Source organism: Geotrypetes seraphini, chromosome 1, assembly GCF_902459505.1.
Source record: "Geotrypetes seraphini chromosome 1, aGeoSer1.1, whole genome shotgun sequence".
In the NCBI taxonomy this organism is placed as follows: Eukaryota; Metazoa; Chordata; class Amphibia; order Gymnophiona; family Dermophiidae; genus Geotrypetes; species Geotrypetes seraphini.
Window position 1 is genome coordinate 129,471,053 of NC_047084.1, and position 1,125,955 is coordinate 130,597,007.

The 1,125,955-nt window shown below is 43.6% G+C and overlaps 2 protein-coding genes across 13 annotated transcripts; one reads left to right on the forward strand and one right to left on the reverse strand.

The window, feature by feature from the left end:
• Window positions 1-21,546: 21,546 nt before the first annotated feature.
• Window positions 21,547-930,051, reverse strand: KIAA1109 (KIAA1109 ortholog). Of its 9 annotated transcripts, none has more exons than XM_033938560.1 (87): window positions 929,916-930,051; window positions 912,747-912,876; window positions 896,763-896,879; window positions 889,731-889,809; window positions 877,833-877,897; window positions 862,076-862,262; window positions 858,455-858,536; window positions 854,955-855,148; window positions 844,198-844,277; window positions 841,171-841,321; window positions 824,153-824,309; window positions 813,040-813,118; window positions 811,016-811,107; window positions 802,144-802,261; window positions 777,444-777,599; window positions 775,694-775,791; window positions 771,588-771,766; window positions 762,487-762,593; window positions 757,396-757,604; window positions 750,823-751,050; window positions 733,399-733,536; window positions 730,899-731,075; window positions 718,324-718,452; window positions 713,470-713,589; window positions 697,979-698,259; window positions 693,110-693,360; window positions 677,545-677,803; window positions 671,405-672,227; window positions 668,985-669,055; window positions 652,509-652,682; window positions 646,023-646,143; window positions 610,913-611,056; window positions 595,080-595,207; window positions 589,034-589,236; window positions 556,919-557,116; window positions 541,271-541,482; window positions 516,714-516,859; window positions 515,831-515,981; window positions 509,472-509,624; window positions 508,604-508,844; window positions 498,584-498,732; window positions 488,840-489,059; window positions 470,592-470,747; window positions 464,979-465,154; window positions 461,278-461,453; window positions 459,997-460,691; window positions 458,638-458,883; window positions 441,111-441,204; window positions 430,804-430,854; window positions 418,425-418,631; window positions 409,869-410,110; window positions 400,350-400,594; window positions 385,849-385,954; window positions 378,028-378,119; window positions 351,046-351,231; window positions 350,681-350,849; window positions 349,047-349,258; window positions 344,042-344,240; window positions 335,919-335,978; window positions 334,702-334,928; window positions 317,386-317,586; window positions 316,922-317,052; window positions 301,239-301,362; window positions 301,008-301,117; window positions 299,680-299,770; window positions 298,264-298,317; window positions 293,468-293,577; window positions 271,586-271,801; window positions 260,375-260,555; window positions 253,238-253,409; window positions 243,635-243,796; window positions 243,403-243,542; window positions 238,938-239,139; window positions 224,210-224,413; window positions 210,718-210,897; window positions 179,501-179,638; window positions 178,341-178,598; window positions 175,526-175,679; window positions 166,134-166,291; window positions 149,222-149,414; window positions 139,081-139,295; window positions 128,033-128,284; window positions 127,295-127,498; window positions 95,876-96,070; window positions 74,546-74,680; window positions 33,112-33,277; window positions 21,547-22,418 (listed from the first exon to the last, which is right to left on the reverse strand). In XM_033938560.1, exons 2-87 carry the CDS (start codon window positions 912,841-912,843, stop codon window positions 22,202-22,204), a joined length of 15,066 nt encoding a protein of 5,021 aa, XP_033794451.1. In that variant the 5' UTR covers window positions 912,844-912,876; window positions 929,916-930,051; the 3' UTR covers window positions 21,547-22,201. The 9 variants fall into 9 exon arrangements, with proteins under 9 accessions (XP_033794451.1, XP_033794444.1, XP_033794419.1 ...); XM_033938553.1 differs by having other exon boundaries at window positions 253,313-253,409; window positions 293,468-293,718; XM_033938528.1 differs by having other exon boundaries at window positions 293,468-293,718.
• Window positions 930,052-982,061: 52,010 nt separating this feature from the next.
• Window positions 982,062-1,077,411, forward strand: TRPC3 (transient receptor potential cation channel subfamily C member 3). Of its 4 annotated transcripts, none has more exons than XM_033938647.1 (12): window positions 982,062-982,261; window positions 1,011,709-1,012,480; window positions 1,030,529-1,030,714; window positions 1,033,506-1,033,670; window positions 1,038,681-1,038,897; window positions 1,048,602-1,048,835; window positions 1,055,203-1,055,467; window positions 1,058,636-1,058,831; window positions 1,068,318-1,068,527; window positions 1,073,359-1,073,442; window positions 1,076,054-1,076,129; window positions 1,077,191-1,077,411. In XM_033938647.1, exons 2-12 carry the CDS (start codon window positions 1,011,740-1,011,742, stop codon window positions 1,077,331-1,077,333), a joined length of 2,517 nt encoding a protein of 838 aa, XP_033794538.1. In that variant the 5' UTR covers window positions 982,062-982,261; window positions 1,011,709-1,011,739; the 3' UTR covers window positions 1,077,334-1,077,411. The 4 variants fall into 4 exon arrangements, with proteins under 4 accessions (XP_033794538.1, XP_033794554.1, XP_033794530.1 ...); XM_033938639.1 differs by lacking the exon at window positions 982,062-982,261 and adding an exon at window positions 1,001,915-1,002,071; XM_033938663.1 differs by lacking the exons at window positions 982,062-982,261; window positions 1,068,318-1,068,527 and adding an exon at window positions 1,001,913-1,002,071.
• Window positions 1,077,412-1,125,955: the final 48,544 nt, after the last annotated feature.

Consider the following 1,125,955-nt stretch of genomic DNA (forward strand, 5'->3'; position numbering starts at 1 on the left):
GCTGTGCTCTTCAATTTCTCCTTTTCTTTTCTTTAAAAAAAAAAAAAATAATAATAAAAACAAATTTTTTGTTTCTTTTCTTTATTGTCCGGCCGGTGAGCCTTGGGCCTAGGCCCAATCGCTCCTTCCGTTCGACACGGACTTTATTTTTTCTATGTCCCGGCCCCTTACCGGGTTTAAACGTTGTCGTCAGTGCAATCGGGTGATTTCGGTCACCGATTCCCACTGCCGCTGTCTTCAGTGCCTGGGTCCTGCTCATTCTCCAGAAGACTGTCACCGTTGCTTCACTCTCACTCCACGGGCCTTTCGACGACGGTGTGCCCAATTTTTTCAACTTTTTGGTGACATGGAGCAATCTTCGGATCCTGCCTCGACCGCGACGGCTGTCCCGGTCTCGAAGGCTTCGACTCCATCCTCATCGACGCCCACGGTCTCGAAGGCTTCGACCCTGGTTCCGGCTGGAGCCTCGGTCTCGAAAGCCTCGACTGTGCCTCCTTCGGTTCCCTCGAAGACGGTGACCTCGGTAAAATCTTCCATAGGGGGTAAGTCTCCTGGTTCTATTTCAGGTGCCGTACCTAAGAAGCCACCCGAGTCCTCTTCACGCCCATCTTCTAAGCGTACCTCCAAGATAAGGGAATACTCACCTTCGAGGTCGCCCTCTTCGGAGCGTATTGCTGCACCTACGAGACCAGAATCTTCTGTCTCGGTGCCGATGCTGGAGGACATGTTAAAATCTATCTTGACCACTCAGATTTCCTCATTGGTGGCTCAATTGGTTCCGTCCTCGACCTTGCCTCGGGTGGATCAGCCTGTCTCCCAACCACAGCTTCCAGTGTCTCGAGGCCGATCCCGGACTCCGAAGAGGACGCCTTCTTCGGATTCTTCTCCGGAATCACCTCCTCCGAAGCATCGCTCGAAGCATTCGAAACATCTTGCTTCCAAGCATCGAGGGGAGTCTTCTGCTTTTGACACCGAGACTTCATTGCCTCGTTCTTCGAAATTGAAGCAGGGCTCTCGACACCACAGAGCATCGAATCGAAGCCCTTCTCGACCGAGGACTCCATTGTCGAAGACCACGCGTCGAGACACTTCTCCTCAGACTTCGACCCACTCAGTACCACGTACACCTGGTACTTCTCCATCCAGGAGTCTTAAGAGGAAACATTCTCTTACTCCTCCTCAAAGTACAACTTCTTCTGTGACTCTACGTCTTAAATCAGAACCACTCTCACCATACTCTAGAGAAGCTTCTCCTTCTTACTCAGCACTCGCAGTGTGTCACCTGAGGAAGCATCTGATTCAAAATCCATTTCATTTGCCAAATTTATTTTCGATATGGGACAAGCTCTCAAACTAGATTTTCATTCAGATTCAAAATACACTCCTGAATATTTAGCAGATATGGAGCTTCCTCATCCACCTAAAGAGTCACTACGGTTACCAATGACTCCTGTTCTCAAACAAACCTTTGTTCGTAACATGGAGACTCCTTATTCTATCACTGCCATTCCATCTAAATTGGAATCTCGTTATCGAACAGTTCCATGTACAGGTTATGAAAAATCTCAACTTTCCCATCAATCCCTGGTAGTGGAATCATCTTTGAAGAAAGCGCATCCCACAAAAATTTACGCTTCAGTTCCTCCAGGCAGAGAAGGTCGTACCATGGATAAGTTTGGTCGCCGATTGTACCAGAACTCTATGATGGCAAATAGAGTTCTTAATTATAGCTACATATTTACATCTTACTTCAACTACTTTCTGAAGATCTTACCATCTTTTTACCCGGATATCTCCACAACTCGTCTATCTGAATTCAAACTTATCCTGAAGACTCTTTCTCAGTTGAGACTCTTCATGCTTCAAGCTTCCTATGATGCCTTTGAACTATCATCTCGTGTCTCTGCTTTTGCTGTAGCTATGCGTCGTTTAGCATGGCTACGCATTGTTGACATGGATCCCAATCTTCAAGATCGATTGGCGAACCTTCCTTGTCTGGGGAATGAATTGTTTGATGATTCTATTGAAGCAGCTACTAAGCGTCTTTCAGAACATGAACGCTCTTTTGCTTCTCTCATCAGACCAAAACCGAAATCTGCTCCAACCAGAGGTTTTTAACAGACTCCACGTCGTTATCCTCAGAAAACGACTCCTGCTTTTTCCAGGCCTCCTCCTCGTCGTCCTCCACAACAACAGCGCCAGCAGAAGTCTCAAACGCCTACTGCCACCAAACCAGCTCAGTCTTTTTGACAGTCTCAGCCTGAGCATTCAAATTTCTCTGTTTCCAAATTCTCCCCTCCCCATAGGGGGTCGCATTTCCCAGTTTTATCACCAGTGGGAGCTCATTACATCAGATCTCTGGGTGCTTACCATCCTGCGAGAGGGATACTCTCTTCGATTCCTTCAGGTACCTCCAGATCGCCATCCAAGAGAGTGTCCTTCCGATCTGTCGCACCTTCCCCTTCTTCTTCAAGAAGCTCGAGCCCTTCTTCGCCTACGAGCTGTGGAGGAAGTTCCTCTTCCACAAAGGAACTTGGGATTCTACTCCCGTTATTTTCTAGTTCCTAAAAAGACGGGGGATTTAAGATCGATCCTAGATCTCAGAGCTCTCAACAAATGTCTAGTCAAAGAGAAATTTCGAATGCTCACTCTGCAAACTTTATATTCCTTAATGGATCAAGGGGATTGGATGTACTGGACTATTTGCTCTCTCTGTCCGACGCTGGCCTCAAGTCTACCTCAATCAGAGTCCACCTCAGTGCCATCACTGCGTTTCATGAGCCTATCCTCGGAAAACCTCTCACGGCTCATCTCCTGGTTTCCCGGTTCATGAGAGGCCTCTTCAATGTCAAACCACCTCTGAAGCCTCCTCCAGTCGTCTGGGACCTGAATGTGGTTTTATCCGCCCTCATGAAACCTCCTTTTGAGCCTCTTGCCATAAATTCGCTCAAATTTCTTACGTGGAAGGTGCTTTTCCTCATTGCCATCACCTCTGCCAGAAGGGTTAGTGAGCTGCATGCACTGGTTGCCGACCCACCTTTCACTGTTTTTCACCATGACAAGGTGGTTCTGCGTAACCATCCTAAATTCCTTCCCAAGGTGGTCTCGGACTTCCACCTCAACCAGTCCATTGTGTTGCCTGTCTTTTTCCCTAAGCCCCATTCTCATCCTGGGGAACAGGCGTTGCACACGCTGGACTGTAAGCGTGCCCTTGCATACTACCTTGACCGTACCAGGGCTCACCGCTCGTCCCCTCAGCTCTTTTTGACCTTCGACCCTAACCGTCTAGGTCATCCTGTCTCTAAACGGATGCTTTCCAACTGACTTGCTGCCTGCATTGTGTTCTGTTATGCTCGGGCTGGTAGCTCACTGGAAGGTGCTGTCACGGCCCACAGGGTCAGAGCTATGGCTGCTTCTGTGGCTTTCCTCCGTTCCACGCCCATCGAGGAAATCTGCAAGGCTGCCACTTGGTCCTCAGTTCACACGTTCACTACTCACTACTGTCTGGATACCTTCTCCAGACGGGATTGACACTTCGGCCAATCTGTGTTACATAATTTATTTTCCTAATGGCCAACCACCCCCCTTCCCTCTCTGTTCGCTTAGAGGTAGAGAATGACACGGGGAAAAAATCTGTCCCCGTCACCGGCCCACCATCCTCTGCACCGCCCCGTCACCGCCGTTCCCTTCACCTCCCCGTCACCGTCACCGCCATCCCTTTCACCGCCCCGTCACCGCCACTGCCATCCCATTCACCGCCCCGTCACCGTCCCCACTGCATCCATATAAGCCTTAGTACTGTAATATTTAGCTTATTCCTTTCTTATAAATCAAAGTTCCTGCTGTTGAACTAGAGAAAGAGATGTTCAGCTGGCAGGGCTTTGTTTATAAATTTTTATCAACACAACTAATATACTATTTTATCCTAAAGCAAAAAATAAATAAATAAATATAATTTTTTTTTCTACCTTTGTTGTCTGGTTTCTGCTTTCCACATCTTCTCATTGAATTCCTTCCATCCACTGTGTGTCTTCTCTCTGCGTCTTCCATTTGCTGTTACTGTGCCTCTCCCTTAACCCCCCCCCTCCAATTGGTCTAGCACCCATCTTCTTCCCTCCGCTCCCGCATAGTCTGGCATCTGTCTTCTTCCCACTCTGTCTTCCACATTTCCCTTGGGGGTCTGTTCCTCTCCACCCTCCTTCAATGTCTGTTCTATTCCTTTCCACCACCATCCTTCCCTCCCTCCTTTACCATCTGTTCCTTTCTACTACCCTTCAGCTCCTCTCGCGTGGCCTATCTACCTTCCTTCCTCTTATTTTCATGGCACGTTACAATGTAATTTGTGCAAGCCACTGGAGCCTACAAGCTCGGTCCCTGTCCCATCCCCACAAACCATCTCGCTTCTGTGCTCCTATTTTCTCCATTTCTAATATCTCCCCTATGTATCTGTCATTGCCCCCCCTGTGTCCATATACCATCCCCATGGCTTGTCCCCTTTATGTCTCTGTCCCTATGCCCCATGCACATAATTTCCCCTCTTTCTGTTACCTTCCTGTGTCCAGATTTCCCCTATCTTCCTCTTCCATATCAGTGTCTCTTCTTTTCAACCCCATCTAGCTTTTTTCCCTCTTTCTTCCCCCCCCCCTGCTTCTAGCATCTGGCTCACCTGCCAGTCCTTCCCTTTCTTTCCTGCTGTGGGTTTTTCTTTCCGACTTCATCCTCTTGGCCCAGAATCCTTTTCCCTTTCACTCCCTCCTTCCAATTTGAGCCGGGAACACTAGCGATCGCACGGTCCCCGCAGCCACTACCTGCCTGCCCAATCGATCCTAGTGTTTAGCCAGCTCTCTCCCTTCTGCTCACCTTAGTTTATAGGTTTTCTTTTTCGGCGACCTGCACGCTTTCCCAAAGAGCCGTGCACGCGCGGCTGCTCAGTGTTCAATCTTCTGCTCTGCTGCAACTTCCTTTTTCCGGTTGCGTCAGAGCAGAAGATCGAAACTGAGCAGCACCGGGTGCGCGGCTCTCTGATAGCGTGCGGGTCGCCGAAAAAGAAAATCTACAAACTAAGGTGAGGAGAAGGGAGAGAGCTGGCTAAACACTAGAATCGATTGGGCAGGCGGGTGTGAGCTGCGGGGACTGCGCGATCCTTCATGCCTCACTGCGGGGACAAGACCATTCACCGCCCCGCGGGCGGTGAATGGCCTTGTCCCCGTCGCCGCAGCGACTGCTAGTTTTCTTCCCCGTTTTCGGCGGGTGACCCGCGGCTAAAATGCGGTGGCCGCGGGTAAACCGCCACCGTGTCATTCTCTACTTAGAGGTCACCCATGCGTTAAGAATATGCTGCCTGCTTGTCCTGGGATAAAGCACAGTTACTTACCGTAACAGGTGTTATCCAGGGACAGCAGGCAGATATTCTTACGTCCCTCCCACCTCCCCGGGTTGGCTTCTTAGCTGGCTTATCTTAACTGGGGACCACGCTCTCCTCCGTCGGGCGGGAAGGCACTCGCGCATGTGCGGTGCGGCCAACTAGAACTTTCTAGTTAAAAGTGTCCATACCGGGGCTCCGTCGGTGACGTCACCCATGCGTTAAGAATATCTGCCTGCTGTCCCTGGATAACACCTGTTACGGTAAGTAACTGTGCTTAATGTATATTTCTCTGTAAACCACTTCGAACTTAACGGATTTAGCGGTATATAAGAAATAAATTACATTACATTTAGCATGCTTGCAACTTTGAATCCTCCTTTCCTATTACAGCTTCTTTCTTGGGGTCACTGTGTGTTGGGCTGCAAAAGGTGATGTTCATGCTAAGCCCCTTTAACGTATTAGTAGAACTCAGGACAGTAGTTCTAGTTCCTCTGGAACAAAGAGGGTAAGTGAAGATATTCCATTTCCTTCATAGTACCCAAGAAGATGGGATTTGTCAGACTGGTGCTGGATCTTATATGGATCAATTAGTTTCTCAAAGTTAGTCATTTCTGTACGGACAATGTGAAATCGGTCATTACAGCAGTTTCACAGAGGGAGTTCCTTACTGCGCTCGTTCTAAAAAAAACCCAAAACAACCAAACAAAAAAGATTGCTTATATATTGTCATATCGCCACCGCAACAACGGTATCTTCGCTTTGCTGTCCTTGGGCAGCAACTATCAATTTTGGTAAGATACCATTTGGATTAGCCACAATTCAATGTACATTTTCGAAGGTAATGGTAGTAGTGATGGTGTTTCATCGTAAAGAGGGGATTCAGGTACTTCCTTTCTTGAACCCCTGGTTGATTTGAGAGTTTTCCAGACAATACACCTTCAAAGGGACACCAACGAGTGATTTATCTTATTCCATCTTTGGGACAAATCTTCACTTTTCCAAAGAGCTCTCTTATCCCGTTCCAATTAGGAGATCATATTGGGGTGTTCTTTGACACACAGCTGAGGAATGTTTTTCTTCCCATAGACCGGGGTGACCAGTTACAGTCTCAGGGTCTTCTTCTTAAGTCACCAGACCAAAAGTATTGAATTATGTTCAGGTTCTAGGATCCATGGTGGTGACTATTAAAGTAGGGCCTTAGGCTCGCTTTCACGTGAGAAAACTGCAGCAGTCGCTTCTGTTCCAGTGGTTCCCGGTATCTCAAGAATCTAATCATAGTCTCTACTAGATTCTTCAAGTATCGCTCAGCATATTTTGGTGGTTCAGCGAGATCAGTCTGTTCAAAGGCATGCCAAGGTCATCGCTGGACTGGCTCCTAGTCACTAAGGATGCCAGTCTCTTGGATTGTAGGGCTCAGTGCCTTCAATCTGCAGAGCAAGGAGTGTAGTTTCAGGAGGAGACTTAGTGTTCGCTCAATCTCCTATAGTTGTGGAAGATCAGGCTACCGCTTCAGGCGTTTTAGGCCATGCTTCAGGATTGACAAATGAGGTTCTTTTATGATACTGTCACAGAGGTGGCATTTCTCAGCAGCCAAGAAGGTACACGAAGTCCTTGGTTCCCGAGCAAGGATGCGCTACGGCTTCGGTAGATGATAGCTTATCTTCCTCTTCTATAGACAATTTACATTGCGAGACAGGTAAAATATTTAGACAGACTTCCTCAGCAAAAATCTTCTACTTCCTGGAAAATGAAAACTGTCCTCTCAGGCATTCCAGCTAATTATGTAGAGGTGGGTCTCTTGGAATCAGACCTTATGGCCTCATTTTGAAATGCAAAGCTTCCTCACTTCTTCAGCAGACGCAGGGAGCAGGAGTCAGGAGGTAGATACGTTGGCTCTTTACTGGCCTCTGGGTCGTCTGTTCTAGGCATTTCCCCTTAGAAGACAAGTGCATGTGAGTTTCATCTCATGGCTCGCTTTTATGGCATGGTGATCCTGGTAACTCTGGATATGTTCACCCAGGGATCGATTATTAAACTTATTATTATTATGATTAACATGGAATTTCGTCCCATTTTGGGATTCCGCCCTATCTCTTAAGAACATAAGAACATAAGTATTGCTGCTGCTGGGTCAGACCAGTGGTCCATCATTCCCAGCTGTCCGCTCACGCAGTGGCCCTCCGGCTGAGGCGTACGGGTTATTCGGAGCAGATTGTTCCTACTCTTCTCCAAGCAAACAGATGTCTACTTCAGTGGCTTACGATAGCATCTGGATGGTTTTCCATTCTTGGTGTAGTTCTACAGGTATTTTGTCATTCCAGACTTCTCTGTCTTGTATTCTTTCTTTTTTGCATGAGGGTGTAGCCAAGGGCCTGGTGTATAATTCACTTCAAGGGGCATCCATTGCTTGTTGCAGGGGACAGGTGTCTTACTCTTCTCTTGCTTCTCAGCCCGAAGTACTTCGGTTCCTGACGGGAGTACAGCATATTCGCTATCCTGTTAACAAGCCCTCTATGGTGTAGTCTTAGGGTGGTTCTTGAGACTTTACAGAAGGCCACGTTTTCAGTCTTTATCTAATGAAACTCTAAAGGATATGGCGTTGAAAATGGTGTTATGGTCATGGCTTTAGCCCGGTGGATTTTGAAATTGCAGGCTTTGTCATGCAGGAATAATTTTTCTTTTTTTTTGTCAATTACGGATTCTGGAGTGTCAAATCAGTTTTCATCGCTTCTTCGTAAGGTGGTATCATTCTTTCATGTCGCAACCAGTCTCTTTTCCTTCCTGCTTTCTGGGAGGAGGACTGGGGGGGGGGGTCGAGCTTCTCTTCACTCCATTTCCTAGATATGCAAAGCATGCTTCTACACTATCTGAGGATTACCACGTTAAGTTCACCTCTTTGTGTGATTTGTGGGACGCAACAAAGATATAGCAGCGTCCACAGCTTCCATTGCTCCATGGGTCAAGGAGACCATTGCTTCCACTTACTTGATGTCAGGGAAGAGGTTGCCGGAAGAGCTTAATGGTCCACAGCTACAAACAAGGTTGAGTTCAGGAATTTTGAATTTTCCACCAGCAGCATCTACCAAGAATTGTCAAGGCTCAAAGTGAATAAAGCCATGGGACCGGATAAATTGCACCCCAGAATGCTTAGGGAACTGAGAGATGTCCTGGCAATCTTTCTCTGAGCATGGAAAAAGTTCCATTAGACTGGAAAACAGCTAACGTCATTCCACTCCACAAAAAGGGATGCAGGTAAGAGACTGCAAATTACAGACCGGTAACTCTCACGTCAGTAGTGTGTAAACTTATGGAAACAAATGCTAGGAAGTTCTTTTTCACTCAGAGGGTGGTGGACACATGGAACGCGCTCCCGGAGGCTGTGATAGGCCAGAGCACGCTACAGGGGTTCAAGGAGGGTCTAGATAGGTTCCTAAAAGAAAAGGGGATTGAGGGGTACAGATAGAAGCAGAGGTAGGTTATAGGATTAGTCAGAAACCACTTCACAGGTAATGGACCTGATGGGCCGCCGCGGGAGCGGACTGCTGGGCGCGATGGACCTCTGGTCTGGCCCAGTGGAGGCAACTTCTTATGTTCTTATTGATTAAACACAAATTAGATACGGTTCTGGATGATGAGAGACTGAGGGATCCCCACCAGCATGGATTTACAAGGGGGAGATCCTGCCAATCCAACTTAATCAGCTTCTTTGACTGGGTAACAAAAAAACTAGATAAGGGGGAGTCCCTAGATGTAGTGTATATGGACTTCAGTAAGACTTTTGATAGCGTCCCACACCGTAGACTTTTGAACAAGATGAGTTCGTTGGGGCTAGGAGAAACATTAACTGCATGGGTTAAAGACTGGTTCAGTAACAGACATCAAAGGGTGGTGGTAAACGGTACTCCCTCTGAAAAGTCGGAAGTGCACAGTGGAGTACCGCAGGGCTCGGTCTTGGGTCCAATCCTATTTAATATCTTCATACGAGATCTACCTCAGGGACTTCGGGGTAAAATTGCATTATTTGCCGATGACGCTAAATTATGCAATACAGTGGGCGGAGGTACCATGCCTGACACTATGACACAGGACATACTTTTATTGGAGCACTGGTCTACTATTTGGCAGTTGAATTTTAATGCCAAGAAGTGTAAAGTTATGCACCTTGGTAGCGAAAACCCATGCAGAAACTACACTCTGAATGGTGAGACCTTAACTAGAACTGTTGCAGAATGGGACTTGGGAGTAATCATTAGTGAAGATATGAAGACAGCCAATCAAGTGGAGAAGCCTCATCCAAGGCTAGACAAATGCTGGGTTGCATCCGGAGAAGTTTTGTCAGCTGAAAGCCGGAAGTGGTAATGCCGCTATACAGGTCCATGGTGAGACCACATCTGGAATACTGTGTACAATTTTGGAGGCCACATTATTAGAAGGATGTGCTGAGAATAGAATCGGTTCAATGGTTGGCCACCAGGATGTAGAGAGTTGCGCAGGGACAGAAATCCCACCCGTCCCCACCCATCCCCGCCAAAGTCCCACCCGTCCCCGTGAGGACTCCCACCCGTCCCCACCCGTCCCCGCGAGGAATCCCTCCGTCCCCGCGAGGAATCCCTCCATCCCCGCCCGTCCCCGCGAGGAATCCCCTACGTCCCCGCGAGGAATCCCCTACGTCCCTGCCCGTCCCTATAAACTACAGAAATAGTTATTTCATTTAATTATGCTACTGAATTAAAGGCTCTGGTAGAAACCCATTTAAAAATAAGCAAAAAGACTTTATTAATTTGGAAATATTAATTGGGAAGAATACATACTTTGTAAACGGGTTTCTACCAGAGCCTCTAATGTTTATAAATTTTTATCAACACAACTAATATACTACTTTATCCTTAAGCAAAAAAAAAAAAAAGAATTTTTTTCCTACCTTTGTTGCCTGGTTTCTGCTTTCTTCATATTCTCATTCAATTCCTTCCATCCACTGCCTCTCTTCTCTCTGTGTCTTCCATTTGCTCTGTTACTGTGCCTCTCCCTTTCTCCCCCCTCCCAAATTGGTCTGGCACCCATCTTTTTCCTTCCACTCCCCCCATAGTCTGGCACCTCTGTCTTCTTCCCTGCCAGGGTCTTCTCCCCATTCCCTCTTCCCCATTTACTTCCAGTGTCCTTCTCCCCCACCATCTTCCCCATGTCCTGTCAGGCAGCATCCTTCTCCCCCCTCTGCCTTCCCCATGTCCTTTCAGCGTCCTTCTCCCCCCCTCTGTCTTCCCCATGTCCTTTCAGCGGCCTTCTCCCCCCTCTGTCTTCCCCATATCCTTTCATCGGCCTTCTCCCCCCCTGTTTTCCCCATTTCCTTTCAGTGGCCTTCTCCACCCCTGTTTTCCCCATGTCCTTTCAGTGGCATTCTCCACCCCTTTGTCTTCCCCAGTGCTTTCAGGGTCCTTCACCCCCCTCTGTCTTCAACATGTGCTTTCAGCATCCTTCCCCCCCTCCTCCCGTTTACCCCATGTCCTTTCAGCGTCCTTCTCCACTCCTTTGTCTTCCCCAGAGCTTTCAGCAGCCTTCTCCCCCCTTAAGCGTCTTTTCTTCTCCACTCCACCTTTCCTCCCTCCCTGCCCCTTACCTTTGTGGCGTTTCCGCACCCGACCGACAACAGAACAGGCCCGGTCGGACAAATCTCCCTGTCTTGTAGCCGCGAATCTAAATTACCTTCTTACAGCAGCTGGAGTATTGAAGCTGCTGTAAGAGGTAATTTAGATTCGCGGCTACAGGGCAGGGAGGTTTGTCGGCCGGGCCTGTTGTCGGTCGATCGGGGGACCTGACCGGCTGTGCACATTCTTCGGGGAGGACCGCCCCCTCCCCCCTCTTTTGTTCGCCATTGCCTTCTTCCTACCTGCCCTGCCGCTCACAGCCGACCGGAAGTCTTCCTGATGTCAGCGCTGACGTCGGAGGAAGGGAGGGCTTTGCTTAAGCCCTCCCTCCGACGTCAGCGCTGACATCGGGAAGACTTCCGTTCGGCTGTGTGCTGCGACAGTGCAGGTAAGGAGGAGGAGACTACCCTCGCGGCTCAAATGCAGTGTACTGCGATCCAACCCCGCAGGAACCCCGCGACCCTCGGAGGCGTCCCCACGGGATCCCCGCGACCCTAGGGGGCGTACCCATGGGATCCCCACGACCCTAGGGGGCGTCCCCACGGGATCCCCGTGACCCAAAGGGGGAACCCGCGGGTCCCGCGGGATTCCCGTCATCCCCGTTCCCGTGCAGCTCTCTACCAGGATGGTCTCAAGACTCAAGGATATCCCATATGAAGAACGTCTAGGTAAGTTGCAGCTATACTCTTTCGAGGAACGCAGAGAAAGGAGTGACATGATAGAGACGTTCAAATACATTACTGGCCATATTGAGGTGGAAGAAGACATCTTTTTCCTTACAGGACATACTGCGACAAGAGGGCATCTACTAAAAATCAGGGGCGGGAGGGTGGTTGACCGAAAGGGTGGTTGACCATTGGAATGATCTTCCACTTCAGGTAGTTGAGGCCAATAACGTGACTGACTTTAAGAACAAATGGGATCAACATGTGGGTTCACTTCAAAGAAGAACTTAGGGGGGAGGGTTATTTGAGTGGGCAGACTTGGGCCGAAGGCACTTTTCTGCCGTCATATTCTATGTTTCTAAGAATACATTATCTAAGTATTACCGGTTGGATGTAGCAGCACGGACGGAGGCTGCTTTTGGTGCTTTGGTCATTCAGGAGGCGCCTTTTGTTTTCCACCCAGATTGAGGATTGCTTTGCTACATGCCACTAGTCTCTGGATTTATCTGCTGCATCTAAAGGAAAGAAAATTAACAGGTAAGAACATAATTTTTCCTTCATTAGCAACAGCAGCAGATGAATCCAGAGCCCCGCCCTTTTGGTATACTTCTGTTGGTCTATGTTTCGAGATTTTCGGAAGTTTTGTTATGGTTAGTAGATGTATTCTGTGTTATTACCTTATGAAATTTGTTATGGGAAATAAATTTTTGACATCATAAGCATATTACTGGTTCCGGATGCTTGGGCAATGAGCAATACTGAAGATACAGGAGGCGTGCCAGCCAATAGGACCACCTGTTAATCAGTTTCTCTATCTCCACCTGCTGGTAGATGTGTGCTATCCCACTAGTCTCTGGATCTGCTGTGTCTAAAGGAAAGAAAATTAATAGGTAAGAACATAATTTTTCCTTCTGGCGCCTAGGGTCCTTAGGAACCATGATTCTGGAAGCAGTGCCTGCCGATTGATATGCAGCAGGTGCCACTTAAAGAATCCAAGCCTCAATGTCTTCTTGAGATAGGAAAAAGCCTGAAATACTGTTTAACTCCTTGCAACAAGGGCTCATGCAGGACCTACTCTCAGGGAAACTGTAGAGAATGTCACGGGGACAAATTTTCCCCATCCTCTCCCTGCGACCTCTGTCCCTGTCCCATTCCTGCAAGCTCTGTCCTCAAGTGTTTGAGGCTTGTGCAGTTATGGCAGAGCTTGCAGAAATGGGACAGGGATGGGAACAAATTTGTCCCCCTGTCATTCTCTATGAAAGATAGGTTAGAATGGGACCCAACAGTTCATGAATATGGGCCTGTTCTTCTAGGCCCTACATTGATACAAATCCATTTAGCTTTTTATCTGCAAGGGGGGTGGGGGAGAGGTAGGAGGTAAGATATATCACTGCTGTTGCTCCACCCCTGCCCCAAGCAGATGCCTAATGTACATTAACAGGTGGTCTGCATGTGACTTAAAACGTTGGTGGGGCCATGGCACCTATGATCCATTCTGACACCTATACTTGGAGGGGTAAAAAAAGCCAAACTTCATCCCTGCTTCCCAGGTTCTCTAGTTATTGATATTGTGCTGGGCAAAATATTGGTGGAGCCATGGACCAGTGGCCCACGCCATTCTTCTACCTATGGGTTGCTCAACCACTGTAAAAAGCATCAGAAAGGAGGTGTCAAAACTGCACAAGGAGAAACTCAGATGAACAAACATAGTACTACTTAGAAGTTAACACTAAATACGAGGTCTGACAATTAAGTTCACAAACTTATCCTGGAAAAAAAATGCTGAATATCACTATGGTCACCTTCAAAGTTCTCCCCTTAGGAAGCTATGCATCAATGCTAGCGCCTAGTCCACTCTTCAAAGCAATTTTGGAACTGTTTTTCTGGAATACTCATCACAACTGTCATATTACCCTTGATGTCCTGAATGTCATCAAAATGTCTTCATTTCAGTATTTCCTTTATTTTCAGGTAAAGAAAAAAGTCATTGGGAGCCAGATCAGGTGAGTAAGGGAGGGTGTTCCAATACAGTTATTTGTTTTCTGGCTAAAAACTCCCTCACAGACAGTGTCGTTTGAGCTGATGCATCGTCGTAATGTAAGAGCCATGAGTTGTTGACAAAAAGTTCAGGTTGTTTTCACCTAACTTTTTCACGCAGGCTTTTCAGCACTTCCAAATAGTAAACTTGGTTAACTGTTTATCCAGTTGGTACAAATTCATAATGAACAATCCCTCTGATATCAAAAAAGGTTAGCAACATCATTTTGAATCTTGATTTGGACTAGTGGAAATTTTTGGTTGTGGTGAATTGGCTGACTTCTATTGTGCACTTTGATGCTTTGTTTCAGGGTTGTTTCAGGGTACACCCACGTTTCAACACCAGTGATAACACAGCCCAAAACATTGTCTTGACTCTCCAAAATGTCTTGGCAAACTTCAATTCTCCTTTGCTTTTGTATATCAATGAGCTCCTTTGGGACCAACTTCCTTGGTGCCATGGGAATGAGCAATACCTGGACATGATTTGAGTCTATAAAGGGAATCCAACTTGGTGCCACAGGAATGTGCAAGGGTGTTTCCCAGTTTTTGAATATTGCATCTCTCATGAGGTTATGGAATGGGAGCTTTAAGCAATCCTTAGAGATTTGTTCAAAAAGCTTAGCTCTTGGTTCCGATTCAGACTCACCCTAACTGGTAGAGCTTGACCAATTTGCCTAATGAATTTTGTAAAGGAGAGGCTCTCAGGTGGTGATCTGTGTCTAGGTGGTGGAGAAGATGGGTCTGAGGAGATTCCATAGGATTCCGGAGCCAAAAGTTCTGGGTCAGAATAATTTTGACTTGAAAGCTCCGAATCAAATTCTTCAATGACTGGAGTTTGTCTAGATTGGCTTTTAGAAGAAGGATGTCGCTGAGATGAATGTCGACTAAGGTGTCGGGGCGAAGGTCAAGAGGAACTTCTCTCTCTGATGCTGATCAGACGTCGATCGGGGGGTGGGGTGCCTTCAGTGTCAGGATGATCTGGACCTGAATGTATGATGGAGAGGAGGCATGATCTGGTATCAGATGGCCTTGTTGAGCAAGGCTTGGACTGGGTTGGTACCAGAGTCAAGGTTGGAGTTTGGGCCGAATGCGTTTGTAGCATAACTGCTAACTCCTTCTGAAGCAGCTCCCTTAATTAGTCCTGGATGGACTTCACTGCTGCCGAGGATGTCATCGGTACAGTCGGTGCTGCAGGGTGTCAGACATTGGTGACCTCAATAAGAAGGCACGCCTCTATGGAGACACCAATGACAAGGATGGAGAGAGAGACTGCTTGCATTGATGTTTCCCTAGCAACAGCAGCAGATGAATCCAGAGACCAATGGGAATAGCCCACATCTACCAGCAGGCGGAGATAGAGAAACTGATTAACAGGTGGTCCTATTGGCTGGCACTCCTCCTGTCTCATCAGTATGCTCTATCTCCCAGCAGGGGAAAGTCGCTGTTCCACTAGCTCCTGGAATCTGGCTGTGGCTGGATAAATATTTTCTCCTGTTGAGGTTTGCTCTTCAGTGAGGCAGCAATTATATTGCTCCTGTTGAGGTTTGCTCTTCAGTGAGGCAGCAATTATATTTCTCCTGTTGAGGTTTCCCTCTTCAGTGAGACAGGGGTGTCCGGCTGGACGGTGCCGGCTTTAGAGGTTACACTTGGGCCCCCCCTTGTCCCTGCCTCACCCTCCCTCCAGTGATAGAGGGGTTAGCTGGGTCTCTAATTTTTCTTCTTTCCCTTGAAAAAAAAAAAAAAAAGAAAGAGACCATTTTCTATTTGCAGTTATGCATTCTCAGGGGTGCTCAACCAGTGTCTGCCGGTGTCTATCAGTCCTGTAAGCCTGGTTGTGAGTATCCCTTTGTTGCATTGCCCTGCGGGTTATATTATTTTGCGGTTGTCTTGGACCTACGGGTTTTGTGTTGGTTTTGTGCTTGTTCTGGAGTACCTGCAGCTGTGCGGTCGCGTGCCTTCCAACTAGCTTTCCTCATCTTCTATGCCTTGTTAGGGCAGTGAACACTGTGCAGTGTGGGGAGTTTTTCATTTGCAATGTGTGCTTTTTTTCAGTTCAGGTCTTCTGTTTGGTGTCTTGGGCACTGTTGTTCAAATCGGTGTTTTCCCGCGCGCGGGAGCCATGAGCTTGCTTTTGTGCGTGGGCGGGAGAGACCTGACTTTTGCAGCCTGTTCGCTGGGGCTGTCCTGTGCGCAGTGGGTGCCGCAGTGGTGTTCAAGCCTCCGAGTGAGTCGCGCTTGTGGAGTCGGTGCCTTTCAGCGAGCGGGTGGCTCGCGCTTCTGCTCCGACGCTGGCGGCGGAGCCACTGCGTTATTGGTGCCTGTTTTCAGCTGCGGCCTTATCTCTGCGCCTCCCCAGTCTCCCGGTTCTGGTCTTGACTGTGTTGGGGGTTGCAGGTACAGTTGCTGTTCACGTGGCGGTGGGACTCTCTCCCGAAGTGCTTCTTTGGGGTCTGGGAGCCATCCTGCCTTGCCTGAGGACGCTGGAGAGGGAGTCCATTCGGCAATTGGCCCCTTGGTTACAACTTGTCACGGCGCTGGGTCAGCAGGAGGTGCTTTGCCGCTGGGACGGTCAGTGGCGGGGGAGGGATACCCGGTCTTGGTTCGGATCTCTCCTCCTGCATCCCGGGGTCCCGGTATGGTAAGAGTTCTGCCTGTTGGCTGTTGCCTCTTATTTGCGCTTTGGGGTCGCGCTGCTGGTATCAGGTGGTGCTTTTACAATATTTCCTTGTCATATGTATGTCTATTATATTGCTGGAGAGTTTAAGTGATTTTGTACACTTACTGCTGATAATACAAGGGATATAGAATTTACAAAAAAAAAAAAGAACAAAATAACATAACAATAAACTGCCTTGTACTGGTGTGCTGAGTTTCCTGTTGGGGCTACGCGCTCTTAGTAATGTGGGGTTACCTGGTGGCACCTTCACTTTTCAAGCGGGCAGGACTAGGTTTTGTTTCTATCTGGATCAACGCAGGGTCCTGTGTTTTTCGGGATGCTCAACAGCCTTGTGCGGCTATCGTCTTTCCTGACGTATGTTAATCAGCTCCCCTATTTCTTTTTTTTTCCCCTCTTCGCATTGTTATGCGCGGGGTCGTTCCCTGTAGCCATGTGATGAACAGCTCTCTGAGAGGGGAGACAGGGCTGTTTGTCAGTTTGCATCATCCCTGCAGTGTATTTTGGACAGGGTGTTTTCTCTTTCTGCCTGCCAGGTACATGTCTTTCGCTGAGGGGCACTGAACTCAGTTTTGGGGCGGCAGTGCTAGGTGCCCTGGCGGAACTTATCCGCTTATGGTAGGGGGAATACCTTTCTTCCTTTCCTGTGCTTTTCATGTTCCTCCGCTATTGCACAGGCCTTTCCGGCGTTCCCCTATTTCATGGTAAAGGCTACTCCGCTCCAATTCTTTCTGTATCCAAGCGGCGTGCAGTCTCTCTTTTCCAATCTGGCCCCTAATTGGGACGGTCTAGTGGCCTTGCTGGTATATATTGTGTCCGATATATCTCCATTGGATTGATAGCGCCTCACTCTGGACAACCTGTCATTGCAGCGGTGTCCTGGATGAACGCTTTTCCGGTTTCTCTTCCAGTCATTTGTTAAATTGATCTAGCAATTCCTGATTGACCCTCCCTGATCCCGCCGCATACCTCTTTTACCCATGTATTCTCCATGGCAGTGCCAAGGCACCATCTTGTTGTAATCCACCTAGACTTAGAGGTATTGGCGGGATAGACGGCATCAATTTAATGATATTATATGGGGGGGTGGCAATCATGGATTCAATACCTTGGCAGTTAGTTGCTTATCTCTCTTTGGGCAGCGCTTTCGATTTTGGCACGTGCCATTTCTCCTATCCAAGGTTCAAGAAAATTTTAGAAAATGTGGCCAGAGGTACTGTTTTGGCGCTACCAGGTGATTCACCTAATTTCTTCTTGACTGAATGCTGGATTCGGACGTCTTTCAGTCGGGCCATTTGACTGACACGAACAGGGTGATTTCTTTCCTCAGTTCTTTGGACGTGAATCTTCGAAATTTGCACAGCGCTCTTTTCTCCTGTACTATTTATAGGTATGTCGAGGAGATGGGTTTTTTTTTTGTTCCTATGGGAGAAACATGTGTTCTTCCCAGAAACTTGGGCAATGGGTCACAGTCTCAGGTTTGCAGGCTTCTTTGGTCTCCATGACTCAGAGTATGGAATTCTCTTGTTGACCGCACTGGGAACTTCGGCTTGCTTTCCCATTATAACGCTACAGCAGTCGCCCTTGTTCTGGTGGTGCTCAGTTTCTCAGGGCTCCGATTAGTTGATAAGCTCCTCATGCATCGCTCTGTATGTTTTGGTGGCTCAGCGAGATTTCTCTTTTAAAAGGCATGCCTCGGTCTTTGCTGGACTAGCTCATGGCCCCATACATCCTGGGCTGTTGAGTTGGGGGGACTCGGTGCCTTCCATCCTCAGCTCCAGGAGTCTGGTCTTCAGGATCGACTCCGTACTTGTTCATTCTTCTACTCTTAAGCGTGGTCAGGCTACCTTTCTGGAGCTTCAGACCCTTCTTCCGGAATGCCGCTGAGGGCCTTTCAGTTGGTATTTTGATGGGGGTATTTCTCTTCAGCTTGGGCAGTAGGTGCTGTACTCCATTGCCGGGTACAGTTGTTATTCTACTTCGATGGGTAGACCCTCATCTTCCTCTTCTGTTGGCAGATCATTTTAGGAGTCAAGAAAAGAGTTTGGATTGACTTTCTCTCCGTGCAACCTGACCATGACCCATTTCTTGTATGTTACAGTGTTCAGCCTGTGTACGCTCTAGCAAGTGTGCACGTTAGTGATAGTGAAATCTTCTACGTCCTGGATATTGGGAATTTTGGCTCAGGCGTTCCAGCTCTTTTTATGGACGTGAGATCTCCTGGTACTAGACCTCTTGGTCTCGTCTCACGATTCAATACTTCCTAGCACAGGGAGTGGGAGTTAGAGGGGGGAAACAGCGTGGCTTCTTTCTCACCTCTGGTTTCTCTTTTTCAGTGTTTTCCCCTGGCTGATGATGGCTTGGATTTGCCATCTGCAGCTTGCTTTCCGGGCACTGTATTTGTAGAATTCTGGCTTGGCTACGCCATCCTTGCTATGCGGATCGGATGACTCTTTCGACAGCTGGACTATGACGTTTCCTGGTATCTCCGGATTTGCTCACCTAGGGTCCGATCGACATGGATATTCGTACTACTTTGGTATTACGACCTTGCTTTTGAGAAGTCCTGACTGACGTGTAAGGGTTATGCGCTGCGGGTTGTTTCTTCCCTTATCCTGGCACTAGAGACGTCTTCACCTGTGGATTCTGCTTCCTTTTGGATACTTCTCAACTTTGCACCCTTACATTGTTGCTTTTTGGCACAGGGGTATTGCCAAGGGCTTAGCGTTCCATTCCCTTCAACTTCAAGTGTTATTCTTAGCTGGTTACCGGGGCTAGGTATATTGCTCTTCGATTACTTCTCAGCTTCATGTAGTTCCGTTCCTAAACGGAGCATGGTATATTTGTACACCTCTTAAAAGCCCTGTCTGGAGTGCAATCTTCCGGTACTTCTTCGCAGTTTCCCGTAGGCGTCATTTCCTCCTTGTGCCGTTGACCACGGGGTTTCTTGTGGCTTTGGTTTCGGCTCTGCAGTTTTCCGGGTTGCAGGCCTTGTTCAGCGGGGATTCTTATTTCTGATTTCCATTATCTGGAGTATCAGTTCAGTCGGTACCACAATTCTTTCTAGGGGGTGTCATCCTTTCTTTTATGACTAGCTCACTTTTCCTTCCTTCTTCCTGGGAGGAGAAATAGGGAGTCGTGCTTTTATTCATTGCATTTTTTTGATAGTGCATAGCTTTCTTCGAGAGCAAGGTTTCTAATGCCTTTTGGTTGTTTAGATCACCTGTTTTTGTATTATTCACGGGACGCCTCGATTTTCTGGCGGCGTCCAAAGCCGCCATCGCTCGATGGGTCCAGGAGGACATTCTGCTTACTTGATGGCAGGAAAGCGATTGGCGAACGAACTTCATGACAATTCCGCCAGTGCGATGGCCACTTCTTGGACTCGATCCAGAGGTTTTTTTCCTTGGAGGAGTTTTGTCTCGTGGCTGCTTGGTCTTCCGAGAGTGTTGTTTCTCAGCATTTCTGGTTGGATGTGGGGACACATGCGGTAGATGTGTTTAGTGCTTTGGTTGTTGCGGAGGCAGCGATTGCTTCCCACCCAGATTGAGGATTGCTTTGCTACATCCCATTGGTCTCTAGATTCATCTGCTGCTGTTGCTAGGGAAGGAAAAATTATGTTCTTACCTGTTAATTTTCTTTCCCTTAGACGCAGCAGATGAATCCAGAGCCCCACCCTTTCTGGTATTGTCTGTCGGGTTTTTTCTTGTGCAACTTTCACGGTTTGTTGTGGTTGATAGTGGTATTCTGTATCATTGCCTTTTGCGATTTGTTCTGGGAAAGAAGTTTTTTACATGCTATGCCTATTGCAGGTTACGTGTGCTTGGGCAAGGAGCTATACTGATGAGACAGGAGGAGTGCCAGCCAATAGGACCACCTGTTAATCAGTTTCTCTATCTCCGCCTGCTGGTAGATGTGGGCTATCCCCATTGGTCTCTGGATTCATCTGCTGCGTCTAAGGGAAAGAAAATTAACAGGTAAGAACATAATTTTTCCTTGGCATGCATCGACTGACACTGAGGTATGATGAGGGGAGGAGGAATGAGAGTGCTTCTTAGTCTTTTTAGCAGACGAGGTAGATGGTGTTACTGAGGAAGCTGACACCAAGTGAGGTACTGAAGACGTTATCGACATTGATGCTGCCGGGGATTGATGTTTATTCAAATCAGATGCAGTGGACGTTGTTGCAGAAGTTGACTTTTCTGGAGCTTTGAGCAGCAAAAACAAGAGTCCACCCGGTGCTCAGGAGCAAGGCACTGAAGACACGAATTGTGCAGATCAGTGATTGAGGTGGTTTTGTTGCACCAAGTACACTTCTTGAAGCTGCTAGAAGGCTTTGACATCGATGGAAAAACTGCCGCTGAAAGATCAAAAGACTCAATTATTCTGGGGTTTGATTGAATGTTTGACCAAAAAAGGCTCAATGTAATCAGCCTGAGAACAGGTTGAGGGAGGGCCAGAGGCCCAAAAAATGAAAACAAAAAAAATGAGAAATTTAAAATAGGGTAATGAAAAAACAAAGAAAACAAGAAAAAGTGAATGAGAAGGCATTAAAAATGTAGAAAAGGCACTTTTGGAGAGACTCCCAAAATACTCAACTTCTTAGCTCCCTGAAGTGTAAGAACTGATGGTCCTGCGAGCCAACATTGGTGGTCTCGAGACTTCTAAAGAAGTTGAAGTGACAGTCTACTTTTGTACTGTCTGTACTGGGAATCTGTGGATAACGTTACCCATCTGTAAGAATATGCTGCCTGCTTGTCCTGGGATAATTTTTTTTTTTTACTCAAAGAATAGTTAAGCTCTGGAAGTTGTTGCAAGAGGAAGGAGGTGGTTACAGCAATTAGTTTATCTAGGTTTAATAAAGGTTTGGACAAGTTCTTGGAGAAAAAGTCCATAATCTGCTATTGAGATAGACATGGAAAAAGCCACTGCTTGCCCTGGATCTGTAGCAAGGTATGTTGCTACTATTTTGGGTTTCTGCTAGGTGTTTGTGACCCAGATTGGCTACTATTGAAAACAGAAGACTGGACTAGATGGACCATTGATCTGATCCAATATGGCTGTTCTTATGTTAAGAAATCAATTTGGCTATGTATATGTAGGTAGACAGTAGAAAGGGTTAAGACCAAAATATTTTTTTTAAAAAGAAAACCAACAAGGTAGGCGGGTGAACATATTTTTATTATAATAAACAAGAGTGGTAAAAAGAGCCACTGGAATGAAACCAGGTTTCAAGTACATGTTCATCAAACCTGAAGTAATATACATATTCCTCATTATAATGCATCTGCCCTTGAACACTTTACATGGCTGTTCCTTTCATCAGCTTCAGTAAAATGCTGCTTTAAAAGAAGTACCCAATCAATCACAAATGACTTTAGGGGACACAGGTGGGATACCATTACAAATTTTACACAGTATTTCAAAGCATATATACAAATATAAATATACAGTGGTAATTGAATCACATTATCAACATGAATTAATTTTATTATGGCCAAAAAAGTTCATGAAAATTCACAGTTAATATCTTGCAAATACTGTACAGATGCAGTAGTCATATTGCACAGAATGAAATTGTGAATGCTAAACAGTGTATGGACAGTACTATTTATGTCCTTTTCAAGGTCATAATAGGCATTACTTTGTCCGGTATAGAATGGTAGCGTGCACCAAAGTAAACAGTTACACTCACAAAAACATTTCCATTGTAATAGCAATAAAAGCTGTTAACTTATCTTTAAACCAATTAAAACACAACAGTGTTCTTAGTAGTTAAGATAAAAACACGTATTTGTTCACAGAAATTATCTTTTTAGTGTTCCTCTTTTTCTTTTCCTTTCTTTTCTTTTTCATCCTGTAAGGCAGACCCAAGTTTTTTGATGAGGACAGAAAGAACCTTGTCCATTGGGTCCATAACTCCACGCTGAAGCCATTTGGGGATAGTAGTCCTTGCATGATGAAATCCAAGCTTCTGAAGTATGTAATCGACTCCAACTGGATCAATCTTTCTTCCTGTCCAAGAAATGAGTCTAGTGAAAGAAAACACAAATTTACAGATACATAAACTTGAAAATATCAACAGGCATTAAAGGTCTACAAAGTCAATATCTCCTGTTGTTTATTCATAAATTACCCCCAAACTGCTTCAGAAATATTCAGATTTTCTCCAGTTTTAAGTCCTAGTTTTTGTAAAAAAATCATTAAAGAAATAAAAAAAAACCCAAGTTGGTATTTTTCAATTGAGGGATAGATTAGCTTATAGTCTCGTTCATTCTCCAAACCTCCAACCATTGTTCCCTCTCTCTCATTTATACTGATAAATGCTTGATAAAAATTTAGATGTCGCACCCCTCCCCTTTCAGAATTTCAACTCAATGTTATTAATAAGGGACAGAAAGGCAGTGCTATGCATTTGAATGAAATATTGATACTAAAAAGATGCTTTCTCTGCAAAGTTTTTCTTCCCTAGTAACCCTTTAATTGACAGATGGTGAAATGGCTGCTTTATGTAACTTGATGTTGACAGAGAGCAACAGTGCCAAGGTAACAGGCATTTGGAGATGAAGATCTCCCCTATGAGCCATAAAAGACACATGTCGTTTCTAAGCAACAAGGCCAAATAAAGGGTTAAATTAGGACACACTAACTCAAGAACCTTCTGATCAGTTTATCTTGTCTCCTGATTCTTCCCTTGAAATCCCAACCTGCCATACCATATTTCCCCAACAATAGGCTGCGGCTTATATGAGCGACGTCATCCACGGAGTCCGAATGCGGACAGCTTCGCAAACAGACTTGTAGAACCTGAGATGGATAACCTGGACATACAGATGGATCAACTGGATATACTGGCCTCACTTGTGTATGCTGGACTCTACAGACCTATATTTTCTCATTGCCAGGCCCAGCTTGTACCTTGCTGTCTGTACACATGTATCCTTTGAAATGCTAACCCAGCTGGCCTTTGTGCTGCAAAGTTCCTGTCTCCATTCCCTGCTGGGAGGATATTTCTCCAAGGTTCTGCTGAACTGTTATCAGTGCTGTATGACTTCACATATGCCAGGCACCCTGGAAAGCCATAAAACATTTATAACGAGCAAGGATCCCTGCAGGACGATGTGGGTGTAGAGAGATGAGAGAACTTTGTACCAAAACATTTGCTGCCTGTATGGGAACCAAGCACAGCTGGGGTGATGGAGGTCACCCTTGCCAACTTTCAGCATACAAGGACGCCATCCTGAAGATGTACAGCGGTATAAAACCATAAATTAGCCTCTGCAAGGTGATAAGGATCGCAGAGCTAGAGGAAGAAAGTTCACCAAGAATTCTCTGTTTCTGCTCGGACCCTCCTCCCGGGGAGGGGGGGGGGGGAGTGAGAGAGGCATGACTGGGGGGAGGAATAGTTAGGTATACATTTTTGTGCCAATAGGGAATTACATGACCAGAATTCGGGGATGTGCTGCTTTTTGGAACGAAGGAAAAATTTCTCTGTATAAAAAACACGTGCATCACAGGTAGAGCCAGAGAGATTCACTTACTTATGCTACGGGGAACTTCTAGCCCCTTGCTAAGCATATGGGTGCAAGTTCTTATCTCCATTGCATATTCTGAACTAACAATATATTTTTCTGCTATGCCTTTGCTGCTGTAATTTTGTAAGTTTTTATACTAACAATAAACAAATATTGTCTGTTTTTGGAACATACAATGCTGTCTCTTCATTTTAATGAGGTAAACAAAGCAGCCTTTACTTCAGTGGTAACTGCCCGACGTGATCATGCTTGGGTTTCACGCGCTTGCGTGATTAACGGATTTTATTTTTTAGGTGTTCTGGTGAACTCCAAAGAAAAACACGTTCAGAGGGCATATTTCGCCTTGGCGCTGGACGGATGGTGCTCCTGTGTGAGAGTGAGGGGTTTTGGGGGGGGCAGTTGTGGCAGGGACTGGGGGGCCACATCGTGGTCCACTTTTTGTGCCATAATTGGACTCCAAAATCCACAAAATATATTTCTAGTCACACAGAAATTAATACTGTACGGAATTAATACTGTACAAACTGTAAGTACAATCTTTTATTTTAATTTTTATATATTAAGACATCAGGCTAGTGATAGGGAAAGACAGTTGACATTGTACATTTGTATATATACTGTATATATATATATATATATATATATATATATTAGGGGAAAGAATAGGGTTGAGTCAAGATCTGGATTGAGATTTTTCTGTGAGCACTCTGCAATTGTGTGTGTATGAGACGTGCCAGGGGCACGAAGCGAGAGAGAGTCCTTATTTGCGTTTCCATTGTCCTGCGAAGGGCATGGTTTCTGTTAAATGTGGGTGGCTCAAGGGGACAGAATGAGGAGTAAAGCAGAAGTGAGAGACCTCCCCCAGACAGCAATCCTCTGGAAAAGCCCTTAGAGAGGATCCTGCAGTGATAATGACAGTGTGTCCAGTATTATAGGAAGTACATGAAATTACTAGGAGAATTGCATGTAACACTTAGGAAGCTAGAAATGTTTCCTGTTGAAAAACAAAGGGGATTGCTAAGAGGTGAACATCTATAGCATTAGGGAATGTGCCGTTGTGTATATGTATGTTAATATAAAAAAAAAAAAGATTAAAAAATTAGAGAGTACTAAGGGTTTATAGAGTGTTGGATGTTGGGTTGGGATTGTTGTGTTTTTTGAAGAGTATGGTTTTAATTTCTTTCTTGAAGGTTTTGTAATCTGTGGATGAAGATAACAGAGTAGTGAGTTGTTTGTCCAACTTAGCTGCTTTGGAGGCTATTAGGTTGTCATAAAGTTTTTTTCGTTTGACATCTTTGGATGATGGGTGAGTGAATAGTGAGTGGGATCTCCTGTGTCTGGTTGAGGAGGATTGATTGAGTCTGTTATTCCAGTAAGTTGGGCTTTCTCCGTTGAGAGCCTTGTAAAGTAAGCAGTAGAATTTGAAGTTCACTCTCGCTTCTATTGGAAGCCAATGCGAGTCATGGTATGCTTCTGTGATATGGTCATATTTTTTTAGTGAATAGACAAGTCTCAAGGCTGTATTCTGCACTAATGTAATGTAATGTAATTAGATTTTGGCAAAGGGACGGATTACTTTTTCCGGTATAGAGCTTAGAAGAACAGACAGTACAGGAGGTTGAGGAATTTTAAAATATAATCTATGAAGGTTGATGGAGCCATTATAATTAAGCCAAGATACTGAGGAGTACAGGGAGTTACTTCACAGATCATTACAGGCTTCCTGTACTGAAAAGCAAAAGTAGTTTGTATACTTTGGAAAATTGTGGAGCAATAGGAGTTAGGGAAAATTGTTTTCTTTCTGGTGTATTTTTCATTAAGCTGCCCATTAGCCTTATATTGTACACTGCTTAGAAACCTGATTAAACGGTTTAAAAAGTCTTTTAATGAACTTGAAACTTGATTAATGGGTTTTAAAGAGTTTGTATGAGCCAAAATTCCAGATGTGTCACTGTGGAAATAGCCTGTTTGAACTAAGGACATGGAGATCTTTGTAATACGGTGCTTTAATGAGTAAAACAGGGTTCAACGTAATTAGCAACCAGACAACTGTTTTTGTATGTGCAATCTATTTGCCTATGTCATAAATCCTTAGGAGTCTTATCTTGCTTCCTGTTTTACGCTAGAGAATGCGAGAAAGAGTGGGGAAAAGAGGAAAAATAAAGTTCATGTTTAAATATTAGCGAGTTGAGGAATTTTACAAATATAATGGCTTGCAATGTGAGCATATATGGACCCAGAGGGGCTCATATAACTGCTCTGATTACACTTTGCTGGCAGTATGTAGTCTCTGACTTTCTATGCATGCAGTTAAAATTTGATTTCGATGTAGCAGGACAACAAAAGATTATGTAGTCTGAATATATATTGTTTTAAATGCCTCTGATTAGACTTGTAGTTGAGTGTGCTGTAGCCCAGGAGAGCTTTGCGTGTTTGAGTGATCCCTGCTGTGTTGAGAACAATAGAGGTACTTCAACTTTTTCTGCTGTTTGCCTGAAAGCGATCGGTTTGCATGGGAAATTGGTTAGACCTGGCTGCAAGTTTATTGCAAGTTATGCTTGGAATGCATATATTTCTCTTGTTCCCTTATTTTTTAAAGTTATAAGAGGGGACAGAAAATGAATGTAGGTCTAGAAAGAATTAAGAATGTGGGTTTCAGATAGATGAGAGAGAATTAGGAAAGTGTTTTTTAGACAAATAAAAGATTATGAAGATGAGATTGGTGGTTTAATATTTGTCAAATGAGCAAGGCACCACAGTTGGATAGTAAGAGTGGTGGAATTTTGCCATAAGTGAATGGACAAAAGAAGTTTGAACAGCTGGACGGACGAGTTCTAACACTGAATTGTTAGCAGCATAGTAAGGAGATGTTTCAAAGCAGGACGTTAGTGGGAGAGTGCCTGCTATTTAGGCAGCCTGCTTATAAAGAACGTATAGGCATGTTTATGAAGGTTTTGTGAGATGTGTCAAGGAAGGATGTGTTATGGCATGTATTTAGTAGTGGAAGAATAGTTTTTTGCTTCCAAAAAAAACCATACCAGTTCTAAATATGAATTTTTGTGCCCTTGCATGTATTACCTGATTAGGGATGAATCACTTTTTAAATATACTTTAAACTTAAACTGGGGAATTATAACAATAATAGTCTCCCTTGCTTTCCAGTATTGTGTTTTTATACTTGTGTCTTTATTAGGTCTGTCGTATCTCATGTTTTGGAATATGAATTTTTTGTTCCCATGCATGTTTGTATAAGGTGGTGTTATCAATCAAATTCTAAATACAATTGGAAAAAGAAATAAATTTAAAATAAACTTGGTAGTTAAAATTCCAGAGGAAGGGGATAGTTATTATGTAAGGACAGTGCAGACTGAAGAAGCCACATCTAGCCTGCCCCTAAACTCTGCACAGCAGTGCCCACTCCTCAGAGTGTAGCGGGACCCAGGTGGCAGACAAGGGTTCCAGGTCAGTCTGAAGGGAACATGGCTAAGTGACCTTAGGGGTGGTGTCAAGTTGAAATGTCTCTTCTTTGTCTTGGCAGTCATTTGGCATACATACAGAGCTGTTCTGGACCCGTTTTTGGCACACAGACTTTTGCTGCACCAGAGGAGGAAAAAGTTATGCTTTAACCTTAAAATGACCTTGCACTTAAGATTTAACATGTTTCTTTTTTTCCCCCCCCCCTTAGAATTGACATTGCAATACTTCAGAATACCTCTATATTTAACATTATACACTGTATCTTGTTTTAACTAGTAAGTTCTGCTTATTTTTAAAGATTGAAGCATAACCTAGCAGTTGCGTCCCTGTCTGCATTCTGAATGAAATAGGCAGGGCAACGAGTCAGAGTGATCAAATTCTTACGTTCTCTCTTTCAGAAGTTCCAGTAACCATTTAGATGCCTTTTATGATTATGTGATTATGATGCCATGTGTTATCTATCTATCTATATATATATAAATTTCCTTTGCTAATGTGTGCACACAAATATGGTAGTGCTATGATGGATGCTTGTTTTTGTACAACTGTGCATTTATCTGCAGATCTAAGTTCAGCTCTGAATCATTGACAGATGGAAGAACAGTTCCAAGCCTGAAACTTTGTGTTTTCTATGTTTGTTTGTGCCCTGTAATCTTTGTGTTGTCTGTCTGTTTGGTTTGTGGGGTACCCCGGGGAAGCCAAATATACCATTGGCCATTTTTGGAGATTTTTCTCCCCATTTTTTGCAGGCACATATTCTCACAACCCATCCACCTCTCCTGGTTGGCTTCTCTGCTAGCTATCTGAACTTAGGAGAGACACGCCCTGCACTGGGCGGGAAGGCACTCGCGTGTGGCAGTTGCAAACTTTCTAAAGTTCTACAAGCAAGTCTGCTTGCGAAGCAGCTGTCTGCATCCGGGCTTTGTGGATGACGTCACCCACATGTGAGAATATCTGCCTGCTGTCCCTGGATAACACCTGTTACGGTATGTAACTGTGCTTTATGCAAACCTGCGTAAAGGATGTGGCTTGCACAGTGAAGGGGAAGGGAGATCGAGTCGTCCTCCTTCACTGCACCGGAGGAGCATCGCGTTCGGCGGTTTGCCCCGCCCCCAGCAGCCACTTCGGCACCTGGCCTGCCTTCCCAGCCCTCTTAAGGGCTTTGCAGACCGGGCCTTTTCTTGCCCCCAGCACAGTGAAGGGGAAGGGAGATCGAGTCGTCCCCCTTCACTGCACCAGAGGAGCATCGCGTTTGGCGGTTTGCCCCGTACTGTAGCACTCCAGCACTCTGCACTCTAGCTTACATACCCCGTGTCTGTATCCGCCCTTAGCCCACCCACCTTACCCTTTATTCTCCTCTTTCTTCCACTTCCCAGGCCTGCTGCTTCTACCTAGCCACCCCTCCCTAAGATTCTCCCCTAGCCCTCTTCTTCCCCCAACACCCCTCAATCTCCCCCTTGCGAACCCAGTTTTGGTCTCCCTTCACACTAGCCTCTCAGATTGCCCCCCCCCCCTCGGAATCTTTCTCCCCCCTCCCGACCAGGCCAACATTTCCAACATGTCCAGCATCACTCATAATCTTCCCGCCTTTCTCCTCCTCTATTTGCTTAGCACAAGAGGCTGGATTACAAATGTTCTAGCATTTGAACCTATTTCAACCTACACCACTTGGACTAGAATCCCCGGTCCTGACAAATTCCTCCGCCCTCATCGACTTATACACGATTGCACAGAAGCAGGTCCTTTCCCAATTCCTGTGATCAATACCACCCACCACCCTCCTAGACCAACTCCTAAAAGAAAACGATCCCTAAAATATCTGCAACGTACGATACCCTCCTGCCCCCCACAACAAACCATTCTTCCTTGTGCCTACTTGAACATCCGCTCAGTCAGAAATAAGACCCAGCTCATCAAAGACTGGCTGGAAGAAACTCGCTTAGACATTGTCCTGCTAACCGAAACATGGCTCATTTCCGACCAGGACCCCATCATTGGGGACATTCTCCCTCCACACTACAAAATTATCACCCTCTCAAGAAACTCAAAAAGAGGAGGTGGCCTCGCTATCATTCTCCATAATCACCTGCACTTCCATGTCCTAGACTCTAAATCAACCAAAGACCTAGAAATCCTCACCTGCAAAATTTCCAAAACAGACTGTTTAGATAACCTAATCGTCACGCTATTCTATATACCCCCTAATAAATGGAATCAAGCAAAAGATGATTTCTACGAGCACCTTCTCACGAACTCGTCAGTAGGTACCTACAATCTCTTAGCAGGAGACATCAACCTACACCTAGAACAGAAAGAGAACTCAAATGTCGCAGACCTTCTCTCCTTCCTCACGACACTAGGCTTCTCCAATCCCCCCCAAACCACAACCCATAACAAAGGCCACCACCTCGACCTCATCACCTTTCTCTCCAATACCAACACCACTCCCAATATAAGTCTCTTAGACCAAACCTGGTCAAATACCCCCTGGTCTGACCACCTCTTGTGCAATTTTGAACTAGCCTGGCACAAAAAACTACCTGATAAAAAGCCTATCCCCATCCATACAAAGCAATTCATCTGGACAAGAGAACATCTTAATCCGGCAGACTTCTGGTCACACTACACTCTTATCTCCGACTCCGACGTAGACCCCAACTTCCACCTAAATTGGGAAAAATTTAGCGACCAGGTTCTTAACACCACTGTCCCTCTTAAACTTCGCTCGAAAACTCTTCACCCCTCAAACAGCTGGTTTGACGCGGACCTCCTGACCATAAAACGAGAAGTCCGGAAACTTGAAAGAATCTGGCGTAAATCAGGGACTGATTTAGACAGACTTACCTGGCGACTGAAAGTCAAAGAATACAAAAAACAGATCATCGATAAGCGCAGTAAACACTACTCCCAACTAATAAACTCCCCTTCTCTAAACAGCAAAGCACTTTTTAGACTAGTTAACTCCCTATTCGACATAGACTCTCACAAACGCTCCACCTCCGACCTCCCTCCCTCCGCAATCACTCTAGCCGACCACTTCGCGAACAAAATCCACACCCTAAAACGGTCTCTTTCAGCTCACAGCCCCGATCCCCCACTCAACCTACGCGCAGCGGATACAGAAGGTTCAATAGCCGACATGTCCTGGACCTCCTTTGTAAATCCTGACTGGAATCTATTCCTCGAACTTTATTCTAAATACGCCAATTCCAACTGCCTATTAGACACTTGTCCTCCCACCATCATGAAATGCGCCCCCCCATCATTCAAAGCTGAACTCTTCAATTGGATATCTCTATGCCTGTCCTCTGGACACTTCCCGTCCGAACTTGGCCACATCCTCATTTCCCCTATCCCTAAACAACCCAAGGAGCCAATCTCTTCCATCACCAACTACAGACCCATCGCCAACATACCACTCTTCCAAAAACTCATGGAAGGTCTTGTCAACAACAACCTTACGAATTACCTTGACAAGTTCAATATTCTTCATGACTCCCAGTCCGGTTTCCGCCCAAATCATAGCACTGAAACCGTCCTAGCTGCCCTGACAAATTACCTCCTCCACCTATTCTCACTGGGTAAAAGCGCCCTGATACTTCAATTCGATCTGAGTAGTGCCTTCGACCTGGTCGACCACGACATTATGCTCAACTGCCTTGACTCCATCGGCATCTCCGGACAGGTAATAGATTGGTTCACAGGCTTCCTAACCAACCGTACCTACCAGGTCCACAGTAATGGAGCCTTCTCCCACCACTGGCGTAACCCTTGTGGAGTCCCACAAGGCTCTCCCCTATCCCCCTCCCTATTCAATATTTACTTGACCCCTCTGGCACGAAGCCTAGAAAACTCTAACCTAAAATCGTTCATATATGCAGATGACATCACCATCATTGTTCCCATTACCTCACTCACTCTAGAAACGGAAAAACTCATCGCATCTATCCTCACCAAGTTAGAACTGTGGACCTCAAAACTCAAATTAAAATTGAACTCTGAAAAAAACCAAAATCTTCCTAGCGAGTCCCAACCACAAATTAACAAACACTTCCCTCAGACTGAATGGGCTAGATTACCCTATCTTACCCACCATAAAAATCCTTGGAGTCATCCTAGACCGCACCCTAACCTTCGATGACCATACCAGTGCCCAGGTGAAAAAATGTTTCTGTACCCTCTGGAAACTGCGCACCATCAAACGCTACTTCGACCACCAAGCCTTCCGTCTACTCGTTCAATCTCTGGTATTAAGCATATTAGACTACTGCAACATTATTTACCTGGGATCCTATAAAAATACCATCAAACGTCTTAGAACAGTCCAAAATGCGGCCGTCCGCCTCATCTATGATCTCAAAAAATACGACCATGTTAGCCCCTACTACACCAAACTCCATTGGCTTCCAGTAGAGGCAAGGATCATCTTTAAGTTCGCCTGCCTCTGTTTCAAAACTCTAACAGGATCTTCCCCAATCTACTTGTCTGAGCACCTTGAAATAGCAGGCCCCTCCCGCACACGAAACGCCCACCTATTCACCTTTCCCTCCCTAAAAGGCTGCCTCTACAAGAGATTCATTGATAGAACCCTAGCATTCCAAGCGGGCAAATGGAACAATTGCCTTACCGCCCTCATCTCCAACTCCCCACCCTACCACCTGTTCAGGAAGTCACTAAAAACCTACCTCTTCGACAAATTCCGCTAACGCTGCCTTCCCTCCTTCCCTGCACCCTCCTGACCTCGACATCCCTCCATTCCCTCTGACTACGCCCCCCTCCCAAGCCACTTTGGCCTCTCTTTCTCAATCTCTGTTTTATCTAACTGCCCTGCCTTTTCATTGCCTCACATTCAACATCACTGTAAATGTACCACCGCTATAACATGTAACATCGCTGTATACGTACAGTCTCTTCTTTAGTATATGCCTTTTTAATACTGCTATTTATGTAACACCTCTGTAAATGTAACAACACTGTAATATGTATCATCGCTGTAAATGTACAGTCTCTTCTATTGTTAACCGCATTGAACTTCCATGGTATTGCGGTATACAAGAATAAAGTTATTATTATTATTATTATTATTGCTTAAATGGGGCGCCCTATCTATGAACATCGACACTTAAGTTTCTCCTGTATCTTTTAAAATCATCCCCCCCGGTACCTTTTTTAAAATCCTGGCTCGCTCCTGTCTCTCCCTCACTGGACAGCTGCCTCCTTCAATCTCGAAGCCAGCAGCATAGAGCAGGATCAAGCTTTCTCGCTCCAGCCTGGCCCCACACCGCTTCCTGAATGGCTCCTTACCCCGCACCTCCCCTCTTCACTGAAGCGGGTCATGGTCAGATGGGCCTCCGCGCATGTGTGACATCATCGCATCGACGACCGCACACTTCCGGGTGCCTTCCAGCTGGGGCACTGGGTTTAATGTGCTGCCGGCCGGAAAGTTTGCGAGACGCTGCACTATATAGTTTGATGAATGCTGTTATCAAGGGCCTATATTTTAGCACTGAACACAAGTAAAATGGTACTCTATAGTGTCCGTAATTTGAATACGATGTGCTTCAATCAAAGTAGTAGGCTTGCTCTTTTGCTATAATGTCAATCAGGTAAAGCAGTCATTATTTTCATAGGCAGTACATGCTACAGAAGGTATTCTATATACTTGCTAGTAAACTGAATAAAAATGCATAGTTTGGCATGCATATACCATTACCTAAGTGTTGGCTCCAGATGCCAAGTATTGCACACAAATTCTCTCCAGTCCACAGTAGTATAAGTGATACTTTCTTCTTTTTCTTTTCCTGTGGCACTCGCATCAACCACAACAATTGGACTTTTCTGACCAGAACGAGTAGCAAAAAGTCGAGGCAGAAAGATTGCTACAAACAAACAAAACAAAACACAATACAGTATTTTAAAAGCAGCAATACCTTCTGATGATCAATGTTAATAAATTTAAATATTCTCATTTCATAGCATTTCCATTCTGTTTTTCATAAAGTTGAAGGTGGTGCCTGAGTGGTTTGGAAAACTCACGCACATCTCCTTGAGTAAACCGGTATGTTGGTATAGTAAAAATACACTGCAGTCTGATAAAAATCCATCTGCCAAAATTCATAGACAATGCTTTTGGTCAACCATCTCAGGATCAGATTTAGAGCTTTAGGTTGATGATGCAAAGGAAAATGACTATCAAATATTTACTCCAAAGGAATGACGGGTACAATCAGTACTAATTTCCCAACATATACCAATACTTTCCTCACCATTAAGAAACTATACACAAGCTAACAACTGCAAAGCTTTATAAGAATTGGTAGTTTGTGAGTGGCATAATCAGCAGGCAATTCCATATTGAGCTGCTGTCAGCAGAATTAGCAGCAAGTGCTCGTAGTATGAGTACTTGAGGCATAAGTTCACCATCATTAACATTTCTATAATTATCCTTTCAAGCTGATTGAATGGCATAGCTTTTTATTATGGTTTGATTCATTAAGACACCAGGTTATACATTGGATGCTCAATTTATGCAAAGAAAAATACAGTGGTACCTCGGTTTATGAGCGCACCGGTTTGCGAGTGTTTTGCAAGATGAGCAAAACATTTGCAAAATCGGCGCCTCGGAAACTGAGCTGCTTTGATTTGCGAGCGCCCCCCCCTTGCGAACCGGCACCCTCCCCCCCGCCGCCATCGTGCCCCCCCCACCGCCATCGGGCACCCCCCGCCGCGACCTGAGCTCCCCCCAACCCACTCAAACCCTCTTCTTACTTTGCTGTAGCCTCCGCAGCGGCACCGGCACCAGCATGTCCTGTGCGTGGTGCCGGTGCCTGAAGATCTGCTTCCTGTGCTGGGCCTTGAGCATGTGCGCATGCTCAAGGCCTGAGAGTTCACGTCGAACGTGAACTCTCAAGGCCCAGCACAGGAAGCAGATCTTCAGGCACCGGCACTACGCACAGGACATGCTGGTGCCACTGCGGAGGCTACAGCAAAGTAAGAAGAGGGTTTGGGTGGGTTGGGGGGACCTCAGGTCGCGGCGGGGGGGTGCTCGATGGCGGCGGGGGGGTGCGGATCGCGGGGGGGAAGGGTGCCGGTTCGTGTGGAGGGCCTTCGGGGGGAGCAATGCCTGTTCTCGGGGGGGGGGGGGGAACCTATCAAAGCGAGTTTCCATTATTTCCTATGGGGAAACTCGCTTTGATAAACGAGCATTTTGGATTACGAGCATGCTCCTGGAACGGATTATGCTCGTAATCCAAGGTACCACTGTATACTGATTAGACATGATATGAGTGGAAATTGAGATAAGTTCACCGATGAAACTGCATATATCTAAGGTTCAATGGCATTATTCTTTATAATGATCGGTTTACCTAAATCTTTGTATATGAGGTGAAAGAATCTATAAGATGTTACCACTCCTCCTGCTGGATACTCCCTCACAATGTCAGAGCTACCTTAACATAGGTAGCTCCTCCCTAGGAGGAAGTGACATGGAAAAGAGAAATCAGGAAAGCAGCTACCAAGATGTATAAGAAGCAGGGCTAGAACTAGGTTAGAAGGAAGAGGTGATTCCTGTATGCACCTGGACAACACAGTCTAGAGACTCTGCTTGGCTGAAGTAAGCCAACCTTTTCCTTTGCTGAATTACCTACGAGTCTCATTATGAGGTCAAACTGGGACCAGCACTTCTTACCTGACTCAGGCCTAGATTCTGAAAAAGTTGTGTTAAAAACAGATGGCTGTTGTAGCGATTTTAAAAAAAGCAAGCCATTAAAGTCCTAGATTTCAAACGTACGGACTTTAATGCAATGGGAAAGTACCTGAAGAAAGAGCTGTTAGGATCAGAGGACATAACAGAAGTGGAAAGACAGTGGTCTAAGCTGAAAGGAGCGATAAAAATGGCTACGGACCTTTATGTGAAGAAAATCAATAAAAACAAGAGAAAAAGGAAGCCGATATGGTTCTCCAACCTAGTGGCTGAGAAAATAAAGGCGAAAGAGTTGGCGTTCATGAAATATTAAAAAACCCAAGAAGAGGAGAGCAGAAAGGACTACAGGGTGAAACTGAAAGAAGCCAAGAGAGAGATACATTTGGCGAAGACACAGGCGGAAGAACAAATGGCTAAAAATGTAAGAAAGGGAGATAAAAATTTTTTCAGATATATTAGTGAAAGGAGGAAGATAAAAAATGGAATTGCTAGGCTAAAAGATGCTGGGAACAAATATATGGAGAGTGATGAGGAGAAAGCAAATGTGCTAAACAAATACTTCTGTTCTGTGTTCACAGAAGAAAATCCTGGAGAAGGACCGAGATTGTCTGGCTAAGTTACACGAGAAAATGGAGTAGATTCTGCGCCGTTCACGGAGGAGGGTGTTTATGAGCAACTTGAAAAACTGAAGGTGGACAAAGCGATGGGACCAGACGGGATCCATCCCAGGATACTAAGGGAGCTCAGAGAGGTTCTGGCGAGTCCTATTAAAGACTTGTTCAACAAATCTCTGGATACGGGAGTGATTCCTGGGGATTGGAGGAGAGCGGATGTGGTCCCTATTCATAAAAGTGGTCACAGGGATGAAGCAGGAAACTACAGGCCGATGAGCCTCACTTCAGTTGTTGGAAAAATAATGGAAGTGTTGCTGAAAGAAAGGATAGTGTACTTCCTTGAATCTAATGGGTTACAGGATCCGAGGCAACATGGCTTTACAAAAGGTAAATCGTGCCAAACGAACCTGATTGAATTTTTTGATTGGGTGACCAGAGAGCTGGATCGAGGACATATGCTAGATGTAATTTACTTGGATTTCAGCAAAGCCTTTGATACAGTTCCTCATAGGAGGCTGTTGAACAAACTTGAAGGGCTGAAGTTAGGACCCAAAGTGGTGAACTGGGTCAGAAACTGGCTGTCAGACAGACGCCAGAGGGTGGTGGTTAATGGAAGTCGCTCGAAGGAAGGAAAGGTGACTAGTGGAGTCCCTCAGGGTTCGGTGCTGGGGCCAATCCTGTTCAATATGTTTGTGAGTGACATTGCTGAAGGGTTAGAAGGAAAAGTGTGCCTTTTTGCAAATGATACCAAGATTTGTAACAGAGTAGACACCAAAGAGGGAGTGGAAAATATGAAAAAGGATCTGCAAAAGTTAGAGGAATGGTCTAATGCCTGGCAACTAAAATTCAATGCAAAGAAAAGCAGAGTAATGCATTTGGGGATTAATAATAGGAAGGAACCGTATATGCTGGGAGGAGAGAAGCTGATATGCACGGACGGGGAGAGGGACCTTGGGGTTATAGTGTCCGAAGATCTAAAGGCAAAAAAACAGTGTGACAAGGCAGTGGCTGCTGCCAGAAGGATGCTGGGCTGTATAAAGAGAGGCGTAGTCAGTAGAAGGAAGAAGGTGTTGATGCCCCTGTACAGGTCATTGGTGAGGCCCCACTTGGAGTATTGTGTTAAGTTTTGGAGACCGTATCTGGCGAAAGACGTAAGAAGACTTGAGGCGATCCAGAGGAGGGCGACGAAAATGATAGGAGGCTTGCGCCAGAAGACGTATGAGGAGAGACTGGAAGCCCTGAATATGTATACCCTAGGAAAGGAGAGACAGGGGAGATATGATTCAGACGTTCAAATACTTGAAGGGTATTAACGTAGAACAAAATCTTTTCCAGAGAAAGGAAAATGGTAAAACCAGAGGACATAATTTGATGTTGAGGGGTGGTAGATTCAGGGGCAATGTTAGGAAATTCTACTTTACGGAGAGGGTAGTGGATGCCTGGAATGCGCTCCCGAGAGAGGTGGTGGAGAGTAAAAACTGTGACTGAGTTCAAAGAAGCGTGGGATGAACACAGAAGATTTAGAATCAGAAAATAATATTAAATATTGAACTAGGCCAGTTACTGGGCAGACTTGCACGGTCTGTGTCTGTGTATGGCAGTATGGTGGAGGATGGGCAGGGGAGGGCTTCAATGGCTGGGAGGGTGTAGATGGGCTGGAGTAAGTCTTAACAGAGATTTCGGCAGTTGGAACCCAAGCACAGTACCGGGTAAAGCTTTGGATTCTTGCCCAGAAATAGCTAAGAAGAAAAAATTTTAAAAAATAAAAAAAAATTTAAATTGAATCAGGTTGGGCAGACTGGATGGACCATTCGGGTCTTTATCTGCTGTCATCTACTATGTTACATTCTCCAAAAAACGTTCATGCAAATGAGGTTGGCTGAGAGTAGCGAAGATTCACTAAATTTGCATGGGCCCATCACTGATGATAGCAAAGGGCACATTCTGAGGAAGAATCAGGAATAAGACCTGCAGAATAAATACAACCCCCTAACAAGAAATCGAGCTGCCAAAGTCGAGTTTATTTGAGATTTGATAAAATCGCTTTTTTTTCATAGATTACAAAGTGATGAACAATAAAAAAAAATAAAATAAAATAGGGGAGACTAACAACTTTTAGGGGAATCAGATGTACTATTGACGAGAGGGAGATGGAGGGAGGAACTACAACTTGGTATAGGAAAGAGAACAAAGAAGGGCTAAAACAGATGGATATTTGTTTGATCAATGCTTGCCTGCTTCGAGTGGAAGTGTTGAATGGACTCCAGAATCAAATTAATTAAAAGCATCCCTGTATAGGTAGTTTATAATTTTGATTTGAACTTTTCAAGGGTTTTTTCTTCCCTTACCAGGGCTAGTAATAGGTTCCAGATTTGGGGAGCAGTAACTGAGAAAAGTGTGTTTTGCCTAGTGTTTCTAGTTCGTAGGGGTGGAATTAAGAGAAGATTTTTATCCTGAGATCATAAGGTACGGAAGGGATTATATGGGATAATGACACTGTCTAGGAATAGCAGAGCTTTGAATAGTAGGAGAGCCAATTAAATAGTACATGTACTGGGATTGAAGAGGCGTGGTCTGGGTCGCTGCCACTTTGCAGCAGCAAATGCTTCAGGCAAGTTTAAGATCTAATGTATCCGGGGAGGGGCCTTAGGCTGTGATTGGCCCAGATGCTTAAGGCACCTCCCATAAGAGAGGCCTTAAACAACCTGGGCCAATCAGAGCCTCAGGCTTCTATCCGGTGCATCCCAGGATGCACTGGGGATGAGAAGGTCCGCCATTTTGTAGAGGTAGGCCTGCTGGCCAAAGGGAGTGGGCATCCCTCTGGCCAGCCATCTAAGTAAGATAAGAGGGATAGGGCGGGGGTCGTCAGAGGCATGTGGGGAGGGGTTAGTGTGGCGGTGAGAGAGTTCTTGGCTCTGCCCTTCGGGCTGGCCACGGCTCGCTGTACCTTCAACAAGGTGGTGGTAGTTGTGGCAGCTTATTTACGGAGTAAAACCCGGTGCCCCATTGACACGAGGGAACCTCTTCCACTGCCCGGAGGCGAAGGAGGGCCTGAGTTTCCTGAAGAAGAAGAAGGGGAAGTTGCAACTTGTTGGAAAGACACTCTTTTGGAGGCAGGTCTGGAGGCGCTGTCAGGAACTGAAGGGAGTACCCCTCCCGGATGATGGGAGAGGACCCAGAGGTCTGATGTGATCAGCTCCCACTGATGATAAAAAAGCTGAGACGACTTCCGATGGGCAGAGGAGAAGGCTCGTGGACGAAAGGGGCGGCATGCTTAAACCAGGATTGTCAAAAAGACGGCGCTGGTTTAGCCGTTGCAGGGGCCTGAGGCTTTTGGGGGGCCCTCTGCTGCTGCCGCCTAGGCGGTCGGGAAAACACCGGCGTGGACTTCTGAGGATAACGCCGGGGTGGCAATTTGTATGCCTTAGGAGGAGGAGCCTTCGGTCTCACCAAGGACGTGAAGGAACGTTCATGTTCTGAGAGGCGTTTGGTAGCCGCCTCAATGGAGTCGTCGAAGAGCTCGTTGCCCAAGCAAGGGAGATTCGCCAGACGGTTCTGCAGATTGGGGTCCATGTCCACTATCCGCAGCCAGTCGAGGTGATGCATAGCAATCGCTAAGGCCGTGACCCTCTGACAGTTCAAAGGCATCATAAGAGGCCTGGAGCATATAGAGGCGAATCTGCGACAGCGTGCCTGAAGTTGACGAAACTCCGAACGGCGGTGGGCAGCCAAATCATTCTGGAAAGACAGCATGGTTTTAATGCACTGTTTGAGATAGGACGTGAAATTGAAATTGTAATTGAGGATCCTGTTCGCCATCATCGAGTTCTGGTACAGATGACGGCCAAACTTGTCCATAGTGCGCCCCTCCCTGCATGGGAGGACAGCAGCATAGACCTTGGAGGAATTAGACTTCTTTAAAGAAGCTGGGTCTCTTTTCCCTGGAGAAGAGGAGACTTAGAGGGGATATGATAGAGACTTACAAGATCATGAAGGGCATAGAGAGAGTAGAGAGGGACAGATTCTTCGAACTTTCGGAAAATAAGAGAACAAGAGGGCATTCGGAAAAGTTGAAAGGGGACAGATTCAAAACAAATGCTAGGAAGTTCTTCTTTACCCAACGTGTGGTGGACACCTGGAATGCGCTTCCAGAGGACGTTATAAGGCAGAGTACGGTACTGGGGTTCAAGAAAGGATTGGACAAATTCCTACTGGAAATGGGGATAGAGGGGTATAGATAGAAGATTACTGCACAGGTCCTGGACCTGTTGGGCCGCCGCGTGAGCGGACTGCTGGGCACGATGGACCTCGGGTCTGACCCAGCAGAGGCATTTCTTATGTTCTTAAGAAGATTCCACAACCAAAGACTGGTGGGAGAGCTGTGCCCTCTCAAACCCTTTGCACAGGACCGTCCGATAGCGGGACTCCATCTTGGACGGTATGGCAGAGATGGCATAGGGAGTCTCCAAATTCCAAAAGAAAGTCTGCTTCAAGACTGGGTTCAGCGGGAGATGGAGAGATTCCCTGGGTGGATGAGGAAGTTCCATCTCCTCCAAATACTCCCGGGTATATCGGGATTCAGACTAGAGATCCAGCTGAAGAGCCTTACCCATGTCAACAACGAACCTAGTGAAGGAGGACGCTACAAGTCCTAGTTTTAGCTAGCTACACAGCAGGGCACACATTCTCACATACTACACACCTAGAGGGGAAACAAGCACTCACAGGTACCAACACAGCAACACCAGCAGACTCACAACAAACAGGAAGACAGCAGACAGGAAGTCAGAAATCATCCAGTCGACAGAGACAGAAGGTTCACAACAAATCACTCAGACAACTCAGAAGGGAAGCAAGAAATGGAAGCCCAAGGAAGTCAAAAGATGAGCTTTCCAGTCTTCTGTACCGGCTGCAATATGTATGACTACCTCCCTTCGGGGATTCGGGCATACACTTGCAGTCGATGCATGGAGCTGGATAGCTTGAAACGGAAAGTCCGGCTACTAGTGGAGATAATGATGGAACTCCTCACCTTTGAAGATAGAATCCACAAACAGAAGTTTCTAGTGGAATTCAGTGCAAACAAAGAGGTCAAGGAGCTAGAAAGATTCGAGGAAGCTCACCAGCAACATGTGGAGATCCCAGGGCTGGAGAACTGTACCCCAGCAACCCAGGAAGATGGCCTGGACAAGAGGAGAGAAGACACTCCTACAAATTCAGAAGAGACTGACGCTGAGGGGACGACCGCACAACAGGAGAAAAAGAGAGAACACATGAAGACGTCTCCCCACACAAAGAGCCGAAAACAACTTCAAGCGTATCGCAGGAGGAAGAAGATTGGCCCTACACCATGGACATGGATTTACGACCCCCAAGGAACCTCCAAATAAAGAAGATGGGGGATCATCGTAGGAGACTCCATTATATGTCATGTGGACAGCAACACCGCAGGAGGAAGAGAGGACAGAATCGTCACCTGCTGCCTGGAGCAAGAGTGAAGGATGTGGCCAACAGGATCTCCAGGATCATAGACAACACAGGGGGAGAGGACACTGCTGTGCTTATCCACGTGGGAACCAACGATGTGAGCGGACGGAAGTATGACAGGGAGGAGATGAAGGACCAGCTCTGCTCACTCGGAAGAAAACTTAAGATCAGGGAGGTGAAGGTGGCTTTCTCTGAGATCCTCCCGGTACCAAGAGCGGATGGAAAGAGACAAGGGGAATTGCAAGCGATCAACGCCTGGATGAGATGATGGTGCGAAGAGGAAGGCTTTGACTTTGTGCGCAACTGGACGGCGTTCTGGGGAAAAAGCAAGTACTACAGAAAGGACAGACTACACCTCAACAAGGAAGGAGCAAGAGTATTGGCAGGCAACATGAAGAGGGCCATCAAGAAGGCTTTAAACTAAAGGACAGGGGAAAGTCGACCACCAGTCGATGGCCGGGCAACAGGATGCCCCGAAGAAGGAACTATGGACAACTACTCAGACATGGGAGGGGACGACCACAAAGCAAATAAGGGAGACAACGCAGGAGCAGAAAAGGATATCGTGAAATAAACAGTAGAGACTGCTAAGCTTAGAAAGTCCAAGAAGGTAATACAAAGGGAACTCAAATGTATGTATATGAATGCTAGAAGTCTGAGAAACAAAATGGGAGAATTAGAGACAATAGCAAGACACGATGAACTGGAAATCATTGGCATAACAGAAACATGATGGAATGATGAAAACAAATGGGACACAGTACTACAGGGATACAAACTATACAGAAGAGATAGAGTAGGGCAGAAAGGGAGGTATTGCCCTACATGTTCAGGATGGAGTAGAAACTGTTAGAGAGGCTACGACGGAAAGGACAGAGAAGCTGGAGTCCCTCTGGATCAAGATTCCTAGACACAATGGTGCAGACACAAAAATTGGCCTTTACTATCGACCCCCAGGACAGCCGGAGGAGACAGACTCAGAAATGATAGAGGAAATTAAACAAGAATGTAAGATAGGTAATGTAATAATCATGGGAGACTTCAATTTCCCAGGAATAGACTGGAACCTAGGAACCTCGAACTGCGGCAAGGAGGCCAAGTTCCTGGAAGCGCTAGCAGACTGCTTCCTGGAACAAATGGTGGGAGAGCCGACGAGAGGAAACGCCACCTTGGACTTGGTCCTAAATGGCATTATGGGACCGACAAAAGAAGTAGAAGTCACGGTCCCGCTGGGGACGAGCAATCACAACATGATCAACTTTAAACTTGAAATCGGGAAAGGGAAACGTACCAAAACCTTAACCACAACCTTAAACTTTAAAAAGGGAAGCCATGGTGAAACAACGGCTCAAGAAAAAGATTAACAAAGTTAAAAATGGTAGATCAGGCATGGTTCCTACTGACAAATACTATCACGGAAGCACAAAATCTCTACATTCCGTGGATTTCCAAAGAAAGGAAAACTAAAGGCAAAGGAGAACCGGCATGGCTTACTAGAAAGGTGAAGGAAGCCATAAAAGAAAAGAAGGACTCCTTTAAAAAATGGAAACGCACGAAAACAATCAAAGCTTGGAACAAACACAAAGATGATCAGAAGAAATGTCACAGGGTGGTAAGGGATGCCAAAAAGTACTATGAGGAGAAAATAGCGCAAGAGGCCATAAATTTCAAGCCCTTCTTTAGATACGTAAAAGGGAAAAAACCTGCAAAAGAGGCGGTGGGACCACTGGATGACCAGGGAAGAAAAGGGTACATCAAGGAAGACAAATAAATTGCAGACAGACTAAATTCCTTCTTTGCGTCTGTCTTTACAAAGGAGGACACCGCAACAATACTAGAAGCAATGAAAGTGTTCAAAGGAGTAATAGGGGACAGCCTCACCACAGTAGAAGTGGACTTGGACCAGATATACTACCAGATCGACAATCTTAAAAGCGACATCCCCTAGACCTGATGGAATTCACCCGAGAGTCTTAAAAGAACTGAAGGTTGAAATCTGAGAGCTTTTGCAAAAACTTGCCAACCTGTCAATTAGAACTGGACAAATACCGGACGATTGGAAGATAGCGAACGTCACACAAATTTTCAAAAAAGGATCAAGAGGAGAACCGGGCAACTACAGACCTGTGAGTCTTATGTCTGTCCCTGGAAAGATGGTTGAAGCACTGATTAAAGATAGCATAGTCCGGCACTTGGATACACACGACCTGATGAGAGCCAGTCAACATGGCTTCAGGAAAGGGAAATCATGTTTGACGAATTTACTTTAATTTTTTGAGACCGTGAACAAATTGATAGTGGAGAACCGGTGGGCATAATATACTTGGACTTCCAGAAAGCGTTCGACAAGGTTCCACATGAAAGACCTCAGGAAACTGAAACTGAGGGGCAGCAGGCTCAGGACAAATGTCAGGAAGTTCTGTTTCGCACAGCGAGTGGTGGACGCTTGGAATGCTCTCCCGGAGGAGGTTGTGATGGAGACTACCATTCTGGGTTTCAAGCACACGTTGGATGCACACCTCCTTGCAAAACACATTGAGGGATACGGGTAATCAGGGTCTCCATCTGGGAGCACCTGGCTTGGCCTCCGCATGTGCGGGTCGCCGGACTAGATGGACCTAGGGCCTGATCCGGTGAAGGCATTCTTATGTTATGTTATGTTATGTTACAAAGCCATGGAATAGAGGGAGATATACTAAGATGAATAGGCAAATGGCTGGAGAACAGAAAGCAAAGAGTGGGCATAAATGGGAAGTTCTCAGACTGAGAGAAAGTGACTAGCGGTGTGCCCCAGGGCTCGGTACTTGGGCCCATCTTATTTAATATTTTCATCAATGACCTAGAAGAAGGAACATCCAGTGAGATCATCAAGTTTGCAGATGACACCAAGCTATGCCGGGCAATCAGATCGCAGAAAGATAGCGAGGAACTCCAGAGTGACTTATGTCAGAAAAATGAGCGGAGAAATGGCAGATGAAGTTTAATGTGGAAAAGTGCAAAGTAATGCTTTCAGGCAGAAAGAACAAGGAACACGAATATAGAATGTCAAGTGCAACTCTGTGTAAGAGCGAACAAGAAAAGGACCTGGGTGTACTGATAGATAGGACCCTGAAACTGTTGGCACAATGCGCGGCAGCGGCAAAGAAAGCAAATAGAATGTTAGGCATGATAAAGAAAGGAATCACGAGTAGATCGGAGAAAGTTATAATGCTGCTTTATAGAGCAATGGTCAGACCACACTTGTCCAACATTGGTCTCCCAACCTAAAGAAGGATATAAAACTGCTGGAGAGGGTGCAGAGACAAGCAACGAAGCTAATAAAAGGTATGGAGAACTTGGAATACGAGGAACGACTTAAGAGACTGGGATTGTTCTCCTTGAGAAAAGGAGACTGTGAGGGGATATGATCGAGACTTTCAAAATACTGAAAGGAATCGACAAAATAGAGCAGGAAAAAAAATTATTTACAATGTCCAATGTGACACGGTCAAGTGGACATGGACTGAAGCTAAGGGGAGACAAGTCCAGGACAAATATCAGGAAGTTAGAAACATAGAAAGATGACGGCAGAAAAGGGCTATAGCCCATCAAGTTTGCCCACTCTACTGTCCCACCCCATTAAGTCAGAGTGCTTCTCGACCTACGTAGAGATCCCACGTGGATGTCCCATTTATTTTTAATGTCGAGCACGCTAGTGGCCTTGATCACCTGCACCGGTAGTTTGTTCCAGTGATCCACCACCCTTTCTGTAAAGAAATACTTCCTGGTGTCACCACCAAATCTCCCTCCTCTGAGTTTGAGCGGGTGCCCCCTTGTGACCGAAGGTTCTTTAGGAAAGAATATGTCGTTTTCCACCTCGACACAACCCGTGACGTACTTAAATGTCTCAATCATGTCACCCCTCTCCCTGCGCTCCTCTAGAGAGTAGAGCTGCAACTTGCCCAGTCTTTCCTCGTATGAGAGACCCTTGAGTCCGGAGACCATCCTAGTGGCCATTCGCTGGACCGATTCAACTCGAAGTACATCTTTACGGTAATGTGGCCTCCAGAATTGCACACAGTACTCCAGATGAGGTCTCACCATGGCTCTGTACAGTGGCATTATGACTTTAGGTTTACGGCTGACGAAGCTTCTACTGATACATCCCATCATCCGCCTTGCTTTGGATGAGGCCTTCTCTACCTGTTTGGCAGCCTTCATGTCTGCACTGATGATTACTCCCAAGTCCCGTTCTTCTGAGGTTGTAGCTAGTGTTTCTCCATTCAAGGTGTATGTTCTGCATGGATTTCTGCTGCCGAGATGCATCACCTTACACTTCTTTGCGTTGAAGCCCAGCTGCCATGTTGAGGACCAGTTTTCCAACTTGATCAGATCCTGCGCCATACCATCCGTGAGATCGCTTTCACCTACTATATTACACAGTTTGAAGTCGTCGGCAAACAGCGCTATTTTTCCCTGAAGCCCTCGGGTCAAGTCCCTTATGAATATGTTAAAAAGGGATAATCTACCATCATCTTCTCTCCCTTCATAACCTACTGCAACTCACAACCAACTGCAACTTCGTCCCCATAGGCAACATCTAATCTAGCTGCATCGGGCGTAATGCCAATTCATATCTAGAAACACAGTCTCCCCAAATACCGAAAAAATCAGATATAGCAACCTAGGAACAGACGATTTTTTGGTAACATAAGATTATGCGTTGTAATATTATGTAAAGTAACATAAGGTTATGCGTTGTAATATAACATAAGGTTATGCTTTGTAATATCATGTAATGTAAGTTATGCAATGTACTGGAATAATAAGGTAAAATAACATAAAATAACTCTACGTAAAGTCTTGTAAAGTTATGTAAGATAAATTATGTAAGATAAATTATGTAAACTTAATGCAAGTTATGCAAGCACGGTAAGGATAATGTAAAGTAACACAAAGTAACTCCACGTAAAGTTATGTAAAGTTATGTACGTAAAGTTATGTAAAGTTATGTACGAAAAGTTAAGTAAAGTTAGGTTTGCAAAGTTTGTAAAGTTATACAAATAATTGTATTGTCATCGCCTGGAAATGTCCAGCCATCTTCTAATGTAATCCGCTTAGAACCGCAAGGCACAAGCGGAATAGAAATCACTAATGTAATGTAATGTAATGGATGGTCCCAGGACTGAGCCCTGCGGCACTCCGCTAGTCACCTCCGATGTCTCAGAGAGGATGCCATTGACCACCACTCTCTGAAGTCTTCCACTTAGCCAATCGTTGACCCGTGCAGTTAGTTTCTCGCCTAACCCCATCGATTTCATCTTGTTTAATAGTCTACGGTGTGGGACACTGTCAAAAGCTTTACTGAAATCCAAGTATACTATGTCCAGAGACTCTCCCGAGTCTAGCTTTCCTGTCACCCAATCAAAGAAGCTGATGAGATTGGACTGGCATGACCTGCCCCTAGTGAATCCATGTTGACAGGGATCCCTCAGATTACCCTCATCCAATATCATGTCTAATTTCCCTTTAAGTAGAGTTTCCATGAGTTTACACACTATTGATGTGAGACTTACTGGTCTGTAATTCGCAGCCTCCGCTCTGCAACCCTTTTTGTGCAGAGGAACAACATTGGCAGTTTTCCAGTCCAGGGGGACCCTCCCCGTACTTAGGGAGAGATTGAAGAGCATGGCTAACGGTTCCACCAAAACATCGCATAGCTCTCTGAGCACTCTTGGGTGCAGATTGTCCGGTCCCATGGCTTTGTTCACCTTGAGTCTTGACAGTTCTCTGTAAACATCAGCTGGTGTGAACTCAAACTCCTGAAGTGGGTCATCCATGCTTTGCTTTGCATCCAACCGAGGCCCGTGCCCTGGTGCCTCGCAGGTAAAGACTGAACAGAAGTAATCATTCAGTAGTTTGGCTTTATCGGAGTCAGTTTCCACATAGTTCCCATCTGGCATTCTAAGGCGTATTATTCCGTTTGTGTTCTTTTTCCTGTCGCTAACGTATCTGAAGAAGGATTTGTCCCCTTTCTTGATGTTCTTCGCTAGAGTTTCTTCCATACGAAGTTTGGCCTCCCTGACTGCTGTTTTGACCGCTGCAGACTTTGTCCTGTACTCAATGTTTGCTTCTTTTTCCCCCATGCGTTTGTATGATAGAAATGCTCTTTTCTTCTCCTTGACGAGGTATGATACCTCATCTGTGAACCATTGGGGTTTCCTTTTTCTTTGTTGTTTGGTTACTGATTTTATGTAGCGGATAGTTGCCTCATGAAGGATCAATTTCAAGGTTGTCCACATAGCTTCCACATTATCAGTTACTTCTTGAACCTGCAGCGTCTGGTAGACGAAATCTCCCATGCGTGCGAAGTCCATGCCCCTGAAATTGAGCACCCTTGTTTTTGTTTGTGATCTAGGGAAGCCTTTCTTAAGGTTAAACCATATCATGTTATGGTCGCTGGTGGCTAGCGTCTCTCCCACCGAGACGTCCGAGACGCTTTCCCCATTCGTAAGTACCAGGTCCAGGATGGCCTGGGCCCTAGTGGACTCTAGTACCATTTGTTTGAGCCGTACTCCCTTCATGGATGTTAATATCCTTCTGCTATCACAAGCTGTCGCTGATAGTGTGTTCCAGTCTACATCAGGCATGTTGAAGTCTCCTAATAGAACAGCCTCCCCCCGTAAGGTAATATTCTCGATGTCTTCAATTAATTCTGCGTCCTTTTCCTCCGATTGTCTCGGAGGTCTGTATACCACACCAAGGTACAGGCATTTTTCTCCACCTCTGGCCAAGTTTACCCAGATGGATTCCCCAGTATACTTGACATCTGTGATCCTGGTTGTCTTAATGTTCTCTTTGATATAAAGTGCTACCCCACCACCTAACTTACCCTCTCTATCTTGTCTAATCAGGTTGTATCCTGGTATGGTTATATCCCACCCATGAGAGTCTGTGAACCATGTTTCGGATATAGCTGCTATGTCTATGTCTGCATTAACTATTTCTGTTTCTAGTTCTAGAAATTTATTCCCTAGGCTGTGTGCGTTAACATACATAGCTCTCCACTCTTTCTTTTTGCTAAGCTCCTGTTGTGAGCCACCCATTTGAGTCAAATTGTCTCCTAGCGATTCGCTCCACCACTCGTTCTGCTTCACGTAACGAGTGGTGGACACCTGGAATGCTCTCCCAGAGGAAGTTATTGCGGAATCCACCGTTCTAAGATTTAAAAGCTAACTAGATGCACATCTCCTTACGAGAGGCATAGAGGGATATGGGTGACTAAAATTACACCAGGTGTACACCTGGCTGGGCCTCCACGTGTACGGATCGCCGGACTTGAAGGACCGAAGGTCTGATCCGGAGATGGCAGTTCTTATGATTTAGAGCAGTGGTCTCAAACTCAAACCCTTTGCAGGGTCACATTTTGGATTTGTAGATACTTGGAGGGCCTAAAAAAAATAGTTAATGTCTTATTAAAGAAATGTAATTTCATTGAAACAAAAATAAATATACTATATCTCCCCTCATAGAAACCTAAATAAACTCTACTATCTGTATCTTATACTATAGGTGGAAAAAATAGCCTCAGAGTAGAGTGACTGTATAGTTGTATGGGGTCACATCAGTTCACTCACATTTTCAATCATAGGTTATACCATCTCCCCCCTCTTTTAGTATTGCGACCCATTCATGAGTTCATTATAAGAATTATATCACTGGTTTCTCTACCAAGATGGATTAAGAAGAATTGAGAAGATTTATGACTGTATCAATGAAGAGGATTGGAAATTAATTTCATGAATTAACTATAAGGAGTAATGAAATCAGCCCTCTTGAATATGGATTAATATGTTTTACAAATAATATTTATTGAACAGTTTTTAATAGATAAAGAAATAAAGGGAATCTGCTATAATAAAACCTTTAGCGCATATGCACACTTCAAACTCTGTGCATTGGTGACTCCGTGCCGCACATGCACAGTGCCTGCCTCAGCTGATTTCCTGCCACGATCTCCGATGCCGGCTGACATTCTGCTTTTTGACTGCTGCCGGGACGCCTTTTCTGCTCACTCTCGGACCAGCAGCCGCGGATTCATCAAGCAGCCGCAGGGCATTTGCTAGGCCGGCCCACTGCGATAATGCGAGGCAGGACGGCCTGGCAAAAGCCCCGAGGCTGCCCGGACTAGCAGATGCTGGACAGGGGGAGCAGGGAAGGGAGAAGGGGTACTACTGGACTGGAGGGATGTAAAAGGAAGGGAGAAGAGCTACTGCTGGACAGGGAGAGCAGGGAAGGGGCTGCTGGACAGGGGGAGGTAAAAGTAAGGAAGAAGTGCTACTGCTGGACAGGGGGAGCAGGGAAGAGAGACAGAAAGAAAGACAGGCAGGAGGCAGGGAGAGAGACAAAGACAGATGTGGAGAGAAAGAAAGAAAGACAGGAGGCAGGGAGAGAGAAAGAAAGAAAGACGGGACAGGGAGAGAGACAGATGGGGAGAGAGACAAAGAAAGACAGACAGGGGGGCCAGGGAGAGAGACAGAAAGAAAGGGGGCAGGGAGAGAGACAGGTAGAAAGAAATGCCTAAGTCTACACATCTATTCTAGCACCCATTAATGTAACAGGCTAAAAAACTAGTAAGGTTATAAAAAGGATAAAAAGTTAAAAATTAAAATGATATAATATACAATACTAAAAGAGGGGGGAGGTGGTATAGCCTATGATTGAAAATGTGGGTAAACTGTTGTGACCCCATACAACTATGCAGTCACTCTACTCAGGCTATTTTTTCCCCTATAGTATAAGATAGAGATAGTAGAGTTTAGGTTTCTATGGTAATTTTGAGGTAAAACTATAGTTTACAAATCTTTCCTTTTGGCTAAGTCTTAATAATATTGTAATTTATAGCTAAAGAGACATATGATGAAGAAACTGTTTTATTTTACTTTGTGATAAAGATAAACATACCGAGGGTCTCAAAACAGTACCTAGCGGGCCGCAAGTGGCCCCTGGGCCACGAGTTTGAGACCACTGATATAGAGGGTAGGGGATGCATAACCCAAGATGAAAGGAGTTAGGTGTTGAAAGCACTCTCAAAGAGCCCACCGTAGGGATTCGAGCAGCTTATTCCAAGCATACAGTGCAGCAAGGCAGAAGGGACTGAGTCTGGAGTTGGCAGTTGAGAAGGGCACAGATAGGAGGGACTTACCAGCTGAGCGGAGCTCACGGGAGGGAGGGAGGGGGGAATCCTAGGGGGAGATAAGTGAAGAGAGATAATGAGAGGCAGCTGAGTGAGTGCATTTGTAGGTCAATAAGAGGAGTTTGAATTGTATTTGGAAACGGATGGGAAGCCAATGAAATGACTTTAGGAAAGGAGTAACATGAGTAAAGTGGCTCTCCCAGAATATGAGTCGTGCAGCCAAATTCTGGAGGGATTGGAGGGGAGCGAGATGGCTAAGTGGAAGGCCTGAGAATAGTGAGTAGCAGTAGTCTAAGTTCGAGGTGATGAGGATGTGAATAAGTGTTCTTTTCTGTGACTTCTAATCTTCAATCTTAGCTTTTCTGCTAATTGATTAATCCAAACCATGCCCTGACTCCACAGATTCATTGACTAAGAAGATTTTCAACCAACCAGGCTTTACACAACCCTACGACAGCTCATTCCCTGCCAAAGTCCCTCCTCCAGCCACAATGGAGCAGTACTTTTAAAGGTCTTTATAGCTCCATTCATTTATTCTTTTTACCCTTCCTTATCCTTACTTTTCTATGGCACTCACATGGATATGGCCTTTGCGCGTGGATGCTCCCTGGTGAGTTTACTTTAACAAATTATTCTCCTTTCATCTTATAAGACTTGCTACCACTATTTTCAGACCCCACTCATCTGTCTTGCACCATCACATCCAGGACAATTCTCACTTCTAATTAAAGAGGCAGGTGCTACTCACTCCCTCTCCTCCCCAATGACCCCTGTTTAACAATTCCTCTTGCTTCTACTGACCTTCTATATCCCCTCCCCATCCCAAGCCACTTAACCCGCCACCACCACACCACTCACTTTTCAACTTCACCACCTCACCCTCCCTCATCTCCCCCACTCTTTTCTCAGCCCTACAACTATTACACTTTCTTCCTTTCATTCAGATATCCCCACTCTACCTATATGCATCTCTACCACGGCGTAGCCTCCAGGCCTCTCCCACATTCACTTGTATTCTCCTACTTCTTCTCTTGCTTTCTGTTGGGGACATCAGTCCTAACCCCAGTCCTCCCAATCATCCCTCAGGCTACTCATGGGGATCATTCTGCAAATCTAGAGTTGCAGAAATCCAAATACTTTTCTGAGCACATGCTCCTCCCCCTTAGAGTGAGAGCTAGAGCCATATACAGTTGAGTCCCAAAGCAAAGAAACATACCTGAACAAATCCATGACAAGGGGGGTACGGGGGAAGATCCCTAACAATATAATTTCTGAACTGGTCTCAAGTAATAAACAGGCAATCCAGAAAAACATTGAACAATGTAGAACTAACCTGCTGTGTGCAACGAGCACCCCAAGAAACAGCCTTTGGCATTGTGCATACTCACAGAAAACTTCCCAAAGGATTTGTTTTCTGGACGTTTTATTTTTCTATCATGTTTGTTCCAGTTTCTCTTTTATGCTGTCCTGTCCATTTGTTTTTTCTCCTCTCTCCTATCTATTCGTATTCCTTCACTACACCTGCTTCTAACATATTTATCATTCTTTTAACTCTTTTCTGACTCTCATACTTCTCTTTACTTTTCAACTACCTATTGACCAGGATAATTATGCTTATGCGCAATCACATCTACCTGTCCAGGTAAACCAAGCTGGCCCTCCTCAGATCTACTTAAGGCATAGGACAAGGTCACTATCGTATTTTCATATTGTTTTGCACATTAGCTCTCCCATTCCCCATCTCTAGGGTTGCCAGATTTCCTCTATTAAAAGAGAGGACACCTGGTACTGCCCTGTTCCGCCCCCACACAAACCTCCCCAAGATAGTGACCATGTCTGGAGGGCATCTGTGCATGCGCGGATGTCGATGCAATGATGACATGCATATGCTTATGGTGTCATTGCTTTGAAATTCGAGCATATGCAGACGTCCTCTAGATGTGACCCTGAGGTCAGGGATTTCCAAAACCCAGACTAACTGCTGGGTTTTGGAAGTCCCTCTGGGCACCCGGACAGTCCTCTAAAAAAAGGGCATGTCTGGGTTTTACCGTACATCTGGTAACTACTATCTCAATCCTTCTTCAACCCTCCATTCCCTTTTATCTTTAATTTACTCCCCCATTAACATTTCTACTCTCTGTAATCACTATCCTCTCAATCATTTCCTTGCCACCCCTCTTCTCCCCCTCCTGGCCTCTCCAACAGGGGTTCCACCATTCCCAGCTAGCCCAACATCTGCTTCCTCTCCCTTCCTCTCTGCCCTCCTAACCTGACATCTCCCTGTCTCTTCTCTCCTCTCCCATCCTTCACTCTCATTGTCCAGCATCTATCCGTCACTCCCTTCTCCTGGATCCAACATATTCCTTTTTCTCTCCTCTCTACCCGCTATATATCTCTTTTTCCCTTCCTTGTTCCTTAGGTCAAACATCTCTCTTCCTTCCCCTATGCAGAAGTCTCTCCCTTTATCCCAGGACAAGGAGGCAGCATATTCTCACATGTGGGTGACGTCATACACAAAGCCCCGGTATGGACAGCTGATAAAGCGCTCTTGCATTTTAAAAATTTAAGAAAGTTTGCGACTGATCACACTAAGCATGCGCGAATGCCTTCCCGCCTGACATAGGCCATCCCACAGTTCTCAGTTTTCTGCGGAGCTACGAAGTCATGTGTGAAGTGGTCTCCGTTTTATTTTGCCTTCCTGCTCGCGAGTTTTACTGATTTTTCTTCTGTTAATAAAACATTTTTTTAAAAAAGAGTTTACTTTTTTTCCCCCGTTATTTTTTGCCACAGCTGCCGTCTCAGCCCTCACTTTTCGAATTGGCTGAGGCGGTTTTCCTTCCCATGTACCACCCATTAACTGGCTTTAAAAAGTGTGGCAGGTGTCAGCGCACTATTTCCTTAACTGATCCACATAAGTGGTGTATCCAGTGCCTTGGCCCAGACCATCACATGGAGTCTTGTAAGCACTGTTAAACGCTTCAGAAGCATTCTATAAAAAGCCGCCTTTTACAGCAAAGACTTCTCTTCGATACCTTGGATACATCACAGGTACCTTCGACACTGTCCAAGCCAACGACGAAGGCATCACCATTATCTGAGGTACCCGCGTCCATGTCGGTGTCGCAGGCTATAGTTCCATCAGGTAAGCCAGCTAAGAAGTCACCAGCTTCTCAGACAGTGTCTCAGGCCACTAAGGTATTGTCTAGTCGTACCAATAATGCGGTTCGTTTCAACTTCAAGGGGTGCATCTTCATCCATGTCATCCTCTCCTGAGCGAGCCGCAGCACCATTGATACCAGCGTCCAAGCCACAGGTGTTGGTGCAGGCCTTTAAAGAGAAGCTCGATGCTCTCTTTTAATTGAAGTTTGGGGATATGTTTCAACTGGTCAGCCCCTATGTCAGCTCCTCTGGTACCTGTCCAGCCTGAAAGTTGCCCCATGCGAGATGCAGGTAACGGCACTGTCTCATCGGTATCGCCTCCTTGGCACCGATCATCATCATCGAGCCATGCTTCCAGCCACCGCTCTCCTTCTCCAAAGCATCACTCTTCAAGGCACCGATCTCCTTTTCCAAAGCATCTGCACAAGAAGCGTCATTCTTCTGGACATCGCTCCAGTCATGCCAAACATTTGTCTCCACGTCTCCAATCCACTAAACCTGGCAAGCATTCTTCCAAGTCCAGGCATATTTTTCCCTAAGCACTCGGACAAGAATAAGAAGTCTGTCTCGTCTTCATCAGATCGGTACTGGGCCAAGCGCCGGTACCATTCTCCTACAATTCCTGTGGATTCAGACCTTTGTCTAGAGTCTACTCATGAGGCATTTCCATCTTCTACAGAAGCTTATGATTCTCAGGCAGAACATTCTCCTCGCTCCACTTCGCAAAGAGAGCCTTCTTCTTCTGAGCCGGTCTCATTTACTCGCTTAGGCAAATGAATAAAGATATGGTTGTAAAATTGGAAGCATACTCCAAGTATTCAGAGGAGTTTATAGAAACTATGGACTACAAACACCCTCCAAAGGAGCTTCTCAAGCTTCCATTACCTTTCTCTGTTCCGGCTATTCCTCGAAAGCTTGATTCTCAGTACAAAATTATTCCCATTCCTGGTTTTGATAAACCTCAACTCTCACACCAATCTCTCGTAGTGGAATCCACTCTCAAAAAGTCTGCCCCTTTTAAAGTCTATGCTACTGTTCCTCCAGGGTGAGAAGGTCAAATTTGGTAGATGTCTCTGCCAGAATCATCAACTACAATTTTTATTTTACCTGTTATCTCAAATATTGGGTAAAACAAATGCCAAACTATTATAAGTATCTTGCATCCCATCGAAAGTCAGAGTTCCAGCACTTGTTTAATACTCTCACACAGCTCAGGCAGCATATGGTACAATCATAGTAACATAGTAGATGATGGCAGATAAAGACCCGAATGGTCCATCCAGTCTGCCCAACTTGATTCAATTTAAATTTTTTCTTCTTAGCTATTTCTGGGCAAGAATCCAAAGCTCTACCGGTATTGTGCTTGGGTTCCAACTGCTGAAATCTCCGTCAAAACCTACTCCAGCCCATCTATACCCTCCCAGCAATTGAAGCCCTCTCCAGCCCATCCTCCCCCAAACAGCCATATACAGACCGTGCAAATCTGCCCAGTACTGGCCTTAGTTCAATATTTAATATTATTTTCTGATTCTAGATTCTCTGTGTTCATCCCACGCTTCTTTGAACTCAGTCACTGTTTTCCTCTCCACCACCTCTCTCGGGAGCGCATTCCAGGCATCCACCACCCTCTCTGTAAAGTAGAATTTCCTAACATTGCTCTTGAATCTACCACCCCTCAACCTCAAATTATGTCCTCTGGTTTTACCATTTTCCTTTTTTTGGAAAGATTTTGTTCTACATTAAGACCCTTCAAGTATTTGAACGTCTGAATCATATCTCCCCTGTCCCTCCTTTCCTCTAGGGTATACATATTCAGGGCTCATACAATCCTCATACAATACCTTTGAGCTGTCTTCTCGAGTTTCTGCAATCTCTGGCCATGAGAAGGCCTGCATGGCTCAGGATAGCAGATATGGATGCTAACCTCCAGGATCGATTAGCTAATATTATCCCTGGACAAAAAGGCAGCATATTCTCTACATGTGGGTGACGTCATCCACGGAGCCCCATCACAGACAGCTTTTCAAGCAAACTTGATTGAAGATCTTGAAGTTTGCTACTGCTGCACGCGCATGCGTGTGCCTTCCCGCCCCACTAGAGGGCGCGACTCCTCAACGTGGTCCTCAGTTCTTAGTTTTCCACGAAACCAGAAAGCCTTGTCTCTTCTCTGCGAATCTAAGCCTTTCTTGCACCGCGGCTTCTTTTATTATTTTCTCGGAAGTCGCTGTGCCGCGTCTTTTCTTCTTTTTACAAAAATAAATAAATAAATAAAATAATTTTTTTGTTTTCCGTGACCGGGTGTCCCCAGTTTTACCTTGGCTGCCCGGCCTCGCAATTCCTTCCTGCCTTATGTCCCGGCCTCTTACAGGGTTTAAGAAGTGCACGCAGTGCGGTCGGGTGATCTCCATCACAGACCCGCACTGTTGGTGTATCCTTTGCCTGGGTGTTGACCACCCTACGGACTCTTGCCCTTGTTGTGCCACCCTTCAACCTCGGGCTCTTTGTTGCAGGTGGGCCAAGATTGTGGAACTGTTCAACATGGACCTGTCGGCGGATAAGATTTTGACCCCGGTCTCGGCCTTGACCTCGGTCTTGACGTCTGCATCGAAGATCTCAGACCCGAGCAAGTCTCCCTCGACCTCGAAGGCCTCGGCAGCACCGGCTTCGAAGACCTCGGCCTCGGGTAAGTCTCCTCTTCCTCCTTCAGGTTCAGCTCATCCTCGGAGTCTCTGGCCAACCAGGCAGTGAGTGTAGTCCTGCCGGTCTCGACGAGACCTTCTCCTAAGCGTGCCTCCACATTACAGGAATACTCTACATCGAGGTTGCCCTCGGTGGAGCGCACTGCTGCACCAGTTCGTCCAAACCCTTTGATCTCGGTGCCCATGTTTGAGGATTTGCTTAAGGCTATCTTGACCTTGCAGATCTCCTCTGCTTTGGCTCAGCTTGCCCCGGCCTTGACCCCACTTGTTGTTGACTAGCCTGAGCGTCGCACCGAGGGGTCTTGAGGCAAGGCGCGTAGGTCTCGACGCTCGTCCTAGAGTGCCTCCTCCCCTGCCCCCTCGAGGCGGACTTCTCCCGCCGCCCGACCTCAGTCGAAGCTCCGGTCTAAACGTACTTCTTCCTCGAGACAGCGGTCCACCAAACGGCCCAGGGATTCTCCCTCGAAGCGGGATAGGTCGCCGGGCCCTCGCACTACAGGGTCCATCAAGTCCTCCGACCTCGTACTGTCTGACTCTCGTCTTCGCCGTTCTCCCATGCCATCTCGGTCTCCACACCGAGGAGCTTCGAGGTCAAAGACGCCAGACTCTCTGCCGAGTCGGAAGGATTCTCCCTCCCGAAGCTCGCTGAGGCAGGCTCCCCGGACCTCCGTTCCTCAGACCCCTGGGTCCTCGCCTTCCAGGCTCTATAAGCGCAACTCCTCCTCATTCTCTTAGAGGGGACTCCTCGACGTCCATGCTTGTGGACACTGACCTGCCGGCACAGTATTCAAAGGAGGCTTCCCCCTCGTTCTCTGCTGCCCCTAAGTCCCACTCGGCTTCCCCCTGTGAGGGGCATTCTACGGGCAAGCCATCCTCCTTCACCAGGTTTGTGATGGACATGGGCAAGGCGCTGTAACTGGACCTCCACTCCGGATCCAGGTATACCCGGGAATATTTGGAGATGGAGCTTCCTTACCCATAGAAGGAATCCCTTCACCTCCCCTTGAACCCAGTTTTGCAGCAGACTTTCTTCCAGAATTTAGAGACACCTTACTCTATTCTGGCCATTCCATCCAAGATGGAGTCCAGGTACCGGACGGTCCCCTATATGGGGTTTGAGAAGACTCAGATCTCCCACCAATCCTTGATGGTGGAGTCTTCCTTGAAGAAGTCTAATCCTTCCAAGGTCTATGCAGCTGTCCCGCCGAGCCGGGAGGGCCGGACTATGGACAAGTTTGGCAGGCGCCTGTACCAAAATTCGATGATGGCGAACAGGGTTCTTAACTACAATTTTACTTTTATGTAATATTTGAAACAGTGCATCAAATCCATGCCCTCGTTTCAGGAGGATTTGCCTGTTCATCGCCGGACAAAATTTCGCTGGCTCCTGGATATGCTGTCGCAGATTTGCCTTTATATGTTTCAGGTGACCTATGATGCCTTTGAACTCTCCTCGAGGGTCTCCGCCTTTGTGGTAGCCATGTGCCGCCTAGCCTGGCTCTGCATAGTTGACATGGACCCGAATCTGCAGGACCGGCTGGCGAATCTCCCGCGTTTGGGCAGCGAACTCTTTGACAACTCCATCGAGGTAGCCACCAAACGTCTCTCCGAGCATGAGCGCTCCTTTGCCCCCTTGGTTAGACCCAAGGCGAAGCCCACTCCTCCTAAATCGTACAAGTTACTTCCCCGGCATTATTCTCAAAAGTCCACAGCAGCTTTTTCCCGGCCGCCTCCTCGGTGTCCACAGCAGCAAAGGGCCCCTCAGAAGCCTCAGACACCTGCGGCGGCCAAGCCTGCGCCGTCTTTTTGACTGGCCCGGTTGGAGCGGGCCAGCCCCCTCTGTCTATGAGTCTTTTCCTCTGCCTATAGGGGGCCGCCTCCATGCTTTTCATCACCGCTGGGAACTGATAACTTTGGACAACTGGGTCCTCTCCGTCATCAGAGAGGGGTATTCCCTACACTTCCAGATGCCTCCTCCAGACCTGCCCCCAAGAGAATGTCCTTTCCTACAGAGCGCTACTCCCCCTTCTTCTCCAGGAGGCTCATGCCCTTCTTCGCCTCCGGTCGGTGGAGGTGGTCCCTTTGTGTCAGCAGGGCACCGGGTTCTACTCCTGGTACTTTCTAGTTCCCAAAAAGACCGGAGATCTGCGCCCTATCCTCGACCTTCGCGTGCTGAACAAGTTCCTGGTCAAGGAGAAGTTCCGTATGCTCTCTCTTACCACACTGTATCTGATGGACGAGGGAGACTGGCTATGTTCCCTGGACCTGAAGGAGGCCTACATCACATCCTGATTCACACGGCCTCTCGCAGGTTCCTTCGTTTTCAAGTGGGAGACCTTCACCTGCAGTATCGAGTCCTCCCGTTCGGGCTCGCTTTGTCCCCACGAGTCTTCACGAAGTGCCTCGTGGTGGTGGCGGTCCTGCGGTCGCAGGGTCTTCAAGTATTCTCGTACCTCGATGACTGGCTTATCAAAGCACCATCACAGTGGGAGGTTATTTCAGCGACCCAATGGACTATTACGTTCCTTCAGTGTCTGGGCTTCGAGGTCAATTTCCCCAAGTTCCAGTTGTGCCCCTCTCAGTCTCTACAGTTCATTGGGGCGATTTTGGACACGGTTCACCTCCGCTCATTTCTGCCTCAGGCCGCCCTCATCCACCTGTGCCGGCAGGTCTCCCTTTAGTCTACGGCCTTGGCCAAGCAGATGATGATCATGTTGGGACACATGGCCTCCACCGTTCATGTGACTCCTTTTGCCAGACTTCACCTTCGGGTACTTCAGTGGATCCTGGCGTCCCAGTGGAGACAGGACCGGGATCCCACCTCAGCACATTGCGGTGACTCCCTCCTTGAGACGTTCGCTCCGCTGGTGGACGCTCTCTTCCAATCTTTCCAAAGGTTTTCTCTTTCTCACGCCCACGCCGCAGAAGGTCCTTACAACGGACTCCTCCGCGTATGCCTGGGGGGCTCACCTCGACGGCCTCCAGACTTAGGATCTTTGGTCGAGCGCCGACCGTCGCTGTCACATCAACCTGCTGGAGCTTCGGGCCATTTTCAATGTGCTGGTCGCCTTTCAGCATTTGCTTCAGGTTTGCGTGGTCCTGGTGCACACAGACAACCAGGTGGCGATGTATTATGTGAACAAGCAGGGGGGTATGGGTTCCCTATCTCTCTGCTGGGAGGCTCTTCGGCTCTGGGAGTGGGCGATACGCTACAACATGTTCCTTCGAGCGGTCTACATCCAGGGCGCACAAAACTGCCTGGCGGACAGATTGAGTCGCCTTCTCCAGCCTCACGAATGGTCGCTCCATTCCTCGACTCTGTGTCAGGTGTTTGCTCGATTGGGGACGCCACAGATAGATTTGTTCGCCTCACCCCTCAACCACAAGTTGCCTCGCTTCTTCTCCAGGATTTACTCCCCGAATCGTCTCGAGGTGGATGCCTTCCTTTCTGGATTGGTTGGGCGGGTTCCTCTATGTGGTTCCCTCCTTTTCCTCTGATTCTGCGGATGCTAGTACATCTCAAGTCAGCTCCGCCGCCATGATTTTGATAGCTCCTTGGTGGCTGAGGCAGCTGTGGTTCTCCCTTCTCCAACTCAGTGTCAGGGAACCTCTACTTCTGCCTGTGTTTCCTTCTCTGCTGTCTCAGAGTCAGGGTTCGCTGCTGCATCCCAATCTGCAGTCTCTACACTTAACAGCTTGGTTCCTCTCCACGTGACTCCCTCCTTCGATTTCTCTCCGTTGGTGAGGGATGTTCTCGAGGCCTCTCGGAAGAGTTTCACTTGCCAGTGCTACTCCCAGAAATGGACTAGATTTGCTGCATGGTGTACTGGACATCGCCTGGAGCCACTTTCTGCTTCTTTGTCTTCAGTGCTGGATTATCTGTTGCACTTGTCTCGGTCTGGTCTCAAATCGATATCCATTCGAGTCCACCAAAATCTTCAATATCATACACCAATAAGATTTAACCCCCACCCCCTCCCAAATTCATATATAACTAATATATACCACCTGAAAATAATATCTTATAACATTCATATATATATATTCTTATTGGAAAACCAAGAAACCCCCTCCCACCCCAAATCCACATGTGTATTAAAATTGGGAAAAGTGTAACTTATTCTTTTCTATAATTTAATAATGGTCCCCACACATCCTTAAATGTATTATAATAACCTTTTTGAACTGCCAACTCTCTTTCCATTTTATACACATGACAAACTGAATTCCACCAAAAACAATAATTCAGTCTTCTACAGTCCTTACAATTATATGTTATTTGTTGGATGGCAACTCCTGTTAATATCATCAAAAGCTTGTTATTATTAGCAGATATTTGACATTTAGCTCTCATAGACATGCCAAATAAAATTGTGTCATATGACAATGCTACATGATTCTCTAACAGGCAATTTATTTGATCCCAAATAGACTCCCAAAAAGCCTTAATGAATGGACAATAAAACAATAAATGATCTAAAGTTCCAGCTTCGAGATGACAATGCCAACATCTATTAGACTTAGAGCAATCCAATTTTTGTAAACGAACAGGGGTCCAGCGTGCTCTATGCAACAGGAAAAACCATGTTTGCCTCATAGACGCAGACATTGTACATCTCATCCTCCAAGACCAAATACGTGTCCATTGAGATGCATTAATTTGATGCTTAATCTCAATACTCCAAATATCTCTAAGTCCAGTTTTTGGTTTTTTATTTAAATAGCCAGATAATAATTTATACCACTGTGCGGCCTGGTGATCCAGGAAGTCTGCCTGAAAGCATAGGAAATCTAAACTAAATTGATTATTAAGAGATTTCCATTCAGGGATCCCTGCCTGAATAGCCTGCTTCAGTTGCAACCACTTATAACTTTGTTTTCTATCAAGGCCAAATTTAAGTTTTTTAATTAAGGGCCTTTTCAATATTCATCCTCCACTCAAGCCTTCCCCGGTGTTTGGGATCTTAATGTGGTTCTGGCTCGATTGATGAAACCTCCATTTGAACCCATTGACAAAGCTCATCTGAAGTTTCTCACTTGGAAGGTCTTGTTCCTGATTGCCCTCACGTCTGCAAGCTTGGGTTGTGGACCTGTTTTTTACTGTTTTTCATCATGAGTCCTTCGTACTCATCTTAAGTTCTTGCCTATGGTGGTTTGGATTTCCACCTCTCACTATTGTCTGGATACTTTTTCCAGACGTGACGGCCGGTTCAGCCAGTCGGTTTTGCATAATCTGTTCTCTTAAATTGCCAACTCTCCCACCATCCCATCCTGGTTAGCTTGGAGGTCACCCATATGTAGAGAATATGCTGCCTGCTTGTCCTGGGATAAAGCACAGTTACTTACCGTAACAGATGTTATCCAGGGACAGCAGGCAGATATTCTCGCAACCCACCCACCTCCCCGGGTTGACTTCTTTGCTAGCTATCTGAACTGAGGAACACGTTGAGGAGATGCACCCTCTAGTGGGGCGGGAAGGCACACGCATGCGCAGTGCAGCACTAGCAAACTTCAAGATCTTCAATCAAGTTTGCTTGAAAAGCTGTCCGCGACGGGGCTCCAAGGATGATGTCACCCACATGTGGAGAATATCTGCCTGCTGTCCCTGGATAACACCTGTTACGGTAAGTAACTGTGCTTTCCCTGCCTAGGAGACAAACTTTTTGGAGACACTATTGAAAATGTAACTAAAAAACTTTCTGAACATGAAAAGTCTTTCAATTCATTACTCAGACCTAAGCCTAAATCCTCTGCGTCTAAATCTTTCAAGTCATCTTCTTTATATCGGAGGCATTATACATCAAAGTCTACTCTTCTTTACAGGCCAAAGCAGAAAAAACAGCGTCAGCAGCATCCTCAAAAGCCTCAGATCTCTGCTACTCCCAAGTCATATCAGCCTTTTTGACCATTTAATAGAGAGCATATCTTCAATCACTTTAACTTTACCTCTTCATCTTCCCATTGGAGGACGTCTTCACCATTACCATCATTGTTGGCAGCTAATCACCTCCGATCTCTGGGTTCTCAATATCATTCGAGAAGGTTATTCTCTTCAATTCCTCAACATTTCTCCAGATCATCCTCCAAGAGAGTTTCCTTCCAACCCTCTTCAGTCCTCTCTTCAGGAAATTGAATCTCTGCTTCTCAGTGCCATGGGAGATATGATAGAGACCTTCAAGATCATGAGGGGCATAGAGAGGGTGGATAGGGACAGATTCTTCAGACTGAAGGGGACAACAAGTACGAGGGGGCATTCGGAGAAACTGAAGGGAGATAGGTTCAAAACAAATGCAAGGAAGTTTTTTTTCACCCAAAGGGTCGTGGACACATGGAATGCGCTACCGGAGGAAGTGATCAGGCAGAGTACGGTACAGGGATTCAAACAGGGATTGGACGGATTCCTGAGGGATAAAGGGATCGTGGGATACTGAGAGAGATGCTGGGATGTAACACAGGTATAGAAAGCTAACCAGGTAATAAGTATAGAAACCCAACAGGTCGTACATGTGCAAGACCGGAGGGTTAGGACTACGATGGGAAGATAGGACTTAAATGAGAAACCAAGGTGGCAAGGGAGCCCCTTCTGGTGATGCAGACAGGTCGTGACCTGTTTGGGCCGCCGCGGGAGCGGACTGCCGGGCAGGATTGACCTATGGTCTGACCCGGCGGAGGCACTGCTTATGTTCTTATTTTCTTATAGAGAGAGTAGAGAAGGACAGATTCTTCAAACTTTCGAAAAATAAAAGAACAGGAGGACATTTGGAAAAGTTGAAAGGGGACAGATTTAAAACGAATGCTAGGAGGTTCTTCTTTACCCAACGAGTGGTGGACACCTGGAATGCGCTTCCAGAGGGCGTAATAGGGCAGAATACGGTACAGGGGTTTAAGAAAGGATTGGACAATTTCCTGCTTGAAGGGGGGATAGAGGGGTATAGATAGAGGATTGCTGCACAGGTCCTGGACCTGTTGGGCCGCCGCGTGTGCGGACTGCTGGGCGCGATGGACCTCTGGTCTGACCCAGCAGAGGCATTGCTTATGTTCTTATGCTTATGTTCTTATTGAGGAGGTTCCTTTGGACCAGCAGAACACGGGGTTTTACTCTTGGTATTTCCTTGTTCCGAAGAAGACAGGAGGTCTTCACCCGATATTTGACCTCAGAGCTCTCAACAAATTTCTTGTCAGAGAAAAATTTCAGATGCTCTCTTTAGCGTCACTGTTCTCCCTACTGGATCAAAATGATTGGTTATGCTCTCTGGATCTCAAAGAGGCTTACACTCGCATTACCATTCATCCAGCCTCTCGCAAGTTTCTCAGATTTGGGTGGGAAATCATTATTACCAATGCAAGGTTCTGCCTTTCGGTCTCGCATCATCTTCCCAGAGTTTTCACCAAGTGCCTGGTAGTGATAGCAGCAGTCTTGCGAAATCACGGTTTCCAAGTTTTCCCCTATCTGGACGATTGGCTCAAAGATCCTTCGTCTCAAGTCAAAAAATTTTTTCTCACTTTATGGAAACCTCGTACCATTAAACGTTATTTTGGATTTCTTCTCCTTTTGACTGCTGGTTCAATCTTTGATCTTAAGTAGCTTAGACTATTGCAATATTATATACTTGGGATCTTTCGAGAAAACCATCAAACGACTGAGAATCATCCAGAATGCTCTAGTCCGTCTCATTTATGGCCTCAAGAAATCGGACCATGTAAGCCCTTATTACAAAAAAACTACACTGGCTGCCTATGGAAGCAAGGGTCATCTTTAAGTTTGCTTACCTTTGCTCAGGTTCATCCCAAACCTATCTGTCTTATCAATTCGAATTCCCAGGTACAACTAATACACATATTGCCTACTTGTTCACTTTTCCATCCTTAAAGGGCTGTACCTACAAGAGATACCTTATCAGAACATTATCATTCCAAGCAGGCAAATGGAACAAATGTTTAACCAACCTCATCTCAAACGTACCCTCTTATCAAACTTTTAGGCAGTCAATCAAAACTTATCTCTTTGACAAATTTCTCTGATGCCACCTCAAACTTGATATACTTCCCAAAACACTTCCAGATAAACTTAACTAACCTTAACATGCCAATGCAATTTTGAAAGTTCTCTGTAATGTCGCTGTCTGTATACAGTCTCTTCCCCTGTAAACCGCTTTGAACTGTTTGTGGTATGGTGGTATATAAAAATAAAGTTATCATTATTATTATAGCGACACAACAGACTATATTGTTCCTGCAAAATTTGGGATGCAAAATCAACTTCCCAAATCTCAATTGCAGCTTTCTCAGACTCTTCAGTTTATCAGAGCCCTCCCTAGATACTCTTCAACTCAGGGCATTTCTTCCTCATCAACGTCAAGATGCTTTGATACAACTTTGCCATCAAGTGTCCCTTCTTCCTTCACTCTCAGCGAGGCACATGATGATTCTTCTAGGTCACATGGCTTCTACAGTTCACGTGACTCCTTTTGCAAGACTTCACCTCTGGATTCCTCAGTGGTTGCTGGCTTCTCAGTAGTCACATGCTCTTGATCTACTTTCCCAGCACATTATAATAACATCTTTTCTACAGCAATCTTTTCAGTGGTGGATGCTCTCTTCCAATCTTTCCAGAGGTTTGCTGTTTCAAACGCCCCCTCACCAGAAGGTTCTCATGACAGATCAACCTATGCTTGGGGAGCTCACCTAGATGGTCTCCATACTCAAGGTCACTGGTCCACCACAGAATGTTGCCATCACATAAATCTGTTGGAACTCAGAGTGATTTTCAATGCGCTTAAGGCTTTTCAGCATCTTCTTCAAAATTAGGTCATTCTCATTCGTACAGACAATCAAGTAGGGAACAAGGCAATCAAGTGTACAGACAATCAAGTAGGGAACAAGTAGGGAACAAGCAAGGAGGAACAAGGTTTCTTCTCCTTTGCCAAGAAGCTCAAAAGATTTGGATTTGGGCAGTTCCTCACAACATTTTTTTTGAAAGCTGTTTACATTTAAGGAGAGAAAAATTCACTCCTTAAGCCATTTTCTGCAACCTCACGGATGCTGAAATCAGCAGCTCTGCATCAAATTTTTTCTCAATGTAGACCTTTTTGCTTCTTCCCACAACAACAAGCTTGGTGCAATCTTCATTATTAGGAGCAACAATCCACCTCATCTTCGATTCTATATTATCTTTTCCTTTTATCTCAATCAGGCCTCAAATCCACCTCCATTAGAGTCCATCTCTATGCAATTGCGGCTTTTCATCAACCTGAAGGAAAAGGGGATTGAGGGGTACAATTAGAGGGTTACTGTACAGTACAAAATGCTTTAGGGGCCGCCGCGGGAGCGGACTGCTGGGCATGATGGACCTATGGTCTGACTTGGCAGAGGCAATGCTTATGTTCTTATATGCTTATGTTCTTATGTTCATTAGATGGAAAACCTCTCTCTGCTCATCCTGTACTTTCCAGATTTATGAAAGCACTTTTCAATGTCAAACCACCTCTCAAACCACCTCCAGTAGTTTGGGATCTTAATGTTGTACTTGCTACACTGATGAAGTCTTCATTTGAACCAATGTCTACGGCTCATCTTAAATACCTCACTTGGAAAGTAGTTTTCCTCATTTCTTTCACGTCTGCTCGCAGAGTCAGTGAACTTCAAGCATTGGTAGGGGGATCCACCCTTTACAGTATTCCATCATGATAAAATGGTACTCGGCACCCATCCAAAAGTTTTCCCCAAAGTTGTTACTGAGTTTCATCTTATCCAATCGTTTGTTCTTCCAGTGTTTTTTTTCCCCAAGCCTCATTCTAATCCTGGAGAAACAGCTCTTCATACGCTGGACTGCAAACGAGCATTGGCATACTATTTGCAAATAATTAAATTGCATGGATCTTCTCCATAACTTTTTGTTTCCTTTGATCTAAACAAGTTGGGGCATCCTGTCTCCAAGAGGACAATTTCCAACTGGTTGGCTGCTTGCATCTTGTTTTGTTATGCTCAGACTGGGCTGCAAATGGAGGGCGAGTCACAGCTCACAAGGTTTGAGCTATGGCAGCTTCAGTAGCTTTTCTACGTTCTACTCCAATATATAAAATATGCAAAGCTGCTACTTAGTCCTCGGTTCATACCTTCACTTCTCATTATTGTCTGGAATCCTATTCCAGACAAAATGGACATTTCGGCCAAGCAATATTACAAAATTTATTTTCACAATAGCCAACTCTCCCACTATCCCATTTCTGGTTTACTTGGAGGTCACTCACATGTGAGAATATGCTGCCTGCTTGTCCTGGAATAAAGCACAGTTACTTACCGTAACAGGTATTATTCAGGGACAGCAGGCAGATATTCTCACAATCCACCCACCTCTTCTTAGCTGGCTTTTTGAACCGAGCAGCACGCGCCTATGTTGGGCAGGAAGGCACTCGTGCAAGCACAGTGTGGTCAGTCGCAAACTTTCTTAAGTTCTTAAAGTCCAAGAGCACTTTAGCAGCTGTCCGTACTGGGGCTCCGTGGATGACATTACCCACATGTGGGAATATTTGCCTGCTGTCCCTAGATAACACCTGTTACGGTAAGTAACTGTGCTTTCTGTACCATACCCAGCATTTCTCCCTCTCTCCCCGTTAGTGCTGCCCAATTCAGGAAAAAAAATTTATCCCAGGACAAGCAGGCAACCTATTCTCACATATGGGTGACGTCATCGACGGAACTGCTCCTCAACTTTTTGTCTCCTTTGATCTCAACAAGTTGGGACATCCCATCTCTAAACGTACCATCTCCAACTGGATGGCTTCTTGTATTTCATTCTGCTATGCCCAGGCTGGATTACCTCTACACAGTAGAGTCACAGCCCATAAAGTCAGAGCAAAGATAGCTTCAGTAGCTTTCCTCAGATCTACATCTATTGCGGGAGTGGCCCAACTTATTTGGATTGAAGGAAACAAAAAGTTGAGGAGCAGTTCTGTGTGGTTTGGTGCGTTCCAAGTAGAAGGCCAAAGCACGTTTACAGTCCAGAGTATGAAGAGCTGATTCTCTAGGATGAGAATGAGGCTTTGGAAAACACTGGAAGAACAATGGATTGGTTGAGATGAAATTCCGATACTACCTTAGGGAGGAATTTAGGATGAGTACGGAGGACCACCTTGTCATGATGGAAGACAGTGAAAGATGGATCAGCAACTAAAGCTTGCAGCTCACTGACTCTTCAAGAAGAGGTGAAGGCAATGAGAAACACCACTTTCCAAGTGAGATACTTCAGATGGGGGAATAAGTGTGAGTGCTCTGGTGGCTACCCCTGTGCTTCCCACAGCAGCGGCGTTTCTTCGTTTGGAGACCGCAGGCATCGACCGAGATGGACCCTTGATGTCACCGGGTCCGTCTCGAATAGGATTTAAAGAGTGCCGCCGCCGCGGTAGCGGCCGCAGGATGTGCCCAAAGAGGCACGCCAAGCCCCTTGGGAGCCCCTTGGAGCCGTGAAGAGCCGAGGAGCCGGATTGGAACGTTCAAGGTAACATTATATGGTTTAAGGTTGGTGTCAGCATGGGGAAAAGGAAAATTAAACCGAAGAGTTCAACTCCAGCTATTTCTGGCCCCTTGGATAGGCATTTAACATTAGTGACTGGAAACTCTGCTCTAACACCAATTAATATAAATTCTTCTTTGTCTGGTGCTTCTATGAGCCCTCTTGAACGATCTCCTCTCCTTCATCCAGTATCCGTTGATAGCAGGAATTCATTTCCTTCTATATCTTCCGCACAGGTGGTAACCTCCACTCTTGTTCTAGGTGAGCTGAGAATCTTTCCTTTATCTTTTCTTTTCTTTTTTCTTGTTGTATTAGTATCCTGCCTCCCTGTTTTGTGGGCTTAAAAAGGATTTATGTATGATGAAATTATGTACTTTGATTGTAGATTTCTCTTTTTTTCCTGTTATTAATGGATAATGTATTATTCAAATTATAATTAAAAAAAAAATCTACATCTATTGAGGAAATTTGCAAGGCTGCTACTTAGTCCTCGGTTCATACTTTCACTTCTCACTAATGTCTGGATGTTTTTTTCCAGACGGGATGGACAGTTTGGCCAGACAGTATTACAAAATTTATTCTCCTAAATTGCCAACACTCCCACCATCCCATTGTAGTTAGCTTGGAGGTGAGCATGGGCATTGGACGCCTACGCACTCATAAAGCTGAAGCTGCCAATTAAGCTGCTAGCTTTCACTCAAGGTGTGAAAAATAACAAAACATGCAAAATGACACTAACGCAAGGTTTTACCAAAATATAATAATTATAATTATGTATTTATTTAGTTATTGTTTATATTTTTTCATTATGAGACTCAAAAGAATAAAGCATAATTGCTTGCGTTAACAGTTGCATTAGTGGGAGGTCGTTATAGTTGCCAAAATGCTAGCCTTCTGATAACGAGCTCAGTTTAATATTTTGAAACACCCCATTATATAACTTTAGCTCAGTGTGACATCATTGGCTGTCAGCCAATAAAATAACAAAGTTAGACAAAGAAATTCCTCTACGTTTAAAAGTTTCAGAAATTACATTTGTTTGTTTACATTCATTTCTGAATATACATTTACATTTTATAACATCCAATTTTCAAGAGAATCTACACTTGTTAACAGGGTGCTGAAAATTGGTCAGCCTGCTGAAATGTTCTCAGCCTGCCTGTCATTCTTAATGGAAAAGGAGAAAGAAAAGGAGGGGCTGTTTTTCCCCTCTCCCTGAAACCTAACAGCCTTATGTTGTAACCTCTGACTAATTGTTTCCAGATATTGTGCTCAGGCTTCCTTTGAATTTCTTTTTATAAACCATTTCATTTTTAATATAAATTCTTTCATATTCATTCATACTTGCTTGGGCCCAAGCATTCCATACATTCATAATTTGGTCATTCATATTTCAAGAAATTCCTGAAACAGCCCTAACCTCACGTACTCTCATCAACACTAATAATAGACAAAGGATCTACCCTTTACTATCATAGCAAGGACAATTGTAGTTTATAAATCTTCTGTTAAGCCTCCCTGTTCTTAACTACCAAAGAAATGTCAAAAGATCTACTCTCTACCACTCTAGCAATCCTATTGTTATCCCATTGTAACCCTGTTTATAAATCTTTTGTAAGCCGCCTTGAACCGCAAGGTAATGGCGGAATAGAAATCCCTAATGTAATGTAATGTAATATCTCAGTTTAGGATACGTAATCGGATTCAATATACTATTTCTAACCAGCCTGAGGCACATCTGGTATCAATTAACACCACAATGCTAAACCTGAACAAAGTCTTGACAGAGAATCACTGACACAAAATGGAGTCCAAGACACAGCAGATATAGAAAAACAGAGAACAAAATGGAGTCCATGTATATCCTGATTTCCTCCATGATTTAGCCTAATAGCAAAGTACATAAAAAGAATATTATTATACTTTCCCTTAATATTAATCTTTAGTGTGTTTTTCTGGCCTTGACTACGTCCATATTCAGATTTTTATTCACCCGTTTTTCGTACACTTCTATTTGGGTGTGGCCTTAACTGACATATGCTTGTATCTAACTAGAGTTATCCAGAATCATACGAAAAACCAGCACTTAATACTGCACTATCATGTCCTGATGTCCATTCCATTACCGTCCCGTAGACATCACCCCCTACTGGCCACGAGCCACTACTGCTCAGAGGTCACCCATATGTGAGAATAGGCTGCCTGCTTGTCCTGGGATAAAACACAGTTGCTTACCGTAACAGGTGTTATTCCTGGGACATCAGGCAGCTATTCTCACAACCCACCCACCTCCCCTGACTGGCTTCTCTGCTAGCTATCTGAACTGAGGAGACGCACCATACGCTGGGCAGGAAAGCACTCGCGCATGCGCGGTGCGGTCAACTCAAAACTTCTAGTTTCTACAAGCAAGTCTGTTTGTGAGCTTCCATATCCGGGCTCCGTCGATGACATCACCCATATGTGAGAATAGCTGCCTTCTGCCCTGGATAACACCTGTTACGGTAAGTAACTGTGCTTTTGATTCGATTCAGCCTATTGAATTGATTTTTTGATTTGATTTTCCTGCCCAATTGGGTGGTTTTTTCCAAACATCCTGGTGGGTTTATTTTATAGCCTCTTCACCCCCTTGCCCTCTCCTACCCACACTGGTCCTGTGGTGTAAACAAAATAAAGAAACAAAAAATACTTTCCCTCTCTCTGTTAAATCCTAGCTCATGTTCACGGTCTAACATCAGCTCTGGAAGATTCACATTTCAAATCTGACATATTGTAATCACAAAACAGAAAATAAAATTATTTTTCCTATCTTTTGTTGTCTGGTCATTTTTCAAATCATGTTGGTCCCATGTTGGTCTGGTTGTCTTCTGATCAGGCTCTCCTTCTTTATTCTTTCTCCGTGCTAACTATCCATCTTCCATCTTTGTCCTCCCCTTCTGTTTCCCTTTCTTCCCCTGGAGGTCTGGCATCTTTCCTTTTGTTCATCTCTATCCCCCAGAAGCTGCAGCAATGGACCCCCACCATCCACAGATCCACCATCTCTCCTTTCCTCAACTACCCTTTCATCCAGCATCTCTCTTCCGTGTTCCTGTCCCTATTCTCCTCTCCAGTACTGTCCCCCTTGTGTCCCTGTTCCTATGCTCCCTCCATGCCCAGCATCTTATCTCTCCCCATATCCAGCTTCTTCTTTCTTCCTTGCCTTCTGTATCCCCTTCACCAGGTACAAGCTTTCTCCTACTATCTTTCCTGCCATCCTGCACCCTGCCCACCTACTTTGGAGCAGTATCTGTCCCTCTTGTACCCTACCCCTTGTGATCTTGCATTTCTCTCTCCCTCTCTCCATTAGTCCAGCACCTCTCATCTGTTTTCCTCTCCTTCTTTTTGGTTTGGTCTCTTTCTCTCTTCCCTTCACCCAAGTTGGCATCTCCCCTCCCCTCTCTTACTCCTTCCTTCTCCTCCCTCTGCACAGGCCTGCCTCCTGCTACAAAGGCACTCTTCCTCCCCCCGTGAAGGCCTGCCCTCCCGCCGCCAAGGCCTGCCTCCCCAGCTTCCCCATGTTTAACTTAAGCTCATAAGGCAGCCTGCAGGATCGCTGGTGCTATAGCGATCCCTGCAGCTGCCGTCATCCTCAGCGTCACATTTCGTCTGCCGCGATCCTGACCCTGACGTCAGACAAGGGGCGGGACCATAGCAGAAAGAACGTGCCGCTGAGGACGAAGGGCAGCTGCAGGGATCGCTATAGCACCAGCGATCCTGCAGGCTGCCGTATTAGCTTAAGCTGGTAAGAGCGAGGAAGCTGGGGAAACATTCAGGCCTTCCCCTCAAGCAGGAGCGGCAGCGGACGGCCAGCAAGAGCCAGCGCTACCGCTCCTGCTTTAGGAAGGCACGGGGAGAATGATCGACCATCGAATCGGGAGGCCGATTTTTCTTAAAACTGAATCGATGTGAATCGTGCAGCACTACTCTGTGTCCATCCTATGTCCAAAAGGTATGACGGGATATAAATAAAGCTCCCTCTCTTCCCATGCAGCATGTCTCCCTTCCCTCTACTCCATGTCTACTTCTCCCTCTCTCTCCATGCACTCTCTTTTCTTCCCCTCCACCCTTATGTCTATTTTTCCCTCTCACCACTCTCATAACATATTTCCTTCCTTTCCTCTCCCCAATCCCACTCACAAATATGTTATTTCTTGCTTCAGCAGGCCAGCGGCAGTTCCTACAGCTGCTTGCCAGTAACCCAAAAGCCTCTTTGCTGCGTCCCACCTGGGTAGAAAAAGGAAGTTCTGACAGAGGGAAGGATGTGGCACAGTGACTTCCAAGTTAGCAGCAAGCAACTGTAGGAATTACTGCCACTAACTCGTTGAAAGAAGAGAGAGAGAAGTGCAGGAGAATTGCAGGGGCGACGGCAATGTCGGCTACACAAATGAGTTAAGGAGGAACGAAGATAACCACTTGCACTGTTAAACTGTAACCCGTTCTGAGCTCTCTAGGGAGGACTAACTAACTAAACAAACTGAATTCTAGGTTCCACTGGTAGCCAGTGTAGTTTTAAGAAAAGTGGAGCAACAGCATCAAACTTATGAACCACAAATATTAGCCATGTTTTGTATAAACTGTACCTGTCTGATTAGAGTCTTAGAAAACCTAGCAAAAATGATGTTATAATAATCTATCCTAGACAGAACTAAAACTTATCCTAGCAATCTAAATGTAATTAATTCAATATATTTGCAAATAGATCTCCATTTTTTTTCAATGCTTATAATGATTTCTGAGCTGTTTTACTTTTTATTCGTAAACTCTTACATAGAAAATCAAAAGAAAAAGTATCTGTTTTTAATGGGGAATCTTGAAGGAAAGCCCTGTTTTGTCAAATGGATTTATCCATAAAAATGTGGTCTCTTGTCTATTTAATTTGAACCAATTGGCCAGAATCCAGTCCTCAATTGCACAGATTCCAAACGTTTTGTCAATGTGATAATCCAATCCCCCGGCACTAGAAGTAATACCATAGTATCTGCATATATAAAAACCAAAATGTTGAGACTGTCCAGTGGTAAACTTAAGGTTTGGAGCAACACATTGAACAAAGGTGGTGACAAGGGGGAGCCCTTTAGGACCCCATAGCTCAGAAACTATTCATTTTCTTTCTACAATATGTATGAGTACACTTCAAATTCTACTGCTTACTTTACAAGGCTCTCAATGGAGAGGGCCCAACCTACTGGAACAGCCAACTAAATCAATCTTCCTCAATCAGACACAGAAGATCCCACTCACTTTTCTCTCACCCATCATCCAAAGATGTCAAACGAAAAAAACTTTATGACAACCTAATAGCCTCCAAAGCAGCTAAACTGGACAGACAAATCACTACTCTGTTATCTTCGACTTCAGACTACAAAGCCTTCAGGAGAGATATTAAAACCATACTCTTCAAAAAACACATAAAACCTATCCAGCACAACCAATCCCAACCAAATATCTAACACTCTATTTACCCTTAGATCTCTCTAATACTCTTTTATCTATCAAACGTTATCTAAAACCCATAATTTCACCCTATTCTTATCTCCTAAAGACCTCCACTTCCTTTTGGTAACTCTTTATCCATTGTTTATTACCTTAAAAAATTCTATGTGATCACTTATTCTATTCCTTTTAATTTGAATGTAATTCTTGTTTTTAGTTTGAATGTAATCCGCCTTGAACCGCAAGATAATGGCGGAATAGAAATCACTAATGTAATGTAATGTAATAAAAACTTTCAAAACTGTATTAGGAGAGAAATACCATATTTCTCGCTCCATAAGATACACTTTTTCCATCCCCAAAAAGGGGGTGGAAATAAGGGTGTGTCTTATGGAGCGAATACCCACCCCCACCCCTGTTACCTTATTTAGTTCCTCCGGCGGTCCTGCCCTTCCCTCCGGCTGACTCCCAAACTAACTGCAGCAGCATCAAGCGCGTGTAAAAGGCAGGCGCAAGCTTTTCGCGCTCCTGCCTTGTCCTGCGTCGCTGTGTTAATGGTTTCCTCAGTGCCTCCGGCAGTCCTACCCTTCCCTCTGGCTGACTCCTGAACTAGATGCAGCAGCGTCAGAGCGGGTAAAAGGCAGGTGTGAGCTTTTCGCACTCCTGCTTTGTCCTGCGTCGCTGCATAAATGGCTGCTTCAGTTCTCATGAGAACTGACAGCAGTCATTCATGCAGCGATGTGGGAGTCAGCCGGAGGGAAGGGCAGGACCGCCGGAAGAACTAAAATAAGGTACGGGGGGAGGCCCTGCCTGCCTGCCTTGGGGTGGAGATGAGGAGTACAGGAGGAAGGAAATGAAGCTTGACATGGGGAGGGAAAGAAACAGAGCAAAGAAATGCTGAAGGAAGAGGGAGCATAGGGACAGGGACATGGAATAATGCTGGAAAGGAGAGGAATAAAGATACAGAGCTGCGATACTTAATGGAAGGGGAGGAAATGGTACACATGGATAGTGAAGAAAGATCGTGCACATTGGGGGGGGGCCTTGCCTGCCTGCTTGCCTCGGGGTGGGGGGGCCCTGCCTGTCACTAGGCTCCCTGCCTGTCAATAGGCCACTAGGCCTGCCTGCCCTGTCCCTGCCTACCACTAGACCACAAAAAGGGGGACAGGGTAGAGAGCCTGGCAGAGAGGGGGGACAAGGTCCAGAGCCTGGCAGGGAGAATTTGGTTCAGAATAAGTCTTTTTCTTGTTTTCCTCCTCCAAATCTAGGGTGCATCTTATGGTCAGGTGCGTCTTATGGAGTGAAAAATACGGTATGCTTTTCTTACCTTTCTCTTTTTCTTTAAGATAAGCAGATACCAAATCATGCAGAAACATAATTAACTCAGCATCCATAGTCACACAGATATGATCTGTAAACTCAGTCACCACACTACATTCCACCTTTGGCTTGCTGTTGGCATCTAAAAAAAGATCAAATAAATAATTCTATAAATGTAAATATTTAGAAACACTTTCCATAGTCAATATATTGGTACATAAAAAGACAAATGATATTCCCACTTAGGCAAAATAATAGTGTGGAGTTGAAGGTATAACAGGATTGCATGTAGGCAGTTGACTAAAACTGTCTTTTCTTTATTCAATGCTTTTGTAGTGCGGGACAATGTTGACAGTGGAGTTCTACAGGATGATATATAGACAAGATTTTAATGCACACATGGCATTCAGAGACAAGGTAAAGCCAAAGCCTATGGCATCCCAAAATTCATGAAGATCCTTTCACAACCCTGGGTTATAGTGCGTTACTTTATCTCTGACATTGAACAAATACCAAAAGTATATATGTGGGAGTCTATTCCATCCAATCTAAAATTCAGACAATGTATTTATTTGCTTTTCTGGGGCAAAGACAGGATTGTATGCATCCACAAAATTATACACACACAACAATCCTGATGTATACAAAAACATGTGAAGCGACATTATAATAATTTGTGTAAAGGAGCTATTTGTATTTATTTATTTATACCCCGCCTGTCACAGTAGAGTACATACATGGTCAAACTTCTTCATCCCAAAAACCAGTCTGACTGCTGCAATGATTACAACTGGTGCAAAATGCAACGGTCAGACTGATTTTTGAGTTGAAGAAATTTGACCATGTATCTCCTTCTTACCGACTCCTGCATTGGTTGCCGATGGAGGCACGTGTGAAGTTTAAGTTTGGATTTTTCTGTTTTAAGGCACTGTTTGGCTTAGCCCCTAAATATATAACTGACCTTTTCTCCTTCCCAACCAACAAACATAAGAGAAGCTCACACTTGAATTTTGTATCTCCACCAGTTAAAGGATGTAAATTCAAAAGTTACCACCAACATCTTCTCTCATATCAAGCAGCATTATGGGGTAAAGACCTGGAACAATTACTTATGCAAGCTAATACTTACGGGGAATTTAGGAAACACCTAAAAACATATCTGTTCCTAAACTACCTTGGCAACTGATTTGTACAATCTTTCCCACTTAACTGATCCCTAGAACTATGATTCGCTAGTATTAACTTGTCAATTCCACTCAATTTGTACTATTTTAATCATTGCAAACCACAGAACTTCACGGTCCTACGGTATATAAACTGTTATTATTATTATTATACAGTTATCATTTCTATAGCACTGTTCTCATATCATTCTATTAAGCCCAGGTCCCAGAAGTGAAGGCCTCATACCAGTACTGAAAGTGCTTTACAGCATTGGGAAACAAGTATGACTGAAAGCAGAACTATGGGAGAGGGAGAGGCAACACCATGCTTTGGGAAAGGACCAGGAGCGAAGGAGAGGAAAAGGAGATGCTGGAACTGGTGTGGATAGGAAAGCCAATAGTCTCACTTATAGATCACCCCTCTCTCACTTCTGGTCAAAAGTATTTGTGGTACTTAAGCCAAAGTTTGCTTATCTGTTAAAACATAACACTTAAGTAGTTTCCGGGGGTTTTGATAGTAGTAATAGCTTACTGGATCCTTGAAAGTCCACAAAAGGACCCACCCTAGACTGTTTCTCATAGACATATTTTATAGTCCAAAGGGTTAAAAGGGAAACATAGAAACATTATGGCAGATAAAGGCCAAATAGCCCATCTAGTCTGCCCATCCGCAGTAACCATTATTTCTAAGAGATCCCATATGCCTATCATATGCTTTCTTGAATTCAGACACAGTCTGTCTCCACCACTTCTTCCGGGAGACTGTTCCATGCTCTCATGTTAAAGGCATCTAATAAATTAATGTCAGATCTTTACCTTTGGCTATCCAACTTGTTAACTGAAGGAGTATTCCATGAAAATAGAAGGCATATCATCATCCATCCCATCATTAAAGGCAAAAAAAACCCCACCCTCTTCTGAGCCAAGCAATTACAGACCTATTGCTTTAATCCCTCTTTTCATCCTGTAGCATTAACTTATGATACTGTGATATTTGGCATGTCTATGAGAAAAAAGAGTCAGATATCGGCAAGTAATAACAAACTTTTATTGATTATGACAGGAGTTGCCATGCAACATATTACTAACAATTGGAAAGATCACAGCAGACTTAACTTTGATTTCTGGTGGAATTCACTTTGTCATCTATACAAAATGGAACGTTCAATAGCAATACAAAATGGAAATTATACAAGGTTTAATAAAATATGGGAGCCATTGACATTGTTTTGTAATGAATAAACACCATTTTCTTAACATAAAGCAATGTTACTTACCGTAACAGTTGTTATCCAGGGACAGCAGGCAGCTATTCTCACTAGTGGGTGATGTCATCCGACAGAGCCCCGATACGGACATCTTGCAAGCATGTCTTGCTTGAAGAAACTCAGAAGTTTCGAGATGCCCGCACCGCGCATGCGCTAGTGCCTTCCCGCCCGATGGTCCGGGCGTGTCTCCTCAGTTCAGGTAGCTAGCAGAGAAGCCAATCCAGGGGAGGTGGGTGGGACGTGAGAATAGCTGCCTGCTGTCCCTGGATAGCAACTGTTACGGTAAGTAACATTGCTTTATCTCAGGACAAGCAGGCAGGTATTCTCACTAGTGGGTGACCTCCAAGCTAACCTCAATGGGATGGTGGGAGAGTTGGCAACTTAGGAGAATAAATTTTGTAACATTGTTTGGCCAAACTGTCCATCCCTTCTGGAGAAAGTATCCAGACAATAATGAGAGGTGAATGTATGAACCGAGGACCAAGTGGCAGCCTTACAAATCTCCTCAATCGGTGTCGATCTGAGGAAGGCTACCGAGGCTGCCATTGCTCTGACCCTATGGGCTGTGACCCTACAGGGAAGGGGTAATCCAGCCTGGGTATAGCAGAAAGAGATACAAGCTGCCATCCAGTTGGAGATGGTGCGCTTCGATACAGGTCGTCCCAACTTGTTTGGATCAAAGGAGACGAAAAGTTGAGGAGCAGCTCTGTGTGGTTTGGTGCGATCCAAGTAGAAAGCCAAAGCACGTTTACATTCCAGAGTTTGTAGAGCTGATTCTCCAGGATGAGAATGAGGCTTTGGAAAAAATGCTGGAAGCACAATGGATTGGTTGAGATGAAATTCAGAGACCACTTTAGGTAGGAATTTCGGATGACTGCGGAGGACCACCTTGTAATGATGGAATACTGTGAAAGGTGGGTCCGCCATCAAGGCCTGAAGCTCACTGACCCTGCGAGCAGATGTGAGGGCCACCAGAAAAACCACTTTCCAAGTGAGAAACTTTAGTGGAGCCTTGCTCAAAGGCTCAAAAGGAGGTTTCATAAGCTGAGAAAGAACAACATTTAGATCCCAAACCACTGGAGGCGGTTTGAGAGGAGGATTGACATGAAAAAGTCCTTTCATAAATCTGGAAACCACAGGATGAGCAGAGAGAGGTTTCCCTTGTAGAGGCTGATGGAAAGCCGCAATAGCACTCAGGTGGACTCGTATAGATGTTGACTTGAGACCAGACTGAGACAAATGTAGAAGATAGTCCAATACAGAGGATAGGGAGGCTCGCTGAGGCTCCTTAGAATTGGAAATACACCATGAAGAAAATTTAGTCCATTTTTGGGAGTAGCATTGACGAGTACTATGCTTCCTGGAAGCCTCCAAGACATCCCTCACCGCTGGGGAAAACTGGCGAGGAGTTACGTTGAGAGGAACCAAGCTGTCAGGTGGAGAGACTGCAGGTTGGGATGAAGCAGAGACCCCTGATGCTGAGTAAGCAGTGAAGGAAACACTGGAAGTAGGTACGGTTCCCTGCTGCTGAGTTGAAGTAGAAGGGAGAACCAAGGTTGCCTGGGCCACAGAGGAGCGATCAGAATCATGGTGGCACGGTCTGACTTCAGCTTGACCGGAGTCTTCTGAATGAGAGGAAATGGCGGAAACGCATACAGAAAGCGATTCCCCCAATCCAGCAGAAAAGCATCCGCCTCGAGGCGATGAGGATCGTAGATCCTGGAGCAAAACTGAGGCAGCTTGAAATTGTGGGGAGCCGCAAAGTGGTCTATCTGAGGCGTTCCCCACTGAGCAAAGATCTGATGAAGGGGCTTGGAATGGAGTGTCCATTCGTGAGGCTGGAAAAGACGACTCAGATTGTCTGCCAAGACATTGTCCTTCCCTTGAATGTAGACAGCCTTGAGGAAGGCGTTGTGGCGAACCGCCCAATCCCAGACTCTGAGAGCTTCCTGGCAGAGGGAGGCCGAGCCCGTGCCCCCCTGCTTGTTGACATAGTACATGGCGACTTGGTTGTCTGTGTGAATGAGGACCACCATGTCGTGAAGCAGATGTTGAAAAGCTTGAAGAGCATTGAAGATGGCTCTGAGCTCCAGAAGATTGATTTGATGGAGTCGGTCCGCACTGGTCTAGAATCCCTGAGTGCGAAGCCCATCCAGATGAGCCCCCCAAGCATAGGTCGAGGAATCGGTTGTGAGGACCTTTTGGTGGGGAGGAGAGTGAAACAGCAAACCTCTGGATAGATTCGAAGAGGTCATCCACCAAAATAGAGACTGCCGAAGAGCAGGAATGACTGTGATGTGTCGCGTCCACGGATCCGACACCTGAGTCCACTGAGATGCCAGGGTCCACTGAGGAATTCTGAGGTGGAGTCTGGCAAACGGCGTCACATGAACTGTAGAGGCCATGTGGCCCAGGAGGACCATCATGTGTCTCGCTGAGATGGTTTGGCGAGAAGACACAGACTGGCAGAGATGAAGAGCAGCCAGGCGCTGAGGAGGAAGGAATGCTCTGAGGCGTATGGTATCCAGGACAGCCCCGATAAAGGGGAGCGACTGGGTCGGCTATAGATGAGACTTGGGAAAGTTGATCTCGAATCCCAAGCTCTGCAGGAACCGAATCGTTGACAGGGTCGCCGAGATGACCCCTGAGGCCGAGGGAGCCTTGATCAGCCAGTCGTCGAGGTAGGGAAATACCTGAAGACCTTGGTTCCGGAGTGCCGTGGCCACCACCACCAGACACTTTGTGAAGACTCTGGGGGACGAAGACAGGCCGAATGGAAGCACTCGATACTGCAGATGTAGATGTCCCACCCGAAATCTGAGGAACTTGCGAGAGGCCGGATGAATGGGAATATGAGTGTAGGCCTCCTTGAGATCCAGAGAGCAAAACCAGTTGTTCTGCTCGAGGAGGGGGTAGAGAGAAGCAAGTGTCAACATGCGAAACCTCTCTTTGACCAAGAATTTGTTGAGGACCCTGAGGTCCAAAATGGGTCGCAGGTCGCCCGTCTTCTTCGGAACAAGGAAGTACCGGGAGTAAAATCCCTGGTTCAATTGGTCCGTCGGGACCGGCTCTACGGCACGAAGCCGGAGCAAAGCCTGAGCTTCCTGAAGAAGAAGGGCGGTCTGAGTCAAGTTGGAAGGATACTCTCTTGGAGGGTGGTCCGGAGGGACCCGATGGAAATGAAGAGAGTATCCTTCCCTGACGATAGTAAGGACCCAGAGGTCGGATGTTATGGCCTCCCAGCGATGATAAAAATGATGGAGGCGCCCTCCGATGGGAAAAACAGGGAGAGGCAGAACGAGGTTGGTTATGCCCTCGACGAAACAGTCAAAAAGGCTGAGTGGCCTTAGGGACAGCAGGCGACTGAGACTTCGGCTGACCCTTCTGAGGAGGCTGACGCTTCGCCGGTTGCCTCGCAGGTGGAGCTTGTCTCGGTTGATAACACTGCTGATAAATCAACGGTGGACGAGAGGGTCAAGACTGTTGAGGCTTAGGCTTCGGCCGAAGAATAGACTGGAAGGACTTTTCATGATCAGACAATTTCTTTGTGACAGTCTCGTTGGATTTGTCAAAAAGGTCCGCCCCAGCGCACGGAACGTTAGCCAGGCGGTCCTGAAGATTCGGGTCCATGTCAATGGTCCACAACCAGGCCAGTCGGCGCATCGCCACCGAGCAGGCTGCTGCTCGGGCTGAGAGCTCGAATGCATCATAGGCAGATTGCATCAACTGAAGACGAAGCTGGAACAGCGAAGCCACCACTTCCTCAAACTCAAATTGAGCCTGGGTCTCGATGTATGGTGTGAATTTCCGAAGCACAGGCAGAAAGAATTCCAAGTAGGCTGCAAAGTGGAAATTGTAATTCAGGACTCGAGACGTCATCATCGAATTCTGATAGATGCGTCGACCAAACTTATCCATGGTTCTGCCCTCGCAGCCCGGAGGCACTGAAGTATAGACTTGGCCAGGATGAGACCGCTTGAGCGAGGATTCGACCAGGAGGGACTGGTGAGAAAGCTGAGGACCCTCGAAGCCCTTATGATGCACCGTGCGGTACCGAGCATCCAATTTCCCAGGAACCGCAGGGATAGAGTAGGGAGACTCGAAACACCTCATGAAAGTCTGGTCGAGGAGCTTGTGCAGAGGAAGGCGCAAGGACTCGGCCGGAGGACGAGGCAAGTGCATGGTATCGAGGTACTCCTTGGAGTATCGAGACCCAGCATTGAGGGTAATGTCCATGTCATCTGCCTGAGGAACGATGAAAAGGACAGTTGGTCCGCCGTCGCCGGTCTGCGAGACGGACTAGAAGAAGAAGAGGCATCAGGCTCCAGAGAGGCCTGCGAGCAACAGGACGAGTAGAAAACCTCGGGGTCCTCGAACTCCGGCCCCGGAGGAGGAGACCCAGTCGAAGCAGCATACCCCAACCGAGGCAATTTCTTCTAAGGCGAGACGGTCGAGTGCCGAGAGGAATGCTTCGAAGAATGTCTGGATCGATGCCCCTCTCGATGCCTGGAAGGGGATCGAGCCCATCTGTGAGAAACTGGGTCAGACGCCTCCAAGGAGCAGATCGGACTTGATGCCGTCGATCGCAGAGGCGGAAGAGTCGGCGCTTCCCCCGACGACGCCCAGGTTTGATAGGGGGTTCGGAAGAACTCGTCCTGCTTCCTGCTATGCCCAGGACTGGGTGGCCCTGAAGGTGGACGCCACACTGAGTCATGGGGCGGAGTAATCGGTTCCAAGGGAGGCAGGTCACTAAACGAGGCTTTCCTCGAGGGGATGGGCTCCAAGGGAGGCATATCACTAAGGGAGGCCCTCCTCGAGGGAATCGGTTCCAGAGGAGGCACAGCACTAACGGAGGACCTCCTCGAGGACCCGGACACCGCTCGCCGCTCCTCCTCGCCGAGCAACGAGGTCGTGCGGCGAGGAGGAGGGGGCGGTCCGCCCCTCGAAGCCGAAGCTGGGAGGTCACCCTGGATGGTGGCAATCAGCCGAGGCCCCATGGTCTGCATGAGCTCCACGAACTGAGCCTCCAGAAGGGACCGCAACGAAGCCGATATGGAGGGATCCGCACCAAAAGGGGGCCCTTCCGCACCATCTCCACGCTCCTTCGGTGCTGCGTGCTTCTGCTTGCCAGTCTTCGGCACCTTGAGCACCACCGGTGGAACTGTCGGGGTCGATATCTGCTCCGAGGAGACGGAGGAAGGCACCGGCGCCGAAGCCGAAACCGGTGTGAACGATGCCGGTTTCAGGAGGCCCGAAGCAGCCGGGGAGGCAGAGGGCTTCGCGGAAGGAGTCGAAGCACCCGTCGATGTCGATGTCGAAGCTGCAGGATCCGATGAAGCTTCCATCTTGAACATGGACTCCCACAGCAGACAGCGGCGCTTAAACGCTCTCGCCGTTAGAGTGGAGCAAGGCCGGCACGATTTCGGGAAGTGATCTGGTCCCAGACACTGTAAGAAGCGTCGATGAGGGTCCGTGAGCGAAATCGCGCGCTGGCACTTGCTACACTTTTTAAAACCGGTAATCGGCCGGGACATAGGCCGGAAAAGCTCCGCCGCAAGGTCGAAGGCGCGGGGCCCCAGCCACGCGGCCGACCCGGTATCGGAAGGAAAAATTATAAAAAATTATATATTTTTTTTTTTTTTGAAAAAAGAAATCAAAGAAAGAAATAAATGCACAGGAGAGCCAAAAGAACTCAACCCGTGGCAAAATAGAAGGCAAAAAAGAGATTCAATGGGCGCAAATTGAAGATAGACTTCTCAGCTCCGCAGAAGAAAAAGAACTGAGGAGACACGCCCGGACCATCGGGCGGGAAGGCACTGGCGCATGCGCAGTGCGGGCATCTTGAAACTTCTGAGTTTCTTCAAGCAAGACATGCTTGCAAGATGTCCGTATCAGGGCTCTGTCGGATGACATCACCCACTAGTGAGAATACCTGCCTGCTTGTCCTGGGATAACTTATGAATGGAGGGGAAAGGGGAGGGATGGTATAAATGAAGAAAAAGGTAAAAAGAAAATATGAAAAAGATTGATTCAATTAAGAAAATAGTATGGAAAGGGAAGGGGGGAGAAGGGTTTAGATACATATACATTTGTTATTATCTTGATAGATTTATCAAGTGTTGTTTGTAAATCTATGTATCACTTTTATTGTACACTTGTTGAAAGATTAAAAATGAATAAAGAATTTAAAAAAAAAAATCCCTCTTTTCATCAAACCTATGGAAGGTGTAATGCAAACAACTTATGAGCGACTTAGAACATTTTCAACTGCTTCACAATTCACAATCAGGCTTCAGGCATTCTTTTAGCATGGAGACAGTCATTGTATCAATAACCAACGACCTATACAAGATACTTAGCAAGGGTCAGAATGCCCTTGTTCTTCAATTTGACCTTAGTAGTGCTTTCGACCTGGTGGACCATGATCTGCTTCTATGCCTTGACGCCTTTGGTTTTTCTGGGAACATATTAAATTGGTTTAAAAACTTCCTGAAATCACATAGCTATCAGGTGGAAACACTCTATCTTCAAAATAGTTTATAGTTTATTTAAAATTTGATAAAACGCTTTACAATATATTTCAAAGCGTTGTACAATTAAAATCAAAACTAAATAATGGGTAAAGACAATACTAGGGCAGACAATACTAGGGCAGACATAAGGTGGGAAGGAGGAATAAAACAAAAGGGAAGTGTGGAAGAAAATTACAATTTAAAAACAGGGAAGAAACGAAGGGAAAAGATAGGGGAGAATTTTAAAATTGATAAGAAATAAAGGTAAATTAAGATTGTATAAGATACACCAAAATTGAGTCAGATATATTAACCACATGCATCTTTAAAAAAGAAGCATTTTAAGTTGCTCTTAAATTTGGCCAAGTTTTGTTCCACTCTTAACTATAAAGGTAGTGAGTTCCAAATGGTGGTTGCTGTTATGGAGAAAATGTAAGAACGACGATAACTAATTATTTTTAGAGATGGAACATTAGGGTAAATTGTGATGAGGATCTTAAAATTCAAGGGGAGTCATGGAATAAGTAGTCTGTCAATAAATGCTGGTTCATTTTTCTGCCGGGTCTTGAAAGTAAGGAGGGCGATTTTATATATAATCTGATGATGAATGGGAATCCAGTGGGCATTTTTCAACAGAGGAGTAACGTGATCAGATTTTTTTGAGTTAGTGATAACTTTTATTGCTGTGTTTTGTATTAGTTGAAGTTGTCTAATGACGTGATCAGATGTTTTTTGAGTTAGTGATAACTTTTATTGCTGTGTTTTGTATTAGTTGAAGTCGTCTAATGTCCTTTTGGTATAAACCTTTATAAAGTGAATTACAGTAGTTGATTTTAGAAATTATAAGGGAATGAATTAAAATCTGGAGAGATTTAAGGTCAAGGAGAGGAACAGTAATTGCGGTGTCCCTCAAGGCTCACCATTGTCACCTCTACTCTTCAATGTCTACCTAGCTTCTTTGGGTGACCATCTTAGAAACATAGAAACATGATGGCAGATAAAGGCCAAATGGCCCATCCAGTCTGCCCATCCACAGTAACCATTATTTTTTCCTCTCTCTAAGACATCCTACATGCCTATCCCATGCTTTCTTGAATTCAGACATAGTCTCTGTCTCCACCATCTCTTCCGGGAAACTGTTCTACACATCTACCACCCTGTCTGTAAAAAAGTATTTCCTTAGATTACTCCTGAGCCTATCACGTCTTAACTTCATCCTCTGCCTAAATGTCTCTCATTACAGTTAAGCTGATGACATCACTATCATCCTCCCTATCACCAGCCTCATAGAATAGAATCCATCCTTGCTACAATAGAAAATTGGATGTCTTGTTTCAAATTAAAGCTAAACATTGAAAAGGCAAAATTATTTCTAGTGACAGACTCTAACTCTATGTTACATTCCATAACCTTGAGGGGAATCATATAGCCTTTATCACCGACAATCAGAATCTTAGGCCTGGAGAAAAAAAACACTTCAAAACCCAACCACCCAATAATTTCTTAGATTCTGCTAACGATAGATGTGTCTCTTGGATAAAATATATATCCGCATTTTGTTTCTGTAAAAAATTTTAAATTTTTTTTTCTTTACTGGATGATTCAAGCCATTGACGTTTAGAGAAAATAATTTAATATCCATTCAATATATCATTTAAAAACATGGCACTCAATTTAATACAATTAAAATGATCAGACACCATCACACCCAATAAATAAAATTTCATTCCTACTACAAAAAATTCATCCTTCCACATTCCATCCAATCCCCTTTCCCTTAACCCAAATCCCTCCCAATCCCAACCCACCCAATTAATAATAATTGATAATTGTTATTTATTAGTATATGGGTGGGAGGGGTGGGATTCTTATATAATTATTTATTTGGAATATTACAAATAAGAATGTCAAGTGATTAATTAAGATATTTATGAATGATTGTTGTACACTTGTAATTTTTGAAAATGAATATAAAGATTTAAAAAAAAAAAAAATCAGAATCTTAGGCGTGCACTTGGACAGACAGCTAGCTGTCGTTGACTGCTCAATTCAATCATGTTACCAGCAAAGGATTTTCCTCTCTTTGGAGACTTAGATCCATCAGGAAATTCTTCGACCAAGCGCCTTTTACTCTCCTTGTCCAATCACTAGTTCTCAGTATCTTGAACTACTGCAACATCATCTACCTATCTGGACTTCTCCAACATTTCCAGAAATTGAGCATAATTCAAAACAGTGCAGTAAAGCTGATATTTAACTTGAAAAAATTTGATCACTTATCCCCTTTCTACAACAAACTCCACTGGTTAAAAATGGAGAATCGGGTATTTTTAAAATTTGGCTGTCTCTTCTATAAGGCCCTATATGGTTTATTGTCTGATTACCTCGCCAATCATTTCTTATTTTTCAGACCCGGGCGGACCTCTTGACCCCAGTCATTCTTTTCCTTCCCATCAGTTAAAGGTTTCTTGCATAAGAGATTCATCAATAAATTCTGATCCTACTAAACAGCTTCTAAAGATCAAGAATGGAGTCATCTGGTCTGTTCTTCTACATCATACATGCATTTTAGGAAGCTCCTGAAAACTCACCTCATTCCCAAACCTGACGACCCAGTTTTAAATTAACCCTTGTTGATCTAAGACTAGACAACTTTCACTCATCATCTTACCCCATCACAAACCTTGTTTTTTTATGCATTTGTAAAACTATTATTCTAATTTGTTAAATTACTGATTCTGATGTTTTTTTCTACCCTGTATATACCGCCTTGAACCGAAGGGCTAATGTGGTATACAAATAAACATTTATGTTATGTTACTAGAAGCTAAACATCACCAGAGAGAATCCTCTCCTGCACTAACAGGTTGTATCAGCTCTTGTGTATTCTGGGGTGATAGGACAGGAGGTAGGTTTTCACAAGCCTACAGGGAACCATTGAGCAATAGTGGGTTATTGTGCTCCCTAAGCATCCTAGCTTGTTTCACATCTACACTGTACTATCTGACCACTGTATCTGCCACTTGTAGGAATAAAATATTTTATTTTTCTAGTACACAACCTGGTTCATTGTTTGTCAGTTATTGTAACATCTAGGACAGGGATCTATTTGGGGAAACATAGGTATAACATATTCCACGGTGGTAACCTAATATACAGTATAGCTGTGTGGCTACTAATCTACTTGCACATTCTGTCAAGAAACAGGTGATGGAATTGAGAATGGAGGTGGCAAGGTTTAAAAGCATCTACGACAATGAGACCTATATCAATGAAAAGCTTCTTGAGATGCCCAAGATCTCCAATAGATAGTAACAAGACATAAGGTGATAGCTGGACACAGATTACCAAAGCCAATAAAACTGACACATTCAATTCCATCTTCACTTGAGTTGAAAAAACATTATGTAGTCCTGAAAACAGAAGAAAAAGCATTCCAGGATGTTTATCCTGCTTCACACCTTATTTACCAGCAGAACTGATATCTTGTTTCAGGGGAGTTTGGTTTCCATTTGTGGTTTCCTGTGCCCATTAATTAATGCCAGCACCAGTGTCTGATAAAGAGCAGATGATATGATACATCAGAGAAGCAAGTCAAAGAGACGCACCCTTTCATGCATACTGTAGTGCAGTGTTTTTCAACCTTTTTTGGGCAAAGGCACACTTGTTTCATGAAAAAAATCACGAGGCACACCACCATTAGAAAATGTTAAAAAATTTAACTCTGTGCCTATATTGACTATATATAAAGTAATTCTCTTGAATAGGAATCAAATAAACACAGAGAAAGTATTTTATAATGCTGCCACCGCCAACAACACCGTTGGCGGCGGTGGCACTCAAGTGGCTAAAGAGCCGCAGTTTGCCAGCCTAGGGACAACACTGGAGGGTGGCCAGCTGTGCACCCCCTTGGGACGTAAACCCGGGGTGGGGTAGACCGCCCCCCCCCACCCTGGTATGCCACTATCTGTACCTCACTCCCTCCCTATGACCAAAAATTCTCCTTTCTTCTATTCCCCGTGTACACAACCATCTCTTTCCCTCCCTTCCTCTCTCCAAAGTCCATGCCTTCTGTGTCCAAACACTCATTCCCTCCCCCACCTCAGCATCTCTTTCCCTCCCTTCCTCTCTCCAAAGTCCATGCCTTATGTGTCCAAACACTCATTCCCTCCCCCACCTCAGCATCTCTTTCCCTCCCTTCCTCTCTCCCAGGTTCATGCCTTGTGTCCAAAACGCACTCCCTTCCCCCTTTTGTGTTCCGTGTTTGCCTCCCAGACCATCTTTGCAACTTTCTCAGCAAAACGAAGCTCAAGCCGCGAGGCTTGTCTTCTGCTTCCTGCCTGCACTGCCGCGCACAAATAGCCGAACGGAAGTATTCTCCGACGTCAGCGCTGACGTCGGAGGGCAGGCTTTGCTTAAGCCCTCTCTCCGACGTCAGCGCTGACATCGGGGAACGCTTGCGATCGGCTATATGTTAGCTGCAGGGCAGGCAGGAACAGAAGACGAGCCTCGCGGCTCGAGATGTATTGAACTCCGCGGGTCCCCCGTCCAGCTCTCTCCTGTCCACGTGGGGCGGACCGCCCCTCTCCCTAGACTGGTGGTACTGCCCTGATGGCGGCACACCAGGCAACATCTCGCGGCACACTAGTGTGCCGCGGAACAGCGGTTGAAAAACACTGCTGTAGTGTATGTGGCAGTAGAGTTTTCAGGTAGTTAGATGTATGAGGGCAAAATAAAAAAATTAAAGACAATTGTTAAATTATGTGATAACCGGAATAGAGCTAGCAAAATGCAACATATATACTCATACAATCCCTGTTAGATAGTTCGTCCACGCACAGTGTAGTGCTTGGTCTTTTGTCATGTGTCAGCTGTGAGGTCAGAAATATGGATGCTCCATTGAAAGATTGCACCATCAAATAACAATGTGCACTTTCTTTGGGCAGAGGGAGTGAAACCTGTGGAAATTCACTATTGGATATTGCTCAGTATGGACATAGCCTGTCTTGAAACAGAAAATGATGAGCTCGAAGAGTTACGGCATGACATCAAAACCGTAATTAGTGATGAAGCTTAAAAAAAAAAAAACACACACTCCAGAAGAGAAAGAAAGTAAAGAAATTGCCTTGGATATCAGAAGAAACCAGAAAAGTTGCAGAATTAAGAAGACAAGCAAAACTTTCCGGAGACAGAGAAAAAGTATCACAAATGAACCAAGTGTTTCAATGTCAAGTTTGGCAAGACAAAGAATAATATCTAAAAGATATCTGTCAGAAAATTGAATCGGAATATGTAAACGGAAAAAAACAGATTAGTGTATTAGGTGGTTAAGAGATTGTGGCAGAAATTCCAGCCTTGATTAGGGATGCTTAAAGATGCCAATAGAATGATACTGAATGATCCAGAAAGCATCAAAAAGAGATGGAAACAATATATGGAAAATCTATACACAAAGGCAATGAGGATAACATTGAGGAAATTGAACAGGAAACTGATGCTTAAGAAAATCCAGATATTTTAAAAGAAGTCATAGCAGCAATTAAAGCATTATTGAAAAACAAATCACCTGGTATTGATGGAATTCCAATTGAATGAATCAAAGGCTCAGAAGGTGCTATCATGGCCCTCACTCAACTGTGTCAACAGATTTGGAAGGAAAAAACATGGCCAATCAATTGGAGATCACAGTTCATACCTATTTCATAGAAAGGTGATGCCAAGGATTGTAACAACTACAGAACTATTGCATTAATTCCACACACCAGCAAACTATTGCTGAAAACAATACAACAAAGGCTACAATCATATGTTGAGCAATAACTACCCGAAGTTCAGGCTGGTTTCAGAAAAGGTCAAAGAACAAGAGACATTATTGCCAATGTTAGATGGATATTGGAGAAGAGCAAAGAATACCAAAAGCCCCTATACTTTTGCTTCATCAACTACAGCAAAGCTTTTGACTGTGTGGATCACGTTAAACTCTAGCACAAATGGGAATACCTAAACACATAACTCAGCTGATAAAGAGACTACAAAACTCAAGAAGCTGCAGTCAACAGAATATAGCAGCATTGATTGGCTGTCTTTTGTGTGTGCCTTGGCCTTTAGAAGAGGGTCTGGCCTGTTGTGACCTGATAATGTACCCTGCCAGTAGTTGTGTGGTGGGCCTGATCATTATTATCCTCGTCATCGGCCACATTGATTACCACAGGAGGGTGCATGGGGCTTGGAACATTCTCGGAGCTTTCCACCTTTATCATCCCATACAGTTGTGGTGAGGAACTGACCGGAGCTGCCAATATATTCTGTGATAGCGAGAGTTGGGCTACTTTCACTTCCTCTTCTACTGGCTCCAACTTGCTAGGTGGTAGGAAGATTCCATCAACGTAACGTCCCCTTGTGTGGTGGAAAGCACAGTTTGCCTTCTGACATCCAGAGAGCTGGTTTTCCCAGTTCCACGGAATCTTGCTAGGTTTTTTAAAAACTATCTTCGTGTGCTGGAACTTGCAGATCTGCTGGAAACAGCGCTCTTCTTCCCACAGAGTACAAACTGGTATCAGCTGGCAAGAGTGTGCTTTCTGTGTTCCTGCTTGGGCCCGTGCTGTTTTCTGAATGGTGGGATTCACAAGAACTGAGGCAGCCATTCAGAAAGCGGCTGGACCACCAGGCTTAAGGGACATTTAAGAAGGTACTAGGGGGGGGTTTAAAAAGGGCGAAGGGGGGGGTTCGTCGTCATCTTCGCTGCATAAGACGCACCGACATTTTCACCCACTTTTGGGTGTAAAAAAAGTGCATCTTATGAAGCGAAAAATACGGTATTTGTTTAGCACATTTGCTTTGCCTTCATCACTTGCCACTTAGTGGTTCATACCTTCTTTCAGTCTCGTAATTCATTTTTTGTCTTTCTCCTTTCACTAATATACCTGAAAAAATTTTGTCTCCCTTTTTTATATTTATAGCCATTTGCTCTTCCACTTTTCCAGACGTATCTCTCTCTTGAATTCTTTCAGTTTCATCCGATATTCCTTTCTGTACTCCTCTTCTTGAGTTTTTAAATATTTTATCAACGCTAATTCTTTTGCCTTTATTTTTTTCACCACTAGTTTGGAAAACCATATCAGTTTCCTTTTTCTTTTAATTTTATTTACTTTTTTCACATAATGATCAGTAGCTCTAGTTAACACACCTTTCAACTTGGACCACTCTTTTTCCACTTCTCTTATGTCTTTTCCATCCATTCAGCTCTTTCTTCAGGTATTCTCCCATGCTACTATGTTTGAAATCCAGGACTTTGAGTTTTGTGTGGCCATCTTCCACTTTGAACCAAACCGTATGATGATCGCTATTTCCCAATTGGGACCACACTCGGACATTAGAGAAACTTTCACCCTTTGTGAGCACCTTATCCAATATCGCTTTTTCCCTCGTGGGTTCCATTATTTGCCTGAGCAAAGCTCCTTGAAAGGCATTCACGATCTTCATACTTCTTTCTAGTCCGCATCCAGCAGGTTGATATCAGGTTGATTAATTTGTATAATATATATGTGAGACCACCACCTGGCGGTTTTTAACTTGTACATCGCTTAGAAATATTGTATAAGCGATTCATCAAATGCTAATAAACTTGAAACCCAGCAACAGCATCTCCCCTTTCTTTCCCAACTTTTGTATATCCATAATCAGATCTTTGTCAATTTGCTGTAACTGAGTCGGAGGTCTGTAGACCAGTGATTCCCAACCCTGTCCTGGAGGAACACCAGGCCAATCGGGTTTTCAGGCTAGCCCTAATGAATATGCATGAGAGAGATTTCCATATGATGGAAGTGATAGGCATGCAAATTTGCTTCATGCATATTCATTAGGGCTAGCCTGAAAACCCAATTGGCCTGGTGTTCCTCCAGGACAGGGTTGGGAACCACTGCTGTAGACAACACCCAGGTGGATGGAAGTTCAATCTTCTCTTTTCAAAACAATCCATATCGTTTCTTTCTTTCCCCAGGCGTCCTACATTTCTGTCGCTTGGATATATCTTTACACAGAGAGCTACTCCTCCATCTTTTCTGCCATCTCTATGCTTCCTGAAGAGATTATAGCCCAGTATGTTGGCATGCACTGAACCATGTCTCAGTGGTACGTCTGCCTCTAACATCAGAGCTTGCAGATCCTGATTTCTGATGCTTAGACTGTGGGCATTTGTGGTCATTGCTTTCAAGCTACTATTCCTCGACAATCTCATTTTGTATAGTTTTCAATTTCAGTTCATTTCCTGTTGTATCACTTGGTTGATTAATGTTAGGTTGGTTGGTTGTAAATATAATTTAGATAGTGACTGAATTGAGGAAAATAAATTATAGTTACTATACCTCAGGCATGCAGGAAAGAAGGGATGAGTTGATTTTTTTAACTCAAAAGTGTCCTCCAGATTGTAAATATATTCAGACATTGAGGCTGGGATGGAAGGATGATGGCTTTCTCATTTTATACAGTCCCCATTTTAGTGTGGAAACTTTCAAAGTCATTTCATAGAAGCATAGAAAAATGAAGTCAGTTAAAGACCATATGGCCCATTTATGTGGCCTGCATAACCATGCTATCTACTATCCCTTCCTCTCCCTTTGAGATCCAATATACTTGTCCCAAGCTTTCTTGAACTCAGATACACTTTGTTTCCACCACCTTCACCTGGAGGCCAATACATGCATACAGCACTCTTTCCATGAAAAAGTATTTTCTGAGGTTATGTCTAAGTCTATTCCTTTTCATCTTTATCCTAAGCCTCCTCATTCCAGAGTGTCCTTTCAATTGAAATAGGTCCACCTCATGCGCATTTATGTCATAAAGGTATTTAAACATCTCTATCATATATCCCCTTCCCACTTTCCTCCAAAGTATACATATTGAGATATTTAAGCCTGTCCCCATATGCTTTATGACAAAGACCACCAACCATTTTAGTAGCCATCCTCTGGACCAACTCCATCCTATTTCTTTTTGAAGGTGCGATCTCCAAAATTGTACACAATAATCTGGTGAGATTCCATTTAGAGTCTTATACAGGGGCATCAATACCTCCTTTTTCCTACTGACCATTGCTTTCTCTGTGCACCCAAGTATAATGTACAGCGCTATAGAAATAATAAATTGTTGTTGTCACAGTCATCTAAATATAATGGTTAGATTGATTTTTAATAACTGTAATAAATGTAAATTCGATAGGGTGTCGTCTATCTTGGAAAGTCTTCACTGGCTGTCGGTTGATAAGAAAATAAAAGGTAAACTTGCATGCTTGATTTTATTTTTTTTAATCCATTATTTCTTTAATAATTCAAAGCACAAACAGGAAATTACAAAAAAATGTTACAGCCAATTTTCTTCATTAGCAAGCAATAACAAATAGGTAAATTTCTTATAGTTATAGTCTACTACTCGGAGGGGACAAGAAAGAAAAATCCATGGGAAATGGATAATTTTTTCCCTGATTAACCTAAGAAATTGAGCAAAATAATGCAAACAATTTCAATATTGGATCCAAATTACTATGGTTCACCCTGGGTTGCCATCGAAACACATTTACCCAATAGGAAAAACCGCAATTGAACAGGATCAAAAAAGATATATCTATTACCCTGATAGGTAATAAAACATTTACAAGGAAATCTCAATTGATATTCTGCACCTAAAGAAATAACTAATTATAATAATAATAATAATAACTTTATTCTTATATACCGCCCTACCAAGTGAGGAATACATAAACATTTCAGAGGGAATACAACCAATCTCAATGTACCAATTTTTCAAATAAATAAGTTTTCAACAAGTTCCTAAAAGAATAAGAGGATTGAACTTGTGGTATAACAGTACTTAACCAGGAGTTCATTTTCTCTGCTTGGAAAAAAAAAGTATACTCCAAAAATCTCTTAAATTGACAGGCTTTTAAGGTCGGATACATAAACATATGAGTATTTTGAGTATTACCTATTGGATTTATGCAGTTGTAACTGGGAGGACAGATATCCTGGAGCCAATCCAAACAACGCTTTAAAGCAGATACATCCAAATTTAAACAGAACTCTTGCTTCAAATGTTAACCAATGAAGCCATTGATAATAAGGGCTCACATGATCATATTTCTTCAGCCCGAATATCAAATGGACTGCCACATTTTGGGTTCCTTTTACGAAGCCACGTTAGCAGCTTTATCGCACGCAACTTTTTATCATACGCTAACCACCGCATTAGCCAAAAAACTACCAACTGCTCGAGGAGGCGGTAGCGGCTAGTGCGGCCGGCAGTTTAGCGCGCACTATTACGCGCGTTAAACTGCTAACACGGCTTCGTAAAAGGAGCCCTTTGTATTATTCGAAATCTTTGTAAAGTTTTTTTAGAAGAGCCCAAATAGATGATGTTACAATAGTCCAAAACTGCCAAAATGAGGATTGAACCAATAGTTTGAAAGATGATACATCAAAGTATTTTTTAATGGTTCGAAGTTTCCTTTGTTTTTTCCGGATTGAGTTTAAGTTTAAAATGAGTCATCCGGTCTATTTGGGCCAAAAGAAGTGAAATCCGGTATATTTAGATATGCATTGGAATTAGTATCATATCATCCGCATAGATATGAAATCTGACTTTCAGACTATGCAATAAATTAGCCAAAGATATAAGATAGATTTTAAAAAGAGTTGGCGATAGTAGAGACCCTTGTGGATTCTTAAGTTTAAACTTTGTTAGATTTTTTTTATTCTAAAAATTAAAGCTTTATCTGTCATTTGTTGAGCTGTAACATTTTTCATCTCCATAGATGTTTTTTCCATTCTTTCCTCTGTATGTTGCTGAGTTACTGTCTCAACTTATTGCAGCTTAGTGGAAAGATGAAAGGAAATGGAGACAAAACTAGTACATACCGAGTGTAGGTTCTCGAAGGCAGTGCAGAGCGAGTCAATAGTAACCGCCCGTGGTCTTTCCAATGGCTTGAGGGGGATGCAAATGCCTGATTTTGAAAGGCTGCTCCAGTAACAACTGGGCTTTGTCTTCTCTCTCCCTCACCTCCATTTGATGCCATTGGCGCTAATCCTCCAGAAAGCACCAACGCTATAATTAGTGTCTGAGATGATTAATTAAACTCTCCTGGTTTGGCACAAGACCCAAGCGCTCCTCTCCAGATGTATTCTCGAGACCCTCCATGGGCGCCAAGTCGTCCTTCACTCCTCTGGGTACTGGGGGTGGATTAGGTCCTCCTAGGCTCAATGAGAGATCGTTGTCCAAGGTGGGTTCTTCCTTCAACCCAGCAGCAGAACTGCCCGCCATTGCTGTGCTGACTGTATAAACTGTTATTACAGTCTGGTGTGGTGATGAGGTAGCAGGATCAGGTGGAGGGATTACCCTCTGCCTCCCTCTTCTTTTAGGCATTAAAGGGAACAAAATTCCGGGAGCTCTCATCTACATGCCCTACTTAGTCATCTTGTCTCCACTGAATGCATGCTTGATTTTTAAGTCTTTACAGGCTAAGGTCCTGAAGAATTAACTCATTTTTTTTGTATTTTGAATAATAGTTATAAATCTCGGTCTTTTAATAATATGTGCTTGAAATACCCATTGGTGAGAGATCTCTGCTGTAAGACTCATTTTGCATTTACCTTTGCCTATCAAGGGGCAAAAATATGGAATGACCTTCCTCTCCAGTTGAGATAGATTTCTTCGGATCTCTTTTTTCATAAGGCTCTAAAAATATATCTTTAGACCTTAAAAATATAGTACTTTACTCTGTTGTATACTAAGATATGATTAAAGTAATAATGTTAGTTCCCTCAATGAAGTTTATTAGCTGTGAATCTTAGGTAGAATTGAGCAGAATATAAGAAAAAAAGTTAGAATAGAATAAATTAGATTTATGAGCCAAGTTCTGAAAATCAGTGCCAACATTCTAACTTGATTTTTCTCACCTTAAATCTGTCCTATTGCTACCCACTTTTTATGGTCTTCAATTTAGAAGTTTAGGGGAATTTTGAGTATAAGGTTAGGCAATCAGTCCTAGTAATTTTCAAAGAGGCCAATTTATGAGCCTCTCTTTCAAAGTTAGGTGAACAAATCCTTTGAATACTGGGCCCATAGTTTATTTTAAAATAAATTTCCATACTGAACCTGACACTCAAGACTCCTTTCAGCATATCTATCTTCCAAATCCTTCCAAGTAATACCATTACATTGTGGGCAACAACTGCTAGCCCATGCAGGTTATCCAGTGGTTCATTATCCATTTAAAATTATGCAAAAGCCTTAGTTTAAGGCAAGGCAGGAAATTAAAGAAACAAGTCATTTGTTCGCATGAGTGGACTGCTGGGCACGATGGACCACTGGTCTGACCCAGCAGCGACAATTCTTATGTACACACCTTGTAATGGAGGTTCTTGTGGTTCCTGTACATGTATGGATTTGAAGTCCAGTTGCATCCTGGGCAAAGCAAAGATGGTTTCTGTCTCGTGATTGTAACTGGAAGCTCCACGGAATCCACTCAGCAGGTTGTTGGTTTTCACAGTTGTGCTGCTTTCTGTATTGTTACCATCTACATTTCTTAGTAGATTCAGCTCTGTAGAGAAATCAGTAAATAAAGCAAGTCAAGAATCAGTTTATTAGAAGCTGTTACTACTCGTATCAGTTAGAAATCAGAAAATCTCTTCTATTAGTAGGCATTGCTATTCATGAAATTCTCTCTCAATTAAATGGAAAAAAGTACCATCTGTTCATATCTCTACAAGTCCTAGGGCTATTTTTGTCTTCTAAGTGATTTCATTGTAAAAGCAAAGTAATATTAATACACATCATTTTTGAGGATTTTAATAATTTGTATAACACTGTGCAGAGAGTGTCATACTTTCATCAGAAAAAAGTAAACATGTAAAGATTTTATGGTGCTTAGCTTACTTCTTCTGTAAAAATATTTACAAATGATTATAACTACTAACCAATGTCTGGGCACCTTTCAAAGTTCTTGATGTTAACCAATGAGAGAGGGAAGCTTTCAAATTCTCAGTGACATCATAGGGTTCTCTGATCTCTCTAAGGTTTCAGCTCAACTAAATTGGCCCGTTTTCCTACAGAAAATAAAAGAATCCGGGATTTTACGTGTTCAGGGACTTTTATTAATACTGACGGGGGTTGCCATTCAACATATTACTGGAAATTGGAAGGATTTTACTAAACTTAATTATACCTTTTGGTGGAATTCAGTTTGTCATATTTTTCAAATGGAGAGAGTGCTTGCTCTTCAGCAAGGAAGTTATAATAGATTCAAAAAGATTTGGTGGCCATTGATTGCATATTCTAATGATTAGACACTTTGGACACCTTGTTATTACATAGGAATTTAATTAGTGTGGGGATGGAGAGGTATGTTATGTGATTTAATGAATTTATTATTGACTAGTTGTTTAGCCCGTTACATTAACGGGTGCTAGCAGCCCTTCTCCCTTACTTTTACCTCCTCCCTGTCCAGCAGCACCCCCATTCCCTGCTCCTCCTATATAGCAGTAGCCCTTCTCCTTTTATCTTCCCCTGTTCAGCATCACCCCATTTCCAGCTCCCCATATCCAGCAGTAGCTCTTCTCCTTTGCAGGAGCCCTTCTCCCTTCCTTTTACCTCCTCCCCCCCCCTGTCTAGCAGCACCTCTTCCCTGCTTCCCCTATCCAGCAGTAGGCCTCCCTTCCTGTTACCTCCCCCCCTGTCCAGAATCACCTCTTCCCTGCTCCTCCTGTACTGCAGCACCCCCTTATCTGCTCCCCCTGTCCAGTCCGGTGATCTCCAGCCATCAGGCTGGCTCCTGCAGGGAGTCTAGTTCCTGTCCGGTCCCTGTCAGGCGTGCAAGCCTGCTCCGCCCCCTCCAGACCTGCCTGGAGTATTTGAATTAGACCCGACGGTTCCTGTTGAGGGAAGCACTCCTCACCGGACTCAGCGGTGAACTCCAGCCATGGGGCCGACATCCGCCTTGTTTTTGTTTTTTTTTTTTAGTTGAAAGACGCGGCGGTGGCTCCTCTCATGATCCCCACCTACGTCGGAAGTCCGACGCAGGCGGGGATCGTGAGAGCAGCCACCGCCACGTCTTTCAAAGAATCGTAAGTCGTGCATGTGCACTTCCTATGTGTCACTACAGCTCACGGAAAACCGGCACACACTTAGGAAGTGCGCATGCGCGGCTTACCATTTTATTATATTAGATGATTGGGTTGGGTGGGGGCAGGGGAGTCTTTTTTATATGCAATGGATAATAATTGTTAAGAATGTCAAGTGATTTGTACAAATTATATGATTGAATATTGTACACTTGTTGCAAGAGTCAAAAATGAATAAAGAATTATATATATAAAAAAAGAATGCTGTACATGAAATGGTAATATGTAAATATGTATTTGAGAACTCAAGGGGTTAAATGGAAAAAAAAAAAAAAAAGGATTTTCTGTGTATTGTGTATTTGCAGAAGTAGCCTGTGTCTACCAAGGGTGAGAATATGTGCAAGGAGGAATGATGTACATAAGAGAAAGGAGAGTTTTTCTTTCTGCTCAGAAGTGAAAGGAGAGACGATAAGCTTTTTGTTGAAATTAGCAGAAATCTCATCTAAAAATGCTATGAATTAATTATATTCTTTGTCTAACCAGAGAGAGAACTGCAGTTGCATAGACTTATCTGCTATTTCCTCTCTCTTGCTTACTCAGGAATTCTAATAAATTGGAGAAACTCTTAGTGGCAAACAGTTGTTTACAGTCAGATTTACATAGGTGAGTGAGGGTCATATAGATTTCTGTCATTGATAGTGCAGTGAACTAAGAAATTGGATGAACAATTCACAGTAACGAGAGTTATGTGGGGTGAGTTGAAAATAATGATGACTTGAGGCAGGAAAGGAAATCATTTCCCATTGCCCACTAGATTGTAGCAGGGATATATATCACCAATGTACAGTTCTGTATAGATTCAATAAACTATACAAATACTATAAGTATTATTATGGTAGGTGGAGGTGAGAGAAGGAGATATGAACTGTACCATACATCTTTCAGCGCTATAGAAATGATAAACAGTAGAAGTTCAGTGCCACCAAGGAAGCACGATAACACAGGAGGTTAAGCAAATGTTTGAAATAGTTTAAATTGTCTAAGATCTGGAGGTATAAATAAAAAGTAGGAATGAGTAGTTATACCTATTACTCCTAAGAATACAGTAGTTCTTTTAGGATGGATTTTAAAGTTGCCTCTTAGTAAGGTTTAAGATTTATATACTGCAAATCATAATTACAATCTAAGCCAGGGGTGCCCACACTTTTTGGGCTTGCGAGCTACTTTTTAAATGACCAAGTCAAAATGATCTACCAACAATAAAATTAAAAAAACCACAAAGCACACTGTACGCATAGAAAATGTTAATTATCATTCCTATTCTGGGGTTTTTTCAAAGAGGTCAAGGCAGATGACTCTATGCACTATCACCTCAGTAACAACCATACAAAAATAGACAAATATACCCCCTCCCTTTTTACTAAACCACGATAGCAGTTTTTAGCACAGGGAGCTGCGCTGAATGCCCAGCGCTGCTCTCGACACTCATAGGCTCCCTGCGCTAAAAACCTCTATTGCGGTTTAGTAAAAGGGGGCCATAGTGCAAAATATAGACAGCAGATATAAATTCAGACACATTTTGATCACTAAATTTAAAATAAAATCATTTTTCCTACCTTGTCTGGTGATTTCATGAGTCTCTGGTTGCCCTTTCTTCTTCTGACTGTGCATCCAATCTTTCTTCCCTTCTTTTAGTCTGTATGCTTCCTCTCCTCCAGACCTCATTCCTTTCCCCAACTTTTCCTTCCTCTTCCCTGCCCTTTCTTTCTCTCTGCCTCCCTTTCTTTTTTTTTCTGTTTCTCTGCTTTCCTTCTGTCTCCCTGCCTGCCCTTTTTCTTTCTTTCTCCCTACCCTCCCCCAAGCCACTGCCACTGCCATTGCCATCGGGGACCAGGACCCAAACGCCACCAATAACAGGCCCCAAGCTCTCCCTGCTTCGGCCAAACAGCATTCCTCTCCCCGACGTCAATTCTGCCGTCGGGAAGAGGAAGGCTGATCAGCCCAAGATCGTGATCAACCTATTGGGGGAAATGCTGCCGGGTCCTGCCTTCGCGGAAACAGAAAGTAGGCAGGACCCAGCAGGAAGAACAAATGCTTCACTAACCTGTCTCCCGCATTAGCCTGTAGCGAACGCTAGCTTCAGGGCTCTCAACATGTGCATGCCGGCTTCCCTTCTACCCCCCCCCCCCCTGGACATAACTTCCGGTTTCGGAGGGAAGAGAAGAGAAGCCGGCACGCACACTTTAGAGCCCGGAGCATAAGTTCCCTACGGGCTGAAATCTCCAAGCTGGTTTTTTTAATGTTCAGCAGCGGCAGATGACAGCTGGGCGGACTGCCCAGCTAAAAGGCCCTAGGAAGAACACTGGAGAGGAAGGCTGATCGGCCCTGTAGATCAGGACGGCAACACGAGTCTATCACGGAGCCCGGTATGGGCTCCGCGATCGACTCGCGTTGCCTTCCTGAGCTACTGGTCGATCGCGATCGACGTATTGGGCACCCCTGATCTAAGCAGTTTACAATCATTAAATCCATAAATCCAAATAATATAGCAACAGGTACAAATAACAATAATTAAAATTAATAAACATTTACTAGGTTTATATGTCATAGCAACTCTCCCTGATTCAGTGGGCTAGTTGTGCAATGGCAGAACAGAGAATTGCTACTATCTAAAATAATAAAAATTAGGTCTTTTAAATTAGTTCTGCACAATGTTCTGGTTAAGTACTGCTTTGAAAGGCTAATCATTAATTTCTAAATCTTTACTTCAGTTTTAAATTTTTGTTGGAAGACTAGTTGTAACTGAAGGGGAAATAGGAGCAATTAACACAGTACATTTTGGCCCTGATTCTGTATAGGACGCCCAGGAGAGGTGTCCTATACAGAATCGGTCCTACACTAAACCCCGATTCTGTAACCGGCGTCCATGGTACATACGCCGGTTAGAGAATCGGGTTAAATTAGACGCGGCCGCTATACTTATGGCAGCAAGGGATCTCCCTGCTGCAATAAGTGCCGCGGTCGCGGCCGCCTGTCCCATCGCCGACAGGAGGATGCCCAGTCCTCCTGTCGGAACCCCCCTCCCCCCCAAACTGGTAATCGCGGGCAGAAGGATGCCCAGTCCTCCTGCCGGAACCCCCCTGGAAACCCCCTCCCCCCCAAACTGGTAATCGCGGGCAGGAGGATGCCCAATCCTCCTGTCAAAAAGCCCGACGACGACCCTCCCTCCCCCAACTAACCTTTACATGTTGGTCGGCTGGACGGGTCTTGCTGCCGTCCAGCCGACGGGCCCGCCTCGCGAAAATGAGACGGGCCCGCCCCTTCCCGGCCCATCCCCACTAAATCTAAGGCCTGATTGGCCCAGGCTCTAGAAGCCTGGACCAATCAGGCCTTAGGCATAGTGGGTCAGCCCATCCCCACTAATCCTAAGGCCTGATTGGCCCAGGTGCCTAGCCGGGCCAATTAGGTTTTAGGATTAGTGGGGATGGGCAGACCCGCTATGCCTAAGGCCTGATTGGTCCAGGCTTCTAGAGCCTGGGCCAATCAGGCCTTAGATTTAGTGGGGATGGGCCGGGAAAGGGCGGGCCCGTCTCATTTCCACGAGGCGGGCCCATCGGCTGGTCGGCAGCAAGACCGGTCCAGCCGACCAACATATAAAGGTTAGTTGGGGGAGGGAGGGTCGTCGTCGGGCTTTCCGGCAGGAGGATTGGGCATCCTCCTGCCCGCGATTACCAGTTTGGGGGGGAGGGGGGTTCTGGCAGGAGGACTGGGCATCCTCCTGTCGGCGATGGGACAGGCGGCCGCAACCGCTATACTTATTGCAGCAGGGAGATCCCTTGCTGCTATAAGTATAGCGGCCGCGTCTACTTACAATGTAGACCAGCATTTTGCTGGCCTACATTTTAAGCCTCTCTTCCTCTACTAGGGAGATGCGTAGGGCCGCCTAAGGCCCGCCTAAGGCCCTTAGGCGAGCTTAGGCATCTTGCGGGTCTCCCTAGGCTCCCAGAGGCGCCTTCAATATAGGCGGCCTGCCTGGAGAGCATTTTTTTAAAAAACGTGAATCCCGATTGGCTGATTAGACAGCTGTAGGACGCCTACAGCTGCCTAAAATCGGGACGCACTTTGGAGAATCAGACCCTTTGTGTTTTTCAGTCTTATTGATCTGATCCAGTATGATGATTATGCTTATTGTAGGACAGGACCATTAATAGATTTTGTCATAGTCAGCATAAAGATCAGACAGGGCTGTAGAAGATCAAAGGACTGGCCAGGTACATGGGCAGACCAGAAAAGATTCTATGGCTCAGTAACATGATTTTGAATACAATTCTGTAGAAGACTGATAACTAATGTTCTTTGTTTAAATAGTATATGGTATAATCAAATCACTTAGCCCCTAAAATTAAGTTTCTGGCCATATTCTTAAGTCCTAGTACTTGAAAAAATGCATTATAAAAATAGATTATGTACTTACCCTGGTAAGCTCTTTTCCAGTAGATAGGTGAGGCATTCTAGACAGATGGGTTATGTCCCCATAGCCAAGTGCTGCAGAAGGAATACACTCCAGATTTTTCACTCTGCCTCTGCTGTACTTCAATGGGTTCTCTAGCTCCAAGCACTGAGAGCCACTCAATATAGAAGTAGAGGCATCTATAGCAAGAGGCTTAAACCAAATGTTCTGTTCAAGAATTAACTCAACAATAACGTGAACCACCAATTCAGGCTTCAAAGGAGCTCAGAAACTGTTCCCATATAAAACAAACATAGTCAAAGTCTTCCCAGTCCTCAAGGGCTGATAGGCATCCAAGAATCAGCTTGGAGAAGCATAAACAGGCACAGTAAGGACTGGTTGGGGTTCTATAATATCTCACCTTTTCATTTGAAAAGAGCTTACTAGGGTAAGTACATAAAGCACAGTTATTTACCGTAACAGGTGTTATCCAGGGACAGCAGGCAGATATTATCACAAATGGGTGACTTCACCGACGGAACCCCGGTATGGACCACTTTAAAAGTGCATCGCCACTTTAAGAGTTTAGAAAATTTGAAATAGCCCGAACCGCTCATGCGCGAGTGCCTTCCCGCCCGACGTAGGGCACACGGTCCCTCAATTAAGGTAAGCCAGGGAAGGTGGGTGGGTTGTGAGAATAACTGCCTGCTGCCCCTGGATAACACCTGTTACGGTAAGTAACTGTGCTTTATCCCAGGACAAGCAGGCAGCATATTCTCATGAATGGGTGACCTCCAAACTAACAGAGATGGGAAGGTGGGAGTGTTGGCCTAAGAAAATAAATGTTGTAATACAGATTGGCCAAAGTGCCCATTCTGTCTGGAGAAAGATTCCAGACAGTAGTGACTGCTTTACAGATTTCCTCAATGGGCGTAGATATAAGGAAAGCCACAGAAGTTGCCATAGCTCTAACTTTGTGGGCTGTGACACGACTCTCCAGTGCCAGTCCAGTCTGAGCATAGCAGAACGAGATGCAGGCATCCAGTCAGTTTGAAATCATTCTTTTGGATACAGGATGCCCCAACTTGTTTGGATCAAAAGAGATGAAAAGTTGGGGAGATGTTCTTTGAGGCTTTGTCTGGTCAATGTAGTAGGCCAAAACCCGCTTACAGTCCAAAGTACGTAAAGCAGTTTCTCCAGCATGAGAATGAGGCTTAGGAAAAAACACTGGGAGAACAATTGACTGATTGAGATGAAATTCAGTGACAACTTTTAGAAGAAACTTTGGATGCGTATGCAGAACCACCTTGTCATGATGAAAACCTGTGAAGGGTGGATCTGCCACTAATGCTTGTAACTCACTGACCCTTCGGGCAGAGGTGAGAGCAATAAGGAAGACCACTTTCCAGGTAAGAAACTTGAGCTGTGGCCATTGGTCCAAATGATGGTTTCATCAAGCTGGAAAGTACATTAAGCTGGAAAGTACAAGCTGGAAAGTACAAGCTGGAAAGTACAGACGACAGGTGGAGGCTTGTGAGGTGGTTTAACATTGAAAAGCCCCTTCATGAATCTGGAAACCAACGGATGAGCAGTGAGAGGTTTTCCCTCGACTGGCATGTGAAAACCTGTAATAGCACTGAGATGGACTCTGATAGATGTAGACTTGAGACCAGAGTCAGACAGATGAAGAAGATAATCCAACACCAATTCCACTGCCAAGATTGTTGGATTGTGATGATGAAGAAGACACCAGGAAGAAAATCTAGTCCACATTTGTTGGTAACATTGCTGAGTGGCTGGTTTCCCGGATGCATCTAGAATTTGACGAACAGGTTGAGAAAGACGTAAGACAGATGAATTCAGCCCGAGAGAAACCAAGCTGTCAGGTATAGAGATTGTAGGTTGGAATGTAGAAGCGATTCCGATTCTGAGTGAGCAGAGTAAGAAATATTGGAAGAGGGATAGGCTCCCTGGAACTGAGTTGAAGGAGAAGGGAGAACAAATGTTGTCTGGGCCACCGTGGAGCGATGAGAATCATGGTGGCTGCTTCTCTCTTGACCTTGAATAAGGTTCGCAACATGAGAGGAAGTGGAGGGAATGCATATAGAAACAGACCCGTCTAATCCAGGAGAAAGGCATCTGCTGCCAGACGGAGAGGAGAGTAAAGTCTGGAACAAAACTGGGGCAGCTTGTGATTGTGAGGAGTCGCAAACAAGTCCACTTGTGGAGTGCCCCATTGAGCAAAGATGGACTGGAGAGTTGCAGAGTCGAGAGTCCATTCGTGAGGTTGAAGAATTCTGCTGAAGTTGTCTGCTAGGGAATTCTTCTCCCCTTGAATGTAGACCGCCTTCAAGAACAGATTGAGAGATGTCGCCCAAGTCCAGATTTTCTAGGCCTCCTGACAACAGGAGAGAGCCCTTGCCTCCTTGCTTGTTTATGTAGTATATTGCTACTTGATTGTCCGTGCAAGGGAGGAGGACCTGAGGGCAAAGATGATGAAAAGCCTTGAGGGCATAAAACATCGCTCTGAGTTCTAAGAAATTGATGTGAAATTTCTGCTCCCTGGCGGTCCAAAACCCCTGAGTCTAAAGATTGTCAATATGAGACCCCCAGGCATAAGGGGATGCATCTGTTGTGATGATCTTGTGATGAGGGGGTAAATGAAAAAGGAGACCTATGGATAGATTGGAGGAGGCCATCCACCATTGAAGTGACTGCAGAAGAGATGATGTCACAGAGATATGTTGTGAGAAACGATCCGTCGCTTGAGACCACTGGGAAGCCAGAGTCCACTGAGAGGTGCGAAGATGTAGTCTTGCCAGTGGTGTGACATGGATAGTTGAAGCCATGTGGCCTAGAAAAACCATCATGTGTCTGGCAGAAATGGTTTGAAGAGAAAGCAATTGCTGACACAGACGGATGAGAGTCTGAAGTCGATCTGGAGGAAGAAACGCTCTCATAAGAGTGGTGTCTAGGATTGCCCCAATGAATTGCAGACGTTGGGTCAGAATGAGATGTGATTTGGGGAAGTTGACTTCGAATCCTAGAATCTGTAGAAAAGAAATGGTCTGTGATGTTGCTTGGACCTCTTCCTGAGAGGAGATAGCCTTGATCAACTAGTCATCCAGGTAAGGGAAGACTTGAAGGCCTTGTAATCGGAGGGAGGCAGCCACCACAATTAGGCACTTCGTGAAGACTCTGAAAGAAGATGCCAGGCCAAAGGGAAGTACCTTGTATTGGTAATGACAGCAATTGATTTCAAACCGAAGGTACTTCCTGGAAGCCGGATGAATTGGGATATGTGTGTAGGCTTCTTTGAGGTCTAGGAAGCATAGCCAGTCGTTCTGATTAAGGAGAGGATAAAGCTTGGCGAGTGTCAACATCCTGAATTTTGTTTAGAGTTCTGAGAACCAGGATGGGTCTCAGTCCTCCTGTCTTCTTGGGGACTAAGAAGTAATGGGAGTAGAATCCCTGGGCCTGCTGATCGAGGGGAACTTCCTTGATGGCATTCAGCAGGATAAGGGATTGAACCTCCAGCAGAAGAAGGGAGGACAGTGCAGGGTCCAAAGCAGACTCTCTTGGAGGATTGTTTGGTGGAAGACTCTGAAAATGTAGAGAGTAACCCTGATGAATAATGTTGAGGACCCATAGATCCAATGTGATGAGTTCCCAACGACTGATGAAAAGCTGAAGACTACCTCCGTTGGGCTGAGGCAAAGGATGAGAAATGTTGAGAATGGCTATGCTCCTGAAAAACAGGTCAAAAAGGCTGTGTAGATTTAGGTGGAACCAGCCTGCTGTTTTTGCTGGGGCTGATGGGGTTGCTGCCTCTGCCTTCAAGGTTGAGACTGAGGTAACATAGTAACATAGTAGATACTAACATAGTAGATGACGGCAGATAAAGACCCGAATGGTCCATCCAGTCTGCCCAACCTGATTCAATTTAATTTTTTTTTTCTTAGCTATTTCTGGGCAAGAATCTAAAGCTCTACCCAGTACTGTGCTTGGGTTTCAACTGCCGAAATCTCCCTTAAAACCTACTCTATCCCATCTAAACCATCCCAGCCATTGAAGCCCTCTCCAGCCCATCCTCCCCCAAACGGCCATATACAGACACAGACCATGCAAGTCTGCCCAATACTGGCCTTAGTTCAATATTTAATATTTTCTGATTCTAGATCTTCTGTGTTCATCCCACGCTTCTTTGAACTCAGTCACAGTTTTACTCTCCACCACCTCTCTCGGGAGCGCATTCCAGGCATCCACCACCCTCTCCGTAAAGTAGAATTTCCTAACATTGCTCTTGAATCTACCACCCCTCAACCTCAAATTATGTCCTCTGGTTTTACCATTTTCCTTTCTCTGGAAAAGATTTTGTTCTACGTTAATACCCTTTAAGTATCTGAACGTCTGAATCATATCTCCCCTGCCCCTCCTTTTCTCTAGGGTATACATATTCAGGGCTTCCAGTCTCTCCTCATACGTCTTCTGGCACAAGCCTCCTATCATTTTCGTCGCCCTCCTCTGGACCGCCTCAAGTCTTCTTACGTCTTTCGCCAGATACGGTCTCCAAAATTGAACACAATTCTTCAAGTGGGGCCTTACCAATGACCTGTACAGGGGCATCAACACCTTCTTCCTTCTACTGGCTACGCCTCTCTTTATACAGCCCAGCATCCTTCTGGCAGCAGCCACTGCCTTGTCACACTGTTTTTTCGCCTTTAGATCTTCGGACACTATAACCCCAAGGTCCCTCTCCCTGTCCGTGCATATCAGCTTCTCACCTCCCAGCATATACAGTTCCTTCCGATTATTAATCCCCAAATGAATTACTCTGCATTTCTTTGCATTAAATTTTAGTTGCCAGGCATTAGACCATTCCTCTAACTTTTGCAGATCCTTTTTCATATTTTCACTCCCTTTTCGGTGTCTACTCTGTTACAAATCTTGGTATCATCTGCAAAAAGGCACACTTTTCCTTCTAACCCTTCAGTAGTGTCACTCACAAATATATTGAGCAGGATCGGCCCCAGCACCAAACCCTGAGGGACTCCACTAACCTTTCCTTCCTCCGAGCGACTTCCATTAACCACCACCCTCTGGCGTCTGACCGACAGCCAGTTTAATAACCCAGTTCACCACTTTGTCCCATCGCTTTGTCCACCTTCAGTTTTTCAAGTTGCTCATAAACACTCTCCTCCGTGAACGGCACAGAATCTACTCCATTTTCTCGTGTATCTTTGCCAGACAATCTCGGTCCTTCTCCAGGATTTTCTTCTGTGAGCACATTTGCTTTTTCCTCATCACTCTCCACATATCGGTTCCCCGCAGCTTTTAGTTTAGCAATTCCATTTTTCATCTTCCTCCTTTCACTAATATATCATAAAAAAATTTTGTCTCCCTTTTTTACATTTTTAGCCATTTGTTCTTCCGCCTGTGCTTTCGCCAGAAGTATCTCTCTCTTGGCTTCTTTCAGTTTCACCCTGTAGTCCTTTCTGCACTTCTCTTCTAGGGATTTTTTATATTTCACGAACGCCAACTCTTTCGCCTTTATTTTCTCCACCACTAGTTTGGAGAACCATATCGGATTCTTTTTTCACTTGTTTTTATTTATTTTCTTCACATAATGGTCTGTAGCCATTTTTATTGCTCCTTTCAGCTTAGACCACTGTCTTTCCACTTCTCTTATGTCCTCCCATCCTAACAGCTCTTTCTTCAGGTAATCTCCCATTGCATTAAAGTCCGTACATTTAAAATCTAGGACTTTAAGTATCGTGCGGCCGCTCTCCACTTTAGCCGTTATATCAAATCATACCGTTTGATGATCGCTACTTCCCAGGTGAGCACCCACTCGAACATTAGAGATACTCTCTCCATTTGTGAGGACCAGATCCAATATCGCTTTTTCCCTTGTGGGTTCCATCACCATTTGTCTGAGCAGAGCCTCTTGAAAGGCATCCACAATCTCCCTACTTCTTTCCGATTCTGCAGACGGAACATTCAAGTCCGTATCCGGCAGGTTTAAATCTCCCAACAGCAGCACCTCCTCTATCCTTCCCAACTTTTGGATATCCATAATCAGATCCTTATCAATTTGCTACAATTGAGTCGGAGGTCTGTAGACTACACCCTTGTAGATAGAAGTTCCATCTTCTCTTTTCAGAGCGATCCATATCGCTTCTTCCTCTCCCCAGATCTTTTGCATTTCGGTCGCTTGGATATTGATCTTTACATAGAGAGCTTTTCCTCCACCTTTTTGACCATCTCTGTCCTTCCTAAAAAGATTATATCCCGGTATGTTTGCATCCCATCCATGTGATTCACTGAACCATGTCTCTGTGATAGCGACAATATCTAGATCTGCCTCTAACATCAGGGCTTGCAGATCATGAACTTTGTTGCTTAGACTGCGAGCATTTGTGGTCATCGCTTTCCAGGTATTTTTCAGTTATAATCTCCTTTTTTGTATAGATTTTTGTTTCGTTTCGCTTTCCATTGCAATGCTAAGAAATGAGTTGCTGATATTGTTTATGTTGCAATCTTTACTACTATCACATCTTTTCTTTTGTCAAGGGTGGTCTCAATAATTGTTCTTCATACATACACCACCCCCACCTTCTAGTTTAAATGCCTAGAAACATAGATTTCTCTGCAAGGTTTCTTTTTCCTGCTGTAATAATATGTAGCCCATCAGTGCAATATATCTTCTTGTCCTTCTATGTATTTCCCCATCCTCCTATGTACCTGAAGCCTTCTTGATGACACCAGGCTTTGAGCCATCTATTAAAGTCCTCTGTGTTTTTCACTCTTTGCTCTTCCTTTCCATATGCAGGCAGTATTTCAGAAAAAGCATAAGAACATAATAACGTAGAACATAATCTTTTCCAGAGAAAGGAAAATGGTAAAACCAGAGGACATAATTTGAGGTTGAGGGGTGGTAGATTCAAAGGCAATGTTAGGAAATTCTACTTTACGGAGAGGGTGGTGGATGCCTGAAATGCGCTCCCGAGAGAGGTGGTGGAGAGTAAAACTGTGACTGAGTTCAAAGAAGCGTGGGATGAACACAGAGGATTTAGAATCAGAAAATAATATTAAAAATTGAACTAAGGACAGTACTGGGCAGACTTGCACGGTCTGTGTCTGAATATGGCCATTTGGTGGAGGATGGGCTGGGGAGGGCTTCAATGGCTGGGAGGGTGTAGATGGGCTGGAGTAGGTTTTAACGGAGATTTCGGCAGTAGGAACCTAAGCACAGTACCAGGTAGAGCTTTGGATTATTGCCCAGAAATAGCTAAGAAGAAAAAATTTAAATTGAATCAAGTTGGGCAGACTGGATGGACCATTCGGGTCATTATCTGCCGTCATCTACTATGTTACTATGTTAGCAAAAGTCTTTACAAAAGGTTTCAAGCCCTCACCAAGTTCCCAAAAAGATTTTCTGTGCTGCAAGTGTGGAGTTGGCCAGATCATATGTTCCCAGATAGATAACAACATCAGTGTTAAAATCCTTAGTTTCTTCCTTAATTATAGTCTGTATTTGCCTGGAACTCTTGGTAGCTGAGGATCCTGGAAGACATTTCACTATTTTGGTCTCCTCGCCTTGTGTTCCAAGATTAATGCCTCTGATGATGGAATCCCCCAACAGTAATAGTTTTCTGTTTTTGGCTTTTTTATTTGTGCTTAGGGTGCGCTTGTTCTCTTGAGTTACCTTCATTGGTTCCAGTCCAACCTCAGTTCTATTTTCTTGAGTACTGAAAGTGCACTAGTGGAGTGAAGGAAATTCTGTAGAAGTAATATTTGTGAAGGTGGATGTTTCTGTGTTACATGTTGCAGTCTTCCTGAGCCTACTGTGACCCATTTATTCCTGGGCTGTTTTATTCTTTGAGGTAGAGGTGGTATGTTGGTATGATTTTGTGGAGTGATGGAAGCTGCTTTAATTGTATTCAATTTCTGTTTAAGTTTGCAGAGCTCTTCCTTAATACTAGCAAGTTGAAGACAGATGGGGCAAGCCTTAAGCCTCCAAATAGTGTGTCTTGGAATTAAAGCACCACAGTGATTGCACAGAATAAAGGTCATCCCAGAGTACTTTACAGGGATTCAAAAAGAAATTGGATAAATTCTTGGAAGAAAAAGTTATTCAGGGATATAGGTAGGGGAGATAAAGAAGGGTACAGTAGAAGGATATGGATAAGGAAGGATAAAAGAGATGGAAGGATATAAAGGATCACTAACTGAGAGAACATCCAAATTCCCTGAACAGGAGAATAATTGCAATGGGCTCCCCAGCCCCAGAGGCTAGCATCTGTCATCACCGCGATCCAGGAGGCAATGTGTAGCTGAACGCTCCTGTGGAACAATTGCGGGAGAAGCCACCAGGTCATGTTTGCTCGGGCTTCCAGAGTCAAGGTAGACAGGCCTGCAAGGCATCCCTATGCAGATCAAAGCATTGTGAAGAGGATGCATGTACGCTTTCACCCAAGGAACCACATTCAACGTGGCAACCATTGATCCCAGAACTATTTATTTTTATAACCCGTCCTCCCCAGGAGCCCAGAATGGGTTACAATGATACGTACACAGAAGTTTTCAGGATCAATAACACACATGCTACAGGATCAATAACAAGCTACAGGATCATAACACACATGTTACAGAAAATTGAGATGGGTTTCAATAGCACACATGCTATTAGGTTCTCTAAGAATTTAATGTGGAATTTAACCCTAAACATCCCAATAGTAGTGTGGGCAGACTGGATGGCCTTATCTGCCATCAGTTTCTATGTTTCTATCAACAGCATGTCTGATTTTAAGACAAAATGGGATCGTCACGTGGGATCTCTTCACAGAGGAAGGTAGGGGAGGGTCATCGGTGTGGGCAGACTGGATGGGCCGTGGCCCTTATCTGCCGTCAGTTTCTATGTTTCTATGCTATGGGAAAACTAAGAACACATGCTTCAATGAATCTAAGAGTATACAAACTATATGGAGTCTCAGAATGGGGAAACTAAAAACACTTAATGAATCTAAATGTATACAAGCTATATAGTCTCAGAATGGTATCTACATGGCTGTAGTATTTAAGAGCACAGCATTTGCCAACAGATTCAGGTGCCTGGAGTTATGGTGCACTGGGTCCCGGTTGGTTAAATTTTGAGACCAGGCGTAAGCTGGTTCTTTACTGCCTTCTGGAAGGGCAGTAGGTTGTCAGTTTCCTTGGTTCCATAGTTTAAGCATGCTATAGGACAGTGGTTTCAAACTTGCGACCCGCTCCCCCCACAAATCAGATTACAGAACTCATTGATGACCTACCGGAAAGCGGTAAAGACCCTCCTCTTCAACTAAAATTCAACCACAGTCTACGCCTAACCCCCCTTAAATCCCCCTCCCCTCTACCCTCTCCTCTCCATTCTTAACCTGTACTCAAATTGCTGTATAGTCCTTGTATTTAAACTACTGTATTGTCCAAATGTACTCCACTGTGAATGTTTGCTTGTATGCCGTTCTGAGCTACTGGGAGGACGGGATAAAAATCTAAATAAATAAATATTTTGAGGCCTTCGATATGTTTATCATAATTACAAAAGTAAAATAAAACAGTTTCTTGATCACATGGTGGGGCGAGTGTTGCTCAGTGGTTAAAGCTACAGCCTCAACACCCTGAGGTTGTGGGTTTAAACCCACACTGCTCCTTATGACCCTGGCAAGTCACTTAATCCCCCATTGCCCCAGGTACGTTAGATAGATTGTGAGCCCGCCGGAGAGGGAAAACTGCTTGAGTACCTGAATAAATGCATGCAAACCGTTTTGAGCTCTCCTGGGAGAACGGAATAGAAAATTGAATCAATGAAATAAATAAAAAAAATAAATGACAATATTATTATTAAGACTTAACCAAAAGGAAAGATTTATAAACTATAAAGAGTTTTACCTCATGCAAAATTGTCATTTCTTTAATAAGACATTAACTATTTTTTCTGAGGCCCTCCAAGTACCTACAAATCCAGAATGTGGCCCTGCAAAGGGTTTGAGTTGGAGACCACTGCTATAGGAGTACGATTGCTTCTGGGCTGTTTCTAGGTTGAGGTGATTTGCTGGAGGGTTGGACAGCCTGAGTTGTGATCGGAGGGGCTGCTGATGGTAGTAGATTGGGAGCTTCCTTACTACGTAATCGGAGGTCATGCCGTGGAAGCATTTGAAGGCTAACAACAGTTGTTTGAAGATAGAGCTCTGGTGTACTGGAAGCCAATAAGCCTGGTTCAGTGTGGGGGAAATGTGATCGAAAGGGCCAAGGTTCTGTAGGAGTCTCACTGCAGCATTCTGAACTCTCTGTAGTCGGTGTTGCTCCTTGGCTGTGATAGCTTCTAAAACCAGATTGGTATGTGGAGAGGGTATGTTGGTTCTTGATGAATGTAGTTTTTTGGTGTTGTACCGTTTTTTTCTAGGAGCTTCAATGTGAAGGGGAGGTTGGAGACTGGCCTATAGTTGCTTGGTGTGTCTGGGTCCAGAGAAGGCTTCTTCAGCAGGGGTTTGATCACTGCAGCTTTCTGGGATGTTGGTATCTCTCCCTTGTGCAAAATTCAGTTGTGGATTAGGAATTGGTTATTGGATTAGAAAAATACAGAATTAGAAAAACTAATAAAGTCTCTAGAATCAAAATTAATTGAAAAATGGGATTATTTGACACAACAAGAATTGTTAAAAACTAAAGGTAAATATAATGAAATTTCTTCAAAAATCATTAGAAAAGATTTATTTGTACAACAAGCTCTGTATTATGGAAATTCAAATAAAGCAGGAAGAATGCTAGCAAATTATCTCAAAGCAAAAAAAAAGAAAACAAAAATAATTGCAATTCAAAATGAGAATAGAGAAATGTTATCTCACAATGATCACATAATGAAACAATTTTTGAAATTCTATAAAAAATTGTATTCTTCCGAGCCTTATTCAGAAAAGGAAAAAGATGGTTTAGAATTTCTAAAGTTAATAAAAGGACCGAAAATTCCTGAACATATAAAACGAAGTTTAGAAGAACCAATATCCTTAAAAGAATTAGATACAGCATTGAAGTCCCTTAGGGTTGGATCCGCTCCAGGTGGAGATGGTTATACAGTAGAGTTTTATTAATCATTTCAAAACATTACAATGCCCTATTTATTAAAATTATATCAGACACAACTAAATAAAGGTTATATTACAGGTACTATGGCTGAATCAATAACTATAGTTTTACCTAAGCCAAATAAAGATCCCACTTTGGTTTCAAATTATAGACCTATTTCTTTAATAAATGTAGATGGAAAAATTTTGACCAAGGCATTAGCATTAAGATTGGCTAAAGCTCTCCCTTTCATTATTGATATGCATCAGACAGGTTTTGTTGCTCAAAGACATTCATCTCATAATACTAGATTGGCACATCACATGTTATATTTGACAAAATCCATTAATGACCCAACATTCTCTATTTCATTAGACGCTGAAAAAGCTTTTGATAGAGTGGAATGGACCTTCATGTTTCAGGCAATGGAATGGTTTGGTATAGGATCCGGTTTTATACAAATAATAAAAGCATTGTATAACTCCCCTGTTGCTAGATTATACATCAATAATAATATTTCAGAAAAATTTATTTTGCAAAGGGGAGTTAGACAAGGATGCCCACTATCTCCACTGCTTTTTGATATCGTTTTAGAACCCTTGTTATTAGCTATAGAACAAACAAGGGAGATACAGGGTATTCCACATTCAGATAGAGAATATAAATTATCAGCATATGCTGATGATATTTTACTTTATTTGAGAAATCCGGAAACAACCATTCCAAATTTGCTTGAATTGATTGAAAAATTTGGAAAATTTTCAGGATATAAAATAAACTGGAATAAATCAGAAGTACTTCCACTCAATGTACATTGTACAAAAAGTCTATTTGATTCATTTTCTTTTATTTGGAAAGAAGAAGGAATAAAATACTTAGGAATTTGGATTACAAAAACTGTAGATGAGACAATGAAAATTAATGAAAAAAATATATTACAAAAAGTGTCAGAAATGTGTGAGCAATGGAATCCTCTGTGCATATCCTGGTGGGGGAGAATACAAACTGTAAAAATGATGATATTACCAGTAGTTTGTTACCAAATGGGTATGATACCAATTTTTTTTCAGGGGTCATTTTATAAAAAACTGGATAAGATGTTAACAAAATTTATTTGGCTTGGAAAAAACCCCAGAATTGCTCTAGTATCATTACAAAGACCAATTGCGGAGGGAGGGGTAAATTTTCCAAATTTTTATAGGTACCATCAAGCCTATATTATGCGTCAGGGTATGTATTGGATCCTCCCAGAACCCATTGAACATATACCAGATTGGTTCTGGTTAGAATGGAGATTAATGTTTCCTTTACGTCTAAGTCATGTTATCAGTATTCAAATGCCAAGGTTATATAAGGATCACAAAATATTGGTTGATACTTGGAAAACTATAAGATATATAAGTAATCTAACTCCTATTCCAATAACTAAATCAACGACTCAAACAATATGGCTCAATCCAAAGATCAAAGTTGGCGGTTTTAAAATTATCTGGAAACATTGGATGACTGCTGGAATTCGGATTTTAGAAGATGTAATAAATAAAGGTAAACTGCTTGAATTTTCACAATTGCAAAATAAATTCGGTTTGAATAAATCACAATATTTCAGATGGATGCAATTGAAGCAGGCCATTCAGGTAGGGTTCCCTGAATGGAAAAATCTTAATAATTATCATAATATAGAATTCTTATGTTTTCAGATAGATTCCATGGGTCACCAGGCCGCAATGTGGTATAAATTAATATCTGGATTCGTACATAAAAAGAAAAAAAATGGTCTTAGAGATATTTGGAGCATTGAGATTAAGCATCAGATTAATGCATCTCAATGGCCACGACTTTGGTCTTGGAGGATAAGATGTACACTGTCAGCATCTATGAGACAAACTTGGTTTTTTATTTTACATAGAGCTTTATGGACCCCTACACGTTTACATAGAATTGATAGCTCTAAGTCTAATAGATGCTGGCATTGTCATCTTGAAGCAGGGACATTAGATCATCTTTTATTCTATTGTCCATTCGTATTAACATTTTGGAAATCAATTTGGCCCCAAATCAATAGGATGTTAGAAAATCCTGTAGCCTTGACATACGATACAATTCTATTTGGTACTGCAATGAGATCTCAAAGTCAAATTTCATCAAATAACAACAAACTTTTATTTATAATGACAGGAATAGCAGTACAACAAATTACACACAATTGGAAAAATTGTGACAGATTGAACTATAATTTTTGGTGGAACTCAGTTTGCCATATATATAAAATGGAACATACATTTGCAACACAAAAAGGATATATGGATAAATTCAAAAAGATTTGGGGACCATTAACAAAATATTGTAATAATTGAATTTCATTTTCCCATAATAAGAAAATAGTTAAAGAAGAAAGGGAGGGAGGGGATATGGGAGGGGGATTTATACTCTTTATTATAAATTATAAATAAAATATTATTAATAAATGGTATTCTTACATGAAAACAATGTAATAAAGGGAGGGGAAAAAGGTTAATAATTTAAAAAATAATTGATAAAATCATTACAATATATATGTTGTATAACTTTATAAGAAAAATAATTACAGTTATATGATATATAAAATCATAAGAAATATAAGATAAGAAATGTTATGTATAAAATACATTATAGAAATATCAAGTGTATTATTAAGATAATTGTATGAAAATTTATGACACTTGTTGTTAAATGAAAAACAATCAATAAAAAACTTAAACAGGAAAAAAAGGAATTGGTTATTGGATAGAAAACAGAGGGTAGGGTTAAATAGTCATTTTTCTCAATGGAGGAGAGTAAACAGTGGAGTGCCACAAAGATCTGTACTGGGACCAGTGCTATTTAACTTATTTATAAATGATATGGAAATTGGAACAACAAATGAGGTGATTAAATTTGCAGATGACACTAAACTGTTCCAAAGTTGTTAAAACGCATATGGATTGTGAAAAATTGCAGGCAGACCCTAGGAAATTGGAAGACTGGGCATCCAAGTGGCAGATGAAATTTAATGTAGACTAAGGGTGTCAAAGTCCCTCCTCGAGGGCTGCAATCCAGTCAGGTTTTCAGGATTTCTCCAATGAATATGCATGAGATCTATTTGCATGCACTGCTTTCATTGTATGCTAATAGATCTCATACATATTCATTGGGGAAATCCTGAAAACCTGCCTGGATTGCAGCCCTCGAGGAGGGACTTTGTCATTCCTGATGTAGACAAATGCAAAGTGATGCACATTGAGAAGAATAACCCGAATCACAGTTACCGGATGCTAGGGTCCACCTTGGGGTTAACACCCAAGAAAGGGATCTCGGTGTCATCGTAGACAATACGATGAAACCTTCTGTCCAATGTGTGGCAGCAGCCAAAAAAGCAAACAGGATGCCAGGAATTATTTAAAAAAGAGATGGTTATGTTATTCTTGCAATGTCTCCATTGCTCTTTATTTCCTTAGTTAACTATGCCTATGTTATCCGGAGTCTGGACTTTTGTCGGTGCTCTGGTACTGTAGAGGTATGCAATTTTGGCATTCTATTGTCTATTTTGCACTAGTATAATTGTCTTCACTTTTCTTCTGTAGAAATGATTTGTACTTTATTGCTGTATTGCCTAATAATGAGATTTCGGAAAGAAAAAGGGATCATTAACAGGACTAAGAATATTATAATACCTCTGTATCGCTCCATGGTATGGTCTCATCTGGAGTATTGTGTTCAATTCTGGTCTCCTTATCTCAAGAAAGATATAGTGGTAGTAGAAAAGGTTCAAAGAAGAGTGACCAAGATGATAAAGGGGATGGAACTTCTCTCATAACATAATATAGCTTTATTCTTCTATACCGCCATAACCAAACAATTTCTAGGCTGTTTACACAGAAGAAGGCTGGACAATCAACGAAATACAAATAATTAAAAATACAACAAGTTTCTTATTCCACCAGGCCAAAACGCAGAATACAAATATTTAGCCACCCAATAATAAAAAACTGCCGATACAAAAGATTCCTTGGCAGAACTCTTGTGTTCCAAGCAAATCAACAGAACGACTGGCTAGGCAATCTCATCAAGCACTCTTCATCCTACCTTAAGTTCATAAAACTAGTCAAAACCAACCTGTTTAACCGATTTGTAACCAAGAACTCTTAAAGCCTTTCCCCTGTATTCTAACCATTTGAATTCTCCCCCACCAAGAAAGATGTAAAGGATTCCATTGCTCACACATTTCTGATATTTTCTTTAATAAAAATTTTTCATTCTCCGTCACTGTATCATCAAAGCTCAATCTATCCATAGTATAATAAATCCATAGCATCCCTTTTAAAAAGATCAATAAAAGAAATGAGTTAAATATATCAGGAACATTAAAAACATATAATAATTCATCTTAACAAACATAAATCCATTCATGCTATTAATCCATTTTCATTCAACTACCTTCAAACTCATTCCATCCATCCATACACCAATGTAAGAAGACAAAAACAAACAAACAAAGAACTCCCAAAACATTAATAGGACAAACATAAACTGTACTCCTCTTCTTCTTCTTTTCTTCTGATATTAAATGATCCTTTAAGTAACCATTGGCTCTGAAGTAATCAAAAAATCCTTTAATTTCTCCGGATCTTCAAAGTATACAGATTTATTTCCAGTAGTAACCCTCATCTTAGCAGGATAGTCCAGTCCATATTTATAGCCTTTTTCTCTCCGCTGCAGAAATTGCTGCCTTTTGGAAGTTAATTTGGTCCCAAATTAATTCAATGTTAGAAAATCATGTTGCCCTATCCTCATGATACTATTTTATTTGGAACGTCTATGAGATTCAAGAGTCAAATTTCAGCAAATAACAATAAACTTTTGTTAATACTGACGGGGGTTGCCATTCAACATATTACTGGAAATTGGAAGGACTATACTAAACTTAATTATACCTTTTGGTGGAATTCAGTTTGTCATATTTATAAAATGGAAAGAGTGCTTTCTATACAGCAAGGAAATTATAATAGTTTCAAAAAGATTTGGGGGCCATTGATTGCATATTCTAATGATTAGACACCTTGGACAGCTTTTTATTACATAGGACTATATTTAATGTGGGGATGGGGAGGTATGTTATGTGATTTAATGGGTTTATTCCTGATGAATGGGATGAGTGGGGGAGGAGTCTTTTTTATATGCATTTGACAATAATTGTTAGAATGTCAAGTGATTTGTACGAATTATCTGATTGAATATTGTACACTTGTTGCAAGAGTTAAAACTGAATAAATATTTTTTTTTTAAAAAAAAAGCGCTGCTAAAATCTAATTGCAAAATTAAGGCACTAGTACCTTTACTAAAGACTGTGAAGATGATCAAGGATTGAGGCTAAAACTGTCTCTGTACTGAAACCTTTTCTAAATCCTGACTGATGTTCATTAAGGATATTGAATTTGTCTAAGTAGTTCACTAATTCTAAATTAACCAATGGGAAGCAGTTATTTACAATGTCCAATGTGACATGGACAAGAGGACATAAACTGAAGCTGAGGGGGGACAGGTCCAGGACGAATATCAGGAAGTTTTGTTTCATGCAGCGAGTGGTGGACACCTGGAATGCTCTCCCAGAGGAAGTAATTGCAGAATCCACCATTCTAGGATTTAAGGGTAAACTAGATGCACATCTCCCTTGAGAAGCATACGGTGATATGGGGACTAAAACTAGGCCAGGGTACACCTGGTGGGGCCTCTGCGTGTGCGGATCACCGGACTTGATGGACCCAGGGATTGATCCGGAGTTGGCAATTCTTATGGAATGCATTGCCAGAGGTTGTGGTAAGAGCGGATAGCATAGCTAGTTTTAAGAAGGGTTTGGACAATTTCCTGGAGGAAAAGTCCATAGTCTTTTATTGAGAAAAACATAGGGGAAGCCACTGCTTGCCCTGGATCAGTAGCATGGAATGTTGCTACTCCTTGGGTTTTGGCCATGTATTGAAGTCCTGGATTGGCCACTGTGGGGATGGGCTTCTTGGCTTGATGGACCATTGGTCTGGCCCAGTGGGGCTATTCTTGTGTCTTCTTATTTATCCACTGAAGCTTTCATTACTGCCTTTACCTCAGTCAGACTCACAGTTTGTGGGTACTAGAAGTCCTCCTCTGCCATCTTTGGCTCACCCACCCTGGCCCTCTCCTTTTCTCTGTGTGGTAATTTCAAGACTATTATACCACACCTCCCCCCAAAAAATCACAATAGAGGAAAAACCTAAGTCTGTGATCTCTCCGTTTGCTACTGGGAAAGTGAAAATTCTGATAAATGATCTTAGTGGATCAATGTTTTTAGGAAGAGTCGGGAGCCCCTCTGACCAACACCCGCTTGGCTTCAGGTGACCTCACAGTCAGAAGTCCAACACTTGTTAGAAGAAATTAGTAGGGTTTCAAATTCTGAAACCGCTTCCAGCCCTAGGGGTTTCGGATCTACAACAGTGGTTCCTTTTTACCATAGTTGCATAAAATCTCTGCTATCTGAGGGGTATAAAGTCTATCGATTGAGTTCTATGAGTTAATTGCAGAAGGGAATAGAAAGGTGAAGGAACTGGGAAACTCAACATTCAGCTGCTTTTGCAGCTGTCTACTTTCTTGTATCTGCTCATGATGTTTATTTCTACTGGAGCATAAAACTTTCTACAGATACCAGAAATACTGAAGGAGAATAGAATCTTGAATATAACACTAAGAGAAGCTCATTAGTAGCGTATAGAAGCTTTACTAGATATGGTCAAAGAACTACACAACAAACAGCAACTATAATAGAATATCTACTTATCGGGAGGATAAGCAACTCAAAACATTCCTGTGTCTGGTTCTATAGTTCACCTGTTACCCTCTGCTGGATGTTGACACATTTATTAGGACTCTTGTTATTGTTACGAATATTAGAGATTCTATTTTCCTTCAGGATTTTTTGCAACTCCGATAAGACTGTTTTACATTTTGGCATAGGGTGCTTATTCTTTCACTTGTGTTTGACAAATACAGCTCTTCTTCCCCTATTTTTTTACAAAATTAAATAAGGTTGTTTCTAAATTCATCTGTGATGGAAAAAGAGCTATAATTAGTTAGAAAAGTAGTCTTGGTGGTGCATCCACACTTTAAAATCTATGATAAGACAGTAAATTTGCTCTTATGAAGCACACTCTATATGGGGGCAAACTGCGTAGGAAGCAGATCTTTGATTTGTAGGAAGACTTTGACCCAGCTGGGTTAGTAGCCTTTCAGCAGACATCCGTTCCTGCTCTCTCTCATGTCCCAGTGGAAGAAACTGCGCTACAGAAGCCTCATAAAAATCTCAGGTTTTCCAAGAGGTTTTTTGACATCCAGTTGCCATTATTGCCCTGAGGGAAAGAACTAGAAGGAATGTGCAGAGGGAGTTGCTGGGACTAGAAATATGGAACTTAAAGCTGTACAAATGTAATTCCCAAACAATATGGGTGGTTCTTCAAGATCTTTAGGCAGCACGAGGGAACATACATCATCTAGCTGAATTGTATTTCCTTTCTTACTTTTTATTGTATTTTTTAAACCGCTCAGTAAGTATTCTATTGGGGAGGTATATCATAGAAACATAGAAATAGATGGCAGATAAGGGCCACGGCCCACCAAGTCTGCCCACCCCAATAACCCTCCCCTACCTTTCTCTGTGAAGAGATCCCACGTGGCGATCCCATTTTGACTTAAAATCAGGCACGCTCCTGGCCTCGACCACCTGCAGTGGAAGATTATTCCAGTGATCAACCACCCTCTCGGTGAAGAAGTATTTCCTGGTCTCACCGTGTAGTTTCCCGCCCCTGATTTTCCATGGATGCCCTCTTGTTGCCGTGGGGCCTTTGAAAAAGAAGATATCCTCCTCCACCTCTATACGGCCCGTGAGATATTTGAACGTCTCGATCATGTCCCCCCTCTCTCTGCGTTCCTCGAGTGAGTATAGCTGCAATTTTTTCAGCCTTTCCTCATACGGGAGATCCTTGAGCCCCGAGACCATTCGGGTGGCCATACACTGGACCGACTCAAGTCTCAGCACATCTTTGCGGTAATGCAGCCTCCAAAATTGTACACAGTACTCCAGATGGGGTCTCACCATGGATCTGTACAATGGCATAATGACTTCGGGCTTCCGGCTGACGAAACCCCTACGTATACAACCTATGATTTGTCTAGCCTTAGATGAAGCTTTCTCCACTCGCTTGGCAGTCTTCATGTCCTCACTGATGATCACCCCTAAGTCACGTTCTGCTACAGTCCTTTGTAGAATTTTACCATTAAAGGTGTACGTCTTACATGGATTTTGGCTGCCCAGGTGCACGACTTTACATTTTTCAGTATTGAAACTGAGTTGCCAGGTCCTGGACCAGCGCTCCAGTAGGAGTAGGTCGTGCTCCATACTGTCAGGCATTGAGTTTCCGTCTGGCCCTGTGCTTTGGTCTGACGTGTTCCTGCCTACTACATTGCATAGTTTGGCGTCATCGGCGAATAGCGCTATTTTACCTTGAAGTCCCTCAGCCAAGTCCCTTATGAAGATGTTGAATAGGCTCGGGCCCAAGACCGAGCCCTGCGGCACTCCACTGATCACCTCTGTCTTTTCGGAGGGGGTGCCGTTCACCATCACCCTTTAAAGCCTACTTCCAAGCCAGTCCCTAATCCATGCTGTCAATGTGTCTCCTAATCCTATAGAGCTCATCTTGTTCAACAACCTGCGGTGTGGCACGCTATCGAATGCTTTGCTGAAATCCAAGTATACGATGTCTAGGGACTCCCCAACATCCAGCTTCCCTGTCACCCAGTCAAAGAAGCTTATTAGGTTAGATTGGCAGGACCTCCCCTTAGTAAATCCATGTTGTCGCGTATCTCGTAGATTCTCCTCGTCTAAGATCGTATCCAATTGGCATTTGATTAGAGTTTCCATTAGCTTGCTCACTATTGATGTGAGACTCACTGGTCTGTAGTTAGCAGCCTCCGTCCTGCATCCTTTTTTGTGGAGTGGAATGACGTTAGCCGTTTTCCAGTCCAATGGGACTTTACCTGTACTAAGGGAGAGATTGAAGAGCGCGGATAGCGGTTCCGCCAAGATGTCACTTAATTCCCTGAGTACCCTGGGGTGTAGGTTGTCTGGCCCCATTGCTTTGTTAACCTTGAGATTAGATAGTTCAAAGTGGACAGTGCTGGGTGAAAACTCGAAATTTCGAAATGGGTCTGCAGAGCTATCCCTTGTCTGCAGCTGAGGGCCGGATCCCAGCGCCTCACGGGTGAAGACTGAGCAGAAGTATTCATTTAATAGTTCAGCCTTTTCAGAGTCCGATTTTACATAGTTCCCGTCTGGTTTCTTAAGGCATACTATCCCGCCTGTGTTTCTGTTTCTATCACTAATATACCTGAAGAGGGGTTTATTGCCCTTCTTGATGTTCTTCGCTAGATTCTCCTCCATTCTAAATTTGGCCTCTTTGACCTTTGTTTTGACTGCTCTTGACTTGGCCAGATTGTCTTCCCTAGAGTCCTGCTTCCCTGATTGTTTATAAGATATGAACGCTCTTTTCTTTTCTTTTATGAGGTCTGAGATCTCTGCAGAGAACCACTGTGGCTTATTGTTTCTTCGCCGTTTACTTACCAATTTAATAAAGCGGTTGGTTGCTTCTAGTATGGTAGCTTTTAGAGTTGACCACAATACTTCCACATTATCTGTTTCTGCTCGGTTATGCAGCGCCTGATAGATGAAATCCCCCATGCCCTCGAAGTTGGCGTCCTTGAAGCTGAGGACCTTGGTTAATGTGTTAGATTTTGTGAAACCTTTCCTGAGATTGAACCATACCATGTTGTGGTCACTGGAGGCCAACCTGTCGCCCACCGAGACCTCTGTGACACTTTCTCCATTGGTAAGTATCAGGTCCAGTATTGCCCGATCCCTTGTTGGCTCCAATACCAGTTGCCTGAGTCGTGCTCCCTGAATAGAGTTTAATAGCCTTCTGCTGCTGTTGGACGCAGAGGAAAGTGTGGTCCAGTCCACATCAGGCATATTGAAGTCACCTAACAATACAGTGTCCCCACGCAAGGTGATATTCTCTATATCCTCGATTAATTTCATATCCAGGTCATCCTGCTGTCTTGGGGGTCTGTATACTACACCAAGATACAGGCATTTGTCCTTCCCCCTAGCCAGATTCACCCAAAGGGATTCCCCTGTGTACCTGACATCTGCGATTCTGGTGACTTTAATGTCATCTTTGGTATATAGTGCTACCCCTCCTCCCAATTTGCTCTTCCTGTCTCGGCGAAGCAAGTTGTAACCCGGTATGACCATGTCCCAGCCATGGGAGTCCGTGAGCCAGGTCTCGGATATCGCCACCACATCTAGGTTGGCGTTCCTCATTTCCGTCTCTAATTCCAGGATTTTATTTCCCAAGCTGTGAGCGTTGACGTACATAGCCCTCCATGTTATATGTTTGCTATGACTCTGTGGGGATATTCCCGCTTGATCTACTTTGACCTCCTTAGTGCAATTTGCTATGTGTGTACTAGACCCAGAGTTACAGCGTGAACTTGTCCCAGGCTCGGAAATGTGTATACGATCCCTCGACCCAGAATTACAATGTGAACCTAGCCCAGATTTGGCAATGTGTGTCCCCATCTCAGCCCCAAACCCAGAAATGCAAAGTTTACTTACCTCAGTCTCAACAAAGTATTTGCAGCTTTGCTCACCTTGTAGGTCAATTGTGCCTGTACCCTCCCCCAACTTACCTAGTTTAAAGCCCTGTGAAGTAGGCCGGCTAGTCGGTGTCCAAAGACGTTCTTTCCTCTTCTGGTCAGGTGTAGCCCGTCTGGTCCCTGTAGTGCCTCTCCATGGTGCAGGAACCCGAAGTTCATCTCCTTGCACCATCCGTGCAGCCAGTCGTTAGCCCACTGGATGCGATCATCCCTGGCTCTACCCTTGCCCCTCACTGGGAGGATCGAGGAGAAGACCACCTGTGCATCCATTCTCCTCAGCTTCTCACCCAGGGCTCTAAAGTCCTCAGGTATGCTCTCCGGGGTTTTCCTGGCAGTGTCATTAGTTCCGACGTGAATGAGAAGCATGGGGAAGTGGTCCTGGGGCTTGATGAGGCTGTCCAGACAAGCGGTCACATCCCGGATCCTGGCCCCTGGCAAACAGCAAACCTCTCTCGATAGCAAATCTGGTCTACAGACTGGTCCCTTGGTGCCCCTCAGCAGCGAATCCCCAACAACCACCACTCTGCGCTTCTTAGGGGGTGCCGAACTGTTGTCTCCGGAATTGGAACCGTCTGCTGAACTACCTCCTGTACCACGTTGTCAGATCCCTCCTGTAGCAGCTGGAATCTGTTCCTCAAGATGATTTGCGGGGTCGAAGCAGAGCTGCCCTGTAAGTGAGAGAAAGAGACAAAATGAGAGGAAGGTCTTCTGCGTTTGCCTGTGGAGGAAGTTACTAGCTGCCAGGAATCAGCATCTCCAGCCTCTTCCTGTATTCTGATGGTTGGACCCAAGGTTGCCGGTTTGGTTGCTTTGGGAGTAATGAGGATGGTCTTGTCAGATTCCCCTCCGGAGATCTGGGACAGCTCCTGGATGACTCCGTCGATGAAGACCTCGTCGTCCCGGATGCTTCTCAATCGCTGAACCTCCTCTCTCAGGCTCATCAGCTCCAACAAAAGGCTTCCATCTAGCTGCTCCGTTGTTTCTGTCTATGTGGAGACTGTAGTCATCTTTGTGGGGATGGCCTCGGTCTGGACAGAGACCTCTGTACTCCGTCCTGGTACCCCTTCCGCCTGCACGAGGTCCGTGGCCACCCCCTGGATCCCCTCGGTGTCTGAACTGCCTGTCTTGATTGAATTCTTGTTGCTTCTAGTTCTACCTGCCATTTTCTAAAGGTTATTTATTTTTATATATGTTTGTTTGTTTTTTTTTAAATTTAGTTCTTAGTCAGGTGGTTAGTTATTGGTCAGATAGTTTAAGGTTTGAGGGATAGAGGTAGATAGAGGTAGTCACTTAATTGTTTCTTATTAGTTATTAGTTAATTAGTTAAGTAGTTAAGGCAGCCTGCAATTAGTTAAGGCTGCCTGTTTGTTAGTGGGCTAGAAGGACTGCCTGGTTAAATGGTATGAGGATAGAGTGATTGGTGAGGTCTGCCTGTTGTATAGTGTGCAAGGCCTGGTTGCTTCTTGGCTAAGTAGAAGGTCTGCCTGGTTGAAAGTTTGGTAGAAAGTAGAAAGAAAGACAGAAGTAGAAAGAAAGACAGAAGTGAATTGGTTAAATAGCTAGGTGATGAGAGTTGAAAGATAGACTAACTGTAGACTGAAGGCCTTCCTTGAGGCCCTACGCAAAGGCCCTTCGCAAAGGCACTCTCGCTAAGGCGAGCGCCTTTGCCGCGCGCCGAATGGCTGTGCGCCGTTAGCTCGTCCCCTTTTATGGGGGAGATCGGCTGTGATGTCGGGGGGTGGGCGGAGTTACCACCCGCCTCTTCCCCTCTCCGTGTCCCGTCTGCCTCTCTCTTTTCTCCTCCGGTGGCAGTGTTTCTCTATCTGCTGCCTTTCAAGCCTCTCTGATCGCTTCTCCTGCTTTTAATAAACATAGAGGCTTGGATTTTTGCTAGCTATGTTGACCTGGGTTTTTCTTTAATGCATTTTGTGTGGTTTAGTAAGGATTTTGAATAACTGGATGAAGTGCCTTATGTAGAGAAGAAGCAAATGAAAATTAGGGGGTAAAAATAACTAGATAAAACCTCAAATATGGTTTTTTTTTTTTTTCCCATTATTTTTTATTTTCAAATTTTACATAAAGTGTACAAATTATTAAAATACAATTGATAAATACTTAGTATCACTTTTATATCTAATACATTATATATCTAAATTTGATTTTCCCCCTTTCCCTCCCCCCACCCTTTTTTTACTTTAATATAAATATTTTTAATTTTCAAATTTTACATAAAATGTACAAAATATTAAATTACAATTGATAAATACACAATATCATTTTTATCTAATAGATCATATTCTAAATATATTTATATCCCCTCTCCCTCCCCCCACCCTTTTATTATTTTTTCATTCATACATATTGTATAACATATTATGTAAATATTATTTTCATTATTCCCCCTCTATGTGCGTCATAAAAAAGATACTTAAAAGAAGAAAAGAAGAAGAGAAATCTTAATATTTATTCATTGCAGTATTTTGTCAATGGCCCCCATATTTTTATGAATTTGGTATATGTCCCTCTTTGTATTGCTATTGTTCTTTCCATTTTAAATATGTGACATATTGTATTCCACCAAAATGTATAATTTAGGTTATTATATTTCTTCCAATTATTGGTTATATGTTGAATGGCAACCCCTGTCATTATTAATAAAAGTTTGTTATTTTCTGGTGAAATTTGACTTTTTTTTCTCATCATCATTCCAAATAATATTGTATCATATGATATTGCAATATGATTTTCCATCAATTTATTAATTTGTGGCCAAATTGAATTCCAAAAAGTTTTAATATAGGGACAATGATATAATAGATGATCTAATGTCCCTGGTTCTAGATTACAGTGTCAGCATTTATTGGACTTAGAACTGTCTAATTTTTGCAAACGTGTAGGGGTCCAAAAAGCTCTATGTAATAAAAAGAACCAAGTTTGTCTCATAGATGCTGACACTGTACATCCCATTCTCCAAGACCAAATTAGTGGCCATTGAGATGCATTAATCTGATGTCCAATCTCAATGCTCCAAATATCTCTTAGACCATTTTTTGGTTTTTTATTCAAATATCCAGATATTAATTTATACCACAGTGCGGCTTGATGTCCTAGGAAGTCTGCTTGAAAACATAAGAACTTTAAACTATATTGATTATTTAATATTTTCCATTCAGGGAACCCAACCTGAATGGCCTGCTTCAATTGCAACCATTTAAAACTTTGTGTTTTATTAAGACCAAATCAAATCAAATATGTTAAGCAAAAAACTGTATCAGGGGAGAGAAAAGTCCTTAGTAAAAGAAAGTTCATGCCACCCATTCCCCAAGAGAGGCTGGTTCTGACCAATCTGGAACCCAAAGGGGAAGGAACTAACTGCTGGGCCAGATTTGGAGTTAATTACCTTCATTCCTCATTGCAGTAACATAATTGAACCATTCTTTTACGCTGGCAACACCATGTGGGGGATTTTCATGACGACGCCTTGTTATCTTGGTAATTGTTGCCATGGGACTTTCTAGTGCACCACAAGGTTTTGTGACCATTGTGTTGTGACCCAAATGAAAATCCAGTGTTTGCACAATGTATGTAGAACAATCGCTGGAACCTGTGCAGGACAACAAATCACAGTATTAGGAATAAACTACATGTTTTTGAACAGAGTAAGATTTATTTACTATCTTCCTTTTATGGAACATTTTGTGTATTGTTTATTCAAGGAAAGTACTAAACCAGAACAAATTAAAATCTTCATTAGAACAATAAATGTGATTATTTTGAGAAGTGAGCTGGATATATCTTCACAGTTACAATTTCCCCTTGCTGATCCTCTAAACCTTTTGCAAGCAGGTTGTTTTGTGCTCAAAATTTACCAATAGAAAACAAGGGGGGGGGGGAACTTTGGGATAAGGCTTTACTTTGTCTAGTCAAGTCTGACATTTAGCACTGCCCATCCAAAATTACCAAGGTTAAACAGATATCAGGCTTAAAATAAACTAGAGAACTTTATCCGGTTTAATTTAGACCAGATATTCAGTCTGTTTAAGTATGAGTTAAATATTCAAAAAAAGAATAACTGATTTGTGAATAGGAATTTCTGTGGGATTTTCTAGAAAAATGAAAACAGAGTTTTTTTACATACCGTCTTCAAAAATTTTTTGCGCTTCTGTCCAAAATGCAATGTTTGGTTCTTCAAGATGAAAGAGTGCCCACGATTTTGATCGGAAGTTAGGTCCATGAAAGCAAGCCAGAGTCATATGATTTCCATGCAGGCTCATAGATCCTCCTAACTGTACATTGTCTTCAGGCAAAGGTATCTGAAATAAGGAGATGTGGCACCCAGATATCTTCTTTAACACTCCTGGCCAGTGACGGTGATGGGCTGCATCCAACACTACATATCAAAGGAACAACAAAAATGGGGGTCAATTAGAGTTAAAAGCCATAACTATTAAGCAAGATCTGATCTAGCAAGGCATTTTGTTCCTCAGGGCCAGCCTGATGATTCAACTTAAGTCTAGCTCTTCTGCTCTTTGGGCTGGTTGGTGCAGGGTGGCAGTATATACAAACCTGAGAGCGGCTCAACCACAATCACTGTACACCACTACCAAGTGGCTAGATCAGGGTAGAAAAAATATCAGATTTCCACTGTGATATCAGGCTAAGATGTGGGCATTCAAGGGAACAGCATTAAAATGAGGAAAACTTGCCCCAAAAAATGTTGCACATGGACCGGGAGATAAGAGAGTGAGAAATGTTGAGAGATGTGGCAGTAAAAGGGGTGGGAGAGATGCACCCTGGATCCCTCTCTCTCTCTTTGCAGGAAGGGAATGAGAGAGATAGATTGACAGTAAGAGAGAAGGAGACACTGCACATGAGAGGATCCGGGGCAGAAGGGAGTGAGGATGTTGTACAACAGGAGGGAGGGAGAAATGCTGGACTATGGTAGGAGGGACAGAAGAAAGAAGGAAGGAACAGGAGGATGCTGTTTGGGGTTAGAGTGGAAGGGACAGGGGGATTTCAGGCTTTGAGGGTGGTGAGGAGAGAAGTGGGAGCAGATGCTGGGAAGGAAGGGTGAAGGAGCAGCTGAGAATGGTAGCAGGGGGAGGAGTGGGTTATCAGGGAAATGATTGAGCAGAGGATAGTGATTAGAGTGGGTAAAAATATGTAATGGGGAGCAGACTGAAGATGGAAGGGAACAGAAGATTATGCGAGAGAAGATGGAAATTTGATAGGTAGCTGAAAAGTAAAGATATGGGAGAAAGAAAGTGAAATGTGAGTGGACTTAGGTAGAAAAGAAAAAAGGGAGGAAAGAGCTAAATGGAAAGGTTAACAAATCAAAGGCAGTTATAGTGAGGAAATGGAAGAAGACAAAAGAGAGAAGAAAAGACCAATGGACAGCGGCTGTTTGGAAGGATAGGGGATAGGGATTGGGACTTCTTTTGTAGTTTTACAATTGCACTCAAAGTAGTTTACATATAGGTACTTTAAGCATTTTCCCTATCTGTCCCAGTGGGCCTAAAATCTATTTTATGTACCTGAGGCAGTAAAGGATTAAGTGACTTGCCCAGAAATATTTGCAGAAGACAGGAAAGCAGAAAAAAGAGAAACTGGAAAAATAAATCTGCAGACAACAAAGATTAAAAAAAAAAAAAAAAAAGGCATTTTATTTTGAATTTATTGACCAAAATGTGTTAGGTTTGGGAAATGTGTATAGCAGATGTCTTTGTATTGTGTTCAACACAAAAGGAAATGCATTTCTGTTTTTATTTCTCCAGTGTAGAAGTACTTGCGGAGTTTAACTTTTTTGGAGTTCCCAGTTCAATTTTTGTCTACTTATTTTTGTTTCTAATTTGTGACACCTTGTTCTGTATTTGTTGAGGGTTTGCCAGTGTGATAATAATGGCAAATGGGGAGCTTGGAGGAAAGGGGATCAGGACACCAGCATGTCTAGCACTGGCCTGACCCTTGCTGTAGCTTGTGGATATCCTCAACACCGCCAGCTGAGGACCTCCTCCAAAGGTGGCTGGAACTCCCTTCTACCAAGCAAAGCAGTCACTGGCACCATCTTTGAGCAACTGAGGTGTCAGCATTTGTGGCTTAGGGCTGTTGCTGCTGCCTGCTAAGCTTGGTAAAAGGAAGTTTTGGCCACCTTTGGAGGAAGTTTTCAGCTGACATAACTTGAGGGTCCTCATCAGTTGGAGTATTTATATTTTATATTTACATTTGATGATTTGGCAGAGACCCATTTGCAAAGTATGTATTCTTCCCAATTAATATTTCCAAATTAATAAAGTGTCTTTGCTTATTTGTAAATGGGTCTCTACCAGAGCCTCTAAATCAGTTGCATAATTAAATAACTACTTCTGAAATTTATAGGGATGGGAGGGGATGGAAGAGATAACTTGCGGAGTTAGATGGGGATGGGTTTAATTCCACTGGGGAGGGATTTGATTCCAATAGGAATGGGTTTGATTTCTGTCCTTGTCCAACTCTCTAGTGTGTATGGTCCTAAATCATAAGGTCTTGTATCTGAACCCGCAAGTTGCTTGCAGAAACTGTCAATCATGTTTTCAACTCTACCTTCTTCCCAGGGAGCTACTTCTGCCCCCTCAGATCATATAAAAACAATCATGCTGCAGTGTAATGAAACACACTGTTCCTATTATGATGGTTAACTTTATACAATCATTTAACTCTTGCTCTAAGCATAGGGAGAGTCGGATGACTTTAGCGGCACTGGGAGTTCCCATTTGCGAAACATGTTGGACTCCATATCTCCCAGGTCGTAGGTAAGAAAACTATAAAGTTAAATTAAAAATTTTCTATATTACTTATTCCTAGAAATGATTTAAAGATTAATGTAATTCACCACTAAAATTATGGCGTTTGATCAAAAAAGCCGGTGAAGATTTATCACCCATACTCCCAGCTAAACATTTGATGCAGCGGAGGAGGGGGTGCTTTTGATTGAAGAAACATTTCAAGCTATTATGAGTTTATATACCTACTCATAGTATTTGTTGAATTTGCACTGTAATATAAAGACATAACTGGAAGGAAGGAAACAGGAAGGAATCCCTGACAGTACAATTCTGTTCTGCTATGTAACAAATATTACTAATAAATATTATAATATTCAAACAGCTACAAAAATGTGTGCAACCAGCTTATATAGAGCTCGTAGCAACTCACATGTCCTACTATTTAGCAAAGACTTGAAGCAGACTATACAATGTCTAGAGTATTTTCTCTTTTTTTCCTCTCTCTTAGCTCTCCTGAAAAGCAGAGATTTCTCCAGCACCAGACTTATTCTAAGGCAGAAGGCAGGAGAAGCCCACATACAGGGCAGGGCTTCAGGACCACTAGACACATCTATAAGAAAGAAGATTATTGAGGTAAGAACCTAATCTTTCTAGTGCAATGTGTTCAGTGGTCCTGAACCATAGAGACGTACCAAAGCAGTCCCCAGAACCTAGGGTGGGCTCACTGAGCCTGCCTTCAGGACGGAGGACCCAAAAGCAACGTCTTTCCTGGCTGCTACATCCACCCTGTAGAGCCTGGTGAAGGTATGGAGGATAGACCATGTAGCCGCTCTACAGATCTCTTCTGGCAAGACAGCTCTAGTCTCCGAGCAAGAGGTAGAAACTCTTCTGGTAGAGTAAGCCTTCAATGCGATCAGTGGCTGTTTACCGCAGCCCACATATATGGCCCATCTTGATTCATCTGGAAATTGAGGCTTTAGATGCTGGCCTCCCTTTCTTTGCATGACTAGTCAGGACACAGAGATGATCCAATACACAAAACTCAATGGTAACTATGAGGTACCAGAGGAGAGCACACTTGACATCCAGCAAATGCAATGTACTGTCCTTTTTCTTCGACTCTGTAGGAGATAATGCGGGCAGATGAACTTCCTGATTAAAGTGGAAGGCCAAGACAACCTTCAGTAAGAAGGATGGAACCATGGATAAGGAGATCCCTGTTTCTGTAATCTTGAGGAATGGCTCCCTACAGAAAAGAGCTTGCAATTCTGAGACTCATTTTGCTGATGTAATCACCATCAAAAATATTATTGATGGTAAGATCCAGAAGGGAAGTATTCTGCAAGGGCTCATAAGGAGATTGGAAGGGACCCTGAAATATGGTGTTGATTCCAGGAAGGGAAAGAGAGATAAACCGGAGGGTGTAATTGAAGAGCCCCTTGAATGAACTGGGTAAAATTACATTACATTAGTGATTTCTATTCCGCCATTACCTTGCGGTTCAAGGCGGATTACATAAGCATTGTCATATTGCTAAATAAATAAGGCAGATAACATATGAGTTGTCATAATATTTGGAAATACATAAGGAGTAGATTAAACTTTTTTTTTTTTTTGGCTGAGATAATCTGGTTGTGTTATATAGGTTTTATGTATTTTTTGAAGAGTAGGGTTTTTGTTTCTTTTTTGAAGGTTTTGTAGTCTGTGGTCGATGAGTTGGTGAGTTGTCTGTCCAGTTTCGCTGCTCTGGTGGCCAGTAGGTTGTCATACAGTTTTCTTCGTTTGACATTTTTGGTTGGCGGGTGTGTGAATAGTGTGTGGGTTCTCCTGTGTTTGGTTGATGTGGATTGAGTTAGTTGGTTGTTCCAGTAGGTTGGGCTGTCTCCATTTATAGCTTTAAATAGAAGGCAATGAATTTGAAGTGTATTCTTGCTTGTATTGGGAGCCAGTGTGAGTCGTGGTATGCTTCTGTGATGTGGTCGTATTTTTTCAACGAGTAGATGAGTCTTAGGGCTGTGTTTTGTATTGTTTATAGTTGTTTTATCATGGTTGCTGGGCAGGGGAGATATAGTATGTTGCAGTAGTCTATTAGGCCTAGGATTAGAGATTGTACCAAAAGTTGGAATTGTTTTCTGTCGAAGAATTTTTGAACTTGTCTTAGGTTTGTCATAGTTGTGAATGATGTTTTTATTATTTTGTTGATTTGTGGTTGCATGGTGCAGCCTCTGTCAATCAGTACTCCTAGGAGTTTTAGCGGGAGTTGTATGGGGTATGAGATCAAGTTTATTACTAGGCTTGTTAAGGTTGGGGTTATGCAGTTTTCTAGGAGGATAAAGTTTGTTTTGTCCGGGTTAAGTTTTAGTTTGTGTTCTGACATCCATTTTGCTACTGTTTCAAGCATTCTATTTATTGTGCCTAACATGGTGGGCACTGGTTGGTCGAAGGGGAGGAAAATGGTGATGTCATCTGCATAGCTATAGGAGGTTAGGCCTTGTTTGTCTAGGCAGAAGCCAAGGGAAGCAATGTACAGGTTGAAGAGTATGGACGACAGAGGCGATCCTTGGGGCACTCCGCAGAGGTTGGACCATGGTTCTGATTTTTCTTTGTTTGTTTTAACTCTGTAAGTTCTGGATTGTAGGAAGCCTTTAAACCATGATAGTACTTTGCCTGATATTCCTATTGAGTCTAGTGTTTGGAGAAGGATGTCATGATCTACCAGGTCAAAGGCTGCGGAGAGGTCTAGTTGTATGATCAGCATTTTCTTGCCTGTGCTGAGGTGTTGTCTAGCGGTGTCCATGAGTGTTCCTAGAAGGGTCTCAGTGCTGTAGTTGGTTCTGAAACCAGATTGTGTGGGGTGAAGTAAGTTGTGGTTTTCTAGGTATAAGGTTAGGGTTTTAGCCACGAGGCCTTCCATTAGCTTGACGTAGAGTGGGATTGAGGTAATGGGTCTGTAGTTGGATGGTTGGTCCGCTGTTCCCTTGGGGTTTTTCAGTATCAGAGTTATGATGATTTTGCTGAGGTATTGTGGGAACAGGCCATCTGTGAGAAAAGTTTGTATCCATTGTAGGAGCAGGGTGCGGAATAGTGCACTTGAAGTTTTCAATAGGTATGGGGGGCAGTGGCCATATTTATTATATAGTTTGTTGAAGTCTGACCATTGTATAGGTGAGAAGTGGGACCAGGTTCTATCTTCAGCAACTGATTCTTTCTGTGTATGTGTGTGGGGGGGTATGAGATCTCTTCTAGGTGCATAGGTGTTCCATTGAAAGTGGTTCTGATAGATTTGATCTTGTTTTTGAAGAATGTGGCTAAGAGGGAGGCTGAAGGAGGGGAAGAGTTGCTATTGGTCAGATAGGGTGTGGTGTCTGTGAGTTCTCTTAGTAGTTGGAATAGCTTTTTTTGTGTCTTGGGATCCTTCTCCTATTTGCTTTGTGTAGTATGTCTTTCTTTTTTCTTTCAGTTTTTGTTTGTATTTTTGGTTCAGTAGTCTCCATGTTGATTTTGTGGAATCTTGGTAACTTTTTCTCCATTTTCTTTCTAATTTTCTGCATTAGGTGAGATTAGGTGCATTAGGTGAGAAGCTAGGGAGCCTCTGTCTCCCCATGCTTGGAAACAGGAAAGGCCTGGAGCTTGGAAGGGCATGCACTGAAAGGACTTCCAGGCCTTAGCATAGGCTGCTACCGTGGACAGCCTCTTAGCTCTAAGCAAAATGGTGATCACCACATCCAAACATCCCTTTGCTAATCAGGGCAGGGCCACCCACTGAAGAGCCATGCTGTATGCTCAAAGTGTTCCTGTTTCTTGATAGAAACTGGACCCTGAGTGAGAAGATCAAATACTCCTTTGTACACCGCCTTGAAGGTTTGATTAGGCAGTAGAGAATGACACGGGGAAAAAATCTGCCCCCGTCACTGCACCGTCCCCGGCCCACCATCCTCTGCACCGCCCTGTCACCGCTGTTCCCTTCACCGTCACCGCCACTGCCATCCCATTCACCGCCCCGTCACCGTTCCCGCAGCATCCATATAAGCCTTAGTACTGCAATATTTAGCTTATTTCTTTCTTATAAATCAAAGTTCTGGCTGCTGAACTAGAGAAAGAGATGTTCAGCTGGCAGGGCTTTGTTTATAAATTTTTATCAACACAACTAATATACTACTTTATCCTAAAGCAAAAAATAAATAAATAAATAGAATTTTTTTTCTACCTTTGTTGTCTGGTTTCTGCTTTCCACATCTTCTCATTCAATTCCTTCCATCCACTGTGTGTCTTCTCTCTGCGTCTTCCATTTGCTGTTACTGTGCCTCTCCCTTCACTCCCTCCCACAATTGGTCTAGCACCCACCTTCTTCCCTCCGCTCCTCCATAGTCTGGCATCTGTCTTCTTCCCTTCCAGCATCTTCTCCCCACTCTGCCTTCCACATTTCCCTATAGGGTCTGTTCCTCTCTACCCTCTTTCAATGTCTGTTCTATTCCTTTCCACCACCACCCTTCCCTCCCTCCTTTACCATCTGTTCCTTTCTACCACCCTTCTTTCATATCTTCTATCAGTCCCCCCACCATCACTAGCAGTCTCTCTTCTCCCTTACCATGAGCAAATAGAACTTCTGAAAATTGTATTGCTGAGGCATTATTTCTAATACCTCAGCATTAGACATCAATTTTATAATTCTTACTGTCTGCTTTGATTTCATTCACAATTTGGTTTGTGTTGTGGCTGAGGATTCCATGAGGCATTTAACCTTTTCCTGTCTCTTGAACTGTGATTTCAAGTTGATTCCTTCAATAATGGAGTCTCACGGCAGTAGCAGTTTTCTCTTTTGGGCTCTTTTGACATTGTTTAAGGGATTTCTTGTACATTTGGTGCTGGTCTTCTTTGATGAGGTCACTTCAGAATCTATTTCCAAGGAAGAGAAACTTTTTCCCTTTCACTCCCTCCTTCCTTGTGTGAGCCAGGAACACGCGGTCCCCGCAGCCCCCACCCGCACGCCGGCTCGATCGTTTAACCAGCTTCCTCTCTCCACCTCACCTTAGTTTGCCGGCTTTCTTTTTCGGCGACCGGCACGCTTTCAAAGAGCCGCGCATGCGCGGCTGCTCAAAGTTCAATCTTCTGCTCTGCTGCAACTTCCTGTTTCCGGTTGGGTCAGAGCAGAAGATTGAATACTGAGCAGCCGCACATGCGCGGCTCTTTGAAAGCGTGCCGGTCGTCGAAAAAGAAAGTCGGCAAACTAAGGTGAGGTGGAGAGAGGAAGCTGGTTAAACGATCGAGCTGGTGTCCGGGTGGGCAAGTGGGGGCTGCGGGGACCGCGCGATCCTTGATGCCTCACTGCGGTGACAAGACCATTCACCACTCCACAGGGCGGTGAATGGCCTTGTCCCCGTCCCCGCAGAGGCTGCTATTTTTCATTCCCCATTTTGGCGGGTTACCCGCGACTAAACGTGGTAGCCGCGGGTAAACCGCCACCGTGTCATTCTCTATTAGGCGGTATAAGAAATTTTTAAATAAATTTGAAAACTTGATAAACTTGAACTGTTAGTCTGAGGCCTTCATTTCTCTGTAGACAGACTAGATCCGAATACCACGGCCTGCAGGGCCAATCGGGCACCACTAAGACTACCAACCCTAGATACCACAGTCTGCGGGGCTAATCAGATGCCAATAAAACTATCAACCCCGGCTACCATGGCCTGCGGGGCCAATTGGGCACCACTAAGACTACCAACCCCGCAGGAGCGCAGGGAGAGGGGTGACATGATTGAGACATTTAAGTACGTCACAGGTTGTGTCGAGGTGGAAAACGACATATTCTTTCCTAAGGGACCTTCAGTCACAAGGGGGCACCCGCACAAACTCAGAGGAGGGAGATTTGGTGGTGACACTAGGAAGTATTTCTTTACAGAAAGGGTGGTGGATCACTGGAACAAACTACCGGTGCAGGTGATCAAGGCCACTAGTGTGCTCAACTTTAAGAATAAATGGGACATCCACGTGGGATCTCTACGTGGGTCGAGCAGCACTCTGACTTAATGGGGTGGGACAGTAGAGTGGGCAGACTTGATGGGCTATAGCCCTTTTCTGCCGTCATCTTTCTATGTTTCTATGAGAATGGGCCAAGTGGAAAATGTGTATAAGAGCTCTTTCTCCGGCCAAAGTTGGACCAAAGCATCCAACTCCTAGCTTCCAGGCTCATGTTTCTGGATGTTGAATCAAATCAATTTTGTGTTTACTGCCAAAGCCATCAGATCCATCTGTGGGGCCCCCTGCCGCCAAACTATGGCACTGAATGCCAAGGGGGAACAGAGACCATTTCCCCGGGTCGAGCATCTGTCAAATGAGAAAGACAACCTGCACGTTTTCTATTCCTGAGCATGGCTGAGAGAGCCTACAGATGAGCTTCTGCACACTGGAAAAGGAGTTGAGCTTCTAGGCGGTGCCTCCTTGCCTGTTGACATAGGCCACCGTTGTTGCATTGTCTGATAAGACTCTGATTGCCTTGCCTTCCAGAGACTTCTCCAGTGTCTGAAGCACAAGTCAAATGTCTCTGAGTTCCAGGCGATTTAAGGACCACTTCTGTTAAGCCAGTGTCCAACAACACTGCACTGGGTGACTATTGCAATGAACTCCTTTCCCCCCCCCCCGCTGTAAATTTTGGCATCAGTTATTAATGTCTGCCAAGAGGAATTGCGAAGAGGCATGCCTGTGGAGGCCCTCTCCACTAACACATGCAGCTTTTCACTACTGGCAGCCATGGAAGTGGTTGCTGAAGCAAGTCCTTCTGAGGAGACGAGAGAGTCTTGGAGAGAACTCATGTGCACTCTTGCCCAAGGGTCCATCTCTATGGCTGCTGCCATCGACCTCAAGATATGTAGGTAGTGCAATGCTATGGGAGACGGCCTCTGGACCAGATCTATAATTTGCTTCTGGAGTTTGTCTGCATGGCACTGGAAGAAAGATCTGACCCAAAGCTGTATCGAACAATACTCCCAGGTACTCCAGACACTGAGTCAGCTTCAGCTGGCTCTTCTTGAAGTTGATGATCCATCCTAAGTCTTGGAGGAATTGAACCACTCTCAAAATTGTTCGTTCACTTTCCTCCTTGGATGAAGTTCTGATGAGCCAATCATCCAAGTATGGGTGCACTTGGATCCCAACCTTGCAGAGGTACACTCCCACCACCACCATCATCTTGGTAAAGGTGTGAGGTACTGTTGGCTAGACCGAAGGGGAGCACTGAGAACTGAAAAAGCTAGTCCAGTATATGAAACCACAAGTACTTCCTGTGAGCTGGGAAAATGGAAATATGGAGATAGGCTTCCATCAAGTTGAGGGAAGTGAAAAATTCCTCTGGCACTACTGCCGCTATGACCGACCAGTCTCCATATGAAAGTGTGGCATCTTCAGAGTCGCAATGACAGCTTTGAGGTCTAGAATTGGTTTCCTGAGCCTCTCTTTGTCATGATAAAGTATATGGAGTATCTGCCTGAACCTGATTCAATGTCCAGGATTGGCTCTATGGCACGAAGGTCAAGTAGCCTTTGCACCGTTGCCATGACTCTGAGGGGTCTTTCTGGTCAGCCGGCCAGAGAATCTACAAAGTGGTCTGGAAGGGGGACATTGAACTTAATTTTGTAACCGCCCTAAAAAATTTCCAAGACCTAACAGTCTGCACCAATCTGGGCCCAGATCGACCAGAAGGCAGACACCTGGTTCCACTCGTTTCCTTTGGTCCTCTGCAAAATGACCTCGTCTTCATACCCTCCTACCATCACAGTTTGAGCATCATTCTCTCCCTCTAACCTCCTAGGTTCTGTTCTGAATCCCCATTGTTTCCTTTATCCCTTTCTCCACATCTCATTTCCCAGGAAGTATGAATTCTTTCCTCCTGATCAATACTCATGCCCTAAAATTCATATCCTTTCTCTCCCTGCTGACCTCCTCACATTTCTGCTTTTCTATTAAACATCCAAGTACCTCTCAACCACCTCCAACATGTGCTTTCTGCCTCCTTTATTTTGTATGGACATCTTACCTCTGTAGGACTTCTATAGCAGAACATCTTGCCGCCGTTTATTTCCCCTCTCTGCCTGCACATGAACATACTGAAAATAGCAAGGGCAGACCCAGCTCTTATGTTGATCTTGCAATGAATGAAATCTATTTCAGAGCCAGGCCCTCTTGTATGTTTTCAGCATGCTCACATACAGGCATAGATGGGAAATGAACGGCAGCTGTTGTGGAGGCAAGATTTCCTACAGGTAGTGCATAGTCCCAACACTAACAGAGGAAACACTCATGGGTTGGAAGAGGAAACAGTGGTAGGAGGCTAGACCCGCAACACACCTGCCTGTGATTGAGAATCACTGCTTTAGGGATACCATACGCTCTAGTCTTCATAATTTTCAGTTAAGAGGTGTCGTGTCCTTACATTGCTCACTGGAGTTTTTCTCTAAGTTGTTGACAGTCTTTGAAGGGAGGTAGGTAACCGGCCCCCAGGTAGACAATGCCCGCTTGCTGGTGTCAAATTGCTGAGTAAAGAACTCTTGCAGTTTCATTCCTATTTTGATCAGGTCTGGCGTACTTGACCGTGAAATCATAACCTGGAAAATATCCCACTGCAGGTCTCCATGGATGAAAATCTCACTAAAAAATAAAAACAACATAACAAAAAAGTTATTGTAATACTATTTCCATTCAACACATTTGTGTTTCCTCTCAATAGCGACCTACTGTCCTTTTGATCACTTTTCTTCTCAACAATGAATTTCCTGTCTAATTACTTCTCTTTCTTCTTCCCCTCTTGAAGTCAGTCTATTTGTATCTTTGCTTAATCTTTTGTAAACCGCATAGAACTTCACGGTATTGCGGTATATAAGCTGTTATTATTATTATAACATTAAAACTAATTTTGGATGTTTGGTTTTAAAATGCTACCCTTTGGACTGTTGCTAATAGATACCAGTGCCATCATGTGTAGGTGAGGAAACATCACCTCCTAAATGTGAACTAAGCAAGAAAAGGTTACATGTGTTCACTGATTAAGAATATAAGAACAGCCTCACTGGGTCAGACCAACAGTCCATCAAGCCCAATAGCCCGTTCTCATGGTAGCCAAACCAGGTCACTAGTATCTGGCCAAAACTCAAGGAGTAGCAACATTTCAACATCTCAAAGAATAGTAAGATTCCGGAGCAACATTCCAGAGCTGAGATTGTGATGTCATAATGACAGACCTACAATGCATTCCGAAAATCTATCAAAAACACTCTGTTTGACAAATTCATCACCTAAACAGACCAATCCGAACTCACTACGCTTTTTCCCCCTACAAACCCGAAGCAATCTTTAGGCAATTCCTGCCCCTCTCACTTTCCCTCCCCCTTCCAACCCCTCTTACATTTCCCTCCACTACAACCCTTTTCTTCTGTAACATTCCCCTCATGCATTTGTAATTCGCTGAATGTCCAGCCTTCTTTCGATGTGAACCGCCTAGAAGTAGTCTGACTATGGCAGTATAGAAAAATAAAGTTATTATTATTATTAATGCCTCAAAGCCAATCTCATCAGTGATGTTACAATGGCTTCAATGTTCTATACTTGGCACTCATAAGAACAGTCTTACTGGGCCAGACCAAAGGTCCATTAAGCCCAGTAGCCTATTCTCACAGTGGCTAATCCAGATCCCTAGTACCTGGCCTTAACCCAAGGAGTAGCTATATTCCTTGCTATCGATCCAGGGTAAGCAGTGGCTTCCTCCATGTCTTTCTCAATAACAGACTATGGACTTTTCCTCCAGGAATTTGTCCAAACCCTTCTTAAAACCAGATACACTATCTGCTCTTACCACAACCTTTGGCAATGCATTCCAGAGCTTAACTATTCTCTGAGTGAAAAAATATTTCTTACTGTTGGTTTTAAAAGTATTTCCCTGTAACTTCATCGAGTGTCCCCTAGTCGTCGTAATTTTTGATGGAGTGAAAAATCGATCCACTTGTGCTTGTTCTACTCCACTCAGGATTCTGTAGACTTCAATCATATCTCCCCTCAGCCATCTCTTTTCCAAGCTGTTTTTGTCTTTCCTCATATGAGAGGAGTTCCATCCCCTTTACCATTTTGGTTGCTCTTCTTTGAACCTTTCTAGTGCTGCTATATCTTTCTTGAGGTAAGGAGACCAGAATTGAATGCAATACTCTAGGTGAAGTTGACCATGGAGCGATACAGAGGCATTATAACATTCTTAGTCTTGTTAACCATCCCTTTTTAAAATAATTCCTAGCATCTTGTTTGTTTTTATGGCCTCCACCACACATTGGTTGGAAGTTTTCATCGTATTGTCTACAATGACACCCAGATCCTTCTCCTGGTCTGTCTCCTCGCCTCTCCCCTTATCTGATATGGCATCTGTCCTCTTCCCCCACCCCTTGTCTGGCACCTCTCCTCCCCATTTCCTCTAAATTCTCCAGATGTACCTTAAAAGCCTGGTGGTTTAGTGGCCACCTCTGGGACAGGTAAGATCCCCAATCCCTCCACCTGTCACCAACAGAGCCTCAAAATGGCTGCTGAGATGTCACGTGGGAGGCTACCACATGACATCTTGGCACCCATTCTGAAACTGTTAGTGGTAGGCACAGCAGATATGAGGATAGAGGGAAGATAAGGGAAAGCTATAAGCAAAAATCTATATAATACAGATACAAAAGTTCCCAAATTACAAAGCTGAATGATGGCATGATTCTACAAGTCTCCTTACTGGAATATAATTCATGCAACTAATCTTTTCAGGAACAACAAAACAGGCAACAATAATAATAAAGCAACATAATGAATCATCTAGACAGGTCAAGCAGGAAAAGGGAGCATCAGTTCTCAACATACATTTCCACTTTATCCACAGAAATCTGAAAACTGGTTTCACGGAAAGGGTGGTGGATGCCTGGAATGCCGTCCTGGAGGAGATGGGTTTAAGAAGGGTTTAGATAAGTTTCTGGATGAAAAGTCCATAGTAGGTTATCAAGATAGCTGTGGGTGAAGCCACTGTTTGCCCTCAAGCGGGAAAATCTCCACAGAGACATAGCTAACTTAAGGTATGGAGGACTATGTACATTAATGCCCACAGTTTGGGCAATAAAATTCTGGAATTGGAAACGGAAATGAGGAACGCCGACCTAGATGTGGTGACGATATCCGAGACTTGGTTCACTGACTCCCATGGGTGGGATATGGCTATACCGGAATACAACTTACTCCGCCGAGACAGAGAGGGCAAAATGGGAGGAGGGGTAGCACTATACACTAAAGAGGACATCAAAGTTACCAAAATCGCAGATGTCAAGTACACCGGGGAATCCCTCTGGGTGAATTTGGCTAGGGGGAGGGACAAATGCCTGTATCTTGGCGTAGTATACAGACCTCCAAGACAACAGGATAACATGGATATAGAATTAATCGAAGACATAGAGAATATCACTTTGTGTGGAGACACAGTATTGTTAGGCGACTTCTATATGCCTGATGTGGATTGGAACAGACTTTCCACTACGACCAGCAGCAGCAGGAAGCTATTAACCTCTATAAAGGAAGCAAGACTCAGAAAAATGGTATTAGAGCCCACTAGGGATCAGGCGATACTGGACCTGATACTAACCAACGAAGAAAGTGTCACAGAGGTTTCGGTAGGCGATACGTTGGCCTCCAGTGACCACAACATGGTATGGTTCAACCTCAGGAGAGGTTTCACTAAATCAAACACATCAACCAAGGTCCTCAACTTTAAGGGCACCAACTTCAAAAGCATGGGAGATTTCGTCCGTCGGGCACTACAAAACCAAGGCGAAACAGACAATGTAGAGGCAATGTGGTCAACTCTGAAATCAACCACACACGAAGCAACCAACCGCTACATAAAATCAGTAAGTAAACGGTGCAGAAACAACAAACCCCAGTGGTTCTCTGCGGAGATCTCAGACCTCATAAAAAAGAAGAAAAGAGCATTCATCTCCTGCAAACAATCAGGAAAGCAGGAATCTAAGGAGGACTATCCGGCCAAGTCAAAGGCAGTCAAAACAACAGTCAGAGAGGCCAAACTCCGTATGGAGGAGAATCTAGCGAAAAACATCAAGAAGGGTGATAAATCCTTCTTCAGGTATATTAGTGACAGAAAAAGAAACACAGATGAGATAGTACGCCTTAGGAAACCTGACGGGAACTATGTAGAATTGGACTCTGATAAAGCCAAACTTTTAAATGAATACTTCTCCTCGGTCTTCACTTGCGAGGCGCTGGGATCCGGCACTCAGCTGCAAACAAGGGAAAGCTCGGAAGACCCGTTTCAAAATTTCGAGTTTATGCCCAGCAGTGTCTACTATGGAATCAGATGGTTTGCGAAGACAGGGCGGAAATGTGTTATTTTTATTTCAGTCTTAGTAGTATGCCGGTCCACAAAATAATTATTTTATTATCCCAGGACAAGTAGGCATGATATTCTCACATGTGGGTGACGTCATCTACGGAGCCCCAATGCGGAAGCATTTTCAAGCAAACTTGATTGAAAATTTAAGTTTGCTCTGCTGCTCCACGCATGCGTGCCTTCCTACTCCACTAGGGGGTGCATCCCCTCGTGGTCTCCAGTTCAAAATTTTCCGCAAGCCTAGAAGACGTGTTTTTCAGGCTCTGCCCCAACTGCCTTCTAGCACCGCGATTTTTTCTTGTTTTTTCACGATTAAGTCGCTGTGCGCGAATTCTTTATCTTTTTACTTGATTCCTGCTTCGTTTTCGACGACCCGGAGGCTTCCGGGTCCCCGTGGCCGCGTGGCTAATCGAGCCGCGGCTACTTTCGATTTAATGTCCCGGCCTTTGACCGGTTTTAAAAAGTGCACCCGGTGCGAGCGGCTTCTTTCTCTCACAGATCCGCATCGCCGGTGCATCCTCTGTCTGGGGGCGGCTCATCCAACCGACTCCTGCCCCCAGTGCACTAATTTCCAGAACCGGGCCCTCCGCCGAAGAAAAGCCCGCATGGCGGACCTCTTCACCCCGGACCAACCCTCCACCTCGGCCTCGAGGTCGGCCCCGGCCTCGGCCTTGACCTCGGCCCCGGATACCTCGGCATCGCCTCGAGACTCGACCCCGAAGTCCTCGGGACAACAGAAAGCCTCGGCCCCGGGTAAGTCCCCTCTTGCCTCTTCAGGTTCTGTAACAGCGAAGAAGCCAGCCTCGGGGACAACGTCGACGCATGGCGGAAGCCCCATGCTTACAGCCCCGACTAAGCCCTCCAAGCCTTCGGGCAGTGCCTCCACCACACGGGAATACTCTGATACGAGGTCGCCCCCGGTGGAGTGCACCGAGGCAGTGGACATGCCTTCGATGCTGTCCGTGCCCGTCTTCCAGGACCTACTCCGAGCGATGATCACGTCGGAGCTGTCCACTGCAATGGCCCAGTTTCAATCGGCCTCGACCTCGAATGTGCCAGACCAACCTGAGCCCCGCACCGAACAACCTCGAGGAAAGGTGCGCAATCCTCGCCGCATCCCATCCTCCTCGGACTTCTCGCCGAGGTGCCCGGGACGTTCCCCCTCCGCAAACCGCCGAGGGGCAAAACGTCGGGCTAAAACGACAGAAACCTCGAACCGCCGTACCTCCAAGAAGGCCCGAGGTTCACCAACTCTACGGGGCCGTTCTCCCACACCTCGTACGGGACCACTAAGGGTGGCTGAGTTATCACTCTCCAACCCGCGCATCCTCCGAACTCCACCTCGGACGTATTCTCCGAGGGAGTCCGGATCGAGGTCACCAATCCGACATCGATCGGTACCCCTAACCCCGGCATCGTCTCCGAGGGGCTCCTCGAGACGCCGAAGATCGACAACCCCGGAACACTCTCACAGTGCTTCCCCAGTCTCGGAGCATGGATCAGAGCATGAACCTCGATAATCGAGGGAAGCCTCCCCATCCTTCTCCACCCGACGAAGGTCTCGTTCCCCGACCCCGCACGGGGCCCCGGGGACATCTCGCCCATCCTTCACTCGCTTTGTCCAAGACATGGGCCACGCATTGGACTTAGACCTCCAGTCCGACTCCAGATACTCTAAGGAGTACCTGGCGGAACTGGATATGCCATCACTGCCCAGAGAGTCCCTTCGCTTACCACCTAACCCGGTACTCCAACAGGCCTTTTTTAGGAACCTGGAGACCCCCTACATGGTCACGGCCGTACCCTCCAAAATGGAGGCCAAATACCGCACAGTACCTTACCCAGGATTCGAGCAACCACAGCTCTCCCACCAATCGCTGCTAGTAGAATCCTCCTTGAAAAAGGCTCACCCGTCCCGGGTCTCAGCAGCGGTCCCCCCAGGCCGAGAAGGCCGAACCCTGGACAAGTTCGGCAGGAGACTATATCAAAATGCAATGATGGCCTCGAGGGTGCAAAGCTACACTTTCACCTTCACATCCTACCTCAAACACCTCATTGGACTATTGAGAGCCTTTGAGACTGACCTACCGGCCTCCCGGCAAGGAACGTTTGGCCTGCTTTTAGAGTCCCTCTCCAACCTGCGCCTTCATCTATTCCACGCGGCCTACGATGGCTTCGAACTCTCCTCCAGAGAAGCAGCCTTCGCTATCGCCATGCGCCGACTAGCTTGGCTGCGCCTGGTCGACATGGACCCCAACTTACAGGACCGGTTGGCTAACCTCCCCTGCGTGGGAAAAGAATTGTTCGATGACACTATCGAGGCGGCTACAAAACGCCTCTCCGAACATGAACGCTCGTTTGCCTCCCTTGTCCGGCAAAAGCCCAAACCGCCAGCGTCCAGGCCGTATAGGGCCCCTCCGCGCCGCTACCCACAAAAGTCCACCCCCGTCTTCTCGCGGCCCCCACCCAGGCGTCCGCAAGCCCACCACAGGGCCATGCCCAAGTCCCAACCGCCTGCGACCACCAAACCATCCCCGTCCTTTTGACGGGACACGCGGAAGGGGGCGGGCCCCCTCCGCCATAGTCCCAGGCCTCCTTCCCATCGGGGGTCGACTCAAAGCCTTTTACCCTCGCTGGGAACAAGTCACGTCGGATGCATGGGTCCTTGGCGTGATCTCATCAGGGTACTCTCTCAACTTTCGGGCCATTCCCCCGGACAACCCCCCAAGGAATTGCCCTCCCAACCGGACTCAGCTATCCCTACTCCTCTCCGAAGCTCGAGACCTGCTTCGCCTGAGAGCAGTGGAGAAGGTTCCCCCCGACCAACGGGGGAAAGGCTTCTACTCCCGTTACTTCCTGGTACCGAAAAAAAACGGGAGACCTACGCCCAATACTAGACTTGAGACGCCTCAACAAATTCCTGGTACGGGAAAAATTTCGGATGCTCTCACTACCGACACTTTACCCCCTGATCGACGAGGGCGACTGGCTCTGCTCCCTCGATCTCAAGGAGGCGTACACACATGTCCCAATACACCCCGCTCACCGCAAGTTCTTGCGTTTCCAGGTAGGGGACTGGCACCTACAATACCGAGTCCTCCCCTTCGGACTAGCATCATAACCTCGGGTCTTCACCAAGTGCCTCGTGGTGGTAGCAGCAACCTTACGTTCCCAGGGCCTCCAGGTATTCCCCTACCTGGACGACTGGCTAATCAAAGCCCCGTCCAGGGAAGGGGTTATCTCAGCGACCCAACAGACTATTACCTACCTACAAAGTCTGGGGTTCGAAATAAACTTCCCAAAATCTCAACTACGCCCCTCGCAGTCCCTACAGTTCATCGGGGCCACGCTGGACATGGTTCGCCTCCGTTCCTTCCTCCCCCCTCCGCGCCTGGAGGCGTTAGTAAGTCTGAGCCGAAGGATCTCCCTGCTGACCTCGGTATCAGCTCGACAGATGATGACCCTCCTGGGCCACATGGCCTCCACCGTCCATGTCACACCCTTCGCCCGACTCCATCTGAGAATCCCTCAATGGACCCTGGCGTCTCAATGGCGTCAAGACCGGGACCCGATCGACCGCCCCGTGATAGTGACTCCTTCATTGCAACGATCGCTCCGCTGGTGGGCCGACTCTTCAAATCTTTCCAAAGGTTTGCTCTTCCTCACCCCATCCCACAGCAAGGTACTCACCACGGACTCGTCGGAGTACGCTTGGGGAGCCCATCTGGACGGCCTACGCACCCAAGGAATGTGGTCAGCACAAGACCGTCGCTGCCACATCAACGTGCTAGAACTTCGGGCCATCTATCTCGCAGCTGTAGCCTTCCAACATCTGCTCCACGACCGAGTGGTTCTCATCCGAACCGACAACCAGGTAGCGATGTACTACGTAAACAAACAAGGGGGGACAGGATCTTGGCCCCTTTGTCGGGAAGCCCTGCGCCTCTGGAAATGGGCAATCTCCAACAACACCTTCCTTCGAACGGTGTACATACAAGGAGAACAAAACTGCCTGGCGGACAGACTCAGCCGCCTCCTCCAGCCACACGAGTGGTCACTACACTCTCAGACCCTACGAGGAGTGTTCGAGCGGTGGGGGACACCTCAAATTGACCTGTTCGCGTCCCCTCACAACCACAAGCTGCCTCTCTTCTGCTCCCGGATATACTCCCCAGACCGGCTCGAGGCCGACGCCTTCTTCCTCGACTGGGAGGGAAGGTTCTTGTACGCGTTCCCGCCGTTTCCTCTGATACTGCGGACGCTTGTCCACCTGAAAACAGTACAAGCCACCCTGATCCTGATTGCCCCTCGCTGGCCACGCCAGCCGTGGTTTTCCCTTCTACTTCAACTCAGTGTCAGAGATCCACTGCCTCTGCCTCTGTTTCCCTCTCTACTGTCACAGGGTCAGGGTTCACTGTTACATCCCAATCTTCAATCTCTTCATCTGAATGCTTGGTTTCTCTCCCCCTGACTGCTCTCCCCATGTCTCAATCAGTCAAGGAGATATTGGAGGCCTCTAGAAAAACCTCGACGAGAACCTGCTACTCCCAAAAGTGGACCAGATTCTCAACCTGGTGCTCCCCCTATGGCCAGGACCCGATGTCGGTCCCCGTCCCCCTGGTCCTTGACTATCTACTTCAACTATCTCATTCCGGCCTAAAGACCAACTCCATTCGAGTACACCTCAGTGCGATTGCGGCCTTTCATCAGCCCCTGGAAGGGAAAGCCCTCTCGCTCCATCCCTTAGTCACTCGCTTCATGAAGGGTCTGCTGAACGTCCACCCCCCTCTCAAACCCTCCCCGGTGGTTTGGGACCTTAACGTGGTTCTGGCTCAACTAATGAAACCTCCATTTGAGCCACTAGACAAATGCCATCCAAAATTCCTCACTTGGAAGGTAATTTTCTTACTCGCGCTCACGTCCGCATGGCGGGTTAGTGAGCTACAAGCTCTGGTAGCGGATCCACCCTTCACGGTATTCCATCACGATAAGGTGGTACTCCGCACCCATCCAAGGTTCCTACCTAAAGTAGTGTCTGATTTCCATCTCAATCAGTCCATCGTCTTACCCGTGTTTTTTCCCAAGCCCCACTCTCACCCCGGAGAAGTGGCGCTCCACACTCTTGACTGCAAAAGAGCGTTGGCCTTTCCACACCGGAAAGTCCCACAACTGTTTCTGTCCTTCGACCCAAACCGGTTAGGCCACCCAGTTTCCAAACGCACCTTGTCCAACTGGTTGGCCGACTGCATCTCCTTTTGCTACGCTCAGGCTGGTCTCGCGCTGCATGGTCGAGTAACGGGACACAAAGTCCGAGCGATGGCAGCCTCCGTAGCGTTCCTCAGGTCCACACCTATTGAGGAAATCTGCAAGGCTGCCACGTGGTCTTCGGTTCATACCTTCACCTCCCACTACTGTCTGGACTCACTGTCCAGAAGCGATGGCCGGTTCGGCCAATCGGTATTGCGAAATCTATTTGCTTAAATTGCCAACTTCCCTCCATCCCTCTTCAGTAAGCTTGGAGGTCACTCACATGTGAGAATATCATGCCTGCTTGTCCTGGGATAAAGCACAGTTACTTACCGTAACAGGTGTTATCCAGGGACAGCAGGCATATATTCTCACAACCCACCCACCTCCCCGAGGTTGGCTTCTTGGCTAGTTAAGTGAACTGGAGACCACGAGGGGATGCACCCCCTAGTGGAGCAGGAAGGCACGCATGCGTGGAGCAGCAGAGCAAACTTAAATCTTCAATCAAGTTTGCTTGAAAATGCTTCCGCATCGGGGCTCCGTAGATGACGTCACCCACATGTGAGAATATATGCCTGCTGTCCCTGGATAACACCTGTTACGGTAAGTAACTGTGCTTTTCTGTCAGTCCACGAGTGTAAAAAGGTTAAAAAACACTGGTGTACAGTCTCTTGATGATGTAAATTGCATTGATCTGGAAGGTATTGCGGTCTACAAATGTATTTTAATTTAATGTAATGTAACAAATCAAATAGAAAGGTGTAACCTGTACAAAGCAGCAAGTACAATCCTAAATAAATAAACAGAGGAGGTAACATGCATGTTCTGCCCAGAGCCATCTTGCTGGGCAGTTTATCTACCATGTATTACTAAGTTATTATGTATTAACCTAAGTTTATCACTTCTGAGCAAATACCTTTTATCTGAAATGCTTGCATCCAGTGTCATGCACAGATTTACTTTCCACTCATCTTGTAGTTTCAGATTTGCATTACTGAAAATTCCCATGAGAATGCTGGATCCCATGTAATCAACACGTGCTTCAGTGGAGCCCATAGTAATCTGAATTTTATGACTAGGTTGCTGGTTTGGATGTTCAGAAATATGAGCTGAAAACAGACAGATTCAGTTCAGAATTCCATTTGAAGGTACAGTTCTAGTAGGTAATAAGACCTTATAAAGGGCCAATGGAAAGAGAGTTCTAGCATATAGGCTCATTTGGTCCTCACAACCTACCAAGAAGCCAGCGATGAAATTAACAAAAAACATCTGAAGCCCCAATTTTCATATGACTTTTATGCAGGAAACTGATTACTTAACTAATTGACTGTATAAAGCTATCAGTTCTATATCCTGTATTATCCTACTGATCTAAATGGGTAACAGTGATGAGATGCCCAAATTGGGTCTTCACAGTTCCCTAAATATTTTACAATGTAGACTTCTGAAAATTGCAAGTATAGTACATGTGTATTTGCTAGTACATACAGCAGACACATTAGTTTAACCAAAGAACAGCATCACTCTGGACCTTATTCTCTAAACAGCGCCTAAGTTACCATATATATTTGAATATAAACTGAGATTTTGGGGTCAAAAAAATGGCCCCAAAATGGGGATCTCAGTTTATATTCGGGTCAGCGCCCACCCCCCCTCCTCCTAGACCTGTTGCAGACCCCCAGGCCCGCCATAAACCCTGGTGGGCCAGGATGAGAGAGATCTCTCCGGCCTCCTATCCTGGCTAACTTTGACACATCCCACCTCCCTCCTGCTCCCAGACTTTTAAAAAACCCTAGTGTTAAAGCCCTAGGTCCAGCTGTGAACCGGGGCAGGAAATCTTCCTACACTCCTGTCCCATGCAGAGCCGCTATCTGAATGGTTGCCATAAGTTGTCACGGCAACCTTGTGAGTACTTGTGGTAGCTAGTCAGATAGTGGCTCTGCATGGGGTAGGAGCATAGGAAGATCGTTCCTGCCCTGGGTCACTGCTGGATCACCAGGGCTTTAAAAGTAGGTTTTTTAAAAGTCTGGGAAGTGGGAGGGAGGTGGGATGTGTCAGAGTTAGCTGGGACACAAAGTCCACCGCTGGACCACCAGGGTTTACAGCAGGCTTGGGGGAGAGCTGAAAAGCATAACGGGGGGGGGAGGGGGAGGGGGTAAACGGTGCAGAGCCTGGCACGGAAGGGGGGAGTAGGGCTGGGTACAAAGCTTGACAGGGGAGGGTAGAATGGGGCATGTAAAGAGCTGGGCACGGGAGGGAGGAAGGGGGGTGGATGCAAAGCTGGGGAGGGAGGAAGGGGGCAAGTGCAGAGCCTGGGAGGGGAGCTAGGTGCAGAGCCTTCCAGGGTGGGAAGGAGGAGGGCTAGGCAAAGCCTGGCAGGGCAGGGGAGAGAGGCAGGGAAGGAGGGGGCTAGGTGCAGAGCCTGGCAGAACAAGGCACTTGAATATAAACCCCCGTTTTGTATTTGAGTCAACGTTTATTTCCTCCTTTTGGGGGGAGGGAGAAATCATCTCGGTTTATATTTGGATTAGTTTATATTCGAGTATTTATGGTAAGGACTTAAAAGACTTTTCAAGGTGGCTATCAGCGCCTTAAAAAACAGTGCCAGAATTGCAGCTCCGTAGGTGCTTTATAGCACCTAACGCCACTGTAGGTGTGGCTAACACTGGAAGTAGCATTATCCCAGGACAAGCAGGCAGGTATTCTCACAAGTGGGTGATGTCATCCGACGGAGCCTCGATGCGGACGCCTCACAAGCAGACTTGCTTGAAGAAACTCGAAGTTTCGAGTCGCCTGCACAGCGCATGCGCGAGTGCCTTCCCGCCCAGCGCAGGGCGCGTCTCCTCAGTTCTTACTTTTCCGCGGAGCCGAGAAGTCCGTCTTCGAGTCTGCGTGAAGTATTTTCACTTGTGCCTTCTTTTCTCCGCGGTTTTGTGTTATTTTTACTCAGAATCGCTGGTTTTCGTCTGTTTTATTCTTTTCAATAAAAAATAAATAAAATTTCTTCCGTTCGTTTGACTGGGCAGGCCACGCGGCCGCAGCCCCGCGGCTTCGATCTTGCGGCGGCGCTTTTTCGGCCTATGTCACGGCCTGCAACCGGTTTTAAAAAGTGTTCCAAGTGCCAGCGCGCGATTTCCCTGACGGATCCTCATTGACGCTGTCTTCGGTGTCTCGGGCCTCAACATCTCCCGAAATCGTGCCGGCCTTGCTCAACACTTAAGTCTCGTGCTTTCAAGCGTCGTTGCATCCTGTGGGAGCAGCTTTTCAGCATGGAGTCTTCGATGGAGCTTTCATCTTCGAGGGGTGCTCACCCTTGACATCATCCGATGCTCTCCAGGCTTCCACAGCTTCTGCTCCGAGCCTCATCAAACCTGCCTCGTTTGTGCCGGCTATGTCTTCGATGCCTGCTGCAGTGCCTTCCTCTGTCTTTTCAGGTCAGATAGCACAGCAGCCCATTCCCCAGGTGGTGCTTAAAATGTCCAAGGCTTCTAAGTCCAAGCACTTTCACACTGCCTCGAGGGAGCACGAAGCCCATGCAGGTAGTCCCGTTGGAGACGCGGATTCCTTGCCTGCTTCGTTCCAGACCTTATTAGAGAAGCAATTCATTCAGCTCTTTACTACCATGGGGCCGAAGCTTCTCTCACAAATCCAGCCTGGGCATTCAGAGTTCTCCTGCGAGTCGAGCCGCCTCTTTTGCCTCAGTCGCATACACACTCTCTGCAGGGAGCAGAGTCTCTGCGAGTGTCTGGTCTGGCATCTCAACAAACCAAAACAAGGAAAAACCAGGGTCCAACTCTCTGCAGTGAAAGACAATCCAGAACAATCAAACCAAAAAAACTGCAGGTGAATGTACACGATGAAGGCAGTCTTTATTGTGACAAATAAATCTTTTGAATAAAAACCTTTTACCAGGTAAGGGACCCAACACGGTCCGTGTTTCGGACTAACCTTCGTCAGGGGTCCACTTTTGATAAAGGGAAATTTATCAAAAGAAAAAAGAGCCTTGAGCAAGTAATAATAGTTGACGCGCTGAAAAGACCGCCGGAGTGAGCCACTCCGACGGTCTTTTCAGCGCGTCAACTATTGTTACTTGCTCAAGGCTCTTTTTTCTTTTGATAAATTTCCCTTTATCAAAAGTGGACCCCTGACGAAGGTTAGTCCGAAACACGGACCGTGTTGGGTCCCTTATCTGGTAAAAGGTTTTTATTCAAAAGATTTATTTGTCACAATAAAGACTGCCTTCATCGTGTACATTCACCTGCAGTTTTTTTGGTTTGATTGTTCTGGTCTGGCATCTCGGCATGCATCGCAAGGAGCAGAGTCTTTGCCCATGCTTCCATTGGAACCCTTACACTCGATGCAAGGAGCAGAATCTTTGCGAGTGCCTCGAGGTTCTTCCACTCAGCCTCTCCTGCTTCGTTCCACAGCCTCCAGCCCTATCCATTCTCTGGGCGCTTCGACTTGGGCATGCTCTCCTTGATTGTTGAGGCCTGCTTCTAGACACAGCTCGCATCATAGATCGAGACATTCTTCGAAGCATTCATCCAGGCATGCCTCGCCTCATCGGAAGCAGTCTTTTCTTCAATATTTACCACCGCCTACATCAACCCTTCCGCTTCTGGATCTCGAAGGCATTCAGAGTTCTCCTGCGAGTCGAGCCACTTCTTTTGCCTCAGTCGCATACACACTCTCTGCAGGGGGTTCTTTTTCTCCATCCAGATCCCCTTCTTCACTGGAGCAAGCTGCCTCGACATCCTCGAGTCCCTCTTGAGGCCAGGCTTTGGCAGATCAGCTGTCTTTCTCATCTTTTCTGCGTCAGATGGCAGTTGACTTAGATATTCAACTTGATACTGGATCTAAGTTTTCCAAGGAGTATCTCAACACCATGCATCTCCCTCAACCTCCGGATGAATCCCTCAAGCTTCCTCTTCACAAGCTTTTGGATCAAACTTTTGTCCGCTGTCTGGAAACTCCTTATTCCATTCCAGCTGTTCCAGGCAAATTGGATTCCAGATATAGGACTGTACATCATAAGGGGTTTGACAACACTCAATTGGCTCACCAATCCCTTCTGATTGAATCTTCTTTGAAACGTTCTCACCCTTCTCAGGTGTATGCCACTGTTCCTCCGGGAAGGGAAGGCAAAATGATGGACAGATTTGGTCGTCGCATCTACCAAAACTCTATGATGACCTCCAGAGTCCTCAACTATAATTTTCATTTCATCACCTACTTTGAGTTCTTTCTCTCCATCCTTCCTAAGTTCATGCCTTATCTGGATTCTCGGGCGCATTTTGAATACCAAGAAGTCCTTGCATCCTTGTCCCAACTCCGGCTGCAGCTTCTTCAGTCCTCCTATGATGCTTTTGAGCTGTCTGCTCGAGCTACTGCTTGCTCAGTGGCCATGCGGCATCTGGCGTGGCTCCGGACCATCGACATGGATCCTAACCTGCAGGACCGGCTGGCTAATGTGCCTTGCGCTGGCAATGACCTCTTTGACGAGTCTATAGAGGCAGCCACCAAGAAGCTTTCAGACCACGAGAAGTCTTTTGCATTCATTCTCCGCCCGAAGCCGAAGCCGGCTCCTCCTCGATCTGCACGCCCTCCTCAAATTTACCAACGACGTTTTCCACCTAAACAGGCTCCTTCCATTCGTCAGCCTGTCAAGAGGCCACATCCTCAGAAACAGCAGAAGCCCCAGCTTCCTGCTGTACCTAAGGCTCCTCAGCCTTTTTGACTGTCTAGTGGAAAGCATAACCTCAGTCATTCTGCCATTTCCCGTTTTTCCCCCTATCGGAGGTCGTCTCCATCATTTTTACCACCGATGGACGACGGTTACCACCGACCTCAGGGTCCTTTCCATTGTCAGGGAGGGATACTCTCTTCAGTTCCATCAAGTTCCTCCAGAACATTCTCCAAGAGAGTATCCTTCCAATTCTGCCCAGACCATCCTTCTTCTTCAGGAAGCTCAAGCTTTGCTTCAGCTTCGAGCTATCGAGCCAGTCCCTTTGGCTCAGCAGAAGAAGGGATTTTACTCCCGGTACTTCCTTGTTCCGAAGAAGACGGGCGATCTGCGTCCTATTTTGGATCTCAGGGTGCTCAACAAATTTCTGGTCAGAGAAAAATTTTGCATGTTGACCCTAGCATCTCTGTATCCCCTCCTCGAACAGAACGACTGGTTATGCTCTCTGGATCTCAAGGAGGCCTACACACACATTCCCATCCATCCGGCCTCCCATCAATTCCTCAGATTTCGGGTGGGAAATCTTCATTATCAATACAGAGTGTTCCCTTTCGGCCTGGCCTCGTCACTCAGAGTCTTCACCAAGTACCTGGTAGTGGTGGCCGCTGCGCTCAGGAACCATGGTCTTCAGGTGTTTCCCTACTTGGACGACTGGCTCATCAAGGATTCCACGTCTCAAGGAGTCGTCCTAGCGACCCAGCGGACTATCTGATTCCTGCAGAGTCTGGGATTCGAAATCAACTTTCCAAAATCCCATCTCCAGCCGTCTCAGACTCTTCCATTCATCGGAGCTGTTCTGGATACTGTCCAACTCAGAGCGTTCCTTCCTCAACAACGTCTGGAAGCTCTTCTCCATCTTTGTCAATCAGTCTCCTCTCACCCGTCCATCTCGGCGAGACACATGATGGTTCTTTTGGGTCACATGGCTTCCACAGTACATGTGACTCCTTTTGCCAGACTTCACCTCAGAATACCTCAGTGGACCCTGGCATCTCAATGGACGCAGGTTTCCGACCCTCTGACTCGACACATCCAGGTCACTCTTGCTCTGACACAGTCTCTTCGCTGATGGATGCTCTCTTCCAATCTATCCAGAGGCTTACTTTTTCACACGCCACCCCATCAGAAGGTTCTCAAGACCGATTCTTCAACTTATGCTTGGGGGGCTCATCTAGATGGTCTCCGTACCCAAGGCTATTGGACCAGTACGGATCGTCAGTGTCACATCAATCTCCTGGAACTCGGCGATTTTCAATGCGCTCACTGCTTTTCAATATCTTCTTCACGACCATGTAGTCCTCATTCGAACAGACAATCAGGTCGCCATGTATTATGTCAACAAACAGGGAGGCACGGGATCTACCTCTCTCTCTCAGGAAGCTCTGAAAGTATAGGATTGGGCAATTCGCCACAACACCTTCCTCAAAGCTGTCTACATTCAGGGAGCGGACAATGCCTTAGCAGACAACTTGAGTCGTCTTCTACAGCCTCACGAATGAACTCTCCATTCCAAGCCCCTTTAGCACATCTTCTCTCAGTGGGGAATGCCTCAGATAGATCTCTTTGCATCGCCCCACAACTTCAAACTGCCTCAGTTCTGCTCCAGGATCTACACTCCTCATCACCTCAAGGCAGATGCTTTCCTTCTGGACTGGACGAATCTCTTTCTATATGCGTTTCCTCCATTTCCTCTCATTCAAAAGACGCTGGTCAAGCCAAAGACCGACCGTGCCACCATGATTCTGATTGCTCCTCAGTGGCCCAGACAACCCTGGTACTCCCTTCTTCTTCAAATCAGCAGCAGGGAGCCATACCTTCTACCAGTTTTTCCCTCTCTGCTTACACAGCTTCAGGGATCTCTGCTTCATCCCAACCTGCAGTCTCTCCACCTGACCGCTTGGTTCCTCTCAATGTAACTCCTCTACAGTTTTCTCAATCTGTGAGGGATGTTTTGGAAGCTTCACGGAAGCCTACTACTAGACAATGCTATGACCAAAAATGGACTAGATTTTCTGCTTGGAGTTTTTCTCATCATCAGGAACCTCAACATTACTCCTTATCTTCAGTTTTGGACTATCTTTTGCACCTTTCTCGTTCTGGCCTCAAGTCTACATCGATACGAGTCCATCTTAGTCCAATTGCTACTTTCCATCAGCCTATTGAAGGGAAACCCCTCTCTGCTCATCCTGTGGTTGCCAGATTCATGAAAGGACTTTTCAATGTCAATCCTCCTCTCAAACCGCCTCCTTTGGTTTGGGACCTCAATATTGTTCTTTCTCAGCTCATGAAACCTCCATTTGAACCAATTGGTAAGGCTCATCTGAAGTATCTCACTTGGAAAGTGGTGTTTCTCATTGGCCTCATTTCTGCTCGACGAGTCAGTGAGCTGCAAGCATTGGTTGCGGGTCCACCTTTTACAGTGTTCCATCATGACAAGGTGGTTCTTCGCACTCATCCGAAATTCCTTCCTAAAGTAGTCTCGGAATTTCATCTCAACCAATCCATTGTTCTTCCAGTGTTTTTTCCGAAGCCTCATTCTCATCCTGGAGAATCAGCTCTTCATACTCTGGACTGTAAACGTGCTTTGGCTTTCTATTTGGAACGCACCAAACCACACAGAAATGCTCCTCAACTTTTTGTCTCCTTTGATCCAAACAAGTTGGGATGTCCTATCTCTAAGCATACCATCTCTAATTGGATGGCGGCTTGTATCTCTTTCTGCTATGCCCAGGCTGGATTACCCCTACACAGTAAAGTCACAGCCCATAAGGTCAGAGCAATGGCAGCTTCTGTAGCTTTCCTCAGATCTACACCTATTGAGGAAATTTGTAGAGCTGCTACTTGGTCTTCGGTTCATACCTTCACTTCTCACTATTGTCTGGATATTTTCTCCAGACGGGATGGACAGTTTGGCCAAACAGTATTGCAAAATTTATTCTCCTAAGCTGCCAACTCTCCCACCTTCCCGCTTTGGTTAGCTTGGAGGTCACCCACTTGTGAGAATACCTGCCTGCTTGTCTTGGGATAAAGCATAGTTACTTACCGTAACAGTTGTTATCCTGGGAAAGCAGGCAGCTATTCTCACATCCCACCCACCTCCCCGGGTTGGCTTCTCTGCTAGCTATCTGAACTGAGGCGGCGTGCCCTGCACTGGGCGGGAAGGCACTCGCGCATGCGCGGTGCAGGCGACTCAAAACTTCGAGTTTCTTCAAGCAAGTCTGCTTGTGAGGCGTCCGCATCGAGGCTCCGTTGGATGACGTCACCCACTTGTGAGAATAGCTGCCTGCTGTCCCTGGATAACAGCTGTTACGGTAAGTAACTGTGCTTTAGGCACCGTAAAGTGGCTAAGTAGGTGCTATTGACATCAAAGTTAGGCGCTGGAAATGTAGGCCTTGAAAATCCTGGCCTCCATTTCAGGCACCTCCCTTTGCTGGAGGCATGATTGACATACGATCGGGGCCTCAGAGCTTTACACGTACAATAGGGCCCAATTAAGGAGCTGTGTTAAATAGCATTAGACACTGCATAGGTCAGCACAACTGCTAGACCTTCACCAGGTAGCTGACAGTACAGCACAGTTACTTACCGTAACAGGTGTTATCCAGGGACAGCAGGCAGATATTCTTGACTGATGGGTGACGGCACCGACGGAGCCCCGGCACGGACACTTTTAGAGTGATTGCACTCTAAGAACTTGGAAAGTTCTAGAGACCGCACCGCGCATGCGCGAGTGCCCTCCCGCCCGACCCCGACGCGCAGTCCCTCAGTTAAGATAAGCCAGCTAAGAAGCCAACCCGGGGAGGTGGGTGGGACGCAAGAATATCTGCCTGCTGTCCCTGGATAACACCTGTTACGGTAAGTAACTGTGCTTTATCCCAGGACAAGCAGGCAGCATATTCTTGACTGATGGGTGACCTCCAAGCTAACAAAAAGAGGGATGGAGGGAAGGTTGGCCATTAGGAAAACAAATTTTGTAAAACAGATTGGCCGAAATGTCCATCCCGTCTGGAGAAAACATCCAGACAATAATGAGATGTAAAAGTATGGACTGAGGACCACGTAGCAGCTTTGCAGATTTCCTCAATGGGCGTGGAACGGAGGAAAGCTACAGATGCTGCCATAGCTCTAATTCTATGTGCCGTGACAGAACCTTCCAGTGTCAGTCCGGACTGAGCATAGCAGAATGAAATGCACGCAGCAAGCCAATTAGATAGCGTACGCTTAGAAACAGGACGTCCCAATTTATTCGGATCAAAGGACAGAAAAAGTTGGGGAGATGATCTGTGGGGCTTAGTACGATCTAAATAGTAAGCTAAAGCCCGCTTACAGTCCAAAGTATGAAGAGCCTGTTCCCCGGAATGGGAGTGAGGTTTAGGGAAAAAAACAGGTAGAACAATAGATTGGTTGAGATGGAACTCAGAAACAACCTTAGGGAGAAACTTTGGATGTGTACGTAGAACCACCTTGTCGTGATGAAAGACAGTGAAAGGTGGATCAGAAACTAGTGCATGGAGCTCACTGACCCTCCTGGCAGAGGTGAGAGCAATAAGAAAAAGTACCTTCCAAGTGAGAAACTTGAAAGAGGTAGTAGCCAAGGGTTCGAATGGAGGCTTCATCAAGGCGGAGAGAACCACGTTCAGATCCCAGATCATCGGAGGTGCTTTGAGAGGTGGTTTCAGATTGAAAAGACCTCGCATGAATCTGGAGACCAGGGGATGAGCTGAAAGGAGTTTCCCCTGGACCGGCTCATGAAAGGCCGTAATGGCACTGAGATGAACTCTGATGGAAGTAGACTTGAGACCAGAAGTAGACAGAGAAAGCAGATAATCCAATAGAGGTTCCACTGCAAGAGACTTGGGGTCATGATGATGTAGGAGACACCAAGAAGAAAACCTCGTCCACTTTTGATGGTAACATTGTAGAGTGGCTGGTTTCCTGGAGGCGTCCAGGATGGAGCGAACAGGCTGAGATAGCAAAAGATCAGTTGAAGTCAGCCCGAGAGATACCAAGCTGTCAGGTGTAGAGACTGCAGGTTGGGATGGAGGAGGGTTTCCTGATCCTGTGTAAGCAGAGATGGAAACAGTGGAAGTAGAAATGGATCCCTGGAACTGAGTTGAAGTAGAAGGGAGAACCAATGTTGTCTGGGCCACCGTGGAGCAATCAGGATCATGGTGGCCCGTTCCCTCTTTAGTTTGAACAAGGTCCGAAGCATGAGAGGCAGAGGAGGGAAAGCATAAAGGAACAGATTGGACCAATCCAGAAGAAATGCATCCGCTGCCAGACGGTGAGGAGAGTAAAGTCTGGAGCAGAATTGGGGCAACTGATGATTGTGAGGAGCTGCAAAAAGGTCCACCTGAGGAGTGCCCCATTGTGCAAAGATGGACTGTAGAGTCGATGGGTCGAGAGTCCATTCGTGGGGTTGGAGAACTCTGCTGAGCTTGTCCGCTAAGAAGTTCTGTTCTCCTTGAATATAAATCGCTTTCAGGAATAAGCGGCGCGAGGATGCCCAAGACCAGATTCTCTGGGCTTCCTGGCATAAGAGGCGAGAGCCCGTTCCCCCTTGCTTGTTGATGTAGTACATGGCCACTTGGTTGTCTGTGCAAATTAGAAGGACTTGAGGAAATAGAAGGTGTTGGAAGGCCTTGAGTGCATAGAACATTGCCCTGAGTTCCAGGAAATTGATGTGATGCTTCTTTTCCTGAGGAGTCCAAAGGCCCTGAGTTTGGAACTCGTTCAGATGGGCTCCCCATGCATAAGGGGAGGCGTCGGTGGTGATGACCAGATGATGAGGAGGCAGATGGAACAGAAGGCCCCTGGAGAGATTTGAGGATATCAACCACCATTGCAGAGACTGACGAAGAGACGATGTCACAGATATGTGTCGTGAGCAAGAGTCTGTCGCTTGAGACCACTGGAGAGCCAGAGTCCATTGGGGAGTGCGCAGGTGAAGCCATGCCAGGGGTGTGACATGAACTGTGGAGGCCATGTGACCCAAGAGAATCATCATCTGCTTTGCAGAAATGGAGTGCTGGGACAGCACCTGCTGACAGAGCGATTGGAGGTTGTGAAGACGGTTGTCCGGCAAGAAGGCTCTCATCTGGACCGTGTCCAGTACCGCTCCAATGAATTGAAGTCTCCGCGTAGGAAGAAGGTGAGACTTGGGTATATTGATTTCGAACCCCAGGAGTTGTAGAAAAAAGATGGTCTGGTTGGTGGCCAGAAGAACAGTCTGAGATGAAATGGCCTTGATTAACCAATCGTCCAGGTAGGGAAAAACCTGAAGGTGGTGGGAGCGCAGAAATGCTGCCACCACTACCAGACATTTGGTGAACACTCTTGGAGAGGAGGCAAGACCGAAGGGGAGCACTCTGTATTGGTAATGACAGTGATTGATCATGAAGCGAAGGTACTGTCTGGAGGCCGGATGAATTGGAATGTGAGTGTAGGCCTCTTTGAGATCGAGAGAGCATAGCCAGTCGTTGTGATCGAGGAGAGGATAAAGCGTAGCTAGAGATAGCATCTTGAATTTTTCTTTGACCAAACATTTGTTGAGATCTCGCAGATCTAGAATTGGTCTGAGGTCTCCTGTTTTCTTGGGGACTAGAAAATACCGGGAGTAGAATCCTTGCCCTCTTTGGTCCAGAGGAACTTCCTCTATGGCGTTCAGAAGCAGGAGGGACTGAACCTCCTGACAAAGGAGGGCAGATTGAGGAGTGTGCAAAGCAGACTCTTTTGGTAGACTTTGGCCCGGAAGGGTGTGAAAGTTGAGAGAGTAGCCGTGGCGGATGATGTTGAGGACCCACTGGTCCGAAGTGATAACTTCCCACCGGCTGAGAAAGAAAGACAGACGTCCTCCTATCGGTTGAGGGAGGAGAGGAGATGGTTGAACGCTGGCTATGCCCTCGAGGATCAAGTCAAAAGGGCTGAGTCGATTTTTGTGGAGGAGGCTGCTTAGCTGGTTGTTGCTGCTGAGGCCTAGGTGTTTGCCGCTGCTGTTGACGCTGCCTCCTAGGTTGCTGAGTGGAAGGCTGCAAGGGGCGAGCCACAAAACGCCGCTGATAGGCCGTTTGCTGTCTGAATGGCCGTGAAGGTGGAGGTTTCTTCTTGGTCTTAAGAAGGGTATCCCAGCGGGTTTCATGAGCCGAGAGCTTCTGGGTCGTTGAGTCCATAGAATCTCCGAACAGCTCATCCCCTAAACATGGGGCATTAGCCAACCGGTCTTGATGATTAACATCAAGCTCAGAGACTCTGAGCCAAGCCAAACGGCGCATGGCTACAGATATGGCTGTTGCTCTAGAGGTAAGCTCAAAAGTGTCATATATAGACCTTACCATGAATTTCCTGAGCTGGAAAAGAGCTGAAGAGCACTGATGGAAAGCCTCACGATTCCCCACAGGAAGGTACTGCTCAAAGGAAGCCATGGTGGTAAGGAGATGCTTCAAATAAAACGAAAAATGAAAAGCATAGTTACCAGAACGATTAGCAAGCATCGCATTCTGGTAAAGTCGCTTACCGAATTTGTCCATGGCTTTACCCTCTCTGCCAGGAGGGACAGAGGCATAGACACTAGCTCCTAAGGACTTCTTGAGGGTGGATTCTACAAGAAGAGACTCATGAGAGAGCTGTGGTTTATCCAAACCAGGAATAGGGATAACTTTATAAAGGGAATCCAATTTGCGAGGGGCTCCCGGGATAGTAAGAGGAGTCTCCAGATTCTTGTAAAAGGTCTCCCTCAGGATGTCATGTAAAGGGAGTTTCAAGAATTCCTTTGGAGGCTGGTCAAAATCAAGAGCGTCCAAAAAAGCTTTGGACTTTTTAGACTCAGCCTCCAAAGGAATGGAAAGAGATTCACACATATCTCGTAAAAAAGAAGAGAAAGAGGTGGAATCAGGTTTGGAGGAAATATCCTGCAGAACAGGCTCGTCTTCCTCTGATGAACACTCCCCTTCTGACTGAAGAGGTTCTTCAGAGTCGCCCCACAGATCAGGGTCTCGAACATGGGGACCACGGTCCCGAGACTCAGGGGTGGATGGTTCTCGGTGTCGGGACTTCTGTACCGACTTACCCGACCTCACCGACGCGGTACCGGGCGATGTTATCGGTCGCACCGGAGCCGATGTCTGTACCGATTGGTGATGAGACCTAGGCTCCGGTGCGAGGACAGGCATCGATGCCGATGAGGTCAAGTGTACCGGTACCGAAGGAGTGGATGGTGACAATACGGACTGTTCCACGATCGGTACCGGTTGCTCAGTGGGGACCGATACCGGAGGGCTCGGTGTCAGGAGAGCTGGAAGGAGTTGTTTGAGCTGTTCCTTCAGCTGAACCTGCAAGATGGCCGCAATGCGATCATCAAGGGAGGGCACCGGTACCGCTTTTTTCTTCTGCGGTACCTGCGGTGCCGCTCGACGCCCCGGAGATGAGGAGCCCGATGTCGAGGGACTCACCTCAATAGGGGCGGAGCGCTTCCGCTGGCGCCTCACGGTCGGCAGGATTGGACTCTCTGCAATGGAGACCGGAGGACGTTCCAGCGGGGAAGGCTTCTTAGCCGGCTTACCTGCATGTTGCGACGTCGACGCGGTATCGCGTGGCGTCGATGAGGTGGGTGCCGACGAAACAGGTACCGAGACCGGCGCCGAAGACGCGGGGTCGGACATGTCGGTGCCGAAAAGCAGTCTCTGCTGTATCTCTCGATTTTTGAGAGTCCGCTTTTTCAAAGTGGCACAGCGGGTGCAGGTAGAGGCCTGATGTTCCGGACCCAGACACTGAAGGCACCAGTTGTGCGGGTCTGTCAGGGAAATAGGCCGTGCACACCGCTGGCACTTCTTGAACCCGGGCTGGGGGGGCATGAACGTAAAAACGGCTTCTGCCAAATCGAAGGCCGAGGCCTCGATGATGGCAGTAGGCCCCGCCGGGTCAAATCAAGAAAACTTGACAAAAACAAGAGAAAAATATTTTTTTTTTTTTTTTTAAAGAAAGAAAAAAGGAAGGGCAAAAAGAACCCGAAAAAGTTTACGCGAGCGGGAAGGCGAATGAAAAAATATTTCAACAGCCGTTGAAAATGCGACTTCTTAGCTCCGCGGAAACTAAGAAACTGAGGGACCGCGCGTCGGGGTCGGGCGGGAGGGCACTCGCGCATGCGCGGTGCGGTCTCTAGAACTTTCCAAGTTCTTAGAGTGCAATCACTCTAAAAGTGTCCGTGCCGGGGCTCCGTCGGTGCCGTCACCCATCAGTCAAGAATATGCTGCCTGCTTGTCCTGGGATAATGTATATTTCCTGCCTAAACCATGTCAGAACATGTCCCCTTTGACTCTGCATTCTAATACTGCTGTTTACATGTGTAGTCAAGTCTCCATCTACACCTAGAATTACTATGCAAGGGTTCTAAAATGGCCTCCTTATTCTGCTCTAAGAAAAAATACCTAGATTAAAAGAAGATGAGGAAACTGAGTTTTAGAATTACAATATTGCTTCATCTTAATGTTATACTGATGGAAAATGTAATGAAATATCCTTTCACCAATTAAAAAAGGTATCAGAAGTTTCTAAGAACAGAGTTTTCCTGAGTTATTTATTTATTTAGTTTGATTTATATCCCGCCCTCCCCGAGGAGCCCAGTTAGCAAACAAGATGTATAACAGTTAATAACAAGGAACAGAAGAGTAAGGCGATAGGGTACAGTGAGATGAGTCTAGTTCAGCTGCATGCACAGGAAGAGAGTCAATCAGTTGAATATCTATTAAGAATACTGGGGGAGTTATTGGAAGGCGAGTGCGGAAAGGTGGACTTTTACCTGTCTTCATAAGGAAGCTGCAGCTCTATTTTTTCAACTGTTGGCTTTTTCTGCCTGGGACTGCTGCCAATTTCGGGCAGGCCTCTGAGGAGATGGACTGGGATGTTATCGGGGTCCGTCTCCTCCTTCTGAAAAGAACACTGCAGCTCCTGCGCGTGGCCGTGAGCCCCTTGGGTGTCACGAGGAGTCGCGAGAATGCGGGAAGATCTCTGGGTAAGAACTTTTCTGTACGTCTTTATGGGCAAGAGGAAGGTCAAATCCAAAAACTCTACCCCAGCTTCAGCCGGCCCTATGGACCGTCATTTGGTCTCTATGTCACCAATGACTCAAAATATGGCTTCAACATCGGGGGCATCTTTAAGTCCACTTGATAGAACTCCTTCCTCTCCGCCAATGTCCAGGGATCCAATTCGGTTCCTATAGTATCTTCAGGTGAATATTCAGATTTGACCACCTCCTCCAAGCTACAATTTATTTCACTTCCAGTTGCAGTTTCCGGGTTGGAGGTCAGTAGGGCAGATCCGAGCCCACCAGAGGATTCAAAGGACATAACTTTAAGGGATTTATGGCAAATAAATAAGATTGTGGAGGGTATGCTAAGATCAGTGATTAAACAAACTTCAGATTTTTCAATGCAAACTGTTAAAAAATTAGAAAATGTTGACTAACTTGGCTTTGTTAGATAAAGAGATGACAGTAGTGAAAACACAGATTTCTATACTGCAACAGGTTTCTATGTCTGCAGTTAAAGATTCAAGTGTTATCCATACATAGCTTGAGCATATGGAGAATTTAGCTAGAGTGAAAAATCTCTGCTTTGTTAATTTTCCTAAAACCCATTTAATTTCGGCTGAAATTTTGCTTAGAAAATATTTTAAGGAGGTATTAGGATTAACAAATGCGGAGACTCTTTGGGTATTGAATTGTTATTATATACCTCAGAAAAAAGAAGTTGATGTCTGATCAGGGGTTGGATCTATTGGTACCTGTGGAATTTGAACTAACTTTCTTGAAGATTCTCAAGATATGATACCAGCTAGGTCTACCTTGTTGATTACTTGCTTAAGCGAATTGGATAGAAACATGATTACGAGATTATACTTTAAAAATAGATCTATGAAGTTTTGTGGAGATACAGTGTCAATTTTTCCTGACGTGACTAGAGCAACTCAATACCGAAGAAAATAATTTTTAAATCTAAAGACCCGTGTACTATCTTTGAATGCATTATTTTCCCTAAAGTTTCCTTGTAAGTGTGTAATTAAACTTCAGGATAAGGATTTTATTTTTTGGGATCCTGTATTGTACACTTACAGCAGTTTCTAGAGTTACGTGAACAAGAAATAAAATCACGGGTACAAGGGCAGGATAATAATAATAAGAGCTGATCTTAGATATGGAGTCAGAAAAAGAAAACGCACAAAAAGGTTTAACTCGGGGCTTCCGAGTTATTATTTTCCTTATATTTTAAGGTTTTTTGTTATTTCCTCTAACTCTCTCATTATTGTAGGCTAGGAAGATTCTATTCTAGGAAATTGGTTATATGTTGTCTTACATTATTTATGTAATGTATGTCTTCATCTTGTACTATTCTGAATTGAATTATATTGAAATGATATTATAGGTTCTATCAATATTTATGAATACAATACATGTATGTTATTTTTGATTATAATATTGTGAAAAGGGTGGGTGGGGGAGGGATATATTTTTATGTATTTATGAAGATATATGGAAAATTTCAAGTAATGTATATGATTCAATTGATATAATATGGTATACTTGATGTAAGATGAAAAAATGAATAAAGATTTGGAAAAAAAAAGAAATTATATATATATATATATATATATATATATATATATAAAAGAATACTGTGGTTTGGGAGTAACCGTCTGAATGCTAGCTTGTCTTGAGGAGTCAGGTGACGAGGTAGGATTTTATTGCTTTCTAAGCTCAAAAGTCCATTAAGAGATTTGATATGGCTTCTCCTGTTTTATTTCCATTTACTTAAGGCAAAGTAAGAGTTATCTTCAATAAGGTGTGGGAACAAGATGGTGCGATGCTGGTTCCTCTTGATTCGTGGTCCTAATATCTTTGGATATGACCATGGTAGAGGTGTTCTGAGCACATCACTTATTATAATTAATATAATTTCACATTTTACACACAAGCAAATAGTAAAAAAACAAATACAAAGCTAGGGCATTATTTGTGAATTAGTAAGGTTATGAATGCCTAATTATAGTGATATTTTCCTAAGTAGTAGAACTAATATTTCCATTTACTTACCAACCATCTCCAGGGTGTTAACGTCTATGGTTCCACCAACTACACCACCCCTAGAGTCTAGTTGAGATCTTCCTAGACCAACAGACATACTAATCTCTCTATCTCGGTTGCTGCCCACTGAGAGACGGCCCTGGCTTTTCAAGCCACTGGTAGTCCACCTGAAAGAAAGAGACTATTCCACTTATACTCAATACCAGGAACCTTAGCAAAGTACAGTTGCACAACTCACTCACTGGTGAGCCTCCCCTTTCACAATCACTGTCCATAAGAGCAACAGTAGGTTGCAACCAATTCTTTAACCCCTCCATATTTTCACACTATAAATGGCACCAGTAGGTATCCTACCAGCACCTAGCGTAAGTTGAAAAAGCCATTTAAGATTTTTTTTAATTCATTTTTCATATAACAATAAGTGTACCACTTAAATTTATACAATTTCATTATGTACACACTTGATATTCCTTCATACATTACTATATATATAATGTATCATTATATAATCTTTTACTATAATCTTGAAACAGTATATCATATTTAATAAGTATACTAACTATTTCTCAATTATAAACCCATCCCCTCCCCTTCCTTTGGCAACTGCATATGATACAACAAGATATATTGATAAATTATTTATATTATAAGATGAATAAAATAAACCCTCCCACCCCCCCCCCTCTTATCAGCTGCAGTCGGTTCAAGAAAAAGCCATTTAAAAAATGTATGCACCTGCATCGCAGCTATTGAGATGCTCTACAATGTCTAATGGCACTGTAGGCCTGGCTAATGCCGGAAATAGCATTAGGCATTGTAAAACACCTCCCTAGCCACGATTCACATGGCAAAATGGTGAAAACAATTATAAAAAATAAGATTGTGGAACACGTAGACAAACATAATTTAATGAGAGAGTCAGCATGGGATCAGCCGAGGGACATCTTGCCTCACCAATTTGCTTGACTTCTTTAAAGGTGTGAATAAACATGTGGATAAAGATGAGCTGGTTGATGTAGTGTATCTAGATTTTCAGAAAGCTTTTGACAGAGTTCCTGAGAAAATTAAAGTCATGGGATAGATGGCAAAGTTTAGTTGTGGATTAGGAATTGGTTATCGGAGAGAAAATACAGGATAGGGTTGAATGGTCATATTTCTCAATGGAGGAGAGTAAACATTGGAGTGCTGCAAGAATCTGTACTGGGACCGGTGCTACTGTATTTAGCTTATTTATAAATGATCTGGAAATTGGAACGACGAGTGAGGTGACTAAATTTGCAGATGGCCCTAAACTGTTCAAAGTTGTTATGTGGATTGTGAAAAATTACAGGCAGACCTTAGGAAATTGGAAGACTGGGCGTCAAAGTGGCAGATGAAATTTAATGTGGACAAATGCAAAGTGATGCACATTGGGAAGAATAACCCAAATCATAGTTACAGGATCCATGCTAGGGTCCACCTTGGAGGTTATTGCCCAAGAAAAGGATCTGGGTGCCATCGTAGACAATATGATGAAATCTTCCGCCCAATGTGGGGCGGTGGCAGCGGCTAAAAAAGCAAACAGCATGGTAGGAATTATTAAAAAAGGGATGGTTAACAAGACTAAGAATGTTATAATGCCCCTGTATCGCTCCATGAGAAAAGGAGATTGCAAGGGGATATGATTAAGACTTTCAAAATACTGAAAAGAATTGACAAAATAGAGCAGGAAAAAAAATTATTTACAATACATAGTAACATAGTAGATGACGGCAGATAAAGCCCTGAATGGTCCATCCAGTCTGTCCAACCTGATTCATTTTAAATTTTTTCTTCTTAGCTATTTCTGGGCAAGAATCCAAAACTGTACCCGGTACTGTGCTTGGGTTCCAAATGGGTTAAGACTTACTCCAGCCCATCTACACCCTCCCAGCCATTGAAGCCCTCCCCAGCCCATCCTCCACCAAATGGCCATATACAGACACAGACCTTACAAGTCTGCCCAGTACTGGCCTTAGTTCAATTTTTAATATTATTTTCTGATTCTAGATCCTCTGTGTTCATCTCACGCTTCTTTGAACTCAGTCACAGTTTTACTCTCCACCACCTCTCTCGGGAGCGCATTCCAGGCATCCACTACCCTCTCCATAAAGTAGAATTTCCTAACATTGCCTCTGAATCTACCACCCCTCAACCTCAAATTATGTCCTCTGGTTTTACCATTTTCCTTTCTCTGGAAAAGATTATGTTCAGCGTTAATACCCTTCAAGTATTTGAATCTGAATCATATCTCCCCTGTCTCTCCTTTCCTCTAGGGCAGGGGTGCCCAATAGGTCGATCGCGATCGACCGGTAGCTCGCCAAGGCAAAGTGAGTCGATCACCCAGGACTCACTTTGCCTTGGCGATCTATCGGGCCGATCAGTCTTCCTCTCCCCGACGTCAATTCTGCCGTCGGAGAGGAAGTTCGGGTCAGCTAATCGCTGCCTGGCTGGGCAGAACTTCCTCTCCGACGGCAGAATTTACGTCGGGGAGAGGAATGCTGGTCGGCCCGAAGCAAGGAGAGCTTGGGGCGTCGTCATTGTCGACTTTGGGGCCTGTTATCCATTGGTGGCGGTTTGGGTCCTGTTCCTCGATGGCAGCGGCTGATGGCAGCGGCAGTGGCTTGGGGAAGGGCGGGGAGAAAGAAAGAAAGGGAGCAGGCAGGGAGACAAAAGGAAAGAAGAAAAAAAGAAAGGGGGCATGAAGAGAGAAAGAAAGGTCAGGGAGAGAGGAAGAAAAAGTTGGGGGAGGGAATGAGGTGTGGAGGAGAGGAAGCATACAGGCTGAAAGAAGGGAAGAAAGATTTGATGCACAGTGAGAAGAAGAAAGTGCAACCAGAGACTCATGAAATCACCAGACAAGGTAGGAAAAATGATTTTATTTTAAATTTAGTGATCAAAATGTGTCTGAATTTAAATCTGCTGTCCATTTTATAATATGGTCCCCTTTTACTAAACCGCAATAGTGGTTTTTAGCGCAGGGAACCTATGAGCGTCGAGAGCAGCGCTGGGCATTCAGCGCAGCTCCCTGTGCTAAAAACTGCTATTGTGGTTTAGTTAAAAAGGGAGGGGGGTGGGTATTTGTCTATTTTTGTATGGTTTTTACTGAGGTGACAGTGCATAGAGTCATCTGCTTTGACCTCTTTGAAAAAACCCAGGAATAGGAATGATAATTAACATTTTCTATGCGTACAGTGTGCGTTGTGTTTTTTTTAAATTTTATTGTTGATAGATCATTTTGACTTGGTCATTTTAAAAGTAGCTCGCGAGTCAAAAAAGTGTGGGCACCCCTGCTCTAGGGTATAGGGCTTCCAGTCTCTCCTCATACGTCTTCTGGCGCAAGCCTCCTATCATTTTTGTCACCCTCCTCTGGACCGCTTCAAGTCTTCTTACGTCCTTTGCCAGATACGGTCTCCAAAACTGAACACAATACTCCAAGTGGGGACTTACCAATGACCTGTACAGGGCATCAACACCTTCTTCCTTCTACTGGCTACGCTTCTCTTTATACAGCCCAGCATCCTTCTGGCAGTAGCCTTGTCACACTGTTTTTTCACCTTTAGATCTTCGGACACTGTCACCCCAAGGTCCCTCTCCCCGTCCATGCATATAGTTTCTCTCCTCCTAGCATATACGGTTCCTTCCGATTATTAATCCCCAAATGCATTACTTTGCAGTTCTTTGCATTGAATTTTAGTTGCCAGGCATTAGACCATTCCTCTAACTTTTGCAGATCCTTTTTCACATTTTCCACTCCCTCTTTGGTGTCTACTTTCAAATCTTGGTATCATCTAATCTTCGGTCTAAAGAAGTTCGATCACGTGACGCCATACTTCAAACGGCTACACTGGTTGCCGATGGAGGCTCGTGTAAAGTTTAAGTTCGCCTGCCTCTGTTTTAAAGTTTTCTACGGTCTAACCCCTAAATACATCACTGACCTATTCTCCTTCTTAGCCAACAAACACAAGAGAAGTTCCCACTCGCACTTCGTTTCTCCCCCGGTTAGAGGATGCAAACTAAAAAAACACCATGAGCATCTTCTCTCACATCAGGCTGCTCTATGGGGTAAAGACCTAGAACAACTCCTATTGCCCACCACTTATGAGGTATTCAGGAAACGCCTCAAAACCCACCTATTCCTGAAATACCTAGACAGTTGACCCACTTTCCTCTTTCCCCTCCCTTGCCCTTTCTCCCCATTGTTCCCCACATCCCTTAAGTTAATTCAACTTGTACATCAACTCAACTTGTACTCCACTAATCTTTTGTAAACCGCATAGAACTTAACGGTATTGCGGTATATAAACTGTTATTATTATTATTATTATCTGCAAAGAGGCACACTTTTCCTTCTAACAGGATTGGCCCCAGCACCGAACCCTGAGGGACTCCACTACTCACCGTTCCTTTCTCCTAGCGACTTCCATTAACCACCACCCTCTGGCGTCTGTCCGACAGCCAGTTTCTAACCCAGTTCACCACTTTGGGTCATAACTTCAGCCCTTCAAGTTTGTTCAACAGCTTCCTATGAGGAACTGTATCAAAGGCTTTGCTGAAATCTAAGTAAATTACATCTAGCATATGTCCTCAATCCAGCTCTCTGGTCACCGAATCAAAAAATTAAATCAGGTTCGTTTGGCATGATTTACCTTTTGTAAAGCCATGTTGCCTCGGATCCTGTAACCCATTAGATTCTAGGAAGGTCACTAACCCTTCTTTCAGCAACACTTCCATTATTTTTCCAACAACTGAAGTGAGGCTCACAGGCCTGTAGTTTCCTGCTTCATCCCTGTGACCACTTTTATGAATAGGGACCACATGCGCTGTCCTCCAATCCCCAGGAACCACTCCCATCTCCAGAGATTTGTTGAACAAGTCTTTAATAGGACTCGCCAGAACCTCTCAAAACTCCCTTAGTATTCTGGGATGGATCCCGTCTGGTCCCATTGCTTTGTCCACCTTCAGTTTTTCAAGTTGCTCATAAATACTCTCCTCTGTGAAAGGCACAGAATCTACTCCATTTTCTCGTGTAACTTTGCCAGACAATCTCGGTCCTTCTCCAGGATTTTCTTCTGTGAACACAGAACAGAAGTATTTGTTTAGCACATTTGCTTTCTCCTCATCACTCTCCACATATCGGTTCCCAGCATCTTTTAGTTTAGCAATTCCATTTTTCATCTTCCTCCTTTCACTAATATATCTGAAAAAAATTTTGTCTCACTTTTTTACATTTTTACCCATTTGCCAGACGTATCCCTCTCTTGGCTTCTTTCAGTTTCACCCTGTAGTCCTTTCTGCACTCCTCTTCTTGAGTTTTTTTATATTTCACGAACGCCAAACTCTTTCGCCTTTATTTTCTCCGCCACAAGTTTGGAAAACCATATTTGCTTCCTTTTTCTCTTGATTTTATTAATTTTCTTCACATAATAATAATAATAATTTTATTCTTCTATACCGCCACAATCTTGCGACTTCTAGGCGGTTTACAATCAAGAGAGCTGGACATTCAGCGAATTACAGTATGCAGATAGTCAGAGGAAATACAGAGTACATAGACTTTAAGAAGGCAAAATTATAGAAGTACTATTTGCTGAGCAAGTATAAGATAAGATATACAGCTTGGTAAGTGGTCCGTAACCATATTTATCGCTCCTTTCAGCTTAGACCACTGTCTTTCCACTTCTCTTATGTCCTCCCATCCTAACAGCTCTTTCTTCAGGTACTCGCCCATTGCATTAAAGTCCGTATGTTTAAAAACTAGGACTTTAAGTAATGTGCGGCCGCTCTCCATTTTAGCCATTATATAAAACCAAACCGTTTGATGATCGCTACTTCCCAGGTGAGCACCCACTCGAACATTAGAGATACTCTCTCCATTTGTGAGGACCAGATCCAATATCGCTTTTTCCCTTGTGGGTTCCGTCACCATTTGTCTGAGTAGAGCCTCTTGAAAGGCATCCACAATCTCCCTACTTCTTTCCGATTCCGCAGACAGAACATTCCAGTCCGCATCCGGCAGGTTGAAATCTCCCAACAGCAGAACCTCCTCTTTCCTTCCAAACTTTTGGATATCCACAATCAGATCCTTATCAATTTGCTGCGATTGAGTCAGCGGTCTGTAGACTACACCCATGTAGATAGAAGTTACATCTTCTCTTTTCAGAGCAATCCATATCGCTTCTTCCTTTCCCCAGGTCCCTTGCATTTGGATATTGATCATTACATAGAGAGCTACTCCTCCACCTTTTTGACCATCTCTGTCCTTCCTAAAAAGATTATATCCCGGTATGTTTGCATCCCATTCAAGTTCAGGTTTATTTTGATTAATCGCCTATATAAAACTTTCTAGGCGATGTACAATAAAATACAAGTTATAAAAAACATAATATCATAATAGTATTACAAAACATCCAAAACACAATCACAACTAATTATTAATTAATTAAATAAAATAGAGAGGATTTCTCTTTACCTAAAAATTAACAAAACATAACAGGGAGGAAAGGAGGGAAAGGGTTACAATATTTCTCTTAATAAAGGGAAAGAACATATGGAAGGGAAAGACAATATAAAGGGAAAGACAATATTTCTCTTAATAAAGGGAAAGAACATATGGAAGGGAAAGACAATATAAAGGAGGGAGAAAAGAAAGGAAATTAATCGTTAAAAGCATCGTTAAACAAAAAAGTTTTCAATAATTTTTTAAAAGAAATAAGATCTTTTTCCTTTCTGATAAAAAGAGGCAGGGTGTTCCAGAGTTGGGGAGCTAGTACAGAGAACATATCATTTCTCCTTGTTCCAACAATTTTTAGTGAAGGGACCAATAATAAGTCTTGCTGGGAAGATCGAAGGAGTCGAGTTGTACAATAAGGGGTTATCATTCTAGATATGAATAATGGCGTATTGAACAATAGTACCTTGAAAACTAAGAAAGCTATTTTAAATGTTATCCGATGATTGATAGGTAGCCAATGCGACTTGATAAGAAGAGGAGTAACATGATCGTATTTTTTTCCTTTGTGTATGAGTTTTATGGCAGTATTTTGGATTATTTGAAGTCTTTTCTTTTCTTTTTGAGATATGTTATACAGTAAAGAATTACAATAATCTAATTTGGAAATTATCATAGAGTGAACCAGAATATTGATAGATTTTGGTTCTAGAAAAGATGAAATAGATCGTATTAGGCGTAATTTATAGAAACAAGATTTTACCGTTTGACTTATATGATCGTGGAAGGATAGATTCATGTCAATGATTACACCTAAAATTTTTATAGATGATACAGGTTCTATTGGATTATTTTCAAGCATAAATGGTGATATAGATGTGATATCATTTTTCCATGTAAATAACATAGTTTGTGTTTTTTTAATATTTAATGAAAGTTTATTGTTGTAGAGCCAGTTTTTAATTATATCAAGTTTAGTATTAATTTCTGTAATTTCATTATCGTTCTCTGGGTCAATTGGGTGAAGGAGTTGAATGTCATCGGCATAAGAGAATGAAGTAAAGCCCAGTGATTGACAGATAGTAAGTAAAGGTGAGAGAAAGATATTGAATAAAAGTGGAGACAGAATAGAGCCCTGAGGTATACCAAAAGGCAAGGTGTAAGAAGTAGAATGATCTTCTTTCATTATAACAGTTGAGAGTCGATTAGAGAGAAAAGATTTAAACCAATCCAGTACCTGTCCTCCGACACCTATAGATTCCAGACGATTGATTAGGATAGCGTGATCTATAGTATCAAAAGCCGCTGAAAGATCCAGGGAAAAAAGAGCAACCGATTTATGGTGATCTAAATAGTAATGAATAGTGTTGACAAGGCCTAGCAGTGAGTACTCTGTATTATGGTGTTTCCGAAAACCAGTCCATGGGATTCACTTAACCATGTCTCTGCGATAGCGACAATATCTAGATCTGCCTCTAACATCAGGGTTTGCAGATCATGAACTTTGTTGCTTAGACTGCGAGCATTTGTGGTCATCTCTTTCCAGCTATTTCTCAGCGGTAATCTGCTTTTTCGTATAGATTTTTGTTTCGTTTCACTTTCCGTTGCAATACTAAGAAATGAGTTTCTGATATTGTATATGATGCAATCTTTACTACTATCACATCTTTTCTTTTGCCGAGGGTGGTCTCTATAATTGTCCATACATACACCACCCCCACCTTCTAGTTTAAATGCCTAGAAACATATTGTCTAAATTTCTCTGTGACACGGACAAGAAGACATGGACTGAAGCTAAGAGGGGACAAGTCCAGGACAAATATCAGGAAGTTCTGCTTCACGCAACGAGTGGTGGACACCTGGAATGCTCTCCCAGAGAAGGATATTGCGGAATCCACCATTCTAGGATTTAAAAGGAAACTAGATGCACATCTCCTTACGAGAGGCATAGAGGGATATGGGTGAATAAAATTACGCCAGGTGTACATCAGGCTGGGCCTCCGCGTGTGCGGATCGCCAGACTTGATGGACCGAAGGTCTGATCCGGAGATGGCAATTCTTATGTTCTCACCTGGAGTATTGTGTTCAATTCTGGTCTCCTTATCTCAAGAAAGATAGAGCGGACAAAAAAAAAAAAATAGAGCGGCACTAGAAAAGGTTCAAAGAAGAGCGACCAAGATGATAAAGGGGATGGAACTCCTCTCGTATGAGGAAAGACTAAAAAGGTTAGGGCTCTTCAGCTTGGAAAATAGAAGGCTGAGGGGAGATATGATTGAAGTCTACAAAATCCTGAGTAGAGTAGAACGGGTATAAGTTGATCGATTTTTTCACTCCGTCAAAAATTACAAAGACTAGGGGACACTCGATGAAGTTATAGGGAAATACTTTTAAAACCAATAGGAACAAATATTTTTTCACTCAGAGAATAGTTAAGCTCTGGAACGCATTGCCTGAGGTTGTGGTAAGAGCAGATAACGTAGCTGGTTTTAAGAAGGGTTTGGATAATTTCTTGGAGGATAAGTCCATAGTCTGTTATTGAGAAAGACATGGGGGCAGCCACTGCTTTACAAGGAAGGGTAGCATGAAATGTTGCTACTCTTTGGGTTTGGGCCAGATACTAGTGACCTGGATTGGCCACCATGAGAACAGGCTACTGGGCTTGATGGACCATTGGTCTGACCCAGTAAAGCTATTCTTATGTTCTTAAATCAAGTGTATGAACCCCACAGACTACGGTTACTTCAAAAATACAAGAAAGGCACCACCCAGATTTGTGCGTTATGAACATGTGAAGAAGACACCATCCTGCAATGCTTTTTCAACAGAACTAAAGTGCCAACAATACAGAGCAGCAGCTCATGTGCTGTTTTACTGCTCTTCAGTGCACCATAATTCTCTAAAGAAACCCACTTATTGCATCCTCAGAACTCACGTGGTATTGCCCATCACGTTGCTCATGTTCATTTGAACGTTCAGTTGTTTCAGGCTGATGGCAAACACAACTAATGTTTCCCATGGGGAACCCTGCTGGCTTGCTGATTTATTTGGTTTATTGAAGGAGGATGTTGAGGTTTTTACCAGTGAATCTGTAAAGTAAAGAACAGTGAAAATATATTTAAGATAGTATAACTTCACAAACGATTAAGAATTTCTGTATGTACACTAGGGAAGTATTTAGCATATACCCTGGATACATATAAGGGGTTGCAGACTGCCCTCAGACTCTGCCCAGTACAATAAAATTTCAGACATATAATGCACAAATCATACTACCTTATATAATTGAATATAAACCCATCCAAATATAAACCAAGATACCATTTTTGCCCCCTTTTAAGAGAAAAAATGGTAACTGAGGGTTTATATTCCACCATTTCGCCCTTTCCATCCCATTTGGTATTGGACATATCTGCTGCCACCATTTCCATTCAACACATTTGTGTATAACCACACAATTGTTGATAACATTAAAACTAATTTTGGATGTTTGGTTTTAAAACACTACCCTTTGAGCTGTTGCTAAGTGCCATCATGCGTAGGTGAGGAAACATCACCTTCTAAATGTGAACTAAGCAAGAAAAGGTTACATGTGTTCACTGATTAAGAACATAAGACTAGCCTTACTGGGTCCATCAAGCCCAGTAGCCTGTTTTCATGGTGGCCAATCCAGGTCACTAGTACCTGGCCAAAACCCAAAGAGTAGCAACATTGCATGAGTAAATCAAGGAAAAGTTTAATTGTTTACCTGCAGTTACATCACTTTCTTTTCCAGAGATAAATAAAAAATATATATATTTTTTTTAAATTCTTTATTCATTTTTACAGATTACAACAAGTGTATCAGAAAAAAAATCACTTGAACCTATAAAATACACTTGATTTACTTTCATGTACCATTTAAATGTAACATTTAAACCCCCATTTCAATCAATACCTATATTCTAGAATATATTAAATATTATATACTACTCCTAAAACAATTAATATCAGTTCAGAAAACCTCTCCTCCCCTCCCTCCCTTTACAAAAGTTCCATCCCTAATACATCAAAAATATTTATATATTCTTACTAGTCATTAAGCCCGTTACATTAACGGGTGCTAGAATACTGTTCACCCTCTATGTTGCCCCTTCCATTCACTGCCCTCTCTTCTCTTTCTATCTCTCTCTTTCTCTCCCATATGGCCTCTCTCCATCTCCTCCTTCCTTTTGCCTTGGTCTGGCATACCTTCCTCCTTCCCTCCAAGCCATTCTCTCCCCCTCTGCTCCCTTTCCTCATTTAACTACTTCATTGGTCAGCAGCATCATTCACAATTCATTGCTGTTGCTGGCTTCAGGTCTTTCTCTCTGGCCGGTCCTGTCTTCATGAAAACAAGAAGCAGGCAAGACCGTCCAGAGAGGAAGGCCTGAAGCCAGCAACAGCAGCGAATTGTAAACGCTGCTGCTGCCTGAATCACCCGAGGCAGATGCTTCTCTCCCCTCCCAGCCCAACCCCCGCTGACTCTGTGACCCTCCCAGCAAGATGACTTTAATATCAAACCTCCCTCTAGCGTTGGCAGTCGCTGCACGTTAAACAGGCTGGTTCGCTGCTTTCTTCTGCCGTTGAGTATCTCTGTTGCATCATTGATGACATCATTAGTGACGCGGCAGAGGGACTCAACTGCAGGAGAAAGCCCGAAGCAGCCTGTTTAATGTGCAGCGACTGCCAACGCTGGAGGGATGTTTGTACCGGTGCAGAAGCGATATGTCTCTCCCCCTCCAGTAACTGTGCAGCACTTTGCTGCGGCGCATCCTCCCATCGTGAGTCGGCCACAACGCTCGAGTCTGTTTCTCCCGCTTTGTCTAGCCGCCACATACGCACTCTGGCCACGGACCTACAGATCACGGATCAGGGATTACAGGTCTGAGTGCGCATGCGCGGCTAGTGTTTTATTATATAGGATACATTATAGGATTTGATTAAATATTACCCATCCATATCCCTTCATTTCAAATATCTTATTTTGGGAAAATGCTTATTACTCATTGCAAAAGTCTGTTAATGGTCCCCAAATCTTCTGAAATTTACCAAAATATCCTCTCTGTGTTGCTAATGTGCGTTCCATTTTATATATATGACATAAAGAATTCCACCAAAAACTGTAGTTTAATCTGTCATAATTTTTCCAATTGAATATAATCTGTTGAATGGCAACTCCAGTCAAAATAAATAAAAACTTGTTATTTGACGAAATCTGACTTTTCGCTCTCATTGACATGCCAAATAAAATAGTATCATATGTCAATAAAAAAAAGATTTGACATCGATATGTGAACATTTCATGGGGTGTCCTAATTTTTTTCACATGACTGTACATGAGTTATGAGATCTCTCACCACAATAAAACCAAAAGATTTAATCAACCTTTTGAATGATTCAAATAGTGCTTCTGCTTCGAGACCTAGACCAGAAATTTTAAATACTTCAGAAATGGGAAAATAAATTTGACTGAGAAACACTTGCAGTCTACAAAAACTCCAACAACAGAATTTGAAATGGAAGTCAGGCTCCAAAACATGATCTTGAAACATGGGTAAGATTTAGAAAACACAAAGGACGATGAGGGACTTTTGCTACAGATTGTACAACCCAAAGATACCCTAACTCTGACAGCTCCCATTAGGGCAGATTGTGTGAAATTCCATCAATCGGCTTGAGAGCATGAAGAGAAGCGTAAATTACCAAAACATGGCCTCATTTTTCCATACCTCTCCTTGGAGCTGATGAGTCGGACACACTCCTGGATCGTGTTGTTGCTGGAGATTTTAAGTTGTGAGAGACTACTCCTGGTGACATGCTGCTGTTTGGTGTGTGGTCATTGAAAACATTGGGTGACTGTGCCATGGGTGTGAAGGAGGCCGACTGACTGGGCTGCTCCCATGTTCGAAAGTAAGCTTTACGTGAGGATTCAGGAGAAAGGTGCTGGATAATCCCATCGATAGAGTCTGGTGTCCCTGGGCCAGATGCTATGGGAAAATTAGCAGATAACAATACTAATCAGTCTGCAAGTTAAACTTAAAACATAATTCAGATGAAGACTTTCTGAACTAAGCTACTAAACTGCTGACACCGACACTGACACTATTCCTTTCTGTGCAAACTCTATTAAGTCAGCAGTCTGGTGCTGCGTCCACACTGAGCTTGGACTCCTGTCCTTGGTGAGGATGTGGAGTTATGATGGTCAGGCAGCAGCTTTATTTGTATTGAATAACCGCCACATCCTGCTCTCAGCATTCAGGTATGAGATTTAGGAGAGGCACTGCTTAATGACTGTTGTATGGGAAACAGTAAGGAGATGCGGTAATTCAATCTCCCTGTCCTGGAGAGTATTTTTATACAAGGTCATTTAGGAATGGACCCTATTCTCAAACAATGGATAAGCACTGGTTTAGAGTTTTCTTTCAAATGTATTATGGAGGCATGTCATGTGTGCCTTACTGTAAAATGAAAAGAAAAATTCTGGTCTCCAGGGGAGCCATATATACAAATTCTTCCTTTGCATACCCATAGCCTGGTCGTTAATGACTTACCATTGTGAACATCCCTCATTTGATTCCTTGGGAAAAGGGATTAGTGGGAGGGAGGGGAGGGGAGATGTCAGATGGGTGGTTAGGGATGGTCTATGTTATTTTACTTGGTGGAACGGGAGCTACAAGAGCCAAAACTTCCTACTTCCTGTCTTGTGCAGTTTCCTGCTGTAACTGAATTGTTTGAAAAATTTAATAAAACGATTATGCTTAAAATGAGTTATACAAATTTAACATTTTTGTGATGTGGGGTGGGAAAGGGGAGAAACTAATTAAAATATTACAGAAACCTGAGACCTCATGTAATTCTTAGAATATTCTTCATAGGAAGGTCAACCTACCTGGCAAATGGATGGTTTGATCACCCAGAAAAAGGCGTCTGGCAATACTTCTCCGATACCAGGCTCTTGGAAAAGCCAAAATTTCACTAAGTCGGCGCATGTCATATTTGAAGGAAGCTGAGCCAATATCACAAACAGCTGGTGAAATAAACAGAAGAGAGTCTTTTTGTGTCAAATTCAGATAGGAAATATTCTATTACAGCACCACCCAAATATCCCAAAAAGCTATGTAATGCTGTAGAGAAGGTAACTGTACTCCAAAGATGGTTTTTTCCCTAAGCAGTGCTAAAACTATAAAAGCCCATGTAATCAAAGTGAAGCCTGATAAGTTTTACCTTTTTACAGCAATATTTATTTATGGGAGAATCATAAACTAAGTAATGTTTGAGAATTATTATGTTCTGTTTGTTTCTTGTCTACCCTTCTTCTTTGTAATCTCTAACAAGCTGACTCTGATTTATCATCTTCTTAGAAATACTGTAGTTTGTTTTCTCGATTTTCCCCCCTACATTAGGGTTTTTTATTGCAAGCTGTGGAGGTAAAAGCTGTTACAATCGGCAATAAAAACCCCTAACGTGGCTATGTTTCTCTAGATTTGAGTACTGTGATTATTATTTATTGGGATTTAAAATGTGCTGTTTCTTTAGACTTGAGCACTGAGTTTATTATTTAATTATTGGGATTTAAACTGAGCTGACTGTTTATCTATAGTGTGGTGTAACTGCTCTGTTTTTTTGAATCTATTAAAGTTTTTTTTTTTTTTTTATTCTTTATTCATTTTAAAACTTTCATCAAGTGTACAAATATTCATAATAAACACAATTAGTTTGAGCACTTGAACATTTTATCATTATACCTTATATTTAAAAATGTAACCCTCATCCCACCCTCCCTCAAATCCCTCTATTCATTATAAGATCATATATTTGAAACCCTCCCCCCACCCAATACTAAATGGTGTGTAATTAATAGAAAAATGGCATTTAATCATGACAGAAAGATGTTAATGGCTCCCATATTTTAATAAAATTTTTATAATTTCCATTCTGTACCGCTATTGATCTTTCCATTCTGTATATGTGACATACTGAGTTCCACCAAAAATTAAAATTACCGTATTTTCACGCAAATAACACGCACCCGTATAAAACGCGCACACGAATATAGCGCGCAGAAATCACGATGATTTGCACAAAAACTTTGATATACCGCGCTCACTGGTATACCGCGCATGCTGCCCGACGCTCCTTTCGCCCGCCCTGACTTTCCGTGCGCTGTCCCGACTCTCCGTTCACCCCCCCTGACTTCCGTGCACTGTCCCCCCTTGAAGGTCTGTCCCCATCCTGAAAGCCTGATGCCCCCCCCCGACGTCCGATACATCCCTCCCCCCCCCCCGAAGGACCGCCGACTCCCCAACAATATCGGGCCAGGAGGGAGCCCAAATCCTCCTGGCCACGGCGACCCCCTAACCCCACCCCGCACTACATTACGGGCAGGAGGGATCCCAGGCCCTCCTGCCCTCGACGCAAACCCCCCTCCCCCCCAAGAACCTCCGACCGCCCCCCAGCCGACCCGCGATCCCCCTGGCGACCCCCACGACCCCCCCACCCCCCTTCCCCGTACCTTTGGTAGTTGGGCCAGAAGGGAGCCCAAACCCTCCTGGCCACGGCGACCCCCTAACCCCACCCCGCACTACATTACGGGCAGGAGGGATCCCAGGCCCTCCTGCCCTCGACGCAAACCCCCCTCCCCCCCAAGAACCTCCGACCGCCTCCCAGCCGACCCGCGATCCCCCTGGCGACCCCCACGACCCCCCCACCCCCCTTCCCCGTACCTTTAGTAGTTGGCCGGACAGACGGGAGCCAAACCCGCCTGTCCGGCAGGCAGCCAACGAAGGAATGAGGCCGGATTGGCCCATCCATCCTAAAGCTCCGCCTACTGGTGGGGCCTAAGGCGCGTGGGCCAATCAGAATAGGCCCTGGAGCCTTAGGTCCCACCTGGGGGCGCGGCCTGAGGCACATGGTCGGGTTGGGCCCATGTGCCTCAGGCCGCGCCCCCAGGTGGGACCTAAGGCTCCAGGGCCTATTCTGATTGGCCCACGCGCCTTAGGCCCCACCAGTAGGCGGAGCTTTAGGATGGATGGGCCAATCCGGCCTCATTCCTTCGTTGGCTGCCTGCCGGACAGGCGGGTTTGGCTCCCGTCTGTCCGGCCAACTACTAAAGGTACGGGGAAGGGGGGTGGGGGGGTCGTGGGGGTCGCCAGGGGGATCGCGGGTCGGCTGGGGGGCGGTCGGAGGTTCTTGGGGGGGAGGGGGGTTTGCGTCGAGGGCAGGAGGGCCTGGGATCCCTCCTGCCCGTAATGTAGTGCGGGGTGGGGTTAGGGGGTCGCCGTGGCCAGGAGGGTTTGGGCTCCCTTCTGGCCCAACTACCAAAGGTACGGGGAAGGGGGGTGGGGGGGTCGTGGGGGTCGCCAGGGGGATCGCGGGTCGGCTGGGGGGCGGTCAGAGGTTCTTGGGGGGGAGGGGGGTTTGCGTCGAGGGCAGGAGGGCCTGGGATCCCTCCTGCCCGTAATGTAGTGCGGGGTGGGGTTAGGGGGTCGCCGTGGCCAGGAGGGTTTGGGCTCCCTTCTGGCCCGATATTGTCGGGAAGTCGGCGGTCGTTCGGGGTGGGGGTGCGAGTGGTCCTGCCGGGGGGGGGGGATGTATCGGACGTCGGGGAGTCGGCCGGGCAAGAGGGCTTGGGCTCCCTCTTGCTCCGATCGTGGATGCGGGGGTGGGTGGGAGCGCGTGCGAGCGGTCGTTCGGGGTGGGGGTGCGAGTGGTCCTGCCGGGGGGGGGGATGTATCGGACGTCGGGGAGTCGGCCGGGCAAGAGGGCTTGGGCTCCCTCTTGCTCCGATCGTGGATGCGGGTGCGGGTGGGAGCGCGTGCGAGCGGTCGTTCGGGGTGGGGGTGCGAGCGGTCCTGCTGGGGGGGTGAATCGGGCGTCGGGCGGGGTGGGAACTATGTTTTAAAACTTTGGTATACCGCGCTCACGCATATAACGCGCGAGGGGTATGCGCGGTAGGTAAAAACGCGTATAACGCGCGCGTTATATGCGTGAAAATACGGTAAGCCTACTGTGATCCTTCCAGTTATTAGTAATATGTTGGATGGCAACTCCAGTCAAAATCATTAAAAGTTTGTTGTTACACGCTGATATCTGACTCTTTTTTCTCATAGACATTCCAAATATCACAGTATCATATGATAACGCTACATGGTTTTCCAATAAACAATTTATTTGATCCCAGATTGAGTTCCAAAAGGCTAAGATATGGGGACAGTAGAATAAAAGATGATCCAAAGTCCCTACCTCCAATTTACAATGCCAGCACCTATTGGACAAGGAACTATTTAATTTTTGTAATCTAACTGGGGTCCAAAAAGCTCTATGTAACAAAAAAAACCAAGTTTGTCTCATAGACGCTGACATTGTACATCTCATTCTCCAAGACCAAATTTGTGGCCATTGAGATGCTGAAATCTGATGTTTAATCTCAATGCTCCAAATATCCCTCAGACCATTTTTAGGTTTTTTTTTTAACCAAATCACTAATAGATTTATACCACTGCGCGGCCTGGTGACCCAGAAAGTCCGCCTGAAAACATTAGTAACATAGTAGATGACGGCAGATAAAGACCCGAATGGTCCATCCAGTCTGCCCAACCTGATTCAATTTAAATTTTTTTTTTTTTTTTTCTAAACTGGACTGAATATTAAGATTTTTCCATTCAGGGAACCCCGCCTGAATGGCCTGCTTCAATTGCAACCATCGAAAACATTGTGATTTATGAAGCCCAAATTTATGTTGCAATTGTGTAAAATCCAGCAGTTTACCATTAGAGATGACATCATTTAAATTTCTAATTCCTGCAATTATCCAATGTTTCCAGACGATCTTGGAACCGCCAATTTGAATCTTGGAGTTTAGCCATATGGATTGATTAGTTGATTTATTTATAGGAATAGCTGTTAAGTTACTAACAAATCTTAAGGTTTTCCATGTGTCCATTAAAATTCTATTTTCTTTGTATAAGCTGGGCATCTTGATACTGAGAACATGAGAAAGATGTAAAGGAAACATGAGTCGCCATTCCAAATATAACCAATCAGGAGTATATTCAATGAGCTCTGGGAGGACCCAATACATACCTTGACGTAAAATATAGGCCTGATGGTACCTATAAAAATTTGGAAAATTTACCCCACCCTCCTTAATTGGCTTTTGCAAAGATACTAAAGCAATTCTAGGAGTTTTACCAAGCCAGATAAATTTGATAATTATTGAGTTCAATTTTTTATAGAAAGACCCGTGAAAGAATACTGGTATCATACCCATTTGATAGCAAACCACAGGCAATATCATCATTTTAACAGTTTGGACTCTCCCCCACCAAGATAAATGTAATGGATTCCAATGTTCACATAGTTCACATATTGATAGAAATTTTTGGTAAATTTTCAGGTTACAAAATAAATTGGAATAAATCTGAAATTCTTCCACTCAATGTACATTGTTTAAAAAGTATGTTTGATTCATTTTCTTTTGTTTGGAAGGAGGATGGATTGAAATATTTAGGAATATGGATTAAAAATACAGTAGATGTTATGGTAAAAGAAAATGAAAAACTTTTGTTAAAAAAGGTTACAGAACTATGTGAACATTGGAATCCATTACAATCTATTAAAGTTTTAATACAAGAATAGCTGAGAGTATTGGACATGAAACAGAAAAATAGGCACGTAGAGGCATAAGCCAGGAAAAAAGTATGCCTTCCAACATAACCAGTAAGTAAGGTCATACAATATGATGAATATATATGTGATTGGGAAATCAGGACTCAATACTGAAATGACAATTAAGATATAGATTCCATTGAGAGAAGCAAGTAGCTAAAGGCGACCAGACCTTTAAGAACATAAGAATTGCCGTTGCTGGGTCAGACCAGTGGTCCATCATGACCTTATAATCATTTACTGCAGGGGTCTCAAAGTCCCTCCTTGAGGGCTGCAATCCAGTCGGGTTTTCAGGATTTCCCCAATGAATATGCCTGAGATCTATGTGCATGCACTGCTTTCAATGCATATTCATTGGGGAAATCCTGAAAACCCGACTGGATTGCGGCCCTCAAGGAGGGACTTTGAGATCCCTGATTTACTGAGTTGCATGTCGCCATACGTTCATATTTATGTGTTAACATAACAGTAGAACACCAAAATGTGATATTTAACAAATTAGCTGATTTCCAATTGGAAAGAATCATTTCAAAAGATAATGCAAGAAGTATGTCTAATAATCTTTTCTGTTCCCATTTTAGAGTATCAGATATACTTTGAGATCTAAAAATAATTATGTTTAGATCTGTTTTATTGACAACAAATAACCACATAACAACAAAGGCAAAACAGTAAACAATTACATTTTTTTAATGTAGGGGTGTACAATAAGGGGACCCCCCCCAAGAGGACTGGACTCTGATGTCCTCCCGGGTTACAGAGACACCCCTCCCTCATCCCCTCCCCAAAGCACCCTACCTTAAAAACCAAGTGTAAAAAAGTAACCAAGGTCAGACAGGTGGGGCCAGAAACAGCTGCAGTCGGTTCAAGATGTGACTACGGCGAAATGCCCAAATAGGGAGACCAAACACGGACAAAGTCTCTGCTTCTGCGGCGAGAAGAATAGGCCATTTGGGCCTCACATCCCATAAATTCATTTAATTTGTTCCTCCAATACCAAAAGGAAGGAGGATTATCAGCCATCCAAAAATTCAAAATACACTTTTTCCCCAATATATAACATTTGCTTAAAAATGATTTTTCAGCAGAGATATACAGTACTCCCCCGAACGGAACCCCCACGAATCTTGAAAAACCGCGAATATGGTTTTTCATGGGGGAGACCGGAGAGGGCAGCGGGAGAGACAGGAAAGCGCAGCCGGAACGCCGGCAAGTGCAGGAAATCACTCGCTGTATGCTCCGACCGCCTCTTCCTGTACTAAGTCGGGCTTTACCAATCAGGAGCTGCATGTCAAAGCAGCTCCTGATTGGATAAGGCATGACTTAGTGCAGGAAGAGGCGGTCGGAGCATATAGCGAGTGATTCCTGCATTCGCCAGTGCTCCGGCTGCTCTCTCCTGCCTCTCCCGCTGCCCTCTCTTTGTCGGCGGTTTCCAGTCGGAAAATACCGCAAATGACCGGGACCGCGAACGACCGGGGAAATACTGTAGACTGAAAACATAGAAAAGTGAGTAAAGAGCATATGAAGCGCAGATAGGGGGACTGGAACATGTAACATGCCGTGCAGGAAGGAAGCCAAATCCCCCCCCCCGAAACTCTGAATACTCTCATAAAGCCAAAAGCCATGGAAATAAGAATTCACTTCAGTGAGACAAGTAAGACAGTACTGGGTATCCACACAACCCATGTGATAGGCCCAACTCTGGGAGGTATAGGCTCGCATCAGGATTCTATAGTAGCACTCTCGGAGTTCAGCATTATGTACCAGACCTGGGATAAGTTTAAGAGCACGGAGCAATAGATCCACTCCAAGCTCCCTCCTCAAATCCCACTGCCAAGCCTCCAAAACAGAGGAGAGATCCTGAGGAGGCCCAAGGGCACCAAGTTGTTTATAAAAAAAGGAACCGAGATCCGAGGTTCAGGATCCACCCTCCCCCTCTCCAGAAAGGTAAGAAACTGAAGTGCAAAGTCCAAAGAAAGGGAATCCCCGGGAAGAGACCACACATAGTGGACCAATTGACAATGTGTGTAAACAAGGCCAGCAGGAGCCAGGCCACGCTGCAGCAACTCATCACAGGACAAGAGCCTCTCATCATCCCGCAGAACATGGGAAAGAAGAGTAAAGCCCCATGCCCATCTACCAAAAAACGATGGGACTATTCCCGGGGGATAAGAGAGATTACCAGTCAGAAGCAGCAGAACACTAACCTGGGGGTCCTGACGCCACAGTGGCAGGAGCCACCACCACGTGTCCCAAAGCGGTCTAAACAAGACACTGCGCCTATGAGTAGCAGGTACCAAAGCCAAGTGAGCATGGAGAAGTGATAAGAGATGAACGGGATAAAAGTAGTCTCGCTCCAGAGAGGTGTCAGGGTAAAGAGCAGTGCCCAAAACCCAATTCCAGACATGCCGTAGCAAACAAGCCTGATTATAAAGCGCAATATTCGGCACCCCAAAGCCACCCTGTTCCCAAGGTCCCAACAGCAAATGCCACCGCAACTTAGGCTTCCTACCCCCCTCCCCCAACAGAACTTAGATAACAAAGAGTAGAAGGCCCGAATGTCCCTCTGCAAGTGACCCAGAGGAAGCGTCTGTAAAACATAGAGCCACTTAGGGAACAGAATCATTTGGAAGTGGTGCACTCTCCCCATCAGCGAGAGCGTAGTGAAAATCAAGCAATCAACATTCAACTGGTACAGCTCCCTAACATGCATGGATAGTTGGATTCCCAAGTAGCGAAAGGATGACTCAGCCCATTGCAACGGAAAAGCCCACCCCAAGACCTTTGAAGATGTGCAGGCGAGGCCAGCGTCTCAGATTTCTTCAGATTTAAAGCAAAACCAGAAAAATCCCCATACTCCCGAACACTCTCCAGAAAAGTAGACAGGGACTGATGCGGATCAGTCAAGAAGACCAGAAGGTCATCAGTGAAAGCTACAACATTAAAGTGAGTGGCACCCAACTGGAGGCCGCTGATGTCTACATTAGATTGCAGATCTCTGCAGATCTCTAATCAAAGGATCTAAATAAAATGCAAACAACAACAGCAAGAGAGGGCAGCCCTGACGAGTACCATGATGAATTGGAAAGGGAGTCGAAAGTCCCCCATTAAGTTTCAAGTTTCAAGTTTAATCTTTATTTGATGAATCGCTTATAACAATTAAGAGATCCGCACCACGGGATCACTATATAATGCCTGGATAGCATTAAAGAAAAAGAACCGCAAACAGGAACCCCCACCTCACATGGTCGAAAGCCTTTTTGGCGTCAAAACTAATGAGTAATGCCGGAGTGCCATCCACACTGGCTTTCTCCAGGGCCAGCAAGATACGGCGAACGTTTTTAGACACCGGTCGATCGCGGACAAAACCCACTTACTACTCTGACACTAGGGATGGCAGCACCCGGGCCAAATGATTAGCAAGGACAGCCATCAATTTCATCTCAAAATTCAGCAAGGATATGGGTCTATAGGATTCCGGCAAAACCGGATCCCTATACGGCTTGGTAAGGATAATAATCTGGGCCAGATTCAAATACCAAGGCAGAAAGCCTTTAGCCACGCTTAAATTAAATATCTCTGCCAGAACCGGAGTGATCTCCTCCACTAGCAACTTATTAAATTTGCCTCGGTAGCCATCCAGCCCCGAAGATTTGCCCAATGGGGAAGTGTGGATTGCCCACTCCACCTCCTCCGCAGTAACAGAATTTTCTAACATGTCAGAGTCCCCAGCGGAGAGACGCGGGAGATCCAAACTATCTAAGTAGACCTATCCGTCAAGGAGGTCTGGGCCGGGCGAGTCATACAAAGCAGCAAAAAAATCCCGCATAAGACGATTGATTTCCTGGGTGTTATGACAGCCATCAAGGGCTTCGTAAAGAAGACAGAGGACAGTGGGGATTCTCCTGCCACCAGGAAGAACTTGCAGTTTTTGAGGGTGAACAGAGGGTAAGTGTGATATGTGACCCCCTAACTAATAATAATAAACTTTATTCTTATATACTGCCCTGCCATAAGTTTTGAGCGGTTTACATAAGAACAAGAGGGCAACAAGAGGGCATCAAGAGGCAACAAGAGGGCATCCGTTGAAAATCAGGGGTGGGAAATTTCATGGCGACAACAGAAAATATTTCTTCACCGAAAGGGTGGTTGATCGCTGCAATAATCTTCCACAACAGGTAATTGAGGCCAGCAGCGTGCCAGATTTTAAGAAAATATGGGATTGGCATGTAGGATCTCTTCATGGAGGTAGTTAGGAGGTGGGTCATTAGTGTGGGCAGAATGGATGGGCCGTGGCCCTTTTCTGTCAACATTTTTCTATGTTTCTATGAGAGTCACCCGAGAGTCACGTTAAGCCACAATGCCCGCAGATTTGCGATGTGAGCTGGCCAAGTGGGCCAGCATGCAACTACTCTTATTAGCAAACCTAAACAGCTGAAACTTATAGTGATCCCGAGACCGCTGCACCCCCCAATGCAAGAGTGCATTCAATTCCTGCTGTGCCTCTACAAGTTGTGTCTTAAGTTGTAACAAAGCTTGACTGGCGTAGCACTGCCGGAGCACCACCACCCGACGCTCCAACGCAAGAATCGTTTTATGGCACGTTTTAGCCTCATAAGCCACAAAGGCCAAGATTTCTCCGCGCAACATGGCCTTTGCCGTTTACAAGTAAAGGATGGGATCATCCCTATGTTCCTGGTTAGTGTGTTTAAAATCCCCCCACTTTCTCAACAGGAAATCATGAAAGTGGGCATTACAATTTAAAGGGGAATTTCCACTGGGCCCCACCCCCCTGGGCGGGTCCTCAATGCCAGCAAAGCCTCACCCACACGTGATCTGAGATTTCAATGGGGCCCAGCACCACCTCCTGTACCGCAGGAGAATGAGATCAATCCGAGAGAGTGACCCATGGGCCCCAGAGAGATGAGAATAATCACGCTCCACCGGGTGCAGAACCCGCTAAACATCCAGGAAGCCCAAAGAAGAAGCCAAGAGTATAGCCCCAGTACAAGTTTTGAGAGCCGCCCTCCCCAATGAAGAAGAGCAATCCAGCATCGGGTCAGGGACCTCATTAAAGTCCCCCCAATGATCAGGGGAAGATTCCCAAATTGCAGCAAATGATTACGGAGCTTTTGAAAAAATTTGGCAGAGGGTTTGCTAGGAGCATAAAGATTATATAATTGGGTAGAGGAGGTGAGGGGTACTGAATGGTTTGGGCGCTTAGTTACGCTTGGGATCTGTGGGTATTGGTGGGGGGAAGGGGTGGTGTGGCATCTTCGGGGCTCATAAGAGTCCAGGGCCTCGGAGTGCTTTCCACCGCTTTATTCTCGCTCGCCCTTTGTAGAGTAGGATGGAGGGGGGGAGGCGGGGAGTTTGGTAGTTGTTACTTTTCTTCTGTACCTGCTTGTTATTTATTGTATATGATGCATCATTATTTGTACTGTGCACCCGTGGGGTGCCCTGGCCTTGTTTTTGTTGTTGTTTGCATCAATAAAAATTGTTTGAACCTAAGATTACATAAAAGTAAGGGCTTATTATTAAGAGTTACTGAGGCAATAAGGTAATGCCCCTCAGGATCTCAAAGAACCCTGTGAGTTTGCAGTTGAAGACCTCTGTGAAAGAGAATCATCACTCCCCCTTTCCCTCCCAGAGCCGGGCCTCAAGATGGTCACCCACCAAGTACAGAGTTTTGCGTGTTCTGCAGAGGACAGTCTAGTCTCCTGCAGAAAAGCCAATGAGGCCTTTCGACGATTCAGCAATTGTAATATTTTATACCTCTTAACTGGGGAGTGTATACCCCCCACATTCCAAGAAACTAAGTTATGTTCCAGGAAGAACAACAAAGAGAGAGAAATGTAGATACAGAGTAATCCGTTTCCCATAACCCGAGGAATGTCCCAGCCACCACTCCCCTAGCTTTTGCAAGCACCAGAAAGAGCACCAGATCCCCATCTGTCAGAACCCATAACATCCCCACAACCCAACAAACACCCCCTCCCCCACCCCCCTTCACTCCCCCCCAACCCCAAAGCCCATACCACACACCAATGGGTGCGACTTCCAAGAAGGAGGATACACCTGCTACAGGATTCCGTTAGTGTAGCCCTCCCCCTGGACCCTTCACACAGCTAGCCACCTAAAAGGGAGCTAGAAAAAAAAAAAGGGGGGGGGACAGAAGTAAGGAAAATGGAGTCCAGGGAGCAGGAGAAACAAACAAAACTGCAAAATGTGTACAAGATGCAGGCAAAAATTTATTGTACCAAAATTTAAATGCAAATAAGTAAAATAAAACCCTTTTACCAATCAAGGGACCCGACACGGTCCGTGTTTCGGACAAACCTTCGTCAGGGGTCCTTGGTGAAAAAGGTTGGGACATACCATAAAAAAATGAAGATAAGTAACAAAGTGCCTGTATATTGTGTTCACCGAGGATCGCTGCAAAAAGTAAAGATGCACGGCAAAGGCCTTAGTGTGCGCCTTTGTGAAGCGACGTCCTTTGAAGCGACGAACACGATTGTCTCCAAAAAACACCTTGATAAGTATTACAATCTGTTATAGCTGATATTACTGGATTGCATCGGTTATAGCTGATTTTATTGAACTGTATATCTCCTGAAATAGCTGATATTACTGTATTGCACCATTCCCCTGTCTATCACCCGATATTCTACACCTCCTCTCCCAAGCAGTTTAAACAGCAGGCAAAAATGGCGACTTTCAACAAATATCTACTGATATCGGGGATACTTTATTTAAAATGTTATAGAAGCTGGTGTAACGATGAAAAACCCCCCAAACCAATTCCTATTCATTTCTCCTGGCAAAGACCAACTAAGACGAGCAAACCTACTGGCCCACATCAATTCCTTTACGATTATTCAAAGCTAGGCCCGTTACAAATACCCGTGGTAAATAGAGCTCGAAATTCATTCAAACGCCATAGAAACAAGATCAAGGAAAGAAAATTGAAACAAATAGAATGCTTTAGAACACCCACCCCAAATAAGTATGGCAATTTAAAGAGATATTACCTGAACACCCGTTCAGTAAGAAACAAAGCTCAAATACTACACGATTGGCTGGCGAAAACGAACCCCGACTTCCTATTCTTGACTGAAACATGGATGGTTTCAGACACCGTTACGATTATGAAAGAAATGTTACCCCAGGGCTATAAAATAATACCTCTATCGAGAAACTGGAAAAAAGGAGGAGGTATAGTGATAGTTTTAAAAGAATCCTTTGATTACAGCAAAATAGACTCAAAAACCACAAAAGATCTAGAAATATTAAATTGTAAGATCACAAACACCCAACTGGAAGAGGCATTAACTGTGACACTCTTTTACATTTCCCCCCAAAAGTGGACTAGCGCTAGAGAAGAGTTCTTCGAATACCTCACTATTAACACCCTAAAAGGAACGTACAACCTGCTGCTGGGAGACGTAAACGCTCACCTAGAGAAAGTGGAAAAACCAGACGTGATAGAAATTGACACTTTTTAAAAAAACTCTCGGTTTCATAATACCAAAACCAGAGAAAACGTATGAAAAAGGCCACCAACTAGACATAGCTACCTTTTCGCAAAAAGAAATCCCTGATCCTAAGATCCATCTTAGCACAGGGGCCTGGGAAAAATGCATCTGGTCAGATCAGTACATATGTTATTTTGATATATAAAAGAAAAAACCTAAAACCAACCACAATCACCAGAAGAGGAACTATAAATCCAACAGAATTCTGGGCCCATTACAAACTACAACCCAAAACAGAGGAAATACAGGACTTCCCAACTATATGGGCAAAGTTTAGCAAAGAAGTGTTAGATCAAATAGCACCATTCCATACATACAAAAAGAAAGAAACGGAACTAAACGAATGGTTCGACTCTGAATTACTAATTCTAAAACAGGAACTGAAAAAACTAGAAAGAATCTGGCAAAAAAACAAAGAGGAAGACAAAATACACTGGAAACAAAAAATGAAAAACTACAAAAATCTGATCAGAGAAAAACGAATAAAACACTACGCACAAAAAATAGGAACACCCAAGACAAATAGCAAAGATCTGTTCAAGTTGGTAGACAGACTAACAGACACTACCCAAATCCTGCTACGGGAGAACAAATGTATGCCCTCGGCAGAAACCCTTACCACTTTCTTCAACAACAAAATCTTAGACGTAAGAGCGACCATACCTCCACCCTCACCCAACTTCGAATTCTAGCTCAGACCCCACGAAAAAGAACCCAGAGTAGACATGCTTTGGAACCATTTTGAACCTCCAAACTGGCACCAATTTCTAACCCTGTTCAATAAATATACTAAATCAAACTGCCTACTGGACATATTGTGACAAATCTAGCTCTCTTCCTTTTTTTTAATTTTATAGTTTGACATAATAAACAGTCAATTCAAAGAAATATTCCAATACCAGTCTCAACCATTGTTACATAATAATCAAAAAGGTAAATTAAAATACAAAAAAGAAAATAAACAAAAAAATAGTACAGCACAATAGGAAAAATTTTTCCCTTCTAATTCTAAGTATACTGGTTTGGAGAAATTAGACCTCAATAATGGGGGAGAAAGCTACTTTCGCTGAATTTTCAATCAAACATTACAAAGAAAATACAGATGATATTGAGTAGGGGCAAGGAACCTAATTAAACTAAGCGGGTTGTAACTACAATTCTCTCGGGAATATTAGCTTTGCTCTTTTGCAGAAATAAATTTTTTCAACTGCTGAGGTTCAAAATAAACATGTCTATTCCCCCGATAGACCATCACACATTTACAGGGGTATCTGAGTACGAACGTAGCACCCAGCTGTAAGACCCTCGGTCTCAAAATGAGAAACTGTTTTCTTCTCTTTTGGGTCAATCTTGACACATCAGGATACATTCTCGCAGTTTTTGTCATAAATGGTATATCCTTAAACTTAAAAAACACCTTAAGCATCCATTCTCTGTCAGAGTCTATAGCAAACTGTACTAGCAGCGTCGCAGTTGCCGGTGGTTCATTATCCGACCTCTCAAGGAAATTTGTTAGGTCCAAACTATCAGCAGACAAATTCTGATGGCCTGGTTCCTGACCCAAAGTCCTAGTTGGAAAATAATATATTTTAGTGAGGGGTGGATAAGAAGTTTCGGGCACTTTCAAAATCTCTTTCAGGTATTTCTTAAACATATCTTGTGGAGAAATAGTTGAAAGTTTTGGAAAATTTATAATCCGAAGATTACATCTTCTGGTCATGTTTTCCAGCATTTCAACTTTAAAATTAAGATTTCCACTATCCCTGACCCACACCGAGGCCTGGGACTCCACAGATTTTATTCTGGTCTCATGTCCATCCACTTTTGTTTCCACACTAGATAGTCTATTTTTCAGTTCCATATTTTCAGAAACAACAGTTGTATATCTTGTGGTAAGTTGCTGCATTTGAGATCCTAAAGAGAGTTGTAATGTAGATATTGCTTCCCATAATGTTTCCATAGTGAAAACTTTGGGTCTCTGCATGGGAACTAGTTCAGACCCCTGACCCTCTGTTGCAAATAAGTTAGCTGGAGATACGTTCAATTTCAAGAAATCCTGAGGAATTTGCAGTTTCAATTTCTCCAAGTGCTCAGATAATCCACTTGGCTTCCCTTCACCGCCCACCGAGACGTCTCCCGATCTCGGCTGCGCTGGTGAGGAAACATCCTGGGGCGCTCCGACCTCCATCTGCTGGTCTGACGCCCCCGGGCGACTCGGAGGACTCCGCTCCTCCGGAGACCGCGATGTTACTTCGAGGGAGGGATCTGACGCCTCAGCCAGCGCGTCTCTCCCTGCCGAAGAAAACTCCGGATGACTCGTTCCAGCCCCACGCTGGAGGAAAGCATCCATCGGGCCCGCAGCTGCCACTGAAGATTCCTCCGGGAAAACCCGGAGCTTAGACTTTCGTTTAACCATCAGGTAAAAGCTAACAGCTCAGAGCCTGCGTGAGTGCTCAACGCCAGCTACTCGCGGCCATCTTGTCCAGCACACGCCCCCTAGCTCTCTTCCTAGGTTTGGCACAGGATTTAGGGAAGAAGAGCAGGAGACCCTGAGGCAGGAGAGTTGTCCAGGTTGGCTCCACGGTTTACTGAAAGCGCTGACTTCACTCAGGCTAGCTCAGGGGGGTTAAGAAACTACAGCTCCCAGAAGGCCAGCCTCAGCACAGGAAGTTGTCACTGAGGCAAGCTCAGCTGCAGAAAGTTTTCTCTCCCTTCCCCCCTCTTCAGAGCAGGGAGGGGCGAGTTGATTGGGGTTAAAAGTGAGCAGCTGAGACAGAGTGGGAAGCCCGGGAGCCCAGGAGGGCACTCTGCTTCTCCACGGAGGTGTGGGGAACTTAGCCCTAATTGTGAAGATGTCTGAGGCGCTGGAGATTGAAGCAGAGGAACAAGTCCAAAGCTATGAACCCATGGACTTTGGAGTATCTAGTCTGCCTAGTGAATGCTTGGAGGCAATGGACACAAACTGAGAAAAGGTGGGAAGTGAATGGCTTTGTTTTGTTTCTGCTGGAACGGCAAGCACAGGGGAGCTTCTTTTAAGGAGGGCTCCTTATCTGCAGGCACTCCGTGGCAGTGCTGCAACGTTAGCTGTTTTCTTTTTGACTTTTTTTTTGTAAAAGCTTTATTTTGCCTGGACTACAGGAGTATAGTTTTGTTTTTCCTTCTGCCTTTGCATGGAGAAGGAATTTTGCTGAGGCCATCCTTGACACACAAAAGGCTGGTGAAGAGGACTATGTTACAAAGACTAGAGTCCAGCCTAAAGGGTTTATTTTGAGTCTATCTTCTGGACATGAGAGTCAGGCTGGTATGCATAAAACCAGAGTGTTCAACTTAACCTAAAGTTTTATGTTTTCTACAACCTGTGTGAGAATTGTTGCAAGATGCTATGAATAACTGTACAAAATAAACCGGAAACATAAGAATAAAACTCAACTTTATTATTCTGCTAATCTTGTTTTGAAGGTGTGTGAATTTCTTTTCCCTTGCCTGGTTTCTGTAATGACACAGAACCTGTTATTGTACCTTAGCAGGCGCCTAAAAAGGCCTGAAGGATACCCTGGTCAAAGGGTACACGTTTGGACAGTTACGGTCACGGGGTCCACAGCTCGCTGCCGTGAACAGGAGCTTGTGGGGTGTGACAATATGTCCTTCCAAGACCATGAAAACAGCCACACTAGATTTTTAAAAGGATCTATTTAACTGGGTAACAACCACTCTCACGGAAGGAACATTTCAAGAGGAAATGGGACATATACTAATCACACCCATCCCTAAAGACCAAAAAAACTCACTAGCCCTAAAAACCAATTACAGACCCATTGCGAGCATCCCCTTATTTACCAAGCTTCTTGAAGGATTGGTCAACTTGGAGCTAGTGAACTATCTAGATAAATTTAGCATACTCAATGAACACCAACCAGGATTCAGAAAAGGTTTTAGCACTGAGACAGTCCTAGCCTCAATCCTTAATCACCTATAAGGCCTATTCAGCAAAGGAAAAAGTGCTCTGATTATACAACTAGACTTCAGCAGTGCTTTTGATCTTGTTGATCACGAAATAGTGCTACACTGCCTAGATGCAATAGGACTTATGGGAAGAGTAAGAAACTGGGTACAGGGTTTCTTAACAAAGAGCTCATACTGTGTGGTTAGTGGTGGGACATACTCAAACTCCTGGAGAAACCCCTCGGGAGTACCACAGGGATCACCACTATCACCAACACTATTCAACATTTACATCTCATCACTAGGACACTTACTACAAAAGCTAAACTTAAACTACTACATATATGCAGATGACATTTCCATTTTAATCTCACTGAACAGCATAACAAACGAGACCTCAAAACACATTTCTCATATTATGACCGAAATAGAACACTGGACAATTAATTTCAAGCTGAAACTAAACACAGAAAAAACTAAAGTCTTCCTCGCAAGCCCAACGGACAAAATTACCAAAACAACGTTACATATAAAAGATCACGATTACCCGATTACTAAAACAATAAAAATATTGGGAGTCACATTAGACACATTTGACAATGGTTGAACACACGAACATAGTGGTAAAAAAGTGTTTCCTGACATTATGGAAATTAAAGACCATCAAAAAAATACTTCCACCCATTATCATTTAGACTACTAGTGCAATCACTACTACTTTCTGCACTGGATTATTCCAATATCATTTATATGGGTATACCAAAAAAAAAAAAAAACAACCAGTGAGGAAACTTAGAATTGTTCAGAACACAGCAGTGGATTGAAAAAAACTGACCACATCAGCCCCTTCTACAGACTGGCTGCCAGTCGAGGCACGAATAATATTCAAGTTCTCTTGCATATGCTTCAAGTTGGTTTGGGGACTAGCTCCTACCTCACTTCATTCTATACAGCCCTACGAGACAAACCAGAAACAGCAACCTATTTGCATACCCAAGCATGACCGGCTGCAAATACAAAATCTTTCTGGATAGAACTTTTATGTACCAAGCCAACAAACAACAACACGGGCTGGACAACTACATTAATGGAGCTAGACTGATCTACCTCGCCTTTAGAAAAGTCATAAAAACTGCCTTATTCGACAGATGTATCACCTAAACATTAACTACACCAAACACTAATTTCCATTTCTTTTTCCCTAATATGTTCCCCCTGAAATCCTTAACAAATTGTATTATGTAATTCGCCACTTTTTCTAAAAAGCAATGTTACTTACCGTAACAGTTGTTATCCAGGGACAGCAGGCAGCTATTCTCACTAGTAGGTATTCTCACTAGTGGGTGATGTCATCCGACAGAGCCCCGATACGGACATCTTGAAAGCATGTCTTGCTTGAAGAAACTTAGAAGTTTCGAGATGCCCGCACCGCGCATGCGCCAGTGCCTTCCCGCCCGATGTACCGGGCGTGTCTCCTCAGTTCAGGTAGCTAGCCTGAGAAGCCAACCCAGGGGAGGTGGGTGGGACGTGAGAATAGCTGCCTGCTGTCCCTGGATAACAACTGTTACGGTAAGTAACATTGCTTTATCCCAGGACAAGCAGGCAGGTATTCTCACTAGTGGGTGACCTCCAAGCTAACCCCAATGGGATGGTGGGAGAGTTGGCAACTTTAAGAAAACAAATTTTGTAATACAGTTTGGCCAAACTGTCCATCCCGTCTGGAGAAAGTATCCAGACAATAATAAGAGGTGAAGGTATGAACCGAGGACCAAGTGGCAGCCTTACAAATCTCCTCAATCGGTGTCGATCTGAGGAAGGCTACAGAGGCTGCCATTGCTCTGACCTTGTGGGCTGTGACCTTACAGGGAAGGGATAATCCAGCCTGGGCATAGCAGGAAGAGATACAAGCCGCCATCCAGTTAGAGATGGTGCGCTTTGATACAGGTCGTCCCAACTTGTTTGGATCAAAGGAGACGAAAAGTTGAGGTGCAGTTCTGTGTGGCTTTGTGCGATCCAAGTAGAAAGCCAGAGCACGTTTACAGTCCAGAGTGTGCAAAGCAGATTCCCCAGGATGAGAATGAGGCTTTGGAAAAAACACTGGAAGCACGATGGATTGATTGATGTGAAATTCAGAGACCACTTTAGGTAAGAATTTTGGATGAGTACGGAGAACCACCTTGTCATGATGGAATACAGTGAAGGGTGGATCTGCCACTAGGGCCTGAAGCTCACTGACTCGGCGAGCTGACGTGAGGGCCACCAGGAAAACCACCTTCCAGGTGAGATACTTAAGAGGAGCCGTTTTGAGAGGTTCAAACGGAGGTTTCATAAGATGAGACAGGACAACATTGAGATCCCAAACCACAGGAGGAGGTTTGATAGGAGGATTGACATGAAAAAGTCCTTTCATAAACTTGGAAACCACAGGATGAGCAGACAAAGGTTTCCCCTGTAGAGGCTGATGGAAAGCCGCAATAGCACTCAGGTGGACTCGTATAGAGGTAGACTTGAGACCAGACTGGGACAGGTGTAGAAGATAGTCCAATACAGACGATAGAGAAGCTTTTTGAGGTTCTGTAGCATTGGAAATACACCAGGTCGAGAATCTCGTCCATTTTTGGGAATAGCATTGTCGAGTAGCAGGCTTCCTGGAAGCCTCCAAGACCTCCCTCACAGCTTGAGAGAACTGGTGAGGGGTTATGTTGAAAGGAACCAAGTTGTCAGGTGGAGAGACTGCAGGTTGGGATGAAGCAGTGAACCTTGATGTTGAGTAAGCAGCGAAGGAAACACTGGAAGAAGAATTGGCTCCCTGCTGCTGAGTTGAAGTAGAAGGGAGAACCAAGGTTGTCTGGGCCACCGAGGCGCAATCAGGATCATGGTGGCACGGTCTGATCTTAACTTGACCAGAGTCTTTTGAATGAGAGGAAAGGGAGGAAACGCATAAAGGAAGCGATTCCCCCACTCCAGTAGAAAGGTGTCTGCCTCGAGGCAGAGAGGAGTGTAGATCCTGGTGCAAAACTGAGGCAGTTTGAAGTTGTGGGGGGCTGCAAAGAGGTCTATCTGAGGTGTCCCCCATTGTGCAAATATCTGATGAAGGGGTTTGGAATTGAGCGTCCATTCGTGAGGTTGAAGAAGACGGCTCAATTTGTCTGCCAAGACATTGTCTTTCCCCTGAATGTAGACAGCCCTGAGGAAGGTGTTGTGGCGGACCGCCCAATCCCAGACTCGAAGAGCTTCCTGGCAAAGGGAGGCCGAGCCCGTGCCCCCTTGCTTGTTTACATAATACATGGCGACCTGATTGTCGGTGCGAATTAGGACCACCATGTCGTGAAGCAGATGTTGAAAAGCCTGAAGAGCATTGAAGATGGCTCTGAGCTCCAGAAGATTGATTTGATGGAGTCGTTCCGCACTGGTCCAGAACCCCTGAGTGCGAAGACCATCCAGATGAGCTCCCCATGCATAGTTCGATGAATCGGTCGTGAGAACCTTCTGATGGGGAGGAGAGTGAAACAGCAAACCTCTGGATAGATTCGAAGAGGTCATCCACCAAAGAAGAGACTGCCGTAGAGCAGGAGTGACTAGAATGTGGCGGGACAATGGGTCGGAGACCTGAGTCCACTGAGATGCCAAGGTCCATTGAGGAATTCTGAGATGTAGTCTGGCAAAAGGCGTCACATGAACTGTGGATGCCATGTGACCCAAGAGGACCATCATGTGTCTCGCTGAGATGGACGGGCGAGAAGACACCAACTGGCAGAGTAGAAGAAGAGCCTCCATGCGCTGAGGAGGGAGGAACGCTCAAAGTTGGATGGTATCCAGGACCGCCCCGATGAAGGGGAGAGTCTGGGTGGGCTGAAGATGTGACTTGGGAAAGTTGATCTCGAAGCCCAAGCTCTGCAGAAAACAAATCGTGGTCAAGGTCGCCGAAATGACCTCTGGGGCCGACGGGGCCTTGATGAGCCAGTCGTCGAGGTATGGAAACACCTGAAGACCCATGTTCCGGAGCGCAGCGGCCACCACCACCAGACACTTCGTGAAGACTCTGGGCGAAGAGGAAAGGCCAAATGGAAGCACTCGATACTGCAGATGTAGATGTCCCACCCGAAATCTGAGGAACTTGCGGGAGGCCGGATGAATCGGGATGTGAGTGTAGGCCTCCTTGAGGTCCAGAGAGCATAACCAATCGTTCTGCTCGAGTAGGGGGTAGAGAGAGGCAAGGGTCAGCATGCGGAACCGCTCCTTGACCAAAAACTTGTTGAGGACTCGAAGGTCCAAAATGGGATGCAGATCGCCCGTCTTCTTCGGAACCAAGAAATACCGGGAGTAGAACCCCCGGTTTTGCTGATCTACTGGCACCGGCTCGACGGCTCGAAGCCGAAGCAGAGCCTGCGCCTCCTGTAGAAGAAGAGCGTTCTGCATCGAGTTGGAAGGATACTCTCTTGGAGGGTGGTCCGGGGGGACCCGTTGGAAATGAAGAGAGTATCCCTCTCTTACGATGGTAAGGACCCAGAGGTCTGAGGTGATCGACTCCCATTGATGATAAAAATGGTGGAGTCGACCCCCGATGGGAAAAACAAGGGAAGACAGAACGTTGGTTATGCTCCCTGGAAGAGAGTCAAAAGGGCTGAGTGGCCTTGGGTGCAGCCGGCATCTGAGGTTTCTGCTGAGACTTTTGTGGAGGCTGCCTCTTCGCAGGCTGTCTCGCTAGGGGAGCCTGTCTGGGTTGATAACGCCTCTGGTAGATTTGAGGCGGTCTAGATGGACGAGACTGTTGAGGCTTAGGCTTAGGACGCAGAATGGATTGAAAAGACTTCTCGTGGTCCGAAAGCTTTTTAGTGACAGTCTCGATAGACTCATCGAATAGATCCGCTCCCGCACAAGGCACATTAGCCAATCTGTCTTGGAGGTTCGGATCCATATCAATAGTGCGAAGCCAGGCCAGGCGACGCATGGCGACTGAGCAGGCCGCAGCCCGTGCCGAGAGCTCGAAGGCATCGTAGGAGGATTGCATCAGCTGCAGCCGCAACTGGGACAATGTTGCCACCACCTCCTCAAACTGGAAACGAGCTTCAGCATCGATGAAAGGGACGAACTTGCGGAGGACCGGCAAGAAGAAATCCAAATAAGAAGAGAAGAAAAAATTGTAATTGAGTACTCGAGTCACCATCATCGAATTTTGGTAAACTCGTCTACCAAACTTGTCCATCGTTCTCCCCTCCCTGCCCGGAGGCACAGAAGCGTAGACCTGGGAAGGGTGAGAACGCTTGAGAGAAGACTCGACCAGCAGAGACTGATGAGAAAGTTGAGCTCCCTCAAACCCCTTGTGGTGAACGATGCGGTATCGAGCATCCAGCTTGCTGGGAACCGCAGGGATAGAATACGGTGTCTCAAAACAGCGCATGAAAGTCTGGTCCAGCAATTTATGCAAAGGAAGCCGAAGAGTCTCCGCCGGAGGGTGAGGCAAATGCATCGTATCCAAATACTCTTTAGAATATTTAGATCCAGTATCCAAAGTCACATCTAAGTCATCCGCCATCTGTCGGAGAAAAGATGAGAAAGACAATTGGTCCGCCAAGGCCGGCCGCCGAGACGGACTAGACGAAGTGGAAGCCTCCGGGTCTAGGGAGAGCTGAGACCGGCATGGAGAATAAGAGGTAGATGGTTCCTCATACTCTGGTCCCTCCGGTTGGGAAACATCGGACGATGAGTATCCCAAACGTTGCATCTTTTCTGTGGGGACACTTCCGAATGACGTGAGGAGTGTCGAGATGAATGACGAGAACGATGCCCCTCCCGGTGCTGGGATGGGGAGCGAGAACTTCTGTGCATCGCACGATCCCCCGAAGCCTCTAAGGAATGGATGGGGCTCGAAGCGGTGGATCGCAGAGGTGGCAAGGACGCGGACTCACGCAGCGCCACCCAAGTCTGGTATGGAGTGCGGAAGAACTCTTCCTGCGATGCAGTATGCCCAGGACTCCGAATATCAGGGACCGTCCCAGCGCCCTGTTGCCTTGGAGGAGTAATGGGCTCTAAAGGTGGCATATCAGGAAGGGAAGCCCTCCTGGAGGCATCCGCCGCCCTCCGCCGATCCCCCTCGTCGAGCAGCGAGATCGAACGGCGAGGGGGAGGGGGAGGGGGCGGACCGCCCTCAGGGACCGGTGCTCGGACTTCACCCTGAATGTTGGCGATAAGCCGGGGTCCCATAGTTTGCATAAGCTCGACAAACTGAGCTTCCAGCAGGGATCGAAGCGAAGCCGATATGGAGGGATCCGCACCGAAAGGGGGTCCTCCTGCACGGTCATCGCGCTCCTTCGCGGCCAAGTGCTTCTGCTTAATAGCTTTAGGCACCTTGATGACCACGGGAGGGACAGTGGAAGGCGGTACCTGAACCGAAGAGACAGAGGCAGGCGCCGCAGCGGAACTGGAAGCCGCAGCCGGTGTAAACGATGCAGGCTTCACGATGCTGGATGCGGAAGTCGTCGATGCAGGTTTCGAGCGGACCGGTGAAACCTCAGCAGATGTAGAAGCAGACAGATCCTTGGCAGTCTCCATCTTGAACATCGACTCCCAAAGTAAGCAACGCCGCTTGAACGAGCGCGCAGTGAGCGTGGAACAAGGCCTGCACAATTTCGGAACGTGGTCCGGACCAAGACACTGAAGGCAGCGTCGATGCGGGTCCGTCAACGAAATCGCACGCTGGCACTTGCTGCACTTTTTAAAACCGGTGATTGGCCGTGACATAGGCCGGAAAATCGACGCTGCAATGTCGAAAGAGGTAGGCCGCAGCCACGAGGCCGGGCCGGCCGAACCGCCGGAAGAAATAATTTTGAACTCTTTTTTTTTTTTTTTTTTAAATAAAGTAAAGTTTAAAGTGAATTCAAAGAAATAAACCAAAACGCGGGTTAAAGAAGGCAAAGAAAAACTGAAATTCAGTCAGCGCAGATTGAAGATAACTTCTCAGCTCCGCGGAAAGAAAAGAACTGAGGAGACACGCCCGGTACATCGGGCGGGAAGGCACTGGCGCATGCGCGGTGCGGGCATCTCGAAACTTCTAAGTTTCTTCAAGCAAGACATGCTTTCAAGATGTCCGTATCGGGGCTCTGTCGGATGACATCACCCACTAGTGAGAATACCTACTAGTGAGAATACCTGCCTGCTTGTCCTGGGATAAGGGCCCTTCTGAAATTCTAAACAAACTGTATATTGTAATTTGCTGCAATTTTAAGATTCTGTATACTGTAATTTCACTGACTATCTGCATATTATAACTCGCTGATTGCCCAGCTCTCTTCAGTTGTGAACCGCAAAGTCGCATGATTATGGCGGTATAGAAGAATAAAGTTGTTATTATTATTATTATTATTCCAGGGCTGCCTGCACCTCCGTCGTCACCTCTGTGACCCAGAGAGCGCTAGGGGATTCCAGGGCACCAGAGCCACGTACGCTGCCATCTTGGCCTCCAGCGGCTTTCCCCGCTCGCAGCTTTACGCCGGTTGTTTAGCAAACCACCCCAAACAAGTCGGGAGGTCTGTGGCGCGATCCCCATAACGGGCAGGCAGTTTAAAAGGGTGAAATCACCGAGAAAGTGTCTGATCCGTAGCAGGCACACCGGAGCTGCAAGAACACCCAACCTACAGCCCCATGCTTCCACCGGAAGTGATCTAAAAATAATTAAATGTCAGTGGAGATGATATTGGAAGAATTTTACAAATTATGCTCCATACAGAAGCCCAAAAATCGTGAACTATTGGACAAGAGTTTATCATGTGTTTTAAATCTCCTAAAGCAGAATTACAGTGCCAACATAGGGCAGAATCTAATAAACCCGATCGCTTTAGTTTTCCGGGAGTCCAAAAAGCTTTGTGATAGAGATAACATAAAGATTGCATTAGATTAGTAGAGAGAGTAGGTCTATGAGAGTGTATAAAGAGATTGGACCATTAAGCATCTGATCCATTCCAAGAGATCACATCTGCCCAAATCTTTCTAGTCTCTAAATAGTTTATAAAATAATGATGTAAGTGTGACCTTTAAATAGGCCTATGTTATAAAGATCCATAATTTTTTATGTTTCTGGTATATTATCGTAGAGTGACCATTTCATATTTGATATGAATCCATTTGAATAAATCAGATGGATCAAGTTTAAAAGACTGTTGTAATTCCTGAAAAGAGATAAATGTATGATTTTTAATGATTTGATTTAAAGACCAAATACCTTTATGTATCCATTTGGGCCAGTTAACAGGTTTCTTTTTTTTTTTTTTTTCCATTATATTTTTATTTTCAAATTTCATAAAAAGTGTACAGAATAATAAAATTTGATATATGTATAGTATCACTTTTATATCTAACACAATGTATGTCTGAATTTGATTTTCCCCTTCACCCTCCCCCCACCCCTTCATCACTTTAATATACTATTTTCAAATTTTATAAAAGTATATAACATAATAGAATACAATTAATAATTATTCAATAACATATTTATATCTAAAACAATATATTCTAGATAAATTTTATTCATTTTCCCTCCCCCCACCCTTCTATTATTCCTTAATCATTTGTTACATTTTGTATCATATATTATACTATATTATATATAAATTGTTTTCCTTACCCCCCCTATATGTGTGTCATAAGAAAATCTCTAAAAGAAGAAAAGAAGAAAAAGTATTCTATTATTTAATCATTACAGAATTTTGTCAATGGCCCCCATATTTTTATAAATTTATTGTATGTTCCCTTTTGTATTGATATTGATCTTTCCATTTTAAAAACATGGCATATTGTGTTCCACCAAAATGTGTAGTTTAGGTTGTTGTAATTTTTCCAATTGTTAGTTATATGTTGAATGGCAACCCCTGTCATAATTAATAAAAGTTTATTATTTTCTGGTGAAATTTGACTTTTTTTTCTCATCATTGTTCCAAATAAAATTGTATCATATGATATTGCAATATGATTTTCCATTAATTTATTAATTTGTGGCCAAATTGAATTCCAAAATATTTTAATATAAGGACAGTAGTATAATAAATGATCTAATGTCCCTGGTTCTAGATTACAGTGCCAGCATCTATTAGACTTAGAACTGTCTAGTTTTTGTAAACGAGTAGGGGTCCAAAAAGCTCTATGTAATAAAAAGAACCATGTTTGTCTCATAGATGCTGACACTGTACATCCCATTCTCCAAGACCAAATCAGTGGCCATTGAGATGCATTAATTTGATGTCCAATCTCAATGCTCCAAATGTCTCTTAGACCATTTTTTGGTTTTTTATTCAAATATCCAGATATTAATTTATACCACAATGCGGCTTGATGTCCCAGGAAGTCTGCTTTAAAGCATAAGAATTTTAAACTATATTGATTGTTTAATGATTTCCATTCAGGGAACCCAACCTGAATGGCCTGCTTCAATTGCAACCATTTAAAACTTTGTGTTTTATTAAGACCAAATCTATGTTGCAATTGTGAAAAATCCAGCAGTTTACCTTCTGAAATAATATCATCTAGAGATCTAATTCCTGCAATAATCCAGTTCTTCCAAAGGATTTGGGCTCCGCCTATTTTGATCTTGGAGTTTATCCATATGGATTGATTATTTGATTTATATATTGGGATGGGTGTTAATTTATCTATAAATCTCAATGTTTTCCAAGTATCCATTATTATTTTATTTTCTCTGTATATTTTAGGTATATTAATACTTGGTAAATGAACTAAATTTAGGGGAAACATAAGGCGCCATTCCAAATATAACCAATCTGGTGCATTCTCTATAAGTTCTGGGAGGATCCAATACATACCCTGACGTAGAATATAGGCTTGATGGTACCTATAGAAATTTGGAAAATTTACCCCTCCCTCCTTAATTGATTTTTGTAAGGTTACTAAAGCTATTCTAGGTGTTTTACCAAGCCAAAGAAATTTTGTTAAAATTCTATTAATATTCTTATAAAAGGACCCCTGAAAATAAATAGGTATCATACTCATTTGGTAGCAAACCACAGGCAAGATCATCATTTTAATAGTTTGAACTCTCCCCCACCAAGATATATGTAGTGGGTTCCATTGTTCACATAACTCCGTTACTTTTTTTAATACATATTTTTCATTTTCTTTTATAGTATCTTCAATTGTTTTTTTAACTTGAATGCCTAGGTATTTAAATCCTTCTTCTTTCCATATAAATGGAAAAGTATCAAATAATCCTTTTACACAGTGAACATTCAAGGGTATAATTTCAGATTTATTCCAATTAATTTTATAACCTGAAAATTTGCCAAACTTATCAATTAATTTCAATAAAGAAGATAAGGTAGATTCTGGATTTCTCAAATAAAGCAAAATATCGTCAGCATAAGCCGAAATTTTATATTCCATATCTGAATATGGAATTCCTTGTATCTCCCTCGTTTGTTGTATTGCTAACAATAAGGGTTCTAATACAATATCAAATAACAAAGGAGATAAAGGACAACCTTGTCTAACTCCCCTCTGCAATTGAAAACCATCAGATATCTTATTATTAATATTTAATCTTGCAATCGGGAAGCTATACAATGTTTTTACCATTTGTATAAATCCAGAACCTATACCAAACCATTCTAAAGCCTGATACATAAAATTCCATTCTACCCTATCAAATGCTTTCTCGGCATCTAATGAAACTGTAAATGCCGGTTCATCCATTTTTTTTGACAAGTTTAGCATGTGAAATAATAGTCTAGAGTTATTGGAGGAATGTCTTTTAGCAACGAAACCCGTTTGATGCATATCTATAATATGTGGGAGAGCTTTGGCCAATCTCAAAGCCAAAATTTTCGCCAAAAGTTTATTATCAACGTTTATCAAAGATATAGGCCTGTAGTTCGAAACCAAAGTAGGATCTTTATTTGGCTTAGGCAAAACAATTATTATTGATTCAGCCATAGTACCTTTTATATTACCTTTTATAAGTTGTGTCTGATATAGTTTTAATAAATGTGGGGAGAGGATATTTTGAAATGTTTTATAAAATTCTACTGTGTAACCATCACCACCTGGAGCGGATCCAACTCTAAGAGATCTCAATGCTGTTTCTAATTCTTTTAATGATATAGGCTCTTCTAAACTTCGTTTTATATGATCAGGAATCTTAGGTCCATTTATTAGATCTAAAAATTTTTTTCCATCTTTTTGTTTCTCCAAATAAGGTTCAGAAGAATATAGATCCTTATAAAAATTTAAAAATTGTTTTAATATTATATTTGTTTGATTTGTTATTATACCATTATCATCTTTAATTCCATTAATATTAGTTCTTCTTTTTTTTGCCTTAAGATAATTTGCTAATAATTTTCCCGCCTTATTAGAATTTCCATAATACATTGTTTGCTTGGAAAACAAATCTTTTCTTATCATTTTTGAAGTTAATTCGTTATATTTACCTTTTACTTTCAAAAGAGCTTTCAAAACTTCATATTCCCATTTGCTTATCAATTTAGCTTCTAATATTTTTATTTCTTTTTCTAATTCTATATGTTGTTTTTTAATTTGTTTCCTAATAAAAGCTGAATATGATATGATATTACCCCTCATAGTTGCTTTAAATGCATCCCATACATTTTCTATAGATGTATCTTCCACTAAATTTATTTGAAAGAATTCATTAATTTGTGTTTTAAGATTTTCCAAAAATTTGTCATCTACAAGCAATGCATTATCAAATCTCCAAAGAGGTCTATTATTTTCTAATTGATCTAATTGTAATTCTATCCATATTCCTGCATGATCCGAAATGATAATAGGATCAATGGAGGCTTTACTCACTTGTTGCACTTTATTTGTTGAAACAAAAATATAATCTATTCTTGAAAATGATTTATGAACCTGTGAACAAAATGAATACTCCTGATCATTAAAATGAAGAATACGCCATATATCTTTCAAATCACATGATCGAATTAAATTATCTAAACCTAAAGATTTAATATTTTTACCTGGTTTTTTATCCAATAATGGATCCATTACAGCATTAAAATCTCCAGCCACCACTAAATTAGAGGCAGCCAGTGGTAGTAACATATTTTGTAGCTTTTTGAAAAATTCTGATTGATTCGAATTAGGGGCATATATATTAAATAACGTCAGGGTATCATTTCCCATACTTATATCGATATGTATCCATCTTCCATGTGGATCTGAATTTTTTATCTTTATATTGGCCATACATTTTTTATTTATAAGGATTGCAACCCCTGCTTTTTTACCCACTGCTGTAAGTACATCTGTGTTATGCCATATGGGAGCTTGTAAAGTTTTAAAACTTGGAGAAGCACATGTAGCTTCCAACTTAGAAATAGCAAGTTTGGTGGAATGAATAGTTGCTAATTGAAAAGGGACATAAAAGGAATGCGATGCATTAAGTGAGATTCTATTAAATACCAAGCAGGAAATTGAGATGAAGTAGGGTGGACAGTCATCCAAATAGTACCATATCTTAATATAACGACTAGAGGGTAAGCATAGAAATCAGGAAAACCTAGGCTTCCCTGTTTGGAAGCTTTTAAGGTGAAAGTAGAAAGAATGAACCGGGGGCTAAGTTTGGTAACATACTGAGATAATAGATTATTATAGGTGTAATGGTCTATGTGTCCCCCACCATGTATGGAGACCAATGAGAGGTGAGTTTATTAATTTTGGTCAAAAGAGTTTTTAAGTTCACTGACCTCATGTGATCCCAGTCTTTATGGAACAATATACCCAAATATTTTAATTGTGAGGTCAGTGGAACCCAAATCAGATTGAAATGTGTTATTATTAAGGGGCATAGCTTCCGACTTGTCCCAGTTAACACGATAACCTGATATAGCAGAGAATTTAGATACAATTGAGAGTAATTCTAGAATAAATGAGGTGGGGTCTGTAAGGAAAATTAGGAGATCATCAGCATAAGCTAATGTTTTGTGAGAAAAGGTCCCTAATGAAATACCCTTAATGTTATTAGAGTTACGTATGGCTTTGAGAAGGGGTTCAAATGCTATATTAAAAAGAAGAGGGGAGAGGGGGCAGCCCTGCCTTGTCCCTCTTGGAACTTTAATTTTGGAAGTAGGGGATGTATATAGCACTTTCACCCAATCAATAAAGTCATTATTACAACCAAACCAACGTAATACAGTATATAAATGCAACCATTCTACCATGTCAAAAGCCTTTCCGGCATCTAACGAGATAGCAATGGCAGATTCATTAGAGACATATGCTATGTAAATGAGATCATGGAAAGTACGAGCATTGTTGCCAATGAACCTACCACTCGTGAAACACACTTAATCTGGGTGTGTTAGGATTGTGGTGAGAATTTTAGCCAAAATCTTACAATTTAAGTTCAGAAGAGAATTGGGTCTTTAGTTGGCAACTTTAGTTACATCTCTCCCTGGTTTAAGTAGCAAGATCACTTGTGCTATAGCAAAGTTTCCTTGATCTTGACGATTAAGCCTGAGGTAATTGAAAAGTTAGGAGCAAGCAATGGTCCAAAGACCTTGTAGAATTCTGCGGAATATCCATCTTCTCCTGGAACTTTCTGAGATGCAAATGTTTTGATAGCTTTACTTCTTCTTCACTAATCAAAACTCCTAGGGAGTGAGTTTGAGAATCATACAATACCACTGATACCCAAGGAGATGGAAAGAGATGAAGTAGCAAAAAAAGTGAGCACAAAACCAGTAATAGGCAAACTCCCAAAGCCCCCAGATCATGCCCAGGACCATCAAATCAGCTCAAATCAAATCAAAACTCCTAGGGAGTGAGTTTGAGAATCATACAACACCACTGATAGGCGTCGCAGCACCCAAGGAGTTGGAAAGAGAAGTAGCAAAAGCAAAATAAGTGAGCACAAAACCAGTAATAGGCAAACCCCCAAGGCCCCCAGATCATGCCCAGGACCATCAAATCAGCTCACTTCAGAACTCCCCACATCCAATCCCTCCACTACCAGGTATCTCCCCCAAATATCATGATATTGCTGCCATTTTCTAGTCAATAAGGCCGAAAGCCTGAACCACTCACATACCCATTCCAATTTCTCTCGCATTAGGGTCAAAGTAGGTGTAATAGTGCTGTGCCAGTGGCGAGCCACAGTCAGCCTAGCCGCTGTGAACGCCAGCCGTGCCAATCTATCCTGGGTGTCGTCCTCCCCTCCCGTGGGAAACCCCAATAAAGCCACCTCCGCCCTTTCCGCGAGGGGCACCTGAAGGAGTGACCCCACATACTTAAACACCTGCCTCCAGAAATCCTGAACTTGAGGGCAGCTCCACCACATGTGAAAGAATGTTCCCCGCTGTCCACACCCCCGCAAGCATAAATCTGTACCCTGAGCAGACATCTTACTCAGGATAACCAGGGTCAAATACCAGTGGACCAGCAATTTAAGAGCATTCTCCACTAAGACAGGAGCCACTGCTAAACATGATTTTTTCCCAGGTTTCCTCATCAAAAACTTGCCCTAAGTCCCCTTCCCAAGCCATTAGGTATGAAGCTTCCGGACCCTCTCCTGATGCACCCACTTATACAACAGAGAAATGCAACCTTGCTGTACTGGTGACCCCAACAGCTGCAGAACAGCTATATACCACAGCATCAGCCTGTTTAGCCCGCTGCAAATAACTTTTCACTTGAAGATATGGGAAAAGGTCCTTAGAGTCTAACTGATAAAGAGCTTGAAGCTCAGGAAAAGCATGGATGGACTCTATTGCATTTTGTATGTTGATTGTACACTGCTTTGGTTCAAAGCAGTATATCAATTTTTTTTATAAAAATTCAAAGACCAAAACAACACAGACAAAAGTTCTTAGACTTAAGAGTAAAGTTGACTCCTAGAAATACAAACAATTAAAAAAAGATAAAAGCAATAACATTTCTTTGCATCTCTTCCTCCCATAAATATTTCCATCCAAACATTAAGAGAAGTGAATACCTGAGATATTAATTAATGTAGTGTCCAGCTTGCTTGCAGCTTTGTTCATCAATTGACTCTCGAAAAAGGAGGAGCCTCCAGAGCGCCTCATTCTGGACAGACTCACTTTCACAAACTCAAGATTAATACTTAAAGAATCTTTTCGACCAGTAACTGAAGTTGTTTCCTCATCTACTTGACCTACAAAGTGAGAGGAAATAGGACAATGAAGGGTGAAACACCAAGGTTCAGCTATTTTACTGTTATAAATTGCTGTGAAGAGTTGATAGGTAGAGACAGGATGTAGCTATTTTGGAGGAGTAAAGCTGATTCAGGCGTTAACACAGCTGCTTATTTTAATTTCAGCAATGATTTTAGGGGCCTTTTTAGTAAATCGTGTTAGGAGCTAACGTGCACTTAATACAGCTTAAAATGGCATCCTAAATTAACAAACAACAATCAAAAATGATAACCCACACAAATGAAATAGGCTAATAATCAAATTATTTCTAATATTCTAATTATTTCTGTAATGAATGAAATCATTTTCCCATAATAAAAATCTTATTAAGAAGGGAGGGGGTGGGTTTCATTTTATTTAATTTATCTCATAAAATATTTGTCATTATTTTTATTATAATTGTTATGTGTATTGGGAGGGGAGGGAAAGGAGGGGTTTAAATTTTAATAACAATTATTATACATATTAGGTAATACAGATATTTCAGTTATTATTGTTCCTAAATACAGAATAATATATTGTATTTACAGTGGTACATGAAAGGAATTCAATCGTTTTAAATTTCTATGTTACACTTGAGGATGTATGAAAATGAATAAAAAATTTATGGCTATATATTCAAGGCAGCGAAAGAAGGAAAATTCTTCAGGTGCTCCAGGAATAAGGTAAAGACATAAACTTGCTTTATTCCTCAATATGGAGCCATCATTAGTCACAAAAACCTCCACATATTAAATGTATTTTAAGTCCAAAATTATCATTTAATATAATGCCCAAAATCAAATACTTTGCTAAGAAATACTTAGCTGAATTCAGATGAAGACTGCATTGAGTGCCAAACCAGCACACTAACCATGCGCTAAATAATATATTTTTATGGGGTGTGTGACAAGGAGCCGAGCGTGGGCATTCCTGCAGTAAATAATGCAGCTACCATAGTTTTGCTCCATAAGACGCACTTTTTTCTCCCCAAAAAGTAGGTGAAAATAAGGGTGCATCTTATGGAGTAAATACCACAACCCCCCCCCCACCTGATTTTAATCATGGTGCTTCCCTCGCTGGACGGCTGCGGCAGTGAGGTGCTTGTGATGGCCCATCCCTCCCCATGTTGCTCACAGAACCGAAGCCAGTACTGGGAGCTTTCATGCAACAGGAAGGAGGGGGAGCGCAGCCTCCTAAGGCAAGAGGGTGCCAAGTCCTGTGCAAAAGTGATCAGCAGCAAGCAGGGTTAAAATGCTCGCGACTCTGTAGCACTCAGGACTCCCAGTACCGGTAGGATCCGTGTAGCAAGCATGCTCCATCCTGCACACCCAAAGCAGAACACTACGTGCCCACCACCTAGATGCTGCCACGCCAGAACCAGTTCAATCAGTGCTATCCCTCCGCTTCCGGCTCAGTGCTAACTACCGACCAGCCCCAGCCACCAACCCACGCAAACAAATTAGTCATCTGCACAGCCGCCGGAGAAAGAACAAGTCAGCTCCCATGCAGGTAGCTAAATATAGCTTCAGTAATCCCACTGTATGAAAGCGCGTGGCCTCCTGGAGCTGTTTACTAAGGGGGGCGGCACTTTGTTTATGCTGCGGTGCTGCCTGCATCCGAGTGTGAATGTTGACAGATTTGCATGGTGTTTGTTTTCTTAAATGCTGCTGAAGCTACGGCAGTAGTTTAGGGATGCCTAATGGAGAGGGTAGTAGTTTTCAAGTTTCAAGTTTATTAGAAATTTGATTAATTGCTTATACATAATTTACTAAGCGAATTACATTAAAATCCAAAATATGCATACAACATACAATTTAAAAATGCAACTAATAAAAAAAAGGGTTGGCGAACCAACCAACAGACAAAACTGAGTACGAAGGGAGTGAAGGGGTAAAGTTACAAAATTAATAATTAGCGCTTAGCGCACACACAAAATGGTCATGTGATCGCAGCGCTCCTCTTACCTGGGCAACCGTTGAATAAATAAAGATTTCCTTTTAAACTGTTTTCGGCTGAAAACATCGGAGAGGACAGCGGGAGCATGGCGAGCACCCGACAGAGTAAGAGTGAAACCGGAGGGGCTGTGAAAAGGCAGAAGCAGGATCAAATTACCCCGAGTAAGGTTCCGCTTCCTGCTGATGTATCGGAGGAGTTAAGCAAAGCTGAAGTTATGGGGGAACTGAGGCAAATCAAACAAATGCTGACAGAGACTGTGAGTAATATGGCAGAACTGAAGGAAGAAATCCTGAATATACACAGACAAATGGAAGTAGCTAATAAAAGAACAACAGAGTTAGAAGTTAAAATGGAGAGCTTAGAATGTGAAGGAAAAAGATGCAAAAATGACAGTTTGGAAATAATTCAATTGAAGATTACGAAAACCGTGGAAGAAGAAAGAATATAAAACTTTTTGGCATACAGGAAAATTTGGAAGGGAAAAATGCAATACAGTTTTTAGAAAATTTAATTCCTAGATTATTGCAGTTGGATTTCAAACAGCCTTTGGAAATAGAACGGGCACACAGGATTCCAATAAAGAGTCTGGAAAATCAAGGGAGACCAAGACCATTAATATTCAAGATGTTAAGATACCAGCAAGCAATAGAAAAGATAAAAACTTAAACTATAAAGGATCCAAAATATGGTTTTTACCAGACTTTGCTAAAAATACAGCAAATATTAGGAAGAAATTCCTTGATCTGAGATCGCAATTAAAGGAAAAAGGATATAAGTATGGGTTATATTACCCCGCAAAAATGAGGGTATCTTGTGGGGATAAATCTTTGTATTTTGTTGATCCGGAAAAACTAAAGACCTTTCTTTCAAAATCAGAACCTATGTCATTTTAGCACAATGGGTGTTGAAATGAAGGGATAAATACTAAGACTGGATTGGTGGATATTGAACAAAAAATTAAATATAAAGAACTATGGGACTTTTGTTTGTTGGAAAAAGAAGAATATGCAACAAAGAACAGGAAATAAAAATGGACAAGTGAAAAAGAAAATAAAAGAATGTAAAGAAGAAAGAAGGATAGACTGGAAAGACATTAAAGTGAAGTTATTAGACTGAACTTTTAGGAGACTGAAAGATGGATGGTTGGAGTAAAGAATGAACAAGAAGGATTAAAGGACTGGACAAATTAACACAAAAGGAAAAGTGAAGACTGAATAGGAAAATAAATAGATGTGAAGAAGAAGAAAGCAGGACTGATAGACTAAAAGGATATTATATAAAAAAAAAAAGAATGACAATTGGCAGTCAAAAGTCTTTAAGAGTGGATGGATGGAGATAAGAAATAAATATGAAAGTTCAGTTTATTTAATAAGTCAGAAAAGGAGAAAGTAAAGAATGAAAGGACAATAAGGAAAAGATTGCAGAATGGACTAATGATAGAAAGGACAAGTTATATGATATTTAAATGCAAGTAAAGGAAAGGAAAATGAATAATATAAAAGAAAGATACATAAGAATTTATTGGTAGCTGAAGGAATGTAAAGATTGATGTTGTGATAATATAGTTTTAAAAAGATTGGATTTAATTTGGAGAAGAGGGAATATTAAAAAAGGGAAAAGGGGAAAAAAAATTATTTTGAAAATGAAATAAAAATGTTTAAATACAAATAGGGGATAAAAACTTATAAAATTGAAGTTTTTTGTTTTTTTTTAACAGAAATATATGAAGAGATGGATATTTGTTGTTGGATATTTAAAGGAGGATAGGAGAAGATGGATTAGATAATATAAGATATAGGAAAATGATACTTTTTATTAAATATATGACTATGATAGAATTTTCTTGAATGAAATAAAATGTTGGGGGAATGAATTAGAGATTGGTGAAATGATAAAAATGCATTAATGGAATGTTAGGAAATAAATATGGTTATGTGACTAAAGGTTAAATAATAGATAGAGAAATTAATTACTTTAAAATGGAAAAAAAAATAGAAAAAAGGTTTTATGATTAGAAGAGAGATATAATTAGATATATTGTGGAGAGATAAAGGGAGATAAAAATTTTTTCAGATATATTAGTGAAAGGAGGAAGATAAAAAATGGAATTGCTAGGCTAAAAGATGCTGGGAACAAATATGTGGAGAGTGATGAGGAGAAAGCAAATGTGCTAAACAAATACTTCTGTTCTGTGTTCACAGAAGAAAATCCTGGAGAAGGACCGAGATTGTCCGGCAAAGTTACACGAGAAAATGGAGTAGATTCTGCGCCGTTCACGGAGGAGGGTGTTTATGAGCAACTTGAAAAACTGAAGGTGGACAAAGCGATGGGACCAGACGGGATCCATCCCAGGATACTAAGGGAACTCAGAGAGGTTCTGGCGAGTCCTATTAAAGACTTGTTCAACAAATCTCTGGAGACGGGAGTGATTCCTGGGGATTGGAGGAGAGCGGATGTGGTCCCTATTCATAAAAGTGGTCACAGGGATGAAGCAGGAAACTACAGGCCGGTGAGCCTCACTTCAGTTGTTGGAAAAATAATGGAAGTGTTGCTGAAAGAAAGGATAGTGTATTTCCTTGAATCTAATGGGTTACAGGATCCGAGGCAACATGGCTTTACAAAAGGTAAATCGTGCCAAACGAACCTGATTGAATTTTTTGATTGGGTGACCAGAGAGCTGGATCGAGGACATATGCTAGATGTAATTTATTTGGATTTCAGCAAAGCCTTTGATACAGTTCCTCGTAGGAGGCTGTTGAACAAACTTGAAGGGCTAAAGTTAGGACCCAAAGTGGTGAACTGGGTCAGAAACTGGCTGTCGGACAGACGCCAGAGGGTGGTGGTTAATGGAAGTCGCTCGAAGGAAGGAAAGGTGACTAGTGGAGTCCCTCAGGGTTCGGTGCTGGGGCCAATCCTGTTCAATATGTATGTAAGTGACATTGCTGAAGGGTTAAAAGGAAAAGTGTGCCTTTTTGCAGATGATACCAAGATTTGTAACAGAGTAGACACCGAAGAGGGAGTGGAAAATATGAAAAAGGATCTGCAAAAGTTAGAGGAATGGTCTAATGCCTGGCAACTAAAATTCAATGCAAAGAAATGCAGAGTAATGCATTTGGGGATTAATAATAGGAAGGAACCGTATATGCTGGGAGGAGAGAAGCTGATATGCACGGACGGGGAGAGGGACCTCGGGGTGATAGTGTCCGAAGATCTAAAGGCGAAAAAACAGTGTGACAAGGCAGTGGCTGCTGCCAGAAGGATTCTGGGCTGTATAAAGAGAGGCGTAGTCAGTAGAAGAAAGAAGGTGTTGATGCCCCTGTACAGGTCATTGGTGAGGCCCCACTTGGAGTATTGTGTTCAGTTTTGGAGACCGTATCTGGCGAAAGACGTAAGAAGACTTGAGGCGGTCCAGAGGAGGGCGACGAAAATGATAGGAGGCTTGCACCAGAAGACATATGAGGAGAGACTGGAAGCCCTGAATATGTATACCCTAGAGGAAAGGAGAGACAGGGGAGATATGATTCAGACGTTCAAATACTTAAAGGGTATTAACGTAGAACAAAATCTTTTCCAGAGAAAGGAAAATGGTAAAACCAGAGGACATAATTTGAGGTTGAGGGGTGGTAGATTCAGGGGCAATGTTAGGAAATTCTACTTTACGGAGAGGGTGGTGGATGCCTGGAATGCGCTCCCGGGAGAGGTGGTGGAGAGTAAAACTGTGACTGAGTTCAAAGAAGCGTGGGATGAACACAGAAGATTTAGAATCAGAAAATAATATTAAAGATTGAACTAGGCCAGTTACTGGGCAGACTTGTACGGTCTGTGTCTGTGTATGGCCGTTTGGAGGAGGATGGGCAGGGGAGGGCTTCAATGGCTGGGAGGGTGTAGATGGGCTGGAGTAAGTCTTAACAGAGATTTCGGCAGTTGGAACCCAAGCACAGTACCGGGTAAAGCTTTGGATTCTCGCCCAGAAATAGCTAAGAAGAAAAAAAAAAAAAAAAAAAAATTTTTAAATTGAATCAGGTTGGGCAGACTGAATGGACCATTCGGGTCTTTATCTGCCGTCATCTACTATGTTACTATGTTAGGTAGTGAGTTTGTCTCAATAAAGGATAAAGGGGTTATTAATAAATATTGGTTGCCTGGGGGAGAGGGGGGAAGTTGGGATTACTGTCCAATGTGTGTCCTTAAGCAGTCATTATATTGGGGGGGGAGGGGGGGGAAGAAGATGGGTATTAAAGATATTACTAGGATGATTAAGGAAAAGATTAATAAGGGATTGGGTAATTTGGAGGTAAGGATGTGTGCCATGGGGAGAAGTTTTTTAGATCTTAGTTATGGAAGAAGGGAAGAGGAAGATTATGATAAGGAGTATAAAATATATTATGTCTTTTAAGATATTTTCTATTAATGTCAATGGCCTGAATCATGTAATCAAAAGGAAAAAGGTATTATCATTTTTAAAGAAGCAAAACGCGGATGTTTATTGTCTGCAGGAGACCCATCTTAATATAAAGGAATCAAAGAAACTAACGGGTGGGTGGGTGAAAGAATGTTTTTTTGCTCCAGCAGAGGGTAAAAAAGCAGGAGTAGCAGTTCTTATAAATAAAAAGTGTATGGCCAATTTTAAGATAGTAAATTCGGACCCACATGGAAGATGGCTACATGTTGATTTAAGTATGGGAAATAATGCCCTGACGTTGTTCAATATATATGCCCCTAATTCGAATCAATCAGAATTCTTTAAAAAATTGCAGAGTATGTTGTTACCACTGGCTGCTTCTAATTTAGTGGTGGGTGGAGATTTTAATGCTGTAATGGATCCATTAATGGATAAAAAACCAGGTAAAAGTATAAAATCTTTAGGTTTAGATAATTTGGTTCAATCATGTGATTTGAAGGATATATGGCGTATTCTTCATTTTAATGATCAGGAATTTTCATTTTGTTCACAGGTTCATAAATCATTTTCAAGAATAGATTATATTTTTATTTCATCACATAAGGTGCAGCAAGTGATTAAGGCTTCCATTGATCCCATTATCATTTCGGATCATGCGGGAGTATGGATAGATTTACAATTAGATCAATTAGAAAATAGAAGACCTTTTTGGAGATTTGATAATGCATTGCTTGTGGATGAAAAATTTTTGGAAAATTTTAAAACCCAAATTAGTGATTTCTTTCAAATTAATTTAGTGGAAGATACATCTATTGAAAATGTATGGGACGCTTTTAAAGCGACTATGAGAGGTCATATTATATCATATTCGGCTTTTGTTAGGAAACAGATTAAAAAACAGTATATAGAGTTAGAAAAAGAAATTAAAATACTAGAAACTAAATTGGTAAGCAAATGGGAACATGATGTATTACAAGCTCTTTTGAAAGCAAAAGGTAAATATAACGAATTAGCTTCAAAAATGATAAGAAGAGACTTGTTTTCCAAACAGACAATGTATTATGGAAATTCTAATAAGGCGGGAAGATTATTGGCAAATTATCTTAAAGCAAAAAAAAGAAGAACTAACATTAATGGGATAAAAGATGATAATGGTATAATAACCGATCAAACGGATATAATTTTAAAGCAATTTCTAAAATTTTATAAGGACCTGTATTCTTCCGAGCCTTATTTGGAGAGGCAAAAAGATGGTAAAAATTTTTTAGATTTAATTATTGGACCTAAGGTTCCTGATCATATAAAACGGAGTTTAGATGAACCTATATCATTAAAAGAATTAGAAACAGCGTTGAGATCTCTTAGAGTTGGATCTGCTCCAGGTGGTGATGGTTATACAGTAGAATTTTATAAAACATTTCAAAATGTCCTTTCCCCATATTTACTAAATTTATATCAGACACAACTTATAAAAGGTGATATTAAAGGTACTATGGCTGAATCAATAGTAATTGTTTTGCCTAAGCCAAATAAAGATCCTACTTTGGTTTCAAACTACAGGCCTATATCTTTAATAAATGTGGATAATAAACTTTTGGCGAAAATTTTGGCTTTGAGATTAGCCAAAGCTCTCCCACATATTATAGACACGCATCAGATGGGTTTCGTTGCTAAAAGACATTCCTCTAATAACTCTAGATTATTGTTTCATATGTTAAATTTATTTAAAAAAATGGATGAACCGGCTTTTACAGTTTCCTTGGATGCAGAAAAAGCGTTTGATAGGGTAGAATGGAATTTTATGTATCAGGCTTTAGAATGGTTTGGTATAGGTTCTGGATTTATACAAATGGTAAAAACATTGTATAGCTTCCCGATTGCAAGATTAAATATTAATAATATGATATCTGATGGTTTTCAATTGCAGAGGGGAGTTAGACAAGGTTGTCCTTTATCTCCTTTGTTATTTGATGTTGTATTAGAACCCTTATTGTTAGCAATACAGCAAGCAAGGGGGATACAGGGTATTCCATATTCTGATATGGAATATAAAATTTCGGCTTATGCGGATGATATTTTACTTTATTTGAGGAATCCAGAGTCTACCTTATCTTGTCTATTGGAATTAATTGATATGTTTGGCAAATTTTCAGGTTATAAAATTAATTGGAGTAAGTCTGAACTTATACCTTTAAATGTTCATTGTGTAAAAGGATTATTTGACGCTTTTCCGTTCATATGGAAAGAAGAAGGATTTAAATATCTTGGCATTCAAGTTAAAAATACAATTGAAGATACAGTAAAAGAAAATGAAAAATTTGTATTGAAAAGAGTTACCGAGTTGTGTGAGCAATGGAATCCGTTACATCTTTCTTGGTGGGTGATGCATCACCCCCTCTCTCTTCCTCACGAGAACTGACGGCATCCATTCAGGCAGCAGCACGAGACCAGGCAGGTGTGCAAAAAGCTCGCGCCTGCCTTGTTCGCCACTCTGCCTCTCACTACCGCAACCGTCCAGCGAGGGAAACACCGGGATTAAAAACAAGGTTTGGGGGGCCCTGCCTGCCTGCCAGCCACTAGGCCTACCTGCCCTGTGCCCTGTCCCTACCTGCCTGCCCTACCCAGCCTACCTCTAGACCACCAAAGGGGGGACAGGGTACAGAGCCTGGCAAGGAGGGGGGACAGGGTTCTGAGCATGGCAAGGAGTGTGGGGTTGGATGCAGAGCCTGGCAGGGAGAATTTAGTTCAGAATAGGAGAGACATGACTTGCAAGAAGGGTGGAGGAATAGCACTGTATATAAAGGACACCATTCACTTGACCAGAATGGATACGGCAGCAAGAGTGGAAGGCTTAGAATCATTATGGGTTAAATTACCAGGAAGAAATGGAGCTGACGTAAAATTAGGACTGTACTATCGCCCACCTGGACAAACAGAAGCCAACGACAAAGAACTGGAAGCGGAATTGAGGCGGGAAGGCAAAAGCGGAAATGTGCTGGTGATGGGGGATTTCAACTACCCCGGAATAGACTGGAATATTGGAAACTCCAACAGTGCGAGGGAAGCAGAATTCCTAGAGGCTGTAAGGGACTGTTTCATGGAACAGCTTGTCAGAGAATCAACACGAGGAGATGCCACTCTCGACCTAATCCTCACCGGGCTAGGGGGACCTGCAAAGGAAGTGGAGGTGGTAGGACCACTAGGAAACAGCGATCACAACATGATCCGGTACAAATTGGAAGTAGGAGCATCAAAAGTAAAGAGAACCACAACGACAACTCTCAACTTCAAGAAAGGGAACTACGATGCTATGAGAGCAATGGTGAGAAAGAAACTCAATAACAGCTCGAAAAGGATGGAGACCGTAAAGAACGCCTGGTCCCTATTCAAGGACACGGTGCAAGAAGCACAAAACCTGTACATCCCCAGGTTTAGGAAAGGGTGCAAAAAAAATTGAACAAAAGACTCGGTATGGATAACAAATGAAGTGAAGAAGGCGATAGGTGACAAGAAAAAATCGTTCCGACTATGGAAAAAGGACCAAAACGAGGAAAACCGGATGGAACACAAAAAACACCAAAAAGAGTGCCACTGAGTGGTTAGGAAAGCAAAAAGAGAGTACAAAGAGAGGCTGGCTGGGGAAGCAAGAAACTTCAAAGCATTCTTCAGATACATTAAAGGCAAGGGAGGAAGTAGGACCATTGGATGATGGTGACAGAAAGGGAGTGATAAAAGAGGAAAAAGAGATAGCTGACAGGTTAAACAAGTTCTTCTCGTTGGTCTTCACGAGCGAGGATGCATCCAGTGTACCAGAACTCGAAGAGATCATAAGTGGAGACCAAGAAGAAAAATTGGTGCAAATAGAGGTAAGCCATGAGAATGTCCTCCAACAGATAGATAGATTGAAAAGCGATAAATCACCGGGCCCGGATGGAATCCACCCAAGGGTACTAAAGGAACTAAGGAACAAAATAGGGTAAACACTCCGACAAATTTGGAACCTATCCTTGAAAACTGGGGAGATCCTGGAGGACTGGAAGATAGCAAATGTCACGCCTATCTTAAAAAAGGGATCGAGGGGATCCCAGGGAACTACAGGCCAGTAAGCTTGATTCAGTTCCGGGCAAGATGATGGAAGCACTGATAAAGGACAGCATCTGTGAGTACATAGAAAAAAATGGACAACTTGAAAGCGAGTCAGCATGGCTTCTGCAAGGGACAATCGTGCCAAACAAACTTGCGGCACTTCTTTGAGGGGATAAACAGCCAGATGGACAAAGGGGAACCCATGGACATCATTTATCTCGACTTCCAAAAAGCCTTCAACAAGGTACCCCATGAGCGGCTACTTAGGAAGCTGTGGAACCACGGGGTGGAAGGGGATGTACACAGATGGATAAAGCACTGGTTGGCAGGCAGGAAACAAAGGGTTGGGATGAAGGGCCAGTAATCAGACTGGAGGAGGGACACGAGCGGTGTTCCCCAGGGGTCGGTGCTTGGACCGCTGCTGTTCAATGTCTTTATAAACGACCTAGAAAAGGGAACGAAGTGTGAAGTTATAAAATTTGCGGATGACATCAAACTCTGCAGCAGGGTTAGAACTGCGGAAGAATGTGAAGACCTACAAAGGGACCTAAACAAACTGGAAGAGTGGGCAAACAAATGGCAAATGCGCTTTAATATAGAGAAATGCAAGGCCATGCATATAGGAAAAAAGAACCCGATGTTCAGTTACAAAATGGGGGGATTAGTACTAGGGGAAAGTAACCTTGAAAAGGACTTGGGTGTGTTGGTGGATACAACTTTGAAATTAATGGCGCAATGTGCAGCAGCCTCAAAGAAAGCAAACAGAATGTTGGGTATTATTAAGAAGGGTATTACAACCAGGACGAAGGAAGTCATCATGCCACTGTATTGTGCGATGGTGCGCCCGCCTCTGGAGTACTGTGTCCAGTACTGGTCACCGTTCCTCAAGAAGGACATGACGATACTTGAGAGGGTCCAGAGAAGAGTAACGAAAATGATAAAGGGTATGGAAAACCTTTCATACGCAGACAGGTTGGAAAGGCTGGGGCTCTTCTCCCTGGAAAAGCGGAGACTCAGAGGAGACATGATAGAGACCTTCAAGATCATGAAAGGCATAGAGAAGGTAGAAAGGGACAGATTCTTCAGACTATTGGGCCCCACAAATACAAGGGGGCACTCGGAGAAACTGAAAGGGGATAGGTTTAGAACCAATGCTAGGAATTTCTTTTTCACTCAGAGGGTGGTGGACACCTGGAATGCACTACCAGAGGTTGTGATAGGACAGAGTACACTACGAGGTTCCAAGGAAGGATTGGATAAATTCCTGAGGGACAGGGGGATTGAGGGATTCAGATAGAGGTGGAGATAGGTTATAGAAAGAATATAGATAGAAAAAGAAAAGAAAAACCAAAAACAAAGAGGGATTATAGGGATTAGACAAGGATCACCTTACAGGCTATAGGCCTGATGGGCCGCCGCAGGTGCGGACTGCTGGGCGCGATGGACCTCTGGTCTGATCCAGTGGAGGCAACTTCTTATATTCTTAAGTGAGGAAGAGGATTAAGGTGGATAACGTCAGAGATGGGTAGGTGGAGAAATGCAACAAGGTGGGCTACAGTATTGCCCGACAGCATCTTTATCGCCCTCAGACCAATTAAGAATTGCCCTACTGGGACAGACAAAGGTCCATCAAGCCCAGTATTTACAATGTCCAGTGTGACACGGACAAGAGGACATAGACTGAAGCTAAGGGGGACAGGTCCAGGACGAATATTAGGAAGTTCTGTTTCACGCAGCAAGTGGGGGGACAGTCCAGGATGAATAACAGGAAGTTCTGTTTCACGCAGCGAGTGGTGGACACCTGGAATGCTCTCCCAGAGGAAGTAATTGCAGAATCCACCGTTCTAGGATTTAAAGGGTAAACTAGATGCACATCTCCTTAAGAGTGGCATAGAGTGATATGGGTAAGGGTAAATTAGATGCACATCTCCATTGAGAAGCATACGGTGATATGGGGACTTAAACTATGCCAGGGTACACCTGGCGGGGCCTCCGCGTGTGCGGATCACCGGACTTGATGGACCCAGTATCTGATCTGGAGATGGCAATTCTTATGTTCTTAAGACTAATAGGAATAGGGGAAGGTATCTCTTATATACTATTCCACAGTTTTGTTTTCAGTCTCCACCTGATTGGTCATGATTGGGATATATACTCACTCGTAAAGATTAACCTCTACCGGTCTGGAGAGTGCTAAAGAAATGTTACATAATAGTAGTATGTTATTAACTTCCTCCCTAAGTCTAATACTATTGTAAAATAGTATTAGAATTCACCTGTCCATTTTAGAGGTTTGCACGGGAACGGGGATCGCAGGAATCCCACGGGAATCCCACCTAACCCACGGGACTCCCATGGGGAACCCCTCTGGCCCACAGGACTCCACATGGACCCCCCTCTAGCCAACGGGACTCCTATGGGGATGGAAGGCTTTGGAAGCAGGGTTCGTCCATATAATATAATGGACACGTCAGCCTTAGTAAAAGAGGGGGTTTATAAGTTAATTACCTGAACAGAAAACAAAAAAAAGGGTTCCACCAAAGAGATTCCACAAGGAAAACAGCAGCGCAAACACAAAAGAAACTGTGGAATTGATGATCCTGTCAGAATTGCTGCTTTTTATGGGGACGGGCGGGGATGGAGGTAATTCCTTGCGGGGATGGGTGGGGACGGAGAGGATCCTGACGGGGATGGAGAGGATCCTGGCGTGGATGGGTGGGAACGGAGAGGATCCTGGCGGGACGGGCGGGGATTGATGGGATTTCTGTCCCCGTGCAACTCTCTAGTCCATTTCATAAAAGAACAAACTTTTAAAAATGTATGTAGAATAAAACAGTTTATCCTACCTGAGGCTCCTGATCCTGGAGCAAGACTAGAAACTGCAGGTTTATGTTTTCCTGCTCCATATGGATGAAAGACATAGAGAGAAAAATCCGACATACAGGCTGTGAAGCTTAAGCCAGAGGAATTACTGCTAGAGCTGGTTAAATCAGACTGACTGCTGCTGTGTCTAGTTCTGCCCAGGGGGCTACCAAGTCCAGACGGTGATCCTAAAGGAAAGAAAACAAACATGGATTTATTAGACAAAATTGGTACATCTACACATGAATACCTAAAGTGGATCACAACAAACTTCATATAACACTAAGACTATGAAAAATATACGTACGTCAATATATCAGATATAAATAAAATGTAGAATCAGCTGTATTACTGTAAATCGGTGCTTCTTGGTTTGCTTGACAAACATCTAAAAAGGCTCCAAGTGACACCGAACAAAGTAGCAAAACTGGTATTGGGAGGCAAGTGGAGTGAACAAGCACAGCTCTACATAACATAAAAATTATTTTCTAGACTGCATCACCTTCAAGTTCTATGCAGTTTACATAAGATTAGTTAAAAATACAGGATAGCTGAGAATAAGAAACTAAGACCCAAGAACTTAGAAAAGAAGTAAGTCTTAAGTTGTTTCCTAAAATGTAGATAAGCTACAGATATCAATAGCAGAGACTGGCTCCTAATAAAATCCAGTGAAGAATTTAAGGTGCTTAGGTTTGTATTTAAGATGTTATATGCTCAGGGTGTAGGTTATTTCAATAATTTACTTTTCTTAAGAATTACTATAACTGACCCTGCCCCCAGGTGACATCATCTGAATGTGTAAGGCCTATAAGTGACCAAGCGCAATGCCGGAGGTGTCACATGCAGGTAAGCTGTGTGCCTCCTCATCATGCCGATGGAACGCAACAAAGTACAGGAGTTAACTGTGTTTGGTCCGTTTGGAAACAGTGATCATAATGTGATCAAATTTGAGCCGATACCTGGAGTGGCACTGCAAAAGAAATCTGCTATAGAAGCATTTAATTTTCAAAAGGTAAACTATGATAAAATGGTTAAAAAGAAGCTAAAAGGATCAATTGCAAAGGTTAGGACTGTAAATCAGGCATGAATGTTATTTAAAAATACCATCGTGGAAGCCCAGACCAGATGTATCCCATATATTAGCAAAGGTGGAAAGAAGAAGAAATGAGAGCCGGCATGGTTAAAAAGTGAAGTGAAAGAGGCTTTTAGAGCCAAAAAAACATCCTTTAAAGCAGTGGTCTCAAACTCAAACCCTTAGTGGGGTCACATTTTGGATTTGTAGGTACTTGGAGGGCCGCAGACAAAATAGTTAATGTCTTATTAAAGAAATTACAACTTTGCATGAGGTAAAACTCTTTATAGTTTATAAATCTTTCCTTTAACAGTTAAAGGAAAGATTTATAAACTATAAAGAGTTTTAATTTATGCAAAATTGTCATTAACTATTTTTTCTGCGGCCCTCACATTTAAAGTTTAATATCTTTCCTTTTTCAAAACTGACACATTTCAATCACTATATTGAAAAAAAAAAATCATTTTCCTTACCTTTGTTGTCTGGTGACTTTATTTTTCTGTGCATTTAACTATGTTTCCAGGGTCTTCTTGATCTTTGACTGGTTTTCTCTCCGTCTTCACTTTCTGCCTTGCATCCATCTTTAGCATTAACTTAATATTCAATTTTTCTGCTTTCTTTTCAAAATCTACGTTTCCTTGTCTTACCTTCCCTTCTATCTCTCTCTTCTTCTGTCCCTATTTCCATGGTCTGACATCTCTTTCTTTCCTTTCTCTCCCTCCCTCCTTCCTTCCTTTCCCCTGGTCTGGCATCTGTCTCCTTCCCTCCCCCAACTTTTTATTTCTTTCACCCTGCCCCCTTCTTTCTTTCTCTCTCTATCCATGCCCCCATTCTTTCTATATGTCTGTCTTTCTCTCTCTGTGCCCCCTTTCTTTCTTTTTTCTTTCTCCATGCCCGTCCTTTCTTTCTGTCTTTCTCTCTCCATGCCCCTTTCTGTCTATGTCCCGTTTCCCTTCTTTCTTTCTGTCTCCCTGTCCCCCCTTTCTTTTATTTCTCCCTGCCCTCCCCCAAGCCACCACCATTGGGGAACAGGACGCCACCGCCGCAATCGGGGAACAGGCCAGCGCTGAGATCTTAACTCTCCCTGCTTATCTTCCCCAGCGCGGGGCCGACCAATTCTAACGTTGGGGAGGAACTTCCGGGCCAGCCAGGCAGCGATTGGCTGGCCCGGAACTTCCTCCCCGATGTTATAATTGACGTCGGGTGGTGAGAATTGGTCGGCTCCGAGCTGGGGAAGATATGCAGGGAGAGCTAAGACCTCGGGCGCTGGCCTGTTCCCTGATTGCGGTGGCTTGGGGAAGGGCAGTGGGAAGGGAAGCAAATTGGGGATCCCTGCTTTAGGGGGAGGACAGATCGCGGGCTGCAAAATAGTCCCTGGGGGGCCCCATGCGGCCCGCGTGTTTGAGACCGCTGCTTTAAAGGAATGTAAAAAGGATCTGAATGAAGAAAATAAGAAGAGACACAAGTACTGGCAAGTAAGATGCAAAGCATTGATAAAGAAAGCTAAGAAAGAATATGAAGAAAAACTTGCCAAAGAGGCAAAACTCATAACAATTTCTTTAGGTACATCAGCAGCAGAAACCAGTAAGGGAATACGTGGAACCGTTGGATGATCAAGGAGCAAAAGCGGCACTCGAGAATAAGGCCATAGCGAAGAGACTGAATTAATTCTTTGCTTCGGCCTTTACATAAGAAGATGTAAGAGATCTACCAGAACTGGAAATCATATCAAGGGTGATGATGAAGAGGAACGGAAAGAAATCTCTGTGAATCCGGAAGATGTACTAAGCCAAATCAACAAGTTAAAAAGTGATAATTCACCTGGACCGGATGGTATACATCCCAGGGTATTAAAGGAACTCAAGCATGAAATTGCTAGGCTGACACTGACCTGCTGTTAGTGATCTGTAACCTGTCGCTAAAATCATCTGTAGTACCTGAAGATTGGAGGGTGGCCAATGTTATGCCGATTTTTAAGAAGGGTTCCAGGGGAGATCCAGAAAATTAAAGACCAGTAAGCCTGACTTCAGTACTGGGCAAAATGGTAGAAACAATTATAAAAAATAAAATTGTAGAACGTGTAGACAAACATAATTTAATGAGACAGAGTCAGCATGGGTTCAGCCGAGGGTGATCTTGCCTCACCAATTTGCTTGACTTCTTTGAAGATGTGAATACACATGTGGATAAAGGTGAGCTGGTTGATATTGTATATCTAGATTTTCAGAAAGCTTTTGACAAAATTCCTCAAGAGAGGCTCCTAGATAATTAAAGAGTCATGGGATAGGAGGCAAAGTTCAGTTGTGGATTAGGAATTGGTTATCGGATAGAAAACAGAGGGTAGGGTTAAATGGTAATTTTTATCAATGGATGAGAGTAAACATTGGAGTGCCGCAGGGATCTGTACTGGGACTGGTGCTATTTAACTTATTTATAAACGATCTGGAAATTGGAACAAGTGAGGTGATTAAATTTGCAGATGACACTAAACTGTTCAAAGTTATTAAAATGCATGCAGTTTGTGAAACATTGCAGGCAGACCTTAGGAAATTGGAAGACTGGGCGTTCAAGTGGCAGATCAAATTTAATGTGGACAAATGCAAAGTGATGCATATTGGGAAGAATAACTCAAATAACAGTTACCGGACACTAGAGTCCACCTTGGGGGTTAGCACCCAAGAAAGGGATCTGGGTGTCATTGTAGACAATATGATGAAACCTTCTGCCCAATGTGCGATGTAGCCAAAAAAGCAAACAAGATGCTAGGAATTATTAAAAAAGGGATGGTTAACAAGACTAAAGATATTATAATGCCTCTGTATCACTCCATGGTGTGACCTAACCTGGAGTACTGTGTTCAATTCTGGTCTCCTTATCTCAAGAAAGATATAGCAGCACTAGAAGAGGTTCAAAGAAGAACGACCAAGATGATAAAGGGGATGGAACTCCTCTCGTATGTGGAAAGACTAAAAAGGTTAGGGCTCTTCAGCTTGGAAAAGAGAAGGCTGAGGGGAGATATGATTGAAGTCTACAAAATCCTGAGTGGAGTAGAACGGGTACAAGTGGATCGATTTTTCACTCCGTCAAAAATTAAAAAAGACTAGGGGACACTCAATGAAATTACAGGGAAATACTTTTAAAATCAATAGGAGGAACGCGTTGCCAGAGGTTGTGGTAAGAGCGGATAGCATAGCTGGTTTTAAGAAAGGTTTGGACAAATTCCTGGAGGAAAAGTCCATAGTCTGTTATTGAGAAAGACAGGGGGGAAGCCTGTGTTTGCCCTGGATTGGTAGCATGGAATGTTGCTACTCCTTGGGTTTTGACCTGGATTGTCCACCGTGAGAACAGGCTACTGGGTTGGATGGACCATTGGTCTGACCCAGTAACGCTATTCTTATGTTCTTATGGATTTTTCAGGATACCTATCCTGAAAAAAGCCGATCTCGACCCCTCCCTACCATCAAACTACCGTCCCATAGCAAATATCCCTCTACTTACCAAACTCCTAGAAACCATAGTTGCTACCCAGCTCTCTTCCTATCTCGAGAAATTCTCCATTCTTCACCCCTACCAACACGGCTTCAGACCCAGCTTCAGCACCGAATCCCTCCTAGTCTCCCTAATTTCAAAGGTACAACAACTACACTCACGCAACAAATTTGCTGTCCTATTACAATTCGATCTTTCTGCTGCTTTTGATGTCGTCCACCACGACATACTACTTTACCAACTTTCCGAGATTGGAATTGACTCCACCGTCCTAATGTGGTTCTCAAACTTCCTACGCTCCCGCTCCTACACCGTCAACACAAATGGCACCATGTCCACTCCTTGGACTCCATCTTGCGGTGTCCCTCAGGGATCACCCCTCTCCCCTATTCTCTTTAACATCTACATGTCCTCCCTGGAACTCCTTCAACTATCCCCCCTTGAAACAATCTACACTTACGCAGATGACATCCTTGTCCTCCTTGAGACTGACCAGAACCTTACCAACCTCCACGAAAACATTACAGCTTGCATAAGGAGACTCCGTGCCTGGTCCCTCTCGGTGCAGATGAAACTAAACGAATCAAAAACAAAATTACTCTGGCTCGGCCCAAAATTCGAACAGCTGCCCACCCTTTTCGCACTACCCACAGGTGATACACTTCAACTCGAATTCTCATCCAAGGTCCTTGGCATCATTATCGATTCCTCTCTCTCCCTCAATGACCACCTCAATTCCTTGGCTAAATCATGCTTTTTCAGCCTCCACAAGCTGAGGAAAGTTAGATCCTACTTCAGCCAACAACACTTTGCCATCCTGGTCCAATCCATCATCCTCTCCAAACTAGATTATTGCAACGCCATCTACTTAAATCTATCAAATAAAAGTCTTCGAAGACTCCAAGTAATCCAGAATACTGCAGCCAAACTGATCTTCTCAAAACGCAAATCTGACCATGCCTCCCCACTCCTTGCCAAACTTCACTGGCTCCCAATAATCTCCAGAATCCATTTCAAATGTTTCTGCCTGGCTTTTAAGATCATCCACGGCATCCTCCCTCCTCTTATCCCGCTATCCTTCAACTCCTCCAGTCCCGACTCCTCCAGAACTGCCCAAAGGTATAAACTAGCCTTCCCCTCTCTACGCGGCATCCACTATGCAGGCAAACTGGGAAAATCCCTTCTCTCCAAAATCACAGGTCTTTGGAACGACCTCACCATCCTGTTGCGGAACCTGGACTCCCTTCAATTATTCCGCAAACAACTGAAAACCTGGCTTTTCATCAAATAGTAACTCTATCCCCCCCCCCTTTTTTTTCTCCTCCCTTCTTCACATAAGTTCATGTAATCCTTTTTCTTCTTCTCTTCCTACTATTTTAAGTTCTTGTAAACCGTGTCGAGCTCCATTCTCATGGAGATGATGCGGTATATAAACTTAAGGTTTAGATTAGATTAGATTTGTGTTGATTTTAGGTGACTTTATTGTTGTTAGAATTTGATTTAAAGTTTTTTTGGTTATTTGTTTGTTAGGCTTGTAGTTTAGGTCAGGTATTTTTAATTTGGCTGATTGTAATGGCAGCTTATTTGATTCCAGTTATTACTGAGAGAGCACAATATGGAAATTTGGTCTTTAATCATACTGTAGAAGAAAGTGAACAAATGATAGAAGAAAGCGATAGGAGACAAGAAAATATCGTTCTGGAAATGGAAAAAGGACCAAACCGGGGAAAACTGGAAGGAACACAGGAAATGCCAAAAAGAATGTTATCAAGTAGTAGAAGAGCAAAAAGGGAATACAAAGAAAGACTAGCCGGGGAGGCAAAAAATTTCAAATCGTTCTTCAAATATGTTAAAGGGAAGCAACCGGCGAGGGAGGAAGTAGGACCGTTGGATGATGGAGACAGAAAGGGAGCGATAAAGGAGGAAAAAGAGGTAGCTGATAGGTTAAACAAGTTCGTCTCATCAGTCTTCACAAGCGAGAACACATCCAGTGTACCAGAACCCGAAGAGATCTTCAATGGAGACCAGGATGAAAAACTGTCGACAATAGAGGTAAGCCATGAGGATGTCCTCCAACAGATAGATAGATTGAAAAGCGACAAATCACCAGGCCTGGATGGAATCCACCCAAGGGTACTAAAAGAATTAAGAAATGAAATAGCGGAAATACTGCAACCTATCCTTGGAAACTGGCGAGGTCCCGGAGGACTGGAGGATAGCAAATGTTACACCTATCTTTAAAAAGGGATCGAGAGGTGACCCAGGAAACTATAGGCCGGTAAGTTTGACATTGGTTCCGGGCAAGATGGTAGAAGCACTGATAAAGGACAGCATCTGTGAGCACATAGAAAGAAATGGACTAATGAAAGAGAGCCAACATGGCTTCTGCAAAGAAAGATTGTGCCTAACAAACTTACTGCACTTCTTTGAGAGGATAAACAGCCAGATGGACAAAGGGGAACCCATAGACATCATTTATCTCGACTTCCAAAAGGCCTTTGACAAGGTACCCAATGAGCGGCTACTTAGGAAGCTGTGGAATCATGGGGTGGAAGGGGACGTACACAGATGGGTTAAACACTGGTTGGCAGGTAGGAAGCAAAGGGTTGGAGTGAAGGGCCAGTACTCGGACTGGAGGAGGGTCACGAGCGGAGTTCCACAGGGGTCGGTACTCAGACCGCTGCTGTTCAATGTATTTATTAATGACCTAGAAACGGGGACGAAATGTGAAGTTATAAAATTTGCGGATGACACTAAACTCTGTAGCAGGGTTAGAATTGTGGAAGAATGTGAGGACCTACAAAGGGACCTGAACAAACTGGAGGAGTGGGCGAATAAATGGCAGATGAGCTTCAATGTAGGGAAATGCAAGGTCATGCATATAGGGAAAAAGAACCCGATGTTCAGCTACTAAATGGGGGGATTAGTACTAGAGGGAAGTAACCTTGAAAAAGACTTGGGTGTGCTGGTGGACACAACAATGAAGTCAACGGCACAATGCGCAGCAGCCTCAAAGAAGGCAAACAGAATGTTGGGTATTATTAAGAAGGGTATTACAACCAGAATGAAGGAAGTCATCATGCTGCTGTATCGCGCGATGGTGCGACTGCATCTGGAGTACTGCGTCCAATATTGGTCGCCGTACCTGAAGAAGGACATGGAAATACTTGAGAGGGTTCAGAGAAGAGCGACAAGAAGATAAAAGGTATGGAAAACCTTTCATACGTTGAGAGGCTAGAAAGGCTGGGGCTCTTCACCCTGGAAAAGCGGAGACTCAGAAGAGACATGATAGAGACTTACAAGATCATGAAGGGCATAGAGAAAGTGGAAAGGGACAGATTCTTCAGCCTATTGGGAACTACAAGAACAAGGGGGCACTCGGAGAAATTGAAGGGGACAGGTTTAGAATCAATGCTAGGAAATTTTTCTTCACTCAGAGGGTGGTGGACACCTGGAATGCGCTTCCGGGGGCTGTGATAGGACAGAGTACATTAAGGGGATTCAAAGAGGGATTGGACAAGTTCCTGAAGGATACGGGGATTGAGGGATATAGATAAAGGTAGAGATAGGATCATAAAAGAGTATAAGAACATAAGACATAAAAAGTTGCCTCCGCTGGGTCAGACAAGAGGTCCATTGCGCCCAGCAGTCCGCACCCGCGGCGGCCCATCAGATACATGACCTGTCAGGTTTTCTTGATTTAGCCCTATAGCCCCCTTATTTTTCTATCTATACTCTTTCTGTACCCTATCTACCTCTATCTACCTCTCTCTGAAGAATAATGGGAATTGAAAGGTTTTAGTCAAAGGATCACTTACAGGTCATGGACCTGATGGGCCGCCGCGGGAACGGACTGCTGGGCGCGATGGACCCCTGGTCTGACCCAGCGGAGGCAACTTCTTATGTTCTTATGTATGAGTGCGCTTTTGCCATTACCTTTCATTAACACTGATGCTGGAATGCGAGATGAATGTTTGGACATTCTGCTGTTTTATGTAGCCATGATTTTTAAGGTTTGTTTGTATGTTTATTTTATCATGTTTTTGTTTTAAAATTATGTATGTAAATTATGTAAACCGTTTCGTTATAAACAGTATAGAAATTTTTAAAATAAATAAATAAATAATGCTAGATCAGTTAGAAATAAAATCTTGCTACTGTTTGATCTGATTCGTGGTCAACTTCCCACCATGATATGTATAACTTAATCTTGGTTGTCACCTGATATTGTGCTAATGAATCAACTTTGTGTATCATAATACTATGCTTATAATCGCCAAGAGAATAAAAGATGTAGTGGAGTAATTTTAATTGCTAATGAGAGATTTAGATTTGAAAAACATTACTTTGTTTTTCCAGCTGGTTCTGAGATTTTAGTTAATTTTATTTTATGTTATTATGCACCTGGAGTGCTCTCTAGTGATTATTCAATTTTAATTGGATTTGAATTTTCTTGTAGCTAATTTTAATTTATGTAGGTGATTTTAATTTATGGACAACTGAATCTCTAGAATGGAAGCAAATTGTTATTCATGCCAATAGCCATATTTTAGATCTGGTGTTTATTGATAAAACCCTTTCAACTAATACTAATGATGTTCCATAGTCTGACTATTATCTTATTAAGTTTTATTTTATAGTTCAGTTTTCAGGTAAGGGTCAATTTAAACCTAAAAAACTGAACATAGGAGTACTTATGATATAAATGATATTGAAATCTGCTCTGTTTTCAAGTTTACCTGATATTGAATCTTCTGATGTTTCATTAGTTGATCAATGGAATTTTAATCTTGCGTTATCATTGAACAAAGTTGCCCCTTTTAAGACTATAAGTATTGGGAGATCGTACAAAGTACCCTGGAATTCAGATGAATTAAAGAATGTTAAGTGTAAATTAAGAGAATCTGAGCAGCAGTGGAGAACACTCCCCTCTAGAATTACTCTTGAGAACTACAATTCTGAATTACAATTGTACAACCTTCTGTTACAGCTGTTAAAACAAATTATTTTAATTCAGTCATTGAAGAGGCCCCATCTGCATCCAAAAGAGCTTTTTGCATAGAAACCTGATAGATAAAGGCTAAATGCATCCACTATCTCCTCCTCTCCATAAGAGATCCCACATGCGTGTTCCATGCTTTTTTGAATTCAGACACAGTCTTTGGGCTCGATTCACTAAACTTACCGATCCTGTTCCTCGACCCGAGTCACTAAATTGCTGTCCAATAAATCTCCTATTCGATCCAATTCACCCATGCAAATGAGTAAAACCGCATGCAAAATAGCCAAGTGATTGATTCACTAACAATTGCTTGGCTATTTTGCATCGGGTTTTACCATTGTAAAATCCGACTGCTGTAGATCTGTCGGTAACTGTGTTACCAACAGGTCTGCCTGGGTTTTTTTTTTAATGGCACTGATATTTTGCATGTATTACACAGGCAAAATATCTGGCCAATAAAAAAAACAACAAAGCCTCCCCATCCACTGACGAAGTGCTCCATCCCTTTCCCCCTCCCTGAACCCCAAAAACTGGCAGGTGGAATGCCGACTCCCTCCTTCCATCGGCGCTCCCACCGCACTCCAAACTATGGAGTCCCTGATTGGCTCAGGCGCCTCATGCCCCTCCCAAGGTTGCTGGATCTTTGTTTTTGTTTTGTTTTATCCATGATTAGCCAATGGATGAAGAGTAATCAACTACAAAAAATATGGCCAAACTGTAGATATTGTTCTTTGCTGACTAAGTCATCTGATGTTCCTCAAGGCTTGGCGAATGATAATATTGAGATTCCAGTAGTTGAGAAGATGAAAAATCTTGGAGCAATGAAGGACTTTTTAGGATTTTTGCCAGGTACAGGATTGGCCACCATGAGGATGGGTAACTGGGCTAGATGGACCATTGGTCTGAGCCAGTAAGGTTTCTAAAATAGTTTTTCTGGTTTTTCATAGACTGAGACTGATATGTAGATTAAGCAGTTTTGGGTTTTTTTTTTTACCGAGACCCATTTTTGTCTAGAGGTTCAAAGTACTATATTTCTTATTTTGGATTACTTGAATAGTCTTCTAGTGGGTTTACCTAAAAGTTACGTGACAGCTTTACAGGTAGTGCACAATGCTACAACGAGAATTCTAATGAGAATTTCACGTTAAGACTATATTGCCTCCATTTTGAAATCATTACACTGATTACCAATTGAACAGCATAGCAGATTTAAATTACTTTGTATGGTCTTTAAAGTGCTAAATTAGATGATTTCGCCATTGATTTCTGTTAAGTTAAAAGTCTATCAATCAAGTAGAATGCTATGCTTTTCAGATGATTTCCAGTTAAAGGTTCCTTCTTTTAGAACATAAAAATAACCTACTGGGTCAGTCCAATGGTCCATCAAGCCCAGTAGCCCGTTCTCATTGTGGCCAATCCAGGTTCCTAGTACCTAGCTAAAACCCAAAGAATAGCAACATTCCATGCTACCGATCCAGGGCAGGCAGAGGCTTCCCCCATGTCTTAAGAACAGACTATGGAATTGCCGCTGCTGGGTCAGACCAGTGGTCCATCGCGGCCAGCAGTCCATTCCTGCGGCGGTCCCCAGGTCAAAGACCAGTGCCCTAACTGAGACTAGCCCTACCTGCGCTCCGGTTCAGCAGGAACTTGTCTAACTTTAGAAACATAGAAACATAGAAAGATGACGGCAGAAAAGGGCTATAGCCCATCGAGTCTGCCCACTCCACTGTGGGCAGACTTGAATCTCTGGAGGGCGTTTTCCCCTATAGCAGCCTCCAGAAGAGCATTCCAGTTTTCTACCACTCTCTGGGTGAAGAAGAACTTCCTTACGTTTGTACAGAATTTATCCCCTTTTAATTTTAGAGAGTGCCCTCTCATTCTCCCTACCTTGGAGAGGGTAAACAATTACCTACTAAGTCTATTCCCTTCAGTATCTTAAATGTTTCTATCATATTCCCTCTCAGTCTCCTCTTTTCAAGGGAGAAGAGGCCCAGTTTCTCTAATCTCTCACTGTATGGCAACTCCTCTAGCCCCTTTACCATTTTAGTTGCTCTTCTCTGGACCCTTTCGAGAAGTACCGTGTCCTTCTTCATGTACGGTGAGCAGTGCTGGACGCAGTATTCCAGATGAGGCATACCATGGCCCGGTACAGCGGCATGATAACCTTCTCTGATCTGTTCGTGATCCCCTTCTTAGTCATTCCTAGCATTCTGTTCGCCCTTTTCGCTGCCGCCGAAACATTGCGCGGACGGCTTCATCGACTTGTTGACCAGTACTCCCAAATCTCTCTCCTGGGAGGTCTCTTCATGATAACTGTGTTGCCTCCCTTGCAGTTGTGTTTAATCTCATCTGCCATTTCTCCATCAATTTCTTCTGACTGCCCTGGGGGTCGGTAGTAGATGCTGATCTTTGTTTCTGTTCCATTTGTTCCCATAATTTTGATCCATAGAGACTCTGACTTATTCTTTGTGTTCTCTCCAGTAGACTCAATTTCTCTTTGACGTACATGGCAATGCCCCCACCTTTTTGTCCCACTCTGTCTCTGTGGTAGAGCTTGTATCCCAGTAGCACAGTGTCCCAGACGTTTTCCTCATTCTACCATGTTTCCATTATGCCAATGATGTCAAGGTTATATTTTTGTGCTATAGCTTCTAATTCAACCATCTTATTCTTTAGGCTCCTTGCGTTCGTGTACATACACTTGAATTTGCGGCCAGTTATTTTCTTGCATTTCCTTCTCTCTTTTCATTCTCTCATTTCCTTTTGATCAGTCAGGATTTCTGTCTTGCCTATAATCCGGCGAGTCTTCCCCACTATCTTTCTGCATGGTATCCAGTTCCCAAACCATCGACTCATCGACTGTCGGCTTTCCCCTTCTTCCTAGTTTAAAAACTTTTCAATTTCTCTCTTGATGTTGCTTGCAAGTAGCCTCGTTCTGTTTCTGCTGAGGTGGAGTCCATCCTTCCTGAATAGCTTGCTCTTCCCCCAGAATGTCGTCCAGTTGCGCACGAAGTGGAATCATTCCTTACACCAGCGCCGCATCCACGCATTGAGTGCTTGCAGCTCCATCTGCCTCTTCTTGTCGGCCCTGGGTACCAGCAGGATCTCCGTGAATGCTACCCTCTGTGTTCTGGTCTTCAGCTTCCTTCCTAGCATCCGGAACTTGTCCTTCAGTACTTCCCTGTTGTAGTTCCTGTTGTTTGTCCCCACATGGATCAACACTGCCGTATCTTCCTCTTCCACGCTGTTGATGATCCTGTTGATGCGGCTCACTATGTCTTCTACCTTGGCTCCCGATAGGCAGGTCACCAGCCGATCCTGTCTTCCTCCCATTATGTGGCTGTCGACTTGTCTGATGATGGAGTCCCCCAAGACGATCGCTGTCCTCTCTATCTTCTCTTGCTTCTCTAGCCGCAGGTCCATGTCTCTGGTGTATGTCCATCTCTCCAGCCTTAGGTCCATGTCCTCTATGAACTTCCATCTTCCCTCATCCTGGCGTTGGCTTGCACTGGGCTCGTCTTCTTGTGGGTTCCCTCCGCTGTTTCCAGATCTCGCTGCAGTGTCACCCATTTCTCCCTTGTAGTTGTCCTCCAAATGGTCCTCACTCTCTGCAGGTGTATCTCGGCAATTCCACTGCAGCTGGTGATTTTCCACGGCCTCCCTGTATGCCTCCTCGATGAACTTCTCTAACTCCCAGACTTCTTTCTTGATGGCTTCCTCGGGCTTGACGTTCTCTGCATCCCTGTCCTCCTCCTCCACTGCTCAAAGTGCTTCCTGTATTTTGCCCTCCAGGAGTCTGACTTGTTTTCTTCAGGGTCTCCAGTTCTCCGCATCAAATGCACACATAAGACCGCCTCCCTGAGGGGAGGTAGTCCTACATATGGCAGACGGTGCAGAAAACTGGGTAGCTCAACTTCCTGCTTCTGTCTGCTGCTTCCATTGCTGTTCACTTGCCGATCTGCTGCGGCTATCCTCTGCTCTTCTTGCCTGTTTGTGTATCTTCTGTGTCTGCTGCAGTTGTCCTCTACTCTCTTTGCCTGTTTGTGTGTCTTCTGTGTCTGCTGCCCTGCTTAAGGCCCTTCACAAAGGCGCTCTCGCTAAGGCGAGTGCCTTTAACGCTCGCCTTCGATGCGCACCGAATGAATGAGCACTGTTGGCCTCTCCCCTTTTAAGGGGGTGCTCTGGTTCTGATCTTTGGTGACGTCGGAGGGGTGGGCAGAGCTATCTCTCACCACTGCCCCTCACTGTCTCCTGCCTTCTCTGCCTTTTCCCCTCCCCTTCTCTCTGCCTGTTTCCTCTGTGCAGCTGCCTCATGACTCTCCTTCACAACAACCTTTACCACACTCTCCTTTACCACAACCTCTGCAACGCATTCCAGATCTTAACTATGAGTAATTAGGTTGGAAAGGTTCAACTCTGCTTTACTGTAATGGGACCTAAGCTACAGAATTCTTCATATCAAGGAATGAGAAAACTAAACAATTTTACTGTTTTTAAAAAGGAGCTCAAGACCATTTTATTGTTGCAGTTTTATAGGGCATAAGATTAAAGTAAAGCTGATTGTATTATGAATTCTTAGTAGGACAATATTTAGCTGATTCATGTTAGTTCTGTAATGTCTGTCTCTCTGATATATTATGAATGTTTTATTTTTGTAAATCACTTAGGGTTCTTAGCTTTATGGTCTACAAATAAAATATAATTGAGTTTAGAGATAAACCTGTCTATTCCATCTATTAAGACTTCTTGTTTGATTAAAACACATAATAGAACTATACTTAGTAAAGATCCTGAACTGTGAAACTCATAAGCTTAAGAAAGAAGATTGACTAATAACTATTTGAGGTTCAGGCAAATAAACTCATTTCCTATAATTAGCAATATATCAAGTAAATCAATCAAGACACAGTTGCTTCAAAAGTATTTAGGACAGAATTGAGTTAGGAAGTCAGAAACTGCTCTATTGTTCAGTTGCCTTTCAGTTAAACAATCATGCCTGATTAAAGGGAAAAGCTAAAAGGGCAGGATAAGTGCAGAGTGACTCTTCCAGGAGGTGTAGCCAACATCATTTTCTGTTTAGAGGCCCTTCTACAAAGAGGTAATCCCGAATTTGTACAGAATAGAAGTCATGTTAAATAAAACAAAGTACCTGGCGCTGCAGTTTTGTTAAGCGTGGTTCTGGATCCATTCTGTGAAAGGTAACTTGCTGTTAAAGATGTTTCCGAGAGGTGGTTGCTCCCCGTAGTTTCCAATTCGCTCCGGTTTGAAGAGAACACTAGGTCTAGAGAAGGCAGTTTCAACATGCACTCCACTCTTGATACGGGCAAACAGTTGAACTTGATCTGTGAGGGCTAAAAAACAAAAGGAAACAGGCTGAAGATCCCAAAAGACCATGATTTAATGGCTCAGTCCAATCATAATACATTGTTGTGTGGCTACTGTTACAGTCTAGTTAAAGGTCTAAGAAGAAAGTAAGTTTGCCTTTAGTAGGAGTTTTCTATAGACAACAGGAAAAAAATCAGAAACTGATGATGCCAAGAAAAGCCCCCTGACATTAAAAAAAAACAAACAACAATCTGAGGGTAACAGCCTACAGATGTCAGCGTGTTTTCAAAACTGAATCCAGCTACCAGCACTTAATATTTGGGTCTTTGTTAGCTGCTGGTCCAGCTATTAAGTGCTGATATTTGGCTAACTAACTGGGCAAGGATAGCACTGCATTTTATGTAGACCCACTTGCCAGCGGACTAAGCCCCAGACTGCTTAGGGAAGCAAACGAGGAGGCATGCCCACTGGTGTCATTAGACAAACGTAATTTTGAGGTAGGTGCAAAGGGAAGACAAACCAAAGTGACCTTCCTGCATATTAAAGCCCTTTCACCACCTTTAAGTTAGCTATAAAAGATAAGAACATAAGAATTGCCACTGCTGGGTCAGACCAGTGGTCCATCGTGCCCAGCAGTCTGCTCACGCGGCGGCCCCCAGGTTAAAGACCAGTGCTCTAAATGAGTCCAGCCTCACCTGCGTACGTTCCAGTTTAGCAGGAACTGGTCCAACTTTGTCTTGAATTCCTGTAGGGTGTTTTCCGGAAGAGCATTTCAGTTTTCTACCACTCTTTGGGTGAAGAAGAACTTCCTTACATTTGTACGGAATCTATTCCCTTTCAACTTTAGAGCGTGCCCTCTCGTTCTCCCTACCTTGGAGAGGGTGAACAATCTGTCTTTATCTGCTAAGTCTATTCCCTTCAGTATTTTGAATGTTTCAATCATGACCCCTCTCAGTCTCCTCTTTTCAAGGGAGAAGAGGCCCAGTTTCCCCAATCTCTCACTGTACAGCAACTCCTCCAGCCCCTTAACCATTTTAGTCGCTCTTCTCTGGACCCTTTTGAGTAGTACTGTGTCCTTCTTCATGTATGGCAACCAGTGCTGGATGCAGTATTCCAGGTGAGGACGTACCATGGCCTGGTACAGCGGCATGATAACCTTCTCCGATCTGTTCGTTATCCCCTTCTTAATCATTTCTAGATTCTGTTCGCCCTTTTTGCCACCGCCGCACATTGCGAGGATGGCTTCAACGACTTGTCGACAAGTGTCTTTCCTGGGAGGTCTCTCCAAGTACCGCACCGGACATCCTGTAGGCGTGTATAAGATTTTTGTTATCGACATGCATCACCTTACACTTATCCACGTTAAACCTCATTTTCCATGTTGCGGCCCATTTCTCAAGCATGTTTATGTCACATTGCAAATCTTCGCAATCCCCCTGCGTCTTCACTGCTCTGAATAACTTCGTATCATCTGCAAATTTAATCACCTCGCTCATTGTACCAATTTCCAGGTCATTTATAAATATGTTGAAGATCACGGGTCCAAGCACCGAACCCTGCGGCACTCCACTCATGATGTTTTTCCAGTCCAAGTATTATCCATTTACCCCCACTCTGTTTCCTCCCCGCCCGCCAGTTTTTAATCCACGTGAGTACCGGTATTTCATCCTCGATTCCATGGCAACTATCAGGGAAAAAATACGCCACAAAATAGCACTTGGTCACTCTTCAATGAAGGATCTCAATAAAGGCTCTCAACAAAGTATTCAAAGGCAAAGAAATAACACTCTAAATAAAGATCAGACTTGTCCATTTATTTTCTTAGTGGTCAATTCTGAATGTGAAAGCTGGATACTACTGAAACAAGACAAAAGACTGACTCATTTGAGCTGTGATGCTGGAGAAAGATTTAATGCGTGCCATGAACTGCTACAAGAACTAACAGATTGATTCTGGAAGGGATCAAATCGGCTATGTCACTCGAAGCCCAAATAATGAAGTTCTGACTGTCTTGTTTTGATCACACTCAGAAGAGAAAGATCATTGGAGGAGGACATCATGTTTGGAAAGATTGAAGGAATCAGATGAAGAGGACAACCTGCAACCAGATGACTTGACACATTGAGAACAACCATGCGGATGACACCAGACCCTACCAGATCAGCACAAAACCGATAGATCTGTAATTCATCAAGTTGCTAGAGTGCTCAAACACGATTCGATGGCTAACAATTCACAAGTGCTACAGACATCTTAGTAAAAGTAGCCCTGTGTGTCCTGAATCTGGGCAAGTATAATCTTTAATGGTGAGGTTTAGTGGAAAAAGTTTCAAGTTTTTTTTTTTTTTAATCTTCCCTGAGCACCTTTATTCAAAAAAACTGAAACAAAAGAGGCACACACCTTATGCAGGGCTTCCAGCAATATCTCAGAAGGTCTTACTAGTGTTACAGAGCAGAATTTCTTCTTTTGAGGGTATAAGCTCTCCATATCAAATTAACAAATTCAGGAGAAAAAGCTTTACTAGGCAGAACTGAGCCCCCTTTAGGTAACTCCATCTTATGTCTCTTGGGCTCAGTGGCTTCCATGCTCTTAAGCTTAGCTACGCTGCTGTTCCGGGACTCTGGCGGTGATTTTTTCCTGGCAGACAGGTCTTCCACAAGTTCCTTAGTCCAAGAGACCAAAGGGAGGCTAAACCTGACGCTCCTGCACCCCCCCCCCTTCACATGCTGCGTGGCACAAGGGTGCTCTTCTGACATCCAACTAGCACAAATCTGTCATAAATTATGGGTAAAAGAGTGTAAGGACTCCATCCTTGCCAGTTTTGAGGCAAAACAAGGTGATTTCAAGGATCTGGAGAACTCTGAAAAAAATTGGGAAATTCAAATAAAGGTTAAAAAAAGACTTTACTAAAAGTTAAAAAAGCCCCTGAAAACAGGATTTTAGAGGTGGGGAACCCTACAGGATGTGACAGAAACCTTCAAAAACAGTTTTTTTTTATCCCCCCCTCCAATTATGCCCATAGGCTGTAATAGCCTTACTCACTGTAATATGCAGTCTGAAGGTGCTGCAGCCTGCCTGAGCCTAAGCAGTACCTAGATCTGGGAGAAAAATCCCTGCCTCAATCAGCCAGTCCTCCAAACGTTGAGATCTTTGGACTACCAGACTGATCCTCAGCCCCTGTAGTACTGCATACGCAAAGGGGGGGAAGGTAAAATCAAAGCTGGCACTCTGAAAAGCCCCACTGAACCCCCTGTGCTCAAGCCCCTGCGATTCAGTAAGCAAGCTAAGCTACTAGGGATATGGCCCTCGAGCTCCACAAATTTTTCTGCAGGCTGGCCAAACAGGTCCTCAAAGGAATAACCTGTTGGCTGCAGGCAAAGCTTTTTCCCGTACTGGGAGCTCTGATGCACCAATAACTGCAAAAAATACTGAAAATAAAAAAGAAATATATAGAGCAGATGCGAAAGACACCTTCCAAGGAAAAACTGAAAAGGGCAGCAGAGTCCTTTGGAAGAGGAGGAGTTGAAAACCTGAAATGGATTTCTTCTGTATGGCTCGTAAGCATGGGGAGAATACCCTACTGTCCAGAACGACACACCTATTGCACTAGAAATATGATTTATGGGGTAAAGAAGATTTAGCTCATGAATTTTAATATCCAGAAAGATGTCCAAGAGAGTCAGCAGTAGGATTAGGGACACAAGCTCTGGATGAGGTGACAGGCAAGTCTGAAGGTTTTAATAAAGATTTTGAAAAATGTGAATCTTCACTCATCCTGTTAATCACTATCCATCCACCACCTGTCCTCCCCTATACAGGCTCAAGACAAGAATAAGAAATCCTTTAAGATACAGTTGAACATATATCCTCCTCCTCACCATGCTCCATACGGTACTGGATCATTGCATATATAATGGGCCTGATTCTGTATAGGACACTGGTATCGGCGGCCGCCTAAGAAGTGTCAATCATGAATCGGCATCCTATGCAGAATTGTGCCTACACTCCCGGACAAGCATTTTGCAGGTCTACATGTCAGGCGTCTGTTTCCTGTCTACGGAGACGCATACCAAGGCCTAAGCCTGCCCTTAAGCATCAATACGTGTCTCCTTAGACGAGCTCCTGAGGCCTACAATGTGGGCATCCTGCCTGGGAGAGTTTTTTAAATGTGTGTCCTGATTGGCTGCCCGACAGTGGTAGGACGTCTACCGCTGCCTGCCATCGGAATGTGCTTTTTGGAGAATCAGACCCTATTAGCCTAGCCTTCTTCACACTGCTCCAGCTCTCACCTGAACACGTACATAGACCACCACATCCACAGGGAAGGAGGAATAAGCAGAGGTGGATGAAGACACTAATGAAACTGTAGTCTCTTCCAAGGGATCTTGTATATCAAACTGACCAATATCATCATCCTGAGAACTGACAGCTGAATGAAAATAAACCAGACAGAAGATGAAAATCAGGAAATTAAGACAGGATCAAATAAAAATATATATTAGGCAGACAGAAAAATGCTACCTGTATAATGTCTTTCTATGGGTGTAATAGGGATGGTTTCAAGAGCCTTTTCTAGAAAGTCCAGAAGATTTGGACTAATGACCATTTCCTCTGGCAAGGACTGTAATGCAACCCAGGCATAGAGTTTAGCTGTTTTAACTCCACTGCTTCCTTTTCCTTTGGCTGCAACAGAAAACAATCCTGGCTTACTTTAAAGAACAGCAGCAAAAAATGTGTTATTTAAGAAATGAAAATTATTGCTTAATAGTTATAGCATTACATTCAAACTCAATATTTATTGCCCCTCACATATAAATCTGATAAAGAATAAAAATTATATTTGGCACTATATAGAGCCTTATAAAAATTATGTTTATTTACAGGGCAGTTTTACAGATTTGTACAAGGTCAAAATGGTTTTACCTGTGCTAAAGGGTTGACTGAAAATTGTCTCCTTCAGTGCAGCTGAAACCCCTAATGTTCTTCCACTGCACTGAAGGAAGCTCTCAGGAACATATTTAGCTCATGTCCCCCCCTCCCTATCTGCCATTGCATACACTTCAAAAGATCTTACAGCTGCCCCTCAATATCTCTCCTCTCTTCTCTCTCCGTTCCTCAAATAAGCTGCTCTTAGCGTTACTCTTCTCCTTCACTGACAATTCCAGACTTCATTCCTGTCATCTACCCCTTCCCTTGTGTAAAAGCAGACTGAAAACCCACCTTTTGGATAAAGTTTTCAATCCTTAACCCTATTCCTCTGCCCTCCAACTCAGCCAGCAGATTAACCATTCCCATTAACTGTATCCATCACATCCTTTAGATTGTAAGCTCTTTCCAGCAGGGACTGTTTTCTTACTCTTTGTGACTCTGTATAGTGCTGTGTGCATCTGATAGCGCTATAGAAATAATGAATAGTAGTAGTAGAGGAGGAAACATACATTGTCAAATTGTTACACATATTTTATCAGCAAAATTTACCTGTCTAAAGATCACTCATGTTTTGTGTCTGCAGCAGTTTTTAATTCTCTTATTTTCCATGCAAGTTCCTGATAGAAGATAAGAATTGCCGCTGCAGGGTCAGACCAGTGGTCCATCGTGCCCAGCAGTCCTCCAGTCAAAGACCAGTGCCCTAACTGAGACTAGACCTACCTGTGTACGTTCCGGTTCAGCAGGAACTTGTCTAACTTTGTCTTGAATCCCTGGAGGGTGTTTTCCCCTAAGATAGACTCCAGAAGAGTGTTCCAGATCTCTACCACTCTCTGGGTGAAGAAGAACTTCCTTATGTTGGTGCGGAATCTATCCCCTTTCAACTTTAGAGAGTGCCCTCTCGTTCTCCCTACCTTGGAGAGGGTGAACAACCTGTCCTTATCTACTAAATCTACTCCCTTCAGTACCTTGAATGTTTCGATCATGTCCCCTCTCAATCTCCTCTGTTCGAGGGAGAAAAGGCCGAGTTTATCTAATCTTTCGCTGTACAGCAACTCCTCCAGCCCCTTAACCATTTTAGTCGCTCTTCTCTGGACCCTATCGAGTAGTACCATGTCTTTCTTCATGTACCGCAACCAGTGCTGGATGCAGTACTCCAGGTGAGGGCGCACCATGGCCCGGTACAGCGGCATGACAACTCTCTCCGACCTGTTCATGAACCCCTTCTTTATCATTCCTAGCATTCTGTTTGCCCTTTTTGCCACCGCCGCCGCCGCACATTACACGGAAGGCTTCATCGGCTTATCGTTCAGAACTCCCAAGTCTCTTTCCTAAGAGGTCTCTCCAAGTACCATCCTGGACATTCTGTATTCATGCATGAGATTTTTGTTACCGACATGCATCACTTTACACTTATCCACGTTGAACCTCATCTGCCATGTCGATGCCCATTCCTCGAGCCTGATTATGTCATGTTGCAGATCTTCACAATCCCCCTATGTCTTCACTACTCTGAATAACTTTGTATTGTCCGCAAATTTAATCACCTCACTCGTCGTACCTATGTCCAGATTGTTTATAAAGATGTTGAAGAGCACGGGTCCAAGCACCGAGCCCTGCGACACCCCACTAGTGACGTTCTTCCAGTCCGAGTATTGTCCATTTACCCCCACTCTCTGTTTCCTATGCTCCAGCCAGTTTTTAATCCATGTGAGTATTTCACCCTCGATTCCATGGTTGCAGTTTTCCGAAGTAGTCGAATGCCTTATGAAAATCCAGATATACAATGTCGACCGGGTCATCCTTGTCTATCTGCCTGTTTACTCCCTCAAAGAAGTGCAGCAAGTTCGTCAAGCAAGATTTGCCTTTCTTGAAACCATGCTGGCTGGTCCTCATCAGCCCGTGTCCGTCAAGGTGATCAATGATGCGGTCCTTTATCAGCGCCTCTACCATGTTTCCCGGTACCGAGGTCAGACTCACCGTTCTGTAGTTTCCTGGGTCTTCCCTCAAACCTTTTTTGAAGATCGGTGTAACATTCGCCACCTTCCAGTCCTCCAGAATCTTTCCCGATTTGATCGACAGATTTGCTATTAGCTGAAGCAGTTCAGCTATAGACCCTTTCAGTTCCTTGATGATCCTTGGATGGATACCATCCGGTCCAGGGGATTTATCGCTCTTAAGCCTATCAATCTGCCTGCATACCTCTTCTAGACTGACCGTTAACCCTGTCAGTTTCCCTTCTTCGCTTCCAGCATATACCCTGATGGGTTCCGGTATGCTGTGTATATCCTCTTCGGTAAATACAGATGCAAAAAAATGTGTTCAGTTTGTCGGCAATTGCTTTGTCTTCTTTTAGCGCTCCCTTTATTCCTTGGTCATCCAGCAGTCCCACTGCTTCCTTCCTCAAAGAGGGACCATGCTTGCTCTAGCGTTTTTACAGTGTTTATCCTCTTCTTAATCTTCCCCACCATGAGTCTCATCCCTTCGTAATTCCCTTTTCGGAAGTTCAATGCCGTCCATGGCTGTCGTTCTGGACCAATGTTTCACCCCTGCGTCCAGGTCGAAGTGGATTATGTTGTGATCGCTGTTTCCCAGCATCCCTTCTACTTCTACACCTTGCGCCAGTCCTCACAATCCATTTAGAATTAAGTCCAGAATTGTATTTCCCTTGACAAGTTGTTCTAGGAAGCAATCGCCTACAGCATCCAGGAACTTGGTTTCCCTAGCGCAGCTGGAAGTGCCTAGGTTCCAGTCTATCCCCGGATAGTTGAAGACACCCATGATAACTGCGTTGCCTCCCTTGCAGTTGCGTTTAATCTTGTCCGTCATTTCTCCATCAATTTCTTCGGACTGCCCTGGAGGTTGGTAGTAGATGCCGATCTTCGTTTCTGTTCCATTTGTTCCTGGAATTTTGAGTTATTAAGTTAATTGCAGAAACCTTAAATATTCAATAAACTGTAGCAATATTAGGGCTCCTTTTATCAAGCAGCGGTAGAGTCTTTTACTGTGGGCCGGTGAGGTAAATATTCCAAAACTCATTCAATTCCTAGGAGCATCTAATCTAATCTTTAGGTTTATACAGTATACTGTATCATCTCTATATATCTAGAGCTCGATTTGGTTTACATAAAGTTAGTAAGTATAAATATTGAAGATAGTTAAATTGGATCTTAAAACAGAATCAATTTAAAAGTGTAGTTTTTTTTCTGGGGCGTGGCTTGGAGGTACACGCGAATGGATGGGTGAAGAGGGAGCTCCCGTTGAAAACAGACATTTTTGTCTTAAATTAGTATTGGAGTATATAAAATTGCCGAGTTTTTTTCATACTGATAGTTATAATGGCTACAGGAAAGCAAAGCAAAGTTGACTCGGCGATGACTAATACAGGAAGTGTGAAGAGATCGAAACCAGAGCCAGTAACACCATCGAAAACTCCGTTACCAAAAAACAGCAAATGGGAAGAGGAAATGTTTAAAGAAATCAAAGCAATTAAAGAAATAGTTCTGTCAAACTCAAAAAAATTAAATGATTTACAAGAAGAAGTATCTACATTAAATAGGAGAACGGAGGTGTTGGAAATAAAAGTAAACCAACTGGAAAAGAACGTGGAGGAGTTTCAAATGGAAAAGAAGCAGTTTAATGAGAACAGAGAGAAAATTGTCTTCCTTACCAAGGAGCTGGAGGACTGTTCAAACCGGATGAGAAGGTCGAATTTAAGAATATTAGGGGCACCGGAAGGGGTGGAGAAAGGGGATCCAATTTCCTTTTTAGAAAACTTCATAATGAAAGTCCTCCCCTTTAAATCAAAACATCTGATTGAGATCGAGCAGGCACATAGGGTCCCTATTAGAAGACCTGATAAATTTGTTGGTCCTCGGCCGCTAATTTTTAAACTTTTAAGATACCAGAATGCCATAGAGATTATCCGCCTAGCAAAGGAAAATCAAAACATGCGGTGCCAAGATGCCAGAATTCATATCGTTCCGGACTTTGCTAAATCCACGGCGGAGAGGAGGAAACAGTTTTTAGATATAAGACCGAGAAATTGGAGCTAAGTACGGTTTATTGTATCCAGCTATCATGAAAATAACAGTGGATAACAAAACACTTAGCTTTGACAGTCCTGAGAAACTTAAGAAGTTTTTAAGACAAAAAGAACAACCCATGACTGAGTGAATATGTGAGGTTTGATTTGATCCAGTTTTTATAAACTCACAGATATAAACTATCCTTCCCCTCTCTACACGGCATCCTCCACGCTGGCAAACTGGGAAGATCCCTCCTCTCCAAAATCACGGGCCTTTGGAACGATCTCACTATCCCGCTGCGGAACCTAGGCTCCCTCCAACTATTCCGAAAACAACTGAAAACCTGGCTTTTCTCTAACATATAACATCTCTTCTCCTGTTTACATCCCCTTTATTCATATGCTCTTGTAAATCTTTCTCCTCTCTCTTCCTATATTTTTAAGCTTTGTAAACCGTGTCGAGCTCCACTTCCGTGGAGATGATGCGGTATATAAACTTAAGGCTTAGTTTAGTTTATTTTCTTTTTCACTTTAATTCATCAGTTATGTGGTTTTAATGTATTTGAGTTGGTTTTAATATTATTTTTTATTCTAATGGTGAAAGAACCTTCTAAGTTTGACTTGAAAATATGGAATGCTCTCAGCATTCTAATGCCAGTATGTATGATAGAAGTATGCAGTGGATATAAAAGTTCTGAAAAAGAAACACTAGCATTCACCTGGGATAACTTTATCCACATGTCAATCTTTACTCAGATCTTTTAAATACTGTATATTGCCATTTAGCAATCACCACTAACATCTTTGCTACCTGAGCCTGGTAGGGATTGTAATGAAAGATTGCATCTTTGGGACAAACTTTATATTTATTTAATTTATTTATTTATTTGTTTAGATTTTTATCCCGTCCTCCCAGTAGCTCAGAACGGTCTAACAAGTGAACATACACAATGGAGCGAAATTAGACATAAGATATACAATAGGTTTAAATATTTGGGCATACAAGACTGAGTAGTAGTTCAAATACAGGGAGTATACAGCCATTAAGAGTAGAGTTTAAGTATAAGTAGTTTAGTTTGGTACAAGTTATTTGAGTTTGGATACAATTTATCAGAGTACAGACTGAGAGAGGGCTGTACTGAGATTTAGGGAGAAGATGGACAGAAGGGAGAAGGGAGAAGAGAGAGGTGGGGTTTGAGGGGGGGTGAAGACTGAGGGTGATCTTTAGTTGAAGAGGATGGTTTTTACCATTTTACGGAATGTCAGTAATGAGTTCTGTTGTCTGAGTTGAGGGGGAAGTTGGTTCCAGAGATGTGGAATGAAGTGGCTGTAGGATCGTTTGCGGGCAGTTTCTGAGAGGAGGGACCTTCCGGGGGGAATGCATAGGCGTATCTCCGATTTTGAGCAGAGGGTGCGGGTGGGGGTGTAGATGGGAAGCTTGGATTTTATGTAGGAGAGGGTGGTGGTATAAAATCTCTTGTGGGCTATTGCCAGGGCCTTGAAAGCACAGCACTGGCTAATTGGGAGCCAGTGTTCGGCGCGGAGTGCTGAGGAGATGGGATCATGGTAGTTGAGGTTGTGTAGGAGGTGGATAGCTGCATTTTGGACCTGTTGGAGGCGTTTGAGATTATTTTTGGTTAGGCCATTAAATAGGGAGTTACAGTAATCCATTCTGGAGAGGACATATGCGTAGAGGAGTTGGGCAAGGTCAGGTGTGGAGATGTAGGGCTTAATCCTTCTCAGTTGGCGAAGGTAGTAGAAGGAGGTGGAGACTACTTGAGATATGTGTGCAGATAGGGATAGGTGCCCGTCTAAGGTTACTCCTAGGCTGCGTACCTGATCTGTTGCTGTTAGTAGAGCAGAGTCCCATGCTAGTGTAGGACGTGTGTATTTGGTGCTTTTTTTCCTGATCCATAAGAGTTTGGTTTTAGAGGCGTTCAGTTGAAGCTTGTTGTTTGACATCCAAGTTTTCATGTCAGAGAGGCAGTGTTGGAGGTTAGCAATTGGGCAATCGTATGGGCCACTGGTAAAGAAGATATATACTGTTATCAAAGACTTCAGGCTCCTAAGTTGCCTCTCTTCTTACTAGGATTGGTGTGTGAGCATGATCCGCCTCCCAGAGACGGCTGGGAACCTTTTAATTTTAATTTGCAATAGTTAGAGCTTTTCCTGCTCTCACTGATACTGACGACTTACGTTGAGATCACTGATTTCCCAAGCCGCTTCTCTTCTTACTGGGCTGGGCGTGGGAGAATGCTCCGCCCCCAAAGGCGATTCGGAACCTTTTAATTTGCAACAGATAGAGTCTTTGTTCTCACCGATACTGAAGATTTACGTGGAGATCAATGATTTCCTTAGCCGCCTCTCTTCTTACTGAGTTGGGTGTGGAAGCATGCTCCGCCCCCAGAGGCGATTAGGAACCTTTTAACCTGCAACAGATAGAGCCTTTGCATGCTCTCACCATTATTGATGACCTGCGTTGATTTCCCAATGCCGTCTCTCTTCTTACTGGGCCAGGCATGGATGCGTGCAGTAGCTGAAGCCAGATAGAGTCGGAGAGGGAAAGTCAGGTAGGAGTGGAGAAACAAAGCCAAAAATCCATCGATGATCATGGAGGAAGTCAGGATGGAAATTTATGTGAAAGCTGCTAAATAAAAAGTTTGAGGAAAGTCCAAAATTTTTTTTTTCCTTTCTACTTTTCTTCATTTGTTTTCAAAAGAAAAGTAGTAGAAGAGAAACTTGAAATACTTGAAAAAGATTTAATAAAATATAAATGGGAAGGCAGCTTAACAGAGAAACAAAAGATACGTCTTCTTCACTCCACGGAAAAGTGACGACCTCTCGAGCTGGCATCGGGCGGGAGGGCACTTGCACATGCACGGTGCAGGCAGTCTAAAAGCTTTCTAAAGATTAAAGTGATACTACACTTTTCAGTCTCTGAATCGGGGCTCTGTGAGAATATGCTGCCTGCTTGTCCAAGGATAAAAACCCCCATCAACAGTGTTCTTGTATTATGAATACTACACATGCATCCCCTCCTATTAAGATGGGAACATTCTTTTAAAGAAATATTCAACCATCTGAAAGAAAGGCTGAAATAATTGTCTCCAATTAAATCCCGGTTTATATATTTCATTACTTTGAAAAATCTGACACCCCACTTTGAACTGTTTTTTGTAAAGGACAGAACAGGCTATATATGTCTTTTTAAATACAATAAAATAATTCTTAGTTTGTACATTTCCTTCTACTTCAATTTTCTACAGTATGCAAGCCCCATTAGAAACACTGAAAAACACAGGGAAAACACCCTCTCTCCACATCTCTAATCCATCTGAAAAAAATAAATAAATAATGGCTATTTGCTATTTGTTTCCTATTTCTGAAGATGAGGTATAGATTAGCTGAAAATGATGACTCCTTGCCATTGTTGTGTCAGTTCAAATAATAGACACTTTGGGGACACTTTTTCAAGCCGTTGACCATTGCAAAGTGCAAGCTCTCAATCATCCAAAAAGTGCATGCTCGAAATTAACACTAGCAGGTTCTTCTTCTATTGGTGCTCGATTTTCCATGTATTTTGTATCTTTAGAAAGGGGAAAATTCTATAAATGGCGTCCTGATTGTCTAACTAGCCAATTGGGATGCATATTTCTGAAAAAAAAAACAACACCCCAAGGCATTTTCGCAAGCCTAGGGAGGCACATAGGGCCGCTAAAGCTTGCTCAAGGCTAGGTGTGGGCATGGCGCCTCCCTAGAGCTGCAATAAGCGCCTGAAATGTAACAAAATCCACCTCAGCATCAATTCCATGGGAGATAGCTGCTGTCATCCCAATTTTGGATATCATTTATGCTTTGTTTTTATCATTTGAGACTCCTGATGCAGGCACCATAGCCGAAACACAGACTGTGTCGAGCCCATGACTTGAATTTACATTTGCCATATATCTCTGCGACTGTTTTAGTCTATTTGCATATAGAATTTATTAATTACTAATAAAGAGAGGTTTGAAGACCACACAAGCTCCGCTCGTTTTTGGAGTTTGCTGCTTAGTGTGCAGAGGTGACTGTCTCCTTTGTGGTTGCCTGAAATGTAGGCCAGCAAAAAGATACGGCCGCTGAGCTGAGCGTGGCAAGGGAATCTCTCCGCCGTGATCAGTTTAGCGGCTGCAGCAGGGAACCCGTCCCACCCCGAGACATCCCCCAGCAGGAGGGATGCCCACTCCATCTTGCTGCTGGCCCCATCACCCCCCGAAGATCCCCAAACACTCCCCGACTCTACCTCAATACTCCCCAATACCCCAAGATCCTCCTGGGAGGGGCCTTAGGCATCTTAGCCAATCAGGGCCTTAGGCCCCTCCCGGTGCATCCCAGGGACATAGGCTTTAGGAATCTGGCCAATCAGAGTCTTGGGCCACTCCCAGTGTATCCCTTCTATGGGAGGGCTCTTAGGCATCTGAGCCAATCAGGGCCTTAGGCCACTCCCCTTTGCATCCCAGAATGCACCGGGAAGAGTCTGCCGGCAGGAGGGAGTATGCATCCCTCCTACCAGGGGATGTCTCAGGAGGAATTGGATGTCTCAGGAGGATGTGGCAGGAGGAATTGGGCACTCCTCCTGCTGCGGACATTTGGAGGGGGGGGCTTCAGGGGTTCTGGCAGGAAGGAGTGAGCATTACTCCTGCCGACTGACTTCATGGGGGGGAACGGTTTCCATGCTGCGGCCGCTAAACTGATTGCCGCAGGAAAATTCCCTTGCAGTGATAAGTTCAGTGGCAATGCAATTCTCTAACCGGTGCCTGTGACATGGATGCTGGTTAGAGAATCGGGGTGGTTAGGTGTCTGTCCATCCAGACAAACGCAATTCTATAAAGGATGCCCATGTGTGATTCTCAAAAGCTGCTTAGGCAGTTGCTAAGACTGCTATACAGAATTTCCCCCCATGTGCACATGTTTTCTATGACATGTGGCACAAAGTTCCTAGGTGAAAAATAGTTGCAGACTGCACAAAACTGCCCTGGCTACTAGTGAATGCATAAACATGTCCATCACTTTTACGGTGCTGTGGTTGCCAGATTTCTCCCACACAGAAGCATTAACATCATTAAGAGTTCTAAGTTCACAGAGGAAAAAGCAGAACTAGCAGAGGACAGATGATCAGGCTTTGTAAGTACCTGATGGGACAGATGGGGACGGGGGAGGAAAGAGAGTGTTAGTCTTGCCAGGAGGTGGTGGAGGATCTTTCATACCATACAGCTTGGATTCTTTGGAAAGAGTTCTTGTCAAAGAGGATCCTCGAGAAGCATTCGGCGAGTCAGTCTTTAAAGTCTTAGAGTTGTAGTGCAACTGTATTAAAACAAATTTATTTCAGTCACTTTCAAGATTTGCTTTGACTTAAAAGTAGGAATAACTTTAAAGCATATACAGATAGTTGGCAAAGGAATCGCTTCTGACGTGAATAAGCTTCAGTTTCATTTATTTGCTGTACTAGAAACGTTTTTCGCTCTAAACAGGCTCACACTTAGTAGCAGGAGGGAAACTTTTCAGCCAATTTATACCCCAAAACACAATGTGATTTGCAGGTCCTGATTCTATCCATTGAAATCCATTGAGTGCTGCCGGGTCCCATAATTCATGAATACAGGTTGTCAAATTCAGGACTGGCCTAAAATCTCCCTCCTGGAACTGACATAGAGCAGTACTGTAGTTACAACTGAAAAGATCTAGGCAACTCTCAAACTGTGGGCCACGAAGAGATTCCAGAATTGAAAATGACCTTCATAAGAATTCACTAGAATAAGTCACATACACAAGAGTCTGAACATGTTATGAGCGTCTGTGTGATTAATCCTTGAACACTAACGTCAAGTAATTTTATTTTTTATGCAGTGCTTATCCTGACTTGAGAAACAAAGCAATTACCGTTTGGATCTTCTTATTCTTGCGGACTTGGATTTTCAGCTCTGACAGAGAACAGCTGCAGATGATGGATGATGAAATGTGTTTTGCTGGTTGACTATAGAGTTGTGTTTTGAGTTAATTTGCACTCAAAAGCAAGCTCATTCATCACATTGATTAGCAAGTCTATTCTATCTAATTTAGTTTCACCATTGTTACAATTACTCATACATAGATTAAACAACTTTAAAGAAATAATGTGCTGTGAAAAACATTTGCTCCATTTAGTGCGCCGGAGCTAAAAAAGTTTGAGAGATATTGAACTATTCTAGCAGGACCCTTCCCACAAGAATGATTGAGACTTTTAAAATACTAAAAGGATTCGACAAAATAGAGCAAGAAACATTGTTGTTCTCATTGTCAAAAGTGACACGGACAAGAGGTCATGGACTAAAGCTGAGGGGCATCAGGCCCAGGACAAATGTCAGGAAGTTCTGTTTCACACAGCGAGTGGTGGACGCTTGGAATGCTCTCCTGGAAGAGGTTGTGAAGGAGACCACCATTCTAGGATTCAAGGGCAAGTTGGATGCACACTAGAGAATGACACGGGGAAAAAATCTGTCCCCGTCACCGCCCCGTCACCGGCCCACCATCCTCTGCACCGCCCCGTCACCGCCGTTCCCTTCACCGCCCCGTCACCGTCACCGCCATCCCTTTCACCGCCCCGTCACCGCCACTGCCATCCCATTCACCGCCCCGTCACCGTCCCCGCTGCATCCATATAAGCCTTAGTACTGTAATATTTAGCTTATTCCTTTCTTATAAATCAAAGTTCCTGCTGCTGAACTAGAGAAAGAGATGTTCAGCTGGCAGGGCTTTGTTTATAAATTTTTATCAACACAACTGATATACTACTTTATCCTAAAGCAAAAAATAAATAAATAAATATAATTTTTTTTCTACCTTTGTTGTCTGGTTTCTGCTTTCCACATCTTCTCATTCAATTCCTTCCATCCACTGTGTGTCTTCTCTCTACGTCTTCCATTTGCTGTTACTGTGCCTCTCCCTTCACCCCCCCCAATTGGTCTAGCACCCATCTTCTTCCCTCCGCTCCCGCATAGTCTGGCATCTGTCTTCTTCCCACTCTGTCTTCCACATTTCCCTTGGGGGTCTGTTCCTCTCCACCCTCCTTCAATGTCTGTTCTATTCCTTTCCACCACCACCCTTCCCTCCCTCCTTTACCATCTGTTCCTTTCTACTACCCTTCAGCTCCTCTCGCGTGGCCTATGTACCTTCCTTCCTCTTATTTTCATGGCACGTTACAATGTAATTTGTGCAAGCCACTGGAGCCTGCAAGCTCGATCCCTGTCCCATCCCCACAAACCATCTCGCTTCTGTGCTCCTATTTTCTCCATTTCTAATATCTCCCCTATGTATCTGTCATTGCCCCCCCTGTGTCCATATACCATCCCCATGGCATGTCCCCTTTATGTCTCTGTCCCTATGCCCCATGCACATAATTTCCCCTCTTTCTGTTACCTTCCTGTGTCCAGATTTCCCCTATCTTCCTCTTCCATACCAGTGTGTCTCTTCTTTTCAACCCCATCTAGCTTTTTTCCCTCTTTCTTCCCCCCCCCTTGCTTCTAGCATCTGGCTCACCTGCCAGTCCTTCCCTTTCTTTCCTGCTGTGGGTTTTTCTTTCCGACTTCATCCCCTTGGCCCAGAATCTCTTTCCCTTTCACTCCCTCCTTCCAATTTGAGCCGGGAACACTAGCGATCGCACGGTCCCCGCAGCTCACACCCGCCTGCCCAATCGATTCTAGTGTTTAGCCAGCTCTCTCCCTTCTCCTCACCTTAGTTTGTAGATTTTCTTTTTCGGCGACCTGCACGCTATCAGAGAGCCGCGCACGCGCGGCTGCTCAGTGTTCAATCTTCTGCTCTGCTGCAACTTCCTGTTTCCGGTTGCGTCAGAGCAGAAGATTGAACACTGAGCAGCCGCGTGTGCGCGGCTCTCTGATAGCGTGCGGGTCGCCGAAAAAGAAAATCTACAAACTAAGGTGAGGAGAAGGGAGAGAGCTGGCTAAACACTAGAATCGATTGGGCAGGCGGGTGTGAGCTGCGGGGACCGCGCGATCCTTCATGCCTCACTGCGGGGACAAGACCATTCACCGCCCCGTGGGCGGTGAATGGCCTTGTCCCCGTCGCCGCAGCGACTGCTAGTTTTCTTCCCCGTTTTCGGCGGGTGACCCGCGGCTAAAATGCGGTGGCCGCGGGTAAACCGCCACCGTGTCATTCTCTAATGCACACCTTCTTGCAAATCACATTGAGGGATACGGGTGATCAGGGTCTCCATCTGGGAGCACCTGGCTTGGCCTCTGCGTGTGCGGGTCGCTGGAATAGATGGACCTAGGGTCTGATCCGGTGAAGGCGTTTCTTATGTTCTTATGTTAAGATGATTATAGCACTGCACAAAGGACATCAATAAGAAAGCTGATGTTATTCCCAAAATGAGAGAAACCTCTAAATAAATTTGAACCATCTTATTTAAATTCATCTGAAAATAGCTAAATTATTAACATATCATTGTAGCAACAGAGAAAGACCACCATGGTCCATCTAGTCTACCCACCAAGGTAGCCAGAGCTACATCCACAACAACCAGGTTACACCCTTCGAAGCCTTGATATAAGTGTGAGGCTTTTAAAGATTTGGTTTGGTCCCATCCTCTTTTGTCCATCCAGTCAGGTAGCAAGAATTGTGCCTATCGTACCAGACAGATTACACCCTTCTAAGCTCTTTTAAAGTGTAACGTTAATTTAAGGTTTGTTTTTCCTCTATAGTCTATCCAGTCAGGTGGCCAAAGTTGTATTGGCCTTACCAGCCAGGTTTCCCTCTAAGCCTTGATGAATGTCTGAAGGTCATTGAGATGTGCTTTGATTCCATCCTCTTCTGTCCATCTAGTCAGGTAGCTTGAGTTATACAGTACATGCCGTACCAGCAGGGTGGGGGATGCCTGGAATTCCCTCACGGTGGAGGTGTTGGAAACAAAAATAGTGACAGAGTTCAAAAATATGGGGGATAGACACAAAGTATCTTTAAATAGAAAGAGGTTAGTATCTAAACAAGGTAACTGCATCTTTACCAGTCTGCACAGAAAGATGTCAAATCGGAATTCCTTGCTCCAATATCAGAGCTTCCATCCCAGAGAACTGAGGAATAGTATTCCCACAGGCCAGTTCCTCCGGTTGAGGAGGATCTGCTGTGATGATAAGGATTTTAATATTCAGGCTAGTGCGATGCATTGCATCATCGCTGTATAAGTACAGTCTCTTGCATTGTAAACCGCTCTGAACTGTTTGTGATATTGCGGTATACAAAAATAAAGTTATTATTATAAGTTTATGGAGAAGGGTTATCCAGGGAAAATAGTCAAGAGAGCATGGAAGAGAGCCAAGCACTGTCAGCGTCATTGGCTTATACACTCCGCTACTCAAAGATCTAGTGACAATTTAGCTTGTGTATTACCGTACACTTGCAATAGCACTTCCATCAAAAATATCATTAAGAAACATTGGCCAGTCCTTCAACATCACAAGGTATTTTCTCAGAGTCCTAAATTTGCATTCTCCAGAGTGCGCAATTTAGGAAAAATGTTGAAATACAGGAACATGGACAAGGCTAATCATAGCACTTCTCCACATAAAAGATGTGGAGGTTGTCGCTATTGCCAGTATGTTTTAGAGGTGGAATCAATAGTGATTCCTCATAGAGGCGGTAAACACTATTTCCTTTCTATGGGTACGGATTGTGATTCCAGTGGGGTCATGTATTGCATAATTTGTCCGTGTGGCCAATATTACTTCGGCCACACTATTAGAAAAATTAAGGTTCGTTTAACAGAACATCTGAGTAATATTCGTAGGAGCCGCATCACGGCTCCCCTGGTGTCCCATTGGTTGGAAAAGGAACATCCCATTGAAGTCTCAAATACACGGTCCTTTTCCATGGTTCTCGCTTTTCGGGGGATTTGTCCAAATTTTTATTAATTAAGGAACATAGGTTTATTTTTAAGTGGCAAACTTTGTTCCCCCTGGGGATTAAATGCAGAAATAGACTGGTTCCAGTTATGAGTTAATCCATAACTGGTTCCAGTTATGAGTTAGGCTTAGTCCTCGGGATTTTGTCATTTCTGGCATTTCTTTAGAGAGATTCAAAAAGGGAGGAACAATAGTAAGCACTCACATGCTGCTCAGTCTTCTTTGCCCTCTGGGTTAGAAACAGCCACGAGTGGGTATGTAAGTTATGGATTGGAAAGACAGTTCTAAATTTATTTTTCCAATCTCTATTAAGGGTACTACTTTACAGTTGATAAGTAACATCAAGATTATCTTCGATGATAAACTAACCTATCATAATCACATTAGTAATATTGTTAAATCCATCTTTTACAGACTTTGTCAAATCCATTCAGTATCTAAATTTCTATGTCCAAAATCTCTTAACATTCTGATTCACTCCTTGATTATTTCAAAAATCGATTATTGCAATGCCCTACTCAAGGGAATAGCCCAAAACGAAATTAGATGTTTACATTTAGATGTTTACATTTACATGTTTACAAAATGCTTCAATTAAAATTATAATGAAAGCTAAGAAATTTGATCATGTCACTCCCCTTCTTAAGAAAGCGCACTGGCTCCCAGTCGTGCATCATATACAGCAGGGGTGCCCAATACGTCGATCGCGATCGACCAGTAGCTCAGGAAGGCAACGTGAGTCGATCGCGGAGCCCATCCCGGGCTCCGTGATAGACTCGTGTTGCCGTCCTGATCTACGGGCCGATCAGCCTTCCTCTCCAGTGTTCTCCCTAGGGCCTTTTAGCTGGGCGATCCGCCCAGCTGTCATCTGCCGCTGCTGAACATTGAAAAAACAAAAAAAAAAACCGGCTTGGAGATTTCAGCCCGTAGCGAACTTATGCTCCGGGCTCTAACATGTGCGTGCCGGCTTCTCTTCTCTTCCCTCTGAAACCGGAAGTTATGTCCGGGGGGGAGAGAAGGGAAGCCGGCACGCACATGTTGAGAGCCCTGAAGCAAGCGTTTGCTATGGGCTAATGCGGGAGACAGGTTAGTGAAGCATTTGTTCTTCTTCCTGCCGGGTCCTGCCTACTTTCTGTTTCCGCGAAGGCAGGACCCGGCAACATTTCCCCCAATAGGTTGATCACGATCTTGGGCTGATCAGCCTTCCTCTTCCCGACGGCAGAATTGACGTCGGGGAGAGGAATGCTGGTTGGCCGAAGCAGGGAGAGCTTGGGGCCTGTTATTGGTGGCTTTGGGTCCTGGTCCCCAATGGCAATGGCAGTGGCTTGAGGGAGGGCAGGGAGAAAGAAAGAAAAAGGGCAGGAAGGAAGACAGAAGGAAAGAAGAGAAACAGAAATAAAGAAAGTGAGGCAGAGAGAAAGAAAGGGCAGGGAAGAGGAAGGAAAAGTTGGGGGAAGGAATGAGGTCTGGATGAGAGAAGCATACAGGCTGAAAGAAGGGAAGAAAGATTAAGTGAGCCAAGTATAAGATAACCAAGCCATTGTGACATCACTGATGAGGTTGGCTCTTAGGCATTGGTGGAATGAGGCATTATTACATCACAATCTGAGCTTTGGAATGTTGTTACTAAAGAATGACATGGGGACAAATTTTTCCCTGTCCCCATTCCTGCAAGCTCCACCCTCATCTGCACAAGCCTCAAACATTTTAAATCATAAGTGTTCGAGGCTTGTGCGGTTAAGGCAGAGCTTACATGAATAGGGCAGGGATGGGGACGGGACGCTCATTCACTGAAGACGCCAATGCGATTTGCATATTTTGCATGACCTGTCTCAGTTCTGTATTTTAATTATGATTTGCACTGAATCACTTGTCTTTGCCCTGAAGAAGGCATTCCAGATTGCCGAAACTGAGATCCTAGTTGGGAATTGTTTTCAAGCCAAGTAACATTATTGGGACTTTATATGCAAGATTTGTATGTGTTTTATGAGAATAAATGTAACTGTCAATTTAGACATTTTGCTTGCCTCTTTCATTTGTTGCTCATATATCGAGGAAGTTTTCTTCTTTTTTTCGATTGGCCACTGTTGGAAACTGGGCTTGATGAACCTACAGTCTGTTCCAGTATGGCTAATCTAATCTAATCTTCAGTTTATATACTTGGTCATCTCCCGAAGGAGCTCGACTCGGTTTACAAATGATTAAAATTAGAATGACATGAAAGTAGGCCTGAGAGAGAGAGAGTGCTATTGGTGTATCATTTCCAGAAAGAAGCACTGGTAATTAAAATTGAAGATGTAAAACTAAAAAAGTAAAATATACTATTACTACAGCACTTCAGCAAGTAAGCTTTCAAGATATTGTGTAAACAGTTACCTTTACATCAACTCCAGGAATGTAAAATATAGTGGTTTCCATGTCAGTAGGTTTTGTCTGCAGGGTCGTTGGCACTTTCTTTCCAGCAAGTAAATGTGTACTAGATGAATAATTAGCTTGCAATTTCTTTTTCTTTGAAGGCGATTCTTGATCCAAATTTTTTGAGCTTTGATCATAGTTTCTACAAAAAGAAGTGGAAAGAACCCTGTAAAGCTTCAATGATGTATCTTATATAAAAATTAAAATAAGGCATGAGCCAAAGTTAACTCTGTATTTAGTGACCATAATTTTTTAGTTAAGTCCAGATTTAGGAATATGTAAAAAGGGCAACTGCCTAGGACAGCAAGTTTTGAAGGTGTCATATACTCAGGTCAAAGAGGAACCTGGTTCCTCTATTGTAGGGGCACATGCATGTCTACTTCAAAGGGGCATCATTCGGGCTGTATCTTTGGAAAATCTCTAATTTCTTATAACTAAGGAGTGTCACAGCTATCTCTCTTAATCCTAGCACAGTGGTTCCAATTTGTTAATATCTGAAAGAGAGATTATGTAAGCTCTTTTCCAGTAGTAGGTGAAACATTCTAGACAGATGGGTTATATCCCTATAGTCGAGTGCTGCAGAAGAAATCCACTCTGGATTTTTCATTCTACCTCTGCTGTACTTCAATGGGTTCTGTAGCTCCAAGCACTGAGAGCCACCCAATACATGTGAAGTAGAAGTAACCTGTAGCAACAGGCTTAAACCAATTGTTCTGCTCAAGAATTAACTCAACCGTAATGTAAACTGCCAACACTGGCTTCAAAGGAGGTCAGAAACAGCTCCCATAACTAATGGGCAGACTGGATGGACCATTCAGGTCTTTATCTGCCGTCATTTACTATGTTACTATGTATATATATAAAGCTGATAATAAATCCTGGTGCTTGATACTAAAATTTAACTAAAGAAACAAAAATAAATATAGTGATCTATTGAGTGTGCACACATCGGTCATATGAAATAGAGAGCAATGACATGGAGAACAATCATGGCTCCACTCTGTTCTCCATACTTCCACAACTGTTTCATATAAGCTATTTTTCTGAAGTACGTTGTTACTGCTTATTAACGCATGCAACAGTCAAATAGAAAATTCTATAATCCAGATGGAAAATCACTTATCTGTGTGTCAATATAAATGGCATCCGTTTGAACATGTTGCAGAGTATACAAGATGGCCTCTGGTGTACTCTATCTCAAAGTCCCGACATGGAATGGTCCCAGACACCTTCCATTCAAGTGAAAATAAGTGAATTGTAAAATCCAAATATCAGTCCTTGTGGCTCTCTGTAAACCTGCTATTACTTCCCTTGACTCTGGCTGAGTTTCAAGCATCTTTTTCAGGAGGGGATGGCGTGAGTAAACACAGAAACTCCACCCTCTACCTAATTTTCAGCGGTCATCCAGACAGTTTTCAAACAGGAACTGGCAAACAAACGCCAAACTAAGAACACCATATAAAGCTAAAACATATATACAAATTCTTCCCAACCCCCAAGAGCTGATGGGCATCCAAGAATCAGTAAGGATTGGGCAGGGGTCTAGAATGTCTCACCTATCTACTAGAAAAAAGCTTACCAGGGTAAGTACATAATCTCTTTTCCAGTGCAATAGGTGAGACATTCTAGACAGATGGGATGTACAAAAGCAATCCCCCAAATAGCTAGGGTTGGTTGCTGTGCCAACCCTGAAGACCAAGGACCCAAAGACAGAGTCCTGATTTGCTGCCACATTCATTGCTGTAAAACTTGGCATACGTGGGAAGAGAAGACCACATTGCCATTTTGCAAATCTCCTCACGAGAGACAGCTCAAGCTGCGGCCCACGAAGAGGCCACACTCATGGAAGAATGTGTCTTGACTGAAATAGTAGACTGTTTCCTTCTATGAATCCATCTGGAAATCATGGCCTTGGAAGCTCCACCTAACTAAATGAGTCAGCATAAAAAAATGGTAGACCACTAGATAATGCAGAAGAACTCTGCGCACATCCAGTTTCTTCAGCATTCAATCATGTGTCCTGAAACCAGTATGCTGAAAGGCAGGCAAACACACTTCCTGATTAATCTCTATCTCAAAGAATCCCAAAGGTCTTAATGTATCTCTAATGCATACTTGAACTGTATCGACTATCTATACTTGTACTATAATGCAAATCTATCTAATCCTCCAACTGTACTGTAAGTCGCATGGAACTTCTGTAGGCATAGCGCGACTCATAAATTCCAGATTAGATTACATTAACACAGAAATCCAAAACCATCTTTGGCAGGAAAGACGGAACTGTCCAAAGGGAAACCCAGCCTCCGAAATACGGAGGAACAGTTCTCTGCAAGACAGAGCCTGTAGTTCCAACACATCTCGCTGAAAGAATAGCAACCAGAAAAACATTCTGGAGTGTCGTCCAAAAGGGAAGTATATTGAAATGGCTCAAAGGAGCCCTGATAAAGCTAGACAGCACCAGTTAAAGGCCCCTGGAAGGGAAAGGTTGTTTAACTGGCAGATTGACATGAAGCGTCCCCCTTTAGAAATCTAGCAACAGCAGGATGATATGCCAGAAAGGACCGATACTCCATGGATCTAAAACAAGAACCCAGTCCTGAAGAGAAGCCACAGTGAGGCCTTTATCCAGACTAGCCTAAAGAAAGGTGAGAATCAGCGAGATCACAGCTGAATAAGGGTCCACCTGGGCTTGGGCGCACCCATGTTGGAAAGCCTTTCACACCTTAGTGCAAGCCAAAACCATGGATGACTTCTTAAATGTGAGCAGAGTATTACATTACATTACATTAGGGATTTCTATTCCGCCATTACCTTAGGGTCAAGGCAGATTACAAGAGTTAAAGAGGGTGTTTTACAAAAAGATTTCTGGTCCTTTTTGCTAAGTTGGATGCTGCAGCCCCCCATTCCCCCCGGGCTACGCCATACATCCAAAAATGCTAAATTTGTACAATCCTGGCAAGAATCCACATGGGGGGAGCCCAATGACTCAATCCCAGCAAGTTTCTAGGTGAAATTAGCAGTTTTGGAGAAGCAGAGAGCTTTAGAAAAAAAAAAGAATTGGTAAAAATCCAAGTTTGTTGCCATCAAAAAATTTGAGCTAAAATTGCAATATTTTTCACACTTCCCCAAAGTCTAAAAACAGCGATTTTAGAATTTTCGTGGGGGGGGGACACACACACAAGGGAACATCCAGAAACACTCAAAACCCCACTTTTCATAGAAACATAGAGTGTGACGGCAGAAAAGGGCCGACAGCCCAACAAGTCTGCCCACTCAAGAACCCTCCCTCCTCGAGAATCCATCTTTTAAGCAATCCTCTGGAGCAACCCCATCAGACGGTCCCATCGTCCCTTGAAGTCGAGCATGGTACTGGCCTCAGCTACCTGACGTGGAAGACCATTCCATCGATCAATTACCCTTTCGGTGAAGAAGTATTTCCTGGTGTCCCCATGAAATCTTCCCCCCCCTGAGTTTTAGCGGGTGCCCTCTTGTCGCCATGGGACCCGTAGGTAAAAGATTTCTTCCTCCACCTCAATGCGGCCCGTGACGTATTTGAATGTTTCTATCATGTTCCCCCTTTCTCTGCGCTCTTCAAGAGAATATAAACGCAGCCTGTTCAGACGTTCTTTGTATGGGAGATCCTTGAGTCCTGAAACCATCCTAGTGGCCATTTGCTGAATCGACTCCATTCTCTTCACATCCTTTTGATAATGTGGCCTCCAAAGCTGAACACAGTACTCCAGGTGAGGTCTCACCATGGATCTGTATAACGGCAGTATAACTTCAGGCTTTCAGCTGATAAAGCTTCTTCTAATGCATCCCAGCATTTGTCTAGCCTTTGCTGATGCTTTCTCCACCTGATTAGCAACTTTCTTATCATTCCGGATGTTTACTCCCGAGTCCCGTTCTGCTGCAGTTCTTATTAGGTTTTCACCATTCAGGGTGTACGTTCTCCATGGATTTCCGTTACCAAGGTGCATTACCTTACATCTTTTGGCATTAAAATTCAGTTGCCAAGTACTGGACCATTGTTCTAGTAATAGTAGGTCCTGTTCCATGTTGCCGGGCATGGTTGCACCGTTAGATTCTGCCGCGCTGCCCACAACGTTGCATAGTTTAGCGTCATCAGCGAATAATGTAATTTTGCCTCGAAGTCCCTGAGGCAGATCCCTTACAAAGATATTGAATAGTACTGGGCCCAAGACCGAGCCCTGCGGTACTCCAGGCTGTCAACATGTATAATCACTGTGACCTGACAGGATCTGTGCTGCAACCTGCTTTCAGGTCTCTCACAGTATCTGGATGAGAAAATTCACTGCCACAATGCTAGGAATGGTTCTGTAAAGCTGATCTTGGGGCCACCAGTCAGACTCCTATGTCTGACTACTTCTCTACCCCTGCAGACCAACAGGTACATACCGGGAAGGGCAGAGGTGTGAAGATAAAGCCAGCACTCTGCGAGACACTACTGAACCTCCTAAGGGCACGCGACAGCCTGCACTCAACCCCTGATTAATAGTAGGTGAGACCACATCAGGGAGAAACTAAGCAGGCTGGCTAACAGGTACCCTGTCAGCTACAGACCATAGTCTGAGAATTCTCAAGCAGGCAGAGCTTCAAATTTGCTCCAAGCACCAAATTACCCAAGAAAGGGACAAAATTACATTGAATTAAAAATAATAAAATGGGAAGAGCAGAACAAACGCTCCTGCAGGCACGCGTGCAGAAGAGAAGAATTGTAGGTAGAGCTAGAGAACTCAGTGAAGTACAGCAGAGGCAGAGTGAAAAATCCAGAGTGGATTCCTTCTGCAGCAGCACGTGCCTATAAGGAAATAACCCATTTGTCTAGACTGTTTCACCTATTGCACTGGAAGTTTATATTCAAGTTGTGAGCTACATCTGAGCTATCAGTGTTAGAAAATGAAAGTTAAAATTTTCAGGTACCACAAGCAGAAATGACAGCTAATCAGCATGCCTCTTCCATGTTTCACTTTGGGTGTTCTGTGTAATTTGTGATCCGCTTGCAGCTTTATGCACCCTCACTTTAAAATTCCAGTACAGACTAGGAGGAAAATGGATTAATGCATTCATAGATAGACAGATGCTGCATGGAAAGTGCCTAAGTCTATAACAGAATGTAGAATACTAGTCTTAAAGTGGCATTTAGGCATTCACAGTTATACCAGCAACACAGCTGGCATCAATACAAGTACCTAAATGTAACAGAGAGGTGCAATACAGTAGTCTGGTAGATAAAGGCCAAATGGCCCATCCAGTCTGCCCATCCGCAGCATCCACTCCCTAAGTGATCTTGCATGCCTTGAACTCAGACACAGTCTTTGTCTCCTCTACCACACTATCTGTAAAAAAAAGTATTTTCTTAGATTACTTCTGAGCCTATCATTTTTTTAACTTCATCCTATGCCCTCTCATTCAGGAACTTCCTTTCAAATTAAAGAGACTCAGCTCATGCGCATTTACGCCACGTAGGTATTTAAATGTCTCTCAAACAGAGATCGAAGTGACAGTAAAACTCAAAATTTGAAAAAATGTCACTCACCAGCAGTGGGTCCAAATATCGATCCAACATTCACTCAAAAAAGTGGAGAAAAAGCCTCAGTTATATATCACGTAGCAATCATTGATGATTTTTAAGCTAGCATTGTTTTTATCATTGGCAAAAAATTCACACCCCAAAAAATGTAGGGACCCAGAGAGCTTCAAAACCCACTACTGTGCACAGTAGAAAAAACTTTTTATATATATTTTCATAAATATCAAAAGCAGCCTATACTCATAAAGGCATTTTATATCAAGGTGAGCCACTGCTGGTGAGTGACATTTTTTCAAATTTTGGATTCCCTCTCCTCCAAAGTACACAGATTGAAATCTTTAAGTCTGTCCCCATATGCCTTATGACGAAGACCACGCACCATTTTAGTAGCCTTCCTCTGTACTGACTCCATCCTGTTTATATCTTTTTGAAGGTGTGGTCTCCAGAATTGTACAGAATATTCTAGATTGTAACATAGTAAATGAACGGTCCATCCTGTCTGCTCATAAGTTATATCCATTAAAAAAGGCATGATTAACTTGTCTCTTCTTTGATATTTCTGGGCCATAGACTGTAACGTCTAGTATTGTCCTAGGATCCAAATGCTGAAGTTGCCATCTAAGCTCACTCCAGCCTATCCAACCATCCCATTGTTTGCAAGATATCTACCATAAAGTCTGGCCAGTAACATCTTCATGTTCCAAGTTAGTGGAATTCCCATTGATGCCCACCCCAACCCATCCTACACTGAATCACCATATATGGGGCACAGACTATGCAGGTCTGTCCAGTACTGGCCTTAGTTCTTTAATTTACATTCTTCATTTTCTAATTAGAGATCTTCTATTTTTATCCCATGCTTTTTTGAATTCCACTACGGTTTTCCTCATCCATCACTTCCCTCGGGAGGGCATTCCAGGCATCTATCACCCTCTCCGTGAAGAATTTCCTAACATTGCTCCTAAGTCTTCCTCCCTGTAACTTCAAATTATGCTCTCTAGTTTTACCATTGTTTCGTCTCTGGAAAAGGTTTTGGTTCTATATTAATACCTTTAAAATATTTAAATGTCTGTATTATATCTCTCCTGTCCCTCCTCTCCTCCAGTGCATACATATTTAGGTCTTCCAGTCTCTTCTCTTACTTCTTTTGTTCAAACCTCTTACTATTTTTGTCACCTTCCTCTGGCCGCTTCAAGTCTTTTATATCCTTCACCAGATATGGCCTCCAAAACTGAACATAATACTCCAAGTGTGGCCTCACCAATGACCTATACAGGGGTATCAACACCTCCCCTCTTCTACTGGTTACTCCTCTTTCTTTACAACCTAGCATCCTTCTAGCTACAGCCACCGCCTTATAACACTGTTTAGATGCCTTTAGATTCTCAGATACAAATACTCCAAGGTTCCTCTCTCCATCTGTGCTTATCAGCTTCTCACTTCCCAGCACATACAGTTCCCTTGGATTTCTACCCCCCAAATGCATCACTCTGCTCTTCTTTGCATTGAATTTTAGTTGCCAAACGCTAGACCATTCTAACGTTTGCAGATCCTTTTTCATGTTTTCCACTCCCTCCGGGGTGTCCACTCTGTTACAAATCTTCGTATCATCCACAAAAAGGCTAACCTTACCTTTCAATCATTCAGCAATGTTGCTCACAAACATATTGAACAGAATTGGTCCCAGCACCGATACTTGAGGCACTCCTGTCCTTCCTCTGAGTGAATTCCATTTACCATTACCTGTCAATGAGTTTCTAATCCAGTTCACCACATTGGGCCCTAACTTCAGCCCATAGAGTTTATTTAAGAGCCTCCTATGAGGAGCTGTACCAAAGGCTTTGCTGAAATCTAAGTCTGGTAGCGCTACAGAAATAATTAATAGTAGTAGTAGTAAGTAAATTACATCTAGCGCAAATCCTTGAGCCACTTCTCTGGTTACCGAGTCAAATAATTCAATCAGATTTGTTTGGCATGATTTACCTTTAGTAACCCCATGTTGCCTCAGATCTTGTAATCCATTAGATTCTAAGAATTTCTTATCCTTTCCTTCAGCAATGTTGTCATTATTTTTCCAATAACTGAAGTGAGGCTTACTGGCTGTAGTTTTCTGCAACCAGTTTTGTGAAGAGGAACCACATCTGCTCTTCTCCAGTCCTGCGGAACCTCTCCCATCTCTAAAGATTTATTGAACAAATCTTTAAGAGAACCTGCCAGATCCTCTCGGCGCTCTCTCAATATCCTGGGTGGTCCCATAGCTTTGCACAGCTTCAATTTTTCAAGTTGTTCATAAAGTTTCAAGTCAAGTTTCAAGTTTATTTAAATTTTGTTATCCCGCCTTTTCAAAGTTTCAAAGCGGCTAACATTCATAATACATTTGAGTAGGGTAAAGATAATTAAGACAGAATAATAAAATGACATCAAATATTAAAATAACATCAAAGTTTTTAAAAACAAAAACAACAATAAAAAACTAAACTTTAAAACAGACAAATATACTGGCACAAAAAGGAGGGGGAAGAACTACAATATTCTGAAAGGAAAGAACAAAAGGAAGGGTGGACACTGCAGTTTTTTCTTGAGCATAAAGGCTAGTCAGAAAAAAATTCTACTATTTGGTTAAAAGAGAACATACTTAAAAGGACGGTTGCACTGTAAAAGCATCTTCAAAAAGCATAGTTTTTAAACTGGATTTAAATTTGTCTAATGAATTAATTTCTTGAATATAAGCTGGCGCTGAGTTCCATAATGTGAGGGTGGTGACAGAGAAAATGCAATTTCTCATAGGATTAATAACCCTTAATGATGGGATTACAAGTAAATTTTGGTAAGTTGAACGGAGTGTACGTTGGGTGGAGTGGGGTACAAGGAGTCTATTAATGAATTCTGGTTGCCTGATTTGTCTAGTGAACGGTGCGGTATCCACTCCATTCTCAGATGTAACTTTGCTGACCAATTGCAGTCCTTCTCCATGTTTTTCTTCTGTGAACACCGAACAGAAGTATTTGTTTAGCACATTTGCTTTTCCTCATCACTCTCCACATAGCGATTCATACCTTCTTTCAGTCTCGTAATTTCATTTTGTCTTCCTCCTTTCACTAATATACCTGAATAAATTGTCTCCCTTTCTTATATTTATAGCCATTTGCTCTTCCACTTATGCCATACGAATCTCTTTATTGACTTCTTTCGGTGTCATCCAATAATCCTTTCTCTACTCCTCATCTTGAGGTTTTTTTATATTTCACAAATGCCAATTCTTTTGCCTTTATTTTTTTCTGCCACTAGTATCGATTTCCTTTTTCTCTTGTTTTTATTTATTTTCTTCACACAAAAGTAGCTCTATTTATTGCACCTTTCAACCTGGACCACTGTTTTTCCACTTCCCTTATGTCTTCCCATCTAATCAGCTCTTTCTTCAGGTACTTTCCCTCGCTACTAAAGTCAACACACTTGAAATCCAGGACTTTTGAGTTTTGTGTAGCCATCCTTTATGTGGCCACACTTTATGATGATCACTACTTCCCAGGTGGGCCCCCACTCGGACATTAGAGACACTTCACCATTTGTGAGCACCAAATCCAGTATTGCTTTCTTCCTCATGGGTTCCATCACCATTTGTCTGAGCAGAGCCCCTTGAAAGGCATCCACAATCTCCCTACTTCTTTCTGATTCCACAGACGGAACTTTCCAGTTCACATCCGGCAGGTTGAAATCACCCAGCAACAACTTTTCTATATATCCGTAATCAGATCTTTGTCAATTTGCTGCAATTGAGTGGGAGGTCTATAGATAAAACCCAAGTGGATAGACGTTCCATCTTCTCTTTTCAAAACAATTCATACTGCTTCTTCCTTTCCCCAGGCCCCCTGCATTTCAGTCGCTTAGATATCTGTCTTTACATAGAGAGCTCTTCCTCCACCTTTCGACCATCTCTGTCCTTCCTAAAAAGATTATAGTCTGGTATGTTGGCATCCTGAACTATGTCTCGGTGATAGCAACGATATCCAAATCTGCCTCTAACACCAGGGCTTGCAGATCCTGATTTTTGTTGCTTAGCCTGTGAGCATTTGTTATCATTGCTTTCCAGCTACTATTCCGCAGCAATCTCATTTTTTGTAGAGTTTTTAATTTCAGCTCATTTCCTGTTGCATCGCTAGGAAGTGGATTGCTAATATACATATATATATTTTTTATTATACCACTTACAGTTATTTTCATTGCTATCATCAAATCATCAAATCTTGTCTTTTGCTGGGGGTGGCCACCGGAAGTAACCTTCATACCTTCTAGTTTAAATGCCTAGCAACATATTGCCTGAATTGTTCCTGCTATGGTAAGGTGCAGCCCATCATTACAATATACCGGTAGTCTCTTGTTCTTCCATGTTTTGCTCCATCCTCCTATGTACCTAAAGCCTTCTTGATGACACCAGGCTTTGGCCACCTATTGAAGTTCTCAGTGTTTTGTACTCTTTTCCTCACCCTTTCCATAAGTAGGCAGTACTTCTGAAAAAGCTACAGTTTTTACAAAAGGTTTTAACCCCTCTCCCAGCTCCCGAAAAGCTTTCTGTGGTGCAGGTAGGTCATTTCTGTGGTGTGGCTAGGCCATTTGTTCTGAGGTGGATAACATCAGGTTTCAAAATCTTTGCTTCTTCCCTAATTATAGTCGTGGTGACTCACCGGAATCTTATACAGGGGTATCAATACCTCATTTTTCCTACTGGCCCACATCTCTCCCTCTGTATCCTTCTAGCTTTTGCTGTCATCTTTTTGACCTTAAGATCATCACATGCTATCACTCCCATGTCCAGCTCCTCTTTCATTCACAAAAGTTCTTCACCCCTAAACTGTACTGTTCTCTTGGGCTTTTGCAGTCCAAATGCATGAGCTTGCCTTTCTTAGCATTAAAACTTAACTGCCAAATTTCACACCATTCTTCAAGCTTTGCAAGGTCTTTCTTCAAGTTATTCACACCATTCTGTATGTCTACTCTATTGCAGATTTTGGTATCATCTGTAAAGAGGCAATTCTTACCTGACAGCCCTTCAGCAATATCGCTTATAAAAGAACAGGCCCAAGAACAGAACCTTGAGGTACTCTACTGGTAACATTCCTTTTCTCAGAGCGATCTCCATTTATCACTACCCTCTGTCGCCTTCCACTCAACCAGTTCTTGGCTCAGCCCATCACTTTGGGACCCATCCTGAGGGCACTTATTTTTTAGACGTCTGTATGGAACACTGTCAAAAGGCTTTGATACAATCTAAATACACCACATCTAGCATACTCCCTCTATCCAATTCTCTGGTCTCCCAGTCAAAGAAATTGATCAGATTTGTCTGGCAAGACCTACCTTTAGTAAATTCTACACATGTGGGAGCTCTATTTATGTTATGCCCATGCTCCAGTCATGTGTACACCCCTCTATTTGCAGAATAGCGGTTAAGCGCTAGTATTCTAAACATTTACATGCACGTATAAAGAAGGGCACCTCGAACTGCCCTTCACACTACTAGATTACAATGAGAGGCTGATAGTCAATTCTATATAGAACAAGATTTGGAGAAAAAACAGACAATCATTTGATTAGACCCAGTTTTATTCAGTTTTTACCTCTTCAAGTTTATATCATCATGTTCCTGTTGAAGGATGGTTGGGTGCAGCATACATTTGCCACTATCAATTTCAACTCTGATATCAAGCTCAAAGTCAATATTTTTTTCTGTTGCTGTATTGGATAGGCTTCTGTGGACAGGAGTTGAGGGCCATCGCTCAGTGAGAAGCTGATGGACTGCAGCAAAGCCTGATGATTTTTTACGCGATGATTGCCTGCCGAAAACAAAACATGGATGCTGAAAACTGATGGAATCAGTCAAAAACAAAAAAAGGAGGGAGGATGAATCTCAATCAGTACAAAGAAGGAAAGAACTTACTTCACACGGATCATACCATTCCCAATAAACTCTGAATTAGGAAACATTTTTGCTCAGAGACATGGAGGCAAAAAAGGGGGAGAATATTCCCCCCAAAACCTCACCACCCAAACATTGCATAATCTTCCGAAGCAGTGGCAATTGAAGAATGATTTTCTGTCTTCTGAGACTGACACCCAACGTTTAAGTAACTAAGATATAGAGCTTTATTTTTTAATTCCCTGAAGAAGAACCGAAACGGAGCCAAACAAATAAGATAAGTGCATTTTTTAACTTTTGTTTACCATAAGAATGACTGCAATGATTGGGTGGTGAGGTCTTTTAGAGAATATTCTCCCTCTTTTTTGCCTCCATGTCCATGAACACAAATTTTTCCTAATTCAGAGTTTATTGTGAACAGTATGAACAGTGCGTATTGCTTTGGGAAGTAAATTATTTCCTTGTTTGAAAATTGATGGAATGGCAATATTTCCACAAATTTTAAAAAGCAACTTTATCTAACTCATGTCAAACTAGCCCACTGTGATCAAATTCAGAAACCAGAAACTATAGTCAATCTTTACAGGTCTTCTGAGTTCCTCAGGTCAGGTTATAGAATAAGAACATAAGCATTGCCTCTGCCGGGTCAGACCAGGGGTCCATCATGCCCAGCAGTCCGCTCCCATGGCGGCTGCCCAGATCCATGACCTGTAAGTTCTCCACCACCTAAATTATTTATACCCTAATCCTGAAGTAACTTGTATAGTAACCCTCTATCTATACCCTGTAATCCCTTTCTCCTTCAGGAAGTCATCCAATCTCTTTTTGAAACCCAATATTGTCCTCTGTCCTATCACCTCTCCTGGAAATGCATTCCAGGTGTCCACCACCCTCTGAGTGAAGAAGAACTTCCTAGCATTTGTCTTGAATCTGTCTCCTTTCAGCTTTTCTGAATACCCTCTTGTTTTTGATGACCCCCCGCTAGCCTGAAGAATCTGTCCCTCTCCACCTTCTCTATGCCTTTCATGATCTTATAAGTCTCTATCATGTCCCCTCTAAGTCTCCACTTTTCCAGGGTAAAGAGTCTCAGTTTCTCTAACCTTTCAATATATGAAAGATTTTCCATGTCCTTAATCATCTTTGTTGCTCTTCTCTGGACCCTCTCGAGTATCGCCATATCCTTCTTAGTGGAGACCAGTATTGGACGCAGTACTCCAGATGCGGGCACATCATCGCTCGATACAGCGGCAGGATAACTTCCTTTGTTCTGGTAGTGATACCCTTTTTGATAATGCCCAACATTCTGTTCGCCTTCTTTGAGGCCGCTGCACATTGTGCCGCTGGCTTCTTCGTTGTATCCGCCAATACCCCCAAGTTTTTTTCTAGGTTGTCCTCCCCCAGTACCCTCCCTCCCATCGTATAGCTATACATCAGGTTCCTTTTCCCTATGTGCAAGACTTTACATTTCTCTACATTGAAGCTCATCTGCCATCTTTTTGCCCACTCACCCAGCTTGTTCATGTCACTTTGTAGATCTTTGCATTCCTCAACAGTTCTGACCCTACTGGAGAGTTTTGTGTCATCCACAAATTTAATAACTTTGCACTTCGTCCCTGTTTCCAGGTCATTAATGAATATATTGAACAGCAACGGTCTCAGCACTGACCCCTGTGGGACACCACTCGTGACCCCTTTCCAGTCAGAGTAGTGTCCCTTTCACTCCTACCCTCTGCTTCCTGTCCGCCAGCCAATTTTTGACCCATCTGTGCACGTCCCCTTCCACCCCGTGGCTCCACAGCTTCTTTAGTAGGCGCTCGTGGGGTACCTTGTCGAAGGATTTTTGGAAGTCCAGATATACGATGTGTATAGGGTCACCTTTGTCCAGTTGTTTGCTTATCCCCTCAAAGAAATGCAGTAGGTTCGTTTGGCATGATCTTCCTTTACAGAAACCATGCTGGCTTGTTCTCAACAGATTATTTTTTTCTATGTGCTCACTGATACTTTCCTTGATCAATGATTCGGCCATCTTCCCCGGAACTGAGGTTAAGCTCACCGGTCTGTAGTTCCCCGGGTCGCCTCTTGATCCTTTTTTGAAGACTGGTGTAACATTTGCTATCCTCCAGTCCTCCGGGATTACCCCTGTTCTCAAGGATAGATTACAAATCTGCCGCAGTAACTCCGCTGTTTCGTCTCTGAGCTCTTTCAGTATTCTCGGATGGATTCCCTCTGGATCTATCTGCTTGAGCACGTCTTCGCGGCTTACCTCCATGTATGATAATTTTCCCTCTTGATCCCCCTTGAAGATTTTTTCCGGTTCAGGCACTTTGGATGTGCCTTCTCTTGTAAAGAACGACGAGAAGAACGTGTTTAGTCTGTCAGCCACCTCTTTTCCCTCCTTTACCACTCCCTTCCTGTCTCCCTCGTCCAAAGGTCCCACCTCCTCACTCGCCGGCTGCTTTCCTTTCACATATCAGAAGAATGGTTTAAAATTTCGTGCTTCCTTGGCTAGTCTCTCTTCGGATTCTTTCTTTGCTTTTTTGACCACTCGATGACATTCTTTTTGTTGCTTCCTGGAATACCACAGTTTTAATCCATATCAATCTAATAAAATTCTACTGGAAATTTGCCACGCCTGTGCATGACCTGTAACTGCGTATCTCCTTTGCAGATGTATGAGGGCAAGGTCTTGACTGCAGACTCCTTTGGACTGGTAACTAAGAGAATATCAAAGGAAAGCTGCGTGCTTCTGTCTGTGTGTACGACACGCCTCTTATGACACAAATGTCATCACATGCATCATCAGTTCATATTGTAATTGAAGGAGTAGCTGCTACAGAATGGAACTCTCTGCTGCCTTTCCCCATTGATATACTATATAGGAAACAAAGGTGAGCAGAGAGATGGGTTGACCAGTATAAATTAATTAACCAGCAAACTAAATAAAATTCTGTACAACCTTTCCCCACCAGAACAAGCTGCCATCAAAAGTTTACAAAATAATCAAACCTGGATACCTGAAATTACACTGGAGAAGGACACAGACAGCTCTCAGACAACACATACTATAGAACCCACAAACAGTTAAAAAAAACAACCCATATCGAAACACTTCCAAAGCAAGTACAATCATATTTAAAGAAACTCATACCTAACCATCCTCTGTGGGAACATTTTACATGGCCAAAAATCCGGCAACCCTGGCAGAACACCCCCACCCTGTTCAATATCTACCTGGCCTCCCTAGGTAACCTCCTATATACCCTCAAGCTCAAATTTTTCATCTACACAGATGGCATCACAATAGCCATCCCTCTAACCAGTTTCTCACCAGAACTATTCGACTACATTACAAACATCCTAAATCAGATTGAACTCTGGATGCTATCATTCAGGCTGAAACTAAACCCTGACAAAACAAAATTTTTTCTAGCCACCCCTAATCAAGGACACTACAATTTAACTGAAAGGAATGACTTTCCCCCTCGAACATATCTTAAAAATTCTGGGAGTCACTCTGGACAAAAATTTATCCTTAGAAAATCACATCGACCTCATCGTCAGGAAATGCTTCTCGGTACTTTGGAAACTCCGCACCATAAAAATATACTTCAACGACACCTCTTTCCGCCTACTAGTACAATCTTCCATTCTCAGCATTCTAGACTACTGCAATATTATCTACCTGAACTCCACAAAGAAAACTACCAGGAGACTAAAAATGATCCAAAACACCGCCGTTCGTCTCATCTATGGCCTAAAGAAATGGGACTCAAAATCAAAATGTGCACCAAAGTAACAATACTAAAGTCCCACTAAGCATCAATTTGCCACCTAAGTTGAAAAATTTCAACACACAAGTTCCTCAGAATGCCACACTAGATATTCGTGTGGTAGCCGTTCTCATAGGAACTTTTAAGTGTGTGAGTTTGTTGTTTTCTAACGTTTCATAAAGTGCAAGTGCTTCAATAAATAATTATCATTTTTGTTGTATTTTTAAATCGTTATCATTTTTGTTATATTTTTAAAGAATTACTGCAAAAGCAAATACTTAGCTTTATAAAACTGGGTCTGCCTCAATCCCCACCGACGCGTTTCATAATTTCATCAGGGTCGGGGATAGGGAGAGCTATAAAGAATAGATAATAAAAAAAAGTTGTTAATAATGAAAAACCCCAGTAGACTGAAAATTTAAGACTAAGCAATTGCTACATATCTTACCAGAGCAGTTTGAAATCTGAGCATATTGCTAGATCCCTGTTGAGAGTGCCGGGTTTGTAAACTGGCCGCGGCATAGAGGTGGACTTGATAAACCAAATCCCCGGATCATGTGACCCCCCCCATGGTGGCCAATGAACAGCTGACAAGACATTTTAGACTAAATGGATAGGACTGAACCAAGGAACAAAACAGGGAGAGTCACAAGGCTGTTGTTAACCAATCACTGGTCAGATTTAGACCATGGGGATACATTGTATTGAGCTGATACATCCAACGAAACATAAAAGAGCTTCGTTGGATGTATCAGCTCAATACAATGTATCCCCATGGTCTAAATCTGACCAGTGATTGGTTAACAACAGCCTTGTGACTCTCCCTGTTTTGTTCCTTGGTTCAGTCCTATCCATTTAGTCTAAAATGTCTTGTCAGCTGTTCATTGGCCACCATGGGGTCACATGATCCGGGGATTTGGTTTATCAAGTCTACCTCTATGCCGCGGCCAGTTTACAAACCCGGCACTCTCAACAGGGATCTAGCAATATGCTCAGATTTCAAACTGCTCTGGTAAGATATGTAGCAATTGCTTAGTCTTAAATTTTCAGTCTACTGGGGTTTTTCATTATTAACAACTTTTTTTATTATCTATTCTTTATAGCTCTCCCTATCCCCAACCCTGATGAAATTATGAAACGCGTCGGTGGGGATTGAGGCAGACCCAGTTTTATAAAGCTAAGTATTTGCTTTTGCAGTAATTCTTTAAAAATACAACAAAAATGATAATTATTTATTGAAGCACTTGCACTTTATGAAACGTTAGAAAACAACAAACTCACACACTTAAAAGTTCCTATGAGGACGGCTACCACACGAATATCTAGTGTGGCATTCTGAGGAACTTGTGTGTTGAAATTTCTCAACTTAGGTGGCAAATTGATGCTAAAGAAATGGGAATATATCACCCCGTTCTACCACCAACTCCACTGGCTGCCATTCGAATCCAGAGTGCTTTTCAAGTTCGCATGCTTCTGCTACAAATCGGTAAATGGCTTTTCGCCAAGATGCATCAATCCCCACTTTAACCTTTACTGCACCAACAAGAAATCCCGCAGAATTCAGCTTCCCTTCGCTAAAGCTTTGTCATCTCAAAAGATTCCTAGACAAAACCTTCGCCTTCCAAGCAGCCAAGCTGAACCCATGGCTAGCCCAAATGATACTCGAGGCCCCCACTTACCTCGGCTTCAGAAAATTACTCAAAACTTACCTATTCAGCAAACAAGACCCTTAACCGTCCCCCCTTCCGGCAATCTCCTGGCCCCTCGCTCGGCTCATCTCCTCCTTCATGATCGCTTCTATCTTCCCTTTTTTGTACCCTCTTCCTTCTTCATCTGCCAAGTTTGGCTAAATTTGTTGTAATCTGATAAAGTGTTGTAAATCTGCATGTCAATGCAGATCCTAATCTAATTGATGTGAACCGCCTAGAATTCGCTGGGTATGGCGGTATATAAGAATAAAATTATTATTATAATTATTAACAATCATATTTGCAACTGGCATACTCACTCAGGAAATAGACGTACAGAGGGGATTCTTAAACCATTAGGCCCCAATGCTCCAAAGCAGTCTTACTGGCACAGAAATGCTCCTCTTGATGTTCCAAAGGGTTCTCCATGGATGCTACTGATCCTCATAGCAGCCACAGAGAACCCTATGCAAATGCATCACAAGGAGCTCATTAGTATTTACATGAGTTCTCCTTGTGATGCATAAAAGAGAACATCTCCCCTTTTATGAGCAAAAATTTTCATTGTGTGTGTGTTGTGTAAGGCACCAGAACATGCACAACAGAGAATGACACGGGGACCATTTACTGAGGTAAACCGCAGGTCACCGCAGGAATGCAGACATTTGCAACTGGTATACCGCAGGAATGGAGACAAGACCTTTCACTGCCCCGCGGGAATGGGGAAAAGACCTTTTACCGCCCCGTGGGAGTGGTGAAAAGTCTTACTCCTGTGGTAAAAAAAAATTGCACCCGTGTCAGACTCTGCATCTCCTCCCTAGCTCCTCTTAGGCCTATTTTACCTTCAGGAGCCAGCCATGCCACAATGAAGACAAAAGGAACCTAAAACCAAAGCCTGAGACTCATGTGATTTGAAGAATAAAATTACCAGACAACAAAAAGAAAAAAAATAAATTTATTTTATATTTTGTGATTAGAATATTTCAGATTTGAAATATGTATCCTGCTAGAGCTGGTATTAGACATAAATGGGGACCGCAAAGCCCAGGCTGTGCTTCTTTAGCTTCCAGCTGGCTTAGGGCTCTCTCTCTGACCAGGGGCGTTGCCCTATTTGCACTCCCCTAACACTATTCCTACCATGTGTGACTAAAGTATTCTGTTAGCTTGATTTTTCTATGTAGCATTCTGTAGTAATTTGGTTTGTTCAGTTTTCACAATAGTGAAGGGGATATTTGTGAAAGAGAGGGGAGATGGGTTTTGTTGAACCTTGCTCTGTTTTATTTGTGTTTATAAAATGACAATTGTCAGAGGAGAAGCTTCCGCCCACACACACGCGACTGCAGGACGGCACAGGCAGGCTTTGCCGGAATCATTTTCTTTTCTATAGCGCCGCAAAGGTAAGGGGGAGGGAAGGAGGGAGATAGATTTGGTCAGAGGTAGGTAGGGAAGGGGCCATGCGTGCGATCGGTGCAGGGAAGGGGCGGTTTCGGGGGCGGGGCGGTGAAGGGGACGGCGGGTTCGGGGAGGTGAAGGGGCAGTGACAGGGACAGATTTTTTTCCCCGTGCCATTCTCTAATGTACAACAGCTGCTGAGATGGCAGCCCCTGCTCTGTGCAGATGATACAACGCTCAGCAGCAGCGCCAAAGAAGATATGCTGTTTCTACTGAGAAAAGTCAAAGCCGAAGTCATAACATGGGATTAGAACTGACAAACAAAATGAAGATCATGAACACAGAAAATTGATGAAGATTTTGAGCCTGAAGGTGATAGAACAGAACTTATAAAAAAATTTCAATCTCCTGGGCTCTTTTGTAAAGAAAGAAGCAACTAGCAGGGAAGAAATACTCTGCAGAACAGCACTTGGCGCTCTTCAATGAAAGCTCTCAACTAAGTATTGAAAGACAAGGAAATAACACTCCAAACGAAGATCAAACTTGTCCACGCACTCATTTTCTCAGTGATCAATTACAGATACGAAAACTGGACACTACGGAAACAAGATAGAAAGAAGGTTGACTAATTAGAGCTTTGGTGCTGGAGAAGGATTTTATGCATGCCATGAACCACTAGAAAAACTAACAAATTGATTCATAAGAACATAAGAATAGCCTTACTGGATCAGACCAATGGTACATCAAGAACAGTAGCGGGGAACAGATGTATCAGTGCTGACCGAGGCCATCCCCCTCCCACGGTATGCTTCGGTCTCTACGCAGACAGAGGAGATGAGACAGGTAGAAGCGGACGAGGACATTATGCAGGAACTGCGGAGCCTCAGGGAGGAGGTGAAACGCCTGAGGTGCATCAGAGAGGATGAGGCCTTCATCGACGATGCCATCCAGGAACTGTCTCATATCACAGAACGAACGCACGACAAGACCATCCTTGGCACTCCCAAACCTACAGCTCTAAATTCAATGATTGGAATACAGGAAATGATTGGAGATGCCGGTCCCTGGCAGCTGGTAACCTCTTCTACTGGCAAGCAAAGAAACCCCCCCCCCCCCATTCTCACTTTCTTCTTCTTTTTCTCTCAAACAGGGCAGTTCTACACCAACCCCACAACTTTCCCTGAAGAACAGATTTCATGTCGAGGATGAAACAGAGGGGGCTCAGGAGGATTCCGAACACAGAACATCAGCTACAGTTCTCGCTGCTCGACCCCCCCCCCCCTCGGAAGGAGTGTAGAGTGGTGGTCATCGGAGACTCCATGCTAAGAGGCACTGAAGGACCAATTTGCAGACCAGATTTGCAGTCAAGGGAGGTCTGCTATCTCCTTGGAGCCAGGATCCGGGACATCACCACCAGTATAGACAAACTTCTGAAACCTACTGACCATTTCCCTATGTTTCTCATTCATGTAGGTACCAACAATACTGCCAGAAGCACATCAGACAGCATCCCTAAAGACTTCGAAGCCCTGGGAAGAAAGCTGAAGCAGACAGGAGCACAGGTGGTCTTCTCATCAATTCTCCCAGTAAGAGACAAAGGCAGAGACAGGGAAGAGCGTATCCATCGGACCAACGAGTGGCTTCGCGGATGGTGTTTAGAGATGAACTTTGGATTCCTAGACCACGAAGAGGCGCTACAAGGACTACAGGGACCTGACGGACTACACCTAACAAAGAGAGGCAAGAAAGTTTTTGGACATCGACTAGCACGCCTACTTCGGAAGGCTTTAAACTAGGTAAGTTGAGGGAGGGTACATACATACATTCCAGAGCAGCAAGGATCCACCCTGGGGAAGCAAGTAAAACCCACACTTCTGAGCCTAAGGTATAGTATACACAAAAAAACAAGAGCCACACTAACGGGGATAGGCATCTCATCACAAATTTGGAGAGCAATGTATGTTAATGCACACAGCTTGGGCAACAAAATCCTGGAACTAGAAACAGAGATAAGGAATGCTGACCTTGACATAGTAGCGATATCCGAGAACTGATTCACAGACTCGCATGGGTGGGATATGGTTATACCTGGCTACAATCTACTTCGTCGGGACAGAGAGGGCAAATTAGGAGGGGGGTAGCACTATACACTAAGGATAATATCAAAACTACCAGGATCATAGAGGTTAGGTACACAGGGGAATCACTTTGGGTAAACCTGGCCAGAGGGAATGAAAAATGCCTTTACCTCGGTGTGGTATACAGGCCTCCAAGACAATAGGAAGACAAAGACAAGGAATTGATTGAGGACATAGAGAACATCACTTTGCGTGGTGACACAGTACTCTTAGGGGACTTCAACATACCAGATGCAGACTGGAACACCCTCTCCGCGACTACGAGTGGTAGCAGAAGAATATTAACCTCCATTAAGGGTGCACAACTCAAACAAATGGTATTAGAGCCCACCAGGGAAAAGGCAATACTGGACCTGGTACTCACAAATGGAGACAGTGTCTCAGAGGTATCAGTAGGAGACACGCTGGCCTCTGTGACCACAACATGGTATGGCTCAACCTCAGGAAAGGCTTCTCTAAATCAAACACAGCAACGAGGGTCCTCAACTTTAGGGGCGCAGATTTCGACCACATGAGAGACTTTGTCCATCAAGAGCTGCAAAACCATGCAGAAACTGACAATCCGGAAACTATGTGGTCAAATCTAAAATCCATCCTGAACGAAGCATCTAGCCGCTACATAAATACAGTTAGCAAACGCCGGAGAAACAAAAAACCACAATGGTTCAGCAAGGAAATTTCGGACCTCATTAAAAAGAAAAAAGAAGCATTTATCAACTACAAACATCTTGGGAAAAGGGAGGCAAAAGAAGACTATCTGGCCAGATCTAAAGCTGTCAAAAAGGCAGTCAGGGAAGCCAAACTTCGAACAGAGGAAGATCTAGCACGGAACATTAAAAAAGGGGACAAATCCTTCTTTAGGTACATTAGCGATCCTATTCAACATCTTTATAAGAGACTTGGCAGAAGTGCTGCGAGATAAAATAACATTATTCGCCGATGACGCCAAACTAAGCAATGTAGTGGGCAAAAGCACACAAGACATAAATTCAATGTCCGACAACATGATGCACGACCTACTTCTACTGGAACGCTGGTCTAGGTCCTGGCAACTCAGCTTCAATGACAAAAAATGCAAAGTCATGCACCTGGGCAGCCAAAATCCATGCAAGACTTACACCCTTAATGGCGAGATCCTAACAAGAACTAAGCAGAACGAGACTTAGGGGTGATCGTCAGTGAGAACATGAAGACTGCCAATCAAGTGGAGCAAGCTTCATCCAAGGCAAGGCAAATCATAGGTTGCATACGCAGGAGTTTCGTCAGCCGTAAGCCTGAAGTCATTATGCCATTGTATAGATCCATGGTGAGGCCCCACCTGGAATTCTGTGTGCAATTCTGGAGGCCACATTACCGTAAGGATGTGCTGAGACTGGAGTCGGTCCAGAGAATGGCCACCCGGATGGCCTCGGGACTCAAGGATCTCCCGTACGAGAAACGGCTGGATAAGTTGCAGCTGTACTCACTCGAGGAACGCAGAGAGAGGGGTGACATGATCGAGACATTCAAGTATCTCACAAGCCGCATCGAGGTGGAAGAAGATATCTTCTTTTTCAAGGGTCCCGCGGCAATAAGGGGGCATCTGTGGAAAATCAGGGGTGGGAAACTGCACGGGGACACCAGGAAATTCTTATTCACTGAAAGGGTGGTTGATCGCTGGAATAGTCTTCCATTTCAGGTTATTGAGGCCAGCAGCGTGCCTGATTTTAAGGCCAAATGGGATAGACACATGGGATCTATTCACAGAGAAAGGTAGGGGAGGGTCATTGGGGTGGGCAGACTAGATGGGCCGTGGCCCTTATCTGCCGTCTATTTCTATGTTTCTATATTTCTATGAAGAGAAACAAAGATGGGATAGAACGCCTTAGGCAATCAGATGGAAACTACGCAGAATCTGATACTACCAAGGCAGAACTGCTAAACGAATACTTCTGCTCAGTATTCACCTGTGAAGCACCGGGAGATGGTCCACAACTACAGACAAGAGACAGCCAAAATGACCTGTTTCATGATTACGAGTTTACACCCAGTAGCGTCTACCACGAACTTTCAAGACTTAAAGTAGACAAAGCCATGGGACCTACAATCTACACCCCAGGGTACTCAGAGAGCTGAGTGAAGTTCTGGCTGAACCACTATCCGTGCTCTTCAATCTTTCCATGCGCACGGGAAAAGTGCCCCTAGACTGGAAAACAGCTAATGTAATTCCACTCCACAAAAAGGGCTGCAGAACAGAGACAGAAAATTACAGACCGGTGAGTCTTACATCCATAGTGTGCAAACTCATGGAAACACTGATCAAACAGAAACTCGACAAAATTCTAGATGAAGAAAATTTACGTGATCCACACCAACACGGATTTACCAGGGGAAGGTCCTGCCAATCTAATCTGATTGACTTCTTTGACTGGGTGACCAGTCATCTGGATACCGGGGACGTGATATATTTGGACTTCAGCAAAGCTTTTGATAGCGTCCCACACCGCAGGCTGTTGAACAAACTAAAATCGTTGAGATTAGGGGACACATTCACTACATAAGAACATAAGAAGTTGCCCCCGCTGAGTCAGACCAAAGGTCCATCCTGCCCAGCGGTCCGCTCCCGCGGCGGCCCATCAGGCCTAGTGCTTGAACAGTGATCCCTGATTAATTTATCTCTAATCCCATCCCTATAATATACCTCTACTCTTATCTGTACCCCTCAATCCCTTTGTCTTCCAAATACCTATCCAAAGCTTCTTTGAACCCCTGTAGCGTGCTCCTGTTTATCACATCCTCCGGTAGCGCGTTCCATGTATCCACCACCCTCTGTATGAAAAAGAACTTCCTAGCGTTTGTTCTAAACTTCTCCCCTTTCAATTTCTCTGAGTGTCCCCTTGTACTTGTTGATCCCCTTAATTTGAAAAATCTATCCCTGTCTATTTTTTCTATGCCCTTCATGATCTTGAAGGTTTCTATCATGTCTCCTCTAAGTCTCCGCTTTTCCAGGGAGAAAAGCCCTAGTCTTTTCAGTCTGTCAGTATATGAGAGGTCCTCCATACCCTTTATTAGCTTAGTTGCTCTTCTTTGAACTCTCTCAAGTACCTCCATGTCCTTCTTGAGGTACGGCGACCAGAATTGAACACAGTACTCCAGGTACGGGCGCACCATAGCACGATACAGTGGCAGGATGACTTCCTTCTTTCTGGTCGTGATACCCTTCTTAATGATACCCAACATTTTGTTTGCTTTCCTTGAGGCTATTGCACACTGTGCCAACGCCTTCAATGTTGTGTCTATCATCACTCCCAGGTCTCTTTCAAGGTCGCTCACCCCTAGCGCTGATCCCCCCTATTTTGTAAGTGAACATTGGTTTTTTTTTCCCTATATGTACGACTTTGCACTTCCCTATGTTGAAACTCATTTGCCATTTTTTGGCCCATTCTTCCAGTGTTGTCAGATCTTTTTGGAGATCTTCGCAGTCCTCCATGTTATTTACCTTGCGATATAGTTTGGTGTCATCCGCAAATTTAATAACCTCACATTTTGTTCCTGCCTCCAGGTCGTTAATGAATATGTTGAAAAGTAGCGGTCCCAGCACCGACCCCTGTGGAACTCCGCTCGTGACCCATTGCCAGTCTGAGTAATGGCCCTTTACTCCAACCCTCTGTTTCCTGTCCGCCAACCAGTTTTTGATCCATTGGTGGACCTCCCCTTGCACCCCGTGGTTCCATAGCTTCCTTAGTAGTCTTTCATGTGGCACCTTGTCGAAAGCTTTTTGGAAATCAAGGTAAATGATATCTATGGATTCCTCTTTATCCACCTGGCTGGTTACCCCCTCAAAGAAGTATAATAAGTTCGTGAGGCATGACCTGCCCTTGCAGAAGCCATGCTGGCTCGACTTTAACTGTCCATAGTTGTCGATGTGTTCCCAGATGCTGTCTTTAATCAGCGCTTCCATCATCTTTCCCGGGACCGAGGTCAAGCTCACCGGCCTGTAGTTTCCTGGATCTCCCCTTGAGCCTTTCTTGAAGATGGGCGTGACATTTGCTATTTTCCAGTCTTCCGGAATCTCTTCAGTTTTTAAGGATAGGTTGCATATTTGTCGAAGTGGTTCAGCTATTTCATTCCTTAGTTCCTTGAGTACCCTTGGGTGAATGCCATCCGGACCTGGCGATTTGTCGCTCTTTAGCCTGTCTATCTGCTGGAGGACATCCACCTTGCTTACCTCTAGTTGGACCAGATTTTCATCCTGCTCCCCCTTTACGATCTCCTCAGGTTCCGGAATGTTGGTTGTGTCCTCCCTCGTGAAGACTGACGTGAAGAACTTATTTAGCCTGTCAGCTATCTCCTTTTCTTCTTTTATCACTCCCTTTCTGTCCCCATCATCCAAGGGTCCCACTTCCTCCCTTGCTGGTTGCTTCCCCTTAACGTACCTGAAGAATGATTTGAAGTTTGTTGCTTCCCCCGCCAGTCTCTCTTCATATTCTCTTTTTGCTTTCCTAACCACTCGGTGACACTCCTTTTGGTGTTTTTTATGCTCCTTTTGGTTCTCCTCTGTTTTGTCCTTTTTCCATTTTTTGAATGATGCTTTCTTGTCACTTATCGCCTTTTTTTACTGCATTTGTTATCCACACTGGATTTTTTGTTCTATTTTTTTTGCACCCTTTCCTGTACTTGGGGATGCACAGGTTCTGTGCTTCGTGCACTGTGCCCTTGAGTAGGGCCCAGGCATTTTCTACGGAGTCCATCTTCCTTGCGCTGTCGTTGAGTTTCTTTCTCACCATTTTCCTCATGGCATCATAATTCCCTTTTTTGAAGTTAAGTGCAGTCGTTGTAGTTCTTTTTACCTTTGATGATCCAATCTCTAGCCTGTACTGGATCATGTTGTGATCGCTGTTTCCTAGTGGGGCTAGTACCGCCACCTCCTTAGCGGGTCCCCCTAGTCCGTTGAGGATTAGGTCAAGAGTGGCATCACCCCGTGTTGGTTCCGTGACCAGCTGTTCCATGAAACAATCCCTCGTGACCTCCAGGAATTTGATCTCCCTCATGCAATTTGAGTGCCCAATACTCCAGTTTATTCCCGGGAAGTTACATGGGTAAGGGATTGGCTAGATGGTAGGCTTCAAAGGGTGATGGTAAACGGTACCTCCTCCAAAATGTCAGCAGTGACGAGTGGAGTACCTCAGGGCTCCGTCTTAGGGCCGATTCTATTCAATTTATTCATAGGAGATTTGACCCAAGGGCTTAGAGGAAAAGTATCACTGTTTGCCAACGACGCCAAACTATGCAACATAGTAGGCAAAAGCAGTGTGCCTGACTTTATGACGCAGGACCTATGGCAGCTGGAACAGTGGTCATCAACTTGGCAGCTAAGCTTCAATGCTAAAAAATGTAAAGTAATTCACCTAGGCAAAAAAAATCCACACAGAACTTACACACTAAATGGTGAAACCTTGTCCAGGACCACGGTGGAACGTGATTTAGGAGTGATCATTATCGATGATATGAAGGCTGCCAATCAAGTGGAGAAGGCTTCGTCCAAGGCAAGACAAATGATGGGCTGCATCCGTAGGGGTTTTGTCAGCAGAAAACCTGAAGTCATAATGCCACTGTACAGATCCATGGTGAGACCTCATCTTGAGTATTGTGTTCAATTCTGGAGACCACACTACCGGAAAGATGTGTTGAGAATTGAGTCGGTTCAGCGAATGGCTACCAGGATGGTCTTGAGGCTCAGGGATCTCACGTATGAAGAAAGGCTAAAAAAACTGCGGATGTACTCACTGGAGGAGCGAAGAGAGAGGGGGGACATGATTGAGACCTTTAAGTATATCACGTGGCGTATAGAGGTGAATGATGATATCTTCAGTCTTACAGGGCCCTCGGTAGCCAGAGGACACTCGCTGAAAATCAGGGGAGGGAAATTTCAAGGTGATGCTAGGAAGTACTTCTTCACCGAAAGGGTAGTCGATCATTGGAACGAGCTGCCTCAGCAGGTGATTGAGGCCAACAGCGTGTCAGATTTTAAGAGAAAATGGGATATTCATGTGGGATCTATAGGGGAGTAAAAGTCAAGGAGTGGGTCATTGGTATGGGCAGACTCGATGGGCTGTGGCCCTTTTCTGCCGTCAATTTCTATGTTTCTATGTTTCTATTCTTAAGGCGGCCAATCCAAGTCACTAGTACCTGGTCAAAACCCAAGGTGTAGCAATATTCCATGCTACCAATACAGTGGCTTCCCCTTGTCTTTCTCAATAACAAACTATGGACTTTTCCTCCAGGAACTTGTCCAAACCTTTCTTAAAACCAGCTACGCTATATATGCTTACCACATCTTCTGGCAACGCGTTCCAGAGCTTAACTATTCTCTGAGTGAAAAAAACATTTCCTCCTATTGGTTTTAAGAGTATTTCCCCGTAACTTCATCGAGTGTCACCTAGTCTTTGTAATTTTAGATGGAGTGAAGAATCAATCCACTTGTACCCGCTGTACTGTAGACTTCAATCATATCTCCCCTCAGCCATCTTTTTTTCAAGCTGAAGAGCCCTAACCATTTTAATCTTTCCTCATATGAGAGGAGTTCCATCCCCTTTACCATCCTGGTCGCTCTTCTCTGAACCTTTTCTAGCATCACTATATCTTTCTGGAGATAAGGAGACCAGAATTGAACGCAATTCCTTTTTTTTTTCTTGATATCTTTTTCATTATTGTATAAATTTATTAGTACATTTGTTATGTAAATTTTTTTTTTTAAATTGTATTTATTATATAAATTGTTAGTTTTTAATATCGTATATGTCATTTTCTATTTTACTATTATGTTTAAATTTACATGTTACTTTTATATATTGTAATTCGCTTAGAAACAATTTAATTAAGCGATTAATCAAATATAAATAAAACTTGAAACTTGATACTCCAAATGAGGTTACACCATGGAGCGATACAGGGGCATTATAACATTCTTAGTCTTGTTAACCATCCCTCTTTTAATTATTCCCAGCATCCTGTTTGCTTTTTTGGACGCCACCACACATAGGGCGGAAGGTTTCATCGTATTGTCTACAATGATACCAAAATCCTTTTCTTGGCCGCTAAACCCCAAGGTGGACTCTAGCATCTGGTAACTATGATTTGGGTTATTCTTCACAATGTGTATCACTTTGCATTTGTTCACATTAAAATTTATCTGCCACTTGGACGCCCAGTCTTCCAATTTCCTAAGGTCCGCCTGCAATTTTTCACAATCCGCATGCGTTTTGACAACTTTGAACAGTTTAGTGTCATCTGCAAATTTAATCACCTCACTCGTCATTCCAATTTCCAGATCATTTATAAATAAGTTAAATAGCACCGATCCCAGTACAGACTCCTGAGGCACTCCTCTGTTTACTCTCCTCCATTGAGAAAAATGACCATTTAACCCTACCCTCTGTTTTCTATCCAGTAACCATTTCCTAATCTACAACTGAACTTTGCCACCTATCCCATGACTCTAATTTTCTCAGGAGCCTCTCATGAGGAACTTTATCAAAAGCTTTCTGAAAATCTAGATATACTATATCAACCAGCTCACCTCTGTCCACATATTTATTCACACCTTCAAAGAAGTCAAGCAAATTTATGAGGCAAGATCTCCCTCGGCTGAACCCATGCTGACTCTGTCTCATTAAATCATGTTTGTCTACGTGTTCCACAATTTTATTTTTTATAATCGTTTCTACCATTTTGCCTGGCACCGAAGTGCAGCTTACCGGTCTGTAATTTTCCGGATCTACCCTGGAACCCTTTTAAAAAAAATCGGAACAAAATTGGCCACCCTCCAATCTTCAGGTACTACAGTCGATTTTAGCGACAGGTTACAGATCACTAACAGCAGGTCAGCAATTTCATGTTTGAGTTCTTTTAGCACCCTGGGATGTATACCATCTGGTCCTGGTGATTTATCACTTTTTAACTTGTCGATTTGGCTCAGTATATCTTCCAGATTCACCAAGATTTCTTTCAGTTCCTCCACATCATCACCCTTGAAAAACATTTCCGGTTCAGGTAGATCTCTTACATCTTCGTCCGTAAAGACCCAAGCAAAGAATTAATTCAGTCTTTCCGCTATGGCCTTAACCTCCCTGAGCACCCCTTTCGCTCCTTGGTCATCCAGCGGTCCCACAGATTCCTTCACAGGCTTCTGCTTCTGATGTACCTGATGTTATGAGTTTTTGCCTCTTCATATTCTTTCTTAGCTGTCTTTATCAATGCTTTGCATCTAACTTGCCAGTGCTTGTGTTTCTTCCTTTTTTCTTCATTCAGATCCTTTTTCCATTCTTTAAAGGATGTTATTTTGGCTCTAATAGACTCTTTCACTTCACCTTTTAACCACGCCGGCTCTCGCTTCCTCTTCTTTCCACCTTTGCTGATACGTGGAATACATCTGGTCTGGGCTTCCATGACTGTATTTTTAAATAACGTCCACACTTGTTTACAGTCCTAACCTTTGCAACTGATCCTTTTAGCTTCTTTTTAACCATTTTCCTCATTTTATCATAGTTGCCCTTTCGAAAATTAAACGCCCCTACACTAGGGGCTCCTTTTACAAAGGCGCACTAGAGCCTTAACGCGCAGAATAGCGCACACTAAATTACCGCGTGTGCTAGCTGCTACCGCCTCTTTTTGAGCAGGCGGTAGATTTTCAGCTAGCACGTGCTATAGCGCACGCTAATCTGGTCCATCCCAACTGAGCTTTTCTCCCGAAAGCTATTTAGAAGGGAACCTACAATTGAGCTTTTCTCCCCAAACCTAACAAAGCTCAGAGCAAAACAATGTGTATTTACCCAAAGATGTGTCTTCTACTTTTCTCCTCTCAGAAGGAGAATGTCCTCTTCCCTCCTTCTCTAACAGACTCTAAAGGCTACACCACTGCCTGACTGATTTTGCTGAGCTAAATAAGAGAACTACAAAAATATAACCCACTAAAACCCAAGTTTACCTTTCCCAAGTTTGAATACTACCAGACAAAATGTTCCAATGGATGTATTTTTTTCATTTTCTCATCAAAGCAGATCCTCTCAGGTGTGGGGAAAAGGGTGTTTCCAGATCTGGCTCTTCTCCAGAACGTAACCCCGTCCCGCTCCTGGCACTCTCACACCAACCTCTCTTCTCTCATACTTATATAATTCCACTGGAGTTCCGTTCCTTCCCTAACCATGTAAACCGTGTCGAGCTCCATCTGCGGAGATGATGCGGTATATAAACCCAAGATTTAGATTAGATTAGATTAGATCTGGTGAGAGGGTTTGGGGGTTAGGTATTTCAGGTTGTGCAGATTGTCCTTGTTAAGATCAGCTGGAGAAATATGAAGGGTAATTTAGAAGTAGTATAAGAGTAATTTGAGCCTAGGGGTGGGTGGGCAGATAGAAGCTCACAGGTGAAAATTATCTTTAATGCAGATCCTCTACAACCTCTCTCTTAGAACCAGTTAGGCACTAGGCCAGCATTCCTCCCCTCAAAGGTCACCTGTGTAATCTGATCTCTTAAGAAAATCCTCAGAGTTCAGTTTCAAACTAAGAGGCTGAAACCAGCCAGAGGTCTCATCTCAAGGAGCACTTTTAGGTTAGGATGAGAGGATTCACGCCCCCATGAAGTATAGTGTGCTTGGCCTGACTTAACAGTTTTTCTAGGCCTCTCTCCCACTTGCTACTCCCCAAACCGGCTATGCTACTTGAAGCTCAAATGATGAAGAAACAACTGTCTTATTTTTGTCACACCATTTGAAGAGAAATATCACTGGAGAAGGACATTATGTTTGTGAGGCTCTAAGGAAACAGGCAAAGAAGGCTCGACACGTTGAAAACAATCATGGGGATGATGCTGGAGAACCCTACCAGACTAGCACCAAACCAATTTCTTTTTAGATCTGTAATTCATCAAGTCACTTGGATTTGATCACAAGTTGATGGCACCTAACATATTTATGACATTTTATATATTTGGACAGAAGAGACTCAAACAATTTTACAATTCTTTCAATATATACCACTCTACAATCAAATTCAAAATGGATTACTCCCCAGAAAAAGTCAATTTTTTGTCAACACAGTTTCTATCAACAATGGTTACATACAAACATCTATATACAAGAACCCTACAGACAGATGCAGCCACTTCCACAACTCCAGCTTCCACTCCTCAAGTACAAAAAAAGCCACTATATACAGCCAAGCCACACGATACCATCACATCTAAACTAAACTACTGCAACTCTCTATACCAGTGTATCTCAAACTGTGTGCCTCCTGAGATTCCAAGTGTGCCATGGCACACTGAGGAGGAAGAGAGGCGCCTGCAAGCTGACTTCCCTACGCGGTACAGTGCCAGTGCTGCTCGATTCACTGAAGGCCTGTATGTTTCCCTTTTTCTCTAGGGTCCTCCGGCTTCCCCCCTGGCCTCCTGGTCTCACCTTTAAAGCTAATTACAGCAGCCTGCAGAGGATCACAGGTAGGTAAAATGATTTTATTTACAATATAATGATTGTAATGTGTCAGTTTTGAGAATTTATATCTGCTGTGTATATTGTATGTATATGAAAAATGAACGGAAAAAATTGCATTACAATTGGTAAAGGGGATGGGATCTGGGGCAGAGCTTGGTTGGGCCTAGGGAGCTCTGTGGTTGGGGGTACTCAGTTGATATTTGTTAGACCTAGGGGGTATTTAGTTTGAAGTAATTGAGAAACAACTGCTGTAGGCAATCAGCAGGTGCCAGAGCTCTCCTTCTCTCCAGCCTTCTTCCCTGCTGACACCCCCTACTGGCATCTCAGGGCCCATCTAGAAGGCCTCTGAACGTGCGTGGACATCATGATGATGTCATCACGGCGACATCCGTGCACTTCTGGGTGCCTCAAGCCATGGCCACTACCTTTAGTGTACCCCGGCTCGAAAACATTTGAGAGACACTGTTATATACAAAGGCATCCTGTTAAAGGAACTCAGACGTCTTCAAATGATCCAGAATACTGCGATTAAAATCATCATTAAATCTAGAAAGTTTGACCATGTTACCCCGCTCTTGATAAAAACCCATTGGCTACCAATTTCACACAGGTCCAAATCGCAAAAGCCCCAAGTTTCATAGACAAGATATTAATTCTCCATACATCAGTTAGATCACTTAGATTCACCACTCAAAATATATTGTTTGTTCCTTCCCTTAAAGATCATTAACACTCAATGCACCACCATTTTCAGTAACAGCAGTCATGATTTGGAATCCTTTAGCTGCCCACTTAAAGGATGAAAAAAATCTCAACAAGTTCAAAGGCTCACTAAGGAGTTTTCTATTCAAAGACACCTCTCAACTGTAAAGTTTCCGGCCCCTCTTACGCTTAAGATCCAGACCACGGCCGAGGCCTACTCTGAACTTCAGTTTCATCCCTTCCCTATTGTTTTAGCCCTTTTGCGTTCTTTTTTCTCAAATCATTGTAGTTCAACACCATATCCAACGTATTATGTCCACCCTTGTCTTCATGAGAATGTACTACATGTCTATTTTTTAAAGATCTTATGTCTTCCCCCCATTTTATTATATATCGCCTAGAAGCCATGATAGGCAATTAATCAAAATTTTAATAAACTTGAAACTTGCTCTGCTCTGACCTAAGAAAGAGAGATAAATACCTAAAATCCCAGACTGAATCCTTCAAACAAAAAGGATACAACTCTAAATAATCTCCAAGTAAATTGCCTCCTCCCTTAAAACACCCAGAGAAAACCTATTGCAGTACATAGACAAAAAAAACCTTGGTAGTGGGATACAATCTAGAGCTGGACAAACGGAGAAAATCTATCAAAGATTTACAACTACTACTCTAAGAGGATAAATTACTTAAAGAAATATTCCCAGTTCCACCTATGCTGGCCTTCTGTCAGCCACTTAATCTGAAACTGGTGAAAAGCCAAAGAAGAAAATAGTACACATCCCTGCAAATTATGCGAACACATCTCACAGGACCCTGCAGTCACTTATGTGGGAAACATTCAATATAAGGAGATCCTTCACATGCTCATTTCCTAATGTGCTATACTCTGTTTCCTCCAAAGCAAAAAGTGAAACAAACCAGATGCTAAAGATTAGGATCAATTTACACAGATATATTAAAAATTGCAATACCAAACAGGATGTCACCTCCGTCGGACATTTCGGAAAAACAGAACACTGCATAAAAGGAAATTTTAAAGACAGTCCAGGAACATAAGACCTTTGAAAACAAAATCATGAAATATTTTGACAGGCACCAATTCAAATGTTTTGTCACCTCCCTATCACCCATTCATATCTCTCTGTCACCCACCTAGCCCTCTCTGTTTCCCATCTTGTCCAGCCGCTTCCTCATCCTGTGAGACTCATTGGAATGCTTTCATATTTCACTTATATATACTGATATTTTTGATCTGAAGAAGAAGAGTTACCTTTGAAAGCTAATCAAAAATTCACTAAGGTAGTCCAATAAAAAAAGGTATCACCTTATCTCCTTTATGTTTTGTTTCTATATATTACCTTTAAAAGTAGACTAACACAGCTACTACACCATTTTACTTATTAACCAGACTGAAATGCTTACTGGGGCTTTCTGTGAATATAAAGCTTCTCCCGATCCTTCTCGTGATCCTCTTCCTTGTCCGAATCGTCACTGGATGAGGACAGGCTGTCGTACCGCTTGCCTTCTTCAGGCTGGAAGGGAATGCTTGGTGAGTGGTCTATGGGTGTGTTGGGTAAACTGAACACTGAGTATGATCCTTCACTAATGGGTGAATAATGAGATGGACCATCAATGGTTACTGACAAATGGTCAACTTCTGTCTCTTCTGGAAACTGACAGTAAAAAACACATACAAAACAAAGTCAGTCCAAAAGACCATCAGCTAAGTTTTGAAATGCTGTAATCAGCATACGAATAAAAAAAATCTTAAAAAGATTTTGCTTTGAACAGACAGAAGTGTCAGATTTCAGAATGAAAACATATGAAATGGAACAAAAATACTACATGAGTTATGGTAACACCAGTAAAGCAGAGATGTTTATGTAAAGACAGCAAGTCACCAATCACACAATCCTCCGCTCCTCCCTGAACTGATCCCGCTACTAGGTGAATGAGACATCCAACTAGGGTGGCAGAATTTGCGAGGTGATAATGTGAAACCTGCTCATTATGTAACGCTTTAATGCTGCACCCAGTATGGCGTCAGGCTACACTTAAGGCCTGCCAAGACCTGCCCCCCCCTCCTCCCAACAGGAAATCTTCATGGGAGGAGGTGAAATGTGTCGGTGCTTGATTGTGAGCCTGTGCGCAAGACTCTGTGCTGTGTTTATATTTTGCTGCAGTCTCAGCCTGAAAGGTAAGATGCCAGAAGCAGGCCTGATAGGGGGGAAGGAGGGAAGGAAAGTAAGGAACAAAGAAATAATGTGCTGGACACTTTGGAGGAGGGGGGGGGAGAGACACAAGAAGCAATGAGCATATGCTGAATACCTTTGGGGAAGTGGTAGGAAATGAATGAGAAGGTGTTGGACATTGGGCAGAAGGTTTAGGATCTTGATTCACGCTTGGGATGGTACATGGCTAAAGGTTCATCTACAGTATCCTATATCCTTGGCTCAACCCTGCTTTCTTTCCCAATAAAGGAAAAAAAAGATCAGAAGGAACCACAATAGTTCAATAAAAGGCTTATGTGCTTCTTCCAGAAATTGCTAGAAGAGTCTGTTTGAGCCGGAGTATGATCACTGGTGAACTGCTGTCTTCAGAGAAAAAGTGCTTGAGCAGAATCAATTAAACAATCAGATTAAAAATTTACAACAGTCAGTACAGTTTTTGAGGGTAATGTTAGAAAAACAAATACAAACAAATACCATGTGTGTATATATATACAAGGGATCTTCAAAAATATTTCACTTTTTATTTTTTTAAACATTATTATTTATTGAGTTTGCATTTTAGTATGTTTTTATATGTCAATTTTATAATCTGCCTAGTTGATAGGCGGAATAGAAACTTTTAAAATAATATCATAAGCAAATGACATAATTTTCCACGTAATCACCCTGTCTTGTGATACATTTTTCCTAGCATCCTACTAAGTTCTTAATGCCATCAGAAAAGAATGTTTTTGGTTGAGCTTGAAAATATGAAAGTGCAGAAACTTTCTGAAGAACCCTCATTTATATATACACACACATATATACACACACACACACGGTGTCCAAGCAAAAAATGGGACCTCCAAACAAATGTACTTTTATTAAAAAACCTATTATTATTATTAAGGGGTGTTCCCACAACACAATGCAAAAACTGGATGACCCTGTTTTCAAAATGATATCATTCAGCAAATGACCATTAGGATCTATGTTTAGTCAGTGAATGTGTTAAGAAATTATGAATTCAGAAGACACACTAATTTATTTTCAATTGCAAAGTATTTTGAAACTATTTAAGGGGTCCTGTTTTTTCTGGACATCATGTGGAGAATATAGCATGATGTAAGTTGAAATTTACCATGATTGCCTGCAGATCAGAGAAATACTTGTTAGTGAATATAAAACTCATGCATAGAACCAGAGAATGTACAATATCTTATGATATTAAGGTTAGCCAATACTTAATATACAGTACTTATCATTTTTATAAAATGGAATGCAGCCAAGTAATATGATTTCCTATTATACCTCTAATCCTGCTCCTAAGTCACATTAACTGATGATGCATTACAAGAATCACTGCCTATATTTCTTGCAGTGAAGTTGAACCAAGGATTTTCATTTCAACAGTAGGAGAGGGTCATTGGGGTGGGCAGACTAGATGGGCCGTGGCCCTTATCTGCCATCTATTTCTATGTTCTATGTTACTCTGTGGGTTGAAACAATTAATTCTGTGATCAACTTTTTTTTTTTTGCATTTAAGAGCAGAGATGGTAGTGGTAATCCTCTTATTTGCGACCCCTATAACAAGGTGATTTTTCTCTGCTTGGAGCCCAGCAATGCCCAATCTGCTTCTCAGCAGGATACAGTCCAGAAAGACAGGAAGGAGTATTTATTATTAAAACCAGAACAAGTGTTTTCTCATTTTCTTCTACAGCTCCATCAATTAATTCTGAAGACCTCATATGTACATAAGAACATAAGAAGTTGCCTCCACTGGGTCAGACCAGAGGTCCATCGTGTCCAGCGGTCCGCTCCCGCGGCAGCCCATCAGGTCCACGTCCTGTGAAGTGGTTTCTGACTATTCCTGTAACCTACCTCCACGTCTATCTGTACCCCTCAATCCCCTTTTCTTTTAGGAACCTATCTAGACCCTCCTTGAACTCCTTGAAAGAAAAAGTGTTCCATTCTTAACAAATTTCATAATCTTAGCAAGACAACTTCCCTGGTATTTTAACTGTATAAACTGACTAAACATTACTGACTTAATGCGGCTAAAAGTCTGCACCTGTAAATGCTTTTAGGAACACCGAAAAGAGTTACGTCTGGCTTTGTGTGGGAGGAAAATAAATGAATGCACTTTTCTTTCACATCTACATGTATATACTGGAGAAAAAGTCCATAGTCTGTTATTGAGAAAGACGTGGGTGGCCACCGTGAGAACAGGCTACTGGGCTGGATGGACCATTGGTTTGACCCAGTAAGGCTAGTTCTTTAAACAAAATTCAACATGCAAAAAAAGCAGGTGCAGTATTTGCACAACTCCTCTTTGAAAATTGGTGCAAAAGCACAAGTAGTGGAGGAGTGGCCTAGTGGTTCAAACCCCTGCCTCGGCACTCAAAAACACTTTTAGTATAGGCGCTTTGGGCTAGGCACCTGTTTCTCGAGTTAGGCGACTGACTTTCAATTAAGTTTATTTAAAGTCGATTGTGAGGTATCGACACCAATTAAGCCTATTTCTCAATTAAGTTAGGCCTAATTTTAGGTGGACTTTATAGAATCAAGGCCTATGTGTGTAAAGATGGCCTTTTATAAATTGCCCAGACTATTTTATGTGCTGAAAGCATGTATAAATTTATAGAACACTAGCTCAAAAATCCTGTCTCTCACACAAGCACCCTTAGGAAAAAATTTCCCTCTCCATAGTGCAGGTTCAAACTCCCACCTAGTTCCAATAATTGGGACAAATCATGCAGAGTTTGAAGTTCTTCTAATGATCTAAGGCAGGGGTCTCAAAGTCCCTCCTTGAGGGCCACAATACAGTCGGGTTTTCAGGATTTCCCCAATGAACATGCATGAGATCTATTTGCATGCACTGCTTTCAATGCATATTCATTGGGGAAAACCTGAAAACCCGACTGGATTGCGGCCCTCAAGGAGGGACTTTGAGATCCCTGATCTAAGGTGAGGCAACATCTTTCCATTCAATTATTTAAACTCCTTGCAGGAAAAAAGAAGGAAACAGTGGAAAATTAGAGAGGGGTAGCAGAACTTGGACTCCTACCATCCCTGCTTGAGATCCTTTTTTATTAAATAGAGCTTAAAACTGCAAGTATGGTAGTCCTCAGCTCAACTGATGCCCAGTTCTCAAAGCGAGTCAGAAGCCTTTTAGAAACAGTCCAGGAGCTGCATCCGCTGGAAACAGAGAAATTCTGAGCATTCTAAGGCTGCACAGTGCCCTTAAGGGGTGCATCTCATAGAAGTATTTGTTTCTGTCAGGTTCTGGAATGAATGTCAAGGAAACTTTATATCTATATCTCTAAATACACTGTATGTGTATATACAGTATATGTGCACACACTGAGCAAATGCGTTTCTGGAGGTGCTATAAATTGTGTATGTGCATAAAATAAACTGAGAAATGTATGTGTATCACAGAATTGTAAATGTGAGGCAATTTTCACACTTTCTTTCCTGCCACACAAGACCTGTTATAAAACTAAGTTTCACATGGGCAATGTATCCTTTTTATAGCATGGCCTTTTATAAAAGAAAGATAGGTTTTTTTTCTTCTTGAAGTAAATTTCATTTATTAATGGTAAAGAACATTTGTAATGAAAAAAAGTGTTACTATTATAAATGTTGAACTAGAACTATTAGAGCAGATGTGCTAAATGGCCATTCTTTCCCTTAGTGTGGCTTCATTGCATTAATGTCACGGAGGCTAGTTTATTTTCCCATATTTATTCAGATAACAACATTTGTTTTTGTTCTCTTGATGATTTCCTCTTCACTTTGCTGTTCTAAGCATTCCATTCTTCTCCAAAGGCACTTGAGGATTTTGGAAATTCCTGAACCAATTACAGACAGGTTTCCCTAAAACTCACTTTGTAGTGATACATTCTGTGTGGCATGCATGGCTGAAAAGGGAGATCATAATTAGAAGCAGAGCTCGTCAAGTGAATTAGTTCTATAGTAGACTTCAGAGTTTGTTTTCACAAATACCTGAAAATACACTTCCGTGGTTTGCTGTGTAACTCCCACAAAAGTATTATTCAACTTAGAGTAAAAAAAGAAAAAACAAATTAAAATATTTAACGTGCACCAAATCATGGAAATAATGTAAAGAAATAAAAAGACTAATTATGACAAAATTTAATAGAGGCTCTCTTAAATCTGTTTGTAATCCAAAGCAGTAGTTCTTCATGGGATTATTGTTTTCGATGCTAAAGCTGAGGGTGACAATGGCCTCCTGGAATATTTAAGCCATGAAAAAATGGTTAATTTTCTCCTCTGCCTACTTCTATAGCCAGAAAGTACCCACAGATAATGGTTTTCAGCCCTTTAGCTCAACTTGTAGCAAAGCTTTTTTGTTTTTTTTAACTCCCTTGCTGCTAATGCTACATGGAGGCTACCCTCATGTACTTTGAAGATTTTAAATATGCAGGGAAAAGCAGGAGGCACCACCACCCCACATTTTCGCCCACGCTAATTTTTGGAGGAAAGGTTTTCATGGCTGAACACTCATTTATCCATGTGCATATGCAAAGTTTCTGCATTTTCACATCTATCCACAGAAAGTACCCACAGATAATGGTTTTCAGCCTTTTAGCTCAACTTGTAGCAAAGCCTCCTCTCCAAAATCACGGACCTTTGGAACCATCTCACTATCCCGCTGCGGAACCTGGGCTCCCTCCAACTGTTCCAAAAACAACTGAAAACCTGGCTTTTCTCTAATATATAACATCTCTTCTGCTTACTTCCCCTCTTTTCATATGCTCTTGTAAATTCTCTCTCCCCTCTCTTAGAAATAGATGGCAGATAAGGGCCACGGCCCATCTAATCTGCCCACCCTAATGTCCCTCCCCTACCTTTGCCCTGTGAATAGATCCCATGTGCCGATCCCATTTGGCCTTAAAATCAGGCACGCTGCTGGCCTCAATCACCTGTAGTGGAAGACTGTTCCAGCGATCAACCACTCTTCTTGTATTTTTAAGCTTTGTTAAACCGTGTCGAGCTCCACTTCCGTGGAGATGATGCGGTATATAAACTTAAGGCTTAGTTTAGTTTAGTTTAGAAAAAGCAGATGGAAGCAATGAACTATACTTTGTACCCGTGGCAACTTTCCAAGTGGAAATACATCTGCACTTCCACTCGAGAACTGGTGCAAAGCCCACAAGTCAAAAGTACATGCGATACTTGTACAGATTCAAACGAGCTCTGAGGAATAGGAACTCATGAGAGTTAGCAAGGATATGCTGACGATATCAACAGCAGCACAGGGTTGGGGAAAATTTGTTTTCAATTTCCTGCCACACCATCTCCATTTTAATTTAAGATACTTATTCTTCCAGCATCATAAATGAAAATGAGTACAACTATTAGGCAAATGTGATAATAATATGTAATGAATGCTCTTACTGCATCTTTCATGTTAAAGGTTACTCTCTGGCCTGCAGGTGGTGCTGTGTCTACACGTATTTCTGGAAGCTCTTCTCCATCAATTCTGGAACTACAAGTAAAAATTCAAAGGGGTGAAACAGGTTACATTTATATCTAAGTAATGAGGCTACCTTCAGCCTCTCCCTGTCCTCTGGCTCTTCTTTCTTTTGCCCTCAAACATACTCCTGTTATCTCAGTCTTAAAATTCATCCCCCGACCCTTTCTGTCTTTGCAGCTTTCGCCCAGTTTGTGTATTTTCAATTCTATAAACTATGCATTCATTGTTTCTTTATAATCCTAGTGTATAGTCACAAAAAATGCCTAAGCACTATTTTCCAACTACCCGCTCGTTGGCACAGGGGGGGAGAATGGCAGAGCTCCCACCCATGCACAGAATACTCTAAAAATATTAGGCATGTGAATTCCAGGTTATGGTAGTGGAAACTGCCAGGCCTTGAGGTGCCTAAACGGAGTCATTCAGTTATAGAATTGCCCCTTATATGTGTATATGATCCTCTTCGCACTCACATTCCTCTTTCTCCTAAGCTAAAGCTCAAAACTCATACCACGATTATGCATGCCATGCTTTAGTTGGTGCATCCTTCTTCTCTCTGTCCTCCCACTGCTCCCACTACAATCCTTTCAAAAGCAAGGGCAGAAAATTTGCTTACCTTTCACTTTTGGGCCCTCAATTCTGTCTAAATACAAAATTCTATTCTTCTTTTTTAGGTCCTGAGATCTTTAGACACTTAAACCTTCATTGCCCCAATACAAAATAATAAATAAAACTATTTTGCTTGTAACTTCAGAAAGGCAGTATATCAAATCCTATCCCTTTCCCCCTTATACCCTGCACAAATTTATCAAGATTCTGTTCTGGAAGGCTTCTGGGTAATATGTCCAAAAACTCTTTAACACTCCTAGAGCCTATATGTACTAAACACATAATGCTCCTAGTTACACTAAAGAACCCAGTATTTACAGAGATTCTATAGTGAGCCTAAACTATAGCTAATATGGCTGCATTATTATTGAACTAAGCATACAAGTTAGAAATGAGGGTTAAGCTGTTCTATGTGCATGAACATGGGTTAAACGGTGATCTCTCTGCAGAAAAGATTACAATAATGTGCTTTAGATTTAAGGACTAATGGAAGCACAGTAGTAAGATTTTGCTTTCTGTACCCTTCCTGATTACATTTTTCCCACCACATGTTAACTGCTACAGTGCTCACGAGAAGCCTCGCCATGGATTCAGTGCATGAAGTTTCATGGACTAGCCTAAAAGCCTCGGTGCACATTCTTACCTTGCTCTCTCCATCCTTTTTAAGGATGGCCTTCCGGAAGCTGTAATGCTTTTGGATCGACTGTAGCTGGGTTTGTAACCTAGTCCCCATTTGTCTTTCAGAGAAGCGGCCTACGGATACAAAGTTTCTTAATCGTTTCATGGCAAAGAAAACAGCAAAATATAGGCAAGCTTATCCTAAAATTGTAACTTCATATCCCCATACGAGGTAAGAAAAATGGACACTGCTTACTCGCATACTGGACCTGCGTAGCTTTTTCCTCACATCTCGGCGGATGTCATTAACAGCCACAGATTCTAATTGCTGGTAGCGTTGAATCTCCTGATTTATGGTTCCTTCGCTTGCTCCAAGTTTTCTATAATAAAGTATTAAATTGCCAGAATGAATGCCTTTATCAATGCTAGAGTTCCTTTACAATAGCTTTATTTCTTTTTAAATATATCACATCTTAAGTTCATCTTTTGACATAACTAATGTGTTTCACCGATAACACAGGCGAACAACAAAAAATTTCTTGGTGCCTTGGTTTTTTTTAACCTGTTCCTGGGGTTATTTGGTATGCTGATTCAGAAAATTGCACTGGATAGATAGCATTAACTCTAATTTCTTACATATGCCAACAAATATGGTTCTATTCCAATTGGTCACTTCATCAGGATGAAAGAAGAGAGAAAGGCCAACTCTTTAGTCTTGGAAAAGATAAATTACCAAGATCATCAATGGGTGATTTGTGTAGAGTTGAAGATGGTTAATTTTCTTCTTGGTCAACAAAGTGGCTATACAAAGTATCCTTGCTTTTTATGCCTTTGGGATAGTAGAGCCAAGCATGAACATTGGGGGAAAAAAAGATTGGCCTCTAAGGGAATATATGGTGGTTGGAGAACAAAATGTAATCAATCAACCTTTGGTAGCACGAGAAAGAATCCTACTTCCACCACTACATATAAAGCTAGGCCTGATGAAACAATTTGTAAAATTCAGAATCTGCAGACCGTCAGACAAATGGTTCGACACTGAACTTCTCCAACTAAAAAAGCTCTGCAGACAACTAGAAAGAGAATGGAAAAAAAAAGAGCCTAGAACACACAAAAACAGCATAGAGAACTCAAATCAACCAATACAAGAACAAACTCAAGGAAAAACGGAAAGCCTACTACTCCAAAATGATAGGCACGGAAACCCTAGACACAAAAAAGCTATTCAATCTAGTAAAGAATCTCACCGACACCAAATCTCACCTAGCTAAACAAGGAAACCACCCACCGACAGCTATCCAACTAGCAGACCATTTCAAAAATAAGATCACCAAGATCAGAACCGCATTCAACAATACTCACACCCACCTTGACAAGATAACAACAAACCCTTCAACATGAGAAGCCATCACCGCAGACAGAAGCTGGACAGTCTTCCCCATTTTACATTGGTCGGATATGAATCGACTCTACAAAAAATACAGCCAAGCTTCTTGCAACCTAAATAACTGCCTCACCTACTTGTTAACAAACTCCTCCACCACATTCAAAGCCAACCTCATGCTATGGATTCAATTAATAGAAGGTCAATTCTCTCAAGACCTTGGAGAGATCATAATCACCCCAATCATGAAAGACCACAAAGGCCCAATAGATAACCCCTCCAACTACAGACCAATCGCTTCAATACCAATATACGTTAAAATAATAGAAGGTCTAGTTGCACAATACCTCACCAGCTACCTGGAAGACCATAACCTACTTCACCCCTCACAATCAGGATTTCGAAACAACCACAACACAGAAACACTACTTGTAACACTACTAGACACAGCTCGACAGCAAATTAGCAAAGGCAAAAAGATGATGCTAATTCAACTTGACCTCTCCGCAGCATTTGACCTGGTCAACCACTCCATACTGCTATAGATACTTGACGCCATTGGGATCTCAGGCAAGGTCTACAATTGGTTCCAAGGATTCCTCAAATCAAGAACCTACAGGGTAAAGTCCAATAATATCAAATCAGAACCATGGTCCAACCCATGCGGAGTTCCACAAGGATCACCTCTATCACCTACGCTCTTCAACCTCTTTATTTCCTCCCTTGGAGCTACTTTAGATAACTTAAATGTTACATCCTTCAGCTACGCAGACGACATCACCATACTCCTCCCCTTTGACCCATCAGAGCCCACCACTACAGCAAAACTGGAAATAACCCTAGATGCAGTGGAAAAATGGATGGTAGACCACAAACTGAAACAAAACTCAGATAAAACAAAATTCCTTCTGCTCACAAAGGCCAAAACTCCCACCATTACAGAACTGAAAATTAAAAACACCAAATACCCAATACAGCCCGAACTCAAACTCCTAGGAGTAATGATAGACAGATGCTGCACAATGCAGTCCCAAATCAATAAAACATCCCAGAAAGCTTTTTTAATTATGAGAAATCTATGTAAAATAAGAAAATTCTTCGACCCAGCACAATCCCTAGTCTTAGGTCTACTGGACTATTGCAATTCCCTCTATCTACCTTGTCCTGCCAACATGATAAAACAACTTCAGACTATACAAAACACTACCCTCAGACTCATCTACTCCCTGAGAAAATATGATCATATTACAACTGCCTTCCTAGACTCTCACTGGCTACCTATGCAAGCACGAATTCAATTCAAATTCTACTGTCTATTATTCAAAGCATTAAACGGCTCCGCCCCCTATCTAAACAACCGCCTAAACCAGATCCTCATATCAAGACAAAGAGGAACTCCGAACCTTTTTGCCTTCCCTCCACTCAAAGGCACTCAGCGCAAAAAGATGTTTGATAACCTTCTGGCGACGCAAGCAGCAAAACTTAACCACTCCATCTCCAACCTGTTGACGGCAATGGGCGACTTCAAAACTTTTCGAAAAGAAATCAAAACCCTACTTTTCAAAAAATTTATCCAGATATCTTAACCCAACCCTTCCCCCTCCTCCTAGATAAATTCTCCCCCAAAACCTCCACTTAAATAATCTCTTCCTCCCCAAAACACCAACCAAGTATTCAGATCCCTGAAATGTAACGTAATCTTATTTGTACTCTAACTGTAATCTATTTTGTTATATCACACAGTAACGTACAGTCAATTTAATATCCAATTTGCAAGTTCTTCCGGAATTAATCCAGCTACCTCTCCTCCCTTGTAACAAAAAAACAAACAAACAAAAAAAACCTAAAACTGTTGTAACTTCACTGGAAATGTCCAGTTACTCTTTTGTAATCCACCTTGAACTGCAAGGTATAGATGGAATAGAAGTCCCTAATGTAATGTAATGTAATGACTTTGAATAAAGACAGTTCATGCATTGAATACATAGGCCTTACCATGGAAAAACTGAAGGCAGGAATTTTCGAAGGTCCACAGATCAGACAACTTATAAATGAGCCACATTTCATAGCATCAATGAATGAAACTGAATCACGTGCCTGGTCTTCATTTGTTCTTGTTGTGAAAAACGTTCTTGGCACAAAGAAGGCAGACAACTACACCCACAATTAGTAGAGGATATGCTCTTTCATTTCAACAGGCTTGGCTGTAACATGAGTGTTAATGTCCAGTCACTTAGATCACTTTCCAGAGAACCTTGGTGACTTAAGTGAAGAGCAAGGTGAAAGATTTCACCAAGACATAAAAACAATGGAAGCCAGATACCAAGGAAGATGGGATGCATACATGATGGAAGACTATGGTTGGAATCTTATGCAGGATTGTCCTGGTAGATCCTTCTTAGAAGTCTTCCAAAGTAGCTTCTTGTGTAGCGAATGACTGGAAAGTTTGTATCATAAACTTGTGCTTTTGGTACAAAATAAGTAGATTTCCATGTTGTACACTTTTCTTTTAATTTTTAATACATTTCCTTCATGCTTAAAAGATATTAATTTAAACACTACATTAAACTATCCTGATTTTTTAATGGATGAGCACAGTGAAGAGTAGTATATTGCACATGTTCTGTATCTCAAAAACTACAGCTGATAGGAGAAAACTGGTGCCATTTTTGGAATCAGCAGGTCAAATATACCCAGAAACAGGTTGAACATTTGAAGCACCAAAATGAGTGCTGGCCAGTGTAATGATAAATCTGCTTGACTATCAATCCTTTTGGACAATCTGATCAATTTATATGACTTGATCAGAGAATTAGATCACGGGCATGTACTGGGTGTGGCTTACTTGGATTTGGGATTTAATTACTTGTCTATCCAAGACTGAATTCAAAAAAGCCTGGGTTGCAATGAAAAGAAAGGAAGCCACAGATCAACTGAGATCTATGACTGTATCAGGAATGAAACTGGGCCCAGTAGTCTTAGTCTGTTTTTATATTTCAGGGGCTTTTTTATTATTTTATTTTAGAATTCAATATAACATTTTAGCATATAATTGAAACATAAATCAGAACAAAACATAAATATACAGGGAAACCCCTTAATACAGGAAATAAATATCATTCCTTAGTCCAATATTTCTATTTGTTTTTTAGTGCAGATTCTTGCACTATTTTACTAGGCCTTCTCTGGGCTGTCTCTGTTCTCTCTATAGCCTTCCATGAGTCTGGGAAGTGTGGCACACAAAATTGTTAAACAGAGCCTCCACCTTTGGTAGCAAGTGTGGCACAGTGGTTAGAGCTACAGCCTCAGCACCCTGAGGTTGTGAGTAGAGAATGACACAGTGGCAGTTACCCGTGGGTAGTCACGGGTAACCCTCCAAAATGGTGGGGGGGAAAAAGTGCTCACAGCGGGCATGGGGACAAGGCCCTCCACCGTCCCATGGAGCGGTGAATGGCCTTGTCCCCACAGTTAAGAGAGGGAAGGCGCGCGGTTACCGATCACGCATGGCTCCCCTCCCTCTCTCCCTACGGCCAAATCTATCTCCCTCCCTCCCCCTTACCTTAGCGGCGCTTTAGTAAAGAAACTTACTGAAGCCAGCGAAGCCTGCCTGCCTGCAGTTGCATATGTGTGGGCTTAAGCTTCTCCTCTGATGCAACTTCCGGTTGCGTCAGAGGAGAAGCTTCCGCCCACACATACGCAACTGCAGGCACAGGCCGCCTTAGCCGGCTTCAGTAAGTTTCTTTACTAAAGTGCTGCGAATGTAAGGGGGAGGGAGGGAGATTCTCGGGCAACTGAAGGGTGGTGAGGTGGCAAGAGGGAAGGGTGGATACTGTGGGGACGGGGCAGTGAATGGGACGGCGAGGACGGGGCGGTGAAGGTGGTCCGGTGGCAGGGCAATGAGATTTTTTTCCCCATGTCATTCTCTAGTTGTGAGTTCAAACCCCGTGTTGCTCCTTGTGACCCTGAGCAAGTCACTTAACCCTCCACTGCCCCAGGTACATTAGATAGATTGTGAGCCCACCAGGACAGTTAGGGAAAATGCTTGAGGCACCTGTATGGAGTGTGGTTGTAAAACTATAAAAAAGGCAGTATACAAATCCCCAATCCCTTCCCCCTTAGCTATGCATGGGAAAAATAAATAGATCAACCGCAGTCTATAGCATCAGAAAAGGATGCATTTTAGGCAGATGAGATGGCTCTTATATGCTACAAAAGGAAGTCAATAAATAAGATGTATTTAAACAAAATCAGTAAAAATCAAAACAAGAAAGTATAATCACTCACACCCATAAAATTCACAGTCAAAGCCTCCTCAAAACCTAGCCACAAAATAAGACCATGAATTTGAAACATTTACAAAACAGCTGATATGCCATGGAGAAGGTGTTCTCCAAGGGCAGCATGACATGTATTCTCACATATGGATGATGTCATCACACCGTACACACACGAGTGCGCAAGACCACCAGTACAATGTCAAAGTACTTTTTTATCAACTCTTAGGGGCGACTGGAGGGGAAGTGAGAATACATGTCCTGCTGTCCTTGGAGAACACCTGCTATAGGACAAGCAGGACACAGTATCTCACATATGGCAATCTCTAGCTATCAAGATCACTATAAACAAACAATCAAGGACAATAGGGATTTGCAACGGCATGGCCAACCAGAAACTAATTAACCTTAACTTATATACAGTCCCTGGAACAAAATAAGAATGGGAGTTGGATTCTAAACGACAAACAAATTCTGCTTAACTGTCTGACCAAACTGACTGTTGCATCAGTGATTCAGACTCTTGAGGCAGGCCAAATGGCCGAAACACGTACGTGTTGAGTCTCTATCATAATAAAGAAATTGAACATCACAGGTAGATAAAGGCCAAATGGCCCATCCACAGTAACCATTATCTCTTTCTCACCTGCCTATCCCACGCTTTCTCAAATTCAGACACAGTCACGGTCTCCACCACCTCTACCAGAAGACTGTTCCACGCATCTACCACCCTTTTTGTAAAAATGTATTTCCTTAGATTACTCCGGAGCCCATCACCTCTTATGCCCTCTCATTGCAGAGCTTCCTTTCAAATGAAAAAGACTCGACTAATGCGCATTTATATCACATAGGTATTTAAACGTCTCTATCATATCTCCCCTCTCCTGCCTTTTCTCCAGAGTATACATGTTGAGATCTTTAAGTCTGTACCCGTACACCTTATGACGAACACCATGCGCCATTTTAATAGCCTTCCTCTGAACCAACTCCATCCTTTTTATATCTTTTTGATGGTGTGGCCTCCAGAATTATACACAATATTCTAAATGAGATCTCACCAGAGTCTTATACAGAGGCATCAATACCTCCTTTTTACTACTGGCCATACCTCTTCCAAGCACCCTAGTAAACCTTCTAGCTCTTGCCGTCACCTTTTCAACCTGTTTGGCCACCTTAAAATCATCACATAAAATCACACGCAAGTACTTCACCCCCTAAACTGTACTGTACCTTCGGGTTTTTGCAGCCCAAATGCATGACCTTGCATTTCTTAATATTAAATTTTAGCTGTCAAATTTCAGACCATTCTTCAAGAGTCGCTTAGTTTTTCTTCATGTTATTTACCCCATTCGGGGTGTCTACTCTATTGCAGATTTTGATATCTTCCGCAAAGAGGCAAATATTACCTGACAACCCTTCAGCAATATTGTTTATAAAAATGTTAAAAAGAACAGGCCCAAGAACAGAACCTTGAGGCATTTTACTGGTAACATCCCTTTCCTCAGAGCGATCTCCATTGATCGCTACTCTCTGTCATCTTCCACTTAACCAGTTCCTGACTCAGCCTATCATTTTAGGGCCCATCCTATGTGAACTTTTTCCTGTCGTTTGGGAGGAGCTAGTGAGTTGATTTTTGGTTTTTCACATTTGATTTTTTTGATCCATGAATGAATTGTGGCCTACTGTTTGAAATGAGCTAAGTGGGCTAAGTGGTGTTTCTGAGGTCTTTTTCTCCACTTTGTAGTGGTGATTTTTTTTTTTTTTTTTAATTCTTTATTATTTTCAAAACTTACAATAAGTGTAACAATAAATACATTTTATACTTCAATACCACACTTAATATTCTATTAATATCTATTTCAGAATTAATCCCCCCTCCCTCCTAAACAATCATAATGTCCAACATATAAAATTTCTATATTGAACCTCAATTCAATATATCTAAATTTATCCTATCAGGCCCTCAACCTCCCCCCTCCCGGATGTGCATGTTTATAGGGGAAAACAATGATTAGACGTTACAATATTCTTAAAATTTCTTAAAATTCCTTTTCTGAATGGCTAATGTTCTTTCCATTTTATACATATGACACAATGAATTCCACCAAAAACTATAGTTAAGCCTCTTCCAATTCTTCCAATTGCTCGTAATTTGTTGTATGGCGACTCCTGTCATTATTAATAAAAGCCTGTTGTTCTTAGATAATATTTGACTTTTAGCTCTCATTGATATCCCAAATAGCACAGTATCATAGGATAATGCCACAGGATTTTCCAACAATTTATTTGGTCCCATATTGATTTCTAAAAGCCAAAATAAGTGGACAATAGAACAATAAATGATCTAAATCCCCTGCTTCGAGATGACAATGCCAACATTTATTTGACTTAGAGCTATCTAACTTGTGTAACCGAACAGGGGTCCATAATGCTCTATGTAACAGAAAAAAACAAGTTTGTCTCATAGATGCTGACATTGTACATCTCAACCTCCAAGTCCAGATTCATGGCCATTGAGATGCAGGAATTTGGTGCTTAATCTCAATACTCCAAATGTCCCTAAGACCAGTTTTTGGTTTCTTATTTATAAATCCAGCTAACAATTTATACCACTGTGCAGCCTGGTGTCCCAGGAAGTCTACCTGAAAGCATAAGAATTCCAAACTATATTGATTGTTTAAATTTTTCCATTCAGGGAACCCCACCTGAATGGCCTGCTTCAGTTGCAACCATCTATAACTTTGTGATTTATTTAGTCCAAATTTATGTTGCAACTGTGAAAAGTCAAGCAGCTTACCATTAGATATAACATCCTTTAAAGTACGTATTCCTGCTATCATCCAAAGCTTCCAGATGACCTTAAATCCGCCAATTTGAATCTTGGAGTTTAGCCATATAGTTTGATTTGTTGATTTGTGAATTGGAATAGGTGTTAAATTATTGACATATCGTAAGGTTTTTCACGTATCTACTAGTATTCTGTTTTCGTTATATAATCTAGGCATTTTGATACTGAGAACATAGCATAATCGCAGAGGAAAAATGAGTCACCATTCCAACCATAACCAATCTGGGATATTTTCAATGGGCTCTGTAGTGTTGATTGATGACAGAAGAGAGTAGGTTTTTGGTTGATTTAAATGTTTAATTACCACTTTATCTTGTATTGATTTTTCAAGGTAATTGAAATAACTTTTGTGTTACCCAGTTCAATAGCCTCTCTAATTTCTGGTAACATTTCAGCATCTGTCTGTTCATCCTGGTCAGGTGGACAGTAGTATACTCCCTATTACTACCCTTTTCCCCTTTATACAGGGAATTGCTACCCATAGGGATTTCATGGTACGTTTTGGTTCATATAGAATGCTATGCTTCAGCTTTAAGAGTGTTATATCAACTACATGTAAATAAATACTTGCACACAGATAAATACACTGAAGAACTCTCATCATTTGGCACCTGTGATCAGGTCCCAGACATCACTAATAATGTGGTCCTGGAATAGAGTGTGCACAATTTGAAGATGCAGGGAGTACCTGTTCTGTGGCACACCAATGAGAAAATAAGCAGAAAATATCAGCCTGTGCCATTTGATGCTGATACAGATGCAGGCTACAACTGTGAATGCATAAACAAATATGAATTTTGAGGCTTTAATTTTCAGGTTCGTTATTCATTATCTGTAGCATTTTTAGTTAATCTTTTGTAAACAGCATAGAACTCAAAGGTAATGTGGTTAAGAAATAGATTTTATGTTATGTTTATGTTTAAAAACCCAAACATTCAAATAGCTGACCAAAAATAATAAAATGGTGTGAAAATAAAGCACAGTTACTTACCGTAACAGGTGTTATCCAGGGACAGCAGGCAGATATTCTCACATATGGCTGACGTCACCATCAGAGCCCCAGTACAGACCACTTTAATAGTGCATTGCCACTTTAAGACTTTAGAAAATTTGCGATAGCCCAAAGGCACATGCACGAGTGTCTTACCGCCCGACGTAGGGCGCGTGGTCCCTCAGTTAAGATAAGCCAGCTAAGAAGCCAACCTGGGGAGGTAGGTGGGTTGTGAGAATATCTGCCTGCTGTCCCTGGATAACACCTGTTACGGTAAGTAACTGTGCTTTACTTTCACACCCTTTTATTATTTTTGGTCAGCTATTTGAGTGTTTAGGTTTTTAAACATAAACATAACTGAGCTTTATCCCAGGACAAGCAGGCAGTATATTCTCACTGATGGGTGACCTCCAAGCTAACAGAAATGGGATGGTGGGAGTGTTGGCCTTTAGGAAAATAAATTTTGTAATACAGATTGGCCGAAGTGCCCATCCCGTCTGGAGAAAGATTCCAGACAGTAGTGAGAAGTGAATGTATGAACTGAGGACCAGGTGGCAGCTTTACAGATTTCCTCAATGGGAGTAGATCTGAGGAAAGCAACAGAAGCTGCCATAGCTCTGTGACACGACTCTCCAGTGCCAGTCCAGTCTAGTTTGACCATACCAGGACAAGATGCAGGTAGGCAGCCAGATGGAAATCGTTCTCTTGGAAACAGGATGCCCCATGTTTGGATCAAAAGAGAGGAACAGTTGAGGAGATGTGTGATGTGGCATTGTCCGGTCAATATAATAGACCAAAGCCCGTTTATAGTTCAAAGTTTGTAAAGTGGTTTCTCCAGCATGAGAATGAGGCTTAGGAAAAAATACTGGAGAAGAATTGACTGATTAAGATGAAATTCAGAGACAACTTTCGGAAGAAACTTTGGATGTGTATGTAGAACTGCCTTGTCATGATGAAAACTGTAAAGGATGGATCTACTACCCAGGCTTGTAACTCACTGACTCTCCTGGCAGAGTTGAGAGCAATAAAGAAGATCATTGTCCAGGTGAGAAACTTGAGATGAGCTGTGGCCATTGGTTCAAATGGTGGCTTCATCAATCTGGAAAATAGCACATTAAGGTCCCGGACAATAGGTGGGGACTGGAGAGGTGGTTTCACATTGAAAAACCCTATTATGAATCTGGAGTCAAAGGATGAGCAGAAAAAGGTGTTCCTGCGACTGGTATGTGAAAAGCTGTAAGAGCGCTGAGATGGACTCTGACAAATGTAGATTTAAGACCAAAATCAGATAGATGAAGCGGAGAATCCAACACCAAATCCACTGATAAAGAAGTTGGATCGTGATGATGGAGACACCAGGAAGAGAACCTAGTCCACTTTTGTTGATAACATTGTTGAGTGGCTGGTTACCTGGATGCATCAAGAATTTGTTAAACAGGCAGAGAGGGATGTAAGGTAGATGGATTCAGCCCGAGAGAACCCAGGTGTAGTGATTGCAGGTTGGGATGCAGAAGAGATCCCTGACTCTGTGTAAGCAGAGTAGAAAATATTGGAAAAGGGATGGGCTCCCTGAAACTGAGTTGAAGTAGAAAGGGGTAGGGGGGAACCAATGTTGCCTGGGCCACCGTGGAGCAATGGGAATCATAGTGGCTGCTTCGCTCTTGAGCTTGAATAGAGCTTTCAAGTTGAGAAGGATTGGAGAAAATGCATATAGACATAGGCCTGTCCAATCCAGGAGAAAGGTATCTGCTTCCAGGTGGAGAGGAGCAAAACTGGGGCAACTGGTGATTGTGAAGAGCTGTAAACAAGTCCACTTATGGGGGGTTCTATTGAGCAAAGATGGACTGGAGAGTTGCAGAGCTGAGAGTCCCTTCGTGAGGCTGAAGAATTCTGCTGAGGTTGTCTGCTAGGGAATTCTTCTCCCCTTGAATGTAGACAGCTTTTAGGTACAAATGGTTGCCCAAGTCCAGAACTTCTGGGACTCCTGACATAACAGGAGAAAGCCCGTGCCTCCTTGTTAGATGATGCAGTACATCACTACTTGATTGTGCAAAGGAGGAAGACTTGGGACCAGAGAAGGTGATGGAATGCCTTGAGAACATAAAAAATCACTCTGAAGTGAAATGTCCACTTCTTGACGTCCAAAGACCCTGAGTCTGAAGATCGTCCATATGAACCCCCCCCCCCACCCAAACATAAGGGGATGCATCTGTCATGATGACCTTGTTATGAGGGGGTAAGTGAAAAAGGAGACCTCTGGAGAGATTGGGAGAGGTCATCCACCATTGAAGCGACTGCAAAAGAAATAATGTCACAATATATGTTGTGAGAGACGATCCGTCGCTTGAGACCACTAATAAGCAAGGGACCATTGAGGAGTGCAAAGAAGTAGCCTTGCCAGTAGTGTCACATGGACAGTGGAAAGAGAAATACAGAGTCTTGCTAGTAGTGCTCCAGGACACAGGAAAGTCATGTGACCTGAAAACCTTCAAGTGCCAAGCAAAAAATGTTCAAATGGTAAACAGGCAAAGAAGAGCAAGTTCAGAAGAAGAAATGCTCTCAATAGAGAAAAAGGCCAAATTATGGAGACCCTTGATAGAATCACCGTGAAAATTGAAGGGTAGTAGTCGTACCAGAAAAGAAAAATCCGAAGACGACAGATTGGCGGAGTCACAAACGCAAGCATTCCTTTTTAATATGACAAAAGATGAGAGGCCGTTAGAAGGGCCTGATAGTGCAAACTGTGCTAGGTAACTGAAAAGTGCAAGCACATACAGGAAGCCCTAAGGAATGAAAGGAAAGAAGAGGCTTCCCTGAAATCCAAAGAGCGAAAGCTCGGGAAGAGCAAGATTACTGCACCTGGGTGCGAAAACAACAGCAAAACTGAAAGGTGAGAAAACCAATCAAGAGGGAAGGAGAAGAAAACTTCAGACCCCTAGAAATGAAGGATGTCAAGAGCCGGATAGCGGCAGAAAGACAAAAATCTCAAGGCCAAAAGGCTAAAGGAAAAAATGCTGCAATGAAAACCAGGAGAAAAAAATTTATCCTAAAAAGGATTGAGCGGCCTCCTCCTCCCCTACAGCCACTCCTAAACCTCCAGCATGAAGTATAAAGGAATGTAGGAAATTGAGGAAGAGTCTGAATATTCCCAAGCAGACACCCTGCAACATTAGTGGAACAGTGGAATGAAAAATGAATACATCTGATTGATCCTGTATCGCAGCAAAATCAAGGACAAAACTGTAAAGACGGGAAAACTGATAGGCTCTCCACCCTTGTTAGTTCCCCTTAGTGGTCATTGATGCTTCTAATAGTATGTAAGTACTGAGAAGGCAGAGTTAAGCAGCGGAAGACGACACTGTGTATCAATTCGATACAGTAGGAATGTCGACTCTCCTTTCATAGCAACACCGAAACGAAAGTCTTAATTTTGAGGATATGCTTCGAAGAAACACGTCAAAAAAGTGTGATGTGAGTTGAATATTGCCCTCACCAGCAGGTATACATACACTAGATCCTGAAGACATCTTCAAGGTAGATTGCACTAGCAGTTCACAAAGAAGTTAAGGTGTATCAAACGCAGAAATAGGAATCACTCTGTATAAAATAAGTATCATAGAAACCCCTGAAAAGGGAAAAAATGGAGACTAAACTAAAGAGAAAAATCTCCTTTAAAAAGGGGAAACATTTTTATAGTTCCCTAAAAGATTTGTTAAGACTAAAGAAGCAGAGTCAGGCAGTGGAAGACAATGATGTAAGCTGCTGAAGTCAAAGCTGAAGAAATAGTAGCATCATGGAAGAAGACCGGTATTGGCAAGTCATCGGTGTCGAGTCTTTGAGAAGAAGTGGCAGCACCGATGGCGAGTCCACTGCAGATGCAACTGGTGTCGAAGGTTCAGACTGGAATGGCACCGGAAGAATCGATGTCAACATGGGCAAAAAGTTTGGTCCAAACCAGCATCAGAAGATGCTCACCCAATTCTTCCTCAAGCAAGCTGTGTATGTTTTTGCAGACACCGAATGGATACAGGAAAAACCACACACACCCAAGTCCTCCCATAGCAAGTTACCAATCTGTTGCGTAAGGGAGAGCGCCGGTACCGCTAGTTTATTGTTCGTTACCATGAGTGTCACATTCTTGTCCCATAAGGATGAGGTCAGAACCGGGTGGTGATGAAACTTCATGAAAACAGTATGGTGAAGCTGAGTTCCAGTTGCAAAGAAAAAAACTGGTACCGGAGACTGTTCATCAGTATCGCTGACCCGTCCCATACAGATGAAGTCGATGTCGAACCCCAGATCTGGACCAGTCACATATGGGACTGCATCAAAAGTAGCATGAGTTGAACTTTAAGTAGAGCTCAAGGTTTTGAGACTGAAGGAAAAAAACACTGGTACCGTTTGCTTTGTTGCTGGTACCATCAGTGTCAAGATCTGGTGCCGAGATGATCAAGGACAAGAACTGGTATGGGACATATACAAACACCAGTACCATTGGCATTGCCACTGGTACCCATGGTGTCGTGCTCTGGTCCTATGAGAATGAGGTCTAATCCAGCCATTCCTCAATTTCAGGAGCAGGCGCTTACAGGACTATTTCAAGGTCAGCATGACTTGACTCAATGCTAGTATGACCCGAGTACCAATGAAAGAAGTCCACTTACTCAAACAGCACAAGACAACACTGGAGGTACTGCTGGTGTTGAGAAGTGCGGTGTTGCTGAGAACAGCGGAGTCGATATTGACATCAGGCAGTCTCGGAGTCAATATCAGGCAGTCTTATGCTGAAAAAATATGATGCCGCTGGATCCTCCGTCGAAACTTTGACCCCACACCTCTGGTGCGGGGAAGTCAAAACAGCAGGATGAGAAAGTCCGTTGATGAAGAATCTGTTCTTCTGCTTCTTTCTTACCCACCGGTTTTTGTTTTTTGAGATTTTTTTAAGAAAATGGAAGACGGTGCAGTGACTTCAAAAGAATTAAAGAAGCTGGAACACGACTTCGCTAGATAAAACTCAATCACTTGACATGGAGGGGAAACAACAACCGAGGAAAACTTAAGGTCAGAGGCTGAAGTAAACGAGTAGGCCCCACCGAGTCAAACTTGAAGACGAGCTAAAGTTTAAAAAGAGATTTCTTTTTTTTTTTTTTAAAGAAAGCAATACTACAGAAAAAACTGACGAAAAGTCAGAAAGCCGCGAGAGTGAGAAGGCAAGAAAAAGTAAACAATCGTTAAATGCGCCTTCTTAGCTCCACGGAAACAAAAAAACTGAGGGATCACCCGCCCTACGTCGCACGAGAAGGCACTCGCGTATGCGCAGTTCGGGCTATCGTGAACTTTCTAAAGTCTTAAAGTGGCAAAGCACTTTTAAAGTGGTCCGTACCGGGGCTCCGTCGGTGATGTCACCCATACGTGAGAATATGGGATAAGAATACTTAGGTGACCCTGACATTTTCTTTTTTACGTTTTTTCTGGTTATTCACAAAAGTGATCCCACTGTGAAACAGAAACATTAATAGGATTCCAAACAGAAAAGAGAAGTGAAGAGGCCCTGCTCAGTGATATCAGTGCAAAGAAAATCCTACACGTGTGTAGTATAAAATGCTAAAAAGTTAAGAACATAAGAATAGCCTTAATGGGTCAGACCAATGGTCCATCTAGCCCAGTAGCCTGTTCTCATGGTGGCCAATCCAGGTCATTATTCCAGGCTACAGATCCAGGGCAAGCAGAGGCTTCCCTCATGTCTTAATAACAGACAATGGACTTTTCCTCCAGGAATTTGTCCAAACAAGTTCTACAAAAACCAAGGGCTCCTTTTATCAAGCTGCGCTAGCGGGGTTAACACGCACGATGCTTCATCACGCGCTGGCCCAAAAACTACCGCCTGCTCAAGGGAGGCGGTGGCGGCTAGCGCGGCCGGCAGTTTAACATGCACTATTATGTGCGTTAAACCGCTAGCGCGGCTTGATAAAAGGAGCCCCAAGAGCTTTGTCACTCATTACAACGGGCTATATTGGAGGATGTTACCCATTCCATGAGGGCTATTTTGCTTGTCCTTGGGAAAATATTCCTACTAAAATTGTCATCCAAAAGGAGACCATGTCCCGTCTTATTGAAACACCACCGTTTTAAATTTATTTTTTATGAATTTATTGTATTTTTTTATCCTGATTTTATGCATTTGTTTTGTTGAATTTAATTTTAAAATTTTAGGCCATGTATTTTGTTTAGTGTTTTTTACTTTGTTGTTAAGTTTATATATTGCTGTCGGATTTATTGTAAATGTTTCGCTGTAACCCATTCTGGGCTTCTTGGGAGGACAAGCTAAATAACCAAATAAAATAATAAAATACAAGGGTGGGGAGAGGAAATAAAAGAATGATGCGAGATCAATATTTCTAGATTAGTAAGTAAAATACAAGTATGGTTTTATTATACTTACTTTAAATCATCAATCACTTTTGCTTGTTCATTCAATTCTCTTATATCTACTAAGCGCTTCACAAATTTTCTGCCTCTCTGGTCACTACTTTGACTGCCTTGTGTTCCCTGGCGCCGATAATCAATGGACTCCTATATAAAAATTAAGAAAAAAAGGCATCAAAGGCTCCATACACATTATATATGATCTTTAGCACTATGAAAGTAACTACGGCTAGCATGAAGGTAAATCTGAGAGGCTGAGATCATATTCCGCATACCCTGGCTTAAGAATCAGGCTCATTACTGCCACAGCAGATGCTAAACTAACCCATTTGGAGACATCACCCTTGAGAGAAGCAAAAGATGCAGAGCCCAGTACCAAAAAGCGGCATGCAGAAATCTAGTCAATCAACATCCATTTAAGGGATGAGTAGCTGATTTCTTGCATTATTTAGCGAAGGATGCACAGAAACAGTTACATACATTTCCCCATGAGCGTGACCTGCTTGCTATCAGATGTGACCTGACAGACTGAGAGGGATCACACATCTCTGAAGCAGAAAGATACTCTGCAGGCACAGAATAACGCTGGACTTTGGGGCTCAACCCCAGCAGGTGATTTACTAGTCGCTGCCCAAGGGTTAGCTTGCAACCGTCTCCATTTACTGACCCTTCTTCTGTATTCTAGATGGTGAACAGGAGGGATTAGTGTTTTATGGAATTTTATCTATCAAAGTACAGTTACTTTTATTTAAGTTCATTTTTTTATTGAAATGTATAATACAAAAAATTGGAAAGAAAGAAATATTAACAACAAACAGTTCCATGTACATCCTGTGTTTTAAACAGATAATAATAAGTAGATATATAACAGAGCGTTTGAATACTCTCATCATGAAAAGGACTCACGGATCCCAAACTACATATTTACCTAATGAAGACCATCACAAATGACAACAAACATGATCGTGATTTTTCCAATTATGAATTATTGTTGTTAATGCAATTGCTATAAGAATATCAACTATTTTTTAAATATATTACCAGGGATATTGCCAGGTAAGGTAGCTGAACTCAAGATGATAGACTTATACGGTATAGGAATTTTAAGATTAGTTATTACAATCATTCTATCCCAGAAGGATTATAAACTGGACAAGTATAAAGCATATGTTCTACAATACCAATATTTTGATTGCAAGACCAATATATATTAGGTAAATTGGAGTTAGCCTTGTGGGAAAGAGAGAATAAGGATTGTAAAAACAGGGGCAGAGACAAGAGGTCCAGAACTATGACCAATGCTGATCTTACAAGCACAATTACAATATCTTTACAATCAAAGCAGCAGTCTGTTGACATTAATAATAATAATAACAATTTATATACCACAGGACCGTGAAGTTCTATGCGGTTTACAGATGTTACAGATTGAGTGGAATCAACAAAGTACGGACTTAGTGATTGATAGTTCTAGAGATCGTTTGTTAAGGACTAAGATTGTATAGGTTGGTTTCCCAAGTATTTCAGGAACCGATGTGTTTTTAGGCATTTCCTGAATTCTCCATAGCTAGTAGGCACGAATAATTGTTCAAGGTCTTTACCCCATTGTGCTGCTTGATGTGAGAAAAGATGTTGGTGATGACTTTTAAATTTACAACCTCTAACTGGTGGAGAAACAAAGTTCGGGTGAGAGCTTCGCTTCTGTCTGTTGGCTGTGAAAGAGGAAAGGTCTTGATCCGTAAATCACATCGACAGGTGGGTGCCTGCTCTTTTGGGTTTGAGCCTCTGGATACCTGTCTCTGTCTACTCTTAGTTAAGCTTTGGAAGATGAGTAATCTATAAATGTGGGTCAATAAAATGTATTGTACAATGGTCTTAAGCTATCTTCCTTAAAATGACGTCAAATGTACTTCTTTTTACAATGGACACCATAGCAGTTGTTCTCAGCCTAGACTTCGGGGCACAACCAGCCAGTTGGGTTTTCAGGCTATCCACAAACAAACATGAGACAGATTTCTATACAAAGGAAGCAATGTGTGCAAATTTCTTTCATGCTTATCCATTATGGATATCCTGCAAACTCTTTCTTGCTTTTAAATTTATTGTGCATTTTATTTATATATTTAAAACATTTGTAGTCCACCTATTCCTAGGTGGGTTATAGTAAAAACATACATAAAATTGCTGAAAATACAACAGACCACTATGACTGTTTTTGAATTGTGTGGCATATCAAATATGGTTAAATAGAAGCATGAGATGGAGACCATAGGCATAAAGGAAGAGGCTCGGGCACCTCCAGACCATATATACAGAACTCAGAAGTTGTCGTGTAGCTGTTATGGATGTCCAAGTCCCATCAGCTCAAGTAATTCAGGAGAACTGCTGCAGCCAGGAGGGCCCTCCACACCCCAGTCCTATGGCCATATTCAAGGGAGGCATCTGCTGATGCTGATCTCTTGGTCAGGTAATGCCTCCTGCAAATACTGAATGACTGGGCAGTAGGGAATGGAGGGCCTGGTTCCCCAGCTTACTTATTATTGGGGAAAGCAAAAAGACAGATGCTGATTAAAGGGTGAGCCAGGCAGGGACAGATCACAGTGGGGAGAAAGGGAAAGAAGAAGAGTGCAGGTACAGTGGAAAGGGGGTTGAGAGGAAAGAGGGTGAGAAAGATTTGGAGAAAACTAGACAAGGTAAAGAGAAGATGAACTTGAAACCAAGGGACCCAGATTCAAATCCCACTGGAACTTTTATTTCTTTTTTTATTGTGAGCCCTCAAGAAACAGAAAAATACATTCTGTATCTAAAAATATATCCCATCTGCAAGCCTGAAGAAATCTAGAAACATAGGTGGGGGATTTAATCACAAAATAAAAGTGGGAGTTAATCTGGGGCCCCTCTGTTCTTGTCCCTGCTTTTTGCCATTCATTTGTTGGACATTCCAGTTTGCACAATGGTTGCTAATGATGAACATCCATTTCATGCGTCTTTTAAAAGGAAATCCCAAAGTTCGAGATGGACAGCTCTGTTCTGACCTGGATGTCGTTTTGAGCAGTGGACAGTAGTCATGAGCATTCATGATATATTTATCAAACAAACATTTGGTATACCACCATGCCAGAACATCCTGGTGACTTACAAAAATCAAAGAAAGCTATTGAGACATCTAAACATAATAAAACAAATATAGCCAAGCAAAAGGAGGAAAGTTGAATAGTCAAACATAAAACACCCAATAAGACAAGCTACAAAAAAATTCTGGTTAACTTAAGGAAGAAGGAATGGAAATCTCTGTAACTGACTTAGAAGCTGACTGAATTTCGGTTTCGATTATGGTGCCAAAACTGACCACACATCTTTTATTGTCTGGTTTTGTTATCAGCCAAAAGACTATGGCCATGGTTTCAGTTTTGGCAGAAACTGACCATATGGATGCCAAAAATGTCCGCTTTTTTTCCTGTTTGTTTCCCATCCCTAGTGGTCTCCAATCACTCCTGCCCATGTTGTTTCTGCTCTCAAAATGGCTGTTATGACTTCTAATGACAGTCTTGCATTACTGACGCAAAAAGTAAATGCAGCCAATTTGAGGGTAGAGCAACTAGGGATCACTCCTGCCTAACTACAGTCCTAGACCACAAAGGGATAGTTTTAATACTATATATGTTCTAATGTAAATCGCTTAGATTTAAGCAGTCTATACATTTTTAAAAATAAATAAACAACATACGAGTCTGGGAGGGGGAGCTATTCCTTGCATTCTTTGTGTGTGTGTGTGTGTGTATGTGTGTAATGTAATTGCCAAGAAAATAAGTTATTTATTTATTGGGATGTATTAACCACTTTTCATGAAGACATTCACCCAAAATGGTTTAGAATACACTGAATAGTAATCAGATATGCTTATGTTTTTCCCCTATCTGTCCCAGCAGTCCTTACGTACAATCTAACTGTGATACCTGGGGCAATAGAGTGACTTGCTCTGAGTCACAGGAAGCAGGCTAGGATCGAACTCACAACCTCAGGGTGCTGAGGCAGCAGCGTTAACCACTCCTCCCCTCTTGTATAAGAGATTGTTTGATAAATAGCTTGTGCCAAATATATGCTTTTTATATAAAAGTTTAATAGGAAAGATTAGGTTCTTACCTCAATAATCTTCTTTCTAGTATAAAGAGACATGAGTCTTGACAAGTGGGTTCTTTCCCCAAATCCGCAAGCATTGCAGATAGCATTGTCTATATTTTTCAATTCCTCCTTCTTTAACTATATCTGCATTGACTTGGGAATCTAAACATGCCAAACTTGATGAGAAGTATTTGTTAAAATGGATTTCCCAGTTGTCAGCCTGTGCGTGCAGTTTCTGTGAATATGTTTTGTGGATTTAGCAGAGGGCTGCTGACTGCAAGCTCTGACAATTCCCAGTGGGCCTCATTGGTTCATATTCAAACAACCAAACTTTAGTTTTCAGTTTTGGCTGAAACTAAGAAACTTCCCCTCCCCAGTTTTGGTTGGCCTCTAAACTGACATGATGAGAAAAAAGAAAATTCAGAGAAAGACTTAAGAGTACAACCAAGTCTTTAGAGCTGCTTTAAATCCAACTATGGAAGATTCCCAGTGAAGAGTTGGTTCCAAAGAGAGAGTACCAGGCAATGAAAAGCAGAAGAATGGAAAGAGCCTGAAACAGGGCAAACCAGGGAAAGATAACCACAAGGTTCAAATCTGAGGACAGTAACATCGGAGAAGAAAAGTACTGAATCAATCTCGACAGATAAACTGGACAGCCAGAATAAAAATCTATGAGTTAACAGCAAGATCTTTTCTATTTTACTGTAAACTGCTTTGATGTATAGAAACATAGAAACATGACGGCAGATAAAGGTCAAATGGTCCATCTAGTCTGCCCATCTGCAGTAACCATTATCTCTTTCTCTCTCCAAGAGATCCCACGTGCCTATTCCAAGCTTTCTTGAATCAGATATAGACTGTATAAGACTCTGGTGAGACCTCATTTAGAATATTGTGTACAATTCTGGAGGCTGCACTTTCAAAAAGATATTAAAAGGATGGAGTCGGTCCAGAGGAAGGCTACTAAAATGATTTGTGGTCTTCGTGATAAGTCATATGGGGACAGACTTAAAGATCTCAGTCTATATACTTTGGAGGAAAGGCAGGAGAGGGGAGATATGATAGAGACGTTTAAATAGAAAGGACGGACTACACCTCAACAAGGAAGGAGCGAGAGTATTGGCAGGCAACTTGAAGAGGGCCATCGAGAAGGCTTTAAACTAATAAATAGGGGAAAGCCGACAGTCGACCACCAGTCGATGGCACGGACGACAGGATGCCCCGATGTAGGAACAATGGGCTACTACTCATACACAGGAGAGGACGATCTCACAGCAAATAAGGAAGACAAGGCAGAAAGGGACAACTCAGACATAGGAGAGGAAGACCGCACAACAAACAAGGGAAACAACACTGGAGCGGTTAAGGATACCGTGAAAGTAACAGTAAGGACAGCAAAGAGTAGAAAGTCCATAAAAGTAACTCGAAGAGAACTCAAATGTATGTATACGAATGCTAGAAGTCTAGGAAACAAAATGGGGGAACTAGAGACAATAGCAAGAAATGATAAGTTGGATATCATTGGCATAACAGAAACATGGTGGAATGAAGAAAACAAATGGGACACAGTACTTCAGGGATACAAACTATATAGAAGAGATCGAGTAGGGCAGAAAGGTGGAGGTATTGCCCTATATGTGCAGGAAGGAGTAGAATCTGTTGAAGTGGCTACGATGGAAACGAAAGAGAAGCTAGAGTCCCTCTGGGTCAAGATTCCTGGACAAAACAGTGCAGCCACGAAAATTGGCCTTTTTTATCGTCCCCCGGGACAGGCGGATGAAACTGACTTAGAAATGATAGAGGAAATCAAACGAGAATGCAAGACGGGCAATGTAATAATATTGGGAGACTTCAATTTCCCGAGGATAGACTGGAAACTAGGAACCTCCAACTGCGGCAAGGAGGCCAAGTTCCTGGAGGCGCTAGGGGATTGCTTCCTGGAACAAATGGTGAAAGAGCCGACAAGAGGCAACGTCACCCTGGACTTGGTGCTAAATGGCCTCACGGGACCGACAAAAGAAGTAGAAGTTACGGTACCGCTGGGGACGAGCGATCACAATGTGATCATCTTTAAGCTTGACATCGGGAATAGAAAAAGTGCCAAAACCTTAACCAAAACCTTTAACTTTAAAAAGGGCAAATACGATCGCATGAGAGCCATGGTGAAACAACGACTCAAGAAAAAGGTGGATAAAATTGAAACAGTAGACCAGGCATGGTCCCTACTGAAAAGTACTATCACAGAAGCACAAAACCTACACATTCCGAGGATCTCCAAGGAAGGGAGAACAAAAGGTAAGGGAGAACCGGCATGGCTTACCAGACAGGTGAAGGAAGCCATAAAAGAAAAGAAGGACTCTTTCAAAAAATGGAAACACATCAAAACGACCGAAGCATGGAAAAAACATAAAGACGAACAGAAGAAATGTCACAAAGCAGTGAGGGATGCCAAAAAGGACTATGAAGAAAAAATAGCGCAAGAGGCCAAGAACTTCAAGCCCTTCTTTAGATACGTGAAAGGGAAAAAACCCGCAAAAGAGGCGGTGGGACCCCTGGACGACCAGGGAAGAAAAGGGTACATTAAGGAAGATAAACAAATTGCGGACAAACTAAATTCCTTCTTTGCGTCTGTCTTTACGGAGGAGGATACTGCAAAAATACCAGAGGCAATGAAAGTGTTTAATGGAGTAATAGAAGACAGCCTCACCACAGTTGAAGTGGAGTTGGACCAGATATACTACCAGATCGACAAACTTAAAAGTGACAAATCCCCTGGACCGGATGGAATTCATCCGAGAGTCTTAAAAGAATTGAAGATTGAAATCGGAGAGTTATTGCAAAAACTCACCAATCTGACAATCAGAACTGGACAGATACCAGATGACTGGAAGATAGCGAATGTCACGCCAATTTTCAAAAAAGGATCGAGAGGAGAACCGGGCAACTACAGACCAGTGAGCCTTACGTCTGTCCCTGGAAAGATGGTTGAAGCACTGATCAAGGATAGCATAGTCCGGCACCTAGATACACACGACTTGCTGAAACCCAGTCAACATGGGTTCAGGAAAGGGAAATCATGTTTAACGAATTTGCTTCAATTTTTTGAGACCGTGAACAAGCAAATTGATAGTGGAATGCCGGTGGACATAATTTATTTGGACTTCCAGAAAGCATTCGACAAAGTTCCGCATGAAAGACTTCTCAGGAAACTACAAAGCCATGGAATAGAGGGAGATATACAAAGGTGGATAGGCAAATGGCTGGAAAACAGGAAGCAGAGAGTAGGCATAAATGGGAAGTTCTCAGACTGGGAGAAAGTGACTAGTGGTGTGCCCCAGGGCTCGGTACTTGGGCCGATTCTATTTAATATATATATCAATGACCTGGAAGGCGGAATATCCAGTGAGATCATTAAGTTTGCAGACGACACAAAGCTATGCCGGGAAATCAGATCGCAGGAAGATAGCGAGGAACTCCAGAGCGACTTGTATCAGCTAGAGAAATGGGCAGAGCAATGGCAGATGAAGTTCAACGTGGAGAAATGCAAAGTAATGCATTTAGGTAGTAAGAATAAGGAACACGAGTATAGAATGTCAGGAGCAACTCTGGGTAAGAGCGAACAAGAAAAGGACCTGGGTGTACTGATAGATAGGACCCTGAAGCCGTCGGCACAATGTGCGGCAGCGGCAAAGAAAGCAAACAGAATGTTGGGCATGATAAAGAAAGGAATCACGAGTAGATCGGAGAAAGTCATAATGCCGCTTTATAGAGCAATGGTCAGACCACACTTGGAATACTGTGTACAACATTGGTCTCCCAACCTAAAGAAGGATATAAAACTGCTGGAGAGGGTGCAGAGACGAGCAACGAAACTAATAAGAGGTATGGAGAAATTGGAATATGAGGAACGACTCAAGAAACTAGGATTGTTCTCCCTTGAGAAGAGGAGGCTGCGAGGGGACATGATAGAGACGTTCAAAATACTGAAAGACATCGATAAAATAGAGCAGAAAAACAAATTATTTACATTGTCCAATGTGACACGGACAAGAGGACATGGTTTGAAGCTAAGGGGTGACAAGTCCAGGACAAATGTCAGGAAGTTCTGCTTTACGCAGCGAGTGGTGGACGCATGGAATGCTCTTCCACAGGAGGTTATTAAGGAATCCACTGTGCTAGGATTCAAAGGCAAATTAGATGCACATCTCCTTATGAGAGGCATAGAGGGATATGGGTGATTAGAACAATCAGGTGTATACCTGACTGGGCCTCCGCGTGTGCGGATCGCCGGACTCGATGGACCATGGGTCTGATCCGGAGATGGCAATTCTTATGTTCTTATGTACCTACGTGGCGTAAATGTGCATGAATCAAGTCTCTTTCAATTGAAAGGAAGCTCTGGAATGAGAGGGCATAGGATGAAGTTAAGAGGTTATAGGCTCCGGAGTAATCCGAGGAAATACTTTTTTACAGAAAGGGTGATAGATGCTTGGAACAGCCTCTCTGAATAGGTGGTGGAAACAGAGACTATATCTGATTCAAGAAAGCTTGGAATAGGCATGTGGGATCTCTTGGAGAGAGAAAGAGATAATGGTTACTGCAGATGGGCAGACTAGATGGATCATTTGACCTTTATCTGCCGTCATGTTTCTATGTTTCTATACATCAAAGCAAGATCTTTTCTATTTTACTGTAAACTGCTTTGATGTATAGAAACATAGAAACATGACGGCAGATAAAGGTCAAATGGTCCATCTAGTCTGCCCATCTGCAGTAACCATTATCTCTTTCTCTCTCCAAGAGATCCCACGTGCCTATTCCAAGCTTTCTTGAATCAGATATAGTCTCTGTTTCCACCACCTATTCAGAGAGGCTGTTCCAAGCATCTATCACCCTTTCTGTAAAAAAGTATTTCCTCGGATTACTCCGGAGCCTATAACCTCTTAACTTCATCCTATGCCCTCTCATTCCAGAGCTTCCTTTCAATTGAAAGAGACTTGATTCATGCACATTTATGCCACGTAGGTATTTAAACGTCTCTATCATATCTCCCCTCTCCTGCCTTTCCTCCAAAGTATATAGACTGAGATCTTTAAGTCTGTCCCCATATGACTTATCACGAAGACCACAAATCATTTTAGTAGCCTTCCTCTGGACTGACTCCATCCTTTTAATATCTTTTTGAAAGTGCGGCCTCCAGAATTGTACACAATATTCTAAATGAGGTCTCACCAGAGTCTTATACAGGGGCATCAATACCTCCTTTTTCCTACTGGCCATACCTCTCCCTATGCAACCTAGCATCTTTCTAGCTTTTGCCGTCACCTTTTCAACCTGTTTGGCCACCTTAAGATCATCACATACAATCACACCTAAGCCCAGTTCTTCCGTCGTGCACATAAGTTCTTCATCCCCCAAACTGTACTGTTTCCTCGGGTTTTTGCAGCCCAAATGCATGACCTTGCATTTCTTAGAATTAAATTTTAGCTTCCCAATTTCAGACCATTCTTCAAGCTTTACCAGGTCTTTCTTCATGTTATTCACACCATCCAGCATGTCTACTCTATTGCAAATTTTGGTACAATCTGCAAAGAGGCAAATCTTACCCGACAACCCTTCAGCAATATCATTTATAAAAATGTTAAAAGTAATAGGCCCAAGAACAGAACCTTGAGGCACACCACTGGTAACATGCCTTTCCTCAGAGCGATCTCCATTTATCACTACCTCTGTCGCCTTCCACTCAACCAGTTCTCGACCCAGCCCATCACTTTGGGACCCATTCTCAAGGGTACTCAGTTTGTTTATTAGACGTCTGTGTGGAACACTGTCAAAGGCTTTGCTAAAATCTAAATACACCACATCTAGCGTACGTCCTCTATCCAATTCTCTGGTCACCCAGTCATAGAAATTGATCACATTTGTCTCACAAGACCTACCTCTGGTGAATCCATATTGCCTCCGGTCCTGTAATCCACAGGATTCCAGAAACTTCACCATTCTCTGTTTTAGAAGCATTTCCATTAATTTGCTTACCACAGAAGTCAGACTTACCAGTCTGTAATTCTCTACTTCTTCCTTATATCCACTTTTGTGGAGAGGGACCACATCCGCCCTTCACCAGTTCTCCGGTACCATTCCTGACTCTAGAGACTTGTTGAAAAAGTCAGTCATCGGAGCTACCAGAACTTCCCTAAGTTCCTTCAGCACCCTCGGATGTACACCATCCGGCCCCATTGCTTTGTCTACCTTTATTTTAGATAGCTGCTCACAAACACAACCCTCTGAAAATCACGTTTGTAGTCTGTGGTCCCACTCCCGGCGCTTCAGCCGTGAACACAGAACAGAAATATTTGTTAAGCAATGGTTGTCAAAAAGTGATCTAACATTTTTTTTTTTTTTTTATAATTTTTCAATTAACATGTCATGTATAAACTTGTACAGAAAGGTAAAGTTAAGCAGAAAATAAAATACAATGCAAAATACAATACAAAACAGATTATTATCTACTATCATAACACAAATATATATACACACACACATATACATATATACACACATATATATAATATACAAATATACACACACATATATACACATATATATATATATATTTATATATATTGTTAAATATATTTATTGATTTTCAAATCATACAATCAAGAATAACTTGTACAGAAAGCAAGATTAGTAATTCAACATAAAGCAAGAAATACTTCAACAACATTAAAATATTTATAACTAATATGTTCAAGTCCTCAAATTATGGAATCCAAGATTCCTTAGCGAGAACAAAGAAAATAATTGAACAAAATGAACACTCTTACTCTTGAAGTTAGCTGGAGGGCTGATTGCTGGGATTATCAATAATCTTAGGGCTTATGATTTTTCTGCCTCCAAACGAGAGAGCGCTAAGAAGGAAGTCAAATGACTAGGTTCAAAGAAAACATATTTAACTGTTCGGTGATGTACTATACACTTACAGGGGTGTCGTAAATAAAAGGTAGCACCTAAGGATGTAACACCTGGCTTCAACATTAGAAATTCACGGCGACGCTTTTGAGTCTCTCTTGATAAATCAGGAAATATCTGCACTTTAAAGCCCATAAATTCTTTCTGTCTATTTTTAAAGAATAATTTTAACAACCAAACTTTATCAATAGAGGGCTACTGTTACAATCAAAGTACTTTGTTCTACAGCCTCTTTATCAGATTTCTCCAATAACTCCGATACATCCAATTGTCCTTGGTCCAAGGACCTATTTAACGATTTATTCTTGTTAGGTAAGTAATAAACTCGTGATAAAGGAGGTATTGAATCTTCTGAAGCCCCCAAAACTTCAAGAAAATATCTCTTAAACATTTCTCTAGGTGATACCAATGGTAATTTAGGAAAATTAATTAATCTTAAATTGTTGTATCTGGAGTTATTTTCCAAATTCTCCATCTTTCTTCTAAGATTTATATTGTCCTTCATTAGAACATCTTGTAGCTGTTTAGATGATTTTATTTCCTGTTCAAGCTTTTGAACAGAAGAATTAGAGGCAGTCAATTCATTTTCCAGTATTTTAAGTTCAGTAGAATGTTGAGACAGTTTCCCCTCTATTAACTGGAGTTTGGGACTTATGGTCTTCACTAATCCGGCCATAAGATCCCACAATGAGTCAAGAGTTACTTCCGAAGGTGTATCCAAAGAAGTTAAAAAAGTAGAAGTGTCATAGTGCTCACCATCCAGTTGGGTTCCTTGTTGCTGGCTCTGAAGACTTACACAGATGCATGCTCAAGGCCCGGCAGAGGCAAGAAGATCTTCTAGCAGCATCAGCACATCCTGTAGGCTGCTTGCCAGTGCCAGACGGGGAGGTAAGTTCATGTTGTTCATACGGAGGGTGCTGGTTCGTGCGGAGGGGAAGGGGGAAGCAGTGTCGCTGGCCTCGGGGGGGGGGGGGAACGTATCAAAGCGAGTTTCCATTATTTCCTATGGGGAAACTCACTTTCATATACGAGTATTTTGGTTTACGAGCATGCTTCTGGAACGAATTATGCTCGTAAACCAAGGTTACACTGTATTTCATTAAACACGCATGATGTAACTAATCCCCTCTTCTACAAAGCTGTGCGGCAACAGCCCCGAAGCCCTTTAAATCTCTATGGGCTTCGGGGCTATTACCGCGTGGCTTTGTAGAAGAGGGGGTAAGTAATTTGTTAAGTTACTGTGAAAGTAATATGTTACTTTTAGTTACTTTTTAATTTTTGGATATAAAATTAATTCTAGCAATTGGAAATTCATCCATTGTCAAAGAAAACAAATCCTCAAATATATTACATTACATTAGTGATTTCTATTCCGCCAATACCTTGCGGTTCAAGGCGGATTAAATAAAAGTTTTCAGAAATTACATAAAAGTTTACAGGAATAGCATAAGAGATGTCGTAAGAGTTACATATGAATTATCAAAGAGTTGTCAAGATCTTACCAGAGAGTTGTTGAGATCTAAGGTGGTAAGTGTTGGGTAAATAGAGGCATTTAGCATTAGTTGGGGGAATATTAGAGTATATTAAGGGTATAGAGTGGGTAGGTGGGGTTTGGGTAGGAACTGGTCGTGTTAGATAGGTTTTATGTATTTTTTGAAGAGTAGGATTTTAGTATCTTTCTTGAAGGTTTTGTAGTCTGTGGTCGATGACAACAGAGTGGTGATTTGTCTGTCCAGTTTAGCTGCTTTGGTGGCTATTAGGTTGTCATATAAATATAGGGATCCAATACAATTAAAGAGATATTTAAATCAAATAAGGAAAATAAAACATGAAAATAGCTAGCATATGAGTAGTGCAGAAATCAAACATCATCTATATTCAGCAGTACTTGGTATGGCATCACCAGGCAGAGCCTTCTTCTGGTGTCAATACTAGCAAAGAAACAAAAACTTCTTCAATCAGAATAGTTGATCATAGGGTTCCAGGTTTGATGTGTCAGAAATAAGTCCAATGACAGTTTCCTTATATCAAGGCACTGTCTTTGAAGTATAACATCTGCAAATGGTTTAACTAAGTTTCCATTGCAGTAAGGGAGTACTTGTATTTCAAAATGGTTGTCTATCATTCTGCATCATCTTGGAGTCATAATTTGTCCATGCTGAAAAGCACTTGAAGGAAAATCCACCATACTTCAAAAATCAGTGCCTTAATATGAGGAAACTCTGATACATTGATTACCTCACAAAATTTGTCTTATAGAAATTATATCCAATTCAGCAGCAACATAACTTCTGTCACTGCCAATAACATTCAGAAAACAGAAGTAGATAAAACTGGCATAGTTTGTGCTGGAAGTTATACAACAACACTCAAAGCAGTTTACATACAGGCTTCAAGCATTTTCCCTATCTGTCCCAGTGGGCTCACAATCTATGTAATGTACCTGAGGCAATGGAGCATTAAGTGATTTGCCCAGGGTCACAGGGAGCAGCACAGGAGTTGAACCCACAACCTCAGGGTGCTGAGGCTGTAGCACTAACCACTATGCCACTATCTTCATTGCTTTGAAAAGAAGTTCCTTGTATTTATTCTGAATGTTGTTGCCTTCAACCCAGGAAGATGGAGCTGTGGCAGAATTACTACTACTAATCATTTCTATAGTACTTCTAATCATACGCAGTGCTGTATATCAAAACATAGAAGAGACAGTCCCAGCTGTCAATCTAGTAAAGACACACAAACTGGACAAGAAAGTGCATCAATACATAGTGCTCAGGTAGGGGAATTACAGAGGGAATGATAAGACAGATATTGGTGTTTAGAAGGTGGATTGAGTTTGAAATTGAAAGCATCTTCAAAGGCGTGGGCTTTGAGTCTGGATTTGAACACTGCCAGAGACGGAGCGTGATGTACCGAGTCAGGCAATTTGTTCTAGGCATACGGTGCAGCAAGGTAGAAGGGAAAGAGTCTAGAGTTGACCATAGAGGATAAGGGTACAGATAAGAGACACTTTCCAATGAGTGGAGTGCCCAAGGGGGAGTGTGGGGAGAGATGAGAGAGGAAAGATACTGCAGCCAGAATCAAAACTTGGTTCTTAAGATAATGACCAAAATGCTCATTAAGCCCACATTGGAAGGCATATTTAAAGTCTGTACCAACTTTGGTCAGCTTTATTTTCAAAATGACCAAAGTAGACAGCAAAAATCCCAAACATTTAGCTTCAGTTTGTAGGATGTCCAGAGCAGCTATATGACACAGCAGGATTCACCTAGAAAAATTATTTCATGTTATTTGGTTAAAATCAACACCTAACTGAACAAGATTTTATTTCTTTGCTGGCACTGATGCCACTTCATCACGCTCAGGCTTTTGGCTTACGAGACATAACTTGCAAATGAAGATCTAGTCATCTTTTTCACCTCATGCAATGTCACTCAAAAGGAAATTTACTGGAAACTGGAAGCAGCCCAATAATGGGCCTAGTGACAGAAAAACAAAATTGGACGGGTGTCACTAAAAACTAACTATATAAAGTAACTATACATGATCCCCCTCCCCCTTTTATACAAAGCTGCATTAAGCATTTTTATTGCCGGCTGTGGAGGTATTAGCTTCAAAGCTTACAGGAATTCTATGAGCATCGGAGCTAATACCACACCACCCTATATTGCTCATTATTGAACAATGTAATATACTACAGTTACTCATTACTTTTAAAAGTAATATAACTCGTGTTACTAGTAATATATTACTGCCAAACACCAGCCTCGAATTTAAGATAAGGAAGCAATAAGTTAAAATAAACACTTATAAAAGGCAAATATAGTAAAGAATGATAAAAACTTAAAAGGGAGGGAGGGGTCTTTTGCATTCTTGATGACAGGACACATCATGATAACTTTTAAGAGATGTGGTAAACACCCTCCTTCTAGTCAGCAGCTTATCACAGACATCAATTACTTCACTCTCTATTGCTTCAGGCCTAATCTTATGGCTAGACTTAGTAAAATGCTCTATCTTGCTTACATTAAACAACGTATAACCCAAAAGAAATAATATTAGATAAATATTAGCAAAAAACTTCCTATACAATCTTATTGCCACTGGAGAGTTGACAGTGCAAAACTGCAAAAATCATAAAGTTGTATAATAATATTACATATTTATAAAGGTCCTCAGTATTTATTGGTGCTGCCCAATTCAGGAAAAAAAAAATTTTGATTCGATTTGATTCAGCCTACTGAATTGGTTTTTCGATTCGATTTTCCTGCCCAATTGGGTGTTTTTTTTTTTTTCAAACATCCTGGTGTGTTTATTTTATAATCTCTTCACCCCCTTTGCCTTCTCCTAACCACACTGGCGCTGTGGTGTAAACAAAATAAACAAACAAAAAATACTTTTCCTCTCTCTTAAATCCTAGCTCATGTTTGTGGTCTAACACCAGCTCTGGCAGGATACACATTTCAAATCTGACATATTGTAATTACAAAATGGAAAATAAAATTAGTTTTTCTACCTTTTGTTGTCTGATCATTATTCAAATCTTGTTGGTCCCAGGCTCTGGTTGTCTTCTGATAACTTGCTTGCCAGGATCTCCTTCTTTCTCCGTTCTAACCATCCATCTGCCATCTCTGTCCTCCCCTGGAGGTCTGGCATCTTTCTTTTTTTTCGTCTCCATCTACAGATCCACCTTTTCTTAACTACCCTTTCATCCAGCATCTCTCCCTCCTTCCCTACCACCCCAGGGTCCACCATCTCTCCCTTTCTTTTCCCAACTACCCTCCTATGTAGTATCTCTATCCCCCCTCCACACCATCCCTTGTGTCCAACTTCTCTCCCTTTCTGTTCCTTCCTTCCCTAAATCCCATTGTCCATCATCTCTCTTCCTCTCCTCTATTTTCAGACCCATTATTTCTTCCCCCCCAAAGTCCAGCATATGCATGTCTCTTTGAACCCCCTCATCCCTCCCTCCCTCCGTGTACTTCTACACCAGGGTCCCCCTCCCCTGGTCTGTCCCCCCCCTTGAAGGCCTACATCCCCCTGAAGACCTGCCTGTCCCCCTCCATGAAGGCCTGCATCGGTGCATCCCCCTGAAGGCCTGCGTGCCTATCCCCCTCCCTTGAAGGTCTGTCCCCCCCTGAAGGCCTGCACTTCCCCCTGAAGGCTGTCCCTCCCTTGAAGGCCTGCATCCCCTCCAAAGACCTGCCTGCTTGTCCCCACTGAAGGCCTGTCCCCCCCCCCTCCCTTTGAAGGCCTGCATCCCCTTGAAGGCCTGCCTGCCTGTCCCCCCTGAAGGCCTGTCCCCCCCTTTGAAGGCCTGCCTGCCTGCCTATCCCCCCCTTTGAAGGCCTACATCCCCCCCCAAAGGCCTGCCTGCCTACCTGTCCCCCCTTTGAAGGCCTGCATCCCCCCGAAGGCCTGCCTGCCTGTCCCCCTTTGAAGGCCTGCATCCCCCTCGAAGGCCTGCCTGCCTATCCCCCTGAAGGCCTGCCTGCCTGTCCCCCCCTTTGAAGGCCTGCCTGCCTATCCCCCCCCCTTTTGAAGGCCTAAATGTCCCCCAAAGGCCGGCCTGCCTATCTCCTCTGAAGGCCTGTAGCCCCCTCCCCCCAGAAGGCTGCACACATAACCCCTTCCGGAAGGCCTGTGTGTTTTCCCTGGCATCCCAGAATGAATTTTCCTAATTTCAGCAGCCTGCAGTAAGATTGCTGGCACTAGCGATCTTTGCAAGCTGCTATACAGCTTTGGAGCTCTCTTCTCTCTGCCGCGGTCCCGCCCTTTCTCTGATATCTTTGACACTTGTGTACTAGGTCCGAGGATGCTTCACATCTGATTACTCTGCTAGCTGACAATGGTTCACGACTCCTATTACAGGCTTGTCCTGACTTGCGAGGAGTAAATACTAATGACCTATATAAATACTTCATATCATTATAGAACTTTATGATTTGTGCAATTTTGCACTGTTAACTCTCCAGTGGCAATAAGATCGTAAAGGAAGTTTTTTGCTCTCATGCTTACATGTATGAATGCTCATTAATCCACATTATTTATGCAGTCAGACTTAGTTATTAATATTGTGTATTAACAGCACAAGTACATGCTAATGCAGTGGTGTACATTGCTCCATCTAGCCCTTCAGTCTGCAGGATCTAACTCAACTTTTAGAAACCAGAAGTAAAACTTTCAGGATAAACAGAGCTAAGAAAAGACTGCTAAAGTGACTGTGGGGCACTGCAGTAAGTGTGGTTACAATTAGAGCAATGGTGGATGTACGGATGACAGTTTCTTTTAAATGCAATGTGGGTACAGCACTGAATAATACAGATAGCTGAAAGATCCTAGACGTTTTATAAACAACAAGGTGCCACTTTTAAAGTAATGCCAAAGAAAGAAAGTTAGTGGATTTTTCTTAAAAGTATTGCAATTTGATGCGATAAAGAATGGCCTGACCTTCAAATTGAATTTCTGTTTGAACCAATCTGGGCAACCCAGATACAGTGAAGATTCAGTTAAGTAAAAGATTATCAGGCTGTATTCAGTTAAAGAAAAATAATGGATTGAAGAAAAAGTTTAAAATAAAGGAGGTTTTTATGACTAGTGAAAGCGTCAAAGAATGAAATAAGGAGAGAAACCATTTACAACTTATTTCGGAAGCACTTTGAAGACTGATTTCTCGAATTGAAACATTTCTTAGAAATTTACCATGTGTACAGTGGGAGATATGTTATCAACCTCATCCTCGTCTGACAAGTCATTCATGTTCACAGAGTTGAGGTCTGCGATGTCATCCACATCCTCTTCCCCTGTCAGCGTAGTCAGCGTGTTCCCCAGAGCATTAAGTCTTTTTCCAATATTCGGGTCCATGTGTACATCAATGCCACACATCTTCCATAACACATTGAGGGTCCAGGTCCCAGCACTGCTGCTTTCTGTTTAAAGAAATGACACTTAAGTAAAACCATTTCAGCAGCTAAATTTAAAATAATTGCAGACACCATTTATTTCCTTTGTCTTATTGTAAAAGTTATTTTAAAAAGCAAGCCTCTCTACTACTACTATTTATCATTTCTATAGCATTGAATGTTGTATGCAGCGCTGTACATTTGACATTCAACAGACAGTTCCTGCTCAGATGAGCTTACTATCTAATTTGGACAGACAGACAGGGCATCAGAGTTGGGGATAAAATTAACTCTCCTATGTATTACCTAATCATTATAATTTTTCATCACTGCAAAGGGAAAATATCTGAATTATTTCTCATGCACAAATAAGAAACACAAAAATCTCCTAGCCACTAAAGAACAAATTTAAAATGCACTGAACTAGATAATTTTCTATCCAATGGCTTAAAATCTTTTCTTTATTAAACAGAGATCTGGAAAAGAGTTCTTAAAAAGATGAGAGCTATCATATACTGCTTGAAATTCATATAGTAAGGTTACAGAACTGACAGCGAATGTAAAGTTCACGTAAGAATGACTGCTTGTCCACCCTCATCTCTCTTGCCCCAACTTATCAATCCTTCAGGAAATCTCTCAAATCATACCTCTTTGATAAACTCCTCTAACCCCCGCCCTCCCTTCCAAACTAATAATCCCAACCTCGCCTCCCCTCCCTCCCCTTCTTCCCCGGTTGGCACCCCCTTGACAACAGCGATTGGATCATTTTGTAATTGTCACAGGTTTATACCATACACTTGTTAACTAATTCTCTGCACCTTCATTGCATAAATTGCTCTAAATTGTTTTCTGACATGCTGTAACTTCGCTGTAAATGTACAGTCTCTTAACCTGTAAACCGCTCTGAACTGTTTTGTGGTATTGCGGTATACAAAAATAAAGTTATTATTATTATTATTATATAACCCAGAAAATAAAGCCAAATAATCCCAAAGGAAGTCTCAGGTAATACTTTACCTGCAGATGACTGGCCTGTAGTCTTGGAACAAACTTCATATGTGCCATCTGGTACTATACCTGAAAAGAGAGAACAGTTCTGTCCACAATGACAAGAATGTAATTTCGGGTAGAGTGCCATGATTACAACGAATGCTTTCTTCTGCTATGATGCTGGTGAAAGCTGCCCTCATATGGAGACCCTTTCCCTTCACAAGAAAACTAAAGCCAGTCCTAGAAAAAAACTAAAAGCTGCTCAAATAGCAAAGAACCCCCCCCCCCTCTTTTAGGCTTTTGCACGGATTTTTATTGTTTATTTAGGCTTAATATAACGCCCTTTACGAGGAGCATGTCAAAGTGGTTTACAACATATAATAAAAAGAGAAAGGTAGGAAGTCCATAATATCAACAGATACAAAAGACACTGATGCAGCCTGAGCCAGTGACTCCAGACCTACCTGTTGCATAACATGTAGCGAGCAGTCAAAAAGAAACAGGACTCCTTTAGGTCCAATTTTCAAAGACGGTCTGAAACAAGTACATTTTAGAGCAGCTCTGAGTCGCACATAGGCATCCCAAAGAACTGGAGCCTTCTAGAACTGTGCAACTAGAGGTTCCTTATCCATGATGACTAACTATAAACACTGTTTTCACAACATCTCCACTTAGAGAAGACTTGGGCCAAAGGACAAACCCAGGTCCTCTGCATCAACCACAAGAGTACCACCATTGCATTTTCTTTCCTTCTGTCTCCTTATTCTTGGCACCAGCTTAACCCTCTCCCCCTGCAAAGTCAACCAGTTTTGTAAAGGCCAGAAAAACAAGGTAGGCTTTAACATCTCTACTGCCATCACAATCCATATTTGTGGCTCTTCTAGAGTCACATGACTGGTACGCTGGAAAAGTCAGCTTATACACTTCCTGTTCAAAGGGACTTACTATTTGTGTGACATTCAGGAATCACAAGTGTAGAAGTTAGGTTTTTCAGGGACGCTGCTTCTTCTTTTTTTTTTTTTTTTTTTTATATATTTTTATTGAAAATGGCAAATGGTCCAGACACGGAACCATACATATCAAGAGAATACAGGAAGAACAGAAATAACAAGGGAATAGGTAGCGGAGCCTTTTATCTCCTCAATTCTAAGATGCATCCCTATTTTGCAAAAGTGGAAACTATGATAAACATGCAGAAAGAAAACAATATAGTAAAAACTACAGTGTTTGAAAAGTGTGTCAAATACCGTAGATTTCCATTTAGGCATCCCAAGGCTGCATGATTTGTAATTTTTGTTCTCAATTTTGAGAATGTGAGCAAAAATGTATGTCTTAGAATAGAGGAAATATAATAATTTAGATTTTTGCATTTGAGCCTAAGGGTGGCAATAATTCAAAGAAGTGCAGAGTGATGCTGTGAAGTGAAAGGCTGATAAGAATAGACGGAGAGAGGGACCTTGGGGTGATTGTGTCTGAGGATCTAAAGGCATCTAAACAGTGTGATAAGGTGATGGGCTGTGTAGAAACAGGAGTGACCAGCAGAAGAAGGGAGGTGTTGATGCCCCTGTATAGATCATTGGTGACCTATACAGGGGCACTTGGAGTATTGTGTTCAGTTTTGAAGGATATAAAAAAGACTTGAAGCGGTCCAGAGGAAGGCAACAAAAATGATAAGGGGTTTGAACCAAAAGAAGTGCGAGAAGAGACTGAATGACCTAAATATTTATACTATGGAGGAGAGGAGGGGAGATATGATAAAGATGTTTAAATATTTGAAATGTATTAATATAAAACCAAATCTTTTCCAAGAGAAGGGAAAATGGTAAAACTAGAGGACATAAACTGAGCTTAAGTAAAGAATTTAGAGAATGACACGGTGGCGGTTACCCACGGCTAGCCGCGTTTAGCCGCGGGTAACCCGCCGAAACGGGGAAGAAAAAATAGTGGCCTCTGTGGGACGGGGACAAGGCCATTCACCGCCCCGTGGAGCGGTGAATGGACTTGTCCCCGCAGTGAGGCAATCAAGATCGCGCGGTCCCCGCCATTTCCCTCCCTCCACCTCACCTTTGAATTGAAGAGCACCGCCGGTTGAATTTCTGCAGGTCCGCCGAAAAAAAAAAAAAAGCCTCTCCTTTTCCCCTGCTCTCAGTCTAAAGCCGACAGGAAGTCTTTCAGACGTCAATTCTGATGTCGGAGAGGATGTTCTGGGCCAGCCAATCACTGCCTGGCTGGCCCAGAACGTCCTCTCCGACTTCAGAATTGAGTCGGAAAGAAGACTTCCGGCTTTAGCAGCTGCAGCATGGTGGTAAGAGAAGGGGAAAAGGAGGGAGGCTTTTTTTTTTTTTTTTAGCGGCAGGGAGGCAGCAGGCTGGCTTTGGCTAGGGAGGGAGAAAGGTAGACAGGCAGGCAGCCTTCGGGGTGGGGGTGGGACAAAGTGTGGAAGGCAGTGAGAGGGACATAGGAAGGAGGCACTGGGGGCACTAAAGACATGGGAAGGAGGCACTGGGGGAAACTTCGCACCATCAAACACCACTTCGACCACCTCTCTTTCCGTTTACTGGTTCAATCACTAATCCTAAGCATACTGGACTACTGTAATATCATATACCTGGGAGCCTATAAAAACACCATCAAACGTCTTAGAATAGTACAAAATGCCGCTGTCCGCCTCATTTTCGGCCTCAAAAAATATGACCACGTCAGCCCCTATTACACCAAACTCCACTGGCTGCCGGTGGAGGCAAGAATCTTCTTTAAATTCGCCTGCCTCTGCTTCAAAACCCTAGCAGGCTCTTCCCCAACCTACATATCTGAGCACCTCGAAATTGCAGGCCCCTCTCGTACTCGAAGCACCTACCTGTTTTCTTTTCCCTCCCCGAAGGGCTGCCTCTACAAAAAATTCCTCGACCGATCCCTAGCATTCCAAGCGGGCAAATGGAACAAATGCCTCTCCACTCTCATCTCCAATTACCCCCCCTATCAAACTTTCAGGAAATTAACTAAAACCTACCTTTTTGACAAATTCCTCTGAACGTTCCCCTCCCCTCCCTCCCCCTCCTCTGACCTCGACCCTCCCCAGACTCTTTACCGCCGTATGTAACACTTCTTGTAACTCTGCTGTATATAACTCATAACAAACATAACTACTCCGAATATACTACCTACCTGCAAAAATTAACTTCTCCGTAAATGTATCGCCTAAAATGTAAATCAAATTTGATTGAAAAATGCATAGTCTAAAATGTTAATGTAACTCTAACGAAATTGTATCTTCGCTGTAATTGTACAGTCTCTTCTTCTGTTAACCGTATAGAACTTTCATGGTAATGCGGTATACAAGAATAAAGTTATTATTATTATTATTATTAAAGACAGAAAGGGGCACTAAGGATATGGGAAGGAGGTACTGGGGCATTAAAGACATGGGAAGGAGGCACTGGGGGCACTAAAGACAGGAAGGAGCACTAAGGACATGGAAAGGAGGCACTGGGGGCACTAAAGACAGGAAGGGGCACTAAGGACATGGAAAGGAGGCACTGGGGGCACTAAAGACATGGGAAGGAGGCACTGGGGACACTAAAGACAGGAAGGGGCACTAAGGACATGGGAAGGAAGCACTGGGGCACTAAAGACATGGGAAAGAGGCACTGGGGGCACTAAAGACAGGAAGGGGCACTAAGGATATGGGAAGGAGGCACCGGGGGCACTAAAGACATGGGAAGGAGGCACTGAGGGCACTAAAGACATGGGAAGGAGGCACCGGGGGCACTAAGAACATAGGAAGGAAAGAGGGAGGGAATAGAAAGGGACAATTCTTGGGCCTGAGTGCAGAAAGAAATGAAAGAAAGGATACACAGACCAGAAGGAAACGCAACCAGAGACTCATGAAATCAATCACCAGACAGCAAAGGTAGGAAAAATGATTTTATTTTCAATTTAGTGATCAAAATGTGTCAGTTTTGAGAATTTATATCTGCTGTCTATATTTTGCACTATATTTGTCTATTTTTCTATAGTTACTGAGGTGACTGAGCTTGAGGAGATGGGGCGGAAACAGGGTTTTAAAATTTTAGTCCTAGTAGTTTGGCGGTCCACAAAATAATTCTTTTATTTCTGCCGGTCCACGGATGTAAAAAGGTTGAAAAACACTGATGTAGAGTATGCCGGCTTTCTTTTTCGCCCAGCCACACGTGTTCAAAAAGCCGTGCTCGCGCGGCTGCTCGAGTTGATCAATCTTCTCCTCTCTTGCAACTTCCTGTTTCCAGTTGCGTCAGAGGAGAATATTGAACAAATGAACACCTGCACGTGCGGCTGGGCGAAAAAGAAAGCAGCATACTCTACATCTAAGGTGAAATGGAGGGAGGGAGATGGCGGAACACTGCAGTCGGTCGGGTGTCTGCTGTTTTTGTATCACTGCCTGCCTGCGCTCACGTTCCAGATCCTCCTGCATTTTTAGTGTGCACAATTGACCTGATTCGAGCTATAGGTGAACATGGGGGACACGTCATTGAAAGGGAGGACAAGTTAATTGATTTATTTTATGTTCTGTTTTTACTACAGGGCAGAGGCACTGAAACAGATTCTCAGTGCAGTAGTAGTAGTGGCAGGACTCTCTTCTGTCTTCATGGTGTTTCGCAGTACTGAGGCTTATATGGATGCTGCGGGGACAGTGACGGGGCGGTGAATGGGATGCAAGTGGCGGTGACGGGGCGGTGAAAGGGATGGCAGTGACGGTGACGGGGAGGTGAAGGGAACGGCGGTGACGGGGCAGTGCAGAGGATGGTGGGCGGTGCAGAGGATGGTGGGGACGGTGCAGTGACGGGGACAGATTTTTTCCCCTTGTCATTCTGTAAAAGGATTAATAACTAGTATTTCAGGTCAAATCGGAAGAGTTTATGGTTGAATATTCTCTATGAACCTGCTGCAGGAAAAATGAACATGCACTCCTATTTGCCTCCTGAATATTCAGGGTTAAACTAAGTCCATATTACCAATACTTAGGACTTAATCTATATTTAGAAGGAAATGAATGAGTTTTTGCTCTTGCTAGTGCTCACCAGGAAATAGTTTGATTTCTATTCTAGTTATGCTTTTCATGATATTAATTACTTTGAGGAGGGGGTCTGGAGGGAATCTCATGAGAAATTACATTTAAGTTGCAAGATTATTGTAAAAATTCAAATATAATACAAATATGGAGAGTGTATGGAGCTGGAGGAAGGGGAAGAGAGAAGAGAGTAGGAGGTTGAACTCTTCACTCTTATGCAAATACACATTCATTTTCTTACAAGCTCTTCTCCCATCACAAAAAAAGAGACAATTCCAGCCATCTCTTCTTCCTACTCAGAAATCTCCCACTTCTGAGGCTGCCATCCTCGATCAATTCCACCATCATTGCCACCTCCTCTGATGCTCATAGTTTCAGGGTCTAAATCTGTTTCTATGATATCTTCTGCCCTCTGGTGTGCTTAGTACATATCCAACCTTATGGACACACAGAGTGATGCATCTGCCTTGGGGGATGAGGAAGAATATGAATGGGAACCAAACACACCACCTGCTTGTCTGCCTTGGGAGAAAGTGCTTTGCATCCTTGAAGTCACAGGCCAGGAAAGGCAAGGTTAGATCAGGGGCTGAAACGGAGGTGTACACAGGGCCAATCCAAGGTTATCTGATACCCAAACTCCATGATAAGGGATAGCTCAAGGCCCTCCCCCTTCCCCATCCAACACCTCTTATTCCCCCCTCAAAGTTCAGCTTGCTTCCTTCCCTATTCTCCTGTCCACTGTCTTATTTCTCCTCCTCCTCCCTATCCTCCCTCTCAGTCCAGCATCTCATTCTGGGCATCCTTCACTGTCGGTCTCACCATCTTCACTATACTCCTGCACTCTCTTTTGCACAGCTTTGAATTGGACTGTCACAGAATGCAGAGGCTCAGAGGTCGGTTGGTCATTGCCACTGTTGAACACATGCTCCGAGGTTGAAAAGGTACTCTGCCAATAGAAAGAAGGCGGAAAGCAGGCTCCAGCAGAACAAAGACATTGGCCTCACTCGCTGGAATCAGATAGTCAAAAGACTTGCAAGAAGAGCTGGGAGGAGCCTTTCGGAAAGGAAAACACAAGCCCGGCAGCAACTGCGTGTCTGTTCAACGGAGGTGATTTTCGTCCTTTCATCGAGTCTCCTAAGCTGTTCGAAGCGTGGGGCTGAGACGGAAGGAAGGGCTGCAACTTCCCCTGCCCCCCACTTCACCTGCGCACTGTGTAGACGATCGACGACCGTGCACTCTAGAGTAAAAAATGGCACAGGGACACATTTGTCCCCGTCCCTGTCTTAATCTCATTTCCCTTCCTACTCCTCCATGGATCCATCTCATCCTTCCTTTCTCGTCACAGTCCTATCTCCAACATGCTCCCATCCCTACCAATTATATCCCCACCAAGACTGTTGCACCACGTCCTGGGCTGTTTCAAAGGCAACTCCAAACTGGCGCCGGGCCTTTCTCTAGTGGCTCGCTCTAAAGTGTTGCTGCTTCCCACCTTCCTCTCTGTCATAAGGCATATGAAGGGCAGACTTACAGACCTTAATATGCATAGTCTGGAAAAAAAGGCGAGAAAGAGGGATATGATTGAGATGTTTAAATTTCTCCATGGCATTAATGTACAGGAGGTGAGCAGCCTTTTTCAAATGAAGGAAAACTCCAGAAAGAGATCACAGACTCAGAAATAATCTAAGAAAACACTTTTTTTTACAGAAAGGGTAGTAGATAGGTGGAATAATCTCTCGGTGGAGGTGTCTGAATTCAAGAAAGCATGAGATGGGCATGTGGGAGTTCTCAGGGAAAGAGCAAATAGTAAATGGTGTGGATGGACATACTGGATTGGCTATTTGGCCTTTATCTACTGTCATGTTTCGATGTTGGGGAGGGTGGGTCATAGCAGTCCTTGAACACAGGCAAGGCTCTGTGCTGGCTCAAAGTCCATTTGAAGTGGCTCAGGCTTGGCAGAGGTGGTGGCATGGACAGCGTACTGGACACAGAAACAGGGTAAGGCAAGAGAGATTAGATAATTATGTCTGCTTACATTCAAATCCCTACTTCATAAATTACTAATTCCATATACTTCTAATAGAATGCTGAGATCCAATGAACAACACTTGCTGACGTTCCCTTCACTTAAAATTATTAGTACAAGACGGTAATTTATCTTTTCTATTACTGCCCCCCAAACATGGAATTTGCTTCCTATTTATTTGAGGGAAGAACGTCACTTGGAGAAATTTAAGAGTAAATTAAAGAGCTTTCTTTTTAAAGATGCTTTTGATAATTAGCTAGCTAGTTCCCTGGCTAATTTTAATTTTACCACATATTGAAGCATTTTAACTTCCCCTACCTCGTGTATTTTCCTAAACATCTTGCTTACTTTCAAATAATTTGTAGTTCTTCCCTTCCTTTCCTTGTGTTCTTGTCAATAGTCTTGTAAGACTTAGCTCTTTTTATGCGTTGTATTGTTTCCTAAAACTTTGTAATTTTATCACTATGTACATCGCTTAGAATAACGATTAATCAAAATTTTATTAAACTTGATAAGGCCGAAACCTCCTAATGCAACTAGCCCTAGACAGATACCTGATCTAATAGCAGGGCTGGGCCTGGATGCTCAGCACGCTTTGCTTCCTATTGTTTGAAATATAAGAATTACCACACTGGGACAGACCGAAGGTCCATCGAGACCAGGATCCTGTTTCCAACAGTGGCCAACTACTAGATCCCAAGAAGTAAAACAGATTTTATGCTGTTTATCTTACCAAAGTCACTTTTATTCTGGCACTCAAATAAAATGTTAGAAAGTTCTTCTAGTATACATTAAGCTCTGCAAATACTTTGGAGAAAGAAGGATAACTTAATGGGAAAATGCAACATAAACACACAGAACAGTAGATAGCCGATAAAGATCAACTACCCCTGTCCTGAAAAAGGCAAGGAATTTAAGATCACTTAAGCATATACCTTATTACTTTATCTTGTTGGGCAGACTGGATGGGTAGTGCAGGTCTTTTAAGTCTGCCATCATCTACTATGTATGTTACGTTGTCAGCTCTGTTTAAGAAGTCCGACGATTGCTAATATATCTGTGAAGATGAACACTACTCACATGTATTCATAACGAGATCAGTTTGGATTTCAGGTTTCCAGTCATCCCAGGAAGTTTCAAAGCCATCAGCAAAGCGAATGCAGAAGTTTTTGAAGTGTCCTTTACTGACCAGGGACTCTGAAGAGCAGGCAGTGATGAGAGTGCTTTCAATGGTAAGCACTAAGGCTGAGCCAGTGTCAAACTCAGCAGAATGGTTACTCTGAAAAGAAGAAAAAGGCCAAGAGAATTCAGCATTTCAGCTACCAAGAAGCACAAGTCTGTGAGCCAGGCCAACTTGGTGAGGCAAAAAGAAAGTAACCTTTTAGAGTTTCAAAATGAAATTGTTTAGCTTCATTCGTTGTTCCTATGTTTATGTGATGGGTGGAAAGAGATTATCTTTAAACACAGTGATGTGAAGTTACAGACATTAAAACTGATTGCACTGTAAACCTACCATGTTCTGAAAAAAAGAAAACCTGTTAATGAGATGACAGTGACCGACCTTTGTCTAGGGGGCAATGTAGGAGGCCTGGCTGCATTTCTTCCCTGGCATCTGGAACTCCTCAGTGCTCTGCTTTTTCTTCATCCCTGCTCTCCAAACTTTTGCCTATTTTCTACATCATATTGTAACCAAGAAACCATGCCCAGAGTCTGCCAGCCTCTGAGAAAATCCTGCTAATTGTGAGTACAATTGCAATATTTATTCAATAAAGCACAATTCAGAAGATTATGTTTTAGCATGTTAATGGTTTAACTTTCTGATAAGTGTATCAGGGACATGGGTGTAAAAGTGATATTGATAGTTCTATCCCAGCCAATCACAGTAAACAAACATGAAATCGCACAAATATTTATCTATTATGTACAGAGGTGACTTTATGATGCTATTTAAATGGGTTTACACGTTTAACTGGCTATTTCAGAAAAGTCAAATTTCATCTAATAATAATAAACTTTTATTAATAATGACAGGAGTTGCCATTCAGCATATTACTAGAAATTGGAAAGACTATACCAGACTTAATTACACCTTCTGGTGGAACTCATTATGCCATATAGACAAAATGGAAAGGACAGTAAGAGCGGAAAAGTCTTTCCAGTGAGATAAGATGATTTTAATTGCAATCAGCAGTAGGCAATGCAGGAGTTTGGCATCACTTCTATCTAGCTGAGACGTCAAGGCAATATCACCTGTAATAAGGATAGAATAGTCCATCGGATCCACAATGGGTAGAATTTCACAAATAGTGGACCACACATTAGACCAATACGGTCGCAATAGGGTACAAGAAAAAAACATATGATGACCTATTGAATTATACATTTATTAATGATGCCACTTATACGATATTTTGTTTGTTTGAATTTTGCTGTATGCTAGCTGCTTGTAGCTTTGTTGACGTGATAGTTCTCTTGGTTATGTGTTTACATTTTTGTATTCCTTCTTGTCTAAAATTCAATAAAACTTATTGAACAAAAAAAAAAAAAAAAAAAATGGAAAGGACAATTGCCATGCAAAAAGGAAATTATAACAATTTCAAAAACATTTGGGGACCATTGATAACATATTGTAATGACTAGACACCTTTATACACTAAAGTATAATTAGAATAATGGGGAAGGGGGATATATTGCTTGATGTACATTATTTGTGGAAAGGGAGGGTGTGGGAGGGATTTAAAATATGTATTGAAATAATAATAAGAAATAATTTTCAAGTGATGTATAGGAATTAACTGATGTAATACTGTTCACTTGGTGTAAGATGAAAAAATGAATAAAGAATTGGGGGGAAAAAAAGAAAAGCTGATGCTTCTGTGTGTATCCCTGGGGCAAGAACACATTTGAATGGGGTATATATGCAGGTGTGCTGATCAATCTTCCTAGTTCACCTACTTTTAGACTAATACTTCCATCACATCAAAGTTTATTGATCGTAGGTTTCTGACCTAAACTGATTATCTCATTTCTTTTTGCAGATCTGAAGTGAAAATAATGCAAAACAATGGAAATTTCACTGTAAAAGTGTATTGAGTGTTGGGCGTGGGAGCTTGCTCCGCCCACAATTTGTATAGGAGATGCTTTGGTGATTTAACCAGCACAGAGAGGAAGCTCCAAAGTAAGAGGGCATGGGATTGATTAATTTAAGAGTTGATAGGCTCCGGTGTAATCTAAGGAAATACTGTTTTACCGACATGCATCACTTTACACTTATCCATGTTGAATCTCATTTGCCATATCGATGCCCATTTCTCGAGCTTGATTATATCACATTACAGATCTTCGCAATCCCCCTGTGTCTTCACTACTCTGAATAACTTCGTAGAAACATAGAAACATAGAAAGATGACGGCAGAAAAGGGCCAAGGCCCATCAAGTCTGCCCACTATAGACCCTCCCCTTAAGATTAGCTAGTGTTTTGCCCTGACCCTCTTAGGGATCCCACATGGGCGTCCCATTTATTCTTAAAATCTGGCACGCTGCTTGCCTCGATCACCTGCACTGGAAGCCCGTTCCACCGATCAATCACTCGCTCCGTGAAGTAATACTTCCTGGTGTCGCCGTGAAATTTTCCGCCCCTGAGTTTGAGCGGGTGCCCTCTTGTGGTTGAGGGGCCTCTAAGAAGGAAGATGTCATCTTCCACTTCTATACGTCCGGTGATGTATTTAAACGTCTCAATCATGTCTCCCCTATCCCTGCGCTCCTCTAGAGTGTAGAGCTGCAAATTGTCTAGTCTTGCTTCGTACGGGAGACCTTTAAGCCCTGAGACCATTCTGGTGGCCATTCTTTGGACCGACTCGACCCTCTGCACGTCTTTGCGGTAGTGTGGCTTCCAGAATTGCACGCAGTATTCCAGATGAGGTCTCACCATGGCCCTGTACAATGGCATAATGACAGCAGGCTTTCTGCTGACAAAACTTCTACGGATGCAACCCAGCATCTGCCTTGCCTTTGAGGAAGCCTTCTCCACCTGATTGGCAGATTTCATGTCTGCACTAATGATTACTCCCAAATCTCGTTCCGCTGAAGTCCTGGTCAAGGTCTCCCCGTTCAAGGTATAAGTTCTGCACGGGTTTCTGTTACCTAGGTGCATGACCTTACATTTTCCAGCATTGAAGCCCAGCTGCCAGGTTGAGGACCAGCATTCCAATGTGCGCAGGTCCTGCGCCATACTATCTTGTAAATTGTCCTCGCTTACCATATTACATAGTTTGGCGGCGTCGGCGAATAATGTTACTTTACCTTGAAGCCCTTGAGTCAGATCTCCTATGAATATGTTGTCCACAAATTTGTCCACAAATTTGTCCACAAATTTAATCACTTCACTCGTCGTACCAATGATCGTTTATAAAGATGTTGAAGAGCACAGGTCCAAGCAACGAGCCCTGCGGCACCCCACTGGTGATGCTCTTCTAGTCCGAATATTGTCTTTTACCCCCACTCTCTGTTTCCTATGCTCCAGCCAGTTTTTAATCCACGTATTTCACCCTCGATTCCATGACTCGCAATTTTCCAAAGTAGTCGCTCATGTAGAACCGTGTCGAACACTTTCTGAAAATTCAGATATACAATGTCAACCGGGTCGCCTTTGTCTATCCGCTTGTTTACTCCCTCGAAGAAGTGCAGCAAGTTCGTCAGACAAGATCTGCCTTTGCTGAAACCGTGCTGGCTGGTCCTCATCAGACCGTGTCTGTCAAGGTGATCAATGATGTGGTCCTTATCAGTGCCTCTATCATCTTTCCCAGTACCGAGGTTAGACTCACCGGTCTGTAATTTCCCGGATCTCCCCTTGAACCCTTTTTGAAGATTGGTGTAACATTCGCCACCTTCCAATCTTCTGGAATCTTTCCCGATTTGACTGACAGGTTGGCTATTAGTTGAAACAGTTCAGCTATAGTCCCTTTCAGTTCCTTGATGACCCTTGGATGGATGCTATCCAGTCCCAGGGATTTATCGCTCACCTCTTCTAAACTGACCGTCAGCCCTGTCAGTTTCCCATCTTCGTTTCCAGCATAGAGTCACTTTTGTGGCGGTGGGAGGGTTTTCTTCTGAGGCTTTTTCCTCCTGTTTGGGTTTATTTCTGGCTTGTGCTTTAGCTTTGATTTTCTATATTGCCTTGTCTATGTGAAAGTGTTATGATATGGGATAAAACCAACTGAGGAGTCCATTACAATCGAGTTAAACCATAAATGAGGTATTTTGGATGCAGATAGAGGTTTTTAAAATAAAATTTGGAAATCCACGATGGCTGCCTCGGCAGCATTTGGCACTAAAAAACACTTACAATAGGATTTTACAGATAGGAGATCCTAGGGATAACCCCAGAACACCTTCGTTTTGCCAATTTCTGACCCACCTCGATTCAGGGCTTAAGATCCTCTGGAGAAGAGAAGTGCTCTCGTTCAACTCTAAGTTCAACATCAAGCTTCCTTACAGCATTGAGAGCATTTCTCTGCTCCAGATGATCTTAAGGCTTGAAGCAGCGGCAATACAGCTGCAAAAATGATGGCTACCATCCAGGGATCCTGTGTTTTCTCAAGATAAGCAAATTAAAGTGATTTCAAGTATTACCAGCAGCTTATGCAGAATAACAATTCAAAGCATATGAGCAATTGTTTGTGAATGCTCTTTTGTAGTACCAGCAGTTCTGTTTTCAGCATATAAGCAAGGTTTTTTTGTCTGTGGGATTGAGTATTATATGGTGAAGGATTTTTTGCCTATATAAGATGGTATGAAGCAGAGCTAGAGGATCTCAGCTCACTTCATTAGGCACATTAAAAATGGTTCTGAATGCCTTCTGAGCTTTTTTCACTAAAATTTATTCACCAATTTATATCTGTGTTTCACATCTGTGTGAAAAAGCATTGTGTTATATTAACATACTGTAAATCGTGCACAACTTGTGTATTAGTACCGTGAGAAAACTGCTTTAGATTGTGTTATAATTTCCTACTAAGAATAGGCAATATTTTTTTCTAGCAACAATGGAAAAGCCTATTTTGTACTCTGCCATTTTCTTCATTACCTGAGATGCATTCGTTATGGGTAGACAAATCCCCAAATCATTCACAGTTAACTGGAGGAAGAGGGTACCAAAGGCTTGAGCAGAGGTTTGTTGAATCCCAGGTAACATATCCACCACTTCCTTTGTAGCCATGTGGATATCTTTGTTCAAAGCCAAACGCTGTTCATTCCAGTTGTCATATGCAGCCTTGTAATTTAGCCAAAATAGTACAGCTTAAAAAAAACCCAAACAACAACTTTTTAAGTTACTTACAAGAAACAAATTCATCTTTAGATCCAAAGACTAGAATGTCTGGAAAAAGAGCCGTGCTCAGAGCCTAATTCCACACTGTGAGTGCACCAGAGGTGTTCAAAGGATATAATGCCTTTCACCTAAAGGAAAAATGATTTGAGCTTATTTTCTAAAGGGAAAGGCTGCACTGTGTCTATGTCTCTAAGAACATTTTCTCAGTACATGTTGCCTCTGATACTGGTGGTAGTTCTTTTCTGATCCATGTACATGTGAAAGGTCACAGACATAAGAACATTCCAGAAAATAGGCTGCTTTAGGTCTGGCTGTTAGTTTCCACCAAATTCTGTGACTAGTACAACTGGAGCTATTAGTCTCCATCCAGGGGCAAAGGACAGAAAGAAGCACATGACAAACTGAAAAGCACACTTCGATTACCGTACATACAGAGAATTAGGCACTTTCGGGTCTCTCATGTTCAATTACCCTATATACTCAAATATAAATTGAGATTTGGGGGTCTTAGTTTATATTCGAGACAGCTTTCGATGATGTTGATTTTTTCCTCCAATGACCAGCATTGCTATCACACCTATTCGCCACTACCCGCTCCCCCTTGCCCCAGAACGACATCACACTTACGGTCCCGATGCTCTGGAAGCCAATGCTCTATGTTGGGCTATAGGGCCTTGAGCATCTGCGTATTCTCAAGGCCTACTGGCTCCCGCACTCTCCGGGATTCTCAGAGGGAGTCCAGCAAGCCTTGAGCATAGGCAGACACTCAAAGTCCTTCAGCAGGCCAGCACAGAGAATTGGTGTCCAGAAATGATCTGGGTGCAGGCAGTATTCAATGTCATACCCAAATAGCTAGCCAAACCTGCCTGGCTAGCTATTTGGATATGACATTGACCACTGGCTGCACCCAGATAATTTCTGGGGGATGTAAAACACCCAGATATTGTCACCTGGCATGGAATATCTGGGCCTAATTCAGCCTACGTCCAAAAATGTTGACTGCCACAGACTGAATATTGCCCCCTTAACTTCTTTCATTTAATATTCCTAAAACGATACTAAGTGGGTCTCAGACTGTGAGCTGGGACTCCAAATGGAGTCATCCCATAACAGTGGATAGGGTCAGAGAAACTGGACCACTTCCATGTCTTCTTCCTCTTGATTGCCAGTAGGGCCAGTCAGTATGGGTCCTACTTCCTCCTAAGAAGACTGGAAACCCATGCACAGTACTGGGATCTGCAAATGCCTGTTGCCACAACTGGTTCTTCCGTGTTTCTGCTTTGGATGATTAGAGGAGGAAAAGGGAAGCGGAAACGGCTCTTTTGTTTTCATTATCTGGGATCCTACTGGTTAAACCTTAGAAAAGCAATGACAAGAGTAAAGGACTCTACCTCTATCAAAGGCTACAGGTTGTGCATACACAATTGGTCTGTTCAAGGTAATGAGCACCGCCTCCCTATCCGAAGAGCCACTGATTTCGTCCCGCATAGCATTTCGTAAACCAATTCTGGTCTTAAAGTAAGCAACTTGGTGAAAATCAGAACCAGCTTCTTCATAAACCTGTAAAGGTTTAAACAAAAGACACATAGAAATCAACCAGCATCTTCAGATGCCACATTCTTATTTAAGCTTTACGTCTTAAACAATTACTGCATCTCCACCTCAGGTTATGTGACAGAGAATTTTACTTTTTACCATTACATGATATTATTGACAAACCCAAGAAGGGGTATGGAAAAAATAAAATTTTACTAACCTGATGTTTAACTATCTGGCCTAATGCCAAATTTAAGTCCACTTGGCATTTTCCAAACAGTTTCAGATAGCTGCTACTTCCTGGTATTATTTTGCTTTGAATTCGGTTTGAGAGCTCCAGCTCTATTAATCCAGTTTCAAATCTCACTGCTCTCATTGATGGGGTCGTGGCTGTTACTTGAATGCCCTGTGGGAAGAAAAAAAAAGTAACATTTGGAATTCCTTGAGGAGCTTATTAAGAAATACTAGGGACGTGCACAAAGAAAATACATTTCAGTTTGTTTGTCTTTCTTTCTGACCATTTTCAGACTTTTCTTCAGGTCATTTCACACATTTGTGTTACAAACAAACTTTATGCCATATCATAGGGTAAGCTGTGTTTCATTGATTTTATGCGTACTAGTGAACCAACCCCCTCTTTTATGAACACATAGCGTGGGTTTTAGCACCGGCAGCAGCGGTAACTGCTCCAACGCCGGCACTAAAACCTGCACTATGCGTTCGTAAAAGAGGAGGTAAATATGCTAAAAAAAGCAAATCCCTAAAATTTACAAGTAAAAGTAAAACAGATAATTATGGTTGAATGTGCTTCAGATCCTCCCCACTGCGCCTTCTCAAGAAAGACTTGCGGCCTTTGCATTGGATCTTGTCCAGGTTTTGTTGGCAGGGGAAGAAACCCAGGTTGCGTTATGATTTCTTGGTGGGTGGGTGACAGCAGGGGGGTCTTGGTATTCCACATTTTGGGTTGTACAATTCAGCTTGCCTTTTACACCCCTTGACAGACTGGTTGTTTGGGGAGCTTCAATATACCCCTACCTCTCTTGAAACTGCTCTATAAGCCCCGTACTCCTTTCTTGCTTTACTTCATCTCCCGTCTGGGGATTTGCCTAGGGAGGTCCGTGGCACCGTGCTTTTGGCTTCTATGCGGGTGGCATGGGAGGAATTGGTGTGGCAGCTGGGGGGAAATCTGAGGGTGACTAATTTATTGACCCTCACAGAGAATAAGCCCGCCCTAGGGATTCGGGCAGCTTATTCCAAGCAAACGGCACAGCAAAGTAGAAGGGATGGAATCTGGAGTTGGCGGTTTAAGAGAAGGGCACAGATAGGAGGGACTTATCAGTTGAGTGGAGCTAAGGGGGGGGAGGTCATAGGGGGAGATAAGTGAAGAAAGATAGTGAGGGGCAGCTGAGTGAGTGCATTTGTAGGTTAGTAAGAGGAGCTTGAATTGTATTTGGAAACAAATAGGAAGCTAATGAAGTGATTTTAGGAGAGGGTTAACGTGAATATAGCGGCTCTCCCAGAATATGAGTCTTGCCGCCAAATTCTAGACAGATTGGAGGGAGTGAGATAGCTATGTGGAAGGCCTGAGAGTAGCGAGTTGCAGTAGTCTATTCGCAAGGTGATGAGGACATGGATAAGTATTTTGGTAGTGTTCTCAGAGAGGAAGGGTTGGATTTTGGTAATATTATAGAAGAAGCAGCAGGTTTTAGCGATATGTTGTATCTGGGTGGTGAGGGAGAGAGAGGAGTCAAAGATGACCCTGAGATTTCAAGTAGACAAAACAGGAAGGATGAGAATGTTGTCCACAGAGACGGAGAATGAGGGAAACAGAGAGCTGGGTTTAGGAGGAACGATGAGCAGCTCTGTTTTAGCTATATTCAATTTTAGATGGCAGTGAGACATCCAGGTGGCAATATCGGACAGGCAGGCTGAGACTCTGGTCTGGGTTTCAAGAGGGCCTGGGATAGGCACGTGGGATCTCTCAGAGAAAGAAAGAGATAATGGTTACTGCAGATGGCAGACTAGATGGCATTTATCTGCGATTGGCATTTATCTGCGATTATGTTTCTATATTTGGTACAAAGAGGTAGATCTGGGAATCATCAGCAGAGAGGCGATACTGGAAGCCATGGGAGGAGATCAGCGCTCCAAGTGAGCAAGTGTAGATTGAGAAAAGGAGTGGTACCAGGACAGAGCCTTGAGGTACACCAATTGATAGTGGGAAGGCTGTGAAGGAGGAACCATCAATGCATACACTGAAGGTGTGATAAGAATAGCCTTACTGGGTCACTCCAATGGTCCATCAAGCCCAGTATCCCGTTCTCATGGTGGCCAATCCAGGTCACTAGTACCTGGCCAAAACCCAAGGTGTAGCAATATTCCATGCTACCGATAACAGGGCAAGGAGTGGCTTCCCCCATGTCTTCTTCAATAATAGACTATGGACTTTTCCTCCAGGAACTTGTCCAAATCTTTCCTAAAGCCAGCTACGCTATCCGCTCTTACCACATCCTCTGGCAACACATTCCAGAGCTTAACTATTCTCTGAGTGAAAAAAATTTCCTCTAGTTGGTTTTAAAAGTATTTCTCTGTAACTTCATTGAGTGTCCCCTAGTCTTTGTAATTTTTGATGGAGTGAAAAATCAATCCACTTGTACTCATCCTATTCCACTCAGGATATTCTAGACTTCAATCCTATCTCCCCTCAGCTGTCTCTTTTCCAAGCTGAAGAGCCCTAACCATTTTAGTCTTTCCTCATACAAGAGGAGTTTCATCCCCTTTACCATCTTGGTCGCTCTTCTTTTCTAGCACAACAATATCTTTCTTGAAATAAGGAGACTAGAATTGAACGCAATACTCCAGATGAGGTTGCACCATGGAGCGATACAGGGGCATTATAACATTCTTAGTCTTGTTAACAATCCCTTTTATAATAATTCCTAGCATTCTATTTGCTTTTTTGGCCACCGTCGGACATTTGGCGGAAGATTTACATTACATTACATTAGTGATTTCTATTCCGCCATTACCTTGCGGTTCAAGGCGGATTACAAAAGGAGTTATCTGGCCATTTCCAGAGGAATTGAAGAGCAGATCGAGTTGCTTCAGAGAATTAGGATGATCCTCATAATAACAACTTGTCATCGATGATGTGAAAACTGAGATTGTGAATGAATCAAAATTATGTGAATAAATTAAAATACATTTTCTGCACATTGCATTGGAAACTCAGCCTTGAGGCCTTATACCAGGGGTGCCCACACTTTTTGGGCTTGCGAGCTACTTTTAAAATGACCAAGTCAAAATGATCTACCAACAATAAAATAATTTTTTTAAATCCCACAAAGCACACTGAAAGGCAGAGAAAATGTTAATTATCATTCATATTCCGGGTTTTTTCAAAGTGCACTGTCACCTCAGGAACAACTAAACAAAAAAGACAAATATGCCCCCTCCCTTTTTACTAAACCACATAGCAGTTTTTAGCTTAGGGAGCTGTGCTGAATGCCCCACGCTGTTCTCGACGCTCATAGGCTCCCTGCGCTAAAAAACGCTATTGCGGTTTAGTAAAAGGGAGCCATAGTGCAAAATATAGACAGCAGATATAAATTCTCAAAACGGACACATTTTGATCACTAAATTGAAAATAAAATCATTTTTCCTACTTTTGTTGTCTGGTGATTTTATGAGTCTCTGGTTGCACTTTCTTCTGACTTCTTCTCACTTCACTCTGGCTGCACTTCTTCTGACATCTTCTGACTTCAGCCCACTCCTGCATCCAATATTTCTTCCCTTCTTTCAGCCTCCTATATGCTTTCTCTCCTCCAGACCTCATTCTCTCCCCCAACTTTTTCTTTCTTTCTCCCTGCCCCCACTTCTTTCTCTCTCCCTGCCTACCCCCTTTGTTTCTTTCTCCCTGCCCTTCCCCAAGCCACTAGGTTTTCCGCCGCCACCAGGGAACAGGCCTCCAAGCCACCGCCGCCCCAAGCTCTCCCTGCAAAAGCCTTGCGCTGACCAGCGTTCCGCTCCCCTTCAAATCTGATGTCGGAGAGGAAGTTCCGGGCCAGCCAGGCAGCGATAGGCTAGTCCAGAAATTCCTCTCCAATGTCAGAATTGACGTCGGGGAGAGGAATGCTGGTCAGCGCAAGGCTTCTGCAGGCCCAAATCTCTGGACGCCCAGGGCCGAGGAAAAGAAAAAGCCAGTCTATAAATCCTTCCATGAGAACCGTTCCAGTTTCCTTTCAGGCATGGCACTTACAAGAATGCGTAGCGCCCCCCCCCCCCCCCCCCCCATTATCAGGCTCAAGACATCACAGCAGCAGCAGCAGTTCTTGCATTTTTGGGCAGAGCACCTCCTGCTCCCGAATGCCTTTCTTCAGTCTGGCGGCTCTGTTGATTCTGCCAGGGGCATTCGGCGCTCAGCTCTCTAGGATCGTGGCTTCCCTAGACCTTCCTCCCGCCTTCTCCCGAAGGAAGTGACATCATACCCCAGTCTATCAAAGATTGTCTATGGGAGAAAGCGAGAGAGGGAAGACGGGTTCTGGCAGTCGGGCAAGGAAAGATGCAGCGAGAATGGGTGTGAAGTGATGACCGGTGGGGAACCTCGGGGAGAGGAAGGCTGATCGGCCGGTTGATCGGGACGGCAACACGAGTCTATCACGGAACCCGAGATGGGCTCCACGATTGACTCGCGTTGCCTTCCCGATCAACCGGTCGATCGCGATCAACGTATTGGGCCTTATAATAAATAGATTTAGCTAGCTCACAGATTGGCATTCCCTGTCTAAATTGCTGATTTTACATTTTCTACATTTCAGCCTTATAATAAATAGATTTAGCTAGCTCACAGATTGGCATTCCCTGTCTAAATTGCTGATTTTACATTTTCTACATTTCAGCTAATGCTAGGAAGTTTAGAAGGTTGATTTTGTGACTTAAAAGACACAGATTTATGTAATGAAAAGGTTCTCAGAAGAACAGGAAATTTGGGTGTTTTACAGAGAATCTGTTTCTTATAGATTAGAAAATACAATACTATTTTGAAGGTCATACAGAACTTAAGATGTGTCTGCAGGGCTTTTACTGACATGATTGATAATATGGAGAGGTCAAAGATCAAGGGTGATTTAGGAAGAAAAGTGAAACACTGCCAACTGCTGGGTTTAAAAAAACTTAACAGAATGGACTTTTAATGTTAACATTGATGTAAGGCATTTTTGGAAAGGAAGTCATGTGATCACTGGTGTATTCTAAAGCATGATAATTATTACAAATGATGTCACATAGGGTATAAATCTGTTTGCCTTGTTTTCTCTCTTTGAAGAGCACTGAAATTCTGAGGGCCTGCTCTTCCCAGGCTTTGGGAGCTTTGTCAATAAACATATTCGTTTTACAGAACATGGCTTTTCCTCATCTCTTATTTGAATTCACAGAACGGAGTCTCTAGCCCAATCATGTGGGAAAGAGAATCCATTCTGGCAATTCTTTTGGCCTCGATGTTCAAGTCTCCAGCCTACTTGAACACTCTTAATTTAAACCTCTAGGGACTATAGATTGCAATTCATATATTAACTTCTGTTCTTCCTGTAGTAAAATTTGGTTAGTCACTGCCCCTGTCTTTGATGATTCTGAGGACCAAGAAACTAATATCTTTGAACTCATGTCCTTTCTTGTTCCAATGAACTTCCAGAGGGGCCGACAGAACATTTCTATTTATACAACTTCTGTTTTCCATGATTCTAGTTCTTATTATCCTCTTAGGCCTCCTTTTACGAAACTGCGATAGCAGTTTCCAGCACGGGGAGCCGCACCCAAAGAGTAGAGCAGGTTGCTTCAGAGGATTGAAATGTTTCATACGGTGTTAGTTAGTCTTCATGGATTTCTTGAATAGCAGGGTTTTTATTTCTTTTCTGAAAGTTTTGTAGTCTAGGGTCACGATTAGTAGATTGGAGAGTTGGTGGCCTAGTTTTGCTGCCTGTGTGGCTAGAAGGCCATCGTTCAGTTTTTTCCGTTTGATGTCTCTGATTGGAGGATATGTGAATGGTGTCTGGGTTCTCCTGTGTTTGGTTGTGGTAGTTTGGATTAGGCGGTTGTTCAAGTATTGTCTACGATGAAACCCAGATCCTTTTCTTGGGCACTAATCCCCAAGGTGGACCCAAGCATCCGGTAACTGATTCAGGTTATTCTTCTCAACATGCTTAACTTTGCATTTGTCCACATTAAATTTCATCTGCCATTTGGATGCCCAGTCTTCCAATTTCCTAAGGACCGCCTGTAATTTTTCACAATCCGCATACGTTTTAACAACTAATAACTTTATAAAGATATGGGGGCCATTGGAAAAATATTGTGATGAATAGACATCATTTCTTTTCTGTTCCTTTTCTTTTCTTTCTTAGTTTTATCTAGCACACTCAAGGGGGGAGGGTGGATTTGGGATGTAATTAAATACAAGATGTTATAATATGTTGTATAATATTGCATATTCTATTTTAATTGAGAATGGGATGAAGGGGGAGGGTGGGAGTTTTACACTATTATATTTCATGTGCTAGATAATATAGTGCTATATTGAAATTATTTTATGATATATTTTTATGCACTTATTGTTTGATTTAAAAATTAATAAAGATTAAAAAAAAACCAACTTTGAACATTTTAGTGTCATCTGCAAATTTAATCACCTCACTCGTCGTTCCAATTTCCAGATCATTTATAAATAAGTTAAATAGCACCGGTCCCATTACAGACCCTGCGGCACTCCACTGTTTACTCTCCTCCTTTGAGAAAAATTACCATTTAACCCTATCTGATAACCAATTCCTTTTTTTTTTTAATCTTTATTCATTTTCACTTTCAATAACAAGTATATAATGTTATAAATTATATTATACAAAATCACTTGTACATTCTTATCCAAAAATCTTAAATATTATATATATCCCACCCTCCCTCAACCTACCCTAAACTACCCTATAGCAATAAAGTTTATTCATTTAAGTATTATACCTTATCTCATTATAAATCTCAAACATTTAAAGGTGTCTAATCATTTAAATATGTCATTAATGGCCCCCATATTTTTTAAAACAATTATAATTCCCTTTCTGTAAAGCAAGAACTTTCTCCATTTTAAATATATAACATACTGAATTCCACCAAAATGTAAAATTGAGTCGAGATAACCAATTCCTAATCCACAACTGAACTTTGCCACCTATCCCATGACTCTTTAGTTTTCTCAGGAGCCTCTCATGAGGAACTTTATCAAAAGCTTTCTGAAAATCTAGATACATTATATCAGGGGTAGGGAATTCTGGTCCTCAAGAGCCGTATTCTAGTCGGGTTTTCAGGATTTCCTCAATGAATATGCATTGAAAGCAGAGCATGCAAATAGATCTCATGCATATTCATTGGGGAAATCCTGAAAACCCGACTTGAATACGGCTTTCGAGGACCGGAGTTCCCTACCCCTGCACTATATCAACTGGCTCACCTTTATCCACATGTTTATTCACACCTTCAAAGAAGTCATGTAAATTTGTGAGGCAAGATCTCCCTCGGCTGAACCCATGCTGACTCCATCTCATTAAATCATGTTTGTCTACATGTTCCACAATTTTATTTTTTATAATCATTTCTACCATTTTGCCCGGCACCGGTCAGGCTTACCGGTCTATAATTTCCCGGATCTCCCCTGGAGCTCTTTTTAAAAATTAGCGTAACATTGGCCACCCTCCAATCTTCAGGTACTACAGACGATTTTAGCGACAGGTTACAGATCACTAACAGCAGGTCAGCAATTTCATTTTTGAGCTCTTTTAATACTCTGGGTGTATGCCATCTAGTCCTGGCAATTTATCACTTTTTAACTTGTCAATTTGTCGAAGAGATAAGAAAAAAACCAGGAGAGGGCAGAACCCTGGAATCTCAACAAGGACAATGTATTATGAACTAGGTGGTGATCAACAGTAACAAACGAGGCAGACAGATCGAGAAGGATGAGGTCTTACACCCTTAATAGTGAGATCCTAGCAAGGACTGTAGCAGAATGTGACTTAGGGGTGATCATCAGTGAGGACATGAAGACTGCCAAGCAAGTGGAGAAAGCTTCATCTAAGGCAAGACAAATCTTAGGTTGTATACGTAGGAGTTTCATCAGCCATAAGCCCGAAGTCATTATGCCTTTGTATAGATTCATGTTGAGACCCCATCTGGAATACTGTGTACAATTCTGGAGGCCGCATTACCGCAAAGATGTGCTGAGACTTGAGTCGGTTCAGCAAATGGCCACCCCGATGGTCTCGGGACTCAAGGATCTCCCGTATGAGGAATAGCTGAATAAATTGCAGCTGTACTCACTTGAGGAACGCAGAGAAAGGGGTGACATGATCGAGACATTCAAATATCTCACGGGCCTTATTGAGGTGGAAGAGCATATCTTCTTTTTCAAGGGCCCCACGGCAATAAGAGGGCATCCGTGGAAAATCAGGGGCGGGAAACTACACGGTGACACCAGGAAATACTTCTTCACCAAAAGGGTGGTTGATCGCTGGAATAATCTTCCGCTACAGGTAATTGAGGCCAGCAGCGTGCCTGATTTTAAAATAAAATGGGATCGTCACGTGGGAGATCTTCAAAGGGAAGGGGAGGGGAGGGTTATTGCGGTGGGCAGACTTGATGGGCCGTGGCCCTTATCTGTCATCTGTTTCTATGTTTCTATGATTCTAGGATAGAATAGAGGCCTTTGGACCTGGCCAAGAAGAGGTCGTTGGAAACTTTAGTAAGGGCAGTTTCCGATGAATGCAGCGGGCGAAAGCCTGACTGAAGCAGATCCAGAATAGCATGGGATGAGAGGAAGTCCAGGCAATGGCAATGAACAACACATTCAAGTAACTTGGATAAGAAGGGGAGGAAGAAGATGGGGTGATAGTTGGAGGGACATGTGGGGTACAATGAGGGTTTCTAGAGGAGGGCTGTGACACTAGCATGTTTGAAGGCATCATGGACAGTTGCAGTGGAGAGCGATAGGCTGAGGATGTAACAGATAGGAGGGATGACAAAGGGCAATATAACACCAAGTAAGTGAGTGGGAATTGGATCAGAGGAGCAGGTAGTGGGTTTAGAGGATGAGAGAAGATCTGTGGTTTTCTCCTTAGTGACCTCAAAGAGGAGATAGTGGCAAGTGTTAAGAGGAGGCTAGTAGAAGGGGCAGATGGAGGAAGGAGAGGAAGAAGCAGTCTAGTTTAGAGCTCAAGCTTAATCTTCTGAATCTTATTGTAGAAGAACTCTGCCACTGTCTGGGGTGAAATTGAAGGGGGGATAGGCGATAAGGGTGCTTTGATTAGGGAGTTAGGGGTGATAAAGAGAAGGCGAGGGTTGGAGCTAAGAGAAGTGGTTAAGTGGATATAGTATTCTTGTTTGGCCAGTGAGAGGACAGACTGGAATGATGTCAGCATGAAATTAAAGTGTATGAAGTCAGCATGCGCACAGGATTTAAGCCAGAGATATTCAGTATAACAGGCACATGAGCTTTGATATTTGCCTCCAGTATCACTGCAGAATGATTGGACTTAACAGTAGAAATGAGCCTATTCTTTTTTCTTAGAAAGATCCTAGAAGATATTTTCAGATGGATGCTGCATCCAAGGATATTGTGCCTAGCTCACATGCAAAGGACACATACATGAACAGGAGAGAAAGGACCAAACCTTGAAATCCCTATAATTGCAGGATCCATGACCACTAGGAGGTGTAAGGTAGTGATGGCTGGTGATTACCTTCTGAGGGGTACAGAAGCGTCCATCTGCAGACCAGACATGTCCTGGGAGATATGAAGTCTTCCTGGTGCTAAAATCCAAGATGTTGCAGACAGATTGTAAAGACTCATCAAGCCTGATGACTATTATCCGATGCTGCTCATCCACTAATGATATTGCCAGGTACCCCTGCAAATGTATCAAAAGTGATTTTGTGGCTCTGGGACAGAAGGTGAAGCAGTCAGCTGCACAGGTGGTATTCTCGTCCATCCTCCCTTTCGAGGGTAAGGGTCAGGTCAGAGAAGCTTGCATCCTGGAGATGAATGCATGGCTAAGTGGATGGTGTTGTCAAGAGCGTTTTGGCTTCCTTGACCATGGGATGATTTTCCAAGGGCTGCTGAGCAAGGATGGTATACATCTATCAAAGAAGGGAAGAAGTGTCTTCGCCAGCAGGCCAGCTAATCTACTGAAAAGCCACCGAGTGAGAATAAGCCCTCAGGTAAGTAAATCACTGAATTCCTCTAAATCAGTGGTCTCAAACTCAAACCTTTTGCAGGGCCACATTTTGGATTTTTTTAGGTACTTGGAGGGCCTCAGAAAAAAATAGTTAATATCTTATTAAAGAAATGTAATTTCATTGAAACAAAAATAAATATACTATATCTCCCCCCATAGAAACCTAAACTCTACTATCTGTATCTTATACTATAGGTGGAAAAAATAGCCTCAGAGTAGAGTGACTGTATAGTTGTATGGGGTCACATCAGTTCTATCACATTTTCAATCATAGGTTATACCACCTCCCCCCTCTTTTAGTATTGCGACCCACTCATGAGTTCATTATAAGAATTATATCACTGGTTTCTCTACCAAGATAGATTAAGAAGAATTGAGAAGATTTAAAACTGTATCTATAAGAGGATTGGAAATTAATTTCATGAGTTAATTATAAGGAGTAATCAGCCCTCTTGAAACTGGATTAATAAGTTTTACAAAGAATATTTATTGAACAGTTTTTAACATATAAAGAAAATAAAGGGAATTCGCTTTAATAAAACCCTTAGCGCGTCTGTGACTCCGTGCCATGCATGCACAGTGCCTGCCTCAGCTGATTTCCTGCCACAATCTCCGACGCCGGCTGACTTTCTGCCTTTTGACTATGCTACCAGGATGCCTCTTCTTTTCACCCCTGGACCAGCAGCGGCAGCAGCCGCAGTTTCATCAAGCAGCTGCAGGGCATTTGCTAGGCCGGCCCACTGCGATAATGCAAGGTGGGACGGACTAGCAAAAGCCCCGAGGCTGCCCGGACTAGCAGATGCTGGACAGGGGGAGCAGGGAAGGGAGAAGGGGTACTACTGGACAGGAGGGAGGTAAAAGGAAGGGAGAAGAGCTACTGCTGGACAGGGGGAGCAGGGAAGGGGTGCTGCTGGACAGGGGGAGGTAAAAGTAAGGGAGAAGGGTTACTGCTGGACAGGGGAAGCAGGGAAGGGGTGCTGCTGGACAGGAGTGAGACAGAAAGAAATACAGATAGACAGGGGGCCAGGAAGAGAGACAGAAAGACAGGCAGAGGGCAGGGAGAGAGACAGAAAGAAAGTGGGCAGGGAGAGAGACAGAAAGACAGACAGAAAGAAAGAAATGCCTAAGTCTACACATCTATTCTAGCACCCATTAATGTAACGGGCTTAAAATCTAGTAAGGTTATAAAAAGGATAAAAAGTTAAAAATTAAAATGATATAATATACAATACTAAAAGAGGGGGGAGGTGGTATAGCCTATGATTGAAAATGTGGGTGAACTGATGTGACTCCATACAACTATACAGTCACTCTACTCTGAGGCTATTTTTTCCAGCTATAGTATAAGATACAGATAGTAGAGTTTAGGTTTCTATGGGAGGGAGATATAGCATATTTTTGTTTCAATGAAATTATATTTATATTGTAAAATACATTGAAGATATATTAATTTTTATTAAAGAAATGACAATATAACGGGTCCTGAAGAACATTCAGAAGGTGTCACCCAATATTACTCACTGGGAAATGCAATTGAAAATTGTTCTTAGACTTTACATTCCACTGGAATGTGCAGCCCAGATGGGGATTACTGCGTCACATTCTTGCCCGAAATGCAATCAGGCTCACGCATCTTTGAGTCACATGTTTTGGGCCTGCCCCGCAATCCAACAGTTTTGGAGACATCTGGGCCTATACCACATCGCTTTGGGGACGGCGATGGCTTCCGCAACCGAGGGCGTTATTTGGATTTTATAATATAGCCTCGCCCAAACCCAGGGGAATGTCAGCATTTATCTCCAGAGCCCTTTTGATGGGAAAAAAAGCCATCCTCACCAACTGGCTCTCCCGGGATCCCCCGTTATATGCACAATGGAGATCCCTAATGATAGTGCATGCAACACTGGAGAGACGCATGGTGGGAGACTTGACTCTTGGCCCGGGTCGCAAATTTTGTCAGGTGTGGGAGCACTTCTGGCAGGACCTCACACCGTGTGCTCGCAGTAGACTTTTGAATCTTTAAGATTTTATTCCCACTCTCAGCAGTTGGACTGGTCATGGATTCTTAGGGAGGGGAGGGGAGGGGGGATGAGAGGGGAACTGATTATATTGTTGAAAATGTTATTTCCTGAATGGTATTACTGTTTGTATTTGCTGCTGGAATAATAAAAATCATTTAAACATAAAGAAATGACAATTTTGCTTGAGGTAAAACTCTTTATAGTTTATAAATCTTTCCTTTTGGCTAAGTCTTAATAATAATATTGTCATTTATAGCTAAAGAGACACATGAGCAAGAAACTGTTTTATTTTACTTTTGTGATTATGATAAACATACTGAGGGCCTTGTGACAAACCTACTGCAGACCCAAGGCTTATCACAGGAAAATATAGGAAAATATACAAACCCCAGTGCAGAAGGGCAGACCAGATCAGAGCCCAGGACAGTAAATGAGTGAAGATGAGACTGAGACAGAACAGGAAAGCTTTGTCTTTCCTAAGGCAGAAACCAGACAGTTTTCCCTCAGAGAAATGTCCCAGGCTGAGGGAGGAAAGCCCTTCCCCTCACTGAAGCCAAGGGGGTGTGGGTTTTTTCCTCAGCTTAAAGTGAGGCTCAGCAGAGAGCAGAGGAGGGCAGGACAGCCCTGACTGGGAAATGAGAGAGGAGCAGGCTGAAGAAAACCTGTCTTCAGAGCCAGGAGAAGCAATGCTAGTGGATGACAACAGTGCTGCAATTGAAGTTTGACCAGAGCAAATGGAAGTGGCTTGAAACAAACGTGAGTCTATTGGATGTTTCCCATGGCTGGTTTTTTTCCCTCTGGTAAACAAACTGTGTGAGCTACCAGAGAGGTTAATTTTGGACTGTAAAGTTTTCTGCATTTTTCCTCTATGCTCTAAGCAAAGGGACAGTATCCTTCACTGTACAAAACAATGACTAAATTAAAACCAAACGCTGAGCAGGAAACTCAGCCTGTTTGTTTCTCTGATTCAATGTTAGCAGATCTCCATGTGAGAACCCCCGCTGATAGTACTTACTATAGCAACCTGTTAATTGCATTTAGCCTGCCTGCTTCTCAGAAACGTATTGAGAATCTCCGAGTATAAAACTGCTGTTTTCTCTGAATGATATAAAGCTGTGTGTTCCTTGCGAAGGAATCTGCTTCCCAGAAGTGTAAATGATTCTGGCTCTTTCTCATGGCTACTTGTACCAGCAGCCCAATAGTGCTGGCTCATTAATTACTGCCATTAACTCCCATCCTGCAGTTCAGGAATAGGGAGCTGCAGTGCTTATTCCAGCTGTTGTACACCAGTGAAACATTTAAGGTAAAGGATTGTATTCTTTTTGCCTGCATAAAGTATGCCTAGCCTTAGACTCTGGCGAAGAGGACTGTATATAATTAGCTTACTAAAGCCCAGAGCTGGCAATTGAGTTAAAGTTTGTTTTGAGGAACCTTTTCTTTTGGTTATATTTCATGCTCACATTGAAACCTGTGATGGACTATGATTTTGAGGCCAATTGCCAAATAAAGCCATTCTGACTACATGGTGTTCTTTAAAGGAACCTTGGAGATAAGCTAAGATAGGCAACTGCCTAGTGGTAATCAATTTGAAAGGCACCCTAATTCTAAAGGGACCATGCCCGAAGTAGACAACCTGTCACTACCTGACTGCTCAGGGCGTTCCTTTGGGGCACAGGTGTGGCAGCGTCAAAATAGTACCTGGCGGGACGCATTTGGCTCCTGGGCTGCGAGTTTGAGACCACTGCTCTAAATGGATGGGAAAAGGGGGCAATGTCTGGAAAGCAGTATATACTAATGCTCAAAGTCAGGGAAACAAGATTCTGGATCTAGAAACTGTGATGGAAGAAAATGAGTTGGATATAGTGGCGATCATGACTGAAATGTAGTTATACCCGGCTATAATCTGTTCAGGAAAAACAGGGTAGGAAGAAAAGGAGGGGGAGTAGCGTTATATGTTAAAGATCATATTAAAGCCACACAATTGCAAGATCTGCAGGGCAAGGAAGAGGCACTGTGGATCAATTTGCAAAGAGGGAATGGTAAATATATTTACATTGGTGTGATATATAGGCCTCCTTCACAGACAGAAGTAGATAGAGATTTAATAGTCTTGCTAATAGGTGATTTTAACATGCCAGATGTTGATTGGGGTATCCTTATTGCAGAGTCTTCTAGAAGTAGGGAGAACCTGAATTCTCTACAAGGAGAACTGTTCCAGGAGTTGGTAATGGAACCCACACAGGATGGGGTCATATTGGACTTAGTGCTTACAAACGGGGAAAGTGTTTCTGATGTTATAGTGGGTGATCATCTGGCATCCAGTGATCACTGCATGGTACAGTTTAATATTAAGACAGGTATAGAGAGGGCTCATTAAAAAGTTAAGATTTGAGACTTTAAAAAAACAAACTTTATTCGGATGGGGAATTACGCCAAGGAATTTTTATCTGGATGGGAACGTATGGAAGGAGCAGAAATGCAGTGGGCAAAACTGAAAAGAGTTATTATAAGGGAAACAAATCTTTTTGTGAGGCAAGTAAGTAAAGGTAAGAGGAAACGAAGGCCGCTTTGGTTCTCAAAAGTAGTAGCTGATAAGGTAAGAAATAAGAGGTTAGCTTTCATAAACTACAAAAGATCGCAGAAAGAACAAGACTGGCATAAATATCTGGAAAAGTTAAGAGAGACTGGTCGAGAAGTTAGGAAAGCAAAGATAAACATGGAAGAAAAAATAGCTGACAGTAAAACGGGAAGACAAAACATTTTTTAGATATATCAATGTTAGGAAGAAGTACAAAAGTGGCATTGTAAGACTCAAAAGTGAAGGGGAGAAATATGTAGAAGCAGATAAATACAAGGCTGAATTGCTTAAGAAATATTTTTGTTCTGTGTTCACAACTGAAGAACCTGGAGTGGGACCCCCAGAAGATAAATGCAAATAGGGATGGTGGAGTGGTAGACCCCGATCGATATTCAGAGGGTCATGCTCATGAGAACCTAGCTAAATTAAAGGTAGATAAAGCGATGGGGCCAGATAGTGCACATCCAAGGGTGCTGAAGGAACTTAGAAACAATCTGGTGGATCCGTTGACTGACCTTTTCAATGCTTCTCTAGAGTCGAGAGTGGTAACGGAAAACTGGAGAAGGGCGGAAGTGGTTCCTCTACACAAAAGTAGAAGTACCGTATTTTCGCGGATATAACGCGCGCGTTATACGTGATTTTACGTACCGCGCATACCCCTCGCGCGTTATATGCCTGAGCGCGGTATACAAAAGTTTTTAAACATAGTTCCCACCCCGCCCGACGCCCGATTCACCCCCCCAGCAGGACCGCTCGCACCCCCACCCCGAACGACCGCTCGCACGCGCTCCCACCCGCACCCGCATCCACGATCGGAGCAAGAGGGAGCCCAAGCCCTCTTGCCCGGCCGACTCCCCGACGTCCGATACATCCCCCCCCCCGGCAGGACCACTCGCACCCTCACCCCGAAGGACCGCCGACTCCCCAAAAATATCGGGCCAGGAGGAAGCCCAAACCCTCCTGGCCACGGCGACCCCCTAACCCCACCCCGCACTACATTACGGGCAGGAGGGATCCCAGGCCCTCCTGCCCTCGACGCAAACCCCCTCCCCCCAACGACCGCCCCCCCCAAGAACCTCCGCCCGTCCCCCAGCCGACCCGCGACCCCCCTGGCCGACCCCCACGACACCCCCACCCGCCTTCCCCGTACTTTGTGTAGTTGGGCCAGAAGGGAGCCCAAACCCTCCTGGCCACGGCGACCCCCTAACCCCACCCCGCACTACATTACGGGCAGGAGGGATCCCAGGCCCTCCTGCCCTCGACGCAAACCCCCCTCCCTCCAACGACCGCCCCCCCCAAGAACCTCCGACCGACCCGCGACCCCCCTGGCCGACCCCCCCACCCCCCTTCCCTGTACCTTTGGAAGTTGGCCGGACAGACGGGATCCAAACCCGCCTGTCCGGCAGGCAGCCAACGAAGGAATGAGGCCGGATTGGCCCATCCGTCCTAAAGCTCCGCCTACTGGTGGGGCCTAAGGCGCGTGGGCCAATCAGAATAGGCCCTAGAGCCTTAGGTCCCACCTGGGGGCGCGGCCTGAGGCACATGGGCCAAACCCGACCATGTGTCTCAGGCCGCGCCCCCAGGTGGGACCTAAGGCTCCAGGGCCTATTCTGATTGGCCCACGCGCCTTAGGCCCCACCAGTAGGCGGAGCTTTAGGACGGATGGGCCAATCCGGCCTCATTCCTTCGTTGGCTGCCTGCCGGACAGGCGGGTTTGGCTCCCGTCTGTCCGGCCAACTTCCAAAGGTACGGGGAAGGGGGGTGGGGGGGTCGGCCAGGGGGGTCGCGGGTCGGTCGGAGGTTCTGGGGGGGGGCGGTCGTTGGAGGGAGGGGGGTTTGCGTCGAGGGCAGGAGGGCCTGGGATCCCTCCTGCCCGTAATGTAGTGCGGGGTGGGGTTAGGGGGTCGCCGTGGCCAGGAGGGTTTGGGCTCCCTTCTGGCCCAACTACACAAAGTACGGGGAAGGCGGGTGGGGGTGTCGTGGGGGTCGGCCAGGGGGGTCGCGGGTCGGCTGGGGGACGGGCGGAGGTTCTTGGGGGGGGCGGTCGTTGGGGGGAGGGGGTTTGCGTCGAGGGCAGGAGGGCCTGGGATCCCTCCTGCCCGTAATGTAGTGCGGGGTGGGGTTAGGGGGTCGCCGTGGCCAGGAGGATTTGGGCTCCCTCCTGGCCCAATATTGTCGGGGAGTCGGCGGTCCTTCGGGGTGGGGGTGCGAGTGGTCCTGCCGAGGGGGGAGAAGAATCGGACGTCGAGGGGGGGCATCAGGCTTTCAGAATGGGGACAGGACTTCAAGGGGGGACAGGCAGATCTTCAAGGGGGACAGGCAGACCTTCAAGGGGGACAGGACTTCAAGGGGGGACAGGCAGACCTTCAAGGGGGGACAGGACTTCAAGGGGGACAGGCACGGAGAGGCGGGGCAGTGCACCGAAAGTCAGGGCGGGTGAACGGTGAGTCGGGGCAACCAGAGGAGAGTCGGGGCAGTGCACCGAAAGTCAGGGTGAGTCGGGGCAACCAGATGAGAGTCGGGGAGGGCGAAAGGAGAGTCGGGGTGGCCAGAGGAGAGTCGGGGAGAGCGAAAGGAGAGTCGGGGTGGCCAGAGGAGAGTCGGGCAGCATGCGCGTTATATGCCTGAGCGCGGTATAGAAAAGTTTTTGTACATATCATCGTGATTTCTGCGCGCTATACCCCTGTGCGCGTTTTACAATGGTGCGCGTTATATCCGCGAAAATACGGTAAGTAAGAAGTAGCGAATTACAGGCCAGTAAGTCTGACTTCTGTGGTAAGCAAATTAATGGAAATGCTTCTAAAATGGTGAAGTTTCTGGAATCCAGTAGTTTACAGGATCAAAGGCAACATAGATTCACTAAAGGAAGATCTTGTTAGACCGGTGAGTCTCACATCAATAGTGTGCAAACTCACGGAAACACTAATTAAAAGCAAATTGGACACGATCTTGAATAAAGGGAATCTTCGGGATCCCAGTCAGCATGGATTCACCAAGGGTAGGTCCTGCCAATCCAATCTCATCAGCTTCTTTGACTGGGTAACAAGAAAGTTGGACCTGGGAGAGTCTTAGGACGTCGTGTGCCTGGACTTCAGTAAAGCTTTTGACAGTGTCCCACACCGCAGACTGCTAAGCAAGATGGAATCGATGGGGTTAGGAGAGACACTAACTGCATGGGTCAATGATTGGCTGAGTGGCAGACTTCAGAGGGTGGTGGTTAATGGTACCCTCTCTAAAACATCGGAGGTGACCAGTGGAGTGCCGCAGGGCTCGGTCCTGGGTCCACTCCTTTTCAACATATTCATAGGGGATCTGACTCAAGGGCTTCAAGGTAAAATAACACTATTCGCCGATGATGCCAAACTATGTAATATAGTAAGTGAATGCAGTTTACAGAATTATATGGCGCAGGATCTGCTTACATTGGAAAGTTGGTTCTCAACCTGGCAGCTAGGCTTCAATGCTAAGAAACGTAAGGTCATGCACCTCAGAAGCGGAAATCCATGCAGACATACTTCTTTTTTTTTTTTTTAGTTCAATAATTTTTATTGAATATTATAAGAAATATACAGAAAGCAGTTCAAACACACAAAATCTGAATAAGAAATATTGGTGTAGAAAAAGTCCATATTTACAGTCATTTACATACAACCAGATTAATAAAAGAATCCAGGGTATGCGTAACTGCTAATAGAAGATATATGAAAGGCAGAAAAGCAGAGAGAATGAAATAAGAGAGAAGGAAAGAAAGAGGGAGAGAGACAGATAGATAGATAAAGAGGCAGAAGTGTCTACTGGTTAGAATGAACATATGAATCTAAGAATGACCAAGGTGATTTATTTCGCACCATGTTTGTGGAGAGTCGAGAAATCATGTTCTTCTCATATGCATAAGATTCAAATTTATGATACATGGACAGAGAGTTCCACCAAAAGGTGTAGTCAAGTAACGAGGATGATTTCCAATTTTTAAGAATATGCATAAGAGCTGTTACAAACATGGCATCAATGAGTTTAGGTGGGCAGTTTGTTTGTGCGAAACAAGGGTGTTGAGAACGAAGAATTACAATGTCCATGGAAATTTCTTCTGAACACTTAGTAATAGATTTTATAGTGTCCCAAATACGAATCCAGAAGGAGTGAACCATAGTACAATGAAAAAGCATGTGGTCAATAGTTCCAGACTCTTTCAAACAATTCCAGCAGGTAGAGTCTTGTTTTAGCTTCGCTTTCCACATGCGAAATGGGGTCCATACTGCATTCCACATAACGAAGAACATTGATTGCGAGACTCTGGAAGATAGGAGAGGACGATTTGTGGAGGACCAGAAAAGTTCCCAATCTATATCAGAAAGCGTAGTCTGCAGAATCGAGTCCCAATGGTTCATTGATTGAAGTGAAAAGGTGAAAGAGTGGTCCCTTAGAATACTATAAAAAAGAGATATCGCTCTACCCTTCATTAAGGCCAGAGAAGACCAGTGGCGAACAGTGTGGATAGAGGTCATAAAGTCAGAGCGCATATGTACCTTAGACAGTATTCCAGTAAGCATAAGCCATTGGGAATGTATGGAGGATGGAAGTGAATATGTAGAGCAAAAATTATCAAAAGGAACGAATGAGGTGGAGGAAATCAACTGATGGGCAAACTCGACACCCGCCCGCTGCCATCTCTTCCATGAGAGGGATCTACCCTTATTTTGAATTTTAGAATTATTCCAGAGGGACATGAGTGGGCTTTCGCTAACAGAAATCTCAGCTGTTGCATCTAGAAGATGAAAAGCATGCTGCGTTGCACTCAATAAAGAATACCTTCTCAAGTGTCTAGGTACTGACACTGTAAGGAAGCAGGAAACGTGTAGTGGTGCACATAAAAAGCGTTCCATTTCAAACCATGCTGGTTGATCCTGAGGATTAGAATCAACGATCCAATGAGCTCCATATTTGGCTAAAGATGCGATGTAATAATAATAAAAATCTGGTAGATTTAATCCGCCATTATTCTTAGAGGCCTTCAGCTTGGCGAGAGCAATACGGGGTTTTTTCTTGTTCCAAATAAATTCAGAGATTTTTCCATTGAGCCAGTGAAATAATGTTTTCCGGCATAGGAGGGGAAGCATGGAAAGGGTGTAATTAATTTGTGGGGCTAGAGTCATTTTAATGGAGGCTATTCTACCCCACCATGACAAATAAAGTGGGGACCAGCGAGTTGTAGTGTTTGAAACTAAATTTTTGATTTTGGATATGTTAAGATCTTGGGCGTGTACTGGATCTTTATGAATTAGGACCCCCAAATATTTCACAGCTCCCTGTGACCATGAAAAAGGAAATTGAGCCAGATCTGAGGAGGAGATATGGTCATTGAGAGGAAAGATCTCTGATTTCTCCCAATTAACAGAATATCCAGAGAGTTGAGAGTATTAAGAGACAGTGTTAATAAGATGGGGTAAGGAGATGAGAGGATCCCTGAGAAAGAGGAGGATGTCGTCAGCATAGGCAGCTAGTTTAATGTCTCGAGTGGACAAGGGGATACCCTTAATTAGGGGACATTGTCGGATAGCTGACAGGAGAGGTTCCAGTGCCAAGTCAAATAACAACGGCGAAAGGGGACAGCCTTGACGGGTGCCTCTATGAAGGGGGAATTTGTTAGAGAGAGAGTTGTTAATCAAGATACGAGTTGTGGGTTGTCTATATAGTGTTTCTATCCAATCTGTGAAGAAAGGACCAAAATGATACCATTTCAGTACTCGGAATAAGAATGGCCACTCCACTCGGTCGAAGGCTTTCTCAGCATCAATGGCTAGACCAATCACAGGATCCGACAGTGTTTTGGCATGAGCATTGATATGGTGAAATAAGCGTAAATTATCTCCTATGTATCTTTGTTTGATGAATCCTGTTTGATCTTTGTGTACTAGGGTTGGGATCACTGTGGTGAGTCTTAATGCGAGTAGTTTTGCCATAATTTTGTAATCCAAATTAAGGAGAGAGATAGGACGAAAATTTTTAACCAAAGTAGCATCACGTTCTGGTTTAGGGATAACTACAATAGTGGCCTCAGCGAAATTAAACTGTTTATCCGGAGTGGAGTGGAGAAAATCATAATACGTGAGGAGTTGAGGCGCCAAGAGAGCTCGGAAACTTTTGAAAAATTCATTAGTAAAGCCATCCGGACCTGGGGCTTTCCCAGTGGGTAAGGAGGATATAGCAGTTTCAATCTCAGACGTGGTGATGGGAGCATCCAGTTTTGTTTTAATAGATTCCGATACAGTCGGGTGAGTTAAGGAGGCGAGGAAAGAATCTATGTCCGATTCAGAGGTTGAAAGCTCAGATTGATATAAAGCAGTATAAAATTTTTCAAATTGGGAAGAAATCAGAGATCTGGTTCTAGCTAAGTGTCCTGATGAGTCTTGAATAGCTGAGATGTGCAAACGTTTTGATTTAGTTTTAAGGTACCTAGCTAAAGGGCGACCCATAAGATTATCTCCCATATAGTGACCGGAGGAGGAAATGAAAATATCATGCCGGGCTGTGTGGGAAACCAGGGTATTATATTCATATTTAAGATTTTGAATGCGTTGGAACATGGATGGGTCATGTAAATGAGTGGACATATGTTGCAGTTCTAAGTTTTTGATAGAGATTTCCAATTCTTTTTCTTTATGGGAGGATTGTTTTTTTTTTCCAGGAAGCAAGTTTAATCAATTCACCTCTGAGAGAGGCTTTGTAAGCTTCCCAAACAATAGCAGGACAGGTTTCTGAATCTTTGGTGTTAATTTCAAAAAATTCCGTGGTAAAAGATTTGATTTTGTCCACTATTGCATCATCTAAAAGTAAGGCATTATTAAGTCGCCAAGATGGAGATTCTTTGCGTGAGGCCGAGATAGTTAAATGTAAGGAAATGGCTGCGTGATCTGTAAGAGATATTGGATGAATGATAGTATTTGTTACGTCTTGAATGAGTGAGGGGGAAAGAAGAAAGAAATCAATTCTTGAGTAAGTGTTGTGTGGTGGTGAAAAATGAGAGTACTCTCTACCTTTCGGGTGCAGTAAACGCCATGGATCTACAAGGGAGAAGGCTTCCATTAAAGCATGTAAGGCTGAGAAAGATCTGGATTTTGAGGGTCTGCAAGAGGATGATCGGTCTATATAAATGTCCTGAATTTGGTTGAAGTCACCTCCTAATATCAGAGAGCAAGAACTATATTCAACTAACGCCAGCTGAAGATCTTTGAAAAAGTCCGGATGATCCAAAACAGGAGCGTAAATATTAAGGAGCACAAAATCTATTGAGTGCAACGCAGCATGTACCAGACACCACCTTCCGTCAGAGTCGGTTTTAACAGAATGAATAACCGGGGATAGCTTGTCACTGAGAAATATTGATATCCCATTTTTCTTCCTCTGAGTTGCAGGGGAATACAAATGGGTGGAATATCCTTTCAACTTAAATTTAGAGGCGGCAGCAGGCGGGAGGTGGGTCTCCTGTAAATAAATCACATCAGGATGCTTATTAAACACATAGTTAGCTATCTTTTTCCTTTTAATGGGATGGTTCAAACCGTTCACATTAAAAGAAAAGACATGTAAATCAGCCATAGTCTGTTGCAAGCAATGTTAGGACATAGTAAATATCACCTTTATGGGAAACAGACAAATAATATAACCAGGATATCAGGTAGACACTCCTGCCAGAGAGAGGAAATAAAGAGAGCATAAGAATATGAGTAAGAGTAAGTAGACTAGCAATGAAAGCACGATACAAGGTCAGAAAAAATAAAGACCTTACTATCATGCATGAGATGAAACAGTTTAAGGGTGCTCCTGTGAGCACGGAGGAGCAACACATATAGAACAGTTTGCATTACTCCACACCCACTCAATTTGAGAAACCTGAGAGTGGTGTGCTTATCCACACGAACAGTGAGTAACAGTGAATTATACAATTATGTATATGCAATTTATAACATCAGAAACAGAGGCAATCAAAGACATCAGTAGCACAGCATGTCAGTTCATTTTCAAAGAATCCAGAAATGCAGCCAATTCCTCGGGATCAGTATAGGAGGTGGTACGGTTATTGTAAGTCACTTTCATCCTGGCAGGGTACATAAGACCATACTTGGCTCCAATATCTTTAAGCTCCTGCCGGTGGGACAGAAATGCTTTTCTCTTCAAAGCTGTGGTTTTTGCAAGATCTGGCACAATGAAGAACTTCCTGCCTTGATGTAAGAGCTGGGATTTAGATTTTGCTGCTGTGAGAATTTGCAGCGCATGCTGAAATCTGAGCATCTTAGCCACTATGGGTCTGGGAGAAGTGGCATGTGGAGAGAGGTGAGATGGCACGCGGTGAGCACGCTCTATTTCTAGCGGCGGTGAAAAGACAAGCCCCAGGGTAGCAGGCAGGAAAGTAGAGAGAAAGGAAGCCATATCAGAGCCCTCCGATGATTCAGGCAGCCCAATAATTCTTACATTGGATCTTCTACTGCGATTAGAAAGATCTTCATAGTCTCTCTGTAAAGTAGTAATCAGTTTGTCATGTTTGGTTACCTTTTCTTGTAGTGAAGGAATGGCAGACGTTTTTTCCTCCAGGGCATCCAGGCGATGACGGGCATCTACAAATTGAGAGTTAATTGCCTCAATTTCACCTCTTAAAAGCTTAGTTTCTTCAACCTGCTCCTGTATAATGCCTCGGAGTGATCTTATTTCCTTCAGGAGCAGGTCAAGGGAAGCCTCGTCGGTCTTCAGCGCCATTTTCTCCGGCGTGCTCGGATCGGGTTTCAGTCTCTTCCCTCCGAGCGGCGTGGGTGGAGCGGTTTTGTTTTTCGCCGGTTTTGGTGGCGACATAAGGAGCTCAGGCAGCAAGATCCTGATGAAAATACTTCTTGAATGGAGAAACTTCAGCAGAACGAGATTTAGGAGTAATCATCAGAGCAGATATGAAAACTGCCAATCAAGTGGAGAAGGCTTCATCTAAGGCAAGGCAGATATTGGGTTGTATCAATAGAAGTTTTGTCAGCCGAAAGCCTAAAGTCATAATGCCGTTGTACAGGGCCATGGTGAGACCTCATCTGGATTACTGTGTGCAATTCTGGAGGCCACATTACAGTAAAGATCTGTGCAGAATTGAATCGGTTCAGCGGACGGCCACCAGGATGATCTCGGGGCTCAAGGGTCTCTCGTATGAAGAGAGACTGAACAAATTGCAGCTCTACACTCTCGAGGAACGTAGGGAGAGGGGAGACATGATCGAAACATTTAAGTACCTCACGGGACGTGTCGAAGTGGAAGATGATATTTTCTTTCTCAAGGGACCCTCGGCCACAAGAGGGCACCCGCTCAAACTCAGGGGTGGAAAATTTCATGGCGACACCAGAAAGTATTTCTTCACAGAGAGAGTGGTTGATCATTGGAACAAGCTTCCAGTGCAGGTGATCAAGGCTGACAGTGTGCCAGACTTTAAGAATAAATGGGTTACCCATGTGGGATCCCTACGAGGGTCAAGATAAGAAAATTGGGTCATTAGGGCATAGACAGGGGGTGGGTAAGCAGAGTGGGCAGACTTGATGGGCTGTAGCCCTTTTCTGCCGTCATCTTCTATGTTTCTATGATCAATTTCTTTGACTAGGTGACCAGAGAATTGGGTATAGAGAGAGATCACTAGATGTGGTATATTTAGATTTTAGCAAAGCCTTTGACAGTGTATCACACAGACGTCTAATAAATAAACGGAGTGTTCTTGGCATAGTCCCCAAAGTGATGGGCTGGGTCAGGAACTGGTTAAGTGGAAGATGACAGAGGGTAGTATTCAGTGGAGATTGCTCTGAGGAAAAGGATGTTACCAGTGGTGTGCCTCAAGGTTCTGTTCTTGGGCCTGTTCTTTTTAACATTTTTATAAGCGATATTGCTGAAGGGCTGTCAGGTAAGATTTGACTCTTTGCTAATGATACCAAAATTTGCTGCAATACTGTAGACACCCCAGATGATGTGAATAACATGATGAAAGACCTAGGAAATCTTGAAGAATGGTCTGAAATTTAGTAGCTAAAATTTAATGCTAAGAAATGCAAGGTCATGCATTTGGGCTGCAAAAACTGAAAGGAACGGTACAGATTTTTGTAATGATTAATAACATTTTCCCATAATAAGAGAATTGGTAAATGGGGATGTGGGTGGGTATTATTTCATTTACCTTACAATATGTATGAATTAATTAATGTATTTTAAAGTATTAGGTTAGAGTTTCTGAAATACGAAGGGAGGGTTTGGGGGGGGGGGGTTATTTTATTTATATTTGTCATACATATTAAATGATTTACATATTATCTAAAACATTATAAAAATATAAATATAATATATTGTACTTAAAGTATTCATGAAAGAAAATAAAGTGTATGTTTATAAGATTATATGTATTTTTCTGATACACTTGTTGTAATATGAAAAAATGAATAAAGAAATTAAAAAAAAAAAAAAAAAAAAGGGGGTGAAGAACTTATGTGCATGACAGAAGACAGAGGGACCTGGGGGTGATTGTATGTGATGATCTTAAGGTGGCCAAACAGGTTGAAAAGGTGATGGTGAAAGCTAGAAGGATGCCTGGTTGCTTATGGAGAGGTATGGCCAGTAGGAAAAAGGAGGTATTGATGCCCCTGTATAAGACTCTGGTGATACCTCATTTAGAATATTGTGTACAATTCTGGAGACCCCATCTTCACAAAAATATAAAAAAGGATGGAGTCGGCCCAGAGGAAGGCTATTACAATGGCACATGGTCTTCATAATAAAGCATATGAGGACAGTCTTAAAGATCTCAATATGTATACTTTAGAGGAAAGGCGGGAGGAGATATGATAGAGACATTTAAATACCTATGTGGCATAAGTGTGCATGAGTCCAGTCTCTTGAAATTGAAAGGAAGCACTGGAATGAGAGGGTATAGGATGAAGTTAAGAAGTGACAGGCTCCAGAGTAATCTAAGGAAATACTTTTTAACAGAAAGGGTGGTAGATGCGTAGAACAATCTTCCAGAAGACGTGGTGGAGACAGAGACTGTGTCTGAATTCAAGAAGGCCTGGGATAGGCATGTGTGATCTCTTAAAGAGAGAAAGAGATAATGTTTTACTGCGGATGGGCAGATTAGATGGGCCATTTGGCCTTTATTTGCCATCATGTTTCTATCAAGTTTCCTCAAAAATAAGACCTACCCCGAAAATAAGCCCTAGTTTGATCAACCCCTGAAGCCCCTGAATGTCCATGACACACCCCAATTGACCGGTGACTGCGCTTTCTTCCCCCGCCCAATATACAGCATCTTTCCTCCCCTCTCACCCATCCCCTTGCTCAGCATCTTTTCATCCATCCTTCCCATCCCGCGCAGCAGTACCCGTCTGACCCTCCCATCGCAAGGCAGACATACCTCTGTTTCAAACAGCAGCAGCAGCACTGAACATGCTGCTTCGCAGCCTTCCCCGCTGGGGCCTTCCCTCTGTCTCTCAAGACACTCTCCCCCCATCAGGAGCTAACATCCGATATGGATAGTGAGCACAAAGTACTAAAAGACAGACCCCAGGGTTGGGTTCTGATAACCCTGGTGAGCAAGCAGCCAGTTGTACCTTTTAAAATCCCCTTTATAGCCTGGTGGTCCAGCGTGTATTAGCACAGGCAGGCGCGAGCTTTCCACACTCCTGACTGGTCCCGTGCCGCTTGCTGATTGGCTGCCGCGAATTCTCGCAAGTCCCACAAGAACTGCCGGCAGTCATTTAGGAAGCGGCTCGGGCCCAGTCAGGACCGCGGAAAGTTTGTGCCTGCCTATGTCGATACACGCTGGACCTCCAGGCTATAAGGGGAATTAAAAAAGGTACAGGGGTGGTGGAAAAAATATGTATCTTCACTGCATAAGACGCATCAACATTTCCACTCACTTTTGGGTGGAAAAAAAGTGTGTCTTATGGAGTGAAAAATACAGTAATCTCTATCAAATGATGATATCTAAGTGCTATCTTGCTTGTGATCTATCCAATGTAAAATGTGCAGGCACCAGAAAGGAGTTGTTTAATCATTCAAGAGAGAGGGTATGCTGCATACACATTTCCAAGGTGTTAGCATGTGAAGCATATTAACCCTTCAAATGGCAGATGGTGAAATGGCTGCTTTATATAACTTGATGTTGAAAGAGAGCAAAAGTGTCAACTAACAGGCATTTGGAGATGCAGATCTCTCCTAAGAGCCATAGAAGACACATGTTATTTCTGAGCAACAATGCCAAATAAAGGGTTAAGATTCTAAATGTATTTAAGTTCCAATATGTATAATCATTGCTTTACCACCACCTTAAATCGCAGGTTTAATGAGTAGAGGAGAATTTTCTCGCCATCTGTTGTGCCCTCATGTTCATTCCAAAGAGGAATAGGTTGCTCTCCTCCTGCAAAGAGATTGAAAATGACTGTTATCCAACTGCATTTCTCAAGACTCCTCATTCTAAAGCAAAAAAAGATCCTCCTTGGCAAGCCATCTCCACGTCAACAAACTAGTTATATCTTATATAGAAATATATTCTAAAAGTAAAATGCTAAATCTTTATCATTTATCTTTGCTAATCTTGCATAAAATGGGAAGACATCATCATCAAGCTACAAAACATTTATTCTTATACTTCTGGCTCATGTTCCTGAAATTTTAGGGCTTTCACTTAAGAATTTTTGAAATTGAGGGTATTCCTTCCAAAAGTGTTCTTGTATGTTTGTTTTCACTTTTCTATCAATTAATGGAGTTTTTTTACACCTTTTCAGTCTGTTTCGCCACCTTTAGATCATCACATACTATCATATCAAAGTCCCACTCCTCTTTCGTGCACATAAATATTTGTTAAGCATTTCAGTCTTATCTTTATCAGCTTCTACATATTTCTCCACTTCAACTTTGAGTCTCACAATATCACTTTAGTACTTCTTCCTATCACTAATATATGTAAAAAATGTCTTGCTCCTCCATTTTACCATATCAACTATTTTTTTCTTCCATTTACATCTTTGCTTTCCTGACTACTTGACCAACCTCTCAATTTTTCTAAATATTTTTGCCTGTCTCCTTCTTTCTGTGATCTTTTGTAGTTTATGAAAGCTAACTTCTTTTTCCTTACCTTCTCAGTTAATACTTTTGAGAACCAAAGCAGCCTTCTTTTCCTCTTAATTTTTCTGACTTTCTTATTTCTTCTAGATGTTCTCATCCATTCAAAATATAGCTGTAAAATGGGAAGTACTACTAATAGGTGATTTTAATATGCCAGATGTTGATTGGGGTATCCCTATTACAGGATCTCCTAAAAGTAAAGAGATCCTGGATTCTCTACAAGGAAAACTGTTGCAGCAGTTGGTAATAGAACCATGTGGGACGGGGCCATACTGGACTTATTATAGAGAGGGCTCATTCAAAAGTGAAGGTTCTAGACTTTCAAAAACCTAACTTTGTTCAGATTGGGATTGTTGTCTGGATGGGAACATCTGGAAGAAATAGGAAAGCAGTGGACAAAGCTGAAAGGAGCTACTGTAAGGACAACAAACCATTTTGTAAGGAAAGTAAGTAAAAGTAAGAGGAAAAAAAGGCCACGTTGGTTCTCCAAATTAGTAGCTGAAAAGATTATGAAAACTATCCTCTTTTTCCCTAACTACATAAGATCACAGAAAGAAGACAGGCAAAAATATCTGGAAAACTTAAGAGAGGCTGGTCGAGTAGACAGGAAAGCAAAGATGCAAATGGAATAAAAAATATCTGGTGAAACAGGAGGGGACAAAACTTTTTTTTAGATATATTAGTGATAGAAGGAAGTGCAAAACTGGCATTGTGAGACTCAAAGATGAAGGGGAGGAATATGTAGAAGCTGATAAAGATAAGGCTGAATTGCTTAACAAATATTTCTGTTCTGAACACAAATGTATGTTCACAGCTGAAGTGCCAGGAGTGCAACTGAAGAAGACAAAAGCAAATATGACTGGAGCTGGTAGACCCTGATTGATTTTCAGAGAATTGTGTTCATGAGGACCTAGCTAAACTAAAGTTGAATAACATAGTAACATAGTAGATGACGGCAGATAAAGATCCGAATGGTCCATCCAGTCTGCCCAACCTGATTCAATTTAAATTTTAAAATTTTTCTTCTTAGCTATTTCTGGGCAAGAATCCAAAGCTTTACCCTGTACTGTGCTTGGGTTCCAACTGCCGAAATCTCTGTTAAGACTTACTCCAGCCCATCTACACCCTCCCAGCCATTGAAGCCCTCCCCAGCCCATCCTCCACCAAACGGCCATATACAGACACAGATCGTGCAAGTCTGCCCAGTACTGGCTTTAGTTCAATATTTAATCTTATTTTCTGATTCTAGATCCTTTGTGTTCATCCCATGCTTCTTTGAACTCAGTCACAGTTTTACTCTCCACCACCTCTCTCGGGAGCGCATTCCAGGCATCCGCCATCCTCTCCGTAAAGTAGAATTTCCTAATATTGCCTTTGAATCTACCACCCTTCAACCTCAAATTTTGTCCTCTGGTTTTACCATTTTCCTTTCTCTGGAAAAGATTTTGTTCTACGTTAATACCCTTCAAGTATTTGAATGTCTGAATCATATCTCCCCTGTCTCTCCTTTCCTCTAGGGTATACATATTCAGGGCTTCCAGTCTCTCCTCATACGTCTTCTGGCGCAAGCCTCCTATCATTTTCGTCGCCCTCCTCTGGACCGCCTCAAGTCTTCTTACGTCCTTCGCCAGATATGGTCTCCAAAATTGAACACAATACTCCAAGTGGGGCCTTACCAATGACCTGTACAGGGGCATCAACACCTTCTTCCTTCTACTGACTACGCCTCTCTTTATACAGCCCAGCATCCTTCTGGCAGCAGCCACTGCCTTGTCACACTGTTTTTTCGCCTTTAGATCTTCGGACACTAACACCCCAAGGTCCCTCTCCCCGTCCGTGCATATCAGCTTCTCTCCTCCCAGCATATACGGTTCCTTCCTATTATTAATCCCCAAATGCATTACTCTGCATTTCTTTGCATTGAATTTTAGTTGCCAGGCATTAGACCATTCCTCTAACTTTTGCAGATCCTTTTTCATATTTTCCACTCCCTCTTCGGTGTCTACTCTGTTACAAATCTTGGTATCATCTGCAAAAAGGCACACTTTTCCTTCTAACCCTTCAGCAATGTCACTCACATACATATTGAACAGGATTGGCCCCAGCACCGAACCCTGAGGGACTCCACTAGTCACCTTTCCTTCCTTCGAGCGACTTCCATTAACCACTACCCTCTGGCGTCTGTCCGACAGCCAGTTTCTGACCCAGTTCACCACTTTGGGTCCTAACTTCAGCCCTTCAAGTTTGTTCAACAGCCTCCTATGAGGAACTGTATCAAAGGCTTTGCTGAAATCCAAGTAAATTACATCTAGCATATGTCCTTGATCTAGCTCTCGAGGACATATGCTAGATGTAATTTACTTGGATTTCAGCAAAGCCTTTGATACAGTTCCTCATAGGAGGCTGTTGAACAAACTTGAATAAAGCGATGGGGCCGGATGGTGTACATCTGAGTGTACTGAATGAACTTAGGGAAGTTCTGGCAGCTCCGCTGGCTGACCTTTTCAATGCTCCGGGAGTGGTACCGGAGGACTGAAGAAGGGTAGATGTGGTCCCTTGCCACAAAAGTGGAAGTACGGAAGAAGGAAGTCTGATTTCTGTAGTAAACAAATGAATGGAAACGCTTTTAAAACAGAGAATGGTGAAGTTTCTGGAACCCTGTGGATTACAGAACGGAGGCAACATGGATTCACTAGAGGTAGGTCTTATCAGACAAATTTGATCAATTTTTTTGGCTTGGTGAGCAGAGAATTGAATAGAGGTTGTGCGCTAGATGTGGTTTATTTAGATTTTAGCAAAGCATATGACTGTGTTGCACACAGACATCTAATAAATAAACTGAGTACCCTTGAGAATGGGTCCCAAAGTGACGAGCTGCGGTTACTACTACTATTTATCTCTCTATAGTGCTGAAAGACGTACACAGTGTTGTACATTTAACATGTAATAGATGGTCCTTGCTCAGAAGAGAACAGACAGACAGGACATAAAGGGGCTGGGGAGTTTCTTGCCTACAACCTTTTAACTGAGTCAGGAACTGGTTGAGTAGACAACTCTGATGGTGCAGATAATGTGAGGAAGACCTAATGAAACTTAAGGAATGGTCTGAAATTTGGCAGCTAAGATTTAATGCTAAGAAATGCAAGGTCATGCATTTGGGCTGTAAAACCCCGACAGAACGGTACAGTTTAGGGGGTGAACAAATTTTGTGCTTGAAAGAGGAGCAAGGTTTGGGTGTGGGAGTATGTGATGATTTTAAGGTGGCAAAACAGGTTGAAAGGTGACGGCAAAAACTAGAAAGATGCTTGGTGGGAAAGGCTAGTAGGAACAAGGAGGTATTTATGACCCTGTATAAGACTCTGGTAAGCCCTCATTTAGAATATTGTGTGCTATTCTAGAGACCGCACTTTCACAGAGATGTCCATTTGATTTTTGGCTGCTGGTTGACGCTCATGTAATGTTTAAATTTGGCTGTTTCTGCTTCAAGGTGTTGGCAGTTCTTGCACCAAATTATCTTGTTAATTCATTTACATTTGTTAGGTCAAAGCATCATAGACACTCTCATGTTTTATTTTATTTTCCATCAATCAAGGGCTGTAAATTTAAAAGGTATCATCATCACCTTTTCTCCTATCAGGCGGCATTTTTTTTTTTTTGTATAAATATTTTTTATTCTTTTTTTTTAAATTCTTACATCAAGTGAAATACATGTAATACATTCAATTATACAAAAAAACACTTGAAATTATCATTAAATTTTCTTACAATGTGAATTAAATAAACCCTTTTTCAGAATTTATATCATATTAATATTACAATAGTTTTCCCTCCCTACCCCTTCTATATGTTCTATACATGTGTTATTATATCTGATCAGTGGAATAAATTGTCAATGGTCTCCATATTTTATTAAATTTGTTAATATAACCTTGTTGTAATGCCAATACTTTTTCCATTTTATATATATGACAAATTGAATTCCACCAAAAAGTGTAATTCAATTTAGTGTAATCCTTCCAATTCTGAGTAATTTGCTGTATGGCTACCCCTGTTAAAATTAATAAAAGTTTATTATTATCAGCAGAAATCGGACTTTGTGTTCTCATTGCTGTTCCAAATAATATTGTATCATATGATAGTCCAACATGATTTTCTAATAAATTATTAATTTGGGGCCAAATTAATTTCCAAAAGGAATTAATGCAGGGACAAAAGAATAGTAAATGGTCTAATGTCCCCACTTCTATCTTACAATGCCAGCATCTATTAGATCTACTACTATCTAATTTTTGTAATCTCGTAGGGGTCCATAAAACTCTATGTAATAAAAACAACCATGTTTGACTCATAGATGCTGATCTTGTAGTATGTATTCTCCAGGACCAAAATTTTTGCCATTGAGATGGAGAAATTATCTGTCCTTTCTCAATACTCCAAATATCCCTAAGTCCTGATCTCTTTTTTTTGTTTAAAAATTCGTTTATTTTCTTATACCATTTTGCGGCTTGGTGTCCTAGAAAATCCGCTTGAAAACAAAGGATTGGTAAACTATATTGAGTGTTAAGATTCTTCCATTCAGGGAACCCTTCCTGAATGGCCTGCTTCAAACTTTAAAAGATGTAATAGTAAATGGATCACTGCTTAGTTTTTCACAATTGCAACAAAAATTTGGATTAGATAAAACACAATATCAGGCGGCATTTAATTATGTCTTCAAACACCTATCATCAATTTAGATGACTTTTAAAAACATATTTGTTCTCTAGATTTTTGGGTAATTGATGTATCCACTTATTGTTTTCACTAATTCTTTTGTGAACCGCATAGAACTTAAGGGTTATGCGGTATACAAGTGTTTTTTATGTTATGTCCAGAGGAAGGCTACTAAAATGGTTGGTGGTCTACGTCATAAGGCAAAGATATGATAGTGATTTTTAAATACCTACATCACATAAATACATATGAGGTGAATCTCTTTCAGTTGAACGGAAACTCCGGTGAGAGGACATGGAATAAAGTTAAGAGTAATCTAAGGAAATACATTTTTACAGAAAGTGCATTAGATGCGTGGAATAGTCTCTGAATTCAAAAAAGCTTGGGACAGGCACATGGATTCTCTTAGGGAGAAGAGGAGATAATGGATGCTGGCCATTTGACCTTTATCTGTCATCATGTTTCTATGTTTCTTCTGTCTGTCCAATGTAAACAGATTTTCCATTCCCTCTTTCTAGTTTGACCCACAGTGCCTCTTCCTGCAGATCTTGCAATTGTGTGGCTTTAATATGACCTTTAACATACACCCCTCCCCCTCCTTTTCTTCTTACCCTGTCTATCCTTTTTCTAGTTTGGTCTGTATGCTGCTTTGTCCTGCAATGTTAGTTTATGTTTATTAGAAGCTTCTAGACCGCTACTAATGACTGGGGAGTCATTTCAGAGTGGTTTACATGAGCTTCAGTAAAGGTGCTACAGTACATGAGCTTCAGTAAAGGTGTTACAATACATGAGTGAAATATATGTATATCTTACCTATTTATAAAATCTATGTACATATAGTATTATTATAGTTTCTGTGCATCATATATTCATTTTTCTTTGTATTATTCATGAGTTCACCCTCCTTGTAATTGAAAACTGGTTAGCAATTACTCTGTATCTTCGCTGTATATGTACAGTCTCTTCCCCTGTAAACCGATTTGAACTGTTTGTGGTATAGCGGTATACAAAAATAAAGTTATTATTATTATTATTATTTCATGTTCCAAGTGGGTAGAAACCTGCTGTTTCCTCCATGTTGCTATTCCCCCTAATTGTTTCTTTATTTGCTAAAGTGTTCTGTCTTTATTCCTTTCTTAAATTTTTAGTGTCCTTTTCTAGTTTTAATTCCCTCTGAAGGGAGTTCCACCACATTGGGACCATCACCGAGAACATTCTTTTCCTGACGCTTTTGTATTTGATGTCTCTGAAGGAGGGTATTTCCAATAGGTATTCTAGGCTCGAGCATAGGGCACGAGTTGGTTTATGGTTGTCAATTCTGTTTGCTAGGTATTGTGGTTCTGAAAGATGAATGATTTTGTGTGTCAGCAACATGATCTTGAATTTCACTCTGCTTTCAATCAGGAGCCAATATAACTCTTTCAGTAGTGGGGTGGCACTCATCCACTTCAATTTTCCTAGCAGAAATCTAGCTGCAGAGTTTTGTTAAAGTGGTATAGCAAATTGTGAATGTAAGAAAGAATGAATAAATAAACCTCTGGATTCTGTGTTTACAAAGGACAGTTTTTAAAGCTATTAAACCTATCAAATTGTTTATATAAACCAGTTTTCTGACCACTGCTTTGTAATGTTTCACAAGTTGCATACTTTTAGCCATAAATTGTATTTTAACTTTGCATACATTAGTTTCCTTGAATAAATTACTTGAGTTCAAGTTTCAAGTTTATTAGGATTTTATATACCGCCTATCAAGGTTATCTAAGCGGTTTTTACAATCAGGTACTCAAGCATTTTTCCCTCTCTGTCCCGGTGGACTCACAATCTATCTAAGGTACCTGGGGCTATGGAGGATTAAGTGACTTGCCCAGGGTCACAAGGAGCAGTGCGGGGTTTGAACCCACAACCCCAGGGTGCTGAGGCTGTAGATCCAACCACTGCAGGTAATTTGTATCTACAGCAAGTTTTAAAGGGAGAATGTGTAATAAAGCTTGATGCAAAAGTGCAAAGGTAAAATGGAGTTATGGCTTGTCCAGAACTATCTTTGTTTTATAGTATTGGACATAAAAATTTGAATCTCCAAAAATTAAATACCATGGAAGGAAGAGATTTACAAGAACATGGTGCAGAGTACAGACTGGAATTTGGTGGCATAGATCAGCATGAAGACTCAAAACACTTTACAACATTAGTTCTCATATGCAACTAAGATGAATTATGTCTATTTGTGGTTTGCATAATCTAGTAAAAGAACTTCTTGGAATAGTTGAGAAAAGCAGGTCACAAAGCAATAGTCAGCCTATTCCACCTACCTGAAACTTTCTGTATGACTTCATTGACCTCCTTCATGAAGACTTTCTGCACAAATACCAGATGGTTTAGAAGATCTGTGGTGAGATTATGCTCAAATGAACCAACCTGCCACAAAACATTACATTACACAGTTTTACGGATACACATACCCAAGGATCTTGAAATATAATCATAAAGAACAACTTATTGTAATTAGCGCTTTTTTAAAACAGCAGCAGAATAATCACTCACCACCTTGTGAAAAAGTTGTTCAAGTTCTAGGATGTTTGAGAATGTGTTTTATATCCATTTCTCCCCAACGAGCTCAGAACAGGTTGAGCTGCTTACAATTTGCCTTCCTAACGTCACATATACAGAGGATCTAACTCAACATACATTCCTTTTTTAACCATACAGGCATTAGGTGAAGAGATAAGTTTTTATTGTTTTTCTAAAGTTCGAGGGATCTGATCTGTAGGGGCAGTTGATTCCAGTGGCTCGGTAGAAAATAGGATCATCGTCTGGCATTCTGGAGTTGAAGGGCATGACTAGGAGGTATTTGGAGGCAAGTTTCCTTCTGGGAGCAAAGTGGTCTGTTTGGAGGAAGCTTAGGTGACATGTAGTTGGGTGCCATATTGTGCAAGGACTTGTACACTAACATCTAGTCCTTAAAGACGCAGTATTTGGCTATGGGTAACCAATGGGCTGACAACAGATCCTGGGAGATGGAGTAGTGGGCGTGAAGGTTCTTTAGAAGTCTGTTGAAGATGCTGTATATTCTTTGCAGTAAGTCCGATGAATAGCACATTGCAGTAGTCCATGCAAGATGACGAAAACAGAGAGAAGTTGGGTAAAGTCAGGTTCGGAGCAGTTCCTTATTTTTCAGAATTGTCACAGATAGTAGAATAAGGAAGGGGCCACCTGAGAGATATGGTTGGAAAATGATAGGTTAGAGTCAAGGAGTATCCCTAGGCTGCATGCTTGGCTTTTGCACTTAAGGTAGTTGATTCCCAGAGAAGAGAGGGACGGTTGTGAGTGCAGTACTCTTTGAGGATCTGTTTTGGAGGCATGTAGCTGCAATTTGTTAACGGACATCCAGTTTTATATCTGAGAGGCAGTTTAGGAGTTTTTTGATCTGGGAGTCAAAGATATAATTGGATGTCATAAGCTAACAAGTGAATCTGGATTTGGTATTTATGGGTTATGTCTAGGACAGGTTTAATGTAGAAATTAAATAGTAGAGAGGATAGTAGAGCCCCCTGGGAAACATCATATTTGATTATTTTGGGTTTTGATAGGGCAGTGTCGAGTAGTACACTGGGATCTATTATTCAGGAAGCAAGTGAACCAGAGTAGTGCAGCATCTTGGATGCCAATTTCAGAGAGTCATGTAATGAGGAGAGCATGGTTGATGAAGAAGAACCCCTAAATTGGTGGTCCAGCGTGTATTCCACACTGAAATCCTTTGTAAAGAAAGTAGCTGGCGGCGCACCCGGGCCAGCACGCAGGAGCGAGCTTTTCGTGCTGCCAACCGGCCCTGCACCGATCCTTGATAGGCTGCTGCGAGAACCGTGAATCCAGTGAGAACTTGTGGCAGCATATCAAGGAGCGGTGCAGGGCTGGCCGGCAGCACGAAAAGCTCGCTCCTGTAGCCGGCCCAGGTGCGCTGCTGGCTACTACCTTTACAAAGAATTTCAGCGCGGGATACACGCTGGACCAGGGAACAGGTACGCGAGGGAGGGAAGGAGGGAGGGTGGTAATTATTAGTGTCGGCCGGGACAGGAGACGGGAGGGATCCCTCCTGTCCTGGCCTAAGGCAGGCCTGCAGGAAATCTGGGAGGATTTCGGGGGGGGGGGGGGGGGGGGGTCACTGGGGATGACCCGAATATAAACCAGGACACCCATTTTTGGGCCAATTTTTTGGCCCCAAAATCCTGGTTTATATTTGAGTATATACAGTACATAATAAAACAGAACATAGCAGATTATTAAAATAACAGCATACAATAAACAATTTACATATGTGCCTTAAAATAAAAAGCCAAGCAATTACAAGATTACAAAGTAACCAAATTTGAAAAGGTATGTCGAAAAAAAATAGGCTTTCAAACTTTTCCAAAATGGCAAAAAATCAGAGGTCAGACGGATAGAATCTGGAACTGAGTTCCATAGTAAAGGTTCGGCTACTTGGAACACAAGTGATCGATTTGCAACTTTGGTGACAGAACGAAGAGTGGGACCAGCCAAAAAAGCTCTATCTTGTGATCTTAAAGAACGAGAAGGCACATAATTCTGCAGCAGAGAAGCAATAACCTTGGGCAATAGATCCCAGACAGATTTGAATACCAAGGTTAGAAGCTTAAATTGTATTCTTCAAACAACCAGTGAAGTTCGGCCAGCACAGGTGTAACATGGGAATAATGGAGCAATCTAGCTATTACTCTGGCAGCGGTATTTTGAGCCACTTGAAGCGCTCTGAGTGAAGTCTTCAGCAAGCCACAAAAAAGCACAGTTACTTACCGTAACAGGTGTTATCCAGGGACAGCAGGCAGATATTCTTGACTGATGGGTGACGGCACCGACGGAGCCCTGGTACAGACAATTTTAGAGTGATTGCACTCTAAGAACTTGGAAAGTTCTGGTAGGCCGCACCGCGCACGCGCGAGTGCCTTCCCGCCCGACAGAGGCGCGCGGTCCCCAGTTATGATAAGCCAGCTAAGAAGCCAACCCGGGGAGGTGGGAGGGACGCAAGAATATCTGCCTGCTGTCCCTGGATAACACCTGTTACAGTAAGTAACTGTGCTTTATCCCAGGACAAGCAGGCAGCTATTCTTGACTGATGGGTGACCTCCAAGCTAACAAAAAGAGGGATGGAGGGAAGGTTGGCCATTATGAAAACAAATTTTGCAAAACAGATTGGCCGAAGTGTCCATCCCGTCTGGAAAATGCGTCCAGATAATAATGAGATGTAAAAGTATGAACTGAGGACCAAGTGGCAGCCTTGCAGATTTCCTCAATGGGCGTGGACCGGAGGAAAGCTACAGATGTTGCCATAGCTCGGACTTTATGGGCTGTGACAGAACCTTCAAGTGTCAGTCCGGTCTGAGCATAACAGAATGAAATGCACGCTGCCAGCCAATTAGACAACGTACGTTTAGAAACAGGACGTCCTAACTTATTCGGATCAAAGGACAGAAAAAGCTGAGGAGCTGATCTGTGGGGTTTTGTACGCTCAAGATAGTAAGCGAGAGCCCTCTTACAGTCCAAAGTATGCAGAGCCTGTTCTCCAGAATGAGAATGAGGTTTTGGAAAGAAGACAGGCAGAACAATGGATTGGTTGAGATGGAAGTCGGAGACAACCTTAGGGAGAAACTTTGGATGTGTACGCAGGACCACCTTGTCATGATGAAAGACCGTAAAAGGTGGATCTGCAACTAGTGCATGTAGCTCACTGACCCTCCTGGCAGAGGTAAGGGCGATGAGGAAAAGTACCTTCCAAGTGAGAAACTTGAAAGTGGTAGTAGCTAGAGGTTCAAATGGAGGCTTCATTAAGACGGAAAGAACCACATTAAGATCCCAGATAACAGGAGGGGCTTTAAGAGGTGGTTTCACATTGAAAAGACCCCGCATGAACCTGGACACCAGGGGATGAGCTGAGAGGAGCTTTCCATGGACTGGCTCATGAAATGCTGCAATAGCACTTAAGTGGACTCTGACTGAAGAAGACTTGAGGCCAGAGTCAGACAAAGAAAGGAGATAATCCAACAAAGTCTCCACTGCAAGGGAAGTGGGATCATGATGATGGAGGAAACACCAGGAAGAAAACCGTGTCCACTTCTGATGGTAACATTGCAAAGTGGCAGGTTTCCTGGAGGCATCTAGAATGGAACGAACAGGCTGAGACAAAAGTGTATCATGAGAAGTCAGCCCGAGAGATACCAAGCTGTCAGGTGCAGAGACTGGAGGTTGGGATGTAGAAGGGTCTCCTGCTGCTGTGTAAGTAGAGAAGGAAACAGTGGAAGAAGAAAAGGTTCCCTGGAACTGAGTTGAAGTAGAAGGGAGAACCAATGTTGCCTGGGCCACCTTGGAGCAATCAGAATCATGGTTGCTCGTTCCCGCTTGAGCTTGAATAAGGTTCTCAACATGAGAGGCAGAGGAGGGAAAGCGTACAGGAACAGATTGGACCAGTCGAGGAGAAATGCATCCGCTGCCAGACGGTGAGGAGAATAGAGTCTGGAGCAGAATAGGGGAAGCTAGTGATTAGAAGGAGCTGCAAAGAGGTCTATCAGAGGAGTGCCCCATTGAGCGAAGATGGACTGTAGAGTGAAAGGATCGAGTGTCCACTCGTGAGGCTGGAGAATTCTGCTGAGCTTGTCCGCTAAGGAATTCTGTTCTCCCTGAATGTAGATAGCTTTCAGAAATAGATGACGATTTATGGCCCAAGTCCAGATCTTATGGGCTTCCTGGCACAAGAGACGAGAGCCCGTCCCACCCTGCTTGTTGATGTAGTACATCGCAACTTGATTGTCTGTGCACAGCAAGAGAACTTGAGGAAAGAGAAGATGTTGGAAGGCCTTGAGGGCATAAAACATCGCTCTGAGTTCCAGGAAATTGATGTGATGCTTCTTTTCCTGGGCTGTCCAAAGGCCCTGAGTTTGGAACTCATTCAAATGAGCTCCCCAGGCATAAGGGGCTCTGAGTTCCAGGAAATTGATGTGATGCTTCTTTTCCTGGGCTGTCCAAAGGCCCTGAGTTTGGAACTCATTCAAATGAGCTCCCCAGGCATAAGGGGAGGCGTCGGTGGTGATAACTAGTTGATGGGGAGGTAGATGGAACAGAAGACCTCTGGATAGATTTGAGGATATCAACCACCATTGTAGAGACTGACGAAGAGATGATGTTACAGATATGTGTCGTGAGCAGGGATCTATCGCTTGGGACCACTGGTTGGCTAGGGTCCATTGAGGAGTGCGTAGGTGAAGACGTGCAAAAGGGGTGACATGAACTGTAGACGCCATGTGACCCAAGAGAACCATCATGCGCTTGGCAGAGATGGACGCCTGTAGAATCACCTGTTGACATAGAAATTGAAGCATGAGAAGACGGTTGGACGGTAGGAACGCTCTCATGAGGACTGTGTCTAAGACTGCTCCAATGAATTGAAGTCTCTGAGTGGGGATGAGATGAGATTTGGGTAGATTGATCTCGAATCCCAGCAAACGTAGAAACAGAATGGTCTGGTTGGTGGCCGTGAGAACTGTCTGAGACGAATTGGCCTTGATCAACCAATCGTCCAGATAAGGAAACACCTGAAGGTGGTGGGTACGAAGAAAAGCAGCCACCACAATCAGGCATTTGGTGAACACTCTTGGAGAGGAGGCAAGACCGAAGGGTAGTACCTTGTACTGGTAGTGACAACGGTTGATCATGAAGCGTAGATACTTCCTGGAGGCTAGATCGATCGGTATGTGAGTGTATGCTTCTTTGAGATCGAGGGAGCATAGCCAGTCGCCTTGATTGAGAAGGGGGTAAAGAGTGGCCAGAGACAACATTTTGAATTTCTCTTTGACCAAGCATTTGTTGAGGTCCCGAAGATCCAGAATGGGTCTGAGATCTCCTGTTTTTTTGGGGACTAGAAAATAACGGGAGTAGAATCCCTACCCTTTTGATCTAGAGGAACTTCCTCTATGGCGTTCAGAAGGAGGAGGGATTGAACCTCCTGAAGAAGGAGGGAGGACTGAGGAGAGTTCAAAGCAGACTCTTTTGGAATACTTTGGCCCGGAAGGGTCTGAAAGTTGAGAGAGTAGCCGTGGCGGATGATGTTGAGGACCCACTGGTCCGAAGTGATGGATTCCCAACGGCTTATGAAGAGAGTAAGGCGTCCTCCTATGGGCTGCGGAAGATGGGCAGCAGGATGTAGACCGGCTATGTCCTGGAGAACTAAGTCAAAAGGGTTGAGTGGATTTTTGTGAAGGGGGAGGCTTCACCTGTTGTTGCTGCTGTGCTGGTCTAGCAGCTGGCCTCTGTTGTTGCCGCTGACGTCTGGGTTGTTGCGGGGCTTGTGGCAAAGGACGAGCAACAAATCTACGTTGGTAGGCCGACTGTTGGCGAAAAGGCCTGGAAGGTGGGGTTTTCTTTTTCGTTTTGAGGAGAGTATCCCACCTAGTTTCATGTGCCGACAACTTTTGAGTGGTGGAGTCCATGGATTCTCCAAACAGCTCATCCCCCAGGCACGGTGCATTAGCCAGTCGATCTTGATGATTGACATCTAGTTCTGACACTCTGAGCCACGCCAGTCGACGCATAGCCACCGACATAGCTGTGGCCCGAGAGGTCAGCTCAAAGGTGTCATATATCGACCTGACCATGAACTTCCTAAGCTGCAACAGTGATGAAGTAATGTGGCGAAAAGCAGATTTTTTACGGTCAGGGAGGTACTTCTCAAAAGCAGTTAGATCTTGAACAAGATGTTTAAGATAAAAGGAGAAGTGGAATGCATAATTCCCTGACCTGTTGGCTAACATGGCATTTTGGTATAGCCGTTTGCCAAATTTGTCCATGGCCTTACCCTCTCTGCCAGGAGGGACTGAGGCGTATACACTAGCTCCCGTGGATTTTTTCAGAGTGGATTCAACCAATAGGGACTCATGCGGGAGCTGCGGTTTGTCAAACCCAGGAATTGGGATGACCTTGTATAAGGAGTCTAATTTGCGAGGTGCTCCAGGGATGGTCAAAGGTGTCTCCAAATTCTTGTAAAAAGTTTCTCTCAAGATGTCATGGAGAGGTAACTTTAGATATTCCCTTGGAGGTTGGTCAAAATCCAGTGCTTCAAGAAAAGCTTTGGATTTCTTTGACTCGGCCTCCAAGGGAATAGAGAGAGAGTCACACATCTCTTTTAAAAAGGATGAAAATGAAGTTACATCTGGTCTAGAGGATGGATCTAAAGTAGAAGGATCCTCATCACCAGATGAACATTCTCCTTCAGAGAGCATAGGGTCTTCTGAATCACCCCACAGATCAGGGTCTCGAATCTGAAAACTGCGTCGAGATTCCGGAGTGGAGGGATCTAGGTGTCGGGATTTGCGTACCGACTTTCCTGATCTCATAGAGACGGTACCGGGAGATCGTGGTTGTACCGGTGCCGACGTCTGAACAGCCTGATGTTGAGCAGTCGACTCCGGTGCTAGGACTGGCATGGAAGTAGACTGTGTCGGTGCCGACAAAGAGGAAGCCGAGAGAGTGGGCTGTGGAACTGTCGGCACCGATGGCTCAGACCGGACCGGTACCGGAAGGCTCGGTACCAGTAGTGCAGGAAGGAGGTGCTGTAACTGATCCTTCAATTGCACTTGTAAGACGGCAGCAATGCGCTCATCTAAAGAAGGCACCGGTACCGCTTTTCTCTTTTGCGGTACCTTGGGTGCCGCTCTACACTCCGAAGAGGAACCCGATGTCGAGGGGCTTACCTCTATCGGAGCGGAGCGCTTCCGTGGGCGCCTCGCGGTCGGCAGGATTGGGCTCTCTGCTACTTTGACCGGAGGACGCTCCAGCGGGGAAGGCTTCTTAGCTGGCTTACCTGACTGGTGCGACGCCGACGCGGTATCACGCGGCGTCGACGAGACGGGTGCCGACTGCGTCGGGGTCGAAGTGGGGACCGGTGCCGCCAAGTCCGACATGTCGGTACCGAATAATAACCGTTGCTGAATTTGACGGTTTTTAAGGGTTCTTTTCTTGAGAGTGGCACAGCGTGTGCAGGTGGACGCCTGATGGTCAGGTCCGAGGCACTGTAAGCACCAGTTGTGCGGGTCAGAGTTAGAAATAGGCCTCGCGCACCGCTGGCACTTTTTAAAGCCGGGTTGGGGGGGCATGAACGTAAACACGGCTTCTGCCAAATCGAAGGCCGAGGCCTCGATGGTGGCAGCAGGCCCCGCCGGGGCGAAACGAAAAAATGGGATAAAAACCAAAGTTTGGGGTTTTTTTTTGTTTTTTTTTACAAAGAAAATAAATAAAAAGAGGGAAACAATATTTCCCAAGGAGTTTACGCGAGCGGGAAGGCGAAAAAAATAGAAAATGTTCAACAGCCGTTGAAACGTGCGTCTTCTGAGCTCCGCAGAAACTAGAAAACTGGGGACCGCGCGCCTCTGTCGGGCGGGAAGGCACTCGCGCGTGCGCGGTGCGGCCTACCAGAAACTTTCCAAGTTCTTAGAGTGCAATCACTCTAAAATTGTCCGTACCGGGGCTCCGTCGGTGCCGTCACCCATCAGTCAAGAATAGCTGCCTGCTTGTCCTGGGATAAAGAGAATTACAATAGTCTAGATGTGGTAAGACACAACTCTGCATAATCAGTCTAAAGTTCATAGCTGACAGCAAATCCCTATTTTGAAGAAAAGAGTTTTAACTACTGAGGCAATGTAGCTGTGAAATTTTAACGAGGTATCAAGGATTACTCTCAAACTCTTAATTTCCTGCTGTATTAAAATGGTAACCTCAGCATGCACAAAATTCAACGCAGCTCCTTTGATACCAGTGGAGGAAGCCATAAAATCTTAGGAACAGATGAAATAACATTGCAGATAATGAAGAGCCCTGAAGCACTCCACATTTCAATGGAAAAAATAGGGAGTGATTATTTCCATTAACTACACAAAAGGATCTATCACTCAAAAAAGATTTGAATCACTTCAGTATATTACCAGCAATCCCAAATCCATGTAATTTATTTATTTATTCAATTTTTCTATACCGTTCTCCCAGGGGAGTTCAGAATGGTTTACCTGAATAAATACCTGAATTTATTCAGGTACTCAAGCATTTTTCCCTGTCTGTCCCGGCGAGCTCACAATCTATCTTATGTACCTGGGGCAATGGGGGGATTAAGTGACTTGCCCAGGATCACAAGGAGCAGCGTGGGTTTGAACCCACAACCCCAGGGTGCTGAGGCTGTAGCTTTAACCACTGCGCCACACACTCCCCTTAAGTCCAGAAGTATGACAGTCTACGGTGTTGAAGGCAGATGCCACAGTGAGTGAGACCAACAAGAAATGTTTTCCATTATCAATTCCTCTATGGATCTCATCAAATAAAGTCACATAAAGTCCGTACTGTGATCCTTCTGGAAACCAAATTGATAGTCATACCAAACATCCTCGTTCTGCCATAAAGTCTTTCAATTGTTGTATTACTACTCGTTCTAACACCTTCGCCATGAAACTCAAATTGGAGATTGGTCGAACGCTTTCCTTCTTTGTAAGCTCTAAACCAGAATATTTTTAACAGAGGAGAGATTACAGCCCTATTCAACTTCTCAGGAACTTCTCCTAACTTCAGCGACTGCTGTATGATATACTCCAAAGATGGAACTACATCAGTTTTTAGTGCCTTAAGCAATGCAAGAGCAAATGGGTTCAACAGACAATTAAACGGACTAACATAATCCATTGCTTCAAGTACTTGTTCTGATTCCACTGCCAGAAAGTTAGTCCAGATTTCTGGCACACCTGAACAGGCCGAATCATTCACTGGTTGAGATAGAGCATTAACAACTTTTTGCTTAGACAAAAAGTAGAGACAAACTCATCACAGGTTGGAAAATTGCTTCTACCACCTTTTGTGATGTTAATACGTTCACAATATAAAATAGCTCCTTAGAACCCAAGGGAGCACATGCAATTTGCTTATCAAAATATGCTTTTTTAGTACAAAGCACAGCTGCCTTATAATCAGCCATAGTCTTTACGTAAGCCTCCCACTTATCAGATACATGACATTTCCTTCAATCACGCTCCAATTTGTGAAGGTGTTGCTTCACCTGTTTTAGGTCTTCCGAATACCAGGGACTATGCTTTCCCGGGTACTCTGGACAGCCTGAAAAGGCGCTAAATCATCTAATGTAGATTCTAAAGTGGAATACCAAGAATCTACTACATCCTTTAACGATGCAGCTTCATCAATCTGCAATTTAGGTATCCACAATTTTTTAAGTCTGCCAGTTCATATTGTGGGCACCTCATTTTCAAATATTTGGGTAAGTACTGTTTTATGTTCACACAAGGAACAATTGTCATAAGAGACAAACTTATGATCAGTCCAAGGTGGTCCTACCACAATTGGTTCTAGTAAGATAATAAATCAATGATTTTCTTGCACAAAAAACAAATCCAATATGTGGCATCCCACATGAGTTGGTTCAGTCACAAGTTGAGACCAACCTAAGCTGGATATTATCAAATCAAAATCAGTCTCACTGACCCCCATACCCACCCTGTCGTAATGTACATTAAAATCACCACTCTTAGCTTAGGTAAGTGGCACTTCTCCTACACTGACAATTCCAGACTTCGTTCCTTTCATCTAGCTACCCCCTATGCCTGGAATAAATTACCTCGGTTTGTGCGCCAAGCCCCTTCCCTTACCTTGTTTGAAAGCAGACTGAAAACCCACCTTTTTGATATACCCTTCAATCCTTAACCCTACTCCTCTGCCCTCCAACCCAACCAGCTGATTAACCATTCCCCTCAACTGTATCCATGACATCCTATTTGTCTTGTCTGTTTAGATTGTAAGATCTTTCAAGCAAGGACTGTTTTCTTCTTCTTTGTGACTCTGTACAGTACCGTGTACATCTGGTAGCGCTACAGAAATAATAGCAGTAGTATATAGGTTGTAATGTTAGGAAAGTACTAAGATATAGTAATGATCAAGGTAAGATTAAATGAGGGATAAGATCATTAAAAGCTTACGTTAATAAATGTATGTTTGCAATTTAAAGAGGAAGAATTGCAGATGATGTTTATGTTGTTTGCCAACAGTCAGCTCTTAGCTAAGACCATATGATCTGTTTTACTATTGTGTTATCTAAAAATGTTAAATAGTGGATGTGATGTGAAAGAAGCTATAAATATAATAGCCTGAAAGTTAGACTCTAGAGTGCAGAGACAGGAGAAAAGGGTCATCACACTCCCAGGCACAAATACTGACTTTCATAAATTACCATCTTTCATTAATAAATTGGATACTGAATCATTATATTACAAAATCCTTTCCTTTCGGAATGGGCACTCGCCCAGGAAATTTCCCTCTTGTCCCACTGACCAGGTCAAGCAGTCTCCTGGCCATTACTAAATTTTTATATATATATAAATTTATATATATATATATATAAATTTAGTAATGGCCAGGAGGAGAGGAGTGTTAAAAATAATAATAATAACAACAATTTATATACCGCAGGATCGTGAAGTTCTATGCGGTTTACAATGATTAAAGATGTTACAAATTGAGTGGAATAAACAAAGTACAGACTTAGTGATTAACAGTTCTAGAGATCGTTTGTTGAGGACTAAGATTGTATAGGTTGGTTTCCTAAGTATTTCAGGATCAGATGTGTTTTTAGGCGTTTCCTGAATTCCCTATAAGTAGTAGGCACGAGTAATTTTTCTAGATCTTTATCCCATAGTGTTGCTTGATGTGAGAAAAGATGTTGGTGATGACTTTTAAATTTACAACCTCTAACCGGTGGAGAAACAAAGTTCGGGTGTGAGCTTCGCCTATGACTGTTGGTTGTGAAAGAGAAAAGGTCTGTTATATATTTAGGGGCTAAGCCATAAAGTACCTTGAAGCAAAAACAACCAAACATGAATTTCACACGTGCCTCCATCGGCAGCCAGTGTAGAATTCGATAGGAAGGTGTTACATGATCAAACTTCTTCAGTCCACAAAGTAGTCCAACCGCTGCATTTTGTACCAGTTGCAATCACTGCATATTCTTCTGGGGGAATGCCAAGTAGGCGATGTTACAATAATCGAGTTGACTCAGTATAAGGGATTGTACCAGAATTCAAAATGATGAGACATCGAAGTAAGCTCTGATGGACCGAAGCTTCCAGAGGGTGAGAAAGATTTTTCTAATCAAGCAGTCTACCTGGTCTTTCATGGTCAGGCTCTGGTCCAGTGTTACTCCCAATACCTTCATAGTGGGTTGAATGGGATAACTAAGGTTATTGATGCACATTGATGCTTTAGTATCAAGTGGGTGTGGCGATGCTATGAAAAATTTTGTTTTCTCTGAGTTTAGTTTTAGTCTGAATTCAGTCATCCATTGCACCATCCGATTTAGTACTTCTGTTGCTTTGGGGGTGACTTCTGAGACAGAGTTAGTGAATGGGATAATTATCGTGAAGTCATCAGCGTAGCTAAATAGTTTTATCCCCAGCTGGGACAATTGTGCTCCCAATGAGGACATGTAAACATTGAAGAGCAAAGGGGATAGTGGTGATCCCTGTGGCACGCCAGATGGATTGCACCATGTGTCAGAGAGATCGTGATTAAAATGGACTTGGTAGGTGCGTGATATAAGGAAACCTCGAAACCAGTTCAGTATCTCTCATCTGATTCCAATTGCGTCTAGGCATTGTAACAGTTTTCCATGGTCCACAAGTCAAAGGCAGAGCTCATGTCAAATTGCATGATTAGGGCGTTGAGGCCCTTACTGAACAAGTAACGCAAATTGTCCAGGATAGCCACAATTACTGTCTCAGTGCTAAACAGAGGCCTAAAACCAGATTGAGTTTTGTGCAGAAGAGAGAATTGGTCAAGATATTCCATTAGTTGGGTGTGTACCAATCCTTCCATGATTTTTACCATAAATGGAATAGATGCTACTGGTCTATATTTGGTTACTGATGTTGATAATTCTTTACAATTTTGGGGGATTGGGGTTATTATAATATGACCATTATTAGTGAGGAATTTTCCATTGTTTAGGTTATTGGTTAGATAATTCAATAGAATTATCTGGGTCAGTCCAGAGGTCCATCGCACCCAGCGGTCCGCTCCCGCGGCGGCCCATCAGGTCTATGACCTGTGAAGTGGTTCCTGACCATTTCTATAACCTACCTCTACTTCTATCTGTACCCCTCAATCCCCTTAGCCTTTAGGAACCTATCCAAACCTTCCTTGAACCCCTGTAAAGTGCTCTGGCCTATCACAACCTCTGGAAGCGCATTCCATGTGTCCACCACCCTCTGGGTAAAAAAGAACTTCCTAGCATTTGTTCTAAACCTGTCCTCTTTCAGTTTCTCCGAGTGACCCCTAGTACTTGTGGTTCCCCACAGTCTGAAGAGATAGTTTAATGTCTAATGGAGCTGCTTTCATAATTTCTGGGGGACATGAGTCCAGGACACAGTATGATTTAGAGTATTTGTTATATAATTTGATGTAGGTATTCCATTCTAAATTGTAGAAGGAACTCCAGATCATGTCCGCTGGTATTTCATTTCTTTGTATATCAATTGATTGATGTTCGTATGCAACAACTGTCGAGTAGTTTTATGCATGGGTTGAGTGTAGCGTGTGATGTCAAATAAATTTGTAACTATGTTGAACAGTTCTTTTGTATTGGCTCCTTTTGAGCTAGTATTAGATGAGTTAATTTTGGATGAGTAAAAAGTTTTACATTTTTCTTTTATCTGTTGTTTGTAGAGTTTTATGTTGGATCTTCAGTTGTTTCAGTCTGACAGTTTTCCCGTTTCTTTCCAGATTATTTCTAATCGTCTTACTGATTGTTTCATTGATGTCAAACCATTTGTTGCATTTGTTTGAGCAGCTTTTGCTATTTCGTTTAGGGGCAATTTTATCTAAAATGCATGTGCTAGTTTTCATCCAGTGATCATATAAATCAACTCCTTCTTCTATCTTCGCTTGTAGATCATATTGTGACCAATATTCCTCTGGGTTGATATGGCCCCTTGTGAGGTGTTCTCTTTTTCTCCGTGGGTGTGTCTTAGATTTTAGCCGAGTCCAAATTAGATTGAAATAATAAGTGAAATGGTCAGACCATATATCATGACACCAAGTACCGTCCGAAAGAGAGATGGGAGGGTTTATGATCTCCTTTATGGACATCGCTACCACATCTAAATGATGGCCTTTTTCATGTGTTTGAGTGGGTGAAGGGAGATTGTAATTGAGTAAAGAAAGAAGGTTTTTAAAGTCTTTCACTTCTTAATTATCTATTTCATCTAGATGTAAGTTTATGTCTCCTGCAATTAGATTATGTGATGAAGTGATTTGAGTTATGTAGGACAAATTTGCAGAAGTCCTCTCTAGCTTTTGGCCAGCTTTTCGGCGGAGCATAGAATAGTATAGAAGAAAGGGAATCTTCTAGTTCCTTATTGCTAATTTTATAGGCTAATATTTCTAATTGATTGGTCATTTTGGAATCCAATGGTTCAACTACAAATCCTTCCTTAGCGGCAATCCTCCCCCTCTTCTTCCATCACGATTTAGCATGTGAATTTTAAAATTATCTGGTAGAAGATCATTTATTATTGGGTCAGTCCCGGGTGTCAAATATACTAGGTACACCACTGGGCAGAATACAACAATGTTACTGAGGCAGAAAAGTCAATGCTGCTGTTAAGGTTCAAACCAAAAGTAAAGCTACAGTCAGGTTTCAAAAAAAACTATGAAAACTACCTCAAGAACAACACAAACTACTGTAGTATCTCACTGATAAATGTATTACCTCAGCCACGCAACGCAGGTAGTTCCCTTGTAGATAGTAGCCTTGTTTAGAAGGAAAGTCATCAGTACTCCACACCTGATCTGAATAGTTATCATGTTCTTCCATGATATATTTCCCTGACATTGAGACTGGGGGAAGGTTAAGACTGGCTGATGGTGGAATTGCTGATGTATCAGTAGAAGAGACTTTTGAAGTAAATCGTAATCTGTGATTTGGCAGTTCAAATGTAAAGCTAGTTTGTGCACCTAGAGAAGAGAGAAAAGCATATAAAGGGAAGCAATATTAACTTGCTGTATTTTTCCATGCTATTCACTGCACAAAAAAAATTCATGAACTTAATAAATTACATTATCAAAAAGGAAATGCATATAGTATTGACGGGGAATATTTTCAAAAGAACATGCAAGTTAGAATTGGGATATCCTGCTCATAACATTAAAAAAAATATATACATCTCAGTCTATTTCAAACAGAAAAAACATTGTGGTTTTCTGTTCTAAAATACCTGAGAAGGACATTCTTGTGCTGAAAACATCCAAAATGAACAATCGTTTTTCAAAACAAAATGCCCAAATTATGAATGCCAAAAAACATCTTGCCTGGCATCTTTGGTACAAAAATGGTCACACAGATATCCCTGCAGAGCAGAGGGGCAGACTAGTGGTCAATGAAGTGGACTTTCAACAACAAGACACAGGTACAAATACCACCTTAATTCTTTTACATGTTATTATAACCTCTCCAAGAACAGATAAAAAATCTACTGTACCTAAATGTACAGATGTCTTTTAAATTCAGTTATCGTAGGTATTTCTAAGTTCCAGGAAGGCTCTAGAATTTGACCCGACATAAGAGTTAAGAGTGGGAGTGATACCAGGGTCCACTGCGCTGACCACTAGGTTATTCCTTACATCTGCTTGCTGCTCTATTAGGAATGGCCATAATACCTGAAACTGTCATACAGCCTGGTATCTGTTGACACTTTCACTTCTTAGGGACATGGAAGGCACTTATAAACCAATCTCTTTTTAGAGCTGTAATTCATCTGCCCTAAGACATGATTAAAACAGGATTAGATAAAAATATCCTTCTTTTTTGCCTTGGACATTCCTTACTACTCTGTTAGTGCACCCAAAACACACTCCTTGCTATTTGGACAGGGGATCTGCCTCAAAACTAATGTTGCTGGATTTTTCTGTCTTTCAACCAGTTCTTAATTCATACTATGACATTCTACTTTCCTTAAGAAATCTTTCATAAGGTACTTTGTCAAATGCCTTTTAAAAATTCAAATGCAAGATATCAACCAATTCACCTTTATCCACATGTTCATTCACCCCTTCAAAAAAATTGCAGTGGATTGATGGGGCAGGATTTCCCTCGACTAAATCCATGCTGGCTCTCTCATATTAATCCATGCTCATGTATATGTTCTGTCATTTTGTTCTTAACAAAAGTCTCTACCATTTTGCTCGGCACCGAAGTCAGACTCACTGATTTATAATCATTTTAAAAACGCCTCAAAAATATGTGTATCACTACATTTCACAATAGTAATACAGGAAAGAAAAAGCCTTAGAGAACTTATGAGGTAAACACCTCTATTCTACAAAATTAATCATCAGCATAAAAGACCTTCCTATCATTTAATCAATTCTGCTATTTAAAAACAAATTTACACCAAATATTTAAATATTTGTCAAAGAAATATTCAGAAAATTTTTCACTTAAGAGCTGAGTATTCTAGTGATTACTCTATTTCCCTATATATCTTGTATGATTACCAAGATAGATTTCATATTGATGCAAATTTTACATATTTATCAGTGATGTAAAGATGGGAATAACTAGTGAGATAATTAAATTTGCTGATGACAAAAGTTGTTAAATCTCAAGAGGATTGTGAAAAACTGTAAGAGGACCTTGGGAGACTTGGCTTCAAAATGGCAGATGACGTTTAATGTGAGCAAGTGCAAAGTGATGCATGTGGGAAAGAGGAACCCAAACTATAGCTATGTGATGCTGGGTTCTGTGTTAGGAGTCACTGCCCAGGAAAAGGATCTGGGTGTCATTGTTGAGGATACGTTGAAACCCTCAGCTCAATGTGCGGCGGCTGCTAAGAAAGCAATAGAATTAGTACATTACATTAGTGATTTCTATTCCGCCAATACCAGGAAAGGAATGGAAAACAAAGATCAAAATGTTATAATGCCCTTGTATTGCTCTGATACAGCTGCACCCCAAATACTGTGTGCAATTCTGGTCACCGAATCTCAAAAAAGATATAGCGGAATTAGAAAAGGTGAAGAAAAGAGAGACAAAAATGATAAAAGGGAGGGGGTGACTTCCCTATGAAGAAAGGCTAAAGTGGCAAGGGTTCTTCAGCTTGGAGAAGAGATAGCTCAGGGGTGATATGATAGAAGTCTATAAAATACTGAGTAGAGTGGAAAGGGTAGAAGTTCACTCTTTCACTCTTTCCAAAAATACTAGGACTAGGGGACATGCGATGAAGCTACTAAGTAGTAGATTTAAAACAAACCAGAGAAAATTAAACTGTGGAATTTGTTGCCAGAGAATGTGGTGAAATCAGTTAGATTAGCAGGGTTTAAAAAAGGTTTGGATAATTTCCTGAAACAAAAGTCCATAAGTCATAATTAAGATGGACTTAGGGAACTCCCACTGCTTATTCCTAGGATAGAAATAGAAATAGATGACAGATAAGGGCCACGGCCCATCAAGTCTGCCCACTCCGGTGACCCTCCCTATCTATCTTTGCGGATAGATCCCACATGTCTATCCCATCTGGCCTTAAAATCCGGCACACTGCTGGCCTCAATAACCTGAAGTGGAAGACTATTCCAGCGATCAACCACCCTTTCAGTGAAGAAGAACTTCCTAGTGTCACTGTGCAGTTTCCCGCCCCTGATTTTCCACGAATGCCCCCTTGTTGCCGCTGGACCCTTGAAGAAGAAGATGTCTTCTTCCACCTTGATGCGGCCCGTGAGATATTTGAATGTCTCGATCATATCTCCCCTCTCTCGACGTTCCTCGAGTGAGTAGAGCTGCAATTTCCCCAACCGCTCCTCGTACGGGAGCTCCTTGAGTCCCGAGACCATCCTGGTGGCCATTCTCTGGACCGATTCCAGTCTCAGCACATCCTTGCGGTAATACGGCCTCCAGAATTGCACACAGTACTCCAGGTGCGGTCTCACCATGGATCTATACAGTGGCATAATGACTTTAGGTTTACGGCTGACGAAACTCCTGCGTATGCAACCTATGATTTGCCTTGCTTTGGATGAAGCTTGCTCCACTTGGTTTGCAGACTTCATATCTTCCCTGATAATCACCCCTAAGTCTTTTTCTGCTTCAGTTCTTGTCAGGATCTCGCCATTTAGGGTGTAAATCTTGCATGGATTTTGGCTTCCCAGGTGCATGACTTTGCATTTTTTGGCATTGAAACTGAGTTGCCAGGACCTAGACCAGTGCTCCAGCAGAAGTAAGTCATGCACCATATCGTCTGCCATTGCTTTTTTGTCTGTTGAGCTTTTGCTCACTACATTGCTCAGTTTGGCATCATCAGCGAATAATGTTATTCTACCTCGGAGCCCTTCTGTCAAGTCTCTTATATAGATGTTGAACAAGATCAGTCCCACTTATCACCTCTGACATTTCGGAGGGGGTGCCATTCACCATCACCCTCTGAAGCCTACCTCCAAGCCAGTTCCCAACCCATTTGGTTAATGTGTCGCCCAAACCTAAAGAACTCATCTTGTTCAGCAACCTGCGGTGTGGCACGCTATCAAATGCTTTGCTGAAATCCAGGTAGACGATGTCCAGGGACTCACCAACATCCAGCTTCTTCGTCACCCAGTCAAAGAAGCTGATCAGGTTGGATTGGCAGGATCTCCCCATAGTAAATCCATGTTGGCAGTTATCCTGTAGATTCTCCTCGTCCATGATCCTATCCAATTGGCGTTTGATTAGGGTTTCCATTAGTTTGCTCACTATTGAAGTGAGACTCACTGGTCTGTAGTTTGCCATCTCCATCCTGGAGCCTTTCTTGTGTAGTGGAATGACGTTAGCCGTCTTCCAGTCCATCGGGACGTTACCTGTACTAAGGGAGAGATTGAAGAGCACGGATAGTGGTTCCGCCAAGACATCACCCAACTCCCTGAGTATCCTGGGGTGTAGGTTGTCAGGCCCCATTGCCTCGTTGACCTTGATTTTTGACAGCTCGCAGTAGACGCTGCTGGGTGTAAATTTGAAATTACTAAACGGGTCTACTGATTTGATCCTTGTCTGTGGCTGAGGGCCGATTCCCGGCGCCTCGCGGGTGAAGACTGAACTGAAGTATTCATTTAACAGTTGGGCTTTTTCCGAGTCCGTCTCTACATGGTCTCCGTCTGGTTTTCTGAGTTGTACTATCCCGCCCGAGTTCTTTTTTCTGTCACTAATATACCTGAAGAAGGATTTATCTCCCTTCTGGATGTTCTTTGCTAGAGACTCCTCCATGCTGAATTTGGCCTCTCTAACTGCCGCTTTGACGGCTCTTGATTTGGTCAGATAATCTACTCTGGAGTCCTGAGTCCCTGATTGTTTGTAAGAAATGAATGCTTTTTTCTTCTCTTTGATGAGGTCCGAGATTTCCATAGAGAACCACTGTGGCTTGTTGTTCCTACTCCGTTTGCTTACTGATTTAACATAGCGGTTTGTTGCTTCCTGTATAGTGGTTTTCAAAGTGGACCACATTTCTTCCACGCTGTCGGTGTCTGCTTGGATTTGTAGCGCCTGGTGAACGAAGTCTCCCATGTCTTGGAAGTTTGTGTCCTTGAACTTGAGAACCTTGGTCAGTGTGGTAGATTTCGTGAAACCTTTCCTGAGATTGAACCATATCATATTGTGGTCGCTGGAGGCCAAAGTTTCACTTACCGAGACCTCTGTGATACTTTCTCCATTGGTAAGTACCAAGTCCAAAATTGCCTGATCCCTTGTTGGCTCAAATACCAGTTGCCTGAGTCCTGCTCCATTCAAAGAGTTTAATAGCTTCCTGCTGCTGCCGGAAGCAGAGGAAAGCGTGACCCAATCCACATCGGGCATGTTGAAGTCACCTACCAATACTGTGTCCCCCCGCAAGGTGATATTCTCTATATCTCCAATTAATTCCATATCTAGGTCTTCTTGATGTCTTGGGGGGTCTGTATACTATGCCAAGATACAGGCATTTGTCCTTCCCTCTGGCCAAATTTACCCAAAGGGATTCCCCAGTGTACTGTACATCTGTGATTCTGGTGACCTTAATGTCATCTTTAGTATATAATGCTACCCCACCTCCCAATTTGCCCTCCCTGTCCCGACGAAGCAAGTTGTAACCTGGTACGACCATGTCCCACCCGTGGGAGTCTGTGAGCCAGGTCTCAGATATCGCCACCACATCCAGGTCGGCATTCCTCATTTCTGTTTCCAAGTCTAGGATCTTGTTTCCCAGACTGTGGGCGTTGACGTACATAGCCCTCCATGTTGTGTGCTTGTTGTATCTCAGTGGGGACAGTCCCTCTTTATCGACTAGGACACCATTAGTATTTTTTGCATGTCTCTTACACTCCCTAGACCCAGAGCTACAGCGTGCACCTATCCCGGACTCCCCATGACTACAGTGTGCTCCTATCCCAGACTTGGTAATGTGTGTACCCTGTGGGGGTATTCCCGTTTGGGCTACTTGAGCTCCATTAGTGCAGTTTATAACGTGTGCACTCTCGCTGGTCCCAGAATTACAGTGTGTACTCCCTCTAGACCCAGAATTGCTATGTGTACTCCCCTTAGACCCAGAATTGTAATGTGTCCCAGAAATGTAGTGTTTACTTAGTTCAGCCTCAAAAGAGTATTGGCAGCCCGTACCCTCCCCCAACTTACCTAGTTTAAAGCCCTGTGTAGTAGGCGGGCTAGACTGTGTCCAAGGACGTTCTTCCCCCTCTTGGTCAGGTGTAACCCGTCTGGTCCAAGCAGTCCTTGCAGTGCCTCTCCGTGGTGCAGGAACCCAAAGTTCATCTCCTTGCACCATTCCTTCAGCCAGTCGTTCACCCTCCGGACTCGATCCTCCCTGGCACTGCCCTTGCCCCTCACTGGGAGGATCGAGGAGAAGACCACCTGCGCATCCATCCTCTTCAGCTTCTCCCCCAGGGCTCTGAAGTCTTCGGGAATGCTTTCCGGGGTGCCCCTGGCAGTGTCGTTGGTTCCGACGTGTATGAGAATCATAGGGAAGTGATCTTGGGGCTTGATGAGTCTGCCCAGGCTAGCAGTTACATCCCGGATCCTGGCCCCCGGCAAGCAGCAGACCTCTCTTGATTGCAGATCTGGTCTACAAATTGGTCCCTCGGTGCCCCTTAGCAGTGAATCCCCGATGACCACAACTCTGCGCTTCCTAGGGGTGGGCCGACCTGTGGACTCTGGAACCAGAACCGTCTGTTCAACCACTTCTTGTACCTCGTTGTCAGGACCTTCCTGTAGCAGCTGGTATCTGTTCTTAAGGGGGATATGTGGTGTCGATGTAGAGCTGCCCTGTATGTGGAAGAGAGAAACAGAATTAGGTTTTCTGCGTTTTCCTGTGGAGGAAGTCACCAGCTGCCAGGAATCAGCATCTCCAGAGACTTCCTGAATTCCGACGGTAGGATTCAAGTCTGAAGTTCTGGAAGCTTTGGGTGACTCAAGGATGGTCTTGTCAGTCTCTCGTTCGGCTATCTGAGACAGTTCCTGGATTATTCCGTCGATGAAGGTCTCGTCATCACGGATGCTCCTTAAGCATTGAATCTCTTCTCTCAGACTCCTCAGCTCTAGCAGAAGGCTTTCATCTGGCTGATCAATTGGTTCCGTCTGAGTGGAGACTTAAGACATCTTTGAGGGGATGGCCTCGGTCTGTACAGAGACCTCTGCCCTCTGTCCAGGCTACCCCTCAATCTGTACGAAGACCGTAGCCATCCTCTGGGTACTCTCGGCAACTGAGCTGCCTGTCTTGACTGAAGTCTTCCTGCCTCTAGTTCTGCCTGCCATATATAAAGGTTTTTTATTATTAATTATTTATTTATTTATTTAGGGTTTTTTTTTATAGATATAGATATGTCAGAATGGGGGCTGTTAGGTGTTGGTCAGAATGTGTTGAGGTTGGAAGGATAAATTAGAATAGAGTGATTGGTGAGGTCCACCTGTTAAGTGTGCTTGTTGGTTAGGTAGGAGTAGAGAGTTGAAAGTTGAAAGACCTGGAAGAGGGAAAGATTGAAGAAAGACTGAAGTTGATTGGTAAATTGGCTAGTTGTAGGTCTTTAGAGACCAGCTAAAATTGATAGCCCTTCCTTGATGCCCTTCTTGAGGCCCTTCGCAAAGGTGTTCTTGCTAAGGCGAGCGCCTTTGCCGCTCGCCTTCGCCGCGCGCCGAACGGCCGCACGCCGTTGGCTCGAGCCCTTTTATGGGAGGGAGATCTGCTGTGACGTCGGGGGAGTGGGCGGAGTTACCAGCACGTCCCGTCCGCCTCCTCCTCCTCCTCTGGCAATTTCAGCGCTCCTCTCCGCTTCCCTGCTTTGCCTCCTCCGTCACTTGTACGGTCCTCCGCTGCTTTTTCTCCCCCTTTCTCTGTCTCCTCCGCTTCCGTATGCTCTCCGCTCCCTTTCTCCGCCTTCACCTCCTCTCCGTGACTCTCCGCCTCCCTGCACGCTCTCCGCCCCTTCCTCCGCTTCTCTGTATGCACTCCGCTCCTCTCGCCGCTGCTATGTGCCTCCTTCCTCTCTCTCTGCTAGATCAGCTTGCCTGCCCTCTCTCCCTGCAAGCACCCTCTCGCCGCTCCCTCGTGCTTGCCTGGCAGCATAAAATCATAGCGGGTCCACCCATCCCCACTTAATCTAAGGCCTGATTGGCCAATCAGACCTTAGACTTAGTGGGGATGGGCGGACCCGCTATGCCTAAAGCCTGATTGGTCCAGGCTTCTAGAGCCTGGGCCAATCAGGCCTTAGGCTTCGGCGGGATGGGCCGGGAAGGGGCGGGCCCGCTTCATTTCGACGAGGCGTGCCTGCCGGCTCAAGACGTGCAACACCCATCTAAGAACAGGTTTGGTGGAGTGGTTTGGGGGTTGTTAGCGCCGGGGGGGGGGGGGTGTGCGTCTTCCGGCAGGAGGGATTGGGCACCCTCCTGCCAGCTATCGATATTGTCGGGGGGGAGATCGGTAATGTCGGGGGGGGGGGCGGTCGGTAGTGTCGGGGGGGATGCGTCTTCGGGCAGGAGGGATTGGGCACCCTCCTGCCAGCTATCGATATTGTCGGGGGGGAGATCGGTAATGTCGGGGGGGCGGTCGGTAGTGTCGGGGGGGTGCGTCTTCGGGCAGGAGGGATTGGGCACCCTCCTGCCAGCTATCGATATTGTCGGGGGGGAGATCGGTAATGTCGGGGGGGGGGGGGGGGCGGTCGGTAGTGTCGGGGGAGGGTGCATCTTCGGACAGAGGGTTTGGGCACCCTCCTGGTCAGGGGGCCGCGGCCCGCTATACTTATAGCGGCAGAGAGATCCCTTGCCGCGATAAGTATAGCGGCCGCGTCTACTTACAATGTAGGCCAGCATTTTGCTGGCCTACATTTTAAGCTTCTCCTCTACTAGGGAGACGCGTAGGGCTGCCTAGGTTCAGCCTAAGGCCCGCCTAAGGCCCTTAGACGAGCTTAGGCATCTTGCGGGTCTCCCTAGGCTCCCGGAGGCGCCTTCAGGCTTGCCTGGGGAGCATTTTTTTAAAAAAAACGTGCATCCTGATTGGCTGATTAGACAGCTGTAGGACGCCTAAAATCGGGATGCACTTTGGAGAATCAGGGCCTCATAGTTCAGTTAAAAAACAACACTCTTAAAAATGGTCAATAAACATCAGAAATCTTCAAATCCAGTTTGAATATAAAAGTTCAACTCAAAAAAAGCATTCACAAACAGTTGGGTTTTTAACATTTTCTTAAAATTCAGTCTAACAGCACGCAAACGCAAAATCCTTGGCAGGGGATTCCACAGCTTTAGCCAATGATACCAATCCTCAACCCCCCTATTTTTACAGCAAAAAAAGTTTCTAACTGCAATGGATCCAGAAATATATACTGATTACCCTCCAAAGAAATTAAAACATTTGTAAGGAAATTTCAAAGAAAAGGAAGACCCTGATGACGACACTTGTGACTTCAAATCAAAAAAAGGCCCTCCTCCTCAATTACTGTATGTTCCACAAGAAAAGCGAGGAAAAATCTGCAATTTCATTGGACAGCTCAACATGAATTCTCCACCCACATTCTGTGCATGTACTAACGGCCTTTAAAGCTCTATGTGCTTCGGGGCCACTAGTGCGGCTTTGTAAAAGAGGCCATAAGACTATACTTCTTCACATTTTTGGGTGGGGGTGTGGGGAAGCATGACAGGTTGACATTCACGATCAAATTAAAGTCCCTTCCGAAAATCACACTGTTTACAGGTGTAAATATGAGCAAAAAAGAAGTGTCAAAGACCACTTACCTGTCATTCCATGGCTTCTCATTCTGCCCATCTTATATTCCGCTTTCAATGACGGCAGAAGTGCTGCTCCAATAGCTATACCATCTAACATGGCACTGAATTTAAGTACTATAGGCTTTTTCTCTAAGCCTTCTGGTAGCTGAGGAAACTCATTAGTTTCAATGGGAGTCTGGTTAACACTTGGTGGTGTCTTTTCACTGACCAGAGGAATGGCATTCTGGTCTTCTTTTGAAAGCTGTGACCTGTTTAAAAAAAAATAAAAATAATAAACAACTTAAAAATACTAGAAACATCTCCTCAAAAACAATAAGGTCCATATTCTATAACCAGCGCCTTGGCATTGGGTGTGTCAAGAGAGGAAATGTAGTATTTTATAAAAAGGTTTTAGATTTTAAATTAGTAGAGATTTAAGTCTATGTGAATTGGGTGAATGTTTGGTGATACAGAATGAAACTTTGGTGTTGTGTGTGGCATATTTACCACTAGGGCAAGGGTAGGGAACTCCGGTCCTCGAAAGCCGTAATCCAGTTGAGTTTTCAGGATTTCCCCAATGAATATGCATTGAAAGCAGTGCATGCAAATAGATCTCATGCATATTCATTGGGGAAATCCTGAAAACCCGGCTGGAATACGGCTCTCGAGGACCGGAGTTCCCTACCCCTGCACTAGGGACTCCTTTTACAAAGGTGCGTTAGGGCCTTAACGCGTGGAATAGCACGCACTAGCTGCTACCGCCTCCTCTTGAGCAGGCAGTAGTTTTTTAGCTAGCGTGCACTATAGCGTGCGCTAATCTGGTACGTGCGCTAAAAACGCTAGCGCACCTTTGTAAAAGGACCCCCAGGTGTGATGATTGATCAGGGTTTTCCTTTCTCAGATTATTTATTTGCCTTGCAGGTAGATTTTACAAAGTTATGTTTGTTGGGAGATTTTAATCTTCCATTGAAACCGGATGAAATTAGAGATGAGGATTTGGAATATGATTTATTCTGTGTAACATCAGGATTAAAAATGTCACAAATAGCGAGAGAGATAACACATAAAGACGACAATCTATTAGATCTCATCCTTCTCTCCAGTAAATTAAGAGAAATATTGGAGGGGAAAGTACAGGTAAAAGTGGTCCCATGGACTTTTTATGTCTTTTGTTCTCTCTACAATTGTTAAAACAGAGAGGCCAAGATTTGATTTTCAAGAATTGGCTGAAATTTGGTTGCCATCACTATATGTAGATGAGGAGAGAACGATACAAGATATAGAGATTTGGTGCGCAACCTTGAAATCTGCTCTGGTATCCACTCCATTGCCAGAATCATGGATCCTGGCAATGGAGAAGAGAAATTCTAATCAACCTTAAACGAGAGCTTAGGAAATCAGAAAGTCAATGGAAGAAAGCTGGTAATGGAGATGATTACGAAAGTTATTGTATTAGATTGATGGGAGTATAAATCACTGTGTGAAAATGTACGAAATACGTTTTTCAAGATCAAATAAAATTTGCACAGTATAGACCCAGATAATTATTTCATACTGTTCGATATTTGATCAATGGGAATGATAAATTCAGTGACAATCTCCATCTGAATGTTGATAAATATGTTAGCATTTTAGCAAATAAGATGAATAGCAGGATGAAAATTGATGATTTATCACATTTACAGTTGACTAGTGAGAGCGTAAGGGGAGGAAAACTGTGGAATTCCTTTAGGCCAATATGTGAAGAAGTGATTAAAGTAATTAGAACTATTACTCCTATAAGATTATTGTTTGATCTATGTAATACGAGCATAATGCACTTATTAGCTATGTGACTAGTATAGTTAATAAATCCCTTTCTAATGGAATTTTCCCAGAAGAATGTAAACAATCTACCATTACTCCTATCTAAAAGAAGATTTATTTATTTAAAAATTTCTAGCGGATAACAATTAGTATATACAAAAGAAATAACATACTTACACATCCATTAATTTAAAAATAAAATCACATTAAAAAACATCATCTTATATTCAGGATTAGAGAACGTCTAGTTATCGCCCGATTTCTGTTATCCCTTTTCTTGGGAAAATAATTGAGAAATTGGTATTGCAACAGCTGGATGACTATATTCAACAAGTTGATAGAATTCTTGACAATTTGGATTTCGAAAATTACATACCCATTCTTTTACAAAGCCACGCTAGTGGCTGCCGTGCAGCAACAGTCCCAAAGCCCTTTAAATCTCTATGGGCTTCGGGGCCGTTTCTACAGTGGCCCATGCTAAATGGCTTTGTAAAAGAGGCCAATAGTGTGCAATTGTTATTATTTTGGTAATTGACACTTTAAGGAAGGGATTGGATAAGAAACTGTCTTATTGTATGATTTCATTAGATGTTATAGGGGCTTTTGACACTGTGAAATTGGAATTATTATTGCTGAAGTTTAAAAAAAAATTAGGTACTGGAGAAGAGGTGTTAAAATGGTTTTCTTCTTACTTGCTAGGATGTTCTTTCTCTATGACAAAACAAACGAACTGCAGCTCAAAGTCAAAAGACGAAAACAAAGAAAAAACTGCAGATACGATGTACAAGGTGTAAAAACTGATCTTTATTAAAAAGGTTCAATGTAGCATTCAAAACTGAATAAAAATACATAAAAATATAAAAATGGCTCTCAGGTGTGAGTCCACGGACCCCACACGGTCCGTGTTTCGGAAAACACTTCTTCCTCAGGGGTCCTAAGCAATGCAATATTTCCAAATACAAAGCCTCATAGAACCAGACAAAACAAATGAAGCCTTGAGGCGTATGAAGTATCCTATCCGTTAGCATTTTTGCACTACTGCTGGATAGGATACTTCATGCGCCTCAAGGGTCAGCCTTATTTTTAATTTAATTTAATTCTTATATACCGCTATACCATGAGGTTCAAAGTGGTTTACAAAAAAAGATACATCTGCTTTGTTATTTAATATCTATATGTCAATTTTAGGGAAGATATTCCAAAATTTAGAGGTTGATTATAAACTCTATTGCTGACAACATCTTATTCTTTTTTCCGACTGGAATCCAAAAAGGACAGGTGGAGGCTAGATTGGATCCTTGTATTAGGGAGGTGAAATTATGGCTGTCTAATCATGGTTACAGTGGTTTGCAGTTAAATGTGAATAAGACTGAGGTGATGATTGTGAGTCATGACAAGAAAGAAACTTGCCCTACCACCTTGAATGTGCAGGGAGTCCAATTAAATGTAAAGAGATATGTTTAGACTCTGCTTTGCCAATGGGAAAACAAATTCTGATGACAATTCAAGGAAGTAATAGAGGTGGAATGCATGCAAATCTGCCTCATGCATATTCATTAGGGATATCTTGAAAAAAATGACTGGCTGGGGGTCCCCCAGGACAGGTTTAAGAACAACTGGTGTAAGCGGTTGGAGTCTCTCTTGCTTCTGGTCCCACAGGGGAAGCGTCCCTTACACAAGCAAATTGATTTATATAACTTTTAAAATTTCATAGGAAACCTAACTAAATACAAATTAAATACAATACTTCCTGAATTAATAACAAACAAAAAGAGATTACGTTCTTACCTTGCTAATATCTTTTCTAGTAGATAGATGTGTCATTCTGGACAGATGAGTAATCTCCCCATGCTCACAAGCCATGCAGAAGGAATCCATTCCAGTTTTTCAACCCCTCCTCCTTCACCAGAGGGCTCTGCTGCCCCCTTCAATTTGTACCAAAGCAGGCGCTACCCCTGTATAGAAACACATGTGAAGGAGGGATATGGGGAACTCCTTGAACTCTGAAACATGTTAAATAGAACAATCAAAACATCACACCAGAAACATTTATGGATCTCAAACTTTACCCCAACATGTCATAGCAATAGATTATTCTCCAAACATTTGACTGACATCCAAATTTAAGTTTGGACTTGAACTCTCTGAGAAAGTAGACAGATGCAGGAGGTAACTGATAGGGTAGGGCCCGAGAATGACATACCCATCTACTAGAAAAGATATTTTTAAGGTTAAGAACCTAATCTCTTTTTCTAGTGCAATAGGTGTCATTCTGGACGGATGGGATATACAAAAGCAGTCCAGAAATTTAGGACGGGACCTCTGCGCTGGCTTATAGCACTGAGAACCCAAAGACAAAATCCTCCCTTGCCGCTACATCTATTCATTTTATTTATTTATTTAAAAAATTTCTATACCATTTAAAACTAAATGGTTTACAATAATTTACATACATAATTTTAAAATAAAAACATGATAAAATAAACATACAAACAATCCTCAGAAATCATATCTACAAAATAATACCATAGCTTGCATAGTACAGGTCATGAAAAATCTACTCTGCAAAACTTAGAAAATGTATGTAGAGTGGACCAGGTTGCTGCCCTACAAATCTTCTCAGGGGAGACCATCCAAGCTTCTGCCCACAAAGAAGTCACACTTCTAGTGAAATGTATCTTCAAAGAGACTGGTAAGAACATAAGAATTGCCGCTGCTGGGTTAGACCAGTGGTCCATCGTGCCCAGCAGTCCGATCACGCGGCGGCACCCAGGTAAAAGACCAGTGATCTAAATGACTCCAGCCTCAACTGCGTACGTTCCAGTTTAGCAGGAACTTGTCCAACTTTGTCTTGAATCCCTGGAGGGTGTTTTCCCCTATAAGAGCGTTCCAGTTTTCTACCATTCTCTGGTTGAAGAACTTCCTTACGTTTGTACGGAATCTATCCCCTTTCAACTTTAGAGAGTGCCCTCTCGTTCTCCCTACCTTGGAGAGGGTAAACAATCTGTCTTTATCTACTAAGTCTATTCCCTTCAGTATTTTGAATGTTTCAATCATGTCCCCTCTGTCTCCTCTTTTCAAGGGAGAAGAAGCCCAGTTTCTCCAATCTCTTACTGTACGGCAACTCCTCCAGCCCCTTAACCATTTTAGTTGCTCTTCTCTGGAGCCTTTCATGTAGTACCATGTCCTTCTTCATGTATGGCGACCAGTGCTGGACGCAGTACTCCAAGTGAGGGCGCACCATGGCCTGGTACAGTGGCATGATAACCTTCTCTGATCTGCTCGTGATCCCCTTCTTTTTTTTTTTTTTAATTTCTTTATTCATTTTTTCATATTACAACAAGTATATCAGAAAAATACATATAATCTTATAAACACTTGATTTTCCTTCATGAATACTTTAAGTACAATATATTATATTTATATTTTTATAATGTTTTAGATAATATGTAAATCATTTAATATGTATGACAAATATAAATAAAATAACCCCCCCCCCAAACCCTCCCTTCCTATTTCAGAAACTCTAACCTAATACTTAAAAATGCATTAATTAATTCATACATATTGTAAGGTAAATAAAATAATACCCACCCACATCCCCACTTAACAAATCTCTTATTATGGGAAAATGTTATTAATCATTACAAAAATCTGCTAATGGTCTCCAAATCTTCAGAAATTTACCAAAATAACCTTTCTGTGTTGCTATTGTGCGCTCCATTTTATATATATGGCATACCGAATTCCACCAAAAGTTATAATTTAATCTGTCATAATGATCCTCTTCTTAATCATTCCTAGCATTCTGTATGCCCTTTTTGCCGCCGCCGCACATTGCGTGGACGGCTTCATCGACTTGTCGATCAGAACTCCCAAGTCTCTTTCCTGGGAGGTCTCTCCAAGTAACGTCCCGGACATCCTGCATTCGTGCATGAGATTTTTGTTACCTACATGCATCACTTTACATTATCCACGTTGAACCTCATCTGCCATGTTGATGCCCATTCCTCGAGCCTGATTATGTCATGTTGTAGATCTTCGCAATCCCCCTGTGTCTTCACTACTCTGAATAACTTCGTATTGTCCGCAAATTTAATCACCTCACTCGTCGTACCAATGTCCAGATCATTTATAAAGATGTTGAAGAGCATAGTACTTGCATCGTGCCAAAGAGAGCTTAGTTCTGAAGTTCATAAGATGTAGCATAAGAACATAAGCAGTGCCTCTGCTGGGTCAGATCAGAGGTCCATCATGCCCAGCAGCCTGCTCACGCAGCGACCCATCAGGTCCAGGATCTGTATAGTAATCCTCTATCTATCCCCTTCTATCGCCTTTTCCTTCAGGAAATTGTCTAATCCCTTCTTGAACCCCAAAACCGTACTCTGTCCTATCACACCCTCTGGAAGCTCCACAAAAGTTTTTGCAAGCTGGCCAACAGGTACCACAGAGGGACTGGCCTGTCAGCTGCAGATCTCAGTCTGCTTCTGCTCCACGCAGGCAGAGCTTGACCCTCAAAGTGGGGAGCTCAGAGCACCAAAAGCCACCAAAAACCAAGAAAAAAGACAAAAAAAAAAGAGAAATATACAGAGCAGATCAATATACAGAACAGATCAGAAAGACTCTTTTCAGCTTGCAAGTAGAAGAAAAAACTGAAGGGGCCAGCAGAGCCCTCTGGTGAAGGAGGAGGTGTTAACAAACTGGAATAGATTCCTTCTGCATGCTCACAAGCATGGAGAGATTACCCAATTGTCCAGAATGATACACCTATTGCACTAGAAAAATCTACTGGGGTCAATTCTCCAAGGGAGTTAGAAAGGTAGTCTACAAGGCCTGAGCTTAGACATCTAAATTTAGGAGAAGGGATAGCAGACATAAATACAAGCAAGTTAAAACCATTTTAGCTGTAGAAACCTTTTCTGGAGAATGTAGTCAAGGTCAGCAGTATAGTTGGATTTAAAGTCTGTTTGGGCAAGTTTCTGTAAGACATGTCCATAAACAACTATTTCATAGGCTTGTGGACCACCACTTTATACTGCTATGAGCTTGAAAAGAGTAGTGACTCCAGATTAGGATCTGTTGGGCACTTCTTCCAAATAACTTAGATTAGATATTGTAGGATGCCAGAATTAGATTAGATATTGTAGGATGCCAGGATTAGATCAGATATTGTAGGATGCCAGGATGAAAGGACTATAGCACTATGGCATTTCTTATGTTCTTAACACATTGAATATATAATTTAAAACCAAGTAGGAAAATGAAAAATGATTCTCAAAATCTAAAATCTTTAGAAACCATGTGATTCTGGCTTGCAATTTATTTATACACATGCACTCTCTCTTCTCTTTCTGTAAAAATATTAAGCACATACACACACAGAATTTTTACATTTAAGAAAATAATAGCCAACTGGGTCAGACCAATGGTTCACCTAATCTAGTACAGGCAGTCCCCAGTTTAAGAATGCCCGACTTACATTGGACTCATATTTATGACCTAGGATCCTGTCTCTCCCTTCCTGTGCCAACATGCCCCCTCCTCCTCCTTCCTTCCATGTCCCAACATGCTCCTTGTCGTCCCTCCCTCCATTCTGTGTCCCAAATCCGTGCCTCCCTCCCTACTGTGGATATTTACCTCCACTGGCCAGTTGCCTCCTCTCATCCACACTTCTCTTTGCAGAGCTTGCTATTGACCTGGAAGCCTTCCCTCTGACAGCAGAGGGAAGGCTTCCAGGTCAGCTGCATGTAGGAACCGCGGCCATGACTTTGTGAAGAGAAGTGCAGATGTGAGGAGGGAGCCGGCCAGAGGAGGTAAACACCCACGGGAGAGAGGCACAAATTTGGAATGCAGAACAGAGGGAGGGAAGGATGATGAGGGTCGCACTGGGACAGGAAGGGAGGAAGAGGGAGCGCGTTGGCACAAAAAGGGAGAAGCAGGGTCACATTGGAACTCAGAAGAAAGGGAGGGAGCACAAACTTTGGACAAACGATGGATGGATGGAAGGAAGGAAGGAGAGAGGGAGCATGAACTTGGGACATAGGATGGAGCATTGGAGGGAGTGAGGGAAAGATATACTGAGGTGGTGAGGGAATAGAAGAATTGTTGGGCATGGGTGTCTTAGTGAGATGGAAAGAGAGATGGTGCACATGGGAAAATGAAGAAAGTGGTGAATTGTTGGGCATAGGGAGGGAGAAATACTGGCCGTGGTGGTGGGAGAGGCATGAGGTATAGATGCATGGGGAAGAGAGAAATGACAGGGAGAAATGTTGAATGTAGTGGTGGAGAGGGAAGTGTGGGACGGATGAAGTGTAAACCTGTTAACTTTTCTTTCTATGTAAACTATAGTACTTTATTTTGAAGACTATTTTTAAAATGTTTTTATAGACTGTGTACTGTACAGGATCCGGGTTACATACAAATTCAAATTAAGAATAGTTTAAAAAATGGAACTTGTTCTTAACCCAGGGACTGCCTGATTCCTGTTTACACAGTGGCCAATCCAGGTCACAAGTACCTGGCAGAAATCCAAATAATAGCAGCATTGCATACTACTGATTCCAATGGCTTCCCCTAAGTCTGATTATCTAAATAGCAAATTATGGACTTTCCCTCCAGGAACTTGTCTAAACCTTTTTTAAACCCAGATATGCTAATCGCTGTTAGCACATCCTCTGGCAATGAGTTCCAGAACTTAACTATTCATTGAGCTCTGGAACTTGTTACCCAAATTTAATGTCAAGGGTTTTCAAGATGAATACAAGCCGAACCACTTACACAGAAGAGGGTTGTTTGATGAGGTCAGAGATCTGCTTAGAAAGCTGGTGGGAGCTGCGTACCATCATGCTGTGCAGAGTAGCAGGATGTTGAGGGATGTTGATACTGATAGCTCCTACTTTGAACACAGCTGCATTGTTTGTTCTCAGCCCCCTCTGAGTGCTATAAAGCGCCTGTGATTTGGCAATACTGCATTTCACTACTGTTCTGGTGAGAGAAGACAGGTGACGTGCTACATAACAGCTCACATGTTAATTGCAACAACTATCAAATGCCATTATACAGATTAACAGCAATTTCTATTACTTAGCAAGCTGCACTGCAAAAGTCATGTATATATTATTAACGGTAATTAAGCATAATTGCATAATCAACAGTTACATAGAAACATGACGGCAGATAAAAACCAAATGGCCCATCCAGTCTGCCCATCTGCAGTAACCATTATCTCTTTCTCTCTCTCAGAGATCTCACATGACTATCCCTGGCCCTCTTGAATTCAGACACAGTCTCTGTCTCCACCACCTCTTCCGGGAGACTGTTCCATGCATCAACCACCCTTTCTGTAAAAAAGTATCTCCTTAGATTACTCCTAAGCCCATCACCTCTTAACTTCATCCTATGCCCTCTCATTGCAGAGATTCCTTTCAAATGAAAGAGACTTGACTCATGCGCATTTACATCATGGAGGTATTTAGGTTAACTATAGAATATACTTATGTACATGCACACACAGGGCTCCTTCTACTAAGCTGCAATAATGTTTTTAGTGCATGCAGGATTTTAGCACGCGCTAAACCCAAGCTACACAACTAGAACTAACGCCAGCTCATTGCTGGCGTTAAAGTTTAGTGCGCGTGGAAATTCAGCACGAGCTAAAACCGCTATCGCAGCTTAGTAAAAGGAGCCCACAGTTGATGAAGTCAACTACTCATATCAAAATGTTGTGTGTTTTGTGTTCTTACATTATCAACCATCGAAATTTACACTTTAAAGGTCTGCACTTTAGAAGCATGTCATACAAGCTACAGGCAACATTAACTACAAATTCAAATGCAAGCATCTTCTATTTATCTATCTGGGGGGTCCCTCACAAAATCACAATGACCAATAAATCTGTCTTCGTTTATCTGGAATCTGGAGATGAAGATATTAAAAAATGGATACCAATAAAAGTTCTTGATTATTTAGGCTTGAAACCCATGTGAATGTTTAATTAGAATAGTAGAAGCAAAGAGGACAAGAAAACCAGACTTGGATAAAAATATCATCCTACAAGCTCTACGCAATATGGCTGTAAACTAAGATACATCCATTGTAGTGTAGAAGAATTAACTGTATATAAAGGGCTGCAAGAGCTAAGTGGATGGGCATTGCATTGGCAACTAAGATTTAATGCTAAAAAATGAAAGGTCATGCATTTGGGCTGCAAAAATCCAAGTGAACAGTATAGGGGCGAAGTACTTCTGTATACAAAGGAAGAGCAGTCAGGAGGATGCTCGGGTGCATAAGGAGAGGAATGGCCAGTCGGAAAAGGGAGGTGGTAAAGCCCCATTTGGAATACTGTGTGCATTTCTGGAAACCGTAACTTCAAAAGATATAAATAGGATGGAGTCGGTCCAGAGGGCTGCTAAAAAATTTGTTAGTAGTCTTTGTCATAGAGACCTCAATAGGTATACGCTGGAATAAAGGCAGAAGAGAGGAGATAGGCATTAATGTACAGGTGGTGAGTTTTTTTCAAATGAAGGAAAACTCTGGCATGAGAGGACATAGGATGAAGTTAAGAGGTCATAGTTTCAGGAACAATCTAAGGAAATACTTTTCTACAGAAAGGGTGGTAGATACAAAAACTGTCTGAATTCAAGAGAGCGTGGGATAGGCATGTGGGATCTCTTAAGGAGAGGAGATAGTGGAGGCTGCGGATGGGCAGATTGGATGGGCCATTTGCCTTTATCTGCAGTCGTGTTTCTGATCTCTCTCGTCTCTTACTCTTGTAACTCTGCTCTCTCCCTTTACATCACTGAAGGCCAATTTACAATTGATGGCTGAAAACCAGGCAAGACTCATTGGAGAACAGTGCTTTCCCTTTCTATCTCCACTGAAGGAAGTTCTCTGGACACTGTATACCACTATCCTCCTAAGCCACAGTATGGGTTGTACCCAAGGTCCTCCTGCAGATATCACCATAAGGCAACCTAAGGCGACAGCATACAGGCATTGAATATTTCGTAGAGAAGGCAATAAATCTGTGAAGGAGGACAAGTATAGACACACTAAAGGACAAAGGGTGGGCCTGCAAGGAAATGAAATATGTTGTATGGGGAGTGGAGGGGAAAACATGAAAAAAGGGGGACAGGAGAAGTAAGGCAAGTTGAGGGATGAGTTTGTTAATTGATATACATGTAGTTCTCATTCACTCTGTTTTGTTCTCAATTGTTGAATGTCTGCTGGTACTGTAATCAGAAAACGAAGAATACATTTATAAAAAGGGAATCATCCCTTGAGGAGCTTCTTTTGTAGTAGTTAAGAGATGACTGAACATTTCTACTATCCCTTGTTGAAAAGACAGTATAATCTTTAAAGATATTATATTCTGTTTTAACTATCTAGCTATCCATGTTTAGATTCTGGTTTATTGTGATCAGACATAAGACATACAAAAAATAAGAACTGCCATACTGATCCATCAGCTAGTATCCTGTTTCTAATGGTGGCCAGGCAAGGTCACAAGTATCTGGCAGAACCCCATAAAGTACTAAGATTACACACCACCCAACCCCCAAGGATATGCAGTGGCTTGTCCAAAGTCTGTCTTATCAACAGATTATTGACTTCCATGAATTCTTTTTTTAAATTGAGCTATGTTGCTTTTACCACATCCAGCAACAACAAACAGAGTTTAACTAAGTCGCCAGAGGAGCAGGTCATGCTCCTTAGGATTGCTCCTGGGCGATTATGGATGACCAAGACTGGCTTTTATATTGAAAGGTACGTGTCTTAGCCTGACAATATTTGTTTGGTTAGTTAGATTGTGCATTTTAATGGATTCTATTCCCGTTTTGATTGGGAATAGACCAGGCAAGAATCGAGTCTACCGTATGATCTTATTAGGCCTATTGAGTCCACCGTAAGATCTTGTTAGGCCTGCTCAGCGTCTGACTCCTGTTGTATTAAATAACAATGGTAAGGGGGAATTGATAGCATGGGAACAATAAAACAACTGTCATATTTGATTGTATGGAAAGTAAAAAGTTAATATTGTTTGTTTTACAGAAATTTGGCTGTGTACTGATGGTAGAGTCGTTGATAAAGGTCCGCATCATTGATCACCTTGACGGACACGGGCTGATGAGGACCAGTCAGCACGGTTTTAGCAAAGACAGATCGTGTTTGACAAACTTGCTGCACTTCTTTGAGGGAAATAGACAAGGGCGACCCAGCCGACATTGTATATCTGGATTTTCAGAAGGCGTTCGACAAGTTCCACATGAACGACTATTTCGGAAAATTGCGAGCCAAGGAATCAAGGGTGAAATACTCACGTGGATTAAAAACTGTCTGGAGCATAGGAAACAGAGAGTGGGGGTAAATGGACAATACTCAGACTGGAAGAGCGTCACCAGTGGGGCGCCGCAGGGCTCGGTGCTTGGACCCGTGCTCTTCAACATCTTTATAAACGATCTGGACAATGAGTGAGATGATTAAATTTGCAGATGATATGAAGTTATTCAGAGTAGTGAAGACACAGGGGGATTGTGAAGATCTGCAACGTGACATAATCAGACGCAAGGAATGGGAATCGACATGGCAGATGAGGTTCAACGTGGATAAGTGTAAAGTGATGCATGTAGGTAACAGGAAAGAGACTTGGGAGTTCTGATCGACATTCGATGAAGCCATCCACGCAATGTGTGGTGGCAGCAAACAGAATGCTAGGAATGATAAAGAAGGGTATCACGAACACATCGTAGAAGGTTATCATGCCGCTGTACTGGGCTATGGTGTGCCCTCACCTGGAGTACTGTGTCCAGCACTAGTTGCCGTACATGAAGAAGGACATGGTGCTACTCGAAAGGGTCCAGAGAAGAGCGACTAAGATGGTTAAGGGGCTGGAGGAGATGCCGTACAGCGAAAGATTAGAAAAACTGGGCCTATTCTCCCTTGATAAGTGGAGACAGAGGGGACTGATCAAAACATTCAAAATACTTAGATAAAGACAGATTGTTCACCCTCTGCAAGGCAGGGAGAGCGAGAGGGCACTCTCTAAAGTTGAAAGGGGATAGATTCCGTACAAACGTAAGGAAGTTCTTCTTCACCCAGAGTGGCAAAAAACTGGAATGCTCTTCCGGAGTCTGTTATGGGGGAAAACACCCTCCAGGGATTCAAGGCAAAATTGGACAAGTTCCTGCTAAACTGGAATGTATGCAGGTGAGACTGGACTCATTTAGAGCACTGGTCTTTGACCTAGGGGCCGCCGAGTGAGCGGACTGCTGGGCATGATGGACCACTGGTCTGACCCAGCAGCGGCAATTCTTATGTTCTTTTTTTCCCCCCCAAACAGTTTATTAAACGATAAAGACCAAACAAACAGAGCAAGTACAATAGCATTTTCAGGCTACAGGATACAAAAATCAGAAACAACAGCAAACCACTCAAACGGGTGGAGATCGGTAGAGTCCGGGTTGGGTTCTTATACCCAGACTCGGCCAAGTCCCACCCAACAAGAGAAGCCTCTCCACCCCTCCCCCTCTACCACCCCTCATCCCAATCCCCCCACGTTAACCCACTGGCAACACAGGTACCACTGGCTTCCGCAACCGGTTGAGAACTTGGCTTTTAATCAGAAGGGAAAGAGTGTCCAAATAAGGCACCCAAACGGACAAAAAAAAGCTTACTCCGATGAGAAAACCGAGCTGACAAGGATTCCCAGACCATGAGCAGATGGAATTTATTGCACCAATACTAAAAGGTGGGTGGGGAGTCCTGGAGCCAATGATTTAGAATACATTTCTTACCCACTATATAGCCCTTGCAAATAAGTAAAGAATCCCCAGCAGAGAGCCCATCCAGAAAATCCTTAGCCAAAAAGAGGACCCCCCCTCCACCTGAGAGGGAAGTGCATAGCCCACTAGGGTCTGCAAATAACAACGAACCTCCAGCCAAAAGTCAGCAATGACTGCATAGGACCAAAGACCATGTGCCAAAGAGTTATCAACCCGATGGCATTTCAAACACGTAGAGGTTGAGACACACCCAAAGTGAAAGGCTTTCTTCTGATGAAGGACCATAAATTGACATTCCTGGAGCTCAGTGCTGTGCACCACCCGGGGTTTCTGCTGCACCAATGGAGACAAGAATGCAACCCGAGGGCGGTAACCCAAGTCCCGAGTCCACAGCCACAGAAGATATAGTACCTCCGCGGCTGCACAGCAACCAGCGGGCGATGGTATTGAGACACCGAGAGCCAGTCCCAATTATCATTAAAAAAAATTCCTGCAAGGTAACTAGAAAAGCATGTTAGAGGAAGTCCCTGGGTAGAGTAGCAACATAGTGAGCAAGCTGCCTATATGCAAAATGATCCAAGCCACTCAGGGACCAGGACGCCTGAAGAGCCGGGAAAGGAGTAAGACAATTCCTGTGTTCTTAATAGGGAGCTAATGTAATTTGACTAACGGGAGATGTGCACTTTTAATGCCAACTACTACTACCTCCCGCCCCCAAAAAGTAACCTGGATTCTGTGTTCTGCATCATCTGAAGTTTACGTACGTGTTTAGATAAAAAACCTACATAGAATATGTGAACCATTAATACTGGTAATAGAACCTTCAAATCTAAATAACATTTTTAACTTACTAAGAAGCCTATAATAAAAAAAAACAGAAGTACTAAAAGCATCCTAAATCAGCACTTGGATGTCCTAATTGCCAGAGCAGGAGAAGGGCGTGGTGGCGACGTGTTATGGGTGGGCTTTGGGCAGTCTCAAGGGCAGGTTAGACATGGACGTCTTGCAGCGACAAACATTTTTCAAGACATCCTGGACAGAACTTACAGTATATGTTTGGCACTAGACCTGTTTTTGAAGGGTCTAAGTGCCACAAAGGTGCCCAAACTGACTAGATGACCACTGCATGCATGAAGGTAAGACCCCCACAAAGATCAGAATACAAAAGTACATACCTGTCTCCAGAAAATCTGCACAGCAAGAGAGGCAAGGGAGGTGTCCTGTCAGCCAAAGAAATCAATCTTTATTCAAATGTATAGTTCCAACAAGGATCCTAGATGGGACTATACGTTTGAATGAAGACTGATTTCTTTGGCTGACAGGCTGCCTTTTTTGCTGTACTGTTTGTATTTTGAGGCGAGGTGTTTCTTCTTTGTTCCAGAAAATCAGCACCTGCTATAGGAAAGCCTAGTAGAGCTGCATACAGGTGTCTTAAGTAGCCTGGGGGGTGAACTAGAGCAGTGTTTCTCAACCTGCGGTACATGTACCCAGAGGGAATGTGGGCTGGCCACTGCTGCCTGGGATCTGTACCTGCCTGTCACGCAGCTGAAGACACCTCCGCAACAACAGCCACTCAACACGCTCCATTCCCACCCCCACCATCGCCGCTGCAACAAGAACAGCCCAGGCGCATGCAGCGACTGCACGCAGCCAGCCCACAAGCCTTCCAACGTCAGAGAGAAGGTTCCAGCTCAACCTTCTCTCCGATGTCAGAATTGATGTCGGGGGAAAGGCTTGTGGGCTGACCCATTCCTGTTGCGGCAGGGGGGTGAGGAGTGGGAATGGAGGATACTGGGTGGCTGTTGCAGCGGTGGCGGGGGGGGGTCGGGGGGAATGGAGCATGTCGGGTGGCAGGGTTGGCTTTGTGGGAGGGGCATGGAGGCAGGGAGAGAGGAAGAAAAAGTTGGACTCGTAGAGGGAGAGAGAGAGAGATGTTGGTTGGAGAATGGAATGAGGACTGGAGGAGAGGAAACATGCAGGAGGCAGAAAGGGAAGAAATATTGGATGCACAGTCAGAAGAAAGTGCAACCAGAGACTCATGAAATCACGAGACAACAAAGGTAGGAAAAATGATTTTATTTTCAATTTAGTGGTCAAAATGTGTCAGTTTTGAGAATTTATATCAGCTGTCTATATTATGCACTATATTTGTCTATTTTTCTGTAGTTGTTACTGAGGTGACATTGCATATTTTAAAGTCATCTGCCTTGACCTCTTAAAAAAAAAAAAAACAACCCTAATATAAATACATTAAAACCTTGGTTTGCAAACATAATTCGTTCCAGAAGCATACTTGTGATCCAAAGCACTCATATCAAAACAAATTTCCCCATAAGAAATAATGGAAACTCAGGCTGTTCGTTCCACAACCCAAAAACTTTAATACTGTATATGTACTCATATTGCAAGACTTTGCTCGTTTAGAACGGTCACTACACTCCAACAGTGTCAGAGAGAGAAGAACCATCGGCTCAGTTGTGATGCGTGTATATTGTATGTATTTGTATTGCAAGACATTGCTTGTATATCAAGTTAAAATTTAATAAAATGTTTTGCTTGCCTTGCAAAACACTTGCAAACCAAGTTACTTGCAATCCAAAGTTTTACTGTAATTAACATTTTCTCTGCGTACAGTGTGCTTTGTGGTGGTGTTTTTTTAACTTTGTGGTTACCATTATGTATTAATAAGATTATACTGTGTGTATATGAAAAATGGATGGAAGAAATTGCATTACAATTAGTACTATTATTATGGGGGTGGAGTCAGGGGTGAGTTTGGGCGGTTCTGGGGTGGAGCTTGGGCGGGGGTACTCGGTTGGTATTTTTTAGGCTTAAGGGGTAGTTGGCTTGAAAAGGTTGAGAAACATTGAGCTAGAGAACCATAGAGAGGAGAACCCAGGCCCATAAGCCACTCTAATCACTACATTTATGGTGGAAAATGTGAGCTCCCCTAAAACCCTACTCTACTGCAATGCAGGCTATTGAGGTTGTAGGCAGGTGGGAATAATGGGTTTTGGGGGTGTTGGGGGGAGCTCACTATAACCTATAAGGGAGTTCTGGTGAGATGTTTATAATAATAATAACAACAGTTTATATACCGCAGGACCGTGAAGTTCTATGTGGTTTACAATGATTAGACGTTACAGATTGAGCAGTACTAACAGAGTTAAGATTTAGCGGTCAGTTTAGCGGTTTATCTGGAACCCTTTATGTGAAGCTCATAGCAGTGCCCCATTGCTCTATTGCCCTGTATGTGTAGCTAGTCCATTACAGGACTAGAACCTCCCATGTCCAAATGGTCTTGTTCTGAGCACTTTTGACTTGGACAAAATTTTGTTCAAAAATGCTGTATAAAGATAGATGTCCTGATGGTCTGGACATTCCAATGGCCTGGACATCCAGATAGAGAATTTTTAAAAAAAAAAAATTTCTAGACGTATGGTGGTTTGCCTTTTGAAAATAGGCATTTTCTTACTGCCAACTTTGGACATCTAGCACTATACATCCAAATCAGACTTAGACTTATGTGTTGAAGATGCCCCTCCACGTATCCATAATTTCAAAAAAGCAATCTCCAGTCCCACAATGACCCGAGTAAATTAGTGGACCCAAACCTAGAAAGAACCAAACTAGAATCTCATGTCACCTAAACAGGTGGTTTTGATCAGATTTACTGCCAAACCATCAAAAAACAGCCAATAGCCGAATGTCATCAGAATATATCAATTCATCCAGCCCAAACTGTCTAATCAGTGACTTCAAAGACTTCAAGTAGATGGTAAACAACAGTGGTGATAACAGGGACCTTTGGAGAACTCCCCATTTCCAACCATATAGTTTGGATAAATCATTCTGAAAACAAACTCAGATTTACAATCATACAGAAAAAAGGCAATCCAGTTGAACACTTATCCACTAACTCAACTCCCGACATCTGTAATTAAATACTGGAATCAACAGTTGAATACTGAGGGTAAATATTCAGCCGGTATTTTGCCAGTTATTCCCGGATATTCAATGCTAGGATATGTCTGGGCTTCGACACTTAGGCCCTGATTGTGCAAAGTGCCGTCCCGATTTTAGGCAGCTGTAGGCGTCCTACAGCTATCTAATCAGCCAATTGGGATGCATGTTAAAAAAAAAAAATGCTCCCCAGGCAGGCCGCCTATATTGAAGGCGCCTCTGTGAGCCTAGGGAGGCCCGCAAGACGCCTAAGCTCGCCTAAGGGCCTTAAGCGAACCTAGGCGGCCCTACGCATCTCCCTAGTAGAGGAAGAGACGCTTAAAATGTACATTGTAAGTAGACGCGGCCACTATACTTATCGCAGCAAGGGATCTCCCTGCCGCAATAAGTATAGTGGCCGCCAGTCCGATCACCAGCAGGAGGGTGCCCAACTCCTCCTGCCGGAACGCCGCCCCCTCCCCCCGAAACTCTTGATTACCGGCAGGAGGGTGCCGAACCCCTCCTGCCGGAAAGCCCAGGTGTGATTGGCCCAGGCTCGTAGGCACCTGGGCCAATCAGGCCTTGAGATTAGTGGGGATGGGCGGACCCACTATGCCTACGGCCTGATTGGCCCAGGCTTCTAGAGCCTGGGCCCATCATGCCTTAGACTTAGCGGGGATGGGCGGGGAAGGGGCAGGCCCGTCTCATTTTGATGAGGCGGGCTTGTCTGCTAGAGTTTTATTATTATTGATTCAGGTACTCAAGCATTATTCGCTAACTGTTGAACTCTTCTAGTCTCTTCTCGTACTTCTTTTGGCACAAACCCCTTATTTTCATCGCTTTTCTCTGGACCACTTCAAGTCTTTTATATCCTTGGCCAGATAAAGCCTCCAAAACTGAAACACAATAGTCTAAGTCTGGCCTCACCAAAGACCTGTAGAGTGGCATAAACACCTTCTTTCTTCTGCTGCTTACACTTTTCTCTATACAATCTAGCATCCTTCTGGCTAAAGCCACCACCTTGTCAAACTGCTTCACCACCTTCAGATCCTCAGACAATCTCACCCTAAGACCTCTCTCCATGTCCGTGCATATCAGACTCTTGCCTCCCAGCACATACATCTCCCTTGGATTTCTACTCCCCAAATGCATCATTCTGAACTTCTTTGCATTGAATTTCAGTTGCTAGGCATTAGATTATTCTTCCAACTTTTGCAGATCCTTTTTCATTTTTTCCACTCCCTCCAGGGTGTCCACTCTGTTACAAATCTTGGTTATCTTCTGCAAAATACAAACCTTTCCTTCTAACCCTTTGGTAATATTGCTCACAAACATATTGAACAGAATAAGCTCCAGCACCAATCCATGAGGCACTCCACTATTCACCTTTCCTTCCTCTGAGCAAATTCCATTAACCGCCACCCTCTGTCATCTGTCTGTCAATCAATTATTAATCCAGTTCACCATTTTGGGTCCTAATTTTAGCTGGTCAAGTTTGTTCAAGAGCCTCTTATGAGGAACTGTGCCAAAGGCTTTGTTGAAATCTAAGTAAATTATATCTAGCGCACTTCCTTGATCTAATTTTCTGGTTACCCAGTCAAAGAATTCAATCAGATTAATTTGGCATGATTTACCTTTAGTAAAACCACATTGTCTTGGATCTTGTAACCCATTATATTCTAGGAATTTCACTATCCTCTCCTTCAGCAACGCTTCCATTATTTTTCCAGTAACCAAAGTGAGGCTTACCAGCATGTAGTTTCCCGCTTCATCTTTGCGACAACTTTTTTGAAGAAGAACTACATCTGCTCTTCTCTAATCCCACAGAACCTCTCTTGCTTCTAGGGATTTATTGAACAAATCTTTAGTTACAGTTGCCAGAACCTCTCTGAGCTCCCTCAATATCCTGGGATGGATGCTGGCCAGTCCCATGGCTTTGTCTACCTTCAATTTTTCAAGTTGGCAATATTCAAATCCATGCTGAAAGCCCACTTTTTTGATGATGCATTTAAGTCTTAGTTCAACCAACCTGTAAAGCCCCCAATATCTGTTTGTCATTCCCTCTATGGTCCCTTACCCTATCTGCCTCATCAGTCCCCCTCTAATTCCGTACTTGAGCAGTGTATATAGATTCACTCTTTTGTCCTATGTGTAAGCTTGTTTGATGTAGTTTCTGGTAGCACTATAGAAATAATAAATAGTAGTAGTATTTCCCAGAACACCAGAAGTGAATTACTCATATTCAGGAACTGCATAACAATTATCTTATGCTCCATTAAACTTTTTACAGGAATAAAAAAACAGCGCTATCAGCAATTTGCCATGAGATTGCCTTACATGTAAGTGCCTTGATGATGGTAATGATATTAAAATATGGACGTCTTCATAATGTTTTCCTGTAGAGAGATTATTAAGAATTATCTAGTTTACGAATTCAGCAGCATGTTCAAGTATGAATAATACTTTGCTGGCGTTCTGGGAAATCAAAGTAATCAAATGCTTACAAACAACGTATTTAAAGCAGAAGAATATAGGAAGACACTAAAGAATTGTCCCTTACCCCTACACCATACACACTTGAACACATAGAAGGAAACGTGCTACACATATTCTGGAGGAGGAGGATGCAAAATGTAATATCAGCAGAGTAAATTACTGTTAAGGAGAGGGAATTTCAACTTAGTGGCCTTCAATAACCGAAACATAAGGCCAAATGGCCCATCCGCATCTCCCTAAGAGATCCCACATGCCCGAGACAGTACTGGGGACTGCATCTAGCTTTCACCATATGAGCTGGGACTTGGCATGTTTCTTTCAAGCGATGACACAATTTAGTGCCTCTTGATTTCTGATGATGTCATCCTAAGTTTTGGATTTTTGTTTCATTACTTTTTCATAACACTGACATTTTGAAGCTCTCTTCACTCAAAGTTATACTGTGGTATAGACACATGATCAATTGAAAAACTAACACACACTTTACTTTTCTGTGTGTCTTAAAACATTTCAATGTTCAGCCCAGATCTTACTAAACTAAACTAAACCTTAAGTTTATATACCGCATCCTCTCCATGGTCTACAGGTACTTTAATAAATGAGGGAAGAACATAATAAGAATTAGTAGTTATAAAGCTTTACATTTTTGAGAAAAGCCAGGTTTTCAGATGCTTTTGGAATAATTGGAAGGAGCCCAGATTCGGCAGCAGGGCAGGAAGGTTATTCCAGAGCTCAGTGATTTTGAAGAAAAGAGATTTCCCTAATTTTCCTTACAGAACATTAACTGTAAAACTACCTTACAAGTCTACCTTTAAAAGTATGGAACACTTATAGGTTAACAAGCCATTTCAAGCTGCACCACTGAAGACAGCACTCAAAGGCACAGCACAACACAATTCACAAAAAAAGTGCAATCTATGAAACATAATGTAACATACAGAAACTCTTGTTTGGCAGTGCTTGTAGGAGATGTTGGAAAATCCTCCAGTCTAGAGATGAAGATTGAAGTGAAAGCAAGAAAAAAAAAAGCAAATAAAGAATAAAAATTCATGCCGAGAATAGTCAGTAAACAACAGGACTGCAAACATATATTATCAGCACATCACTTGAGCCAATACTTTCCTTCAAATTCCTCCCTTCAGTGTCTCAATCTATTGTACAGGGAGTAGGATAAATGGTCTCAGGCAGATTTCAGAAACATTGCAGCGCCATGGGCAGTTCCAATAAAGCACATATCTGACATTCCAAAAACAATGACCAAAATACTGAAATGAAGATATTTGTGTCTAGTTCTTCCAAAGCATTTCTATTCCTATTCCATTGCTGGCAATATATTCGAAAATAGTGGGGTCCTTGAGTTGCATCAGATCAAATTTCATCATTGGCTACACCTAGGCTGTGCATAATTTTGTGCATCTTGAACAACTCTGTGGCAACTAGTAGAGAATGACATGGGGACAAATTTTTCCCCGTCCCAATCCCGTGAGTTCTTTTCCTGTCTCTGCCCCATTCCTGTAAGCTCTGTTCTCATCTACAGAAGCCTCAAACACTTTAAAATCGTAAGTGTCCGAGGATTATGTGGTAAAGGCAGAGCTTACAGGAATGGGGCAGAGACAGGAAAAGAACTCACGGGGATGGGAAAATGAGTTCCCGCAGGGACGGGGTAAAATTTGTTCTCGTGTCATTCTCTAGCAGCCAGTAAAGCATACTGAGGGTTACTGAGCTACCATCAGCTTTTTCAGTGGAAGCAGCTTAAACAACAAGGTTATTTGGCATGGTTGTGTAATTGAAAAGAAATAAGTACATGGAAGAGATAACAGCATGAGGGGAAGGTGTGGCTCACAGGTTGAGCTGCTGCCTCTATACCGAGATTGGGAGATCAAATCCTAGTGCTGCTCTTGTGATCCTGGGCGTCACTTAATCCTCCAATTCCAACCACTTTGAAAGTAAGCTTTGAAATGCCAAAGCCACAAAAAGGCGGTATACTAAAAAGGCCCCCATTCCCTTTCCCTTCCCTTTTTATCCCAAATTTGTGAAAATGTTAATTGGCAAAGAACCATATAATGGTCCGTATGCTGAAAATGAAAAATTCAGTTTATGACACATACACAAAACGAAGAGGCTGTAATGGGCTCATCATGTAGCTTCACAAAGACAGCAATTATCTAGGTATCATGTAGGGGAATATATACAGCAGTCTCTGTGTCCTATAAGTGAGAGCGAGAACGTGGGAGAGGCCATCCGGTCCACACATTGCCCAACCAATGTAAGGAAAGCACAGTTACTTACTGTAACAGGTGTTATCCAGGGACAGCAGGCAGATATTCTCACTGATGGGTGATGTCACCGGTACAGACACTTGAAAAGTGAATCGCAACTTTAAGTTTAGAAAGTTTGCGATTAGCCCGCACCGCGCATGCGCGAGTGCCTTCCTGCCCGACGTAGGCGTGCGGTCCCTCAGTTCAGATAAGCCAGCTAAGAAGCCAACCCATGGATAATAATAATAACTTTATTTTTGTATACCGCAATACCACAAAGCAGTTCAGAGCGGTTTACAGGAAAAGAGATTGTACATGGAGGTGGGTGGGATGTGAGAATATCTGCTTGCTGTGCCTGGATAACACCTGTTACGGTAAGTAACTGTGCTTTATCCCAGGACAAGCAGGCAGCATATTCTCACTGATGGGTGACCTTCAAGCTAACTAGGAAAGGATGGAGGGAGAGTTGGCCTTTAAGAAAACAAATTTTGCAAAACTAATTGGCCGAAGTGACCATCCCATATGGAAAAAATTTCCAGACAGTAATGCGAAATGAAGATATGAACTGAGGACCAGGTAGCAACTTTGCAGATTTCCTCAATAGGAGTAGATTTGAGGAAAGCTACAGAAGCTGCCATAGCACGGACTTTGTGAGCAGTGACACGAATCTCCAGAGCCAGTCCGGTCTGAGAATAGCAGAATGAGATACAGGCAGCCAACCAGTTGGATATTGTTCGTTTGATGACAGGATGACCCAACTTGTTAGGATCAAATGAGATGAAAAGTTGGGGAGATGTTCTATGAGGCTTTGTCCGATCGATGTAGTAGGCCAAAGTACATTTACAGTCCAAAGTGTGTAGCGCTGTTTCTCATGGATGAGAATGAGGCTTAGGGAAAAAAAACTGGAAGAACAATGGACTGATTGAGATGAAAGTCCATAACAACTTTCGGTAGAAACTTAGCATGCATGCGTAGTACCACTTTATCATGGTGAAAAACTGTGAAAGGTGGATCTGCAACCAATGCTTGTAACTCACTGACCCTCCTGGCAGAAGTGAAGGAGATGAGAAAAACTACTTTCCAGGTGAGAAATTTGAGATGAGCTGTTGCCATTGGTTCAAATGGTGGTTTCATCAACCTGGAACGAACTACATTAAGGTCCCAGACGACAGATGAAGGCTTGAGAGGTGGTTTAACATTGAAAAGCCCTTTCATGAATCTGGAGACCAATGGATGAGCAGTGAGAGGCTTTCCCGCAACTGGCATGTGAAAAGCTGTAATAGCGCTGAGATGGACTCTGATAGATGTAGATTTAAGACCTGAATCAGAGAGATGAAGGAGATAATCCAGCACCAATTCCAATGACAAGGAAGCTGGATCATGATGATGATGACGTAGACACCAGGAAGAAAACTGAGTCCACTTTTGTTGATAATACTGTTGAGTGTCTGGTTTCCTGGAAGCATCAATAATAGTGCGTATAGGCTAAGAAAGATGCAAAGATGTCAGCACGAGAGATACCAAGCTGTCAGGTGTAACGATTGCAGGTTGGGATGAAGAAGAGCTCCTTGATTCTGTGTAATCAGAGAAGGAAATATTGGAAGAAGTATGGGTTCCCTGGTGCTGAGTTGAAGTTGAAGGGAGAACCAATGTTGTCTGGGCCACCGAGGAACTATGAGGATCATGGTGACTGCCTCCTGCTTGAGTTTGAAAAGAGTTTTCAAGATGAGAAGAGTGGGAGGGGACACATAGAGGAACAATTGCGTCCAATCCAGAAGAAAAGCATCTGCTTGCAGGCAGTGAGGAGAGTAAAGCCTGGAGCAGAAGCAGGGCAGTTTTTGGTGGTGGGGAGCTACAAATAAGTCCACCTGAGGAGTGCCCCATTGTGCAAAGATGGACTGAAGCGTTGTCGAGCTGAGTGTCCATTCGTGAGGCTGGAGAATTCTGCTGAGGTTGTCTGCTAAGGAATTCTGTTTGCCCTGTATGTAGACTGCTCGCAGAACAAGATTGCGGGTGGTCGCCCAAAGTCAAATCTTTTGAACCTCTTGACAAAGGGGAAAAGAGCACATGCCTCCTTGCTTGTTGATGTAGTACATTGCTACTTGATTATACGTGTGAAGGAGGAGGATTTGGTCGATCAGGAGATGTTGGAAAGCTTTAAGTGTGTAATACATCACTCTGAACTCCAGCAAATTGATATGATATTTGCATTCTTTGGAAGTCCAATAACCCTGCGTTGAAGGCCGCTCATGTGCGTTCCCCAGGCGTAAGGAGTACCTGGTAATGTGGAGGAAGATGAAAAAGAAGACCTCTGGATAGATTGGAAGAGGTCATCCACCAGTGGAGTGACTGCAGAAGAGATGAGGTCACAGAGATATGCAGTGAGAGCGGATCTGTCACCTGACACCACTGAGAAGCTAGAGCCCATTGAGGAGTGCGAAGATGCAATCTGGCTAGTGGGGCGACATGAACTGTGGAGGCCATGTGGCCCAGAAGAACTATCATGGATCTCACAGAGATTGCTTGTAGCTGAAACATCTGTTGACAAAGATGAAGCAAGGCAGCAAGGCGATCTGGAGGCAGAAACGCCCTCAAGAGAGTAGTATCCAGAATAGCTCCAATGAACTGAAGACGTTGAATCGGTTGGAGGTTGGACTTTGGGAAATTGATTTCAAAGCCCAAGGTTTGAAAGACAGAAATGGTGTGAGTCGTCGCCAGGGTCACCTCCTGAGACAATGAAGCCTTGATCAACCAGTCGTCCAAATAAGGAAACATCTGAAGACCCTGGGATCGGAGGACTATTGCCACTACAATCAAGCACTTCGTGAAGACTCTGGGAGAAGATGCCAGGCCAAAGGGAAGAACTTTGTACTGGTAGTGACGACTGATTTGAAAGCGAAGGTATTTCCTGGAAGCCGGATGTATTGGTATATGCATGAAGGCTTCCTTGAGGTCCAGAGAGCATAGCCATTCGTTCTGAGCCAACAGGGGATAAAGGAGGGCGAGAGAGAGCATTCGAAACTTCTCTTTCACAAGATATTTGTTGAGAGCTCGGAGATCCAGGATGGGTCTCAGACTTCCCGTCTTTTTGGGGCCCAAGAAATATCGGGAGTAAAAGCCTTAGTCGTGTTGAAGGGAGGAACTTCCTTGATGGCATTGAGGAGGAGGAGAGACTGAACCTCCTGGAGAAGTAGAGAGGACTGCATCAGATTTAAAGCAGACTCTTTTGGAGCATGGTTCGGAGGAAGGGTGTGAAAATGAAGGATATACTCTTGACGAATGATGTTTAGGACCCAAAGATCTGATGTAATGAGCTCCCAGCGATTGATGTAAACCTGAAGACGTCCCCTATGGGTTGAGGCAGAGAATGTAGCAGAGGAACTCTGGCTATGCTCTGAAGGAACACGTCAAAAAGGCTGTGCAGGTTAGTAGCAGCTGGCTGTTTAGGTTGTTGATGTGGCTGTTGTCATTGTCGACAAGGCTGGTTAGGTGCCTGAGGAGTAGGTTTGGCAACATATCTGCATTGGTAAGAGGAAGCAGGCTTAAAAGGCCGAGCAGGTTGAGGCTTCTTTTTGGGCTTAACCAACACATCCCATCTGGTCTCATGAGCGGACAGCTTTTGAGTGTCAGTGTCAGTGGATGTTCCAAAGAGCTCATCACCCAGGCATGGAGCATTAGCCAGACGGTCTTGGTGGTTAACTTCAAGGTCTGAAACACGCAACCATGCCAAACGTCTCATCGCCACCAACATAGCTGCTGCTATAGATGAGAGTTCGAAACTATCATAAATAGATCTCACCATATACTTTCGAAGTTGGAGAGAGGTAGAGGCCAGAGATTGAAATTTCTTGGCTTTAAATGAAGGTATATATTGCTGAAGTGATGAAATTTGCTTAAGAAGATTCTTCATACAACAGGAAAAGAAAAAAGTAAAACTGGATGCTCCATTTGACAATATGAGTTTTGATACAGATGTCTACCAAATTTGTCCATTGTCCTACCCTCTCTACCAGGAGTAATTGACGCATACACACTTGCCCCAGAGGATTTTTTCAAAGTGGATTCAACCACGAAAGATTCATGGGGCAATTGAGGTTTATCAAAACCGGGCAAGGGTACCACCTTATAAAGAGATTCCAAACGTTTAGGAGCCACTGGCACAGAGAGAGGAGTCTCTATGTTTTTATAAAAAGTTTCCTTCAGAATGGCATGGAATGGAAGCTTTAACAGTTCTTTAGGAGAAAGATCATAGTCAAGTATCCAGATACCCCTTGCATTATTTGGAATCAGCCTTCAATGAAACATCCAGATCGCATGTCACAAAAATCTGGAAAAAGAAAGTTTCTCTGAAGGAGAAGAAGCTCTAGTAAGTGAACGTCTAGGTGACCCAGAAACAGAAGAGTCCACATTGGTAGAAGATGGCATTTCAGGTTCAGTATCCCCCAGTAAATCTGAATCTCTGAAAGGATGAGGTTGGTGTTGACGACTCGGTGTCAAAGTCTCTAAATATTTGGATTTACTGGAGACTTTCCCTGACCATGCCGGAGTAGCCTCTTGAGATGTGGCTGAGGAGGACCGGTGCCGAAGTGGAATGCTCGAGTCCTGGGTTGAGAATGTCCACACTGGTGGAGTAGCATTAAGAGAAGTGGTAGGTGCCGTGAGTAACTCAGACCAGACCAGCTCCTGGAGGGTTGGTGCCATGCTTGGTGAAAAGTGAGCCAGCACCAAGAGGTTAAAATGTTCTGCTAATTCTTCCTGAAGCAGATTGTCAATTTTCTGCTTAAGGGAAAGAATCGGTATCATTTGCTTCTTTTTGGCCAGTATGGATGGCTGATCAACACGGTCCAGGGATGATGAGGCTGAAGAGGATGCACTCACCGATATCGGAGCCGTGCGTTTACGGGACTTATGCGAGGTCGGCAGGACTTGACTCACTGCAGCTTCGTCTTGGTCGTCGCGGACGGGGTCAGAGATGAACTGGGCTCCGTGTCCATTGCGGCGCCGAACAGTTGTTTTTGTTGAAGCAACTGATTTTTTAGAGTGCGTTTCTGAAGGGATGAGCAGCGGGAGCAGGAGTCAGCAAGGTGCTCGGGTCCCAGAAACAAGCACCAGCGGTGAGGGTCGGTGACAGAAATGGCCCGAGCACAGAGACTGCACTTTATGAAATCGGTCGGTGGGCGGGACATGGACGGAAAGACAGCCGTTGAAAAATCAAACTCTATGGTGAAAAGAGTGCATAAGGCCCCGCTGGGCCAAAGCCCGCGAAGGCAAAGTAAAAAGAAAGAGTCTTTTTTTTTTTCCAGAAAATAAAAGACAAAGGAAAAAAACCCAAAAGAATTGTGACGAAAAAGTCACAATCGGCGAGAGTGGGAAGGTAAGCGATAGAAAAAAATTCAACGGAGTGTTGAAAACGCATCTGACTAGCTCCGCAGAAACTAGAAAACTGAGGGACCACGTGCCTACGTCGGACGGGTAGACACTCGCGCATGCGTGGTGTGGGCTAATCACGAACTTTCTAAACTTAAAGTTGAGATTCACTTTTCAAGTGTCCGTACCGGGGCTCCGTCGGTGACATCACCCATCAGTGATAATATGCTGCCTGCTTGTCCTGGGATCAATTCTATTAAATATACTGGTTGAGGCAACAAATACAGAAAGCTCAGATGCATTTAGCTCTTCATTAGCAGGGCCCCAGTAAAATTGTAGAAAGTCCACATACAAATCGCATTACTTATACTATACTTCAGCTATACTGTACTTGGCCTCACACCTGGAGATTACAATTAGGAATGACACAGGAACAAATTTTCCTCATCCCTAAATCCCTATCCCAGCCCTGAAAGCTCTTGTCATCTGCACAAGCCTTCAACACTTTAGAATCATAAGTGTATAAGGCTCGTGCAGTTAAGGCAGAGCTTGCAGGAATGGGACAGGAATAGAACTTGTGGGGACAGGGATATCTCCCAAGCTCTTGATCCTATAAACATAGTATAAGGTTTCCAAATAAAGCAAAAGAGAGAAAATGAAGGAGTATGTTAAAAATTCAGAAAACTGATGCAAAGTTCAAAATCCATACAATCTATGATTGTATTGTGTCCATCTTTTTATGGTGACCCAGAATGGAGTACGGGGATTAACTTCACAGGTGAAGTCTCTAATTTCCTCTAAAGCGAGATTCCAAAGACCGACTACTACAACCAGTGAGCATAGCTGCAGGAGAGGATCTGACCCCCTCCAAACCTACAGCACCAATTAACCCCCAAATTTTATAAATGGTGCCCAATTCACACATGCAATTTAATTGAATAATGAGCCTATTAGCACCAGTTTAATTGGGCTCTATCAATTTTCAGTGCTAATTGGAATCAATTAAAAGTTATGCATGCATATTTACATGCCTGGATCTTATGTGCGGCTCCAAAAAGGGGTGTGGCTAATAGAAGGTCATGGGCAGATCAGGGCTATTCCTGTAATTTATGCGAGATGTTATAGAATAAGGTCGTGAGAATTTACACCAGGGTTTAGTTGGGATAAATGGTCATGCCTAAATGGTTCCCAGTGCCAAATGCTATTCTATAAATGGCACCTGAGTGTCATTTTTAGAATAGTACTTAGTGTGTTTTTTCTTGTTGTTGTTGTTGATGATTTTTGATGCTTTTTACAGAATTCAGTCCTAAATGGCAGGTGGGCATGCTGAATCCCTGTCAGCCAAAGAAATTCATTGTCGAGCCACTATTGTTTTCTTCTATGATTTTGTACACTACCTAGAAAGCTGATTAGGCGGTATAAAAAATTTTAATTAAACTTGAAACTCTCCTCCTTGGGCTGCTGCAGTAAACGGCAGGTCTGCAGCATCCCTTTAGCGGCTGATGCTAAGATTCCTAATACCTACTCAGTTCTTGTGTGAACTGAGCATGTGCGAAGGTTTCTGGCGTCAGCAGCTGGACCGGGACATGGTGCGCCCTCACCTGGAGTACTGCGACCAGCACTGGTCACCGTACTTGAAAAAGGACACAGTACTACTCGAAAGGGTCCAGAGAAGAGCGACTAAAATGGTTAAGGGGCTGGAGGAGTTTAGAGAAACTGGGTCTTTTCTCCCTCGAACAGAAGAAACTGAGAGGGGACATGATTGAAACATTCAAAGTACTGAAGGGAATAGACTTAACAGATAAAGACAGATTGTTCACCCTCTCCAAGGTAGAGAGAACGAGAGGGCTCTCTCTAAAGTTGAAAGGGGATCGATTTTGTACAATTGTAAGGAAGTTCTTCTTCACCCAGAGAGTGGTAGAAAACTGGAACGCTCTTCCGGAGTCTGTCATAGGGGAAAACACCCTCCAGGGATTCAAGACAAAGTTAAACAAGTTCTTGTTGAACCAGAACGTACGCAGATAGGGCTAGTCTCAGTTAGGGCGCTGGTCTTTGACCAGAGGGCCGTCGCATGAGCGGACTGATGGGCACGATGGACCACTGGTCTGACCCAGCAGTGGCAATTCTTATATTCTTATGACATACGCCACCGACTTGCTCTTTACTGCAGCAGCAGAAGGAGGAGAGTGGCTCAGCAGCAAATGTCTTTGGCTGGCAGGGATTCAGCATCCCCGCCAGAAAAAGTAGTATCTTTAATGCAGAGGTCCTCCTCCAAAATCAGTGGGCTGGCTATACCCCTGGCCACAACTACTGCAATTCTGAGCCAGATCCTATATGATATTTAGCCCACATTGATCAGTATTGACCATTACAAGCAGAATTAGCGTCAGATATTCAATATCAAGCCATGTTCAGGCAACGACACTGACTGCTGGAATTTATGTGGGACCTGGCCAATACTCATAAGTGCTTTCAGTGCTGTTGTCTTCCAATGCCCCTCCTTCAGTAACAATGGCTCCCTCCCAACAAAGAAAACAAATTTGGCCCCAAACCCCCACCCTCATAGCCCCTCTCACCTCCAGGTCATCTACCTTAAAAATGTATAGTGGTCTAGGGATGGTCCTACAGGCTGCAGTGAGGCCCCTCACTCCTGTCTATTGCAGGAGTGGCTAGCACAACTTGTATGTGTGTATGGAGCATTAAGCAAATGCTCCCACAACACATCTATTAATACCTTTTTTACTAGGGAAATCAGACTGCAGACTTGGCCTAGGAACTTATCCATCAGAATCAGTTCATAGACTGCAGCCCTGGGAGACAAATTTGGATCCGATCCCACATGTCTAATGCAACTCCTGGGACATAATGATGAGCTAAAGATCACCTACTTGAACTTGTAACGATGCATTTGTAACTAAGACCAAACTGTATTACTAACTGCACTGATGATCTAGCAACTCTATTGAATGTCTGTGTCAAACTATCCATTATAACTTCTTGGGTAACTGATCTTGTAATGTAATCCAACCTTGAACTGAATAGGTAAGTGCATCAATTCACGTTTGCACCATTTGCTGGAGACAGAGAAATACAAGAGTGCAGAAAGATGCAGCAGCTCCTTATAAGGGAAGTGGAGTAAACTTTTAACTTTTTGTTTTGTCTTTATCTGCTGATAGGGGGGGGTCATAACCCAGGTATCCAATGTATGCAAATTGATTTCATGCACATCTATTGGGGGTATCCTGAAATACAAACAGGCTGTGAAGGCCTCAGAACAGGTTTTGGAAGCCCTGAATCAAAGGTAGATTTGAGTATAACATTTTAAAGGAGGTGTTGTACAGGTGTATATGTAATTATATATCCTTAGAAGATAAAGACAAATTATTTTTTATATTATGTCAGGTTAACATACCTCAGAGCTTGAAAATTCCTTCCCTCTCATAGTGCAGATATGCAAAAAATATATATGTAAACTACAGAAAAGTTAGAATTAAAAAAAATAACAATACTCTTGCTTGACAGTGAGAATCATCATTTCTGAAATATAGTTTACAAATATTTCACATTGTATAAAGTTTACAGTGAAGTACTGCACTGCATCAACTTGATTTAAAACTCACTGAATATTCGGTGTAATTCCTTCCAGCAGCACAATGTTGATACCACCTATATGAGCAGTGACACATGTCTCTGTCATCTTTTGATGCAAAACATCTTAAATAAAAGAAAAATAAAAAAAATGTCGATAAGTATGAAGAGCAGCAAGGCTGAGAACCAGTGAAGCCCAGTTCAAATTTCATTGTGGCTTGTTTTCACCTTGGGCAACTCACTTAAATCTCCACTGCCTCAGGTAAAAACCTAAGATGAGCCCAATAGAGATAGGAAAAATTACCTACTGTACGTCAATGTAACTCATCTTGGAAAAAGATATGAGCTAGATCAGTGGTCTCAAACTAAACTTTTTGTAGGGCCACATTTTGGAGAACCTCAGAAAAAATAGTTAATGTCTTATTAAAGAAATTACAATTTTGCTTGAGGTAAAACTCTTTATAGTTTATAAATCTTTCCTTTTGGCTAAGTTTTAATAATAATAATATTGTAATTTATAGCTAAAGAGACATATGATCAAGAAACTGTTTTAATTGACTTTTGTGATTATGATAAACATACCGAGGGCCTCAAAATAGTACCTGGCGGGCCGCATGTGGCCCCCGGGTCGTGAGTTTGAGACCACTGAGCTAGATGCTTAAATAAAATTTATTGATTTGATTAACTTTGTATTTTTTTTATTTATTTATTTTAAAAATGTCTTTTTCACCTACAACCTAGGCGGATTACAATAAAACAAACAGAGAATATTTCACATAATCTTCACAACAAAACAAACTGCAACAAGTAACCCAACTAAACTAAACCTTAGGTTTGTATACCGCGCCATCTCCACAAGCGTAGAGCTCGGCACGGTTTACAGGGTTAGGTTGAAAAGGAGCTACAATGAAGGGTTATAGGAAAGGAGCTAGGAAGATAAAGAACCATAGAGCGGGAGGTGTTAGATTTTTGAAAAGAGCCAAGTTTTCAGGTGTTTGCGGAAGGATTGGAGGGAACTTGAAACTCTGAGCGGGGATGTGAGATTATTCCAGAGTTCTGTGGTTCTAAAGGGGAGGGATGTTCCTCTTCTAAATTTTCAAATATAAAATCTCACAAACACATTTCAATCAAAAAGGAATATTTCACATTTCACTCTAGAAAAAAGCTTGTACAAATAAGTAAGTTTTCAATTCCTTTTTAAAAGATTTTAACTCCCTACATAATCTCAAATGACCTGGCAACTAGTTCCACAATCGTGGATCTGCAACTGAAATTGCTATTGTCTGGTACTCTAAAAAGAGATTAGGTTCTTACCTTGCTAATATCTTTTCTAGCATATAGGAGTCTCATTCTGGACATAGGGTATTATCCCCATGTTCGCAAGCCGAGCAGAAGGAATCTACTACAGGTTTTCAACTCCTTCTTCCAAGAGCTTTGTTGCCCCCTTCAGTTTTTTTACCAAAGCAGGCAATGGCCCTATACAGATACACATAAGGAGGAGTACAGAGAGACTTCCCAAAATAGAGTGGTGTTCTGCTCTGAAAGTATAACAAACATGTTAAACACTGCAATGGAACAATCCAAACTTTGGAATAACCATACAAATCAGTAACATATATGGAGTTCAAATGTTCCCTAAAGTGCTATATCAACACATTATTCTTCATACACTTGAGGGCTGACTGAGATCAAAATCTCAGCTTTGACTTGAACTGTCTAATTGAGAGAGTAGGCAAGCAGAGAAGTAACTGACACTGCAGGGCTCAAGAATGACACACTTATCTACTAGAAAAAATATTAGCAAGGTAAGAACCTAATCTTTTTTTCTACTGCAATAGGTGTGTCATTATGGACAGTAGGGACGTACAAAAGCAGTCCCATAAATCTAGGGTGGGGCCTCTGTGCCTGCTTGTAACACTGAGGACCCAAACATGGTGTCCTTCCATGCTGCCATGTTCACTCTATAGAACTTTGAAAATGTATGCAGTATGGACCAGGTCACTGCCCTACAAATCTCCTCGGATGAAATCTCCTGAGCTTCCGCCCACGAAGAAGTCACACTTCTTGGTGAATGCACTTCCAAGAAGACCGGTGACTGCTTGCCATAGGCAGTATATGTTGACAAGATGGCCACGTGAACTCATCTTCAACTGATAGACTAGGGTGACGGTCTATCATGTCTGGCTTAACTGATCAGCACAAACAGATGGTCAGTCAGTTGGAACTCATTGGTGACCCCCAGATAACGTAGACGGACTCTCCTCGAATCCAGTTCCCAGTCTGATCCTTTTTCCTTGACCTTTGGTCTGGCAATCTTACATCTTGGTTGACATGAAATACTAAACAACCTTTGGCAAAAGGATAGGACCTTGCACAGGGAAACTCCCTGTTATGAGATCAGTAAAACTCCTGCCTTTGTGATCTTGAGGAAGGGCTCCCTGCATGGCAGCGCCTGCAGCTCCAAGACTTCTCACTGATGTAATAGTCACAAGGAGAACTGTCTTGACAGTAAGTTCCATCATGAATGCCTCTTGAATAGGCTCACATGGAGCCTGACTGAGGTCATGCAGAACCGCATTAAGGTTTCACGAAGGAAACAGCTGCTTTACCAGTGGTCTGAGCCTAAGCGCCTAATTTAGGAATCTGATTAAATTTGGTTGAGAAGCCAGGGGAGCTCTGTATTCTCAGGCTCTGAACATGAGACCCCACCACCTCGGAAAGCCAGCACCTTCGAGATTGGAGCACTAAATGGAACCACCTTTTCTGTTGTGCACCAGTGCTGAAAAGTCTCCCATGCCTTAGTGGAAGCAGAGTCCATCGCAGGCTTCTTGGCTCTAAGGAGAGTAGCAATGACTACCTCTGAGTATCCCGTGCTCTCCAACACTGCATACTCAAGAGCTATGCTGTAAGACCAAAGTGATCCAGATCTTCTATGACCACTTGTCCCTGGGAAAGAAGATCAGGCTGAACCTGCAGTCTGAGACCTTTGTCCCTCTGAAGATGCACTGGGTTCAAATACCATGGCCTGTGTGGCCAATCCGGAGCCACAAGGACCACTCTCCCTGGGTGGTTTTCTATTCTGTGGAGAATCCATCCTATCATGAGCCATGGAGGAAACATGTACAAGAGTTCACTCTTTGGTCACAGCTGGACTATGGCATTTAGACCTTTGCTTCCAAACTCAAATCTTTCACTGAAGAAATGGTCCACCTTCTTGTACACTGTAGTTTCAGATCAAAAGCTGGACAACCCTATCAAAAAATGATGGACTGTATCATTGCTGCAGATAATGCGCATTCTCCCAGGTCTAAGGTCTGCCTGCTGAGGTAATTGTCCACTCCTGCTACAAAGATCGCCTACATAGGTGTTACTCTGCTCCCGGAACAATAAGTGAATCTTCAGGTTTAGCTGCGCACTCTTGGAGCCTCCCTGGAAACTGACACACACCACTACTGTAGCATTGTTTAAGAAGACTTGGCCTGTTCTTCCAGAATTTTATCTAGCTTCTACAATGCCAACCGAAATGGCCCAAGACTCCTGTCAGTTGACAGACCACTTTCTCTGGGAGGCTGACCAGTTCCCCTGGACTGGGTGACCATTGCAATGGCCTCCTTAGCTGAACAGGCTGGCATCCATTGTGAGAATCACCCATGATGTTATTCTGAGGGGCATGCCTCATAACGAATGTGAAAGTTACCAACTCATAATGCTGTAGAAATCCGGAGACCATGGGAGTGTCATTTGAAGGGAGTCCAATTGTGAGGACCATCGCAACAGCAGTGCACTCTGGAGAGGCCACATGTGAGCCTTCATCCACAGAACCACATCTATAGTGGCTGCCAGGGAGCCTAGTACTCGTAGGTAGTGCCAAGCTGACAAAGCTGACTTGGCCATCATGTCCAAAATTTGAATGCAAAACGTCTCTCTTCATGCCTCTAGAAGATAGACATGGCCTTCTGTGTTGAATAGAAGTCTCAGGTATTCCTGTGATTGAAACAGAACCAGTTGGCTCCTCGACAATTTACAATCTAGCCCAGGTTCTGTAAGACCTGGACCACTTGAGTCTTTGCCTTTTTTTCTCCTTCTGAGAATGATGGAGCTCTGATCAATCAGTTGTCCAGGTATGGATGCACTTGAATCCTGCTCTTCGGAAAGTCACTGCTACCACCACCATCACCTTAGTGAATGTGCGACATGACAGGGAGTGCCAAGAACTGATAATGGCTCTTCAATACCTGAACTCTCAGGAACCTCCTGAGCTCTTAAAACACAAGAATGTGCAGGTAGGCTTCCATCAAGTTCAGTGAAGCTAGAAATTGCCCTGGAGCTACCGCTTCACTTACTGACAACACTGTTTCCATGAAAAAGCATGAAACCTTCAGGGCTTCATTGACGTGAGATCTAGGCTGGGTCTCCAATCTTCTGAACCTGTCTTGGGCACTATGAAGAATATGGAGAATCTGCCCGAGCTCGATTCTTCTACCAACATTGGTTCTATGGCCTAAATTTCTACAAGTCTCTGTACTGTTGCTAAGACTCTGTGTGCTTTTTCTGGACAAACCACCAGAGAGTCCACACACCAGTCTGTTAAGGGATGGGCAAACCCGAGCTTGTACCCTCCTTGAAATATCTCCAGCACCCAGCGGTATGAAAAGATCTGCGCCCAAACCTCTGTATATGTCAAAAGCCTTCCATCTATCCTCAGGAAGAAGGCTTCTGCCCTAGTGTCATACTGCTTACTTGGAAGGTGAAGCGGGATGAGAACCGGAGGCATGGCTTTGTCTAGGTTCTGTGAATCTCTGCCATGTTCCAACAGGATCTCTGTGCTGAGGCTCTTCCTGAGTACTGTTGAAAGCTCCTGGAATTATGAACATTAGACTGCAAGAGCAAAGGCATACAGACTAACCCCCTCCATTTCCAAATCTCTTTCAAAAAGATCCACAGGATCCTGGTCAGCTTCTAGCAATAAAACAACAAAAATTTGAATGGTACTATATTAATAAAATAAACAAATAACAAAAACCATTCACAAAAATCAAAAAAGAGACACCGATTCCAAAGCTATTTATTAAAATTTACTATAAACCTTAAATCTAGTTGTTTAAAATATTTAAATTATTGATTCATTAATATGGGGAAATGCCTCAGACTTAGGAGTAAATCTTTCCAGCTGGAACTTATTCAAGAGAAGAATGAATTAATCTCTTGCCTCCTTATAACATCCACAGGCTAGTTCCCCACATCCTTACCAAAATATTTATTTTATTACTTTAATTAATTAATTTATAACTTTTGATCTAATTTTAATTAATTTAGTAGAGAATCAACATATAACTTATAATCTATTTTAATTTAATCTAAGAATTTAGTTTAAGAATCAGCATATCATTTTTTGAGACTCGAGACCAACTTCTGTTAGAGTATCAATTTAACTATCTTCTTGCATTTCAATTTATTTCATTATGTTTCAGGTATATCTTAACTCCTTATTTTAAATTTATCAGTCCTACATTTCACTTAAACTCATCAAAGTTGAAAGTGCTATAGTGCTTAAAAGACTAAAAAAAGCTAAAAGTTCATAGAAAAAGAGCAGAAACTGCAAAGAAAAAAGTGCTGGAATGTTAAAAAGTACAGTATTTCAAATAAGCCCACAGTTCATTTTAAATTGCTGTTCAGTTCATAGCAAAACATTAAGTTCATTGAATTCATTCAAACTTGCCACTAATGTGCTCTGGGAGCCCAAGACACCCTGCATGACCCAAGACTCACCATCAGACGTCTATACGAGTATCTTGGCTATCCAAATAATGAAGTCAGGAGAAAAAGGCATAAATACTAAATACTAAATACAGCAGTTAGTCTAGGTAACTCCACCTTATGTCTCTCGGGCTCTGCGGCCTCCACACTCTTGCACTTAAGTACACTGCTGTTCTGGGGCTCTGGAAAGGATTTCCTCCTGGCAGATAGGCACCCCAATGGTTCCTAAACCCTAGAGGCCAAAGGGGAGGCTAAGCCGAATGCTTCTACCTCCCCTTCATGTGCTGCGTGACATGTGGTGCATGGGTCCTGGAGAACTTAAAAAAAGAAAATCAGGAAATCCAAGATGGCAATCATGGCAGCATTTTAGTGTCAAAAGATGGCTCAAAAACGACTTATCCAAAAATAAAAACAACATGAAACAGGATTTCAGAGGTGGGGAACTCTATAATAAGTGGCAGAAACCTTTACAAGCAGGATTTTCAGCCCCACCTCCATCCCCCACCGATTTTGCCCATAGGCCATAATAGCTTTACTCACTGTGATGTGTTCTGAAGGTGCTATCAGCCTGCATCAGCAGCCATTCCTACAATTCTGGGATCTCTGGGCTGCCAGGCAGACCAAGGATAGATTGATCCTCAACCCTCCCGTGGAACCATGCCTGCGCTCAAGCTCCTGTGATTCAATAGGTGAGCTAAGGTACTAGGCTTATGAACCCTGATCTCTGCAGGCTAGCCAAAAGGGTCCCCAAGGGATTAACCCGCATCTGTTTCTTCTCCATGAAGGCAGAGTTCTACCCTGAACTGGGGTACTCTAGTGCACTGATAAGTGCAAAAACCACAAAAAAATACTGAAAATAATAAAGAAATATACAGAGCAGATCAGAAATAATAATAATAACTTTATTTTTGTATACCGCAATACCACAGACAGTTCAGAGCGGTTTACAATGTAAGAGACTATACATATACAGCGAAGATACAATGCAAAGGAATGTACTATGCAGTTGAGCACAGTTTACAATGCAGGGGACTGTACATATTCAGCATGGGTGTTTATACAGCGAAGATACAATGCAGATTTACAATGCAAGAGCCTGTACATTTACAGCGGAGATATTTATTCAGTGAAAATACAGTGCGAGCGACTTAAGAACAAGATATGATGAAAGAAACTGTATAATGCGGTTGAAGTGGATTACTATGCAAGGAGAGGTCGTAGAGTTTGGTTATTTGGAGAGGAGGGGTTCGAGAAATTTATCAAAGAGGTAAGATTTGAGAGATTTCCTGAAGGAAGAATACGATGGGGCAGATGAGATGAGGGTGGTCAGATAATCTGTCCATCTGCTAACTTGGAATGAGAGAGTTCTATTAAAGAATCTTTTGTAGGTGCATCCCTTTGGGGATGGGTAAGTAAACAGATAGGCATTGCGTGTTCAATTGGGAATGCAAAGTGGTGATACAGATATATCGGGGATGAGCCAGATAAGGTTTTGAAGCAGAGGCAGGCGAATTTGAAGATGACTCTCGCTTCTATTGACAACCAGTGAAGTTTTCTGTAGTAAGGGCTGATATGGTCTGACTTTTTAAGGCCATAGATTAGTCGGATGGCAGTGTTTTGAATGAGTCTCAGACGTTTGATGGTTTTCTTGTAGGAGCCCAAATATATGATATTATAGTAATCCAGGGTGCTTAAGATTAGGGATTGGACCAGCAGTCTGAAGGAGGGGAAGTCAAAGTAATGTTTGATGGTATGGAGTTTCCAGAGGGTGTAAAAGCATTTTTTGACCTGAGCATTGGTGTGGTCTTCGAAGGTCAGGCAGCGGTCTAGGATGACTCCAAGGATTTTGATGATGGGATTGATAGGGTAAGTTAGACCAGTGTTCTTCAACCTTTTTACACCCGTGGACCGGCAGAAATAAAAGAATTATTTTGTGGACCGGCAAACTAATAGGACTAAAATTTAAAAACCCCGTTTATGCTCCATTTCCGCGAGCTCGGTCCCCGCAAACCATCTGATCCCATCTGCACAAGCCGCAATTATGATTTTATATTGAACGTATTTTATTAAAGTATAAAAAGAAACAATATTCTGAACAATTGTGATTTTATAAATACAAATATACAGAGCACGGACCAACAAAACCCTTGTCTCCCCTCCCCTTCACATATATCCCCTCTACAATCAAGAAAACTGAACAAGCCAAGTTCATAGAAATATCATGCTAACAGAATACTGCAGTCCCCAGTTAAGTCTCTAGCAGGATATATATTTCAAATCTGATATATTCTAATCACAAAATAGAAATAAAATTATTTGTTTCTACCTTTTGTTGTCTCTGGTTTCTGCTTTCATCTTCTTTTCACTCTCTTCCTTCCAGCGTCTGCCCTCTCTGTCTCTTCAATCCAGCATATGCCCCTTCCATCTACTGTCTGACCTCTCCCCCTTCCATATGGTATTTGTCTTCTTTCTATGCCCCTGTCCCCTTTCCATCCAGCCTATGCCCCTCTCTCCTTTTTAAACGATTCACTCCAGCTTCACTGCTCTTTTCATTTTTATCTCTCCTACACCAGATCTAGCATCTTTGTCCCTCTCAATTTCTCTGCTGACCCCCCTTCCCATCTCATTGCTATCTCTCCCCTTCCCCTCCTCTAATCTCCCTGCAAGCTGTTTCCTTCCTTTTTTCTTCTCCCTTCCCTCCTCCCCCTGTCCAGCAGTAACTCTCTTCCTTTTCCTTTCCCTCCTCCCCTCCCAGCAGCATCTCTCCTTCTCCCTCCCTCCAGGTCCAGTAGCAGCTGTCCCTTTTCCCCCCTTGCCCAGCAGCTTCCCAGACTCCTTTCCCAGCAGCATCTCTCCTTCTCCCTCTCCAGGTCCAGTAGCAGCTGTCCCTTTTTCCCCCTTACCCAGCAGCTTCCCAGACTCCTTTCCCTCCCCCCTCCCAGCAGCATCTCTCCTTCTCCCTCTCCAGGTCCAGTAGCAGCTGTCCCTTTTTCCCCCTTACCCAGAAGCTTCCCAGACTCCTTTCCCTCCCCCTCCCAGCAGCAACTCTCCTTCTCCCTCTCCAGGTCCAGTAGCAGCTGTCCCTTTTTCCCCCTTACCCAGCAGCTTCCCAGACTCCTTTCCCTCCCCCCTCCCAGCAGCATCTCTCCTTCTCCCTCTCCAGGTCCAGTAGCAGCTGTCCCTTTTTCCCCCTTACCCAGAAGCTTCCCAGACTCCTTTCCCTCCCCCTCCCAGCAGCAACTCTCCTTCTCCCTCTCCAGGTCCAGTAGCAGCTGTCCCTTTTTCCCCCTTACCCAGCAGCTTCCCAGACTCCTTTCCCTCCCCCCTCCCAGCAGCATCTCTCCTTCTCCCAGTAGCAGCTGTCCCTTTTTTTTTTTCACCATGCCAGCAGCTTTCTCCCCTCCCAGCAACTCTCCTTACTTGCCAGCGCTGCGATTCAGTAAGGCAGCCTCGGGTCCTTTGGTGGGTCGCACCGCCTCTGAGGAAAGCGGAAGTTGCATCATCAGAGGTGGCCCGACTCAGCAAAAGCTCCAAGGCTTCCTTCCTGAATCGCTGCACTTGTAAGGAGAGCCGTTGGGAGGGAAGAAAGCACAGTCGGAGGCTCCCCATTATATCTCCGGCCCTGCGCTCCTCGATCTTACCGGTCCTGCGCGGACCGGCAGGAAATTGAAGAAGTTAATCTCACCGGTCCTGCGTGGACCGGCAGGAATTTTCTGCAGACTGGCACCGGTCCGCGGACCGGCGGTTGAAGAACTGTGAGTTAGACCGTTGAGTTGTAGGGTGGTGGTTGTTAATTTGTGGTTGGGACTTGCAAGGAAGAGTTTAGTCTTTTCTGGATTTGTTCGACCATGGTGAATACTGAAGAGATGTGCTGTTCTGTTTCTTGTAACAGTGAGGAGATGGGAATGACAATTGTAATGTCATCTGCATAAATGTAGGATTTCAGCTTTTGGGCAGATAACATGTGTCCCAGTGAAGCCATGTAGATATTAAATAGGGAAGGTGATAGGGGGGAGCCTTGTGGAACTCCACAGGGGTTGGACCAGGTATGGGAGTAGGTTCCCTCATTGTGGACTTAGTAGGGGCGGTTTTTTAGGAAGCCTGTGATCCAAGTTAGTACCTGTCCCGAAATGCCTATGGAATCGAGGCAACTAAGCAGAATGTCATGGTCTACCAGGTCAAAGGCACTACTGAGATCAAACTGGAGTAGCAGAGCACTGTTTCCCTGGGAGAATAGTTGGAAGAGGTAGTCGGTTAGTGACGCTAGGACGGTTTCCGTGCTGTAGTTAGAGCGGAATCCAGACTGGGAATCATGAAGGATGTCGAACTTCTTGAGGTATGACATGAGGTCCCGGTTGACAAGGCCTTCTATGATTTTGAGGAAGAAGGGAATATTGGCAATGGGTCTGTAGTTAGTGGCTGTGGAGAGTGGTTCTTTGGGGTTTTTGATAGTTGGAGATATGAGGATGTGGCCGAGCTCTAGCGGGAAGTAACCGGTGGACAGGCAGAGGGTGACCCAGTTGAAGAGCTTCACTTTGAAGGTGGGGGGAGCTATTTTCATGATGGAGGGTGGGCAGTTATCTAGTAGGCAGTTGGATTTGGAATATTTAGAGTATAACTCGAGAAATAGGTTCCAGTCTGGGTTTTTTAAGCAATTCCAAGTCATGTCGGCAGTTGAACCTTCATTGTTTGGGGTATGTAGGTTGGTTGGTGGGCTGGTGTTTGTTGTTGTAAGAGTAGTTTTTAAGTTATGCATTTTTTTGGTGAAGTAGTTGGCTAGGTTTGTTGGGGAGGGTGGAAGATCTGTGGGGGAACTTTTATAGAGTTGATGTCAAATAAGGAGTTGACTAGTCTGAAGAGTTTATTGCTGTTCAGGGATGGGGTATTGATTGATTGGGCGTAATATTTGGAGCGTTTCTCTTTGATCATTCTTTTGTATTCAATAACTTTTATGCACCAGGAGTATCTATCAGTTTCTGTGCCGGATTTGCACCAAATTCTTTCTAATTTGCACACTTCTTGTTTCAGAGCTAGGAAGTTGGCGTCAAACCAGTTGGCAGATGAGCGGTGTTTTTTCTTGCAGGGTTTCAGTGGAGCCAGGTCATTTAGAACCTGGATGCTGAAGTTATTCCAATTTGGGATGAAGTTGGGGTTTGGGTCTGTGATGGGTGTTGGGTTGTAATGGGACCAGAATTCTTCAGGATTTAGTTGACCTCTAATCCATATTATTTTTTCTTTATGGGTAGCTCTTGGTGGCCTTTGGATTTGTTTTTTGAGCCAGTGTAAGTTAAAGTTGCATCGGAGGTGATCTGACCAAGGGGTGGTGGTCCAGGTTTCGTCTTTAAAGCTTATGCCAGGGTAAGCAGGGGTATTGGGAAGGAATGAGATCAGGTCTAAGTGATGTCCTTTAGTATGTGTTTTGGTTGGGGGTGGTTTAGAGAATCCTAGGGATGTTAGGAAGGAGAAGAGATCAGAAACGTTGGAATTCTCTGCCTGCTCCAGGTGTAGATTTATATCGCCGGCAAGAAGGATGTGGGTGCCAGCGGTGGAGTTTGCAAGGAGGAATTCGTAAAGATCTTCTTTAGCTTGGTTCCATTTGTTAGGGGGGGGAGTAGAATACTGTAATGGTCAGGTTATCTTTACAGTCTGCTTTGGATAGTTTGCAGGAGAGGATTTCCAGGTCATTTTGGAGTCTAGAGTTTGGAATTGGAAGTGGTCTCGGAGGATTATAGCTAGGCCGCCTCCTCTCCTGGTATGTCTTGATAGCGGGATGATTTTGTAATTTATAGGAAGTAGATCTCCAATGATGGTGTCTTGATTGGAAATTAGCCACATTTTGGTTAAAAGAAGTATGTCAAGGTGGGTTTCTTCTAGCCAATCTTTAATCAGTTGGGTTTTGTTTCTAGCCGAGCGAATGTTCAGATAGGCACCAGTTATTGTGTGGTGCTCTGGGGAGGTTATGGGCTGTGTGATTGGTAGGCTTTTTAGGAGTCGGTTTCTTTTGTGTGATGATCTAGGGAAGTGTCGGGAGGTATTGACCATGGAGATTGGGAAGGGGCCCGATTCCTTGTAGTCATGTAGGGTACGGGAGGGTAGAAGAGGTTTGCCTGGTTTGGTGATTCTGTTCCAGGTGGGGTAGGTAGGGATTGGTTCGAATGCTAAGGCTCTGGGGATCCATTTCCTTGAGCTAAGAAGATAGAGGAGGAGGAGGAGGGCTAGAAGTTTTCTTGTGATGTTGGACATGGTGCTCCTTATTGAATTGGTGAGAGAGCGGGGTGTGAGGTGGGAAGGTTTAAGGAGTTGAGGGAGGCTGGTTGAGAGAATTGGGGGAGGATGGGACTTGCTAGATTATGTAATAACCAGGAGATAGAAAATCAGGTATACAGGAGCTAGGATTGACTTGGTAGAGGATAATACTGGCGAGTGTTAGGTTGGTCAGATGAGACAGAGTATGTGGTGTCCAGGTTGGCTTTAGAATGCAGTTGGTAAGGCATGCAGGAGGATAGGGTCATGCAGGTACTTAGTAGTTGAGTCGGTCGGAGCTGTTGGTAAGACATGCAAGAAGATAGAGTCATGCAAATACTTAGCTGTTGAGTCGGTCTGGGTTGCTAGTGGGATATCCTGGTCTAGGTTGAAGTTTGTTGTTTGCAGGAGTTTGTTGCAGAAGTTTATTGTTTGCAGGAGACTCTCTTGTTGGCTGGGAAGTCTTGAATGATCGGTTCTGGAAGCTGGATGGGAGGCGATTTTATGCTCCGCTCAGCCGCTTCGCAAAGGCACGCACTAAGGCATGCGCCTTAGCCGGCGCCCCGAACGGCTGCGCGCCGTTGAGCAGCCGAAGTTAAGTTCTCCCGGCAGGGGCTGGGGGGTGGAGCAAGCTCACACGCCTGGCCCAGCAGTAAGAAAGGCGTCGGGTGAGGCGGCTGGGGCTGGAACCGAGGCAGGCAGCTGCCAAAGAAAAGTTCTCCCGGCAGGTATGCAGGCAGGCAGGCTCAGAGTCGTGGGGTAAAGGCAGCAACGGCTGCAAGATAGCTCCTCCGATGTTGAGCAGCCGAAGTTAAGTTCTCCCGGCAGGGGCTGGGGGGCGGAGCAAGCTCACACGCCTGGCCCAGCAGTAAGAAAGGCGTCGGGTGAGGTGGCTGGGGCTGGAACCGAGACAGGCAGCTGCCAAAGAAAAGTTCTCCCGGCAGGTATGCAGGCAGGCAGGCTTAGAGCCGCGGGGCAAAGGCAGCAACGGCTCTCTGAAGGGAGCAGCTGAGCCCTCAGAAGGAGGAGGAGTTGAAAACCTGGAGTGAATTCCTTCTGCAAGGCTAGTGAGCCTGGGGAGAATACATTTTTGCTCAGAATAACACATCTACTGCACTAGAATATCTAATACTATTTCAATTATAAACTTTAAAAGATGCCACCAAAAATCTGTAGTAATTATAGCATCTCCTTACTCACAATACTCCATATAAGTAATGAGGATGAAAAGGACCTCAAATTAATCACATTTTCTACAATTGATCAAATGTATCAAATTTTTCTATACAGTTTTATTCATTATTCATCCAACAGCACCGAAAGAAGGCCTTTCTTTCACTCATAAAGCTACTTCAGGGACATTCACAATCACTGCATTCAATGCCTGACTGTGAATACCCCTGAAGCAGATTTATGAAAGAACAAAGGTTTCCAATTGAGCGCTGTTGGAAGAAAAACAAAGCTATGTAGAAAATGTATTTTCGGTTTTTGTTTCTGCTGCTTACAGATCTGAAAAATTTTGATTAATGTAAAATAAAGAGTCTTTTTTGGACCAATAAAAGAAAGTACTATTAACTTGTTATTGCATTTAATAAGACTTGAATTCTAAGGTCCCTTTTCTCCTTGTTAATTATATGGAGTACTATGAATAAGGCCGGCAGAACTAACAGGCTGCTTCGGCCTTGTCCGCCCGTGAATTCACTCTGCCGCGTTACTGATGATGTCATCAGTAACGCGCCAGACTGAATTCACAGGTGGACAAGGCCGAAGCAGCCTGTTTGGAGTGCTGCCGCCCCGACGCTGCTTAGGGAGGTATGTGCTAGGGCTCGCTCACAGTCAGCGGGGTTCGGAAGGGAGGGAAGGAAGGATGGGGGTTCGGCTGTGGAGGAGGGTGATCAGGGGTGGTGCTTGCTCATGGGTTCTGCTGCACAAGTGATAGGAGGGAGGGAAGGGGAACTTCCAGCAAATCCTGGGACTAGGGCTTATTTGGGGGTAGGGCTTATTTTCTGGGCAACACAGTAGCTACAAAATCTCAAGTACTTTGTATCTATCATATTTGTACCAGTTTTCAAAGGGAAATACATACATATTTTCTCTTGAAAACTGAAAGAAAAAAGTACCTGTAGACATCTGTGTCTCCTTTATCTATACAGTGCATTGTCGTTATCCACATGTTCCATATTCACGAATTTACCTATTCATGCAAAATAAACCCATTTTCACTATTCATCGAGCATTTTCATTTGGTCATGGTCATGCAAAGTGTGTTCCCATGAAGATGAAGATATTCGTAGAGCTTTGCTCGAACCGCCTAGAAGTCACACGACTATGGCGGTATAGAAGAATAAAGTTATTATTATTATTGTTGCACAAAAAAATTGTTTTTACAGAAAAAAAAGTATAAAATGCAGAATATAGTAAACAAATATCTGTATACAATTGCTAGAAGCCTAAAAAATAAAATAAGAGAATTAGAGTATATAGCACTAAATGTTGAGGTAGATATAATAGGCATCTCAGAGACCTGGTGGAAGGAGGACAATCAATGGGACACTGTATTACGTGGGTACAAATTATATTGCAAGGATAGAGTAGATCAAATTGGAGGGGGGGGGCGCTATATGTTAAAGAGGGACTTTAATAAAATAAAATAAACATTCTGCCGGGTCAGACCAGGGATCCATCGGGCCCAGCAGTCCATGATCTGTAAGTTCTCCACCACCTAAATTGTTTATACCCTAATCCTGAAGTACTTATACCCTGTAATCCCTTTCTCCTTCAGGAAGTCATCCAATCCCTTTTTGAAACCCAATATTGTACTCTGTCCTATCACCTCTCTTGGAAGTGCATTCCAGGTGTCCACCACTCTCTGAGTAAAGAAGAACTTCCTAGCATTCGTTTTGAATCTGTCTCCTTTCAGTTTTTCTGAAGACCCTCTTGTTTTTGATGTCTCCGTAGTCTGAAGAATCTGTCCCCCTCCACCTTCTCTATGCCTTTCATGATTTTATAAGTTTCTATCATGTCCCCTCTACGTCTCCGCTTTTCCAGGGTAAAGAGCCCCAGCTTCTCTAGCCTTTCAGCATATGAAAGGTTTTCCATGCCCTTTATCATCTTTGTTGCTCTTCTCTGGACCCTCTCGAGTATCGCCATATCCTTCTTAAGGTACGGCGACCAGTATTGGACGCAGTACTTCAGATGCGGGCGCACCATCGATCGATACAGCGGCAGGATAACTTCCTTTGTTCTGGCAGTGATACCATTTTTGATAATGCCCAACATTCTGTTCGCTTTCTTTGAGGCCGCTGGCTTCATCGTTGTATCCACCAATACCCCAAGTCTTTTTCTAGGTTGCCTTCCCCCAGAACCCTCCCTCCCATCGTATAGCTGTACATCGGGTTCCCTTTCCCTATGTGCAAGACTTTACATTTCTCTACATTGAAGCTCATCTGCCAGCTTTTTGCCCACTCACCCAGTTTGTTCAGGTCACTTTGTAGTTCTTTGCATTCCTCAACAGTTCTGACCCTACTGGAGACTTTTGTGTCGTCCGCGAATTTTATAACTTCGCACTTCGTCCCTGTTTCCAGGTCATTAATGAATATATTGAACAGTAGCGGTCCCAGCACTGACCCCTGTGGGACACCACTCGTGACCCCTTTCCAGTCAGAGTAGTGTCCCTTTATTCCTACCCTCTGCTTCCTGTCCACCAGCTAATTTTTGACCCATCTGTGCATGTCCCCTTCCACCCCGTGGCTCCACAGCTTCTTTAGTAGGCGCTTGTGGGGTACCTTGTTGAAGGCTTTTTGGAAATCCAGATATACGATGTCTATAGGGTCACCTTTGTCCAGTTGTTCACTTATTCCCTCAAAGAAATGCAGTAGGTTCGTTTGCCATGATCTTCCTTTACAGAAACCATGCTGACTTGTTCTCAACAGATTATTTTTTTCTATGTGCTCACTGATACTTTCCTTGATCAATGATTCGGCCATCTTCCCCGGAACTGAGGTTAAGCTCACCGGTCTGTAGTTCCCTGGGTCGCCTCGCAATAATTTTTTGAAGATAGGTGTAACAAGGATTACCCTTGTTCTCAAGGATAGATTACAAATCTGTCGCAGTAACTTCGCTGTTTCGTCTCTGAGCTCTTTCAGTATTTTCAGGTGGATTCCGTCTGGGCCCGGAGATTTGTTAGTTTTTAATCTAGCTATCTGCTTGAACACGTCTTCGAGGCTTACCTCCATGTATGATAATTTTCCCTCTTGATCCCCTTTGAAGATTTTTTCCAGTTCAGGCACGTTGGATGTGTCTTCTCTTGTAAAGACCGACAAGAAGAATATGTTTAGTCTGTCAGCCACCTCTTTTTCCTCCTTCACCACTCCCTCGTCCAGATATAGTCTTCTGAGACCTGACCTTGTGGACATAGTTATTGTGAATTTGGAATATCTACAGTAGCCCGTCCTTACGGCTGAGTTGTAGTACCTAATTTGGAGATTTTTTTAAGACCCATGAAGCCCTTCGACTGAGGTCTTTTTTTCTTCAATCAAAAATTTTTAGGTGTTCCTCGGTCACTTTAATACATGGACTTTTTTCTTTTCTTTTTGTCTATATTTCTTGGGTTTTTGGTGATCAGATAGAATATGAAGTGTGTCTAGCATATGATCTTTTGCATATATTATTTCAATTACGCCAACATTGACTGCTTAAATGTTACATCAGGGAGGTAAAATTCCTAGATGTCATAAATGACTGCTTTTTGGAGAAATTGGTCCAGGAACCGCAAGAGGGGGAGCTATTTTAAATTTGTTCCTTAGTGGAATGTTATAGGAGTTAACTGTGTTGGGTCCACTGGGAAGCAGTAATCATAACGTGATCAAATTTGAGCTGATATCAGGAATGATGTCACAAAAGAAATCTACTGTAGAGGCATTTAAGTTTTCGAAAGGGCGACTATGATAAAATGAGGAACATGGTTAAAAAGCAGCTAAAAGGATTGGATGTTATTTAAAAATACCATTGTGGAAACTGAGACCAGATGTATTCCACATATTTAGCAAAGGTGGAAAGAAGAAGAAACAAGAGCCAGCTTGGATAAAAGGTGAATTGAAAGAGCTAAAAAAAAAAACACAAAAAACCAAAACATCCTTTAAAGAATGGAAAAAGGATCTGAATGAAGAAAATAAGAAGAGACACAAGCACTGGCAAGTTAGATGCAAAGCATTGATAAAGAAAGCTAAGAAAGAAAATGAAGAGAAGCTTGTAAAAGAGGCAAAAACTCACAACAATTTTTTTAGGTACATCAGAAGCAGAAAACCTTTGAGGGTTGGTCACACCATGGACTCTAACCCCCTTTTTCCCATGGTTCTGTATTCATGTTTTTGGTATTCATGGGGTTTTCTAGGAACCTAACCCCAGTGAATAGCGAGAATGCACTGTAAGAATTTTTTCTAGCCCAAACTGCATGAATTTGTACCCGATGTATAGTTTTCACAGACTTACAATAACTTTGAAAACTGCCCTTATAATGCATAAATAATATTAATCGGAAAGGGATAAAAGTTCTTCTACCTTTCATTTTTTCCTTTAGTGTAAAGCTGCCATGGATTCTCTTTAACTCAGACTCCATCGTTAATCCTCCAATGTCAGCCTCCAAGTGCGTGTGATTCACCATGCCAATTCCAAAGACTATTAGCGTTACATGCTGAGGCTCAGCAGTGACCAGGCTGCGCTTCCTTTGTAGCTTGCTTGAGCTGCCATTATCTTGTTCGTTCTCAAACACAACCTTACAGGTAGGTTCTGAAGGGCTCCGCCCAACTACATAAGTGAATCACAATGACATTACAAATCAGGGTCAACCTTAGAAAAACATCTCCTAAGTTTAATTTTAGTATTTTATTCTTAATTTTCAGTTTGGAATATTTTTTTCTGCAAACACTAAAGCAGGGGAATCTGAACTCAGTCCTTGAGGATTTCTACAATAAACATGCATATAATGTAGACAGTAGAAGCACATATTTTTTGTGAAAATCAGGAAATATTGGCTGATTTGAAGCCCTTGAGAACTGCTTTGGGGTCCTCTTCATTAAGGGCATGAAGTTCCAGCTACTTTTATTACATTATACTATATTAACCCTACTTCTTTTAGGCTAAAACATAAGACATATTCCTAGTTCAGAAGGTGATCTCCAGATACATCTAGAGCAGTGTTTTTCAACCTGTTTGCACCTATGGACCGGCAGAAATAAAAGAATTATTCTGTGGACCGGCATTGTTCCTTGGACCGGCGGTTGAAGAACACTGGGCTAAGTCGTGGGCCAGACCCCGCCCATCTCTACCCAATCTCCACCCCAGACCCCACCCCCATAATAGTACTAATTTCACCTTGCACGTCTCGTGCCTCATCTGGAAGCCTTCCCTCTGACGTTGCAACGTCAGAGAGAAGGCTTCTGGTTCAGGCGCAGGATACCCGTAGGAGCCACTGCCCTTGGTTTTGTACACTGAATCAGTTAGGAAGAGGGAGCTGGTTCGAAGATAACGCCACATCGATCGCACCGTGGACCGGCGGTTGAAGAACATTGTTTTGGGCCTGATGCATGTGCTGGCCCTGTGGACCGGCAGGAAATTTCTGTGGACCGGCACCGGTCCATAGACCGGTGGTTGAAGAACACTGGTCTAGAGAATATTATCAGATTCAACAAACAGTTGAGATTTAATGAACCCGGCACCAGCACATCTATTATAAAAGTAGATAAAGCTATATGTAAAAAGAGACGTATATTCTTTAAACTAATGGCTTGCACACCACTTGGACCATTAACCATCTTATGACAGCCTCTTTACTAGAAGAATTACAAATATATAAAGCAGTATCTTCAACTCTTTTGTATGTTAGAACATCACAATCAATTCATCACAAACTCTACTCACCTGCTGGAGAAAAAGTTTCTGAAGACTTTTCTAAAATGCCTGTAGGGTCAGAAATGAGTGAATAAAAGTTCAACAGCTTGTACATATTTTGCCAGCACTCTGCAGATGGTTCACTCTGCTCCGACACTGTGATGGAATCTGAGTCATCCATGTGATCCACCACATCTTTTGAGCCTTTCCTAGACACTCTTGATGTTCTTCTTTCTGATCGCCCCAGTGAGTTTTTGTTCCGAGACTCTTTCTTGTTGTTTTCGGCATTTACTCGCTTATTCTTGGCATTATTTACCCTTACCCCACCATTGAGACTTCCTCGAGAGCTGCGGCTGAAGTCAGATGAACGGAAGTCACGATGCTTACGAGTTTTGAAGGTGGGTGTCGGAGAGGCAGATCCAGCTGTATACCTACTGAGCTTAATGTCTGTCTGAGTTGCTTTTATATCATCAATCATTGTACTAAACTGATGAATAAGGCGCACAAGGGCCATGTCAACATGCTGGCTTATGGACTGACAGGAGATGGTAAAATTGCAGTGAAAGGTGGTATAGTAGCGCTTGTTCAGATCATGAAAGGACAAAGCAGTTGTGGAATTCTGAGGGGTGAACATTGACTTCTCCATCACTACAGCATTGATGCTAAAAGTCTCCAACATCAGTGCGGGTTTGAATTCAAGTGGAGGAAGATTGACAGCACCTTGTCTAAAACACATTTTAAGAGAATTATTTTGGATGAATAAACAGTTTCAGGAGGCTCATCTACAACATAAAGGATGAAATGGACTTTGAATTAAGAAAAAAACTGTCAGGTTCTGCGTTCAGCATTTTATTTACACACTGGACCTAGGGCTAGATGCACTAAAAATGGTGTTAAGACAATGCAGGTCGCTGTAGGCCGATTTTTGGGCTGATTTCTAAACAGTGATCGATGTGCAAATGGCTGCCCATGCAAATGAGTTTTGCAGAGGGTAGTCATAATCCCATCCGATCGCTCACTTAGAAACCGGCTCTCACATATGTGCAGAGCCAGTTTGGAGAAGCCCAAATGGCTAAGCAGCAGGGGAATTCCCAAAGCAGCCTCCTGCCACTCAGCTGTTTGGGTCTTTTTTTTCTTTTTAATGGCACAGATGTTGTGTGTGTGTTACACACACATAGTATCTGTCCCAATTTTTTTTTTTTTTAAATGCAAGCTATTCCCCTCCTCCGATAACCCCCGGAACCAAACTAGAGGCTATACAGTTTAGCCAAGAAACTTAAGCTTCAATACAAATAAACATGATCTATTTACCTCCTTGCCCTTTTGCTCCTCCTCTCTTTTGATGTATCTGAATCAACAATATCTGCCCTGAGGCAATCCAAAGTACCAGAGAATGAAAGGTGTTCCCCAAAATAAGTTCTGTAGCAGAGGGGCGCAACATCTTGAGACTGAATACCTGTATGGCTCAGGAGAGGCTTGAAAACAACCTGCAACATGCAAAACTTGGTTATCTTTATTTGCCTTTATTTAGATCCAATGCCAATCAATACTTCTCTGGAACAGTTCATGCAGGCCAGATTTAAGGAAGAGGGTTTTAGTTTTAGGTTGCAGAAGCTAGTCACAAAACTATATCATTAGCACAATTAAAACAAGGTTATACATTCAAATGGACTATCCTTGCTTTTTCTTTTGAAGCCAGGTAAAGGAAATAAATCTTACAAATCAGTGTAATGTTCTCCCAAATTCTATAGTGTACAAAAGTCCACTTACCAAAACTGCGCACTATCCTTAGATGTGCTCACAGCTTATTGGGTGTTATCGATTGCTGGCACCAATTGGCAGCATTTTGGATTTCACCTGCATCTTGCTAAGCACTATTCTCTAAAGATCGGTGTTCCAGTCTTAAAGTACATAACTCAAAAGGGGGTGTGGCCATGAGAGGGGTGTGTCCATACAGTCTTACTGAATACCGGGATCCGCACCTAACTTATGTATCACAATTTATACCAGGTTTCAGTTACAGAAACCGGCTCTAAATGATATTCTATAAAGAGCGCTCCACACAGATTTTTTTGAGCACGGTCTACTGAATCGAGTTCAGAATGTAATGGAACATTCAACACTTGTTAACAACTTTGATTGTAACCTCAGAAAGGTGGTATTTCAAATCCCATTTAAACACACACACTTATCTAAGTATGGTCTGGCCTGGTGAAACCTAGAACTGGAATGCAGCACCAACCAAACCTTTGCCTTCTCTCGGATTTAGCCAACCAACCTCCCCATATTATTCCACCTCAATTTTCACAGATTTGTGAGTTGAAAGGAGACAGATCACACACAGATGGACAGACATAATCTACCATAAGGCGTTTCGCTCATTGTAAATGAATGTCCCAAAAAATCAATTAGGCTACTGGGAATATAGCAGACACATTCAAATATATGTAGAACATTTATAATGTATAAATGGCAAGCATTTTTCAGTTAAAAAAAAAATCTTTAAGTCTGAGAATAATGTGCTGTGACATGTAAATAGAGGGGAGTAATAAAGTCCATTACTTTAAAGAAAAGTACATAGAAAGGCCTTCCCACCAGATGTGGTGGACAAAATTAGTAAGTGAGAATGAAAGAAGTCGTCAAATATCATGGGTAGTACAACCAAAAGGAGTGAGGTGTAATGAGGCCAAGCAAGCCCAATGTAGCAAAAGGACTGAGTTGCTTCAATAGAGAGAGAGATCTTTTGCTACACTGGTCGCCATACATGAAGAAGGACACGGTACTACTTGAAAGGGTCCAGAGAAGAGCGACTAAGATGGTTAAGGGGCTGGAGGAGTTGCCGTACAGCGAGAGATTAGAGAAACTGGGCCTCTTCTCCCTCGAAAAGAGGAGACTGAGAGGGGACATGATCGAAACATTCAATTTATTGAAGGGGATAGACTTAGTAGATAAAGACAGGTTGTTCACCCTCCCCAAGGTAGAGAGAACGAGAGGGCACTCTAAAATTAAAAGGGGATAGATTTTGTACAAACGTAAGAAAGTTCTTCTTCACCCAGAGAGTGGTAGAAAACTGGAAAGCTCTTCCGGAGGCTGTTATAGGGTAAGCACCCTCCAGGGATTCAAGACAAAGTTAGACAAGTTCCTGCTGAACCGGAATGTGCTCAGGTAGGTCTAGTCTCAGGGCAGCGGACTGCTGGGCACGATGGACCACTGGGCTGACCCAGCAGCGGCAATTCTTATGTTCTTATGCTTGTTTGGCCTCACTCCTTTCTCTGTTAGGCAAAATGAGTGTCAATTCAAAAGGCCTGAAGGCAGCATAGGGAATCCTTAGCAACATTAAAGAGAGAGTAAAAGTAGCCCTACGGCAATGTCTGCATGTAAGGAATCTGATGATCTTTATTGGCCAACTATTTTTCTGTTTCTATTTCCACTTTGGGAAATCTAGTAAGATAAGAGAGTTCAACAAAAACTCGCATCATCCATTCTGATCAATCCAGATTATGACCATCTGATCCTTGTCTAGGACAGTCTTATGTCTTCATCCTATGGACATAAAAAAGGGGCACACAATCCTTTAGGGGCAAAAATGTGTTCAACTTAAAGATTAATGCAATATAAAATCATTTACAACAGTAAACTAGTAAGATTACAATATAATGCACAAGTGTGGACCTATATGTGACATAAAAGTAAGTGTCTGGATTCAGACTTGACACAGATCTGGATCTAACATTTACGTACAGGCAAACAATGAATCTCTGTGTCTGAGAGAACAATACTGTCAGTAGCAATGCAGAATGCTGGTTTATTGTCGTTGATGATTTTATATTGAATTCAATTTTCACGTTAAAATCAAATTGATCTTCCTCTACTTCACTGTTTGAGTACATGGGCAGACAAGTTCACTCCTGCACCTCGTCTTTCTCCCATCTGACCACAAAATGCTATAACAACTGAGACCATTGTGCAAATATCCAGCCACTCACCTTTTTTGCCTCGTCTGCTAGACAGACCAATCTAGAAGTTTAATTCTAATCTAATCTAAAACTTGGATTTGTATACCTGCTCATCACCTAAAAGGAGCTCGACTTGGTTAACAAAATAGCTGTAACATAAAGGCATCATGAAAAGGGAGAACTCGGAATCAAAAAGTATAACCAAGCTAAGAAACCCTGATCTAACTGTCCTAGAACAGACCCCCCTCCCTTATTGCTTCCCTTTATTGGCCTTCTGTTCTATAAACTGATGTAGTTCCTCCCCCCTGCCTGTATGACTTATTATTTTGGCCATGTCTGTTGAACTATTTTATGTAATACCCAATTTTAAAGTTCTGGACTCCCACTTAGAAGGCTGAATAAGCGGAATAACAAATTTTAAATAAACTTAAATCTCAGTCACCATTACTGAGTCTTCTCAACATAGCCTGGCAAAGCTACGTGAATACCTGCATTTTCCTAGGACGTGTAGCTACCCTCAGCTATATATTTTAGCTTATGGTTCTCAGTATTTTCTTATCTAAATTTGTATTTTTAGTTTTCAGATTAATAAATCTATCAAGCTAGTCCAATGAAAAGGTTTCCTAGACCATAAGAATAGCCCTACTGGGTCAGACCAATGGTCCATTAAGCCCAGTATCCTGATCCAGGTCACAAGTACCTTTGCAGAAACCCAAATCGTAGCAACATTCCATGCTAGAACTTTATATTCTTCAACTGTGCTCACACAGAAAGTACAAAAATCTTGAATGTTTTTTTCAATTATCTACTCTCTGACAAGTGCATAATGAGAAGGGTTCCTGGAAATACTCTGTCCGGTCCTTGGACAAATAAACTTAGGAAAGATTCAATAAGATCTAGGAAGGGAGATATGCTTGGAGAGAGATTTGAAAAAGGCAATATAGAAAATGCTTTTGGAAAATTCTGTACATGACATCCTCTCTTTCCTAGTAGAATCATCAAATTTGTTACAATATATGTAAAAATGTACATAGCACACTCATGAAAAACCTTTACCTGTGCATCTGCAAGCTGGACTGCAGGAAATCCTTGGTTACCCTCTTCTGCACCTGCAATATCATCCTGAGTAGAGCTACGTTGAGAATGGCTTCCATCCAGGGTGTTCTGGTCACTGGAAAGCACAGTATTGAAATCTGAAGCAGAGGGTATCGTAGGAAGATTGTTGCTAATACCTACAAAATAAGTCATGATATACACTGATTATTCAAGCTGAGCTAAACAAAAAGGAAGCAGAAAATCGTTTGCATGGAGAGCTGGAGAAATAGTCTGCCCCTGATGTCGCAAAGCAGAATTCCTGTTGGCAGTAGGAGCTTGAATTGCAGAGTTTTTGAAGATAAGTGTTTTGAACCTCTTTCTACAAGTATGTGCGACATTTAGTTACTTTTTAAAATTTTTTATTTATATCCTTTTATATTTTCATCAAGCATAACAATCTTTACAAAGGATCAGAATATATTAGAAGAAAAAAGTTAACATATAAATACACCCAAGTGTATATTAGAAATACAATCAGCTATTTAGTCCACAAATATTGGATTCAAGAAAGGAAATACATTTCAATAAACTGAACAAATTATTCTAAATCAGAGTAACGGCAATGGTTATCCACCCTATAGCCGAAAGTCAGGTCATTCATCAATGGACTAAGAAACCAACCCTTCTTTTGGTCCTAAAAAATCTAATAACTGTTTAGGCTCAAAAAAAAAAAAGAAAATTTTTATTTTGATAGGAAATAAAACATTTTGCTGGAAATTTTAACAAAAAAGTAGCTCCAAAGGCCAAGATTCTAAGCCGCAAGGCCAAGAACTCCTTTCTACGCTTCTGGGTTTTCTGTGCTAAATCTGGAAAAATTCTAACATTAGAGCCCAAAAATTTGTCATTTATAGGATGGAAATTTAAGCGGAAAACATATTCCCTATCACTTTCCAAGGCTAGCATCAGCAAAAGAGTGGTTCTATCTGTAACCACCTCAAGATAACTCTCCAGAAATAAAGACAGATCAACGTTTAGTTATTTATTCCATTTTCTATACCATTCTCCCAGGGGAGCTCAGAATGGTTTACCTTGGGCAATGAGGGGATTAAGTGACTTGCCCAGGGTCACAAGGAACAGCGTGGGTTTGAATCCACCACCTCAGGGTGTGGAGGCTGTAGCTTTAATCACTGTGACACACTCTCCCCTGAACTTGCATTTCTGTTTTGAATAACACTGCTGGGACATGTGTATGAAACTGGGCTGTTTTCATTTTTCCACGTAGAACCATTTTTTGAACAATTATAAAAAAGAAAAGAAAAGTTTTTAGCCAATGAAAGAATGTGAGCAGGTCCATAGCTCTGACTAGCACTGAGATCTTCTTTAACCGAAACTTTTTCTCCACATTTCGTTGAATTCCTTGGAACTTTGGTTTGATTTGTATTGCTAGATATTAATTGTTGGATCAGACCAAGGGTCCATCTAGCCCAGTATCCTGTTTTCACAGTGGCCATTCCAGGTCAAAAGTACTTGATCCCAGACCAAGCATTAGCTTCCCCAAAGTTTTGGATTGATTATATGGCTCTGTGTATTTCAGACAGAGGCAACCTAAGGACATTTTGTGATAGTTTTCTTTATCTTTTTACATCAGACACCTTGATCTCTGTTGATGCCCTTACATATTTTTTACTATACTGCATGGGGGAAGCCACTTCTTGCCCTGGATCGGTAGCATGGAATATTGCTACTCTTTGGGTTTTGGCAGGTACTAGGGACCTGGATTGGCCACCGTGAGAACAGGCTACTGGGCTAGATGACCACAAGATTATGAGCTGACAAATCAGGAAGGGAGAGTGTTGTCTACAGAGATGAAGAACAAGGGAAGCAGAGAGGTGGGTTTAGGCAGGAGGAGTTGCCGTACAGTGAAAGATTAGAGAAAGTGGGCCTTTTCTCCCTCAAACAGAGGAGATTGAGAGGGAACATGATCAAAACATTCAAGTTACTGAAAGGAATAGACTCAGTTGATAAGGACAGGTTGTTCACCTTCTCCAAGGTAGGGAGAACGAGAGGGCACTCTCTAAAATTGAAAGGGAATAGATTCCATACGAATGTAAGGAAGTTCTTCTTTACCCAGAGACTGGTAGAAAACTGGAACGCTCTTCCAGAGTCTGTCATAGGGGAAAACACCCTCCAGGGATTCAAGACAAAGTTAGACAAGTTCCTGCTGAACCGGAACATGCTCAGGTAGGGCTAGTCTCAGGGCACTGATCTTTGATCAGAGGGCGGCCACGTGAGTGGACTCCTGGGCATGATGGACCACTGGTCTGACCCAGCAGCGGCAGTTCTTATGAGTAACTCTGTTTTAGCTATATTCAATTTTAGATGGCGGTGAGACATTCAGGCGGCAATGTTGGACAGACTTTGGTCTGGGTTTCAGTAGGGATATTTGGCGCAGAGAGGTAGATGTGGGAGTCATCAGCATAGCACCGATACTGGAAGCCATGAGAGGAGATCACTGCTCCAAGTAAGCAAATGTAGATTGAGAAAAAGAGTGGTTCCAGGACAGAGCCTTGAGGTACACCAATCGATAGCGGGAAGGCTGTGGAGGAGGAACCACCACTGCATACACTGAAGGTGCAATGAGAGAGATCGGACGAAAACCAGGAGAGGGCAGAACCCTAGAATCCCAACAAGGACAGCATATCAAGGAGTATGCAGTGATCAACAATATCAAAGGCAGCAGACAGATCAAGAAGGATGAGGATAGAGTAGAGGTCTTTGGATCTGGCCAAAAACAGGTCATTGGAAATTTTAGTAAGGGCAGTTTCCGTGGAATGCAGCGGGCAAAAGCCTGACTGAAGCGGATCCAGAATAGTATGGGATGAGAGGAAGTCCAAGAAGCATCTCCATAGATTTCATACCTCCTTTTACCTACTGGCCATTCTTCTCTCTAAAGTGGAATGTTCTCTCTGAGAGTTCAGGCACCTTTGTCATATTAACATTATGTTATGCGACTCTGTTATATGCATTTGTATGCTCAAAGTTGGACTACTGTAACACTGTTTACAGTGGACTTCCAGCGGGCACTGGAAGTCACAACTTTCGCAAAGAAACTGTAATAACTTCAGTTAAATCTGACAGTTTGAAAAGTCTGCACACCATTGGATCCTCTCCCTGGTCCAGGACTGCCACTGATTCCTTTATCTGCTCCAAACTGTGAACCAGAATTCTCCAAGGAGGATGTTTTCTTGGAGAGCAATGGCATAGTACCCAACCTCAAATCATCCCAGTCCTTTTCTAACAGGACATCTGGTTCCTGCAGCTCCACAGACTGTGAAGGGACTTCTCCCTGAGGAGGAAACTCTCTCTGTGCACTTCCCTTCTGGCAACCTGCAGATGCTCCTTTATATTGTTGGTAGGCTGCATACATCAGGCCACAAAATCAGGCTCAAAGACCAGACTTGGATCTTCCGGTGACCTCTGCCTCCACTCAGGATCAGGTGCTTCCATACAGAAGCTTTTCGGCAGTAACACGTAGCTGCATTTTAGATGCTCTAACAGGGTTTTGAGACCCAGTTCTTGAGCATTCTGCAACTCATGACCAGCAGAGGAACCAGAGGGGGATAAGCCCAAGGCTCCCGTCCCGCTCGCAAGCCCCCGATACACAGACACTCTTCAGGCAGACACAGACACTCTTCAAGCAGACACAGAGACACTCTTCAGGCGCACAACTAGCGTAAACTTGGCATGATATGGCTGTGAAACCTCCCGAGGAGTCCATCACAATCAATTTAAACCAAAATAGAGGTGTTTTGGAGGCAGACAGAGGCTTTTAAAATAAAATCAGAAAATCCAAGATGGCTGCCACAGCAGCAATTCTGGCACCAAAAATTAACCATGGGAACAAAACTCAAACTCATAAATTGTCAAGATAGGATTTTGGTGGTGGGAGACTCTTAGGAAAACCTTAGAAACCCTTAGTTAATTTGGTCCTACCCTGATTTTCCCAAAGACCAGTAATGAGCTGTACTCAAAGAACTGCCATGTGCTGTGCCTGCATCAGCTTCTCACTGCATTTGGAAATGGAGAAGGAATTTCTGCCTCAAACAAGCAAGAGTGGTCTCTACTGGATTGTCTCTTTGGGCTGCCTTTTATTCAGGTTCAAAAACCTGAAACCCCTGACCCCTTATGCTCCCACAAGATTCTTTAGGAGGGGTGCAGCCAATCTCTGCCAAGCCTCCCAGCCAGTCGCAGGGTCTAATCAGTGTAGAGAAGAGCAGCCAGGTAGGTGCTCTTTTGAAAGTGTGGTCCTCCTGGCTACAGACCCAAACGCCTGTCCCTTCTCCCAAGCAGAGCTGTCCCAGGACCACCGTGAACCTCTTAGCACAGGAAAGCCTCAAAAAAGATTGGATTACGACCCAAAAATAACAAATCTAATCTAGTGCAGAGCAGAGGAAAAGACACCTTCTCAACTCGCTTGTAGAAGTTAAGAATGAAGAGAGAGGGCACTGCCCAAGGAAACAAAGCTGAAAAAAAATGATTTATGACTTCTACAATCCAATTTGCGAGTTGGAGTATACAACCCATCGTATGCTGTTTGCACAGGAATGGCCAGTAGGAAAAAGGAGGTATTGATGCCCCTGTATAAAATTCTGGTGAGACCTCATTTAGAATATTGTGTACAATTCTGGAGACCACATCTTCAAAAACATATAAATAGGATGGTGTTGATCAAGAAGGCGGCAACTAAAATGGATGGTGGTATTCATCATATGGTGTATGAGGAGAGACTTACAGATCTCAATAGTATACTTTGAAGGAAAAGTGGGAGAGGGGAGCTACGATACAGAAAATGCCTATGTGGCATAAATGCACCTGAGATGAGTCTCTATGAATTGAAAGGAAACTATGGAATGAGGGAGCCCAGGATGAAGGTGAAATGGAATAGATTCAGAAGTAACCTCAGAAAATACTTTTTCATGGAAAACCAGAGAAGAGAGTGGCCTCCTGGTGAAGGTGGTGAAGACAAAAAGTGTATCTGAATTCAAGAAAGCTTGGAACAAGTACATTGGATCTCTAAGGGAGAGGAGGGGATAGCAGGTGGCAGGCTTGGGCAGACTAGATCTGCCTTTATTTTTCTATGTAACTTCTTTCATCTGTGTGCTGAATCATCTCATATTACATTTAAAACTGCACTAAAGACCTAAATTTTGGGCCTCTCTGTCTCTTCTGAGTGGACCTGGCAGCAGTCCTACTCTTCCTTTGCATCGCATAATATTTTTTTATTGAGCACTCTATTTTTAATCTCTTGCTATGTAACCCACTAAAGGTGGTATAGTAAATGTATAACAAGCAAGCAAGGAAGCATATCATCTGCTGAAGACAAACATTAGCAACTCCCTTGTGTGCATATCCTTTCATAGTCAACAATGTGGTTACTATAATTGCTGACAGGGGGATTTAAACCTATGCATTTTGCTGGTCTAGAGTGATAAAGAATAAAGTCACGGCAGTATTTTGTGAGACCTCCTGGTATTTTTTGATGTATGCTCATATTTGCCCTGCATTACCCCAATGTGAAAATGGATGATCTATTTTCTCTCTCTAATTCACAAACATGGAATCATGACTTGGTACCTGTTGGAAGGCTATTTTGTCCAGACTTGGCGATTGGAGACTCTTGAACCACACTCCCTCTATTACCAACTGCATTTGACATCCAGTTATAGAAGCTCACTGATGGTTCAGACAGCAAAGGATGCTCTGATAGCATTTCTGTGGCAACAGGATTTCCTGCATTAAGAAACCAGGTGACTTTAATAAGATAAGGTACATAATTACTGGCCAGACAACAGTCAGTCATACTAATGAACATAAACATATATTACATATTCTATATTTAGTATGGCAAACCATCATATGTTTTCTTTCAAATGTATAAAATTGTAAAGCAATAGGATGTCCAAACCCAGCATGTAATGCTCTGAAAAAATTATATAATTTTTCTAATTAGCAATAATTTTATTTTATGTTTCATCATTCAACAACAGTAGTATGCTACTAAAGAAAGCATATGTAGAAAATTCAAAATTAAATAAATACTTAGGGGCCCTTTTACTAACCCTTGGTTATCCCCCACACTCTTCAACCTCTACATCGCGTCCCTCGGCACCTGTCTAGATAAATCAAACATAATCTCCTACAGCTACGCAGACGACATCACCATTCTTCTCCCTTTTGATCAACTAAAACCCTCAATGACAGACCTTATACATAAAACATTAGAAACAATAACATCTTGGATGAAAGACCACAAACTGAAACTAAACTCAGAAAAAACCAAATTCATTCTCCTAGAAAATGATAAGACACCATCCATTACAAACCTAGTAATCAACATTCCCCATGCAATCCACTCTAAAGCTACTGGTAATGACGATTGACAGATGTTGTACCATGCAACCACAAATCAATAAAATAATACAGAAATCCTTTGCTATCATGAGAAACCTAAGACAAATGCGAAAATTCTTCGACAAAACTCAATTCCGGATCCTAGTCCAAGCCCTAATGCTGGGTCTCCTAGATTATTGTAACATTCTCTATCTCCCCTGCCCCGTGACCATGATTAAACAACTGCAGACAATCCAGAATACAGCCCTGAGACTCATCTACTCTCTGAGGAAACATGACCACATCACCGAGGCGTACCTCCACTCACACTAGTTACCAATACAAGCAAGAATACAATTCAAGTTCTACTGTCTCCTATTTAAATCCATGAATGGCAACCTAAATAACTGTCTAATCTGAACCACCTCAACCAGACAAAGGAGAACCCACGCTCCATTCACATAACCCCCAATCAGAGAAGTCAAATGGAAAAAACTGTATAATGGCCTCCTGGCCACACAAGCAGCAAGATTAGACCGCCAACTCTCTACTTTGCTGATAACAACCCCTGACTACAGAATATTTAGAAAAGAAATAAAAACCATACTATTAAAAAAATCCCTGCTACCCAACAATCGAAACCAACCTAACGCCTCCTTCTCTCTAAAACAACCTAACGCCATAAGAACCACCTCATCTCTATGAGCCAAGTTGACTACTCCCTAACTATTCTATAATTCTTCTGGAAATGGCCAGATAGATCCTTTTTGTAATCCACCTTGAACCGCAAGGTAAGGGCAGAATAGAAATCACTATTGTAATGTAATGTAATACTAAATGCTAAAAAGTCTATTTTATATTTTATACCTTAGCTTTAGTTAATGGTCCTGTAACAGCACGAGCAGACTCTGGGGTTATTGGGCCTGCACACGCACAGCCAGACATGGCCACCAATAACACAGAAGAGCTCTTTATCAATTCAAAACAAAAACTCCCTGAGCCCTGTTACTTCACAGGGTAGAGTATGCAAGAAACAGGTCGCTTGGTTTGATAAACAAAAAGTCCTGAGATGGGCCTGGAGCTGGTACCACCACGCCCCAAACACAGACTGCCAAAGTCTTCTTAAAGCAAATAGCGAGGTCTAGTCCTAACCAAATCTCAGAGCAGGGCCAAGATGTAATGAGCACCAGAAGTTGGTTTACCTCAGCCAAGCAGAATATCTAAGGATTGTAGTCAAAGAGTATGCTGGGGCCACTTGTTCCTCCTTGCCTGGGCCTTAAGCAATGCCTCTGCTGGGTCAGACCTGAGGTCTTATCGTGCCCAGCAGTCCACTCACGCGGCGGCCCAACAGGCAGTAATCCTCTATCTATACCTCTCTATCCCCTTCTTAACCTAGCTCTGGCCCTGCCTCTTATACTTCCTGGTTCCTGCCTCCTCCTTCCCATATCACTTCCCTCTAACATAAGAACATAAGAACATAAGCAGTGCCTCCGCCGGGTCAGACCATAGGTCCATCCTGCCCAGCAATCCGCTCCTGCGGCGGCCCAAACAGGTCACGACCTGTCTGAATCACCAGAAGGGGCCCCCTTGCCACCTTGGTTTCCTATTGAGTCCTATCTTCCCATCGAAGTCCTAACCCTCCGGTCTTGCACATGCACGACCTGGTTGGGTTTCTATACTTATTACCTGGTTAGCTTTCTCAGTATCCCACGATCCCTTTATCCCTCAGGAATCCATCCAGTCTCTGTTTGAATCCTTGTACCGTACTCTGCCTGATCACTTCCTCCGGTAGCGCATTCCAAGTGTCCACGACCCTTTGGGTGAAAAAAAACTTCCTTGCATTTGTTTTGAACCTATCTCCCTTCAGTTTCTCCGAATGCCCCCTCGTACCTGTTGTCCCCTTCAGCCTGAAGAATCTGTCCCTATCCACCCTCTCTATGCCCCTCATGATCTTGAAGGTCTCTATCATATCTCCCCTGAGCCTCCTTTTTTCCAGAGAGAAGAGCCCCAGCCTATCCAACCTCTCGGCGTATGGGCAGTGTTCCAGCCCTCTTACCAGTTTCGTTGCTCTCCTTTGGACTCTCTCAAGTACCTCCATGTCCTTCTTGAGGTACAGCGACCAATATTGAACGCAGTATTCCAGATGTGGACGCACCATCGCTCGATACAATGGCATGATGACTTCCCGTGTCCTGGTTGTTATGCCCCTCTTTATGATGCCCAGCATCCTGTTGGCTTTTTTCGAGGCTGCTGAGCACTGTGCAGATGGCTTCAGTGATGCATCCACCAGCACACCCAAGTCTCTCTCAAGACTGCTGTCTCCCAACAATGCCCCCCCCCAATTTGTAGTTGAACAACGGGTTCTTTTTCCCTATATGCATGACCTTGCATTTTTCCATGTTAAAGCACATTTGCCATTTGTTTGCCCAGTCTTCCAGCTTGTCCAGGTCCCTTTGCAGGTCCTCACACTCCTCCCTGGAGCTAACTCTGCCACACAGTTTGGTATCGCCTGCAAATTTATAACATCGCACTTTGCCTCCTTTTCCAGGTCATTGATAAATATGTTGAAGAGTAACGGCCCCAACACCGATCCCTGTGGCACACCGCTCGTGACTCCCCGCCAGTCAGAATATTGGCCCTTTACTCCGACCCTCTGCAGTCTACCCGATAACCAGTGCTCGATCCATCTGTGCACATCCCCTCCCACCCCGTGGTTCCACAGCTTCCTAAGCAGCCTTTCATGTGGCACCTTGTCGAAAGCCTTTTGAAAATCGAGGTAAATGATGTCTATGGGTTCCCCATTGTCCACCCGACTGCTTATTCCCTCAAAGAAGTACAGAAGGTTCGTTAAGCATGACCTTCCCTTACAGAATCCGTGCTGGCTTGTTCTCAGTAGGCCTTTTCTCTCGATGTGCTCGCAAATGCCGTCCTTGATCATAGCTTCCACCATCTTCCCTATAATTGAAGTCAGGCTCACCGGCCTGTAGTTCCCGGGGTCACCCCTCGATCCCTTCTTGAAGATAGGTGTGACATTCACCAATTTCCAGTCCTCTGGTACCTCTCCAGTTTTCAAGGATAGGTTGCAAACATGCTGGATTGTGCCCGCTATTTCTTGTCTTACTTCCTTCAGAACCCTTGGGTGGATCCCATCCGGGCCCGGTGATTTGCTGCATTTTATCACCCCTCTTGTTTAACATCTTTCTCTCACCACTACTGAATCTTTGCCAGTCTGTTGGCTTTACTGCTTTCTCGTACGCAGATGATATTCAACTGATTCATCCATTTAATCCTGAAAATGATGAAGACATTAAATCATTAAATAAAAAACTTGAATTAGTTCAAAATTGGCTCAACAAAAATAAATTAGCTTTAAACATAAATAAAACAAAGGCAATGATCTTTAACTGGAAAAAAGACATTGGCCTGAAGTCACCATTTATTCTTAACAATACTCCAATTGAAATCGTTCCCAAATTAAAAATCTTAGGAGTTATAATCGATGACAATCTAGAATTCAAAGACCATATCAATAATATAGTTAAAATATGCTTCTATAAACTACGCTTAATACGATCCATTTCCAAATTTCTTGAGCCCAAATCACGCAATATTTTGATTCATTCATTAGTAATAGCCAAAATGGATTATTGTAATTCTTTACTGCTTAACATTACTCAAAAAGAAAAACGACGTTTGCAAATTATTCAAAACACTGCTATCAAATTGATTTATAACGCCAGGAAATATGATCACGTAACACCATTATTTATTGATGCTCATTGGCTCCCTATTAGCCATCGCATATGGTTTAAGGTCTTGTTACTTATATATAAAACCTTGGTTAACAATGAACCTCAGTTTATATCAAAAATGCTAATTCCCCACAGTTCCGCGCGTGCACTCAGGTCATCCTCTCAAAATTTACTAGCTGTTCCCTCTTTAAAAATAATAGGCACACGAAGATCAGACATGTTCTCTGTAATTGGTCCTCAGTGGTGGAACTCTTTGCCCCAACATATCAAAAACGAAAAAGATATCCCTTCTTTTAAAAAATCCCTGAAAACATACCTTTTTAAAGATGCTTTTAACATTTAAACTTTCTTGATTTTATGATTTTTCCTTTTATAAATACCTAGTTTCCTTTTGTTTTTTCCTTATATGTTTTCTTGATATAACAGATGTAACTTTTTACCCTCCTTCCCCTCCAACTAATGTCTGTCCTGTCTTAATTTTAATGTTTATTTATTTTGTATTAATTTTTAATTCTATCCAATTTTATAATTATGTACATCGCTTTGTAATCAGATTTAGCGATTCATCAAATATTTAATAAACCTTGAAACCTTGATTTTAACCTGTCTATCTGTTTGAGGACATCCTCCTTACTTACCTCTATGTGCTCCAATTTTTCAGCCTGTTCCCCACTCATGAGCTCCTCTGAGTCCGGTATATTAGATGTGTCTTCTCTCGTGAAGACCGACGAGAAGAACGTAATCATCCTCTCAGCTACCTCTTTATCCTCCTTAATCACTCCCTTCCTATCCCCATCGTCCAACGGCCCCACCTCCTCTCTCGCTGGTCGCTTCCCCTTTACGTAACTGAAGAATGCCTTGAAGTTTTTCGCCTCCCTGGCCAGCCCCTCTTCGTATTTCCCTTTTGCTTTTCTAACCTCTCGGTGGCATTCCTTTTGGCATTTCCTGTGCGCCTGGTGATTTTCCTCCGTTGGGTCCTTTTTCCATAGTGAAGGAGTATCCACGAGGGGGAATGATAACGTCCTTTAGACTCCCTCACAGGGCCCCTTTGTGCAATATCAAACAATATTAAGTTATGGAAGCGATGAATGTATAAACTACTTTGGGAGTAATTGAAATTAACAAAATTATTGAGTCAATTTTTCCTCTATTATTTTTATTTTATTCCAGAAAGTTTTGCATATGAATAAACTTGCACAATTATGAATTCAAATAAACTGTGAAGCAGATGTCGTCAAACATCAAAAAGCAAATCAAAGAAGTCATTTTTCAGCTGGTGGCGTTTAACGGTTTACTGACCATAGCCAGCATTATGCCTTTAAGTGGTCAATATAATAAAATAAGCCGATTTCTAGACCACATAACCAGATAGTTCAATGCAGTCCACAAAAGAGTAATAAAAAATACAAAGGAATAAGAAGTTTTTAGTTGCCTTCTAAAATGAAGATAAGAATAAGACAGAGAAAATAAGTGCCTGAGATCACTGTCATACATGGCAGCTTGAAAAGAGAGTAAACGCTCATGGAATATTTTGTATTTGCAGCCATTAGCTGGTGGAAAGATGAAGAAAGTGTGAGTTTTTCTAGGGTTCCTCAGTAGCAACTTTATAGTAGAAGCAGCCCAATTTAAAAATGACGTGTGCTTCTACAGGGAGCTAGTGCATATTTCGATACAAAGGAGTGACATGATCATATTTCTTTTGGTTGTATGTAAGTTTAATTACAGTACTGGAAATTCAAAGCCAGATCATGTCCAAGCTCCAGTTGATTAAGTGAGATATTCTTGGTCTAAGTCAAAACTTATAAGTTCCGTCTGGCAACCTGTCAAACCTTTTTGATTATGGCTGCTAGACGACTAAGTCTAAGTTGGCCCACATCTCGCCCTATCCACTCCTCCAAAAAAGCACAGTTACTTACCGTAACAGGTGTTATCCAGGGACAGCAGGCAGATATTCTTAACACATGGGTGACGTCACCGACGGAGCCCTCGGTACGGACCTTTTTAACTAGAAGTTTCTAGTTGGCCGCACCGCGCGTGCGCGAGTGCCTTCCCGCCCGACGGAGGAGTGCGTGGTCCCCAGTTAGGATAAGCCAGCTAAGAAGCCAACCCGGGGAGGTGGGTGGGACGTAAGAATATCTGCCTGCTGTCCCTGGATAACACCTGTTACGGTAAGTAACTGTGCTTTATCCCAGGACAAGCAGGCAGCATATTCTTAACACATGGGTGACCTCCAAGCTAACAAAGAGGGAGGTGGGATGGTTGGCCATTAGGAAAATAAATTTTGTAACACAGATTGGCCGAAGTGTCCATCCCGTCTGGAGAACGCATCCAGACAGTAGTGAGTAGTGAACGTGTGAACTGAGGACCAAGTGGCCGCCTTGCAGATTTCCTCGATGGGCGTGGAGCGGAGGAAAGCTACAGAAGCAGCCATAGCTCGGACTCTGTGGGCCGTGACAGTTCCTTCCAGTGAGAGACCGGCCCGAGCGTAGCAGAAAGCAATACAGGCAGCAAGCCAATTGGAAAGTGTCCGTTTGGAGACAGGATGACCCAAACGGTTGGGGTCGAAAGACAAAAAGAGCTGAGGGGCTGTTCGGTGAGCTCTGGTACGATCAAGATAGTAAGCAAGGGCACGCTTACAATCCAGCGTGTGCAACGCCTGTTCCCCAGGATGCGAGTGAGGCTTAGGGAAGAAGACGGGTAGCACAATGGACTGGTTGAGGTGAAAAGCTGAGACCACCTTGGGAAGGAATTTAGGGTGGGTACGCAGAACAACCTTGTCATGGTGGAAAACAGTGAAAGGTGGGTCGGCAACCAGTGCATGCAGTTCGCTAACCCTCCTGGCAGAGGTGATGGCAATTAGGAAAAGCACCTTCCAGGTAAGAAGCCTGAGTGAAGTTGTGGCAAGAGGCTCAAACGGAGGTTTCATGAGAGCTGAGAGAACCACATTCAGGTCCCAGACGACAGGAGGAGGCTTGAGAGGCGGTTTGATGTTGAAGAGCCCTCTCATAAATCTGGAAACCAGAGGATGAGCCATGAGGGGTTTTCCGAGAATAGGCTCGTGAAACGCAGTGATGGCACTGAGGTGGACTCTGATGGAGGTGGTTTTGAGGCCAGCGTTGGACAGCGAGAGCAAATATTCCAAGACAGTTTCCACCGCCAAAGAGGTGGGTTCTTGATGATGCCGGAGACACCACGAGGAGAATCTGGTCCACTTCTGATGGTAACATTGGAGAGTGGCCGGTTTCCTGGAGGCGTCCAAAATGAGGCGGACCGGTTGAGATAGATTCTCCGGAGAGGTCAGCCCGAGAGAAACCAAGCTGTCAGGTGGAGGGAAGACAGATTGGGATGCAGTAGAGACTGATGCTGCTGTGTAAGTAGAGTAGGAAACACAGGAAGAGGAATGGGCTCCCTGGAGCTGAGTTGGAGCAGGAGGGAGAACCAGTGTTGACGAGGCCACCGAGGGGCGATGAGAATCATGGTGGCGTTGTCCTTGCGGAGTTTGGACAAGGTCCGCAACATCAGAGGAAGTGGAGGGAAGGCATAGAGGAACCGATCCCTCCAGTCGAGCAGGAATGCATCCGGTGCCAGACGGTGAGGAGAAAAGAGTCTGGAACAGAATTGGGGCAGCTGATGGTTGTGAGGTGCTGCAAAGAGGTCCACCTGCGGAGTGCCCCATCGAGCAAAGATGGAGAGCAGAGTCGGAGGGTCCAACGTCCACTCGTGAGGTTGAAGGATGCGGCTGAGATTGTCGGCCAGAGAGTTCTGTTCGCCCTGGATATAGACCGCCCTGAGGAAGAGATTGCGGTCCGTGGCCCAGGTCCAGATGCGCAGAGCCTCCAAACAAAGGGGGCGAGATCCGGTGCCGCCCTGCTTGTTTATGTAGTACATGGCGACTTGATTGTCTGTGCACAGGAGGAGGACTTGAGGGCAGAGAAGATGTTGGAAAGCCTTGAGGGCGTAGAACATGGCTCTGAGTTCCAGGAAATTTATGTGATGACGACGCTCCTGTGGGGTCCAAAGTCCCTGGGTGCGTAGGTCGCCTAGGTGAGCTCCCCATGCGTAGGGGGACGCATCGGTGGTGATGATCATAGAGTGAGGGGGCAGATGAAAGAGTAGACCCCTGGAAAGATTTGAGGAGTTCAACCACCATTGGAGAGATTGCTGAAGAGATGATGTCACAGAGATGGGATGAGAAAGAAGATCTGTAGTCTGTGACCATTGGTTGGCGAGAGTCCATTGAGGTGTCCTAAGGTGGAGTCGCGCCAGAGGAAGGACATGCACCGTCGAGGCCATGTGACCCAGGAGGACCATCATCTGTCGGGCAGGAATGGAGGGATGCATGAGTACCTGACGGCAGAGATGGAGCAGGGTCTGCTTGCGATCTGAGGGGAGAAAGGCCCTCATCAGCGTGGTGTCCAGGACTGCTCCGATGAATTGAAGTCGCTGGGTGGGGAGCAGATGCGACTTGGGGTAGTTGATCTCGAACCCCAGGAGGTGGAGGAGAGAGATGGTGTGATGAGTAGCTTGTAGCACGAGTTGAGATGAAGGTGCTTTCACCAACCAATCGTCCAAGTAGGGGAACACCTGGAGGTTGTGAGACCTGAGGAAGGCCGCCACCACTATCAGGCATTTGGTGAAGACTCTGGGGGAGGAAGCGAGGCCAAATGGTAGTACTTTGTACTGGTAGTGGTGGTGTAGTACCTGGAACCGCAGGTAGCGGCGAGAGTTCTGATGGATGGAGATGTGAGTGTAGGCCTCTTTGAGGTCCAGGGAACATAGCCAGTCGTGTTGAGAAAGAAGAGGGTAAAGTGTGGCAAGGGAGAGCATCCTGAACTTTTCCTTGACCAGACACTTGTTGAGGTCCCTGAGATCGAGAATGGGACGGAGGTCTCCCGTCTTTTTGGGTACAAGGAAGTAGCGGGAGTAGAATCCCTGACCCCTTTGATCTGGAGGTACTTCTTCGATGGCATTGAGAAGGAGGAGGGATTGAACCTCCCTCAGGAGGAGGGGGGTTTGAGAGGAGTGAGAAGCAGACTCTACGGGAAGGTTGTCCGGTGGAAGAGTCTGGAAGTTGAGAGAGTAGCCGTGGCGGATGATGTTGAGGACCCACTGGTCTGACGTGATGACTTCCCAACGGCTTGAGAAAATGGTGAGACGACCCCCTATAGGCTGTGGAAGAGGCAGCGAGGGTGGATGACTGGCTATGCCCTGGAGAGAAGAGTCAAAAGGGCTGAGATTGTTTAGCAGGCTGAGAAGGCTTAGAGGGTTGAGTGGCCTGAGATCGAGCCTGGGCATGGTGCTGCTGTTGACGGGGTCGCCGAGATTGTTGAGGAGGCGGATTGAGTGGCCTGGCTGAGAACCTCCGCTGGTAAGATGATTGAGGCCTATAGGGTCGAGCAGGCGGAGCCTTCTTTTTCGGCTTGATTAGGGTGTCCCACCTGGTCTCATGGGCCGAGAGTTTCTGGGTGGTGGAATCCAGTGACTCTCCAAAGAGTTCATCCCCGAGACAGGGGGCGTTGGCCAAACGATCCTGGTGGTTGATGTCCAGGTCGGAGACTCTGAGCCAGGCTAAGCGACGCATGGCTACGGCCATGGCAGAGGCCCGAGAGGTGAGCTCGAAGGAGTCGTATATTGAGCGGACCATATATTTTCGCATCTGGAGAAGACCAGAGATGTGTTGTTGGAATAACGGGACCTTGCGCTCAGGAAGGTACTTCTGGAGGGCAGACAGTTGTTGGACCAAATGTTTCAGATAGAAAGAAAAATGGAAGGAATAGTTGTTTGCCCTGTTGGCAAGCATGGCATTCTGGTAAAGCCTCTTGCCAAACTTGTCCATGGTCTTACCTTCTCTGCCAGGAGGGGTAGAGGCATAGACACTGGAGCCCTGAGTCTTTTTTAAGGTGGATTCCACCAGAAGGGACTCATGGGGCAATTGAGATTTGTCGAATCCAGGAATAGGAATGACACGGTAAAGGTTGTCCAGTTTACGGGGGGCTCCCGGTACCGTGAGGGGATTTTCCAAGTTTTTATAGAACGTTTCCCGTAGGATGTCATGCACGGGAAGCTTGAGGAACTCCTTAGGAGGTTGCTCAAAGTCTAAGGCCTCTAGAAAGGCCTGAGACTTTTTTGAGTCAGATTCTAGAGGAAGTGACAGGGCAGCAGACATTTCTCTCAGAAATTTAGAAAAAGAGGACTGCTCTGGTTTGGAGGTGGCATCGGGTGCCGATGGTTCCTCATCAGATGAGGAGGGATCCTCCTCGGTACCGAGAGGAGTGTCCTCCCATAAGTCAGGGTCCCTGACCTCTGGTGCATGTCGAGACACCGGGGTGGAGGGCGCGGTATGGCGAGTCTTGGACAAAGATTTTCCAGAGCGCACCGAAACGGTACCAGGGGAGGACGACCGGCGTCTATCTCGGTCCCGAGAAGAGTGCCGTACCGCCTGGTGCCGAGGAGGATCCAATGTGGCCTGAGAATGAACCACTGGATCGCCATGAAGTTGTTGGGCCGAAAGGATCGGCATGGAGGTGTTCACCGGTACCGAAGGGGTGGACACCGGGGGCTCGGTACGGGGCTCGGGCCGGTCTGGTACCGGAAGGAGCGGTGCCAGGATAGTGGGCAACAGTTGTTCAAGTTGTTTCTTCAACTGCTCCTGGAGTTGAGCCTTTAAGATGGCCGAGATACGGTCATCGAGGGGTGGCATCGGAACCGCTTTCTTTTTCTTCGGTTCCTTAGATGCCGCTCCACGCCCCGGCGATGAGGAGGCCGATGATGAGGCACTCACCGAGATCGGGGCGGAGCGTTTGCGGGACCGGTGCGATGCCGGTAAGGACGGTGTCGTCACCGTAGCTGGAGGGCGCTCGAGGGAAGAGGAAGGCTTCTTAGCCGGCTTACCTGGCGCCAGCGGCGCCGATGCGGGGTCGGTCGGTGTCGAGGTAGACGGTGCCGATTTTTGAGGTACCGCCGTTGAAGGTGAGGAGTCCATCGCCGACTCGGTACCGAAGAGAAGAGTTTGTTGGATTCTTCGGTTTTTAAGAGTTCTCTTTTTAAGAGTGGCACAGCGGGTGCAGGAATCCGCCCGATGCTCCGGACCCAGACACTGCAAACACCAATTGTGTGGGTCAGTTAAGGAGATCGGGCGTGCACACCGCTGGCACTTCTTAAAACCGACCTGCGGGGGCATGAAGGGGAAGATAGCCTCCGCAAAATCGAAGCCCGAGGCCTGTATACTGGCAACAGGCCCCGCCGGGGCAAAACGAAAGAAAAAGGGAAAAAGCAAAGTTTTTTTTTTTTTTTTTTTTTGCAAATCAAAGAAAAAAGTAAACCCGAAGGTAAAGAAAGAAAAAATAAGGAAAAAAGCGCGAGCGGGAAGGCAAAAAAGTGGTTTCAACGGCCGTTGAAAAAACACACGCGTCTTCTTCGCTCCGCGGAAACGAAGAAACTGGGGACCACGCACTCCTCCATCGGGCGGGAAGGCACTCGCGCACGCGCGGTGCGGCCAACTAGAAACTTCTAGTTAAAAAGGTCCGTACCGAGGGCTCCGTCGGTGACGTCACCCATGTGTTAAGAATATGCTGCCTGCTTGTCCTGGGATAATACCCCTTTTTGCTCTAGGTGTTCAGGGGCAGGGTAAAGGCCTAAGCTGATTTTAGATACGTCTAAAACCAGCATTGATTATCGGTACTTAGACAATCTGTCTTTTTGATCGTCCAAGTACCTAATTAGGCCACTTTTTGAAAGATTTTTATCAATTTAGTTTTTATCAATTTCTTAAAACTCTAATGATCTAGCTTTCGCCGGCACCTTTTCAACCTGTTTGGCCATCTTAAGATCATCACTTACAATCACACCCAAGTCCCGCTCACATAAGTTCTTCACCCCGAAACTGTACCGTTTCCTCGGGTTTTTGCATCCCAAATGCATGGCCTTGCATTTCTTTGCATTAAATTTTAGCTGCCAAATTTCAGACCATTCTTCTTGGTATTCACACCATCCTGGGTGTCTACTCTATTGCAGATTTTGGTATCATCTGCAAAGAGGCAAATCTTACCCGATAGCCCTGCAGCAATATCGTTTATAAAAATATTACAGCCCCTACCATCTGGAATTCAGTACCAAATTATATAAGAGAAATTACATCCCTTGACAAATTTAAAAGTAACTTGAAGGCTTTTCTTTTTAAAGACGCATATGTTGTATAATAGTCCTTCTAAGGACAGCAATGGAAATCTGTTCCTTGCCATTTTTTAATCACTTTAGCTTATTTTACTTTATTCTAGACCAGGGGTGTCAAAGTCCCTCCTCGAGGGCCGGAATCCAGTCGGGTTTTCTGGATTTCCCCAATGAATATGCATTGAAAGCAGTGCATGCAAATAGATCTCATGCAGATTCATTGGGGAAATCCTGAAAACCCGACTGGATTCCGGCCCTCGAGGACCGACTTTGACACCTGTGTTCTAGACTATTCATATTTTGTTCCTCTTCCTTTTGTTTTGGTCCCTCTTCCTCTTTATATAAATTGTATTTCTGCCCATTTCCATCCTGTATCGGTAAGTTAATGTTTGTCAGTGCGTTTGATTGTTTGTAGCACAGTTTGTTATTTGTTTCTAATGTATGTTCTTATTATACTTTATTCTTATATTATTTAAAACTACTTTGAATTTTAATAAGGCGGTATATCAAATTTTTAAATAAACCTGAATAGGTACAAGAACAGAACCTTGAAGCACACCACTGGTGGCTAGGCTGGGGTTACAGAGCCCTGGTCTGTATCTCTATTGTGATATTATTAAGTCTGTCCCAGCTATCTATTATGGTATGATTGGTGATAACAACTGATGGTTTCCTTCTGGCCTACTTCAAAGTTGGGTAACATGAAAAGCCGAAATCACCTTCGGCAGAAAAAAAGGAACAGTGCATAAGGAGATTCCAGTCTCTGATACCTTAAGGAAAGGTTCTCTACAAGAAAGAGCCTGGAGTTCTGAGATTCATTGCGTTGAGGTTACTGCTACCAGAAAAACATCTTTAGCGTTAAGTCCAAGAGGAATGCTTCTTCTAGTGGCTTGAAAGGAGCTTTGGTGAGGCCTTGCAGAACTACATTAAGGTCCCACAGAGGGAACGATGGCCTAATGGGGAGGCAACCCTTCAGAAAACTGGCGATGTTTAGATGAGACACCAGCGTAAATCTACAGTCCCAAACTCTGAAACAAGAGAGCCCAGTAACTTGAACCCAATGCGAAGCCACAGTTAGGCCCTTGTTAAGGCCTGCTTGGAGAAAGGCTAACACTACTGAAACTGAAACTGAAACCGGCTCCAAATGTTCTAGGATGCACCAATGCTGGAAGGTCTTCCAAACTTTAGTGCACGCAGAGACTGCAGTATACTTCTTATACTTGAAAATGAATACCCTTTGCGCTGTAATGCTTTGCGCTCAAGAGCCATGCCGTAAAAGCAAAGCAATCCAGGTCCTCCATGCATACTGTGAAAGGAGGTCCAGATGCACCTCCTTTCTGCAACCAGAGACCATGGCCTGCTTAAAGATGCATCAGATCTGCACATCAAAGCCTGCGAGGCCAATCTGGAGCCACCAGAATGACTCTTCACTGATGATTTGCAATCTGTTGAAGAACTCGGCCTATCATGGGCCAAGGAGGGAAGATATACAACAGAAGTCCTTAGGCTACTGCTGGACTACAGCGTCTAAACCCTCGCTTCAGGGTTCGAATTTTCAACTGAAAAATCTGACTGCTTTCTTGTTTTTCACCATCTCCATGAGGTCGAGGTGGGGATGACTCCAGCGCTGAACAATGGCATGAAACACTGACATTGACAGCATCCACTTGCCCAGATCCAAGATCTGTCTGCTGAGGAAGTCAGCTTGAATACTGTCCACGCCTGCAACATGCGCTGCCGATAGTACCTGGAAATGATACTCCGCCCGTGAAAGAGCATGTGGGCTTCCAGACACACTCTTGTGTGTAGCATTGTCGGAGAAGTCTCTGATTGCTTGACCTTCAAGAGTCTTCTGCAATTTCACCAGAGCCAACCAAATGGTATGCAGTCCCAGCCTGTTGATCAACCACTTTTTCTGAGAGGGTATCCAATGTCTCTGAGTTGGACAATGGTTGCAATGGTCTCCCCAGCACAGGAGACTGGCATCTGTCATTATGACCACCTAGGAAGCAATTCGCAGAGGCATACCCTTGGAGAGAAGCTGAGGATGGAGCCACCAATCCATGCTGGCTCGAGCTTCTAGCATCCAGGGCAGAGACTTCTAATCTAATCTAATCTAAACCTTAAGTTTATATACCGTATCATCTCCATGAGAATGGAGCTCGACACGGTTTACAAGAACTTAAAATAGTGGGTAGAGAAGAAGAAAAAGGATTACATGAACTTATGTGTAGAAGGGGGGAGAGAAAGGGGGGAAGGATAGAGCTACAATTTGCTGAAAAGCCAGGTTTTCAGTTGTTTGCGGAATAACTGAAGGGAGCTCAGGTTCCTGTAAGGTGTCCGCCTGTGGAGACCAGCGGGAAAGTAATGTGTTCTAGAGAGGTCGCATGTGGGCTATCACCCAAGGCACTACATCTATTGTGGCCTTCATGAACCCCAAGACTTGAAGATAGTCCCAGCCGATGGAGTTGAATTGTACAAGAGAGAAGAAATCTGAGAGCACAACTTCTCTCTGTGTGCCTCTGGCAGATAGATTCAGCTAGTAGCTGTGTCAAACAAGACTCCCAGGTACTCCAGGGATTGAGTCGATGTTAAAATGCTCTTTCAGTGGCACAGCTGGATTCTCTCTCTTGAATCCACAGTTCTTTCTCTTTCTCCTCTCTTTTTCTCTTTCTTTTCTCGTTCTTCTCTCTTTCTTCCTGTTTAGGGACTTTTGGTGCAGTTCACTATGAAAGGTGTGTGTTGGTGTGTGTGGGAGGGGGTGTATGTGGAGCGTTTGTTGTGGATTGTATGGAGTGTCTGGAGTTAGTGCATTTGTGGTATGATTGGGGGAGTTGCTCCTGTTCTTTATTTACATAAAAAATTTGCGGATTGCGACTGGAGGGTACAGAGCTCGTCCGGCCCATTTTTCTTTTATGTGATTGCCTGCTCGTTTTACAGTTCGATTTATATTCCCTCTTTTTGGACCTTGTGTCCTTGTATCGTTGGATTTCTGTATCTTCTGTGTTGCATTTGTTAATAAAAATTATTTACAAAAAAAAAAAAAATGCTCTTTCAATAATTTACAATCCAACCCAGGTCCTCCAGTACTCGGATAACCTGATCCACTGTGTGCTGACCCTTGGAGAACGAGGGGGCTCTGAATCAGCCAGTCATTCAGGTAGGGATGCACTTGCAGACCCATCTTATGCAGGTAAGCTGTTAACACAACCATGACTTGGTGAAGGTGTGAGCAGCTGTCGCCAGGCCAAAGGTAGAGCTGAAAATTGATAATGATTTTCCAGAACATGAAATCTGAGAAACCTTCTGTGGTCTGGGAAAATAGGGCTAGGCAAGTAGGCCTCTGTAAGATGCAGAGAGGCTAGGAACTCTCCTGGGGTTACCGCCACTATGACAGAGCGAATCGTCTCTATTCGAAAGTGCGGAACTCTGAGCGCTGCATTCACGTGAATAAGGTCTAGAATAGGTCTCCAATCATCGGAGCTTTTTCTTTGGCACTATAAAGTATATTGAGTATCTCCCTCAGCCCAAGTCTTTGGGCGATACAGGCTTTATGGCCTGAATATCAGAGTTACCTTCTCAAAGTGGCTTGTACTTTGACTGCCTTTTCCAGGCATCCTGCAGGAGAATCCACAAACCAATCCATTAGAAGCCATTAGCAAATTCCAGCTTGTAACTAGACTGAATAATGTCTAGCACCCAACAGTCAGATGAAATCTGAACCCAGCTTTGCAGATTACGCCAAGAGTCTGCCCCCTATATGAAGAGGGGTTTCCCTCAGCTTGGCATCATTGCAGTTTCTTGGTAGATGGAGCAGCACAGGAAGTGGAGGCCTGGTTACCCCTGGATCTGACAAACCTCTGCCTTTACCTCCGTGAAAATTTCACCCACTTGTCTCAATTATGTCTTTGTCATTTTTTTTTTTTCTTAGCGATTAATGCAATTTTAAATATCTTATTTTTTTTTTTTATTATTGTAAACCGACCAGATACTTGTGATGGTTAGTATATCAAATTACAAATAAACTTGAAACTCAATGTGGAACTGGAATAGTGTCGAGAGTGCCTGGAGTCATGAAAATTAGAGCACCCTGAGCCTCTAGAGGTTCTGGATCTACTATCAGGCAGGTTCTTGGGGCAACGCAATTCATAAGATCATTCAGGACTTTACCATATAATAGTTGTTCCTTAAAAGGGAGTCTGGCAAGAGTAGCTTTAGAGGTGGAATCATCAGCCCATTGTCTGATCCAGAGCATTCTACAGGCAAAAATTGAATAAGCTAAAGGTTTAACCAGGACATGTATAATGTCATATAGGGCATCAGCTGCATAGACCACACCAGATAAAAGAAGTTGAGGAGGAGGATCATCTCCCTCACTCTCCAAAGTGCACAGTCTGGACAGACAAGCGTGTGTGACATGAGAATTTGATAGATTTCTTGGAATCTACACAAGGTGATATATCCACTAGGGCCAAACTCTTGGTGTTTTTCCTTCTGAAGATGATAAAATTCTTGTTTTGAAAAATTACTTCAAGAAGAAAGATTTCCTGTTTTGGGGGCTTTTTATTTTTTTGGGGGGGGACTTTAGGGTTTTCCTGATATATCAAGGGCTACACAAACTAGGCAGACACAGTTTTTGATGCTTAAACCCAGAGTGGTAGCCCTTGGAACAGCTTTTTTTTCTGAAATTCCCCTCTAAATGTTTTGATAATTTTTCAGGAGTGAGCTCTGTCTTTTTTGAACCAGACCAGTTAGAAAGTTAAATAATACAATTTTAAGAGGGATAAATGTGTAATCACCTTGTAAAATAGTCCAGGTAGAGTGATTTAGGTCTTGATTTCTATTGTTAGTTTTTTATTTCCTGTATTTTTCATGATTCCTCCTCCATGATGTGAGCTAAAATGATTGCTTGTATTAATGGAAATTCTCAATTTAAAGAAAATGAGCTCGAGGACAGCTCAATGGCTCATGAGGCACGTGATCTGGCCTGTCCAGAGTAGGAACACTGGAAGCAGAAGGGGTATAAATTAGGAAAAAATCACCAAGTAGCTTTAAATACATATAGCATTATTTCTCAGTCTAGGTTCTGATGCAGCTGGATGTAGAAGGCAACAGGAGGAAACTGCCAAGAGGGGAAGTGTAAGGGCCTGAAAGGTTTGAAAGTAAGTTTGATGTAGTCATTATAATGTCATAGTGCACTTTCTGGGGGCAGTTCTGTAACATTAAATTCCATATTGCGAAGGCAGCAAGCACATTTTGTAAGAGCATGTACGCTTGTTAAGTAGGTAAGAGCACAGATTTGCACAATACCACGGCTGGTGTAAATGGACATTCCTAGATGTAGCAAATAATCACAGAGGTTAGGTGCACTACAAGGCACTTAACTTAGATGGCCTGCCATGTTTATGCTTCCCTGACTGAATTTAGAAATGGTAACAATTGACAATGACTCCTGCAATATTCATTTTAAAACAGAAAATGAGGAAACAATTTTATTTAGGATCAACAGCTCTTATGAAGATTATCTAAAAAGGTCACCATTTAATAAGCAAACTAAGAGCAAAGTTCTACCTGTTCTAGTTAGGGAACTGCTCTTCACAGCTGTGACGTTTCTTTGCGGCGTCCCTTCCAGAAGATTGTGCAGACTAGGAAAGCTTCCAGTCAAGTAGCTGAGAAGACTCTCTTTCCGCGGACTTTCTTTAACGAGCATTCCAGAGTGGCTAATGTGTGCTGGGGAATCGGTAGCTGTATCTCCACTTGTGTAACTCAGGGAGTGGTAAGGATGAATACCCTGTAAGAGTAACAACAAAATTAACAAACTCTTGCAAAACAAAATATCTTACAATAGTTGCTTGGAAAAATAATCCTAAGCAGCAAAGCCTTACTTTTGTGAATCCTAAACAATGGAGAAGTTGTTTTTGATGCCACATGATCACCGTGGTAGGTGGTGAATGTCTACATAGAGAATCTGAGGAATACGGGTTATTGCCAAGTATAGAACACAAGCACTTGTCATTTCCTTTTCTATTACGCTCTACATATTTTTCTATGGGTCATCCTTCTCCTAAACTGTAGGCTAACAGAAGGACTTCTGCTGTCCAGTCTTTTCAGTCAATGACATCCAGTATTCCACCTTCAGCATGGAAGAAACATTGCTTTGGTTGTTATATAATATGATAGACATTTAAATATTTGAATGGTATTAATCTACAAATAAATCTTTTCCAAAGAAGGAGAAGTGGTAAAACCAGAGGACATAATATGAGGTTACTTAGCAGTTATGTAAGGAAATACTTTTTCATCCAAGCGGTGGATGCCTGGAAAGCCCTCCTGGTAGAAGTGGTGGAGACCAAAAACGTGACTGGGTTAAAAATAAATGGGATAAACACAAAGGATCCCTAAATGGAAAGCTAGAACCCATACAAAACAAAAGATCAACAGCTATAACTTTATGTGCACAGGAGTGGTGCTTAAATGGCAGCTCCAGCTGATGCCGGATGGACTTCTACAGGCTGTGTATATCAGGATGGGCTGGAGTTAACTTTGATGGCAGCTCCAGCAGTGGGGAAGTGAAGCCAATAACGGACGGACTTCTACACTGTGTATCCCGTATATAGCAACACAGATCAGGATGGGCTGAATAGGTATTGATGGTATTTTGGTAGCTGAGAAATAGGGCCAATGCAGGACACACTTATTTACAGTTTCAGGCCTGAAAATAGCAAGGATGGATCTGGAGCAAGTATGCTTATTTTATACAAATTCATATTGTCTGAGTACAGTTTTGCATATCTTGGGGGAAGATGAAGACAACTTACAGTGGAACTTAGCAAGTAAAATGTGACATCTTTGCCTGTTATGGCACTGTATTCTTGATGACCATCAGTATGCTTTTCGGAAACATTATAGCACAGAGACATCATTGGTGTCAATGTTAGACGAGATGCAAAGTGGATTGGACAGTGGGAAAGTATATTTGGTGGCTTTTTGGGATGTTTCCACAGTATTTGATATCCTTGACTACGCAATATTGTTAGATAGATTGAAGAGCTGTGGGGTAAGTGGAATAGTGTTGTCCTGGTTTGAATCTTTTTTGCGTGGGAGACAGCAGGAAGTCTTAGTTGATGGAAGACTGTCCTGTTATAGGGCAGTTTAGACAGGGGTTCCACAGGGATCTGCTCTGTCAGCAGCACTATTTAATCTGTATCTTACGCCTCTTTGCAAGCTGCTCCTGAGACTTGGAGTCTCCTACAGAGGTTATGCCAACGACATTCAACTCTTCCTCTCTGTTGATGGTGATTTTGATACAGCAGCACAAACGAAAGGTTGACCCTTGGTACTCCACAGACTGGAAGTCTGACGAGAACAAAAGCACTGTGGACAAGATGATGTTCAAGATGCAGGCTTTATTAAAAGTACAGTCCAATAATCCACATGAAGAAATACCTAGGATCCAAAACCTTGGGGACTATGGACCAAACATGGTCTGTGTTTCGACAAAACTGTTTTCCTCAGGGAACCCTGAATGTCCTGATATGAAAATTTGTGGATCAAAGACTAGAAACAATCATGGGCGAAACTCTATGCCTTTGAGGATTTCTCAACTGCGTAGTTTCGCCCAAGATTGTTTCTAGTCTTTGATCCATGAATTTTCATTGCAGGACCTTCAGGGACCCCTGAGGAAGACAGTTTTGTCGAAACACGGACTATGTTTGGTCCATAGTCCCCAAGGTTTTGGGTCCTAGGCATTTCTTCATGTGGATTATTGGACTGTACTTTTAATAAAGCCTGCATCTTGAACATCATCTTCTCCACAGTGTTTTTGTTCTCGTCAGATTTTGATACATCATTATCACGGATGCAGATGGTTGTTACAGAAATAATGAGCTGGATAGATTGCAATAGATTAAAGCTGAACATACGAAAGTGATGTGCATTGGGAGGTCGCTGGGCTCTGATATCCCAGGTGCTCTCAAGTTATTGGAAGAAACCATACCGAAAGTGCAGGAAGTAAAGTATTTAGGAGTTCTTGTGGACTCGGGGGCTCACCTTTAGAGGGCAAGTACAGGTAACAGTACGAAATGTGTTTTTCAAACTTCGTATGATAAGTCGTTTTAGGCCTTATTTGTCTAATTGTACTTCTTTCAGGCCTTGATTACTGTAATTTGGTGCTTCTGGGTATACCGGCTTCATCTTTGTGTGCTCTCCAGGTTGTACAAAATTTAGTAATTAGAACATTGTTTAGGTTGGAGAGACGGGAACATGTGTCCGAATGCTACTTGAGTCTATATTGGTTTCAGTTGCCCTAAAGTTGTTATTAACAGTCTATATGTGTTTGCATAATTTGGCTCCAAATTGTATGATCGAGAGCATTCTGCCATATGTTCTGTCTCGCCAACTTTGACCTGCAGGGCTTGCACAATTGCAAATTCCATTTATTAAAGATGGAAAGTGTCTAGGGATAGTTTATTCTGTTGTATTAGCCCAAGAGAATGAAATAGGCTCCCTTTATATATATGTCAACAACAGAATTTGCAGAATTTTAAGCAATTACTTTAAGCGTCATCTTTTTTGTCAAATGAAATATGAAGTTTGATTTTTGAACCTAGGATGAAAGTGAGGTGCTGGTCGCCCATTTAATTTTTATTGTTTGTGATTTATGTTGTATTGTTCGTTTGGAGCTGATGTATATCAAGGGCGAAAGCTGAGGGCAATATAGAGGTGCCACAAGGCGAGGGGGATCAAACAGAGATTCAAGGGATGATAGTCCAGGAAGGGGCCGGTAGGGCTAGAAAACCCAGAGGAAAAGCGGGGAAGTGGGGTGGCGGGAATATGGGGAAGCTGAAAGTTACGAGGGTACAGGCTGAGAGCAAAGCAGAAGCACAGGGAACGGGAGAACTGCCCGAAACTCAAGGGGAGGCGGCCCAGGTAAATGCAGAGGTGGAGCAAAAATGACGGGACCTGCGGTGCTTATACACAAATGCAAGAAGCCTCATGGCCAAGATGGGTGAACTAGAAGTCGTGGCCAAGGGGGAGGACCTGGATATAATTGGAATTACAGAAACCTGGTGGACAGAGGAAAATCAATGGGATGTGGCGCTGCCGGGGTACAAGCTCTACAGGAGGGACAGGACCCACAAGAAGGGGGGAGGCATAGCACTATATATAAAGGACTCTATCTACTCGGTCGGGATGGATATGGCGACAAAGGCAGAGGGGCTGGAATCGCTATGGGTCAAATTGCCGAGAAACAAGGGTGCAGACATAAAACTGGGGCTGTACTATCGCCCACCTGGTACGCCAGAAGTTGTCGGACACGACTTGGAAGCTGAACTAAGACAGGAATGCAGGACTGGAAGTGTAACAGTGATGGGGGACTTCAACTACCCGGGGATAGACTGGAGTACGGGTCACTCCAACTGCACTAGGGAAACAGGATTTGTAGAAGCTGTGAGGGACTGCTTCATGGAGCAACTAGTCAAGGAACCGATGCGAGGGGGGTGCTACTCTTGACCTCATCCTAAACGGATTAGGGGGGCCTGCAAAAGGGGTAGAAGTGGGAGGACCACTAGGCAACAGTGATCACAACGCGATCAGATTCACATTAGAAAGGGGGACACCCATAGTAAGGAGGACCGCAACAACTGCGCTCAACTTCAGGAAAGGGAACTATGTTGCTATGAGGGAAATGGTGAGGAGGAAGCTCAGAAACATCTTTAGGATGGAGACTGTAGGAAGCGCCTGGACCCTATTCAGGGACACCCTGCAGGAAGCACAAAGAATGTACGTCCCCAGTTTCAGGAAAGGCTGCAAGAACAAGCGGTCAAAGGACCCGGTTTGGATGTCAACTGAAGTAAAGAGGGCAATAAATGACAAAAAAGTTTCCTTCCGGAGATGGAAAAAGGACTCAACGGAGGAAAATCACCAGGCACACAGGAAATACCAAAAGGAATGCCAGCGAGAGGTTAGAAAAGCAAAAGGGGAATACGAGGAGGGGCTGGCCAGGGAGGCAAAAATCTTCAAGGCATTCTTCAGTTACGTAAAGGGGAAGCGACCAGCGAGAGAGGAGGTGGGGCCGTTGGATGATGGGGATAGGAAGGGAGTGATTAAGGAGGATAAAGAGGTAGCTGAGAGGTTGAACACGTTCTTCTCGTCGGTTTAAACGAGTGAAGACACATCTAATATACCGGACTCAGAGGAGCTCATGAATGCGGAACAGGCCGAAAAATTGGAGCACATAGAGGTAAGTAAGGAGGATGTCCTCAAACAGATAGACAGGTTAAAATGCGGCAAATCAACGGGCCCGGACGGGATCCACCCAAGGGTTCTGAAGGAATTAAGACAAGAAATAGCGGGCACAATCCAGCATGTTTGCAATCTATCCTTGAAAACTGGAGAGGTACCAGAGGACTGGAAATTGGCGAATGTCACACCTATCTTCAAGAAGGGATCGAGGGGTGACCCCGGGAACTACAGGCCGGTGAGCCTGACTTCAATAATAGGGAAGATGGTGGAAGCTATGATCAAGGACGGCATTTGTGAACACATCGAGAGGAATGGCCTACTGAGAACTAGCCAGCACGGATTCTGTAAGGGAAGGTCGTGCCTAACGAACCTTCTGTACTTCTTTGAGGGAATAAGCAGTCGGGTGGACAATGGGGAACCCATAGACATCATTTACCTCGATTTTCAAAAGGCTTTCGACAAGGTGCCACATGAAAGGCTGCTTAGGAAGCTGTGGAACCACGGGGTGGGAGGGGATGTGCACAGATGGATCAAGCACTGGTTGTCGGGTAGACTGCAGAGGGTCGGAGTAAAGGGCCAATATTCTGACTGGCGGGGAGTCACGAGCGGTGTGCCACAGGGATCGGTGCTGGGGCCGTTATTCTTCAACATATTTATCAATGACCTGGAAAAGGAGGCAAAGTGCGAGGTTATAAAATTTGCAGACGATACCAAACTGTGCGGCAGAGTTAGGTCCAGGGAAGAGTGTGAGGACCTGCAAAGGGACCTGGACAAGCTGGAAGACTGGGCAAACAAATGGCAAATGCGCTTTAACGTGGAAAAATGCAAGGTCATGCATATAGGGAAAAAGAACCCGTTGTTCAACTACAAATTGGGGGGGCATTGGTGGGAGATAGCAGACTTGAGAGAGACTTGGGTGTGCTGGTGGATGCATCACTGAAGCCATCTGCACAGTGCGCAGCAGCCTCAAAAAAAGCCAACAGGATGCTGGGCATCATAAAGAGGGGCATAACAACCAGGACGCGGGAAGTCATCATGCCATTGTATCGAGCGATGGTGCGTCCACATCTGGAATACTGCGTTCAATATTGGTCGCTGTACCTCAAGAAGGACATGGAGGTACTTGAGAGAGTCCAAAGGAGAGCAACGAAACTGGTAAGAGGGCTGGAACACTGCCCATACGCCGAGAGGTTGGATAGGCTGGGGCTCTTCTCTCTGGAAAAAAGGAGGCTCAGGGGAGATATGATAGAGACCTTCAAGATCATGAGGGGCATAGAGAGGGTGGATAGGGACAGATTCTTCAGACTGAGGGGGACAACAGGTACGAGGGGGCATTCAGAGAAACTGAAGGGAGATAGGTTCAAAACAAATGCAAGGAAGTTTTTCTTCACCCAAAGGGTCGTGGACACTTGGAATGCGCTACCGGAGGACGTGATCAGGCAGAATACGGTACATGTATTCAAACAGGGATTGGACGGATTCCTGAGGGATAAAGGGATCGTGGGATACTGAGAGAGATGCTGGGATGTAACACAAGTATAGAAAGCTAACCAGGTAATAAGTATAGAAAGCCAACCAGGTCGTCCATGGGCAAGACCGGAGGGTGAGGACTTTGATGGGAAGATAGGACTTTAATGAGAAACCAAGGTGGCAAGGGGCCCCTTCTGGTGATTCAGACAGGTCGTGACCTGTTTGGGCCGCCGCGGGAGCGGACTGCTGGGCAGGATGGACCTATGGTCTGACCCGGCGGAGGCACTGCTTATGTATTATTTTGTAACCCGCCTTGGGTAAGGGCAGGATATAAATGATTAAATCTAGTAGTGAACAAAATTTGAATAATATATTTGTGGCTACAAAGACTGCATTTCAGGAATTGGAATAACCCTATTATAAAATATCAAATATGACAATTGATTGGAAGATTTAGAAGGAGGCTGGAATTTGGCAAATTCAATAACAAAGAAATAATGAGGATTGGGTTTCATTTTGTGATCTGGTTAATAAATATGGGTTACCCAAGAACCAACATTATAGATGGATCCAACTTTTACATTGTATCAAGTTGGCTCACTTGAACCACAAGCTAAAAGTTGGTGAACCAGACTGTATTCCTTTGTGCTCTTCTTTGCTTAACAATAAAGGAGCAGCCTCTAAATGGTACCAACATTTGAAATTGACCACCTGTAAGCACCCACAGTACTTGGGAATTTGAGCTGGGTTTTCAAACAAGTGAGACACAATGGGAGAAGATTTAGTTGTCAATTACATCCTCATTACATTCAGCTGACATAATGCTGTCTATCCTTTTTCTCATGCACAAAGCCTTGTGGACGCCATTAAAATTATCTAAAATTGACAACAATCAGAGGAATATTAGTTGGACCTGCAATTTGGTGGTTGGCACTATGGAACATATGCTTTTTACATGCCCTTATGTGGATGACTACTGGGATAAGAGGTCTGGTCATCCATTTCTGAGTTGCTTTCTCTTTCACACCCATTATCTTATAGATTAATCATTTTTGGATGAACTGGACACAAATAAAGCCCAATTTCTGAAAAATTTAGTAATGATAACTATTAAACCAATTTTTTTTAATTGGAAAGATTCTTCTAAGTTGAATTTCAATAACTGGTGGAATTTGGTGTGTTTATATGCTAAATATGAAAAAAAAAATACTTGCAGTTGTGTGTGGCAATTTGAGGGCAAGTAATAAAATTTGGGAATCTTTGCTTAAATATTGTAATTAATATACTTTTTGTGTGTGTTAACATGATGCTTTTACAGAATTTCAGGACTAATGTTTTGTATTTATTGTATAGTTTTGTTCTCTTGTTTTGTATATTATGTATTTATTAAATTTTTTTTTTAAATTCTTTCTTCATTTTTAGAACTTACAATAAGTGTATAAGCAAATAAAAACATTTTTAACTTAAATACAACACTTAATAATCTGCAAAAAATCAATTTAAAACTTAACTCCCCCTCCCCATAATCAATAATAATATTTGAACACATAAAAACATATTATAGTCCCATCCTTACATTCCTTACATTTATACAAAGACCAAAATCTACCTACCCTTCCCCCCACCTTAGACATATTTAAGGCATATTTAAGGGGAAAAATAGTATTCATTTGCTACAATAATTTGTTATAGGCTCCCAAACATCCTGAAATTTTCTTAAATACCCCTGCAGTGTGGCTATTACTCTTTCCATTTTATAGTAACATAGTAACATAGTAGATGACGGCAGATAAAGACCCGAATGGTCCATCCAGTCTGCCCAACCTGATTCAATTTAAAATTTTTTTTTTTTTTTTTTTTTTTTTTTTCTTCTTAGCTATTTCTGGGCGAGAATCCAAAGCTTTACCCGGTACTGTGCTTGGGATCCAACTGCCAAAATCTCTGTTAAGACTTACTCCAGCCCATCTACACCCTCCCAGCCATTGAAGCCCTCCCCTGCCCATCCTCCTCCAAACGGCCATACACAGACACAGACCGTACAAGTCTGCCTAGTAACTGGCCTAGTTCAATCTTTAATATTATTTTCCGATTCTAAATCTTCTGTGTTCATCCCACGCTTCTTTGAACTCAGTCACAGTTTTACTCTCCACCACCTCTCTCGGAAGCGCATTCCAGGCATCCACCACCCTCTCCGTAAAGTAGAATTTCCTAACATTGCCCCTGAATCTACCACCCCTCAACCTCAAATTATGTCCTCTGGTTTTACCATTTTCCTTTCTCTGGAAAAGATTTTGTTCTACGTTAATACCCTTTAAGTATTTGAACGTCTGAATCATATCTCCCCTGTCTCTCCTTTCCTCTAGGGTATACATATTCAGGGCTTCCAGTCTCTCCTCATATGTCTTCTGGTGCAAGCCTCCTATCATTTTCGTCGCCCTCCTCTGGACCGCCTCAAGTCTTCTTACGTCTTTCGCCAGATACGGTCTCCAAAACTGAACACAATACTCCAAGTGGGGCCTCACCAATGACCTGTACAGGGGCATCAACACCTTCTTTCTTCTACTGACTACGCCTCTCTTTATACAGCCCAGAATCCTTCTGGCAGCAGCCACTGCCTTGTCACAGTGTTTTTTCGCCTTTAGATCTTCGGACACTATCACCCCAAGGTCCCTTTCCCCGTCCGTGCATATCAGCTTCTCTCCTCCCAGCATATACGGTTCCTTCCTATTATTAATCCCCAAATGCATTACTCTGCATTTCTTTGCATTGAATTTTAGTTGCCAGGCATTAGACCATTCCTCTAACTTTTGCAGATCCTTTTTCATATTTTCCACTCCCTCTTCGGTGTCTACTCTGTTACAAATCTTGGTATCATCTGCAAAAAGGCACACTTTATATATATGACATAAAGAATTCCACCAGAAACTATAATTCAATCTATTCCAATTCTTCGTAATCTGTTGTATGGCAACCCCTGTCATAATAAGTAAAAGCTTATTATTGTTAGAAGATATTTGACTCTTAGCCCTCATTGATATGCCAAACAATACAGTATCACACGATAATGCCACCGGCTTTTCCAATAAACAATTTATTTGACCCCCATATTGATTTCCAAAAAGCCAAAATCAATGGACATTGGAATAACAAATGATCTAAAGTCCCAACTTCAAGATGACAGTGCCAGCATCTATTAGATCTAGAGCTATCCAACTTCTGTAAACGAACTGGGGTCCAAAATGCTCTATGTAACAGAAAAAAAACAAGTTTGTCTCATAGATGCAGACACTGTACATCTCATCCTCCAAGACCAAATTCATGGCCATTGAGATGCAGTAATTTGATGCTTAATCTCAATGCTCCAAATGGCCCGAAGACCAGTTTTTGGTTTTTTATTCATAAATCCAGATATTAATTTGTACTACCAAACAGCCTGGTGTCCCAGAAAGTCCACCTGAAAACAATAAAATATTTAAGGACAAAAAAAAGAAAAGCTTTCAATATTCAATATTTGTTCAAGTGCATAGTTAGTTTCTGTAAAGACAGAAGCTCACACATTTGTGAAGGCTACTCTAAGCATGATGGGAAATGAGCCAGTACCTTTATTTTAAGACCAGAATCATTGTTGGCATGGCATTTAGAGAGTTTCCTCATGATTTCAACACCACTCACAGGCCCGGAATTAACAGCAGTCGGAGGTGGACGAGTATTTATCCCTTCCAGCAGCATGGTGTGCTCACTGATAGTAGCTAGCAGATGTAAAAAAAAAAAAAAAAGCAAAGCATAACTATCATATCATGCTACTGTTATTTAAAGATTCAGCCAAACTAATACAGTAGATGTCCACACTGCTAAGCAACATCCCAAACTACCAGCTGCAGAAATTTATCTTTTTCCCTCGCCTATTCTCTACATCCTATGTACTACAGAACAGCTTCGAAAAGGGACAGGTGAGTGGAGTGGAACAGGTAAACATGATAGTTTGTTTACTCTTTCCAAAGGTACAAAGTTTTCAAGTTTCAAGTTTTCAAGTTTTATTAGGATTTTATATACCGCCTATCAAGGTTATCTAAGCGGTTTTACAATCAGGTACTCAAGTATTTTCCCTATCTGTCCCGATGGGCTCACAATCTATCTAACGTACCTGGAGCTATGGAGGATTAAGTGACTTGCCCAGGATCACAAGGAGCAGCGCAGGGTTTGAACCCACAACCCCAGGGAGCTGAGGCTGTAGCTTTAACCACTGCGCCACACACTCCTCCTAGGAGGACTAGGAGACTAGGAGACTAGGAGGCAAGTGGTGCATCTAGAAGAAGTTGGAGAAAGTATGTCTTCATTCTCCATGTTCATTGCCAGAGGATGTGGTAAAAGCAGTTAGTGTAAAAGGCTTTAAAAAATGTTTGGACATGCTCCTAGCAGTTCATAAACTATTACGGAAAAAACAGCATAAAATCTATTACAGGCAGTCCCTGGGTTAAGAGTGTCCAACTTACTTTGTACTTACGAACTGAGGTCCTGCCTCTCCCTTCCATGTCTCAAAATGCCACTTGTCGTCCTTCCCTCCGTTCTGTGTCCCAAATTCGTGTCTCTCTTCCTCTCTCCCACGGGCATTTACCTCCTCTGGTTGACTGCTTCCTCTCAGCTGCAAGCAGCAGCTCCTGCATGCGGCCCGAGGCTGACCTGGAAGCCTTCCCTCTGGGTCAGCCATGGGCAGTGTGTAGGAACCTTGTGAAGAGAAGTGCAGCTGGGTGGAGGGAGCCAGCCAGAAGAGGTAAACACCCACGGGAGGGAGGGAAGGAGACACAAATTTGGGATGCAGAACAGAGAGAAGAAAGGATGACAGGGTCACATTGGCACACAAAAAGAAGGAGGAGGAAGAAGATAGGGCACATTGGCACAGGAAGGGACACCGAAGAAAGCATTGGGACACAGAAGAAAGCAAAGGAGCACAAACTTCGGACAAAGGATGGAAGGAAGGAAGGAAGAAAGGAGGAAGGGGCATGATCTTGGGACACAGAAGGAGGGAAAGAGGGGAGCATGAACCTGGGACATAGGATGGAAGAATGGAGAGAGTGAAAGAAAAAGATGCTGAGGTCGGGAAGGAATAAAAATAAATTGTTGGGCATGGGTGTCTTAGTGAGAGAGAAAAAGCGATGGTGCACATGGGGAAATAAAGAAAGTGGTGAATTGTTGGGTACAGGGAGATCTTACAGAATAATAATAATATTAGAACTACTATGCTTCCCCAAAAATAAGACACTGTCTTATATTAATTTTGGGCCCAAAAAAGGCACTAGGTCTTATTTTTGGGGAGGTTTTATTTTTTTTTCATGTACAATGATCATCTCTCCCTTCCTCTCTTCCATCCCAATTCTTCCTATTTCCTTTCTTTCCCCCACATGTGCAGCATCTTTTCTCCCCTCTCGTCCATCCCCTTGTGCAGTATCTTTCTATCCTTCCCTCCCTTCCCCCCTGTACAGCATCCCCCCCTGCTGCCAGATGAGAGGCGGGGTAAGAAGTTTTGCAGGATGAGGGTTGGGGAGCTGGGAGAAAAGGGAGCAGCACTTTGAAGTGTGTGGGAGACGGGAGGGCAGGAAGACAGCATTGCCAGATGAGGGGGGTGGGATCAAGGGGGAGGGGTTGGGAGCAATGTTGCCAGATGAGGGGTGGGGGAGGTGAGAGGAAGGGGAGCAGCACTTTGAGGAGTGTGGGAGCCGAGGGGGAGCAGTGCTATTGGATGAAGAGTGGGAGAGGGAGTGCTGCTATTTGGGGGGAGGGGCAATGGGAGCCAGACAGCACCGCCCGGCCCGGCTCTCTCACCTGTAGCGCCAATGAGATGTTGTTGAGCAGGCGGTTCAGTTCCTGGAACTGGGTCCAACAGCCCTAACAAAGACGGAGTGGCCGAGCAAAGTGCACCAGACACTGGCTCAGCACCGCCGTTCACTACCTTTATGAGCCACTGCCGACAGGCGGGGTTCAAGTCCAGCAGCTCTGACACCTCTGGAAGTTCAGTCCAGTCATCATCGCTTGCCGCTCGCACACAGCGCTGGGAGCAATGGAAATAGTGCAACCAGCAGCAGCACCGCCATTGGGGAGGGGGGGAAGAATCGCTGCTGCTGCCACTGGCGACTAGGGCTTGTTTTCGGGGGTAGGGCTTATATTAAGACCTACCCTGAAAATCATGCTAGGGCTTATTTTCGGGGAAACACGGTATTTTTATCAGGAGGCTGTTTTTCTACACATTAAGCCACTATGTTGTTCTGATTTTATGCTCCATAGCATCGGCTTCTCTATGATAATTCCTCATTTTTTATCCTCTAAAGCTATTCTTTAAAAAAAAAAAAAAAAATCCTGCTTTTATTTGATAATGAAATTCCTTTCCCTTTTTCATTCGTATCTACTCAGGACTGCTCCATATAGGCCAATGAAAACCAAAAAAAGAGGATGACCCAAGAATCCACAGTGAACAATGGCAAAACCAAACAAAACAAGACTGTGGAAACCAAACAATGTTCCAAATCTTCTTTTTATTTATCCAAAAACATAAAACACTATCCACATTTGTGTAGTACGGACCCATATAGGTGCATTAGCCAGTAGCCTCTCTTATTTGGTTCTTGAATCTTTTCTGCCTTCTTCATCACATATTTATTTAGATTCAACTGCCTCTAGGAGGTCGTTTACTATTTTTCAACCTCCATACTTCTGGGGTTTCTTGGAATTCTCTATTTACCTCACGTAGAACATGGGCTTCCTTTCTTCATTTTGCCAATGAAGTTCCTTCCCTCCATCTTGCATCAGACATTTGATCTAAATTTTTTTATGAGGCAACTCTGATTTTTCTGAGTTCTTGGAACCCAACTCTCCCTCCATCCCTTTTATTGGAGCTAAGGCGTCCCACATGTGAGAATATGCTGCCTGCTTGTCTAAGGATAAAGCACAGTTACTTACTGTAACAGGTGTTATCCAGGGACAGCAGGCAGATATTTTCACAACCCGCCCACCTCCCCTAGTTGGATTCTTCACTTGGGCTTAGAATTAACAACCTTGCAAGCTGGCGTCGGGCAGGAAGGCACTCCTGCAGGAACAGTGCAGGCAGTCTAAAAGCTTGCTAAAGCTTAAAGTGACACTACACTTTTCACTGTCTGTACTGGGGCTCCGTGGATGACGTCACCCACATGTGAGAAAGCACAGTTACTTACCGTAACAGGTGTTATCCAGAGACAGCAGGCAGCTATTCTCACATATGGGTGACGTCATCCGACGGAGCCCCGATTCGGACACCTCCAAACAGACTTGCTTGAAGAAACTAGAAGTTTCGAGTCGCCCGCACCGCGCATGCGCGAGTGCCTTCCCGCCCAGTGCACAGGGCGCGTCTCCTCAGTTCAGATAGCTAGCAATGAAGCCAACCAGGGGAGGTGGGTGGGTTGTGAGAACAGCTGCCTGAAGTCCCTGGATAACACCTGTTACGGTAAGTAACTGTGCTTTATCCCAGGACAAGCAGGCAGGTATTCTCACATATGGGTGACCTCCAAGCTAACCAGAATGGGATGGTGGGAGTGTTAGCAACTTAGGAGAATAAATTTTGCAATACTGTTTGGCCAAACTATCCAGACAATAGTGGCCAGACTATCCAGACAATAGTGAGAAGTGAAGGTATGAACCGAGGACCAAGTAGCAGCCTTGCAAATCTCCTCAATCGGTGTCGATCTGAGGAAAGCTCCAGAAGCTGCCATTGCTCTGACTTTATGGGCTGTGACTTTACTGTGAAGGGATAAGCCAGCCTGGGCATAGCAGAAAGAGATACAAGCCGCCATCCAATTAGAGATGGTGCGTTTAGAAATTGGATGCCCCAACTTATTTGGATCAAAAGAAACAAAAAGTTGAGGAGCAGTTCTGTGTGGTTTGGTGCGTTCCAAGTAGAAGGCCGAAGCATGTTTACAGTCCAGAGTATGAAGAGCAGATTCTCCAGGGTGAGAATGAGGCTTTGGAAAAAACACTGGAAGTACGATGGATTGGTTGAGATGAAATTCTGAGACCACTTTAGATAGGAATTTCAAATGAGTTTGAAGAACCACCTTGTCATGATGGAACACAGTGAATGGTGGATCAGTAACCAAAGCATGTAGCTCACTGACTCATCGAGCAGAAGTGAGGGCAATGAGAAACACCACTTTCCAAGTGAGATACTTTAAATGAGCCTTGTCAATTGGTTCAAAGGGAGGCTTCATGAGTTGAGAAAGGACAACATTGAGGTCCCAAACCACAGGAGGCGGTTTGAGAGGAGGTTTGACATTGAAAAGCCCTTTCATGAATCTGGAAACCACCGGATGAGCAGAGAGGGGTTTCCCTTCAATAGGCTAATGAAAAGCCGCAATTGCACTGAGATGGACACGTATGGATGTAGACTTGAGGCCAGAATCGGATAAGTGCAAAAGATAGTCCAAAACAGAAGATAATGAGGAATGCTGAGGCTCCTTATGATGAGCAAAACAACATGTAGAAAATCTAGTCCATTTTTGGTGATAGCATTGTCTAGTAGTAAGCTTTCTAGAAGCTTCTAAAACATCTCTGACAGATTGAGAAAACTGAAGAGGGGCTATGTTGAGAGGTACCAGGCTGTCAGGTGTAGAGACTGCAGGTTGGGATGAAGCAGAGAACCTTGACGCTGCGTAAGCAGAGAAGGAAAAACTGGTAGAAGATATGGCTCCCTGCTGCTGAGTTGAAGTAGAAGGGAGTACCATGGTTGTCTCGGCCACCGAGGAGCGATTAGAATCATGGTGGCATGATCGTTCTTCAATTTGACTAGAGTCTTGAGAATGAGAGGGAATGGAGGAAATGCATAGAGGAAAAGATTCGTCCATTCCAGAAGAAAAGCATCTGCCTCGAGGTGGTGAGGAGAGTATATCCTGGAGCAGAACTGAGGCAGTTTGTAGTTGTGGGGAGCTGCAAAGAGGTCTATCTGAAGCGTTTCCCACTGTGAGAAAATGTGATGAAGAGATGAGGAATGGAGAGTCCATTCGTGAGCTTGCAGAAGACAACTCAAGTTGTCCGCCAAGCAATTCTGAGCCCCTTGAATGTAGACAGCTTTGAGGAAGGTGTTGTGATGGATTGCCCAGTCCCAAACTTCCAGAGCTTCTTGGCAGAGGGAGGCAGATCCCGTCCCTCCCTGTTTGTTGACATAATACATGGCGACTTGGTTGTCCTGCGGACGAGACTTACTGTGTCGTGAAGGAGATGTTGAAAAGCATTGAGAGCTTTGAGGATCGCTCTGAGTTCCAACTGATTGATATGACACTGACGATCCGTACTGGTCCAGAGGCCTTCAGTACGGAGACCATCGAGATGAGCGCCTCAAGCGTAAGTCGACGAGTTGGTCGTGAGGACCTTCCGATGAGGTGGCATGTGAAAAAGCAAGCCTCTGAAGAGATTGGAAGAGAGCATCCACCAATGGAGAGACTGCTTCAATGAAGGAGTGACTGAGATGTGGCGAGAAAGAGAATCGCAAACCTGAGTCCATTGAGATGCCAGAGATGCATTCCGAAAATCAATTAAAACCGCCCTGTTCACCAAATTCATTGACTAAAACTGTCCCCTCACTCACTAGGACTTCCCCCCTGTAAACGCCTTTTTCTTCCTCTCAAGAAGCTCCTCTCATGTATTCAGGTATTCTCTACCCATAGAACCCCAATCAACATGTAAGTACTAAAGTATTCAGGTACTCACTAACCATAGAACTCCAATTAATACGTAAGTTTCCCTCTTAGATTATTGTTTGTATTTAGACCCATTGTATGGTATTGTACTTAGACTCATTGTATTGTATTGTATTTAGACTCATTGTAATGTATTGTATTGTATTGTATTGTATTTAGACTCATGGTACGGTATTGTAAGTTGTCTTATTGTACTGTATTAAGACCTTTTGTTATTCGCTGAATGTCCAGCCTTCTTACAATGTAAACCGCCTAGAAGTCGCCTGACTATGGCGGTATAGAAAAAAAATAAAGAAAAAAATAAATAAATAAAGTTATTATTAGAGTCCATGTCGATGGTGCGAAGCCAGGCTAGACGACGCATGGCCACAGAGCAAGCCACTGCTCGGGCAGAGAGCTCAAAAGCATCATAAGATGACTGTAGACGATGGATATGCAGCTGAGAAAAAGAAGCAATGACTTCTTGAAATTCGAAATGCATGCTATCATCCAAGTAACCCACAAATTTTGGCAGAAGGGACAAAAGAAACTCAAAATAAGTGATAAAATAAAAATTATAATTGAGGACCCTCGAAGGCATCATAGCATTTTAGTAAATGCGACGTCCAAATTTATCCATGGTCTTTCCCTCTCGGCCAGGAGGAACGGTGGCATAGACTCTCGAGGGATATCTCTTTAACGATGATTCCACTAGCAAGGATTGATGTGACAACTGGGAATTGTCAAAACCTTTATGATGCACCATTTTATATCTGGCATACAACTTTCCTGGAACTGCTGGAATGGAAAAGGGAGTCTCCATGCATCTAGTAAAAGTCTGATCAAGAAGCTTGTGTAGTGGCAGCTTGAGAGACTCAGCCGGAGGTTGAGGGAGGTGAATGACCTTGAGGTATTCTTTAGAGTACTTAGAGCCAGTGTCTAGTGGAACGCTCAAGTCTCCAGCCATCTGTCTCAAAAAAGAAGAGAAGGATAGCTGGTCTGCAGTTGCATGGCTTCGAGAAGGGCTTGAGGATTTCGAGGCAGCTGGAGTCGAAGAAGAGGAGGCCTTGGCGGGAAACCATGGGACGAAGGAACCTGGACATTTGGATGAGGCACTGGACATCGGGATATCCTCGAGAGCCGGCATCGGATTCTTGGAACGAGGAGTTGGAGGTCTGGTCGAGGCCGGAGAAGACCGAGGCTGGGAGGCATGATGTCTCGAAGAATGCCTCGAAGAAGGCCTCGAATGATGTCGAGAAGTGTGTCTCGAGCTGGATCTCGAAGATCGAGCAGAGGTGGCCTCGGACGCAGTAGATCGAAGATCAATAGGCGTGGAGGAGCCCTGAAGCAACTTCGAAGACTGGACTCCCTTGGTAGTATGGGAGGTATCCTGTCAATGCACTCGCACAGACTCTGCTCTATGCGTTTCGTGCTTGGAAGCCCGACCAGACACTCGCAGAGACTCTGCTCCCTGCATCGAGTGTGGAGGATCAGACCAGGGCACAGGTGGCTCGACCTCGCAGGAGACTTCTGTATGCCCAGGCTGAAGTAGAGTGAGCAGTGTAGGCCCCGTAGTAGTGAGGACCTTAAGAATCTGCTCCTCCAAAGAGGGCTGAGGGATAGCCAGCAAGGAGGGTACCGCGTCTGAAACTGGCCCACCTGCCTTGGCTGGAGGATCTCGCACAGTGGGATGAGAGTGTTTCGACTTGGAAGGCTTCGAAACTTTAATCACCACTGGTGGAACCGAGTGCTGAGCTATCTGACCTGAGGAGACAGGAGAAGATATGGCAGCCGAGGACGTCGAAGCAAGAGCCACTCCAAAAGATGAAGGTCTGATGAGGCTTGAGGTGGAAGCAGTAGAAGGAGAGGCGTCGACTGGGGCCGATGCCGAAGACACCTTCGATGCCGAGAGAGCAGAAGACTCCATGTCGAAGAGGTGATCCACCAGAACACAACGACGCTTAAAAGCACGAAGCTTAAATGTTTGGCAAGGCAGGCACGAGGTAGGATGATGTTTTGGCCCAAGGCATTTGAGACAGCATCTATGAGGGTCCGTAAGAGATACTGTGCGCTTGCACTTGCTACACCGTTTAAAACCGGTAACAGGCCGGGGCATAGACGAAAATACAGCCGTCACAAAGTCGAAGCCCGCGGGCTGCGGCCGAGCGGCATGTACCGGACGAATGGATGGAAATAAATTTTTTTTTTTTTTTTTTTTAAAGAAAGAAAAAACAAGTAACACAGCGATTCGTGAGAAAATAAAACACAAACCACCTTGAGAGAAGGCACGAACGACGAAGTTACCGGAGAGAGCCAAAAAGACGGACTTCTCGGCTCCGCGGAAAACTAAGAACTGAGGAGACGCGCCCTGTGCACTGGGCGGGAAGGCACTCGCGCATGCGCGGTGCGGGCGACTCTAAACTTCTAGTTTCTACAAGCAAATCTGCTTGAAGGCGTCCGCATCGGGGTTCCGTCGGATGACATCACCTATATGTGAGAATACCTGCCTACTTGTCCTGGGATAATATGCTGCCTGCTTGTCTAAGGATAAATGACCAATACTAATACAAAAATGTATGTACCATCAATGCCAAAAAGCTCAAAATGATTTCTATTAGTAAAAATATATAATAAACAAATTAGAATTATACAATAACACAGTAATTCAAAATTAAATCATAATACATATTTTTGAAATAGGTTTATAATAACCAACTTTCAAATCTGAAGATAATCTCAAGCCCAAATGAGTGGAGTGAAACAGGTAGATGTGAATCGCTTGTTTATACTTTCCAAAAATACTAGGACTAGAGGCAGGCAGTGAAACTACTAAGTAGTAGGTTTAAAATAAACCGGAAAAAATTTTACTCAGTGTGTAATTAAACTCTGAAATTCATTAATGGAAAATGTGGTGAAAGCAGTTAATTTAGCAGGTTTGGATAATTTCCTAAAACTAGTTCATAAGTCATTATTAAGATGGACTTGGGGAAATTCACTGCTTATTCCTAGGATAAGCAGCATAAAATCTGTTTGACTCCCTTGGGATCTTGCAAGGTACTTCTGACCTGGGTTGACCACTGTTAGAATCAAGATACTGGGCTTGATGGACCTACTTATTATAGTAAATGACAGCAGATAGAGACCTGAACAGTCCATCCAGTCTGCCCAACATCACTCTCCTTATATGTTCATGTTTAAATTGTATTTTCTTTAATATTTCTGGGCAATAGACAGGAAATGACTGCCTTGAGCTCCCATTGTAGTCTAGAGACACGACGGGAGCTCAAGGCAGCCATTTCCTGTCAGGAGCATGGGAAGATCGCTCATGCCCAAAAACCCGCTAGACCACCAGGTAAGGCTTAAGGGGGGGCTTAAAATAGCCAGGGGGAAATGGGGCTTAGGGACAGAACCAGCCTGAATATTATTCGCAGTTTTTTAATATTCATGGGCTGGCTCTGCCCCTAACCACAGTGGATACGGAGGGAGAAGTGTATCTCAGTTGAAAGAGTTTATGTAGAGCAAGATCATTCTGGAATGTGTCGCTAATCATATGAGTAATGTATCTTTTGTGGTTAGTTCCTTTGAATAAGTTTTTTTTTTTCTTTTTGGCTGATCCTTTCCTCACTTGTGGCCATCTAAGGAAACATTATTCATGGTTTTCATTTTGTTGTTTAGATGGAATTGTTTGTAATGCTTTCTTTTTTGGTTTTCTCCAATTTGTTTCTGGTAAGATACCTTGAAGCAATAAAAATTTGCCATTGAAAAGTAAAATGATCTAATGTCTCTTTTTAGTAATCTGGCTCTACATCAAGTAATAAGGAGGGGGACAAACACCCATGCATTTGTGCAATGCAGGAAGCCTCTCTTCACATTAAACCAAAGCACCCAGAAAGAAGGTTTGTTAGGATTGCTAAATGAGAAATACCTGCATCAAATTCAAATTCTGCTCCATCAGCGCTGGTATCACTTTGCAAAGCCCCTCCATTGTCTAATCCATGTCCGTCTTCATCTTCTGGTTTCAAAATGATGTTGGATTTCACTTGCTGAGCTGGCCTAATCAGACTAACACCTTTAAAGGTTGGTGTTACCACAATGAACTTCATCCACTGCCTAGCTAGTGCAACTAGGCCTTTCTTCAAAGTTACTAATGCAGGCAGTCCATCACTCTATAAAAGAAGAGACACACTTTAAACAAACCGCAAGTTTGTTGATCAAATAAAATGCAATTATATTTTTTACAGCATCCAATATACAAAAAATATGCAATAGATTCAGGTAGGTGAATTTTTTTATTTTGGATCAATCCTGAAGGCCAGGTCTGGTTTTGATTGATCTTGAAGAGAAAGACTAGTGCACAGGTCACAAGGACATTTTCCTTCAATCCATAAGGCTGATTTTGTTCTCATTTTATCACGCCTGTTAAAGAACAGGATGAAAAATTGCCGGCTGCACTTATTTTTGGACTTATTTTAGATTTAAGCGGGTTTAAAATGTCATAAATTTTAAACCAATATTACATTTAAAGTGCAAATGAAAAAAACCAACCAAAAAATGTGAGAAGTCAGAGAATCATGGTGTGAAAATGTAGCTAAATCCATCACATATGTATGAATGTGAATTCTACAATTATCATGATAAGTATAAACTAGAAAAAGGAATGAAACAAATGAAAGGTGTAACTCCTGCTAATTTAGCATTCTTATATATGAAAAGTGCACACACTAGTGTTTTACAAACCCAAAAAAATATTTCCTATTGCAAATAAGCCCTTCTAGATAGACTGTTTAACTTACCAAGGTGGCCTCTTCAATGACAGAGTAATTTGCATGATACAGGTAGTGATGAAGCAGGTTGCACAGCAAGCAGGAAGGGTTTTCCTGGATGTAACGAGCCTGCTTTGTAAGTCTGTTATACTTGCTTCTCAATGGAAAGTGGGCACTTTTATTCTGAAATTTTTAAAAAAAATACATATTAGTATCTACTTACCAGACATCACTCTTTTTATTTGAAACTTGGCAAATTGATATAAAGCCACCAAACTTTAATTCTCATCTAGATTAGGTATTATTATTAAAATAGAGGCAATGCCTACAAATTTTTTTATAAATCATTCTACATTATGAGGCTGGAAAGAGCTACAAAACAAGACCACTGAGAGGAAACCCCCCAGGGAGGCTGATGCCAGCAGGATTGTGATGAGCCCTGTGTAATTCATCTAAGCACCCAGTGAAGGGGAAACATCTCCTTGAAATCACTTTCTTTGGTATTGTGCTGTTTTACTGTGTAAGTCTTCTGCGATGTCTATGAATCCAATCAAACTTATCTACTGCTCATCCGTTATAGTGTTTTATATCACATTATACAAAGCCTTTACCCTCTGCTAGCCTTTTTAATGGGTATAACTAATGGGAAGACTGGATGGACCATTTAGGTCCTTATCTGCCGTCATTTACTATGTTACTATGTTTTAAAGATATGTTAGGATTAGTGGCATAGACAGCCCTACAATTTTGGGGGCTCCCAGGGGTGGACATTTGAAAAGTCTTGGCATCAGCAGTTGAAGGTATGCCTTAACCCTGCCCATTAGGGGGGGAAAGGATCTCATTGGTATCCAGCTATGGTCTTGCCCATGGTCTTGGGCAGGCGTAGGTTCACACAAAGCAAGGCCCAGGAGGGTTGATGGAACTCTCCCCTAACCATCTGTTGCAAGCAAACAACATGATACAATTTAGAAAACTTCCTGATCAGAGTTGAGCAACCCTTTTTCTGATACCAGATAACCTTTCAATAGGTTAGACTCTTAGGCCAGACACCCATTTTGGGTCATGATCTGGCTAGTCACGCCATAGGACACTGGCCTTCATTAATTTTAAGCTGGGGCCACTTTGGATTCTAATGAGTTGAAGGACAGCCACCAAATACTTTCCAATATAAAGCTTTCAAAACAACGCACAGTACGCTTCATCTCTAGTAATTCTATGTCATACCATTTTTTGTGTCATCAGCTCGTTTTTTTATAGCATGTTTAGGGGCAGTTTCGTCTAGGATGTTATTACAAAATTTTTTCCAATCCAATGGAAAATTATGAATATTGCCATCTGGTAATAATTCAGCCCTCTGCCAAAATTCAGTTGCATTAGGTGGTTTTCTGACAGAAATTTCTGATTTTTGCTACTTAGGTATGATGTTGAATTTCTTAGTCCATCTCAAAGAAAAATAATAAATAAAATGGTCTGACCAAAGTATTGGCAGCCATCTGCCCTCTTTTTTCTTTATAATTCTTTATTGATTTTCCAAGCTTCAATAGTGCAATACACAAATATATCACATATAATAAGTCAATAAAGCACATTCAATTTACAAATATATATAACCAACCATTTTCTCCTACCCACCCACCCAATGATTATTCAATAAAACACTGAATCATAGATTTTCCCAATAATCTTACCCTATTCGAATTAATAATATCCTCCCACCCATCCCAAATGTAAATATTCAAAGATTAAATTAGAACAGAAATAACCCCCCCCAACGGATGTGTACAAAAATAAACAAAAACTGACTCACAATCAAAGACCTACTATAGTGAGGTAATATAAGATGTCAACGGGGCCAAAACCAATTTAAATATATTACCGTGCCCCAAACTATCAGCATTCATCCTTTCATATCTATAGCTGGAGCAAAGATTTGCCCACCAGAAAGGGAAATTTATACGATCGTAATTCTTCCAATTTCGGGTTACCATCTGCATGGCTATCCCGGTCATGATAAGGAAAAGACGGCATTTATATCGATCCATAGGGGGTTTAACATGTAATAACGTTCCACATACGATTGCCTCATATGTCAGTGGAATTGATGATTCCAATATGTTGTTAATCTTACCCCATATTGACCTCCAAAAATTAAGTATCAAAGGACAACAGAACAACAGATGATCCAGTGTCCCAATATCTAGATGACAGTGCCAGGATCTATTAGATTTAGAACTGTCTAACCTGTGTAACCTAACTGGGGTCCTAAAAGATCTATGTAACAGAAAAAAACATATTTGTCTCACAGATGCTAATGCTGTACATCTCATCCTCCAAGTCCAAATTCGGGGCCATCGAGATGCAGAAATATACTGCTTTATCTCAATGCTCCAAATATCTCTGAAACTAGATTTTGGTTTTTAATTCAAGAATTCAGTTATTAATTTATACCATCGGGCAGCCTGATGTCCTAAAAAATCTGTCTGGAAGGAAAGGACCTGCAAGCTATAATGATTTTTTAGATTTCGCCAATCAGGGAACCCCTTGTGAATGTCTTGCTTCAACTGCAACCACTTATAATTTTGAGACTTTGCAATACCAAATGTTTGTTGCAGTCGTGAAAAAATCAAGCATTTTCCCATCTGATGTATCATCATCTAGTCTACGTATACCTGCCTGCATCCATTGCTTCCAGAAGATCCCAGGCTTGCCAATTTGAATCTTGGAGTTTAGCTATAAGGATTGATAAGTGGATTCCTCCACTGGAATATCTGTTAATTTGTTAATAAATTTCAAAGTTTTCCAGGTGTCAAATAAAATACTATTGTCCTTTACATAACTGGGTAATCTGATACTGAACACATGAAACAGTCTTAATGGGGACATTAATTGCCACTCTAAATATAACCAATCTGCCCTCTTTTAATGAAATTAAAGGAATTGACCCCGACTTGGTCACTAATGATACTAAGCCCAATTGATGACCTCCTACATGAGTTTGTGATGGTTGTGGAAAAGAAAAATCCAAAGAAGATAAAAATGTCAGATCAGCAACATTCTGATCAGATTCAACCTCTAAATGTAAATTAATATCTCCCAATAATAAACACTGTGGAGTGGTAAGTGAATTATTAAAAACAAATTCATAAAAATGCTCCTTAACTTGGACCCATGATCCTGGTGGCGTATAAAACAAGATGCAGTTTAAAGAGTCTTGTAGGTCTATTCTATTGAGGATATAGGAAATAATTTCCAGATTTGATTTGGTCAGTGAGTCCTGTACTTTAAAATTAAAATTCTCTTGTAATATAATGGCAATACCACCACCTCTTTTGTCCTTTCGACTAAGAGGAACAATTTTATAGTGCGCCGGAAGTAAATCATTAATGACAGGATCATCATTAGCAATAAGCCAGGTTTCAGAAATAAATACACAAGTTAAATTTTGATCTGTGATCCAATCCTTAATAATTTGAGCTTTACCTCTAATTGATCATGCGTTAACATAAGCGCAGTTCATACTAGTTGACTCCTTTAGTGAGGAAATTTTAATTGTTCTCAGTACACGCTCTGAGAAACTGAAGGGAGATAGGTTCAAAACAAATGCAAGGAAGTTTTTTTTCACCCAGAGGGTCGTGGACACTTGGAATGCACTACCAGAGGAAGTGATCAAGCAGAGTACGGTCCAAGGATTCAAACAGGGATTGGACAGATTCCTGACGGATAAAGGGATCGTGGGATACTGAGGGAGGAGCTGGGATGTAACACAAGTATAGAATGTTAACCAGGTAATGAGTATAAACCAACCAGGTCGTGCATGTGCAAGACTGGAGGGCTAGGACTTCGATAGGAAGGCAGGACTTAAACGAGATACCAAGGTGGCAAGGGAGCCCCTTCTAGTGATTCAGACAGGTCGTGACCTGTTTGGGCCGCCGCGGGAGCGGACTGCTGGGCAGGATGGACCTATGGTCTGACCGGCAGAGGCACTGCTTATGTTCTTATGTTCTTATGCTCTCTTTTAAGGAAAATCTTAGAATACCTAAAAGAGGTTGTGTGAATTTTTATAGGAAGTAGAAAGGACTCTCCATAATTGGGTAAAATAGAAATCTCCTGTTGCTCAGAGTAAGAAGCTTTGCGTGGCGAGTTATCTACCGACAATAACTCTAAGGGTAGAGTATTAACATTCTTGAGTCTATCTAAAAATAGTAATAGTAAAATAATTTTAACAAAATACATTTTGAATAGTATAAAAACTGAATGGAGTTTAAAATAGAAATTTAAAACTAGTGTGAATCCAATCCAGTTACATAGCTATCACTGACTAAAAATCTACCTAATCTAGAAAAACCATTTGAGGTAGTAAATTTAGACTGAAAATTTAAACAATTGATTAGCAGATATAAATTCATAGATTAGAACAAACCTGACTTTAAAAAGCTATATAGTTTGTTATAAGCAACATAGAAACATAGAAAATGACGGCAGAAAAGGGCCATAACCCATCTAGTCTGCCCACTCTAATGACCCACACCCCCTTGATTCTACCCCCCTAGAGATCCACATGTGTATCCCATTTACTTTTAAAATCTGGCACGCTGCTGGCCTTAATCACCTGAAGTGAAAGTTAATTCCAATGATCAACTACCCTTTCGGTGAAGAAATACTTCCTGGTGTCGCCATGAAATTTCCCGCCCCTGATTTTCAGCAGATGCCCTCTTGTGGCTGAGGGTCCTTTAAGAAAGAAGATATCATCTTCCATCTCGATACGGTCCATGATATATTTAAACGTCTCAATCATGTCTCCTCTCTCTCTACGTTTCTCGAGTGAGTATAGCTGCATTCTATTCAGCCTTTCCTCATACAGGAGATCCTTGAGCCCTGAGACCATCCTGGTGGCCATTCGTTGAACCGACTCAACTCTCAGTACATCTTTTTGGTAATGTGGTCTTCAGAATTGTACACAATATTCCAGATCTGTACAACAGCATGATGACTTCAGCCTTCTGGTTGACAAAACTTCTACAGATACAACCCATCATTTGTCTAGCCTTGGATGAAGCCTTCTCCACATGATTGCCAGTTTTCATGTCTTCACTAATGATCACCCCTAACTCACGTTCTACTTTTGTCCTAGCTAAGGTCTCACCATTTAGTGTGTAAGTTCTGCACGGATTTCTGCTGCAAAGGTGCATGACCTTACATTTTTTAGCATTGAAGCCTAGCTGCCAAGTCGATGATCAATGTTTCAACAGAAGTAGGTCCTGGGTCATACTGTCGGGCAAAGTGCTTTTACTTAGTATGTTGCATAGTTTGGCGTCATCGGCGAATAATGTTATTTTACCTTTAAGCCCTTGAGTCAGGTCTCCTACGAATATGTTGAAAAGGATCGGGCCCAAGACCGAGCCCTACGGCACTCCACTGGTCACCTCCGACGTTTTGGAGAGGGTACCGTTTACTACCACTCTCTGAAGTCTACCGCTTAGCCAATCATTGATCCATGCAGTTAATATTTCTCCTAATCCCATCTTTACTGAAGTCTAAGTACACGACGTCTAGGGACTCCCCCTCATCCAGCTTTCTTGTTACCCAGTCAAAGAAGCTAATTAGATTGGATTGGCAGGACCTTCCCTTGGTAAATCCATGTTGGTGGGGATCCCGTAGATTCTCCTTGTCCAGGATCGTATCTAATTTATGTTTAATTAGTGTTTCCATGAGTTTACTCACTATGGATGTGAGACTCACCGGTCTGTAATTCACAGCCTCTGTCCTGCAGCCCTTTTTGTGAAGTGGGATGACATTAGCTGTTTTCCAGTCTAAGGGGACTCTTTCCGTATTCAACGTCAAGAATAGTTTAAATACAATGAACTACAGCACTGCCCTCCTGCCTTTAACCTGCCCACCCCTGTGATGTCACAGGGGGGCGGAGTTTCAGTGGTTATGTTATCATTTCAGACCTATTTTTTAGAAGGTTCTTCCTATTCTACAAGTCATTATGCTACCACTGATAAAATTAATACATCTTTGCCCAAGCTTTATTTCCTTAAAACAGCTGAAAGAGGAAAAATGCCACCAAACCATATAAGTATTAACCTATAATGAAACCTTTGACAAATCTAGACCACAATTACAAATGAGATTTATGGTGTGGTGGCTGTGTTAGTCCACTCTTCAAGGTAATATGTAGAAATAAAACAAAAACATGAAGGAAAAAAAATATATTTTTTTATTGGACTAACTTAGTGTAGTTTATGATTAGCTTTCGAAGGTAACCCCCTTCTTCATCAGATCAGAAATGAGATTTAGGATTAAAGGCCATAAAGAAAAGAACAAAGGATTTTTTAAAAAGTCAAGGAAAATCAGTGTTTTGAAGAGCGGGCACACTCATAACTTACCTCTAAGGCTTCAGTCAATATGCAACCCATAACTGCACAAATGCGCAGAGTTCCCTCTGTCTCCAACTTGTTTAGAGATGATTTCACTTGATCAATGGGGACAAGCCATGCCCCAACAGCAGGAGTTGCAGTACTCAGAAGATTCAGCCGTCTAAGGCAAACAAAGAAAATTATCAAGCAATTAAAGATGATCCCTCTCAGTAGACATCTTCTACTTAAACGCTTTCATTTCACCCCAGAAATACAACACAGAAGTAGAATCTGAAGCTTGGGGATGGGCTCTAAAGTGCTAAACTAGATAAAATTCTGATTAAAAGGAAGGAAATCAGAAAGGATTAAAAATAGAGTGACCAGGGCAGCCCACTTTTGAAGACACTGTGTAGAACTGGTCCAGAACTGAAACATAAGTAGTATTATAAAAAGGTCTAAATGGGAACAGAAAATGCCATATTGAGTCAAACCAAAGGTCCCATTAAGCCAAGCACTCTGTTTCTGACCGTGGTCAATCTAGGTCACAAGTACCCGGCAGTACTGTGGGAAGTCCAGAACTGGGAGACTGGTGGGTCTCCACTGGTCAGCCAGAACCCCTCTCCTATGATACAACCTCAGCCTTGTTTGAACAAACCCTATAAGTGAAGACTAGTTGATACTCATTGTTGTATTTTAATTTAGAATATTAATTTTGCTGCTTGTTCTCAGACTGTTCATATTTGATAAATCTACTAGACCTGTACCAGTGAGATGCAAGCTTCTAGCAAATAAAAAAAATTATTGAAAATTCCAATGAGAATATAGCTTAAAATATTGGATAAATAAGCAGAGAAAAAGACAATAAAACCAAGCGCCTTCCTCAAGCCTGAATCAAATTGTTTGATATCCCTACCTAGAAAAAGCATGAGAGCGCACATTGGTGGGAGCTGCAAAACTGAACCAGATCTCTTTGAGAGTCAGCTTCATGCTGCTGGAGTCTGGAGGTGGAGGCATTAAAGGGAGATCCTTTTTCAGGTCATCTGATTCAACTCCTTCATCCTTTGCAAATAAGAAAATCAAATAGAAAGGGATTCCTATTATTCCATAGATTTCAAGACATTTAATATATTGTTCATCAATGCAACTTATCCTCAGTGGTTTGGGGAAAGAGAAAGAGACTTGATATACTAACTTTCTGTGGTTACAATCAAAGTGGATTACATATTACATACAGGGTACTTATTTTGTATCTGAAGCAATGGGGGGTTAAGTGACTTACCAAAAAACCCCTTGTACAAGAATGAGAAAGAAACCATCAAATTCTAGGTCCAATAACTCTCTCAAAATTGTTTCAGAAACTTATCAAATTCACTGAACACTTTTCTGCATCAATGATATGGTTATAACATGTATACCACAAATTGTATTGAGGGGAGAGCCTCAGAACCCCGTGCGGTGCTAATTGTTTCAACCGCACTGGAAAGGGAATAATTCTTCATCGGCTCTTACCGGTAATCCCCCTCCTACCCGCAAAATTGCTCAAACTTAAACTTAAAAGTTAGAACTGCAGACAAATCAAGCTACTTAGCTGCAGGTAGGGTAGTTTTTGATTGTGTTAGAATGTCACTGTATCCCCGCCAGCCCGCCAGTCCTTGGCTCTCCCCTCAATATAATTTGTGGTATACAAGTTATAGTATCTAATCTAAATAAATTATCCCAAGTTGTATTAGTCAACACAAATATATATAATATATATAACCATATCATTGATGCAGAAAAGTGTTCAGTGAATTTGTGTTCATGATAAGTTTGAGAGAGTTATTGGACCTAGGGTTAAGTGACTTACCCAGAGTCACAAGGAGCTGCAACTGGAATGAAACTCAGTTCCCCAGGTTCTCAGGCCACTGCACTAACCTACTCCTTCAATGGAGTATAAACATATATCATACAGTTTATACGAGGGGTCGCTGAAAAGTTCTCAGCCCAAACAAGAAGAGAATGATGTGGAGCCATGAAACTTACAAGTTAGTCCACGCTTTTCTTGATATTCTTCATTTCATCTTATATCACTGAAATGAAAAGCGAGGAATAACTTGTAAGTTTCATGGCTCCACATCATTCTCTTCTTGTTTGGGCTGAGAACTTTTCAGCGGGCCCTCATTTTAAAATCAGAAAAGACAGACATAGGACTTTAAAATTTCAGGCCCTCAAGTTTCATATATATATAGCAGTCTTAAATTAAATGGGTAACATACATATAGCAGCTGAATAGCACCACTAAATAGATCATGTATGGTGATGGCACCTCCGCCCCTCTCCTAAACTGACCAATATAAAATCTGGTCTTTTGGTGATTTAAATAGCTTGATTTTACATGAATAACTTTTTAAAATACATGCCGGTGAACAAATAACTCATTTTCAATATCAGCCCATGTGAAGGTGTTGCTTAAGTACTGGACGTGCTCAAGCCCCCCACTGCATCCACAGAGATGAACTTATGGCAATCAGAGATTTTCAACTGCTCTTGAGCTATAAATAAATTTATTTGCATTCAAAACATGTATATTTCCAGCTTGAGGACAAGACAGAGCATCAAAAATCATGCATTAAACAAATCATTAGCCTTAACCTATTTGTGGCACTGAATCCCACTTCCTGAGCTACTACTGGCTTCATATTCAGGACCGGACTGAGGACATGGCACTGAAAAACAGGCACCATGAAAAAAAAAAAAAAAATCAGTGCTCATCACTAACCTAGAAAGGGCATCCAGGATGAGTAGCATCCAGCAGGGATTTACATGCCCAACTTTGGAAGCCAAGACTGATACACACTGAAACCTGATGGAAATCCTGGCGAAAAAGTTGGGTGCAGATCGCCAGAATTCTGTAACATCACATGCATCTTTTGTAAATGCTTCTGTTCTTCCCATCGCTACACTCCCTTTTGGGTTGCACACAGGAAGATTTAGGTGCAGATCTTTTTATGTGGGAAGCCGAGAGGTCCAGAAGATGAGTCTCTGCCCAGGCCATGAGTAGAGCCGCCCCCTGCGTCAACAGACAAGTCTTGGTTTCCCCCCTGACGATTGACAAAGGCCACCGCCATGGCATTGACTGAAAGAACCCAAACAGACTTGCCCACCAACAAGATCTAGAACGCTAGCCAGATGGCTCTAGTCTCCAGAACATTGATAGACCAAGACGCCTCCTCCTGAGACCAACTGCCCTGAGCTGAGCGACTGACACACTAAGCTTCCCAACTGAAGAGACTGGCATCCGTGATCAGAACTGTCCACTGGGGCTGATCAAGAGTCACTCCGTGCACCAGATTGGAAGACTGTAGCCACCAATGAAGACTGCAATGAATCAACCCCCGAAGAGGAATGGGAGAGCCCATATCATGCACCTGGGGTGACCTCTGCAGAAGCAAAGCATGCTGAAGCAGGTGTATACGAGCTCAGGCCCACTGAACCATGTCCAGAGAAGCTACCATCAACCCCAGAACATGGAGAAAAGCCTGAGCCCAAGGACATCGGGAAGCCATCAGAAGGTGAATCTGTGACCATAATTTGACCACACAGGCCTCCGGCAGAAAGACTTTCCCCAAGCTGGTGTCGAAAAGAACCCCAATATACTCCAGGCACCGAGACGGAGCCAACCGGCTCTTGGACAGGTTGACAGCCCATCCCAGTGACTGCAGGATCTCCACCGAGCCATAAAATGGGCGCTCTCCTGAAATGATTTTGCGCAGATTAACCTGGCGAAGCTTAAAGAATGATCTGAAATGTGGCAGCTAAAATTAAATGCTATGAAATACAAGGTCATGCATTTGGGCTGCATAAATCCAAAGCAACGGTACAGTTTAGGGAGTGATGAACTTATGTGCATGACAGAAGAGCGAGACTTGGGTGTGATTGTATGTGATGATCTTAAGGTGGCCAAACAGGTTGAAAAGGTGACGGTGAAAGCTAGAAGGTTGCAGGCCAGTAGGAAAAAGGAGGTATTGATGCCACTTTATAAGACTTTGGTGAGGCCTCATTTAGAATATTGTGTACAATTCTGGAGGCCACACCTTTAAAAAGATTACATTACATTACATTGATGTCTTCTATCCCGCCAATACTTTTCAGTTCTAGGCGATTTACAACAAGAAATTAGCCTGGGCATTCCCAGGGAGATTACAAGGTTAATAGCTATAGTATGCATTGGGATCTGGGGATGGTCGATACGGTTTGGTTAGATCATTTGACAAATTTCTTGATATAAAAAGGATGGAGTCGGTACAGAGGAAGGCTACTAAAATGGTATGTGGTCATTATCATAAGGCGTATGGGGACAGACTTAAAGATCTCAATCTGTATACTTTGGAGGAAAAACTGGAGAGGGGAGATATGATAGAGACGTTTAAATACCTATGTAATGTAAATGCGCATGAGTCGAGTCTCTTTCATTTGAAAGGAAACTCTGAGAGGGCATAGGATAATCTAAGGAACACTTTTTTACAGAAAGGGTGGTAGATGCATGGAACAATCTCCCAGAAGAGATGGTGGAGACAGAGACTGTGTCAGAATTCAAAAGGGCCTGGGATAGGCACGTGGGATCTCTTGGAGAGAGTTAGAGATAAGGGTTACTGCAGATGGGTACACTAGATGGCCCATGTGGCCTTTATCTGCCATCATGTTTCTATGTAACCAGTCTTCCTGATAGGGGAGAACCAGAATGCCTTCCTTGTGCAAGGCCGCTGCCATGACCACCATAATCTTGGTGAACGTCTGAGGAGCCTTGGCCAGCCCAAAGGGAAGTGCACAAAAGTGATAGAGCTGACCCAAAATCGCAAAGCGCAGGAACCGCTGAGGTCCAAATCGCAACATGCAAGTAGGCCTCCATTAGATTGACAGAGGTCAGAAATTCCCCTGGCTGAACCGCCAGAGAGACCAAACGTAGGGTCTCCATGCGAAAAGACGGAACTCGCAGAGCCCTGTTGACCCCTTTCAGATCCAAGATGGGCTGAAAGAACCCCTCTTTCTTGGGCACCACAAAGTAAATGGAATACCCGACGGTGTCCCACTCCGACGGAGCCATTGGCACAACCACCTGAGATCTAGTAATCTAAGCAGTGTCTGGCAAAAAGCTTGCTTCTTCCATGCCACCTGACAAGGAGAAACGAGAAAGTGATCTGGCAAAGAGCGGGAAAACTCCAGCAGATAGTAGACCATTCCTCTAACTTTTGTAGATCCTTTTTCATGTTTCACACTTGGAATACTGCGTCCAACATTGGTCTCCCTACCTAAAGAAGGATATAAAACTGCTGGAGAGGGTGCAGAAACGAGCAACAAAACTGGTGAAGGGTATGGAGAAACTGGAATACGAGGATAGACTTATAACACTAGGATTGTTCTCCCTTGAGAAAAGGAGACTGCTTGGGGATATGATCGAGACCTTCAAAATACTGAAAGGAATCGACAAAATAGAGCAGAGAAGATTATTTACATTGTCCAATTTGACACGGACTAGAGGACATGTAATGAAGCTAAGGGGGGACAGGTTCAGGACTAATGTCAGGAAGTTCTGCTTCACTCAGAGAGTGGTTGACACCTGGAATGCCCTCCCAGAGGAGATTATTGCGGAATCGACCGTCCTAGGCTTCAAGAGCAAACTAGATGCATATCTCCTTAAGAGAGGCATATAAAGATATGGTGGACTATAAATTACGCCAGGTGTACACCTGGCAGGCCTCCGCATGTGCGGATCGCCGGACTTGATGGACCGAAGGTCTGATCCGGAGATGGCAGTTCTTATGTTCTTATGTTTTCCATTCCTTCCTCAGTATTACAAATCTTGGTATCATCCTCAAAAAGGCAAACCTTTCCTTCTAACCCTTCAGCAATGTCACTCACAAACATATTGAACAGGATCGGCCCCAGCACCGAACCCTGAGGGATTCCACTACTCATCTTTCCTTTCTCTGAGCAACTTCCATTAACCACCACCCTCTGGCGTCTGGGAATACTGGTCGACAAGTCGATGAAGCAGTCCGCGCAATGTGTAGCAGTGACCAAAAGGGTGAACAGAATGCTAGAAATGATTAAGAAGGGGATCACAAACAGATCAGAGAAGGTTATCATGCCAATGTACTGGGCCATGGTATGCCCTCATCTGGAATACTGCATCCAGCAATGGTCGCCGTACATGAAGAAGGACATGGTACTATTCGAAAGGGTCCAGAGAAGAGCGACTAAAATGGTTAAGGGGCTGGAGGAGTTACCGTACAGTGAGAGATTAGAGAAACTGGGCCAATTCTCCCTTGAAAAGAGAAGACTGAGAGAGGACATGATCGAAACATTCAAGATAATGAAGGGAATAGACTTTGTAGATAAAGACAGGTTGTTCACTCTCTCCAAGGTAGAGAGAACGAGAGGACAATCTCTAAAGTTAAAAGAGGATAGATTCCATACAAACGTAAGGAAGTTCTTCTTCACCCAGAGAGTGGTGGAAAGCTGGAATGCTCTTCCTGAGGCTGTTATAGTGGAAAACACCCTCCAGGGATTCAAGACAAAGTTAGACAAGTTCCTGCTAAACCGGAATGTACGCAGATAGGGCTAGTCTCAGTTAGGGTACTGGTCTTTGACCTAGGGGCTGCCGCGTGAGCGGACTGCAGGGCACAATGGACCGCTGGTCTGACCCAGCAGTGGCAATTCTTATGTTCTTATGACAGCCAATTTCTAATACAGTTCACCACTGGAACTAATCCAGTTCCTAACTTCAGCCCTTCAACTTTGTACAAGAGCCTCCTATGAGGAACCGTATCAACAGGGCCGCCATCAGAAATTTCTGGGCCCCTTACTGAGCAATCCTATTGGGCCCCCCCACGCACCCCTTCCCCCCCGACCCCCCCTTCTTCCATGGGCCGAATACACACATACTTTTCTCTGTCACCGCACTCTTTGACCAAAAGATTTGTAAGCCTGCAACCACGTCAAGGTAGACTCTTTCAGCAGGGCCCTAACCTAACCTAAACTAAACTAATCTATACCTATCTATTCTAAACTAACATATGTCTAATACTGAACTAATAACAAACTAACAAACATCTGCATAATAAATAACTAATAAATAATAGTGCTAGTAGCTATAATTCACTTTTGAATGTAAAATCTCAGTTAAGGATTGCTTTTGACCTTTGTAGGCCAGAAGTAGATCACAATTGCACAATATTTTTTGTAACAAGTATTAAATGTGTTTTTATAAATACTGTAAGCTTAATAAATATATCAGAAAAAACTACACATCTGAGCGCATATCTGAACATACACATCTGTATGATCCCATCCTCCTCAGCTTGCCTATAGCTGCATCATGCATGTTAAAAATGTACGATATGTTGATATGTGCACCTTCCTTCCTTCCCATCCATTCTCCTCAGCCTGTCCTTACACATCCACAGCTGCATGTTAATGATGATGTATATGTTATGATGATAAATAAGTGCATATGAGCACATCATTAACATGCAGCTATGGATGAATATAAAAAAGAAACAATATTCTGTACAATTGTCAATTTATAAATCAGCGTCTTCTCCCCACTCTCTCTTCCCCATTTCCCTTCAGCGTCCTCAGCCCACTCTCTCTCCACTTTCCTTCAGCGCACACACATAAAAACAAGCAAGTAATTTATATCATTTTCATTCTATTCATTCATAGAAATTAAAGTCTAAATAATGCCAGTCACATAACAAAACATGATTTTACAAAAATAATTTCCTGCACAGTCAAGCCTGCAAGGATTACTAGATGTCTTTCAGCAGCTCCCCTCCCTCCCTCCCCCTTACCTTTGTGGCCAAGTCAAAATGATCTACCAACAATAAAATTTTAAAAACACAAAGCATGCTGTACGCAGAGAAAATGTTAATTATCATTTATATTCCGCGGGTTTTCAAAGAGGTCAAGGCAGATGACTTTATGCAATGTCACCTCAGTAACAACTATACAAAAATAGACAAATATTCCCCCTCCCTTTTTACTAAAATGCGATAGCGGTTTTTAGCGCAGGGAGCTGCGCTGAAAGCCCCACACTACTCTCAACGCTCATAGGCTACCTACGCTAAAAAACGCTATTGCAGTTTAGTAAAAGGGGGCCATAGTGCAAAATATAGACAGCATATATAAATTCTCAAAGCAGACACATTTTGATCAGTAAATTGAAAATAAAATCATTTTTCCTACCTTTGGTAATTTCATCAGTCTCTGGTTGCACTTTATTCTTCTGATTGTGCATCCAATATTTCTTCCCTTCTTTCAGCCTCCTGTATGCTTCCTCTCCTCAAGACCTCATTCCCTCCCCAAACTTTTTCTTTGTTTCACTCTGCCCCTTCTTTCTTTTTCTCTCTCTCCATACCCCCTTTCTTTCTGTATGTCTGTTTTTCTCTCTCTCTCACCCTGCCCCCTTCTTTCTTTCTCTCCCCACACCATCTTTCGTTCTGTATGTCTGTCTTTCTCTCTCTCTCCGTGCCCCATTTTTCTTTGTTTCACCCTGCCCCCTTTCTTTCTGGCTTCCTGTCCCCCCCTTTCTTTCTTTCTCCCTGCCCTCCCCTATGCCACCACCATTGGGAAAATGCTGCCACCACCACTGGGGAATAGGCTGCCACTGCCGACATCGGGAACAGGCCGGCGCTGAGTTCGCCCTGCTTCTCTTCCCCGCGGGGCCGACCAACTCTCGCCACCCGATGTCAATTCTAACGTCAGAGAGGACGTTCTAGGCCAGCCAGGCAGCGATTGGCTGGCCCAGAACATCTTCTCCGACGTCAGAATTGGCGCGAGTGGCGCGAGTTGGTCGGCCCCACAGGGAAAAGCAGGGAGAACTTGGCGCCGGCCTGTTCCCGATGGCGGCGGTGGCACTCAAGTGGCTAAAGAGCCGCAGTTTGCCGGCCTAGGGAGAACACTGGAGGGTGGTCAGCTGTGCACCACCTTGGGACGTAAACTCGGGGCGGGGTTGACTGCCCTCCCCCCCACCCTCCCCCACCTTGGTATGCCACTATCTGTACCTAACTCCCTCCCTATGACCAAAAATTCTTTCTTCTATTCCCAGTATACACAACCATCTCTTTCCCTCACTTCCTCTCTCCCAAGTCCATGCCTTCTGTGTCCAAAAACCCATTCCCTCCCCCACCTCAGCATCTCTTTCCCTCCCTTCCTCTCTCCCAAGTCCATGCCTTCTGTGTCCAAAAACCCATTCCCTCCCCCACCTCAGCATCTCTTTCCCTCCCTTCTTCTCTCCCAAGTCCATGCCTTCTGTGTCCAAAAACCCATTCCATCCCCCACCTCAGCATCTCTTTCCCTCCCTTCCTCTCTCCCAAGTCCATGCCTTCTGTGTCCAAAAACCCATTCCCTCCCCCACCTCAGCATCTCTTTCCCTCCCTTCTTCTCTCCCAAGTCCATGCCTTCTGTGTCCAAAAACCCATTCCATCCCCACCTCAGCATCTATTTCCCTCCCTTCCTCTCTCCCAAGTCCATGCCTTCTGTGTCCAAAAACCCATTCCATCCCCACCTCAGCATCTATTTCCCTCCCTTCCTCTCTCCCAAGTCCATGCCTTCTGTGTCCAAAAACCCATTCCCTCCCCCACCTCAGCATCTCTTTCCCTCCCTTCCTCTCTCCCAAGTCCATGCCTTCTGTGTCCAAAAACCCATTCCCTCCCCCACCTCAGCATCTCTTTCTCTCCATTCCTCTCTCCCAAGTCCATGCCTTCTGTGTCTAAAAACCCATTCCCTCCCCCACCTCAGCATCTCTTTCCCTCCCTTCCTCTCTCCCAAATCCATGCCTTCTGTGCCCAAAAACCCATTCCCTCCCCCACCTTAGCATCTCTTTCCCTCGCTTCCTCTCTCCCAAGTTCATGCCTTGTGTCCAAAAACCCATTCCCTCCCCCACCTCAGCATCTCTTTCCCTCCCTTCCTCTCTCCCAAGTTCATGCCTTGTGTCCAAAAACCATTCCCTCCCCCACCTCAGCATCTTTCCCTCCCTTCCTCTCTCCCAATTCCATGCCTTCTGTGCACAAAAACCCATTCTCTCCCCCACCTCAGCATCTCTTTCCCTCCCTTCCTCTCTCCCAAGTCCATGCCTTCTGTGTCCAAAAACCCATTCCCTCCCCCACCTCAGCATCTCTTTCCCTCCCTTCCTCTCTCCCAAGTTCATGCCTTGTGTCCAAAAAACCATTCCCTCCCCCACCTCAGCATCTCTTTCCCTCTCTTCTTCTCTCCCAAGTCCATGCCTTCTGTGTCCAAAAACCCATTCCCTCCCCCACCTCAGCATCTCTTTCCCTCCCTTCCTCTCTCCCAAGTCCATGCCTTCTGTGCACAAAAACCCATTCTCTCCCCCACCTCAGCATCTCTTTCCCTCCCTTCCTCTCTCCCAAGTCCATGCCTTCTGTGTCCAAAAACCCATTCCCTCCCCCACCTCAGCATCTCTTTCCCTCCCTTCCTCTCTCCCAAGTCCATACCTTCTGTGTCCAAAAACCCATTCCCTCCCCCACCTCAGCATCTCTTTCCCTCCCTTCCTCTCTCCCAAGTTCATGCCTTGTGTCCAAAAAACCATTCCCTCCCCCACCTCAGCATCTCTTTCCCTCTCTTCTTCTCTCCCAAGTCCATGCCTTCTGTGTCCAAAAACCCATTCCCTCCCCCACCTCAGCATCTCTTTCCCTCCCTTCCTCTCTCCCAAGTCCATGCCTTCTGTGTCCAAAAACCCATTCCCTCCCCCACCTCAGCATCTCTTTCCCTCCCTTCCTCTCTCCCAAGTCCATGCCTTCTGTGTCCAAAAACCCATTCCCTCCCCCACCTCAGCATCTCTTTCCCTCCCTTCCTCTCTCCCAAGTCCATGCCTTCTGTGTCCAAAAACCCATTCCCTCTCCCACCTCAGCATCTCTTTCCCTCCCTTCCTCTCTCCCAAGTTCATGCCTTGTGTCCAAAACGCACTCCCTCCCCCCTTTTGTGTTCCGCGTTAGCCTCCCAGCCCATCGTTGCAACTTTCTCAGCAAAACGGAGCTCGAGCCGAGAGGCTTTTCTTCTGTTTTCTGCCTGTCCTGCCGCGCACAAATAGCCGACCGGAAGACATTCCGTAAAGAAATCAAAACACTGCTGTTCAAAAAGCATATACAATCTACCTAACCCCCCTCACCCCATCCCCCAAGAAACCAAAACACTGCCGTCCAAAACATCTTCCGATGTTACTAAGTCTTTACTATCATTCTGTTATTAAGTCTCTATCCTCAAACTGTATTCTCTATTGTCATGTACCATCCTGGAAATGTCCAGTTCTCTTCTTATGTAATCCGCTTTGAACCGCAAGGTACAAGCGGAATAAAAATCACTAATGTAATGTAATGTAATGTAATGTATTCTCCGACGTCAGCGCTGATGTCGGAGGGCAGGCTTTGCTTAAGCCCTCCCTCCGACGTCAGCGCTGACATCGCGGAACACTTCCGATCGGCTATATGTGAGCGGCAGGGCAGGTAGGAACAGAAGACGAGCCTCGCGGTTCGAGATGTATTGAACTCCGCGGGTTCACCTCTCTCCTGTGCTGTCCAGCTCTCTCCTGTGCTGTGGGGCTGACCGCCCCCTCCCTAGACTGTGGCCTAGGACCCTGGGGGAGCCCGGGTCCCCTGTCAGCTCCGGGCCCCTGAATGCAGGACTGGTAGTACTGCCCTGATGGCGGCCCTGCGTATCAAAGGCTTTGCTGAAATCTAAGTAAATTACATCTTGCATATGTCCTTGATCCAGTTTGCTGGTCACCCAATCAAAAATTCAATCAGGTTCGTTTGGCACCATTTACCTTTTGTAAAGCCATGTTGCCTCGGATCCTGTAACCCATTTGATTCTAGGAAGTTCACTATCCTTTCTTTCAGCAACACTTCCATTATTTTTCCAACAACTGAAGTGAGGCTTACCGGTCTGTGGTTTCTCACTTCATGTCTGTGACCACTTTTGTGAATAGGGACATAACATAACATCATACTTACAAACCGCGTAACAGTAAGTTCAACGTGGTTAACAAAAGATTAAAATGACATAAGAAACATATAAATTAATTCATCAGAGGGAACGCTTCCAAGTCAGCTACAGGAGGCACGTAGGAGCCGCTGCCCGCGGCTTTGAGTGAATGCTGCAAGACAGAAGAGGGAGCCAGCAAGATGTTAAACAGCTGGGGGCAGCAGAAGGAAAACACCGCATTGTCCTCCAGCGCGAGTGGGGCCGCAGAAAATTCTTCACGGGGCCGCATGCGGCCTGTGGGCCGCGGGTTGGACACCCCTGTTCTAGAACAAGGGTGGGCAACGAGAGCCGCAATCCAGTCGGGTTTTCAGGATTTCTCCAATGAATATGCATGAGATCCATTTGCATACAATAATAATAATAATAAATAATAATTTATTTCTTATATACCGCTATACTGTGAAGTTCGAAGCAGTTTACAATAAAGATACATTTGACAGTACATGGGATAGAAACGGTATACAATAAAGATACGTTTAGTCAGTACATGGGATGCAAGTGGGTTACAATACAAGTGGTTTACTATCAAGGTGCATTTTGTCAGTGTATGAGATACAGGTGGGTTACCATAAAGATACATTTAGTCAGTACATGGGTTACAATAAAGATACATTTTGTCAGTACATGAGATTCAAGGTGGAAAGTATAATTAGTTTTGGGTCTTGGAATTAGGGGGCGAGGTGGAAGGGTCATGGCGAGGAAGAGTTGGGTATGGGAATTTAGAATTTGTTAAACAGTCGAGTTTTCAGGGATTTTCTAAAGTCTGCCTATGTAATGGCCTCAAGTATGGGCTTTCCAAGCCATGTGTTCAGCCTAGCTGCCTGGAATGATAACATTCTATCTAGAAACTTTTTGTATTGGTAAGATTTCAAGGAGGGGTAATTAAATAGTTTTGTTCTGCGAGTGCTCTTGTTGGACTCATTGGGGGAGAACTGGGAGATTAGGTAAGCTGGAAGAATCCCAAAGACAGCTTTGTAGCAAAAACAAGCAAACTTGAAGAGGACTCTGGATTCTGCGGGTAACCAGTGGAGTTTCTGATAATAAGGGGAAATGTGTTCCCATTTTTTTAAACCGTGGATTAGTCGGATCGTGGTGTTCTGAATTAATCTCAGCTTGTTGAGGTTCTTTTTATAAACTCCTAAGTATATGATGTTACAGTAATCTAGGGTGCTTAAAATAGATGATTGTACTAGTAAACGGAAGGACTTTTCATCAAAGAATTTTTTAATAGAGCGAAGTTTCCAGAGGAACAAAAAGCACAGTTACTTACCGTAACAGGTGTTATCCAGGGACAGCAGGCACATATTCTTGACTGATGGGTGACGGCACCGACAGAGCCCCGGTACGGATTGCACTCTAAGAACTTAGAAAGTTCTAGCAGGCCGCACCGCGCACGCACGAGTGCCTTCCCACCCGACGGAGGCACGCGGTCCCCAGTTAGGATAAGCCAGCTAAGAAGCCAACCCGGGGAGGTGGGTGGGACGCAAGAATATGTGCCTGCTGTCCCTGGATAACACCTGTTACGGTAAGTAACTGTGCTTTATCCCAGGACAAGCAGGCAGCATATTCTTGACTGATGGGTGACTTCCAAGCTAACAAAAAGAGGGATGGAGGGAAGGTTGGCCATTAGGAAAATAAATTTTGTAAAACAGATTGGCCGAAGTGTCCATCCCGTCTGGAGAATGCATCCAGACAATAGTGAGATGTAAAAGTATGAACTGAGGACCAAGTAGCAGCCTTGCAGATTTCCTCAATAGGAGTGGAACGGAGGAAAGCTACAGATGCTGCCATAGCTCGAACTCTATGGGCCGTGACAGAACCTTCCAGTGTCAGTCCGGACTGAGCATAACAGAATGAAATGCACGCTGCAAGCCAATTCGACAGCGTACGTTTAGAAACAGGACGTCCCAATTTATTCGGATCAAAGGACAGAAAAAGTTGTGGAGATGATCTGTGGGGCTTAGTACGGTCCAAATAGTAAGCTAAAGCCCGCTTACAGTCCAAAGTATGCAGAGCCTGTTCTCCAGAATGAGAGTGAGGTTTCGGAAAGAAGACAGGCAGAACAATGGATTGGTTGAGATGGAATTCAGAGACAACCTTAGGGAGAAACTTTGGATGGGTGCGCAGAACCACCTTGTCATGATGAAAGACAGTAAAAGGTGGATCCGCAACTAATGCATGGAGCTCACTGACCCTCCTGGCAGAGGTAAGAGCAATAAGGAAGACCACTTTCCAAGTGAGGAACTTGAAAGAAGCAGTAGCCAAAGGTTCAAACGGAGGCTTCATTAAGGCGGAGAGAACCACATTGAGATCCCAGACTACAGGAGGAGCCTTAAGAGGTGGTTTCACATTGAAAAGACCCCGCATGAATCTGGAAACCAAAGGATGAGCTGAGAGAAGTTTCCCATGAACTGGCTCATGAAAAGCAAGTTTCCAAGTTTCCAAGTTTATTGGTTTTTAATATCCCGACCATCAAACAATTGTCTGGCCGGTTTACAATAAAATTATAAAAAAAAAGTATTAAAAGTAGCAGTATGTGCAAAAAGATGTCTTAAGTTAAACATAAATGACAAAGACTTGACGAACTGGAGTGTGAGGGCAGTAACAGCGGAAGGGGAAAAAGTTACATTGTATAGATGAAAAGGAAAGAGTGGGGGGGAGGATTGAACAAAAGGGAGGGGAACCTTAAGATAATGGAAGTTCGCTGACCGAAGGAAGAGAGAGAAGATGCTTTTAGGTTTAATTAAAAGCATCTCGAAATAAGAAAGTCTTTAGATTGATCTTGAATTTGACTAGTTGTTGTTCGTCGCGGAGGTATTGTGGAAGTGAGTTCCATAAGGTAGGGGCTGTTATAGCGAAGTTTGTTTTGCGTGTATAATAAAAATCTTTAAGAGATGGAATATAAAGAAGTTTTTGGTCAGATGATCTTAATGTACGAGTGGAACTTTGAGGAATAAGAAGTTTATCGAGGAATGTAGGTTGATGTAAGAGTTTGATTTTGAAAGTGAGTAGAATAATTTTGTAAGTGATACGATAAGAAATTGGAAGCCAGTGGGCTCTTCCTTTAAGAGAGGAGTGACATGATCATATTTGGTTTTTTTGTAGATAAGTTTTATTGCGGTATTTTGTATGAGTTGAAGGCGTCGTAATTCTTTTTGTGGAAGACCATTGAGGAGCGAGTTGCAGTAGTCTAAGTGAGAAATTACTAAAGAGTGAGTTAATATAGTAATAGAGTCAGTATTCAGAATGGATATTAATGATCTGATGATGCGAAGTTTATAGAAGCAGACTTTTACTACTGAGCTAATATGTTCGTGAAAAGAGAGATCTCTGTCAATGATAACGCCAAGTATTTTAATTTTAGTTTCCATGTGTAGTGGGACAGATTTGATAGAGATAGTTCCTGGTAGTGATTCAGATTTTTTGATCGGGAGTAGTAGCCCACAAGATTTGTCAATGTTAAGTGAAAGTTTATTTGTGTATAGCCATTCGTTTATGTTATCCAGTTTATTATTTATGTCTTTTATATCAGAGGTGTTAGCGATAGCACTGAGGTGGACTCTGATGGAAGTAGACTTGAGACCAGAGTCAGACAAAGAAAGAAGATAGTCTAACAAGGTCTCCACTGCAAGGGAAGTGGGATCATGATGATGAAGAAGACACCAGGAAGAAAATCGTGTCCACTTCTGATGGTAACATTGCAGAGTGGCCGGTTTCCTGGAAGCATCCAGAATAGAACGAACGGGCTGAGACAGAAGGGGATCAGTTGAATTCAGCCCGAGAAATACCAAGCTGTCAGGTGCAGAGACTGGAGGTTGGGATGCAGAAGGGTCTCCTGATGCTGTGTAAGCAGAGAAGGAAACAGAGGAAGAAGAATAGGTTCCCTGGAACTGAGTTGAAGTAGAAGGGAGAACCAATGCTGTCTGGGCCACCGTGGAGCGATGAGAATCATGGTGGCTTGTTCCCTCTTGAGCTTGAACAAGGTTCGTAACATGAGAGGCAGAGGAGGGAAAGCATACAGGAACAGATTGGACCAATCGAGGAGAAATGCATCCGCTGCCAGACGGTGAGGAGAGTAGAGTCTGGAGCAGAAGAGGGGCAGCTGATGATTGTGAGGAGCTGCAAAGAGGTCTATTTGAGGAGTGCCCCATTGAGTGAAAATGGACTGTAGAGTCAAAGGATCGAGAGTCCACTCGTGAGGTTGGAGAATTCTGCTGAGATTGTCCGCTAAGGAATTCTGCTCTCCCTGAATGTAGATAGCTTTCAGGAATAATTGGTGATTTGTGGTCCAAGACCAAATCCTCTGGGCTTCTTGACACAAAAGGCGAGAGCCTGTCCCACCCTGTTTGTTGATGTAGTACATTGCAACTTGATTGTCTGTGCACAGAAGTAGAACTTGAGGAAAGAGAAGATGTTGGAAAACCTTGAGGGCATAAAACATTGCTCTGAGTTCCAGAAAATTGATGTGATGCTTCATTTCCTGGGCTGTCCAAAGGCCTTGAGTTTGGAACTCGTTCAAATGAGCTCCCCATGCATAAGGGGAGGCGTCGGTGGTTATGACTAGTTGATGAGGAGGTAGATGAAACAGAAGACCTCTGGAGAGATTGGAGGATATCAACCACCATTGAAGAGACTGATGAAGAGATGATGTCACAAATATGTGCCATGAGCAAGGATCCGTCGCTTGGGACCACTGGGTAGCCAAGGTCCATTGCGGAGTGCGCAGGTGAAGACGTGCGAAGGGGGTGACATGAACTGTCGAGGCCATGTGACCCAAGAGTATCATCATTTGCTTGGCAGAGATGGAATGTTGTGGAAGCACCTGCTGACATAGATATTGAAGAGCATGAAGGCGGTTGGACGGCAGGAACGCTCTCATGAGGACTGTGTCCAGGACCGCTCCAATGAATTGAAGTCTCTGAGTGGGGATGAGATGAAATTTGGGTAGATTGATCTCGAACCCCAGGAGTTGTAGAAAAAGGATGGTGTGGTTGGTGGCCCGGAGCACTGTCTGAGAGAAGTGGCCTTGATCAACCAATCGTCCAGGTAAGGAAAAACCTGCAGGTGGTGAGAGCGTAGAAAAGCAGCCACAACAATCAGACATTTGGTGAACACTCTTGGAGAGGAGGCAAGACCGAAGGGTAGCACCTTGTATTGGTAATGACAGTGATTGATCATGAAGCGGAGGTACTGTCTGGATTCCCGGTTGACCGGAATATGGGTATATGCTTCTTTGAGATCGAGGGAGCATAGCCAGTCGCCTTGATTGAGAAGAGGGTAAAGAGTGGCCAGAGAAAGCATCCTGAATTTTTCTTTGACCAAGCATTTGTTGAGATCCCGAAGGTCTAGAATGGGTCTGAGATCTCCTGTTTTTTTTGGGACTAGAAAGTAACGGGAGTAGAATCCCTGCCCCTTTTGATCTAGAGGAACTTCCTCTATGGCGTTCAGAAGGAGGAGGGATTGAACCTCCTGAAGAAGGAGGGAAGACTGAGGAGTGTTCAAAGCAGACTCTCTTGGCAGACTTTGGGCGGGAAGAGTCTGAAAGTTGAGAGAGTAGCTGTGGCGGATGATGTTGAGGACCCACTGATCCGAGGTGATAATTTCCCAACGGCTGATGAAGAAAGTAAGACGGCCCCCTATGGATTGGGGAAGGTGGGCAGATGGTAGAACACTGGCTATGCCCTGGAGAACGAAGTCAAAAGGGTTGGGTAGACTTCTGCGGTGGAGGAGGCTTCACCTGTTGCTGCTGTGCTGGCCTAGGAGTTTGCCATTGCTGTTGGTGCTGACGTCTAGGCTGTTGGGGAGCTGGTGGTAAAGGACGAGCCATGAAACGGCGTTGGTAGGCCAATTGCTGCCGAAAAGGCCGGGTAGGTGGAGTCTTCTTTTTGGTTTTTAGAAGCGTATCTCAGCGAGTTTCATGGGCAGATAATTTTTGTGTGGTGGAGTCCATGGATTCTCCAAACAGCTCATCGCCTAGGCATGGAGCATTAGCCAGGCGATCCTGATGGTTAACATCAAGCTCTGATACTCTGAGCCATGCCAGATGACGCATGGCATCAGACATGGCTGTGGCTTTAGAGGTCAATTCGAATGTATCGTAGATCGAGCGGACCAGGAACTTCCGAAGCTGGAGAAGAGAGGAAGAACATTGACGAAAAGCAGATCTCTTGGGAGGGAGATACTTCTCAAAAGCAGAGAGATCTTGAATGAGATGCTTTAGGTAAAAGGAAAAATGAAAAGCATAATTCCCTGATCTGTTAGCCAACATGGCATTTTGGTATAATCTTTTGCCAAATTTATCCATGGCCTTTCCTTCTCTGCCAGGAGGGACTGAAGCGTATACACTAGCTCCTGCAGACTTCTTAAGTGTGGATTCCACTAAAAGAGACTCATGTGGAAGTTGAGGCTTGTCAAAGCCAGGAATGGGGATGACCTTATACAAGGAGTCCAATTTGCGAGGAGCTCCTGGGATAGTCAGAGGCGTCTCCAGATTTTTATAAAAGGTCTCCCTCAAGATATTGTGGAGGGGCAGTTTGAGAAATTCCTTGGAGGCTGGTCAAAGTCCAGTGCATCAAGGATTTTTTGGACTCAGCCTCCAAGGGAATAGAAAGAGATTCACACATCTCTTTTAAGAAAGAGGTGAAAGAAGTAGAATCCGATTTAGAGGAAGGATCTGCAACAGACGGATCCTCTTCACCAGACGAACACTCACCCTCAGAGAGAAGAGGTTCTTCGGAGTCACCCCACAGATCAGGATCCCTAATTTGGGAACTGCGATCCCGAGACTCCGGTGTGGAGGGTTCAAGGTGCCGGGTTTTGTGTATCGACTTACCCGACCTCAAAGAAGCGGTACCGGGAGACGTTAAAGGCTGTTTCGGAGCCGAAGTTTGGACAGCCTGATGTAGAGCTCTCGGTTCCGGTGCCAGAACTGGCATGGAGACCGACAAAGCAGAATGTACCGGTACCGAAAAAGTGGACGCGGACAATAGAGGCTGCGCCACTGTCGGTACCGGCGGCTCAGACCGGACTGGGACTGGAAGGTTCGGTGCCAATAGAGCAGGAAGGAGCTGTTCCAACTGCTCTTTAAGTTGCACCTGTACGACGGCAGCAATGCACTCGTCCAGCGAAGGCACCGGTACCGCTTTTTTCTTCTGCGGTACCTGCGGTGCCGCTCTACGCCCCGAGGATGAGGAGCCCGAGGTCGAGGGACTCACCTCAATAGGGGCGGAGCGCTTCCGCGGGCGCCTCGAGGTCGGCAGGACTGGGCTCGCTGCTACCGAGACCGGAGGACGCTCCAGCGGGGAAGGCTTCTTAGCCGGCTTACCTGATGGTTGCGACGCCGGTGCGGTGTCGAAGAGGTGGGTGCCGACTGAGACGGGGCCGATGTCGGTGTCGGTGCCGTAGGGTCAGACATATCGGCACCAAACAGCAACCGTTGCTGAATCTGTCGGTTTTTCAAAGTCCGTTTTTTTAATGTGGCACAGCGGGTGCAGGTGGAAGCCCGATGATCTGGACCCAGGCACTGTAAGCACCAGTTGTGCGGGTCAGTCAGAGAAATGGGCCGTGCACACCGCTGGCACTTTTTAAACCCGGGTTGAGGGGGCATGAAAGTAAAAACGGCTTCTGCCAAATCGAAGGCTGAGGCCTCGATGGTGGCAACAGGCCCCGCCGGGGCGAACCGAAAAAAGTAAAGTTTTTTTTTTTTGAAAAACAACAAAGAATAAAAGAAAAAAAAGGAAATAATATTTCCTAAAGGGTTTACGCGAGCGGGAAGGCGATAGAAAAAAATCTTTTCAACAGCCGTTGAAAAGGACGCGTCTTCTTAGATCCGCGGAAACTAAGAAACTGGGGACCGCGCACCTCAGTCGGGCGGGAAGGCACTCGCACGTACGCGGTGCGGCCTGCTAGAACTTTCTAAGTTCTTAGAGTACAATCACTCTAAAATTGTCCGTACCGGGGCTCCGTCGGTGCCGTCACCCATCAGTCAAGAATATGCTGCCTGCTTGTCCTGGGATAATACAGAATTATATGGCGCAGGACCTGCTTACATTGGAAAGTTGGTCCTCAACCTGGCAGCTAGGCTTCAATGCTAAGAAATGTAAGGTCATGCACCTCGGAAGCGGAAATCCATGCAGGACGTACTTCTTGAATGGAGAAACTTTAACTAGGACTTCAGCAGAACGAGATTTAGGAGTAATCATCAGTGCAGACATGAAAACTGACAATCAAGTGGAGAAGGCTTCATCTAAGGCAAGGCAGATATTGGGTTGTATCAATAGAAGTTTCGTTAGCCGAAAGCCTGAAGTCATAATGCCGTTGTACAGGGCCATGGTGAGACCTCATCTGGAGTACTGTGTGCAATTCTGGAGGCCACATTACAGTAAAGATGTGCGCAGAATTGAATCGGTTCAGCGGACGGCCACCAGGATGATCTCGGGGCTCAAGGGTCTCTCGTATGAAGAGAGACTGAACAAATTGCAGCTCTACATTCTCGAGGAACGTAGGGAGAGGGGAGACATGATCGAAATATTTAAGTACCTCACGGGACGTGTCGAAGTGGAAGATGATATTTTCTTTCTCAAGGGACCCTCGGCCACAAGAGGGCACCCACTCAAACTCAGGGGCGGAAAATTTCATGGCGACACCAGAAAATATTTCTTCACAGAGAGAGTAGTTGATCATTGGAACAAGCTTCCAGTGCAGGTAATCGAGGCAGACAGTGTGCCAGACTTTAAGAATAAATGGGATACCCATGTGGGATCCCTACGAGGGTCAAGATAAGAAAATTGGGTCATTAGGGCATAGACAGGGGGTGGGTAAGCAGAGTGGGCAGACTTGATGGGCTGTAGCCCTTTTCTGCCGTCATCTTCTATGTTTCTTTTTTTTTTTTTTTTAGTTCAATAATTTTTATTGAATATTATGAGAAATACAAGAAGCAGTCCAAATACACAGAATCGGAGTAAGGCATTTGGTATAGTAAAAATACATAGCTACAATCAACTGTATAGAACCAAAACATTGAAAAAGGTCCAGAGTACTGGAACTGCTTATAGAGGATATAAAAGAAAAAGAGAAGATGAAGGGAGAAAAAGAAGAAAGAAAGAAAGACAGGAGTGTCTACGGGACAGAGTGAACATATGAATCTAAGAATGTCCAAGGTGATTTATTTCGCATCAAGTTCGTGGAAAGTCGGGATATATTTTTCTTCTCATATGCATAAGATTCGAATTTGTGATACATGCTCAGAGAATTCTACCAAAAAGTATAGTCTAGTAGCGAAGATGATTTCCAGTTTTTTAAGATATGCATGAGAGCAGTCACAAACATGGCATCAATTAGTTTAGGACAGTTCGATTGCGCAAAACAAGGATTTTGAGAACGAAGAATTACAATGTCCATAGAAATCTCTTCCGAGCAGTTAATAATAGATTTTATGGTGTCCCAAATGCGAGTCCAAAAGGAACGAACCAGAGTGCAATGGAAAAGCATATGATCAAGAGTTCCAGCTTCTTTCAAACAGTTCCAACAGAGTCTTGTTTTAGGTTGGCTTTCCACATACGAAATGGGGTCCATACTGCATGCCACATAATAAAGAACATTGATTGCGAGACTCTGGAGGATAAAAGAGGACGATTTGTTGAAGACCAGAAAAGTTTCCAATCAATGTCAGAAAGCGGGGTTGTCAGCATAGAGTCCCAATGTTTCATGGAATGAGATGAAAAGGTGAAGGAATGGTCTCTTAGAATACTATAAAAAAGAGATATCGCCTTACCTTTCAGTAAAGCCAGTGCAGACCAGTGACGAATAGTGTGAAGGGATGTCTTAAAGTCAAAGCGTATATTCACAGAAGATAGCACCCCAGTGAGTGTAAGCCACTGTGAATACACAGAAGAAGGCAGCGAGTAGGTGGAATAGAGTATGTCAAAAGGGACGAGAGAAGTGAGAGTAGTCATTTGGTGAACAAACCACAAACCCGCCCGCTGCCACCTTTTCCATGAGAGGGATTTGCCATTACTCTGGAGTTTAGGATTATTCCAAAGGGACATGAGTGGACTATTGTTAATTGAGATTAGAGAATGACACGGTGGCGGTTTACCCGCGGCCACCGCATTTTAGCCGCGGGTCACCCGCCGAAACGGGGAACGAAAACTAGCAGTCGCTGCGGCGACGAGGACAAGGCCATTCACCGCCCGTGGGGCGGTGAATGGTCTTGTCCCCACAGTGAGGCATGAAGGATCGCGCGGTCCCCGCAGCACACACCCGCCTGCCCAATCGATCCTAGTGTTTGCCAGCTCTCTCCCTTCTCCTCATCTTAGTTTGTAGGTTTTCTTTTTCAGCAATCCGCACGCTATCAGAGAGCCGCACACCCGCTGCTGCTCAGTTTCGATCTTCTGCTCTGACGCAACCGGAAACAGGAAGTTGCAGCAGAGCAGAAGATTGAACACTGAGCAGCCGCGCGTGCGCAGCTCTTTGGGAAAGCGTGCAGGTCGCCGAAAAAGAAAACCTACAAACTAAGGTGAGGAGAAGGGAGAGAGCTGGCTAAACACTAGGATCGATTGGGCAGGCGGGTGTTGGCTGCGGGGACCATGCGATCGCTCGTGTTCCCGGCTCAAATTGGAAGGAGGGAGTGAAAGGGAAAAGGATTCTGGGCCAAGGAGATGAAGACGGAAAGAAAGGGAAGGACAGGCAGGTGAGCCAGATGCTAGAAGCAAGGGGGGGGAGGGGAAGAAAAAGGGAAAAAAGCTAGATGGGGTTGAAAAGAAGAGACACACTGGTATGGAAGAGGAAGATAGGGGAAATCTAGACACAGGAAGGTAACAGAAAGAGGGAAAATTATGTGCATGGGGCATAGGGACAGTGACATAAAGGGGACATGCCATGGGGATGGTATATGGACACAGGGGGGGGGCAATGACAGATACATACATAGGGGAGATATTAAAAATGGAGAAAATAGGAGCACAGAAGCGAGATGGTTTGTGGGGATGGGACAGGGACCGAGCTTGCAGGCTCCAGTGGCTTGCACAAATTACATTGTAACGTGCCATGAAAATAAGAGGGAGGAAGGTAGATAGATAGGCCACGCGAGAGGAGCTGAAGGGTAGTAGAAAGGAACAGATGGTAAAGGAGGGAGGGAAGGGTGGTGGTGGAAAGGAATAGGACAGACATTGAAGGAGGGTGGAGAGGAACAGATCCCGAAGGGAAATGTGGAAGATAGAGTGGGAAGAAGACAGATGCCAGACTATGGGGGAGCGGAGGGAAGAAGATGGGTGCTAGACCAATTGGAGGGGGGGGTGAAGGGAGAGGCACAGTAACAGCAAGTGGAAGACGCAGAGAGAAGACACACAGTGGATGGAAGGAATTGAATGAGAAGATGTGGAAAGCAGAAACCAGACAACAAAGGTAGAAAAAAAAATTCTATTGATTTATTTATTTTTTGCTTTAGGATAAAGTAGTATATTAGTTGTGTTGATAAAAATTTATAAACAAAGCCCTGCCAGCTGAACATCTCTTTCTCTAGTTCAGCAGCAGGAACTTTGATTTATAAGAAAGGAATAAGCTAAATATTACAGTACTAAGGCTTATATGGATGCAGCGGGGACGGTGACGGGGCGGTGAATGGGATGGCAGTGGCGGTGACGGGGCGGTGAAAGGGATGGCAGTGATGGTGACGGGGCGGTGAAGGGAACGGCGGTGAAGGGGCGGTGCAGAGGATGGTGGGCCGGTGACGGGGCGGTGACGGGGACAGATTCTTTCCCCGTGTCATTCTCTAATTGAGATCTCTGCTGTTGCATCTAGGAGATGAAGAGCATGCTGCGCTGCACTCAGCAAAGAGTATTTTCTCAAGTGTTTAGGTACTGACACCGTTAATAGGCAGGAGATGTGTAATGGCGCACACAAAAAACGTTCCATTTCAAACCAGGTTGGTGGATCCTGAGGACATGAGTCAATGATCCAGTGAGCTCCATATTTGGCTAACGATGCAATATAGTAATGATAGAAATCTGGTAAATTTAAACCACCATTAATCTTAGAGGCTTTCAGTTTGGCGAGAGCAATACGAGGTTTTTTCTTGTTCCAAACAAATTCAGAGATTTTCATATTTAGCCAGTGAAAAAATTACTTCCGACATAGGAGGGGAAGCATAGAGAGGGTGTAGTTAATTTGAGGGGCCAGAGTCATTTTGATGGAGGCTATTCTACCCCACCAAGATAGAAAGAGTGGGGACCAGCGAGATGTGGTATTTAAAACTAAGTTTTTAATTTTGGATATATTAAGATCTTGAGCATGAACTGGATCTTTGTGTATTAAGACCCCCAAATATTTCACAGCTCCATGCGACAATGAGAAAGGAAAATGAGCCAGATCTGAGGGAGAAATATGATCATTAAGAGGGAAGATCTCCGATTTCTCCCAATTGACAGAGTATCCGGAGAGGTGGGAATATTGAGAAACGATGTGAACAAAATGAGGGAGAGAGACAAGAGGGTCCCTAAGAAAAAGTAGAACATCATCAGCGTAAGCTGCTAATTTAAAGTCCCGACTAGAGGAGGGAATGCCTTTAAGTGAGGAGCATTGTCGGATAGCTAAAAGGAGAGGCTCCAACGTTTCTATGTTTAGGTTTGTGTGGTTTTCCAGGGTTAGGTGTTTGTCAAGTGTTACCCCCCAGAATCTTTATGGTTAGGTCAATTTTGTATTCTCGGCTCTGTAGGTGAATTGAATTTTCTTTTATCTTTTCGTTGGGTGATGCCAGGAAGAATTTGGTTTTTTCTGTGTTGAGTTTCAGTTTGAAGGCCATCATCCAGCGCTCTATTTGATTTATGATGTTGGTTAAGGAGTTGGAGAATTGTGACGTTAGGGCGGTTAGCGGAATCACTACAGTAATGTCATCTGCGTAGATGTAGAAGGTGAACCCTAGGCTTTGTAGCAGGTTTCCTAATGAGCTGAGGTAGATATTAAAGAGGGTTGGGGATAGGGGGGAACCCTGAGGTAATCCGCAGTTGTTATTCCAGCTAAGGGAAAGTTTGTCATCTTTGAATACCTGGTAGGATCTGTTCCTGAGGAATCCCTGGAACCAATTGTGAGCGTAGCCTGTGATGCCTGTGGTTTCTAGGCAGTTCAAAAGAATGGTGTGATCTACTAGGTCAAAGGCGCTACTTAGGTCCAGTTGTAGGATCATGGCGCTGGTACCTTGGGTGAGGAGGGCGTAAAGGGAAGCAGTGCATGTAAATAGATCTCATGCATATTCATTGGGAAAATCCTGAAAACCTGACTATACTGCAGCCCTCGTTGCACACCCCTGTTCTAGAGAACTAGAGATAAAGGGTTTCTCTATCAAGTACATACAGTGATGGGGGAATTAACACAATCACTACCGAAAGAACACACTCTTGTTTAATTTGATTTTCATGTCATTGCTCAGTCACTTACCTGTTCATCTGAAACTGAATTTCCATTCACATCTGAAGAAGGACTTACTCCATCACAGGGAAGGTTATCATCAGACACATCAGTGCTATATCCACTGCCAGTGGGGGAATTTGAGGAGTCATTAGATTTAAGCAATCCCCCTCTCTCTGTAACACTGGATTTGCCCATCATCCCAAATGCATTATATAAGATGGCGCCAGACTGTCTTCCTCCTAAAGGTTAAAAAAAAGTTGTTATTACTTCTACTTATCATTTCCATAGTGCTGCTAGATTTATGCAACACTGTACATTAAAACATTCAAGAGACAGACCCTGCTCAGTAGAGTTTATAATCTAATCAAACAGACAAACAAACAAATAGGATATTTAGGGAGTTTCTCAGGCATGGGTGGCTTTATAAGCAATTGGGGCTTAGGAGTGAAAAGCAACCTCAAAAAAGTGAGTTTTTAGCCTGGATTTGAATATTGCCAGGGATGGAGCTTGACGTATTGTCTCGGGCAAGCTGGTCCAGGTGTATGGTGCAGTAAGAGAGAAGGAATATAGTCTGGAGTTGGCAACAGAAGAGAAGGATACAGATAAGAGAGACTTGCCCAATGAATGGAGTTCCCAGGGAGGAGTATAGGGAGAGAGAAGAGATATTAAGGAGCTGCAGGGTGAATGCACTTTTAAGTCAAAGAGGAGTTTGAAGTATATGTAAAAATGGATAGAGAATCAATAAAGTGACTTGAGGAGAGGGGTGATGTAGTCCACCAGAGTTGCTATTCTTACAAGTCATGCTGCAGAATTTTAAACAGATTGAAGGGGAGAGAGATGGTTACGTGGAAGACCTGTGAGAAGCAAATTGCAGCAATCTAGGCTAGTACTGCCTGATTCATTTCAGTGAATCAATTTGAATCAATTCATTGTCCAAAAAAAATCAGACTCAACAATTCAGTGACTAACAGCCCCCCCCCCCCCCTCAAAGCAGCAGTAGTGGTGGCAGTAGCTGAACAACAGAGGCAGTGTTCTGAACAGGCTGCTCTTGGCCTGCCCCGTTGGGGCCTTCCCTCTGCCATGTCATCAGTGACATCACTGACACAGCAGAGGGAAGCCTTGGTGGGGCAGGCCGCAATCAGCCTGTTCACAGTGCTGCTTCTTCAAGGCTGGCCACCGCCACCACTGCTTTGGGAGGCCCAGAGGTATGTCAGTTCTCACGGTGGGAGGGTCAGTAGGGTGCTGCTGCATATGGGGATAGGAGGGAAGGTTGGAAAGCTGCTACACGGGATAGGTGGGAGGGGAGGAAATTGGCTGCACATGGGGGAAGAGTTGTTGGGAGGAGGAAAGGAAGAGAGAGATGAAATAAAGAAGTGGAAAGGGGTGAAGGAGGGATAATTCCTGCATATGGTGGAGGGGTGGGAGACATGCAAGGAGAAGAGAGGGAGAAATTTTGGACATAGGATGAAGGGCATGGAAAGATGGTGCATATAGATAGGGAAAGATGCTGCATGGAGGAAAATAGAGAGATTTGAGCTAGGGCACTAGGTGGGGGTGGGGGGACAGAGAGGGTAGACAGTGGGAAAGAAACAAATGTTGGATATGGCAATGGAAAGTAGAAAAAAATTTATTTCCTTATTTGTGATCACAATATGTCAGATTTGAAATGTGTATCCTGCCAGAGCTAGTATTAGACAGCGAGCATGAGCTAGAACCTAACAGAGAGAGGAAAAATATTTTTTATTTATTTTGTTTACACCACCGGCATAGTATTGGAGAGGGTAAAAAGGGGGTGAGATGGGTGAAAAGGCTACAAAATAAACCCACCAGGACGTCTGAAAAAACACAAAAAACCCACCTGATTGGGCAGGAAAAGTGAATCGAAAAATCGATTCAATAGGCCTGAATCGGGCAGCACTAGTCTAGGTGAGAGGTGTTAAAGAGGAAGGAGTGGCCTAGTGGTTAGAGCTACAGACTCAGCATCCTGAGGTTGTGGGTTCAAGCCCCACGCTGCTCCTTGTGACCCTGGGCAAGTCACTCAATCCTCCATTGGCCCAGGTATATTAGATAAATTGTGAGCCCACTTGGACAAATAGGGACAAATGCTTGCGTACCTGAAAGTAAACCGCTTACAAACCTTGATAGGCGATATATAAATAAATAATAATAATAGAGAGTGGATAAAGGTTTTGGTAGTGTGTTCCAAGAGGAAGGGTCGGATTTTGATGATATTAAAGAGAAAGAAGCAGATTTTGGCGGTCTGTTGGATTTGTGGAGAGAAAGAGAAAGAGGAGTCTGAGATGACCCAGAGGGTGCGAGCTGACGAGACAGGGAGAATGAGAATACTATCCACTGAGATGGAAAATGGGGAGAGAGGAGAAGTAGGTTAGTGGTAATGGATCATCAAGGCAGGCTGAGACTTGGGCCTGGTTTTCTGTAGATCTCTCTGGTGTAAAAGGTAGATATGGGCACTGTCATCATAGAGGTATATTGAAAACCATGGGAGGAGATCAAAGCACCAAGGAAATGAATATTAAGATGAAGAAAAGAAGCGGTCCCAGGATCCTCCTCCACTGCTATCCCACTATCAGTCAGGAATTGACAGTAGAGTAGCAGAGTACAGTTAAAGAGAGACTTACCGGTACATGTTGAACAGAGATAGATTGTGAGCCAGCCAGGACAGGTAGGGAAAATACCCGATTACTATTCAATATAAACCACTTAGGATGTACAAGTGGTATATAATAAATAAAATAGAAATACCGGTACCTTTAATTTATTCATAATCTGAATAGACTCCAGAAATCTCACAAAAGAACAAGCAGTTTTCTGAGTTATGAATTGCTAGCTAGCCCATGACCCTCACTGCAACGTGAGGCCTTGTTGCAAGGAGATGAACAGCATTGCAGGCTTTATCCTGACTATCTCAAGAAGATTCTATAAACCGCACCTTAAGTTAGGCATCCAGCTTAAGTTGAAAATGCCGTTTAAAACTAATTAAAAGTAGTTTAAAAAAATGTAGGCACCAGAATTGCGCCTACAAAGGCATTTTACAACACTTAACACCACCATAGGCCTCTGTAGGTGCTGGAAATGTAGACCTTGAAAACCCAGGTCTACCTTTCCCAAAAGCATGATTCATTGTGTGATTGACATGCGATCAGCAGCAGTTTATAAAATGGCTGCCGATGACGACGTCTTATATAGAATCCATTCTTGAATGTCTGAGTGTTTGGAATGACGTTTTTAATGATATTTTTTTAAAAAAAATTTCGATATTTTTAATGACTTTTTTGACGCTTCTACTTCCATTTTGATTTTGAGTCGAAATGTTGCATTTTCCTTTGTTTCTTTTTGTATTTTCGTTTGGTACCATCATGTGATTTCCTTTTTCTTTTGACACGTCATGACGCTGCACATTCAGGTATTTTATTCGGCAGCTTTTAGCTGCTTGTTTTTGCCGTATGCAGATTGCTATTGGTGGCGTTTTTCACAGCAGTATTTAGTAAGTAGCGTTTTTTTTCTCTCCTTTTTTCTCTCCCTTATTTGAATTTGGCGCTTTTTGGGGCGTCACTATAGTAGTGGTATTTACCCCTCGTCACTTAGCAAAGGTTTGAGTTTTGCATTCTTTTTTGCCTCTTTTCATTATTCTTTTCATATCTGTTGGTCTCACTTTAAGTTTTGCACTCACAATTGTAGGTTGCTTGGTTATGGCGGTTTTGGGTTGTGTTTTTCACTATGGACTCTATGAATTTTCAATTTGTTTCTTTTGGTAATAGTATTACTAATAGATAATTCAGCATAGTGTTTATTGAACATATTTTGGTTGTGTTAGTTTTTAAATTCTGCTTTTTTATAAATGTTTTATACCCATTTAGTGTTGTATTCCTTTTGATCTACTAGTGTGAGGTTGAAGTAATCATCGGATGTTAATCCTTTTACTTTTACACAAACCTTTGAGGTATGTTGAGCTCGTTAGTTATTAGTGGTATACAACATTTTCCTCGTATGAATTGTCTTTTGGCCAATGCAACTATTAGGGCAAGATTTTTTACTTAATATATATTCCAATAAAAAATTTTTTAGAGGAGAGATATTACCATTTACCCATATATATTTTATATTTTTCTATATATATTTATATTGTTATGAAATTTTAATATATGTGATGTTGCATTTTATTTTTTTTATCTTTTTATGTGTTTTGATGATATTTTAATAGGATGTTTTTTATATGAATTATTTTCTTGTGTTTTTAATTACCGTATTTTCACGCATATAACACGTGCGTTATACACGATTTTACAAACCGTGCATAACCATGCGCGTTATACGTGTGAGCGCGTTGTAAACATGTTTTTTTTTCATTCGAAAACGGCATCCTCCCCCCCCCCGCTCGCGTCACTCCCCTCCCCCGCGATCCTACATCCCCCCCAGCACTGCAAAGACAACTCTTATACGATTGGGCACCGGCACCAGCACCAATGCACAGGATGTGCCAGTGCCCGAAGATCCTCTCTCGTTGGGTTGGGCTGGGCTGGGCGGTGCGAGAGAGATCCTCCTTCTTCCTGTGCCGGGCTGGACTAGGCTTTGAGCATTTGCGCATGCTCAAAGCCTTCTGGTCTCGCTCTCTCTGAGATTATTTTGGAGAGAGCGAGACCAGAAGGCTTTGAGCATGCGCAAATGCTCAAAGCCTAGTCCAGCCTGGCACAGGAAGAAGGAGGATCTCTCTCACACCGCCCAGCCCAGCCCAGCCCAGCCCAGCCCAACCCAACGAGGGAGGATCTTCGGGCACTGGCACTGGCACATCCTGTGCATTGGTGCCGGTGCCCAATCGGGTAAGAGTTGTCTTTGCGGTGCTGGGGGGGGATGTAGGATCGCGGGGGAGGGGGGTGACACGAGCGAGGGGGGAGGATGCTGGTTCGCAGGGGGAATGCCGGATTCGAATGAAAAAAAAAAATGCTCTCTCGGGTAAGCGAGCGGGGGGGAGGATGCCGGTTCGGAGTAGGCGGGAGGAGGTTTTAGAATGTGCGGTATACGCGTGTGCGCGCTATATTAAATTTTTTTTAACATAAATTTGTGTTCCCCGCGTGCTATACCCGTGTGCGCGTTTTACATGGGTGCGTGGTATATGGGTGAAAATACGGTAAATGTTTGTCTTTTTCCTCTTGTTGGCATTATGAAATATTCTCTTTGTAACTTCTTTTTAACTTGTCTTTTGGTTTTAGATGTTTATATTATCAATTTTATCATTATGTATTTGTGATTACTAACATATCTGTCTATGATTGTAGACTCCTGAGGCAGGCCGTTTGGCCGAAACATGTACATGTCGAGTCGGTGTTGTTATATTGAGAAATAAAGGGTGTTTGTGAAATATCTGGAGTTCACCAGTCTTTTTTTAGACTCTTCCACTCCTTCGTGTCTGAGTGTTTGGAATGCCATTGGTAGATGACTACACCGAAGTGTATATGTTTAGCTATTAGCAAGTATGTTAAATTTCTGTAATTTTCCACAATAAATTGCAAATACTGAAGGTAGATTTAATAAAATACTGCTAGAGTTTTGCATAAAATGTATGTTTATTATCATTTGATGATAAGAGAATGTTTTCCTATTCTTTTGTGGTTGTAACACTAGGGCTTTAAGGAATCCAACCTCACTTGTTATAATAAGCATATTATTTATTTAGTCAAGGTACAAGTGCACTAGTTCTGCAATTAGATTTAAGTAATGCCTTTGATTTAGTCGATCATGTTATTCTGATTGACTGTTTGGAGTCAATTGGACTTTCTGGTAATGTGTTAAAATGGTTTCAGGGTTTTTTGAGTAAACGATCGTGTCAAGTCTATAGTGATAATAAACAATCCTGCAGTTGGGTAAATTCTTGCGGAATTCCGCAGGGTTCTCCTCTATCCCCTACACTGTTTAACATTTGCCTTGCCTCATTGGGGAATTTATTGCAAAGTTTAAAAGTTAAATTTTATATCTATGCGGACGATATCATTATAGTTATTCCCCTTACAAACTTGACTTCTGAGATAAAGAATTATCTGTCGTTTATTGAATTGAATTGTGGATGACCAAATTTAAATTGAAACTTAATTCAGATAAAATTTTTTCTGGCAAGACCGAATGCTAAAATTAAAGATTCATCGATTTCTTTGAATGGTCAGGACTTTCCTATTGACTTTTCCATAAAAATTCTGAGAGTGATATTGGACCAATACCTTACTTTAGATGAATATATGGATTTATTGGTTAGAAAATGTTTCTCGATATTATGGAAACTCAGAACCATCAGAAAATATTTTGATGCAGTATTATTCTGTTTATTGGTTCAATCTTCCATTTTAAGCATGCTTGACTATTGTAACATCATTTATTTGGGAACTTTTAAGAAAACCCTTCAAAGACTCTGAGTTATTCAAAATTCAGCAGTTCGATTGATGTTTGGTTTGAAAAAATGGGAACATATAAGTCCCTATTATCAAAAACTACACTGGCTGCCCCTGGAAGCAAGAGTTTTGTTTAAATGTTTTTGTCTTTGTTTTAAATCAATATTTGGTTTGGCCCCTACGTACTTGTTTTCTAATTTTAATTTGGATTGTTCTATTAGGCCTACATGTAGAATTCATATGTTCACTTATCCAACAATAAAGGTCTGTCGTTATAAAAGATTCCTGGACAGAACTCTTGCTTTCCAGGCAGGTAAATTGAACGATTGGCTGGGTAACATTATCATGCACTCCTCATCCTATTTTAGTTTTAGAAAATCAGTAAAATTGAATTTGTTTAATCGATTTGTAACCTAAGAATTTTACTGTTTTTATTTCTTCTATTCTGTATGCATGCATTTGATGATTTTACATTGTGACTATTTCTCTGATTGTCCAGCACTTCTTATTGTAAAGCGCCTTGAACTATTATGGCTTTAGCAGTATATAAGAACTCGGACAAAACAAAATTTCTACTACTTGAAAAGGACAAAACCCCATCCATAACAGAATTAGAAATAAACGTCACCAAATACCCCATACAGCCCTCTTTTAAACTTCTTTTGGAGTGTCGATAGATAGATTTCTGCTCAATGCAGGTCCAAATCAACAAAGTTACTCAAAAAACATTTTTCACCATGCGCAACCTACGAAAAATAAGAAAATTCTTCGACAACGATCACTACAGGATCATAGTCCAATCCCTTGTCCTAGGACTAGTGGACTACTGCAACATACCTACCATGCACTACAAACTTGATAAACCAACTACAGACCATTCAAAATACAGCCCTCAGACTGATCTACTCACTCGGAAAATTTGACGTCATCACCAATGCCTACCTAGACTCACACTGGCTACCGATACGAGCCCAAATCCAATCTAATTTTACTGTCTACTATTCAAAGCAATAAACGGAACTGCACCCACCTACCTAAACAACCGTCTAAACCGTAACCGAACATCCAGACTAAGAAGAACTCAGACCCCATTCTGCTATCCACCACTCAAAGGAACACAGCGCAAGAAGATGTACGACTGCCTCCTAGTGACGCAAGCAGCGAAGCTGGACTCCTCCATCTCCAACCTGCTGACAACTACAAGTGACTTTAAATCATTTCGAAAAGAAATCAAAACTCTGCTATTCAAAAAAATCTATACAGCCTTCTTACCCCCCCTCACATCCTCCCTCCTCCTTGCAAATTTCCAGCTGACCTCCTACCCCTCTACTAATATCTCCTCAATGACTCTATCAATTAACCAACCCCAAACTGCATCTTCCCTACAAGTATACCTCAATTCTCCACCCTTCCTTCTATCTCTTACCAATGCCTCTACTATGTAACCGACCCTAAATTGTAACTTCCTGGAAATGTCCAGCTATCTTCTACTGTAATCCACTTAGAACTGCAAGGTACAGGCGGAATAGAAGTCACTAATGTAATGTAATGTAACTGCTATACTGGGGCAGACCGAAGGTCCATCAAGCCTAGTATCCTGTCTCAAGTACCTAGCAAGATCCCAAGTAGTAAAACAGATTTTATGCTGCTTATCCTAGGAATAAGCAATGGATATTGGAGATTTTAGTATTATTTTTGTACTGATTTATTGTTCTTTTTCAATAAAACAGACTTGATGTAAAATGTTTTATCAATGTATCATTGCCGAGTGTAAAAACATAAAATTTTAACTATAATACCAAAAAATGTGTTCCATTATGCAAAAATTTTAAGAAAACGAAGCTTTATGTAATCAATGGCTTTGATGGACCCCAAGATGGGCTTAAAAATTTTTTAAAAAATTATTTTCTGATCAAGCACAACCGAATTCATGGGAAAAACTTCAGTTTGCACAGTTTTTCCAATTTTAAGTTTTTATGGACAACTCTAATGCACGCATCACAGAGTCAACTATTTTGCCATTATTGTTCAATTTGTTGATTAAAACAATAAAATGATAAATCGGACATTGGGAGTAAAGGACATCTAAGCATATCATAGGAGCAAATATCTTCAGAAATTAGTAGAAAAAGTTTTAGAAGATTTTGAAATTAAAAAATGAGCCGATTTTATGTATTGTAACAGATTATGCTTCAAACATGATAAGCACAAGTGGGAAATGAATAAAGCCAATGAAGATGAAACCAGAGTGGAATTGTCAACAAAAAAGTGTCCTCCAATTCGTCTGGTAATATGAAGATCTTGATTATTCAAACATCAAAATAACACATTCACCAACTCAATGACTCGACATGTACATGTTTCGGCCATCAGGCCTGCCTCAGGAGTTTTAAAAATCACAAATGATGATATATGGAGTATACTGGCATTCAAGTAGATTTGACTAAAAACCAATCAAAATGGAGTGTCATACTGCATACGGGATCAGTCCGCAGCACTCGTATCATACGCGGTATGACACTCCATTTTGATTGGTTTTTGGTTAAATCTGCTTGAGTGCCAGTATACTCCGTATGTCATCATTCGTGATTTTTAAGACTCCTGAGGCAGGCCTGATGGCCGAAACATGTACATGTCAAGTCATTGAGTCGGTGAATGTGTCATTTTGATGTTTGAATAATAAAGATCTTCATATTACCAGACGAATTGGAGGACACTTTTTTGTTGCACATCATTCTTATATGGACAATTCCACTCTGGTTTCTGCATATTTGTGTTTGTGGTGTTGTTTTTTTCCACTGTTTTTTCTTCATTCCCACAAGTGGTCCACAAACAACACAAAAAGGAGAGAGCAGAGAAATTGTAGATGATATTCTAGAAGTATTTAAGCTATTTCCAATGCAATGTATTTTTTGTGCTATGTGTACACTGCGACTAGCAATAAGAGAGGGACTGAAATATCACCACGCAGTTACTCTCACTGGCAAGTTGAGACAAGTAACTGTTGCAGTCAGAACTCCTAAAATAGATGCTATTCTGCAGAGGTGTGATGGAAAGGGAGCAAATTTTAATCAAGCAACATGCTAGGAAAGCATCTGGATTAAGTATAATCATATCTGGGCTGAGGAAATCCGATAGAGAATAAAGAACTGATATGCACTGCCCAGGAGAGAGACCTCAGGGTGACTATATCCCATTATGTCAAAACAGTGAGACAAAGCAGGGATGCTGGAATGCACATGTGGATGCTTTTAGGATTTCTTACTGGGCTCAGTTGATAAATGCTGTTGATATTTTAACTAATCTTACTGCTCTCTTATAAATGTTGCTTTTACTGTACACAACTTTGCTTTGACAGAAAAATGGTAAATAAACTTAAAAAACTAATGTGTCATTTGCAGCTTAAGATGGTTGATTTGGAACCATTTCTCCTGGGTTCAAATTGTTCTGCAGAGACTAGTTAGCCACATCATGACTAACGTCTAAATTTTATTGCACGTTTTGCAATGGTCCATAAGGGCCATTTTTTGACTGTAGCCTGAACATTTTTAAGTCATCGCCCTTCTTTTAAGTTATGGCTGGAAAATAAATGATGCAAATCAAGCAAAACTCAGTGGTTCTACATAAAATGATGAATTTAAGCTTAAAATCCCCATTAGTAAAACAAAGGAAGAGAAACCATAGCTCTAAGGCAGTTATCAAGGTCCACATACTAACCTCGTTTTTAGGATTTCCACAATGAATGATTGCATGGGAGATGAAAATGGACGATCTGAAACACATTCACTGTGGAAATCAGTTGTGGACCTTGAGGACTAGATTTGAGGACTCCTGCTCGAAGGCACACTAGGCAAAGGGAAGATTAGGTACTGACCTTGATAATGTTCTTTCTGGAAGAAGGACATACGAGTCCTGTCAATAGGTGATATTCCCATACTTGCATTCTTCAACTCCACCTCCTTCTCCAGTGCTGTAGAGCCCCCTTCAGTTTAAACAGTGGCGTAGCGAGGGTGAGAAGCGCCCGGGATGGTGGCGCCCCTTCCCCGCTCTCTTCTCCCCACCCACAGCCGCACATGTGCCTCCCTTTCCCTTCCCCGTGCCTCTTTAATTTTTCCAGCATGAGCAGCATTAGGAATTTGCTGCCCACATCGTGTTGGCTCTCCCTCTGACATCACTTCTTAGGTGCGGGACCCAGAAGTGACATCAAGTTTCAATTCTATTAAAATTTGATGTGCATGCCATGTCAAATATTTCAAAGTGTATTACAAATTAAAAATAGGGGATAAACCATATGGCAGTTTATTACAAAATAATATATACATACAAAATTCAGTACAGATACAAAAGCAGAAGAACATTTATGGGTAACACATCGGGGGGGGGGGGGGTCAAAAAAGTGAAAGGGTCCAGAGAAGAGCGACTAAGATGGTTAAGGGGTTGGAGGAGCTGCCGTACAGCGAAAGATTAGAGAAATTGGGCCTCTTCTCCCTCGAACAGAGGAAATTGAGAGGGGACATGATCAAAACATTCAAGATAATGAAGGGGATAGATTTAGTAGATAAAGACAGGTTGTTCACCCTCTCCAAGGTAGCGAGAATGAGAGGGAACTCTCTAAAGTTGAAAGAGGATAGATTCCGTACAAACATAAGGAAGTTCTTCTTCAGCCAGAGAGTGGTAGAAAACTGGAACGCTCTTCCGGAGTCTGTTGTAGGGGAAAACACCCTCCAGGGATTCAAGACAAAGTTGGATTAGATCCTGCTGAAAAAGCCTGGTCTCAGTTAGGGCGCTGGTCTTTGACCAGAGGGCCGCTGCGGGAACGGACTGCTGGGCATGATGGACCACTGGTCTGACCCAGCAGCAGCAATTCTTATGTTCTTATAAAGAATGAAAGAAAGAAAAGAGAAAAGAAAAGAAAATTAAGCCCAATAGATGAGGACTGATTAAAACTGGATGTTAAGATATAAAATATAAGATTTTAAACGTTAGCTGGTTGTCTTGTCTATGCCTCAAATGCATCCTTATACAGAAAACTTTTTTAAAAGCCTTTGAATTTTTTTACCGAGGTTTCCCCACGCAAATATTTTGGTAAATTATTCCAGAGCTGAGCAGCTATAACTGAAAAACTAGTAGATCTCCTAGTGACTATAATTTTTAGTTGCTGTTCTGTTGATCTGAGTGTCCTAAATGGAGAGAGCCAACAGCATCATGGGCAGCAAGTTCTTTCCCCAGTCAAGGGATCCTCTGTGATCCCTGTGTCCGATGGGGTTAAGCCCGAGACTCCCACCCCTACCTCATGTGCACTGTGGCATGTGGCACATAGCCACTGCTCAGTCAGCCATCCATCACAAACTTGGCACCTCCAGCAGGGGAGTCCATCCTACTGTTTTTAATCCAAATTGAAGGGTTTTTGAGGAAGATGAAGGCTTTTATTCAAAAATGGGAAAATCTAAGATGCCTGCCGCAGCAGCATACCACACTGAAAACAGTATAGGAAAACCCCCTAAAGGGTCAAAAAATTATGGGAAAGGGTTTTTAGAGATAGGGCCACTAGTTATAGCCCCAGACAGCCTTAAAAACAGCAAAAACATATCCCTCGATTTTCCCATAGACTTCAATAGGCAGTATTCACTGTCTTGTCTGTGCTGGGTTAGCCTGCTGCAGCTGTTACAGAAGCAAACCAGTCCACCTGCTGGAATCTTTGGGCTGCTAGTCGGATCCATGTGTGAGCGAGGGGAGTAACATATACAGCCAGCACCTGTTAAGCCCTTCTGGACCAGAACCAGGGCCAATAAGCCTGCGCTCAAGCACCTAATGAATCAGGCATCGAGCTAGCTTCAAGAGGAATGGATCCTGAGCGCCACAAAATCCAATACAGACCAGTCAGACAGGAACCCCAAGAATTGCCTTGCCAGCTGTAGACATCTGACCCAGAGTCTGCATCTTCTCTAGACAGAGCTGCACCAAGGGTCATCATTTCCAAAAAGCCTCGAACTCAGGAAAAACAAAAAAACAAACAAACCCTAAAAGAATATCAGAGCAGATTAGAATCACACCTTCTCAACTTGCTTGCAGAAGGAAAAAAACTGAAGGGGTTGTCAGCCTAGCATTGCTAGCAATCAGCATTTTGGTTGCCCTAACCAATGTCAGCAAAGGCCTATGGGAAATTATATCAATCTGACTCTGGAATGTTCATGCACAGAATTCACATACAGAAAGCATCCAGGCAGACTGTTTCAAACAGCCCTAATTAAATCATGCTTAAAGGTAACAAAAGAACTTGCAACTAAGAGGTGCAAAGAGGTGTTAAGAAGATGTGTTCATGTCTGGAGCTTAAGATGGACAGCTTAGGATGAACAATGGATCCAGGTGCACCGATATTGTCAGAGGAATATTGGAAATTACATTTGACTCCAGTCTATTCTTCTCCAGTCTAGCACACCTCACTTCCCTTCCTGATCAGTGAAACTATCTATTGTTGCAAACAGTTTACTAAGGATGGGGATGCTTAACTTCAATAGATTCTATTGAAGTTCAATACATTCTATATTTAGAATAAGATTCCAAGCTATAAAAGCCCCCTCTAAACATCAAACCACTCCTCCTCTTGCTCTATCTTGGGAACCCGAAGCTTAGACCATCACCCCCATCCCCCTTTTCTCTCTCTCTATCTCTGCTTCTCCCTGGAACTTCACGCTTTTCTCTGGACTCTGTAAGGCAGGGAAACTGCTTTGCTCTCTCCTTAATTGTAATGCTTAATTGTAATGTTTATGAAGATTGCTTTTCTGTAAGCCTATTTCTATAATATATTCTTTATGCCATTACCTTTGGCTGTGCTTCTCATTTGATTCTACTTCTGGTGAATCTTCTGTGAGGGTATTGAACTCGGGAGCTGGTGTTTGTAAGGGCGCCTAACATAACCCCTCCAACCTTACATTGGGGGCAGAGGTCTCTACAGCATGGTTTATTTTTTTTATTTTATTTCTTTATTAATTTTCAATTTAAATCAAGCTAAGAACTTGTACAGAAAGCAATAGTCATAACAACAAAATAATCATGAGGTAATTTAACATCCAATAAGAAAACGTTATTAACTATTTAAGCTCAAGTCCTCCTAAAGGATCCAAGATTTTAAATTAGCGAAAATAAAATTAAAGAAATTATTTTGCAAGATGTTCAAAGCAGAAGCACTGAAAATTGAGGTTTCTTAATTATAATAGGGTTCAAGATGATTCTCCATCCAAACGAGACATAGCTACAAAACTTGTCAATTGGGATGGTTCAAAGAAAACATATTTAACAGAACGGTAACACACTATACATTTACATGGATGTCTCAAATAAAAAGTTGCCCCCAAAGAAGTAACCCCAGGTTTCAAAAGAAGAAATTCACGGCGACGCTTCTGTGTCTCCCTTGTAAGATCAGGGAACATCTATACTTTACAACCAAGAAAAATTTTTTGTCTATTTTTAAAGTAAAGTCTTAATAACCATGTTTTATCTAACGGAAGCGCCACAGTTAGAATCAAAGTTGCTGGTAATGCCAAGTCTTTATCAGATGTCTCCAATAATTCTGAAACGTTTAAAGTTTGTTGGCCCAATTCTTTTTGTTGATTTATAGAAACTTTCATAGGCAAATAATAAACACGTGAGAATGGGGGTAACATTTCTTCTGATACTTCTAAAGTTTCCATCAAATATCTCTTAAGCATTTCTCTTGGGTTTACCATTTCTAATTTAGGAAAGTTAATTAGCCTTAAATTATTACTACGAGAATTATTCTCCAGCATTTCAACTTTCCTTCTCAAGTTGGTGTTATCTTTAATTAAAGTCTCTTGAAGTTGTTTTGATGTAATTATTTCCTTTTCAATTTTCTGAATGGTTTTATCTGAGTCAGACAATTCTTTTCTTAAGTCTTTAAGTTCTTTTGTGTGTTCTGTAATTTTTCCTTCCAAATATTGAAATTTAGGCGTAGTGAGCTTTACAAAACCAGCAATTAGGTCTACAGCATGGTTTATTAACTTGGTCCCGGAGTACTCCCTTGCAACATTTCCTTCTCTCTCCCCATGTACCATCTCTCCATACCCTATACCCTATGTCTAACATTTCTTCCTCTCCCATGCATGTCTCTCTTCCTGCCAACATATGCAGGATTTCCCCCCTCACTCTTCTACCTCTTCTCTCCCTTCCTCTCCTCCACCCCAACAATTCTTCCTTTCTCCTCTCTTGGCCCCCCCCCATGTGCAGTGTCTTTCCTCCCCTCCCAACTATTCCTCTGTGCAGTAGTTTTCCATCCTTCCCACCCCCCTGTGCAGCAGCACCTCATTGAATCTCCTACCTGAATTATCTCCGTGGCCTCCTAAAGCAGCAGCAGCAGTGGGCAGTCAGCAGCTGTATCACTTTGAATGGGCTATTCACTGACTGTCCCGCTAGGGCTTCCCTCTGCCGCATCATCAATGATGTAATCAGCAACATGACAGAAGGAAGGCCGCAGAAAAGCCTCCACTGCCACTACCGCTGCTGCTTTAGGAAGCCTTGGAAGTATGTGACGTCTCATGGGGGGAGGGGGAGGAGTTGATTGCTGAATCGGTGAGTTTGATTTTCTTGGACAATTAATCAATTCGAATTGGTGAATCGGGCAGTACTAATGCACACCATGGCCATGAAGGTGAAAACCAGATTTACTAAACATATTCAGCAGCACACAAAAGCTTGTAACAAAGTTTTAAATGAAGATGTCTGAGAAGATAAAAAAAAAAAAAAACTCATCACCCAACATATTTAACTAAGTGAACTGTTTTGTCTTCAAAGAACTGTTGCTCCCTGCAGGTTACAGAATTACAAAATAAAAAAGTCTGAAATTATGCATTCAATATTACTGAAAATACTGTATTGTTTTCAATAATCGCCCCCAGTTTGCTTCAAGACTGAAAAACTGTAAATTTAGTCTGAAATACAAATCTAGATTCCTCCAATAATCGCCCTCCTCTCCCTGGAATTTGCAGTAACCGGCATTGCTCTCCTCCCTCCTCTGCATGGATGCTCACAGCCCTGCAGCAGCCCAGCCATAGTCTGAAGAGAAGGAAAGAGAGAGGAGAGCAATGCCGATTACTGCCGGGGGGGGGGGGGAGGCAAAGTGAAGAAGAGAAATGGTAGCATTTATAGGAAGAAGGGGTGGTGGAAACTTCATTAAACGTGTTTATTAGAAACAATATGTGAAGTAAAATTAAGTCAGATAAACTCAAGTACAACATCTCATCACTTCCACAAATCCGTTTACCTTTAACAACCAAGTTTTCAATTCCACATTCAAACATTATCCAGCCCCACTTCTCTTGGCTCGGTCCAATACGAGTAACATCTGGGTTAGCTGTCTGTTCTGTTTCATCCACAAAAGTGAATTCATCCAGCTCTTCCAGAGTGAAGAGAACCTTTGACTTTTCAAATGGTATGGTTGTGATTACACAAGATCCCATATCTGTAAGTAAATAAAATAAGATTATATTTCATGTACTTAATACCAAAGTCTTTCTCTTAACCCCTTTTATTCTTTTTTCTTCTTGCTTATTCATATTTTCAAAAATGTTGTCTCAGTGATTAAAACTGACCATTGCACCTTATTTTCTCTTTAATGTTTTGATGCTATTATGAATTTTATTGCCAGCTTTATAATAATAATAATAACAGTTTATATACCACAGGACCGTGAAGTTCTATGTGGTTTACAATGATTAAAGAAAAAATGCTACAAACTGAATAGAACTTACATAGTTGGAAATTGGCAACTAACAGTTTATGAGATCAGTTGTTGTGGGAGAGATTGCACAGATCAGTTATCTAGGTACTTCAAGAACAGGTAAGTTTTTAGGTGTTTCCTAAATTCCCCATAGTTTTTTGCATGCATAAGTAATCTTTCCAGGTCTTTGCCCCTTAATGCTGCTTTATGGTTTATCCCTGTTCACATTAACTCTTCTCCAGTAACATTTACCCTCCAATTTATAGACCATATTCTAGTTGCTACATAATGCTGTGTGTTCTCCTTTTATTTCCCTCTTCCTTTCCTTTATTTGTCATTTGTTTTCATAATTGTGTCCTGAAGGAGAGGATAATGAAATTCCTAGAATCAAATGAGTTACAAGATCTGAGCCAACATAGCTTTACTAGAGGTAAATCGTGCAAAACAAATCTGATTGAATTCTTTGACAGGTTACCAGAGAACTAGATCAAGGAAGTGTGCTAGATATAATTTACTTACGGCCTCTTTTACAAAGCTGCACTAGCGGCCCCGAAACCCATAGAGATTTAAAGGGCTTCGGGGCTGTTGCTGCGCAGCTTTGTACAAGAGGCCGTTAGATTTCAACAAAGCCTCTGACACGGTTCCTCATAGGAGGCTGCTAAACAAACTTGACCAGCTAAAGTTAGAACCCAAAGTGGTGAACTGGACTAGAAATTAGTTTGCAGACAGATGCCAGAGGGTAGTGGTTAATGGAATTTGTTCAGAGGAAGGAAAAGAGACGGCTAAGGGGAGATATGATTGAAGTCTACCACGAGCTATCAAAACTAAAAGTAAACAAAGCTATGGGCCCGGATAATCTACACCCTAGAGTACTTCGAGAATTGAGAGATGTCCTGGCAGAACCGTTAGCCGAGCTCTTCAATCTTTCCCTAAGCAAGGGAAAAGTTCCCTAGGACTGGAAAACTGCCGTTATCCCGCTCCACAAAAAGGGATGCAGGTCAGAGGCTGAAAATTATAGACCAGTGAGTTTCACATCAATAGTGAGTAAACTCATGGAAATGTTGATTATAAACAGATTAGACACGATCCTGGATGACGAAAGATTAAGGGATCCCCACCAGCATGGCTTTACGAAGGGAAGGTCTTGTCAATCCAATCTGATAAGCTTCTTTGATTGAGTAACAAAAAAACTGGATGGGGGAGAGTCCCTGGACATCATGTATTTAGACTTCAGCAAGGTTTTTGATAGTGTCCCACACCATAGGTTATTGAACAAGATGAACACATTAGGACTAAGAGAAACACTGACTGCATGGGTAGAAGACTGGCTTAGCGGCAGACTTCAAAGGGTGATGTAAACGGTATTCCCTCAAAAACGTCAAAGGTGACCAGTGGAGTGCCGCAGGGCTCGGTCTTGGGCCCAATGCTATTTAATATCTTTGTAAGGGATCTGACTTCGAGGCAAGATTACATTATTTGCCGATGATGCTAAACTATGCAATGTTGTGGGCAGGGCAACAGAACCTGGCAGCGCAACCAGGCCCAACACTATGGAGCAGGACCTACTTTTACTAGAACAATGGTCAAGTACTTGGCAACTAAACTTTAATGCCAAAAAATGTAAGATAATGCATCTTGGAAGCGGAAATTCATGCAGAACATACACCTTGAACGGTGAAAACTTAACAAGAACTGTTGCAGAAAGGGACTTGGGAGTAATCATCCGGGAAGATATGAAAGCTGCCAATCAGGTGGAGAAAGCTTCAGCAAAGGCTAGACAAATGCTGGGTTGCATCAGAAGAAGCTTTATCAGCCGAAAGCCTGAAGTCATACTGCCATTATACAGATCCATGGTGAGACCTCACCTGGAGCACTGTGTCCAGTTTTAGAGGCCACATTATCAAAAGGATGTGAAGAGAATGGAGTCGATTCAGTGAATGGCCACTAGGATGGTCTCAGGACTTAAAGATCTCCCATATGAAGAACGTCTGAGCAGACTGCGCTTATATTCTCTCGAAGAGCGCAGAGAAAGGGGGGACATGATAGAAACATTCAAATACATCACGGGCCGCATTGAAGTGGAGGAAGAAATCTTTTTTCTAAAGGGTCCCACGGTGACAAGAGGGCATCCGCTAAAACTTAAGGGGGGAATATTTCATGGTGACACCAGGAAATACTTCTTCACTGAAAGGGTGATTGATCGATGGAATGGTCTTCCACGCCAAGTGGTCGAGGCCAGTAGCGTGCTCGACTTCAAGAGACGATGGGATAAACAGGTGGGGTTGCTACAGTGTTATGCTTAAAAAGATGGATTCTCAAGGGAGGGAGGGTTCTTGAGTGGGTAGACTTGGTGGGCCGCCGGCCCTTTTCTGCCGTTTGGACAAGTTTCTGAAGGGAAATTCCTTAGTCTGCTATTGAGACAGACATGGAGGAAGCCATTGCTTGCTCTGAAATTGGTAGCATGGAATATTGCTACTACTTGGATTTCTGCTAGGTATTTGTGACCTGGATTGGCCACTGTGGAAACAGGATACTGGGCTAGATGGACCTTTGGTCTTGAGAGAGATCTTCAATGGTAAGAATTTGCTGAGAAATTGCTTTTAAATTTGGGGAAGGTAGATAGAGCTAGATAGGTAAATCCAGGGACTTTATTTTAAGTACTCTGCCCTGTTTTTAGGGTCGACGACCACCATTCCAGCTCTTCTGCAGGCAGAGGAAGGAGGAAGAAGTCTTCCATTTTGTCCCTCCTTCCTCAGCCTGACACCGATCCACAGCGACATCCCAGATCATTAGGCTCCTCTTCAGCTCTATTTAAGGGCTGGCAAACACCGTACCAGCGCTTCAGCAGGCAGAGGAAAGAAGAAGAAATCTTCCATTTTGTCCCTCCTTCCTTGGCCTGACTTTGCTCTACAGCGATGCAGATCGGGCTTGACTTAGCCCACTCCAGATCACTCGGATTCTCTCCAGCTCCAGTCATACACACAATCACACTAACATCCAATCATCTGCTACTAACAACCACCAAAAGAGAAAGCTACATCCTAACCCCCTAGAAAGTCAACTGCTACCTCACACCCACCAACCCCTTGCCTCCTATCTTTCACAATGAAAACAATACCACAAAAACAATTACAAAGTATCTTACTGATCATCTTGCTCCTAACAAGCTGGAAGGCAGCAGCAAACAACATCTCCCCAATAACAGTTATTTTAACTGCAAACAGAGTTCACCACCCAGCCAGGAGAATCATTGTAGACAGAAATATAACAAACTGCCAGACCTGCATGCAACACATCATTACACCAACATGGGGGAGAAGACCAACAAACCCACCCAGGACCAATCCACACCCACAACCAAGATCACTCATCCACCCAAAAATGACAAACAATGCTCAAACAGAATACACCACACTATCGCGTGCCTACAAAAACATCAGAACTCTAGGCCCAAAGATAGAACAGATAAGAGACTGGATAGAAACCGAGAATCTAGACTGCCTCTTCCTCACCGAAACCTGGCTAACCTCAGACTCTGATCCCAAGATAACGGAAGTTTGCCTGCAGGAATAAAAGATAAAGGTGGTCTGCAGAGATAAAAAAAAAAGAGGAGGAGGTCTGGCCATCTTAGGTAGAAACTCTGTAAACTTAAACATACTAGACAAAACATCCACCCCATACATGGACCTACTAGCTTGCCAACTATCATGCACCACAATAAAAGGACCTATAACCTGCATGCTCTGTTACATAACACCAGGGAACTGGAACACAGCAAGACCAGAATTTGAAGACTTTATATACCGAAACTCACTAACGGCAGTATACAACTTAATCCTAGGAGATCTAAACCTCCAACTCGAAAACCAATCCTCTAAACAAGTCGAAAACCTACTATCTAACCTTGAAGCCTTAACCTACAAGATCTTAGAACCACAAACCACACATGAGAAAGGCCACCAACTTGACATCACAGCCTTCAAGACCCAACAGCCCATTCTACCAGAGATTCATACCTCAAACGGAAATTTGTCCTGATCCTTCTGGTCAGACCATTACACATACACCTTAAATATCAACTGGGCCAAAGGCAAAATCAAACCAAAATCCCAAAGCTTAACCTAAGAATCATGTACATCGACCCCTCCATATTCTGGAATAAAACAGACGCAACAATCCAAGAAAGTAACACCAAAAAATTTTTATCTCACAGTGGTGCACACTAAGTACAGCTATCCTAGATGAGCTAGCCCCAGTACAAATAAAAACCAGAATCAGCAGACAATCAGACAAACGGTTCAACAACGAACTACTCCTACTCAAAAGACAATGCAGATGACTAGAAAGAAAATGGAGAAAAAGTAATCAAGAACACACAAAAACATCATGAAGAAAACTAAACCAACAATACAAGCAAAAGCTAAAAGAAAAGAGAAGGACACACTACACCAAACAATTATTAAAAGAACTCAGACACTAAATCCTACTGGCCAATAATGACACTCCACCCCCTTCAGCCACCCTTCTAGCTGAATACTTTAGAAGCAAAATTACAACAGCCAGGACAACCTTCGCAGGAACCCAAATCCACCTTGATGAGATCTCAATGCCCCCCCCCCCCCAGAAAAGAATCAGCTGCAGCAGACAGAACCTGGTCCAACTTCACCACAATACAATGGTCCAATTTAAACAGATTCTACAAAAAAAATACAGCCACGCAGCCTGTGACCTCAACCATTGCCCTCTATACCTGTTAAAAGCCTCCAGCCCAAAATTCCGCACTTTCCTCATACAATGGATACAATCCCTGCTCACAGATGGCCTTTTCTCGCAAGACTCAGCAAAATTATCATCACCCCGATCTTAAAAAAAAACCCAAAAGTAGCAACAGATCTACCATCCAACTACAGACCCTAGCCTCAATACCATTATATGTCAAGCAAATGGAAGGCCTTGTAGCTAAACATCTCACCAACTACCTAGAAAATCACAACTTACTCCACCCTACACAGTCTGGTTTCAGAACAAACTACAGCAAAGAGACACTACTAGGTTCCCTCCTGGACACAGCTAGACAACACCTCAGCACAGGCAAAAAAAATGCTGGTTATACAACTAGATCTCACTGCAGCATTTGACCTGGTAGACCATGACATTCTACTACAAATACTAGAAACAATATGAATTATAGGAAAGGTGTACCCAACATGGTTTCAAGGATTCCTACAATCCAGGACCTACAGAGTAAAGACAAACAAAGAAAAATCAGAACCATGGTCCAACTCCTGCAGCATACCCCAAGGGTCGCCTTTATCCCCAACACTCTTCAATCTCTACATTGCATCCCTCGGCACCTGCCTAGACAAATTAGGCTTAACTTTTTATAGTAATGCAGACGACATCACCATCCTCCTTCCTTTTGATCAACCAACATCCTCCATGACAGACACACTACATAGAACACTAGAAACAGTGGCTACATGGATGAAAGAACACAAACTAAAATTGAACCCAGAAAAAACAAAATTTATACTTCTCGAAAAAAACAAAACCCCAACCATAACAAACTTAGTAATAAACTCAATCACATACCCCATTCAACCCACCCTAAGACTTCTGGGAGTGATGATAGACAGATGCTGTACCATGCAACCACAAATCAACAAAACAATACAGAAATCATTCGCAGTCATGTGAAACTTAAGGCAAATCCGAAAATTCTTCAGAAAACAATTCCAGCTCATGGTCCAATCCCTAGTCCTAGGACTTCTAGACTACTGCAACATCCTCTATCTCCCCTGCCCCGCAGTCATGATAAAACAACTGCAAACAGTATAAAACCCAGCCCTGAGACAAAACACAGCCCTGAAGAAATACGACAATATCACCACCGCATACCTCGACTTACACTGGCTCCCAATACAAGCAAGAATACTATTCAAATTTTACTGTCTACTATTTAAAGCCAAGAATGGAAACAGCCCAGTTTACATGAACAACCGCCTTATCCGAACTACCACAACCAGGCAAAGGAGAACCCAGACACCATTCATGCACCCCCCAATCAGAGGCCACGCAGACAGCAAAACTAGACCACCAACTCTCCAATCTACTGATCACGACACCAGACTGCAAAACTTTCAGAAAAGAAATAAAAACCCTGCTATTCAAGAAATCCATCAAAACAAACTAGCACCACAGGAAGCACTTCAGTCCCCCGAAGTAACCCGTTCAACTCTGTAAGTCTTCTGGAAATGTCCAGATAACCACTTATGTAATCTGCCTTGAAGCGCAAGGTAATGGCGGAATAAAAGTCACTAATATAATATAATATAATAGCAATTAAGGGGTTACTTGGAAGTTACTAGAGCATCGGTATAAAGCACAGGAAACCTCAGTTTAGATTTTTTTTAATTTTTTTTTAGTGTGTCTATGTTGCTGTGTAGGATAGTCTCCTGGTTGAGGTGGTAGATATAAAGACTGTGAATTCAAGAAAATGTGGGACAGGCATGTGAAATCTCTTAGGGAAAGGACACTACCTGGACCCTTGTTCACACTAGTGTAACCTCACGCTTAGATTACTGCAATCTACTTCTAACTGGTCTCCCGCAGTGCCGCCTCTCCCCCTCTACAATCTGTGCAAAACTCTGCTGCACGACTCATCTACGAACCTCGTTACACTTGTGTTACCCCTCTCCTTAAATCACTTCACTGGCTCCCTAGCCACCTTCGCATACAATTCAAGCTCCTATTGCTGACCTACAAGTATGTTCATTCTGCTGCCCCTCAATCTCCCTCATATCTTCTCTCTCCTTATACACCTCCCAGAGAACTCCGTTCCTCAGATAAGTTGCTCTTAGCATTACTCTTCCCTCCACTGCCAATTCCTGACTTCATTCCTGTCATCTACCTGCCCCCTATGCCTGGAATTACCTGAGTTTGTCCTTCAAGCCCCTTCCCTTGTTTAAAAGCAGACTGAAAACCCACCTTTTCGATATAGCATTCAATCCTTCACCCTACTTCATACTGTCCTCCAACCCAACCAGCAGATGAACCGTTCCCCTTAACTGTATCCATGACATCCTGTTTGTCTATTTAGATTTTAAGCTTTTTGAGCAGGGACTACTTTCTTTGTGACTCTGTAAAGCGCTGCATATGTCTGGTAACACTATTGAAATAATTAATAGTAGTAATCAAAGTGCCAGTAAGGCACTATCTACAAATAACAAGAAAAGTTTTCCGGACACTAACCAGTGGAAAGGCCCAAAAGATATGTCATGGAAGGACAAACTGTATCCAAAAGGGGAGCAGAGGGAGCTTGTCCTGGGCCTACTCTAAGAGGTTTCCATTCAGAGAGAGAGAGAGAAATAGAAAGTATCAAATATGCTATAAAATGAAACTTTGATTACAAGACACTAATCCGGGGGTCGGCAACCCGCGGCTCCAGAGCCGCATGCGGCTCTTTTTCACCTTTGCCGCGGCTCTGGTAGTGTGTCACGCGGGCCGGACCAATCAGCAAGCAAGGCTTTCATCTGTGTACGTGCTGAGCTCACTGCTCAAAATGGCTATTTCCCGCAGCGACGCCAGACTTGTAAGCTGCATGCCTGCATCGCCAGAATTTAGACAGGCTGTTTTCATCCCCGTGGGAGTCTCTCTCGTGCGCTATGGCTCTAAGTCAGGGGTGCCCAACTCAGCAGCAGCGATCGACACAAGCTTCTGACGTCGGGGCCTACCCTCTGCGAGTCCCGCTTGTTTCAACTTCTTTTTCCACAAAGGTGAGACTGTAGAGGGAAGGCCTCGATGTCGGCAGCTTGTCTTGATCACCGCTGCTGACGAGTTGCTGAAGAGAGCCGCGGAGCAGGGGGGTGTTGCCAGGTGCAGGTAGAAGGGAGAGGGCCAGATGCAGGACTCGTGGGTGAGGGAGGAGAAGAGAGAGAGAAAGAGAGAGGGGAGGGAAACAAAAGGAAATATTTCATACTGGCCTGGGCCGGAGTGGAGGGAGGGTGGAAAGATTCTAGCTACAGGGTGCAGTAACAAAGGAAAAGGGGGGGAAAGCTGAAAATGGAGATAGTGACACAAAGAAGAGAAAGGGTAAGCAAGACCTACTGAATAAGGATAGAGATACAGAGGGGACATGAAGAGGAGGTGAAATAGAGACATAGAAGTAATGCTGAAAAAGTGGGGGGGGGGATAAAGACATTGAAAGGGCAAATGGTGAACATGGGGTAAAGACAAGGACAGAGACAAATGAAGATTCTGAAAAAGTGGTGAGATAGGGATATAGTGAGATGGACACAAAGAAGGGTGATGCTGGAAAATAGGTGGAATGGTAATTCTGACAAACACAGAAGGGAAATGCTGGATCAAGGAGAGATGGGGCTCAGGCTGGATGGAATGAGGAGAAATGCCTTGTTGGCCCGGAACTTCCTCTCCTACGTCAGAATTGACGTCAGGGAGCGGAATGCTGGTCAGCGCGACGCTTCTGCAGGGAAAGCTTGGGACGGCGGTGGCTTGGGGGCTATTCCCCGATGGCGGTGGCAGCAAACCGAGTGGCTTGGGGGAGGGCACGGAGAAAGAAAGAAAGGGGGCAGACAGAGACAGAAAGAAGGGGGAACAGGGAGACAGAAAGAAAAATTTGGGGGAGAGAATGAGATCTGGAGGAGAGGAAACATACAGGAGGCTGAAAGAAAGGAAGAAAGATTGGATGCACAGTCAGAAGAAGAAAGTGCAACCAGAGACTCATGAAATCACCAAACAGCAAAGGTAGGAAAAATGATTTTCTTTTCAATTTAGTGATCAAAATGTGTCTGTTTTGAGAATTTATATCTGCTGTCTATATTTTGCACTATGGCTCCCTTTTACTAAACCGCAATATCGTTTTTTAGCGCAATGTGCTAAAACCTACTATTGTGGCTAATTATATGGGGGGCCTGGACTCTGCCACATTATATGGGGGGCCTGGACTCTGCCACATTATAGGGGGGACTATGACTCCTAGCACAATGTAGGTGGGAGCTATGGCTACTAGCATATTGTGGGGGCTCCTATTGGCTACTGGCATATTATAGGGGGGCCTGTGGCTACTGGCACATTATATGGGGGGCTTATTGGCCCAGTAATGATCTATGGGTGTCCAAGTTCAAATGCTTGACCACTACTCTTGAGGATGTTGCCCATCAGAAGGCCATTATGGCTCAGAATCATAAATGGACTGATATTGAAAACCTTCCCAAACTGGACAAACTTGTATTCGAAACATGGAATGCCATCCCCAACACTTATATAAACATGAAAAAGTATGCATCTGGAGTGCTGTCGATCTTCGGCTCCACATATGTATGTGAGCAGGTCTTCTCCAACATGAACTATATTAAAAACAAACATCGATCATGCCTCACAGATGACAGCTTGCAAGCCTGTGTGAAAATGAAGGTGACGTCTTACAGCCCTGATATGCAGACACTGTGCACTGAGGTTCAGGAGCAAAAATCCCATTAACCAGCTAAATTAAATATTTTAATTAGCTATTAATGTGCAAAAATATATTTTACATTGTTAAGTGAAAAAGTCCTTTTTCTTCAGATTGACAGCTAACTGCATGATCCTGTATATAACATTAAGATAAGAAACAATATATGCAGTGTTAGATTTGTTTTATAATGGTTTTGCGGCTCCAAGTTTTTTTTTCTTTTCGAAAACGGGTCCAAGTGGCTCTTTATGTCTTAAAGGTTGCAGACCCCTGCACTAATCAGTACTGGGGCTAGCAATTGAGGTAGCAAAGCCAAAAAAATTAGAGAGAATAAACAGTATGGGTAAGCTAAGCAAATATGTGCTATTGATCCAGTGTCAAAACATTCTAGCTTAACATCTTACTGAATACCAAATTTGTAATTTTTTTTAACATATATCATTAATAAGACTATAATTGCTCCGGTCCTGGTGATTTATCACTTTTTAACTTGTCGATCTGGCTCAGTACATCTTCCACAGTCACCGAGATTTCTTTCAGTTCCTCCGCCCATATGAGAGAAAGTGGAGTTTTTTAAGCCCATGAAGCTGAACTGAGGCTATGTGGCCACTTTCTTTTTTTCTGGTTTTCTTGTGCACCTTTTCCCTCTGTTTCTACTGTGAATTTAGTGTGTGGTGTATGATTAAGGTGACCATACATCCCATTTTCAACGGGACAGTCCCGTTTTCGGGCCGACCGTCCCATTGTCCCGACTCACCGCTTCGGGACACCAAAAATGTCCCGTTTTCAGGGACAGCGTCCCGAAGCTGTGCACGGGGCACCAGGACATCCGATCACTTTCCCTCCCTGCCGCACCGATTGAAACGCTGGACTGCCACCGCTGCTTCTTGGCTTCTTCCTGACGTCAATTTTGACGTTGAAGAGGAAGTTCGGGCCAGTCAGGCAGCGATTGGCTGGCCCTGAACTTCCTCTCCGACGTCAAAATTGACGCCGGGAAGAAGTCAAGAAGCAGCGGCGGCGGTCCAGCGTTTCAATCGGCGCGGCAGGGAGGCAGACTGGAAGGCAGCGGCGGTACACGGGCGGGCAGGCAGGGGTGTTGAATCCACGGGGGGAGTGTTGAATCGCAGGGGGTTGAATCTGCGGGGGGGGGTGTTGAATCAGGCACTGGAGAGAGGGAAGGAAGTAGGCAGGCAGGCTGGCTTCGGGGGAGGGACAAAGGCAAGAGAAGACATAAGAAGGAGGCACTGGGGGCACTGGGGACACAGGACAGGCACTGGGGGCACTATGGATATGGGAAGGAGGCATTGGGGGCACTATGGACATGGGAAGTAGGCACGGGGGCACTAAGGACACAGGACAGGCACTGGGGGCACTATGGACATGGGAAAGAGGCATTGGGGCACTATGGACATGGGAAGGAGGCATTGGGGGCACTAAGGACACAGAACAGGCACTGGGGGCACTATGGACATGGGAAGGAGGCATTGGGAGCACTATGGACATGGGATGGAAGCACTGGGGCACTAAGGACAGAGGCACTGGGGGCACTATGCACATTGGAAGGAGGCACTGAGGCACTAAGGACACAGGACAGAGGCACTGGGGGTACTATGGACATGGGAAGGAGGCACTGGGGGGCACTAGGGACACAGGACAGAAGCACCACTGGGGGGCACTATGAACATGGGAAGGAGGCACTGGGGGCACTAAGGACATAGGAAGGAAGGAGGGAGGGAATAGAAAGGGACAATTGTTGGGCCTGAGTGCAGAAAGAAAGAAATGAAAGAAAGGATACACAGTAAGAAGGAAACACAACCAGAGACTCATGAAATCACCAGACAGCAAAGGTAGGAAAAATGATTTTATTTTCAATTTAGTGATCAAAACCTGTCGGTTTTGAGAATTTATATCTGCTGTCTATATTTTGCACTATATTTGTCTATTTTTCTATAGTTACTGAGGTGACATTGCATATTTTAAAGTCATTTGCCTTGACATCTTTGATAATTAACATTTTCTCTGCGTATAGTGTGCTTTGTAGTTTTTTTTAATTTTGAGGTTACCATTATGAATTAATATGAAGATATTATGTGTACATGAAAAATGAATGGAAGAAATTGGGGGCGGGATTGGGGGCGGGGCTAGGGCGGGATTGGGGGCGGGACTGACAATTAATAGATGTCCCCTTTTGATGAAAAAAATAAATGGTCACGTTATGTATGATTGTGGTGGTGTATTTCCTCTATTTGTGACTGATTATTTGGCAGTACTGAATGGAATTGTAGGGGGTTATTTAGATATATTTGTTTATAGAGTATGAGCTTTGTTACTTGCTGATTTTACATACTCTTCCCTATTAATTTGGTAATTGAAATCACACATTATTATAGCGTTGCCCATTTCTCCAGCTTTCCTAATTTCTGAAAACATTTATTCATCCGTCTGCTCATTTTGTCCTGGGGGACGGTAGTATAACCCCACCTTTATATTCCTTCCCTTCACACATGGAATTTTTATCCATAAGGATTCCACACTGCTATCCATGCCATGCAGAATGTTACATTACATTACATTAGTGACTTCTATTGCGCTCGTACTTTGCAATTCTAGGCAGATTACAAAGAAGCTAACTGTACATTTCCAGAAGATTTGCAAGTTAGGTAGAGGTATACATGTTTATTTTATTTGATTCAAATTCCCTCTTTAACATATAGCGCAACCCCCTCCCCCCTCCAATTTGATCTTCTCTATCCTTGCAATATAATATGTACCCAGTAACACAGTGTCCCATTGATTATCCTCCTTCCACCAGGTCTCCGAGATACCTATTACAGCTATTTCATCATTCAGTGCTATATACTCTAACTCTCCTATTTTATTTTTTAGGCATCTAGTATTTGCATACAGACACTTCAAATTGTGTTTTTTCCTTGCAACTACAGGCTGCCGAGAAGACAGGGAAAATTTGAGTCTTTTACTCTGCCTTCCTCTTAAACCCTCCCGGCTTTCTTTCACCATTATTGGAACCTCTCTACCGGGACTTCCTAAATATCCTGTTTCAATAGTATTCTCCAAGGATACCTTACACTGAACCATCCCCTCCCGGATGACTGTCGGCTTTCCCCCACATCTCAGTTTAAAAGCTGCTCTATCTCCTTTTTAAACGTTACTGTCAGCAGCCTAGTTCCATCCCGGTTAAGGTGGAGTTCGTCCTTTCGGAACATGCACCCCCTTTCCCAAAAGGTTGCCCAATTCCTAACAAATCTAAATCCCTCATCCCTACACCATCGTCTCAACCACACATTGAGACTTTGGAACTCTACCTGCCTCTTGGGTCCTGCACATGGAACTGGGAGCATTTCTGAAAATGCAACCCCCGGAGGATCTGGATTTCAGCTTTCTACTTAAGAGCTTAAATTTGGCTTCCAGAACCTCCCTCCCACATTTTCCTATGTCATTGGTACCTACATGTACCAGGACAGCTGTCTCCTCCCCAGCACTATCTAAAATCATATCTATGTGATGCAGGGTCCGCCACCTTTGCACCAGGCAGGCAAGTGACCAGGCGATCCTCATGCCCACCAGCCACCCAGCTATCTACATGTCTAATAATCGAATCACCAACTACAACTGCTGTCCTAACTTTTCCCTCCTGGGCAGAAGCCTCTGGAGACACATCCTCAGTGCGAGAGGATATTGCATCCCCTGGTGGGAGGGTCCTAGCTACAGGATTATTTCCTACTTCACTAGGGTGATGCTCTCCTTCTAGGAGACCTCTCTCCTCCAAGACAGCACAGGGGATACCAGACTGGAGGTGGGACTTCTCTACAACACCCCTATAGGGTCTCCTCTATGTACTTCTCTGTCTCCCTCAGCTCCTCCAAGTCTGCTGCTCTAGCCTCAAGGGAACGCATTCGTTCTCTGAGAGCTAGGAGCTCTTTTCTCACGCCAACTGGGAGAAAGTCATACATGTGATACTCAATGCAAAAGATTGGATAGCAACTCTCTTGCTGCTGGACTACTATCTGCATCTTGTTATTGAGCTAATTAACCTTTTTAAGCTACTAGGAATACATTAGACAAGTATAGAGAGCATTAGGATTTTATTAAAAGTTTGTTCTTTTAAGATCTAAACTGTCTTTAGAAGGGAACCTACAATTGAGCTTTTCTCCCCAAAGCTTTTTAGAAGGGAACCTACAATTGAGCTTTTCTCCCCAAAGCTCTTTAGAAGGGAACCTACAATTGATCTTTTCTCCCCAAAGCTCTTTAGAAGGGAACTTACAATTGAGCTTTTCTCCCCAAAGCTCTTTAGAAGGGAACCTACAATTGAGCTTTTCTCCCCAAAGCTCTTTAGAAGGGAACCTACAATTGAGCTTTTCTTCCCAAACCTATCAAAGCTCCTCTTCCCTCCTTCACAGGTTGCTGTGAAAACTATCTTTAATGCAGATCCTCTACAACCTCCCTCTTAGAACCAGGTTTACTGAGAGTTAGGCACTAGGCCAGCATTCCTCCCCTCAAGGGTCACTTGTGGAAGCTGATCTCTTAAGAAAGTCCTCGATCTTAGACCTCTCGATCCCTGCCTCAAGAGAGAAAAGTTCAGAATTATCTCTTTTCCAGCAATTCCTCCCTTACTCAAACAACAGGATTGGTTAGCTGCCTTTAGACCTCAAGGATGCATACACTCATTTTCCCATTCATTCTTTCCACTGGTACTTCCTACGCTTCAAGTTTTTCAACATGCATTTCCAGTACAAGGCCCTGCCCTTTGGCTTATTGTCAGCCCCACGGGTGTTCACAAAGTATCTAGCTGTGGTAGCGGCACATTCTTAAAAACAGCACCTTACCTTACCTAGACAATTGGCTACTGGTAGCCCACTCCAAAGACTAGCTGCTACTAATCATTCAAACCACAATGCACACCTTGCAACCCTGGGTTTTATCATCAACTGTGAGAAGTCCAACCTAACTCCAGTTCAATCCCTCATGTTCAGTGGAGCACTTTTAGACTCAATCTCTGCAAGGGCCTATCTTCCACAGGAAAGACATCAAGCCATCATCACTCTAGCAACCAATCTAGCAGAAGGTAATCTCCTTCCCTACCAGCTCAAACTATACATGCCTATTGGGCCACCTAGCAGCATCGCTTTTGCTGGTGCTGCATGCCAGAATCCACATGTGACCACTAAAGTAGCATCTGAAGATAGACTGGAATCAACGACTCCATCCACTTTCCAAGCTGATTCCTCTGCCTTCAAATATTCTAGCACCCGTTACATTAACGGGTGCTACAATAGATGTGTCTGTCTGTCTTTCTTTCTTTCTCTCTCCTTGGCTGCTGTCTGTCTGTCTTTCTGTATCTCTTTCTCCTCGGCTGTCCACCACCACCCCTTGCCTGCTCCCCGTGTCCAGCAGTAGCGCTTTCTTTCTGTCTCTCTCTCTCTCTCCTTGGCTGCTGTCTGTCTTTGCTTCTTTCTTTCTGTCTCTCTCTCTCTCTTTGGCCGCTTTCTGTCTGTCTGTCTTTCTGTCTCTCTCTCTCTCTCTCTCCTTGGCCGCTTTCTGTCTGTCTGTCTCTTTCTCTCCTTGGCCACTTTCTGTCTGTATTTATGTCCCTCTCTCTCCTTGGCCGCCCTCTGTCTGTCTGTCTTTCTTTCTGTCTCTCTCTCTCCTTGGCCACTTTCTGTCTATCTGTCTTTCTGTACCTCTCTCTCCTTGGCCGTTTTCTGTCTGTCTGTCTTTCTTTCTGTCTCTCTCTCCTTGGCCGCTTTCTGTCTGTCTTTATTTTTGTCTCTCTCCTTGGCCGCTATCTGTTTGTCATTCTTTCTTTCTTTTTATCTCTCTCCCTCCCGGTGTCTGTCTGTCTTTCTCCCTGCCCCCTGTCTTTCTTTATGTCTGTCTCTCTTCCTGGCCCCCTGTCTCTCTGTCTCTCTCCCTGTCCCCCTTTGTCTGTCTGTCTTTCTTTATGTCTCTCTCTGGTCTCATCTGTCTGTTTCCCACCCCTCCCCCTCTGCTTCCCTGTGCAGCAGCAGCAGCATTAGCATTTTCCTGATCCTTCACTTCCCTGTATTTACATCCTATAACTCTTACCAGTATGGGAGGACTCATTCATTCGACTAAACACCTCTTCTGACAACCGGACACCTCGCAGCACCTGCACCTTGTCCGCTTCGTCCAGGCCAAAGGACAACCTCCTGCCGTTGCTTTCGCCGCCACCTATCACCGTTGCCACACCGCAGGAGGAAACTGCCACATTAAGCACTGCATGTGCTGCAAACTGCAGCACACACCGCAAATCAAATACAGCCACAGAGGCACAAATCACGGAGGCAGGGATCACCAGTTGTAAGTGCGCATGCGCGCTTAGGGTTTTATTATAGAGGATTCTCTCCTATGGTGGATTCATTCCACCTTCCTGCAAAAAGGATGTCCATTTCAGTTTCCACCTCCGCTACTTACCATAACAATCGATGCTTCCAACCAGGGCTTGGGGGCACACCTCAACAGCATCAAGACTCAGGGTTAGTGGTCAGTAAATGAAAGGACCCTACATATTAATCACTTAAAACTCCAAGCAGTTTATTACGCTCTTCAGGCTTTCTATCCTTGGATTTCCAAAAGAAACATTTTTATTCAGACAGACAACCAATTAGCCATTCTTTATATAAAACATATATCAGTGGCGTACCTAGGGGGGGGCGGGGGGGGGCGGGCCGCCCCGGGTACCAGCCCTGAGGGGGTGTTCCCGGCCTTGCCGCTCAGTCCCCCCCCACGCCCGAAGGACCGCTCGCCCCCCTGGCCTCCCCGCACTACCTATGAAGCAGCCGCAGCCGCAGCAGGATCGCGACGTCAGCTATCTTTGCGCTGCTTAGGAGCTGCTTCCTGCGCCGCGGTCCCGTCCCTCCTCTGATGTCAGAGGAGGGGGCGGGACCGCGGCGCAGGAAGCAGCTCCTAAGCAGCGCAAAGATAGCTGACGTCGCGATCCTGCTGCGGCTGCGGCTGCTTCATAGGTAGTGCGGGGAGGCCAGGGGGGCGAATGGTCCTTCGGGGTGGGTCGGGGCATCAGGCCTTCAGGGTGGGGTGGGCGGGCGGGCAGGCAGACTTTCAAGGGGGAGGGGGGTGACAGGCAGGCAGGCAGGCCTTCAAGGGGGGGTGCAGGTCTTCGGGGGGGGTGCAGACCTTCAAGGGGGTGCAGGCCTTCAAGGGGGGGACAGGCAGGCAGGCCTTCAAGGGGGGGACAGGCCTACAAGGGGGGGGGGACAGGCCTACAAGGGGGTGCAGGCCTACAAGGGGGGGGACAGGCCTTCAAGGGGGGACAGGCCTTCAGGGGGGGGTGCATGCCTTCCGGGGGGGGTGCCGACCTTCAAGGGGGTGCAGGCCTTTAAGGGGGGGACAGGCAGGCAGGCCTTCAAGTGGGGGGACAGGCCTTCGGGGGGGTGCAGGCCTTCGGTGGGGGGTGCAGACCTTAAAGGGGGTGCAGGCCTTCAAGGGAGGGGACAGGCCTTCAAGGGGGGGACAGGCAGGCAGGCCTTCAAGGGGGGACAGGTCTACAAGGGGGTGGGACAGGCCTTCAAGGGGGTGCAGGCCTTTGGGGGGGTGCCAACCTTCAAGGGGGGTGCAGGCCTTCAAGGGGGGGAACAGGCTTTCAAGGGGGGACAAGCAGGCAGGCCTTCAAGGGGGGGACAGGCCTACAAGGGGGTGGGACAGGCCTTCAAGGGGGTGCAGGCCTTTGGGGGGGTGCCAACCTTCAAGGGGGGGTGCAGGCCTTCAAGGGGGGGGACAGGCCTTCAAGGGGGGACAAGCAGGCAGGCCTTCAAGGGGGGGGACAGGCCTACAAGGGGGTGGGACAGGCCTTCAAGGGGGTGCAGGCCTTTGGGGGGGTGCCAACCTTCAAGGGGGGGGACAGGCCTTCAAGGGGGGACAAGCAGGCAGGCCTTCAAGGGGGGGTCAGGCCTTCAAGGGGGGGACAGGCCTACAAGGGGGTGGGACAGGCAGACCTTTAAGGGGGGACAGGCCTACAAGGGGGTGGGACAGGCAGACCTTTAAGGGGGGACAGGCCTTCAAGGGGGGACAAGCAGGCAGGCCTTCAAGGGGGGGTCAGGCCTTCAAGGGGGGGACAGGCCTACAAGGGGGTGGGACAGGCAGACCTTTAAGGGGGGACAGGCCTACAAGGGGATGGGACAGGCAGACCTTTAAGGGGGGATAGGCCTTCAAGGGGGGACAAGCAGGCAGGCCTTCAAGGGGGGGGACAGGCCTTCGGGGGTGCAGGCCTTCGGGGTGGGTGCAGGCCTTCGGGGTGGGTGCAGGCATTCGGGGTGGGTGCAGGCCTTCGGGATGGGTGCAGGCCTTCAGGGGGGGACAGACCTTCGGGTGGGAGGTACAATCCTTCGGGGAGGGTGCAGGCCTTCAGGGGTGGGGTTTAGGCCTTCAGAGGGGGACAGACCTTCGGGTGGGAGGTAAAGTCCTTCGGGGGGGTGCAGGTCTTCAGGGGTGGGGTGTAGCCCTTCGGAGGGGGGACAGACCTTCGGGGGAGGGGGGTCCTGGTGTAAAAGTACACAGAGGGAGAGAGGGAAGGGGGGGTTCAAAGATACGTGCATATGCCAGACTTTGGGGGTTAGAAATAATGGGTCTAAAAACAGAGGAGTGGGAGAGAGATGGTGCATAATGGGATTTAGGGAGGGAAAGAACAGAAAGGGAGAGAACTTGGAAACAGGAGATGGTGTGGAGGGGGGATAGAGATACTGGATAGGAGGATAGTTGGGAACAGAAAGGAAGAGATGGTGGATCCTGGGGTGGTGGGGAGTTGAGAAAAGGTGAATCTGTGGATGGAGACAAAAAAAAGGAAAGATGCCAGATCTCCGGGAGAGGGAAGAGAAACGGAAGGGGAGAACAGAGATGGCAGACGGATGGTTAGCACGGAGAAAGGAGACCCTGGCAAGCAAGACAACAAGAGCCTGGGACCAACAAGATTTGAATATTGATCAGAGAACAAAAGGTAGAAAAAAATAATTTTATTTTCTGTTTTGTGATTACAATATGTTAGATTTGAAAAGTGTACATGAGACAGCTTGAAATGGGAACTTTTCTATTTTTGTGAATGGCAAGGCTGAGTTCAGTTAAAATATATGCTTTATAAGAAAATATAATAATGTGTTTTATAAAGTTTATAAGCATTGCTGGCATACTCGGTGAGGTGTTCCTAGTGTTGGTGGTGGTGGTAGCATGTCAGTGTGTTGAGAGGAAGAGGTAGTCTGGGAAATTCTGCTGAGCAAACTCTGGGCCCATTTCCACCCCCAGTTAGTCCACTCCACTCAACTGGTTCACACACTGAGTGGGTCTTTGGGTGTTATTTCTGGGTAGTTGTTTTAGAATCTCTTCCAGTGGTTTGTCAGTATCTCCTTCTGGTCCAAGGAAGGAAACTTTGTCAACCTTAGCATTGACCTTCAGAATATGTTTGTAACAGCGCTGCTTGTGTGGCATTAGGCTATGTAGTGATCGAAAGAAAAAAACAGACCTTTGCACATTTTTGCACTATATGGTGGGTGTATGAGGAGATTCATTTCCTGCACAGTTAAGTCCATGTGAAGTTACCTTGTGCTGTATTTGACATCTAGCAAGGTCTCTGTTTGGAAGGAAAGATCTAAGCTTAAAAATGAAGTGGCCAGAAGTTATGTTAAAAGTAGATAGCGTAGCTGGTTTTAAGAAAGGTTTGGACAAATTCCTGGAGGAAAAGTCCATTGTCTGTTATTAAGACATGGGGGAAGCGTCTGCTTGCCCTGGATTGGTGCACTCAGCAGCAACAAATACTAGTTTTGGCTGGCTCTTTCCCCGCATTTCTCCTCTCTTCCCCACGATTTAATATCCAGTTCAGGCAGTAAGTAAATGCATCGGCAGGGGGGGTCTGGTAAGTCTTGGGGGCTGGGGATGGAAGGTGAGAATCAGTTCTGTAGGCTATCAGAAATTTGCTTAATTATCTACTCACACAGAAAAGCAGTAAAGTCAATAGGTTCTCTGAGTGGGAACAACCTGTTTGATCTTGCACTCTTGTGATTGAACAATTGTTTATCACTGTTGTGACAGGGAAGCTCCTGTCACGGTGAAAACTACTACTAAAACTCCCCAGAATGCAGCACAAGGCTGGATAAAACCAGGCATGGAGTCAGGACAGCTGGCTCAGGCAAAAGAAGGCAAGCCCAGGCAGGTTCCAGCACAGCTGAAGAGCCAATTAAGAAAGGCTCTGCAGACCACTGATTTCCCCTATCACTCCTTTCCTGAAGTCAGGGAGAAACCTGAGGCTAATTTAGAAGGGGGTGGAGTCAGACCCCGGGGTTGGCCTTATAGGAAAGATCAATTTACTGGAGAAGGGAGGAACCTAGAGAAGGAACGAGAGTGAGGAGGGAGGAGAACCAGAAGGAGTGGTTGAGAAGCCAAACTACTCACGTGGGTTCCAGGTCACAGAGGGTGCCTCAAGCCCAGCAGGAACGTAGGGCAAGAAGCCCACACCTAGGGAAAGGTGTTACTGCCCTGGAGAGGTATTGTGACTGGCAACTCAAGTCCCAAAGAGCAGGGCTGAGAAAGCCTCCCCAGAGAAAAGCTGCAGATAGTTTTGCAGACGTACAGAGAGGGGGAGGGGAAGCACAAACAGAAAGAAGTAAAGAAACTTCAAGCCAGAGTTCCCGGGAGTGTGAATGGGAAATGGACAGCGTGCTAAGTAATGAGATAAGTGATGAGGGCATGGACCTGGGAGAATATGAGGTTTGCATGTCCTAAGTTAAACTCCTGAAGAACGGTCTCCTATTGTTTGTATACCCGACAGCAGGAGCAGTGCGGGCAGAGTTAACAAGGTGCTAATCAAGTGTTAAACAAATGCAGAGAGCTGAGAAGGAAAGGCTGGACGCAAGCCGTGCTCAGCTAGCTAGGCTCGTAAAAGGTGAAGTCCAGAGTGAGAGCAATCAAGCCCGGCTGGGGCTAAGAGCCAAGGAAAGCATTAACTGACTTATACGTTGGCTGGGATTTTACTTGTGATAAGGAAGTGCAATCTTGCTCCTTAATAGAACCTGGACTGTAAGAGTATAATGGGGGAGAGGCCCTCTAAGCACTGTAACCAACTGAGGTGAATGTTTTATGTTTTTTTCTTCTGCTGTTTATTTTCTTTGAACTTTGGGACAGTAATAAACCTGATACTATATTCTAAAGAATCCGGTATCCGGGTCTTCCTTCCACTGCCCTATAAAAGGCGTATTAAAAATCTTACTTGTGGTCCGGGCCGCAGTTTCCCACTTACTCGGGGACGGGCCCGGTCACACTGTTTAATTTATCACATTGATTAATTTGAGCACACCTGAGGTGTCCTATGATGGTGTGCACTGCAGGCAGAGGAGCCTTATTGTGTAAAGCACTGGAGAATTCTCTCCTCTCGCTTACCTCTCACGCTGAGGACACCCTGCTTCAGTATAATCATTTATATGATTTATCTTATAAACATTATTACGTGGTCTTTTCCTCAAGTGCTGAGACATCAGGTTGTTCCCACTTGGAGAACCTATTGACTTTTACTGCTTTTCTGTGTGGCTTTAACATTTTTGCTATTCAGTATACCTAAACTATTATTCAGTAGAAAAAATTTGGTTTGTTCAATCAAATCCTGTGTGGACATTGGACTTCTATGAGTGAATGTTCTGCTTGATTGAACAAACTAAACTTTTTCTACTGAATAATAGTCTAGGTACAATGAAAGTAAATAGCAAAAATGTTTGAGTAGATAATTAAGGAAATCTTTTTCATATTGCTTGCTTATGGACTGGGAAAAAAGACTGTTCAAGCAAATGTCTCCAGAACTGCTTTAATGGAAAAATGTGATTTTTTTTTTTAAGTACTTTGTGAAATTTATTGTTGTTGTGAAATTTATTGTTATACTTTGTTTAAACTTAAAAAGCAGTGTCATTAACAGTGAATCTAATCGAAAAATCGATTCAACAGGGTGAATCGAATCGAATGAAATATTTTTCTCTGAATTGGGCAGCACTATTGGCTACCATGAGAATGGGCTACTGGGCATGATGGACCATTGGTGTGACCCAGTTAGGCTATTCTTATGTTATGTTCTCATCTGTAGGGGCCTTTGTTTTCACTTCTTATTTTAATGTATTTTTTTCCTGGGAACTTATCAGTGTTTTTTTATAATGGGAACAAAAATGGAAGAGAATTAATGGGGGGGGTAACTAATTTCTTCAGCTAAATAATTCAATCCACTTCAAACAGACATAGGAGAACTCACGCACCATTCACACACCCTCCAACCAAAAACGTCAAAAGAAAAAAACTGTTCGACAACCTCCTAGCCATTCGAGCTGCAACACTCGACCCCCAACTCTACAACCAATTGATATCAACCACAGACTGCAAAACCTTCAAAAAGAAATAAAAACCCTTCTATTCAAAAAACACATAAAACCAAACTAACATAATCAGAACTGTCCCAAGCATCACCTGCAACTACTCCATATGTACTTCTGATGTCATGACAATTCAGACATAATTTATGTTATGTTATGTTTGGAATAATGGTTACATAAATGAGGTTCAATAAAAGAAAATTTTCACTGCCTGTTTCTATTCTGACCATTTATTCCATTTCATGGTTATTGCAAAAAAAAAAAAAAAAAAAAAAAATTTTACATGAGGGGGGGGGGGTGTCAAAAAATGATGGGCCCCGGGTGCCACATACCCTAGGTACGCCACTGACATATATGTTTTATATTTTTGTAACAATGTACACCTCTCCCTCCATATTCGCGATTTCAGCATTCGCGGTTTCTAGCTTCCTGGCTCCTCCCCTCAAATTACATCAGCTGCTTAGAGAAATCGCTGATTCCAAGCGTTTACAGAGAAAATCGTTGATTCTCAGCACTTTCTTCACTGTGTTTTGCCTCTCCTTCAGGAATAGACCAGGTCTCCCATCATGTTATTCACGGTTTCACTATATTCACAATGGTTTTTAATAGAAAACAGCGATTAACATATGAAAAAGTTATTCGCGGTTTTTCTGTATTTGCGGTTCTGTTAATCCCCTATCATAGCGAATATGGAGGGAGAAGCGTACTGCTATTTCAAAAATTAGTTAAGGCTCATTTTTTCATCTTCGCTTTTAGCTGTCCCTCTGACATCCAATAAAATTTTTGAGAATGACTATAATGTTTTGTTGAACAATGTAAACAAAGCTGATTGATATTTATAATGTATTTGAAAATGTTTAGTAACATTTGACCTCTACTGTGTATATTTACTTGTAAGCTGCTTTGAAGATAAGTGGATAATAAGTTCTTTAAATAAATAAACAGGGGGGCTTAGGATCCCTCCGACTCTGCAGGGAAGCTTACCATCTATGGAACTACACTCTTTCTCTTCAAGTGGACCTTCCTGCAGTCTATATTCCAGGAGAACACAATATCCTTGGCAGACTCCTTCAGCAGAAACTCGATCCTCACAAGTGGACCCTAAATCCTACTGTCCTACAAGTGGATCTCTTCTCTTCACAGATCAATGCACAGTGCAACCTGTTTTGCTCTATGCCCAGCTCCACGAGCAACAACAAGAAATGCTTTATCCATCCCAAAGGGGCACAGCCTTCTCTATGCTTTATCATTGTTTCCTCTCATTTCTAGGGTCATTCAGAAAGTTGCCATAGACAAGGTGCAACTCATACTCATTGCACCCTGGTGGCCCAGGCAGATATGGTATTCACTGCTTCTGGATGCTTCTCCAATTCCCTTAGGGGACCATCCTTTTCTTCTCTCTCAGCAAAACAGCCAATTACTGCAACCCAATCTCCACAGTCTCAGTCTCATGGCTTGGAAATTTAAAGTTCACTTCTAACCTAGGATTAGCACTTGTAGTATGAGTTTGAATTGTTCATTATTGAAGTATTTTTGGATTTGTCTTAAGTTGTGCATGATTGCAAATGCCTTCTGAACCCTTTTGCTGATTTGAAATTGCATGGTGCAGCCTTTGTCTATCATTATTCCCAGTAGTTTTAGGTTGGGTTGTAAGGGAAAAGTGATAGAGTTTATTTCTAGGTTTGTTATGGTTGGAGTTTTGTTTCTTTCTAGAAGTAAGAATTTGGTTTTGTCTTGGTTCAGTTCTAATTTTGTGGTCTCTCATCATTTTGACACTGTTTCTAATGCAATGTGTAATTTGTTTTTTGTGTTGGGGTGGTTTGGTCGAAAGGCAGGAGGATGGTGATATCGTCTGCATAGCTGTATGATGTTATGCCTAGTTTGTCTAAGCATGTGTCAAGTGTGGCTATGTAAAGGTTGAAGAGTGTTGGCGATAGTGGGGAGCCTTGGAGGACTCCGCAAGGGTTATTCCAGGATTCTGATTGTTCAGTTTGCTTTTACTCTGTATCTTCTTGAGCAGAGGAATCCTTCAAACCAATTGTAGACTTTGCCTGTGATTCCTATTGCCTATTATCTAACAATTGTTACATAATGCATTTAATAATATACAACATAAAAAACCAAAATGACATGATCATAATCAACACATAAAATAAATAAGATTGTATGCCAATAAGCAAAACAATATCACAGTAGGCCTCAAACGCTTTAGAGAACGGCCAGAGGTAAGCTTTCAGTTGCATTCTAAGCTGAATGTCAAAACAGATTTGTCTAATCACTAGTGGGAACGTATTCCATATTGCTCCTCCTAGATAAACAATAGAGAAGCAAATGATGTCCAATCTAATATATCTGAAGATATAAACAAAATATAAACAGTGTGTTGTGTGACAGATTCTTAGACAACTAGTAAGAGTTTTGCACAGATTGGAAGGTTCATTATTAAAGAATCAAAGGTTGCATTTGAACCCAGAAATCAAAATAGAACATATGGACAGGACTTGTTAAGATGACATAGGGCTATGAAGAACCAATCCCATACGCACATGTAGGAAAATTTAGAATCTGAGGCACCCTCCAGACAACTGATGGTATATGAACCACCTGTCGTTTAGCTTTTCCTGGGAGCAGAGTTTGGTTGTCATCTGCTGGGCATTCTGAGATTCAGCCAGAGTGTAGAGTCCTGTTTCTCTACAACAGAGGCATAGACCAAATATTGTCTTCTTTTCCTCAGGGTTTTGGTGGTTTCCAGGAACAGCTGCCCTGTTGACCTTTAGCTCACATAGCTTCACTTTTCTTAGTATTATCTCCATCATTTGCTTAGACAATAGTTAATAAAAGTACAAACACTCTAACCAAAAACACTCTCACATTTTTATGTTACCAAATGAACACCCCTAAAAACATGTTGGTTAATAAAAGCATTTTAAAGAAAAAAGCAGAAATCAAAAACATTATTTCAAATATTTAAAAACAGTAAACAGAGTAAGACAATAAAATTAGCATCATGCAGTGTGTCCAGAAAGCACAGTTACTTACCGTAACAGTTGTTATCCAGGGACAGCAGGCAGCTATTCTCACTAATGGGTGACGTGATACAACGGAGCCCCAATGTGGACGCCTCACAAGCAGTCTTGCTTGAAGAAACTCGACGTTTCAAATTGCCCGCACCGTGCATGCATGAGTGCCTTCCCGCCCAGCGTAGGGCGCGTCTCCTCAGTTCAGATAGCTAGCAGAGAAGCCAACCCAGGAGAGGTGGGAGGGATGTGAGAATAGCTGCCTGCTGTCCCTGGATAACAAGTGTTACGGTAAGTAACTGTGCTTTATCCCAGGACAAGCAGGCATGTATTCTCACTAATGGGTGACCTCCAAGCTAACCATAATGGGATGGTGGGAGTGTTAGCAACTTAGGAGAATAAATTTTGCAATACTGTTTGGCCAAACTGTCCATCCCATCTGGAGAAAGTATCCAGACAATAATGATAAACAAAGGTATGAACCGAGGACCAAGTGACAGCTTTACAAATCTCCTCAATCGGTGTCGATCTGAGGAAAGCTACAGAAGCTGCCATTGCTCTGACCTTAGGGGCTGTGACTTTACTGTGAAGAGGAAATCCAGCCTGGGCATAGCAGAATGAGATACAAGCCGCCATCCAGTTGGAGATGGTACGCTTAGAGATAGGACGTCCCAACTTGTTCGGATCAAAGGAGATAAAAAGTTGAGGAGCAGTTCTGTGTGGTTTGGTGTGTTCCAAGTAGAAAGCCATAGCACGTTTACAGTCCAGAGTATGAAGAGCTGATTCTCCAGGGTGAGAATGAGGCTTTGGAAAAAACACTGGAAGAACAATGGATTGGTTGAGATGAAATTCCAAGACCACTTTAGGAAGGAACTTTGGATGAGTGCGAAGAACCACCTTGTCATGGTGAAACACTGTAAAAGGTGGATCCGCAACCAAAGCTTGAAGCTCACTGACTCGTCGAGCAGAAGTGAGGCCAATGAGAAACACCACTTTCCAAGTGAAATATTTCAGATGAGCCTTGTCCATAGGTTCAAATGGAGGTTTCATCAGTTGAGTAAGAACAATATTGAGGTCCCAAACCACTGGAAGTGGTTTGAGAGGAGGATTGACATTGAAAAGTACTTTCATGAATCTGGAAACCACAGGATGAGCAGAGAGAGGCTTCCCTTCAATAGGCTGATGGAAAGCAGCAATTGCACTAAGATGGACTCGGACCGAGAAAGACTTGAGACCCGAATGAGAAAGGTGCAACAGATCATCCAAAACAGAAGATAAAGAGGAACGTTGAGGCTCCTTATGATGAGAAAAACACCAGGTAGAAAATCTAGTCCATTTTTGGTGGTAGCATTGTCTAGTAGTAGGCTTCCGGGAAGCTTCCAAAACATCCCTCACTGATTGGGAAAACTGTAGAGGAGCTACATTGAGAGGAACCAAGCTGTCAGGTGTAGAGACTGCAGGTTGGGATGAAGCAGAGACCCCTGATGCTGCGTAAGCAGAGAGGGAAAAACTGGTAGAAGGTATGGCTCCCTGCTGCTGAGCTGAAGTAGAACAGAATTCCAGGGTTGCCTGGGCCACCAAGGAGCAATCAGAATCATGGTGGCATGGTGGGACTTCAGCTTGACTAGCATTTTTTGAATGAGAGGAAACGGAGGAAATGCATACAGAAAGAGATTCGTCCAGTCCAGAAGAAAAGCGTCTGCCTCGAGGCGATGAGGAGCGTAGATCCTGGAGCAGAACTGAGGCAGCTTGAAGTTGTGGGGGGCTGCAAATAGATTTATCTGAGGCGTCCCCCACAGAGAGAAGATGTGATGAAGGGGTGTAGAATGGAGAGTCCATTCGTGAGGCTGCAGAAGACGACTCAAGTTGTCCGCTAAGGCATTGTCCGGCCACTGAATGTAGACAGCTTTGAGGAAGGTGTTGTGGCGAACTACCCAATCCCAAAACTTTCAGAGCTTCTTGGCAGAGGGAAGCAGATCTCGTCCCTCCTTGCTTGTTGACATAATACATTGTGACTTGGTTGTCTGTTCGAATGAGAACTACACGGTCATGAAGCAGATGCTGAAAAGCATTGAGAGCGTTGAAAATCGCCCTGAGTTCCAGGAGATTGATGTGACACTGACGATCCGTACTGGTCCAATAGCCTTGAGTACGGAGACCATCTAGATGGGCCCCCCAAGCGTAAGTTGAACAATCGGTTATAAGAACCTTCTGATGGGGGGGGCGTGTGAAAAAGTAAGCCTCTGGATAGATTGGAAGAGAGCATCCACCATCGAAGAGACTGTATCAGAGCAGGAGTGACTTGGATGTGATGAGTCAGAGGGTCAAAAACCTGCGTCCATTGAGATGCCAGGGTCCACTGAGGAATTCTGAGGTGAAGTCTGGCAAAAGGAGTCACATGTACTGTGGAAGCCATGTGACCCAGAAGGACCATCATGTGTCTCGCCGAGATGGACGGGCGAGAGGAGACTGACTGACAAAGATGGAGAAGAGTCTCCAGACGTTGTTGAGGAAGGAACACCCTGAGTTGGACTGTATCCAGAACAGCTCCGATGAATGGAAGAGTCTGAGAAGGTTGGAGATGGGACTTCAGAAAATTGATTTCGAATCCCAGACTCTGCAGGAACCAGATAGTCCGTTGGGTCGATAGGACGACTCCCTGAGATGTGGAATCCTTGATGAGCCAGTTGTCCAGGTAGGGAAACACCTGAAGACCATAGTTCCTGAGCGCTATGGCCACCATTACCAGGCACTTGGTGAAGACTCTGGGTGACGAGGTCAGGCCAAAAGGGAGCACTCTGTACTGATAATGTAGATTTCCCACCCGAAATCTGAAGTATTGGCGGGAGGCCAGATGGATAAGAATGTGAGTGTAGGCCTCCTTGAGATCCAGAGAGCATAACCAGTCGTTCTGCTCGAGGAGGGGATATAGAGATGCCAGGGTCAACATGCAAAATTTTTCTCTGACCAGAAATTTGTTGAGCACCCTGAGATCCAAAATGGGACGCAGATCGCCCGTCTTCGTCGGAACAAGGAAGTACCGGGAGTAAAACCCCTTGTTCTGTTGAGCCAAAGGGACTGGCTCGATAGTTCGGAGCTGGAGTAAAGCTTGAGCTTCCTGAAGAAGAAGGGCGGTCTGGGCAGAGGAGGAAGGATACTCTCTTGGAGGATGTTCCGGAGGAACTTGTTGGAAATGAAGAGAGTATCCCTCCCTGACGATGGAAAGGTCTCAGAGGTCATAGAAACATAGAAGATGATGGCAGATAAGGGCCATAGCCCATCAGATCTGCCCACTCTACTGACCCACCCCCAAGTCTACTATCCTAGGGATCCCACTCCTGGTGACAGGTTCCCTTGGCTTAACCCTCTAAGGGATCCCACATGGGTATCCCATTTGCTCTTAAATTCTTGCACGCTGTGGTGGTGGTCGGTGGTAATAGTAGTCCATCGGTGGTAAAAATGATGGAGACGACCTCCGATAGGGGGAAAAATGGGAAAGGGCAGAGCGACTGAGGTTATGCTTTCCAGGAGACAGTCAAAAAGGCTGAGGAGCCTTGGGCACAGCAGGTGGCTGAGGCTTCTGCTGCTTCTGAGGATGTTGCCTCTTGACAGGCTGACGAATGGCAGGAGCTGGTTTAGGTGGAAAACGCCGTTGGTAAATCAGAGGCGGGCGTGACGGACGAGGAGCTGGCTTTGGCTTATACGGAGAATAGACTGGAAAGACTTCTCATGGTCCAAAAGCTTCTTGGTTGCTGCCTCTATGGACTCATCAAAAAGGTCAGTGCCAGCACAGGGGACATAAGCCAGCCGGTCCTATAAATTGGGATCCATGTCGATGGTCCGTAGCTACGCCAGGCGTCGCATGGCCAACGAGCAGGCAGCTCAAAGGCATCATATGAGGACTGAAGCAACTACAGACAAAGTTGGGACAAAGATGCCAGAACTTCCTGGTATTTAAAATGTGCTCGAGGATCCAAGTAGGACATAAACTTGGGAAGGATGGACAGAAAAAACTCGAAATAGGTAATGAAATGAAAATTGTAGTTGAGGACTCTGGAGGTCATCATAGAGCTCTGATAAATGCGTCGACCAAATCTGTCCATCGTTTTGCCCTCCCTGCCCGGAGGGACAGTGGCATATACGTGAGAAGGATGAGAACGCTTCAATGAGGATTCCACCAGAAGGGATTGATGGGATAATTGGGCACTGTCAAACCCCTTATGATGGACCATCTGGTATCTGGAATCCAACTTCCCCGGAACAGCTGGAATGGAATAGGGAGTTTCCAGACAGTGGTCAAAGGTTTGATCCAACAGCTTATGGAGAGGAAGCTTGAGGGATTCTGCAGGAGGTTGAGGGAGATGCATAGTCTTGAGATACTCCTTGGAAAATTTGGACGCAGTGTCCAGTTGAATGTCCAAATAAGCTGCCATCTGTCGTAGGAAAGAAGAAAAAGACAGCTGATCAGCTGAAGCCTGACCTCGAGAGGGACTCGAGGACGTCGAGGCCGCTTCATCCAATGAAGATGGGGATCTAGATGGAGAAAAGGACCCCACCGTGTCCTCGAGATCCGGCAGTGGAGGAGTCGAAGTGGATGGTGGAGAATACTGAAGAAAAGGCTGCTTCCAATGAGGCAAGGCATGCCTGGATGAGTGCTTCGAAGAATGTCTCGATCGATGATGCGAGCTGTGTCTCAAAGCAGGCCTCAACAAACGAGGCGAATGTGTCTTCGCTGAAGCCCCCAGAGAATGGATGGGGTTGGAGGTGGTGGAACGAAGCAGGGGTGGTTGGGTGGACGAACCACGAGGCACCCTCAAAGACTCGGCACCTTGCACCGAGTGCAGAGGTTCCAATGGAGGCACTCGCAAAGATTCTACTCCTTGCAACGAGTGTATCGGTTCCAATGGAGGCATGGGCAAAGACTCTGCTCCTTGCGATGCATGCATCGATGCCAGACCAAACACTCGCAGAGACTCTGCTCCCTGTAGAGAGTGTGTATACAACTGAGGCACAGGAGGCGGCTCGACCTCGCGGGAGACCTCCTCATGCCCAGCCTGGATTTGAGAGAGAAGCTTCGGCCCCATTGTGGTAAAGAGCTGAATAAATTGCTTCTCCAATAAGGTCTGGAACGAAGCCAGCAAGGATGGATCCGTGTCTCCAACGGGACCACCTGCACGGGCTTCATGCTCCCTCGAGGCAGTGTGAGAGTGCTTGGACTTAGAAGCCTTGGTCACTTTAAGCACTACCGGGGGAATGGGCTGCTGCGCTATCTGACCTGAAGAGACAGAAGAGGGCACCGCAGACAGCGTCGAAGGCAGAGCCGGTACAAACGAGGCAGGTTTGATGAGGCTCGGAGCCCAAGATGTGGAAGCCTGGAGAGTTTCGGATGAGGTCGATGGTGAAGCACCCTTCGATGACGAAAGCTCCATCGAAGAATCCATGATGTAAAGCTGCTCCCACAAGATGCAATGACGCTTGAAAGCACGGGCTGTAAGTGTTGAGCAAGGCCAGCACGATTTCGGTAGATGTTGAGGCCCAAGACACCGAAGACAGCGTCGATGAGGGTCCGTCAGTGAAATCGCACGCTGGCACTTGGAACACTTTTTAAAACTGGTCGCAGGCCAGGACAGAGGCCGAAAAAGCTCCGCCGCAAGATCGAAGCCGCGGGGCTGCGGCCACATGGCCTGCCCAATCGAACGGACGGAAGAAATTTTATTTATTTATTTTTTTGAAAAGCACGACAAAAATCAGCGATTCTGAGAAAAAGAACCCAAAACCGCGGACTTAAGAAGGCACAAGTGAAAATACTTCACGCAGAGAGTTGAAGACGGACTTCTCGACTCCGCGGAAAAGTAAGAACTGAGGAGACGCGCCCTACACTGGGCGGGAAGTCACTCGCGCATTTGCGGTGCGGGCGACTCGAAACTTCAAGTTTCTTCAAGCAAGACTGCTTGTGAGGCGTCCACATCGGGGCTCCGTTGGATCACGTCACTCATTAGTGAGAATACCTGCCTGCTTGTCCTGGGATAAGCCAATATTTCATTTCGCATACTCAGCCTAACACCAGTTCCCGCTACCTGAATCCCTAACCCTTTTTCTATAACTGTCCTCCATATTATTCTGTCATCCCCCCAAAAAAGATGAAAATTCCCTTTAAAAAAAACCCAAAACAAGTGGGCAAGTGGTCCACTACTCCTAAAAGGATGGACTGTGCAGAAGCAGACACGGTTCCGGATGATAAGAATATCTTTTATTGTATAAACAAAATGATATAGGCCCCCAACACAGCTGAGTTTCACCCAGCAAGGGCTGCTGCTAGAACAAAGACTCCCCTGGTAATTACAGGTCCTGTATTGCCTTGGGTGGAGTGAATGCCTCACATTACAGTGTTATATTTTGCTGCTGAAGCAGCCCCTAGTAAGTGAAACAAGGCCATGTCATGTGCTATTTTATTTTTTGATTCTACAATAAAATATTCTTCACTAATGTATAATTCAGTTCTTCACTAATGTATAATTACATTAGTATCTAGGTTTCTTGTTGAACATTGTTGACATATACTATGGGGCTTATTGGAGGTGGTAGGGGGTTGAATAATTGTAAAAATGGTGAAGTACATAAAATCAGACATTAAAGTTTGTATTGTGCTTCATAATAAAAATTGTTTGAAAATATTCTTTTATCATCCACCAATCACGTCTGCTTCTGCACAATCCAACAATTCCCTTTAGGAAAAAGGAGATCTGAACTGTAAACACATAAGACCTTTTTAAATATATCCCACCTGAGGTATCCAGACCTCTTAGCTGACCATGAACTCGATGAACATTCAGCTTGGCAGCAATTTCTTTTCCTCTTTCCACTCCAGCGTTTGACCTGAGAGAGCCTGATGACTGTGGCTGCATTTTACTGGCATGGACATACTTGTCAAAGGTTACAGAAGTTCTACTTGTGTCTGCATTGTTTGGGATATCTTCTATCACACCCCTTTCAAAGGAAGAAAACATATTCTATGTAATGTTAACATATCATTTACAGAAGCTATAATCATATGAATTGTAAAGGAAACTGCAAGAAATATATTATACAAACAGTGTTAGCACCATTTCACTGTTATTTTAGTGTTCTAACGCATGGGTATTATGGTATATGAATGCTCTTCCATGCTCCTGTATTATTCATATTCTAAAGACATTTATCATATTTCTATGATTGTTTTACAGTGCTATTAAATGTTTATATATTTCTATCACACAAGCCGGCACCTGATAAGGCTGCACAGACTGACACTGGGGCCAAACAGCCTGCACTCAAGCACCTAATAAATCAGATTGCCAGCTAGCTTCCAGGAGAACAGACCCTGAGCTCTAAATGAACTAATGCAGGCCAGCCAGACAAGTACCCCGAGGGTAACCCTGTCAGCTGCAGGCTTCTAACACAGAGACTGCATCCTTTCCCAGGCAAAGCTGTCCCAGGGATACTTGGAACCTCTTAGCAACAAAAAGCCTCGCACTTCGAAAAAAAACTTGAAAAAATTATAATTAAGATCAGAACAGATCAGAAAGACACTTTCTCAACTCGCTTGCAAAAGGAAAAACTACCGTATTTTCACGCATATAACGCGCGCGTTATACGCGTTTTTACCTACCGCGCATACCCCTCGCGCGTTATATGCGTGAGCGCGGTATACAAAAGTTTTAAAACATAGTTCCCACCCCGCCCGACGCCCGATTCACCCCCCCAGCAGGACCGCTCGCACCCCCACCCCGAACGACCGCTCGCACGCGCTCCCACCCGCACCCGCATCCACGATCGGAGCAAGAGAGAGCCCAAGCCCTCTTGCCCGGCCGACTCCCCGACGTCCGATACATCCCCCCCCCCCCGGCAGGACCACTCGCACCCCCACCCCGAAGGACCGCCGACTTCCCGACAATATCGGGCCAGAAGGGAGCCCAAACCCTCCTGGCCACGGCGACCCCCTAACCCCACCCCGCACTACATTACGGGCAGGAGGGATCCCAGGCCCTCCTGCCCTCGACGCAAACCCCCCTCCCTCCAACGATCGCCCCCCCCCAAGAACCTCCGACCGCCCCCCCAGCCGACCCGCGACCCCCCTGGCGACCCCCCACCCCCCTTCCCCGTACCTTTGGTAGTTGGGCCAGAAGGGAGCCCAAACCCTCCTGGCCACGGCGACCCCCTAACCCCCCCCCGCACTACATTACGGGCAGGAGGGATCCCAGGCCCTCCTGCCCTCGACGCAAACCCCCCTCCCCCCCAACGACCGCCCCCCCAAGAACCTCCAACCGCCCCCCAGCCGACCCGCGATCCCCCTCGCGACCCCCACGACCCCCCCCACCCCCCTTCCCCGTACCTTTGGTAGTTGGCCGGACAGACGGGAGCCAAACCTGCCTGTCCGGCAGGCAGCCAACGAAGGAATGAGGCCGGATTGGCCCATCCATCCTAAAGCTCCGCCTACTGGTGGGGCCTAAGGCGCGTGGGCCAATCAGAATAGGCCCTGGAGCCTTAGGTCCCACCTGGGGGCGCGGCCTGAGGCACATGGGCCCAACCCGACCATGTGCCTCAGGCCGCGCCCCCAGGTGGGACCTAAGGCTCCAGGGCCTATTCTGATTGGCCCACGCGCCTTAGGCCCCACCAGTAGGCGGAGCTTTAGGTTGGATGGGCCAATCCGGCCTCATTCCTTCGTTGGCTGCCTGCCGGACAGGCGGGTTTGGCTCCCGTCTGTCCGGCCAACTACCAAAGGTACGGGGAAGGGGGGTGGGGGGGTCGTGGGGGTCGCCAGGGGGGTCGCGGGTCGGCTGTGGGGGCGGTCGGAGGTTCTTGGGGGGGGCGGGCGTTGGGGGGGGGGGGGGGGTTTGCGTCGAGGGCAGGAGGGCCTGGGATCCCTCCTGCCCGTAATGTGGTGCGGGGTGGGGTTAGGGGGTCGCCGTGGCCAGGAGGGTTTGGGCTCCCTTCTGGCCCAACTACCAAAGGTACGGGGAAGGGGGATGGGGGGGTCGCCAGGGGGGTCGCGGGTCGGCTGGGGGGGCGGTCGGAGGTTCTTGGGGGGGGGCGGTCGTTGGGGGGAGGGGGGTTTGCGTCGAGGGCAGGAGGGCCTGGGATCCCTTCTGCCCGTAATGTAGTGCGGGGTGGGGTTAGGGGGTCGCCGTGGCCAGGAGGATTTGGGCTCCCTCCTGGCCCGATATTGTTGGGGAGTCGGCGGTCCTTCGGGGAGAGGGATGTATCGGACGTCGGGGGGGGGCATCAGGCTTTCAGGATGGGGACAGACCTTCAAGGGGGGACAGTGCACGGAAGTCAGGGGGGGTGAACGGAGAGTCGGGACAGCGCACGGAAAGTCAGGGCGGGCGAAAGGAGCGTCGGGCAGCATGCGCGGTATACCCGTGAGCGCGGTATACCAAAGTTTTTGTACATATCATCGTGATTTCTGCGCGCTATACCCGTGTGCGCGTTTTATACGGGTGCGCGTTATTTGCGTGAAAATACGGTAATAGGGGCACAGCCCCTGATGAAGGCAACAGAGTTGAAGTATGCAAATTTCATTCTTCTGAACACAACACGTAAGAAGGGGGTATCACCTATCTTCAGGACTCCTAGACACATTGCACCAGAAATAACACTGAATGATGACCTTCCCCAGACCCTTAGACTCAACTTCAAATCTGGTCTTAAAAAATTTCTTTTCAAAGATGCTTATGAGATCTATTCCTAGGACTTACCATCTGAGACTCAGACTATTGGCTTAACATTGAAGTCTCCCTTTACCCCTTCTGTTCCTTTCTTTCCCTTTCTATTAGTTTCATGCAATGTATCCTTCCCATTTACCCATAAGTAGCATGTTACATCCGTATTGTTTATGTAACTCTTGTTTCCTGCTTTTTTATTTTTATTTTTTAAAGTACTTTTTAATTCTCTGTATAATTGTAAACCGCTTTGCATTTAAAAGCAATATATCAAGTACATATAAACTTGAAACTAGATAAGCATCTCAGAGACTTGGAAGGAGAAGGACAATAAATGGGACACTGTGTTACCTGTGTACAAATTATATCGCAGTGATAGAGTAATTCAAATTGGAAGGACAAGGGTGGGGGTGGGAGTTGTGCTATATATTAAAGAGGGAAATGAATCAAACAAAATAAACATTTTGCATGACATAGCAGTGTGGATCTACATGGACAGAAATTTACAGGAAGGAATATACAGGTAGGGTTATACTACCATCCCCAGAACAGATTGAGCAGATAGATGAAGAAATGTTTACAGAGATTAGGAAAGCTGGCAATTTGGGCAAAAGTATAATAATGGTGATTTCAATTACCCAAACATTGGACTGGATAAATGTTACATCAAGGAGTGCTAGGAAGGTAAAACTCCTAGAAGTCATAAATGATTGCTCCTTGGAACAACTGGTCCAGGAACCAATAAGAGGAGGAGCTATTTTAGATTTGGTCCTTAGTGGCATGCAGGTAAGAGGTAACTGTGTTGGGTCTGCTGGAAAACAGTGGAAAAAAAAAAAATCCCCAAAATGAAGCTAACCTCACGAGCCCAGCACTTCATACTGTTAATCCTTCTTTTAACCAGCGGGAAGACAGCAGCAAATAACCTCCTCCCTACACCCGCTACAGATATAAATAAATCTCTCTTCCAAAATAGGAGAACATCAAGTGACAGAAACTCAAACCTACAATCTAACACCCTACACTCCATTACCACAGCATGGGCAAGAAGACCAACACACACTAAGACTAAACCACACCGGCACACCAAATCTCTTATATATCCAAACACAACCCACAACTATCACACAGAGATATCCACACTCAAATGCGCCTACTTAAATATCAGAGCGCTAGGTTCAAAAACAGAGCTTATAAAAACCTGGATAACACAAGAAAACCTGAACTGTCTTTTCCTCACAGAAACCTGGCTAACCTCTGATTCAGACCCCAGAATAACTGAAGTCTGCCCACAAGGATACAAAATTACAGTGGTCTGCAAAGAAAAAAAAAGAGGCGGAGGCCTAGCAATTTTAATCAAACAAGATCTAACCCTTAATATAATTGAGAAAACATCTAACCCGTACATGGACCTTTTAGCTTGCCAACTCTCAAGCACCACACTAAAAGACACACTAAACTGCATGCTCTGCTACATAGTGTCAGGAAACTGGTCTTTAGCAAGAACCGAAGTGGAAGACTTCATATACCAAAACTCACTAATAGCAACCTACAACCTACTCCTAGGAGACCTAAATATACACCTAGATGATCAATCATCCAAGCAAGTAGACAACTTTCTCTCATTTCTCAAAGCCTTATCCTTCCAAATGCTAAATCCACAAACAACTCATGAAAAAGGCTACCAACTTGATATTGCAGCCTTCATGACCCACCAACCATCCTTAACAGAATCTGGTCAGACCACTACACCTACACTTTCAATATCAACTGGACCAAAAACAACAAAAAAACTATAACAAAACTCAATAAAGTAACATACACCTCATGCAAACACACTGAACCCTCCATATTCTGGTCTAAAATAGATGAAACTATTCTAGAAAACAGCCCCGAGGACTTCATCTTACATTGGGAAAGACTTTGCTCCAACACCCTTGATGATTTAGCCCCACTGCAAACCAAATCCAGACCCAGCAGGAGATCAGATAAATGGTTCGACTCCGAACTGCTACAACTCAAAAGTGACATAGTTTTAGGGAGGGGAAGGTGAAAATTCTGAATTCTGCAGGAGTTCTTGTTGCTGTGATTCAGGGAGAAGTGGGGGGATGATGTAGTTTGGGGATATACTGTTTTGTAACAAAAGCTGGCGAATTTGAATAGGACTCTGGATTCTAATGGTAGCCAGTGGAGTTTGTGGTAAAAAGGGGTGACGTGTTCCCATTTTTTCAGGCCGAATATGAGGCGGACAGCGGTGTTCTGGATCATTCTGAGTCTCCTGATGGTTTTCTTCGTGGAGCTCAAGTAAATGATAAGGCAGTAAAAGGGGCCAAAAGAGAATACAAGGAGAAAATAGCCAAGGAGGCGAAAAACTTCAAGCTGTTCTTTCGATATATTAACATGTCACAAACATGCCAACAGAGCAGTGAAGCACCTTAGGGGCACTGCTGTGAACTTCACAAAAAGGGTGCTAGGTACACTTGTCACTATAACTACCTTATAGTGTATGGTGAGCCTTCTGAAACTTCCCTAAAACCTATTATACCCTCCTGCCTACCACCCCAATAGCCCTATATGGCAGAACAGTAGGTTTTAGGTGGGTTTTGGTGGGCTCACACATAAATGTAATGGCCCAGGACCATGAGAAGCTGCAGTGTAAATCGAACCTGCTTCCCCTGGTTCTCAGCTTATTGTTTAAATAATTTGATATACCCATCTGCTTATCACAGATCTAAGAGGATTAAATTACATAAGAATAATATATTAAGATAAACAAAATCCTATACACGACCATTCAAGACCAATCATCCAGCATAAAACATCATTACTATCAACACAGCAATTGTATAAAGGTACCAATAAAACTCCTTCCAAACACACCAATGTCTAAAAACTTGAGCAAATAAAAATGTTAAATTTTTTGACCATTAGGTTACACTTCCACACCCCCAGAAGGTGGTGTATAGAAGAAAACATATTTTCGGTCACATCTGACCCCAAAGTATCAAAAGGCTTTTTGAAGAAAACATGAATGGTGAAATGCTGTAAGTCATCTTTGAGAAGGGAGAATAAATGGAAAAGGCAATGACATTAACCAAATAAAAAGAGTAGGATAGATCAAAGCAGTTTGCTTACCTGTTCATACGAACCTGTGTAGCAATTCTATCAAAACACAGAGCAATTAAAGATACATGGGTTATACTTTTCTGTGCAGCTGCATTTGAGGTTTCTTCAATTGACGCTTGCAACAAACACAAGTTTACCTGACAAAGTTAAACAGTCTGATGAAATACATGACTGCATTCATTATTGCAGACATACATTACACACATACACAAGCAAAGAGAATACGTCTGGTAAGCAGAGTGGGCCGGATTCTGTAACTAGCACCGTTATTGGTAGCCGCCTTCAAAGCGGCTGCCAATCACGTGACAGCGCCGAGTACAGAATCACTTCGTATGATTTGAATCATGCCTCTGTAGGTACTTCTGGCATTAGGCAGCCAAAAGTGCTTGTGGAGGTGCGATTCCAGTGCCAATTTTTTAGGTGCCTTGAAACTCAGTTAAAAACATTGTTTCAACTGCATTTTTTTTTTTTTTTCTGGGTTTGGGTACCTACAAAACGGGCACCATTTAGAGAATCCAGGCCTCTGAGTATAACGTATACATCATTCTCTGAATCTTTCAAATAGTGGTTGGAGTAAAAGACAATGTGGGTTCAACTCTTTTTTCTTTCACTTATCCTTCTGAAACTGGCCAAGTCAATTTATCTCCTATTACCACTTATCTGATCATTTCTTTCTTGAGTCCCACCAGACCAGTCCAGGTGCTTGGCTATGCCTTTTCCTGCCAGCAGACAGAGAATGAGAACCACTGAACTAATGACATCATCCTATATGAATCATGTGGCCCAGTTCTTTTTAATATTTTTATGAGTGATATTGCTGAAGAGCTGTCAGGTAAGATTTGCCTCTTTCTGCATGATACACAGTATAAACAGCATGAGGATGGTTCTAGTTAAGCTAGAAGAACAGTTCAGAAACTGCCAACTACTGTAATACTTAGTTATGCACTTGGGCTACATAAACCCAAGGGAGCAGTACTGTCTAGGGGAAGAAATACTTCTCTGCTCGAAAGAACAACTTATTTTATTTATTTTAAAATTTTCTATACTGTTAAAACTAAATAGTTTACATAATTTTATAAAAACATGATTAAACAGACACACAAAGGAGAAATTAGGTTCTAACCTGCTAATTTTCTTTCTGTTAGCTTGTAGATTGGTATAGTTCCTTACGGATGGGTATTATACCTCTCTGCTACCAGCAGGTGGAGACTGTGATCAAGCTTGTATATCAGTAAAGCTTCTCCTCTGCTAATCCATTCTGCCGAATAGCCAAGCAGACCCTAGGAAAATTCTTAACTGAAAACAGTACAACACACTCCGAACAGGAGTGGAGAAAACAACAAATACTTATAAACCACTGTTGGAACATGTGTAGAACATAAATCTGGTATAGAAAACATCCCCACAGCTGCTGTTCTTACTTCTCCCTGGCCCTAGAAAAATACTAGAACCCGCAGAAAAATTCAAAATCTGCACATGAGCAAAAACCCGCAATCACTGCACAAAAACAGATAGGGTGGGGAACTATACCAGTCTACAAGCTAACAGAAAGAAAATTAGCAGGTAAGAACCTAATTTCTCCTTCTGTATCGCTGTGTCAAGTACCAGGGAATGTTTTGATGGATTACTCTGAAGATCAGTGTAAGGGTTTTGGAAAACAATGCGACAATACACAGGCAGCCAATGAAGTTTTTTCAATAGTGGTGAAACGTGACTGAATTTGTTTCTGCCACATATCAAGCATGCTGCCGCCTTTTTAATTGCTTGTAATACAATACTATGGAAACTAAGGAACATTAAGAAATATTTTGATACAGAGTCCTTTCGGCTATTAGTTCAGTCTACCATACTGTCTACCCTGGATTATTGTAACATCATCTATCTAGGGTTAACCAAAAAGACTTCATTAAGAAGACTTCATTAAGACTTCGATTAGTTCAAAATGCCGCTGTCTGTTTTGATTTTTGGTCTAAAGAAATATGACCATGTGAGTTCTTTTTATACTAGATTGCATTGGCTCCTATTTGGAATCAGAGTGATTTTTAAATTTGGATGTATTTGTTACAAGGCACTTTTTTGTTTATTGTCTTCTCATCTGGTATCTTATCTGAAATTATTCAAGTCAACTACAATTATTCAAGCCGAACTACTCAATAAATACTTCTGCTCAGTCTTTATCTGTGAGGCACTGGGATCCGGTTCACAGCTGCAGAAAAGGGAGAGCTCAGAAGACCCGTTCCTGAACTTTGAATTTACCACTGGCAGCATCTACCAAGAACTATCAAAGCTCAAAGTGAACAAAGCCATGGGACCGGATAAACTGCACCCCAGAGTGCTTAGGGAATTGAGAGATGTCCTGGCGGAGCCGTTAGCTGCGCTCTTCAATCTTTCCCTAAGCACGGGAAGAGTCCCACTGGACTGGAACATAGCTAACGTCATTCCGCTCCACAAAAAGGGATGCAAGTCGGAGACTGCAAATTACAGACCAGTAAGTCTCACATCAATAGTGTGTAAACTTATGGAAACATTGATTAGTCACAAATTAGATACAATCCTGAGCGACGAGAGGCTGAGGAATCCCCTCCAGCATGGATTTACAAAGGGAAGGTCCTGCCAATCCAATCTAATTGGCTTCTTTGACTGGGTAACAAAAAAGCTAGATATGGGAGAGTCCCTGGATGTCGTGTATTTGGACTTCAGTAAGGCTTTTGATAGTGTCCCACATCGCAGGTTATTGAACAAGATGAGTTTATTGGGACTAGGAGAAACATTGACTGCATGGGTAAAAGACTGGCTCAGTGGCAGACTCCAGAGGGTGGTGGTAAATGGTACTCCCTCCGAAACATCGGAAGTGATCAGTGGAGTGCCGCAGGGCTCTGTCTTGGGTCCAATCCTATTTAACATCTTTGTACGGGACCTGCCTCAGGGACTTCGAGGTAAAATTGCATTATTTGCCGATGACGCTAAACTGTGCAACATAGTGGATAAAAGCACCGTGCCAGACACTATGACGCAGAACCTACACTTACTAGAACAATGGTCCGCAACTTGGCAACTGAGTTTTAATGCTAAAAAGTGTAAGGTTATGCACCTTGGCAGCGGAAATCCACGCAGAACTTACACCCTGAATGGTGAGACCTTAGCAAAAACTATTGCAGAATGGGACGTAGGCGTAATCATCAGTGAAGATATGAACTCTGCCATTCAAGTAGAGAAAGCATCATCCAAGGCTAGATAAATACTGGGTTGCATCCGTAGAAGTTTTGTCAGTCGGAAGCCCGAAGTTATAATGCCATTGTACAGGTCCATGGTAAGACCTCATCTGGAATATTGTGTTCAGTTTTGGAGGCCACATTATCAAAAGGATGTGCTGAGAATGGAGTCAGTTCAGGGAATGGCCACTAGGATGGTTTCACGCCTCAAGGATCTCCCATATGAAGAACGTCTGGGTAAGTTGCAGCTATACTCTCTCGAGGAACGCAGAGAGAGGGAAGACATGATAGAGACGTTCAAATATGTTACTGGCCGTATTGAGGTAGAAGAAGACATCTTTTTCCTTACAGGACCTACGGCAACAAGAGGGCATCAATTAAAAATCAAGGGTGGGAGATTTCATGGCAACACTAGGAAGTACTTCTTTACCGAAAGAGTGGTTGATCGTTGGAATAATCTTCCACTTCAGGTAATTGAGGCCAACAACGTGCTCGATTTTAAGAAAAAAATGGGATAAGCATGTGGGTTCACTTCGAGGAAGTGCTTAGGAGGGGAGGGTTCTTAGAGGAGGGCAGACTTGTTGGGCCGATAGCCCTTTTCTGCTGTCATATTCTATGTTTCTAAATAAATGCACAAGAAACTCTGGTATGTTCATCTTCCCTGTTCTAAAGGCCTGTCGTTATAAAACCATTCTAGACAGGACATTAGCATATCAAGCGGGGAAGATGAACTCCTGGATGTGCCCTTTGATCGTCCAATCTTACTCTTATCTTAAATTTAGGAAATTATTGAAAACTTATCTATTCGATAAGCAAGAATGTTAATTTTTTACAGTATAATAACGATGGTGTATTTTAATTAGGTATTCGTATTTTAATTGAATTGTATTTCTTTATTGATGTTGTATTTAAACTAGGAATATGTTTTTTGAATTGCATTTCTTCACTGAAATGTCTCAGTTTCTCTTGTTGTGAACTGCCCAGAACTACTGGCAGGGCAGTATAAAAGAAAATAAATTATTGTTATTATTATTGTTATATGATAGAGGTGCAGCCTTATGCAAAAGATGGTCCAAATATGCATCTGCATCTAACATTGATCCCTCTTTCTGTCGGCTATCTCCCTCAATCAGATATTTTATCGTCTCAACTAATTCTTTTGGTCTATCAGTTGCCCTCCGTATCTTTTCACTATAATATCTTACTCTTTCCAAATCACATTATGCACAATATTCCAACAGATGTAGACTGTCAACCATTTTAGTTGCTTTCCTATGGACCAACTCCATCCTGTTTACGGTAAATCTTTTTGAAGGTGCAGTGTCCAGAATTTTACACACTATTCTAAATGAGGGCTCACTAGTCTTATACAGGGGAATCAATACCTCCTTTTTTCCCACTGGCCATTCCTCTCCCTATGCACCCAAGAATCCTTCTAGCTTTCGCCGTCCACCTTTTCAATCTATTTAGCCACTTTAAGATCATCATATGCTATCACATCCAAGTCCTTTTCATGCACAAAGTTTCTTCACCCACTAAACTGTACCCTTCCCTTGGGTTTCTGCAGCCCAGATGCATGACCTTGCAAATCTTAGCATTAAATCTTAGTTGCTAAATTTCAGACCATTCCTCAAGCTGCACTAGGTCCTTACTCACCATCAGGGGTGTCTACTCTATTGTAGATTTTGGTATCATTCACAAAGAGGCAAATCTTACCAGTCAGCCCTTCAGCAATATCGCTTACAAAAATATTAAAAAGAACAGACCCAAGAACCGAACCTTGAGGCACACCACTGGTAACATCCCTTTCCTCAGAGAAATATCCATTGACCACTATCCTCGGTCATCTTCCACTCAAAGGTTCCTGAACCAGTTTGTCAGTTTGGGGCCCATACCGAGAAGCCTGTCTCGAACACTGTCGAAGGCTTTGCTAAAATCTAAATACATGACATCTAGCACTCCCCCTCTATCCAATTTTCTGATCACCCAGTCAAATAAATTAATCTGATTTGTCTGACTAGATCTGTCTCTGGTGAATCCATGTTGCCTCGGGTCCTGTAATCCACTGGATTCCAGAAACATCACCATTCTCTGTTTTAAAAACATTTCCATTAATTTACTTACCACAGAAATCAAATTTACCAGCCTGTAGTTCCCTATTCTTCCTTATTTCCACTCTTCTGGAGAGGGACCACTGCTGCCCTTCTCCAACCCTCCGGTACCACACCCGTCTCTAGAGGAGCATTGGAAAGGTCATCTGGCAGCATCACCAGAACTTCCCTAATTTCCCTCAGTAGCTTCAGATGTACACCATTAGAGCTAATCTATAATGGCACAGAAAAGAATGGAGGGATGCTGAGGTTATCACCCTATACATTACATTGCACATTTATCACCCACCTATACCAGAAAAGATCAAGGTGGTTCACAAAAGATAAAACTGATCAATTAATCAGGCCATAAAACAATTTGACAAAGTCCATAGTCAAGAATATTAAAACATCTTCACCTAATCATTCATATATTCAAAAAAGCACAGTTACTTACCGTAACAGGTGTTATCCAGGGACAGCAGGCAGATATTCTTAACGTATGGGTGACGTCACCGACGGAGCCCCGGTACGGACACTTTTTCCTAGAAAGTTCTAGTTGGCCGCACCGCGCATGCGCGAGTGCCTTCCCGCCCGACGGAGGAGTGCGTGGTCCCCAGTTAGGATAAGCCAGCTAAGAAGCCAACCCGGGGAGGTGGGTGGGACGTAAGAATATCTGCCTGCTGTCCCTGGATAACACCTGTTACGGTAAGTAACTGTGCTTTATCCCAGGACAAGCAGGCAGCATATTCTTAACACATGGGTGACCTCCAAGCTAACAGAGGGGGAGGAGGGATGGTTGGCCATTAGGAAAATAAATTGTGTAACACCGATTGGCCGAAGTGCCCATCCCGTCTGGAGAAGGTATCCAGACAGTAGTGAGTAGTGAATGTGTGAACTGAGGACCAAGTGGCAGCCTTGCAGATTTCCTCAATGGGCGTGGAATGGAGGAAAGCCACAGAAGCAGCCATAGCTCTGACTCTGTGGGCCGTGACAGCACCTTCCAGTGAGAGACCGGCCCGAGCATAACAGAACGCAATGCAGGCAGCAAGCCAGTTGGAAAGCGTCCGTTTGGAGACAGGGCGACCTAGACAGTTAGGGTCGAAGGACAAAAAGAGCTGAGGAGACGAGCTGTGAGCCCTGGTACGGTCAAGGTAGTAAGCAAGGGCACGCTTACAGTCCAGCGTGTGCAATGCCTGTTCCCCAGGATGAGAATGGGGTTTAGGGAAAAAGACAGGCAACACAATGGACTGGTTAAGATGAAAATCCGAGACCACTTTGAGAAGGAATTTAGGATGGGTACGCAGAACCACCTTGTCATGGTGAAAAACAGTGAAAGGTGGGTCGGCAACCAGTGCATGCAGCTCACTAACCCTCCTGGCAGGGGTGATGGCTATGAGGAAAAGCACCTTCCACGTAAGAAATTTGAGTGAAGTAGTGGCAAGAGGCTCAAAAGAAGGTTTCACGAGGGCAGATAAAACCACATTTAGGTCCCAGACAACTGGAGGAGGCTTCAGAGGTGGTTTGACATTGAAGAGGCCTCTCATTAACCGGGAAACCAGTGAATGAGCCATGAGAGGTTTTCCGAGGATAGGCTCATGAAACGCAGTGATGGCACTGAGGTAGACTCTGATTGAGGTAGACTTGAGGCCAGCGTCGGAAAGAGAGAGCAAATAGTCCAGTACAGTTTCCACCGCCAAGGAGGTGGGATCGTGGTGATGTAGGAGACACCAAGAGGAGAACCTGGTCCACTTCTGATGGTAACATTGGAGGGTGGCCGGTTTCCTGGAGGCATCCAAAATGCGACGGACAGGCTGAGACAGATTCTCTGAAGAGGTCAGCCCGAGAGAAACCAAGCTGTCAGGTGGAGCGAGGACAGATTGGGATGTAATAGAGACTGATGCTGCTGCGTAAGTAGAGTAGGAAACACAGGAAGAGGAATGGGCTCCCTGGAGCTGAGCTGGAGCAGGAGGGAGAACCAGTGTTGGCGAGGCCACTGAGGGGCGATGAGAATCATAGTGGCTCTGTCCCTGCGGAGTTTGAATAGCGTCCGCAACATCAGAGGCAGTGGAGGAAAGGCATAGAGGAACCGATCCGACCAGTCGAGCAGGAATGCATCCGGGGTCAGACGATGAGGAGAGTAGAGTCTGGAGCAGAACTGGGGCAGCTGATGGTTGTGAGTAGCTGCAAAAAGATCCACCTGAGGAGTGCCCCAGAGAGCAAAGATGGAGTGGAGTGTGGGAGGATCCAGGGTCCACTCGTGAGGTTGAAGGATGCGGCTGAGATTGTCGGCCAGGGAGTTCTGTTCGCCCTGGATATAGACGGCCTTGAGGAAGAGACTGTGGGTCGTGGCCCAGGTCCAGATGCGGATGGCCTCCTGACAGAGGAGGGGAGATCCGGTGCCGCCTTGTTTGTTTATGTAGTACATGGCGACTTGGTTGTCTGTGCATAGGAGAAGAACCTGAGGATAGAGAAGGTGCTGGAAGGCCTTGAGAGCATAGAACATGGCTCTGAGTTCCAGGAAATTGATGTGATGTAGACGCTCCTGAGGGGTCCAGAGACCCTGGGTGCGAAGATCTTCCAGGTGAGCTCCCCACGCATAGGGGGAGGCATCCGTGGTGATGATCATGGAGTGAGGGGGCAGATGAAAGAGTAGACCCCTGGAAAGATTTGAGGAGTTCAACCACCATTGAAGAGATTGCTGAAGAGACGATGTCACAGAGATGGGATGAGAAAGAGGATCCGTGATCTGTGACCATTGGTTGGCCAGAGTCCATTGAGGTGTTCTAAGGTGGAGGCGTGCCAAAGGAAGCACATGGACCGTCGAGGCCATGTGGCCCAGGAGGACCATCATTTGCCGAGCAGGAATAGAGCGACAAAGGAGCACCTGATGGCAGAGATGGAGCAGGGTCCGTTGGCAGTCTGAGGGGAGAAACGCCCTCATCAGAGTGGTGTCGAGGACGGCTCCAATGAACTGAAGTCGCTGTGTGGGAAGCAGATGCGACTTGGGGTAGTTGATCTCGAACCCCAGGAGATGGAAGAAAGAGATGGTGTGTTGAGTGGCTTGTAGCACAAGCGGAGACGTAGAAGCTTTCACCAACCAATCGTCCAAGTATAGGAACACCTGGAGGTTGTGAGACCTGAGGAAGGCCGCCACCACAATAAGGCACTTGGTGAACACCCTGGGTGATGATGCGAGGCTAAAGGGTAGCACTTTGTACTGATAGTGGCGGTGCTGTACCTGAAATCGGAGGTAGCGACGTGAAGTCAGGTGGATTGGAATGTGAGTGTAGGCCTCTTTGAGGTCTAGGGAGCATAGCCAGTCGTGATGAGAGAGAAGAGGGTAAAGCATGGCAAGGGAGAGCATCCTGAACTTTTCCTTGACCAGACACTTGTTGAGGTTCCGGAGATAGAGGATGGGACGGAGGTCTCCTGTCTTCTTGGGAACCAGGAAGTAGCGGGAGTAGAATCCCTGACCCCTTTGGTCTGGGGGCACCTCTTCGATGGCATTGAGAAGAAGGAGGGATTGGACCTCCCTCAGGAGGAGGGGGGATTGAGAGGAATGAGAAACAGACTCTATGGGAGGATTGTCTGGTGGAAGAGTCTGGAAGTTGAGAGAGTAGCCATGGCGAATGATGTTGAGGACCCACAGGTCCGATGTGATGACTTCCCAACGGTTGAGGAAGAGTTGAAGACGTCCTCCTATCGGCTGAGGCAGAGGCAAGGATGGTGGGAGACTGGCTATGCCCTGGAGAAAAGAGTCAAAAGGGCTGAGACGTTTTTGACTGCGGGAGAGGCTTAGCAGGTTGTTGAGACTGTGAACGTGCCTGAGTGTGGTGCTGCTGACGAGGCCGGCGAGGAGGTTGTTGTTGTTGAGGCGGGTTGAGCGGTCTGGCCGAGAACCTGCGTTGGTAGGAAGACTGCTGTTTGTAGGGACGAGCAGGTGGAGTCTTCTTTTTAGGTTTGATTAGGGTATCCCACCTGGTCTCGTGTGCCGAGAGTTTCTGGGTAGTTGAGTCCAGGGACTCCCCAAAGAGTTCATCACCAAGACAAGGTGCGTTAGCCAGGCGGTCTTGGTGATTAATATCGAGGTCAGAAACTCTCAGCCAGGCCAAGCGCCTCATGGCAACAGCCATGGCAGATGTTCGAGAGGTCAGCTCAAAAGAGACATAAATGGACCGCACCATAAATTTCCGGAGTTGGAGCAAACTGGAAATTTGTTGTTGAAAAATCGGAACCTTATGCTCAGGGATGTACTTTTGTAAGGAGGAGAGTTGTTGCACCAAATGCTTCATATAAAATGAGAAATGGAAGGTGTAATTATTAGCCCTGTTGGCAAGCATGGAATTTTGATAAAGGCGCTTGCCAAATTTATCCATCGTTCTGCCCTCTCTGCGAGGAGGGGTGGAGGCATAAACACTGGAGCCCTGGGTTTTCTTTAAGGTGGACTCCACTAGAAGGGATTCATGGGGTAGTTGAGGTTTGTCGAACCCCGGGATAGGAATGACCCTGTATAAACTATCCAGTTTTCGAGGGGCACCCGGTACCGTGAGAGGGTTTTCCCAATTTTTGTAAAAATTTCCCGTAAGATGTCGTGGACGGGTAACTTTAAAAATTCTTTAGGGGGGTTGTTCGAAGTCCGAGGTAGAATAACATTATTCGCTGATAATGCCAAACTGAGCAATGTAGTGAGCAAAAGCTCAACAGACAAAAAAGCAATGGCAGAAGAGATGGTGCATGACTTACTTCTGCTGGAGCACTGGTCTAGGTCCTGGCAACTCAGTTTCAATGCCAAAAAATGCAAAGTCATGCACCTGGGAAGCCAAAATCCATGCAAGATTTACACCCTAAATGGCGAGATCCTGACAAGAACTGAAGCAGAAAGAGACTTAGGGGTGATTGTCAGGGAAGATATGAAGTCTGCAAACCAAGTGGAGCAAGCTTCATCCAAAGCAAGGCAAATCATAGGTTGCATACGCAGGAGTTTCGTCAGCCGTAAACCTGAAGTCATTATGCCACTGTATAGATCCATGGTGAGACCGTACCTGGAGTACTGTGTGCAATTCTGGAGGCCGCATTATCGCAAGGATGTGCTGAGACTGGAATCGGTCCAGAGAATGGCCACCAGGATGGTCTCGAGACTCAAGGAGCTCCCGTACGAGGAGCGGTTGGGGAAATTGCAGCTCTACTCACTCGAGGAACGTCGAGAGAGGGGAGATATGATCGAGACATTCAAATATCTCACGGGCCGCATCAAGGTGGAAGAAGACATCTTCTTCTTCAAGGGTCCAGTGGCAACAAGGGGCATTCGTGGAAAATCAGGGGCGGGAAACTGCACAGTGACACTAGGAAGTTCTTCTTCACTGAAAGGGTGGTTGATCGCTGGAATAGTCTTCCACTTCAGGTTATTGAGGCCAGCAGTGTGCCGGATTTTAAGGCCAGATGGGATAGACATGTGGGATCTATCCGCAAAGATAGATAGGGAGGGTCACCGGAGTGGGCAGACTTGATGGGCCGTGGCCCTTATCTGCCGTCTATTTCTATGTTTCTATGAAGTCCAGGGCATCAAGGAAAGCCTGGGACTTCTTAGAGTCGGACTCCAAAGGGATAGACAGAGCCGCCGACATTTCTCTTAGAAATTTTGTGAATGAGGACTGTTCAGGTTTGGAACTGGTATCGACCATCGAGGGTTCCTCGTCCGTAGATGAAGCCTCATCATCGGTACCGGGTGGGGATTCTTCCCATAAGTCAGGGTCCCTGATATCAGTGTGCGCACGCCGAGATGTCTGGGTGGGAGGTTCAGTGTGGCGGGTCTTAGAAAGAGACTTGCCAGAGCGCATTGAGGCGGTACCGGGAGAGGAAGACCGGTGCTGGTCCCGGTCCCGGGAAGAGCGGTGCCGTTCTCGGTGCCGGGGAGAGCGGTGCCCTTCCTGGTCCCGAGGAGGATCGGCCTCAGATCGGGTTGGTACCACAGGATGAGAACGGAGTGGTTCAGCCGAGAGGATTGGCATAGAAGTGTTGAGCGGCACCGAGGGGGTGGACACCGGTGGGATGGTGCGAGGCGCGGGCCAGTCCGGTACTGAAAGAAGTGGTGCCAAGAGAGTCGGTAACAGGTGCTGGAGTTGGTGCTGCAGCTGTTCCTGTAATTTGTCTTGGAGTATGGCCGCGATGCGGTCATCCAGGGGTGGCACCGGTACCGCTTTTTTCTTTTTCGGTTCCATAGGTGCCGCTCCACGCCCCGGCGATGAGGAGGCCGATGACGAGGCACTCACCGAGATCGGGGCGGAGCGTTTGCGGGGTCGGCGTGAGGTTGGGAGGACCGGCGTCGCCACTGTGGCCGGTGGACGCTCAAGGGAGGTGGAAGGATTCTTAGCCGGCTTACCTGGTGCCAGCAACCCCGAGGAAGGATCGGGCGTCGTCGAAGTAGTTGGTGCCGCCTTTTGCGGTACCGTCGACGTCGCAGCAAGTTCCATAGCAGATCCGGTACCGAAAAGGATGTTCTGCTGGATCTGCCGATTTTTTAATGTGCGTTTCTTAAGAGTTGCACAGCGGGTGCAGGTGTCAGCCCGATGCTCTGGACCTAAACACTGTAGGCACCAATTGTGTGGGTCAGTGAGAGAGATCGGGCGTGCACACCGCTGGCACTTCTTAAAGCCCGGTTGAGGGGGCATGAAGGGAAACACGGCCTCCGCAAAATCAAAACCGGAGGCCTGTATGGTGACAACAGGCCCCGCTTGGGCCGGATTCAAAAAAATAGAGAAATCGAGAGATTTTTTTTTTTTTTTTGAATCGAAGAAAAAAGAGAACCCGAAGAGGAAAAAGGAGAAAAAACAAGAAAATAACATGAGCGGGAAGGCAAAAAGGATGTTTTCAACGGCCGTTGAAACCACATGCATCTTCTTCGCTCCGCGGAAACGAAGAAACTGGGGACCACGCACTCCTCCGTCGGGCGGGAAGGCACTCGCGCATGCGCGGTGCAGCCAACTAGAACTTTCTAGTAAAAAGTGTCCGTACCGGGGCTCCATCGGTGACGTCACCCATACGTTAAGAATATGCTGCCTGCTTGTCCTGGGACAACACGTATTTCCTACCAAATTTAGAAATGTTTCTAATTTCTAAAGGTACCAGCAAAAGCAAGAAGACACAGATTGCCACAGGAAAAGAAGAACAAATCCAAGCAAACGAGACCATGGAAGCACAATGTTCACGGACCTTTAGTTATAGTTTATTTAAAAATTTCCTTGATAAAAGCAGTAACGATGCAAACTGCAATTTGGTTTCACGTTTTGTGATCATATATTGATTTTGGATTTCCAAGGCTTCTTTCCACAACTACCAAAGTTGGTCCATCATATCTTCGATCCTTGAAGAAGGCGTGTTTAGCCGAAACACGGCCCGTGTTGGGTCCTCTTATGATATATGTGGATTCAGTTTGTATCGTTGTTACTGCTTTTATCAAGGAAATTTTGAATAAACTATAACCAAAGGTCCAAGAACATTGTGCTTCCACGGTCTCATTTACTTGGATTTGTTCTTCTTTTCCTGTGGAAATTTGGGTCTTCTTGCTTTTGCTGGTATCTTTAGAAATTAGAAACATTTCTAAATTTGGTAGGAAATACATAAGAAAGAAAGAAAGGCAGCCTTTCCTCTTTTTTTCCCTTTGGGAATAGTCAGTGGGACATCCAAACGAGGAATAATGTGGGCTAAGCCCCTCTTACCTGGCCTACCAGACTAGTCTCAGACTGCATCAGATGCTTCACCTACCTACCATCTGCTGTAAACTATTATTAATAGGGGACTGAACAGCATTAATAGGGGACTGCTCTTCAACATCTTTATAAACGATCTGGACATAGGTACGACGAGTGAGATGATTAAATTTGTGGATGATACGAAGTTATTCAGAGTAGTGAAGACACTGGGGGATTGCGAAGATCTGCAATGTGACATAATCAAGCTCGAGAAATGGGCATCGATATGGCAAATGAGGTTCAACGTGGATAAGTGTAAATTGATGCATGTCAGTAACAAAAATCTCATGCACGAATACAGGATGTCCAGGGCGGTACTTGGAGAGACCTCCAAGGAAAGAGACTTGGGAGTTCTGATTGACAAGTCGATGAAGCTGTCCGCACAATGTGCGGCGGCGGTGAAAAGGGCAAACAGAATGCAAGGAATGATTAAGAAGGGGATCACGAAGAGATTGGACTAGGTTATCATGCCGCTGTACCGGGCCATGGTGCGCCCTCACCTGGAGTATTGCGTCCAGCACTGGTCACCATACATACTACTCAAAAGGGTCCAGAAAGAGCGACTAAGATGGTTAAGGGGCTGGAGGAGTTGCCATATAGCGGAAGATTAGAGAAACTGGGCCTCTTCTCCCTTGAGCAGAGGAGATTGAGAGGGGACATGATCGAAACATTCAAGGTACTGAAGGGAATAGACTTAGTAGATAAGGATAGGTTGTTCACCCTCTCCAAGGTAGGGAGAACAAGAGAGCACTCTCTAAAATTGAAAGGGGATTGATTCCATATAAACATAAGGAAGTTCTTCTTCACCCAGAGAGTGGTAGAAAACTGGAACGCTCTTCCGGACTCTGTCATAGGGAAAAACACCCTCTAGGAATTCAAGACAAAGTTAGACAAGTTCCTGCTGAACCAGAACATATGTAGGTAGGGCTAGCCTCAGTTAGGGCGCTGATCTTTGAGCAGAGGGCCGCTACATGAGTGGACTGCTGGGCAAGATGGACCACTGGTCTGACCCAGCAGCGGCAATTCTTAAGTTCTTATGAAAAATAAATGTATTAGCAGCATTGAAATTCAATAAGACAGACTCAAATGGTTAAGAGCGACTAAATTGGTTAAGGGGCTGGAGGAGTTGCCATACAGACTGGAGAGACTGGGCCTCTTCTCCCTTGAAAACAGGAGACTGAGAGGGGACATAATCAAAACATTCAAGATACTGAAGGGAATAGACTTAGTAGATAAAGACAGGTTGTTTACCGCTCCAAGGTACAGAGAACGAGAGGGAACTCTCTAAAGTTGAAAGAGGATAGATTCCGTACAAACATAAGGAAGTTCTTCTTCACCCAGAGAGTGGTAGAAAACTGGAACGCTCTTCCGGAGTCTATTATAGGGGATTCAAGACAAAGTTGGACAAGTTCCTGCTAAACTAGAACATACGCAGGTGAGGCTGGACTCATTTAGAGCACTGGTCTTTGACCTTGGGGCCGCTGCGTGAGCGGACTGCTGGGCACGATGGAGTACTGGTCTGACCCAGCAGCAGCAATTCTTATGTTCTTATGGTTTTCAGGCTCTTTCTGCTGGCAGAAGACATACCCAAGCATCTGGACTAGTTCAATGCTATGATAGGGGACATAGGCTATCGTGTATACATGTAGCCAGGTACCTCATTTTATCCTAAACATCTACATAATATAAAATTAAATATTTATGCAAGCAAAAAAATAAAGCAAATACAAATTATTTCTCATTGTCATATTCTTAAGGTTGGTTAAAGCTCAACACTAAACAGATTCCTCAAAATAATGTATCTGGGTTTAAAAAAAAAAAAATTTACTGCTTTCTCTTTTGACTCTACTTCAAAAAAGTTGCCTCACTCTTATATTCTAATAAATAAATAAATTTTCTTATATCAGTACCACTGTGCACCCCTTCCACCACCAATCTTTACAACTCTTCCCAGGTTGCAAGGTGACAGATTGAGTAGTAGTATCAGGAAATTCTTTTTCATGGAGAGAGTGGTTGATGTCTGGAAAGCCCTTCCAAGAAAGATGTTGGAGCAAAATTGGTGATGGAATTCAAAAATGTGTGTGATGCTGACATCTCCAGATATGAAGAACTAAAATTGGTACTGATCAGACTTGCATGGTCTGTGTCATGGATATGGCAATTCAGTTTGGCTTTGACAAACTTCAGTAATTTTGAACATGAGGACAGTGCCAGGCATATTTTACAGTTTGTTTTCCACAAGTGACAATATGGTTCACATAGGCTGGAGTGGCTTCGATAACCACTCCTGTACTTGAAACCTAAGGACAGTCCTGGGCAGACTTCTATAGTCTATGTCCCAAAAATGCCAAAAAAGGCAATTTAATCATGAATTGCTAATGATTGCGACTGTTGGGCAGACCAGATAGAGCGATCAGGTCTTTTTCTGCCATCATGTGTTACTTCACTTACATATATTAAATTCAAATTTTCATATGTACACATGGGTGCTGCTTGTTTGAGTAACTAGAAAGGATAATTACAGCTGTGCCATGAATTGCAGTGTTTGTAGGTTATTATGGAGAAAGTTGTTTTAAAAACTAAAAACACATCCACCTGTGCCACAAGTATGAAATAATTTATAATGATCTTACTTTAACTATTCAGTGAGATCTTGGTACACCAGATTAAAGATATACTTTTACAATAAATGGGAAAACGCTCTTATTTTAATTGATCTGGTTGTCAACTATCATCCCACTGTTCACTAATAACGATTAACAAGCAGAACCACTGCTGCTTCCTCTTACCTTGGGTATTGTAACATTGGCCTGCAGACCTTTAATTGTAACGTTGTCTTGTTTAAGTGACGGATTTATCTGAGTCTGTCCAGGTTTTTCTGTTTCATTGCCAACATTTTCCATTTTTGTTCGACTGTCCTGTTTGGTGGACACCTATGAAAAAAAAAGGATTAGGATGATACTGTGGTTACTTACAAAACAAGGTGAGACTTTAATGTTAAATTACCAATAATCCACTTTATATTATTCTGTAGATAAGAGAGAGAGGTATTCAAAAAGACTGGTGCCAAGAAAAAAGTGGCTAAGTAAGTAGCACGTGGTCTCTATTGAGCAAAGACCTGATACATCCAGTATGTACAAAGGTAAACCTGTGTATAAGGCTCTCTGGGTAAGAATAAGACTCTTGAATTTAACTCTTTAAATAACTGATGACCAGTGCCTCTGGGAAAGAAGTGAGGTGATGTTCCAAAGGTTGCCAAACATGCAGCTTGCACATTTATTAACTGCCTTCATGAAGAGATTCACTTAAGGTGGTATACAGCAAGTATTGTTTAACTTACAAGGCCATAGCAGAGATTAAATGAATTCTTTGCTTTAGTCTTTACGGAAGAAGATGTAAGAAATCTTCCAGAACTGAAAATGGTTATCAAAGGTGATGAGGCGGAGGAATTGAAAAAATCTCAGTAAACCTGAAGACATACTACGCCAAATCAACAAGTTAAAGAGTGATAAATCACCTGGACCAGATGGTATACATCCCAAGGTACTGAAAGAACTCAAACATGAAATTGCTGCTCTGTTTTTAGTGATCTGTAACAAATACATATAGGGATAATACTGATATATATTTGTGATAATATTAATTCACTAAAACTACAAACATCACAATATATTCAATGTTAATTTTAATAATTAAATGAATAGTGCTCAGACCCGCAACCATCAGTGTTCAGTGCAATCATATACACAACACTAGCTGCCTTTAGACCATCATAACGCTATTCTTGTCTATACCACCACTTAAACTTTCCATTTGCTTTATTTATACAAAGAACTTATCTTTTTTTGGTGGTCAATTCAGTGTGGATGGTGACCCAATCAGCAACTAGATGTTGTAAAGTGCTTGTGCATACTCTAAAAACCTTTAGGAAGCCATGAAACACAAGTCCTCCCTCCGACTCGAGTTTCGCATAACGTGTGCTTCCTCAGGAAGGGATTATCTACCAAATCATAAATATAACTGTTACATGTGTTAATAAATGTCAGTGTATAAAAGATTTTATGATATTTGGGTAACAGTTATATTTATGATTTGGTAGATAATCCCTTCCTGAGGAAGCACACGTTATGCGAAACTCGAGTCGGAGGGAGGACTTGTGTTTCATGGCTTCCTAAAGGTTTTTAGAGTATGCACAAACACTTTATAACATCTAGTTGCTGATTGGATCACCATCCACATTGAATTGACCACCAAAAAAGATAAGTTCTTTGTATGAATAAAGCAAATGGAAAATTTAAGTGGTGGTATAGACAAGAATAGCGTTATGATGGTCTAAAGGCAGCTAGTGTTATGTATATGATTACACTGAAACACTGATGGTTGCGGGTCTGAGCACTATTCATTTAATTATTAAAATTAACATTGAATATATTGTGATGTTTGTAGTTTTAGTGATCTGTAACCTGTTGCTAAAATCATCTGTAGTACCTGAAGATTGGAGGGTGGTCAATATTATGCCGGTTTTTAAAAAGGGCTCAAGGGGAGATCTGGGGAATTACAGATAAGTAAGTCTGACCTCCATGCAGGGAAAAATAGTGGAAACAATTATAAAAAATAAAATTGTGGAACATGTAGACAAACATTTTAATGAGACAAAGTCAGCATGGGTTCAGCCAAAGGAGGTCTTGCCTCACTAATTTGCTTGACTTCTTTGAAGGTGTGAATACACATGTGGATAAAGGTGAGCCAGTGATATAGTGTATCTAGATTTTCTGAAAGCATTCAACAAAGTTCCTCATGAGAGGCTCCTGAGAAAATTAAAAAGTCATGGGATAGGAGGCAATGATCAGTTATGACTCCTGGCTCTCCTCCTTCCTAGTCCTCATCCCCTTCTCTTATCCTCGGTAACTTCAATATCCATATCGATGACCCTTCCGACTCCTTTGCCTCTAAGTTCCTAACATCCTCATACACTCTCCTGCTGTGCTCCACCACCCCTACACATCAGAAAGGGCACTGCCTAGACTTAATTCTTTACACAACCTGCTCAACCACCAAATTCTGCAATACCACCCTTTCCTCGCTGACCATCACCTGTTAACATTCAGTATTCATCACCCTATCCCCCCCCCCCCCCATATCCAGCCAATCTCCACCAACACATCCAGGAACTTTCAGGCTATTGACCCCAGAGCCCTCGCCACTGCTGTCTCATCCCCCTCCTCAACTACTATATCACACAAGACTATCAATGAAGCCGTCCTCTCTTATAATGCTATTCTCTCTGCTCGAGATACCCTTGCTCCTCTAATCTCACATCTTGTTAGGCATGCCAAACCCCAACCCTGGTTCACCCCCCCACATCCACTACCTTCACTTAAGTGCCCATTATACTGAACGTGTCTGGCTTAAATCCCGTGCGCACGCCAACTTCATACACTTCAAATTCATGCTGACATCATTCCAGTCTGCCCTCTCGCTGGCCAAACAAGAATACTATATCCACTTAATCACTTCTCTTAGCTCCAATCCTCACCATCTTTTTCCCCACACTAACTTCCCTACTCAAAGTACCCTTGTTGCCTATCCCCCCCTTCAATTTCTCCCCAGACAATGACAATAAGATTTAGAAGATTCACCTTGGACTCTCAACCAGGCTGCTTCCCCCTCCCCTCCCTCCATCTGCCCCTTCTACTAACCGCCTCTCAATACCTGCCACCCTCTCCTCTTTCTCTGAGATCACTGAGGAGGAAACCACACATCTCTCATCCTCTAAACCCACTACCTGCTCCTCCAACCTGAATCCTACTCACCTACTCAGTGCTATCTCACCCTCTGTCATCCCTCCTATCTGTCACATTTTCAACCTATCATTTTTCACTGTAATTGTCCCTGATGCCTTCAAACATGCTGTTGTCACAGCCCTCCTTAAGAAATCCTCACTGAACCCCACATGTCCCTCTAACTATCGCCCCATCTCCCTCCTCCCTGGATGGCTGGTCTGATGCAGAATTGGTAGTAGTGAAATAGGAACTACGAAAAATGGAAAGATTGTGGTTAAAATTAAGAGAAATGGAACATAGAGTGAATTGGAGACAAAAACTGAAAAAATATAAAAATGTAATTAAAGAGAAGCGTATTACTTTTTATGCTCAAAAAATTGTTAATCCAAATATCAATAGTAGAAATCTTTTTGAATTGGTCAATAATCTCTATGACAGAGGCGCTTACATGTTCAACCACAGAATCCTCTCTATCTGCAGATATGTAGGCAGAGTTCTTTAATAATAAAATCCATAATTTGAGGACTAATCTATCAGCTTCCACTAATAATCACTTGAGTTTTCCTGTTGCCCAATGGATAGAGAACCCCCAGAGTAGATTGCGTTCTGGATTCATGCCCCCCAGAAATCATGAAAGCGGCACCTTTAAAATTTAAACTATCGCTGATGCAATACTTGGCTCACAACCTAAAAACTGGGAAGTTTCTCTCTAATAATGGTCACATAATAATAACCCCAATTCTAAAAAATCTAAAAGAATCTTCAGCCCTAATATCTAACTACAGACCGGTAGCATCCATTCCGTTTATTGTAAAAATAATGGAGGGATTGGTACACATCCAACTGATGGATTATCTTGATAGTTCTCTCTCCTACATGAAACTCAATCCGGTTTTAGACCGTTATTCAGTACTGAGACAGTAATCTGCGCCTACTGTTTAGTAAGGGCCTTAATGCCCTGGTTATGCAATTCGATATGAGTTCTGCCTTTGATCTAGTAGACCACGAGAAACTGCTGCAATGCCTAGACGCCATTGGTATCAGGGATGAGGTGCTGAACTGGTTCCGTGGCTTCCTTATATCCTGCACTTATCAGGTACGTTTTAATTATGAGCTTTCAAACACCTGGAGCAATCCATCCGGTGTGCCACAAGGGTCTCCACTATCTCCATTGCTCTTCAACATCTATATGTCCTCACTGGGCACGCAGCTAACCCAGCTGGGAATAAAACTATTTAGTTATGCAGATGACTTTACGATTATCATCCCATTCGCTAATTCTGTCTCTGAAACTATTCCCAAAGCTTCAGAAGCCATAAACATGATGGAGCACTGGATGACAGACTTTAGGCTCAAACTTAATTCAGAAAAAATAACTTTCTTCGTTGCTTCGCCACATCCGCTTGACACCAAATCACCACTATGTATTAATAAACAGTTACCCTATCCAGCCCACCATTAAGATACTAGGTGTAACTTTGGATCAATGCCTAATCATGAAAGACCAGGTAGACTCCTTAATCAGAAAGGGATTCTTTACTCTCTAGAAACTCAGATCCATTAAAGCTTACTTCGATACATTGGCATTCAGAACCCTAGTCCAATCCCTCGTACTAAGTCTACTTGACTACTGTAACATCGCTTATTTAGCAATTTCCCAAAAGAATATGCAATGTTTACAATTGATGCAAAATGCAGCAGTCAGACTGATCTTTGGGCTGAGGAAGTTTGACCACGTGACACCCTACTACCGGCAGCTGCATTGGCTGCCAATGGCGGTGCGCGTAAAGTTTAAATTTGCCTGCTTCAAAGCACTACACGGACTTGCCCCTAAATATATAACTGACCTTTTCGTCTTCTCAGCTAACAGACACAAGAGAAGCTCACATTCCAACTTCGTTTCCCCCCCAGTGAGAGGTTGTAAACTGAAAAAACACCATGAATATCTTCTCTCGCACCAAGCAGCATCATGGGGTAAAGACCTAGAACAATTGCTTTCGCCCACTACTTATGAGGAATTTAGGAAACGTCTGAAAACACACCTGTTCCTAAAGTATCTAGACAACTGATCCTCTCTTCTTTCTCCCCTCTATAGCGATTAACTTGTTCTATCGATCACTCTCTCCTCAAAAATGGATTTCCTGTCCTAATAACCCTCTTTCTTCCTCCCCTCTTAAAGTCAATCAATTTGTACCTTTGCTTAATCTTTGTAAACCGCATAGAACTTCACGGTATTGCGGTATATAAGCTGTTATTATTATTCTTATTATATGTATTGGTATAATTTTACTATCCTTAACTGGCAACAATTCTGTAAGTTTTACACCAAATATGTAAAGTCAAATTGTCGGTTGGACAGTTTTCCTCCAAACATTATGAAAGTTGCTCCAGTTACCTTTAAAGCCAAGTTGTATAATTGGATCACCCTACTATTGTCGACTGGTACATTTCCAGAGGAGTTAGGTCAGATTCTGATTACACCGATTGTAAAGAACTCTAAAGAATCTATTACGTTTACATCTAATTATCGACCTATTGCAAGTATTCCTCTATTTACCAAACTGTTGGAGAGATTGGTTAACTCTGATTTGGTAACTTATTTGGATAAATTCAGTATATTACATGATAATCAGTCAGGTTTTCGATCAGGCTTTAGTACAGAAACAGTTATTGCCTCACTGTTAAGACTATCTTCACAGTTTATTAAGTAAAGGTACAAGCGCTCTGGTTCTGCAATTAGATTTAAGTAGCGCCTTTGATCTCGTTAACCACGTGATTCTAATTGATTGCTTGGAATCAATTGGAATCTCAGAAAATGTTTTGAAATGGTTTCAGGGATTTCTGGGAAAAAGATCTTACCGAGTTTATAGTGATGATAAGCTTTCTTACCGTTGGGTAAACCTATGTGGGCCATTATCTCCCACTTTGTTCAACATTTATCTTGCATCATTGGGAAATTTATTGCAAAGCTTAAAAGTGAAACTTTATATCTACGCTGATGATATCACCATAGTTGTTTCGCTTACTTGTTTGATAGCTGAGATAAAAAATCATATATCTATCAATTTAAACCAGATTGAACTATGGATAATTGATTTCAAACTAAAACTTAATACTGAAAAAAACAAATTTTTCCTTGATAGTCCCAATGACAAAATTAAAGATAAGCTAATACATCTGAATGGTCATAATTGTCATAATTATCCTATAGATTACTCCATAAAATTTTGGGGAGTGACATTAGATCGGCACCTTACTTTAGAGGAACATACAGATTTGTTAGTCAGAAAATGTTTCTCGGTCCTATGGAAACTCCAAACCATTAAGAAATATTTCAATGTATCATCATTTTGCTTGTTAGTCCAGTCATCTATTCTAAGTATCCTTGATTATTGTAACATAAATTTACTTAGGAACCTATAAGAAAACTTTTAAAAGGCTACGAGTGATACAAAATTCAGCAGTATGGTTGATTTTGGGTTTGAAAAAATGTGAGCATATTAGTCCCTATTACCAAAAACTACATTGATTGCCAATGGAGGCAAGAGTCCTGTTCAAATTTGCCTGTATTTGTTTTAAATCAATATTTGGTATGTCTCCAGTATACCTGTTTTCCCATTTTATCCTGGATTGTTTCAACAAGTCCACACGTAGAGTTCATTTATTTGCATATCCAACAGTAAAAGCTTGTTGATTTAAGAGATTTCTTGACAGAACTCTTGCATTTCAGGCAGGCAAAATGAATGATTGGCTTGGTAAAATTATTCCATGTGTTTCAACTTACCACTCCTTCAGAAAATTAAAGACGCAGTTATTTGATAGATTTGTAACCTAAGTTTTTACTGCTCTAGCTTATTTGCTTATTATGTATTTTTTATGATTTGTATATGTCGCTGACTGTTCAGTTTCTCTTACTGTAAACTGCCTCGAACTATTGTGCTGTGGAGGCGGTTTATAAGAATGCAGTTATTATTATCCAAGTTACTTGAAAGTGCTGTTCACCGCCATTGTCTGGACTTCCTCTCATCCCATGCTATTCTGGAATCACTTCAGTCAGGCATTCGCCCACTGTGGTCCAACGAATCAGAAGCAATCACCAAAGATCCACATATATCTTGACAAGAGACTATGGCCAAAGGCTTTACTTTGTATCAGCTGCGTCAGGGGAACAGGTCACAATGCTTCATGACGCAGCTGATGAGAAACAAGGCCTTTGGCCAGAGTCTCTTTTCAAGATTTATGTGAGAGTGGATCTTTGGAGATTGCTTCAGATTTGTTGGACTGTTTGGAGTATCTATAATAATAAAACGCTAAGCTCGCATGCGCATTCTTAAGCCGTGTTCCCTGAGATCTGATCTTTCGGGCTGTGGCCGGCAAGAGTGCGCATGCGCACTTAGTACATCACCGGGACCGCAGCCAGCCGCCGATACGAGAAAGCGAGGGTCAGAGCTGCTAAGATGATCACGTGCCGCAACCCTAACCCCCTCTCGTTCCACTCTCGCGCGCAACAGCTCCGGCTCTTTCCTGCCCTCCAGATTTGCCATTGAGGCCGCAGCGATGGACACTTCCGGCCGGCCCCTGGGCCTTCCTTCAGTCCCGTCCTCCAGGACACACGGAGCAGCGGCTGCCAGGAGGTGGGCTTTGAGGCAAGCAGCTGAAGGCACACGCAGGGCCAGGCTATTTCAAGCCCGCTGTCGGCGCCTGCAGGCCACGGTGTCGGAACATAAACTCCCTAGCCGGTGCCACACATTTGCAGAGAGGTTCACATCAAAGACCTCACTAATACTGCAAGGGCTGGAGACTGCAGTGTGACAGCTCTTCCCCAGCAGAGATCATATAACAGAACCTCCCCTGGTATAGCAGACCCCTTTACAGAATAAATCAGTAGAACATCCCTTTCCTCTGGTATAGATCAGTATTGTACATCCCTCCCCCCAGAATAGATTAGTAGAACATTCCTTTCATCTGGTATAGATCAGTATAGCAGACTCCTAAACTAAACTAAACTAAACCTTAAGTTTGTATACCGCATCATCTCCACGGAAGTAGAGCTCGACACAGTTTACAGGAATTACTAAAGAAAGGAACTCCAAAGGGAAGAAGGGCTTGGTGGAAAGGAAAGAAGGAGGGGACTAAGTAGGGTGGAAAGGGAGGGGGTGGTTACATTTTAGAGAAAAGCCAAGTTTTCAAATGTTTTCTGAAGCGTTGGAGGGAGGGCGAACTTCGAAGAGGGGCAGGTAAGCTGTTCCATAGCTCGGTGATCTTGAAGAGGAGGGATGATCCAAGTTTTCCTGTATGGGAGATGCCTTTTAAAGAGGGGAATGATAGTATTACATTACATTACATAAGTGATTTCTATTCCGCTTGTGCCTTGCGGTTCTAAGCGGATTAGTATGTATTTTTGAGTGGATCTGGTGGAGTTAGGATTCGGGGAGAGCCAAGATAGTGGAAACAGGGGAGGAAGGATGCCTTGTAGAGACTTGAAGGCTAGGCAGGCGCATTTGTAGTGAACCCTGAGGAGAACTGGGAGCCAGTGAAGTTTAGACAGAAGTGGGGAGACGTGGTCGAATTTGCTTTTTGCGAATATTAATTTAGCCGCGGTGTTTTGAATCCGTTGAAGTCTGAGAAGACTTTTCTTTGTTAGGCTTAGGTAGATAGAGTTGCAGTAATCCAGTCTGGATAGAATAATGGATTGAACGAGGACAGCGAAATGTTGTTGGTGGAAGCAGGATCTGACTTTCCTTAGCATGTGAAGGTTGAAAAAGCATTTTTTTACTAAGGAGTTGAGGTGATCGTTGAAGGACAGTGTAGAGTCGATGATGATTCCCAGAACTTTGCTTGAGTGTTCAAGCTGCAGTTTGGTACCAGAGGATAGTGGGATGAGGGTGGGCAGTTGATCTAATTTTGGGCCTAGCCAGAGTAGTTTTGTTTTGGTCTCATTAAGTTTCATTTGAACGGTGAGAGCCCAGGATTGGAGATTCGTTATACAAGATGAGATGTTATCAGAGAGGTTGGTGAGGTTGGAATCGGTCTCGAGGAGGATAAGGATGTCGTCGGCGTAGGTGTAAAGTGTCTCAGAGGGGGATAATTGGAGGAGTTTCAGGGAGGACATATAAACATTGAAAAGAATCGGGGATAGAGGTGAACCCTGAGGAACTCCGCAGATCGGTTTCCAGGGGGAGGATGAGAAACCGTTCATGTTAATGCAGTAGGAGCGAGAGCGTAGAAATTTTGAGAACCAATCTAAGACTGTGGAGTTTATGCCAATTTCAGAGAGTTGGAGGATTAGTATGTCAAAGGCTGCAGATAGGTCGAATTGAAGAAGGACAGCGAATTTGTTGCAGGAGTGAAGATGTTGGACTTTTGAAATTAGAGAGGCCAGAAGGGATTCGGTGCTGAAGTTGGGTCTGAAGCCATGTTGGTAGGGTAGTAGAATGGAGAATCTCTCAAGATAGGATGAGAGTTGGGTAGATATGATGGACTCCAGCATCTTGGTCAGAAGAGGAATGTTAGCTATTGGGCGGTAGCTGGATGGTGTGGAGGGGTTTAGATCAGCTTTTTTTGAGTAGGGGGGATAGGGCAATGTGTCCCATTTCTGCAGAAAATAGGCCTGAGAGTAGGGCGGAATTTAAAAGTTTGGTGAGAGATGAGATGGCTTGTGTGGGAATATTTTCGTATAAGTAGGAGGGGAAGGGATCGAAGGTACAGCTGCAGGATTTTAACTTGAGGCATAGTTTGGAGACCTGGGAGTCGGAGACGGGATCGAAGGCGGTCCAGGATCTGTCGGCTGGGATGTGGTTGGCATCGGTTAGATTAGGGTTGGAGGTGGCAAGCACCAGAGAGTCGTAAGAGGGTGTTGGAGGGAAGGAGCATCGTAAGGTAGTGACTTTCTCATTGAAAAATTTTGCTAGTTCATCAGCAGATGGCGAGGAGGGGGGTGTGGCGGGATCGTGATTGGAGGATATGGAACGCCAAATGTTGAAGAGTGTATTGCTTTAGTTGTTGGATCTGGAGATTTTGTTGCCGTAGTAGTTCTTCCTTGATTTTTTTAATTCAGTATTGTAGAACTTAATAGTCGCCCTCCAGGACTGTCTGTCAGAGGGGGGATTTAGATTTTTTCCATTTGCGTTCCAGTATTCGACATTTCTGCTTCAGTTGTCTGTGGTATGGAAGGTACCAGGGGGCTTTGCGGGAGTAGGAGACAGTTTTAGTGGATAGTGGAGCAAGGGAGCGGTAGGTGGTTTCTGAGAGGGCGATCCAGTTGAGCTAGTTGGATTCAGGGCTTGGAGGGTTGGGAGTGGTGGAACATAGGTTGAGGAATTTGTTCCAGAACAGATCGCTCACAATTTTTTTGCGGAAGGTAATGGGGCTGGGGGTATGCGGCGTTGGTTCGAGGTGAGACATGAAAATGGGGAGGCAGAAAGTCCCTAGGAAATGGTCGGACCAAGGGACAGGTTCCCAGCGAGCGTCGTCAACCGAAGTATTGTAGTCGGTGAGGTCGAGGAAGCTGATGATGTCTAATGTATGCCCCTTTTCATGGGTTGGGGGGAAGCCTAAAGAGGTGAGGAAGTTATTGAGATCAATGGCATCCTTGTTGGTGGTATCGTTTATGAGAAGATTAATATCTCCAATGATTAATAGCCTTTGAAATTTGAGGAAGGCGTTAGTAATAGTCTCTAGGACTAGATCAGAGGATTTGTTCCAGGGGGATGGTGGACGGTATAATAGCAGGATACCCAGTGGGTGAGGATGGAGTTCATCATTGACAGAGGCTAGCATGTATTCTAGGGAGGCATGGCTACCCTTTTCTAGAAGCTGGACGTCGAAGAATGATTTGTGAAGGATTGCCAGAATAGATCCCCAGAATAGATCAGTAAATCATTCCTCTCCCTTGGTATAGATCTGTAGAATCTCCACTGGTATAGATCAATATAACAACCCCCTCCCTTAAGTATAGCAGACCACTCCCCAAAATAAATCAATATAAGAGCTCTTTCCCCTGGGATTTAAAATTTTATATTAAAAATACACTACGTCCTCCTGTTTATTAGATTCTTGAGCGGCGGCTGACAAAAGGAGTCAGTTTCGGATGAGCGCAGCGGTGCAGAGCGGCGGCTGCCAGGAGGAGGCCTTCACAGAGCGGCACAGGCGGCCCTCCTTCAAGGCAACACAGCTAAAGCACTCAGGTAGTACATAGGATGGGGGGGGGAAATGAAAGGAGGCCTACTGCTGGACAGGGGGAGCAGGAAAAGGGGCTGATGGGCAGGGGGGAAACAAAGGAAGGAAGGCCTACTGCTGGACAGGGGGAGCAGGAAGAGGTGCTGATGGACAGGGGAGGGGGGAAGGAAGGGAGGCCTACTGCTGGACAGGGGGAGCAGGAAGAGGTGCTGATGGACAGGGGGGAGGTAAAACAAAGGGAGAAGGGCTGCTGCTGGATAAGAGGAGCAGTGAATATAGCCAATATTCCTTTTCTGGCAAAATTAACCGAAAGGCTTGTATTTGAACAACTGACTGACTTTGTTGAAACAACCAATGTGCTGCATCCAAATCAAACAGGTTTTAGGAAAAATTACTATACTGAATACTCATTGATTGGACTAGCCACTAACATACTTTACCACTTAGATCATCATAATTCAGTAATTCTTTTCTCTCTTGATTTATCAGCAGCATTCGATACTATTGACCATGTACTACTTCTAGACAGACTCAAAACAATAGGAGTCGGTGGTCAAGTCCTTGACTGGTTTCATTCTTTCCTTTCCGATCGCTCATCTACGGTTATCTTTAAAGACACAGTTTCAAAACCTTATACCACTAGTTACGGTATTCCTCAAGGATCAATATTGTCACCACTTCTATTTAATATTTTTCTCTCTCCACTGCTTTGCCTATGTCAATCAATAGGCTTTACTACTTTCACCTATGCCGACGATGTTCAACTGCTTCATTCACTGAATCCAGATAATAAAAATGAAATAATTGAAATAAATAGAAAACTAGGAGACATTAAACAATGGCTTAACTCAAACATGTTAGCCCTAAACGTACAAAAATCCAAAACACTATTTTTCCCTTGGAAAAAAGATATAAACTTAAATGCTCCGTTTACTCTAGATAACGTTCAATTAAATTCAGTAAGATCCCTAAAAATATTAGGAGTTACAATAGATGATAGGTTATCCTTCCATGAACACATTACTAATACGGTCAGAACATGTTTCTTCAAATTGCGTATGATCCGATCAATTGCCAAATTTTTAGAGCCAAAATTACTAAACATACTGATTCACTCATTAATTATTTCAAAACTTGATTACTGTAACTCTTTATTAATAAATGTTACTCAAAAAGAGAAAAAACGTCTGCAGATAGTTCAAAATACGGCAATCAAATTAATACACAACCGCAAAAAATTTGACCATGTTACACCGCTCTTGATCGAATCACATTGGCTCCCTATTACCCACCGCATTACTTTTAAAATCTTACTTTTAGTTTTTAAAACATTGACTACAAATGAACCCCAATTCATCAATAGATTACTCATTCCATATAGTACTTCACGCTCTTTAAGATCCACTGATCAAAAACTTTTAACAGTTCCATCGCTAAAAGTCATTGTTACTCGTCGCACTGACATCTTCTCTGTAATAGCCCCACAATTATGGAACAGTTTGCCTCAGTATCTCAGAGTAGAAAGTGATCTGAAACAGTTTAAAAGCAGCTTAAAGAGTTTCCTTTTTAAAGATGCGTTTAATGTGTGAACTTAATTAAGGATTTTTATTAAAAATTTTTCTTTTTTACCTTTTTATTTCCCCGTGATTTCCCTTACCTGTTGTATTTTTACCATTTATGTTTTCTTTAATATATACGATTGTAGTTCTACCCTTTCTTTCCTCATGTGTCTGTTAGTTTGTATGACTTTATTTATTATTCTGTATGATAATGTGTTAAATTTATGTATCCTTTTATAATTAATCTGTTGTATCTATTTTTTATCTGTAAATCGCTTAGCAATTTAAATAAAGCGATTCAACAAGTTAAAAATAAACTTGAAACTTGAAGGGGTGGTGGTGGACACAAGGGAGGTAAAAGGAAGAGAGAATGGACAGGGGGAGTACGCAAGGGGTGGTGGGGGACAGTCAAAAGAAAGAAAGAAAGAAAGACAGAAATACAGAAAGCGGCTAAGGAGACAGAGAGAGAAAGAAATAAAGACAGACACACATATATTCTAGCACCCGTTGATGTAACGGGCTATAAAGCTAGTAATTAAATAACTGACTCATCTCGTTGGTATGAAAAAACTGCTGGAGCATGAGCGAAGTTACATTGGATATTATTAAACTTATCTAACTTAAGACACAAGGATCAGCTCTCTCCTATTTAGAGGGTCTGTGATTCGTTAAGTTCAATTTGTGACTAGTGGTGAGGATTTGATTCTAGTTTGGTTAGTGTTTTTTATTAACCTGAGAAGTGTTTTTTCCAAATCTGGAGTTTTTCTCTTCTCACGTTTTTTCCGCTACCGGGCCAATGAGAATAATTTAAACTCATTAAGGGAGATGATATCCCTATTATAGAGTGAATGGTCCTTATGGACTTTGAGGTCCCTGTTTGTTAAAATTATTGTATGATCACTACCACTACTCACAGATTATGGTGGGAATAAGAAAATAGTGTTGATTATTGATGCATTTGCCTAGTTCTCTGTAACTTTTTGATATATGGCATATATAGGACCACTTGTGTAAAATATGTATATGGTTTTGAAGGTGCAATCGAATTGTTAATACATAATAAAAGAGATTTCTAAAAGACATAATGCAAAACATGAAGCACCTGAAAAATATGTAAAAAACAACACAAATTATTAGAAACAACTTTACTGTAGCACACGAACTAGTAAACATGAGTAAACAGTGGAGTGCCCAGGGGTCTGTACTGAGACCGATGCTATTTAACTTATTTATAAAGGATCTGGAAATTGGAACGACGAGTGAGGTGATTAAATTTGCAGAAGACACTAAAATGTTCAAAGTTGTTAAAACGCATGCAAATTGTGAAAAATTGCAGGCAGACCTTAGGAAATTGGAAGACTGGGCATCCAAATGGCAGATGAAATTTAATGTGGACAAATGCAAAGTGATTCACATTAGGAAGAATAGCCTGAAAGCACAGTTACTTACCGTAACAGGTGTTATCCAGGGACAGCAGGCAGATATTTTTAACGCATGGGTGACGTCACCGACGGAGCCCCGGTACGGACACTTTTAACTAGAAAGTTCTAGTTGGCCGCACCGCGCATGCGCGAGTGCCTTCCCGCCCGACGGAGGAATGCGTGGTCCCCAGTTAAGATAAGCCAGCTAAGAAGCCAACCCGGGGAGGTGGGTGGGACGTAAGAATATCTGCCTGCTGTCCCTGGATAACACCTGTTACGGTAAGTAACTGTGCTTTATCCCAGAACAAGCAGGCAGCATATTCTTAACGCATGGGTGACCTCTAAGCGAACAGAGAGGGAAGGAGGGATGGTTGGCCATTAGGAAAATAAATTATGTAACACAGATTGGCCGAAGTGTCCATCCCGTCTGGAGAAGGTATCCAGAGAGTAGTGAGTACTGAACGTGTGAACTGAGGACCAAGTGGCAGCTTTGCAGATTTCCTCGATGGGCGTGGAACGGAGGAAAGCCACAGAAGCAGCCATAGCTCTGACCCTGTGGGCCGTGACAGCACCTTCCAGTGAGAGACCGGCCCGAGCATAACAGAACGCAATGCAGGCAGCAAGCCAGTTGGAAAGCGTCCGTTTAGAGACAGGACGACCTAGACGGTTAGGGTCGAAGGTCAAAAAGAGCTGAGGGGACGAGTGGTGAGCCCTAGTACGGTCAAGGTAGTATGCAAGGGCACGCTTACAGTCCAGCGTGTGCAACGCCTGTTCCCCAGGATGAGAATGGGGCTTAGGGAAAAAGACAGGCAACACAATGGACTGGTTGAGGTGGAATTCCGAGACCACCTTGGGAAGGAATTTAGGATGGGTACGCAGAACCACCTTGTCATGGTGAAAAACAGTGAAAGGTGGGTCGGCAACCAGTGCATGCAGCTCACTAACCCTTCTGGCAGAGGTGATGGCAATGAGGAAAAACACCTTCCACGTAAGAAATTTGAGCGAATTTGTGGCAAGAGGCTCAAAAGGAGGTTTCACGAGGGCGGATAAAACCACTTCAGTTCCCAGACGACTGGAGGAGGCTTCAGAGGTGGTTTGACATTGAAGAGGCCCCTCATGAACAGGGAAACCAGAGGACGAGCCGTGAGAGGTTTTCCGAGGATAGGCTCATGAAACGCAGTGATAGCACTGAGGTGGACTCTGATTGAGGTAGACTTGAGGCCAGCGTCAGACAGAGAGAGCAAATAGTCTAGTACAGTTTCCACCGCCAAGACACCAAGAGGAGAACCGGATCCACTTCTGATGGTAACATTGGAGGGTGGCCGGTTTCCTGGAGGCATTCAAAATACGACGGACAGGCTGAGACAGATTGTCTGCAGAGGTCAGCCCGAGAGAAACCAAGCTGTCAGGTGGAGCGAGGACAGATTGGGATGCAGTAGAGACTGATGCTGATGTGTAAGTAGAGTAGGAAACACAGGGAGAGGAATGGGCTCTCTGGAGCTGAGCTGGAGCAGGAGGGAGAACCAGTGTTGGCGAGGCCACCGAGGGGCGATGAGAATCATGGTGGCTCTGTCCCTGCGGAGTTTGAATAGCGTCCGCAACATCAGAGGCAGTGGAGGAAAGGCATAGAGGAACCGATCCGTCCAGTTGAGCAGGAATGCATCCGGGTCCAGACGATGAGGAGAGAAGAGTCTGGAACAGAAATGGGGCAGCTGATGGTTGTGAGGAGCTGCAAAGAGGTCCACCTGAGGAGTGCCCCACCGAGCGAAGATGGAGCGGAGTGTGGGAGGATCCAGAGTCCACTCGTGAGGTTGAAGGATGCGGCTGAGATTGTCGGCCAGGGAGTTCTGTTCGCCCTGGATATAGACAGCCTTGAGGAAGAGACTGTGGGCCGTGGCCCAGGTTCAGATGCGGATGGCCTCCTGACAGAGGAGGGGAGATCCGGTGCCACCTTGCTTGTTTATGTAGTACATGGCGACTTGGTTGTCTGTGCACAGGAGAAGAACCTGAGGATAGAGAAGGTGATGGAAGGCCTTGAGAGCATAGAACATGGCCCTGAGTTCCAGGAAATTGATGTGATGTTGACGCTACTGATGGGTCTAGAGTCCCTGGGTGCGAAGATCTCCCAGGTGAGCTCCCCATGCATAGGGGGAGGCATCTGTGGTTATGATCATGGAGTGAGGGGGTAGATGAAAGAGTAGACCCCTGGAAAGATTGGAGGAGTTCAACCACCATTGAAGAGATTGCTGAAGAGACGATGTCACAGAGATGGGATGAGAAAGAGGATCCGTGGTCTGTGACCATTGGTTTGCTAGAGTCCACTGAGGTGTCCTGAGGTGGAGTCGCGCCAAAGGAAGCACATGGACCGTCGAGGCCATATGGCCCAGGAGGACCATCATCTGCCGAGCTGGAATGGAGTGATGAAGGAGCACCTGACGGCAGAGGTGGAGCAGGGTCCGTTGGCGGTCGGAGGGGAGAAACGCCCTCATCAGAGTGGTGTCGAGAACGGCTCCAATGAACTGAAGTCACTGTGTGGGAAGCAGATGCGACTTGGGGTAGTTGATCTCGAACCCCAGGAGATGGAGGAAGGAGATGGTGTGCTGAGTGGCTTGTAGCACAATTGGAGATGTAGGTGCTTTCACCAACCAATCATCCAAGTAGGGGAACACCTGGAGGTTGTGAGACCTGAGAAAGGCCGCCACCACAATAAGGCACTTGGTGAACACCCTGGGCGATGATGCGAGGTCAAAGGGTAGCACTTTGTACTGATAGTGGCGGTGCTGTATCTGAAATCGGAGGTAGCGACATGAAGTCAGACTTATTGGAATGTGAGTGTAGGCCTCTTTGAGGTCTAGGGAACATAGCCAGTCGTGTTGAGAGAGAAGAGGGTAAAGCGTGGCAAGGGAGAGCATTCTGAACTTTTCCTTGACCAGACACTTGTTGAGGTCCCGGAGATCGAGGATGGGACGGAGGTCTCCTATCTTCTTGGGAACCAGGAAGTAGCGGGAGTAGAATCCCTGACCCCTTTGGTCTGAGGGTACCTCTTCGATGGCATTGAGAAGAAGGAGGGAGTGGACCTCCCTCAGGAGGAGGGAGGATTGGGAGGAGTGGAAAGCGGACTCTTTGGGAGGACTGTCTGGTGGAAGAGTCTGAAAGTTGAGAGAGTAGCCGTGGCGAATGATGTTGAGGACCCACTGGTCTGATGTGATGACCTCCCAATGGCTGAGGAAAAGTTGGAGGCGTCCTCCGATAGGCTGAGGAAGAGGCAATGATGGTGGGAGACTGGCCATGCCCTGGAGAAAAGAGTCAGAAGGGTTGAGATGGTTTTGACGGATGGAGAGGCTTGGCAGGTTGGTGAGACTGGGAGCGAGCCTGAGTTTGATGCTGGTGACGAGGTCGGCGAGGTTGCTGTTGTGGCAGGTTGAGAGGTCTGGCCGAGAACCTGCACTGGTAGGAAGACTGCTGTCTGTAGGGGCGAGCAGGCGGAGTCTTCTTTTTAGGTTTCACCAGAGTATCCCACCTGGTCTTGTGTGCCGAGAGTTTCTGGGTTGTTGAGTCCAGGGACTCCCCGAAGAGTTCATCACCAAGACAAGGTGTGTTAGCCAGGCGGTCTTGATGGTTGATGTCGAGGTCAGAAACCCTCAGCCAGGCCAGACGCCGCATGGCAACAGCCATGGCAGATGCTCGAGAGGTCAGCTCAAACGAGTCATAAATGGAGTGTACCATGAATTTCCGGAGTTGGAGCAGACTGGAAATTTGCTGTTGGAAGAGGGGGACCTTACGTTCAGGGATGTATTTTTGTAAGGAGGAGAGTTGTTGCACCAAATGCTTCATGTAGAAGGAGAAGTGAAAGGTGTAATTATTTGCCCTGTTGGCCAGCATCGCATTCTGAAAAAGGCGTTTGCCAAACTTATCAATAGTTTTCCCCTCTCTGCCAGGAGGGGTGGAGGCATAGACACTGGAGCCCTGAGTTTTCTTTAAGGTGGACTCCACCAGGAGAGATTCATGGGGCAATTGAGGCTTGTCAAACCCTGGGATCGGAATGACCCGGTACAAGCTATCCAGTTTGCGAGGGGCCCCAGTGACAGTGAGGGGGTTCTCCCAGTTCTTGTAAAAAGTTTCCCGTAGGATGTCGTGGACGGGTAACTTAAGGAATTCCTTGGGAGGTTGCTCAAAGTCTAGGGCATCGAGAAAAGCCTGGGACTTTTTAGAGTCGGACTCTAAGGGAATGGAAAGAGCCGTCGACATCTCCCTGAGGAATTTTGTGAAAGAGGACTGTTCGGGTTTTGAACCGGTATCAGCCACCGAGGGTTCCTCGTCTGTCGACGAAGCGTCTTCCTCGGTACCAGGCGGGGATTCTTCCCATAAGTCCGGGTCCCTGATGTCAGGGTGCGCACGGCGGGACGTCGGTGTGGAGGGCTCGGCATGGCGTGTCTTGGAGAGAGACTTGCCGGAGCGTACCGAGGCGGTACCGGGAGAGGAAGACCTGTGCCGTTCCGGGTACCGGGAAGGGTCGGTATCAGAGCGGGCCTGCACCATAGGTTGGGAACGGTGTGGTTCAGCCGAGAGCACTGGCATGGAAGTGTTAAGCGGTACCGAGGGGGTCGACACCGATGGGATCGGGCGAGGCTCGGACCGGTCCGGTACCGGAAGGTGTGGGGCCAACATCGCCGGCAACAGGTGCTGGAGTTGCTGCTGCAGCTGCTCTTGCAATTGGGCTTGGAGTATGGCCGCGATGCGGTCGTCCAGGGGAGGCACCGGTACCGCTTTTTTCTTCTTCAGTACCATAGGTGCCGCTCCACGCTCCAGCGATGAGGAGGCCGATGACGAGGCACTCACCGATATCGGAGCGGAGCGTTTGCAGGGTCGGCGCGGTGCCGGGAGGACCGGAGTTGCAGCCGTGGCAGGAGGGCGCTCAAGGGAAGTGGAAAGCTTCTTCGCCGGCTTACCTGGGGCCAGTGACCCTGAAGAAGGATCCGGTGGCGTCGAAGTAGTCGGTGCCGACTTTTGAGGTGCCGTCGACGTCGCAGCAGGTTCCATGGCAGATCCGGTACCGAAAAGAATATTTTGCTGGATCTGCCTATTTTTCAATGTACGCTTTTTAAGAGTAGCACAGCGGGTGCAGGTGTCAGCCCGATGATCCGGACCCAAGCACTGCAGGCACCAATTGTGCAGGTCGGTGAGAGAGATCGGGCGTGCACACCGCTGGCACTTCTTAAAGCCCGGCTGAGGGGGCATGAAGGGAAACGCGGCCTCCGCAAAATCGAAGACGGAGGCCTGTATGGTGGCAACAGGTCCTGCCGGGGCCGGCCTGAAAAAATAAAGAAAACTCGACGAGTTTTTTTTTTTTTTTAATAAAAAGAGAAGTAACCCGAAGGGAAAATAGAGAAAAAAAAACGAAAAATTACGCAAACGGGAAGGCAGAAACTGATTTTTCAACGGCCGTTGAAAACACATGCGTCTTCTTTGCTCCGCGGAAACGAAGAAACTGGGGACCACGCACTCCTCCGTCGGGCGGGAAGGCACTCGCGCATGCGCGGTGCGGCCAACTAGAACTTTCTAGTTAAAAGTGTCTGTACCGGGGCTCCGTCGGTGACGTCACCCATGCGTTAAGAATATGCTGCCTGCTTGTCCTGGGATAATCACAGTTACTGGATGCTAGGGTCCACCTTGGGGATTAGCGCCCAAGAAAAGGATCTGGGTATTATCATAGATAATACAATGAAACCTTCTGCCCAATGTGCGGCAGCAGCCATAAAAGCAAACAAGATGCTAGGAATTATTAAAAAAGGGATGGTTAACAAGACTAAGAATATTATAATGCCCTTGTATCGCTCCATGGTGCAATCTCATCTGGAGTATTGCATTCAATTCTGGTCTTATCTCAAGAAAAATATAGCAGCACTAGAAAAGGTTCAAAGAAGAGCGACCAAGACAGTAAAGGGGATGGAACTCCTCTCGTACGAGGAAAGACTAAAACTGTTAGGGCTCTTCAGCTTGGAAAAGAGACGGCTGAGGGGAGATATGATTGAAGTCTACAAAATCCTGAGTGGAGTAGAATGAGTATAAGTGGATCGATTTTTCACTCCATGAAAAATTACAAAGACTAGGGGACACTCGATGAAGTTACAGGGAAATACTTTTAAAACCAATAGGAGGAAATTTTTTTTCACTCTGAAAATAGTTAAGCTCTGGAACACGTTGCCAGAGGATGTGGTAAGAGCAGATAGCGAAGCTGGTTTTAAGAAAGGTTTGGACAGGTTCCTGGAGGAAGAGTCCATAGTCTGTTATTGAGAAAAACATGGTGGAAGCCACTGCTTGCCCTGTAATGGTAGCATGGAATATTGCTGTTCTGGCCAGGTACTAGTGACCTAGATTGGCCACCATGAGAACGGGATACTGGGCTTGATGGACCATTGTTTTGACCCAGTAAGGTATTCTTATGTTCTTATGAAAGACTTCTGAGGAAATTAGAAAGCCATGGAGAAGGGTAAATAGTGGGTTTCTCTATGGGGTTTGGGTTGGGACCACTGTCTTTTAACATATTTATCAAAGATCTAGAGATGGGATATGCATTTGACAATAATTGTTAGAATGTCAAGTGATTTTACGAATTATCTGATTGAATATTGTACACTTGTTGCAAGAGTTAAAACTGAATAAAGAATTAAAAAAAAAAAAAATTTGCTGATGACACAAAGTTGTTCAAACTTGTTAAATCGCAAGAGGATTCTGAAAAATTGTAAGAGGACCTTCTGAGACTAGAAGACTGAGTATCAAAATGGCAGATGACGTTTAATGTGAGCAAGTGCAAAGTGATGCATGTGAGAAAGAGGAACCCGAAAGCACAGTTACTTACCGTAACAGATGTTATCCAGGGACAGCAGGCAGATATTCTTGACTGATGGGTGACGGCATCGACGGAGCCCCGGTACGGACAATTTTAGAGTGATTGCACTCTAAGAACTTGGAAAGTTCTAGTAGGCCGCACCGCGCACGCGCGAGTGCCTTCCCGCCCGACAGAGGCGCGCAGTCCCCAGTTAGGATAAGCCAGCTAAGAAGCCAACCCAGGGAGGTGGGTGGGACGCAAGAATATCTGCCTGCTGTCCCTGGATAACACCTGTTACGGTAAGTAACTGTGCTTTATCCCAGGACAAGCAGGCAGCATATTCTTGACTGATGGGTGACCTCCAAGCTAACAAAAAAGAGGGATGGAGGGAAGGTTGGCCATTAGGAAAACAAATTTTGCAAAACAGATTGGCCGAAGTGTCCATCCCGTCTGGAGAATGCATCCAGACAATAGTGAGATGTAAAAGTATGAACTGAGGACCAAGTAGCAGCCTTGCAGATTTCCTCAATAGGAGTGGAACGGAGGAAAGCTACAGATGCTGCCATAGCTCGAACTCTATGGGCCGTGACAGAACCTTCCAGTGTCAGTCCGGACTAAGCATAACAGAATGAAATGCACGCTGCAAGCCAATTAGACAACGTACGTTTAGAAACAGGACGTCCCAATTTATTCGGATCAAAGGATAGAAAAAGTTGGGGAGATGATCTGTGGGGCTTAGTACGCTCTAAATAGTAAGCTAGAGCCCGCTTACAGTCCAAAGTATGCAGAGCCTGTTCTCCAGAATGAGAGTGAGGTTTCGGAAAGAAGACAGGCAGAACAATGGATTGGTTGAGATGGAATTCAGAGACAACCTTAGGGAGAAACTTTGGATGTGTACGCAGAACCACCTTGTCATGATGAAAGATTGTAAAAGGTGGATCCGCAACTAGTGCATGTAGCTCACTGACCCTCCTGGCAGAGGTTAGAGCAATAAGGAAGACCACTTTCCAAGTGAGAAACTTGAAAGGAGTCATAGCCAAAGGTTCAAACGGAGGCTTCATTAAGGCGGAGAGAGCCACATTAAGATCCCAGACTACAGGGGGTGCTTTAAGAGGTGGTTTCACATTGAAAAGACCCCGCATGAATCTGGAAACCAAGGGATAAGCTGAAAGGAGTTTCCCATGAACTGGCTCATGAAAAGCAGCAATAGCACTGAGGTGGACTCTGATGGAAGTGGACTTGAGCCCAGAGTCAGACAAAGAAAGAAGGTAATCCAACAAAGTCTCCACTGCAAGGGACGTAGGATTATGATGATGAAGAAGACACCAGGAAGAAAATCTTGTCCACTTCTGATGGTAAAATTGCAGAGTTGCAGGTTTCCTGGAGGCATCCAGAATAGAACGAATGGGCTGAGACAACAGAGTATCATTCGAAGTCAGCCCGAGAGATACCAAGCTGTCAGGTGCAGAGACTGGAGGTTGGGATGCAGAAGGTTCTCCTGATGCTGTGTAAGCAGAGAAGGAAACAATGGAAGAAGAATAGGTTCCCTGGAACTGAGTTGAAGTAGAAGGGAGAACCAATGTTGCCTGGGCCATCGTGGAGCGATGAGAATCATGGTGGCCTGTTCCCTCTTGAGCTTGAACAAGGTTCGTAACATGAGAGGTAGCGGAGGGAAAGCATACAGGAACAGATTGGACCAATCCAGGAGAAATGCATCCGCTGCCAGACGGTGAGAAGAGTAGAGTCTGGAGCAGAAGAAGGGCAGCTGGTGATTGCGAGGAGCTGCAAAGAGGTCTATCTGAGGAGTGCCCCACTGAGCGAAGATGGACTGTAGAGTTAAAGGATCGAGAGTCCACTCGTGAGGCTGGAGAAGTCTGCTGAGTTTGTCCGCTAAGGAATTCTGTTCTCCCTGAATGTAGATAGCTTTCAGGAAGAGTTGGTAATCTGTGGCCCAAGCCCAAATCTTCTGGGCTTCCTGGCACAAGAGGCGAGAGCCTGTCCCACCCTGCTTGTTGATGTAGTACATTGCAACTTGATTGTCTGTGCACAGCAGGAGGAGTTGAGGAAAGAGAAGATGTTGGAAGGCCTTGAGGGCATAAAACATCGCTCTGAGTTCCAGGAAATTGATGTGATGTTTCATTTCCTGGGCTGTCCAAAGATCTTGAGTTTGGAATTCGTTCTAATGAGCTCCCCAGGCGTAAGGGGAGGCGTCGGTGGTAATGATAAGTTGATGAGGAGGTAGATGGAACAGCAGACCTCTGGATAGATTTGAGGATATCAACCACCATTGCAGAGACTGATGTTTCTTAGTTCGTCTGTATTGTCAACTTGTCGTACCCCTTTGAAAATTGTTAATGTAAAATAACTTGTTTTACTGCTCTATGCTATAATTCTTTTATTATGTAATTCGCTTAGATTTAATAGGCGAACCATCAAATTTTAATAAACTTGAAACTTGAAGAGACGATGTCACAGATATGTGTCGTGAGCAGGGATCCGTCGCTTGGGACCACTGAGTAGCTAGGGTCCATTGAGGAGTGCGCAGGTGAAGACGTGCGAAGGGTGTGACATGAACTGTGGAGGCCATGTGACCCAAGAGTATCATCATTTGCTTGGCAGAGATGGAACGTTGTGGAAGTACCTGCTGACATAGAGATTTAAGAGTTTGAAGACGGTTGGACGGCAGGAACGCTCTCATGAGGACTGTGTCCAGCACCGCTCCAATGAATTGAAATCTCTGAGTGGGGATGAGATGAGATTTGGGTAGATTGATCTCGAACCCCAGAAGTCATAGAAACAGGATGGTTTGGTTGGTGGCCAGAAGTACTGTCTGAGATGAATTGGCCTTGATTAACCAATCGCCAGGTAAGGAAAGACTTGAAGGTGGTGAGAACGTAGAAAGGCAGCCACCACAATCAGACATTTGGTGAATACTCTTGGAGAGGAGGCAAGACCGAAGGGCAGCACCTTGTATTGGTAATGACAATGATGGATCATGAAGCAGAGGTACTGTCTGGAGGCCAGATTGACCGGTATGTGAGTATATGCCTCTTTGAGATCGAGGGAGCATAGCCAGTCGCCCTGATTGAGAAGAGGGTAAAGAGTGGCCAGAGAAAGCATTCTGAATTTCTCTTTGACCAAGCATTTGTTGAGATCGCGAAGATCTAGGATGGGTCTGAGATCTCCTGTTTTTTTGGGGACTAGAAAATAACGAGAGTAGAATCCCTGTCCCTGCTGATCTAGAGGAACCTCCTCTATGGCGTTCAGAAGGAGGAGGGATTGAACCTCTTGAAGAAGGAGGGAAGACTGAGGAGTGTTCAAAGCAGACTCTCTTGGCAGACTTTGGGCGGGAAGAGTCTGAAAGTTGAGAGAGTAGCCGTGGCGGATGATGTTGAGGACCCACTGATCCGAGGTGATATTTTCCCAACGGCTTATGTAATGAGCAAGGCGTCCTCCTATGGGCTGCGGAAGATGGGCAGATGGTAGAATACTGGCTATGTCCTGGAGAACCAAGTCAAAAGGGTTGGGAGGACTTTTGTGGAGGAGGAGGCTTCACCTGTTGTTGCTGTTGTGCTGGTCTAGGGTTTTGCCTCTGCTGTTGCCGCTGACGCCGGGGCTGTTGAGAGGCCGGTGGCAAAGGACAAGCCACAAATCGGCGTTGGTAGGCTGATTGCTGCTGAAAAGGCCTGGTAGGTGGGGTCTTCTTTTTTGTTTTGAGGAGAGTATCCCACCTAGTCTCATGAGCTGAGAGCTTTTGGGTAGTGGTGTCCATGGATTCTCCAAACAGCTCATCACCCAGGCAAGGCACATTAGCCAGTCGATCTTGATGATTGACATCAAGTTCTAAAACTCTGAGCCATGCCAGACGATGCATGGCCACCGACATAGCCGTGGCTCGAGAGGTCAGCTCAAAGGTGTCATAGATCGACCTGACCATGAATTTATGAAGTTGTAACAGTGATGAAGAAGTTTGGCGAAAGGCAGATCTTTTGCGGTCAGGGAGGTACTTTTCAAAAGCTGACAAATTCTGAATGAGATGCTTAAGATAGAATGAAAAATGGAAAGCATAATTCCCTGATCTATTAGCTAGCATCGCATTCTGATACAACCTCTTGCCAAACTTATCCATGGCCTTACCTTCTCTGCCAGGAGGGACCGAGGCGTACACACTAGCTCCCGTGGATTTCTTTAAAGTGGATTCCACCAAGAGAGACTCATGAGGGAGTTGTGGTTTGTCAAAGCCAGGAATGGGGATGACCTTATATAAGGAGTCCAGTTTGTGAGGGGCTCCTGGGATGGTCAAAGGCGTCTCCAGATTTTTGTAAAAAGTCTCTCTTAATATATATCATGGAGAGGCAATTTTAGAAAAATGCCCTTGGAGGCTGTTCAAAATCCAGTGCATCGAGAAACGCCTTGGATTTTTTGGATTCAGCCTCCAAGGGAATAGAGAGAGAATCACACATCTCTTTGAGAAAAGAGGTGAAAGAGGTTGCATCAGGCTTAGAGGACGGATCTAAAACAGAAGGATCCTCGTCCGCCGATGAACACTCCCCCTCAGAAAGAAGAGGCTCTTCAGAGTCACCCCACAGATCAGGATCCCTTACTTGGAAGCTGCGGTCTCGGGACTCCGGTGTGGAGGGTTCCAGGTGTCGAGTTTTGTGTGTCGACTTACCCGACCTCTGGGAAACGGTACCGGGAGATGTTATGGGTTGTGCCGGTGCCGAAGTTTGCACAGCCTGGTGTAAGGACCTCGGTTCCGGCGCTAAGATCGGCATGGATACCGACGAAGCCGAATGTACCGGTACCTACAGAGTGGATGCAGATAAAAGAGGTTGCGCCACTGCCGGTACTGGTGGCTCAGACCGGACCGGGACTGAAAGGCTCGGTGTCAAAAGAGCAGGAAGGAGCTGCTGTAATTGCTCCTTGAGCTGCACCTGCAGGACGGCGGCAATTCGCTCGTCCAGCGAAGGCACCGGCACCGCTTTTTTCTTCTGCGGTACCTTCGGTGTCGCTCTACACTCCGAAGAGGAACCCGAGGTCGAGGGGCTCACCTCAATCGGTGCGGAGCGCTTCCGCGGGCGCCTCGAGGTCGGCAGGACTGGGCTCGCAGCTACTGAGACCGGAGGACGCTCCAGCGGGGAAGGCTTCTTAGCCGGCTTACCTGGAGGATGCGACGCCGGCGCGGTGTCGACGAGGTAGGTACCGACTGCGTCGGGGCCGATGTCGGGGCCGGTGCCGCCGAATCCGACATATCGGTACCAAACAATAACCGCTGCTGGATCTGTCGGTTTTTTAAGGTTCTCTTTTTTAGAGTGGCACAGCGGGTGCAGGTGGACGCCCGATGGTCAGGACCCAGCCACTGTAAGCACCAGTTGTGCGGGTCGGTGAGAGAAATGGGCCTCGCGCACCGCTGGCACTTCTTAAACCCGGGTTGGGGGGGCATGAACGTAAAAATGGCTTCTGCCAAATCGAAGGCCGAGGCCTCGATGGTGGCAGCAGGCCCCGCCGGGGCAAAACCGAAAAAAGAAGAAAAAAAAAAAAATAAGAAAATAGAAACAAAGGGAATACAATTTCCACAAAGGTTTATGCGAGCGGGAAGGCGAATGAGGAAAAAGTTTTCAACAGCCGTTGAAAGTGCGTCGTCTTAGCTCCGCGGAAACTAAGAAACTGGGGACCGCGCGCCTCTGTCGGGCAGGAAGGCACTTGCGTGTGCGCGGTGCGGCCTACTAGAACTTTCCAAGTTCTTAGAGTGCAATCACTCTAAAATTGTCCGTACCGGGGTTCCGTCGGTGCCGTCACCCATCAGTCAAGAATATGCTGCCTGCTTGTCCTGGGATAACTATAGTTATGTAATGGTGGGTTCTGTGTTAGGAGTCACTGCCCAGGAAAAGAATCTAGGTGTCATTGTTGTGATATGTTGAAACCCTCAGCTCAATGTCCGGCAGCTGCTAAGAAAGCAAAAGAATGTTAGGAATTAAATCAAAGATAAATATGTTATAATGCCTTTGTATCGCTCTATGGTACAGCTGCGGTTTGAATACTGTGGAATTAGAAAAGGTACAGAGAAGAGAAACAAAAATAATAAAAGGGATGGGACAACTTCCCTTTGAGGAAAGGTTAAAGGGACTAGGGCTCTTCAGCTTGGAGAAAAGATGGCTCAAGGGTGATATGATAAGAAGTCTATAAAATAATGAATGGAATGGAAAGGGTAGATGTGAATTGCTTGTTCACTCTTTCCAAAAACATTAGGACTAGGTGACAGGCCATGAAGCTACGAACATAAGAAGTGCCTCTGCTGGGTCAGACCAGAGGTCCATCGTGCCCAGCAGTCCGCTCACGCGGCGGCCCAACAGGTCCAGGACCTCTGTAGTAGTCCTCTTATCTATACCCTTCTATCCCCTTTTCCTTTAGAAAATTGTCCAATCCCTTCTTGAACCCTAATACCGTACTCTGTCCTATCACGCCCTCTGGAAGCGCATTCCAAACTGTTGAAAATATTGGTGTGACCTCATTTAGAATATTGTCTACAATTCTGGAAGCCTTCAAAAAGATATAAAAAAGATGGAGTCAGTTCAGAGGAAGGCTACTAAAATGGTGTGTGGTCTTCATCTTAAGGCATATGGGGACAGACAGCACAGTTACTTACCATAACAGGTGTTATCCAGGGACAGCAGGCAGATATTCTTGACTGATGGGTGACGGCACCGACGGAGCCCCGGTACGGACACTTTTAGAGTGATTGCACTCTAAGAACTTGGAAAGTTCTAGAGACCGCACCGCGCATGCGCGAGTGCCTTCCCGCCCGACCCCGACGCGCGGTCCCTCAGTTAAGATAAGCCAGCTAAGAAGCCAACCCGGGGAGGTGGGTGGGACGCAAGAATATCTGCCTGCTGTCCCTGGATAACACCTGTTACGGTAAGTAACTGTGCTTTATCCCAGGACAAGCAGGCAGCATATTCTTGACTGATGGGTGACCTCTAAGCTAACAAAAAGAGGGATGGAGGGAAGGTTGGCCATTAGGAAAACAAATTTTGCAAAACAGATTGGCCGAAATGTCCATCCCGTCTGGAGAAAACATCCAGACAATAATGAGATGTAAAAGTATGGACTGAGGACCACGTAGCAGCTTTGCAGATTTCCTCAATGGGCGTGGAACGGAGGAAAGCTACAGATGCTGCCATAGCTCTAATTCTATGTGCCGTGACAGAACCTTCCAGTGTCAGTCCGGACTGAGCATAGCAGAATGAAATGCACGCAGCAAGCCAATTAGATAGCGTACGTTTAGAAACAGGACGTCCCAATTTATTCGGATCAAAGGACAAAAAAAGTTGGGGAGACGATCTGTGGGGCTTAGTACGGTCTAAATAGTAAGCTAAAGCCCGCTTACAGTCCAAAGTATGAAGAGCCTGTTCCCCGGAATGAGAGTGAGGTTTAGGGAAAAAAACAGGTAGTATAATAGATTGGTTGAGATGGAACTCAGAAACAACCTTAGGGAGAAACTTTGGATGTGTACGTAGAACCACCTTGTCGTGATGAAAGACAGTGAAAGGTGGATCAGAAACTAGTGCATGGAGCTCACTGACCCTCCTGGCAGAGGTGAGAGCAATAAGAAAAAGTACCTTCCAAGTGAGAAACTTGAAAGAGGCAGTAGCCAAGGGTTCAAATGGAGGCTTCATCAAGGCGGAGAGAACCACGTTCAGATCCCAGATCACCGGAGGTGCTTTGAGAGGTGGTTTCAGATTGAAAAGACCTCGCATGAATCTGGAGACCAGGGGATGAGCTGAAAGGAGTTTCCCCTGGACTGGCTCATGAAAAGCCGTAATGGCACTGAGATGAACTCTGATGGAAGTAGACTTGAGACCAGAAGTAGACAGAGAAAGCAGATAATCCAGTAGAGGTTCCACAGCAAGAGACCTGGGGTCATGATGATGTAGGAGACACCAAGAAGAAAACCTCGTCCACTTTTGATGGTAACATTGTAGAGTGGCTGGTTTCCTGGAGGCGTCCAGGATGGAGCGAACAGGCTGAGATAACAAAGAATCAGTTGAAGTCAGCCCGAGAGATACCAAGCTGTCAGGTGTAGAGATTGCAGGTTGGGATGGAGGAGGGTTTCCTGATCTTGTGTAAGCAGAGATGGAAACAGTGGAAGTAGAAATGGATCCCTGGAACTGAGTTGAAGTAGAAGGGAGAACCAATGCTGTCTGGGCCACCGTGGTGCAATCAGGATCATGGTGGCTCGGTCCCTCTTTAGTTTGAACAAGGTCCGAAGCATGAGAGGCAGAGGAGGGAAAGCATAAAGGAACAGATTGGACCAATCCAGAAGAAACGCATCCGCTGCCAGACGGTGAGGAGAGTAAAGTCTGGAGCAGAATTGGGGCAACTGATGATTGTGAGGAGCTGCAAAAAGGTCCACCTGAGGAGTGCCCCATTGTGCAAAGATGGACTGTAGAGTCGATGGGTCGAGAGTCCATTCGTGGGGTTGGAGAACTCTGCTGAGCTTGTCCGCTAAGTAGTTCTGTTCTCCCTGAATATAAATCGCTTTCAGGAATAAGTGGCGCGAGGATGCCCAAGACCAGATTCTCTGGGCTTCCTGGCATAAGAGACGAGAGCCCGTTCCCCCTTGCTTGTTGATGTAGTACATAGCCACCTGGTTGTCTGTGCAAATTAGAAGGACTTGAGGAAATAGAAGGTGTTGGAAGGCCTTGAGGGCATAGAACATTGCCCTGAGTTCCAGGAAATTGATGTGATGCTTCTTTTCCTGAGGAGTCCAAAGGCCCTGAGTTTGGAACTCGTTCAGATGAGCTCCCCATGCATAAGGGGAGGCGTCGGTGGTGATGACCAGATGATGATGAGGCAGATGGAACAGAAGGCCCCTGGAGAGATTTGAGGATATCAACCACCATTGCAGAGACTGACGAAGAGACGATGTCACAGATATGTGTCGTGAGCAAGAGTCTGTCGCTTGAGACCACTGGAGAGCCAGGGTCCATTGAGGAGTGCGCAGGTGAAGCCGTGCCAGGGGTGTGACATGAACTGTGGAGGCCATGTGACCCAAGAGAATCATCATCTGCTTTGCAGAAATGGAGTGCTGGGACAGCACCTGCTGACAGAGCGATTGGAGGTTGTGAAGACGGTTGTCCGGCAAGAAGGCTCTCATCTGGACCGTGTCCAGTACCGCTCCAATGAATTGAAGTCTCCGCGTAGGAAGAAGGTGAGACTTGGGTATATTGATTTCGAACCCCAGTAGTTGTAGAAAAAAGATGGTCTGGTTGGTGGCCAGAAGAACAGTCTGAGATGAAATGGCCTTGATTAACCAATCGTCCAGGTAGGGAAAAACCTGAAGGTGGTGGGAGCGCAGAAATGCTGCCACCACTACCAGACATTTTGTGAACACTCTTGGAGAGGAGGCAAGACCGAAGGGGAGCACTCTGTATTGGTAATGACAGTGATTGATCATGAAGCGAAGGTACTGTCTGGAGGCCGGATGAATTGGAATGTGAGTGTAGGCCTCTTTGAGATCGAGAGAGCATAGCCAGTCGTTGTGATCGAGGAGAGGATAAAGCGTAGCTAGAGATAGCATCTTGAATTTTTCTTTGACCAAACATTTGTTGAGATCTCGCAGATCTAGAATTGGTCTGAGGTCTCCTGTTTTTTTGGGGACAAGAAAATACCGGGAGTAGAATCCTTGCCCTCTTTGGTCCAGAGGAACTTCCTCTATGGCGTTCAGAAGCAGGAGGGACTGAACCTCCTGACAAAGGAGGGCAGATTGAGGAGTGTGCAAAGCAGACTCTTTTGGTAGACTTTGGCCCGGAAGGGTGTGAAAGTTGAGAGAGTAGCCGTGGCGGATGATGTTGAGGACCCACTGGTCCGAAGTGATAACTTCCCACCGGCTGAGAAAGAAAGACAGTCGTCCTCCTATCGGTTGAGGGAGGAGAGGAGATGGTTGAACGCTGGCTATGCCCTCGAGGATCAAGTCAAAAGGGCTGAGTCGATTTTTGTGGAGGAGGCTGCTTAGCTGGTTGTTGCTGCTGAGGTCTAGGTGTTTGCCGCTGCTGTTGACGCTGCCTCCTAGGTTGCTGAGTGGAAGGCTGCAAGGGGCGAGCCACAAAACGCCGCTGATAGGCCGTTTGTTGTCTGAATGGCCGTGAAGGTGGAGGTTTCTTCTTGGTCTTAAGAAGGGTATCCCAGCGGGTTTCATGAGCCGAGAGCTTCTGGGTCGTTGAGTCCATAGAATCTCCGAACAGCTCATCCCCTAAACATGGGGCATTAGCCAACCGGTCTTGATGATTAACATCAAGCTCAGAGACTCTGAGCCAAGCCAAACGGCGCATGGCTACAGAAATGGCTGTTGCTCTAGAGGTAAGCTCAAAAGTGTCATATATAGACCTTACCATGAATTTCCTGAGCTGGAAAAGAGCTGAAGAGCAGTGATGGAAAGCCTCACGATTCCCCACAGGAAGGTACTGCTCAAAGGAAGCCATGGTGGTAAGGAGATGCTTTAAATAAAACGAAAAATGAAAAGCATAGTTACCAGAACGATTAGCAAGCATCGCATTCTGGTAAAGTCGCTTACCAAATTTGTCCATGGCTTTACCCTCTCTGCCAGGAGGGACAGAGGCATAGACACTAGCTCCTAAGGACTTCTTGAGGGTGGATTCTACAAGAAGAGACTCATGAGAGAGCTGTGGTTTATCAAAACCAGGAATAGGGATTACTTTATAAAGGGAATCCAATTTGCGAGGGGCTCCCGGGATGGTAAGAGGAGTCTCCAGATTCTTGTAAAAGGTCTCCCTCAGGATGTCATGTAAAGGGAGTTTCAAGAATTCCTTTGGAGGCTGGTCAAAATCAAGAGCGTCCAAAAAAGCTTTGGACTTTTTAGACTCAGCCTCCAAAGGAATGGAAAGAGATTCACACATATCTCTTAAAAAAGAAGAGAAAGAGGTGGAATCAGGTTTGGAGGAAATATCCTGCAGAACAGGCTCGTCCTCCTCTGATGAACACTCCCCTTCTGACTGAAGAGGTTCTTCAGAGTCGCCCCACAGATCAGGGTCTCGAACATGGGGACCACGGTCCCGAGACTCAGGGGTGGATGGTTCTCGGTGTCGGGACTTCTGTACCGACTTACCCGACCTCACCGACGCGGTACCGGGCGATGTTATCGGTCGCACCGGAGCCGATGTCTGTACCGATTGGTGATGAGACCTAGGCTCCGGTGCGAGGACAGGCATCGATGCCGATGAGGTCAAGTGTACCGGTACCGAAGGAGTGGATGGTGACAATACTGGCTGTTCCACGATCGGTACCGGTTGCTCAGTGGGGACCGATACCGGAGGGCTCGGTGTCAGGAGAGCTGGAAGGAGTTGTTTGAGCTGTTCCTTCAGCTGTACCTGCAAGATGGCCGCAATGCGATCATCAAGGGAGGGCACCGGTACCGCTTTTTTCTTCTGCGGTACCTGCGGTGCCGCTCGACGCCCCGGAGATGAGGAGCCCGATGTCGAGGGACTCACCTCAATAGGGGCGGAGCGCTTCCGCTGGCGCCTCACGGTCGGCAGGATTGGACTCTCTGCAATGGAGACCGGAGGACGTTCCAGCGGGGAAGGCTTCTTAGTCGGCTTACCTGCATGCTGCGACGTCGACGCGGTATCGCGTGGCGTCGATGAGGTGGGTGCCGACGAAACAGGTACCGAGACCGGCGCCGAAGACGCGGGGTCGGACATGTCGGTGCCGAAAAGCAGTCTCTGCTGTATCTCTCGATTTTTGAGAGTCCGCTTTTTCAAAGTGGCACAGCGGGTGCAGGTAGAGGCCTGATGTTCCGGACCCAGACACTGAAGGCACCAGTTGTGCGGGTCTGTAAGGGAAATAGGCCGTGCACACCGCTGGCACTTCTTGAACCCGGGCTGGGGGGGCATGAACGTAAAAACGGCTTCTGCCAAATCGAAGGCCGAGGCCTCGATGATGGCAGAGGCCCCGCCGGGTCAAATCAAGAAACTTGACAAAAACAAGAGAAATTTTTTTTTTTTTTTTTTAAAAGAAAGAAAAACGGAAGGGCAAAAAGAACCCGAAAAAGTTTACGCGAGCGGGAAGGCGAATGAAAAAATATTTCAACAGCCGTTGAAAATGCGACTTCTTAGCTCCGCGGAAACTAAGAAACTGAGGGACCGCGCGTCGGGGTCGGGCGGGAAGGCACTCGCGCATGCGCGGTGCGGTCTCTAGAACTTTCCAAGTTCTTAGAGTGCAACTACTCTAAAAGTGTCCGTACCGGGGCTCCGTCGGTGCCGTCACCCATCAGTCAAGAATATCTGCCTGCTTGTCCTGGGATAATTAAAGATCTGAATCTGTATGCTTTGTAGGAAAGGCGGGAGAGGGGAGATATGATAAAAACGTTTAAATATCTACGTAATGTAAATGTGCATGAGTCGAGTCTCTTTCATTTGAAAGGAAACTCTGCAATGAAGGCTCCAGAGTAATCTAAGGAAATACTTTTTTACAGAAAGGGTGGTAGATGCATGGAACAGTCTCTCGGAAGAGGTGGTGGAGACCGAGACTGTCTGAATTCAAAAGGGCCTGGGATAGCACATGGGATCTCTCAGAGAGAGAAAGAGAGAATGGTTACTGTGGATGGGCAGACTAGATGGGCCTCTGCCATCATGTGTCTATCCTTATGTTCCTGGGAGTACTTACATTTGAATTTTGTTTGTTCTGCCCCATACTGAATCCACCAATACCCAGCTCATGTGAAAGTCTATGTTTTCCTTTTACCATGCATACTTTTATAAATCTATTCCACATTTTGTGTGTGCACTATCATATGCCTCTACCTTCTTTAAGTCCCTTTTGATTATTCATTTTGAATCTACTCATCAAATGGCTTTCTTCTGTGAAATGATCTCCCCAAGGAAATATGTACAGAAGAACTTTCCCTAAGTTTAAGTTCCTCCCTAAAACCTGCAAGTACTATTTCCAACAAGCTTTTTGAAGCAAACCTTGGACTTGCAGCTGGGACTTGGACCTAGTTATTAAACATTTGCTCTCAGTGTGTCTTTATCTTTATTGGACACTTCTATATCACTACTAATGACTGGGGAGTCAATTCAGAACGCTGTTCAAAGACATCTAGAATAGATTTTAAATACTGATTCAGATGGAGTTCCTTTTTCCTTATTTTAAATATTATTTTTAATTCTACACTACCTAGATCCTATGCTGGATTACGCAGTATAACAAATTTTAATAAACAAACAGACAAAAAGAAAACCAGCCTAATTCTATCACAAGACTCAGGGCTTAACTTAGCAACTTCCATGTCAATAATTGTTTCTCATCTCTTCAGCAGTCCTACCTTGTGAGGCCTGGCTCTAGTTAAGACACTGAAGTCTGAGCCTTTATAAATAAGGAAATGCACTCTTTCCTTTTGCAGGCTTCTATTCCTTCTCTTGTAACCCCTGAGCAGTCACTCTTTACCCCCACATGTAAACCTTGGAAAGAGAACCACTCCTTGCTTCCCTAGGTCTCCCACACCTTGGGAGGATTCCTTCACTCCTGGTCCTCCTCCAAGAGACTTCTGTAATCAAGGTCTCACTCCTAAAGGAAGAATATATAACCTAATAGTTAGTGTAGTGCTCTGAAAACTTGGAGAATGGGCTCAATTCCCACTGCAGCTCTTTGTGACCCTGGACAAGTCACTTAATTCTCCAGTGCCATTGTAAACCACTTTGATTGTAATCGCAGAAAGGCGGTGTATCTAATCCGACTCCCATCCCCCATTCATCTATCTCCTAGAGACCTCTTGCCTTGAGGACTCCCTGATCTACTCTGCGCCAGGACATTTAATTACCTCGTGGCCTGAGCCCACCCGTCTGACAAGGCAAGTTAGTGCCACCTGCTGTAAAGTAGCTTAACTACAGCCTTGGTAAGGGAATGTTCTCAGGGACAGCTGCTGCTAGACCAACTCCCTCCCTCACAGTGCCTAACGAAAATGTCAAGAATGTTGCAATAAAGGATTTTTTATTATTGCTATTTTGCTTACTTATAATATGAAAAATTAAATACTGCTAAATGCCTGGCATTCAGTCATATACAAATATATTACAGTACAACATTCTTCAAATTGTAAAGTTTTGAAAGCTTACATTATCCGAGAATGCTGATTTGCTGTTCTGCATGGCTTCACTAAGGACCTTTGAATGCAAATCATCAACGATAGCTGCCGGATGACGTGTGCTAGTGAAATGCACAATTGCTTCAATATACCTATAAAGAGAAACATCCGATTCAAAAGCAGCCAATCTTTATTCCTAGTGCTTTCTAGTTCACTTCCCATGTCCTATGATGAGAAGGGCTCCATTTCTGGAGAAAAGGTCTGCAATGCTGGTTTATTACTTCTTTTCCAGAGCAGCAGCCTCTCTCTACTACTAGGGAAAGGGGTTCAGTCTCTCATTTCCCATTATTCCTTCTCCTAGCCCATCCACCCACATCCTTTTCATTTAAACATTAGGCCCTGCCTATGACAGTTCAATCCAGGCTTACTGCAGAGCTGATACATATAAGACGGGGAAGGAGGAGAGGCAGAAAATACTTCAGATGCAGCCCCTACTAGCCTTCAAGCATCAGGGAGTATGAATGAAGCATGGATTTCCTATGCCATCAGGAGCACAAGAAATGGAGGCTGGGTGAGAGGCTGAGGCAGATGGGAGCGCAGGTGGTCTTCTCCTCGATCCTCCCTGTAAGAGACAAGGGAAGGGCCAGGGAGGAGCGTATCCAGAGGACGAACGAGTGGCTACATGAATGGTGCAGGGACATGAACTTCGGCTTCCTGGACCATGGAGAGGCACTAAAGGGACTGCAGGGACCAGATGGACTCCACCTGACAAGGAGAGGCAAGAACGTCTTCGGACATCGACTAGCCCACCTCCTCCAAAGGGCTTTAAACTAGGTAAGCTGGGGGAGGGTACCCACTCATGTACTAGCGCAGTAAGTAATTTTCCAGGAGAGGTGAATCGACACTCCATTTCTGAAACCGAGGTAAGTTCACACAGTAAAAACAATCATACAAAAGCCACTCAAACTCAGGCGGGAAATTCTACACAGGGTCTTAGCAAACATAAAGTATGGAGGGCTATGTATGTTAATGCACACAGCTTAGGCAATAAAATTCTAGAATTAGAGACAGAGATAACGAACGCCGACCTCAATGTAATAGCGATATCTGAGACTTGGTTCACAGACTCACATAGGTGGGACATGGCTATACCAGGATACAACTTACTTCGTCGGGACAGAGAGGGAAGGATAGGGGGTGGGGTAGCACTATACACTAGAGATAACATCAAAGTCACCAGAATCACAGATGTCAACTACACCGGGGAATCACTCTGGGTGAACCTGGCCAGAGGAAACGAAAAATGCTTGTATCTGGGTGTAGTATACAGGCCCCCAAAACAGCAGGAAGACAGGGATATGGAACTAATCAAAGACATTGAGAACATCACTTTACGCGGGGACACGGTTCTGCTAGGGGACTTCAATATGCCCGATGCTGATTGGAAGACACTTTCCGCTACTACCAGCGGCAGCAGAAGGCTTTTAACCTCCATAAAAGGGGCGCGACTCAAACAAATGGTGCTGGAGCCCACCAGAGATCAGGTGACACTGGACCTGATACTCACCAATGGAGAAAGCGCTTCAGAAGTTTCGGTAGGCGATACACTAGCCTCCAGCGACCACAACATGGTATGGTTCAACATCAAGATAGGCTTCACTAGATCAAACACAGCAACAAAGGTCCTCAACTTTCGGGGCACTGACTTTAAACGCATGGGAGACTTCGTCCATCAGGCGCTACAAAACCAAGCTGAAACCAATAATGTAGAGGCTATGTGGTCAATCCTGAAATGCACCTTGCATGAGGCAACAAACCGCTATATAAAAACAGTAAGCAAACGACGGAGAAAGAACAAGCCCCAGTGGTTCTCTGCAGAGATCTCGGATCTTGTCAAGGAAAAAAAAAAAGCTTTTATTTCCTACAAGCATACAGGAAACAGGGTGACAAAAGAAGACTATCTGACCAGGTCTAAAGCAGTCAAAGCGGCAGTCAGAGAGGCCAAGATTCAAACAGAAGAACAACTAACGAAAAACATTAAAAAAGGGGATAAATCCTTCTTCAGATACATTAGCGACAGGAAACGAAACACAGATGGGATAGTACGTCTCAGGAAAACAGACGGGACCTATGCAGAAACGGATTCTGATAAAGCCAAACTACTAAATGAATACTTTTGCTCAGTCTTTACTTGTGAGGCGCCAGGAACCGGTCCACAACTGCAGGCAAGGCAAACCTCGGAAGACCCGTTTCAAAACTTCAAGTTTACACCCAGCAGCGTCCATGGTGAACTATCAAAACTCAAGGTGAACAAAGCCATGGGACTGGACAATCTACACCCCAGGATTCTTAGGGAGTTGTGTGATGTCCTGGCGGAACCGCTATCCGTGCTGTTCAATCTTTCCCTAAGTACCGGAAAAGTCCCCATGGACTGGAAAACAGCTAACGTCATTCCATTGCACAAAAAAAGTTGCAGAACGGAGACTGCGAATTACAGACCGGTCAGTCTCACCTCAATAGTGAGCAAACTCATGGAAAGACTTATTAAACAAGAATTAGATACGATCCTGACCGAGGAGAATCTACAGGATCCCCAGCAGCATGGATTCACAAAGGGAAGGTCCTGTCAATCCAATCTGATCAGCTTCTTTGACTGGGTTACAAGGAAACTGGATATGGGGAAGTCTCTAGACGTCGTGTACTTGGACTTCAGCAAAGCTTTTGATAGCGTCCCGCACCGCAGATTGTTGAGCAAGATGACTTCGATGGGATTGGGAGTGATATTGACGACATGGGTCAATGACTGGTTAAGCGGTAGAATCCAGAGGGTAGTGGTTAACGGTACCCCCTCCAATACATCGGAGGTGGCCAGTGGAGTGCCACAGGGATCGGTCTTGGGACCGATCCTTTTCAAAATATACATAAGAGACCTGACTCAAGGGCTTCAAGGTAAAATAACACTATTCGCCGACGACGCCAAACTATGCAACATAGTAGATAACAGCACCTTACCCGACAGTATGGAGCAGGACCTGCTCTTATTGGAACATTGGTCCTCAACTTGGCAGCTGGGCTTTAATGCCAAAAAATGTAAGGTCATGCACCTTGGCAGCAAAATCCCATGCAGAACTTACACTCTGAATGGTGAGACCTTAGCTAGGACTAGGGCAGAACGTGATTTGGGAGTAATCATTAGTGCAGAAATGAAAACTGCCAAGCAGGTGGAGAAAGCTGCATCCAAGGCTAGACAAATGGTGGGATGCATCCGTAGAGGTTTCGTCAGCCGGAGGCCCAAAGTCATAATGCCCCTGTACAGATCCATGGTGAGACCTCATCTTGAATATTGTGTTCAATTCTGGAGACCACATTATCAAAAAGATGTGCGGAGAATCGAGTCGGTTCAGCAAATTTCCACCAGGATGGTCTCGGGACTCAAGAACCTCCCATATGAGGAAAGACTGAATAAACTGCAACTATACTCACTCGAGGAACGTAGAGAGAGGGGGGACATGATTGAGACTTTTAAATATATCACGGGCCGCAACGAGGTGGAAGATGATATCTTCTTTCTTAAAGGACCTTCAACCACAAGAGGTCATCCGCTGAAAATCAAAAGTGGGCAATTTCATGGCGACACCAGGAAGTATTTCTTCACCGAAAGTCGATCATTGGAATGAACTTCCATTGCAGGTGATTAACGCCAGCAGCGTGCTCGATTTCAAAAAGAAATGGGATATGTATGTGGGATCTCTAGCCGGGTGAAGTCTGGAGGTGGGTCATTAGCGTGGGCAGACTTGATGGGCTACAGCCCTTTTCTGCCGTCATATTCTATGTTTCTATGTTTCTATGATAGAAAAACAGCCACTGAAATGATATTAAAAAATCCAAAAGCAAAAAATGTGGTGGTCAATATTCAACGCAATTTAAGTGGGCAGGAGAGGCTCCTGCCTGGTTAAATTGCATTCAGAGGGCCAGTCACTGATGTTCAGCAGCCTTTAACTGTTCATGCTACTGACCATCAGCTAAGAGTACACAAAGCAGATCTAGGCAGCGGAGGAGTGTTCCAGGGTGAGGTCAAGAGATATACGTACAAGTACTAGCAATATTTAGTGCCTGTGCAGTTAAGCAACCAGATAGGAGTAAACCAAGGCTGCCTACCATTGGTTTTAGCTATGTAGGTGCCAGCACTGAATATCAGTCAGAACTCATGTACTCCCTCCCTTTAGTTAGCAGCCTGATTTCCCCTCCCTTCCCTCTACTGAATAGGGCCAAACCCCACATTTTAACCCCCTTCCAAGAGCATTCACCTTCTTCATGTGCCTACCCCCATTCTGTATACCTTCCTCAGCCCCGTCTTCCCTTAGTATCCCTGAGAGTTTAGGGTCTAGCCAGGCAGATACAAATACCAATCGCTCATGCCCTTGCCAGCTCCGGTCACAAAATGGCTGTCACAACGGCCGACGGCAGTCTTGTGATACAACATAATACCTTGAATCTGTCTCTACAGCTCATGACAGTTTCAGCAGTCAGAACATGTCCAGTAATTCCTGGATATAAAATGCTAATGCCACAGTTGGTCCTTGTGACTAAGCAAGCCACTTATCCCTCTATAACTCCAAGTACAAACTTAAGACTATAAGGTGCCTTAGGCTCCTCCCTTGGGAGGGGCCTGGGGCGCCTCAGCCAATCAGGGACTTCCTTAGACTCCTCCCTAAGATAGTCTCTGCTTGGCTGAGGTGCCCCAGGCCCCTTCAAAGGGAGGAGCCCGAGGCGCCTCAGCCAATTTGGGCCTTAGGCCCCACCCCGTACATCACATGATGAACCGGGGCATGGCCTAAGGCCTCAGACTCGTCGCGGGAGGCATTGGAGCAGGAGGTACTAAGCACCCACTTCTGCTCCGTTAAAGGTACGGGGGGGTGGGGTGGCAGGAGGGAGTTGGCATCCCTCCTGCCGTTACGTTAGTTTTTGGGTGGGACCGATGGCAGGAGGAAGTGCGAACCCTCCAGTCATAATTTTTTAAAATGTGGCTGCGGGACAAATTTTTTGGGGGGTTCGGGGAGGGAGGGGGTTAGGGGCACTTGTTGGGAGGGTGGGTTAGTAGTAGTAGATATGGAAGGGAGTGGAAACCCTCTTGCCATAATTTTAAGAACCCGGAGTAAGGTACGGGAGGGGTGGGCTGGGTCCCGCCGGGCCTGATGGTGGTTTTGCGATGGCAGGAGGGAGTTGGCATCCCTCCTGCCATATTTGCAGGGACGGGGTGGGCAGCTTCGGGCCCGATGCCAGTGTCGATGGCGGATTTGGGGTTAAAATCACGAGCTTGCTCAGCTAAAAAGCATTGCGAGCTCGTGATTTTAAAGGGCAGAACAGGGCAGGAGAGTCGGCCAGGATAGGAGCGACTGGTCTTCAGCAGTCGCTTCTTTTCTGATCGGCAAGCCAAATTGGTGTTAGCTACAGTGTTTAGTGAATCGCTGCCCTCCCAGATTTGCATACCATTTCCCTCATTTGCATGCACGGATCGGGATGGGATCGCTAAACACTTTAGTGAATCGAGTCGGTGGGAAAGGGCTCGCAAATCGATCGGTACACGATCGGTTTGCTTTCTGAATCTAGCCCTTAGGTCTCTCCTGCTCCTTAGGCCTCGATCCTCTTCGGGAGCAGAAGGAAGCATAAAGTCCTCCTGCTGGTCGCTACGCAATAGCGGCCTTAGGCCACACCCCAGCGCATCATCTGATGCACGGGGAGGGGCCTAAGGCCCTGATTGGCTGAGGCACCTCGGGCTCCTCCCCTCTGGGGTGGGCCGGTTATGCGTCCCGTGGGGCCGGTCAGGGGTGCAGCAGTTGAGCCGGTGGGGCCTGGGGCAGGAGGAAGGCCAACGGAGCAAGAGAGACTGAGCACCCCTCCTGCTCCCAACTTGTATGTATGGGGGGGTGTCGGGCCGGTGGGTGAGCTATGCTCTCGGGCTCCTTCGACTCTCCTGCTCTCTGCTGCCGTTCCCCTCAGTGTAGCCCCGCTTTAAAACCACAGGCCTGCACTGCGGGGAAGGGCGGCAGAGAGCAGGAGAGTTGGGGAAGCCAGCAATGGGGTGAGCAGGCAGGAGAGATCTGACAGCAGTGACAGGAGGCTGCTTCTCCTGTCACTACTGTCAGGGTCTGCGCATGAGCAGGGATCGCACATTTACGATCCCTGCTCACAAATGGGGGCGTTTCGCCGATCGCCCCCATTTGAATATGACTGATTAGTGAATCAGTCAGACTGCCCAAATTGGAATCTGGTCGCAAACCGATCGGTACAAGATCGGTTTGCTTTGTGAATCTAGCCCTTAGTGTGCTGCTAATGTAGTTAAATCAGTTATCGCCCCTTGATTAATTCCCTCCTTTATTCTTTATCTTAAACTACATTAAATTCAACAAAACTAAGCAATATATAACAAGTGGTAAATGCTGCCACCATAGAACCCTTCCAACAAACTCCACTATTTATTTTTGCTGCTGAAACAAAGAGGACTCTTCACACCTACCTGTCTAAAGCTTCTGCTACTAGTGGGCTCAGGACAACATCCACCGTTCCTTTAACTTCCACAATGGCTGTTGTTCTTGTTTGACAAACTGGATGATCCAAGGTCCATTCCTCAGTTAGAGTCTCATCATCAGCAGGTTCCATGCTCTTCTTTTCCAGGGGAGTATAAGGGGTGCTAAAAAAGCCAAACAGATGAAGAAGCTACTGTATGTTTTTAAATAAATAAATTTGCCAATTCATCAATTCTTTACTACTATTAGAACAGTATTCTTCAACCAATGGACCGGCGGAAATAAAATAATTATTTTGTGGACCGGCAAACTACTAAGACTGAAATTTTAAAAACCCATCTCTGCCCCGTCCCCGCAACCCATCTGATCCCATCCACACAAGCCGCACAAATAGTTATGATTTTATATTGAACGTATTTTATTAAAGCATAAAAAGAAACAGTATTCTGTACAATTGCCATTTTATAAATACAAATAATACAGAGCAAGGATCAACAAAGCCCCTGTTTCCCCTCCCCTTATATCCCCTCTACTATCAAGAAAACTGAATAAGCAACCTGTCAAGGAAATTAGACGCCTTTTTACACTGAAAGTATAATTATATTTATGGGAAGGGGTGGTTTATAGTTATATTATAGGTTCTATCAATATTTATGAATACAATACATGTATGTTATTTTTGATTATAATATTGTGAAAAGGGTGGGTGGGGGAGGGAGATATTTTTATGTATTTATGATGATATATGGAAAATTTCAAGTAATGTATATGATTCAATTGATATAATATGGTGTACTTGATGTAAGATGAAAAAATGAATAAAGATTTGGAAAAAATAAAAAAGAAAACTGAATAAGCCAAAATATTACAGAAATATTACAGAAATGCTACACAGAAATATCATGCTAACAAAATACCGCAGTCACACATGACAGGAATAGTGTTAGGGGAGTTGAAGAACACTGTATTAGAAGGTTAGCCAGCTGTCAAAAGAGAAAAGGGCCCTTTATCTAAAAACAATATGAAGCTGCATTACAGATTCATGGCAATTTGGATTTAAGGCAAGGACATTATCTTGAAGGAAAATTAAGAATATAGAACAATAAAACTTAAGAGCTGCTGTATTGGGTCAGACCAATGGTCCATCCTGCCCAGCAGTCCACTCACGCAGCAGATCCAAGGTCAAGACCAGTGCTCCAAAAGAGTCCAGTCTCACCAGTTTAGCAGGAACTTGTCCAACTTTGGCTTGAAACCCTGGAGGCTGTTTTCCCCTATAACAGCCTCCGGAAGAGCATTCCAGTTTTCTACCACTCTCTGGGTGAAGAACTTCCTTACGTTTGAATGGAATCTAACCCCTTTTAACATTAGAGAGTGCCCTCTCGTTCTTCCTACCTTGGAGGGTGAACAGTCTGTCTTTCTCTATTAAGTCTATTCCTTTCAGTATTTTGAATGTTTCGATCATGTCCCCTCGCAGTCTCCTCTTTTCAAGGGAGAAGAGGCCCAGTTTCTCTAATCTCTCACTGTATGGCAACTCCTCCAGCTCCTTAACCATTTTAGTCGCCCTTCTCTGGACCCTTTCGAGTAGTACCGTATCCTTCTTCATGTAAGGCTACCAGTGCTGGACGCAGTACTCCAGGTGAGGGCGCACTGTGGGCCGGTACAGCGGCATGATAACCTTCTCGGATCTGTTCGTGATCCCCTTCTTGATCATTCCTAGCATTCTGTTCGCCCTTTTCGCCACCAGAGCACATTGTGCAGATGGATTCATGGACTTGTCGATCAGAACTCCCAAGTACCTTTCCTGGGAGGTCTCTCCAACTACTGCCCTGGATATCCTGTATTCGTGCATGAGATTTTTGTTCCCAATATGCATCACTTTGCACTTATCCACATTGAACCTCATTTGCCATGTCGTTGCCCATTTCTCAAGCTTGATTATGTCACGTTGCAGATCTGCGCAATCCCCCTGTGTCTTCATTACTCTGTATAACTTTGTATTGTCCGCAAATTTAATCACCTCGCTCATCGTACCAATGTCCAGATCGTTTATAAAGATGTTGAAGAGCACAGGTCCAAGCACTGAGCCCTGCGGCACCCTGCTGGTGATGCTCTTCCAGTCTGAGAATTGTCCATTTACCCCCACTCTCTATTTCCTATGTTCCAGCCAGTTTTTAATTCACATGAGTATTTCACCCTCGATTCCATGGCATGCAATTTTCCGAAGTCGTTCATCTTATTTCCAAGTGCAAATTAGATTCTTACCTTGATAATTTTCTTTGTAGAAGAAGGGCAAAGGATTCCAGATGATAGGCAATCTCCCTCTTCCCATGAACTGTTTGCAGAAGGATGTCAATCACATCTTTCAGCTCCGCCTCCTCCCCCAGTGGACTGCACTGTACCAAAGCAATTGATCACAACTGAAACTAAGAAAATACGAAGGAAGGGTACAGGGAACCTCCCTGAACAATCAATTCTGTTCTGCTCTGTAATAAATATAATACTATTAATAAACAGCATGAAGAAACTTAGGTGGGACTAATAACCCACCAGTCTGTATGCAACCAGCACTAACACAAATGGAGCTCTTTGTATCTGAGATCTTTTTTTTTTTTTATATCGCTATGATGTTCTTTTCTGGCTGGCAGATGAACATCCCCAGCTCTGGTATACATATCTGTCTGAGGCAGGAAGCAGGTAAAGTATTTGACAGGGCAGGGTATCCAGAATCCTTTGCCCTTCTACTACAAAAAAAATTATCGAGGTAAGAACCTAATTTTCCCTTGTAGCACAAAGGAAAAAGGATTCCAGAATATAGGTGATATACCAAAGCAGCCCTTGCATCTAGGGTAAGACAGATGAGCCTACCCTTAAGGCTGAGGGCCAAAATGCAGTGTCTTCTAATGCCACTACATCTACTCTGTAAAACTTTATGAAGAGTAGACCATGCAGCAGTCCTGAAAATCTCCTTGGGTGAGATCACCCTTGCCTCTGACCATGAGGAAGCCACACTTCTAGTGGAATGCACTTTGAAAGTGGCAGCTGTTTACCACAGCCAATGTATGTCAAAGAAATTGCCATTCAAATCTAACTAGAAATGAACGTTTTAGAGGCTGGTCTTCCCTGCCTAGCCTGGCAGGTCAAAACAAAAAAGATGATTAGGGAGCCAAAGCTCGTTGGTTTCTTCCCAGTAACAGAGAAGAACTCTCTGCACATCCAGCAATTCAGCACTAACCTGGGGGGGGGGGTATAGTTCATGGACTGGAACACTGACAAAGACTTCCTGATTGACATGGAAGGCTGAAACAAACATTGGTAAGAAAGAAGGAATCGTATGTAAAGTAATTCTCATTTCTGTAATCTTAAGAAATGGTTGTCTCCATGAGAGTGCCTGTAACTTGGAGACTCTTCACGCAGAAGCATTCGCCACCAGTAACACCATTTTAACAGTAAGATCTAATAGTGACTCCTCCTGCAGAAGCTCATACAAAGCTTTACTTATCCCTTTCAACACAATGTTAGGGTCCAATGCACTGGAGGTGCAGTCTGAGCGCCCCCTTCAGGAACCTGGACCCATCCGGAAGAGCTGTCAGAGAATCCTCTTCCACTGGAGCTCAAACACTAGAGACCTGCCACTTGCACTTGAACAGAGCTGATCAACAGCCCCCTGTCCAGCCTGCAGAAAGGCTAGGACCATGGAAATCAGGACTCACAAGGGTTTTATCTCCTCTGTCATGCCCCATTACTGAAACATCTACCAAGCTGTAACCAGAGCTGGCTTCTTAGCTCTAAGGAGGATAGATATAACTACTTCCAAACATCCTATCCCCGCCAGGTATGCCAACAAGCCGCAATGTAAGCCCAAAGCATTCCAAGATTCTACATAGGAACCGGACCCTGACTGAGGAGATATGAATGAATTGGTAACTTGAAGCTCTTGTTCCTCTGGAGACAAACGAGATCAGTGTACCGTGATAAACGCGGCCAATCTGGAGCCACTAGGACCACAAGTCCTGGGTGGTTTGCTATTCTGCAGACGATTCAGCCTACCATGTGCCACAGAGGGAACACGTATAACAGCTCTTCCTCCAGCCACGGTTGAACCAAGGCATCCAAACTGGCACTGCCAGGCTCAAATTGGCGGCTATAAAAACGATCTATCTTCGTGTTTCTGACCGAGGTGATGAGATCCATGATCGGGCTACCCCAATGTAGTCGAACTTCTTCTCAGACAATGACCACTCTCCTGAGTCCAAGGTCTGCCAACTGAGATAGCTGGCTTGTACCTTCTCCACTCTAGCTTCTGCCAACAAAATAACATTTGGGCTTCCATATGTAAGGGGGTACTCCTAGTGCCTCCCTGCCAGTTTACATAAGCTACTGCCACAGTATTGTCCGAGAACACTCAAAGTGCCTTGCCTTCTACAGATGAAGATAGGCCTCCATCAAATCCAAGGATGCAAGGAATTCCCTTGGCACCATGACTGCAATGACTAACTGCACAGACCCCATGCAGAAGCAAGGAACTCTCAATGCTGCATTTACTCATCTGGAGTATTGCGTTCAATTCTGGTCTCCTTATCTCAAGAAAGATACAGTGACGCTAGAAAAGGTTCAAAGAAGAGCGACCAAGATGGTAAAGGGGATGGAACTCCTCTCATATGAGGAAAGACTAAAACGGTTAGGGCTCTTCAGCTTTGAAAAGAGACGGTTGAGAGGAGATATGATTGAAGTCTACAAAATCCTGAGAGGAATAGAACGAGTACAAGTGGATCAATTTTTCACTCCGTCAAAAATTACAAAGACTAGGGGACACTCAAAGTTACAGGGAAATACTTTTAAAACCAATAGAAGGAAATTTTTTTCACTCAGAATAGTTAAGCTCTGGAACGCGTTACCAGAGGATGTGATAAGAGCAGATAGCTTAGCTGGTTTTAAGAAAGGTTTGGACAAGTTCCTGGAGGAAAAGTCCATAGTCTGTTATTGAGAAAGACATGGGGGAAGCCACAGCTTGCCCTGTATTGGTAGCATGGAATATTGCTACTCCTTGGGTTTTGGCCAGGTACTGGTGACCTGAATTGGCCACCGTGAGAACGGGGTACTGGGCTTAATGGACCATTGGTCTGACCCAGTAAGGCTATTCTTATGTTCTTACTGATTTCAGATCAAGAATTGGTTTCCAGTCGTCTGAGCCTTTCTTGCACACTATGAAGTATATAGAGTATATGCCAAAGCCTGGTACTTTGCTGGGTACAAGCCCTAAGGCTCAAATATCGAAGAGCCTTTTCACCGTCACATGGACCCTGACCGCTTTTTCTGGTCATCCTGAGCCACCAGAATCCACTTTAGGATGTACAAAGAATGGTTGAAATTCAGGAATCATAAGGAAAGGCTTAGATATCATCTCAGCTACCTGTAAGGAACCCAAAAGGGTGTCCGAAAACTCTGCAATTAACAGTGTAATGTCTGGATGCAAGAAAAAAAATGTGGTCCGAGACCTAGTACCGCTCATAACTGAGCACTGGTTAACCAAGGACTGCGGGGATTCCAACTTCAATTCCTGAAAAGGCAAATGAGAAAACTTATGGAAAAAGATACCTCAACAGTCACCTTTATTTTCTGACAATCTGCAAGAAAAATGACATCATCCCCAAAGGACTCAAGATCAAAAATCTTTTGGCAGCCACTTATAATTCTGACTATGCAGAATACACAGGAATCTCATGAGACAACTACATAAGAACCTGCAAGAAATCCAAGTAATGAAACAATACATTGCTATCCATTAAAAAAGTCAAAAAGCTGACCTCCCTCCTACAGAATCACACAGAAACAGAATCTCATCCCAGGGCACTGGATGCACAGCATCTGATGGAACAGATCTGAACCATTTGGACATACTTCCCCAACCCACCTAAGGAATGTGAAAATCAGAATTCAAATGGACATGGTGATCAGGAAAACCAGCAGACTCTCTGCAGGCAAACTCACACTGACCAGACCGATGTAAGTGGAAATCAAATGGAGATAGTAAGCCTCTCCAACTACCTCTGTACTTTCGAAAGAACTCTCTTTCTGCCCTACCAGCAAAATAGATAAAATCCAATTATACTCAAATCTTGAAAAATTCTTCAGGAAACTCCACTTAAAAGTACATTTCCACAATAAAAAGACTCCCAATAGACTGCAATACGGCCTAAAGAATACATACAAAGTAACATAGCAAATGACAGCAGATAAAGACACGAAAAGTCCATCCAGTCTGCCCATAAATTATACCCATTAAAAAGTACATGATTAAATTAACTTGTCTCTTCTATGATATTTTCAAGCGGCAGAACAGAGAGGAAGGGATTCTCCATCTTCCCTTCCTGCCCTGCCGACCCAACCAGCACAACCAATGTCGGGGCCTTTGTCCCGCCCCCAAGGACTGACCTGCCTGCTTCAGCCCTTGGAAAAGGGCCAACGAGGGTGCCACAGCTGTTTTTCAAGCGGCAGAACAGAGAAGAAAGTTTGTTTTGTACTGTATTGTCTTTATTTGACTTTATTTAATATGTTCATCGCTTAGAATTTGATTAAGCGATTAATCAAGAAAAATAATAAACTTGAAACTCCATCTTCCCTCCCACCTTGCTAAGGTTATTTGCTAAGGTTCTTCTGTTAAGATTTTTTGCTAAAGTTTTTTGTTCTCCGCACTTTACTTGCCGTTTTGTTAGATGCATGTGTAATTGTTAGATGCATGTGTTAGATGCATATGTGATTGCTAAACGCATGTATTAGATGCATGGGTCGCATGTACTAGACGCATTAGATACATGTATTAGACGCATTCAATGCATGTATTAGACACATATGTGATTGCTAAACGCATTTATTAGATGCATGGGATGCATTTATTAGACACATCAAACGTATGTATTAGACGCATGTGTTAGATGCATGTATTTGACGCATATGTTAAACGCATGAGTGATTGTTATACGCATGTATTAGATGCATGACAGGTTGGGAGAGCTAACTCACCCAACACAACCACTACTATCAGTTACTGGCTACATCTTAAGAGCTAAATCAATCTGTTTGCTATCAACTAAACAAACTAGAAATTGGGAGTGTTAGGGAAACCAATATAGCTATTGCGACAGGAAGAGACATATTACCCTGCAAACATGAATTTCCTATTGATTTTACTGATCTATCTAATAAGTGGTAGCATCAAAGATGTTAACTCACTCTGTCCACAATTACGTTCAGTCCATTACCATGATCTATCAATCAAGCACATAATTAACCCATAAGAAGACAGGGTAAATCATATTAACGTAATCTCAAATAAAGGAAGACATCAACGAACCCCTAAAAAAAGAATAAGGAAAGTAAAACCTATCAGAATCACTATTCCTATCAAGCCTATCTTATCCGCCTCTGTTCCCTGCGCATATCTTAATACTAGATCTGTCAGGAATAAAGCTTTCCTAATTAAAGAATGGATCATCAGCAAGCAAATAGCCTGTCTTTTTCTAACCGAAACATGGCTATTGTCTGAAGAAGATCCAATAATAATTGATCTTCTACCAGATAATTGAAAATCCTTACGCTAAACCGTGAGGGAAGAAAAGGGGGAGGATTAGCAATTATTCTTAAGGAAGGATTTGAGTTCGAACTATTGGATTCCAAAATGACCAATCAGTTAGAAATATTAGCCTGTAAAATTAGCAATAAGGAACTAGAAGAATCCCTATCTTGCATATTATTCTATGTCCCACCGAAAAGTTGGCCAAAAGCCAAAGAGGACTTTTGTGAATTTGTTCTACATAATTCAATTATTCCTTCTTACAATATCATCGCAGGTGACATAAACATACACCTAGATGAAGAGGACAATCCAGATACGAAAGACTTTAAAAACTTTTTATCTCTACTCAATTACAATCTCCCTCTACCTACACAAACACATGAAAAAGGTCATCACTTAGATGTAGTAGCTATGTCCACAAAGGAAATTTTAGACCCTGCCATCTCTCTACCTGATGGCACCTGGTGTCACGATATCTAGTCTGACCATTTTATTTATTATTTCAAATTAATCTGGACTCATTTAAAATCTAAAACACATCCAAGGATAAAAATAGAACATCACACAAGGGGTTATATCAATCCAGAGGAATATTGGTCACAATATGAACTACAAGCGGAGATAGGAGAAGGAGTCGATTTCTGGGATAACTGGATGAAAACTAGCGCATCCATTTTAGATAAAATTGCCCCTAAACGAAATAGCAAAAATAAATATAACAAATGGTTTGACACTGAACCTCTAAAAATGAAACAACTAGAAATATGACTGGAAAGAATTTGGAAAAAAACAGAAATGTCAGACCATAACAACTGGAGATCCAACATAAAAATCTACAAACAACTGATAAAAGACAAACATAAAGCATTCTATTCTTCTAAAATCAACTTATCTAGCACTAGTTCAAAAGAGCTGCTCAACATGTTTACAATTTTTTTTTTTTAATTCTTTATTCATTTCTTAATCTTACAAGTGTACAAATAATAAAACATTTAAAATTAAATACATCACTTGAATTTCTTTCTAGTATAACATCAAAATAAATAAATTTATTCCCTTCCCACCCACCCTTTCATTTAGCATTTAATCAAAAATATACAAAAATAAGTATTCTTTTCTTTTTTTAAAAAAAAAATTATTTTATTCATTTTTACATATTACAAGTGTATAAGAAAAATCATTCCAACTTATAAATATACACTTAACTTTCATATATCATTAAAAATATAACTTTTCAGCCAATACCTATATTCTATAATATTTTGAATATTATGAACTATCCCTAGTATCTAAACAATTGATATCAAGTTAGAAAACCCTCCCAACCCCTCCCTCCCCTTACAAAAGTTCCATTCCCAATACATCAAAAACAGTTAAATACTCATACATTATAGGATTTAATATTTATTACCCACCCACACCCCTCCATGTCAAATATCTTACTTTGGGAAAACGTTATTACTCATTACAAAAAATCTGTTAATGGTCCCCAAATCTTCTGAAATTTACCAAAATATCCTCTTTGTGTTGCTATTGTGCGCTCCATTTTATATATATGACACACAGAATTCCACCAGAAACTGTAATTTAATCTGCTATGATTTTTCCAATTGAATGTAATCTGTTGAATGGCAACTCCAGTCAATATAAATAAAAGTTTGTTATTATTTGACGAAATCTGACTCTTCGCTCTCATTGATATGCCAAATAAAATAGTATCATATGTCAAGGCTACCGGATTCTCTAACATCCTATTGATTTGAGGCCAAATTGATTTCCAAAATACTAATATAAATGGACAAAAGAATAAAAGGTGATCTAATGTTCCAGCCTCAAGATGACAGTGCCAACATCTATTAGACTTAGAGCTATCTAGTTTTTGTAAACGAACAGGGGTCCAAAAAGCTCTATGCAAAAGAAAGAACCAAGTTTGTCTCATAGATGCAGACACTGTACATCTCATCCTCCAAGACCAAATTTGTGGCCATTGAGACGCATTAATTTGATGCTTAATCTCAATGCTCCAAATGTCCCGAAGACCAGTTTTTGGTTTTTTATTCACAAATCCAGATATTAATTTATACCACTGTGCGGTCTGGTGCCCCACGAAATCTACCTGAAAGCATAAGAATTCCAAACTATATTGATTATTAAGAGTTTTCCATTCAGGGAACCCCGCCTGAATGGCCTGCTTCAATTATAACCATCTAAAACTTTGTGATTTGTTGAGACCAAATTTATGTTGCAATTGTGAAAACTCAAGATATTACATCTTCCAATGTACGTAGCCAGCATCCAATGCTTCCAGATAATTTTAAAACCGCCAATTTTGATCTTGGAGTTAAGCCAAATCGTTTGATTTGTTGATTTATTTATTGGAATAGGAGTTAGACTATTTACATATCGTAAAGAGTTTTCCATTATCAACAAATATTCTATGTTCTTTATATAGCCTACACAAAAAAAAAAACAAGGGAAACAAATCCACAAAATACAAAGGAACAAATCAAAGTGGAAATGTCCAATCAGAATGGTGCACAAAAAAGTGTCTTTCAAGTCATCTGATTGATCCAATATCTTTATTCATCCAAAGTAACTCAATGACCCGACATGTACATGTTTCAGCCTCCCGGCCTGCATCAGGAGTCTATAAGTCATATATATAGAGACATAAATAAAGCAATAAACATACAGTCCTACATGAAAACATGACAATATTAAAACCAAATCTCAAAAACAATAATAAAAATTATAAATAACAGCAAAGAACAAGAATATAAAAGAAACAAAAACAATATGTTAAAAGTAACCTATATATTAAAAAAGATAAAATATAAAAAAAAAATTTTTAATACACATAATATATCCATCATTGCTGAAAGCAATAAACCTGCTCAATTAAAGAAAATATATAGGCTTATCTCAATACCCTATAAAGAAACATAAATAAAGAATACTCTCCAGTAATGAACCAAGAGCTTAAAAATACATAAGAACAAAGGCTCATATTGCCTAATAAGTTCAAAATAATAAATAACCAGTAAACACAGTAATCATTCAATGAACAATTATAAAAATATCAATAAAATCCATAAAAAAGTGCCAACTATATAACTTATGTAAATCGCAATAAGCAATGATGAAAACAAACAACATTTCTGAATTCATCCTAAAAAACATACCATTAAAACATATAAAAACAACCACAGTTAGTGTATAAATATAAATATGAAGAGAAAATATAATAATCGGTTCATAAGAACACCTTATAAAATAAATCCGAATATGCTTAATACATAAAAACATCTTAGCAATCAGTGTCTAGTATCCAAAGGGCAATATTAATAACTATGATTAATAAAAAGACAATATAAAACAATATAAACTAAAAACATGTGATGTATCAGGACACATATAGTGAAGCATGTCGGGTCATTGAGTTACTTTAGATGAATAAAGATATTGGATCAATCAGATGAGTTGAAAGGCACTTTTTTGTGCACCATTCTGATTGGACATTTCCACTTTGATTTGTTCCTTTATATAGCCTAGGCATTTTGATACTAAGTACATGACCAAGTCGCAAAGGAAACATGAGTCGCCATTCTAACCAAAACCAGTCTGGGATATTATCAATGGGCTCTGGGAGGACCCAACACACACCTTGACGCAAAATATAGGCCTGATGATACCTATAGAAATTAGGAAAATTTACCCCCCCCTCCATAATTGGCTTTTGCAAAGACACTAAAGCAATTCTAGGAATTTTACCCAACCAAATAAATTTTGTTAGAATACTATTTAACTTTTTATAAAAAGACCCCTGAAAAAAAAAACTGGTAACATTCCCATTTGGTAACAAACCACAGGTAAAATCATCATTTTAACAGTTTGTACTCTCCCCCACCAAGATAAGTGCAGAGGATTCCATTGCTCACACATTTCTGTTACCTTCTGTAATAAACATTTTTCATTTACTTTCACTGTATTTTTGATCCAAACTCCTAAATATTTTAGACCATCTTCCTTCCATACAAAAGAAAATGCATCAAATAAAGTATTCTTTTCTATTGATTAAACCTACAGTAAACTTTAATTCACTCTCCTCCCCCTATTTGCAAATATACTTTCAATAGAAAATGGTATCTACTCATTACAGTAAGTTGTCAATGGCCCCCAGATCTTTTTTAATTTATTATAATACCCTTTTTGAATAGCAATTATGCTTTCCATTTTATAAATGTGACATAACGAATTCCACCAGAAGGTATAATTTAATCTACTACAGTTGTTCCAATTATTTTGAATGGCGACCCCAGTCATAATCAATAAAAGTTTATTGTTGTTTGATGAAACAGGTTACGAATTTATTTGACACCACACGCCAAACTCAACTCGTGCACAATATTAAACTACCTTCAGCAAATGATTTAGCACAGCATTTTGATTCAAAAATTAAAAACCTAAGAAACAACTGTTCGACAAATGACACTAATGGTCATCAAATAGCTAACATACAAGGAAATGAAATGCCAGCAGACATGATCTGGAGTTCCTTTCAAGATTTAGAATGGAATAATTATATCAAACTATATAACAAATACTCTAAATCATACTGCGTTCTGGACTCATGTCCCCCGGAAATTATGAAAGCGGCTCCATTAGAATTTAAACTATCTTTGCTGAATTACTTAGCCCATAACCTAAAAAATGGAAAGTTCCTCACTAATAATGGTCACATAATAATAACCCCAATTCCAAAAAATATTAAAGAATCATCAGCACTGGTAACCAACTATAAACCAGTAGCATCCATTCCATTTATTGTAAAAATCATGGAAGGATTGGTATATACCCAACTGATGGAATATCTTGATCAGTTCTCTCTCTTGCATGAAACTCAATCTGGTTTTAGACCTTTGTTCAGTAATGAGACAGTAATTGCGGCTATCTTAGATAATCTGCGTCTCTTGTTCAGTAAGGGCCTTAATGCCCTGATCATGCAATTTGATATGAGCTCTGCCTTTGACCTAGTTGACCATGGGAAAATGCTACAATGCCTAGATGCAATTGGTATTAGGGAAGAGGTGTTGGACTGGTTTTGAGGCTTCCTTATGTCCCGTACCTATCAAGTACGTTTCAATTACGATCTCTCCGATACCTGGAGCAATCCATCTGATGTACCGCAAGGATCACCATTGCTTTACAATGTCTACATGTCCTCACTAGGTGCGCAATTGATCCAGCTGGGGATAAAATTATTCAGTTACACAGATGACTTTGTGATCATCATTCCATTTACTAACTCTCTCTTGGAAACTACTCCCAAGGCATCAGAAGCACTAAATTTGATGGATGACTGAATTCAAACTGAAACTTAATTCAGAAAAAAAAAAATTTTTGTAGCTTCGCCACACCCGTTTGACACCAAAACACCGCTATGCATCAATAAACTTAGTTATCCTATTCAGTCTACTTTGAAGGTATTGAGTGTAATACTAGACCAGTGCTTAACCATGAAGGACTCCTTAATCAGAAAGGGTTTTCTCACTCTATGGAAACTTCGATCCATTAGAGCATATTTTGATATGCCAGCATTTAGAATCCTGGTACAATCCCTCGTACTGAGTCAACTTGATTACTGTAACATTGCCTATTTAGTAATTTCCCAAAAGAATATGCGACGATTACAATTAGTGCAAAATGCAGCAATCAAACTAATTTTCAGGCTGAAGAAGTTTAATCATGTGACACCTTACTACCGACAGCTGCACTGGCTACCGATGGAGGCTCGTGTAAAGTTTAAGTTCGCCTATTTGTACTATCTTTTAATCTTTGTAAACCGCATAGAACTTCACGGTCCTGCGGTATATAAACTGTTGTTATTATTATAGACTAAAGTCCACCTGGTATTGCCCTAGGTACCAACTGCTGAAGTTGCCATCTAAGCTCACTGCAGCCTATCCAACCATCCCGTTGTTTGCAGGAGATCTACCGTAAAAGTCTGGCCAGTAACATCCTCATGTTCCAAGTTAGTGGAGTTCCTTCCCATTAATGCCCACCCCAACCCATCCTATACTGAATCACCATATAAAGAAGCTGTTAAGGTACTGGAGGGCTGTGTGGATTTCAACCCATGACCTGTGGAAGATGGAAGAAGTGCCTTTAACTAGTGAATCACAGGAGCTTCCTTTAACTAGTACTGACCTCACCTGCTTTCCCAGGAGAGGAGGGCTCTTCTGGGAGTTGAATCCAGGACCTCTCACACCCTAAGTGAGAATCAAACCCGTAGACCAACCAGCCAGTGCCCTTGCCTCCTGGAGCCTTTGCCCCACAGGATGAACAAAACTAGACAATTACACAGAAAGTTTCATACATAGAGTAAAATCACAACTTTCCAGCAAACAAAAGAAAATTCTGTACAACCTTTCCCCAATCAGAATGAACTGCCATAAAAAGCTTACAAAATAATCAAAATGTTGTCATCAAACCTGCAGACAAAGGAGGCTCTGTAATTGCGGACACACAAAATTATAGTGGAGAAGGGCACAGACAACTGTCAGACAATACATGAAGATTATACTAAACAGCTAAAAAAAACCTCATCAAAACACATCCAAAAGCAAGTACAGTGGTACCTTGGATTACGAGCATAATCCGTTCCAGGAGCATGCTCGTAATCCAAAATGCTCGTTTATCAAAGCGAGTTTCCCCATAGGAAATAATGGAAACTCGCTTTGATACATTCCCACTCCCCCGAGGCCAGCGGCACTGCTCTATCACCCCCCCCCCCCCCCCGAGAACCGGCATTGCTCCCCCCGAAGGCCCCCCTGCGATCCAGCACCCTCCCCACTGCGATCCGGCACCCTCCCCCCCCCCCCCCCCGCCGGAGATCTCGGAGAGAACGTGAACTCGCAGGCCTTCAGCATGCACAGATGCTCAAGGCCCTGCAAGAAGAGGAGGCCGATCTTCGGGCACTGGCACCAACGCACAGGACATGCCGGTGCCGGTGCCCTGGCCCAGATGACAGTAAGAAGCAGCAGGGGGGAGGGTGCCAGATCACGGCGGGGAGGGTGCCGGATCGCGGGGGGCGCAGCTCGCAAATCGAGGCACGCTCGGTTTCCAAGGCGCCAATTTTGCGAATGTTTTGCTCTTCTTGCAAAACACTCGCAAACCAGTGCACTTGTAAACCGAGGTACCACTGTACAGTCACATTTAAAGAAACTCATACCTAACCATCCTTCTGTGGGCACACTTTACATCCTGCCAAAAATTAATAAGCCTGGCAACCCTGGCAAACCAATTATATCTGGTATTGGCATAGTCACAGAAGAAATATCTGGATTTATAGACGGGATTCTTAAACCCTTAGTGCAGAAGACAGAGCGCTTCATACAAGACACCTCAGACATCTTGAACAAATTAAATAATATCAAGCAGCTACCACTCGGCGTATTTTGTTACAATGGATGTAGAATCAGTATACAGCAACATCCCCCATGCAGATGGTATTACTGCATGTAAGCAATTCCTAAAAACATCAACCCTGGACCACCAGCACTCACTGGAAGCTGAAAATCTTGGGCATTGCTATGGGAACCACAATGGCACCACAATATGCAAACCTCTTCATGATAGAACTAAAAGAGACATTTGTAAATACAAATCAGACAATGCCCCTGAAATACCACTGGTATATTGAGGACATTTTTATGATTTGGACTGAGGGAGAATAGACTCTCAAACAATGTTACAATTCTTTCAATATATACTATCTTACAATCAAATTCAAAATTGACTACTCCCCCAGAAAACATCAATTTTCTACACACCATAATCTCTATCAACAATGGTTACATATAAACATCTATTTACAAGAAACCTACAGACAGATTTAGCTACCTCCACAACTCCAGCTTCCTTCCACTCCTCACATATAAAAAAGATCCATTATATACAGCCAAGCCACACAATACCAGCATATCTGCTCTGACCCAAGAGAAAGAGATAAACATCTAAAAACCCTAAATAAATCCTTCAAACAAAAAGGATACAACCCTAAAATAGTCTCCAAGAGCTGCCGAAAAATAGCGACTCTAAAAGGAGTGGCATTCTCTTTTATGCATCTTGAGAATCTCGGAGAGAGCGAGAATCAGAAGGCCTTGAGCATGCGCAGATGCTTAAGGCCCAGGCAAGAGGCAGGATCTTTGGTCACCAGCACATCCTGAGGGCTGCGTGCCGGTGCCAGATGAGGTAAGGCTTCTGTTTGGGTGGGTGATGCTGGTTCATACCGGGGGGGGGGGTATTTACGGGCAGGGGGGGAGCGATGCTCGCAAATCAGGTTGAGTCACGATTTGCGAGAATGTTTTGCTCGTCTTGCAAAACACTCGCAAACCGTGTTACTCACAAACCGGATTTTATTTTTTTTTTAACTTATAATCAATCAGAGCAGTGACAGCCTGGATTCAGGTCTGAGCCACTTGAGGACATTCACTTTCTTCTTAATGAGAAATTCTGATATTGCTGCTTTTGCTTGGAATATTTGTATAGAAAATTCAATATTCACCCCAGTCTTAGGTCTGTATCAGGAAAAAGGTTTTCCTCCAGGATCTGCATGCATGCTACATTATCATCCCTTTAAACTTTAAAATATACCACCAAGTATAAATTCATGGGAGGTGAGTCTCTAAATATCAGGGAAGCTGTGAAATAAATGATCATAGAACGGGGCTGAAAAAGGTGGAAAACAAGAGTACTCTAGGTAAGGTACTGTAAGGGCGACAGCTGAGAAAATACGGGATATGCACTAAGGGAGTGAAAGGAAGTTGATTTGGATGGACAGATTAAATAAATAGTCTTTTTCTACTGTCACATTCTGTAAACCATGTCTCACCTGGATGTTGAGCCCATCAGCTGCATTCCCCTGTCTAGAAGAGCAGTGGCAGAAAGACCCTGTTTTACAACCTAAAATAAAAAATATATATTTAGATAAAATGTAGCTTTAATGAAATGGCTTTAGAATGAAATTGCTTGCCATAATGTCTGCTTTTCTAGGTTCAGAAGAAACTATTAGAGACAAGGAGGCCAAAGTAATCAGAGCTACGTTGAAATCACCACTTCATACCAGATTGTATACTCATTTTTCAAGTTTAGCTTAGCGACGAATACAGAAAAACCTTTCATACAAGCACACACACAAAATTTTAAAAAGCGTGTGCATGAGAATGTGTACTCACATTACTGCACTGTTATTTAAATCCTGAGGCCGCTCAGTAGTATAAATTACTATCTGGATTTTGGAATAAAAAACCAAAAACTGGTCTTTGTGACATTTGGAGCATTGAGATAAAGCATCAGATTAATGCGTCTCAATGGACACGAATTTGGTCTTGGAGGATGAGATGTACAGTGTCAGCATCTATGAGACAATCTTGGTTTTTTTTTTATTACATAGAGCTTTTTGGACCCCTGTTCGCTTACATAAATTAGATAGTTCCAAGTCGAATAGATGCTGGCACTGTCATCTTGATCATTTATTATACTAATGTCCCTTGATACTGCAATTTTGGAGAATCCAGTGGCTTTATCGTATGATACTTATGAGAGTTAAAAATCAATTATCTGTGAGCAATAATAAGTTACTCTTTGTAATGAAAGGGGTTGCCGTGCAGCTCGTCTTAAGAAATTGGAAAAACTGGGATAGGCTGAACTATACATTCTGGTGAGAATCTCTGTTACACCTTTAAAATGGAACGTTGCTTGGCCATACAACAGGGACGCTACACGAACTTTCTGGATGTTTGGGAGCCATTGGCTAAATTTTGTAAAGAGTTTTATTTTATAGACATGTAGGGAGGGTGGGGGGTGGGGGGAAGAAATGGAATTGGAGTTTGGCTTAGGGATTTCATGAATAATTTCATTAAGGTTTATTTAATTGTATATTAGGTGGGAGGGTAGGGATATATATTATAATTGTATGTTGAAGTCTGTAAGTTCCATTGTGCTTGTTTTTAAGTATCCATACTTCTGAATCATTTATTGCACAATTGTAGTTGGAAACTTAATAAAGAATTTTAAAAGAAATCCTGAAGACTTAATTATTTATGTATTTATTTTTAACACTGAGACCCTTTATATAGGATTAGAAAGTAAGATTGCACGCCCTTTTCTAATGAAGCCAAGATGCCACTGCTGACACCGAGGCGCCTTGTGGAGACTTTGTGCGGTTTTTGAGCTGGGTTTCTGGGGATTGCTTTGATGGAAGAGCACTTCAATTCTGCTAACCATAGGTTGTAAATGTTTTCCCATGAATTTATGGTATACATGGACACAGTGCTGGTGTCACTACTAGCCTCTTTTTATTCCGGGATTCTTTGTATCTATCCCACACATTTTTGAACTCTAATGCCTGTCCAATGAGGGCATTCTAGGCATCCACCACCCTCTCCGTGAAAAAGTAGTTCCTGTTTCTTTTGTTACCTAGTATCAACTTTTCCTTGGTGATTATTTAGCAATACACTTCCCCAGTGAGTGTTGGTTTCGCCATTTTACCACTAACTTGGGCTATTTTAGCATAGGTTCCATTTTATGCAGTCTGAACAGTAAAATAATCCAGCTTAACAGTGAGCCATGTTGATATAATTTCTCCACTAAGTGCAGTTTGGGAACCAATTATAAACCTGAGTGTTATGTTTGCAATTTGAGTGAAAGAAAGACTTGTATTAGCGAGCACGTAAAAAAGGATTGTGGCAGATTCAGGGATTTTCCCTCACCCATGTGAATATTATACCTCCAGGAAGCAGGGGATGCTAATCAGAAAGAAAAAACTACAAATCCCAGGATGTAGTGGGATCAGCAGCTTAGAGCTGAGTTACCTCAGACAGAGAGGGATACTAGAGAGGTCCCCAAGGGAGAAAGAGGAACTCTCAAGTTTTCCCTAGACATGGGCAGAAGCAGGCCTTGGAAAACAGACCGATACCTGTAGCAGTTGGCTGAGGTGAGGCAAACAAAGAAAAGTGTTTTTTGGGTCTGTGAAAGGTATTTGTGTGCTAATTGCTTCTGCCAAACCAGGCTAGTCTACCACAATGATGTATCACCGGGAATGTCCAGTTTATCTGCAATTTAGGGTGAAGGGATTGAATGAGGTCTAATTTGAAAGATTGCTATTATACTACTGGACATATATGTAATTTGTTCTATTTCATTAGATACTTTTTTGTGTATACTAAATTTGCAATTGCTGTTTATGTATTGCACCAGGTCTGTGTGAATTAAATACAGTGCATGTTTATTGACCTCTGTATTTCAGCATACCTTGAAAGATGGGACGGAAAGCTGCTCATAGGATAATGTGCTTTCCTCACTAGTGGGCGTGTCTAAGTCCAGAGGGCGATGCAATGAAGATTTTGATGTTCTTTTGTTTGCTGGATGTTTTACTGACCAGTTGGAGACCTGGAACTGGGTTAAATAATTCTGGTAACAGGCCATCACAGGCTGCTGGGGAGTTATTTGTTCATTCTCTATATCCTTCTCAGCCTCCACTGCATACACATGCTCCATTCTCTCCTCCTCTCCTCCCAATGCAGACACAAAGGATGTCTGGGAAGCATAATTCCTATCTGGCAATGTCTTTATAGCCTCCCCATAAGTCATACCAGTCAGGGGTCCTTCTATACTGTGATATATAGAACCTCTGCTGTAATCAATTTGTTGTGCTTGCTTTTTTTTCTTTTTCCTTCCGGGATATGTGCCAGGACCTTCATCACTACTTATGGGTTCCAATTCCTCTGCTGCTGAAAAATAAGCTTCACTGTCCGCCATGGACATGCTGGAGTCCATTGAACGATATTGGTGGAAGGTGTTAGAATCTGCAGATGGTGTGTATGGGAAGGAGCCAAAGCTTCTTCTTTGCTTCGGAGACTCTAAGACGTTTTCATCACTCCGTGAAACATCACTACTGAACTGAACGCCAACTGCAACTAGTTGCTTGTCCCCATAAAAAGCTGCGGTGAGGCTCTTTGTGCTCCCAAGTCGGGCAGAGCACACAGACGCCTGGCGCTTTAAAGGGGACCTGAGAGGGGATCTATCCTGGGCGTTGGGAGAGACTGGGCTGGTTCCTGAAGTCTCTGCAGAAGCACTAAAAATAGAAAAAACAGAAGTTAGGCACGCCAAACAATTTTACTGAGAATCGTTCAGAATGCTGCAGTCCATCTCATTTATGGTCTCAAGAAATCTGAATTTATGTTCTCAAGAAATATCTGAATTTTTAAATAAGAAACCGAAAACAGGTCTAAGAGACCTTTGAAGCACTCAGATTAAGCACCAAATTACTGCGTCTCAATGGCCATGAATTTGGGCTTGGAGGATGAGATGTACAGTGTCTGCATCTATGAGACAAACCTGTTTTTTTCTGTTGCATAGAGCATTTTGGACCCCAGTTCGTCAAATAGATGCTGGCACAGTCATCTCAAAGCTGGGACATTAGATCATTTGTTATTCTATTGTCCATTGATTCTTGCTTTTTGGAAATCAATATGGGGTCAAATAAAATGATTGTTGGAAAATCCGATGGCATTATCGTATGATACTGTGCTGTTTGGCATGTCAATAAGGGCTAAGAGCCAAATATCATCTAAGAGATTCTCGGCGAGAGGGAGAACTAGAAGGCCTTGAGCATGCGCAGATGCATGCTCAAGGCCCAGCAAGAGGCAGGAAGTTCTTCAAGCGGCACCAGCACGTCCTGTGGGCTGTGTGCCGGTGCCAGAGGGGGATAAGTTTGAAGTTGTTCGGGCAGGGGGGGTGCCGGTTCACGCGAGGGGGGGGGGAAGCAGTGCCGCTGGCCTCAGGGGGGTGAGAATGTATCAAGCGAGTTTCCCTTAGTTCCTATGGGGAAACTCGCTTTGATATACGAGTATTTTGTAAATCTTTATTCATTTTCATATCTTACAACAAGTGTATAATAATCAATCAGATAAATTTTTAAACAATTCACTTGACAATCTTACTTATAAACATTTTTTTTTTAAAGTTCTTTATTCATTTTAAATTTCTTACATCAAGTGATAAATATATAATACATATAATTTTCAATATACACTTGAATATCCATCAATATATATTTTAATACAAACATATATAAAAACCCCTTTTGCAATAAATTATAAATCATCTGTTATTATAATATTGTACCCACCCTAACCCCTATTATATGATCTATCATTGTGCTATGATATCTGATCTTTAGAAAAAAGAGCCAATGGTCCCCAGATTTTATTAAATTTTTTATAACCATGATTAGATTTCTTAGCACAATTATAATACTTATATAGAAAAGGGGAGGGACATGTATAATTTTTAGAATCATTAATTGGAAAAAGGGGAGGGATGTATAACTTTTGATTATATATAATATATACTATTTATAAATTAAGTTGTATTAATGATAGATACAATGATATATAGTAATTAATTATATCACTTGAATTTCAAACATTGTAAAAATTGAAAAATTCAATAAATAAAATTTTAAAAAAAAAATATATAACCATGTTGTAACGCTATTGCTTTTTCCATCTTATATATATGGCAAATAGAATTCCACCAAAAAGTGAAATTTAATTTTGTATGATCTTTCCAGTTTTGAGTAATTTGTTGTATGGCGACCCCTGTTAATATCAATAAAAGTTTATTATTGTTTGCTGATATTGGACTCTGTGTTCTCATTGCTGTTCCAAATAAAATTGTGTCATATGTAAGTCCAACATGATTTTCTAATAATATATTAATTTGGGGCCAAATTGTTTTCCAAAAGGCATTTATACAGGGACAAAAATAGATTAAATGATCTAATGTCCCAATTTCTACCTTACAATGCCAGCATCTATTAGATTTAGAACTATCTATTTTTTGTAACCGAGTAGGGGTCCATAAAACTCTATGTAATAAAAATAACCATGTTTGACTCATAGATGCTGACATTGTAGTATGTATTCTCCAGGACCAAAATTTTTGCCATTGAGTTGCAGAAATTGTCTGTCCTATCTCAATACTCCAAATGTCCCTAAGTCCTGTTCTTTTTTTTTTATTTAAAAATCCATATAATAATTTATACCATTTTGCGGCTTGGTGTCCCAAAAAATCTGCCTGAAAGCAAAGGATTTGCAAACTATATTGAGTATTAAGATTTTTCCATTCAGGGAACCCTTCCTGGATGGCTTGCTTCAATTGCATCCATTTAAAATATTGTGTTATGTTCAATCCAAATTTCTGTTGCAATTGTGAAAAACTAAGCATGGATCCATTTACTATAACATCATTTAAAGACCGTATACCTGCAATTATCCATTGCTTCCATATTATTTTGAATCCACCAATTTTGATCCTGGAGTTTACCCAAATGGATTGATTTAACGATTTAGTTATTGGATCTGTTGTAATATTACTAATAAATCTTAGTGTTTTCCATGTATCTAATAAAATTCTGTGATCTTTATATCTATTGGGCATTGTTATACTTATAAGATGTTCCGGATATAATGGAAACAGGAGTCGCCATTCTAAATATAACCAGTCTGGTACATTCTCCATGAGGAATGGGAGGATCCAATTACATTAAATTACATTAAAGTATAAAATAATCCCTTCCCACCCACCCCATCTATTAATAATAATTCAATTAGCAATTATCATATTTCCCAATCCCACCCCATCTATATCTTATATAAAACAAGGTGTTTAAGGTGTCTGATCATTAGAATATGTAATCAATGGCCCCCAAATCTTTTTAAAACTGTGATAATTTCCTTGCTGTATAGCAAGCACCCTCTCCATTTATAAATATGGCATACTGAATTCCACCAAAAGGTATAATTAAGTTTAGTATAATCTTTACAGTTTCCAGTAATATGTTGAATGGCAACCCCGGTCAATATTAATAAAAGTTTATTATTATTTGCTGAAATTGGGCTCTTAAATCTCATATAGTATCATATGAAAGGGCAACATGATTTTCTAACAATGAATTAATTTGGCCCCAAATTAACTTCCAAAAGGCATTTATATAGGGACAGAAAAAAATTAAATGATCTAAAGTCCCAGCTTCTAAACTACAATGATATACGAGTATTTTGGTTTACGAGCATGCTTCTGGACCGAATTATGCTCGTAAACCAAGGTTCCACTGTACTTGTAGGAGGACAATTGATGGGGCTGAGGCTGTTAGAAATCTGTTGTACTTGAAAGCTTATGTTTATCTAGTAGAAGGCTTCCCAGCAGCTATCAGGATGTCTTGGATGGATTGTGAAACACCTAGGGCAGAAACTAGAGGCTGCTCAATTTCCAAGCCATAAGGGTTAGAGACTTTAGGTCTAGATGAAATTGACAGCCCTCCTGTTGAGTTATTAGTGCTGGGAAATGGAGCAGTTTGTAAGGAGGTAGAACTTCCCAATTCTCAAGTAAAGGCAACCAGTTCTACTAAAGCCAGTAAGGCATCACAAGAAACATAATGCTATGATTTTGCCAGAACTTGCTAGAACTCTTAGTATGAGAGAAACTGGAGAAGGAAGCTTTGCATTGTCCTTGGTGGCAAAAAGAGTTCATTTGAGGAATTCTCTCCTCTCTTGCAGGAGTGAAGAACTCAGAAGAGTTGCATCCAAAGATCATTCATGAGGATAAAACAGTCTGCCAATTTTGCCAATAACTGATTCTACAGATTGGAGATGTAGACAGACTGCATCTGGATGCAATTGGCTATAGCCAAGTCCATAATTCCTGCTGCATCTCATTAAGGATATTCCCTTGTTTACTCACAGAAAACATTGCCATTTGATTGCTGATCTGAATAACTACAGAAAAAGCCAGTGAAAAAAAACCTTGTATGGCACAGATCATTCTGATTTCAAATGCCTGATAAGATTTGTCTCATATCTTGATGGCAGTGTTAATGAACTTTAATGAGACGAGCTCCTTACCCTCAGATTGAGACATTAGTAGTCAGGCCACCTTGAGAATGGACTAGTGGGCTTGATGGACAACTGGTCTGACAAGTAAGGCTATTTTTATGTTCTTATGTTGGACCAACTGATGCTGCCATAAGGCAAAGAGTACGTCAACTATTAGGTTAGGTTTGAGAGTCTACCAGGCAATTAACTGAAATTAAATTTTGTAATTGGGACATTAATCACAATTAAGATATATATATTTATTTTGTGTATGTAGAAAATAAAGGATAGGATAGAAAAATTATAAAATCAGAAACAGGAAAAACAACAATTTTAAATTACTGTATAGGAGAGTTTTGTTTTATGACCACTCACTAAGCAAACTAGAGGAGTGGGCGATGAGATGGCAGATGAAGTTCAATGTAGAGAAATGTAAAGTATTGCATGTAGGAAGCAGAAACCAGAGGTACAGCTATACAATGGGAGGAATGTTATTGAGTGAGAGTACCCAAGAAAGGGACTTGGGGGTAATTGTGGACAAAACAATGAAGCCAACAGCACAGTGCGCAGTAGCCGCTAAGAGAGCGAATAGAATGCTAGGTATAATCAAGAAGGATATTACAACCAGAATGAAAGAAGTTATCTTGCCGTTGTATCGGGCGATGGTGCGTCCACATCTGGAGTACTGCGTCCAATATTGGTCGCCATACCTTAAGAAGGATATGGTGATACTCGAGAAGGTTCAGAGGAGAGCGACACGTTTGATAAAGGGTATAGAAAACCTTTCATACACTGAGAGATTGGAGAAACTGGGGCTCTTTTCCCTGGAGAAGAGGTGAATTAGAGGGGATATGATAGAGACTTACAAGATCATGAAGGGCATAGAGAGAGTAGAGAGGGACAGATTCTTCAAACTTTCGAAAACTACAAGAACAAGAAGGCATTCGGAAAAGTTGAAAGGGGACAGATTCAAAACCAATGCTAGGAAGTTTTTCTTCACCCAACGGGTGGTGGACACCTGGAATGCGCTTCCAGAGGGCATGATAGGACAGAGTTCAAGGGTTCAAGAAGGGATTGGACAATTTTCTGAAGGAAAAGGGGATAGAGGGGTATAGATAGAGGACTACCTCACAGGTCCTGGACCTGTTCGGCCGCCGCACGAGCGGACTGCTGGGCACGATGGACCTCTGGTTTGACCCAGCAGAGACACTTCTTATGTTCTTAAAAAAGAAACCCTACCCTAAGGTGCTGAGTAGACAGCAGAGGTCATGCTCACAAAGTTCTGAGCTCTGGGACAGCAGTTCCATCCTGACATTGCTGGATGTAACCACCAGCCTGTGACATTCAGCAATCCCAGGAAAACCATCTCAATTCTGCTTGCCAATGAAAAAAATTACCATTCAAAATTGCTTAAAGACTGCTGACAATCCTAAATACTCCCCCTAAATACAGTATATTCACCAGCATTGCTAGCAGTAGTTGACCCCTGGCAATAAGGCAGGGCCTGGGATTTACCTTGTACAAGGTTCTTCCATTCTCATGCTGGATGAGAATTCCATTTGTCCTAACTGATCTTCCATGATAGAGGAAGGACTTTCCTTCTCCCCTGCCAGTAGGGGGAGTGCTGCACTGGAACTGCTGTTCTCTTCTGAGGAGGAGGCGGAGCTGTGAGATCGCAGAGGTACCTGCAGGCTGAGATGCTGGGCCTTTCTCTCCATTTCTACCCCCACCATTCTGGAGTCCCAATCTTTCTTTTTTATGCCATTCATCTTACCTGAAAAAAAAAGATATGCAGTAAAAATACATCACTAAGAAAGCACAATGGAAGGAGCAAGTTAGTGGTTACAGTACTGTACTAAGAACTGCGATGCTAGGGCTCAGTCCTTGCTTCTCCTACTGACAGTGCCTATGATTCGGGACAAGCCAAGCCAAAGCCACTATGTCCTCTACTGTCACAGTTACCAACTTAGATTGTAAGCTCACTCTGAGGTATGGACACACCTTGCTAGAGGAGGGTTTGAAAAGGCAGATATTCATATCTAAAACAAAATTCAAATGGAAAAAAATGTGAGTTAAGTATATATATGGACACTCATTAAGATGCATTATTAAAAAACAATTCTTTATTTTTGTGAGCCTGAAACTTAAAAAAGAAATATATGCATCCAAGAGATACTGAAAACCAACACTGTGATTCAAGAATTCACCGAAAAGAAAGCACTGTTACTTACCGTAACAGGTGTTATCCAGGGACAATAGGCAGATATTCTCACATGTGGGTGATGTCACCGACGGAGCCCCGGTAAGGACACTTGAAAAGTGAATCACAACTTTAAATTTAGAAAGTGTGCAATCAGACTGCACCATGCATGCGCGAGTGCCTTCCCGCCTGACGTACGTGCACAGTCCCTTCAGTTAAGCTAAGCCAGCTAAGAAGCCAACCAGGGGAGGAGGGTGGGTTGGGAGAATATCTGCCTGCTGTAACTGTGCTTTATCCCAGGACAAGCAGGCAGCATATTCTCACATGTGGGTGACCTGCAAACTAAGTAGAATGGGATGGAGGGAGAGTTGGCCTTCAAGAAAATAAATTTTGCAATACTGACTGGCCGAAGTGCCCATCTTTCTGGAAAAAGTTTCCAGACAGTAATGTGAAGTGAAGGTATGAACTGAGGACCAGATGGCAGCTTTACAAATTTTGTCAATAGGAGTGCACCTGAGGAAAGCTACAGAAGCTGCCATAACTCAAACTTTGTGAGCAGTGACACAACTTTCCAGAGGCAGTCCATTCTGAGTGTAGCAGAATGATATGTAGGCAGCTAGCCAATTGGAGAGAGTTCTTTTGGAAACGGGACGCCCTAACTTGTTAGGGATCAATTGAGATGAAGAGTTGTGGAGATGTTCGATGTGGCTTTGTCCTGTCAATATAATAGGCCAAAGCACATTTACAGTCCAGAGTGTGTAGTGCCATTTCTCCAGCATGAGTGAGGCTTAGGGAAAAAAACTGGAAGAACAATTAACTGATTGAGATGAAACTCCCTAGCAAACTTCGGTACAAACATGGGGGTGCAGGCGTAGAACAACTTTATCATGGTGAAAAACTGTGAAAGGTGGATCAGCGGCCAGCGCCTGGAGCTTATTGACCCTCCATGCAGAAGTGAGTGAGATGAGGAATAGAACTTTCCAGGTAACAAACTTGAGATGAACTGTGGCCATTGGTTCAAATGGAGGTTTTATTAACCTGGAAAGAACCACATTAAGGTCCGAGACTACAGGAGGAGGTTTGAGAGGAGGCATCAATAATATTACACATGGGCTGAGAAAGATGTGATGACATCAGCAAAAGAGAAACCAAGCTGTCTGGTGTAACGATTGTGTCCAATTCAGAAGAAACTCATCTGCCTCCAGACGGTGAGGAAAGTAAAGCCTGGAGCAGAATTGGGGTAACTTGTGATTGTGGGGAGCTGCAAACAAGTCCACCTGAGGAGTGCCATATTGCTTGAAGATAGACTGAAGAGTTATAGAGTTGAGAGTCCATTCGGGTGGCTGAAGAATTCTGCTGTGGTTGTCCACTAAGGAATTCTGCTCACCCTGAATGTAGACTGCTCTCAGAAAAAAGTTGCAGGTGGTCACCCACAGTCAAATCTTTTGAGCCTCCTGACAAACGGGTAGAGAGCCCATGTCTCCTTGCTTGTTGATGTAGTAAATCGCTACTTGATTGTCCATGCGAAGGACTTCATTGCTTAGCAGATGTTGGAAAGCTTTCAGTGCATAAAACATCATTCTGAGCTCCAGCAAGTCGATTTGAAATTTGCGCTCGGTGACCATCCAATGACCATGCATCTGAAGATCGCTCATGTGCATATGGAGAAGCACCCGTCAGGCATATGGAGAAGCATCCATCATGAGCACCTGCTGATGAGGAGGAAGATGGAACAGGAGACCTCTGGATAGATTGGAGGAGGTCATCCACCAGTGGAGCGACTGCAGAAGAGATGACATTACAGAGATATGATGTGAGAGTGGATCTATCGCTTGAAACCACTGAGAAGCGATGGCCCACTGAGGAGTACGAAGATGCAGTCTGGCAAGTGGGGTGAAATGAACTGTGGTGGCCATGTGGCCTAGGAGAACCATCATGTGCTTCGCAAAAATTGTTTGGAGCTGAAACATCTGTTGGCAGAGATGCAGCAGAACGGTTAGGCGATCTGCAGGAAAACACACCCTCATGAGAGTTGTATCCAGAATGGCCCCAATAAACTGGAGACATTGAGAAGGTTGTAGATTGGACTTGGGGAAATTGATTTCGAAGCCCAAGGCTTGGAGGAAAGAAATGATGTGAGTGGTCGCTAGAGCAACCTCTTGAGATGACAAAGCCTAGATCAACCAGTCGTCCAGATAAGGAAACACCTGGAGCCCTTGAGATTGGAGGGCTGCTGCCACTACGATTAAGCAATTTGTGAAGTCCCTGGGAGAAGATGCACGGACGAATGGAAGAACTTTGTACTGGTAGTGACGATGACTGATTTGGAATCGAAGATATTTTCTGGAAGCTGGATAGATTGGTATATGTGTGTAAGCCTCCTTGAGGTCCAAAGAGCATAGCCATTCGCTCTGAGCCAAAAGGGGATAGAGAAGAGCAAGGGAGAGCATCCAGAACTTCTCCTTGACAAGATATTTGTTGAGAGCTCGGAGATCGAGAATGGGTCACAGTCCTCCCATTTTCTTTGGGACCAAGAAGTATTAGGAGTAAAATCATTGATGTTATTGAGAGGGAGGAGCTTTCTTTTTTTTTTCTTTTTTTTTTCTTTTTTTCCATTATTTTTTTATTTTCAAATTTTACATAAAGTGTACATAATATTTAAAATACAATTGATAATTGCATAGTATCACTTTTATATCTAGTACATTATATATCTAAATTTGATTTTCCCCCTCACCCTCCCCCCACCCTTTTATTACTTAAATATAATATTTCAGAATTTTATCAAAATTATACAACATATTAGAATATAATTGATGGATATTCAATAACATTTTAAATATCTAATACAATATGTTCTACATCAATTTTATCTCTTTTCTCTCCCCCCACCCTTCTATTAGTTTTCATTCATATATTACATTTTATATAATGTATTATAATATATTATGTATAAATTATTTTCCTTACCCCCCCTTTATGTGTGTCATAAAAAAAAAATCCTTAAAAGAAGAAAAGAAGAAGAAATATTCTATTATTTATTCATTACAGTATTTTGCCAATGGCCCCCATATTTTTGTGAATTTAGTATATGTCCCCCTTTGTATTGCTATTGTTCTTTCCATTTTAAATATGTGACATGTTGTATTCCACCAAAATGTATAATTTAGGTTTTTGTAATTCTTCCAGTTGTTAGTTATATGTTGAATGGCAACCCCTGTCATAATTAATAAAAGCTTGTTATTTTCTGGTGAAATTTGACTTTTTTTTCTCATCATTGTTCCAAATAAAATTGTATCATATGATATTGCAATATAATTTTCCATCAATTTATTAATTTGTGGCCAAATTGAATTCCAAAAAATTTTTATATAGGGACAATGATATAATAAATGATCTAATGTCCCTGGTTTTAGATTACAGTGCCAGCATTTATTGGATTTAGAACTGTCTAATTTTTGCAAACGTGTAGGGGTCCAAAAAGCTCTATGTAATAAAAAAAACCAAGTTTGTCTCATAGATGCTGACACTGTACATCCCATTCTCCAAGACCAAATTAGTGGCCATTGAGATGCATTAATCTGATGTCCAATCTCAATGCTCCAAATGTCTCTTAGTCCATTTTTTGGTTTTTTATTCAAATATCCAGATATTAATTTATACCACAATGCGGCTTGATGTCCTAGGAAGTCTGCTTTAAAGCATAAGAACTTTAAACTATATTGATTGTTCAATGTTTTCCATTCAGGGAACCCAACCTGAATGGCCTGCTTCAATTGCAACCATTTAAAACTTTGTGTTTTATTAAGACCAAATCTATGTTGCAATTGTGAAAAATCCAGCAGTTTACCTTCTAAGATAACATCGTCTAGAGATCTAATGCCTGCAATAATCCAGTTCTTCCAAAGGATTTGAGCTCCGCCTATCTTGATCTTGGAGTTTATCCATATAGATTGATTAGTTGATTTGTATATTGGGATAGGTGTTAATTTATCTATAAATCTTAACGTTTTCCAAGTATCCATTATTATTTTATTTTCTCTGTATCTTCTGGGTATATTAATACTTGGCAGATGAACTAAATTTAGGGGAAACATAAGGCGCCATTCCAAATATAACCAATCTGGTGCATTATCTATAAGTTCTGGGAGGATCCAATACATACCCTGACGTAGAATATAGGCTTGATGGTACCTATAGAAATTTGGAAAATTTACCCCTCCCTCCTTAATTGATTTTTGTAAAGTTACTAAAGCTATTCTAGGTATTTTACCAAGCCAAAGAAATTTTGTTAAAATTCTATTAAGTTTTTTATAAAAGGACCCCTGAAAATAAATAGGTATCATACTCATTTGGTAGCAAACTACAGGCAACATCATCATTTTAATAGTTTGAACTCTTCCCCACCAAGAAATATGTAATGGGTTCCATTGTTCATATAACTCCGTAACTTTTTTTAATACATATTTTTCATTCTCTTTTACTGTATCTTCAATTGTATTTTTAACTTGAATGCCAAGATATTTAAATCCTTCTTCTTTCCATATGAATGGAAAATTATCAAATAATCCTTTTACACAATGAACATTCAAGGGTATAATTTCTGATTTATTCCAATTAATTTTATAACCTGAAAATTTACCAAACTTATCAATTAATTCCAATAAAGAAGATAAGGTTGACTCTGGATTTCTCAAATAAAGCAAAATATCATCAGCATAAGCCGAAATTTTATATTCCATATCTGAATATGGAATACCTTGTATCTCTCTCGTTTGCTGTATTGCTAACAATAAGGGTTCTAATACAACATCAAATAACAAAGGAGATAACGGACATCCTTGTCTAACTCCCCTCTGCAATTGAAAACCATCAGATATGTTATTATTAATATTTAGTCTTGCAATTGGGAAGCTATACAAAGTTTTTACCATTTGTATAAATCCAGAACCTATACCAAACCATTCTAAAGCCTGATACATAAAATTCCATTCTACTCTATCAAATGCTTTTTCAGCATCTAATGAAACTGTAAAAGCCGGTTCATCCATTTTTTTTGATAAGTTTAGCATGTGAAATAATAGTCTAGAGTTATTGGAGGAATGTCTTTTAGCAACGAAACCCGTTTGATGCATATCTATAATATATGGGAGAGCTTTGGCTAATCTCAAAGCCATAATTTTCGCCAAAAGTTTATTATCAACATTTATCAAAGATATAGGCCTGTAGTTCGAAACCAAAGTAGGATCTTTATTTGGCTTAGGCAAAACAATTATTATTGATTCAGCCATAGTACCTTTAATATTACCTTTTATAAGTTGTGTCTGATATAAATTTAGTAAATGTGGGGAAAGGATATTTTGAAATGTTTTATAAAATTCTACTGTGTAACCATCACCACCTGGAGCGGATCCAACTCTAAGAGACTTCAATGCTGTTTCTAATTCTTTTAATGATATAGGTTCTTCTAAACTTCGTTTTATATGATCAGGAACTTTAGGTCCATTAATTAAATCTAAAAAATTTTTTCCATCTTTTTGTTTCACCAAACAAGGCTCAGAAGAATACAGATTCTTATAAAATTTTAAAAATTGTTTTAATATTATATTTGTTTGATTTGTTATTATACCATTATCATCTTTTATTCCATTAATATTAGTTCTCCTTTTTTTTGCTTTAAGATAGTTTGCCAATAATCTCCCCGCCTTATTAGAACTTCCATAATACATTGCCTGCTTGGAAAATAGATCTTTTCTTATCATTTTTGAAGTTAATTCATTATATTTACCTTTTGTTTTCAAAAGAACTTGCAAAACTTCATATTCCCATTTATTTACCAATTTAGCTTCTAATATTTTTATTTCTTTTTCTAATTCTATATATTGTTTTTTAATTTGTTTCTTAATAAAAGCTGAATATGATATAATATTTCCCCTCATAGTTGCTTTAAATGCATCCCATACATTTTCTATAGATGTATCTTCCACTAAATTTATTTGAAAGAATTCATTAATTTGTGTTTTAAAATTTTTCAAAAATTTGTCATCCACAAGCAATGCATTATCGAATCTCCAAAGAGGTCTACCATTTTCTATTTGATCTAATTGTAATTCTATCCATACTCCCGCATGATCCGAAATAATAATAGGATCTATGGAGGCTTTAATCACCTGTTGCACTTTATTTGTTGAAACAAAAATATAATCTATTCTTGAAAATGATTTATGAACCTGTGAACAAAATGAATATTCCTGATCATTAAAATGAAGAATACGCCATATATCTTTCAAGTCACATGATTGAACCAAATTATCTAGACCTAAAGATTTAATACTTTTACCTGGTTTTTTATCTAATAATGGATCCATTACAGCATTAAAATCTCCAGCCACCACTAAATTAGAGACAGCCAGTGGTAATAACATATTTTGTATCTTTTTAAAAAATTCTGATTGATTCGAATTAGGGGCATATATATTGAACAACGTCAGGGTATCATTTCCCATACCTATATCAATATGTATCCATCTTCCATGTGGATCTGAACTTTTTACCTTAGTCTTGGCCATACATTTTTTATTTATAAGAATTGCAACCCCTGCTTTTTTATTCACTGCTGGAGCATAAAAACATTCCTTTATCCATCCACCTGATAGTTTCTGTGATTCCTTCATATTAAGATGGGTCTCTTGCAGACAGTAAATATCCGCATTTTGCTTTTTTAGAAATGTTAATACTTTTTTTCTTTTAATTACATGGTTCAGGCCATTGACATTAATAGAATATATTTTAAAAGACATTATATATTTTAATACTTTTCATTATATTTTTCTTCCCCTCTTCTTTCATATTTAAAATCCAAAAAATTTCTTTCATGACACACATATTTACCCCTAAAGTATCTAATCCCTTACAGTGGTGCCTCGCATAACGGACGCCTCGCACAGCGAACGCTGCGCACAACGAACTTTATGTCTTGATCCGTACAACGAACTTCGTTTCACACAACGAAGTCGCCCGAGCTGCATCCTTCCGCGCAGGCACTGCTTAACTGCCCTCTCTCCGCCTGGCTCCCTCTTGCCCCCCCGACTCCCCGACACGATCGGGGCAAGAGGGAGCTCAAGCCCTCTTGCCCCCCGACTCCCCGACACGATCGGGGCAAAAGGGAGCCCAAGCCCTCTTGCCCCGCCGATTCCCCAACTCCCCGACAATATCGGGCCAGGAGGGAGCCCAAGTCCTCCTGGCCACGGCGACCCCCTAACCCCACCCTGCACTACATTACGGGCAGGAGGGATCCCAGGCCCTCCTGCCCTCGACGCAAACCCCCCTCCCCCCAACGACCGCCCCCCCCAAGACCCTCCGACCGCCCTCCCAGCCGACCCGCGACCCCCCTGGCCGACCCCCACGACACCCCCAACCCCCTTCCCCGTACCTTTCTGTAGTTGGCCGGACAGACGGGAGCCAAACCCGCCTGTCCGGCAGGCAGCCATCGACGGAATGAGGCCGGATTGGCCCATCCGTCCCAAAGCTCCGCCTACTGGTGGGGCCTAAGGCGCCTGGGCCAATCAGAATAGGCCCGGGAGCCTTAGGTCCCTCCTGGGGGCGGGGCCTGAGGCACATGGGCCCAACCCGACCATGTGCCTCAGGCCCTGCCCCCAGGAGGGACCTAAGGCTCCCGGGCCTATTCTGATTGGCCCAGGCGCCTTAGGCCCCACCAGTAGGCGGAGCTTTGGGACGGATGGGCCAATCCGGCCTCATTCCGTCGATGGCTGCCTGCCGGACAGGCGGGTTTGGCTCCCGTCTGTCCGGCCAACTACAGAAAGGTACGGGGAAGGGGGATGGGGGTGTCGTGGGGGTCGGCCAGGGGGGTCGCGGGTCGGCTGGGAGGGCGGTCGGAGGTTCTTGGGGGGGGCGGTCGGTGGGGGGAGGGGGGTTTGCGTCGAGGGCAGGAGGGCCTGGGATCCCTCCTGCCCGTAATGTAGTGCAGGGTGGGGTTAGGGGGTCGCCGTGGCCAGGAGGACTTGGGCTCCCTCCTGGCCCGATATTGTCGGGGAGTTGGGGAATCGGCGGGGCAAGAGGGCTTGGGCTCCCTTTTGCCCCGATCGTGTCGGGGAGTCGGGGGGCAAGAGGGCTTGAGCTCCCTCTTGCCCCGATCGTGTCGGGGAGTCGGGGGGGGCAAGAGGGCTTGAGCTCCCTCTTGCCCCGATCGTGTCGGGGAGTCGGGGGGGCAAGAGGGCTTGAGCTCCCTCTTGCCCCGATCGTGTCGGGGAGTCGGGGGGCAAGAGGGCTTGAGCTCCCTCTTGCCCCGATCGTGTCGGGGGTGCCAGGGACCACACGGAGTCACCCACCGTACCACCCGATTCGGGTAAGCGCAGGTATCGGTGGGTGGCTTATTTGCGGGGGGGTGCCTTATTTTACATTTTTTTCTAAAAAGGGGGGGCTGTCTTATTTGATGGCCCTGCCTTATCGGGGAAACACGGTAGAAAAAAAAAAAAAAATGAACAGTTAAGTCCCAGTTTTTGCCGCTGAGACTCTGCCCTCTCTCACTGTAAAATTAGACTCTACTTAGTCTGTCTTTAAATTTAAAAAATGTGTGTTGTTTTAAAAAACAATTATGTTTTTAGATGTATCTAAATAAAAATAATAACCAAAAATTTATCTTTTTTTATGTCATCTTAGCATATTTTATGCTGCAGAACGAATTATTTTTTTTTACATGTATTCTTATGGGAAAACGCGTTTCACATAACGAACGTTTCACATAACAAACTTGCTCCTGGAACCAATTAAGTTCGTTGTGTGAGGCACCACTGTATTTATTTTTTCCTTAATCATTCTAGTAAATACTCTCTTTTTCCCTCCCTTTCCCACCCAATACATTGGCTGCTTAAGGATACACATTGGAACTGTAACCCGAACATTCTCCCCCCCTCAGGCAAACATTATTAAATATTCAAACAAATTTCCCTTCTATCTATCAATATTAATCTTTAATATCTTTAATCATTTTTCCATAACATTTCATTAATGTATCATTATCCATTTGAACAATTTTTAATTTATTTTCTTCAGATATTTCAATATTTCATATTTTTATAATTCTTCATAGAGTCATCAAAAACCATCTTAATGTTTTATGTTAATATATCATAGGTTCTGGTTTAGAAAGAAAATCTTTTAGTTTTTCTGGATCCTCAAAATATAAGGATTTGTCTCCTGATGATATTCTCATTTTCGCCGGATAATATAGACCATATTTAAATCCTTTCTCTCTTAGTTGAGGTCTCATATCTAATAGTCTCTTTCTTTTATTTGCTGTATTTTTGGCGAAGTCTGGTAAAAACCATATTCTAGATCCTTTATAATTTAGGTTTTTATCTTTTTTTGCAGCATTTAATATTTCTAATGCTTGTTGGTATCTAAGCATTTTGAAAATTATCGGTCTTGGCTTGCCTTTGTTTTCTAAATTTTTGGTTGGGATTCTATGTGCTCTTTCTATCTCAAGTGGTTGTTTTAAGTCTAGTTGTATTATTTTTGGAATTAAATTTTCAAGGAAAAGGATAGTATTCTTTCCTTCTAAATTTTCCTGTATTCCAAAAAGTTTAATGTTTTTCCTTCTTCCTCTATTCTCATAGTCCTCCAGTTGATCTTTCAATTTATTTATTTCCAGGCTGTCATTTTTACATCTTTTTGATTCACTTTCTATAATTTCCATTTTTGATTCTAATTCAGTTGTTCTTTTGTTGTTAACTTCCATTTGTCTATGAATGTTTAAAATTTCTTCTTTCATTTCAGACATATTAGTTATAGTTTCTTTAAGCATTTGTTTGATTTGTCTTAGTTCTTCCATAACTTCTGCTTTACTTAATATGTCTGACTCTTCAATAGGAAGTGGTATCTTGCTTGGTGTTATTTGATCTTGTTTCTGTCTTTTTGCAGATGTACCAGCCTCATTTTTGTTTTGTCTGGTACTTGCCATGTTGTTGTTTTCTTTTTCTTGGTTCTTCTTTCTTTATATTTATTAGGAGACACAATAGTCACTTTCAGTCAAAGTTCCTCTTTTGGTCAATTTAATTTTTTTTTTTTTTTTTTTTTCAGCCTGCCTTCACTGTCTCTCTGTATCAGTTTCAATATTTCGCCGCTTGTCTCTTTTCTTTCAAGTCTTCAATTGATGTCAATCTCTCTATCAAAATATCTCCGTTGATGAATAAATCCTTTTTTTTTTTTTTTTCCTGTTATCTGCTTCAATGCCGATCCAACGCTGAGAGTGAGCAAACAAGAAGATTGGCTTCAGGCTATAAGATCAGTTAATCACTCAGGTCTCCGTTTCAGCTTTAATCTGGAAATGGCTGCTTCAAACTGCCACACTTAGGAGTTCAACTCCACATCAGTACAGAGACAAGCCGTTAGAAACAGTAATTTATCTTTCCTTATCCCCTCTCTCTTTCTTGTCAGACACCTCTCAGTTAAATTTGAATAATTTACCGTTCTGAGAAAGCTGCAAGTCTTCTTCAATTTAAGTCTTCAAGAGCCTTCTCTCATTTTCTTAGCCTTCAAATCGGCAAATGATATAATCACACTTTCTTTAACTTTTATGACCTTCAGTATCATCAGATTGTTTTCGCTGATATTTCTTTTCCCTTTTTATATGTTATCTGTCTTGATGCTGCGCCGATTTAGCGCCGAGGGAAAAACAATAAAAGTATCAATCAATTAGTCTCTCAGGCTCCGACTCAGCGCTTCAAACCGCCACAGTTCAGGAATCTAGCTAACAACGGTCTCACAATAGGATCCGTCCCTTTTTCAATATTAGTCAGTTAATAAAATTTTTTTACAGCTCTTCTCACTTTCATGCCGTATCACCACACAGAAAGACCGGTAAAATTAGTAGCCTTACTTTTCTCCTTCGCTTCAGATCTTTTCTGCATTTTTTCTGACAGGAAATGTTTTCTTTTTTTTTTTATATTTAAGTTATTATCTTCAGCATTTGATTTTCTGTTGTCACAGTTTTCGCCGATTTTATCACTCCCCTTGTTCTCTTACTTCGGGATTTATCCCCCTCAGCAGGCACAAGTTTTTATTCAAATAACCGTCAGCTTCCTGCCACCAGTGCCTCTCCGCTCTAGTGCCCCGATGTCTTCACTTCAGCGCTAAAAACTTTTTCAGTTTCAGAGGAGGACAATATCCAATCTGCCAACTCTTCTCTCTTTAATTTCTTCTGTCTTTAATTCAATGTCTCGCCGTCTCATCGATGAGGGAGAGAAAACCGGCAAATTTCTCTTTGGTTTCTCTTACTCAGTTCTTGTCTTCGTTTCTTCAAGAGGATGTTAAATATAGATTTTCAATAGTTTCTGCTTCAATTGTGATTATTTTCAATTGAAATAAATAGTATTGGGATATTTTTATTTAATGTCAGTTGCCCATTTGGAGAGGAGCGTCGCGATCACACATCCATTCTGTGCTCGCGTTAAGCCACGCCCCTCAGGGAGGAGCTTTCTTGATGGCATTGATGAGAAAGAGGGATTGAACCTCCTGGAGTAGTAGAGAGGACTGTGTCAGATTTAAAGCAGACTCTCTTGGAGGATGAGCCGGAGGAAGGGTGTGGAAATGAAGGACACCTGGACACCTGGAATGCGCTTCCGGAGGATGTGATAGGACAGAGTACATTAAGGGGATTCAAAGAGGGATTGGACAAGTTCCTGAAGGATACGGGGATTGAGGGATATAGATAGAGGTAGAGATAGGATTATGAAAGGGTATAGATAGAAGAATAATGGGGATTGAAAGGTTTTAGACATAGGATCACTTACAGGTCATGGACCTGATGGGCCACCGCGGGAGCGGACTGCTGGGTGCGATGGACCCCTGGTCTGACCCAGCGGAACAACTTTTTATGTTCTTATTTTCTTATAACCCTGACGAATGATGTTGAGGACCCAAAGATCTGATGTAATGAGCTCCCAGCGATTGATGTAAATCTGAAGGCATCCCCCTATCGGCTGAGGCAGATTGAGAAGCAGAGGAATGGTGGTTATGCTCTGAATGAGCACGTCAAAAAGACTTTTAAGGAGAAGCTCGTTGTTTAGTCTATTGACGTGGCTGTTGTCTCTGTCTACAAGGTGGAGGAGGAACAGGAGCAGCCACAGTAGCCTTCGCTTTATACCTACGCTGGTAAGAAGAAGCAGGCTTAAAAGGACGAGCAGAAGCAGGCTTCTTTTTAGGCTTGACCAGCATGTCCCATTTGGTTTCATGTGCAGACAGCTTCTGCGTGGCAGTGGAGTCTCCAAAAAGCTCATCACCAAGGCATGGAACGTTTGCTCTTCTGAAGGTACCGGGGGGAGGGTCCAGGAATGTGGGAGGGGGCAAGGAATGTTGGGAAATGAGAAGGAGGGGCAGGGATGTCAAGGGAGGTATGGGATGTCAGGGAAATGTGATGGGGAGGGGTGTAGGGCTCCTTAGCTCAGCTGATCCTGGTAGGAGGAATCACCATCAGCTGAACTGCCAGGAATCCCCGAAATCTGCTCAGCTGATGGGTATTCCTCTGCTACGATCAGCTGATAGGAAGCCTTTGGGGTTTGTTTGGGTTTTTTCACTCTTTGGTGGTGGGAAAGGGTTATGACCATTGGGGGAGGTCATGCCTTAAATCCTCCAGCAGTCTTCTTGTCAGTTTGTGGAACTTAGATGCAACTTAAACAGGTCTAACTGCTGGTGTCTAAGAAAAGCTCTGATTATGGCTGGGGTATGTCCAGTCTGAAGCCCGCCCAATTCCTGCCCATAACACACCTCCAAACACGCCCCTTTGCTTAGAAGTGCTGCTGCATGTCCAAAAAGTTGGTTATGATCGGCACTTGGACGTCCAATGCCAAGTTAGGCTGGTTTTTGGACGTTATAAAGTTTTGATTATGAGCCCCATAATAATAACTCATGCATTAGTGGAAATATCAACTACAATAAACTAAAAAGTAGAAAGATTACCTTCAAGGGGAGGAGGAAGGATCCAAGATGGCCACGATGATTTGACTGCGGGGAGATGCTCTCAGTAAAGTCCTCCTAAAGTCCTACCTTACTTTGCCGTAATGCCGAAGAGGAGAGGCAAAAGCGCTGGTGGAGCCTTGCGGCGCTCGGAAACCTCTCCTCTGGTTACAATACACGATTTACTGAGGCACCTGCAGCAGGAGAGAGTAACGCCGGGGAATCGCCCGCTCGAGGTCCCGATAGTGAGTGAAGCCGTGGTGAACCTCCCTGGGCTAGATGCGACTCTGAGCCCCGACGTAAGGACCCCGCCTCCACAACTGCAGGGAACTAGCTCACCAAGAGAAGACAGTCTATCTGAAGAGGTAGACTTGTTCTCTCAGGAGGCTTCGATGAGCCAGCCACTAGGAGTCATCAAGTCTGCAGCAGGAACAGCTTTGGAGCAGTTAGAAGGATAAAGCGGAGTAATGATGATCCAGAGACTGAGACAATTCAGGCAATACATCCAGGTACTTTTTCCTTTCCCAAACCCAACAATGTTACCTTGGATTCCTTATGGGACTTAGTCATTAGTTTGGGGCAGTCATTGTCTCCACAAATAAAGGAATTACAAAACAGAGTATTGGAACAAAAAGAAGAACTTAAAAACTTTAAACAAGAGACTGTTATAATGAAAAATAAGATGGAAAATATTGAAAAAGATTTCTTAGGAGTGAAGCAAATTCAGACTACCCTTATTAGGGATAATACCAACTTGAGAAGGAAAATTGAAAATTTGGAAAATAATTCCCGTTCCAGTAATCTTAAATTATTAAATTTTCCTAAAACGTCAATGATTTCCGCAAAAGAAATGTTGAAAAAATATCTTATGGAAAATTTTAATATTTCGGAAGATATGCTTCCTCCTTTTGTACAAGTATTTTATTTACCAGTGAAAGAACAAGAAGATCTTCCTCCTCTCTTAAAACAGGATTTACAAATGGATGTTACTGCAATCCTGGAAACATCATTGAAGGATATAGTAAAACCTGCTACGTTATTACTAACAGTGGCATTATTGCCTGATAGAAATTGGCTACTAAAGATGTTCTTCAAAAATAGACATAAAGAATTTTGGGGACTAAAGATACAGATGTTCCCAGATGTGACTAAAGATACCCAAAAACATAGACGACAATTCTTGCTCCTTAAACCAGGGATAACAATGATGGGAGCTGTTTTTTTATTACGATATCCCTGTAAATGTATTGTTAAATATAGATCCAATACATATGTATTCTTTGACCCTTCTCAATTAATAGGGTTCCTCTCAACGAAACGAATGCTAGGAAGTTTTACTTTACCCGATGTGTGGTGGACACCTGGAATGCGCTTCCAGAGGGCATAATACGCAATAAGTCTCTTGCCCAGGATCACATGGAGCACTGGTACTGGGGTTCACATGGTACTGGGGTTCAAGAAAGGATTGGACAATTTCCTGTTGGAAAAGGGGATAGAGGGGTATAGATAGAGTATCACTGCACAGGTCCTGGACCTGTTGGGCCGCCGCGTGAGCGGACTGTTGGGCACGATGGACCTCAGGTCTGACCCAGCAGAGGCATTGCTTATGTTCTTATGCCTGGAAGGGGTAAATGGAACAGCAGCGACATTGCAAAGTAGTTAGAAGACTCCTACTATCGCAGTCAGATGTTTTGTCTTTCTTTTTAATAATATGTTGTAAGTTAGCACTCACTTGAATTCATGGATCCATTATTATGGGATTAACATTATTGATTAAGAATTGTATTGCCTAATTGATATCTTGTTTTGTTTAAACTATTTTATTTGTCTTATTTTCAATATTCTGTACAAGAGGTTTCTTGCAAAAAATTTAAAAGTAATAAATAAATAAAGATTAAGAAAGATTACCTTCAACAATTTTGGGAACCTCTTTGGTAATTATCCATTCTCCTGGCTGCAGCAAGGACTGCCCATAAAACATATCTGAGTCTACACTTCCATTTGAGAACGCAGAACTGCTGGAGGGTGTCAGCTCGTCCAATCTGAAGAAGTCCAGCCCTGTGGCAGTGCCGCCAAAAAACCTGCAGCCCCCAAGGCAGCCACACTTGTTCTTGCTTCTTTTGTTCTTCACATTATCCTCCGGCCACAAAAACCAAAGCCTACAATATACAAGAATAATTATACTTCATTTACCATTTTAGCATATAGCGGTGTGATACAAAATAGCAGTGGTGGAGATGTAAAGAACTTAGGAATGGCGGCCTAGTGGTAGAGCTGCTGCCTCAATACCCTGAGGTCATAGAATCAAATCTCAGCATTGCTCCATGTGATCCTGGGCAAGAGACTTAATCCTCCATTGCCCCAAGTACTTGTACATATGTAAACCGAAATTGAATGTGTAACCACAAAAAGACAGTATACAAGTTATATTGTTGTTTCCCCCCACCCCAAACCCTTTAAGACAATTGCTTTCAGAGGTCTTTTGCAACAGTAAACAGCTGAGGAGGTCAGGTATAACACTTATAAGGTTGTACTCACGGGATATTCAGCCTGTACTGTAAAACTCAAACAGTTTCCCAGAGGTGACCGCCTGGGTGAATCATTTGTCCAATTGACACTTTTTTTAAAATTTCTTTATTCTTTTTCAAACTTACATCAAGTGCACAAAAAAAACAACATGAAATTCTATCATATAACACTTGAACATCATACATTATATTCTTAATATGTAAATTAATTAAAAACCCTCCCCCCTCCCATCTTTCTATACATAGAATCATTAAAACTATCATATTCCTTCAAAATTTCAATTTCGCTACATCTTATCTTCCAATCTCCCCACCCCCCCTATGTATATTATCAAAGAAAAATGATGCCTATTCACTACAAAAATCAACCATCGGTCTCCATATCTTTAAAAAATTTTTATAACTTCCTTTCTGTATTGCAATTGCTCTTTCCATCATGTAAATATGACACAGGGAATTCCACCAAAACGTATAATTGAGATTACTATAATTTTTCCAGTTGTTAGTAATATGTTGCATAGCAACACCCGTCATTATCATCAAAAGCTTATTGGTATGTGCTGATAATTGACTTTTTTTCCTCATGGACATACCGAACAGAACAGTATCATATGATATTTCCACGTGATTTTCCAATAAGCAATTTATTTGAGACCAAATTGAATTCCAAAAATTCCTAATGCAGGGGCAATAAAAAATTAGATGATCCAATGTCCCCACTTCTAGATTACAGTGCCAGCATCTATTAGATTTAGAGCTATCCAACTAACCAATTCTGCCCCTGAAGCAGGCATCATGTGTTGAAACATGCTGGGCTGATGGACTAATATTTTAAGTGCTCCGTCTGGACTCATTACTTCCACTGATTATAAAGTTGTTTGGGTATTTTTATGAACTTCCAACACACAGCTACTGGCTTTAGATTGCTGCTCTGTGTTTGGACTGCAGCATTTGGTCCTCTTATTTTTCTGTGTTGATTTGAGAAGTCACCTCTCTGTAGCTAGGGTCAATGGACCTAGGAAGAATTCTCTCGGATGTTAAAAACCTCAAGGCAGAAAACTGTGTGTGTGTGGTTTGCTTAACAGACTGTACAGCAAACCTACTAACTTGGCTCTCACGCTACCCTAAATAAAAGCTGTGCTCAAATGACAAAGTGGAATTATCATCAGGTAACCAGTTTTTCTGATTTTTGGAGTAGTTTCTCTTACTGTAACTGAAAACCACTTCGGTGCAACTACAAGGCAGGCTGCTTTGTACTTGTAGAGCCATTTGCAGATGCGGCATTACAGGCAGTCCCTGGATTAAGAATGGGTTCCATTTTTTAAACCATTCTTTAAGTTAAGTTTGTAAGTAACTTGGATCCTATAAAAACAGTAAACATTAAAGAAACAATCCTCAAAATAAAGTACTGAACTCTCAGGACTCTCTTGAGCTCAGACTCCACAGATGACCCTTGAGGTTAATTCCTTCCCACCCACCCCAAGACAGAGCTTTTCTGGCTCTTCAGCCAACCAGGAAAAGGGCACTGCCTTGGTAAGACTTTTTCTGCTCTTTCTTTTTTCTTCCAGGTATAAGTACTTCTGCAACAACAGTATGGCTGAGAAACAAAGCTGCTGCTCAGGTTACAATTTGTGCCTCTGTGCAGACAGAAAATGTTACCCAGGCAGAGGGAGCAGTTCCATGTGTCAGCTGTCTTCAGCTTGAATCCCTTGAATTCCAGGAGGTGGCAAGATTGAGAAGCATCCGTGAGAATGAGAGGTACATCCATCAAAGATTTCCAGCAGTGGTGAAGAAGAGGCTGTGCTGAGGGAAGATAGCTGGACTCAGTTACGGAACCCTGCAAGAAATTGGTAATGTGACTTGAACTGAAGAACAGGTATGCTGCCCTGGAAGTGGACCACTAGGAGGCATAAGGTAGTGGGGGTTGGCGATTTCCATCTATAGGGTACAGAAGCATCCATCTGCAGACCAGCCATGATGTCCCAAGAGGTATGAGGTTTGCCTGGTGCCAAAATCCAAGATGTTATGGATGCTGCTCATCCACATTGGCACTAATGATACTGCTAGGTATCTTTGCGAACATATCAAAAGTGACTTTGTGGCTCTGGGAGAGAAAGTGAAGCAGTCAGGTTCACAGGTGGTTTTCTTGTCCATCCTCCCTGTTGAGGGTAAAACCCAATGCAGAGACGCTCGCATCCTGGAGATGAACGAGTGGCTACGTGGATGGCTTCCTGGACCATGGGATGATTTTCCGAGGGTTGCTGAGCAGGGATTGTATTTGCATTTGTTTATTTACACCCTGGCTTTCCCAAGGCAGATCACAATAGAGTACATACACAAACAGAATCAAATACATTACAACAAACTGAACATCAATAAAACATAATAATGATAATGTAAAGCCTTCTAAAATTAACAAGAGGTTACCAGCGCCTCGCATCAAAAAACTATAGATCAGATCCCATATTTCATCTTACAGAAGAGGTGTTTCTTCAACATTTTCTTAAAACTACTCAAACTTGTTTGTTATTGTAAATATCCCAGAAACTTATTCCACCCACACACGAAAACATGCTAGCTCTAGACACAGCTAACCGCAGCTGTTTCACTGTCGGAATATGTAAGTCATCATGAGTCACCGAGCGCAACATGTGCTGTGGTTCATATGGCAGAATGCTATCCATCAAATGCCTCGGTGCCTTATTGTGTATATAGAGATGTGCCATGATTAATTATTTATAAAGGATTCAATGGTATCCATCTATCAAAGAAGGGAAGTGTCTTAAAGTCCTATTGAAGAGGACTTTAAACTAGAAGTGATGGAGCAGGGTGATCAAAGCCCTCATGCAAGTACCGTACTTTTTGCTCCATAAGATGCACTTTTTTCCCCAAAAAAGCGGGTGGAAATGCCTGTGCGTCTTATGGAGCGGATATAACTATTTTTTTTTACCTCCCCCCCCCCGGTACCCCCCCACCACGGGAACTGACAGCAGCCATACAGGAAGCAGCGTGGGGCCAGGCTGGAGCGCAAAAAACTCACTCTTCCCTTGTGTGTCGCTAGCCACAAGATATGATGAGGCAGCCATCCAGCGAGGGAGGGGCAAGAGCATATAAAGTTTGCGCCTGCTGATACATCGCTGGACCACCAGAATTTAAAAAGGTACCCGGGGGTGTGTGTGAAATATTGCTAGTCGGCTGGGACGGATCCCTCCTATCCCAGCCTACCACTAGATAACCAGAGGGGGACAGGGTAAAGGGCAGGGCAGTAGAACAGGGTACAGAGCCTGGTAGGGAGGGGGCTGGCAGTATACCCTAGTAGAGCAGGGAGGGAAGGGGGTTGGTTGCAGAGCTTGGTAGGGAGGGGGCTTGGTTCAGAGTCTGGTAGGGAAGGGGACTGGGTGCAGAGCCTGGTATATTTTATTGTCAAATGTATTTTATTGACATCAACACGGAAAAACATAGGAACTACAACACCACTCTAGCACCCCTCCCCCCACCCCAGTCCTCCTTTGGGCTACAGATTATAAAATGAACCACAGGGGAAGGTATGTACAAAAACTCATAAAGAGGCAAACATGGAGCAAAACCCAAAACATCAACCCTTCTCCAAGTCTGAGACTCTGTACTACAAAAGTCTGTCCTCACAAACATTTGTTCAATTCCTCTAACATATAAGGTTTGCAATTCTTGAGGCCACATTTCCGTAAAGACGTGCTTAGAGTTGAGTCGGTTCAGCGGATGGCCACTAGGATGATCTCAGGGCTCAAGGGTCTCTCGTACGAAGAAAGACTAAACAAATTGCAGCTCTACACTCTAGAGGAGCGCAGGGAAAGGGGTGACATGATTGAGACATTTAAATACGTCACAGGTCGTGTCGAGGTGGAAAACGACATATTCGTTCCCAAGGGACCCTCGGTCACAAAGGGGCACCCGCTTAAACTCAGAGGAGGGAAATTTAGTGGTGACACCAGGAAGTACTTCTTCACAGAAAGGGTGGTAGATCACTGGAACAAACTTCCGGTACAGGTGATCAAGGCCACCAGCGTGCTCGACTTTAAGAATAAATGGGACATCCACGTGGGATCCCTACGAGGGTCGAGCTAAGGAACTAAGTCATCAGCACTCAGACTTAATGGGGTGGGTCAGTAGAGTGGGCAGACTTGATGGGCTGTAGCCCTTTTCTGCCATCATCTTTCTATGTTTCTATGATTAAATATGGAGTCTGGGTACATCTCTATTTATAACTCACCTTCTGCTTCTACGGTCATGAGTCTCTAAGAAAAGTCTTTGTACTTCATGTTTTGAGGAATGATCTGCAGCTAATGCCACATCAGTGGTGATGAGCCCAAAACTCAGGGAGCCTGCTTCCAGCCAATATGCCCTTCGCAGGACTGCAGGCTGAAGCCCCACCTTACAGCTGTCCAGCTGTTCAATGTACTGTCTCAGCTGCACATCCTGAACTGCTGCACTTATACCTTCCCCAACAGACTGATTATGGAGGTTACAGTTGGCAACACGTATTGCGCCCATCTAAAAAAAAAAAAATAAGCAGAGAAGGGTAAACATCATAGTAAGTTAGACCAATTTATGTATCTTTTTCTACAGAAGAGTAGAAAATCAAATGAATAAAGATAAAGATAAGCAAGGAAACTATTATTTCTACCGTGTTTCCCCGAAAATAACACCTACCCCGAAAATAAGCCCTAGTATGATTTTTGGGGTAGTTCTTAATATAAGCCCTACCCCCGAAAATAAGCTCTAGTCACCAGCAGCAGCAGCACTTCCCCCCCCCGTCCGACCCATCTCTCCCTTCCATCCGAATCGTGAGACAGAAATAAATGTACCTTATAACAAACCGGCAGCGTCGGCAGCAATCTAGACAGGCTGCTTTTGCGGCCTGAACCGTTCCTCTGCCGCATCACTGATGACATCATCAGCAGTGTGGCAGAGGAACAGCCCAGGCCGTGAAGCAGCCTGCCTAGATTGCTGCCGACGCTGCTGGTTTGTTATAAGGTACATTTATTTCTGTCTCACGATTCGGATGGGAGGGAGAGATGGGATGGTGGGGGGGAGGGGAGGTTCGAAGCGGTGGCAGGAGGATGGAAAGATGCTACACAAGGGGATGGGAGGAAGGGAGGTATACAAGCTGCAAGGGTTCTGCTGCACAAGGGATTGGAGGGAAGGATAAAAGCTGCAAGGGTTCTGCTGCACAAAAGGGATAGAAAGACACTGCATGAGGGGATGGGTGAGAGGGAAGGAAAGATGCTGCACATGTGGGGGAGAGAAAGGAAATAGGAAGAATTGGGGTGAAGGAAAGGAAGGGATAAATGATCATTGTACATGAAAAAAAATAAGACATCTCTAAAAATAAGATCTAGTGCCTTTTTTGGGCCCAAAATTAATATAAGAGAGTGTTTTATTTTTGGGGAAACAAGGTAGTATGTCAGAGACGGTGTATGTACACTGTAACTCGTGAAGCAAAACTGAAGAATGTCTACAATGCAAACATTTTTTTCTTTACTACAGAACATAATAGGGCAGAGTATGGTACTGGGGTTTAAGAAAGGATTGGACAGTTTCCTGCTGGAAAAGGGGATAGAAGGGTATAAACAGAGGATTACTGCACAGGTCCTGGACCTGTTGGACCCCCGCATGAGCGGACTGCTGGGCATGATGGACCTCAGGTCTGACCCGGCAGAGGCATTGCTTATATTCTTATGACCCTGAACAATCTTCTTTACTGCAGCATCGTCATCTAATTTGTTTGTATAAATGTGCCTCTCTCTGCACTATTATTCCATCTTTTCGATTACTTTTTTTTTTTTTTTTTAACATATCATGAGATCATAAGTGTTGCCATACTGGGACAGAATGAAGATCCATCAAGCCCAGTATCCTGTTTCTAACAGTAGCCAACCCAGGTCCTAAGAACCTGGCAAGATCCCAAATAGTAAAACAGATTTTATGCTGATTATCACATAAATAATAAGCAGTAGATTTTCCCAGGTCCATCTTATTAATGGCTTATAGGCTTTCTCTTCTTAATTTATTATGTTACATTTTATGGAAGGCAGTAATTTTTTTATTATAAGCACATCTCCTGTTTACAAAACCTTCTTTACAAAGTCCACATTTCAACTGTGTAAGCTTAATATTAATTACTATGACACCAGCATCTGGTTCTCTTTTCAGCTGTTCGTACTGCACTCACTAAGATTCGCTTATTTGTCTATGCTAACATATGATCATTGTGAAGTCTATTTGGTGTTGTTTACAGTTGTCCCCTAATTTAATACCTTATCACAAAAAATCATTTACTAATTAACACCCAGAAGCAATTTAATGAGCAAACCTGTATTGCTAAATCAAGCTGTCTGTTGCATGCAAGTGTAGGGATGGAGGTCTGATAAGTTCTGATTCAGGGCATCAGAACACAGGCAAGGTCAGCACACAGGAAGTTCTGAACCAGGCCAGGCCTGCACACTGATCTAGGCCCTATGTACGGATCTAGGCCCTGTGTGTGGATCTAGGCCCTGAGTAAGGCTCTGTGCCCCTGTGAAAGAATTATGAATTTTTTCCCATTCCCTCTCCCTTCTTGCCATGCAGCCATTCTAAGTAAAGGGAAATGCTAGCATCTTGTCACAAGACCCTTGTCACATATTAACCTGACACAGGCTTACCCTTATCCCTTATATGGGCAACAATCAGACTTTGCCTACGTGCAGGCCCTGAGCTTAAGGCTAATCAAGAGAGCTTAAGAAGCAAGCATTATAACCTTTGGACTGTCACATGCTTATCTTATTTGAGCTGTCCTTATTTGAAAAGGACATCAGCTGACAGGCATTGCACAGGCTTTGCATATGTGCAAAGACTCAGGCTCTGACCACATGTTAATCAGGCCATTGTCTAAGTGCTGAGTTGGAGGATGATCACGAGGTAAAGAGAGAGTGAACACGATGTATAAGCATGTATCTTTCTTTGTATCCACCAATGTAAAAGCATGTACCTTTGTACTCACCAATCATGAGATGTGTAAACGAGGGAGTTACTATGATGTCATTAGCTTAGAAGCATAATAAAAAGGGACTCGGAGCTAGCCCCTGGCAGCGCCTCCTTCCTGACTCTAAGACTGCGTGTGTGTGTTTCCTGTGTGGTATTCCTACAAGTAATTATCAAAAGTTGAACAACACTGGCAAACTTTCCATAGTAAAGCAGGGTACCCAACGCAAAGTATGGAGTGTGGATTCCTGGAGAGGGGCTCATATTCTGCTATGTATGGAAGTCTCAGCAATATATATGCAAGCCAAAGCTTACAGTGATGACCAAAATGTGAAGCTACACACAGACAATCAAATCATGATCTGAATGTTTTTCTTTCCTCAGCTTTGTGTTACAGCATGAAGGCTCACACCTTCAAAGAGTCCAACATAGTCTATCATGTAAATAATGATTGCTTTTTCATATTTTTACTACAAGCAACTGGTAAGAAATGCAGAACCATTCCTTTGGAGATACGTGCACACACATACAGAAAATGAACATCTTGTTAAGTTTTAAGCAGGTTTAGTTAGTTCACTAATGAAATTCAACACTATCAATTCCCCCAAGTACGAGGAGATGCTGAAAACCTCTCAGAGTTATTTTGCCTTTGTAGCTGAAAAGATTGTTACAGTATTTTATTTTGCAAGTGCCAATTTGCATGATGCAAACACTGAGTGACAAATGCCCATCATACTCCACAGTGAAGAGGTGGTATGTAAACTTTCAGCATGGAGATTTGAGACCAAAGATGCAGCAAGATCTGGGAGGCCTCAAATGGTGTCAACTCCTCAAATTGTTGACCATGTCCATGACCTGATTTTGGCAGATAGGTGAATATCAGCTAAAAGAATTGCTGAAATACTACAGGTATCCAGGGAACACGTTGGATGCATAATCCACGAACAGCTGGGAATGCAGAAGCTGTCAGCCAAGTGGGCGCCCAAATATTTGGATGCTGATGAGAAATGACGTCAAGTATCCTGTTTCTAAGGGTGGCCAAACCAGGTCCCAAGTACCTGGCAAGATCCCAAAGAGTAAAAGTTAATTTTGCAGCATTTTCAGTAAGCTGGTGCCAAATTTTTGTAATGACTAGTTACTGTTGATGAAACATGGTTGCACCACTACGATATTAAGAAAAACAACAATCCATGCAATGGCAGGACTTAGGTTATCCAAGGCCAACATTTTCCTCTCACCACTTCCGATGCTAGGTCAATCAATTGGTTTAATAATGCATGCATATGCAGACGACATACAAATTCTGTACCAAATAGATACTGAGAGCCCAAATGATATATCTGAATTGAATGCAAAATTAGAACAAATTAGTTGTTGGTTAAGAGACAATGGGCTCCTTTTACAAAGGTGCACTAGTGTTTTTAGTGTGCGCTACCCGAAAAACTACTGCCTGCTCAAGAGGAAGCGGTAGCAGCTAGTGTGTGCGGCATTTTAGAGCACACTATGGGGGTCACGTGATGTCGAGCTGCTGAGCAGACGTCGGTGGGGTAAGCTCCCGATCTCGTTCCCACCATCAGCTGTTTTTCGACCCCGGAGCGCCGCGATTTCGCCCCTGCATTTCGGCGATTACATCGCTGCCGCGTTTTAGAGGAGTTTTGGGGAGTTCGGGGCTTTATGACCAGCAGGCTGCCCCGCCGGGAGAGAGATCGCGGCCGCGTGGGTGAATCCAAGATGGCCGACCGCGAGTCTCCACCGCCGCTCCCGGCGCCGACCGCGTGGGTGTCCGAGATTGTGGCAGAGGTGAAGCTGCTGCTGGAGGGATCCCTGACCTCAAAACTACAGCCTATCGTGGATAAATTGGACTCTGTGGACACTCGGCTGGAAACGTTGCAGGGAGAGTTTTCCTCCTACCAGCAGCGTCTCACCACTCTGGAAGATCAAGTGCAGCACTGTGAAGGGGATCACCAGCAAATGCGGGCTCAGCTTGTCGCCATGGAAGCTAAACTTGAGGACCTTGAGAACCGGTCTCGCAGGGGGAACCTGCGATTGATTGGCCTGTCTGAATCTGTGAAGGATGGTGAGCTCCATTCCTTTCTGGAAACCTGGCTGCAGCGTTCTTTAACACTATCCACTGCGCATGGTCCCCTGAGAATTGAACGCGCGCATCGCTTGGGCCCGCTGGGTGAGCCTGGCTCGAGAGCTCGCACGGTCATACTCAAGTTATTGAACTCAGCCCATAAACAAGAAATTCTGCGAGCTATTCGTACTTCGGGACCCCTGATGTATGACAACTCCAGGGTGCTGTGTTTCCAAGATTATTCTCCTGCTTTGCAAGCCAGACGGAAGGAATTCACCCCCATTTGCTCCCAGCTGTACCGGATGAAAGTTCCTTTTGCTCTGCTGTATCCTGCCCGCTTGCGGATCAGACATGCTGGTCAGACCCGCTTCTTTACTGTGGCGGCTGAAGCTCTACGATTCCTACATTCCATGCAGGCACCAGACCCGGCTCCTTGACTGCTTTGGAGTTCGTTCTTTGTTGTAGGTTGCTATAGTTTGATGCACAGAGCTCTGGGTACTGCCTCAGCTTGTTATCTCCTGGAGGCCTTCGCACCTGCTGGCCTGCTCAGGCGGGGGCCTGATCGTTGCAGTGCCTGCTTTTTGCTGGCCTGACAGCCTTGTTCTGGAGCCTGGGGCGATGGACTGTTCTGGACTTTTGTGGGACATTTCTTTTCCTTCTTTCGGGGACTGTATGGATGGTGGGGGGGGAGAGCTTGTTGGTGTTGAAGGGGATGCTATGTTCTTTATTGGAGGGGGGGGGGGGTACGTCCTTCTTGCAGTTGTTGACCGGTTGAGGGAGTGGTGTGTATGAAGAGGATACGGGTGGGAAGGTTTGCATGCGGGGTGGGTGGTTTGGGTGGCACATATGGAGGCTCGTTCGGCCACTATATACTGTTTGAGAGCATTATATTGTTCTGCCCTGTAGTGGTTTATTTTGCTGCTCAACCTGTTATTGGACATCACACGTGTTCTTGGACCTGTTTATGTATGGGTTGGGTAGGACTCAGGGGGTTTTCATTTTGGGTGTGTGGCGGTGGGATTGTTGTGAGGGGCTGGGGGGTGGTTCTTCTTGGTGTGGTTTATTGGGAGGGGGAGTTGGGAGCTGTTCCACAGGACCCTAGGACCACTAGTGGGTCACATGAGGGATGGGGAAGGGGCGGCGGGGGGAGGGGTGGGGGGGTGGATATGCTGGGGGTTTCTTCTGTTCTCTTTCTATTCTTTCCTCTTTCTCTTTCTTCTTCTTTTCTTTTTCTCCTTCCGTATTCCTGGTGCTCTGTGGTTGGCTTTTATCCTTTGGTGGATGCTCGGGTCTAGATTGAGGTTCTGGGAGCTGGTCGCGGGCTGGGACGGCCTTGCTCTCGGTTTTCTTTCTGGATTTTTGCCTGATTTTTGTCTATATCCATTTTCTTATGAAGCCTCTTAGATGTATTTCCTGGAATATAAATGGTGTCACTTCGCCTATTAAACGACATAAGATCTTGAGAGCCCTGAACCGTCAGAGAGCTGATTTGGTCTTTCTGCAGGAGACGCATCTGTCAGCAGCGGAGCATGCTAAACTTCAGACCTGGTGGGTGGGTCAGCATTTGGGGGCACCTGCGAGCAATCGTAAGGCCGGGGTTTTGATTTTGATTCGGAAGGGGCTACCCTTTGTTATTCAACAGCAGTGGACGGATCCTGGAGGTAGGTACATCATAGCCAAGGTACTATTTAATCATAGGCCCCTGATTCTTTGTAATGTGTATGCTCCTAACAATTATGACTCTCGATTTTTCTCCTCACTTATTCGCCTTCTGGGCCAACAGTCGGATGTGCCATTGCTCGTGGGGGGAGATTTTAATTGTGTTCATGATCCCTTGCTGGATAAATCACTTCCTGCTCCCCAGGATCGGATGCAGCCTACTAAAGGTATTTCTTTACTTTGTTCCTCCTTGGACGTTATTGATGTTTGGCGGACGCTTCACCCAGGAGAGCGTGACTACACTCATATATCTAGAGCCCATGCGTCCTTATCCCGGATTGATTACTGGCTGACCTCTAGCGCTTTGTTTTCTCAGATTGAATCGGCCTCGATTGGTTCCTTTGACGTTTCCGATCATGCCATGCTATTGTTACTCTTGCACTTGGATGTCTCCCCACCGGGATCTTTCCGTTGGCGATTTCCGCTCCGTTTGTATCAGGACTCGAGATTTCAGGAATTCCTGCTTCAAAAATGGTCTGACTATCAACTACATAATATTGGCCATCGGGCTGATTCTACGCTTTTCTGGGAGGCTGCGAAAGCGGTCCTCCGTGGTGAGATTATGGCCTATTCCAGCCATCAACGTCGTGCTCGGGATAGGGAGCTTTTACAGTTGGAACGTAGGATTGGTAACCTCCGTCGGCTTTATAGTCTATCTCACGCTTCCTCTTTGCGTTCCCAGCTCTTAGCCTCCCAGTGTAAGCTTCAGGAATTGTTGCATGCTAGAACAGTCAAGTCACTTGCTTATTATAGATATCAATTCTTTCGCCATGGGAATCAACGAGGGGCACTTCTGGCAAAGGTGGTCCGTCGTTCGGCGGGACGTACACATATCTTGCAACTTCGAGCGGCAGGGGGGGGTTTGGTCCGGACGGACGCCGAGATTAATGCAGTATTTTTTGACTATTATAGGAAGCTTTATTCACAGCAATCTGATTTAATGGACGGCACGGCATATTTGGATGGCCTCTCCCTTCCATGCCTGTCTGATAGGGCGGTAGCTAAACTTAATGCCCCTGTAACGGCAGAGGAGGTGGCAGGCGTCATACAGAAGGGGTCCCTGTTAAAGGCCCCCGGACCAGATGGTTTCCGGATGGAATTTTATAAACTCTTACTTCCTACGGTGGCTCCAGTCTTAGCTGATACTTTCACAGCAGCTATTCAACGGGGTGCCCTTCCGGAGTCTCTCACTTCGGCTCAAATAGTTGTGCTATTGAAACCCCATAAGGATGCAGCCCTCTCTTCTTCTTATCGCCCCATCTCGCTGCTGAATGTGGAGGCCAAGTTGTTCGCCAAGGTTTTGGCTAATCGATTGGCTTGTGTTCTTCCTGAGTTGATCGCTTCCCCTCAGGTGGGCTTTGTGCAGGGGCGTACTAGTGTGAAAAACATTAGATCTATATTGGCGTCTTTGGAATTCGTGGAGAGAACCCAACTTTCTTCTCTATTGGTCAGCTTCGATGCTGAGAAGGCCTTCGACCGGGTCTCTTGGAATTTTTTATTCGAGGTTTTACCTCGGTATGGCATTACGGGCTTTTTCCAGGATGCGGTTCGGGTGCTTTATCACTCTCCTACAGCTTTTGTGTGGGCCAATGGTCTTTGTTCTCCTTCCTTCCCCATATGTCGTGGCACGCGTCAGGGCTGTCCCCTTTCACCATTGCTTTTTGCTCTGTCGTTAGACCCTTTGATCCGTGATATTCAGCTTAATGGAGCTATTCCGGGTATTCGAATTGGTTCTTCCGAATTTAAGATCTCGGCATTTGCGGACGATCTTCTGGTCCATATCTCGGAACCCGTAATGTCTCTGTCCAATCTGATGGCCACTTTTCAAGAATATGGAGACTATTCGGGTTTTAAGCTTAACCTTGATAAATCTCTGGCGTTGGCCACATCCTCGGTCTTGCGGGATTCTTGGCCTGGACCCTTTCCCCTTCAATGGGCTTCTTCTTCGTTTCGTTATTTAGGGATTCTGCTGACGCCTCGTACTTCCGAGTTATATCGTGTTAACATTGATTCTTTATTCAGTTCTTCGGCTGAGTGTTTTGCTCGTTGGTCTCCTCTTCCTCTGTCCTTGTCGGGTAGGATCAATTTGTTTAATATGGTTCTTTTTCCAAAATGGCTTTATACTTTGCAGTTGCTCCCTTTATGGCTCTTGAAACGGGATGTTACTAAGTTACATTCTATGCTTTCTAGATTTTGTTGGGGGGGACGGCGACCAAGGGTGGCGCTGCGTTATCTGCTCGGCGCGTGGGGAGGAGGGGGACTGGGGCTACCACATTTTCGGTTATATAATGCTGCCTGTTTGATGCGTTTTTTGGGGGAGTGGCTTTCGGATCGTCGGGATTTTACTCCAAAATGTTATGAGAAAGAATTTTTTGCACCTTGGCATATTTTGTCTTTGGTGCACGCGCCCCGTTCTGCCTTGCCGGGGGCTCTTCGGGGGAGTTTGTTGTTGCACTCGCTACGTGTCATATGGTCTTATGTGTTGGACTCCTGGAAGGGTACTCCCTCGACTACTAGATACTTACCTATTCAGGGGAATCTGCAATTCAGTCCGGGCATGGAGACTGCTAGTTTTCGTAAATTGGCATCCCGGGACTTCACGTTACTTACCCATGTTCTTCAGGCAGATGGTTCTTTACTGTCCTGGGATGCTTTGGTCCGGTCGGGTGTTTTCTCTGTGGGAGACTTTCTTGCGTTTCGGCAACTTCAACATTATGTTCGATCCCTACCCCGAGCCGCTTTGGTTTTTCCTATTGAGAACAAATTTGCGACGCTGCTGGATCCCTATTTGGAGGATGGGTTTACAGTTTCGGGTCTGTATAAGGACCTCCATCGATTATTGGGTCCGGCTGATCGAGCTGTCCTACACGCCCGTTGGTGCCAGGATCTGGGGATAGCACGAGACACTTTGGATCTCCCTTCCTTGATTGCTAGACTCCCGGGAGTTTCCGTTAATGCAGATCTACGGGAGTGTCAGTTTAGGGTTCTTCATCGGGGCTATTTTACGAAAAGTCAGTTATATTATTCGGGTTACACGGACTCTCCTTTATGCCCTAAGTGTCTCCAGCAACCCCATTCGTTTATCCATGCCTTCTGGTCTTGTGTGAAAATCAAACGTTTTTGGCGGCAGGTTGTAACATATGTGGAGAGCGTCTTTGGTACTACATTACCTTTTTCTGCCGCTGGTCTCTTGCTGGATAAGTATGAGGCCTTCCGCTTGTCTGATTCGGGTCAGCGGCAGTTTATGAGACGGGTGGGGGTCTTGGGGAAGAAAGTAATTCTATCTGTCTGGATTGGGGAACTTTCTCCATCCTTTTGGGAATGGAGGAACCGTTTGCATGCTCTGCTGCTGCTGGAGTGTAAAGATGCGTCTTATAGCTTACGACGGAGGCGACTCTTTCTTCGGATCTGGGATTCTTACCTTTTTTCACTCTCACCACGGGCTAGAAGTGACATTCTAAATTCCTTGTGACTTTTTCGGAGACCTGGGCTTGTGTTCCATCCTTGAGGGGCGCCAGGTATGCTTCTTTCTCTTTCTTTCTTCTTCTTCTTTGCTCTCTTCCTTCTTTCTTTCTGTGTTGGTGTTCCTTATTGTCTTGGGCAGTGGGCTATCTGAGTCCAAGCCTACTGCACTCGCTTTTTCTCGTTTCAGACTAGGGGGTTTGGGGGGGGGGGTGGGATTGTTGGATCTCCTATTTTGTTTCTGCTGTTTTCCTTTGTTACTGTGGTTCTGACCTATTGGTCTGTTCTGTGTTATTTGATAATAATAAAAATCGATTCAACATAGAGCACACTATTCCACGCATTAAGGCCCTAACACACCTTTGTAAAAGGAGCCAAATATGCTGGCCCTCAATCTCAATAAAACCAAAATAATGTTAATTACTTGGAAGGATGGCCTTACACAAAAAAGTCCAATTATTATTGATAACTCTACTATCCAATCTAACCTAGGTATCATTCTAGATTACAAATTAACCTATCGTGATCAGATCAGCTCTACCGTCAAAAACTGCTTATTTACCAATGGCCCCCAAATCTTTGCAAAGTTATTATAATTCCCTTTTTGTAACGCTATTGCTCTTTCCATCTTAAAAATATGCACCTGGTTGCTACACTCATGTTTTGTTCCAAAGCTCTCTGCTGAACTCTTAGAACCTCCACTACTCATCTTGATGCTGATCTGATTCCAGTGTCTGACTCCTCGCCTAGACCTTCATGTGGGGCCTACTGCAATCAACAAGAATCATAATTTGTCAATTTCTGCTTATGTATGAGAATTAGAGTTTGTCGCTCTTGTATTAGTTTTAATGTACAAAGTGAACACGGAAGCTTTTCCACTTTATTTTACTACTAGTGTTTAAGCCCGTTAGATTAACGGGTGCTAGATGACCGCCTCTCCTGCTTTTGAACCTGGGCAGGGGCAGAGGCAGAGCAGGGCGGGAGGGAGTGACGGTGGGAGAGCAATTTCAAAGCCTCGGAAGCGGTGGCTCCTTGACCAATCCGTGCTTACAACGTCCCCACACTCGCGGTCTGGCTGGCTCCCCCACCAAAGCTCTTCGCAGTGGCAGCCCCTCCCGCATCCATCCCCGCGTCCCAAGCCTCTCCGAAGGCCGGCTCCCACGAAAATGGTACCCCTCTGTTCAAAGCCGCGGTGGCAGCCTCCCTCAAAACACATTTCAAATCTGACATATTGTAATCACAAAACAGAAAATAAAATTATTTTTCTTACCTTTTGTTGTCTGGTCATTATTCATATCATGTAGGGGTCCCAGGCTATGGTTGGCTTTTGATAACTCGCTTGCCAGGGCCCCTTCTTTCTTCTTCCCTCCCTCCATCCCTGCAGCTGAAGACAGGCACCTCCCCCCAGTGGTCTGAGGCAGGAGGGAGCAGTTAGGAGAGGGTCTGAGGGCAAAGAGGGGCTCAACAGCGCCCAACTACCTTTCCTTCCCTCCCTCCATCAGGTGCAGTGAATCCACCAATGTTAAAAGGAGCCGCGTCGAAATCGGAGGTCTGCCACTGCCGTAGCACGTTCCCCTCTGCCTTGGTCCTGCCCCTTCTCTGACATATGGGACCGCGGCAGAGGGAACGTGTTACGGTGGCTTTTAACATAGACGGAGCTGAACTGACCTGATGGAGGAAGGGAAGGAACGGTGGGGCAAATTTCAGCAACGGCAGGAATTGTTTGGCGGGCCAAGCACCGGTTTCATTAGGCAGCCCCGGTTGTTTACTTGGATTAAATGTGAGCCGGGTGAGGAAGGCCGCCGCAGCCTCGCAGCTAGGTAGGGGGACAACAATGGCGCTTATGCTCAAGCCCCCGCCGCAGCTCCTCTCTGGATCCTGGTGCGGTTCGAGAGAGGAGTCGTGGCGGCGGCTTGAGCATAAGCGCGATTGTTGTCCCCCTACCTAGCGGCGAGGCTGCGGCGGCCTTCCTCTCACGGCTGGCAGCCGGCGAACCCTAATGCTGACATTGAATCCAAGTAAACAACCGGGGCTGCCTAAAGAAAGATGGTAATCATATTCTGTTCTGAAAGCCCCCGCCGCAGCTCCTAGGCGGTTGAGGGGGGAAGGTTGTGGTTGGAGTTGCTAGGCTGCAGCGGATGTGTGAGTTGCGAGTGTGGGGCCTGTAGCGGCGCGAGGTGGAGAGCAGGCTGTGGTGACGTAGTAGGCGCGCATGCGCACTCGTGTTTCCGCGACGGGACCAGGGAACACGATTTTTTTAGTGCGCATGCGCGTCCTACCATTTTATTATATTAGATATTGAACAGAATTTGTTATTTAACATTTATTGAATGTTAAAGATGTAGCCTAGTTCAATAAAGTGGTCTTAAGACAGAAAAAAAAAAAGTATTGGAAAAGTATTGTGATGAATAGGCATCAACTCTTTTCTTTTCTTTTTTAGATTTATCTAGCACACTCAAGGGGGAGGGTGGATTTGGGGTGAAAGTTAAAAAGCTATGTTTATAATATATTGCATAATATAGTATAATGTTTTCTGGTTGAGAATTTGATGAAGGGTGGGTGGGTGGGGATTTTTATACTATTAGATTTTATGTGTTAGATATTACAGTGCTATATTGGAATTAATTTATGATACATTTTTGTGCACTTGTTATTTGAGTTAAAAATGAATAAAGATATTTTAAAAAAAACACAAAAAAACTGCTTCTTTAAATTAAAAATGATTAGATCTTTAGCAAAAGTACTGGATTCAACATCCCTCAATATATTAATACATTCCCTGGTCATCTCAAAATTGGATTATTGAAATTCTTTATGCAATAACTTGCCCCATAAAGAAATACGACATTTACAAATTATTTAGAACACAGCAATAAAAGTCATCACTAATTCAAAAAAGTTTGATCACGTCACACCCCACCTAAAAAACCCTCACTAGCTGCCAATTCCACATAGGATAACTTACAAACTAGCACTTCTGACATTTAAAATCCGGCCAACTCAACAACCTATTTTTTTTGACAGGGTGCTGTTGCCTTATGCTCCTTCACAAACACTTAGATCAGTGGTACAAAATCTTTTAACAATTCCATCGTTGAAAATCATAAATACAAGAAGAGCAGAAATTTTCTCTATTACAGCCCCACAAACTTGGAATCGACTTCTGTCTCTTTTAAGAGAAGAAAGGCAGTTAGATAAATTCAAAATTGTTCATAAACATTTCTGTTTAATGATGCTTTCCAGAAACTAGCCTGATAAGGCTAAAAACCCTTCCCTCCCTTAATGTGTTTATCTTGAATGTTTCTCCTCCTTTTTCTCCTGATGTTTCTTGTAAGTCACATTAACATTAGTAATGTTTGTATGTCTTCCTTGTTAATATCATTTTTTAATGCAAATCGCTTAAAAATTATATAAGCGTTTTATCAAATTTTGGAGATATCATAGCGTAAACTTTAGAAGGGGCTGACTTCTTTAGAGTAGACTCCACTTCCAGAGACTGGTGAGACAACTGGGGGTTTTCGAAACCTGGTCAAGGAAATCATTTTATACTGAGAGTCCAGTTTTCTAGGGGTTGCTGGCACAGGGTATGGGGTTTCCAAATTCTTACAAAAGGTGTGCTTCAGGGTGTCATTCAAAGGAAGCTTGAGCAATTCTTTAGGAGGATGTTTGATTTCTAACTCTTCATGTACTCCTTTGAAAATTTAGAGTCTGGCTCCATCTTTATCTCAAGGTCTTTATTTTCAAAGAGAAAAAGAAGATCCCGAAGGAAAAGTAGGAAAAGATCAAAGATTCCGCAAGCGAGAAGGCACAAAAAACCCCGGTAAGTGTTCAAAACACGACTTTGCAGCTCTGCAGAAAACAGAGAACTGATGAGATGCGTGCCCTGCGTCAGGTGAGAAGGCACTCACACATGCACGGTGCGGTCAGTCACAAACTTTCTAAAGTTCTTAAAGCAAAAGTGCTTTTGCAGCTGTCTGCATCGGGGCTCTGTGAATGACGTCACCCATACGTCAGAATATGCTGCCTGCTTGTCCTGGGATAAAGTAGGTATGGTTAAGGGCGGATTTGGGGCATAGTTTGATTTCGGTTCCTAAGTTAGGCATACTCATTTAGGCCAAGAAATGTGCCTAAGGATTCAATGCCTACCAGTGCCTACAATTGCTTAGGTGCCGCTAGGCATAATTCTATAAATGGCGCTTAGCAGACAATAGTCTAAAAGCCCACTTTTTTAGCTTGCCTTTAACTCCTAACTCCTACTTGCCTGTAAAGCACCCATGCCTGTTTTATCATTCCCTCTCTGAGAAACTCTCTGACCCTCCTACTTGTCCTGTTTGTCTGTTTTAAGCTCTACTGAGCAGGGACTATCTCTTGAATGTTTTAATGTATAATGCATGGAAAATTGCTACTCCTTAGATTTTGGCCAGGTACTAGGGACCTGGATTGGCCACCATGAGAACGGGATACTGGGCTTGATAGACCATTGGTCTGACCCAGTAAGGCTATTCTTATGTATGTCTAGCAGTACTATAGAAAGGATAAGCAGCAGTAGTAGTAGCAGCATTGGGCAGGATATGACTGCCAATACCTAGGGTAAGGTGACAACCAAAAACTTCCCTACAACCCACACCATCCCCATCAACAACATCAATGGCAGCAAAGATAAAGCTGTGATATGACAGCATTAAGATAATTGGGCTGCAGCGGAGGAGAACATCCAACCCTCAAGGGCTATGCACTGATCAGCTTTCCAGGATATCCTTAATGAATACATCTGAAATAGATTTGCACAAATTAGACAGTGCAAAGGAATCAAAGCCATGCAAAGCTACTGAAGATATCTGTGAGCGTGGCCCTAAACCACTAGAGGTTCCCCATCTGTTACAGAGAGTAAGGCAAGAGAAGAGAATCTATCCACAGCAGAGAAATGACAAGAGAGATCATTCAGTAAAGATCATGCCATATGCAGGAGCAAGTTCAAAGTAAGTTGCAAGTGAGCTCTCAAAAACAGTCTATATATATATATTAAATATATGTAGGGGGGAGGAGGGATGGGTGGGTTTTATGACATTATGAGGGGTAATATATGGAAAGGGAGGGAGGGGAGATAGTTTATGGTATAAAATGAATGTAGAGTTTCAAGTGAAGAATGTATAGTATGACTTGAATTATTGTACACTTGTTTGCATAATGTAAAAACGAATAAAGATATTTAAAAAAAAAAAAAAACAGTCTAGAGTACCCCAATAAGTCATCTGATTTTTCAAAACACCTCCAATGCACATATATGTAAAATATGTTTAGGGGTTCTGCCTCCATCATACACAAATATCTTATGCGTGTGGTGAATATCCTGAAAAGATGACTGGCCAGAAGATACTCAAGAACTGGGGTGAGAAGCACTGGTCTTAAAGCAAATTATAACTTCTCCACCCCCTTTCCTGATGATTTTTTTTATCACTTAATTTATTTGTGCATTTTGCTACCTTAATGTTTGTTGCACAACCGTGCTCCACAATATAAAGATCTGCTCCATCTGCTGCCAGGCGAACCATGGTGTATTTCAGATCATCAGAGGTCGGACACGGTCCAGGGTAACAAACAAGCTGGAGAAACAAAGGGAAAGGGGAGAATGAGTGACCTTCAATACTTAGTTGATGCATAAAGATCAATAGGGCAGGATCTGGTAGTATTTTAAACAAGGCACCAAGACAAACAGCAAGAAAAGAAAAACCTGTGTGAGGCCCCCCCAGCTAGACCTCATCAGGCGCAAAGAGTTCAGAGGAGAGCAAACTTCATTCTGAAAAATCCTTCCTGCTAGAACACCCTCCCCCCCTCCCCACAGCCAAAGAATCCACACATTCCCCCATCTCTCACACACACACTGCAGACCTCAGAGCATACCCTGAAAAAAGCCACAGCACTGTGGCTGAAACATCGGTTTTAAAATACAAATACTTAGCGAGACTCGGAAACCTACAACAAGAATACACACTTCCCCACTTCAGAAGGCCCTGCCCCCACACTCAAACCCCATCCCCCCAAAAATCAGATAAACATTCCCTGGCACCCTGCTCCCCCCTCTATGGTAGGCACTAAAGTGAGGCTATGCAGAGGAAATGAAAGGCCTATACAAATATACCACTGGTTGGCATACATGTAAAAAAGCAAATCTACCAATCCATAAACCACAATTAACACTTAGTTTAAGATAGGAAAGACCATGTCTCCAATAATGGAAGGAAATCCAGAGATGGCATGTGACATGCGCTGCTGGTATCCGCACGAGAGCTCCCAAAGCCCCAATTCACCATCCCAGTGGAGACCCATGGGCAGTTCACCATAGTAGAGCCCCCGGGTCCAATGCTGAATCAGGCTCCCTGAGAAGAGGCACATATAAACAAAGCAGGTACACCATTGTAGAAACAGATAATACTCTTGAAGCGGGTGTTTCACGGCATAGGGACTCGCTGCAATTCACCATTTAGAGCTTGAGATTATACATAGTAACATAGTAGATGACGGCAGATAAAGACCCGAATGGTCCATCCAGTCTGTCCAACCTGATTCAATTTAAATTATTATTATTTTTTTTTTTCTTCTTAGCTATTTCTGGGCGAGAATCCAAAGCTTTACCCGGTACTGTGCTTGGGTTCCAACTGCCAAAATCTCTGTTAAGACTTACTCCAGCCCATCTACACCCTCCCAGCCATTGAAGCCCTCCCCTGCCCATCCTCCTCCAAACGGCCATACACAGACACAGACCGTACAAGTCTGCCTAGTAACTGGCCTAGTTCAATCTTTAATATTATTTTCCGATTCTAAATCTTCTGTGTTCATCCCACGCTTCTTTGAACTCAGTCACAGTTTTACTCTCCACCACCTCTCTCGGGAGCGCATTCCAGGCATCCACCACCCTCTCCGTAAAGTAGAATTTCCTAACATTCCCCCTGAATCTACCACCCCTCAACCTCAAATTATGTCCTCTGGTTTTACCATTTTCCTTTCTCTGGAAAAGATTTTGTTCTACGTTAATACCCTTTAAGTATTTGAACGTCTGAATCATATCTCCCCTGTCTCTCCTTTCCTCTAGGGTATACATATTCAGGGCTTCCAGTCTCTCCTCATACGTCTTCTGGCGCAAGCCTCCTATCATTTTCGTCGCCCTCCTCTGGACCGCCTCAAGTCTTCTTACGTCTTTCGCCAGATACGGTCTCCAAAACTGAACACAATACTCCAAGTGGGGCCTCACCAATGACCTGTACAGGGGCATCAACACCTTCTTCCTTCTACTGACTACGCCTCTCTTTATACAGCCCAGAATCCTTCTGGCAGCAGCCACTGCCTTGTCACACTGTTTTTTCGCCTTTAGATCTTCGGACACTATCACCCCAAGGTCCCTCTCCCCGTCCGTGCATATCAGCTTCTCTCCTCCCAGCATATACGGTTCCTTCCTATTATTAATCCAGAGTCACACAGCCACAAGTCCAACTCGGTTTGAATTTGTACCTTCACCATATGCCTAGGCCTTTCTTCCGTAATTCAGTACAGTATGGGGCGAGCACCCTGCGGCTAGGGCAATGGCTGGAGAGTAATCATTAGACAACAAAAGTTTTATGCCTTTGTACTCCAGTGATCTTGATTTGCGGTACAGGGCCAATATTTTATCTTTAATCGCAGCATTCAAGAAGCATGCTATAACAGGGTGAGACTTCAAATCACCCAGTTGCAGGCTCCCAATCTGATGGATCCGCATAAGGGTGCTCGCTATGTTCAGACCCACCTGTTCCGGCGACCACCGGCCACAACTCAGCACCTTTGCAGAGAGGTCTATAGTGCGTAAGTTGTTCCTGTGCCCCCGATTCTCCTGGTCTTCTAAATGAGCCATGAGCAGCTTGCATTGAGTGGCGGCAAAGGGGCAAACGGAATGCTGGGAATGATGGAGAGGGGGATCGCAAGCAGATTGTAGAGGGTTGTCATGCCGCTCTACCGGGCCATGGTGCGCCCTCACCTGGAGTGCTGCGTCCAGCGCTGGTCGCCATACATGAAGAGGGACACGGTGCTGCTCGGGAGGGTCCAGAGAGGAGCAACTGGGATGGTTGGAGGGCTGGAGGAGTTCCCGTGCAGTGGGGGATTGGAGAGGCTGGGCCTTTTCTCCCTGGAGCGGAGGAGATTGGGAGGGGACGTGGTCGAGGCATTCGGGGTACTAAAGGGAATGGACTTGGTAGATGGGGACAGGTTGTTTACCCTCTCCAAGGTGGGGAAAGTGAGAGGGCACTCTCTGAGATTGAAAGGGGATGGATTCCATGTGAATGTGAGGAAGTTCTTCTTCATTCAGAGAGTGGTGGAGGGCTGGAGCGCTCTTCCGGAGTCTGTTGTAGGGGAAAACGCCCTCCGAGGATTTGGGACAGGGTTGGACGGGTTCCTGCTGGGCCAGAGCATGCATAGGTAGGGCTGGTCTCGGTTGGGGTGCTGGTCTTTGACCAAGGGCCGCCGCCTGAGCAGACTGCTAGGCATGATGGACCACTGGTCTGACCCAGCAGCGGCAATTCTTATGTCCTTATGTTCCAAAGACTGGAGTCAGCTGGCAGACTAGCCTGCATGGTCCTCTTGTACAGACACTCGATGTTCCAGCTGAGAAATTTGCAGCCTCTGTCGCAGCACACAGTCTTTTATTTCATCTACGGAAGCTTGAAACTTGGAAAGTTTGTTGTCGTTCAATGCTGAGAGGTGATTGGTAGGCTCCCGCACAATTTCTTCTTGAAGTGTGACTGTGGTTCTAGGAGGGATCATCTCCGCCGTCATTTTGGGTGAGAGCGTGGTCTGTTTAAGCTTAGCCAGCTGCAACGCTTTCGTGGGCATAGTGCAGTATCAGCACTCGGGCGATCACAGAAAACCCTCCTTGTCAATGCCAGGTCCCTTTAGCAATAGCATGATATTGAGAAAACTACAACTGCAGAACTCAGACAGAGAACTGCTTCTCAGCTAAGTTGTTGTTTGTTTGTTTTATTAATTATTATCAAAATTTGATTAAATCAGTTACAGTGGTGCCTCACACAACGAACTTAATTGGTTCCAGGAGCAAGTTTGTTATGCGAAAAGTTCGTTATGTGAAACGCGTTTTCCCATAACAATACATGTTAAAAAAAATAATTCGTTCTGTAGCATAAAATATGCTAAGATGACATAAAAAAAGATAAATTTTTTGTTATTATTTTTATTTAGATACATCTAAAAACATACATCTCCCTGTCCTTTTACTTCCACTATCTTCCTATCCCATCTCTATTCCCTTTTGTCCCTCTCCCCATGATCAATCATCTCACCACCTCTCTCTGCCCTCACCCTCAGGGTTCAAGATTGCTTCCACTCTTTTTCCTGTTGTTCTCTCTGCCTGTCACCCTATGATTTAGCATCCCTTCTGCCCTTGTCCAATATTTCCCCTTCTCTCCCTCCCTCTCATCCCCTGCTCCAACATGTGCTTTCAGCGGCCTTCTCCCCCCTTAAGCGTCTTTTCTTCTCCACTCCACCTTTCCTCCCTCCCTGCCTCCACCTTTGTGGCGCTTTTGCACCCGACCGACAACAGAACAGGCCTGGTCGGACAAATCTCCCTGTCCTGTAGCCGCGAATCTAAATTACCTTCTTACAGCAGCTGGATTATTGAAGCTGCTGTAAGAGGTAATTTAGATTCGCGGCTACAGGGCAGGGAGGTTTGTCGGCCGGGCCTGTTGTCGGTCGATCGGGGGACCTGACCAGCTGTGCACATTCTTCGGGGCGGACCGCCCCCTCCCCCCTCTTTCGTTCGCCATTGCCTTCTTCCTACCTGCCCTGCCGCAGCCGCACACAGCCGACCGGAAGTCTTCCTGATGTCAGCGCTGACGTCGGAGGAAGGGAGGGCTTTGCTTAAGCCCTCCCTCCGACGTCAGCGCTGACATCGGGAAGATTTCCGTTCGGCTGTGTGCTGCGACAGGGCAGGTAAGGAGAAGGAGACTACCCTCGCGGCTCGACCAACCCCGCTGCGATCCAACCCCGCAGGAACCCCGGAAGGATGCAGCTCGGGCGACTTCGTTGTGTGAAACGAAGTCCGTTGTACGAATCAAGACATAAAGTTCGTTGTGCGCAGCGTTCGCTGTGCGAGGCGGCCGTTATGCGAGGCACCACTGTATATGTTTCCTAAGTGTAATCTTGTGATTCCTAGATTTGTTTTGACATTTCTTTAAGAAGAATATAAAAATATTGGAGCTAAAGGCTTAATACAGACCTATTTTAAAAGTCAAAAGAATACTGAATTATGCACCTGAGAGTTATAAAATGTAATCCAGTGGAAACAATTACCATACCTTGGATTCACAGAAGCGACGATCGATGCCATGCTGGCAGACTATAAGAGACTTGGGCCGCTCCAGTTGAAACTCTTTGCACATCACATGAAACAGAAACATCTGGCCCCATTCCAGCAGACAAGCCAGCTGCAGGTAAACAATGGCACCTTGAAATCATACGAAGTACTTCAAATACGTAAAAGAAATAAGGAGATCACATTACTGTACTTGCTAAGACAGCGAAAACCTTGGGTTCTGTTGTTTCCTAGTCTACCCCCTCGGGCACTTTTGTCCTCATTCTCTCATGCTGCTGTTTCTCACTCAGGGCTCCTTTTATAAAGCCACGCTAGCAGTTTTAATGCATGCACTGGATTAGTACGCGCTAGCCGGAAATCTACCGCCTGCTCCAAAGGAGGCGGTAGTGGCTAGCGCATGCGATTCCGCGCATTAAGGCCCTAGCGCGGCTTTGTAAAAGGAGCCCTCGGGGTAGACAGCAAAACATATACTTCCAAAATCAAAGCCTCTCTTCAACTGAAAATCTCCTATTGTGTGTTAAGCAGTCATTTCCCTTCCAATTCATTGACAGCAAGAAAAATAATTTACAGTGCCTTGGAAAAGTCTTCACACCCTTCCACATTCTCCAATCTAAAACATACAATTTAAAATACATTAAAATAAGAGTTTTACAAATCTGCCCAGCAAATATTTCAAAATATCCACCAATATAAAAGAGAACTGAACCAAAACCAATTGGCAAAAAGCTTTAAACTCCCAGTGAGAATAGACACCAGCATCTAAGCTAATAAGTATAAAATTGCCCAGGAAATATAAAGACAATAGAATATTGCTTGATACGTGGAGAACTTGAAAATATGTTAGTAATCTATCACCAAATCCAATTTCTAAATCATTAAATCAATCCATTTGGCTAAACTCCAAGATTAAAATTGGCGGTTTTCAAATCGTCTGGAAGCATTGGATTATTGCAGGTATATTGACATTAAATGATGTTGTTTCTAATAGTTCACTGCTTAGTTTTTCACAGCTGCAACATAAATTTGGATTAAATAAATCACAAAGCTTTAAGTGGTTGCAGCTGAAGCAAGCTATTCAGGAGGGGTTCCCTGAATGGAAAGATCTTAATACTCAGTATACTTTCAGGCGGATTTTTTGGGTCACCAAGCCGCGCAGTGGTATAAATTGTTGTATGGATATTTGAATAAAAAACAAAAAACTGGTCTTAGGGATATTTGGAGCATTGAAATCAAACACCAAATTTCTGCTTCTCAATGGCCACGATTTGGTCTTGGAGAATAAAAACTACAAGGTCAGCATCTATGAGACAAATTTGGTTCTTTTTGCTGCAAAGAGCTTTTTGGACTCCGGTACGTTTGCAGAAGTTGGATAGCTCTAGGTCTAATAGATGCTGGCATTGTAATTTAGATGTTGGGACTTTAGATCATTTACTTTTTTTCTGTCCCTTTGTCAATTCCTTTTGGAAGTTAATTTGGTCCCAAATTAATTCAATGTTAGAAAATCATGTTGCCCTATCCTCATGATACTATTTTATTTGGAACGTCTATGAGATTCAAGAGTCAAATTTCAGCAAATAACAATAAACTTTTGTTAATACTGACGGGGGTTGCCATTCAACATATTACTGGAAATTGGAAGGACTATACTAAACTTAATTATACCTTTTGGTGGAATTCAGTTTATCATATTTATAAAATGGAGAGAGTGCTTGCTATATACAGCAAGGAAATTATAACACTTTTAAAAAGATTTGGGGGCCATTGATTGCATATTCTAATGATTAGACACCTTGGACACCTTTTTATTACATAGGACTATATTTAATGTGGGGATGGGGAGGTATGTTATGTGATTTAATGGGTTTATTTCTGATGAATGGGATGGGTGGGGGAGGGGTCTTTTTTATATGCATTTGACAATAATTGTTAGAATGTCAAGTAATTTGTACAAATTATTTGATTGTTTGTTTTTTTTTTAATTCTTTATTCATTTTTTAACTTTCATCAAGTGTACAGAATTCATAATAAACACTATTAATTAGACCACTTGAACATCTTATCATTATATCTTATAAATATAAATGTAACCCTCCCCCCACCCTCCTTCTAATCACATTATTCATTATAAGATCATAAACCCTCCCATTAAACCCTTCCCCTCTTTCAACACTAAATGGTGTATAATTAATAGAAAAATGGCATTAATCATGACAAAAAGAAGTTAATGGCTCCCATATTTTTATAAAATTATACTTTCTATTCTGTACCGCCAATGATCTTTCCATCCTATATAATAAAACGCTAGACGCGCATGCGCACTAAGACCTGTGTGATCTGTAATCCCTGATCTGTAGGTCCGTGGCATTGCAGGAGTGCGCATGCGCGCCTACGGTTCTTTCTTCTTCGTCGTCGTCGTCTTCGCCCCTCCCCCCCCCCAATCCCCGTTGAGCCTCCCACCCGATCGCCTCCAGAAGTCCGCTCCGCTCCTCCAACACCGGAAGACCCCGAGCCCAAAGCAGGTGGGGATCATGAGAGGAGCCACCACAGCGTCTTTCAACAACAAAAAAAATAAGCCAAGGCGGCTGTTGGCGGCTGCAGGCCACGGCAGCTGTAGCCCGCCGCAGCCGAGCACGGAGACGGGCCGAAGTTTTTTTCAACTTCACAGACGCTGCAGCGGCTCCTCTCACGAGCGCTCCTGCTTCGGAGAAGGCGGCAATCGTGAGAGGAGCCGCCGGGAAGTTACACTGCTGGGGGCTCTGGCTGTTAATGGAGGGAGAGGGAATGCTACGGCTGCTGCACAGGGAAGTAGGGAAGGAGATAGGAAGAAAGGGACCGGTCTGATGTCGCCCTCGCCTTCTGTTTTGCTGAAAAATCCACCAGCCTCGCCAGCGATTCAGAAACATTCTGCTGGGGGGAGGAGGGGGAGAACCGCGGCAGATTGAAAGCAGGAAGGGGAGCCACGGCCAACGTTCCTGAATCACAGCTGAGGCCAGCGGATTTTTCAGCGAGACAGAAGGTGAAGGCAATATCGGAATGGAATGGAGAGAAGAGGGGGAACATGCTGGGCCGAGGAAATTCCCTGGACTAACTTTTTTTTTATTTTTATAAAAGTACAAAGGGGGAGAGTAATAAAAGAAGTGCCAGACTGGACATGGGGGACAGCTTATGGGGCCAGGAACAGAGGAGAGAGAGAGATGGTAGGTAATGGTCTGAAGGGAGAGAAGCTGGATCTGGGGCTTTAGAGAACACCATAGTACTGAACTAGCATTAATAGGTTTGACCACTTCCATTCATTATTTCCTTGACCACCATCAAACTACTTTATTAATCTCACTTGATCTTTCGGCTGCTTTTGACACAATTGATCATCGACTTCTCATAAACAGACTTCAATCTATTGGGATCACAGATCAAATTCTTTCTTGGTTTATTTCTTATTTTACAGATCGCTCTTCCTCTGTTTTTTTCAAAGATTCTAAATCTAAATTCACATCAACCACTTTCGGTGTTCCCCAAGGGTCTATTCTCTCTCCTTTATTATTCAATATCTTTCTATCACCATTAATTACATTGTGTCAATCTATAGGTTTCCAAGTCTTCTCATATGCAGATGATATTCAGCTTCTACACCCTATAGACACTAACAACATATCTGCCATTCAGGAGATCAGTAAGAAACTCGACCAGGTCTACCAATGGCTAAACACAAATAAACTGGCCCTTAATATAAAAAAAACAAACCTAATGATCTTTCCATGGAAAGAAAATCCGACGTTAATTGCTCCTATTACTATAGATAATGTTCCATTACAGACAGTTAATAACATAAAAATTTTAGGAGTAATCTTTGATCCTAAATTGAATTTCCACGATCATATTAGTTATATTGTTAAAACGTCTTTCTATAGATTACGACGGATTAGATCTATCTCAAAATCTCTCTGCTCAAAATCATTAAATATTCTCATCCATTCCTTAGTGATAGCCAAACTTGATTACTGTAATGCTCTCTTTAAAGGTATAACACTAACTGAACTTAAACGTTTGCAAATTATCCAAAATGTCTCAATAAAACTCATAACTAAATCTAAAAAATTCGATCACGTTACCCCTCTGCTAAAAAACGCTCATTGGCTTCCTGTCATCCATCGGATATCGTATAAACTTTGTCTACTTACATTCAAGACTTTACTGTATAAGACACCTGCTTTCATTTATAAACTACTAATACCGTACCAACCAATTAGAACATTAAGATCTATTGATCAAAATTTACTGACGGTTCCCTCATTAAAATTTATAAACACCAGACGACAATTTATATTTTCTGTAACAGCCCCACAAACCTGGAATGCTCTTCCAATTTTTTTACGTAATGAACAAGACTTGGTAAAATTTAAAATCCAATTAAAAACATTTTTGTTTAATGATGCTTTTAATACTTAATTTAATAATATTTAAACCAATAATTCCAATATTTTGTACCATTCGTTTTAATGTTTCCCCTTTTGTGTTTTTCCTATGTATCTCTTTTATTCGACAAATGTATTTCATAAACCCCTCTTACCCAATGTAATGTAGTTTATATTATTCATTGTAAGTATTTAAAGTTTGTATTGTATGTTTTCTTTTAATTATTTTTTACTATGTACATCGCTTTGAATTAGATAAAGCGATTAATCAAGAAAAATAATAAACTTGAAACTTGATACTTGAAGGGAGGACTATTGGGGAGAGATGGTGGACCTAGGGAGGGAGAAATGTTAGGACTGGGGGTGGAAAGGGGAGAGAGATGCAGCATCTCTTTTTCCCATCCATCTTATTGTTCAGCATCAAGGGGGCAAGGAAGAAGAACAACAGAAAATGGAGGAAAGAATAATCCATAGGAGGGCAGAGAGCTGGGATAAGAAGATGCTAGGGGATGAAGAGAAAGGGACAGGGAGATATAGCCTGACCAGTGGAGAGAGGGAGGGGTATTCTGAAAGTGGTGAGCCATTTGTATGAGGTCAAAAGGGAGATGACAAGATGAGTGAGAGTAAGGAGAGAAATAGAAAGAAACACAGACATATATTCTACCACCAGCGGGAGGAAGGGAGACAGAAAGAAAAGAAGAAAGACACAGGGACAGGGAGAGACACAGAAAGACAGACAGTCAAAGGGGGCCAGGGACAGAGACAGACAGAAAGAAAGACAGCAGGACAGGGAGAGAGAGACGGAAATAAAGACAGACAGACAGACATATATTCTAGCACCCGTTAATGTAACGGGCTAAAATACTAGAGAGAGAGAAAGAAAGAAATAAATAAAGACAGACATACACACACACACATATTCTAGCATCCGTTAATGTAACGGGCTATAAAGCTAGTTCTATATAAGTGACACAATGAATTCCACCAGAAATTGAAATTAAGTCTACTGTGGTCTTTCCAGTTTTTAGTAATATGTTGGATGGCAACTCCTGTCATGATCAATAAAAGTTTATTGTTACACAATGATATCTGACTCTTTTTTCTCATGGACATTCCAAATATCACAGTATCATAAGATAACGCTACATGGTTTTCCAATAAACAATTTATTTGATCCCAGATTGAATTCCAAAAGGCTAAGATATGGGGACAATAATACAAGAGATGATCCAACGTCCCTACATCTAGATTACAATGCCAGCATCTATTAGACAAGGAACTATTTAATTTTTGTAATCTAACTGGGGTTCAAAAAGCTCTATGTAACAAAAAAACCCATGTTTGCCTCATAGACGCTGACATTGTTCATCCTATTCTCCAAGACCAAATTTGTGGCCATTGAGATGCTGAAATCTGATGCTTAATCTCAATGCTCCAAATATCCCTAAGACCATTTTTAAGCTTTTTTTTAACCAAATCATTAATAGTTTTATACCACTGCGCGGCCTGGTGACCCAGAAAGTCCGCACAAATTATTTGATTGAATTTTGTACACTTGTTGCAAGAGTTAAAACTGAATAAAGAATTTAAAAAAAAATAAAATCTTAATGATGATAATAATAATGGGACTTCAGTATGGGCTCAGTTGGCCCTTTAATTCACATTTAGCCCCAGGCAAAGTGCTTATTGATGACTAGTACCAGACCCATAAAGCCTAAATAAGTACTGCCCTGTACATTATTCTTTATTTATATTGACTGTTTTTGAAATTTGTCTTCTGGGGGTTATCAGTCTTTTTTTGGTTTGTTATTTTATTTGAATTCATATTCAGTGTCTTTGCATTTACTAGCATGGTTATTTATTTTTGAAAAAAATTTTGGGACACTGATGTACGGGGCAGTGCTTATTTAGGCTTTATTGATCTGGGGCTAAATGTGAATCGAAGAGCCAACTGAAGTCCCACTAATATTATCATCATTAAGATTTTTTCTTTATATATATAATAAATCTTTATTCATTTTTACAACTTACAAGTGTGTCAGGAAAAAACGTTTGGACTCAAAAACATCACTTGATTTTCTATTACAGTCATCTTAATTTAGTAAACTTTATCCCCCCTCCCCCAATCCTACCAATTCATATGCATTCACTTATATTATAATATATATTCTTTTCTATTAATCCAAATATATAATACAGAATCAGAAACCCCCCATCCCTACCCCCTTATTTTCAATTGTATTATTAAGGGAAAAATGATAACTACTCATTACAATAATCTGTCAATGGCCCCCAAGCATCCTGAAATTTATTAAAATGTCATTTCTGTGTGGCTATCGTTCTTTCCATTTTATATATATGGCACAAAGAATTCCACCAGAAATTGTAATTCAATCTGCTCCAATTCTTCCAATTAAATGTAATTTGTTGAATGGCAACTCCAGTCATAATTAGCAAGCGCTTGTTATTATTTGAGGATAATTGACTCTTTGCCCTCATTGACATGCCAAATAAAATAGTATCATATGATAAGGCCACCGGATTCTCTAATAGACAATTTATTTGGCCCCATATTGATTTCCAGAAAGCCAAAATGAATGGACAATAGAATAATAGATGGTCTAAAGTCCCAGCTTCGAGATTACAGTGCCAACTTCTATTAGACTTAGAGCTATCTAATTTTTCTAATCGAACAGGGGTCCAAAATGCTCTATGTAATGGAAAAAAACAAGTTTGTCTCATAGATGCAAACACTGTACATCTCATCCTCCAAGACCAAATTCGTGGCCATTGAGACGCAGTAATTTGATGCTTAATCTCAATGCTCCAAATGTCTCGAAGACCAGTCCTTGTTTTTTTATTCACAAATCCAGATATCAGGCGGGAATCGAGAGAGGCTCTCTGGCTTTCGGGCTCTAAATCCACCACCCCGGTCCAGCGTCCTACCCGGTCCTACTTTTAAATTTATCTTCGGCAGCGGCAGTCAGGTCGGAAAAAGGAAGTCGGGTCAGGAGGGGTGCGGGATGCGGCAGAGGGAACTTTCCCAATGGGTGCAACTGGGTGGGCCTTGAGGCGGCTGTCGGCGGAGGGAACCTCTGATCAGGGGCAGAGCAAGGTAAGTGTATCATAGAAATAAGAAGGAGGAGGGAGGCAGAGTAAGATAAGTGTACCATAGGGATAAGAAGGAGGGGGGGGAAAGAAAAAGGAAGAGAGGCCTACTGCTGGACAGGGGGAGCAGGAAAGAGGTGATGGACAGGGGTGGGGTGGCAGTGGATGGCCAGCAAGAGGCAGTGCTGCCACTCCTGCTTTAGGAGACCTGAACGAATCGGCAAGCCCGTGATTCACTGAACCATGTGTCTGTGATAGCGGCAATATCTAGATCTGCCTCTAACATCAGGGCTTGCAGATCATGAACTTTGTTGCTTAGACTGCGAGCATTTGTGGTCATCGCTTTCCAGCTATTTTTCAGCGATAATCTCCTTTTTCGTATGGATTTTTGTTTCGTTTCACTTTCCGTTGCAATGCTAAGAAGTGAGTTGCTGATATTGCTTATGTTGCAGTCTTTACTACTATCACATCTTTTCTTTTTCCGGGGGTGGTCTCTATAATTGTCCTTCGTACATACACCACCCACACCTTCTAGTTTAAATGCCTAGAAAAATATTGTCTAAATTTCTCTGCAAGGTTTCTTTTTCCTGCTGTAGTCGGTAATATGTAGCCCATCAGTGCAATATAGCTTCTTGTCCTTCCATGTATTTCCCCATCCTCCTATGTACCTGAAGCCTTCTTGATGACACCAGGCTCTGAGCCATCTATTAAAGTCCTCTGTGTTTTTCACTCTTTGCTCTCCTTTGCCATATGCAGGCAGTATTTCAGAAAAAGCTAAAGTGTTTACAAAAGGTTTCACGCCCTCTACAAGCTCCCGAAAAGCTTTCTGTGCTGCAAGTGTGGAGTTGTTGGCCAGGTCATTTGTTCCCAGATGGATAACAACATCAGTGTTAAAATCCTTAGTTTCTTCCTTAATTATAGTCAGTATTTGCCTGGAACTCCTGGTAGCTGAGGATCCTGGAAGACATTTCACTATTTTGGTCTCCTCGCCTTGTGTTCCAAGGTTAATGCCTCTGATGATGGAATCCCCCAACAGTTATAGTTTTCTGTTTTTGGCTTTTTTATTTGTACTTTGGGTGCGCTTGTTCTCTTGAGTTACCTTCATTGGTTCCAGTCCCACCTCCCTTCTGTTTTCCTGAGTATCGCAGTGCACTAGTGGAGCGAAGGAATTCTGTAGAGGTAATATTTGTGAAGGTGGGTGTTTCTGTGTTACATGACACAGTCTTCCTGAGCCTACTGTGACCCATTTATTCCTGGGCTGTTTTATTCTTTGAGGTAGAGGTGGTAAGTTGGTATGATTTTGTGGAGTGATGAAAACTGCTTTAATTGTATTCAATTCCTGTTTAAGTTTGCAGAGCTCCTCCTTAATACTGGCAAGTTGAAGACAGATGGGGCAAGCCTTAAGCCTCTAAATAGTGTGTCTTGGAATTAAAGCACCACAGTGATTGCATAAAATAAAGGTCATCTTGATTGGTTGTGAAGTGACTTGATTTGAGTAGTCCTGATTATTTGGGTCTCTATATATGGTGGGACTATAAGTCTTACCCTTATTCCTATGAAGAGGAAGAGGAAATAAGATTTAACAGAGGAAAGAGAAGGGTTTATTTTTTGTGCTTTTTTGTTGTTTTTTTTAAGTAAGAAACAGGGAGGAGAAGAGAAATTAAGCAGATATAATGCTGAAAACCAGTGAAAAGAGTAGAATATGAAATGTTGAGCAACTTATTTTATTGAAGTTCACAGCACTGTCCCAAAGCACTGTCCCACAGCACTGGCTCACTGCATGTTCGACTGGCGGGCCGAGAACTGTAGGGGATGGCTTCTTAGCCGGCTTACCTGTGGGGTGCGACACTGAAGAGGCATCCTGCGGTGTCGAAACCACCGGTGCCGACTTGGAGGAAGTTACCGATGCCGGGGTCGATGCCGGTGGAACTTCTGCTGTTGAATTTGGCGATTCTTCAAAGTTCTCTTTTGAAGAGAACTACAGCAGGTGCACGTCTCAGCCCTATGGTCCGGACCCAAGCACTGAAGGCACCACTTGTGCGGGTCGGATAAGGAAATAGGGCGGGCACACCGCTGACACTTTTTAAAACCCAGTGAAGGGGGCATGAAGGGAAAACCGGCAGTAGCAAAATCGAAGCCTGAGGCTTCGATGGTGCCAACAGGCCCCGCCGGGGCCGACCGAAAAAAGTTGAAAAAAATAGACTTTTTAAAAAAAATTTTAATCAAGAAAAGAATAAAAAAAGAAAACGTGAAGAGTTTCACGAAGAAAAATACGCGAGTGGGAAGGCGAAAAAAGTAGTATCCAACAGCCGTTGGAAACACGTGTCTTGTTAGCTCCGCGGAAACTAAGAAACTGGGGACCGCGCACCTTTGTCGGGTGGGAAGGCACTCGCGCACGCGCGGTGTGGCCTAGCTAGAACTTTCTAAGTTCTTAGAGTGCAATCACTCTAAAATTGTCCGTACCGGGGCTCCGTCAGTGCCGTCACCCATCAGTCAAGAATATGCTGCCTGCTTGTCCTGGGATAATGCAGTTAACCTTAGAAGTAAAACAGAGCCCCTCCCTTCTCCATCTAATCAGCAGAAAACAATGGCTGAAAACCAGTAAGTCAGAAATATAGGCTCTATACCACCTAAAACACAGTATTTTAAAAAGAAATGCAGATTCTATAACAAATCAGTGGCTACCCTAAAACATAGGATTTATAACAGGATTTTCCCTACTTTAGTCACCCTGAGCCACAGGCACCAGGATTTAATTTGAGTTAATAAAGTCTTACCCTTATTCCTATGAAGAGGAAGAGGAAATAAGATTTAACAGAGGATAGAGAAGGGTTTATTTTTTTTGTGTGCTTTTTTGTTGTTTTTTAAAGTAAGAAACAGGGAGGAGAAGAGAAATTAAGCAGATACAATGCTGAAAACCAGTGAAAAGAGCAGAATATGAAATGTTGAGCAACTTATCTTATTGAAGTTCACAGGGCAGCCTTGTTCACAGCACTGTCCCAGCTTCAGGCATGGTCTCCTGCGCGGTAGAGTTTTGAAAGGCAGGGCTCCACTATCAACTCGCGTTGCCTTTGTAATCGACCGGTAGATCCCGATCGATGTATTGGGCACTAGTGCTGCCCGATTCAGAGAAAAAAATTTTGATTCAATTCAGCCTATTGAAATCGATTTTTCGATTCGATTTTCCTGCCCAATTGGGTAGGTTTTTTTTCAAACATCCTGGTGTGTTTATTTTATAGCCTCTTCACCCCTTTTATTGCCTCTTCACCCCCTTTGTCCTTTCCTACCCACACTGGTCCTGTGGTATAAACAAAATAAACTAACAAAAAATACTTTTCCTCTCTGTTAAATCCTAGCTCACGTTCGCGGTCTAACACCAGCTCTGGAAGAATACACATTTCAAATCTGATATATTGTAATCAGAAAACAGAAAATAAAATTATTTTTCCTAACTTTTGTTGTCTGGTCATTTTTCAAAACGTGTTGGTCCCAGGCTCTGGTTGTCCTCTGATCAGGCTCTCCTTCTTTCTTCTTGCTAACCACCCATCTTCCATCTCTGTCCTCCCCTTCTGTTTCCCTTTCCTCCCCCAGAGGTCTGGCATCTTTCCTTTTTTTCATCACCATTCCCCCACAGCTGCAGCAATGGACCCCACCATCCACAGATCCACCATCTCTCCTTTTCTCAACTACCCTTTCATCCAGCATCTCTCTTCTGTGTCGCTGTCCCTATTCTCCTCTCCAGTAGTGTTCCCCTTGTGTCCCTGTTCCTATGCTCCCTCCATGCCTAGCATCTTATCTCTTTTTCATGTCTCTCCCCATATCCAGCTTCTTCTTTCTCTCTTCCTTACCTCCTGTATCCCCTTCCCCAGGTACAGGCTTTCTCCTACTAACTCTCCTGCCATCCTGTATCTTGCCCACCTACTTTGGAGCAGTATCTGTCCCTCTTGTACACTTCCCCTTATGGTCTTGCATTTCTCTCTCCCTCTCTCCATTAGTCCAGCACCTCTCCTCTGCTTTCCTCCCCCTCTTTTTGGTTTGGTCTCTCTCTTCCCTTCACTTCACCCCAGGTTTGGCATCTCCCCTCCCCTCTCTTACTCCTTCCTCCTCCTCCCTCTGTACAGGCCTGCATCCCCGCCGCAAAGGCCTGCTCTCCCCCGCAAACCTGCATGTTCCCCCAGCTTTCCCACTCTTACCTTAAGCCTGCAGGATCACTGGTGCTATAGTGATTCCTGCAGCTGCCGTCATCCTCTGCGGCACGTTCTCTCTGCCGCGATCCTGACACTGACATCAGAGGAGGGGCGGGGAGAACGTGCTGCTGAGGACGATGGTAGTTACAGGGATCATTATAGTACCAGCGATCCTGCAGGCTGCCATATTAGCTTAAGGTAAGAGCGGGGAAGCTGGGGGAACATGTAGGCATTTACGACTGACCCTCCCCCCTCAAGTAGGAGTGGCAGCTGACGGCCAGCAGGAGGCAGCGCTGCCGTTCCTGCTGTAGGTCGGGGGAAGGGTCGGTCATCGAATCGGGGAGGCTGATTTTTTTTAAAAAATTCGAATCGATTCACCTGATTCGAATCGGTGAATCGGGCAGCACTATTGACCACCCCTGCACTACAGAAATAATTAATAGTAGAAGTAGTAAAAACAATAAGAAGAGAAACAGCAAAAAGAGTGGAGCCAGAAAAAAGCTAAGTTACAAAACTATTTTGTTATCTTATAGAACAAAGTAAAAAGAAAGCAGTATTTTTTAATTTTGGGGGGAGTCTGTGCAGCCCTCCTCCTTTAAGCTTCTCTGCTTGAGCCTCATTGCCAGATACCTATGAAAAAGATATAGTGCCTTCAGTCCAAGAGTTTCCTATCCTACCTTTTAAGAAAGGTTTGGACAATTTCCTGGAGGAAAAATCCATAGTCTGTTATTGAGAAAGACATGGGGGAAGGCACTGCTTGCCCTGGATCGATAGCAAGGGTTTTGACCACTGTGAGAATGGGCTACTGGGCTTGATGGACCATTAGTCTGACACAGTGAGGCTATTCTTACCTGTGGTGAGGTAACCTTAGCAGTAAGAGATCCAGCTTGTATATCAATTAACCACGCATACTCCAGTGTGTCTGCTCCCAGGGGCAGACCTTCAGCTGAAAACATGGCGTGAGCTCGAAGTTGCAGACCAGAAAGACCGATGTGACCTTCTCTCAGTACTCCATCCACTGGAGGGCGCTGTTACAAAAAATAACTCATTAGGATCCAAATACTAAACTTTTGCCATTCAGCAACAAATTTTAAATGAACATAAACCTCAAGCACCTAAGAGACAAAATGCTCAATAATCTTGCTGTGCATATAGCAGCTATTGATAAATTATAGTAAAAGCTTCTAGAGTTCTTTAACACACGTCATGAACAAGCAGCAGGCTTTGGAAGTAATATTACAGGTACAAGATCCTTTAACAGAAATCCTTGGGACCAGGCATATTTCAGTTTTTGGAGCTTTTCGATTTTTGGAATGCTAATGTTAAGTCAGAAAAATAGCATAAAATTGCTACCAAATTGCTAGTAACCAAGATAAATACTTCCTGTTCTGCTTCTCACTGCTACCTTGAGTGGAATCCACACCTCTTTTGCCATTTCCGTTGGTTTCAGCACTTGTCATGTCAGGGAACTTGACTACTTCTGGTTCAAATCAAATTTCGTTTTACTTTACTTTTTGGTTTTTGAAATTTCAGATAAAGGATCTTGTACCTTTACAAAGGTTGGCCATTTGAACAGCTCAAGATTATTTACTGTTCTTTGTGATATCCAATAAGGATCAGACAGACTCAGAATATCTGATGCAATCTGGATGGGCTGGGAGGTCTGGCAGGGGGGGGTCAGGCAGGAGGGACTGGGCATCCATGAATAAGAACATAAGAATTGCCGCTCCTGGGTCAGACCAGTGTCCATCATTCCCAGCAATCCGCTCACGCGGCGTCCCTCTGGTCAAAGACCAATGCCCTGAGACTAGCTCTATCTGCGCACGTTCCGGTTCACCAGGAACTTGGCTAACTTTGTCTTGAATCCCTCCTGCCGGTGAAGAGAACTTCGGGGGAGGGGGTCCGGCAGGAGAGATTGGGCATCTCTCCTGCCGTCGAAGAGCATATGTGTCAAGGGGGGTTAAGGCGGATGGCAGCAAGAGAGATTGGGCATCTCTCCTTCCTGCCATGATCGTTGCAGGCGGGGAGGGGTGGGGGGGGTAGAAACGGGACATATGCCTAAAGGCCCCATCCACAGGATGGGCCTAAGCCTACTGGGCTTATTTCGGTTGGCCCAGGCATCTCAGGCCCCGCCTGTGGGCGAGATTTGAGCTGCCTGGGCCAATCAGGCCCTAAGGCCAGCCATTCAACGGATGGCTAGCCTGTCGGACGGACGGGCTTGGCACCCGTCCGTCCGACCAACGATTTAAAGGTGGGAGGGTTGGGGGGGGTCATGGGGTTGGCGTGTCGGCAGGCAGGGGGGTTGTATTTTAGTGGGGGTGGGGGGTAGGGGGTGTCACCGGGCCAGGAAGGCTTGGGCTCCCTCCTGGCCCCATTGGAATCTGCGGGGGGGGAGGGGGATTGGGGATCGCCGGGCCAGGAGGGCTTGGGCTCCCTCTTGGCCCCATCGGAATTGGTCGGTGGGGGGGTGAGAGTGCCGTTGGGCAGGAGGGCTTGGGTTCCATCTTGCCCGATTGTTGTAGGGGGGAGGGTTCATCGCTGCAGGAGAGATGGCTCATCTCTCCTGTGGCGATGATAATCGCCCACCCCCCTCCGAACCGCGGCACTTCGAGGTGACCATCGCCGGCAAGGGAGATTCCCTGCCACGATGCTCACACCAAAGTGCCATGGTTTGGAGGGGGGTGGGCGATCATCATCGCTACAGAAGAGATGAGCCATCTCTCATGCAGCGATAGGCAGGTTGTTGGGGCCGCTGAACTGCAGCGATCAGCTCAGCGGCCCCTATTTTGGCACTTATACCTGTTTTGACTTGGTCTAAGTCAAAATGTATAAGTGCCGACTAGGCAACCTGTCAAAATCTTTGGTTATATCTGTTGTACGCCTAGGTCTAGGTCGGCCCACCTCCCGCCCACCGCCCTCCCTTTCCCCTCCTCTAAAAACACCTCTTTTAGCTCTATGCGTTTAGAGACAGGGCAAAGGCCTAAGCTTGTTTTAGATTCGTCTAAAACTAGCTTTGATTATGCTTTGATCAGGCTTTTTGATCGTCCAAGTACCCATTTAGGCCACTTTTTAGATGTTTGGGTTTTTTTATTATTAGCCCCTAACTGTATCTCTCTCGATGGAGACTACATTGTTTAACTTGCTTTTTTCCCAAATTTTTCAAACCTTCCTCATATGTCTACAAGGTAGCCAAACATCAATGTCCTCCATCAGTGGTATTTAAATTACATCAATATCTGCACTGCTTTCTAGACAAATGGCTGAAAAAGCATTTTCTAAGTATCCATTTTGACCACTGGATTCAATTTTAAGTTGCAATTCACGTCTCCCCACCTCCAAATGAAACATTACCTGATAGGTGTCATTCACAAATATGTACAATGGAGATAATATCAGCTGTAGCATTGTCTCCCTGTAGCCCTTCTTCATCTCGAAGCACAGTCTTTCCAGAAATGCTGAAGGACACTCGGGACCATCAGTGCCACAATGCTGCAATTAAAATTATAAACATCACATCAGCAATCAGACAGAGACCCTTATTAGGCTTTACTCTCAAAATTAAAAATTAGTAATATATCTAGCACCATAAACCCAACGATCCAACCTGACTTCCCTGCCACTGAACACTGCTCAGTAGACCAGATCTAGAGCACCTTCGAACCAGTCACCCAAAAGTAGCATATTGGACATACGCCCATCATACCTTTATACCCACAACCCAGATGAACTCATTTGTTGGTTTACCTCACTGATGAACTACTACTACAAGAAGGTCAGCTGCCCGTCCAAATGGGTCACATTGTTCTCACACCCATCCCAAAAAGTCAAGGAGCCAACCTGTCCACACCCACCAATTTCAGACACACAGCTGGAATACCACTACTTACCAAGCTCCTTGAAACACTAGTTTGTGCAAAACTCTCCCCTGCCGCGATCGTGATCCACTTTCTCCCCCGAACCCGAACAATCCTGGCAGGAGGGAGCCCAACCCCTCCTGCCAAGGCGACCCCCCACCTCATGACTCCCCCAGGTAATACCCACTGGAGGGAGCCTAGACCCTCCTGCCCACGGTGAACCCCCCCAGCGACCACACCCCCTGAACCCCCAAATGGTCCCCCCCCCCCAACTCCGTGCCCCCTGACGGAGAATGGCGGGCCTGTCGGATGGACGGGCTTGGGACCTGTCCGTCCATCCAACTTAATGTAAGTTATGGGGAGTTGATGGGGGTGGGGGGGTGTCAGTAGGTCATGGTGTGGGGGGCTCGCCTCGACAGGAGTGGTTGGGCTCCCTACTGCCGGTATTGTCAGGGTTCGGGGGGGAGAAGTGGATTGCGATCGCGGCAGGAGAGTTTGGCCATCTCTTCTGCCGCAATCGCGATCCCCCCCCAACCGAACTTCTGTGATATCGTCCTTCCACGGCTCCAACCGACTCAAGTTCAGGCTCTGAATGCTCCCATAACTCGTCTTGAGGTGGAAGTGGGTATTAAAGACCTTAAATTGACTAAATCACCTGGGCCGGATGGTTACGGACCGGAATACTACAAGATTTTGTCTGACGTTATATCTGACCCTCTGGCGGCTGCTTTTAATTCATTGCACACCCGAAAAGTAGTTTTGTTACCCAAGCCGGGTAAGGACCCGTCCCAGGTGGGCTCTTATAGGCCCATATCGCTACTTAATCGAGACGCAAAACTGCTTGCTGCGCTACTTGCTAAACGCCTGAACGTCTATCTCCACCTCCTTATTCATGAAGATCAGGTAGGCTTCGTGCCTGGCAGATATGCCTCCATGAATCTCACGAGAGCTTTGATGGCTATTTATTCTCACAGAGGGGGAAATAACCAGGCGGCTATAGTGGGCCTTGATATGGAGAAGGCGTTTGATAGCATATCTTGGTCTTACCTCTTCTGGGTTATGGGGCACTATGGGTTGGAAGGCACGTTTGTGGACTGGGTGCGTGGTCTTTATTTTTTGCCTCAGGCTAAGCTTTTTATTAATGGACAACTTACTTCCTCCTTTCCGCTTGCACGAGGTACTCGCCAGGGGTGCCCTTTGTCCCCGCTACTTTTTCTTCTGGCTATTGAACCCTTAGCGGTTAAAATTCGATCTCATCCTTCTCTTCTCGGTATTAAGGTTGGAGCCAAGGAGAGTCGCATCAATCTATTTGCGGACGATATTCTGTTATATTTGGAAAACGCACCCTTACACTTACCGGAGGCTCTTTCTCTTGTTCAAGATTTTGGGAAACTCTCGGGACTTAGGGTTAATTGTGCCAAATCGGAACTCTTGCCTCTGGCTTCTCATAGACATGAGCAATGGCATGACGCTCTACCGATTCCGCCGGTTCGGAAACCCATGCGATACCTTGGCGTTTATTTGAGCACCCAATCTCATCTCCTCTATCAGTACAATGTTCTCCATCATATTAAGGCTATCCGTGCTCTATGCGAGAAGTGGAAGGATTTACCCCTCTCTCTATGGGGCCGCGCGGCGTTATTCAAAATGGTGCTCCTGCCGAAGCTTTTATATCCGCTTCAAACGATTCCGCTTTGGATCCTGAATAAGGATGTCCAAGTCTTTCGGTCTATTCTTCTTTCTTTCCTGTGGCGCAAACGACGGGCTCGCATCAGTTTTGCTACTTTATCCCTAGACTCTGGGCAAGGAGGCCTAAATCTTCCTGATATTCGCAGGTACAACGTTGCTTCCCTGATGTGCTTTGTCCATGAGGGTATCTCTGGCCACTAAAGGTATTCACCATCGGGATGGATCCAGGCGTGGTGCGCTCCTCATTCCTTTGTATCTTTATTGCATTTGTCCCCCCGGTCTCTTCCAGGGGTGGATTCCCGATTTCCTCTCCTGAAACCGCTACGCCAGGCGTGGTGGTGGTGGCGGAAGGAGCAGGGGCGGGCCCCACAGGCTTCTCCTTTCTTGCCCCGGTGGGTAATGTAGACTTCCTCCCGGGGATGGGTACCACGGGGTTTCAATTGTGGGACTCCCGGGGCTGTGTCAGCTTGCGACATCTCTCTGATGAGACCTCGGGGACTTTTCCCACGTTTTCACTCCTCCAGACCCGATGGGATCTCCCGGCTTCACATTTCTGGGCCTATTTGCAAGCCAGACATTACTATTTTTCCCTTAATCGACAGTGGGGAGAGACCTGGGCACTGGGGAAATTGGCACTCTTACCTTCTCAAACAAATACCTTATCCACTTGGTATAGGCTACTCAAAAATGCGCTTCCCCCCTCTTATCTGCCTAGGATTGTGGCCCAGTGGTCTCGAGATTTAGCTCTTGATTTCACCGAGACCCAATTTCTGGAATTTTTTACTAACCTTACTCAATTCACGGGATCAATGGACCTTAGGGAAATGCAATTTAAGATATTACATCGGACTTACATCTCTAGGGCTCGGGGACATGCCATGGGTTTATGGGATGATGATATTTGCTCTCATTATCGGAGAGCGAGGGGCACCCTACTGCACATGTTTTTGGAGTGCCCCCATGCGGCTCTATGGCTCCAGGTTCTCCCTTTTCTTGAGGGCCTCCTCGGCCGGACCATTCCCCGGTCTTATGGCCTCTTATTGTTGGGTGACATGGGGGACGTATCCGCCGCAGGCTTTACCAAACCGTATCAGAAGTTTTTGTACACTGCACTCTTAATGGTGAAGAAGCTGTTGCTTTTACATTGGGTGGGGCCTGAGTCCACATCCTTCATTCAATGGCTCCACCACATACGGGAGCTAGCTGCTTTTGAAATTCAATCCCATGCGGCATCTACTGGAAGTGATAGGGTAGTATATGTTTCCCTGTGGAGAGCATTTCAAGTTGCGGCTGACTCCACAGCTCCCAGAGCCCTGCCTTAAATATGGTCCCTTTTTAGTTATGGGCGGCTCCTTGTTTGGGGCTTCCTCCGTCCTACCTGACCGGCGACTCTCGAGCTCGGTTGATTGTGGTATGTCTGTGGAGTGCTAGGTGGGTGGCTGTTGTGAACTGTGTGGATTGTTTGTGCTGGATAGTTATGTCTGTTGGATGGGTGGGTGATTGAAGGGTGAGGGGTTTCTACTAATGACAAAAATGTTTTTGCAGTCTTTATTATCTTGAGGAGGGTGCTTTCGGGGACGCCTTTTGAGACTCGTTTTTGGCGAGATTCTTCCTTTTCATTCCATCGATTGTGTGTTCCTTCCTGACGGATGTTATGAATACACCTCCTCTGCTATGAAGCATCTGTATTTCCTACTGTTTTGCTTTGTTGTTATACCTGTTATGTGGTCGTATGCCAGACCACGGTTGTGTGTATTTGACTGCTTTTACAATAAAAATTATATTAAAAAAAAAAAAAAAGAATATGAGACGTCTCCAAATAATGCAAAATGCTGCGGTCAGACTTATCTTCGGGCTGAAGAAATTCGACCACGTGACACCCTACTATCAGCAGCTGCACTGGCTACCAACGGAAGCCCGAGTAAGGTTTAAATTCGCCTGCCTCTGCTTCAAAGTACTATACGGCCTGACCCCCAAATACATAACGGACCTTTTCGCATTTTCTAATAACAAACTCAAGAGAAACACACACCCAAAACTCATTTCCCCTCCAGTTAGAGGCTGCAAAATGAAAAAAACACCACAAACACCTTCTCTCTCACCAAGCAGTCCTATGGGGCAAAGACCTAGACCAACTGCTTTCACCCACTACATACGGGGAATTCAGGAAACGCCTAAAAACATTCCTGTTCCAGAAATACCTAAACAATTGACCCGCGCTCCCTCTCCCTCCCCCCTCCCTATTCCACCTGAACTTACAGCACTGTTATAAATATAATCTGTTATCTTCATCTTATCGTAACTTTACGTTGCTATTTATCCCCAACAGGTCCTGTCGGACATTGCCTACTAAAATGTACATATTACATTTTCGCTCAGCAAATTGTATTTCTATACTATTGCCTCCTGAGGTCTCTGATCTCTGCATTTCCTCTGAATATCTACTTATTGTATTTCGCTGAATGTCCAGCACTCTTGATTGTAAACCGCCTAGAAGTCGCAAGATTGTGACGGAATAGAAGAATAAAGTTATTATTATTATTACTAGTCTTATAGCCCGTTACATTAACGGGTGCTAGAATATATGTGTGTGTGTCTGTCTTTATTTTTTTCTCTCTCTCCTTAGCCGCTTTCTGTATTTCTGTCTGTTTTTTGTTTTTTTTTCCTTGGCTGTCCACTACCACCCCTTGCCTGCTCCCCCTGTCCATTCTCCCTTCCTTTTACCTCCCCTGTGTCCTCCACCACCCCATCACTGCTCACCTTATCCAGCAGAAGCCCTTCTCCCTTTGTTTTACCTCCCCCTGTCCATCATCACCTCCTTCCTGTTCCCCCTGTTCCCCCGTCTTCATTTTTCTGCCCCCCTCCCTGTTCATCAGCACCTGTTCCCCTGTCCATCAACCCCTTTTCTGCCCCTCCATTTCCGTGTGTTGCAGCATTTCCCTCCCACCCCACTTCCCTGTGCAATATTTTCCTCCCCCCATACCTTCCTGCTTTACTCCATGGCCTACTTATGTTAACGGCCTGCAGCCGCCGACAGCCGCCGCAGCCGACATCCGACTCGGGCCGCCGCGGTCGACATCCGTCTGGGGGCGGGGGGAGGAAGAGAGAGAGCGAGCTTCGGGCAGCCAGCAGCCGCCGCAGCCGACATTCGCCTCGGGCCGCCAGAGAGAGAGCGAGCTTCGGGTGGCCAGCAGCCGCCACGGTCGATATCCGCCTGGGGGGGGGAAGAGAGAGAGCGAGCTTCGGGCGGCCAGCAGCTGCCGCGGTCGACATTCGCCTGGGGGGGGAGGAAGAGAGAGAGAGAGCTTCGGGCGGCCAGCAGCCGCCGCGGACGACATCCGCCTCGGACCGCCAGAGAGAGAACGAGCTTCGGGCGGCCGACATACGCCTCGGGCCGCCGCGGTCAACATCCGCCTGGGGGGGGAGGAAGAGAGAGAGAGAGCTTCGGGCGGCCAGCAGCTGCCGCGGCTGACATCAACTTGTCTTGCCTTGTAAGGCCAGAACGTAAGCCGCGCATGCGCACTTCCTATGGGTCGCTACAGCTCACGGAAAACGGACGCACGCATAGGAAGTGCGCATGCGCGGCTTACCGTTTTATTATATAAGATTATTATTATTATTAATCTTCCATACAGCAATCCAATGTAATAAAAGTATGCCCAAGGAGACACATATCCCCCATCTAGTTGCAAAGTCCAAAAACTGAATAGCTGTAATTATCATATTAAACATCGTAATTGCCTGTGCCCAGGACATTGCGGTATGGGATCCAGCGTGAATCTGATGCAAACCTCTTACAGATGTCATCTGCCACTTCCTAGCTGAAATGCTTCTTTTGTAGGACATACAATGCGTGAATGGCACAGAACTCAACCCACTGCCCTTCATGGTACACCAGGGTCTCACCCTCTTCTACTTCATGCCTCTCTAGATACCACCACTTATAAGCAAAGATTAATCCCAAATTAACAATGTAATAGGATTAAAGAAATAAAGATCTCCCAAAACAATAATAAAATAAGTATGCACTTTGCTCCTCTCCTTCTATTCTTCTGATCTTAAATTAATCTTTAAGTAACCACTGGCTCCAAAGTAAGCAGAAAATCCTTTAATTTCTCTGGATCTTCAAAATAAATGGATTTATTACCAGTTGTAACCCTCATCTTGGCAGGATAGTATAATCCATATTTGAAACCTTTTTCTCTCAGCTGAGGTCTAAGCTGTAGAAACTGTTGCCATATAACTGCAGTGCACTTGGCAAAATCAGGCAAAAAAAAATTAATTTAGACCCTTTATAGTTAAGATTTTTATCTGCTTTGGCCAAGCTTAAAATTTCAAAAGCTTGCTGGAATCTCAAAAGCTTAAAAATAAGTGGTCTTGGCTTTGCAGACCGTTGAGATGGAATTCTATGAGCTCTTTCAATTTCCAGGTGGAATTTTGAGCTCAACTGTAACAACTTAGGTAATAAAGTTTCCAAAAACTGAATAGGATTCCCCCCTGCAAATTCTCCGCTAAACCAATAATTTTCTCATTCTTTCTACGCCCACGGTTCTCATAATCTTCAAGTTGTTTTTGTAGCTCTTTGATGGTTATCTTCCTTACACTGTGGCCGTTATCTCTAACTGCTCCACTTTAGATTCTAACACAGCCATTCGCTAATTAGCCACCTCCATCTGTCTATTAGTGTGAACCACCTCCTCCTTCACTTCCTGTATGCTATCTGCATTACTTTGAATCATGCGCTGTATTTTCCTGAGCTCTGCCATAATTTTTTTCTTGTCCAGCTCCTCCTCTTCCAGCAACGGGGCTTTCGACGGCATCGCCTGATCATGTTTAATATATTTCGCCATGCCCAACGCCATAAAAGCCGCTTCAATTTTTGATTGCCGCGTAGTAGCCATCTTCCACACCAATAATATATATACTTAGAGCGCAAAAGAAGACAGAAGGTAAATTTTAATATTCAATTTGTTGCCTGGTATAACGGAGCAGCACGACTACACTTCCATCTCTTGCATGCAACAAGCCACACCCCCAAAATCCTAGCATGACAAGCTTGATTTATAGGTTCTCAGGCCCTGATTCTGTATAGGACGCCCGGGAGAGGTGTCCTATTCAGAATCGGGCCTACACTAAACCCCGATTCTGTAACCGGCGTCCATGTTACAGACGCTGGTTAGAGAATCGGGTTAGATTAGACATGGCCCGCTACACTTATCGCAGCAAGGGTTCTCTCTGCCGCTATAAGTATAGCGGGCCGCGGCCCCCTGTCCGATTGCAGGCAGGAGGGTGCCCAAATCCTCATGCCGAAAGATGCTCCCCCCGACACTACTGACGGCCCCTCCCAACACTACCGACCGCCCCCCCCCCCCCCCCCCCCGACATTACCGATCTCCCTTCCACCCCGACACTACCGATCTGGCAGGAGGGTGCCTAAATCCTCCTGCCAGAAGATGCCCCCCCCCCCCCGACACTACCGATCGCTGGCAGGAGGGTGCCCAATCCCTCCTGCCCGAAGATGCACCCTAGGCGCCTGGGCCAATCAGGCCTTAGACTTAGTGGGGATGGGCGGACCCGCTATGCCTAAGGCCTGATTGGTCCAGGCTTCTAGAGCCTGGGCCAATCAGGCCTTAGGCTTCGGCGGGATGGGCCGGGAAGGGGCAGGCCCGCCTCATTTCGACGAGGCGGGCCTGCCGGCTGGACGGGCAAGACCCGTCTGGCCAAAAGAAAAGGTTAGTTTGGTGGGGTGGAGGTTTGGGGGCTGTTAGCGCCGGGGGATTGGGCACCCTCCTGCCAGCGATCGATATTGTCGGGGGGAGGGGCATCTTCAGGCAGGAGGGTTTGGGCACCCTCCTGCCAGCGATCGGTAGTGTGGGGGGGGGGGCATCTTCTGACAGGAGGGTTTGGGCACCCTCCTGCCAGCGATCGGACAGGCGGCCGCGGCCCGCTATACTTATAGTGGCAGAGAGATCCCTTGCCGCAATAAGTATAGCGGTCGCGTCTACTTACAATGTAGACCAGCATTTTGTTGGCCTACATTGTAAGCGTCTCTTCCTCTACTAGGGAGACGCGTAGGGCTGCCTAGGTTCGCCTAAGGCCCGCCTAAGGCCCTTAGGCGAGCTTAGGCGTTTTGCGGGCCTCCCTAGGCTCCCGGAGGCGCCTTCAATATAGGCGGCCTGCCTGGGGAACATTTTTTTTAAAAACGTGCATCCCGATTGGTTGATTAGACAGCTGTAGGACGCCTACAGCTGCCTAAAATCGGGATGCACTTTGTAGAATCAGGGCCTAAGTGTGTTTTTGCAGGATACTATGGCCGTTAGTGTAAGAGTTTGATGCTTCTCAGTGCACTGGAGACTGAGAGGAGACATGATCGAAACAGCACAGTTACTTACCGTAACAGGTGTTATCCAGGGACAGCAGGCATATATTCTCACATGTGGGTGACGTCATCTACGGAGCCCCGGCGCGGACAGCTTTTCAAGCAAACTTGCTAGAAGTTTCAAGTTTGCACACTGCACCACGCATGTGCGTGCCTTCTGCCCACTAGAGGGCGCATCCCACCTCGTGGTCCTCAGTTCCATAACTAGCTTAGAAGCCATCCCCGGGGAGGTGGGCGGGTTGTGAGAATATATGCCTGCTGTCCCTGGATAACACCTGTTACGGTAAGTAACTGTGCTTTATCCCAGGACAAGCAGGCATGATATTCTCACATGTGGGTGACCTCCAAGCCAAACCAAAAAGGGCAGGTGGGAGGATGGCAAATTTAAGAAAACAGATTTTGTAAAACTGACTGGCCAAACCGGCCGTCATTCCTGGACAGAGTGTCCAGACAGTAGTGAGAGGTGAATGTATGCACCGAAGACCAAGTGGCAGCCTTACATATGTCTTCCATCGGGGTGGAACGGAGGAAGGCTATCGAAGCTGCCATTGCTCGGACCTTGTGCCCCGTGACTCGACCCGGGGGAGGAAGGCCAGCCTGAGTATAGCAAAGGGAAATGCACGCCGCCAACCAGTTAGACAGAGTGCGCTTGGAAACTGGGTGCCCTAATCGATTGGGATCGAAGGACAAGAATAATTGCGGGACCTTCCGATGGGACTTGGTGCGTTGAAGGTAAAATGCCAACGCCCTCTTACAGTCAAGCGTGTGAAGCGCCGTCTCGCCAGGATGGGAGTGGGGCTTAGGGAAGAACACAGGAAGGACAATGGACTGATTGAGGTGGAAATCAGAAACAACCTTCGGGACGAACTTAGGATGGGTGCGGAGGACCACCTTGTCATGATGGAATACGGTGAAGGGTGGGTCCGCAACCAAGGCTTGTAGTTCCCCAATCCGCCTAGCGGAGGTGAGGGCAATCAGAAACACCACCTTCCAAGTCAGAAATTTCAAGAGGGACTTGTTGAGTGGCTCAAAGGGTGGTTTCATCAGTTGAGCTAAAACCACATTCAAATTCCATACGACTGGGGGAGGTTTGAGCGGGGGACAAACCCTGAGTAATCCTTTCATGAAGCGTGTCACCAAGGGATGGAGAGACAGAGGGCGTCCATCCAGGTGTTGGTGGAAGGCGGAAATCGCACTAAGATGGACACGCACCGAAGTGGTTTTCAGGCCAGAGCGCGACAAATGGAATAAGTAGTCCAGAACCGAGGGTACCGGGGCCGATACCGGGTCCAGGAGGAAAGATGAGCACCAGGTGGAAAACCTGGTCCATTTCTGCGAATAGCAAAGCCTCGTCGAGATCTTGCGGGAGGCTTCCAGCACTTCCCTCACTGATTGAGACAGGTCCGGAGGGGTCAGGGAACAAGAAACCAAGCTGTCAGGTGCAATGACTGCAGATTGGGATGTAACATGGATCCTTGATTCTGAGATAGCAGAGAAGGACAGACAGGCAGAAGAAGGGGTTCCCTGGCGCTGAGTTGGAGCAGTAGGGAGAACCAGTTCTGACGCGGCCACCGAGGAGCTATGAGAATCATCGTGGCCGTGGACGATCTGAGATGTACCAACGTTCGCATGATCAGAGGGAAAGGAGGGAATGCATAGAGGAACTTCCCGTCCCAATCGAGAAGGAAGGCATCCGCCTCCAGACGATCCCGCGAGTACATCCGAGAGCAATACAGTGGTAGTTTGTGTGTCTCCGGAGAGGCGAACAGATCTACCTGTGGCGTTCCCCAGCGAGCGAAGACCTCGTGCAGAACTGCTGAGTGTAGAGTCCACTCGTGGGGTTGCAGGAGTCGACTGAGTTTGTCCGCCAGACAATTCAGTTCCCCTTGGATGTAGACCGCCCGGAGGAAGATGTTCCGGGAGGCCGCCCACTCCCAGAGGCGAAGGGCCTCGGAGCAGAGGGGCCACGACCCCGTTCCCCCCTGTTTGTTCACATAGTACATTGCTACTTGGTTGTCCGTGCGGACGAGGACCACCTGGTCCTGTACTACGTGAACGAAGGCTCGAAGTGCTAGGAAGATGGCCCGAAGCTCTAGCACGTTGATGTGACAGCGACGGTCCTCTGCCGACCACAGGCCCTGTGTGCGAAGACCGTCGAGGTGGGCTCCCCACGCGTAGTCCGAGGAGTCCGTGGTCAGGACCTTGCGAAATGGGGGAGTGCGAAACATTAGTCCCGTGGACAGATTTGAAGAGTCTGTCCACCAACTTAGCGATTTCCGCAAAAGCGGAGTCACCGAAATGAGGCGCGACTCCGGATCGCACTCCTGGCGCCATTGTGATGCGAGTGTATACTGAGGGATCCTCAGATGCAGCCTCGCAAATGGCGTGACGTGTACCGTCGAGGCCATATGGCCGAGCAGCATCATCATGCGCTTGGCCGACACCCTTGGTAGTTGAGAGACCTGGCGGCTCATCCGTACCAAGACTTCCAACCGTTGGGTCGGAAGGTAGGAGCGCAGGCGCACCGTGTCCAGCACCGCACCTATGAATTGAAGAGACTGAGCCGGCCTCAACTGAGACTTTGGAAAGTTTATCTCGAATCCGAGGGTTTGCAGGAAGGCAATAGACTGTCGGGTCGCTGAGATAACCTCCTCCCTGGTCGGGGCTTTGATGAGCCAGTCGTCCAGGTAAGGGAACACATGGAGCCCGCGAGACCTCAGGGCTGCCGCCACTACTACCATGCACTTCGTGAATACTCGTGGGGACGCGGCCAGGCCGAAGGGCAGGACTCTGTACTGGAGGTGTAGGTCTCCCACCTGGAATCGTAAGAATTTTCGGCAGGTGGGGTGCACCGGGACATGGGTATATGCTTCCTTCAAGTCGAGGGAGCACATCCAGTCCCCTTCCTCCAAAAGAGGATACAAGACCGGGAGAGATAGCATTCGAAATTTCTCCCTGGCCAGGCATTTGTTGAGCTTCCTGAGGTCGAGTATGGGGCGCATGTCCCCGGTCTTTTTTGGGACCAAAAAGTAACGGGAGTAAAATCCCGTCCCCCACTGGTCCTTGGGGACCGGCTCGACCGCCCGAAGCTTCAGGAGAGCCTTGGCTTCGGTCAGAAGGGTCGGTAGTTGCGACCGGTTGCACAAGGCTAAATTTGGGGGACTGTCCGGTGGCGAGGACACAAAATTGAGCGAGTAGCCTTCGGAGACGATCCGGAGCACCCAAGCGTCTGAGGTAATCGCGGTCCATGCCTTCCGGAAGGACCGAAGACGCCCCCCGATGGGAAGGGGTTCTGGTGAAGGTGCGGAGGGGAACCCGCCCCGTCCGCTCAGCCCGTCAAAAGGAAGGCGCGGGCTTAGAAGGGCCCTGCGCCGGGGCTTGGGTTTGTCCCCCTCTGCCTCGTTGAGACGGACGTCTCGGAGGCGGTCTTGAGAAAGACGGGGTCGACTTCTGGGGGTACCGGCGCGGCGGAGGCCGGAAAGGTTTCTGCGGCGGGGGCCTAGGTTTGGGGCGGACCAGGGATGCTAAAGAGCGTTCCTGTTCCGACAACCGCTTGGTCGCCGCCTCCAAAGACTCGTCAAATAACTCGGACCCGACACAGGGCAGGTCTGCAAGACGTTCCTGCAGGTTTGGGTCCATGTCGAGGGTGCGAAGCCAGGCCAAGCGGCGCATGGCCACTGCGAGGGCCGACACCCTCGAAACCAGCTCAAAGGTGTCGTACACTGAATGGAATAGGTACAACCGCAATTGAGACAGGTTGGACATAAACTTATCGAATCCTGCTCTTTGGGAGTCCGGTAACGAGTTCCGATATTGAGGAAGGTCCTTCACCATCCCACGCAAGTAGGAGGAAAAGGTGAAGGAGTAATTTAGAACTCTGGTGGCCATCAGAGTGTTTGAATAGAGGCGACGGCCAAACTTGTCCAGGGTCCGCCCCTCCCTGCCGGGTGGAACCGCCGCAGAAACCCGTGAGGGCTGTGATTTTTTAAGGGCAGATTCCACCAGGAGGGACTGGTGGGAGAGCTGCGCCTTATCAAACCCTTTCGGGGGAATCGTCCTATACTTTGATTCCATTTTTGACGGGACAGACGTGCCTGTAAGAGGGCTCGACAAGTTCTTCAGCCAGGTCTGCAGGAGGACACTGTTGAGAGGGAGTCTAGGTACCTCTCTAGGGGGAGTGGGAAGGTCCTGTTCCTCTAGAAATTCCTTGGAATATTTGGAACCTACCATCAGGTCAATCCCCAGGGCTTGGGCCATGTCCTGGACAAAAGATGAGAAGGAGGACGGCCTAGCCTGGGGGGACGGGGTTCTCGACCGTCCCGCCGAGGAGCGGGGGGAGGCCTCATGGGAATACTGAGGATTCCTAACCGATCCTGAATCCCAGGATCCTCTCTCCACGGCCCTCGAGGGGGAGGGTGAAATCATCCTCCTAGGGGAGTCCCTGGGGGAGGATCCCGGGGTCCGTGGGGTCCTCTCCCGTTTCCTCGGCGAGGCGGCACGGGAAGACTTTCCCCGGGGTGAGCGGAGGAGCCTCGGATTATCGAGGCGCAACTCCGACACCTGCAGCGCCTCGCCCCCGAACGACGAGGAACGATCGCGCCGAGGCGAGCCTCGGGGTCGCTTAGGCTTCCTCGATCGGCGCCTCGTCCGAGGTCGCCTCGAGGGCGAGGCGTCCGGGGAAGATCCCGAAGCCGAGGAGGAAAGTCGGCGCACTCTGCGGAACTTTTCTTTTGGGCGGACACTGCGCTCAGGAGGCTCCCCCGAGGTCGAGGTCCGGGGCGGGGCCGAGGCCGAGGTGGACGGGGCCGCAATACCCGAGACCGAGGTCGCCGAGGCCGGGGCTCCCGAGGTCGAGGGAGCCGAGACCGGGGCCTCCGAGGCCGGGGGCGCCCCGGCCGAGGTCGACGCCGCCGGGCCCGCAGCACGCTGCAGCACTTCCAGGGCTCCCGACAGCTCCGATGAGATCAAGGCTCGAAGGAGATCCTGGAAGGCCGGAATCCCCACGAAGGTGGGGAGTTCCGAGTCCGGGGCACACTCCCTGGAGGGCGACCTCGGTCTCGAGTATTCCCTCGGGGTGTGCGGAGTCGAGGTCCGATGCGGGGTCGGGGTCGACCCACCCGCTTTGGCCTGACTCGAGGATGGCTTCTTTGCTGAAGGGGATGGAACAGAGGACTTACCCGAAGTTGGCTTCGATGACGACGGCTTCGAAGATGAGGGCCGAGGCGACGCCGAGGCCCCCGAGGACGCCGAGGCCGAGGTCAAGGCCGGGGCCGAAGCCGAGGCCGACGTCGAGGCCTTGGGCGGCGCGTCGACGGCGAACAATTCCGCCATTCTGGCCTTACGGCGACGGAGGGCCCTGTTCTGGAAGGTAGCACAGCGATCACACGAGGCTGTTGGATGTTCGGGCCCAAGACAGACAATGCACCACCGGTGAGGGTCGGTGATGGAGAGTAGTCTCTCACACCGGCTGCATTTCTTGAATCCCGTAACAGGACGGGACATCGACGAGAAAAAGAAGAAGGCCGGGAACGACCGACGTTCCCCGGCTCAGGCTTCCGGGAGCCCCCGGAGCCCAACGAAAAACAATTATTATTATTTTTTTTTTTTTTTTTTTGTAAAACGGACGAAAAATAAAGCAGCACCGCGATTAATCCGAACAATAAACAAACTAAACGCGGCAGCTAGAAGGCAAAAACACTGGAGCTCAGATCCACAGGGCTTTCTTGCTCCGCGGAAAAATTTGAACTGAGGACCACGAGGTGGGATGCGCCCTCTAGTGGGCAGAAGGCACGCACATGCGTGGTGCAGTGTGCAAACTTGAAACTTCTAGCAAGTTTGCTTGAAAAGCTGTCCGCGCCGGGGCTCCGTAGATGACGTCACCCACATGTGAGAATATCATGCCTGCTTGTCCTGGGATAAATTCAAGATACTCAAGGAAATAGACTTAGTAGATAAAGACAGTTTGTTCACCCTCTCCAAGGTAGAGAGAATGAAAGGGCACGTAAGGAAGTTCTTCTTCACCCAGAGAGTGGTAGAAAACTGGAATGCTCTTCCAAAGTCTGTTATAGGGGAAAACCCTCCAGGGATTCAAGACAAAGTTGGACAAGTTCCTGCTGAACAAGGCTGGTCTCAGTTAGGGCGCTGGTCTCTGACCAGAGGGCTGCCACGTGAGCGGACTGCTGGGTACAATGGACCACTGGTCTGACTCAGGAGCGGCATTTCTTATGTTCAAGTTCAACCAAATGTAAGACTGTTTCTTTTTGGGTGGGGTGGGAGGATTTGATAAGTTGGCTTCTATGACTATAGGTGCATGAGCACCTAGAGTGAATAAAAAGCTATTTGTTTTTAAATCTGAATTTTATTTATATTGGATTTTTAATACTTTTTTTTTTAGATAAAGGAATCTAAAAATAGTTTTCTATTTAGTTTGTAATTATGTACCATGAGGCTGTATATTCATGCAATGTTTAAATTTGTTTTGTAAATGAATTTCATTAATCCATTCATACTGTTACAGGCATGATTTAAATCATGATTTATTTATTTACTCAGGTGTTTTTAGCCCATCTTCCCAAAAGATCCCAAAACAGGTTACAAATCCACACACACAATATAAATCAATAAAATACAAATATATACTTTTACACAAATTAAAATTAGTTTCCACAGTTACAGAATATTAAAAACCCATTCAAAATATCAATTTAAAAGTCAAAATCCACATTTGCTGACATTTTTTCACAGCTTTCTTGAAAATTAATATCCCTTCCAATGATCTAACAAATGATGGGATTTGATTCCACAGTTTAGGCATGAAATGAGAATAACTCGTCTTACAACATTTTCAAGATGAAGGGACCATCCTGAAGGCATTCACAACCATCTCTTAGCTTGTGACCATAAAGGAACATAAATTGATAATTTCTTTAACATAGTTATGAAAACTTTAAAGGCCAAAACCAAGGCTTTAAAGATACAACGTCTTCCAATAGGCAACCAGTAAACAGAGGCCAATGCTGGACAGACAAGGTCATGGATATCCAAAGTTTTCAGCAGATGAATTGCTGCATTCTGTACATGTTGCAATTGTAATACATTCTTTGTAGATAAACCTACAAATAATGCATTACAATAATCCATATAAGATCAAAGAAAAGCATAGAGTCATTGAGCAAAATCTGCTTCAGAAAATTCACCCCGTGAGCACCCCAGTATTCTCTCCAGTACAATCCTGTTGTTTTGATACCCTAGCTGCTGCTTCAGGAAGAGGCAGTCAGTGGTATAGCCTAGGACAGGGGTGCCCACACTTTTTTGGCTTGCGAGCTACTTTTAAAATGACCAAGTCAAAATGATCTACCAACAATAAAAATACTAAACATATACCCCCTCTTATACTGTGGTGCGCTAGCCGATTTAGCGTGCGCCCTTTGTATTCTATGGACGCATTAGCATTTAGTGCACGCTAAATCAGCTAGCGCGCCTTAGTAAAAGACCCCCCATATTTATTTATATATATATATCGAGTGCACCTCTTCTGTCCTCCAGACTTCGCTCCATTCCCCAACCAACATCTCTCTCTGTCCTTCCAGCTTTTCTTTCTCTCTCCTCCACCCCTATTGGCAACATGTCTCCCTCCTCTGTTCTGATCTTGCAACTCTTTCTTCTTCCTCAAGGTCTCTCCCCTTCTGTCTCTTCTGTCCCATAGTCCAACATCTGCCCCCTCTCTTCTGCCTCCCCTTTGTTTCAGGTTTCACCCTCTCTATCTTCCTTCTGCTAACATTTTGAGTCCTCCCACCTTTGGTCCAGGTCTTTGTGTCTCTCACTCTCCTTGTCTTTCAAAGTTGTTTTTTTTTTCAAAGTTTTTATTAACATTTGATGAATCGCCTATTTGAATTGCTAAGCGATGAACAATATTTAATAAAAGCATGAGTCATATAACAACAAACAAACTAACAAAAATTCTTCAATAAAATATGGACGTGAGATGGAAGGAAAGGAGGAAAAGTTACAATTTTGTCTTAGAAGAAATAAACAATCAAGGCAAAAACAAAAGGAAATTGAGGGCCTGGCATCTCTCTCTCCTCGGTTCAGAGTGTTTCAACCTCTCTAAGCCCTCTAGTAGTCCAGGATCTGCCTTATCTGCCTTGTCTTCCCACTCCCTTTTTGTTCAAGGCTGCTTTCCTGCCCCTCCTCAAGGTCCTTTTGTCTCTTCTCTCTCCCCTCCCCTCCCCGATCCAGCGTCTCTAAGGCAATCTCCCTCCTGCCGGGGCCCTCGCAATGGGCCTAATTTTATCCCGACGTGTGGGACCTTATCTCCGCTGCTTCCCTCAGACTGGATCATCGAGCTGCTTCGCTTAGACTGAATCCCTCACCTCCGTTCTTCCCTCTGGGCCTACCACAGTTGAAAGTTCATTACGGCAGCCTGCAGAGCGAACGTAGCATGCTGCCATCAGCTTCTGTAGCACATTCCCTCTGCCGTGGTCCCACACCTCCTCTGACGTTGGGGGCGGGACAGCAGCAGAGGGAACGTGCTACAGAGGCTGACAGCAATCTGCTACGTTCGCTCTGCAGGCTGCCATAATTCCACTACTTTAAAGGTGAGACAGTGACCGGGGGAATGCTAGGGAGAACATTGGCTCTGCGAGCTACCGGCGTTGCCTTTGCGATCGACCAGTAGATCGACGTTTTGGGCACCCAAGGTATTTAAAAAACAAATCATCATTAATGAATTTTATACAGGAGAAGTGTTAGGTTCAATAAGATGTATCCTATTTATATTTGTAGATTAATTATAAAAAAAATTTAACTCTAATAAGCTCATTGTGAGATTGGCCGAAACGTAAGAGCACTTACCACAGGGAGTCGTCCATGTACTTTGTACACATTAACCAGTACTGAAATATTCCAAGGTCGTAAGTTAAGTGGATGAATTGCCTTAGCTGTCGAGTCATTTTCCTTTTTATCATTCTCCATTCCAACTGCAGTCCAGCCAGAACTTGATGATGTTGACACCGACAGAACTGGACTTGAAATGATCTCTTCAAAATCAGTGTACATGTCATCCTCCCCAAAGTAATTTTCCTGGTAAAGGATTGGATGAAAATAAATAACTCTCTACATTTCATTCAATTCCACTTTCCTAGTCTGCTGCAGATTACACATTCCAGCTATATAGTTTTAAAAGCATAGAACATAAGAAAAGCAGCTATTTCACAGTTTTATTCATTTTGTCAAGCTATCATTATACCTACGAGCAAGAAACAAATCATCTGCATTAGGGAATAAATCAATAAATGACTGAAGCGATTATTAAATTAATAACTAGATAGCTCTAAGTCAGTGGTCTCAAACTCAAACCCTTTGCAGGGCCACATTTTGAATTTGTAAGTCCTTGGAGGGCCGCAGAAAAAATAGTTAATGTCTTATTAGTTATAAATGTCTTATTAGTTATAAATGTCTTATTAGTTATAAATCTTTCTTTTTGGCTAAGTCTTAATAATAATATTGTACTTTATCGCTAAAGAGACACATGAGCAAGAAACTGTTTTATTTTACTTTTGTGATTATGATAAACATACCAAGGGCCTCAAAATAGTATCTGGCGGGCTGCATATGGCCCCCGGGCCGCAAGTTTGAGACCAATGCTCTAAGTCTAATAGATGTTGGCACTGTCATCTTGAGGCTGGGACATTAGATCACCTTTTATTCTATTGTCCATTTATATTAGTATTTTGGAAATCAATTTGGCCTCAAATCAATAGGATGTTATTTTTTTTTTTTTTTCCCATTATTTTTTATTTTCAAATTTTACATAAAGTGTACAAATTATTAAAATACAATTGATAAATACATAGTATCACTTTTATATCTAATACATTATATATCTAAATTTGATTTTCCCCCTTTCCCTCCCCCCACCCTTTTATTACTTTAATATAAATATTTTTAATTTTCAAATTTTACATAAAATGTACAAAATATTAAATTACAATTGATAAATACACAATATCATTTTTATCTAATAGATCATATTCTAAATATATTTATATCCCCTCTCCCTCCCCCCACCCTTTTATTATTTTTTCATTCATACATATTGTATAACATATTATAACATATTATGTAAATATTATTTTCATTATCCCCCCTCTATGTGCGTCATAAAAAAGATACTTAAAAGAAGAAAAGAAGAAGAGAAATCTTAATATTTATTCATTGCAGTATTTTGTCAATGGCCCCCATATTTTTATGAATTTGGTATATGTCCCTCTTTGTATTGCTATTGTTCTTTCCATTTTAAATATGTGACATATTGTATTCCACCAAAATGTATAATTTAGGTTATTATAGTTCTTCCAATTATTGGTTATATGTTGAATGGCAACCCCTGTCATTATTAATAAAAGTTTGTTATTTTCTGGTGAAATTTGACTTTTTTTTCTCATCATCATTCCAAATAATATTGTATCATATGATATTGCAATATGATTTTCCATCAATTTATTAATTTGTGGCCAAATTGAATTCCAAAATGTTTTAATATAGGGACAAATCAATAGGATGTTAGAGAATCCGGTAGCCTTGACATATGATACTATTTTATTTGGCATATCAATGAGAGCGAAGAGTCAGATTTCGTCAAATAATAACAAACTTTTATTTATATTGACTGGAGTTGCCATTCAACAGATTACATTCAATTGGAAAAATCATAGCAGATTAAATTACAGTTTCTGGTGGAATTCTGTGTGTCATATATATAAAATGGAGCGCACAATAGCAACACAAAGAGGATATTTTGGTAAATTTCAGAAGATTTGGGGACCATTAACAGATTTTTTGTAATGAGTAATAACGTTTTCCCAAAGTAAGATATTTGACATGGAGGGGTGTGGGTGGGTAATAAATATTAAATCCTATAATGTATGAGTATTTAACTGTTTTTGATGTATTGGGAATGGAACTTTTGTAAGGGGAGGGAGGGGTTGGGAGGGTTTTCTAACTTGATATCAATTGTTTAGATACTAGGGATAGTTCATAATATTCAAAATATTATAGAATATAGGTATTGGCTGAAAAGTTATATTTTTAACGATATATGAAAGTTAATCAAGTGTATATTTATAAGTTGGAATGATTTTTCTTATACACTTGTTGTAATATGTAAAAATGAATAATGAATTTAAAAAAAAAAAAATTTACAACCACCACAAATGAAGTGCCAATCAGTTTGAATTAGGAGGAAAAAGGGGAGTCTGAGGTCACTGCAAACCGCAGTTAGAAGGGTCACATTGTTTACTTCTCACTAACACTCAGGGTAAGATTCTCAAAAATTTAACGCAGTTGCTAATTCAGGGAACAGAAACAAAGATCGGCATCTACTACCGACCCCCAGGGCAGTCCGAAGAAATTGATGGAAAGATGACAGACAAGATTAAACGCAACTGCAAGGGAGGGAATGCAGTTATCAAGGGTAACTTCAATTATCCGTGGATAGAATGGAACCTAGGCACCTCCGGCTACAGTAGGGAGACCAAGTTCCTGGATGCTATGGGCGACTGCTTCCTGGAACAACTTATCAAGGAAAATACGAGAGGAAATGCAATTCTGGACTTAATTCTAACTGGACTACGAGGACCGGTGCAAGATGTGATCACAATATGATCCGCTTTCATCTGGCCACAGGGGCGAAACATCGATCCAGAATGACGGCCATGGCACTGAACTTCCGAAAAGGGGATTATGAAGGGATGAGACTCATGGTGGGAAAGAAGATTAAGAAGAGGATAAGCACTGTAAAAACACTAGAGCAAGCATGGTCCTTTTTTAAGGACACGGTCACCAAGGCGCAAAATCTATATATACCGCGTATCAACAAGAGATACAAGAGGAAAAAGAACAAAGAACCGGCGTGGCTCACTGTAGCGATCAGTGAAGGAAGCGATCAGAGACAAGAAGACTTTGTTTAATAAATGGAAAAGGTCAAAAACGGATGCCAAAAGAGACTATGAGGAAAAAATAGCCAAAGAGGCGAAAAACTTCAAGTCATTCTTTCCATATATTATGGGGAAACGACCTGCGAAGGAAGCGGTGGGGCCTTTGGATGACCATGGAATAAAGGGAGTGCTAAAGGAGGATAAAGCCATCGTCGACAAACTGAACACATTTTTTGCATCTGAATTTACTAAAGAGGATATACACAACATAACGGAAGATGACAGGCTATACGAGGGAAACGAAGATAAGAAACTGACAGGGTTGACGGTCAGTCATGAAGAGGTATGCAGGCAGATTGAAAGGCTTAAAAATTATAAATCCCCGGGACCAGATGGCATCCATCCGAGGGTAATCAAGGAACTAAAAGGGACTATAGCTGAACTGCTTCAACTGATACCTAATCTGTCGATCAAATCGGGAAGGATTTCTGAAGACTGAAAAGTTGCGAATATTAAGACGATCTTCAAGAAAGGTTCGAGAGGAGATCCGGGAAACTACAGACTGGTGAATCTGACCTCAGTACCGGTAAAGATGATAGAGGCAATGATAAAGAACAGCATCGTTGATCACCTTGACGGACATAATCTGATGAGGACCAGTGAGCACGGCTTCAGCAAGGGGAGATCTTGCTTGACGAACTTGTTGCACTTCTTCGAGGGAGTAAACAGGCAGACAGACAAGGGCGAGCTAATCGACATTGTATATCTGAATTTTCAGAAGACATTCGACAAGGTCCCACATGAACGACTAATATGAAAAATTGCGAGCCATGGAATCGAGGGTGACATATTCATGTGGATAAAAAACTGGTTGGCGGATAGGAAACAGAAAGTTGGTGGTAAATGGACAATACTCGGACTGGAAAAGCGTCACGAGTGCAATGCCAAAGGGCTCGGTGCTTGAACCCGTGCTCTTCAACATATTTATAAACGACCTGGAAATTGGTATGAGTGAGATGATTAAATTTGCAGACGATACGAAGCTATTCAGAGTAGTGAAGACGCAGAAGGATTTTGAAGACCTGCAACAGGACATAAACACGCTTGAGAAATGGGCCGCTACATGGCAAATGAGGTTTAACGTGGATAAGTGTAAGGTGATGCATGTTGGTATAAGCAAAAAGAGAATATGAAGAGAGACTGGCAGGGGAAGCAACAAACTTCAAGTCATTCTTCAGGTACGTCAAGAGGAAGCAACCAGCTAGGGAGGAAGTGGGACCCTTGGATGATGGAGACAGAAAGGGAGTGGTAAAGGAGGAAAAGGAGATAGCAGACAGGTTAAATGAGTTCTTCACGTCAGTTTTCATGAAAGAGGACACAACCAACATTCCAGAACCTGAGGAGATCGTAAAAGGAGATCAGGATGAAAATCTGGTCCAACTAGAGGTGAGTAAGGTGGATGTCCTCAGGCAGATAGTCAGGCTAAAGAGCGACAAATCGCCAGGTCCGGACGGCATTCACCCAAGAGTACTCAAGGAACTAAGGAACGAAATAGCTGAGACACTTCGACAAATATGCAACCTATCCTTAAAAACTGGAGAGATTCCGGAGGACTGGAAAATAGCAAATGTCATGCCCATCTTCAAGAAAGGCTCAAGGGGAGACCCAGGAAACTACAGGCCTGTGAGCTTGACCTCGGTCCCGGGAAAGATGATGGAAGCGCTGATTAAAGACAGCATCTGGGAACACATCGAAAACAATGGGCAGCTAAAGTCGAGCCAGCATGGCTTCTGCAAGGGCAGGTCATGCCTCACGAACTTATTATACTTCTTTGAGGGGGTAAACAGCCAGGTGGATAAAGGGGAATCCATAAACATCATTTACCTTGATTTCCAGAAAGCCTTCGACAAGGTACCACACGAAAGACTGCTAAGGAAGCTATGGAACCATGAGGTGCAAGGGGTGGTCCACCGATGGATCAAAAACTGGCTGGCGGACAGGAAACAGAGGGTTGGGGTAAAGGGTCATTACTCAGATTGGCAATGGGTCACGAGCGGAGTTCCACAGGGGTCGGTGCTGGGTCCGCTCCTGTTCAATATATTTATTAACGACCTGGAGGCGGGAACAAAATGTGAGGTTATTAAATTTGCGGATGACACTAAACTATACAGCAGGGTCAAAACCACGGAGGACTGCGAAGACCTCCAAAAAGATCTGACAACGCTGGAAGAGTGGGCCAAAAAGTGGCAAATGAGCTTCAACATAGGGAAATGCAAGGTCATGCATGTTGGAAAAAAGAACCCGATGTTCACTTACAAGATGGGGGGATCACCGCTAGGGGTGAGCAACCTTGAAAGAGACCTGGGATTGATGGTAGACACAACATTGAAGGCGTCGGCGCAGTGCGCCACAGCCTCAAGGAAAGCGAACAAAATGTTGGGTATCATTAAGAAAGGTATCACGACCAGGACGAAGGAAGTCATCCTGCCACTGTATCGTGCAATGTTGCGCCCGCACCTGGAGTACTGTGTCCAGTACTGGTTGCTGTATCTCAAGAAGGACATGGCGGTACTCGAGAGAGTCCAGAGAAGAGCAACTAAGCTAATAAAGGGTATGGGGGACCTCTCATATACTGACAGACTGAAAAAGCTGGGGCTTTTCTCACTGGAAAAGCGACGACTTAGAGGAGACATGATAGAAACCTTCAAGATCATGAAGGGCATAGAAAAAGTGGACAGGGACAGATTTTTCCAACTATGTAATTTGAACCTGTCAGCTTTTTTCCTCTAAGGCTGAGAACTTTTCAGTATCTTTTTAACAAATAATTTCTCTTAATATACTTTTGTGAAAATTATGATTTATATTCAGAAACGACTATAAGCAAACAAATGTACTTTTCTGAAACTTTTGTCTTTGTCTAATTTTAAACACCTCCTTTGTGAATTGTTATTGGTTGTCAACCTGATGATGTTACTGAGCCAAAAGTATATAATAGAATAACCTGAGATATTAAGGTGAGCTCGTTATTAGAAGGCCAGCATTTGGCAACTATAACGATCTCCCATTAGTGCAACTGTTAAGCAATTATGCTTGATTCTTTTGATCTCATAATGGAAAAATAGAAACAATAACTCAATAAATCTTAATTATAATTTTTAAAACCTTGCGCTGGTGTCATTTTGCCTGTTTTATTATTTTTCAAACCTAAGCTTTCAAGAGGCGTCGATGTCCCTTGCTCAGTATAAGTTCTTTGAAAAGGAAATTTTCAGAATTTTGGCAGACATAGAAAAATAACTTTCTAATATTATGAATGCTTTCTACTTCTTCTGAGCAGGGATCGTCTATAAATGTCAAAATGTACAGCGCTGCATATGCCTTTCAGCGCTATATAAGTGATAAGTAGCAGTATTAGTTCTAACAGTACTTTGGAACTGTATCCAGTTTCCCATTTAATATTTTATTATTATAAGCCTGACCATTATATTCATACCTTCACAGCTAAAACTGTATGCAGTAGAGGTCCATACAGGATAATGTGTGAGTCTGGAGAGAGCTCCAGCTCCACATGCAGTTTATCTGGAGGAAGCTCTGACGGATCAACAGAGCGTCGTGGTGAAGTTACTGGAGACGAGATAACTCTCTCTGCTGGTTTCTGAGATGGTCTTAATATAGCCAGCATTGATTCTTCCATTTCTGACACTACAGGAATAAAGAAAACATGAAAGGAATTACAAACTGTACACAAAAAAAGAATTTTCAGCACTTCAGCAGATAAAACAGTGCTTTCCAATTAAAGCTTATATTCCACTACTAGTATTTTAGCCCGTTACATTAACGGGTGCTAGAATATATGTCTGTCTGTCTTTATTTCTGTCTCTCTCTCTCTGTCCCGCTTTCTTTCTTTCTGTCTGTCTCTCTCCCTGGCCCCCTTTGTCTGTCTGTCTTTCTGTGTCTCTCCCTGTGTCTTTCTTCTTTTCTTTCTGTCTCCCTTCCTCCCACTGGTGGTAGAATATATGTCTGTCTTTCTTTCTGTTTCTCTCCCTACTCCTGTCTTTTTCTTTCTGTCTCTCTTCCTCTCGCTGTCTTTCTTTCTGTCTCTTTCCCTCCCTGGCCCCCTTTGTCTGTCTGTCTTTCTGTCTCTCTCCCTGCCCCTGTCCCTGTGTCTTTCTTCCTATCTCCTTCCCTACCTCCCTGAGCAGCAGCCGCAGCATTCCCTCTCCTCCCATTTACACCGAGAGGAGCCTGCACAGACCGAACAGCCCGAGCCCCGACCAGTGTAACTTTCCGGCGGCTCTTCTCACGATCGCCACCTTCTCCGACGCAGGAGCGGCTCGTGAGAGGAGCCGCTGCAGCGTCTTTTAAGTTAAAACAGAAACTTTGGCCCGGCCTGTAGGTCAGGGGTTTCTCAGGCTGACCGCCACCCGCTGCTGGTGGCTCCGTGCTCGCCCGCTGCGGCCTGCAGCTGCCGACAGCCGCCGCGGCCAACATCCGCCTCGGGGGAAGAGAGAAAGAGAGAAAGATTTGCACGCATGCGCACTCCTACCTGCGGTGCCCTACAGGTGGGAGTGCACATGCGCGGCTTAGGGTTTTATTATATTAGATAAACCAAGACTAACAATTTCTAGTTACAACATTTCGCCGTCCTCGTCGTCCAATCCATCATCCTCTCCAAACTTGACTACTGCAATGCCATTTACTTATGCCTAACAAAAAAGTCTTCAAAGACTCCAGCTTATCCAGAATACTGCAGCCAAATTGATCTTTGCAAAACGCAAATCTGACCATGTCTCCCCACTCCTGTCCAATCTTCATTGGCTCCCAGTGATTTCCAGAATCCATTTCAAATGCTCCTACCTGGCTTTTAAGATCATTCACGGCATTCTTCCTCCCTTAATCCCACTATCCTTTAACTCCCCGAATCCTGACTCCACCAGACCCGCCCAAAGATATAAACTATCCTTCCCCTCTCTACACGGTATTCTCTATGCAGGTAAACTGGGAAAATCTCTTCTCTTCAAAATCACAGGTCTCTGGAATGACCTTATTATCCCATTGCGGAACCTGGGCTCTCTCCAACTATTCCACAAGCAACTGAAAACTTGGCTCTTCTCTAACATGTAATTCTATTTTCCCCCTTACTCTTCCATTCTATATATAAGCTCATGTAAACCTTTTCCTTTCTCTTCTTAAATTTTAAGTTCTTGTAAACCGTGCCGAGCTCTACTTCTGTGGAGATGATGCGGTATATAAACTTAAGGTTTAGTTTAGTTACAGTAGGCACAAGGTGTTATAGTTAACAGTTTAATGTAATAAACATAACATTTCTAGACCACAAAACCTCTTGGATCGATGTGGTTTACAAAAAATAAGAAACTGGACAGCCCCAGGAACCTTTCAATAGTTTCCTAAATTTTAGATAGTGTTAACTCATTCTAATACTCAAAGGAAGTATATTCCAACAGCTCACTGCTGATATGCAATTCATTTCACTTTTTTCACTGATAGATATTGAAAATTCAACTTATCTTTCAAGTACAAAACATTTCAGGTAAATGGGATTATATACCATTTCCACCCAAAATGTGGATTAAAGTAGGTTTACCAGATTTTATGCCCAAAATCTGGACATGTGGATCCTCCAAGCCCCACCCTCAAACCTCTTCTCCTCGAGCTCAGAGCTGCATTTGGAGGGCCTCAGAGCATGCGCAGGTGTGATGCAATGACATTAGAAACATAGAAAGATGATGGCAGATAAGGGCTATAGCCCATCAAGTCTGCCCACACTATTTACCCACCCTCTTAAGACCACTGACTCCCTAAAGTATAATTGTAATTATACTGTCACTCTACTGACCCGCTCATCCAAGTCCTAGTGACCCTATCCCTTGGCATGACCTCGTAGGGATCCCACATAGGTATCCCATTTGTTCTTGAAGTCTGGGATGCTGCGTGCCTCGACCACCTGCACTGGAAGCTTGTTCCAATGCTCAATCACTCTCTCCGTGAAGAAGTACTTCCTGGCGTCTCCACGAAACTTCCCTCCCTTGAGTTTGAGCGGATGTCCTCTTGTGGTCGCGGGTCCCTTGAGAAGAAAGATATCATCTTCCACCTCGACCCGTCCCGTGATGTACTTAAATGTCTCAATCATGTCTCCCCTCTCCCTACGCTCTTCGAGAGTGTAGAGCTGCAATTTGCTCAGTCTTTCTTCGTACGGGAGATTCTTTAGCCCCGAGACCATCCTGGTGGCCATCCGCTGAACCGATTCAATTCTGAGCACATCCTTACGGTAATGTGGCCTCCAGAATTGCACACAGTATTCCAGATGAGGTCTCACCATGGCTCTGTACAATGGCATCATGATTTCAGGTTTCCTGTTGACGAAGCTTCTCTTGATACAACCTATCATCTGCCGTGCTTTAGATGAAGCCTTCTCCACTTGAGTGGCTGCTTTCATGTCAGCACTGATAATTACTCCTAAGTCTCGTTCTGCCGTAGTCCTGGTTAAAGTTTCTCCATTCAGGGTGTAGGTTCTGCAAGGATTTCCGTTACATGACCTTACATTTCTTGGCGTTGAAGCCCAGCTGCCAGATCAAGGACCAACTTTCTAAAGTACGCAGGTCTTGCTCCATAGCATCCTGTAGATTATAGCCGTTTACTATATTGCATACTTTGGCGTCATCAGCGAATAAGGTTACCTTGCCTTGAAGCCCTTGAGTCAGATCCCCAATGAATATGTTGAAGAGGAGTGGGCCCCCAACTCACCATGTTGCATGCACAGATGCCCTCCCAATGTGGCCCTGAGCTTGAAGCTTTTCAAAACCCAAAGTGCCGGGTTAAAGTATGCCCAAACAGCCTATATTAAAATTTTTATACTGGCAACAAGCATAGGCATAGGCATTTCTAAGGGTGAGATTAAGGTTAGGTTAAAGAACTGGCCTAATGGTTAGACCGCCAGGCTGAGAACCAGGAGAATCCAGGTAAAATCTCATGATTTTGGCAAATCATTTAACTCTTCATTGCCTTAGGTACAAACTCAGATTGCAAGCCCTCCAAGAACAGAAAAATACCCAAGTACCTGAACTTGCACCACTTTGATAGCTTTCTTGCTTACAGGCAGTATATAATTTATTTTTAAAATTTATATACCATTTTTATCCAAAATGGTTTACAAGGAATCCTAGCAATCAATGGAGGAATAAATAACTATATTCTGTGATGAGTATCTTCAATAATTTTAAATAATCACAGCTCTAATTTATAAATAAATTATGACTTAATTAATATCCTTATTTAAATGTGAAGTGCTCAGACCTTATAACCAGTGTTTTTAGTGATGTCACTAAAACGGGGTTAACAAGGGGACCATCATCGCTTTCACCGTCCCCAAACCACCATTATTGTATAACCAAAACACTCCACGTGAATTGCTATTGTATATAATATACTTATCTTCGCCAGGTGGTTGTTGGTAATGTTAAACCTCGTTGGCAAAATTTAAGAACCGTGTTATGTGAGCTTAAAAAAATTTCACTCTGTGTTTTTCTCTACTTATGGTCCCTGTCCCCCCGACCCAGGTTTCGTGTCTTCGTCAGGGAGGGACATTGATACTATTACTGGCTCACTGGGACTGGACCTAACCAAAGTGTTGGGAAGTGGCTCTCCTGACTGTTGCTTCCTGCAAAACACAACAATTTTGTCTCTTATCTACCCCCCACACACCCTTTTATCAAGCTGTGTTAGAGGTTTTTAGTGAGGGCTGGTGAGGTAAGTGCTCCGACTCTCATAGGAATTCTATGAGCATCGGAGCATGGACCGCGCTGGCTCGCACTAAAACCCTCTAGCGCAGTTTGATATAAGGGGCCCTAAGTAACAAGCCAGAGACTCTAAGCAGCATTTTTCAGATCTGAACTGGGCACCTCACAGCCAGCAGCTGGGCTTTCAGTGCATGCATGAAATCGATTTGCATACAGTAGAGATCTCACACCTATTATGGGAACGGTGAAAACCACCATCACTAAGGGGTTTCCAGGACGGACTTGGAAGTTCTTTAGGAAAGGATATTTCCCATTTTGGGCCCCTTTTACAAAGTCACAGTAGTGAGTACCGGCACAGCAAATGCAATGCAGCCCACAGGAATTAAATGGGTTGTGTCGTATTTGCTGCGCAGGAATCGCTACTGTGGCTGTGAAAAATGCTTAGTATATCTGGCCCTAGATTTGTCATTAAAATATAATTCAAAGAAACGTACCTTAGCTTCTAAAATGTGTAAGGTGGCAACTACCCCACAAAGTTCTCATAATCACAGGTTTTCTGTTTGCACAAATCACTCATTTAGAAAACCAGAAGTATGATTCCCAAAAGATGCAGAGAAATAAAGATCAAGTAAGTTGTAAATGATAAGTTTTTGTTTCTTTTAACACAATTGCACTGGACTAGCTCATGGTAATACAACACAAAGGTATCAACAGCCACCTTTATTTATAAATGTTAAAACTACATGTCACAATTAGTTTGAGACACTCCAAACAGAATACTTACAGGACACTAGTCAGCACATCTGCAAAAATAAGGAAATACTCACATGATTGTTTCAATTGTTCATCTGCCTTCTGAGGATAAATTGGATGCCAGGTATAGTCAATTATTAGTGTTACACTTGGAACGATCCAGCACTCCACCCAGTCATGTCTTTGCCAAAAAATAAAATAATAAAATTTAGCTCATTAAGACAAATGTAAACAGATATATTTAGAAGACCACTTTCAAGGCTATTTACCCAGGTCAAATGGCTTAGCAAATAAACCCGTTTCGTGCCCAGCTAAAATTATGTGCAGGTAACACAAACGCTACCAGTCAAGTTACAAAGAGGACATTTTAGGTCAGGTGTAAAACAGACATATTTTAATCCCTCACGTGGCAAAACAGCAATTTTATGGTCTACAGGGCTTTTAAGCACACATCTTTGTATAAGCTAATTTTTAAGGCAGAACAATAAGCAAAATTTCCTTTTGGAAAATGGCTGCAATGCATAAAGATTAAAGTAATAATGAATATTATAAGTACTTTGAGTTGACTCATAATGAAAAATTGTTCTAGCAAACTCCATGAAACAAAGTTACTTACCTGTAGCACACGCTCTCCCTGGCATCATCTGATGGAGCTCTGCATGGGAACAGCTCTCTACTTTCAATGAGACTTTTGACAGAGTTCATCACATGTGTGTGTAGGTGTGTGCTTTCCTACCTGAAGTTGTTGCGCGAGACCCAGCCTGTCAAATAACTGTTAAGGGAGAAGGGAGAGTATCCTGATGTCCTCAGAGTACACTTCCCCCTAGGTAAGTAAATCAATTTGGAAGAACCAACTGTCAGGTTGGGACTCCCATTTCTTCATCCAAATTCAACAGACTCGTGAAAGATAATTATGGATCTGCAACTGCCAGAAGCACATGATCCTGACAGCACCATTACCAAAATATGGGAGACAGAGACTACTGAGCCAAGTGATACAGACATAAAAGATATCTCTTTTTAAAGACACATTTGGAGTATAATAGTCCTTTTAAGGACTGTAATGGAACTTCGCTCCTTGCTTTTCTTATTCATTTTAATCTTTTCTACAAAGTGCTAGATTATTTATTTTTTGTTCCCTCCCTTTTGTTTTGATCCTTCTCCCTCTCTGTTTCATTACGCAAATGTATTTCTACCCTTTTTCATTTTGTTTCGGTAAGTTAATGTTCATCTATGTGTTTGACTGTCTGTTTTAATAATTATAATTTATTTTTAATGTATGCCTTTCTACTCTTTGTTTTTATATATTATGTAAAACTGCTTTGAATTTTGATAAGGCGGTATATCAAATTTTTAAATAAACCTGAAACCTGATTTTGACCCCTCAGTTAGGCCATTCATTTGCCAATAAAACAATCTGGAAATCATGTGATCTTATCCAGCACATTGGCTTCAGCAGTTGTTTAGCAGCTGGTTCTTTTGTCTGTTCCAGACTCCATTCTCACTCTTCTTTCATTGAGATTCCCATTCCACCAAACAATAATGTGATGTAACTATGTGGACTGAAGAATACATTGCAGCTTGAAATTTTTCACCATGTGAGTAATGGCATTTTTGGCAGATAGGGGGTGCTATGATATGCTGGATTGGAATGGATAGTGTGTAAGAAAAAATTTGAATGTTGTAGTTTTTTTCTACATATGAGATGCCTCCTTTTCATGTGATTCTGGGTAAATCTAGTAAGATGCATATGTGATAGTTAAGGCCATGCCCAATAGAAACTTATGAAAAGTTGGTGCATAAATACAAAAATAAAAATCTGAATATGGATTGAGGCAAAGGCCAGAAAAATAACATTAGAGAATAACAGAAAAACGCTAGGGGTTACCAGGAGGAAAAAAGTATATGTAATTTGCTGGATTAAGCAGGATCATGGGGGATATTAATAACTCCATTTTGTATTAATCTGCCTCCATTTTGTTTTCTGTCCTTCTTTGTTTCTTTGTCTAAAGATCCGCATGGCCTAATTGATAACAGATGTTCTTGAGCTAGTTAGCTTGGAGCACATCTGATTTCATATCCAATGCTGGGTATAGAAGAAAGTGAATATGTTCTAAAGTACTGAATATGTGATAGATACGAGTGTGGAGTATTTGGGGCCCTGAATGTGTGTGAGGATGTGTGATGGAATGATTTGTATTTAATTTCAAATGTTTTACATATATAAGATTCAAGAAACTTTAAGGAGAAATCCTGAGAGGTAACATCTGCAGTTTGACCTATTTGATCTTTAAGCTAGCCTACCATAGAAACTTGTATAGGGAGGGCTGTTCAGCCCGCATAGGGATTTCCATTAAGGGATTTCCTTTAGCACATATTGGAAGTTCTCGTTAGGAAGGGTTCTATGTTTTTTCCTTTTAGTGTCAGTGAAACTTGAAGCTGTCAGTGTTACGGAGTCTTGATCAGAAAGCTTGTTTGACATAAACTTTTAAAGAATTACTGAGAGAAAAAGTGTTCACAAAAATATAATTTGTTAAACTTTTCTTTAAGCTTAGTAACTATGTTAAAAGGAATGTTTTTGTTCAAATACATAAGGACGGCCTCTGCTGGTTGACCACTGGTAGAAGGGAGTGATGTAATAATGGTCGTGGTGAGGGTATATGAGCAAGCATCAGCCTTTGTTCAGGGAAGAACTCTCTCCATTGGGTCATTTAGCCTTGGAAGAGACAGGCCCCCATATACAGCATATTTTGTCAAATTGGTCATGAATAAACTTTGCAATGTAATCTTAATTCTAATTTGAACTTCAAGCTTAAGTGAACACGAATTAAATAAAAATTATTTTGATGACATCACATGTCTGTGTATGAGTTACTAGCATGAAATACCCTATATGTTGGGACAGGACGCAAATCCGCGTACTCACCTTGGAGGCTGACCTCAAGTAGATCAACAGTGCAGTCATAGCTCTAACATTGTGAGCTATGACATGACCCTATTGAGTCAGTCCAGTCTGAGAACAAATGAAGAAAATGCAGTCTGCCAACCAATTCAAATGGGTTTGCCAATGGCAGTCCCATCCTGCCTGGGTCAAAAGAAACAAAGCTAGGTGAACTTTCTACATGCTTTGGGCCACATCAAGCATAGAGCCAATGCTCTCCTGCTGTCCAAAGTGTGCAGTGTGTTTTCACTTTTGCAAGCATGAGGTTTCTGGGGGAAAAGCTGTTGATAGAACAATTGACTGATTAAAGACAAACCTCCAACACTCCTGAGGAAGGAACTTGGAACTTCCAATGACATCATCGTGCAACATAGCTTGCTGAAGAGGGGGCTCTAGCCCATATAGCAATTAAAGCCCAGAATAACTGAGCGTTTCTCACTAAAGTGCTTTGCAGACAAATTTTTGCCTCTTCTGGTATGGCTCCAGATCAGAATATGCCGATGATCAAGCAGCCTGGTGAGACTCGTGGTTCAGCGCAAGGAGAGGAGAAAAGCAGCCTAAGACACATGTGCAGCAAATCTATGGTGGCACATTCTGATTCAGGGGATACTGCATCTAAAGATGAATCCAGTGCTTATAGGTTCTCCCAGCACCAACAAATGCATGATTTGGCCCCACTGACGAAAGCATAACAAATAGCCTTACTGGGTCAGACCAATGATCTTCACGGAGGCTGATCCAAGTCACAAGTACCTGGCAGAAACCCAAATATTAACAGCAATCCATGCCACCAATCCAGGGCAAGAAGTGGTTTCTCCTATGTCTGTCTCAATAGCAGACTATAGACTATTCCTCCAGGAGCTTGTCCAAATCTTTTTTTTAAAAACCAGCTACATTAACCACTCTTACGACATCCTCTGGCAATGCATTCCAAAGCTTAATTATTCTCTGAGTGAAAAATATTTCAATCTATTGGTTTTAAAAGTATTGCTCTGTAACTTCATTGCATGTCCCCTAGTCTTTGCAAATCTTGATGCAGTAAAAAAAATGGATCTACTTATACCTGTTCTACACCACTCAGGATTTTGTAAACTTCAATCATATCTCCCCTAAGCAGTTTCTTTTCCAAGCTGAAGAGCCCTAAAAGAAGTTCCATCCCCTTTATATTCTTGGTCGCTCTTTGAACCTTTTCTAGTGCTGCTATATCTTTTTTGAAATAAGGAAACCAGAACTGAACACAATACTCAAGGTGAGGTCGCACCATTGAGCAATACAGAGGCATTATAATAATCTTAGTCTTGATTACCATTCCTTTTCTAATAATTCCTAGCATCTTGTTTGCTTTCTTGACCGCCGATGCACATTGGGTGGAAGGTTTCAGCGTATTGTCTATGATGATACCCAGATCTTTTCCTTGAGCACTGATTCTCAAGGTAGGCCTTAGCATCCGGTAACTATGATTTGGATTATTCTTCCCAATGTGCATCACTTTGCATTTGTCCACATTAAATTTCATCTGTCATTTGGATGCCCAGTCTTCCAATTTCCTAAGGTCTCCTGCAGTTTTTCACAGTCCACACACGTTTTAACAACTTTGAACAGTTTAGTGTCATCTGCAGGGAAGAAATGAGTGTTAATGCAGGAGATTAAGTATGACGTTGCAGAGTTGGTGAGATAGGTGAAAGAAGCAAAGACAAGGACCAGACAGCAAGAGTAATCCATGGCTGACCACACGAACTTAGTGGTGAAAAAATGCTTTTGTACTCTGTGGAAACTCAGGACCATTAAAAAATACTTTGACGCTACATCCTTTAGATTACTGGTGCAGTCTCTGATCCTATCAATTCTGGACTACTGCAACATCGTTTATCTAGGTATCCCAAAGAAACAGTACAAAAATTAAGAATAGTGCAAAACACTGCAGTTCGCTTGATCTTTGGATTGAGGAAAAATGACCACATTAGCCCTTACTACAAAAGGCTGCACTGGTTGCCAATGGAGGCACGAATAATGTTCAAATTTACCTATGTTTGTTTCAAGCAGGTTTGGGGACGAGCGCCTTCTTACCTACTACCACATTTCATATTACACAACCCCACACGACCAACCAGAAACCATAACATATTTACATACCCAAAGATCACAGGCTGCAAATACAAATCCTTTTTGGACAGGTCCTTCATGTTCCAAGCAAGCAAACAGCAGTCCTGGATGGGAAATTACATTAATGGAACCAAGCTGACCTACGGCGCATTCCGGAAAGCAATTAAAACCGCACTATTTGATAAATTCATCTCCTAAACTGAGACCTCACCACTTATTAAGTTATATTTTCCCTCTGTCAATCTCGGTGTAATATGCTGTCCTTTTAAAGTTATATTTTCCCTCTGTCAATCTCGGTATAATATGCTGTCCTTTTATCTATTTCTTATGTAATAAGCTGTACCCCCACTTCTTGCATTCTGTAATTCGCTGATTGTCCAGCCTTCTTCAATGTGAACTGCTAGAAGTCTTTCGACTGTGGCGGTATAGAAGAATAAAGTTATTATTATTAATTAGTAAAACCCTGCAAAAGTATCAGATAGACAAGCTATAATCCATTCGGGAAAGACAGGGTAGGAAGAAAAGAAAGGGGAGTAGCATTATATGTTAAAAATCATATTAAAGCCACATAATTGCAGGATCTACAGGGTGAGGAAGAACCACTATGGTTCAATCTGGAAAGAGAGAATGGAAAAGCAAAGATACCTGTAACAGATGTTCTCCAAGGACAGCAGGCATATACTCTCACATGTGGGAAATGTCAACCATGGAACCTAGTACAGACACTAACTACCAAGTGCACTGTCACTTTAAAATTTTAGGCAGTGCACATAATGCACATGTGCCTTCCAGCCCAATGTCAGCTTGCAGAACAATCAGTTCAGTCCCGTGAAAACTGACAGCAGCCATTCAGGGAGCAGTGAGAGTCCAGGTTGTAATGCGGAAAGCTCGCTCCTGCCAATATACTGCTGGACCACCAAGATTTAAAAAGGTACGAGGGGGAGGGGGTAAAAAATTGGGTTCAGAGTCTGGAAGGGAGGGGACTGAGTGCAGAGCTTAGAAAACTAGAAGAACATCTTTCTTGGTGGGGGAGAGTTCAAACTATTAAAATGATGATTTTGCCTATGGTTTGCTACCAAATGAGTATGATACCGATTTATTTTCAGGGGTCCTTTTATAAAAAGCTTAATGGTATTCTTACGAAATTTATTTGGCTTGGCAAAATGCCTAGAATTGCTTTAGTATCCTTGCAAAGGTCAATTAAGGAGGGTGGGGTAAATTTTCCAAATTTTTATAGGTACCATCAAGCCTATATTTTACGTCAGGGCATGTATTGGATCCTCCCAGAACTCATAGATAATGCACCAGATTGGTTGTATTTGAAATGGCGCCTTTTGTTTCCCATGAACTTAGTTCATGTTCCCAAGTATCAACATGCCTAGGAGATATAGGGAAAATAGAATTTTGATGGATACTTGGAAAACATTGAGATATACTAGTAATTTAACACCTATCCCAATTAAAAAGTCAACTAATCAATCCTTATGGATAAACTCCAAGATTAAAATAGGCGGAGCTCAAGTCCTTTGGAAGAACTGAATCATTGCAGGTATTCGAACTTTGAATGATGTTATTTCAGATGGTAAACTGCTTGAGTTTTCACAACTGCAGCATAGATTTGGTATTAGTAAAACACAAAGTTTTAAATGGTTGCAGTTGAAGCAGGCTATTCAGGTAGGGTTCCCTGAATGGAAGATTTTGAACAATCAATATAGTATGGAGTTCCTATGCTTCCAAGCAGACTTCCTAGGACATCAAGCCGCTTTGTGGTATAAATTATTATCTGGATACTTGAATAAAAAACCAAAAAATGGTCTGAGAGACATTTGGAGCATTGAGATCAAGCATCAAATTTCTGCAGCTCAATAGCCACGAATTTGGTCTTGGAGAATGAGATGTACAGTGTCAGCATCTATGAGACAAACTTGGTTCTTTTTATTACATAGAGTGTTTTGGACCCCTGTTCGTTTACAAAAACTAGATAGTTCTAAGTCCAATAAATGCTGGCACTGTAATCTGGAACCTGGGACATTAGATCATCTACTTTATTATTGTCCCTATATTAAGATATTTTGGAATTCAATCTGGTCTCAAGTGAACTTATTATTGGAAAATCATGTTGCACTTTCTTTTTTTTTTTGTATAAATATTTTTTATTCTTTTTTTTAAATTCTTACATCAAGTGAAATACATGTAATACATTCAATTATACAAAAAAACACTTGAAATTATCATTAAATTTTCTTACAATGTGAATTAAATAAACTCTTTTTCAGAATTTATATCATATTAATATTACAATAGTTTTCCCTCCCTACCCCTTCTATATGTTCTATACATGTGTTATTATATCTGATCAGTGGAATAAATTGTCAATGGTCTCCATATTTTATTAAATTTGTTAATATAACCTTGTTGTAATGCCAATACTTTTTCCATTTTATATATATGACAAATTGAATTCCACCAAAAAGTGTAATTCAATTTAGTGTAATCCTTCCAATTCTGAGTAATTTGCTGTATGGCTACCCCTGTTAAAATTAATAAAAGTTTATTATTATCAGCAGAAATCGGACTTTGTGTTCTCATTGCTGTTCCAAATAATATTGTATCATATGATAGTCCAACATGATTTTCTAATAAATTATTAATTTGGGGCCAAATTAATTTCCAAAAGGAATTAATGCAGGGACAAAAGAATAGTAAATGGTCTAATGTCCCCACTTCTATCTTACAATGCCAGCATCTATTAGATCTACTACTATCTAATTTTTGTAATCTCGTAGGGGTCCATAAAACTCTATGTAATAAAAACAACCATGTTTGACTCATAGATGCTGATCTTGTAGTATGTATTCTCCAGGACCAAAATTTTTGCCATTGAGATGGAGAAATTATCTGTCCTATCTCAATACTCCAAATATCCCTAAGTCCTGATCTCTTTTTTTTGTTTAAAAATTTGTTTATTTTCTTATACCATTTTGCGGCTTGGTGTCCTAGAAAATCCGCTTGAAAACAAAGGATTGGTAAACTATATTGAGTGTTAAGATTCTTCCATTCAGGGAACCCTTCCTGAATGGCCTGCTTCAATTGCATCCATTTAAAATATTGTGTTTTATCTAATCCAAATTTTTGTTGCAATTGTGAAAAACTAAGCAGTGATCCATTTACTATTACATCTTTTAAAGTTCGTATACCTGCTTTTATCCATTGTTTCCATACTATTTTAAATCCACCAATTTTGATCCTGGAGTTTACCCAAATAGATTGATTTAAAGATTTAGTCAAAGGATCTGGTGTTAAATTGCTTATAAATCTTAGTGTTTTCCATGTATCTATTAGATGTTGCACTTTCTTACGATACAGTGTTATTTGGCATGATGATGAGGAAAAAGAGTCAAATATCATCATATAACAACAAGCTTTTATTAATTATGACAGGGGTTGCCATCCAACATATAACCAATAATTGGAAAAATCATAGAAACCTTAGTTATACATTTTGGTGGAATTCATTATGCCATATATTTAAAATGGAACGAGCAATAGCAGTACAAAGAGGGACATATACTAACTTTATAAAAATATGGGGGCCATTGGCAACATATTGTGGTGAATAGTCATCGATTCTTCTCTTTTCCTTTTCTTTTTCTTTCTTGTTAGCACACTGAAGGGGGGGAGGGAGTTGGGAATAATTTATACATAATATGTTAAAATATGCTATATAATATGTGTGTTTATTCTTACTGAAAAGGTGATAAAGGGTGGGTGGTTGGGGGGGTTATTATATCACTAGAATATTATGTGGTAGAGATTAATGTGCTATTGTGAAATAACTTGTATAGAATATTCTTTTGTGCACTTATTGTTTAATTTGAAAATGAATAAAGAACGTTAGAAAACTAGAAGAATTCTTGAACGTTAAAATCTCTCCTCATTTGTTAATGACAGTGATGATGGTTCTTAATACCGCTGTTGACTTTACATGGTTGAAATATTATTATGCTATATTTTATTAAATATATTAGTACACCATTTGGTTCAGAATATTTTTTTCTTGTTTTCCTCCTCTAAACCTAGTTGCATCTTATGGTCAGGTGCATCTTATACTATGAAAAATATGGTACTTACCCTGCTTTAGTAAGGTTTCTCCATTTTGGCTTGGATGTTTTTTGACCATTTTGACTCTCTGCTGAAAGACAAATCTCAGGACTAATTTTGTTGGGTTGACAATCTTTGACTAGTGTGAGTAGTGAATATTTACTAGGATGACAATCTGGCAGAAGCAAATGAAGATCAACATCTTCTCCCTGAAAACAAAAAATCCAACTTTACACAACATATTTCTTTAGCATATCTAGCTTGAACTCTTTCTCTAGGATCTTAGAACAAGAATTTCAACTTACTACCTATGTGCTAGTCTTGGGAACCTTTTTTGGAAGCGAAGAAAATTGATCCCCTAATTCCATCTATTGCCTCAACTATCCAAATATTTAAAACCTTGTTTACGATTACACCATATTTGAAACTACATATTGAAGTCGGATATAAAGTGCAGCCTTTCTTCTCCCTTACCATAAACAAGTATGAGTTCTGAAAATACTATAGTCTATTTATGGACATGCCGTTTCTAGTCAGGTCATTTGTTTCCAGAAAATATCATTAATTTTATCATCTTTATTTTCGTCTCTAGATTCACTTACTAATCAGTTTACATTTCTTGGAGCCAAGGATCCTAGAAGGCATTTAACCTTTTTCTGTCCCTCTGCTTCCAAGTTAGCACCTATCACAATAGAGTTTTCCAAAAACAGAAATTTCTGTTTTGATTTTTTTCATTGCTTGGGATATCTGGAGTACACTGGGTATCACTAATTTATATATACAGGAATAAGAGAGAAATATCACAGTCCTAAAATTTTACCTCTCTTCTCAATACTATCTTTAGGAAAGCAAGAAGTTCTCAAGCAGAGAGAACTACAGCTCTGTGGATTTTGAATTTTCTTTAAGAATAGTATAGAAGGGGATCACAAACAGATCGGAGAAGGTTATCATGTTGCTGTACCAGGCCATGGTACGTCCCCACCTAGAATACTGTGTCCAGCACTGGTCGCCATACATGAAGAAAGACACAGTACTACTCAAAAGGGTCCAGAGAAGGCGACTAAAATGGTTAAGGGGCTGGAGGAGTTTCCGTCCAGTGAGGAGACCAAGAGGGGACATGATTGAAACATTCAAAATAATGAAGGGAATAGACTTAGTAGATTAAGATAGGTTGTTCACCCTCTCCAAGGTAGATAGAATGCTGGTCTCCATATTGCTCGTACCATGAGGATCCTGTACTGACAGCCGCTCTGCCGCATGCAACAATGCTCTTTCTCCTTCAGACTTTTTCTTTACTGCCATCAATCCTTGCCACTTCAAGTCCCCAACAGAGTGCCAAATTTGCTCCCACCAATCGCTGAAAACACCAGAATTTGCTCATGCTAGAGATGGAGCCCTGAATTTAGGCTGCCATCTTCACTGCTAATGTCACTTCCTTCTCCAACTCATAAATTACTTTCTAACGATAATATAAAATATTTACTAGTAATATAAAACATTCAACTAGTTTCATTAGGAAACAGGAATATGTTACAGATACTAGTCTAAGTAGCTTAACTGTGGAAAAATAATATATTATGCCCAACTCTGGAATACCATATGGACTGCCTAAGTTCATTTCCTAAGGCTGGCCATCACTGTCTAGACTAGCCAGAGCAGGGGATGCATCCTTCATAGCCCCCAAAAGATGAAAAGGAAGTTTCAACTATCTACTGGCTGTAACTACAGTGCATGTGCATGCACATTGAGATTTTGGAAGGATTTATGACCTATGGCTTCTACTAAAGAGGATTCACATCAATGCTTGGGCTAGGGAAGGTTATACAATAAGGTAAGTCACCTGCTCCCCCCATTTCCCCAGGACAGACAGGGAATTATGCTATACCTCTATACGTCAAACTCATAAAGGGTCTAGTAGCTCAATATCTCGCCAATTACCTAGAAGACCACCACATCCTACACCCTACTCAATCCGGATTCAGAACCAATCACAGTACTGAAACACTTCTGGTTTCCCTACTAGACATAGCCCGTCAGCACCTCAGCAAAGGAAATAAGTTACTAATCATCCAACTCGATCTTTCAGCAGCATTCGACTTAGTTGACCATTCCATACTACTCCAGATACTAGATGCCATAGGAATATCAGGTAATGTTCTCAACTGGTTCCAAGGATTCCTCAAAACAAGATCATACAGAGTCAAGTCAAATGATCTTCTGTCTGACTCATGGTCAAACCCCTGCGGAGTTCCACAAGGATCCCCTCTATCGCCCATACTTTTCAACCTCTTCATAGCATCCCTAGGCACCGCCCTAGATGCCCTAAACATTACATCCTTCAGCTACACGGATGATATAACCATCCTCCTCCCCTTCGACATCCAAGACCCCACCTCCAACGGACGCCTGAAAACAACATTGGAAACTGTAGAAAAATGGATGACGAACCACAAGTTAAAACTGAATGCGGAGAAAACCAAATTCCTACTACTAGAGAAGGAACAAAAACCATCCCTAACAGAACTAGATGTAAACACAATACAGAATACTCTCAAAATTCTGGGAACACACCTAGACAGAGGCTGCACAATGCAAACACAAATACACAAAACCATAAAAAAAGCATTCTTCACCATGCGAAACCTAAGAAAAATAAGAAAATTATTTTCCAAAGAACACTTCAAGATCATTGTACAATCCCTCATACTCAGCTCCTTAGATCAGTGATTCCCAACCCTGTCCTGGAGGAACACCAGGCCAATCGGGTTTTCAGGCTAGCCCTAATGAATATGCATGAGAGAGATTTGCATATGATGGAAGTGATAGGCATGAAAATTTGCTTCATGCATATTCATTAGGGCTAGCCTGAAAACCCAATTGGCCTGGTGTTCCTCCAGGACAGGGTTGGGAACCACTGCCTTAGATTACTGCAACAGCCTCTACCTACCTTGCCCAAATACTATGATAAAACAACTACAGACCGTTCAGAACACAGCTATCAGACTCATCTACTCGCTCAGCAAATTCGACCACGTCACCCCCGCCTATGTAGACTCTCACTGGCTTCCGATAAAAGCAAGAACTCAATTCAAACTCTACTGCTTACTTTTCAAAGTAACCCATGGTATGGCCCCCAATTACCTGAACAACCATCTTTGCCGCTACCGACTACCCTGATCAAGAAGAACTCAGAATCTTTTCACCTTCCCCCCTCATAATGGTACCCGACGTAAGAAACTTTACGACAGCCTTCTAGCAACTCAGGCAGTGAAAATTGACCCCACCATCACCAAACTGATGATCAAAACAACAGACATCAAAGTGTTTCGGAAAGAAATCAAAACATTTCTTTTCAAAAAACACGTCCTTACTTAATATTCCCCTCCCCAATCGCACATGCACTCTCCCCAGCAAATAACACACTAGTCATCCCCTTGAACCTCATTTCCCAAAAATATCCAAACTCCTAAATAAGCATCTCCCTTAGGTATCCACTTAACTGATTCCTTCAAAGTTAGGTATTTTTCTTCAGTTGCCTATATTGTTTTCCTCACTGAACCTTGTAACTACTTGAACCCTGTCAAGTTATTCTATCGATAAATCCAGATATCTTATACTTGTATTTCTATACCACAACATGTAATTTACTTAAATCGTTGTAATGTAATTCTCTCAGTAATGTCCTGATCTCTTTTAACTGTAATCCGCTTAGAACCGCAAGGCACAGGCGGAATAGAAATCACAAATGTAATGTAATGTAATGTAAAGCATTCTGAGCTCTCCTGGGAGAACAGTATAGAAAATTGAATAAATAAAAATACCCTTGGGTAGTAGCCAATAAATGCTCAGAATACCACAATTCCAGAGAAATCCAAGGCAGCAGGAAGAAAATGCTGGGCCCACCATTTCAATTCAAAAGATTTCAGTTAACGGCAGCTTTGTAAAGGTTAAGTTCTAACAGTAAAGTTGGACATGTTGAAATTTTTAGGAATGGCATAAGATGTTTAAATATATAAAACTATTTATTCATTTCTAGCTTGACAGATAGTACCATATCAACTTCCAGTTAACAGAAAGACAAAATGTATACCATTTATTATTTATATTAACTCCTTGGACATAAGATAACAACATACCCTTAGTGAGAACCTGGTACTACATGTACTTGGGACAAAGTCGGTGAAAGGCAACGAGAAATCAATATTCAGTGTTTCTCCACAGGCTGCCAAATACACTAGAAAAGAGAAAAAACCCAAAAAATAATTGTTGCAGATTTGCTCTCTTTCTTTGGGGACATTCTGTGTTTCAAGAGAGACTTAGGAGTACAGACAAGAGTAGCATCAGCAGCAGTGACTATTTTAGATTTAACGCATGACTTTTCAGCAGTTGTTCAAGCTGAGTTACATTCTAGTTTAGCAGATATTTTCCTTTTTACAGAGGACTCACAATCTAAGTTTTACCTGAGGCAATGGAGGGTTAAGTGACTTGTCCAAGAGCAAAAGAAGCAGTTGAACATTAGCTTCCTTGCTTCTCAGCCCCACTACTCTAACCACTAGATGGCAGCTGCAGCAGACAGAAGGGTCCCTCCACTAACCTTTGCATCAGTGGTGTAGCGGTGAGGGTGAAAAATGCCTGGGTCGGTGGTGCCCCTCCCCCATCTGCTTCTTCCCTGCCCCCTCCTACCGCACAGGCGTCCCTTCCCTTCCCCTATACCTCTTTAATGTTCCCGGTGCAAGCAAGAACCCCAACCTGCTGCTCGCACTGGCATCAGCACTTACTCTAACATCACTTCCTATGCATGGGTCCAGGATGTAATGTCAGAGGAAGAGCAGACGCTGGCGCAAGCAGCAGGTTGGGGTTGTTGTCCACGCCAAGAACATTAAAAGGGTGCGGGGGAAGCGAAGCGGCATGTGGTAGGGGTGGGCAGGGAAGGAGTGGGGAGGACAGGTGCCGGTGTCCCCACCAAGACAGCACCTGGGGCAGACCGCCCCCCACTCTCTCACTAGGCCACTGCTTTGCTTTACTACTTGCTCACAGCAGGGCCCATTGCTGCTACAGCAAGAACAGCTAGCGGTTAAGGCTGCAGCTTCAGCACTCTGAGGTTGCAGGTTCAAGCCCAGCGCTGCTCCTTGTGACTCTGGGCAAGTCACTTAACACTCCATTGCCCCAGGCACATTAGTCAGATTGTAAGCCCACCGGGACAAATAGGGAGAAATACTTGAGTACCTGAATGTAAACCAGGCAGGCTACAAGTGGTCTATAAATAATAACTTATTGTAATGATTAGACGCCTTTTTACACTGAAAGTATAATTATAATTATGGGAAAGGGGGTGTTATAATATAGGTTTAATTAATTCTATGAATATAACACATGCATGATATTTTCTGATTACAATATTTGTGAAAAGGGTGGGTGGGGAAGGGAGATAATTTATGTATTTAAAATGACAATAGAAAGAATTTCAAGTGATGTGTATGATTCAATTGATGTAATATTGTATACTTGAAGTAAGATGAAAAATGAATAAAGAATTGGGGAAAAAAATAAAAAATAAATGAAATAAGCAATGCTGACAACAGAGCGAATGGGCTGGGAGAGTAGAGGAAGCAAAGAGACTATGCTGGGCTCAGGCTATGGACAAGGATGAGGGCAGTTTTTTTTTCCATTATCCCCTAGAGTGTGTGGAAGAGGGGAGAGAGAAAAATATATGCATTTAAAATGCTTAAGAAAGGAGATATAAAATCCAACTCCAAATGTGCCTAAATTTAATTTCCACAGATCCACAGATTTTAACTATCATTCCAAAGAACCTAATGTGCTTGAAAAGAAACACCTTGAACTTTAGGTTTGCTCATCCCTTCATGAAATGGGCAACATACTCACCATTTTCTTGTTGCTTTGTTGAACAGTCAATCCAGTTGTGTTGATTTGCTGCCCAAATCATTTCAAACTGATAAAACATGATTTTTAAATTCCACGTATATGGAACAAATGAGAAGATATCAGGAGCACTGTCATTGGACCAGTCCTGAACCAAATCTAGAATTGAAGAAAGGATCAACAGAAATTAACTGAAATTCATGTCAGGACAGGCTAAAAATGTCATCTTTAATCAGCAAGAACAAAACAAGTGGGACTCATCACAGTCTTTATTAGAATGTTGGAGATATCAAGAAAATTCTTGACACGGTTCATTAATTCTGTCCAACCGAAACGCGGACAGTCTTTCTTGATAGCTCCAACATTCCAATAAAGATTGTGAGAGAATCCTGCTTTTCTACCCATCCCACTTGTTTTGTTCTTGCTGCTCCTCTTTTGAATCCTTAATGTAATCTAAAAGCATACATCCTACCTTATCACATCTTAGAGGACAGACAGCAGATGAATAAATGTGATTCAAAGGGATGCAAAATCAACCTTTATGTACAACTATTCATCAAATTGCTATTTAATATGTTTAGGAATTATTACATTTAAAGTTATTTCCAATAATTCAAGTGGACAAACATGGTAAATACGTCTAAAAATACAACATAATAACCACTACTTATTTGAATTAACCTGATAGCAATGAAATGCTCCAAACAGATGATTACCATACAATTCAACATATAACTAACAACTGGAAGAATTACAAAAACCTAAATTATACATTTTGGTGGAATACAACATGTCACATATTTAAAATGGAAAGAACAATAGCAATACAAAGGGGGACATATACTAAATTCACAAAAATATGGGGGCCATTGGCAAAATACTGTAATGAATAAATAATAGAATATTTCTTCTTCTTTTCTTCTTTTAAGGATTTTTTTTTATGACACACATAAAGGGGGGGTAAGGAAAATAATTTATACATAATATATTATATAAAATGTAATATATGAATGAAAACTAATAGAAGGGTGGGGGGAGGGAAAAGAGATAAAATTGATGTAGAACATATTGTATTAGATATTTAAAATGTTATTGAATATCCATCAATTGTATTCTAATATGTTGTATAATTTTGATAAAATTCTGAAATATTATATTTAAGTAATAAAAGGGTGGGGGGAGGGTGAGGGGGAAAATCAAATTTAGATATATAATGTACTAGATATAAAAGTGATACTATGCAATTATCAATTGTATTTTAAATATTATGTACACTTTATGTAAAATTTGAAAATAAAAAATAATGGGGAAAAAAAAAAGATGATTACCATACAAGGGAGACTTGTGATTAAGGATATTCCCTTTTATGTTCTTTCCTATTCTTATATTGTAGTTCTTCCCCTTATTATCCTATTGTAACAGTTAGTCTCTAGTCGTAAGTCTGTAAATGTTGCTTGTTGTAAAAAACAAAAATTAAACCTATTGGTTATATTTTATTGTTCATCGCCTTGAAACTTTATTTAGGCGATTAATCAAACTTTTAATAAAACTTGAAACTTATTCTGTGTATTCAGAGGACCTTCCACACATGACAGCTTTGCATATTTGTGGTCTGACTTAAATAGGCTAACTGAAAATCCACTTGAAGATATTCATATAGCCCATCACAATTACCTTTAAGCAGTAAATACTGACCTCTGTATGGGTAACAAGAGCAGAGGTGGTCCCTGCAGGAGGTTTATGAAGCTCTGTGTAAAATCTATATGCAGGGGTTTAACCCTTGAAACATATCATAGTGCATTTTTTTTTTTTTTTAATGCGTTACCTTTTCCTAACGGGTCCTCTCAGAAATTTCCTAGCAAATTGTATAACCTTTATTCTCGCTCATCAAACTGTATATTTATATTTTTGCTTTCTTAAAATTTCTGCACTCTGTATTTCCTCTGATCATCTGCATATTGTAACTCGCTAAACGTTCAGCTTCCTTCATTGTAAACCGCCTAGAAGTCGCAAGATTGTGGCGGTATAGAAGAATAAAGTTATTATTATTATTATTCACAAAAGTGGTCACAGACATGAAAAGGAAAACTACAGGTCAGTAAGCCTCACTTCGGTTGTTGGAAAAATAATGGAAGTGTTGCTGAAAGAAACTCTAGAATCTAATGGGTTACAGGATCCGAGGCAACATGGTTTCATTAAAAGTAAATCATGCCAAACAAACTTGATTGACTGGGTGACCATAGAATTGAATCAAAGACATATACTTAGATTTCAGCAAAGCTTTTGACATAGTTCCTCATAGGAAGCTCTTGAGCAAACTTGACGGGCTGAAGTTAGGATCCAAAATCGTGAACAGGCTTAGAAACTGGTTGACGGACAGACGCCAGACAGTGGTGGTTAATGGAATTCGCACAGAGGAAGGAAAGGTGAGTAGTGGAGTCCCTCAGGGTTCAGTGCTGGGGCCGATCCTGTTCAATATATTTGTGAGTGACATTGCTGAAGGGTTAAAAGAAAAGCTTTGCCTTTTTGTGGATGATACTAAGATTTGTAACTGCCAACGTTATCCCACTCCACAAAAAGGGATGCAGGACAGAGACAGCAAACTACAGACCAGTGAGTCTCATGTCTATAGTGAGCAAGCTCATGGAAACTGATCAAACGGAATCTTGACACAATCCTAGACGAGGAGAACCTACGTGATCCCCAACAACACGAATTCACCCAGGGCAGGTCCTGCCAATCTAATCTAATTAGCTTTTTTGAATGGGTTACTAGACAACTGAATGCCAGAGAGTCACTGGACATAGTATATTTGGACTTCAGTAAAGCTTTTGATAGCGTCCCACACCAAAGGTTATTGAATAAGCTGAAATTGATAGGATTAGGGGACACTCTAACTATATGGGTTGGGGATTGGCTGAGCGGTAGACTTCAGAGGGTGGTGGTAAATGGTACCCCATCCAAAACGTCAGACGTGATCAGTGGAGTGCCGCAGGGCTCGGTCTTGGGCCCGATTCTATTCAACTTATTCATAAGAGATATGACCCAAGGACTTAGAGGAAAGGTATCACTGTTCGCCGACGACGCCAAACTGTGCAACATAGTAGGTAAGAGCATTTAGCCTGATAATAGTAGACACCGAAGAGGAAGTGGTAAACATGAAAAAGGATCTGCAGAAGTTAGAGGAATGGTCTAATATCTGGCAACTAGAATCCAATGCAAAGAAATGCAGAGTAATACATTTCGGAATTAATAATCAGAAGGAGCCTTATGTGTGGGAGATGAGAGACTGATATGCATGGATGGGGAGAGGGACATTGGGGTGATAAGTGTCCGAAGATCTAAAGGCAAAGAAACAGTATAACAAGGCCATGGCTGTTGCCAGAAGGATGCTAGGCTGTATAGAGGGAGGCCTAACCAGTAGAAGAAAGAAGGTGTTGATGCTCCTGTACAGGTCATTGGTGAGGCCCCACTTGGAGTACTGTGTTCAGTTTTGGAGACCATATCTAGCAAAGGACATAAGAAGACTTGAAGAGGTCCAAAGAAGGGCGACAAAAATGGTAGGAGGTTTGCGCCAAAAAAAGTATGAGGAGAGACTGGAAGCGAGAAGGATTCTGATGGAGGCGCAAATCGTGCAAGGAGCCACCGCCTGCGGCTTTGAACAGAAAAATGGCTGTAGCAAGGAAGCCAGCCAGAAACTAAACACTCACCGGAGAGAGGCATAGAAGAGAGAAACCTACAACTTGCTTATCTTGCTTGCTTCAGGCCTTCCTCCAAGGACATAGAAAGTAGGTGAGACCCGGCAGTGAGTTATGAATGCTGCTACTGCACAGGGAAGGAAATGCTGCTGCTGCACCCAATTGGGGAGAGAGAGGGAAAGAGGGAGAAAGAAGACAAGGGAGAGGAGAGGAATGAGAGATGCCAAGTCCATGGGAGGGAGGGAAAGGAAAGAAGGAAAGGAGATACCAGACCATGGAGGGGGAGGGAGAGATGCTAGGGCATGGGGGAAGGGAAAGAGACAGATGCCAGACCAAGGGAAAGGAATGAAGGAGGGAGGGAGAGAAAGGAAGGAAAGAAATGTCAGCCCATGAAAATAGGGAGGGAAGGAGAGAGAGTTAGAAAAAGAAGGTAAGACATGGAAAAGTAGATTTTGAGAAGAAAACAGAAAAATGGAAAAATTGAATGTTAAGTTAATGCCAAAGATGGATGCAAGGCAGAAAGTGAAGATGGAGAGAAAAACAGTCAATGGATAAGAAGGCCTTGGAAATATAGTTAAGAGCACAGAAAAATAAAGTTACTAGACAACAAAAGTAGAGAAAATGATTTTATTTTCAATATAGTGATTGAAATGTGTCAGTTTAGAGAAAGGAAAGAGGTTAAACTAACGGTGATGGCCGCAGAAAAAATAGGGTACTTGGAGGGCCGCAGAAAAAATAGTTAATGTCTTATTAAAGAAATAACAATTTTGAATGAGGTAGAACTCTTTATAGTTTATAAATCTTTCCTTTAACAGTTAGATTTTCAGAAAGCTTTTGACAAAGTTACTCATGAGAGGCTCCTGAGAAAATTAAAGAGTCATGGGATAGGTAGCAAAGTTCGGTTGTGGATTAGGAATTGGTTATCAGATAGAAAATATAGGGTAGGGTTAAATGGTCATTTTCTTAATGGAAGAGTAAACAGTGGAGTGCAGCAAGGATCTGTACTGGGACTGGTGCTATTTAACTTATTTATAAATGATCTGGAAATTGGAACGACGAGTGAGGTGATTAAATTTGCAGATGACACTAAACTCTTCAAAGTTGTTAAAACGCATGCGGATTGTGAAAAATTCCAGGAAGACCTTAGGAAATTGGAAGTCTGGGCATCCAAATGGCAGATTAAATTTAATGTGGACAAATGCAAAGTGATGCACATTGGGAAGAATAACCCAAATAACAGTTACTGGATGCTAGGATCCACCTTGGGGATTAGCACCCAAGAAAAAGATCTGGGTGTCATCGTAGACAATATGATTAAACCTTCAGCCCAATGTGCGGTAACGGCCATAAAAGCAAACAGGATGCTAGAAATTATTTTAAAAGGGATGGTTAACAAAACTAAGAATGTTATAATGCCCCTGTATTGCTCCATGGTGCAACCTCTTGTGGAGTACTGTATTCAATTCTGGTCCCCTTAACATAAGAAAGATATAGCGGCACTAGAAAAGGTTCAAAGAAGAGCGACCAAGATGATTACACTACATTAGTTTCTTTTATTCCGCCAACACCTTGTGGTTCTAGGCAGATTACAAAAGGATGAGATTCTGGTCATATCCAGAAGATTACAGGGAAGTTATTGGTTTGAACATTTATAGTCTGGTGATGAAGTGAGGTTTATTGGTTGTGTCAGAAGTTTGTTTTGACATATTTCTTGAATAGCCTGGTTTTTATTTCCCTCCTAAAGGTATTGTAGTTTGGCACTGAGATCAGTAAATTGGAGATGTGGCTATCTAGTTCTGCTGCTTGTGTGGCGAGTAGTCTGTCATTTATTTTTTTACACTGAATTCCTTTGATTGGGGGAGGTAGGTGAAGGGTGTCTGAATTATCCTTAGTCTGGAAAGGTTGTTCTGAGTTAGGGGATATAACTCTTGTATGAGGAAAGACTAAAAAGGTTACATAGTAGATGACGGCAGATAAAGACCCGAATGGTCCATCCAGTCTGCCCAACCTGATTTAATTTAAATTTTATTTTATTTTTTTTCTTAGCTATTTCTGGGCAAGAATCCAAAGCTCTACCCGGTACTGTCGAAATCTCCGTTAAAACCTACTCCAGCCCATCTACACCCTCCCAGCCACTGAAGCCCTCCCCAGCCCATCCCCCACCAAACGGTCATACACAGATAAGTACTGGCCTTAGTTAAATATTTAATATTGTTTTCTGATTCTAGATCCTCTGTGTTCATCCCACGCTTCTTTGAACTCAGTCACAGTTTTACTCTCCACCACCTCTCTCGGGAGCGAATTCCAGGCATCTACCATGCTCTCTGTAAAGTAGAATTTCCTAACATTGCCTTTGAATCTACCACCCCTCAACCTCAAATTATGTCCTCTGGTTTTACCATTTTCCTTTCTCTGGAAAAGATTTTGTTCTATGTTAATACCCTTCAAGTATTTGAACGTCTGAATCATATCTCCCCTGTCCCTCCTTTCCTCTAGGGCAGGGGTGCCCAACACGTCGATCGCGATCGACCAGTAGCTCAGGAAGGCAACGTGAGTCGATCGCAGAGCCCATCCCGGGTTCCGTGATAGACTCGTGTTGCCGTCCCGATCTACCGGGCCTATCAGCCTTCCTCTCCACGACGTCAAAGATGCTGACGCCAGGCATCCACTTTAGGCTGTTTTTGTCATTTGGGGGGGGGGGGGGGAAGGGAGCGTGGCAGCAGCAGCAGCAGCCTGAAAAAGAAATCATCCTGGCCGGGGTCGGTGTCATGCTCCGGAGCTTCTACAGCCTTCCTATCTCCCTCTCCCTTCTACCAGCTTCCGGCCACACCCCCTGCTCCGCGGCTCTCTTCGGCAACTCAGCAGCAGCAATCGACACAAGCTTCTGACGTCGGGGCCTACCCTCTGCGAGTCCCGCTTGTTTCAACTTCCTTTTTCCACAAAGGCGGGACTCGTAGAGGGAAGGCCTCGATGTCGGCAACTTGTCTTGATCACCGCTGCTGACGAGTTGCTTAAGAGAGCTGCGGAGCAGGGGTTGCCAGGTGCAGGTAGAAGGGAGAGGGCCAGATGCAGGACTCGTGGGTGAGGGAGGAGAAGAGAGAGAGAAAGAGAGAGGGGAGGGAAACAAAAGGAAATATTTCATACTGGGCTGCCGGAGTGGAGGGAGGGTGGAAAGATTCTGGCTACAGGGTGCAGTAACAAAGGAAAAGGGGGGAAAGCTGAAAATGGAGATAGTGACACAAAGAAGAGAAAGGGTAAGCAGGACCTACTGAATAAGGATAGAGATACAGAGGGGACATGAAGAGGAGGTGAAATAGAGACATAGAAGTAATGCTGAAAAAGTGTGGGGGGGGAGATAAAGACATTGAAAGGGCAAATGGTGAACATGGGGTAAAGACAAGGACAGAGACAAATGAAGATTCTGAAAAAGTGGTGAGATAGGGATATAGGTGAGATGGACACAAAGAAGGGTGATGCTGGAAAATATGTGGAATGGTAATTCTGACAGACACAGAAGGGAAATGCTGGATCAAGGAGAGATGGGGCTCAGGCTGGATGGAATGAGGAGAAATGTCTTGTTGGCTCAGAACTTCCTCTCCTACGTCAGAATTGACGTCAGGGAGCGGAATGCTGGTCAGTGTGACGCTTCTGCAGGGAAAGCTTGGGACGGTGGTGGCTTGGGGGCTGTTCCCCGATGGCGGTGGCAGCAAACCGAGTGGCTTGGGGAAGGGCATGGAGAAAGAAAGAAAGGGGGCAGACAGAGAGACAGAAAGAAGGGGGAACAGGGAGACAGAAAGAAAAAGTTGGGGGAGAGAATGAGGTCTGGAGGAGAGGAAACATACAGGAGGCTGAAAGAAAGGAAGAAAGATTGGATGCACAGTCAGAAGAAGAAAGTGCAACCAGAGACTCATGAAATCACCAAACAGCAAAGGTAGGAAAAATGATTTTATTTTCAATTTAGTAATCAAAATGTGTCAATTTTGAGAATTTATATCTGCTGTCTATATTTTGCACTATGGCTCCCTTTTATTAAATCGCAATATCGTTTTTTAGCGCAGGGAGCCTATGAGCATTGAGAGCAGCGCGAGGCATTCAGCGTAACTCCCTGTGCTAAAACCTACTATTGTGGTTTAGTAAAAAGGGAGGGGGTGTATTTGTCTATTTTGTTACTGAAGTGACATTGCATAGAGTCATCTGCCGTGACCTCTTTGAAAAAACCCGGAATATGAATAATTAACATTTTCTCTGCCTTTCAGTGTGCTTTGTGTTTTTTTAAAATTTTATTGTTGGTAGATCATTTTGACTTAGTCATTATAAAAGTAGCTCGCAAGCCCATAAAGTGTGGGCACCCCTGCTCTAGGGTATACATATTCAGGGCTTCCAGTCTCTCTTCATATGTCTTCTGGCGCAAGCCTCCTATCATTTTCGTCGCCCTCCTCTGGACCGCTTCAAGTCTTCTTACATCCTTCGCCAGATATGGTCTCCAAAACTGAACACAATACTCCAAGTGGGGCCTTACCAATGACCTGAACAGGGGCATCAACACCTTCTTCCTTCTACTGGCTACACCTCTCTTTATACAGCCCAGCATCCTTCTGGCAGCAGCCACTGCCTTGTCACACTGTTTTTTCACCTTTAGATCTTTGGACACTATCACCCCAAGGTCCCTCTCCCCGTCCGTGCATATCAGCTTCTCTCCTCCCAGCATATACGGTTCCTTCCTATTATTAATCCCCAAATACATTACTCTGCATTTCTTTGCATTGAATTTTAGTTGCCAGGCATTAGACCATTCCTCTAACTTTTGCAGATCCTTTTTCATATTTTCCACTCTCTCTTCGGTGTCTACTCTGTTACAAATCATGGTATCATCTGCAAAAAGGCACACTTTTCCTTCTAACCCTTCAGCAATGTCACTCACAAACATATTGAACAGGATCGGCCTCAGCACCAAACCCTGAGGGACTCCACTACTCACCTTTCCTTCCTCCTAGCGACTTCCATTAACCACCACCCTCTGGCGTCTGTCCGACAGCCAGTTTCTAACCCAGTTCACCACTTTGGGTCCTAACTTCAGCCCTTCAAGTTTGTTCAACAACCTCCTATGAGGAACTGTATCAAAGGCTTTGCTGAAATCTAAGTAAATTACATCTAGCATATGTTCTCGATCTAGCTCTCTGGTCACCCAATCAAAAAATTCAATCAGGTTCGTTTGGCACGATTTACCTTTTGTAAAGCCATGTCACCTTGGATCCTGTAACTCATTAGATTCAAGGAAGTACACTAGCCTTTCTTTCCAACAACTGAAATGAGGTTCACCGGCCTGTAGTTTCCTTCTTCATCCCTGTGACCACCAAGCTCTCAAAAAGCTTTCTGTGCTGCAAGTGTGGAGTTGTTGGCCAGGTCATTTGTTCCCAGATGGATAACCACATCAGTATTAAAATCCTTAGTTTCTTTCTTAATTATAGTCTGTATTTGCCTGGAACTCCTGGTAGTTGAGGATCCTGGAAGACATTTCACTATTTTGGTCTCCTCGCCTTGTGTTCCAAGGTTAATGCCTCTGATGATGGGATCCCCCAATAGTAATAGTTTTCTGTTTTTGGCTTTTTTATTTGTGCTTAGGGTGCGCTTGTTCTCTTGAGTTACCTTCATTGGTTCCAGTCCCACCTTCCTTCTGTTTTCTTGAGTATTGCAGTGCACTAGTGGAGCGAAGGAATTCTGTAGAGGTAATAGGAATTCTGTAGAGGTAATATTAGTGAAGGTGGATGTTTCTGTGTTACATGTCGCAGTCTTTCTGAGCCTACTTTTAGAGCTCTTCAGCTTGGAAAAGAGATGGCTGAGCGGAGATATGATTGAAGTGGAGTGGATAGCATAGCTGGTTTTAAGAAAAGTTTGGACAATTTCCTAGAGGAAAAGTCCATAGTCTGTTATTGAGAAAGACATCGGGGAAGCTACTGCTTGTTCTGGATCGGTAGCATGGAATAATGCTACTCTGGGTTTTGGCCAGGTACTAGGAAGCTGGATTGGCCACCGTGAGAATGGGCTACTGGGCTTGATGGACTATTGGTCTGACCCAGTAAAGTTCTTCTTATGTTCTTATGAAAAGAGTAGACTGGGGGAAATTAGCACAATCGCCTAGAGGCACTTATCAACGTGGAATTGCCTCTACTGCCCCCAGCAGCCGATAGGTCCTACTATCTGGAAGAGATTTGGGACGGCAATCCACCACACTGGCCATGAGGTTTACAAGCCCTTTGCCAAACATCTGTCAGCATCTGTCTCTTGAAGGGTAATCTGCTGAGAGCAGCCTTGGAGGCTGAGTCGCCTGCCCACTGGCCAGAGTATCCAATAAGCAGAATAAGAAAACTTACTAAGGACTCTGATGATGTCATAAAGAGCATCGGCCATGTAATCCACACTCTCCTTGAACATGTGGGGACAGGAGTCCCCAAGCTCTGAGCGAGAAGTCTACAGTCTGGTATGGCAGGCTCGCGCTACAAAGGAGACCGCTGCTGCAGCTTTGATACCCAAAGCCAGCACTTCAAACTGTCTTTTCAGGACTGCATCCACTCTAGGGACCTGTACATCATTTGGCATCACTCCACCTTTGGCTGGATAAACAGCTGCTAGAAGTCAGGAGCCATAGGATAGAACAGAGACATAGCTCTGGATACATTACGAGATCCTTCAGATGTCTTCCATTGGTTCAGTGACCAAGGAGGTAAGATATGGATGAGCAGGAAAAAAGTTCATCTGTAAAGAAAAGAGCAGAGGAGGAAGAGCAGGAGGTTAGGGGCAGGGCGAGAGTAAGCTCCGCCCACCCCCACCGCGTCGGAAGAGTCAGCGTCCGAACTACCCTACAAAAGGGGAGGAGTCAAAGACACACGCGGTGCACAGCATCGGACAGGAGGAGCAGCAAGGATAGCTAAGGGAGAGGAAGAGGAGCAGGAGAAAGCTGTTTAAACACAGTTAAAAGTAAAGAAAAGAGCAGAGGAGGAAGAGCAGGAGGTTAGGGGCAGGGCGAGAGTAAGCTCCGCCCACCCCCACCGCGTCGGAAGAGTCAGCGTCCGAACTACCCTACAAAAGGGGAGGAGTCAAAGACACACGCGGTGCACAGCATCGGACAGGAGGAGCAGCAAGGATAGCTAAGGGAGAGGAAGAGGAGCAGGAGAAAGCTGTTTAAACACAGTTAAAAGTAAAGAAAAGAGCAGAGGAGGAAGAGCAGGAGGTTAGGGGCAGGGCGAGAGTAAGCTCCGCCCAACCCCACCGCGTCGGAAGAGTCAGCGTCCGAACTACCCTACAAAAAGGGAGGAGCTAACGGCGCGCGGCCGTTCGCCTTAGCGAGAGCGCCTTTGCGAAGGGCCTCAAGAAGGGCCAAGTCACTACACCCAGGAGCACAGGGAAGGACTGAAAGGTAAGGAAGCGGCAAGTACAGAAACACAGAAGGTAAGGAAGAAGCAAGCGCAGAAAGAACCAGCACACACAAGAAGCAGTAAAGTAAGGAAGAGCAAAGACAGCACACATAAGAAGGCAGCAAGGCAAGAAGCAGGCACAGAAGAAATAAACACACAAGCAAAAGCAAGGAAAGGTAGAGCGTAGGCAGCGCACACAAGAAGAAGGTAGCAAGGCAAGAAACAGGCACAGAAAGAGCACATAATCTTAACTGTTATCTTAAAAGTAGGAACGACGATGGAAGCAGAGGGAAACCAGAAGATGAGCTTTCCAGTGTTCTGCACAGACTGTCATATGTATGACTACCTCCCCTCGGGGAGACAGTCTTATGTATGCAGTCGGTGTCAGGAGCTGAAAAGCTTGAAGAAAGAAGTCAAGCGACTTGAGGACAAGATACTGGAGCTAGAAGGACTTTACACCACAGAGGACCCTATCAAGGCATTTGAAGACTTCAGGAGTGAGAGACACATTGAGAAGGAAGTCAGGGAGCTCGAGGAATTCATTGAGGAAGCATACAGGAGGAGGGTGGCAGAGAACGAACTCCAGATGAAGGATGAAGTTACACCAATATGGAAGGGGGAGCAAGAAGCAGATGACCTCAAAGAAGACAGCCACGGAGGAATACCACAAGAGGGGGAGAAATTGGCTAGTCGATGCCCAGAAGAGAGAGAGAAGCACACCGAGGACATTGACCTGAGACCGAAGCGAAAACTGAAGAAGGGAAAGTCAGCGATCCTAGTGGGAGACTCGATCCTGAGGCATGTGGACAGCCACATAGCAGGAGGGAGAGAGGATCGACTGGTGACCTGCCTCCCAGGAGCGAGAACCAAGGACATCGTGGACAAAATTGGGATGATCCTGGATGGAGCAGAGACGGAAGAGACCGCAGTAATGATCCACATCGGGACGAATGATGTCAGCAGGAGAGACTACAGAAGAGGCACGCTGATAGAACAGTTCAAGATTCTGGGAAGGAAGCTGAAGATGAGGACCCAGAAGATAGCATTCTCAGAGATCCTACCGGTACCGAGGGCAGATGTGAAAAGGCAGGAGGAACTACAATCAATAAATGCGTGGATGAGGAAATGGTGTGAGGAAGAAGGTTTCCACTTCGTGAGGAACTGGACAACGTTCTGGGGCAAGAACAAGCTCTACAGGAGAGATGGACTGCACCTGAGCACAGCGGGAACAAGACTTCTAGCAAGCAACGTCATGAGAGGAATAGAACAGGCTTTAAACTAAAAGGAAGGGGAAAGCCGACAGTTGACCTAGAGTCGACGATTCGGAAGAAGGTATCCCATGAAGATACTAAGGGGAAAAAAGGCTGGGAAGAAGCAAGGGATAAATTACAGGAGTCGACTAACCCAGAAGAGGAGGTTAGAAAGAGTGCAGCAAAAGAGAAGACACCAAGGATCGAAGCACAGGGAAAGGTAGTGAAGACAAGAAAATGCCAGGACCTAAATTGCATATATACTAATGCAAGGAGCCTAAGCAACAAAATGGGGGAACTAGAGGCTTTGGCCAATGCAGAGGACATAGACATCATTGGAATCTCTGAAACATGGTGGAATGAGGAAAGCAAATGGGATACAGCACTGCCGGGGTACAAGCTCTATCGCCAGGACAGGTCAGGACAGAAAGGAGGTGGAATAGCCCTATACATAAAAGAAAGCATACAATCGACAAGAATGGACACAGTGGAGATGACCAACAAGCTGGAATCGCTATGGATTAAAATACCGGATAGGAAAGGACATGAAATAAAGATGGGCCTATACTATCGTCCACCCGGGCAAACCGGAGATATCGACAGAGAAATGGAAACCGAGATGAAGCGAGAATGCAAAAGTGGTTACACAGTTATTATGGGAGACTTCAACTACCCAGGGATAGACTGGAAACTTGGAAGCTCCAGATGCGCTAGAGAGACAGAATTTCTGGAGGCTACACAAGATTGTTTCATGGAGCAGCTTGTTAGAGAACCGACGAGAGGAAATGCCACTCTGGATCTAATCCTAAATGGGTTAATGGGCCCTGCAAAGGAAGTGGAAGTAGTGGGACCGTTGGGAAACAGCGATCATAATATGATCAAGTTCAAAGTTGAAGTAGGAATACCGAAAGGAAAGAGAACCATAGCAACAACTTTCAACTTCAGGAAAGGAAACTATGAAGCAATGAGGGAAATGGTAAGGAAGAAACTTAGGAACACTTCCAAGAAATGGCAAACGGTAGAACATGCCTGGCTTTTTTTCAGGGACACGGTGAGCGAGGCGCAAAATTTGTACATACCCAGATTCAGAAAGGGGAACAAAAAGAGTCGAACAAAAGACCCGGTATGGCTGACTAAAATAGTGAAGGAAGCGATAGGCAATAAGAAAAATTCATTCAGGAAATGGAAAAAGGACAAAACTGAGGGGAATTGGATGGAGCACAGGAAGTATCAAAAAGAATGTCACCGAGTGGTTCGAAAAGCCAAAAGAGAGTATGAAGAGAAGCTAGCCAGGGAGGCACGAAATTTCAAACCATTCTTCAGATATGTTAAAGGGAAACAGCCAGCTAGGGAGGAGGTGGGACCGCTGGATGATGGAGACAGGAAGGGGGTAGTGAAGGAGGAGAAAGAAGTCGCAGAAAGACTTAACATGTTCTTTTCGTCTGTATTTACGAACGAAGACACAACCAACTTACCGGAACCTGAGCAATTCTTCAATGGAAATGAAGCAGAAAAATTAACATCCATGGAAGTGAGCCTTGAAGATGTGCGCAGGCAGATAGAAAAACTAAAAACTGACAAATCCCCGGGTCCAGACGGAATCCATCCAAGGGTTCTGAAGGAATTAAAGGAGGAGATAGCAGAACTACTGCAGCAAGTTTGCAACCTATCCCTGAAAACAGGTGTGATACCAGAGGATTGGAAGATAGCCAACGTCACGCCCATCTTCAAAAAGGGATCAAGAGGTGACCCGGGAAACTACAGACCTGTGAGTCTGACCTCGGTTCCGGGGAAAATGGCAGAAGCGCTGATAAAAGAAAACATCGATGAACATTTGGAAAGAAATGAACTTCTGATACCAAGCCAACATGGTTTCTGCAGGGGGAGATCGTGCTTAACTAACTTATTGCACTTCTTCGAAGGAATCAACAAACGGACGGATAAAGGAGACCCCATAGACATCGTATACCTAGATTTCCAAAAAGCCTTTGACAAGGTGCCTCATGAGCGTCTACTCCGGAAACTGAAGAACCATGGGGTGGACGGAGATGTGCATAGATGGATCAGAAACTGGTTGGCGGGTAGGAAACAGAGGGTAGGGGTGAAGGGCCACTACTCGGACTGGAAGAGGGTCACAAGTGGTGTTCCGCAGGGCTCGGTGCTCGGGCCACTACTATTTAATATATTCATAAATGATCTAGAAATAGGGATGACGTGTGAGATAATAAAATTTGCAGACGACACCAAACTATTCAGTGGAGCTCGGACTAAAGAGGACTGCGAAGAATTACAAAGGGACCTGAATAAACTAGGGGAATGGGCGACGAGATGGCAGATGAAGTTCAACGTTGAGAAATGTAAAGTACTGCATGTGGGAAGCAGAAACCTGAGGTACAACTATACGATGGGAGGGATGTTATTGAATGAGAGTACCCAGGAAAGGGACTTAGGGGTAATGGTGGACATGACAATGAAGCCGACGGCACAGTGCGCAGCGGCCGCTAAGAGAGCGAATAGAATGCTGGGTATAATCAAGAAGGGTATTACAACCAGGACGAGAGAAGTTATTCTGCCGTTGTATCGGGCGATGGTGCGCCCGCATCTGGAATACTGCGTCCAATATTGGTCGCCGTACCTTAAGAAGGATATGGCGATACTCGAGAGGGTTCAGAGGAGAGCGACACGTCTGATAAAAGGGATGGAAAACCTTCCATATGCTGAGAGATTGGAGAAACTGGGTCTCTTTTCCCTGGAGAAGAGGAGACTTAGAGGGGATATGATAGAGACTTATAAGATCATGAAGGGCATAGAGAGAGTAGAGAGGGACAGATTCTTCACACTTTCAAAAAATAAAAGAACAAGAGGGCATCTGGAAAAGTTGAAAGGGGACAGATTCAAAACAAATGCTAGGAAGTTCTTCTTTACCCAACGTGTGGTGGACACCTGGAATGCGCTTCCAGAGAATGTAATAGGGCAGAGTACGGTACTGGGATTTAAGAAAGGATTGGACGGTTTCCTGCTGGAAAAGAGGATAGAGGGGTATAAATAGAGGATTTCTGCACAGGTCCTGGACCTGTTGGGCCGCCGCGTGAGCGGACTGCTGGGCATGATGGACCTCAGGTCTGACCCAGCAGAGGCATTGCTTATGTTCTTATGTTCTTATGTGCATTAGTGTTGCACATGACGGAGCACTGCAAGGTGGAAGACTGCTGGGCATCGAGCTTTAACATAGACAGGATGTCAGAAATGGCATGGGAAATGGAAGCTAATCTGAAAAGGTGATGCACAGAGGGATCATCACTGTGATTTACTGCCACTCTTGCCCCCTGGCTAGTGGACCCCAAAAGGATCCAACATCGTCCACTGTTACAGAGGAGCCCTGCAAAAATAAAGACATGGAAAGGGACTTCCAATCATCCCAGTCCTGCTCCGAAGGGTCACTGACACTGGGCACACGTGGAACACAGCTGCTCCTTAACTGGCAACTCTGCGCAACCGACACAGGATCCAGGACTGGAATACTCCATCACAGACAGTCACTTGCCAAATGAGCGGTTTTGAGTCAGAGAAAAGAGTTTTAAATGAGATCACTAAAAATCAAAGATGGCCGCTAAAAAAAAAAAAAGCCAAAATGGGCCACTGCAGACAGAAGAAAAAATTTAAAAAACACTATCTTAGGGGGGATTTTTTGAGGGGGACCCAAGTACTAGCCCCAGAAACCACAACTCAAACCTTCAAATCCCCCTGATGTTTCCCAAAGGGAATAATACTCAATGTGACTTCTGGTGCCTGTTTGTCTGAATCAGTCTGGGTGCAGGTAAAGGATTTCTACCTCAGAAATTGCTCATCTCTCTACTGTCAAAGGAATTCTTCTAGCTGGCTGGCCAGACCATGACCACAGACTTCATGCAGAGACAGGATGAGAAATTATTATGGGGGGCGTGGCTTGGACGCGAATTCTGATGGTTGGGTGAAGGAGAAGCTCCGTACAAACAAGCTCATTTTACAGAAATTACTACAAAATATTAATTTTAAAAAAAGAAAATCAGCAAAACAATAACAGAAGATGACATCTAACAAACAAAACAAGTGCGATTCAGGCGCTAGTGGATCCGGTATTGGCAGCAATAAAAGATCGAAACCAGAGCCAAATACTACGCCTTCAAAAGTTCCGTTGCCATCGGATGAAAGCCCCGACGTCATGGAAGAATTGAGACAAATTAAAGAAATAGTATTAGACAGCAACAAGAAACTACAAAAAACAATTGAAGATGCTGCACTTCTTACCAAAAGAGTGGATATAGTTGAAAACAGAATAAATGACCTGGAAGACAATTCAGAACAACTGAATATGGACATGAGACAATCCAAAATAATATGGAAAGAAGTTGAAGAAATTAAAAGAGACCTTGAAGACAGCCGAAATCGAGAAAGAAGAAATAATTTAAGGATCATCGGGATCCCGGAAGGGGTAGAAAAAAATGACCCGATAACATTCCTGGAACAGTTTCTACCTAAAGTGTTACCTTTAAAATTCAAAGCTGCATTAGAGATTGAAAGAGCACACAGAATACCAACACAAAATAAAAACCTTCAATCAAGACCAAGAACTTTAATATTTAAACTTTTGAGACACCAACAAGCAGTAGAAATCTGCCAACTTGCAAAAGAAAACAAAAACCTCAAATGTCAGGATGCAAAAATCCACATTGTCCCTGACTTTGCAAAAGAAACTGCATCACGTAGAAAACAATTTCTGGACATGAGACCCCAACTACGAGCTCTAGGGGCTAGATATGGCCTTCTTTATCCAGCAGTAATGAAAATTACTATTGCCAACAAAACTCAAAACTTTTCAGATCCTACAAAACTTCAAGATTTCCTCGACCAATATGAACAGCCAATGACCTCTTAAACAAGAATTTATTATCGAATATTATATTTGTGTTTATATTTATATTTATATTTAATTTAATAAAACATAAAGATTGAATATAAAATACAAATATAGAGTTTCGATACAGAAATAGAACTTTCAACTCCAACGGAAAAGAATTGGAACTACGATTTGAACTACAAGAACATTCTAAACAACGAGACAAGAGAAGAACAAAAATCTTCAGCACATATTTAAAGATATATAAAAAAAAAACTTACATGTTAGACTCTGAACCAAGAAACGTTCCGATAGTAAGACTGTAAGATTGCGCAGTATTGGGCTTTTATTTACTCACAACCTTACATTAAGAGAGTCGCTGATTGGATATGAAAAGCTAGGGACGTCAAATTTTAAAAAAAACCACCAATCGCTTTGACAAATGTAAGATCAAGAGTAAAACAAATTTAGATTGGATAAAAAAGGTGATTTCCTTTTAATGTAAATACTTCCGGTTACTTTGCGTTTCAAAGCGCACATGACAGGAATCTATGCTGAATGAACCTATATCAGAAGGTTCCAGCATACTGTCCTGTCATACTGCCAGGTGATGAAATTCAAGCGTACTTGGGACAGACACAGAGGGTTGTGGCAATGACAGAGGAAGGAGATAGCTGCAGATTGAGTACTGTCTGAAGTAACAGTAAGCATGAGCAACCTAGGACACGGGATGGGCCAAGAGGTTTGTGAAAACTGAGAAAAGCTTTATTACTTTGCTACGTTTCTTTTGATTAGGCCCCTCCACATCTTTTGCCAGTAAGAAATACTTTTATTCACATGAAATTCTATATACAGCTTCCTTTTAGTAAAGTATAGCACTAATTTATCTCGACTGATACCACCAGATTGTTATTTATTTATTAAACCAACCCCCCTTTTTGCAGGGCCGTGGTGCGTTTTTTGTTTTTTTTTTTGGCGCCGGCCGTGGCGGTAACAGACGCTCATGAACATCAGAGCTGTTATCGCCGCGACTAGCGCTGGAAGCCGCACTGCGGTTTTGTAGAAGGAGGAGTTACTCTTCTGGATATGACAGTTTCCTGTTCTGTTGATTTGATATTCTTAGTGTGCAACTATTGACTATTTGAGAGGAAAAGATTGAAGATAATCTCCTATGTGTTAAGATAAGGAGATATCTGCTCATCCCTTTTGACTGCCTTCAGACCTGTACCTGAGCCTTAGAAATTTGAGTTTTAGGATTTTAGATTCAATTATTCATCTTTTTGAAATATTCTGTATCCAACTGAACTTATAGTTTACATTGTTGACATATGTGATATTTTCCTTGAAGACCAGGGAAGAAAATGTAATTCATACATAATCTTTAAAAATGAAAACATTTCTTGACATCACTTAGAATTTAATGTTAGAAAACATTTACTTTATTTTACAATACAAACCAAAATATAAAAATAGACTCATAAAAATTATACATTGGAAATCTATAACCGAATAAAATAAATTAAAATATCTCTAAAGGGGGAAATATAGTTTAAAAGATAAAATAAATATTAATGGTAGTAAATATAGTTATATATTGAAACAGCTTGTGGGAGTTATGTTCACCTAACCTCAATATGCGTATCCAAGTGTTCATATTAAAATGGGGATGGAAGGGAGGGGAGGGAGGGGGGAAATATAATGGAGGGTGGGGTAAAGAAGAAAATGGGGATATTTTAAAATATTTTAAATACTGGGGAAAAAAATTAAGAAAAACTATTTACTGTATAATTTTAAGGAAAATATATTATAAATGTATAAATGGATCTTAAAATAATATCCTTAAACGTTAATGGTCTAAATCATATGATAAAAAGGAAAAAAGCACTATTATTTTTAAAAAGGCAAAATGCGGATTTATGCTTTATACAAGAGACCCACCTCTCAAATATTGAATCTAGTAAACTACAAGGAGGTTGGGTCAAACATTGTTTTTTCTCACCAGCTACAAGGAAAAAAGCAGGTGTTGCTATTCTGGTAAATAAAAAATGTACTGCTACATTCAAATTAAAGGCAACAGATATTCATGGAAGATGGATAATTGTGGAAATGAATATGGGAAATACTACCATGACGTTGTTTAATATATACGCCCCTAATTCGAAACAAAATGAATTTTTTAAAACTCTTCAACAATTGATTTTGCCACTGGCTACTTCAAATCTAACAGTAGCTGGGGATTTTAATGCTGTTATGGATCCTCTATTGGACAAAAACCCAAGTAGATATATGAAATCAATGGGATTAGATAATTTAATACAAACTTGTGATTTGATAGATATTTGGCGAATACTTCATTTTGATGGACGGGAATTTTCATTCTGTTCTCATGTTCACAATTCTTTTTCAAGAATAGATTATATTTTTATATCAAAACATCTAGCACATCAAGTGACAAAAGCTGCCATTGATCCAATCATTTTATCTGATCATGGTGGGGTATGGATTGAAATTAAGATCACAGATCAAAATACAAATAGACCAATATGGAAGTTTGATAATGCATTGCTTGCTGATCCAATATTTTGTGAAAATTTTCAAATAAAAATGAAAGATTTTTTTCAAGTAAATGATAAAGATGAGATCTCTAGAGAAATATTATGGGATGTATTTAAAGCATCAATAAGAGGACAAATTATTTCTTATTCGGCTTATCTTAATAAACAAAATAGAAAACAATATTCTAACTTAGAAAAAGAAATTAAAAATTTAGAATTAAAACTTATAGGAAAATGGGAATATTCTATACAACAAGAACTGTTAAAACTTAAAGGTAAATACAATGAAATATCATCAAAGATGATAAGGAAAGATTTATTTTCTCAGCAAGCATTGTATTATGGAAACTCAAATAAGTCGGGAAGAATACTGGCAAATTATCTAAAAGTGAAAAAAAAGAAAACAAAAATAATTGCTATAAAAGATGAAAAAGGTGATACACTAACACAAATTGAACCAATCTTAAAACAATTCCTAAAATTCTATAAATCTCTTTATTCTTCCGAGACTTATTTAAATAAAGAAAAGGAAGGTTTAGAATTCTTGAAACTATTAGAGGGTCCAAAAGTTCCTGAACATATAAAACAAAGTTTGGAAGAGCCAATATCACTAAAAGAATTAGGAACAGCTTTGAAATCCCTTAGAGTTGGATCCGCTCCAGGTGGTGATGGTTATACAGTGGAATTTTATAAAACATTTCAAAACTTTTTATTACCCTATTTGTTAAATCTTTTTCAATATCAACTTAATAAAGGTTGTACAAATGGCACTATGGCAGAATCATTAACAATAGTTTTGCCAAAGCCAAATAAAGATCCCACTTTGGTATCAAACTATAGACCAATTTCTTTAATAAATGTAGATGGAAAATTATTAGCAAAAATACTTGCAATAAGATTGGCTAAAGCTCTTCCCCATATTATAAGTATGTCTCAAACAGGATTTGTTGCTCAAAGACATTCATCTCATAACACTAGATTAGCATTCCATATGTTATACAGTGGTGCCTCACACAACGAACTTAATCCGTTCCAGGAGCAAGTTTGTTATGTGAAACGTTCGTTGTGTGAAACGCGTTTTCCCATAAGAATACCTGTAAAACAAAATAATTCGTTCTGCAGCCCTGTTGTCCCATAAGAATACCTGTAAAACAAAATAATTCGTTCTGCAGCCCTACATTTCCCTCCCTCCACCTCACCTCACATGCAGAGCCTGCCAGCCTTCTCCCTCACCCAGCCGCACGATCTCAAAAAGCTGTGCACGCGCAGCTGCTGGAGTTGATCAATGTTCTCTCTCCTGCAACTTCCGGTTTCCGGTTGCGTCAGAGGAGAAGATTGAACAACAGAGCATGCGCGCATGTGCTGCTCTTTGAAAGTGTGTGGCTGGCCGAAAAAGAAAGCCGGAAAACTCGGTTTTTAAGGTAAGGTGGAGGGAGATGATGGAACACTGCATTCAGACAGGAGGGTGCTGCTGTTCCCGGCTCACATTAGAAAGCGGCGAGAGTAGTTCCGCCCCCCCCCCCCCCGGGCCCCTCGGGCGACTTCGTTGTGTGAAACGAAGTTCGTTATAGGGAGCAAGACAAAAAGTTCGTTATGCGCAGCGTTCGCTGTACGAGGCGTCCGTTATGCGAGGCACCACTGTACTTAACAAAGAAAATGAATGAGCCCACTTTTGCTGTTTCTTTAGATGCAGAAAAGGCTTTTGGTAGAATAGAATGGACATTTATGTATCAGACAATGGAATGGTTTGGTATAGGTCCTGGATTCACACAAATGATACAAACATTATATAGCTCCCCTTCTGCTAGATTATACATTAATAATACGTTTTCAGAAAAATTTAATCTACAAAGAGGAGTTAGACAAGGATGTCCTTTGTCTCCTTTACTGTTTGATATAGTTTTAGAACCCTTAATATTAGCAATCCAACAAGTAAAGGAGATACAAGGTATACCTCATTCAGATAAAGAATACAAAATATCAGCTTACGCTGATGATTTATTATTATATTTGAGGAATCCAGAATCTACCATTCCACATTTACCTGAACTGATTGAAAAATTCGGAAAATTTTCAGGATATAAGATAAACTGGAACAAATCAGAAATACTTCCATTAAATATACATTGTACAAAAGGTTTATTTGATTCATTCTCTTTTGCTTGGAAAGAGGATGCTATTAAATATCTTGGAATTTGGATTACAAAAAATTTGGAAGACACAATGAAAATTAATGAAAAAAGTTTATTACAAAAAGTGATAGAGATGTGTGAGCAATGGAACCCTTTACACTTATCTTGGTGGGGAAGAGTACAAACTGTTAAAATGATGATATTACCTGTAGTCTGTTACCAAATGGGAATGATACCAGTTTTCTTCCAAAATTCTTTTTATAAAAAGTTAAATAAGATATTGACAAAATTTATTTGGCTTGGGAAAAATCCCAGAATTGCTTTAGTGTCATTGCAAAGACCAATTGCGGAGGGAGGGGTAAATTTTCCCAACTTTTATAGGTATCATCAAGCCTATATTTTACGTCAAGGTATGTATTGGATCCTCCCAGAGCCCACTGACAATATTCCAGATTGGTTCTGGCTTGAATGGAGACTCATGTTTCCTTTACGTCTTAGTCATGTAGTTAGTATCAAAATGCCAAGGCTATACAAAGAACATAAAATATTCATGGATACATGGAAAACTTTAAGATACATAAGTAATCTAACTCCTATTCCAATTAGTAAATCAACAACTCAAACGATTTGGTTAAACCTCAAGATCAAAATAGGCGGTTTCAAAATAATCTGGAAAAACTGGATGACAGCAGGTATTCGTATTTTAGATGATATAATAAAAAATGGTAAAATGCTGGAGTTTTCACAATTGCAACATAAATTTGATCTTAATAAAACACAATATTTTAGATGGTTGCAATTGAAGCAATCCATTCAGGTAGGGTTCCCTGAATGGAAAAATCTTACTAATTATCACAGTTTGGAATTCTTGTGTTTCCAGATAAATTCAATAGGACATGAAGCCGCACAGTGGTATAAATTAATATCCGGATATATAAATAAAAAACCAAAAAATGGACTTAGAGACATTTGGAGCATTGAGATAAAACATCATATTAATGCATCTCAATGGCCACGACTTTGGTCTTGGAAGATAAAATGTACGGTGTCAGCATCTATGAGACAAACTTGGTTTTTTCTTTTACATAGAGCATTATGGACCCCTACACGTTTACATAGAATTGATAGCTCTAAATCTAATAGATGCTGGCACTGTCATGTTGAAATTGGGACATTAGACCATCTTTTATTCTTTTGTCCATTCATCTTAACATTCTGGAAATCAATCTGGCCCCAAATTAATAGGATGTTAGAAAATCCAGTAGCCTTGACATATGATACTATATTATTTGGAACAACAATGAGAGCAAGAAGTCAAATCTCATCAAGTAATAACAAACTTCTATTTATTTTAACTGGAATAGCAATACAACAAATCACATTCAATTGGAAAAGGCATGACAGGTTAAATTACACTTTCTGGTGGAATTCTGTTTGCCATATATACAAAATGGAACTCACCATAGCAACACAAAAAGGATATATTAATAAGTTTCAAAAAATATGGAGACCATTAACAGAATTTTGTAAAGAACAATAATTTTCCCATGTTTAGAATTTGATTAGAAGGGAAAGGGGGGAACATATTATTGAATAATATACAATATATAAAAATTTAAATGTATAATATAACTAATGGAATTTTGATTGAAAGGGAGGGGGAGGGATGGGATATTATTATTATAATTAAAAAGAAAAATGTAACTTTAAAATTCTGATATATTAATTGCATCTATTTTAAAAAAGTTTTAAAGAATTTATCAATATGTAAGCTTATCAAGTGTGTATATATAAGTTTATATAAAGAATATGTAATTCACTTGTTGTAACATAAGAAAATGAATAAAAAAATTCAAATGAAAAGGATGAGAAATTACGCAGTTGGCTCCCTGATACCCCAAGGGTTCTTAGGGGCCAACCAGCTTTTGCTCAATCCTCTGATAAAATCAGCAGGTGAGCTGCTCCCATGGGGAATGACCCCGAGCTCCTGAAGGGACCCATAGCAGGTACTCTGGGAGCAGAAGCCTCCCACGCAGAACTGTGTCCTTTACCTGACAGAGTATGTCCAAGCAGGATACCTCTGAGCACTGAAGCCACAAAGAATTTCAAAAGTCTGATGGAAAAACACCCGAAAATAACAAAGAAAAGCAGAGCAGAGCAAAAGGGAAAACTGAGGAGGATACTGTTCTCCATTGCAGAAGGGAAGGAGTTCAAAGTTCTTAAAGTGATACCCTTCTGCAGTTCGCGGGAAATGAGAATCAACAGCTCAAGGATAGACTCCTGTGTATCTACAACAGAACTTCAATTCCAGTAACTTTAAAAGTACAAGTTCTTTATATCTGCATAACCTGATCGTCAATGTGGGCCTTATGCCCTTTACTTGAACATCTAAAATCATCCAATATTTAGGGCAAGTACTTTATACATCACAACTCTAATAAAAGCATTTGAATGTAAAATGGGGTGAAAATTGTTTTCTAAAATAAAACAATCCTTCAGCATCTCAAGTTTCTAAGTTTATTAAAATTTTGATAAAACACAAATCAAGATTTAAAAAATTGTATTAAAATAAAGGGAAAGCACAGAACATATAAATACCAACTAAACAATACAACGGAACAATAGGAACGTGGGGAAAACTACAATTTAAAAGTAAAGAAAACATAAAGGATAAACAACAATAGGGAAGCAAGGAATAAAGATTATTAGATAACCTTGGCTATTTCCAAGTCTATTCAGCAGTTATAAGCATCTCAGTATCATTGTGTGCAAGAAATTACCTGTAAAAAAGGTTTTTTGGGCAAAGATGAAGTGGTATGTTGCTTTGTAAACCTCCAGCTCACACTGCCATGTCTGGGGCATGTTCCATATCCGGGGATAGCTGGCATTGATATGAAACTGCAAACAGAAGATTAGAGCATCTACGTCAGCTTACAACACAATGAGAGAACAATGCTGAATGTGATAGACTGTCTATGTAGTGTAGTGCAGAAGTAATTAATAATAATAATTTTATTTTTATATACCGCCAAAGCCATAATAGTTCGAGGCGGTTTACAACAAGAGGCGCTGGACAATCAGCGAAGTAGTTACAATACAAAGTCATCGAAGTAGTTACAATACAAAGTCGAAGAAGTAACAATGCAAAGTCAAGGTACAGGTTGGGAGGAGTGATACACTAGGTTCATAGGTTACCATCGGTTAAACAAATTTGTTTTTATTGATTTTCTAAAACTGAGGTAAGATGAGGAGTGGGTGATGATGTTAGCCAGCCAGTCGTTCCATTTAGCTGCCTGGGAGGCAAGAGTTCTGTCCAGGAATCTTTTGTAGCGGCAGTCCTTTAATGATGGAAAGGAGAACAAATGAATTCTACGTGTGGACCTAATTAAAGCAACGCTCTTGCTGTGCGTGATAGATGGACACACCGATGACTAGATTATTCATCATCTTTCACCAGTTTTCAGTGCATTATGTAGTTACTCCGTCTTCTCTGCTGATAAACATATGGATCCTATTTAGAAAGCTGTCTACTCTGAAGGCCAAATGTGTTTTTCTAATTACTGAATTTGCATAATATTCTCTACTGCAAATTCACAACTGAAGAGGCTGGGAACTACAGGCAGTTTAAATCTGACCTCTGTGGTAAATCACTAGAAACAGTTTTAAAACAGAGAATAGTGAGGTTTCCAGAACCCAATGGATTTGAGGACTTGAGCAGGTCTCAACAGACAAATCTAATTAATTTCCTTGACTGGATAACTAGAAAGTTAGATAGAGGGAGAGTGCTAGATGTGGTATATTTAGATTTTAGCACTGTGAATATTGGCTTGTAACCCATTCTGAGCTACTGGGAGGAGGGGATAGAAATCAAATCAAATTAAATAAATAAATAGACACAGTTTCACATAGATGACTAATAAACTGGGTGCGCTCATTATCAGTCTAACTCAGTGTTTTTCAACCGCTGTTCCGCAGCACACTAGTGTGCCGCGAGATGTTGCCTGGTGTGCCGCAGGGCCGCCGGGCCCGGAGCTGACAGGGGGCCCGAGGCAGGGGCGCCAGTAGCTCGCCAAGGCAAAGTGAGTCGATCACCCAGGACTCACTTTGTCTTGGCGATCTAATCTATCGAGCCGATAAGTCTTCTTCTCCCCGACGTCAATTCTGCAGTCGGAGAGGAAGTTCGGGCCAGCCAATCGCTGCCTGGCTGGGCGGAACTTCCTCTCCGATTGCAGAATTGACGTCAGGGAGAGCATGCGTCGGCGTCGGCTTTGGGGCCTGTTATCCATTGGTGGGTCCTGTTCCCCGATGGCAGCGGCAGTGGCAGTGGCTTGGGGAACGGCAGGGAGAAAGAAAGAAAGGGGGCAGGCAGGGAAACAGAAGGAAAGAAGAGAAACAGAAAAAAAGAAAGAAAGGTCAGGGAGAGAGGAAGAAAAAGTTGGGGGAGGGAATGAGGTGTGGAGGAGAGAAAGCATACAGGCTGATAGAAGGGAAGAAAGATTGGATGCACAATCAGAAGAAGAAAGTGCAACCAGAAATCACCAGACAAGGTAGGAAAAATTATTTTATTTTAAATTTAGCAAAGTGGAGGCAGTATTACCACAGTTTTCAAAGGAATTTGCCCAAATAACTTAATAGTTAACTGGGTAAATTCCCAGAGATGAAAACTTCCCTTCACTTACTATGCACAGTTCTGAATTTATATCTGCTGTCTATATTTTACAATATGGTCACCTTTTACTAAACCGCAATAGTGGTTTTTAGCGCAGGGAGCCTATGAGCGTCAAGAGCAGCGCTGGGCATTCAGCGCAGCTCCCTGCGCTAAAAACTGCTATTGTGGTTTAATAAAAAGGATGGAGGGTATATTTGTCTATTTTTGTATGCTATAAAAACCAAATACAGAGAGAGACTGAGAGCTGTTGACGAAGAGCTACGTGTGTCTTTCTTCGATTCCAGCCAGAATATCAGCTTTGTGTTCAGCCAAACAGGCCCAGGTTTCGCACTGAATAAAGTATTTTATAATTTTTCACTATTCTGTTTACTTAATATTTCATAATAAAGTAATTATAAAATACTTTCTTTGTGTTTATTTGATTCCTATTCAAGAGAATTACTTTATATATAGTCAATATAGGCAGAGAGTTAAATTTTTTAACATTTTCTAATGGTGGTGTGCCTCGTGATTTTTTTCATGAAACAAGTGTGCCTTTGCCCAAAAAAGGTTGAAAAACACTGGTCTAACTGATTGAGAAGACAGCAACAGAGCGTAGTGGTAAACAGAGTTGCTCTGAGGAACTTACCTTTAACCTTTCAAAGTTACTTGATGTCATCCACAGAGCCCAGTGTGGACACTGCCTTAGTGCACTGTCATTTTAAATCTTTGAAGCAGTGCCCCACCACACATGTGGGACCAGCAGTACAGTATAAAAGTTAAAAAGTCAACTCAAGGGAGGTGGGAGGGATGTAAGAATATATTCCTGCTGTCCTGGAGCAGAAGCAAGGAAGCTTGTTGTTTTGAGGGGGAAGCAAAGAGATCTACTGATGGAAGATCTGACAAAGCACCAGGGTGATGAGGGGCCACTCTGTTCAACAGCCCTGAGCAGTATTCCTTGAGCAGCTGTCCAGGTCCATATGTGGACTGCTTCTCAACAGAGGTGATAAGAGTCTGTTTCCCCATTTTATCAGGTAATACACTGCAATCTGGTTGTATGTGCAGATAAGAACTACCTGATAAGAGCATGCTGTTCTGGAATGTCTTGAGAGCATTCCAGATTGCTCATAATTCCAAGAGGTTGATGGGAAGAGCTGCTTCTTATGGAGATCAAGAACCATGTGAATGGAGGTCCCCAACTGATCGTGGAAGCATCCATGCTGAGAAATTTTTGATGTAGAGGGGGCTGAAAAGGAAGACCTCAGGTAAGTCTGTGTGGAACCATTCCCCACTGGAGAGTGTGTCACAGAGAATGGGTACTATGAATGTGGGCTGATAGCATCTCCATGGCTTGAGACACTGAAGCACCCAGAAACAAAGCTGAGCAAATGACGTTACATGGACCATTAAAATCATGTGACCAAGGAGACTCAGCATCTGACAAGCGGAAAAGTGGATGGCATTCAAGATTTCCATAGACAGTTGTACTATATTGCCCACTCTAAGCTACAGTAGAAAAGCTCGACCCTGGATTGTGTCTAAGAGAGCGTCAATAAACTTCAAACTCTGAACTGGTTGAAAATGAGATTTGGGATAATTTACTACAAAACTCTGAGACAAATAGCAGAAGAATTGAAGTCTTTGCTGTCTGGTGTGAAGGTGCTTTGATTAACCAGATTAATGACGAGCCAAGGCAAAGTCAAAAGGCAAGACTTGGAAAGAAAGTAGAAAGTTCCAAAATGGAAGTGAAGATACTTCTAGCGAACAGGGAGAATGGATACATGGGTGCACACCTCCTTCAAATCTAGAGAACAAAGCCAATCATTAAGCTGTAGCATGGGCAGAATGAATCCCAGAGAGGCCATGCAAAATTTCTCTTTTAGAAGGTATTTGTTCAGATCTCAAAAACTGAGAATCGGTCAAACTGCTCGTGCCTTTTTAGGCATAATAAAGTATATACAATATAAACTTCAACCCCTCTCCAGAAGAACAACTGGTTCTTTGGCATTTTGCCGAATGAGAGTTGATAGCTCCCATTGAAGTACATTTTTCTGAAGGGAGAGCTGAAACAAGATGCTTTTGGTGGAGATTCTGGAGACCTTCTGTCTCAATGAAGAGCAAAGCCCTGCCAAATGATTCGAAGAACCCAATGATCAGATATTTACGAGGGGCCAGTGCTCCGGAAATAGGAGTAGCCTGCCTCTGAATGGCAACTTGTTTGACGGAGACAGCTGAATGGTTGCAACGCTCCCTAGGTAAGAGTCAAAAAGCCAACTGTTGCTTAGGCTGAGTCACGGTTTGTGACTTTTGTCTTCTTTGCTGTCTTGGATGGGAGTGCTACATGGCATGTCTCTGAGCAGGAGGAGCAGCCTGGGTAAACCGCTGCTTAACAATGTAGTAATAAGAGTTCTGAGTATCTTCTAGAAGAAATAGAAAATTGTGGTCTAGATAATTTTTTGATGGTGCCTGTATATTTTTAATCAGGTCAGCTACTTCCTCAATCTTGTCACTGAGAGGTTAGATCCCAGACGAGGAACATCTGCATGGGGTTCTGGAAAAGCCAGATCCAAGTTGGAAACTCTTGAGCCAAGTAAGACGACACATGGCTACTGATAGAGCAGAGATGCGAGATAATACATCAAAGACATCAAAAGCACCTCATGTTAGAAACTTGAGAGAATCCAGAAGTTTCCTAAGATGTTTCTAGAATTCAGAAGTTTTATCTGTTGGAAGAAATCAACAAAGGAAAGCAAGTTGATACTATGTATCAAGCTTTTCAAAAGGCATTTGAAAAAGTGCCTCATGAAAGACTTCTGAAAAAATTAGAAAGTCATGGGATAGGAGATAACATCCTATTATGGATTATGAACTGGTTGAAAGAAAACAGAGATTAGGGATAAATGGTCAATATTCTCAGTGAAGAACGATAGATAGTAGGGTTCCTCAGGGGTCTGTGCAGAGACCACTGCTTTTTTAACATATTTATCAATGATCTAGAGACAGGAATAATTAATGAGAGAATTAAATTTGCTGATGACACAAAGTTATTCAAAGATGGTAAATCACAAAAGGATTGTGAAAAATTGCAAGAGAACCTTGTAAGACTGGGCGTCAAAATGGCAGATGACGTTTAATATGAGGAAGTGCAAAGTAATGCATGTGAGAAAGAGGAACCCAAACTACAGATATGTGATGCAAGGTACTACGTTAGGAGTCACTGCACAGGAAAAGGATCTAAGTGTCATCATTGAGGATACATTAAAGTCATCATTGAGGATACATTAAAGCCTTCAGCTCAGTGTGTGGCAGCAGCTGAGAAAGCAAATAGAATGTTAGGAATGATCAGGAAAGGAATGTAAAACAAAGATGAAAATGTTATCATGCTTTTGTATTGCTCTATGATGCAGCCACACATCGAATACTGTATGCAGTTCTGGTTACCACATCTCAAAAAAGATACAGCAGAAATAGAAAAAGTACAGAGAAAGGCAACAAAAATGATAAAAGGGATGGGACAACTTCCCTATGAGAAAATGCTGAAGCCTGGAGAAGAGATGTCTCAGGGGTAATATGATAGAGGTCTATAAAATACTGAGTGGAGTGGAAAGGGTAGATGTGAATTGCCTGTTCACTCTTTCCAAAAATATGACTAGGGGGCATGCGATGAAACCTCTAAGTAGTAGATTAAAAACAAACTGCAGAAAATATTTCTTCAATCAATGGGTAATTAAACTCTCTGGAACTCATTGCCTGAGAAAAGTGATGAAAGCAGCTGGCTTTGCAGGGTTTAAAGAAGGATTGGATAATTTCCTAAAATAGAAGCCCATAACCCATTATTAAGATAGCTTGGGAAAATCCACTGCTTGATGGACTTGATGGACCGTCAATCTGTCCCAATATGGCAACTTTTATGTTCTTACGTTTTGGATTAGAGACTTCAAATAAGTTGTGGAATAAAGCTGGTAGTCTAATTAGGGAGAGTGTGGTGTAGTGGTTAAAGCTATAGCCTCAGCACCCTGAGGTTATGGGTTCAAACCCACGCTGCTCCTTGTGACCCTGGGCAAGTCACTTAATCCTCCCGTTGCCTCAGGTACATTAGAAAGATTGTGAGCCCACCGGACAGGGAAAAATGCTTGAGCACCTGAATAAATTCATGTAAACCGTTCTGAGCTCCCTGGGAGAACGGTATAGAAAATTGAATGAATAAATAAATAAATACAAAATTGCTTATGTCAGTAGAAATTGGGCCTACATAGCTGTGGATTGGTTTCCAAAGCCTCTCCCTCTCTCTCTAGGTATCCAAAGCCTTACCTTGGGTCTCATTATGTGACATGCTTATGTTTACACTGCTTAGCCTCCCTTATCGGTTAGTAACTGAGGGAGAGAAACATTCCTTTCTTGTTTACATACATAGTAACATAGTAAATGACAGCAGATAAAGACCTAAACAGTCCATCTAGTCTGCCCTATAATTACATTCATTACAATGTCATGATTAAGAGGGTTTTTTTCTTTGAACATGCAGAAGAGTTGTTGGCTGGATAAGAACATCTGGAAGAAAGCAGTAGACAAAACTGAAAGGAGCTATTGTAAGAGCAACAAATCATTTTGTAAGAAAAGTGAGGAAAAGACCACTTTAGTTCTTAAAACTAGTAGCTGAAAAGGTAAGGAAACTTAAATTAACTTTCATAAGTTAAAAAAAGATAGCAGAAAGAGAAAGACAGCCAAAAATACAGTATCTGGAAAAGTTAAGCGATGCGGGTGTTCAATGGAAGATAAAATAACCAACATGGTAAAATGGGGGAACAGAACATTTTTTAGATATATTAGTGATAGGAGGAAGTACAAATGTGGCTTGATATCCAAATGTGAAGCAGAAGAATGTGTAGAAGCTGATTAAGATAAAGTTGAATTGCTTAACAAATATTTTTGTTCTGTGTTCATAGCTTAAACGCCAGGAGCAGAACCACAGAAGACAAACACAAATAGGGATAAAGGTGTGGTAGACCATGAACAATTTTAAGAGGGTTATGTTCGGGAGGAGCTAGCTAACTAAAGGTGGACAAAGCGACGGGGCCGGATGGTGTACACCCGAGGGTGCTGAAGGAACTTAGAGCAGTTCTGCCAGCTCTGCTGGCTGACCTTTTCAATGCTTCTCTAGAAGTGGGAGTGGTATCAGAGGACTGGAGAAGGACAGATGTGGTCCCTCTTCACAAAAATGGAACTAAGGAAGAAATAGGGAATTAGAGGCCAGTAAGTCTGACTTCTGTGCTAAGCAAATGAATGGAAACAGAGAACAGTGAAGAATCTGGAATCCTGTGGCTTACAGGACCAGAAGCAACATGGATTCACTAAAGGTAGGTCTCGTCAGACAAATCTGATCAATTTCTTTGACCGGGTGACCAAAGAATTGGATAGAGGGAGTGCCCTAGAAGTGGTGTATTTAGAATTTAGCAAAGCCCAAGCATCTAATAAATAAATTGAGTGCCCTCTATATGGGTCCCAAAGTGATGGACTGGACAGGAACTGGTTGAGTGGAAGGCAACAGAGAGTAGTGGTCGCTGGAGATCGCTCTGAGGAAAGGGATGTTGCCAGTAGAGTACCTCAAGGTTCTGTTCTTGGGCCTGTTCTTTTTAACATTTTTATAAGCGATATTGCTGAAGGGCTGTCAGGTAAGAACTGCCTCTTTACAGATGATACCAAAATCTGCAATAGAGTAGACACAGTGAATGGTGTGAATAACTTGAAGAAAGACCTAGCGAAGTTGAAGAATGGTCTGATATTTGGCAGCTAAAATTTAATGCTAAGAAATGCAAGATCATATATTTGGGCTGCAAAAATCCAAGGGAACAGTACAGTTTAGGGGGTGAAGAACTTATGTGAACGACAGAAGAGCGGGACTTGGGAGTGATTGTATGTGGTGATGTGAAGGTGGCCAAACAGGTTGAAAAGATGACGGCGAAAGCTAGAAGGATGCAAGGGTGCATAGGAAGAGGAATGGCTAGTAGGAAAAAGGAGGTATTGATGCCCCTGTAGAAGACTGGTGAGACCTCATTTAGAATATTGTGTACAATTCTGGAGGCCGCACCTTCAAAATGATATAAAAAGGATGGAGTTGGTCCATAGGAAGGCTACTAAAATGGTCGGTGGTCTTCATCATAAGGCGTATGGACACAGACTTATAGATCTCAATCTGTATACTTTGGAGGAAAGGCGGGAAAGGGGAGATATGACAAAGACGTTTAAATGACTCACGCACATTTATGCCACGTAGGCAAGTCTCTTTCATTTGAAAGTAAGCTCCAGAATGAGAGGGCATAGGATGAAGTTAAGAGGTGATAGGCTCAGGAGTAATCTAAGGAAATATTTTTTTACAGAAAGGGTGGTAGATGAGTAGAACAGTCTCCCGGTAGAGGTGGTGGAGACAGAGACTGTGTCTGATTTCTAGAAAGCTTGGGATAGGCACGTGGGATCTCTTAGAGAGAGGAAGAGATAATGGTTACTGCAGATGAGCAGACTGGATGGGCCATTTGATCTTTATATGCCATCATGTTTCTACCTAATGTGAAGCAGCCTTTGGCCACTATGAAGAGGCAATTAGCCTTAGCCAATTTCTGCCTTCCGGTTTTTTTTCAAGGCTATAATCACACTGCTGTGTTTCTAGGCAAGAGCAAGCACTATGAGGCCTCCACTGATGATTCCAATACTGGCGGGTACATTAATATAAAGGATACATCTAGACAACAGTTTCCTCTCCCACTGTACTGCCTTATTACCTGTATGATGACGTGAACTTCAAAGACACAATAATGATTCAGCACTAAAGCACCATGATACAATGAACCTGCAAAATCCAACAAGATAACTGGACATAGATCCATATTTTAATCCATATTTAGACCCCTCTGAAGAGCAAAAGATCTGGTCCCATTCCTGCTCACTACAGAAGATGTTCTTCATTTTACCAAGCATATCTAACTCCACATTGGACCACAAAAACTTACTGCCAACATTTCTGCTTCGATAAGAGTCCGGAATTGCATACTACTGGTGGCATCAACATGCAGAAGCTGTCCCTTGATTGTTGGGGAGTATCCTAAATGAACACAGAGAATAAGAAAAAAAAGCATATTTCAGCAATAATATTGACAAGTGTTCAAAACTGGCTTTGCAAACCCAGAGCACAAATAACTAAGAATACAATAGTTAACAGATACAAACCGGAGTTATTGAAATCACGTCAAAATTAACACTTTCTCTGATGGTAGGGAGAACGAACGGGCACTCTCTAAAATTGAAAGGGGATAGATTCCGTACGAACGTAAAGAAGTTCTTCTTCACCCAGAGAGTGGTAGAAAACTAGAACGCTCTTCCGGAGTCTGTCATAAGGGAAAACACCCTCCAGGGATTCAAGACAAAGTTGGACAAGTTCCTGCTGAACAAGAACTTATGCAGGTAGGGCTAGTCTCAGTTAGGGCGCTGGTCTTTGACCTAAGGACTGCCGCAGGAGCGGATTGCTGGGCACGATGGACCACTGGTCTGACCCAGCAGCGGCAATTCTTATGTTCATATTCTTAAATATCATCAATTACCTAAAATGAGGCATATAGTTTATAGAAATGTGTATGCATTTCCTGGCCAGTTTGGGATTTTATGCATTCAGGATCTATTTCAAAACCCACCTAATTTATAATGATACTTTATTTATTTCATTTTCAATCCTGTTGTCCCTAAAGAGCTTAGAACGGGTTTCAGATTGATTAAAAATAAAAGACAGTTAACAGGTTATGATAGAAGTTTTTATCTTAGCATGTTATATACTATATACTAGGGGTCTAATACAAATATACTTAGGGCTCCTTTTACGAAGCCGCGTTAGCAGTTTTAGCACACGCAGCTTTTTAGCGTGCGCTAAACCCGTGCTACGCAGCTAGAACTAACGCCAGCTTAATGCTGGCATTAGCGTCTAGTGCAGCCGGCAGTTTAGCGTGCATTAAACCGCTAACATGGCTTCGTAAAAGGAGCTCTTAATATACAGTTTATAGGTTACAATTTGTCATAGTTATCCTTATTTATTTATTCATTCATTCAATTTTCTCTACCGTTCTCCCAGGGGAGCTCAGAATGGTTTACATTAATTTATTCAGGTACTCGAGCATTTTTCCCTGTCTGTCCCGGTGGGCTCACAATCTATTTAATGTACCTGGGGCAATGGGGGGGGATTAAGTGACTTGCCCAGGGTCACAAGAAGCAGCGTGGGTTTGAACCCACAACCCCAGGGTGCTGAGGCTGGAGCATTAACCACTGCGCCACTCTAGAAATCAAAATGTAGCAAAAGTGATTCAAGTGTAGGACAATGAAGCCATTGTGACATTACTGATGATGTCACAATACCCGCTCTGGCTATCACCTTGTCCTGCTTACTCCTTTAAATTGTTTCTCCTTCTGCCGATCGTAACCCCCCGTTATTCCCCTCTACCCTTTATTCTCGAACTGTACCCTTTTTCTTCGTTCTAACCGTACACAGACTGTCTAGCCCCTCTTTGTTGTACCTATCTTTTGCTCTGATTTACCATTTTCTCTGATTGTACCATTCGCTGATTGTCCAGCACTTCTTTGTTGTAAACCGCCTCGAACTACTATTGGCTTTGGCGGTATATAAGAAATAAATTATTATTATTATTATCAGAGGCTGAATCTGTTCACACTATTTATTTAGTCAGTTTTCTCTACTGTTCTCCCAGGGGACTCAGAACAGTTTACATGAATTTATTCAGGTACTCAAGCATTTGTCTCTGTCTAATGTACCTGGAGCAAAGGGGGATTAAGTGATTTGCCCAGGGTCAACAAGGATCAGCGTGGGTTTGAACCCACAACCCCAGGCTGCTGAGGTTGTAGCTTTAACCACTGCACCACACACTCCCCACTTACAGTGCAAGTTTTTCAACCTAGTCATTGATAACAAGGTTTATATTTATTTATACTTTTATTTAATTTTCCAAGTACTTGGTCGGTAGGATTCTCTTACCAATTTCACCAACTGTCATTGGAATGTTGACTTCTAAGTATGATCCGGCTCCAACATTTACATGAACAGCATTGGTTTCCTAAAAAACATAAAAACCATCTAGTTAAATACATATGAAATGTGTATGAATGGACAGTAGCTAGGGTTGAAGTCTTTACAAATTTGAAATGTGCCCTAATTCAGCCCTTTCTTGTATCATCTACCTACTTAACCCCCAAGCTCTCTTCTGCTCCTATCCTTGCCAACATTTCACATTATTTCCAAAGTACCTAAGTACAGTCAAACCTCGGTTTGCGAGTAACCCTGTTTGCAAGTGTTTTGCAAGACGAGCAAAACACTCAGCAAACTTTTGACTCACAAACCGAGTGTTTACACCAGGGGTGCCCAACACGTCGATCGCGATCGACCAGTAGCTCAGGAAGGCAACGAGATTCTCGGCGAGAGAGAGAATAGAAGTCCTTGAGCATGCGTAGATGCATGCTCAAGGCAGGCAGGCAGGCAGAAGCCCTCCGGTCAGGTCAAAAGCGCGCCGGGACAAAGGCGTGCTTTGTCTATGAACCGAAGCCGGAAGATCTTCTAGGCACACGAGCTGTGCCTGCATGCCGGTGCCGGTGCTAGACGGGGAGATGGGTAAATTTAAGTTGTACTGGCGGGGGGGGGGGCCGGTTCGCACGATGGAGGGGGCCGGTTGGAGCGAGGGGGCCTTTGCGAGCGGGGGGGAGCGATGCCGGTTATCAGGGGTGGGGGTGGGAACGTATCAAAGCGAGTTTCCATTATTTCCTATGGGGAAACTCGCTTTGATAAACGAGCATTTTGGATTACGAGCATGCTCCTAGAACGGATTATGCTCGTAATCCAATGTACCACTGTATATAGAAAAGGCGAAAGTCGTAGGTTTGTCTATTTCACATTCTCTGTCATTTGACAAATCAGCTGCATGGTAGTAGGAAAGACCAGACTTCGGCACGTAACAAAGCAGCAGCAGTGAATGGCATGGCTGGCAGGAAATACAGGTCCAAAGAGTCACTCATATAATATCAGGTAGATTGAGCATAGAGGCATAAATGAATTACATTACTAATGGCATAGCTCAGTGAATCACAAGATTCCAGGTGTGTTGCCAGGTATTGAAGGACACGACATATACCGAGCATCACTTCCGGTGTCAATGCCTCTGCTCCTCTCTGCCCCCACATGAACCTCATCTCATTTTCCCAGAGTTTGGAGCTGTATATAGAGGGCCTCCAAGCATAGGTGGATGTCATCATGATGGCATCGTGCACATGCGTGCAACGCTATTATGTTGATGTCCGCACATGCTTGTAAGTCCTCCAGGGAAAACAAGGTGAGGTTTGAGAGGGGCGGGGCTGGGGGGTGGAGCAGGGTTGGGTTGTGGGTGTGCCACAGAAAAACATTTGCTCCATTAGTGTGCCTGAGCAAAAATAAAAAAGTTTGTGGGGCACTGGCATAGCTGGTGGGCAGACCAAATCCTAAGAGCCATAGTTTTCCCAGCAGAAGAGAGATATGGCTGGTGGAATGCCTAGGTCCTACCAGTCAAAGAAGCATAAAGCTGGTTAAACTGACTGGTACAGCAGCAGGGAGCCCAAGCCCCACACAAGCTGCCTAAAACCAAGATGGGAGCCAATGACAATTTCATTAGCAGGAGAGTGAAAGAGAAGGGAAGGGGCAGTGAATCAAAACTGACAGAATTTAAGCATGCCCAAGACAGGTAGAGAGAGGTTAAGATGAGTGTGAAAAAAGGGTTAGATAAACTTACATACTTATGGGTAGTAGCAGATTTACATAGGAACATAACATAAGAGAACATAAGCACTGCTTTGTTGGGACATACCAAAGGACCATCAAGCCCAGTATCCTTTTTCCAACAGTAGTCAACCCAGGCAACAGGTACCTGGCAAAATCTCACAGTAAAACAGATTATCCCAGGACAAGCAGGCAGCATATTCTCAACAGTGGGTGCTGTCACCAACGGAGCCCCGCAGCGGACAGCCTCGCAAGCAGACTTGCTTGAAGATCTTTGTAAGAGCTTACAAGTGCTGCACTGCGCATGCGCGAGTGCCTTTCTGCCCGAGTGAGGGCGTGCGTCTCCTGTGAGGTACCTCAGTTTAATGTTTTCTGCGGAGCCGAGAAGTCCTCTTCACTTCAGCTCTGCAGCCTTCGTTGCCTTCTCTCATCATGGTTTTCTTATTTTTGTTAGTCGCTGTGCTCGCGTTTTTTCTTATTGTCTCTTTTTCGTTTAAAAAAAAACTTTTATTTTTTCACTTTCTTCCGGCCAGCGGCCTTTAGGCCTAGCATTGGCCGCTTACCTCGTTCGTGACGTCGACCTTTATTTTTTTTTTTGTTATGGCCTCTTACCGGGTTCAAAAAGTGAGCCAGTTCGGCAAGGCCATTTCAATAACCGATCCTCATAGTCGGTGTATTGCTTACTTGGGTCCTGAACATTGCCCCGACGCCTGTTCGCGCTGTGCTACCCTTCAACCTCGAGCCCTTCGCAGACGACGTGCCAAGCTTCTTCAACTATTTGGCACTATGGAACAATCTGCTGAGGGTCTCGACCTCGGGTTCGGGGACGGCCTCGACTTCCAAAACTTCGACACCTGCATCTGCCTCCACCAAGGCCTCGGCCTCGACACCTCCGGTCTTGAAGGCCTCGCCGGTAGTTCTTCAGAAGTCTTCCTCGGTGGGTAAGTCTCCTGTCTCTCCTTCAGGTACTATTCCTAAGAAGCCTCCAGAGTCCTAGGCATCCAAGGCCATATCTGCAGCCCTACCAGCCTCTTCCAGACCTCCAGCCAAGCGTGCCTCCAAGCATAGGGAATACTCATCCTCGAGGTCACCCTCATTGGAGCGCACTGCTCGAGACCTGATCCCTTTGTCTCGGTGCCTAAGTTTGAGGACATGTTGAAAGCCATTCTGACCACTCAGATTTCCTCGGTCATGGCTCAACTCCTCCCATCCTCGATCCTGCTTCCTAAGAGCCAGCCTGAGCGGCAGTCTGAGACCCCTGTGGAAGCACCTCGAGGCAAGCCTCGGAAGTCTCGCCGTTTCTCATCCAGTGACTCTTTGTCTACTCCTTGGACACAGTCTCCTCAACCTCGATCGAGGCATCGCTCGAGGCATTCGAGGCATCTCGCTTCCAAGCTCACTCAGGAGACTATTCTACAGCAGAAATCCTCTCCTCCTCCAGATACTGAGTCTTCTATGCCTCGTTTATCAAAGGCTACCGAGACTTCTACTAAATCTAAACATAAGTCTCGCAAGGCTATTACACTGGCTGCTTCTCCTCGCAGTCCATCGAGGTCGAAGACTCCTCCATCGAGACCGCCTCTGAGGGAGCCTTCTCCTCCTGCCTCGACCCGCTCTGTTCCTCGAACCCTGGGAACTTCACCATCAAGGTTTTTGAAGCGCAAGCACTCTCTAACTTCTCCTGTTGCAGGTAGTGGAGCTTCTTCAATCACTGTGCGCCTGGATTCTGAGCCTCCTTCTCAATATTCCAGAGAGGCTTCTCCTTCCTATTCGGTGGTTCCTAAGTCTCGCACTCCTTCTCCTGAAGGTGCCTCGACCTCGAAGTCTGCCTCTTTTGCAAGGTTTGTCTTTGACATGGGGAAAGCTCTTCAGCTGAATCTCCACTCTGATTCCAAGTACACCACTGAATACTTAGCTGACATGGAGTTGCCTCATCCACCCAAGGAGACCTTGAGGCTTCCTATGACTCCAGTATTGAAGCAAACTTTCTTAAGGAATATGGAAACTCCTTATTCCATTACAGCCATTCCATCCAAGCTGGAATCCAGGTATCGCACAATACCTTGCAAAGGCTTTGAGAAATCTCAATTGTCCCACCAGTCCTTGATTGTGGAATCTTCTTTAAAGAAAGCTCAACCATCTAAGCTTTACGCTGCGGTCCCTCCAGGCAGGGAGGGCCGTACCATGGACAAGTTTGGCCATAGATTATATCAGAATTCCATGATGGCTAACAGAATTTTTAATTACAACTACACTTTCACTGCTTATTTTAATCATTTCCTCAAATTGATGCCTAGGTTCTACCCGGCTCTAGAGGAACAGTGTCTTCCGGAATTGGGACTCTGTCTCAACTTCGACTCTTCATGCTGCAAGCCACATATGATGCCTTTGAGCTCTCTTCCAGAGTTTCTGCTTTTGCAGTAGCCATGCGTCGCCTCGCTTGGCTCCGCATTGTTGATATGGATCCCAATTTGCAGGACCATCTAGCCAACTTGCCTTGCCAGGGAAATGAACTTTTTGATGATTCTATTGAAGCTGCTACAAAGCGTCTCTCTGAACATGAGCGTTCTTTCGCTTCCTTGATTCGGCCGAAGCCTAAGACTCCTCCTGCTCAGCCATACAACAATCACCACGTCGTTATCCTCAAAAAACGATGCCATCTTTCTCCAGGATTCCGCCTAGAAGGCCACCACAGCAACAATGAAGGCAGAAAGCTCAAACTCCTGCTGCGGCTAAACCAGCTCAGTCTTTTTGACATTCCCAGTCTGAGCATACCAACGTCCCTTCATCAGACTTCTCTTCTGCCCATAGGAGGTCGTCTTCACCATTTTTATCACCAGTGGGAGATGATCACCTCAGATCTCTGGGTTCTCATCATCCTTCGGGAGGGATACTCACTTCACTTTCTTCAGGTGCCTCCAGATCACCCTCCAAGAGAGTGTCCTTCAAATTTGTCGCAACTTCCCCTTCTTCTTCAGGAAGCTCAGGCTCTTCACCTTCGAGCTGTCGAGGAAGTTCCCTTAAACCAACGGGACATGGGCTTTTATTCCTGTTGTTTTCTAGTCCCAAAGAAGATGGGGGATTTGCGACCCATTTTCGACCTCAGAGCCCTCAACAAATTTCTAGTCAAAGAGAAGTTTTGGATGCTTTCTTTACCAACCTTATATTCCCTGATGAATCAGGGAGATTGGCTATGCTCTCTAGATCTCAAAGAGGCTTACACTCATATCACGATTCATTCAATCTCTCACAAATATCTACGATTCCGAGTGGGGTAACTTCATATACAATACAGAGTTCTTCCTTTCGGACTCGCCTCATCCCCCAAAAGTGTCTGGTGGTGGTGGCTGCAGCCCTCTGTACCCAGAGTCTTCAAATTTTTCCGTACCTGGACGACTGGCTCATCAAAGCCCCCTCTCAACAAGGGGTTATTGCAGCGACCCAACAGACTATTATGTTCCTCCAATGTCTAGGGTTTGAAGTCAACTTTCCAAAATCCCAGTTGACCCCATCTCAGTCTCTTCAGTTCATTGGGGCCATTCTAGACACTGTCCAACTCAGAGCGTTTCTACCTCCACCACATCGGGATACCCTCATTCGTCTTTGCCATCAAGTGTCTCATCTCACATCAATTTCAGCAAGACAAATGATGGTTCTGCTCAGTCACATGGCTTCTACTGTTCACATGACTCCTTTTGCCAGACTTCACCTTTGCAGACCTCAGTGGACCCTGGCATCTCAGTGGCAACAAGCTCAACAAATTATAGTAACTCCTTTGTTGAAGCAGTCTCTCCACTGGTGGATGCTCTCTTCCAATCTTTCCAGAGGTTTGCTCTTCCACAATCTCCCTCATCAGAAGATTCTCACATCAGACTCCTACGCATGGGGAGCCTATCTAGACGGTCTCCGTACCCAAGGTCATCGGTCTCCTGCGGACCGTCTTTGTCACATCAATCTGTTGGAACTCAGAGCGATTTTCAATGCTCTCAAAGCTTTTCAACACCTTCTTCACGACAACGTAGTCCTTATCCGGACGGACAAACAAGTCGCCATGTACTACGTCAACAAACAGGGAGGGACGGGATCTCATTCCCTTTGTCAAGAAGCTCTGAAGCTGTGGGATTGGGCAATCCATCACAACATCTTTCTCAGAGCTGTCTACATTCAAGGTCAGCACAACTGTCTGGCTGACAAATTGAGTTGTCTTCTGCAACCACACGAATGGACACTCAATTCCTCGCCTCTACGTCAAGTGTTTGCTCGATGGGGGACTCCTCAAATAGACCTCTTTGCCTTTCCCCTCAACAATAAGCTGCCTCAGTTCTGCTCCTGGATATACTCTCCCCAGCGTCTCGAGACAGATGCTTTCCTACTGGATTGGACGGGTCAGTTTCTCTATGCCTTCCCTCCATTCCCTCCGATTCTCAAGATCTTGTCAAACTCAAGACAGAACATGCCACTATGATTCTCGGTGGCCCAGACAACCGTGGTACTCCCTTCTACTTCAACTCAGCACCAGGGAGCCTCTACTTCTACCAGTTTTTCCCTCTCTGCTTACTCAGAGTCAAGGTTCCTTACTACATCCCAACCTACAGTCTCTACACTTAACAGCTTGGTACCTTTCAACCTAACAGACTCTCTGCAGTTTTCTCAGTCTGTTGCTTTCAGAAAGCCGTCCACTAGGCAATGTTAGGGCCAGAAATGGACTAGATTTTCTGCTTGGTGTTCCACTCGCCATATGGAGCTAATGTCTACCTCCTTGGCTTCTCCTTGGATTATTTACTTCACCTATCACAATCTGGCCTCCAGTCTACATCTATCCGAGTCCATCTCAGTGCGATTGCTGCTTTTCATCAGTCTCTTGATGGGAAACCTCTGTCTGCACACCCTGTGGTTTCCCGCTTTATGAAAGGACTTTTTAATGTTCATCCACCGCTCGAACCACCTCAGTGGCCTGGGATCTCAATGCTGTCCTGGCTCTATTGATGAAGCCTCCATTTGAACCAATTGATAAGGCTCATCTCAAGTACCTTACTTGGAAAGTAGTTTTCCTGATTGCCCTCACGTCTGCTCCAGGAGTCAGTGAGTTACAAGCTTTGGTTGCGGATCCACCTTTCACAGTTTTCCACCATGACAAGGTGGGCCTCCGTAACTATCCAAAATTCTTGCCTAAAGTTGTTTCAGAATTTCACATTAATCAAGCTACTGTTCTTCCAGTATTTTTTCCAAAGCCTCATTCTCACCCTGGAGAAATGGCGCTCCATACTTTGGACTGTAAGCATGCCTTGGCTTTCTACTTGCAATGCACTCAACCTCACAGAACATCTTTTCAACTTTTCATCTCCTTCGATCCAAATAAGTTGGGGCATCCTGTCTTGAAGCAAACCATATCCAATGGGATGGCTGCTTGCATCTCTTTCTGCTATGCTCAGGCTGGTCTCCCTCTGCAGGGTCGAGTCACGGGCCACAGAGTTAGAGCAATGGTGGAGTCTGTAGCTTTCCTTAGATCAACTCCTATTGAGGAAATCTGCAAGGCTGCCACTTGGTCCTCGGTTCATACATTCACCTCTCATTACTGTCTGGATACTTTTTCCAGAAGAGATGGCCATTTTGGCCAGTCTGTTTTACAAAATCTTTTCTCATAACTTGCCAACTTTCCCTCCATCCCACTATGCTTAGCTTGGAGGTCACCCACTGTTGAGAATATGCTGCCTGATTGTCCTGGGATAAAGCACAGTTACTTACCGTAACAGTTGTTATCCAGGGACAGCAGGCAGATATTCTCACAACCCACCCTCCTCCCCTGGTTGGCTTCTTAGCTAGCTATCTGAACTGAGGTACCTCACAGGAGACGCGCGCCCTCACTTGGGCAGGAAGGCACTCGCGCATGCGCAGTGCAGCACTTGTAACCTCTTACAAAGATCTTCAAGCAAGTCTGCTTGCGAGGCTGTCCCTGCGGGGCTCCGTCGGTGACGTCACTCACTGTTGAGAATATCTGCCTGCTGTCCCTGGATAACAACTGTTACGGTAGGTAACTGTGCTTTTTATGCTGTTTATCCTAAAAATATAAAGTGGCTTTTCCCAAGTCCATCTTAATAATGGCTTATGGACTTTTCTTTTATGAAATTATTGAAACTTTTTTTAAACCCTGCTAAACTAACTGCTTTCACCACATTCTCACAGTGGTATCAAACACCAGTCTCCAAAGATTCCACTCATCCAGTACTGTGAGACAGGCTTCAGCTTGCTGTTTGCCAGTTCACGGCCAATTTCTGGAATGCTGAGCAACCTTTCTTCCCTGTTAACAGTGACATGTATACTTCTCCCTCCAAATTTATGGGTTTAGTACTCATGACTCCAGTTATTCACACATTTCTAAACCCACCCACACCGAACCTGGTGGTCTAATGGGCAGGGCAGGAGTGATCTTCCTAAGCTACTGCCCCGTGCAGAACCATGAACATAAACGGCTGCCATGAATTTTCATGGTCTCACAAGACTACAGCGGGAACTCACAGTATCCATTTTTGTTCACGGCTCTACACGGAGCAGGAGCATAAAAAGATCACTCCTGCCCTACTTCACTGCTAGACACTCAGGTAAGGTATGGAGAGGTCTGTGAAGCAGGGGTGGGTCTGAGTCGGCCCTAAAAGTTATTCACAATTTTTCAATATTCACAGGCCAGCTCTGCCACTAACTCACGCGAATATGGAAGGAGAAGTGTACTGCAATTCTGTCAACCATTTCTTTACTTCCAGAAATGTCCAAGAGGAGTTTTCCATCCCAATGCAGCTGTAATGGAGTTTCTGTTGTTTTGTCGAGGAAGTCATCCTTCAGAACAGCTGCCTGCTCACAGTTCTTGCACCGTGAACATCAGAATGTGCTTCTTGACCATGTATGAGTAATTTCCTTTACACCACGGCCAACTCCAGGGACAGATGTGGCACCCCTGTCTGGCAAATTAACATGTTCCAATACTCCGGCAACTTAAGAATGTGCAAGGATGTTCACCTTTGGCCATTTTGACCAAGAACTGGAACAAGGGGTCCTGCCGACTTAAAAATCAGCATCTGAATTTGAACAACTGTCAGAGTCATCTTCAACAATATTCTTGGAATCAGATAATCCACTAGTCAGAGGGAAAGAAGAAGAAGTTGGCTGTGTGGAACTACTAACAATGACATTTTCTGTCTCTACTTTAACTGCAAACTCAATAAATCTTTCTTCTCACATTCTCTATCCTCCTCCTTTGCAGGTACAGTATCAATGCAGGTCATGCTGCTAGAGTAGACAAAACATCAACTCTCTGTAAGATTAGAAATTGTTTTGTTCGATTTTAATTGTGACTAAAGAATCACTGGTCGCAGCATCAAAAAGATGGGCAAGATGTTCTTTGTTGGCTTTTTCATTCACCAGATCACGTCTTTTGCATCCGTGCCAGTTCTTTTTTAGCTTCTCATATTCATATGACTAGGAAGCACGCGATGTAGATTTAAAACAAACCAGAGAAAATATTTCTTCACACAACATGTAATTAAACTCTGGAATTCGTTGCCAGAGAATGTGGTGAAATCAGTTAGCTTAGAAGGATTTAAAAAAGGCTTGGATAATTTCCTAAAAGAGAAGTCCATGGCTTGGGGAAATCCACTGCTTATTCCTATAATAAGCAGCATAAAGTCTGTTTTACTACTTGGGATCTAGCTAGGTGCTTGGGACCTGAGTTAGCTTCTGTTGGAAACAGGATACTGAGATTGATGAACCTTCAGTCTGTCCCAGTATGGCAATTCTTATGTTCTTATCATAAAGCTTCATCAATATGCGAATCCCTGAGTCTATTCGCTGATGTGGAATTCTTGCAAGCTGCCAGATTTCCAAAACCTTGCCCATGGCCAGGTGAGCTGCCTCTTTCAAAGTAGCCTTTTTGTCAGTATGTAAGTACATCCCCACTGGTTGGAAGATGAGAACTGGACATTTCTTCAGTACCCTTCCCTATCAGCACTGCTACTAGCCTTTGACATCCTGACTTCTTAGTTTTTACCCTAAAATGTGACATCAACTTGGTTTTCAACTGCCTATTTATCACTAAATTAGCTTTAACACGTGCCTACTCCATGCCTTCTTGAATTCAGACACAGTCTCTGCCTCCACCACCTCTTCCAAGAGACTGTTCCACACATCTACCACCCTTTCTGTAAAAAAAGTATTTCCTTAAATTATTCCTGAGCCTATCGTCTCAACTTCATCCTATATCCTCCCATTCCAGAGCTTCCTTTCAAATGAAAGAGACTAAGTTGTTATCACACTAAACTCTCAGTTATCTGGCACCCATGAAACCTGTAGTTTCTGGTTGCTTGAGAGTTACTCTAAAATAGTTTTGTCTTCCTTCCCACTTCACTTTCTTCCTCTATCATCTCCCCATCCCCACTTGTAGGTCCAGCATCTATTCCTTCCTTCTCACCCTCCTTTCTGGTCTGGGTTACTTTCTCTCCTCCCCTTTTTCTAACTCCCCCCCACTTATGGGTCCAGCATCCCTACATCTCCCCTCCCCCACACACAATTCTGATCCCCTATCCCCTCCCCCCCCCACACACCAGATCTGCACTTCCTCTGGTGGGTCTGGGACCTCCCTCACTTCCCTAAAGCAGTCCTGACCCACCAACCCCCTCTCCCTCACTTATCCGAAACAGCAGGAGGTTAGCAGAGGCAGTGCTGTAAATAGGCTGCTTGCTCCAGCCCCGGTAGGGCCTTTCTTCTGCTGCGTCAAAAGTTATGCTGCAGAGGAAAGGCCCTGCTGGGGCTGGCCATAACAGAGCCTGTTTATAGCGCTGCCACTGCTGCTTTGGGTAAGTGAGGGAGGGAGGGGGTTGACGAGTCAGGACCTCTGCCAATGCTGTTTTGGGTAAGGCGGAGAGAGGTTGGTGGGTCAAGACCACTGTTGCTGCTTTGGGTAAGTGAGGGAGGGAGGGAGGAGGCATCGACAGGTCAGGACCACTGCCGCTGCTGCCTTGGGATCTGGAAGGGAGAGCTGTCCGGTCAGTACCACTGTCATTTCGGGGGCTGGAGGGAGGGACAGAGAGAGGATTGTTGGGTCAGGACCACTGCCACTGCCGCTTCGGAGGCTGGAGGGAAAATGGAGGGAGGTTGTCAGGTCAGGACCGCTGTGGCTGCTGCTTCAGAGGCTAGAGGGAGGTTATTGGGTCTGGACCGCTGACACTGCTGCTACGGGGGCTGGAGGGAGGGATGGAGGGGGGTTGTTGGGTTAGGAGCGCTGCCGCTGCTGCATCAGGGGCTGAAGGGAGGATGATTTTTTTTTACTGCTAAGTCTCCAATAAAATGTAAAGGTGCCTACCCTATTTTTAGTAAAAAGCATATCAATGGTAGCATCTGCAATAATATTCATCCGCAGTTCAAAAGCCAGGATCTGACGCAGCTTCCCAGGCTGAGCAATTTCTGAAACTTTCATGATTTGATAGTCTGGTGGGAAAAAAAATTTCCACAAACATTCCCTACAGAATAAGAGAAAAAATAATAATTTTAAGCAAAATACTTACATGATACATCATATTCATATTTAGTACAAAGGCATAATTCATTTTACATTCAATTGAAATTCAACATCTATGCAAAAGAAATGATTTTAGAGCAGACAAAATCATGACATCAATGTTCACGGAATCCAAGAAAGAAAGAGGTCAGGAAAGTGGCGCTGTGGTTAGAGCTCCAGCCTCAGCACCCTGAAGTTGTGGGTTCAAACCCGGGGCTGCTCCTTGTGACCCTGGGCAAGTCACTTAATCCTCCTCTGCCCCAGGTACATTAGATAGATTGTAAGCCCACCAGGACAGATAGGGAAAATGCTTAAAGTACCTGTATGTAAATCGCTTTGAATGTGGTTGCATAACTACAAGTCCCAATCCCTTTCCTTTCATATAATCCATAGTGTTAAAACAGAGGTTCTCACTTCCTAACATCTGTACTCTTGTCTCTAGCTAAGGCATCCAAATGTTTTCACTCCAAAACTACACAGCTTTGGCATACACACACATCCTCCTATCCAACCACACAACGTTTGCACACTTTCTCCTTTCCTCAAACAACTATACAATCTCCTCCAGATTCTATATATGGCACCGAGAATTGAATGCCAAAATGTGGGCGCACTCCCAAAATGTGCGAGCCAATTCATGTCAATCACTGGGTGCTAACAACCAATTATTGAAGTTAATTGGCACCCATTAGAATCTAAATAGTGCATCAAGCTGTGTTCTGTACTGTAAGGCAATAAAAACTCACCTCATCCCCGGAAGAGTATGCCAACCCAAACTCCTCTAACCTGTTGACAAAGTTTTTGACCCTCAAGTTTCAAATGCTATGTGCTCATCCCATGCCAGATCAAACCATGTTTTCTCTCTCAGTGTTCTTCCACACCTTGTCATACTGTTTACCATAAGAACATAAGAATTTATTCAAACATACCGGGATATAATCTTTTTAGGAAGGACAGAGATGGTCATAAAGGTGGAGGAGTAGCTCTCTATGTAAAGATCAATATCCAAGCGACCGAAATGCAAGGGACCTGGGGAGAGGAAGAAGCGATATGGATTGCTCTGAAAAGAGAAGATGGAACTTCTATCTACGTGGGTGTAGTCTACAGACCTCAGACTCAATCGCAGCAAATTGATAAGGATCTGATTGTGGATATCCAAAAGTTTGGAAGGAAAGAGGAGGTTCTGCTGTTGGGAGATTTCAACCTGCCGGATGCGGACTGGAATGTTCCGTCTGCGGAATCGGAAAGAAGTAGGGAGATTGTGGATGCCTTTCAAGAGGCTCTGCTCAGACAAATGGTGACGGAACCCACAAGGGAAAAAGCGATATTGGATCTGGTCCTCACAAATGGAGAGAGTATCTCTAATGTTCGAGTGGGTGCTCACCTGGGTAGTAGCGATCATCAAACGGTTTGGTTTGATATAACGGCTAAAGTGGAGAGCGGCCGCACGATACTTAAAGTCCTAGATTTCAAACGTACGGACTTTAATGCAATGGGAAAGTACCTGAAGAAAGAGCTGTTAGGATGGGAGGACATAAGAGAAGTGGAAAGACAGTGGTCTAAGCTGAAAGGAGCGATAAAAATGGCTACGGACCTTTATGTGAAGAAAATCAATAAAAACAAGAGAAAAAGGAAGCCGATATGGTTCTCCAACCTAGTGGCTGAGAAAATAAAGGCGAAAGAGTTGGCGTTCATGAAATATAAAAAAACCCAAGAAGAGGAGAGCAGAAAGGACTACAGGGTGAAATTGAAAGAAGCCAAGAGAGAAATACGTTTGGCGAAGGCACAGGCGGAAGAACAAATGGCTAAAAATGTAAAAAAGGGAGATAAAAATTTTTTCAGATATATTAGTGAAAGGAGGAAGATAAAAAATGGAATTGCTAGGCTAAAAGATGCTGGGAACAAATATGTGGAGAGTGATGAGGAGAAAGCAAATGTGCTAAACAAATACTTCTGTTCTGTGTTCACAGAAGAAAATCCTGGAGAAGGACCGAGATTGTCCGGCAAAGTTACACGAGAAAATGGAGTAGATTCTGCGCCGTTCACGGAGGAGGGTGTTTATGAGCAACTTGAAAAACTGAAGGTGGACAAAGCGATGGGACCAGACGGGATCCATCCCAGGATACTAAGGGAACTCAGAGAGGTTCTGGCGAGTCCTATTAAAGACTTGTTCAACAAATCTCTGGAGACGGGAGTGATTCCTGGGGATTGGAGGAGAGCGGATGTGGTCCCTATTCATAAAAGTGGTCACAAGGATGAAGCAGGAAACTACAGGCTGGTGAGCCTCACTTCAGTTGTTGGAAAAATAATGGAAGTGTTGCTGAAAGAAAGGATAGTATATTTTCTTGAATCTAATGGGTTACAGGATCCGAGGCAACATGGCTTTACAAAAGGTAAATCGTGCCAAACGAACCTGATTGAATTTTTTGATTGGGTGACCAGAGAGCTGGATCGAGGACATATGCTAGATGTAATTTACTTGGATTTCAGCAAAGCCTTTGATACAGTTCCTCATAGGAGGCTGTTGAACAAACTTGAAGGGCTGAAGTTAGGACCCAAAGTGGTGAACTGGGTCAGAAACTGGCTGTCGGACAGACGCCAGAGGGTGGTGGTTAATGGAAGTCGCTCGAAGGAAGGAAAGGTGACTAGTGGAGTCCCTCAGGGTTCGGTGCTGGGGCCAATCCTGTTCAATATGTATGTAAGTGACATTGCTGAAGGGTTAGAAGGAAAAGTGTGCCTTTTTGCAGATGATACCAAAATTTGTAACAGAGTAGACACCGTAGAGGGAGTGGAAAATATGAAAAAGGATCTGCAAAAGTTAGAGGAATGGTCTAATGCCTGGCAACTAAAATTCAATGCAAAGAAATGCAGAGTAATGCATTTGGGGATTAATAATAGGAAGGAACCGTATATGCTGGGAGGAGAGAAGCTGATATGCACGGACGGGGAGAGGGACCTTGGGGTGATAGTGTCCGAAGATCTAAAGGCGAAAAAACAGTGTGACAAGGCAGTGGCTGCTGCCAGAAGGATTCTGGGCTGTATAAAGAGAGGCGTAGTCAGTAGAAGGAAGAAGGTGTTGATGCCCCTGTACAGGTCATTGGTGAGGCCCCACTTGGAGTATTGTGTTCAGTTTTGGAGACCGTATCTGGCGAAAGACGTAAGAAGACTTGAGGCGGTCCAGAGGAGGGCGACGAAAATGATAGGAGGCTTGCGCCAGAAGACGTATGAGGAGAGACTGGAAGCCCTGAATATATATACCCTAGAGGAAAGGAGAGACAGGGGAGATATGATTCAGACGTTCAAATACTTAAAGGGTATTAACGTAGAACAAAATCTTTTCCAGAGAAAGGAAAATGGTAAAACCAGAGGACATAATTTGAGGTTGAGGGGTGGTAGATTCAGGGGCAATGTTAGGAAATTCTACTTTACGGAGAGGGTGGTGGATGCCTGGAATGCGCTCCCGAGAGAGGTGGTGGAGAGTAAAACTGTGACTGAGTTCAAAGAAGCGTGGGATGAACACAGAAGATTTAGAATCAGAAAATAATATTAAAGATTGAACTAGGCCAGTTACTGGGCAGACTTGTACGGTCTGTGTCTGTGCATGGCCGTTTGGAGGAGGATGGGCAGGGGAGGGCTTCAATGGCTGGGAGGGTGTAGATGGGCTGGAGTAAGTCTTAACAGAGATTTCGGCAGTTGGAACCCAAGCACAGTACCGGGAAAAGCTTTGGATTCTCGCCCAGAAATAGCTAAGAAGAAAAAAAAAAAAATTTAAATTGAATCAGGTTGGGCAGACTGGATGGACCATTCGGGTCTTTATCTGCCGTCATCTACTATGTTACTATGTTACTATGTTAGGTACTCAAGCATTTTTTCCTATCTGTTTCAGTGGCCTTCACAGGGGACAATGTGGGCTTGAACCCACAATCACAGGGTGCTGAGGCTGTAGTTATAATCCCTGCACCACACTCTCAAACATCGTATTGTATAAAATAGCAAGGCAATTGTTGTCTGATAGAGATGGCAAACATAGTTAACAAAGCAAGGTGATACATAAAATGACAAAACATGGTGTGGTGAGCATAAACTGGCAGAACATAGCACAGCAGGCATAGGCTTACAAGCATGGCTGACAAAGTGAGACATGACGCAGCAAAAACGGTAAGGCAAGAGTGCATAACAGTACACATTGAACGGCAAACATGGTATGAGAGATTGTGGCATGGTGGACATACAATAGTATGGCAAACATAGCATGGTAAATGTGGTGTATAGCAAAATATAGTCTAATGTATTAGGGCGCTGGTCCGCGTGAGCGAACTGCTGGGCACGATGGACCACTGGTCTGACCCAGCAGTGGCAATTCTTATGTTCTTAAAAGAAAAAAGAAAACTTCCAAACTGATTCAAAATGTAAAGTCTCTATCAACTTTCATTCAATAATGCTACAGGGCAAGGCTGAAAACAGACTGAAAAACTAGAATCCACTTATCTGATATAGCTGTTCATGTTCCTTCTGCTTAATCCATCCTCAGCAATAATGGTTACTGTAAGAACACTTCAGCATATTCCCAACAGGGTAGCACAAGTCATTGTATCAGGGGATAACACATTATCTTACTAGATGGCATTAGGGTATTGGCAATATACATAAAACTCAATAAAATTTGTTGAACTTAAAAAAAAAAAAAAAAAAAACACTGAATCTGAAGCCAAGGACTGGCCTCAAAGACGAGACAAGAACACACAACAAGGAGTCGTGAGGACAAGATGTCAGACATTCAGCCAAGGGTATGTAGTTCAAAAAGTCACTTTATTGGTGAATTTGTCACAATAGATCAAAGATAGAGAATGACACGGGGAAAAACCTGTCCCCGCCACCGCCCCGTCCCTGGCCCACCATCCTCTGCACCGCCCCGTCACCGCCGTTCCCTTCACCGCCCCGTCACCGTCACCGCCATCCCTTTCACCGCCCCGTCACCGCCACTGCCATCCCATTCACCGCCCCGTCACCGTCCCCGCTGCATCCATATAAGCCTTAGTACTGTAATATTTAGCTTATTCCTTTCTTATAAATCAAAGTTCCTGCTGCTGAACTAGAGAAAGAGATGTTCAGCTGGCAGGGCTTTGTTTATAAATTTTTATCAACACAACTAATATATTATTTTATCCTAAAGCAAAAAATAAATTAATAAATAGAATTTTTTTTCTACCTTTGTTGTCTGGTTTCTGCTTTCCACATCTTCTCATTCAATTCCTTCCATCCACTGTGTGTCTTCTCTCTGCGTCTTCCATTTGCTGTTACTGTGCCTCTCCCTTCACCCCCCCCCCAATTGGTCTAGCACCCATCTTCTTCCCTCCGCTCCCCCATAGTCTGGCATCTGTCTTCTTCCCACTCTGTCTTCCACATTTCCCTTCAGGGTCTGTTCCTCTCCACCCTCCTTCAATGTCTGTCCTATTCCTTTCCACCACCACCCTTCCCTCCCTCCTTTACCATCTGTTCCTTTCTACCACCCTTCAGCTCCTCTCGCGTGGCCTATCTATCTACCTTCCTCCCTCTTATTTTCATGGCACATTACAATGTAATTTGTGCAAGCCACTGGAGCCTGCGAGCTCGATCCCTGTCCCATCCCCACAAACCATCTCGCTTCTGTGCTCCTATTTACCCCATTTCTAATATCTCCCCTAGGTATCTGCCATTGCCCCCCCCCCCCTGTGTCCATATACCATCCCCATTGCATGTCCCCTTTATGTCTCTGTCCCTATGCCCCATGCACATAATTTCCCCTCTTTCTGTTACCTTCCTGTGTCCAGATTTCCCCTATCTTCCTCTTACATACCAGTGTGTCTCTTCTTTTCAACCCCATCTAGCTTTTTTCCCTCTTTCTTCCCCCCCCCCCTGCTTCTAGCATCTGGCTCACCTGCCTGTCCTTCCCTTTCTTTTCTGCTGTGGGTTTTTCTTTCCGTTTTCATCCCCTTGGCCCAGAATCCTTTTCCCTTTCACTCCTTCCTTCCAGTTTGAGCCGGGAACACGGGCGATCGCACGGTCCTCGCAGCCCCCACCCGCCTGCCCAATCGATCGTAGTGATTAGCCAGCTCTCTCCCTTCTCCTCACCTTAGTTTGCAGGCTTTCTTTTTCGGCGACCTGCACGCTTTCCCAAAGAGCCCCCACCCGCCTGCCCAATCGATCGTAGTGATTAGCCAGCTCTCTCCCTTCTCCTCACCTTAGTTTGCAGGCTTTCTTTTTCAGCAACCTGCACGCTTTCCCAAAGAGCCGCGCACGCACGGCTGCTCAGTGTTCAATCTTCTGCTCTGCTGCAACTTCCTGTTTCCGGTTGCGTCAGAGCAGAAGATCGAAACTGAGCAGCAGCGGGTGCGCGGCTCTTTGATAGTGTGCGGGTCGCCGAAAAAGAAAACCTACAAACTAAGGTGAGGAGAAGGGAGAGAGCTGGCTAATCACTAGGATCGATTGGGCAGGTGGGTGTGGGCTGCGGGGACCGCGCAATCCTTCATGCCTCACTGCGGGGACAAGACCATTCACTGCTCCACGGGGCGGTGAATGGCCTTGTCCCCATCCCCGCAGCGACTGCTAGTTTTCGTTCCCCGTTTTGGCGGGTTACCCGCAGCTAAATGCGGTGGCCGCGGGTAAACCGCCACTGTGTCATTCTCTAATCAAAGACTCTAGGAATAAGCAGTGGATTCCTCCAAGCCATCTCAATAATGACTTATGGACTTGTCTTTTAAAAAATTATCCAAACCTTTTCTAAACCCCGCTAAGGTAACTGATTTCACCACATTCTCCAGCAATGAATTCCAGAGCTTAATTATACATTGTGTGAAAAAATATTTTCTCCGGTTTGTTTTAAAACTACTACTTAGTAGCTTCATTGCATGCCCCCTAGTCCTAGTATTTTTGGAAAGAGTGAACAAGTGATTCACATCTACCCTTTCCACTCCACTCATTATTTTATAGAGCTCTATCATATCACTGCTGAGCCATCTCTTCTCCAAGCTGAAGAGCCCTAGACGCTTTAGCCTTTCCTCATAAGGAAGTCGTCCCATCCCTTTTTATCATTTTTGTTGCCCTTCTCTATACCTTTTTTAATTCCTCTTTTTTGAGATATGGTGACTAGAACTGCACACAGTATTCAAGGTGCAGCCATAACATAGAGTGAAACAAGGATATTATAACATTTTCATCTTTGTTTTCCATTCCTTTCCTGAGTTGAGGGTTTCAATGTATCCTCAATAATGACACCCAGTGACTCCTAACACAGAATCCAGCATCACGTAGCACTTTGCACTTGCTACTACTTATCACTTATATAGCGCTGAAAGGCATACGCAGCACTGTACATTTTGGCATCTAGGATAAGCAGCATAAAATGTGTTTGACTCTTTGGGATCTTTCCAAGTACTTGTGAACTGGGTTGGCCACTGTTGAAAACCGGATACTGGGCTTGATGGACCTGTGGTCTGTCCCACTATGGCAGCTCTTATGACCAAGCTACCTGTCTTAACAGATAAGGGACAAAGATACTCCTGTTGCAGTCAGTATAGGTTCCTTAATTAGAAATGTCACCTGTATGCATGTCTATACAGCCTGGTTAAATTGCCTATACATGTTACATCTTAGGAACTCCAGAAAACCACTCTCTGGCAGAATGCACTATGATGGGTTTCAAGGGTTAAACCCCTGCATATAGATTTTACACAGAGCTTCATAAACCTCCTGCAGAATTCAAAGACTACGCCTGAAGCAGAAGTAAACTCTGGCCTACATTTGCTTCTTAGTAAGAACTGCCTGTGGCTCTCCTGACTGATGCAGCTTGGACCAATATTGCATCATATGCAATACTGTCCAGAGCATGCACTTAGGGCAAGACAAACCTCTAGCCACCAGGGTGCCAGAACTCTTTGAATGTCTCCAGCAACCAGTCAAGGTTCCTGGAATTGCCACTTGGAGATGCTTGGGTCAAGAGGTTAGAAAAGGGGGTGGAGAGAACATCTTATCTCCAAAGATAAGCCCCCTGCCCAAAGTTTCAAGTTCAAGTTTATTAAAATTTGTTGTGCATGCAATATCAAGTATTTCAATGCGTATTACAAGTTAAAAATAGGGGACAAATTATAAGACAATTAATTACAAATAAAATATATACATATAAATATAATTACTAATACAAAAAGGAGAGGGGGGATGAACTACAATTATTAAAGAAAATAAAGAGACATTTATGGAGAGCACATCAGGAGGGTAGCAAATAGGGAAGATAAGAAAGTAGAGAAGAAGAAAGAAGAAAAAGTTTGCGTCCTATAAAAGGGTCTGGTCCTTAAGGCTTTCTAATCCACATGCCTAGTTTCTCAAGTCTGATTCTTAAGCCTGACCCTTGAGTCTGATAACAGAGGTCTGATGTTGGAAGTCTGAACCAGTGGACAGACCCGGGCTGCAACCGTTCCAGTGTCCCTGCCTTGGCAGCTTATCTCCCTGGGCATCGCTTCAGTTCCTTCTGCCTGAGAAACCTCTCCTGCACTGACAGGTTGTATTTAGCTCTGTTGTACCTTAGATAAAGTGTTAAGAAGTAGAATTTAATAGCCTGTAGGGTAATTGTGTGTTTACTCTGAAATGATTTATGCAGCAGTGGGTTTATTGTGTATTTCCTAAGCATCCTAGCTTGTTTAGTGTACGAGTCTCACATTTCAATTAGGCTTTTGGACCACTTCAGCTGCCACTTATTATAGGAATAAAATATTTTATTTTTCTAATACACAGGCTGGTTCATTACTTGCTGGAATTGGACTGTGCAAGGTCAGAACTTAGATCTTTGGAGAATGTAAACAGTTCAGAGTCCTTCATATAATACAGTTACATAAATATGTTGTTCCTCATTCGCTGGTTGCCTTGGGGACCAAGAGCTAGATGCAGTAAAGTCAGCGATCGTCGCTAAAGCAGCTTTGACTGCTTAAGCGATGATTGCATTTGCCAACCTGATGCACAAAAAGCACAGTTACTTACCGTAACAGGTGTTATCCAGGGACAGCAGGCAGATATTCTTAACGTATGGGTGACGTCACCGACGGAGCCCCGGTACGGACACTTTTAACTAGAAAGTTCTAGTTGGCCACACCGCGCATGCGCGAGTGCCTTCCCGCCCAACGGAGGAGAGCGTGGTCCCCAGTTAAAGTAAGCCAGCTAAGAAGCCAACCTGGGGAGGAGGGTGGGACGTAAGAATATCTGCCTGCTGTCCCTGGATAACACCTGTTACGGTAAGTAACTGTGCTTTATCCCAGGACAAGCAGGCAGCATATTCTTAACGTATGGGTGACCTCCAAGCAAACAGAGAGGGAGGAGGGATGGTTGGCCATTAGGAAAATAAATTTTGTAACACAGATTGGCCGAAGTGTCCATCCCTTCTGGAGAAGGCATCCAGACAGTAGTGAGAAGTGAACGTGTGAACTGAGGACCAAATGGCCGCTTTGCAGATCTCCTCAATGGGCGTAGAGCGGAGGAAAGCCACAGAAGCAGCCATAGCTCTGACCCTGTGGGCCGTGACAGCACCTTCCAGTGAGAGACCTGCCCGAGCATAACAGAACGCAATGCAGGCAGCAAGCCAGCTGGAAAGCGTCCGTTTAGAGACAGGACGACCTAGACGGTTAGGGTAGAAGGACAGAAAGAGCTGAAGTGATGAACGGTGAGCCCTAGTGCGGTCAAGGTAGTATGCAAGGGCACGCTTACAGTCCAGCGTGTGCAACGCCTGTTCCCCAGGATGAGAATGGGGCTTAGGGAAAAAGACAGGCAACACAATGGACTGGTTGAGGTGAAATTCTGAGACCACCTTGGGAAGGAATTTAGGATGGGTACGCAAAACCACCTTGTCATGGTGAAAAACAGTGAAAGGTGGGTCGGCAACCAGTGCGTGTAGCTCACTAACCCTCCTGGCAGAGGTGATGGCGAAGAGAAAAAGCACCTTCAACGTAAGAAATTTGAGTGAATTGGTGGCAAGAGGCTCAAAAGGAGGTTTCATGAGGGCTGATAAAACCACATTCAGGTCCCAGACGACTGGAGGAGGCTTTAGTGGTGGTTTGACATTGAAGAGGCCTCTCATGAACCGGGAAACCAGTGGATGAGCCGTGAGAGGTTTTCCGAAGATAGGCTCATGAAACGCAGTAATGGCACTGAGGTGGACTCTGATTGAGGTCGACTTGAGTCCAGCGTCGGATAGAGAGAGCAAATAGTCCAAGACAGATTCCAACGCCAATGAGGTGGGATCGTGGTGATGTAGCAGACACCAAGAGGAGAACCGGGTCCACTTCTGATGGTAACACTGGAGGGTGGTCGGTTTCCTGGAGGCATCCAAAATACGACGGACAGGCTGAGACAGATTGTCTGGAGAGGTCAGCCCAAGAGAAACCAAGCTGTCAGGTGGAGCGAGGACAGATTGGGATGTAGTAGAGACTGATGCTGCTGCGTAAGTAGAGTAGGAAACACAGGAAGAGGAATGGGCTCCCTGGAGCTGAGCTGGAGCAGGAGGGAGAACCAGTGTTGGCGAGGCCATCGAGGAGCGATGAGAATCATGGTGGCTCTGTCCCTGCGGAGTTTGAATAGCGTCCGCAACATCAGAGGCAGTGGAGGAAAGGCATAGAGGAACCGATCCGTCCAGTCGAGCAGGAATGCATCTGGGGTCAGACGATGAGGAGAGAAGAGTCTGGAACAGAACTGGGGCAGCTGATGGTTGTGAGGAGCTGCAAAAAGATCCACCTGAGGAGTGCCCCAGAGAGCAAAGATGGAGTGGAGTGTGGGAGGATCCAGGGTCCACTCGTGAGGTTGAAGGATGCGGCTGAGATTGTCGACCAGGGAGTTCTGTTCGCCCTGGATATAGACAGCCTTGAGGAAGAGACTGTGGGCCGTGGCCCAGGTCCAGATGCGGATGGCCTCCTGACAGAGGAGGGGAGATCCGGTGCCGCCTTGCTTGTTTATGTAGTACTTGGCGACTTGGTTGTCTGTGCACAGGAGAAGAACCTGAGGGTAGAGAAGGTGCTGGAAGGCCTTGAGAGCATAGAACATGGCCCTGAGTTCCAGGAAATTGATGTGATGTTGACGCTCCTGAGGGGTCCAGAGTCCCTGGGTGCGAAGATCTCCCAGGTGAGCGCCCCATGCATAGGGGGAGGCATCTGTGGTTATGACCATGGAGTGAGGGGGTAGATGAAAGAGTAGACCCCTGGAAAGATTTGAGGAGTTCAACCACCATTGAAGAGATTGCTGAAGAGACGATGTCACAGAGATGGGATGAGAGAGATGGGATGAGAGAGAGGATCCATTGGTTGGCTAAAGTCCACTGAGGTGTCCTGAGGTGGAGTCGTGCCAGAGGAAGTATATGGACCGTCGAGGCCATGTGGCCCAGGAGGACCATCATCTGTCGAGCTGGGATGGTTTGATGAAGGAACACCTGACGACAGAGGCGGAGTAGGGTCCGTTGTCGGTCGGAGGGGAGAAACGCCCTCATCAGAGTGGTGTCGAGAACTGCGCCAATGAACTGAAGTCGCTGTGTGGGAAGTAGGTGCGACTTGGGGTAGTTGATCTTGAACCCCAGTAGATGGAGGAGCGAGATGGTGTGATGAGTGGCTTGTAGCACAAGCGGAGATGTAGGCGCTTTCACCAACCAATCGTCCAAGTAGGGGAACACCTGGAGGTCGTGAGACCTGAGGGAGGCCGCCACCACAATAAGGCACTTGGTGAACACCCTGGGTGATGATGCGAGGACAAAGGGTAGCACTTTGTACTGATAGTGACGGTGCTGTATCTGAAACCATAAGTAGCGACGTGAAGTCGGATTGATTGGGATGTGAGTGTAGGCCTCTTTGAGGTCCAGGGAACATAGCCAGTCGTGTTGAGAGAGAAGAGGGTAAAGCGTGGCAAGGGAGAGCATTCTGAACTTCTCCTTGACCAGACACTTGTTGAGGTCCCTGAGGTCGAGGATGGGACGGAGGTCTCCTGTCTTCTTGGGAACCAGGAAGTAGCAGGAGTAGAATCCCTGACCCCTTTGTTCTGGAGGCACCTCTTCGATGGCATTGAGAAGAAGGAGGGATTGGACCTCCCTCAGGAGGAGGGGGGTTTGAGAGGAGTGAGAAGCAGATTCTACGGGAGGATGGTCTGGTGGAAGAGTCTGGAAGTTGAGAGAGTAGCCATGGCGAATGATGTTGAGGACCCATTGGTCGGATGTGATGACCTCCCAACGGCTGAGGAAGAGTTGGAGGCGACCTCCGATAGGCTGAGGAAGAGGCAATGATGGTGGGAGACTGGCTATGCCCTGGAGAAAAAAGTCAAAAGTGCTGAGAGGGTTTTGACGGAGGGAGAGGGTTGGCAGGTTGATGAGACTGTGAGCGAGCCTGAGTCTGATGCTGCTGACGAGGGCGGCGAGGCTGCTGTTGAGGCGGGTTGAGAGATCTGGCCGAGAACCTGCGTTAGTAGGAAGACTGCTGTCTGTAGGGGCGAGCAGGTGGAGTCTTCTTTTTAGGTTTGATTAGGGTATCCCACCTGGTCTCGTGAGCCGAGAGTTTCTGGGTAGTTGAGTCCAGGGACTCCCCAAAAAGTTTATCACCAAGACAAGGTGCGTTAGCTAGGCGGTCTTGGTGATTAATGTCGAGGTCAGAAACTCTCAGCCAGGCCAGACGCCGCATGGCCACAGCCATGGCAGACGCTCGAGAGGTCAGCTCAAATGAGTCATAGATGGAGCGCACCATGAATTTCCTGAGTTGGAGCAGACTGGAAATTTGTTGTTGAAAAAGAGGTACCTTACGTTCAGGGATGTATTTTTGTAAGGAGGAGAGTTGTTGCACCAGATGCTTCATGTAGAAGGAGAAGTGAAAGGTGTAATTATTGGCCCTGTTGGCCAGCATGGCATTCTGGAAAAGGCGCTTGCCAAATTTATCCATGGTTTTTCCCTCTCTGCCAGGAGGGGTGGAAGCATAGACACTGGAGCCCTGGGTTTTCTTTAAGGTGGACTCCACCAGGAGAGATTCATGGGGCAATTGAGGTTTGTCAAATCCAGGGATGGGAATGACCCGATACAAGTTATCCAATTTGCGAGGGGCCCCAGGGACAGTGAGGGGGTTCTCCCAGTTCTTATAAAAAGTTTCCCGTAGGATGTCATGTACAGGTAACTTAAGGAATTCTTTGGGAGGTTGCTCAAAGTCTAGGGCATCGAGAAAGGCCTGTGACTTTTTAGAGTCGGATTCTAAGGGGATGGAAAGAGCAGCTGACATCTCCCTGAGAAATTTAGTGAACGAGGATTGTTCAGGTTTGGAAACGGTATCAGTCACTGAAGGTTCCTCGTCCGTCGAGGAAGCGTCTTCCTCGGTACCGTGTGGGGATTCTTCCCATAAGTCTGGATCCCTGATGTCAGGGTGCGCACGACGGGACATCGGTGTGGAGGGCTCGGCATGGCGGGTTTTGGAGAGAGACTTGCCAGAGCGGACAGAGGTGGTACCGGGAGAGGAAGACCGGTGCCGTTCCTGGTATCGAGAAGGGTCGGCATCAGAGCGGGCCTGTACCGCAGGTTGGGAAAGATGTGGCTCAGCCAAGAGGACCGGCATGGAAGTGTTGAGCGGTACCGAGGGGGTCGACACCGACGGGATGGTACGAGGCTCGGACCGGTCCAGTACCGGAAGGTGCGGTGCCAGCAACGCCAGCAACAGTTGTTGGAGTTGTTGCTGCAGCTGCTCCTCTAACTGGGTTTGGAGTATGGCCGCAATGCGGTCGTCCAGGGGGGGCACCGGTACCGCTTTTTTCTTTTTCGGTACCATAGGTGCCGCTCTACGCTCCGGCGATGAGGAGGCCGATGACGAGGCACTCACCGATATCGGAGCGGAGCGTTTGCGGGGTCGAGGCGGTGCCGGGGTTGCCGGTGTCGCAACCGTGGCAGGAGGGCGCTCAAGGGAAGTGGAAGGCTTCTTAGCTGGCTTACCTGGGGCCATCGACCCCGAAGAAGGATCAGGCGGAGTCGAAGTGGCCGGTGCCGACTTTTGCGGTGCCGTCGACGTCGCGGCAGAGTCCATAGCAGATCCGGTACCGAACAAAATATTTTGCTGGATCTGTCTATTCTTTAATGTGCGCTTTTTAAGCGTAGCACAGCAGGTGCAGGTGTCAGCCCGATGCTCTGGACCCAAGCACTGCAGGCACCAATTGTGCGGGTCGGTGAGAGAGATCGGGCGTGCACACTGCTGGCACTTCTTAAAGCCCGGTTGAGGGGGCATGAAGGGAAACACGGCCTCCGCAAAATCAAAGCCGGAGGCCGGTATAATGGCAACAGGCCCCGCCGGGGCCGGTTTGAAAAATAAAGAAAACTCGACGAGTTGGTTTTTTTTGAAAGTAACTCTAAAGGAATCCAAAGGAGAAAAATAGAAAAAAATGAGAAAATACGCGAGCGGGAAGGCAAAAATTAGTTTTTCAACGGCCGTTGAAAACACATGCGTCTTCTTCGCTCTGCGGAAACGAAGAAACTGGGGACCACACTCTCCTCCGTCGGGCGGGAAGGCACTCGCGCATGCGCGTTGCAGCCAACTAGAACTTTCTAGTTAAAAGTGTCCATACCGGGGCTCCGTCGGTGACGTCACCCATACGTTAAGAATATGCTGCCTGCTTGTCCTGGGATAACAGCTCACTGCATGTTTTTCCCCCTTGATCACCCATTTTCTGATCCAGCCTTGCAAATTAGCTATTTAATATTAAAACACCATGCAAACTAGCCGAGCGATTGATACACTAAAATCGCTTGGCGATGCACAAAACAAAGCAACTGGACAAGACTAGTCGCTTACCTGTCTTACCAATAGCTCAGCCTTTTTTTTTTTTTTTAATGGACACAGATGCTGTATACACCCTGATGCTTCACCCTTTTATTGTAAATGCCTTCTTCCTCTCCCCTCCACTATTAACCAGGTACCTCTAAAACATTATGTTTGTATTGTTTCTACCCTACAATATAAAATGTACCACTACTCCTGTACCCCAAACATTGTGAATGTACTACTGTGACCCGTTCAATGCTCCTGGGTAGGACAGGATATAAAACTAAAATAAAATTGTAAGAATCCAGACTGCTAGTAGTAAGGCAGCCATTCACTTTGTCTAAATAGAAAAGGACCGAAACCCTCTTTTAGGGCATTCCTTTTTTGATACGTAAGAAATGCTGATCCCAGCAATTGTAGGATCATTTTCAAAAGCTCAAATGGCATCCACACAGGAAAACCATCTCCCTAGAAAAAAAACATACCAACGAGGCAAGTTTACCATGGAGGAAAAAGTTGTCTGATAATCTCGCCGTACTGAGAGAAAGGAAGGCAAAAAACAAGGTCATGCAACACATGGCTCTCAGAAGGACGTTTTGTTTTGTTTTTTAAATGCCGGCACACACACTAATAGGTAAGAGCCCCTGAAGCAAAGGTAGAGGTGGTGAAGCAAGCAACAAACCAGCTAAACAGCTGCCCAAAGGAATAAGGTCAAACAAGCAATCCAGCAACAGGAAAACAGTCAACATGGGCTCATCTAAAGAGCCATGAAAGACTAGATTATTCACATTCTGCATAGTAACAAATGGTGCCCTGCATGGAGGAATTCAGTTGAAATGCTATAAGAACCATGAGCGACAAACATAATAGAAAGAAGCTCCTGAATCATCAAGCAGCTAAAAGACAGATACAGCAGAACATCTCTGCAAAGGATCAACTCAGCAAGCCTTTCTGACAGATATCGTCCCAGACCAATGAGGGAGGGGCAACTGCTTCCACACACACTGGCACCATTGGAATCAAACTGCAATAGGGAATGGTGGCTGTACTTACCAGCAAAGAGTAAGTGCCCAATAAAAGATCAAATTGCTTTTTTGAAGCCAAAAGCTGCCTGAAAACTCTTCATGGACAGGTGAGTAACGAAGGAGTGAAGGTGATACCCAGGTTCATGAAGAATTTATTTATTTGTTTTTAAAATTTATATACTGTTTAAAACTAAAAGGTTTACATAATGTACATGCACAGTATTAAAATGAACACATAATAAAAACAGATTCATAATAAAAGTAGACATAAAGTAAAATAAACATATAAACAATCTTCACAAAAATACCATAATGTGGGTAAAAAAGATCATGAATAGTTCAACTTTACGAAAAATAACTAAAAAAAAAGGCATCTACGAATAGCTGCGTCTTTAGTAATTTTCTGAACCTACCCTTTTCACAGCAATTTCTTATCTGACCCACCAAGGAGTTCCATAACTTAACTCCAGCGCAACAGAAAGTCATTTTACCGGTCTCAACAAGTCTTGGGTTCACAGACGTCTTCAGTAAAGCTAAATTCTCAGAATGTAAAGATCTTTTTGGTATATAACTGAGTATATTACTTTTGAGGAATTCTGGGATGTTTCCATACATAAATTGATGACAAATCATCATTGCTTTGTACTGGACCCTGTAGATGGAGCCAATATCCTCTGAGAGGAAACCCTACTCAACTGACACCCAGAAGGAACTGGGACAGGAACTGGCTGAAAGGCACCGCAGAGGATCTGAACAGTCCAACCACCTGCTTGGAGATGGAGAAAAAGACTGAACATTCCAGGCTGCAAGATACTCTTTAAGGATTAATCATGAGAACAAGTTTTCTTTGTCTCCATCTACTGGTTGATGGACATTACTCATGAGTCTGGACTGGTCTAGAATGACAAGTAAACACAGTATTCTAGTTTCAGAATAAAAGGGCTCAATCCATTATCAAACAAATTCACATTATCAGTGAAGTTAAACAGAATTATCAAATGAATAATTTGCTGCCTACCTCTGTCTGTCAGCCCAGGGACCATAGTTAAAATCAGTTCCTTTCCCACAAACGATGTCTAATCCCCAACATGGAGGCAAGTCCTGCAGTTTGCTATCTTCATTGCTTGTTTCTCCTTCAATGTTTTCCTCACATTCTTCTGGTACAATTCCTGTAAAGAGCAGAATAAAGGGATTTAAACTTGGATCAATGGGAATGGATGGACAGACATTAAACACATCTGGAAAGCTATGTATACTAATGACCATAAAGTCCCAAATCTAGATGCAGTAATGGAAAGGACTAATATGAATTTAATGGCAGTCATGTAGCTGTGGAACATGGAGAACCAGATGTAGTCGTTGCTGACTATAATCTCTTCAGGAAAGATGGGTAAAAAGAGAGGGAGGAAGAATGGCACTCTATATAACAAAATAAACTAAACTAAAACTTAGTTTTATAGACCGGGTCTTCAACCAAAAGGAGCTCGACTCAGTTAACAGTAAAATAAGCATAATACATAAACGTTAAAAAAAAAAGAAGTAAACTAAAATGACTTATTTTCCAAAATGTTTAGTAAACAGGAAAGTTTTCAGGGCTTTCTGGAATAAAAGAAAGGGGCCTAAACTTCTCAGTCTCAGCAGTAGTTCATTCCAGAGCTCTGTTAGTTTGAAAACGAAAGAATGACTAAATCTCCTGAAAGTTATGTTTTTACCCCTAAGGGAAGGAAATGGAAGTTTTAATTTTTGAGACCTTCTGGCAAGATGAGATCTAAGCACATTGCAATCTAAAGGAACCAAAGTGATAAAGATGCCAAATAAAATCTTAAATGCAATACAAATGCACTTGAATTGAATTCTAAGATACACAGGAAGCCAATGTAGTTCCCTAAGCAGCAGGGTTACAAATTTACTCTTACCGAATATGAGCTTAGCAGCTGTGTTATATATCAGCTGGAGTCACTGCAGACTAACCTTTGGAAGACCCGGGTACATTGAGTTACAATAGTCCAACCTTGACAAGATAATTGACTGAACCAATACAGAGAAATGTTGCAGGTGAAAAAGCGCTCTCACTCTTCTCAGAATACGGAGGCTAAAGAAACACTTTTTTAACAAGAGAATTTAGTTGATCCTTGAATGTAAGTGATGAATCAATGACAATACCCAATATTTGCAAGGAAAACTCAATTTTCAAAGATTCTCCTGAGTCTAAGGTCACAACAGAAGGAAAAGAGTCTAATTTTGGGCCAAGTCATAAAAGCTTAGGGCTCCTTTTATTAAAGTGCGCTAGGGCTTTAACACACAGAATAGCGCGCGCTACACTGCTGCGCACACTAGACCTTAAATGCCAGCATTGAGCTGGTGTTAGTTCTAGAAGCGTAGTATGGGTTTAGCACGTGCTAAAATCCTGTGTGCGCTGAAAACACTAGCGCACCTTAGTCTTGGGCTATCTGCTTGCTGTCCCTGGACTGAAGTTCGGCAATGCAATAGTTAATATCGGATATCAAATTAACAAGATCTGGGTCAACCTCAAGTAATATAAAAATATCATCAACATACATTAATAAAGTTTCTCGAATATTCAAATCATAGCATTCCAATGTACTAATATAGACGTTAAATAAAATCGAAGACAATGGCGAGCCCTAGGGAACACCACAAAAGATTTTTCCAAGATTTTGAGTTAGATCCTTTCATATTAACAGAGTAAGAACAGGAGGATAGAAATTTATTGAACCCGTCCAAGACAGTCTGATCAAGGCCGATTTCTGAGAGCAAGTAGTGCAGAATATTATGGTTGACAACATCGAAAGCTGCAGACAAATCAAACTGAAGATCGCGTGTTTCTTACAAGACTGTAATTGCTCGATCTTTGAGAGGAGATACCCCTAAAGAGTTTCTGTACTAAAATTTGGACGGAACCAATACTGGAAAGGTAAGAGGATAGAAAATGTCTCCATGTAACTAGAGAATTGGCTGGCAACAATTGATTCCATAAGTTTAGTTAGAAGAAGTATATTAGCGATCGGTCTATAGTGAGAAGTGACAGTTGGGTCAAGATCTGATTTTTTAAGAAGGGGCGTAAGACTTATTATACCCATATCTTGTGATAGATACCCTCTTTCTAAAGCATAATTTAATAAAGCAGTCAGCCAATTCATCGCTTGAGGTGGAATATTAGCAAAGAGATAAGAGGGAAAAGGGTCAGGGGAGTAAGACTTATTATACCCATATCATGCGATAAATACCCTGTTTCTAAAGCATAATTTAATAATGCAGTCAGTCAATTAATTGCTTGAGGTTGAATATTAGCAAAGAGATAAGAGGAAAAAGGGTCAAGAGTGCATTTGCATCTCATCAATTTTGCACATAATTTTGAAACTTGAATCTCAGATACTGAATCAAATGAATACCAGAAACGATCTGCTGGTGTCAACCTTAAGCTACCCTTGAAATCCCTTAGGAAAAGACCAAGGTTCACTGCAGAGAAGGAATTCCTAATAGTAACAATTTTGTCTTCAAAAAATGAAAGCAAAAGAGTCTTCAGTAGGAGATTTATGGTCATAGCTAGTTAATGTACACCAGAGTCTAAATAAAGTACCACTTTGGTAATTAGAACTGGCAATTTTACCGCTTGCTTTCCTCAATTCAAAGTTATATTTTCATATGGTGAGCCTCCAATTAAGTTTGTCTAGGTCTGAATTAGAATTTTTCCATTTTCGCTCAAGTTTCCTACATGTTTGCTTAAGTTTTCTATGATATGATGTACACCAGGGAGAATTCCTAGCCTGGGAAATGGATTTCGTAACAAGAGGAGCGAGAGTTAAATAGGGACGCTCAGAAACAATTCTCTAGTTAGCCCAACTACCTCCTACAGGGCCTTCTCTCGGAGAACGGGGTAAACCCCTTTAATGCTTGAGTCCAGAATAAGACTGTTGTTGCCACAATATCTTTGTGTTGGTCCTTGAACAGATTTCACAAAAAGGTTGCATGAAAAATATATCCACTTTCTTCTAGTAAGCAAGCATATGGTGTATCCTGTTACCTGGTTCGTCCATGTAGTAGTAAATGTCAACATCATTAGACTGCATTAGAACAAAGCCTTCTCCCATTAACCTTGGTGGCCTGTTGCACAAGAAAATAAAGAGTGTTTGAATAAATCTCCCTGCAACATTGAAATATTTTGTACTAAGTTTTAGTTCAATAAAATATAATACAAAAATTTTTTACATTGTTTAAGTTTCTTGGCTATTACTAAAGCATATTTCTGTAGCCACTGCAATATACCATAAGACTTGTACTATGTAATAAAAATAAAGAAAAGAAAAAGAAGATACCTTTTTAGTGGACTAAATAAATACATATTTTTACTAGCTTTCAAAGGACTGAACTTTCTTCCTCTGGTCAGGAATGAGTAGAAAATGGCAATATTACCTATTTATTACCTTTAAAGTGGACTAATGTGGAAACTACACTACATTTATACATATAACCTAATTTCAGGTATATGAGTCAATATTCTATTGGTAACCCAGCATTCAAGTGCATCTTACAATTTGTGGTGATGACAAATCATTAATTTATTTCAATAAATCATTGACTATATGTTGAAATTTGTTCTTACCTCTTAATTTCCTTTCCTTGAATCCTGTTTGGCCAGTCCAGACAAGTGAGTAAGTGGAAATAGATAACACTGACAATTCAGTGACATCACCACCAATATAAAGATATGGTGTAGCCAGTGTACTATTAACAAAGTAGTTCTGAAATACCTGAAGAATATCACAGATCAACCCCAAGGCCCTTAGCAAACAACATAAAAGCAGCATCATGGATCAACAACATGGGTGAAAACTGCAGATCAACAGTATAGATCAACATTGCAGAACTAGATTATAAACTGCTAGTTTAGATTAATAATATAGAAACATGATGGCAGATAAAGGCCAAATGGCCCATCTAGTCTGCATATCTGCAGTAACCATTATCTCTTTCTCTCTTTCAGAGATCCCACGTGCCTATCCCAGGCCCTTTCGAATTCAGACACAGTCTCTCTGTCTCCACCATTTCTTCTGGGAGACTGTTCCATGCATCTACCACCCTTTCTGTAAAAAAAGTATTTCCTTAGATTATTCCGGAGCCTATCACTTCTTAACTTCATCCTATGCCCTCTCATTGCAAAGTTTCCTTTCAAATTAAAGAGACTAAACTCATGCGCATTTACATTACGTAGGTATTTAAACATGTCTAACATATCTCTCCTCTCCTGCCTTTCTTCCAAAGTACACAGATTGAGATCTTTAAGTTTGTCCCCAAATGCCTTATGATGAAGACCACATACCATTTTAGTAGCCTTCCTCTGGACCGACTCCATCCTTTTTATATTTTTCTGAAGGTGCGGTCTCCAGATTTGTACACAATATTCTAATTGAGGTCTCACCAAAGCCTTATACAGAGGCATCAATACTTCCTTTTTCCTACTAGCCATACCTCTCCCTATGCAACTTAACATCCTTCTAGTTTTTGCTGTTAACTTTTCGACCTGTTTGGCCACCTTAAGATCATCACATACAATCACATCCAAATCCCGCTCTTCTGTCGTGCATATAAGCTCTTCACTCCCTAATCTGTACCGTTCCCTCTGGTTTTTGCATTTCTTAGCATTAAATTTTAGCTGCCAAATTTCAGACCATTCTTCAAGCTTCACCAGGTCTTTCTTCATGTTATTCACACAATCCGGCGTGTCTACTTTATTGCAGATTTTTGTATCATCCGCAAAGAGGCAAATCTTACCTGACAATCCTTCAGCAATATCGTTTATAAAAATGTTAAAAAGAACAGGCCCAAGAACAGAACCTTGAGGCACATCACTGGTACAGCACAGTTACTTACCGTAACTGGTATTATTCAGGGACAGCAAGCAGATATTCTCAACATGTGTGTGACGTCACCTACGGAGCCCCCTAGCGGACGTTTTCGCAAGCAGACTTGTTTGAAGACCTTCAAGCTTGTGAGTGGACCACGCATGCGAGAGCGCCCTTCCTGCCCGACCTAGGGCATACGTCTCTTCAGCATGTCCTGAGTTCAGATAGCTAGCAAAAAAGCCAACCCGGGGAGGTGGGTGGGTTGCGAGAATATCTGCCTGCTGTCCCTGGATAACACCTGTTACGGTAAGTAACTGTGCTTTATCCCAGGACATGCAAGCAGCATATTCTCAACATGTGGGAGACCTCCAAGCTAACCAGAAAGGGATGGTGGGAGAGTTGGGAATTTAGGAGAACAGATGTTGCAAAACCGACTGGCCAAAATGGCCGTCACGCCTGAAGAAAGCATCCAGACAGTAGTGAGAGGTGAACGTATGAACCGAGGACCAAGTGGCAGCCTTGCAGATTTCCTCAAGCAGAGTCGAGCGGAGGAAAGCAACAGACGCCGCCATCACTCCAACCCGATGGCCAGTGACCCGACCCGGCAGGGAGAGACCAGCCTGAGCGTAACAGAAAGGAATACAAGCGACCAACAGTTAGAAATGGTCTGCTTAGAAACACATCGCCCTAAGCAGTTAGGATCGAAAGAGAGGAACAGCTGGGGAGCAGAACGATGAGGAGCAGTGTGCTTCAAGTAGAAAGCCAGCACACGCTTACAGTCAAGAGAATGCAGAGCCACTTTTCCTGGGTGAGAATGGGGCTTCAGAAAAAACATAGGAAGAACAATGAATTGGTTGATGTGAAAATCAGAAACAACCTTGGCAAGAATTTAGGATGGGTATGGAGAACCACCTTATCATGATGGAAAACAGTGAAAGGAGGGTCCGCAACCAAGGCCTGCAGCTCACTGACCCTACGAGCAGAAGTGAGCACAATAAGAAACACAACTTTCCATGTGAGAAACTTCAAGTGAGCCCGCACCAGTGGCTCAAAAGGCGGTTCCATCAAATGAGCAAGGACCAAGTTGAGATCCCAAACCACGGGAGGAGGTTTAAGGGGCAGATGAACGTGAAAAAGGCCCTTCATGAAATGGGAAACCACTGGATGAACAGAGAGAGGCTTCCCGTCAATCGGCAGATGAAAAGCAGCAATGGCACTAAGGTGGACTCTAATCGAGGTGGATTTGAGACCAGCCCCAGACAAGTGCAACAGATAATCCAGGACAGAAGACAAGGAGAAACATAGAAACATACATAGAGTATGACGGCAGAAAAGGGCCTTCGGCCCAACAAGTCTGCCCACTCTAATAACCCAGCCCCCTAAGCACTTCCTTGAAGTGAACCCACATGTTTATCCAATTTATTCTTAAAATCGAGCACATTATTGGCCTCTACTACCTGAAGTGGAAGATCATTCCATCGATCAACCACCCTTTCGGTGAAGAAATACTTCCTAGTGTCACCATGAATCTCCCACCCCTGATTTTTAGCGGAAGCCCTCTTGTCACCGTAGAACCTGTAAGGAAAAAGATGTCTTCTTCCACCTCAATGCGGCCAGTAATATATTTGAACATCTCTATCATGTCTCCCCTCTCTCTGCATTCCTTGAGAGAGTATAGCTGTAACTTACCTAGATGTTCTTCATATGGAAGATCCTTGAGTCCTGAGACCATCCTGGTGGCCAATCGCTGAACCAACTCTATTCTCAGCACATCCTTTTGATAATGTGGCCTCCAACATCCTTTTGATAATGTGGACTGCGGATCTTGTCGCTGCGTAGCACACCAAGAAGAAAAGCGGGTCCACTTCTGATAGTAATATTGGCGAGTGGACTCCTTCCGAGACGCCTCCAGGACATCCAGCACAGACTGAGAAAACTGGAACGAGGGCATCAAGTCTCGAGGAACCAAGCTGTTAAGTGCAGAGACTGCAGGTTGGGATGAAGCAGAGATCCCCGACTCTGCGTAAGCAGAGAAGGAAAAACAGGTGGTAGAAGAGGCTCCCTGGAACTGAGTTGTAACAGCAAGGAGAACCACAGTTGTCAGGGCCACCGAGGAGCTATCAGAATCATGGTGGCGTGAGTGGACTTGAGCATGACGAGAGTCTTCAGAATCAGAGGGAAAGGAGGAAGCGCGTATAGAAACAGGTTCGTCCAATCCAGAAGAAAGGCATCCGCCTTGCTCCTGAGAGGGGTGTAAACCCTGAAGCAGAAATGGGGCAACTTGTGATTGAGGGGGGACGCGAACAGATCGATTTCCGGAGACCCCCACCGAGTGAACACCTGGCGCAGGGTCGAGGAATGGAGAGACCATTCGTGAGGATGCAGAAGGCAGCTCAACTTGTCTGCCAGGCAGTTCTGCTGACCCTGAATGTAGACAACACGAAGGAAGATGTTGTGGCAGATGGCCCAATCCCAGAGCCGCATCGCCTCCTGGCACAGGGACAGGGACCCTGTGCCCCCTTGTTTGTTGATATAATACATGGCGACCTGATTGTCCGTGCAAACCAGCACCACTCGGTCACAAAGAAGGTAACAAAAAGCCTTCAGAGCGTAGAAAACCACCCAAAGCTCCAGCAGGTTGATGTGACAAAGGAGGACGGCACTGGACCAAAGACACTGAGTGCGAAGACCGTCCAGGTGCGCTCCCCATGCATAGGCCGATGGTGAGGACCTTCTGCGGAAGAGGAGCATGAAACAGAAAACCTCTGGAAAGATTGGAAGAGAACATCCACCAGCGGAGAGACCACTTCAACAAAGGAGTCACGACAATGAGTTGAGAGACAGGATCCCGATCCTGGTTCCATTGAGATGCCAGAGTCCATTGAGGTATACGGAGGTGAAGTCTAGCAAAAGGAGTCACGTGAACCGTAGAAGCCATGTGGCCGAGCAGGACCATCAGGAGCCGAGCCGGGGCCGAGGACAGGAGGGCCACTCACTGGCACAGACGAACAAGGGCCTCCTGATGAGGCTGGGGCAAGAAGGAGCGGAGGCGAACCGTGTCCAGGACCGCTCCGATAAACTCGAGGGACTGAGACGGACAGAGGTGAGACTTGGGAAAGTTCACCTCGAAGCTGAGACTCTGAAGGAGAGAAATTGTCAGATTCGTCGCACGCAGAACCTCCTGGCGGGAGGATGCTTTGATCAACCAGTCGTCAAGGTAGGGAAACACCTGAAGCCCTCGAAGAACACGATATTGGAGGTGGAGATCACCCACCCGGAATCTCAGATACCGGCAAGAGACCAGATGAATCGGTATGTGCGTGCGTGTAAGCCTCCTTGAGGTCCAAAGAGCACAGCTAATCCCCCTCGTTCATCAGGGGATACAACGTAGGAAGGGTGAGCATTCTGAACTTTTCCTTGACCAGAAACCTGTTCAGAGCCCTGAGTTCCAGGATCGGACACAGATCGCCCGTTTTCTTGGGAACCATAAAATACTGGGAATAAAACCCCGTATTCCACTGTCCGCCCTGAGGCGAAGGAGGGCATGAGCTTCCCGCAGAAGAAGAGGTAGCTGAGACCTGGCAGAAGGAAACTCTCTTGGTGGAAGGTCCAGGGGTACGTGACAGAAGTGAAGAGAGTACCCCTCCCGAACGATGGTAAGCACCCAGCTGTCGGTGGTAAGACTTTCCCACTGAGTGTAGAAATGCTGGAGACGACCCCCGATGGGAGGGGGGAAGGCTCCAGGAGGAAGGGAGCCAGGAGGCTCAGACTGGAATTGTCAAAAAGACGGCCCAGGCTTCACCGGAGCCGGCAGCTGGGCCTTAGCAGGATGCTGCTGCTGCTGCTGTGGATGCTTGGGAGGTGGCCAAGAGAACGCAGGAGTCGATTTATGCGGGTACCTCTGAGGAGGGATCTTGAACGGCTGAGCCAGAGGAGTTTTTAGTTTAAGCCGCACCAGACAGGCGAAAGACCGTTCATGCCCAAGAGGCGCTTAGTGGCAGCCTCAATGGAATCATCAAAGAGCTCATGCCCCACACAAGGAAGATTGACCAGACGATCTTGGAGGTTCGGGTCCATATCCATAATCCGGAGCCAGGCGAGGCGCCGCATGGCAATCACAAAGGCTGTGACCCTCGAGGACAACTCGAAGGCGTCGTATGCCGCCTAGAACATATAGAGGCGGAGCTGGGGGAGAGTATCCTCAAGAAGATGAAACTCCTGACGCCGAGAAGCCGGCATGTCCACTTGGAACGAGTGGAGGGCGTCCACACAGTACCTGAGATAGGACGTGAAGGTAAAAGTGTAGTTAAGGACACGGTTCGCCATCATAGAATTTTGATACAGGCGGCGACCAAACTTGTCCATGGAAAGCCCTTCCCGGCCTGGAGGGACCGCAGCATATACCTTCGAGGGGTTGGACTTTTTCAAGGACGACTCTACCACCAAGGACTAGTGGGAAAGCTGAGCATTCTCAAACCCCTTGACAGGGACCGTCCGGTAACGGGACTCCAATTTGGAGGGGATGGCAGTAATAGCATACAGCGTCTCCAGGTTCCAGAGGAAGGTCCGCCGAAGAACCTGATGCAGCGGCAAGCGCAACGCCTCACGGGGCGGATGAGGAACCCCCATCTACGCCAAGTATTCCTGGGTATAGCGGAACTCAGACTGGAGATCCAGCTGCAAGGCCTTACCCATATTGGAAATAAAACGAGTGAAGGAGGAGTTTCGAGGAGAAGACTCATCCTTCAGAGGGGACCCAGAACGAGATCTGGGGCAGCAGATAAAGAGGGAGAAACTTCCCTCAAATAATAAGCCGGAGCCTCTGAGTCACGAGAACGAGAGACTGAGGAAGCTCTACTGAAACGTCTCATGGGTGAGGAAGAGCGGCTCCGCAGAAGGTGACTCGGGGAGGACCCCAGCGTCCGAGGCACCAGTTTGCGAAGCCTTAGCGAGGACGGAGCAAAGGAAAACTCCCCCTCATGGCTCGAGGCAACCACTCAGGCAACATCCATCCGGCTGCCCGGGGAAAGTGGAGAGGATGAGGTCAAACGAAGACCCGCCTCCAAAGCCGAAGACAACAGAGGCCCCGTGAGTCTCAAGGTCGGAGACCGGCCCCGGAGGGGCGGAGAAGACCGAAGCTTCTTAGAAGGAGCGAGCCTCAACGAGGCCGAGGGTGAGGAGCGGGTTCCTTTCCGGGACACCCGAAAGGCCTCACGCCTCGACTCCGAGGAGGAGGAGTCACTCGAGGGCAATCTGCGAGACTTCCGAGCATGGCCCCGAGACACAAGGGGAGAACGCCCAGGTTGGTCAGACTAGGACTGGGTCGAGGTCGAGACCAGTTGGCTCACCACCGAGGAAAGCTGCATGGTAAGGATAGCCTTAAGCATGTCCTCGAACATAGGCACCAAGACCAGAGGATGTTGGGCTGGATGTGCAGCAGTGCGCTCCTTCGGGGGCAATCTCAAGGAAGAGTATTCCCTACGTGAGGAGGCACGTTTTGAATGATGTCTCGAAGAGGCCGACGAAGCGGCACTCGCATGAGACTCCGATGTAGGCTTCTTTGCCGGCACACCTGCGGAGGCAAGAGGAGACTTACCCAAGGCCGGGGTATCAGGAGGAGCCGAGGCCAGGGTCTTCAAGGCCGAGGGAGACTTCAAGGCTGAGGACTTCGAGGCCGAGGCCCCAATGCCGGGGCCAATGCCAAGCTCAAGGCCTGTCCCGCAGGTTCCATGGGGCCAAGCAGTTGAAGAATTTTGGCCACCCTCTGATGAAGCGCCCGTGGTTACAAGGTCGCACAACATGGGCAGGGCTCAGCACGGTGGTACGCACCGAGGTACTCCACACACCAATGATGGGGGTCAGTGATGAAGATCACCCGGTACACTGGGTGCAGTTTTTAAACCCTGAACGAGGCCAGGACATAAGAAAAAACACAGCCGCAGCCCCGCGACCCGTTACCCGGCGCAAAGACACGAAGTGAAAAACAAAAGACGCAAGCACAGCGACTAACCTGAAAACAAAAAAAGCAAGCCGCGGTACAAAGAGGCACAACGATTTCACGTGAAGCAAGGGAGCAGGGCTTCTGGCTCCAACGGAAACTTTAGAACTGAGGACATGCTGAGGAGACGCATGCCCTAGGTCGGGCGGGAGGGGCGCTCGCACATGCACGGTCCACTCGCAAGCTTGAAGGTCTTCAAGCAAGTCTGCTTGCGAAACGTCCGCTAGGGGGCTCCATAGGTGACGTCACCCACATGTTGAGAATATGCTGCCTGCTTGTCCTGGGATTACATCCTTTTCCTCAGAGCGATCTCCATTGATCACTATCCTCTGTTGCCTTCCACTCAACCAGTTCTTGGCCCATCCCAAAGGCACTCAGTTTATTTATTAGACATCTGTGTGGAATACTGTCAAAGGCTTCGCTAAAATCTAAATACACTACATCTAGAACACATACTCTATCCAATTCTCTGGTCACCCAATCAAAGAAATTGATCAGATTTGTCTGATAGGACCTACCTCTAGTGAATCCATGTTGCCTCCGGTCCTGTAATCCACATGGTTTCCAGAAACTTGACCGTTCTCTGTTTTGAAAGTGTTTCCATTAATTTGCTTACCGGCCTGTAATTCCCCTCTTCTTCCTTACTTCCACTTTTGTGGAGAGGGACCACATCCACCCTTCGCCAGTCCTCTGGTACCACTCCTGACTCTAGAGACTGGTTGAAAAAGTCAGTCAGCGGAGCTTCCAGAACTTTCCTAAGTTCCTTCAGCACCCTAGGATGTACACCATCCAGCTCCATTGCTTTGTCTACCTTTATTTTAGCTAGCTCCTCACAAACACAACCCTCTGAAAATCGATCAGGGTCTATTATTCCTCCATCCCTAGTCACGTTTGTCTTCTGCGATCTCGCTCCCGGTGCTCCAGCCATGAACACAGAACAGAAATATCTGTTAAGCAATGTGGCCTTTTCTTTATCAGCTTCTACATATTCCTCCCCTTCACCTTTGAGTCTCACAATGTCACTTTTGCACTTCTTCCTATCACTAATATATCTTAAAAAATGTATTGTCTCCCCGTTTTACCATCTTCCATTTGCATCTTTGCTTTCCTGACTACAAGACCAGCCTCTCTTAAACTTTTCCAGATATTTTTGCCTGTCTTCCTCTTTCTGCGATCTTTTGTAGTTTATGAAAGCTAACCTCTTATTTCTTACCTTCTCAGCTACTACTTTTGAGAACCAAAGTGGCCTTCTTTTTCTCTTACTTTTACTTACTTGCCTCAGAAAAAGGTCTGTCGCCCTTACAATTGATCCTTTCAGTTTTGCCCACTGCATTTCCACTCCTTCCAGATGTTCCCATCCAGACAATAATTCCTTGACGTAAACCCCTATCTGAACAGTTTTTTAAAAAAATCTAGAACCTTTGCTTTTGAATGAGACCTCTCTATACCCATCTTAATATTAAACCGTACCATGCAGTGATAACTGGATGGCAGATGATCACCCGCTTTAATATCAGAAACACTTTCCCCGTTTGTAAGCACTAAGTCCAGTATGACCCCATCCCGTGTGGGTTCCATTACCAATTGCTGGAACAGTTCTCCTTGTAGAGAATCCAGAATCTCCCTACTTCTAGAAGACCCTGCAATAGGGATACCCCAATCAACATCCGGCATGTTAAAATCACCTATTAGCAAGACTTCCCGTTTTTTAGATATATTCTGAATGTCTACTATTAAATCTCTGTCCTCTTCTTCCATCTGTGACGGAGGCCTGTATATCACACCAATGTAAATATATTCACCATTCCCTCTTTCCAAATTGATCCACAGTGTCTCTTCCTTGCCCTGCAGGTCCTGCAATTGTGTGGCTTTAATTTGATCTTTAACATATAATGCTACTCCCCCTCCTTTTCTTCCTACCCTGTCTTTCCTGAACAGATTATAGCCCAGTATAACTACATCCCTGTCATGGTTCTCTGTGAACCATGTCTCTGTGATCGCCACTATATCCAATTCCTCTTCTTCCATCACAGCTTCTAGATCCAGAATCTTGTTTCCCATACTTTGAGCATAAAGCTGCCGGGGCTTAACAATAAGGATTCACATACAGTATTTCAGTTGAAAAAATTAGAAGTAGGAATAGTTAATGTTTTATTTATCAGCATTTGAAATCATTCCACTTCTCCCTATTTTGCAAAAATATACCAGAGCTTTGTTGAGCTTCACTTAGATAAAAATATGTGTGTTTATTGTTCTGGCAGTCTCACAGCAGACACAATAAAGATGAATCAAACACATGATTTGTCTTACACATTAAAATATATTAATACATGCATTTTTTGAACAAAGCTTTCATTTCTGCTATTTATTTTGGTAGGTTTGGGATATGTGCGTGTATTTTCTTTTTTGCTCTTAAGATGACTTTTTTTGTCTCGTATTTAATATGTTCTTTCTACTGACATTCACACCTTCATTTCTATTTCACATTATCATATTCACTTCACTAGCTGTAAACTGTTGGAGAAATATTTTTGAAAGTTCCAGTCGGGTATGCAGATCAACTCTTAACAGTAGCTAGACAATATATTTAGCCAAAAATAGCAGTTAACCTCCCTCATAAGTCCTTTTTCTAGATGACAACTGCTGTTATCTAGACAAGTAGTTTAGTCAGGCCCCATCCTAGCGGTATATCAGGAAAGGGAAATAGCTTGCCAATAGCTACCTTTTTCAACATGTCTGTATTGAAATTCAAGTGTGATCAATCTGTAAATATTTGCTTAAGCAAATGTGTTCAATAAAACAGAAATGAGTTTCCTGTGGGAACTGATCTATTTTCATATGTAATCAATGGAAGATCTTAGAAATGATTCCTCTGCTATCATACATGATTTATAAAAGCAAAACTAGGCGACATTTAAAAAAATAAAGTAAATCTCTTACTCATCGTTTTGAAGACCAACGTATCTTGGGCTGGGAACAAGCATGACCCTCACATTTTCCAGCTTTCCTTTCAAAATATGCATAAACTGGTCAAGGTGACTTGAAGGTGGCTTTGTGGTGTATGTTAGAAATGCATCATCAAAGTTAATGCACAGAGTTTGTGGTTGATAATGATTACCAAATGCCACACGACCCTAAATCATAACAAAAACATTAAATTCATTATTGTAGCTGAACTACTACTTATTAAATCGGATATCACATATTGTCTTATTCATGCTTATAACTTAAGTTTGTTAAAGCAGTTTTTTCTTCCCTTATGCTGAAAAGGAAAATATGAAGGACAGATCTTCTATTTTGGAAGTAGCAAATAAAGGCATGAGAAGGCAGTAGAATCAAATACAGAGTGAAAATACATTAACTATTAGCATAAGAAACTGCTAATTAGTTTTCAGAAAAACTTGCTCAATTTATCCAGAAACATGACTATTTCCACATTCACAGCTGGAGCCATGAATCTGTTTTCTACCCTACTGAAAATGACCTTGATCCATTAAAGTGAAATCGATTTCCAGAGTGTCAAACTTCAGAAATGCTGGAAAGCCTATACCAAAGAAACACAGAGTCACGAAAGCAGTGAAGTATATCCTTATTGAGGACCGTATGGGGTATCAGACAACCCGACAAACAGCTTAGTTTGAAGGGAGAAATTCTTCATTTGCCCCACGGAACCTCCTCCTCCGTTTTATCTTTTTTACTTTGCTTATTTCATTATAAGTTATTTTTTCTGTCAATGTTAATTATCTTATTGTTTCATATGAACATATATAAGGTTACTTAGCTTTCAGCATTAGCTTAAAATCAATCCCCTGAACGCCAACGTGTTTCAGAAGCCTATACAACATGGCTTTCGCTTCCTTTTTGCTAATATATTCCAATTACAGGGTAACTAGACTCAAAGAGACTGCACCCATTTTGTTTATTCCACTGTCACAGGAACCATCCAAGGATCACAAGGATATCACCCCATGAAACACCTGACCACTGCAGATCCACTGCACATAGCTACGGGCTAACTTTCTGAAAACCAAATCAAACTTTATTAATAATATAGATCTCTCCATTTAAGAACATAACATAAGAATTTCCATACTGGGACAGACCGAAAGTCCAGCAAGCCCAGTATTCTGTTTCCAACAGTGGCCAATCCAGGTCCCAAGTAATAAAACCGATTTTATGCTAGTATGAGGAGGTTTTTTTTGTGGGGGGGGGGGTTAATTCTTTATTCATTTTCAAATCAAAACAACAAGTGCACAAAAATACATCATACAAGTAATTCCAATATAGCACTATAATATCTAACACATAATATCTAATAGTGTAATATCCCCTCCCACCCATCCACTCTTCATCACATTTTCAACTAAAATAGAATATACACATGTTATATACCGTATTATAACATATCTTGTAAAATTACCCCCCAACTCCACCCTCCCCCTTGAGTGTGCTAAATACATTTAAGAAAAAAAAGAAAAGGAAAAGAAAAGAACTGATGACTATTCATCGCAATACTTTGCCAATGGCCCCCATATCTTTACAAAGTTATTATATGTCCCTTTTTGTATCGCTATTGCTCTTTTCATCTTATAAATATGGCATAATGAATACCACCAAAATGTGTGATTAAGATTCTTGTAATTTTTCCAATTATTGGTAATATGTTGAATGGCAACCCCTGTCATGACTAATAAAAGTTTGTTATTATACGATGATATTTGACTTTTCTTTCTCATAGCCATTCCGAATAAAACAGTATCATAGGAAAGCACAACATGGTTTTCCAACAAAGAGTTTACTTGAGACCAGATTGAATTCCAAAATAACTTGATATAGGGACAATAATAAAGTAGATGATCTAATGTCCCTGGTTTAGTATGAGGAGTTTTAAATGCATTTTTTTCACGATTCTGTGTTAGCAAGTAATGGCATATCCTAACACGTTTTTTTTCGCAGGCTCTACCCTCCCTTTCCCTGAGGCAGCCACGAGGCAAAATGCTTGGCCATCATCGGCTGGGAGCCTGTGCTTGAAAACGCTAAAGATAAGTACATTTAATAACTGCTACTAACTCTAGGACTGTGAAAATTGCTACTAACGGCTTGCAAGTGCTATTAGGACTGCTACTATAACAGCCTGCAATTGCAAATTGTGACTAAGAGTAGGGCTTTTACACAGCTATTCAAATATTTGCTATAACACTAGCTTGAAGGAGATTTTTATGCCGATTAAGTTATTTACCCTCAAATATTTTATTTATTTAAAAATTTAAAGACTGCACATCCAACAATTCTATGTCTTCCCTGAGAGCCCCTTTTATTCCTCTGTTGTCTAGCGGTCCAACCAATTCTCTTCCCGGCTTCTTGCTTTTAATTAATATACATAAAAAAGTTTTGACTGTGTGCTTTTGCTTCCAGCGCATCTTCTTTTCAAGGTCTCTCTTTGCCTTCTTTATTAGCGCCTTGCATTTCAATTGCCAACCCTTGTGCTGTTTACAATTATTTTCAGTCAGATCCACTGAAGACCCGTCTCTTTAACAAATTCTAATTCCCAATTCTTGCCCAATCCCCCAATCCTCAATTCTCTTGATTTTAGATTAACTCATCCTTCTTCCCATTTGTAAAGGTATTCCACCCAAATTGTTTTCCCCTGCACCCCATCTCTGACTAGATACTTCCTTTTGATTCAAACCATCTTGGCTCTCTTCCATTTGCAATTTGTATCCCAGAAAGTACTTTTTCTGTTCCCCTTACATCTCAGACACTCATTGTATGTATCTTGTTGTAAACATCTCTTACTCTCATTATATGCAACTTGTTGTAAACCGCTTTGAACTTATGGTATAGCGGTATATAAGAAACAAAATTATTATTATTATTATTATTATTATTCCACTTTCCGAAGGATTCTTTTTGAGCTCTAATAACTTCCTCCAACTCACTTGTTAACCATATCGGCTGCTGTTTGGTCTTCCTTCCTCCTTTTTTAATACATGGAATATAGTATATCTAATCTGGGCTTCTGATATGGTATTTTTGAATAAGTTTCAAGTTTATTAATTTTTGATATCCCGCAAATCATAATACAACTAACATCCACACCTGATACAAATTTTTGACCTTTGCAGCCTGTCCTCCAAGTTTCCTTTTTATAATTCTCCTCATGTTATTATAGTCTCCTTTTTTAAAGTTAAATCCTGTTGCATTGGATTTGCTGTGTGTATTTATTCCAGGGATTATATCAAATCTGATCATGTTATGATCACTGTTATGAAACGGCCCCAACACCATTACCTCCCGCACCAATTCATGCTCTCCATTAAAAACTAGATCTAGAATTGCTTCGTCTCTTGTCAGTTCCTGAACCAGCCCTCCTATGTAATTTGTTTAATCAGAGAGTAAATGGAAGTCATTTATTAGCAGTAGTGGACTATGTCACTTACTGTACTAATATTAACTTTGATGACTGGAATAAGGGATCTCCATGATGATGAGGGATCTTGCAATTCTGTTTTTACTTTCACTCTAAAAATAAAAACAGGAAAACATGAATTTGAAAATACTCACTATATATACACATTGTATAAAGTCTCTGACTACAATATGGTGCAATCAGATTCTTTTTTGAAAAAAAAATTCTTTATTCATTTTTACAACTTACAACAAGTGCATCGGGAAATATCATTTGAACTTGGAAACATCACTTGATTTTCTATCATACTCAACTTACATTAATGAAATTTAACCCCCTCCCACCCCTACCATAACATATGCAATCACATATATCATATAATATATTCTTTTCTACTAATCTAAACATTTAATAAAAGATCAACTTCCCCCCCCCCCCCTCACTCCCTCATTTGCAATTGCATTATTAAGGGAAAAATGTTATCTACTCATTACAATAATCTGCTAATGGCCCCCAAACATCCTGAAATTTACTAAAATTCCCTTTCTGTGCGGCTAATGTTCTTTCCATTTTATATATATATGACACAGAGTATTCCACCAGAAACTGTAGTTCAATCTACTCCAATTTTTCCAATTAAATGTAATTTGGTGTATGACAATTCCTGTCATAATAAGTAAAAGCTTATTATTTTTTGAAGAAATTTGACTCTTTGCCCTCATTGACATGCCAAATAATATAGAATCATATGATAAAGCCATCAAATTTTCTAACAATTTATTTGGCCCCATATTGATTTCCAAAAAGCCAAAATAAATGGACAATAGAATAATAGATGATCTAAAGTCCCTGCTTCAAGATGACAATGCCAACATCTATTTGACTTAGAGCTATCTAATTTTTGTAAACGAACAGGGGTCCAGAATGCTCTATGCAACAGGAAAAACCAAGTTTGTCTCATAGAGGCAGACACTGTGTAATCAGATTCAATAAGCTCTTGTGTTCCTTGAACTTTAATAGGGTTCTGGTGGGAGGAAGCGACATCACCCATAGAGATAGCTACTTAGCTATCGAGCTCCTCCAGACCCCACTATAATTAGCAATTGTTAGCGGAGTGTTTTCACATCAGCTTACCTTTGATTTGAGTGTGCCAGAGCGATGACTACTAGGAAAGGACAGGTAAATCTGAAACCATTTGCACATCATCCAGCAGAGACAAACAATCTGACCTGGGCAATATGGTGCAGGTACACGTGTGACAGGGTATACGTTCCATCACAGGGAATGGGGTGTCCCAGTAAAAATTCCCTTGGGGAGGGAACATATAAAAAGACAACCTGGCTCTAAAGTTGAGTCTGTGAAGTCTTGCTGTAATATTAGGGTAACTAGGGTCCTGCCAGCGGGTGGATGTAGCTAGTCAGGGAAGGCTACATGGGAAGTGGCAGGAAGAGTCAAGCCCTCAACACTAACCTGAATTGATTCCCTGAAACTGAGAGACGATTGATTTGGTTTTCATCTGCCAAACTAAGACAGACTGATTTGAATGCTGATTTGCATACATTTGCCTTTGGAGAGAACTGCTGATTGAAAGGCTCTCTTTTGTGCTGTTTTGGAATTTTGGGGATTTTGAGAGCTAATCAGTTCTGAAGTAGACCTTGGGAACTGATAAGAAAGATCAAGATACACTTTGTTTAGTGGTAATTTCCTCACCCTGATAATAAATAGTAAAGAGGCCTATGGCTGATTTTAGACTTTTCCTTTCATACTGATCTCTATTTTTTTTTTTTTTAGAGATCTGGCTCCTACAGGTTACCCTTAAAGAGAGGAATGCTGGTCTCAGGCCTAACCTTTGGTAAGCCTGGAAAAGTGTACTGTAGGTGACCACAGTGATCGGAGACTCCAGAAGTGAATGGAGAGGCCAAGTGACTTGGGAACAGTGACTGGAGCAGAGGGATGAGTGCCAAAGTGGACCAGAGTGACCAGGCTGGATCACAACATGGAAAACATTGGTGGGGATGGAAGAAGATACTCAGCCGGTGAGTTAGGGAGAACTGTGCAGCTGGCTGAGTAATCTTAAAGACTCAGTGATGACTTTAAAGAAGGAACTATATAACAATATATCAGATGAGCTCAAACAAAAATCTAACTCAGAATATTCAAAAATATGGAGAAAAAGACCTGAATTTCACTCAATATTATTAAATTGCCTTAAGAGCTTTCATCATTATAGGTCATTAAAAAACTCCACTGGAGAATCAGGTTCATTCTCAATGCAGCTCCTTGTGACCCTGCCCCAAATACAAAACTAAACATAGTGAGTCCACTAGGAAGAGATAAAGTATCTGCATATAATCTAGTTTGTACCACAGAAAAATGGTACAGTGCTCCCCTTCAAATTCACAGTCCGCAATTCATGGTCCCGGTCATTCACGGTATTTTTCAACTGCGAATGACCAGGCAGGAGAGGGAAACCGGAGTGCCGGCGACTGAAGGAATCACATGCGCTATGCTCCGACCGCCTCTTTGACACGCAGCTCCTGATTGGTGAGGCCTGACTTTAGTACAGGAAGAGGCGGTCGGAGAATACCACGAGTGATTTCCTTTACTCACCGGCGCTTCGGCTGCCCTCTCCTGTCTCCTTGTACTAAAGTCAGGCCTCACTAATCAGGAGCTGCTTTGATACGCAGCTCCTGATTGGTGAGGCCTGACTTTAGTACAGGAAGAGGCGGTTGAAGCATACCACGAGTGATTTCTTTCACTCGCCGGCGCTCCGGCTGCCCTCTCCTGTCTCTCCTGCTAAAAACCGTATTCGCGGTTTTTCAACATTTGCGGGGGTTCCTGGAATGGAACCCCCGCAAATATCGGGGGAGTACTGTATATCAAATCCATACCATTAGTTACAGAGATAGTGGGGGAGGCAGCTGGTAGCCAATGAAGGATTCCTTCCCTATGTTCAAAAGTGCCCCTCACTTTCCCTTTTTTGTTGTTAAAGAGTGGTGCTTGTACATGGGGAGCAATGATCCGTAAACATATAGTTAAACGCCAGATGAACAAATAGTGAAAGCATAAGGAAGAGCATCCCTATTTATTTATGATCCTGCCTCCTGTCTCCCCTTTCCCCTTCCTATCTCCTTTATGAAGCATCCTTTCTCTCCTCATTCAACCCCCATACTTATTCTTCCCTTCTGCTTCACATATGCATAATCCCTACCTTCTATTTCCCACCCCAAACACAAAACCCCCTTTTTCCTTTTCCCAAATAAGCGTAAAAGAAATAAATTATTCAGACATACAACTACGAGAAAAGAACTATGTAAAATAAACTGGATAAGCAAACATGCCACCGAATTGCTGCAAAACATTTTGAGACTTGTTTTGCTCATGCAAGATCACTTATTGCGAAAGGTCCATCCGTCCATATACACTTGCTAGCACTTTCACTTTCAATTTAACTCTTACTATAGGGAACCAGAACCTGTGCTTTTTAGACTCTCCCACAATAAAAGCCACGATACTAAACCAATTAAAACTGATTTTCAGTTAATTACTTCTGCACTTCTTGAAACCACTTCCTTGTACAAATGTAGTATGTATCCAGGTACAAAAGAAAGAATGAAATTATACTACAAAAATAATAAAAATAAAACCATACCTTTCCAGATTTGATTGTGTTTTCTCCTTCCCATTTTCTTGTACTTTTTCCTCATTTTTGTTTGAAGTAAATACTCTTGGCTCCAATCCAAACACTTCTTGAAGATGGTCATACACATCAGAACGGTTGTAAACATGAAACTCAAAGCCGTTCACTGTAATATACAACCTAGTTTCTGCCTTTGGATCTAAAAAAAATGTATTAACTTAATATGCCCGTTGGAGTAGCAGAGTTCCAGAAATAACAAAAACAGTTTTGGATGGAAAACTTCTGGCTAATCATGACAAATCCTTTTTGTATTCCTCCTTTTAATGCATTTCATTAGCTTTGATTTTAAACAGACATGAGATTAGAAATGCCATAATGCAAAAATCTACACCAAATAGCACAGTTACTTACCGTAATAGGTGTTATCCAGGGACAACAGGCAGATATTCTCAACATATGGGTGATATCATCCACAAAGCCCCGATGCAGACAGCTTCACAAGCAGACTTGCTTGAAGAACTTTTAGAAAGTTTGTGACTGCGCATGCATGAGTGCCTTCCCGCCCAAAGTAGGGCGTGCGTCTCCTCAGCATCTCCTCAGTTCAGATAGCTAGCTAAGAAGCCAACCAGGGAAGGTGGTTGGGTTGTGAGAATATCTGCCTGCTGTCCCTAGATAACACCTGTTACAATAAGTAACTGTGCTTTATCCCAGGACAAGCAGGCAGCATATTCTCAACATATGGGTGACCTCCAAGCTAACCAGAATGGGATGATGGGAGTGTTGGCAATTCAGGAGAATAAATTCTGTAATACTGCCTGGACAAAGTGGCCATCCCATATGGAAAAAATAATCCATACAATAATGAGAGGTGAAAGTATGACCCAAGGACCAAGTGGCAGCTTTGCAGATTTCCTCAATAGGAGTAGATCTAAGGAAAGATACTGATGCCGCAATGGCTCTAACTTTATGAGCTGTGACTCAACCCTTTAGATGCAGTCCAGCCTGAGCATAGCAGAAAGAGATGCAAGCAGTCAACCAGTTGGAGATGGTTCTCTTGGAAACTGTATGCCCCAACTTATTTGGATTGAAGGAGACAAAAAGTTGAGTAGAAGATCTTTGTGGCTTAGTTCTTTGTTAAGTAGAAAGCCAAAGCACGCTTGCAGTCCAGAGTATGAAGAGCTGTTCTCCAGGATGAGAATGAGGCTTTGGAAAAAACACTGGAAGTACAATGGATTTATTGAGATGAAATTCTGAAACTACTTTTGGTAAGAATTTAGGATGAGTACGGAGGACGACCTTATCATGATGGAATACTGTGAAAGGTGGGTCCACTACTAAAGCTTGTAGCATACTGACTCTACGAGCAGATGTGAGAGCAATAAGGAAGACCACTTTCCAAGTGAGATATTTCAGAAGAGCTGTAGACATTGGTTCAAATGGAGGCTTCATCAACTGAGCAAGAACAACATTGAGATCCCAAACTACGGAAAGTGGTTTGAGAGGTGGCTTGACATTGAAAAGTCCTTTCATAAATCTGGAAATCATAGGATGAGCAGATAAAGGTTTCTCCTCCAAGGGCTGATGGAAAGCAGCAATTGCAATGAGATGGATTCTAATGGATGTTGATTTGATACCTGACTGAGATAAATGCAACAGGTAACTCAGAACTGAAGACAAGGAGGTAGACTGAGGCTCCTTGTGATGAAGGCTGCACCAAGCAGAAAACCTAGTCCATTTCTGTTTGTAACATTGCCTAGTGGTAGGCTTCCTGGAAGCCTCTAAAATGTCCTTGACAGATTGAGAGAACTAGAAATTGGCAGTTACATTGAAAGGTACCAAGCTGTCAGGTGCAGAGACTGCAGGTTGGGATGAAGCAGAGACCCCTGACTCTGTGTAAGCAGAGACGGAAAAACTGGTAGAAGTAGTGGCTCCCTGCTGCTGAGTTGAAGTAGAAGGGAGAAACAAGGTTATCTGGGCCACCGAGGAGCTATGAGAATCATAGGTGGCATGTTCGTGTTTGAGTTTGTCGAGTGTCTTGAGAATGAGAGGAAATGGAGGAAATGCATACAGAAAATGGTTCGTCAATTCCAGAAGAAAAGCATCTGCCTCGAGTTGATGAGGAGAGTGTATCCTGGAGCAAAACTGAGGCAGCTTGTTGTTGTGGGGAGACACAAAGAGATCTATTTGAGGAGTTCCCCACTGAAAAAAAAATGTGATGGAGAGGTGACGAATTGAGTGTCCATTTGTGAGGCTGTAGAAGACGACTCAATTTGTCCGCTAAAAAGTTTTTCTCTCCTTGAATGTAGATGGCTTTCAGAAAGATATTGTGAAGAATTGCCCAATTCCAAACCTTCTGAGCCTCCTGGCAAAGGGGAAGAGATGCTGTTCTTCCCTGCTTGTTGACATAGTACAGGGCAACTTGATTGTCTGTACAAACGAGGACTACTTAATCGTGCAGAAGATGCTGAAAAGCTTTGAGAGCATTGAATATCGCTCTGAGTTCCAACAGATTTATATGACACCGACGATCTGTGCTGGACCAATGCTCTTGAGTATGGAGACCATCGAGATGAGTTCCCCGCAAGCATAGGTCGAGGAATCTATCTTAAGGACCTTCTGATAAGGGGCTGTTTGAAAAAGTAAACCTCTGGAGAGATTTGAAGAGAGCATCTACCAGTGGAGAGACTGTCTCAACGAAGGAGTCACTGTAATGTGCTGAGAGAGTGGGTCGAAAGTCTGCGCCCACTGAGGGATTCTGAGATAAAGTCTGGCAAAAGGAGTCATGTGAACTGTAGAGGCCATGTGACCTAGGAGAACCATCATGTGTCTCGCTGAGAGTGAGGTGAGGGATGAAACTTTTTGACAAAGTTGAATGAGAGCATCCTGACGCTGTTGAGGAAGTTGCAAAGTGACCAGTACAGCTCCAATGAACTGTAGAGTTTGAGAGGGTTGTAGCTGGGATTTTGGAAAGTTGATCAAATCCCAAACTTTGGAGGAACCAAATAGTCCAACCCCCCTGAGATGTTGTATCTTCGATGAGCCAGTTGTACAGGTACGGGAAAACATGAAGACCATGGTTGCACAGAGCTGCTGCTACAACTACTAGGCAGTTGGTGAACACTCTGGGAGATGATGCCTAGCCGAAGGGTAGCACTCTGTATTGAAAATAGTGATTTCCCACCCGAAATCTGAGAAATTTGCGAGATGCTGGATGAATGGGAATGTGCGTGTAAGCCTCTTTAAAGATCCAGAGCATCCAAAATTTTTCTTTGACAAGAAATTATTTGAGAGCACCGAGATCCAAAATAGATCGCAGATCCCCCATCTTCTTCGGGACAAGGGAGTAAAACCCTGTGCTCTGCTGTTCCAGAGGAAATTCCTCGATGGCACGGAGATGAAGCAGAGCTTGAGCTTCCTGAAGAAGGGTAGTCTGTGATAGATTTGAAGGATACTCTCTTTGGGGAAGATCTAGTGGAACCTGAAGGAAGCAAAGAGAGTAACCTTCCCTGATTATTGTGAGGACCCAGAGGTCAGATATAATTAGTTTCCATCGTTGGTAGAAATTATGCAGACGACCACCAATGGGGAGAGGAGAGGACAGAGGCAAAACAATTGAGGTTATGCTCTGTGTTAGAAGGTTAAAAGACTGAAACATACAGAAAGATACAGAAACTAAAATTATGTTGTAAAAGCATCTTTAAAAAGGAAGGTTTTAAGTTCAGTTTTAAATTTTCCAAGTTCTTTTTCCTCTCGTAAAAAAATAGGGAGAGCGTTCCATGTTTGCGGTGCAGTACATGAAAAAATAAATTGTCTCCTTGTATTGATAATTTTTAATGAAGGGATAGATAGCAGATTTTGTTCGCTAGAACGTAGAATTCTCTTTGTAGAATATGGAATAAGAAATCTATATAAAAATGCAGGGGTCTTATTGATCAGAGTTTTAAAGATAGTTAAACATAATTTATAAGTGATTCTGTAATGAACAGGGAGCCAATGAGCCTCCTTGAGGAGTGGTGTTACATGATCAAATTTTTTTGAATTGGTTATTAATTTTATAGCTGTATTTTGTATGATTTGTAACCGTTTAATTTCATATTGTGCAATTCCTTGAAATAAAGAATTGCAATAATCAATTTTAGACATCACCAAAGAGTGAATCAATATTGTAAGTGATTTGGGACAAAGGAATTTCGAAATGGAACGAATTTTGCGTAACCTATAAAAGGTGATTTTCACAATGTTACTGATATGATCATGGTAAGTAAGTTTTGTATCAAAAATTACCCCTAAAATTTTTGTATTTTTAACTAATAGTAGGGGAACATTATGAATAGAAATTGGAGCAACAAGAGGAAAACTCTCTTTCCAGGGAAATAGCATAACATTGGTTTTATTGATATTGAGTGCCAGTCTGTTTTTATCTAGCCAATGATGTACTTGATTTAGTTTTTCATTAATGACCAAAATTTCACTTAGATTATTATTATTTAAAGGGTGCAATAATTGGATATCATCAGCATAGGCAAAGACATGAAATCCTATGGATTGGCATAAAGTCAACAGAGGTGCCAGAAAAATATTGAAAAGCAAAGGTGAAAGAATAGATCCTTGTGGAACCCCATGTGAAATTTGAGATGGGAGGGATGACGAATTATTGAAAATAACTGTAGATGTGCGATCAGTAAAGTAAGATGTGAACCAAGCTAGAACTTCATCTGTAACCCCAATAGATTGAAGTCTAGCAAGGAGCAACTGATGATCAATTGTATCAAACGCTGCTGAAAGATCAAGAGAAATTAACAGCACTGATTGATGATGATCCAAAAAATATTGAATTGAAGTTGTCATACCAATAAGGGAGTGTTCTGTGTTATGGTGTTGTCTAAAACCGGTTTGATTCGGGTGAAACACATTAGTTTGTTCTATAAACTCTGAAATTTGATTGAAAACAATTTTTTCTGTTAATTTTGCCAAGAATGTGATATTAGAAATTGGTCTATAATTAGACAGTTCTTCTTGACCTACATTTTTATCTTTAATTATTGGGCGGATATATGATTTCTTCCAATCCGAGGGCACCGTATGTTGATTCAAACTCTCTGTAACTAATACATGAATCAAAGGCCCAAAAATTTTAAAATGTTGTTTGAGAATTAGAGGTGGTATTAGATCAGCTTTTGAACTTTTGATATTCAGAGTTTTTAGAATAATTTCAATCTCCTTAATGTTAGGTATTTTGAATTTCGAACACTTAGAGGATAACAAATCTGAATTAGTTTGTTCTGAATCATTTGGAAGTGATAAATTTTTGAATGATTTCCTGATGTTAATAATTTTTTCAGTGAAATAGTCAGCAATTTCTTGGGCTGTAGGAACTCTGCTACTTGGATCATTTTGTATTTTGTTATGGGATGCTATTTTATTGAGGATATTATAAAGTATGGAAGGATTTTTAGCTTTTAAAATCTTTTCAGAATAATATTTCATTTTGGTTTGATTTATTTTTGTTTTATAAAGTTTCAGCTTTTACAACATAATTTTAGTTTCTGTATCATGTTTTCCTATATGATACCTGTGTTAACTATTTCCCTTTGTGTTTTCCCTCAATGTTTCTTCTTTACTTTATGAATTGTAGTTCATCCCTCCTTTCCCATGTTTATCAATGTTAAAATCAAGAGTTCTTACCCATTCTTTAAGTAATTGTATGTACTGTATTGTTTGTTTTATTTTTTTATATTTAATAATTGTATGTACTGTATTGTTTGTTTTATTTTTTTATATTTAATAATTGTAAATTTTAAAGTGTACATCGCTTAGAATATTTGATTAAGCGATTGATCAAGTCACCTAATAAACTTGAAACTTGAAATTTGAAAGGCCTTGGGTGCAGCAGGGGTCTGAGGTTTATGCTGCCGCTGCTGCTGTTTCTTAGGAGGCGGCCTTGATTAAGTTGCTGGCTTTTGAGGAAAACGCCTCTGGTAAGATGGAGGAGGCCTATAACCCTTAGCGGTGGAAGGCTTTGGCTTTGGCCTGATTATGGAAGCAAATGACTTTTCATGCTCAGATAAGCGCTTTGTAGCTGCCTCAATCATCATCAAACAACTCATTGCCCCGGCATGTGATATTGACCAGTCAATCTTGTAGATTCGGGTCCATCTCCAGGCTAGACGGTGCATCACCACTGAGAACGCAGTGACTCTAGAGGACATTTCAAACGCATCATATGCAGCTTGAACTATATGCATGTGAAGTTGACTCAGAATGTGATATATGTGTTGAAACTCTGGAAGTTGATGTTGAGGAGATACTTTGAAAAAAAAAAAAAAAATCGGGCATGGTATTGACCAAATGCTTTAGTTAAGAAGTAAAAACAAAGTTATAGTTCAAAATTCGGTTTGTCATCATCGAATTTTGATACAGCTGACGACCAAACTTGTCCATGGTTCTGCCCTCTCGGCCAGGAGGGACGGTGGCATAAACTTTGGCAGGATTGGTTCTTTTTTAAAATTCTTTATTTATTCAGTTTTTCAAAATTTTTAAACAAGCACATTAATACTTGAATACAGATTTTCAATAAAGATCCAAGAAAATTAATAAACCTAATATTACTCACAGCAGTAATGCAAGGAAAAGCACAAAAATTATACGTTATTTAGTCCACAAAATTAAGAAATAAAGATCCAAGCATTAGAATAAGTATACAGAAATGTAAATCAATTAGGCAGGATTGGTTCTTTTTAAAGAAGACTCCACAAGGACAGATTGATGGGATAATTGAGACTTCTCAAATCCCTTACAATGGACATCTTATATCGATATTCCATCTTTGCTGGCACAGTGGGAACGGAATATAGTGTATCAAGATTTCTTTTGAAAGTTTGAGAAAGAATGCCATTCATGGGTAATTTGAGAGAATTCCTAGGAGGATGAGACATACCCAGTTCTTCCAAATACTCCTTAGAGTATTTTAAGACAGATTCCAAAGTGATGTTAAGATCCTTACTCATTTGACACAGAAATTTTGTAAAGGACACTGGACCTGAAGAAGTATGACCTCGTTGAGGAGAAGGTGAATGAGAACCCCTCAAGGTACCTTTCACAGCAGAGAATGAAGGTGAAGCCTCTCTGGAGTATTGATACCTGAGATCTGAATCCATAGGCAAAGATGAAGGCGAACGCCCACTTCTGGAATATGAAGAAAACCTCGCAGGAGAAGAACTCGACTGACAAGAATGGCGAGGCTCTGCAACAGATCTCCTCGACAAAGGAGTTGGTGGTCTCAAAGAGTCTCAATGCCTCAATAAATGAGACCTTTCTCGAGAAGAAGACCTGGGCCTCGATGAATGCCTCGACAAATGATGTGGGGAAGAACTATGCCTCGAATCATGATCCCGTGATTGAGTCGGATCCAGACTCGAAGATGAATGTCGAGGAGTCCTCGGTCTATGCCTCGAAAAAGGCAACACCTTATGTTAAGAGGTAGGACTGGAAGTCAGAGAAAGACGTCGAGACACTGAAAACGACTCAGCTCCTTGTGTAGAGGTATCTCAAGGCACTCTCAAGGACTCGACTCCTTGTAATACTGCTGAGTGCTCAGGCTGAACTGCAGTAAGCATGGTTGAGGCAGGAGTCAATTTGGTAAGCATGTTACCAAACTCCTGATGCAGAATAGTTTCCAACATATTCTGCAAAGCCGGCACCAAGACCACTGGATCTGGTACAATTGGTGTGGCTATGGAATCCGAGGAAGACGACCTCGAGGAAGAGTGTTGCCTTGATTTTGAGATATGTTTCCTGGGTAGCCTTGGACCCACCAGTTCTAAGGGTGGCATGCCCGGAGGGGATGGCTTAGCTATCTTACCTGACAAAAAACACTGAGGATAACAGTGTCTTGGGAGAAGATTTAGCTGATTTACCCGAAAATGAAGACTTCCCCATCAAGGAAGGTTTCAGTGAGGTCAAGGTCGAGGTTGAAGGTTTTGGCCCCATAGAAGACTTTGATGAAATCAAGATCGGGGCCAGAATCGGGGTTGAGGTTTTAGTTGAAGACAGATCCATACCCCGCAGATTTTCTCAATCTGAACTCGACGACGTTTAAAGGCTCGATTTTGAAGTGTAGCACAGCAGGCACACGACTCCAGACGATGGTCAGGTCCTAAACACTGTACACACCACTTATGTGGGTCAGTAATGGAGATCGCATGTTACCGGCTACGCTTCTTGAACCCTGTAACCAACCAGGATATGGAATGAAATACGGCCGCGGCAAAATCGAAGCCCGCAGGCTGAGGCCACGGAGTATGCCCCGCCGTAACACGATGGAAAAAACAAACAAAACTTTTTTTTTTTTTAATCAAACGCCCAGATAACACAGCGACCCTGTAAAAAAAATACATGAGCGAGGTAAAATAACATTATTCGCCGATGACGCCAAACTAAGCAATGTAGTGGGCAAAAGCACAACAGACATAAATTCAATGTCCGAGAACATGATAGTAACATAGTAACATAGTAGATGACGGCAGATAAAGACCCGAATGGTCCATCCAGTCTGCCCAACCTGATTCAATTTAAATTTTTTTTTTTTTTTCCTTCTTAGCTATTTCTGGGCGAGAATCCACGACCTACTCCTACTGGAGCGCTGGTCTAGGTCCTGGCAACTCAGCTTCAATGCCAAAAAATGCAAAGTCATGCACCTGGGCAGCCAAAATCCATGCACGACTTACACCCTTAATGGCGAGATCCTAACAAGAACTGAAGCAGAACGAGACTTAGGGGTGATCGTCAGTGAGAACATGAAGACTGCCAATCAAGTGGAGCAAGCTTCATCCAAGGCAAGGCAAATCATAGGTTGCTTACGCAGGAGTTTCGTCAGCCGTAAGCCTGAAGTCATTATGCCATTGTATAGATCCATGGTGAGGCCCCACCTGGAATACTGTGTGCAATTCTGGAGGCCGCATTACCGTAAGGATGTGCTGAGACTGGAGTCAGTCCAGAGAATGGCCACCCGGATGGTCTCGGGGCTCAAGGATCTACCGTACGAGGAACGGCTGGATAAGTTGCAGCTGTACTCACTCGAGGAACGCAGAGAGAGGGGTGATATGATCGAGACATTCAAGTATCTCACGGGCCGCATCAAGGTGGAAGAAGATATCTTCTTTTTCAAGGGGGCATCCGTGGAAAATCAGGGGCGGGAAACTGCACGGGGACACCAGGAAATTCTTTTTCACTGAAAGGGTGGTTGATCGCTGGAATAGTCTTCCACTTCAGGTTATTGAGGCCAGCAGCGTGCCTGATTTTAAGGCCAAATGGGATAGACACGTTGGATCTATTTACAGAGAAAGGTAGGGGAGGGTCATTGGGGTGAGCAGACTAGATGGGCCGTGGCCCTTATCTGCCGTCTATTTCTATGTTTCTATGAGCTGTGGTGAGAGAAGGCATGAGTAGAACTAACTCTCGCGCAGAGCCTTGAAACGAGTGCTTCTCAGTTCCGCGGAAAACTTAGAACTGAGGAGACACGCGCCCTACATCAGGAGGGAAGGCACTCCCGCATGCACGTACGGCAGTCGCAAACTTTCTAAAAGTTCTTCAAGCAAGTCTGCTTGTGAAGCTGTTCACATCGGGGCTCTGTGGATGACGTCACCCATATGTTGAGAATATGCTGCCTGCTTGTCCTGGGATAACTTCATTTACAGCATCCAACATTGCAAAATGTTACAGAAATAAGAACTGCTGTGTAGTGTCCATCATGTTCTCTTAGGCTCTGCGGCTGGCATCGTGATTGTTACAGTTGTCCGGGTTTTCGTGCATCTGGATAGGTAGAACTGATGTTTCAACCATCATGCTGAACGTTTCAAAAATAATGTTTATCTCTCTACCAGAATCCTCTTCAGCACTATCATAGCCCTCCCTATATTACTGTTTTACTCCAAGGCCTTCATACTTTTAGACTGTCTCTTCAGTCTTTTTCTGCCATGTCGACATCTCTATTTGTTGTGCTTTCCCAGCGTCTACATGAAGTAAACCAAGGCTATTTTTGCTCCCTCACCCATAAACTCATCCCACTAATTTTAACTAGCAGTGCAACAGGTAAAAGCTATCAGTATTCAACATTCTTTTTTTCAGTAATGTTGCTTAGGAGTAATCTAAGGAAATACTTTTTTACAGAAAGGGTGGTAGAGCATGGAACAGTCTCCGGTTATGCGGTTTGTAAGTACAATGTTATGTTATGTTTGAATTCAAGAAAGCGTGGGATAGGCAAATGGGATCTCTTAGAGAGGAAGATTTAATGGTTACTGCGGATGGACAGACTGGATGGGCCATTTGGCCTATATCTGCCATCATGTTTCTACGATGAAGTACTTAAATTGACATGGAGAGTTGAAGTTAAGCAACCCACGTCAGGAATCACAACTGAAAGCTTTTCCTTCCACCCATAGTAAATGTAATTTTGAAGTTTGTTTATTAAAAAGACTTATTGTTGTATTTGTAGATGTAACCAGCTTTGTAAGTCTAAGTCTGGGTTGACCTGACCAAAATTCTTTTCACATTAGCCACATTCATTTGTTCTTATGTCAGGCAAATAAGCAAACAGGTATTTTCCTTCTGCAGTGTGAGCACTGGCAAAAGTCAAAGCAAAGTTCATGCTTTAGCACTGTACATGAATTCTGTAGAATAGGTCTGCATTTAATCAAGTCCTGCAATTCAACAGTGATACTGTGGCAGGTACTTTTACACCTACAGTCTTCCTTCTACTCCAGTTTCCCGCAATTTTCACTCTTTAGGCCCCCCTATACACACAACTTATTTCACCTAAAACAATTCTTCAGGTCCTTTATTTTCTCTGTCCAAGTTCCATTTTTACCTCTAACTCAGACATCCTCTCCACATACTCTAACTGGTGGCACAACTCTGCTCTTTCACAATTCAGTGTGTTTTTTACTTCCTAACTACATAGGGGGAAATTCTGTTTATGACGCCAGTTTTTGCAGGCACCTAAGAAGCAGCTGAGAATGGCACACCATGTCCTAGACAGAATTGCGTCTGTGCAAAAGGGCAAAAGCCTAACCCCGTCTAACCACCCTGATTATGTAACTGGCGCCCGTGTCACAGACACCAGTTAGAGAATCGCGTTGCCACTGAGCTGATTGCAGAAAGGGAATCTTTCTGCTGCAATCAACTGAGTGGCAGCGGCAGAGATCCCTTCACCCACCCAACACAGTTCATGGCATGAGGGATGCCCAATTCCTCCTGCCACCACCCCTGAACCCACCCTCAAAGTCCCCCAGCAGGAGGGATACCCACTCCCTCCTGCCAGCAACCCTCCCGAACCCATGACCCCCCCCAGACTTAAACCTGCCCCCCAGATCTGAATCCCCCACACCAGCACCCCCACCCCCATACCTTTTGTAGTACAATAGGGCAGAGGGATGCCTACTCTCTCTAGCTGCCAGGCTGCCTCTTCACAAGGGAGGGCCTTCTCCTTCCTGGTGCATCCTGGGATGAACCGGGGAGGATCCTAAGACTCCGACTGGTCAGATACACTGGGAAGAGGCCTAAGACTCTGGCTAGCCCATGAGCCCAAGGCCCCACCTATGGGAAAGGCTTTAGGCGCCTGGGCTAATCAGGGCCTTAGGCCTCTCCTCAGTGCATTCCAGAATGCACTGGGAAGGGGAAGGCTTGCCAATATGAATAGGTGGGCCTGATGGCCGGAAGGAGCAGGCATCCCTCCGGCCCACCGTACTACAAAATGTTTGAGGGGGGGTAGTGAGGTCTGGGGAGTGCCAGGGTGGGGGTGTTGAGTTGGCATCCCTCCTGCCTATTATGGTTGGAGGGGCATCTCTCCTGCTGGGTGACTTCAAGGGGAGGGTTCGGGGGTAGTGGCAGGGGGGAGTGGGCATTCCTCCTGCCAGCCAACTTGCAGTGAGGTTTCGGGGGTTCCCTGCCACAGCCGCTCAGCTGATCAGGGCAGGGATATTTCCTTATCACGATCAGCTTAGCGGCCGCTTCTATTTGAAATGTAGGCCAACATTTTAATGGCCTACATTTCAAACATCTGTTGCAGCTCTGGGGAGATGCCTAGAGCCACTTAAACTTGCCCAAGGCCACTTCAGAGTGAAACCACACCCATGCCCAGCCTTGGGTGAGCTTAGATGTTCCTACACATCTTCCTAGACCCACGAAAATGCCTACAGTGTAGGCCACCTACCTCGGGTAGGTTTTTTTCTAAAAACAGTATTCAAATAAAGCTTTCTTTAATTAGCTCCAACTTATCCAAAAATGAGTGGTGACAGCTTCAAAACACCAACAGGAAGGGTGACATCTTAAGCACATACTGGCATTTCCCTCCTTCCCTCCCTCCCAAATCTATAATCATGTGAAGAGTCAACCCTCTCCTAAAACTAAAAGATTTCCCTGGTAGTCTAATGTCCACCCCCTCCTTCCTCCCGACCCAACATCCTTTTCTCAAACAAAAAACAAACCAATCCCTGGATCTAGTAGCACCCTCCTAATCCTTCCCCCCCAACCCCAACTTCTGCACCTAAGAGAAAAATGGGGATATACCAGACAGGGCTTGCTGCCATATAAGGGAATAAATATAAATAAAAATAAATCATAAGACCTAAAATAACAGCAGTCACACAGCAGAAAGACCTCCTCAGAAGGCAAGCATTGCCAGTAGCACATGGAAAGTCCTGGAAAGCTCTGGAAGAGTCCTTCATAAGAGGACTCTCACATGTGTAAATGTTTACACCTACTTGCTATTAGAGAATAAATGATAGATAGAGGGGAATTCAACACAAGAAACAAGTTACATAGCTGCAGCTTTACAGATGCTATGAATACTCCAACTTGTTAGATTTTCTTCTTAGTTTATTTAGTCAAGGTATACACGCACTAGTTTTGCAACTAGACTTAAGTAGTGCCTTTGATTTAGTCGATCATGTTATCCTGACTGATTGTTTGGAGTCAATTGGAATTTCTGGTAATGTCTTTAAATGGTTTCAGGGATTTTTGAGCAAAAGATCTTATCAAGTTTATAGTGATGACAAACAATCTTGTCATTGGGTAAATTCTTGTGGAGTCCCTCAGGGTTCTCCTCTATCTCCAACATTGTTCAACATTTATCTTGCATCACTGGGGAATTTATTTGAAAGCTTAAAAGTGAAGTTCTATATCTATGCGGATGACATCACTATAGTTGTTCCCCTTACTAACCTGACCCCTGAGATAAAAAAATCATTTATCTTTTATTTTAAACCAGATTGAATTGTGGATGACAGAGTTTAAATTGAAACTTAATTCTGAAAAAACCAAATTCTTTCTGGCAAGCCCTAATGACAAAAATTAATGATATGTTGATATTTTTTAAATGGTCAGGATTTTCCTATAGACTATTCCATAAAAATTTTGGGAGTGACATTGGACCGGCATCTCACCTTAGAAGAACATACGGATTTGTTAGTCAGAAAATGTTTCTCTGTCTTATATAAACCTCGAACCATTAAAAAATATTTTGATGTAGCATCATTTCGTCTGCTAGATCAGTCTTCCATCTTAAGTATGCTCAACTATTGCAATATTATTTATTTGGGTACATATAAGAAAACACTGAAAAGAGGAAGTAAGATGGCGGCGGTATAGCTGGCTGCTTCACAATGCGTCTCTACATCTTACAATTTTACCTTCGGGCAGCATTCTGCTCGTTTATCCAGATGCCTCACTCTAAGAGGAAGGGTGCAATTCGCTTACCCTTATCAACAAGGACTTCCACCCTGAATCAAAGATCGATATTGGAGTATGCGGCAGCCGCCAGTGGTCCGATGCGTTGTGGAGGTCCTGAGCTTTCGTCTGCGGGTGGAGCTGCCGGCAGTTTCAGGCTGGAGATATCTCTCTCCCCTCCAGCGACTTTCCCACCACCGCGTCATGCTCCTCCCGTGGCTCTGTCAGGTGACCCTTGCACGGAAGGAACGTCAAGGGAGACCTTGTTTGAAGGGGTAGTAGCCGAGAGGGAACAAGAACAAGAGCAGAGAGTCCAGGGAGCTGATTCGGCTCAACCTGGAATAAAAAGACCTGCCACGGTGACCCTTGAGAGCATATGGGACGCTCTCGAGAGACTAAACTCAACGGTTACAGGATCTTCTCAGGAACTGAAAATTCTCATAAGTACTGTGGACAATCTAGGAGTCATTAAAAGATACTAAAGAAGAGTTTTCTACAGAAACTAAGATATTTAAAGAAAAAACAGACAAATTACAGCATCTAAGAGGGGATTCTGAAAGAAAGAATTCTTTTAAATAGAAAAATTGAACAATTAGAGAACTACAATAGAAGGTTAAATTTACGTTTATTGAATTTTCCAAAATCCCTTGGAGTATCTCCCCATGAAATGTTCATATTTAACAGAGGTGTTAAAATTTTCCCCTGAGCTTATACCACCAATTAATCGTATATATTATTTACCTAAAAAAAAGCACCAATTGCCTCTATAGAAGGTGAAGGTTTGGAAGCCGTAGAGCCACTAAATCTTACAAAGATTTTGGAATCATCGGTGATTGTAGAAACAGAGAGAGCCACTTTGTTGGTTTCCTTTGTTTTTGAACAAGACTTGAATTCAGTAATGAGACTGTTTTTTTCGCAATTCCCAGACGTTATTTTATGGAAAGAAAATTTGGATTTTCCCTGATGTAACAAGAACGGAACAGGAACGGAGAAAGCTGTTCTTAGGAATGAGGACAGAAACATTAACACTTGGAGCAACATTTCTTTTGGCATATCCATGCAAATGTTCAATTAAATTCTTAGGTATTAAGTATACCTTTTTTATCCCGGAACAACTTAGATCATTCCTGGACTTGAAGAAAATGTCAACCGGGGCAGATAGTCGTGATTATGGAAATATGAGGACCGTATACCATTAAACTAATTTCTTTTTATTATATTCCTCTTTTGAGTTGCTCCTCGCTCTTAATATTCTTTCTCTGATGTGATATTGTGGTCTAAGAAAGATTTAATATTTGTTTCTTTATTTAAAAATTTTTTAGTTTACATCTTGGTTTCAATTCTGATTTGCTTGTACAAGAGACCTCTTGTGAAATTATATTAAAACTTCAATAAATAAATATATTAAAAAAAAAAAAAAAAAACTGAAAAAGCTTCGAGTTATTCAAAATTCAGCAGTTCGCCTATTTTTGGTTTGAAAAAATGGGAACATATTACTCCCTATTATCAAAAACCACATTGGTTACCGATGGAGGCAAGAGTTTTGTTTAAATTTTCCCGTAACTGGTTTAAATCAATATTTGGTATGGCTCCCGAGTACCTGGTCTCTCATTTTTTCTAGACTGTTTTAACAGGCCTACACACAGAATCCATATGTTTGTTTACCCAACAGTAAATGCTTGTCATTTTAAAAGATTTCTGGATAGAACTCTTGCATTTCAGGCAGGAAAAATGAATGACTGGCTGGGTAATATTATTATGCATGCTCCATCTTATTTTATTTTTAGAAAATTAGTGAAAACACAGTTGTTTGATTGATTTGTAACCTAATGATTCACTGTTTTAATTTTTTATCTTTTTATCTTATATGTGTTTCTGATGATTTGTATTGTATTTTTTCTTTTTCACTGATTGTCCAGTACTTCTTATTGTAAACCGCCTAAAACTATTATGGCTTTGGCGGTATACAAGAATAAAATTATTATTATTATTAACTATACTACAGTGCCCCAAAACAAACACAAATTAATGTAACTCACAGACTTACCGTGTTGCTTCTGTTTGGGGTTATACATTTTCCACCATCGAAAAATAAGAAATCCATCTTGGATTCTATAAAACAGAATTTTAAAAACTAATATCATACAAGGCACTGCAATTTTGCCAATGCTATAAATGTTATGCTATGTTTCACAACTTACCACGTGAAACATGTATTGTTTATTGAAAGCTTCTATACCGCTATTACTATCTGACCAGATCCTAAATTGGTTCCATTCTTATTTTACAGAAAGTACATCAACCGTAAATTTCAACAATACCATCTCAAAACCACGCACTACAAGCTACGACATACCCCAAGGATCAATACTATCACCATTACTTTTTAACATCTTTCTTGCTCCACTCATCACCTTAAGTCAATCCATAGGTTTCACACCACATACAGATGACATCCAGTTACTGCATCAAATAGATACAGAAAATCCAAATCAAATCCATGAAATAAATGAGAAAATGGACAAAGTCAACACATGGTTAATGGAAAATATGCTGGCAGATAACATAGAAAAATCTAAAACCACGCTATTTACCTGGAAGGAAGGAATATCCCTTGGAAATGGTCCGTAGCACTAAAATTCTTGGTGTTATTTTAGATCATAAACTATCATACTGTGACCAGTTAAGCTCGGTAGTACAAAACTGCTCTTACAAGCTCCGCATGATAAGATCAATTGCGAAGGTCCTAGAACCAGCTGAACTAAACACTTATTCATTCTCTCATTATCTCCAGACTAGATTACTGCAATTCTTTATATAAAAACATCACCCAGATTCAACTAAGGTGTCTACAGGTAATCCAGAATACATCCATAAAACACTTAAATCCCAAAAATTTGATCATGTAACACCTCTATTACAAAACGTTCAATGGTTACCAATTTCCCATCAGATTACTGTACATATATAATAATCTTGCTCTATTTTAAAAACATGACAGTCAAACTTACCAGCATTCCTTGATAAAATCCTAATTGCAAACACACCCCTTAGGACCTTACGATCTGCAGATCAAAATTTGCTTGTAATCCCCTCCTTAAAAATAATTAATACTTGAAGAAATGAAATTTTCACAATTTATGCTCCGCAGCTATGGAATACGTTACCATCCCATCTCAGAGAAGAACAAAATCATGTGGTTTAAGAGCTCACAAAAGTCTTACAGTGCTCCCCCGTGAATTTGCAGTCGGCAGTCCCGGTCATTCGTGGTATTTTCTGACCGCGAACCGCCGACCAGGAGAGGACAGCTGGAGAGGCAGGAGAGGGCAGCTGGAGCGCCGGCGAGGGAAGGAAATCACTCGCTGTATGCTCCGACCGCCTCTTCCTGTACTAAAGTCAGGCCTCACCAATCAGGAACTGCTTTGATATGTAGCTCCTGATTGGTAAGGCCCGATTTTGGTACAGGAAGAGGCGGTCGGAGCATACAGCGAGTGATTTCATTCACTCGCTGGCGCTCCCAGCTGCTCTCTCCTGCCTCTCCCGCTGCCCTCTCCAGTCTCCCCCATGAAAAACCGTATTCATGGTTTTTCAAGATTTGCGGGTGTTCCTAGAAAGGAACCCCTGCGAATATCGGGGGAGTACTGTATATAGAGATGCTTTTCAAACATAAAATCAAGTAAATTATGTTTCTCTCAATGGAAACATGAACCCCAGGAGGCTTCAAACATTTTCCCTGCTGGTCCATTTTGTACTATCCTTATTTGTTTCTATCCTATAATTATTGTATTTCAATCCTTACTCCTATTGTATTATGTGGGTCCCGTTTTGATTTAGTATATGTTCACAATCCGTAATATTGTATCCCAATTTTTAAATTGTACATCGCTTATAAGTATTATAAGCGATATAATCAAATTTTAAATAAATCTGAAACCTGAGCGGTTTACATGAGCTTCTGTAATACAGAGTTAACATATTACGGAGACATTTAGCACATTTTTTCAATAAGACAAACTTTACTAAACATGCATGCTAACTTGTTATGAGAAAGAGTTTCTCTCTCATAATTTATGTTTAAATCTGTTTATTAAATTTTTAAATGCAGAAAAAACATCAATCAAACACAGTCAGAAATCTCCAACAAAACCCCACCCACCCCCAGTGGGAACAGTTACAGTAGAATCCAGCAAACCAGTATATCAGTTCAAAAGTCTGCTTCGCACCGTTGGCGTTAAGGTAGAGCAAAAGGGTAACCAACACTTGAGGTACAACATGCCACGTCTGGAGTTCATATCCGTAATGTCCAATCGTTCACATCCCGCAAGTTGTATCATCTGGATCCGCCAGTGTGAAACAGTAGGTGTGTGAGGTGATAGCCAACGCTGAAAAATAGTTTTGATGCCCATTAGGATGGCCTTCCGAGCAATCTCAGTTGCTCCAAGACGAGTCGGTTGCAGAGATAACTTCAAAGTGAAGAGAAAAGTGTTCGTAGGTATCCAAGTACAGTTCCAGAAAGCAGCAATATGTAGGCAAAGACGTGTCCAAAAGGCCCGGATACCGGGACACAACCAAAACATATGACCTAAGGAAGCTCGAGGGGCCGCACACTTATGGCAAGCATCAGATGTACAAATGCGGGCATGAAAAGCTCTAACAGGAGCAAAATAGGCTCTAACTAAAAATTTATAATAACGTTCCCGTTCAGTCACTGCAACCAAGAATTTGGTCCCTTGGAGAATGCTTCTCTTTACCATAGCCGCAGAAATAGAAAACTGTAAGTCTGCGGACCACTTGGTGGCCAGGGTTTCATAATCCAACTCTCCAGCCATCTCCTGCAGAGAACGATGATGAAAACGCAAAGGGATGCACACCTGAGCAGTAAGACTGAAGGTTTCAGCCAGCTTCTCCTGAACATCCTCTCGTAAAGCCAAGCCAGGGAGTGAGTGAACATAGTGTTGCAATTGTCCATAGGAAAACCAATCCCCAGCCACCAAGGCGGAGGAATCACATAGCGTTTGAAAAGATTGAAGAGTACCATCAGATTGGAGGACATGAAACAAGTAGTGCATGCCCCTCCCCGGCCACCTGGGATGAGCGTCCAGACCCATACCAGGGAGAAAGTCTCCATTGCCAGTAATTGGTAAGCACGGTGTCACATCAAACCGAAGAGTCAATTGGGAGCAGAGCTGTTTCCAAATTTTTCGTATAGGAAGGAGAAGTAGATCCCCATATGGTTGCTTCCGGGGGGGCAGGCACTTCACATGAAGCAAGTAGCTAAAATGATAAGGAGCAAAAGAACCACATTCCACCCCTGTATCAGAGAAATAGGATGTAGCACAGAACCAATCATTCAAGTGCCTAATTTGACAAGCCACATTAAATCTACCTAGGTGTAACAGTCCAAGTCCTCCCTGAGTTGCAGGTAAAAATAAAAAATGTAAGGGAATACGAGACCGCTTGCCACCCCACAGAAAAGAACAGAGAGAACGATGATGTTGTCGCAGATGGCAGCGCTGTAAAATAATAGGTAAAGTTTGGAAAAGATAAAGCCACTGGGGGACCATCATCATGTTGTATAAGGCGATTTTTCCCATAAGAGATAACGGATAGGAACGCCAAGCTCGCAATCAGCGTTCTGTGCCAGTCAACATAGGAAGGACATTGATAGGGTAGAGCGTAGTCAGGTCCCTAGGTATAAGAATACCTAAGTATCGAATCGAAGAATCAGCCCATACCAAAGGAAAGGGACCCACCCAAGTGTCGCGGACAGAGAGTTGCAAAGGGAGCACTAAAGATTTCTGCTTATTTAAAGTCAACCCAGAAAACAAATGAAATTCGTCGAAGAGGTCCATAGCACGCAGCAGAGAGCGGTGTGGATGAGCTAGGGTAAGCAATAAATCATCGGCAAAAGCCAGAACACGTAGTTGGGAAGAGCCCTCAGGTAATCCAACCAGTTCATCATCCCGTTGAATCGTACGCAGCAGGGGTTCTATATAAAGAAGGAAAAGCAATGGGGAGAGAGGGCAACCCTGGCGAGTTCCTCGGCCCACTTCAAAAGAATTGGTTAGAATCCCATTGACCAAGACCGAAGCTAACGGCGCTGAATAGAGCGCATGTAAAGCGGATCCAAACCAACCCCCCAAACCTACATATTCTAAGACCTGGAAAAGATACGGCCAACGAACTTGATCAAAAGCCTTGGCTGCATCCAGGCTTGCCAAGAGACCAAACGTAGAAGTCGCCTGAGCTCTGGATACTGCCAACAGCACCCTGCGAACGTTGACCACAGAATGTCGGCCCTGTAAAAATCCCACCTGCGCCGGAGAAATTACATGAGGCAGTAGGGGAGTCAGCCGATCCGCCAGTAAACAAGCTAATATTTTCAAACCTACATTGATAAGAGAAATGGGACGATAAGAATCCAGATCATCTCATGTTTTGCCCGGCTTTGGCAATAGAGTAATAGTGGCAGAATTAGCATGTAAAGAAATTCTCCCTTTTCCAGCGCCGTGGTAAAATAACCTAAAAGAGGTTCACACACCTGCAACGATAACATCTTGTAAAATTCCGAGGAGAACCCGTCGGGGCCCGGAGCTGTACAAGAGCGCAAATTTTTTATCGCTTTCTGAAGCTCCGTGCCCCGAAAGAGTGCACTCAAAACAGACCTCTGCAGGTGGTGGTGAACGGTACCCCATCCGAAGCATCGGACGTGATCAGTGGAGTGCCGCAGGGCTCGGTCTTGGGCCCGATTCTATTTAACTTATTCATAAGAGATATGACGCAAGGACTTAGAGGAAGGGTATCACTGTTCGCCGACGACGCCAAACTTTGCAACATAGTAGGCAAAAGCTTATTACCTGATAATATGACACACGACCTACTGTTGCTGGAACAATGGTCAACTACTTGGCAGCTAGGCTTCAATGCTAAAAAATGCAAGATAATGCACCTGGGTAAGAGAAACCCGCGTAGAATTTATGTACTAAATGGTGAGACCTTGGTTAGGACCACGGCGGAACGCGACCAAGGGTGATCATTAGTGAGGACATGAAGGTTGCCAATCAAGTGGAGAAGGCTTCCTCCAGGGCAAGACAAATGATGGGGTGTATCCGCAGAGGTTTCGTCAGCAGGAGACCTGAAGTTATGATGCCGTTGTACAGAGCCAAGGTGAGGCCTCACTTGGAGTACTGTGTTCAGTTTTGGAGACCACACTACCGAAAGGACGTGCTGAGGATCGAGTCGGTTCAGCGAACGGCCACCAGGATGGTCTTGGGGCTCAAGGATCTCACGTATGAAGAAAGATTTAAAAAATTGCGTCTGTACTCACTTGAGGAAAGAAGAGAACGGGGAGATATGATTGAAACATATAAGTACAGTGGTGCCTCGCATAACGAACGCCTCGCACAGCGAACGCTGCGCACAACGAACTTCTTGTCTTGATTCGTACAACGGACTTCGTTTCACACAACGAAGTCGCCCGAGCTGCATCCTTCCGCGCAGTGTGCGTGACGCTACCGGCTACCTTCCTCCTCCTCCTCCATCAACCAAATGGGAAGTTACATCATGAGGGGAAAGGAAGGAGGAAGGAAGCCGTTGGCAGCATACGCACTGTTAGAGCCCCGTGGCTTGTGTTAAAGTTGTTTACAGACTTCAACAGCAGCGGGAGAAAGCAGTCGCCGGCCCTGTTTCGCCGATCGAGGGGGGGGCCCTGTTTCACCGATCGAGGGGGGGCCCTGTTTCGCCGATCGAGGGGGGGCCCTGTTTCGCCGATCGAGGGGGGACCCTGTTTCACCGATTGAGGGGGGGTGCCTGGTGTTGCCGATCACTGCGGGGGGGGGGGGGGCGGGCTTTGGCAGAGGTGGGAGAAAGCAGTAAATGAGTGGAAGTTGGCAGGCCTGGGGATGGAAGGGCAGTCGAAATACGGTATGTTGGAGCAGGGGATGAGAGGGAGGGAGAGAAGGGGAAATATTGGACAAGGGCAGAAGGGATGCTAAATCATAGGGTGACAGGCAGAGAGAACAACAGGAAAAAGAGTGGAAGCAATCTTGAACCCTGAGGGTGAGGGAAGAGAGAGGTGGTGAGATGATTGATCATGGGGAGAGGGACAAAAGGGAATAGAGATGGGATAGGAAGATAGTGGAAGTAAAAGGACAGGGAGATGTCAGGAGAGGAGATTATGGGCTACAAGAATGGAGGGAGGAGATATGCAGGAAATTGTGAAATTGTGGGACCGACCAAGGGACGGGGGTGGCAAGGACATGAATGAAAGGAAGATAACTTCTAGCCCCTCACCGCTGCTGCTTTCCCGCTTGTGCCTGATGCTGACGGCACAAGTTCTTCCCACTTCCATCATCTGCCTTCTTCTCTCCCTCCCTCCATCCCAGGCAATTCACTGAGAGGGGCAGGATAACTGATGGCACTGCGCTTAACTGCCCTCTCTGTCTTTAAATTTAAAAAATGTGTGTTGTTTTAAAAAACAATTATGTTTTTAGATGTATCTAAATAAAAATAATAACAAAAAATTTATCTTTTTTTATGTCATCTTAGCATATTTTATGCTACAGAACGAATTATTTTTTTTAACATGTATTGTTATGGGAAAACGCGTTTCACATAACGAACTTTTCGCATAACAAACTTGCTCCTGGAACCAATTAAGTTCGTTGTGTGAGGCACCACTGTATATCACGGGACACATCGAGTCAGAAGATGATATCTTCTGGCTCATGGGACCCTCGACCACCAGAGGGCATCTGCTGAAAATCAGGGGAGGGAAGTTTCATGGCGACTCCAGGAAGTACTTCTTCACCGAAAGAGAAGTGGATCATTGGAACTGACTCCCACTCCAGGTGATAAAGGCCAGCAGCGTGACGGATTTTAAGAGAAAATGGGATACTCACGTGGGATCTTTTAGCATAGCACATTCAACAGCTAAAATATTAAGAAGGCTGGTACAAATATTTGATGGGAAAACTTTCATTAACATCAACATTTTGAGAAGCACATTTGTTATTATTAGGGCTATATTATATTTTTCCTTAGTAGTGACAGAAACATGATGGCAGATAAAGGCCAAATGGCCCATCCGCAGGAACCATTATCTCTCCCTCTCTCTAAGAGATCCCACATGACTATCCTAGACTTTCTTGAATTCAGACACAGTCTCTGTCTCCATCACTTCTTCCAGGAGACTGTTCTATGCCTCTACCACCCTTTCTGTAAAAAAGAATTTCCTTAGATTACTCCTGAGCCTATCACCTCTTAACTTCATCCTATGTCCTCTCATTCCACAGCTTCCTTTCTATTTGAACATTTCTCATTCCTGCTCCCGAAGAAGCCACTAGACCACCAGAGACGATAAAGTACGGCACAGGGTTTGGGGGAAGGGGGGCACATCGGCATCTGGTACACTGGATACCCATTGCATTAGCAGCAGCTGTTCCCACGTCACTACCATGGAACAGCCAACCGTTACTGAAGTAATACTAGGCAAAATTGACAAGAGGTTCCCATTACCACGGAAATTCCCATGGTAACAGTTACTCTGTCACTCTACTGTGGAGCACCAACATTTTATCTATCACTGGCTACTTTTGTTTCCTGCCCTTCCTCTGGCTGTTTGAATTCCTACATCTCTCTCTAGCTATGCTTTCATTTTCAATAAATGAATCCAAACACACAACAAAAATCTCCACATAAACTACAAACAGAAACAAACAAAAAGTGGAGTCTCAGAAATATTCCAGTCATGGTGGTTGTAAGTTCCATCCCCTCGTATCATCTTGGACACTCTTCTTTGAACCTTTTCTAGTGCCGCTATATCTTTCTTGAGATAAGGAGACCAGAATTGAACCTAGTAGAGAGGAAGACCCAAAGCTGACCAGAGAAGCGAGTTGTGAACACAGCGCTGTTGACCAGGGAGGAAAGAGAGCAGAGAGGAGCAGAGAAGAAGAGAATTGCTGCACCCGACTGGAGAGAGGGAGGTAAAGGAAGGAAGGAAAAGAGATGCCAGACCATGGAGGGGAAGGGAGAGATGCCAGGGTATGGATGAAAGGGAAGGAGACAAGAGATGCCAGTCCAAGGGGAAAGGAAGGAAGTAGGGAGGGAAGGAAAGGACAGGAAGGAGAAGAGATGCCAGAGCATGAAGGGGAGGAAAGGAGTGAGATGCCAGGGCATGGAGGGGAGAGAAGGGAAGGAGACAGATGCCTGAACAAGGGGAAAAGAAGGAGAGGAGATGCCAGAGCATGGAGGGGGAGGTAGAGATGGAAGAAGAGAGATATGCCAGGGCATGAGGGAGAAAAGGGAAGGACACAGAGATGCCAGACCTGGGGTGGGATGGGAAGGAAAGGAGAAGACAGAGATGCCAGAGCAGAGGGGAGAGGTGGAGACAGAGAGAGAAAAATGGAGTGAAGCTGAAATGAATCATGTACAAAAGAGGGAAGGGGCACTGGGTAGACAGTTTACAGAAGGGACATAGAAAAAGGAAAGATGCTATATGGAAGGGGAAGTGGGTGGAATGGGGAGAGGGTGGACAGTGAGTGAAAGAGAGAGAGAGAGAGGGCAAACAGTGGACGGAAGGGACAGAGACTGGAAAAAGATGATTTGAAAACTAAAATCGCCAGACAAAAGTAGAAAAAATGATTTTATTTTCAAATTTAATGATTGAAATATGTCAGTTTTGAGAATTTACATCTGCTGTCTATATTTTGAACCGTTCAGGAATAAATGCATTTGTTTCTTCTCTGATGTTGTGCTGAATGCAAAGTCTGGTATTTTAGGGTTTAGTTTGTGTATATTAGGACTTATAGTTTGTGGTCCTATATTTGCATAGGTTTTATCTATATTCTGCATGTGTCATCAAGGCCAGGTGTTCAGGCAGGAATGAATGTCGATAAGCGTTATTAGTGTCATGTCCCAAAGTAGGAACATATTTGCCAGCTCTCCTTCACCCCTTTTGGACACAAAACAGCCCTCGCTTTATGGAAGTGGGAAGAAGAGAGGGGGCAGAAGCAGGATGGTATTTTGCACACAATACAGGGGAGAACATAAGAATTGCCACTGCTGGGTCAGACCAGTGGTCCATCATGCCCAGCAGTCTGCTCATGCGGTGGCCCTCTGGTCAAAGACCAGCACCCTAACTGAGACTAGCCCTTTCGGCGTACATCCTTGTTCAGCTGGAACTTGCCTAACTTTGTCTTGTGGTGTCAAAAAACATTTCGTGTAGTATGACACGACATAGTATGCACAGTTTTTATATTTTCTTTTTAATTCAATAGATTCACTAGAGGTAGGTCTTGTCAGACAAATCTGATCAATTTTTTTGACTGGGTGACCAGAAAATGGATAGAGAATGTGAGCTAGATGTGGTATATTTAGATTTTAGCAAAGCCTTTGACAGTGTGCCACACAGACATCTAATAAATAAACTGAGTGGCCTTGGGATGGGTCCCAAAGTGACGGGTTAGGTCAGGAACTGGTTGAGTGGAAGGCGACAGAGGGGAGTGATCAATGGAGATTGCTCTGAGGAAAGGGATGTTACCAGTGGTGTGCCTCAAGGTTTTGTTCTTGGGCCTGTTCTTTTTAACATTTTTATAAATGATATTGCTGAAGGGTTGTCGGGTAAGAGTTGCCTCTTTGTGGATGATATCAAAATCTGCAATAGAGTAGACACGGAGTGAATAACATGAAGAAAGACCTGGTGAAGCTTGAAGAATGGTCTGAAATTTGGCAGCTAAATTTAATGCTAAAAAAATGCAAGTTCATGCATTTGGGTTTCAAAAACCCAAGGGAACGGTACAGTTTAGGGGGTGAAGAACTTATGTGCATGACAGAAGAGTGGGACTTGGGTGTGATTGTATGTGATGATCTTAAGATGGCCAAACTGGTTGAAAAGTTGACGGCGAAAGCTAGGTTGCATAGGGAGAGGTATGGCCAGTAGGAAAAAAGAGGTATTGATGCCTCTGTATAAGACTCTGGTGAGACCTCATTTAGAATACTGTATACAATTCTGGAGGCTGCACCTTCAAAAAGATATAAAAAGGATGGGGTTGGTCCAGAGGAAGGCTACTAAAATGGTATGTGGTCTTCATGATAAGGCGTATGGGGATAAAGATCTCAATCTGTATACCTTGGAGGAAAGGTGGGAGAGGGGAGATATGATAAGAGTCATTTAAATACCTACATAATATAAATGTACATGAGTCGAGTCTCTTTCATTTGAAAGGAAACTCTGCAATGTGAGGGCATAGGATGAAGTTAAGGAGGTGATAGGCTCCGAAGTAATCTGATTCCATCGACATTTCTGGACAGGTACTAAATTGGTTCACGGATTTCCTAAAAAAAAACAAAAACAAAAAAATGTACTTACCAGGTCTACAGCGAAGGAGTCTACTCTCAAGCTTGGTCCAATCCCTGCAGAGTGCCACAGGGCTCCCCACACTCCCTCTCACTTTTCAATATCTACCTGGCTTCACTGGGAAATATGTTATCCGAGTTAAAACTGAAACGTACATATAAGTGGATATAACGATTATTATCCCCATAACCTCATTGACCCAACAGACAGAACAATTCATTTAATCTGTCCTTACCAAGGTAGAACATTGGACTATGCACTCCAAACTAAAACTGAATCCCAAAAAAACCAAGATTTTCTTGGCAAGTCCCAATAACAAGATCGTGAACACCTCCTTAAGACTAAATGGATCAGACTATTCAATTAATCCCACAACCAAAATCCTTGGCGTCACCTGGACCGAAGCCTGATGTTTGAAGATCACACTAATGCTCAAGTCAAAAAATGCTTTCTCACTCTATGGAAACTTCGTACCATTAAACAATACTTTGATTTCTTTTCCTTTCGACTGCTGGTTCAATCCCTGATCTTAAGTACCTTAGACTAGTGCAATATTATATACTTGGGATCTCTCAAGAAAACCATCAAACAGCTGAGAATTATCCAAAATGCTGCAGTCTGTCTCATTTATGGCCTCAAGAAATCAGTCCATGTAAGCCCATATTACATAAAACTACACTGGCTGCCTGTGGAAGCAAGGGTCATTTTAAGTTTGCTTGCCTTTTCTTCAAAACCATGACAGGTTCTTCCCCAACCTATCTGTCTCACCAATTCGAATTCCCAGGCACAACTAATACACACAGTACCTACTTGTTCGATTTTCCGTCCCTAAAGGGCTGCACCTACAAGAGATACCTTGACAGAACACTATCATTCCAAGCAGGCAAATGGAACAAATGTTTAACCAACTTCATCTCAAACGCACTTTCATACCAAATGTTTAGGAAGTCAATAAAAACTTATCTCTTTGACAAATTTCTCTGACCCCACTTCAACCTGATGTACCTCAATCTGATGTACTTCCAAAACACATCCAGATAAACCTGACTAAACTTAACATGCCAATGTAATTTCAAACGTTCTCTATAATGTCGCTGTCTGTATACAGTCTCTTCCCTTGTAAACCGCTTAGAACTGTTTGTGGGATGGCAGAATAAAAACTAAAGTTATTATTATTATTATGATTATTAGATGCGTGGAACAGTCTCCTGGAAGAGGTGGTGGAAACAGAGACTGTCTGAATTCAAGAGGGATAGGCACATGGGATCTCTCAGAGAGAGAAAGAGATAATGGTTACTGTGGATGGGCAGATTAGATGGGCCATTTGGCTTGCCTTTTTTCCATTCCACCACCCCACCCCGCAGCTCACCATGCACCAGCCCAAACCAACCACTGCTCAGAACACATCATGACTTGCACAGTTGCTTCCCTGGCTTAGAGGAAACATTGGAAACAGGTAGACCTTTAGGCAAGCTTGGAAATAACAAAAAGAAACATTTAATCCAATATAAAAAGGCAAGCAGTACTGGTTGCCAGATGTATTGACCACAAGGGCATTAAGTTTGCAAATATTAAGGAAGAGCTGTTTACCTGATTGACATGTCTTTTGTAATGTAATAGATTTCTCGTACCATGATTTTTCCAGAAAGGACTGAAAACGAAAAGGAACCTGTTCACAAAGAGAAAGTGATCAATAAAGAACAAATGTTTCCATTTTTAGAAACCCCCAACCCCTGCCGCTCCAAAAAAATATTTTGTTTTAATTCACAACTGTATCAATTACATTACATTAGAGATTTCTATTCTGCCATTACCTTGAGGTTCAAGGTGGATTACAAAAGAGATAAAAAACAGAGGGTTACAATGGAAGAACATTTGTCCTTTCTAGAGAGGTAAAGAGTAGGTTATGTAGTTTCTGTGTGGCGGGAAGAGGGAGGAAGGAAGGACGGTAAGTTTGAGGTTAGGGCTGTTTCAGGAATATCTTGAAGAATGTAGTTTTTATTTCTTTTCTGAAGTTATGGCTGTTTCAGGAATTTCTGAACATCTGGCTTCATCTGAACTTGATGAGATTCCACAAGGTTATACGCTATTATCGCATTACATATTTCAAATTAAATTCTTTATATATACACACAAACTCAGAACATCCTACATCATCCACCCCTGCTTTTATAGAGAGAGATTTGGAAGCCACACAGTGGCTCAACAGCAGTGTGAGGTGAAAGTATGAACCGAAGACCACGTGGCAGCCTTGCAGATATCCTCGATAGGCGTGGACCTGAGGAAAGCTATTGAAGCTGTCATCGCTCGGACCTTATGTCCCGTAACTCGATCGTGCAGCGCGAGACCAGCCTGAGCGTAGCAGAAGGAAATGCAAGCAGCTAACCAGTTGGACAGGGTGCGCTTGGAAACTGGGTGCCCCAACCTGTTAGGGTCGAAGGACAAAAGCAACTGGGGGGCCGTCCGATGAGACTGGGTGCGTTGGAGGTAGAAGGCCAACGCTCGCTTTCAGTCGAGAGTGTGAAGCGCCACCTCTCCGGGATGAGAGTGGGGCTTGGGGAAGAACACAGGTAGAACAATAGACTGGTTGAGATGAAAATCAGACACCACCTTAGGCAAAAACTTAGGGTGAGTGCGGAGGACCACCTTGTCATGGTGGAATACCGTGAAAGGTGGGTCCGCCACCAAGACCTGCAGCTCACTAACCCTCCGAGCAGAAGTGAGGGCGAGTAGGAAGATCACTTTCCAAGTGAGAAACTTAAGATGACACTTATCCATAGGCTCAAATGGAGGTTTCATCAGTTGAGCTAGAACCACATTGAGATCCCAAACCACCGGAGGCGGTTTGAGGGGAGGATGAACATTCAGGAGCCCCTTCATGAAACGGGAAACTAAGGGATGGAGTGAAAGAGCCTTCCCTTCCAGGGGCTGATGAAAGGCAGCGATGGCGCTGAGATGGACTCGAATGGAATTGGTCTTCAGGCCAGAGTGAGATAAATGGAGTAAATACTCCAGAACCAAGGACACAGGGACCGACACCGGGTCCTGGCGGTGAGAGGAGCACCAGGACGAGAATCTAGTCCACTTCTGAGAATAGCAGAGTCTAGTCGAGACCTTCCGAGAAGCCTCCAACACTTCCCTGACCGACTGAGATACAGGGAAGGAAGTCAAGGGGAAAGAAACCAAGCGGTCAGATGAAGAGACTGAAGATTGGGATGTAACAGTGAACCCCGACTCTGAGATAGCAGAGAGGGAAAGACAGGCAGAAGTAGAGGTTCCCTGACACTGAGTTGAAGTAGCAGGGAGAACCAAGGCTGGCGGGGCCATCGAGGAGCGATCAGGATCAGAGTGGCCCTCAGAGATTTTAGATGGACCAGCGTCCTCGGAATCAGAGGAAACGGCGGGAACGCATAGAGGAACTTTCCCTCCCAATCTAGGAGGAAGGCATCGGCCTCGAGACGGTCCGGGGAGTATATCCTTGAACAGAAGAGAGGCAGTTTTTGATTGTCGGGGGAGGCGAACAGGTCTATCTGGGGAGTCCCCCACGTGTCGAACACCTGTCGCAGCACCTGAGAGTGCAGGGACCACTCGTGTGGCTGGAGGAGGCGGCTGAGCCTGTCCGCCAGGCAGTTTTGTTCCCCTTGGATGTAAACCGCTCGAAGGGAGATGTTTTGGGAGACCGCCCACTCCCAGAGCCGTAAGGCCTCCTGGCAGAGGGGCCAAGACCCCATCCCTCCTTGCTTGTTTACGTAGTACATCGCCACCTGGTTGTCCGTGCGGACGAGAACCACCCGGTCGTGAAGCAGATGCTGAAAGGCCACCGCGGCGAGGTAAATGGCCCGAAGCTCCAGCACGTTGATGTGGCAGTGACAGTCATCTGTGGTCCATAGGCCTTGCGTGTGTAGACCGTCTACATGAGGCCCCCAAGCGTACTCCGACGAGTCCGTGGTTAGGACCTTGTGGTGTGGCGGGGCGAGAAAGAGCAAACCCTTGGAAAGATTCGAAGAGTCGGCCCACCAACGGAGCGATCTTTGCAAGGAAGGAGTCACTGTCACGTGGCAGTAGATCGGGTCCCGATCTTGTCGCCATTGTGATGCCAAGGACCACTGTGGTAACCGCAGATGGAGGCGGGCAAGCGGGGTAACGTGGATTGTGGAGGCCATATGGCCGAGGAGCGTCATCATCTGTCGTGCCGAGACGGTAGTCGATCTCGAGACTTGTCGGCTCAGATTTACCAACGCCTCCCGACGCTGAGGAGGGAGGAAGGAACGCAGACGGACCGTGTCCAGCACGGCCCCGATGAATTGTAAGAACTGAGAGGGGCATAGCTGGGATTTTGGGAAGTTTATCTCGAACCCCAGACACTGAAGCGCAGTAATAGTCTGTTGGGTCGCTGAGATAACCCCCTCCCTGGTCGAGGCTTTGATCAACCAATCGTCCAGGTAGGGGAATACCTGCAGACCCTGGGAGCGCAAGGTAGCCGCGACTACTACGAGGCACTTCGTGAAGACTCGGGGGGACGAGGACAGGCCGAAGGGGAGGACCCGATATTGCAGGTGGAGGTCCCCCACCTGAAAGCGCAGGAACCTGCGGCAAGCAGGGTGCACCAGAACATGGGTGTAGGCTTCCTTCAGATCGAGGGAGCAGAGCCAATCGCCTTCGCTGATTAAGGGGTAAAGGATCGGAAGGGAAAGCATCCGAAACTTTTCCCGTACCAGAAACTTGTTCAGGCGCCTTAAGTCCAGGATCGGGCGCAGGTCTCCCGTCTTCTTCGGTACCAGGAAGTAGCGGGAGTAAAATCCTTGGCCCCTTTGATTTTGGGGGACCGGCTCCACCGCCCGCAGGCGGAGGAGGTCCTGTGCCTCGGAGAGGAGGACACGCACTCGGTGGGATGTCGGGGGGTACCTCCCAAAAGTTGAGCAAGTACCCTGATGAGATCACACCAAGGACCCATGAGTCCGACGTGATGGCTTTCCAGCGAGGGTAGTAGGCTTGGAGGCGGCTCCCGATGGGGAGGGGGCCGGGTGGAGGTGCGGAGGGGGCCCGCCCCCGTCCGCTCATTCCGTCAAAAGGACGGAGATGGCTTCGTCGACGCCGTGGGCTGTGACTTTGGTGGAGCCCTAGAGTGAGCCTGGGGGCGTCGCGGCGGTGGTCTTGAAAAGGCCGGTGTGGACTTCTGGGGGTAGCGTCGAGGTAATCCCCGGAAGGGGCGAGAGGTCTGTGGTTTAGGCTTCTGTCGGACAAGAGACGCGAATGAGCGTTCGTGTTCAGATAGCCGTTTCGTAGCAGCTTCGATGGTGTCGTCAAAGAGTTCCTTCCCGACGCAGGGGAGGTTGGCTAGTCGATCTTGCAGGTTGGGGTCCATATCGACGAGTCGTAGCCATGCCAGCCGGCGCATGGCCACCGCGAAGGCTGCGACCCTGGAAGATAGTTCGAAGCCGTCGTAAGCGGCGTGGAACAAGTGTAGCCTGAGGTTGGAAAAATCCTCGAGGAGGAGGCTGAACTCTGTCTGGCGAGGGGTGGGTAAGCTCTCCGAGAAGGAGGCGAGCCGCCCGATGAGGTGCTTCAGGTAGGAGGAAAAAGTGAAGGTGTAGTTCAGGACTCTGGCGGTCATCATAGAGTTCTGGTACAACCGGCGTCCGAATTTGTCCAGTGTTCGGCCTTCGCATCCAGGGGGGACCGCCGCGGACACCCTCGAGGGGTGAGCTTTTTTTAGAGATGATTCCACCAGCAGGGATTGGTGGGACAGCTGTGGTTGCTCAAACCCCGGGTGAGGTACCGTCCGGTACTTAGACTCCATTTTGGATGGGACCGCTGTCACCATGTAAGGAGTCTCGAGGTTCCTGATAAGGGTCTGCCCGAGTACTGGGTTCAGTGGTAGCCGGAGGGACTCTCGGGGCGGGGAAGGCATATCCAGCTCCGCCAGGTATTCCTTGGAGTACCTTGAGTCAGATTGTAGGTCCAAGTCAAGGGCACGTCCTATGTCCTGGACGAACCTCGTGAAGGATGGTCGATGGGGTCCCGTGGCCCCTTGCGGGGACGGTGACCGAGACCGCCGTTTGGCTGAGAATGAAGGAGAAGCCTCCCTCGAATAGCGGGGCTCTCGCTCGGATCCTCGGTCCGATACCGGAGACGCGCTGTGAAAGCGCTCCGGGGTCGAGGACCTGCGTCGCCTCGAGGATCCCCTTGGGGATGACGCCGGGGTTCTGGGGACTGACTGGTGCCTGGTCGGGGATCCCTCCCCGGACTCCCTCGGCGAAAGCCTAGGGCCTCGGGCCGGAGCTCCGGACCGAGGGGGAGTCAATAGGAGCTGTGGGTTGGTAAGAGACAGCTCGGTGACCCTTAGCGGCTCCCCCGATCGAGTCGAGGGGGTGCGCCCTCGTACCGGAGGGGAACTCCAGGCTTTCTTAGATAGGGGTCTCGATTTTCGTTTTGAATGCCTCGAATGCCTCGGGGAGGAATCCGATGAAGAGGAGAGGCGACGAGAACGGCGCGGTTTTCCTCGAGGGGTCTCGGCGCGTTGCTCAGGCTGGTCCGGCGCATGCGAGGTCGAGGCCGAGGCCAGTTGAAGGTGAGCCATGGCAGCAGATAGCTCCGTTGTGATCATCGCTCGGAGCAGGTCCTGGAATACAGGCATGGACAGCATCGATGGCATGTCCAAGGCCGCTGTGCTCTCCACCGGGGGCGATCTCGCTTCGGAGCATTCCCGAGGGGTGGAGGCACGTCCCGAGGTCTTCGGGGTTTTTACCGGGGCCGTGGGTAAGGAGTTTCCACACTGTGCGGCCATTGTCCCCGAGGTTGGCTTCTTTGACGATGTGGAACCTGAGGAAGGAAGAGGGGACTTACCCGGGGCAGAGGACTTATGAGAGCTCGAGGTCTTCGAAGTCGAGTCCCGAGGCGGGGCCGATGTACTCGAGACCAAGATCAAGGCCGGGGCCGATCTCGAGGCCGAGTTCGAGGGTTGATCGGTAGCAAATAGCTTTGCCATGCGAGCCCGGCGGCGGCGGAGCGCCCGCTGTTGAAAAGTTGCACACCGGGGGCAAGTTTCCATTGGATGGTCGGCCCCCAGACAAAGGATGCACCAGCGATGCGGGTCTGTGAGAGATAGAAAACGCTCACACCCGGTGCACTTTTTAAAACCCGTAATGGGCCGGGACATCCAGGCGGCCGCGGCCAATCAGGCCTCGCGGTCGCGGCGATCCGGGAGCCCCCGGATCGCGAGAAAAAGGCGTGAAAAGCGCGATGAGCAGGAAGAAAAATTTTTTGTTATGCACAGCGACTTTTACGAAGAAAGGAAAAAAAAAAGAATAGTAAATCACGGTGTAAAGAAGGCACTAGGGCAGCGCTAAGAAAAACGTGTCTTCTTAGCACAGTGGAAAAAATCGAACTGGAGACCACGAGGAGGGGATGCGCCCTCTAGTGGAGCAGGAGGCACACATGCGTGGTGCAGCCAGCAAGCTTGAATCTTCAATCAAGTTTGCTTGAAATGCTGTCCGCATCGGGGCTCCGTAGATGACGTCTCCCACATGTGAGAATATCATGCCTGCTTGTCCTGGGATAAGCTGTGCATCCAAGATATACCCGAGGATAAATTAAGTGCTCTCTATCTCCACCTGCTGGTTGATGGATGTAATCCCACTAGTCTCCGGATTCATCTGCTGTGACTAAAGGAAATAAAATTAAAGGTAAGGATATAATTTTACCTTAGATTAGGTGCCACTAGATGCCCTAAACGCAGACACTTAGCGATGCCTAACTAAATTCCACACACAACCCAAATTCATTTAACAAGCTTAATTGGCATGGCAGTTGCCCAAGTCTTTAATTATTAATTTTGGAAATTTTTATAAAACAATTAAACATTGTCGATGCACTCACAAACATCTAACAATACCTACCTGAAAAGTAGGCGAAGGTAGGGGTGGGTAATAGGTATGGTAGACTTAAGCATTGCTAAAGTCCGAGAGAGGCACTGGTAAAACCTGGCCTAATATACCAGCGCCTACTTCTAGGACACCTAGCAACGCAAAAGTCCACTTAGGCGCCGCTATGCATTATTCCATAAAAGGCATCTAGCAGTTGATTGACAACCTTGTGGACTGGCGCCTAAAAGTTAGGTGCAGTTAAGCGCCATTTATGTTCAATAGCTTTACACCACATCCAGCAAAAATAAGTAGTGTATTTTGATTCTTAAACTCTGACTTTTTGTGAAAAGATTATCACCAGCTTATTTTGATTTTGCAGAAAATGATTTTAACACGCTAAAAAAGATAAAATCACTTCTGCGTGATTATCCAAGGGTCTCGCCTATTTCTATCCCTTGAATCCTTATGAGACATTACCTACTTATAATAAACCAATATAGAATTTTGGGGCCATTTTACTAAAGTTTAGTGCATGCTAACAGACATTAGTGTATGCTAAGAGCTAAGAAACCTATTATATACCCATCGACTGCTTAGCATTTAATGCACACTAATTCTGTTAGCTTTAGTGAAGGACCTGTGATCGATTCACCTCTCTGGTAGATTGGTAGGTAAGTTAACTTAAATCCCCCAAATTATTAAAGAAACCAAATCAATTAGAGAATGAAAAATCTCAAATGAAACTTCTGTAACTCACCGATATGAATGTAGCCATGCTTGTATAATCTGTTAAGAACCAGTGTTAAAATAAGACCAACATTCCGAGAGTTATAATAAGTCAGATAAATAATCCACCCACAAGACAAGATAGTAGCTGCAAAAAAAAATGCAAATGTATTTAGTGTACTTTGCTTTATTATGTTTATTTACAAGGAAAAAGTAAAGCTTAGCAGCAGGGTTTTCTCTTCAACTACAAGCAGCAATTTCTCTCTTCTTGCAAAAATGTGCATATATGTGAAATGGCTTACACCCAGAAATGTTTAATTTAAAATATTAATTTTTATGTAATTACCTAATATAGGGGTTCTTTTTCTAAGGCATGCTAGTACGTCTTAGAGCGCACTAAATGCAAACGTGTCCATTATATCCTATGGACGTTAGCATTTAGCGCACGCTAAGACGCACTAGCACGCCTTAGTAAAAGGAGCCCAATTGTGAATCTCTTACTTTATTCTGCTAACATCTAACTTTTTATATGCGTTTATAAGCAATAACATACAGAAATGTTGTTTAGATCACAAGTCATGCATAGAGACATTTTCACAGCTTCCATTGGGCTTATAGGTTCAACCGAAAAGGGTTTACAGCTCTGGACACACTTTCTAAAGAAAAGAAAACTACCCTCACTAGACAGCTTCAGTTTCTCTTTTGCTACACCAACTCTGTCCCCTCTCCTTCCCTGCAAAACCGGAAATAAAAAAAAAAGTCACTGCTTACTCTTCTCAGGTCACAGCAGTAGAATAAGCAACATGCGACCTGCTTAGGGTCACCAGATGTCCAGGTTCGGACATGCCAAGGATTCGTTTAGGCCTTATGGACTATTGCAAAATGCTCTTTATCATAGCACTGACTTGTGAATATGCATATTATCCAAACATCTTTCGATATACTATAGAAGACTCCTGAAGCGGGCCAGTTTGGCCGAAACATGTACATGTCGAGTCATTGAGTTATTGGATGAATAAAAGGACATTTATGCATTAGCTTGTGTCCACCAATCTTATTAGGACAATTCCACTCTTTTGTTTGCATACCTGCTTAGGGTTACCAAATGTCCTGGTTCGGACATGACCCCTTTTCAGAGGGGATTTCCAAAACACGGCCCCGAGCTTGGGAAGAGATGATGTTTGTATGGGGTGGGGCAGGGCTGGGGGGGGAGCCACATGTCCTTTTTAATTCCACCCTCCACCCCACAACAAAATCTAGTAACTCTAGACCTGCTACATATCTACAGTTTTCTAAGAAAGCTCCAGTATGCACAAGACGCTCCTATAAACACCAGACTTCCTGTCAGTTCTTTGAGTAACTACAGGGGCATATAGCCAGCTCTCCAGTTTGGGGGGGACAGGGGATAACACACTCCTTCTCTCTCCCCTGGAGAATCATGCATTTCCCCCTCTCTCACCTCCTATCTTCTTTCCTCCCTGCAGCCCAGTCTCTCTTTCACTTTCCCCCACACTAAATGCTGCAGTATGCATGTTTAAAGATGTGTGAAGAATCATGATTGATGTTGATGCTTTTGGGGGGGATCTTTTTGAAGAAGTAGCTATTTCCCTGATGCAGCAGTAGTTGAGGCCGCGAAACGGTGACATCATCGGAGTGAATGTAACAGTATAAATGATCTCTTGAGCTGTTCAATTGAATGCAACATCGCATGAGATTGAAGTTAACATTAAGAACATAAGCAGTACCTCCACTGGGTCAGACCCGAGGTCCATCGTGCCCAGCAGTCCACTCACGCAGCAGCCCAACAGGTCCAGGACCTGTACAGCAATCCTCTATCTATACCCCTCTATCCCCTTTTCCAACTTAAAATTGTCCAATCCCTTCTTGAACCCCAATACCGTATACTCTGTCCTATCACGCCCTCTGGAAGCGCATTTCAGGTGTCTACCACACGTTGGGTGAATAAAAACTTCCTAGCATTTGTTTTGAATCTATCCCCTTTCAACTTTTCCAAATGTCCTCTTGTTCTTGTAGTTTTCAAAAGTTTGAAGAATCTGTCCCTCTCTACTTTCTCTATGCCCTTCATGACCTTGTAAGTCTCTATCATATCACCTCTAAGCCTCCTCTTCTCCAGGGAAAAGAGCCCCAGTTTCTCCAATCTCTCAGCGTATGAAAGGTTTTCCATACCTTTAATCAAACGTGTCGCTCTCCCCTGAACCCTCTCGAGTATCGCCATAACCTTCTTAAGGTAAGGCGACCAATATTGGACGCAGTACTCCAGATGCGGACGCACCATCGCCCGATACAACGGCAGGATAACTTCTTTCGTTCTGGTTGCAATACCCCTCTTGATTATACGTAGCATTCTATTCGCTTTCTTAGCAGCCGCTGTGCACTGTGCCGTCGGCTTCATTGTCTTGTCCACCATTACTCCCAAGTCCCTTTCTTGGGTACTCTCATTCAATAACATCCCTCCCATCGTATAGCTGTACCTCGGGTTTCTGCTTCCTACATGTAATACTTTACATTTCTCTACGTTGTACTTCATCTGACATCATGTCGCCCACTCCTCTAGTTTGTTCAAGTCCCTTTGTAATTCTTCGCAGTCCTCTTCAGTCCGAGCACCACTAAATAGTTTGGTGTCGTCTGCGAATTTTATTATTTCGCACTTCGTCCCTGTTTCTAGATCATTTATAAATATATTAAATAGCAGCGGTCCAAGCACCGACCCCAGCGGAACACCATTCGTGAACCTCCTCCAGTCCGAGTAGTGGCCCTTCACTCCTACCCTCTGCTTCCTTCCCGCCAACCAATTTCTGATCCTTCTATGTATGTCTCCTTCCACCCCATGGTTCTTCAGTTTCCAAAGTAAGTGTTCATGGGGTACTTTGTCAAAGGCTTTTTGGAAATCTAAATATACGATGTCTATGGGGTCCCCTTTGTCCATCCGTTTGTTAATTCCTTCGAAGAAGTGCAATAAGTTCGTTAGGCACGATCTCCCCTTGCAGAAGCCATGTTAGCTGGTTATCAGAAGTTTATTTCTTCTTTTTTTTTCTTTTATTTATAAATTTCAAATATCAAATCAAGATTCACTTGTACAGAAAGTGATTACAGCAAAAGAAATGAAAAAAATACATCATCCAATTTTATATAAGAACAAAATATTGCTTAATCGCTCAAGTCCACAATAAGATCTTGTTATTCCGTTTATATTACATCTTGGAGTTTATTTCTTTCAAAATGCTCATTGATGCTGTCTTTTATCAGTGCTTCTGCCTTTTTCCCCGGAACTGAGGTCAGACTGACTGGTCTGTAATTTCCCGGGTCACCTCTTGATCCCTTAACATTGGCTATCTTCCAATCCTCTGGGATTACGCCTGTTTTCAGGGATAGATTGCAAATTTGCTGCAGTAGTCCCGCTGTTTCCTCCTTTAGTTCTTTCAGAACCCTTGGGTGAATCCATCCGGGCCCAGCGATTTGTCAGTTTTTAATTTTTCTATCTGCCTGCGTGCGTCTTCAAGGTTTACTTCCATGGATGTTAATTTTTCTGTTTGGTCTCCTTTGAAGATTTGCTCAGGTTCCGGTATGGTGGATGTGTCCTCTTTTGTAAATACAGACGAAAAGAACATTTTTAGTATTTCTGCCACTTCTTTCTCCTCCTTCACCACTCCCTTCCTGTCTCCGTTGTCCAGCAGTCCCACCTCCTCCCTAGCTGGCTGCTTCCCTTTAACATATCTGAAGAACGGTTTGAAATTTCGTGCTTCTCTGGCTAGCCTCTCTTCATATTCACTTTTGGCTTTTCTAACCACAAGGTGACATTCCTTTTGATACTTCCTGTGCTCTTTCCAGTTCTCCTCAGTTTTGTCCCTTTTCCATTTCCTGAATGAATTCTTCTTATCGTCTATTGCTTTCTTCACTTCTTTAGTTATCTACGCCGGGTCTTTTGTTTGACTCTTTTTGCACCTTTTTCTGCGTCTGGGGATATACAGATTTTGCACCTCGCTCACCGTGTCTTTGAAAAAAGACAAGGCTTACTCTACCGTTTTCCATTTCTTGGACGTGTTCCTAAGTTTCTTCCTTACCATTCCTCTCATCGCTTCATAGTTTCCTTTCTTGATGTTGAAAGTTGTCGCTATGGTTCTCTTTCCCTTCGGTATTCCTACTTCAACTTTGAACTTGATCATATTATGATCGCTGTTTCCCAGCGGTCCCACTACTTTCACTTCCTTCGCAGGTCCTCTTAACCCATTTAGGATTAGATCCAGAGTGGCATTCCCTCTCGTCGATTTTCTGACAAGCTGCTGCATGAAGCAATCCTGTGTAGCTTCCAGGAATCCTGTTTCCCTAATGTATTTTGAGCTTCCAAGACTCCAGTCTGTCCCGGGATAGTTGAAGTCTCCCATAATAATCGTGTTACTGCTTTTGGGTTATTCCATGTCAAGTGATCAAGGGCTCCCTGCATGACCATCATGGATTTTGATAAAACTTTATGCACAAAGTCCCACATGTATCAAACGAACTTTGGTAAAGTTTTAGTTTCGCCTGTGGAATATTCGTGGAGATATAGCCATTTGTTTGACCCCATACTGCAATGACATACAGTACGACAGTGACATTCTGACAACTTTGAGACACAATATCTCACGAGCTATGTTTCCAAAAAAACTGAAACTTAGCTACCCTGCACAACTTTTGGAGCTCTATTCAGTGCTACCAATAATAATTTGTGTTGAGCACTGAGTGAATGGCTGAATTACAGTAAACTTGGCCGAAAAAATTAGTGCTCCAAAAAAAGTCAAAGTTTGACATTACTTAGCTCCCACAATAATTGAGTAATAAATGCGAAATTTGGCGCATAATGTCTCAGTACAACGTTGTTTTCAAAAGTACAATTTCAACCTCCAAGCTCTTTCCATTAGTTTACAAATTAAGTGTAAATTTGCTAATTTGTGTAAAAAGGCCAAAAATAGGGTATTTTCAGCCTGCTTTTACAGAAAAATACCTTTCAGAAACTCTTTCAAATCAGTCTCATTAGAAAGAGCATATTTCAAACCCCCTAGAAAAGTGGGCTTCATTTTTCAACGCAGGTTAACAATGCCCGAAAAAGGGGGACAAAGTTGGGAGATGTCACCATGGCAACGGCCTACGTTTCAACTTACAATTATGTCACTTTTCACACTGTTTTTCCCTGTTTATTTTTACTCAAGCTTTGGGTACAATTATAGTGTTCTTAATTAATGATTATTCCTAACTAGAAATTGAGGTGATAATTTTGTTGCATGCAGATCACAAATTACAACTTGTTTTCTTTTTCAGATCCACATTATTATTAATTCTGTTTAAAATGGATGCCAACGAATCGACTAATAATAATCCTTTTCTGCCAGACTGTGCCATTGGGCAAAAATTGTTGTCAAAGTTGTCAAAGTGACGGCACATTTTATTCTAAAAAATGTGGGCTCATTTTTTTACATAATTTGTAAACCGATGAAAAATTGCTTATCACTCGGCGCTCTGAAGTTGAACTGATGGATAAAGACCAAATCTGCCTCCACCACAAAGCAAAGTATCTCGACAAATACGAATTAAAGCAAACATCGTGTTGTAATCCATTTGAAAAGAAAAATCACATTGTTCAAAGTGGATTGTTAAAAGTCGATCTTGCCATGTCTAATGATTTTAGAAAAGTGGCAAAAATAAATATCAAGCCAGGTCAGAAACTTTGCAGTAGGTGCAAAGCCCAATACGTTTCAATGAGTGAAGCTACTGCAGCATCTTCATCTTCAGACGATTTTGATATCAGCATCTCCGATGCAGTTGATCAAAGCTTGACTGCTTTAGGAACCTCTCCATTGAAAATTCGAAGGTTAGCTAGTAGAGATAAAGCCGGCTATGTGATACGAAAAATTGAACGTGTGCAGAATGTGATAGCCAAGAAGATTACATCTGCTGCTGGAGTTTCAGCTGAAGAAGTTGGGCCGTCTCGTCAGTCTGTAGAATGCAAGTTATGTGAAGATTACACTGACCTCATTGAAGAAATGAAAACAAAAATTGCAATATCCAACAGGTCAATGAAAGTTCAATTATTGACGATGGCCCCAAAAAGTTGGTCAATAAAGGAAACAGCAATGAAGTTTGGCGTTTCAGAGCGCATGGTCAGAACAGCCGAAAAAGTAAAGAAAGAGAAAAGCATTTGTTCTATACCTGATGCAAAAATTGGCAAGTCCCTTCCAAAAGAAATTGCAAATAGAGTTCAAGATTTTTACGAAGACGATGAATTCAGCAGAATATGTCCTGGCAAAAAAGATTGCATTTCAGTCCGCCTCAATGGTTTAAAAGTACAAAAGCAAAAGCGGCTGCTGTTGTGTAATTTAAAAGAGCTGTACGTGGCATACTGTAACAAATACGGAACTGAAATTGGTTTTTCCAAATTATGTGAGCTCAGGCCAAAGTGGTGTGTAACCGTTGGTGCATCCGTGTGTGTCTGCACGATACATCAAAATGTAAAGCTCATGCTACAAGGCGCCAATGTCAAAGAGAACTACAAAGTTCTTATGGAAAAAACTGTGTGCGACCTAAATGTCAAGAACTGTATGCTACAACGATGTCAAAACTGCCCTGGTGAAGAAGCACTAACAGCATACCTGGAAGAAATATTCAAGGATTTAGATCCAGAAGAATCAATAGAATTTAAGCAATGGGTTCACGCTGACCGTGAAACATTAGAAACAAGCGTACTAACCATGGACAACTTTATTGGAAGACTTGCAAGCAAGATTTGGAAGTTGACAAGCCACCATTTCATTTCAAAACATCAAAGTGAATATTTGAAGATGTTGAAGACAGGCTTAAAAGAAACGGAAATGATCGTTTTGATGGATTTCGCTGAAAATTACTCATTTGTTGTACAGGATGCCGCCCAAGGCTTTCACTGGGAAAATTCACAAGCTACGGTACATCCTTTTGTTGCATATTACCTCAATGAAGTGGGCACATTGCAAGTTGTAAACTGTTGTATTATTTCTGATCATATGCAACATGATATGATATCTGTACACGTGTTTATTCAAAAGTTGATCGAATTTTTGGTAACTCAAACAAACATTACCAAAATATACTACTTCAGTGACGGCTCAGCTGCACAATATAAAAACTACAAGAACTTTGTGAATTTGTGCAATCACAGAAATGATTTCAACATTGAGGCTGAATGGAATTTTTTTGGAACTAGCCACGGAAAATCACCCTGCGATGGAGTTGGTGGAACAACTAAACGACTGGCTGCCCGGGCTAGCCTCCAAAGACCATCAACGGATCAAATATTGATGCCAAAGGATCTATTTAACTTTTGTGACCAAAATATACACGGAGTTAAATACATTTATGTTCCAAAAGAAGAAATTGAAGAAAGCAAAAAGTTTCAAGAAGAAAAATGGCATGAAAGCAGCACAGTAGCCGGTACCAGAGAGCACCACCAATTTGTACCAGTCGACTCAAACTCGGTTCGTGTCAGCAAAGTTTCAAATGACACAATAAATTTTGTTGCCAAAATTTCTGATACTGCCATTCCAAATTTGAAAGTGTCCGAAATCTTTCCTGGTTGCTACGTTGCCTGTACTTACGATAATCAATGGTGGATAGACAACGTTGTTGAAGTCTCAATTGAACAAAATGATGCATTGATAAAATTTATGCATCCTCATGGTCCAGCTCATTCGTTTTATTGGCCAGAAAGGCGAGACGTTTGTTGGGTTCCAGAGCAACACCTCATCTGCATGCTTTGTGCCCCTTCAGTTACATCATCCGGCCGCCAATATCAATTTCCAGAAACTGCATTGAAGAAAGTGGCTCAAAAATTTAACAGAATGTTATAAAGATTGCTGGCAGTTAAAATCAAAGTGGACTTCACTTCGGCTTGGGAACCATATAAGATACCCAATTTAGGCTTGGGAACCTAGGATAAGACACCCTAATCATTGGCTTTGGAACCAGAAAGATACCAACAAAAGGCTTTGGAACCTTGACAAAGAAACCAAATGCGAGGCTTGGGAACCTGGACAAAGTGGCCCACCCGTGGCTGGTATTGCACAGCTATCGGGCGTGACCCCTATGGCGATGGGGTTGCCAGTTCAAACTCTTGAACTGGTAGTGACAATGTCACCATGGACCAACGCAATAGAGTAGTAGTAATACTACGTCAATACAAAACTGTAACTTTAAAAATGACAGAACTATGTTGAAATAGAGGTTGTTGCCGTGGCAACGTCTCCCAACTTTGTCCCCCTTTTTCAGCCATTGTTAACCTGCGTTGAAAAATGAAGTCCACTTTTCTAGGGGGTTTGAAATATGCTCTTTCTAATGAGACTGATTTGAAAGAATTTCTTAAAGGTATTTTTCTGTAAAAGCAGGCTGAAAATACCCTATTTTTGGCCTTTTTACACAAATTAGCAACTTTACACTTAATTTGTAAACTAATGGAAAGAGCTTGGAGGTTGAAATTGTACTTTTGAAAACAACGTTGTACTGAGACATTATGCGCCAAATTTCGCATTTTACTCCTACCATCACTGAACTGAAAATCAAAAATACCAAATACCCAATACAACCCGAACTAAAACTCCTAGGAGTTACGATAGACAGATGTTGCACAATGCAGCCCCAGATCAACAAAACAACCCAGAAAGCTTTTCTAACCATGAGAAATCTCCGTAAAATCAGAAAATTCTTTGACCAAGCACAATTTAGACTAATCGTCCAATCCCTACTCTTAGGTCTGCTGGATTATTGCAACTCCCTATATCTTCCTTGTCCAGCCACTATGATAAAACAACTCCAGACCATACAAAACACCGCCCTCAGATTGATCTACTCACTCAAAAAATATGATCACATAACAACTGCCTTCTTAGACTCTCACTGGCTACCCATACAAGCACAAATCCAATTCAAATTCTACTGCCTGATATTCAAAGCATTACACGGCTCTTCCCCCTCCTATCTAAATAACCGCTTAAACCAAATCTCCACTTCAAGACACAGAAGAACCTCGAACCCTTTCGCCTTCCCCCCACTCAAAGGCACACAATGCAAGAAAATGTTTGACAACCTTCTGGCAACACAAGCAGCAAAAATCAACCATTCCATCTCCAATCTTATGACAATATCAGACAACTTCAAAACATTCAGAAAAGAAATCAAAACCCTGCTTTTCAAAAAATTCATCCAAATATCTTAACCCCTCCTCTTTTACCTCCAGAAGATTCACCTACCTTCAGATAACCTTCCCCCAAATTACCCACCTTAACACCTTCCAATTAAACAAATACCATAAATAGATTGTAACCTACCCTCTCTAACTGCATTCCATATGTATTTTTCATACAGTTCTTCACTGTCAGTTTAATTTCCATCCTATAAGTTCACATAGAATTTTTCTTTTTTCAACCATCTTTATTTTCTCTTCTTTATTAATTTCCAGGTACTTTAGTTAGATTGTGAACCTTCGGGACAGTAAGGGAATTTTTTAAGTACCTTCTTACTTCTCATTTATAATCTTAATGTATATTTTCTTCAAACCGCTTAGAACCTAACGGATGTAGCGGTACATAAGAAATAAATTACATTACATTATTACTCAATTATTGTGGGAGCTAAGTAATGTCAAACTTTGACTTTTTTTGGAGCACTAATTTTTTCGGCCAAGTTTACTGTAATTCAGGCATTCAATCAGTGCTCGGCAAAAATTGTTATTGGTAGCAATGAACAGAGCTCAAAAAGTTGTGCAGGGAAGCTAAGTTTCAGTTTTTTTGGAAACACAGCTCAGGAGATATTGTGTCTCAAAGTTGTCAGAATGTCATTGTCGTACTGTATTTCATTGTGGTATGGGGTCAAACAAATGGCTATATCTCCACAAATATTCCACAGGCGAAACTAAAACTTTACCAAAGTTTGTTTGAGAAATGGTGGACTCTGCATATGAAGTTTCATCAAAATCCGTGATGGTCATGCAGGGCACTTTCCAAGAATCTGATCACTTGACATGGAATGACCTTTTTGCATTCTCGCTTCATCTCGGCTTCCATTTCTTCATCGATATCTTCGGTTTGCCCAGGTGGTCGATAGTACAGGTCCATCTTTATCACTTGCCCTTTCCATCCCGATATTTTAACCCATAGTGATTCCAGTTTGTTGGTCGTCTCTGCTGTGTCCGCTCTGGTCGAGTGTATGCTTTCTTTTATGTATAGGGCTATTCCACCTCCTTTCTGTCCTGACCTGTCCTGCCGATAGAGCTTGTACCCCGGCAGTGCTGTATCCCATTTGTTTTCTTCATTCCACCATGTTTCGGGGACCCCAATGATGTCTATGTTCTCAGCTTTGGCTATGACTTCTAATTCCCCCATTTTGTTCCTTTGGCTCCTTGCATTGGTATATATGCAATTTAAATCCTGGTATTTTGTCTTCATTTCCTTTCCCTGTGCTTCGATCTTTAGTTTCTTGTCTTGTGCTACATTCATAAACATAGAAACATAGAGTATGACAGCAGAAAAGGACCGACGGCCCAACAAGTCTGCCCACTCAAGAACCCTCCCTCCTTCGAGAATCCATCTTTTAATCCATTCTTTTGGAGCAACCCCACCTGTCTGTCCCATCGTCCCTTGAAGTCTAGCGTGGTATTGGCCTCGACTACCTGACGTGGAAGACCATTCCATCGATCAATCACCCTTTCGGTGAAGAAATACTTTCTGGTGTCCCCATGAAATCTTTCTCCCCTGAGTTTTAGCGGATGTCCTCTTGTCGCCGTGGGACCTGTAAGACAAAAGATTTCTTCCTACACATCAATGTGGCCCGTGATGTATTTGAATGTTTCTATCATGTCCCCCCTTTCTCTGTGCTCTTCAAGAGAATATAAGCGCAGCCTGCTCAAACGTTCTTCATATGAGAGATTTTTTTAGTCCTGAGACCAACCTAGTGGCCATTCGCTGAATCGACTCCATTCTCTTCACATCCTTTTGATAATGTGGCCTCCAAAACTGAACACAGTATTCCAGGTGAGGTCTCACCATTGATCTGTACAACGGCAGTATGATTTCAGGCTTTCGACTGATAAAGCTCCTTCTGATGCAGTCCAGCATTTGTCTAGCTTTTGCTGTAGCTTTCTCCACCTGATTCGCAGCTTTCATATCTTCCCGGATGATTACTCCCAAGTCCCGTTCTGCTACAGTTCTGGTTAGGTTTTCACCATTCAGAGTGTATGTTCTGCATGGATTTCTGCTACCAAGGTGCATTACCTTACATTTTTTGGCATTAAAATTTAGTTGCCAAGTACTGGACCATTGTTCTAGTAAACGTAGGTCCTGCTCCATAGTGCCGGGCATGGTTGCGCTATCAGGTTCTGCTGCACTGCCCACAATGTTGCATAGTTTAGCGTCATCGGCGAATAATGTAATTTTACCTCGAAGTCCCTGAGGCAGGTCCCTTACAAAGATATTGAATAGTATCGGGCCAAAGACCGAGCCCTGCGGTACTCCACTGGTCACTTCCGACATTTGTGAGGGAATACCATTTACCATTACCCTTTGAAGTCTACCGCTAAACCAGTCTTCTACCCATGCAGTCAGTGTTTCTCCTAGGTCCATCGCGTTCATCTTGTTCAATAACCTACGGTGTGGGACACTATCAAAAGCCTTACTGAAGTCTAAATACACGATGTCCAAGGACTGTCCCTTATCAAGTTTCTTTGTTACACAGTCAAAGAAGTTTATCAGATTGGATTGACAAGACCTTCCCTTTGTAAAGCCATGCTGGTGGGGATTCCTTAGTCCTTCGTCATCCAGAATCGTGTCCAATCTGTTTTTGATCAATGTTTCCATAAGTTTACATACTATTGATGTGAGACTCGCTGGCCTGTAATTTTCGGCCTCTGACCTGCATCCCTTTTTGTGGAGCGGAATAACGTTGGCAGTTTTCCAGTCCAAGGGAACTTTTCCATTGGTTAGGGAAAGATTAAAAAGCTCAGCCAACGGTTCTGCCAGAACATCTCTCAATTCCTGAAGTACTCTGGGGTGTAGATTTATCCGGGCCCATGGTTTTGTTCACCTTTAGCTTTGATAATTCGTGGTAGACATTGCCCGCGGTAAATGCAAAGTCCCAGAATGGGTCCTCCAAGCACCCTTTAGAAGATCTGCGCCTCGACGGATGTCTCGATGAAGGCCTCGACGGATGTCTCAATGAAGGCCTCAATCGGCAACGAGAGTGGTGCTTGGAAGCAGGTCTCGAGGATCGAGGAAACTTTGCTCTATGTATGGAAACAGGCAACACTGCTGGTGAATGGATAGGGCTCGAAGCTGTAGATTGAAATTCAGTGGTTTGGATCGAAAAATCTTGAAGCACTCCCAAAGACTCTGCTCCTTGTATGGAGTGTGCAGGTTCTTGTCAAGACACTCACAAAGAATCTACTCCTTGTATAGAGTGTGAAGGTTCCAATCGAGACACTAGCAAAGAATCTACTCCTTGCATCAAGTGTGTAGCTGCCAGACCAGACACTCGCAAAGACTCTGCTCCTTGCATAGAGTGTGAAGCTTAAGATCAAGGCACAAGCAGGGACTCAACCCCGCGGGAGACTGCTGATTGCCCAGGCTGGATTAACAGGAGGCATTCTCGAGGCAGAACCATATTTGCTCAATAACTGAACAAATTGCTGCTCCAACATGGTCTGGAGAGAAGCCTGCAAAGATGGATCCGCATCTGAAACCGGACCACTTGCTGAGGCTAAAGGCTCCAATGTGGCAGTGGAGGGACCACCGCAGGAACCTTCTGCTTAGGTATCTGACCTGAGGGGAGCTCAGGGGAAGATAAAGCAGATGTACTCGAGGTTAAAGACGATCCAAACGAGGATGGTCTGATGAGGCTCGAGGTCGGAGTAGTGGAAGCAGGAGGACCCTCGGCTGGAAGGCGGGACCGAAGTAGTACTCGAGGTCGAGGGTGTCACCGAGGAGTTCATGCTGAAGAATTTTTCCATTAAAACTCGATGACGTTTAACGGCTCGAGGTTGAATAGTAGCCCAGCGCTTACACAACTTCGGATTATGGGCAGGCCCAATCCGTGAGAGAAATCGTACGCTGGCAGTGGCAACACTTCTTGAAGCCCGTGACTGACCGGGACATAGGAGGGAAAATAGCTGCTGTGAAGTTGAAGCCCACAGGGCTGTGGTCGCGCGGCCTGGCCCACCAGTCAGTCACTGAAGAAAAAATTAAAATAAGTCTTCTTTTTTTTTTAAACTGTAAAGAAAGAAAGTAACAGTGATTCGCGAAGAAAATAAACAAAAACCGTGGTGAGAGAAGGCACGAAGTAACAAAGTTAAACGCTGAGAGTCAAAGATGGACTTCTTGGCTCCACGGAAAACTGAGAACTGAGGAGACTAGCCCTGTGCTGGGCGGGAAGGTACTCGTGCATGCACGGTGCGGCTGACTCGAAACTTCTACGTTTATATAAGCAAGTCTGCTAGCGAGGCTGTCCGCATCCGGGCTCCATGGATGACGTCACCCATATGTTGAGAATAGGCTGCCTACTTGTCCTGGGATAAACATTAGATAGACTGTGAGCTCGCCAGTACAGACAGGGAAAACTGCTTGAGTATAGAAAATTAAATAAATAAATCTTACTGTGAGCTAACAATTAGTATGTGCCAAATTTTAAGAATCCATATATATATAAGCTTTAATTAAAGGGAATGGACTTGCCCTGGGTCACAAGGAACAATTGTGGGAATTAAACCACTAAGTGTATTTACATATTTACATAAGAACATAAGAATAGCCTTATTGGGTCAGACCAATGGTCCATCAAGCCCAGTAGCCCGTTCTCGCGATGGCCATTACAGATCCCTAGTACCTAGCCAAAACCTAAGGAGTAACATTTCATGCTACTGATCCAGGGTAGCCAATTACTGGTAGTACAAATAAGCACCTAGATTATCAACTAAGTTATGCAGTATCATATTTTCACACATGTAACCTGCACACACAAGATTATAGAATGAGGGGTTTCTATAGGAAGAATGGGCATTTATGCGTGTGTTGGATTGTGTAGTGGGGGGGGGAGTGTGTTAGGTGCCATCGACTTGGGTTTGATTCCTAGTGACATGATGAGTTAAAGATCCAAAAAGAAGTCAGTCAAGTGCTAGTCCAACAAAGTCCTTCAGCATAATCCCCATAGTAGTTGTCAACATGTCCAGCCATCTAGTTGCAGGTCACCCTCTTCGGCTAGTTCCTTCAATCTTCCCAAACACGATGTCCTTCTCCAGTGATCTCTCTCTTCTAAAAGTGTGACCAAAATAAGATAGCTGTAACTTCATAACGTGGGTTTCAAATGACATATCCAGTCTGATCTCTTCCAAAGACGATTTGTTTGTTCTCCTGGTAGTTCAGCACCAGAATTCAAATGAGTCAATCCTCTGTCTGGTTTCTGTAATGTCCAGATTTCGCATCCATAATTGACTATTGAGAAAATGAGTGCGTGGACCAGTCTTATCTTCGTATTAACTGTTATTTCCTTGCCTATAGATACCTTATCATGAGCCTTCATTTGAGAGCGACCAATTGCTATGCTAGGCAGTATTTCTTCACTGTTGTTGCTTCTTTGTTTACCAAAGAACCCAGATTAAAACTCTTTACAACTTCTATTCTATCGCCTTCAAGCTCAAAATCTTCAACATTTTCTATGTTCATAATCTTTATTTGTTTATACTGATGTACCTTGTTGCTCTATTTATTTAATCTTTACAATAAAGCTATTGTCAGAAAAGCAAATTTGGAAGCAGAAGATAGAAACTGGTAAATTTTTTTTGACTGCAGGAAGGTTTGTTGGCAAGTTTGGCTTGAGGGGGTACAGTGATAGGAAACTAGTGGCGTGGCTTCTTCCTTGGGAGGAGGATTTGTGGCTCTTACAGTGTTTGGAGGCTTTACCTTTTACAGTGGCCTGAGATTTTTACCCCTCAGTTGAAGTGGCTTGCCAGTTGGATCCTGCACAGCTAGAAGCTGCTGCTGCGGTGTGGGAGGGCAGAGTCGAGGCAGCCACAGTGTGTGTCTCTTTAAGTCTGGGACCATCAAGCACTAATGTAAGAGTGGTAGGGATTAGAGAATGACACAATGACTTACCTGTGGCTAGCTGCGGGTAACCCGCAGGAAAGGGGCGAAAAAAAGATTGGTAGCTGCAAGTATGAGGACAAGGCCATTCACCGCCCCGTGGAGCAGTGAATGGCCTTGTTCCCACAGTAAATTATCTGCCGCGCATTGCCTCCCTTTCCATCCCTCCCAGTTAGCAATCTTCCTTGCGATTGCGCGATCCAGCAGCCCCCTCCCTCCCAATCGCCGTGGTCCAGGCATCTCTTCCCTTCGTCGAGCAATCTCTCTCCCTTCCCATTACCTTTGCTTTTCAGAGTTTTCTCTCTCGGAGCGGTTTTGACGCCACATCATTCTCACAAATCATACGCGACTGCCCCGAAACTTCTCTGATGCGAGCCGCCCAGGTGGAAACAGGAAGTTTCGTCAGAAGAAAAGCTTCGGGAAAGCCACGCATGACCTGTGAGAAGGCTGGTGTCCGGGCCACTCAGACAGAGAAACTCAATTCTGAAAAGCATCTGCAAAGGAGATAGGAAGGGAGGGAGATGGCCCAACAAGGGGAAGAGGTCGAGTGATGCCGAAGGGGAAGGGAGGGAGGAACAGACGCCGAAGGGAAATGACGAGGAGAGGAGGGAGTAGATGCGGCATGGAAGTGGGGAGGGAGAGGGGAACTGAAGCCACATGGAAGTGGGGAGGAGAGAGGGGAGAAGACGTTGAAGGGAAGTGGAGAGAGAGGGAGAAGGGAGAGAGGAACAGATGCTGAAGGGAAATGGGGAGAAGGAGGGGAGCAGATGCTGCATGGAAATGAATGTATACATACAAACCGTAAATACTATCACCATAAAAAGAATGTGTATGTAGATGTTATATATGAAACAAAAATATATTCAACTTACCAACCAGCAGCCAAACAACATTTGAGTCATGTTCTGTGAGGAAGTCTTCTAATTGTGTGATGCTAGGCACAAAACTTTCATTCTTTTTGGAGTCCATGACTCAAGTTTTGTTTTATCAGCATTCAAAGGACTGTAAGAGAAAGCATTCAAATCAAACAAGACCACAACATTTGCACCCTTTTTTACAAATCCGCACATTAACAGCACAAAATCCATTAATTTGCAATGGGTTTTGGTGTGATAACCGCAGGCCACCGCAGTAATTGGCTTTGTAAAAGAAAGCCTCAATAAATTAATTTTATATGCACTGCTTTTATTAACACAATGAAAAGAGCAATCCAAAGATGCACATAAGTGTTAAGACCAGACAGGTTTCAATTTATAGTTACATGTACGGAAAGAAAGAATCTACAAAGAACAGTTTTCTCAAAGATGATAACCAGTACATATTTGGTAAATATGATAGTATAGCAACTCATAAGAACATAAGAATAGCCTTATTGGGTCAAACTAATGGTCCATCAAGCCCAGTAGCCCATCCTCATGGTGGCCAATCGAGGTCACTAGTACCTGGCAAAATCCCAAAGAGTAGCAACATTTCATGTTAGCAATCCAGGGCAAACAGTGGCTTCCCCCATGTCTTTCTCAATAACAGACTATGGACTTTTCCTCCAGGAAATTGTCCAAACCCTTCTTAAAACCAGCTATGCTATCCGCTCTTACCACAACCTCTGGCAACGTGTTCCAGAGCTTAACTATTCTCTGAGTGAAAATAAATTTCCTCCTATTGGTTTTAAAAGTATTTCTCTATAACTTCATCGAGCGTCCCCTAGTCTCTGTAATTTTTGACGGAGTGAAAAATCGATCCACTTGATCGATTTGATGTAATTTTTGACGGAGTGAAAAATCGATCCACTCCTCAGGATTTTGTAGACTTCAATTATATAATAATAATAATAACTTTATTCTTCTATACCGCCACAATCTTGCGACTTCTAGGCGGTTTACAATCAAGAGTGCTGGACATTCAGCAAAATACAATAAGTAGATATTCAGAGGAAATACAGAGATCAGAGACCTCAGGAGGCAATAGTATAGAAATACAATTTGCTGAGTGAAAATGTAATATGTAAATTTTAGTAGGTAATGTCCGACAGGACCTGTTGGGGATAAATAGCAATATAAAGTTACGATAAGATGAAGATAACAGATTATATTTATAACAGTGCTGTAAGTTCAGGTGGAATAGGGAGGGGGGAGGGAGAGGGAGAGCGGGTCAATTGTTTAGGTATTTCTGGAACAGGTATGTTTTTAGGCGTTTCCTGAATTCTCCGTATGTAGTGGGCGAAAGCAGTTGGTCTAGGTCTTTGCCCCATAGGACTGCTTGGTGAGAGAGAAGGTGTTCGTGGTGTTTTTTCATTTTGCAGCCTCTAACTGGAGGGGAAATGAGTTTTGGGTGTGTGTTTCTCTTGAGTTTGTTATTAGAAAATGCGAAAAGGTCCATTATGTACTTGGGGGTCAGTACTTTGAAGCAAAGGCAGGCAAATTGATATCTCCCCTCAGCTGTCTCTTTTCCAAGTTAAAGAGCCCTAACCATTTTAGTCTTTCCTCATACGAAAGGAGTTCCATCCCCTTTATCTTCCAGAAACAGTGTCTTTCACTGCATCAGCCCCTGGGAGTGGAACAATCTTCCAGGATACATTTGCCAGCAGGAAAATGTTCAGAGCTTTAGGAAACTGCTGAAAAGACATCTGTTCTGTAAAATGAAATATAAGGTCTGAGTTTGGTTGAGGGTGAAGGAGTGATGACTCTTGAGTGTTGGTCATGGAGCTGTTTGATGGTCTGGTTTGTTTTATTTGGTTTATTGATGTCTGTTATTGAGGTATCTTGTATGACTTATGGAATTTTATATTTTGATGTATGTGTGGGTTTGGCCAGTTTTGGCCTTAAATTGAAATTCGTTCTTGATGCAACATGTATGTTATATGTAATTTGATTTTATTTGTAAGTATGTAATTTGTTATAGTGTGTCTCTGAAGTGTTTTTAGGGTTGGGGAAATTATAGTGGGTATAGGTATCTGACAGCAGCAGGGTTGGGGAGATTATAGTGTATATAGGTATCTGACAGCAGTGAGTGGGAGTTAAGAGTTGAAAGCAGTTTCAAAAAAGTGGGTCTTTAGCTTGGATTTGAACACTGTCAGGGACGGAGCACAACGTATTGATTCAGGAAGCCTGTTCCAGGCATATGGCGCTGCAAGAAAGAAGGGACGGAGTCTGGAGTTGGCAGTGGAAGAGAAGGGTAGAGATAAGAGGGGCTTGCCCAATGAGCAGAGATCATGAGGGGGGAAGCATAGGGGGAGATAAGCGTGGAGAGATATCGGGGGGGGGGGCTTCAGAGCGAATGCACTTGTAGGTCATCAAGAGGAGTTTAAACTGTATTCGGAAATGGACATGGAGCCAATAAAACGACTTGAGAAGAGGGGTAATGTGAGAATAGCGGCTCTCACGGAATATGGGTTATGCAGCAGCATTTTAAATGAATTGAAGAGGCAAGAGACGGGTGCATGGGAGGCCCGAGAGAAGTACGTTGCAGTAGTCTAAGCGTGAGGTGACAAGAGCGTGGGCAAGGGTTTTGGCAGTGTGTTCAGAGAGATGAGGACGGATTTGCTCTGTATAACCCGAGCATGTATACACCTTATGTATAAACATGCTCTGTATAACCCGAGAGAGGACTTAATTAAGTTTCAATTATCAGGATACATAAACATGCATCAAAAAATATATCAGGAACATAAACATGATAAAGAGATACTGCCATTTGTAATGAAATTTTCTACTATGTCAACTCAAATACAACAGGCGATACGTCCTCATTTCTCTATGCTTAAGGTGCACCTTTGTTTTGAATCCTCTACAATACTGTTTTCTTTTCAGAGGAACAGTAACTTACGCGATACCCTGAGCCCTAGTTACTTATCCATGGATGAAATTGTTATTCTTTGGTCTAGGTGCAATTATTTTGCATTATATGGTAATTTAAATCACCCATTATTATACTGTTGCCCAATTCACCAGCTTTCCTAATCTCTGAAACATTTCTTCATCTGTCTGCTCATTTTGTCCCAGGGAACAGTAGTATAACCCTACCTTTATATTCCTTCCCTTCACACATGGAATTTCTATCCATATGAATTCCATACTGCTGAACTTTTTTCTAGTTTGATCTTTCATCACTCAGACGTTCATCTACATTATAAGAGAATTCTATTTCACATTTTTTTCATCATTAAAATCTATTTGATATACAAAGATTTACAAAAGATCTTTTTTTCTATCAAGTTGCTTTACCATCTTTTCTAAGTCAAACACTTCCTTTTTTTTATAATCTTTCTTTTCATTTTATCTTTTTGACAAAATATTAGTCAAAACAAGTAATAATACAGCACCAGTTTTAACATTTGAATAACGAAAAATATGTAACAAGAGAAATTTGCATCATGTATAAGAAAAAAGTTGCATAAGGAGACACATTTACATTAATTCAAAGGTATGAAATTAAACTCAGAAATCAAATTCACTGCTTTGTATAGTTAGTCCCCAATTAAAGGGGGAGACAGCTGTGAATTCGTTGAATATTACTAATCAAACTTCACAGAGGAAAATAAAGAAATGGAAGCTGATTAGGTTCACGAACCATACTTAACTAAGCTGACTAAACTTGCTCTTTAGTGGAAATAAATTTTGTCAACTGCTGAGGTTCAAAAAAAAGTATCTATTTCCTTGATAGACATTTACAGGGAAATCTGAGAATGAACATCGCACCCAGCTGCAGTACCTGGGGTCTCAAAATAAGGAATTGTTTTCTTCTCTTTTGGGTTGATCGTTCTCACTAATTTTGACATAAATGGTATGTCCTTAAACTTAAAGAACAACTTGAGCATCCATTCTCTGTCCGAGTGAATTGCAAATTGTACAAGCAGCTTAGCAGTTGCCGGTGCCTCATTTATCAGATCTCTCTAGGAAATTTGTCAAATTCAAACTATCAGCAGATAAAGTCTGCTGGTTTGGATTCTGAATTATTACTGTAATTCAGTGGTCTCAAACTCAAACCCTTTGCGGGGCCACATTTTGGATTTGTAGGTACTTGGAGGGCCGCAGAAAAAATAGTTAATGTCTTATTAAAGAAATGACAATTTTGCATGAGGTAAAACTCTTCATAGTTTATAAAACTTTCCTTTAACAGTTAAAAGGAAAGATATATAAACTATAAAGACTTTTTACCTCATACAAAATTGTCATTTCTTTAATAAGACATTAACTATTTTTTCTGCAGACCTCCAAGTACTCTATTTTTTCTGAAGCCCTCACATTTAAAGTTTAATATCTTTTATTTCTCAAAACTGACACATTTCAATCACTATATTGAAAATAAAATCATTTTCCCTACCTTTGTTGTCTGGTGACTTTATTTTTCTGTGCTTTCAACTATGTTTCCAGGGCCTTCTTGTCCTTTGACTGTTTTTCTCTCCGTCTTCACTTTCTGCCTTGGTCCAAATCGCAAGAAGTTATCTTTTTGACTCCCCAGCTATGATGTGTTTGTTTGCAAGTCACGCAGTTATGCTATTCCAGCACTAGTATTAACTTGGATTCAATTTGAACCAGCTTACATCGGGTCCCCTGAAGCAAGGAACGAAACGGGGCCACGTTGGGACCCCCTCACTTCTGTTTAACAGCTAAGTTGACTTTTTCATCAAGTATGCAGTGACGTTTGCATGATGTTAACAACAAGAACAAACCTTATTTTGAACTTTTGAAACAGTTGAACTTTTTAGCCTTTCCAGGTTGTGATCAAAAAACATTGTCATAGAATAACAATGACTGGAAGGTAAATCTTTACCCGAGGGAGGTCTTGTAGCCTTCCTTTCACAGTTTCATATCTCTGAGTAATTTTATAAAATATTTCTTGATCACCCTTTAAAGGCTTGTTTATATTTACATGGTCAGTTATATGTTTTTGGATTTCGACTCTTTCTGACCTAGTGTTTGTCGAATAATATCCCTGAACGTAATTCAGTAATTGCATCTATCTTTGGCATTAACTTAATATTCAATTTTTCTGCTTTCTTTTCAAAATCTACGTTTCCATGTCTTACCTTCCCTTCCTATCTCTCTCTTCTTCCGTCCTATTTGCATGGTCTAGCATCTCTTTCCTTTATTCCTCTCCTTCCTTCCTTCCTTTCCCCTGGTCTGGCATCTGTCTCCTTCCCTTCCCCCATGTCCTGGCATCTCTCCCTCCCCCTCCATGGTCTGCTATCTCCTTTCCTTCCCTCCCTCCCATGAACTTGGCTTCTTCTCTTGCTCCTCTCCTCTCCCTTCTCCTTCCTTCCCTCTCTTTCCCCAATTGGGTGTAGCAGCAACAGTAGCAGCATTTCCCTTCCCTGTGCAGGAGAGGCATTTCTCTTCCCCTTTCTCTCCCTCTCCCTTTCCCTGTACAGCAGCATTTCCCTAGGGTCCCCCTTTCCTATGTAGCAGAAGCATTTCTTTTTCCCCTCCCCTTCCGTTCTCTTCCTTGCGGAGCAGCAGCGTGTCTGGCCAGATCGTTCCGTTCAAAGCCGCGGGTGGCGGCTACTTGCGAGATCCGCGCCTGCGTCTGAAGCCTCTCTGAAGTTGTGACGTCAGAGAGGCTTCCGATGCAGGAATGGATAGCGCGAGGAGCCGCTAACCCGCGGCTTTGAACAGAATGAGCCGGCCAGACATGCTGCTGCTCCAAAAGGAAGGGAAAGGGGAAAAGAAATGCTGTTGATCGCATCTAGACCGTGGGCCGCAAATAAAACCTGGAGAGCCACATGCGGCCCATGGGCCGCATGTTTGAGACCGCTGCTCTAGTTGGTAAGTAATATATTTTTGTGAGAGGCGGATAAGAGGTTTCAGGAACTTTCAAAACTTCTTTCAAATATTTCTTAAATGTATCTTGCACTGGAATAAGTGGTAGTTTTGGAAAATTTATAATCCGAAGATTTCATAGCACTCTATTGCTGCTCACGCATGCTGAATTGCATCACTCTGCTTGACTCTGCTTGACACCGGATTCTCCTTATATTATCTCTATACTCAGGATACTTTGTTACTAAATCGCTTTTAAACATTTTAATTGTTTTTACTTAAACCAGTTTATTATTATTTAAACAGTTAAGTATTATTTTAAATACTGTTGCTTTTAATGATTTTCTTCTCTCTTGTTTAGTTTGTCTCTAAGTATCCCTTTCCCTGTAAGTTTTATGATTGTACCTCATTTAATATTAATATACTCACTCTTTTCTACCTTCCTTAACCTCTCACTAATCTCTAATGTCTACCCTTTCTGATTTCAACAGGCTCTCTTACCCTTCAACAGGAACGCTGCCGCGAAGCGGCTGCGCCAGCGACTCCGCCCACATACCCCCACCGGTAGAGTCTTCTATATATTTGACTGCTTTGCGGCGCGCGCCAAAGGAGCGCACCTAAGGAGCAGGTCCTGCTCCTTTATGCGCTCCTTCATGCAGCTTCTTCTTGCCCTATTTTCCGTTCTTCTTATTATCTTATGCACTAGAACATATTACAATCTCTCTCTCTCTCTTAAATTCTCACCATTTTCCTACTGTCTTACATCCTCTCTTTCTTTACCTCACACTACATTCAAAAATAATTCCTCCTTTCTACAAACACATAATCCCAAACCAATGGCCTCTATTCCTACCATATGGGGCCATAGACCTCCAAGGAAAAATCTCTCCCCCACACTAAAAGAAACTAAAGCAAGACACTATATTCCTATTACTACCAATTTTGATATTCATCATTCCATCACTCATAATATTTTAACTAAACTCCAAATAGGTCTGATAAATGTCCGTTCTATAAAAAGTAAACACCATCTAATCCATGATACCATTATTCAACACCACTTACAAATTCTATGTCTCACCGAAATCTGGTTAACGGAAGGAGAGGAGGCTTACATAACCCAAGCCTGCCCGCTAAACTATAAGGTAATTTTCCAACCCCGTCAAAATAAAAAAGGAGGCGGCCTAGCTGTTATTTATCACAATTCCATTTCCCTCCAACCAAATTTCTCCAACCAAACTACATACTCTCACATTGAAATTCTTCAATTTACTATAAAATATTCTCTTTCCTTTAATTTCCTTCTTATCTACCTCCCCCCTCCAATAACAAAAACAATACTCTCATCTCTCATCTCTACCATATCAGATTTTAATATTGCTTACCCTAATTCCATAATATTAGGAGACTTTAACATTCATTTTAACTCCCCTAATCATCCTAATACATCTGAATTTTTAACACTGATCTCCGACCTATCACTATCTCCCCTTTTCTCAATGCCTACCCATCTTGCAGGAAACACTCTAGATATGGTTCTTTGCCCCACACTGAACAAACATCTCCTCCAAAACTTCCAATTCTATACTATGCCATGGTCTGATCACTCCTTGATTACTTGGCACCAAGATTTCCCAACATTAATCAATCACACAAAACAACAAAATAATTACTATACCCGTAAGACCACTGATATAACTCAATCTTCAATCCAAGCCTCCTTTGATTTAAATATTGAAGACTTCTCTACTCTTTCTATTTCAGAACAGTTTTCAGTTTGGGAAACCTCCACCAAATCTCTATTAGACTCCCTGGCACCCCAAGTTGAAATACACCCAAATTCTAAACAAATTCATAAAAAACAACAACCTTGGTTCAACCAAAATCTCGCCTTACTCCGTAGACAACTTCGTTCTATTGAAAACAAATGGCGCACATCTCGACTTAATAATTTGTTCATTACATACAAAGAAAAAGCCTTTCAGTACAAAAAAACTATACAACAAACAAAAAAAGAATATTATTCAAAACTGATCACGTCTACTCGTAACTCTTCAAATCTCTTTAATATAGCCCAATCACTTTCTAAATATTCCAAGAAAAAAATCCTACCTCCCTCTATCCAACCTAATGCTGACGATCTTTCAAAGTTCTTTGACAATAAAATTAAACATATTAGATCTAATCTTGGACCTTTACCTCTCGATTCCTCTTCTCAAAACTCCAACAACTCTTCACAACTTTCCTTCAGTACCCTCTCAAATTTCAAAATGCCATCCTTAACAAATCTTCATCTTATTTTACAATCATTAAACACACCCAACAATTTTACGGAAAGTCTCCCACCCTCCATTCTCAAAAAAATTTTTTCTTTCTTTGGCCCATTCATCTCAGCAATGATTTCCAAATCTTTCTCTGATCATACCGTACCAACAGCATGGAAAACAGCCCTTATTTTTCCCAAACTCAAACAATACAATTTAGATCCCTCATTACCCAAAAATTACCGTCCTATCGCTAATCTACTCACAATCTCTAAATTAACAGAAAAAATTATTCATTCCCAACTCTCTGAATTTATCGAAAAAACCCATGCTCTACATCCTTGTCAAACAGGATTTCGCTCATCCCATTCTACAGAACTATCTCTATTAGGTCTGATTTCTACCATTCAATATTATCATGATCATCAAAAATCTGTGATTCTTATTTCTCTAGATTTAGCAGCTGCTTTTGACACCATCGATCACTCTCTTCTGATCAACAGACTTAAAGAATGCGGTATTTCAGGATCAGCTCTCTTATGGTTTATATGCTTCTTTAATGAACGTTACAATATAGTACATATAAACAATACTTCTTCCGCAGCCACAACTCACTCCTATGGTGTCCCTCAAGGTTCTATTCTATCCCCACTTCTATTTAATATTTTATCTCCTCTTCTCACATTAGCTCAATCCATCGGATTTACTATTTTTGCTTACGCCGATGACATACAACTCCTTCACCCAATCAATACTTCAAACACTTCAGACATCAAAGACATTAATAACAAACTAAACATCATATATGACTGGTTGTACACAAACAAGCTTTCCCTCAATCTAGACAAATCCCGAAGTTTGTTACTTCCTATCAAATCCGCAGAATTTCTACTGGACGACATCTCTATTAAATCTACACCGATCCAAATGGACACAAAGATAAAACTTTTAGGGGTAATCATTGATAGAGACCTCACCTTTCATGATCACATAAGTTCAGTGGTTAAAATTTGTTTTTATAAATTACGCATCATCCGATCCCTTTCTTCCATCCTTGAAACTAATTCAATCACTATCCTGATACATTCATTAGTAATTTCTCATCTCGATTACTGTAACTCTCTTCTAAATGGCCTTCCCCAAAAAGAAATTCGTCGTTTACAACTAATACAAAATACTGCAATAAAACTTATCCAAAAAGTAGGCAGATACGACCATGTTACCCCTCTTCTAAAAGAAGCACACTGGCTCCCTATTACTCACCGCATCACCTTTAAAATTATCTTACTATCCTTCAAAATAAAGCTCTCTCATTTGCCTTCATTCCTTGACAAACTTCTCATTCCCTACTGCTCTTCACGCACTCTAAGATCAACTGATCAAAAACTTCTATTTATCCCCACTATCAAAGACTTCTACAATACACGTAAAGTAAATTTCGCAGTAACTGCCCCTACCCTCTGGAATTCCCTGCCACAGCAACTCCGCGACGAATCACGACTTGACAAATTTAAGACAGATTTAAAAACGTTTTTATTTCGCGATGCCTTCGCATTCACTTAGAGCCATCTTCTCTATTTACCAACAATAACCGCTTTCTTTAAAGCGCCCCCCTCCACTATGTTTTATCCTTACCCTACTATCTCCAATTTCTTCTCAAATATGTAACTTCACCCTCCCTTCCCTTTTATCCTCACCATCTAGTTCGTCATGTGATGTTATATGTATATACACAATGCCTCTTTTTTTAGTTTTGTATAATTTCTCTTTCTTTTAAACATATTGTTAACCAGCCAGATATTAACTTGATGGTTGGTATATCAAAATTAATAAAACTTGAAACTTGATCTTCTGGTCTCCAGCATTTCTACCTTAAAATTACGATTTTCACTCTCCCTAACCCACACCAAGGCCTGGGACTCCACAGTTTTTATTCTGGTCTCATGTCCATCCACTTTGTTTTCCAGGCTAGATAGCCTATTTTTCAAATCCAAATTTTCTGAAACAACAGTAGTAACGTGCTGTGCTGTAAGTTGCTGCATTTGGGTCCCCAAGGAGAGTTGTAAATTAGATATTGCTTTCCAAAGTGTTTCCATATTAAAGACCTTGGGTCTCTACATAGGTGTAAGTTCTAAACCCAGACCCTCTGGTGCAATTAATGTACCTGCAACCTCAGTTGAAGGTAAATTGAACTTGAGGAAATCCTGAGGGATCTGCTGTTTCAACTCCTTTGAGTGCTCCAATGGATGAATTAGCTCCTCCTGAGTTGACTCCCACACTCAGCTGGTCAGGAGAGAGAACACCTGGGGATGCTTTTTCCTCCAGTTGCTGCTCTAACGCCCCAGGACGACTCGGAGGACTGCACTCCTCTGGAGATAGGGATTTTGCCTTGAGGGAGAGTGCTGACGCCTCAGCTTGTGGGCCACTCTCAGCCGAGGAAAATTCCGGCTCACTCATTCGGTTCCCACACTGGAGAAAGGCATCCATTGGGCCCGCTGCTGCTGAAGATTCGTCCGGGAAGACCCAGAGCTTGGATTTACGTTTGACCATCAATAAGGTAAAAAGCAGCACCCAGGCACCTCTGTGGCGTCTTAGCTCCGGCTACCAGCGACCATCTTAGTTAAGCCACTCCCCTCCCCCAAGTCAAACATTATCTAATGTTATTGTTTGTAAACAATTAAAAATATATTTGTTTCAAAAATATCTAATTTAGCTTTGTAATAATTTCTCTTTTTTACTGTAATTCATTCTCATTAGTAAACTGCTTCGGACCATAGGCTTCTTTTACAAAGCTGCACTACCAGTTGCAGCATGCTGAATGTGAAGAAGCCTATTCTATTCCCATGGGCTTCCACGCATTTAGAGACAGGTTCTATAAATGACGCCTAAAGCTAGGCATCCATTTTATAGGCATCTAAATTGAATAATAACCACTATTAACTATTTTAATGAGCGATAAATGAAACTTCGGTGTCCAAAGGTTGTGCGCGATTCTCATAAACGACATCTAGCATTTTATAGACGCAGATTGGGAAAAACATGTCCAGCAAGATAGGCGGAGGCATGGTTTCAATACACTACTACTATTAATTATTTCTAATATAGGCATCCGTTTGCAGAATCGCATGACGTTCAACATTCTTAATAATAACCTATATAATAAAACCCTAGCCACGCATGCGCACTCCTATCTGCGTGCTTCCATGATCCGTAGGTCTGTGGCCGCAGGAGTGCGCATGCGTGAGTCCCCAGCCTTACACCTACCTACACTCGCCGGCAGGACTCGCCACCAGCGCTGGATTCCCTGCTCTACAAAGATGGGGGTCGTAGGAGGCCCGAAATCGCCCGAACTCACAGCCACATACTGGCACAAACCTCCCTCCAGCGTTGGTAGCTGCAGCACGCTAAACAGGCTGCTTCGCAGCTTTCTCCTGCCGGTGAGTCTCCTGCTGGTGATGTCATCAGTGACGCGACAGAGGAACTCAACTGCAGGAGAAAGCTGTGAAGCAGCCTGTTTAGTGTGCTGCGGCTGCCAACGCTGGAGGGAGGTTTGTTAAGGTCATGTCGCATGGGAGAGAGAAAGATAAGAGTGTCACCGGGGGTTGGGCTGGGAGGGTAGAGAAGCGTCTGCCTCGGATGCTTCAGGCAGCAGCAGCGTTTACAATTCGCTGCTGTTGCCGGCTTCAGGCCTTCCTCTCTGGCGGGTCCTGCCTAAGGACCAGCCAGAGAGGAAGACCTGAAGCCAGCAAAAGCAATGAATTGTGAATGCTGCTGCTGCCCGATGAAGTTCAAGGAGGAAAGGGAGCAGAGGGGGAGAGAATGGCTTGGAGGGAAGAAGACATGGCAGGGCATGGAGGGAAGGAGGAAGGTATGCCAGACCAAGGGAAAAGGAAAGGGGAAAGGAAGGAGGAGATGCCATATGGAACAGAGAGAGAGAGGGTGGACACTGGATGGAAAGAGAAGAGAGAGCAGTGAATGCAAGGGGCAAGACAGAGGGTGAACAGTAGATGGAAGGGGTAGAGAGAGGGAGACAGACACTGAATGGAAGTGTGGGGGACAGGGGGAGCAGACGTTGGAAGTGGAGAGGAGAAAGAAAAAAGGGCACATGCAGGATTGAGGGAAGAGGATAGAGTTAGAAATAAAGATAGAGAGACAGGGGGCCGGGAGAGACACAGACAGAAAGAATGACAGACAGACAGCGTCCAAGGAGAGAGACAAATAAAAAAAAAAAAAAAAAAAAAGACAGACAGACATCTACTCTAGCACCCATTAATGTAACGGGCTAAAACACTAGTAATAACTATATTTTTATATACCGCCATACCACAAGCGTTCTGAAACATATATTTTCACCTGAAGTGTAGACATTTTAAAAGCAGGTCTACTTTTCAGCGTCCCGAGTTAGGTGTGCTTTAGGCAACCTTATATAGGTGTGTGTTTAGTTGTGGATTTTTTGGGTGTTAAAAGAGTACTCCTGATTAATCATAATGTAAAAGATGTTTAACATTGCATTACTCAAGCAATTCACATGAAAATAATATATTTCATAGCAAACCTCATTCACAAATGTTAGGACAATAAGAAGAGAAACACTACTCATGATGGCTGTTGCTCAGAGTAAGTGGACATGTTTGACGCACAATCATTGCGACATCATCACCCACCTAGAAGGCAGATTGGCACTAAAAAAAATATGTGCTGGGGTACCTGACCATCTATGAATTTTCTGTGGATTTGAACCCACTACTTTGGGAAGATGGAAGAAGCAGCTTTAACTGCCTGGCCAATAGTCTTGTGTTAGCATCCGTAAAATTGGGCTGCCTCCTGCATGCCATTTTTATACAACAGTATTGCAATAGTATGCAACAGCATAAAATTGCCGTTCTAATGGCATCATGATACCAAAACACAATTACATCACTATGTGCCATATGGACATCTATGTGATACCTAAATAGTGATACTACAGATGACATACAAAAAAGCACCCGATTTTATAAAGGACGCCTAGAAATATAGACGCACTTAGATTCTCTGAACGCTGCTTAGCACAATTCTCTATAGTGCGTCCTTTAACTAAGGCACGTTAGCCGTTTTAGCGTGCGCTAAACGTTAATGCATCCACAGACTATAAAACGGCTAGCACGCCTTAGTAAAAGAACCCCTATGTATTAGAGAATAGCGCTGAGTGCCACGACGCTGGATGCCTAAATGATGCTTAAATTTTATGCGTCATTTATAGAATCTGCCCCTTAGTGTTTCACTAATCGGTAGCACAACTTTGTAAAAGGAGCCTTATAAGTAAATAGAATAGAGTAGACCAGAGTCTCAGCAAGATTATGTTATTGTAAACTGCCTTGAACAGCTTTTGTTAGATATGGTGGTATGTAAGATTTTACAATTACAGAAGGACAAAAAATTCAGTCAACAAATTAACAATACTTCTCTAGAGAGGCCTGAACATGCACATTTTGTGGTACATTTTAAATATTAAGATATATAAACCACTTAGGCTATAAGTGGTATATAAATACTAAAAATAAATATACCTATATAATAAGGAGTTACCCACATAAGTGGAATTTCTGAACATACATACACAAAACTGGCAGTATGAAATAGAGACAAGAAAAGTGAAACCAATCCTAACCTTTGCAACTGATCCTTTTAGCTTCTTTTTAACTATTTTCCTCATTTTATCAGTCACCCTTTTGAAAATTAAATGCCTCTACAGTAGATTTCTTTGCGATGTCATTCCAGGTATCACCTCAAATTTGATCACAATAAAGTGAGAAGTGAACCTCAAGCACCCACAATGCACTGGTGTCTTTTCTGGGGTTATGAAAATCATCATTGGTTCACACAGACTCACTAAGACTGTTGTAATATTCTTAATTTTAACTGTAGAGAAATTCTTATAAAAAGATACTTAGGGTGAAGCTAAGTATGTTTTTATAAGAATTTCTCTACAGTTTGTGTGAACCAATGATGATGTTCATAACCCCAGTAAAGACAACAGCGTATTGTGGGTGTTTGAGGTTCACTTCTCACTTTATTCTGTGATATCGACGTTTCACTTTTGACTCAGTTTGTTTGGTGTGTGACAATATTTTGTTGAGCAAGACTTTTTCCACATTATTGGATTTGAGCATGAAATAGAGATTCAGGAAGTTTTGTGGTTTTACATATGGGACTTGACGTGCCCTCCACTTAAGGGGGAGACTGGGAACAAAGGACATAGCAAAAACATGCAAACTAAATACAGGAATCATGTCCAGCATGAGGGAACGGAGGTTGATGCTGGATAGACTTGTAGGGCAGAGACAGGTGAAGGTTCAAAAACTCCAGGGTGCAGCTTAGGAGGAAGGGGAAGACATCTTGACTCATAAGCTGAATACTGTCAGTACACTGTGTATCATCCCCATCATATCTGTCTGCCTTTATGGTGGCGACTTCACAACCAACATTTAAACGTGGTTGACCTGGGCCTACATGGAATGATGGGTGTGGCTCTGATCACCATGTTGGGCAAACTGCATGAACTGTTTTTCTGCCATCATTTACTGTGTTACTTTCAGTCATCAATCAGACCTGCTAAATAACTAATCTCAGGAGAGGAGTTTGGCATCCTGAGAAACAATGTACATGTATTTATTTTGAATTAGCTCACACTTTTTTCAGCAGTAGCCCAAAGGGAGTCTTTATTCAGGTGCACTAGACCAGTGGTTCCCAACCCTGTCCTGGAGGAACACCAGGCCAATTGGGTTTTCAGGCTAGCCCTAATGAATATGCATGAAGCAAATTTGCATGCCTATCATTTCCATCATATGCAAATCTCTCTCATGCATATTCATTAGGGCTAGCCTGAAAACCCGATTGGCCTGGTGTTCCTCCAGGACAGGGTTGGGAATCACTGCACTAGACTATTTCCTTATCCCTGGAGGACTCACAATGTAGGTTTGAACTTGGGGCAGTAAAGAGATAAGATGACTTGCCCCAAATCACAAGAAGAAGTGGGAGTGTGTGGCGTAGGGGTTAGAGCAGAGGTCTCAAACACGCGGCACGCGGGCCGCATGTGGCTCTCCAGGTTTTATTTGCGGCCCGCAGTCTGAAGGCGATCATTCTCTTCCTTTTGGAGCAGCAGCCGGCTCGTTCGTTCAAAGTCGCGGGTTGGTGGCTCCTTGCGCTATCCACTCCTGCTTCGGAAGCCTCTCTGATGTCACAACATCAGAAAGGCTTCAGACACAGGTACGGATCTTGCAAGGAGCCGCCACCCGCAGCTTTGAACGAACGAGCCGGCCAGACACGCTGCTGCTCCAGTGGCGTACCAAGGGGGGGGCGGTCCACTGTTCTCCCTAGAGTGCGGCTCATCTAGAGCAGTGGTGCCCAACCTGCTTCCCTTCCCTTCTCACCGCTGCCATCGGGGATCAGGCCGGCACCGTGTTCTTTGATCTCCCTGCTTCTCTTCCCTGCGGGGCCGACCAACTCTCGCGACCCGACATCGAGAGGACGTTCTGGCTAGCCAATCACTGCCTGGCTGCCCGAAACGTCCTTTCCAACGTTAGAAATGACGTCAGGCAGCCAGAGTTGGTCGGCCACGTGCAGAAGAGAAGCAGGGAGATCTCAGCCTGTTCCCGATAGCAGCAGCAGCAGCAGCCTATTCTGTAGCGGCGGTGGCATGGGGAGGGCAGGAAGGAAGAAAGAAAGAAGGTGGGGTGGGGACAGGGAGCCAGAAAAAAAAAGCAAAAAATGGGGCACGGAGGAAGGAAGAAAGAAGGAGGGGGGGACAGGGAACCAGAAACAAAGCAAAAAATGGGGCACGGAATCAGAGAAAGACAGACATAGAGAAAGAAAGAAAAAGTTGGGAGAGGGAATGAGGTCTGGAAGAGAGGAAGCATACAGGAGGCTGAAAGAAGTGAAGAAGTATTGGATGCACAGTCAGAAGAATAAAGTGCAACCAGAGACTGATGAAATTAGCAAACAAAGGTAGGAAAATGATTTTATTTTCAATTTAGTGATTGAAATGTGCCAGTTTTGAGAACGAAAAGATATTGAACTTTAAATGCGAGTGCTGCAGAAAAAAATAGAGTACTTGGAGGGCCGCAGAAAAAATAGTTAATGTCTTATTAAAGAAATGACAATTTTGCAAGAGGTTAAATAATAATAATAATAACTTTATTCTTCTATACCGCCACAATCTTGCGACTTCTAGGCGGTTTACAATCAAGAGTGCTGGACATTCAGCGAAATACAATAAGAAGATATTCAGAGGAAATACAGGAAACTCTTTATAGTTTATATATCTTTCCTTTTAACTGTTAAAGGAAAGTTTTATAAACTATAAATGCAAAATTGTCATTTCTTTAACATTAACAATTTTTTCTGCGGCCCTCCAAGTACCTACAAATCCAAAACGTGGCCCCGCAAAGGTTTGAGACCACTGGGTTAGAGCTACAGCCTTAGCACCCTGAGGCTGTGGGTTCAAATCCCTCACTGCTCCTTGTGTCACTTAATCCCCTCATTGCCCCAGGTGCACTAGAGTTTGAGGCCACCGGGACCGATAGGGAAATATGATAAAACCACTTAGGATACAAGTGTGCGGATCACCAGACTTGATGGACCCAGGGTCTGATCCGGAGATGGCAACTCTTATGTTCTTATGGAATAAAAATAAGCAGCAGGCTTTGGTGCCTAAAATCCCGGTGCTCCTTCTTTCAGGACCAGTTATTTCCCCTCTAAATGTCGCTATTATTTGCATACTTTGTGCTCCTTGGGACCATGTGGGTGTCAAGACCCCCGCCCTCCCCCTCCTCCAACGTGGTTGTCAAGGCGACCGTCCCTCTTCACCTGCCTCGAGGACAGCAGGTTAACTTCCCTGCGCTCGAGACGCCTCGGTGGCTTCTTAGCTGTCAGCGCCAGGCCCCGCCTCCTCCGCCGCCCCAACCTACGCAGCCACTCGCCTCAGAGACCGGACCGACGACCGACGACCCCCCCCTCCCCCCCTCCTTCTCCCCGCTCCTACCGTCATGCTTCTGCCAGGGGCCGCTCATCACCGGCCCCGCCGGTTTCCTTCTCCGGAGGCCCGCCCCCTCTGACGCAACTTCTCTCTCTCGGCTGAGTTCCGCCCTACCGCAAACAGGAAATTACGTGAGCCGGGGGAGGGAGGGGCAGGAGCTCGAGCGTACAAGAGACTTGGGAGGGGGCGGGTTGGCTGAGTCCACGCTGGCGCTGGGAAACGGCTCTCTGTAGCGACTTACGGGGCAGTCAGGTGAGGCGCGAGCCGGGTCTCGCGCTCCTCTTAGAGCCGTTTGTCAGCGCGAGCCCGGCGAAGATGCCGCGAGGGGGAGGGGAGGGGAGCGGGAAAGAGCCGAGACAAGTGCTGGAACGGTGGCGGAGCTCGGGTATGTGACCGACCCTTCCCCCGAGAGCTCGGAACGGGTTCCGACCTGCCCAAAATAACCCCCCAAAAAGGGGTTATTTCCCATCTGAAATAATTTCCCATCTGAAATATTGTTAGGCCGTCTTTGTTTCTCCCTTTTCTTGTCTGCTCTCAGTCAAATAAGCAAAAACAGGGCAAAGAATCTCTCCAAATAATCGAGTGAAAGGATTAAAAATGATGTTGGAGGAATGATAAAATGTTTATGCAAATGAAAAATGATGTAGGAGGATGTTCTTTGCAGTTGAATTCATGGTAAAACATTGTTTAATTGTGCTCAATCAAAACTCCTATAATTCTAAACAAAATCTATGAATGATAAACATTTATTAGAAATTAATATGGTCAATTTAAATGTAATGACTATTTTACTGTGTTATATTATTATGTATTTATTGCATTTCTTCAATAAAAGTACCAATTGAAAAAAAAAAAATTGATGTCTGAAGGTAGTGTTGGGGGTTTTCCCTGTTATCAAGTTTCAAGTTTATTCGTTATTTGATTGATCGCCTATCACAATTCCTAAGCGATTTACATATACAAAAAATACATGATAAAACAATAACAATAATATAGTAAAAATATAAAAATCATTTAAAAAACTAGACAAATTACAACAGGAAACACTGAGATAGAGGGGAAAGAAATACAATTTATAATAGGAAAGGAGGGACCATTAAGAGTAAAATACAAAAGGAAAGGGAAAACAAAATAATTTTTGGAAATAGTATACATAGCTGACTAAAATGAAAGGGAGTTATAAAGAGCAATTGGCATTTCAATTAAATATTGAAAGCATCTTTAAAAAGAAAGCTCTTAAGTTGGCTTTTGAATTTATCAAGATTTTTCTCTTCCCTTAAATAAAGTGGGAGAGAATTCCATGTTTGTGGTGCTGTAACAGTGAAGATATATTGTCTTCGGGTATTTATGAATTTAAGAGTGGGAATGACCAATAAAAGTTGTTCATTGGATCGTAAAGTTTTTTGAGAGGAGTATGGAATTAAGACTTTATAAATAAATGATGGAGTTTTGTATAGCAACGATTTAAAGGTGAGTAAAGATAATTTATATAATATTCGGTGTGCAACTGGGAGCCAATGTGCCTTTTGTAGTAAAGGGGTGACATGATCAAACTTTTTGGCCCCCATAATTAATTTGATAGATGTGTTTTGGATAATCTGTAATCTTCTGATTTCTTTTCGCCTCCATTTCTCTGAGCATAAAGCCTCGTTGACAGTTGTACATAGTTGAAAGCCTGTGATTATTCTATAGTGCCTCTGGTTTCTGTTTGGCAGGGTCTCACACCGGAAAACCGCTGCTGCTTTGGCTCTCTTTCTTTGCCCTGTGCTGACCCCCTGACCTTTGGGGATGGGACTAAGAAAAGGAAGAAAGGGCAACTCTCTTCTTCCAGAAGAGCCTTTAAAATGAAAACTGACACAGAGTCACACACCCGTGTGATGGTTGGGGAGGGGGGGTTAAGGTGGATATTGGAATGAAAAATATATACATAGGCCACATATTTCTAACAGTCAGATTTTGAAATTTGTAGAGGATCTGGGGAAATCTGTGTTTTACCTTTTGCTCCATTCCTTCCCTTCTACTATCATATCCAACATTTCTCTTTCTTTCCCACTCTCTCCCCCTGCCTTGTTTCCCTGGATTGAACCTCTCTTCTCCTCCAAGCAGCATCTCTCCCTTCCATTAACTAAACTCCAGGCAAGTCTTTTTTGTGCAGTTAAACAAGATGTAAGGAACTGGACTAAGTTACAGTGTGTGTGGCAAGCTGGTCTGGCTAAAGAGTAGTGTATACTCTGTATTAAAAAGCTTGGGAGAAGAGCCAGTCACCAAAAAATGGGGTAAATACTTCAAACTACAATGTTGTAAATTACAGAGTGACCAAAGAGATATAGTGATACTTAAAAAGTCACTACAGTACCATCAAAACAAAAAATGTATTCAAAGATAAACTTACTAGCAATTTTTCTTTTTTGAACTCTGCTCAGAGACACGAAGGCTGATTACTCCGCCTCACCCACCAATCATTGCAGTGTTCAAGAAAAACTGACTCTGTGAACATTCAATAACTTAAGTGCTAGCCCAAAAACATTGCTATGCTGACACTGTAAAGTGTATAAATATCTTCCAATATAAACTTAGCTTTGAAAAAAATGTGACTGGTTCCGACGTGCCACGTTTCCTTGCTGCGTCAGGGAACTGACAAAACAGCTATCTTAAAGCTGGAGGTGAAGTCACATAATTTTGAAAAACTCAGGTTCGTTAAGCATGTACTTCTTCTTAAAGTCACGAACCAGGGAGAAGAGCCAGGCTTCCACCTGCTTCCTGAAGTAGAGATGGTCTTGAGTTGGATGTATCCCCTCTAGGAGTAAATTCCAGAGTATGGGGCTACTCCTGAGAATTTATTTTGATGAAGGTAAAGATAGCGATGCTCTTTGAGAGGCTCTTAGAGTTGGTCAGAGATGTGTAAAGGGCTAACCTACTCTTTAAGTACTCTGGCCCATTTTGTCTTGGGACTCTGAAAATCATAGGCCTAGCCTAGATTCACTAACCTGGCCAAGTCAGTCTGCTCCATGTCCAATCCGATACAAGCTGACTGATTCACAACGGGGGCGATCGGAGGAACGCCCCACACCAACCTCATAGATCGCTCGACAGCAATCCAGATGCTTGCGCACACCATCTACTTTGCCTGTAGATGGTCTGCGCATATGTTTGATGTCTGTGTTTTTAAAAAAAATAAAAATTTAATACTTTTTACTTGCGAGCCTGTGGTTTTAATCCACGGGTTTATATTATAACATTTTATTGAAGGAATTAAATAGATATACAATAAAATGATACAAAGAGATATTCATTACAATAAAATTCATTAAAAAAAAACAAAAACATTTGCATACATATTTTATCATTCCTCCAAAATATATTTTAAATATCTAATCTATTTTCCCCTATATCCCCCTTATTACTTTAGATTGTTTTTATTATTATATTATAATAAATGAATTAAACAGAAAAACATTTCAAGTAATTTAACATATATTAAAATCATCATTCCTATTTCCCACCCTACCCTAGAATGAAAGGTGACATGAAATATCAAATGAATAAAAATATTAAAGCGGGTTAAAACCACAGGCTGGAAGATCAGGGCAGACATCAGGGTTGGAAGATCAGGGCAGAAAGCAGCGCGGCAATGGAGCAGGAGAGTCGGCAGGGACGTGTGCGACTTGTCCCCAGCAGTCGCTTCTTCTGTTGATCGGCCAGCCCAGTCGGTGTCCCAGATTTGTTTAGTGAATCACATCCCTGCCTACTTTGCATGGTGTTTCCCCTCATTTGCATGCACTGATCAGAATCTGATTGGCACAGAGGTTAGTGAATCAGGTCGCAAACTGATCGGTTTGCTTAGTGAGTCCAGGAAATTGTCCAAACCCTTCTTAAAACGAGCTATGCTAACCTTTCTTACTACAACCTCTGACAATGGTTAAACTTATCTTTTCAAAATATGGAGAGAGATTTTGTAGCTGCTGCAGGTGATAAGAGACAATATTTAAAGATTGTTTGACTTTGCAGTATCTGAGTGAGTGAGTGAGTCTAGGGCAGTGGTTCCCAACTCTATCCTGGGGGACCATCAGGTAGTCAGGTTTTTGGGATAGCCCTAATGAATATGCATGAGAGAGATTTGCATATAATGAAGGTGACAGGCATTCAAATCTGCCCCATGCATATTCATTAGGGCTATCCTGAAAACCTGCAGAGGAGAAAAAGTGGTCTAATATGCATTGTGATCTCTTGGGACGGGAGAGGGGAAATTGAAGTCTGGATAGTAACAATGAATTAAATCTGCATGGCTAGAAAGACAGAAAATTCATGTGAAGAAAGCTGAAAGGCAAATGAATTAGATGTAGTAAAAGAAGTGCAGAAGATAGGAAGACAGAGAGAAATTACAAATGGACAGAAGGCCTTGCCCTAGACCAGTGCTCTCAAACTCTAACCCTTTGCAGAGCCACATTTTGGATTTGTTGGTACATGGAGGGCCGCAGAAAAAAATAGTTAATGTCTTATTTTAAAAAATGACAATTTTGCACAAAACAATCAACTTAAAAATGGCGCCACAGCGTTTTTATTCCCTAATGACACTACTCCTTAAACGTGATGTTGAAACCTCCCTCTTTTTTTGTCTCCAATTAACTTTATTAGTATGAGACGGGCAAAGATGAACACGATAAATAGCAGGAACTCAAAAATGACCACGATCATCCCCCCCTAATAGGCCAAAATTGCTTAAATCAAAGAAAAGCAGACTCAAATAAAAAAAACTTCTTAGATGATTTGAATTATATATCACCTCTCAAGATCAAAAAAATATTTTCCAATTGATATTAGTGTCAGTTTAATAGAATGTAAGGATGGTCGCACCCCCACAATGTTAGGTTGGATGGGTTAAGTGAAATGCGCACTGACCAACGCCAGGTCCCAGGTTCAGTTCCCTCACCGATGACTCACCAGGAAGTAGAATCAGAGGCACAGCCAGAGGTTGTTGCATAAAGAATATATTATAGAAATAGTCTTACAGAAAAGCAATATTTATAATCATTACAATTAAGTAGAGAGTATTACACTTAAATAGAGAGCCCAGCAGTTCCCCTGCCTTACAGAGTCCAGAAGGAATTGAGTGTGAAGTTTCAGGGAAAGGCAGAGAGAGGGGGATGGGGTGATGTTTCGTGTTCCATAGATAAAGAGAAGGATAGACAGAGAGATAGAGAGAGCTCAAGAGAGAACCAGAGTGCCAAGCCAAGAGATAGCTAGATAGAAAGAGAGAGAGAGGGCCAAGACCCCTCTCCTGATAGCTTGATAGGAAAAGAGACACTGATAGCTCCATAGAAAAAGAGATAGATTGATAGAGCAGAGAGCAGGCTTTTATACCTTGGAATCTTATTCTGACTAGAGAAAATATTGTATCTCCCAGTATCTTTCTGTTTAGAACTTGCAAACTGTTTGAGACAATGGTTAATTTAATTGACAAAGGAGGGTGTAATACCTGCAAGCATGGTGATGGGATTAGGTCTCTGGCTTCTTTGTTTCTTGATCTGTGCACTTGGACCTAAGCACCCTCTTAATCAGACATTAACACCTTTTAGCTAGTCATGATTCAATCAGGGAAAGTTAACACAGTCTCCCTGCACTAAGGGTCTATCTGCCTTCCCATGCCAGAGCCAGATTGATATAATCTCCCATAAGCCTCTAGGCTGACAATTAGCATTCAAACCTTGAGGATACCGGTATATCCAGTGTTGTTCTAACTGTAATAATCTTTTTCCCCTATCTACACCCCTTATAGATTCCTGAACCTTATCAATCGCAAAACACTGTAGTTGATTAAAACTATGTCAAGACTCCAAACATTGTTGTACACTAGGAGCCTCACTCCGTTCCAACTTATTCAGACATCCTCACTTTAAGCTTCCGCGTGGTCTTCCCCACATACCATTTTATTTTTTTATTTATTTATATCATTTTCAAATTTATTTCAAGCATAATAACTTGTACAGAAAGAAGTTAAACATAAGAACAAATTCCATCAATGTTGACATTGCAACAAACAGAAAAAAAAGACATATATATGTTTAACTTTACTCAAGTCCTACAAAGGGATCCAAGATTAATAAAATGCTTGAAAATGAAGTAAATAGTCAAGAATATAAATCTGTAGGGCTGAGAGCTAATGCCTAAATTAATCTAAAGAGCTAATGATGTTCTTCCTCCAAATGAGATAATGTCAAGAAGTTAGTTAATACGGGATCCAAGATGGCTGCACGCTGGAAGTGCCGAGGAAACGCTCCTCAGAGTCCAACCGATTTTGAAGAAAATTTTGGGAAGTGAGATCACTACCTACCAGAAATGCCGAAGAGATGTGGCCGGAGCACCGCTGCTACCTCGCAGCACACCAGAGGAATCTCTGCCAGCACTATAGATGAGCTGCTGAGGAGGATGCAAAGTGCCCCATTGGCGTCAGCAATTGGCCCTCTGGAGACACTGGGAGTAGGCGGGATCGCGGCAACTCTCCTTGGGCCGGATACTACCCTTAGCCCTGATGCAAGAGCACCGCCCTCGCAGCCTCGGACCACAAGCTCTCCATGGAGTGGGGAGACCCCACAGATCGGATTGTCTCCTCTGGAGGCAAGCATAGTAACATCGGAGAGCCTGGGAAATGGGGAATTTTGGCAGGAAAGCCCCGTTATGGAGACTGAGGCAATAATGCTGAGTGAAGGACATGCCCAGAGGGGAAAGTGCCAAGCAGATTCAACTGACGGTGAGCATTTTTTCACTAAGCAAGGAAAAATTCTTAACTAAACCCGCTGAAATGACCCTGGAATCATTATGGGACCTTGTGGTTAACTTTGGTAAAGCCATAAGTCCATATTTTCAATACATAGAAGGGAAACTAACTGAACAAACAAAAGAGATAAAAGAACTTAAAAATGATATGGTTTCTTCTAAAGTAAAGTATTGGAAAAGTGGAACAGGACTTGGTATCCTTTAAATATATTCAAGAGACATTAAAGATAATACAAATCTTAGGAGAAAAATTGAGTCTTTGGAAAATAACGCTCGTGGTAACAACCTAAGATTGATTAATTTCCCAAGGGTCGCTATGGTGTCCCCTAGAGAAATGATTGAACAATATCTACAGGAAATACTGGGAGTGTCGGAGGAATGCTACCTCCACTCTCTCAGGTTTATTACTTGCCTACAAAAAATCAAGTTCAACGTCAAGTGACTAATAGCCAGGAGGTACTAGATGTATCAACCTTACTTGAGACATCGGATAAAGAAATGGCAATCCCAGTGACATTAATCTTAATGGTGGCTCTTCAGTCACACAAAGCATGGATTTTGAGACTATTCTTCAAAAATAGACAAAAATAATTTCTTGGACTTAAAATTCAGATGTTTCCTGATCTCTCACGTGAGACGTAGAAGCGCCGATGTGAATTTCTTCTTTTGAAGCCAGGTGTTTTTTTTTTTTTGTTTTTTTTTTATTTATTCAATTTTTCTATACCGTTCTCCCAGGGAAGTTCAGAATGGTTTACATGAATTTATTCAGGTACTCAAGCATTTTTCCCTGTCTGTCCCGGCAGGCTCACAATCTACCTAATGTACCTGGGGCAATGGGGAGATTAAGTGACTTGCCCAGGGTCACAAGAAGCAGCGTGGGTTTGAACCCACAACCCCAGGGTGCTGAAGCTGTAGCTTTAACCACTGCGCCACACACTCCCCAGTTTTAGCTTTAGGGGCTACATTCTATTTAAGGCACCCTTGCACGTATATAGTGTATCACCTTGAAATTAAGGTATGTTTTCTTTGAACCTTTTCAGCCACATACCATTTTAAACATGGACATTGAATCACATAGACAATAAAACTACTGTCACCATTGGTCTCGTGTTTTAAATGGTAAACCCTCTTGTCTACATGGTTCATCACAGAACTAACTGTCAAAGTCAACAGACAAATCTGACAGGTCCCACAGCAGGAATGGTTGCCTATATATGTAGAGCTACCCACATGCTCTGGTTAGAGACAATTTTTCCCGGAGATTCCTACTCCTTGAATAAGCAATCCTTAACCTCTTCTGTTGAAAACAAAGATGGGTTTGAACAATCCTCCAATAAGAACAAACAATCTCGGAAATCTCCAGGGATTGTGCATTAAACCTCATTACACAGGTTTGACTAGCATTCTCTCACCTGTCCGAGATTGGGGTTGTAAGAGCTAATCCCGGTGATTTGCCTTGGCCCGCTTATATGAAGTTCTGAGGACCTTTTTTGGATATCCCCAGCCCTTTAGATTTTTTATTAGTACCGAAGCAGAATCTTTGAAATCCTTGGTGTCGGAGCATATCCTTCGGTATCTTAAAAGTTAAACCAAAGGTAAACTCCCTTTCAAATACACAGGGTGACAGTTGTCAAATTGCAACAGAGTGTTGGTATCAGTGGGTTTCACATACAACGAGGTATTAAAGCACCATTGTCCAATTTCACCTGAATATCCAAAAAATAGATTTCAGTTGTTGAATAATTCAAAGCAAATTGGATACATTGGTCCAAGTTGTTCAACCAATAGAAATAATTGTTGTAATTGATCCTCTGTTCATGCCCAAATTATGAACACATCAATGTATCAATTCCAACCAACAATATAATCCGTCCATCCACAGGCCGTCATATGTTGATCTTCAGAATCCTTCATATAAAGAGAATCGACTTAGGAAGCACACGTGGCCCCCATTGCTACGCCTTTAATTTGTAAATATAACTGATTTTCACTGACAAAATAGTTCTCAGTTAAAGCTAATCTAATAAGTGGCTATATTTAATTGTTACATTCAGAGTGTTACCCTTAAATAGTTACATTTTTTGAGCTTGAAAGTTATACGCCAATATTATCTGTTCCCAGCCTCAAACGGCATTTATTTTGTATCTATTTAGTATGTGAACGAGGCCAGGTACTCTGTAAGCACTGAATATCTGTGTAGGAATGTAGAGGCTGACTAAATTTTGGTTTTGATTACGGTGCCAAAACAGTCCCAAAATCTTCTTTTTGCTTATTTTCAGTTTCAGCCAAAAGGCCATGGCCAAAAATGACTGTCTTTTGGCAGAAGTAGAAAATTTGTGCTTTATCCTGTTTGTTTGTCTCCCTAACTCCCTCTCCCCTCCCTCCAAACAGGATATGCATCTCCCCACCACCCCACCTGTAGGTCTCTCCCTCAGACCTATTTTGCAATCAATCCCTGGTGTTCTAGGATTAGGATATAGACAGGGCAGGAGTGATCCCCAGTTACCATATATACTCGAATATAAACTGGGATTTTGGGGCCAAAAAATTGGCCCAAAAATGGGGGTCTCGTTTTATATTTGGGTCATCCCCCAGTGACCACCCAAAACCCTCCTGGATTTTCTACAGGCCTGCCTTAGGCCGGGACAGGAGGAATTCCTCCCGTCTCCTGCCCCGGCTGACACTAATAATTGCCACCCTCCCTCACGTACCTGTTTGTTCCCTGGTGTTCCAGCGTGTATTCCATGCTCAAATCCTCCAGAAAATTGTAAAGGTAAGTAGCCAGTGGCGCACCCAGGCCGGCATGTAGTGGCGAGATTTTCATGCTGCCGGCCGGCCCTGCACCGCTCCTTGATAGGCTGCCGTGAGAACCACGAATCCTGTGAGAACTTGCGGCAGCCTATCAAGGAGTGGTGCAGGGCCGGTAGCACGAAAAGCTCGCTCCGTGCCGGCCTGGGTGCGCCGCTTGCTACTTACCTTTACAATTTTCTGGAGGATTTCAGCGCAGGATATATGCTGGACCACTAGGGAACAAACGGGTACGTGAGGGAGGGAAAGAGGGAGGGTGGTAAATGTTAGTGTCGGCCGGGACAGGAGACAGGAGGGATCCCTTCTGTCCTGGCCTACCACTAGGTGGTTTAAGTTAAGGGGAATGGTTACTGGTAATCTGCTGGCTGGGTTAGAAGGCAGAGGGGAGTATGGGACAATCAAGCCATTGTGACATCACTGATGAGATTGGCTCTTTTTAGGGGGAAGAGGGTACAGGGAAGGAAGGTGGGACAGTGTTCAGAACCTGGCAGGGAAGGGGGCTTGGTTCACAGCCTGGTAGGGAAGGGGGCTGGGTGCAGAACCTTGGAGGGGAGGGTGTGACGGAGGGCACACTGGGTGCAGATCCTGGCAGGGCATGGCACTTGAATATTAAGCCCCCGACTCATATTTTTCCTCCTTTTTGGGGGGGAAAATGGGGGGTCTCGACTTATATTCAGATCGACTTATATTCAAGTATACACAGTTTATCCCAGGACAAGCAGGCAGCATATTCTTGACTGATGGGTGACGGCACCGACGGAGCCCCGGTACGGACAATTTTAGAGTGATTGCACTCTAAGAACTTGGAAAGTTCTAGTAGGCTGCATCGCGCACGCGCGAGTGCCTTCCCGCCCGACAGAGGCGTGCGGTCCCCAGTTTCTTAGTTTCCGCGGAGCTAAGAAGACGCGTTTCTTTCAACATCTGTTGAAGATTTTTTTAGTATCGCCTTCCCGCTCGCGTAAACCCTTAAGGAAATATTGTTTCCTTCATTTTCTTTTCTTTTCTTTTCTTAAAAAAAAAAAAAAAACTTTGGGTTTTTTTTCAATTCTTTCAGTTTCGCCCCGGCGGGGCCTGTTGCCACCATCGAGGCCTCGGCCTTTGATTTGATTTGGCAGAAGCCGTTTTTACCTTCATGCCCCCTCAACCCGGGTTTAAGAAGTGCCAGCGGTGTGCACGACCAATTTCACTCACTGACCCGCACAACTGGTGTCTACAGTGTCTTGGTCCTGACCATCGAGCGTCTACCTGCACCCGCTGTACGACTTTAAAAAAGAGAACTCTGAAAAACCAGCAGATCCAACAGCGGTTATTGTTTGGTGCCGAGATGTCTGATTCTGCGGCACCGGCACCAACATTGGCCCCGTCTCAGTCGGCACCCACCTCGTCGACACCGCGCGATACCGCGTTGGCATCGCATCCCTCAGTAAGCCGGCTAAGAAGCCTTCCCCATTGGAGCGTCCTCCGGTCTCAGTAGCAGCGAGCCCAGTCCTGCCGACCTCGAGGCACCCACGGAAGCGCTCCGCTCCAATAGAGGTGAGCCCCTCGACCTCGGGTTCCTCATCCTCGGGGCGTAGAGCGGCACCGCAGGTACCGCAGAAGAAAAAGGCGGTACCGGTGCCTTCGCTGGACGAGCGGATTGCTGCTGTCCTGCAGGTGCAGCTTAAGGAACAGTTGCAACAACTCCTTCCTGCACTTTTGACACCGAGCCTTCCAGTCCCGGTCCGGTCTAAGCCACCGGTACCGACAGTGGAGCAGCCCCTTCTATCGGCATCCACTTTGTCGGTACCGGTACATTCTGCTTCCTCGGTCTCCATGTCAGTCCTCGCACCGGAACCGAGAGCTCAACACCAGGCTGTTCAGACTTCGGCACCGATGCAACCCTTAACGTCTCCCGGTACCGTGTCTATGAGGTCAGGTAAGTCGGCACGCAAATCCCGACACCTGGAACCCTCCACACCGGAATCTCGAGACCGCAGTTTTCAGGTTAGGGATCCTGATCTGTGGGGTGACTCGGAGGACCCTCTTCTCTCTGAAGAGGAATGTTCATCTGGTGATGAGGATCCTTCTACTTTAGACCCATCCTCTAAACCAGATGTAACCTCTTTTTCATCTTTTTTGAAAGAGATGTGTGATTCTCTCTCTATTCCCTTGGAGGCTGAGTCAAAGAAATCCAAAGCTTTTCTTGATGCACTGGATTTTGACCAACCTCCAAGGGAATATCTCAAATTACCTCTCCATGACATCTTGAGAGAGACTTTTTACAAGAATTTAGAGACACCTTTGACCATCCCAGGAGCCCCCCGCAAGTTAGACTCCTTATATAAAGTCATCCCGATTCCTGGGTTTGACAAACCACAGCTCCCACATGAGTCTCTATTAGTGGAATCCACTCTAAAGAAATCCACGGGAGCTAGTGTATACGCCTCAGTCCCTCCTGGCAGAGAAGGTAAAGCCATGGACAAATTTGGCAAGAGGTTGTACCAGAATGCGATGTTGGCCAACAGGTCAGGGAATTACGCTTTCCACTTCTCATTCTATCTCAAGCATCTCATACAAAATTTGACTGCTTTTGAGAAGTACCTCCCTGACCGTATAAGATCTGCCTTTCGCCAAACTTCTTCATCGCTCTTACAACTTCGTAAGTTCATGGTCAGGTCGATCTATGACACCTTTGAGCTAACCTCTCGGGCCACGGCTATGTCGGTGGCCATGCGCCGACTGGCATGGCTCAGAGTTTCAGAACTTGATGTCAATCATCAGGATCGACTGGCTAATGCACCTTGCCTGGAGGATAAGCTGTTTGGAGAATCCATGGACTCCACTACCCAAAAGCTCTCGGCTCATGAAACTAGGTGGGATACTCTCCTCAAAACAAAAAAGAAGACCCCACCTTCCAGGCCTTTTCGTCAGCAATCGGCCTACCAACGTTGATTTGTGGCTCGTCCTTTGCCACCGGCACCTCAACAACCCAGGCGTCAGAGGCAACAACAGAGGCAAAACACTAGACCAGCACAACAGCAACAACAGGTGAAGCCTCCTCCTCCACAAAAATCTTCACAACCCTTTTGACTTGGTTCTCCAGGACATAGCCAGTATCCCTCCATCTGCCCATCTTCCGCTGCCTATTGGAGGACGCCTTACTCATTTCATAAGCCGTTGGGAAACCATCACCTCGGATCAGTGGGTCCTCAACATCATCCGCCACGGCTACTCTCTCAACTTTCAGACTCTTCCTGCCCAAGGTCTACCAAAAGAGTCTGCTTTGAACACTCCTCAGTCTTCCCTCCTTCTTCAAGAGGTTCAATCCCTCCTCCTTCTGAACGCCATAGAGGAAGTTCCTCTAGATCAAAAGGGGCAAGGATTCTACTCCCGTTATTTTCTAGTCCCCAAAAAAACAGGAGATCTCAGACCCATCCTAGATCTTCGCGATCTCAACAAGTGCTTGGTCAAAGAGAAATTCAGAATGCTTTCTCTGGCCACTCTTTACCCTCTTCTCAATCAAGGCGACTGGCTATGTTCCCTCGATCTCAAAGAAGCATACACTCACATACCGGTCAATCTGGCCTCCAGGCAGTACCTACGCTTCATGATCAATCGTTGTCATTACCAATACAAGGTGCTACCCTTCAGTCTTGCCTCCTCTCCAAGAGTGTTTACCAAATGTCTGATTGTGGTGGCTGCCTTTCTACGCTCTCACCACCTTCAAGTCTTTCCTTACCTGGACGATTGGTTAATCAAGGCCAATTCATCTCAGACAGGCCAATTAATCTGGCCACCAACCAAACCATTCTGTTTCTACAACTTCTGGGGTTCGAGATCAATCTACCCAAATCTCATCTCATCCCCACTCAGAGACTTCAATTCATTGGAGCGGTGATGGACACAGTCCTCATGAGAGCGTTCCTGCCATCCAACCATCTTCAAACGCTTCAATCTCTATGTCAGCAGGTGCTTCCACAACGTTCCATCTCTGCCAAGCAAATGATGATACTCTTGGGTCACATGGCCTCCACAGTTCATGTCACACCCTTCGCACGTCTTCACCTGCGCACTCCTCAATGGACCCTAGCTACCCAGTGGTCCCAAGTGATGGATCCTTGCTCACGTCACATATCTATGACATCATCTCTTCGTCAGTCTCTACTCTATTTGATATCCTCAAATCTCTCCAGAGGTCTTCTCTTCCATCTACCTCCTCATCAACTTATCATCACCACCGACGCCTCCCCTTACGCCTGGGGAGCTCACTTGAACGAGTTCCAAACTCAAGGACTTTGGACAGCTCAGGAAATGAAGCATCACATCAATTTCCTCGAACTCAGAGCGATGTTTTATGCCCTCAAGGCCTTCCAACATCTTCTCTTTCCTCAAGTCTTCCTGCTGTGCACAGACAATCAAGTTGCAATGTACTACATCAACAAGCAGGGTGGGACAGGCTCTCGCCTCTTGTGCCAGGAAGCCCAGAAGATCTGGGCTTGGGCCATAGATCACCATCTATTCCTGAAATCTATCTACATTCAGGGACAACAGAATTCCTTAGCGGACAAGCTCAGCAGAATTCTCCAGCCTCACGAGTGGGCACTCGATCCTTTCACTCTGCAGTCCATCTTCGCTCAATGGGGCACTCCTCAGATCGACCTCTTTGCAGCTCCTCACAATCACCAGCTACCCCTATTCTGCTCCAGACTCTACTCTCCTCACCGTCTGGCAGCGGATGCATTTCTCCTCGATTGGTCCAATCTGTTCCTGTACGCTTTCCCTCCTCTGCCTCTCATGTTAAGAACCTTGTTCAAGCTCAAGAGGGAACGAGCCACCATGATTCTGATTGCTCCAAGGTGGCCCAGGCAACATTGGTTCTCCCTTCTACTTCAACTCAGTTCCAGGGAACCCTTTCTTCTTCCACAGTTTCCTTCTCTGCTTACACAGCATCAGGAGACCCTTCTACATCCCAACCTCCAGTCTCTGCACCTGACAGCTTGGTATCTCTCGGGCTGACTTCTCATGATACTCTTTTGTCTCAGCCCGTTCGTTCCATTCTGGATGCCTCCAGGAAACCGGCCACTCTGCAATGTTACCATCAGAAGTGGACACGGTTTTCTTCCTGGTGTCTTCTTCATCATCTTGATCCCACTTCCCTGGCAGTGGAGACATTGTTGGATTATCTGCTTTCTTTGTCTGACTCTGGCCTTAAGTCTACTTCCATCAGAGTCCACCTCAGTGCTATTGCTGTTTTTCATGAGCCGGTTCATGGAAAACTTCTCTCAGCTCATCCCTTGGTGTCCAGGTTCATGCGGGGTCTTTTCAATGTGAAACCACCTCTTAAAGCCTCTCCTGTAATCTGGGATCTCAATGTGGTTCTTTCCGCCTTAATGAAGCCTCCATTTGAACCTTTGGCTACCACTCCTTTCAAGTTTCTCACTTGGAAAGTACTTTTCCTTATTGCTCTTACCTCTGCCAGGAGGGTCTAGTTGCACTAGTTGCACTAGTTGCAGATCCACCTTTTACGGTCTTTCATCATGACAAGATGGTTCTGCGTACACATCCAAAGTTTCTCACTAAGGTTGTCTCTGAATTCCATCTCAACCAATCCATTGTTCTGCCTGTCTTCTTTCCGAAACCTCACTCTCATTCATTCTGGTGAACAGGCTCTGCATACATTGGACTGTAAGCGGGCTCTAGCTTACTATTTAGAGCGTACTAAACCCCACAGATTAGCTCCCCAACTCTTTCTGTCCTTTGATCCGAATAAATTGGGACGTCCTGTTTCTAAACGTACGTTGTCTAATTGGCTTGCAGCGTGCATTTCATTCTGTTATGCTCAGACCGGACTTACACTGGAAGGTTCTGTCACAGCCCATAGAGTTCGAGCTATGGCAGCATCTGTAGCTTTCCTCCGTTCCACTCCTATTGAGGAAATCTGCAAGGCTGCTACTTGGTCCTCAGTTCATACTTTTACATCTCACTATTGTCTGGATGCTTTCTCCAGACGGGATGGACACTTCGGCCAATCTGTTTTGCAAAATTTGTTTTCCTAATGGCCAACCTTCCCTCCATCCCTCTTTTTGTTAGCTTAGAGGTCACCCATCAGTCAAGAATATGCTGCCTGCTTGTCCTGGGATAAAGCACAGTTACTTACCGTAACAGGTGTTATCCAGGGACAGCAGGCAGATATTCTTGCGTCCCACCCACCTCCCCGGGTTGGCTTCTTAGCTGGCTTATCCTAACTGGGGACCGCGCGCCTCTGTCGGGCGGGAAGGCACTCGCGCGTGCGCGGTGCGGCCTACTAGAACTTTCCAAGTTCTTAGAGTGCAATCACTCTAAAATTGTCCATACAGGGGCTCCGTCGGTGCCGTCACCCATCAGTCAAGAATATCTGCCTGCTGTCCCTGGATAACACCTGTTACGGTAAGTAACTGTGCTATTTCTTCTATGCTGACTTGGTTCTCAAAATGCCTGCCATTTTACTGGCAAATCTCGCAAGACTGCTGCAAGGGTTCGTGACAGCCACTTTGAGAGTAGAGCTGATATGGGAAAGAGCAACTGGGGATCACTCCTGCCCTGAATATACCACTAGAGTAGACCGTCGGGGGAGTGGGGAACTACTCTTTGCTTTCATTTTTTGTGTGTAATACATTTGCAAGTAATGATATAGCATAGTAATCGAGTACAATTTAAGATTTTGAAAATAATCCATCTAGGGTTATATGATATTTTGCCAAATTATCTGACTAAATGCTTGAAAATATAGAAACCAAATAGAGTATTGAGATCAGAGAACAGAATGTTGTTAGATGTAGTCTATAGTGAACATCTACCAGCTTTCTTTTTCCCCCTCTCTATCCCCCAACAAAACCCTCCCAGTTCTCATTCCATCCCTCTCTTTCTCAAACCCCTCCCTGAAACATATAGCTCTTCCCCCCCCCCATACAGATATCCAGTGCTCTCTTTTTCATACCTCCCCCCAACACACATGCCCTACAGCTATTTTTCTAAAATTCTTCTTCTCTCAAAGCACAACACCCAGAGCTTTCGCTCTCAAACCCTATACCCTCCTCCTCTGTTGCTTTACTGCCAAATGCAGAATTTGAACAATGCCTGACACCAGAATACCCTGTAGTTCAATTTCTGCATTCAGTGCCAGGTACCAGAGCAAGAGGACACAGTTTCACATGCAGTTACTATTCTCCACCTCTGCTTGTGATATTCAGCACCAGGGCGGGCAATGGGGGTGCATGAAGAAGGAACAAAGAAAAATTTAACAGTGACCAGCTGTGTATCACCACTGCTTCGTTGTTCTGGTTAAGAATTCTGCAGAAATTTTTTTATTTATATACCACTTATAGCAGGTACCTAAGTGTTCTGCCCTCACTTTATGTGGGCATTTGCTCAGTTTCTTGTATAAGAACTAGTATAAGTGTATGCTAAGACACTTCTCCCTCTGAATCCGTGGTTTCAGTATCCTTGGATTCGGTTATACGTGATTTTCTTTTTTTTTTTTTTTTTTTTTTTTTTTTAAATAAAGCTGCATTCTGGGCCTTTCCTGCCTCCCTCCTGCCATCCTGGACCTTACCTGGTGGTCTAGCAGGCTTTTGGGGCAGGAGCAATCTTCCTACCCTCCTGCCCCGTGCAGATCACTCATAGGAAATGGCTGCCTTGAGCTCCCGTCGAGAGACCACAGGAACTCAGAGTAGCCATTTCCTTTGAGTGATCTGCAGAGGGCAGGAGCGTAGTAAGATTGCTCCTGCCCCGAAAACCTGCTAGACTACCAGGTAAGGTCTGGGATGCCGGGAGGGAGGCAAAGGTGGGTCAGAGCCAGCAAAAAAGTTATTCGCAAATTTTCAAAATTTGCGGCCAGCTCTGCCCCGCGAATACTGAGGGAGAAGTGTATAAGCAAATTGTGCTCTGTAGACTTAAATACCCAGAGGGCTTTCCTTCTCCCAGAGAGCTAGGCTGCATCCACAGAGCTGAAGCCCTGCCCTCCTTCTCCAGTATGAGAGAACAGTTGCCATTTTTTACAGACCATATGGCTGTAAGAGAACCTGAGTTAGCATTATTCTCCCACCAGCTCTTTTTTTTTTTTTTTACCTTTAACAATCTAACACAGCTTAGTTTTATATCAAAGTCTGGAGAACAGTGTTATTTCCACAAGGTGTGGACAGACTCCTAGCCTTTTTTTTTTAATAGGAAAACTAGTAGAATGAGAAGATTCTGTGACAGAGTTAAACTGCCTTGAATATCCCGCGCAGGAAAACTTGGAACATCCCTCCCCTTTAGAATCACAGAACTCTGGAACAACCTCACATCCCCGCTCAGAAATTCAAGCTCCCTCCAATCCTTCCGCAAACACTTGAAAACTTGGCTTTATTCAAAAATCTAATTCACCTCCCGCTCTCTAGTACCCTTGTCCCTCTCTATCTTCTTAGTTCCTCTCCTATAACCCTTCATTGGAGTTCCTTTCTATTTTAACTCTGTAAACCGTGCCAAGCTCTACGCTCACGGAGATGGCGTGGTATACAAACCCAAAGTTTAGTTTATTCTGTATTTCATGTTATTAAAGAAAGTTGCTTAAATACAGAGTCTGGATCAACACTACGATTATAGAAGTAAGGGTTGGCTGAATAGAAGCCTCCTATAGTTGCCAATATAGCTTAGAGCAGTGTTTTTCAACCTTTTTTGGGCAAAGGCACACTTGTTTCATGAAAAAAATCACGAGGCACACCACCATTAGAAAATGTTAAAAAATTTAACTCTGTGCCTATATTGACTATATATAAAGTAATTCTCTTGAATAGGAATCAAATAAACACAAAGAAAGTATTTTATAATTACTTTATTATGAAATATTAAGTAAACAGAATAGTGAAAAATTATAAAATACTTTATTCAGTGCGAAACCTGGGCCTGTTTGGCTGAACACAAAGCTGATATTCTGGCTGGAATCGAAGAAAGACACACACATAGCTCTTCGTCAACAGCCGTTCCCTTCACCGCACCGTCACCGCCATCCCTTTCACCGCCCCGTCACCGCCACTGCCATCTCATTCACCGCCCCGTCACCGTCCCCGCTGCATCCATATAAGCCTTAGTACTGTAATATTTAGCTTATTCCTTTCTTATAAATCAAAGTTCCTGCTGCTGAACTAGAGAAAGAGATGTTCAGCTGGCAGGGCTTTGTTTATAAATTTTTATCAACACAACTAATATACTATTTTATCCTAAAGCAATAAATAAATATAATTTTTTTTTCTACCTTTGTTGTCTGGTTTCTGCTTTCCACATCTTCTCATTCAATTCCTTCCATCCACTGTGTGTCTTCTCTCTGCGTCTTCCACTTGCTGTTACTGTGCCTCTCCCTTCACCCCCCCCCCCAATTGGTCTAGCACCCATCTTCTTCCCTCCGCTCCCCCATAGTCTGGCATCTGTCTTCTTCCCACTCTGTCTTCCACATTTCCCTTCGGGGTCTGTTCCTCTCCACCCTCCTTCAATGTCTGTCCTATTCCTTTCCACCACCACCCTTCCCTCCCTCCTTTACCATCTGTTCCTTTCTACTACCCTTCAGCTCCTCTCACGTGGCTTATATATCTACCTTCCTCCCTCTTATTTTCATGGCACGTTACAATGTAATTTGTGCAAGCCACTGGAGCCTGCGAGCTCGGTCCCTGTCCCATCCCCACAAACCATCTCGCTTCTGTGCTCCTATTTTCTCCATTTCTAATATCTCCCCTATGTATCTGTCATTGCCCCCCCCCTGTGTCTATGGCATGTCCCCTTTATGTCTCTGTCCCTATGCCCCATGCACATAATTTCCCCTCTTTCTGTTACCTTCCTGTGCCCAGATTTCCCCTATCTTCCTCTTCCATACCAGTGTGTCTCTTCTTTTCAACCCCATCTAGCTTTTTTCCCTCTTTCTTCCCCCCCCCCTGCTTCTAGCATCTGGCTCACCTGCCTGTCCTTCCCTTTCTTTCCTGCTGTGGGTTTTTCTTTCCGTCTTCATCCCCTTGGCCCAGAATCCTTTTCCCTTTCACTCCCTCCTTCCAATTTGAGCTGGGAACACGAGCGATCGCACGGTCCCCGCAGCCACCACTCGCCTGCCCAATCGATCCTACTGTTTAGCCAGCTCTCTCCCTTCGCCTCACCTTAGTTTGTAGGTTTTGTTTTTCGGCAACATGCACGCTTTCCCAAAGAGCCGCGCATGCGCTGCTGCTCAGTGTTCAATCTTCTGCTCTGCTGCAACTTCCTGTTTCCGGTTGCGTCAGAGCAGAAGATCGAAACTGAACAGCAGCGGGGACCGGGGGAGTCTTATGGGAGCGCGTGCGGGACCCGGCCTGAGGCCTAATCAGTGTCTGCACCGTACGGCACACCAGGCAACATCTCGCGGCACACTAGTGTGCCGCGGAACAGCGGTTGAAAAACACTGGCTTAGAGGAGTCCTTGCTTTCAGTAAGAAAACCTGAGAAAATCCATGGTAAAGAGTGCTACAGTAAGCTGTAGTTGTATAGTGAGATGTAGTCAGCATATCAAGCATTTTTTCCTATCTGTCCTGGTAGGACCACAATCTATCTAATGTACCTGTGGCAATGGGGGATTAAGTGACTTACCCAGGGTGTCAAGGAGCAATGTGGGATCTGAACCCACAACCTCAGAGTGCTGAGGCTGTAGCGCTAACCACTCTGCCACAATTCTGCAATGTACAGTGATAGAAAGTGCCCAGAAATGCACTAGGAACTCACTACCTCTGGCATCTTTCACCCACAGAAATATCTCTCAATTGCACTCAACAGTAGCTTTCTCATTTAGTTTACTTTCCTGTGGATATAACCTCGAATCTTTCCCTCTTTGGCCACATAATGTGTATGTTTGTAGCTAAAGTCTAGAATTAACAATTAACATCCGTCATGATTTTATAAGCAACTTTATTATTAGAAATGACCTTTTAACATAATTAGACAAACAATGGAGTTGGTGAGATGTGATTTAGGCTTAAACAAAAGTGACAAGGATAACAAGAAAAAGGGAAATCAGATTATTCAAATAGAGAACTTCCTCTCCACAGGAACTGGCAGAATCTAACAGGAACAAGTAAAACCGGGACTATCTCATAAACACTCAGAGACGATAGTTTGTCCTCGTGTAACAGTCAGCCTTCTAATTCATCAGTAATTCATATAGGGCATTTTCAGCAGCAAGTAATTCCCCCCCATAGAAGGTTGTAAGCAACGAGATCATATCGCATCATTTCTGCAGAATCTTCACTGTTCTACTAGTACAGTAGAAGGCTAAATATAAAATTCTATGTGACCAGCAAGAGCCTCAAAGGAAATGACCCAGAGTACTTGAAGAACAGGATTTCCCTCTACACACCTCCAAGGTCACTAAGATCTGCCAAAGGATTATCCTTAACCACACCCTCTCTGTGTAAAGTGATACGGTACCTGCTAGTGAGCCTTCTCCAGAGTAGCCCCTACACTCTGGAATGACAGGCTTTGCTCAACACAAGATTATCTCTGCTTCAGGAAGCAGGTGAAGTCTTAGCTCTTTATTTTCAAGTCTTTGGAAGAAGCAACTAACTAGATAGTCACACGCAGAATGAATAACACCAGCTGCACATACTGTTTTTTTAAAATGTATTTGTAGAATTAATATACAATGATATTAAAAGAATGCCCGTACTCATCTATATAAACAATAAAAGAAACCCCATAAAAATAGTTAATAAATCATATGTATACTCTTTCAAAACAATTGGTGAACCATAAAAAAATTCTTGCAACATGAAGTGGCTATACATATCACCAACAACGCTAAGGGTTCCTTTTACAAAGACGTGCTAGCGGTTTTAGCGCGTGCTAGCCGCTACCGCCTCATCTTGAGCAGGTGGTAGTTTTTTGGGTAGCGTGCGCTAATCTTGTGTTTGCGCTAAAAACGCTAGCGCACCTTTGTAAAAGGAGCCCTAAGTAAATAACTAATAAATGTTGGAATTATATGTATTTACATACAAAATGATAATTAAACCATAAAAATTGAATGTAAATTAATAAACTTATATAAATGTTAAAAGATTAACAGCCAGTTTTACAAAGCCGCGCAGCAACAGCCCCAAAGCCCTTTAAATCTCTATGGGCTTCGGGGCCGTTTCATGCTAGCGGCTGCTGCGCGGTCTTTGTAAAACAGGCCCTAAATGTTAATTATACTTGTGTGTCATAAAACCTAAATGTACTGTTTGTTATAATATAAGTATATAATGTTGAACTCTGATTCAATAAAACAAACCGCATAAATATTACATTACATTAGTGACTTTTATTCCACCACTAGCTGATGCCCCGGCGTTGCACGGGTATTTAATTATAGCAATAACACTGTAAATGGATTCAAATAAAGATACTTTATAGTGGTGAATGAAATTATTTTTTTATAGCTTTATAAAAAGTACAATATTCAAATTATAAAGTGAAATATTTGACAAAATGAATACAATACAACTAACACAAAACTTGATTATAAACAACATTTTTAGTTTCACCTCCAGGAGCAAGAACATATAAATTCTTGGGTGAACCCACCCTTGAGCAAGCAACATAGAGTTGTCCATGGGGAAAACAGGGGGATCTTAAATCCACTCCACAGTATGTAATAGTCTGTCCTTGTGATTTGTTGATTGTGATAGAGAATGCAAGTCTCACTGGAATTTGCAAGCTCTTAAACTGAAAAGGAAGATGTGTTGCAAGTTTAGTTCAAATCGGGCAAGCCGTTTTTTCGTTGGCAGCTTTTTACATTTTTGCCATTGACATGAATGGGTGAAATCTGATTTACAGGTTGTAGCTCTGCCCACGTGTGCAGGTGGGCCGCGAGACCCCCAGAACATATCACCCCAGGTAGTGAGGGATCTGCATACCAAGTTTTGTTCAAATCGGGCAAGACGTTTTTGCGTTGGCAGCTTTTTACATTTTTGCCATTGACATGAATGGGTGAAATCTTATTTACAGGTTGTAGCTCTGCCCACGTGTGCAGGTGGGCCGCGAGACCCCCAGAACATATCATCCCAGGTAGTGAGGGATCTGCATACCAAGTTTCGTTCAAATCGGTCAAGCCGTTTTTGCGTGATCGCGGCACATACACACACACATACCTCCGATTTTATATATATAGAAGATTACCTTACAGTTCAAGGCGGATTACATAAGAGGTTATCTGAACATTTCCAGAAGAGTTACAGAGTTGAACGGGTTACATTGGGGGACTGAAGTGCTTCCTGCGGTGTTAGTTTGTTTTGATGGATTTCTTGAATAGCAGGGTTTTTATTTCTTTTCTGAAAGTTTTGTAGTCTGTTGTCATGGTCAGTAGATTGGATAGTTAGTGGTCTAGTTTCGCTGCCTGCATGGCCAGTAGGCCATCATACATTTTTTTGCATTTAACGCCTCTGATTGGGGTGTGCATGAATGGTATCTGGGTTCTCCTTTGCCTGGTTGTGGTAGTTTGGATAAGGCAGTTGTTCATATAAGCTGGGCTGTCTCCATTCATGGCTTTAAATAGTAGACAGTCAAATTTGAATAGTATTCTTGCTTGTAATGGTAGCCAGTGTAAGTCGAGGTATGCAGCGGTGATATGGTCGCATTTCTTCAACGAATAGATCAGTCTCAGGGCTGTGTTTTGTACTGTTTGTAGTTGTTTTATCATGACTTCGGGGCAGGGGAGAAAGAGGATGTTGCAGTAGTCTAGAAGTTCTAGGACTAGGGATTGGACCATGAGGTGGAATTGTTTTCTGTCAAAGAATTTTCGGATTTGCCTTAAGTTTTGCATGATTGCGAATGATTTCTGTATTGTTTTGTTGATTTATCCCAGGACAAGCAGGCAGCCTATTCTCACATATGGGCGACGTCATCAGCGGAGCACGGATGTGGAAGCTCACAAGTAGACTTGCTTGAAGAAACTCGAAGTTTCAAGTCGACCGCACCGCGCATGCGCGAGTTCCTTTCCGCCCAGCGCAGGGCGCATCTCTTCAGTTCTCAGTTTTCCGCGGAGCCAAGAAGTCCGTCTTTGACTCTCTGCGCATTTAACTTCGTGCCTTCTCTGAACCACGGTTTGTATTTTTTCTTCACGAATCGCTGTTCTTTATTTCTAGTTTAAAAAAAAAATTTTTCAATCTTCCGTCCGTTGCCAGGGCAAGCCGCTTGGCCACAGCCCAAGGGCTTCGATCTTGCGGCGGCTATTTTTCCTCCTATGTCCCGGCCTGTCACGGGCTTCAAGAAGTGTTGCCAGTGCCAGCGTGTGATTTCCCTTACGGACCCATACTGTCGGTGCCTCAAGTGCCTTGGGCCGGAACATCACCCTAAGTCATGTGAGCGCTGTGCTACTCTTCAACCTCAAGCCCTTAAACATCATCACCTTTTGGGGGAGAAGCTGTTCGGGATGGATTCTTCCTCCGATCCCTCGACATTGAAGGCGCCCTCGGCCTCACCTTTGACCAAGACTCCTCCTGCTTCTACTGCTTCCACCTCGAGCCTCATCAGACCTTCGTCGTTTGTAGCAGCTCTCTCTTCGATGACACCTGCTGTATCTTCCCCTGTTTCCTCAGGTCAGATAGCTCAGCAGAAGGTTCCAGCGGTGGTGCTTAAAGTGCCTAAGACTTCCAAGTCAAAGCACATTTACACTGCCTCGGTGGAGCCTCCAGCCAAAGCAGGTGGTCCGGTTTCAGACGCAGATCCATCCTTGCCAGCTTCTTTCCAGACCATGTTAGAGAAGCAATTCATTCAGTTCCTTACTAATATGGGTCCGAAGCTTCTTCCTCTCATCCAGCCTGGGCATTCAGCAGACTCCCGCGAGGTCGAGCCGCTTCATTTGCCTCAGTCTGAACTTACACACTCTTTGCAGGGAGCAGAGTTTCTGCGAGTGTCTGGTCTGGTATCCAAGCATGTGAAGCAAGGAGCAGAATCTTTGCAAGTGCCTCGGCATGAATCCTCACACTCTATACAAGGAGCAGAGTCTTTGGGAGTGCATCTTCAATGTCTTCCTCTCATTTTTTATTTTGCTGTTCGCTGGTTTTTCCAACCATTTCAGTGTAACATGTTAAAATTATATGTAACCTATGTATATCATTCTTCTTGCCAATTTGTACCATGTAATCACTGATCGCTCTGAAACCCCTTCTCTATCTGTATGTTGTAATTCGCTGACTGTACAGCTATTCTTCTCTGTGAACTGCCTAGAAGTCGCAAGATTATGGCGGTATAGAAAAATAAAGTTATTATTATTATTACACATCCAAAGTTTCTTCCAAAAGTAGTCACTGACTTTTCATCTTAATCAGTCAATTCTCATATCAGTGTTTTTTCCCTAAGTCTCATTCTCATGCTGGAGAAACCGCTTTGCATACTTTGGGCTATTAACAAGCTTTTGCCTATTACATTGACCGGACAAAGTCTCATTGAACATCTATCTCCCTAATTGTTCATATGTTTTGATCCAAACAAGTTGGGGCATCCTGTTTCTAAAAGAATGATTTCCAACTGGCTGGCTGCCTGCATCTCGTTCTGTTATGCTCAGACTGGACTGGCACTGGAGAGTCGTGTCACAGCCCAAAAAATTAGCTATGACAGCTTCTGTGGCTTTCCTCAGATCTATTCCTATTGAGGAAATCTGTAAAGCTGCCACCTGGTCCTCGGTTCATACATTCACTTAAGAACATAAGAACATAAGAAGTTGCCTCTGCTGAGGCAGACCAGAGGTCCATCTCGCCCAACGGTCCGCTCCCGCGGCGGCCCATCAGGCCCATTGCCTGAGCAATGGTCCCAGACTATCCCTATAACCTACCTCTACTCCTATCTGTACCCCTCAATTCCTTTATCCTCTAGGAACCTATCCAAACCTTCTTTGAAGCCCTGTAACGTGCTCCGGCCTATCACAGCCTCCGGAAGCGCGTTCCATGTGTCCACCACCCTCTGGGTGAAAAAGAACTTCCTGGCGTTTGTTCTAAACCTGTCCCCTTTTAATTTCTCCGAGTGCCCCCTTGTACTTGTGGTTCCCCATAATCTGAAAAATCTGTCCCTGTCTACTTTTTCTATACCCTTCAGGATCTTGAAGGTTTCTATCATGTCTCCTCTAAGTCTCCGCTTTTCCAGGGAGAACAGCTCCAGCTTTTTCAGTCTGTCAGTATATGAGAGGTTTTCCATACCTCTTATCAGTTTAGTTGCTCTTCTCTGGACTCCCTCAAGTACTCTTGTCTGGAGTCTTTTTCCAGATGGGATGGGCACTTTGGCCAATCTTTATTACAAAATTTATTTTCCTAAAGGCCAACTCTCCCACCATTTCATTTTATGTTAGCTTGGAGGTCACCCATACGTGAGAATATGCTGCCTGCTTGTCCTGGGATAAAGCACAGTTACTTACCGTAACAGGTGTTATCTAGGGGCAGCAGGCAGATAGTCTCACAACCCACCCACCTCCCCGGGTTGGCTTCTTAGCTGGCTTATCTTAACTGAGGGACCGCACGCTCTACGTCGGGCGGGAAGGCACTCGTGCATGCATGGTTGGGCGATCGCGAACTTTCTAAGATCTTAAAGTGGCGATGCACTTTTAAAATGGTCTGTACCGGGGTTCTGTCGGTGTCGTCACCCATACGTGAGAATATCTGCCTGCTGTCCCTGGATAACACCTGTTACGGTAAGTAACTGTGCTTTATCTTTATATCCTTGATTTCTTATCCTAGCTCTGTGCAGTGTCATGGACCACATTTATTTCTCTGTAGTTCAGTTCTAATCCCAGCTCAGGGAAATTGGTTTATGTCCCTCCTAGCTGCAACTAATAGTTACCATTTGTAGGAAAGATTAAATGAGCCACCCTTTGATCTGAGATTTAATTTCTTGCCATTTCCAAATCTAAGTTCAAGGTGTCAGGTGCATCGGTTGGGCCAAATTATCTTGCATCTTAAGTTGTTATGTTTCTGAAGCAATGGAAGATCAAATCACTTACCTAATGTCACAAAAAAAAGTGTTAGTTGGAGAATTGGGGTTCAAATCCCACCCTGGCTTTCCTAGTTCTCAGCCTGCTGTGCTAATAATCTGAAGGTTACTCCTTCACTGTGCATTTATGTAAGTTCATATATACAGCATCCAGTGTAGTGTAATTGGTGTAGCTTATGCTCCTTTAGTAAATCAGCACCAGAGTTCAGTTATCAGTGCAGTGATACATCAGTGTTATCGGTGTGATTATTAGTGCAATGTAGTTTGTCTTTCTGTGCTCCATGCCAGCACCTAACCTGTAATAGCAGTAAATTGTGTATTAAGAAGGCATGTAATTACGAGGCAGCAGGGTAGGGTTGACCATGCCCCATTTACATGATGAAACCAACTAGCACCACCTGAGTCAGATTAAGGAGACATGGTTCCTCCTGCACAAATTCTTGTCATTTCGTAATTAGCTCTGAACACATTTCAATTGGAACAAAATTCTATTTAAGCCTTTTATGAAATGTCTGTGCAGCTCCTCCTATTGAGAGCTATGAGATGCTTTTTTAAACCACAGTTATTCCTTATCCACATATACCCAAGCAAGTTGTGCAAGCATAACAAGGGCTTTCTAGCTGTGATAAGCTCATGTGATCCTGGGATCATAGTTACCCATCATCTCTACAGAATCCAGGAATAAGCTTCAGCCTACTGTAGCAGAACGGGACTTAGGGGTGATCATCAGTGAAGACATGAAGACTGCCAATCAAGTGGAGCAGGCTTCATCTAAGGCTAGACAAATCATAGGGTGTATACGTAGGGGTTTCGTCAATCATAAGCCTGAAGTCATTATGCTATTGTATAGATCCATGGTGAGACCCCATCTGGAATACTGTGTACAATTCTGGAGGCCTCATTACCGCAAAGATGTGCTGAGACTGGAGTCGGTCCAGCGAATGGCCACCCGGATGGTCTCAGGACTCAAGGACCTCCCATACGAGGAACGGCTGGATAAGTTGCGGCTATACTCACTCGAGGAACGCAGAGAGAGGGGAGACATGATCGAGACGTTCAAATATCTCACGGGCCGCATCAAGGTGGAAGAAGATATATTCTTTTTCAAAGGTCCCACAGCTACAAGAGGGCATCCGTGGAAAATCAGAGGAGGGAAGCTGCACGGTGACACCAGAAAATACTTTTTCACCGAAAGAGTGGTAGATCGCTGGAATGGTCTTCCACTTCAGGTGATTGAGGCCAGCAGCGTGCCCGATTTTAAGACAAAATGGGATCGTCACGTGGGTTCTCTTCACAGAGAAAGGTAGGGGTGGGTCATTAAGGTGGGCAGACTAGGTGGGCCGTGGCCCTTATCTGCCGTCTATTTCTATGTTTCTATGTTTCTCTATGTTTACTTATCTGACATTGCTGTCTTAGTCCCACTATCATCTGAAACTGAACATAGACAGGCCAGAGCATCTTATAATAATAATAATAATAACAGTTTATATACCGCAATACTGTTAAGTTCTATGCGGTTTATCTGCTCCCTCGTCCTAAATTTACTTCTTCCCTTTCCCCCGTTCTCTGTTTTTGTGCCTGGTATTTTGTGATTTTGTGCTGGGTGGATTAATTTTAAGAAAATGTTGAAAATGCAACTTTCTATGGTAATCCCTCCTTGTGGTTGTTACTGCTTCTCTGGAATTTTAGGATACAGTTTTTAAGACTATTCTGATACGCATTCTACTATCAATGTTTTCCTGCTTTACTATTGTTGAAATTTGACCTTCTAATAATGTCTGTTCATGCTTTCCTGGAATTTTGTGATCCAGTGTGGGGAGGTTGTTAAAAATGTGTCCGACTAGTTTGTCTGCCTGTGTTACACTTGTAGTAATCGTAGGGAGCTCAAGGTATTGTGTATGTAATTTGTAAACCTCATAGTTAATATGTAGTATATCAATTTTTAAATAAATAACACTGTTTATTTAATCCATTTTCTATACCGTTCTCTCAGGACAGCTCAGAACAGTTTATATGAATTAATTCAGGTACTCAAGCATTTTTCTCTGTCTGTCCCAGTGGGCTTACAATCTGTCTAATATACCTAGGGCATTGGGGGATCAAGTGACCTGTCCAAGGTCAAAAGGAGCAGCGTATGTCAGAACCTACAACCTCAGGGTGTTGAGGCTGCGGCTCCAACCCCTGTGCCACACTCTCAGACACAGTATGGTAGGAGATAGCATGGCAAACATTGTCTGAAAGGGAAGGCAAAACATAGTTAACAAAACATGGTAAAACATAATATGACAAACATGGTATGGTGAGAAATAGTATTACAAAGCTCGGGTAACATAGTATCGTCATTTCTGTTTTTTTCACAATGTAAAAAAGTCATACTGAGCCAGACCAGCATCCTGTATACAACAGTGGCTAGTCCTAGTTGCAAATACCTATCAGATCCCAAAAAGTAGATCTGTTTCCCATAGCTCCTTTCCAGCGATTAACAATGGCTTTCTCAAGTCAACCTGACTAATATGGACTTTTCTTCTAAGAATTTGTCCAGACTTCTATTCAATCTTGTTGTGTTGATTGCCTTGAACATCCTCCAGTAACAGTTTTCCCAGCTTAATGAAAGGTTGTATTAAAAAGAAATCTTTCTCTGATTTATTTGCAATCTACTAGTCATTTGTTTCATGGATTGTGCTCTTGCTTTTGTATTATTTGGCAATTTAAACCATTCTTTATTTATCTATACCAGTGGTTTCAAACTTGTGGCCTGCCAGGTACTATTTTGAGGCCCTCGGTATGTTTATCATAATCATAAAAATAAAATAAAAGTTTCTTGATCATATGTCTCTTTAGCTATAATTTACAATATTATTATTAAGACAGCCAAAAGGAAAGATTTATAAACTATAAAGAGTTTTACCTGATGCAAAATTGTCATTTATTTAATAAGACAATAACTACCGTATTTTCGCGGATATAACGCGTGCGTTATACGTGATTTTACGTACCGCGCATACCCCTCGCGCGTTATATGCCTGAGCGCGGTATACAAAAGTTTTTAAACATAGTTCCCACCCCGCCCGACGCCCGATTCACCCCCCCAGCAGGACCGCTCGCACCCCCACCCCGAACGACCGCTCGCACGCGCTCCCACCCGCATCCGCATCCACGATCGGAGCAAGAGGGAGCCCAAGCCCTCTTGCCCGGCCGACTCCCCGACGTCCGATACATCCCCCCCCCCCGGCAGGACCACTCGCACCCTCACCCCGAAGGACCGCCGACTCCCCAACAATATCGGGCCAGGAGGGAGCCCAAACCCTCCTGGCCACGGCGACCCCCTAACCCCACCCCGCACTACATTACGGGCAGGAGGGATCCCAGGCCCTCCTGCCCTCGACGCAAACCCCCCTCCCTCCAACGACCGCCCCCCCCCCAAGAACCTCCGCCCGTCCCCCAGCCGACCCGCGACCCCCCTGGCCGACCCCCACGACACCCCCACCCGCCTTCCCCGTACCTTTGTGTAGTTGGGCCAGAAGGGAGCCCAAACCCTCCTGGCCACGGCGACCCCCTAACCCCACCCCGCACTACATTACGGGCAGGAGGGATCCCAGGCCCTCCTGCCCTCGACGCAAACCCCCCTCCCCCCCAGCCGACCCGCGACCCCCCTGGCCGACCCCCACGACCCCCCCACCCCCCTTCCCCGTACCTTTGGAAGTTGGCCGGACAGACGGGAGCCAAACCTGCCTGTCCGGCAGGCAGCCAACGAAGGAATGAGGCCGGATTGGCCCATCCGTCCTAAAGCTCCGCCTACTGGTGGGGCCTAAGGCGCGTGGGCCAATCAGAATAGGCCCTGGAGCCTTAGGTCCCACCTGGGGGCGCGGCCTGAGGCACAAGGGCCAAACCCGACCATGTGTCTCAGGCCGCGCCCCCAGGTGGGACCTAAGGCTCCAGGGCCTATTCTGATTGGCCCACGCGCCTTAGGCCCCACCAGTAGGCGGAGCTTTAGGACGGATGGGCCAATCCGGCCTCATTCCTTCGTTGGCTGCCTGCCGGACAGGCGGGTTTGGCTCCCGTCTGTCCGGCCAACTTCCAAAGGTACGGGGAAGGGGGGTGGGGGGTCGTGGGGGTCGGCCAGGGGGGTCGCGGGTCGGCTGGGGGGGAGGGGGGTTTGCGTCGAGGGCAGGAGGGCCTGGGATCCCTCCTGCCCGTAATGTAGTGCGGGGTGGGGTTAGGGGGTCGCCGTGGCCAGGAGGGTTTGGGCTCCCTTCTGGCCCAACTACACAAAGGTACGGGGAAGGCGGGTGGGGGTGTCGTGGGGGTCGGCCAGGGGGGTCGCGGGTCGGCTGGGGGACGGGCGGAGGTTCTTGGGGGGGGCGGTCGTTGGGGGAGGGGGTTTGCGTCGAGGGCAGGAGGGCCTGGGATCCCTCCTGCCCGTAATGTAGTGCGGGGTGGGGTTAGGGGGTCGCCGTGGCCAGGAGGGTTTGGGCTCCCTCCTGGCCCGATATTGTTGGGGAGTCGGCGGTCCTTCGGGGTGAGGGTGCGAGTGGTCCTGCCGGGGGGGGGATGTATCGGACGTCGGGGGGGGCATCAGGCTTTCAGGATGGGGACAGACCTTCAAGGGGGGACAGGACTTCAAGGGAGGACAGTGCACGGAAGTCAGGGGGGGTGAACGGAGAGTCGGGACAGCGCACGGAAAGTCAGGGCGGGCGAAAGGAGAGTCGGGCAGCATGCGCGTTATATGCCTGAGCGCGGTATAGAAAAGTTTTTGTACATATCATCGTGATTTCTGCGCGCTATACCCCTGTGCGCGTTTTACAATGGTGCGCGTTATATCCGCGAAAATACGGTAGTTTTTTCTGAGGCCCTCCAAGTTCCGACAAATCCAAAATGTGGCCCTGCAAAGGGTTGGAGTTGGAGACCACTGCTCTATACCATCCCACTCAAGGGTTGAGTGGTGAACTGATGTACTATCCCTCCCCCCCTCCCTTTTATAAAACCGTAGTGCTGGTTTTTTAGCGCTGGCCGCAGGGGTAACAACTCTGACACTCATAGAATTCCTATGAGCGTCGAAGCAGTTGCCGCTGTGGCCGGCGCTAAAAACTGCGCTATGGTTTTGTAAAAAGGGGGGGGGGGATATATTAGATAAGAAAACTGGTGTTAGTGAGTAATGGTTAAAGTTATTGGGCTTCCCAGACAAACTCAACACTAACCAGGGAATTTAACATTAAAATTAAATTTTATTATATTAAGAATAATTAGACGATAAATTGTTATAAATCTTCCAAGTTGACTAATGTCAATACTACATCCATTTTCCAGTTATAGGGTTTCAGGATTATGCACCGATCGACTCCAGTTTCAGATAAGTATAAATATATATTATGGCTAAACCTTGACGTTCTTTTTACTAAACTTGTTCTGTTAAATCAGTTTTCATTAAGAACTTGACACTTTGTTTCCTCTTTATCTTACAGGTTTCACTGTTGCAACTCAACGTAAATACTCTATTTTCTTTCCCTTTGTTTTTTTAAGTTTGTCAATCTATATTTTTCCTCCCTTCTTATTTTACTACTCTGTCAGTATGCAGTTATTCAGTCACTTAACTCTCCCCTCTTTAACTAAACTGTGATAGCTGTTTTTAGCGCAGGAAGTTCTAGGAGCGTTGAGAGCATTCAGCACTGTTCCCTGCACTAATAATCACTATCGCGGTTTAGTAAAAGGGGGGTCTGTTTACAGGAAGGTCTATATAAGGATGCATTTGAAACATAGACAGCATAACTTACCAATCACTAAACCTTTTAGACCTTAATCAGTCCTACAAGTAGGTTGCAAAATTATCTTTTTTTTCTTTTTTAATGATTATTTCTGCCTTTATATATGTCTTTTTTTCCTTCTTTTTTTCTTATGTGTTCCCACCATATATGTTCTTCCCTAAATGTTTCTTTCCTTTCTTTAAAGATTGTAGTTCATCCCCCTTGCCTTTTGTACCAGTTATGTATTAGAACGTATATAATTTGTATTCAACTGTATAAAAACGTTTTGTTTTGTTCTCCTCTTTTTAAATAAAAATGTTATACACATTGAAGTATATGATATTGCGTAGATAACAAACCTTAATAAAACTTGAAACTTGAAACCAGCTTTGCAATCTTTGATGGTCTCCATGACATCAGGAATTCTCACAGCTAGGAATTTCCCTCCTCAGATAGCACACCTACTATCCTGACTTTAACAAAATAAAAGGAAGGAAAACCTTACTCGCCTAAGTAAATAATTTATTTGGATATTTGTTAATCCAATATTACTGTTTTCTAACTAAGGGGGTCTTTTACTAAGGCATGCTAGCTGATTTAGTGCGTGTTAAATGCTAACGTGTCCATAGAATACAATGGGTGCGCTAGCATTTAACACGCCTTAGTGAAAGACCCCTTAATATTGTAAACAAAATAGTTGATTAGATACCATGACTTCTCCCAACCCTCCATTTATCTACTGTATATTGTTTACTCTCCATCTTTCAAGGTACTGAATGGAATAGACTTAGTAGATAAGGACAGTTTGTTTACCCTCTCCAAGGTAGGTAGAACGAGAGGGCACTCTCTAAAGTTGAAAGGGGATCGATTCCATACAAACGTAAGGAGGTTCTTCTTCACCCAGAGAGTGGTGGAAATCTGGAACGCTCTTCCGGAGTCTGTCATAGGGGAAAACACCTTCCAGGGATTCAAGACAAAGTTAGACAAGTTCCTGCTGAACCAGAATGTACGCAGGTTAGGGCTAGTCTCAGATAGGGCTCTGGTCTTTGACTATAGAGCCGCCGCGTGAGCGGACTGCTGGGCATGATGGACCACTGGTCTGACCCAGCAGCAGCAATTCTTATGTTCTTTTTTTTTAATGTCAGTTTATTTTATTGTTTTCAAACAGTTAAAAGAAAAATCCCAAAGGTTTCAGGGCAGTTACTGCAGTGACTGCCATTAGCATTGCTTTGTAAAAGGGGGTTAAATTAGTTGCACAACAGACGAAGATTCAATGCCCGACAACATGATGCACGACCTACTCCTACTGGAGTGCTGGTCTAGGACATGCCAAAAAATGCAAAGTTATGCACCTGGGCAGCCAAAATCCATGCAAGTCTTATACCCTTAATGGCGAGTTCCTAGCAAAAACGGTAGCAGAACGAGACTTGGGGGTAATCGTCAGTGAGGACATGAAGTCTGCCAATCAAGTGGAGCAGGCTTCGTCCAAGGCAAGACAAATCATGGGCTGCATACGAAGGGGTTTCGTCAGTCGTAAGGCGGAAGTCATTATGCCATTGTATAGATCCATGGTGAGGCCCCACCTGGAATACTGTGTGCAATTCTGGAGGCCGCATTATCGCAAGGATGTGCTGAGACTGGAGTCGGTGCAGAGAATGGCCACCCGGATGGTCTCGGGACTCAAGGATCTTCCATACGAAGAACGGCTTGACAAATTACAGCTATACTCGCTCGAGGAGCGCAGAGAGAGGGGAGACATGATCGAGATGTTCAAGTATCTTATGGGGTCCCACGACAACAAGAGGGCATCCGTGGAAAATCAGGGGCGGGAAACTGCGAGGTGACACCAGGAAATTCTTTTTCACTGAAAGTGTGGTTGATCGCTGGAACAGTCTTCCACTACAGGTGATTGAGGCCAGCAGCGTGCCTGATTTTAAGGCCAAATGGGATCGGCACATGGGATCTATTCACAGGGCAAAGGTAGGGGAGGGACATTAGGGTGGGCAGACTAGATGGGCCGTGGCCCTTATCTGCCGTCTATTTCTATGTTTCTATGATTTCACCTATCAGCTAAATTCTCAGCTTGTCCATAGAGCTTTGAGCTCCCCAACGTAAAACCTTGACAACTGATTCCTGTCGGGATCAATTCACTAGTTTGTTTCCCAGCTTTACAATGAATTGCATCAGTAACCAGTTATTTTCTAAGAGCATAAGCATTGCCATACTGGGTCAGACTAAAGGTTCCAACAGCGTCCAATCCAGGTCACAAATACCTAGCAAAATCCAACAGGAGTAAAAATACATTGCATGTTGCTTATCTCAGTCATAAGCAGTGGATTGTCCTAAGTCCATCTTAATAATGACTTATGTACTTTTCTTTTAGGAAATTAGCCAACCTTTTCTTAGTTCAAACAATTTTTATTGATGACAACCAAACAATGAATTCACAATGCCAATATTAAATACACATATCCAACCAACAGCATATCATACACAAAACCAACCAGCATCATATCATAGAGGCCAAGTCATCAAAATTTTGTATTTCACTAAAGGCCCCCCCAAATAATCCATCTCCCTCCCCCCAACATGAAACACCCCCAACAGAGTTACATCACCAATCCCCCTTCTCCCCCTGTAAAACCACACTTCAACCACACTCCTTAGTCCCAGATATCACCAGACAATACATTCTAACCCTTCCCCCATCAGCAGTCACCCCCAAACCTTACCCCCCCCTCCCCTGAGATTCAGCAGAGTGTAATGCTCCTAACTAAGAGCCAAAGCTGTACCACGGGCTCTGGGAGACAAAAAGTCCAAATATGTTCCCCAAATCTGAAATCTTTTCGACCGCTGCAAGGCCAAACCTTTAAACCCTGCTAAACTAACTGTTTTTTAACCAGATTTTCTGCCATCCCAGGGTTTAAATACACATTGAGAGAAAAAAATATTTTCTTCAGTTTCTTTTAAACTTAGCTACTTAGTAACTTCATTGCATGTTTCTATATTTCCATATTCTGTAGTACTGAATGCTATAGGTAACGGATAAATTGCCTTTCGGTACTTTAATGGGTCAATACTCCACTGGTCAAGAACAATATCAATATATCTGTTAGTAACTAGTGCTGCCTTCAGGCAATGCTAGCTCTTGTATTTTCTTGCCTTCTTCAATATATTAATTCCAAATGCAGCTTATTTGAAATCAAGAGGAAGAAGATTTAATAAACTTTCCTGAAAGGAAGTTGCAGCATTAGGAAGCTTGGTATCATTAACATTACGAAGGGATACTTAATCTTAGCTTTGAGGCTATAATTGTTAATTGTTCCGGTGAGAGGCAGCAGTGTTACTACAAGGGTCATATTTTTTCCATGGTAATTAAGCTCTGGCTGTATGATTGTAGGGCTGGATTTGAAATACTTGATAGCATAAGCTTCTTATTGTCAAATGTGCACCATCTTTCCTGGAAATCATTGTAAAGTGGTTGCCAGAACAGAGCACTAAATAAGTCAGATGGTTATTTTAAATAAACAGCTGCTAGGATGGTTGCTTTCTAAAATTTAGTTTAATTTAATGTAAAATAGGATTTTTATCTCACTTCAACATTTCTTAAAAAAATATTTATTCATTTTCAAGTCTTACAACAAGTGTATAATAATCAATCAGAAAATTTTTTAAACAAATCACTTGACAATCTTACTTATAATCCTTAAAATATATAAATATAAAAGAATCCCTTCCCACCCACCCATTTATTAATAATAAAACAATTAGCAATAATTATCTTTCCCAATCCCTCCCCCCCCTATACCTTATCTAATACCAAGGTGTTTAAGATCTCTGATAATTAGAATAAGTAATCAATGGCCTCCAAATCTTTTTAAACTTATGATAATTTCCTTGTTGCATGGCAAGCACCCTCTCCATTTTGTAAATATGACATACTGAATTCCACCAAAAGGTATAATTAAGTTTAGTATAATCTTTCCAGTTTCCAGTAATCTGTTGCATGGCAACCCCTGTCAATATTAATAAATTGGTGGTCTCTGTTTCCGTGCCAAATTCAATTTTCGAACATGGAGGCAAGGAAAACACTGAGGCAAGGAACATACCGGCGACTCCCACCCTCACTCACCAACCACTGCCCTTCATCTTCAAAGCAGCCTGCTGAGGAATAGCGGCTGGCTGTAGCAAACCTCGCAGGCTGCTCTCCACCTCGGTAGCACATTGCCTTTGACGCATGGGATCATGTCAGAGGGAATGTGCTACCAAGATGGAGAGCGGCCTGCGAAGTTTGCTACAGCCAGCTGCGATCCTCAGGTTGCTTTGAAGAGGAACAGGCCAGAAGCCACCAGGAAGCCGGGATAGAGGGAGGGTAAGAACGGGAACAATACAGGAAAGCAGGGGTCCAGGGCGAGAGGGAAAGGGGGCTGCTTTGGGGGGAGGGGGTGTGCTGGGGGCAGACAGTAATCATGCTTTGCTTTGGGAGGGGGGAACAGAAGTGGGCCACAGAGCAGGCAGGTATGGCACCACAGGGGGCCAGGGGGAGAGGGAAAGGGGGCTGCTTTGGGGGGAGGGGTGTGCTGGGGGCAGACAGCAATCATGCTTTGCTCGGGGGGGGGGAAGAAGGGGGGCCATGGAGCAGGCAGGCATGGCACAACAGGGGGAGAGGGAAAGGAGAATGACAGACAAGGGGGCCAGAGAGACAGACAGAAAGGAAGACAGACACAGCATCCAAGGAGAAAGAGACAAATAAAAAAATGACAGACAGACAGCGGCCAAGGCGAGAGAGAGAAAAAGAAAGACAGACACACACACATCTATCCCAGCACCTGTTAATGTAACGGGCTTAAAGACTAGTAAGTTTATAAATGCCTAATAAAGTCACAGTCTTCAACAGTACCTATAAGGTCAGGGAAGGGACTTTGATATCTGCACACCTTCATTTAGGTGGTAGGCTAGAAATGACAATAAACTAGACTAGGTGGTCAATGATGCCCAGTAGGGTGAACGTGGGAAAATCCACTGGGTTTTTTTCTAGGATAAGCAGCATAAAATCCATTTTACTCTTTTTGGGATCGTACCTGTGACCTAGATTGGCCACTGTTGGAAACAGGATATTGGGCTTGATGAATCTTACAGACCATCCACTCTGCTCATCCATACCAACTATTAATTTTTCCTCTTCTCTAGAGATCTTCTGCTATTGTCCCATGCCTGCTTAAATTACGATGTGGTTCATCTCCACAATCTCTTGCTGGGAGGTCATTCCATGTATTTTTGTCTGTGTTGGTGGGATGCTGGAATCGCACTTGAACCGCAAGGTAACGGCGGAATAGAAATCACTAATGTAATGTAATAATCAGGGATATGAATGGATCTGAACTGCACTTTTATGAGGTACAGTAGAAAGAAGTCAAAAAGGGCATCCACATTGCACAACTGTACTGTAATTAGGTGCTTTTATTCCATATCTGCGCTCATATACATTCAACTTTTTTTAAATTTACATGTAGAACTCTTAGGCAATAAACAAAAGCTTTTTATCTGTGGCTACAGAAGTTTTTAAAAACAGATTTGCCCAGCTCCTGCCTTCAGTCAGGTAAATCTGCAAACAACATTATCATTCCAACGGAGAAAAATCTTTCCAATCCAGGATTTCCTGCTGTTACTGGTTTGCAGGCATCAAATCACAGAAGCGTAGTAGCCATGAGTGGGCCCGATTGTGCACAGGCCCATCTACTTTGTGTTTAGACCCACTTAGCAGTGGCGCTCCCCAAGCCCTGCCAGCTGAAGTCTCCTAGCATCCCTCTCTCCCCTCCTCTGCAGGCTTTCCGGTCTCTCTCCATCCCCTAACCCAAGAGCTGCCAGGATGGCTATCCTCTTAAGTGAGAGTTTTATGGCCAGCCCCTATCCTGCCCCACAACTTCTCCCAGTCCCACCCACAGCGGCTCCCGCAGTAGCCTCTCCTTCCAGCAAGTAGCCTCAGCCTTCCTAAATGTGACACACAAACTACAGTGGAGAGCTTTACAGATATTGGTATGCAACTTTATTCTTCAATCATGAAAACCTTTGCCATGACTCGACACGCACATGTTTCAGCCTCAGGAACCTTATTGCTAATATGATACCATTTGTACAGTGTAGCTGTTATATATAGAATTACTCATAAATTATGTACAGTTATTTTTAAAACCTTATATAATAAGACCCCAGCATTTTTATTTAGATTACTTATCCCTTATTCTGCAAAGAGAACCTTACGATCAAGCGAACAAAATCTTTTATCTATTCCCTCCCTAAAAATCATTAATACAAGGAGACAATTTATTTTCTCCTGTACAGCACCGCAGACATGGAACGCCCTCCCTATGTTTTTGCGGGAGGAGAAAGAGTTTGTAAAATTTTAAAACGAGTTAAAAACTTTCCTTTTTAGAGATGCATTTGCAGATTAATCTTTTAACTAATTGCTTTGCTTATTTTATTCCCCCTTAATGTCTTATTATCCTTTTGTATTTTCCTTTGATGTCTCCACTTTTCTTTATAAATTGTATTTCATCCCTCCTTACCTTGTGTTTAACATTGTAAATTTTTAGTACAATAAGTTTATTTATTAATTGTATGGACTGTTTTGTTACCCAACATATGTAACTTTTTAAGTGTACACCACTTAGAAACTTGGTTTAAGCGGTTAATCAAGCCATTTAATAAACTTGAAACTTGAACAAGTGGGAAGCCTCTTCAGAGTCCTTGTGGTATACTTTATACACACGAATGAGAATATTACATTATCCTCTCTACACACACAAATAAAGCTTTGCTTAGCGAGGATAGTGTAATATTCGTGTGTGTAGAGAATATCGAACTGAATTTATTTTATTTAATTATTTATATACCGCTTTTATCCTAAGTGGTTTACATTCAGGTGCTTTTATCATATTTCCCTATATGTCCTGGTGGGCTCAAACTCTTATCTAGTGTATCTGGGGCAATGAGGGGATTAAGTAACTTGCCCAGGGTCACAAGGAGCAGCGAGGGATTTGAACCCACAACCTCAGGGTACTAAGGCTGTAGTTCTAACCACTGCGCTACACCCTCCCACACAAGGACTCTGAGGAGGCTTCCCATTTGTTGTTAGCTACACATACAAACTGTATCATAATAGCAATAAGGCTCCTGAGACAGGCCATATTGGCCAAAACACGTGCGTGTCGAGCCATCGCAGAGGTTTTCATGATTGAAGAATATAAAGTTGCACACCATTATCTGTAAAGCTCTCCACTGTGGTTTGTGTCTCTATCTGAATTGTGGAGTTTTTTCCTGGTTTTCCTTCCTAAATGTGACAGCAGGAAATGACATTTTAGGAAGACCTCTCATGCTACAGCTGGAAGGAATGGCAGTTCAGTGGGAGTGAGGGAGATGATCTACAAAAGCAGGATTCTCACACTGAATTTAGGAAACCTGGCAGGTCTACATCCCCCTCATACTTTTAAAAACCCTTCAGTTCTTCACTGTGTAACTCATATCTGCTGCTTGTGCCAGCCCCGATCCTTCTCTTTGATGAAACTTCCTGTTTCCACATAGGTGGGACCAGGTCACAGGGAAGGCTTGGGGCTGGCACAAGTAGCAGGTTTGAGTTGCTGCTTTCTGCTGGTGAAAAACCGAAGGGTTTAAAAAGTATACAGGGGTGGGGGGGTCCTCCAGTCTCGGGATTTAGCTAGGTGCTTGGGACCTGGGTTAGCCACTGTTGAAAACAGGATACTGGGCTTGATGGACCTTCTGTCTGTCCCAGTATGACAGTTCTAAAAATTGGTGGTCAAAGGTTGATGCCCACCCTCTCACCTGTTTCCCAACGTTGTACTTTAAATCTTCAGGGCAGCCACTGTGCAGTGTGATCGAGCAGGCCTGCCCTGGAACCCGTCATTCTACTTATGGGGGCAGACATGCTTGTTGATGCTGCATGGCGGTTGCCCTGAAGATTTAAAGTACAACGTCGGGAGGAGGTTGGAGGTGGAGTTAGGAGCTGGTGCCAGGCCATGCTGCAGGATTCCGCTGGGGTTAGGGTGGAGCTCCTGGGCCCCCCCCAAACCAAAAAGTGTTCCGCTGCCTATGCTCTGTAGAATAGCACTTAGGGCTGGATTCTGTTAATGGTGCTGGCCACATATCAATCACACTTAGGTACCGTTAACAGAGTCACAGCTAGCGGCACCTAAGAAAAAGGCACCGGTAATGAAGACCAGGGTTTTAAAGGCTTCTATTACCAGCACCTACATTTATCTTGAAAATCAGACCTAGTAGCGCCAAAGGTCATCTCCGTCCCTAACCACGTCTACTTTGACCTTAAGCACCACTAGCCACCGTGCTGTGGGCACGATTCCAGCGCCTACCCCGACGACTATTTTTTAAAATTATTTTAAACAACGTAGTCAATTACTGTGAAAATTAAAGCAATTACATTAGGCACCAGTAGGTGTGATCAAGGCACCTAGCCATGCTTAACAGACAGCGCTGTTTATAGAATATGGCCCTGAGTACTGATTTTCCCCCTTGGTAGCCGGCACTGCTCTGATGGAGCCGTAGCACAGATTTATGGGAGTTTCTTGTGTTGTGCTAAACACAGAGGTCTCAAAGCATCACCAGGGCACAATTAGTTCTGTGTGATAGGGGCAGAGTGAGGGCGAGAGGTGCCCCTCCCCTGCCCTTGTCTCGACCCCCATGCACCCTCTTTCCTTTCCTTCCCTTCCCTTACCCCATACCACCACTGTGAGCAAGAAGAACTTCCAACAAGCTTCTCGTGACCCTGTCTCCCTATGTGCGGCACCCAGAAGTGACATCAGCGGGAGAGACGACGCGGTCACGAGGAGCATGGTGAAGTTGTTGCTCACACAGTGAACAACTAGAGGTATGGGGGAAGGGAAGGAGTGACGGAAAGGAGGAGGGGTGCTGGCACCCCCAGTAAGATGGCGCCCGGGCCAGGGGAATGAAAATCTGCTTCCCTTATTTTATTACTCAGCACTCCCTATGTCCTTGGCGAAGGTGACTGCTCTTGAGTGCTTGAGATGATCTGATCTCTCCTTCCCTCTCAAATATAACCTTTAACAGGCTCTGGAGCACATCTGCATTTTCTCCATTTATTCTCCACCTTGGAGGATTAACAAAAAACTACACAGATGGAAGCTGAGCCATAAATAGGCTTGATCTTTTTTTTTTTTTTTTTTTGCTTTTTATTTCATGGTGCTGATTTTGAACCTTCAATTTGTGTGTGTGAGCGTGTTCAGAGAGATCACAAACAGCATCTCTCAGCATGAAGACATCCAACTCTTAGTTCTGAAATAAATTACCTGTCAAATTGCACAGCAGCTCGAGTAATTGAACTAAATTCCTTCCAGCAGTCATCACTCCTCAGTTGGTAGGAAAGCTGAGATGCCTCTGAACTTTAGAAAAGTGGGCAACCGCTGGTCAGGAACATGGGTTTGGTTTGCGGCATAAAATGGGCTATTCCCTGTTTAAAACAGCTAACACAAACTTCATAGAACTCATCAAAACTGCTAAAAAGAATCAAAAAGCACCGAATTAAAAACAGGGGATTGTGTGGATGGGGCTTCCTAGGGGCAGTCTTGCGACTATAGATGCGAGGCCCACATGTCCAGGAATAGAGCGTGGATTTACAAGAAAGATTAGCAGAGGCGAGGACCAAAGCTTTCACTCCTCAGCCTATCACCTCTTAACTTCATGCTATGCCTTCTTATTCCAGAGCTTCCTTTTAAATGAAATTTTGGAGCAGTTGGGATTTCCTCAGCTGGTATTGAGGTAATCCTATAAAAGTTGCTATACTGGGACAAACCAAAGATCCATCAAGTCCTGTATCCTCTTACAAAGCGTTGTGATAATCCAAGCAAGAGAAGCTAATTCAGTCTGTTCAAAATATGGGTACAAGTAACAGATCCCAGAACTCTGATTCTAAGTCCCACAAAACCAAACTCCCTGGAACCTGAAGGTGGACTGGGGCCTGCCTCCTGCAGGGCATAAGCAGATGGGGGGGGGAAGGGTACAGAATACTCTGCCTAATGATCTGGTTTACTAATTTAAATGTTTATGGCTTTTTAAGCTTATCTTATGCTGTTCTCAAGCTGCTTTTTAGAGGTGCGGTTTGTCTTTAAACTTTTATCTGCTACTAGCTGATGCCCCGGCGTTGCAATAACACTGTAAATGGATTCAAATAAAGATACTTTATAGTGGTGAATGAAATTATTTTTTTACAGCTTTATAAAAAGTACAATATTCAAATTATAATGTGAAATATTTGACAAAATGAATACAATACAACTAACACAAAACGTGATTATAAACAACATTTTTAGTTTCACCTCCAGGAGCAAGAACATATAAATTCTTGGGTGAACCCACCCTTGAGCAAGCAACATAGAGTTGACCATGGGAAAAACAGGGGGATCTTAAATCCACTCCACAGTATGTAATAGTCTGTCCCTGTGATTTGTTGATTGTGATAGAGAATGCAAGTCTCACTGGAATTTGCAAGCTCTTAAACTGAAAAGGAAGATGTGTTGCAAGTTTCGTTCAAATCAGGCAAGCCGTTTTTGCGTGATCGCGGCACATACATACATACATCCGATTTTATATATATAGATTGCATGTATTTACCTCCATTTTATCTTAATGCTTGTGTCTACCTTCTTGCCCCTGACAGAGCTAGATTTTGGTGAAATGTGGCCATATTGGCAACTGTTTGTATTTCCTGGGAGCTTTGAAGTACCAGTAATGATGGCTTTTCTTTTCAAGGTCTGCTTCTTTGCCTATGGCCTTCTACCACGACAATCACAGGTCAGGAGACTCATCCCCTTGTTCTAGAACGTTAGAGGTATTGATTTACAAGTCAAAGTTCAGTAATTAAAATCAAAATTAATATGACACAGTCTAGGACTTAGGCAAAATGTATAAAGAACACAACTACACACTAATGTTTAATTTGCTGAGCAAACACACGTTATCCCTACAGGAAATATCCTGTCTATTAAGCATTCCCCTTAACTATCCATGACATCCTGTTTGTCTGTCTTATCTGTTTAGACTGTAAGCTCTTGCAAGCAGGGACTGTCTTCTTCGTGACTGGACAGCACTGCGTACAGCTGGTAGAAACATAGGGTATGACGGCAGAAAAGGGCTAACGGCCCAACAAGCGCTATAGAAATAATTCATAGCAGTACTAGTAGTAGTGTAAAGAGTTTGTCTTTGGGAAGCAGAGCTGAGATTGTGAGAGTGGGGCACAGTGGTCAAAGCTCCAGCCTCAGTACCCTGAGGTTGTGGGTTCAAATCCACACTGCTCCTTGTGACCCTGGGCAAGTCACTTAATCTCCCCATTGCCCCAGGTACATTAGATAGATTGTGAGCCCACCAGGACAGAGAGGAAAAAATGCTCAAATACCTGAATAAACTCATGTAAACCGTTCTGAGCTCTCCCGGGAGAACGGTATAGAAAATTTAATAAATAAATAAGTAAATAATGCCTCATTCCACCAATAAGAGCCAACCTCCTCAGTGATGTCACAATGGCTTGATTGTCCTGTACTCCCCTCTGCCCTCCAACCCAGCCAGCAGATTAACCCTTCCCCTTAATTGTATCCATGACATCCTGTTTGTCTTTGGGAAGCAGAGCTGAGATTGTGATGTCATAATGCCTCATTCCACCAATAAGAGCCAACCTCCTCAGTGATGTCACAATGGCTTGATTGTCCTGTACTCCCCTCTGCCCTCCAACCCAGCCAACAGATTAACCCTTCCCCTCAACTGTATCCATGACATCCTGCTTGTCTTAGGGAAGCAGAGCTGAGATTGTGATGTCATAATGCCTCATTCCACCAATAAGAGCCAACCTCCTCAGTGATGTCACAATGGCTTGATTGTCCTGTACTCCCCTCTGCCCTCCAACCCAGCCAACAGATTAACCCTTCCCCTCAACTGTATCCATGACATCCTGCTTGTCTTAGGGAAGCAGAGCTGAGATTGTGATGTCATAATGCCTCATTCCACCAATAAGAGCCAACCTCCTCAGTGATGTCACAATGGCTCGATTGTCCTGTACTCCCCTCTGCCCTCCAACCCAGCCAGCAGATTAACCCTTCCCCTTAACTATATCCAAGACATCCTGTTTGTCTGTGAGTGCTGGTAGCGCTATAGAAATAATTGTCTTAGAAGTAGTACCTTAAGAGGGATACTAGAGGTTTCTAATTCCCCATGGAGCAGTATACTAGAGCAGAGAATGATACAGAGAAAAATTTTCCCCCATCTCAGCGGGAACTCATTTTCATGCCCCTTCCCAGTGAGTTCTTTTGCAGCCTCTGCTCTGTTCCTGCAAGCTCCGTCCTCATCTGCACAAACCTCAAACACTTTAAAATCATAAGTGTTCGAGGCTTGTGCGGTTAAGGCAGAGCTTACAGAAATGGGACAGCGACAGAACTTGTGGGGACGGGCTGGGGAAAAATTTGTCCCCATGTCATTCTCTATACAGGCACTCCCCAGGTTAAGAACAAGTTTCGTTTTTAAAGCTGAACGTTCTTAAGTCAGATTTCTACGTAACTTGGAACTTGTCGATTTTAACATTCCTGCTGTTTATCTCTGCTCCCAGCTGACATTCCTGAATCTGCTACAGGAGAAGTGTAGGAGTCTATGCCACTGGAAATACTGCTCCGTGAAATCAAATAAAGCTGCAAGTACGAGTTGTTCTTAAGTTGGGTGTCTGTAACTCGGGGACTGCCTGTTCTAGAGCAGTGTTTCCCAAGTCAGTCTTGGAGTGCCCCCTTGCCAGTCAGGTTTTTAGGATATCCACAATGAATATGCTTGAAATTGATTTGCATTCACTGCCTCCTTATATGCAAATGTCTTTCATGCATATTCATTGTGAATATCCTGAAAACCTGACAAGACCTACTTCAGAGCGGTTGATCCCAAATCTCCTGGAGGCTCCCCAAGCAGTCAGGTTTTCAGGATATGTGCTGCGAAATGGCAAATGAGGTTCAACGTGGATAAGTGCAAGGTGATGCATGTCGGTAACAAAAATCATATGCACGAATGCTATACTCGGAGAGAGCCCCCAGGAAAGAGACTTGGGGGTATTTGTAGACAAGTCAATGAAACGGTCCACGCAATGTACGGTGGCGGCAAAAAGAGCAAACAGAATACTAGGAATAATTAAGAAGGGGGTCACGAACAGATCTGAAAAGGTTATCATGCCGTTATACTGGGCCATCTGGATTACTACATCCAACACTGGTCGCCGTACATGAAAAAGGACATAGTACTACTCAAAAGGGTCCAAAGAAGAGTGACAAAAATGGTTAAGGGACTGGGGGAGTTGCCGTACAATGAGAGGCTACAGAAACTGGACCTCTTCTCCCTTGAAAAGAGGAGACACAGAGGGGACGTGATCGAAACATTCAAGATATTGAAGGGAATTGACTTAGTAGAGAAAGAGAGATTGTTCACCCTCTTCAAGGTGACGAGAACGAGAGGGCACTTGCTAAAATTAGAAGGGAATAGATTCTGTACAAACATAAGGAAGTTCTTCACCGAGAGAGTGGTAGAAATCTGGAATGCTCTTCCGGAGGCTGTTATAGGGGAAAGCACCCTCCAGGGATTCAAGAAAAGGTTGGATAAGTTCCTACTGGAACAGAACATACACAGGTAAGGCTAGACTCAAAATAGGGCACTGGTCTTTGACCTAAGGGCTTCAGCGTGAGCTGACTGCTGGGCACAATGGACCACTGGTCTGACCCAGCAGCGACAAATCTTATGTTCTTAAGAATATTCATGAAAGATTTGCATGCATCTTTCTTTTATGCATATTCATTGTGGAAATCATGAAAACCTGACTGGTTCAAGAGCCTCCAGGATAGGTTTGTGAACCATTGTTCTAGAAGATGCTATGCATAGTTTGTTTTGTCTTTTTGGGGGGATAAATATACTAACGCATGGAGACTGAATTAATCCACAGTCAGGTTCACATGATGCTTATTCACCATCTGCTGCCTGGTGTTTGAGGCATAGAGACTATTTTAAGGTTTATATTTATCAGTCCAGTCTCAGGAGTCCCAAAGCTCTGTGTGTTGCACAATGGACCGTGTAAAAGCTTAAGCAAAAGAGATAATATATAGAAACATAGAAATATGATGGCAGATAAGGGCCAAATGGCCCATCCACAGCATCCACGATCTCTCCCTTTAGGCTAAGACTCTACACCTGCATTCTGAGGTCATGGTTATAGAAACATGGAGGTACATAAAGGCCAAATAGCCCATCCAGTCTGTCCATCTCAGCATCCACTATCTCCCCCTCTCTCTATTGGCTAAGGCTCTTAACATTTGCATCTCCTCTTCCTATAGGCTAAGGCTCTTTAAACCTGCATTGTGAGGTCATAGAGCTTTATGGTTAGAGAAACAGAGAAACCTGATGGGAGATAAAGGCCAAGTGGCCCATCCACAGCATCCACTATCTCCTCCTCTTCCTATTGGCTAAGGCTCTTAACATTTGCATCTCCTCTTCCTATAGGCTAAGGCTCTTTACACCTGCATTGTGAGGTCATAGAGCTTTAGAAACATAGATTTCAATCAAATATCACAGCTCTGAATATATGATTAATTAAATTAAATAATTAATTGTGTAAAGTGGTCAGACCCTACAACCAAAACTGTCCAGTGTAATCACCAAACTACGGTTGCTAGTGGGACCATCATTGCATTTACAGTCCCTTTGCCTCCTGATGTTACCATATTACATTCCAATACAGATACCACTGAATAAAGGTAACTTATCTGAAATCGTGATCTGGAGGCCTCTTGTTGGATATAACAGCAACCATAGAGTAAAACCGTGAAAGTGCTGGCGCTCTAAAAGTGCTTATAGAATACTGAGTATAGAAACATGGAGGTAGATAAAGGCCAAAGGGCCCATTCAGTCTGCCCATCTCAGCATCCACTATCATCCTCCTCTCTCTATTGGCTAAGGCTCTTTACATCTGCATTGTGAGGTCATAGAGCTTTATGATTATACACTTCCTCCTCCCCATTCGCAGTTTCGGCAATCGCGATTTCACATATTCGTGATTTTTTGGGGAGGGGGAAAAAAGAAAAAACTCCCACAGTTTAGCCTTTCCCCTGGCGTCACGGCCTTACCTGGTGGTCTAGCAGGCTTTCGGGGTAGGAGCGATCTACACTCCTGCCCCGTGTAGATCGCCAATAGGAAATGGCTGTGGGGAGTTCCTGTCATAGTCTCAAGAGACTACGGGAACTCACGGCAGCTATTTCCTATTGGCGAAAGCAGAAGATATTCACGGTATTTCACCATTCGTGGTCCGGCTCTGCCCCTATCCCCCGCGAATCCGGAGGGAGAAGTGTAGAAACATGGAAGTAGATAAAGGTCAAATGGCCCATCCAGTCTGCCATCTGCAGCATCCACTATCTCCTCTCCCTAAGAGATCTCACAGGCTTGTCCCACGCTTTCTTGAATTCAGACACAGTTTTTGTCATAGAAATATAATGGCGGATAAAGGCCAAATGGCCCAACCACAGTAACTAAATTCATGTTACAAAGTAAATACAAGTATATTAGGAATTTGATTCTATAAGTGTGTTTTAGCACCCAGAAAGCATGCTAATTTCTGAAGGGGTAAAGAGAGACCGAACAGTGTTGATTCAGTCAGGGGACAGAGGCTCAGGGAAATAAAGTGATTTATTGAAAATCACACAGAAAATAGATTATAAGCTCTCTCAAGTAGAGACTGTCTCCTGTGTGTTAATCCACAGCACTGTAGTAGTATCAGAATAGATGGCAGGGCTGGGAATAGGTAGACTGGAATAAACTCACAGGTTTGGCTGTGGCTAAGTGAAATGAAGCATGTAATTGCATATCTGGAGCACAGAAAACCATTATCCTCATTATCAATTAGGACAGGAACTGCTAAGGGGCGAGAGATTAATTAACTCTGATGATCCAGAAGTTACCAGTATAATAGAACACCAAAGAAAAGTAATTGTCTGCTGAGATTCATAAGAAACCATATTAGTCAACTAGTTGGGGGGGCTACACGTCTGTAAACAGATTTTTGAAAAAAATCTAAATCAGGGGTGCCCACACTTTTTGGGCTTCCGAGCTACTTTTAAAAATGACCAAGTCAAAATGATCTACCAATAATAAAATATTTTAAAAAACCACAAAACACACTGCAAGACAGAGAAAATGTTAATTATCATTCCTATTCTGGTTTTTTTTCAAAGAGGTCAAGGCAGATGACTCTATGCAATGTCACCTCAGTAACAACCATACAAAAATAGACAAATATAGCCCCTCCCTTTTTACTAAACCACAATAGTTTTTAGCGCAGGGAGCTGCGCTGAATGCCCTGTGCTGCTCTCGACACTTATAGGCTCCCTGCGCTAAAAACCGCTATTGCAGTTTAGTAAAAGGGAGCCCTAGTGCAAAATATAGACAGCAGATATAAATTCTCAAAATGGACACATTTTGATCACTAAATTGAAAATAAAATCATTTTTCCTACCTTTGTTGTCTGGTGATTTCATGAGTCTCTGGTTGCACTTTCGTTTTCTGACTGTGCATCCAATATTTCTTCCCTTCTTTTAGCCTCCTGTATGTTTCCTCTCCTCCGCACCTCATTCCCTCCCCCAACTTTTTCTTTCTTTTTCCCTGCCCCCTTCTTTCTGTCTCCCTACCTTCCTTTCTTTCTCTCCATACCCCTTCTTTCTGTTCCCCCTTTCTTCCCCTTTCATTCCGTTTCCCTTCTTTCTTTGTCTCCCTGCCCCCTTCTTTCTATTTCCCTACCTGCCCCCTTTCTTTCTCCCTGACCTCCCCCAAGCCACTAAGTTTGCTGCCGTCATCAGGGAACAGGCCCCCAAAGCAACCGCTGCCATCCCTGCAGAAGCATCGCGCTGACCAGCATTCCACTCCCCGATGTCAATTCTGACATCAGAGAGGAAGTTCCGGGCCAGCCAGGCAGCGATTAGCTGGCCCAGAACTTCCTCTCTGATGTCAGCATTGACCTCGGGGAGAGGAATGCTGGTCGGTCCGTCGCTTCTGCAGGGAGAGCTTGGGGTGGCGGTGGGGATGTCGGGGAGAGGAAGGATGATCGGCCTGGTATATCGGGACAGCAACACAAGTCTATCACAGAGCCCGGGATATTTCTCCGCGATTGACTCGCGTTGCCTTCCCGATCTACCAGTCAATTGTGATCGACATATTGGGTACCCCTGATCTATGTAGTCATATTTCAAAGTCACAAAAATGTAATGAAATATGGTAGGTATCACACAATGGCTCAAATATGGCTGAAAGGTAGAAAACGCACTTGTTTATAATCAGAAATGGCTCCTTTCATACATGGTTTAATTCTAATATGCTCCCAGTTCCTGTGAAAATTAAATTTAAAAAAATCACTGAAGCCCTATGAATAATTTTTCTGCATTGTTTAGAAAATTAACCCCCTCTGTTATCAAGTTGCGCTAGAGGGTTTTGGCGCGAGCTGATGAGATAAGTGCTTTGATGCTCAGGAATTCTATGAGTGTCGGAGCATTTACTGTGACTGCCAGCACTAAAAAATCTAGTACAGTTTGATAAAAAACAGCCTAGCTGAGGCAGGTTGCACTATATGTTACTAAGGACCATAATAAAGTTGGTGTTGACACCTGGCATCCCTAAAGAGTTGTTCCTGAACTGTTTTGATTTTCGATCAGGTGGCTAAAGTGGCTGTCAAGAGTACAGAAGTAGCCTAATTGTTAGTGCAGTGGCCTGAGAACCGGGTTTGATTCCCACTGCAGCTCGTTGTAACTTTGGGCAAGCCACTTAATTCTCCATTGCCCCAGGTATAAAATAAATACCCACATATGGATCTTCGCCACCTGCCTGAGGGTGAATATCCTCACTGCCTGCCTAAAGGTATAGGCCAAGAACTCCTCTCTTAGTCGTTCCTTGCCTGAGAGTCCTAGCAAGAGCCTCCCTTAACTATCAGTGTGAGGTCAATTTTCGGTTAAACAAACCAATCCTTCCTGGTTAGTAGTCAAGGAAAAGCAGATTCCTCTCCCCCTTTTGGGTTCATATACAAGTCTCTAGGAGTCTATTTTCCATTTCCTATAACTCTTTTGGAATCTACCTTAAACCGCAAGGTAATGGCAGAATAGAAATCTCTAATGTAATGTAATAAAGAGTTTTACCTCATGCAAAATTGTCATTTCTTTAACAAGACATTAACTATTTTTTTCTGAGGCCCTCCAAGTACCTACAAATCAAAAATGTGGCTCTGCAAAGGGTTTGAGTTTGAATCCACTGTTTATACCAATCATATTCTAATTAGAGATCCTGTGTTCTTCCCATGCTTTCTTGAATTGTCACCGTTTTCCTCTCCACCACGTCCCTCGGGAGGACGTTCCAGGCATCCACCACCCTCTCTGTGAAAAAGAATTTCCTAACATTACTCCTAGGTCTACCAACCCTCAGCCTCGATTAATGCTGTCTAGTTTTACCAATTTCCCTTCCCTGGAAAAGATTTAGTTCTATATTAATGTTTATGCTTAATAATTATTTATATATCGCCTATCAATGTAAATTTACATTCAGGTAGTCAAGCATTTCAAGTATTTAAATGTCTGTATCATATCATCCCTGTCCCTCTTTCCCTCTCAAGTAGACATGTTGAGGTCTTCCAGTCTCTTCATGTACTTCTTTTGGCGCAAACCTCCTACTATTTTCATTGCCTTCCTCTGTTCCACTTCAAGTCTTCTTTATATTTTCTACAAACCGCTTAGAACCTAACGGATGTAGCGGTATATAAGAAATAAATTACATTACATTACATTACATTCTTATATCCTTAGCCGGATAAACCAAAACTGAATACAATACTCTAAGTGGGGCCTCACCAACAACCTGTACAGGGGCATCAACACCTCCTATCTTCTGCTGGTTACCCCTCTCTCTATACAGCCATTGCCTTATCACATTGTTTCATTGCCTTCAAATCCTCAGACACTATTACTCCAAGGTCTCTCTCCCTGTCCGCACATATTAGCCTCTTGCCTCCCAGCACATACATCTCCCTCAGATTTTTTTCTCCCCAAATGCACCACTCTGCACTACTTTGCAATGAATTTTAGTTGCCAGACATTAGACCATTCTTCCAACTTTCGCAGATCCTTTTTCATATTTTCCACTCACTCCAGGGGGTCCACTCTGTTACAAATCTTGGTATCATTCACAAAAAGGCAAACCTTACCATCTAACCCAGGGGTGTCCAACCTTTTGGCTTCCCTGGGCCGCATTGGCTGAAAAAAAATTTTCTGGGGGCCGCACAAACATGCAAACACTGCAGCAAGACAGAGAAGGGAGCCGGCAAGATAGTAAACACCCGGGGACACCAGAGGAAAACACTGCATCGCCCTTGACCGGGGCCGCACAAAATACTTCACGGGGCCGCAGGTTGGACACCCCTGGTCTAACCCTTCGGCAATGTTGTTCAGAAACATATTGAATAGAATCGGCCCCAGCACCGATCCTTGAGGCACTCCACTACTCACTTTTCCTTCCTCCAATCAAGCCTTAAGCCTTTGAAAGGACAATAATGAAACACTTCTACAGAGGGATTAAGGGATTTTTCCTCACCAACCCTACAATAGTGTCACTGGGCAGCAGGGGACATTAGAAGAATGTGGGGAACTACCAATCCCAAAATGAAATGAGCTTTTGCAGCTCAGACATTGAAGAATATAACCCTACTGAGTCAGAGGGGCAGGACTCAGGCAGGTAGGAGTATCTATGCCCCAAAATGGAATCATTCAGGAAGGTCCCTGAGAGAGGAGGTCCTGAGGAAGAGACTTCCACTAGAGAACCCTTCTCTAGCTGCGGGTTGAGGAGTACCCTGGGAAGCAAAGTGATTTTTATGAGACTGTGAGAGAGAGAACACTTCCCTAGTTATGGAATGAGGAGAAGCCCTAGGAAGTCAAGAAATCTGGCAAGGACTGTTAGAAGAACTGGTACATTTGGTACATGGCTGGTTAAGGTAAGCCAAGCTTGCTATACTGAGGATTGTGGACTATGTGTAGGTCTGGCTGGAACTAGCCCTTGAACCTTGCTTAAGAGATACTGTTTATCCTTGAGCTGAGAAAGGGTTTTGCTTTACCAGAGCATGTGAGATAACAGGCTCAGGTCAGTACTTAATTTTAAAAAACACTATGATACCTGCAAAAGTGTCTAGGCTGTTTGTATGAGTGGGCACAGGGTCCAGGAAAAAACCAAAGACTGGACTTTGCCACATAAGGTGTCAGAGCATTTTTGTCTCTGAAACAAGCGACAACCTAAAAGCCTCCAGAGATTTGGACTTCACCTCAAGGCAGAGACCTGAAGATAGGGCTACCATTTGGCTCCAGAAAAATGAGGACATATTGAGAAATCCAGGTTTTACTTCCATTGAAAGTAATGGAAGTAAATCCCGGATGTCCCAATCTGTCCTTTTTCTGGAGCCATATGGTAACCTTACCTGAAGAAGTTTAGTCAGTGCTGGATAAGCAGGATTTTTTTTTCTCTGTGAACTTAAGCTATAAACACACAGAATACTGATAGGCTTCATTAAGCTGCTGTATGCACCTGACCTGCAGGCACAGCATGTGTGTGCATTTCAGCTGTGAGAGTAGGCTAGAAAACTACCCTAATTAATCACAGTGATTGCAGCTGTAGAGAAGCTGTCAAAGAAGTTGGTTTAAGAGGAAAATAAAAAAGGGGAAACTTTCTTGTGAAAGTAGAATTTTTGCTGCTGAAACCAGAGCAAGCCAGGAAAACTGGTGCAGACTGCCAAGTGGAGCAGGAGCTAGGAGTCCTGATAAAATGCAGCCCCTGAATGGCTCCAAGCCGTAGGGAAGGATAAAAGTTGTGCTGCTGCATTGACAGCCAAAGCAGTTAGAAAATCCTGGACTGGAGTAGTTGTTTAAAAGTCAATAGTCCAGGATATACTAGTGGAAAACCAATCTGTTGGGAAAGTAAAACAGACTCTAATATGGGAGTGGGGGACCAGGAATGGCAAGAAACCTGGTTAATCCTTCAGCAGTGTCCTGTTAATGCAGAGGACTACTAACCCTGGGAGTAGGGCACAGTTAAGGAACAGGAATAGGCCAAAAAAAGGGCCATGAAATGGTTATGGGGAGTGACTGACAAGCAAACACCTGGGGTAGCCAAGGCAGTATATCAAATTAAAATTAAACTTGAAACTCTTGTCACCTCATGCTTAGACTACTGCAACGTACTTCTTTCGGGCCTCATGTGCGCCTGTCTCTCGCCTCTTCAATCCGTTCAAAATGCTGCTGCATGACTCATATTCTGTGAGAGCCGCTATTTTCACATTACCCCTCTCCTCAAGTCACACCATTGGCTCCTCGTCCATTTCCTTTTGCTGACCTACAAGTGCGTTCACTCTGAAGCCCCCCAATATCTCTCCTCACATAGTAACATAGTAGATGACGGCAGATAAAGACCTGAATGGTCCATCCAGTCTGCCCAACCTGATTCAATTTAAATTTTTTTAATTTTTTCTTCTTAGCTATTTCTGGGCAAGAATCCAAAGCTCTACCCGGTACTGTGCTTGGGTTCCAACTGCCGAAATCTCCATTAAAACCTACTCCATCCCATCTAAACCCTCCCAGCCATTGAAGCCCTCCACAGCCCATCCTACACCAAATGGCCATATACAGACACAGACCATGTCCCCCTGTGTCCCCCTGTGCTCCCCCCGTGATCTCCGCTCATCGGGCAAGCCTCTCTTATCTGTACCCTTCTGTTCCACTGCCAACTCCAGCCTGTATCCCTTCTTTCTTGCAGTGCCGTATGCCTTGAACAGGTTGCCTGAATAAATGCGTTGTGCTCCGTCCCTGGCAGTGTTCAAATCCAAGCTATAGGCCCACTTTTTTGAAACTGCTTTCAACTCTTAACTCCCCCTCACTGCTGTCAGATACCTATACCCACTATAACCTCACCAACCCTGAAATGACCTGTCTAAATTAGATTGTAAGCTCTTCTGAGCAGGGATTGTCTATTATATGTTAAAATTTACAGCGCTGGTGTAATTTGATTTTGTTTGGAATGCATACAAATTGAAGTATTTAGGATTTTTCATGGGTCCAACTTTGGAGGATACAGGGAAACTAAACGAGGATTACATGCTATCCATAATAAAGAACTTAACACTTAAATGGTCCCCATTAAAAATTACCTGGTGGGGACGCTTGGCCATGATTAAAATGATGAGTCAACCCAAAATTAACTATGTATTAAGTATGTTGCCCTTCTTATTACACAAGAATGTATACTGTGTTATTGAAAAAATGTTGAACAAATTCTTGTGGAAAAATAGCCAACCACGGATAGCATTATACAAACTTAAAAATGATAAATCGAACGGTGGAGTCAACTTTCCAGACTTTTTAAAATATCATCAAGCCTTCATAATGCATCAGGGCTCATTATGGCTTCTTAATAAAACTACATCTGACCCCCCTCTTGGCTGTCTCTGGAAAAAATCTTATATGGTACCAACAATCTTGCTTGCATCCTCCTCTTTGAAAAAATATAATTGTACTAGTACTAGTGTTTAAGCCCGTTACATTAACGGGTGATAGAATATATGTCTGTCTCTCTCCCTCCCTCTGTCTTTCTTTCTGTCTGTCTCTCCCTGGCTCTCTTTGTCTGTCTGTCTTTCTGTCTCCCTGCCCCTGTCTTTCTTCCTTTCTTTCTGTATCCCCCCATGTCTATCTTTCTTTCTCCCTCCCTCCCTCCTGCTGTCTGTCTGTCTTTCTTTCTATCTGTCTCTCTCCCTGCCCCCTATGTAGCAGCAGCATTTCTCTCCCCCCCCACTTCCCTGTGCAGCAGCCACAGCAGCATTCCCTCCCCCTCCATTTCCCTGTGCAGCATTTCCCTCCCCCCACTTCCCTGTGCAGCAACCACAGCAGCATTTCCTCCCCCTCCATTTCCCTGTGCAGCATTTCTCTCCCCCCTTCCCTGTGCTTAGCAGCGGTATTTCTCCTCCCCCTCCATGTCCCTGTGCATCAGCAGCAGCATTTTCCCCTACCCCCTTCCCTTCCCATGGTCTGGCCTGCTCCCTTGGTCCCTTGCCACCCCCCCCCCCCTTTTCCTTCCCTTCCCTTGGTCTGGCCGGCTACCTTAGTCCCTTTCTGGAGTTTATTTTTAAGTTTAAAGGTGCCGCGGCGGCTTCTCTCAAAATCCCCGTCTGCGTTGGAAGCCTACTCCGATGCAGGTGCGGCTTGTGAGAGGAGCCACCGCTGCAGCTTTTAACTTAAAAATAAACTTTGGCTGGTAGGGCCGTATATCCTGGATGTAGGACTGCCACTTCGATGGCTTGAGGAGGTGGAGAGCAGGGAGACCTGCGCTTTTCAATTTCTCTGTCGGCCACTGGCACAGCTAAGTGTGCATGCGCACTCCTGGCGGCCATGGACCTACGGATCACGCAGATAGGAGTACGCATGCGCACTTAGCATTTTATTAAAGTAGATTTTCCATTCAACATATAAGGTTCTCTTACATTTTGATAGCATTATGAAAATCAAATGGAAGGACACCACATTGATTTCATTATGGAACAATGACACTTTTAAAATCAATAACATCACCTTGAATTAGCTTATTTGGCAAAAATATGATATCTAGACACTGCAAGATCTTTTATGTAATAATCAATGGTTGGCTTTTGAAGAAGTGCGTGATAAATTTAATCTACCAGCCAATCAATTAAAACTCGTTGTGTGTGCTTCAATTCTGGAACTTCTAAAATTGAAACCAATACCTGATCTCCTTCAAAATATTATTACTATAGTTCCTCTTAAAGGTGTTGCCTCTAAATGGTACACTTTATTAAGACAAACTTCACCTGTGTCTATATCACTAATGATGAGTGCATGGCATTCGGATTTAGACATTTCTGCTGCTGATGAGCTTTGGCAGAAAGTGTGGACCAGAGTATTCAAATCTATTAGATCGGCTCCAGTTCTTCAATCAGTATACTTTCTATTACATCGATCCCACTGGACGCCAATCTATGCTGGTCCTGTGGAAAATTTTAAGGTACTGCCGCACATGTTATACCAATGCTCACATAAAGTCTGGAGCACCATATCCACCATTCTAAATATTAATGAACCCTTACATCTTAAAATGATTATTCTTGGACAACATGGTCTCACATACTCGTTTACTTAACATCTTATTATTCTTGACATCTTGCACTGTTGGAAAGACTTATCTAAGGTAGAATACATTGTATGGTGGAACACGGTATGCATAACCAACAAATTTGAAAGTATAACAGCTGAAAAACATAATTCTATTAGTTCTTTTCTCAAAGTATGGAGACCTGGTCAACGTTATTGTGATTTGGACCATTGACATAAAGTTATCTCAATGTAATACCAATGTGATATTTATCAAATATATTTAGAGTCACTTCTTGTCAGTTAATTAAGTCGCTTGGGATGCTCATTGGGAACTCTCTTCTATTCTTTTCACGTCTACTCTCAGCTGAAATTCTATGTACTGGCCCTGCTGGATTTGGTTGACATGAGACACTGGTTGTATTGACTTATAAATAATACTACCTTCCCACTTATTGACTGTGATACGTACAACTAGTCTGTTTCATGTTTAAGTTATCTTTTGTATATTTGTGTATTTGCATATTTATAATAATTATTTATATACTTTGTATATTTATTTTGAAAAATAAAAATTTTAATTAAAAACATTTACAGCGCTGAATATGCCTTTCAGTGCTATAGAAATAATAAATAGTAGTGGTAGTAATATTGTAATCTTTATTTCTTTTTCGCTATGTTTTTAAAGCTGATTGTGAATCGATCAGATGTCGATGTCGATGGGTGGTATATTAAACAAGAAATAAACGTGGAAGAACCTTGATCCTACGTGTACTTTGAACTGCAGCCCTTCAAGTGTGTGTACTGATCTCTCTTCAGCATAGGAGCCCTGCAAGGGGCATGATCATAACAGTTACGAGACATCCACCTTTCTTTGAATTTCAACTCTGTGGTTCCATGCTAAAATTATACAGGCCCATACTCATTTTGTGCCTCAAATGGGTATATTTGACCTGCTTATTCTAAAAATGGCGCCGGTTTTCTCCTGTTAGCTCTAGTTTTTGAGGTAGAAAACATGTGCCATATACCACTCTTCACTCTACTTGCCCATTAAAAAATCAGGATATTTTAATGTAGTGTTTAAATTAATATCTTTTAAGCATGAATGAAACATTAAAAATGAATAGAAAAGTGTACAAGATGATGCAAACTTTCCAGTCATTCGATACACAAGAAGCTCCTTTTGTAAGACTTCTATGAAGGATCTACCAAGACAATCCTGCATAAGATTCCAACCATAGTAATGTAATGTAATTTATTTCTTATTTACCGCTACATCCGTTAGGTTCTAAGCAGTTACAGAAAATATACATTAAATTATAAGTAAGGAAGGTACTTAGAAAAATTCCCTCACTGTCCCGAAGGCTCACAATCTAACTAAAGTACCTAAAGAGTAATAGAGAAGTACAAAGTACAGATTAAATTAAATTAAACTTTCTAACAAGATTGTATTGAATTAAGTATTTTGGAATGCAGAAGAGAGAAGAGAAAGATATAGATGCATATGGAGGAACTGTTGAACAAGGAATTTTGGAGAGATTAAAATAGTAGAAGTAGAACAAGACAAAAAAACAACTGGCAAAAACAATGAATAAGATTAAAAATAATTAAATAAACTAGAAAAAATAAAAAATAAGAAACATTGACTTCAGTCTAAAGATTCAGCTTCAATTTCAAGTCTCCTTCTCTGTGATGGTTTTCTTTATAAAATCTTTACGACTCACTGCCCTTGCTCCAGTTGCTACCCCGAACGACTGCTCCAAGATGACTGCCATAGACGAGGCATGCGTTGACTGCACAAAAACCACCCGGTACCAATTTTGGTGCTGCAAGATCTATGGAAAACAGGTAATTTCTGCATCCCATCTTCCTTGGTATCTGGCTTCCTTTGTTTTTATGTCTTGGTGAAATCTTTCACCTTGCTCTTCACTTAAGTCACCAAGGTTCTCTGGAAAGCGATCTAAGTGACTGGACATTAACACTCATGTTACAGCCAAGCCTGTTGAAATGAAAGAGCATATCCTCTACTAATTGTGGGTGTAGTTGTCTGCCTTCTTTGTGCCAAGAACGTTTTTCACAACAAGAACAAAGGCACGTGATTCAGTTTCATTCATTGATGCTATGAAATGTGGCTCATTTATAAGTTGTCTGATCTGTGGACCTTTGAAAATTCCTGCCTTCAGGTTTTCCATGGTAAGGCCAAGTAACATATGCACTACGTAATTCAATGCACGAACTGCCTTTATTCAAAGTCTTTACAAATTGTTTCATCAGGCCTAGCTTTATATGTAGTGGTGGAAGTAGGATTCTCTCTCGTGCTACCAAAGGTTCATTGATTACATTTTGTCCTGCAGCCTCCATATATTCCCTTGGAGGCTAGTCTTTTTTTGATCAATGTTCATGTTTGGCTCTACTATCCCAAAGGCATAAATTCAAACATAACTAAGAAACTAGAGCTGATGCGATCTATTCAATGCAATTTTCTGAATCAGTGCCCCATATAGCCCCAGGAACAAGTATAAAAAAAACCCAAGGCACCAATAATTTTTTTTTTTTTTTTGGCCTGTGTTAATTTGTACAACCTGACTTGTATGGGTAGATATAGCCAGTGCAAACTGAAAATCCATGTTGGCCAGCTAACTCAAACTCCTGCCCCAAGAATGACTTCCACGCCATCCTATTTCCATCTGACTACATTTGTACATCTTGCAATTTTGTGCAAACAACTTAGTTGGATGACAAGTGGTGCTACTTACTGATAGGCAATGTTCTTGCTATTTGGCTCATTGGATTAATATTACTATTGTATGACATGTTTACTACATGTAAACATGCTCGTATGTTAGGATTTTTTTTTCAGGTTTTGTATTTCATAGCGTGCCTGGTAGTAGAGAGATTTCTGTTTCAATTGCTAAAATGATACGATTATCAGAATATTTTTTTGTGTGTGGTGGCTTCCATGGAGAAATATTGATCTGCATCTGTTAAGGGCAGGTTGGATTTTTGTGGATTTAGAGAATGTTTAAATTTAACCCTGGATTAAGTGATACTAGTCGATAGTAAAGACTAGGTGGGTGGTGATGGGGATAGGCTGCCCGATATAAACTTTGTATATTCAACAATAGGAAGAATTAGTTGAACAGCTCTAAGACACTGAATGGACTAATTAGCTAAAGAGACATATGATCACGAAACTGTTTTAGTTAACTTTTGGGATTATGATAAACATACCGAGGGCCTCAAAATAGGACCTGGCAGGCTGCAAGTTTGAGACCACTGCTATAGGCTAAAGCTCTTTACACCTGCATTGTGAGGTCATAGAGCTTTATGGTTATGGAAACATGATGGCAGATAAAGGCCAAATGGCCCATCCAGAGCATCCACTATCTCCTCCTCTCCCTATTGGCTAAGGCTCTTAACATTTGCATCTCCTCTTCCTATAGGCTAAGGCTCTTTACACCTGCATTGTGATGTCATAGAACTTTATGGTTATGGAAACATACTAACATGATGGCAGATAAAGGCCAAATGGCCCATCCAGAGCATCCACTATCTCCTCCTCTCCCTATTGGCTAAGGCTCTTAACATTTGCATCTCCTCTTCCTATAGGCTAAGGCTCTTTACACCTGCATTGTGAGGTCATAGAACTTTATGGTTATGGAAACATACTAACATGATGGCAGATAAAGGCCAAATGGCCCATCCAGAGCATCCACTATCTCCTCCTCTCCCTATTGGCTAAGGCTCTTAACATTTGCATCTCCTCTTCCTATAGGCTAAGGCTCTTTACACCTGCATTGTGAGGTCATAGAACTTTATGGTTATGGAAACATACTAACATGATGGCAGATAAAGGCCAAATGGCCCATCCAGAGCATCCACTATCTCCTCCTCTCCCTATTGGCTAAGGCTCTTAACATTTGCATCTCCTCTTCCTATTGGCTAAGGCTCTTAATATTTGCATCTCCTCTTCCTATAGGCCAGTGGTCTTCAACTCAAATCCTTTGTAGGGTTTGTAGGTACTTGGAGGGCCTCAGAAAAAATAGTTAATGTCTTATTAAAGAAATGACAATTTTGCATGAGGTAAAACTCTTTAAAGTTTATAAATCTTTCCTTTTGGTTAAGTCTTATTAATAATAGTGTAATTTATAGCTAGAGACATATGATAAGAAACTGTTTTAGTTGACTTATGGGATTATGATAAACATACCGAGGGCCTCAAAATAGGACCTGGCGGGCTGCGAGTTTGAGACCACTGGTATAAAATTAAGAACTACGACCTGTGCCGGTCAGACTTGCACAATCTGTGCCCCATATATGGCAATTTGGTTTCGGGAGGGCTTCGTCCAGCAATTTGGACCTTGAGGATGGTGCTGGGCAGACTTTCACAGTTTGAATCCCGGTAGTTTGGATAGGCTGGAGTGAGATTCGACGGCAGCTCCACTAGTTAGAATCCAAGGACAGAACCAGGCAGACCCCTAAGGTCTATGGCCCAGAAATAACAAAGCCACTTTAATTTTGAAATTGTAATCCATGGGATTACAGGGCAGACTGGATGGACCGTTCAGGTCTTTATCTGCCGTCATTTACTATGTTACGACTACTGCACGACCGCCCTCAGTAGCTTTGTGCATTGGCCTCTAGCCAGCCCCCTTTCCTCCCCTGCCTATAGATGAAACTGGTGCTGATGAGAGCTGAGCTGTTGCCTCTTTTCTTCCTGGTGTGATAAACGCTCAATTTCCTGCTGTCTGCCTCATGTGTTCTGTCCTTGAGTAATGAGGCTGTCCCAGCGCTGTGCTACTGCTGCTGTGATGGGGAAATGAAGGGATAAGAGCAGAGAGGGGAGAGGACAGAGAAAGGGGGGGGGGGAAGGCAGCAAAAGAAGCAAGGACACACACACACAGAAGGCAAGAAGCGAGAGCACGGCAGAGCTGCTGCTGGGGAGAGAGAGGGAGGAAATCCAGGCAAGTGGATTCATCTTTCCCTATAGTAGCAGGAGAGGAGAAGCGAGAGAGGACTCATCTGTCGGGAAACAGGAGGGAGACAGCATTCATCTCTGCCGACAGCAGTAGAAGGAAGACAGCACTCCTTTCTCCTGTTCTTTCCTTGCCAGTCTCTTCGTCTCGCACCTGCTTCTTCTGATGGAACAGTGATAGAGGCAGGATATACTCTGCCTGCAGGTTGCTGCATGTCCAGCAAAGGCAGGAAGTTTCAGCAGCTGCCGGCAGCTAGGCTCTCCTTCTCAGCCGGGGATGCAGTGGGGGATGAGAGAAGCTGGGCAGCCAGGAATGGGAGGCAGCAGCAGCAGGAGAAGGCAAAGACGGAGCTATTACCCAGCCCAGAGCACTGCATTGAGAGAGACTGCTGGAATGCCTACCCACGGTAAGTACACCATGTGCTGGTCTATCCTATCCACTTAACCTCTACCCACTGTAAGCGCCTTGCAACCCTGAGAGGTACTCTGCAGGAGTAGCCCAATGGTTGCTCAGGGGGCTAGGAACCTTGGTTCGCTTCCCGCTGTGGCTCTTGTGATCCGGGGCAAATCACTTAACCCTTCATTGCCCCAGGTACAAAAAAACTTAGGTTGTGAGCCCACTAGGGGCAGAGAAAATGCCTGCATATAATCAATGTAATCCACTTTGATGCTGGCATATCAAATCCATGACCCTTTACTGTAAATGGTGTCTCTTGGGCCTATTTAACCCCTACCTAGTGTGAATAGTCTATCTTAAATTAGCCACTCATTTCAGTATCTGTTTATTCTCATACTTATTTCTGTATGTTAACAAGTTATTCCACCTGTTTACATGTTTTCCTACTCACCGGAAGTTCACAGCTGAATAAACAGGGAAGAGGAATGTGGCAGGAACCTGAAGACTGGTTCAAATCATGTTGGCATTTCCTGTGACCTTGTGGCACATTCCATTATCTCCCTTTCCTCTGCTGTAAGTTCCTGGGGCCAGAAACCTGTGTCTCTGTGAAGTTGAAAGCCCAGGCCATTGCCTATCCATTAACTCCTACTGCTCACTCCCCCTGGTATAAACGTGCTGCTCCTACCCGCTTAAATACTCCAGCCAGACACTTGGGTGTTTAAAAACCACTAAAGACGCACCTGGTCACTCAGCTTTTTTTGTAAAGCATTTTACATAGTAACATAGTAACATAGTAGATGACGGCAGATAAAGACCCGAATGGTCCATCCAGTCTGCCCAACCTGATTCAATTTAAATTTTTTAATTTTTTCTTCTTAGCTTTACCCAGTACTGTGCTTGGGTTCCAACTGCCGAAATCTCTGTTAAGACTTACTCCAGCCCATCTACACCCTCCCAGCCATTGAAGCCTCCCCTGCCCATCCTCCACCAAACGGCCATATACAGACACAGACCGTGCAAGTCTGCCCAGTACTGGCCTTAGTTCAATATTTAATCTTATTTTCTGATTCTAAATCTTCTGTGTTCATCCCACGCTTCTTTGAACTCAGTCACAGTTTTACTCTCCACCACCTCTCTCGGGAGCGCATTCCAGGCATCCACTACCCTCTCCGTAAAGTAGAATTTCCTAACATTGCCCCTGAATCTACCACCCCTCAACCTCAAATTATGTCCTCTGGTTTTTACCATTTTCCTTTCTCTGGAAAAGATTTTGTTCTACGTTAATACCCTTTAAGTATTTGAACGTCTGAATCATATCTCCCCTGTCTCTCCTTTCCTCTAGGGTATACATATTCAGGTCTTCCAGTCTCTCCTCATACGTCTTCTGGCGCAAGCCTCCTATCATTTTCGTCGCCCTCCTCTGGACCGCCTCAAGTCTTCTTATGTCTTTCGCCAGATACGGTCTCCAAAACTGAACACAATACTCCAAGTGGGGCCTCACCAATGACCTGTACAGGGGCATCAACACCTTCTTCCTTCTACTGACTACGCCTCTCTTTATACAGCCCAGAATCCTTCTGGCAGCAGCCACTGCCTTGTCACACTGTTTTTTCGCCTTTAGATCTTCGGACACTATCACCCCAAGGTCCCTCTCCCCGTCCGTGCATATCAGCTTCTCTCCTCCCAGCATATACGGTTCCTTCCTATTATTAATTCCCAAATGCATTTCTTTGCATTGAATTTTAGTTTCCAGGCATTAGACCATTCCTCTAACTTTTGCAGATCCTTTTTCATATTTTCCACTCCCTCTTCAGTGTCTACTCTGTTACAAATCTTGGTATCATCTGCAAAAAGGCACATCGGGCTGTTATATTTCTGTAGTTTTGCTACAACTGGAGAATAAAAGGGCCCAATATGGATTATGTTTGGTTATGTATACATTTATTTTACGCTTGATGTTTCTGTATTTTTACTGTAATAATGATTATGTTTTGTTAATCAGGTTTTCTGTTCCGCCTTCACCTATTCAGTTCAAGGTCAGATTACATTACAAGAGGTTGGGTTAGTTACCCAGGGAGTTACAATGGACAGTTTGACACAGACATTCGATAGAGTTGCTGACAAGGGGACAAATTTGTTCCCGTCCCCTTGAGTTTTGTCACTCTTCCTGTAAGCTCTGCTTTAACCGCACAAGCCTGAGACACTTATGATTTTAATGTGTTTGAGGCTTGTGCAGATGAGGACGGAGCTTGCAGGAATAGGGCAGGGTTAGGAAAAAGAACTCGCGGAAACAGGACGGGAAAATTAGTTCCCATAGGGACGAGAAAAAATTTGCCTCCGTGTCATTCTCTAGTTGCTGATACAGGTGGATCAGTATAAACAGTTAATACCTCATACAGTCAGGTCATAATTACAAATAAATGACAGCAAAAGATTCACCACCTAACTTGCCCTATAAGGCAGGGGTGTCAAAGTTCCTCCTCGAGGGCCGCAATCCAGTCGGGTTTTCAAGATTTCCCCAATGAATATATATGAGATCTATTAGCATACAATGAATTACAATTACAAGAGTGACTTATATTCCGCCTGTACCTTGCAGTTCTAAGCAGATTACAGTATAAGATAGCTGGACATTTCCAGGAAGTTACAATTTAGGGGACGCTTACATAGTAGATGCAGGGGGATGACAGCTTAGAGAAGGTTAAATAGAGGAGGCAGAGGGGAGAGGTTGGGGAAGGGAGGAGAATTGAGGAGGTTAAATAGAGGAGGCAGAGGGGAGAGGTTGGGGAAGGGAGGAGAATTGAGGAGGTTAAATAGAGGAGGCAGAGGGGAGAGGTTGGGGAAGGGAGGAGAATTGAGGAGGTTAAATAGAGGAGGCAGAGAGGAGAGGTTGGGGAAGGGAGGAGAATTGAGGAGGTTAAATAGAGGAGGCAGAGAGGAGAGGTTGGGGAAGGGAGGAGCAGTGAGAAATACTAGTAGGGAAGAAGAGTTTAGGGTTGGTTACTTGTTAGGGTCGGTGGGGAGGATGTATAGTTTTTTTGAATAGTAGGGTTTTGATTTCTTTTCAGAATGATTTAAAGTCACTTGTAGTTGACAACAAGTTGGAGATATAGGGGTCCAGTTTTGCTGCCTGCGTCGCTAGGAGGCCGTCGTACATCTTCTTTCGCTGAGTTCCTTTGAGCGGTGGGTAGGAGAATAGGATCTGGGTTCTTCTTATTCTGCAGTTGAAATTTAGACGGTTGTTGAGGTAGGTGGGTGCAGATCTGTTTATTGCTTTGTATAGTAGACAATAAAATTTGAATTGGATTCGAGCTCGTATTGGTAGCCAGAGTGAGTCAAGGTAGGCTTTAGTGATATGGTCAAATTTTCCGAGTGAATAGATCAGCCTGAGGGCTGTGTTTTGAATGGTCTGCAGTTGGTTTATCGGGTTTGTGGGGCATGGAAGGTAGAGGATATTGCAATAGTCCACTAGACCTAGGACAAGGGATTGAACTATGATCCTGTAGTGGTCTTTTTTGAAGAATTTTCTTATTTTTTGAAGGTTACGCATGGTGAAAAATGCTTTTTGAGTGGTTTTGTTGATATGTATCTGCATTGTGCAGCATCTATCTATCGACACTCCAAGGATTTTGAGAGAGGAAAACCTGACTGGATTGCGGCCCTCAAGGAGGGACTTTGACACCCCTGCTATAAGGTGATTAGTGCTTATAACTGCTGTTTCACACAGGTTGATCTTCCTGTAAAGAGAAATTCCATAACCTAGGTGCCCACATGTAAGCACAGGTAAATGTTTAGCATGCACCCCATGTAATTTGCACATGTCCCTGTTCCATATAGGCCAGGGGTGTCAAAGTCCCTCCTCAAGGGCTGCAATCCCGTCAGGTTTTCCCCAATGAGCTCTATTTGCATGCACTGCTTTCAATGCATATTCATTGGGGAAATCCTGAAAACCCGACTGGATTGCGGCCCTTGAGGAGGGACTTTGACACCCCTGATATAGGCACATTGATACTGGGTTGTGCTAGAATTCTAGAACAGAACCTGGATTCCATTCAAGAACAGACTCCTACAGCTCAGCCTCAACGCAGACTCCCACGAGTGCAATTGCCCCAAGATTCTATGGAGGTCACCAAAACCTGGCCTTGAGAATTTGTGCATGGAATTTTTTTTTTTTTTTTTAGTTTATTATATTTTGATATGCCGCTTCTTAAAGAGAAGAGGTTTCCAACCAAATTTTACAAAAATATAAAATTAGGGTAGACTTACAAGGATAATTAGACACTATTAACAGACATACTGGACACAAAAGGGAAAAACGATTAAAGGATACATCATATTAAAATAAAAGAAGAAGGGAAGGGACAAGCCAAGAGAGTGAGGAAAGGGCGAAAAGTAGAAGGAGAAAAAAAGTCCTAAGAATTTGAGCATAAATGCCCAGATCTAGGTATCGAAAGCATCTTTGACTAGGAAGCTTTCGAGACCTGATTGAACTTGCATGCCCAACTTCACTTCCATGCAACTCAAAAAGGGGCAGAGGCGAGTCCGGGGCATTCCCAAAAGTTAGATGCGGTGTTATAAAATAGTTGGGATTGATGCCGAACTTGGGGGCAGGGATTTATGCCAGCTTCTGTGATGCATAACCCAGTGCTGTGGCGAGAGTAGGAGGTATCTGGGGCAATAGCACCCCTCCCCCCTGCACCCTTCTCTGCCCCCCGCTCCTTCCCTCCCCTGGTCCCCACACCCCTCTCGTGCCCTCTCTTCCTCCTGTACCTCTTTAAATCTTCACTAATGCGAGCAGATTCTCCAGCCTGCTGCTTGCGCCAGCGTTGGCTTTCCCTCTGGCTCCGCGACCAGGAAGTGATTTCAGAGGGGAGCCAGGCCGGTGTGAGCAGTAGACCCGAGAAGATGCTCACTCTGGTGAAGATTTAAAGAGGTACAGGGAGATGTGAGCGTGGCATGGAAGGGCGGAGAGGAACTGGCGCCCCCACCAAGACGGCGCTTGGGGTGGTCCACCTCCTCCCTAGCTACGTCACTGCACATGTCCTCCACCCAGAGTTAGGCACTGAACAAGAAATACAATCTGATAAGTAACCACCTAAGACTACGATTCCCTAACCCCAGAGGCATTAAATACAACACAGTACACTCAATAACCTTGCCATTCATAGCAGCCAATTGATGGAATTTGCTCCCAACACAACTAAGAACCTCTCCTTCCTACAAAAACTTCTATAAAGACTTGAAAACCTACTTATTCAAGCAAAATGACTCTTCTATTGACTTACCATCCAACAAACACTTAATAACGCCTTGCTACCCCATAAAGTGAGTTTGTAATCCCTTTGCATGCACAGAATGTAATAATGCAACCCCTAGATATGTTCAGTTTCCTCCTCTTGTAAATCGCTTAGAGCTCATCGGGGAATACTAATGCCATGTGCAGTAACCTACTAGTTTATAAAGGCCACTCTGCTCAGAGCGGTTTAGCACGGGTCATTGCGGTGCCTAACTACAGAGGCCTTTGACAGAATCTGTCCCTTTACCCCTGGATTCTGTAAACGGCGTCTAAATTGTCCGGCACCAGCCCCGTGTCAATCACACTTAGGCGCCATTTACAGAATCGCGCCTAGTGTCACCTATGCAAAAAACTGGGTTTTAAAGGCGCCTAAGTTTTTGGAGAATTGCGCTTAGCGGTGCCGAAGTCCCACTCCGCCCATAGAAACACCCACTCGGGCGTTAGGCGCTGTTAAGCACCATGCGATAGGCACATAACGTGGCATAAAATCCATGTCTAGATCGCATAACCGGAGAGTTATTTAGTACATATGTTTTATTGTAAATTATGTCATCTCTGTCCTGTCTCGGTTATTATGGATGGACTTTGTAACCCGTTCTGGGCTGCTTTGGGAGGACGGGCTAAAAAATTGAATAAATAAATAAACTAATTACTTACGAAGAAATTTAAGAACATATGAGTTTTCAATTGTCTCCTAAAATGTTATGTAGAAAATTGAAGTATGAGCTGCTTAAAATCTTTGTCCCAGGCTGCTGCCTGATAGGAGAGCGTTCGTTCATGGTATCTTTTAAATTTGCAACCCCTAACTGGTAACATAGTAGATGACGGCAGATAAAGACCCGAATGGTCCATCCAGTCTGCCCAACCTGATTCAATTTAAATTTTTAAAATTTTTCTTCTTAGCTATTTCTGGGCAAGAATCCAAAGCTCTACCCGGTATTGTTCTTGGGTTCCAACTGCCGAAATCTCCGTTAAAACCTACTCCAGCCCATCTATACCCTCCCAGCCACTGAAGCCCTCCCCAGCCCATCCCCCACCAAACGGCCATATACAGACACAGACCGTGCAAGTCTGCCCAGAACTGGCCTTAGTTCAATTTTTAACATTATTTTCTGATTCTAGATCCTCTGTGTTCATCCCACACTTCTTTGAACTTGACCCGGGGGCTTCAGGGTAAAGTATCACTGTTTGCCGACGACGCCAAACTGTGTAACATAGTAAGTGAAAGCAACCTCAAGGACAGTATGACGCAGGATCTGATCACGTTGGAAAACTGGTCCTCGACATGGCAGCTGGGCTTCAACGCTAAAAAATGTAAGGTCATGCATCTCGGCAGCGGAAATCCATGCAGAACATACTCCTTGAATGGAGAAACACTAGCTAGGACTTGGGGGTAATCATCAGTGCAGACATGAAGGCTGCCAAACAAGTAGAGAAGGCCTCATCCAAGGCAAGGCAAATGATGGGATGTATCAATGGAAGTTTCGTCAGCCGTAAACCTGAAGTCATAATGCCACTCTACAGAACCATGGTGAGACCTCATCTGGAATACTGTGTGCAATTCTGGAGGCCACATTACCGGAAAGATGTGCTTCGAGCTGAGTCGGTCCAGCGGACTAGGATGGTCGCCGGACTCAAGGGTCTCTCATACGAAGAAAGACTGGGCAAACTGCAGCTCTATACCCTAGAGGAGCGCAGGGAAAGGGGTGACATGATTGAGACATTTAAGTACGTCACGGGTCGTGTCGAGGTGGAAAACAATATATTCTTTCCCAAGGGACCCTCGGTCACAAGGGGGCACCCGCTCAAACTCAGAGGAGGGAAATTTAGTGGTGACACCAGGAAGTATTTCTTCACAGAAAGGGTGGTAGGTCACTGGAACAGACTTCCGGTACAGGTGATCAAGGCCACCAGCGTGCTCGACTTTAAGAATAAATGGGACATCCACATGGGATCCCTACGTAGGTCGAGTTAAGGAACTAGGTCATTAGTATTCAGACTTAATGGGGTGGGTCAATAGAGTGGGCAGACTTGATGGGCTGTAGCCCTTTTCTGCCATCATCTTTCTATGTTTCTATACAGAATCACGCCTCTTGGAAAGAGAAGCACCAGAAATGTAGGCCATGGTTTTCCAGAACTACATTTCTGGCGCCTATCTTTGTCATAAATTGTACCTACTTAGCCATTTTAGGTGGCCTAACTCAGCTTCCGGCATTAGCCACACCCACAGACTTGATGGGCTGTGGCCCTTTTCTGCCGTCATCTTTCTATGTTTCTATGTTCAGTACATACAAAGACTTTATAGTAGATCCAACCCAACTTGAAACTCACACACCCAATTCATGTTTTTCCCCAATTATTGAGGCTATGAAGGGTGTTTTGCCAATTAACTCCCCCCCCCCCCACACCTCTTTTACAAAACCATAGCCTGGTTTTTAGCGCCATCTGTGGCAATAACTGCTCCAACACTGATAGAATTCCTATGAGCATCACAGCTGTTCCTACCACAGCCGGCGCTAAAAACCACTCTACGGTTTTTATAAAAGAGGGGTTTGCTGCTATTTATTACTACTACTATTTATTATTTCTATAGCGCTAAAAGTTGTACACAGCGCTGTACATTTTAACATGCAATAGACAGTCCCTGCTTAGAAGAGCTTACAATTTAATTTAGACAGGACATTTCAGGGTTGGGGAGGTTATAGTGGGTCTAGGTATCTGACAGCAGTCAGGGGGAGTTGAAGAGTTGGATTTCTATAGAGTGTAATGCAAAGGAGCCTTTACAACAGACAGTCCCTGCTCAGAAGACCTTACAATCTAATTTAGACAGAACATTTCAGGGTCTAGGTATCTAACAGCAGTGAGGGGGAGTTGAAGAGTTGAATTTCTATAGAGTGTAATGCGAAGGAGCCTTTACAATAGACAGTCCCTGCTCAGAAGAGCTTACAATCTAATTTAGACAGGCCATTTCAGGGTCTAGGTATCTGACAGCAGTGAGGGGGAGTTGAAGAGTTGCAAGCAGTTTCAAAAAGTGGGCCTTTAGCTTGGATTTGAACAGTGCCAGGGATGGAGCACGACGTATTGAATTAGCCACTCTTTATAAAATCTGGCCTTTACTGCTAAGTGTTTGACCTGCTGTTCCATGCACGTAGCTTCCTCCCCTGTGCCTTTGTTTAGGGCTGTAACTATCCCTCTGTGTGTACATGCCCTGTTTGGTGTAATTCTAGAGTTTGCTTCTCTGGCATCCTCCATAAGTCCTCTATCCATTTTGGGCTCCCATTTTAAGACTCTTTAATGGGCCGTTGAACCAGTCACAATACAGTGCAATGGCTTAAAAAAATCCATAATTCACAATGTATTAAAGTATCAGTTTGTTTCCTTGATCTACACAATACACTCAGAGTTTTTAATCTGAAAGAACGATTACTGAAATACAGTATTTAAAAAGTTGATTGCATGAGTCTTTGCAGCCCCTGACTTGGAAGTTCCTTTTGCAGCATGAGTCACTCATGGTAGGTATCTACCAGCCTTACAGAGGAGCTGGTGCAGTTTTCACCCATTCTGGGCAGAATATCTCCTCTGGATTGGCTGGAGATGGTCTGACTCAAATATTCTATTTGACTCAAGTCTGGGCTTTCACTGGGTCACTCCAGGACATTCACTTTCTTTTAGCTGAGTCATTGCTGCTTTTGCTTAGGACATTATCATGCAAAAAAAAAAGTCAGTCTCCTCAGTCCTTGGCCTATGGAACAGGTTTTCCTCCAGGATCTGCCTGTACTTTGTGCCATCCATCATGCATCTTATCTTCACATCTGCTGCTGATGGAAAAAATCCCCACAACATAACTCTGCCACCACCATGCTTTATTGTAAGGCTGGTGATAGCAGAGTGATAAGCTGATTATTTTATATTATGCGATCAAAATGGCACTGAGGACCCCTAGTGGTAATCTCACAGATGTACTGTGGAATTGGAGTTTCCCAAAAGGATTTGGATTTTAGCTTAACTACTGTATATCTAAAATGATCTGCTTTGTGAGCTGAATGTATGCAAATATTTTTATGAATATTCATTGAGTACAACCTAAAATCTAAATCTAGTCAGTGGCCTGGAGAACTGAATATAACAATTACTAACCCACAGTGCATACATTGAACATAAGAATTGCCATACTGGGACAAATCAAAGGTCCATCAAGTCCAGTATCCTGTTTCCAACAGTGACCAACCCAGGTCACAAGTACCTGGCAAGATCCCGAGAAGTAAAACAAATTTTATATTGCTAGGAATAAGAAGTGGATTTCTCGAAGTCCATCTTAATAATGGCTTATGGCAGGGGTGGGCATCTCCGGTCCTCGAGGGCCTCAATCCAGTCGGGTTTTCAGGATTTCCCAATGAATATGCACTGAAAGCAGTGCATGCAAATAGATCTCATGCATATTCATTGGGAAAATCCTGACAACCCGACTGGATTCTGGCCCTCGAGGACTGGAGTTGCCCACCCCTGGCTTATGGACTTCTATTTGAGGAAATTAGCCAAACATTTTTTAAACCCTGATAAGCTAACTGCATCAGCCATTTAATACCTCATACCAGTGGTTCCCAACCCTGTCCTGGAGGACCACTAAACAGTCAGGTTTTCAGGATAGCCCTAATGAATATGCATGGCACAGATTTGCATGCCTGCCACCTCCATGATATGCAAATCTCTCTTATGCATATTTATTAGGGCTATTCTGAAAACCTGACTGGCTGGTGGTTCTCCAGGACAGGATTGGGAACCACTGCCTCATACCTTAATTCTGGATAGAGACTTGCCACCTAGTGCAAATAGGCAAATCCAGTCTGGATTTTACTTTTACAATAATGCTTGAATGGATATATATTTCTACTTATCTAAGAGTCTATGCATTGACAACCTGAAGAGCCATAAATGCTTCCAGATTTTTATGCAACCCAACTATGCAGATTATCTCAATTTTGTAGTCTAAAGGTAAGTATTATAGATTTCCTAAAAAGCAGGCTTTTTTGTTCCCTGAACTACCAAGCAACCCATTCCAGAAGAAAGACTTTTTGGCTAGTGAGGGTTTTAAACTTATGTCCCAAAGCAGTGGATTCTTTGAAGTCCATGATTCTATTCATTGAAAACAGGGCTGCAGCTCCCATAATGCACCAGGATGAGGTTGGCATGAATCTAGAACCAGCCAAAAAGCCACCCTCCTGGCAGCTCTGTGTTCCACAGACCCTGAACCTTTGCTCTGTCATAAACCTGGAAAGTGATGCAGGGATGAAATGTGGATTATTTTCCCCTGACACCTGCTTGCGGCTGCCTTGAATTTTGCAGAATGACTTGCTATTTGCAGCTTCTGCCAGCATCACAAGTGCTCTGTAGCCTGTCTCACATCAGGGATAAATGCTGAAGATTAGGTGGGAACACAGGGAAAGGAAGGTCAGTCTTCACAGTAATCAGCATGGCAGGTCTGATTACCCTGAAGTGACTCATTTGCACTAATTAGAATTTTGCAGGGGGTGTAGAGTGATATAGCATGCCTTGATTCCCTCCCTAATCTTAGCAGCAATCGACAAGCGCAAGCATTATGCAGCTTTAAAAAAGATCACTCTGCCTCTTTCTTGATGCTAATGGGATTTGATATACCAAGGAAGGTCAAAGGGCTTTTTTAATATGCTGTAATGTACCTTGAATGTTCTTTTGTAACCCGGGAGGACGCGATATAAATAAAAAAAAATGACTAGTGATTTGCTTTAAGCATATCAACCGCCTGATTTCTGAGTTTCTAGTTCAGTTGACACTTTCTCAGCTGGAGCGATGGTTCTCTGAACATTTATTCACAGGTATCTGGGGGGTTTCGTTTCTTGTTCCTTCTCCCCTATATTGGATCAGACCTAATGTCTACCAAGCTTAGTTTATTGTTTCCAAAAGTAAACAGATTCCATGCTGCCCCCCCCCCCCCCATAGAAAATGACACGGGAACAAATTTGTCTCCGTCCCCGCGGGATCTCAGCATCGCCATCCCATTCCAAGTTCAGGCCCTGTCCCTGCCCCATTCCTGTAAGCTCTGCCTTAACCACACAAGCCTCAAACATTTATGATTTTCAAGTGTTCAAGGCTTGTGCAGATGAGGACGGAGCTTAGTCATTGGTGGAATGAGGCATTATGACATCACAATCTGAGCTCTAGAATGTTGCTACTTAGGATTTTCAAGTGTTCGAGGCTTATGCAGATGAGGGCGGAGCTTAGGCATTGGTGGAATGAGGCATTATGACATCACCATCTGAGCTCTAGAATGTTGCTACTTAGGATTTGAAAGTGTTTGAGGCTCGTGCAGATGAGGACAGAGCTTAGGCATTGGTGGAATGAGGCATTATGACATCACAATCTGAGCTCTAGAATGTTGCTACTTAGGATTTTAAAGTGTTTGAGGCTCGTGCAGATGAGGACGGAGCTTAGGCATTGGTGGAATGAGGCATTATGACATCACCATCTGAGCTCTAGAATGTTGCTACTTATGAGATGAGGACGGAGCTTAGGCATTGGTGGAATGAAGCATTATGACATCACCATCTGAGCTCTAGAATGTTGCTACTTATGAGATGAGGACGGAGCTTAGGAATTGGTGGAATGAGGCATTATGACATCACAATCTGAGCTGTAGAATGTTGCTTCTTATGATTTGAAAGCATTTGAGGCTTGTGCAGATGAGGACAGAGCTTGCAGGAATGGGACAGGGATAGTGTCAGAGCTCGGAGGGGCAGGCCAGTGAAAATTTGTCCCCACGTTATTCTCTATGTACAGTGGCTTTCCCTGTTTGTGGGCTTTTCCTTTAAGACCCAGTGCAGCTGAAGGTCACCCCTGGGACAGGGACATAATGAAATTTGTAGAGATCTCCTTCCCTCTTAATTTTGACTCTCACACACAGACTGTAAGTGCTCCTCCTGGTTAGTGAGCTCCCTATAGTGACAGCCAAACGGTTAGGCACAGAAAAATAGCCAGAGACCAGAGTGGTTTTAAGATTTTAAAAAAATGTTCCTCAAATGGGCATTCTAGTAGTTAACAAGTCTATGAGAATAAAGGTCTGATACTTTTTGAACGGCCCTTGCGTACAGAATAAGAATAAAAGGCCAAGGCCTAGATTCACAAAGCAAACCGATCGGTTTGCGACCCTTTTACGACCAAATTTCCCTCCGGCCTGATTCACTTACCTCTCCTGCGATCCGCTCCCAATCTATGCATGCAAATGAGGGGAAACGCATGCAATGTAGGAAGGGACGCGATTCAGAACACAAAATTTCACATCCGATTGGGCTGGCCGATCAACTGAAGAAGCGACTGCTGGAGAGCAGTTGAAAACGTCTTTCTGACTCTCCTGCTCTAGTGAAGCCCTGCTCTCTGCCCTGTCAGCCCCAATCTCCTGCACCCCTGATCTGCCTGCCTGACATGTCCTCTCTGCTCCCCCTGGCTCTGCCGCCGCAGTGCAGCCCCGCTTTAAACCCGTGAGCTCGCACTGCAGGGAAGGCAGCACGAGCAGGGCTTGGAAGGGGAGAGCAGGAGAGTCGGCACACGTGAAAGTTAAAAAAAAAAAAAAAAAAGTTGGGTCTAGACGCATGCGCAGACCATCTACAGAGGGTCTGTGCATGCATTGGGATCGCAGACCTGCGATCTGTGCCGGCAGAAGGGCGCGTTCCTCCGATCTGCATATTTGAGTTTAGGGAATTCATTGGACCTGCCCGAATTGGGCCCAGATCGGGCCCGATTGGGCAGGTTTGTGAATCTAGCCCAAAGTGTCATAATACTTCATCAAAGAAACATTTTTAGGTCATCTTGGAGGAACTTCAAACACTTCCAACGCCAGCATCTTTCACGCATTTAGTAGGTGGTAGATAAGACAGAAAGAAGATTGACTCGTTTGAGCTTTGGTGCTGGAGAAGGATTCTAAGCATGCCGTGGACCACCAGAAGAACTAACAAATCGATTCTGGAAGAGATCGAACTGACTATGTCATTCGAAGCCCAAATGATGAAGTCACACCATGACATGAAAGAGATCATTGGAGGAGGACCTCATGTTTGGGAAGATCAAAGGAACCAAGCGAAGAGAGCAACCTGCAATCAGACGGCTGGACATATTGAAAACAAAGCGTGGAGATGATGCTGTAGGACCTCTCTGAACCAGCACAAAACTGATTTCTTTATAGATCCGCAATTCATCAAGTCGCTAGGACTGGAGCACGAGTCGATGGCACCTAACGACAACAACAGATAATAACCATTTACTCCTTAATAACAGAACTCCAAGACTCTCGCATCCTTTTCCTTTCAGTTCAGATTATATGGTTACATTAGATGAATCATTGAGCCTCTAGTACCTCTCTTAGGCCCTGATGCTCAAAAGGTTACTAGGGTTGTGGCCAGTCTTACTTGCAAGGCAGCTTGGCATCCGATGAACAAAAAGGTTCTTGGGAGGGAGGGGAGAGGGGGGGCTTTTACCAATCATGGTAGCATCCACCGAGAACTCTATCAAATGCATTACAAGGAGCTCATTAGTATTAAAATGAACACTCCTTCTAATGCACAGGAGGGAACACCCACCTCTTACAGTGGATCATTTTCCAGCAATCTGGAGCTGTCGTAGCTTCTGCAGGAGCTGTTTTTTCAGTGCCTGCCCTCAACTGCTGTCTTTTCTCAACCACAACGGCGTATATGATTTGGGATCCTGAAGAAGGGGCATATTTACCCCTGAACCGAGCTCAGTGGAATCTAGCAATGGAGTATAACTCTTGGCAATACAAAGTGTGTTCCTAACTCCGCCCAATTGAACTCCGCCCAATTGAAGCGAAGCGGCCGTTTCTTGAAAAAAAGTTGAACATTATTGAGAACCAACAAGATAAGTCAATTTTGCCAGGGCTTTGCCCCCCCTCTCTGTGGAATGCCCTTCCATTAGATCTTCAATTGGAGAACTCTCTTGAAAAATTTAAAGCTATGAAGGGAATAGACTTAGTAGATAAAGACAGGTTGTTCACCCTCTCCAAGGTAGAGAGAACAAAAGGGCACTCTAAAATAAAAAGGGGATAGATTTTGTCCAAACGTAAGAAAGTTCTTCTTTACCCAGAGAGTGGTAGAAAACTGGAAAGCTCTTCCGGAGGCTGTTATAGGGTAAGCACTCTCCAGGGATTCAAGACAAAGTTAGACAAGTTCCTGCTAAACTGGAACATACGCAGATGAGGCTGGACTCATTTAGAGCACTGTTCTTTGACCTGGGGGCCGCCGCGTGAGCGGACACGATGGACCAATGGTCTGACCCAGCAGTGGCAATTCTTATGTTCTTATAACTTTTCTCTTTAAAGACGCCTATACTCTTTAATACCAGTCCTCACTTCGCTAAGCCTTGAAACACCAACGCTTCTCTTGAAGCGATCCCCACCCTAATGTCTCACCACTCCCCTTTTACCTTCCTTTTTTGGTTTTTTTTTACTTGTTTTTTTAAAAAACTTCCCCTCCCCAACTTCCCTTTTGTTCCTTATATGTCAATGTAAATTCATCTAGTATTTTTAATATTTCCATAAAATATTGCTTTTATTTACCTTTTTTATTGCTTTCTTCAATCTTATTATACTGTACACCATTTAGACACTTGTTTGGATAGACGGTATATCAAAAATAAAGAAACTTGTTGCAAAGGACACACACGTTGTGTCGATTTTCGCTCGTTTTGATTTCTTCACTGATTTGAATTCACTAGTACTAGTAGATGACGGCAGATAAAGACCCAAATGGTCCATCCAGTCTGCCCAACCTGATTCAATTTTTTTTATTTTTTTTTTTATTTTTCTTCTTAGCTATTTCTGGACGAGAATCCAAAGCTTTACCCGGTACTATGCTTGGGTTCCAACTGCCAAAATCTCTGTTAAGACTTACTCCAACCCATCTACACCCTCCCAGCCATTGAAGCCCTCCCCAGCCCATCCTCCACCAAACGGCCATATACAGACCGTGCAAGTCTACCCAGTACTGGCCTTAGTTCAATATTTAATATTATTTTCTGATTCTAAATCTTCTGTGTTCATCCCACGCTTCTTTGAACTCAGTCACAGTTTTACTCTCCACCACCTCTCTCGGGAGCGCATTCCAGGCATCCACCACCCTCTCCATAAAGTAGAATTTCCTAACATTGCCTTTGAATCTACCACCTCTCAACCTCAAATTATGTCCTCTGGTTTTACCATTTTCCTTTCTCTGGAAAAGATTATGTTCTACGTTAATACCCTTCAAGTATTTGAACGTCTGAATCATATCTCCCCTGTCTCTCCTTTCCTCCAGGGCAGGGGTGTCCAATGTCGGTCCTCGAGGGCCGCAATCCAGTCGGGTTTTCAGGATTTCCCCAATGAATATGCATAAGATCTATTAGCATACAATGAAAGCAGTGCATGCAAATAGACCTCATGTATATTCATTGGGGAAATCCTGAAAATCCGACTGGACTGCGGCCCTCGAGGATCGACATTGGACACCCCTGCTCTAGGGTATACATATTCAGGGCTTCCAGTTTCTCCTCATACGTCTTCTGGCGCAAGCCTCCTATCATTTTCGTCGCCCTCCTCTGGACCGCCTCAAGTCTTCTTACGTCTTTCGCCAGATATTACATACATGGTGCACTCCTAAGATGGTGTGTGCTTAAGCAGCAGCGTAGTGAGGGTGAATGGCACCCCTCTCCCACCCTCTTCTCTTCTCTGCCCCGCCCCCTCCCTTCCCCCGTACCTCTTTACCGTTCCTGGCGTAAGCAGCAACTCCAGCCTACTGCTCACACCAGCATCAGCTTTTCCTCTGACAATCCTTCCTGGGCGCGGGTAATGACATCAGAAGAAAAGCCGATGCTGGCCGATGCTGGCAGAGCAGCAGCATGTGGTTGCTGGTCATGCTGGAAACATTAAAGAGGTATGGGGAAGGGAATGAGCACATACACGTGGTAGTGGACGGGGTAGAAGAAGCGGGAGGGGGACAGAGCGGAGGACAGGTGCTGGCGCTCCCACCAACTCAGTGCCAAGGGTGGACTGCCCCCGGCCCCCCTTGCTATTCCGCTGGTGCTAAGAGATGAAAAAATACCTTGGTCCATGTCATCAATCAATATGGGTTTAGGGATGGGGGGAGGGGGTTCTTGCTTCATGGCAGATGAAATTGAATGTGGACAAATGCAGAGTGATGCACATTGGGAAGAATAACCCAAATCACAGTTACCGGATTAGCGCCCAAGAAAAGGATTTGGGTGTCATTTTATACCAGTGGTTTTCAACCTTTTTACACCTATGGACCAGCAGAAATAAAATAATTATTCTGTGGACCAGCATCGGTCCGTGGACCGGCGGTTGAAGAACACTGGGCTAAGTCGTGGGCCAGACCCCGCCTATCTCTACCCAATCTCCACCCCAGACCCCGCCCCCATAATAGTACTAATTGCAGCTTGCACGTCCCATGCTTCATCTGGAAGCCTTCCCTCTGACCTTGCAACGTCAGAGAGAAGGCTTCTGGTTCAGGCGCAGGATGCCCGTAGGAGTCACTGCCTGTGGCTTTGTGCACTGAATCAGTTAGGCTCGAAGATAACGCCGCATCGATCCCACCGTGGACCGGCGGTTGAAGAACACTGTTTTGGGCCTGTTGCACGTGCTGGCCCTGTGGACCGGCAGGAAATTTCTGTGGACCGGCACTGGTCCATGGACCGGTGGTTGAAGAACACTGTTTTAGACAATACAATGAAACCTCCCGCCCAATGTGTGGCGGCGGTCAAAAAAACAAACAGAATGCTGGGAATTATTAAAAAAGGGATGGCTAACAAGACTAAGAATGTTATAATGCCCCTGTATCGCTCCATGGTGTGACCTCATCTGGAGTATTGCGTTCAATTCTGGTCTCCTTATCTCAAGAAAGATATAGTGGCGGTAGAAAAGGTTCAAAGAAGAGCGACCAAGATGGTAAAGGGGATGGAACTCCTCTCGTATGAGGAAAGACTAAAACGGTTAGGGCTCTTCAGCTTGGAAAAGAGACAGCTGAGGGGAGATAGGATGGAAGTCTCCAAAATCCTGAGTGGAGTAGAATTGGGTAAAAGTGGATCGATTTTTCACTCCGTTATAAATGACAAAGACTAGGGGACACTCGATGAAGTTACAGGGAAATACTTTTAAAACCAATATGAGTTAATATTTCTTCACTCAGAGAATAGTTAAGCTCTGGAATGCGTTGCCAGAGGACGTGGTAAGAGCAGTTAATGAGCTGGTTTTAAAAAAAGATTTGACACGGGAAAAAGACCTTGGCATACCCATTTCTGATACTGTTCTAAAATCCACTTTTCACACTTCTAGATCTGCCTCCCTTACACAAAGCACAGAGCACAATGGACCCCCATTAAATCTCCCAAAATGAACCCATCCTTCTCCAGCTCATGTTGGACATGCTCTACTGCCCCTGGCTTCTTAAAACACCTCTTATTTACTTGTCCTGCAATATTGGACATCTGCATGGAACACCATATGTTCTCTAGTTCACATTGTTGTTGTTGAAATCTTCAGCATCTTCGCTCAATCTCTCTATATGTGATGCTTTTTGTTTGATGTCCTCTTAGCTTTAGCTCTTAAGGTCCTTCTCAGTTCTTGGAAGAACTTGGCTAAAGCCTCTCACCCTCAATGGTGGACTTTAGTCTGCCAAACTTACAGATTTGAGGCTTATCTAGCCAAAAAAATTGAATAATTACCATCATTTTCAGGATAACTGGCAATCTTTAAAGCTCTACTTACACCGTACTGATGCTTATTTTCTCATTTTCTTTTCTATCTGATAACTATTTATTTATTTATTTCCCCTCTCTTGTCTTTCCCCCTCTTCTCCTCTTTTTGTTTGACTCTATGATGGATGCTGCTTATGCTTAACTTGATTGATGGTTACTAGGATTTGTTATCCTTGCATCGTACGCTTTTATTGTTATACTGTTTTTCTGTTCTCAGATTTTGTGATTCGCCATCAGTCAGTTTAATGTATTATTTTTTGTTCCATTTTTGAAAATATTTCAATAAATAAACCTTGACTTAAAAAAAAAAAAAAAAAAAAAGGTTTGGACAGGTTCCTGGAGGAAAAGTCCATAAACTGCTGTTCAGACAGATATGGGAGAAGCGACTGCTTGCCCTGGATCAGAGGCATGGAATGCTGCTACACCTTGGGTTTTGACCAGGTACTAGTGGCCTGGATTGGCCACTGTGAGAACGGGCTACTGGACTTGAGGGACCATTGGTCTGACCCAGTAAGGCCATTCATATGTTCTTATGTATAGTATTCATTTGGTTAATTTTATATGAGATAAAAACTCAGCCATGGCTATGACCGTAGGCGAGGGAAAGATATAGATTCAGTTGCTGATTTGGGTTTCCTTTTCTCGTTTTTATGGTTAATATTGTACCAAGTTTCTCCTTGATATGGACTGGTTAATTGTAAATTATTCCTTTTTGAATTACTATTGTTGGGTTTTTTTCTGTATACGAGTTCCTTGTTTCCTTTGAAGCATTAATAAAGAAATGAATGAAAAATTCATATGAGATGAAACCAATTATAAATATACTGTGTATACCCATGACACAAAAGAGATAATGGTTTTAGAAATAGCACACAGGTCACAGTTACAGAAACATGTTGAACTAACAGCAACTTAGGTAAGCAAGTGAGAAGAGATGATGCTCAGAGTCCAGCTTTGGAAAGAAGGAATAAATGAATCAGTCGTGACTTTGCCTCCTCGTATATAACACCTCCTAAACAGTTTTACAGCAGGTTTTTCAATTGGAGAAGGAGATCAGGAAGAGAAACACTCCACCTTCAGAGGGAGGGGAAGGGGATTTGATCAGAACTACATATAGGAGAAAGGATCAGGAACAGGAAATGCTCTAAATAGAATTTATAAGAGCTGATATGATTGGTCTCCCTGGTGGGGACTTTAGAGATTTTTCAGCAAGAGCATTTTCTTGGGGGTCACATATAGGGTTACCAGACGTCTGGGCTCCTGGACGGACTTTCCAAAACCCAGCATTTGTCCGGGTTTTGGAAAGCCCCAACGAACTCCGGCCGCATATGGAGGGCCTCTGAGCATATGTGGATGATGTCACACACATCCGTGCATGCTCCTCGTCCAAAATAAGAGAAGAAGCTTTGGGGAGGGGGGGGGGGGGCTGGAGGTGGAACAGGGCAGGATCAGGGTTTCCTGGAGAAAAATATGGTAATCCTAGTCTCATATGATCTAGATCAGTGGTTCCCAACCCTGTCCTGGAGGAACACCAGGCCAATTGGGTTTTCAGGCTAGCCCTAATGAATATGCATGAAGCAAATTTGCATGCCTATCACTTCCATCATATGCAAATCTCTCTCATGCATATTCATTAGGGCTAGCCTGAAAACCCGATTGGCCTGGTGTTCCTCCAGGACAGGGTTGGGAATCACTGATCTAGATGACCTATGAAAAATTGGGCTTCACCTGTGGTAGACTAGGGTCACGAATCACTGAAGCAGTGCATATTTCTAGTGGGTTGGGAAGAGAGGAAAGAAAGACTGCCAGCCAGGTCACTCTCTCTCTTATCTTTCCTCAGGTCCTGTGAGAGCAGCCCGTCACTGTGGCGAATGACCGCAATGAGGGAGAAGAGTAGGCGACAGGCCGTGCGAGGCCCGGCATTCATGTTCCACGGCAGAGCTACCAGCCTGACGGCAGAGGAGGAGCGCTTCCTCGACGCAGCAGAGTACGGCAACATACCTGTGGTACGGCGGATGCTGGAGGAGTCTCAAACCCTTAACGTCAACTGTGTGGACTACATGGGCCAGAATGCTCTGCAGCTGGCTGTGGGCAATGAGCATTTGGAAGTCACAGAGCTGCTGCTGAAGAAGCCCAATTTGGCCCGGATCGGGGATGCGCTGCTTCTGGCCATCAGCAAGGGCTACGTGCGCATTGTGGAGGCACTTCTGAGCCACTCTGCCCTGGCTGGGAGTGGCTGGCTGGCACTGAGCCCTGGTGAGCAGGAGCTGCAGGATGATGACTTCTACTCTTACGATGAGGATGGCAGCAGGTTCTCACCCGACGTCACTCCCGTCATCCTGGCCGCTCACTGCCAGAAGTACGAAGTGGTGCACATGCTCTTAAGCCGGGGGGCCCGCATCGAACGGCCCCATGACTACTTTTGCAAGTGCAGTGACTGTGCTGACAAGCAGCGTCACGATGCCTTCAGTCACTCCCGTTCCAGGATCAATGCCTACCGTGGGCTGGCCAGCCCAGCCTACCTCTCCTTGTCCAGTGAGGACCCTGTACACACAGCCCTGGAGCTCAGCAATGAATTAGCCAAGTTGGCCAATATTGAGAAGGAGTTCAAGGTAATCCGAACTGTCATATAACATCAAGCTTGGTACATGACATCTTGGTTTAGACAAAAGTTGTATCCTGTGCTTAAGGGAAGTGTATAAGATACTATGTACAGTAAAACCTTGGTTTGCAAGACAAGCAAACATTTGATTCAGTTTTAACTTGATATACAAGCAAAGTCTTGCAATATGAGTACATACAGTATACACGCGTCACATCATCACAACTGAGCCGATGGTTCTTCTCTCTCTAACCCTGCGAGGTCTTGCAATACGAGTACATACAGTATATATTTAGGGACTAAACTGAAGAGTACCTTAAAGCAAAAACATCCAAACTTAAACTTCACACATGCCTCCATCGGCAGCCAATGCAGGAGTTGGTAGGAAGACGTTACATGATCGAACTTCTTCAATCCAAAAATCAGCCTGACTGTCGCATTTTGCACCAGTTGTAATCGCTGCATATTCTTCTGGGAAATTGCCAGATGGGCGATATTACAGTAATCAAGTTGGCTTAGTATAAGGGATTGTACCAAAATTCTGAATGATGAAGCATCAAAATATGCTTTAATGGACCGAAGCTTCCAGAGAGTAAAAAGACCCTTTAATCTAACCACAGAGTCACCTGGTCTTTCATGGCTAGGCAGCTAGCACAGATTTGAATAGCTCCAGTGACTGAGTCTGACGTACCGCATCAGGCAGGTTGTTCCAGGCATACGGCGCAGCAAGGTAGAAGGGACAGAGTTGGGAGTTGGCAACAGAGGAGAAGGGTATAGACAAGAGAGACTTACCCAATGAATGGAATTCCCGGGGTGGAGTCTAGAGAGATAAGAGAGGAGAGACACTGATGAGCTGCAGAGTGAATACATCTCTAGGTCAAATAGAGGAGTTTGAACTGTATGTGGAAATGGACAGGGAGCCCGTGAAGTGATCCGAGAGGGGTAACGTGAGCATAATGAAACAGCAGAATAAGAGGCATGCAACAGAATTACGGCGCCTCACACCACTGTAGGCGTGGCTCATGCCAGAAGTAGCATTAGGTGTCTTCAAGCACCTACGGAAGTGTGATTCATAACAAAGGTAGGTGGCGAAAGTGTAGGCCTGGAAAACCCTGGCCTACAGTTCCGGCACCTACCTTTGCCAAAGGTGCAATTCTCTAACCGGCACCGTCGGTGTGATTGACATGCGATCGGCGTTCGCTTTTAAGGCAGCCACCAACAACGGCACTGGTTAATCCAGGCCTCAAAGGACAGATCACTCCAGTGTAGCACAAACTACACCGGTTGCTTGTGGATCAATGCAACAAGTTGAAATTGTTGTGTATAGTGTTCAAAGCTTGGCATGCAAAACCTCCAATGTATTTGGCTAATTAGATATTGCTCACAGAGATCCTCACGCTCTAATTTAAATCTTCGGTTTATATACCGGATCATCTCCTGAAGGAGCTCAACTCGGTTTAGAATTGATTAAGTTAGAATGGCATAAGATCAAGCCTATAAGAGGAGAAGCCTAAGGGTAAAATAACGGTTCAAGAGGATGCGAAGGTTAAAATTAAAATATAAAATTAGTTATAAGTTGATTTAAAAGGTTAGGGTCAGATTGTTACTATAGCACTTCAGCAGAAAAGAGCTGTTGTCATAACCTGGTCTTGGTCATGTCGAACTAGCCTTGACAGGAGGCCCTGCTTTGTGGAACTCCTTGTTTGACAAGTTTTTGGATGGCATGTCTAATCTAATCTAATTCTTACTCTTATATACCGAATCAAGGAGCTCGATTCGGTTGACATAATTAGATCGCAAAGAAAGATCCATCATTATTCATTGGCGATGAAATGTAGTGGTTTTTAAGGTTTTGTGAAAGAGCTGAAGAGATAAACACAACCTAATTTAAGGAGGGAGTCCATTCCATATCGCAGTTAGTAAGAATGGAAAGGAGGGTGAATTTTTACTAATGGACTTGATTCCTCTCAATGATGGAAAAAATCGTATTTATCTTTTAGGAAACTGTTGAAGAAACAGTATTGTTTCAGCAACTGCAGTGTTCAAATAGTATATCATAATTTTTTAATTTTTTTAAAATCTTTATTGATTTTCCAAACTTCCAATGTGCAAACAAACAATTTCAAAATACATAATAATACAAGAAAAGCACATTAAACTTTTAGACATTAATGAACAAATATTTTCCCCCGCCCCCCCAAATAATCAGAAAGAAGATACCTACAAAAAACTACCCATATGCTCCCTGAATTAAACTTCAATGCAAACCCCTCCCCCTCCCACCCACCCACCCTGGATGTTTATGCTGAAAGGTCAATAAAATAAAATAAATTATCATTCCTTACAATACTTAGCCAATGGTTCCCAAACATCCATAAAATTCTTGTACCGTTCCTGTTGTATGGCCATCGAACGTTCCATTTTAAACGTATAACACAGAGATTCCCACCAGAAAGTATAATTCAATCTATTCCAATTCTTCATAATGATTTGTATGGCAACCCCTGTCATTATAAAGAGCAGTTTATTATTCCGAGCTGATATTTGACTTTTTGCTCTCATTAATGTAAACCACCTACTACTCTGTCTTAAACAAACCAATAAGGGAAAACCCTATCCTAATCTAATAACCCCAAATTGCCTAAATATACTTTCTAAGCTAAAAAAAAATAGATAATTGATGTTCCTTATACTTTTTCCCTCCCCAGAATTTCCTATTTCCAAAATCACTCAAATTTCTTATATCTCAAAACACAAATAAAACCCAAAGTCTCAATAAATTTTACAGAAGATATTAAACTTCCAAAATAGTTTATCGAATTTTCTTCACCAATATTCCCTCATGACATTACACAGAAATCTCACAGACTATTTCTAACACCCAATAGTCTTGGTATCAAACAGGATGGTATCGTACGTCAATGCCACTGGATTTACCAATATACTGTTCACTTGATCCCAGGTAGATCTCCATAATCTAAGTATCAAGGGACAATAGTACAGTAAATGATCCAACGTCCCAGCTTTGAGATGACAAAAATTATTAAAGGGTATTGCAGAGCACCAAATGGATTTCTATCGATCGAGCTGTTAAAACTTGGTATTCTTGTAATATGCTGATGCACTTTGTATCAAACCGAATGAAGATGTACTTTGCATTTATATATTTTTATGCACACTGCTGAATACTTATGTGGTAAATCAAGAATAATAAATCCAATCCAATGAAAACAGCTGTTATTATAAAAAATTAAGGCTTTTATTTACAGTACAATCTAACATGGACAGATGAGTGACTCAGAAAGGTTACACAGCTTAGGAAAATAAGAGATGCGTATTCTTATTGGCCAAGTAGCAATGAGAACACAAACACACCCTAGCTATGCTCAAAGTTAGGCAAATATTATTCTCCTTTGTAATAACAGAGAAGGCTTATATTAGGCTGATGAAGACATCTCCTGGAGAGATGAGCATGCCCTTGCATCGCTCTATGGTACGGCCACACCTCGAATAATGTATGCAATTCTGGTCTGCTGCATCTCAAAAAAGATTGAGCGGAATTAGAAAAGGCACAGAGAAGGATGATAAAAATGGTAAAGGGGTTGGGACAACTTCCCTATGAGAAAAAGCTAAAGCAGCTAGGGAACTTCAACCTGGAGAAGAGACAGCACAGGGGAGATATGATAGAATTAAACCATAAAGAGACAGTCTAATGTCACAGCCCGATAAGACAGGATAGACGACAACGACGGCTAAAGGGGCTGTCTTATCGGGCTATGACATTAGACTGTCTCTTTATGGTTTAATTCTAAACCCTATGTACTATTGGCACACACAGTGCCGTTCCTGACGAAGCTCCTTATTGTGAGCGAAACGGAGATCTTCCGTCGTCATGTCATGAAGCTAAGTACTTCATAATTCATAATGCCTGAACAAGAAAGTACTTTACGATAGATGAAAAATTAGTACATCATAATATCTGCAAATCTGCAAATAAGCAAATAAGCAAATAAGTTTTGAAATAGGAGAACATGAGAAAATAGGAGAATATACAGGACCAATGATAGCTCACTTGTGATATACAACGGGCCTTTAGCTGTGAGCGCTTGAGATCCTTAAGTATTACTCCTGTAGATCCAGCTGGATATTTTCTCTTGTGTTTTAGCCTTATTGGATGATTATTTAGTCTATTTCTAGAGACTACACGCCTTAAAAAATATATATATAAACAGCATGGAATCAATGATTGGATGTAACAGTAGATCGTTATTTATCTCTAGAGAATTACACTGATCAAATGATTAAAAAATGTTTCGTGATTTTGTGGAAACTTAGAACCATCAAAAAGTTTTTTGATTCAGCTTCCTTTAGGATATTAGTATAATCTACCATTTTATCCACCCTAGATTATTGTAACATCTTTTACTTGGGGTCATTGGATGACCGTTGGATGATCAAGGAATAAAGGGAGCACTAAAGGAGGACAAAACAATCGCCGACAGACTGAACACATTTTTGCATCTGTATTTACCAAAGAGGACATACACAGTATACCCTCAGGCTATATGCTGGAAGTGAAAATGGGAAACTGATAGGGTTGACGGTCAGTCTAGAAGAGGTATGCAGGCAGATTGATAGGCTTAAAAGCGATAAATCCCCGGGACCAGATGGCATCCATACAAGGGTCATCAAGGAACTGAAAGGGACCATAGCTGAACTGCTTCAATCTATCGATCAAATCGGGAAAGATTCCGGAGGACTGGAAGGTGGTGAATGTTACGCTGATCTTAAAAAAAGGTTAGACTACAGAGGTGAGTCTGACCTCAGTACCGGGAAAGATGGTAGAGGCACTGATAAAGGACCGCATCATTGATCACCTTGACGGACATGGTCTAATGAGGACCAGCCAGCACGGTTTCATCAAGGGCAGATCTTGTTTGACAAACTTGCTGCACTTCTTTGAGGGAGTAAACAGGCAGATAGACAAGGGCGACCCGGTCGACATTGTATATCTGGACTTTCAGAAGGCGTTCGACAAATTGCAAGCCATAGAATCGAGGCTGAAATACCCATGTGGATTAAAAGATGGCTGGAGCATAGGAAACAGAGAGTGGGGTAAATGGACAATACTAGGACTGGAAGAGCGTCACTAGTGGGGTGCTGCAGGGCTTGGTGCTTGGACCCGCGCTCTTCAACATCTTTATAAATGATCTAGACATAGGGACGATGAGCGAGGTGATTACATTTGCGGATGATACGAAGCTATTCAGAGTGGTGAAGACGCAGAGGATTGCGAAGACCTGCAACGTGACATAATCAGGCTCGAGGAATGGACATCGACATGGCAGATGAGGTTCAACATGGATAAATGCAAAGTGATGCATGTCGGGAACAAAAATCTCATGTATGAATACAGGATGTCCGGGGTGGTACTTGGAGAGACCTCCCAGGAAAGGGACTTGGGAGTTCTGATCAATAAGTCAATGAAGCCGGCCACGCAATGTGTGGCGGCGGTGAAAAGGGCAAACAAAATGCTAGGAATGATAAAGAAGGGGATCACGAACAGATCGAAGATTATCATGCTGCTGTACCAGGCCATGGTGCGCCCTCACCTGGAGTATTGCGTGCAGCACTGGTCGCCATACATGAAAAAGGACACGGTACTACTCAAAAGGGTCCAGAGAAGAGCAACTAAGATGGTTAAGGGGTTTGAGGAGCTGCTGTACAGTGAAAGATTAGAGAAACTGGGCCTCTTCTCCCTCAAAAAGAAGAGATTGAGAGGGGACAAGATTGAAACATTCAAAGTACTGAAGGGGATAGACTTAGTAGATAAGGACAGGTTGTTCATCCTCTCCAAGGTAGGGAGAATGAGATGGCACGCTCTAAAGCTGAAAGGGGATAGATTCCGTACGAACGTAAGGGAGGTTCTTCTTTACCCAAAGAGTGATAGAAAACTGGAACGCTCTTCCGGAGTCTGTCATAGGGGAAAACACCCTCCAGGGATTCAAGACAAAGTTGGACAAGTTCCTGCTGAACAAGAACGTATGCTGGTAGGGCTAGTCTCAGTTAAGGCGCTGGTCTTTGACCAGAGGGCTGCCGTGTGAGCGGACTGCTGGGCATGATGAACCACTGGTCTGACCCAGCAGCGGCAATTCTTATGTTCATATAAAAAATCACTCACCAGACTGTGTCTAATACAGAACGCAGCAGTACGGTTGATTTTTGGTTTGAAAAAATCTGACCACTGACCAGGATAATTGCACACAAGCGTACTTGTAGCTACTCTAGGGTTGTAAAAATGAAAAATGAAAAAAATGATGCAAAGTATTTTATAAAATCAAAAACGTATTATTTATTTGTTATCAAATCTCATTGATTATAAAGTTATTAATTAGTTATCAGTTGCATCATGAGAATTATTACAGAAACCAAAAGCTGGCCTTGCTCGTAACAAATTCCAATGTTTTACCAGTTACACATCCATATATATCCTAAATGACGACATTCCTTTGTTACAATCTAACTGGAATCTAATTGGTCCAAATTATTTTTTCCCATATAAGGTTAGCTTCATATAGGCGTGTCACAAATAACATTCTTATACCTATAAAGTTACATTCTCATATTAAGCTTACATATTTTATAAAAAGAAGAAATACATAAACAGATATTGTAATATACTCACAAAGACTACTCAGACTCAGCTTTTAATTCCTTTTCTGTAAACTCATCTCTGTCTCACTAAGACTGAACAAAGAAAGATGGAAGGAGCAGTTAACTCCCCCTCCCATCAAAATTCTAAAAAGTAGAAAAAAGTTGCTTAAGGTCAGAGGTCAAACACCAGATGTAGCCTTATCAAGATCTCTTCAGGATTTCAGATATATGAAAAGTAAAATAAAATATTATTCTAATCTACACTTGTTAATTTGTTACCTATAGCTACATAAACACCTATTGTGTAATTTTACTGACTTACTTACTTACTAAAACTTAATTTTGGATCTATCCATACAATGATACACATATGGTTTCGATCTGTCTTTCCCATTGCAGACTCAGGTCATTGCAACCTCAGGGCCCCTTGGAATGTAGATACCAGGTCAAAAGCCAACTCCTGTCTGCCTATAACTCCCAGAGGATCGGCCTAGTTCAGGCTGGTCACTCTTCAGAACAAAGAAGCCCTATAAAACTTAAGCTTTGCCATCTGGGGTAGATTTGCTATGGTGGTTATCAATTGCAGAATGTCTTAGCCTGCCTTCCTGTACACTCAAGCACATAAGACATGTGTCAAATCAATATGTTAAAGTAAATTCCTGTCTTCTACTTTTGTATTTACATAGAAACATAGAAACAGACGGCAGATAAGGGCCACGGCCCATCTAGTCTGCCCACCCTAATGACCCTCCCCTACCTTTGCCTTGTGAATAGATCCCATTTGGCCTTAAAATCAGGCACGCTGCTGGCCTTAATCACCTGCAGTGGAAGACTATTCCACTATTTCTGATTATTATATTCCAGCTTATCCAATTTTCACATATTTAGCTACCAATACTACATTCTCACCTGCTCTTGGATTAGGCCCTATCTATCAACAGGTTTTTCTAACTAGTAAATCCTGGTGCAATGTGAGAAAGTGTAATGGCTGAATTTTTTATTATTTCATGTTTGCTCATTTCATCACCCCTACCTGTCCAGGTAAACCAAGCTGGCCCTCCTCAGGTCTACTTAAGGCATAGGACAAGGTCATCACCACGTGAGTCCTTTTTATTTACAACTTCACTGGCTACCTTTTGAGGCCAGAGTTATTTTTAAGTTCGGTTGTATTTGCTTTAAAGCATTGTTTGGCTTAACTCCAGCTTACCTATCCTCTCAATTTAAATTATGCATGTCGAGTAAAAAGGCAAGAAATTCTTGCATGTTTATGTACCCCACGCGAAAAGCTTGCCTTTTCAAGAGTTCATTGGAACAGACACTTGTTTTCCAAGCTGGAAAAATGAACTCAAGCCACTCAATCTTCCATCGCCCAGGTATGTTAGATAGATTTGTGAGCCCACCAGGACAGCTAAGGAAAAAGGCTTGAGTACCTGATTGTAAACCGCTTAGATAACTTTGATAGGTGGTATATAAATACCTTACATAAAGAAATAAAAGGAAATTCAGACTTAAACCACTTAATGAAGACCAGGCTATAAACATAACAGCTCCACACCATTCCTCAAGAGGGACAGAGGAACATTAGTATCATAATCAGTTATCTTTAAGAAAGTTATATAATTCAATAGGATAATTAAAAACATACTCATTGCCTCTTTAGTTAATTGTACATTTGCAGGCAAAATGGCCTCCACAGTATGGAGGGGGGTGCTGAAAAGTTCTCAGCCCAACCAAGAAGAGAATGACGTGGTTGTGATTCAATCAATGATCTGAAACAAGGTCAAAACAGAGAATTTCGTTTCTGCAAATTGGCATTTAAGGAAATAATATACCAAGAATACTACATTACATTACATTAATGGCTTATATTCCGCCTGTACCTTGCAGTTCTAAGCGGATTACATCAAAAAGATAACTGGACAATTCCAGGAAGAGAAATACAAATAAAGAAGTTGGACCTAGTACAACAAAAGGATAGCTGGACTTTTCCAGTAAGAGGAATGCAATTAAAGGCGTAAGGTCTAAAACAATTTTGATGTGAGGATTCTAAGAGGGGGCGAGAGGGGAAAAGGAAGGAGTTAGGACATTTGGGTGAATTTCTTGAATAGTAGGGTCTTGATTTCTTTGTGGAAAGCCTTGAGGTCAGTTGAAGCTGTCAGTAGGTTGGTGATGGTGGGATCCAATTTAGCTGCATGTGTTGCTAGTAAGTTGTCATACATCTTTTTGCGTTTAGTTCCTTTAAAAGGGGGGTAGGAGAAAGGGGATTGGGTTCTCCTCTGTCTGGTTGAGAGGTTCCTGTTTAGACGGTTGTTTAGGTGGGTGGGTGCCGTTCCGTTTAATGTTTAGAATAACATGCAGTATAGTTTGAATTGGATGCGGGCTTGTATTGGAAGCCAGTGTGAGTCTAGGAAGGCGTTGGTGATGTGGTCAAATTTTCCAAGGGAAAATACTAAAACATAAAATTAAGGATGGGTAATGAGGATCAAGATGGCTGCCGACTGACCAAGCTGAGCGTCACGCGTCGGTGAGCTCGTTACTTACTCAGACTCTGCTGGATCAGTTTACCCCGAGATGCTCAAATGGAGAGGGAGAAGCACAGCTGGGGCCTCGCAGAGCTCTGGTGTACCTGGAATGGGCAATATAGAAGAGCTAATCCGTCACATGCAGAGCACCCTTCAACAGTCGGAGGTTGTCCTGCTAGAGATGCCCCGATTGGGTGGAACGGAGGTGATCTCTTTGGGACTGGAGACTACACTAAGCCCCGATACGAGGGCTCCGCCCCATGCCCTCAGGTTACCAGCTCCCCACGGGCGGGGGAGCTTTCCGAAGAGGGAGCTTGTCCTGCTCTGGAGGCTGATGATATTCATGAAGGGAGCATGGAGCCAGACTCTCTGTGTTTGCAAGAGAGTCTGTATGCAGGAACTGAGGAGTCAACTGCTGATGGGGACGGTCAGACTCAGGAGAGTGTTCAACAGGGAGAACCATCATCTGGAGAAGTATTTGCAGTCCGTTTTCCTCAGCTTCAAAAACCCCTTGAGGTAACATTAGATTCTATCTGGGACCTGGTTGCTACCATTCCAAAATTAATAAAACCACAATTTGTTCAAATAGAGGAGAAAATAAAAAGTCAAGCTAAGGATATTCAGAATTTGAAATCGGAAACATCAGAGTCTAAAAAAGCAATTGTCAGCATCAACCAAGAGTTATCTAAGACCAAACAGCTTCATGAAACATTTATTAAAGATAATACCAATCTTAGGAGAAAGCTTGAATCTTTGGAAAATTTCTCCCGTAGTAATAATTTAAGATTGGTGAATTTCCCTAAGGTCCTAATGATTACTCCTCGGGAAAAATGATATGTGATGGAAATTTTGGGACTCACTGAGGAAGTGATACCACCACTTACACAAAGTCTATTATCTTCCTAATAATCACCAGAAACACCAGCAAGAGGTTGTACAGGAAAATTTGGATGTGTCCACTTTATTGGAATCTTCAAACAGTGCCTGCAACTTTATTACTAACAGTGGCTTTGGCCCCAGATAAAAACTGGCTATTGAGACTTTCTTTAAACAGAAACAGAAACTTTTTTTTACAAATGTATCCGGATCTTGCCAGAGAAACCCAGAGACTCCGTAAATAATTTTATTACTAAAACCAGGAGTGTTATCCTTTTTATTTATGTCACCCATGCAAATGTATAGTGCATTATTCCTCACAGAAATATGTCTTTTTTGAACCTTTCCAGCTGACGGCTTTCCTGTCGTTGTCACGCCTGGAGAAAGAAAAAGATAAGATCTAGCCCTAGATAAGAAGTATTTTTAGGAAACTCTGAGCTCAGTTTAAATCAGTCGTGGCATAATACATTTTTCTTATTAAAATTGCTCTTGTTCCATCTTGATCCGGCAATGAGGACTTGAGTTAAAAAATTTAAGTAAACTTTATGTTATGTTATGGATTCAATTCTGATTAATATGAACATAAGAACTACCATCTCCGGATCAGACCTTAGGTCCATCAAGTCCGGCGATCCGCACACGCGGAGGCCCAGCCAGGTGTACCCTGGCGTACCCTTAGTCACTCATATCCCTCTATGCGCCTTGCAAGGAGATGTGCATCTAGCTTGCCTTTAAATCCTAGAATGGTGGATTCCGCAATAACCTCCTCTGGGAGAGCATTCCAGGTGTCCACCACTCGCTGCGTGAAGCAGAAGTTCCTGATATTTGTCCTGGACTTGCCCCCCTCAGCTTCAGTCCATGACCTCTTGTCCAAGTCACATTGGACATTGTAAATAACTTTTTTTCCTGCTCTATTTTGTCGATTCCTTTCAGTATTTGGAAAGTCTCGATCATATCCCCTCGCAGTCTCCTTTTCTCAAGGGAGAACAGTCCCAGTTTCCTAAGTCATTCTTTGTAATCCAAGTTCTCCATACCTTTTACTAGCTTCGTTGCTCGCCTCTGCACCCTCTCCTATAGTTATGTACTTTTGACTTGAATTTTACTTTCTGTACAAGTTTATACTTGGTAAATAATTATAAAATGATAAATAAAAACATAAAATTAATTAAATGTTTAATTTATTAATTTCTTTAATTCAATTCATGCCCTAAAAACTAACAACATTTATTTCATCTACATTTAAAATCTACAATAACATGTAATACAAAGTGCAAAGTGCTACTAATGACAAAATCATAGGCTGGGAAAAGCTACAGGTACTATCTAAAGCAGGGGTGCCCAACACGTCGATCGTGATCGACCAGTAGCTCAGGAAGGCAACGCGAGTCGATCGCGCAGCCCATCCCGGGCTCCGTGATAGACTCGTGTTGCCGTCCTGATCTACCGGGCCGATCATCCTTCCTCTCCAGTGTTCTCTCTAGGGCCTTTTAGCTGGGCGGTCCGCCCAGCTGTCATCTGCTGCTGCCGCCACTGCTGAACATTTAAAAAAAACAAAAAAAAAACGGCTTGGAGATTTCAGCCCGTAGCGAACTTATACTCCGTGGCTCTAACGTGTGCGTGCCGGCTTCCCTTCTCTTCCCTCCGAAACCGGAAGTTATGTCGGGGGGGGGAGAAGAAGGGAAGCCGGCACGCACATGTTGAGAGCCCTGAAGCAAGCGTTCACTACGGGCTAATGCTGGAGACAGGTTAGTGAAGCATTTGTTCTTCTTCCTGCCGAGTCCTGCCTACTTTCTGTTTCCGCGAAGGCAGGACCCGGCAGCATTTCCCCCAATAGGTTAATCACGATCTTGGGCTGATCAGCCTTCCTCTTCCCGACGGCAGAATTGACGTCGGGGAGAGGAATGCTGGTTGGCCGAAGCAGGGAGAACTTGGGGCCTGTTATTGGTGGCGTTTGAGTCCTGGTCCCCGATGGCAATGGCAGTGGCAATGGCTTGGGGGAGGGCAGGGAGAAAGAAAGAAAAAGGGCAGGCAGGGAGACAGAAGGAAAGAAGAGAAACAGAAAAAAAAGAAAGGGAGGCAGAGAGAAATAAAGGGCAGGGAGAGAGGAAGGAAAAGTTGGGAGAGGGTACGAGGTCTGGAGGAGAGGAAGCATACAGGCTAAAAGAAGGGAAGAAAGATTGGATGCACAGTCAGAAGAAGAAAGTGCAACCAGAGACTCATGAAATCACCAGACAAGGTAGGAAAAATGATTTTATTTTAAATTTAGTGATCAAAATGTGTCTGAATTTATATCTGCTGTCTATATTTTGCACTATGGCCCCCCCTTTTACTAAACCACAATAGCGGATTTTAGCGCAGGGAGCCAATGAGCATCGAGAGCAGCGCTGGGCATTCAGCGCAGCTGCCTGCGCTAAAAACTGCTATTGTGGTTTAGTAAAAAGGGAAGGGGGGTATATTTGTCTATTTTTGTATGGTTGTTACTGAAGTGACAGTGCATAGAATCATCTGCTTTGACCTCTTTGAAAAACCCTGGAATAGGAATGATAATTAACATTTTCTAAGCGTACAGTGTGCGTTGTGTTTTTTTTAAATTTTATTGTTGGTAGATCATTTTGAGTTGGTCATTTTAAAAGTAGCTCGCAAGCCCAAAAAGTGTGGGCACCCCTGATCTAAAGCTTTTAAATAGAGTCCATCAATCAATCTTCAAGGCACTTAATGATGTTAAGTATTGAAGCCATTCAGACCCAATGAAGCTCACTTAACTTGATGATGAGTCAATGAAAGTCCCAATATCTCCTTGAGTTGTAATCCGTAGACTTGACCAAGCCAGTTGTTCCTTATATTCATGATCCAATAAGAAATGCTTAATCAGTCCTGAGGTTCTCTCTTCTTAATCCTTATTGTTTTCCAGTTTTGATTACTTTCATGGTTCAATCAGCATAAGCCTCCAACTCCAGCTGAGTTTCAGTTGAGTCCATCATCAGGGAGGTTGAAGATAGAAGTACCAAAATTACTTCCGATACAAATCTCCGACTGAGAGTTCCTGCTGGGAAACATCAATTTCAATGAATTGAATATCAGTAATTAATTATATTTACCCTACTTTGTATAGTTGTGTTTAACTTAATGAAATAAGACAACACTCTTTTCAGCTACAGGGGCAAAATAACGCTCAGAATTTAAGAAGTTGGTTGGTTTGCCTGAGAATTGTTTAGCACCCCGTCATTTTAGCTGGGAAAGGATCCCCTCCTCATCCCCACAGGCAACAAAACAAAACAATTTCATATTTAAGGTAGCTTTTCATCACCCCCCCCCCCCCCCCGATGTTTAGTGGCTTGTATCCAGAAGGAGTGGCTTCTACCCAGGTAAGACTGCTCAGTACAAGCATAAAAACAAGTGTTTCAAACCTTTCTGAACATGCTGACATCACTTTTGTGTGAGTTAAGAGAGGTGTAAATATATGCTGTAACGTGTCTCCTTATTGTCTTCGTGTTTGTTTTCAGAGGAAACTCTTTAACACAAAGTTCATACTCGCAATATTGTGCCGATATGGCAAACTGTCTAAAGAAAAATCATAGTAACATAGTAGATGACGGCAGATAAAGACCCGAATGGTCCATCCAGTCTGCCCAACCTGATTCAATTTAAATTTTTTAATTTTTTCTTCTTAGCTATTTCTGGGCAAGAATCCAAAGCTTTACCCGTTACTATGCTTGGGTTCCAACTGCCGAAATCCCTGTTAAGACTTACTCCAGCCCATCTACACCCTCCCAGCCATTGAAGCCCTCCCCTGCCCATCCTCCTCCAAACGACCATACACAGACACAGACCGTGCAAGTCTGCCCAGTAACTGGCCTTAGTTCAATATTTAATATTATTTTCTGATTCTAAATCTTCTGTGTTCATCCCACGCTTCTTTGAACTCAGTCACCGTTTTTCTCTCCCTCTCTTTCTTTGTCTTACTCTCTCTTTCTTTCTTTCTCTCTTTCTCTCACTTTTTCTTTGTCTTTCTCTCGTTCTTTCTTTGTCTTTGTCTTTCTCTCTTTTTCTTTCTCTTTCTCTCTCTTTGTCTTTCTCTCTTTTTCTTTCTCTCTCTCATAGTAACATAGTAGATGACGGCAGATAAAGACCCGAATGGTCCATCCAGTCTGCCCAACCTGATTCAATTTAAATTTTTTAATTTTTTCTTCTTAGCTTTACCCAGTACTGTACTTGGGTTCCAACTGCCGAAATCTCTGTTAAGACTTACTCCAGCCCATCTACACCCTCCCAGCCACTGAAGCCCTCCCCTGCCCATCCTCCTCCAAACGGCCATACACAGACGCCTGATGTGCTAGCTGAATTTCAATCAGTGTCATTAAATTAACTAAGAACACTTTTTAAGTTCTCAGTAGCAAAGAAAAACTTTTCCTTTGTTGACCAGTGTTACAAGAGAGTGTGAGTATCGTTCTCCTATAGAAACATAGAAGATGACGGCAGATAAGGACCGTAGCCCATCAGGTCTGCCCACTCTACTAACCCACCCCCAAGTCTACAATCCTAGGGATCCCACTCCTGGTGACAGGTTCCCTTGGCTTAACCCTCTAAGGCAGGGGTGTCCAACGTCGGTCCTCGAGGGCCGCAATCCAGTCGGGTTTTCAGGATTTCCCCAATGAATAGGCATTGAAAGCAGTGCATGCAAATAGATCTCATGCCTATTCATTGGGGAAATCCTGAAAACCCGACTGGACTGCGGCCCTCGAGGACCGACATTGGACACCCCTGCTCTAAGGGATATAGAAACATGTACTGTATGACTTTCTCATATGGTCAACTGGAGTTCAAAGTAGTAGAAAGAAACCCAGCTGAAGATTTAAAAATGAATTAAAAAAGGTAGATTTATAGGGAGTCTGACAAAGCAGTTGAGGTAGGTGCCCCAGCAAAATGGGACATGCGCAGTTAGGAGCTGGTGATGGGGGAGAAGGGCCCAGATAAGAGCAGCTTGCCCAATGATTTGCAATAACTCTGTACAACAGGGGTGTCAAAGTCCCTCCTCGAGGGCCGCAATCCAGTCGGGTTTTCAGGATTTCCCCAATGAATATGCATCCAATGAAAGCAGTGAATTCAAATAGATCTCATGCATATTCATTGGGGAAATCCTGAAAATTTGACTGGATTGCAGCCCTTGAGGAGGGACTTCGACACCCCTGCTGTACAAGAAATCCCCAGAGGTGCAGAATAATGATGTATCTATGAGAAGCTGCCCAGGTTGCTAACCCATGTGAGTTTTGCGGTCCTATTTGTGTCCTGACCCCCCGTTTGGGAAGCTCCGCTGTATGGGATCTGGTCTTTGTGTAGATCATAAACTTTTGGAAGCTGGAAAGAAGCAGTAAAGCAAAGTATTATTAGAAAAAAGCAGACACTGACTGTGAGAAGTTCAAGTTCATTCCTGAATGTCCTTGAACCTGAGCACTCAATGAGAAGATATATGCCAAAACGGGAACTACGCTTACAAACAGCAATGAGACTGTCCTTTGAACAAACTCATGATGTGCACCAGTGTTCCCGCTAAGCTGCGTTGGCCTGCGCTCACGCACAAAATATTACATCGCAGCGCAAAGTTTCTCTTCACAGCGCACACACGCGTCGGTAAGGTAAGGGGACGCATTGGGGGGATTGCACTTCCCCACAATTGCCATGCTTCGGTTCCTCTTCTTCCTTCCTTCCCCCCCCCCCCCCCCCGCGGGACCCTGCGGCACCATCAACTCTTACTCCCTCTAATGTCGGCCCTGCAGCTCCAGACTTCCTCGCACCTTCTCCCCTCCCCCTTTGGATCGCTATTATTTTAAATGTTATAGCCGCGGAGCTGTATCCATCAGTGGAGATGTCTAACCTCGGCCTGCCCCGGAACTCTTACTGCAGCAGACGCCCGTCTAGGCAGGAACAGGAAGTCACTGTTGCAGTAAGAGTTCCGGGGCAGGCCGAGGTTAGACATCTCCACTGATGGATACAGCTCCGCGGCTATAACATTTAAAATAATAGCGATCCAAAGGGGGAGGGGAGAAGGTGCGAGGAAGTCTGGAGCTGCAGGGCCGACATTAGAGGGAGTAAGAGTTGATGGTGCCGCAGGGTCCCGCGGGGGGGGGGGGGAGGAAGGAAGGAAGAAGAGGAACCGAAGCATGGCAATTGTGGGGAAGTGCAGAGCTGCAGGGAAGAGTGTTGCGGTACCCAGCTGGAGGGAGAAGGAAGATGAGGGAGGGAATTAAAGGAGATGCCAGGGCTTGGAGCGTAGGAGGAAGGTATGCCAGTCTAAGGGAAAAGGAAGGGGGAGATGTGAGAGCATGGAGGGGGAGCGAAAGATGGAAGAAAAGGAAAGGAGAGAGATGCCAGAGAATCAGGGAAGGGGAGATACCAGACTATGAGGAGAGGTGTGGGAGAGGGAAGGCGAGGAGAGAGATGCCAGACCAATGGGGTGAAAGGAGAGATGGAAGGGGGAGGCATACAGTTTCTGGAAGGGACATAGAAGGAGAGAAGATGCCATATAGGGGAAGAGAGACGGCAGACAGTGGATGGAAGGAAGAGAGTTACAAGAAGATGAGGAAAGGAGAAACCACAGAAGACAAAGGTAGAAAAAAATTTCTATTTATTTATTGCTTTAGGAGACATGTGTCACTGTTTCTGTGAAGCATTGTATGCAGAGTCCAGCTTCTTGCTGGTTCAATTTAACCTTTGTCTATGTATTTTTATTTTATCCCCCCTTTTACAAAACTGTGAAGCGTTTTTAGCACCAGCCTTGGTGGTAGCAGCTCTGATGCTCAGAATTTTATGAGCATCAGAGCTGTTACCTCCGTAGCTAAAATCCACACTACAGTTTTGTAAAAGAGGGAGGGGTTAGTTTGTGATTACATATTCCTTACTAGGCGAAGGTGTTTTCTGTGTTCTGTGTGTTCGAAAGACATGGTTTTCTGTTAGGATTGACGGTGTAGGATTGATCTGTGCTGGTCTGGCTTGTTTAGTTTTACAATGGGTGTATTGATGTACTGCTCACTGCAATATGTAAGATGCTGCCTTTTCCTAGGTACTCATGTGTGACGTGTGGTTTGTTACTAAAAATCATGTTTTTCTTACAGATGGGGGGGGGGGTGCCAAAAAATGATGGGCCCCGGATGTTACATATGCTAGGTACGCCACTGTATGTAAAGATACCAGAAAGCTGGCGTAGCAAAAACTTCTAAGTTTTGAGTATTTAACCCTCCCACAATCTCACGGGCACTCGTTTCAAGTTTATTGAGATTTTGATTTAAACGCAATATCAAATATTTTCAATGCGTATAACAAAAATAAATTTGGGGAAATAAATAAAACCATTTGAACCAGTGTTCCCGCTAAGCTGCGCTGGCGTGCGCTGGCGCACAAAATATTACATCGCAGCGCACACGTTTCTCGTCACAGCGCACGATCGGAAGAGGCGTACGGCAGATGGCAGGGCGGCGAGAGGAGAATCGGGCGAGTTGGCTCATAACTTGCTGGCGCCCGATATTTTTGGCTCACGGTGAAAAAAGTTTGCTCACAACACCCGCCCGCTTAGAGGGAACACTGATGTGCACTATAAAAATATCTGGATGGCAGCGATCCCGGTGGTGGGCCGAGGCTATGGAAAGCAATGAAAGCGTCATTGAGGTTGTGTTTTGAATTTAGAACCTTTAAAAAAATGGTTAAAAACCCATCTATTTGTTAGAGCTTTTTATAAATAAGAAGATATTGGTAGTTCTTTCATAAGGACCAAAGTTGATCTGGGGCACTGATATTTTACGTGATTTTCTGTGCGTAGATGTTCAAATTTGTACATTTTTTAAGTGTGTCTTTTTACATTATGTATGTGAAGTTGTTATCCACCCAGTTGATAGGCGGACTATAAATTTAAAAAAATAAATAAATGAATATGGTCATATTTTGTTTGTGCCTCCTAAGCAGATCCATTTTAAGACTTGGAAACTAACAGAAACCCACTTTTCTCCTCTCTGCAGAATGATTATCGGAAGCTCTCCATGCAGTGCAAAGACTTTGTAGTTGGGGTTCTTGACCTCTGCCGGGACTCGGAGGAGGTGGAGGCCATCCTGAATGGGGATATCTGCTCTGAGCCTATGGAGGTGCAGAGACACAGAGCATCACTGAGCCGCGTGAAACTGGCCATTAAATATGAAGTGAAAAAGGTAATCCCATGTGCTACAGAATCCATCTTTATTTTTGTTCATGATTATTGCCCAAAACTCCCAAAACCTACATTAGCACGCCAACTGGAAAACGCATGGTTAATGTGGAAGCACTTAGACCCTGACAGTTAGGCATGCCTAGCCGATCTAGGCACCTCACTTAATTATTTAAAATGCTGAATTGGCATCGATAATGAACAATTAGCAGCTCATAATTGGCAGCAATTAAAATTAGGCGTGGTTAGGGGGCAGATCGTAGGTGGGGCTTGGGTGTGTTTTGCATGTATGCGCCTACTTAGATGTCTTGGCTGCTGGAACACCCATCCCTTTGGACGTCCAACTTTATTCGCCATGTTTGACCACACAGCTGTCCAAGTTCCATTTGGACGTGGGAGGGACCAACATTGTAATGGACTGACCACATAGACATCTCAATAGAGCAGTGGAGAACTTTAGAGGGCACTGCTGTGAACTTCACATAAAGGTTGCCAGATGTGCATCTCACCAGAACCTCCTTCTAATGTATGCTGAGCGCTCCAAAACTCACCCCAAACCCACCTGTCTACCACCCCAATAGCCCTTATGATTGCAAGTGGCACCTATATGGAAGTAGAGTAGGGTTTTGGTGGGCTCATACTTTCCACCATAAATGTTATGGTTAGAGTGGCTTATGGACCTGGCTTTTGCTCGCTATGGTTCACTAGTCCACTCACCAGGCTACTTAAGACATCTGTGGGATGCTCTACTAGGTTTTCCCATACCAGATGCTGCTGTTACTGTTTCATTCAGAATTTTGGAGCTGGGTGGGGGATCAGTGGCCACTGGGGGAGTGTAGGGGGGGTCATAACTTAATCCTTCCATTGGTCATCGGGTCAGCTTGGGCACCTTTTTGGCACTTAGATGCTTTTAAAACAGGGTCCAGCTCAGAACATCTAAGCTCCGTCCAGGATGTCTTGAGAAACATTTCATTATTACCGCAAGAGGTCCAAGTTTATGTCGCCCGAAGCCTGCACGTAACATGCCTCCAACACGCCTCCCTTTAGTCTTGGACATACATCCTGGCCAAGCTCCACTGGCTTCCGATAATCGCCAGGGTCCACTATATATGCGCCTGTTTAACTTTCAAAATCCTATATGGTATCCTCCCTCCCTTTATCCCTCTTTCTTGGAATTCCTCAAACTCTAATACCACCAGATCCTCCCACAAATTAAAACTATCCTTCCCCTCGCTAAAAGGCATTTCCCACACAGGAAAGCTAGGGACCTCCCTCCACTTCAAAATCACTGAGCTCTGGAACAACCTTACTTCCCCTCTTCGGAACTTGAGCTCTCTCCAAGTTTTCCGCAAACATCTGAAAACCTGGCTTTTCTCAAAAAATGTAAGTCTCCCTCCAACTTAGGAATCAAGGAAACTCTTATATCTTGGCAGCCCAAGTCCTCTAAATTTTCTTCACACTTCTTCCTCTAACCCTCTGTTGTAGTTCCTTCTTATTTCTCCTACTGTAAACCGCGTCGAGCTCTACGAACGTGGAGATGATGTGGTTTACAAACCTAAGGATTAGATTAGATTAGATTAGATTGGCTAGAACGCCTCACAAGAAGTCCAGAAATACAGTTTTGAAAATCAACATCGGACGTTATGGCAAGAAAATGTCCAAGTGCCGATTTATGCCATTTTTTTGGACATCTTAGAGTTTTGAAAATACCCCCAAAATCGTCCTTATCTCTGATAACATTAAAAAGCAAGAGGTCTTTTACTAAGCTGCGCCTGTAAGTGGTCTTAGCGCATCCTAATGGTACACTGTCAATATTGCACAGAACAATTCCGTTCCCTCAAATGCATGCACTGACAAGTGTGCGCATGAAGGGAGCAGAATTTTCGGGGCACAACTGTAAGTGTAATGGGGGGAAGGGGTTTGCGGCAATCTTCAAATTGAAAGCACATCGACATCCCCCTGAAGGTGAGCGCGATTGTAGTGTGTGTGTGTGGGGGGGGGGTTCCTTCCCCCCCCACACCCCGTTAGAGCGGAAGAGCAGAAACGGGAAGGCTTTGGGAGGAGAGTGCGAGTTGTTAGTATAGTGGGGGGTTTCCCCCCACACCCCCTCAACGAGAGTGCAAGTATGTTGGGGGGGGTTCCCCTCAACCCCCCTCCCTCAGAGCACAAACGGGAAAGCATTGGGGGTGGCGTGCATTTGTCCTGCACGCAAATATCGGGGCGGAATTGTCAGCATGCCAATGCCATGTCACCAATCCTAATACAGGTGCTTCCCACATGTTAAGCCCATTTCCAGCATGGCCCTAAAAGAGTATTTTCTGCCTCCTTTTCAGGAGATGTTAAGAGCTTCCGTGTTATCGATGTACCAGCGATGTCAGCATCCAATTTAATGACACTATCACACTCATTCTCTGCCCCTGACACACCCATCCCCCAAACAACGTAAAAAATATACTCCATGCCCATAACAAATGCAGTTGACTAAACCATCACAGAACACTTCACCACATCTGGCCTTAGGCCAACTTTCCTGCATTAAAGCTCATGTTAGAGCTTAATACAGATAAGGGAAGGGCCTCTAAAACCTGAGATTTTCCTGAATAGTAATCTGTATCCAATGAAGGTTATATAGCAGAGGGGTAATACATCAGAAAATAACCTTGGGAGTTGTTTTTTGGCTTCTCTGTATTCTGCGCCCTCTGAAAGGTCTCTTTCGCTGATAGTACGATGTTTGTGCAGTTGTTTCTATCCAGCTGTTCCATCGTGGTACCGTTGCTCTCTGCTTTTTCCTGTAGTTCGTAGCCCATCCCAACTGCCAACAGCAGCTGCTGACGATATGGTACGAAAACCTCGTAGGACTGAGGGAACAGGCCATCGCTGTAAAGTGTCTGGTGGTGCTGGTGGTGGCTCTGGGCCTTCCGTTTCTTGCCGTCGGCTACTGGATAGCACCGTGCAGCAGGGTATGGCTTTTTAGTTTCAACAATTTCCAAAAGATATCGTCCCATGTTGGTGACTCTTCACCGGGTAAAAGGGCATTTTGACGCTGTCTACCTTATATGATCTACAGTCTGCATAACCTTCTCTCTATTTTTACAGAAATGTTTCTGGGGGTGGATATTGGTCAGGAGAGAAAGCGACATGTATAGTGTTTGCATTTTTAGAGCTGTAAGGCTCATTCACTACAGTACAATAAGGTTTTGACCTTAATCAATGGCGCAGCGAGGGTAGAATGTTCCGGGGGCACCCCCCCATGCTCTCCTCTCTGCCCCCCTACCCAGTGCATGGGGGAAGGAGGTGGAGACAGAGAGAGGCGATATAAAAATGGAGAGAGGGGAGAAGCTGAAATAAATCATGTAAAAAGGAGAGAAGAGTGCATAGGCTGGATGGAAGGGGGAGAGGGCAAACAGTTTATGAAAGTGTCATAGAAAAAGGGCAGATGCCATAAGGAAGGGGGAGAGAGCAGGACGCAGCATGGAAAGGAAATAGAGGGCAGATGAGAGGGTGGATGGGAAAGAGAAGGCAGATGCAAAGTGGAAGGAAGAAAGTGATGAGAAGATGAGGAAAGCAAAAACCAGTGACAACAAAGGGAGTGTGTTGGGCAGTGGTTAGAGCTATAGCCTCAGCACCCTGAGGTTGTGGGTTCAAATCCCATATTGCTCCTTGTGACTCTGGGCAAGTCACTTAATCCTCCATTGTCCCAGGTACGTTAGGTAGAGTGTGGGCTCACCGGGACAGAGAGGGAAAAATGCTCAAGTACCTGAATGTAAACCACTTAGGCTATAAGTGGTATATAAATACTTAAAAATAAATAGGAGATTTTGTTTTATTTTTGCTGTGTTGATAAAATGGAAACTTGTAAGGTGATCTCTTTATTGCACTGATTTTAATACATTTTTGACTAACGTTCAGAGAGTGATTGAAAAGGTGATGAGGAAAGCTAGAAGGATTCTAGGTTGCATAGGGAGAGGTATGGCCAGTAGGAAAAAGGAGATATTGATGCTCCTGTATAAGACTCTGGTGAGACCTCATTTAGAATATTGTGTACAATTCTGGAGGCCTCACCTTCAAAAAGATATAAAAAGGATGGAGTTGATTCAGAGCAGTGGCGAACCAAGGGCGGGGCGGGGGGTGCGGACCGCCCCGGGTGCCAGCCCAAGGGGGGTGCACAGCCGGCTGGGTCTGGAACCTCCTACACTGCTCTAAACGGCACCTCAGCGCAGCTGCCGTACTTATTCCAGAGCAGAATCGTCAGCTGCGCTGAAGTGCAGGAAGGTCCCGTGATGACTACTCCGGAAGAGGTAAGTGACGTCGGAGGGGGGGTGGACTGGCAGCCGCAGTCACTTCGGGACCTTGCCGCAACTCCCTGTGTCTGCTGGCCCACCTCCCTCCGACACCACTTACCTCTTCCAGAGCAGAGGCAGAAGAATCAGGAGCATAGCAGGGTGGTGGAAGGAGAAAAAGGGGGTCAGGGTGGTATGGAAGGGTGGTAGAGGGAGAGAAAGATTGTCAGGATGGTATGGAAGGGTGAGAAAGGGGGGGGTCAGGGTGGTATGGAAGGGTGGTGGAGGGAGAGAAAAGGGGCAGATGCTGATGGAATTGGTGTGCAGGGAAAGGGGAGAGCGACATAAGGGGGAAAGATACTGCATAGAATTGGGTTGAAGGGAAAGAAAGGGGGCAGGTGCTGATGGAAGTGGGGGAAGGGAGAGGAGAGAGTGAAATGCCAGACCATGGGGGTGTGGGAGAAGGAAGGAGAGGAGAGGAGAGAGATGCCAGACCATTGGAGGAGGGAAGGGAAGAAGATGGATTCCAGCCCAATGGGGGTGAAGGGAAAGATGGAAGGGGGAGGCATAAAGTTTCTGAATGGGGAATAGAAGGAGAGAAGATGCCATATAGAAGGGGCAGAGAGAGGGTAGACAGTGGATGAAAGGAAGGGGGTGATAAGAAGATGAGGAAAGCAGAAACCAGAAAAGACAAGGTAGAAAAAAAATTCTATTTATTAATTTTTTTGCTTTAGGGGAGATGCATCGCTATTTCTGTGGTGTTGCATTATATGCAGAGTCCAGCTTCTTGATGGTTCAATTTAACCTTTGTCTATGTATTTCTATTTTATTTCCACTTTTACAAAACTGTAGAGCGTTTTTTAGCGCCAGCCGTGGTGGTAGCAGCTCTGATGCTCAGAATTCTATGAGCGTCAGAGCTGTTACCACCGTGGCTAAAATCCACACTACAGTTTTGTAAAAGGGGGAGGGGTTAGTTTGTGATGACATATTCCATACTAGGCGAAGGTGTTTTCTGTGTTCTGTGTGTTCAAAAGACATGGTTTTCAGTTAGGATTGATCTGTACTAGTCTGGCTTGTTTAGTTTTACAATGGGTGTATTGATGTTGTACTGCTCACTGCAGTATGTAAGATGCTGCCTTTCCTAGGTACATTTTTGTGTGACGTGTGGCTTGTTACTAAAAATCATGGTTTTCATACAGATGGGGGAGGGAGGCAAAAAATGATGGGCCCCGGGTGTCACATATGCTAGTTATGCTACTGGTCCAGAGGAAGGCTGCCAAAATGGTGTGTGGTCTTCGTCATAAGGCGTATGGGGACAGACTTAAAGATCTCAATCTGTATACTTTGAAGCAAAGGTGGGAGAGGGGAGATATGATAGAGACGTTTAAATACCTACATGATGTAAATGCGCATGAGTCGAGTCTCTTTCATTTGAAAGGAAACTCTGCAATGAGAGGGCATAGGATGAAGTTAAGAGGTGAAGGGCTCCGGAGTAATCTAAGGAAATACTTTTTTGCAGAAAGGCTGGTAGATGCGTGGAACAGTCTCTCGGAAGAGGTGGTGGAGACAGAGACTGTATCTGAATTCAAGAAAGCCTGGGATAGGCCTGTGTGATCTCTTAGACAGAGGAAGAGATAATGGTTACTGTGGATGGGCAGACTGGATGGGCCATTTGGTCTTTATCTGCCATCATATTTCTATGCAAAACCCCCTTCCTCAGGTAGGACAGGATACCATAACGACAGTACACTGCAATTACCTGAGGAAGGAGGTTTTGGCCTCTGAAAGATAGTTGAAAAATGTGTTGGTTCAATAATATGGCATAATCTTATTTTCCATTTTTTATTTTCCTTATTTCTATTTGCTAACGTGTAAAGTGGCGATTGTTATTTGTTAGATATTTCAAAATTTAAACCTGTTATTTAGAATTAGGGGACACGGGTCACTGTTTCTGTGGTGTTGATTTTATGCAAAGCCTGTCTTCTTGGCAGTTCAGTTTAACTTTTGACTACATTTTCTATTTTTTAGTTTGTGATTAATTATTCCATACTGGGTGAGTGTGTATCTCTGTTCTGTGTGAATGAAAAAGACGTGGCTTTCTGTTAGCAAGATCGATCTGTACTAATCTGGCTTGTTTGGTTTCACAACGGGTGCGTTGATATTCTAGTGCCCATTGCGACGTTTAAGATGCTGCCTTTTATTTAATGTACTTTCAGTCTACCAATCCTGCTTTCTTCTTCTTAACATCCTTTTATTTTCTTTTCCATTATTTTCTTTTTCCCTTTTTGTTAACTTATTAAGTTAACTATTCCTTCATGTTCATTCCTTACTCCATTAATCCCACCTTCAGTCTCCTAAAGTTTAATCTAATATCTTCGCTTAATGACTTTCCAGTCCATCCTTCTTGCTTTTTTCTTCTTTACATCCTTTTATTGTCTTTTCCACTTATCTATTTATTATTTTTCTGTTCTTTGTTGTTTATTCTCCTTACTCCATCTAAACAGAAGTCCCATAAGTCTTTACATAAACTTTTTATTTTATTTTATTTTTTTCATTTTTCTCAACAGGTTCATTTATTGTAAATCTGTGATATGAAAAACTTTTATTTAATATCCTCCAATCAGATTTTAATACCTGTTCCTTCATTTCAGCATCCATTATGCTAAAATGACATAGGTTCTGATTTTGAAAGAAAAGTCTTTAGCTTCTCTGGGTCAACAAAATACAAAGATTTATCCCCACAAGATACCCTCATTTTTGCTGGATAATATAAACCGTATTTATATCCTTTTTCCTTTAGTTGAGGTCTCAGATTGAGGAATTGTTTCCTAGTGTTTGCTGTATTTTTAGCAAAGTCTGGTAAAAACCATATTTTGGACCCTTTATAGTTTAAGTTTTTGTCTCTTTTGGCAGCATTTAAAAGTTATATTGCTTGCTGGTATCTTAACATCTTGAAAATTAATGGTCTTGGTCTCCCTTGGTTTTCCAGTTTGTCATATATTCAAAATGGAAAGAGCAATAGCAATACAAAGAGGGACATATACTAAATTTATAAAAATATGGGGGCCATTGACAAAATAATGTAGTGAATGATCATCAGTTTTTTCTCTTCTTCTTTTCTTTTTCTTCTTTATGGCACATTCGAAGGGGTGGGTAATGGAAATAATATTACATAATATGTTATAATATGTTATATAATGTGTATATGATGATTGGAAAACAGTTGAAGGGTGGGTGGTGGGGGAGGGGGTACAAATATGATTAGATTATTATGTAATAGATATAAAAGTGATGTTGTGTAATAATTTGCTGTAATTTAATATTTTGTGCACTCGATGTAAAATATGAAAATGAATAAAGAATATTAAAAAAAAAAAAGATGCTGCCTTTTCCTAGGCACATCCTTGTCAAGTGACTTGTGGATTATTACTAGAAGTAATTTTCCATATACACGAAGAGGATGATAAAAAATGATCAGCCCTAGGTGTTACATAAAAACATAGAAACCTGATGGCAGATCAAGGCCAAATGGCCCATCTAGTCTGCCCATCCACAGTAACCATTATCTCTTCCTCTCTCCAAGAGATCCCACGTCAAATACACTAGGTAAGCTACTGTTCTTTGCATCTTTCATCAAAGGATCTCAGGGCATACATCATGGTTAAGGTGCCTCTTATGTGCTCCTTGCAGTTTGGCAAGATTCTACGAAGTCCCTTCATGAAGTTTGTGGCGCACGCAGCCTCGTTCATCATATTCCTGTGCCTGTTGGTGTTCAATGCCTCGGACAGGTTTGAAGGCATCAAAACACTCCCAAACATCACAGTGATAGAGTATCCCAAACAGATCTTCCGAGTGAGAACCACCCGCTTCACCTGGACAGAGATGCTGATCATGGTGTGGATTCTAGGTATGTGGTATGGGCCTACTTATTACATTACATTAGTGATTTATATTCCGCCATTACCTTGCGGTTCAAGGCGGATTACAGAAGAGGATTTCAGAATTACAGAAGAGGATTTCTGGACATGTCCAGAGGTGTTACAGAGTAGAGTGGGTTGCTTCAACGGATTGAAATGTTTCATACGGTGTTAGTTAGTCTTCATGGATTTTTTTGAATAGCAGGGTTTTTATTTCTTTTCTGAACGTTTTGTAATAAAAACCCTGCTATTAAAAAAATCTATGAAGACTAACTAACATCATCTCCTTTCCAACCCTCACAGGTCCAAGGAGGGCTCTTGGAAAATCAAAAGAAATGGTTTCTCCCTAGACCAGTGGTCTTCGCTAATTTTTAAGCAAGGGCCGTTTTCGGTCCAAAAGGAGTGAAGGAGAGCTGACAAATATGCTCCTACTTTGGGCCATGACATCAATAATGCTTCTCGACATTCATTCCTATCAGAACACCTGGCCTTGATCACACATGCAGAACATAGATAAACCCCATGCAAATGCAGGACAAACTCAAAGTCCTAATATACACAAATGAAACCCAGACTCTGCATGCAGTTCAAATCCAGAGAAACAGAAAGAAATGCATTTATTCCTGAACAGTGCAAAATATAGACAGCAGATGTAAATTCTCAAAACCAACATATTTCAATCACTGCCTTTGTTGTCTGGTGATTTTATTTTTCTAATCATCTTTTCCCAGTCTCTGGTTGAACTTCCTTCTATCTGTGCACTTAACTCTATTTCCAGGGCCTTCTTATCCATTTGCTGTTTTTCTCTTTTTCTTCACTTTCTGCCCTACATCCATCTTTGATCCAAACAGACCAGGGATTTTAAATTACAGTCCACTTGAGGGGGCAATACTTTCAAAATACTTTCTTTTGTGTTTTGTTCTACATCCATCTTTGGCATTAACTTTTAATATTGTTTTCAATTTTTCTGCTTCTTTCTCAAACCTATCTACTTTACCATGTCTTCTCTTTTCTTCCCATCTATCTATGTGCACTATCTCCTTCCTCTGCCCTGCCCTTCCCGCCCCTCCATCCATGTGTATCATTTCCTCCCTCTTTCTTCTCCCCTATTCTCATCTTTTCAGCATTTTTTATATCTCTCTTCCCTTCCCCACCCCTCCTGTCTCAGTGTACCATCTCCTTCCTCTCTATCCCTGTGCAGCATCTCTTCCCTCTTTCTCACCCTCTGGTGGCCTGGCATCTCTCTCCCCCTCCTTCCCTTCCCTCCTTCTTCTTTACAGTCTGGCATCTCTCTGTCATTGCTTTCCCCCTCTCCTCCTACTCTTCCCTAGTCTGGCTTCTCTATCTTCTTCCCTCCCCCTCCAGTAGTCCCTCCTTCACTTTCCTCCTTGTGGTCTGGTATTTCTCTCCTGTCCTTCCCCCCTACCTTAAGTCTGGAATCTCTCTCTCTCTCCTCCTTCCCTTCCCTGGTCTGGCATCTCTCACTCTTTCCCTCTCCCCTCCAGTAGTCCAACATTTTGCTCCTTCCCTTTCTCCCTTCTTGTGATCTGGTATCTCCTCTTATCTTTTTTCCCACCCCCCTCTTCCTCTCTATCATGGTTTGGCATCTCTGTCCTCCCATTCTCTTTTTCTTCCCTCCCTCAGAGGTCTGGCATCTTTCTTTCTTTTTTCCTCCCCATCCTCACAGATCAGCATCTCTCTAGTAATCACCCCCTTTTGACCTCCCTTGACACCTCTGCATTTCTCTCCTTCACGTGATTTGGTGGTTCCTCACCAATCTCTTTGCACTTCAGGCTGTCATTAGCATGAGTGAAGTAAACATGCTGCCTTTGGTGGCCTGGAAGCTTTGCCAACAGAAAGTAGTAGTAGAGGGAAAGCTTCGGTGTTGCTGAAGGCAGGGTTACCTCAATCACACTGCCGGCAGCCCAGGGAGTGAAAGAGCATCTGCCGGGAAGGAGAAGAGTTGGATTCTTTGGGGGGAGGGGGATGGAATCCCAGACTGTAGTGCAGGCTGCACAGAAGGTCTCCATGGGCCACCGTTGGCTTGTGGGCCTTGCAATGAAGACCACTGCATTAAACAGTATGAACTGCAAGCTACAGAGAGCATCACATTTAAAACAAACTAGAAAATGTGTTTTTTTCACTGAGTTATGTGCATAGATCAGCGTGCGTAGCTGATGCAAGTGCATAACTTAATTAAATAATAGGCCTGATCAGATCTGATAATTGGCAATAATCACCTCATAATTGATGCTAATTGATGTTAATTGAAACTTGCACACATAACTTGGTAGGTGCACAAAGTGTTATGTAAGACTGAGGGTCAGTGGCTGGAAACCATCCCATGTCTTTCTTTAGTTTCTATCTCGACTTCAGTCCTTCTACACCCGCATTCTTTAATTAAGGCTTGAGGGTCAGTGGCTGGAAACCATCCCGTGTTCATCTTTAGTGTCTATCTCGACCTCAGTCCTTCTACACCGGCATTCTTCAATATAAGGCTTGAGGGTCAGTGGCTGGAAACCATCCCGTGTCCTTCTTTAGTGTCTATCTCGACCTCAGTCCTTCTACACCGGCATTCTTCAATGTAAGGCTTGAGGGTCAGTGGCTGGAAACCATCCCGTGTCCATCTCGACCTCAGTCCTTCTACACTGGCATTCTTCAATGCAAGGCTTGAGGGTCAGTGGCTGGAAACCATCCCGTGTCCTTCTTTAGTGTCTATCTCAACCTCAGTCCTTCTACACTGGCATTTTTCAATGTAAGGCTTGAGGGTTAGTGGCTGGAAACCATCTCGTGTCCTTCTTTAGTGTCTATCTCGACCTCAGTCCTTCTACACCGGCATTCTTCAATGCAAGGCTTGAGGGTCAGTGGCTAGAAACCATCCCATATCAATCTCAACCTCAGTCCTTCAACACCAGCATTCTTCAATGCAAGACTTGAGGGTCAGTGGCTGGAACCCATCCCATGTCCTTCTTTAGTGTCTCTCTCAACCTCAGTCCTTCTACACCGGCATTCTTCAATGCAAGGCTTGAGAGTCAGTGGATGGAAACCATCCCATGTTTATCATGCATCATTTAAGAAAAATTTACAACGTATTCGATTAGTACAAAATACGGCAGTGCGCTTGATTTTTGGCCTGAAGAAATATGATCACATTAGCCCATTTTATTGGCAATTACATTGGTTGCCTTTTGAGGCATATATTCTTTTTAAATTTGGTTGTCTTTGTTTTAAATCTCTTTTTGCTTTGGCTCTATATCTAGCCTTTCAATTTAATTTTTATACCTCACTAAAAAACACTCGTAATAAGTTAATGTTTATGTATCCTTCAGTTAGGAAGTCTCGTTACAAGAAATTTTTGAATAGGACATTTGCCTTTCAACTAGGCAAACTGAACTCTTGGTTAAGCCCACGTATTTGTCAAATAGATTCTTATAATGCTTTTAGAAAACTTTTAAAACCACACTTGATTGATAAGTTTGTTAAATAACTATGTAATTTTCTTCTTGTTACTCATTTTTATTAACTTGATATACCTTTCACTGATTGTACAATTCTTCTTTGTTGTTAACACCTGGAACTTTGTGGTTGGGCGGTATACAAGAATAAATTTATTATTATTATTATTAAAATTATTATTATTATTTAGTGTCTAACTCAACCTCTATACCAGCATTCCTCAATGGAAGACTTGAGGGTCAGTGGCTGGAAACCATCCCGTGTCCTTCTTAAGATCTATCTCGACCTCAGTCCTTCTATACCAGCATTCCTCAATGGAAGACTTGAGGGTCAGTGGCTGGAAACCATTCCGTGTCCTTCTTTAGGATCTATCTCGACCTCAGTCCTTCTATACCAGCATTCCTCAATGGAAGACTTGAGGGTCAGTGGCTGGAAACCATTCCGTGCCCTTCTTTAGGATCTATCTCGACCTCAGTCCTTCTATACCAGCATTCCTCAATGGAAGACTTGAGGGTCAGTGGCTGGAAACCATTCCGTGTCCTTCTTTAGGATCTATCTCGACCTCAGTCCTTCTATACCAGCATTCCTCAATGGAAGACTTGAGGGTCAGTGGCTAGAAACCATTCCGTGTCCTTCTTTAGGATCTATCTCGACCTCAGTCCTTCTATACCAGCATTCCTCAATGGAAGACTTGAGGGTCAGTGGCTGGGCCCATTGATACTCTGATTCTTCCATCTCTCCTTAAAGAATGACATGGAGATGGTTGCCCGTGGTTATCCATGAGGATGGGAACGGTGATGAATTTTGTCACCATGTCATTCTCTAGTGTCAGTGATTAAAAGTGCTGGCCTGGCACTAAAACAGAGACACATTTGAGCTTAAAAAGTCTCTGTTGTCTCTCACAATTCACATCATATCACTCCTCTAATTTTATTCACATAAACCATATACATCGTGAGCTAATTAAATAAAGAAAACTGTCTCCACAAGTGAACAACTGCATTGAGCACTATTAACAAACTCCATCAGTGAACTTATCTGAAACCAGTTTCCATGTGAATAAACGCCTCCAAGAAGGACCCCGTTTCACTTCTTTCATGAGGGATCTGCGGCATTCTTTATCTCTGGTGCAAAATCCGAAAATCCATAAGCATTGTTCAGAGAAGGACAGCAACCAAATCTGCAGGGAAGCAGCGAGTTCGGCAGGAGATAATCCACTTATCTATTAGCTTTGATGTGGCTTACATCAAAGTATAATAAAATAGAAAGTATAATAAAATGTAACAAAGTATGATAATACATCAAACCATTCACTGTGTCAAGAAATGTCAAAGGATGGATGTTACAGTTTAACCACAGGGTGGCACTATGGAATAGCAACACAACCGCAGAAAAAGACCAGAATCTGTAGACGCTCAGATGAAAGGTTTGACAACGAACTACTGCAACTCAAACGACAATGCAGCCGTCTTGAAAGAGAATGGAGAAAAAACAACCGAGAACACACAAAAACAACCTGGAGAACACTGAACAAACCATACAAACAAAAGAAAAAAGAAAGGCATACTACACCAATCATATAGGCATAGAAATCCAAGACACCAAAAAACTTTTCAAACTACTAAAGGAACTCACAGACACCAAACCCTACCTGGCCACCAAAACCGCCCCACCCCCCACAGCCAATCAATTGGATGAATTCTTCAGAAACAAAATATCAACAGCCAGAAACACCTTCACCGGGACCCCAAACTACCTTGACGAAATCTCGATACCACCTAAAGAAAAAGAGGCCTACGCAGCAGAAAGAAACTGGTCAGATTTCCCAGACACACAATGGCACGACCTAAACAAACTCTACAAAAATACAGTCATGCAGCCTGCAACCTCAACCACTGTCCCCCATACCTGTTAAAAGCTGCCAGAACTAGATTCCGCACCCACTTCATGCGGTGGATTAGTTACATGCTCACAGAGGGTCAATTTCCACAAGAAGTCACCGAAATCATCATAACCCCTATTCTGAAAGACCCACAGGGAGCAACAGATCAGCCATCCGATTACAGACCTATAGCCTCAATACCACTATACGTCAAACTAATGGAAGGCCTCACTAAATACTTAGAAACCCACAACATTCTTCACCCCTCACAATCAGACTTCAGAGGCAACTATAGTACAGAAACACTAATAGTCTCTCTCCTATACACAGCCAAACAACACCTAAGCAAAGGCAAAAAAATGCTACTCATACAACTCGATCTCACAGCGGCATTTGACCTAGTACATCACGACATCCTAGTACAAACACTGGAGGCAATAGGAATCACAAGCAAAGTCTACAATTGGTTTGAAGGAGTCCTCCACTCAAGAAGATACAGAGTAAAAGCAAAAATGAACAATAAGAATCCTGGAACAACCTTTGCAGAGTCCCCCAAGGCTCCCCACTATCACCAACACTCTTCAACCTTTACATAGCCACACTTGGCACATACTTAGACAAACAAGGTATAACGTTATACAGCTACGCAGATGACATTACCATCCTCCTGCCTTTCGACTAAACCACCCTCAACACAATGAACAAGCTACACATTGCACTAGAAACAGTGACAAAATGGATGAGAGACCACAAATTAAAACTGAACCAAGACAAAAACAAATTCTTACTTCTAGAAAGAAACAAAACCCCAACCCTAACAAACCTAGAAATAAGCTCCATCACATATCCCTTACAACCCAACCTAAAACTGCTGGGAATAATGATAGACCAAGGCTGCACCATGCAACTTCAAATCAGCAAAACGGTCCAGAAGGCATTCGCAACCATGCACAACTTAAGACAAGTCCGAAAATACTTCAACAACGAACAATTCAAATTCATAGTACAAGCGCTAATCCTAGGACTCCTGGACTACTGTAACATACTTTATCTGTCATGCCCCGCCAACATGCTAAAATAATTACAAACAGTCAAAAATACAGCCCTAAGATTAATAGACTCGCTAAAAAAATACGACCACATTACCTCCGCTTTCCAAGACTCACACTGGCTCCCAGTACAAGCACGCATACAACACAAATTCTACTGCACCCTATTCAAAGCCCTAAATGGAAATGGACCAAGCTATCTGAACAACTGCCTAATCAGGAAAAATACATCTAGACCAAGGAGAACTCAAGCACACTTTACCCACCCCAATCAAAAGCCTGCAAAGCAAAAAAATATATGATGGTCTACCAGCCACCAGAGCAGCAAAAATAGACCACCACCTCTCAAATCTGCTGACCATGACGCCCAACTACAAAACATTCAGGAAAGAACTGAAAACCATACAATTCAAGAAATTTGTCAAGTGATCTAACCAAGCCGTATCGACCATACCCAGATCCCGATGCATTCTATAGCTATCAACCTTGTAATCTCCCTGGGAATGCCCAGGCTAATTTCTTGTTGTAAACCGCCTAGAACTGAAAGATATTGGCGGGATAGAAGACATCAATGTAATGTAATGTATTGTCATGCTTCTCCACCACCAGTTGGCAGTACAACATAGCAATCAGTACTCACTAAAACAACAGTTCAGTCGTTAGGGAGAGTAATTCTATAACGTATTGACTGAGTGGGCCCCCTTCAACACCTCCCTTGTTTATAGCAGGTTCAGCTTTTAGCAAACCTGACACCTGTGTGGAGCTTCAAACACTGAGAGAAAAAAAAAGAAGGAGCAAACACCAAAATGGATCTCCTCTCCCTTGGGATTGTCTACTCTATAAGATATCATCACCATGTACCCAGTAGGCAAACATTGTGATAAATAGACCTCCTCAACCTCCCAAACCCACATTTCTATAAGACATTGAATCCTAACATATAATTCATCTGTTAAGGTAAATTTTACCCGCTCCGTTTTCATTCTTAAAGATCTACAATTCAATAAGACTATTGGCAGATCCTGAAGGAGCTGCTGAGTCTCTGAAAAAGACAAAATCATACAGTCCCCTAAGCAGTGGTCTCTCCAAGGTGCAGTATAGCCAACTTCACCCTCTCTTTCAACTAGGCTGAAAAACAATAGATAACCCAGCAGTAACGTTATAACATTCAAACAACCACTTAAATAACCAACAGGCCTCATATTCCCAGTCCTTCAGCACTCACCCAAAGGAGAAAACCCAAGGGGCATGACCTGCTCCTTGGGCACGCTCCTTTGGTTGAAACGCCGCTAACAGCTGTTGTAAAATAGAGTAGGTAGAGGAAGCAAGCATAATTTATTGTAAAACTTGCCACGAGTCCAAAGTATCGTGCAATTATTTGAACTTGGCACCTAGGAGCAAACATTTGCTCTTCTCTAATGCTCTCAGGTTTCAAACTGAGTATTTTACCCACATTAATCAGCTGTTTGAAAACTATGCTCAGAGCATCTGCCCCAGGGTCACACAAAGTCAGCAGTTGAGATTTTTTTTTTTTTTAAATCTTTATTCATTTTTAAACTTACAATAAGTATGATAACATATCCATACAAATAACCATAAATATATCACTTAATAATCAACAATGATACATATAATATTCTCTTATCTCCCCCCCTCCCCACCCTTATCTATCATATAATCAATACTTATACAACATGTAACAATAAAAATTCCCTTCCTCCCACCCCATAATTGAACTTGTAAATTTAAGGGAAACAAGATTTTTCTAATCATTACAATACTTTGTTAATGGCTCCCAAATATCTTGAAATTTCCTAAAACAACCCTGTTGTATTGCAATAAGTCTCTCCATTTTATAAATATGACATAAGGAGTTCCACCAAAAATTATAATTTAATCTGTTCCAATTTTTCCAATTATATGTAATTTGTTGAATGGCAACCCCAGTCATTATAAGTAATAATTTGTTATTATTTGTAGAAATCTGACTTTTTGCTCTCATTGCCATACCAAACAGCACAGTATCATATGATAATGCCACTGGATTCTCTAATAAACAGTTAATTTGGTCCCAAATTGACTTCCAAAAATTCATAATGAATGGACAATAGAATAATAAATGATCTAAAGTCCCTGCTTTGAGATGACAGTGCCAACATTCATTAGACTTAGAGCTATCCAGTTTTTGTAACCGAACAGGGGTCCATAACGCTCTATGTAACAGAAAAAACCAAGTTTGTCTCATGGATGCCGACACTGTACATCTCATCCTCCAAGACCAAATTCGTGGCCATTGAGACGTATTAATTTGATGCTTAATCTCAATGCTCCAAATGCAGAGTTGAGATTTGAACCGAGGCACAGGGAGATAAATCAACGTTTTCACAAAAACATGCAAAATATACAGGCAGTGTAAGCGAAAAATATCAATCTATCTAAAAAATACTCTCTTCACCACTTTTTACTAGGTGAGAACACAGATGTATTGGGACGATTCTGCTTTAGTTAGAACTGTTATATGTTTCTATAACCGGAGGAAGAACTTCAGGTCCCAGTTTGCTGCTGGCATTTGGCTAAGCCTGCAAACCACAATGGGACTATCCTCATTGGTTTCAACCTCCACCTCCCAATTACTACGAATATTTTATTGTTGTTTTTTATTTTTTATTCTTAGACTGTTTGTATTTAGTTTCCATAAAGATATATACTCTAAGCACATATATAATAAAAGTACTTAGCTTTGCAAATCAGCTGTCCGTTGCCTAAACAGGTAATAGGAACATATAACAGTTCTAACTAAAGCAGAATCGTCCCAATACATCTGTGTTCTCACCTAGTAAAAAGTAGTGAAAAGATTGAAGAGGCAAAGAGAGTATTTTTTAGAAGATAAATCAATGCTCCCAGAGTGACAGAGTGTGAGTGGTAAAGTTGTTCCCTGTTTTCATCCAATACAATACATAGCAGTAGTCTCCAACTCAAACCCTTTGCAGGGCCACATTTTGGATTTGTCGGTACTTGGAGGGCCTCAGAAAAAAATAGTTAATGTCTTATTAAAGAAATTACAATTTTGCATGAGGTAAAACTCTTTATAGTTTATAAATCTTTCTTTTTGGCTAAGTTTTAATAATAATATTATCATTTACAGCTAAAGAGACATATGATCAAGAAACTATTTTATTTTACTTTTGCGATTACAATAAACATACCGAGGGCCTCAAAATCGTACCTGGCGGGCCGCGAGTTTGAGACCACTGATACATAGGAACTTCCTCTTCTCTCTAACATAATGCACTTTATCTCATTGCAGGAATGATGTGGTCGGAGTGTAAAGAGCTGTGGCTGGAAGGGCCCAGGGAGTATATTCTCCAGTTATGGAACATCCTAGATTTTGGGATGCTATCCATTTTCATTGCCGCTTTCACAGCACGTCTGCTTGCCTTTATTCAAGCCACCAAGGCGCAGCAGTATGTGGACAAATACATTCCAGACAGTGACCTCTCCATGGTGACGCTTCCGCCTGAAATAGAATACTTCACCTATGGTAAGGCCATCCATGGTGTTACCTCATCCACTCTAACCAGGCAATTAGTGGAGAAAGAAATACTGAATAGGCTTTATCTTAAAGAAAATGTGGAGGATTTATCAAAAGCTTGCTCCAGAACAAATGTAGATAAATCGAATATCCTAGATCTAGCTGTGCCCTCAAATCAGAGTTGGCTCCTGGTGACCACACAATGAGGAATGTTTAGGGTTACCCTATGGCTCCAGAAAAAGGAGGATAGATTGAGACATTGCTTTCAACGGAAGTAAAACACGGATATCTCAATCTGTCCTCTTTTATCGGGAGCCATAGGGTAACCCTAGGAATATTGCTTTGTGGTTTTCTTGACATGATATAGGAGTAGTTTGTCACTGTCTTCTTCCAAGGCGTGGACATAAGGAGCTGCCTTGGGATTAGAATCTGGGCCTTCTAATTCCCAGTCTACTGCTCTAACCATTAGCTACTTGTCAGCTCTAAAACAAATTTACTGGTAGGCCAGTCTGAGGGCCTTTAACATTTGGAAATAGTGATGTTCATATCTGTAAAGGAGGGAAAACAACAGTGAAGTGGGCTGTACATGGAACAACAAGGCTGAGCCAAAATGGCGGAAGCTGTTTTCCTTTGATCTGATCTGCAATCATATCTGTAAAGCCCAATTTCTTTGAATAAGATATTGAAGAAGGTATTTTAATGTATTAATTCTCAGCATGCACAATGTTCAAGGGAGTATGTTGTAGGTGTGTTTTAGACAAAGCCAAAAGTATGCATAACCCCCAGGGCCCCAGTTTACCTGCCAATGGTACCCCACTGACAGAAGCTGGGCTCAGGTACACCTTCAGGCCTCTGGCTTCCTCTCAGGACTTGCATGTCAGGGCCTGGATTCACGTGCCAGATGGAGTTTCAGAATTTAGTAAGCTTTAGGTCTATGAATATGGGATTTGGACCCTTTCTCTGGACATTAGCAGTTTCCCAACCAATGTAAGTAAACCACTACTATTACTATTCAGTCTAGCCCCCAAATATAACTGACCAAAATTTTCTCTTTTTCAACCAATAGACATAAGAGAAGCTCAAACTTGAATTTTGTTTCTCCACCAGTTAGAGGATGTAAATTTAAGAGACATCATCAACATCTTTTCTCATATCAGGCAGCATTATGGGGTAAAGACCTGGAACAATTGCTTATACCTACTACTTATGGGGAGTTTAGGAAACGCCTAAAAACATATCTGTTCTTAAAGTACTTAGATAGCTCATTTGCACAATCTTTCCCAAAATAACTGATCTCTAGACTTTAACTCTGTTAGTTCTACTCAATCTAACATTTTTAATCAATGTAAATCGCATAGAACTTCATGGTCCTGCGGTATATAAATTATTATTATTACTTATCTAAGGTTACCATATGGCTTCAGAAAAAGGAGGACGGATTGAAACATAGAAACATGATGGCAGATGAAGACCAACATGGTGGAATGAGGAAAACAAATGGGACATAGTACTGCCAGGGTACAAGCTCTACCGAAGAGACAGGACATATCAGAAAGGAGGAAGAATAGCACTATACATAAAGGACACCATTCACTCGACCAGAGTAGACACAGCAGCGACAAACGACCAACTGGAATCACTATGGGTTAAAATACCGGGAAGAAATGGAGCCGAGATAAAGATGGGACTGTACTACCGCCCACCTGGGCAAATTGAAGCAAAGGATACAGAACTGGGAGCCGAGTTGAGGCGGGAATGTAAAAACGCAAACACCATAGTTATGGGAGATTTCAACTATCCTGGGATAGACTGGAGTCTTGGAATTTCAAAATGTACAAAGGAAACGGAGTTCCTGGAGGCTTTACGGGACTGCTTCATGGAACAGCTTGTCAAGGAACCAATGAGAGGGACTGCTATTCTGGATCTAATCCTCAACGGGCTGAAAGGACCTGCAAAGGAAGTGGAAGTAGTGGGACCTTTAGGAAACAGTGATCACAACATGATCCAATTCAAAGTGGAAGTAGGAATGCCAAAGGGGAAGAGAACCATTGCAACAACGTTTAACTTCAAGAAAGGGAACTATGATGCCATGAGACTAATAGTGAAAAGGAAACTCAGAAGCAGTTCCAGGAAAGCACAGACTGTGGAGCAAGCCTGGTCCTTATTCAAGGACACGGTAAATGAGGCGCAAAACCTGTATATACCCAGATTTAGAAAAGGGTGCAAAAAGAACCAAACAAAAGACCCGGCGTGGATAACCAATGAAGTTAAGATAACAATAGAAGACAAGAAAAAAATCATTCCGGAAGTGGAAAAAGGATAAAACAGAGGAAAATTGGAAAGAGCACAGGAAGCATCAAAAAGAATGTCACCGCGTGGTCAGAAAAGCAAAAAAAAGAATACGAAGAGAGACTCGCCAGGGAAGCACAAAATTTTAAACCATTCTTCCAATATGTGAAAGGAAAGCAGCCGGCAAGGGAGGAGGTGGGACCTCTGGATGAGGGAGACAGGAAGGGAGTGGTGAAGGAGGAAGAAGAGGTAGCAGACAGACTAAACACGTTCTTCTCGTCGGTCTTTACAAGAGAGGACACATCCAACGTGCCGGAACAGAAAAAATTCTTCGGGGAGGATCAAGAGAAAAATTGATCATGCATGGAGGTAAGCTGCGAAGACGTACTCAAACAGATAGATAGATTACAAACTGACAAATCTCCGGGCCCAGACGGAATCCACCCGAGAATACTGAAAGAGCTCAGAAACAAAACAGCAGAGTTACTGCAGCAGATTTGTAACCTATCCTTGAAAACAAGAGTAATCCCGAGGACTGGAGGATAGCAAATGTTACACCTATCTTCAAAAAAGGAATGAGAGGCAACCCGGGGAACTACAGACTGGTGAGCTTGACCTAAGTTCCAGGGAAGATGGTCGAAGCATTGATCAAGGACAGTATCAACGAGCATATAGAAAAAAATAAACTGATGAGAACAAGCCAGCATGGTTTCTGTAAAGGAAGATCATGCCAAACGAACCTACTGCACTTCTTTGAGGGGATAAGCGAACAATTGGACAAAGGTGATCCCATAGACATCGTATATCTGGACTTCCAAAAAGCCTTCAACAAGGTACCCCATGAGCGCCTACTAAGGAAACTGTGGAGCTACGGGGTGGAAGGGGACGTGCACAGATGAATCAAAAATTGGCTGGCGGACAGGAAACAGAGGGTAGGAGTAAAGGGACACTACTCTGACTGGAAAGGGGTCACGAGTGGCGTCCCACAGGGGTCAGTGCTGGGACCGCTACTGTTCAACATATTCATTAATGACCTGGAATCAGGGACGAAGTGCGAGGTTATAAAATTCGCGGACGACACAAAACTCTCCAGTAGGGTTAGAACTGTGGAGGAATGTAAAGAACTACAAAGGGACCTGAACAAACTGAGTGAGTCACCTTTTCAACCACCTTAAGATCATCACATACAATCACACAAGTCTCATTCTTCTGTCGTGCATATAAGTTCTTCAGCCCCTAAACTGTACCGTTCTCTTGGGTTTTTGAAACCCAAACGCATGACCTTGCATTTCTTAGGATTAAATTTTAGCTGCCATATTTCAGACTATTCTTCAAGCTTCACTAGATCTTTCTTCATATTATTCACACCATCCGGGGAGTCTACTGTATTGCAGATTTTGGTATCATCTGAAAATCTCACCTGACAGCCCTTCAGCAATATCATTTATAAAAATCTGCAATACAGTAGACTCCGCCATAAGTAACAGGACCATGAACCTTGAGGCACACCACTTTGTAACATCCCTTTCCTCAGAGCGATCTCCATTGACCACTACCCTCCGTTGTCTTCCACTCAACCAGTTCCTGACCCAGCCTGTCTCTTTGGGGCCCATTCCAAGGGTACTCAGTTTATTTATTAGAAGTCTGTGTGGAACACTGTCAAAGGCTTTGCTAAAATCTAAATATACCACGTCTAGGGTACTCCCTCTACCCAATTCGCTGGTCACTCAGTCAAAGAAATTGATCAGATTTTTCTGAAAAGACCTACCTCTAGTGAATCCACGTTGACTCCGGTCCTGTAATCCACAGGATTCCAGAAACATCACCATCCTCTGTTTTAAAAGTGTTTCCATTAATTTGCTTAACACAGAAGTTAGACTTACTGGCCTGTAATTCCCTACTTCTTCCTTACTTAAAGAGGATCAGTTGAATGGGCTGTGCGTGTTGAGTGTGCATTGAAAGCTGGTTCAGGAAAGAAGAATAGAAGTAGAAAATGAAGTTCTGGAAAGGATTAGCACAGATAGAAGAAAATTTATTTATATAATGTAATCTAATATAATAAAACGGTAAGCCGCGCATGCGTACTTCCTAAGCGTGAGTCCATTTTCCGTGAGCTGTAGCTAGGAAGTACGCATGCGCGGCTCACCCCCTGCCCTCTCCGTTGCCTCCCGGCTCCAGTGCCGTGACAGTTTTCAAAGAGGCGTGCGATTGTTTCAACGCGGAACCACCAGCCGTTAAAGCTCCTGGCGCTGACTCCCGACGGTGGAGGAGAGGCAAGGTAGAAGAAGATTTCCGCTGCCCGGCACCCGAGTCCTTTGCCGCCCCCCTCTTCCCTTACCGCAGCCCCGACTGGCGATTTAAGCAGCGTGTCCAGCAGTCTTCACACGCTGCTTTGGGCCCTTCTTCTGCCCTGATTTGTTCCGGACGTGCCAGAGCAAATCAGGCCAGTAGAAGGACCCGAAGCAGCGTGTGAAGACTGCTGGACACGCTGCTTGAATCGCCATGTGTAGTCGGACCCGCGGGAAGGGAAGGGGGGGCGGCAAAGGACTCGGGCCCGCGTTTGTAGTCGCGACTGTGGGAAGGGAAAGGGGGTAGAGGAAACAATAATGCCGCTGCACAGGGAACTGGTGTGGGGGGAGGGAAATGGAAGGGGGAGGGAATGCTGCTTTGGACAGACAAACAGAGGGAGGAAGGGAGACAGAAAGACACAGGGGCAGGTGCACAGGGAACTGGTGTGGGGGGAGGGAAATGGAGGAGGAGGGAATGCTGCTTTGGACACACAGACAGAGGGAGGAAGGGAGACAGAAAGACAAGAAGAAAGACACAGGGGCAAGTGCACAGGGAACTGGTGTGGGGGGAGGGAAATGGAGGGGGAGGGAATGCTGCTTTTGACAGACAGACAGAGGGAGGAAGGGAGACAGAAAGACAAGAAGAAAGACACAGGTACAGGGAGATATACAGAAAGACAAACAGACAAAGAGGGCCAGGGACAGAGACAGACAGAAAGAAAGACAGCGAGAGTCACGTCAGGAGGGGTGCGGGATACTGCAGAGGGAACTTTTCCAATGGGTGCAACTGGGCAGCTGTTGGGGACCTCTGATCAGGGGCAGAGCAAGGTAACTGTATCATAGGGATAAGAAGGAGGAGGGGGGGGGGAGAAAAAGGAAGGGACGCCTACTGCTGGACAGGGGGAGAAGGAAAGATGTGTTGATGGACAGGGGGAGGTAAAACAAAGGGAGAAGGGCTGCTGCTGCATAAGGAGAGCTGTGAAGGGGTGGTGGTGGACACAGGGGAGGTAAAAGGAAGGGAGAATGGACAGGGGGAGCAGGCAAGGGGTGGTGATGGACAGCCAAGGAAAAAGAAAGACAGAAAGAAAGAATGCGGCTAAGGAGAGAGAGAGAGAAAAAGAAATAAAGAGAGACACACACACATATATTCTAGCACCCGTTAATGTAACGGGCTATAAGACTAGTAATTAATATAATGTCTGGGTAAACTGTTATTCTTAAATAAATAACAGCTTCTCTATATTGGAGGTATTAACGACACTGAAGCTAATGCTTAATTGAATGATAAGTCCTGTTGAATTGTTTTGTGTTGGTAATAAATATGCAAGAGAGAAATTTGCATGCCTACTACCTACTTTATAGGCAAATCTTGATCATGCATATTCATTAGAGATATCTTGAAAACCCAACTGGCTAGAGGTCCACAGGTCTACATGAATTCAATCAAGGTTCTACCATTAGCTGCCTGCAGGATTTTCTTCAGTCCCACAAGAAGCAGTAGTGCCTCTGATTCAGGGCATGACAAATCTAGGACTTGGTAAGGCTGTACTCAAGAGGACTGGAACCAAGATTTTCAGTGACTCCTTCATACTTAAATGACCTGAAGCCATTTGAAACCAGGCAGCAAAAAAAAGAGAGAAAGTTGGGCTGGGATTTTTTTTTCGTGTTTCAGCATGCCTTCCATGATGACTTTGTATGTTAAGAGAGTTGTGCATTCATGTACTAGTAGTCATGATATCTCTGAGCAACAGCGAAATATGGTGATCTCAGTTCCTCATCTGTTGCTTCTTTTTTTTCAGCCCGGGATAAGTGGCTCCCATCTGACCCCCAGATCATATCAGAGGGTCTTTATTCAATAGCTGTGGTGCTAAGCTTCTCCCGCATCGCTTACATCCTTCCAGCCAATGAGAGCTTTGGGCCACTGCAGATCTCTCTGGGAAGGACGGTGAAAGATATCTTCAAGTTCATGGTCCTTTTCATCATGGTGTTCCTTGCATTCATGATCGGCATGTTCCTTCTATATTCCTACTATTTGGGGGCGAAAGTCAACTCTGCCTTCACTACGTGAGTAGACTGCTGTCTTCCAAAAGCATCAACATGCAGAAAGGGTGGTAGATGTGTGGAAGAGTCTCCTTGTGGAAGTGGTCTAGACAGAGACTATCAGAATTCAAGAAGGCGTGGGATAGGTACGTGGGATCTCTTAGAGAGAGGAAGAGATAATGATTACTGCAGATGGGCAGACTAGATGGGCTATTAGGTCTTTATCTGCCATCATGTTTCTATGTTTCTATCGGAAAAAAGCATCAGATTATTGATATGTGGAATATCTACGGTTGTAAGGAAGTGGTGTAGCTTGCTTGTTAGAGTACTAGACTCAACAGAGGTCCTAGGATAGATTCAGGGCAATAAAGTTTTAAGTGTGTTGGCAAATGAATTCATTCCCCTCCACTCCCCACCCAAATTCTATATATGGCACTCAGATTTGGGTCCTCAAATTTGGGTGCAGTCCCAAGATGCAAGTACAACTTAATAGGCTAACGAGCTGTTAAACCATCAATAATTGTGCACTAACAATTTATTGAAGTTAATTGGCTCCAGTTAGGATTTGTACGCACATCTGGCTACATGGTATTCTATAACAGTGGGCTCCTAAATCTTAGAGCATGGATGGGTCAGAGGCATTCCAAAATGTTGTGCCTAGTGTAATAGAATAATGGTCAGCACACCCAACTTGAGTGCCAGCATTTATACCCCATATTTTTGAGTGTCATTTATAGAATTTCCTCCTTAAAGACAGCCATGGGGGAAGCCACTACTGGTAGCATGGAATGTTGCTACTCTTTAGGATTCTGGAATCTTGTTACTCTTTGGGATTCTAGAATATTGCTACTATTTGGTTTTCTGCCAGATACTTGTGAACTGGAATATGCACTGCTGGGAACAGGAGACTGGGCTAGATGGACAATTGGTCTGACCCAGTAGGGCTATTTTTATGTGAGCCATTGTGACATCACTGATGAGGTTGGCTCTTAGGCACTGGTGGAATGAGGCATTGTGACATCACAATCTCAGCTCTGGAATGTTGCTATTTGGGTTTCTGTAAAGGTAGTTTTGACCTGGATTGGTCACTGTAGAAATAGGATACTGGGCTAGATGGACCATTGGTCTGACCCAGTAGGGACTGGGATTGCTAGCATGGAATCTTGCTACTCTTTGGGGATTTCGCATGGAATGTTGCTACACTTTGGAATTCCAGAATCTTGTTACTCTTTGGGATTCTAAAATGTTGCTACTATTTGGGTTTCTGCCAGGTACTTGTGACCTGGATTGGTAACTGTGGAAATAGGAGACTGGGCTAGATGGACCATTGGTCTGACCCAGTAGGGACTGGGATTGCTAGCATGGACTCTTGCTACTCTTTGGGGATTCTGCATGGAATGTAGCTACACTTTGGAATTCCAGACTCTTATTACTCTTTGGGATTCTAGAATGTTGATACTATTTGGGTTTCTGCCAGATACTTGTGAACTGGAATATGCACTGCTGGGAACAGGAGATTGGGCTAGATGGACCATTGGTCTGACGCATTATGGCTTTCATATGTGAAGTACCACCCCAAGTTGACACCTAGAAATTAGCCTAAACGGAGGAAAAGATCTCAGATTCACCACTAAGGGAACATGTATCGTTCTCCATAAGCGTATATTTTGTGGTGATGAGTTTCTTTCATCGATCAAAAACCTCCACCCAAAATCCTAAATTGCTAATCATTTATATTTTAATTTATTTATTTATATATTTTTTAATGTTAGCAATATTATTTCATTGTTTAGATGATATCATGATTGAATAAATATACTTCATTAACAGGGGCCATTCACTCTACAAGCTGTAAGGCTCAAAAATAGCTCCCTTGTATATATCAAAAAAGTACTGGGATTTAAAACAGACCCTTATTTGTAGGTTGTGAACCATTAGTCCAAAGGCTGTTGTCCAAAATCTGTGCGTACTCACAATAAAGAGTCTCTACATAATACTCCCAATACTTTCAGTGTATTCTCTTAAAGGTCTAAAGTCTGGTACCCGACGGGCTTCATTAGTAAATGATAATAGAGTACACACATTCAATTGATCTGTTAAAAAGGTATTGGGAACATTTAGAGACTCTGTATTTTGAGTACGCACAGATTGGGTTGGAGAACTACAGGGTTGGAGAATGAGATGTATAGCGTCAGCATCTATGAGACAAACATGTTTTTTTCTGCTGTTAGGTTACACAAGTTAGACAGTTCTAAATCTAATAGATGCTGGCATTGGGACACTGGATCATCTGTTGTTCTGTTGTCCTTTGATACTTAACTTTTGGAGGTCAATATGGGGTATGATTAACGACATATTAGAATCATCAATTCCACTGACGTATGAGGCGGTCGTATGAGGAACGTTATTACATGTTAAACCTCCTATGGATCGATAGGAATGCCGTCTTTTTCTTGTCATGACTGGGATAGCCATGCAGATGGTAACGCGAAACTGAAAAAATGATGACTGCCTAAATTTCCCTTTCTGGTGGGCAAATTTATGCTCCAGCTATAGATATGAAAAAATGAGTGCTGATAGTTTGGGGCACAGTAATTTATTTAAATTGGTTTGGGCCCGTTGACATCATATATTACTTCACTATAGTAGGTCTTTGATTATGAGTCAGTTTTTGTTTATTTTTGTACACATCCAGGGAAGGGGGGAGGGATATTTCTGTCCTAATTTTGTCCTTTGAGTATTTACATTTGGGGTGGGTGGGAGGATGGGAGGGCATTATTAATTAGAATAGGGTAAGGATATTGGAAAAATCTATGTTTCTATGTTGTATTGAGTAATCACTGAGTGGGTGGGAGAAATATGGTTTGGTTATATATATTTGTAAGTTGAATGTGCTTGTGTTGACTGATTGTATGTAATTTATCTGTATATTGCACTATTGCAGTTTGGAAAATCAATAGAGAATTAAAAAAAAAAAAAAAAAATCAATAGCCTTACTGGGTCAGACCAATGGTCCATCAAGTCCAGTAGGTAATGGTGGAATAGAAATCACCAATGTAATGTAATGTGTGTACATAAAAAAGCACCTAGTTTATAGAACAGCCCCAAAGTTGCCTATGGCCCAATATAATGTGAATCTGGCCCTGTCCGTTTATGTTCTTATTAACTTCTTTCCTTCTATTTCCATTAAAGGGTTGAAGAAAGCTTCAAGACTCTCTTTTGGTCCATTTTTGGCTTGTCTGAGGTGACCTCAGTTGTCCTGAAGTACGACCACAAGTTCATCGAGAACACCGGTTATGTCCTATATGGAATTTACAATGTCACCATGGTTGTGGTTCTCCTCAACATGCTCATTGCTATGATCAACAGTTCGTACCAGGAGATCGAGGTAAGAGCTACTTGCAGAGAAGCTCTGACTGATTCACAATGCGCTTTATTCTCAGGGATCATTTCAGCAGGTGTTTTGGAGTTGAATCTAAATCCTGATTGTCTTCTGAAATATATGGTGGACTTTCTAAGAGAGTTGGAAGGATTGCATTTTCTCTCTTTTCTGTCCTAAGACACTCACTGATGGACCCACCCAGAAAGCCACACAGTACCACAGAAATACTGTGACGTGCTATCGATGAACTGCTGTGTTACAATTGTGGTAGTAATCTGCAGTGCACTGCTAAATATCACTTTTACTGTCAGTGCCTGAATGGTGATTGGCTCAGGCACTGACAGAAAGGGTGACATTTTAGAAACCCCAAAACAAGCACCTCACAGCATTTGACATCAGCCCCTTGCCCCCCTCCCACCCAAAGCTTTGACAAATGTTTGTTTATTAAGGCCAAACCAAAGAAGAATCCAACAAGGTCTGCAGTAGATGTCAAACAACGAAAACAAAAGGAAGGACTGCAGAAATGATGAACTGATCATCAGAATCTGTTGTCTACCATTTTATATTTTTTTAATTTTTATTTCTGTATAATTGTTTCAAGTTTTTATTTAAAATTCGATGTACACGCATTGTCATAAATTTCAAAGCATATTATAATTCTTAAAATGGGGAAAACAGTACAATACATGGACACAATATCATATAGACATACAAACCCAGGACTGGTACAAAGTCAATGAAGCCATCCATGCAATGTGCGGTGGCGGCGAAAAGGGCAAACAGAATTCTAGGAATGATACAGAAGGGGATCACGAACAGATCGAAGAAGGTTATCATGCTGCTGTACCGGGCCATGGTGCGCCCTCACCTGGAGTACTGCGTCCAGCACTGGTCGCTGTACATGAAGAAGGACATGGTACTACTCGAAAGGGTCCAGAGAAGAGCAACTAAGATGGTTAAGGGGTTGGAGGAGCTGCCATACAGTGAAAAATTAGTGAAACTGGACCTCTTCTCTCTTGAACAGAGGAGATTGAGAGGAGACATGATCGAAACATTCAAGATACTGAAGGGGATAGACATAGTAGATAAGGACAGGTTGTTCACCCTCTCCAAGGTTAGGGAGAACGAGATTGCACTCTCTAAAATTGAAAGGGGATAGATTCTGTACGAACATAAGAAAGTTCTTCTTCACCCAGAGAGTGGTAGAAAACTGGAATGCTCTTCCGGAATCTGTTATAGGGGAAAACACCCTCCAGAGATTCAAGACAAAGTTAGACAAGTTCCTGCTGAACCGGAACGTGCTCAGGTAGGGCTAGTCTCAGTTAGGGCACTGATCTTTGATCAGAGGGCCACCACGTGAGTGGACTGCTGGGCACGATGACCACTGGTCTGACCTAGCGGTGGCAATTCTTATGTTCTTAACTACAATAATTATAATAAAGAAAGAACATAGAAACATAGAAGATGACGGCAGAAAAGGGCTACAGCCCATCAAGTCTGCCCACTCTGCTTACCCACCCCTGTCTATGCCCTAATGACCCAATTTCCTTATCTTGACCCTCGTAGGGATCCCACATGTGTATCCTATTTATTCTTAAAGTCTGGCACGCTGTCTGCCTCGATCACCTGCACTGGAAGCTTGTTCCAATGATCAACCACTCTCTCTGTGAAAAAATACTTTCTGGCGTTGCCATGAAATTTTCCACCCCTGAGTTTGAGCGGGTGCCCTCTTGTGGCCGAGGGTCCCTTGAGAAAGAAAATATCATCTTCCACTTCGACACGTCCCGTGAGGTACTTAAATGTTTCGATCATGTCTCCCCTCTCCCTACGTTCCTCGAGAGTGTAGAGCTGCAATTTGTTCAGTCTCTCTTCGTACGAGAGACCCTTGAGCCCCGAGATCATCCTGGTGGCCGTCCGCTGAACCGATTCAATTCAATAGGGGTAACACAACCAGGCAAGAGGTAAAATAGAAAAATATTGAAAATCGAAGGATATATTTATAAGAAGCTCTTGATCTTGGAGTCTAATTTCAAGAGCAAGATACAAGAAATGTGAACGATGAAAGTTCAAGATCCTCGAGATCATGTTTCAAAAGCATCCTTATACAGGAAGCTTTTTAGGGAACCTTTGAATCTGGCCATTGATTTTTTTCGTTACGCAAGTACTCTGGTAAAGCATTCCAAAGTTGTGGGGTTGTCACTGAGAAAATAGCAGACCGTCTTGTACCGATAGCAGCGATACAGGAGCTTCATGTCACCTTTTTCTTTTGAAGTCGATGTCAATTGTTTTACATTATATGGTTCTCGATAAGTGAGACGTACATCCTGGACCCCTGAGGAAGGAATGTTTTTCGAAACATGGACCATGTCGGATCCTGTCTTCTTATAGATGAGAACCACTTTTTGGACAGCAAAAGTTTATTGACTCCAATAAAGGTCCTGTGCTTTGTACATCATTTCTTCAGTCCTTCCTTTTGTTTTCTATGTTTATTAAGGTACTTATATACTGCACTTCGCAACACCATCAAGGTGGTTTTTACATACAGGTACTCTAAAGTATTTTCCCTATCTGTCCTGGCATGCTTACAATCTACCTACAACATGACACCTCTTCCCGCCCAAAGAAAAACATGTGCCTGGTGTCTAGTGGCACCCTCCCACATGATCGACTCCCCTTCCTGGCCTGACACCTAGAAATATCCATGGTGTCTAATGTTATCCCTTCCTTCCACCCTGACCTGATTGGACTACAGACAAGTTCCCTGATAATCTAGTGGCCTCCTCCCTCCCTCCCCCAATTCCAAAACAATCATGGATATTCTAGTGGCAACCCCTCCATTGTGTGACCCCTTGCCTAGTCTCATTAGACCCCATAACTTAAATGAGGCAGGAGCAATTCTGACTTCCTCTTGCCTCCAATGCCATCTTCTTCAAAGTGGTGTTGCCCTGACCCACGCAGTCTATCCTGTAATGCACCAGGTGAGATCAATTTGCCATATACGAGAAAATTCCTATATATGACAGACTGACTCTGCCTGATGGATTGAACCACCATTTTGAAGATGATGGCACTGGAGATAGTAGCGAGTGGGCATCTCTCCTAAAGGACAGGAGAAAGCCGACAGTCTACCACCAATCGATGGCCCGGGAGACAGGATGCCCCGAAGAAAGAACTATGGACAACTACTCAGACACGGGAGGGGACGATCACAAAGCAAATAAGGGAGACAACGCAGGAGCAGAAAAGGATACCGTGTAAGAAACAGTAGAGACTGCTAAGCTTAGAAATTCCAAGAAGGTAACACAAAGGGAACTCAAATGTATGTAAACGAATGCTAGAAGTCTGAGAAACAAAATGGGAGAATTAGAGACAATAGCAAGACACGATGAACTGGAAATCATTGGCATAACAGAAACATGGTGGTATGAAGAAAACAAATGGGACACAGTACTACAGGGATACAAACTATACAGAAGAGATCGAGTAGGTTAGAAAGGTGGAGGTATTGCCCTATATGTTCAGGAGGGATTAGAATCTGTTGAACTAGTTATGACGGATAGGAAAGAGACACAATGACGCAGACACAAAAATTGGCCTTTACTATCGACCCCCAGGACAGACGGAGGAAACAGATTCAGAAATGATAAGAGGAAATCAAACAAGAATGTAAGACAGGTAATGTAATAATCATGGGAGACTTCAATTTCCCGTGGATAGACTGGAACCTGGGAACCTCGAACTGCAGCAAGGAGGCCAAGTTCCTGGAAGCGCTAGGGGACTGCTTCCTGGAACAAATGGTGGGAGAGCCGACGAGAGGAAACGCCACCTTGGACTCGGTCCTAAATGGCATTATGGGACCGACAAAAGAAGTAGAAGTCACGGTCCCACTGGGGATGAGCGATCACAACATGATCAACTTTAAACTTGACATCTGGGAAGGGAAACGTAACAAAACCTTAACCACGACCTTAAACTTTAAAAAGGGAAGATACGATAGCATGAGAGCCATGGTAAAACAACGGCTCAAGAAAAAGATGGACAAAGTTAAAACAGTAGATCAGGCATGGTCCCTACTGAAAAATACTATCACGGAAGCACAAAATCTCTACATTCCACGGATTTCCAAAGAAAGGAAAACTAAAGGCAAAGGAGAACCGGCATGGCTTACTAGAGAGGTGAAGGAAGCCATAAAAGAAAAGAAGGACTCTTTTAAAAAATGGAAACGCACGAAAACAAAGCTTGGAACAAACATAAAGATGATCAGAAGAAATGTCACAAGGCAGTGAAGGATGCCAAAAGGGACTATGAGGAGAAAATAGCGCAAGGGGCCATAAATTTCAAGCCCTTCTTTAGATACGTAAAAGGGAAAAAACCCGCAAAAGAGGCGGTGGGATCGCTGGATGACCAGGGAAGAAAAGGGTACATCAAGGAAGACAAACAAATTGCAGACAGACTAAATTCCTTCTTTGCGTCTGTCTTTACGAAGGAGGACACCGCAACAATACTAGAAGCAATGAAAGTGTTCAAAGGAGTAATAGAGGACAGCCTCACCACAGTAGAAATGGACTTGGACCAGATATACTACCAGATCGACAAACTTAAAAGAACTGAAGGTTGAAATCAGAGAACTATTGTAAAAACTCACCAACCTGTCAATTAGAACTGGTCAGATATCGGACGATTGGAAGATAGCGAACGTCACGCCAATTTTCAATAAAAGGCCTCCTCCCTCCCCTCCCCCAAATTCCAAAACAATCATGGATCAAGAGGAGAACCGGGCAACTACAGACCTGCGAGTCTTACATCTGTCCCTGGAAAGATGGTTGAAGCACTGATTAAAGATAGCATAGTCCGGCACTTGGATATACACGAACTGATGAGAGCCAGTCAACATAGCTTCAGGAAAGGGAAATCATGTTTGATGAATTTACTTCAATTTTTTGATACCATGAACAAACAAATTGATAGTGGAGAACCGGTGGATATAATAAACTTGGACTTCCAGAAAGCGTTCAACAAAGTTCCACATGAAAGACTTCTCAGGAAGCTACAAAGCCATGGAATAGAGGAAGATATACTAAGATGGATAGGCAAATGGCTGGAGAACAGAAAGCAGAGAGTGGGCATAAATGGGAAGTTCTCAGACTGGGAGAAAGTGATTAGCGGTGTGCCCCAGGGCTCGGTACTTGGGCACATCTTATTTAATATTTTCATCAATGACCTAGAAGAAGGAATATCCAGTGAGATCATCAAGTTTGTAGACGACACAAAGCTATGCCGGGCAATCAGATCGCAGAAGGATAGCGAGGAACTCCAGAGTGACTTGTGTCAGTTAGAGAAATGGGCGGAGAAATGGCAGATGAAGTTTAATGTGGAGAAATGCAAAGTAATGCATTTAGGCAGTAAGAATAAGGAGCATGAGTATAGAATGTCAGGTGCAACTCTGGGTAAGAGCGAACAAGAAAAGGACCTGGGTGTACTGATAGATAGGACCCTGAAACCGTCGGCACAATGTGCGGCGGCAGCAAAGAAAGCAAATAGAATGTTAGGCATGATAAAGAAAGGAATCACGAGTAGATCGGAGAAAGTTATAATGCCGCTTTATAGAGCAATGGTCAGACCACACTTGGAATACTGTGTCCAACATTGGTCTCCCAACCTAAAGAAGGATATAAAACTGCTGGAGAGGGTGCAGAGATGAACAACGAAGCTAGTAAAAGGTAAGGAGAACTTGGAATACGAGGAACGACTTAAGAGACTGGAATTGTTCTCCCTTGAGAAAAGGAGACTGCGAGGGGATATGATCGAGACTTTAAAAATACTGAAAGGAATCGACAAAATAGAGCAGGAAAGAAAGTTATTTATAATGACCAAAGTGACACGGACAAGAGGACATGGACTGAAGCTAAGGGGGGACAAGTCCAGGACAAATATCAGGAAGTTCTGCTTCACGCAATGAGTGGTGAACACCTGCAATGCTCTCCCAGAGGAGGTTACTGTGGAATCCACCATTCCTGGATTTAAAAGCAAACTAGATGCACATCTCCTTACGAGGGGCATAGAGGGATATGGTTGACTAGAATTACAATCTATTACTTTTTTGGATACTATGGTCACTCTTGAAAATAAAAATTTTTTTACCACGGTTTATCATAAACCTACTGAGAGAAACTATTTTTTGTTTTTTTTCAGTTGCCATCCTAGACGTCTGAAGGCTGCCATCCCTATAGGACAATTTCTTCGTATCAAATGTATTTGTACTACTGAAGAGGAATTCAAGAAAGAAGCTGATATCCTCTGTAAGAAATTTTTAGCCAGGGGTTACCCCAAAAAAGTTATCCATAGGGCTTACCTCAGGGCTAAACTAATGCTAATAGGGAACTAATGCTTTCTGGCAGCAACAAAGAGGTTTCCTCCAATCAAATTTGTGTACTATCTCATTCCACTCAGTCCTCGGCAGTTGCGGCCAGTATCAGATCCCATTGGCATGTGTTACAACTCCATCAGGTTTTCCAAGACAACCCATGTATAGCATTCACTAGGGGAAAAATTCTTTCTGAACATCTTGTGTCTTCTGACTTCAAACCTAAACCTCAGCTCACCCAAGGCTCGGGTCAGCACTATCCCTGTGGTAAATGCTCTGTTTGTGACACGTCCCTTTCAGGGAACCAGTGGATACATCCTACTACCAAAAAAACGTACCATCTTAAATCCAATACAAATTGTGAATCACAGTTCGTGGTTTATGTTATTTCTTGCCCTTGTAGACGCATATATGTGGGTTGCACCTCCCGCAGCATAAGGACGAGGCTCATCGAACACCGCAGCTGTTTAAAAACAGGTAAAACCACCGCTCCCATGGTGTTACACAATATGACCTATCAACACAGTTTTTCCCAGCTTTGTTGGTGTATCTTGGAACAAATATTTCCTAATTTTGAGGGGGATAAACAGGCTTACCTTTTGAAGCGTGAAAACTTCTGGATATTTCACCTCCAAGCATATTCTCCCATTGGACTCAATGAGAACGTTGACAAATGTTTTACCAAATGATCGATCTGGTAGCCTGGGTTTCACATGTGTCTCTTCCCCTTTTTTTCAATTTTTCTCCTCTTCTATTTTTTTGTTTTTTATTATTTTTTATTTTTTTTCACGATTGAAGCGTGATGACATCATTTTTACGTCACCACGCTCCATTAGGGCATTGCCTATGCGGGGCCTCCAAGGCGTTCTTAAACACTGAAGACACCATGTTTTTTTTCCTTTTCCAGCGTCTTTGATTTCAGCACGCTGTGGATCTTTGAATTTTCAGAAGTTTTTTTCCGACAGGCCTAGTAACTATTGTCGGTTCGTTTCACCTTTTTCATTTGTCTGCAAAAAAAAAGGAATCTCCGCTCCTGACGAAGAAGCGAAATGGAGCTCTGTCGAGTGGTGATATGATGTGATATGAATTGTTCGGTGTCTTTCTTCTGTGTGATTCTGATATTGTACATTTTTGAATATTTTCAGCGTCATTAGAGATTTTTGACTGTGAATGAATTGTTTCTTTTTACTGTAGAAGTGTTTATATAAGTTGCTCAGTTTGGTGCTATCGCTATTTTTATTTTTTATTTTTCCTTTAGTATAGGCTGTCTTAGGTCTCAGGTCACATGAAATTTCATCATTATTGTTTCCTAGCATGACATTGTATGATATTGAATGAATGAATTGTTTGTAAACATTCATATTTGCACTTGCACTTTATATTTAGAGTTGTTTTACATTGTCTTTGGTTATCATTTTTCTCCTTGAACTATTTATGAGCCAATGCACTTTAATTTAATAGTTCTATATTGAATTTCCTCTCTTTCAGAATTGCACTTTAGAATTAGTCATTTTATGGTTATTTATTTGTTTTATTTATTGTGCACTTTATACACTTTTTGCACTGCTTTGTATCGCATGGTATTGTGTTATTTATTAGGTTTTTTAGGGAGTGTTTGTATTTATGTGCCTTTCTCATCCTTTTCCCTTGGTGTATAAGTCAAAGAAATTTTTGGTGTATAAGTTAAAAATTTTTTTTCATTGGGAGCGCATCTCTATTTATTGGCTTATAATTGGACTATATGATGTATGAGGCAGTTCTCACCTAGACTTATTGTCTGGTGCTGGTCACCTTTGAGATTTTGCCTGAGTCAGAGGCTTTCGTTGAGGGATTAAAGGCTCATACTGATGTCCATTTTTATAAAGCCCTCTTTATTTTCCCAGTGATTGATTTATTTATATATATATATATATTTGACTTCTTATCCAAGGGACCAGGTGTTTTAGCCAATTGTGAAGTAGTGGTATTTTCAGACTATTATTGGCTATTTTCTTAAGGGTTACATTAGTTTGCTGACTAGAATTATGCCAGGTGTACACCAGACTGGGCCTCCGCATGTGCAGATCGCTGGACTTGATGGACCGATGGTCTGATCCGGAGATGGCAGTTCTTATGTTCTTATTTAAAGTACTTGGTCTGGCGGCTGAGTGGGACTAAGCAAGGGATCATGGTATGGGGGGATAGGATCCTTCTAGACTACCAGAGAATGTTTTGGAAATGTGGTGGGGGGAGGGAGGGGGCAACTAGACTACCAGGACAACTTTATTTCAATATCAGGGGAAGGGGAAGTTGGATCGGTGGGGGCAGTAGACCACCAGGGCAACTTGGAGATCTTGTAACTATAGTTGGGACTTCACAATTCACTTTAATTCAACATGAATAAGAAATCTGCGTCATATTGTGCTAATGGCTGCCACAATTCTAGTCCATGAAGGTGCTGGAGTAACTTTACCATGACTGTACAGGAAAAAAACCTCCACTAACTATATAGGCTGAGTAAATAAATCAGAGAGAGAAAGAGATAATGGTTACTGCGGATGGGCAGACTGGATGGGACATTTGGCCTTTATCTGCCATAAGTTTACATAAGAACATAAGAATAGCCTCACTGGGTCAGACCAATGGTCCATCAAGCCCAGTATCCCATTCTCATAAAGCTCTATGACCTCATAACACAGGTGTAAAGAGCTTTAGCCTATAGGACAGGGATCTCAAAGTCCCTCCTTGAGGGCTGCAATCCAGTCAGGTTTTCCCCAATGAATATGCATTGAAAGCAATGCATGCACAGAGATCTCATGCATATTCATTGGGGAAATCCTGAAAACCCGACTGGATTGTGGCCCTCAAGGACGGACTTTGAGATCCCTGCTATAGGAAGAGGAGATGCAAATGTTAAGAGCCTTAGCCAATAGGAAGAGGAGGAGATAGTGGATGGGCCATTTGGCCTTTATCTGCCATCATGTTTCTATGTTTCTATTTAGAATAACACCTGTGACCATAAAGCTGTCCAAACTATTAATGAGAGCCTAGAGTGGAATTCAATGTTTACTTTGCTGTGTTTTATTTGTTATCACATTGTGCAGCGGGAGAGTGAAGGAGAAACCTTCTTCTCTTTTCCTCTTCTGCAGGATGACAGCGACGTGGAGTGGAAGTTTGCACGCTCCAAGCTCTGGTTGTCTTACTTTGATGATGGGAAAACACTGCCACCACCCTTCAGTGTCATACCAAGCCCCAAATCTCTTTTCTATTTCATCATGAGGATAGTTAACTGGTCCAAATGCAAATCTAGATGGCTGCAAAAGGATTTAGAAATTGGATTAAATAATTCCAAGTCTAGGGTAGGTATCAGTCTAGAGACCATCCTCACTATTTTCTCCTTTATATACAAGGGAAGATTAGGTACATACCTTGATATTCTTCTTCCAATTGATAGGAATATCAGTCTTGAACTTGTGGGATGTACCAAAGCAGCCTTCCAGGATAGATGAGCCTGCTGACAGTACTGAAGATTCAAACATGGCATCCAATTTGGCTCCTGCATCCACCCTGTAAAACTATGTGAAAGTGTAGAGGGAGGACCATGTGGCCACCCTACAAATTTCCTCAGGAGACACTGCTCTAGAGTCCACCCAGGATGATGCTACGCTCCTAGCTGAGTGTGCTTTCAGTGAGATGGGGGATCGCTTTCTGCTACCAATCTAAGCTGAAGAGATAGCCATGCAAATCTATCTAGAAATGGATACTTCTTAAGCCAGTCTTCCCCGGTGGCTAATCCCTGTAAGTACAAAGATGATCCAACAGCTGAAATTCATTTGTCATCTCCACGTAAGGCAACAGCACTCTTCGAACATCTATCAATCTCAGAGCCTTGTCACTCTTCTTTGATTCTGTAGGCATGAAAGCAAATAATCTTACGTCCTGGTTGATGTGAAAACTGGAGACTACCTTTGGCAAAACATAAGAACATAAGAATTGCCGCTGCTGGGTCAGAAAACTTTCTTATGTTTGTACAGAATCTATCCCCTTTCAATTTTAGAGAGTGCCCTCTTGTTCTCCCTACTTTGGAGAGGGTGAACAACCTGTCCTTATCTACTAAGTCTATTCCCTTCAGTACCTTGAATGTTTCGATCATGTCCCCTCTCAGTCTCCTCTGCTTGAGGGAGAAGAGGCCTAGTTTCCCTAATCTTTCGCTATACAGCAACTCCTCCAGCCCCTTAACCATCTTAGTCGCTCTTCTCTGGATCCTTTCGAGTAGTACCGTGTCCTTCTTCATGTATGGCGACCAGTGCTGGATGCAGTACTCCAGGTGAGGGCGCACCATGGCCCTCAGCAGCATGATAACCTTCTTCGATCTGTTCGTGATCCCCTTCTTTATCATTCCTAGAATTCTGTTCGCCCTTTTTGCCACCGCCACACATTGCATGGACGGCTTCATCGACTTATCGATCATAACTCCCAAGTCTCTTTCCTGGGAGGTCTCTCCAAGTACCGCCCCAGACATCTTGTATTCGTGCATGAGATTTTTGTTACCGACAAGCATCATGTTGAACCTCATCTGCCTCGTTGATGCCCATTCCTCGAGCCTGATTATGTCACTTTGCAGATCTTCGCAATCCCCCTGCGTCTTCACTAATCTGAATAACTTTGAATCGTCCGCATGTTAGTTTACGATCTGCCAAGCTGGCCAGATCGTTAAGGCCCTTACCAAAGAGCATAAGAACATAAGAATTGTTCCCGCCCACTGTCTGATCCAAAGCATCCTGCATGTGGAGAGAGTCTATGTGGAGACTTTGTTCAGCACCCTGAATAAGTCGTATAGTGCATCTGCTACATAATCCACCCCTGCAATAAACAACTAGAGACCAGTGTTGGCGTCCACACCTGGAATCCAACATAGTCTTGAGTGGAATGCACAAACAACATACGATGCCAGTGCTGCCACCTTCAAACCTAGTGCCAAGGCCTTAAACTGTCTCTTCAAGACAAAATCTAGCCTATGGTCCTGTGTATCGTTTAGTACCAGTCCACCTTCACTGGGAAGGGAGGTACATTTTGTAACCTGTGCTACCAGCGAATACACCATGTCTTTCTTTAGTGTCTATCTCAACCTCAGTCCTTCTATACTGGCATTCTTCAATGGAAGGCTTGAGGGTCAGTGGATGGAAACCATCCCATGTCCTTCTTTAGTGTCTATCTAAACCTCAGTCCTTCTACACCAGCATTCTTCAATGCAAGGGTTCAGGGTCAGTGGCTAGAAACCATTCTGTGTCTTTCTTTAGTGTCTATCTCAACCTCAGTCCTTCTACACCGGCGTTCTTCAATGCAAGGCTTGAGGGTCGGTGGCTGGAAACCATCCCGTGTCACTCTTTAGTGTCTATCTCAACCTCAGTCCTTCTACACCGGCGTTCTTCAATGCAAGGCTTGAGGGTCGGTGGCTGGAAACCATCCCGTGTCACTCTTTAGTGTCTATCTCAACCTCGGTCCTTCTACACCACCATCTCCATCGCCCCAGAAGGAGAAGAGCGGGCTAAGTCCATGTCTCTTGCACACCATCATGTGCTGTACAGCACATGGGACAAGGACAATTCTGACCGGGCAGCTAGCACAACTTTGGCATGAATCCAGGGTATCTTGGCCTGAGAAGTCCATCTACATCAATTTTCAGGCAAATCAAGGTGTTTTGAGTCAGATGGAGGCTTTTGATTGAAAATGGTCGCTGTGGCAGTGATTCTGGTGCCAAAAACGGCTTGTGGGAGCTAAATTAACAAAAAAACTCAGAGAAATGAAACCTTCAAAGACCCCCCCCTCTGATTTCTAGACTATCATATACTGTACTCAGCGTGCAATGCAAGTGTTAGGAACTGTTCGAGCTGAGACTGCAGCTGGAAAAATAAGAAGACTTCTGCCTCAGACAAGCCTGAAGATGGGTGTAAGCTTGTTTCTTCAGAGTTCTTCTCAGTCCTAACGTAGGACCGGGACCTCAGACTCCCACTGGACCGAACACAAAGTTGGGCGAGGAAATATGGTTGGCACCTGATCCAGGTATAAAAACTACCACGGGGCCACTCAGTATGTGCACAAGCTCTCTGCGGACAAAATCTGAAGCGAGTCATGCTCCCAAGGCTAGGCAACAGACCTCTGCTCTGAGAGTCTGTGTCTACTTACAGTGTTACCCCAGAGAACCAGGGTCCTCTGCAGCACCAAAAAGCCTCATGAACGGATTAGAAACTGAAAAAAAGGGAAAAATAAAGATGAGCAAAAACAAAGAGTCTCCTACCATCTCACAAGTAGAGAGAAAAACTGAGGAGATACAATGCAATCCAGAGTGAGGGGAGGTGGAGCAGAAAAAAAAATGTAAATGAAGCTCTCTACACCAAATCTTACGATGAAAGATACACAACCCATAGGTTCAAGACTGATGTTCCTAGAATGACCTCTGAAATTTAGGGTTGCTACATCATTCAGGTCCTGGATGCTCTTGTTGTACTGGCAATGCATGCATTCAGTGGCGTGTTAGGGGGAAGGGGACCACACCAGGCACTGTCTTGGTGGGGGTACCAGCACCTCTTCACCCACCTGTGCCAAGCTCACGCCCTCGTACCTCTTTAAATCTTCACCAGCAAGAGCAACTTCTCTGACCTGCTGCTCGCGCTGGCCTGGCTCCCCTCTGACATCACTTCCGGGTCACAGGACCAGGAAGTGATGTTGGATGGAAAGCCAACGCCGGTGTGAGCAGCAGGCCAGAAAAGCTGCATGCACTGGCAAAGATTTAAAGAGGTAGATGGGGAAGAGAGGACATGAGTGTGTTGAGGGGGGGGGGGTGAGGCAAGAAAAGGGGGCAGGGGTGCAGAAGAAACAAGGGGGGCGGAGAGGAGGGTGCCACTCCCTGGGCGTTTCCCACCCTCGTTACACACTGTATGCGTAGGATTGCATTTCAAATTCTCTTACTAACTTTGAGGTAAATTTTAGCAGGGAGATATCTGTTCAATAAAATACAACGGTGCTCATTTTCAAATGCCTTAAAAACATCCATCTGCTAAAATATTCAAATTCGGATTTTGGAACATCAGAATTTGGATGTTTCACACTGCAGTTCATCCAAATAGCAAAGGGGTGTGATATGGGTATGTTTGGGGAAGGCTCAAAAGTAGGACACCCATGAAGGACTTTCCAATGGGAAGGAACGTCCATGTCTTAAAACGAAGGACATTTTTATCTAGACCTGTTTTTAATCACATTCAAGTTACAAAGTTTCTCTAGTTGAGCAGCTCACCACCAGAGGGATTAAGGCATGACACCTGCCCTCCCCTTCATTCCCCAATAGTTGCTGTTTCCCTCCCTCTCCCTTGAGAATGAAACTGGAACAGCCGGTATTATGGTCATTCTGAACAAACCGCAACGAATCCAATAGAACTGCCATAAAATGTCGCATCGAAGAACAAAAGCAAGTACACCAAAGGCTCCTTTTACGAAGGTGTGCTAGCGTTTTTAGCGCAGGATTAGCGTGCACTATAGTGTGCGCTAACTACCACTTGCTCAAGAGGAGGCGGTAGCGGCTAGCGCGCGCTATTCCGTGCCTTAAGGCTCTAATGCGCCTTCGTAAAAGGAGCCCCAAGTCTTCGGAACCGGTTCGTCAACACCTTTTGGATACAAACTCTTTCACGACTATATTGATATTTACGTTTGTTCATGGAAGACTTGGCGTCTTGGACACCATCCCTGCAGTTTTTGTTTTTGCTCTTTCATTCTGAACAAAGCGACAAAAAGCGGCTCAGACAGGGACATGTCCGGGCTCCCAGAGGGGCTTTTCAAAACCCAGCATTTGTCTGGGTTTTGGAAAGCCCCAACGAACTCCGGCCGCATATGGAGGGCCCCTGAGCAAGCGCGGACGGCGTCACACCAGTCTTCATCACAGAAGAGGCTTGCTGGGGGGCGGAATGGGGCGGGGTTATGTAGCCGTGGTTTTTCTTTGTAAAATAGAGTAACCCTAAGCTCCGAGGAGAAGTCTAGTGGCTAGCTCAGTGGACTATGACCCAACAGAACCAGGTTCAAGTACCACTTTAACTCTTTTTTTTTTCTGTTCAGTCATTCTGAGTCATGTGAAAGTGTTGCTTTCATCTCGTGTGGCTTATAAATGGAATTTATGAGTGTGAATTTCTTTTCTCACAGCTGAACCTTTTCGCGCAATCCAACTTGAAAGCTCTTGAAGCTCACAGCTTTGACAGCATTTTGAACCAGCCCTCCCGCTACCAGGTAAGCAGCAGCAGACACCCTCAGCCAACCATCCGCTATCAGCTAACACGTAGAGGATAATTCAAGTACAGCAAGAGAGAGAAACTCCTCCCCAGGGTGAAGATTGAAAATGAACACAGGGAAGATGGCCAACGGTGCTGAGGTGCTTTATTATTATTCTGATTTTTTTAAAACTTCACCCGCAACGTGTTTCGACCCTACGGCTTGCATCAGGAGTCTCAACGGAAAAAGATAAGCTAATCCACACACTACAGCTTGCAAATGGTATCTTACTGTGGGAATGTGACTTACTGTAAAAGAATCTTGTATACAAGAACAGGTCTGTAAAAATCGCTGGATATCAAAAAGCCAAAATAAGCTATAACTATTATAATGCCATTTAACATGCCACATGCTACTTCTTTCACCCTGCCCCCTTCTTTCTTTCTTTCTCTCTCCATGCCCCCCTTTCTTTCTCTCTCTTTCCCCATGCCCCATTTTTTTTTCTTTCTTTCTCCCTGCCCCCTTTCTTTCTTTCTGGATCCCTGTCCCCCCCCTTGCTTTCTTTCTGGTTCCCTGGCTCACCCCCCCCTTTCTTTCTTTCTCCCTTCCTTCCCCTATGCCACCGCCGCTACCACCACCATGCTGCCACCACCACCGGGGAAAGGCTGCCACTGGCCATCGGAAACAGGCCGGCGCCAAATTCGCCCTCCTTCTTTTCCTGCGGGCCGACCAACTCTGGCTGCCCGACGTCAATTCTAATGTCGGAGAGGACGTTCCGGGCCAGCCAGGCAGCGATTGGCTGGCCCAGAACGTCCTCTCCAACGTCAGAATTGACGTCGGACGGCTAGAGTTGCTCGGCTCGGGGAAGAGAAGCAGCAGGAAGGGAGAATTCGGCACTGGCTTCTTTCTGTTGACGGCAATGGCAGCCTTTCCCCGGCGGCAGCCTATTGCCTGGTAAGTGGCCAGCTGAACACCCCCTTGGGCCTTGCACCTGGGGTGGACCTCCCCCCCTTGGTACGCCACTGGAAGTAGGTTAAAGATTAAAGGTAATGGAAGGCTGGAGAAGATGGGGAATGGGAGAGTTAATAAGTGGTAATAGGAGATAGAATTTGAAAGGTAGCTGAAACAGATAAAGAAGGGGATGAGAAAGAGGGTAAATTTGAGTTAACAAAGTGCATTAAAGAAAAAAAGGAGAGAGGAAAACCCAGCATGTCAGAGACAGATGTAGTGAAGGAATGGAACAAGATAGGGGAGAGGAGAAAAGACAAATGGACAGCAGTAACTTGAAGGAAAATTATCAGTGGAAAGCAGAAAAGAGAAACTGGAATCAAGATGATGGAACAATAAAAGATCCAGACAATAAAGGTAGAAAAAAGCATTTTATTTTAAATGTATTAACTGAAACATATTAGCTTTGGGAAATGGACATATCACATGTCTTTGAATTGTGTTAACGAGAAAAGGAAATGCACTTCCCTTTCTTACTTCTTCACTGTTGCAGTAAAGGCTGTTTAACTTCTTGGAATTCCCAGTTCAATTTTTGTCTATGTATTTCTATTTCTAATTTGTGATCCCTTGTTCTGTATTTGGTACGGGTAAGTCAGTGTGATTGTAATGGCAGGTGGGGGGATCTGGGGCAGGGCAGGCCCCCTCCTTTATTTTATAACATAGGCCCTACCATGCCTACCACTGGCCCTGACCCTTGCTGTTGAAGGATCCCCAAGCATCACCGGCTGAGGACCTCCTCTAAAGGTGGCCACAACTCTCTTTTACCAGGCTATGCAGTCAACAACAGCATCCATGAGCCACTGACAATTAAGCATGCATGGGGTGTTGGCATCAGTGGCTCATGCACAGGGCAGGATTAACCAATAGGCCCAGTAGGCACATGCCTAGGGCCCAAAATGGTCAGTGGGGCCCGATGAAGGAGGGAATCAACATTGTTTTATCCAAATGGCGATGAACCCCTCCAGCATCGATCGGTAATGCGCCCCCCCCCCCCCGATCAGCAATGCGGGTCCCCCCTGATCAGCAATGCTGCCCCCCATCGACGGAAAGTAAGACAAGCAAGCAACGCAGGAACTGTAATTTTGCAAGCGGTGCTGCTTGCCCAAAGCTTCCCTCTGATGCAGCTTCGTGTTTCCGCCTGGGCGCATGGTGGGGTTGGGTGGGGCAGAGGGCCCAGTATACTTGTGTGCCTAGGGGTCCTTGACGAATTAATCCTGCCCTGCTCATGCACGTTTGCCAAGCCTTTAGAGGAAGTCTTCAGGAGAGTGGGGAGAAGGGTGGAAGCTGAGAGAAAATTTTGTGCCCACCCATTCTCAGCTCAGGCCTAACCAAAATTGGCTATCTGGCTACGCCACAAGCAATCCATGATTGTCTGTAGCTATCTGAACAAAAAGAAAGTCTTCATCGTGAGTGGGCAAAGACTTTTATGCCAATACTTAGTTGATCATGATTAGAAGAAATTAATTAAAATGAGAAGCAACTATGCATTCTCAGGTCAGTTGGTAGCATCACAGCAAAAGGCAGTGATGGGCAATCCCAGCAGAGGGCAGCAGCGTCCCAGTGCATAGGCCCACGCACTTCCTGGTAGGCCAGGTCACAGACTTCTGCCTCTCTCTTACAGCAAATAATGAAAAGACTGATTAAACGCTATGTGCTGAAAGCCCAAGTTGACAAAGAGAACGATGAGGTCAATGAAGGTAAGACTCGTAAAAGCATCCTAAATGCTTTGCCATCATCTCCTCCTCTGCTCTCCGCCCCTTCCCGCTCATCCATATCTTTCCCTTTGAGTCTATCCTTGAGGCGCTTTTATGATTCACTTATAAATTTTTTTAAATTGTCATCTTATCTCATACCATCCTGACTTGAGGAATGAGGTTTTGGCCTTCAATAGCATATGTTTCTCTTTTTTTATTTTATTTTATTACTGATAAGACTATCCAGTCTGCCAAAAAAGATGTTTAGGGTAGTAACTGCAGCCCTTTACAGATTATCCCCTTCGGTGCTTCAGAGAGTTTTCCAGTTTCAGCCAAAACTGTACCTGGCCTCGCCCCCAGAACAATAGCAGCCTCCACTCCCTCCTCCCATTCCCCTGCAAAGAATAGTAACTTTCACTCCCTCCTCCTTCTCCCTCTCCCCTCCCCAAACAGAAGTAGTGCCTAGACCCAGTCGTAGTGCCAGTGCAAGCAGCATCTTCCACCTCCTACTCAAACTGGCCTCAGCTCCCTTCTGACATCACATCTAGTGACAGGATCAGGAAGTGACATCAGAAGGGAGCTACGGCTGGCACAAGCAGGAGGTGGAAGATGCTGCTTGCACTGGCAAACCTTTCAAGAGGTAGGCAGTGAGGAGGAGAGGTGCCAGCAGGACAATCTACAACCCAGCCCTCCCTAAAAATGAGGCAAACTGGGTTCAATTCGCATTGTGATCCTGGGCAAGTTATTTTAACTTTCCATTACTCCATATAGCTCCAGAAAAAGGAGGACAGATTGAGACATCTGGGTTTTACTTTCATTGAAAGCACTGGAAGTAAAACCCGGATGTCTCAATCCGCCCTCCTTTTTCAAGCCCCGGCACGCTAAACTCATCTGCAGGGCCTCCGAGCGTGCACAAACATCGATGCGATGATGTTGCATGCACGTGTGACATCACCGGCTTCCACGCATGCGTGGAGGCCCTACAGGTGGGACCCCGGTCTTGCTAACCCTAAAATGACTATTTCAGAACCGACGCTGAAACGGTGTATTGTTTGCTATCACAGGCGAACTGAAAGAAATCAAACAGGACATCTCCAGCCTCCGCTATGAGCTTCTGGAAGACAAGTCCCAGGCAACAGAGGAGCTGTCGGTCCTGATCCAGCAACTCAGCAAGAACCTGAGTCCCGGCGTTCCGAGAGGCGAGTGAAGGATTTGAACTCAGGGCTCAGACAAAAACTCCACCAACAGCAATAATATGTTTCTCAGCTCAGTTAATATACTTGAAATAAAAAACATATATATTTTAGGGTAGAAACTAACGATACTGTGTAAATCTTTCTTTGAACTTTAGAAGTAGAAATGTTTGGGGGGGGGGGATTTTTGAAATATGCATTCTAATACATAAAAAGAAAAGTAAGACTTCCCCCCCCCCCAGGAAAATTAAACCTGGGGCAATGTTACATTGCTTCATCGCAGAGAAACAGTGAGCACAAAAACCACAATAGAAAACGGACTGTACGGTTCCTTAAAATCAGATACAAACTACCTTAATGGCCTCTTTCCCAGCATCTCCCATTTCACCACTTCAGGCAGGAAAGATGAAAAGTGTACAGTTTCCATTTGTACAAAACGTGTCATTTTCAGAACAGAACAAAAAAAAAAAAAGAGGTAAGAATAGCGCTCCTTCCAGTAGAAATCAGAGCCTGTTTGAGCTGAGCAGTCCCACACCATATCATACATTTAATAATAATAATAATAAGTTTATATACCGCAGGGCTGTAAAGTTCTATGCGGTTTAGAAAAATTTTTAAAATTACAATTAAAAGAAAAAATTTAATAAAATTAGAAAAGTTAGATAAGCAAAAAATTAAAAATAATGCCATAATGATTCTAGATGGTCCATTACAAAGTCCCTGCCAGTTAACTGCCTAAGTTTTTCATGAACAAATATGTCTTTAAATGTCTCCTAAATTACGCAAGTTTCGACTAGGATTCCCCCAGCGGAAGCCCAAGTTACTGCTCAGTTTCAGACCCAGCAGGCAACTGGGAACTCAGGCCCCGATGTTCTGAACTGACCGTTACAATCCTGTGGGCTGCTCTACCGCCGGTAAATTTTCTGATTTCAAGAAGACGAGCGGTGCTGCCAAAATTGTGCGTGCAAATGAGCTCTGCGGAAGCCCACGGAAATTCCATCCGATCAGTCGTTGGAGAAACCGAGCGACACGTGCGCAAACAGTCCACGGAGAGAGGCATAAATGTGCGCCTGCGCCAGGAAATGCTACGTCATAGGCTCGCAGACGGAGAACTACCAGCAAGCCATGCAAATGCTTTTTTCTACACTGCTTCTGTGGGGCATACATAACGTGACCATTTATTTTTTCATCAAAAGGGGACATCTATTAATTGTCAGTCCCGCCCCAATCCCGCCCTAGCCCCGCCTCAACCCTGCCCTAGCCCCGCCCCCAATCCCGCCCCAAATTTCTTCCATTCATTTTTCATGTACACATAATATCTTCATATTAATTCATAATGGTATCCTCAAAATAAAAAAAAAACTACAAAGCACACTATACGCAGAGAAAATGTTAATTATCATTTGGGGTTTTCAAAGATGTCAAGGCAAATGACTTTAAAATATGCAATGTCACCTCAGTAACTATAGAAAAATAGACAAATATAGTGCAAAATATAGACAGCAGATATAAATTCTCAAAACTGACAAGTTTTGATCACTAAATTGAAAATAAAATCATTTTTCCTATCTTTGCTGTCTGGTGATTTCATGAGTCTCTGGTTGTGTTTCCTTCTTACTGTGTATCCTTTCTTTCATTTCTTTCTTTCTGCACTCAGGCCCAACAATTGTCCCTTTCTATTCCCTCCCTCCTTCCTTCCTTCCTATGTCCTTAGTGCCCCCAGTGCCTCCTTCCCATGTCCATAGTGCCCCCCAGTGCCTCTGTCCTGTGTCCTTAGAGCCCTAGTGCCTCTGTCCTGTGTCCCTAGTGCCCTCCAGTGCCTCCTTCCCATGTCCATAGTACCCCCAGTGCCTCTGTCCTGTGTCCTTAGTGCCCCAGTGCCTCCTTCCAATGTGCATAGTGCCCCCAGTGCCTCTGTCCTTAGTGCCCCAGTGCTTCCTTCCCATGTCCATAGTGCCCCCAATGCCTCCTTCCCATGTCCATAGTGCCCCCAGTGCCTGTCCTGTGTCCTTAGTGCCCCCAGTGCCTCCTTCCCATGTCCATAATGCCCCCAATGCCTCCTTCCCATGTCCATAGTGCCCCCAGTGCCTGTCCTGTGTCCTTAGTGCCCCCAGTGCCTACTTCCCATGTCCATAGTGCCCCCAATGCCTCCTTCCCATGTCCATAGAGCCCCCAGTTCCTGTCCTGTGTCCTTAGTGCCCCCAGTGCCTGTCCTGTGTCCTTAGTGCCCCAATGCCTCCTTCCCATGTCCATAGTGCCCCCAGTGCCTGTCCTGTGTCCCTAGTGCCCCCAGTGCCTCCTTCCTATGTCTTCTCTTGCCTTTGTCCCTCCCCCCTCCCCGAAGCCAGCCTGCCTGCCTACTTCCTTCCCTCTCTCCAGTGCCTGATTCAACCCCCCCTGCAGATTCAACACCCCCCCCCCCCGCAGATTCAACACTCCCCCCTGCGATTCAACACTCCCCCCCCGTGGATTCAACATCCCCCCACCCGCAGATTCAACCCTCCCGCGGATTCAACCCCCCTGCCTGCCCGCCCGTGTACCGCCGCTGCCTTCCAGTCTGCCTCCCAGCCACGCCGATTGAAACGCTGGGCCGCCGCCGCTGCTTCTTGACTTCTTCCTGCCGTCAATTTTGACATCGGAGAGAAAGTTCGGGGCCAGCCAATCGCTGCCTGACTGGCCCGAACTTCCTCTCCGACGTCAAAATTGACATCAGGAAGAAGCCAAGAAGCAGCGGCGGCGGCCCAGCGTTCAATCGGCGCGGCAGGGAGGGAAAGTGATCGGATGTCCCGGTGCTCCACGCACAGCTTCAGGACGCTGTCCCTGAAAACGGGACATTTTTGGTGTCCTGAAGCGGTGGGTCAGGACAGCGGGACAGTCGGCCCGAAAACGGGACTGTCCCGTTGAAAACAGGACGTATGGTCACCTTAGGCATACTGTATATGCTGCCCTAGTAACATAGTAAATGACGGCAGATAAAGAGCTGAACGGTCCATCCAGTCTGCCCTGGAATCCCATGCTTTACAATTTCGTGATTCAATGAAAATGTCTTTTTTCTTTGTTATTTCTGGGCCATCGACCATAGAAGTCCACCCGGTATTGTCCTTGCCTTTGAAGCTCACTCCAGCCTCTCCAAACCATCTCCTGTGAACGTTGGCTCATTCATATTCTAATTAGCGACCCTCTGTGTTCATCCCACGCTTTTTTTTAAATTCCGTCACCGTTTTCCTTTCCACCACCTCCCTCAGGAGGGCATTCCAGGCATCCACCACCCTCTCCGTGAAAAGAGTTTCCTAACATTATTTATTTATTTAAAAACTAGCTGATGGCCCGGCGTTGCACGGGTATTTAATTATAGCAATAACACTGTAAATGGATTCAAATAAAGATACTTTATAGTGGTGAATAAAATAATTTTTTTACAGCTTAATAAAAAGTACAATATTCAAATTATAATGTGAAATATTTGACAAAATGAATACAATACAACTAACGCAAAACGTGATTATAAACAACATTTTTAGTTTCACCTCCAGGAGCAAGAACATATAAATTGTTGGGTGAAGAGACCCCCAGAACATATCACCCCAGGTAGTGAGGGATCAGCATACCAAGTTTCGTTCAAATCGGTCAAGCCGTTTTTGAATTACTGTGAGAATGGCAGCTTTTTACATTTTTTCCATTGACATGAATGGGTGAAATGTGATTTTCTGTTTGTAGCTCTGCCCACGTGTGCAGGTGGGCCGCGAGACCCCCAGAACATATCACCCCAGGTAGTGAGAGATCTGCATACCAAGTTTCGTTCAAATCGGTCAAGCCGTTTTTGAATTACTGTGAGAATGGCAGCTTTTTACATTTTTTCCATTGACATGAATGGGTGAAATCTGATGTTCTGTTTGTAGCTCCGCCCACGTGTGCAGGTGGGCCGCAAGACCCCCAGAACATATCACCCCAGGTAGTAATGGACCTGCATACCAAGTTTTGTTCAAATCGGTCAAGCCGTTTTTGAATTACTGTGAGAATGGCAGCTTTTTACATTATTTCCATTGACATGAATGGGTGAAATCTGATTTTCTGTTTGTAGCTCCGCCCACGTGTGCAGGTGGGCCGCGAGACCCCCAGAACATATCAGCCCAGGTAGTGAGGGATCTGCATACCAAGTTTCGGTCAAATCGGTCAAGCCGTTTTTGAATTACTGTGAGAATGGCAGCTTTTTACATTTGTTCCATTGACATGAATGGGTGAAATCTGATTTTCTGTTTGTAGCTCCGCCCACGTGTGCAGGTGGGCCGCGAGACCCCCAGAACATATCACCCCAGGTAGTGAGGGATCTACATACCAAGTTTTGTTCAAATCGGTCAAGCCGTTTTTGCGTGATCGCGGCACATACATACATACATCCGATTTTATATATATAGATTTATAGTCGGTATATCCAACAATTCAATGCTGATGACAGCAATACATTACATTACATTGTACAGTGGTGCCTCGCATAACGGACGCCTCGCACAGCGAACGCTGCGCACAACGAACTTTATGTCTTGATTCGTACAACGAACTTCGTTTCACACAACGAAGTCGCCCGAGCTGCATCCTTCCGCGCAGGCACTGCGCTTAACTGCCCTCTCTCCGCCTGGCTCCCTCTTGCCCCCCCCCCCCCGACTCCCCGACACGATCGGGGCAAGAGGGAGCCCAAGCCCTCTTGCCCCCCCGACTCCCCGACACGATCAGGGCAAGAGGGAGCTCAAGCCCTCTTGCCCCCCCCGACTCCCCGACACGATCGGGGCAAGAGGGAGCCCAAGCCCTCTTGCCCCCCCGACTCCCCGACACGATCGGGGCAAGAGGGAGCTCAAGCCCTCTTGCCCCCCCGACTCCCCGACACGATCGGGGCAAGAGGGAGCCCAAGCCCTCTTGCCCCCCCGACTCCCCGACACGATCGGGGCAAGAGGGAGCCCAAGCCCTCTTGCCCCCCGACTCCCCGACACGATCGGGGCAAGAGGGAGCTCAAGCCCTCTTGCCCCCCCGACTCCCCGACACGATCGGGGCAAGAGGGAGCTCAAGCCCTCTTGCCCCCCCGACTCCCCGACACGATCGGGGCAAGAGGGAGCCCAAGCCCTCTTGCCCCCCCGACTCCCCGACACGATCGGGGCAAGAGGGAGCTCAAGCCCTCTTGCCCCCCCCGACTCCCCGACACGATCGGGGCAAGAGGGAGCCCAAGCCCTCTTGCCCCCCGACTCCCCGACACGATCGGGGCAAGAGGGAGCCCAAGCCCTCTTGCCCCCCCGACTCCCCGACACGATCGGGCCAGGAGGGAGCCCAAGTCCTCCTGGCCACGGCGACCCCCTAACCCCACCCTGCCCTACATTACGGGCAGGAGGGATCCCAGGCCCTCCTGCCCTCGACGCAAACCCCCCCTCCCCCAACGACCGCCCCCCCCCAAGAACCTCCGACCGCCCCCAGCCGACCCGCGACCCCCCTGGCCGACCCCCACGACACCCCCAACCCCCTTCCCCGTACCTTTCTGTAGTTGGCCGGACAGACGGGAGCCAAACCCGCCTGTCCGGTAGGCAGCCAACGACGGAATGAGGCCGGATTGGCCCATCCGTCCCAAAGCTCCGCCTACTGGTGGGGCCTAAGGCGCCTGGGCCAATCAGAATAGGCCCGGGAGCCTTAGGTCCCTCCTGGGGGCGGGGCCTGAGGCACATGGGCCCAACCCGACCATGTGCCTCAGGCCCTGCCCCCAGTAGGGACCTAAGGCTCCCGGGCCTATTCTGATTGGCCCAGGCGCCTTAGGCCCCACCAGTAGGCGGAGCTTTGGGACGGATGGGCCAATCCGGCCTCATTCCGTCGTTGGCTGCCTGCCGGACAGGCGGGTTTGGCTCCCGTCTGTCCGGCCAACTACAGAAAGGTACGGGGAAGGGGGTTGGGGGTGTCGTGGGGGTCGGCCAGGGGGGTCGCGGGTCGGCTGGGGGGGCGGTCGGAGGTTCTTGGGGGGGGCGGTCGTTGGGGGGAGGGGGGGTTTGCGTCGAGGGCAGGAGGGCCTGGGATCCCTCCTGCCCGTAATGTAGTGCAGGGTGGGGTTAGGGGGTCGCCGTGGCCAGGAGGACTTGGGCTCCCTCCTGGCCCGATATTGTCGGGGAGTTGGGGAATCGGCGGGGCAAGAGGGCTTGGGCTCCCTCTTGCCCCGATCGTGTCGGGGAGTCGGGGGGGCAAGAGGGCTTGGGCTCCCTCTTGCCCCGATCGTGTCGGGGAGTCGGGGGGGCAAGAGGGCTTGGGCTCCCTCTTGCCCCGATCGTGTCGGGGAGTCGGGGGGCAAGAGGGCTTGGGCTCCCTCTTGCCCCGATCGTGTCGGGGAGTCGGGGGGGGGGGCAAGAGGGCTTGGGCTCCCTCTTGCCCCGATCGTGTCGGGGAGTCGGGGGGGCAAGAGGGCTTGGGCTCCCTCTTGCCCCGATCGTGTCGGGGAGTCGGGGGGCAAGAGGGCTTGGGCTCCCTCTTGCCCCGATCGTGTCGGGGAGTCGGGGGGGCAAGAGGGCTTGAGCTCCCTCTTGCCCCGATCGTGTCGGGGGTGCCAGGGACCACACGGAGTCACCCACCGTACCACCCGATTCGGGTAAGCGCAGGTATCGGTGGGTGGCTTATTTGCGGGGGGGTGCCTTATTTTACATTTTTTTCTAAAAAGGGGGGGCTGTCTTATTTGATGGCCCTGCCTTATCATCGGGGAAACACGGTAGAAAAAAAAAAAAAATGAACAGTTAAGTCCCAGTTTTTGCCGCTGAGACTCTGCCCTCTCTCACTGTAAAATTAGACTCTACTTAGTCTGTCTTTAAATTTAAAAAATGTGTGTTGTTTTAAAAAACAATTATGTTTTTAGATGTATCTAAATAAAAATAATAACCAAAAATTTATCTTTTTTTATGTCATCTTAGCATATTTTATGCTGCAGAACGAATTATTTTTTTTTACATGTATTCTTATGGGAAAACGCGTTTCACATAACGAACGTTTCGCATAACAAACTTGCTCCTGGAACCAATTAAGTTCGTTGTGTGAGGCACCACTGTACTTGTTAACCGCGTAACCATAAGTTCAACGCGGTTTACAAAAAAATTATTAACAGTAAACATGATCCAGGGAATAGAATAAGTTAATTAGTCAAGTGCTTGGAAAAAAGATAGGTCTTCACCCGTATTCTAAAATGTTTATAAGAGCAGCTGTGAGCAGCAGTGTTCGAAATTCTTTATTGTGAAAAGCCGCCTGAAACACTAACGGCCAGGGCAGGATTAATTCTTCGAGGGCCCCTAGGCACACAAGTACATTGGGCCCTGACCCGCCCCCAGCCCGCCCATGCCACACCCCTACCCCGCCCATGTCCCGCCCACATTTATCTTTCTTCTTTACTTCTTTATTTCCACTTGTATTTCTTTCTTTTTGTCAATTCAAAACAAAGATTAGCCTACCGGTGCACAGTTTTTCTTCTATGCAACCCCCAAACATCTCTGAACAAATCGCCCTTCCTTCCCTTCCCACCTACTTACCCAGGGCTTTAACTCTGAACCCTTTCCATGCATATATGAAAGTGTTCAAATATTTGTAAAGCAGTAATACTATCCGAAATATAAGTCTATATTAGTAACCAAGTTTACAACGCCTCTCAACTGCCTCACTCTACGTCAACCAACTGTAACCCATATGTATGTATAAGTAACCAAATCTGTAACTCCTCTAGTACGTTCCACTCCATGTATGTTCAACGTGAAACAAAAGAAGATTGGCAGAAAATAAGGAGATTCAAATCAGGTTAATTCAAGGTGCTCCCAAGAACCATGCCTGATGCATTTCGCCAAACAAGGCTAGTCAACACTAACAAAAAACCATGTCTTTCATACAAACAGAACACAGAAAACACCTTTGCCTAGTATGGAATAAGTAATCGCAAACTAATCTCTCCCCCACTTTTACAAAACTGTAGGTTGGTTTTTAGCCACAGCCAGCACTAAAAAAATGCTCTACAGTTTTGTAAATGGAGGGATAAACTAGAAATACGTAGACAAAGGTTAAATAGAACCACCAAGACGCTGGACTCTGCATACAATGCAACACCACAGAAACAGCAATGCATGTCCCTTAAAGCAAAAAAATAAATAAATAGAAAAATTTTTTCTACCTTTGTCTTGTCTGGTTTCAGCTCTCCTCATCTTCTTGTTACTCTCTTCCTTTCATCTTCTGTCCTTCTGTGCCACTTCCAGAAACTGTATGCCTCCCCCTTCCATCTTTCCCTTCACTCCCATTGGTCTGGAATCCATCTTCTTCCATTCCCTCCTCCAATGGTCTGGCATCTCTCTCCACTCTTCTTCCCTTCCCTTCCATCTCCCACACCCACACCCCCATGGTCTGGAATTTCACTCTCTCCTCTCCCTTCCCTCCACTTCAATCAGCATCAGCCCCCTTTATTTCCCTCCAACCCAATTCCATCCAGTATCCTTCCCCCTTATGTTTCCCCCAATTCCATCACCATCTGCCCTCTTTCTTTCCCTTCAACCCAATTCCATTCAGAATCCTTCCCTTTATAACTCTCCCCTTCCCCTGCACACCAATTCCATCAACATCTACCCCTTTCTCTCCTTCCACCACCCTTCCATACCATCCTGTCCCCTTTCTCTCCCTCCATCACCCTTCTAGGTCAGAGGGGGCCCGCTGAAGAAACAGAGGACTTGGTGTTTTTTTTTTCTTTGGCAACGCGAGCCCCCGGGAAAGATCAGCAGTGCTGCCCCCCCCCCAGGAAAGATCAGCAGCGCTGGCCTCCCCCCCCAGGAGATCGACAATACCGCCCTCCCCCGGCATCACCATCAACCAACCTGAATAAGTGACATCGGAGGGGGTGGACCGGCAGATGCAAAGAGTTGCTGCAAGGTCCCGCGATGACTGCGTCTGCCGGTCCAACCCCTTCGACGTCACTTACCTCTTCACTGAGCAGAGCCAGCAGACGCAGTCATTGCGGGACCTTGCAGCAACTCTTTGCATCTGCCGGTCCGCCCCCTCCGATGTCACTTATTCAGGTTGGTTGATGGCGATGATGGGGGAGGGCGGTGATGTCGATCTCCTGAGAAAAATGCTTGAGTGCCTGCATAAATTCATGTAAACTGTTCCGAGTTCCCCACACAACATCACTGTAGCAAGAAAAAGTAAGAACAGTCTAATACTATTTTCCTTGAATCTTTTATAGTGATTTCTTTTTCTCTAGTCCCTTATGTTTCCTCACTAACATAGTTAAGCCTGCTGTATGTCTGTCTTAATTAGATTGTATGCTTTTTTTGAGCAGGGACCATCTCTTGCGTGTTTCTTGTACAATGCTGCATGCATCTGGTAGCACTTTATAAATAACTAGTCTTTAAGCCCGTTACATTAACGGGTGCTAGAATAGATGTGTTTGTCTGTCTGTGTTTCTTTATCTGTCTCTCCTTGGCCGCTGACTGTATCCTTCTGTCTCCCCCTCCCCCCCCCCCCGAGCAAAGCTGTCTGCCCCCAGCACCCACCTCCCCCCCAAATGAGTCTCCATGGCCCTCTTCTGTCTTCCCCCCCAGAGCAAAGCTCTCAGCACCCCTCCCCCCAAAGCAGCCCCCTTTCCCTATCTCTCCATGGCCCCTTTTGTCTCCCTCCAGCACACCCCTCCCCCCCTAACCCTCTCCCTGTCTCTCCATGGCCCCTTCTGTCTTCCCCCCCAGAGTAAAGCTGTTTGCGGGCGGCTCCTTGACCAATCCGCGCTTACAATGGCCCCACACTCGCGGTCTGGCTGGCTCCCCCACCAAAGCCCTTCGCAGCGGCAGCCCCTCCCCCTCAAGACACATTTCAAAGCTGACATATTGTAATCACAAAACAGAAAATAAAATTATTTTTCTTACCTTTTGTTGTCTGGTCATTATTCATATCATGTAGGGGTCCCAGGCTATGGTTGGCTTTTGATAACTGGCTTGCCAGGGCCCCTTCTTTCTTCTTCCCTCCCTCCATCCCGGCAGCTGAAGACAGGCACCTCCCCCCAGTGGTCTGAGACAGGAGTGAGCATGCACAATGCGCAGATAGTGAGTTAGAAGAGGGTCTGAGGGCAAAGAGGGGCTCAACAGCGCACAACCACCTTTCCTTCCCTCCCTCCATCAGATGCAATGCAGCTCCACCAATGTTAAAAGGAGCCGCGTAGAAATCGGAGGCCTGCCACTGCCGTAGCACTTTCCCCTCTGCCTTGGTCCCGCCCCTTCTCTGACATATGGGACCGCGGCAGAGGGAACGTGTTACGGTGGCGGCAGGACTCCAATTTCAAAGCAGCTCCTTTTAACATAGGCGGAGCTGAAGTGTACCTGATGGAAGAAGGGAAGGAACGGTGGTCCAAATTTCGGCAACGGCAAAAATTGTTTGGCGGGTAAGTATACAGGGCCGGACGCAAGAGGAGCCGCCACCACGAAAAAACCCAGCAAGGGAGCCAGGCGACGGAGAGGGAAGGGGGTGCTAGCGGCCAGCAGCCGCCGCTCCGCAGGTGGAGAGCAGGGAAGGCCAGACTGTAAGCCGCACATGCGCACTTCCTAGCTACAGCTCATGGAAAACGGACACACGCATAGGAAGTGCGCATGCGCGGCTTACCATTTTATTAGATTAGATAAATTGTAGTAGTAGTCATGAACTACATGTCCCAGAAGGCACTGGGCTTATCAATTCCAGGAACTGAGGAAACCTGGAGAAGGGGTTGATCATGATTAGTCTTAATGCAAGTAGCTAAAGAAAAAATTAAACCCCAGTGGCTGGTTTGGCAGAGGAACATAGGAAAAGCCTCAAGGAAAAAGCTGATAGATGGAGGCAAGATCTCCCAGGGTTGAGGACTCTGAAAGAGAAGCCCAGAGCAAAGGGCCCTGAAGATAAAGCCTTCTGAGAAATGGAATCCAAGAAGAATTAAATTGAAAAAGGGGGGTTGGTGAACCCCCCTCCCAAAATAAAACTACCCTGGTTGTAAAAGGAGGTTTAGTGCACAGGGTGAGGAAAAAAATGTAACCCTGTTTTCTCAGCAACCGTTTGGAATTTCAGTGTAAAAGTTTACAGCTGTATTTGTCGTTACTATCTACATTTATATACTGAATGAAATGAAATTACCTTTAAACATGGTGAAGTTACAGACTTTTTAGCATGACCACCCAGCAATTTTCGTGCATTCAAAAATGTTTGTATGTGACCCCTTTCCTCAAGTCCCTCCCTTGGCTCCCTATCCATTTCTGCATTCAGTTCAAATGCCTCTTGCTGACTTACAAGTGTATTCGCTCCACAGCATCTCTCCCCACACCCTCTCCCCTATCCTAGGCACTTCGCTCATTGGGTAAGTCTCTCTTATCTGTGCCCTTTTCGCCAACTCCAGACTCCGTCCCTTCAGCCTTGCTGCACCGTAGGCCTGGAACAAACTACCTGACTCCATTAGGTTGGGCTCCATCTGGCAGACTCAAAGCCCACTTCAAGTTTCAAGTTTATTTAAAATTTGATACAATCGCTTATAAAATTTAAAAGCGGACATCATTAAATAGGAGGGGGCACAAGAATGTTTTAAAATACAAATGTGATAGATCCAATTATAATTTCAGATCATGCTGGTGTGTGGATTAACCTTAAGAATTATAATATTGATCAATTTAATTCAATATGGAGATTTAATAATGATTTATTAGCAGATTTGAAATTCTTAGAAGATCTTAAAGTAAAAATGCAAGAATTCTTTCAACTTAATTCTTCAGATGACATTAATATAGAAATTTTATGGGATGCTTTTAAAGCAACAATGAGAGGAAATATTATTTCTTATTCAGCTTTTATTAAAAAATAACTTAAAAAACAATATGAAGATATGGAAAAACAAATTAAATTATTAGAAAATAAATTAATTAAAAAATGGGAAAACAATACATTACAAGAGTTGTTAAAAGTAAAAGTTAAATATAATGAGATTTCTTCTCAATATGTGAGAAAAGACATTTTCAATAAACAAGTACAATATTATGGCAATTCAAATAAAGCGGGAAAATTATTAGCAAATTTTCTTAAAGCAAAGAAAAGAAAATCTAAGATTATTGCAATAAAAGATATACAAGGTAACACACATACCAGCACAAAAGATATTATAACACAATTTCTTGATTTTTATAAAGAATTATACACTTCTAATTCTTATAAAAATAAAGAACAAGAAGGATTAACATTCTTAAATTCCTTTCTTGGACCTAATATTCCGGATCATATAAAAGGAAGTTTAGAAGATCCTATATCTTTAAAAGAAATAGAAACAGCATTGAAGTTTCTTAGAGTTGGATCCGCTCCAGGTGGAGATGGGTATACTGTTGAATTTTATAAATCATTTCAAAATATCATTTTACCACATCTGTTAAATTTATATCAATATCAAATAAAGAATGAAAATATTTCAGGTACTATGGCAGAATCGATAATTATAGTCTTACCAAAACCAAACAAAGATCCTACTCTGGTTTCAAATTACAGGCCTATTTCGTTATTAAATGTGGATAATAAGTTAATGGCTAAAGTATTAGCACTTAGATTGGCAAAAGCTCTTCCTTTCATTATAGATGTACATCAAACAGGATTTATTGCTAAAAGACATTCATCAAATAATACTAGACTAGCATTCCACTCATTAAATTTAGCAAAAAATATAAATGATCCAGCTTTTCTAGTATCTTTAGATGCAGAAAAAGCTTTTGATAGAGTGGAATGGAATTTTATGTATCAAGCTTTACAATGGTTTGGTATAGGCTCCGGTTTTATTAAAATGATCCAGACATTGTATTGCTCTCCTGGTGCAAGATTATATATTAATAATAATTTATCAACTAGATTTAATTTGCATAGGGGAGTTAGACAAGGATGCCCTTTGTCTCCATTACTTTTTGATATTGTCCTAGAACCTTTATTAATTGCAATAAATAAGACTAAGGAGATAAAGGGAATCACGTTTTCCAACTGGGAATTTAAACTTTCTGCATATGCAGATGATATTTTATTATATTTAAGAGAACCGGATACTACTATTCCATGTATACTTAATTTATTAGAGAAATTCGGCACTTTTTCTGGATATAAAATTAATTGGAGCAAATCTGAAGTCCTCCCAATTAATGTTCATTGTACGAAAGGACTATTTGACCCATATTCATTTATTTGGAAAGAAGATGGAATAAAATACTTAGGAATTATGATCAAAAATACAATTGAAGACACAGTCAAAGAGAATGAAAAACTTTTATTGAAAAAAATAACAGAAATGTGTGAGCAATGGAATCCATTACATCTTTCTTGGTGGGGAAGAATTCAAACAATTAAAATGATGGTATTGCCTGTGGTTTGTTATCAAATGAGTATGATACCAATATTTTTTCAGGGGTCATTTTATAAAAAACTTAACAATATTCTTACAAAATTTGTTTGGTTTGGGAAAAGACCAAGAATCGCTTTAGTATCATTACAAAGACCAATTGTGGAAGGGGGGGGGTAAATTTTCCAAATTTTTATAGGTATCATCAAGCCTATATTTTAAGACAGGGTATGTATTGGATCCTCCCAGATCTCATGGAAAATGTACCAGATTGGCTGTATTTAGAATGGCAGCTCCTGTTCCCTTTATATCCAGAACATCTAATTACCATAACAATGCCTAGGAGATATAAAGATAACAGAATCTTTTTAGATACTTGGAAAACATTGAGATACATAAGTAACCTATCACCAGAACTAATAGCTAAATCTCTAAATCAATCAATATGGGTAAACTCCAGGATCAGAATTGGCGGATTTAAAATTGTCTGGAAACAATGGATAAATGCAGGAATAAGAACATTGAATGATGTCATATCAGAAGGTTCCTTGCTTAGTTTTTCACAATTGCAAAATAAATTTGGACTAAATAAAACACAATATTTTAAATGGATGCAATTGAAGCAAGCCATTCAGGTAGGGTTCCCTGAATGGAAAGATCTTAATACCCAATATAGTTTGCAAGTTTTATGTTTCCAGGCGGATTTCTTGGGACACCAAGCCGCAAAATGGTATAAATTAATATATGGATTTCTAAATAAAAAAAAGAAAACTGGACTTAGGGATATTTGGAGCATTGAGATTGGACAGACAATTTCTGCATCTCAATGGCCAAGATTCTGGTCCTGGAGATTAAGATTAACAAAGTCAGCATCTATGAGTCAAACATGGATATTTTTATTACATAGAGTGTTATGGACCCCGACGCGCTTGCAAAAAATAGATAATACTAGATCTAATAGATGCTGGCATTGTAAAATAGAAGTAGGGACATTAGATCATTTAATTTTTTTTTGTCCTTGCATAAAAGCCTTTTGGAATTTAATTTGGCCCCAAATTAACATATTACTAGAAAATCATATTGGTCTCTCATATGATACCATATTATTTGGTACTGCAATGAGAACACAAAGTCCAATATCAGCAAACAATAACAAATTGCTTTTAATATTGACAGGAGTTGCCATGCAGCAAATCACACAAAATTGGAAGGATTATACCAAGCTAAATTATACATTCTGGTGGAACTCGGTGTGTCACATTTACAAAATGGAGAAAATATTGGCATTACAACAAGGAAATATAAAAAATTTTAAGAAAATATGGGATCCATTGACAAAATATTCTAAAGATCAGATATCTTAACACATTGATAATAATAATATAGGGAGGGTTAGGGAGGGAAATATAGAAATTAATATGAGGAAAAATGAAAAAACAAATAACAGGGGAAAGGGATTCAATATATATGATATGATATTGTACATACAACTATAATTATTATAAACTAAATATTATGCTATTCATTTATTGTAAGAATGAAAATTTTATAAATAAAAATTTAAAAAAAATAAAATAAAAAATACAAATGTGGACAAACCTGAGTCAAGGGGAAAGGCGGTAGAACTACAATATTGAAAGAAAAGAAAAGAATGAGGGATTGGGGTAAGCAAAGAGAAACGATGAGAGGGCATGCTAATAGTCGACCGTGCCAAGCCTCAAGGTTCAGATTTCGAAAGGTTGTCAAGGAGCTTTTGAATTTATCCAATGACGATTCATCACTAAGATGAGCAGGGAGGGACTTCCGTATCTAGGGAGCGGTGATTGGTGCCGATGATCTTTAAGGAAGGAATTGAGAGGAGATTTTGGTCAGTCGAACATAGAGCTCTAAGAGGGGTGTATGGTATTAGTAATCTATCTAGAAATATTGGAAGGGTTGTCTGTCTAATTTTAAATGACAAAATGGCTATTTTGGAAAAGATACGAAGTGGAATAGGCGGCCAATAGGCATTTCTCAAAAGCACTAGCACCTTCTAGCACTAATATCTGACTTCCCATTCCTTCTATAATTCTCCCGTATGAGCACCTTCTTGTCCAGTTTGTCTGTCTTGACTAGATTGTAAGCTCTTTTGAGCAGGGACCGTCTCTTCTCTGTCTTGACTTCCCATTCCTTCTATAATTCTCCCGTATGAGCACCTTCTTGTCCAGTTTGTCTGTCTTGACTAGATTGTAAGCTCTTTTGAGCAGGGACCGTCTCTTCTGTGTCTTGACTTCCCATTCCTTCTATGATTCTCCCGTATGAGCACCTTCTTGTCCAGTTTGTCTGTCTTGACTAGATTGTAAGCTCTTTTGAGCAGGGACCGTCTCTTCTGTGTCTTGACTTCCCATTCCTTCTATAATTCTCCCGTATGAGCACCTTCTTGTCCAGTTTGTCTGTCTTGACTAGATTGTAAGCTCTTTTGAGCAGGGACCGTCTCTTCTGTGTCTTGACTTCCCATTCCTTCTATAATTCTCCCGTAAGAGCACCTTCTTGTCCAGTTTGTCTGTCTTGACTAGATTGTAAGCTCTTTTGAGCAGGGACCGTCTCTTCTGTGTCTTGACTTCCCATTCCTTCTATAATTCTCCCGTATGAGCACCTTCTTGTCCAGTTTGTCTGTCTTGACTAGATTGTAAGCTCTTTTGAGCAGGGACCGTCTCTTCTGTGTCTTGACTTCCCATTCCTTCTATAATTCTCCCGTATGAGCACCTTCTTGTCCAGTTTGTCTGTCTTGACTAGATTGTAAGCTCTTTTGAGCAGGGACCGTCTCTTCTGTGTCTTGACTTCCCATTCCTTCTATAATTCTCCCGTATGAGCACCTTCTTGTCCAGTTTGTCTGTCTTGACTAGATTGTAAGCTCTTTTGAGCAGGGACCGTCTCTTCTGTGTCTTGACTTCCCATTCCTTCTATAATTCTCCCGTATGAGCACCTTCTTGTCCAGTTTGTCTGTCTTGACTAGATTGTAAGCTCTTTTGAGCAGGGACCGTCTCTTCTGTGTCTTGACTTCCCATTCCTTCTATAATTCTCCCGTATGAGCACCTTCTTGTCCAGTTTGTCTGTCTTGACTAGATTGTAAGCTCTTTTGAGCAGGGACCGTCTCTTCTGTGTCTTGACTTCCCATTCCTTCTATAATTCTCCCGTATGAGCACCTTCTTGTCCAGTTTGTCTGTCTTGACTAGATTGTAAGCTCTTTTGAGCAGGGACCGTCTCTTCTCTGTCTTGACTTCCCATTCCTTCTATAATTCTCCCGTATGAGCACCTTCTTGTCCAGTTTGTCTGTCTTGACTAGATTGTAAGCTCTTTTGAGCAGGGACCGTCTCTTCTGTGTCTTGACTTCCCATTCCTTCTATAATTCTCCCGTATGAGCACCTTCTTGTCCAGTTTGTCTGTCTTGACTAGATTGTAAGCTCTTTTGAGCAGGGACCGTCTCTTCTGTGTCTTGACTTCCCATTCCTTCTATAATTCTCCCGTATGAGCACCTTCTTGTCCAGTTTGTCTGTCTTGACTAGATTGTAAGCTCTTTTGAGCAGGGACCGTCTCTTCTGTGTCTTGACTTCCCATTCCTTCTATAATTCTCCCGTATGAGCACCTTCTTGTCCAGTTTGTCTGTCTTGACTAGATTGTAAGCTCTTTTGAGCAGGGACCGTCTCTTCTGTGTCTTGACTTCCCATTCCTTCTATAATTCTCCCGTATGAGCACCTTCTTGTCCAGTTTGTCTGTCTTGACTAGATTGTAAGCTCTTTTGAGCAGGGACCGTCTCTTCTGTGTCTTGACTTCCCATTCCTTCTATAATTCTCCCGTATGAGCACCTTCTTGTCCAGTTTGTCTGTCTTGACTAGATTGTAAGCTCTTTTGAGCAGGGACCGTCTCTTCTGTGTCTTGACTTCCCATTCCTTCTATAATTCTCCCGTATGAGCACCTTCTTGTCCAGTTTGTCTGTCTTGACTAGATTGTAAGCTCTTTTGAGCAGGGACCGTCTCTTCTGTGTCTTGACTTCCCATTCCTTCTATAATTCTCCCGTATGAGCACCTTCTTGTCCAGTTTGTCTGTCTTGACTAGATTGTAAGCTCTTTTGAGCAGGGACCGTCTCTTCTCTGTCTTGACTTCCCATTCCTTCTATAATTCTCCCGTATGAGCACCTTCTTGTCCAGTTTGTCTGTCTTGACTAGATTGTAAGCTCTTTTGAGCAGGGACCGTCTCTTCTGTGTCTTGACTTCCCATTCCTTCTATAATTCTCCCGTATGAGCACCTTCTTGTCCAGTTTGTCTGTCTTGACTAGATTGTAAGCTCTTTTGAGCAGGGACCGTCTCTTCTGTGTCTTGACTTCCCATTCCTTCTATAATTCTCCCGTATGAGCACCTTCTTGTCCAGTTTGTCTGTCTTGACTAGATTGTAAGCTCTTTTGAGCAGGGACCGTCTCTTCTCTGTCTTGACTTCCCATTCCTTCTATAATTCTCCCGTATGAGCACCTTCTTGTCCAGTTTGTCTGTCTTGACTAGATTGTAAGCTCTTTTGAGCAGGGACCGTCTCTTCTGTGTCTTGACTTCCCATTCCTTCTATAATTCTCCCGTATGAGCACCTTCTTGTCCAGTTTGTCTGTCTTGACTAGATTGTAAGCTCTTTTGAGCAGGGACCGTCTCTTCTGTGTCTTGACTTCCCATTCCTTCTATAATTCTCCCGTATGAGCACCTTCTTGTCCAGTTTGTCTGTCTTGACTAGATTGTAAGCTCTTTTGAGCAGGGACCGTCTCTTCTGTGTCTTGACTTCCCATTCCTTCTATAATTCTCCCGTATGAGCACCTTCTTGTCCAGTTTGTCTGTCTTGACTAGATTGTAAGCTCTTTTGAGCAGGGACCGTCTCTTCTGTGTCTTGACTTCCCATTCCTTCTATAATTCTCCCGTATGAGCACCTTCTTGTCCAGTTTGTCTGTCTTGACTAGATTGTAAGCTCTTTTGAGCAGGGACCGTCTCTTCTGTGTCTTGACTTCCCATTCCTTCTATAATTCTCCCGTATGAGCACCTTCTTGTCCAGTTTGTCTGTCTTGACTAGATTGTAAGCTCTTTTGAGCAGGGACCATCTCTTCTGTGTCTTGATGTACAGTGGTGCGTATTGTGACGGGGCCAGGGGTAAGCCTAGTGCTGGCAACCCGGCTCCCGCCCCAGGCGCAAGTGTGGGTGCTCTTTGGAGGACCACTCTGGAATAAGCACAGCAGAGAAAAAGGAAAAAAAAAAATAATAATTTCTCACCAGTAATTGCCAGTTCCAAGTCTTATTATCCAGTTCAATTGCACTGGTTCTAATATAGCCACACCGGCTGATGATGCTGGGAAAAGATTTCTCACAAACAAAAGTTCTCTTTTACACCAAGTCCTTGCTTCAATCAGGAAAGAAAAAAACCCGCCAAAACATTTCCCTGTAAACAGGATTTCTTTCTCATACTTCTACTTCCATGCTTTGCACAGTTCTGGGCAGCATTCTGGTTTCAAGAACTTCTATACAAGAGCCCTTGTGGACCAGCCGGCCCTGGGCTTTAACTCCACTCTTTTTAGGCTTGGCACAATTATTGTATTGAGCCCACTGTTCCTTCAGGAAATTCTCCCCACCTGACTGCCTGAAGTATGAATATCCCACTGTCCCTTCTTATTTCTGGGCAGTGGGCTGGGAACCATCCTCCCTTGTTTTAATGGTCTAAGATTTCCCTCCCAAAAGTTCTTCCTATCAGGGATGTGAAATTGAATCAACTCAGGGCTTTATTTCTCCTTCTAACACTAGTTAGCATTAGCCCATCCCCCACTCATTATGCTTTGCTTGCATACAGGGATTCTGGTTTAATTTCTACTATTAGGCAATCCTCACATTCACACAAACTCTCTCATTCAATATACAGTCCCACATAAGGATAGAAATGTTTCATTATAGAACAAACTTTCATTCCTTTTCCCCAAAGAGTACCTTACTGACTCATGCTGCATTCAGACATATAGTCTAAGGCTTCTAGACTGCAGTCCATTTCATTCCCCTCAGAGATATCTCCCTCTACCTCCATAATAGATTCCTCACTCTCTGAAGCTGGGTACAAGCTATCCTCTGGAGCAGCATTTGGCCAGCCCTGCTCCTGGAGCTTTTCCCTTCCAATTAGCCTCTGCTTGGAAAGCAAAATTTTGTCAGCACAGCAGTGCTGTGGGACAGGAGTTTGCTTAGCAAAAGGCAGTAAGACAGAGCTCCTAGCCTTCGGTTCCCTGTTCTATGAGGAACGTCCTTCCCTCCAGGTTCCTGATTGCCTCCCTCTGTTCTCAACTGGCTTTGATTTATCCTGCTGTGCAACTTTCACTTGAGCTCTAATCATGTTCTGCCTGTCAGCTCCACCCCTTTCTTTAACCCTTGCTGTGTCAGATTGCCTGACCAGAGGTTAAACTGGAGAATTAACAGATGGTTTATAAAAGGGATTATAGTGGCTTGGAACAGGTATTCTGTTCTTCTCTGCCATCCCTTCTCTGTTCTGCCCTGCCTGTCTGATCTTAGCACTGGGAACAGGATTAATAGGCAGCTTCCTTGGCTTAGGAATAGGCATATTTGCTTTAGTGGCAGGGTTTAAAGCAGATTTTGAACCAGTGACGGGAGCCTCCCTGTCACAGTATGTCTAGTAGCGCTATAGAAATGATTAGTAGTAGCATGGAATGTTGATGTTCTTTGGAGATTCTTCATGGAATGTTGCTACTCTTTGGGATTCCAAAGAATAGCAACATTCCAGAATCTCAAAGAACATCATCATTCTGGAATCCTGACTTGATACGTCAGGCTCCATCTCTGGCAGTCTTCAAATCCAGACTCAAAGCCCACTTCTTTGAAGCTGCTTCAATTCCAAACTCCAACCCACCTTCTAGCACCAATATCTGTCTTATCCTTCCCTCCGTAATTCCCCCACCTGAACAAAGTGTATTGATGCACCTTCTTGCCCACTTTGTCTGTCTTTCTTGACTAGAATGTAAGCTCTTTGGAGCAGGGACAGTCTGTTCGGTGTTTTCATGTACAATAGTAGTAGTGAAATTACCCTGATTAAAACAAACAAAGCCTCAGGTTATCAGCTTGCTCTTATTGATATCACAGCAACAGACTTTTGTCTGGGGAGCAATCATAAGCTCCACCCCAAGCTGCGAACAATTACCAAATCCGAGGAAGCTGATGTGGGGCAGCCTGCAAAATGGACAATGCTGTGAAGAACTTCCCAAAGCAACTGAAGGTCTGTGTCAAAGCTGGGGGGTGGACCCTGAGCATTCACAGTGACTGCAAAATTTTGACACATTGTTAATTGGATCCTTTCAATGACATTATTTTATTATGTTTTCGCTCAAACATTAATGTGCAAAAATAAGAACATAAGATTTGCCAGACTGGGACAGGCCAAAAGTCCATCGAGCCCAGTATCCCGTTTCCAACAGTGGCCAACCCAGGTCCCAAGTACCTGACAGAAACCCAAAGAGTAGCAGCATTCCAGAGCTGAGATTGTGATGTCATAATGACTCATTCCACCAATGCCTAAGAGCCAACCTCAGCAGTGATGTCACAATGGCTCAATTGTCCTAGACTTGGCTCACTTAAGAACATAAGAATTGCCAAACTGAGACAGATTGAAGCTCCATCAAGTCCAGTATCCTGTTTCCAACAGCAGCCAACCAAAGTCCCAAGAACCAGCCAGAAACCCAAAGATCCCAAGTAGCAAAACAGATTCTATGATACTTAACCTATGGCCTATGGACTTCTCTTTTAGGAAATTATCTCAAAACCAGGTTTAAACCCTGCTAAGCTAACTGGTTTCACCACATTTGCTGGCAACGATTACAGGCAGACCTTAGGAAATTGGAAGACTAGGCATCTAAGTGGCAGGTGAAATTGAAATGCAAAGTGATGCACATTGGGAAGAACAACCCGAATCACAGTTGCTGGATGCTAGGATCCACCTTGTGGGTTAGCACCCAAGAAAAGGATCTGGGTCTCATTGTAGACAATACGATGAAACTTTCTGTCCAATGTGTGGTGGCGGAGAAAAAAAGCAAACAAGATGCTAGGAATTTTTAGAAAAGGTATGGTTAATAAGACTAAGAATGTTATAATGACTCTGTATTGCTCCATGGTGTAACCTCACCTGGAGTACTGCATTCCTTATCTCAAGAAAGATATAGTGGCACTAGAAAAGGTTCAAAGAAGAGCGACCAAGATGATAAAGGAGAGGAAAGACTAAAACGGTTAGGGCTCTTCAGCTTGGAAAAGAGAAGGCTGAGGGAGATAGGATTGAAGTCTACAACATCCTGAGTGGAGTAGAACGGGGACAAGTGGACCAATTTTTCACAAAAGACTAGGGGACACTCGGTGAAGTTACAGGGAAATACTTTTAAAACCAATAGGAGGAAATATTTTTTCACTCAGAGAATAGTTAAGCTCTGGAACTCATTGCCAGAGGAGGTGGTAAGGGCGGATAGCGTAGCTGGTTTTAAGAAAGGTTTGGACAAGTTCCTGGAGGAAAAGTCCATAGTCTGCTATTGAGAAAGACATGGGGGAAGCCAATGCATGGAATGTTGCTACTCCTTGGGTTTTGGCCAGGTACTAGGGACCTGGATTGACCACTGTTGGAAACAGAATTCTGGGTTTTATGGACCATTGGTCTGACCCAGTAAGGCTATTCTTAGGTTCTTATGAATTCCAGAATTTAATTACACATTGTCTGAAGAAATATTTTCTCCAGTTTGTTTTAAATCTGGCACTTGGTAGCTTCATCGCATGTCCCCTAATCCTAGTGTTTCTGGAAAGAGTGAACAAGCGATTCCCATCTACCCTTTCCACTCCACTCTGTTTTATAGACCTCTATCTTATCACCCCTGAGACGTCTCTTCTCCAAGCTAAGAGATAGTAATGCCAGAGTGTATCTCCAACATTTTTCATGTACATGGCCACAGTGTGAATGCGAGAAAGCCACCAAAAGATTTCAAGGTGGCACATACTAATAATTTTGTACACGACCTTGACCTGCATGTTTAGACTGGGTATTATAAGTCATAAATTAATACTAGAACACTACTTTGGTTAGGTGGTACACTAGAAATCACCCAGTACCATCGGCGGAATCCAGTTGGACCCAACACTAGGCGGTGAATCTCAAATATTCTGTCTTAAGAGCATAAGACTAGTGAACGGACACGTATCAGAACTTTAGTAAGTGTCCTTAGGCATATGTTGTTTAAAGATGCAAAGGTAGGCCCTGTTTATCTTTCCCTTCCTTGAAGAGAATACAAGGACAGGTAATGTTTAAACAGAGATAATGTGAAGTGAATTCAATTGTTTTGTTAAGCCGTATTTACAGACAGATTTAGATTAGGGTCTCTGCTGGTTAAGGCTTTTTCTGACCCTCAGTGGACTTCAATCTCTAGCTAGGAAAAATGCTGATGTGTTTAAAGTTTCATGTGACCTTACGTCACATGCTGACACATGCTGGCAAACCTGATTCGTATAAATATGTGAAACTCATAATAAAAGACGGACATATTTGAAAGATGGTTTCTGGTCTTTAAGATGTGTCCCCAGGTACCTGACTTACATATGACAGAGACAGAGAAAGTATGGGGCAGGAATTGGGACCTGAATCCTTTTCAACTAGCCTTACTGGTCCATCTAGCCCAGTAGCCCGTCTTCACGGAGGCTAACCCAAAGTGGCAAGGATGGCAATTTAATTGACAAAGTTGTCTGTCACTCTTATTTCTCCACTGATGTTCTACAGAAACTGGCTCATGCTGTAATCTTTTCTACGTTCTCATAAATAGTTGTTTGCACCCAAAGCCCTACAATTATGGAACTGCATTTTTGCAAACTTACGCTGAGCAGCATCTTTTTACTTTGTATCACCAAGTTACTCTTTCCTGTTACCCCTCTGCTTTGGTAAATTCATGTGCTTGCTTCTGAGGACACCATTAGAGATTGATTTCCTGGCTACACTGTGCACACATCCCTCTCGATCTGACATTTATGCCTTTTGAACTCTGAAAGCTGTATATGAAAATCTTTACATGCATCTCTGTAACCTATTGAACAGATCTCATCTAAGTCTGCTTTAACAACACCAGAGAAATAAAAACCAATCCATTTCTTCCTGAAAAGTGCAAAATAAAGACAGCAGATGTAAATTCTCAAAACTGCCATATTTCAGTCACTAAACTGAAAATAAAATCACTTTTCCTACCTTTGTTGTCTGGTAATTTTATTCTTCTAACCTCTTTTCCCAGTCTCTGGTTGCACTTCCTTCTGTCTGTGCTCTTAACTCTGTTTCTAGGCCGCCTTATCCATTTGCTGTTTTGCTCTCCTTCTTCACTTTCTGCCCTGCATCCATCTTTGGCATTAACTTTTAACATTCAACTTTCTTCTATTTTTCTGCTTCCTTCTCAAATCTATCTACTGTTCCATGTCTTCCCTTCCCATCTATCCATGTGCACTATCTCCTTCTCTCTGCCCTTCCCTTCCACTCCTCCCCTCCATCCATGTGTGCCATCTTTCCCTCTTTCTTCTCCCCTATTCCCATCTTTTATTAATCAGTATTTCTTGTATCTCTCTTCAGTTCCCCATTCCTCCCATCCCTGTGCACCATATCCCTCTCTGGTGGTCTGGCATCTCTTTCCCCTTCTTCCCTTCCCTCCTCCCCCTTTGTGATCTCGCTTCTTCCCATTCTTCCCATTCTTCTCTTCCCCCTTTCACCTACTTCTCTCTCTTCTTCCCTCTCCCTCCAGAAAGTTGACATTTCTCTCCTTCCCTTTCTCCCTTTTTGTGGTCTTGTATCTCCTCTCCTTCCCTCCTCCTCCTCCATACTATGATCTGACATCTCTGTCCTCCCCTTCCCTTTCCTCCCTTGGAAGTCTGGCATCTCTTTCTTTTTTTTCCTCTCCATCCTCACAGTCCAGCATTTCTCTAATTACCCCCCCCCTCGTGATCCCCCCAGCGAAACTCCTGCATTCCTCCCCTCCACAGGATCTGGAAAGGCAGCTACTCTTGCACTCTTCAGGTTGCCAACAGCGTGAGTGAAGTAAATGTACTGCCTTTGGTGGCCCAGAAGCGCTGCCTCTGCTAATGTTTTGCGCCTATGCGTGGACAGGAAGTAGTAGCAGAGGGAAAGCTTTCGGGCCACTGAAGGCAGCATGTTTACTTGACTTGCGCTGCTGGCGACCTGAATAGTGAACGAGTTGCTGCAAGGGGGGATGGATAAGCCTTGCAATGAAGACCACTGTAGTAGTGCTTCTGTGGTCATGTGAGCTCCCCAAAATATTGGGGGTGCTTGAACATCCACAGAGCTGGCACTTATGATTTTGAGCCCACCAGAACAGAGAGGGGAAACGCTTGAGTACCTGTATGTAAACCGCTTTGAGTCCCTTTCCCTGATGTCATAATGCCTCGTTCCACCAATAAGAGCCAACCTCATCAGTGATGTCACAATGGCTTCATTGTTCTACACTTGGCTCACTTCTGCTATTGCATTGGAGGAGAGTGTAGTGCAGTGGTTAGAGCTACAGCCTCAGCACCCTGAGCTTCTGGGTTCAAACCCCACACTGTTCCTTTTGACCCTGGGCAAGTCACTTAATCTTCCCCCCCCCCCCATTACCCCAGGTACATTAGATAGATTGTGAGCTCACCAGAACAGAGAGGGGAAACGCTTGAGTACCTGTATGTAAACCGCTTTGAGTCCCTTTCCCTGATGTCATAATGCCTCGTTCCACCAATAAGAGCCAACCTCATCAGTGATGTCACAATGGCTTCATTGTTCTACACTTGGCTCACTTCTGCTATTGCATTGGAGGAGAGTGTAGTGCAGTGGTTAGAGCTACAGCCTCAGCACCCTGAGCTTCTGGGTTCAAACCCCACACTGTTCCTTTTGACCCTGGGCAAGTCACTTAATCTTCCCCCCCCCCCATTACCCCAGGTACATTAGATAGATTGTGAGCTCACCAGAACAGAGAGGGGAAACGCTTGAGTACCTGTATGTAAACCGCTTTGAGTCCCTTTCCCTGATGTCATAATGCCTCGTTCCACCAATAAGAGCCAACCTCATCAGTGATGTCACAATGGCTTCATTGTTCTACACTTGGCTCACTTCTGCTATTGCATTGGAGGAGAGTGTAGTGCAGTGGTTAGAGCTACAGCCTCAGCACCCTGAGCTTCTGGGTTCAAACCCCACACTGTTCCTTTTGACCCTGGGCAAGTCACTTAATCTTCCCCCCCCCCCATTACCCCAGGTACATTAGATAGATTGTGAGCTCACCAGAACAGAGAGGGGAAACGCTTGAGTACCTGTATGTAAACCGCTTTGAGTCCCTTTCCCTGATGTCATAATGCCTCGTTCCACCAATAAGAGCCAACCTCATCAGTGATGTCACAATGGCTTCATTGTTCTACACTTGGCTCACTTCTGCTATTGCATTGGAGGAGAGTGTAGTGCAGTGGTTAGAGCTACAGCCTCAGCACCCTGAGCTTCTGGGTTCAATCCCCACACTGTTCCTTTTGACCCTGGGCAAGTCACTTAATCTTCCCCCCCCCCCATTACCCCAGGTACATTAGATAGATTGTGAGCTCACCAGAACAGAGAGGGGAAACGCTTGAGTACCTGTATGTAAACCGCTTTGAGTCCCTTTCCCTGATGTCATAATGCCTCGTTCCACCAATAAGAGCCAACCTCATCAGTGATGTCACAATGGCTTCATTGTTCTACACTTGGCTCACTTCTGCTATTGCATTGGAGGAGAGTGTAGTGCAGTGGTTAGAGCTACAGCCTCAGCACCCTGAGCTTCTGGGTTCAAACCCCACACTGTTCCTTTTGACCCTGGGCAAGTCACTTAATCTTCCCCCCCCCCCCATTACCCCAGGTACATTAGATAGATTGTGAGCTCACCAGAACAGAGAGGGGAAACGCTTGAGTACCTGTATGTAAACCGCTTTGAGTCCCTTTCCCTGATGTCATAATGCCTCTTTCCACCAATAAGAGCCAACCTCATCAGTGATGTCACAATGGCTTCATTGTTCTACACTTGGCTCACTTCTGCTATTGCATTGGAGGAGAGTGTAGTGCAGTGGTTAGAGCTACAGCCTCAGCACCCTGAGCTTCTGGGTTCAAACCCCACACTGTTCCTTTTGACCCTGGGCAAGTCACTTAATCTTCCCCCCCCCCCCCATTACCCCAGGTACATTAGATAGATTGTGAGCTCACCAGAACAGAGAGGGGAAACGCTTGAGTACCTGTATGTAAACCGCTTTGAGTCCCTTTCCCTGATGTCATAATGCCTCGTTCCACCAATAAGAGCCAACCTCATCAGTGATGTCACAATGGCTTCATTGTTCTACACTTGGCTCACTTCTGCTATTGCATTGGAGGAGAGTGTAGTGCAGTGGTTAGAGCTACAGCCTCAGCACCCTGAGCTTCTGGGTTCAAACCCCACACTGTTCCTTTTGACCCTGGGCAAGTCACTTAATCTTCCCCCCCCCCCCCATTACCCCAGGTACATTAGATAGATTGTGAGCTCACCAGAACAGAGAGGGGAAACGCTTGAGTACCTGTATGTAAACCGCTTTGAGTCCCTTTCCCTGATGTCATAATGCCTCGTTCCACCAATAAGAGCCAACCTCATCAGTGATGTCACAATGGCTTCATTGTTCTACACTTGGCTCACTTCTGCTATTGCATTGGAGGAGAGTGTAGTGCAGTGGTTAGAGCTACAGCCTCAGCACCCTGAGCTTCTGGGTTCAAACCCCACACTGTTCCTTTTGACCCTGGGCAAGTCACTTAATCTTCCCCCCCCCCCATTACCCCAGGTACATTAGATAGATTGTGAGCCCACCGGGACAGATAGGGAAAAATGCTAGAGTACCTGTATGCAAACTGCTTTGAGTCCCTTTCCCTGATGTCATAATGCCTCGTTCCACCAATAAGAGCCAACCTCATCAGTGATGTCACAATGGCTTCATTGTTCTACACTTGGCTCACTTCTGCTATTGCATTGGAGGAGAGTGTAGTGCAGTGGTTAGAGCTACAGCCTCAGCACCCTGAGCTTCTGGGTTCAAACCCCACACTGTTCCTTTTGACCCTGGGCAAGTCACTTAATCTTCCCCCCCCCCCCATTACCTCAGGTACATTAGATAGATTGTGAGCTCACCAGAACAGAGAGGGAAAACGCTTGAGTACCTGTATGTAAACCGCTTTGAGTCCCTTTCCCTGATGTCATAATGCCTCGTTCCACCAATAAGAGCCAACCTCCTCAGTGATGTCACAAAGGCTTCATTGTTCTACACTTGGCTCACTTCTAAGATTGCATTGGAGGAGAGTGTGATGCAGTGGTTAGAGCTACAGCCTCAGCACCCTGAGGTTCTGGGTTCAAGCTCCTGTGAGCCCCCCAGGACAGAGAGGTAAAATGCTTGAAGTTCCTGGATCTAAACTGCTTTGAGTGTGGATTTAAAAGTGCAAAAAGTCAGTATAGAAGTCCCAATCCCTTTTTGTGCTTCAGTTCCTTTTGTCCCATTATTCTCTACTCTGCATGTTACATTTCTTTACTTTTCTTAGCCGTACTCTCATTTTTGTGTCCCTTGGCAGCTCCTTCCTATTTGTCTCAGGCTTTAGGCCGTCAGCAATCATTTGGCCTATGAACCGTGAAGGAGGTGGAGCAATCCCAGCTCTGAAACAAAAGGCAATTCTGTACAAAGAATCCCATCGTGCATTTCACTTTCCACAGCTTCCAAAAGGCTTGAGTTGGGGGCTTTTTGTTTGGTTTTTCTTTTAATATTTATTTTCGTTACTATCCAACGCAGAGCCCCCCCTTGACAAAGCTGCAGTAACGAGTCCCAGCACAGCAAATGCAACGCAGTCCATAGGAATTGAACGGGCCGTGCCGCATATGCCGCACAGCTAAAAAGGCCCAGAATTAGGTCATCTACGGCAAAGAGTCAAAAACTCATTTGCCAAAAAATAATGCAGAGAGTCAGAGGGCAGGTAGCTTCGACCTTGTGTTCCCAGCAGGAGTTTATTCTGACTCACAGTCTCTTGTGTCAAGCACCATTCCACACCTCTCCCCTACAGCCTTATCAAAATGATTGATACCAGTAGAAGAGCTTCCAGTAACATGGAATATGAACTAGGGCTGGGAGATACTGTCGAGGAGAAAAGGAACAGGGGAAATATGATACAGATGTTTAAATACTTGGAAGGTATTAATATAGAAACAAATCTTTTTCAGAGATGGTCAAACTAGAGGCCATGAATTGAGGTTGTGGGTTGGTACCCTGTTTCCCCAATGGTAAGACACTGTCTTATTTTTTTTGGAAGGCCAAAATATGCTCTAGGGCTTATTTTCGGGGGGATGCCTTATTTATCCATGAAGAAGACTACAGTACACAGTTATTGTTGAAAAAAACAGAACTTTATTACGTTCGCGATAGGTACGTTCGCAATGCGTTCGTTGGAGGAAGAAAACGGTCGGCTGAAGAATCGGTCGGCCGAAAAATCGTACCGTGTATGGCCAGCTTTATCCATCATACCATATATTGTACCATTTAATGTCCCCAATGTTCTCCATCAGGGAAACAGAGTAAAGAGATTATTCTGTAGTGCAGCATCAGAGGGGACTTGACAACGTGAAACCATTGTTTATATACCGTATGCATTTTAAACAGGCTTTATATACAGTAAGTGGTATTGCTCACAGCAAAAGAAACCTGTCTGCGTGTCTCACTTTTGGATGTTCTGGCCGTGAACAAACTCCTGCAGTCTCCGTTAGGGAGGGATGAGGGAAGCTGCCTGTGTTTCCTTGCGCGGAGTCACGTGCAGCGCGCTGCAGTCCTGTCACTTCCTCCTCTTCACTTCATGACGAGGCGCGGCACGCAGCCATGGAGGCAAATACGGTAGACGGAGGGACCACACGGAGTCACCCACCGTACCACCCGATTCGGGTAAGCGCAGGTATCGGTGGGTGGCTTATTTGCGGGGGGGGTGCCTTATTTTACATTTTTTTCTAAAAAGGGGGGGCTGTCTTATTTGATGGCCCTGCCTTATCATCGGGGAAACAGGGTAGATTTAGTAACGTTAGGATATCCTTTTTCATGGAGAGGGTGGTAGATGCCTGCAATGCCCTCCCGAGGAAAGTGGTGGAGACAAAAATGGTGACTGAATTCAAATAGATGTGGGATGAACACTGAGGATTTCTAATTAGAAGATGAATGGAATACTGCACACTGAAGAACTAAGGCCGATACTGGCCAGACTTGCACTGTCTATGTCCCATTTCATAATGCTCCCTAACCCGTAAAGAATTCAGCAACTTTTTCACCAAGAAAATAAGAAATCTACAGAATGACGACATATCTATGGACAAACACAAAGGGGAAACTAGAACATAAGAATAGCCTAACTGGGTCAGACCAATGGTCCATCAAGCCCAGTAGCCTGTTCTCATGGTGGCCAATGCAGGTCACCAGTATCTGGCCAAAACCCAAGGAGTAGCAATATTCCATGCTACCGATCGAGGGAAGCAGTGGCTTCCCCCATGTCTTTCTCAATAACAGACTATGGACTTTTCCTCCAGGAACTTGTACAAACCTTTCTTAAAACCAGCTACGCTATCCGCTCTTACCACATCCTCTGGCAACGCGTTCCAGAGCTTAACTATTCTATGAGTGAAAAAAAATCAGCTCCTATTGGTTTTAAAAGTATTTCCCTGTAACTTCATCGAGTGTCCCCTATAGTCTTTGTCATTTTTGACGGAGCGAAAAATCGATCCACTTGTACCTGTTCTACTCCACTCAGGATTTTGTAGACTTCAATCCTATCTCCCCTCAGCCGTCTCTTTTCTAAGCTGAAGAGCCCTAACCGTTTTAGTCTTTCCTCATACGAGAGGAGTTCCATCCACTTTATCATCTTGGTCGCTCTTCTTTGAACCTTTTCTAATGCCACTATATCTTTCTGGAGATAAAGAGACCAGAACTGAATGCAATACTCCAGGTGAGGTCGCACCATGGAGCAATACAGAGGATTTATAGCATTCTTAGTTCTGTTAACCGTCCCTTTTTTAAATAATTCATAGCATCTTGTTTGCTTTATTGGCCACCGCTGCACATTGGGTGGAAGGTTTCATCGTATTGTCTACCCAGATCCTTTTCTTGGGCGCTAACCCCCTAGCATCCAGTAACTGTGATTTGGGTTATTCTTCCCAATGTGCATCACTTTGCATTTGTTGGATCTTATGCTGGGAAAAGTGGTCAGATGAGATGGAGGGATTATGCCTTGAAAAAGCTCCCCTTGGACATTCTTTGTAGACTGAGATACATAATAGATCCTGTTAAGTGGGAGTATATTATCTGAGGAAAATTTTAAGAATATCCACTAAATATTTTTTAAACATGTCAAGTGAATGAACACGCTGAGAGTTGGGGCAATTGACGCTCCTGAGATTAAGCCTTTCATTATAATTTTCTCTTTGTTCAATCTTCCTATGAAGTAGGAATGCATCCTCAGTTCTTCTTTAAAGTACAGGATTAGGGAGATCAGCTACTTAAAGACTTAAATAAATATATGGAAAAGATGATGAAATGAACGGGAGGTCGAGGCTTTGAACGTAATGTTGAAAAAACAAAGGTTTTGATTGTTGGTGAAATAGATGAACCTCTACGGCCTAGAGAAGTGAATGTATGCAGTCACTTGATCAAGGTTCTTGAGGAAGTTAGAATGCTTGGCATAACAATTGATACCCATCTAACGTTCAAAGCTCAAATTTCAAAAGTAGTTCAATCAACTTACTTTACCATGCGGAAATTGTTCCATTTGAAGAATAATATCAAACTGTGATTTGAGGCAAGTGCTTCAAGCTTTAGTCTTGTCACAGGTAGACTACTGTAATGGTATCTATTTAGGTCTACCACAGATACGTATCAAAGAGCAACAAATGATACAAAATTCTGCTGCATGATTGCTTATGGGAGTAGCCTGATATGAGCATATCTCTCCCATTTTGAAAAGATTGCATTGGTTGCCCGTAGCGTTTCCCATTAAATTCAAGGTATTGAAACTCATACATCAGGGTGTTTATGATTCTTTGCCATATTATTTGGAAAAATGTTTAATGCTGTATATTCCACCGAGGAAGCTGAGATATGAGAATCATCTATGGTTGGACACAAAAAAAGAGAATAATATTTGATATGTTCGAACGAAGAGTTCTTGCTTCTCATTAGCTGGTCCACAGTTGAGGAATGCATTGTCAGGAACGTTATGTTTTTGTAGAAACCTCCTGCAATTCAGGAAGTTACTTAAAACCTACTTATTTGTTCAAGCTTTTTTTAAGTGAATATATAACAGTGGTTTGAACAGGTAAATGGTTTATTAAAGTGAAGAACAATGGTACTCCAGAACAGTTTGAATGCATTCATATTGTGACTATGCAGACAGACTGTTGAAACTCTGTATTTTCCTTTACTTAATGTATGTCTTTATTTTGTGATTTTATTCTATATGGAAACTTGTAAGCCACCTTGAATAAAGGCGGATTAAAAATGTTTTAAATAAATAAATAGTGTATTTTTAAATTCCTGGAGTGCATCAATCTGTTGGAATCTGCTTGGCAAATCTTTTTTCATTTCCTCCACTGTTTTAACTAAGTCATGAACTTTAGAAACAAGGGATGTTACCTCCTCTGTAGACCTCGTAAGAGTAGAGGTCAGTTCTGTGGTAAGTTTATGCACCGCAGTGGATCTTCTAGTCTCTCTTTCATGAAAGGGAACTTCTGGGGCATCACCGCTTCCTGGATCCCTCATAGTTGTTAGCTCTCATACTGGGGATACAAAGGGCTTAGCCACAGGTGGGCCAGGATGGGCCTGGGCTCACCCAGATTGGGCCCAGGCCCACCCAACAGCAGTACAACTTGACCCAGTGCTGGAATGGAGGGAACTGGTTGATCTCTCGTGGTCTTGGTTGCGCTCTTCAAGGGTTGGTGGTAGCGGCAGCCATTTCTACATACTGCCTGTCACTAACCCAGAAGCTTCCCCTCTGCTTTGACCCACCCAGAGAAATAGGAAGTTGTAGATGTGTCTTTAGGTAAATATGTAACTCTTTAGAAGTCCTAAATATCATCTTCCTCACCCTGTAGGGATTTTAAAAATAATTTTGGAAGAGATATCTGCCTCCAGAATGAGGCTAGCTGAGGCACCAGCTCTGCTGGATGGTCTCATGCACATAGAATTAGTGATTTATAATCCAGTTCTTGGGGCTTCTTGGTTGCATACAGATGTGAATCATACTTGAAAGGGTCCAGAGGAGAGCGACACGAATGATTAAGGGCATGGAAAACCTTTCATACACTGAAAGATTGGAGAAGCTGGAGCTCTTCTCCCTGGAAAAGCGGAGACTCAGAGGAGACATGATAGAGACCTACAAGATCATGAAGGGCATAGAGAAAGTGGAGAGAGACAGATTCTTCAAACTTTCAAAACATAAAAGAACAAGAGGGCATTCGGAAAAATTAGAAGGGGATAGATTCAAAACAAATGCTAGGAAGTTTTTCTTTACTCAGCGGGTGGTGGACACCTGGAATGTGCTTCCAGAGGATGTAATAGGGCAGAGTACGGTACTGGGGTTTAAGAAAGGATTGGACAATTTCCTGTTGGAAAAGGGGATAGAGGGGTATAGATAGAGGATTATTACGCAGGTTCTGGACCTGTTGGGCCGCCGCGTGAGCGGACTGCTGGGCACGATGGACCTCAGGTCTGACCCGGCAGAGGCATTGCTTATGTGCTTATGTGCTTATGTGGTCAGGATATTTCAGAGTCCACATCCTGCATGCTTTTCACTGGAAAGGTTTGCCCCCATCTTCCTCCACCCTTCTCTCTAGCACATAAATTGATTTATCTATGAGCACTCAGATGGAGAAGATTGTACTTGTACTTCCCACGTTCAGAGGCCTGCTCCTGTTGTTTTGGCAATGCACTGAAGGTCGCTTGAGGTTCAGCCAAGACGTCTCCTCTCTTCTGCTGCAAATATATAGGCACAGCTTTCCAACACCAGGTTATTTCATTACGATCTCATAGTTCATCTTAAGGGACACATTAAACTGTTAGGCCAGACCCATGATTCTATCTCATCTTCTGGGTTTAGGAAAGAACACTCTTGTTTTTTTCCTTGTTATATATTTCTGGCTTTTGGCTCCCATGTCTGCATAATTAGAATAGGTCTTGTCTGTTCCTATATGGATGGACAGATTTTAACCAGGAGCTTTTCAATTTCCAACAGGACTAAGCAAGGACATGTGATACGTTTGAAGTATCTCAGCTTCTGTATCATATCTCCTGTAGGGTCATGAAATGGTTAACTGTTGTTTAAAATATTGCTCTGGTCTACATAGCTGAAGAAAGTTTACAATCTATTGACTTCATCTGCCTGAAATGTATGTCCCTGCCTTACCACATTGTAAGCTGAATAGATAAGAGTTTGAGCCATGATGTGCCCTGCCCTTCTGTACATGTAGCATTTAGACCTGTAAGATTTAGATAAGCAGAGAAATGAGCTAGTTTCCTATAGGACTATAAGTTGTACCCCTCAACCAATCATAAGTGCTGGCTTAGGACCAATAATAATTGTAGAAAGTTATAGAAGTAACAAATGAAAATTGTAGTTTTTGCATATACAGTGGTGCCTCACACAACGAACTTAATTGGTTCCAGGAGCAAGTTTGTTATGTGAAACGTTCGTTATGTGAAACGCGTTTTCCCATAGGAATACATGTAAAAAAAAATAATTCGTTCTGCAGCATAAAATATGCTAAGATGACATAAAAAAAGATAAATTTTTGGTTATTATTTTTATTTAGATACATCTAAAAACATAATTGTTTTTTAAAACAACACACATTTTTTAAATTTAAAGACAGACTAAGTAGAGTCTAATTTTACAGTGAGAGAGGGCAGAGTCTCAGCGGCAAAAACTGGGACTTAACTGTTCATTTTTTTTTTTTCTACCGTGTTTCCCCGATGATAAGGCAGGGCCATCAAATAAGACAGCCCCCCCTTTTTAGAAAAAAATGTAAAATAAGGCACCCCCCCGCAAATAAGCCACCCACCGATACCTGCGCTTACCCGAATCGGGTGGTACGGTGGGTGACTCCGTGTGGTCCCTGGCACCCCCGACACGATCGGGGCAAGAGGGAGCCCAAGCCCTCTTGCCCCCCGACTCCCCGACACGATCGGGGCAAGAGGGAGCCCAAGCCCTCTTGCCCCCCCGACTCCCCGACACGATCGGGGCAAGAGGGAGCCCAAGCCCTCTTGCCCCCCCCCCCCGACTCCCCGACACGATCGGGGCAAGAGGGAGCCCAAGCCCTCTTGCCCCCCGACTCCCCGACACGATCGGGGCAAGAGGGAGCCCAAGCCCTCTTGCCCCCCCGACTCCCCGACACGATCGGGGCAAGAGGGAGCCCAAGCCCTCTTGCCCCGCCGATTCCCCAACTCCCCGACAATATCGGGCCAGGAGGGAGCCCAAGTCCTCCTGGCCACGGCGACCCCCTAACCCCACCCTGCACTACATTACGGGCAGGAGGGATCCCAGGCCCTCCTGCCCTCGACGCAAACCCCCCCTCCCCCCAACGACCGCCCCCCCCAAGAACCTCCGACCGCCCCCCCAGCCGACCCGCGACCCCCCTGGCCGACCCCCACGACACCCCCCAACCCCCCTTCCCCGTACCTTTCTGTAGTTGGCCGGACAGACGGGAGCCAAACCCGCCTGTCCGGCAGGCAGCCAACGACGGAATGAGGCCGGATTGGCCCATCCGTCCCAAAGCTCCGCCTACTGGTGGGGCCTAAGGCGCCTGGGCCAATCAGAATAGGCCCGGGAGCCTTAGGTCCCTCCTGGGGGCAGGGCCTGAGGCACATGGTCGGGTTGGGCCCATGTGCCTCAGGCCCCGCCCCCAGGAGGGACCTAAGGCTCCCGGGCCTATTCTGATTGGCCCAGGCGCCTTAGGCCCCACCAGTAGGCGGAGCTTTGGGACGGATGGGCCAATCCGGCCTCATTCCGTCGTTGGCTGCCTGCCGGACAGGCGGGTTTGGCTCCCGTCTGTCCGGCCAACTACAGAAAGGTACGGGGAAGGGGGTTGGGGGTGTCGTGGGGGTCGGCCAGGGGTGTCGTGGGGGTCGGCCAGGGGGGTCGCGGGTCGGCTGGGGGGCGGTCGGAGGTTCTTGGGGGGGGCGGTCGTTGGGGGGGAGGGGGGGTTTGCGTCGAGGGCAGGAGGGCCTGGGATCCCTCCTGCCCGTAATGTAGTGCAGGGTGGGGTTAGGGGGTCGCCGTGGCCAGGAGGACTTGGGCTCCCTCCTGGCCCGATCGTGTCGGGGAGTCGGGGGGGCAAGAGGGCTTGGGCTCCCTCTTGCCCCGATCGTGTCGGGGAGTCGGGGGGGCAAGAGGGCTTGAGCTCCCTCTTGCCCGATCGTGTCGGGGAGTCGGGGGGGCAAGAGGGCTTGGGCTCCCTCTTGCCCCGATCGTGTCGGGGAGTCGGGGGGGCAAGAGGGCTTGAGCTCCCTCTTGCCCCGATCGTGTCGGGGGGGCAAGAGGGCTTGGGCTCCCTCTTGCCCCGCTCGTGTCGGGGAGTCGGGGGGGGCAAGAGGGCTTGGGCTCCCTCTTGCCCCGATCGTGTCGGGGAGTCGGGGGGGGGGCAAGAGGGAGCCAGGCGGAGAGAGGGCAGTTAAGCGCAGTGCCTGCGCGGAAGGATGCAGCTCGGGCGACTTCGTTGTGTGAAACGAAGTTCGTTGTACGAATCAAGACATAAAGTTCGTTGTGCGCAGCGTTCGCTGTGCGAGGCGTCCGTTATGCGAGGCACCACTGTATTAGTTTGCGAAAAGGGCATAAAAGTCCGTGTATTTCCTGTTTCTGACACTCTAGTAGGCAGGCTCTTAACTGCACTAGAGTCCGGTATACCGTAATAAATCTCTTGTACTTTCTTCACGCCTCTGACTTTGTGTGTCCAAGTGACCTTTCACTCCCAATATCTTTTCTTCTTTAGAGTGCACCATTTTGCTCACCTTCTCTTTTTATACTTGGTGAGATACAGCCTCCAAAATCTAGTACAATACTCCAAGTAATGCCTCCCCGGTGACATGAACTGTAGTTCATTTAGCCTTCCTTTTTGTTGCCACTAGGGGGCACTCGATGAAGTTACAGGGAAATACTTTTAAAACCAATAGGAGGAACTTTTTTTCCACTCAGAGAATAGTTAAGCTCTGGAAAGCGTTGCCAGAGGATGTGGTAAGAGCGGATAGCGTAGCTGGTTTTAAGAAAGGTTTGGACAAGTTCCTGGAGGAAAAGTCCATAGTCTGTTATTGAGAGAGACATGTGGGGAAGCCACTGGTTTCCTTGGACTGGTAGCATGGAATGTTGCTACTCCTTGGGTTTTGGTCAGGTACTAGTGACCTGGATTGGCCACCTTGAGAACGGGCTACTGGGCTTGATGGACCATTGGTCTGACCCAGTAAGGCTGTTCTTATGTTCTGCATCCACCCCAGCTTATAACAGATTTTAGAATGTAGTGATTAACCTCACATGCCTTTCCATAGTCAGGGTTTCCTGTGGTATCACCTTAGGCTTCTATTCATCCTATGCCAGCCCTTGCTGTATGCTTTGGTTTTAAGCAGCATCTTTTCCATGGCTCTCCACATATCAGTTGTTTCCACATATCTACCACCATAGGACTCTCAGGGACCCCTGAAGAAGACTTTTTGTTGAAACACGGACCGTGTTGGGTCCCATACTTTCAGCGGACTAGGTCCTTTAGGTTTTTATGTGGATTATTTTTATTGTATCTTTGAACTTTGACATTTTCAATAAAGTCCATCTTAGGAACATCATCATTCCACAGTGTTTTTTGGTTTCTCGTTTAATATGCTTTACACGTGCCATGCTCTGCTTTCCAGTCACCCTGCTCAGAATACAGTAGAGGGTAGAATAGGTAGCACCAAGAATATATTGTCCAGGATGAACGAACGCCAGTCAAGGAACACAGCAGACTGCTTCATTTTGAGTAATCATTTTAATGTAATGATCTAAGAGCTGAAAAATAAGAATTGTATTTGGGTTATAATATAAACGCTTCCTGCATTTTTTAAAATTGTATCTGCTTTTGTGACTTTGCAAGCAATGAAGTAGCTGTCCAGTCTGCTGACAAAACCCAGTGCAGGAGGGAGGTGTGTGGAACATCTGAGTGGACGTCACTCCACTCCGCTCGCTGATTCCAAATATAAGTACTATAGCGAGCATTAGCAGTACATTTGAGAGACTGAGATGATACTCCTGTTACGGTATGTGCAAAAATATCTCTATCCAAAATCTCTAATCAAAAGGTTATTCAAAATATCCAATGGAAGGCTTGCTCATTAGTGGCTAAGGGAAACAATCATTCAGTGGAGAAAAAAAGACTCAAACCACATACGGCAGCAATTTGCAAACAGTAAAGTAAGGCTGCCCTGTTCTTATCATAGGCAAAAAAACCCTCCACTCTTGATATCACTGGTAGTCCACAACATGAATGTTCTGTCCCCATGTTATGTGGGCATTTTCTCAGTTTGTTGTTTAAAACTAATATAAGTGTTTGTTCTAAAATGTGTAAACAAAGTGTGCTCTGTGGACTCAAATCCCCAGTAGGCTTTGCTTCTCCCAGAGAGCCAGGCTGCTACCAGAGAGCTTAAGCCCACCCTTCTTTAGCGCTGGGCGAGAACAGTATCTATTTTGTAAGACCACATGGCTACATGAAAACTTGGATCTAGAATTGTTCTTTCACCAGGTTTTCACCCTTTATGTCCACTAGCTTAATACAGCTCAGATTCAAGTCTGGAGCACAGTGTTATTTCCTACAAGATGTGTGGACACACTCCCAACTGCCCTTTGAATAGGATGTGCTGATAGAGTAAGAACATTCTGTATCAGTTGAACTGCCTTGAAATCTTCAAATTGTGAGTGTTTATTTATTTCAAGTTATTAAAGAAAATTTGTTCAAAATACTACAGAGTCTGACTGCTAACACTAAAGTTACAGAAGTAAGGGTTAACTGAAAGGGATCTTCAGAAAAGTGCCAACATATTCTAGAGAGTTCTTCAGTGCTTGGCCCATAGGGAGTCTCTGCTTTTCAGTACAAAACCTGAGGAGGTTCAGTGAAAGTCTATGGCAGACTATTCAGTAAAGCATAGTGAAAAAGTGTGGTTCCAGCGTAATGAATCAGATGCCAAACAAGTGCACATGCAGGTGACTTATCTGAAGTAGCTGAGAAGAAAATCCTTAAAACGTCATTGTCCTTTGGCTCCAGCAAACACGATTTCTCCCAGATGACTCCCAAGAAACTCCCAACAAGGGACCTTGTTTCGTGAATGGGGAATCAAGACATGCTGTGACTGACATAACTTTCATTGCGGCTTGGACCGGCTCACGCCAAAGCTGAAATTGAAACTCCAAACTCTCACAACTTATTCTCCAAATCGTTTCTTGCTTACCCTTAAACTCATTTCATTCAATTCTTTGGTTGAGTCCATATGGTGTTCAGCTGCTCCCTCTGATATAGCCTCCGTTTCAAGTGTCCAAGGCGCTGCATGGGAATCATGGAATTGATGACTGCACATTTTAAGATCATTAAAAACATGCTCCTTTTCCTTGCAGTGCTCAGTCATATGGTCCACCAATCTCCTGCGATGTTCGAACATTTTAGTTTCCATCAATCGTGTGGTCTGGCCAACATAACATAGTTGGCACAGGCAATATAAGTACATAGAAACATAGAAAGATGACGGCAGATAAGGGCTATAGCCCATCAAGTCTGCCCACTCTATGAACCACCCCTTTAAGTCTACTGACCCCCTTAATCATACTGCCACTCTACTGACCCGCTCCTTCAAGTCTATACCCTAGCGACCCTATTCCTTGACTTGACCCTCGTAGGGATCCCACATAGGTATCCCATTTATTCCTAAAGTCTGGGATGCTGCTGGCCTCGATCACCTGCACTGGAAGCTTGTTCCAATGCTCAATCACTCTTACCACATGAGTAGACGGACATATGGTGTGGGCCTTCAGTGATACCATCCTCTTATTAGGGACGTGAACGATCTGCCCTCCACCATGATGGAGCATACAGTACATAGCCCACATTTAAAGTCCTCATCAATGGTTGAGTTCACACAACTGACTTGCATAGCTGTTCCTTTAAAATCTGATGACTGCTAAATAGCAGGCCGCATTCTTTGTTTTTAAAACAGTCATGGGAATGCAACATCCTCCAGTAATTTTCGATACTCCTCCCGATCAACTAGAGTTTTGGGGAAAGGGCAGGGGGTGGAGAGGAGGAGAAGTGTTGGCGCCTGCCCCCCCCCCCCAACATGTAGATATCTATGTAAACTGCTTTGATTGTCACCAGAGGAATGGACTTCATCAAATCTACTATCCCCACCTTATGCTGTTTTGGAGCTCGTTCACCTTTAGAACCACTGGAGGCATGGAAACAGTCTTACAAGTTCAATTTATTTAATGTGCTGCAAATATAAAACCAGAAGGCAGTTTACAATAAAAAATTAAAAATAACAAATGAAATAGGGTAAGAAGAGAAAGAAGACAAAACGTAAAGGAATACAATTGAGAACAAGGAAAAGAGGGAATCGGGGATTGCAATAAAAATTAAAAGGTCCACTTTCAATCTAAATTGGAAAGGGGAATCGTGAATCCTTCCAAGAGTTACAGCAGCCAAGTGACCTGACTCCTTGAAGCTGATTTTTAAGCCAGTCTTATTTTAACCTATATTTGTTTTACTTATTGTCTCAATTTTTATAAAATGCCAACCCTAACAAATTACATCCCACAGCACTGGGGCCTTTTTTCGTGCCTGATTCTAGTCACTGAAATCAGTGCTGCGGGTCCACAGTTGTTAGAAATCCAGGACTCAGGTGAATCAGTTCTGGAGGACAGAATTTAAGATTATACTAGAAGACTCGTCCCATTCTCGATTCAACGTGCTCAAGGAGACACAGCAACAGATAGTGCTTGCAGGGCCGGTGTTAGACATGCTGGAGCTCAGGGCAGAAATATCTTCCCTACCCCCTCCCCTGATCTGCCCACCCCTTCCATTTGGTATCTCTCTCTCTCCCTCCTTACCACTCCCGGATACACCATCTCTCTCTTTTCCCATCCAACATCTCTCCCATCCTCATCTCTTCCCTGCCCCCTCCCCTGATCTGCCCACCCCTTCCATTTGGTATATCTCTCTCTCCCTCCTTACCACTCCCGGATACACCATCTCTTTCTTTTCCAATCCAACATCTCTCCCATCCTCATCCTTCCCTCCCTCTCACAACTCCTGGGTCCACCAAATGCCCTCCCATCCAGCGCCCTCCCTTCCATTCAGTATCTCTCTCTCTCTCCCTCCTTACCACTCCCAGATACACCATCTCTCTCTTTCTTTTCCCATATTTTTTAATGGTGCGGAGTGCTTTGGAAACTCCGCACCATTAAAAAATACTTTGACAACACCTCCTTTCGTCTGCTGGTCCAAGTTTCTATTCTTAGTGTCCTGGACTACTGTAACATCATTTATCTAGGCGCCTTCAAGAAAATCACCAGGAAGCTGAGATTGGTCCAAAATACCGCCATCCGCCTTATCTTTGGCCTGAAGAAATGGGAACACATATCCCCTTTCTACCACAAGTTGCACTGGCTGCCATTCGAATCCAGAGTCCTATTTAAGTTCTCTTGCATCTGCTACAAAACCGTATCTGGTATGTCACCAGACTATCTTTACCCCCACTTCAACCTAAACTATAATAATAAGAGCTCCCGCAGAATAACTATGTTCGCTTTTCCCTCACTGAAATCGTGTCATCTTAAAAGATCCTCAAACGAACCTTCTCTTTTCAAGCGGCCAAACTAAATTCATGGCTTGCCCAAATTATACTTGACGCCTCTTCATACCTCCACTTTAGAAAAAAGCTCAAAACTCTACTTTTCAATAGACCAAATCCTTAATGCTCCCCACTTCCACCTTAACGTTCCCCCTTCTCCACACTAGAAAACAGATCAAAACTCTTCTTTGCAACAGAGCAAATCCTTAACGCTCCCTTCCCCCTCCTCAACGCTTCCCACCTCTTCCTTTACCTTTCCTCCCCCTCCCCCCCACCCTTCTAAGATTGTTGCTCCCCCCTTTCATCTAATATGCTTTGTTCCCCCTTCTTATAAATTCAATTATATCCTCTTACAGTACACACTGTACGTGCTCTGTATTTTACCCTTCCCTCACCTAAATTGTCAATGTAAACTAGTTTGACCCTTCGATTGCCTTGTTATGTTCTTCTTTTTTCAATCGCACTGTATGTAATTCATCTATTTGTTGTGAACCGCCTAGAACTCCCTGGGTATGGCAGTATACAAAATAAATTATTATTATTATTATTATCTCTCCAATCCTCATCCTTTCCTCCCTCTCACAACCCCTGGGTCCACCAAATGCCCTCCCATCCAGCGTCTCTCCCTTCCTCTAGCTCTAGGGGGTCCCCGTGAGCCAGATTGTTCTCCCCTTCTCCCTTCCCCAGTCCGAAGCCCCCTCCCCTTTTAAAATGCAAGGGGGTCACTGGCACAGCAGCAATGTCTCTGGCGCTGCCCGCAGCCTCCCTGGCACCATTCCTGTGCTGACCTCTTGTCTCCGCTTGGGCAGACTGCAGCAGAAGAACAATGCTGAAGAGGCCATGAGCAGCACCAGAGAATCACTGCCCTTGCATTTTAAAAGGTCAGAGGTGCCTCAGACTGGGGTGAGGAGAAAGGAAGGCCATCTTGAACTAGAGATCTGCACAGGAAAGGGGATCGCGGTAATCCCGCGGGTCCCATGGGGGTCCCGTAGGAATCCTCCCTAACCCATGGGACTCCCATGGGGACCCCCCTCTGGCCCACAGGATTCCCACGGGACTCTCCTCTAGCCAATGGGACTCCCACGGGGATGAAGGCTTTGGAAGGTTTGGAAGGTTCGTCCATATAATATAATGGACACGTCAGCCTTAGTAAAAGAGGGGGTTTATAAGTTAACTAGCTGATGCCCCGGCGTTGCACGGATATTTAATTATAGCAATAACACTGTAAATGGATTCAAATAAAGATACTTTATAGTGGTGAATGAAATTATTTTTTTACAGCTTAATAAAAAGTACAATATTCAAATTATAATGTGAAATATTTGACAAAATGAATACAATACAACTAACGCAAAACGTGATTATAAACAACAATTTTAGTTTCACCTCCTGGAGCAAGAACATATAAATTCTTGGGTGAACCCACCCTTGAGCAAGCAACATAGAGTTGTGGGCTGCGAGACCCCCAGAACATATCACCCCAGGTAGTGAGGGATCTGCATAGCAAGTTTCGTTCAAATCGGTCAAGCCGTTTGTGAATTACTGTGAGAATGGCAGCTTTTTACATTTTTTCCATTGACATGAATGGGTGAAATCTGATTTTCTGTTTTTAGCTACGCCCACGTGTGCAGGGGGGCCGGGAGACACCCAGAACATATCACCCCAGGTAGTGAGGGATCCGCACACCAAGGTTCGTTCAAATCGGTCAAGCCGTTTTTGCGTGATCGCAGCACATACACACATACACACACACATACCTCCGATTTTATATATATAGATTACCTGAACAGAAAAAAAAAAAAGGGTTCCACCACAGAGATTCCACAAGGAAATCACAAAAGAAACTGTGGAATTGATGATCCTGTCAGAAGTAATTGCTGCTTTTTATGGGGATGGAGGTAATTCCTTGCGGGGATGGGTGGGGACGGAGAGGATCCTGGTGGGAACAGGTGGGGATGGGTGGGATTTCTGTCCCCGCGCAACTCTCTATCTTGAACCACAAGCTATAGGGACCCAGGACAGCTGTTTTGTTTACACCTCCCCTCTCAACACCTGGATGCTTGATGGTCTGCTTCTGGAGTACTGACTTCCTAGACAGGCAACAGGAACTAACACCCAGTCCAAAGGTGAGACCCCATGCTGCAGTTACTTAAGGTGATCACTAGATGTCACCATTTCTTAGCCACATAATCTTCATATAATATATCGAGGCTTACATGCAAAATAATTTTGAGCCTGCACCCCCTGGACCTTGAACTGTGCACTGACATTAAAAATATTTCCTTACGTAATACGTAGAATTCATTGACCTGCAATTATAATAGCTGGGAATCCAGATGATGTTGAGATGCTTTGGGGATTCCAAGGTCCCTTCTATGTCTCATGTTTCTCAGTCAAACAAACAGGACCTTTCCCATAAGACCACCCCTGCATAAACGGGACTCAAAAGCAGTAACCAATGACTGGACCTGAGTAAAATTGTGCTACTCTTAATTCTAAAGTACAGGATAACATGTTGCTTTTAGTGAAAAAATCATTTTCATCCATTTTCACTACTTTTACTTAGTTACATCTGATGCTCGCAGTTAAAAGTAACAGCAGAAGCCAGATGGAACTGATGATTCCTCAGAAAACCAAACAGCAAAACCTCATCATGCAAACAAAGAAATCATTTCATTTGAAATTTTGCTGTTCACTGAATTAACCTATAACAGTGGAGTTGTCTATTCCTTCCCCTCCTCCCTTTTTTTTTTTTTTTTTTTTTTACAAAGCCACACTAGGTGCTGCTGATGTGGTAACTGCTCCAAACTAGAGAATGATACGTGACAAATTTGTCCCCATCCCTGTAGAAACTCAGTTTCCCTGTCCCGTCCCCGTGAGTTTTGTCGCTGTCCCTGTCCCTGTCCCATTTCTGTAAGCTCTGCCTCAACTGCACAAGCCTCGAACACTTATGATTTTAAAGCGTTTGAGGCTTGTGCAGATGAGGACGGAGCTTAGGCATTGGTGGAATGAGGCATTATGACATCACAATCTGAGCTCTAGAATGTTGCTACTTAGGATTTTCAAGTGTTTGAGGCTTGTGCAGATGAGGGCGGAGCTTGCAGGAATGGGGCAGGGACAGGAAAAGAACTTGCGGGGACGGAGAAAAATTTGTCCTCGTGTCATTCTCTACTCCAAAGCCCATAGGGATTTATAGGGCTTCAGGGATTTTGACATGCAGCAGCCGCTAGCACAGATTTGTAATAGAGGGGATAAGTTTGTGAACTGGTTCTGGTCTCCAGCTAAGCAGAACAGTGATGAATCGGGTTAATTTGAAGCTGGTAGACAAATCTTGGTGAAGAGACATAGATCTTGACCACATTGGGGTGACTGTCCACTGGGTTGATATTCTTTAGAGAGGAAGCCTACTTGTCTAGTCCCAACATTGGAGGGTTTCCATACATTGGATGTTCTTGCATCAGTTCTCGAAGATCCGAGGAGGTGCTGAAAAGTTCTCAGCCCAACTAAGACGAGAATGACGTGAATATGGCTTAATCTATGATCACACTCTTTTTAGCCACAGTGGCAAAATAACGCTCCGAATTTAGGAAGTTGGAAGGTTGGGCTAAGAACGTTTCAATATCTCCTCGTGTTCAAACAAGCGTTTGCCATCAAATTAAAAATGGTTAAAACAACAACAGACAATGATTTCAACCTTCTCCGTCATCTGATGAAGAAGAAGATGGCAGTGAATTAGACCACACTGCTCCTAATGTAGATGATGATGAAGGATTTGTCGCTATACATAAGAACATAAGCAGTGCCTCTGCTGGGTCAGACCAGAGGTCCATCACGCCCAGCAGTCCGCTCACGCAGTGGCCCATCAGGTCTATCTATACCCTTCTATCCCCTTTTCCTTCAGGAAATCATCTAATCCTTTCTTGAACCCCAATACCGTACTCTGTCCTATCACGCCCTCTGGAACTGCATTCCAGGCGTCCACCACCCTTTGGGTGAAGAAGAACCTCCTAGCATTGGTTCTGAATCTGTCTCCTCTCATTTTTTCCGAATGCCCTCTCGTTCTTGTAGTTTTCGAAAGTTTGAAGAATCTGTCAAGAGTTTCTTTTGATCAATATCCGCAGACCCAGTCAAAAAACATCGGTAATATTGCAGCCTGGCCTAATTTGAAGGAACTTCTGTCCTCAGACTGAGCAAATCCACGTTCAGCACTTTGCTTAGCTCTGCTGGTTTAATAGTGACCCACAAGCACACTCACACGAGTGACACTCATTTTCCAAATAGAGTTTTACTAAAAGCAAAGTGGACTCAATTGCAGAGCAATACAATTGTTAGGATAAAAACATGAATAATCCTACGATGCTTTTACCTTTTTTTACTCAAAAAGTATTATATTAGGGAATAACTTTTGTACTTAAGTACATTTTTAAAAATATCTTTGTTCATTTTAAAGTCAAAATAAGTGCAACGTATTTTATAGACTTTAACTACATTTAGGGCTCCTTTTACAAAGGTGGGCTAGCATTTTGAGCGCACGCTACCTGAAAAACTACCGCCTGCTCAAGAGGAGGCGGTAGCAGCTATTCTGCGCTTTAAGGCCCTAACGTACTTTGTAAAAAGAGCCCTTAAATTTTATCAAATTATTTTTTAATGTGTTCTTTGCTGTATCGCTTCTTAAATATATATAAAAAAAAGGCCTTTCTTTTTAAAGATGCGTATGATGTATGATCGTCCTTTTAAGGAGGGTAATGGAAGTCTGTTCCCGTGCATTTTGGATAATTTGCCCGTTTCCCCTTCCATCTGGTTTTACCCTCTCCCCGTTTCTCTCGTATCAGGAAGTCATTGTTTGTCACTGCGTCAGACTCTTATTGTTATTGTTCTGAAATCTGTTTTTAATGTATTTTTTTATTTTATAAATTTGGATATTTACAATATCCACTAATACAAAGAAAAAAAGGGATAATCTCATAAACGATATATAATCAATCATAGACAATTCCTTTTGAAGCCCACAAAAATGGGGAGACATGATGCATTTTCACCAAACAAAATGATAGGAAAACATAAAGAAAGTACTTCTCGATTCACACCATGTGAGTCTGAAACCTTCCTTACTTTAGAGGGATTCTCAATTTTCCTCATAACTCAGGTCTGAAACTTTTAAGAAAAATTTAATTCATTTCTGTTCTCGAGCAACTAAGAATTGTTGTAATTGAATAGGGTCCCAAAAAACATATTCAATGTCTAGACATTTACAGGGAAATTTTAGGTAAAAAGATGCCTCAAGAGCCAAAACTCTTAACTTTTAATCTCAAAAACTCTTTCCTCCTTAATTGAGTAGCTCTAGAGACATCAGGAAAAATCCTAACCGAATCTCCACAAAATTTTGTTAATCTATTTTTGAAATAAAGTTTCATTATTAACATCTTGTCTATCTCACTCATGCATGTTATCACCAGTGTTGACCTACTTGGAGCGGCTGGGGCACGGGCAGTGTGTCTGGGAGGGAATGCATGGATGGGAGAACATCGCAGGGGAGGAGACATAGGCATCCTGGGACTGTCTGCCAAGTCTCTTCCCTGAAGAAGCCCTTTCTGGAAACGTCAATCGCTCCTCCTAAACTTACTTGCTCCACTTCATCACTGACGCTGAAACCGTGGATTGAAGACAAAGTTTTATTTTATTTTTCTTTCCAGCTTATGATTTATCTTTAATCTTATCTATTGTTTTGCCTTTTGTCTTTGTTTTGTTCTATTTCTATCATTTAAATTTCTCCAGAATTCTACTGTTCAACGGCTCCCCCTTCTGCTTCTATTCCTTTCTCTCCTCTCTTCTACCTTCCAAAGTATTTAGATCAATGCTGTCTTGTTAAAATGTTTATTTTATTTTTATTTTTCCTCTAACTCTACTTTTCACTTCTCTATTACCCTCCAGGTACTTTAGTTAGATTGTGAGCCTTCGGGACAGGAAGGGAATTTTTCAAGTACCTTTCTTATTTCTAATCTTAATGTATATTTTCTGTAAACCGCTTAGAACCTAACGGATGTAGCGGTATATAAGAAATAAATTACATTACATTACATTACTCTGAATCACATCCTGACTATCTTCTAAGAATTCAGTCAAATTAATTTCGGTTGTGACCAGATGGTCCACCTTCCTGGGCAGATTCTATTCTTTTTTGAGGAACATAATAAAAATTATTAATTGGGAAATTCTCCGCATTGGGCAATCCCAGTATTTCTTTGAAATATTTCCTTCATAAAATTTCAGATGATAGTAAATGAGTTACTGGGAAATTGACCAAGTGGAGATTCCTAGCTCTATACATAAGAACATAAGAAGTTGCCTCCACTGGGTCAGACCAGAGGTCCATCAGGTCTATGACCTGTGAAGTGGTTCCTGACCATTTCTATAACCTACCTCTGCTTCTATCTGTACCCCTCAACCCCCTTATCCTTTAGGAACTTATCTAAACCTTCCTTAAACCCCTGTACTGTCCTCTCTATTATAAAACAAACTCGAAACAGGACTTACTATATTGTCATCAATATAGATCTGTATTTTCCACTAATTCCATCTTAGAATGTATCACAGTAGAATCTTTAACCGCAGATACCGAGACAGCTTGAAGAGTTTCCATCACATTTAAACTTTTTAATGTATTTTTTATCATTTCATTTTATATGTAAAACCGCTTTGATATTTCATACGGCGGTATATCAGATTTTGAATAAACCTGAAACACCACTGCTCAAACGTTTCATGTAACCAATTCCATAGGCTTCTCAAATACCATTAGCCATTTTTAAATGATACCTTGCCCGATTTCATAGTATCACATCACGATAAGGGTTGGATGGTCCACCAAGTTTATTCAGTTGTCCTGCCTAAGACTATATCAAAGCCATGTTGCAACATTGAACTCATTCACCCCTCCCCCCCCTTTAAAAAGCTGCGGTAAAGGTTTCTACCGCTACACGGAGCGCTGAATGCTCTGATGCTGTTCCAACACTCATAGAATTCCTACCGCGGCTTAGTAAAAGAGGGTCTTAAAGATTTAGGGCTCCTTTTACAAAGGTACGCTAGCGTGTTTAGCGCACGCATCGGATTAGCACGTGCTACAGTGCACGCTACCTGAAAAACTACCGCCTGCCCTAACGCACCTTTGTAAAAGGAGCCCTTAATGTTGGTCAATAGGTCTAAGACCAGGAATAGGCAAGTGTGGTCACAGAGAGGGGCATTTTCTCTCTCGTCTAGATTGTAAGCTCTTTTGAGCAGGGACCGTCTCTTCTGTGTTTTGATATACAGTGCTGCGTATGTCGAGTAACATTATAGAAA

What these genes read in the sequence shown, in the direction of transcription:
- KIAA1109 (XM_033938528.1), bottom strand. Translation starts at nt 912,843, where the DNA reads ATGGACTCCAAAAAGAATGAAAGTTTTGTGCCTAGCATCACACAATTA. An exon ending in GTCCCCATCTGTCCCATCAG is followed by an intron (nt 243,797 to 253,237) that starts GTACTTACAAAG and finishes TTTCTGTTGCAG; the next exon opens with CCAAAGGAAAAGGAAGCAGT. An exon ending in GCAAGCATTTCAGATAAAAG is followed by an intron (nt 139,296 to 149,221) that starts GTATTTGCTCAG and finishes TTTATTTTTTAG; the next exon opens with TGAGATTTTCATCCATGGAG.
- TRPC3 (XM_033938647.1), top strand. Translation starts at nt 1,011,740, where the DNA reads ATGACCGCAATGAGGGAGAAGAGTAGGCGACAGGCCGTGCGAGGCCCG. An exon ending in TTAAATATGAAGTGAAAAAG is followed by an intron (nt 1,030,715 to 1,033,505) that starts GTAATCCCATGT and finishes TTTTTCCTGTAG; the next exon opens with TTCGTAGCCCATCCCAACTG. An exon ending in TAAATAATTCCAAGTCTAGG is followed by an intron (nt 1,068,528 to 1,073,358) that starts GTAGGTATCAGT and finishes CTTTTCTCACAG; the next exon opens with CTGAACCTTTTCGCGCAATC.